The sequence below is a fragment of the Ambystoma mexicanum genome, chromosome 5q, assembly GCF_040938575.1.
Source record: "Ambystoma mexicanum isolate Mex_15411 chromosome 5q, UKY_AmexF1_1, whole genome shotgun sequence".
NCBI classification, from domain to species: domain Eukaryota; kingdom Metazoa; phylum Chordata; class Amphibia; order Caudata; family Ambystomatidae; genus Ambystoma; species Ambystoma mexicanum.
In genome coordinates, this window is record NC_090933.1 from 1,335,770,145 (window position 1) to 1,336,923,577 (window position 1,153,433).

At 48.5% G+C, this 1,153,433-nt stretch overlaps 1 protein-coding gene and 1 non-coding gene across 3 annotated transcripts; one reads left to right on the top strand and one right to left on the bottom strand.

Annotated features, from left to right (window-relative positions):
* Positions 1-33,306: 33,306 nt before the first annotated feature.
* On the top strand, positions 33,307-959,158 carry ADCK5 (aarF domain containing kinase 5). Of its 2 annotated transcripts, none has more exons than XM_069621949.1 (16): positions 33,307-33,417; positions 36,087-36,192; positions 186,934-187,037; positions 188,354-188,506; positions 279,252-279,327; positions 365,337-365,537; positions 459,818-459,958; positions 462,121-462,234; positions 491,988-492,119; positions 579,315-579,398; positions 597,625-597,706; positions 692,662-692,740; positions 769,431-769,522; positions 800,508-800,760; positions 914,762-914,869; positions 958,781-959,158. In XM_069621949.1, exons 2-16 carry the CDS (start codon positions 36,175-36,177, stop codon positions 958,884-958,886), a joined length of 1,743 nt encoding a protein of 580 aa, XP_069478050.1. In that variant the 5' UTR covers positions 33,307-33,417; positions 36,087-36,174; the 3' UTR covers positions 958,887-959,158. The 2 variants fall into 2 exon arrangements, with proteins under 2 accessions (XP_069478050.1, XP_069478049.1); XM_069621948.1 differs by having other exon boundaries at positions 33,393-33,531.
* Positions 447,128-447,341, bottom strand: LOC138499011 (small nucleolar RNA U3). Its single transcript, XR_011279068.1, has one exon. It is a non-coding gene; the product is annotated as a small nucleolar RNA U3 (small nucleolar RNA).
* Positions 959,159-1,153,433: the final 194,275 nt, after the last annotated feature.

The following is a 1,153,433-nucleotide window of genomic DNA, read 5'->3' on the forward strand; positions in this document are numbered from 1 at the left end:
TTTGGACCTAATAAACTTCAAAGCCTGGTCCCGATTAGCGGGTAATCCCATGGACTTTGATGATCCAGAGAAAGCATTTCGGTCAGCTCAACTGCTGCCATATGCAGTTGAAGTTCAGATTTGAGAGGAAGTCACCATCCCAGAACGGACCTGACAATTCCCACTTGAAATAAAAATTTAAAGAGGACAGAAACTGCAAAATCCTGATGCATATTTTCACCTCAATGCCCATTTCCAACAGCAAGGGTTGGGGTTAGACCCAACACCACTAGTCAATACAGAACACAACACTATTCCAATAGTGGTGGATAACAGCGACCTTAGGAGTATCACTCTGGGCGCAGGCACCATTATTGGAATGGCAGTTGATGACTGACATTTTTCCATAGATTTAGGTAATTAACTGATAGGCCCAATCACCAATGACTGTCTTGACAGCGATAGCGACAATGACACAACACCAGACAGGATCTTCACCCGGCATGGGGGAAATCTCCTGGTGTACTCTTCCTGCCCTTATGGTAAGGAAGAGATGACCTGTGACTTCAGGAAGGATGAGGTGATCTTTCAAGTCCACCAGGACTGCCTTCCCGACCTGAAGCCATCAGTCCAAGTCAGTACTTTAACCAGGGACTTCTCTACCCAGCTGGAGGAGGCCCCTGAGATAGCCAAACCAGAAGTCTTTCCGGGCTTCAGGCAGATGGTTGAAGAGAGAGTAAACCTAGATGATGCCTGTGAGACTCTGGAGCAAAGCAAAAATTGAAACAAGTTTTCTTAGATTTTCAGGATCTCTTTGCGGTGGACTCATATGACTGTGGTCGCACCGAAATCCATACAACAACAATTCCCACGGACCCTGGCATTGCTCCAGTGTTTGTGAAGCAATACCGTTGCCTTCGCATCCATGGAGTCCCTTACAAAAATAATTAAGAACCTTGAATCCCGTGGGATAATTTGTCCATTCCACAGCACCTTCAATAATCCGGTGCTGGGGATTTTGAAACCGAATGGCCAGTGGAGACTCTGTGCTGACCTAAGGGAGATAAACAAACGGGTCCACACTTCCCGATGGCCTCTTCCCTACATTGACCAAGGGCTGGCCCAGATCCAGGGGTCAGAGTTATATACTGCCATTGACCTGACCAATGGGTACTAGACTGTACCTGTCAGTAGGGAGGACCAACATAAGCTGGAATTTACCTTCGGGGGGCAGCAGTACGCTTGGACCCAGACTCCCTTCGGATACATCAACTCCGGCAATTAATTTAATATCTTCTTGCATAAGGCCATGCCTGACTTGGGTGAAAGGGGTAACCTGGCCTATGTAGATGATGTCCTAATCAAAAGCTCAACTGTGGAGGAACACATAGCAGAGATCTGTTATGTTCTGACACAGTTGAGGGCTGCCGCAGCAAAACTATCTTTCCAAAAGGCACAGTGGTGCAGGACCCATGTCAACTTCCTGGGGCATGAGACAACTCCTGAGGGTCTCTGTCCACAGGAAGAAAAAGTAGAGGCACCCGAGAAACCAAAAGACACCACACCTCTGCGGGAGCTAAGGAGCCTCCTTGGACTGACTAATTACAGCAGAAAGTTCATTGAGGATTACGCAGAGATCACAAGACCCTGATCCATCTGTTGAACGGGGGGGTCAAGTGGGAGTGGGGTCCAGAACAAGCAGAGGCAGTAAGACAACTCAAAAGAAGCCTCTCACAAGCGCCTTGCCTAGCTTACCCTGTCAAAAACAAGGAGTTCTTCTTGGAGACAGGGTTATCAAATACATGGTTGACTGCAGTATTATACCAAAAGCATGACAGGGTCAATAAAGTAATCTCCTATGCAACGGTGGAGGAAAAATTCAACGATTGTGAGAAGGCACTCCTAGCAACGGTGTGGGCATTGAAGAATTACCGCCCGTTCATCCAGAGGGAACACATCATAGTGGAGACTCCACATCAGCCTCTGCAATATCTTCAAAGTGACAGAATCCGGGCCAGAAATGTGAGTATTTCCTGAATTACTTCCTGGATTCTGTCAATACAAGGCTTTCCGGTGGAGGTCAGATATGGCCAAAACAAGAAGAGTCCCCTCGTGCAAGGTCTGGCTGACTTGCATGATTGTGCCAGAGAAAACTGTCTCGAGGACGAAAGTCTTAAAATCAAGGACAAAATGGAGGTGTACCTCAATTCCCCACACAAAGTCTATGAAGAAGACAAGTGTGAGGGAATACCCCCTGTCTATGTGGATGCATGCTCCTACCATGTTGACAATAACGGGGAAAAGGAACTTGTGGCCGGCATAGGGAATGCATGGGTGAATGATACCCCAGAACCCTCAGCTGGGTACAAAATTCGTCACCCTTAGCAGTCAAGTGGCAGAGCTGATGACTGTGGATCAAGCCATCCTCACTGCTGTCCAAAACCAACTCCACGAACTGGTCATAATCACTGATTCAGATTATGTATGGAACAGGTTCATGGAGCACCTGGTTAATTGGAAAACCAGAGGCATGCTATGTGCTAACAATAAACCACTAAAACATGGAAAACTAATACAGAATATTGATGATCTGGTCACCTCGAATGGGATGACCCTCTACTGGAAAAAGATCAAGGGTCATTCTAAAGTAGAGGGACCAGACAAAACTGGAAATTACTTAGCTGATCAGCTGGCCAAAACCGGAGCCATCCAAGGGGATCTACTTGAGATCGAGTTCCTGTTGAGGGAATCCAGGTCACTGCTATCACTAGGTCCCAGACAAAGGCTCACAATGAACTCTCAACTGCCCAGTGGAGTAAGGAGACCCCAGATGGCTCAGCAAGGGGATCCAATAATTGGTAAGTTTTATCAACACATTGAGGACCCTGAGAACTTTCCCCTGACGGATACCAATTGCATTGGGCAAGAGAACCTCAGAGTGTTGGTGAAATGTCCAAAAATGTTCCGAATCCAAGGTGGTTTGTTGGTGAGGGGTGTCCAGTCAAAGTTTTGAATACATAGTTTCGAAATGCAATACTTTGGAAACAAAAGGATCGAAGAAAAATAAAATTGGAATGCTTTTTTTTAAATGTATTTTATGGGGGGTTTCGTATAGGACAAATGTGTGTTTTTTCCCCCCAAAAACAGGGGTATCGGGGGGACCCCCCCAAAAAAAGAAAAAAACGTGCATTCTAATTTTTTTTTAACAATCCTTTTGTTTCAAAAGTATTGCATTTTCGAAACTATGTATTCGAAACTTTGACTATAAACCTTGGTGAGGAGATCCATATCTGGCCATGACCAGTGGGTGGTCCCTACCTCATTCCGAAGCCTTGTGCTAAATCACGCCCATGATGCAGCCACAGCCGGTCATCGGGGGTTTCATACGACATTAGAAATCTTACGAGAGGTTGCATACTGGCCACACATGGGGCAGGACCTCGACCAATATTTGAAGGGGTGTCTTGTGTGTGCACAATTTCAGCCAACATCACTCACACACCGTGCTCCCCTCCAAAAGAGGGGGATGACACTGCCTTGGTCAGATTTGCAAGTAGATTTCATCGGGCCCGTGTTTCGCTACTCTATGGGGAACAAGTACATGTTAAATGTAACATGCTTGTTTTCTAAATGGGTGGAATGTCTCCCGGCCCCAAATTGCGTGGCAGAAACAGCAGCTGCCCTGATGATCAATCACATCTTCTCGCGTTTGGGACTACCCCAAAGGGTTCAGTCAGACCAAGGTAGTCACTTCACCAGCGAATTGATGACAAAGATGTGGGAGATACTTGGAGTAAACATGAAACTACACATTGCATACCGCCAGTCCTCTAGTGGCAGAGCTAATAGGTACAATAAAACTATTGTGAGCATATTTCAAAGCTTGTGGCAGATTCTGGGCGAGTTGGGATATTCGATTAGCCCTTGTCCTGATGGCCATCAGATCTACCCCTTCTTCTGCAACAAAAATGTCTCCATTTGAGCTGATGACTGGACGAAGGATGGTGCTACCCCAGCATCTGCTATACAGAACCCAAGAGCAGACCTTGATAAATGGCTCCACAACTCATGAGTATGTTGAGAATCTGAGAAAACACCTTCAACATTCTTTTGCGTATACTCAGCGGAATCTAGAAAGATCTGCAGACAGTATGAATGTTATGCTCACCTGGACCCCACAGGGGTGTCGATCGGACCTGGACAGCTGCCGTCTCCGTCAACGTGATGCGTAGTGCAGAGATGACTGTCTGGACTGGCCCGCCTAGTCTTGTCTGCTGGACCCGAAGAAGTATTTTCCTGCAAGTGGAGACAGGGATTAGCCACCTGTGGGTTTTAGTGATGGCCTCCCAACTATTCTCGCTCTTCCCCACTAATCACCTCCGATATCCCCTAGTAACCTCACCTTATGTTTGTAAAAGATGAGCTCTCCATCCTGTGTGTCTTGCAGAGGTACGTAGATACCAGTTATTTCACTGGTTTGAAGGTGTTGGGAGAGTTCCGGTAAGCATTGACACTGAAGTCCCAGGCGGGATTGGTAAGTATCAAGTTCAAAGAGTTCAATGTGCCCGATGTTCACTCTTGTCCCCTTCCTTCCTTAAGTTGCAACTGAGTTTGTGAGAAGAAGGTCTCGTAGCTGCTGCAGGCGTTCAGGTAAGAGTCTGTGTTACCCAACGCTGTCTGGTAACTATTGCATGCGTTAACGTGTTGTTTTTCTCCCTCTTTAAAGATGCGGCATATGAAGATATGGAGAATAATACCGCCAGTGGTAAATCAGGTGAGTCTATGGTGGTAAGAGGTATTTGTTGATTCCCTTGGCTCACCTTGTTATTCTTGTGCCCCTAGGTGCCGGAGTACGGCGAAGAAATGATGGAGGCAGTGCCGGATCGAAAGATGCTGTGAGAACTGGTGAGTATGGCGCCGTGCTGGAGCTGGCGAAGCGACGCGTGCAGGAATGATGTACTTTCCAGGTCGGGAGATGAAATGGATCCGGAATCAGGTGAGGAATTTGAAATAAGTTTGTTTTCTAACCTTGTCCTTTTCTTCCTCTTTATTCTAGGAGCTCCGGATTCGAGGCGGGCGTGGCAGAAGACTGGATGCTGGCTGCAGGCACGCGGGCGTGGCAGAAGACTGGATGCTGGCTGCAGGCACGGTGAGAGTCACGCTGCTGGATGCAGAATAACACGAAGCATGTGCTGCTGTTCGGACGTGGTCTAAATAGCCTCCAAAGTAGTCCCAGGAAAGAAGTTCCCCAGGACCACACTTGAGTAAAAAATAGTCCCTGTAGTAAAATAGTCCCATCCAGGCCTCACGTTGGCTTGGATTTATTTGCAGCATGGTCTGCATGAGGTAAGTAATGTCTATGAGCCTGGCGCCTATGGCGCCAGGACTGATTTTTATTATGAGCCTGGTGCCTATGGCGCCAGGACTGAACCCAGACAGCCCCTAGCTGAGGCTGCTGGGGTTTTTGTAAATGTCTGGATGCCTGCTCCCGGGGCTGATGGGCTTGATCCGGATGCCCGGGGGTAGGCATCATGACAGCACTCCCCCCCAAGGCCCCTCCTAAAGTTGTTCTTCCCCTTGGCCCTGGTTTGTCTGGGATGTTCCGATGGAATTTCTTCACCAACCGAGGTGCATGAATGTGGTCACTAGGCTCCCATGACCTTTCCTGTGGTCTGTAACCTTTCCAGTCGATTAAATAAAAAAGTCTTGATTTAACCAACTTAGAGTCCAGGATATTCTTTACCTCGAATTCAGGTTCTCCATCTATTAGGATAGGGTCAGGTGGGGTTGAACTGGTTTCAGAAGTGAAACATGAAAGACAGGATGGATCTGCATATTAGAGGGTAATTCCAACTTGACGGCCACCGGGTTGATAATGGCCTTAATAGTGTAAGGTCCCAAATACCTAGGATTAAAAGTCCGACTTCCTTTTAAAGGTATGTGTTTTGTAGCCAGCCAAACTTGATCCCCAATCTGATATCGTGGAGCATCGCTTCTATGTTGATTAGCATTTTTCTTATATTTCTCTTTCGCTTGTTTCAAATGTTCTGTTGCCTGCTTAAAGGCTTGTGTAATAGTAGAGTGTAAATGACTAACTGCAGGCATTTCTAAGTGCTGAGGTGAATCGAGTTCTGAGGTTCGAGGGTGATGTCTGTATATGGTATAGAAGGGGCTTTGTCCGGTTCCAGAATGTACTGAGTTATTGTATGCATATTCGGAAATCCATAAAATATCCTTCCAATTGCTTTCGGTCTGGTGCAGCATGCAACGTAGGTACTGTTCAAGGGTCTGGTTGGTCCTCTCCGTCTGACCATCGGTCTGGGGATGGTGACTGGTTGATAACCTCACATCGATTTGCGCCAATTGACAATATTTCTTCCAAAATTGTGAAATGAATTGACTGCCTCGGTCAGAGACCAATACGGAAGGAAATCCGTGTATTCGAACAATATTTTCGAGGAACTCCTTGGCCGAAATTGAAGCGGAAGGTAATCCTTTTTAAGGAATAAAGTGGGCCATCTTGGAAAAAAGATCCACAATAACTAGGATGGTGTTAAATCCATTACATGGAGGTAGATCTGTAATAAAGTCTAAAGACAAGGTGGGCCATGGTATAGGTGGAATATCCAAAGGCTGTAAAAGGCCAGCAGGTTTTTTCTTCTGGCTTTTGTTTTGGGCGCAAATGCCACAAGACATCACAAATGACTTTACGTCTTTTCGCCAAGTGGGCCACCAGAACTGTCTCTTAATTTTCGCTTCAGTTTTTGCGATACCTGGGTGCCCTTCCATCAGGGTGTCATGGTAATTGGAGATGACTAGTTCTTGTATTTCCTTGTGTGGTAGAAATAGTCGTCCTTGATAGTAAGGTAGGTCTTGTGTGGTAGAAATAGTCGTCCTTGATAGTAAGGTAGGTCATTGACGACTGAGTAGTCCGGGCCTTTCATTATCCAGTCCTGCAGGGTTGCTGGATCGAAGAGTTGTTGGATTTTTGATGAATATCTTCTAGTGTCTGTTGAGTAGTTATGCCAAGAATTCTTTGCTCAGGAATTATTGGCACCGGTTCCGGTATTGCATATGCTTCTCCCATCCCTATTCGGGATAAGGCATCTGCTTTGCCATTTTTGCAGCCTGGTCGATAAGTGATCACGAAATCGAATTTGGCAAAGAACAATGGCCATCGAAGTTGTTGCGATGATTGGGCTTTGGCTGTTTTTAAATACTGCAGGTTCCGGTGATCAGTGATTACGGTAATGGTATGCCTGGCACCAAGAAGGTAGTGCCACCAAGCCTTAAAGGCGGATTTGATAGCTAATAGCTCTTTATCCGTAATCGCATAGTTTAACTCAGGTGCTGAGAACTTTCTGGACCAAAACGCTACTGGGTGAAGTTGACCGGTTTCAGGATCCTTCTGGGACAGGGCAGCTCCCATGGCTAAACTGGATGCCTCAGTTTCTACTATGTATGGAAGCTCAGGGCGTGGATGCTTTAAGACAGGTGCTGATGTGAATTTCGCTTTCAGCTCTTGGAAGGCCTTTTCAGCCTCTTCGGTCCACAAGAAGCGTTTGTTTTTTCGCAAAAGTGCTGTGATGGGGTGTACAACATGGGAGAAGTCCGGAATGAATCTGCGGTAGAAATTAGCAAATCCGAGCATGCTTTGTACCCCTTTGACTGACCTGGGTGATGGCCACTTGAGAATTGCGTTCACCTTTCGAGAGTCCATTCGGACTCCCTTTGGAGTCAGGATAAATCCAAGAGATTCAACTTCCGTAGCATGAAAAACACATTTTTCCAATTCTGCATATAACTTGTGCTGGCGTAGTTTCTCAAGGACTGCACGCACGTGCTTAACATGGTCTGATTCTGAGGAGGATTACACTAGAATATCATCTATGTATACGACGACACAGAAGTCAATGAATTCACGAAGGACATCGTTCATAAAATACTGGAAGGCTGCTGGTGCATTGCACAACCCAAAGGGCATTACCTGATATTCGAATAATCCGTACTTGGTGCGAAAGGCAGTCTTCCATTCGTCGCCTTTCTTGACACGTACCAGATGATATGCCCCTCGGAGATCTAATTTAGTGTAGATACAAGCATCCTTTACTTGGTCTAGTAATTCGGGGATCAGAGGCAATGGGTATCGGTTTTTTACCGTAATCTGATTTAATGTGCGGTAATATATGCACATTCTAAGGTCATCTTCCTTTTTTGGCACGAAGAATAAAGCTGAGGATGCAGGAGACTTGGAAGGACGAATAAAGCCATTAGCAAGGTATTGGTCCAAGTATTGCCGTAGGTGAAGATTTTCAGGTTCCGTGAGGGCGTAGATTTTACTGCATGGGGGTTGTGCACCGGGTAGGAGGTCGATTTGACAATCGTATGATCTGTGAGGAGGTAATGTATTGGCCTGTTCTCTTTGAAAAACATCCTGAAATTCTTGTTATTCCTGAGGTAACTGCACGATTGGGTTAACGACTGTAGCCAGGCCTTTGTTCAAAGTTTTCTCCGGGTAACAGGTGTGTGCACAATCCAGGAAGGTTATTCTCTTCTCTCGCCATTCTATACAAGGATTATGTGTTTCCAACCATGGCATCCCCAGTATTATCTGGAACTGTGGGGCTTTGATTAGATCAAACACAATAGTCTCTCGATGCCCATCTTGACTCAACAGTGTCATCTCTGTAGTGGAATGAGTTACAGGCCCCGAGGCAATCTCAGTTCCATCAACTGTGGTGATGACATCCGAAGTGGTCTTTTTGCAAAGAGGTAGATTCATCCTTGACACCAATTCGTGGTCCATATAGTTTCCTACGGCCCGCTATCTATGTATGCCCTTACTGCGTGCATACGTGATGGCTGCCTGGGATCAAGTAGGACCATTGGGATGATCAGATGCAAGGTCTGAGTGTCCTTCTTTAAGCTCGGCAAGCGGACCTCTACGCCTGTCGGGCGTGGTTGTTTCCCGAATCAGGCTCTATGTGGCTTTTATCAGCAACTCCTACCACCTTCTTGGGTGGTTTTGTAGGGCAATCCCGTAGAAAATGTCCTGAGGTTCCACAGTACAGACACAACTGCATCTGTCGTCTTCTTTCTCTTTCCTTTTGAGTTAAGGGTCCTTTAACCCCCCCGATCTGCATAGGTTCAGATGCATCTGTTCCTTTGGGTGCAACGTTGGGTTTAACCAATACCCGATTCTCAAACTTAGCTCGATCAGTCTTTCGGTTCTGAAGTCGGTGGTCTAGCTGGACCACTAAGTCTATAAATTCTGTGCAATCCGGAGGTGGGTTCACAACTTGAGCCACGACGTCTTTGAGTTCTCCCCGAAGTCCACGATGAAACAATGTAATTCGTTTTTACTCCGGCCACCCGGTTTCCACCACCAATCTATTGAAGGTTGCAATATAGGTTAGCAGATCCTCAGTACCCTGTCGTAAGGATAAAAGTTCGTTGTCCAGGGCTTGACCCTGTGAGTGTCTGACGAATAGTTTTTCCATGCTCCTTTGAAAACCCTGAAAGTCCCGGAGAAGAGGATCATCCTGGTTGACTAACGGAATGGACCAATCCGCTGCGCTGCCACTAAGATATGACAATACAAAGGCTACTTTGGCTTGGTCATTTGGAAAGGCTCCTGGTCTGCATAAAAAGTGCAAGCGGCATTGGTTCATAAACACGGCGAACCTTTTGGGGTCCCCAGCAAAGCGTTCGGGTGGAGCTAACGGAATATTTCCTGGTAAAACCACTTGCACAGGATTGCTTGATGAAACGGGGGTTGGGTTTCCCCCATATCCAGGTAGGGGCGTTTGCCCAGCTTGGTTTTGCAGTAGTTGCCTAGCCAGATCATCAGTGCGCTCCTTTGAGACAATCAGTTCTCTCCTGAGGGCATTAGTCTCTTGGCGAGCGGCATGTACTTCCGCCCTAAGTTCCCCCAATAATTGGGCCAGTTGGTCGGTTTCCGAGGTTTCCATAACACCCGGGTGGGTATTTTTAGAAAGGCTTTGTGTTCTGTTACGCTCACCTGGACCCCACAGGGGTGTCGATCAGACCCGGACAGCTGCCGTCTCCGTCAACGTGATGCGTAGTGCAGAGATGACTGTCTGGACTGGCCCGCCTAGTCTTGTCTGCTGGACCCGAAGAAGTATTTTCCTGCAAGTGGAGACAGGGATTAGCCACCTGTGGGTTTTAGTGATGGCCTCCCAACTGTTCCCGCTCTGCCCCACTAATCACCTCCGATATCCCCTAGTAACCTCACCTTATGTTTGTAAAAGATGAGCTCTCCATCCTGCGTGTCTTGCAGAGGCGCGTAGATACCAGTTACTTCACTGGTTTGAAGGCGTTGGGAGAGTTCCGGTAAGCATTGACTCTGAAGTCCCAGGCGGGATTGGTAAGTATCAAGTTCAAAGAGATCAATGTGCCCGATGTTCACTCTTGTCCCCTTCCTTCCTTAAATTGCAACTGAGTTCGTGAGAAGAAGGTCTCGTAGCTGCTGCTGGCGTTCAGGTAAGAGTCTGTGTTACCCAACGCTGTCCGGTAACTATTGCATGCGTTAACGTGTTGTTTTTCTCCCTCTTTACAGATGCGGCATATGAAGATATGGAGAATAATACCGCCAGTGGTAAATCAGGTGAGTATATGGTGGTAAGAGGTATTTGTTGATTCCCTTGGCTCACCTTGTTATTCTTGTGCCCCTAGGTGCCGGAGTACGGCGAAGAAATGATGGAGACAGTGCCGGATCGAAAGATGCTGTGAGAACTGGTGAGTATGGCGCCGTGCTGGAGCTGGCGGAGCGACGGGTGCAGGACTGATGTACTTTCCAGGTCGGGAGATGAAATGGATCCGGAATCAGGTGAGGAATTTGAAATAAGTTTGTTTTCTAACCTTGTCCTTTTCTTCCTCTTTATTCTAGGAGCTCCGGATTCGAGGCGGGCGTGGCAGAAGACTGGATGCTGGCTGCAGGCACGCTGGGGTGGCAGAAGACTGGATGCTGGCTGCAGGCACGGTGAGAGTCACGCTGCTGGATGCAGAATAACACGAAGCATGTGCTGCTGTTCGGGCGTGGTTTAAATAGCCTCCAAAGTAGTCCCAGGAAAGAAGTTCCCCAGGACCACACCCGAGTAAAAAATAGTCCCTGTAGTAAAATAGTCCCATCCAGGCCTCACGTTGGCTTGGATTTATTTGCAGCATGGTCTGCATGAGGTAAGTAATGTCTATGAGCCTGGCGCCTATGGCGCCAGGACTGATTTTTATTATGAGCCTGGTGTCTACGGCGCCAGGACTGAACCCAGACAGCCCCTAGCTGGGGCTGCTGGGATTTTTGTAAATGTCTGGATGCCTGCTCCTGGGGCTGATGGGCTTGATCCGGATGCCCGGGGGTAGGCATCATGACAATGAAGACCCACTATGAGCTTAAGACAACTAAAAAGGAATATCAAGTAGGAGACTGGGTCTACTTGTACAATTTCCAAAGGAACCAAGTTGGCGGGGTCCTTTTGAAATTGTGGACAGAATTTCACCAGTCGCCTACAGAATCCGCATCCCCAAGGGCAATTTGACAGAGGGGAAGACAAGTGGGTCCACATAAACCAGCTAAAGAGTTGCCATCCCAGGCATACTTTGCGGCAAATAGAAGAGCCAACCGGAAACCCAGAGGGGGAAAATCCAGAGATCTATAAAGTATTATTAAATGTTCATTGAGTATGTGCGAAGAGAGTGTTACGATCATTATTAAACATAGACAGGGAATATTGTAAATTGTATTCAATGCATGCATCCGCCCCACTACACCCCTCGGAGAACAGTAGTGGGGAAATTTCCATAACCGTGCTATGTTCTGTTTTCTAGTACTGGAACTAAAACCACCTAATCACCAAGGAGGACATCCTCGGGACTGGGAGGAAAAACTCAAGAGATCCGGAGTGATGCTCCACACTTCCAACCAGAACCGGCAAGGAGAGCATGTCGCATCAATTGCTGATGGGAGAAGCAACCGGATCTCTTCACATGGACAGACGAAAAAAATCCCACGTGCCCAACTCACCCACGACTGGACATCATGCTGAAGTCGGGGCGGGGGTGTGTGGGATATTTCAACCCATGCCAATGCACCACACTACATCCCTTTGCCAAATGGGGGAAAGAAAACTGCCAAAAATAGAGGCGCTAAACCCTGTGCACATCAAATCAGCAAAACTGCGCATGGTTCATAAATCACAAAGAGGCTGCACCACCTTGCCACACACAGGCAAAGTTGAGGTCAAAACAGAACTCCCTGCAGGAGAATGCCAGTGGGTGCTGTTACCTGTCGCATGAATGAAGGCCACAAATGTGGGCTAAAACCCAAAAATGCCTTTAAATACAGCTTCCTAATCAATGGCAACCTTCAAAGTGCTGTTTTGGCGCTAAATTCAGTCATTTCCCCAGTGAGCTATTGAAATGAAAAGTTGCTGTATTCACAGATTCTACAGGTGGCTCAGGGAAGGCCAGGCCTCACTGACTGACAGCTGCATGAGAAAATTAGCTGTCAAACCCAGTTTAAAATGTGTTTCTGTTTCCGGATTAAAAGGGCAGAATTCACCTATTTAAAGCATGTTTGTGAAGGGCTAATTCTTTTAAATGTCCAAATCCCTTATAAACTGTGCTTATGAAGTTATGTTTAGTAACTCTCCCCCTTCATAACTAAACTTAAAATGAAATGCTTCATTCACCTCAGGCACTGTGCCGTCCAATTTGACACAACCCTGGGTAATGCCGCTGCTAAAAAAACAATCACTAGACCCCCTCAACCCTACCAACTACCGCCCCATCACGACAGTCCCCTTTCTGCTAAAAATCCTGGACAAGATCGCCTACACACAAATCCAAAAATTCCTAAAACACCACAAGCTCCTAGGAGTAAAACAGTCGGGATTCCGTCCACAGCATGAGACCGAAACCGCTCTCATCGATCTGAAAGCTCAAATTGATGAGCTAAGAGACAAACGTCAAACAGCCCTCCTTCTACTCTTGGATCTCTTGGCCGAATTTGACCTTGTAGATCACAAGGTCCTTTGAAACCACCTTAAATCCGCTGCATACTTCTCCAAAGAAGCCATAATATGGGTTGAATCCTTCCTCAGTGAAAGGACTGTGAGGGTGCTCTCCCCATTAGATGTAGCAGACCCAATCCCCATTTCATGCGGTGTGCCCCAGGGCTCCTGTGTATCACCAACACTATACAACATATTTACTAAGCCCCTTTTTGATGATCTGGACCTTCTTGGTATCACCTACACTAACTATGCAGATGATACTCAGATTTTCCTCCCGCTTTCAGGGGATTACAATGAGGATTTGGCCTTGGTAAATAGGGTGTATCTCATCATTCAGGCATGGATGGCTACTCATGGTCTATGCCTGAATGATGACAAAACAGAGCTTATCATCCTGGGCACTCACTCCAATCTCAAAAAACTAGGCCAGAACTACTCTGCCTTTGAGATTGACGGGAACACCATTAAGGTAGCCAGAGAAGTGAAGACGTTAGGCTTCCATTGGCCTCAGCTACAGCTTACACATGTAAGCTCATCAGAGCAGGTAAACACTTTATCTCGGATGAAAACTGCATGATTCTAGCTAGAGCTCTTGTATTATCTAGACTCGATTACTGCAACGCCCTATATATCGGAGCTAACAAACACATACTACATAGAATTCAAATTCTTCAAAATAACGCCTTGAGAGCAGCTTTAGGTATCCATAGATGAGCACACATTTCTAAGACAAGGTGAAATTACAACTGGATGTCTACCCAAGACAAAATCTTTCTGAAAGTGGCCTCCCTCACATAAAAAGCCCTGAACAACGTGGCTCCTCCCTATCTAACTGACAGATTTGTAGAAAGAAGATCCTCCAGACCATCAAGAATTTCCAATGCCAACACACTGATCATTCCTAGATTTATATTGACCAAGGCTGGAGGCACTAGCTTCCCTGTCAGGACGGAGCAATTATGGAACTCATTGCCGCATACCTTACAAGGAGAAATCCTACCCTAAATTCAGATCTAATTATTATTTTTTTTTAAATTTCTTTTATTGATTTTATGCAAACAAAACAACGAAAACCAAACAAGCAGCATAATCATAATAGTTCAATTACACATCAAGTTATCATAGTCACTGCTCCCATTATCCCCCCAGCCCCGTGAGTCTATTTGTCAATCTCTTTCAATGTTTGGCACATGCGGCCGGGTTTCGTTCTCTTCGGAGTATGTTGGATTTGATATTACTCCAAACAATTCTGTTATTAGCGTTTTCCAGGCCAATAGGGTGCCCACCTCCCCCTCATCAGCCTGGCTACTCGCATCTTGCCATGCCACCGTTTCAGCCTCCGCCCATTTCTGTAAGTCCTTCCACCATACATCCACCTTAGGTTTGTGGCATTTCTTCCACCCCATGGCGATCCTACGTAAATTCAGATCTAATTACATTAACTATCTGAAACAATTGGTCATCTAGCCAGTACCACCTCTCCGATCTCCACCATGTTGATATGATACCTGTAAATTGTATAATATCCTGTATATAACTCACTGTATTACTGATACAGCTTGTATATATCTCTAATTGTATGTGTAACTACGTAACTATGTAACCTATGCCTCGCATATCCTTTACTGCAGCGCCCTCTTACCCTCGGGTATGGTGTGCATTATAAATGAATAAAACAAACAAACAAACAAACTTATATTTTATATGTGTGAAATTAAAAGACTTTAATTTAAAGGAACCAAGTCTGGAGCTAATCTACTATTTAATTCTGATCTGACAGCCCAGGAAGGGAAAGATTGACACTTCAGTTTGACAACCCCTTGCTACAGGAAGGCTTAAGTGATGCTAATGGTTCCCGCATAATGACAACAAGGAGCACAATGAGACCGCATCAGACATTTGTCTCAGGCTGAGCCAAGAACAAAGGACAGGCTCTGCGGGGGATGGACAGGATGCTTCCCTCTACACCCCACCGTGATCAAAGGACTGGACAGCTGTTGCCTTGAAGGGGAGGTACAAAGAAAAAAAAACTGCTGTGACATTTTAAATCCTTCTTTGTAATTAAAGTTGAAACTCTTTTCCTGAGCAACCTAAAGAGGGATAAATCTGAGAATTGGTAGACAATAACCTAATTTTAGGCCAATGCTTTTAAGACTTTGATGAAATCTGTACCACTTAAGGAACCAAAGTTACGAAAAAATCCTTATGGTAGCAGAACCATTAATATTGCAAACCTAAGATTGTATGTACATGATTCACTGATAAGCGTCCAGAGGTGTACCGAATTAGAAATTATTAATCCAAACTGTTATGATTAAAATTGATGAAATCCCATAGAATGAGAAAGACAGCGCACCAGGAAGAAGCACTGGTGAAGCACCACCTTGTACCGGACCCTGAACGTTGCTCACTAGACTTTTGCAGATTTTGTGTTTATACTTGCTGTTACTTTAACTGTGAAGCCCCGCCCCCTCTGAGGTGTGGCTACAAAGTGAGGAAGCCGCGCGCACCAGCGCACGCGCACCAGGAAGAAGCACCGGTGAAGCACTGCTTTGCACCGGACCCTGAACGTTGCTCACTGGACATTTGTAGATTTTGTGTTTATACTTGCTGGTATTTCAATCTAACCATCCCTGTGATTGCTACATATTATTTAAGATACGTAGTCCATACTACAACTCATATACCCTTTTATATACCCTTTTTTTAGTTACTTTAACTGTGAAGCCCCATCCCCTGTGAGTCGTTGCTACAAAGTGAGGAAGTTGCATGCACCAACGCGCGCGCAACAGGAAGAAGCACCGGTGAAGCACCGCTTTGCACCGGACCCTGAACGTTGCTCACTGGACTTTTGTGGATTTTGTGTTTATACTTGCTGGTATTTCAATCAAACCATCCCTGTGATTGCTACATAATATTTAAGATACGTAGTACATACTACAACTCATATACCCTTTTATATACCCTATTTTTAGTTACTTTAACTGTGAAGCCCAGCCCCCTCTGAGGCGTTGCTACAAAGTGAGGAAGCCGCGTGCACCAGCGCGCGCGCAACAGGAAGAAGCACCGGTGAAGCACTGCTTTGCCGCTTCGCCGTGGCGTGGAGCGGCACGGCGCCGGTGCTTGGCTTTTACCTCTGTTTGCCTGATTCCAGTCTCTGACACCTCTACTCTTGCTTGTGCTCGCCCTGTGGATCTTAAACTAGTTGGGGCTTTTGAGTGTGCTTTCTTTTGTGCCTGCTCCCGCTCACTATGAATTTGCCTATTTACACTCTGCGGACAGGCATGCCTGTACTGCCGTTTAACGGGAGTGAAAATTCAAGGTTTGATGTAAAAAAACGAACAACCTCACATAAAGGTTTCTTTGATGACAATAATTGTTCCACTCCGAAACGCTTTTTGGTGGAAGCTTCAAAAGCCCCCGCGAATCCATCAAATGGGCCGGGTGCCTCAGACATTCGTGGGTTTTTTCCAGCAAATATGGCAAAGGTGCTTGATACTCCTCCCCCAACGGCTTGTTTAAATCAAGTGCGAACTGCTAATGGGAGGGCGGGGGTGGAGTGTGCTAAAGTGGTGAAACTTGCGACTGGAGCTCTTGTAGACTGTACGGTGTTACGAGGGGTGTCTGTGACATCAGTTGCTACCTCAATTGGAGAGAGCTTTGTTATGGCTTTCAATGACGTCGCAGTAGTTAACTTGGATTCTATGCATACTGATTATTCCTCTCAAACTTTGTCTGAAAAGCTATCGTTTTCACCAAATATGTGTCCTGTGGCTAGCCCGTCCAGGTCTAGCCTATCAGCATCCTTCCTGGTTCTTACGCCCAGGCAAACTAGGCAAGGAGAAGATGGGTCACTTTCTCCTAGAGGAAGTAGAGTGGTGAATCTGGCTTTCGAAGCCATGAACTCCACTATGAACACCTTAGTCAAGCTATTTGACTCCCTAAATGACAAGATCAAAGCAAAGTGCGCAGCTGGCCTCTATTGTAGCCTGGTAGGCCATGTATGGAGCTGGAGCTTTGAGGGGAAATGACTGTGGTGAGCAAAAAACAGTAGCTCTTTCCCCAATCAAGGCTTTGGTTACTGATCATGCCGCCTCTCCCATAAGGCAAACCTTTTCTACTCATTCCTCATGGCCTTGTTCGACTTCGGCGGAGAATTCTGCTGTTCCTATATTTACAGAAATAATTACTGATCCCTCTTTGTCTGTTAATGATGAGGCCATTCCCTCAACCCAGTCGTCAACTCAGTATGAAAGACAAATTTACACCATCTTTGACAAACCCCTCAAAGGAGCTTATGGATGCCCTTTGAAAAAAAACTCGGGTTTGAAGAAGTCTGGTAGTGAAATTAGGGTTGACCCTGTGCAAAAATCTAAGAATGTTAAAACTAAGAAGAGTGCAATTACTGGTTCTACGAAACAGTTCATTAACGCTTTGAACATTCCTTCTAAAAGCGCCACTGTAGTCACAGCAGAAGTTGTGAGAAAAAAATATATTGAACTGAGTGTACCTAAATCTAACAGGACCCCAAGTTTGAAAGAAGGGTCTCAGACTGTCACTTAGCCTCCAAGCAATGTAATATGCCTGCAGGCTTGAGTGGCTCAAATGATAAGCGGGAAGATATCAGAAGGGAAGTGGACGCCTATATGTCCAGGTTTGTGCAACTGCTCACTATAGGTGCCCCCAAAACATTGTTAAAAACTGTGACCTTTGGTGCCACGGGCTCAAGTGCTGCCAGTCTTAAACCAAAAGTAACAGATCTAAAGGAGACTGAGACTCAGCCAAAAGTGGCATTGAAGCAGAGTTCTCTCCCAGTTGTACAAAATGAACATTGCTGCACCCAAAATCAAGGAGGTTCCTCGGTGCGGGTGAAGTCGACATCTGACTCCTTTGAAGGGAGGGGTGATGAAATAGCTCAGTTACTTCAAGCTCTTCTGCCCAAATCAACTTCCAAAGGCAAAATGCCCGAGGAACCAAAACTACCACCCCAGAAGCAACCTTTTAAAAAACCAATGACGAACACCAAACAAAATACTCATGAAAACACCCTAATCTTGCGGTGTAGACCTGATCCCTATCCCAATATCTGCTAAATAGGCATAGTATATTGGAAATATTTACCGATGTTCGTGAACTTGAAGACATAGGTTCAGCAGATATTGAACAAATTGAGTTTTTGAATGAGAATGTGCTTACCACCATTTGTTTGCAATTGCGATTAAGGCTGGTACGTAACATCATATGGGCAGCTAAGAGCAAACTATTTGAACTGGGTTTTATTTTATTATTGGGCCCTGCTGAGAGTGAAAATTATGAGAAAGGTTCCATTCCCAAATCTGCCTTAAGTAATGTGAAGGAATGTGTCCAGTCTATGCCATCCCAATGTGTATGTACTGCATGACAACAAGTTAACTAACACATCAGTGTGACAATGATGTGATAAAGTTTGCCTCGTGGAATACACGCGGGCACTCTCATTTGTTTAACAATTTGAATTCCCATCTAAACAATTATGACATCATTTTGTTGCAAGAAACATGGCTGACCGTGTCCCCTATTTGGCAATGACATATCATGCATTTCACCCCTGCCTTGTGTGGGGACAAAGGTCGTCCTATGGCCGGTTTGATCACATGTATTAAAAACTAGCTCAGAGATTAAAATGATTTCCACCTTTTCACTGAATCCATTTTTGCAATTAACCATAATTTCCATCAGAGCCTTGCTGTATGTGTTAGTCAATATATACTGGAACTGGCAGGCATTGATGATTCTAAATTTTTGAATGATCTTGATTGTTTGTTGACCTATGTTACTTTTCTCCCAGATGTGGCACATACAGTGTTGGCTGGGGATCTTAACTTGCATTTGTTTTCACCTGAGAAAGCTGGGGAATCTGTTCAATGGAACCACATCATCTCTTCTCGCGGCTTGATAATGCTTAATGGTTCATGTATGGATGCTAATCCACCAAAATTCACCTGGCAGTGTGGGCAATCTCAAGCCACTATTGATTATGTGTATGTGGATCCCAAGTTGATGTCATTGGTAAGACAGTTTCAAACAGTGCCAGTCTCAGTTAGTGACCATCTTATATTGGCCAGTTCTTGGCATAAACCTCCAAAAGGTTTGGTAAACACAGAGACAAAGTACCTTGGGACCGTGACGTCCAACATTCGTGTCAATTGGGTAAAATGGACTGAAGAAAGTCTTACACAATATGCTACTTCGCTTACATCTGCATTTACCCATTCCTGACTAGCTGGGGAAAAATTCAATGTGTGCTATTTTGATCTTATGCAGAAGCATATAGTATATCAGCGAAAATCCTCTGCATCAACAGTAGTGAAAAGACACTCATTTGATGTACAGGTCAAAAATAAAACAAACTGAATACCGTGCACTGAAACGGAAAGCTGTACAGTTGCCAGCTGAACTTAGAACAGCGGCCTTGGTCAAAATAACAACGCACTACAGAAATTGGCTGCGGCAACATCGCGCAACATTATGGCAAAAGGATGGGGAGCAGATGCTCAACCTGATGTGTAATCAAAACACCGCACAAATTTGGGAAACCCTCAATGAAGCTGTATGTATCCGAATCGGCATGGATTGTGTACTTCAAGGCTATGTATGCCTCTACGGCTTCTGTCCATTTAACACAAGAGGAGGCTCGGGTCTCAGAATTCTATCTTGCGATACTAAGATCAGATATACAATACTATATCTCTTCGATAAGCCACTCCAGAGCGCCAGGCCCTGATGGGTTATCTAATAAATCCTTAAAACTTAACATCGATCTGTGGACTGAGATATTGCACCAAATGTTTCAAACCATCAACATTAGGCAGATAATTCCCGATTCCTGTAAGCATTCCATTATCATCCCCTTGTTTAAAAAGGGTGACAGTAGTTTACCACAAAGCTACAGACAGAAAGACAGCTCTCACCGAGATGGGAATTAGACGACAGGATGAACTATAAGTAATGTAATGCATGTGTCTGATTTTAGTAGAGGGCATAATTGCAAACATGTGTATTTATGGGAAAGCTATATTGTGGTCAAAATCAATGTGGGTGTTCCTAAATCGCATCATAAAGATGACAGCTCTGTTCAGACCGCCAACCAGGACAAAGCATGTGCCTGTGGCCACCCACAGCCGTGGGGGCGTGTTTTGAAATTCTGCCCACACCATAAACTTGGGGATGGCATTTGATAGTATAAATATAGGAACTTCACAACACATAGGACACACTGCTTCCTGAACCCATCCAAATGTCCACGCTGTGATGCTGGAAATGCATCGGAGGGACAGGGCATCCGTATCCTTGCCCTTTACTGCTTTTTATTGTGTGTTCTGTCGTGTTTTCCACGCAGGAGTTCATGTGGGACTCCTGGCGGCGCAGTTCTCTCTCTCCTGGGATACCCTTATGGCGCCCCTAGTGTATGTTTTTGGGTACCTGTGGGTGACTCACCGAGCAGGGTACGGTCTGGTGGCAGCTCCATGCTGAAATGCCTGGTGCCCTGAGCGTCCTCCATTTTGGGATGCCCAGGCCTTGTCATTTGGAATCGGCAGATTCTGGATGGAGGCAAAATGGCCCCCATGGCCTCTTGCCTTCCATCACCTGTTACCTTGATCTTCCCGAAGTACCGGGAAGCCCTGCCTCTGTCCCTTCCCCCTGACTGGCTGTTGGGTGGAAGTTCCATATATGGTAGTGTGGGGAAGTGCCGACCAGACTGGCTGGAGCCTTCTCAACGACCGTATGTTCTGGGTACGCCTGTGGGTGGGACCTGGGTGAATGGAGTGTGTGACGAATATACATTCTATGTTGTGGCTGTCTAGTATCTGGTGGGTGACACAATGGTTGAGACAGGCCTGCCCGAAACCGGTGAATGCAGCTTGGAGTGTTGAATGGCTCAGTACTTGTCCCAATACACATAACTTGTTGTGAGTGTCCGGAGAGAAGTGAATGGCCTGAATGCCTTGTGTGCCTGATTGGCTGCCTGCCTGCATGAATGACCATAGTCGTGATTGGATGCTTGAGTGTGACCCAACGGTATGAATGGGATATCAACAGTATATCTGGGGACCTCTCACTGCTAAGAATCGTGTTCAGAAGCTGAAGTCCACTACAACGAGTACCTGGAGTAACTGAAGCTTGATCTTGACACCCTGCTGGACTAGAAGAATTGCTGTTGCTCTCCTTTGCAATCTGAAAGCTGCTGTGCTTCAAAAACTGACCCAGAGAGGACCTGGTAAGGTGCCCTCTTCCCGAGCTACGAGGGACCATCGTGCACATCTGATCTTTGCCTAAGCTCCTTGGTAGACAGACCTTTGACAGGCTGCCGACCCGATACGGGGATTGCTGCGGAACTCCAAGGAGAAGCGCCCAGACTGTTGTCCGCCACTGTCGACGACCGCCGTCGCCGACTGGAGCCGACGTGCTCCTGTTGCCTAAGAACTTCATAGATCCAAGGACGCTCTTGCCCGCATCGTCGCTGCTGTACCCTGCTGGAGGAGGCCTGACCGTCGATGCGCCGAGGAGCATCCACCGGTGGGTTTCCCGCCACCAAAAGACCACAGAGATGCAGACGACTCAACGCCCTTGCTGGGCCACAGTCCTTCAACTCTTTGCGGTCCAGAACTATCGACAGCGAGGTGCCCCACACGCCTCTCCCTGGCCGGACGTTTTACGCTTCCCTGTCAACGAGCACCGGTAGGAACGACGCGGCCACTTCACCGTCGTAGCTCGACCTGTTCTACGTCGGACGTTCGACGACCCGTGACTCCTGCCTGAAAGGGAGGACACTCAAGAAGGGTTGTTGATTTCCCCGACGTGGAACGCTACAACGCCAGGTACTTTGGGGTTGCAGAACTATTGGAAAGTCTAGTGTGAACAATATATGGACTGGGCTTGTATCTTTCTTCTACAGGTTGCCCAGGTGGGGGGATCTCCACACAGAACTGTGTTTAACTGTAGTTACCAGTATTCTGCCTATTGCTCGATCATCTTGCTTTCCTTCCTCTCTCTACTGCTGGTTTCCTCTTTATTTTGATCTGTGTGTCATTCTGACCGTATGCACTTTAATGGGATCTAATAACGTTAGTGGTACCACTTTAGAATTGAACATATTTACCATTGTTGATTTTCGGAGTACAAAGTGAGTTATCGTGATTGTGTATGTGACCTTGAATATTAATTATATAAAGACTGTGTTTTAAGCGATGCAGTGTGTGGACATTCCTTTGTGGGTGCTCGGAGACTACACTGTACTTAAGAACCAGCTCGCATCACCTCCCGAGAAGCTAGGCCTTGATTGCTTGTCCATTATCTACCGTAATAGAGAATCTTGGCAGGGGTCTCTGTGCCTCCCCTCTACCATATAGAGAGAGGAAGTGCAGACCCCCCTCCAATCTTTACACACGCAGCACCTTGTTCCAGAACTCTTCATCTTGTAGCTGACTCCAGACTTCTCTGAAGATCCAGATTTCTTTGCAGACTCCAGACTTTAGCATTGCTGAACTCTTGCTAGCTAGACCCAATTTCAAACATCCAAAACTTAAAAGAATAATTCTGATTCAGCTTGGCTCGCTACCATTAAGGCTTGCCCGATGAAACTTGCGTCCTGTAATCTGCTGTGTCCAGTGAATCCAAATCCAGTCTGAGGTGCGGTCCAAAATTGACCAGAACCGCACCGCTGATCCAATCCCTCCAGAGGTGCTGCCGGTAGACCTGATCCAATCCAATGACCAGAGCTGACGGTCCAATTTAATTACAAAAGACTGTAAGTATTAATAGGAAGAACAGTGACCCATAGTATATCTGCATTGATTTATCCCAATCTAAATCCATCCCATCTTTAAATTCAGAACCCTAGTATCGTTAGAATCCTTCTTGCACTGATTTTTCTCATCTGTGTTACAAAACCATAACTCCTTAGTGATTTTGAGTAACTAAAGTAAATCCCAGAACGAAATCGAGTACCCACCATGTGAATGGTTGCGCTGGCCACGTAGCTGTGAAGATTCATGTGTGGCCTCCTCTTTTTTATAGTCATTAATATAGTGTAATTAAACTTATCTGTCATTTTTAAAAACAAATTCCTGTTCCATTTTCACGCCTATTTTGCAAAAACGCCTCTCACTAAAACCTCTATAACGTCTTCAATTTTAAAGATAGAAACGACATTTCAACTCTCACTGATACCTAAGACCCTTTGCTACATCCACAAGTAAAACCGCATCAGAACAGTGCATTTGACCCGTTTTTATCAAAAATCGCATAGTAAAAGTTTACAGCGAATTTACATTTTAGCAAATGTCTTTTTCCCATTTCAAAGTGCTTCTTCCATCTCATCCTGATCTAAAGTGTGTACTGTTATTTATATTATAGCTCAAGTGTGTTAGGACCTTTTTAGTGTTGCTTTCCACAGAATTTCTATCCATTTAAGCAAAGCACCCTTTTGCATTGTTTCACCAAGCCATTTCACCTGTCAGTTTAAAAGTGTCATTTTCCAAACGGTTGTCTCTCTTGTTTGGGGAGGGAAGAGATCATTGAAACTCTAGACATTGTCCTTCATTCCTTAATACCTGCCGATTACTTACATCTGTGTAGGATTGCTCATTTGTATTTACAAACTTTGCAGGGGGAATATTAACCTAAACGCTATCTGTTCACAAACCAAAACTGTTCTTTTTCCTGGGTTTTCTATGCTGCATCTTTATAAGTGGATTCAATTGCTTGACTTATATTCTGAATTGTCTTATAACTGTTAGGTGATTGCTGTCCCATATATATATATATATATATATATATATATATATATATATATATATATATATATATATATATATATATATATATATCTTATGTGTGATTTGAATATTAAATAAATAAATATTTACCTTTACAAACTAGCCTGATTCCCGGTTCAGTGCGACCAGTGGGGTATTTTGAGAAGGGTGTGATACGAGTGGTATATCACTGAATTTAGCACTTATAGACACAAATCAAATAAGGGTTTCATTGCGCACTACATGGTAGGTGAGACCTGGGTGTGTGCCTGATTGAAATCCCTAACACAGCCTAACACAACCCAGTGGGCCCAGAAGCAGGGAGTGCTACGGGGAGGAAACTGCCCAGAACAGCTGCGGTCCAGGTGGCTGAGAACCAGAGAAGGCAGTTTGACTATGCAGAGTGTGACTTCTTAGTGATGTCAGAGATGTGAGGGGAGAAGAAGAGTGTGGAGTCGAAGATGACCGCAAGGTTTTTTGCCTTGCAGGTGGGAGCAGGAGTGCCAAGAGAGGCAGGCCAGAGAGCTGAAGGAAAGGAGGGAGCAGGTGTGCCGATGAGGAGAATCTCAGTCTTACTGGCATTAAGGCCGAGGTCATTGGCAGCACACCACTCCTGGATAGGAGAAAGATAGTCAGAGATAAGGGTAGGAGAGGAGATGGGGAGATCCACCATCTTTATCAAAAGATGGTGGATGTGGACCTGTAAAGTTAACATGTATAATTTTTATAAAAACAAATGTAAGTTAAGCACTGCAGGGGAAAAAAGTCATGTGTGAACACGAATTAAAAAACGCCCACCCATCACCCTCATACTTGCCAACCCTACAGATTTAGGCAGTAGGCTACTGCTTTTGAAGTAGCCCTACCGCCTACAGATTTCAGTGACAGATTCTACTGCTTTTTACAGTGGCAAGTAATTTATGTGATTCTAAGGCAGGATCCAGGACAGAGCATGCAACACATTAATTACTCTTTCTATACAGTGGATTGGTAGGTGATTACTTAGATTGCACTCAGGCCAGTCCACTAACCTGACAGCTGCGTGGCTCTGTCCTGCACTCTTGCGGGTACAACCCTTAGGTGAACCAGCAGTGAAAGCAAGTGTCAGAGTGTAACACCATCCCACAGCATCTGCCGACAATTTGGTGTTAGCATTCAGAATTATACATTTTTAACATTTCAACATCTTTCCATGTTGTGCTGTTTGTATGTTTTGTATTTTCCTGTGATGTCATTGTTATGGGAATTATTATTTTTCAAACTTGAAAAATCCTACATCTTTTTGGTCACAGAATGTTGGCAAGTATGCACCCTCTTAGGTTCAAGCATGTACAGTTGGGGCCACTTTTGCTTTACACTTTTTTTCCTAACTTCTCCATAATAAAATATTTAATAAAATATTTGCTGCTGGTAGTCCAATTAAGGACTTTAATGCAACATCGCAGCCACCTTGCCTTGACCTAAAATTCAGGGTAGACAGAGAGGAACGACCGTTTTTATTAACTTTTTACTCCTGGTTTTGGAATCAAAAGATCTAGTCAACTGTTGTCGCCAGAGCGAGGCTTGAGCCGCAGGCTTTACTTCCTGACCTGAATGGATGGGTTTCTACAGGCGTTTCGCTGAAGTGACATCAGAGGGAGGCGTGACACGCACAGGTCCAAACGGCCAGTGCTTGGGTCGTCGCCTGACCAATGGAGGGCGCGGGGCGTGGCCCGGAGTGCGGAAGCGAGAGAGAGTTATGGTGTGAGCCAGTGTGACAGGTGCCAGGGGAACTTATGGGCGCAGAGACAGACGGTGCAAAGGGAACAGAGGGGAGTGGCAGAGAGGCTGGAGGGCACAGCAGAAGTTGTGAGAAAAAAATATATTGAACTGAACCATCTAAAAAAGATCAAAGCGGGAGTGGCTAACCAAAAAGCTTCACAAGAGCAGTATGCTCCCCTGGATGATCTTGTGGACGCGCTACAGAGTGTACCTAAATCTAACAGGACCCCAGGTTTGAAATAAGGGTCTCAGTCTGTCACTTAGCCTCCAAGCAATGTAATATGCCTGCAGGCTTGAGTGGCTCAAATGATAAGCGGGAAGATATCAGAAGGGAAGTGGACGCCTATATGTCCAGGTTTGTGCAACTGCTCACTATAGGTGCCCCCAAAACATTGTTAAAAACTGTGACCTTTGGTGCCACGGGCTCAAGTGCTGCCAGTCTTAAACCAAAAGTAACAGATCTAAACGAGACTGAGACTCGGCCAAAAGTGGCATTGAAGCAGAGTTCTCTCCCAGTTGTACAAAATGAACATTGCTGCACCCAAAATCAAGGAGGTTCCTCGGTGCGGGTGAAGTCGACATCTGACTCCTTTGAAGGGAGGGGTGATGAAATAGCTCAGTTACTTCAAGCTCTTCTGCCCAAATCAACTTCCAAAGTCAAAATGCCCGAGGAACCAAAACTACCACCCCAGAAGAAACCTTTTAAAAAACCAATGGCGAACACCAAACAAAATACTCATGAAAACACTCTAATCTTGCTGTGTAGACCTGATCCCTATCCCAATATCTGCTAAATAGGCATAGTATATTGGAAATATTTACCGATGTTCGTGAACTTGAAGACATAGGTTCAGCAGATATTGAACAAATTGAGTTTTTGAATGAGAATGTGCTTACCACCATTTGTTTGCAATTGCGATCAAGGCTGGTACGTAACATCATTTGGGCAGCTAAGAGCAAACTATTTGAACTGGGTTTTATTTTATTATTGGGCCCTGCTGAGAGTGAAAATTATGAGAAAGGTTCCATTCCCAAATCTGCCTTAAGTAATGTGAAGGAATGTGTCCAGTCTATGCCATCCCAATGTGTATGTAACTGCATGACAACAAGTTAACTAACACAGCAGTGTGACAATGATGTGATAAAGTTTGCCTCGTGGAATACACGCGGGCACTCTCATTTGTTTAACAATTTGAATTCCCATCTAAACAATTATGACATCATTTTGTTGCAAGAAACATGGCTGACCGTGTCCCCTATTTGGCAATGACATATCATGCATTTCACCCCTGCCTTGTGTGGGGACAAAGGTCGTCCTATGGCCGGTTTGATCACATGTATTGAAAACTAGCTCAGAGATTAAAATGATTTCCACCTTTTCACTGAATCCATTTTTGCAATTAACCATAATTTCCATCAGAGCCTTGCTGTATGTGTTAGTCAATATATACTGGAACTGGCAGGCATTGATGATTCTAAATTTTTGAATGATCTTGATTGTTTGTTGACCTATGTTACTTTTCTCCCAGATGTGGCACATACAGTGTTGGCTGGGGATCTTAACTTGCATTTGTTTTCACCTGAGAAAGCTGGGGAATCTGTTCAATGGAACCACATCATCTCTTCTCGCGGCTTGATAATGCTTAATGGTTCATGTATGGATGCTAATCCACCAAAATTCACCTGGCAGTGTGGGCAATCTCAAGCCATTATTGATTATGTGTATGTGGATCCCAAGTTGATGTCATTGGTAAGACAGTTTCAAACAGTGCCAGTCTCAGTTAGTGACCATCTTATATTGGCCAGTTCTTGGCATAAACCCCCGAAAGGTTTGGTAAACACAGAGACAAAGTACCTTGGGACCGTGACGTCCAACATTCGTGTCAATCGGGTAAAATGGACTGAAGAAAGTCTTACACAATATGCTACTTCGCTTACATCTGCGTTTACCCATTCCTGACTAGCTGGGGAAAAATTCAATGTGTGCTATTTTGATCTTATGCAGAAGCATATAGTATATCAGCGAAAATCCTCTGCATCAACAGTAGTGAAAAGCCACTCATTTGATGTACAGGTCAAAAATAAAACAAACTGAATACCGTGCACTGAAACGGAAAGCTGTACAGTTGCCAGCTGAACTTAGAACAGATGCTTGGTCAAAATAACAACGCACTACAGAAATTGGCTGCGGCAACATCGCGCAACATTATGGCAAAAGGAAGGGGAGCAGATGCTCAACCTAATGTGTAATCAAAACACCGCACAAATTTGGGAAACCCTCAATGAAGCTGTTAGCACTCCACAAACGTTAATCCAGGGTCATAATGTATCCGAATCGGCATGGATTGTGTACTTCAAGGCTATGTATGCCTCTACGGCTTCTGTCCATTTAACACAAGAGGAGGCTCGGGTCTCAGAATTCTATCTTGCGATACTAAGATCAGATATACAATACTATATCTCTTCGATAAGCCACTCCAGAGCGCCAGGCCCTGATGGGTTATCTAATAAATCCTTAAAACTTAACATCGATCTGTGGACTGAGATATTGCACCAAATGTTTCAAAACATCAACATTAGGCAGATAATTCCCGATTCCTGGAAGCATTCCATTATCATCCCCTTGTTTAAAAAGGGTGACAGTAGTTTACCACAAAGCTACAGACAGAAAGACAGCTCTCACCGAGATGGGAATTAGACGACAGGATGAACTATAAGTAATGTAATGCATGTGTCTGATTTTAGTAGAGGGCATAATTGCAAACATGTGTATTTATGGGAAAGCTATATTGTGGTCAAAATCAATGTGGGAGTTCCTAAATCGCATCATAAAGATGACAGCTCTGTTCAGACCGCCAACCAGGACAAAGCATGTGCCTGTGGCCACCCACAGCCGTGGGGGCGTGTTTTGAAATTCTGCCCACACCATAAACTTGGGGATGGCATTTGATAGTATAAATATAGGAACTTCACAACACATAGGACACACTGCTTCCTGAACCCATCCAAATTTCCACGCTGTGATGCTGGAAATGCATCGGAGGGACAGGGCATCCGTATCCTTGCCCTTTACTGCTTTTTATTGTGTGTTCTGTCGTGTTTTCCACGCAGGAGTTCATGTGGGACTCCTGGCGGCGCAGTTCTCTCTCTCCTGGGATACCCTTATGGCACCCATGGGTAGGGGTGCTACCCTGCGCCCCTAGTGTATGTTTTTGGGTACCTGTGGGTGACTCACAGAGCAGGGTACGGTCTGGTGGCAGCTCCATGCTGAAATGCCTGGTGCCCTGAGCGTCCTCCATTTTGGGATGCCCAGGCCCTGTCATTTGGAATCGGTAGATTCTGGGTGGAGGCAAAATGGCCCCCATGGCCTCTTGCCTTCCATCACCTGTTACCTTGATCTTCCCGAAGTACCGGGAAGCCCTGCCTCTGTCCCTTCCCCCTGACTGGCTGTTGGGTGGAAGTTCCATATATGGTAGTGTGGGGAAGTGCCGACCAGACTGGCTGGAGCCTTCTCAACGACCGTGTGTTGTGGGTACGCCTGTGGGTGGGACCTGGGTGAATGGAGTGTGTGACGAATATACATTCTATGTTGTGGCTGTCTAGTATCTGGTGGGTGACACAATGGTTGAGACAGGCCTGCCCGAAACCGGTGAATGCAGCTTGGAGTGTTGAATGGCTCAGTACTTGTCCCAATACACATAACTTGTTGTGAGTGTCCGGAGAGAAGTGAATGGCCTGAATGCCTTGTGTGCCTGATTGGCTGCCTGCCTGCATGAATGACCATAGTCGTGATTGGATGCTTGAGTGTGACCCAACGGAATGAATGGGATATCAACAGTATATCTGGGGACCTCTCACTGCTAAGAATCGTGTTCAGAAGCTGAAGTCCACTACAACGAGTACCTGGAGTAACTGAAGCTTGATCTTGACACCCTGCTGGACGAGAAGAATTGCTGTTGCTCTCCTTTGCAATCTGAAAGCTGCTGTGCTTCAAAACTGACCCAGAGAGGACCTGGTAAGGCGCCCTCTTCCCGAGCTACGAGGGACCATCGTGCACATCTGATCTTTGCCTAAGCTCATTGGTAGACAGACCTTCGACAGGCTGCCGACCCGATACGGGGATTGCTGCGGAACTCCAAGGAGAAGCGCCCAGACTGTTGTCCGCCACTGTCGACGACCGCCGTCGCCGACTGGAGCCGCCGTGCTCCTGTTGCCTAAGAACTTCATAGATCCAAGGACGCTCTTGTCCGCATCGTCGCTGCTGTACCCTGCTGGAGGAGGCCTGACCGTCGATGCGCCGAGGAGCATCCACCGGTGGGTTTCCCGCCACCAAAAGACCACAGAGATGCAGACGACTCAACGCCCTTGCTGGGCCACAGTTCTTCAACTCTTTGCGGTCCAGAACTATCGACAGCGAGGTGCCCCGCACGCCTCTTCCTGGCCGGACGTTTACGATTCCCCGTCAACGAGCACCGGTAGGAACGACGCGGCCACTTCACCGTCGTAGCTCGACCTGTTCTATGTCGGACGTTCGACGACCCGTGACTCCTGCCTGAAAGGGAGGACACTCAAGAAGGGTTGTTGATTTCCCCGACGTGGAACGCTACAACGCCAGGTACTTTGGGGTTGCAGAACTATTGGAAAGTCTAGTGTGAACAATATATGGACTGGGCTTGTATCTTTCTTCTACAGGTTGCCCAGGTGGGGGGATCTCCACACAGAACTGTGTTTAACTGTAGTTACCAGTATTCTGCCTATTGCTCGATCATCTTGCTTTCCTTCCTCTCTCTACTGCTGGTTTCCTCTTTATTTTGATCTGTGTGTCATTCTGACCGTATGCACTTTAATGAGATCTAATAACGTTAGTGGTACCACTTTAGAATTGTACATATTTACCATTGTTGATTTTCGGAGTACAAAGTGAGTTATCGTGATTGTGTATGTGACCTTGAATATTAATTATATAAAGACTGTGTTTTAACCGATGCAGTGTGTGGACATTCCTTTGTGGGTGCTCGGAGACTACACTGTACTTAAGAACCAGCTTGCATCACCTCCCGAGAAGCTAGGCCTTGATTGCTTGTCCATTGCTACCGTAATAGAGAATCTTGGCAGGGGTCTCTGTGCCTCCCCTCTACCATATAGAGAGGGGAAGTGCAGACCCCCCTCCAATCTTTACACACGCAGCACCTTGTTCCAGAACTCTTCATCTTGTAGCTGACTCCAGACTTCTCTGAAGATCCAGATTTCTTTGCAGACTCCAGACTTTAGCATTGCTGAACTCTTGCTAGCTAGACCCAATTTCAAACATCCAAAACTTAAAAGAATAATTCTGATTCAGCTTGGCTCGCTACCATTAAGGCTTGCCCGATGAAACTTGCGTCCTGTAATCTGCTGTGTCCAGTGACCAGAAGGGCTCATCCAAATCCAGTCTGAGGTGCGGTCCAAAATTGACCAGAACCGCACCGCTGATCCAATCCCTCCAGAGGTGCTGCCGGTAGCCCTGATCCAATCCAATGACCAGAGCTGACGGTCCAATTTAATTACAAAAGACTGTAAGTATTAATAGGAAGAACAGTGACCCATAGTATATCTGCATTGATTTATCCCAATCTAAATCCATCCCATCTTTAAATTCAGAACCCTAGTATCGTTAGAATCCTTCTTGCACTGATTTTTCTCATCTGTGTTACAAAACCATAACTCCTTAGTGATTTTGAGTAACTAAAGTAAATCCCAGAACGAAATCGAGTACCCACCATGTGAATGGTTGCGCTGGCCATGTAGCTGTGAAGATTCATGTGTGGCCTCCTCTTTTTTATAGTCATTAATATAGTGTAATTAAACTTATCTGTCTTTTTAAAAACAAATTCCTGTTCTATTTTGCAAAAACGCCTCTCACTAAAACCTCTATAACGTCTTCAATTTTAAAGATAGAAACGACATTTCAACTCTCACTGATACCTAAGACCCTTAGCTACATCCACAAGTAAAAATCGCATCAGAACAGTGCATTTGACCCGTTTTTATCAAAAATCGCATAGTAAAAGTTTACAGCGAATTTACATTTGCTGCATCTTTATAAGTGAATTCAATTGCTTGACTTATATTCTGAATTGTCTTATAACTGTTAGGTGATTGCTGTCCCATATATATATATATGTATATATATATAACTTATGTGTGATTTCAATATTAAATAAATAAATATTTACCTTTACAAACTAGCCTGATTCCCGGTTCAGTGCGACCAGTGGGGTATTTTGAGAAGGGTGTGATACGAGTGGTATATCACTGAATTTATCACTTATAGACACAAATCAAATAAGGGTTTCATTGCGCACTACATGGTAGGTGAGACCTGGGTGTGTGCCTGATTGAAATCCCTAACACAGCCTAACACAGCCCAGTGGGCCCAGAAGCAGGGAGTGCTACGGGGAGGAAACTGCCCAGAACAGCTGCGGTCCAGGTGGCTGAGAACCAGAGAAGGCAGTTTGACTATGCAGAGTGTGACTTCTTAGTGATGTCAGAGATGTGAGGGGAGAAGAAGAGTGTGGAGTCGAAGATGACCGCGAGGTTTTTTGCCTTGCAGGTGGGAGCAGGAAGAGGGCCAAGAGAGGCAGGCCAGAGAGCTGAAGGAAAGGAGGGAGCAGATGTGCCGATGAGGAGAATCTCAGTCTTACTGGCATTAAGGCCGAGGTCATTGGTGGCACACCACTCCTGGATAGGAGAAAGATAGTCAGAGATAAGGGTAGGAGAGGAGATGGGGAGATCCACCATCTTTATCAAAAGATGGTGGATGTGGACCTGTACAGTTAACATGTATAATTTTTATAAAAACAAATGTAAGTTAAGCACTGCAGGGGAAAAAAGTCATGTGTCAACACGAATTAAATAACGCCCACCCATCACCCTCATACTTGCCAACCCTACAGATTTAGGCAGTAGGCTACTGCTTTTGAAGTAGCCCTACCGCCTACAGATTTCAGTGACAGATTCTACTGCTTTTTACAGTGGCAAGTAATTTATGTGATTCTAAGGCAGGTTCCAGGACAGAGCATGCAACACATTAATTACTCTTTCTATACAGTGGATTGGTAGGTGATTACTTAGATTGCACTCAGGCCAGTCCACTAACCTGACAGCTGCGTGGCTCTGTCCTGCACTCTTGCGGGTACAACCCTTAGGTGAACCAGCAGTCAAAGCATGTGTCAGAGTGTAACACCATCCCACAGCATCTGCCGACAATTTGGTGTTAGCATTCAGAATTATACATTTTTAACATTTCAACATCTTTCCATGTTGTGCTGTTTGTATGTTTTGTATTTTCCTGTGATGTCATTGTTATGGGAATTATTATTTTTCAAACTTGAAAAATCATACATCTTTTTGGTCACAGAATGTTGGCAAGTATGCACCCTCTTAGGTTCAAGCATGTACAGTTGGGGCCACTTTTGCTTTACACTTTTTTTCCTAACTTCTCCATAATAAAATATTTAATAAAATATTTGCTGCTGGTAGTCCAATTAAGGACTTTAATGCAACATCGCAGCCACCTTGCCTTGACCTAAAATTCAGGGTAGACAGAGAGGAACGACCGTTTTTATTAACTTTTTACTCCTGGTTTTGGAATCAAAAGATCTAGTCAACTGTTGTCGCCAGAGCGAGGCTTGAGCCGCAGGCTTTACTTCCTGACCTGAATGGATGGGTTTCTACAGGCGTTTCGCTGAAGTGACATCAGAGGGAGGCGTGACACGCACAGGTCCAAACGGCCAGTGCTTGGGTCGTCGCCTGACCAATGGAGGGCGCGGGGCGTGGCCCGGAGTGCGGAAGCGAGAGAGAGTTATGGTGTGAGCCAGTGTGACAGGCGCCAGGGGAACTTATGGGCGCAGAGACAGACGGTGCAAAGGGAACAGAGGGGAGTGGCAGAGAGGCTGGAGGGCACAGAGGGCAGCCAGAGAGAGGTAACGGGGCAGGAGAGCTGGCAAGAGTGAGTGTGTGCAGAGACCTGCGAGAGGAGGCACAGGGTGGGGGGAGTGTGCAGGGACCTGCGAGGAGAGGAGGCACAGGGGGTGAGTGTGCAGGGACATGCGAGGAGAGGAGGCACAGGGGGTGAGTGTGCAGGGACCTGCAAGAGGAGGCACAGGGGGTGAGTGTGCAGGGACCTGCAAGAGGAGGCACAGGGGGGGGGGGAGTGTGCAGGGACCTGCAAGAGGAGGCACAGGGGGAGAGTGTGCAGGGACCTGCGAGAGGAGGCACAGGGGGTGAGTGTGCAGGGACCTGCGAGGAGAGGAGGCACAGGGGGTGAGTGTGCAGGGACCTGCGAGGAGAGGAGGCACAGGGGGTGAGTGTGCAGGGACCTGCGAGGAGAGGAGGCACAGGGGGTGAGTGTGCAGGGACCTGTGAGGAGAGGAGGCACAGGGGGTGAGTGTGCAGGGACCTGCGAGGAGAGGAGGCACAGGGGGTGAGTGTGCATGGACCTGTGAGGAGAGGAGGCACAGGGGGCGAGTGTGCAGGGACCTGCAAGAGGAGGCACAGGGGGGGGAGTGTGTAGGGACCTGCAAGAGGAGGCACAGGGGGAGAGTGTGCAGGGACCTGCGAGAGGAGGCACAGGGGGTGAGTGTGCAGGGACCTGCGAGGAGAGGAGGCACAGGGGGTGAGTGTGCAGGGACCTGCGAGGAGAGGAGGCACAGGGGGTGAGTGTGCAGGGACCTGCGAGAGGAGGCACAGGGGGGGGTGTGCAGGGACCTGCTAGGAGAGGAGGAACAGGGGGTGAGTGTGCAGGGACCTGCTAGGAGAGGAGGCACAGGGGGTGAGTGTGCAGGGACCTGCGAGGAGAGGAGGCACAGGGGGTGAGTGTGCAGGGACCTGCGAGGAGAGGAGGCACAGGGGGTGAGTGTGCAGGGACCTGCGAGGAGAGGAGGCACAGGGGGTGAGTGTGCAGGGACCTGCGAGGAGAGGAGGCACAGGGGGAGAGTGTGCAGGGACCTGCGAGGAGAGGAGGCACAGGGGGAGAGTGTGCAGGGACCTGCGAGGAGAGGAGGCACAGGGGGAGAGTGTGCAGGGACCTGCGAGAGGAGGTACAGGGGGTGAGTGTGCAGGGACCTGCGAGGAGAGGAGGCACAGGGAGTGAGTGTGCAGGGACCTGCGAGAGGAGGCACAGGGAGTGAGTGTGCAGGGACCTGCGAGGAGAGGAGGCACAGGGAGTGAGTGTGCAGGGACCTGCGAGGAGAGGAGGCACAGGGAGTGAGTGTGCACGGACCTGCGAGGAGAGGAGGCACAGGGGGGGGGGTGTGCAGGGACCTGCGAGGAGAGGAGGCACAGGGGGTGAGTGTGCAGGGACCTGCGAGGAGAGGAGGCACAGGGGGTGAGTGTGCAGGGACCTGCGAGGAGAGGAGGCACAGAGGGGGTGAGTGTGCAGGGACCTGCGAGGAGATGAGGCACAGGGGGTGAGTGTGCAGGGACCTGCGAGAGGAGGCACAGGGGGAGAGTGTGCACGGACCTGCGAGGAGAGGAGGCACAGGGGGGGGAGTGTGCAGGGACCTGCGAGGAGAGGAGGCATAGGGGGTGAGTGTGCAGGGACCTGCGAGGAGAGGAGGCACAGGGGGTGAGTGTGCAGGGACCTGCGAGAAGAGGCACAGGGGGAGAGTGTGCAGGGACCTGCGAGGAGAGGAGGCACAGGGGGTGAGTTTGCAGGAACCTGCGAGGAGAGGAGGCACAGGGGGTGAGTGTGCAGGGACCTGCGAGGAGAGGAGGCACAGGGGGTGAGTGTGCAGGGACCTGCGAGAGGAGACACGGGGTGATTGTGCAGGGACCTGCGAGAGAAGGCACAGGGGGTGAGTGTGCAGGAGGCACAGGGGTGCTGCAGAGGCATAGTGTGAGGACGTTGGGAGGGAAGAGAGGTCCAGAGCGTGTGGAGGTAGGCAGCAGGAAGGGGCACTGCCAGGGAGCTACGCAGAGGTGGGAAGGGGGCAGAAGACAGCTGGAGACAGTGCACCAGGATAGGGGTGTGAGTGTGCACCAGGAGAGGGGTGTGAGTGTGCAGGGATCTGCCAGTGGGGGCACAGGGGTGCTGCAGAGGCATAGTGTAAGGACGCTGGGAGGAAAGAGAGAGGCACAGAGCGTGTGAAGGAAGAGGGGAGTAACGAGTGGAGGTAGGCAGCAGGAAGGGGCACAGCCAAGGAGCTACTCAGAGGTGGGAAGGAGACAGTAGACAGCTGGAGAGAGTGCACCAGGAGAGGGGTGTCAGTGGGCAGGGAGGGGGTGGGTAGGGTCCGAGTAACACGGTATCAGGCGTGTACACCTAGAGTGGGATTACAGGGGGCCGTAGGGAAAGTGCAACAAGACACCAGTGAAGGGAGGAGTGCTACATGCTCCTCAGAGGCAGTGAGAGACTGAGGACTGCTAGGGAAGCACGGTGGGGGTGGGACCGAGGGAGACTCGTAGCCCCAGACCTACATTAGGCATAACATACCCTGAGAGAGGTGTATGACACCTGAAAGTGGTCTGTGTCTTGCAGGAGCTAAACGCCCAAAAGGACAGTCCTAGGAGATAAAAGGGACGCCAGGAGGAGGCGACCCTGAGAACATCCCCGCAGACCTCTCACCATGGAGCTGCGCTGGCCGGTAAGTCACATGGGGAGTGCCTGATGCGAGATGCTTGACCCAGGTGACTACTCACAGGCAGGGCTGCCCTTGGGGTTGGGGACTGTCTTGGGGATGGAGATTGAGTTTAGGCTCAGGGATACCTTGAGGATGGATTCGTGGCTTGGAGATGGATCATTGGGTTACAATCGCATCTTGCTGGTGTTACAACTACTGGGTGTACTACAACGAACACGTTGCGGGAAACTAGAATGGGATGCTTCATGCATGTTCCCATAGTTCGTAAATGATGAGGACAAATGTTTCTAGGGGTCTATTGTCTGCTCTGAGGGACGTTTTTCCTGAGAATTTATCTGATGCATGCCTCTTGGAAGGGTAAGTGGGTCCATCGAAGCCTTGGTGCCTACTCAGTAGGGATCCTCATCTACCAGCTCTCCCTCGGTGTTGTAAGGGTTTCATGGTGCTTGCCCCATCTATTAGGACACATGAAGGAGTGCGGAGTGGGTAGCTCCTCAACAACCTTGTGGGCATCCCAGGCCCCCATAGTCCATTGTCTATTGTTTAAAGTGCAGATCTAGCTAGAGATCAACGGAGTGCTGTACAGGGTGTGGGTATCGAGCATTTTGAATGGCCTATTTTAACAGTAGCGCAGTACTGTGAGTTACGATTCTGTACGCCCATTGGGATTGGTCCTTGGGCAGGTGGTGTTGAAAAGGTCACATTTTGTGAGATTTGCAAAACTGGAGAATTGTGGAGGCATTCCGAGTTGATACTGGTATAGAGTTCCAGAGGGTGGGTGATTGGCAAGAGGAGAATTGTTTGCAGGTATTTTTTTTTTTTTGCAGAAGATTTTTGATTCGAGCTGCTTGGTCGATTTGATGCGCAAGGAACATGTCCAGCTATGTGGAGCTGAGCCGCCAGGTACACTGGTGTGCTAGTTGTGAATGCTTTGTAGATGATACCTGTACTCTTGAATAGTATCATGGCCCAGAGAGGAAGCCAATGTAGTTCGTGTAGGATTCGGTCACATTTCGTCACATTTGTAATAAAGTGTACTGCAGTGTTTTGGATTGATTTTAGGGGAGCAAAATGAGCCACAGGGATCCCTGTCAGGAGGGCATTCACCCCATCTCCCTCCCCATCATCGGTGTGCGAGACCACAAGGGCCTGTTCTATGGACCGGAAGTCCTGTGGTAGGATGAAGGGTTTGAGACGGGCTTTTGGGGCTTCTTGGTTATGTGTTTCTGGAACAGGCTTCTGTTGATGTTAGCAGCCTAAGGGTTTTCTGCATCACATAGTTTCTGATCAAGTTCTCCTCAGCTCTCATCATTGAGCCATTGTTGGACGAGTTGTTGTTTAGTGGGGTGACCGATGGGACCGACTTTGGTTTTGGAGGGGTTAAATTTGACACAACACACACAAAACGTTTTCCTTATCATTACAAAAACGACTCCAGGAACCAATACTAAAGAGCATATCAATTGTGCACATATTGGTTAATCTTACTGTGTTTTTTATTTATTTTTATTTTGCGAAAGTGTTTGGATGAATCTGTGTGTATACTTTACGATTGGTGTAATGATACATCAATAAACACCATCCGTGTTAAAAGTTTTGAAAAAGCATGGCAAAAATACCCTTTACCTGAAATGTGAGGGTATTGTAGGCCGTTTCTGCCAAGCCACAGTGCCACCCAGTAGCCCTTTTTGGAAGTTCACCTCAGTTCAGAGCCACTGAGCAATGCATACTGGCTTAAACATTTGTTATTGTGCATTTAATTAATTACAAACTTTAAGCACATGAACAATCAAAATGTTAGTTTCTTCAATAAAAAACATATATGAGCAAGAAAAGAGAAACGGAAAGCATAATAATTCACAATGTTAATAATATGTAATATCCAAATTCATAACAATTTAACTGCTTTTAAAATCCTTGCGATAACACAAGAAAAATGTTCACATGTGATTGGGTGCATTACAATTTAGGGCTGTCCATATCTGGCTCTCTCGGTCCTAGGATAGAGACTCTATGCAAGCTTCTGGGTTTAAAGTACATTTGTCCTCTGTCTTTAGTGAACTCGTGAAGAGGCATCCGCGTGTTAAGTATTTGGGGTATGAGCCGTATGCCAGTGCAGTAGTGGAGTTTTAAGGCCAAGCAATTTGTCAACATTATATTTCTTTTCTACTGCAGACATCACCAGTATATAGTGATAGTTGGGCTGATCGTATCGTTTTTATTGTTCTGACTAGTAGGAAATTGAATCAAAAGAATGAATGAGGTAGTTGCTAGTCTAAAAGTGATGTTGGATGAGTCGTGGCCTTCAGATGTGTTCAAGAGTGCCTGGAAGTTGTGTGGGCAACCAGGTCATATTGGATTCCCTCCTACTGTTGGAGGAGGGAGTTCTGGTAAAGCCGAGCCAGCGGAAGGAGGTGTCAGAGCCAGGAATTGTCTGTGTGTAGAATAAGCAGCTCTACAGATATGTGGTGTATCAGCCATTTTTACTTCCAGAAAATAGGCAAATACTTGACAAAAAAATTAAAATGTGGGGAAAAATACTCCCAATACAAATAGGAAACATGCCTGTCCCCCTGCCTTCATCCACACATCCCCACGAATATGTTTGTCTCCGTAGTATGCGTAGTGGCACAGGAATAACCTTTTATTACTGCCTGATCTGAAGAGGTAGAAATGTACAACTTGGTGCAAAGAAATATTTATTACAAAAATATTTTGACTTGCTTATTATATACTCGCATTCGGATAGCAACTTATTTTTTACTGCCTAAAAATCATTTTACTCCCAACTTTAAAAATAGTGTGTAAAATGCTCCCACTTGAAAAGCGTATTTGGAGCACTGAGAATAAGTGTTGGGAACACAAAAGGAGAGTTTGTTGGAGGTTCTCCCCATCATCCCGAGCCATATCAGATTGGCCTCAGGTGGAGAAGAGAGAATGTGTTGTCCTTGTATGTACTGAATAGGTAAATGAGCCACTGGAACACAGTGAGAGAGTAATGCATGGTGGGCTCGCTAGCTCGAACAAGACATTTGCATTAACCCTCTAGGAGGGCCGCTGTACATTCTAAGGTCTTTATGCAGAGGCTGTCTGGCACCTTGTCACAGGTTTGAAGCCTTCCTGCACTTCAAGCAGGAGATCATCGGGGTCACTCAATCTAGGAAAAAAGGTGTACATGAAAATACCAATATCGACGACCTCTATGCTCACGCAACAACATTGCACCCACCCTCGCAGTCTGTCTCTCTATCTCTATCGTTCCCCTTTCGCACACACTTCCAAGATAAGCTAGGAAAGTTATCAATTGGCGGGAAAACATTCTGTTTGCTGCAGAAAATTCCTCTAGGGCAGCACTATTTTACACCTAGCTTTATTAACCGAAGATGGACCACTCAACTAGGATGCAGACAGCTACATATGCATTCCAGCCCCATTGTGTGGCCTCATTCAGCCATCTTATTCTACCGCACCATATATGTCTCTCTCTGGCTGAAGTCACTGAGTGGAAGAGGCACAAGAAAAGGCCAGGAAATAATTAGTTTGCACAGAGTTTGTAAGGGGTGGCATGCTGAAAGTATAAAATACGATGTATGACAATGTTGCTCCGTTACGTTGTTGCAACCTGTATACGGATCTGCATGTGGTATTTTTACATTTTGCAATGGGTATCTTTTTATTATTAAGGTATTTATTGAGCGCAGACCTAGCTTTCGAGAAGCAACAGAGCGCTTTACAGAGGTATACACCAATACAGATACACAACAGAGCGCTTTTCAGTGTAACAACAGAATGGATAAACAGCGTGGGTAGGATACAGAGGGGCTCACAGGAGGGGCACAGCTGTACAGGGTGGCAGGGAGGAGAGGGCTGGGCGGTGGCGACCAATTCAGGTGGCGCGTCGTGCAACATGATGGACTAGGTGTTAAGGTGAGACTTCTTGAAGAGGTGGGTCTTGAGTACTTTTCTGAATTGTAGGAGCGTGGGGATGAGTCTGATGCTGACGAGGAGGAGGTTCCATAGTCTTGGGGGTTTAGGATGAGTAGGCTCGTTTTCTGGTCCTTACCTTTTTTTGCAGAAGTGGATTTCTAGTCTTGTGGTGCGCTGTTCGCCGGAAATGCTGAATTTCTCCATGAGGTAGCTGGGTGACTTGAGGGTAACTGCCTTCTAGATGATGCAGCAAGACTTGAAGGTGATTTGTGCATGCAGTTGGACCAGTCAAGGTCGATGAGGACCAGGGTGATGTGGTTGTATCTGCGTAGACCCTTAAGGTGTGCGGCCGCGTGTAGGACGCTTCTGAGGGGCACACAGGTTTACAGCGGTAGGCCTTCGAGGAGAGCATTGCCCCATCCTGGCCGGATAGGACTAGTGCTTGAACAGTGGATCTAAAGCTATCTGGAGAGAGGAAGGGCTTGACTTTCCACAGGCGGGAGAGCTGATAGCAAGCTGTCTGAGTTTTCTTAGCTATGTGTGTCTTGAAGGGGAGGTGTTAGTCGATGTGGTCCCCAAGAGACCTGGCACAGGAGGTGAGCTCGGGTGTGAATCCCTAAGGGTTCATGGTTTATAGCCAGGTGTGTATGTCTGGGTTTTTGGTGTTGTTGGTGAGGAGTTGCAATTCTATCCTGGAGGGGTTGTGCTTCAAGTATGCGCTGGACATCCAAGACTGGATCAGCGAGAGGCAGGTTTTGAGCCTATGGCTGTCCTTGATAGAGTCGATCTTGAGATATAGCTGTGTGTCGTCGGCCTATTGGTGGATGTGGATATTGTGTGTGTGGCTAGGATGGCTCCCAGCGGCCCCATGTATAGATTGAATGTAACTGGGGAGTGGTTGGAACCCTGCTGGACTCCACAGCAGGGTTCCAACCTCTGGTAGCATTGGTGATCTAGAGGAGCCCATCTGAACATGCTGTACGGTTGGCGAGGTAGGACTTGAATCGGTGTAGGACAAGGTTGCTGATCCCCATGCACGATGTATGGGGTCCGTGAGCGCTTGGTGGTCTACTGTGTCGAAACCATCCAAGAGTAGAACCAGGAGGCAGGTGTGGCCGTCGTCAAGGATGTGGAGGTCACTGTCGACCACCTGTATGGTTGCCGTCTCGGTGCTGCATCTGGGTCGGAACCCAGATTTGTAGGTTTGCAGGAGATTGCGTTGCTGCAATTGCGTGGCTGCCGCTTTAATTTATCTATCTATTTATCTATTTATTTATTTATGCATTTGTAAAGCGCCTAAGCCTGAAGGCATCTGGGCGCTGTTGTGAAACCAGTTACACACAGACAAAGAAAGAAATAGCATCAGACAGTGGGTAACACTAATTAGGGTACATTGCATAGCCTCAAACCCGTGCTCCAGTTTAGGGAGGTCCGAGCTGGTAGGAGTGCTCAGTGAAAGTGTCATGGGTTAGCCAAAGAACTATGTTTTAGGGCTTTGCAGAATGGGCAGTAGGATTTCTCAGCTCTTAGGGTGGGTGCAAGGAGTTCCATTGGTTCACCGCCACGTTCGGGAAGCTGGATCCTCCTCCTCTAGCTCTTTTGAATTTAGATAAGGCCAGGCGATGCGCGTGGATTGATCTTACCGGGCTTTGGGTTTGACAACTCACCATTTTATGTGACAGGTATTCAGGGGCCGTCTTATCGAGGCATTTATTCGTCATGGACCATGTCTTGAAAGTAAGCTTTTTCTGAATTGGGAGCCAGTGAACTTCCTTTCTTGCTGCTGGGCATTGGTTTGGGTTGCTTTAATTTTGTGGATGTTCTGTTTGAAGGTCCCTGAAAAGAAGGTGCTACAGTAATCCAGTCTTGCCCCGACGATGGTTAGGCAGCTGGTAGGTGTGAGGAATTGTCAGGCTGCATTGGTGAGTTTAGCTGTGTATGCAGCTGAAGTAGCGATTGCTTTCACTTGTTTAGTGATTGACAGAGAGGCATCCAGATGGACACCCAATGTTTTCTCTGAAGCTGGGATCTGTATTCAATCTACCGTGAGTGAGGTGAATTTGGAGTTGAGATTCTTCAGCATAGCTAGAGATCCTACCAGCAGGATCTCCATGTTGTCATCGTTGAGACATAGGCTGTAGGTGGCCATCCAGACCTGGATGGTGGCGTAGATCTTGTTGATGGTGCAGGAATCCTCTGCATGGATGCCTGACAAGGGGAGGAGTATTTGTGTGTCATAAGCAAAGTTCGTGTAGGATATGCTGATGGAGTTTGGTGAAAATATTGTCGAGGGAGGGTGAGACACGTGAGCTTTGTGTGATACCACAGGGAATCGGGATGAGTGGGGCGCTGGCTGTGTCAGGGAAGACCCTCATGAATCTTCCTTCTAGGAAGGAGGCTATCAGGTCTTGGCTTCATGGCAGAAATTGGCAGTGGCCGTCGGGTAGTGGCAGTGGTTTATGTTCGTCGTCGTCGTCGGAGGAGGAGGAGGAGGAGGAGGAGGAGGAGGAGGAGGAGGAGGAGGAGGAGGAGGAGGAGGAGCTTGCCTTCATCTATGAAGGCATCTAGCTAGTTTTTCAGTTCTAATAGCGCTGATTCCGTGCCGTGGCCCAGACGGAAGCCTGATTGGCGCATGCTGAGGATGTTGTTGGATTTGGTTGTACACTGCTCTGTCTAGGATCTTTAGCATGAAGGGGACCGTAGTGATGGGGCGGTAGTTATTGGGTGCTGGCACATCGAGCGTGCCTTCTTCAGTGAGGGTAGGACACGCGATTCCTTTAGGCTGTCTGGGACTAGATTTGCGGTGAAAGAGACGTTTATCAATTTAGTAATAAAAGGGACTAGTGCTTTCAGCAGCTTTTGATGGTAGTGGCTGGGCAGATGTCTCCTTTTGCATCTGGAGGGTTTGAGGTTTTTGAGAATGTTGGCTGTTTCTAAGATATCTTTAAAGTGGAATGTTGTGTTATCTGATGTTTGGTGGTGAGGGCCAGAGTAGTGGGTGTGGTGATAAGTGCTTTTTATCTCTGTTTTCTGCTGTAGAGAGACTATTTTTGACTGCATGGCAATCTTGATAATGCACCATGTCTCGTCTTTTGAGATGGTGGTGGGTGGGGTGGAAGACGTTTCTAACTCTGAGAATTCTAAAATGTCTTGGGAGTTAGCGCTGGCGTTGATGATTCTTGTTTTATAGGCTGCTGCTTTGGCTGCGATGATGGCCTGCTTGTATGCTTTGGAGATCAGGGTGAATGCGGCTTTTGCGTCGTCGGTAGGTGTCCTTCTCCATGAGTTTTCCGCCTGTCCCTTTCTTGAATACAGGGCTTGGAGGGCAGGGGTAAACCAGGAATTAATGTGGCCTATTGGTTTGGCTCTTCTAGGAAGAAGATGGGCAACAGTGTCTACTGCCTTGATCAGGGTATTAAGGTAAAGGTCTGCTAAGACCCTCGGTTCACTGGAGTTAAGGGGCTCTGGTAGGAGAAGTGAGAGGTGAGAGGAGTGGGGAGATAGTCTTTAGAGATCTTCTGGGAGCTACAGGCCAAGGAGGGGTGGTAGGGCAGAGGGTATTGGAGGTGATGGTAATCTGACTGTTAAGATCGGCTATCCAGTCCAGTGTTCTGCCCTTGATGTGAGTGGGGTCAGAAACACACTGTATGAAGCAGAGTGCATTGGTCCCGGCTGTGCCGGTCGTGTCCGTAAGGTCGTTGTGACCTAGGTTTAAGTCCCCAAGCATAAGAGATCTGGAGGTTGGTTCAATGTCTTCTACCGTGTTAATGAGATTTTTCCTCGATGTAGGGCTGGGAGGTCGGTAGATGAGGTGGATAGCTATGGAATCCTTAGGGGAGGATGAGAGTTTGGGCGAGAGGAGTTTGCAATTCCCTTCCATTGAATAGTTGGCAAGTCTAATTTTTAGAGAGTGAGTGCAACGCCTCCACCTCTTGAGTTCAAACTATCACTTCTGAGGATGGCGTAGGCCTCTGTTAGAACTATGGAAAGTGCTGGACCAGAAACGTGCGGTAGCCAGGTTTCCGTGATGGCGAGGATGTCAAGGTCTTGGGCAATGATCAGATCATGAATGACGAGGGTGTGTGCTGTAAGGGATCTATCATTGATGAGGGTTCCCTTCAGGTAGCATGGAAAAAGCGACAAGCAAAATTACAAATGGTGCACACACTAATCTCTTGAAAATACACCAGACGGGTATACTTAAAAAATACATACGTATATGTTAAACATCATGATCTCTATCACGTCAAATAAGTACTTTACACATAATATACATTCATAAACAAATGCATAATGTGCTATAAAGACTCTCCTCGCCCCAGTTCCTGTATGTGGGCCCACTGTCTCAGATAGGCAGCCAACCTAAATTACCAGAGGGGGAAGAACAAGGAGAGCCTGGTCTAGCAAAGCAGACAAATTCCCCAATGGTCCTAAAGACACAAGTCGGCCCTGGCATGTATTGTAGACCACAGACCAGGGGTCCGGTCATCACACATGATGTGAGGAAAAATAGCCTGAAATCAATACAGCCAACACTGAAGCGAAACATTAATTTTGACCATCTGGGGCTTAGTTCTACAAAATAATACAATAATTAAATATAGTGAGGAGGGTGGCAACATTTCAAATCCTATCCAAAAGCCTCCAGGAGTTATTGAAACATTGTAGACACCGTTACCTTTGCAGTACACTTCGAGGAAGAATATTTAAAGCTACAATGTAATAATAACATTCACCATAAGAGAATTACAGAGCAGGACTTGAAAAATGCATCAGCACCAGAGGTAAGTCCTAAACTGCTAGTTCTTGCTCCAGAGGTCACTGAACCCCTTGTGGCATAGGAAAAAAGTTCAAGTGGCAGATAAGTAACCCCAGAGTCCCTTACGGAGAGTTCCACGACAGGTTGAAAGTTCCATATGAACTATCCAGATGAAGGATGAGCAACCGGCCTAGAGAAAAATGCAACAGAGCAGGAGGTACTCCAATGAGAGTCCATGGGAAATGCAGGTGAGACTCTCCTCCCTAGATTCTGAACCCTGGACCAGAAGGACATCCGAGGGTGAATATCTCTAATAATCGCCCAACTAAGGACTCAGCGGTAGGTACTCTGTTCAATAGTTTTGTCAAAAGGGAGAGTGGTTAAACAACCCAGGAAAGCGCAGGCTTCCTAGGTGCATTTCACAGGATATCTTGAACCCTGAGGCAGAGATTACCCTCATGACCCAAGAACTGAACAGACAGCCTTTCCACAACTTCTACCTTCAGGCCTCAAGTGAATACCTTGGTGAGGAAGATGAGGGAAAGTTGGATTATGGTGGCTCGTTGGACAAGGAAGGTTGGCAGCTCAGCTAAAAATGACCCTTCAACCAACATGCTTCTTCCAAGTTGCAGCAAGAGAGCAACACATGACCTTAAGTCGCACTGCAAAAATGGTCTCTTCCCCACTCTCCTAGGGTGGAACAGGGATCCCTCACCTTGGGGCAGAAGGCTCACCAGGACAAAAGCCAGGGGGAACCCTTTTCCAGATGGGGAAATGGAATTTGGAGGCCATAGTACCTGAACGCCCCCTATGACTCACAAATATCATCATGGTATTGCTCCCAGTATGTTTTTTGGCCAGTGTTCTCCCTTTTCCATTTCAGGACTCCAACTCCCAAAGTGCATCTACGAGGAACAAAGAAATCCTGAACCAGAGCCAGGAGAGCGGAATTGGCACAGCCAGGGAGTGGATTGAGAATCTCCCTTTCAAACAGGAATGAGACACTCCAAACCCGACCAGACAGACCCCAGGCAGCTAGAAAGTCACAGAAAACTAACTAATAAGAATCGAGAGACCAATTAACAGGTGCCAGAAGGGGTGCAGGGTGAAGACCCGGTAGCCACTGAAGTCATGGGGAAGGGTTTAGGACCCCCTTCAAAGTTATCCCTGAGAGTGTTTGAGGGCGTGAAGCACACAGCGATACGCCTGAGCGACAGGTGAGAATCATGCCATCCTCAGGGCAGTTGGGTGGGGGGGTGGAGGGGAGGGGGTAAACGCGCCAGTTGGGGGTTGCGCAACACAAGGTGGGGGGAGAGTGAGTTGGGGACAGGGGAAGACCGGGCATAACTCTGAAATGGCAAAAGGAGGAAAAGAACCTAAGGGAAGACACCTCGTACAGAAGAAGGGATGGGGATGAAGATCCTGACACGTAACGTTAGGGGACTGAACTACCCAGTCAAGCATAAAAAGGTGGAGCAATCCCTCAAGCAGGGTGCATTTGATATCGTAATGCTCCAGGAGACGCATATAAGAGCCCAAGACAAACATAAACTCTGCTTCATGGGGTACAATCAAATCCACCAGGCGAACGCACAAGGAAAAAAGAAGGCAGGGGTGCTCATAGCGATCAGAGAATCCTTGCATGTGCAGGTAAAGTCCACATGGGGAGACGCAAGCCACATGGGATATTATATTGGGGGGGGGGGATTTCATCATGGTGTGGGACCCATCCCTAGATGGGTCCGGACCTAGGCAACAGGTCCGGGGCGCCCCCTCCAAAAATTTAAAGCAGAAAATGGCATACCTCGGGCTGGCTGATGCATGAAGCAATGGCAACGGCAAACAGAAAAGCTATACATACTACTCGCATGTATACAATACGGCCTTGAGAATAGAATATTTATGGGTCTCGGTGGGCCTCCTTGGGAAGATAAAACAGACAGAGATAGATCCCATTACACTCTCAGATCATGCCCCCCTGTGGGCATCCATAACCTGGTCAAAAAAACTACCCCCGGCTTTGGAATTGGCGCCTCCCAGAGGATATAATCAGGGATCGGGTAATGGGCCAGACGCTTAGAGAACACATCATAGACTATTTAGCTAGCAATGACCTCCCGGAAACAAACAAGTGCACAATATGGGACGCCCTAAAGGCGGTAACAAGAAGACACCTAATAGCACTCAAAGCACAGAGAGAGAAAATGAACCGTCAATGGGTAAAGGAACTAGAGGCAAAAATATGTGCGATCCAAGCCGAACTGATCCAGACCTCAACCAGAAAACTCATGCCAACATTAAGACACGTCCAGGGGCAGCTGGAAGCACTCTGCACAAAAAAAACGGAAAAGGCACTCCTACACACAACATTGGTATTACGTGAAGGTGAACAAAGCCGACAAACTGTTAGCGAGACTACTGAAGGGCAAGCAGCAGGCACAGACAATAATGGCTTTAAAAGACGAGTCGGGCCAGCTCAAGACCCAGACTTCCGAGATAGGACAGATATTTCAAAGATTTTACCAAAAACTGTATTCCATGGATCTCCCGAGAAGGGAAAAGCAAGAAGCCTTTCTTGCAGGGGTGCAGCTCCCCTTACTGAAAGAGGAATACAAGCAAACTCTAGAAGGGGAAATCACTATAGAAGAAGTCTATGCAGCTATTCAGTCCCTCCCAAAAAACAAAGCCCCAGGCCCGGACGGATATACCGCCCTCTTTTATAAGATGTACAAAGATATCCTCGCCCCACCACTCACATCCATGTTTAACACGTTTTGGGGGAGGGGAAGCGTGACCCAAACCATGAATGAGGCAAAAGTGTTGGTGTTCCATAAAAAGGGGAAGGAAGAACAACTCCCCACTGCATATCGCCCCATAGCTTTAATTAACCTAAATGCAAAGCTGTACACTAAGATTTTAGCAGCAAGACTGGCACCACTCCTTCCTAAATTGATCCACCAAGACCAATCGGGATTTGTCCCAAATTGGCAGACTCACGATAACATACATAGGGTTCTGCATGTAGTCGAAAAGATAGAAATCAAACAGTCCCCAGCTGCATTGGTTGCCCTGGACGCGGAGAAAGCTTTTGATCGAGTAGAATGGTCATTTCTAGAGAAAAAGGTTCTAAAGAAAATGGGATGGGCAAGGGATATATAGATATGGTCCGCGCCAATTACAACTCCCCATAAATAAGGATAGCGGTAAATGGAGGTCTACAGGACATGGTACATTTAGAAAGAGGGACGAAACAAGGGTGCCCACTCCCACGCCCCCACATGCAATCTACTTAGAACCCCTATTGGCAAAAATTAGGGCGCTACCGGAGGTAAAGGGCATAGAGATGGCGGGACAGGCGCATAAAGCGGTTGCCTATGCAGACGACATGCTAGTGGCACTAGGGGACCCGGGGAAACCCTCCCGCATTTAATGGACGTCATAGAAACGTTTGGTGAGATCTCAGGGCTAAAAATAAATAGGCAGAAATCGGAGATGTTGGTCCTGGCTGGTAATAGGGAAGACATTCGAGCAGTCGCAACAGATTGCCAACTGAAGATAGCGACCACTGGAATTAAATATCTGGGAATCACGCTCACCGGGAAATTTAGACGACTTGTATGCCCATAACTACCCACAACTCCTAGCAAATATTAAAAAAGACATGCTAAAATGGAACCCCTTAACAATCTCTTGGTGGGGTAGAATCACAGCGGTGAAAATGATGATGCTCCCAAAATTAATGTACATATTTCAAGCCCTCCCGATAAGACCCCCTTGCATTCTTTAAGGAACTCAGGAAGATGGCCTCAACCTACGTTTAGCAAAACAAAACCCCTAGAGACTCAAATGCGGTTGTGACAGCACACAGAAGGGAGGGGGCGTGTGCCATGCCACATTTTAAGATATACTATGAAGCTGCCCAGCTCTGGGTCTTGAGGGAATGGATCCGGGAACAGGGGGGGAAATCTGGGAGATGTAGGATAGGGCGGTAGCAACAACCTCCACCAGACATTTATTATGGATCAACAGACGATTCAGACATGTTAACACGCACATAAGTGAGATAATGAAGACAACAATGGGGGTGTGGGACGATGCTACAAAAAAAAACCCTAACTAAAGATCCCGCCACGTTCATGCCACTGTTTGGTAACCCAGAATTCCCACCAGGAATGGAAAGGGGAGCTTTCCGAAAATGGGAAGAGGCGGGGTGCAAGATGGCGGGAGATATGCATCAAGACCAGCAGATAAGGTAATTTGCGGACTGCACAGCACTATTGAATTTAACACCGAAAAACTGTTATAAATATGAACCACTCCACCACTGGTTGAGCGCAGCCCGCATAAAAGAAGCAGCGTCCAGGGATTTGACCCCCTTCGAAACCTACATTATGATGCATACAGGTACGCGTAAGTTTGTCTCCAATACATACATATATGTAAATGCACAAGCTGAACCAGCCACTTGGCAATACATGAAAAGGTGGGAGAAAACCCTGGGCTACACACTCCCCAGGGATCGATGGGAATACATATGGTGTCTGATACCAAAATTGACGAGAGCCATCAAAACTAGAGAAATGTGGGTGAAAATAATGACGCAATGGCACTACACCCCGGAGAGACTGCACACGATGTTCGCTAACTCCCAAAAAAAATGCTGGAGGGAATGGGGTGGGAAGGGGGACAGGTGACATATATGGTGAGAATGCCCGAAGTTAAGCTCTTACTGGGAGGAAAATAAAATCCAAATGCATAAAATGTTCCCGGGGAACACTTGGGAGATGAAGTGTGGCTAGGGGGCCTATGGGATCCCAGGGATAAAAGTCTAAATACTACGCAGAAGAGGAAATTTATGGACCTACTAATAGGGGCTTGGCTGGAAATTGCATATAATTGGAAACATAAATCCCCACCACTAGCAGTAGACTGAACGAGAAGGGTTTGGACACATCTAACCATGGAACTATTAACCTACAACATCCAAGGAGAACACGGAAGGTTCCGAAATGACTGGGGGCTAGTTCTGGAGTTCCTCCAATCTGACTATAAAGAACAATGGTGTCCACACAAAATAAGGATACTGGACCTATTTATGTGAAAGGTGAAATGAACTTCCCAGAGAAGACTTGCGTGGTCGGAGATTACCACGCTCGGGAGGTAGGGGTTAAGGGGGAATTTTATTTCTTTGGTTGAATGTTTTACAATGTAATGGTTCTAGTTATACCGTATTGAAAATGATAAAAATATGTTTAAAAAAAGTTCAGAAAACTAACTGGGAGTGAGGAGAGAATGCAGGGGGATAGGAAAGACGCAGACACCCTCCCCAAACCCTAATGGTAACAACACTTGCCAACATCTGTGGAAAGCTACAAGGAGAACAAGCAGCCTGAGCTCCTGGCTACTACCACATTAGAGACTCTTTCTAAAACCGTGGTGGACGGTTGGAGGCTTTTCTAAAGCCTCTCGCCTGCATCACACAACTCCTGGGAGAAAGACAGACACCAACAGTTGCATTGTCAGAGAGCTGCAGCCAATCGAAGGGAGAGGGGTTGCAGAACCTCCAGGATCACAGTATAAAAGGATACAGCAGGAGGGGCAGTGTGTGGATTGTTTGTGTGAGGTCCAAGTAGATGAAGGTGGACTGAGAGTGAAGCTGGAGGATGGATGGAGGAGCAGAGTGCTGGAGACTTGGTGGCAGAATTTAAGTAGAGTGCACATGAGGTATTTGTGAGAGAGGGTGATATCCGTTGTCTGTGTGTAGTGTAGTGTAACAAAGTTGGAAGGAGCTGTGTAAAAGGTGAGTGAGAAGGAAAGATGGGGATGGACTGGGGGTCGTCGCTAGAGGGAGCAGGTTTTGGATAAAGATATATAGGGGTGTAGGAGTGGGTTGCGAAGAGGGGATTGGGGATGTGAGAATTGGGAGAGTGAGCTTGGCATTCTATCCCTGGACGAGTGATCGGGGCACCATATACTGGAGTAAGGGGTTGGAGGGGAGGGGATGGTAGTAGTGATGGTCAAACGGGAGAATAATAGTGGTACGCAGAGGGGAGTGTGGCAGGAAAGGTTAGTAACATTGGAGAGTGGATGTAGGGGGTAGAAGGAAAGAGGGAGACCAGGGAAAGAGGAGAGATGTAATAAGAAGAGATGGTTGGTTGAATTGGACAGAGGAGAATAGCGTGAGGAGAATAGTAGTAAGAAGTCAGAGTGGGGATTCATTGTCTGACGGCACTTCCATACAGCACCCTATAGAATGAACATCATTGATAGTCTGGGGTCATTCTAGGAAGTCCTTGCGAGAGCTTAGGCAGATGAGGCGTTTGCCTTTAAGACCTCACTCCTTGACAAGGTAGAATTTATACAGTAGGGAGAAACTAACCCTGGGAGTGGGAAAGGTTAGAGAGGGTCTTATGCATTTCGATGAGAAAGGCACAGCCATTAGAGAGCCCTCTCCCAACACCTTTCCCCATCCTGATGCATTGTATTGACCCCCCTGCCTCCCTTACTGATAAACAATCAAAACAGGATGATCATATCAGTCACTGTTGTCTTGAAAGTAAAACTCTCCTTGAACCTTCAGAGACTCTGCAAGTGATTAAGGCTATCTGTGACACTGGCCAAAGGCTAGCCCCCCAATAGCTAAAGGGAGCTGGGGGAAAAGGGTCAGAGGCCAACATGTTGGTTGGACAGTATGATTGCCACTCGTCCTACGCCACCACCACAGGAAGGGAGTGAGAGCGCCCCGGGTCCTACACTCGTCTGAACCAATTCAAAGCAATATAGAGGCTGTTGTGTGGGCTCATAAAGGACTACCGTTTTGTGCTTCCTACTTTGTGGTTGCTCGGAACAAAGGGAGCCCTAAAATGCAAAATTACCTAGAGCAGGATTTTTAAAAAAAAACATTGGTTCACCAATGGCTACTAGAAAATGGCTTGAACCCTGGTGAAGCCAAAACTAAAGTACTGGTACCACCAACCTTCTTCCTAAAAGTAATGTAGGGTGAAAATCCCCTTGGGCCAAAAATGGAGGGCGTGAGAGGCACTCCTTCGACTGGGCGTCACAGTACCATATACCTTAAGTACTTTTTAGTCGGGTTGCAATGGCAGGCAAACTTCAAGAGAATTGTCTCTGGCCACCAATAAAAATAAAAGGGACAAATGGAGAAAGTTGAGGGGCCCTAGATTCCCCCAAAAATAAGCCAGAATACCTAACGGTAAGCATTGTGATTTTAGGAATAGGCTAAGGTAGAATCGATAAGCTATGATGCGAGATGGTGTGTAGAGGTGAGCATGGGGCATGCATACGCTAGAGCGAATGTGGGTAGGCAGAGGTAAGCTATGATTGGTGGGTTGTTGGGGATAAGCAGGGTTTAAGTTGGATGGGTACAGTGTTGGAAAGGGCCAAAGGTATTTGGACGAATCCAGGGAATTCGTCCCCCCACCCTCGCTGTGAGGCTAGCGAGGTGAGCCCTCTTTGCAACACCCTCCTGGGGACAAGAACTCCCGTTCCGTTCCTGTGAGGAGCTCCCTAAGCCATACACCTTAATGGATCTGAAATAAAGAACCATATGAAATCCACAGATTTGCCAGAAGACAAAGTCACAGTATGTCATCAAGAACAAGAAAGAGAATCTGTCCCTTTAAGGAGAAACCTCCATTTCACTGAGACAAGTAGACAAAGAAGACACGCTAAGGAGATGCTAAGCAAAGAGTGAGTGTAAGCAGGGGAAGCCCCCTGACTGCTGTTAGAACAGTTTTTCTAAAGTCCACACAAGGGGCTATATAAAGGTATACCTTGGTCAATACAGAAACTCTTAGTAAAGACTGCATATTATTGTAGCGTAGCCAGAGCAGTTGGGCATTATTGTGGAGGGAGAGAGGGCTGTAGAGAGGTACAGAGAACTTGTAGCATATATATGTCCAAAGAAACACTGATCCAGTGATGTATTGTAGAAATAATGGTTTATTTTATATATACACAGGAAAAGAGATTTCTTTAGAAGGGTAAGTACCATTATCATTAATAAGCCCAATTATAAAAACCAACACAATACTTATGGTATGCAAACCAAATTAGAAACCTTATTTAAAATAGCAGTATGCAGTTCAAGGTGAGTAAAACCTACTGTTAAACATTTGTAATTGCAGTATGCTGTTCATGGCGAGTAAAACCACATTAGTAGACTTTTTAGAGTGACGGTATGTAATTAAAAGTAAGCAGACCCTATTTGTAATAAACTGTTGCTTAGTCAGTTTCAGGAATACTATAGTTATACCAACAATGTTACAAGTAAGTACCTTGCAATTTATGTAACTTATTCTTCTTTCAGGAATGATACAGTTAAACCAATATTAATTTTCAGAACAGTGGAACACAATTCTAAGGTAAGCAAGAACTTATGATTTACTTTTCAGAGGGGCAGTGTGCACTTCATGGATCAGTAAGAACTCGGGATACACATTTAGAATGGCAATAAGCTTGTGAAGAGAAGGGCACAGAAAGCGCTAAGAGCCAGCAGAAGAGGGGTTAAATGGATGATAGATGGGTTGAGGCCGGGACCCTTGGAAGTCTGACTCCGAGGGGTGCTTTTCATTTTGCCGGAGGATGATTTGTTCGTTATTATCCTCTCAGGAGGTGTGTGATGCGGGGGAAGAGACGTTGATGTGGGTGTACTGAGACGCCGGGGGAAGAAGAGAGACGGGAATCGAGAAAGGAGAACAGCAGTAGATGAAGCTGTGAGATGTTAGCCCGTGTTGAGGGCTCCATGTATACGTTGTGTTAACCAAGCAGCTTCAGGGCAAAGAGGAAACGCGGCCCGCGCACCAGAGCAACAGTGTGAGAGGCCATAGATGTACGCCCCGGTCTCCCATGTCAATGCAACAACAATGGAGGTTGCGAGAGGCCATAAACACATACCCCGGTCTCCCATGACATTGTATTACAAACAGTGTGAGAGGCCATAAATACACTTCCCGCTCTCTCGTGACAGACTATTTGCAGCAAACCTTGTGAGTGGCCACAGAAGCAAGCCACTGGGAGAGAGGCTCAGAGATCAGCCCGCCCTCCCCCCTTTGTGTATATTGTTGTCTACAGTGTCCTTTCTATGGGATAATGTATATATATGGGATAATGTATATATATTCTGAAACCTCGAAGAAGCTGCGAGGTGTAAAAATCAAAGTTAATGTGCATACCGTGAACGGTGGCCTGTCCTTATGCCTGGCTAAGACTTTCACAAAGCTAGTCAAGGTGAGTAAAACCTTATCGGTCAGAAACTTGTACATTATTTCTATTACAGGAATAGTTAGTTATAACAATGTTACTTTTCAGAGGAGTGGAACACAATTCTAAGGTAAGACTTTTTAGAAAGGCAGTAAGCAGTTCAAGGTAAGTAAGAACCTAATGTTACACGTTTAGAATTGCAGTGCTATTCAAGGTGAGTACAACCCCAGTAGTAGACTTTTACACTTTTTCAGTGTCAGGAATAATACACTAGTACCAACTCTGTTACTTTCTGGACGGGTGGAACACAATTCAAAGGTAAGTAAATAACTTCGTATACTTTTCAGAATGGCAGTAAGCAAGTCACAGGTAAGTAAGAACTTTGTAACACTAACTTATTCTACTTCAGACATACAGTTACAGCACTAACACCTTAGCAAGTAAGTACTTTGCAATACTTCTATTTTCTAGAGAGAGGTTTTATACTTTAGGAACCCTTCCCTATTCTAGGGCATGAGTGTTCAACAAGTAAATATAGACTTTAGAGTTGGTAGAAAGTGTTCAGGAACTTTGCAGAATGTTCCCTAGATGCGTTCCAGCGTTAGTACTGGGCAACCAGTATGGGCGAACTCCCAACTGCATGCCTCACCACCCTAGCCACACAGGAGCAACACAAGACTTTAGGTAAATATTACTCTCAAACACACAGTAGCTCAGCAGTGAAGAAGAGCTTGCAGATTGACTTCATTCGGATGCAGCAACACAGGACCAAGTGTCTGGATTCTTGGTAGTGGTGAGGAAAGAAAGAAAGAAAGGACAATGGATGGGGACTTGCTGCAGCAGTCGACAGAAAAGGCTCCCAGCAAAGGAATCTTCAGTGCTTCTTACGGCTCTGGGGATTTGGCGCCCTTTTGAAGGTACCAGATCAGGACAGCCAGCCCCCACTGGGGGTGTGGTTTTTCTCAGACCACCAGAAGACAAACATGAGCAGAGTTACGGGCTCCTCCCTCACATCTTGCCTTCACCGACAATCTGGATCCTCGACGTAAAAAACAAAGGGTTCACGCCCAAGACAATAGTACAACCAGGACCTCAGAAGGACAAGCACTTTAAAAAAGGCAAAAAAAGAAAGAAGCCACTATTCTAGCAGAATGGTGACCATTCTGTGCATTACCGCGGCTGGTTTGACTGCTTGCAAGTAAAAATAAAATACATTTCAGCCTTAGCAGCTTGTGGCGCTTCTCCTTAGTTTTTATAGTTTTATTTGAATGCTGTGCTTGCTGTGCTTGCTGTGAGTGGGTGATTCTTAACCTGAGACTGCAGGATTCTGACAATATGGAAATATGTCAGAAGCAGCTGTACTCGCTCTTGCACTCTTTATGTTCTGCTCAATATAAACCACAATTTGAGATTTCCTTTTTATGCTCCTCAGCACTTTTTTATCTCTTTAATCATGCTGAAATGTTGCATTATTTGTTGAATTGTCTTTATTCATTTAATATAGCTTGTTGGATTAATCTTCATTCAACTGCATTGCTTAATTGGTACATTCATTCGTTGAATTATCTTCATTCATCTAAAACTTGTTGTGTTATGTTTTACCCAGCTCACTTTTATACTGTCCCTTAGGTAGCTATTATCCCTTTGGTAGCTGTGATCTTAGTAGCTGTTATCCTGACACATGTTTCCCTGTTATTGTAATGTGTAATAGTCCTACAAGCAGTTTTATTTGTCAATTATGGCTCTTGTGCTTTTGTATGCATTCCTGAAAAATGGAAGGTGATAAACCATTCAGGGTCATTAGTTATATTTTCAAGATTTGTTTGTTGTAATTTAAAGAATCTACTTGATACTTAGAACGCTGTGCACTGCCTTTTGGGATTATTTGTGGCGCTGACAGTTTAGTGCCATTCGGACCTTCTATTTGTCCCCTTAGCTTGATTGAATTGGAAAATGTGCATCAAATAATTGTTTTACGCTCCCTAAAGGTAGAAACATTACTAATGTTTAGTTTTGTGGCTGTTGGCCCAAACAATGCTTTCATTTAAATGGTTGCGTTGCATACGGTTTGAGCTTATTTAGATCAAAAAAACTCTTTACTACATGTAGGATATTACCTTGTATCTCGCTATTGCTCAAATACTACTTAATACCCTCGGGTCTATGCAATTAAAACATTTCTTTCAAGCTTGTGCTTAACATAATGTGAAAATCCACGATCTGCTGCTCTCTCCCGGTACGATTGCTGTGAATTTCAAACCGCGGAGATGTTGTTTTTATTTAGCGTGATCACGCTTGTGATGGTGAACGTAGTGACGTCACGCGGCGCCGCCATGTTATAGTGGGTTTAGTTAGGCGGATATATTATCATTTGCTACTGTGATTACCTTCTCTAATATATGGATATTGATGACACTTTCTGGTTAATAAGTTACCTGCAGGCAAACAATATTTGCTTGACTACGCTTCGTCGTTAAAAACGCAGAGGTTTGAAATGAAATATGCACACGGAGGATAGTTTCCAAGTTGTTCATTTTTACAATAAAGGTATTTGCCTATTATGATATAAACCAGGTGTTGTGTGGTGTTCTGTGGTTCCAGCACTGAATCTGCACAGTTAATAGATTCATCAATTGTTAATCTGGACATTTATCATAAACACGCATAAATTAATGTAATGTTCATTTTATGAGATATGCAGAGTTTTTTTACAGAAAATGGTACATCTCCCGGTTTATGTTGAAACACCGGTACGGCATGTATCCATACTGCATCTCCAAAATGCCTCTTTTTCGTAGTTGTGTTTCCATGTTGCTTCCTCTTGGTGGAGTCAATATTTTCTCAATTCCAAAGCATTTTAGTTGCGTGATGTCTGATGGCTTGTGCTGCTCCTGAAAATGTGTTGCAAGAGGCGATCTTGTATCTTGGCTGGTAATTGCTCTTAAATGTTCTCCTATCCTTATTTTGAGTTTTCTGATTGTGCTGCCTATGTATAATGTGTGGCATGCACATTCCATTCCATAGACAATGTACTTGCTGTTGTAGTTGATAAGGTCCTTAATGGTTGCCTTCGTTCCGTTAGGTTTAGCGACGTTTTGTGTAGCACTGGCCACACCTGTAGTTTCCTGTGGTCGGTGGTTGTAGCCATGACCTTGGGTTCTGATTCTTGGATGTTAGGGAGAATACTCTCTTTAGGCTGAATTTCCTAACCTATTGAGTCCCCCAGCAGCTTTGCTGGATTTCTGGAGTTTGTTTTTTCTCCTGCCAAGAGTGAGACTCTTTTTCTCCCACTCTTGGACATGATTTATGGTGTTCCTTTGACTGTTTGTGTTTTATGGGCTATGGGGTCCTTTACTCCATAGGGTCTCATGTGTTTTTACTATGTGTGTTACACAGCACCCTCATAGTGACACCCCACCATAGACTCCATACCCTGGGACTGACTACTGTCTCCAGGGCATGTAAAGTCACCATTGGCTTTACTAGTCCCAAATTATTAACAGAAAGCGGTACAAACCATCATATTGTGGACGTACTGGTCGGGGCAATTCGATTGCCCCGGGGTCTGTTAGTCGAGGGGGCACGTCTCCGTCCCCCCTGATCAAGTTTTGGCTTGTGGCAGTGGATACTACTTTTTATATTTGACCGCGAATATATCCCTATGGGATTTTCCCATTGTTCGAGGCTACCAACTTTAATTATTTAATTCTTATAGCCTCAAACATACCGCTGGTTTATTTATTGAATATTAATTCGCCGGTTGGTATTTTTTGCCAGGACTCGATTCTAAAATGGCGTTTGTGTTCTCTTCTGTGACTCCAACCCAAGTCGAGCCCTTTGTTCCACTTTTGGCGGGCTTCCCCACAGAAGCCTCCAAAAGTGGTGCCACTCTGTCTGGGTAACACAGGCGGTGTCGGAGGGGGTTTTAGGCACCCTGGACTGATTTACCTTGGTAACTCAAGTCGCACTCTTCTGTGATTGGCCCAAGTGGAGAGGCTCACCACTTGGCATGTTTGACAGCTAGGCTGAGTGAATGGGGGTGTGCTGCATAAAAGCAGGGCTTTGGGGACTGGAACTTCAGAAGTCGCCACAGGACCTGAGAATCCGACGAGGGAGAAGCTGAGCCGACCTACCACGATGACACCACCGGTGGAGCCCTGCGGAACCGACTCACCACTTCCCGACGACAGAGAAGATCTCCCGGCTGGAGAGGCTTCTTTCCCTGACTGGTGGGCACAACCAGTTTACCTTCTTTTCCTCGCATCCCAGGACGTCTTGTGGTCGAATTGCCCGTGCCAAGCACCTCGGCAACCGGATAGCCACTTACCACTGGACCGCGAATAAAATGACCGCTCCTTTTACCTGAGAACTCCGCAGCTGGTTTCTTCCCTGGCAGTGCAACGGACTCCTGCCTTCCTCCCCGACGAGATCTTCTCTTTCCCCGGACGGAGCACCGACTTGCATCTGCTGCCAGGAACAACTGCCCCCGCTGGAGTATTCTCACCACTTTAAGGTACCGTGTCCGCCAGGCCTCCCTTTCTAAAGATTGCTACAAGGTAATAATAATCCCTTAACCTTCTGGATTGGGCTGGCCTCCTTGACCATCTAACTGGTCCCTTTCTTTTGGTCCAACTCTTTCTGAACCTTTTCAAGACTTTTGTGCACTTCAACCTAGTGACCATGGACACATTTCATTCTGATCCTCTTAAAGTGGATCCGGCATTCTGAACTCGAACTTCACGGTTTTACTTTGCCTTCCTCTGTTGTTGTGTTCTTATGAAAGTGTTGGGATCTGTTTCAAATTATGCTCTGCCTTTCTCTCCCTTTTAAAAATGAATTATTAGAGTGCCATCTGCGTTAAGCGCTCACCGCTGTCTGAAAATAAGTGGGGCTTTACTTAAGACTTGCCTAATATTCTTTTAAGGGAGTGTGTACCTTTTTAGTGACCGTGTTTTTGAACTGCTTAACATTAGTGCCTGTGTGTTTTACTAGATGTGGTTTTAAATAAATAATTATATCTCTTTTACACCAAGCTCTGGTCAGTGTTTACTTGTTCTACTGTGTTCTTATGACCTATTGTGAATACTCTGTATACTGCCTAACTCTTCTTGAGGGATGACTGAGTGCTCAGCCACAGCTACCAAGTGAATCTGTGTGGTACAGACTGCTACCAGGTGGGTTTACTGCCAAACACCTGTAGTCTTAAATCTTTTGCAGTGGTCCCAGAGGGAACTGCACAGGTTTCTGCCTAACATTGGATTTCATGAATTTTTCAAATTTGTTGTCAAAGAACAAGGGACTTAATATTTGTTTCAAATGTTTCCATTTGCGGAAGGTAATGCTTGGTTGATTATCCAGAATTGTGTGCATGTTTGCATCTACCCATAGTATATTCCATTTTTTTTGTGTAAAATTCTCTTTATTGTGGAGTTAATTGTACTGTAAATTGTTACAAATCTTATTTTTGCTGATGTGATGGTGTTTGTGGTTTGATCTTGTTTTGAAGGAGATTAGATCTAGATCGTCTGGTTGTTTTTTTAAAAGTATTTTTCGTAGGTGTTTGGGACTATATCCGCTTCGTTCAAATTTTTCAATTGCTGTAGTTGCATGCTTGCTGAATTCCTCTTGTGTTGTGCAATTTCTCTTTGTTCGTAATAATTCTCCATAATTATGTTCTGTATTGTGTGATACGGATGATTGCTCGAGGCATGTAAGGTGCCGTCGGTTTAGTATTGTCACCGGGGTCGGTGATATCTTCATCCGACAGTGTAGATTCCGAGATCTCCCCCTCCCCCGACTCCTCACCTTCTTCTTCCTTCCAAGAACCCTTCTTTTCCTTTCTTCGTGATCGCACCATTTTTTTATGTAGATAGGGACGACCCCGGGAGGAAGCCACTGTGCCCCCCAATAAGGGAGACCAAGGGGCCCCTCCCCCGGGAACGTCCAGGAGGGGAAAAAGCCCTTAGGCACAAAAAAACCCTGTGTTATCGCTGGGTGCCTCGGAGGAGTGGAACCAGGAATCCTTGTAGGGTGAGATCCGGTATGAAGTGTCTGGAGGCAACACGTGGGAGTGAACCCCCCCAAGGACACAGGCAGTGTGGGGGAGACAGGCAGGAGACTGGTACACGGGAAGGTCACAGCAAACTTATCCGAGTGGTAGGCGAGAGCAAATCCAATGGACAAAGCAGGGAACTGGTACACGGAAGAGACGGAGCAGAGCGAAACAGTCAAGAGGAAGAAGAGCGGTAAGTGAAGATGTGACGGACGGAGGGTAAGCAAGTTGGAAGGAGGGCTGAGGAGGCGGGCGAGAAAAGCAAAGCAAAGGGAGCGGGAGAAGGGCAGGCAGAAACAGCGGAGGAACGAAGGATGAGCAGAAAGGGAGCCGGACTGAGACGAGGACCCAACCGGCGGAAAACGAGTAACCAAGGTAGAGCGTAACAGCGAGCAAGCAACTCAGAGCTAACGGGACGAAAACTGGAAGCGTTGCGACGCGTCCGTGACCCGGAAGTGGCTGGTTAAAACACTGGGCTGCGGAGCGCTCATCCAATGAGAACAGAAGGAAGTGAAAACCAGGAAATAGGGGGCATGACAGAAAGCTGCTGGCGGACGGGACTAAGTTCTGCATCGCCAGCGGCTCCATAGACGCCAGGAACTCGGCGGCATGACAAGTATACAGAGTGGTATGATCTTTGATATAAAGATGAAAGTCCAAAAAGTCTTTTGCTTGTTGGTTATAGGTTTTGTTGTTCAAATATTCATAGTAGTCCATGAGTTGCTTTTCTGTGCCATTCCATATTATAATATCAATATATCTGTCCCAGAAGACGACCCTGTTGTGAGTTGAAAAATTGAATGTTGCCACGCGTATTGTCTCAAAGTGTCCCATATAGATTGGCATACAATGGCACAAATTGTTTTGTGCCCGTCGCTGTTCCTTGAGTTTGTTTGAACAGTTGGCCTTCAAAGCAGAATACATTGTTTGTAAGGGTGACATTGAGCATCTCTAAGATCATTTGGTTCTGTTCCTGAAAAGATATTGAGTGTGTTTTGAGAAAATGATTGGTGGTGAGAATTGTTTTTTTTGTGTATTATACTTGTATACAGTGCTGTGACATCTAAGGTCACAAACCAGTAGTTAGTTTCCCAATGGATAGTTTTAGTTGTTGGATGCTGTGAGTCATATCTTTGATATATGAAGTTAGTCCTGCTGCAAGCGGTTGTAGGTGGTGATCTATGTATTCCGAGATTCTCTCTGTCAATGAGCCTATGCTGTTTATTGTTGGTCGACATTGTGAATGATCTGAAAAAGGTTTATGGATTTTTGGTACAAAGTATATGGTTGGTAGTATTGGGTGTGACACACTCATGTACAGGTATTCTTCTTCCGTCAGTAGACCTTGATCTTTCCAGTGTGAGCTCATGAGGTGCCAATCCTGCTGTAATTCAATTTATTGGGTTTGAAGTGAGATTTTGTTAGCATTCATTATTGTTCAAATGTTCCATGGCTCTTTTCACAAAGTCTACTGTTTTAAGCAGAACACTATATCTCCTATTTTGTCTGCAATCTTGACAGTGATGCCGTAATGATCTTTAAGTTGTTTTAAGGCTTGTTGTTGGAGTTGGCTTGATTTTGTATGATTTTGTTGTTTTTTTTTGTTGGTGTGGTTCCCTTAAGATAAAGTTGTCAAGTTGTCTTAATTCTAGTTGGCTTGCCTTGAGGAACAGATATTGTCAGTTCCCAATATTGGGACAAATCGAGATATTGGTTTTAGCTTTGTTTCCTCTGAGAGTCGCAAAGTTATCCCTTGTTCTTGGGAGAATGATTCTGTAGTTTGAATGTCCTGTGGTTCTGCCAGGTTCAATAGATTGATAGTGTTTCCACGTGAATTGCTGCTAATTCGGAGCTTATTTCTTTGCTTGTAGGTTTAGGTTGGATAGGGGTATTTAGGAAGTATTTTCTAAGTTTTTTTTAGTTTCCTGCAGAAATGATATAGATCAATCGTTGTCTCAAAATATTCATAGGTGTTGGTGGGGCAAAACATTAGCCCTTTATTAAGTACTTTAATTAGATGTTTAGGCAGGTCCTGCTTTGTTAGGTTGACTACTAGGATTTCTTCACTGGCAGCTGGTTCCTTGATCGTGTTTATATACCATTGTTTTTGTTGATTTGATCTTCTTTGCTTGTTACCTTTTTCCCCTTTTTCCCCCTGCTGGTCCTTTTTTTTGTTTTGAATGTGTGTCGAAGTATATCTCCATTTTGTCCTAAAGTTTGACTGTTTAAAAAAAAAAATATGTTTGTACACTTCTAAGAGCTTGATGGGATGGATGTTATTCCTTGGTCTTGTGATCCTGGTGTGCTTTGTTCTATTGAGTCCTGGTCTAGATCACTCAGTCTGTTTCTGAAGAGGGTGGTGTTGTTTGTTGAGGTTGTGTGCTCGGTGTCTGTTTCAGTGGTTTTATATTGGTTTTTTTTTATCCCCAATATTTTGTTTAATGTGTATACTTGCTTACATTTCTAGTTCAGTTCCCCCATGATGAACTGTCTTTGTTTCTTGGTTTTGATTTCTTCTGCAAATCGATCTATTACATCATCTAGTATTTTAATAGTTCTTAAATGTTTTTTCCGGTATGTTGAGTGACTCTATATTGTCTTTGATAGTGGCAATGTCTTTGATGATTTGATCACGCTGTTTTTTTAGCATTCTGTATTAATTTGTGGATCATTTGCCTTGAAGTATTGGTCAGTAAATCTTCCCAATCCTTGAGACTCTCAACATCTTCTTCGTCAAAAGGTGGAAATATACAGCTTCTAATACCTCTTGGTATTCGTACTACTTGTAAGTACTGTTGTAGGGTTCTCATTTACCATCAACAAGATATTTCTGATTTGAGCAATTTCTCTTGCTGTTCAAATTGTTTCCTTAATGATTGTGTTCTTGTGCCTTCTGTTTCCAATATTGGTTGGGTGAGATTTGAAAATAGTGTTTCCACCTCCTTATCTCTATGCAAAAAATTCCTCGGCATTTTCTTTTTTTGAATTTATTTTGTGCGGTCTCCTGTTTGCAGATGTCTGGTTTATCAATGTTTATAGATTCTGTTGGATGATGCTACCTTGTGCTGCTTATTTAACAAACTATAAAATTAATTTCACCCATAACAGCTTGTGGCGCTTCACCTTGGTTTTTACAGTTTTATTTGAATGCAGTGCTTGCTGCAAGTGGCTGATTCTTAACCTGAATCTGTGCAGGATCCGGACAAAACGGAAATATGTGAATAGAAGCAGCTGTACTCTTGTAACTACATGTACTCCTGCTACATGTAGTAAAAAACTTTTTACTGCATGTAGGATATTACCTTGGATCTCGCTATTACTCAAATACTTAATATCCCCAGGTCTATGAAATAAAAAAAATTATTTCAAGCTTATGCTTACCATAATGTGAATATCAATGGTTTGCTGTTCTCTCCCGCCACAAATAATCCCAAAAGGCAAGCGCACAGTGTACTAGGTAATAATCAACAATTCAACAAGTTATATCAAATGAATGAAGACAATTCAACAAATAATGCAATAATTCAGCATGATTCAAAAAATAAAAATGCTGAGGAGCATAAAAAAGGAAGTCTCAAAGTGTGGTTTATATTGAGCAGAACATTGCGAGTAAGTATCACACATGTCAGTGAAGTATGTCCACTGGCACCAGCCATAATAGTAAGCGTGTCACTGTAGCAGAAATGTTACAGGAGCAGTGAGAAAGGGGACCACATGTATCTTCCCCAGCACTCCACATAAGGTGTAGTGTGCTGGTCTCACAATATAAAACGTAAAGGGAATGTAAATCCCTCTCTACCCTTGAACATGTGTTCTGCAAGGTAAGTCGAGAGAAATAAAAAGGTACGCCCAAGGGGCAAAACTGCACAGAAAGTGCGGCGTGCTTCAATACCAAAATGTAGATGCTCAAGTTATAGGAAAGTATAGATTCAATAATAAACTACAGCGACTTATGTAATTTGGCATTCATTTATATAGCACTCTATATATCATTGGTATGACCTCAAAGCGCTGGTAGGTTTAACGCCCTCGGGACTGTAGTCCAGGTCAGTTGAGCGAGTAAGGTGTCATAGGGTGATTGGGTGCACCAGTTATGTATGCAGCTGATGCAATTGCCTGATGGTAGCTTCATACTATCATTGGGTGTGGTGGAATTGATATCCGTTAAATGTGTGCAGTCTGGGGGGTGGACTCCAAGACTGTGTTAGGCCTGTGAGGACGCTTATGTGTGCAGCTAGGCCGTTTTGTCATGGGATGTAGCTGCGTTTCATTAGAATGATGAGGTGTTCATGGGGTAATGTTCGTATGTGAGCAGCTAAGCCGAAATAGAGGGGTGTAGCTGTACTTTAATTGTGTGTTGGTGTAGAGTAGAGCGTAAGCATAGTGATATGGGATGGGAGTGTTTGGGTGGAGTTACGATGTAAGGTGTTCGCTATTCCGGATTTCGAGCGTGCGTTTGCTCTTTAGTGACTTAGAAGCGTATTCAGTGGTGTCATTGCTCGGATCTCATTGAGCATTGGTCATCGGGTTGCAAGGACTCAGTCGCCTCAAATGGTTGTGGTCCGCATTACGGAAAGAGCTACGTTTTTAGAGTTTTGCGGAAGGTCATAGTCTTGGGTGTGTCAAATATGTGGGGGGAGTGAGTTCCACAGAGTTGGGGCTAAAGTTGAGAAGGTGGATCCTCCGATCCTGACCGAGTTAGAGGTTGGAATCACAAGAAGAAGGGCAGTGCTTGATCTTAGGGTCCGAGATAGGAGGTAGGATTTTCTTTTCTTGTAGGTACATTGGGCCGGTCTTGTGCACTGTTCGGTGAGTGATGCATAGGGTCTTGAAGGTGGCCCTTCGTACGATTGGAAACCAGTGAAGGATTCAGAGAGCTGGTGAGATGTGGTCTCTTTGACCCAGAGCTAGGAGCAGTTTTGCAGCAGCATTTTGGGCTCTTTGTAGTTCGTTGAGTTGGTATGCCGCAGCTCCTAGGTATAGGGAATTGGCATAGTCCAGTCTTGACATCACAATAGACATAACTGTGGCAAGTCTGTTCGGGTAGGAGAGGTAGTGAAAAATGCGTCTGAAAGTTTGAGGTAGTAGTGACACTAGTGTGACACGTTGTTGATCTGATTGGAGAGGGTTAGGCCTGAGTCCATGGTGCAGTCTAGGTTTTTCACTACATCAGAGAGGGGGTGGGCCGAGGGACAGGGGCCATGGGAGCAGATGTGGCAGAAGGGCAGTATTGCCGCAAACCATGATTCCAGTTTTATCAGGGCTCAAAAGGAGGTGGTTTATTGTCATCCATCGGTCCATATCGCAGAGACAAGCTTGAAGGTCGGGGATGGGGGTTGGTGTCTGACTTGGGAATTCTTAGGATCATTTGGGTATCATCAGCGTAGTTGTAACAGGAGATGTTGTGTGTGCGGATGATTCCTGGTAGAGTGGTCATATAGAGGTTGAGCAGGAGAGCAGATAGGCTTGGCTTTGGGGCACTGCAGTGTTCACTGAGCGAGCAGTTGAGACAAAAGGGGAGAGGAGGGTTATTTGTTTCCTGTTGCTGAGGAAGGAGGCAATCCATTTGAGAGCAGTGCCACGGATTCCTACGGAGTGAAGGCGGTCAAGGAGGATTGATTGGTTAACCGTGTCAAAGGCTGAAGAGAGATCGAGAAGAATCCGAGCTGTGCAGCTTTCAGAGTCTGCAGTGACCTTGAGATCATCCCAGATCGAGATTCTGTTCCATGTCGCAGTCTGAAGCCTGATTGTGAGGGGTCGAGGAGACAGTTGGATTCTAAAAAGGAGTTGAGCTGTGAGTATGCTGTCCGGTCAATGAGTTTTGCGAGGAATATAGTGTGGAGGATCAAGCTGTAATTCTTGGGGTCAAGGGGGTCAAAGGATGCCTTTTTTAGAAGTGGTTTGACATGCGCTATTTTGAAGGCATCAGGGAAGATGCCAGAGGTGAGGGAGTCATTTAGTATGGTCCTTGCATATTCTTCTGCGCAGGTAGAAAGACAGAGGCGGGGCAGGGGTCGAGGGGCAACCCAGAGGGTTTGCTGGCTGACAGTAGGTCAAGGAACTCGTCTCTGGAGATGGGTTTGAAGGAATCGAACGTAGGGGAATTGGGCGTAGGGGCAGGGGGGATCAGGAGGGGTTGGAGATGGGAAGGGGGAGAGGAAGGACAGTTTGGTGTTAAGGGTTGCCGTCCTGTCAAGTGCAGTGTTGAAGAAATGTAGGGAGAGGGAGTTGCAGAGTGATTGTGTGGCGGTGGATTGGGTCGAGGTGCACGTGGGTTTCTCAAATTCTGATATGATTATGTGGAGGTCTTTGCTGCGGTTGTCACAGTTGAGAATTTGTTTATTGGAATAGGCTTTTTTGGCCTTTCCAATTTCGGGTTTGTAGTTACGGTGGAGCAGGGCGAACATGGATCTGCTGAGATCGGTTTTAAATGCTCACCATATGCGTTCAAGAGTTATTTTGTTTTTTGGCATTCCTCAGGTGGGGCGTGAACCATTTGGGGGATGGTGTTTTTCATGAGGATGAGGATGAGGATGCGGGGCACGAGGGTGAGAGGAATTAGTGATTCTTTAAGCCAGGTGTCGAAGGAATTGATGGTTAAGGGTCGATCGGGGGCAGCGTTGCAGTGAGAAAAAGGACACCCATAGACAGAGTAAAAGAAAGGGTAGTGGGGGGGGGTTCCCACTCTCTCAAGAACAAAGAAAGAATCCCCAAGTCCATCAGAAAGTGCTGGGGGTCCCTCATGTGAAGGTGATTTGGCATATAAATGAAAATCTAACCTAACAGCTGAGAAGGGTGGAGCCAAGGAGAGCAGAGGAGCCTGCGACTTTCAGAAGTGGTCTGAACGGGAGAGTGAAAATCTGGAGGCTCTGTAGAGCCAGGGGGATGGGAACAAGTCCTGGTAGTGGTGTGACCACGACATCTTCGTGGTGGGCAGTGCACTCGTCCTACGATGCCAAAACCTCCCTGCTAAGCGAGCAGCAAGGCGTCCAGTTAACTGCAGCCATACCTGGTTGCAGAAAAGACTGAAGGGCGCCAGAGGAGGTCAAGGGAGAGTGAACTAGAGCCAAAGAGGAGAACTTGAGTGAGTGCCGGTCCCGGGGGATAGAAATACCATGGGAAGAAGGGAAAATATTCCATAAAGCAAGATGTGTACAGTGGGAAATTCGAGAAAGAGAGTCCTATGAGTGCGAAGTGAAGGCCAATAGAGCCTATAAAGGAGAAACACTAAGTAAACCACCTTAGGAGAGGGAGAAAATTAATTGCCAAGCAAAACCTTTCCTATATGTTGGAGGCATCCAAACGGCATAGCGGTCTCAGCCAATGGGGAGGCTCGAAAAAAGGGGCATTACCATGCGGAGATCCCGCCGCTCTGAGCCAACTCCCCCGTCTGGGAACAAGCTAAATCCAACCCCCTCTCCCTACTTTCCCCACCGCCCCTTTGCCTTAGATTTCTCTCCCTCCCGCTCCCACCCCACTTATTCATTCTGGACCCGATCAGGAGCGGATGCGCCAGGTACGCTTCTGTCCCTGGTGCGTCCGCTCTCAATCTTTGGAACGCCGGCATGGAAAGGGAGAAGGATCCCTTCTCTTGTTCCATGGTGGCCATCATCTTTGTTTACTTTTTTCTTTTAACTGTTTTAAATGGGAGAACAGATTTCTTTTCTGGCTCTGTGACGAACATTTAAAAAAGAAAGAAGGGCATTGTCTGTGAAATTCGAATATGGTAATCAAGTGCATCAGCAGCTTTTATTTATTCAATGTTTTTTTCAGTAATGTTTTCACTGGTTACCGGTCTAGAGGGTTGTGATAGGGAGTGTATAGGGGAATGAGTAGTGTAGCCGTGGTACAGCCTTGTGCATGTGCACTCCTGCAGCTGCTGGCCTGGATGCACTCACGCAGCAGCCTTAACTCATTGAACTGCTGGTCGGCAAGTGCCGTTATTGCCCTAAGTCACTCCTGCATGTCCCGGTTACCGGGCATGGGCGGAAGAGGGGCCTGTGTAGTCGTCCCGAGCTGAAGGGCAGGTCTGGTAGGGGGTGTGGTCCTCCTCCATGCTGGCCTGGTGACTGGTGTGCCCATGGTGGTGTGGAGGGCACAGGAGGGACGGAGGGGCCATTGACCAAAGGTGTGGTGCTGGTGGCAGATGGCGATGGTGCTGGCATACTTAGCGGTGGTGCTGACACTGCAGGCTGTGGCAGTGGTGGCGCTTGCACTCCAGGAGGAGGAGGAGGCGGCGGTGGTGGTGGTGCTTGCATTGCAGGAGGTGGTGGTGTGGCAATCCCAGGTCTCCCTGCATGTGCTGGGCCTGACAACGGTCCTGGCACATCGCTGGCAGAAGATGGGCTTGCTGGGGTGAGATGAGCATGCCATTAGTCTTCTGGGAGTCACATCTTGGGTTTGCATACACTCAGGCTATATTGTGTGTCCTGCTCTTGTCATGCTGTTTCTTTGGTCTATTTGCTCCGATGTGTGCTTCTACATGTGGGTGATGGGTGTGCAGAAGGACTGTTGGTCTGCCAAGGTGGCTTGTTGGGAGTGTGGTGTGCCTATCAATCTTGTCCTGTTTTACCTTGGCACACATGGGCGCTCGTCGTGGGTCCATGTGTGTGGGCCGTGCATTTTGGCTACGCTGCATGTGTGTGATATGGACCCATTTGCTGTGACTGGCAAGTGCTGCACTGGTTCCCTTGAATGTTAGATGTTTCTCTGCCTAGGGTTGCATGCATTTGGACTCAACATTTGCATTTACATGCTGTTTGTTCTACTTGCCACCCAGCTCCTGCCTCTGCTGCCTCAAACCCCCTTGATGCTCTCCGTGTGCAAGATGGAGATGCCCGTCCCCTCCCAAGGCATGAGGGTCAGGGGTGCCATCGTCCCTCCTCCTGTTGCAGCAGATTCCCTCCTATGAGTGGCCACCTCCTGTCAGATGGATCTCTTCCTTGTCTGGCTGATCCTGCAGTTGCCAGCCCCAAAGAGGGCCTCGGCATGCATCACGATTTTGTCTGCGAGTGCAGCCAGCTCTAGACTCTGCGAACGTCGGCTTGCTAAGCTGGACCTCAGGACCTACAATTTGTAATTCCCATTTGGCACACACGGCCCTTACAGTAAACCATAACGGTAACAGGAGCTCAAGGTTTTCTGGTGGTGGGGCAAGGCTTATTAGAAACCTGCAGTATTTCATTCCAATCACTTCTTGGGGGGACATGGAGAATCCTGTGTGGTGACACATTTTATGCAGATTTTAGGGGGACCCGGAACCTACAAGATATGATGCAGCCAATTGTAAGGGCAACCCGTGCCATTCTTTTGATCATGCAGCGTGGGAAAGTAAGAGGGCCTTAAGAAGGAACTCACCTATCCTGAAGAAATTGTTCTCAACAAGCATTGACTTTGTTCGTGGAAAAAAAGTCCTGATGCAAGGTTATAAAAACGGACTACAGTCACAATGCTTTTTGATGGCTCAAAAAGGAGAGCAGATGTTAACTGCAATGACAACCAACATGCTTGTAATTTCTGGTCCTTAATAAATCAGCTTGGAAATTCCCAACCCTCTCTTCATAGTCATCCGGTGGCTAAATGCTGCTGGAAAGCACATTGGGAAGAACTTTATCAGATTTCATAAGGGGAGAGGAAGATAAACTATAACTGCCCATATTGGGAGTATAGATCAACTTATTAGGAAGTCATCTAATTGTAGGGTTGCTGCGCCGAACAGCCTTACTAACCAAATATTAAAGGCAGATACATTGCTTTGGTCCCATATTCTAGACCTGCTTTTTTTGTACATTCTCCAAACTAGAGATACACCTCCCTCGTGGAAGCTCTCTGTTGTCCCCATCTCTATAAGATGGACGATCGTGCTACCCCCACCAACCATCGCTCACCTAGATGTGGAAAATAAGATTTTTTGCGTCCCTGTCATTAAACGTGTTTGAGGCTTGGGCGCTAAGAATAGGAGCGCTGCAGAAATACCAAACCGGTTTCAGAAGTTTGCAGGCCAATGCCTGGACCAATAGTTATTCGCCCCTTTATGCTGCCTTAATTGATTTTTCACAGGCTTTTGACATTATAAATCAAGGCCGTTTATGGCAAAAATTGAAAAGCTGGGAACTACCATCGCCTTGGTTGGCTATTATTATTAAATATATCCCCAATAACAGCATGGTAAGAGTTGGATTACTTTGGATGGGCAGGGGAGTCTGTATTCTGCTTCTATCTAGCAGACATTGGGGGTGTCTAGAAGAAAGCTGCATTTATTAGTCCCGAGAGGGGGCAGAAAGTTGGCTGGCTGGCAGATGTCGTTATTATTGATTTAACACCAATGGGCTTCCAGAGGCTTTTGAATGCCCTGATATCTTATGCAGCTGTCAATGATCTTGTCTTAAATGGCAAAGAAGCTCACATCCTTTGGGGCGATCTGGATTCGGTGGCGCTTGGACTCAGTGAAAGTAATCCCTGTTAGAAAGGTTACATACCTAGGCTGTGAGGTTACTGCCCAGCCTAATCAGCATGCGACTTTAACCTGCCTTGGAAGCAAGAGTGATCAATATTCCAACCAAATGCGCAGAATATTGTTAACGTTTTCTAGATGTTCAATTAAGTCGTTAACTGACTGCTAGAAAGCAAAGCTGATACCGGGAGTACTTTATGGTATGCAGGCGGAAGTCCGGGCCTATGGATTAGATTGTATAAACCGTTATTTGCAGTCTTGGTCAACCAGTTTGGCGAGTCCAAAAGTAGTTTTCTGAGTATTGGACATGTTGTCAGCAGAGTGGATGTCTGGGACTGCCCAATATTAGTTTCAAATTTTAGTTTTTCAATGGGGCTAGCCAAATCGCGCCAACATGATGGTTAAAAAGAAAACACTTTCTTTCTCCGATGACTCTCATTTCGTAGTAAGCTTTAGCATGAAAGCACGATTTGTGTCTTTATCTTCATTTCGTGTGTTCTAGATACTGAGTTTTCCCATATGGGTTGTAAAAGTCAATGTAGAGACCTCTTTTGGAAATTAGAGGGGAGACTCTGGAAAAGGGTTTTAACTGTCCTCTGGGTCTTCTAGTGGCTGACCTAAGCCTGGGTTGATTGGAGGATTGTGTTGTTGTATGGGAAGGTAATGTTTCCAATGGAGTTTCCATTATATGCGGATGTCAAGGTGGCAATAATTGGGTGGCAAAGTATCTTGTCTCTTAAAATGTTAAGCGATTGCAGAATCAGTCTTGAATCATTGCGGTGGAAGGTTGGTTGGCTTGCTTCGCAAGCCTGTGTGGGTCTAAAACTCTATTCTGGCATCCGATTGGTCCACTCCTATTGATGATGGGCATGCAGGTTCCCCACTGCCTTTAGCGGAATGCATTTTTAAGATGGCGCTTGAATAAGCTGCAGGGAAAGGTGGGATTTGCCAGTAGGCGACCCAGTCCTTCCCAGCCCTCCAGGACTATCTTAGGGTCGCTTTGCAGATAACATGGAGTGGCTCCACACAGGACTTCTGCGACTGAGTGAGCTCGGGCATGAGAGGCTGTTAAATCCAGCAACATGGCCTATGCATGGATGTCGTCAAACCTCCCTTTATTGCCTTGGATGCTGTGTGTGGCTGTGTCTATACACCAGCTGGATGCGTTTCTTTGTGTATTTTGATGTAGGATTGTAATGGCTTCCTCGCATATGGCCTTGTAGTTCAAGTGTCTTCCCTTATGTGACCATGACATGCGATTTGCGCCCCCTGTTGCCATAGATGCCGCTTGGATCCCGTCCTTTTGATGGGCATGCCTGCCTAGTCCCGATTTCCCATCCTTGGGGGTTCTACCATGACAGGGGTCACAAAAAGCGAGTCATGAGGAGGGAGACTCACGTAGAAAGAGAGTGAAATGGGGTGGGGCGCAGAGAGTGATCACGATAATAGTGAGCCCCCAGCCTCCTACCACCTGGACAGGTGAGTGGTTGCACTTGAGCACTGCAAGGATGTGACTCTGACCTGGACGCAGGCCAGAACCCTGCCATTCAGACAGTGTCCCATCGGAGCCTGGCCCGGCTCCCTGCTGCGCTGCCTGCGCGTCGGAGCTGCTGCGGGCCGGGCCTCACTCGAGATGAGAGACTCAAGTTGCCTCCTCGCTTTGCAACTTCCAGCTTCCATCATTCTCGTCTAGCCTCCTTTCTCTCAGTGTACGTGTGCTGGATACTTTCAGCTTTTTAACATGTTTTATTGTGTATTTGCTTAAGCACATATATTGAATATGCAACAATTCTTATCCACAATACTTTAAAACCAATATATACACATTTCCCAATATTAAAACAGCCATCGAACTATACATTCAAGTTCCATTCACAATTCATTGTTCTAAAAATGATTCCTTCCATTTTATCTATCCAGCTATAGTGCCACTGCAACCGATTAGTGATCCAAAAGGAGCTTTACTGCCTCTTTCCCCACATAAAACCCTGCACCCGTTATAGCCAATGAGGCTGTACCATATAAGCTGCTCCAGAATTGGTTTCCTCCGACATTTCCAATTTCAGTGACAAAAGAAGCATGTGCCTTGCTGTGTAGACCCTTCAATAACTGGCATGTATCAGTATATGCCTATTAGATCCTACTGCACCTTGACACAGTCTAGACCAAACCAACTGCCTGTGTACTAGATCCTACTGCACCTCGACACAGTCTACACCAAACCAACTGCCTGTGTACTAGATCCTACTGCACCTTGACACAGTCTAGACCAAACCAACTACCTGTGTACTAGATCCTACTGCACCTTGACACAGTCTAGACCAAACCAGCTGCCTGTGTACTAGATCCGACTGCACCTTGACAGTCTAGACCAGACCAGCTGCCTGTGCACGTTGACACAGTCTAGACCCAACCAGCTGCCTGTGTACTAGATCCTACTGCAGCTTGACAGTCTAGACCAAACCAACTGCCTGTGTACTAGATCCTACTGCACCTCGACACAGTCTAGACCAAACCAGCTGCCTGTGTACTAGATCCTACTGCACCTCGACACAGTCTACACCAAACCAACTGCCTGTGTACTAGATCCTACTGCACCTTGACACAGTCTAGACCAAACCAACTGCCTGTGTACTAGATCCTCCTCGACACAGTCTACACCAAACCAACTGCCTGTGTACTAGATCCTACTGCACCTTGACACAGTCTAGACCAAACCAACTGCCTGTGTACTAGATCCTACTGCACCTTGACACAGTCTAGACCAAACCAGCTGCCTGTGTACTAGATCCTACTGCACCTTGACACAGTCTAGACCAAACCAGCTGCCTGTGCACGTTGACAGTCTAGACCCAACCAGCTGCCTGTGTACTAGATCCTACTGCACCTTGACACAGTCTAGACCAAACCAGCTACCTGTGTACTAGATCCTACTGCACCTTGACACAGACTAGACCAAACCAATCCTACTGCACCTTGATACAGACTAGACCAAACCAACTGCCTGTGTACTAGATCCTACTGCACCTTGACAGTCTAGACCAAACCAGCTACCTGTGCACGTTGACAGTCTAGACCCAACCAGCTACCTGTGTACTAGATCCTACTGCACCTTGACGCAGTCTAGACCAGGGGTCCCCAACCTTTTGAGCACAATGAGCAAAATTTGTATATCAAATTAAATGGTGAGCAACATCAGTTTTTTAATATATCGGTGCTCAGTTGCCGGAAAAACTATTGCAACACAAATTAGAAATGTAATAAACTAAAGACTAAAGACTGCTAAACTAATAGAAAAATGTTATTTGCATTACTTAACAGTTATCTAGCGCACGTTCAATTTTAGTAAAATAAATGTACAAGGCCTTTAACTTATTTTGACATTAAGTGGTGATTTACAGGAAATGTTGAGACCATTGCGTGGCCAGTAAGACGTTTTTAGACAGAATAAATCAGTAAAGTTATTCTAAAGTATAGTAGGACTAAATAAACATTACCAGCGGCTTCAGGTTCTCAAGCAAAATATTTTAAAGCAATTTAGTGCAAATGTTTACTGGCATTGGACAGTACAATTGGTCAAAAATGGAGCACCGATTTTCTGGTGCACTTTGGAATTCTGCCCAAGGATTTTCTGGAATATTTAGTGGCAAATGGGCATTACTACAAGACCAGTATTATTGGAGAATCCTGTGTGGTGACACATTTTATGCAGATTTTATGGGAACCCGGAACCTACAAGATATGATGCAGCCAATTGTAAGGGCAACCCGTGCCATTCTTTTGATCATGCAGCGTGGGAAAGTAAGAGGGCCTTAAGAAGGAACTCACCTAGCCAGAGCTCAGTCATTGATTCCTGTATTATGGACTTCAGGAATGTTGTGAAAGTTTGCATTTCTGATTGAAAGAGTGATCACTATCCTCTTGAGTTCATTTACCAATGGTGAGGGGTGTAGGCACCACAAAGATGATGTCTGACAGCCAGAGGGGCTGGTTGGTGATGCCTATGCTCAACAAGAAGGCATTGGAAAGCATTACTATTTCACAAGAAATGAAGATATTCTCTCAAAACTGTTAAACAGATCAGAGGCCACAAACAGAAGTGTCAGTTTGAGTCTATGGTTAAAACTATCCGGGACAGAAATATTGGCAAACAGTGTCTCCCAGTTCAGGACGTCCAAGTTATAGAAAGGAATGCCCCATGGTTTGATGCAGAATGTAGAATCTCAAAAAGAAAATTGAACCATGATTTAATGAGTGGTGTGTACACGGCAGGTCAGATTTATAGTTTCAAAAGAAACACAATTAATTTAGTGAGAAATAATGGAAGGTTTTTTTCAAAGGACATCCAACTGATTTATGTTTAATGCAATTGTCGAGGCAGGCATTGTGCCATCTCCTTGGAAAAGTTGTCCTTGGGCCACCAGCCACCCCAACCCCATGCTTATAGGCCAATTTCCTCACTAAAAATTGTCAGTAAGATATTCTCCAAATGTTTGTTGCTCAGACTGGAGATGTTGGGTCAAAGTAACAATATCTTGAAGCCCTCCCAAGTGGGCTTCAGGGGAGGGCTGAAGTACGTGGACCACTGCTTCACTCTGAGCACCATCATGGAGAACTATGGTAAGGTTAAGGGAGGATGTGTTTTTTTTCTTCAGATTTGGATAACACGTTTGATTTGATTGATAGAATCATATTGTGGCGGAATTTACATTTTATTGGGGTGCTTAATGGTTTATTAAATCTTATCCAAATGTGATACGCAGACATCTCTGCGTCTGTCCAATATGCAAACTGGGGGGATTAAACATTGTTTTTCCCCCACCAATAAAGGTGAAAAGCAGGGTTGTCAGTTGGTCCCAATTTATTCCTTAAAGACTTTGACTCTAGTACTTATTTTAGGAAAGTTAACCCACCCTCTCTGAAGGGGACATTTTATAGCATGCTTCTTTGTGCTGATGACACTATTTTGGACTTGGCAGGTCTCCAACAGGGCCTGCTATGAACAAATAACTATGTTGGGAACTATAGTATGAAACTAAATATAATAAAAACAAAAATGATGGTGTTCTGGAATGGGTGAAACCTTGTAGCTGGTTTTTAAATGAATGTAGAGATGAAGAGGTATTCTCATTTTTATTTGAGTCTTTTCTTCTCAAAGAGCGGTGCTTAGGTCAATAATGTTAAGGAGGCAGCTGAAAGGGCATCATTAAGGATTAAAGGGCTATTTACATTTTCATTTCAAGTTTGGGGTATTCAGATTGGGCACGTGCCTGGAGGTATATAAGGCACAGGTCTGCGCCACAATATTTTATGGCAGAAAAATCTGGGGTGGTTCAAGCTGTAATGGCCTGGAGGAGTTGCAAAATAAATTCCTGTGCCAAATACCAGGTCGACCTCAAGGTACACCTGGTAGCACCTTATGAGGTGATTCTGAGGTGTTAGTATAAAGGTGTCAGGCCTTAAGATATTTTACTTATTTATTAAAATCACATAAATGATGCTTCCTCTGGTAAAGGAAAAAAAGAAAAATACCCTGGTGCTGAGGGTTACAGGAGGTTGTAAGGCACTGTTCATTTGGATAGTGTAGTGGGATATAACTACATATGGGACATGTTGTCGCAAAATATTTCTGAAAGCAAGAGCTTGTCCAATGTGGAGAGAGGCAGTGGTCCAAAATATGCAAAAGCTGCCCTCTTCAGCTTTACATGCAGATTTACATACACATATAAGACAGAAAGGAGAACTATGTGAAGTAAGATCCCCAGAATGCAGGAGGCTGATGCAATTGGTATGTTTAAATGTACCCACCCCTCAATAAATGATGGAGTGCAGGAGGAAACACAGTGTGCCTGCAAAATGGGAGCTGATGAAGATTCAGTTCATTTTCTGCTAATTTGTCGTTGATCAAGTTTTTATATATAGCTTGGTTGAATATGTTAAAGCTGTTTTTTTATTTTGGGATTCTTCTGTAGGAATTTCATTAAATATGATACATGTGTTTAAATGTTGCTAACCTAATGAAGAAATCAAATTAAATAAATACTGATTGAGTAATACTGGTCATTACATGTATCCTTTAAAGATCACTTCACTTGTGCTTTGGAGGTTCCACCTAAGAATTATTTTTGTGCGTGTAATGGCAAATAGTACATTTTAAAACCCTGGGGCCTGTTACTTTGGTGAAAAAGAGGATAGAAATAAACATGATCATTTTCAGAAGGATTTGGAGCCTGTTGTCTCTGCCCAAAAGGGATTTTACACAAAAAGTAGTGGCAATCATTGGTAAAATGACAACCACTTCATAGAGGGGTGTAGTGGTGTGAACTAGGCATTTGGATTAATAAATTGGCATGTTAATTTAAACATATTAACAGTAACTTAATTGGATTTGAATGAGCGGCACGGCCCCGCTTGAGCGTACGGGGACCCACAGAGCCCCAGCAGGGACCGACCCGTGGCAACTGCGGGGAGGGGAGAAATAGCGCACACTCGTGAGGCCGTGAAATATCAGGGCAGCCTACAACTTGGATAAGGCCCCTCCACAGATCCGATCCCTCCACCCCCGGAACACTGCAATACCACAAGGCAACGCAGCATACACCATCAGCTGGGGAGGAGAGTGCTCCTCTAGCAGGCAGGTCAAATCAGCACCGCAGCAGACAGCACGGAACCTCCCGCTGAGAGTATAGGCAGTGGGAACCTGCCGGAGAGTGGACATTATCACTGCAGCCTGCAGGGCCGACGTGAACAGAACATTCAAGGCATGTCAGATCCGTGCCACAGAGAACAGGAAGCCTAAGGGGCACACAACGGAGAGGCCCCAAGTGCAGATGCTGATACAGATTAATGAAACTGCTGGCGCCTGCTAAATGCTACACCTCCCCAGGAGAGGTGCCAAAACCCGGACCTGGGTAGTACATACAGGCAGCGCACCCTATAAAAGCACCACCACCCAACACTACAGCTCAGCCTGCGCTCGTGCCCCAGAAACTAAATGGGGCACCCCTGAGCTGACGCGGGGCTGGCAGCAGAAGAATGGCAGAAGAATGGCCCCTGAATAACAAGGGCAAGTACACTAAACTACACTGGGAGGGCACCCATAACACTCAAAATGTAATTAAAGAGCCCACTGTGGAGCCTGCACTATAAAGGGAGCCTGCCGGAGGCAGGAACGGCCCCTTGTCCCACCTCAAGGCACGAGACTAAGAGGCAAAATACCCCCCGGCACTGTGCTACCCACGCAGGGTTACTGAAGTAACACGGGCAAAGTGGGGGACCCATGACCTAACCAGAGAGGAGATACCGAAAAAGACACACTGGAAAAAGGAGGTACTCTAACAACAGACGCTACCCCACCCCGAGGCCGTAAGTAGCATCGGCCAGGAGGCCAGCGCAAAGGCCCCACAGAGCAGGTGCCACTGCAGCAAGGCGACTACGCCAGTTGGTGGGCATCGTACCCCAGATCAACAAGACAACACAACAGGCAATCCACGGCCAAAACACAACAGCAGAAAACACAACCCCTGGGACGCTGAACGGAGGAGCCCAGAAACCATTGTGGAACTGAACCAGAACAGTTAGCACTGCAGAGACCAGGGCCCCAGGCGCCTGAGGATAATACCCCAGTGGATGCAGGGATGGCGTCAAAACTCCCCAAATCAAAGGGGAAGCAGCCCACCATAGAGGAATACACCAGAACGCCACAACCAGAGGGCGCCAGAAATAAGGAAAGAAACCCACAGACAGACACAGAGCCAGCGAGCAGTGAAAGACACATCCTGGAGACGATAGCAGATCTAAAGGCCATGTGGGAGATGTCAATTGAATTCAAGATTGATGCTGTACAAGTGGATGTCACCCTCTTGCGGCAAGACGTTAGAGCAATTGCAGAACGCACTAGCATGCTGGAGAAAGACGTTCAATCAAACACTACCACCTGCAAGGCAACGCAGCCGAGATTCATACACTGTGCCAACAAGTAAGCAACCTGGAAAACAGGGCAGAGGAGGCCGAAGGACGAGCCCGGAGAAATAACATACGCATTATTGGACTTCCAGAAGGTGAAGAAGTTACAAACCCCACCGAATACATAGAAACTATGCTGCTGCAAGAAATTGAAGGAGGGGCACTCACCCAGAGATTCACGGTGGAGAGAGCCCACCGGGCACTGACACGCAGACCGGGGCCAGGTGCCCCGACACGGCCTATCATCGCCAAAATAATAAACTATCGGTACAGGGAGAGAATCCTAGAATATTTCCGCAAAGGGGGCACAATAATAAGATCATCCGCAGCAATAACAGCATACCCAGACTACATACTTCAGGTACAAAGACGCCGGCTAAACTGTGGAGCAGTAAAGAAGGGACTGCAGGGGGCGAATCTCAAATACATGCTGATGTACCCAGCGAAGCTGAACATTTTCCACAAAAACAAGGCTTTGTTCTTTGAAACCCCAGAGGAACGACGAGGGGGCAGAGACGGCAAGTGAAGTATTGGTCTCCAACATGAGGTGCTGTATACTTAAGGACATTGGGACTTGAATATAGATTTGTAGAGGTCAGATAGAAGCTAGGATATACACGAGGCGGGTGGAAAACACAGCAAACTTGAGGCGGGAGACACAGAGATCCCAACTTGCACCCCACTAGATGCCAGTAGTATGGCAACCCCCTGTGGGGCACCTAGCACTGAGCAAATCAGGGCAGGACTATATGCGGGAAGGCCTGAGATCCAGGGATGGAGCTGGGCTACAGTTGGGGACCGGAAGGGAGGGGGGAGTGTTGGGGCATTTGTAGTGGAGACGAAATGGGAGTTCGCGTTGAGATGGGGGGAGGGCGGGAGGGGAGTTGGGGAGTTTGTAGCGGCAGTAGCAAGGGAACGAGCTGGTAACACCAGAAGGGAAGGACACGGAAGGAGAGAGGAGGGAGGAGACACGGATGATAATGGGAGACCTTAGGATAACTTGGAACGTCAGAGGACTCAACAGCTACCTGAAGAGAAATAAGGTAATGATGTACCTGAGGAGGCAAAAAGTGGACATAGCCCTATTGCAAGAAACCCACCTAACTAAAGAGAAACAAGAGGTGGTAAAGAAAAAGTGGAAAGGGATTACCATGGGAGCTACGTACTCGGCATACGCCAGGGGAGTACTCATATGGGTGGCACCTCAGGTGCCCTTCCAGATGCTACAGGCTACGGTGGAACCGGATGGGTGAATGGTAGTGATTCGGGGGCTGCTTGAGAATAGAGAACTGTGCATCAGAAATACATATGCCCCGAATCAAGATACAGTGGCCTACTTCAAGACACTGTACAGCAAGATTAGTCCCCACATAGGAGGCACGGTCATATGGGGAGGGGACTTTAATTGTACACTGAACCCCAAAATGGACAGATCCGACACAAAACTAGATAAGCCCACCCCCACACTGAAAACGTTACAAACCTTGCTGAGAGACTTTGGGCTGGAAGATATATGGAGGCAGCAACACCCAGAAGATAGGCACTACTCACACTATGCTGCCCCACACAAGCTGTACACGAGACTGGATTACATGTTCGCCACTCCGGAACTCGCTGGGGAAATGAAGAGCTTGGAATATAAGGCGAGAATACTGTCGGACCACTACCCCCTGGTCCTGGAGTGGCGACACCAGCCCCCCAGAACCAAGATCCCAACATGGAAGCTTAGAGCCGAGGCCCTGAAAGACACTGCATTCCGAGAGGACCCAAGGGAGGAGATAATTGGGTACTGCGAAAATAACACTGGAAGCGGGGAGTCAGAGGTTACCCTATGGGAGGCCTTTAAGGTGGTGGTAAGGGGGGCGGCCATTTCCGAATCCAGAGGGCTCCAGGGGGGTGTGGTGCGGGAGTTACAAGTGGCTGAAAAGAAATTGGAGGCAATTATGAAAAGAAGTGGCACCCCACAGGAGGATGCCAAACGAGTGAGCCAATTACAACAGGAGTGCGCTGGGCTCTGGGAGAGATTATGCAACTATAAAAAATACATTGAAAGACAACATGCAGGGGGAGACAAACCGGGGAGGCTACTCGCATGGCTATACAAAAACGAGACACCTAGATTAGCAATTAGAGAGATAAAGGGAGAAGCAGGCCAAGTTTGGAATACCCAAGAGAGCGTGAATGAGGTATTCCTTAGATTTTACAAACGCCTCTACGAAGATGCAGGAGAAACGGCAGAGCAGGAGACTCAGGAGACGTTAGAAGATATAGGACTACCTAAATTGTGTGAGGAAGACAGGGAGAACCTGGATGCCCCAATTACATTAGAGGAATTGGAGGCAGTGGTAATACACTTGCCCACGAGCAAAGCCCCTGGGACATACGGGCTCCCCAGTGAATTTTATAAAACGTATAGACAAGAAGTGCTCCCCCCACTGCTGGCAATGCTAAAAGAGGCCTTCGAGAAAGGGAGACTGCCAGAATCTCTGAGGGAGGTGGTCATTATTCTACTCCTCAAACCCGACAAGCCAAGCACAGACTGTGGGTCGTACAGACCACTATCCATGCTAAACCAGGACAGTAAAATTCTTACGTCTGTGCTGGCGAATAGACTTAAACGGGTAATAAATAAACTTGTACACCCGGATCAAACTGGATACGTCCCAGGCAGAAGCATATCAGATAACCACAGGAGACTCCATCACATTATAGAACAGGCATTGGGTGACCCAAGTGAAATAACAGTAATTTCGCTAGATGCAGTGAAAGCTTTTGATTCTTTGAGGTGGCCTTGGATGATAGAGGCCTTCAAAGAATGCGGGATGGGTCCAGGGTACCTGGGTGGGTGAAAATGGTGTATAGCTCCCCAAATAGCTATGGTCAAAAAGGGAGCAATAATCTTAGATAAATGGCAACTCGGCAGAGGCACGAGACAGGGCTGCCCATGGTCCCAGATGCTGTACATCCTTGCCCTAGAACCATTAGCGATCTGTCTGAGACAGCAGTACGAAGAAATAGGGGTTTACACTAAGAGGGGACTGCACTTGATATCACTGTACATGGATGATATGCTGTTATACCTGCGATACCCAGAGGAAAACTTGCAATACATCCTGGAGGTGATGGAGCGCTATGCGACTCTATCGGGCATAGCAATGAACCCCAAAACATCGTGCATGTTCCCCCTGGTGAGGTACAGAGGAGTCCCACAGGAGAACTTACCTATCCTGCAGATAGCCTGGCAGACCAGAACATTTAGATACCTGGGGATTAACATATATCACACGACCGAAGATGAGCATAAATATAACACGGAAAGGGCAGTAGAAGGCATCAAGAATATCATGGGGTTCTGGGCGAAGCTCCCCCTAGCCATGGTTGGGAGGGCGGCCTTGCTTAAGATGGTGGTCTTGCCGAGGCTACTACACTTTTTTGCAAATATCCCACACAGGTTACACAGTCACAGTCTAGACCAAACCAACTGCCTGTGTACTAGATCCTACTGTACCTTGACAGTCTAGACCAAACCAACTGCCTGTGTACTAGATCCTATGCACCATGACACAGTCTACACCAAACTAACTGCCTGTGTACTAGATCCTACTGCACCTTGACAGTCTACACCCAACCTACTGCCTGTGTACTAGATCCTACTGCCCCTTGACACAGTCTAGACCAACCCAACTGCCTGTGTACTAGATCCTACTGCACCTTGACACAGTCTAGACCAAACCAACTGCCTGTGTACTAGATCCTACTGCACCCTGACACAGTCCAGACCAAACCAACTGCATGTGTACTAGATCCTACTGCACCTTGACAGTCTACACCAAACCAACTACCTGTGTACTAGATCCTACTGCACATTGACACAGTCTACACCAAGCCAACTACCTGTGTACTAGATCCTACTGCACCTTGACAGTCTACACCAAACCAACTACCTGTGTACTAGATCCTACTGCACCTTGACACAGTCTACACCAAACCAACAACCTGTGTACTAGATCCTACTGCACCTTGACACAGTCTACACCAAACCAACTACACCAAACCAACTACCTGTGTACTAGATCCTACTGCACCTTGAGACAGTCTACACCAAACCAACTGCCTGTGTACTAGATCCTACTGCACCTTGACACAGGCTACACCAAACCAACTACCTGTGTACTAGATCCTACTGCACCTTGACACAGTCTACACCAAACCAACTGCCTGTGTACTAGATCCTACTGCACCTTGACAGTCTAGACCAAACCAACTACCTGTCTACTAGATCCTACTGCACCCTGACAGTCTACACCAAACCAACTGCCTGTGTACTAGATCCTACTGCACCTTGACAGTCTAGACCAAACCAACTGCCTGTGTACTAGATCCTACTGCACCTTGACAGTCTAGACCAAACCAACTGCCTCTGTACTAGATCCTACTGCACCTTGACAGTCTAGACCAAACCAACTACCTGTATACTAGATCCTACTGCACCTTGACACAGTCTAGACCAAATCAACTACTTGTGTATTAGATCCTACTGCACCTTGACACAGTCTACACCAAACCAACTACACCAAACCAACTACCTGTGTACTAGATCCTACTGCACCTTGACAGTTTACACCAAACCAACTACCCGTGTACTAGATCCTACTGCACCTTGACAGTCTAGACCAAACTACCTACCTGTGTACAAGATCCTACTGCACCTTGACAGTCTACACCAAACCAACTACCTGTGTACTAGATCCTACTGCACCTTGACACAGTCTACACCAAACCAACTACCTGTGTACTAGATCCTACTGCACCTTGACACAGTCTACACCAAGCCAACTACCTGTGTACTAGATCCTACTGCACCTTGACAGTCTACACCAAACCAACTACCTGTGTACTAGATCCTACTGCACCTTGACACAGTCTACACCAAACCAACTACCTGCGTACTAGACCCTACTGCACCTTGACAGTCTACACCAAACCAACTACCTGTGTACTAGATCTTACTGCACCTTGACACAGTCTACACCAAACCAACTACCTGTGTACTAGTTCCTACTGCACCTTGACAGTCTAGACCAAACCAACTGCCTGTGTACTAGATCCTACTGCACCTTGACACAGTCCAGAAGAAACCAACTACCTGTGTACTAGATCCTACTGCACCTTGACACAGTCTATACCAAACCAACTACCTGTGTACTAGATCCTACTATACCTTGACACAGTCTACACCAAACCAACTACCTGTGTATTAGATCCTACTGCACCTTGACACAGCCTACACCAAACCAACTACCTGTGTACTAGATCCTACTGCACCTTGACACAGTCTAGACCAAACCAACTACCTGTGTACTAGATCCTACTGCACCTTGACACAGTCTAGACCAAACCAACTACACCAAACCAACTGCACCAAACCAACTACCTGTGTACTAGATCCTACTGCACCTTGACACAGTCTACACCAAACCAACTACCTGTGTACTAGATCCTACTGCACCTTGACACAGTCTACACCAAACCAACTACCTGAGTACTAGATCCTACTGCACCTTGACAGTCTACACCAAACCAACTACCTGTGTACTAGATCCTACTGCACCTTGACACAGTCTACACCAAGCCAACTACCTGTGTACTAGATCCTACTGCACCTTGACAGTCTACACCAAACCAACTACCTGTGTACTAGATCCTACTGCACCTTGACACAGTCTACACCAAACCAACTACCTGCGTACTAGACCCTACTGCACCTTGACAGTCTACACCAAACCAACTACCTGTGTACTAGATCTTACTGCACCTTGACACAGTCTACACCAAACCAACTACCTGTGTACTAGTTCCTACTGCACCTTGACAGTCTAGACCAAACCAACTACCTGTGTATTAGATCCTACTGCACCTTGACACAGCCTACACCAAACCAACTACCTGTGTACTAGATCCTACTGCACCTTGACACAGTCTAGACCAAACCAACTACCTGTGTACTAGATCCTACTGCACCTTGACACAGTCTAGACCAAACCAACTACACCAAACCAACTGCACCAAACCAACTACCTGTGTACTAGATCCTACTGCACCTTGACACAGTCTACACCAAACCAACTACCTGTGTACTAGATCCTACTGCACCTTGACAGTCTACACCAAACCAACTACCTGAGTACTAGATCCTACTGCACCTTGACAGTCTACACCAAACCAACTACCTGTGTACTAGATCTTACTGCACCTTGACACAGTCTACACCAAACCAACTACCTGTGTACTAGATCCTACTGCACCTTGACAGTCTACACCAAACCAACTACCTGTGTACTAGATCTTACTGAACCTTGACACAGTCTACACCAAACCAACTACCTGTGTACTAGATCTTACTGCACCATGACACAGTCTACACCAAACCAACTACCTGTGTACTAGATCCTACTGCACCATGACACAGTCTACACCAAACCAACTACCTGTGTACTAGATCCTACTGCACCTTGACACAGTCTACACCAAACCAACTACCTGTGTACTAGATCTTACTGCACCTTGACACAGTCTACACCAAACCAACTACCTGTGTACTAGATCTTACTGCACCTTGACACAGTCTACACCAAACCAACTACCTGTGTACTCATCTGTGGGTAGTATATTTAGACAGAGAAAAATAATAAATTCCTGTATTTTTCCATTGCACAATTTCCGCAAATAAGAACAAGGACCATAATTCCCGGTTGGGTGTATTTTAGATATCCTCTTTTCCTGTGAAGTTTTTGCAACCATTCAGCTCTGTCCCATACCCAGGTCTTCCTCTTAAGCTGTTTCTCATGGCCGGGGTGTTTCGTCGTAAAGTCTATATTGTTAGAGTGGTCACACACCTCTTTCTATAAGCAATCCAGAAACATGTTTGTTGGCTTTATCTACAGTCTCATTGCTCAGACCCTCCAGATTTAGCGGCATGAAATGGCAAATTTTGCAGCATGAAATGGCAAATTTTGCGGCACAAACCTTTATTTATGGCAGCATTTTTGCAGCACAATTTTTATTGACTGGAGGGTGCAAGATTGGTACATTGCAGGAAAGAGGCTGTGTGCAAGGCTACAAGAGCCAGGGTGTCAATATGTATCTTTTATATCAAATAGGAAGAGTCCTAGATGTCTCTGGCTTGGCAGAACAGTGTTTGTTTTGGCTACGTTTTTTGGATAAATGTGCATGCCTAGTTAATATTATTAACGTTATTAATCATTATCGGTTGTAATGCTGAAAATATTCTGCTTTTATGTTTCCCAATCCCGCAAACACCCCACACCTCTCTCCCCCAACACACCTCACCCGACTCACCAATTCCCCATCACAACTTGTATTTTTGAACCTCACGCTCAGTCATACACATACTCACATTCTCTGTCACACTGACCAGTCACAATTTGCGCTCTCTAGTGCCTGCCAAACTCCAAATCATAATCCAAACTCACACCGTACTCTCCCCAATTCCTCCCGCAGTATACAGTCCTTCATTCTTGCATGCAACTTCTGCATCTTTCATCCTTTCTCCCATTCTGTCACACTCTTTCCCTCATCCTTTCTCCCAATCAGCAGCCCACTACTACCCCTGAGCCCATGTTCCTTCCACTTTCTGTACCTCCGCTCTCTCTGATTTCTGGCCCACCACCCCACTGCTTCCGCTCTGCTCTCTTGCCCACTGATTCCCCCTCTGGCCCACTGCTCTCCCTCTGATCTCCCTTCGCTTTCTTGCTTACCACGCCACAGCTCACTCATCACTCCCCTCTCACTCCTTTCTCTCACATATTGTGACAATTATTACATTTTTGAAGAAATCTGTAGATTTTGTCCTAATAAAATGGGGCATCTAAAAATAGAGCAGAAGATGTGTTGTTTTTAGATGAGCCATTTTTGGAAAAGAGCAGGCCACCTTAATCTCAAAGGTGACCTGCGCATTTCCACGGGGCAGAGCTGTAGCGCAAATGATGTGCTGGCCAGCCACCTTGAATACGTTTGTGTTAGAAACGCTCTCCCGACAATGGTGTACAAGCTCCCCGTGCATTCCACCGTAACTGGCCCTTAAAGTTCCTACCACTGTAAAATGCAACTCAAAAAAACACATTTCTACACCATTTGGAGAACAGAAATGCAAGTGAGACAGCAGCTGTCTCACTTGCATTTCTGCAATACTTTATCATGCAATTACTTTAAAAAAAATGTTTAATTTTTTTTAAAGTATTGCATGAATGAGTAGGGTCAGTAAAGACCCTGTAAAACAGTGGCACACCTCGTGCACGTATTTAAAGAGGGTGCATAGAGTGGCCTACAATTTCTGCACATTTAAAAGCGCATCTTGCTTGTCAATTTGGGATGCACTTTTAAATGCTCAGAAATGCCCCCTGATTTGCGCAAAGGGGTGAAAAAGGACATCTGAATGGGCGCATATAAGAAGCGTCCATTCAGATGTCCTTTGTGGATCAGACTGCGGTTTGCTCAAGTGATGAAATGTACTTGCGCATTTCATTTCTTGAGTCCAAAAAAGAATATTTGAGCCCCTTGGCCCGTTGAGTTTTAAAAAAAGTTTTCTTTTTTAAAGAAAACAGACATTTTTGTGGGTGTGTTTGCAAAAACGGCCGTTTTTCGAAGCATTTTGCGGGATCGCAAAATCGCTATAAGCTGGAGGGTCTGATTGCCACCAGGCCCATTCATGTTTTATCCTCTGGTGGTCTGAGCAACAGGGAAAAATAAAGCTCACAATGCCGTACCAACCATTGGGCTCGGAGAGAGCAGAGACCCAGCCTAGGAACATTTAACATGCATCTTATTGCACAGGTCTACTCTACAGTAATTCTAGACCATACATCAGAGCAGGTAGGATGGTACCTTAGTATATTTTTATGCCACCTTCCATATTGTTACCACCTATACTGACAATATAGTATTTGAATAACTGCCATTTATGATACAGGGTATCGTGTACTCACCATAATACAAATTAATTGGGGCTACACTGGTAGGGATCTGTAGATTTATATACTGGTTAATACCATTTAATTTCAATGTAAAGATTCCTAGCTTTTTAGCCCCACTACCAAGCACCACGATTTTAGTTTTTGGCTGAGTTAATAATTCTTCTCACAAGCAGATCTAGCTATTGATGCTACGCTGGAGGCCAATCGGCGTATGATCGAACCAACAATATTGTGTCATCTGCATACATTGTCCATGGGATTGGCCCTTTTCCAATCCGTGGAGGGAGATTCCTTACACCTGCCAAACACTGATAAAAATCTGACCTATATAGGATTATATAACATGGGCGCAAACACGCAACCCTGCTTTAAACCAACATTAGTGCAAATCGGATGAGTTAGCTTCTCTTCCTGCAAAAGCCGCAGGCAGACCACTGTGCAACTATACAAATGCCTTAACAAAATGTAGCTTCACAGGGACCAGGCCCCAGTGCACTAGTTTGTTCCAGAGTTTGTGGCGAGATACTGTATGAAACGCCTTTGAGAAGTCCACTAACACAATTTGCCTCAGCGAAAATTTGCATCTGCAATTAAATATTGCACTGCACAATTATTATGTATTCTCCAGCATGGGGTCTGGCATGGATTCACATGCTCAAGAATATTCCCTGTCGTCAGGCTGGGAATCCTCGGTAAAGAAAAAATCAGTATCAGTTTTGTTTCTGATCTGTCTTTCTTAGTAGTGACCAATCACTGATCTCTGGGTCATACTGCCCCCAGCCAATGACTGCCCTCTCCCTAAGCCCCGCCCCTGGCAGCCATCCTCAGATTTTTACAGCATGTTCAAGTGTTAGGAGTCCTCGTGCTATAGCTCTTGATCTTTTACTGCGTTTTGCGTTTTTTCGGTCAATCAAGCCTCAAGCTCCACCGTTTCTACTTCCGATCAACGGGGGCCTGTTTCGGAATTTTCTACGTCCCTCCAGGGCGAGGTTTTCATCGAGTTACGCTTCTCAGAGGATTCCAGAGGTTTCTGAGGCCTACCTCGTGGACATGGCCCAGGAGAAAGGAAGCTCGACACCCAGATCCAAGCTGTTTAGGAACTGCCCTGGATGCGGTTCACAGAATGTGTTCAAGGAGGACGAGCATTCGAGATGCCTCTACTGCCTTCATGGAGACAAAACGCACGTGGAGAAGGACTGTGCGTTTTGCATGAACATGAGGGATCGTCGGACCCGTCTCGCCAACTGGCTGGAAGGAAAGAGCCCAGCAGGTGAGAAGAAGAAGTAGTCCGAACAGTCTTCTAAGTCCTGTGAGGGCGCTCTGGCGACCGGGGCCCAACAGCAGGCAAAGCACTGCGAGTCCGCTGGCACCGGGAGCGCCGAACGGTCGGGCTCCTCGGCTGCCATGCAGGGCGCACCTTCACCGGCGCCATGAACCACGAGCCAACGCTCTGGCTCGGGGAAGAGAAAGTCCGAGAACCCGGCTAAGCTTCTGGAGAGGCCCTGGTCGATCTCGAAGGAACCAGCCGAGGGGGAGCGAGGCGGTGACCCCCCCCCCCGCTCCCCATCCCAAGGTGAAGGCCTCAAGCGCACCCAAGGTGGTGAAGGCCTTGATTCACCCGGCTAAGTCGTGACGGCCCTGGCGAAGCCTGTGGAGGCGACCTCGGGCCCAGAGTTTCCCTGCCACCGTGGAGGGAATCCTCTTTTCAGCCCATCGAGAAGGCCCCGGTGGAAAAAGAGCGGGGGGCCGGTGGCCATTACGGACACAGCCTCCGAGGAGGAGTTGGTGGAAGTCGTGGAGGGCCTCAACAGGAAGTTTGGGGAGGCCCCATCCCACGGGAGGAATCCCGACGAGTGGGACGAAGAAAGTGACGGTGGTGCTGACGAAGCTCCCATGGAGGAGGAGCAACCAACGCGCCCGTCGCAACCCGAGCCACAAGACAACTTGGTGGCCATTTTGATGTCAATCCAAACCTTATGCACGGTGATAAGGACGAGATTGCCCCAACCCCCAAACGGAAGCCCCAACGGAACCGGGCCCGTCGGGAAGCCCTCCAAACAAGAGGAGGAGAGTTCATCCACCCCTACCCTTCCAGCCCTCATGTTCTCTCAGCCGCTGTCTCCTTCTCCTACTCCTTCCCCTATCCCTGGGGATGACACGGGAACAGATACGGCCACACCGGGGACGGATGATGATGATGACGACGACGGTGGTGACGACTGGACGGACCTCCCACCACCACCACATCCTCGGGCCTCCCCGCCCGACGAAATTGGCTCCTTCCACGCCATGATTGCCAGGGCATCCAAGCTTTTCCAGCTCTGCCCCGAAGAAGAAAAGAAGGAAGGATTCCTCAACCAACGGCGCAAGGCCAAAAGGAAGACGGTCCTCGCGGTGCCGTTGCTGGATGACATCTGGGACGAGGGACTTGTTCTTCTGAAGAACCCGTCCACGACACCTGTCAAGAGGGACCGGTACGAGAAGAAGTACTGGGTCCCAGAGGTCGCCCCCCCTGTACCTTGGGGCACAACCGACCCCGGATTCGGTCGTCTCGGCGGCAGCCAAGAAGAAAGCAGGGGGGGCGTCGGCCTCAACTTCCCCACCAGACAGCGAGGGAAAGAAGCTGGACGCCATGGGACGAGTCATCGCGTCGGCTGCAACGACGATTAAGGCAGCCAATGCCCTAGCTATTGTGGCCTGCTACGACAGGGAGTTGTGGTACAAGATCGCCCCCCTTTTGGACTTCCTACCGGAAGACAAGAGGACAGAGGCCCTGGCGATCCTACAGGAAGGATGAGGTGGAGTCGGACCACGTCATAACGGTAGCCACAAACATTGCAGACACCGGTTTCCGCCAGTTGGGCAACAGCGTTTGCCTTCGACGGCGGGGGTGGCTCAAGCAACGGATTTCCGTCAAGACGTGCAAGCCAAGGTTTTGGACATGCCCTTCGACGGGAACAATCTGTTTGGAAAGACGGTGGATGAGACACCGCAGGCCATCAAGACTGACACTGAGACGGCTCAGGCTTTGGAAGATCTACAGCAACGACGGCCGCCCTTTCGGAACTCCGGAGGCGAGCAAGGTGCCTCCAAAGGATTCGGTGGCGTCTCCTTGACATACCGTCAGGCGGCCTGCTCCGCGTCGCAGGAAGCCTACAGGAGACGAGGCAAGTCAGGTGGATCTTGCCATCGTCGCCAGGGGAGGCCAAGGCGGCAAGGGCTCGGCCAAGCAAGATTGAACCGGCCGTTGTGTCGGGCCCCCACCGGAGCACCCCGGTGGGAGGCCGGCTGACAAAATTCCTCAGCGCGTGGGAGTCCATCTCCACCGACTGATGGGTACTGGATGCCCTGGCCCTCGGGCACACTCTCGAATTTCTAAAGAAGTGTCCCTGCATTCCTCCCGTAGCCAGGAAGGAAAACCCCGTCCCTCAACTACTGTTAGAGGTACTGCGCGATTGGCCTCGCCGTCGGAGGAAAGGACGAAGGCCATCCTGGGCAAGGTGCAGCGTCTGCTGGCCACAGACGTCGCCAGGGTGAGGTCCATCAAGTCCCTTCTCGGAATGATGTCCTCGTGCATCTATCTGGTGCGCCTGTGCAGGCTTCTGATGCGTCCCCTACAGGAGTTCCTCAACCCCCATTGGATGCAAGCGGCGGGCAGCTTCGAGGACAGGATCTCGCTCAATGAGGTCTTCTGCCAAGCAATCCGGTGGTGGGGCACCCGCGCGCATCTCGTGACGGGCACAGACTTTCAGACTCCAGCACACCAGGTGACTGTGATGACGGATGCCTCCCTGGAGGGGTGGGGAGTGCACACCGGAGATCTTCACGTGAGGGGCCTTTGGCTCCCGGAGGAGAGGCTGCTCCACATCAACATACTGGAGCTCCGAGCAGTGTTCTGGGCCCTCGGGTCAGTGTTCTGGGCCCTCGGGTCGTTCCTCCTGTCCATCAAGGGCAAGGTGGTGAGGATCTTCATCGACAACACCACCACGATGTTCTGCATCCGGAAGAAGGGAGGAACCAGATCCCCAGCCCTATCCAAGGAAGCCCAGGATCCATGGCATTGGGCCGTTGCCGAGGGGATGTTTCTGGTGCCCTTTCATCTAGCCGACTCACTCAGCAGGGAGTTGCGCTCGTGCCACGAGTGGGAACTACGCCAGGATCAAGTGGATCTACTCTTCCAGCGATGGGGCAAACCCCAGATCGACCTGTTCGCGACGGTGACAAACTCAAAGTGCCAGAGGTTCGCCAGCAGTTTTCCCCAGCCGAGGAGCATGGGCTATGCTTTCTCGTTCCCCTGGGACGGCCTGTTCCTGTATGCGTTCCCTCCGTTGCTGCTCCGACTCGTCAACCAACTCAAGAGGTCCCGGTGCAGGATGATCCTCGTCGCACCGGCGTGGCCGAGACAGATCTGGTTCCCAGACCTTCTGGACTTGTCAGCGTCCCCATCAGTCAAACTGTCGACGGACGCAGATCTTCTCTCCAGAGAGGGAGGCGCCATCCTTCATCACGACCCGGAGTCGCTGAACTTGCAGGCCTGGCTCCTGCTGCACTAGAGTTTGGAGGATACGATATCCCGACGGACTGCAAGGAAGTGCTTGCAAAGGCCAGGGCGTCCTCGACTCCTAAAGTGCTACGGACAAAAGTGGAAGAGGTTCTCTGTCTGGTGCCGTGCACAGAAGATTAACCCTCTATGGATTACGGCCCCTCAGGTGCTACCGTAACTACTGTCGCTGGCCAAGGCGGGACTAGCGTATGCTTCCATCAAGATACACCTGGCAGCGATTTCCCGATACACCAGAAATACAGGACGGCCATCCCTGTGGTCTCATCGCCTGGTGAAGGAATTTATGAAAGGACTGTTCCATTCGTTCCCGCTGGCGAAGGCTCCGGCCCCGGCGTGGGAGCTCAACGTGGTGCTGACCAGGCTCATGGGGCCGCCATTCGAGCCTCTGCATTTGGCACCGTTGAAGTTCCTGTCGTGGAAGACAGCATTTCTTGTAGCCATCACCTCCGCACGACGAGTGGGAGAGATCCAGGCCCTATCCTGCAAGCCTCCATACTTGACGTTTCACGAGACGAGGGTGGTGCTGAGGACGTACCCTTCTTTTATGCCCAAGGTGCTGTGGGACTTCCACCTCAATGAGCCCTTGGTGTTACCAGTTTTCTTCCGGTCGCTTTCGTCGCCGGCCGAGAGGACTTTGCACTCGCTGGATGTAGGTAGAGTGCTGAAGTTCTACGTGGACCGCACAAACAGTTTTCGGACGACGTCACAGCTGTTTGTGAACTTTGGACCTGTGAACCAAGGGAAGGCCCTATCGAAGGCTTCCATTTCCAGATGGCTCTCCGCCTGCATCATGCACTGTCACCGGTAGGTAAACCGACTGTTGCCCGGCCGTCCGAGCCCATTCGACCAGAGCGATCGCTGCTACCACGGCGTTCTTGTCTGGTGTGCCCCTGCTGAACATCTGCAGGGCTGCTACGTGGAGGTCGACACACACCTTCACGAGATCCTACTGCGTCGACTGGGATTCCAGGGAGGAGTCCAGAGTCGGCCAAGCAGTGCTGCGCAACCTGTTCGCCTGAAGGTGGGCCTGGTGAGGAGGTAAGAGTTGCTTAATGTTGAGTTTATGTGATGCTTAATATTGAGCCTTTGCCACCTCCCGTTATTAGGCATGTGTGTACTGCTATTTAATCTTATATTCATGAGCATGTGAATCCATGCCAGACCCCATGCTGGAGAAGAAACAAGTTACTTACCTGTAACTGTTCTCCAGCATGGGTCTGGCATGGATTCACATGCGAACCCTCGCTCCTTCCCCTCTGCGGCTCTTCACTTGGTCATACTGCCACTTTACGTGCTACCAAATCTGAGGGGCTTAGGTAGAGGGCAGTCATTGGCTGTGGTCAGTATGATGCAGAGATCAGTGATTGGTTACTACTAAGAAAGACAGATCAGAAACGAAACTGATAGTGATTTTTTTCTTTACCGAGGATTCCCGGCCTGACGACGGGAAATATTCATGAGCATGTGAATCCATGCCAGACTCCATGCTGGAGAAGGAACAAGTTACTTACCTGTAACTGTTGTTCTCCAGCATGGGTCTGGCATGGAATCACATGCGAACCCTCCCGCCTACCCCTCTGCGGCTCTTCACTTGGTCATACTGCCACTTTAAGTGCTACCAAATCTGAAGATGGCTGCCAGGGGCGGGGCTTAGGTAGTGGGCTGTCATTGGCTGTGGTCAGTATGATGCAGAGATCAGTGATTGGTTACTACTACGAAAGACAGATCAGAAACGAAACTAATACTGATTTTTTCTTTACCGAGGATTCCCGGCCTGACGACGGGGAATATTCATGAGCATGTGAATCCATATCAGACCCATGCTGGAGAACAGTTACATGTAAGTAACTTGTTCCTTGTTCTAGGGGACCCTCTGAAGCCGGTTTGGCCCATTTGCAAGTGACCCATTTCTTCTGCCCACCTAGTGAGCTTTTTCAACATGAGTGTGGTAAAAGTCTTGGCACTTGTGTTCTGCATTGTCAGTAGTCTATAACTTGTAGTCTGTTTCACCACCCTTTTTTATAAACGATCTCTGGGATCTTACCCTGTGCTAGGATCTTGCCGAACCATTGCTCCATTATCATCGCCAACACAATGGATTGGATTGATACTCCACATTTGGCACTGCACCAGGGCCAGGTGCCCTAGATGCTTTAAAAATGTGTATTACTGCTACAATGTGCACCATCTCAAAACCCTTCACTCTGCCCATACTCTGTTTTAGGGTCATGATATAAACTCTCTAAATATTCCACCCAGACTGCCTCTGCGATGGGTTGGAGCTCATGCGCAATATTTCCCGCCAGAAAAGCCCTAAAGAAAGCACGGAACTTCTTAGTATCATTCGTATGTAACAGATTGAACAGGACCATCCAATTCACACTACTAGGGATCTGCAATGTTGTCGTATCCAATTTCTATACCTTGTCATTGGTAACTGTAACCAATTCGCCCGTTCCTGGCTCACTTGATGACTTTTTAGTAGCATATATGGGTTCAAAGGTACACGTGGGTAAATCAGTGATTGCCAGGCATTGTGACAGGACTGTGTGTAATCTTTCAATGGACAAGTCCTGATAAAGTAAAGGATACATTATATGATCGGTGTGAGACAGTTCACTGATTCCATGAGTACCCCTCCTGCCCCCTGATCACAGTGCAGCCACCAAATAGGCTGATTTGCTGCATTTGGGGCATTTATGACCTTCACCTCCATTGTGCTCCACCAGGTCCAGCACAGGAGAAGGTGGCCGCCCTCTTATTCTAATTAAGCAGCATCTTACCCAATTTTGCCCAACTCCCGCCCCTGACGCCTGATTGGGTATCAACAGAAACTCTCCACCAACCCGACGCTGGCAGGCGTTGGCTGCCTTCCTGCACGAATGCGCGTGAACAAAGACTCCTGTCTCAAGCCTGTCTAGAGTCGGGATAGTTGGTAAATCGCTTCACTCATTCCTTAACATTTCCCCCTTCTCTGTGGCCTCAGACCGCTCTCCCTGCTAGCTGCATTACAACTTCACTCATAACCTTTACCTCTTCTCTGTGGCCACAGACCGGCCTGCCTGCTAGCTACATTACAGCATCACGCATTCCTTAACATTTGCCTCTTCTCTGTGGCCTCAGACTGCTCTCCCTGCTAGCTGCATTACAGCTTCACTCCTAACATTTGCCCCTTCTCTGTGGCCTCAGACCGCTCTCCCTGCTAGCTGCATTACAGCTTCACTCATAACATTTGCCCCTTCTCTGTGGCCTCAGACCGCTCTCCCTGCTAGCTGCATTACAGCTTCACTCATAACATTTGCCCCTTCTCTGTGGCCTCGGACCGCTCTCCCTGCTAGCTGCATTACAGCTTCACTCATAACATTTACCCCTTCTCTGTGGCCTCGGACCGCTCTCCCTGCTAGCTACATTACAGCTTCACTCATAACATTTGCCCCTTCTCTGTGGCCTCAGACCGCTCTCCCTGCTAGCTGCATTACAGCTTCACTCATAACATTTACCCCTTCTCTGTGGCCTCAGACCGTTCTCCCTGCTAGCTACATTACGGCTTCACTCATTCCTTAACATTTGCCTCTTCTCTGTGGCCTCAAACCGCTCTCCCTGCTAGCTGCATTACAGCTTCACTCATAACATTTACCCCTTCTCTGTGGCCTCAGACAGCTCTCCCTGCTAGCGACATTACAGCTTCACTCATTCCTTAACATTTGCCTCTTCTCTGTGGCCTCAGACCGCTCTCCCTGCTAGCTGCATTACAGCTTCACTCATAACATTTGCCCCTTCTCTGTGGCCTCAGACCGCTCTCCCTGCTAGCTGCATTACAGCTTCACTCATAACATTTGCCCCTTCTCTGTGGCCTCAGACCACTCTCCCTGCTAGCTGCATTACAGCTTCACTCATAACATTTGCCCCTTCTCTGTGGCCTCAGACCGCTCTCCCTGCTAGCTGCATTACAGCTTCACTCATAACATTTGCCCCTTCTCTGTGGCCTCAGACCGGTCTCCCTGCTAGCTGCATTACAGCTTCACTCATTCCTTAACATTTGCCTCTTGTCTGTGGCCTCAGACCGCTCTCCCTGCTAGCTGCATTACAGCTTCACTCATTACATTTGCCCCTTCTCTGTGGCCTCAGACCGCTCTCCCTGCTAGCTGCATTACAGCTTCACTCCTAACATGTGCCTCTTCTCTGTGGCCTCAGACAGCTCTCCCTGCTAGCTGCATTACAGCTTCACCCATTCCTTAACAGTTGCCCCTTCTCTGTGGCCTCAGACCGCTCTCCCTGCTAGCTGCATTACAGCTTCACTCCTAACAGTTGCCCCTTCTCTGTGGCCTCAGACCGCTCTCCCTGCTAGCTGCATTACAGCTTCACTCCTAACAGTTGCCCCTTCTCTGTGGCCTCTGACCGCTTTCCCTGCTAGCTGCATTACAGCTTCACTCCTAACATGTGCCCCTTCTCTGTGGCCTCAGACCGCTCTCCCTGCTAGCTGCATTACAGCTTCACCCATTCCTTAACATTTGCCTCTTGTCTGTGGCCTCAGGCCGCTCTCCCTGCTAGCTGCATTACAGCTTCACTCCTAACATGTGCCCCTTCTCTGTGGCCTCAGACCGCTCTCCCTGCTAGCTGCATTACAGCTTCACTCATTCCTTAACAGTTGCCCCTTCTCTGTGGCCTCAGACCGCTCTCCCTGCTAGCTGCATTACAGCTTCACTCATTCCTTAACAGTTGCCCCTTCTCTGTGGCCTCAGACCGCTCTCCCTGCTAGCTGCATTACAGCTTCACTCATAACAGTTGCCCCTTCTCTGTGGCCTCAGACCGCTCTCCCTGCTAACTGCATTACAACTTCACTCCTAACATGTGCCCCTTCTCTGTGGCCTCAGACCGCTCTCCCTGCTAGCTGCATTACAGCTTCACTCCTAACATGTGCCCCTTCTCTGTGGCCTCAGACCGCTCTCCCTGCTAACTGCATTACAGCTTCTCTTTCAGTCATGTGCCCCTTCTCTGTGGCCTCAGACCGCTCTCCCTGCTAGCTGCATTACAGCTTCTCTTTCAGTCATGTGCCCCTTCTCTGTGGCCTCAGACCGCTCTCCCTGCTAGCTGCATTACAGCTTCTCTTTCAGTCATGTGCCCCTTCTCTGTGGCCTCAGACTGCTCTCCCTGCTAGCTGCATTACAGCTTCACTCCTAACATGTGCCCCTTCTCTGTGACCTCAGACCGCTCTCGCTGCTAACTGCATTACAGCTTCTCTTTCAGTCATGTGCCCCTTCTCTGTGGCCTCAGACTGCTCTCCCTGCTAGCTGCATTACAGCTTCACTCATAACATGTGCCCCTTCTCTGTGGCCTCAGACTGCTCTCCCTGCTAACTGCATTACAGCTTCTCTTTCAGTCATGTGCCCCTTCTCTGTGGCCTCAGACCGCTCTCCCTGCTAGCTGCATTACAGCTTCTCTTTCAGTCATGTGCCCCTTCTCTGTGGCCTCAGACCGCTCTCCCTGCTAGCTGCATTACAGCTTCTCTTTCAGTCATGTGCCCCTTCTCTGTGGCCTCAGACCGCTCTCCCTGCTAGTTGCATTACAGCTTCTCTTTCAGTCATGTGCCCCTTCTCTGTGGCCTCAGACCGCTCTCCCTGCTAATTGCATTACAACTTCACTCCTAACATGTGCCCCTTCTCTGTGGCCTCAGACCGCTCTCTCTGCTAGTTGCATTACAGCTTCACTCCTAACATGTGCCCCTTCTCTGTGGCCTCAGACCGCTCTCCCTGCTAGCTGTATTACAGCTTCACTCCTAACATGTGCCCCTTCTCTGTGGCCTCAGACCGCTCTCCCTGCTAATTGCATTACAACTTCACTCCTAACATGTGCCCCTTCTCTGTGGCCTCAGACCGCTCTCCCTGCTAGCTGTATTACAGCTTCACTCCTAACATGTGCCCCTTCTCTGTGGCCTCAGACCGCTCTCCCTGCTAGCTGCATTACAGCTTCTCTTTCAGTCATGTGCCCCTTCTCTGTGGCCTCAGACCGCTCTCTCTGCTAGCTGCATTACAGCTTCTATCCTAACATGTGCCAGTTCTCTGTGGCCTCAGACTGCTCTCCCTGCTAGCTGTATTACAGCTTCACTCCTAACATGTGCCCCTTTTCTGTGGCCTCAGACCGCTCTCCCTGCTAGCTGCATTACAGCTTCTCTTTCAGTCATGTGCCCCTTCTCTGTGGCCTCAGACCGCTCTCCCTGCTAGCTGCATTACAGCTTCTCTTTCAGTCATGTGCCCCTTCTCTGTGGCCTCAGACCGCTCTCCCTGCTAGCTGCATTACAGCTTCTCTTTCAGTCATGTGCCCCTTCTCTGTGGCCTCAGACCGCTCTCCCTGCTAGCTGCATTACAGCTTCTCTTTCAGTCATGTGCCCCTTCTCTGTGGCCTCAGACCGCTCTCCCTGCTAGCTGCATTACAGCTTCCCTTTCAGTCATGCGCCCCTTCTCTGTGGCCTCAGACCGCTCTCCCTGCTAGCTGCATTACAGCTTCTCTTTCAGTCATGTGCCCCTTCTCTGTGGCCTCAGACCGCTCTCCCTGCTAGCTGCATTACAGCTTCCCTTTCAGTCATGTGCCCCTTCTCTGTGGCCTCAGACCGCTCTCCCTGCTAGCTGCATTACAGCTTCTCTTTCAGTCATGTGCCCCTTCTCTGTGGCCTCAGACCGCTCTCCCTGCTAGCTGCATTACAGCTTCTCTTTCAGTCATGTGCCCCTTCTCTGTGGCCTCAGACCGCTCTCCCTGCTAGCTGCATTACAGCTTCTCTTTCAGTCATGTGCCCCTTCTCTGTGGCCTCAGACCGCTCTCCCTGCTAGCTGCATTACAGCTTCTCTTTCAGTCATGTGCCCCTTCTCTGTGGCCTCAGACCGCTCTCCCTGCTAGCTGCATTACAGCTTCTCTTTCAGTCATGTGCCCCTTCTCTGTGCCCTCAGACCGCTTTCCCTGCTAGCTGCATTACAGCTTCTCTTTCAGTCATGTGCCCCTTCTCTGTGCCCTCAGACCGCGCTCCCTGCTAGCTGCATTTCAGCTTCTCTTTCAGTCATGTGCCCCTTCTCTGTGGCCTCAGACCGCTCTCCCTGCTAGCTGCATTACAGCTTCTCTTTCAGTCATGCGCCCCTTCTCTGTGGCCTCAGACCGCTCTCCCTGCTAGCTGCATTACAGCTTCTCTTTCAGTCATGTGCCCCTTCTCTGTGGCCTCAGACCGCTCTCCCTGCTAGCTGCATTACAGCTTCTCTTTCAGTCATGTGCCCCTTCTCTGTGACCTCAGACCGCTCTCCCTGCTAGCTGCATTACAGCTTCACTCATAACAGTTGCCCCTTCTCTGTGGCCTCAGACCGCTCTCCCTGCTAATTGCATTACAACTTCACTCCTAACATGTGCCCCTTCTCTGTGGCCTCAGACCGCTCTCTCTGCTAGCTGCATTACAGCTTCACTCCTAACATGTGCCCCTTCTCTGTGGCCTCAGACTGCTCTCCCTGCTAGCTTTATTACAACTTCACTCCTAACATGTGCCCCTTCTCTGTGGCCTCAGACCGCTCTCCCTGCTAGCTGCATTACAGCTTCTCTTTCAGTCATGTGCCCCTTCTCTGTGGCCTCAGACCGCTCTCCCTGCTAGCTGCATTACAGCTTCTCTTTCAGTCATGTGCCCCTTCTCTGTGGCCTCAGACCGCTCTCCCTGCTAGCTGCATTACAGCTTCACTCATAACAGTTGCCCCTTCTCTGTGGCCTCAGACCGCTCTCCCTGCTAATTGCATTACAACTTCACTCCTAACATGTGCCCCTCCTCTGTGGCCTCAGACCGCTCTCTCTGCTAGCTGCATTACAGCTTCACTCCTAACAGGTGCCCCTTCTCTGTGGCCACCTCAGACTGCTCTCCCTGCTAGCTGTATTACAGCTTCTCTTTCAGTCATGTGCCCCTTCTCTGTGGCCTCAGACTGCTCTCCCTGCTAGCTGCATTACAGCTTCTCTTTCAGTCATGCGCCCCTTCTCTGTGGCCTCAGACCGCTCTCCCTGCTAGCTGCATTACAGCTTCTCTTTCAGTCATGCGCCCCTTCTCTGTGGCCTCAGACCGCTCTCCCTGCTAGCTGCATTACAGCTTCCCTTTCAGTCATGCGCCCCTTCTCTGTGGCCTCAGACCGCTCTCCCTGCTAGCTGCATTACAGCTTCCCTTTCAGTCATGCGCCCCTTTTCTGTGGCCTCAGACCGCTCTCCCTGCTAGCTGCATTACAGCTTCCCTTTCAGTCATGCGCCCCTTCTCTGTGGCCTCAGACCGCTCTCCCTGCTAGCTGCATTACAGCTTCCCTTTCAGTCATGCGCCCCTTCTCTGTGGCCTCAGACCGCTCTCCCTGCTAGCTGCATTACAGCTTCTCTTTCAGTCATGCGCCCCTTCTCTGTGGCCTCAGACCGCTCTCCCTGCTAGCTGCATTACAGCTTCTCTTTCAGTCATGTGCCCCTTCTCTGTGGCCTCAAACCGCTCTCCCTGCTAGATGCATTACAGCTTCTCTTTCAGTCATGTGCCCCTTCCCTGTGGCCTCAGACCGCTCTCTCTGCTAGCTGCATTACAGCTTCACTCCTAACATGTGCCAGTTCTCTGTGGCCTCAGACTGCTCTCCCTGCTAGCTGTATTACAGCTTCACTCCTAACATGTGCCCCTTCTCTGTGGCCTCAGACCGCTCTCTCTGCTAGCTGCATTACAGCTTCACTCCTAACATGTGCCCCTTCTCTGTGGCCTCAGACTGCTCTCCCTGCTAGCTGCATTACAGCTTCTCTTTCAGTCATGTGCCCCTTCTCTGTGGCCTCAGACCGCTCTCCCTGCTAGCTGGATTACAGCTTCTCTTTCAGTCATGCGCCCCTTCTCTGTGGCCTCAGACCGCTCTCCCTGCTAGCTGCATTACAGCTTCTCTTTCAGTCATGTGCCCCTTCTCTGTGGCCTCAGACCGCTCTCCCTGCTAGCTGCATTACAGCTTCACTCCTAACATGTGCCCCTTCTCTGTGGCCTCAGACCGCTCTCTCTGCTAGCTGCATTACAGCTTCACTCCTAACATGTGCCCCTTTTCTGTGGCCTCAGACCGCTCTCCCTGCTAGCTGCATTACAGCTTCTCTTTCAGTCATGTGCCCCTTCTCTGTGGCCTCAGACCGCTCTCCCTGCTAGCTGCATTACAGCTTCCCTTTCAGTCATGTGCCCCTTCTCTGTGGCCTCAGACCGCTCTCCCTGCTAGCTGCATTACAGCTTCTCTTTCAGTCATGTGCCCCTTCTCTGTGGCCTCAGACCGCTCTCCCTGCTAGCTGCATTACAGCTTCTCTTTCAGTCATGCGCCCCTTCTCTGTGGCCTCAGACCGCTCTCCCTGCTAGCTGCATTACAGCTTCTCTTTCAGTCATGTGCCCCTTCTCTGTGGCCTCAGACCGCTCTCCCTGCTAGCTGCATTACAGCTTCCCTTTCAGTCATGTGCCCCTTCTCTGTGGCCTCAGACCTCTCTCCCTGCTAGCTGCATTACAGCTTCTCTTTCAGTCATGTGCCCCTTCTCTGTGGCCTCAGACCGCTCTCCCTGCTAGCTGCATTACAGCTTCTCTTTCAGTCATGTGCCCCTTCTCTGTGGCCTCAGACCGCTCTCCCTGCTAGCTGCATTACAGCTTCTCTTTCAGTCATGTGCCCCTTCTCTGTGGCCTCAGACCGCTCTCCCTGCTAGCTGCATTACAGCTTCCCTTTCAGTCATGCGCCCCTTCTCTGTGGCCTCAGACCGCTCTCCCTGCTAGCTGCATTACAGCTTCTCTTTCAGTCATGCGCCCCTTCTCTGTGGCCTCAGACCGCTCTCCCTGCTAGCTGCATTACAGCTTCCCTTTCAGTCATGTGCCCCTTCTCTGTGGCCTGAGACCGCTCTCCCTGCTAGCTGCATTACAGCTTCTCTTTCAGTCATGTGCCCCTTCTCTGTGGCCTCAGACCGCTCTCCCTGCTAGCTGCATTACAGCTTCTCTTTCAGTCATGTGCCGCTTCTCTGTGGCCTCAGACCGCTCTCCCTGCTAGCTGCATTACAGCTTCTCTTTCAGTCATGTGCCCCTTCTCTGTGCCCTCAGACCGCTCTCCCTGCTAGCTGCATTACAGCTTCGCTTTCAGTCATGTGCCCCTTCTCTGTGGCCTCAGACCGCTCTCCCTGCTAGCTGCATTACAGCTTCTCTTTCAGTCATGTGCCCCTTCTCTGTGGCCTCAGACCGCTCTCCCTGCTAGCTGCATTACAGCTTCCCTTTCAGTCATGCGCCCCTTCTCTGTGGCCTCAGACCGCTCTCCCTGCTAGCTGCATTACAGCTTCTCTTTCAGTCATGTGCCCCTTCTCTGTGGCCTCAGACCGCGCTCCCTGCTAGCTGCATTACAGCTTCCCTTTCAGTCATGCGCCCCTTCTCTGTGGCCTCAGACCGCTCTCCCTGCTAGCTGCATTACAGCTTCTCTTTCAGTCATGTGCCCCTTCTCTGTGGCCTCAGACCGCTCTCCCTGCTAGCTGCATTACAGCTTCTCTTTCAGTCATGTGCCCCTTCTCTGTGGCCTCAGACCGCTCTCCCTGCTAGCTGCATTACAGCTTCCCTTTCAGTCATGCGCCCCTTCTCTGTGGCCTCAGACCGCTCTCCCTGCTAGCTGCATTACAGCTTCTCTTTCAGTCATGTGCCCCTTCTCTGTGGCCTCAGACCGCGCTCCCTGCTAGCTGCATTACAGCTTCCCTTTCAGTCATGCGCCCCTTCTCTGTGGCCTCAGACCGCTCTCCCTGCTAGCTGCATTACAGCTTCTCTTTCAGTCATGCGCCCCTTCTCTGTGGCCTCAGACCGCTCTCCCTGCTAGCTGCATTACAGCTTCTCTTTCAGTCATGCGCCCCTTCTCTGTGGCCTCAGACCGCTCTCCCTGCTAGCTGCATTACAGCTTCTCTTTCAGTCATGCGCCCCTTCTCTGTGGCCTCAGACCGCTCTCCCTGCTAGCTGCATTACAGCTTCTCTTTCAGTCATGCGCCCCTTCTCTGTGGCCTCAGACCGCTCTCCCTGCTAGCTGCATTACAGCTTCTCTTTCAGTCATGCGCCCCTTCTCTGTGGCCTCAGACCGCTCTCCCTGCTAGCTGCATTACAGCTTCACTCATAACAGTTGCCCCTTCTCTGTGGCCTCAGACCGCTCTCCCTGCTAATTGCATTACAACTTCACTCCTAACATGTGCCCCTCCTCTGTGGCCTCAGACCGCTCTCTCTGCTAGCTGCATTACAGCTTCTCTTTCAGTCATGCGACCCTTCTCTGTGGCCTCAGACTGCTCTCCCTGCTAGCTGCATTACAGCTTCTCTTTCAGTCATGCGCCCCTTCTCTGTGGCCACCTCAGACTGCTCTCCCTGCTAGCTGTATTACAGCTTCTCTTTCAGTCATGCGCCCCTTCTCTGTGGCCTCAGACTGCTCTCCCTGCTAGCTGCATTACAGCTTCTCTTTCAGTCATGCGCCCCTTCTCTGTGGCCTCAGACTGCTCTCCCTGCTAGCTGCATTACAGCTTCTCTTTCAGTCATGCGCCCCTTCTCTGTGGCCTCAGACCGCTCTCCCTGCTAGCTGCATTACAGCTTCTCTTTCAGTCATGCGCCCCTTCTCTGTGGCCTCAGACCGCTCTCCCTGCTAGCTGCATTACAGCTTCCCTTTCAGTCATGCGCCCCTTCTCTGTGGCCTCAGACCGCTCTCCCTGCTAGCTGCATTACAGCTTCTCTTTCAGTCATGCGCCCCTTCTCTGTGGCCTCAGACCGCTCTCCCTGCTAGCTGCATTACAGCTTCCCTTTCAGTCATGCGCCCCTTCTCTGTGGCCTCAGACCGCTCTCCCTGCTAGCTGCATTACAGCTTCTCTTTCAGTCATGTGCCCCTTCTCTGTGGCCTCAGACCGCTCTCCCTGCTAGCTGCATTACAGCTTCTCTTTCAGTCATGTGCCCCTTCTCTGTGGCCTCAGACCGCTCTCCCTGCTAGCTGCATTACAGCTTCTCTTTCAGTCATGTGCCCCTTCTCTGTGGCCTCAGACCGCTCTCCCTGCTAGCTGCATTACAGCTTCTCTTTCAGTCATGTGCCCCTTCTCTGTGGCCTCAGACCGCTCTCCCTGCTAGCTGCATTACAGCTTCTCTTTCAGTCATGCGACCCTTCTCTGTGGCCTCAGACCGCTCTCCCTGCTAGCTGCATTACAGCTTCCCTTTCAGTCATGCGCCCCTTCTCTGTGGCCTCAGACCGCTCTCCCTGCTAGCTGCATTACAGCTTCCCTTTCAGTCATGCGCCCCTTCTCTGTGGCCTCAGACCGCTCTCTCTGCTAGCTGCATTACAGCTTTTCTTTCAGTCATGTGCCCCTTCTCTGTGGCCTCAGACCGCTCTCCCTGCTAGCTGCATTACAGCTTCTCTTTCAGTCATGTGCCCCTTCTCTGTGGCCTCAGACCGCTCTCCCTGCTAGCTGCATTACAGCTTCTCTTTCAGTCATGCGACCCTTCTCTGTGGCCTCAGACCGCTCTCCCTGCTAGCTGCATTACAGCTTCCCTTTCAGTCATGCGCCCCTTCTCTGTGGCCTCAGACCGCTCTCCCTGCTAGCTGCATTACAGCTTCCCTTTCAGTCATGCGCCCCTTCTCTGTGGCCTCAGACCGCTCTCCCTGCTAGCTGCATTACAGCTTTTCTTTCAGTCATGTGCCCCTTCTCTGTGGCCTCAGACCGCTCTCCCTGCTAGCTGCATTACAGCTTCTCTTTCAGTCATGCGCCCCTTCTCTGTGGCCTCAGACCGCTCTCCCTGCTAGCTGCATTACAGCTTCTCTTTCAGTCATGCGCCCCTTCTCTGTGGCCTCAGACCGCTCTCCCTGCTAGCTGCATTACAGCTTCCCTTTCAGTCATGCGCCCCTTCTCTGTGGCCTCAGACCGCTCTCCCTGCTAGCTGCATTACAGCTTCCCTTTCAGTCATGCGCCCCTTCTCTGTGGCCTCAGACCGCTCTCCCTGCTAGCTGCATTACAGCTTCTCTTTCAGTCATGTGCCCCTTCTCTGTGGCCTCAGACCGCTCTCCCTGCTAGCTGCATTACAGCTTCTCTTTCAGTCATGCGCCCCTTCTCTGTGGCCTCAGACCGCTCTCCCTGCTAGCTGCATTACAGCTTCTCTTTCAGTCATGCGCCCCCTCTCTGTGGCCTCAGACCGCTCTCCCTGCTAGCTGCATTACAGCTTCTCTTTCAGTCATGCGCCCCTTCTCTGTGGCCTCAGACCGCTCTCCCTGCTAGCTGCATTACAGCTTCTCTTTCAGTCATGCGCCCCTTCTCTGTGGCCTCAGACCGCTCTCCCTGCTAGCTGCATTACAGCTTCTCTTTCAGTCATGCGCCCCTTCTCTGTGGCCTCAGACCGCTCTCCCTGCTAGCTGCATTACAGCTTCTCTTTCAGTCATGCGCCCCTTCTCTGTGGCCTCAGACCGCTCTCCCTGCTAGCTGCATTACAGCTTCCCTTTCAGTCATGCGCCCCTTCTCTGTGGCCTCAGACCGCTCTCCCTGCTAGCTGCATTACAGCTTCCCTTTCAGTCATGCGCCCCTTCTCTGTGGCCTCAGACCGCTCTCCCTGCTAGCTGCATTACAGCTTCTCTTTCAGTCATGTGCCCCTTCTCTGTGGCCTCAGACCGCTCTCCCTGCTAGCTGCATTACAGCTTCTCTTTCAGTCATGCGCCCCTTCTCTGTGGCCTCAGACCGCTCTCCCTGCTAGCTGCATTACAGCTTCTCTTTCAGTCATGCGCCCCTTCTCTGTGGCCTCAGACCGCTCTCCCTGCTAGCTGCATTACAGCTTCTCTTTCAGTCATGCGCCCCTTCTCTGTGGCCTCAGACCGCTCTCCCTGCTAGCTGCATTACAGCTTCCCTTTCAGTCATGCGCCCCTTCTCTGTGGCCTCAGACCGCTCTCCCTGCTAGCTGCATTACAGCTTCTCTTTCAGTCATGTGCCCCTTCTCTGTGGCCTCAGACCGCTCTCCCTGCTAGCTGCATTACAGCTTCTCTTTCAGTCATGTGCCCCTTCTCTGTGGCCTCAGACCGCTCTCCCTGCTAGCTGCATTACAGCTTCTCTTTCAGTCATGCGCCCCTTCTCTGTGGCCTCAGACCGCTCTCCCTGCTAGCTGCATTACAGCTTCCCTTTCAGTCATGCGCCCCTTCTCTGTGGCCTCAGACCGCTCTCCCTGCTAGCTGCATTACAGCTTCCCTTTCAGTCATGCGCCCCTTCTCTGTGGCCTCAGACCGCTCTCCCTGCTAGCTGCATTACAGCTTCTCTTTCAGTCATGCGCCCCTTCTCTGTGGCCTCAGACCGCTCTCCCTGCTAGCTGCATTACAGCTTCTCTTTCAGTCATGCGCCCCTTCTCTGTGGCCTCAGACCGCTCTCCCTGCTAGCTGCATTACAGCTTCTCTTTCAGTCATGCGCCCCTTCTCTGTGGCCTCAGACCGCTCTCCCTGCTAGCTGCATTACAGCTTCTCTTTCAGTCATGCGCCCCTTCTCTGTGGCCTCAGACCGCTCTCCCTGCTAGCTGCATTACAGCTTCCCTTTCAGTCATGCGCCCCTTCTCTGTGGCCTCAGACCGCTCTCCCTGCTAGCTGCATTACAGCTTCTCTTTCAGTCATGCGCCCCTTCTCTGTGGCCTCAGACCGCTCTCCCTGCTAGCTGCATTACAGCTTCTCTTTCAGTCATGCGCCCCTTCTCTGTGGCCTCAGACCGCTCTCCCTGCTAGCTGCATTACAGCTTCTCTTTCAGTCATGCGCCCCTTCTCTGTGGCCTCAGACCGCTCTCCCTGCTAGCTGCATTACAGCTTCTCTTTCAGTCATGCGCCCCTTCTCTGTGGCCTCAGACCGCTCTCCCTGCTAGCTGCATTACAGCTTCTCTTTCAGTCATGCGCCCCTTCTCTGTGGCCTCAGACCGCTCTCCCTGCTAGCTGCATTACAGCTTCTCTTTCAGTCATGCGCCCCTTCTCTGTGGCCTCAGACCGCTCTCCCTGCTAGCTGCATTACAGCTTCCCTTTCAGTCATGCGCCCCTTCTCTGTGGCCTCAGACCGCTCTCCCTGCTAGCTGCATTACAGCTTCCCTTTCAGTCATGCGCCCCTTCTCTGTGGCCTCAGACCGCTCTCCCTGCTAGCTGCATTACAGCTTCCCTTTCAGTCATGCGCCCCTTCTCTGTGGCCTCAGACCGCTCTCCCTGCTAGCTGCATTACAGCTTCTCTTTCAGTCATGTGCCCCTTCTCTGTGGCCTCAGACCGCTCTCCCTGCTAGCTGCATTACAGCTTCTCTTTCAGTCATGTGCCCCTTCTCTGTGGCCTCAGACCGCTCTCCCTGCTAGCTGCATTACAGCTTCACTCCTAACATGTGCCCCTTCTCTGTGGCCTCAGACCGCTCTCCCTGCTAGCTGCATTACAGCTTCTCTTTCAGTCATGTGCCCCTTCTCTGTGGCCTCAGACCGCTCTCCCTGCTAGCTGCATTACAGCTTCTCTTTCAGTCATGTGCCCCTTCTCTGTGGCCTCAGACCGCTCTCCCTGCTAGCTGCATTACAGCTTCTCTTTCAGTCATGTGCCCCTTCTCTGTGGCCTCAGACCGCTCTCCCTGCTAGCTGCATTACAGCTTCACTTTCAGTCATGTGCCCCTTCTCTGTGGCCTCAGACCGCTCTCCCTGCTAGCTGCATTACAGCTTCTCTTTCAGTCATGTGCCCCTTCTCTGTGGCCTCAGACCGCTCTCCCTGCTAGCTGCATTACAGCTTCTCTTTCAGTCATGTGCCCCTTCTCTGTGGCCTCAGACCGCTCTCCCTGCTAGCTGCATTACAGCTTCTCTTTCAGTCATGTGCCCCTTCTCTGTGGCCTCAGACCGCTCTCCCTGCTAGCTGCATTACAGCTTCTCTTTCAGTATCCCCCTTGGTTACTAATCTGAGTGCCTATCTGCTTGTATACGTGTCGTCATGAATGTAATAATGCTCCAAATAAGTATTGCTGTCTGTATAGCTTTAAGCCCACACTTACTTATGGCAAAATGTACCGTACCTATGATTCAAGTGTTCACTGAGGCTGGTAATATGTTCTAGCTAGCACCATCTCACACTGCCAGCCACTACCTATCCCAGGACGCTGCCCTTCCGCCGCACTCAGTTTGCAGCCTACTCATTAGTACCCAATAGCCTGCCCCTTGCCAGCTCCATGTAACTGTACATCGCGCAACCCATAAATATTCAATATTCTGTTTGCTTTGTTATCCGACCTCCTGGGGCGCAGTGTAGGCAAACCCATGCTAAAGGCATCTAGAAGTGACGAGCGCTATACGTCACGCAAGCCTCCGCAAGCATCGTTTCATGTACCTGGAAGCACAGTTACACCGAACCCTCTAGTTCCCAACCACCTTCATTTACACCAACATGTACCTATTCAGACTTATGCAAGCTGTCACTCCCAGCTCAGGAGGCGTTTTTATGAGAATGGGCACAGGCCTGACCAGATTGGGATGCCCTAGACACCATCCCATCCTCTACCCACCCGTTCTTACCCACCTCCCCACCATTCCACTCAAACTGGACAAGTGACTACGAACACTGCAAGCAGTACCCGCAAGCCTGCCGCAGACACCGCCACACCAGAAAAGAACGCAGTCAAGGTAGTCCAACACCACACTTCTAACTAATTCACAGATACCCATGCCGTATGAAAGGCCAAAGCACCCATGCCAAACCCCATCCTTACGAGCCCTAGCCTAGGACTTACTAGGCTAAGCAGGCTACGAGCACGCACTCGCTACTTGCACCCTGCTAGTCCCTCACCAAAAGTCTCCAGCTTTACCCATTTGCAATTGAAACGCTCTCCCAACAAACCCCTACACCCAACCTATCACCACTTAGCAACCCAAATCGTCAACCAAACATGGCACCGGCACAAGGCACACTATTCACACAGCATAGTACACCCACCCAGCCTGGCTCAGATCCAGGTCAAAGCCTCTCAGGTGCACTCCTAAATGTTCTCCCTCTTAGCGCCCACGCCATTGAGACCCGTGCCCTCCTAATCGATCATAATCTTGACTTACTAGCAATAACAGAAACTTGCCTACACCAAGCCTCAGGTTCCCTACTAGACTTAGCCATTCCAACAGATTTTAATATCCTAAGGGCCGACAGACCCAATGCACAGGGAGGTGGAGTTGCCATAATGGCGAAATCCAGCTTACAGTTTAGAATGTGCCCAATTGCCCCTTTAGAAGGCTACAAACTCCTCCTCGCCAAACTTACGACCACTCCTAAAACAACTACTAACATACTAGTGATTTACAGAGCCCCTAAGGGCAGCACCCATCTAGAACTAGATATTCCTCTCCTCCTGAAACCCAACACCAAGTTCATAATCCTTGGAGATATTAACAAGACAAAAAAGCCAACGCCTTCCACACCTCACTTAGAGACATGAACTTCATCCAGCTAGTCAATGCACCCACACACAATAAAGGGAGAATATTAGATAAGATTCTCACCCTACACAATCACATCGCCATAGGCTTTATTACTCCAAACGACTGGCCAGACCACCACCTTGTTAGCTTTACCCTAATCAGCAATGTGAAAGTGCAACCCTCGCCTTTTCCTTTGGACACAGTGGAATCACGAAGCACGAGGAAATTAACATTAGAAAGCCTCTCCCCCATTCTGGAGGAAGCTCTCGCCACCTCTTCATTCACAAGTGACAACTCCACTGATATCGCAGATATTTAGCATGGATGCTTATCAACTACCACCGACTCCCTGGCCCCACTCGCAACTAAAACGCGGCGCCCAGATAAACGCTCCAACTTCCGGTTCAACGAGGATCTAGCCTTACTTAGGAAAAACCGAAGATCACAGGAACATACCTATAACAGAAATCCCACGGTAGACCCCATTAATGCATTCCAAAAAGCTAATCAAACCTATAAAGCAGCCATCCTAGCCCATAAAGACAATGCTCTGAACACTTGCATCAATACTGCTGCTTCAAACTCCAAAGAGCTCTTCACAATACTCCGAGAACTGGAGAACCCCATCCCATCCACCACGCCAGTGAACACGAGCAAAGCTTGGTGTACCACCATACAAAATCCAAACTAAAATCGCATCCAAAAGAAAGGTACTGGCCAATAAAACATCTCTCCCCAATCCTCAATAGAACCAACGACAACACCAATAGCCAATTTAAATTCTCCCCAGTAAGTCATAATCGGGTACTAGACACGATATTTAAACTTAAACCATCACATTGTAAAGGAGATAGCTTCCCAGCGCAACTAGTTAATTATGTGCCCCCACGCGAACTCTGATTTATCACCAAATTCGTTAACGTCTCCTCCAATACTGTCCCCGCTAGTATCAAGGAAGCCTGGGTTACCCCACTCCTTAAAAAAAAAAAAAACATCATTAGACGCCACAGTCCCCACTAATCGCCCCATAACTATGGTCCCATTTGTACTTACTCAACAAAATAGCCTATTCACAAATCCAATCCCACCTTGAACAAAATCATCTACTTGGAGCCAGGCAATCTGGATTCAGGCCCAATCACAGTACCGAAACGGCACTCTTTGGCTTAAAAATCCAGATGGACGCCATAAGAGATGCTGGAAAAGCATGTATCCTGCTGCTATTCGATTTGTCCGCAGCATTCAACCTAGTCGACCATGACAAACTATGCAACACCCTAGCCCACGACTTTGAATTCTCACAAGAAGCTACTTCTTGGATTAAATCTTTCCTTGCGGAGCAAACCTCCCGAGTCGCTATTGGTAAGGAAGCAGCAGACCCTATCCCAGTACCACTAGGAGTTCCACAAGGTTCCTGCCTCTCGCCAACGCTATACAACGCTTACACGAAACTCCTATTCACTGCCCTAGATGCCATGGGTGTAATCTACACAAACTTTGCAGATGACACCCAGATTCCTATACCCTTTACAGGCGACTATGACCATGACACCATCACGATCAATACAATCTATGCCATAACTCAAAATTGGATGGCAATCAACAGTCTCGGCCTTAACGAGGAGAAAACTGAGATACTAATTGTGGGCTCCCCAGCCAAAATCATATCCTTACACTCTGACTATTCAGCCATCAATATTGATGGCACCTCCATCCCGTACTAAAACAGGTCAAAACGCCGGGTGTAGAACTAGATGCCAACCTCACAATGGACAAACAGGTGAATGCCCTATCCTCGGCCACCTCCTACAGTGCCAAAGGAATTGCTCTAAGTAGACCATTCCTCACGCCCAAGAACTGTACCACACTAGCGAGAGCTCTCATCCTAACAAAGCTAGACTATTGCAACATACTCATGTTCGGCACCTCTAATGCCAACCTCACTAAACTGCAACTGCTGCAAAATAAAGCGCTGCGTGCAGCCCTTGGACTCAAAGAATCATCAGGCCACAGCTCCACCGTCAGGAGAGAAGCCCACTGGCTACTTATAAAAGCCAGAATCATTTACAAAACACTTTGTGTCACCCACAAATGCCTAGCAAAAAAAGCATCCAGTTACCTCACCAATACTGTACCACCAAATAAGACTGCCAGAACACTCGGATCTAGCAAACAAGCTCACCTGTCCACACCACGCTTCACAGAGCAGGGGGAAGCAGCTTTCCAGTTGCGTCGCCGCCCAAAATCTGGAATACCCTCCCGTTCCAATCTGGACTGGAGCCTTCTCACCACTGCTTCAAGAAATCGCTAAAAACCTGGTTATTTCATAAATATCAGCTTACCAACCACCACTGCCATGGTCACCAATCTGTGAGTCTATCGTACCCCACCCATGCATTAGGAACACACTCTGCAAGTATGTATTTTGTAAATTGTACATGGTGCTATTTTTGTACATACTGGTATATTGCACTTCGTACTACCTCTTGGTTGGAAACCTGCACCTATTGTTTCTTGCAAAGATGTCTGTAACTACGCTGGAACCCCCACGGGGTTGGGCTTATTCTAAAGGCAATAGATACATTGTATCATCTTTCGCAGGAACATAGAAAGCTGTGAAATAGTGATGCTGCTATTAGCTGGAGGTTGTAAATGAATGGTTCTATGTTTGATTGGTGTATTTGCTTTTCATTGACTTTCTATACGCTGTTTTGTCCTTTTTAATGATATGCACTGTTTTACTACTTTTCGCTTAAAGGTTTTTTGGAAAGCAACCCCTGTGTATTGGAAAATCAGCTCTTTCTCTAACCGTATTGCCGCGATTCTATTTCTTGTTTCCTGCTGTTGTGCGTGGTGCAGTGCTTGGAAGCTGTAGGGCCAGGCCGCTGTGCTCCAGGCAATGGCACCTGCTCCGCCTCCTTGCTCACCCAGGGTCTGCCGCCCACTGGTGCCTTCCAGTGCCTCGACTCTACCCGTGGCACCGACCGCCCATACAGCAAAAACGCCCCAGGGTACGCGCCGTCCCCTCCCCCACGCAACTCCGCTCATATGGGAGGGGGTGGGCGGGGGGTGCTTCCAATCTGCACTTTTCGGGAAATGGGTCGTTCCGCACTGAAGGCGGGGCAAACGAGCATCCTTCGTAGTTAGTCGTGTGTTCAAGTGCTTGGCCTGCATCCCAGGCGCGCTAATGTTTATTTAAAGTGGGGGCACTTTAATGTCATCATGGGGGGCGTCCGCCCTCTAAAATGAGAGCTTGGACGTCCCCCCCACACCCCACAAACACTTGTATATAGGTGCGTTATGAATGCCATATCATATCAACCCCCGCGTGCACCCTCGACTTGTGCGCTGTGGGGTGCCACCCCCTAACACCCCACTTGGGTTCCGAGCAACGTGCAGAAGGGAGCCATGCCAGACCACGTTACTTTACCCATGACTCCTTGTCGGTGTTTATGTGGGCAGGCTGATTGGACTCAAGGTTAGAGGGGGGGGCAGTACATCCCGGTTTTGCAGGGACTGTCCCGGAATAGGGTGCTCTCTCCCTCTGTTTTAAGGGTATTTTTCCACTGGAAAATGCAGTGGTCCTGCTTTTTGGTAGTAGGTCTTTATAGCTGGCAGGCTTGCAATAAATTAATTATAATACGCGTTACACTTAAACCTCCTTCTCCTGCAAGGGCGACTCAAGTGTAGGGCCTTGACAGCCACTTTCAAGAGTTAGTCCTGCTTTTATGTCCGTTTCCCTGGCCCGGTTTTTGACTTTGTAAATCTGGTCACCCTAGCCAGGGTTGCAGAATCGCCACCTGTGGCATTGCCGGTGGCCCGTGTGCATCCCTGCTGCGGGGACATGGCTGGCACTGCAGGCAGCCCGCCCGCCCCCAGCCCTGTGGCATTGCCGGTGGCCCGTGTGCATCCCTGCCGCGGGCAGCCCGCCGGCCCCCACCCAGCCCTCTGTGCGGTTCCCTGCATGTGTTGCAATGCGTGTGCCCGTCGCCAGGAGTGATGGGTGTAGTGATGGGCAGATATGGACTGCCTTCCAGGAAGTGCGCGGGGAGCACGCAGCCTTGCCCCTGCTCTTCCTGGACCCTGAACACTTGTTTTTAATGACTTGGGCTGTTTATAGATGGAGCAGTCTCAAGGTTGCGGCAACAGCCGTCTATATTGGGATCTGCGCTCTCTGCCAGTGGCCCTGGGTTCTGCTGGACATCCACCCACCCACCCCCCTCCTCCCCAAATGACCATCATTCTTCCTTCGCTTCAGCCGGGAAGCTTCTAGCTAGCAGCAAAACCCCAGAGCAACAACAATACCCCAGTACTTGCACCCCACGACACCTAGACTGGCTCCTTGCACACAGGAATGCGAGCCATCACAGGCCCACGGGCGCCACTGGGCAGGAACGCATCTGGCAGCAGGCTCTTTACACGACACCTAGACTGGCTCCTTGCACACAGAACCGCGAGCCACAGCAGGCCCACGGGCCTTTACACGACACCTAGACTGGCTCCTTGCACACACAGTGGGCGCCACTGGGCAGGAACGCATCTGGCAGCAGGCTCTTTACACGACACCTAGACTAGCTCCTTGCACACAGGACCGCGAGCCACAGCAGGCCCACGGGCGCCACTGGGCAGGAACGCATCTGGCAGCAGGCTCTTTACACGACACCTAGACTGGCTCCTTGCACACAGGACCGCAAGCCATCACAGGCCCACGGGCGCCACTGGGCAGGAACGCATCTGGCAGCAGGCTCTTTACACAACACCTAGACTGGCTCCTTGCACACAGGACCGCAAGCCATAGCAGGCCCACGGGCGCCACTGGGCAGGAACGCATCTGCAGCAGGCTCTTTACACAACACCTAGACTGGCTCCTTGCAAACAGGACTGGAAGCCATATCAGGCCCACGGGCACCACTGGGCCGGAACACATCTGGCAGCAGGCTATTTACACAACACCTAGACTGACTCCTTGCACACAGGACCTCGAGCCATCACAGGCCCACGGGCACCACTGGGAAGGAAGGCATCTGACAGCAGGCTCGTTACACAACACCTAGACTGGCTCCTTGCACACAGGACCGCGAGTCATAGCAGGCCCACGGGCGCCACTGGGCAGGAACGCATCTGGCAGCAGGCTCTTTACACAACACCTAGACTAGCTCCTTGCACACAGGACCTCAAGCCATCTCAGGCCCACGGGCACCACTGGGCAGGAACGCATCTGGCAGCAGGCTCTTTACACAGCACCTAGACTGGCTCCTTGCACACAGGACCTCGAGCTATCTCAGGCCCATGGGTGCCACTGGGCAGGAACGTATCTGGCAGCAGGCTCTTTACACGACACCTAGACTGGCTCCTTGCACACAGGACCGCGAGCCACAGCAGGCCCACGGGCCTTTACACAACACCTAGACTGGCTCCTTGCACACACAGTGGGCGCCACTGGGCAGGAACGCATCTGGCAGCAGGCTCTTTACACGACACCTAGACTAGCTCCTTGCACACAGGACCGCGAGCCACAGCAGGCCCACGGGCGCCATTGGGCAGGAACGCATCTGGCAGCAGGCTCTTTACACGACACCTAGACTGGCTCCTTGCACACAGTACCACAAGCCATCACAGGCCCACGGGCGCCACTGGTCATGAACGCATCTGGCAGCAGGCTCTTTACACAACACCTAGACTGGCTCCTTGCACACAGGACTGCGAGCCATAGCAGGCCCACGGGCGCCACTGGGCAGGAACGCATCTGGCAGCAGTCTCTTTACACAACACCTAGACTGGCTCCTTGCACACAGGACCGCGAGCCATCGCAGGCCCACGGGCGCCACTGGACAGGAACGCATCTGGCAGCAGGCTCTTTACACGACACCTAGACTAGCTCCTTGCACACAGACCTACGCCATCTCAGGCCCACGGGCGCCACTGGGCAGGAACGCATCTGGCAGCAGGCTGTTTACACGACACCTAGACTGGCTCCTTGCACACAGGACCGCAAGCCATCTATGGCCCACGGGCGCCACTGGGCAGGACTGCATCTGGCAGCAGGCTCTTTACACAACACCTAGACTAGCTCCTTGCACAAAGGACCGCGAGCAGGCCCACGGGCGCCACTGGGCAGGAACGATTCTGGCAGCAGGCTATTTACACGACACCTAGACTGGCTCCTTGCAGAAAGGACCTCGAGCCATCACAGGCCCACGGGCGCCACCGGGAAGCAACGCATCTGGCAGCAGGCTCTTTACACAACACCTAGACTAGCTCCTTGCACAAACGACCGCGAGCCATGGCAGGCCCACGGGCGCCACTGGGCAGGAACGCATCTGGCAGCAGGTTCTTTAGACGACACCTAGATTGGCTCTTTGCACACAGGACCGTGAGCCATAGCAGGCCCACGGGCGCCACAGGGCAGGAACGCATCTGGCAGCAGTCTCTTTACACAACACCTAGACTGGCTCCTTGCACACAGGACCTCGAGCCATCACAGGCCCATGGGCTCCACTGGGAAGGAAGGCATCTGGCAGCAGGCTCTTTACACAACACCTAGACTGGCTCCCTGCACACAGGACCGCGAGCCACAGCAGGCCCACGGGCGCCACTGGGCAGGAACGCATCTGGCAGCAGGCTCTTTACACAACACCTAGACTGGCTCCCTGCACACAGGACCGCGAGCCAAGCAGACCAAAGGGCACCACTGGGCAGGAACGCATCTGCAGCAGGCTCTTTACACAACACCTAGACTGGCTCCTTGCAAACAGGACTGGAAGCCATATCAGGCCCATGGGCACCACTGGGCCGGAACACATCTGGCAGCAGGCTATTTACACAACACCTAGACTGACTCCTTGCACACAGGACCTCGAGCCATCACAGGCCCACGGGCACCACTGGGAAGGAAGGCATCTGACAGCAGGCTCGTTACACAACACCTAGACTGGCTCCTTGCACACAGGACCGCGAGTCATAGCAGGCCCACGGGCGCCACTGGGCAGGAACGCATCTGGCAGCAGGCTCTTTACACAACACCTAGACTAGCTCCTTGCACACAGGACCTCAAGCCATCTCAGGCCCACGGGCACCACTGGGCAGGAACGCATCTGGCAGCAGGCTCTTTACACAGCACCTAGACTGGCTCCTTGCACACAGGACCTCGAGCTATCTCAGGCCCATGGGCGCCACTGGGCAGGAACGCATCTGGCAGCAGGCTCTTTACACGACACCTAGACTGGCTCCTTGCACACAGGACCGCGAGCCACAGCAGGCCCACGGGCCTTTACACAACACCTAGACTGGCTCCTTGCACACACAGTGGGCGCCACTGGGCAGGAACGCATCTGGCAGCAGGCTCTTTACACGACACCTAGACTAGCTCCTTGCACACAGGACCGCGAGCCACAGCAGGCCCACAGGCGCCATTGGGCAGGAACGCATCTGGCAGCAGGCTCTTTACACGACACCTAGACTGGCTCCTTGCACACAGTACCGCAAGCCATCACAGGCCCACGGGCGCCACTGGTCATGAACGCATCTGGCAGCAGGCTCTTTACACAACACCTAGACTGGCTCCTTGCACACAGGACTGCGAGCCATAGCAGGCCCACGGGCGCCACTGGGCAGGAACGCATCTGGCAGCAGTCTCTTTACACAACACCTAGACTGGCTCCTTGCACACAGGACCGCGAGCCATCGCAGGCCCACGGGCGCCACTGGGCAGGAACGCATCTGGCAGCAGGCTCTTTACACGACACCTAGACTAGCTCCTTGCACACAGACCTACGCCATCTCAGGCCCACGGGCGCCACTGGGCAGGAACGCATCTGGCAGCAGGCTGTTTACACGACACCTAGACTGGCTCCTTGCACACAGGACCGCAAGCCATCTATGGCCCACGGGCGCCACTGGGCAGGACTGCATCTGGCAGCAGGCTCTTTACACAACACCTAGACTAGCTCCTTGCACAAAGGACCGCGAGCAGGCCCACGGGCGCCACTGGGCAGGAACGATTCTGGCAGCAGGCTATTTACACGACACCTAGACTGGCTCCTTGCAGAAAGGACCTCGAGCCATCACAGGCCCACGGGCGCCACCGGGAAGGAACGCATCTGGCAGCAGGCTCTTTACACAACACCTAGACTAGCTCCTTGCACAAACGACCGCGAGCCATGGCAGGCCCACGGGCGCCACTGGGCAGGAACGCATCTGGCAGCAGGTTCTTTAGACGACACCTAGATTGGCTCTTTGCACACAGGACCGTGAGCCATAGCAGGCCCACGGGCGCCACAGGGCAGGAACGCATCTGGCAGCAGTCTCTTTGCACAACACCTAGACTGGCTCCTTGCACCCAGGACCTCGAGCCATCACAGGCCCATGGGCTCCACTGGGAAGGAACGCATCTAGCAGCAGGCTCTTTACATGACACCTAGACTGGCTCCTTGCACACAGGACCGCGAGCCATAGCAGGCCCTCGGGCGCCACTGGGCAGGAAATATCTGGCAGCAGGCTCTTTACACGACACCTAGACTGGCTCCTTGCACACAGGACCACGAGCCATCGCAGGCCCACGGGCGCCACTGGGCAGGAACGCATCTGGCAGCAGTCTCTTTACACAACACCTAGACTGGCTCCTTACACACAGGACCGCGAGCCATCGCAGGCCCACGGGCGCCACTGGGCAGGAACGCCTCTGGCAGCAGGCTCTTTACACAACACCTAGACTGGCTCCTTGCACACAGGACCGCGAGCCATCGCAGGCCCACGGGCGCCACTGGGCAGGAACGCATCTGGCAGCAGGCTCTTTACACGACACCTAGACTAGCTCCTTGCACACAGGACCTCAAGCCATATCAGGCCCACGGGCGCCACTGGGCAGGAACGCATCTGGCAGCAGGCTCTTTACACGACACCTAGACTGGCTCCTTGCACACAGGACCTCGAGCTATCTCAGGCCCACGGGCGCCACTGGGCAGGAACGCATCTGGCAGAAGGCTATTTACACGACACCTAGACTGGCTCCTTGCACACAGGACCGCGAGCCACAGCAGGCCCACGGGCCTTTACACAACACCTAGACTGGCTCCTTGCACACACAGTGGGCGCCACTGGGCAGGAACGCATCTGGCAGCAGGCTCTTTACACGACACCTAGACTGGCTCTTTGCACACATGATCGCAAGCCACAGCAGGCCCACGGGCGCCACTGGGCAGGAATGCATCTGGCAGCAGGCTCTTTACACAACACCTAGACTAGCTCCTTGCTCACAGTACCGCGAGCCATCACAGGCCCACGGGCGCCACTGGGCAGGAACATATTTAGCAGCAGGCTCTTTACACGACACCTAGACTGGCTCCTTGCACACAGTACCACGAGCCATCACAGGCCCACGGGCGCCACTGGGCATGAACGCATCTGGCAGCAGGCTCTTTACACAACACCTAGACTGGCTCCTTGCACACAGGACCGCGAGCCATAGCAGGCCCACGGGCGCCACTGGGCAGGAACGTATCTGGCAGCAGTCTCTTTACACAACACCTAGACTAGCTCCTTTCACACAGGATCGCAAGCCACAGCAGGCCCACGGGCGCCACTGGGCAGGAATGCATCTGGCAGCAGGCTCTTTACACAACACCTAGACTAGCTCCTTGCTCACAGTACCGCAAGCCATCACAGGCCCACAGGCGCCACTGGGCAGGAACGTATTTAGCAGCAGGCTCTTTACACGACACCTAGACTGGCTCTTGCACACAGGACCGCGAGCTATAGCAGGCCCACGGGCGCCACCGGGCAGGAACATATTTAGCAGCAGGCTCTTTACATGACACCTAGACTGGCTCTTTGCACACAGGATCGCAAGCCACAGCAGGCCCACGGGCACCACTGGGCAGGAATGCATCTGGCAGCAGGCTCTTTACACGACACCTAGACTGGCTCCTTGCACACAGTACCGCGAGCCATCACAGGCCCACGGGCGCCACTGGGCATGAACGCATCTGGCAGCAGGCTCTTTACACAACACCTAGACTGGCTCCTTGCACACAGGACCGCGAGCCATAGCAGGCCCACGGGCGCCACTGGGCAGGAACGCATCTGGCAGCAGTCTCTTTACACAACACCTAGACTAGCTCCTTGCACACAGACCTCAAGCCATCTATGGCCCACAGGCGCCACTGGGCAGGAACGCATCTGGCAGCAGGCTCTTTACACGACACCTAGACTGGCTCCTTCCACACAGGACCGCGAGCCACAGCAGGCCCACAGGCCTTTACACAACACCTAGACTAGCTCCTTGCACACAGGACCGCAAGCCATAGCAGGCCCACGGGCGACACTGGGCAGGAACGCTTCTGTGAGCAGGCTCTTTACACAACACCTAGACTAGCTCCTTGCACAAAGGACCTCGAGCCATCGCAGGCCCACGGGCGCCACTGGGCAGGAACGTATTTAGCAGCAGGCTCTTTACACGACACCTAGACTGGCTCCTTGCACACAGGACCACCAGCCTTCGCAGGCCCACGGGCGCCACCGGGCAGGAATGCATCTGGCAGCAGGCTCTTTACACGACACCTAGACTGGCTCCTTGCACACAGGACCGCGAGCCATAGCAGGCCCACGGGCGCCACTGGGCAGGAACGCATCTGGCAGCAGGCTCTTTACACTACACCTAGACTGGCTCCTTGCAGACAGGACCTCGAGCCATCTCAGGCCCACGGGCGCCACTGGGCAGGAACGCATCTTGCAGCAGGCTCTTTAAACGACACCTAGACTAGCTCCTTGCACACAGGACCGCGAGCCATAGCAGGCCCACGGGCGCCACTGGGCAGGAACGCTTCTGTCAGCAGGCTCTTTACACAACACCTAGACTAGCTCCTTGCACAAAGGACCTCGAGCCATCGCAGGCCCACGGGCGCCACTGGGCAGGAACGTATTTAGCAGCAGGCTCTTCACACGACACCTAGACTGGCTCATGCACACAGGACCGCGAGCCATAGCAGGCCCACGGGCGCCACCGGGCAGGAACATATTTAGCAGCAGGCTCTTTACACGACACCTAGACTGGCTCTTGCACACAGGACCGTGAGCCATAGCAGGCCCATGGGCGCCACCGGGCAGGAACGCATTTAGCAGCAGGCTCTTCACACGACACCTAGACTGGATCCTTGCACACAGGACCGTGAGCCATAGCAGGCCCACGGGCGCCACTGGGCAGGAACGCATCTGGCAGCAGGCTCTTTAGACGACACCTAGACTGGCTCTTTGCACACAGGATCGCAAGCCACAGCAGGCCCACGGGCGCCACTGGGCAGGAATGCATCTGGCAGCAGGCTCTTTACACTACACCTAGACTGGCTCCTTGCACACAGGACCGCAAGCCATAGCAGGCCCACGGGCGCCACTGGGCAGGAACGCATCTGGCAGCAGGCTCTTTACACTACACCTAGACTGGCTCCTTGCAGACAGGACCGCGAGCCATAGCAGGCCCACGGGTGCCACTGTGCAGGAACGCATCTGGCTCATTACACGTCACCTAGACTGGCTGCTTACAAACAGGACCACGAGCCATAGCAGGCCTACGGGCGCCACCGGGCAGGAACATATTTAGCAGCAGGCTCTTTACACAACACCTAGACTGGCTCCTTGCACACAGGACTGCGAGCCACAGCAGGCCCATGGGCACCACTGGGCAGGAACGCATCTGGCAGCAGGCTCTTTACACGACACCTAGACTGGCTCCTTGCACAAAGGACCTCAAGCCATCTCAGGCCCACGGGCGCCACTGGGCAGGAACGCATCAGGCAGCAGGCTCTTTACACAACACCTAGACTAGCTCCTTGCAAAAAGGACCGCGAGCCATAGCAGGCCCATGGGCGCCACCGGGCAGGAAGACATCTGGCAGCAGGCTCTTTACACAACACCTAGACTAGCTCCTTGCACACAGGACCGCGAGCCATAGCAGGCCCATGGGCACCACTGGGCAGGAATGCATCTGGCAGCAGGCTCTTTACACAGCACCTAGACTGGCTCCTTGCACACAGGACCGCGAGCCATTGTAGGCCCACGGGCGCCACCAGGCAGCAACACATCTGGCAGCAGGCTCTTTACACAACACCTAGACTAGCTCCTTGCACACAGGACCGCGAGCCATAGCAGGCCCACGGGTGCCACTGGGCAGGAACGCATCTGGCAGCAGTCTCTTTACACAACACCTAGACTGGCTTCTTGCACACAGGACCTCGAGCCATCACAGGCCCACGGGCGCCACTGGGCAGGAACGCATCTGGCAGCAGGCTCTTTACATGACACCTAGACTGGCTCCTTGCAGAAAGGACCTCGAGTCATCACAGGCCCAGGGGCGCCACCGGGCATGAACGCATCTGGCAGCAGGCTCTGTAGACGACACCTAGACTGGCTCCTTGCACACAGGACCGCGAGCCATCGCAGGCCCACGGGCGCCACTGGGCAGGACTGCATCTGGCAGCAGGCTCTTTACACAACACCTAGACTAGCTCCTTGCACACAGGACCACGAGCCATCGCAGGCCCACGGGCGCCACTGGGCAGGAACGCATCTGGCAGCAGTCTCTTTACACAACACCTAGACTGGCTCCTTGCACACAGGACCGCGAGCCATCTCAGGCCCACGGGCGCCACTGGGCAGGAACGCATCTGGCAGCAGGCTGTTTACACGACACCTAGACTCGCTCCTTGCACACAGGACCTCAAGCCATCTATGGCCCACGGGCGCCACTGGGCAGGAACGCATCTGGCAGCAGGCTCTTTACACGACACCTAGACTAGCTCCTTGCACCCAGGACATCGAGCCATCACAGGCCCATGGGCTCCACTGGGAAGGAACGCATCTAGCAGCAGGCTCTTTACATGACACCTAGACTGGCTCCTTGCACACAGGACCGCGAGCCATAGCAGGCCCTCGGGCGCCACTGGGCAGGAAATATCTGGCAGCAGGCTCTTTACACGACACCTAGACTGGCTCCTTGCACACAGGACCACGAGCCATCGCAGGCCCACGGGCGCCACTGGGCAGGAACGCATCTGGCAGCAGGCTCTTTACACGACACCTAGACTAGCTCCTTGCACACAGGACCTCAAGCCATATCAGGCCCACGGGCGCCACTGGGCAGGAACGCATCTGGCAGCAGGCTCTTTACACGACACCTAGACTGGCTCCTTGCACACAGGACCTCGAGCTATCTCAGGCCCACGGGCGCCACTGGGCAGGAACGCATCTGGCAGAAGGCTATTTACACGACACCTAGACTGGCTCCTTGCACACAGGACCGCGAGCCACAGCAGGCCCACGGGCCTTTACACAACACCTAGACTGGCTCCTTGCACACACAGTGGGCGCCACTGGGCAGGAACGCATCTGGCAGCAGGCTCTTTACACGACACCTAGACTGGCTCTTTGCACACAGGATCGCAAGCCACAGCAGGCCCACGGGCGCCACTGGGCAGGAATGCATCTGGCAGCAGGCTCTTTACACAACACCTAGACTAGCTCCTTGCTCACAGTACCGCGAGCCATCACAGGCCCACGGGCGCCACTGGGCAGGAAGGTATTTAGCAGCAGGCTCTTTACACGACACCTAGACTGGCTCCTTGCACACAGTACCACGAGCCATCACAGGCCCACGGGCGCCACTGGGCATGAACGCATCTGGCAGCAGGCTCTTTACACAACACCTAGACTGGCTCCTTGCACACAGGACCGCGAGCCATAGCAGGCCCACGGGCGCCACTGGGCAGGAACGTATCTGGCAGCAGTCTCTTTACACAACACCTAGACTAGCTCCTTTCACACAGGATCGCAAGCCACAGCAGGCCCACGGGCGCCACTGGGCAGGAATGCATCTGGCAGCAGGCTCTTTACACAACACCTAGACTAGCTCCTTGCTCACAGTACCGCGAGCCATCACAGGCCCACGGGCGCCACTGGGCAGGAACGTATTTAGCAGCAGGCTCTTTACACGACACCTAGACTGGCTCTTTGCACACAGGATCGCAAGCCACAGCAGGCCCACGGGCACCACTGGGCAGGAATGCATCTGGCAGCAGGCTCTTTACACGACACCTAGACTGGCTCCTTGCACACAGGACCGCGAGCCACAGCAGGCCCACAGGCCTTTACACAACACCTAGACTAGCTCCTTGCACACAGGACCGCAAGCCATAGCAGGCCCACGGGCGACACTGGGCAGGAACGCTTCTGTGAGCAGGCTCTTTACACAACACCTAGACTAGCTCCTTGCACAAAGGACCTCGAGCCATCGCAGGCCCACGGGCGCCACTGGGCAGGAACGTATTTAGCAGCAGGCTCTTTACACGACACCTAGACTGGCTCCTTGCACACAGGACCACCAGCCTTCGCAGGCCCACGGGCGCCACCGGGCAGGAATGCATCTGGCAGCAGGCTCTTTACACGACACCTAGACTGGCTCCTTGCACACAGGACCGCGAGCCATAGCAGGCCCACGGGCGCCACTGGGCAGGAACGCATCTGGCAGCAGGCTCTTTACACTACACCTAGACTGGCTCCTTGCAGACAGGACCTCGAGCCATCTCAGGCCCACGGGCGCCACTGGGCAGGAACGCATCTTGCAGCAGGCTCTTTAAACGACACCTAGACTAGCTCCTTGCACACAGGACCGCGAGCCATAGCAGGCCCACGGGCGCCACTGGGCAGGAACGCTTCTGTCAGCAGGCTCTTTACACAACACCTAGACTAGCTCCTTGCACAAAGGACCTCGAGCCATCGCAGGCCCACGGGCGCCACTGGGCAGGAACGTATTTAGCAGCAGGCTCTTCACACGACACCTAGACTGGCTCATGCACACAGGACCGCGAGCCATAGCAGGCCCACGGGCGCCACCGGGCAGGAACATATTTAGCAGCAGGCTCTTTACACGACACCTAGACTGGCTCTTGCACACAGGACCGTGAGCCATAGCAGGCCCATGGGCGCCACCGGGCAGGAACGCATTTAGCAGCAGGCTCTTCACACGACACCTAGACTGGATCCTTGCACACAGGACCGTGAGCCATAGCAGGCCCACGGGTGCCACTGGGCAGGAACGCATCTGGCAGCAGGCTCTTTAGACGACACCTAGACTGGCTCTTTGCACACAGGATCGCAAGCCACAGCAGGCCCACGGGCGCCACTGGGCAGGAATGCATCTGGCAGCAGGCTCTTTACACTACACCTAGACTGGCTCCTTGCACACAGGACCGCAAGCCATAGCAGGCCCACGGGCGCCACTGGGCAGGAACGCATCTGGCAGCAGGCTCTTTAAACTACACCTAGACTGGCTCCTTGCAGACAGGACCGCGAGCCATAGCAGGCCCACGGGTGCCACTGTGCAGGAACGCATCTGGCTCATTACACGTCACCTAGACTGGCTGCTTGCAAACAGGACCACGAGCCATAGCATGCCTACGGGCGCCACCGGGCAGGAACATATTTAGCAGCAGGCTCTTTACACGACACCTAGACTGGCTCCTTGCACACAGGACTGCGAGCCACAGCAGGCCCATGGGCACCACTGGGCAGGAACGCATCTGGCAGCAGGCTGTTTACACGACACCTAGACTCGCTCCTTGCACACAGGACCTCAAGCCATCTATGGCCCACGGGCGCCACTGGGCAGGAACGCATCTGGCAGCAGGCTCTTTACACGACACCTAGACTAGCTCCTTGCACACAGACCTACGCCATCTCAGGCCCACGGGCGCCACTGGGCAGGAACGCATCTGGCAGCAGGCTGTTTACACGACACCTAGACTGGCTCCTTGCACAAAGGACCTCAAGCCATCTCAGGCCCACGGGCGCCACTGGGCAGGAACGCATCAGGCAGCAGGCTCTTTACACAACACCTAGACTAGCTCCTTGCAAAAAGGACCGCGAGCCATAGCAGGCCCATGGGCGCCACCGGGCAGGAAGACATCTGGCAGCAGGCTCTTTACACAACACCTAGACTAGCTCCTTGCACACAGGACCGCGAGCCATAGCAGGCCCATGGGCACCACTGGGCAGGAATGCATCTGGCAGCAGGCTCTTTACACAGCACCTAGACTGGCTCCTTGCACACAGGACCGCGAGCCATTGTAGGCCCACGGGGCGCCACCAGGCAGCAACACATCTGGCAGCAGGCTCTTTACACAACACCTAGACTAGCTAGCTCCTTGCACACAGGACCGCGAGCCATAGCAGGCCCACGGGTGCCACTGGGCAGGAACGCATCTGGCAGCAGTCTCTTTACACAACACCTAGACTGGCTTCTTGCACACAGGACCTCGAGCCATCACAGGCCCACGGGCGCCACTGGGCAGGAACGCATCTGGCAGCAGGCTCTTTACATGACACCTAGACTGGCTCCTTGCAGAAAGGACCTCGAGTCATCACAGGCCCAGGGGCGCCACCGGGCAGGAACGCATCTGGCAGCAGGCTCTGTAGACGACACCTAGACTGGCTCCTTGCACACAGGACCGCGAGCCATCGCAGGCCCACGGGCGCCACTGGGCAGGTCTGCATCTGGCAGCAGGCTCTTTACACAACACCTAGACTAGCTCCTTGCACACAGGACCACGAGCCATCGCAGGCCCACGGGCGCCACTGGGCAGGAACGCATCTGGCAGCAGTCTCTTTACACAACACCTAGACTGGCTCCTTGCACACAGGACCGCGAGCCATTTCAGGCCCACGGGCGCCAATGGGCAGGAACGCATCTGGCAGCAGGCTGTTTACACGACACCTAGACTCGCTCCTTGCACACAGGACCTCAAGCCATCTATGGCCCACGGGCGCCACTGGGCAGGAACGCATCTGGCAGCAGGCTCTTTACACGACACCTAGACTAGCTCCTTGCACACAGGACCTCAAGCCATCTCAGGCCCACGGGCGCCACTGGGCAGGAACGCATCTGGCAGCAGGATCTTTACATGACACCTAGACTGGCTCCTTGCACACAGGACCGCGAGCCACAGCAGGCCCACGGGCCTTTACACAACACCTAGACTGGCTCCTTGCACACAGGACCTCGAGCCATCACAGGCCCATGGGCTCCACTGGGAAGGAAGGCATCTGGCAGCAGGCTCTTTACATGACACCTAGACTGGCTCCTTGCACACAGGACCGCGAGCCACAGCAAGCCCACGGGCGCCACTGGGCAGGAACGCATCTGGCAGCAGGCTCTTTACACAACACCTAGACTGGCTCCCTGCACACAGGACCGCGAGCCACAGCAGACCAAAGGGCACCACTGGGCAGGAACGCATCTGCAGCAGGCTCTTTACACAACACCTAGACTGGCTCCTTGCAAACAGGACTGGAAGCCATATCAGGCCCACGGGCACCACTGGGCCGGAACACATCTGGCAGCAGGCTATTTACACAACACCTAGACTGACTCCTTGCACACAGGACCTCGAGCCATCACAGGCCCACGGGCACCACTGGGAAGGAAGGCATCTGACAGCAGGCTCATTACACAACACCTAGACTGGCTCCTTGCACACAGGACCGCGAGTCATAGCAGGCCCACGGGCGCCACTGGGCAGGAACACATCTGGCAGCAGGCTCTTTACACAACACCTAGACTAGCTCCTTGCACACAGGACCTCAAGCCATCTCAGGCCCACGGGCACCACTGGGCAGGAACGCATCTGGCAGCAGGCTCTTTACACAGCACCTAGACTGGCTCCTTGCACACAGGACCTCGAGCTATCTCAGGCCCATGGGCGCCACTGGGCAGGAACGCATCTGGCAGCAGGCTCTTTACACGACACCTAGACTGGCTCCTTGCACACAGGACCGCGAGCCACAGCAGGCCCACGGGCCTTTACACAACACCTAGACTGGCTCCTTGCACACACAGTGGGCGCCACTGGGCAGGAACGCATCTGGCAGCAGGCTCTTTACACGACACCTAGACTAGCTCCTTGCACACAGGACCGCGAGCCACAGCAGGCCCACGGGCGCCACTGGTCATGAACGCATCTGGCAGCAGGCTCTTTACACAACACCTAGACTGGCTCCTTGCACACAGGACTGCGAGCCATAGCAGGCCCACGGGCGCCACTGGGCAGGAACGCATCTGGCAGCAGTCTCTTTACACAACACCTAGACTGGCTCCTTGCACACAGGACCGCGAGCCATTGCAGGCCCACGGGCGCCACTGGGCAGGAACGCATCTGGCAGCAGGCTCTTTACACGACACCTAGACTAGCTCCTTGCACACAGACCTACGCCATCTCAGGCCCACGGGCGCCACTGGGCAGGAACGCATCTGGCAGCAGGCTGTTTACACGACACCTAGACTGGCTCCTTGCACACAGGACCGCAAGCCATCTATGGCCCACGGGCGCCACTGGGCAGGACTGCATCTGGCAGCAGGCTCTTTACACAACACCTAGACTAGCTCCTTGCACAAAGGACCGCGAGCAGGCCCACGGGCGCCACTGGGCAGGAACGATTCTGGCAGCAGGCTATTTACACGACACCTAGACTAGCTCCTTGCACAAACGACCGCGAGCCATGGCAGGCCCACGGGCGCCACTGGGCAGGAACGCATCTGGCAGCAGGTTCTTTAGACGACACCTAGATTGGCTCTTTGCACACAGGACCGTGAGCCATAGCAGGCCCACGGGCGCCACAGGGCAGGAACGCCTCTGGCAGCAGTCTCTTTGCACAACACCTAGACTGGCTCCTTGCACCCAGGACCTCGAGCCATCACAGGCCCATGGGCTCCACTGGGAAGGAACGCATCTAGCAGCAGGCTCTTTACATGACACCTAGACTGGCTCCTTGCACACAGGACCGCGAGCCATAGCAGGCCCTCGGGCGCCACTGGGCAGGAACGCATCTGGCAGCAGGCTCTTTACACGACACCTAGACTGGCTCCTTGCACACAGGACCACGAGCCATCGCAGGCCCACGGGCGCCACTGGGCAGGAACGCATCTGGCAGCAGTCTCTTTACACAACACCTAGACTGGCTCCTTACACACAGGACCGCGAGCCATCGCAGGCCCACGGGCGCCACTGGGCAGGAACGCCTCTGGCAGCAGGCTCTTTACACGACACCTAGACTGGCTCCTTGCACACAGGACCGCGAGCCATCGCAGGCCCACGGGCGCCACTGGGCAGGAACGCATCTGGCAGCAGGCTCTTTACACGACACCTAGACTAGCTCCTTGCACACAGGACTTCAAGCCATATCAGGCCCACGGGCGCCACTGGGCAGGAACGCATCTGGCAGCAGGCTCTTTACACGACACCTAGACTGGCTCCTTGCACACAGGACCTCGAGCTATCTCAGGCCCACGGGCGCCACTGGGCAGGAACGCATCTGGCAGAAGGCTATTTACACGACACCTAGACTGGCTCTTTGCACACAGGATCGCAAGCCACAGCAGGCCCACGGGCACCACTGGACAGGAATGCATCTGGCAGCAGGCTCTTTACACAACACCTAGACTAGCTCCTTGCTCACAGTACCGCCAGCCATCACAGGCCCACGGGCGCCACTGGGCAGGAACGTATTTAGCAGCAGGCTCTTTACACGACACCTAGACTGGCTCCTTGCTCACAGTACCGCCAGCCATCACAGGCCCACGGGCGCCACTGGGCAGGAACGTATTTAGCAGCAGGCTCTTTACACGACACCTAGACTGGCTCTTGCACACAGGACCGCGAGCTATAGCAGGCCCACGGGCGCCACCGGGCAGGAACATATTTAGCAGCAGGCTCTTTACACGACACCTAGACTGGCTCTTTGCACACAGGATCGCAAGCCATCACAGGCCCACGGGCGCCACTGGGCAGGAATGCATCTGGCAGCAGGCTCTTTACACAACACCTAGACTGGCTCCTTGCACACAGGACTGCGAGCCATAGCAGGCCCACGGGCGCCACTGGGCAGGAACGCATCTGGCAGCAGTCTCTTTACACAACACCTAGACTGGCTCCTTGCACACAGGACCGCGAGCCATTGCAGGCCCACGGGCGCCACTGGGCAGGAACGCATCTGGCAGCAGGCTCTTTACACGACACCTAGACTAGCTCCTTGCACACAGACCTACGCCATCTCAGGCCCACGGGCGCCACTGGGCAGGAACGCATCTGGCAGCAGGCTGTTTACACGACACCTAGACTGGCTCCTTGCACACAGGACCGCAAGCCATCTATGGCCCACGGGCGCCACTGGGCAGGACTGCATCTGGCAGCAGGCTCTTTACACAACACCTAGACTAGCTCCTTGCACAAAGGACCGCGAGCAGGCCCACGGGCGCCACTGGGCAGGAACGATTCTGGCAGCAGGCTATTTACACGACACCTAGACTAGCTCCTTGCACAAACGACCGCGAGCCATGGCAGGCCCACGGGCGCCACTGGGCAGGAACGCATCTGGCAGCAGGTTCTTTAGACGACACCTAGATTGGCTCTTTGCACACAGGACCGTGAGCCATAGCAGGCCCACGGGCACCACAGGGCAGGAACGCCTCTGGCAGCAGTCTCTTTGCACAACACCTAGACTGGCTCCTTGCACCCAGGACCTCGAGCCATCACAGGCCCATGGGCTCCACTGGGAAGGAACGCATCTAGCAGCAGGCTCTTTACATGACACCTAGACTGGCTCCTTGCACACAGGACCGCGAGCCATAGCAGGCCCTCGGGCGCCACTGGGCAGGAACGCATCTGGCAGCAGGCTCTTTACACGACACCTAGACTGGCTCCTTGCACACAGGACCACGAGCCATCGCAGGCCCACGGGCGCCACTGGGCAGGAACGCATCTGGCAGCAGTCTCTTTACACAACACCTAGACTGGCTCCTTACACACAGGACCGCGAGCCATCGCAGGCCCACGGGCGCCACTGGGCAGGAACGCCTCTGGCAGCAGGCTCTTTACACGACACCTAGACTGGCTCCTTGCACACAGGACCGCGAGCCATCGCAGGCCCACGGGCGCCACTGGGCAGGAACGCATCTGGCAGCAGGCTCTTTACACGACACCTAGACTAGCTCCTTGCACACAGGACTTCAAGCCATATCAGGCCCACGGGCGCCACTGGGCAGGAACGCATCTGGCAGCAGGCTCTTTACACGACACCTAGACTGGCTCCTTGCACACAGGACCTCGAGCTATCTCAGGCCCACGGGCGCCACTGGGCAGGAACGCATCTGGCAGAAGGCTATTTACACGACACCTAGACTGGCTCTTTGCACACAGGATCGCAAGCCACAGCAGGCCCACGGGCACCACTGGACAGGAATGCATCTGGCAGCAGGCTCTTTACACAACACCTAGACTAGCTCCTTGCTCACAGTACCGCCAGCCATCACAGGCCCACGGGCGCCACTGGGCAGGAACGTATTTAGCAGCAGGCTCTTTACACGACACCTAGACTGGCTCCTTGCTCACAGTACCGCCAGCCATCACAGGCCCACGGGCGCCACTGGGCAGGAACGTATTTAGCAGCAGGCTCTTTACACGACACCTAGACTGGCTCTTGCACACAGGACCGCGAGCTATAGCAGGCCCACGGGCGCCACCGGGCAGGAACATATTTAGCAGCAGGCTCTTTACACGACACCTAGACTGGCTCTTTGCACACAGGATCGCAAGCCACAGCAGGCCCACGGGCACCACTGGGCAGGAATGCATCTGGCAGCAGGCTCTTTACACGACACCTAGACTGGCTCCTTGCACACAGTACCGCGAGCCATCACAGGCCCACGGGCGCCACTGGGCATGAACGCATCTGGCAGCAGGCTCTTTACACAACACCTAGACTGGCTCCTTGCACACAGGACCGCGAGCCATAGCAGGCCCACGGGCGCCACTGGGCAGGAACGCATCTGGCAGCAGTCTCTTTACACAACACCTAGACTAGCTCCTTGCACACAGACCTCAAGCCATCTATGGCCCACAGGCGCCACTGGGCAGGAACGCATCTGGCAGCAGGCTCTTTACACGACACCTAGACTGGCTCCTTGCACACAGGACCGCGAGCCACAGCAGGCCCACAGGCCTTTACACAACACCTAGACTAGCTCCTTGCACACAGGACTGCAAGCCATAGCAGGCCCACGGGCGACACTGGGCAGGAACGCTTCTGTGAGCAGGCTCTTTACACAACACCTAGACTAGCTCCTTGCACAAAGGACCTCGAGCCATCGCAGGCCCACGGGCGCCACTGGGCAGGAACGTATTTAGCAGCAGGCTCTTTACACGACACCTAGACTGGCTCCTTGCACACAGGACCACCAGCCTTCGCAGGCCCACGGGCGCCACCGGGCAGGAATGCATCTGGCAGCAGGCTCTTTACACAACACCTAGACTGGCTCCTTGCACACAGGACCGCGAGCCATAGCAGGCCCACGGGCGCCACTGGGCAGGAACGCATCTGGCAGCAGGCTCTTTACACTACACCTAGACTGGCTCCTTGCAGACAGGACCTCGAGCCATCTCAGGCCCACGGGCGCCACTGGGCAGGAACGCATCTTGCAGCAGGCTCTTTAAACGACACCTAGACTAGCTCCTTGCACACAGGACCGCGAGCCATAGCAGGCCCACGGGCGCCACTGGGCAGGAACGCTTCTGTCAGCAGGCTCTTTACACAACACCTAGACTAGCTCCTTGCACAAAGGACCTCGAGCCATCGCAGGCCCACGGGCGCCACTGGGCAGGAACGTATTTAGCAGCAGGCTCTTCACACGACACCTAGACTGGCTCATGCACACAGGACCGCGAGCCATAGCAGGCCCACGGGCGCCACCGGGCAGGAACATATTTAGCAGCAGGCTCTTTACACGACACCTAGACTGGCTCTTGCACACAGGACCGTGAGCCATAGCAGGCCCATGGGCGCCACCGGGCAGGAACGCATTTAGCAGCAGGCTCTTCACACGACACCTAGACTGGATCCTTGCACACAGGACCGTGAGCCATAGCAGGCCCACGGGCGCCACTGGGCAGGAACGCATCTGGCAGCAGGCTCTTTAGACGACACCTAGACTGGCTCCTTGCACACAGGACCGCAAGCCATAGCAGGCCCACGGGCGCCACTGGGCAGGAACGCCTCTGGCAGCAGGCTCTTTACACTACACCTAGACTGGCTCCTTGCAGACAGGACCGCGAGCCATAGCGGGCCCACGGGTGCCACTGTGCAGGAACGCATCTGGCTCATTACACGTCACCTAGACTGGCTGATTGCAAACAGGACCACGAGCCATAGCAGGCCTACGGGCGCCACCTGGCAGGAACATATTTAGCAGCAGGCTCTTTACACGACACCTAGACTGGCTCCTTGCACACAGGACTGCGAGCCACAGCAGGCCCATGGGCACCACTGGGCAGGAACGCATCTGGCAGCAGGCTCTTTACACGACACCTAGACTGGCTCCTTGCACAAAGGACCTCAAGCCATCTCAGGCCCATGGGCGCCACTGGGCAGGAACGCATCAGGCAGCAGGCTCTTTACACAACACCTAGACTAGCTCCTTGCACACAGGACCGCGAGCCATAGCAGGCCCATGGGCACCACTGGGCAGGAATGCATCTGGCAGCAGGCTCTTTACACAGCACCTAGACTGGCTCCTTGCACACAGGACCGCGAGCCATTGTAGGCCCACGGGCGCCACCAGGCAGCAACACATCTGGCAGCAGGCTCTTTACACAACACCTAGACTAGCTCCTTGCACACAGGACCGCGAGCCATAGCAGGCCCACGGGTGCCACTGGGCAGGAACGCATCTGGCAGCAGTCTCTTTACACAACACCTAGACTGGCTCCTTGCACACAGGACCTCGAGCCATCACAGGCCCACGGGCGCCACTGGGCAGGAACGCATCTGGCAGCAGGCTCTTTACATGACACCTAGACTGGCTCCTTGCAGAAAGGACCTCGAGTCATCACAGGCCCAGGGGCGCCACCGGGCAGGAACGCATCTGGCAGCAGGCTCTGTAGACGACACCTAGACTGGCTCCTTGTACACAGGACCGCGAGCCATCACAGGCCCACGGGCGCCACTGGGCAGGACTGCATCTGGCAGCAGGCTCTTTACACAACACCTAGACTAGCTCCTTGCACACAGGACCGCGAGCCATCTCAGGCCCACGGGCGCCACTGGGCAGGAACGCATCTGGCAGCAGGCTCTTTACACGACACCTAGACTAGCTCCTTGCACACAGGACCTCAAGCCATCTCAGGCCCACGGGCGCCACTGGGCAGGAACGCATCTGGCAGCAGGATCTTTACATGACACCTAGACTGGCTCCTTGCACACAGGACCGCGAGCTACAGCAGGCCCACGGGCTTTTACACAACACCTAGACTGGCTCCTTGCACACACAGTGGGCGCCACTGGGCAGGAACGTATCTGGCAGCAGGCTCTTTACACGACACCTAGACTGGCTCCTTGCACACAGGACCGCGAGCCATATCAGGCCCACGGGCGCCACCGGGCAGGAACGTATTTAGCAGCAGGCTCTTTACACTACACCTAGACTGGCTCCTTGCAGACAGGACCGCAAGCCACAGCAGGCCCACGGGTGCCACTGGGCAGGAACGAATCTGGCAGCAGGCTCTTTACACAACACCTAGACTGGCTCCTTGCAAACAGGACTGTGAGCCATCGCAGGCCCACGGGCGCCATTGGGCAGGAACGCATCTGGCAGCAGGCTCTTTGCACGAAACCTAGACTGGCTCCTTGCACACAGGACCACCAGCCTTTGCAGGCCCACGGGCGCCACCGGGCAAGAACGCATCTGGCAGCAGGCTCTTTACACGACACCTAGACTGGCTCCTTGCAAACAGGACTGCGAGCCGTCTCAGGCCCACGTACGCCACTGTGCAGGAACGCATCTGGCTCATTACACGTCACCTAGACTGGCTCCTTGCACACAGGACCGAGAGCCATAGCAGGCCCACGGGCGCCACCGGGCAGGAACATATTTAGCAGCAGGCTCTTTACACGGCACCTAGACTGGCTCCTTGCACACAGGACCGCATGCCTTAGCAGGCCCACGGGCGCCACTGGACAGGAACGCATCTGGCAGCAGGCTCCTTACACGACACCTAGACTGGCTCCTTGCACACAGGACCGCGAGCCATTGTAGGCCCACCGGCGCCACCAGGCAGGAACTCATCTGGCAGCAGGCTCTTTACACAACACCTAGACTAGCTCCTTGCACACAGGACCGCGAGCCATAGCAGGCCCACGGGCGCCACTGGGCAGGAACGCATCTGGCAGCAGTCTCTTTACACAACACCTAGACTGGCTCCTTGCACACAGGACCTCGAGCCATCACAGGCCCATGGGCTCCACTGGGAAGGAAGGCATCTGGCAGCAGGCTCTTTACATGACACCTAGACTGGCTCCTTGGACACAGGACCGCGAGCCACAGCAGGCCCACGGGCGCCACTGGGCAGGAACGCATCTGGCAGCAGGCTCTTTACACAACACCTAGACTGGCTCCCTGCACACAGGACCGCGAGCCACAGCAGACCCACAGGCACCACTGGGCAGGAATGCATCTGCAGCAGGCTCTTTACACAACACCTAGACTGGCTCCTTGCACACAGGACCTCGAGCCATCACAGGCCCACGGGCACCACTGGGAAGGAAGGCATCTGACAGCAGGCTCTTTACACAACACCTTGACTGGCTCCTTGCACACAGGACCGCGAGCCATAGCAGGCCCGCGGGCGCCACTGGGCAGGAACGCATCTGGCAGCAGGCTCTTTACACAACACCTAGACTGGCTCCTTGCACACAGGACCGCGAGCCATCGCAGGCCCACGGGCGCCACTGGGCAGGAACGCATCTGGCAGCAGGCTCTTTACACGACACCTAGACTAGCTCCTTGCACACAGGACCTCAAGCCATACCAGGCCCACGGGCGCCACTGGGCAGGAACGCATCTGGCAGCAGGCTCTTTACACGACAACTAGACTGGCTCCTTGCACACAGGACCGCGAGCCACAGCAGGCCCACGGGCCTTTACACAACACCTAGACTGGCTCCTTGCACACACAGTGGGCGCCACTGGGCAGGAACGCAACTGGCAGCAGGCTCTTTACACGACACCTAGACTGGCTCTTTGCACACAGGATCGCAAGCCACAGCAGGCCCACGGGCGCCACTGGGCGCCACTGGGCAGGAACGCATCTAGCAGCAGGCTCTTTACACAACACCTAGACTAGCTCCTTGCACACAGTACCGCGAGCCATCACAGGCCCACGGGCGCCACTGGGCAGGAACGCATCTGGCAGCAGGCTCTTTACACAACACCTAGACTGGCTCCTTGCACACAGGACCGCGAGCCATAGCAGGCCCACGGGCGCCACTGGGCAGGAACGCATCTGGCAGCAGTCTCTTTACACAACACCTAGACTGGCTCCTTGCACACAGGACCGCGAGCCATCGCAGGCCCACGGGCGCCACTGGGCAGGAACGCATCTGGCAGCAGGCTCTTTACACGACACCTAGACTAGCTCCTTGCACACAGGACCTCAAGCCAACTATGGCCCACGGGCGCCACTGGGCAGGAACACATCTGGCAGCAGGCTCTTTACACGACACCTAGACTAGCTCCTTGCACACAGGACCTCAAGCCATCTCAGGCCCACGGGCCTTTACACGACACCTAGACTAGCTCCTTGCACACAGGACCTCGAGCCATCTCAGGCCCACGGGCGCCACTGGGCAGGAACGCATCTTGCAGCAGGCTCTTTAAACGACACCTAGACTGGCTCCTTGCACACAGGACCGCGAGCCACAGCAGGCCCATGGGCACCACTGGGCAGGAACGCATCTGGCAGCAGGCTCTTTACACGACACCTAGACTGGCTCCTTGCACACAGGACTGCAAGCCATAGCAGGCCCACGGGCGCCACTGGGCAGGAGCGCATCTGGCAGCAGTCTCCTTACACGACACCTAGACTAGCTCCTTGCACAAAGGACCTCGAGCCATCGCAGGCCCACGGGCGCCACTGGGCAGGAACGTATTTAGCAGCAGGCTCTTTACACGACACCTAGACTGGCTCTTGCACACAGGACCGCGAGCCATAGCAGGCCCACGGGCGCCACCGGGCAGGAACATATTTAGCAGCAGGCTCTTTAAACGACACCTAGGCTGGGTCTTGCACACAGGACCGTGAGCCATAGCAGGCCTACGGGCGCCACCGGCCAGGAACGCATTTAGCAGCAGGCTCTTTACACGACACCTAGACTGGATCCTTGCACACAGGATCGCAAGCCACAGCAGGCCCACGGGCGCCACTGGGCAGGAATGCATCTGGCAACAGGCTCTTTACACTACACCTAAACTGGCTCCTTGCAAACAAGACTGCGAGCCATCGCAGGCCCACGGGCGCCATTGGGCAGGAACGCATCTGGCAGCAGGCTCTTTACACTACACCTAGACTGGCTCCTTGCAGACAGGACCGCGAGCCATAGCAGGCCCACGGGCGCCACTGTGCAGGAACGCATCTGGCTCATTACACGTCACCTAGACTGGCTGCTTGCACACAGGACCGCGAGCCATAGCAGGCCCACGGGCGCCACTGTGCAGGAACGCATCTGGCTCATTACACGTCACCTAGACTGGCTCCTTGCACACAGGACCGCGAGCCACAGCAGGCCCATGGGCACCACTGGGCAGGAACGCATCTGGCAGCAGGCTCTTTACACGACACCTAGACTGGCTCCTTGCACACAGGACCGCGAGCCATTGCAGACCCACGGGCGCCACTGGGCAGGAACGCATCTGGCAGCAGGCTCTTTACACGACACCTAGACTAGCTCCTTGCACACAGGACCTCAAGCCATCTCAGGCCCACGGGCGCCACTGGGCAGGAACGCATCTGGCAGCAGGCTCTTCACACAACACCTAGACTAGCTCCTTGCAAAAAGGACCGCGAGCCATAGCAGGCCCATGGGCACCACTGGGCAGGAACACATCTGGCAGTAGGCTCTTTACACAACACCTAGACTAGCTCCTTGCACACAGGACCGCGAGCCATTGTAGGCCCACGGGCGCCACTGGGCAGGACTGCATCTGGCAGCAGGCTCTTTACACAACACCTAGACTAGCTCCTTGCACACAGGACCGCGAGCCATAGCAGGCCCACGGGCGCCACTGGGCAGGAACGCATCTGGCAGCAGGCTCTTTACACGACACCTAGACTGGCTCCTTGCAGAAAGGACCTTGAGCCATCACAGGCCCACGGGCGCCACCGGGCAGGAACGCATCTGGCAGCAGGTTCTTTAAACGACACCTAGACTGGCTCCTTGCACACAGGACCGTGAGCCATAGCAGGCCCATGGGCGCCACTGGGCAGGAACGCATCTGGCAGCAGTCTCTTTACACAACACCTAGACTGGCTCCCTGCACACAGGACCGCGAGCCACAGCAGACCCACAGGCACCACTGGGCAGGAATGCATCTGCAGCAGGCTCTTTACACAACACCTAGACTGGCTCCTTGCAAATAGGACTGCGAGCCATATCAGGCCCACGGGCACCACTGGACAGGAACACATCTGGCAGCAGGCTATTTACACAACACCTAGACTGGCTCCTTGCACACAGGACCTCGAGCCATCACAGGCCAACGGGCACCACTGGGAAGGAAGGCATCTGACAGCAGGCTCTTTACACAACACCTAGACTGGCTCCTTGCACACAGGACTGCGAGCCATAGCAGGCCCACGGGCGCCACTGGGCAGGAACGCATCTTGCAGCAGGCTCTTTACATGACACCTAGACTGGCTCCTTGCACACAGGACCGCGAGCCACAGCAGGCCCACGGGCGCCACTGGGCAGGAACGCATCTGGCAGCAGGCTCTTTACACGACACCTAGACTAGCTCCTTGCACAAAGGACCTCGAGCCATCGCAGGCCCACGGGCGCCACTGGGCAGGAACGCATATGGCAGCAGGCTCTTTACACAACACCTAGACTGGCTCCTTACACACAGGACCGCGAGCCATCGCAGGCCCACGGGCGCCACTGGGCAGGAACGCCTCTGGCAGCAGGCTCTTTACACGACACCTAGACTGGCTCCTTGCACACAGGACCGCGAGCCATCGCAGGCCCACGGGCGCCACTGGGCAGGAACGCATCTGGCAGCAGGCTCTTTACACGACACCTAGACTAGCTCCTTGCACACAGGACCTCAAGCCATATCAGGCCCACGGGCGCCACTGGGCAGGAACGCATCTGGCAGCAGGCTCTTTACACGACACCTAGACTGGCTCCTTGCACACAGGACCTCGAGCTATCTCAGGCCCACGGGCGCCACTGGGCAGGAACGCATCTGGCAGAAGGCTATTTACACGACACCTAGACTGGCTCTTTGCACACAGGATCGCAAGCCACAGCAGGCCCACGGGCACCACTGGACAGGAATGCATCTGGCAGCAGGCTCTTTACACAACACCTAGACTAGCTCCTTGCTCACAGTACCGCCAGCCATCACAGGCCCACGGGCGCCACTGGGCAGGAACGTATTTAGCAGCAGGCTCTTTACACGACACCTAGACTGGCTCCTTGCTCACAGTACCGCCAGCCATCACAGGCCCACGGGCGCCACTGGGCAGGAACGTATTTAGCAGCAGGCTCTTTACACGACACCTAGACTGGCTCTTGCACACAGGACCGCGAGCTATAGCAGGCCCACGGGCGCCACCGGGCAGGAACATATTTAGCAGCAGGCTCTTTACACGACACCTAGACTGGCTCTTTGCACACAGGATCGCAAGCCACAGCAGGCCCACGGGCACCACTGGGCAGGAATGCATCTGGCAGCAGGCTCTTTACACGACACCTAGACTGGCTCCTTGCACACAGTACCGCGAGCCATCACAGGCCCACGGGCGCCACTGGGCATGAACGCATCTGGCAGCAGGCTCTTTACACAACACCTAGACTGGCTCCTTGCACACAGGACCGCGAGCCATAGCAGGCCCACGGGCGCCACTGGGCAGGAACGCATCTGGCAGCAGTCTCTTTACACAACACCTAGACTAGCTCCTTGCACACAGACCTCAAGCCATCTATGGCCCACAGGCGCCACTGGGCAGGAACGCATCTGGCAGCAGGCTCTTTACACGACACCTAGACTGGCTCCTTGCACACAGGACCGCGAGCCACAGCAGGCCCACAGGCCTTTACACAACACCTAGACTAGCTCCTTGCACACAGGACTGCAAGCCATAGCAGGCCCACGGGCGACACTGGGCAGGAACGCTTCTGTGAGCAGGCTCTTTACACAACACCTAGACTAGCTCCTTGCACAAAGGACCTCGAGCCATCGCAGGCCCACGGGCGCCACTGGGCAGGAACGTATTTAGCAGCAGGCTCTTTACACGACACCTAGACTGGCTCCTTGCACACAGGACCACCAGCCTTCGCAGGCCCACGGGCGCCACCGGGCAGGAATGCATCTGGCAGCAGGCTCTTTACACGACACCTAGACTGGCTCCTTGCACACAGGACCGCGAGCCATGGCAGGCCCACGGGCGCCACTGGGCAGGAACGCATCTGGCAGCAGGCTCTTTACACTACACCTAGACTGGCTCCTTGCAGACAGGACCTCGAGCCATCTCAGGCCCACGGGCGCCACTGGGCAGGAACGCATCTTGCAGCAGGCTCTTTACACAACACCTAGACTAGCTCCTTGCACAAAGGACCTCGAGCCATCGCAGGCCCACGGGCGCCACTGGGCAGGAACGTATTTAGCAGCAGGCTCTTCACACGACACCTAGACTGGCTCATGCACACAGGACCGCGAGCCATAGCAGGCCCACGGGCGCCACCGGGCAGGAACATATTTAGCAGCAGGCTCTTTACACGACACCTAGACTGGCTCTTGCACACAGGACCGTGAGCCATAGCAGGCCCATGGGCGCCACCGGGCAGGAACGCATTTAGCAGCAGGCTCTTCACACGACACCTAGACTGGATCCTTGCACACAGGACCGTGAGCCATAGCAGGCCCACGGGCGCCACTGGGCAGGAACGCATCTGGCAGCAGGCTCTTTAGACGACACCTAGACTGGCTCCTTGCACACAGGACCGCAAGCCATAGCAGGCCCACGGGCGCCACTGGGCAGGAACGCATCTGGCAGCAGGCTCTTTACACTACACCTAGACTGGCTCCTTGCAGACAGGACCGCGACCCATAGCGGGCCCACGGGTGCCACTGTGCAGGAACGCATCTGGCTCATTACACGTCACCTAGACTGGCTGATTGCAAACAGGACCACGAGCCATAGCAGGCCTACGGGCGCCACCGGGCAGGAACATATTTAGCAGCAGGCTCTTTACACGACACCTAGACTGGCTCCTTGCACACAGGACTGCGAGCCACAGCAGGCCCATGGGCACCACTGGGCAGGAACGCATCTGGCAGCAGGCTCTTTACACGACACCTAGACTGGCTCCTTGCACAAAGGACCTCAAGCCATCTCAGGCCCATGGGCGCCATTGGGCAGGAACGCATCAGGCAGCAGGCTCTTTACACAACACCTAGACTAGCTCCTTGCACACAGGACCGCGAGCCATAGCAGGCCCATGGGCACCACTGGGCAGGAATGCATCTGGCAGCAGGCTCTTTACACAGCACCTAGACTGGCTCCTTGCACACAGGACCGCGAGCCATTGTAGGCCCACGGGCGCCACCAGGCAGCAACACATCTGGCAGCAGGCTCTTTACACAACACCTAGACTAGCTCCTTGCACACAGGACCGCGAGCCATAGCAGGCCCACGGGTGCCACTGGGCAGGAACGCATCTGGCAGCAGTCTCTTTACACAACACCTAGACTGGCTCCTTGCACACAGGACCTCGAGCCATCACAGGCCCACGGGCGCCACTGGGCAGGAACGCATCTGGCAGCAGGCTCTTTACATGACACCTAGACTGGCTCCTTGCAGAAAGGACCTCGAGTCATCACAGGCCCAGGGGCGCCACCGGGCAGGAACGCATCTGGCAGCAGGCTCTGTAGACGACACCTAGACTGGCTCCTTGCACACAGGACCGCGAGCCATCGCAGGCCCACGGGCGCCACTGGGCAGGACTGCATCTGGCAGCAGGCTCTTTACACAACACCTAGACTGGCTCCTTGCACACAGGACCGCGAGCCATCTCAGGCCCACGGGCGCCACTGGGCAGGAACGCATCTGGCAGCAGGCTCTTTACACGACACCTAGACTAGCTCCTTGCACACAGGACCTCAAGCCATCTCAGGCCCACGGGCGCCACTGGGCAGGAACGCATCTGGCAGCAGGATCTTTACATGACACCTAGACTGGCTCCTTGCACACAGGACCGCGAGCCACAGCAGGCCCACGGGCTTTTACACAACACCTAGACTGGCTCCTTGCACACACAGTGGGCGCCACTGGGCAGGAACGTATCTGGCAGCAGGCTCTTTACACGACACCTAGACTGGCTCCTTGCACACAGGACCGCGAGCCATATCAGGCCCACGGGCGCCACCGGGCAGGAACGTATTTAGCAGCAGGCTCTTTACACTACACCTAGACTGGCTCCTTGCAGACAGGACCGCAAGCCACAGCAGGCCCACGGGCGCCACTGGGCAGGAACGAATCTGGCAGCAGGCTCTTTACACAACACCTAGACTGGCTCCTTGCAAACAGGACTGCGAGCCATCGCAGGCCCACGGGCGCCATTGGGCAGGAACGCATCTGGCAGCAGGCTCTTTGCACGAAACCTAGACTGGCTCCTTGCACACAGGACCACCAGCCTTTGCAGGCCCACGGGCGCCACCGTGCAGGAACGCATCTTGCAGCAGGCTCTTTACACAACACCTAGACTAGCTCCTTGCACAAAGGACCTCGAGCCATCGCAGGCCCACGGGCGCCACTGGGCAGGAACGAATCTGGCAGCAGGCTCTTTACACAACACCTAGACTGGCTCCTTGCAAACAGGACTGCGAGCCATCGCAGGCCCACGGGCGCCATTGGGCAGGAACTCATCTGGCAGCAGGCTCTTTACACAACACCTAGACTAGCTCCTTGCACACAGGACCGCGAGCCATAGCAGGCCCACGGGCGCCACTGGGCAGGAACGCATCTGGCAGCAGTCTCTTTACACAACACCTAGACTGGCTCCTTGCACACAGGACCTCGAGCCATCACAGGCCCATGGGCTCCACTGGGAAGGAAGGCATCTGGCAGCAGGCTCTTTACATGACACCTAGACTGGCTCCTTGGACACAGGACCACGAGCCACAGCAGGCCCACGGGCGCCACTGGGCAGGAACGCATCTGGCAGCAGGCTCTTTACACAACACCTAGACTGGCTCCCTGCACACAGGACCGCGAGCCACAGCAGACCCACAGGCACCACTGGGCAGGAACGCATCTGCAGCAGGCTCTTTACACAACACCTAGACTGGCTCCTTGCACACAGGACCTCGAGCCATCACAGGCCCACGGGCACCACTGGGAAGGAAGGCATCTGACAGCAGGCTCTTTACACAACACCTTGACTGGCTCCTTGCACACAGGACCGCGAGCCATAGCAGGCCCGCGGGCGCCACTGGGCAGGAACGCATCTGGCAGCAGGCTCTTTACACAACACCTAGACTGGCTCCTTGCACACAGGACCGCGAGCCATCGCAGGCCCACGGGCGCCACTGGGCAGGAACGCATCTGGCAGCAGGCTCTTTACACGACACCTAGACTAGCTCCTTGCACACAGGACCTCAAGCCATACCAGGCCCACGGGCGCCACTGGGCAGGAACGCATCTGGCAGCAGGCTCTTTACACGACAACTAGACTGGCTCCTTGCACACAGGACCTCGAGCTATCTCAGGCCCACGGGCGCCACTGGGCAGGAAAGCATCTGGCAGCAGGCTCTTTACACGACACCTAGACTGGCTCCTTGCACACAGGACCGCGAGCCACAGCAAGCCCACGGGCCTTTACACAACACCTAGACTGGCTCCTTGCACACACAGTGGGCGCCACTGGGCAGGAACGCATCTGGCAGCAGGCTCTTTACACGACACCTAGACTGGCTCTTTGCACACAGGATCGCAAGCCACAGCAGGCCCACGGGCGCCACTGGGCAGGAATGCATCTGGCAGCAGGCTCTTTACACTACACCTAGACTGGCTCCTTGCAGACAGGACCGCAAGCCACAGCAGGCCCACGGGCGCCACTGGGCGCCACTGGGCAGGAACGCATCTAGCAGCAGGCTCTTTACACAACACCTAGACTAGCTCCTTGCACACAGTACCGCGAGCCATCACAGGCCCACGGGCGCCACTGGGCAGGAACGTATTTAGCAGCAGGCTCTTTACACGACCCCTAGACTGGCTCCTTGCACACAGTACCGCGAGCCATCACAGGCCCACGGGCGCCACTGGGCATGAACGCATCTGGCAGCAGGCTCTTTACACAACACCTAGACTGGCTCCTTGCACACAGGACCGCGAGCCATAGCAGGCCCACGGGCGCCACTGGGCAGGAACGCATCTGGCAGCAGTCTCTTTACACAACACCTAGACTGGCTCCTTGCACACAGGACCGCGAGCCATCGCAGGCCCACGGGCGCCACTGGGCAGGAACGCATCTGGCAGCAGGCTCTTTACACGACACCTAGACTAGCTCCTTGCACACAGGACCTCAAGCCAACTATGGCCCACGGGCGCCACTGGGCAGGAACACATCTGGCAGCAGGCTCTTTACACGACACCTAGACTAGCTCCTTGCACACAGGACCTCAAGCCATCTCAGGCCCACGGGCCTTTACACGACACCTAGACTAGCTCCTTGCACACAGGACCTCGAGCCATCTCAGGCCCACGGGCGCCACTGGGCAGGAACGCATCTTGCAGCAGGCTCTTTAAACGACACCTAGACTGGCTCCTTGCACACAGGACCGCGAGCCACAGCAGGCCCATGGGCACCACTGGGCAGGAACGCATCTGGCAGCAGGCTCTTTACACGACACCTAGACTGGCTCCTTGCACACAGGACTGCAAGCCATAGCAGGCCCACGGGCGCCACTGGGCAGGAGCGCATCTGGCAGCAGTCTCCTTACACGACACCTAGACTAGCTCCTTGCACAAAGGACCTCGAGCCATCGCAGGCCCACGGGCGCCACTGGGCAGGAACGTATTTAGCAGCAGGCTCTTTACACGACACCTAGACTGGCTCTTGCACACAGGACCGCGAGCCATAGCAGGCCCACGGGCGCCACCGGGCAGGAACATATTTAGCAGCAGGCTCTTTACACGACACCTAGGCTGGGTCTTGCACACAGGACCGTGAGCCATAGCAGGCCTACGGGCGCCACCGGGCAGGAACGCATTTAGCAGCAGGCTCTTTACACGACACCTAGACTGGATCCTTGCACACAGGATCGCAAGCCACAGCAGGCCCACGGGCGCCACTGGGCAGGAATGCATCTGGCAACAGGCTCTTTACACTACACCTAAACTGGCTCCTTGCAAACAAGACTGCGAGCCATCGCAGGCCCACGGGCGCCATTGGGTAGGAACGCATCTGGCAGCAGGCTCTTTACACTACACCTAGACTGGCTCCTTGCAGACAGGACCTTGAGCCATAGCAGGCCCACGGGCGCCACTGTGCAGGAACGCATCTGGCTCATTACACGTCACCTGGACTGGCTCCTTGCACACAGGACCGCGAGCCACAGCAGGCCCATGGGCACCACCGGGCAGGAACATATTTAGCAGCAGGCTCTTTACACGACACCTAGACTGGCTCCTTGCACACAGGACCGCGAGCCATTGCAGACCCACGGGCGCCACTGGGCAGGAACGCATCTGGCAGCAGGCTCTTTACACGACACCTAGACTAGCTCCTTGCACACAGGACCTCAAGCCATCTCAGGCCCACGGGCGCCACTGGGCAGGAACGCATCTGGCAGCAGGCTCTTCACACAACACCTAGACTAGCTCCTTGCAAAAAGGACCGCGAGCCATAGCAGGCCCATGTGCACCACTGGGCAGGAACACATCTGGCAGTAGGCTCTTTACACAACACCTAGACTAGCTCCTTGCACACAGGACCGCGAGCCATTGTAGGCCCACGGGCGCCACTGGGCAGGACTGCATCTGGCAGCAGGCTCTTTACACAACACCTAGACTAGCTCCTTGCACACAGGACCGCGAGCCATAGCAGGCCCACGGGCGCCACTGGGCAGGAACGCATCTGGCAGCAGGCTCTTTACACGACACCTAGACTGGCTCCTTGCAGAAAGGACCTTGAGCCATCACAGGCCCACGGGCGCCACCGGGCAGGAACGCATCTGGCAGCAGGTTCTTTAAACGACACCTAGACTGGCTCCTTGCACACAGGACCGTGAGCCATAGCAGGCCCATGGGCGCCACTGGGCAGGAACGCATCTGGCAGCAGTCTCTTTACACAACACCTAGACTGGCTCCCTGCACACAGGACCGCGAGCCACAGCAGACCCACAGGCACCACTGGGCAGGAATGCATCTGCAGCAGGCTCTTTACACAACACCTAGACTGGCTCCTTGCAAATAGGACTGCGAGCCATATCAGGCCCACGGGCACCACTGGACAGGAACACATCTGGCAGCAGGCTATTTACACAACACCTAGACTGGCTCCTTGCACACAGGACCTCGAGCCATCACAGGCCAACGGGCACCACTGGGAAGGAAGGCATCTGACAGCAGGCTCTTTACACAACACCTAGACTGGCTCCTTGCACACAGGACTGCGAGCCATAGCAGGCCCACGGGCGCCACTGGGCAGGAACGCATCTTGCAGCAGGCTCTTTACATGACACCTAGACTGGCTCCTTGCACACAGGACCGCGAGCCACAGCAGGCCCACGGGCGCCACTGGGCAGGAACGCATCTGGCAGCAGGCTCTTTACACGACTTGTAGACTAGCTCCTTGCACAAAGGACCTCGAGCCATCGCAGGCCCACGGGCGCCACTGGGCAGGAACGCATATGGCAGCAGGCTCTTTACACAACACCTAGACTGGCTCCTTGCACACAGGACCACGAGCCATCGCAGGCCCACGGGCGCCACTGGGCAGGAACGCATCTGGCAGCAGTCTCTTTACACAACACCTAGACTGGCTCCTTACACACAGGACCGCGAGCCATCGCAGGCCCATGGGCGCCACTGGGCAGGAACGCATCTGGCAGCAGGCTCTTTACACGACACCTAGACTGGCTCCTTGCAGAAAGGACCTCGAGCCATCACAGGCCCAGGGGCGCCACTGGGCAGGAACGCATCTGGCAGCAGGCTCTGTAGACGACACCTAGACTGGCTCCTTGCACACAGGACCGCGAGCCATAGCAGGCCCACGGGCGCCACTGGGCAGGACTGCATCTGGCAGCAGGCTCTTTACACAACACCTAGACTAGCTCCTTGCACACAGGACCGCGAGCCATAGCAGGCCCACGGGCGCCACTGGGCAGGAACGCATCTGGCAGCAGTCTCTTTACACAACACCTAGACTGGCTCCTTGCACACAGGACCTCATGCCATCACAGGCCCACGGGCGCCACTGGGTAGGAACGCATCTGGCAGCAGGCTCTTTACACGACACCTAGACAGGCTCCTTGCAGAAAGGACCTCGAGCCATCACAGGCACACGGGCGCCACCGGGCAGGAACGCATCTGGCAGCAGGTTCTTTAAACGACACCTAGACTGGCTCCTTGCACACAGGACCGTGAGCCATAGCCGGCCCATGGGCGCCACTGGGCAGGAACTAATCTGGCAGCAGTCTCTTTACACAACACCTAGACTGGCTCCTTGCACACAGGACCTCGAGCCATCACAGGCCCATGGGCACCACTGGGAAGGAAGGCATCTGGCAGCAGGCTCTTTACATGACACCTAGACTGGTTCGTTGCACACAGGACCGCGAGCCACAGCAGGCCCACGGGCGCCACTGGGCAGGAACGCATCTGGCAGCAGGCTCTTTACACAACACCTAGACTGGCTCCCTGCACACAGGTCCGCGAGCCACAGCAGACCCACAGGCACCACTGGGCAGGAACGCATCTGCAGCAGGCTCTTTACACAACACCTAGACTGGCTCCTTGCAAACAGGACTGCGAGCCATATCAGGCCCACGGGCACCACTGGGCAGGAACACATCTGGCAGCAGGCTATTTACACAACACCTAGACTGGCTCCTTGCACACAGGACCTCGAGCCATCACAGGCCCACGGGCACCACTGGGAAGGAAGGCATCTGACAGCAGGCTCTTTACACAACACCTAGACTGGCTCCTTGCACACAGTACTGCGAGCCATAGCAGGCCCACGGGCGCCACTGTGCAGGAACGCATCTGGCAGCAGGCTCTTTACACGACACCTAGACTAGCTCCTTGCACAAAGGACCTCGAGCCATCGCAGGCCCACGGGCGCCACTGGGCAGGAACGCATATGGCAGCAGGCTCTTTACACAACACCTAGACTGGCTCCTTGCACACAGGACCACGAGCCATCGCAGGCCCACGGGCGCCACTGGGCAGGAACGCATCTGGCAGCAGTCTCTTTACACAACACCTAGACTGGCTCCTTACACACAGGACCGCGAGCCATCGCAGGCCCATGGGCGCCACTGGGCAGGAACGCATCTGGCAGCAGGCTCTTTACACGACACCTAGACTGGCTCCTTGCAGAAAGGACCTCGAGTCATCACAGGCCCAGGGGCACCACTGGGCAGGAACGCATCTGGCAGCAGGCTCTGTAGACAACACCTAGACTGGCTCCTTGCACACAGGACCGCGAGCCATAGCAGGCCCACGGGCGCCACTGGGCAGGACTGCATCTGGCAGCAGGCTCTTTACACAACACCTAGACTAGCTCCTTGCACACAGGACCGCGAGCCATAGCAGGCCCACGGGCGCCACTGGGCAGGAACGCATCTGGCAGCAGGCTCTTTACACGACACCTAGACTGGCTCCTTGCAGAAAGGACCTCGAGCCATCACAGGCCCACGGGCGCCACCGGGCAGGAACGCATCTGGCAGCAGGTTCTTTAAACGACACCTAGACTGGCTCCTTGCACACAGGACCGTGAGCCATAGCAGGCCCACGGGCGCCACTGGGCAGGAACGCATCTGGCAGCAGTCTCTTTACACAACACCTAGACTGGCTCCCTGCACACAGGACCGCGAGCCACAGCAGACCCACAGGCACCACTGGGCAGGAATGCATCTGCAGCAGGCTCTTTACACAACACCTAGACTGGCTCCTTGCAAATAGGACTGCGAGCCATATCAGGCCCACGGGCACCACTGGGCAGGAACACATCTGGCAGCAGGCTATTTACACAACACCTAGACTGGCTCCTTGCACACAGGACCTCGAGCCATCACAGGCCAACGGGCACCACTGGGAAGGAAGGCATCTGACAGCAGGCTCTTTACACAACACCTAGACTGGCTCCTTGCACACAGGACTGCGAGCCATAGCAGGCCCACGGGCGCCACTGGGCAGGAACACATCTTGCAGCAGGCTCTTTACACGACACCTAGACTAGCTCCTTGCACAAAGGACCTCGAGCCATCGCAGGCCCACGGGCGCCACTGGGCAGGAACGCATATGGCAGCAGGCTCTTTACACAAAACCTAGACTGGCTCCTTGCACACAGGACCACGAGCCATCGCAGGCCCACGGGCGCCACTGGGCAGGAACGCATCTGGCAGCAGTCTCTTTACACAACACCTAGACTGGCTCCTTACACACAGGACCGCGAGCCATCGCAGGCCCATGGGCGCCACTGGGCAGGAACGCATCTGGCAGCAGGCTCTTTACACGACACCTAGACTGGCTCCTTGCAGAAAGGACCTCGAGCCATCACAGGCCCAGGGGCGCCACCGGGCAGGAACACATCTTGCAGCAGGCTCTGTAGACGACACCTAGACTGGCTCCTTGCACACAGGACCGCGAGCCATAGCAGGCCCACGGGCGCCACTGGGCAGGACTGCATCTGGCAGCAGGCTCTTTACACAACACCTAGACTAGCTCCTTGCACACAGGACCGCGAGCCATAGCAGGCCCATGGGCGCCACTGGGCAGGAACGCATCTGGCAGCAGTCTCTTTACACAACACCTAGACTGGCTCCTTGCACACAGGACCTCGAGCCATCACAGGCCCATGGGCACCACTGGGAAGGAAGGCATCTGGCAGCAGGCTCTTTACATGACACCTAGACTGGTTCGTTGCACACAGGACCGCGAGCCACAGCAGGCCCACGGGCGCCACTGGGCAGGAACGCATCTGGCAGCAGGCTCTTTACACAACACCTAGACTGGCTCCCTGCACACAGGTCCGCGAGCCACAGCAGACCCACAGGCACCACTGGGCAGGAACGCATCTGCAGCAGGCTCTTTACACAACACCTAGACTGGCTCATTGCAAACAGGACTGCGAGCCATATCAGGCCCACGGGCACCACTGGGCAGGAACACATCTGGCAGCAGGCTATTTACACAACACCTAGACTGGCTCCTTGCACACAGGACCTCGAGCCATCACAGGCCCACGGGCACCACTGGGAAGGAAGACATCTGACAGCAGGCTCTTTACACAACACCTAGACTGGCTCCTTGCACACAGTACTGCGAGCCATAGCAGGCCCACGGGCGCCACTGTGCAGGAACGCATCTGGCAGCAGGCTCTTTACATGACACCTAGACTGGCTCCTTGCACACAGGACCGCGAGCCACAGCAGGCCCACGGGCGCCACTGGGCAGGAACTCATCTGGCAGCAGGCTCTTTACACGACACCTAGACTAGGTCCTTGCACAAAGGACCTCAAGCCATAGCAGGCCCACGGGCGCCACTGGGCAGGAACGCATCTGGCAGCAGGCTCTTTACACGACACCTAGACTGGCTCCTTGCACACAGGACCGCGAGCCATCGCAGGCCCACGGGCGCCACTGGGCAGGAACGCATCTGGCAGCAGGCTCTTTACACGACACCTAGACTAGCTCCTTGCACACAGTACCTCAATCCATCTCAGGCCCACAGGCGCCACTGGGCAGGAACGCATCTGGTAGCAGGCTCTTTACACGACACCTAGACTGGCTCCTTGCACACAGGACCTCGAGCCATCTCAGGCCCACGGGTGCCACTGGGCAGGAACGCATCTGGCAGCAGGCTCTTTACACGACACCTAGACTGGCTCCTTGCACACAGGACCGCGAGCCACAGCAGGCCCACGGGCCTTTACACAACACCTAGACTGGCTCCTTGCACACAGGACCACGAGCCATCACAGGCCCACGGGCGCCACTGGGCAGGAACGCATCTGGCAGCAGGCTCTTTACACAACACCTAGACTGGCTCCTTGCACACAGGACCGCGAGCCACAGCAGGCCCACGGGCGCCACTGGGCAGGAACGCATCTGGCAGCAGTCTCTTTACACAACACCTAGACTGGCTCCTTGCACACAGGACCGTGAGCCATCGCAGGCCCACAGGCCTTTACACGACACCTAGACTAGCTCCTTGCACAAAGGACCTCGAGCCTTCGCAGGCCCACGGGCGCCACTGGGCAGGAACGCATCTGGCAGCAGTCTCTTTACACAACACCTAGACTGGCTCCTTGCACACAGGACCTCGAGCCATCACAGGCCCATGGGCTCCACTGGGAAGGAAGGCATCTGGCAGCAGGCTCTTTACATGACACCTAGACTGGCTCCTTGGACACAGGACCGCGAGCCACAGCAGGCCCACGGGCGCCACTGGGCAGGAACGCATCTGGCAGCAGGCTCTTTACACAACACCTAGACTGGCTCCCTGCACACAGGACCGCGAGCCACAGCAGACCCACAGGCACCACTGGGCAGGAACGCATCTGCAGCAGGCTCTTTACACAACACCTAGACTGGCTCCTTGCAAACAGGACTGCAAGCCATATCAGGCCCACGGGCACCACTGGGCCGGAACACATCTGGCAGCAGGCTATTTACACAACACCTAGACTGGCTCCTTGCACACAGGACCTCGAGCCATCACAGGCCCACGGGCACCACTGGGAAGGAAGGCATCTGACAGCAGGCTCTTTACACAACACCTTGACTGGCTCCTTGCACACAGGACCGCGAGCCATAGCAGGCCCGCGGGCGCCACTGGGCAGGAACGCATCTGGCAGCAGGCTCTTTACACAACACCTAGACTGGCTCCTTGCACACAGGACCGCGAGCCATCGCAGGCCCACGGGCGCCACTGGGCAGGAACGCATCTGGCAGCAGGCTCTTTACACGACACCTAGACTAGCTCCTTGCACACAGGACCTCAAGCCATACCAGGCCCACGGGCGCCACTGGGCAGGAACGCATCTGGCAGCAGGCTCTTTACACGACAACTAGACTGGCTCCTTGCACACAGGACCTCGAGCTATCTCAGGCCCACGGGCGCCACTGGGCAGGAAAGCATCTGGCAGCAGGCTCTTTACACGACACCTAGACTGGCTCCTTGCACACAGGACCGCGAGCCACAGCAGGCCCACGGGCCTTTACACAACACCTAGACTGGCTCCTTGCACACACAGTGGGCGCCACTGGGCAGGAACGCATCTGGCAGCAGGCTCTTTACACGACACCTAGACTGGCTCTTTGCACACAGGATCGCAAGCCACAGCAGGCCCACGGGCGCCACTGGGCAGGAAAGCATCTGGCAGCAGGCTCTTTACACTACACCTAGACTGGCTCCTTGCAGACAGGACCGCAAGCCACAGCAGGCCCACGGGCGCCACTGGGCAGGAACGCATCTAGCAGCAGGCTCTTTACACAACACCTAGACTAGCTCCTTGCACACAGTACCGCGAGCCATCACAGGCCCACGGGCGCCACTGGGCAGGAACGTATTTAGCAGCAGGCTCTTTACACGACCCCTAGACTGGCTCCTTGCACACAGTACCGCGAGCCATCACAGGCCCACGGGCGCCACTGGGCATGAACGCATCTGGCAGCAGGCTCTTTACACAACACCTAGACTGGCTCCTTGCACACAGGACCGCGAGCCATAGCAGGCCCACGGGCGCCACTGGGCAGGAACGCATCTGGCAGCAGTCTCTTTACACAACACCTAGACTGGCTCCTTGCACACAGGACCGCGAGCCATCGCAGGCCCACGGGCGCCACTGGGCAGGAACGCATCTGGCAGCAGGCTCTTTACACGACACCTAGACTAGCTCCTTGCACACAGGACCTCAAGCCAACTATGGCCCACGGGCGCCACTGGGCAGGAACACATCTGGCAGCAGGCTCTTTACACGACACCTAGACTAGCTCCTTGCACACAGGACCTCAAGCCATCTCAGGCCCACGGGCCTTTACACGACACCTAGACTAGCTCCTTGCACACAGGACCTCGAGCCATCTCAGGCCCACGGGCGCCACTGGGCAGGAACGCATCTTGCAGCAGGCTCTTTAAACGACACCTAGACTGGCTCCTTGCACACAGGACCGCGAGCCACAGCAGGCCCATGGGCACCACTGGGCAGGAACGCATCTGGCAGCAGGCTCTTTACACGACACCTAGACTGGCTCCTTGCACACAGGACTGCAAGCCATAGCAGGCCCACGGGCGCCACTGGGCAGGAGCGCATCTGGCAGCAGTCTCCTTACACGACACCTAGACTAGCTCCTTGCACAAAGGACCTCGAGCCATAGCAGGCCCACGGGCGCCACCGGGCAGGAACATATTTAGCAGCAGGCTCTTTACACGACACCTAGGCTGGGTCTTGCACACAGGACCGTGAGCCATAGCAGGCCCACGGGCGCCACCGGGCAGGAACGCATTTAGCAGCAGGCTCTTTACACGACACCTAGACTGGATCCTTGCACACAGGACCGTGAGCCATAGCAGGCCCACGGGCGCCACTGGGCAGGAACGCATCTGGCAGCAGGCTCTTTAGACGACACCTAGACTGGCTCTTTGCACACAGGATCGCAAGCCACAGCAGGCCCATGGGCGCCACTGGGCAGGAATGCATCTGGCAGCAGGCTCTTTACACTACACCTAGACTGGCTCCTTGCAAACAGGACTGCGAGCCATCGCAGGCCCACGGGCGCCATTGGGCAGGAACGCATCTGGCAGCAGGCTCTTTACACTACACCTAGACTGGCTCCTTGCAGACAGGACCGCGAGCCATAGCAGGCCCACGGGCGCCACTGTGCAGGAACGCATCTGGCTCATTACACGTCACCTAGACTGGCTGCTTGCACACAGGACCGCGAGCCATAGCAGGCCCACGGGCGCCACCGGGCAGGAACATATTTAGCAGCAGGCTCTTTACACGACACCTGGACTGGCTCCTTGCACACAGGACCGCGAGCCACAGCAGGCCCATGGGTCCAACTGGGCAGGAACGCATCTGGCAGCAGGCTCTTTACACGACACCTAGACTGGCTCCTTGCACACAGGACCGCGAGCCATTGCAGACCCACGGGCGCCACTGGGCAGGAACGCATCTGGCAGCAGGCTCTTTACACGACACCTAGACTAGCTCCTTGCACACAGGACCTCAAGCCATCTCAGGCCCACGGGCGCCACTGGGCAGGAACGCATCTGGCAGCAGGCTCTTCACACAACACCTAGACTAGCTCCTTGCAAAAAGGACCGCGAGCCATAGCAGGCCCATGGGCACCACTGGGCAGGAACACATCTGGCAGCTGGCTCTTTACACAACACCTAGACTAGCTCCTTGCACACAGGACCGGGAGCCATTGTAGGCCCACGGGCGCCACTGGGCAGGACTGCATCTGGCAGCAGGCTCTTTACACAACACCTAGACTAGCTCCTTGCACACAGGACCGCGAGCCATAGCAGGCCCATGGGCGCCACTGGGCAGGAACGCATCTGGCAGCAGTCTCTTTACACAACACCTAGACTGGCTCCTTACACACAGGACCGCGAGCCATCGCAGGCCCATGGGCGCCACTGGGCAGGAACGCATCTGGCAGCAGGCTCTTTACACGACACCTAGACTGGCTCCTTGCAGAAAGGACCTCGAGCCATCACAGGCCCAGGGGCGCCACCGGGCAGGAACGCATCTGGCAGCAGGCTCTGTAGACGACACCTAGACTGGCTCCTTGCACACAGGACCGCGAGCCATAGCAGGCCCACGGGCGCCACTGGGCAGGACTGCATCTGGCAGCAGGCTCTTTACACAACACCTAGACTAGCTCCTTGCACACAGGACCGCGAGCCATAGCAGGCCCACGGGCGCCACTGGGCAGGAACGCATCTGGCAGCAGTCTCTTTACACAACACCTAGACTGGCTCCTTGCACACAGGACCTCGTGCCATCACAGGCCCACGGGCGCCACTGGGTAGGAACGCATCTGGCAGCAGGCTCTTTACACGACACCTAGACAGGCTCCTTGCAGAAAGGACCTCGAGCCATCACAGGCACACGGGCGCCACCGGGCAGGAATGCATCTGGCAGCAGGTTCTTTAAACGACACCTAGACTGGCTCCTTGCACACAGGACCGTGAGCCATAGCCGGCCCATGGGCGCCACTGGGCAGGAACTAATCTGGCAGCAGTCTCTTTACACAACACCTAGACTGGCTCCTTGCACACAGGACCTCGAGCCATCACAGGCCCATGGGCACCACTGGGAAGGAAGGCATCTGGCAGCAGGCTCTTTACATGACACCTAGACTGGTTCGTTGCACACAGGACCGCGAGCCACAGCAGGCCCACGGGCGCCACTGGGCAGGAACGCATCTGGCAGCAGGCTCTTTACACAACACCTAGACTGGCTCCCTGCACACAGGTCCGCGAGCCACAGCAGACCCACAGGCACCACTGGGCAGGAACGCATCTGCAGCAGGCTCTTTACACAACACCTAGACTGGCTCCTTGCAAACAGGACTGCGAGCCATATCAGGCCCACGGGCACCACTGGGCAGGAACACATCTGGCAGCAGGCTATTTACACAACACCTAGACTGGCTCCTTGCACACAGGACCTCGAGCCATCACAGGCCCACGGGCACCACTGGGAAGGAAGGCATCTGACAGCAGGCTCTTTACACAACACCTAGACTGGCTCCTTGCACACAGTACTGCGAGCCATAGCAGGCCCACGGGCGCCACTGTGCAGGAACGCATCTGGCAGCAGGCTCTTTACACGACACCTAGACTAGCTCCTTGCACAAAGGACCTCGAGCCATCGCAGGCCCACGGGCGCCACTGGGCAGGAACGCATATGGCAGCAGGCTCTTTACACAACACCTAGACTGGCTCCTTGCACACAGGACCACGAGCCATCGCAGGCCCACGGGCGCCACTGGGCAGGAACGCATCTGGCAGCAGTCTCTTTACACAACACCTAGACTGGCTCCTTACACACAGGACCGCGAGCCATCGCAGGCCCATGGGCGCCACTGGGCAGGAACGCATCTGGCAGCAGGCTCTTTACACGACACCTAGACTGTCTCCTTGCAGAAAGGACCTCGAGTCATCACAGGCCCAGGGGCACCACTGGGCAGGAACGCATCTGGCAGCAGGCTCTTTACACGACACCTAGACTAGCTCCTTGCACACAGTACCTCAAGCCATCTCAGGCCCACAGGCGCCACTGGGCAGGAACGCATCTGGTAGCAGGCTCTTTACACGACACCTAGACTGGCTCCTTGCACACAGGACCTCGAGCCATCTCAGGCCCACGGGTGCCACTGGGCAGGAACGCATCTGGCAGCAGGCTCTTTAGACGACACCTAGACTGGCTCCTTGCACACAGGACCGCGAGCCACAGCAGGCCCACGGGCCTTTACACAACACCTAGACTGGCTCCTTGCACACAGGACCACGAGCCATCACAGGCCCACGGGCGCCACTGGGCAGGAACGCATCTGGCAGCAGGCTCTTTACACAACACCTAGACTGGCTCCTTGCACACAGGACCGCGAGCCACAGCAGGCCCACGGGCGCCACTGGGCAGGAACGCATCTGGCAGCAGTCTCTTTACACAACACCTAGACTGGCTCCTTGCACACAGGACCGTGAGCCATCGCAGGCCCACAGGCCTTTACACGACACCTAGACTAGCTCCTTGCACATAGGACCGCGAGCCATAGCAGGCCCACGGGCGCCACTGGGCAGGAACGCTTCTGTCAGCAGGCTCTTTACACAACACCTAGACTAGCTCCTTGCACAAAGGACCTCGAGCCTTCGCAGGCCCCAGGGCGCCACTGGGCAGGAACGCATCTGGCAGCAGGCTCTTTACACGACACCTAGACTGGCTCCTTGCACACAGCACGGCAAGTCATCGCAGGCCCATGGGCGCCACTGGGAAGGAACGCATCTGGCAGCAGGCTCTTTACACGTCACCTAGACTGGCTCCTTGCACACAGGACCGCGAGCCATATCAGGCCCACGGGCGCCACGGGGCAGGAACGTATTTAGCAGCAGGCTCTTTACACGACACCTAGACTGGCTCTTGCACACAGGACCGCGAGCCATAGCAGGCTCACGGGCGCCACCGGGCAGGAACGTATTTAGCAGCAGGCTCTTTACACGACACCTAAACTGGCTCTTGCACACAGGACCGCGAGCCATAGCAGGCCCACGGGCGCCACCGGGCAGGAACGCATTTAGCAGCAGGCTCTTTACACGACACCTAGACTGGATCCTTGCACACAGGACCGTGAGCCATAGCAGGCCCACGGGCGCCACTGGGCAGGAACGCATCTGGCAGCAGGCTCTTTAGACGACACCTAGACTGGCTCTTTGCACACAGGACCGCAAGCCACAGCAGGCCCACGGGCGCCACTGGGCAGGAATGCATCTGGCAGCAGGCTCTTTACACTACACCTAGACTGGCTCCTTGCAGACAGGACCGCAAGCCACAGCAGGCACACGGGCACCACTGGGCAGGAATGCATCTGGCAGGAGGCTCTTTACACAACACCTAGACTGGCTCCTTGCAAACAGGACTGCGAGCCATCGCAGGCCCACGGGCGCCATTAGGCAGGAACGCATCTGGCAGCAGGCTCTTTACACGACACCTAGACTGGCTCCTTGTACACAGGACCACCAGCCTTCGCAGGCCCACGGGTGCCACCGGGCAGGAAGGCATCTGGCAGCAGGCTCTTTACACGATACCTAGACTGGCTCCTTGCACACAGGACCGCGAGCCATAGCAGGCCCACGGGCGCCACTGGGCAGGAACGCATCTGGCAGCAGGCTCTTTACACGACACCTAGACTGGCTACTTGCACACTGGAACGCGAGCCATCGCAGGCCAACAGGTGCCACTTGGCAGGAAAGCATATGGCAGCAGTCTCTTTACACGACACGTAGACTGGCTCCTTGTGCACAGGAACGCGTGCCATCGCAGGCCCATGGGCGCCACTGGGCAGGAACGCATCTGGCAGCAGGCTCTTTACACAACACCTAGACTGGCTCCTTGCAAAAAGGCTGCAAGTCGTCTCAGGCCCACGGGCACCACTGTGCAGGAACGCATCTGGCTCATTACACGTCACCTAGTCTGGCTCCTTGCACACAGGACCGTGTGCCTTAGCAGGCCCACGGGCGCCACTGGACAGGAACGCATCTGGCAGCAGGCTCTTTAGACGACACCTAGACTGGCTCCTTGCACACAGGACCGCGAGCTATAGCAGGCCCACGGGCGCCACTGGGCAGGAACGCATCTGGCAGCAGTCTCCTTACACGACACCTAGACTGGCTCCTTGCACACAGGACCGCGAGCCATCGCAGGCCCACGGGTGCCACTGGGCAGGAACGCATCTGGCAGCAGGCTCTTTACACGACACCTAGACTGGCTCCTTGCAGACAGGACCGCGAGCCATCGCAGACCCACGGGCACCACTGGGCAGGAACGCATCTGGCAGCAGGCTCTTTACACGACTCCTAGACTAGCTCATTGCACACAGGACCTCAAGCCATCTCAGGCCCACGGGCGCCACTGGGCAGGACCGCATCTGGCAGCAGGCTCTTTACACAACACCTAGACTAGCTCCTTGCACAAAGGACCGCGAGCCATAGCAGGCCCACGGGCACCACTGGGCAGGAACGCATCTGGCAGCAGGCTCTGTAGACGACACCTAGACTGGCTCCTTGCACACAGTACCGCGAGCCATTGTAGGCCCACGGGCGCCACCAGGCAGGAACACATCTGGCAGCAGGCTCTTTACACAACACCTAGACTAGCTCCTTGCACACAGGACCGCGAGCCATAGCAGGCTCACGGGCGCCACTGGGCAGAAACGCATCTGGCAGCAGTCTCTTTACACAACACCTAGACTGGCTCCTTGCACACAGGACCTCGAGCCATCACAGGCCCACGGGCGCCACTGGGCAGGAACGCATCTGGCAGCAGGCTCTTTACATGACACCTAGACTGGCTCCTTGTAGAAAGGACCTCGAGCCATCACAGGCCCACGGGCGCCACCGGGCAGGAACGCATCTGGCAGCAGGCTCATTACACAACACCTAGACTAGCTCTTTGCACAAACGACCGCGAGCCATGGCAGGCCCACGGGCGCCACTGGGCAGGAACGCATCTGGCAGCAGGTTCTTTAGACGACACCTAGACTGGCTCCTTGCACACAGGACCGTGAGCCATAGCAGGCCCACGGGCGCCACTGGGCTGGAACGCATCTGGCAGCAGTTTCTTTACACAACACCTAGACTGGCTCCTTGCACACAGGACCTCGAGCCATCACAGGCCCATGGGCACCACTGGGAAGGAAGGCATCTGGCAGCAGGCTCTTTACACGACAGCTAGACTGGCTCCTTGCACACAGGACCATGAGCCTTCGCAGGCCCACGGGCGCCACCGGGCAGGAACGCATCTGGCAGCAGGCTCTTTACACGACACCTAGACTGGCTCCTTGCAAACAGGACCGCGAGCCATCTTAGGCCTGTTAGGGAGAATTCTCTGTATAGCCTAATTTTCCAAACCTAGTGAGTCCCCCAGCAGCTTTGCTGGATTTTTGTAGTTAATTTATTTCTCCTGCTAAGAGTGAGACTCTTTTTCTCCCACTCTTAGGCATGATTTGAGAATGTCCTTTGACTTTGTAATGTGTTTTCTGGGCTATGGGGTCTTTTACTCCATAGGGCTTCATGTGTTTTTGGTATATGTGTTACACAGCACCCTCAGTGCAGTAACACAGGGGTGTCATAGTGGCCCCCAAACATAGACTCCATACCCTGGGACTGACTACTGTATCCCAGGGCATGTAAAGTCACCATTGACTTTACTAGTCTTAAATTGTGAACAGAACCAGTACAAACCATCATATTGTGGAAGTACTGGTAGGGGTAATTTGATTGCCCCTGGGTCTGTTTTCCAAGGGGGCACTGTCCAGTCCCCCCTTGTCGAGTTTCTGTCTGGTGGCAGTGGATACCACGCAAAATATTCCACTGGAATATTTCCTATGGGATTTTCCCATTCATTTTAAATGCACCACTTTTTTTGGTGCAATGTTAAAGATACCGCCGGGTTATTTATTTAATATTTATTCCCCGGTTGGGTCTTTTTGCAAGGACTCGGTTTTAAAATGGCGTTTGTGTTCGTCTCTTTAACTCCAACCCAAGTCGAGCCCTTTGTTCCACTTTTGGCGGGCTTCTGCACAGAAGCCTCCAAAAGTGGTGCCACTCTGTCTGGGTCTACAGGATGTGTGGAAGGGGGGGAAATAAGCACCCTGGACAGAGTTGCTTCGGCAACTCAAGTCGCTCTCTTGTGTGATTGGCCCAGTGGTGATCCACCCAGCTCACCACTTAGCATGTTTGAGTGACAGCTAGGACTGGTGAATGGGGGTTTTCTGCATAAAAGCAGGGCTTTGTGGACTGGAACTTCAGAATTCGCCACAGGACCTAAAGAATCCGAAGAGGGAGAAGCTGAGCCGTTCTGCAACATCGACACCACCGGTGGAGCCCTGCTGAACCGAACTCGCCACTTCCCAACATCTCCTTATATCTGAACAAGGGTCTGGGGGTGGCCCAAGTACCCCCATAGGGACACGAGCAACATTCAATCTTGGATGTGGCTGTCCAATTCGGGCCAGCCAGCCTTCCAGAAGCAGAATATTCCCCAGCATCATAGTCTCCTGTAGGATTGTGTATTGGGGTCTGGGTGACCGCTCCCCACTTCCTGCCAGCACATACACAACCTTCGTGGGCTTTCTGCAAGAAATCCACGAAGGTGCATAAAAGGAAAGGGCCCTCCACCCACCTGCAAAGGATTGACGGCAGCCCACAAAGCACAGGACACCTAGAACAGGACTAAAAACGATAAGGGGAGACATTTTTTAATATGGCACCTATAGTGCATTATCGAGGCAGCAGCCTTGATCAATACGATCGCAAAATAGTGTAAAAAGTAACGACTGCCACATGCCTGTTCAGGAGGTGCCTGAAAAGTAACAATATTGTCACTTCCAGCCAAGACAAGTGCATAGAAAGTGTCCCCACAGCACTGCATTAAGGGTAGCTTGTGCTGCAAAGGGTAACAAATACCAGTCACAAAAAGGAGGGGGGACTACTACTTGCAATAAGTCCCTTGGGGTCTCTGACAACATGCCACCTATGGTGGGGGTGCTGCCATAGGAAAGCATGATGCTCAAAAAGACTAGTGGGAGAGCTCGCCCCTTCACTTGGTCCCTGTAAAAGGGGTCCAATGAATCCACAACCAAAGTGCATGCCAGAGGTGGGGGAGGCCAAAAGGTCTCACTCTCCTCTGAAGTCAGAAAGATATCAGAGTCCAGCAGTAAGTGCTGGGAGGCCCGGGGCTGAGAGGAACAGATTTGCAAAAGAACGAGCTCCCGAACACCAAGTCTCTAGATCTCATTTTGAATTGTCCCTTTTATAATTTGTGTACATTTCCACTTAACCGGCTGTTTATGTTGCTGTACAGCTTCCCTCCGCCACTGCTGATTATGCCTCCTACAAAAGCTGATGGTAGTCATGGATCCCATTAAAGAGGCACTCTGATGAATCATTTTGTTGTCGCATGTTGATGTAATCACCAGCAGCACCAGCCGCAGAAACGTGTTGTAAATTCACTCCTGGAAGCCGCCATGTTTACAGCGCTCTCGTGAGGCCTGGTCTCCCCCTAAAAGGGGCAATAATGGACTGATCACTGCAGGGCACTTCACATGAATGTAAGCGGCAATGACTCTGAAATGGACTACATTGTGGAAGCTCATAGCAGTTTGGTTTGTTTAGGTCTGTGGATGTGAGTGATCCTTAGACAGAGGACAATCGCAGCCATAATTGTGTCAGTGACCTGGTAGCCGTAGCCATGCTGGGTAAAATGGTGTGGAACTAAAGCCGATTGTCAAGTCCATAAGGGCCCATACGGCCCTGCTGGCATGATATAAGCGATATAAGGCCCAGTCGGAGGCGCAGTACACGCACCTCGATGACCCGCATTATGTCATGAGGCTTGTTTGGCTGCCTGAGATTCGGAGTGCCAGTCTTTGGAATGCAGTTGGGTATGGCCATATACAGTGGAAATATCCTCTAGAGGAGGTGGTTTGTGTCACCTGGGTAACTCTAGGGGAATTACACCGGGCTTGGATGGTCATGTAAAGCAATGCCACAGGATGCACCCTTGGGAAGTCCATTGTGTCACAGGTCCCACCCGAAGGAAACACTAACTCGTAGAGACAGTTCAGGGATTACATTTATTTTAGCAGGCGGTCTAATGGCCGTCCCCATCTCTGTAACCTAGTAAGGGGCGATTCCACACTACCCCAGGCTGCCACTCGAGATCAAGAACACCTACTGCCTAAAGAGCTATCTTACGGTTGGAGATGGCATAAAGGCAAATGCCTTTTCTATCTCAACTTTCCCAAGGAACCCTCTAGGTTTCCTAAGCAACGGTTCTCCCCAGGAAGGGTTTTGGTCTGTGATATCCTGGGCTTCACCCTTGCTATGTCTTCCACGCCCCCTTGTTCCTTTCCTTGATTCTACCTACTAATTTCCCTCTTCTGCCTCCAGTATTTTCCTACTGCTCCACCCACTGTCTCCCCTCAATTTCCATCCACCTCTTTCTACTGTCCCTCCGATGGTTCTTGTGAGTACGCCTTTCTGCAGCTCGCTGTCGGTTAGGTGCAGTGCTCGGTAAGTCCCAGTTCTAGTATGGTTCTGGCCGGCCTGTTAGGTTTTTGCTTGACTGGGGATCTGTTCTCTTAGAGTCAAGCACATTGTTCATGGATGGGCTTGGTGTGCGGGCTGTCCTCCGCGGCATCTAGGTCATGCAGCGTCACTTACCCGCTGTGCTGCTGATTAACGGTTTCCAGGCGTCGGAGTGAATCCTCCTCCCTTTACCATGTCGGCAAGCAGGCTGGCATTATGAGAAGGGACACGGATTGGACTCTTCCCAACTGCCACCTTCCCCCTCTGGTTTAAGACTGGCTCTGGATTCCACCGCGATTGGCCCCTCCACCCCCAGGCTGAGGGGCTGGGGGCTGTCCCTATCCCCTCTTGACATGGTCTGCTTACTAACCTTATTAAAATTGTCAATGGAACAAATTACTGAATTTTCTGCATGAAGCCCATTGTATAAAACTGTATAAAAACCTAGAGGTTTCGCTGTCCGGTGGTCCTTAAATCCGGTTTCCCAGCCTGTTTCTTTACAGATGGCTGGGTAGAAAGCTGACATATTTACGCCAGGTGGTAGCCCCCTACACTTTTTTGCTGGCTCTTATGGGCTTTGGATTGTGTTTTTCTACACCATCCAAAGCCTGACCGTGTGGGGCTTTGTTTTTATTTTTGTTTTGTTCTCTACATTACCAGTCCTTATGACTCTGAAGGCATGGGTACCCCAAAGATGCCCCATGATCTCCCAGAGAGAGTACCCTGTCTCCGTTAGACATGTTGCTGGTTATGGCTTTTCCCCCAGGGTAAAATGGTTCTACACAATGGAATCCATTTTATCTAGCTGGGTCCATTTTTGACCCCCTGCTATATTCATCAACAGGGAGGTTGTCTGTGTTTGCCTGGCAGACCTGAGAGGTCACAATTGTATGTACGCTAGAGGAGTTTTTCATCTTTGGCCACTGATTGTGTCTAGGGCTTGGATGGGGGATTGGCGGGGGAGGGGGGTGGCTGTACTCCGCCTGAAACCAGTTTCACTGCCATCTGCAGACGTTGGTCTGGAACAGTGTATATTCACTCCTTTATGTGATGGCCCTTCCTATGTTCATGGGTGTGCTGGGAGGGAGGAATGACTGCCCATTAAATGACCACCCCTCTTTGAATGATGCTTGACTCACTGCCTCCTGAGGGGGATAGATCTGACCCCCTTACTAACCTGCCTTATCAACGGCTGGATCTGTGTGCCCGCATTCTTGGAAGACCTGATGCTTGAGGAAGGCTGAAAGCTCTGTTTTAGCGCCATTTGATGCTCCAAAAAAAATCAGACGGTCGAAGCTTTGCCTCTACAGACAATTCAGAATCCACAGTGGTGCTCATTTCCCCTGATCTGGTGGGGACAGCTGGATCACGTCTCCTGCTTGAATGACTGGAATCCCTAAAGCTCCTGCCCTTGCCTACATCACCCAACTCTGAAGCAGTCCCCCCACCCCCGAAAACTCTCCATCCTGTACTGACCAGAGGCTCCTTATCCCAGGACATCAGGCAACACCTCTTACTATTGCCTCCAAATGGGAAGCTCCTGGAGCTTGTGCTGCCTTGATTTCTGGGACTGCACCGCCCAACTCTTCTTTACATCTTTCATGGCTGGCTTCCCTTCGGTGCCACTCTTCAAGAAAATCGCGGATAATGGTCCTTCTCTGGGGTCTCCTCTTCACGACACCAACCTCGGAGGCCTGAGGATGACGTGGCAACCCTGCATTGAGGACTACTGCTGACAGCTTCTTGTCCGCACCTCAGCTCCTCTGCCCAAGGGAGCAACCGCCTCTGGAATCCATCGACTGCCTGCTGCAGAACTGCTTTTTCAGTACCAGGGTATTGCTCTGCTGACTCTCTGGCACTACTGGCTGTCTCTTCTTTGACTGCTTCACTCCACAGAACTCGAGGAACTGCTCCTTGGGATTTCGCACAAAGGCAACCCTTTCCCGCCAAAGACTGCCCCCGCTTGTACTATTGGTCTCCCTTGAATTTAGCAGCCTAGAAAGTAAAGTGCTTTACAGTCCATCGCTGCTCTATTGTCTCCACAATAACTCTTATTTAAAAACGGTAATTTACTTGATACTGTTGCATTTTCTGCGTGACTTGCATGGGATTGTATTGATTTTATCGATTAATTATATTTTTTATAAAAACTGTGTGTGCATATTCGTTCATTGTCCTATTTGGGAAAGGTGCATGTTATGCCTGTGAACTACATCTTGAAAGTTGGACCTGGCTGCTCTGTCATGTCTAGCACATAGAGAGCGGGGTGAGCTTGAGGGAATCGCCAATAGTGCCAGAGTCGGGGAGATCTACCGGAGAACCTTGACGACAGGTCTTGGGTAAACCACCTTAACTAAGCTCTATGGAAATACACATGGTCTGTCTTTACTGCCTGATTCCTATTCGATTCTTTGGTCATGTGCTGTGGATTTCGACATGTGTATTGCTTTATTTGCACTTGTATGTGGAGCCTCTTCCTTTCTTACCTTCCTTGTTACTATCATTATATTTTTCTTATTTTTGCTTTACTTTCTTTTGTTTTGTTTTTTCTTTTCTTCTCTTCCTCATTTGTCTATCAATTTCTTCAATTTTCTTCATACAGTTCCTCACTTCTTTCCTTGCTTTTACTTTATTTTTCTTTCTTTTAATCAATTTTTATATTTTGTACCCACCTTTCCACTTTAATTCCTTCTTTCTGCTGATAGCTCAAGCGCCACTATGTTCAGCTATCTTATAGTTGTTGCATTTTGTGCAATTTAGTGGATCATGTATGGGACCAATTTACTAGAATTCCTCGTTGTCAGATTTCCAAAATGGAAGACCAACCCTACTCCCTCTCTGTAAATATAATGATCAGAGCTATCCTGGATCTACCGCCCGTCAAGTCAGTGTTAAGGGTTCTCCAAAAGAAAATGGAAACAGATCTCCATAAGGCTCATACAATCGTGCAATAGTGACCATTTACACCCGAATGAAGGTTGACTTAATGGGGATTAAGGGGAAGAAACTGGTGGGAGAAATAATATAGAGGATGCAAGATTTAATAGGAAAGTGTTTTGTTAATGTGAACTGCAGCACCATGTAACAGCTATTCCAGGCATTCTTATTATGGGAGTGTGAATACTTTTCTACTGGTCGTAGCAATGGCTGATGGGGAAAATGTTCTGATCATGACATTTGGGGACAGGGAGTATGTTTGGTCATCCTTTTTTTGAAAACTAAAGATTGGCAAAGATTTCAGTTAGATGTGACTGCACAGATGATGACAACTGGACGCTTGTGTTGTGTATCAGTTTGCAAAAAGATAAAGGAGGAAAGAAAAAAGAGATGGAATCATCAGTCCTACAGATAAAGGATGTAGTGACCACTTTGACTCTCTCAAAATAGGCAAATGCTCCCAAAAAAACCGGGCAGTAAAAATACTCCACAACAAAAATGGAAAACAGATCCTCCCCCATTACCCCCACCCCGCTTCCGTCCACACAGCTACGTTGATTCTTATGCACCAGTAGTACATTTAGTGCCACAGTAAAAAGCTCTACAATTATTACTGCCTGATGTGAAGTGGTCAAAATGGATTCTTTAATGCGCATGAATAATTTGGTGCCAAGAAATATTTCTCACAAAACATTTCTGTTTACAGTTTTTTAAAACATTTTTTTAACAACTTTATTAACGTATCCCCCTCCCTCCCGTTCACTCCCTTCTTCCCCTTTCTGTTTACAGTTAAAACATATGTTTACTCTAATTAAATACTTCCATTGTGAATGGGACTTGCTTTTTTAACTTGTTATCTGCAGCATTGGGAAATTAAAAAGATTTGAAAAACGTATGTAAGAAAGCAAGAAGGAAAGTGTAAAAGGGAGGAGTGGAAAAAAGATGAGAAGATGGAAGGGTTGATAAAAGGAAAGCATGAAGGAGGGACAGAAGGATGGAATGCAATGAAGGAAAAGTCACAATGAAAAGTAAGGAAAGAGGGAGAATTAGAAAAGAAGAAAGCTTCATGGAGAGATCAACTGGTCTTGAGGCATCTGCCCTATTTATACTACTGGGCCTTGTATGGGGGGGGTCCTTTAATCACTGTTAGGAAAGATTTCTTAATTGTGGGTAATTTACTTCCATGTGGCAACCCCTAAACTTTTTGCTGTTGTTTTCACCATGATCTAGACTTTGCCAGAGAAGTGCAGCCTTCTGCCGCACTCCTCTGGGCTTTCGCTCCATTCTTACGGGGAAACTAACATGCCCTTAAGACGGTCAGTACCGGGAAACACTGTTTTCCGTAGTTTCTTTATCATGTTGCAGCTTTCGTGCAACATGACACAAGAGGGCACTGTAAGCTAAGTTACTGCTCTCTTGGGTCTCGAGCCTTCTACAGGCCCTAGATACTCTTTTTGGATTGTAAATGATCGGTGCAAGTGAATCACGGACGGGAATGGTGGCAGCAATCGTTTCTTGTGTTTTTGAGCTCCTTTTGGCGTTTTAAGCCCTTTTTTCGCGCTTAGCCCAAAATGGTGGCCTGGCTCCCAAAATGGCCAGACCACGAGGCTCCTTTGTCCTGTCCGCTGACCGTCTTGCCCCCTTCACCTTCCCCAGGTCGAGCCGACCCGGAGCCTTCCTTATTTGGGCATGTACTTTCCCGCGAAACACAGATGCTTTTGCGGGCTTCTACAGGCCTTGTGTATGCCTCCAGGATGTGGGCTGGGATGTCTTCCTCGAGTTTCAGGGTGGCAGGAAGGCTGTTCCAGAGGGAGGCCCCAGCCGAAGAGAGTAATCTGCCACCAACTCGTTGCGTGCGTGGAGAAGCGACTGACACTGAGGGAGTTGGAGGAGTATGGGCGAAGAGCTCGAGAAGGAAGATATTTAGGAAGAGAGAGTTGAAGGTATAACGGCCCTAGGCCCCAGAAGACCTTGTGTACAATGCAGAGGGTTTTGAACTTAATCCTTGCAGCCACTGGGAGCCAGTGCAGAGATTTTCAGCCAGTGGAGAGATCCGATCCCTGGGCTTGAGGCCAAGGACAAGTCTCGCAGTCCTGTTCTGGATAAGTTGCAGAGGGCGGAGAGTAGAGGCAGGCAGATTTAGCTAGAGGCTGTTACAATAGTCCAGTCTAGAGAGGACCAGGGCTCTGGAGACAGTGAGCTTTTGGGGGAAGGAGAGGAAAGGAAGAATACCTCTGAGGAGGTGCAGCTGGTAGTGTGACTTCTTAGAGACGTCAGAGATGTGAGGGGAGAAGGAGAGAGCAGAATTGAAGATGACCCTGAGGTTTTTAGCCTTGCAGGTGGGAGTAGGAAGATGGCCAAGATAGGCCGGCCAGAGAGCTGCAGGGAAGGAGGGACTGGGTGTGCAGATGAGTAGAATCTCAGTCTTACTGGCATTAAGGCAGAGGTCGTTGGAGGCACACCACTCCAGGATAGCAGACAGACAGTCAGAGATGAGGGAAGGAGAGGAGGAGGCCGAGGGTAGCCTGAAAATGAGCTGGGTATCATCCGCATAGCACTGAAAGTTGGGACAGAGAGCGGCGATGCGGTGGGCAAGGAGTGCCAGGTATTGGATGAAAAGCCAGGGAGAGAGGTTAGATCCCTGCGGGACACCACAGGTGGAGAAAAAGATGTCGGAGAGGAAGGACCCCAATTTGACCTGGGAGGGTCGGTTAGAGAGGAAAAAGGTCAGCCACGCCAGAGCCCGACCAGTGATACCCAGGTTATCACAGAGACAGTTGAGCAGGATGGCATGGTTGACGGTGTCAAAGGCAGAAGAGAGGTCAAGCAAGATGAGAACGCACAGGATATTAGAGCCAAGGTGGGTGAGCAGGTCTTCACGGATGTTTCAGCAGAGCAGTTTCCGTGCTTCTGGCAGCCAGACTGATGGTCATGAAGACAACCAGCAGATTCAGTGTAGAGATTAAGCTGGGAGATGGCCAGTTTCTCCAGGAGCTTGCCCAGGAAGGGAGTGATGGAGATTGGGCGATAGTTAGCCGGGCAGGAGGGGTCTGCAGAGGGTTTCTTTAGATGAGGATGCACAAGGGAGTGCTTCAGGGGGATGGGAAGACTCCAGTGGCGAAGGAGTGGTTGCAGAAATCAGCCAGGGCAGGAGCCAGGGAGTCGATGTGTTCCTTGATAGTTTTGGAGGAACAAGGGTGAACCTGTTTAGACGAGACTTTCATAGATCGGACTTGTCTAGAAACCTCGTCTGCAGAGAAAAGGGGAAAGGCAGAGAAGGAGGGAGGAGGGGTGGCTGAGGAAGGGCCAGAGGAAGAGCAGGGAGTAGAGGGGGGGAGGCGAAAGGAGGAGAGTGAGGACAGGATGTCCTGGGTTTTAGAAATGAAGTGAGAAGCCAGTGCCGTGCAGAGGGCCTGTGAAGGGACAGGAGAGGTAGAGACTGCGACAGGATTGGCCAGTTCCTTGAGTTCAGCCGAGTTGTTAGATGCCGCAGAGACGCGGGCTTGGATATGAGCTCTCTTCCTGCTAAGGACGGAGAGCCGGTATTGCCTTTGCAGCAGGCGGCAGGCCAGTTTGCCAGAGGATGAACATGAAGCACGCCATTTCGTCTCGGCCACCCTACACCTGCATTTTAGGGTGACGAGGTCTGAGTTATACCAGGAGTTACACTTGGCTTTGGGCTTCAGGCGGATTCTCATGACAGGGGCAAGGATATCAGGAGTATCAGATATAGAAGAGTGGAACATGGAGAGGGCTATGTCAGGTTGAGAGTCAGCCAAAGGGGGAGGGGAGGTGAGAAGGTGGTGGCGAATGCCTCAACTGATAGGCACTTTATGGGTCGGATGGCCGAGAAGGGGTGGCAGTGATGGAGGTGGCTTGGCCTGCGGGGCAGGGAGGGATAGGTGGGAGGATAGGAGAAAGTGATCACTACAGGAGAGAGGAGTAGAGAGAGGGACAGAGAGGGGAAGGTCAGAAGAGATCAGAACATCAAGAATGTGTCCTGCAGAATGAGTCGGGCCAGAGGGGAGAATGGTGAGTGAGAGAGAGTCGCAGAGGTTGCGAAAGAGTCCAGAGGGGGGACAGGAGGCATCCAGGTGGGTGTTGAAGTCTCCAAGAAGGAGGAGTTGGGTGGTTGAGGCCAGGAGTGAGGAGGACAGGCCTGCCCACTCCGAAAGGAAGGAAGGAAGAGATCTGATCAGGTGGCCGATAGATAGTAGCCACGGTAAGAGAGTGGCTCGGGGGAGAGAGAGAGCGCCTGCAGACAAGGCATTCAAAGAAGAAGTAGGCCTGCGTAGGAGTAACAGAGGCAGGAATCTACTCGGGGAACATAAGGGCTACGCCCCCACCAGAGCGGTTGGACCCGGGCACCGAGAGGATCTTGTAGTCATCAGGTAGGAGCGTGTCGAAGCTGGTGATAGAGCTGGCCGTAAACCATGTCTGTGAGACTGAGGACATCAAGGTCAAGTTCTTCAAGAAGGCGGCAGTTTTCAGAGGAATGTTTGACAGCCTGCCCTCTGGAGATCTTGGAACATCTGCCCTGTTTATACTACTGGGCCCTCTCTGCTACTTTACTCGAACAGTGCTTGGCTGATGGTTTCCCTGTTGCTTGATCAGGTGGAAATGTATTGCTCCATATTCTAGGTACCCCCCACCCCCCACCCCCAGGCATCCTTATGTGATTGTGTGATTTGTGTTATAATTTTGGTCACATATAATACACACACTCGGGCACGGTTAAATGTGATATAATTGTTGGAAAAAACATTGGGGGCGATTCCATATTTTTTTAACGGTGCTAAACACCTTTGCTAACATATTTTAGGACTAGTGCAATTCTATGAACACACTCCAGTCCTAGTCTATTTGTGTGAAGTGTTGGATAGTGCCTTTCAGTGACCCTCGATGACTTTTCTCCTCCCTCAGGCCCCAATAAACGTTGACGGACACTTCGTCCCTTACTCTTCTTGCACCCTTCCCCGCCTGTTTTAGGGAGGGCCTGTGCTGTCCCTATCTTGCCTTACGCGGATTGGCTGTCCGTGGGTAGCCAGTCCGTAGTGTGGCCTTGTAACTCCAGGTAAACGCATATAGAACTTTGCAACCTTTAACTCCTACCCCATCCCTAGCTGCTGCTCCCCCCATGCCATCTCTCTCCTAGAATCCATTAGCCCTTCATCTCTCTTCCCAAACTCCAGAAGGCAATCCATGGCCTGCATGCGCCTTTCTAGACGCCACGGTCCTGCAGCGTGAGGATCATTGGCGTCCATTGATTGATTGCCGGTGATGTGGAGTATAGAGCGCAGTCACAGGTGGCCCTCACTTTGGGTGCATGAGCGGCCTGGTTAAACGAGGGTGCTTTTTATGTGGAGTGTACAGGCGTAGTTCTCCACCAGTAGATTATTCCTGAGCTGTTATTGTATATAGTATTTAGATGCAATGATCGCCCAAGTGAAGTTCGTTTATCGACCTCTGAAGGATGAAAGTATGAGTTGGCCTTGCCGGGATTCAAACATGCGAGCTGCAGATCAGACACAGATTACAGCAGCGTGTGTTCAACCCGCCGAGCTATCTTACCGGGGTAATGTGTATAGCTTCACCTGCGCCTCCCATGAAAACACCAACGCCGTCCTTCTCTTTCAAGACCTTCCAAAGCCCTTCAAGTAGCCTGCCCTATAAGCAGGACTTTAGTGGACTGGATCAAGCCACGCCTCGGCCCGGCAGTCTCTGAATATTGCCCTACCCACCCCAGGACCCTCTTCCTTCCCCGCAATGGCAGCCCTGCTCTTCCCTAGTAGATCCTGCTGTGAGCCATGTCCAGAGCATCAGGAAGGGTCTTTTAAATGCGGTGGTTTTCCCACAGGGAAGAACATTCTGAGAGAATACGTTCTTTGATTTTTGCAAAACATTGATGTTTTATTACAAAGATTTTAGTTGGTAAGTTTGAGTCATGGATTTCTTTAAACAGAACTTTGGGATTGGATGTGCACTGTCCTACAACTAATATATTTCGATTGGAATATATAAAGTGGTTAATCTTTCAAAGTAGAATGTACAACCCTTTCCTTGCATGCATGAACCTTCTGTGTGGTCTGTTAATAATTACACGTCCCCCCTCCTCTTTAAAAGGTTAGTGGGATTTCGCTAGATCCTTTTTAGGCCCCACCCCCAGTGATGACGCCACACCCCACTGCACATGGGACATGGTGTCGCATGTTATGCATGTGTTCGTTCTTTTACCTCTATCAGGAATGCAGTGCCAGTGTGGACCATAATGGATAGCCCTAGGTGGCGGAGTAGCCAGGGTGCACCATAAAGGATAGCCCTAGGTGGCGGAGTAGCCAGGGTGCACCATAAAGGATAGCGCTAGGTGGCGGAGTAGCCAGGGTGGATCATAAAGGATAGCCCTAGGTGGCGGAGTAGCCAGGGTGGATCATAAAGGATAGCCCTAGGTGGCGGAGTAGCCAGGGTGCACCATAAAGGATAGCCCTAGGTGGCGGAGTAGCCAGGGTGCACCATAAAGGATAGCCCTAGGTGGTGGAGTAGCCAGGGTGCACTATAAAGGATAGCCCTAGGTGGCGGAGTAGCCAGGGTGCACCATAAAGGATAGCCCTAGGTGGCGGAGTAGCCAGGGTGCACCATAAAGGATAGCGCTAGGTGGCGGAGTAGCCAGGGTGGATCATAAAGGATAGCCCTAGGTGGCGGAGTAGCCAGGGTGCACCATAAAGGATAGCCCAAGGTGGCGGAGTAGCCAGGGTGCACCATAAAGGATAGCCCTAGGTGGCGGAGTAGCCAGGGTGCACCATAAAGGATAGCGCTAGGTGGCGGAGTAGCCAGGGTGGATCATAAAGGATAGCCCTAGGTGGCGGAGTAGCCAGGGTGGACCATAAAGGATAGCCCTAGGTGGCGGAGTAGCCAGGGTGCAACATAAAGGATAGCCCTAGGTGGCGGAGTAGCCAGGGTGCACCATAAAGGATAGCCCTAGGTGGCGGAGTAGCCAGGGTGCACCATAAAGGATAGCCCTAGGTGGCGGAGTAGCCAGGGTGGGCCATAAAGGATAGCCCTAGGTGGCGGAGTAGCCAGGGTGGACCATAAAGGATAGCCCTAGGTGGCGGAGTACCGGAGGCGGCAAGCAGGAAGCAGATTGTGACTTCTGCTCTGTTCCGCACTGCACCAGAACATGGAAGTCCTTAATTATCAATAAGGTGCTAACCCAACAGGTGAAAGACACGAAGACTGAAGAGGGCGTGCTGTAAGATGAGCTATCATTTTCCAACATAGATACTTGGGTGTCAATCCATGGACACATGTAACAACATGTCGACAGTTATCCGTTGAGAAATAGACTGCATTGTGCTTTGTACATGTCTAGTTCTGGGAGCATTCAGGAAATATCTTAGTTTAGTTTATTATTTATAGAGCATGCCAGACCCTGGGGCATCGGGGCGCACAAGACAGGAATATGCTCAACTTAATTACAGGTACATGGTAAGTAGGACAGTACAGGGACATCAGACAAGTTACAGTAGGCAGAAATATACAAGGCAGGATCTAGGTCCAGAAACAGAGTTTAACAGGTGCAGGTATTCTAGAGAGGAATATAAAATAATAATATACATTTCATCTTAGTTTGGTGGCCTCTTACCACCCCCCAGATAAAGAGCTCCTCGGTTAAGGATGGGTCTTCTATGGAAGAGGATGTATCTACCTTGCCAAGCAGCAATAAACCGCATACGATCGTTGAACGTCACCATTCAGAATTCTGATGCGAAAAGAAAAGTGCAACCGGTGTCAAGTGTAGCCTTAGAGCAGATATTATACAGCTAAAGTCGCCCCAGTGATATTCTATGGGTTGGAGGCTAAACCCCTTCTATGGAGCACAGATTGGCAAAGATTGGAAGGTCGGGTGTGGAAGAAAGTTCTTGGGCTCCCAATGAGTCTCCTTATGTCCGGCCTGAGATTTGAGTTGGGCTTACGATCTTTGAGAGTATTAGCAGGATGGAGATTGGCTCCCCTCTTTCGGTTAATCATAACAGCACAAGAGCAAACACGGTATGCAGACATTGGGGCACAGTTAAAACATTCCAAATTAGAATTGAGAGTAAGGGAGTCCCTTGTCAAAGCAGACACCGATGTAGAGACTCTAATATGGAATCCATTAAAGGCCAAAAAGTCATTGGAAGGATGGATTGGAGCCCAACGATTGAATAAATGTGGTCTATATACTGGAAGATCAGGAATTAATTTCTTAGAACCCGCCTAAATGTGTTGCACACCAGAGAGATGATAGGTAAAAGGGGGCAAGGAGAGATGACCACCGTATTATGTAACATATGCAAAATTCAATCATTAAAACATCGGCTGATGGCCAGTGAGGGTACTTGCTCTGCTAGAGCAGCTCTCTTCATGAGATTTGTGGCCAGTGAATACATTATCCTATCCAAAATATTTTGGGACACATTGATTTCTGGGTAGGATACAATGTTAACCGCCATGATACAGGTGCAGGAAAGATGTAACATCATAGTCTAAAACCGGTGCTGGTGTGTCGGCTGAGAATAGGTGCCACAATATGATGGATATTCATGCTAATCTAGTTGGTTCATCAGTGGTTATCCATTCACTCTGCTTGGTCCTTCACTGTGTCTCCTAACAAGCAAATCTCTAATGTGTATTGTTTTTTTTCCACCTCTCTGGTTCTGATTTTTTTCCTTATGCTATATAACCTCATATTCCACAGGGAGTGATACCAGCCATAATGATTTTTCTGCTAGGTTGTTAAGTCTTTTTTTTTTATTTCTATGGTAATTAATTTGTACAGAGTGTGAATTAATATTTATTTAGTTTTTTTCTTTCATTATGTTTTGTTTCATGATTGTTATTTTATCAACTTTGTATGATATCTTTTTGTTTTATGCTTTTGTGAAAGGTTCTTGGAACCAGATACAAATAAAAAAATGACCCTCCCCGTCTAAACAATTAAAGGTGCTCGTCTGTTATCATGTCCAAAATAAATGTCATTGGTCGAAACCTAACTCTACCTGACCCTACCACCAATTTAAAGAACTCAAAATTGGCCAAAAGAATGTCTTTCTTCTCCTGGTCTTTTATGGTCTTCTTGTATTCTCTTTTTCAAGCATATGTTTCTTAAGGCAGTCTTCTTGGATATTCTGTTTATCTCCTTTTATGAGCTCTTGTATCTCTTCCAAAATATTCCTGGATCTTGTACTCTCTTTAGTGATAAGATTATGACAACTTTCCTTGAAACGGACTCACATTCTTGTCTTTGGTCGTATATCTTTCAGTCTTTATATTCAACCTCTCCTAGGCTTGATATGACTTTATCCAATTCTAGTCTCCCGCTCTCCTGGGTTCTCTATTGGATTATTACTTTGCTTATATTGTTCACTTCAGTCTTATCTCACAACACTTGGTACACACTTTTGTGGCGTACTTTCTGCACTCTTCTACCCTGTACTCATGGGGCCTTTCCCCTTTTTAGGAAGTTAGGGTAGTGTAGTGCGCACACCAAATGTTTTATGAAAGGTATTCATAGATGTACCCGATAGTCATTAAAGTTGGCAGTATCTTCAGATGCGGGGGAGAATATTGCAGCTCTGGCACTAAAGCTGCTGTACAACACAACACCCAATCATTGTACTTTTCACCTTCTTCCCAGGGTATTTGTTTCCAGTCTCTTTGCTTCCCATACAGGGTTATTCGTTCTTGACAAGCTTCTCACAACTCCAGTTACTTTGGTATGTTGTTCGAAGATCGTCCTTATGACTGGGATGAGTTTCTCGGGATCCGTAGAAAAAATCGAATACGAAACTACCTAAGAAGAAATTACATTTTTGGGTCGAATTTGTTAGGGATTAATGTACGTTTTTGTTAAAAAAATAGGTGGGGGTGGGGTAAGGGTAAGGGTATAAGTTAAGGTAGGGGGAAGTGGTGGGGCTGCGGGGGTCTACTCCATTATTAAAGAAAAGGGGGCAACAACTGTAATTTTCGTTTTTCGACCCTCCAAAAATGTAATTTCTAATTGGGTACTTTTATTTTCAGTTATTTCATGGACAACTGAGTTTCTGCACGCATATAGTGTTGCCCTGGCAGCCTTCCACTTCTCCTGTTCTCTCCGGTACTTTTGTGTATGCAGGGGGGACCTTGCAGGGCTTGCCTCTCCCTCTTGAAATCGACTTTGTCTGGATTCTTGGTCTTTGGTTTCGCAGCCGTTCCCCTCTGGACCAGACCCCTATTTGTGCAGTGGGCTCACCTCCAGAGCCTCAAAGGGGGTGGCTCCTCTTTGGGGCGAACGGACAAATAGCCTTGATTTAGTCACAGTATGTAGGTCCATGCTTAAAATGGGAAAGGTGGAACTGCAAGTCCCAGCGCACACACACACACTAAAAGAAAGAAATAAGATGGAAATATGTTGTAGTGACAGCATAATATAATGCTTTCTCTGGCATGGATTCACATGCTCATGAATATTCCCCGTCGTCAGGCTGGGAAGCTTCGGTAAAGAAAAAATCCTCAGATTATTACTGCACGCTCAAGTGTTGGGAGTCCTCATGTTTAGTTCTCGAGTTTTTTACTGCATTTTCATCCTTTTTCAGGAGATTTTCTCATTTTTCGGTTTAATCGAGCCTCAAGCTCCACCGTTTCTACTTCCGATAACGGGGCCCGTTTTGTAATTCTTCTACGCCCCTCAAGGGTAAAGATTCCGGAAGATCTGCGGCCTACCTCAACGGACATGGCCCAAGACAAGGGAAAGCTTGACGCCCGGATCCAAGCTGTTCAGGTGCTGCCCTGGATGCGGATTACAGAACATTTTCAAGGAGGACGAGCATTCGCGATGTCTCTACTGCCTCCATGAGGACAAGACGCACGTGGAGAAAGACTGTGCGTTCTGCAAGAACCTTTCGGAACGGACCAAACAAGATCGTCGTTCCCGCCTCGCCGCCTGGCTGGAGAAGGGCACAGCAGGTGAGAAGGCGAAGAAGAAGTCTGAGCAGGCTTCTAAGTCCTGTGAGGGCGCCCCGGTGACGGGGGCCCAACAGAAGGCCAAGCACCGCGAGTCCGGGAGCGCCGGAAGGTCGGGCTCTTCGGTTGCCAAGCAGGGCGTTACTTCCCCGGCACGTTTGACCACAAGCCAGCGTTCTGGCTGGTTCAGGGAAGAGGAAGTCCAAGAACCTGGGTAGGCCGCTGGAGCGGACCAGGTCGATCTTTAAGGGGGAGCGAGGCGCTGACCCTCCCCTCAAGGCGAAGGCCTAGGACGCACCTAAGGTGGTGAGTGTCATAAAGCACCAAAGTATTGACTGAAAAGGATACGGTACTCAAAAGGATACAGATGGTAGGGTCTTCCGGATCCCTGTTCAAACGATCTGATAGTTGTGAAGTCAAGTTTAGACCTTCCAAATGATACAACTCTCTGACTGATAAAACAGGCAGAGAGATGGATCACTGGAAAGGGCGTGGATAAGGTATAGGAAGTCAGCCTAGAACAAAATAAAGTATCATAAGAAACTGCCCCAAATTGACTCTCTATGATAGAACAGTATTTGGCATTAATTCACACACTGACCTTATGCCTAGGGTAGAAGAATCCAGCAGAAGTCTCTTGAGGAAAATCCAGAAGTAGAACAAACGACACGGAAGGGAAGATTAGTAAGGGAGACTTATCCCGAACGGAACAAGGCTCACGCTAGATACCGGGTTGATGCACCACTGGATAGCGTCCAAAGTACTGTTCACTATCACCTTCCAACAGTCCTTGAGAAGCTTCCTTCCCACGTAGAGAAAAGTATAGAAATGAATAAATCCACCTGTTAATATCACAGGTGCAGGAGTTGGAAATAGCGCCCTTTTGTGGAATAAACAAAGTACACGCGGTTCTGAACAGCCGCAAAGAAAATAGTGTGCGCGTGTGGAATTACACGCGAATAGGATTCACGCAGTCTTGGAAGCAGGCTTGAAGACAACGTGTGCGTATGAAATTACACGCGAACAGGATTCACGCAATCCAGGCCAGCCGCGCTTGAAGACAGCGTGCACTTGTGGAATTGCACGCAAACAGGATTCACGCAGCCCAGGCCAGCAGCGCTTGAAGACAACGTGTGCATGTGGAATTACACGCGAACAGGATTCACGCAGTCCAGGCCAGCCGTGCTTGAAGACAGCGTGCGCTTGTGGATTTGCACGCGAACAGGATACACGCAGCCCAGGACAGCCGCGTTTGAAGACAACGTGCGCGTGTGGAATTACACGCGAATAAACAGCTCCAGGAATCAGCGTGTGGCGGAAAACACGCTATAGAAGGCCCAAGAAGCAGCTGAGGACAACTGCAAGGACGCAGGTCGGAGGTTCAGCTACACAACGCCAAATGATTCGATCAGAAGCAGCGAGTGAAGTTTCCACGCTACTTATATACGTAATGCCGTAGTTCACGTGACGAAGCAGAATACACATGAATTTAGCGACGTGAAAAGTGCAGACGTCGTTTTCCCGGCAATGTATCGAACAACCGCCATTTGGAATAGAACGGTCTAGCTGTTCTATGAGCGTAAGAGGTAGAACCACGTCCAACATGCATGACAGTGAGGGCTTTGATCCACCCGGCAAAGGCTTATACCGAAGTGGTCGCTGCGACCCCGGCGAAGCCGGCTGAGACTACGCATGTGGAAACGCCCGCCAGGCCCAGAGTATCCCTGCCACCGCGGAGGGATTCCTCTTTCCAGCCCATCGCTAAGACCCCCGTGAAGCCCCCGGCTGAAAAAGAGGGGGGGGGCGGTGGACATTACAGACTCGGAATCGGCCTCTGAGGAGGAACTGGTGGAAACCGAGAAGGGCCTCAATGAGAGGTTCATAGGCCTCAACGAGAGGTTCGAGAAGGTTCGATCCCAGGGGGCGGGCCCTGCTGACGTGCTGACGTGATCGAAGAAAGCGACGAATATGACGAACAGGGCCCAGTGGAACGGGCATCCCGTCCGTCGCAGCCATTGCCCGAGCCCCAGGATAGCTCGGCGGACATTTTGTTGGCAATCCAATCCTTAGGCACCGAGATAAGGACGAGATTACCACGGACCCCGACGGAGGATCCAGAACCTGGCCCGTCGGGAAGCCCTCCAAACAAGCGGAGGAGTGTCCACCCCACTCTGCTCTTCGTGCCTGTGAGACCGGTGGAGCCCTCATCCCCCTCGCCAGACCCTAGAGAGGATACAGCGACGGGGACGGACGATAACGGCGGCGATGACACAGCAGACATCCCGTCGTCACCCCCCCGCGAGCGTCTCCAGCCGACGAAATTGGCTCTTTCCACACCATGATAACCAGGGCATCCGAGCTCTTCCAGCTCTGCCCTGAAGAACAGAAAAAGGAGGGGTTTCTGTACCAAAGACGAGAGGCCAAGAGGAAGACAGTCCTCGCGGTGCCTTTTCTCGATGACATCTGGGAGGAGGGGCTTGCTGTCCTCAAGAACCCTTCCACGACACCAGCCAAGAGGGACAGGTACGAGAAGAAGTACCGAGTCCCCGATGCCGCCCCCTTGTGCCTCAGGGCCCAGCCCACGCCGGACTCTGTCGTCTCAGCAGCGGCTAAGAAGAAGGCAGCGGGTGCGGCGGCTTCAACTTCCCTCCCCGCCGGACAGCGAGGGCAAGAAGTTGGACTCTATGGGACGACGAGTCATCTCGTCGGCGGCGACGACGATTAAGGCGGCCAATGCTTTAGCGATTGTTGCCCGCTACGACGGGGAGCTCTGGTTCAAGATAGCTCCCCTGCTAGACTTCCTGCCTGATGACAAAAGGGCAGAGGCCCTAGAAATTCTGCAGGAAGGCGAGGTGGCGTCGGATCACGCCATAACGGTGGCAACGGACATTGCCGATACCGGATTTCACCAACTGGGCAACATGGTTTGCCCCCGAGGATGGCTCAAGGCGACAGACTTTCGCCAAGACGTCCAGACCAGGGTGTTGGACATGCCGTTCGACGGCAACAACCTTTTTGGTAAGGCAGTGGATGAGTCCCTACAGGCCATCAAGACCGACTCGGAGACAGCCCGGCCCTGGGGGTGCTTCAACAGCGGCGGCCCTTTCGGAGCTCCGAAGGCAGACAGGGTGGCTCCTCCACTTACCGCCAGGCGGCCCGCTCCTCTTCTCAGGAGGCCTACAGAGGTCGCGACAAGCAAGGGGGTTCCTGCGGCCATCGCCAAGGAGGCCAAGGCGGTAAGGCCGCCTCCAAGCAAGACTGACCCGGCCGGGTTGTCGGGTCCCCACCAAAGCACCCCGGTGGGAGGCCGGCTGACTAAGTTTGTCAGCGTGTGGGAGTCCATCTCCACCGACCGTTGGGTGTTGGACACCCTGGCCAACGGGCACTTTCTGGAATTCCAAAAGAAGTGCCCTCGCATTCCTCCCGTGACCAGGAAGGAGAATCACGTCCCTCAACTACTGTCAGAGGTAAAGGCGATGCTCAAGAAAGGTGCCATCGAGCTCGTCCCCAGAGGGCTCCGGGGCTCCCAGAAATTCAGGATGGTCACCCTTCAGCACGTGCTGTGGCAGCTGGAGGAAGGCGACTTCCTATCGTCTTTGGACCTGGAGGATGCTTAGTTCCACATCCTTATTCTAAAAAGGCACAGGAAGTTCCTCAGGTTCGTGGTTTAGGGACGCCACTACCAATTCAGGGCCCTGCCATTCGGATTAAAGTCGGCTCGGCACCCAGGGTTTTCACCAAGTGCCTGGCACCAGTGGCGGGGCGGCTGCGTCTGCAGGGGAGCCACGTTTACCCCTACCTGGACGATTGGCTAATCCGGGCAAGGACAAGGGAACTCGCCGTCGAACACACGGCGAGGACCGTCCGCTTGCTCACGGAGCTGGGGTTCACCATCAACTACCCCAAATCCCACCTGATTCCATCGCAGATAGCACTGTTTCTGGGAGCGAAGCTCGATACAGTGGGGCAATTGGCCTCCCCTTCAGAGGAGAGGACCAAGACCATCCTGGGCAAGGTGCAGCGCCTGCTAGCCACGGACATGGCCATGGTGAGGTCCATCAAGTCCCTCCTCGGGATGATGTCCTCATGCATCTACCTTGTACCCCTTTGCAGACTTCGGATGCGTCCGCTACAGGAGTTTCTCGACGCCCGCTGGCTCCAAGCGAGGGGCTGTTTCGAGGACAGGATCCCTCTCGGCGAAGAAGTTCCGTAGGGCGATCTTATGGTGGGGCATCCGTGCTCACCTCACGACAGGCACGGAATTTCAAATCCCGACGTTTCAGGAGACGGTGACAACAGACGCCTCTCTGGAGGGTTGGGGGGCCCACACCGGAGACCTCCATGCAAGAGGCCTTTGGCTCCCGGAGGAGAGTTCTCTCCACATCAACATTCTGGAGCTCCGAGCAGTGTTCTGTGCTAACAGAGTCGTTCCTTCGGTCCTTCAAGGGCAAAGTGGTGAAGATCTTCACCGACAATACCACAACAATGTTCTATATACGGAAGCAAGGAGGCACCAGATCCCCAGCCCTATACAAGGAGGCCCAGGATCTGTGGCACTGGGCCGTCGCCCAGGGGATGTTCCTGGTTCCCTTCCACCTGGCAGGAATAAAAAACACCATCGCGGACTCACTCAGCAGGGAGCTGCGCTCATGTCACGAGTGGGAACTGCGCCAGGACCAAGTGGATCGACTCTTCCAACGATGGGGCCAAACCCCAGTCGACTTGTTCGCGACAGCGACGAACTCCAAGTGCCTGAGGTTCGCCAGCAGGTTTCCACAGCCGAGGAGCATGGGCGATGCTTTCTCGTTCCCTTGGGACGGCCTGTTTCTATACGCGTTCCCTCCGTTGCCGTTGCTTCTCCGCCTCATCAACCAGCTCAAGAAGTCCAGGTGCAGGATGATCCTCGTCGCACCGGCGTGGCTGAGGCAGATCTGGTTCCCGGACCTTCTGGACTTGTCAACGTCCCCACCAGTCAAGCTGCCGGCTGACGCGGATCTTCTCTCCAGAGAAGGAGGCGCCATTCTACATCACGACCCACAGTCGCTGAACTTGCAGGCCTGGCTCCTGCAGCACTAAAGTTTGGAGAGTACGATATCCCGGCTGATTGCAGAGAGGTTCTTGCAAAGGCCAGGGCGTCCTCGACTCTCAAGTGTTATGGTCATAAGTGGAAGAGGTTCTCTCTCTGGTGCCGTGCACAGATTAACCCTCCTGCGGATTACGGCCCCTCAAGTGCTGCCGTACCTCCTGTCACTGGCCAAAGCTGGACTGGCTCACGCCTCCATAAAAATACATCTGGCTGCCATCTCCCGATACACCAGGACTACGGGACGGGCGTCCTTGTGGTCTCATCGCCTGGTAAAGGAATTCATGAAGGGACTATTCCGATCATTCCAGCCGGTGAAGGCCCCTGCCCCGGCGTGGGAGCTTAATGTGGTGCTGACCAGGCTCATCGGAGCCCCATTCGAGCCTATGCATTCGGCGCCTTTGAAGTTCCTGTCATGGAAGACGGCGTTCCTCGTGGCCATCACCTCTGCACGACGAGTTGGAGAGATTCAGGCCCTATCTTGCAAGCCTCCATACTTGACTTTTCATGACACGAGGGTAGTGCTGAGGACGCACCCCTCCTTCAAGCCCAAGGTGCCGTCGGACTTCCACCTCAACGAGCCCTTGGTGTTACCAGTTTTCTTCCCGTCGCCTTCGACGCCGGCCGAGAGGACTTTGCACTCGCTGGATGTAGCTAGAGTGCTGAAGTTCTACGTGGAACGCACAGAGTTTTCGGAAGACATCACAACTGTTCGTGAACTTTGTGTCTGTGAATCAAGGGAAGGCTCTCTCGAAGACTTCCATTTCCAGATGGCTCTCCGGCTGCATCATGCATTGTCACTGGTTGGCAAACCGACCGCTGCCCGGCCGTCCGAGAGCCCATTCTACCAGAGCGATCGCTGCTACCACGGCGTTCCTGTCTGGTGTGCCCCTGCTGGACATCTGCAGGGCTGCTATGTGGAGGTCGACGCACACCTTCACAAGATTCTACTGCGTCGATCGGGACTCCAGGGAGGAGTCCAGGGTCAGCCAAGCAGTGCTGCGCAACCTGTTTGCTTAAGGTGAGCCTGGTGAGGAGGTAAGAGATGCTTAATGTTGAGTTGTTGTATAGCATAATGTTGAGCCTTTTACCACCTCCCGTGGTTGTGCATGTGTACTGCTATATATTCTTATATTCATGAGCATGTGAATCCATGCCAGACCCCATGATGAAGAAAGAACAAGTTACTTACCTGTAACTGTTGTTCTCCAGCATGGGTCTGGCATGGATTCACATGCGAACCCTCCCACCTACCCCTCTGCGGCTTCACTTGGTCATACTGCCACTTGGCGTGCTACCAAATCTGAGGTTGGCTGCCAGAGGCGGGGCTTAGGGAGAGGGCAGTCATTGGCTGGGGGCAGTATGACGCAGAGATCAGTGATTGGTTACTACTAAGAAAGACAGATCAAAAACGAAACTGATACTGATTTTTTCTTTACCGAGGATTCCCGGCCTGACGACGGGGAATATTCATGAGCATGTGAATCCATGCCAGACCCATGCTGGAGAACAGTTACAGGTAAGTAACTTGTTCCTTATATACCCTATGTATGTGGGTAAAGGAAGCGTGTTACTTTCAACTCATGGGGTTCTGGGCAGGATTGTTGCTGCCTAATTCATTGAAGTAGTAGAATGTTTGTGATCGATTTTGCCATTGCCCAAGCAGGGGCCATGGTTTCCAGTCACAACAAGAAACAATGAGGGAATGTAAAAGGATATGGATGTTTTGATCACCCTACCATGATTACAGAGTAGGTGTTTAGCTACGACTCAATGAATCAGAAATATTTTTGCCTGATTTGGTCGGTTGCCCAGAACTAGCAGAAAATTGAATCATTTGAGTTCTGCTTTAAGATGCCTTCCTTCTGCGTAGTGCGTAGTGCCCTCTGGCCGACTTGAGGGCAATCCAACAACTGGACTTTATATTGTGGTTTGCGGGGTGATGGGTGATGAGGTCTGCCCACCAGCTGCTGCTGTCCCCTCAGATGCAAATCCGGCATTGAAATGGGCTGTGAATTGGTGGGCTTGCACCTCTCTGCCATGAGTCTCTGCACAGTGATCTGGACAGTAAGAATGCAGTGTGTTTGATGCACTGTCTTAGATATCCGTCTACTCTGCTAATGGTTTTAGAAAGTCCTTGCTTGGGATAGAAAAAAATATTCCTTTTAATACACCACCCCTGGTGATGGGGTGGTGCAGTAGGTTTGGAGCGAGTGAGGCTAGACATGGAGTCCTTGCAAGCCACTTTTATATCTTCCCATGGACCTCCCATCCACCTGCTGTCCTGCCATGTTCTCTCTTCCCAACACCTGTCGATCTCTCTGCACCTCTTTCTGACAGTTTCTTGAGAGGTGATGCACACAGACCTAGGATTGGGGAGACGTGCATGGAACTCGTTTCTCCTTCTGCCATGGATCTGTTGCCTTTGTATATTGGGAATCAAGGAACGTTTAAATTGTGACAATATCCCAGACCATTCTCCCTCTCTATCATGTTCTTCCAGAAACATTCAGAGCCTGCTGAAGTCAAAAGGTTTGGGCATATCCTTAGATGGATCATTTTTCTTTTTCAGCCTTGTCCTTTTGAACTGTCACACAGTGGCTGAAAGAATATATGTAATCTACACCATTGGCTTTACATGTGAAATCTAGCTCACAAAAGATGGCAATCCAAAAGTTGCTTTCACAGTACTGTAAAGGGGGTCCTACTTTACATATGTAATCTGACAAAGATACTCCACAAAAAAGTAGACACTGTGCAGAAATAAACGCCCATTTATTAAATCCCAAACAGCTGGGAGAAAGATTGACAACCCTGCACACCACACTTGTTGAAAAGTGCTCAACTACACCCATGACAGGCTACAATAAGATACAATAACATAATCTACATTACTTAGATTTGAGGGCAGTTCAAAAGAAAAGGATTGGTGGAACATTTTTAGGCCCTATATTAATCCATAGATTGGTCACTTTTGGGCACACACATTTCCAGAAACAAACCCACAACACTCCTTTAATGTCGTAATCCTACCACTGAATCCAATCACTAGGCTGACCAGCAGAAACACGCAGCTCTAGTAGGCTGGCCCAGTCCAACATACACATAGATACACGAGCTTCAGCATAACAGTGCCCAGCTCTGGGAGGTTTCCTTCCCCTTGCACCCGCTCTGTACTCGCCACCCTCTCCATGCCTGGCGCCAGCTCTGCTTAGAAAAAACGTGCAAGACACTGTTGCTGGAAAGTAATTCCTGCTATTTTATTCTCAGTTGCTATTATTTTCACTGCCAAAGTTCTCACACAGGGCATCGGGCATTAGTCCTCTGCGATGCCCTCCACCCGTGAGAAACGTCTCCGTCGGATTCGGGCCTGGCAATTTAACTAGTTCTTCTTCATGTGTCTGCAGAAATTCAAATTGACTGTGAACTGTGGTCTTAAAAATATAATAATGGTGTCTATCAAATATGCCCTAGGCCTACCAAAAGGACACACTATGGTTCATTAATGCACATAACACTAATCCTTATTATACTTCTATTTTACTTCTACCACTGCCTCTAGCTAAAAGCCCTAATTATGTTCCACCTATCATTATAAAAATAAACAATAAACAGTGCCCAATGTGCCTAAGAAACCTGCACAGATATGCTCTAAAAATGAAAACTAAACCCAATTATTGTTACATGTGCGATTATTCTTCACAATCGCTGTGCTCTTGCACCCCTGTTTATCTATATCTTGGAATTGCATCTTCATTGTGTGTTTCCGCACACATTTCTCTGCGCAACACCCTACTTCCTGTCATGTGACACTCTAGGTGTATTGTATGTGCGTCATGCCCTCCTCCTACACTTGACTCTTATGCCCACTATGTCATTTTCATAGCTGGCATGTGCACCCCGCCCTATTGTGGACACTGCATTTACCTCTCTCCAATACTTGCTATTGGAAGACTACATTTGTGTTGGTTGTTTTATTTACATGGCGCCCTTTTTGCCAGATCAGTTAGCAAGAAGATTTCCAACCGCTGACAAACCTGGTTACTAGTTCCTCTCTTGCTCTTCCAGAAATGCCTTTAGGCCATGATCCTTTATTAGTTCTCGAGTGTGTACAGTAGGTCATGAGTTTATGTTCATAACGGGACTGTTTTTGTCCTCGCCAAAACTAGTCTTTATACAGACAGTCTCATATTGGTGGGGAGTTATGTCTACACACTTGCGTGTACCATTCTTCTAAGTTTTGACTATTCCAGTGACTTGTGCACAGTAATTTTCTGGGGTTTGTTCTCGTTCCTTTCTGCCAGTCGGTCTCGTCTGAGTGGACTGTGTACAGTGACCTGTGTACGCTTAAAGGTTCCTTTTAAACAATATGAGAAAGCCATATAGGCAGGACTACAGGTATGTGTTACACCTTGTACCGCCCAGGTCGTAATTGACCGTAACATTGGCTGTCACTTAGACATTTCAATGAATCCCGGTGTATTCTGCCTGCTTTTTGCAGTTGTAAAAAGCAGGTGGAAATCCATGGGGATTCAAGCATCTCTGCTTGCAACATCAGAGGCAGGCAGAGACCGCAAGAAGCAGGAGAACACATAGATGTATTTCCCATTCCATGTGCTGCTTCATCAGGGGAATCCCTCAGAAGTATCAGAGAAAACCCACTGAGAGCATGTCTATGTTCTACCAATCCATGCCATTCTAAACACTCAGCAAACTGGGCTTGCTGGTGCTGGATTTAGTTCTAGTTGCTTGCTGCCTTCCTTGTCTGACTGGACCTCATAGAGCAGTCTGACACAATAGGTGTGTGTTCCTTGGTCCGTGCTACTTGTGTGAGATGTATTCTGTGACCTTTCAACATTTACTGTTGTGGTTTTTTTTCCAGAGCCTTTCTGGCCCCCTCATTGTGGATTGTGTGGTGACTAGTACAGTTGGTGTAAGCTTGGGGGTTGGCTTGTCTATTTCGTAAAGGTTTGGGATTTCTGCGTCCTTTTTTTGCTTTTATTTCTCCTGTCCTAGCTTTCTCAGTCTTATGTTTGGGCTTCATCTATTGACCTGCTTACAGTCCCTGTTGGAGTTTCTCTGATGCCCTGCTCTCTCTGTCATCTCTCTGGCTTTTGTATGTTTGCCTTCGTACAGCGTTTGTTTGATTTGATACCCTTCGCTAACTGCGTGTCATTTCAGACAGCGAATGGCTGGTCTCTGAAGGTCTGTGGGGCGTTTCATCTCTTTTCATTCTTCTAAATATTCTGCTTTTTGCCCTCAGTTGCAGTTATGCCGTTATCATCGCCTGCTGCTTCAGAAGTCTCACTCGCCCCATGGTGTTCCACTTGTACTCTGTCGAAGAAGTGTCCATTCCCAGCCCCTCAGGTAAGGCAAGGCATCTGCATTGCAGCAGTGCACACCTAGTTGTACAATATGTGATCCTATTACTACCATCTGTGTTACTGTCACATAAAACATAGACCCTTTTAAATGGCAACAGACCGCATCTGATGAGTTGCCGTTTATATTTTCTATAAAAAGCAGAGCTCCTCGTCAATTATCGAATGCCTTATTGGCCACCCCACCTGAAACTCTCTCAAAACTATAAACTGTCATGATTAGAAGACCAATCCTTTCAAGCTTTCCAAAGGGCTCCAAGGGTCCTGGTGGCATCCCCCTCCAGATCAACTGTGTTTAGAGGATCTGGGTGACCCTGCTCCATTCTAGACTCCTGCTGGAGGAATTGTGAGATCCCCGTGTCTGAGAGACCAACACTCCAGATAACTGGTGAGCTCCTATGTGCGATAGCACCCTCCCAGTAAACTGTCTCTGGCCCACTTGTCCCTCTGCCCAACACACACACTGATGGAGCAGTGTCAGCTTTGAAGGAGTCCACATGGCCCCTTATCTGCACGGATTCTCCATCTCTGGTGACCTTTTCCTGTGCCCTCTAATTGATGCCACTTGTCAACGGTAGATCTGCCCTAAATGCGCATGGTCCTCGCCTGGCGATGATTACTATCTCAAGTGTTGCCTGATCTTTCCTAGATCTGCCCATAATGCGCATGGTCCTCGCCTGGCGATGATTACTATCTCAAGTGTCGCCTGATCTTTCCTAGATCTGCCCATAATGCGCATGGTCCTCGCCTGGCGATGATTACTATCTCAAGTGTCGCCTGATCTTTCCTAGATCTGCCCATAATGCGCATGGTCCTCGCCTGGCGATGATTACTATCTCAAGTGTCGCCTGATCTTTCCTAGATCTGCCCTAAATGTGCATGGTCCTCGCCTGGCGATGATTACTATCTCAAGTGTCGCCTGATCTTGCCTAGATCTGCCCTAAATGCGCATGGTCCTCGCCTGGCGATGATTACTATCTCAAGTGTCGCCTGATCTTTCCTAGATCTGCCCTAAATGCGCATGGTCCTCGCCTGGCGATGATTACTATCTCAAGTGTCGCCTGATCTTTCCTAGATCGGCCCCTAATGCACATGGTCCTCGCCTGGCAATGATTACTATCTCAAGTGTCGCCTGATCTTTCCTAGATCTGCCTTAAATGCGCATGGTCCTCGCCTGGCGATGATTACTATCTCAATTGTCGCCTGATCTTTCCTAGATCTGCCCTAAATGCGCATGGTCCTCGCCTGGCGATGATTACTATCAAGTGTCACCTGATCTTTCCTTATTTTCCTCCTTATTAGATCAGTTGGATGGAAGACCCAGCTGAAGTGGGTTTGGCGAAGCACTGTGGTACTGGCTTTACCGACGGCTGCTGGCGTGTGGTATACCATGGCAAACGCGCACGAGAAGCGGAAGATGAGGATTGTAGTGGAAGGGGTGGGCCGATTCTGTAGGTGGGTATCTTAACATGATGCATATAGCAGTGTGTTGTATCTGCTCCAGGAGCCTCCTTTTTTTTTGTTCTGCTCTCCTTTAAACTAAGTCGGTCTCTGCATAATAATAAATGCTGGTCTGTGGTGGTAGTTGCGCTATACCAAATATTTTCCGTTCCCCTGAATATCGTGGTTGTTTCAGTTCTCCCTGCAATGAGCCTTAAATTTAATTCAGTACTGTTTGTTCTCCGGTTGAACCAAAGTACAGATGGGATGCAAGCCCTGAAATTATTGCTTTAATAAGACTTTATCAATGAGCACTGCAATCTGCTATACTTATTTCATGCATTTGTTTTTTGTCCTCTTTTCTGTTGTCTTTAACGGACTGAAATGAGGGCTGCTTTGAACGTCTATTTCCGGTCGAGAAGTGTTTACTTGTATTGTTTTGAGTAAGATGGGAACACCCTGCCCCTTGTTTCCGCACATTCTATCACTCTCCAGCTGTGCGGGTGTCGCGCAGATCAGAATCTGAAACCATTGGTGTTCTTTCCCGTAATTGATTGTGTATGGCAGTTCCGTTTGGCTAAAATCAGAACCTACTACACTTGGAAGATTGACATCAAGCGACCTTTGCTAGGATTAGGTCTTTCCCGGGCCTCACTGGAGATCAGATTCTGAGGGGTATGAAACCGTGAGCAGAGCAGCTGCTTTCATTTCCCGCTTGCTGCCGCAGGTCTGCCGTGTCCTTTCTGTTACCCATCTCAATGGTACTTCAGGAATGAAGGCTGAGCCTGCTCTGCTGGGGATTGGGCGTGTTTGCTGGTTCTAGACCGGTCTATGCAACTATCCCCTGACCCATAGTCCTTGCTAAAACCCGTGTACCGGGGAAGCACAATGAACAACTTCTCATTTTCCTTTTTACTAGCACCCAATACTTGCTTTGTGAGGGCAAGTGTTTTACCTGGACCATGTGCTGATTGCTTTGTGAATGATGTTGGGAGCATCAAAGGGAATGTGCATGCCAATACAGGATAGAAACCCACATCAGCACAGCTATCTGGTGCTGCCATCTTTAGCCAGGGCTGCAGAGAAACCTGAACAAGAGTCGCACCTCCTGTGCCATTGAAGGCTCTTGCCCATGTACACGAAACCTTGTGCCTGCACCTGGGGCATGTTCGTTGGCTGTGTTCTGCAGGCATGGTCTACCCTCTTTCCGCCATATCTTCTTAGGGATGGCAACATATCTTGAAAGAGGCCTGTTCCATGTAGAGGTTATGGGGTCCTCTCAGCTAGTGCTATACAGTGCACATGGGACATGCCCGTCACGATTGTATTATGCCTGAGCCAAGGAATCGGATAGCTGTTTAGTTTCATATAGGGTACCGAGTTATTTCCTTGCCTGGACGGGGTGGGGTGATTTGGGGGTGAGCATAGACGGGCTTAAACGGTGGTATGGAAGGTTGCCCAGAGCAATGCCAGTGGTTCACCTTCATTCAAAACCTTCCACCCATCACTTTTGTGGTTATAGTTTGTCTCACTATGTGGGAGAAGGTATGCCCAGACGTGGGTCCCTTGCTTGCTGTGCCATTGGGAACCAAGCAGCACCTCACTGAGGAGACCCAACAAGGCTGAAACATGTCTGGGGTTGCCTGCGTTTTGGTGCAGAGGGGACATGGCTTAGCAGTTCAGGCTATACTGCTACCGCTGGTGGCAGCACCAGACTGATTTGCATATGGCTGGACCACTTTTGCAATGGTACAGACAGGCTAATAAACGGTGGTGTGGAAGGTTGCCCAGAGCATTTCCAGTGGTTCAGATTCATTCAAAACCTTCCATCCATCATTTTTGCGGTTATGGTGAGCATAGACGACCCACTTCTTTGGGGGGGGGAGGGGGAGGGGAAGTGTGTGTGTGTGGGTGGGCTCTACCCTGATCTAACAAACTCCCAATACTTTCCCAGGGTCCTTAGCACTTGTGCATCGCTGTGGTAGAGCAGCAAAGGCACTGCTCGTCGGAGGGATGTGAAGCAACTGATAAACCGTATTGTAACCTAGTCTAGTGGTTCAAATAAAGGAATGTCTGCACAAAGTTGTCATTCTTCATACAATAGCTACTGTTGTAGGTAGTCGAAACATGTGTGAAATACATGGCAGTATAGGGTATATGCTGAGTCCCCAGCATGTGTCCTTTAGAAGTTTTTTTCAAGTGAAAACAAAGTGCCCACATTTCTCGCTGGTTGGCTTAAGGCAAATCTCAAATCTCAGGACCACTTTCCCTTAACTGCAAAAAACATTACTCATTGGCAGTACAACTTGCAACTGATTAGTGGAAATGGATACTTGTCCTGGTTCTGTAGCTGCCCCAATCATATCCTATAGGTCAGTGTTAAAGGTTAAAATATTGCCATTAGAATAAAACATGTGCAGAGGTTTCTGTTACCCAGATAGCATCAGCTTGAGGTGAGGGTCCACAAATGCTCCAGGAAGTTTGAGGGCCACCAGAGCAGGTTCCAAAATCATTACAAGAAAGAAAATGCTGCTGCTGCTGAGGATTATTGGGACCATTTTGGTCCAGGGTGACCAACGCAACAGTGGTCTTGCAACAGAAGGTGACCAGCAGATGTACCTTTCCCAGATGGCAATTATCTTTTCGGTCACTCTTAGCTAGTTATATCAAATATGACGAGGCCATAGATCTGTCTCTGTCTGGTGAGAAGGGGAACCCTCTCGGCCTGTGGTAGGAGGCCTACAAGGGTTGATGTCCAAGCCAGTCCTACCCAAGAGGCAGGAGGGGTGTGGGCGTTTGGGGGGGGGCTAAGTCCCTGTTCCTTCCACCATGCCTGCATTCTTGAGAAGAGTATTGCGCCTATCACCCCATCCTGCACAGCATCCTTCTGGTCCATCTGTTTTTCTTTGCCCCACAGGACTTCCAGTCCACAGAAAGAGCTGAGCGTAGGAACTACCGTGCAGCATGAAACCAATCCATTATGTGACCTTCATGAGCACAAAGCCAAAGTGGGCCTGAGGGCGGAACACTCCAGCTAGAGTGAGCCGCTCGGAAACAGTGACCCGCACCAGCACAACACCAGCGTGGATCGCTCTACATGGATCCCCACCCTCCAAGACAATGTACTTGCCTGCGAGGAGCCGCAGTTAGGCTGATTTACCAAGCTGGCATCTCAACTAGGCTGGAAAACACCCGCACAAACTGGGACATAGTGCGCTACTGGGCACCGGCACCATTGCTGGATACTGGTGGCCGCATGTATGGAGAAAGGGTTGCAGGGCTTAAGACCCTTTTTGTACATTTCCTTGCTCATAACACCACTCTGGGAAGAACTAGTGGTTGGCCCGGGGAACAACCAGAGGGAGAGATACAATGGAGGGAAAAGTTGGAGGAAAATAGGGAGGCCAGGAAGCAGGAAGGTGTGGGTTGTTTTGGTGAGGTCAAGGGAAGAGGAGGACTGAAAGACCAGTGTTCAATTGCCTGAAGGAGCGCATAATGTGAAGTATTGGAGTCTAGGAAGGGTGGCTGGGAGACAGTCTGGGTGCCGAGTAGTAGTGGTGTGAAGAGTGGGAGAGACGGTGAGTGGAGTAGGAGGGGAAACAGCAGGAGGATGTAATGAGCAAGTGATGGACGTAGGCAGAGGAACATCAGTCCATGGAAGGCTAAGATCAAGTGAGATCTGAGTGTCTAGATGGCACAGCAACTCTTACTTTCCATCACACTGGGGTATCTTGGAGCATGGACCATCTAGACTGTTCCCAGAGGGAGTTTTAGATGGATAGGGTGTAACTGATCACTAGTGACTAGCCTTGGGTTGAGGGACTCCTGGATTAGGGAGGGATCTGCCCACACTAGGATAGAGAGAAGGGTGGCCCTTAGCAAGCCACTTTACTATTCAAGCAATACAAACCCTTGAACTGTTTCGTGCTGCTGTTCATGAGGCTGCCTGTGACTCAACGTTGTAATCCACAAGTGTAGTGATTCTAGGCCTCTTGGTCTACCGTGTACTCATGCGCTCTTCCTTTAATGTCCACCTCTCTATGTGTGGGTTTGCACACTTTAGGCTCTTTGTGGTCCGGGAGGTTTCAGAGCAAACTACTAGGTTGATGCCCTCACGGCAAGTGTCAGGAGTGGTCTTGGATGGGCTGCAAATCCACAAGCCTTCTTTCGTGTGATTAACCTTCTTCATGCGCCATGGTCATGTCCTACCATTGAAAAACATAATAGTGCAGGTGCTCTCTCTCTCTTTTTGAGAGCCTGGGATCTGAGGAGTGAAACTCTGTCTCTAGTCCTAGAAACGCATTCATTATAACATTTCGGTGGCTATCCAATCACTGCAGGCTGTGGTATTCTAACACGGCTTGTCTGTTCGCAGGCAAAGTCCCAGGTGACCACTCACACTAGCCTTGTCCAGGATGAATGTGCGCTGACTTTCTGATCATCCAAGGATATCTGGTTTAATAGGCATGACACCATCTGGATAAGGTAAATATTCTATCATTTAAACAGAGTACCTTCCCTCTACTTTTATAAACTCCAACGAATCCCTTTCTCCTTTACCAGAAAACAATCATGTATATTAATTTCTAAATTATGTTATATAAATGAATATTGCTTGAAAGCAATTTCCAGTGATCGCAGTTATTGAATCTTTATTGAACGTGACCTATATTTAGATGACCATGGGTCAGGGTGGCCTGTTGTCTATAATGCTGGCAAGTAATATGTGATTTTAGTTTCTCAACATCGTTTCCTGAACTGTCGAGTGTACACATTTATGTGGGTTTGCATGCGATTATCATTTCGTCCTATTTGAGGTATACGAATATTTTTTTAATCTTATCCCTATATCGACATGTTTCTGTTAAGATACATGGTTTGGAGCATTCTTCATGACAGTATTTGCAGTCAATATTTTTTTTTTTTATAAAGTATTTTATTATTATTGTTATAGTACAACAATCACAATAAAACAACAAAAAAAAACAACATAAAGACTGCCATGGTCCTTCATAATCAGTGGAGATAGAACACATATCATCAGAGGTCGAGCGGCTTCCTCAGTACATGTAGTAGTGTGTAATACAAAACACCCAGTGCACGTTCCCCAGCTTGTAGGAGGGATTCTCAGGTCGCTTCTTCTTCCCATCTATCCCATATTTTCGAGGCTTTGTTGGGACAGCCTCGTGCTAAGTAAATCCTATGCTCCATCATAGCGCATATGTCCATATCCGATTTCCATTGGTCCAGTTTCGGGGAGTCAGGGGCTCCCCATTTCTGTGCTATATTGCGCTTAATCAGTCCCATCGCCGTATGCAGGAGCAATCTCTCCCACTTGTTAGCCTCTATTTCGTCAGGCACACCCAGGAGTAAGGCCCTTGGGTCCAGTGATATGGTACGGGTCAGAACTCGGGAGAGTTCCCTACAGCATGCATTCCAAAAGGTTTGTATCCGGGGACATGCCCACAAGATGTGAATGAAGGTTCTCTCCTCTTCCCCGCATCGCAAACAGTTCGGGTTTGGGGCCCGTTTCCAGCCGTATAGGCGCGTTCTAGGGTAATAAACCCGGTGCAGTATTTTCAGCGGCACAAGTCGACGCCTAGAGGAAATGGCGATTTCTCGGGGATGCATGAGGACTTGTATCCAGTCCTCTGGATCTATCTCCCCCACATCCGCTTCCCATTTCGCCTTCAGCTCGTTCAGTTCAGGGGTAGCAAAGGAGGATATGGCATTGTAGAGGATGGAAGTGCATTTGGTGGGAATATACGCCGGCAGGATGTTACGTTCTATAGGGGTATAGTCTGGTACCAGTGTGTCTACTGTTAAGTAGGGTTTTAGGGCGTGGGCCAGGCGTATGTAATGGTATTGTTCCGTGTTTGGGATCTGAAATTGTAGTTGCAGGTCGTCAAATGAGGTCAATCTCCCATCTGTGAGCATATCCCCAACCCTAGTGACCCCCGCTCTTACCCATTTGGGCCATGGCTCAAACTTCCGGGTCTCAGCTAGGTTATTATTTTGCCAGAGGGGTTGTGCGGCAGTAACTTTGTTTTCCCACCCAATGAATCGGTGTGCCTGTCTCCATACCAAAATCAGGTGTATTGTGGTTGTGGATGGGGGAGTTCTCGGGAGGGGTTGATAGGGGAGGGACAGCGGGTCTGTTTTTCTGTATAGTGGCTATCTCAGCGCGTATATGAGGTAGGTCTCGGTTTCCATGAAGAAGATCATTAACTACTGCCAGTTGTGATGCCCAGTAGTACGTTTGGAGACGGGGAACTCCTATTCCTCCCTCCCAGATTGATCTCTGGAGTGTGGTTAGCACGATTCGTGGCTGGCCTCCCCCCCATATGAGATCCCCCAGAAGTGTCTCCACTTGGTGAAATTCCAGGTCTGGGATTTTAAGTGGGGCATTCTGAAGGATGTAAAGGAATCTGGGGAGGGTCATCATTTTAAAGAGTGCCGCTCTTCCCATAAGTGTCAGGGGGAGGAGTTTCCAGTGTTGGACATCAATAATGAAACGGTCTGTGATCAGTCGGAGATTGTGTTCTATATAACTTGTCAAGTCCCCAGATATCCATATTCCCAGGTATCGAAAGCCCTGTCGTTCCACTCGGTACGGGCACTCCTGTGGGATTGCTTGTTCTCCACCCTTTACAGGAAAGAAGACTGATTTCTCCCAGTTGATTCTGAGTCCGCTAAATTCCCCAAAGCGGATGAGCAGTTGTGTTACAATAGGGGAAGACCTTGGCGGGTCTCCCAGATACACAAGGAGATCATCCGCGTATAGGGATGTAGATCCTCCTGTCCCTCTGGCCATCTGAACCCCTTCCAGGCGGTGTTTTGGCGAAGCCAAAGAGCCAGCGGTTCGATTGCAAGGGCAAATAGAAGAGGGGAAAGCGGGCATCCCTGTCGTTTACCCCGACCCAGAGGGAAGGACCTGGAAGACCATCTGTTTGCTTTCACTTCAGCTTGGATGTTAGTATAAAGTAACTTCACCCATCCCCGAAAGGCCTCTCCGAATCCCATACGGCGCATGATCTCCCAGAGGCAGTCCCATCGAATGGAGTCGAACGCCTTTTCGAAATCGATTGCCAACAGGGCCAAGGGTTCGTTTATAATCGGGGATCTCTCCAATGCCAGATGGAGGCGGCGTAGATTCATCCGAGTCGATTTACAAGGCATAAATCCACATTGGTCCGGGTGGACCAGGGTGGGTGCAACTAATTGTAATCGGTTCGCTAGTAACTTAGCGAGGACCTTAGCCTCCCCGTTAATCAGTGATATAGGTCTATAGGAAGCACATTTATGTGGAGGTTTGCCAGGCTTGGGAATGACCACGATAGTCGCCTTGCAAAGATCTGGTGGGAGAGTCCCCTGTTCCCGGCAGCAAGAAACATTCTATGCAGGGGAGCCGCTGTTTTATCTGCCCCTAGCTTTTGCCAGGTTTCAACAGGGAATCCATTCGGGCCTGGTGCCTTCCCTGATTGGAGTTGAGATGGCGCCTCTGAAATCTCAGCCTCCGATAAGGCAGAGTCCAGCTGGTCCTTCTGTTGCTCAGAGAGAGTCGGCAGCGTTACCGCATCTAAGAGGGAGGGGTTTAGCGATGAGGTTGGCGCTCGGTACAAGTCTGCGTAAAACGCTGCAAAGGCCTCAGCAATCCCAGCATCTGAGTGATAGCTGTCGCCCTGTGGTGTAACTATTTCCCGGACATGGCGTTGTTCTTTGTCCCTTTTCTGCAGCCAGACGAGCAATTTACCCGCCTTGTCCCCTAGTTCGTACACCCTCGCTCTAGCCTGCCAATGGGCCTGCTTAGCGTCCTCCATCGCTCTGTTCCAAAGGCGCTCTTGGGCGCTTTGGAGGGATCGATGAGTCTCGGGCATAGGATCAGAGATATGCTTAGTCTCCCAGTTGCTCACTTCCTTCGCGGCTTTTAGTAGTTCCTGAAGCCGGGTGTTTCTTTTATGTGTCGTCCAGAAGAGAATCTCACCCCTGAGCACTGTTTTATATGCCTCACATAATATCAGTGTTATCCACCAATTCCTCATTAATTTCGAAATATTCGGCGGATACTTCCTCTAGGCGATCTATCAGTTCTGGGAACCCTAGATAGTAGCTATTAAGTCTCCACGTTCTAGGGGGGAGGGGACCCTGCATACATATTTCCACTAAGAGGTGAATGGTCTGAGATGCCCCGAGGGAGCAAATCTGCGGACATTGCCCTGTAAAGGTCGGTATGTGGTAGAAAGAAATAATTCAGTCTGGACATGGAACAGTGAGCACCGGAGTGGAAAGAATATTCCCTAACATCCGGGTGTAACTCCCTCCATACATCTCGGAGCCCAAGAGCAGATGTAAAGTTGGCTAATCTGGTAGGAATATGTAACGCTCACCTGATTCCCGCAGAGGCGCCGGTCTTGACTGGGTGAATGCCGTATCTTCAAAGGTGATGTGTAACACACGGTTGGCTCTTTGGGCTGGACCTCTGTGCACTGTATGTCTGACTCGAAGAGTAAGATGTCTGCAGATAGAAAATATGGGATTAATGAACTGGGGTTATTGGGTGCCTCTCTCCTCTTCCCTTTCTCTTCTCCTGTAGAACCCCAAAGGTTAACGCCCTCACCTTAGGTAAGTGAACGCCGAACTCTCCATCTGCCTCGGGGCAGGGTGCCGTAACCAGTTTCTTCACTGGATAAGGGTGCAGGCCTCTTGACCTCAGAGGACTGCTGTCCGTCGTTAACTGCACGAACGGTAAGTTCTGGGCACTTCAAATGTCTTAAAAGTCTTTTGTAATGATATCTCTTGTTTTGCAGGGTTCCGGCGATGGCGGATGGCGGGCTGATGAGAGTTGAGGATCGAACCCGCGTGAGGAATAGAAGCGCCTGGAAGCACGTAAGTAAGCGCTTGTAGCCTGCTTCACGATGCGCACTAACTGTCCCTTTTATCTTGCAGGTACAAGTTCGGAGCTTTAGAGAAGCTGAAGGGTGCTGGAATACCCACTGGATTCGGCGTGGGAAGGAGTAATGACACGTGAGTAATAAAGTTGCCCAATGTCTTTAAACGCACCTTCTTTTGTCTTTCAGATGCGGGATGCAGCGCTGAAGGCCTCCGGAGCGTGCGAAGAGCTGGTAAGCTTTTGTCTTTCAGATGCCGGAATGCAGTGCGAAGACCTCCGGAGCATGCGAAGAGCTGGTAAGCTTTTGTCTTTCAGATGCCGGAAAGCAGCGCAAGGCGTTGGTGACAGCCGATGGACCAGGTAAGAGATGCGCTGCCACTGAAGACCGTAGTGCTAACCTGTTCTTTCTTTGTCTTTCAGGTGCTGCTGAAGACTGGATTCCAGGATGGTAAGCCTTTGTTCCCTTAGGCCCAGGATCAGAAGCAGAAGACACGATGAGCGTTCTGCTGCAGAGAATGCAGAATAACGCAAAGCAAGATTCATCCATCGGGTGTGGTTTAAATAGCCTCCTGTAGTGCTTAGGTGTCTCCTTCCACAGCCTCGCCTAGGTAAGAAAAGAGTTCCTGCTTTCCAGAAGAGTTCCAGTGTTCTGAACCTAGGGAGTGGCTCCTGCCCCACCCAACAGGAAAAGTAGTCCCAAACAGAAGAGGATCAGGGGCTCAACTCGCAGGTAAGTAAGCAGCATGGTCTGCTGCAGGTAAGTCCACCCAAGCATTATGAGCCCGGCGCTTCCAGCGCTGGGACTGGGCATCTTTATGAGCCTGGTGCCACTGGCGCCAGGACAGGGTCCAAAAGGTCCCAATTGGGACTGGCTGGCACTCGGAACCGGGGTTATGGGTCTGCTTCCAATGGAGTCGGGCAAGTCCTGATCTTTTGGAAGCAGAGATCATGACAGCACCCCCCCCTCAAGGCCCCTCCCAAACCGGGCTTCTCCGGGGGTTTGGGCTTGTTAGGAAATATTCGATGAAATCTTTTGATTAGACGAGGGGCGTGGACATATTCTGCAGGTTCCCAGGATCTTTCCTGGGGACCGTAGCCTTTCCAGTCAATCAGGTAAAATAGTTTAGATTTGGAGATCTTGGAATCCAGGATGTTTTTGACTTCAAACTCGAGTTCTCCATCAACTAGAATAGGTTTTGGAGATTTAGTTAGTCGGGTTTGAGATTGCACGGGTTTTAATAGAGAGACGTGGAAGACCGGATGAATCTTCATGTGAGGGGGCAAGTCCAACTTGACCGCTACTGGATTTACTATGGTAGTGATGGAATAGGGACCAAGGTATCTGGGGTTGAATGTGCGTGGTCCTTTTAGAGGTAGATATTTGGTGGATAACCAGACTTGATCTCCTACTTGATATTGGGGGGCTTCCTTCCGATGTTGGTCTGCTCCTTTCTTGTATTGTTCTTTAGCCCTTTGAAGGTGAGAAACGGCTTCCTTAAAGGCTTGGGTGATTGTAGAATGCAGGTGGTCTACTGCTGGCGTTCCAAGATCTTGGAGTGGATCCAACTCCGAGGTTCGAGGGTGACTACCGTATAAAAGAAAAAACGGGGTCTTCCCAGTTCCCGAGTGGACAGAGTTATTGTAGGCATATTCGGCTATCCAAAGGATATCTTTCCAAGTTTTTTCAGTTTGTTGCAGCATGCAGCGCAAATACTGTTCCAGAGTTTGATTGGTCCTCTCGGTTTGTCCGTCGGTTTGAGGGTGGTGGCTGGTCGAAAGTCTCACATCAATTTGAGCCGACCGACAGCAACTTCGCCAAAAATGAGAAATAAATTGACAACCTCGATCCGAAATGAGAACTGAAGGAAAACCGTGCAGTCGGACGATGTTTTCGAGAAATTCTCGGGCCAGAGTTGCTGATGTTGGTAAGCCTTTGAGTGGAATGAAATGCGCCATCTTGGAGAATAGGTCCACGATTACTAGGATCGTATTGTATCCGGAGCATGGAGGTAGATCGGTGATGAAGTCCATAGGAAGCGTATGCCAAGGGCGAGGTGGGATGTAGATAGGGCGTAAGAGGCCGGCTGGTTTTTCCTTTTGACTCTTGTTTTGGGCGCATACTCCACAGGACATTATAAAGTCTCTGATATCTTTTGTCCAAGACGGCCACCAGAAGTAGCGCTTGATCTTTTCCGAGGTCTTGGTCATACCGGGATGTCCTTCCATTAAAGAATCGTGATAACAAGAGATTACCTTTTTCTGTAAGTCTGTGCTGGGCAGGTATAACCGTTCTTGGAAATATAATAGGTTGTCCTTCACCGTAAAGTCCTTTCCCTGCAGATGCCAATTCTGTATGTCTGCTGGAGTTACCAGTAGCCTGGCTTTATCCTTAACTTCCTCTATGGATTGTGTGGCGATTACACCTAGAATTCTTTGTTCGGGAATGATAGGTACAGGTTTAGGATTGATCAAATGTTCTTCCACTCCCATCCGAGAAAGGGCATCAGCTTTACCGTTTTTTGTACCAGGTCGATAGGTAATTATGAAGTCAAACTCGGCAAAGAATAGTGCCCAACGGAGTTGCCTAGAGGATTGAGCTTTTGCGGTTTTCAAATATTGCAGGTTTCGGTGATCTGTAATCACAGTAACGGTGTGTCGGGCCCCCAGAAGATAATGCCGCCAAGCCTTAAAGGCGGACTTGATAGCTAGGAGTTCCTTATCAGTAATAGTGTAATTGATTTCAGGAGGCGAGAATTTGCGGGACCAAAATGCCACGGGATGCAACTGATTGGTTACTGGGTCCTTTTGTGATAGAACTGCCCCCATGGCAAGGCTCGAAGCATCAGTTTCAACGATGTAGGGGAGTTCTGGGCGAGGATGTTTTAAGATCGGTGCAGAGATAAATCTAGTCTTCAAATTCTGGAAAGCTTGTTCCGCCTCGGTAGACCATTCAAAACGTTTGTTTTTCTTTAACAAGGCGGTGATGGGCTGGACTATTCGAGAGAATTCGGGGATAAACCTGCGGTAAAAGTTAGCGAAGCCTAACATGCTTTGAACACCTTTTACGGAGGATGGCGATGGCCATTTGAGAATTGCATCGACCTTCTTTGAATCCATACGCACTCCGCTAGGTGATAATATGAATCCCAAGAATTCAACTTCAGTCACGTTGAAAACACATTTTTCCAACTTAGCGAAAAGTTTGTGTTGACGCAATCTCTCGAGGACCATTTTCACGTGTTTCCGATGTTCAGTTTCCGATGAAGAATAAACGAGTATGTCGTCAATGTAAACAACAACGCACACATCTATGAGCTCTCTGAGGACATCGTTCATAAAATATTGAAAGGCGGCCGGGGCATTGCAAAGTCCGAAGGGCATGACCTGATATTCAAATAGCCCATACTTGGTGCGGAAGGCCGTCTTCCATTCATCGCCCTCTTTTACTCATACCAGGTGGTAGGCTCCTCTAAGATCCAGCTTTGTATATATGCATGCTTTTCTGACTTGGTCCAGGAGTTCAGGGATCAAAGGTAACGGATATCTATTCTTAACGGTGATCTGGTTCAGGGCGCGATAATCTATACAAGTTCTAAGGTCCCCTTCTTTTTTTGGAACGAAGAACAAAGCTGAGGAAGCAGGGGACTTGGAAGGACGAATAAACCCATTCGCTAGGTATTGATCCAGGTATTGTCGGAGGTGAAGATTCTCAGGCTCGGTGAGGGCATACATTCTACTACAAGGAGGAGTAGATCCAGGTATCAGGTCTATCTGGCAGTCATAAGACCTATGAGGAGGTAGAGAGTTAGCCTGATCCTTCCGGAAAACAACTTGGAATTCTAGGTGTTCAGGAGGTAACTGGGGAGCCTCCGAGGAAATTGCTGCCAGTGCAACACCAGGTCGAGGGTGACAAGTAGAGACACATTCTGGAAACTGGACCGTTCTTGCTCGCCAGTCGATCTGAGGATTGTGCTTCTCTAACCAAGGAATTCCTAGAATAATCTGGAACTGAGGGGCCTTGATCACATCGAACACGATCTTCTCATGGTGTCCATCTTGACTTACTAGCGTCACTTCTTGGGTGGTATGCGTTACTGGTCCGGAGGCTATCTCCGTACCATCCACCGTAGTAATGACGTCCTTTACAGCCTTTGGACAAAGAGTCAGATTCATCCTCAAAACCATTTCATGATCCACGTAATTGCCGATGGCACCGCTGTCGAGGTAAGCTTCAATCGCATGTAATCGATCCGGATGTTCAGGGCTAATGAGGACCATAGGAATCACGAAATGCGAGGTCACGGAACTGGTTTTAACGCTCGGCAAGAGGACCTCTATTCTTGTCGGGCGAGGTCGTTTCCCTGCTCTGAGTTTGTGACCCTGGTAACTGCAGCTCCTACTGCCTTCTTGGCTGGTTTCACCGGACAGTCTCGAAGAAAGTGCCCCGAGTTTCTGCAATAGAGGCATAATTGCAGCTGTTTTCTCCTTTCCCGCTCCTTTTGTGTTAGTGGTCCTTTCAGGCCCCCTATTTGCATGGATTCCCCGGAGTCTACTCCTTTGGTAGGAGTTGGTGGTTTGGAAAATACTCGAGCATCAAACTTGGAACGATCGGCCTTCCTGTTCTGCAGTCTGTGGTCAATTTGAACGACTAAGTCAATATAGTCCGAACAGTCTTGCGGGGGATTCACTACTTGGGCTAACACATCTTGGAGCTCTCCACGTAGACCTCTATAAAACAGCGTAATCCTTTTGTCCTCAGGCCATCGAGTTTCCACTATCAGTCTGTTGAAAGACGCAATATAAGCCAAAAGGTCTTGATTACACTGTCGCAATGAAAGGAGCTCATTGTCCAAGGCCTGCCCCTGTGAATGTCTTGCAAACAGTTTTTCCATACTGAGCTGAAAAGTTTGAAAATCATGGAGAACCGGATCATCTTGATTCACTAGAGGGATCGACCAGTCTGCCGCATTGCCACTAAGGTACAAAAGCACGAAAGCTACCTTAGCTTGATCAGTTGGAAAGGCTGCTGGCCGGCATAAGAAGTGCAACCGGCACTGATTAATAAATACTGCAAACCTCTTTGGGTCACCAGAAAATCGTTCGGGCGGAGCCAGAGGTACATTCCCAGGTAGGTTGATCTGTACTGGGTTCGTAGAGGATGTTGAAGGAAGATTTGCCCCTGATGCGGGTAACGGAGTTTGTCCGGCTTGTGACTGTAGCAATTGTCTAGCGAGATCGTCTGTTCGCTCCTTGGAAATAATCAGTTCCCTTCTTAGAGCATTCGTTTCCTGACGGGCTGCATGCACTTCTGCCCTTAGTTCCCCAAGTAATTGGGCTAGCTGGTCGGTATCCGAGGTTTCCATAGCGCCTGGGTGGGAGTTTTGCGGTAGGCTTTGCGTTCTGTAACGCTCACCTGATTCCCGCAGAGGTGCTGGTCTTGACTGGGTGAATGCCGTATCTTCAAAGGTGATGTGTAACACACGGTTGGCTCTTTGGGCTGGACCTCTGTGCACTGTATGTCTGACTCGAAGAGTAAGATGTCTGCAGATAGAAAATATGGGATTAATGAACTGGGGTTATCGGGTGCCTCTCTCCTCTTCCCTTTCTCTTCTCCTGTAGAGCCCCAAAGGTTAACGCCCTCACCTTAGGTAAGTGAACGCCGAACTCTCCATCTGCCTCGGGGCAGGGTGCCGTAACCAGTTTCTTCACTGGATAAGGGTGCAGGCCTCTTGACCTCAGAGGACTGCTGTCCGTCGTTAACTCCACGAACGGTAAGTTCTGGGCACTTCAAATGTCTTAAAAGTCTTTTGTAATGATATCTCTTGTTTTGCAGGGTTCCGGCGATGGCGGATGGCGGGCTGATGAGAGTTGAGGATCGAACCCGCGTGAGGAATAGAAGCGCCTGGAAGCACGTAAGTAAGCGCTTGTAGCCTGCTTCACGATGCGCACTAACTGTCCCTTTTATCTTGCAGGTACAAGTTCGGAGCTTTAGAGAAGCTGAAGGGTGCTGGAATACCCACTGGATTCGGCGTGGGAAGGAGTAATGACACGTGAGTAATAAAGTTGCCCAATGTCTTTAAACGCACCTTCTTTTGTCTTTCAGATGCGGGATGCAGCGCCGAAGGCCTCCGGAGCGTGCGAAGAGCTGGTAAGCTTTTGTCTTTCAGATGCCGGAATGCAGTGCGAAGACCTCCGGAGCATGCGAAGAGTAGGTAAGCCTTTGTCTTTCAGATGCCGGAATGCAGCGCGAGGCGTTGGTGACAGCCGATGGACCAGGTAAGAGATGCGCTGCCACTGAAGACCGAAGTGCTAACCTGTTCTTTCTTTGTCTTTCAGGTGCTGCTGAAGACTGGATTCCAGGATGGTAAGCCTTTGTTCCCTTAGGCCCAGGATCAGAAGCAGAAGACACGATGAGCGTTCTGCTGCAGAGAATGCAGAATAACGCAAAGCAAGATTCATCCATCGGGTGTGGTTTAAATAGCCTCCTGTAGTGCTTAGGTGTCTCCTTCCACAGCCTCGCCTAGGTAAGAAAAGAGTTCCTGCTTTCCAGAAGAGTTACAGTGTTCTGAACCTAGGGAGTGGCTCCTGCCCCACCCAACAGGAAAAGTAGTCCCAAACAGAAGAGGATCAGGGGCTCAACTGGCAGGTAAGTAAGCAGCAAGGTCTGCTGCAGGTAAGTCCACCCAAGCATTATGAGCCCGGCGCTTCCAGCGCTGGGACTGGGCAGCTTTATGAGCCTGGTGCCACTGGCGCCAGGACAGGGTCCAAAAGGTCCCAATTGGGACTGGCTGGCACTCGGAACCGGGGTTATGGGTCTGCTTCCAAGGGAGTCGGGTAAGTCCTGATCTTTTGGAAGCAGAGAATATGACAGAATATCTGGGTTACGATTCCGGAGATGGGAACGGTCAATGTTATTATTCATGGTGTCATTGAAGTCTCCCCCTAGAATGAATGTATCAGGGTGATGTTTTCCTATAAGGGTAGTGAGGTCATCCAGTAACTCCTGTCCCAGCCCAGGTGGAGAATAGATTGAGGCAATTGCCACAGTCTGACCCCAGATCGTTCCCAAGATGAACACATATCGGCCCCTGGGGTCCTGTTCTACAGTTTGTTGAATAAATGGGATGTGTTTGTGTATCAGAATGCGGGTGCCCCTGGAGCCCATTGTGTACCCCGCCTGAAAGGCAAGGCGATAGTTAGTTCTCTGAAAAAAGGCACAGTTTGATCCGGCCAGGTGGGTTTCTGTTAGGAGGGCCACATCAGGGGAATGTCTATTTAAAAATTGCATGATAAGACGCCGTTTAATTCCTGAGCCCATCCCATTCACGTTCCAAGTGAGGAATTTCAGAGATTTAGTGTGTCGCATGGGTGATTTGCCAGTTTGTGCAGAGGATATTTATTACACTTGATGAGGTTTTCAAGGGTGTAGCGATCAGTGAAAGATGGCGATATAGTACCCGCCTGTACCAGAGGGGCGGGGGTGCCCTGTGGAATGGTACAGAGCGTCCTAGCGTCCTCAACCAGAGACAATGGTTTGTTTGACCTATGAGCATGTGACAGTCTTGAAATAACAAACAAGGTTTTGAACTTTCCCAACTCACCCCCACCCTATACTCCACCCCAACACAAAGTACCTGTCGCCAAAACATTGCTGAACCTTCAACTTAAGGTGTCAGCTCAAAAACCAGACCCTTGGATAGAGTCCAAATAAGCAAGAAAGAGGGGGGGGGAGAGAAAGAAAAGGCTTGACCAGGGGAGGGATCAGAGCTTCCCCCAGAGTTCCCTCCCTTGCGCCCAATGTCAACATCTTCCATGGTGGACTGATTATGCGTCGGGATCAGAGGCGCGGAAAGTGCACGCCCACGTGTCAGAGCACTGCTTCTAGGCCCTGGAGTAAGGGACAACAGTTTGTTCAGTGTTCTTCTTGTTCTGCCACTGGCTCCAGGATCTCCTGTCCCTCCCGGCCTGGGTTTCTCCTCGGGGAGGCCCGCCTGGGTCCTGGTCGGGGTCTTCCTCTCGGTCTCCTCGGTCTTGCAGTCCAATTGCCTTCTACGTGAGCCTCTGCCCATTTCCAGGCCTCTTGTGGATCATTGAAGTGAACAGTAGTTCCTTTATGGTATATTTTCAGTTGGGCCGGGAAGAGCAGGCCGTATTTCACATTCAGTTAAGCCAGTTGTCTCTTGAGTGGTTCAAACGATTGTCGTGCCCGCTGCACTTCTCGGGTATAGTCCGGGAAGAAGGCGATTCAGGAGCCGTTATGGGTGATCGACCCCTGCGAGCGTGACAGTTTCAGGAGGGTGTCCCTGTCTCGGTAGTTGAGCAGGCAGGCGATGATAGTACGGGGCGGAGCACCCGGGAGTGGTTTGCCCGATGGCATCCTATGAGCCCTCTCCACTGAAAAGAACTTTGAGAAGGATGTGGCCTCGAAGATATCCACGAGCCACTGTTCCAGGAATAGTTCCATGCATTGTCCCTTCTCCCCCTCCGGCAGGCCCAGGATGCGGACGTTGTTGCGGCGGGACCTTCCCTCTCCATCCTCCACTCTTGATTCAAGGGTTTTTAAGTGGCTTAAGGCTTGGGACAGTTGACGATTGATTCCGCTAATGTTGTCTTCCACTTCAGAGATGCGGTGTTCTGCCTCTCCTGTTCTGGAAGTCAGTTTCTGCAGGTCGTGGCGCAGTAAGGAGACATCCGCCGCAATACTGTCTATTTTGGTCTCCAAAGAGGATCGGGAGTTGGCAATGGCCGCCATTACGTCATGTAAGGAGAGAGAGCCGTCCTCCGTGGGGGAGTTCGGTCGTGTTGCTGGGCCCGCCGGGCCGGGGTAGTAGCGACGGCAAACTGGTCCATACTGCTCTGTGTGGATGGCTTCTTCTGCCTGTCTTTCCCCATATTTCCGGAGGCCGTGGAGCGCCCGGCACAATGGGTCGAATGATATTGTGTATTCTCAGTTGGAGTGATCGACCCTCCCAGGTATATGGTGTTGCAGCCCTGCAGCGGGTCAGATGGAGAGCCGCGGGTCCCCCAGATCGTCCTCAAGCAGGCTAATATGTCAAAGTACTTTGAGCGCCAGGACCTTGGTGTCCTTTATTGGGCTTTCACAAAGCCTCCAGAGAACGTGTGGGCCCCCGGCGTATCCCACAGTTCACCCAGTAAGTGGTGGTCCCCCTTTTGCCTCCTGTGTGTTGTGGCACCAGACTCCGTTTTCTGTATGGAGCAGGGGGAGGGGGGGGAACCCACCTACCTCCGGCGCGGTCGAGCCGAGCCGCTGCCGTCCTCTGCAGTCCGGGCGCCGAGTCGAGACAGCCCAGGAAACAGGAGCCGCCCGTCACCGGGATCGCAGGAGGGCTCCTCTATCTCTCCTCTACCCCCCTGCTGCTCGGGTCCGTCCGGGCGTCGTCCTGATGTTAGCAGGCTCAGCTGGCCGGCCCCCGCTCACAGCCTCCTGCTTGCGTGGCGGGGAAGAGCGGGCGCTCACTGGTGTCCGCCTCGCGCTCCGCTCTGCACCGCACCGTGTCAGGCCACCCCAAGCCGCCCAAACATGTGGAGGAGGTCTGTCCTCGGACCCCGGCGGCCATCTTGGTTTGGCAATTTGGACAGGGCTGCCGGCCTTCAGCAAGCTGTGGATTTTGCCCGCCGGGTGGGCAGATAGGTGCCCAGATTTCAGTCGATCCTAGCCCACAGCTTCACGGGCACGGTCGCGACGTTTGTGTCACGCGAAATCCCCAAGAATAAGGATAAAAGTGCAGGATTGTATCAGCGCTTACGGGAGCTCACTCAGCTCACGTCCGCATTGTTCACGCGCTAGCCTGCAGGGCACAATTTGCAGTCAATGTTGATGATCTTTTGGTCACATGGTTTCAATATTCCCAGTGCAATTCTGCTTCATTAGGGGCCCCTCTGTCGCATCTTGTGCTTGAGTTCTCCTTTCTGTGTGACATCCTTCCCTGTGGCACTGTACCTTGCTGTACTTGCTCAATGCTTAGTGTGTGTGCAACATTTCACCCCAGGAATTGGAGAAAAGAACAATGTTGTCCGCTTCATTGGTCACAAGCTGTCTCTTAGTATCCAGCAATATTATCCCCTTGTCTGGAAGTGGTCATTTGGCCTTTGCGTTTAACCGCATATTGTGCTCTAGTATTATTATGGACATTTTGTCTTTTTGCAGCTGTCCTGCCATTGACTTCAATGGGAATCCGCCATATCTCTTACTCTAGGAATGTTGGGTACATTATTAGGCGAGTGCAGCCTTATTGACTAAATTTACCTGCTCTCCTTGGCGCCGCTGTTCGGTCTGCCCTTAAACTGCCAGTGCAGGGAGGCCTTTTTTCCATTCATGTTTTCCTGTGTCTTCACTGGAGTTTTTACAGGGACATTGTGTCCCTTTTTTGTTGTTGTCTGTTAATATTTTTGTATGCCTTTGTGAGCACCTTGAGATCATACCAATGGTACATAAGGCGCTATATAAATGCAAAGTAACATAACATAACATGTGCCTATGAGCTGATTGCAGTGAATTATGTTTTTCAGTATTTTCCAGTGCTTTTTCTGCAACATCATTTTATTTTCTTTCTTTTTTTTACCCCAATAATAACATTTTACGAACCATATAATCAAAATGGCTGTGCCTATGTTTAAGACCTGTCCTGTTGTCACATTGCTTTTTGGTAGTCTTGCTGCCATCTATGACAAGAAAACTCAAAATGAAGGTGTGACCTTTGCCTGGGTCCGCCTGCGTAACTGAAACTGTTAGAAACTAGGTTTGTGACTGTCTGGTCCCAATACACATTTTCCCCTGAGTATGTCAATTGCTGGGCCATTGTGGGGTAGCTGGCTGCCCATGGGCGGAGATCCACTTCCAGTTTGAATGGTCCAGATCCTTCCCATTGGATGTCTGGGGTAAACACCAACCTGGGTTTTGGGTCTGCAGCTAAACTGGAGGTGGCCCACTGAAGCCAGGAATTTAAGGAGACCGATCTGCGAAGATCCAGAGGACTGCAACATAAGCATGCAGTATTGCAAAAGCCAATCACAGGAATACTCGAATGCTTCTCCTGTGACCAGGGAGGACCTTTGTCGGTGCCACCTACTCCTAGACTAGTGGTGCAACCAGTGTCCTTTCCTGAAATGTCTCTGGGCCATCCTGAGAACTGCTGTATCACATGTGTTCCCGATTTGAACCTTGGGACTTGACAGTCCTTCAGCTTGTAGCCCTGAAGCATCTTTGCCTGCAGCTGCGGCTCTCTGGGACCTGACTGGACCCAGTTTTCAGCTGCCACCACGAGTTGAGCCTACTGACCCGAGACCAGATTTCTTTGACACTTCACTGAACCTGCTGTGTCCTGTGGGATCCATCCTTGACATGTAAGTCAATGATTGTCTTTTAACGTTGTCTGCCCTATCCTGCTGCGGCTCTTTTGGAAACAAATCTGCATTGGCAGTTGGAACCGTCACTTATCCCCCAACATCATCCATTGCACCTGTGACCTGACAACTGCCTGCAAAAGCAAAAGTTGCCCCAGCAATTCTTCAAAACATGTGGATTGTATTTTTCAGAATCTGATTTATAGGGCGCAAGTGGTCATATGACTTACTGTCGCCCCATAGGGATTGCATTGGCGTAAAGTCCACTGCCTAACTCTAGCCTTCGCTGGCCGTGGGCTATCGAGTTATGGCTTAGGTTCCTCTCATCCCTCTGCGTAAGCTCTACATTGGTGGACTTGGAAAAATAACCCTTTATTTTTGTCTAAACCTATTTTTCTTGAAAGTCTGCTTTTAACATTTTTATTTACTTTTGGCTGAGGTTTACTGTTGTGTAGTGGATATTAAGTACTTCATAACCCTTTCTTCCCAGTTACGTGCCTGTGAACTGCACTAATTGGGACACTGGAACTAAACTGATTAGGAAGGGACTGCTCAATCCATGGCGCACGCCTTACAATATACAACCGGGTGTATTATCTCCCACTTTACTTGCCAGAGTTTGCTTTTATTGCATCAAACTGCTTATTAGTATATGGAGTGTAAAGTGGTGTTTACCACTCTTTAGGCCAATGCACAGCGTGTTTGTATGTAAATATAATACTTATTTCGGTTTGCTTGTAACCTGTTAACCACGGGTTGAATTGAATGTTGATTCAGAAGCAAACGACGAGTCGATACCTTAATTAGGCTAACAAAGTCATTTATTTGCTTATTTGCAAGCTTTCGTGGAATGTCTCCACTTCCTCAGGCAGAGTTGGAATGAAACATTTGAAAAACATCACAGCATTACAGCTTACATAGCTCCTCCTGAAGATAACCCGTTACCTATACCTGATTTGTAGTTTTGGTCAGAGAGGCATTTATTGGATGTTCAACTTCCCCACACATTGCATTCTTGAAAGTGTAAATGGTACACTATGTTAAGTGGGGTCAGTGAAACGGGCGAGTGGGGAAAAAAAATAAAAGCCCACCCTGTAATGCGAAAGGAAGGCAGGAGGGGATGGTTAGGTGTCGGGCATTGTATCTGCAGGCCAGTCCCTTTACGTACGAGATCAGTGGTAGCACAAACATCAACCTATCAGTCTTGTGCCTCTAAAAGTCTGAAAGCCAGTTTGTGTTCGGCCCGTGGAGCCTAGTATGGAAACTTTGTGTCAAATACCATATCGGGATTATGTTACATCACAGTCAAGAGGGTGGGGTTGACTATGGACAATGCCCTGACAAGTCTCTGTGAAGCTTTTCAGCTGGGGCATTTTGTGCGAAGATTGGGCATGGTTGGAGGGAGCACAGCAACAATTAATTGCCTTAGAGAGGCTGGTGGGCTGGTGCAGTGCCAGTTCAATGTTTGTGAACGGCTTTGGAAAATATTATGGAAAGTGTCTGGTCTAATCGGGTAAGTTTCAATGTCCCAATTAGTTCAGTCCAAAGTCGTGTAACTGGGAAGGGAGGGTAAGGAAGTAATCGGATACTGACTGGCACAGATAATTGGGTATCTGCAGGAGGGGCTATGTAAGCTGTAGTGCTGTGATGTTTTTCAAAAGTTTCATTTCATCTCTGCCTGAGCAAGTGGAGACATTCCAGGAAAGCTTGCAAATATGCAAAATAAATGACTTTATTAGCCTAATCAAGTATCGACTTCTGGATGAACATTCTATATATCATTTGCACACCCACAATGCCTTGCTGTTGTGGCTCAGAACTGGAGGTGAACTTCCATCGATGGCTACTAGGTGGCGTTGTGGAATGTGCGACTTGGCTCAAATGGACATTTCTACTTTCACATTTCAGGTGAAAGGTGTATTTCAAACCTTTTTTTTTTTAAATTTGGTTTTATTAGGTTTTACATAGAAGAAAAAGAAACAATTTTCTCGCATTCGAGGGTAAGCAAACGATGCGTGTTCATACATGCATATTTGTACGTCAAAATATTGTCAGAGAAGCAAACAAAGAGGAAGTGAACAACAAAAGAACATGAAATTATTGTACCTGTTGGTACCCTAGCATAGTATCGTACATTCACAGGTCGATCTGGTGACTAATTTTGACAGAGCACAACAAGTTACTTCTCTCGTTCTCGTTTCATCAATTCCCCCCCCCTCCTCCTCCCACCCCCTGGGCTGGGTCTATAACTCCTAAATTAGTGCATGTCCGTGCGTATATTCTAATTTTAATGTGTCTACGGGTTCTGTACTTGATATTTTACTCCATTTTATTTGGGATCTCCTTTGTTGGGGGGCGGGTGCTCTTGCGTCTTCAGTTCAGTTTCTTTGGTCTTTCTCTGTGACGTCCAATTGTGTATTGCTGGGATTGAAGGGGTGTCATTACTCTACCGTGTGGGCGCATAATTCAAACTAAGCTTGGGCGGTTTCTGCCCCATTCACTACCTCAGGTGCGTATTTATCCAGGAAGTCTGCCCATAGGGTATCGCACGGAGTCGATTTACCATGCAAGGATGCCATTATTTTCTCCATAGTGCACATATTCATTGCCACATTGCCACAATCTTTTTCGGAAGGGGCCGTGGGGGATTTCCATTTTATTGTTAGGAGCGCTCGAGCGACAAGCAACAGATGCGGGGCCAGGCCCTGTACTTTTCTCCATTCATCCTCATCTTTTTCAAACCCAAAGAGAACTAGGTAAGTGTCTGCAAGTCTATGGAGACCATCTATGGCCCTGATCCATCCAAGGACTTCGTCCCAGTAAACCTTAATTCGTGGACATTCCCACCACATGTGCCAATCATCGGCAATTATTCCACATTCACGCCAGCACAAGGGGCTAGTTGTTTGATACATTCTGGATAGCCTGCTTGGATCATATTGCCACCTGTGTAAGAGCTTAACAGCATGCATTTTATATTGAGAGGATATTGAGGTTTTGAATGTTGCGCGGCACATCTTATCCCATGTATCCCCATCTATGTCTATTCTTCCGGTCCCTCTCCCATCTTACCCTGAGATGTTCTGTATTTCCTTTTCCCGCCTCTATTAATGTCTTGTATATGATGGAAATTAGGCCCTTCATGGTTGTTCTGGAATCAAGTAGTTTCTCAAAGGGGGTGAGTTCTCTACTCAATTTCTCCTTCCATTCCTGTTTGGTCAAGGCTCCTTTTATCTGTAAATAGTGGAATGTGGACAATACTCCTATTCCTAAAGCTTCTGTTAGCTCCGGCAGCGTTATGAAGGATTCGCTCCGCACCAGCTGACCCACCTTCTCCAACCCTGCCTCGTACCAAGTCTGGAATCTGTCAACGTTGGGGATATGATTATTTATGCCCGGACACCATAAGTGTCTTAGGGTGACAGCCATGTGGTGATCTTTTTCGTCTCTGCGCCTTCTTCCCATATGTCCCAGATAGTTGCCAGTATCGGATGCGCCTTTGATTTAGTCCGTATCCTCTTTCTTGGGGCCCACAACCACTCTGAGACCGTTGCCGGATGGAAGTAATGGTTATCCATTGCAATCCATTGTGGTTCGCTCTGGTTTCGTAAATGGGGGATTAGTACTCTTAACTGGGCTGCCTTATAATATTGTTTGAGGTCTGGGAGGCCTACCCCACCCTTTTCCTTGGGTAGTGTCAAAGTGTTATATGCTATCCTTGCCTTCTTCCCTTGCCACAGGAATTGTAGGATTCCCCTCTTAACCTCTAGAAAGTAGCTCTCTGGAATGTGAATTTGTAGCATTTGAAAGGGGTATAGGAATCTGGGGATACAGACCATTTTTATTGCGTTAAGGCGCCCCAACCAGGATATTGTTAATTTGTTCCATCTAACGAGGTCCACATGGAAGTTTTCAAGGAGTTTAGGGAAGTTGGCTTCGTATAGGGTTTCTATGCTCTTTGTAATTTGTATCCCTAGATATTTCAACTCATTGTGCTCGATGCATAAGCCAAGAGGGGAATATTTGATTTCATTTTCCTCCACGGACCCTTTCAGAGGGAACAGAATTGATTTAGCGCGATTGATCTTAAAACCGGAAATGCACCCATATTCTTCGAGGAGGAACATGGCTCTGGGGATGGACGTCTCCGGGTTGGTCAGATGTAGGAGTATGTCGTCAGCATAAAATGCCACTTTGTACTCTGCCTGGCCTAAGTGGATTCCCTCTATCTGTGTGTCGCTTCTCATCTTTTGTGCGAGTGGTTCAAGTGAGAGGGCAAACAGAATAGCTGACAGTGGGCATCCCTGCCTGGTACCTTGCTTTAGTTCAAACCACCTGGAATATTCTCCGTTGACGGATACCGACGCTCTAGGTTTTGTATATACTGCCTGCATTCCCCTTCTAAACCTGGGTCCTATGCCATTCTTGCGCAGGAGGTACATTAGAAAGTCCCAGTTGACCCTGTCGAAAGCTTTTTCTGCATCGATGGAGAGCAAGGTTGGGTCTCCCACCATGTTTGCAGAGGCATGTATTAGGTGTAGTGTCTTGCGCATAGTGTCGGCTCCTTGCCGGCCTAGTATGAATCCTACTTTATTGGGGAGGACAAGATGGGGTTTATGTGATTCAGTTCTGGCAGCAAGGACTGTTGTGTAGATTTTTGCATCTACATTTAACAAAGATATGGGGCGATACGATCCACATTTTTTGGGGTCCTTTCCCTCCTTTGGGATCACTGGGATAAGGGCCCTAGCAAAGGAGTCAGGTGGTTTGCCTGTTTCCAGGATTTCGTTAAATAGCTTGACCAAGAAAGGGGTAAGTTAGGCACTAAATGACTTGTAAAAAACAGCCGTATATCCATCCTCTCCTGGGGATTTACATAGGGTCAATCTTTTTATTGCGTTTTGTATTTCTTCCCCCGTTATGGGGGTTTCCAGGCAGGCTGAGACTGCGGAGGTTATTTTGGGCATTGCTATGTTGTTTAAATATGACTCGATGTCGTGCGAGTTTCGGACTGTCTCCGGGGTGTATAGCGCTTCATAGAAGTCTGCGAATGCTTCAGGGATAGTAGTTTTGCTAACATCCGTGTCAGGCCCCCCGTCCACTATCTCTCGGACTCTGCGTTCTGCTCGTTGTTCCCTCAATCTGGCCGCTAATAATGCATCTGCTTTATCTCCTTTCCCATAGAACCTTTGTTTTAATAGCAGGAGTTTGCAGGTGATTTGATCGTGCTCTAGAAGGCAGAGCTCCTCTTTTCTTCCTTGCCTCATCTATCCTACTCTGATCTGGGGGGTCCCCCTCTTTTGCTTCTTTATCAAGCCGGTGGATTTCCTCTCTAATTCTGTTTTCAATCAATGTTCTCTCTCTTTTTTTCCGAGCGCCCTCTCTTATAAGGATACCTCTCCAAGTTGCTTTCCCCACATCCCAAACACCTTGCTTGGAGACCTCACCTGTGTTATCAATTCTAAAATATTCGGTAATTTCGGTTTCCAACTCCGTCTGAAAGACAGGGTCTTTCCACAGAGTTTCGTTACACCTCCATTTTCCATTTTTACGTGGTAGATGCTCCCATTGGACATCGATGGTGACCATATCATGGTCAGACCATGTGATTGGGGTAATCTCTGAGTTTGTTGAGTGATTGTGGACTTCTTTGGTGAGGTAAATGTAATCAATGCGAGTAAAGGTATTGTGTGGGGCTGAAAAGAACGTATAGGCTTTCTCATTGGGGTGCATTTGTCTCCATACATTAACCATACCAAACAGATTCATCATTTCGGCAAAACTAGCGTTTGCCTGTCTGGTAGTGTCTTGTGGTGTGGGGTTCGCAGTTTTGCGGTCTAGTGTGGGGTTGGCCCATATATTGAAATTCCCTCCCAAGATGACATGGCCAGAGGATTCTAACATGATTTTGGGGATTGTTTTGGCGAGAAATCTCATCTGGTTCACATTGGGGGCGTAAATTGTGGCAATTGTGATAGGCACATTTCCAATGGTTCCCGTCACTAGTAAAGCGCGACCCTCCATGTCTGACCAGGTCTTGGCAATATTGAAATCAATTCCTTTCCTAATGAGAATTCCACCCCCCCCCTCAATGTGCCTGAGCCCCAGAATTCGATTCCACTTCGTGTTCCCAGTACAGGCCTCTCATCACCTTTCATGTACTTGGTCTCCTGTAAGAGGAGGATGTCAATTTTGGTGCGACGAAATTCTCTATAGACCAGTGATCTCTTGGTCGGTGAGTTAAGACCCTTGACATTGAGCGTTCCCACCCTTATGGAGCCCCTGCTTTGGGATTCAGCGGCAGCCATCTTTATATAGTCCGAGATTATGCACATCATTCATTTGTGTCCGCCGACTTGTTCTAATTTCAAGTAGCCACGTGACATTTTTGTGCATTCAGTATTCTGCACTAGTCCATTCTTCAGTTTTCCCCTTAGCCCGTGTTCCCCTCCCTGTCGCCTCCCCTCCCTCCATGTGGTGGCGTTCGACCGGTTTCAGTTGACGAGACTGTCCCGGCACCGAACCACTAGCGGGGACCGTTACCTCACGGTCCCTATACAAAAAATGATACAACAAATTACTAATTGAGCCCCCATCTTTCCCTCTTTGGTATCATCTTGGAGTTCCAGTTCGAGCATCAGTCATTTGAAATCCTACCTCGGACAATGTACATGCTCATCATTATCAAGCAACATATATGTCAAATATTCCATGATTATTGAATTTCAGTCGCCGCCATCTGTTGATACGTTGCCTCTACGATATTTCTTCAAACCTTTCACCCTTTTATGCCCTCCCCTCTCTTGCAGGTTCCTGTCGATCGTTTCCATGGTCCTGTGTTCCAAGCAAATCCAATATGCATGTTTTAATGTCTTTTTCTGAGTTCAGTCTGATCCTTGTGCCTTCGTGTTCAAAGGAGAGGGAGAAGGGGTATCCCCATCTGTATCGGGTATCTCGTTCTTTCAGCCACATTTTCCTGAGAGCTAAGGTCAGGGAGGAGAGATCCTGATAGATTATTTGTGCTCCTCCTAGGGTGATGGTGCCTCCACTCCTTGCTTTCTCAAGGACTCTGGTCTTATCTTGGTAGCGGTGGATCCGCACAAGTACTGACCTCTCAGGCCCCCGGGCGGGCCACCTGCTCTATGGATGCATTCCGTTTTGGGCTCATCAATGTCGTCATCTGTTACAAGACGTTTGATAATATTGTGAAGTGTTGGTTTAAGGTCTGCCTCCGTCTCCCCCTCCTGCTCTGGGATTCCGAAAATGCGATGGTTGTTCCTTCTCTCCCGTTTTTCCAAATCGTCCATCTTAAGCTTGATCTCCTCTTCTCTCTCGTCCAGACTCGCTATTCTGTGAGCCAGTTGCGCCTCTAAAGTGTCTATTGAGGTTTGGTTGTTTTCCACTCCTTCAACCCTGTCTTCTATTTTATCCAGTCATTGCGTGAGCTTGTCAATTTCGCCGCCAATACTGGCACTCATATTTTTTATTTCGGTCAGTAGCACTGCTATGTCCCCTTTGATGGCGGTAGTTTCGGCACCCGGAGTCGGTGTGGATGCCATCTTGGGGTCGGTGGAGTGGGAAGCAGTTGGGTTGTAAGCGTAGGTGGCTAGCTCCTGTTTTGGGTTGAGGTGGCACGACCACCGGGAGAGTATGTGAGGAGGCACACGCCCCAGGTTTTGGGGCCCAACCCTCAGTCCTAGTGAAGTCGTTCACCCGTGTCCTGGGCTGTTCCCCTCTTGTCCGCCCTGAGATATGTGTCACTGGGTGAGGAGCACTAATTACTGTGTCACAGGGAGCGTTCGCACTCTTGGTTTCTCCTAATATAGTCTCTATTTTTCTTCTGATTTTCCCAAGATCTGAGGGGTGTCGCTCTCTGTGGGTGGATTCCGTGTGGTTCCACGTGTATATGAGTGTATTACGGTCTTTACTTTCGTTCAACGCCTCCCCTCTTTTACCTCCAACTAATACGCAGGGTTCACAGAGTGCATACGGCTCATCTTATGTCTCCTGCCGTATATACCATGCGTTTTCGCTTGGGAGGCCACCGTTATAATAGGATATCCTTTATGTTGGTTAGGGGTGCTTATGTGGAATGCGGCCGGAGGGGGTGTCCTCTCATGGACCTCAGGGTACGCGTTGGCTCCTCACAGAAATCCCCCCTTCCGGGTCCGCTCACCCCGCGAGAGAGGGGTCTCTCTCGCTCCATGTAAGCCGGCGTGGGGGCGCTTTCACTCCGTCCTCGCAACCGCTCTGGTAGTATTGTTCTTGCCTGGGGTCGAATGCCGATTCTCGCAATGGGCCCGGTTGGACGTGGCTGACTCTCCGTGCGGAGTGCCGGGTGTGTTTGAGCGGCGTCGCTATGGGATGCGATCTGAGGCTGAGGGGGCCGGGGCCGCGTAGTGTTTCAGTCCAGGGGTGGATTCAACTCGCCACGTAGAGGCGCTGTGTTGTGTTTAATGTTGGTTGCTTGTGATCGCCTTTCCAAATCGGTCCTGCTGCTTCCGATCGATGTTACCTCTCCACAACGTTTCTCAGCTTCCCTCCAGGCCGTTCCTATCTCTGTACAAGTTTCCAGATGCCTCCGTAGTCTTCTGGAGTTCACGTGCGTTGCGCAGTTAACCCGGCGATCAGGGCCTTCAACGTTTCTCCACGAATACATGCACGATTTTCGCTAGATTTTTTTGTCATGTCGTGGTAGACATCCTCTCCCACACCATTCTGTCGAGCGTACCTAAGGGGGGGGGGGTCTCAAGTGGGGGCTCAATCCACTTTTCTGGGACCTCGGGATGGAGCTCACACCAAGGAGTTGTTCATCCGTGCGTCCCCTGGCGGCCAACCTTCAAACCTTTTTAATCCCCTTTTTAAAAAAAAAACGTTCTTTATTGCTTTTTCCTTACAATAACAAGGCGCTCCAAAAATTCAACAAAGAATAAACCCTGACATGGAGCGACATTGTGCATTAAGGTGAATAGGCACTGTAAATTGTTTTGGGTGGACCGACCAGGGATGTGTCCGGTTTGATCCGGAAGAACCAGAGCCGGCATGAATGGAAGTATACGGTTTGTAAGTAACTTAGCTAGAATTTTATAATCTCTATTGACTTGCGACAGTGGGCGGTATGAGGAGAGCCATCAGGGTTTCTTCCGGGCTTCAACAGTGCGGTCACCAGGGAAGATCTAGTGGATTCCGGATGGGAGCCATTGGACAGGGCGCACTCGTACATGGCCATCAGATGGGGGATCACTTGGTCTGCGTAGGCCTTATAAAGTTCTGCTGTTAAGCCGTATAGACCGGGGGCCTTACCATTAGGGAGTACTTTTATTGCGTTGCAAATCTTTTCTTCGGTGATAGGGTTATTGAGAGAGCTTTCCTTCCCTGATCCTGGACCAGCCATCCTTGCGCTATCTCATCTAAATATCGTGTCAGTTCATCATGGCCGGGTGTAGAGCGTGTTGTTATAGAGCTGATTATAGTATTCCCTAAACTCATTGTTGATACCCTGCAGATCTTTAATGAGATCACCATTCTGATTTTCAATCCCTGTTATATTGGTGGATTATCTCTCTTTTCTAATGGCCCAGGCCAGAGTTTTGCTCAATGATCACCCTCACCATACCTTGCCGCTAGGATTGGGTCCCCAATGAATCACTCCTCACTAATTGCCAGCTGTAGGAGCTCTTCCCTGAGGGCCGATAGCTCCCGACGGAGCTTAGGCGTGTCTGAGGCGCCCTGTCTGTTCTCCCCTTCTCCGATTCTGAGTTCGAGAGCCAGCATTGACCTCCGGATAGTCCTCAGGACCCCACCCTCCTTCTGGATACAGCAGCCTCTAACATATGCTTTAAAGGTGTCCCATATTATGCCTTGATTGGGTATGTGCCCTTCATTAGCCTGGAAGAAAGTTTGAATGTCCTGGCCTATTTCAGATCTAAACGCCACGTCCTCCAGTGCGGTGGCCTTGAAGCGCCAGCGGAGCGAGTCGAGGGGGATGAGTGGAGGCCGCAATATGAATTAAAACCGGGGAGTGGTTGGAGAGGGTTCAGGGAAGAATAGGTGCCTCAATCACATCCCTAAGCACAGGAGTGGTTGCCATTATATAATCGATCCTCGAGGAGCTGCTTTCGTGTACCCCAGAGAAGAACGTATATTCCTGGTCTGCAGGGTGGGCAGTGCGCCAAACATCATGAAGGTTGTGATAATGGGCGATAGGGGACCAGGTTTTAACCGCCAGCAGGGTGTCTGTTGTGAAGTGGGACCAGGTTTTAACCGCCAGCAGTGTGTCTGTTGTGAAGTTGTTGACCTGTCTGTCCCGAGTGTGAAGGCAAGATTGAAGTCACCCGCCCAGTTGACCTCGTAGCCTGGGTATTTATGAATGTGCCTGGCGCATTGATGAAAGAAATCGGGGGGGGTGGAGGGGTTGGGGTATTCTGTGTTGGGGTGTGGGGGGATGTATATTAATTAATAGGAGCTTCATGCCTTTTTAATCCCTTACCTGCCAAGGGTTATCCTCCAGTGCCAAGGCCTTTTTTGGTGACTTCGGTATGTCACCATTCAATCCCTTGTAACTTTCTTGTTACATGAGATATCTCGGCCAAATTAGGCCCCTTTTTTCCCCACATGTGGGCGGTCGTAACGCCACCAAGGAATCCTAGTTTGCGGTGGCAGGTGAGAGAAAATAACCAAAAAGGAGAACATTTTGGGTTTTTTCAGAAAATGCCCATAAAATGATGTTCAAAGAAGCCTGTGGTTTTTTTTTTTCCTTGTAAGTGCTAGGAACAAATGGTTTTCTGTGCTGAATTCCCCATTTTCCAAGCTTTCAAGAACAGGTCGAGTGGAAACCAAAAAAACATATTTTGATATGGTTACCAGCCCTTTTGTGAGAGGTAGGCGATTTGTGGCCTTTTTTTCCAATAGGACATGTGTGGACGGAACGGAAGAAAAGGGTAGAAAAGCTGAATGGGAAGACAGAAAGGCATACATTTCGGAAAAGTAGAAAACATTACAAGTTTAGGAATGAGTGATTTGCACAGGTCAGGCAACAGCTATGTAGGGAACGATCTGGAAAATGACAGAAAAAAGGTATGTGGTGAACATGGTTAGCCCGGTAAGGCAATGGCGCCTGTGAATATTGTGAAAACCATTCTCCGCTACATTCCCCTGGCTCTTCCAGTTAGAAATCACACATTTTTTGTAATGTTTCACAAAACAAGCAATACCACAAGCCAAAAACTGAGCTATGGTACACAAGATTTCTCTGCTTATGGCCTAAAAAGATGGACTTAGCATGTGTAAATAAGGAAAACAAATGTGGTGAGGAAGGGCAAGCATACATTTTTTGAAAGAGCACAGGCAGACCTTTTGAAGGGTAAGTGACTTGTGCAGGTTACAAAAGTGTATAACGGTTAAAGCAGCGACTAAAAGTAGTTCACATTTGGGGAAATGAAAGGGTTTTATGACAAAGTGCAGCAGCAAACGTGTGTCAGTGTTCTGAAAACCACGCAAACACAAAAAAATGTTGTACCTTTCTGCATTCCCACAGGTGGCCTGACAAAAACGGTACCTCGCATGTGTGGGTACACCTACCTGGGTGCAAAGGGAAAAGGCTAAACCACTGGTAACCTCCATTCTTTCTGCAGAGATTTTGAGGAATTTTGCTCATGTGGACAACCTAAAGATTTGGCCTAGGGAGTCGAAGACACCAAGGAAAACATGGAACCCCATGCATTTCCGAAAAGATGACACCTGTGGGAATCTACAGAGGTCTGACTTGTGCGAATTGGCCCAGAATGTATTAGCCACAATCCCCAGCAAAGTCCGAAATTTGGCGAAAATAACATTTTCTGACATTTCCCTCTGCCTACACACCGAAACACGACGGCAACAACAGATGTCCTACCTTCCCTTGTTACCACAGGTGTCCCGACGAAAACGGTACCTCACATGCGTGGGTGCACTTACCTGGGCGCATAGGGGAAAGGCTACACCACTGTAACCCCCAAAGGGTTTGGGGAGCCAACCTACAGATTTGGGCTTGGGGTGTCACAGCCACCAAGGAAAATGGGGAACCCCATGCATTTCCGAAATGAGGACACCGTGGGAATCCAGAGGTCTCACTTGTGCAAATTGGCCAGGAATGTATTACCCACAATCCACGACAAAGTCCGAAATTTGGGGGGAAAACATTTTCTGACATTTTCCCACCGCCAACAACACATGGCCTACCTTCCTGCATGCCCACAGGTGTCCCAATGAAAGGAAGACCTTGTATGCGTTGGTGTCATCACCTGGGTGAGAATGGGTAATTCATTTGTATAGTAAGTTCTGTGGCAATACAAGAATCACTGTGTAGTACCCACTGCCACCCTGTTTCTCCTGAAGCCCATTCATATGTACCTTTGCTCACGCTCCTCATACATACACTACACAGTGCAATAGGACAGACAGGGTTGGTTTAGCACATGGAGGGAAGTTCATGTGAGCAGTAAAGCCACGTCAAGGCACTAACCGTTTTACTGCCCATTCATACACCTTTCGTTTCTGCAGTAAGTAGGCATCCATTTCAGCAGTCGCACCTCTACCAAATCACTTGATCCTCAGCAACCGTATCTGCACACTTATAGCATGTGGACATCTGCTCACAATGCAGCCGTGTATCTAGCGATATCTTTCACAACATTTTCTAGTACTTGCATATCTACTGTGTCTGCATTCAAATATCATGTGGCACCAACCGTATCTGCACACTGATAGCAAGTGGACATTGGCTCACTTGGCTACCTGGCCTACAGGCGCTGTCTTTCACACCAACTTCAAGTACGCCCATGACTTACATTCACCGGTCATGTTGAAACATTCATATCTGCAACCTTACCCATACTAAACACACATCCACTAATAGGCTAATAATTTCTGCAGTGCTGGGAAAGTGCATTCACAGAAATGACATCTGCATGTACTACGTAGCTTTACCTCACTCACACACCATTCGTATCCAAGTAATTCCTACAGAAGACGTTTCAGTCACACCACACATAACATTAGTTCAGGTAAAACAATAAAGAAGGTAGGGTGGTACGAGGTACACAAGACACCGCCACCATATAGATGGTGTCCAAGTACCACTTTCATGACACTTATACCTGAAGGGAGGGAGCCAAAGTGGCGTGTACTAATTTTGAAAGACACCCCTTGAGTGGAGGGAAACTGAATGGTGTTCCCATCTTCTCCAACGCACTCCTTGAGTAGAGGGAGCGGGACTGGCGTTTCTTTGCATGCAAGTCTCAGGGGGAAGGAGCCGGCATTGCATTCCTTTCCAATGTATGCCTGAAGTGGAGGGCGCTACACTGACGTTTTATTCTAAGGCAGGCATAAAGTGGAATGAGCTGCACTAGCATGCCTTGCCAAGACACCCCAAAGGGGAGTGAACCAGAGTGGTGTTCCCTTCTTTTCCAAGGCATGCCTCAAGTGGTGGGAGCTGGAGTGGCATTCCTTTCCAAGATACGCCTTTGCAAGTCACCCCTCGCACAGAGGGAGCTAGACTGACTTTTCCTTCTAAGGCAGGCCTCAAGTGAAAGGTACGGGAGTGGCGTGCCTTTCCAAGGCAGGCCTCTAGTGGACGGAGCAGGACTAGCAATGCTTGTGAAGGCACACTAAATAAAGTGAAGTGACTTGAAATGCTGTTGCATTTTTATTGAAGGTACACCTCCAGTGCATGGAGCACGAGTGCTGTTCATTTGTAAGGCATGCACGAATTCAGAGCCCATTGGTCCCTTCCAAGTAATTATGGGTGCTCCTGGAAATCAGTCTCAATACTTTTCCTTTGTATGATACAAAAGGAAACAAGGCTGTAGGCAGAGGGCTGGCTTGGAAGGGTATTGCGGACAGTACACCTCAGTATTCCTCCTCATTTCTTGTTTTGTACACACCTTAGATTTTCTGTAAGGTTTTGTCTTCATGGTTGGGGCAGGAACATAATCAGCAAAGTGTCGACCTTTCAATCTGGCCACATCTACCTCTGGAAAGGAGGGAGTTTGTACATGGAGAATAGTCAGAAATTGTACAGCTTCTTTTTCAAAGTTCAGAAACGAGAGGTTGTTTTGGGGAGAAGATGCACGGTACACAACATAAGCATTGTGTACTCCTGCTCTCTATGGTAGAGAGGCACAGAGGACCCCAGCCAAGATTCTCTATTACGGTAGCAATGGGCGGGCAATCAAGGCCTACCTTCTCAGGAGGTGATGCATGCTGTTTCTTAAGTACAGTGTAGTCGCCAAGCACTCACAAAGGAATGTCCACACACTGTATTAGTGAAAACAGTCTTTATATAATTACGGTTCAAGGTTATATAAACAATCACAATAACTCACTTTGTGCTCAGTTAATCTATAATGGCAAATATATACAGTTCTAAGTGGTACTATAATTATTATCAGATTTTATTAACGTGCATCAACTGTACTCTGGTCAAATGCCACACAACTCAATTAATAAAGGTAACCAACAATAGACATGGGAGGAGAAGCAGTTGGTTAGAACAATTGGCAGAATCCTGGCCCCTACCACTAGAGACAGTTCTGTGTGGGGATCCCCCCCACCTGGGCAACCTGTAAAATAAAGATATACTACAAGCCCAGTCCATATTTTGTTCAATTATGTCAGGTCCAATCTTGAATCTTCCTGCAGGAGTGATGCTGGCCCACCAGACCCCCTAGGTCTGCCTGCCTAACAGTCTCTCAAAAGATAAAACTACCAAGCTGGCAAACCCAAGGGGAAAGGGGAATTGGAGAACAAAACAAAGCCAGATCTTCACTGGCTTGCACTGATGCCCTCTGGTACTCTGGTAGTGGATTTCTCGCCTCAGTGTCTGTGAAATCTAGAGAAAACAATAACATATATGTTTTATGTACAACTGATACATATTTCTGCTATTAGTTTAATTTATTATTACTCTCTATCTATCTCTAAAATACCTGTTGCCTATGCGTAGATGCTGATAGGCGGTTTCTCTTCTGATGGAGTTGAACTAAAATATTCTGTAGTTCTTTAATGTTCTTAAAAATATCAAAACTTCTCAACTAGGTTTTCTTCTTTATTCTTTACTAAAGGAATTCTTCTGTTGCTAAGAATCTCTTAATTTAATTCCTTTTTAAAATGTCTTTGAATTCTAGATTATTGAAAATTTCTCTTTAATTAGTAAAAGAGATAACTATATCAAAACTGAAGTGTTTGCTGACTTAAGCTAAATTTCTTAACTTCAAAAAGTCTCTTTAAAAGTCTATTCACTCTTTCTTCAAACTCAGCTTAAGAAATTCAGATCCGTGCATTATTGATGCTTACCACGATTAAAATGAACCGCGACTATTTAGATGTTGTTTCTTGACTTGAGTTGTCTTGAGGTGAACCGCGCATCGTACCGGAGCTATCTTCTTGTAGATGAATAACGACCGCACCCAACCAACGCTTCATTTCCGGAAAAGATGAGCCGCGCAACCACTTCCGTGAAATCAACGAAACGCACGCGAAAGAACGTAGAAAACGTAAAGGTTCTTTACTCTAGCCTCACTCTGAAGAACTGTGAGACTAAATATACGCTCACGCACGCATCTTGAGTAAAAGATTTAAATGTCAAATACAGCCCGAACGTGACTATATTTGAAAAAAATATTCTTTAAATTAACTGCGCGTATGTTAGTCGGTTACCATCACGCATTTGTTAACTATTATACACAAAAAATAACTTGCTACTTGTAGATAACGGATAATTAAAACAGATTCAATTCTGAACATAAAAATACAGTCACTTATATCAATAAATCTGTTTTAAAAAATCAAACGAGCTGAACTTCACTCAATTTCATTAAACTTTGAAGAGTGAACAACTTAGCTTGCTTCATCTGTTTCTTCTCTGCAACTTAGTAAGTCTTGAATTAAAGTCAATTCTTCTGTAGATTGAATTCTTCTTTTTTCTTCTAGAATTCAGGAAAAACTATGAATTATTTTTACAATATGTTCTCAGAGCTCAAAGACTGCGCCTGCCACTAAGGCAGCTAAAATGAAAGGCAGTTTAGAACTTTGACCAACATTCCAAACTACCTCATATTCTATTCCCTCCAATCACTGCTGTAGGAAGGACCCTCCATCTTGCTTTGGGGGAAACAAGTGATTCCTGTAAATGGCATTAAGTAATTTTTGTACAAGTTCTAAATTCTAACCAAACATAACCCAAACATCACTCTTCTAAAGTTGAATCTCATGTACTGTGTTTCATTGTTAAATGATGACTTCCTGATTTAATGTTCATTTAATTGAAGTATGAGCTAATAAAGACTTTGAAAAGTATCTTGGGATTCTAACTATGTGTCTTTTAAAGTTGTGTACCTTTGAAACCCTGGAAATGTACCATGGAATCCTGACAAATTATTCTTATTTCCTTCTAAAGTGTTTCTACCACCCCAATGTACCTGGAATAGCAGAGTTCCTCGAGGAGGCGTCAATGGTTCCTTCTTGAGTGACTCCCTTTAAAGCAGGAGCCACGGATCATCGATGGGCCTCAAAGAAGGTGAACTTGGTGTCGATGAACCTCAATGGAAGGTTCGGTGGCGTCGAGGCAGCAGCTTTGGTCCTGGCGGTGCTCGTCATCGTCGACGACGAGTCAAAGACGTCTTGCAAGGAAGAGGCGTGCGAAGCACCTCGATGTTGATAGTTCAGGACCGCAAAGAGTCTATGAAGAACTTTGGCCCAGCAAGGGCGTCGAGTCGTCCGGCGTCTCTGTGGTCTTCGGTTGGTGGGAAACCCACCGGCGGATTATCCTTGGTGCGTCGATGACTTCGACTCTCTGCGGTGGGACAAAGTGGTCGGTGGTGCGGTCGAGAGATTCCTTCGATTTGAATGTCTTAATCAATGTTGCGTTGCGGCTATGGTCCTCGACGGTACTGCGTCAAGCGGTCCCCGCTTCTGGGCAACACGGCTTCAACGGGCCACCAGCGGTTATAGCAAACCTGCGAACCCTGGTCGATGACAGTGGACCGAATGTCCTGTGCTTCTCTTCGTTCTCCTTGCGGTCCCTGTCTCTGGTCGGCAGCCTGTCGAGGGTCTGACTTCCAGGGAGCTTCAGCGAAGGTTAGCAGTGCTCGATGGTCCTTCAGAGCTCGGGAAGAGGGCACCTAACCAGGTCCTCTCTCCGATCAGTCCTCGATGAACTCAACAGCTTTCAGATCGGGTCGAAGCAAATGCAGCAGCAAGTCGTCTTCGTCCAGCTGGGCTTCAAGGATAAGCTTCAAGTATCAACTTCAGCTTCTGAACAAATTCTAGCAGTGAGAGACCCCCCGATATACTGTTCTGTCTCTCATTCATTCTGCTGGGTCAAACTCAGGCAACCAATCACTCAGAAGGGCATTCTGCTTTCAGTCAGCCAATCAGGCATACAGTGCATTCAGGCCATTCTCCTCCCTCTCAGACACTCACAGCAAGGAATGTGTATTGGGACAAGTACCCAGCCATTCAACACTACACACTGCATTCATACCAGTTTCGGGCAGGGCTGTCTCAGTCATTGTGTTTCATACCAGAAACCAGACATCCACAATGACACCTTCCAACGACACCTTCCTCGATCTCAACGGCTCAATAATGCCGGAGATCGAGGGAGAGGAGCACTCCCATTCTCTTTCACTGCAGCAGCCGAAAATGGCTGCCGCAGTGAAATTACTTTGTTTCATGTTGCCACTGCAAGCGTAATGCTAAGGACGAGATAGCTTGTCCTTGGCACTTAAGAGGTTAAACCACCATAACTTTCTTGGTGTTGTGAAAACATGGCCAAATGCTCCAACCACAAGCAGTGCAGGTTCCTCCTTCCATATGTTAAGGACACTGGGAAGTGGGAGGAGCTTTAGTAGAGCTGCGTGACTGACAATGATGACTAAAGGCGAACATCATCTCTACAGATGGAAATCGCTGGCTTTCGCCCTTGAGGAGCCATCCCAAGAAGAAGGCTGTCAGGACTATACTGCACTGATGATCCCTAATAAGGGTAAAACCAGGTATGTAGTTGTCCTGGCAGCCTTGCAACATGTCTGTCTTGGGTTGATTAAACTATGCATGAAATAGCACTGCCCTCTTACACAAAGACACTTTCCTGGAAAAAGGTTTGCTTTTGGGCTTGTTTGCATACCCACAATGCCTTGCTTATATATATGTGTATAGAGGGTTATAATACTGCAAAAAACCCTCCACAAAACATGTCGCAGAAATCCCCAGCACTCAAGACCAAATCACCTTCTTACCAAATATTCAGTTTCTATTAAACCCGAATGTGGAGTTTGATCAGTCTGAGGAAGCTTGGTACATCCAGGCGAAACGCGTGGCGATTTTCCACCCTGGGGGGGTGAGTGTTGTTTGACCTACATGCTATGGGGAGGTTTTTGATTTATGCATGCCCCAAATTGCTATTGTGCATTGTTGGTTGTTTTTATGATTAAATATTTTTGGTAAGAAGGTGGTTTGGTCTCGAGTGCTGCGGATTTCCGTGAAATGTTTTCTGGAGGTTTTTTTGCAGTGTTACAACCATCTATATACATGTGTTTTTATGCATATAAAGGAAACTAGCCATAGGTTCCCTCCCTAGCACCAGCTTCGAGATAGGCAGGAGGTGGGGGGGGGGGCCTCACCGGACCTCGGCCCCTCACAGTAGGGAGAGTGTGGGGAGGTTTCTTACACACTTTTCGTGCTAGAGAATGCCTTTTCTGACACCCTATCTTCCTTTTCATTGACACACTGCCTTTTCGTCTGAGAATACTCCATTTAAATTTTGTCCATCCTGTAACCGGAAATACCCCTTGATGGACACGGACAAAGTGTGCAATCACTGTCTGCTGAGGGACCTCCATGAAAAGTCTTTCAAGTCCTGAAATGTTTTCCGGCCAAAAAACCCAAAGGACTGTCTAACAAAGCGAAGGGCCGTCCACGCCATGCAGGCCGAGGCCTCCATAGACGTGGCGGGGGAATCTAGTGAAGGCAGCGTCCTAAGTGACGCCAAAGGGCGATAGGGCTCCTAAGGAACCCCATGTGCGTGCCCCCGACTCCAGCAAGCTGGCCAATGCTCCTGTTAGAAGTCACCCGGCGGCAAAGGCACTCACACTAAGGCACACTATACACACACCCCGCAGCTCAAGGTTGTCAGTCATTGACCGGTTTGAGCCTTGCAATGTCTACGGAGAGGTCCTCTAAATTGGCCCTGTCCTCTGGTCCATCGTGGTCGCATTCGCAGCACGAAAGGTCTCAAACAGGCACCAACATGCAGGAGTCCAGTCCTAATAAAAAAATGTTTTAAAAAGTGGGGCCTCATTAACATACAAATTGAATATGGCGTCTCCAGAAATTACCATATCAAGGTGCCCTCTGGAAAAAGTAGGGGACTCCTGAAATAAGTGGGGGCCTCTGTCCACCTGCTTGTACCCTCGACTTGAGCCCTGCTAACATGGCCCGTTTCAGACACTGCGCCTAAAAAGGCATTCTTTTCCCGCGCCGTAGGACGTGCGTCGAAAGGAGATTTGACTCCCCCTTCCAATAAGTCCAAAATGAGAGCTCATTAAAAAACATGCCCCTTCACCCTACGGACTAAAATGTCTAAAGCACACAAGTCTTCGATGCCCCCATCTTCCCAAGGCTCTACCTCCCAGGACCACCTCTCTAATAGCCTACAATTTGCAGACACAACCCCCAGACTCAACCCCCAAAGAACAATCAATTTTCTGTTCCAATTGGGATTCTCTATCTTTGAGAAAAAATCAAGCCTCATACCCAGTCAGACAAAACAATTCCTGGGGCAATCATAAAGAAAGGAGAGGAGCTAGTCTTCCCCTTCAAACTACTGGGTACTACACATGCTGTTGCCAGTACCTCACAATCTAACCGGTCGCCAGATACAGTATGCAAGGCAATGCGCCTGCTTGGGATGATGCCCTCCTGCATTTACATGTTCCCAAACATGGCTGTGCATGCGCCCAATGCAAGAATGGTTAGCAAAACAATAGTTTCAGGCAAGCGATCAGTGGGCCGATCTAGTGGATGTTTCACTAACCCTGCTAAAAGCTCTTAAAGGGGAAAGTCCATTCGCAATCCACCAGTTCAAGCAATACTAACTACAGACGCCTCAACTTTTGGGTGGGGAGCCCACTACCTTCACCACACAGCTCATGGCCAGTGGACACACACCACGTCCCAAAACCACATCAACCTCCTAGAACCTCTAGCAATTCTCAAAGCTCTGCAGCCTTTTCAACTGCAACTAGCAGGGCGAACAGTGCAAGTCTTCACAGGCAGCACCACTGACATGTTGTACATAAACAAGTAGGGAGGCACACCCACTCCAAATCTGTCCAAGCTATCCCAGAGACTTGGGAAGTGGGCACTCAAGCGGGACATGTTCCTAGTCTCTCAACATGTTCCAGGGGAACTCAATACTTTAGCAGACTCTCTGAGCAGAAATCCTCTACCCGAGGAACACAAGTGGAAAATCAACAAAGATATTTTACACAAAATCTTCTCCCTTTGGGGCTATCCTCATATAGACCTATTTGCCACATGCCTAATCGCACACTGTTCAGACTTCGCATCCAGGTTTCCCCAACTAGGATACAAGGGGCACGCCCTGTGGATGAGTTGGTCGGGGAAATGTGCTTATGCTTTTCCACCAACACCACTCCTCAGCTGGATAGTGCACAAGATGCACCAGGAACAAGTCCCCTTAATCCGGATCGCTCCAACGTGGGCAAGACAACCATGGTTTCCACACCTAATCAAACTAGCAACGTGCAAACCAATCAAACCTCCGTGCCCCTTCAACATGCTGTCCCATCACCAAGGGACAACACATCTACATCCTCAATCTATAAACTTGGCAGCTTGGCTCTTGAATCATAGACTTTTGGCACCTAAACCTTCCTGAAATGTGTATGAACATCCGTAAAATGGCACATAAACCCAACACCAGACACTGTTACTTCAGCAAGTCGCAAAGCTTTGTCATCTGGTGCAGAACACAATCCTTAAAACCACTTGAATGCTCAGCTTCAAACATTCTACGTTACATGCTTTATCTACTAGACTCTGGCCTAGTATTTCACTCTCTTAAGGTACACATGGTGGCACTGTCTGTACACACCACCTCACAAAACAAGGTATCTTGGTGGAAAGTCCCCGTTATCAAGGCTTTCATGGCAGGAGTAAAGAGACTGGACCCTCCCATATCCAGTCCTACACCAGGTTGGCACCTTAATGTTGTACTTTAAAAGATAATGGGTCCTCCCTTCGAGTCCATGCACAATGCCAGCCTAAAACAATTAACCTACAAGACTGCCTTTCTAGTAGCTATCACTTCCATAAGACGAGTAAGTGAGCTACACACCTTGTCTGTACAAGACCTGTTCATTGTAATTCACAAAGACAAGGTGGTCTTCAGGACACATCCTAGGTTCGCACCAAAATTCATATACAAGTTCCATGTCAACCAATCCATTGAACTTCCTACCTTTTTCCAAGTTCCATCTAACTCAGCCTAAAAAAGCCTCCATACCTTAGATGTAAGGTGGGCAGTTTTATACTACATAAACAATACAAACCTGCTAAGGAAAATAGACCAACTCTTTGTTTCCATAGCACCAAGTAGGGAAGGAGACCACATTTCTAGAAGCGCTGTCTCCAGATGGATAGTCAAATGCATACAGCTCTGCTATTGACCGTCTAATATGACTCTACCTTTTACACAGAGACCTCACTCTACAAGAAGTACAGGACCAACTATAGCATTTATTGCAAATGTACCCCTAGACTCAATTTGCAAAGCAGCTACTTGGCGTTCTGTTCATACATTTTATTGGATATTAATAAGGCGCTTATACAGCAAGACAGTGTTTCAAAGCGCCACAAGGCAAAAGGCATGGTAACAAGGGAGCAAATAAACAATGAAATTGACAATGAGTAAAAAGAAAGACCTACTAGGCCTTGTGACATCCGGAGCGTGCAAGTGCAATGAAAAGAAAAAGGGGAAAGAAAAAAGGGGTGTGGGGATAAGTGCTATTAGGGTCTCCTAGGGGAGGAAATGCCAGAGGTGCCCGTTGGGGAGGCAACAGGTACGTGCATGGGCAGAGACATCCCATGTGAGGGAGATCTACCGCCTGAATCTAAGTGCAAAGCGCGGAGGCAGCCACTCGACAGGAGGTATGTGGGCCCGGAGGGCAGTGCAGGAGAGGTGCTGTGGACGATTGGGCAGAAGGCCAGGACCCTATTGGACTCTTGAGAGACTGGAGGGGATGGGAGGAGGAGGAGGAGGAGGAGGAGGAGGAGGAGGAGGAGGAGGAGGAAGAGGAGGAGGAGGAGGAAGAGGAGGAGGAGGAGGAAGAGGAAGAGGAAGAGGAATCGTCCCTGGCTCCAGACAGCCTTATGAATGATGCAAACGGTCTTGAATTTGATCCTTCCAACTACCGGGAGCCAATGGAGAGATTGTAGCACTGGAGAGATAACGGTCCCAGGGCTTGAGGCCAAGGATAAGTCTTGCAGCCCTGTTCTGGATTAGTTGAAGAGGACTGAGCGAAGAAAGAGGCAGATTGAGGAAGAGGCTGTTACAGTAATCCAGCCTGGAGAGGACCAGAGCTCTAGAGACATTGAGCTTCTGAGAGAATGTGAGGAAAGGGAGAATGTCCCAAAGGAGGTCAAGTTGAAAGTGGACCTTCTTGGCAAGATGTGAGGAGTAAAGGAGAGGGAGGAGCCGAAGATGACTCCAAGATTCACAGTCGAAGATGCATAGATGTTTATTGTGCTATCTCTATTGTCTGCTTTATTACATCTGTACTCACGTGACACTTCATGCAACCTCATGTCTGAAACAAAATAAACGGAGGGACCTCGACGCGTGAAGGTCCATGGGTTCAGTGGATGTCACCCTAGGGATAGTATTACTGAAACGCCCTGCCGACATCCCTTTAATGAGTTTGCGATTTGTCTGATGCTTTGGGGATTATTTGGAGTGATGCCCATCTCCTACCTCTGTGGCCTTTTTTTGTAGGATATATGGAGATGTATCTATCTTAAGGATGCTAAACACTACAACATCGTATTGATATCTAACGATGTAGTGTTTGATATCCCCAGGATTTACTTGCATCTGTATCTGGGACTTTTAAACTGTGTGTGTACTCTATTACTTAACTATCTATAAAGATGGTTCTTGAACCCACACATGAAACCCCTGATCTACTTAGTCTACCCAGAGCGCAAGTGTGAACATGCCTTCCTTCCCTCTCGGAGCCCTCGCCCAGTGTTGCTTCTGCAAATCTCTCCTAGCGGGTATCTCCATAGAACTGAATGTGCCTCTGTTTCAGGGGATTCTGGAGTGTGAACCATCACCTCCAATGGTAGGCATTTGCACTAACGCTTGTTGATGCATGCCACCCTTACCAAAGGGTGGGGGGGTGCTTTAGTGGTTTCAATAGCCAGATCCCGCCCTACAAACCTTCCTTCTGTACCAGGCTACACATGTCGCCTTGCACCTTGCAGGCCTTTGAATCTGACGCCCAGAGAAGGCTTAACCTCTAGGTAGGTCACTAAGCCACGTTGCACAATCTTTACTTTTAGCTTGCTGCTTGTCTGAGCTCTTTTTTGAAGTGATAATTTGAGAGTAACACGTCCAGGTGTTTGGGAGAGAGCAGCCATGCCTGCTTAGTAAGTTCAAAGGTGTTCATTGTTGTGATTTTCTTGAATCTTTTTTTTAGTCTACTTGTAACCTCGAAGGTTAAGTAGTTGCAAGAAAGATGTTTTAATGTGTCTTGAATGAGTTGCTCACATGGCAGATGGAACATGTTTGTTTACTTTTTTCTTTCTTTAAGGGGTTTATTGAGAAGGAATTTGGTGTATGGTTTGCCCCCGGGAGGGGTTTGTATGGTCTATGAAACTTGAGATAAACATACATGTAAATACATTTTGACAGTGATTGGTTATGCTATGATAGGTTATTTATAACGCGATTAATACCCAGAGGCTTCTAGGCACGGACCTGTGTTGCTCCGTGTCGTCTTGCTTCCAAGGCGAGCACGTTGCCCCTGAGCTATCCTCCCGAGAGTTGTGGAAGTGTTCACCCCAGTGATTTGGTTGAGGCAATGCAGGACCCTAGCTGCAAAGAATGTTTTCAGAGTTTCATCATGAAGGGCTATCTTAACAGTTTAGGGGCACCGGGGCACAGACAGCCTTTGACCCCCCCCCCCCCCCCTGAAACCCATGTCACCCCCCCCCCGAAACCCATGTTGCCCCCCCAAAACCCATGTTTTACTCCCATCCCCGTCCAAACCCATGTCGTCCCCTCGACACAACACCCATGCCCCCTCCCAATGCCCAGTTGTTAATGCCCCTCAGACCTTTTTAGAGGTTAGTACCAGGCCTCTGGACTGCTTTACTTGTAATGTCACTTTTGCTACCCATGGCATTTTGGTGAAATGACGTCCCTAACAAAACACCCTAGGAATTGAACACCCATACAAGGCTTACCTGCATACAACTGCATATTCCTAAAATAATACGGGGTCATTGGCATATTTAACTGTCAGGACTTCGCTCTGTAGAAAGGGGCTATAATGCCAGGGGTGGACTAGATGACCAAATGGTCTTGGTCACCAAGGAAAAAGTGTGCCACCGTTGCAAATGTCAATTCATTCCTTTTGTGACAGACTGAATAGTACCCAGGGGGACTTTTTTGATAAAGTGTGCTGCAAATTGTGCAATTTAAAGAACATTTATTCAGGAACAATGGGCAAAACTACTAGCCGCTGGTGAAGTAACTTTTCATACTTGCCAATTGATTGGGCAAAAAACTGTCCCACGCAGTATTTTGAGTGTTTGTTTTGGGCTGCAGGCATTGCCCTGTAGGCCAGTCCGACCGGGCCTCCTGGGCTATGCGGTTGGCCGGAGCAATGCATAATGCATTCGTCCGTGGGCTCTTTTACTTTCTACTTTTGGAAGCCCTTGTGAGAACACAATAACACAGGGTCCAACTGCTTACTGGGGTTATTTCCATCTCATGCATTGCTAGCCCGGGAAGGGCACACGCAAGCTATTCTGAAGCAGGGACCCTACGTTAGGGCGGCTACGGCTACGACATGCATTTAAAGCAGCAGGGACGGGTAAGGGCACTGAGGTCACGGGCCACGGTGTGAACTATACATGGATGCCGATGGTGGGTCCGGCATTGAGGGAACCCAACGCCTTTGTTGCACAGTCCCCAGTCCTAAGGAAAGGTTTTCCGTGATCCAGCTGAGGCTACAAGAACACATTGCAACTCTCTGTGGAAGGACACTAGCCATTAGAAACATAGATATATAATTAAAAAAAATATGTTGACATTCAATAAACCAATACTTTTGTTAACAAGTTCTTTTTTTATGCAGTCTCTCTTGCGCAGATGTTATCACCTACACAAATGACAAGAGGACTATTTAAAGCTGTTTTACTGAAATCACAAAAGTATTCTCAGAGCACGTATTCTACATTCTAGTGTGTTGCGTGCCCCAACAACTATGGGTGTGGTAAGGCATGACTGTGTGATACATTGTGTACTAGACCAAAGGGGATTTAGCAACAACAAGAAATATCCCCTCAAGTCCGAGAGGTGTAATGTTGGAGCCCGGAAGTAAACTATCGGCAGCTTTCAGCCGTGTTTGCACTTGGGGTCAGCCGTCCCTCAGCGCCACAGCCATAGATCACGCCTTGTTCACTCCGCAAGTTCTGAAGGCAGAAGTGGAGCTGCACTGACAACCCGCCCGTGAGGGCAGCACGCAGACGCGTGCGAGCTGCAGCTGCACAGGGACAGTTCAGTGAGTAACGGCGGAGTACATACCGCTACTAGGCCATCTCATCAAACATTATGTATCGGAACACATTCGCTATTTGTATGTCCGGACTCCGTGGACAGATCTACACCACACAGTTTTACAAAATGTCAGTATGAGAATATTTGTTGATAATGCCTATGCAACAACTCTGGTAAAACTGCTGTAACCAGCCATGGCAAAAGGGATTTTCAAACGTGAATGGATAATGCTTGACTACGCTGTTACAACGTAGACACAACTCCAATGCCCTGATAACACGTTGAAATCTTTCCAAGCTGCCCAGTTTGTCGATTTATTCTGCCCTCAATTCGAACACCTATGCAGACACCACATCGTGGATGAACTGTCCCTGTCAAGTGCAAACACCTTGCCAATTGTTTATAGCTACTACAGCACAGAGGTTAGCGGAAGAGTAGGCAAGTAAAATGAATGTCGGGGCGCACGTGGCAACACCCTAAGTACTTCAACTATTCATCAAAATTAGAGCCTTGTACATTTTACAAAAGCCCCGCAGCGGCAAATAACATAGGAAAGTGCACTTTGGTAGCGTTTCTTGACCTGCACGACCGCGGTTCTAAAAGGAATGATGTAACCTCAAGTTCTTTTAGAAATCAATAAGAAGGGTTTGGTTTCAAAAAGAGTGATGAACACTGCCCTGGTTCCAGTCTGCAAGGAGCTAAGACGGTCACCATTAGTGCTCAATCAAGGCTCTGTGCACAGAGGCGGTAGTGCTGCTCAACCGGTGCCCTTCTTGGAATACCGCTACGGCATGTTATGTTACTTTAAACTACCACCTTACATCACATAACAATGATAACGTGCAAGAACTAGGACAGTAAACCTGCTGCTGATGTTGCTGCCCCTTCGTCTCTTCCAAAATATCTGAGCAAATGAAATAAATGGCAGATGAATAAAATGCTGGGACGGTCTAGGATGCTGCCCCTTCCTGGCCCTTTGTCTCATTTGGCGACCTGCATTCATATCCGACTGTCGCTCATCCCGCTGCTCTTCGCCCCCCCCCTCCCTGATGGAGCGCCGCTGGGGCCGCATTTATTTATTGCCCCGGTCCATATCTGTTGATTTTCTCCCGCGTGTGAAGCGCTTTCCCAGGCCCAGCAGGTGGCCTCAGACGCTGGAGCGGCTGCTCCGAGTGTGGCAACGTTATTAAGGAGCGGGCAATGAATCTCTCATTTTCCACATCCACTCTGGCAGCTCATCTGATGTCTGGGCCGAGGCTCGGATCGAGGCGTGCACATGGCGAAGGAGAGCCCCTCCCTGGTGTTCTGAGGGTCCCCAGGCAGTGCAGACAGTGGTGCATCAGAGCACAGGGAGGGAGCCCTTCCTCTGTGCACTGCCTGGGGGGTCAAAGGTGTGAGGGCAGAACCTGCGGACATCTTATCAAAGCAGGTACCAGACCTGTGCATTGGCTGACGTGCGGCCAATGTGAATGGGGTATTCGCCAAGGCCCAAGGCTGGGTGGACAGCCACCTGAGTACATGCAAAGATGTGCTGGTACACTGGCACTTACTTACCTGATTTGGTCGGACTGGCACTCAGCTCGGCTGCCGGGGACTCTGTCTCATATCAGGGCCTCTAGTGGGTGGCCAGTGCACACTGCACTGGCTGGCACTACTGACACTGCGACAGTGGCAACTGGCAGTCACTTTTGGGCCCAATTAGGCCGCATGCACGAGGCAGCAGCAGGCAGGCTCTCTGTCTGAAGACGGTTGACCGACGCCATGCCTAGACGCCTTCAACAGTGAAATGAAGGTGGCGCCGCGCTGCCTCCTGTGGCAGCAACAACAACAGTCACCATGTCTTCACTGCAGCCAATGAAAACTGCACATTCTGTGTTACTGCATAGGAACAGAATGGTAGTTTTCATTGGTTGTTGTTACATTGGTATATTGCTGGTCCCTCCCAGGCCCAGCCAGGGATGGCCTGCAACCATGATTTATGATGATCATCCAAGGCAGCAAACTCAAGTTGTTGTTGTCAACTACTCGAAATCAGAAAGCCGGCCCGGTGGGGGTGGAAGCATAGAGAGGAGACTAAAGCACTATGTTGCTTAGTTACTTCTTTGAGTTACTACTTAGGTAGGGAGGATTGACCTTTAAATTAAAGTCCAGGCTGGGGAGGGAGAGCCAGCCGTGCGCGGTGCGCCCGCGCTTCCTGCGGCAGGCAGGCAGGCTGGCACGGGCACGTGCTATTCTCACACGAGTGTCACGACACTCTCCAGGATCATTATGGGGCCCCCCTCCAGGGCCATCAGGATGGGGGGCCCGGGGCACGTGTTCCATTTTTCCCCCCATAGAGACGACCCTGCTTTGTGGATAGTATGAAGGTGCCGACGGAGAAAAATGGAGGTGCCCGGATAACATGGGCAGGGTCCTCCTCCCTCCCTACTGGGTAAGGGGGTGGGTCGTGGCAAGAGCGCCAAATACAAGCAAAAGCCTGCAAAGTGCGACAAAGGAAAGGGGAGTGTCAAGTGGCATATAAGCCGGCGGGCATCCTGCTGCAGGAGTATCCAGCCCCAAGAGGAAGAACGCCCGCTGCACCGGAGGTCTTGTTTTCGTTTCCCACCCACCCTGCATAAGGAACAGCGGTACGGCAAGGCCTGGCCGTTGACGTTGCGGGACGGCGAGGCAATGTTTTGGCGACCAATGGCAAGATACAGATTCAGAATGAGCCATGGGAAAGCCGAAAGGGTCTTCACTCTTCTCGGGACCATCGCCTCTTGGGGGCCTTTTTGCTATAGCCTTCCTTCTCCACCATCCCTTTCTTTTTTCTCCTCCTCCTTCCAGCGGGCCGTGGTTAAATCTCGCGCATTCCAAAATTCATTGCACCACTTGTTGACTTGTCTCTACTTCCTCCTGAGTCCTCTTCTATGCTCCTTTCCTCTGCTGCAACAAGTTCTCTCACCCTTTCGGCTCTTTTGTTAGCCTCCCTGACCTTTGCTAATTCCGTCCTTCCAGCCCATTCCCATCTCTTTATGTAAACTGGAATCTCCCTCCCTCCGATCTACTGGCACTTCCTCAACTTGACTCTTCTTACTCTTGATCGATTTCATGCTAAACAACTTTTATTATCAATCCCTTAAACCTTCCCTCTTCCTCACCGGATATTTATCCATCGTCATCTTTGGACGCCTACTCTGAATTCACAACTCTTTGCCTTTGAGGTTGCCTCCTATTTCATAGATCTAACATTGATAAATCTGCTTTCCTCTTTCCCTGCTCCCCGTGTTTCTCACTCAAATTACTCTTTCTCGTTCTCTCGTTTCGCTCCTTCTCACTTTCTTTTTATTCTTTCTCTCGCTTTCTCTTTGCCTCTTCCTCATGCGTTCCTTAGTCTCCTGCTCCAAAATGCCAAACCCACTGCTGCTCTTCTGGGCCCTCCTTTCCTCTGTGCGTCCCAATTCACGCCGTATCCTGACTACCCCTTTCAACTTCTAATGTTCTTATGGCCTTTTTCCTCTGTCTTTCAAACAATTTACTAGTTTACCAATTCTTAAATAATCCTATTTTGACACGTCACATACTGCTCATACTACTGACGATCTCTATACTTCCTTTTCTGTCAAAACCTCTTAGGTGTGCAGTTTGTTCCACACAATCACTCGCTTTTGAATCCAATTTGCTCCTCCCTCCACCATCTGCTTTTGGCACGCTCTCGCTTGTGAGACTGCATGTTAAGAATTTCCTCACGTCTAATCCTCTCTTCTTCCCTTGGACTTGCCTGAAGCACTTGACACAGTTGATCATAGTGTTTTCTATTCTGCTCTCTTCAGGTGATTTGTATAGTGCAAGCCTAGCTACAAATCAACGGAGCACTGGACAATAAATGTAGTGGAACTTAAAGGAGGGGGTGGTAGCTTTGCAGGCCTGTGGTCCCCATTTTCTTTGATGAGCAGCGGCTTTAGAACTTTCTTGAATTGCAGGAGTGAGGGAGCCAGCCTGGCGTTGGCAGGAAGGTTGTTCCAGATCTGGAAAGAATGCATGCGTTCTGGTCTATTCCATCTTTCATCTTATGCTTCCTGGATTCCAGTCTGGCGATGTCTTGTCTGAAAAGATCACCACCTCAGGAGGTCAACACAACACCGGGCACAAAGTAGGATGTCTCGGACATTAGGTTTTTGTAGGTGATGCAAGCTTAGAGGGGTGAACAGTGTAGACCCATGTCATTGGGGGGAAATGGCTTATTATTTGAGTCGTGCTGGTCAGGGTCCATGAGGGTCCTGAGCTCTGGTTGGTAAACCTTCCAGGAGGGGTGTTGGCACCATCCAGGTGGGGGGGCACCTGGGCCTGGGCAATGGATTTGGAGTCTCAGGTCGGGTTAAGGGTTTGAATTCAAGCAGGAGTGAGACATGGTACCATGCAGTTTGGGTCTTCTTGGTGATATGCGATTCTGAAGGAGAGGTTGCATTGGGAGTGCAGCTGGAGGGCGTTGCACTAGGGAGGATGCGTTTTCAGGGGGGCGGGGAGGGGGCTGTCAAGATCCATCTGTGTTAGCCAGTTCTGCATTTGGTGGCACCGCAGAGGAGGAGGTTGCTGAGGCGGTTCTATCTCTGTCGCATATAGCTGGGTTCCTGGCCCTTCACTGCTCTATACTATTGCTCCCGCTCCTATTATGTGGTTCAGGTTCTTACTTATACTTTGATTCCCAAATATTTGTTTCTATTGACTAATGTTTTCCCATGTATGATTAGTTACTGCCCTTTCATAATTCCTTTGTGCAGCACTTTGGCGAAAAACATTTTTAAATTCAAATAAATCATTATGCAACTGCTGATCAGACCACCCTGTTTAGCCTAGTGGGGATAGTGATAGGAGCGCTGCTGTTGCCATGTGCCATAATTAAGGAGGAGGCGCAGCTCTTCACGTAAGCTTGACATTTTAGCGCCTGGGTCTTGCAGCAGAATTTTGCCCGGGGATGTGAGAGGCCTGAACTCTGTGGTAGGTACTTGCCTTCATGATGATTAGAGCAGTCCTGGAAATGATCTGCTTGGCTGTTGAACTGATGTCCCCGGATCGTAAAGTGCTGGCATATGCCTGTCACTGGGCCAGTTAAACACACTACTATATTAAGAAATATGCAGTTTCTCTAGTCGGCATAAAGTTAAAGAAACAGGCTGCAGGTTTTGCTAAACAGGGTAACCCATCCTTGGGGTTCTTTAGACCGACCTTTCTTGCTTTGGTGTCTTTCCTATCTCCGCCTCCTTTGCACTCCCATACTACATCCTACCTGAAATGCGTTCAGTGCCTCCTACTGTCTTGGGACCTCCTCCCTTATTTTGTAATCCCCATGGCAAGATCCACCTCATGCAACTGCTCTGCAGTCCCCTTGGTGTGCCTCGCCGGCACTGCAGTCCCCTTGGTGTGCCTTGCTGCCTCTGCAGTCCCCTTGGTGTGCCTCGCCGGCACTGCAGTCCCCTTGGTGTGCCTTGCTGCCTCTGCAGTCCCCTTGGTGTGCTTCACCGCCTCTGCAGTCCCCATGGTGTCCCTCACCGGCTCTGCAGTCCACTTGCTCTGCCCAGTCTACCTGCTGCGCAAACCCTTCACCGCGCCAGCCTCGCCGGCTGTGCGCTCCCCTTGGCATGCCCTGCCTGCTGTGCACTCCCCTTGGCGTGCCCTGCCTGCTGTGCCCCCTCCTTCATGTGCCCCCTCCTCGCCTGCTGTGCCAGTCCCTTGCTAAGCCCTGTAAGATGGATGACCAAAGTAAACCATGGGGGTACATTTTGGAAGGCGACCCTATAGTGGTGAACTGGAGGACACTGAGGACAAGCCACACTCAATCAAGATATGTTAGCCAAGCAGTAAGGCTTAGTCTCGGGAAAGGTGAGGGTGTGATCTAGGGATACAATGAGTCCACACAGAGCACACCAATAATTTAAGTTATGAGTTGGTTAGGCCTTTAAAAGACACACTAAGCAAGTAAAAACCTGTAGTCCAATATTGTCACACCAACACTATAAATAACTTAGGAGAAGAAAGCATATACTTCAATAACAAGTGAAACACGTGTAAGTACTTATATGCAGGGATGACACTTAAGAATAACCATGAACAGTTTCCCCATCCCTTATAAAGTCCAACCCTAAGATGGATTTCGGCATTGTGCCCAAAAGTCACAAGTTTCAAAGATATACTTTTCCAGGTAGGTTTATTAAGGGATTGACAATGCTGCTGGTTGTTTTGATTAAGAGTCCAAAAATTAGATAAAGTTTAGGTAAGTAAATTCACTCAATCCTAGACACTAGCACAGGCCTAGAAAGGGACCCTTGACCAGGCCTCAACAGACCAAAGTTAGGAAAGGGTGATTTAGGGACAGGACTTTGCATCCATGTAACCCTATTGAGGACATGAGGGGGAAAGAAACAGGCCTATTAACTTGCCCCCCCACTCCGATTTCTCCAGAGACCCCGACTCGGGTTCTGGATTTCATTGGTGGACAGTCTTCTGTGCTTGGTCCTGTCGACATAGGATTTAGTTTCATCTTTCGTGGTGCTTTGGAACCAGTTCCAGGCAGCTTTTAATTGATCACCCAAACGAAGAGAAGGAGACTCCTTCTGTGGAGCAGACCACCACCTCAGGACACCTCCAGGGAGCGAGGAAGACTCAGTGTAACGGGAGTCACCGCGATCAGGTGATGACAGGCAATCGTCATTGGACGAACAAAGGAGCAGGTCCAGTATTGCTTCTGTTGATGCAAGAAGGTTGAAAATGCAGTGCCAGGTGTCTTGCTACACCAGTTGAGGATCCTCCAAGTTCCAAGGATGCACTCAGATGGAACAGCTGCAGCTAGGTAGCCCAGGAGAGGCCTGGCCAGTCCACCGGACGCTTCCGAAGGCACAGATCCTTGAGCAGAGGTTGAGACTGGTTGTTCTCTTCGGTCCAGGGGTTGAAGCAGCCTGGCTTCAAATCTCCACCCTTTGCAAAATGAAACCCTTCCTACCACTGCAGTACTTCCAGAATGTAGTGCAGGCCCTTGTGGTCTTGCACATTGATGGGGGTAAATACCATCCAGACATGGTGCCCAGTCTCTCACTTGGCTCCTCTTAAACCAGCCCACTACGCTGCAGTTCATATTATTACGCGTGAATATACATTTAACCGAATCGCCCCCTTCTTACGCAAACTACATTGGCTTCTTATCCAGGCAAGTATACTGTTCAAGACTGCATGCATCATCTACAAAGCAGTCACGAGTAGCACACCAGCGTACCTGGCAGCTAAGCTCCACATATCTGGTAGCACACGCTTCTCGCACAGCAAATCGACCAACCGGCTCGAATCACAACTAGTCTGCAAAGAAAGGACCTGCAAACATTCCTTCTCTTGTCACGCATCCACCCTCTGGAGCTCTATCCCAGTATCTGCTCGAATGCCTGTCATGATGCCTGCCCCCGGAAGACCAGACCAGGCCCAGCAGCCCCGGAAGCAGGCATCATGCCACTTGGAGCATGCCCAAAAGCCCCAGTTAGGGGCTGTTTGGGTACAGTCCTGGCGCCTATGGCGCCAGGCTCATAAAGATAGTCAGTCCTGGCGCCATGGGCGCCAGGCTCATTATTGATAACTTACTTGAAGCAGACCATGCTGCATACTCACCTGAGGCAGACCATGCTGCATGAAGACTCAAGCCAAATGAGGCTTAGGAGGGACTATGTTACTGAAGGGACTATTTTGTTACTTGGGTGGGGCTGTGGAAGAATACTTACCTGGATCTTCTTCCAAGGCTATTTAAACCATGCCCGGACAGCCACACATGCTTCGCGTTATTCTGCTTGCTGCAGCGTAACGCTCACCGTGTTTTCAGCAGCTCCAGTCTTCAGCCACGCCCGCTTCAGTCCTGGGACTCCTGAAACAAGAAGACAAAAAGGATAAAGGTTAGAACAGGAGTTTTAACTTTAATCCTTACCTGAATCCTGATCCATTTCGCCACAGAACTGAAAGACAGAAGTCTTTGAAGCATCGCTTCGCATTCCTACGGCGCCGTGCTGAACTCACCTGCTTGGCGGTACTTCAGCATTCCATCACGCTCTCTCCATCTCGCGGCCGCCCTCCGACACCTAAGGAGACAAAGACAGCAAGGTGAGCAAGGGGACTCTCTAAGGCCATACAAGCTACCCCCAAGGACTTACCTGATTTACCACAGGAGGTACTCACCTCATTTCGGGTCGGCGCAGTCAACTCTGCTTCATCGCCGTACCCCGGCCCCTAAGGGGAGAAAGCAAGGACAATACCAGTTACCCCCCACAAAACTTACCTGATTTACCACGGGGGTCCCACCTCATCTCGGGTCGGCACAGTCAACTCTGCTTCATCGCCGTACCCCGGCCCCTAAGGGGAAAAACACAATAGACTTACCTGAATCTTACCGAGTGCCATTTGGAAATCTTCGAGTGGATTAATCGGCAACCTGCAAGGAATAGGACAGAGTGAAGAGCAGACATTTGAACTCTTATGAACAATTGGACTTTAGAGTCAATACTGGAACTCACCAATTCCTCTACACCAGTGAAGTAACTGGTCATCAACGCGCCCCTGCGGTCGACGCAGGATGGAGAGCTCATCCTTCCAAACCATCAGGTGAGACTAAGGAGGGGACATCAAGAGTGATCAGTGGGAAGACAACGGGAGTGGGGAAGGTGGGTTGACACTCAATTCCACGGGTGGTTAATTCCTCTTCTCCTTTGCAGAAGAATATTCTTGCGAGCCAGACAAACTAGGCTGAGCGGGCCAGTCCAGTCAGTCATCTCGGCGCTACACGTCACGCTGGTGGAAATAACAGCTGCCCAGTTCCGGTCGACGCCCCCGTGGGAACCAGGTGAGCGTAACAATGCCCCCACACTTCTACATGTTTGCACATCTCTCATAATGTGGCTTTTTTAATAGCACCTGACATCAATGGATGCACAAAACGCATCTCACGTACTGTGCTACTGTTAAAAGATGCCAGCCAAAACATCATACAGCGATTCTGCTGCTCTCGAACTAGGTCTGCGATTTAAACCATAAAATAAAAATGAAGGCATTCTTGAGAACAGGACAGTGGAGCAGGGCTTTACTGGGACAGCACTGGAGTCTATGCTGGTCAAATTCTGGAGTCTTCAGACTGTCAGCGGGAAGGAGCAGGGCTTTACTGGGACAACACTGGAGTCGATGCTAGCCAACTTGTGAAGTCTTCGGATTGTCAGTGAGATGCTCTTTTTTTTGTAGGGGACTTGGTTCCAGTGATGATCTAAAGAATGGTTGCAAGAGTTCACCTTTTATCCAAGATTGGGACTGGAAGCTTTCCCAGGTCCCCCAGTGGTAAGCATCTGTACCATCTCAATCATGGATAGCCACTGGCCACAACATCTGCCCGGCAGCAGATACACAGGCACCTGGGTGTGGACTGGGGCCAGGTGGTTGCAGCCCCCACATCCAGGGTCACACACAAACTGCCCCTTTGCTCGGGAAAGCAGTAGCTTTCCCCGGGGAAGGGAATTCCATAGATGGCAATTCCTGACCTGAGAAGGCCAAGAAAACCATATTTCCAAAGGACGAGCAAAAACCTCGTGGCACGGCCATGCTAGGATCCTAACCACCTTTTGGAGCCATTTGTGGTACATGCAAAAGTGAACGAGTAAAAAGTTACAAAATAGGTAGGAAAACGGCTGCTGCCACCAGCTGGTCCCATACAGACTGTACATGTAACCAAAAAAACCATTACAGAGAAGGTTCTGAGGATACAAAGTATCCAAACCTAACTTCACTTTTAGGTGAGGTGTGCAGTTGTTTGTAATGGTACAAGGAATTCACTAAGAGACGTCTCACAGTACTGCCTGTTTTAGAGACTGTCGATTTCCCCCCAAGAATGAGCAAAACCGGCAAGGGAAGTAAGTACATTATCGATATTACAGCAGAAGGCTTTACCGACCTCCAAGAAGCCAGGTCGGGGTTCAAAACAAGCAAAAAGAAAGGTTGTCCCCACCACTACAGATAAGGGGTGTATTGACCAGTTTTACTCCCGAAAATCTAATAGTAGGGAGTAGAAATGCTTCCAACAAGAAATAGGAAACATGGACATAGGACGTTGTTTCCTTATACATCCGCTCAGCTCCATGGATAGGTTTGGACCAGTGCTGCACTGAGTACCACAGGAAGAAACTCATTGTACTGCCTGATGGGAAGATGTAAATATGGATCTGTTAATGTGCAGGAGTAAACTAGGCCCAAACAAATGTATTACAAAAATATTTGTTTTTAGCTTTACTCACTTATACTCCCACTGGGAGTGGGACTTAATTTTCGATTCCCTAAAAAATCATTTTACTTCCAACTTAAAAAAATAGGGAGTAAAATACTCCCACTTCAAAATCCTATCTTTACCACTAGGTGTCCCACAGAAGTCTAGGGGAGGAAAGCAACAAAAAGAAACTATTTTCTGAGATTGAGCACTGTCCTGCTGAGCTCATGACCCTTCATCACTTTGAAGCACTCGTTTTGTGTATAAGCGCTTGTTAGGGAGAATTCTCATTCCTCTGCTAATTCCCTTGAACCTTAGAGACCCCCAGCTCTTTTGCTGGACTTTAGGACTTTTAATTTTTACCATGGAGTGAATGCGCCCTTTTTCTCACTCTCTCATCAGGGCTGTCATATCGGGGTCAACCAGGGAGCGGGTTGCAGTTTGCAACCCGTGGGGACTCCTTTGCAACCCTAATGATTTGAAGAAGAAAAAAAAGAAAACCGGAAGCTCCTGGTGTAGTAGCCAGGACACATTCTTTATCGACTTTGCATGTTTTACTTATTTTCAGGCAAAGCCAAGTTCATGAGTGTCATTACCTGGCTAGACTGGCATTTTGGTGCAGTCAGTCTAGCCATTGCTTACTGTGGTATGAGATTTATTACTCTGCATCTTTAAAAAATCATACATGATAAGTAGTGTTACCTCGCTAGACTGATGTTTTGGTATAGTGGCCTGTGTCTTTTTTTTTTATTAACTGGGCATCTATGATGAATCAAGCATGATGAGCGTTTCAATGGGTCTAGACTGGCTTACATTGGAACCAGTTTGGACAGGTTATCATATTGTGACCTGTCACTTTTAATGGCCAAACCAACGGGAGTATGTTCTTGCATAGGAATACTGGAATGTATTGGCAGAGCCAGTTTTGTGCCCAGTGATGATACTATAAAAGAACATCTTCAAGCAAACGGGAGCATGTTCTTATATGGGAACACTAGCATATGTTGGTGGAGCCAGCATGGAAAGATATGGGCACAGCCAGCATGAACATGTTTTTTATACTAGCATATTTTGGTGGAGCCAGCGTAGAAAGATATGGGCACAGCCAGCATGAGCATGTTTTTTATACTGGCATGTATTGGTGGAGCCAGCATAGAAAGATATGGGCACAGCCAGCATGAGCGTGTTTTTTATACTGGTGTATATTGTAGGGACCGGCATGATGATGCATTGGGAAATGCCCTGTGCACATTTGATGGCTTGGATCTATTGTACTACACTCTACAAAACCGATTGTTGGCCTTTTACCCACGTTCTCACAGAAAGTGTGCTGTCTAATGCGCCATTTTAACCAGTTATTCAAACAAATGTCTTAGGGGAGGGGGAAGAATCCCCCTCCTCAAACTCCAAACCCATTTTCGTTCGTTCGGGCTCCCTCGCTAACTCACCAGCCACCACTGGTGGTTGGTATATTTGTAGACCAGGCACCGCCCCCTTCTTTCTATGCTACGTGAAACGTTAAAGCTTTGATTAAAAAACATATTTACTACTTTCACTTCGAGTAGTGCACGCCCCTGCAGCAGCATAATCATCATGGACATTTTACACACGTGGTGGTCCGGGCCAGCCTTTTCCTACTTACTTATGTAAAAAATGTTATGTTACCCTCTTTAAATGGCTGGTGGCAGTGGTTTAATTTTCCTGCCATTGTGCTTTTTTACTGCAGGCTGAGTCCTCAGCTGCAGTACAGCACCCATGGGTGACCATTTTGTTAAAATGGCCCTGTTATTCTTTTTTCACAATTTCTTGGTTGTGAGGTCTTCCTTGGGTTTTACTCTGCATGCCAAGCCAGGTTTGAGCCCTTAGTTTGTTTTGCCTTTGGCGGGCTTCTGTGCTGAAACACGTATCTGGCTCCATGGTGTCTGGAAGGGCAGGAAGTGACGGAGGTGCCCGAAACTCCCCTGTCCTTCGTCTCTAGGGAATCCTGAATGTACCCAGTCTTGTTTGAGTGACAGTTAGGCTGTCTATGAATGGGAGAAATCTGCTCAAAAGGCAAGGGTTTTGGGACTAGAGGCAGTTGGCCATTGTGAAGAATTACCCGTCGAAGAAACCGTATACGAAGCTTGCTGCATCCTCCTGGACCGTTGAACTGCCCGGTGAAACCCTGCTATGCTGAAACTCCTTTTTCTGATCGACAAGTGAAGCTCCGAAAGGGACGACTTCTTCCCTCGGGTAAGTGGGACCCTGAGACTAATTCCACTGGACCATCTTCCCCAACAGGCTGTACTTCTTTGCTGTTGCAGGAACCGAGTGCCAGGGGTCGAGAAATCCATAGTCTTGTGCAACGTCTGTAATCTGGCCAAAAGCTCCAGGAGTCTCCGCAGGACACTCCAGAAGCAGGACGACCAGAGCTAGATTCCCCTCACCAGAGTGCAGGACTCAAGGAAGCCCAACCGGTGTCCAAGATCCACGGTGGTGCTGTTTACTGAGCGCTGAAACCACGAAGTGCAGCTGATCCGAAAAGAGCCCATAGCTGCCGCCGACCTCCAAATTGCTGCCGCAGGAGTCCCTCCGACGTCCTCACTCTTGTCCCCACGACTGACCCAGGAACACAGGATCTGCATCGCTACAACCAGACAGAAGCCAGCTGGAACCTCTTTTAACCAAAGGTACTGTTCTGACTTGGGGTACTTGCCTCCGTGTCTGTAGCTTGCTCTTCTCAGTTGAGAGTTGCAATAGCTGCTTTGCAAGAGTTGATCTCAGCTCTTTTGCAAGTGTAAGACGTCTAAGAGGTGCCCCAGCTCCATAGACTGTGCTCCAATTGACAGGCTGTCCTGGCTCCCTGAAGACTCTTCTGTTCCATTTGACGTTGGTACTTTCTGTCCCTCATGGGTGATTCATTGGTTAGAAACTAATATTGCTGGGAAAGGTTTTCATCTAGACTTTTTTGGAAGATTGAAAGTGTTCACATGCTTTGAGAACCTGTTTAACCTTTTTCCTTCCCTTAACCTTCACTTTCTACCAACCTCAGAATCTACAAAGTGTACTAGTGATATATAAATGCAATTACTGCCCTAGTTAGTGAGGTCACCTCAGGATGTTGGAAGTGTGTAAGAAGTATCTCTAAAGAGTATTTACTAGCTTTGTGTTGATTCTGTGAAAGTATTTTAAAGTATATTTGATTGTTACATATATTGCCCTTTTTAAAGAAAGCTTATTTTAACTAAAAAACTTGAATGTAAGTGTTATTTGGATACTTATATTCGTGGATATCAATCTTGACTGTGCTCAAGCCCTCTGGGGGCAAGAGGGGAGGGACGAACAAGGGTCCTAGATTAAGGGGGAGGCGAGGATGGGGGAATGGACGAGAGTAGTGGCGGAGTTCGACCTCTCTCTCATAGGGACGGGAGATGGGTCAGAGATGTTTACGTGGTCAAATGGTAGTCTCAGTTTTTATATTCATAAATAGCATGGGGGGAGCTTATCACCTACATTAGAAATGAGAACAAGTAAGGTGAGCGATCATTCAATGCTAATAATGTCCACTGAGAAAGAAATTCAAGTAGCCAGAACTAGGTTGAAGGGTCAGGTGGAGGTCATCACAGGAGGCCTCACCTCCGCTGGTCAGCTAGAAGGATCAAAAAATGTAATGCCCTTCTCAGAAACCATGATTTGGCGGGTATTGAGTTTAAATCACAGGACATCGTTTTGGAAACTATCCATCAAGCCACGGTGGATACTATGAGAACTAGACAAGTGGATACTCAAAACAGACTTCTCTGACCTGGCTGTCGATTTTATCAAGAGATCGCTAGAAGAAAGAGAATTAAATGTTGCTATGCAAACTTTTGGTAAAAATTACTCCAGTACTCTGCCTGAAAAGAGACAAATGATGGCCAGCCTGAAGAAAAATTATAAAAACTGGGTGAGAAACAATCGGTTTTCACAAAATGATGAGGGTTGGAAATATGTAAACAGGTTAATTCGAATAAATGATTCAAGAACATTCTGGTAATGGTTGGGGAGTTCAAAAGGTAGGCCGAATCATCCAAGGGAATTGGTGGCCGTAACAGAAGTAAAATGGGTTGCGTTTATTAAAGAATCTTTTGACGGCCCCCATAGTATCCCTTGGGAGGTTAGACCTATGGTAAATTCCATGGTCTCTGAATATATGAAATCCGTTGATATGGAGGGTAAAATTAATCCACTAAAATCTTCTAGTGCAGTTGGCCCAGATGGCCTTTTGAACTTAGTTCTAAAGACAGACGTTGAACTGTGGGCATACATCTTGACACCAGTATTTGCACATGTTTGTCGTACGGATAATATTCCTGAGACGTGGAATAATGCCATCCTAATACCAGTTTTAAAAAAGGGCCAGCGTGACCTCCCAGAAAACTACAGACTCTTAACCATGCTTGACTGTAGTGGAAAGGTTTTTGCTAACATTTGATTGGAAATCTTATCTGCCTGGGTAGTCCAAAAGGAATTATTAGCGTACCATCAAACTGGTTTTAGCAAATGGTGTTCAACAACTCACTCTATTTGTACACTACTCGCGCTGATATCAAATACACAGGTTAATTCTGGATCGGCACTTTATGCCAGTTTTGTGGACTTCTAAACTGCGTTTGATAGTGTGGACAGAGAGAAGTAAGGGGAGATGTTGGAAGTTTGGAAGATTAACCCCTCTCTACTGTATTTTATTAAAGCCTTATACAGTGGGACGGAGGTGAGTATCTGACTATCGCAGGATGGGGAACGTTCTTTCCCTCTTGCTACAATGAGGGGATTGAAACAGAGGTGTGCTTTGGCACCCCTGTTTTTCAACCTCGATTTGTCACTGCTTGCACAGAGGTTGGGAGAAGTGGTGAATTTTCCACTGCAATATGGGAATAAGGGCATGGTATGTTTATCATATGCAGATGACGTCAAACTGGATAGAACCAAAGTTGGACTAGAACGTTCCCTCCAGGCCCTTTTTGAGTACGTCACTAATCTCGGCCTGAGACCATATATTAACAAAAAGGAAAATTATGGCTTTTGGGAAAGGGGCGTGAGCTAGTAATTCCTTCGACTAGCATCTAGGGTGCGAAAAAGTGGAAATGACGCGCAAATATAGGTATCTAGGAATCGCCATTGGGGCACTTTTCTCTGATGACTCACTTTTAGAGGAGGTAACTCGAAAAGCTTGGAAGAAGTGGCTCGTACTAAAGAAGATGATTCACTCCCAAGGTGGGAGATGTATAGAAGCCAAGATTCTAGAATATAACACCGCATTGTACCTACCATCCTCTATGCCCTTGAAGTCTTCCCATGGAAATGGATAGTATCCTTGGGCAAGTTGGAGGGAAAGATTTTACGATCTTTGTGAAACTTGCCCTTGGGTACGCCAATACAGGCGATTAGATTGGAATTAGGACTTTCCTCTCTTTTTATGTCATGATCTCTAGTGTCTTGTAATCTTTGGCCAGGATAAAATTCAACATGCTAATAAATATCCTAAGAGTGAATGGTTCATTAATCCGAACACAAGGGTCACGTGCTATTTGGAGGACATTGGAGTGACCCCAATCCCAGACTCTTGGTTGGGGACGAACCTGGCAAGGATTTCAGCCAAAGCCTGTGATACTGAGCAAGCACTAACCTACCTTAACACACTGAGGACATTTCGGGAATACACTTTGCAAGCTTTTGTGATGGGTGGCCCCAAAGCATATTTAACAAAAAGAAGGTACCCAGCCTTGATTAGGTTTATCTAATCAGTTGGGCTCCAGACAATATTGGTATTTGAGAATACAGGGGCTTGGTAGGGATCCCACATGACAAGTTATGTGGGAAAGATGTTGAATCTGCCGGACATGTGCTAACGCAATGTGATGACCTAGAAAGTCTGTATAGTCATGCCTATGATGCATTTAAAAATCCCTCCTCTAATTAGTTCTGGCGCGCTCTGTTTGGGGCAGAATCGCCTGTGTTATTAGCAGCTGCCATGCAGGTCTAGGAAATTGCTTTTAGAAATCATCACTGACCGTGATTTTATGTTTGTAATATTGGTACGGTTCTGTTTCTGGGTTATTAACGTAGTGTGATTTTAATTATGCCACTGTATTAATTTTATTGTTTATTTTTATGCACACTGTATGGAGTGGTTGGTGTGACAAGGTGCAATGCATAAAAAAAAAAGAAAATTAGTGAATTTCATTGCACAGCTTTACAGCTCACATTAACCCCTCTTGAGATAAGCCTGGCTGCTCAAACTACCAACATGTGTAGTACAGACTTATACCAAAGGTTGGGTTACCTATTGCAAAGAGGACAAGGGTTGTGTAGTCTCCCCCAGGCAGGGGCGCCGAGTACGTGGGTGCTCCAGGGCCTGGGCACCCGCCGGCAGAATGAAGTCGGGGCAGAGCCGCCCTCCCCGGGCCTCAGAGAAGAGACGCAGTATGGATGTACAAATACACCCAACCCAAAACGATTTTTAGCAATTAAAGGACATACTTGCTTTGCTGTCCCTGAATTTCTAAACATCGTTTAGGGTTGGGTATACTTCTACATCTGTGCACCAGGGTGCACAGATGTAGAGGTACACCCAACACAAAACGATTTTTAGAACTTGAGGCACAGATGGAAAGCAAGTCTGTCCCTCCATTTCTAAAAATCGTTTTGGGTTGGGTGTATTTGTATATCTGTGCACCCCTCTTTGCAAGAGGGGTGCACAGATGTAGAGGTACACCCAACCCAAAACGATGTTTATACATTGAGAGAGAGAGGCTCTTGTTTTGCATCTGTCCCTCCATGTCTAAACATGGTTTTGGGTTGGGTGTACCTCTACACCTGTGCACCCCTCTTGCATTGCATCCATTGCATCCACGGAGGGAGGGCGGCACATGAGACTGTTTGCATGTCTCTGAGGGTGCACGTGGTGAGGGTGAATGCTATGGGTGGGGAACGGAGGCGCTGAGGGAGGGAACTCCCCTGAATTCTAAGGAAGGAAACTGCGTGGGAAGGGGTGGGGGGAGTGTCGGGTTAGGTGGATCACCTTCTTGGGGTAGGGGGGGGGTTTGGCAGGGAGGGCAGTAGAATGTGATAATTGGGCATTTTGAAGACCACACAAATCAGCCGAAATAAACCAGTCTTTTTTGTATTTGTTATTCAAAATGCGGAATTATCACATAGAACCCAGTATGGACTTTGCCATACATTTGACCTTGTTCAGTGTAATAACATTCAATGGGACAGTATTTGCAGGGCTGCTGTAACTCAATGACGCAGAGCTATTGGGCTTCTATAGTTTTAAAGAGACATTAACAGCCCTTCTCTGCAGGGCTGTGCAATTTATATAAGCCAGCACTTTCTAGTAGAGCTGCTATATTTGAAATGGGGCAATGCTGGTACTCCTCAGTTAGCTCGCTATATTCTTGATGGGATAGTACTGCTGTTTCCCAACAGGGCTTCTATAATTGTTGAATCTTCTCAGCGGTTATACTGTGCTTTTGTTGAGGCAATGCTAGTTCATCTTAGTGGGGCTGCTATACTTTTGATGGGACAACATCAGCACTTCTAAGTGTGCTGCTGCACTCTTATTGACAAGGCCTAGCACTTCTCAGCTGATTTTATTTATTTTTATTGGTTATTTATAATTAACGTTGTGGGATGTATTTACCCATGCATCCGAGCCATACCTCAAAACTGTGCAGTACTGACATGGAAAACATCATGATGGCCAGAGCTTCCCAGAAAATGCACAGGGAAATGCATGAAGAATAGGCTGCCACTCATTTTTGCCGATGTTATGGGCACAGAAGGACACTGCCTAAAACCACCATTGGACTACCCACACAGTAGTCTGAAACCATTGGGAGTGGCAATGCTGATTGCCAAAAGCAAACCCATAACTGTTGGGAATTCATTTTCTTAAATCCCAAAAAGGGGTGCAGTACCAGTACTCACCACTATCCAAAAGCCGGCGTTTTAAAACAACACCAGATTTTACTTTTTTGTGTAAAACTGAATAAGTGAACCCAAGGCAAGCCAAAGAAAGACTTACTGAGAGGTGGATACAATCTAAAGTTATATTCTGAAGTGACTTGAAGGTATAACAAGACTGGCTGACCTGTGGATTTCAGCAGTTTAAGTAAATTTGGACTGAAAGACACTACAAATCTAAATGTTTAAAAGAAATGAGTGACCTACTTTGAGTGTCACATCGGTTGCAATTGTTTAAATGTCATAGTTTTGAACTTAGAATCAGCATTCTAGCTGCATATGTAAAAAAATTGTCTTGACTTAAACTGGGAAACAAAAAGTGACATTTTATCTGAAACCTGGCTTAAGGAACTGAATTCTGCCTGGCAACTACCCCCATCAGGAGTGAAACTTGAGTCACAGCTGTGTTCCCAGGCCTAGCTGCCCTTTTGCTGCTCACACCAAAAGGGATATGACACTTCCCTGATTGAATTACCTGGGCTCTGCAGGAAATTGAACAAAGCCTGTCCTGACTCAGGCAAAGCTTTTTATTGGCGGCAGTCGTAAATGGAGCTTCCTCCTGAAGCAAAGGGGAGGGGCACTGCCTGTGAGAGCAAGCTGGCTTGGCAGAACTGGAAAAACCAGAAATTCAACCTTGTGCTGGAGGAAAACCACACCCCTTTGTGGCCAGAACATAACTCTAAAAAGATGAATAACTCATAGAGCGGACATGTGAAAATTTTATAAATGATACCATAATTCTTGTGATTTTTCTGCCCACATTTTAAGACGTGCTAGGCCCCGGTGGTATGTTCAGGGGGGTTTTAGCGGAAAAGAGGATATTACTCAAAATGTGTGCATGTGAAAAATCTGACACTTCATCAACTAATGTCCATACTCCTTGCGCACATGTGTGTAAATTTGGGTCAATGTCCGGAATTGCAAAATCAGTTAAAAAGTGAAATATGTGCCATTTCTGAATGCAAGCCCCCAGGAAGAGCAAAGTTTGGACAGGGTATATCTCCTGTGATATGTGATGTGTGCATGTAATTTTAAACCAATGTTTACCTGTGCAAATGTCTTTTGTTATCAAATCTAGATTTGTGTGCAAGTTGACAGGAGGAGTGGACTCTCTGCAGGCTGTAAAATGACATCACTCTGACACAACTTAGCTCCCCCAATCAAATGAGAAATGGAAGTTTGACCAATTAGAAGCTGAGAGAGAGCTAGGGTCAGTGATGCTAGAACACACCCACATTCTAAACACATAAAAGCAGACAGACAAGACAGATAGGGACCTTCAAATCCATTTGCAGCTGGAAGCTCTGCCGGAAAAATCCATATTTACCTCCATCAAACCTCCAGAGAGACAAACTAGAGACTTCAAATCCATCAATCTCCAGAGAAAGCTGTGCAGAAAGATCCAGACTTTAAATCCCTCAATCTTCAGAATCCAGAGAGAGAGCAGACCCAGATCACTGTGAAGTGCAGAGACCAGAATCCAGTTTAAAACCTGACCAGATCCGTGGCGAGGTCCATTTCACTCAAGAATATAGTGTGAGTACCTAGAAAACTGTGCAGAACCAATCTCCTAGTTAAAATAATATAATTCAATCTAGCTTAATCTAAGTAGAACTGTCTCCTAACTGTCACCTGTCATTTGTAAAGCTGTCACTTGTCATTTTCTAGTTGCAAGCTGCACTTGTCTTTTTGAACTTTAAAATTTCAAATCTGAAAAACAACCTTTATTTAATCGCTCATATCTCCGCGACCGTTTGTGCTAGAGACTTGCAGTAACTTTCATCTGAAAGCTGAGAATCTTAGCTTTTAATCGCACCAAGAACCACATATATACCACACCCTTATAGTTTTACCGCAATCGCGGAACACGCATTCGCGAATTTTGCCGCGATTTGCAAATTTCTTCACGTGTAAAAAGCTGCTGCTGCTTGCCTTCCATTTGCCAGAAATTCGTTTAACCTGCTAATCATCCCTGAATCATTGCTAGTGTGAGCCTGGACTAATATTAACTAGATACCATTCACCCTGAACTTCTAGAGGGAATTAAAAGCATTTTAGCATATTTTTCACTCCATTGCCAGCACATATAGAAGCATTTTGGGCTGTGTTTTAAACTTCTGTTGTCTAAGCTTGCTGGGGTGAACTGAATCACATTTGATTGCATTTCTGAGAACTGTGTGCTTTTCCTTCCATTTCCTTGCATTGCATAAAGGAGGGGATTGCCAGAGAAAAGTGATTACATTGTTTTGTTGAAATCATATTGAGTATTTTCTATACTGCATTTCATTCATTCAACCTTGCATTTCCTTGAACCCTATAAAGCATTCTCTACCACATTATTCTTCTGTCCCTATTTACCAGTGTGCTACCTTATCAATTTCATCTCAACTCCTTAGTGATTATAAAGAAGTGTGCTAGTGCCAGATTCTCCGTTGTTAATCTTTATCATATCAGATTAAGTGTGCTATTCAATTATTAATTTACTATAAAGCGTGATATCTATATCTATTGTTTAAATTATCAAATAAACCTTTTAACTTGCAAAACAGAACTACTTCTTGGCTCAGTGGGGTCAGGAGGATTCCAACAGAGGGGTGTTATATAGGGGTAGTCATCCAGAACGCATGAACTGGACATAAAGTTATATCAATAAGGGTTTTCATTCAGTATTATAGACTAGGCGTTGACTTAGCTGTAGTGTTGAATTGAATCCTCTTACAACGTAATACCCAGAGGTATGCGCAGACCGAGAGATCGAACCTGTGTTGCGCAGACTGAGGGATTGATCCTGTGTTGGTCTGTGTCGTCTTGGTTCTAAGCTGAGCATGTTACTCGGAACTATCCTCCCGAGACTCTCAAGATCTGAAGTACATTTAATGATACAGAACCAGAACTATTGAGCAAGTCTGATATCATCTTCATCATCAGAATAACTCAACACTGTTGTGGTTATACAAGAGCTAATATATTTAAAGGGATGGAATTGCTCAGAATGTAGCAGCATGTCATGATGCCTACCTCCAAGGAGCCAGGTCCGACCCAGCAACCCCAGAGGCAGGCATCATTCCCCCCACGAAAGTGCCAGCGGGCCCAAGCTGGGGCCCTTTGGACACAGTCCTGGCGCCTTAGGCGCCAGGCTCATGTAGACCCCTGTCCTGGCGCCTTAGGCGCCAGGCTCATAAAGCTAGACATGTGTTCAAGTGTTTTAATGTGCACTTACCTGAAGCAGACCATGCTGCTACATCCAGGCCCTCTTGAGGCCTGAATGGAACTATTTTACCTGTGGGACTACTTTCCACTTGGGTGTGGTCGGGTAAGGATACATACCTGATCGGTGGAAGGATACATACCTGGAACGTCTTCCAAAGCTATTTAAACCACGCCCGATCAGCAACTCACGCTTCGCGTTGTTTTGCTCCTCGCAGCTGGACGCTCACCATGTCAGCTCCTGCATCTGGACTTCAGCCACGCCTGTCAGCATCCTGGGTCGCCTGCAAAGGGAGAAAGAGAGAATTGGTGAGAAAGAAGACCTTACCAGCTAAAGCTGCATCACGGAGACATCACACCGACGATCCTGAAAGGGAAGACATCATTTTAAAAGCATTTCGCTTCGATCGCTGCAGCGCTGCATTTCACTCACCTTTCCTGGGCGCCTCCATCTTCAGCAGCGATCATCCGGATCCGCAGCCACTTCCCAGAGCCTAGAGAGAAAAAGACAAGAACACAAGGTGAGAGAAGGAAGGGAATAGGAAAATCTCAGTTTCCTTCTAAGACTTACCTGTTGTGTCATTCCCATTTCATTTCGGGTCCTGCCGCTTCCTGGCATTCCGGACCCCGGCCCCTATGGGGAAAAAAGACAAAGACATTGAATGAGCGAATGCAAAGACATTACCTGAACGCTCATCCAGAACTTACACTTCGGGTCGGCGCCATATCTCCGGCATTCCGAACCCCGGCCCCTAAGGGGAAAAAAGACAAAGACATTGAATGAGCGAATGCAACGCTCATCCAGAACTTACCTGTCATTTACTGGAACTGCACGTTTCACTTCGGGTTGGCGCCATATCTCCGGCATTCCGAACCCCGGCCCCTAAGGGGAAAAAAGACATAAGCATTAGCGCTTGCTGCAATAAGACAATGAACATTATTATTAAGCTTGAACTTTTGAACTTGCAACAGAACTCTTACAGCGCCTCACCTGAATAGTCAAGCTTATTTTGAACTCCCATCAAACCTCAATCCAGTGAAGTAACTGGGTTTCAACGCGCCCCTGCATCAGAAGCAGGATGGAGAACTCATCCTTCCAGACCCTAAGGTGAGACTTCACGGGGAATCGTGGAAGGGTATCGTGGAGGGCTGGAAAGGAGTGGGAGGCTTGAGCATTATTCCATCAGTAGGTAATACTCCCTTTTCACGCACAGGGGAATATTCCTGCGAGCCAGAAAAGACCAGAGTAGAGGGGCCCTTCCAGTCCATCTTCAGAGTCCTGCGCTTCACCACTGAAGAAGCATCAGCACTCGAAGCCAGACCTGCGCCTCCGTGGGAATCAGGTGAGCGTGACACAGCACTCTTCAATAACCCAAAGTGCTGAAGCATAGTTAATGTGAAAATACTACAGTTCTCAACGTTGGCACAGTACTGCCACTTCTCACAGAGGCTTCTACACCTTTAATGGGGCAGCACTGATCCAGCCTAATGGACAGCTTCACTTTTAATGGCACTTCTCAATAGAGCTGCTATACTTCAATAGGAAATGACCAACACTACCCCGCAGGGAATTGCATACTCTTGATGCCACCGAAGCAGCAATTCCACCCACCACGGCTGCTTTATTTTTAATGGCACAGTGCGTGTACTTCAAAGGGATTCTGTCCTCCGACGTATTCCTTATCTTAGATATCTCTTTCCAGCTATGCTGGCCTCGGAATTTTTTTTCTCTCTAGAGGGCGCTGTCCGCCGAGTCGATGTCCCTCGACAGCCGCCGTATAAAGGCCGCGCGCAGCGTCCGTTGCTCAGTTTCATTTTTCCGCGCTTACTCAGTGCCTCGGAATATCGTTGCTCAGTTTCGTAGAGAATTATTCCTATTGCCTCGAGATATTCGATCCATACTCGATGGCTTCCTCGTCTGAACCGAACGACCCCTCGGTCCGGCTTTATAAAATGCCGAGACTGTGGAAAAAAGATGTCGCTGACTGACCCTCAGAGTCTGTCTGTGGTGTTTGGGAGCTGAACACCATTGTTCGGAGTGCGAGGACTGTATGTCCATGACAGCTAAGGCCCTGAAGGAGCGTAGGGGGAAGTTGGAAACAGGTAAGACTTCTAAAGCTTCTTCTTCCTCGACGAAGTCGAGACATTCGTCTCATCGTCACCATTCACGCTCCAGGTCTCGAAGCGGGTGCCATCACTCCTCGAGATGGAAGCACTCGAAAAGGAGACGCCAAAGATCCCCTTCTTCGTCCTCCTCTTCCTCTGTTTCACCTAAGAGAATCCCTTGCTCCACGAAACATAGTTCCTGGGCTGAATGGGAGGAATTCCAAAAAAAATATGATGAGCATCTTCGAGAAAGCGGCCTCGACCCCCTCGAAGACTGCCGAAAGCGATGCTCTGGTCGAAAGACCCAAAGGTCCAAAACGCTGCGAGTCGCAGTACCCGGCGAAGGAAGCTTCTCGAGCGCGTCACGAACTCTCGAGTAAAGCAAAGACCTTGAATCCTTCTTCAAAGGTTCCGTCGACGCCGAGGTCGGTGTCTTCGACACTGTTGTCGAAGGGACCTTCGACACACGGGTCTGTCGACTCGACGCCATCCTCAATACCGGCGTCAACGCCAAGGAACGTCACGGTTGCGGCGCACCCAGTGGCTATTCCCAGGTCTTCGATGACGATATCGTCGAGATTGTCGACATCCTCAAGCAGAATGCCAATTCTATCGAGGACCTCGAGGCCTCCGCCTTTGTTTTCGACGCCACGTACGAAGCCTTCGACGTCGACGACATCGACGTTTTCGAGGCCGATTACAACAAGTTTGGCACCCTCTGCCTTGGAGATGGGTTTCACACCCTTTGTGAGTTCAGACCAATCGAGAACAATGTCCTCAATAATGGAAGAGGGATAACTATTTGACCAAGAAGAGACATTTGAGTTGCAGGGATCTGCAACCCCAGTTCAAGAGGAGTTATCCTCAGAGGAACGCAGATTAAAGGAACTCCATGATTCCTTACATGAGGCAAGTGGTTTAGACACTTCCCCAGAGGTGGAGTTCGCTAGGCCAGACCCGGGGGAGCATGCTGAAACCCCTTATAGAGCCTTAATGGCCAGGATCACAGAATTTATGGGGTGGTCAACACCTTCACAGGCTTTCCAACAGGATGACCTCACGGATATTCTTGACAAAGGTCCACAGGAGGATCCTGTAGTACCTTTTCATAAAGCTCTTCAAAGGAAAATCATGACGAACTGGGAAACCCCAGATGTCGTCCCGGCAGTAAATAAAAAACTGTCTACTAAATACAGGGTATCTTCTGCAGACCCAGAGTTTTTGTCCAAACACCCATCCCCAGAAAGTCTGGTGGTACAGGCAGCATCTTCTACTGACATCAAGACTGGCTACCCTACCGTCCCACAGGACAGGGACGATAAAAAATATGATGCTATGGCTAAGAAAGTCTTTTCGGCATGTGGCATGGCGTTAAAATCTATTAATGCTACTTGCACCCTTGCTAGATTTAGCCATACACTTTGGGAGTGTGCTTCTACAGCGGCTGACTGCATCCCGGAGGGAGAAGAAAGGGAGGCGTTCCTAAATATCATAAAGGACGGTAAAGACGCTATGTGCGAATCCCTCCAGACGGGCATTGATTCGGCTGACAGTATCAACAGAGCAATGGCAGCAAGTACAACAACCAGGAGATTTGCTTGGTTGAGAAAGTCTGGTTTTGCCCCAGATGTGCAAGCCAGGCTCTTAAACATGCCATTTGATGGCTCTTCTTTGTTTGGGAAAAAGGCGGATGACAGTTTAGAAAAACTACAAACATCAAAGGCAGCAGCAAAATCCCTAGGCGCTGCAATCCGTCAAACACCTTTTCGTCCCACAGGAACCTCTGCGAGAGGCAAGTCCTTTCGCTTCTACTCCGCATTCGGAAGAGGTAGAGGACGACTGGCTCAAAGGGGACAAAGAAGAACTACCCGAGGTGGACAGGGTAGATATTCAAAAGCCGCAGCAACAGCAGGTGCCTCTTTACCATCGGCATCTGCATCAGCCGCCCCAAAACCACTCTGAGGACTTCCCTCACAAGACACCTGTAGGAGGCAGGTTAACTCAACATCTGGAGGAATGGCAGGCTATCACGTCAGATGCTTGGGCATTGGAGACAGTTGCACAAGGTTACTGCCTGCCTCTCCTACGCATACCTCAGAGTCATCCACCGGGGATCAGCTCTCAAAAAGCTCCAGATCCGCTCCTCTTGCAGGAAATTTTAGACCTGCTAGAGAAAGGTGCCATAGAACCGGTACCTGTAGAGGAGAGGAACAAGGGCTGGTACTCCCCTTACTTTCTCATTCCAAAGAAAGAGGGAGGACTGACACCCATCTTGGACTTGCGAGAATTGAACAAATTCCTCAGGAAAGACAAATTCAAGATGGTAACTCTTTCTCAGATCCTTCAGGCCCTTCAGTTCCAGGACTGGTTGGTATCTCTGGACCTTCAGGACGCTTATTTCCATGTGCCAATCCATCTCAAACACAGGAAATACCTGAGGTTCGCAATTGGCAACTCTCATTATCAATTTCGAGTGCTGCCATTTGGGCTGACCTCCGCCCGAGGGTCTTCACCAAGTTAATGTCGGTAGTGGCTGCAACTCTAAGGAGGGAAGGGATTCACGTCTACCCCTACCTGGACGATTGGTTGATCAGAGCTGTATCTTCGGAACAAGCTCAGATCCAGCTAGATCATGTTTGCCACTCCCTTCACAGACTGGGCTTCTCCCTCAATTTAAAGAAGTCACAAATGATACCATCGCAGAGACTCCAGTTCATCGGAGCGATCCTAGACACTTCCCTGGGAAAAGCCTCGCCACCAGATGTGAGGGCTCAAGATATTCTACAGATGGTTACCAAGTTTCAAAATGCCCAACGTCTCCCAGCCTTCGACTTTTTGAGGTTGCTAGGCCTCATGGCATCCTGCATTTTCCTAGTGCCAGAGGCTCGCCTGAGAATGAGATCCCTCCAGTGGGCACTGAGAACTCAGTGGTCACAATTCTCAGGGAGAATGACAGATCTTCTTCAGGTTCCCGACAGGGTGGCTCGAGACCTTCAGTGGTGGTCCTGTCAGGAGAACATTCTGAAAGGAGAGCAGTTTTGGCAACCCTGGCCGGAGATAACAGTAGTCACGGATGCCTCACTCACCGGGTGGGGAGCCCACGCCAACGACTTGACCATCAGCGGTCGTTGGTCTCCATCAGAGTCCAGACTACATACCAACCTGTTAGAGCTGAGGGCCATCAGACTTGCGCTGAAGGCTTTTCTGCCATCTTTACAAGGCAAGAATGTCCTGAAAATGACAGACAACACAGTGGCCATGCATTACCTCAACAAAAGAGGAGGCGTAGGATCACTACCTCTGTGCAGAGAGGCGATGCAGCTCTGGTTTTGGGCAATCCAAGAAGGAATCTCTCTATCGGCAGTTCACCTAGCCGGAGAGAAGAACTTGACAGCGGACGCTCTGAGCAGGCAGAGCACAGTCTCCCACGAGTGGGAACTAGCTCAGGAAGTCCTTCAAGAGATCTTCGCCCTTTGGGGAGCCCCTCAGGTGGATCTGTTCACCACCAGTGTCAACAGGAAGTGCGATCTGTTCTGTTCAAGGGAATTTCCCCCGAGAGGAGCTCTAGGAGACACGTTCATAGTGGACTAGGTTTCCGCTCTTGTACGTGTTTCCACCGGTCCCTGTCATTCCTCAAATGATCAGGAGGTTGAGAAGATTCCGAAAAACCATGATCCTAATTGCCCCAGATTGGGCCAGGAGAACGTGGTACACGGACCTTCTAGACTTGTCCATCTGCCCTCCAATTCGACTTCCACTCAGAGAGAATTTGCTCTCACAGAAGGGAGGTCAGGTTCTCCATCCAGACATCAAAACCCTCAACCTTCACGCTTGGCTTCTGAAAGGCTGAGGTACAAGGATTGGGACCTCCCTGATGATGTTATGGAGGTGTTGCTTTCGGCAAGAAGGCCAGCAACATAATCTTTATACCGCTGCCGTTGGAACAGATTTTGCAGCTGGTGCAGGGGATATCGATCCCTTTTCATGTGGTACACCAATGGTTTTGTCCTTCCTACTTTATTTAGCAAATTCAGGCCTTCAAGTTGGCACCATCAAGGGCTATCTCGCAGCACTATCCATCTTTAAGCGCACTGCGGAAGAACCATCATATTTCAAGTTACCCTTGGTAATACAGTTTCTAAAGGGGTTAACTAACGTTTATCCCCCAAGACCATTCCAGGTTCCCCTATGGGATTTAAACTTAGTCCTAACTTTCCTGATGGGCACACCTTTCGAACCACTCCACTCTTGTTCGTTAAAATTTCTTACCCTTAAAACTGTTTTATTAGTAGCACTTACATCTGCTAGAAGGGTGAGCGAATTACAAGCTCTTTCTTGTAAACCCCCTCATACAATATTTCACAAAGACAAATTTGTTCTGCAAGTGAAGCCTAATTTCCTCCCAAAGGTGGTTTCTGAATTTCATATCACACAGAAGATTACCCTTCCATCTTTCTATCCTCCTCCCCATCCGGGGAAAGAGGAAGAGAGGTTACACAGGCTGGACCCAAGAAGGGCTTTAAGTTTTTACATTAGTAGTCTGGCTAGGATAAGACAAGCAGACCAGCTCTTTGTAGGCTACGCAGGTCACAAGCTGGGGTTACCGATAACTAAGCAGACCGTTTCCAGATGGATCATTTTAGCCATTTTGGAATGTTATAAACTGGCAGGAAATGAGCCCCCTCAAAATCTTAGGGCTCATTCGACCAGAGGTATCGCAGGTTCATCGGCCCTCAAAAGAGGAGTGCCGGTTAGAGACATATGTGCGGCTGCCACATGGTCATCCGTCCATACCTTTGCACGGTTTTACAACTTGGATTCCTCCTCCAGTCAAGTGACTAGGTTTGGAAGGGCAGTATTGCACTCTATTCATCAATAAGAGGAAGCATGAAGTCAGTACTCCCACCTCCAATAACGGAATACTGCTATGGGAGCCTATCTAAGATAAGGAATACGTCGGAGCACACAATCCCTTCGAAGAACAAGTTACTTCTTACCTTGTAACGTTCTTTCGATGGGATGTTCCTCCGACGTATTCCTTATCGACCCTCCCATCCATCCCCGCAGTACTACTTCCTTTTGTTGTTTTTGCAGCTTACGCTCCTTCATGGTGATTAGTCTAGTCCAGAAAGAATTATTGTGGGCTACAAAACGGAACTGAGCAACGGACGCTGCGCGCGGCCTTTATAGGCAGGATGACGTCGATGTCGATACAGCGGCTGTCGAGGGACATCGACTCGGCGGACGTCGACGCGCAGCGCCCTCTAGAGAAAAAAATTTCCGAGGCCAGCAAAGCTGGAAAGAGGTATCTAAGATAAGGAATACGTCGGAGGAACATCCCATCGAAAGAACGTTACAAGGTAAGAAGTAACTTGTTCTTCTCAGCCACTCTGCTTTACATTTAAACAGACCAAATTGTCACTTCTCAGCAGGACTGCAGCACAATACCATCGTGTTCTGTATGTTGAATGCTTTTCACCACCAATGCGGGTTCATGGTACTCTCCCAGTGTCTAAATAGTAGATCTGGCTACATTCAATAGGCAACAGCATGTCCCGAGCTGCCTGCTGTACATAAACTGCCGCTCAGAATGTCGGATGTTGGAAGCCGTGCTGGGGCAAGGGATAGAAGACTCGAGCCTGTAAAATATAAGAATCAGCAGTGAGGGACCAAGGGGCAAAATGAGCCTGATCCCACATACAGTGAGTCTGTTACCCCTTTATCTCTCCTGAATGAAAGAATGAGCTCTCTCAGACACACGTTATCATCCCTGCACACACATTGAATGAATATGGTATGGATCTATAGATCGAGAAAACTGGAGTGAGAATTCAGAGTGTTTTAACATAAATATAATTGTCTACCCAAATGGGAGACTGACACTATTAATATACATGGGGTCACTGAGATGATCAAGAGTGAAACTGTACGTTCAGTTGTGAGATTACCAGCAACAGGTGATACTTTACTCCAAGGAGTAGGTACCCACTCAATATATCACACGGTTTAAAGGTATGAGGCCCATCCTGAATGCTTGCCCAAAAAGCCTTTGCCAGAGTTTCCCACTGAAGAAGTGAGCATGTGATCCGTGGTCTGCAGCCCACACACACACACGCAGGGGATTCCCATGAACCAACCTGCGAGATTTGCACCAAATTAGTGAGATTGTGCTCCAAGGTAGGAGGCACATGCACAGTCTTTGCTCCGAGGTTTGACACTCACCGGATGGGCTGGCATTTCGTTCTCCCATCCTACTTGTGTTGCTCTGCCTTTTGAGGGCTACTACAACCTGGATTATTATAATGAGGTGGAGTAGGGGCAGTGATGGCCTACTGGAAGGCTTAAACCTTCTTCTTGCTTGACTTTAGTATGTGCAGTACAAGCTAGCCAATGTTTCCACTGTTCTGCGCCCCACCCCCTTGCACCAAGTTGGCGACTATGTGCAAATTTGGTCATAAAACTGCTGGTGATGTCATTTCCTACATTTGGGCATCCCCCCCACCCCCGTAAATTCATAAGTCGGCTCCCCTGCCCCCAGGGTTACTACATGAATTCTTACCTAGTAGCGCTTTATAAATAAACAATACCTTCAGTCTATTGAGTGCAACCTTGGACGGGCAAATTCTGCAGCTGCAAAGCCTGTGTGCATCCAGATGGCTCCCTGCGGCTGACTGTGAGCTGTGCCCTCTGACCCTGCGGGGTCTGCCGGGCTCTTTCTGGGAAGGGAATAAAGCTGCCGCGCGTGCGTTCCCGCAGACACCCCAAGGTCTGCGCCCTTGTGAGTCGCGCGCATTCCTGTCCACGCAATCTGGGGTTCTGAAGGAGAGTTCCGTACTAGACTATGGGGTGCAGACAGTGAACATGAAACCTTTCCATTTCACTTCATCACAGCTTCTGCCGCCTTAGCTGGGGAAAGCAGCACCCATAACGCCTCCCTCGGGGTGACGCGCATCTGCTGGGCATCAACTGCTACCTACCACTGGGGTCCTTTCATGGAGCAGGCAGAGATCTGGGAAGCCTGGGATCTGTGTTATCAGCAGCGCACTCTCCCTCCTCCTGCAGGGCTCGCCAGGCGCGCCTCTGCTGGGCATCACCTGCTACCTACCACAAGTATATATATTGGGAGTTCAACTACACATATTTTGGAAAATGCGGTCAAACCTCATCACTTGATCGATTGTTGAGACCCCTGGCCTGAAACCTGCTTGGACATGAGAGGATATCGGACTCAGTTGCCCAATCCTCCATGCGATGTAAAATAATCCTGTAGTAGTTTTTTTTTTCCAGTGAATCAGTGAGATAGGACTGTAATTCGATGGTTGATCCTTATCTCCCTTCTTATGGCTGGGAATAATGACCGCCTCCCTCCAGCTTTGCGGTGGTGCATTCGTGGTGAATACGTCATTTAAAAACTTTGTAAGAAAGGGAGTCATTGTTACATTTTTATTATTTAAATCGCAGGCCTAGATCGAGTGCACTGGAGCACTGTACAGAGTATGGGTAGCCAGCATTTGGGCCAGCATTTAACAGTAGGGCAGTACTTTGAGTCGGTAAGTGCATCCAATGGAATTAGAAACCTTCTTCCGACGAGCTGAGAGGCGTCCTTCCTCAAAGGAAGAAGGTTGAGATCAAGGTTGAGGAAGTCGAAAACGACTTTGTCATCAGAGACCTCCCCTGAGAGGGTATCTTGTGCCACAAAGCTCCACGCCTGCTGAATTCAAAGCATTTAGATCTGAAATGCTAAAGATATTTTAAAAACAAAAACCCCTGGGAAGCCATGCTTCTACCGCATCTTCCGAAGAAGCCAGTAAGGAAAGGGCTCGAGCTAAATCCTGTGCTCCCTTGAGACGGGACGAAGGCCAGATCATCATCAAGAAACAGTCGAGGCCTCAACGCGATGACAAGTCATCGAAGGATCCTTCGAGACGTAAGTCCAAACACAGGTCGAGGTAATTGACGCCACCTGTGCTTTTGACGCCAACTGTGCCTTCGATGCCAGCCGCACCATCGTCGCCAGATGCATCAACGCCAGCTGTGTCATAAACAGCAGCTGTGCTGTCAACCCGAGCTGTGCTAAACTATTGGCGCCATCAAAGCCGAAAAAGATTTTGACGACTCCTCGAGCGTCGAGTTCACTTTCTTAAGCCTTTGATGCCTATCCCAGACAAGACCTATATTCCTTTACCTAGGAAAGATTATTTCAAATCTCACACCTCACATTATGAGGAAAATGAGCCATCGGACAAAGATGCGCCTTTTGGTCTTCAATTTGGTACACCAAATGGACCTGAGAGCTTTATTTCGGAAGAGTCTAGATTGAAAGATCTTTATGATAATTTACAGACAGCCAGTGTGGTAGACACCTCACCAGAGCTGGATTTTGGTAGACCTGAAGCTGGTGAGCATGCAGATGCTTCATAAAGACAACTAATAGGAGTAGGCCTACCCTCCCACTTTGAACAGGATTATCTGATGGACATCCTTGATAAGGGCCCACAAATGGATCCTATTTTACCATTTCATATTGCCCTCTAAAAAAGGGTGCAGCAAATTGGGAGACACCAGAGACTAATCCGGCAGTAAACGAAAACCTGACCAAAAAATACAGCCCTTCCAGTAGTTACCCTGACGACTTGTCAAAACACCCCACTCCAGAGAGTTTGGTGGTACAGACCGCTACCGCAACTTCCAAGCAAGCAGCTTATCCAACTATCCCTGCATATCGGGATGACAAGAGAGTACATGCATGGGCAAGGAAATTATTTTCTGCAGGGAGCAACATTCTCATTCACGCTATGGGTCTTTATTTCCAGGGTGGCAGAGCACATTCCCGAGGGGGAGGAAAGAGACTGGTTCTTGGCTATTGTTAGAGACAGCAAGGAAGCCATGTGGGAGACTCTTCAATCGGGTCTGGATTCTGCTGACAGCATCAGCAGAGCCATGGCAACAAGCACCATAGTGGGCAGATTTGCGTGGTTGAGGAAGTCGGGAATTGCGCTGAATGTGCAATCCAGGCTCCTCAACGTGCCTTTTGACGGGTCTCACCTTTTTGGCAACAAGGCTGACGAAAGCCTTGAGAAGTTGCAGGCAGCCAAATCATTAGGTGCTGCTATTAGGCAGCCTCAGCCTTTTCACCCCAGTGACAGCCTTGGCGGGGTAGATGGAAGAGCGAGATGAATGGCTGGTGAAAGAGGCCAAAGAAGATTCCCTCGTGGTGGACGAGGTAGAAGTGCAAAGTCTGCTCAAGCAGGGGCATCCTTACCAACTGCCACTGCATCAGCCACCTCAAATGCTCTCTGAGGTCTTGAGTTACAAAACACCAGTGGAAGGCAGGCTGTCTCAGCATCTGAAAGAATGGTGAGACATTACTTTGGTTGCTTGACCATTGGAAACCATAGCCCACAGTTAATGTCTTGCTTTCACTCAAAGACCCTAGAACCATCCACCGGGGAGCCACTCGTTGAGGATTCCAGATCTGCTCCATGTGCAGGAAATGTTGATCCTGCTAGTGAAAGGTGCCTGCAGTGGAAATGAACAAAGGATGGTACTCTCCATATTTCCTAATACCCAAGAAGGACGGAGGACTGAGACCTGTCAAGGACAAGTTCAAGATGGTCACTCTTTCTCAGATCCTTCAGGCCCTCCAACTCCAGGATTGGTTGGTGTCATTGGACCTTCAGGATGCTTATTTTCATGTACCAATCCATCTCAAACACAGAAAATACCTGTGGTTCGCCGTTGGCTTTTCTCATTATCAGTATCGAGTTCTTCCATTCAGGATAACATCCGCCGCAAGGGTTTTCACGAAACTGATGGCAGATGTGGCGGCGAGTCTCTGGAGAGAGGGGGGATTCATGTCTACCCCTACCTGGATGATTGGCAGATCAGGGCGCGTTCTCCTGAACAAGTCCTGGATCGTCCCAACATCACCTGCCACTCTCTTCACAGACTGGGCTTCTCCCTCAATTACAAGAAGTCCCATATTACACCTTCTCAAAAGCTCCAGTTCATCAGGGCTGTACTGGATACATCCTTGGGAAAGAGCTTGCCACCCAAGGTGAGGGCTCAAGACATTCTACAGATGGTCTCCAAATTTTAGAGTGCCCAGCATTTCCTGGCCATTTATTTATTGATTGATTGGGGAGGTTGCTCGGCCTCATGACATCCTGCATTTTTCTGGTGCCAGAGGCTCACCTGAGCCCTCAGGACACAATGGTCCCAGTTCTAAGGAAACATGTCAGACCTACTTGGCTCGCACAGGAGCTCCTGTGGTGGGCCTGCAGTGACAACATTCTGAAAGAAGAACCTTTTTGGCAACCATGGCCTGAGATGACAGTAGTGACGGACACCTCACTCAAGGGGTGAGGAGCCCATGCCAACGATCTGACAATCAGCAGCCGTTGGTCTCCATCGGAGTCCAAACTACACATCAATCTTTTGGAGCTGAGGGCAATCAGACTAGCGCTGAAGGCCTTTGTGCCCTCTGTATGGGGAAAGAATGTCCATATGACGGACAACACAGTGGCCATGTACTACCTCAACAAGAGAGATGTACGGTCACTACCACTGCAGAGAGGCAACACAGCTCTGGTACTGGGCAGTTCATTAAGGAATCTCTCTATCAGCAGTTCACCTAGCCGGAGAGGAGAACACGGCAGCAGACTCTCTGAGCAGGCAGAGCACAGTCTCCCACGAGTGTTAACTAGCTTAGGAAGTCCTTCAAGAGATCTTCACCCTTTAGGGAACCCCTCAAGTGGATCTGTTTGCGACCAGTGTCAACCCGAAATGCGAACTGTACTGCTCCAGGGAATTTCCCCCAAGACAGGTTCTAGGGGACGCGTTCGTAGTGGACTGGGAGTTCCCGGTTTCCTCCAGTCCCCGTCATTCCTCGCGTGATCAGGAGGTTGAGAACGTTTGGGAAGCACATGATCCTAATTTTCCCCGGATTGGGCCAGGAGACAGTGGTACCCGGACCTTCTCGACATGTCGATCAGAGAGCATCCTCTCTTGCGAGAGGAGGGTCAGGTTCTCCATCCAGAGGTCAAGACATTCAGCCTTCACGCATGGTTTCTGAGAGGTTGAGATACAAGGATTGGGACCCTCCGTATGATGTAATGGAGAATTTGCTTTCCGCCACAAGGCCAGCAACTAAGTCCTTGTACCGTTGCTGTTGGAACAAATTCAACAGCTGCTGCAAAGACAAGAATGTAGACTCTTTTCTATGCAAAACACCAGAAATGTTATCTTTTCTACTATCCTTAGCCAATCTGGGGCTCGAGGTTGGAACTATTAAGGGCTATTTGGCAGCGCTATCCATGTTTATGTGCTCGTCGGAAGAATGTTAATATTTAAACATTACACTGGGGACTTTATTTCTAAAGGGCCTTACCAATGTGTTCCCTCCATCTCCTTTCCAGGTTCAAGTTTGGGACCTTAGTCTGGTACTAACATTTCTAATGTGTGCACCTCTTGAACCTTTACATTCATGTCCGTTAAGGTTGTTAACATTTAAAACCATTCTCTTGGTAGCATTAACTTTAGCCCGTAAAGTGAGTGAAATGTATTCACTTTGTTTGTTTGTTTTGTTTGTTTATTTATTTGGTAATGCACACCAAACCCTTAGGTAGCCGGGCGCAACAGTGTACACAAGAGATCTTAAGCTTCATTACAGTATTTGGCATGAGTATATAAAAACACATAGGCAAAAATATATACAAGAATATATACAACATATGTACAAGTACAGGGCATATCTTGGGATGTCCAAGGCACTCTAGCATGTTTATCTAAGTAGACAGATATCTAATCAGGTTATAAGTCAGTTTCATATATCTCAGTATCATATGTGGGCTAGTAGGTGATGTTACATGCTCAGTTATCTCAAGTACGGAATAGTTCATGGAGGCAGAAGGTTCGGTGTGGGCCAGGTGTAGTAGGCTATGTGTGAGTCAGGTTATGTGTCGTTGCCGCGCAGCCATTTAAGTATCTTGTGTCTGAATTTAGGGTAAGGTTGTTCAGTTCTCAGGTCGAGTGGTAACTTGTTCCAGCAAAGAGCAACAAGAATAGGGTTGTTCTGAGGGTTAAGCCTTCATTTTTACCTAAAATCATTTCTGATTTCATGTAGGGCAGAACATAGTTTTACCCACTTTCTATCTTCCACCTCATCCTGGCAAAGAGGAGGAGAGATTACATAGATTGGATCCATGCAGAGCTCTAAGCTTTTACATATCTAGACTATCCAAACTTTGGATTGACATCAGCTTTGTATAGGCTAAACTGGGTCAGGCTGTGACAAAACAGACCTTATTCAGATGGATCATTCTGACAATTGTGGAATGCTGCTGGCTGGCAAGGATCCTCCAGAAGGATTAAGGGCCCATTGCACCAGGGGCATGGCTACCTCTACAGCCCTGCAAAGGGGTGTACCGATCACAAACATTTGTGAGGCAGCTACATGGTCTACTATTCACGCATTCAAAAAACATTACTGCCTTGAGTCTTCCCTCGGTCAGGATGGAAGCTTTGGAAAAGCTGTCCTCCATTCGGTTCATGGAATCCTATGAAAACTAAATTCTTACTCCCTCCACCAAAACAAACACTGCTTTGGGAGTCTATCAAAGATGAGGAATATGTGGGAGGACACAATCCATTTAAAGAACAAGTTAGTTCACCCCTGGTAAAGTTCTTTCAAGTGGATCTTCCTCCCAGGTATTCCTCATCGCCTACCCCACAGTAGAATTTCCCATGCTATTACAGCTTTCGCTCCTTCAAAGTTTAGTATTGCCAAGCCTGCCATTATGCGGGTAGTTTCTACTGTAAGAAAAACAGAACTGAAGCCAACGGGTGCTGCACATACTTTATATACCTTTGATGACATCATCCTCGAGACTGAGGCCCCTTGAGGGACATCGAGTCGCCTGCATCGACGCAGAGGTGCGGAAAACGTTTTTCCGAAGCAGCTGAATCTGGATATCGAATATCAAAGATGAGGAATATGTGGGAGTAACATCCAGTCGAAAGAACGTTACCAGGGGTAAGTAACTTCTTCTTTGCTAAAATCGTACAAATAGAAGATAACTTCCGCCCATCTTTAGAGACCCCCGGGAGCCACCCAAATAGGCAACACAGAATATTGTGCGGGACCACGTGATGGGCCTTCTTCCCCATCAGTTTGGCTATTTGCAGCCAGAAAGACGATAAGGCATGGCAGTACCATAGCATATGTATAAACCCTGCACCTTCACGAGGACATCTAGGGCATCTGCCGTCCTTGGAGTCATCACATTTCTGCTGAACCGACGGGGATAGATGGGCACATTAAAGGATTTTGAATTGAATAAGTTTAAACCTTGAGCAGATTGCTACTTTCTTGGTATATGCGCACACATGATGACACTTTTTATCCTCCAAGTCCATTGCAATATCTCTTCCCCACTGTGATCTACACCCGAAGGACTCCATGGTAGTAAGCCCCTCGACCATTTGATGTATGGTGGACACCACCCTGCTAGCGTTTGCCCAGTTTACCAGGTACCTCTGCAACGGGCACATTTGTGGTTCAGCAGAGAAATCCAGAGACCATGCACGGAACGCCTCCTGAAGCCTGAAATACTAGACCAAACCTCTAAAAAAAAACAACTTAGTCTCCACCTGCTCCCAGGTGACAAAGGAGCCGTCCACATAAAAGTCAAACATGTTATTTATCCCCAAGCCAGACCACTCTCTCTTAATCACACCATTGCACGTTGGGGCAATACACTGAGCGTCCCAGATCGCCACCTCCGGGGTATACGAACACAATACCTGCATCCGCAAGCATAACTGCTGCCATGTGCGGACTGGATCAAAAGGACACTTCTCAACAACCCTCCTGGACAACAAGGTATCCTGCAAAGAATAATAGTTCCATATCGGGTACGGTCAGCTCCTGTTGGTCCCACTTAAGCGTCTCCCATTTAATTCTAGGAGGTTTTGGGCCCCACACCAACTTAAGCCGCAGCATTCGCAGATCGCTTTAAATATTGTGAACCAGGTCAAACAGGGATGTTGAGAAACCGGTACAATAGTTTAGGCAGTATCACAATTTTTATGATAGCCACTTTACCGAAAAGTGAGATCGGTAGCGCGGCCCAACTCTCAATCTTTCCTTGCAGCACCTCCAAATAAGCCTGGTGCATTTATTGTGCTTCAATAACTGCAGTCAGTTTCTGCTAATGACTACTCCCATTTATTTAATGCTATCTGTTCCCAGCAAAACCCCCCTACACCAAGGGGCCATAGCATGTTCTCGTTCAATGGAAATAAAATGGACTTGGCCCAATTCACCCACAGTCCCGAGATTTCCCCAAACGCCTCAGTATCCTCTGAAATTGGCTTCATATTCGTCCCAGGTTTTTAGACATAAAGAATGATGTCAGCATACAAAGATATCAATTCCCTGATCCTACCCAATGATAGTCCGTGGTGCCCATGCTGTGATCTCAACAGAGCCGCAAACGGCTCCAAAGCTATTGTGAATAGAAGTGGGGACAACAGGCACCCTTGTGTCCCCTGCCCCAATTCAAAGGACGCTGAGCGCCTCCCGAAAAGCCCAATCTGTGTAGTTACCCCCAAATATAGGACCCTGACACAATGCATATAATATGGCGGTAACCCCACCTTCTCAAGTACTGCAAAAAGGTAGTTCCAGGCAACTGAGTCAAACGCCTTTTGCCTTTTCCATTTTGCGCGCCAATAGCATTTACGGATGGATCAATCTGAGCCAACACACCAAACAACCTACGCAAATTCAGCGCCATAGAATGGCCCGGGATAAACTCCGACTGATCCCAGTGCACCACTGAAGGGAGAAACGGAAGCAACCTGTACTTTGGAAAATATGTTTGTATCTAAATTGATTGGGGAAATCTGTGTATTGGAAGCGCATTCCAATGGGTCCTTACCCGGTTTTAAAATCGGAGATGACTTTCTCCAGCATAAATTGGGCCAACACCCGAGTCTCTAACTCTTGCTGCCACACCTGAATATGGTAGTTTGCTACGTTGGGACCAAATTCTTTGTAAAACTCTGAAGTATACCTTCAGATCCCGGAGCCTTAGAAGTCGGCAAATCTTAAAATTGCCTTCAGGACCTATGCAACCATAATGGGGCACCCATCAATTCCTTAGCAGTCCCATCAAAAACTCGGCACCAGCAACAAATGCCTGCAACGTTCCCTAGTCCACTGGCCTAAAATTCTCTACATTCCCCAAGAATTGCCTCCGGCTTTGAAACCAGCACCCCATCTACTCTCCTTAGTATCGAAATATCCGTTTGGCCTCAGTCCCACCGCACTTACCTACTATCAGCCTCCCACACCTGCCCTCCTCCCAATACCGCAGTGCCAAGTGCAGGGACGCAAGGAAGGGAACTTCTCTATCCACCTCCTCCTGAAAATTATCCAGTGCCTCAATTGCTGCAGCCCTGCCATTGTGAGATGGTTGATCCATTCCCCCCACCTGCAACACATTCAACTGTGTCTCAAGGCTCACCAGTGTCCTCCGGATAGCCTTAAACACCCCGCACTACATGGAGAGGCCGCACCCCTGCAAAACCATCCTAAATGTCTCCCTAAGGGTCCTGATGGAAGAAACGGACCCCTCATTAACGGCAAAAAATTGTTATAACCTCTTGCACCTCACTCTTGTACACCACGTCTAGCAAAGCCTGACCCTTGAAATGCCAATGCGGCCTTCTAATCACAAGCTCTGACATCGTAAACTGCTATTTAATCGGAGAGTGGTCTGACAACGTCCTTGGTAACATCGCACAACTACAGTATTGTGCACCCTATCTTGTCCAACCATAATATAATCAATACATGAGATCATGTCGTGGACTGAAGAATAAAATGCAAAATCCCTTTAGTCGGGATGCAGCTTCCTCCAAAAGTCCAAAATCTCAAAAGTCTTGCATCCCCCACCCCAATTATTGCTCTAGCAGCCAACAACGGCAACCTCCTTCCAGTAGTTGATCTATCCGTCCTTCGTGCAGTATTGCATTAAGGTCGCCCACCACAATGAGCTGAGTATGTGAGAAAGCTAAACACTTTGCCCAAAGGGAGTCGTAAAACACTGGATCGTCAATGTTTGGACCATACACATTAATCAACGTAACCAATTGTCGTGAGAGTGTGTCTGCCACGACTGCATAGCTCCCCTTCGGATCACATTCCGACCCCAATGGTCGAAATCCCAGGGACTTATGAAAAATGGTTAGAACCTCCTGGGAGTACAAAGAATGCATCCCCCATGACCTGGCAAACATCTAATTCAACTTCCCCACTAAATTAGTTTTTTGAAGCATAAGGATTTTAGACCTGTGTCGTTCCCCATAAGCCATGATCCTGTGCATTTTACCATGGTTATTAAGGCCAGGCACATTCCAGCTGAGACGGGTACACGACCCAGGCCTCACCGCCCCAGCCGCCATCTTTGCAACCGATATATGGCATTCACCGCCACATTATGTCTTGAGGGGAAAAAAGTCACCCCGAGGGGCACAGAGCAATTCAAACCATTTTCAAAATACATTCCCACATCCAAACCACCCCCACTACCACAGCCAATTCCAACCAGGCTATGGCCTCCTCTTACCCCACCCGCACTGCCCAACCTACAGTGAAACCCTCCAGTCCCCACTCCTTCTCACTCCTCAACACTAACGCACTGCCCGACCGCCCAGGTATGTCTGACTCTGTGACGCCATAAGCCCTGCCTCCAACCCCCCCGGAGGAGGTCCTGTAAGGAAGGCATTGTATCAAAGTAAGACACAGACACATGATCACAGTTCATGGGTGTTTGTTAAACTGTAAAATGGGTGAGATAAACGCCTAATCTAAGCCTAAATCTAAGATGTGAGCAAGCTACGACCATCAAATAATAATAATAATAAAAATAATAATAATACAGTCCTAGTAGAGTCTAGTCAAATAAAAAGGGCCTGTACAACAAAAAAAAAAACTTATGGCCAATCCTTACCGCTATATTACAAAATAGTGTGAGTTAATGATCACAAGAAAAGAAAGAAGTGTTCCCAAAAATGATAAGTGGGGATGTTATGGCCGTGGTCTCCCTTCCCCACGGTTTTAGCACGGGACAAGGCAGGACTCTTGAGCACAGCACACTCCTGGGCTTTTCTGACACAAACTTAGTTCCTTTTCTCCATATCAGGGCCTTCTGTGCCCAAGTCTTATTAAGGGCATGGCTGCCTCCAGGGTCGTAATGAGGCCCAATGTGTTTCAAGGGGTTTAGTGGGTGCAAAGTCCTTACCCTACCTCTTACTTGCCTGACCATGATCAATGGAGCTCTGGTCAAGGACCTCCCATGGCCTTCCCTTTAGGTGGTTGAATTGGCAGAAGGTCTGCTAAGAACGTTGAATTGTTCTAATGCTTTGAAACACTTTCATCTGCCTATTGGCTTTGCCAACTCTTGTTCAGACCCTTAAAAAGCCTTCTGAAGAGAACTGCATTGGGACTGGTGATGCTCGGGCACTAGGCCTACTCCTTTCTAGCTAGGGATGGACTTTTAATGGTGTAGTGCTATATTTCATAAGGCTGTGCCTGGTATTTCTAACTCCTATCTTTTCTACATATTAGTTCTCAAACTTGGTTCTTACTAGTTTCTTTGTATACTGGTTTTGCTATGCTATAGCTGCTCCTATTGTTCCAACTGTGATTTGGCCGGTAACAGCCTTTTGCAACATGTACATTTAATACTTTATTTGTGTTGCTCTACGCCCACCATGAGATATGTGCCATGGCTGCTCGACCACTACTACTGTAGGTGTGCTGCAGGGCATCTGGAGGAACTTAAAGATTGGATAAATCTGTGTGGTGATTTCTGGGTCTGGAACACATGTCTCGGGCAATTCTGTTCCCTCTACTGGAGGCACTATGTTTTCAACTGAATTTTGTGTTTGTGATGCTGTATTTTTGTTGAATTTATGGATTTTTTTGGGTCGAGACTTCGTCGAAAGCTATTGTGTCAGGGCACCTTCATCCGCATCTTCAATTTTTAGTGGCTTTACTGCTTCCGGTTACCAGCAGCCTACAATGCAGTTTCCCATTTGTCGAAGAACAGAAACTGAATTCAGGAAAATTGAAGATTGTAAAACTTCTAGCCAAGGTTCTCTTACGTTTCAAGTTTGGGTGTGCGACAAAGACTATGATGGAGAATGAGTAGGTTGACCCTGCGGACCAGCACATGCTGTGTGATGTAGGCCCCAGAAGTGTGTGAGGAATCTGAGGGCGTCCTCACTTCTTTCCCCAATATATCCCCCTCCCAAGGGGCCAGGGAAATGCCATAGCTCTTGGATCCTGACCCTGTGGGTGGATTTACAAGAAAGCATCACCTGGGTGAAGGAGACTTGGGGAGTGGGGATGAGGCACCTTGGATGAGGCATGGTGACCCCCATTTCCCTTCTCTAATGAACCCAATGTCCCAGGACGTAGCTCCCAGTGAACACCACTTTGGTACTGGGACGAGAAAGATTCAACAAAGACTGACAACAGACTACAGAACTAACGCTGTGCAGTCTAGTTGTCAAGTGCCTAATCCAGCTAGTGATATATTTAAAGGCCAGTGCTGGAATCGGGAGAGGAAGGTGAAGGTGAGAGCAGTCGTGTGGAAGCGAGACCCTATGAAATCCAGAGAAGCGGGAGAGGGATGCAGAGCGAGTGCAGCAGGAAGCCAGGTGGAAAGCAGACCAGCGTGTGAAAGCTCTGCAGAGGAACGCTGTGCTTCCCTCTGAATCGGAAAAGCAGCTGGAGAGACCGGGTGAGAGCCGGAGAAGCACCTCTAAACGAACTGCAGCAGAGAAGGAGCTGGCAGTGTCACAGAGGCAGTGAGGTGCATCAGCTATACCAGAGGGCGAGAGAGAAGCTGTTGCCGAAGGCGCAGGAGTGCCGGCAGGACAGAGAACACTCCTGGAGACGCGACAAGTGCTGCAGGCATACACCACCCATCGGACACGCCAAGCAACACCGGTGAGTCTGCCCAGGAGTGCTGGGAGCCCCGGGGCATACCGACCCAGGTTTAAAGGGCATATTTGCTACGTATGAAAAGCAGAGAAAGAGACTATAAATATGTGAACTTCTTCATTTAAGTCAATTTGGGGAAACAGAATAAGTATAGCAATGAACTGTGATAAACCCAGACAAATTATGAATAGCTGTGAAGTGAATTGGCAATACCCGGACATGAAAGCTAGGTTAAGAAGCAAAGCCAAGGAAGCAAGCATAAGTGAATGATTGGGATTAACATTGCCAAGAGTCGAGCATACATTATTCCACATTACTGAGCGAAATTAATGGCTAAGAAAAGTAAACCTGTATACAAGATCGCTGGTGAAAAAAGGACTTTAAACTGAGTTTCCTAGCATGAAAGTGTACTGAGAAGCTATAACAGTGAATGGTGAGAAAAGGAGAAGCAATAAAGTTTCAAGGGCAAGTGAAAGTAATCAGTCAAGCTTTATTGCGAAGCTGGAACTGTGACAAAATACAAGCAAGGTGTGTCGGTTGCATAACCTGTAAAGGGTGGACTGAGTGATCCAACAACTGTGCATAGACCGAATACACCCACCTAAAGGAAAAGCCACTTTGTGATTGAATAAAGGAAAACCTGTGCAAATGGAAACTAAAGAAGTGAACTTTAGGACCTGGTAAAAGGTAACCAAACTGAAGCGCTGGTAAGTGTCCCATGGAATTGTTTTATTTGGAACTTTGATGGACTTAAAAGCTTGTGCAAGGGAACCCCTCTTTTGTAGAGTGAACTGACTGCATGAACCTTGGGGGAGGGGAAACCCTTTTCCATCCGAGAGCTGGAGGAAGCTCTGAACTTTCATTTGGCCACTTCTTATTTGTTGCGGACATCCTTACACAAAGTATACAGTTCGATGTCAGGGCAAGTATAGGTTTTGGACACACAGACATTTGCTTTGGACTTCATGAGCAGACTATCATTAGTTTTCTTTAGGTAGGGAAATCCCACCTTAGCATAGGGCAAGTTAGGCTGTATTCCAACCCTCCAATTTAAGTTTCTACTTAAAATCTTATTTGGGTGTCTGTGTCTACTGCATGATGCGTTCACCGTTGGTTCATGGATGCTCCTCCAAATCCCAATAACACCCCAGCCTCTTTGTATGTGCCTTACACAGGGTTCCGGGTCTGTAGTGAGCATGGTGATGCAGTTCCTAGACGAGGAGAAGAGTGCAGGATGATGAGGGGGTGGCTACGAGATTAGCAATAGGTAAAGAGGGGGGAGTAACAGTAAGAAGTAGGGGAGAGATTGAAGACTGGTCGAGGGGTAAAGCAGGAGGTGAGCAGAGGCACTGTAATGAGGCAGAGGTGTAAACTGACATATGAAAAGGAGTCCCAGGTCGACAGGTAAGTGAAGAGAAGGGAGGAGATGAGGATGAGAGAAGAACAGATGAGGGTAGAGAGAAACAGACGAGAGAATGGGAGCAGAAAGATCAAGTAAGATCAATGGGTGACGAAGAAAGCGAAAGCATTATGGTGAGGAGGTGGAAGGAGGAACAGAACACTGAGATATGAGAACAGAGAAAGGGGCAAGGCAGAAAGATCCAGGATGAGGCAGAAGAGGAAAACTAAGAAGGTTCTTTAAGCCACTATGCTAGAAAGATTTGCACTGTGGTGTAGTGGTTCCTCACTCCACTCAATGACACAAACTACCACAGTCTTGAGTGGAAACCTGACAACCCTTGGTCAGACTGTGAAAGGCATCAGTGGTGGTGGTGCCTGGTAATCTTCGCATCCTGGAGGTCGAGAGAGAGTCGATGAAGAAGTAACCAGTCACTTCCAATCTCTGGGATTTATAGTGCCTTTGTCCACCTGGAAGACACTATATCTAGGTAGAGAGAAGGCCTGAGCTTCTGTCTTATCAAGATGTTGACTGCACTGTACGCATCCATCAGCCCACATGTGCACCCAGTTATCTCCAATTCCATGTTGTTTGTAATTCTAAAACAATGTCGTCTTCAAGTTGTCTATTGATGCTTTGGCCGTGACAGACTGTTGTTGACAAAAAAAATGTTTCCTTTCCCGCAGGGCATTGTCAGTTGGAATGCAAATTTCTGTCGATTATTGGTGGACCGCCAATGTGAAATTAAATGGAATCGATGAGGTGGGTTCATATGTTACTGTACTATAATGGAATGGAATGTATGGTTGATGGAATGGAATGTATGGTTGATGGGATGAGTGTGATTTAATGTATCCTAAAGGAGGTAGCTGATTGGGTGATGGATGTGTGGGTACATCAACAGATTAAATCTGGTGACTGTGTCTGTGTGACTGCATAGAGTTGGAATTAGATTGGTGATTGGTTAAGTGGGAGTGCATGGAAGGAGGGATGAGGTTCATGATTGGGTGATGAATGTGAGGGCACTTTGTGGGGATGCACTCAGTGTTAGAATGATTACGATGAGTCGTTGGAGGTATTTCTTGCTGCTGGGTAGTTAGTGGTTGTAGTAGGATAAAGTAAATACAAATTGAAATAAAAGTGGATGAAATAGCCGATGGAGTAATTTGCTAATGCAGATCGGCCGCTACGTCCTCCAGTACATGGGAGGGGGCGGGGGGAGGCGCATTCTCCCAGTATGGGGGTAAGTAGGCCAGGAGCACAGTTTTTACCACAAGAAGGAGATTAACCATTCAGAAACTCAGCAGATGCACTTCCTGACCAGAATTCCTGGATAGGTCTGTCCTTAAACCACACTTTCCATTAGTTAGTTTTCTCTCTGCTTGAAGATCGACACCATTGCACAGTGTCACGGGATCAATGCACTCATGAAACTACAAGGTGGTTTGCAGCATGGCTTTATTATAATGGCTTGCAAAAAGGGATATCTTAAATTAACAACCTCAAAACATTGCTGGGTTTTTGGTAGATACTGATGGGGTTTCCCTACCCAAAGTACCTTCAACCTCCACTCCCAAAGTTCGTATACCTCCCCTTTTAAGGCAAACTGCTTTTAGGGTTCACCGGATATCAGGCGCCTTGTGAGAATGGCACTTGTTTGGCACAGGGGCTGAATGGAAAGGAGTCTTTCACAACTGTCCCTTGGCCAATATTCTTCAAATGAATTTGATTGAATAACACTAAATGGTGTCTTGAAGGGAAACGTCTCCCTCCATTCAACACAAATTTAGAGAAGAATTGGTACTTTATCTGCGCACAGTTCTCTACGAGCCATGTGGAGGCTTGCCCAACATTGTGATGTCCAGCCATTGGTTAGGTTTGCACGCTCTGCATATCCATAAAGGGCAACTAGTATGTTACGACGGATTAATAATATAGACGCTGTCTTATTTTGTGTGAGATTTTAACCTGATGAAAGGGAAGAGGTTGGGGCAGGGGCAGGAGCATAAGGGCTGTCTCAGGTTGTTGTTGGGCACATTCTGTGATGTCAAGAATGCAAGAGCAATGGAATCTGGGTAGAGGGAAAGGAGGAGGGTCCTCTGTCACCAGGATAACCTTCCTCTGTCTCTGCTCGCACGCTGAAGGCCTCCACTACTGCAGTTGCGAATGCTTTCTTCACCTTCTAAGGTACAGAGGTTGCTGGCCATCCAGGCAGTAGATGTAGTGCTGAAGAACATTCAAACAGGCCTGCGCACCATCCTGGACCTGTCCTTCTTAATTTACCTATGGAACAATTCAAGATGATCATGCAGACACAGATCCGATCTGCGCTGTGAATCTGGAAGCCCCATCGTCTTTCTGCCGGTTTCATTCTGGAAGAGGCAATTGCAGTATGAAGTGCTCCCGTTTGGGCTCAATGCGTCCCCCCGTGTGTTTGCAAAGATGGTGTCTGCACTGGCAGCCCTTCTCATTCAAGGAAGCATCCATATGTATCCTCACCTCAATGACTGGCTGGTCTGAGCATCCAGCCCTTTGAAAGTGGAGTCATCACGTCAGGTGCTTCTCGACCTGCTCTTCCACTTCGTCTTATCTGTGAACCAAGTCTTCATTTTTGCCTTCTCAGAGGCTGATCCAAACCAAGCCAATGAAGGTCTATCCTCCCCTTCCACTGCAGTGGAGGAACTACATTTCGATGGCCTCAAGTGGCTGTTCCCTCCTTTTGAGCGACCCCGTCATAGATGTAGTCTCAATGCCATGCTCACCGCTCTGACTCAAACCATTTGAGCCTATGGCCATGGTGGAGATTAGTCTTGTTGCCTGGAATAACCCCTGCTTTTTGGTGACCATTACTTAGGCACGCAGGGGGAGTGAGCTGCAGGTCCTTTCTACAGCTGAACATTTTACCACATTCCATAAGGACAAAAGGGTGCTACTTACGCACCCTCCCTTTTCCCTACAGTTATATATGACTTTTACATCAACCAGGAGATTTCTGTTCCAGTGTTTTTCCCCAATCAGTCATTGGTGGGACCTGCATAATCTGGACATCCATGTGGCACTGTTTTATTTGGATAGGACCAGCAAGGTCTGGTCCTCTGAAAGGCTCTCTGCCCTCTACGGGGATCACCGTCGTGGCCAGTTGGCTTCCAAGTCCACAACAGCAGATGATTAGTCCCTTGTATCGGTGAAGGGTTCAGATGCCAAGGGTTGCCTCCTGAGGGGCATCATGCCCGTGCGGTTCATGCTTCAGCCTTTCAGAGGAGTGTTCCTTGGGAGGTCATTACCAGGCCTACTACACAGGTCTCACTTTATGCCTGACTTTATGCTTTCTGATCTCATTTCCCAGGCTGATGCCAGGCTTGCACAAGGTGTCCTGCAGAATAACCCTCGTAGTACAGGATCAGTCCACCTCACTTGTTCAATGTTTGAATGCTTGATCCTCTCCAACAAGTATGGTATGGAAAGGAAGTCAGAGGAAGTTACTCACTATAGTGGCTAATGTGCTTGTCTGTTTCTGTAGCCCTCCCACCTGCCCGCTAAACTACACATCAGTCCGGTATGGCCTAGACGATGGAAAAGGACTGGCGGGGCAGGCTGTGGGCAGCACTTGGAGGGGCATGGCCCCATACCCACATCCACACAGAAACATGACCAGTCCAGTGAGTGGGATCTCGCACAAGTATGGAGGAAGGGGGACTATGGACTAGAAGTACAGTTGTCACTAGGGGTGTCACAATATAAGTTTTATGGCGGTACGATAACCTTCTTGCCAAATGACGGTATATCATGGTTATCGCGGTGTAGCAGGTGAAGTTAAACAATTTAAAGAAATGTTTTCTAAAAGGTCATAAATTGACAGATTTATCATCACAAACAAAACCAGGCACCCAAGGCCAGAATTGGGCTTTTCAACATACTTTCCACTGAAATGCAACCCCTTGCTTCCACCAAACACACATGTGGAGAGGAGGAGGGGGTGCCCTGCTGCGACTGGCAAAGCAAACTGAATAGCTTTTCTTAAGTGGCCATTTAGGCTTTTAGCTCCGGGTCAAAAGGTTTTCAGTAATCAGGACATGTTACCCTTTGGTATGGCAGCAGGGAATACCCACAGAGATGAGTGAATTCCGCAGTGTGACTTACTATATGTAAATTCAATGATAGAACCAGGGAACTCCCCCATTGTCATATGTTTAGCAAACATTATCATTATAAATATATAAACCCCAAACCGCCAACCCTTAGTAAACCCTTTTCCTTCTTGGCACTGTATTTATTCTTCCTATTGCTAACATACTGATTTTGTGTCAGGCACGTGTGGTTTATGGAATGGCATTAAAAACTGCTCCAACTGAAACTACTTGGAAGATGGCATATCCAACAGTGCAAGACCAAAACTGTGCAGCACTTGCTTACTGCAGCCTTTCCAAATCAGATTGAAAAGCACACTTAACGGTATAAATGGTATGCCGGTATAAACAATGTGATGGTTATTATTGTTCAGTTATGTGGTTCACGGTATCTTTAACGGTATACCGTTATACCGTTACATCCCTAGTTGTCACTATGGTAAGTAACCGTCACATTTTTACCTGCCTGGGTCCTTTTTGACCACTTTCCACCATTCACCAAAATGGAAGGTATCTCTGTTTGCTCAAAGAGCTGAGGCGATCACATGACTAGCCCATGTCCCTCTCTGTGTATGTAAGAGGAAGTGGCCATTTTGGCCCACTGGATGCCTGTATGCCAGGACTTGGGCTGTAGTTGGCCTGCAACCATTTCTGACTGGCCTATGCAGATGCCTGACTGGGATAGTGTGGATCCATTCCTTTGTGTGTGAGCCCCTTACTGAATGCATGGGTGTGCTTGGAGGGATGGTCTGCCAAGGCCACCCTCCCACCCCCACCCATCGCCTTTCTACACTCTTAATCTGCATAGCCCACTTAATTGCATATCTACTGCTTGGTTACCCTTATCTACCATCCTTCCTCCCGTTCATCCACCATCCTATTTAAATAAACACCATCTTGGGGACTTCCTATTGCGACCACCTCTCAGTTTGAAGGATATTTGATGTGGGTGGGTGTGTTTTTCACTCGCTACCTCCCAAGGGGGATAAAAGCAGATCTTAGCCACTAACCTTGTTTACTGTTGGAACTCTCTACCTGCATTCCTGTAAGCCTTGGTGCACGAGGAAGGGCTGTTTCGAAGGGATTGTGTCCTCCGACGTATTCCTCATCTTAAATATCTCCTTCCAGCTCTGCTGGCCTCGGAAAAAATTTTCTCTAGAGGGCGCTGCGCGTCGACGTCCTCCGAGTCGATGTCCCTCGACAGCCGCCGTATCGACGCCGACGTCATCCTGGCTATAAAGGCCGCGCGCAGCGCCCGTTGCTCAGTTCCGTTTTTCCACGCTTACTCAGTGCCTCGGAATACCGTTGCTCAGTTTTTGTCAGGTTAAACCTATTTACCTCGAGTTATTCGATCCGTACTCGATGGCTTCTTCGTCGGAACCGACAACTCCTCGATCCGGCTTCAAAAAATGCCGAGATTGTGGGAAAAAGATGTCGCTGACCAACCCTCACAGAGTTTGTCTGTGGTGTTTGGGAGCTGAACACCATTGTTCGGAGTGCGAGGACTGTATGTCCATGACAGCTAAGGCCCTGAAGGAGCGTAGGGAGAAGCTGGAGAAAGGTAAGACTTTTAAAGCTTCTTCTTCGTCGACGAAGTAGAGACATTCGTCTCCTCATCACCATTCGCGCTCCAGATCTCGGAGTGGGTCTCATCACTCCTCGAGATCGAAGCACTCGAAGAGGAGACGTCGAAGATCCCCCTTCTGCGTCTTCCTCTTCCTCTGTTTCGCCAAAGAGAATTCCGTGCCCCACGAAACATAGTTCCCGGGCTGAATGGGAGGAATTCCGCAAAAATATGATGAGTGTCTTCGAGAAAGTGGCCTCGACCCCCTCGAAGACTACCGAGAGCGATGCTCTGGTCGAAAGACCCAAAGGTCAAAAAGGCCGCGAGTCGCAGTACCCGGCGAAGGAAACCTCTCGAGCGCGTCACGAACCCTCGAGTAGGACTATGACCTCCAAACCTTCCTCGAAGGTTCCGTCGACGCCGTCGACGAAGGTTCCGTCGAGGTCGATGTCTTCGACACCGTTGTCGAAGGGACCTTCGACACACGAGTCTGTCGACTCGACGCCAGCTTCGACACCGGTGTCGACGCCAAGAAAAGTCACGGTTACGACACACCCAGTGACTATCCCCAGGTCCTCAGCGTCGATGGCTTCGAGATTGTCGAGTAGAATCCCAATTCGGTCGAGGTCTTCGAGGCCTCCGCCTTTGTTTTCGACGCCACGCTCGAAGCCTTCGGCGTCGACGACATCGACTTTTTCGAGGCCGATTATGACAAGTTCGGCACCCTCTGCCTTGGAAATGGGGTTTACACCCTTTATGAGTTCAGAACAATTGAGAACTATGTCCTCAATATTGGAAGAGGGTGAATTGTCTGAACAGGAAGACACATTTGAGTTGCAGGGACCTGTAACCCCAATTAGAGAGGAATTTTCCTCTGAAGAACGCAGGTTAAAGGATCTTCATGATTCCTTACATGAGGCAAGTGGGTTAGACACCTCCCCTGAGGTGGAGTTTGCTAGGCCAGACCCGGGGGAACATGCTGAAACCCCCTATAGAGCCTTAATGGCCAGGATCACAGAGTTTATGGGGTGGTCTGCACCTTCACAATCTTTCCAACAAGATGACCTCACGGATATTCTTGACAAAGGCCCACAGGAGGATCCTGTGGTGCCTTTTCATAAAGCTCTTCAGAGGAAGATCATGACGAACTGGGAAACCCCAGATGTCGTACCAGCAGTAAATAAAAAACTGTCTACAAAGTACAGGGTATCCTCTACAGACCCGGAGTTTTTGTCTAAACACCCATCCCCAGAAAGTCTGGTGGTACAGGCAGCATCCTCTACCGATGTCAAGACGGCTTATCCTACCGTCCCACAGGACAGGGACGATAAAAAATATGATGCTATGGCAAAGAAAGTCTTTTCGGCATGTAGCATGGCGTTAAAATCTGTTAATGCTACTTGCACCCTTGCTAGATTCAGCCATACACTTTGGGAGTGTGCTTCCACAGCGGCTGACTGCATCCCGGAGGGAGAAGAAAGGGATGCGTTCCTGAATATTATACAGGGCGGTAAAGACGCTATGTGCGAATCCCTCCAGATGGGCATTGATTCGGCTGACAGTATCAGCAGAGCTTGGGCGGCAAGTACAACAACCAGGAGATTCGCTTGGTTGAGAAAGTCTGGTTTTGCCCCAGATGTGCAAGCCAGGCTCTTAAACATGCCATTCGATGGCTCTTCTTTGTTCGGGAAAAAGGCGGATGACAGTTTAGAGAAACTGCAAACTTCAAAAGCAGCAGCAAAATCCCTAGGCGCTGCAATCCATCAGACACCTTTTCGTCCCACAGGAACCTCTGCGAGGGGCAAGTCTTTTCGCTTCTACTCCGCATTCGGAAGAGGTAGAGGATGACCGGCTCAAAGGGGACAAAGAAGAACTACCCAAGGTGGACGGGGTAGATATTCAAAAGCCACAGCAACAGCAGGTGCCTCTTTACCATCGGCATCTGCATCAGCCGCTCCAAAACCACTCTGAAGACTTCCCTCACAGGACACCTGTAGGAGGCAGGTTGAGTCAACATCTGGCGGTATGGCAGGCTATCACGTCAGATGCTTGGGCATTGGAGACAGTTGCCCAAGGTTACTGCCTACCTTTCCTACTTATACCTCAGAGACATCCACCGGGGATCAGCTCTCAGAAAGCTCCAGATCCGCTCCTCTTGCAGGAAATTTTGGACCTGCTAGAGAAAGGTGCCATAGAACCGGTACCTGTAGCGGAGAGGAATAAGGGCTGGTACTCCCCTTACTTTCTCATTCCAAAGAAAGACGGAGGACTGAGACCCATCGTGGACTTGCGAGAATTGAACAAATTCCTCAGGAAAGACAAATTCAAGATGGTCACTCTTTCTCAGATCCTCCAGGCCCTTCAGTTCCAGGACTGGTTGGTATCTCTGGACCTTCAGGACGCTTATTTCCATGTGCCTATCCATCTCAAACACAGGAAATACCTGAGGTTCGCAATTGGCAACTCTCACTATCAATTTCGAGTGCTGCCATTTGGGCTGACCTCAGCCCCGAGGGTCTTCACCAAGTTAATGTCGGTAGTGGCGGCAAGTCTAAGGAGGGAAGGGATTCACGTCTACCCCTACCTAGACGGTTGATCAGAGCTGTTTCTTCGGAACAAGCTCATATCCAGCTAAATCACGTGTGCCACTCCCTTCACAGACTGGGCTTCTCCCTCAATTTAAAGAAGTCACAAATGATACCATCGCAGAGACTCCAGTTCATAGGAGCGATCCTGGACACTTCCCTGGGAAAAGCCTCGCCACCAGAGGTGAGGGCTCAAGATATTCTACAGATGGTAACCAAGTTCCAACATGCCCAACGTCTCCCAGCCTTCGACTTTTTGAGGTTGCTAGGCCTCATGGCATCCTGCATTTTCCTAGTGCCAGAGGCTCGCCTGAGAATGAGATCCCTCCAGTGGGCACTGAGGACTCAGTGGTCACAATTCTCAGGGAGAATGACAGATCTTCTTCAGGTTCCCGACAGGGTGGCTCGAGACCTTCAGTGGTGGGCCTGTCAGGAGAACATTCTGAAAGGAGAACAGTTTTGGCAACCCTGGCCGGAGATAACAGTAGTCACGGATGCCTCACTCACGGGGTGGGGAGCCCACGCCAACGACTTGACCATCAGCGGTCGTTGGTCTCCATCTGTCATGATCTCTGCTTCCAAAAGGTCAGGGTTTTCCCAACTCCCTTGGAAGCAGATCCATAACCCAGGTTCCGAGTGCCAACCAGTCCCAATTGGGACCTTTTGGACCCAGTCCTGGCGCCAGTGGCACCAGGCTCATAAATATGCCCAGTCCCAGCGCTGGAAGCGCTGGGCTCATAATGCTTGGGTGGACTTACCTGCAGCAGACCATGCTGCTTACTTGCCTGCCAGTTGAGCCTCTGATCCTCTTCTGTTTGGAACTACTTTTCCTGTTGGGTGGGGCAGGAGCCACTCCCTAGGTTCAGAACACTGGAACTCTTCTGGAAAGCAGGAACTCTTTTCTTACCTAGGCGTGGCTGTGGAAGGAGACACCTAAGCACTACAGGAGGCTATTTAAACCACACCCGATGGATGAATCTTGCTTTGTGTTATTCTGCATCCTCTGCAGCAGAACGCTCATCGTGTCTTCTGCATCTGATCCTGGGCCTAAGGAAAAAGGCTTACCATCCTGAATCCAGTCTTCAGCAACACCTATAAAGACAAGAAAGAACAGGTTAGCATTACGGTCTTCAGTGACAGCTCTTCACTTACCTGGTCCATCGGCTGTCACCAACGCCTCGCGCTGCATTCCGACATCTGAAAGACAAAGGCTTACCTACTCTTCGTGCGCTCCGGAGGTCTTCACACTGCATTCCGGCATCTGAAAGACAAAAGCTTACCAACTCTTTGCACGCTCCGGAGGCCTTCGGCGCTGCATCCCGCATCTGAAAGACAAAACAAGGTGCGTTTAAAGACATTGGGGAACTTTAATACTCACGTGCCAATACTCCTTTCCACATCTAACCCAGTGGGTATTCCGGCACCCTGCAGCCGCTCCGAACTTGTACCTGCAAAATAAAAAGACAGTTAGAGCGCATCGTGAAGCAGGCAACAAGCGCTTACTTACGTGCTTCCAGGCGCTTCTATTCATCACACGGGCTCCATCTTCATTTCACTTCAGCCCGTCATCCACCATCGCCGGAACCATGCAAAACAAGAGACATCATTACTAAAGACTTTAAAGACATTAGAATTACTCGAAACTTACCGTTCGTGCAGTAAACGACGGACAGCAGTCCTCTGAAGTCAAGAGGCCTGCTCCCCTTATCCAGTGAAGAAACTGGTTACAGCACCCTGCCCCGAGGCAGATGGAGAGCACGGCGTTCACTTACCTAAGACATCTTACCCTTCGAGTCAGACATACAGTGCCCAGAGGTTGAGCCCAAAGAGCCAGCCGTGTGTTACACATCACCTTTGAAGATACGTGTTAGGAAGAATTCTCTGTTTAGGCTGAATTTCCTAACCTAGTGAGTCCCCCAGCAGCTTTGCTGGATTTTGTGGGGTTTATTTTTTTCTCCTGCCAAGAGTGAGACTCTTTTATCCTCACTCTTGGACATGACTTGAGAGTGTTCTCTGTGACTTGCTATGTGCTTATGGGCTGGGGGGCCATCATTGGTTTTTGAATGTGTGTTACACAGCACCCTCAGTGCAGTAGCACAGGGGTGTCTTAGAGACCCCCAAACATAGACTCCACACCCTGGGACTGACTACTGTCTCCCTGGGTCTGTAAAGTTACCATTGACTTTACTAGTCTTAACTTAGGAACTTAACCAGTACAAACCATCTTACTGTGGAAGTACTGGTAGGGGCAATTAGATTGCCCCTGGGTCTGTTGTCGAGGGGGTACTGTCCCGTCCCCCCTCGCTGAGTTCTGGCTGGTGGCAGTGGATACCACGGAAATATTCCACCAATTTCCCATTGGTTTTTGATGCACCACTTTTTGGTGCAATGTTAAAGATACCGCCGGTTTATTTATTTAATATAAATTCACCGGTTGGGATTTTTTGCCGGAACTCGCCGCCAAAATGGCGTCTAGGTTCACTTCAGTAACCCTGAACCCGAGTCGAGCCTTTGTTCCACTTTTGGCGGGCTTCTGCACAGAAGCCCTCCAAAGTGGTGCCATTCTGTCTGGGTACCACAGGGGGTGTGGGAGGGGGTTTAGGCACCCTGGACCGAGTTGCCTTGCCAACTCAGGTCGCACTCTAGTGTGATTGGCCCAAGTGGTGAGCCACCCCGCTCACCACTTAGCATGTTTGAGTGACAGCTAGGCTGTATGAATGGGGGTTTGCTGCATAAAAGCAGGGTTTTTGGGACTGGTTCTTCAGAAGTCGCCACAGGACCTAAGAAGCCGAAGAGGGAGAAGCCGAGCCGACCTGCCAAGACGACAGCACCGGTGAAGCCCTGCAGAATCGTCTCACCACTTTTCCCGACGACAGAGGAGATCTCCCGCCGGAGAGTCTTCTTCCCTTAACTGGTGGGGACAACCAGTTGCTGCCTTCTTTTCGCCGACCCAAAGCATCTCGTGGCCGCCTGGCCTGTGCCAAGCACCCCGGCAACCGGGATACCACTTTTTACCTCAACCGCGAAAGAGGGGTAAAAATCCTTTGTGACCGGAGAACTCCACGGCTGGCCTCATCCCTGGTAGTGCAACGACCTGCAGCCTTCCTCCCCGTCGAGATCACCTCTTCCTCGGGACGACGCCGCGACTTGCACCCACTACCAGAAACGACTACCACCGCTGGAGGAATCTTTCCACTTTTAAAGGTACTGTGTTCCGCCCGGCCTCCCTTGCCACCGATTGTACGGGGTAGATTTAGCCCTCGGCTCTCGAACCTGGGTAGGTCTGGGACACCCTAACTAAACTTTTTAGAACCATAGTAAAACCGTTTTCTACTCACCTGCAAAAACTTGTGACATTGTGTGATCTTGGGCACATTTTCGCCTGGCTCCCTCTAACGCGGGCCCCGAACTAATTTCCCTTGTTCCACTATTGACTGTCTTTGCTAACCTTATGTGAAAAGTGTTTTACCTAATTGCTCTCTTTATTTCTGCCTTTTCCCTCCCTTTTGGTAATACTTGTTGGAGTACCATCTAACGTTAAGCGCTCACCTCTGCTTGGAAATAAGTGGTGTTAACTTAGAATTGTCCAACAAACGATTAGGGATGTACATATGAGTAATAGTAACTGTGTTGGACTTTCTTATCTTTTCTAATGTGCTAGTGTAATTTAGGAGTGTACCTTTAATAAATAAGTTTATACTTTTACACCTAGCTCTGGTCAGTGTTTGCTTGTGCTATTGTACCTCTGTACCTATTATGTATCCTCTGTATACTGCCTAACTCTTCTTGAGGGAAGTCTGACTGCTCAGCCACAGCTACCACAGTGAATCTGTGCGGTGCAGACTGCTACCAAGTGGGTTTACTGCCAACACCTGTAGTCTTAAATCTTTTGCAGTGGTCCCAGAGGGAACTGCACAGGTTTCTGCCTAACACTGGTGTACAGCGGTGGGATCTGTATTGAGTATACACTTTAGAGTACTTTTGAGATACCTTAGTGCAACTAACCACAAAGCTTAAGCACAAGAAAGAAGAAGTCATTTTTAACCTGTCTACTATGGAAAGTTATAGTCAAGAGTCCCTTGCTACAAAAACTGCTGATTGTCTAAGACTTCTCTGTAAGCATAAGAATCTCATGACTAAAGGAAAGAAAATAGAGCTAATAGAAAGGTTGTTAGAAAACCAAAGTCTGGAGGATGGTCCAGAGGAACCTATCACTCCAGCAAATGTAGAAAGCAGCAATGATCTTGATATGGAACAAAGTATTGATGATCTTGGGTCAGAACCAGAAGCGGAGGATGAAACTCTTGTAGATAGTCCCTCTAGGCCTCTGTCTGCTCTACCAGCTGTACCTACTGGACCTTTGCCAGGTCCCACATTTAGCCCTCAATACTTTGAACTGGAGAAAATGAAACTTGAATTAGAGTACAAGAAACTTAATGCTCAAACTGACAAAGAACTAAGGCTAAGGGAAATGGAGCTCAAGTATGAGCTAGAAATGAAGAAATTGTCTGTTGAGAATGCTTCTCTCTCTGGCTCCTCTAGAAGTTCCAGTCCTAAAAGACCCCGGATGCCTAAGGAATTGATTGGTATGTATGAGCAAGTTGGATGTGTTAGATTGGTTGTCTATGTTTGAGTATAATCATGGGCTCCAGAACATCACAGGTAATGAGTTACTCACCTGGTTGTTCTCTAGGCTTCCCCCTGTTGCAACTGATGTGGTAATGGAGTTGGGGGAGGAGGATAGGAAAGAGTATGAATGTGTGAAACTAGCTTTGATAGCTAGGTTTGGGAAGACCCCTTCCCAGTATCTTAAGAGGTTTAGGAGCCTCAAAAAGCATGATGGTACCCCTTGGGCTACCTGGGTGTGTGAAGGGTTGAAAAACTTAGAGGGATGGATTAAGGGTTACAAGGTGAACACTTATGAAGGAATGAGAAATCTTGTAATGATGGAGTCAATTTATGATGCCTGCTCTCCTGAGCTCAGACAGCACTTGGCTGATTCACAGGAATTAGATCCTAGGAAACTAGCTAAGGCTGCTGACTTGTGGGTTGCCAACAGGGATACTCACAAGGATTCTGGGGTAACTCAGAAGAAGGATGAGGGAAGACAGCCTAAGAAAGACTCCAAAGAGAATTCTAATAATCCTAATTCCAAAGAGGGCCCCAAACAAAACCATAAGGGTAAGCCACCTGGGAAACCACAGCAGAGTAGTATACCTTCTGGTGCTAAACCAGAAGAAGGTCAGAACAAGCCTCCATTCCAAAGGACCTTGGGGCCTGTTATGTTTGTAAGGCTACTGACCATGTGAAAGGAGATCCCAGATGTAAGGGTAAACCTTCCGGGGTCCAACTTGTCTCCTTAGCCTTCGCTCCAGAGGAGGAAGTCACTATGGCAAGTGGAAACTTTCTACTACTGGCTGATGAACCCACTGGAGTCTCAGCCAGTGTTTCTTTAGTCTCTCTGGGGTTGTGGGAACAACAAAATTTAGATGTGTATAATTCTATCCCAGATAGTACTAAAGAGTATTATAAGGACAGTGTCCACGTGAATGGTCAGGAGACCCCTGCCATCAGGGACACTGGGGCCAGCATAACTGTGGTGGATGAATCATTTTTCAAGGCAGAGGATGTTGCTAAGGCACCCAAATGCCTCACCAAGTTAGCTGGAGGGCCTGTGCAGATGTGTCCCCAGTTACCAGTTCTCATCCAGTGTAATGATATGGCTGTGAAGATACCTGTCAGTATACAATGTGAAGTGCCAGGAAGAGTTCTGCTGGGAAATGACCTGAAAGCTCTTGGAGTTGTGTCACATACCCCCAGACCTCCTAGTAAAAGGTTACGGGAGCTCACCAAGTCTGCAAGAGAGAAAACCCTGCGAGGTTTATCTCAGGAGATGATGACAGAAATCACTCCTCTCCCACTGGAGCAACTTACTGCAGTAACTGCCAGATCAGGAGCAAAGGGGCAACCCAAGACTCCTAGAAAAAAACCTACAGCAAGCACTCCAGTGCTTCCAACAAGGACTTCCCCGAGGTTGTCCAAAGTTACACCTGTAACTCCACCTCCAGCTGAGGCTGAGAGGGAGGTACAACCCTGTTTGGTTGAACTAGACTCTGCAGAAGAGCTAGAAGGAGGTCCAGAACTTATTGGAGACCTGGACCCGGCTGACCATCCTGAGCTGCAGTCTTTACTGGCAGAAGGTGGACCCAGCAGGACAGCTTTCCGTAAGGGACAAAGAGAATGTCCAACTCTGGAGGGTCTCCGCCAGCAGGGAGCTTCTCAGGCTGATGGGCAAGAGCCTGGGAAGTATAGGTTACACTGGGAAGATGGCCTCTTCTACAGTGAACCAACCAAATCTGAACCTGGAGCATACCAACGCCTGGTAGTGCCCCAAGAGAACAGACAACAGTTCTTGCAACTAGCCCACAAGATTCCTTTGGCTGGTCACTTGAGTTTCAAGAAGACCAAGGAAAGGCTCTCTCTCTACTTCTATTGGCCAAAAATGGGGGCTGAAGTAGATAGGTATTGCAGGAGCTGCCATACCTGCCAGACTTCTGGTAAGGTTGGTTCCAAGAATGTGGCACCTTTAGTGCCTCTCCCAGTTGTGGGAGTCCCATTTGAGAGGGTAGGGATTGACATTGTTGGTCCCCTTGATCCCCCAACCCCCTCAGGCAACAGGTCTATCCTTGTTGTAGTAGACCATGCTACTAGGTACCCTGAGGCAATTCCTATGAGGACTGTTACGGCTCAGGCTGTGGCTAAGGCCCTCCTTGGTATCTTTACCAGGGTTGGGTTTCCTAAGGAGGTGATCTCTGACAGGGGGACAAATTTTATGTCCAACTACATGAAAGCCATGTGGAAAACCTGCGGAGTTACCTACAAGTTCTCAACCGCCTACCACCCTCAGACAAACGGGTTGGTAGAAAGATTTAACAGAACCATGAAGAGCATGATAGGTGCCTTAGAAGAACCCCTTAAGAAGAAGTGGGACCTTCTACTGCCATGCCTTCTATTTGCTTATAGGGAAGTCCCTCAGGAGGGAGTAGGTTATTCTCCCTTTGAACTTCTCTATGGCCATCCCGTCAGAGGCCCCTTGGCCCTGATTAAGGAGGGGTTTGAGAGTGCTCCTTCCCCCAAGCCAGTCAGAGTGACTGACTATGTGATAGGTCTCCGAAGGAGAATGTCACACATGATGGCAGAAGCAAGTGATAACTTGAAAGCTGGCCAAGCTCTGATCAAACATTGGCATGATCAGAAGGCTAACATGGTTGAGTTTACTCAAGACCAGCTAGTTCTAGTTATGCTCCCGACAAGGCAGAGGGCCTTGCAAGACAAATGGATGGGACCCTTCAAGGTTGTGGGAAAACTTGGAGAGGTCAACTATCTGGTGGATCTGGGCAAACCCAGGGAAGCTCCCAGAGTCTTCCACACCAACCGCCTCAAAGCCTATGTCTCTAGACCAGAAGTAGGAGCATTGCTTCTAGCTTCATCGGAAGAGGAGGAGGAGAGTGACGCTCTACCTGACCTCCTGAGAGGCTTACCTTTGGACGAAAAGGTTGAAGGAGTTAATCTCTCTTCAGATCTGACCCCTGAGCAACAGGAGGAGTGCAAAGCGATGTTAAATCAGTTTGCCCCCCTGTTCTCACTTTCACCAGGCTTGACCCCTTGGGGACAGCATGAGATACTCACTGGTGACTGTCTGCCAGTCAAAAGCAGAGGATATAGAATGTCAGAACATGTCAGAACCCACATCAAAGGTGAGGTAAAGAAGATGCTTGATCTCGGGGTAATGGAGCCCTCTACTAGTCCATGGTCTAGCCCAGTGGTGTTAGTACCAAAGGCAGGATCCAAAGAGTTGAGATTCTGTGTGGACTATAGAGCTCTTAATGCAGTCACCAAGACTGATGCCCACCCTTTGCCAAGGACAGATGAGTTGGTGGATAAACTTGGTGCAGCCAAGTACCTCAGCACACTGGACCTTACGTCAGGCTATTGGCAAATAGCCCTGACAGACCATGCCAAGGAGAAAACTGCATTTTCTACCCCAGTTGGCCTATACCAATTCAAGGTTATGCCTTTTGGACTGAAAAATGCACCTGCAACATTCCAAAGGATGGTGAACCAAGTTCTAGCTGGGATGGAGGACTTCTGCATGGCATACTTGGATGACATTGCAGTCTTCAGCCACTCCTGGGCAGAACATGTGACCCACTTAGGACATGTTTTGCAGGCTCTTGAGCAGGCCAATCTGACCATAAAGGCAAGCAAGTGCCAAATTGGTCAGAGTAAAGTGGTCTACCTTGGACATGAGGTAGGAGGTGGAGAAATAAGGCCTTTGCTCAGCAAGATTGAAGCTGTGCAAAATTGGACAACACCTACTACTCAGACCCAGGTGAGAGCCTTCTTAGGCCTCACTGGGTACTACAGGAATTTCATGGAGAACTATGGGACCATAGCTTCTCCTCTGAATGTGATCTCCTCTCCAAAATTCCCTAAGAAGGTCAAATGGACTGAGGAATGCAATCAGGCCTTTGAAAACCTGAAGAAAGCTCTCTGCCAAGCTCCAGTACTCAGAGCTCCTGACTACCACCAAACTTTCATTGTACAAACTGATGCTTCCAATGTAGGTATAGGTGCAGTTCTTAGCCAACTGGATGAGAAGGGTAGGGAACACCCCATTTGCTTCATAGTAGAAAACTGAAGGATCCTGAAACAAGGTGGGCAACAATCGAAAGAGAATGCTTTGCTATTGTGTGGGCACTGAAGAAGTTTAGGCCATACATGTATGGTTCTACTTTTGTCATTCAGACTGACCACCAACCCTTGAGATGGTTAATGCAAATGAAAGGGGAAAATCCAAAACTATTGAGATGGTCAATCTGCCTCCAAGGGTTTGATTTCACCATTGAGCACAGGTCAGGGTGTCACCATCAAAATGCTGATGGACTCTCTAGGATGTATGTCATCGACTAGAGGTATGAGGTTCATCCAGGAGTGGATTAAATCCTCCTGTCCCTTAGTCTGGGGGGGCGAGTGTTAGGAAGAATTCTCTGTTTAGGCTGAATTTCCTAACCTAGTGAGTCCCCCAGCAGCTTTGCTGGATTTTGTGGGGTTTATTTTTTTCTCCTGCCAAGAGTGAGACTCTTTTATCCTCACTCTTGGACATGACTTGAGAGTGTTCTCTGTGACTTGCTATGTGCTTATGGGCTGGGGGGCCATCATTGGTTTTTGAATGTGTGTTACACAGCACCCTCAGTGCAGTAGCACAGGGGTGTCTTAGAGACCCCCAAACATAGACTCCACACCCTGGGACTGACTACTGTCTCCCTGGGTCTGTAAAGTTACCATTGACTTTACTAGTCTTAACTTAGGAACTTAACCAGTACAAACCATCTTACTGTGGAAGTACTGGTAGGGGCAATTAGATTGCCCCTGGGTCTGTTGTCGAGGGGGTACTGTCCCGTCCCCCCTCGCCGAGTTCTGGCTGGTGGCAGTGGATACCACGGAAATATTCCACCGGAATATTTCCCAATGGGATTTCCCATTGGTTTTTGATGCACCACTTTTTGGTGCAATGTTAAAGATACTGCCGGTTTATTTATTTAATATAAATTCACCGGTTGGGATTTTTTGCCGGAACTCGCCGCCAAAATGGCGTCTAGGTTCACTTCAGTAACCCTGAACCCGAGTCGAGCCTTTGTTCCACTTTTGGCGGGCTTCTGCACAGAAGCCCTCCAAAGTGGTGCCATTCTGTCTGGGTACCACAGGGGGTGTAGGCACCCTGGACCGAGTTGCCTTGCCAACTCAGGTCGCACTCTAGTGTGATTGGCCCAAGTGGTGAGCCACCCCGCTCACCACTTAGCATGTTTGAGTGACAGCTAGGCTGTATGAATGGGGGTTTGCTGCATAAAAGCAGGGTTTTTGGGACTGGTTCTTCAGAAGTCGCCACAGGACCTAAGAAGCCAAAGAGGGAGAAGCCGAGCCGACCTGCCAAGACGACACCACCGGTGAAGCCCTGCAGAATCGTCTCACCACTTTTCCCGACGACAGAGGAGATCTCCCGCCGGAGAGTCTTCTTCCCTTAACTGGTGGGGACAACCAGTTGCTGCCTTCTTTTCGCCGTCCCGAAGCATCTCGTGGCCGCCTGGCCTATGCCAAGCACCCCGGCAACTGGGATACCACTTTTTACCTCAACCGCGAAAGAGGGGTAAAAATCCTTTGTGACCGGAGAACTCCACGGCTGGCCTCATCCCTGGTAGTGCAACGACCTGCAGCCTTCCTCCCCGTCGAGATCACCTCTTCCTCGGGACGACGCCGCGACTTGCACCCACTACCAGGAACGACTACCACCGCTGGAGGAATCTTTCCTTTTAAAGGTACTGTGTTCCGCCCGGCCTCCCTTGCCACCGATTGTACGGGGTAGATTTAGCCCTCGGCTCTCGAACCTGGGTAGGTCTGGGACACCCTAACTAAACTTTTCAGAACCATAGTAAAACCGTTTTCTACTCACCTGCAAAAACTTGTGTGATCTTGGGCACATTTTTGCCTGGCTCCCTCTAACGCGGGCCCCAAACTAATTTCCCTTGTTCCACTATTGACTGTCTTTGCTAACCTTATGTGAAAAGTGTTTTACCTAATTGCTCTCTTTATTTCTGCCTTTTCCCTCACTTTTGGTAATACTTGTTGGAGTACCATCTAACGTTAAGCGCTCACCTCTGGTTGGAAATAAGTGGTGTTAACTTAGAATTGTCCAACAAACGATTAGGGATGTACATATGAGTAATAGTAACTGTGTTGGACTTTCTTATCTTTTCTAATGTGCTAGTGTAATTTAGGAGTGTACCTTTAATAAATAAGTTTATACTTTTACACCTAGCTCTGGTCAGTGTTTGCTTGTGCTATTGTACCTCTGTACCTATTATGTATCATCTGTATACTGCCTAACTCTTCTTGAGGGAAGTCTGACTGCTCAGCCACAGCTACCACAGTGAATCTGTGCGGTGCAGACTGCTACCAAGTGGGTTTACTGCCAACACCTGTAGTCTTAAATCTTTTGCAGTGGTCCCAGAGGGAACTGCACAGGTTTCTGCCTAACAATACGGTATACGCCCAGTCAAGACCGGCGCCTCTACGGGAATCAGGTGAGCGTTACACCATCGGAGTCCAGACTACATATCAACCTGTTAGAGCTGAGAGCCATCAGACTTGCACTGAAGGCGTTCCTGCCAGCTGTACAAGGGAAAAACGTCCTGATAATGACGGACAACACGGTGGCCATGTATTACCTCAACAAAAGAGGAGGCGTAGGATCACTACCCCTGTGCAGAGAGGCGATGCAGCTCTGGTTTTGGGCAATTCAAGAAGGAATCTCTCTATCGGCAGTTCACCTAGCCGGAGAGAAGAACTTGACAGCGGACGCTCTGAGCAGGCAGAGCACAGTCTCCCACGAGTGGGAGCTAGCTCAGGAAGTCCTTCAAGAGATCTTCGCCCTTTGGGGAACCCCTCAGGTAGATCTGTTCGCCACCAGCCTCAACAGGAAATGCGATCTGTTCTGCTCAAGGGAATTTCCCCCGAGAGGAGTTCTGGGAGACGCATTCATAGTGGACTGGGAGTTTCCGCTTCTGTACGCGTTCCCACCGGTCCCTGTCATTCCTCAAATGATCCGGAGGTTGAGAAGATTCCGGAGAACCATGATCCTAATTGCCCCGGATTGGGCCAGGAGAACGTGGTACCCGGACCTTCTAGACTTGTCCATCTGCCCTCCAATTCGACTTCCACTCAGAGAGAACCTACTCTCACAGAAGGGAGGTCAGGTTCTCCATCCAGACATCAAAACCCTCAACCTTCACGCTTGGCTTCTGAAAGGCTGAGGTACAAGGATTGGGACCTGCCTGATGATGTTATGGAGGTGTTGCTTTCGGCAAGGAGGCTAGCAACAAAGTCTTTATACCGCTGCCGTTGGAACAGATTTTGCAGCTGGTGTAGAGAACAGAATATCAAACCTTTTTCATGTGGTACACCAATGGTTTTGTCCTTCCTACTATATTTTGCAAATTCAGGCCTTCAAGTTGGCACCATTAAGGGCTATCTCGCAGCGCTATCCATATTTAAGCGCACTGCGGAAGAACCATCCTATTTCAAGTTACCCTTGGTAATAAAATTTCTAAAGGGGCTAATCAATGTTTATCCCCCAAGACCATTCCAAGTTCCCCTATGGGATTTAAACTTAGTCCTAACTTTCCTGATGGGCACACCTTTCGAACCACTCCATTCTTGTTCGTTAAGATTCCTTACCCTTAAAACTGTTTTATTAATAGCACTTACATCTGCTAGAAGGGTGAGCGAATTACAAGCTCTTTCTTGTAAAATCCTCACACTATCTTTCACAAAGACAAAGTTGTCCTGCAAGTGAAGCCTAATTTCCTCCCAAAGGTGGTTTCTGAATTCCATATCACTCAGAAGATTACCCTACCATCTTTCTATCCTCCTCCTCACCCGGGGAAAGAGGAAGAGAGGTTACACAGGCCAGACCCTAGAAGGGCTTTAAGTTTTTACATCAGTAGACTAGCCAGGATAAAACAGGCAGACCAGCTGTTTGTAGGATACACAGGTCACAAGCTAGGGTTACCAATAACTAAGCAGACCATTTCCAGATGGATCATTCTAGCCATTCTGGAATGTTATAAACTGGCAGGAAAAGAGCCCCCTCAAAACCTTAGGGCTCATTCGACCAGTGGTATTGCAGCTTCATCGGCCCTCAAAAGAGGTGTGCCGGTTAAAGACATCTGTGCGGCCGCTACATGGTCGTCTGTCCATACCTTTACACGATTTTACAACTTGGATTCCTCCTCCAGTCAAGAGACTAGGTTTGGAAGGGCTGTACTGCATTCTATTCATCAATAGAAGACAGCATGAAGTCAGTACTCCCTCCTCCAATAATAGAATACTGCTATGGGAGCCTATCTAAGATGAGGAATACGTCGGAGGACACAATCCCTTCGAAGAACAAGTTACTTCTTACCTTGTAACGTTCTTTCGACGGGATGTTCCTCCGACGTATTCCTCATCGACCCTCCCATCCATCCCCGCAGTTCTACTTCCCTTGTTGTTGCAGCTTACGCTCCTTCAGGGTGATTAGTTTAGTCCAGAAAGCATTCTTGTGGGCTACAAAACGGAACTGAGCAACGGGCACTGCGCGCGGCCTTTATAGCCAGAATGACGTCGGCGTCGATACGGCGGCTGTCGAGGGACATCGACTCGGAGGACGTCGACGCGCAGCGCCCTCTAGAGAAAATTTTTTCCGAGGCCAGCAGAGCTGGAAGGAGATATTTAAGATGAGGAATACGTCGGAGGAACATCCCGTCGAAAGAACGTTACAAGGTAAGAAGTAACTTGTTCATCTCTGCACCAGCATCCTCTGATGCTCGGAAGAGACCGACAACAACAAAACTCTGCTTCTCCTCACAACCAGAAGGAACCGTCTGCAACGCTCTTTTCTACAGTCCAATCGGGACAAATGGATATTGGCTACTTGTCAAAGGCCTCCTCCCCCCGAAGCTTGTGACTGTGCCTGCATGGACGGACCTAGAAGAAGGCGCACCTTCACTGCCAGGATTCTGAAGACTTTCTGTTCTGAACCGAACACAGTATCTTCATCCCGGTATACCAGGCAAGCGTGCCCTGGTTCCTTCTCCACCAATGGGGAAGCTTCAGGGAGCTGTGCTGCTGCTGTTCATGCAACCGCACCTCTCTCCTCACCAGCCACAAGAGATGACATCTTCAACCTTTCTTCAAAGTTCTTACTTTCTTTGGGTCTCTCCAAGCTGGCCCCATCCTCTGAAGCCGAATCCTGTGTCTGAGGATGATGGGGGCTTTTTACATCTTTGGAAACCACCCACTGCAGCCAGCTCGTCTTTCTGCTCCTCTGGCTTAGGCATTCGACCTGAGAATCGCCAAATCGCGAATAATCGTTTTTAGCAAGGGTCTTCAGGTCCCTCCTCAATCAGTGTTTTATCGCCAGAGCCCTCTGTGGTGGATGAACAAACGTGCACATCAAATGCCTCTGGAAACCGCCAATCTGCTGCTGCAGTACTGCCTTTTGGGACCCAGCGCAGTGTTCCCCTAACTCTCTGGCACTGCTGGCAAGTTTCTTGTGTTTTCTTCATCCCTGGACGTCAACTTCATCCTCCGGTAGATTGAGTGCCAGAGAAGACCATGAAACTCCAGACATTGCTCTTTGAGGCACTTTCAAACAAAGATAACTATTTTGGTGAAAGACTTTCCCATATCTGCACTTCTGGTCTATCTCCGACTCTGTTACGCTTGCTGTCCTAGATAAGAAAACTGTTACATACCTGTTACTGCATTTTCTTTTCTATGAAGGACTCTGATTGAACTATTCTTAGAACTGTTTCTCGTTACCTGATACATTGTAACATCTTTTGTTTTACCAAGTCTACTTACCTGTAAGTGTAGTGATTTATTTTAGCCTTTTCTTATATAAAGACTGTTGTTCTCTCCTTGGGTATAGTTGTTAAGTATTCACTGTGCCAGGTAACTACCCCACCTCTTGAGAGTTAGGCTTCGGCTGCTCTGCCACGACTGCCAGTTGGAGAGCTTGTTGAGCTCGAGGCAATCGCTAGAAGTGCCTTAGTCGGGAAGATGCACATAAAGACCCTGACCACAGGGCCTTAAGGGAATTCTCCCTTTCATTCCGGTACCTGGCTGGGTCCTACAGTTCCTGCTTGGTATTTTACCATTTGCTCTTATACCCTCCTACCACTCACATCTTGTGAGCTTTGCTGCGTGTGTTCCTCTGGTCTTCCTCCAAACACTTGGCATTGTATCCGCTCCTTCTTTCATCCCCATCTCCTCAGATATTATTCCCTTCTCTGGCTCTTCACTTCACCTTCTCCTCTGCTACCCCTTTTACCCTTTCCTCCTCCTCCTCCTGCCTTTCACCAACATCCTACCCTGCTCCACAAGCCTCTCCTTTCTCCAACCTTTGCTAAACTTGCACCTGCTCTAAACCCTCCCTCATCCCCCCCCCCACTGCTATGCTCCTGCTAGACTCCCTCATATATGCCCATATGTATTTGTGGAACACGTGTCTTCTGCGTTCTCTGGACCGAGACTTGAAGAAGCGGTCCACCATGTTGGATTGTCTTTGGTAGTCACACATGCGTGAGCGTTTCTCAGCAATATGGTGCGCAGGTGGAGCCAGTGTTGCTCCAGAAGTGGCTGCTTCTAAGAACGTGTGCTTCTTGATGCCCAAGTACCTTTAAGCAGTTGAACAATGTAGTCGCTATTTGGGAATTGCACTTTGCTTGAGAAAGATGAGGACCATTTCTCCACCATGGGGCTTGGCGGTATAGGCCTCATTCAGCTGCTATTAACAGTAATGCTTTCTTCTATGCTTTGGTTATTCCTTTAAGTGCCAGCTGTCTTGTTATAGCTAATGTGACAAGCCCCTGCCCATGACCAAGCTGTTGTAAGGGGCGCAGTCCAGGGCGTCCTCCCCACACCACGACCAGACCCTGCATCACAAAGCAGATGGCAGCACATAGCCCCCATGCCTACTTTCCCCACATGCCTATGGTCAGACGGGGGACATCGTCCCACAGATCACTGGCTTTCAGGAATGCAGGTTTGCCAATATATTTGCTTGCAATCACACTTAAGGTCTGTGCGATTCTGTATTTATTATTTTAATGAATAAACAAATCCATATGTCATTAGGTTAACAGTACATTTAAAGGGGGGCAGCTCTCAATATTTGGGCACGCTAGACTCGCTGGTGAAGGAGCAGCTTGGGAGCGCGGACATAGGCTCAAAGTTATTGGAGGAAAACACAACAAAGGGCAAAAAATAAAATGGGAGGAAATGGATTGGATCCAGACTCTTGATAAAATAATATCAGGGGCTAATCCGAACCCTCTTCAAATTTCAGAAAGAAAACTGGGCTTCCTCAGTAAATATATGATAACGTTCCCAGATTGGAGACTGAGTAACACATTTCTGAGATTAAGATTAAACATTTTACATACTGGGGAAATCCTAGCGAGAAGAGGGATGGACGCCTTAGTCTTGAATTTGTGTCAGTCTTGTGCCAAGCCAGAAAATCAGTCAGTTAAACATCTGATGATGGAGTGTGAGGGCACGAGAAACTCCAGACAACAGTTCTTCAGCAGGTTCATTTCTGAATCAACGTTTTGGGTACATGACCACTTTTGGGAAAGCCTGATTGATGGTCAATCCCAACAAAAGACGATCGCTGTAGTTAAAATGCTGGAGGACTGCAAGTTAGATCTGTAAAATCTATGCAAATGTCTGCCCGGGGGTCTGGAGTGCATTATGTTGCCCTCTAGGAATGGCAAAGTTGGGCCAGTTGATTTCCTGTGAAAGTTTCCTCTCTTTCTCCTCAGTTTTCACTCTTTTCCTCTTTTCCTCTCCTCTCCTCCAATTTTTCTAGTCTTTTTTTTTTTTCCTGTCCTTTTTTGTAAAAGCTGAAGGTAGTAAATCTGTTATCTGTTTTGGATTTACTTCTTTTTTACACATATTGTTTTAATCTTAGCTTAAATATTTTGTACGTTTGTGAAAGGTTAAATTTTGCAACCATATACAATAAAAAAAAAAATCATAAAAATCTATGCTCCCCTGGAGTTGCAGGAGTTTTTCTCAAAGGCATAGAAGGAGCAGGCCTTGCTTTAAGCAAGCCCAAGATTCTGGTTATTTGTTCTTTTTTTGTGAAGACCTACTTTACCAGGGCAGGAGGACAGACCATTCAAGCAGATGCATCGATGGGCTATTATATTGGGTTCACACAAAGGTACTGTGGCAGACCAGAAGAAGGACTCCGATCAGAAGACCTAGTATTCAAAATGATTTATCACATTGAAAAAATGCCTTGCTATCCCTTTTGCTAAAGAGGAGATTCCCTGCCTAGAAAACAATACTAAGGTGCTCGTCAAAACAATAAAGTCTACTGTCCAAACCTATTTGCTACCTGATCCTACTAGTAAAGAAAAGTTACTGACAATGAAGCAAAAAAACCTGCTCTTATAGTTCGTGTAGTTTGATCTCTCATGGGTTTTTGTTATATCTTTTGGTGAATCGATAGCTCCTTAATCCCTTATCCCCATCTTGTTTGGTCTCTCTCTGATTCAGTCTGAGCTTCTCACTGAATTTCTGCTGGACTTTCTAGTCTTATCTCTTTATATTCTTCAAGTTCAAAGGTTTCTCTCAGTTTCACCATTGTATTTACCTTGCCAAGTTGCTGGTAAACCCCTTTTTTGATGTTCTTCACTTGGTTTGCTGGAATTTCTATACTCCTTTTCATTCATATAATAATTGGGCCTTCTACCCTTTTACATTCTTTAAGATACTGTTTCTTTTCCTTGGTGGCTGTGTGCCTATGACCTGGGGTTGTGGCAATTCTTTCTGTTTCTCGTGGTCCTCTCTGGTCTCGTACTCCCCCCTCCTCCGTGAGCACCCTCTGTACCTTCTTTGATCTGGGGCTTGCTCCAGTGAGGCGCTCTCCACTCGCTCGACTGCTCGCTTTTTCCCTGCTCTCCGGTGTCCTCTGCAGTGTTGCCTGGGGTTTTGTTCCTTGCAGACTGCTTCACTTTCAAAAGTGGAGGAAACGTTCCTTTATCGTGGGCTAGACTCTGCGTTGTTGCTTGGGCTCCCACCACACCACGTCACCTGCATGGTCACGCCTCCTGCAGGGACAGTATTCACTCGGTTTGGTCCTCACTGTGATATTGCGGTTCGTTGCCTGCGTGTCTCTCTCTCTCCTCCAATGTTGTCCTCTGTGACGGCAGGGTCAGCTGAGAAGCATATCCTCTACATTCAAAGCAGATTGCCTTCTTATCCATATCTTGTGACTAAGAGGGGGTGTGTTGGACAGGATCAGCTGCCACATCCTTTTGGTAACCAGCATTGCCTTGAGCCAAATGTCTGTAAATGTCTCCAATATTGTTTTGAGTCCTCTGTATGCAGATATGGTTTTCTTTATAGGGAATTCCACACAAGAATGCAAGTCCTTGTCCCCTGGAGAGGACTGGGGGGGTCACTCCCAGTGAAGCCCTGCTTACCAAAACCCCTAGGGAGGATTTTACTAGGTGAGCTTACCTCCCTAGCCTCTAAGGGGTGGCAACCCCAGTGGAGAAGAGACGAATACCCAGTATTCAGCACAGTGCCCAAATGGCCTATCGTGGATTGCTTCTAGGTGCCACTTGATCATAACACCAGTGTTTGTGCCTAGGATGGGTTAAGATCAGAAAATCTGTCCAAGGTGCTCCCAAACACTAAATATGACCCCATACATTACAAATGATGTTCCCGGCACTTAGTGAATTACTCGTTTCTTGACCCCTGACCTCCTGAAACAAAAGCTTGGTCCGTCAAGTGGGCCCTGACCCAGAGTTGCATCTTGCTGCTGGGGACCTTTCCAGACACATCACCACACTGGAGTCTGAAGTGCCAATACGAAGAAGCTTCATCAACATCCGTACTCTAATTGAGATGGCCTATGCTCGGCCAACTAGAACACTAAGTGGCCCAAATCTTGCTTCCTTCACTAAAGAGTGTTTGGGGGTTAATCACTGATGTCCAAGTGACACTAAATCGCCGTTCAAGACCATCCATAGGGATTGAGGCATAAAGTATTGTGTTGACATTTATTTCTTTTTGGAGCTTTCCTGTGTCTTTCAATGCGATTGCCAGCATATCTGCTACTAATTAACCCTGTCCTGTTTTCAGTAAGGAATGCCTTTTTAAAACGCACTCACTAACTGAACTGATTTTGGTTTACGGGCACTGGTTAGTCTTTGAGGCTACGAGTGCAGCTGGGCCCTGCACCTTATTGATTGTGTTGGCATTTGCTGTACTTCTCCTACCTTTTTGAAGGGTAGAGGTGCAGAGGCACCCTGTTTGTTCCACCTTTCTTTTTATCCCAACTGTGTGTTCTGTGTATTCCACTTGCGCATTGTAGCCCAGACAGGCTGATGGCAGTGATGCGTGCATTTTACATTTTTAGGTGCCATTCTGTGCACCTGAACCCTATTTTATTTTCTGTGCAGTGGCCCTTTGTCTGATATAGTTGTGAACATGGCTACCTTTCCTGCTTAAGTCCTGTCTCTTTGGATCACTGCTGTTGTTGGTAGCCTCTGCCCTAGGCAGGAGGAAGCCATGGCCCTATATGTTTACGCTTTTTTGTTGTTGCAATCTTGAGCCAGAGTATTCATGAGCTCTAGAATTGGCAGGAACTGGTTTGGAAGTCCCAGACAACCTAATACACATTCAAACCAGGCTGATGCCCCACATGCATCATAGATGGATATCCAGGATTAGGTAGCCACTCAAAAGCTTTCTGTATATCAGGAGAGGTTCTTGAGCCATTACTTAAGTCTACCATAGGAACCTGGAATCTGAGGCATGCAAGGCCACAGATGTACACTGCAAGGCGCTACTGTGTCAACTATTGCCAACACTGATTCTCACAAGGTGGAGCTCTGTCCCCTTCAGACCCAGACAGGCCTCTGAAGGTCTCCCTCATGTTAATTGGTGGGTGCAAACAGGCCAGTTCTGCACTAATTATAAGAATCCTCATAGATCTCGTGGAAGCCACGTGCCCGTAGCTGATCAGCCTTATCCCACGCAGGGAATTCCTCTCTGCCTCGCCATTGTGCACTTCCCACTGCTGTGCCACTTGCTGTGCACCCTAGTCAAGGGACTGTCATTGTCGCTGTGCTGCCACCCACCGGATAGGGGAGTCATTCTGAAGCAGCAGGTATTGCCACCCACTGTTTCCTGCAGACCTTTGCTGGGTCACCAAGACTTCTGCTGGCTGCTGCATACCGTGGTCCTTCGTCATGGGTGCCGAATCAGATTCCCATTTATCATTGGGAAGTTTGAAGTCCAGCCAGCTCTTGTTATCCAGAACTGTGGTCGCAAACATACCGGAACCAATGATTCGCTAGAGAAAGCTGCCATAACATGTATCTCTGCCTCATTGTAGCTGACATCTCCACCGCCCCTGAACACTTGGTGCCGCACCCACCTGTGAGAACAGTTGTCCCCGATGGCAGAGACTTACCTGGAGGTATTGATCCTCGGGGATCAAGGTGCTTGGTTATATCATGACTTTCTTCTACACTGCATGCCAGAGCCTAACCTCCACCCCAAAGGTAGACCAAATGCCCGTCTGGGGCTGTCAGATTTTGTGACAGAATAGTGCTGTACCTGATGCACAGCATGGAGAGAGTTGGATCTCTGCACTTAGCTCACTACCGGGCAGGCTTACTATTGAACAGTGATGATATTGTGCATCTACAGTTAGTGTTATTTCTATTATCTAATGGTTAGTTTTCGGCAGAAGTCCCCCTGCAACTGCAACACTTTTTCTGGTGTGCTGCGTAGCCCATATGACTTCCAGGGCAGTGGTGCTTTCAAAGCACCACCTCTTAGTGCAAGGGTGATTCTGTACCCTGGAATGTATGTTGTAGATGTTGAGATGGATTTCTGAACTCTGACCTGATGGGCAGAGGTTCAGAAGGCCATCCTAGTTTCTTGGAACAGGGTAACCTTTTGCACAAGCCAGACCAATCAAGGTAGCATTGGCGGTGGTCAAGACTAGGTCTCAGGCGGGGTGAGGGTGATGGAAAAAAGCCCACAATCGGCATACACAGTAAAAAACCACTACAAAACACTCCGTCAGGTGTGTGTGTGTGTGTGTGTGTGTGTGTTTGTGTGTGTGTGTGTGTGTATGCATATATATATATATATATATATATGTATATGTACATGTATTCAAGGGCTTTGAATTCAAACACAAAGCAAACAACAATAATACTCCAAACCAATACAACACATGTATACAATACCAAGTGGCCTAAAGAAGAAATTCACAGAATGGGTTCACAACCTAAAAGGAAAAGGAGCAAGCAGTGCAAATAGACTTTAGGCAGTTCTTCATCAATCGATCCCTAACTGAGAGGCAGTCCAATCCCTACGAAGAGTGGAGCCTAATGCTCAAAAGTACTTTCAAATACTGGTGCACGCGATGGTGCAGAAGGGCGAAAACAGGGTCTCTTGCAGGGGCTGTAGCAGCTCAGAAAGGTCGGCGAGGCGATGAAGAATAAGTTCCCACTATTCGTGGATGGTCTCCCCAAGAGGGCAGAACAGATTCCAGGAGTTGGGAATGGGACAGTAGCAGGTTAGGCAGAGTTTGTATGCAGTACCATTTGGGAACACTACACACAACTATGACTACAGGTGTAAGCAAACCAACCTTTGGTACAAGTCTGAACAGCCAGGCTTATCTTAAGAGGGGAATGTGAGAAGTAATGATGTTACACAGAGGTCTACAATCACAGGTGTTCAAATAAACTATTGCACTCAAGGTTTCTTGGATAAATACTTGTTAATTTATTTATCAGTCAGTTATAAAACATTCATTAGAAGAAGGCAATCATATAGTCATACACAGATATACTTCAGTACTGTACACGCTTAAAAAAGGTAGGTAGAAGTTATCAGAACATAAACGACTACCATTATTCTTAGACTGTGCAAATACTTTGAGTTCACTAGAAGAGTCAATTCAATAAGCTAGGCCAAAGTCAGTGGGCTAAAGTCTTGTATAGGATAAAGCGGTTCTGGTAAGTAAACGGTAAAGTCTCTGCACAAGTTCTTCTCAGAAGTAGTTTGTAAAAAGAAGAATCATATGTTGGGTCACAAGCTGATTAGGCCTGCGAGTTGCAAAGTTTTCAAGCACTTTCACTGCGAGAGGTAAGTTCTCTCAGTCTTGTTTCACAGTACCTTACAATGAAGAAAAAGAGGCAGCTGATGACTTCTGTTCCTGGCAGTCCCTGCAGATCTCGCTGTTCCTGGGCCTCAGTCGTAGGGACAAGAGGGAGGACGTCGGGGGACTCCTGCACTGGGACTGGTCAAAAAGCTCGCAACTGGCAAACTTCAATTCCAGTGCCTGTAAGTAACGCACACAAACTGGTGTCCCTCTCCTGCAGCAACTCTGAGGAAATTCAACCAGCTCTGAGGTTAGTGTCCAGGTGGCTTACTTTGGAGTTGATTGGTCCCACCAACTCAAAGGGAGAAGCCGTCCTTTTCAGGGCTTCTGTCGATGTGAACTTGGCCATTCGGACCTGCAGCAGGGCTTCACCGGGCAAACCAACGGTCCAGGAGTTGCAGCAGGCGTCCTCTTCAAGGTCTTCTTCGGTTCCTTCTTCCAGTGGTCGACTCTGCCTTTCAAGCCAAGAGACTCACCTTTTATTCAGTTCTCTCCCATTCATTCCAGCCTAGCTGTCACTCGCCCAGCAGGGTGGCTGTCTTTGCTGGACAGTCAGCCAGCCAATCACCACAGAGTGCATTTGGGTCTCCTAGGAGACTAAGCACAGGGAGTTTCAGGCACCTCCCTCACTTCCTGCCCACCCCAGACACTCAGGTGCCAGACGCGGTCTTCACTCCTGAAGCCCGCCAAAGGCGAATGAACAAAGAGACCAAACCTGGTTTGGCACGAAGAGAAAAACTCTAGCAGGACCTTTCCACTAAGAAATGGCAGAAAAGAAGACCAGGACCTGTTTTAACAAAGGGGGCTCAGACGCCATCTTGAAACACATGGCTCCCACGATTTAACGTTAACAAAGCTAAGAATAGTTCGCGGTCAGGAAAAAATCATGGTAGTTTCTTTTAAAACCACTGCCACCAGCCATTCTAGTTTAACCTTGGGAAAGCCTGAAGGGCTTCCCTGTGTCACTGCACTGAGGGTGCTGTGCGACACAATTGGAAGAGCTGGAGGGCTCTAAGGTGGGAGGAATTGGCACATTTATGAGAATTTTTCCTAGCATAGCACAGGCTACCTGAGGAAAGGTGAGCAGCCATCAGGGGACACTCGTGTGTAAAAGTGGATGAATGCAAGTTGGGGAATGGGGAGAGAGCCGAGGGTAAGGGAGGGTGGGATATCGAGTAGGAATTTAGAACAAAACATCGGGGGCAAAACTAATCCACTGCTGAAAGTGGCAAAGTCTACTTTGTTGAAAACAAGTTGTGTATATGTGGAATGTGGCAATGACTTTTTAATTCTGTAATCAGTACATGCCCACGTTGAATAAATACATTTGTTTAAAAAAATGGATGCGCTTGCGGCCACCGTTACGGGTTGCAAGTGCTCACTGACCCCCGGCGCACTCTGGACCAAACTTCGGCAGTTGAGTCCTCTTCGGTTGTAGGTTCAAATGCGGCAATTGTGCGGCTCTGCGACTTTGAGCGGCTGAGATACAGTGATGATTCCGTGGCAGGACAGTGGCGATATCTCCGCTCCTGGTGAAAGAGATCAGGAGAGTTTCACTACAGAAGGATTCAGCGCACAGAGGGCACAGCAGCACGGCACCTGGGAAGTTCGTCACCATGGCTGGGCGACACAGTAACCGCGTTCACTCGGGTTTGGGCGCTCTCTTTATTCCAGACCTGGGAATGGGAATGCCAAGAGAATGAAATTTGGTGTGAGAGTGCTGCGAACACAGAGCTTAAGAGCTACCAAGTTTCAAGGATAAACTCGAAACAGCAGCGGTTTCAGAGCAAAGGTCCTACGCAAGCTGGTCAGTCTACTGGATGGACCAGGGACACTTCCAAAGAGGCTTACTTGCAGGTTAGAATGAAGTTGCCATGAATAGTTAGTCCCACTATTCGAATGTGTCAAAGCGCCTTTGCAGACCTTCTGGTACGATCAGATACAGAGGGGTCTAGTGCGACAACAGGCTCAGGGTGCCAAACTTTCCAGTGGTTCACCAGCGGTCTCTCGACTCGGCTTCTTAGTTTCAGGATACTTGGTTCCCATTTTAGGTTCAGTGAGAACGCAAGAGATCGACCTGATATGGGTGTTTGGAGACTTCTCTTATCCAGAATCTCCTTTACGCCAAAACGAAGAGAACCCAATGGGAGATCTGCTCACATAAAGGCACACCAGACATGGACCAATCACGCACCACAGTGGTCCCAGTCATTCCCAGCACACCAGACTCTCTGGCACCGAGGATGTGTATTGGAACCTAGACAGTCCAACCCATATTCTGGAGGCACTCAGACAAGGCATGCAGAAGCCCGCGAAAGCTTGGCGTTTTGTGGGGAAATGCATGACCAAATAAGGACTGACCTGGGTCGGCTCGATCTGGGAAAGGTAAAGGGACAAGATGGCCAAAGGACAGGACCAAGAACCTCGTGGCATGGCCATTTTGGAGCAGGTCACCTTCCTGTGTCGAGCGCGGCAAACGCGATTTGCATGGCAAGAAAGGGCTCAAAATAAGCTGCCACCAGCCCTGTCCAAGGCACATCTGCACTTCTCCTAAATAAAATTCTTTGAGCAAGTCTAGGGCCTTTGGAAACGAAAGGAAGACACAAGTGCACTGTACTGTAATGTACATTGTGCACTTGTAACATTTTGCGGAAAAGTTGCAACATAGGAAATGACTAAGTGAAACAGTACTGACAGCCTGAAGTACTTGTCAGTTACTCCATAACAGTGAGCGAAAGCCCAGTGTAGTGCAGCTGGAAGATGTGCTCCACTGGCAAAAGTCAGGCTAGACTTGTCAGACAGCAGAAAAAAGTTGCACGGTACACAACTGGAGGGAAAAGTACAGATACATGGGAAACTTTCCTAACAGTAGAGGAGGCTGGTGGCAACTGTAATTTACTTTTTGTTACAACAGTGGTTTAGTCATTGGATTTCCAGATTAGTAGACCTCTACACATGTGGTAGCCGATGCGGTACTAATGCAACTGTTTAAGCCCTGGACCCTGTAACATCCCTTTGTCTATGTGTGCCATGAACCACAGCCACAATGACTGGGTTAATAGTGGGGGCTCATCATGGGTGCTTAAAAGCACACTTGGTGGTATAGACCGTTTCCCAGCTCTCTAGACTTCGCAATCTGAAGTGCCTGTGTGTTTGGCAGTTTGAGTTTGTAGGATCAGCCTGAGTGTCTAGCTGCCAAATCCTGTGTGCTCACCTGGAGTATGACCGGGGAGCTGACATAGGCCATTCCCTGGGGGAATGTGTTATCCATGCCAGACCTGAACATTTCTCAATTCTGGACCGGAAACTCCTGGAGGGCCGCTTATGAAGATATGGCGTGTCCATACTGGCTGCACCCTAGCTCCTTTATCCTTGCATCCGGGACCCATGGCAAGTCCTTCCATCTTAACTACTGGCGTGCCTGTGGTTATGATTAATTCAAAACCTTCCAGCCATCACCTTTTTCTTTTGCTAAAGTCACCCCGAGTGGGACGGGTATGCCCAGACGTGGGTCCCGGGTCTGCCCGGCCTAGAGACCTAAGCTACTCCTCAGCGATGATGCCCAACAAGGCTGAAACATGTCAGGGAATGTTCGTGGTCTTGTGCAGAAGGGATGTGACCTAGCAGTTCGGGCTGGACTGCCCCTTTTGAGGTAGGACCAAGCCTGATTTGCTTATTATTTTTCCCCTTCTGTAATGTCTTGGCATGCTGAAAAACGATGGTCTGGAGGGTTGCCCAGAGCTATGCCCGTGGTTATGATTTAATTCAAAACCTTCCAGCCATCACTTTTTTCTTTTGCGGAATTGTTTACCACCTCTTCCTTGAGTATTTGCCCCTGTGGCATGCAGTGCTGTTCTTGTGGTTGTTTCCACCTGCAGGGGTCCGGTGGTACAGAAATAGTTATGTTTTGATGTTCCCATCCCTTACTGTTATCTTGTGGCTGTAGTGGGCATTGTCCTCTCTCAGAAACTTGCGCTTCCTGCCAGCTCAGTCGTGAACCCTCTGGCTTGGCTAGTGGCAGCTATCCTTTCAGCAAAATGACCTCCACGCTGTCTAATCCTCTTGTCTAGCATGGGTACTTCAAGTACCAGAAATGATAGTTGTCTTTGTCCTCCTTGCAGTGTGTGTGTAAGTGAAGAGGTCCTATATGGCCATAGGATGCCGGTTTCTCAATTGGGGGCTGTAGCAGGCAGATCTAGTTCTGACTGTCATATGTAGTTACCGGTTATGGAGAATGTGGATTATACCCTTTTCTGAAGGCTTGGGGAAGCCAGAGTGTTTGAGTGGAGCTGTGTGTGGGCTGGGAGAATGAGGTCACCCCTACCCTCTAACTTGTGAGGGGAAAATACCCCTTTTCTGCTCACTTTGTCTTGCTGGTGGAATTCAAAAACTGCACACCGGAAGGCCTGCTGCTTGGGAAAGGGGAATGAAGCTCTGCACCAGCATCTTTAGTGCTCCAAGAAATCCAATGACGAAGATCTGCCTCTTCAGTGACCAAGAAGGAACAGCCTGGCATTAATGCCTGTGCCTTCAGGGGCTGCCCCAAAAGCGGGAGCACCATTGCTGCAGATGACTTGGTGGTTCTCCGTGCCCGTTGCACCCAACCTTCCTCATCTTGGAAATCTGGCAAGCTCCTTGTTTCCATCGCTCCCCTACATCAGAGTTACTCCAGTGGGGTGGTGCTGCTTTGTTGCCCGACGGCATTGCTGAATCTGAAACCCAAAGACTAACTGGGCTCCTGCTTCTGTGTTGTCCAGAGGACGAATCTTCAATAATCATCCTTCCCTGGGATCTCCTGACACCAACCCAATCGTTGGAATTCTGCTCCTTCCTTGTACCTGTGGCTGAGCTGGAGAATCTTGAATATGTCCTTCCGGGGGTCCTCTGGGCCCTCAGCATCAGTGCACCATCGTTTAAGCCTTCATGGGCCTCCGGACAATCCTCTGTCTGGATTTCCTCTGCATTGAGCCTGGATACTGGAAAATGGGATGAATCTTTTCCTTATGGCTGGATGCAGCATGATTGTTCCAGGGAGCTCTTGGATTGACCTCCTTATGCATTCAGGTGCTTTCCCATGCTTACATCCAATATCACCATAACCAGCTATGTGGCAGAAGGGCCAGTGAAATTACTCTATTATTCTTCCTACCTACGCATTCCAATTTCTGTAGACCGCTTACTAGACTTGGTGAGTTGTCACACCCAAACTGTATCTAGGAACCTATGTTTGTGGTGCTGAAAAAGAAGTCCCCATGACAATAAAACTCGCCTATCTCCTTCTGCCCATCTATATAAAAGTCGGGTGGAAGTGAGCATTGGACAGAGGCATCTGTATATCCGATGCACGTCGAGCCTAGATCCGATTGGGCAGTGATTCGGATGGAAGCACCTACTGCTTATTGGAGGGAGCAACTCAAGCATGTGGCTAGATTTCTTTTTAGTGGGAAAAGGCACATATTCCTTATGGGTGATATTTTTCATCGACTGGGGACGTTAATTCTTTAAACCTTCGTTTGGTTCCCAACCAAATGACTATACTTTTTCACAAAGTCAAGGGTGCTGGATCATTCCAAATGGCCACTGGTTGCCCCACTAGAGCTTGATGTTGGCACCCAATAGAGTAAGAAAGGGTGTTGTGCAAATGTTGTGCAAACCTGTTAGGGAGCATTCTCTTATAAGGCTAATTTCCCAAACCTAGTCAGTCCTCCAGCAGCTTTGCTGGATTTTTGGGGTTTATTTCTTTCTCCTGCTAAGAGTGAGACTCTTTTACTCCCACTCTTAGGCATGATTTGAGGTATGTCTTTGACTTATGTGCTTATGGGCTATGGGGTTTCTTTTTACTCCATAGGGTATCATCTGTTTTTGGTTTGTGTGTTACACAGCACCCTCAGTGCAGTAACACAGGGGTGTCATAGTGACCCCCAAACATAGACTACATACCCTGGGACTGACTACTGTCTCCCAGGGCATGTAAATTCACCATTGGCTTTACTAGTCCAACATTGTGAACAGAACCAGTACAAACCATCATATTGTGGAAGTACTGGTAAAGGGTAATTCGATTGCCCCTGGGTCTGTTTTCAAGGGGGCACTGTCCAGTCCCCCCTTGTCGAGTTTCTGGCTGCTGGCAGTGGTTACCACTTAGCATGTGTGATTGACAGCTAGGCTGATGAATGGGGGCTTTGCTGCATAAAAGCAGGGCCTTTTGGACTGGAACTTCAGAAGTCGCCACAGGACCTAAGAATCCGAAGAGGGACGAAGCTGAGCCATCTGCAACGACGACACCACCGGTGAAGCCCTGCTGCAGCTACCTCACCACTTTCCCGACAAGAGAAGATCTTCTGCTGGACGAGTCTTCTTCCTCTGAGCTGGTGGGACCAACCAGTTCACCCTTTTCACCTTCCAAAGACGGCCCTTGGTCGAATCGTCCGCGCCAAGCACCCCGGCGGCCGGATAGCCAAGCTCACCACTTTTGACCGCGAATAAAAGGACCGCACCTTTTAATCGGGAACTCCGCGGCTGGTTTCATCCCTGTGCAGTGCAACGACTCCACGTTTCCTCCTCAACGAGATCTTCTCTTTCACGGGTCGGAACCACAAACTTCAACCACTGCCAGGAACAACTGCCCCCGCTGGAGCTTCCTTCCCCTTTAAGGTACTGTGTCCTACCTGGCCTCCCTTTCTACAGATTGCTAAAGGTGACTCATAAATCCTTGGCTTCTAAACTGGGTTGGCTCCAGGTCTTCTAACTATATCTTTAGAATCACCCCACCCTATGTTGAACTCTCTGCAAACACTTTCAGTGCACTTTAAACCGTGTGATCCTGGGCACATTTCGCTTTGCTCCATTTAAAGTGGGCCTGGCCTATGAACTTTGGCTCTACAGTATAACCTGCCTTTCTCCCCTTGCTCTGAACTCTTAAAAGTGTTGAGAACTGTTTTATTTCTATGCTGTCTTTTTCTCTCCCTTTAACTACATTATCAGAGTGCCATCTTGGTTAAGCGCTCACATCTGTTCTAACAAATAGTAGTGTTTTAACCCTGACTTGTCTGATAGCTATTGAGGGAGGTGTGTATACTTTACCTGACTGTGGTTTAACTTGCTTTTGATTGAGAGTGCTAGTATATGCCATAAAGTGTGTTTTAAATAAATTATTATATACTTTTTATACAAAGCCCTGGTCAGTGTTTGTTTGTTCCACTGTGTCTTGGCCCTATTGTGTATCCTCTGTATACTGCCCTACTCTTCTTGAGCGAAGTCTGACTGCTCAGTCACAGCTACCGGGTAAATCTGGGTGGTGCAGACAGCTACCATTTGGGTTTACTGCTTACTCCTGTAGTCTTAATCTGTTTGCAGTGTTCCCCAAGGGAACTGCACTGGATTCTGCCTAACAAAACCTATTTTTTATTCCAGAATGTTCTGTTGGCGGTAGTTGAGCAGCCAAGAGCTTTCGTTCTGGCTGTGTTGTGAAGGGTCTGATAGCGATGTTCTGTAACCAGCACATAGGAAGAACATCTAAAATGGCATAAAAAGGGGCACAGGAAAGCCATTTAGAATAAGAAACCAACACTGCCATGTTTCACTCTTCACGGCCCCCCCCCCAATAATGCTACCATTTCAGTGAAGATTGGAAAAGGTTTGCATTTGAGCCTGTGTTTCAGGTACTGTGGCTTCCAGCCCGTCACTGTGTATCCTTTTTGGAAACGGTTCTTATTCTACTCTTCACAGTGGCCTTTTTCCATGTACTTGGACTCGGTGTAATGCACAGGGGAATTGGACCAAACACTGGGGCTCTAAAACAAGCCACTGTTGCTCTTCTCATATTTTTATTAGTTTTACTAAAATTTGCAACTTCCCCTAGAACCCTGGGAATGTCAACTTCTTCATGTCTTCCCGTCCGAGGTATTTCGCATGCTTTTTCTAATTAAACATGTCCAAAATCCTTATCTTGCGTGGGCACCATTGTTCCATGTAATCACTTTGGAGATATTCCAGGGTTTCGCCCCAGTCTTCTGGAAATATCTGGTGGGCCCCTTTTATGTTATAGGTTAGCCTTTCCATTGGCACGTGAGTCCAAACCCTCCCAATGCAGTCTATGGACAAGGGCGGATGATTCTATTTCCATTTATGAGCTATTTCCAGCCATGCGCCTATCAAAGTTCCATAAAGTTCTGTTTGTGTTTCTTGGTGAGTCGTTTGTCCTTGGGGCCCACAGCCAGCACATCCATATCTCTTCTCTTATGGTTCCCATTGTCGGGAACATTGAGTTCATATGTGCCTTGATATCTCCCCAGAATTGCTGTATTTTTGGGCAGTCCCACCACATATGTCTCCAAGTTCCTTCGTTTCCACAGCCCCTCCAGCAGTTTTTTGTGTAATTCCGGAACATTTGATTAAGCCTTTCCGGCATGTAGTGCCATTGCAAAAGGATTTTCATCCACATCTCTTTTGTTTGAATCGCCATTGTCAACTTTGGGATCATTTTCCATATATATATTCCCAGTGCCCTTTGGTGATGGTGTTGTTTAAAGTACGGTCCCATCTTTTGATGTAGTTCCATTTCACTTCTTTTCCAGAGGTGTTTATGAATTTATAGGTGGTGGAGACAAATTTATTTGCGCCTGTGTTTGCCATAATGTATTTTTCAAATGGGGTTAACTCCCTTGACACTGCTTCTTTGATTCTCGCGTGTCCAACTAGTGGTATATTTGATCGTACCTGTATTTGTCTGTAGTGCTGAGTTTTAGCAGGGAAGTGCAGTCCGCAAAAGATCTTATGCTTTGATCTTCGTACATATCTGCGACCATTTTGCTACCCGCTTACTCCCATTTCTGGAATGCCCCTTTCTCCAGCCCTAGTGGGAATTCGGGATTTCCAAAGAGTGGGATGAAGGGAGCTGGGTCCTTTGTTAGTGTACCCTTCTGTGTGGCGTTGTCCCATATCTCTAGTGCTGACTTTGATTTCACTGATTTGTACATTTGGGTGTCTGTATTTCTTCCCTATCCAGAGCATGTGTCTGGTGTGTGTTATTGCTACCGCTCTGTCTTGGGCTGCCCGTATTTTCTGTGATTCGACAAGAACCCATTCTTTCAGTACCCACAGCTGGGCTGCCTCATAGTAATTCTTAAAATGTGGGAGTGCACATCCAACTTCACTTCATGTGAGGACTGCTCTTGATACTCTTGGGGTTTTCCCTTGCCATATAAACGTCATAATAGTTTTTGTTAGGGCTCTGAAGAAGGCTGCTGTGATTCTAATTGGAAGGGCTTGAAATGGGTATAACAGCCTTGGGAGTATAGTCATTTTAATTACCTTTATTGTGCCCCACCATGATATTGATAGGGGATTCCATCTCATTGTTTCCCGTTTAATTTGTTGCAGGCTAGCGGGGTAGTTTTGAGAGAATAAATCTTGTATCTTCCCTGTCAATGATATTCCCAGGTATTTCACCCCAGTTTTCGCCACTTTGAAGTGTAATGCCTCTGCCATTTTGTGGATTTGTGCGATGTCTCCTGCCAGAGCTAAGAGTTCTGATTTCTGTCTATTAATTTTCAGGCCCAAAAGTTATCCAAATGTGTCAATTTCCTGCATCAAAAGTGGGAGAGTGTGCTCTGGATCCCCCAGGGTCACCAGCATATCATCCGCATATGCTGCTATTTTGTGGGAGTGACCTGCCATGTCTATGCCCTTAATATCTTTATTGGCCCTTATCCGTTCCAGCAATGGTTCTAGGAAAATGGCGTATAAGAGAGGGGAGAGCGGGCACCCTTGTTTCGTCCCCCTTCTAATGTGTATCTTGTTTGTTAGGCTCCCATTCACTGTTACTCGTATATTGGGGGAGTTATAGTTTGCTCTTACCATCTGGATGTATGTCTCCCCCACCCCCATCTTGCTTAGTGTGTTAAAAAGGAGTGACCACTCTACTTGGTCGAGTGCTTTTTCTGCGTCCAAAGCGAGAACTATCGCTGGAGATTGATTCCAGATTTTTCACCAGGTGGATTACCCTCCTAATGTTACATGCATCTGTCTACCTGGGACGAACCCTGCTTGGTCTTGGTGGATTAGTTTCGGGAGTACTTGTTTAGGTCTAGAGGCCAATATCTTAGTACATAACTTAGCATCTTGATTTATCAGGGCTATGGGACGGTACGAACAAGGGAGCTGAGGATCCTTTCCAGGTTTTTGGAGAACCAGCATTTTAGCTTCATTCATTGATCTAGTGATATCCCCCTTATCCTTAAAGGAATTAAATAGGTTTGTTAGTATAGGGGCGTGTATATCCTTATAGACTTACAGAATTGTGCGGTAAAACCGTCTGGACCAGGGGCCTTATTTCTTGGGAGATCCCTAATTGCTATCAAGACTTCTTCCTGTGTGATTTCTTCGCCTAGCATTTGTCTATCCATTTCCGATACTGTTGGGAGATCGATACCATCTAAGTATGCGGTTTGTAGCCTCTCCTCAGGTAGGTCAGATGTGTATAGATGTTGATAAAATTGAGCAAATATGTGGCCTATCCCTTCAGTTTGTCTTTCTTTCCCCCCTCATCCCTCAACACCTTTACCTCTGTTCTTGCTTTTGCCCTTTGAGTTGTCTAGCCACATGTGTGTCTGCTTTATTGGCTTTTACATAGTACCAGTGTTTCAGTCTTAACAGGTGCCTTTCTGCTTTTTTCGTGCGGAGGGAGTCCAGTTGGCCCTGGACATGTCTGAGTGCTTTATGCATCTTCGGGGTGGATTTCTTCGTAAATTCTGCCTGAATTGTTTTTGCTACGTTATCCTCTAGTTCACTTTCCGATTGGGTGTTTTGTTTCTCCCTTGTGTTCTTTGGGACTATTAAGTGTCCCCGGGTAACTGGTTTTAGGGCCTCCCATTGTGTTTCTATGGAGATTTCTGGAAGATTGTTTAATTCTAGGTACTCCGTAATATGTTCACGCAAAGTATTTCCTAACACTGGGTCCCTAATTATCTCCTCTGGAAGCCGCCAATTCCACAGCCCCAGTGATTTATGAAGGAGGGCTATCTCCACCCAGAGGGGGGGCATGGTCCGATAACGAGATGGACCCTATTTCTGATTCACGTTGTTTGCCCAGAAGACCCATCGTGACCCAGAGATAATCTATCCTGGACATTGTCCCATGTACATGCGAAAAGTGAGTGTATCCCTGCTGGGTGGTGTTGGTATGCCTCCTCCACACATCTTCCAAGGATAGGTTAGATATTTTCTGTTTTAATGCATTTGACGGAGTTCCCTGTCCCTGCTGTCTGGGCCCAGATCTCTCGATTCGGATCCCACGCTATATTCAAGTCTCCTCCCATTATGATTTCCCCCATGCAAATTTTTCCAATTTATCTAATGGATCTTTAAGAAACCCATCTTGGCCCGAATTAGGAGCATAGATGGTTACTAGGGTGATAGGGATTCCATCCATTTTTATGTTCAGGAATAGATATCTCCCTTGTTATCTCCTTCTGTTTGGAGTATCTGAAGGTTGAGGGAGTCGCGGATGGCTATCATAACCGCTGCTCTTTTCTCTTGCGCGTTAGCCTGCAGGATCATGTTATAGCCTTTCAGTTCGATTTTATTCTTATCTTCTCCCCGTATGTGTGTTTCTTGGAACATCAGTGTATCATATTTCCCTTGTTTTAGGAAGGGTTCCACTTTCTTCCTTTTGACTGGGGAATTTAGGCCTCGAATGTTATATTTTAATATTTTTATCCCCATTGTTCTGTTTTGGTTTTTTGCTTCCATTTGCCTCCGACAGGAACTAAATATGTTTGTTCATTCCTGTGTGTAACTTCCCCCCAACCTGAGCAACCACCAACCTGCTCAAACAGTGTACCTCCTCCCCCACTAAACTGCCCTGAGTTGGACTCTGGTTCCTATGATCACTTTGGCATTGCGCCATCCATGCCATGCCCACTAAGTCTGAGGGGTAACTTGCGGGGTGTCCTAAATCCCGTCCAGGTTCCATTTATTGGCCCACCCCCCCCCCCCCGGCTTTAACTATTTATAGTGTAGGTCCCGCCCCTCCCGACAGTTGTGATCATTTGCTTTGGCTGGTCGGAGTGCATCTGTGTCCGTGTTTTCTATGGGTCTTGCGTTCCAGGTTGCTTCAACCAGGTTTTCAGTCCTTTGGTAGGGGCCCTTTCGATTTCCTTTCGACTCTTTTCCATTCCCATCCTGACTCTTTTTGGGTGTTTTTTCTTCCCCATCATCTTTGGTTAGGTTCCTCCTGGTCTGGAAGTCCCAGAATGTGTTTCCCTTCCTCACAGGACGTTACCCTCCTTTGCGTGCCGTCCCACGTAAACAGGCCAAATGGGAAGGTCCACTTGTATCTGATTTGTTTCTCTGTTAGCTCCTTTACCACCGGGCCCATTTCCCTCCGTTTTTGCAGAGTGGATTGTGCCAGGTCCTGATAGACTTGGATGTCCTCTCTGTTCATGCGAATATGGTCCATTGTCCTGGCTCTCCGAAGAATTTGTTCCTTTTGTGGATAAGAGGTTAATGCCACCAAGACGTCGCAGGGTCTTGCTCCCGGTTCTTTTACTCTTTTTGGCCCCACACGATGAATCCTGTCTATAGCTATTTCCTCTTCCTCATCCCCATTTAGGATATCTTTAAATACCTGTTGTACCGCTTCTTTCAGGTTCTTTTCCTCTACCGTCTCCATCATATTCTTAATCCTTATATTCAACCTCCTTGAGCGGTTTTCTAAATCCTCACATTACAGCTCTAAATTGTGAGTTTGTGTCAACAGTTGTACTTGGATTTCCGCCTGCTGTTTCGCCTCTTCATCCAGGTTTTGCATAATTTTCTCTAGGGTGTCTGTTCTCTCCCCCCCTGTGGCAATTTCGTCTTAAGATCTTGCACCATTGTTTTCATGTCCTTCTTCATGGTCTCGAATTGGGACTCGAATTGGGATTGCATGTTCGCCATAAACTGGTCCTGGAATTGCGCAAACCATTTTTTCATATCTTCCTTTGTAGCCATGTCTCCGAGCTCGGCCCCTGAACCCACGTTAGCCGTCTGACCGTCTATATTCATCCTTCTCGTTGAGCACGCGGGGGTGCCTGTGTCTGTCCCCCACAGTTGTGGGAGGCGCTGGTCCTTCTTCCCCTGCTGCGATGATTGGGAGATATGCGCAGGTTTGCCCCTTGATTTTGACATATGTGCTGCTCTCCCGTTAGTTCCAAGGGTACTACCTTGGTGCTAGGCTTTTCTGACCTTTGGGTCACTTGGACGCTTTGTTTGCCCCTGCCACCCTGGGGGGCTTCCAGGAGGCCTAATCTACGGTCTCTGGTTCTCTGTGGAGTCTGTTTGCTGCATTGACTGCTTGGTGTCCTCAACATAGTCCGCCTTGCTTTGGGTGCTGGTGTGGTTATGGGGCCTGTCCCCTGGGGGACTGCTTTGGTTGTGGGGTGTCTTCAGCCCAGCTGTGCTGTTGTGCTTTAGAAGCAGCCCCCCCTCCTGCCATCCCGCCTTGTCTTTGTTAGATCTTTGCAATCTATTATGACCCGCACTGTCTTGGTAAACCTCTTCTTTGTCCACACCACCTTTATATCTTCTTTCTCCCCCTCTGCTTAGCCCCTATGAACATTTTTCAATGATGTTCCTTGACACAGCTGTGGGGTCAGATCGTCAGTTTTTCCCCTGCTACCTGCATTCTTTAGCCTCCGTGCCCGGGTGCTACTCCGGTCCTCTTCCCGCTGTATTGCTGTGTTTGGGCTCTATTACGTCCGCCCGTGTTTCAGCTGTGTTTCCTGGACTCCTATAATCACTGATGCTCCTCTGCCGCCTGCTGCACTTTCCGTTGCTGAAAAGCCGATCTGCGGACACCCGGGACTCCCTCTGGGTGTTCGTTCGCCCCTGCTCGCTTCCGTCTTCTCTGAGGCAGACCGCCTGAGCGCCTGTGGAGCCCGCGCCGCGCCGGCGGGTGCCGCGGCTCCTCCCAGAGTCACTGTTGGTGGGAGCCTAGTTGAGCTCTCTGCTCACCTCTGGGTCCAGGCGAGTCGCGCCAGCCCAGTCCACTGCTTCCCCGCCCCCGACGAGGGCTGTGCTGCTGTGAGGGGCCGGGCCGCAGTGAAGAGTCCGGCTAAGTCTTGCCGGTCCGCCCAACTTCTTCCGGAGCCTTTCTCGTCCACTAGGCTCGTACGGGCGGCGGGGGCGGCACTTTGTCGCATGTCCGATTCAGACCCGATTTCTTTTTTCTCCAACCTACTTTTGTTCCTCGCTCTCCTAACGGGAGGCGCAAGGACCGCCACTAGCTTTCCTGATGGGCTTAATTGTCGTGGCCTGTGGATGGGAGGACGGAGCTCTCTTCACACACGTCCTTCCGACTCTGCCGCCATCTTGGAATGACTAATGACAGATTTTGACGCTGCGAAGGATAACGGCAGGGTGTGCCTCCCTAGGCTGGGAGATGAGGAATCCAGCGCTCTACTTACGCTGATGGCACAGTCATCCTAGCACTAATCATGGGCTTATCTATGCTACAGAGTATTTAGAGGCTAACAAGCTAAAAATTAAATAAAGAAGAAACGAAGAGTGTGACATTTGGGGGAAAGGATAGGAAAACGAAGTGGGAATAGAAAGGGGCTCTAGTGGAGGTAGCAGATTCATACATGTATTTGGGCATGACATTTTTAAGAGACTGCAAGTGGTCACAACCTATCCATCATCAGGTGGAGAGGGCCAGAATTAGCCTTCAGGGCCTACAAAGGTTTTATTTTAAATATGGTGCCCGAAGATTGGACAAATGCATTGATGTTTTTAGATGTAAACTTTTAACTCGAATGCTTTACGTCAGTGAGTTCTGGGGCTGTTCTTGCGAAACCCTTGAGGTTGTACGGTTGCAATTTTGGTGTCAAACTCTGGGGCTCCCGCCCAGCTGTCTAAGCAGCGTAATGAGGATTGAGCTGGGTATCCAGAGTATTACCTCCCTGACACAAGCCAGACACCTAGCCTATTGTAAGTGCTAATCAGAATCTCCAGTTGGGATTTTGAGTTGGGGAAATACGCCCAGAAGCAGATCAGCCGGTCTGGTATAAACCTGGGAGCTGACTTTGGGAAAGGTTTCTGGCAGGAAGAGTCAATTATGATCAAGCCAAAACCGAAAGCAAAACCTGGTCCACAGAAAATTGGCTGCAGGTGGATGGGAGGAAAATGTGTGCTCTACCCCCTCTCGTAGCCCATGTACAGTATATGGGGAGCCTGCGTGCTTGGGGGACAATATTAGATTTAGACGCCCCAGAGGGACGAAGACTCCTACTTAAAGCCAGGTTAAACATGCTTCCACTGGCGAAAAGAACCACCTGGTCAATGGCTTCAACAGAATGCAACTGTGGTATGGGTGTGGACAAAGATCTGGTGCACTTTGTTTTGTTATGCCCATTTTATAAAAGGGAGGAGATGAGACGGCTGGGACCTCACTTTTTATCATCAAATATTAGATCTTGTAAGGTTGCAATGTTTGTAATTTTTTACTTTATGATCTGATGGATTACCTAGGTCAATCTTTAAAGAAGGTTTTGCATACATTTAAGAGAGGGTTCATGAGGAAAGGTCCGATGGTGGTATTAAACTGTGAACGACATGCTTTTAACTGGACTAAGTTAGAGTTCATGGATATTTATAGTCAGTTTTGTTTTATTATGTAACGTGTTGTGATTTAATGTATTTATGTTAATGCAGAAATCTGAGTAAAATATTAGGAGTGTAATGCTATACTCCAGGTTCAACCTGTGCTTTTGCAGCAAACTGATGTACACTGTTAGTTTTTTAATTTGGTGTTTCTGAATTGTGAGGAATCCGAATTGGGAGGCAGATACACGGGTATAGTTATCTCACAATTTGCCATTTAATTAAATGAAAAGGGGTGAAACAAACGCCTGTCTTTCCCTAGCCTAATGAAGATTTCACTGCCTAACAAACTAAGCCTAAAGAAAAATGACCTAATGTCCAAAACGTATGTGACCCTCACACTTATGCACAACAGCTTTATACAGGAATTGTTTGGCTGTTTTAAACTCCACAAAATAACCTATAGATTCAAACTCAAAAGTTATAAACATGAATCCTTGTGGTCAGAGTTGAGGGTTGGATTGCCTTCCCCTGAATAAATTCAGGTTGATCTGGAACAAAGTTCAGTTTCAGGAAAGTTCTGGTCAATAACAAAGTGCATTCAGTATATCCTTTTACTTGCCAAAGCAACTATCTTGCTTCTCAAAGGCTTCTTTGCAATTCAAAGTAATTGTTAATATTTCCACAACCTCTTGCTTGATAAACCACAAAGTATTTTTTCTAAACATAAGTTAAAAAATCAAATACGAGTGTTCTTTTCTCCAAAGGCCCATCACTTGTTAGCACATCACACTTCTCCTTTATATGAACCACTTTAGTCAGAATGGCTCATTCAAAGGAAACACTTTAGTCAGGATGGGTTCAACAATCACTTTGTGAAATGTAGCAGTTTATCGAAACAAATTGATGGAGTCAACATTTCTTTTCCAGCACAACATTTTACCACAATCACAGTACTTCAAATAACTTCTTCCTGGTCCACTCGCCTGCCACTAACTACAATTGTTCCCTTTCATGGGTTACGCGCCAGCTAGGATAAACCTCCTCCTCCTCCTCCTACTACTACTACTACAATTGGTACTCTATGGTAAGGCTTGTTCCAATCTCTCCACACTAGATTAATCAATGAGGAGATTTGAACCAACAACTGCTTCTCTGGTTAGTCTTTTCAGTTTGAACAGCATTGGCTTACATATTCTTCCAAATAGATATTTCACAAAAATGATAATATTTCTCTTGTTGGTATCTTTGCCCCAGGCACTGCAGGTTATAGTTCTCTCCCCCTTGATCCTTTTTACAAGGAGGGCTTTGCGCCTGTGACCTGTGGGGGAGAGGTCACATGTTTCAGGCCAACTCACCAGTATGCCTTGGTGTCTCCTTCTGACTCACCGGTAGTGCTGCTTTGTTATTCGGGACCTCTACTGCTTCTGACCACCCCTGTCGGTCGTCCGCCACTCACGCTGTGCTTTAATGGAGCCTCTGCAGCTCTGTGTACTCTACGGTGTGCATCCAATACCGGAACGATTCAGTGTGTAGAGAGCTTCTCTCTTACGGCGTGTCTTACTTTAGTGCTGCGTCCTCTGCATAGCCAATAGTCCTGACCTCTGCCTCCTCTTTTACACAGCGTCCCGCTGCCGCCACAATGGCAACCTCTGCTTCTCCCTGTTGCTTCTTCCTTGCATGCACCTGAAATGCCTTTACATGTTTAAGGTCCCACTCAGGTGTTGGACTGCTCACAACAGCTTACCAACTCTGGACCCCTCTTCCTCATCTCAGTACTTGGAACATTATGGGACTTGAAGTCCATAATATTTTTGTTTAATTTTAGACAAAAATTGTCTGTTTCGCATTAATCCATTAGGGCTGTAGGATTATTAGGGACATTGTCTAGAGAGTTCTCTCATTCCTCCCAACTGGAGTCTACTCCCATGTGATCCTCCCGCATAATACCACCACCTAGGGTCAGGATCAGGTAGCAGCTGCCTTTCCCTGGCCACATGACAAGAGGTCCATGTCAGGGTTTTTGGGATGATCACCTCCGATTCGTCACAGAATGAGTCAAAGGAAGAAATATTCTAAGAGTGCTACTTATCGGAGTACCAGTTGCTGTCTCCCACTTAAGCAACAGACAGGGGTCGAGGGGCTTTTCCAGAGACAACAGACCAGATTCATTTTTATTGCAAAAATAAAATGATTTGGATGGAAGTACTTGGCCTTGTAGGTCATGTTGAGTCTTGAGAAGTTGAGTGTGGCACGCCATGCTATGGGAATCTTTGTTTTTGGAAATGGGTGGCCAGAGTGAACGCTCCTCAAATGCAAGGTCACCGCATTTGAAGGAGCCTGTTTTTAAGTTGCTTGTGAACATATGGCACATTGCCTTCCAGACTGCAGTTTCTGAGCTTTCCTTCTCAGTCTCTATTATATACAGTTTTACCTGTAATACTGCTACTTGGACTAGCATTCCTAGACTTCAGCGTCTTATTTTTCCTTCTCTCGCAATATTTATTGGGCACATTGGTACTACGAGATTTCCAGACTGCAGTGTCTGGGCCTTTCTTTTCGTAGTCGTTATTAGATACCCTGATACTTTGACTACACTTCCTACATGCAGCGTTGGGCCAAGTCATGTACTCCTGCCTCCAAGTCTCTTTAGCTTGGCTTTGTCCTCCATCTTCTGTGGACTGTTGACATCTGTTGCTTATCACAGCACATCAGTCTACTCTCTGGATAGGTCACATCTCTCCATGTTTTGCAGGGTCACTTTGTGTGTTGATCTCCTGGTAAGGTTTAGTGAGCTCATGTGCAAGAATGAGTTAAAGGTGCGCTTTGTAGCTGCCACCTGCTGAATCTGCTTACTTCAACTTACTTTTCCCACAACACAGAGGCAGAGCACCATCAATTCCAAGCCAGGGGAACCATCCTCATATACGGGACAATGACAATCGCCCGAAGAAGCTGAAGATGGCAACCTGTTGTCATGCTCTGGATACTGGTACTCTACCCCTCTTGGAAACGTAGGTGAATTCTCATCCCACTAAACGTGGTTCTGGCAAAGTGCTCCAAGCACCTTGTAAATATCCTCCCACTCATCCTCTGGAGAATGAATGGATTTTCACTCTGATCTCCCAGGCTGGAGATCTTGCCGTAACCCAACACTATGCCTCCCTTATCTATCACTATGGACATTTGCTATAGGGCTCCAAAAGACCAAATCATTGGTCTTATCTCTCTCATAGTCTGCGTCTCTTTAACTCAAGTCCATACCATTATTGCATTCTGAATGCTCCACATCTGGTACAAGCTCCTCTTTTGGATTGCAGTGCACGTTCATGCTTCATCTAGTCAAGGAGGCTGCTTTACGCAAACTCTACAAGTACAAGGAAGTTATTGAGACGGCCTCCTCCTACCCCATGGAAGATGGCCTCTCAATGAGAAGGCAGTCGTGTGTCAAGTCCACGCCTCAATCGGGGTCACAAGAAAATCTATGGAACTCTCATTTGATGCTAAGAAAATCTTTGACCTACAAAGTGCTCTTGGAGAACAAAACTGCATATCCGCAGCAACATCTCAGAGCATCATTCAGATGAGTCCAGCTAGACCCCAATCTATCTTCCAGCCATCTGGCGCTTTTCAGTCGAGCAAAACTCCATTTACATTACAATTGCACATCCTGTTCTGCAGGATACAGTGACGTCTCGATTGCATCCAATGGCCCAGTGTTATCCTTTGACGAAAGATGAAGGGTCTGCGGAAGGAGGCCACCCACATCAGGGTTTCAGAAAGAAGACCTTGAAGAGGACAAAGTAATCCCAAAGAGAGGGATCCATAGAACAGGTTCATAGTGTACCATAGAAGCGCTGACTTCGAGATTGCATAGTGTTGGTCCGGAGTCCTAAATCGTGGTTCAATGCAGGCAATGCACTGTCTTCATTTGGTTACCCCATGCCCAGAGGAACAGACCCAAGACTAAGTCAGTGGACCCCAAGACGATATAGGGAAGACTTTGTATGTCAGTTGCTTTTGATTCAGTTTGCAGAGTGGTGTCATTATTCAGCACCAGCTCCCTTTGGGGGATGTAGACTCTGAAAAGTAAGACCCCCAGAACGTTGGAATGGAAAAAGGACCCCGTATGGTGTCTGAGGAGCCCAAAGATTCTCTCCCGAAGACTGGAGATGTTACAGCAGCATCATGCAGAAGATTGCAATGTGATGACTCCAGCCTGTTCCACGCAGTTGGTGGTATGGAGCAAAGATTCGTGGGTGAGGGAAGCAGATGCAGGGCCCTTTTCAATGATTCCAAGTGACACGTTTGTGTGCACCAATAGTATGCGAGGCCCCTGGAGGAAAACTATGCTCCCTCTTCTAGTAGAGGCACAGATGCACAACCAGGAGCTTAGGGGGTGCACAATCCTATTATAACACAAACCAAGGAGTGCACACAAGTGCAGCGACAGTCAGATTTACCAGGTTACTAGACTTAAGCAGCAAGGAGGGGCTGGTTTAAGGCTCCTTGTGTGCTAGTAGGCCCACACATTGTTCGGTCTTGACTTTGGGTACACAGCCATCTGCCAGTAACATGGAAACAATGTGCAAGCTTTCTTGCTCACCGAGGGCTACTGAGAGGCAATTTCATGGGAGCCTTCACCTTGGGAGTTTTTAAGACAGAACTTTTGTTTCGGGGAATTCTCGAGACACCTTTTTGGCACCTGGACATCGTTTTACTGGTCAGACTCCTACTGAAGCTCCCCTGCCATTGCAAGCCATTTGGGTATATGGTCCTGGGTTGACCAAAATACTCCCAGTCCAGGGATTAGAGTGATCACCCTTCCTTGGGGTTTAGGAAGTCGGCTGGTGGCAGCTGTATAGTTTTAGCTTCACCAAAGGTGCAAGCCTTTTTACTGCATTGGTAGCCCAATGTACCTTTTTGGTAGCCTTTGTGCTGCCAATGTATTTTTTTCCATGCAAGTCCTTCTCTCGGCTGTACATTTTAAGGCCTTCCTTTATTCAGGGCAACAAGGAGATGGTCATTAAATGGCCGTCCTGCACTTGTGGGCTTTTTGTGAGCTGACTTGGCAGCCTCCATTTTGTTTTTTTACTTCTTCTAGCCAGTCTAGGCTCCTGTGCTGTTCATATATTCTGAAGGAGTAGTCTGGCTTGAGTGGCTGATTCAGGTGCCAACCAGATGGTCTGGCCTCCTAACCATTTGTCTCTAATCCCCTAATGGGATTGGTGGGCTTGCTTTGGCCAGCCCCTGTGAGTGGTGGCACTTAAGAGGAAACCCTGTACCAAGGCCCTCCCTCTTGTACTGGAATTTTCAGAAGATCAGGTTTGCTTACCTGCTGGAGAATTTTCCAACGTTTCTTGACGTTGCTACAATTCTAGCTCCACATTTGGCCATGCTGGGTGGGTGTGGTGTCTCGGGCTGATCTCCAGTTTGAGGTTTCTACTTCTAAATGTCCATTCTGGACCCTCTCTGTCTGCCTGATGACTCAATGTCTGTGCTGGGACGGCCTCTGCGCTGCTATGCAGCTATATTCCTATTTCACTGCCGAGGTCGACCCGTCATAGTGCTGGAAGCAGCTGCTGCCTGGAAGGTGTTGAGACTCAAACATTTTACCTCATCTGCTCTTCAGGACTGTCCTGGGTTCCCTCCACCGTAGTGGTCTTTGTGTGACTGTCCTTTTCCTTGTCCTCCAAGCTGCTGGACCCTGCTTGCAGAATTCCACTGCCATTCCAGAGTCTTCTGTGAGGGGAGAGTAATGCGAGGCGGACAACTGCTTGTAGTTTTCTTAAAGTATGACATTTAACTAACGTAAATGTTTTCAAATAAAGCCTTACTTACCCTACTCTACTGAGGAATTCCCTACCTAGTCTAAAGGCTAAGGGAACAATCTCTAGCATGGGTATACTGGTCCTCACTCTAAACAACAAACGTACATAGACAATTATAAAACAAGACCAGATAATGCACAATATTAAACAATAGTTGGATGACCTTCACCTTCCCTGGATAAGATCTCTTCCCCAGGCTTTAGAGTCAACTTCAAAATGTTCAAAGGAAATGTCTTGAACCAGTTCTTATCACACCACTGGCAACAATTCTTTGGTGTTGGTTGAAAAGATCCCCTTCCAATAATTATTTACTTTCAGGACTTCTCGAGCTACAACGTTAGTTAGTTAGGACTTCTACAGTATACTTGGTATATTTATCAGGATGCTTCTCTTTAGGTTGCTGTTTCCCTTTTAATACCACCCTTCTACTGTTACTGTGAGAACAGTTGCTCTTGTCCCACAGTCTGCCACTACTTCAAACCTCTTCAATGTGACATCTGCAGACAACTTTGTACACCACAGGTACTTCTACTACTGCTTTGTACTTCTGAATTGTCAGGCAAAGTCTGACCCGGCACTGCGCCCTCTTCAGGTAGGCAAGGCCAACACCACCTTCTTGCTCGACATCGCCAGATATAAACTCACCACGGCGGGAGGAACCAGCGTCCCAGTTAAAGCAGCTCAAGCATGGAATACACTCCCTATTGACCTCAGGCGTCCCTTACCGTACACTAGATTTAGAATTAATGCCCTCAAATGGCTTTGTTCCAATGACCTTTAACCACACCACCTGACCACATCTGACAACCTTTGTCAAAGCACTTGACAGCACGATGGTGGCTTACTTATTTTCCTACTCACAGCTGTAACCATAGGCTCTACTAAACCTACGTCCTGTTAGTCTGACTTCTATCCGATATGGCTTACCCCCTCTCAAGCCCTAGGAATAGCCATACCTATTCCACCTCATTCACTGTATCCACATTGTATCAAATAACTGTACTGTTTCATGTATTTATTGTATTTCTTATGAATTTCACACTGTAACTGCATGTATGTACTAAACTGTGACAGGCATTGTAACTAAGCTTCGAGAATTCTTGTACTGCTGCGCCCAAGGGCTCGGTGCGCATTATCAAACAAACAAACAGACAAGGCACTCTTCCCTTCAATGACTTTCTAGAAGGGGGCAGCCTCTTCCGTCTGTTTGACTGCCACAAGGATAAACTGCTTCTGACCATAAGACTTACGTCCTCTAAGCTTCAGCAGTCTTTAGCATTACAGGTTAACTTCTGAATATTCATTACAAGCATCCAGCTCCCCTTCTCCATGTTTACTCACACCACTTCTGCTCCAGTAATTACCCAGAAGCCGTAGTGCCACTATTTCAGCTTCAGGTAACAACGCCATTCTAATATCTTGGGCTACTGGACTGTTCACAATTTTACAGAGTTAGTAGATGGCTTTTAACAAGGCTGGTTTCGCTAGGGAAAGGGTTCACCTTTTGGCTTGGGTGCTGCTTGTTCTCTCCAGTATTGTGTACTTGGAAAAATAAAGAATGTCAATTTGGGATATAATGCAAGGTTCAGTCTTCAAAGTGAAAACACAATTGGGTGCACACAACCACTCTTTAAGGAAGATTTTTAAACTTAAAATGATGAATAGAATTGTACTCCCGTATAGCGTTAAAGGAGACAACTTCAGACTTCCTTCGGGAAACACAATTGGTCACACGCGACCTTCCTTTGATGCCGTTGCACTTTATATTACTTGTAACTCTTGTTCAAAGTCAATGTTAGATATTCAGAATGGATTTAACAGAAGTTCCTTCTTCACAATTAAGGACACGTAACCACTCTTTAATCCGAGTTGAACAATGGATGTAATGGCTCTTCACTTCTCACGTGAACACTACAGCTTGCAGAATAAGTGCGAGTGCTACAATTGCATTTGTTAACAGACAGTTTAAAGATCTCAAACAACTTTTATTTGCTTTAAACGTTATGCGAGTTAACTTTGGAGCTGACTACAGTTACCGGAAAGGCTTGTGGAGTGAATCTGAACGCAGTGCTTCACTCACTGGCTTCAGGGATACTGCGGTTGCAGGGTTTCTTTGCTTCCCTGACTTCTTTGCCCAATTCTACTACTTCTGAATCCATTTGGACCCACACACCTCTCCAGCACAGGTTTCTTAATTGGTAGTTTCTTTTACTCCTGAGCCCCTCGACTTGCCTTCTGCCTCTGGCCTTGGGTTGCTGCACGGTCATGGCTTTGCAATCACAGCAACTCGGCTCACATGGGGAAAACTTCACTTTCTGCACGTCTTCCTATGCACACCTTCTGCAATACAGGTTTTGGGAACACCGGACCCTCTCAGAACATGCAGGTGTAATCTGCTGTCTCCACGTTCAGGCGTCCCTTCTGTGGTTCCATCTCCTCGTGACTTGGCAGCCTTGTGATTCTTCTCTACTACTTCAACTGCCAGCCTTTCAACTCCTGCTTCAGTCCTTCTCGCCTTTCCTGCTGGGGCATTTTATGCCTCAAAGGTTTGACAATAACTTCAAGTGTGAGCCATTGGATGACTCTTGCCTGACTCTTGCAATGGCTACCAGGCTCAATTGCCTGACTACTACATCCACAGGCCTCTTTAGCGCTCTTCCTCATCTCAGTTCCTCGGGTTCGGAGACCTGTAGTTCTTTTTAAATAAAGTCAGCTTTTTTCACTTCTTGATTCTTTATAAGGGTAGATTTAATTCCTTTAATAGTTATAACAGCTGTGCTGTGGGTTGTAACCTTTACAGAGGAACATGGTTTAGAGAAATGTACACAATCCTTTGTATTGCACCCTAGGGATTGAGAAGGGCATTTAGTTTTAAATACCAAAAAGTTCTTTCTCATGGTTTAGTGTGCTCTGATGTTATAACCTTAGGGTTCACAACCTTGGATTTAATGAGGTTGAGAGACATTAAAATGACAATAAGCCATAACCTCTTTTGGCACAGTGGTAAGAATCTCCCTATCCGAGGAAAAATACTGTGTCTCATCCCACAGAATCTCCTCGCTACTCAGGGCCTTGTGTCCACCCAGGTGATCCTCCTGCAGAACACCACCCCCAGGGTTGAGATCAGAAACTCCTGCCTTCCCCTGGCCACCTGGGAGGAGACTTTAGGCAGGATTTTATTGAGGGAACCGCAGGATTCTTCACACTTCCTTGCTATTGCTTTTTTGGGGCTTGCTCGTGGAAAAGGCGCTTAGTCTGCTTTTCAGTCGTTGGGTTTGCCGTTGGCCCAAGGTTAATGTCCCTGGTAAATCGCATCCTGTAAACCACACTTATGAAGGAAGCACTATACTTACAGGGTAGTATGGCCTCATAGGAACAGTCCTTCTGGAAGCAAACACAGAGTACTTGCATCTGGGTCTTGGGATGGTGGTTGATTGATACCCTCAGGGGTCCCTCTGGTCCGGCATTGAAACTTTTCGGAAGTGAGTCTGAATGGCATTTTAACATTGTTTAAAAATGTAGAGGTCTTGCTGCAATACTTTTTCTTCAGCTGGGGCTTCTGTTTCTCCTTTTTTTTATCTCTTCATTGAGGTCTTTTCCGGTCCTCCTTGGTGATTGTCAGCAATCGCGCAACTCTGGGGTAGAACTAGGACTTATCTACCTTTTGTGTCCATAAATGTGGATGATAATTTGTTTTTTATACAGCACTTTAATCTAAAGTGCTTTACACAGGACATATTTACATGTATTGCTATTACTACCCAATTAAAATTGGTACTCATTTATTGACCTCGGAAGGAAGAAAGGCTGAGTTGGCCTTGCCAGGATTTGAATCTTCGACCTGCAGATCACACACAGATCACTGCAATGAGCATTTAACCCGCTGACTTGGTCCAGTTCACGTCTCTAGGAATTTGCTGCTTGCACTCTCCTAGGGTGCCATTGGGGATTCTTCTCTGTGCCTGGCTGTTTTCTCTGCATCCAATGAGTTTTAGGCCATATAGTAGTCACTTGTGATTTTAATTTTGAATGTCTTTTTAAAGTAATGATCCCACCGCTTGAAATGGAAATGCATATTTACACTGTAATTAATGTTGGTGACAATTTACCTATTTTCCCTGAAGTGTACTGTCTTGGTCATTGTTGCAAACGTGCATTTAGCTTTTAATGGTTTTTCCCTGCTGGAACCTTTTAACTGTGATGTGTGCATTTGTATTTCTAGAATACTGTGTCCTAGAGGAGGAGACCTACTGTGGCTTTGTTTGTGTTGATGCTAGCGATGCTATATGACTATTTTAGCTATGGTTTAACGTCTTGTCCCCTTGTCTTCCCACCCCTTCTCTCTATATGTTGTATACCTATCACCAGATGGTGGTCCGACAGCATTATACAGGAGTGGGTTGAGCCTATTTTGAAAATGTACTGTTTTTGTACAGGCACTAGGTATTTTAAATGTGCGTTAATGTTTAGTTTACTTTCTCACTGCTCCCTGTCACTATATGTTGTGTTCTCATCCTTAGATAGTGAACCCAGTTTTTAGTTTAGGGGTGTAGAGGGTCTTAATTGACATTTATGATGAAGTATTTTACTGTTTCTGATGCTTGTGGATCTGCTTAGAATCACATGCTGTGCATATAGTCCAACATCTAGTTACAAAGGAGTGTGGGAGCCCCCTCTACGTAGAATGAACGTGGGTTAAATGCCCTGTTCTATGGTATTCCTCCACTCAGGAGGGTCTACAACCATGTTTTAGCTTACTCATCCTTCACAGAGGAGTAATATCCAGTTGCATGTTATGTTTGTTTATTATTGATTTGTAGGGCGCACCAAACCCGTAGGTAACTGGGCATAACATAGTATAAGAAAACTTCAAGCTTGATACATAAGGTCTAGTTGCACAATAAAATAGTTAAAAATAACAAGACAAATAATAGGCGAAAAATGTAGGATGATGCATTAGAGTAATTCTATACAGGTGCATACAAAACTGATAGGTCATTGATAAGTCAAATGTCATTAGTGCGCAACCAGTTCAATATGTTGCGCCTGACCTCAGGTAAGATTGGTCAACTCTAAGTGCTGGGTGCAGGGCATTCCAGGATTGGGCAACTTTCACTTGAAGCTATTACCTCCGGGTTTCATTAGCTTGAATCTGGGTATCTCAAGGCAGAAGATGTTGGCCGTTCTAGTGGGTCGTGTAGATCTTCTCCTAACCATTCTCACTGTTAGGTATGGTGGTGCTTTGTTGTTCAGGCATTGATAGGTCAGGGAGATAGTTTTAAGTAAAATTCTATCCTTGATCTTTAGCCAATGATGTTCCCTTCTGAATTTGGAGATGTTCTCTATTGGGGATGTTCAGGGCGGTTCTAAGAGCGTTGTTATGTAAGATTTGTATTTTATCCAGGATGTACTTGTTGGCCCCTAGGCATAGGGCGTTGTTATGTAGGATTTGTATTTTATCCAGGATGTACTTGTTGGCCCCTAGGCATAGGGCGTTGTTATGTAGGATTTGTATTTGATCCAGGATGTACTTGTTGGCCCCTAGGCATAGGGCGTTGTTATGTAGGATTTGTATTTTATCCAGGATGTACTTGTTGGCCCCTAGGCATAGGGCCTTGTTATGTAGGATTTGTATTTTATCCAGGATGTACTTGTTGGCCCCTAGGCATAGGGCGTTATGTAGGATTTGTATTTTATCCAGGATGTACTTGTTGGCCCCTAGGCATAGGGCGTTATTATGTAGGATTTGTATTTTATCCAGGATGTACTTGTTGGCCCCTAGACATAGAGCGTTATTATGTAGGATTTGTATTTTATCCAGGATGTACTTGTTGGCCCCTAGGCATAGGGCGTTGTTATGTAGGATTTGTATTTTATCCAGGATGTACTTGTTGGCCCCTAGGCATAGGGCGTTATTATGTAGGATTTGTATTTTATCCAGGATGTACTTGTTGGCCCCTAGGCATAGGGCGTTATTATGTAGGATTTGTATTTTATCCAGGATGTACTTGTTGGCCCCTAGGCATAGGGCTTTATTATGTAGGATTTGTATTTTATTCAGGATGTTCTTGTTGGCCCCTAGGCATAGAGCGTTGCAGAAATCCGGTTTTGACATTATTAGGGCATTTGGAAGGGTAATACAACTAGTTTTAGATAGAAATGGCCTGCAGGCTCTAATGAGTTTGCAGGTGTAGGCTGTAGGTGGTGCCATGGAATTCACCTGTTTCTTTAATGTAAACATGGAATCAAGGTAAAACCCTAGGGTTTTAACTTCTGTGGCTACCCTGATGGTAGCCTGAGGTAGACAAATGGATCACGATTTCTGTTTTATCGTCATTCAGGCAGAGGCCATGGGATGCCATCCATGCCTGAATGAGGAGGTATATTTTATTTACCAAGGCCGTATCTTTGTCAAAATTGCCCAAGAGGGGGATGAGGATCTGAGTGTCATCTGCATAATTTGTGTAGACAACACCCAGTCTGACCAATTTGTCAAATAAGGGTTTGGTAAATATGTTATACATAGTTGGCGATACACAGGAGCTCTGTGGAACGCCACATGTAATTTGGATAGGGTCGCCGGAGACCGAGGGAGAGAAAACTTGCATCGTTCTTTTTATCAAGGAAGGACTGAACCCATGCTATGGCGCCTGTGGAAAAGTGTGCTGCCGTTGCCAGGTGTTTACATAGGACTCCATGGTCCACCAAGACGAAGGCTGCCGACAAGTCCAAAAGGAGTAGAATGGCGGTTTTCCCTTGGTCCTAAGTTCATCAATTTGCGTTTTCAGGTCGATGAGGGCTGTTTCCGTGCCATGTTTGGGCCTGAAACCGGATTAATGTGAGCCAAGGAGCTGGTTGGTTTTCAAATATTTCTGAATTTGCAGTCATACAATTCTGTCAATAATTTTAAGAAGGAAGGGCACCGTAGTGATAGGCCTAAAGTTGTTAGGAATAGAAAGGTCCAAGGTTTGTTTTTTTAATAGTGGTAGTACCCAAGATTGTTTTAAGTGACCAGGGATGGTGTTAGTCGAGAAAGAGGCATTGATCAATTTGGTGATAAAAGGTGCCAAGTCTCTTGCTGCAGCTTTAATAATTTGTGCAGGACAGCTATCACCTCGGCAATTGAATGGTTTCAAGAATAGGATTGTTTTTTCTGTATCCAAGATGGAGACTTTAGTGAAGCTGAAAGATTCAGGACAGTAAGTGGAATCTCGAGGGTTTGGAAGTTGTGGTGCAGTGTATTGAAGCAAGGCTTTTTTATTGGCAATCTTAGTTTGGAGTGTGGAGATTTAATTAGTTGGCGCATTCTGAATGCTGGTGCACCATGGTTTATCCTTGGGTGCAGTGTCTAGAGGAGGACTAGGGGATTCCAGTTCCCGGATGATCAGGAATAGTTCCTTGGTGTTAGAGCTGGCATTGGACATTCTTGCGTTGTAGAGATCATTTTTGGTATGGATTATTTCTTTTTTTTTTTAGTTATTAGCAAAATTGGTCAATAGTGTCCTGCTTCCTTCAGAAGGTGTGTGGCGCCATAGGGTTTCTAGTTTTCTTTTCTGCAGTCTAAGGACTTTGAGGTGAGGAGTGAACCATGTATCGAGGTGATCATTATACACAGTTTAAGTGGAGCAATATCGTCTAGAGCTTTAGACCTAGTGTTATTAAACACTTCAACAAGAAGGGTGGGATCGGCATTGCTAGGGAGAGAGTTCAAGGCTGGGAGTAACTTATCAGTCGTGATATTTTTCTTACTTCTAGTTGGGAGAGGTAGAGCCATGATGGTGTCTTTAGCTGCTTGTTTGTCTAGTGTTAGAGAGAAATCAATCAAGTGGTGGTCAGTCCAAGATTGTTGGGTTACTTTGGTGATCTTGGTCTCACAATTCAAGTCTGCCACTCAGTCAAGAGTCCTCCCTTTGATGTGAGTAGGTGCAAGGACCTTTTGGGAAAGTATGTGCTCTGATAAAGTGAGGCCAATGCCTGGGCATGTTTATCCTCTGGATCATTAAAACCCAGGTTGGAATCTCCTAGGATTAGAAATTGTGAAGAATCTTTAGCGTTGTTAGCAAGTAGGCTTGACAAGTCCCCTTCGAAGGTGACAAAGGGGCCTAGGGGGTCTGTATATCAGAAAGAGGGTTAGAGCGTGGTGGTTAGAAATAGACATTTTAGCCATAAGTAGCTCACAGGATTTGACTGGTAGTGGGGGGCAGGAGTCTCATAGCTAGGTTAGTTTTAGCTATGATGGCTAGGCCCCTTCCTCTAGAGTTGGGTTGGTCTGTTCTGAATATTTGGTAGTTCTCAGGGATAGCCAGAGAAAGGGCAGCTCCTGAAGCATCCTGTGACCAAGATTCTGTGACTGCAAGGAAGTCAGTTATCAGTGGAAAATAGGTCTGCTATTTCGGTGGCGTGTGCCACAGGGGATCTTGCTTTAGAGTCCTGAGGTTTAGTGTGATCAAGTGTAGGTGGTTGAATAGTAATTTTCATGTTGGAGGGAGTGTGAGATACATAAGGCAATGTTTTAGGCATGGACTTCTGGGCTAGTCTGCTGCGCGATTTATGATGGAAGTAATTCTTATCGCTAAATTGGTAGTTGGAGCTAGTTCTTGGTTCATAGAGGCAGAGTAGTCTAGCTCTGAGTTTACTTCTGTCAGGCGGCAAGCATGGTAAGTGCTTGTTGAGTGGCATGGTTAGTTTGTAGATAATTGGTAGGTTCAGTAATAGGGGTGGTGTCAGTGTCCTACTAGGGGGCATAGTTCTGGCCTGACACAAGAGGTGCTGTATCAATAGGTAAGCTGGTAAGGCGTGGGCCTTACTTGATGAGGGGTAACTTGTCTGGTAGTGGTTGATCGCCTTTAGTCTATTCAGATCTAGATGTAGGCAAATCTCCTCTGAACAATAGTACCATTAGCAACCCCAAACACGTGTTTCGCCTAGTCGGCCTCATCAGTGAGGTGAAGCTGAGCCTCTTTAAGAAACAGTGAGCAAGGGGTCCACGTCTTGATTACCCTGGGTTACTTAGGGTAAAACCCAGGTTTTACAAAGGAGTGTGCGAGCCCCTCTACCGACAACGAACATGGGTCAAATAACCTGTTCTATGGAATTTCTTCCACTCGGGAGGTTCTACAACCATGTTGTAGACATCTAGTGGTAATCGCGGCATTGCATCTTTTTGTCGAAGATCGAATGGGATGTCGACATGGGAGTGACTGTAACACTATCCCTAACGTGACGTGTTGTGTACTCAAAATCCATCGCACGTCGAGGTCCCACCAGATAGTTTTTTTCCACCAACCTAGTTGGTCACTTATGCAGAGCTCATAAGAGTTTCATACTGCTTCATTATCGGTATTTCCACTGCTTTTGGTGGTTCAATCGCCCTCGACAATCAACTCAACGGCTGTATTGTTTAATTCTACTCGCTGACATCTCCATCCACGACTGCTCGGTGGCTTTTGACCGCGTGGCCTCGGTCCTCTGGCCCAGGGATTACAGTGGGAAGAGTGGGGCACTGTTTTGTTTTCTCTTCCTTTTTTTCTCTTGGTCTAGCTGCCGCTATCTTCTGCTGTGGAGAGGACTCCCTTTAAATTCTGTCCATCGTGTAACAGCAAATTTCCCTGGAAAGACACCCATCGCCAGTGCAATAGGTGTCTTCCTTGTGACCACGACGAGCGCTTGTGTAAGGCATATAAATTCTTTCTGCCTAAAACACTGAAAGATAGGTGAACTAGGCGGTGGACGGTCTACGCTATGCAGGCCGAAAACCTCGCCAGCGCTTCGGACAAGGAATCAGTCGGCATCCATGGCTTCGATTTGGAAGCAGTCGACCTTTCTGCTGAGCCCTCACTCCCACAAGGTCGTGCCGGCCCCGATAAGCATGCCGCCGGCAGTGCCATGGGGAAGTCACAATCCCGCGACCGGGACACCCACACACCACGTGCTTCTAAACACACAACCCACAAGCCTCCTTTGGCGGGATCGTCTAAGGCCTTAACGCTGCAGGCCTGTTAATCTTCAGCAGGGACTTCCGAACCTAGCAGTCTGGCGCTCTCCATGCAACCACCGCCATGGCACAGGCATAAAACTCCTTCTCTAGCGGGCGGTTCCCTTAAATCTACCACTCCTGACATGTTACCATCCAAAGCCGCTGGGATGCCGAAAGGCTCGGTTGCGCTGTCTATCACGGCAGTGCCTATAGACAGGCCGAAACCCTTTCGTCCGGCGATAACTCTTCTGGAGCTTCACAAGAATCTTTTGGTCACTGTTTCGAGCGTCCAAGAGCCCAGGGGAGCCTCTTCTTCCTTGGGAGAATATTCCCAGGCCTCACAGCCTCTATCTAGAGCCTTACAGCAGGGTTCACCGCCTTCTGTGCAGCTCTTTCCTCCCCTTGACCCTTCAGCTAGCTCAGAATGGTGCAGGGAGAAATTGGAGGCCTGTATGGCCAAGATGGCCGAGTTTATCAACTTTTTTGGTCAATATGACAGCATTGTAAAGAGGCATAGGGATGTAGACTTATGCTCCATCCCCTCTAAGTACCAGAGGCTCCATACCCCCTGTGCTCGGCTTCCCTCTTCAGAGGAACCCCACCAGGAGCTCCCAGTTGATGACTTTGGGGATGACCCCGATGATCCGGGACAGGACGTTTCATATGTGTATTGTGACCCGGATGACCAGGACCTCGTTTACCAGTTCTCGGACGGGAACCTGGTGGACGACCAGAGCTTGTGGCTCACAATGCCACATGAGACAGACCTAGACTTCATTTTTCTGGATGCATCTACTACTCCTCTACCAAGAGACTCATCGCCCGTGGACAACCAAATGTTGTACAACTCCCTTCTAAAGAAGGCGGCCAACCATTTTAAGATACACACAAAGCCGCCCCTGACTCTGACTTTGTGGAGGATATTCTAAAGGAGAAAGCACCTGTTAGCCACCCATCCCTCTATTGAATTCCATGAAAAAACGGCCCCTTCCTTGCTCTCTGCGTCCATTACAGGTGGAGGTAACCCCTAAAAGAAAATGTGCCTGGCCCCCTCGGATCGCCTCAACACCAGACTCTCTGGTTGTAACCACTACTCGTAAGCGTGCAGGGGTTCCACTGTCTTTGGCAGACTCTACTCAGGACAAGGATTGTAAAATACCTTCTGCCTTTGAAAAGCGTGTTGCCACCTCAGCGGCATATTCACCAGAATTGCCAACAACACCACCACGCTCCTTGCGAGCTATAGTGATGTTCAGTGGGGCCTAGTCTAAGATGGCCCTCAGGATGTCCCACAGCCTACTCAATCACGCCTGCTAGCGGTCGTTGCAGATGGCAGACAGATGACCCAGAATATCCTGAAGAACACTATGGATTCGGCCGAAACCGCGGGGCGCAGCCTTGCCCAATGGACTCTACTCATGCAACACACCTGGTTGAAGAACTCGGGTTTCAAGCCAGAGACTCGGGGCCTCCTTAATTAACAAGCCAGTGGAGGAGGCCGACCTCTTTGGAAAGGTGGTTGACGAAGCCCTGGAAACAGCAAAGAAGGAGCACGAGACGCTGAGGTCATTCAGCCAGATCTCAGATAGGCCATTTCCCAGTGCGGCAGCCCCAACACCCACCTGGCCTTTCGTGGGCAGTCCTTCTCCCGTTCTTCCCATGTTCGGTATGGCTCGGGGGCTGGGGCGTGTTCCAACTTGTCTTCCGGGCAGGCCTCCTCCAGGACTTTCCAGTCCCAACAGACAGGCTTTTGTCAGGGTAAAGGCAGAGGCAGAAATTCTGCTTCCAGAGTCTTCCAGCCTCCACTTCCAAATGACTCATCGGTACAGGTTCCCTCCCACACTTCCCTGGATGGGGGACGTCTAACATTTATCCACGCTTGGGAGGGGATCACGTCAGATCAGTGGGTACTAAAGACCGTCGCCCACGGGTACTGTATCGAGTTCCTCCGACCAACCCGCTACCATCCACCCAGAAGCAGGCGCCGGTCCCCAGAAGACCTGCGCATTTTGTTGGAAGAAGTTCAGGTCCTGCTGGAAAAGGCGAACAAGGGCATTTATTCAGATCCAAAAAGGATTTTACCATGCGCCCTGTTTTAGATCTGCATCCTGCAAACAAATGTCAAACCCCAAACGTTGAGGATGACAACTCTTCAGGAAGTAATTCTGCTGCTGCGACAGGGGGATTGCATGGCCACATTGCACATGAAAGATGCATATTTTCATAGTTCAATATTGCCAGCGCAAAGAAAGTACCTCAGGTTCATGATGGAAGACACTATCAGTTCAAGGATCTCCTCTTTGGGATTGCCTCAGCCCCAATGGTGTTTACAAGGCACTGGCGGTAGCGGCGGCTCACCTGCGCAGGCAGTCCATCTCTGTATATCCCTACCTCGACGACTGGCTCATAACATGTTACTCCTATGGAACATGCCTAACAAATACCCAGAAGACAGTTGATCTTCTCTTAAGCCTAGGATTCTTTCAACAAGAAGATATCCAGCCTGACCCCCAGCCAAGTCAAACAGTTTCTGGGGGCTCCAATTCAGACAGAAGACGGCCTCGTCTTCCCCTCCAACGAGAGGGTGCAAAACATGCTGTTCCAGATCCCTCAATATATAGCCAGTCACCGGGTAACCGTTTGCAAGGTGATGCGGCTCCTGGTGATGACTTCTTTCGTCTTCTTAGTTCCTCACGCTCGTCTTCGCATGCGCCCCATGCAAGAGTTGCTCTCAAGCCAATGGTGTCAGGCTAGTGGGACAATGGTGGTTGTCTCGACAGCCCTCGTTCAGTCTGCATTGGTGGTCAAGGGAAAACCTTCTGCAGGGGAAAACCTTCATTCCCTCACCCCGCAGTGGAGGGCACTCTCACTACAGATGCATCTCTGTCGGGTGGGGAGCTCACCTCCTTCAACAGACGTACTACCTGAACAAACCGGGGCACTCACTCTCTGGAGCTATCCGGGCTGTCTTCAGAACATCTTGAAGTGGGCACTCAAACGCATGTTCCTCCTCTCACAACATGTTCCAGGGGAACTCAATCTTCTGGCAGACATACTCGGCAGGGACTTCCCCCTACCCGTAGAGCACGAGTGGTGGCTACAAGAGGGCATTTTACTCCATGTCTTTGAAGAATGGGGCTTCCCAGAGATCGACTTATTCAACACTCTGGAAAACGCCTCCAGATACCCACAGAATCGCTCAGAGGGGGAACGGTCTCTGGATAACATGTTCCATGATATTTGCCTACGCTTTTCCCCCTTCTCAAAAGGATAGTGCACAAGATGCTCCAGGAACCAGTCACAATGATCTTGGTGGCCCCTAGTTGGGCCCACCAGCATTGGTTCTGCCATCTCATGGCAATGTCAGTCTCCCCTCCCAGGAACCTGGGAAGATCAGAGTGTGATACTGCATCCATTCCCCCCAAAGCACTCAACTTAGCAGCTTGGCTCTTGAAGTCGTAGAGTTTTGGCACCTTCAACTCCCTCAGAGATGCATGGACATACTCAGGGAAGCACAGAAACCTAACACCAGACACTATTACTCCAACAAGTGGAAGCGCTTTATCTGGTGTAATACCAAGAGCGTCAGCTCTATTGACTGCCCCCCTAAAGACATTGGGCCTCATTAGAAGTGTGGCGGCCACGGAATGAACTGTGCCGATAAGGGACACCGTTAATTACGAGCTGCCACATTACGAGGTCTGCAGCGGGTCCCGCTCTGGATGCCTGGCCAGACCATACGTGCAGAGCGGGACCCGCTAGCAGTCCAGGATGCTAACAGGCCCTATGGGGGCTCAAATAGGAATGGGGATGTTCCGGGTCCCGCAAAAGGGAGGTGCCGGGCCCTCCAAGGTCGGAATGGCCCAGTAAATCCGCTTTTGCGGGACCCGGACCCGAGTTGGGGGATAGCCATGCTGCTAAAAACAGCTTGGCTACCTCCAAACTCATAATGAGGCCCATTGTCCTTTACCTAACTCACCTGCTAGACTGGTTTTCAACTCTTTAAAGGCCCACATAGCCGCTCTTTCTTCATACACCGCATCTCAGAGCCAAGTCTCATGGTGGAAGATTCCTGTCATTAAAGCCTTTATGGAGGGGGTAAAGGGACTTCATCCCCCTATTTCCAGCCGAACTCCCGCAATGGGACTTGAATGTTGTCCTCACCCTTGCACAAGGCTAGCCTTAAGGCACTCGCCTACAAGACTGCCTTCTTAGTGGCCATTACTTCTATAAGAAGGGTTGGTGAACTGCAGGCCCTTTCAGTTCAGGATCCCTTCGTTACTATTCACAGAAACAAGGTGGTGTTGCACACACACCCACGCTTTGCGCCAAAGTACATCTCTAAGTTCCATGTGGACAATCCATCGAACTTCCCGCCATCTAAAACCCCACTTATATGGGAGAAAGGAGCCTCCACAAACTAGATGCGAGGAGAGCGGTAATGTACTTTCTGGAAAAGACAAAACCACTAAGAAAAACAAACCAGTTATTCGTATCTGTGGCAACTGGTAGAGAAGGGGACCCTGTCTCTAAATCAGCTATTTCCAAGTGGATTGTAATTTGCATCACACTTTTGCCTCGAGAGACCTACCCTTCACGCCTAGAGCTCACTCAACTCTGGGCACGAGGGCTACCATAACATTCATTGCAAATGTTCCCCTAGATTCCATTTGCAAAGCAGAAACCTGGAGTTCTGTGCGCACACTCACACAACATACATACATACTGCCTAGACACACACACACACACACTCTAGGTCTGATTCCCAGGTGGGACAAGCTGTGCTAAAACATCTTTGCAACTGTTCCTTCACACATCCCACCACCATCTCTGGGTACTGCTTGCCATTCTATGCAAAGTATGTGATTCTAAGCAGATTAAAAAGCATCAGAAGACCTGCATTACTCGCCGTAATAGCATTTCTGATTATTGTAACTGCTTAGATTCACATGCACCCGCCCTTCCTCCCCTCTTGGAGTAGAAGGAACATAGACTTCTTACACCTTCTTTTCTGTACTGGCTCATGCAGACTATAAGGGTCCCTGACAGCAGAAAAAAAACAACCGGTGAGGGATTTTGGGTACACTACACATTACGTTAGGGATAGTGTTACAGTCGCGCACTTTCGATCTTCGAAAAAAAGATGCAACTCCGCGGTTAGCACTAGATGTCCGATTATATGCACAGAATGTGAATCTAAGCAGATACAATCATCACAAAATCCAATCACAATGAGTAATGTATGTCATATATTGTTTACTAGGACACCTATGCATCTAATAGAGGTATACAGAATAAAGGTGTATATTTTTCAGTGTACCAGTGTGATATATATTCTATGGATAAGTGTGTGGACCTGATTGTACCTTTGTGTCAGCCTACATCCCCCTTCCCGGATTTAAGCCCAACTTCTGTCATGCCACCATTTTTAGAGGTTTAGGCTTTTTTTTTGGCTATGCCTCTGCCCCACCTCACGATTAGTGGCTGTTCAGTCCTCTACAGAAGGTTGTAAAAAAAACTGCCTTGACAGTAGTCTTAAGGATTCCCTACGATAGTGGTCTTCAAACCTTTTATTGCTGAGGCCCCCTTTGAGAAAAAATATTGTTTGCGCCCTCCACACCCACAAGCCATCAATGCCTATATTTTCTATTAAATGCTTATCTTTTCTATTAAAAACAGTGACCGTAATCCCGTTTTAAAGAGCTTCACGCCCCTCTTCGGTATCCTTCGGGCCCCTTTAAAGGGGCCAGCCCCACAGTTTGAGGACCACTTCTCTAGGAGGATGTTAGAGGTGCGTCTCCTTTTGATACCTCAAACCTTCACAAGGCAAAGGCGATGTATGCCCCCCCAAAAATCATTAAGGAATGTGCAGAACCTCTCGCTCCTCTCAACGCCTCATTCAAGAGAGGTTCAGTCCCTTACAGCCTTAAGGAGGCATGGGTGTGCCCACTCCTAAAAAAAAAAACCTACGCTAGACCCTACTCAACCGAATAAGGCAGATCCCAACTGTACATTGAATCCAACTCTATCCTAGGAAAGGGACAGTCGGGCCTTCGCAAAGGGCACGGTACTGAAACCGCCTTACTAGATTTAAAGAACCAAATCAACCATATCCTTGACAAAGGCAAGCCTGGTCTCCTCCTCCTCTTACACCTCTTAGCGGCGTTCGATCCCATTGATCACAATACCCTCACCAGCCATCTTACACATGCCGAGCAATACTCCAATCAAGCTGCGACCTGGCTCACCTCCTTCCTTAAAGGCAGAGCAATTAGTGTTTTCCAATATTGCAAACGCAGAGCCCACTATCGTTCATTGTGGTGTCCCTCAAGGATCTTGTACTGCACCCACCCTTTGCAATCTTTTTACTAAGCCACTCTTTGATAAGCTAGATGCACTTGGGATCACATATACAAACTAGGTGGATGATACCCAAGTGCTCCTTCCGCTGACAGGGATCTATTACGAAGATGCTACTACTTTACAGCAAATCTACTCCACCATCCACGCTTGGATGGCCACAAACGGTCTCTACCTCAACGGGGACAAGACAGAAATCCTCAATCTTGGTAAAAAGTCCACATTAGCCACTCTCGACGGTTCCATGTAATAATGTTGCCACAAAAATCTCGCTATCGCCGGAAAATTGCCGTTTTTTGTGGCAACATTATTGCATGGAAAATTCGGGGGACACCCCCGCAACCCCCAATTTTTTTTTTTTGTGCCCCTGTCCCCATATATATGGTCACCCAAATAATATTGCCACAACCTTTTCCTGGCGATTTTATTTACGGCGACCATATATATGGGGATAATATTACCTGATACCCTCTCGACTCGCTCTACTCCAACTTCCGTATTGATAACTGTTATCCCAGTCCTATCTTCTAGATAAGCTCTAGGAGTCCACATTGATGCCACACTGTCTATGGATAAGCAAGTCAGTGCTGTCGTCTCTGCCTCCGCTCTGAGTACCAAACTTATTAATGCCATTAAACCGTTTCTAACCAAGGATAATTGCCTCTCAATTTCCAGAGCAACTATAGGAGCCAAACTGGACTACTGTAATGTACTCTTGGCTGGCACATCAAAGAAAAACTTAACAGGACTCCAAACCACATCACACAAGCAAGAAAGACGGCTCACTGGCTCCCAGTCGAAGACCGCATCACATTCAAAATTCTTACAACCACACACAAATGTATCAACCTATCAGCTCCTTCATACTTATCAGACGCACTCTCCAGAACACTCTACAAGGACTACAAGACTCTGCTAAACCAACCAGCTCAGGGTACCACGCATCAATAAAGCCAAAGCGGGAGGAACTAGCTTCCCTTATCTTGCCCCCAAGTTATGGGATGCGCTCCCTACCGCTCTTAGATCTGAAACGTCTCTCTATGCCTTCCGCAAAAATCTGAAAACAGCCCTCTTCAACTAACTATCTACACGCTTTATATGGATTGTGCCGCTACTAGCAGTCTATCTATTCCTAGCATGCTCGTCCATCTTCTGTGTATGTAACTAAGCCATGATCACGGCCTGATGTAACCAAGCCAAGATCAGTCACTGTAACAAGCGCCACGATGCCCCAGGGCTGTTGTGCGCTCAACAAATGTGAATAAATAAATAAATACCTGATTGTGACTTAGTGGAGGAAAAGGCTGAGCGCATCATAAAAAAAGCAGCACAATTTTAGAGGGTGCTCTTGAAAGTGGCATAAAAGGACTTTCAACAGTGTGCACTAGCACTGAAGATGGAAGCTCTGCTCTTGCATGAATGCTGGTGTGAAGCAACATTTCAGGCCAAATGGTGGCAAGAAGTAATTTCCTGTCTTGCCACTCGGTGATGGATCATCTAATAGGTTGTGAGTAGTAAAGAGCTGTGCACTACGAGTAACCAAGGCCACAAAAATCCTTCTGTTATGGCTGCCTCCCATTTCGAGCTGTAAGGATTTTTTGAGGAATCTTTCTAATTATCATTTATTATATTTGAGTGCTGACCTAGCTTCAGAAATCAACAGAGCGCTTTGCAAATCATAGGGGATGGACACCTTGAGGGAAGCAGGGATACAAGGCACCGGGGAGCTAACAGTGGGGGAGTTGAGGCAATTTGGCAGTAGGGGAGCTACAAGTAACCAGGGGAGGAAACTGTGTGCAGCAGATCACCCAGTCTCAGTGTAGGGTGTGTGGGTGTTGGTATTGGGGAAGAGCAATTCGTTGCAGAGGAGGATCTTGAGCTCCTTCCTGAAATGTAGAAGCTAGGGTGAGAGTTTGGTGCTGACTGGGAGGAGGTTTCAGAGACTTGCAGCGTATACCGAGAAGTCCTGTCTTCTGATTCCTTCCTTCTTACACCGGCAGACTTCAGGTCCGCACATGTCCTTACTTCTGGTGGATCGTATGCCACCAGAGATGTTTGCTCGGTACAAAAATGGCTTCTTTCGATTGAATTGTGTCCTCCCACGTATTCTCATCTTTAGATATGTTGTCTCCCAGCTGTGCTGCTTCGGGAAATGTTCTTCACCAGAGGGCGCTGAGTTCGCGGCCGCAGAGTCGAAGTTCCTCGAGGGCCGGCGATGACATTCGCTGTATAAAGGGCTCGAGCAGCACCCGTTACCTCAGTTCTGTTTTTCTGAGCAACTGCTTCGTGTCACGAATGGCGCATCAAGTTTTTTCTCAACAATGTCCTCGTCATCTACTCCCACCACACCTAAGACCGGTTTAAAAAAATGTCATAAGTGTGGTAGGAAAATGTCAGTAACCGACCCCCATCGGAATTGCCTCTGGTGTCTCAGCCTAGACCATCGGGTTGACGAGTGCGGTTCCTGCCAGGCCATGTCCAATAAGGCTCTTAGGGAACATAGAGGTAAACTGGCGGTTGGGTAGGAAACTTACAAGTCTTCTAAAAGACAAAAAGATTCGGACAAATCTAGTCGAAAATCTCGACATGGGTCGAGGAGGTTGAGATCGAAGAGTCGCTCGAGGAAATCCGCCTCGTCTTTGACTAAGATGTCAAAAAAGCGACATCACAGGTCTTCTTCCTCCTCTGTCATCCATTTTTGAAGAATACTCCTCTGAAGAGGATGTCACTTCAGCTGGAGTTAGGGTTGGAGCCAGAGAGGTCCCTGAAGAGCTAGTGGACCCAAATTCCAAGATGACAGATCTTTTACTGTCTCCAATATGCCAGTGGCCTAGACACTTTACCTGAAGTGGAATTTGAGAGACCAGACTCTACAGATCATGCTGATCCTAGTTATAGAAATCTCATGGGAAGGGTCATTGATTTTATGGGTTGGAAGGCAGCTTCCCCAAATTTCGACCAGGATGACATGACGGACATCCTGAGTGAAGGTCCTCTAAAAGATTTGGTTCTTCCATTCCATAAAGCACTTCAGAAGAGGGTAATGGTAAATTGGAATACTCCTGATTCTATTTCAGCAGTAAACCAGAAATTTGTACCAAAATACAGACAATCTTTATCAGATCCGGAATACCTATCTAAATATCCCTCCCCTGAAAGCCTAGTGGTTCAAGCTGCAACCTCCACTAGGCAATCAGCTTACCCCTCAATACCACCAGACAGGGATGATAAAAAAAAGTTAATGCTTGGGCCCGGAAAGTTTTTTTCTTCGTGAAGCATGGCCCTTAAATCGACTAATGTAACTTGTACTTTAGCGAGATTTACATATACCCTGTGGGACTGCATGACATCAGCGGCTGAACGCATCCCGGAAGGTGAGGATCGGGATGGTTTCCTTGCGATAGTAAAAGATGATAAAGAGGCTATGGAGGAATGCCTTCAGTCAGGACTGGACACTGCTGATAGTATAAGCAGGGCCATGGCATCTAGCACGGTCCTACGCAGACTTGCATGGATGAGAAAATCTGGCTTTGCACCTGATGTGCAGTCTAGATTACTCAATATGCCCTTTGATGGCTCGAGGTTGTTTGGCAGCAAGGCGGACGAGAGCTTGGAGTAGCTGCAGACCTCAAAAGCAGCAGCAAAATCTCTCGGCGCCACTAGTAGACAGCCTCAACAACACTCTTACGCAGGCTTATCTTCCTGGAAGAGTCGCCCCTTTCGTTTCTGCTCTTTTGGAAAAGGGAGGGGGCAGGCCAGTCAGAGGCCAACAGAGAAAACCCTTTTGTGGTGGAAAAGGGAGAGGTGCTAGATCAGCCACAACAGCGGCTACTACCTCCTCAACCACTGCTGCCGCCGCTGCAAAGCCACTTTGAGGTCTTCACCCACAAGACCCCAGTGGGAGGGAGAATCACTCGGTATCTGGACGAATGGCGGGGCATTACGTCGGATGCCTGGGCACTAGAGATAGTAGCCCATGGTTACTGCCTTCCTTTTTATCAGAAACCTCAAGATCATCCACCGGGAGCCAACTCTGTAAAAATTCCAGACCCGCTCCTTGTGCAGGAGATTTTAACTCTGCTAGAGAAAGGTGCAATAGAACATGTACTCGTGGCGGAGAGGAACAAGGGTTGGTACTCCCCTTATTTTCTCATCCCCAAAAAGGATGGAGGATTGAGACCCATCTTGAACTTAAGAAATTTGAACAAATTCCTCAGGAAGGACAAGTTCAAGATGGTGACTCTTTCTCAGATCCTTCAGCCCCTCCAGCTCCAGGATTGGATGGTGTCATTGGCCCTTAAGGATGCTTACTTTCATGTGCCAATCCATCCCAAGCACAGAAAGTACCTGAGGTTCGCTATTGGTGGTTCTCATTATCAGTTTCAGGTTCTACAATTTGGGCTGACCTCCGCCCCAAGGGTTTTCACCAAACTGATGGCGGTGTTGGCAGCGAGTATCAGGAGAAGGGGGGATTCACGTCTACCCTTATCTGGACGATTGGCTAATCAGGGCAAGTTCACCTGAACAAGCCCAGGAACATCTGGCCTTGTCCTGCCACTTCCTATACAGACTGGGCTACTCCCTCAATTACAAGAAGTCACAAATGATTCCAAGCCAAAGTCTCCAATTCATCGGAGCAGTCCTGGATACTTCCTCAGGGAAAGCCTCGCCTCCCGAGGAGAGAGCTCACCACATTCTGCAGATGGTAACAAAGTTTCAACATGCCCATCATCTACTGGCATTTAGACCTCATGGCATCCTGCATTTTTCTGGTGCCAGAGGCCAGATTGGGGATGAGATCCCTTCAATGGGCCCTCAGGACTCAATGGTCCCAATTTTCAGGGGAGATGTCAGATCTTCCAAAAGTCCCATCCAAAGTGGCTCAGGATCTTCTATGGTGGTCTTGCAAGGAGGATATCCTCAAGGGGAACCTTTTTGGCAACCATGGCCGGAGATAACAGTAGTGACAGACACCTCACTCACGGGGTGGGAGCCCACACCAACGATCTGACAATCAGCGGTCATTGGTCTCCATCGGAGTCCAAACTACATATCAACCTTTTGGAGCTGAGGGCAATCAGACTAGCGCTGAAGGCTTTTCTGCCCTCTGTACAGGAAAAGAATGTCCTGATAATGACGGACAACACAGTGGCCATGTACTACCTCAACAAAAGAGGAGGCGTAGGCTCACTCCCACTGTGAAGAGAGGCATTGCAGCTATGGTTCTGGGCAATGCAAGAAGGAATCTCTCTATCGGCAGTTTGTATTTGTATTTTGTTTATTTGTATAGCGCACACGGCCCGAAGGAAACTGGGCGCATTTTTTTAGTTACAGGCAGGTTACATACATACACAATATTTAACTTGAAATATACAACAAATACATGGTTACAGACACAATATTTACCTTGACAATGTACAGAATTTACATGATACATAGAGGGGGGTGTACACAAGGGTGGACAGCCAAACTTTAGCCTTACGCTTGAAGGCAGGGAACAAAGGTTCGGCTCTGAGTAGGTTGGGTAGAGTGTTCCACAGTTTACCAGCGAGGACTGGGAAACTACGACCACCAGATTTTTTAAGGTTGAAGCGTGGGATGACAAGGCAATTGGCGTGTGTGCTTCTGAGGGGTCTCGCAGCTGAGTGAGTTGTGGACCTATTGGAAAGATAGCTAGGGGCTCGGTTCGCAATACTTTTGTGTGTAAGTGTCAGAGCTTTAAAGGAGATTCTTTGGGTACCTGAGAGCCAACAGAGGTTACGTCTGTGTTCTGAGATGTGTGAGGTCCTAGGGATGTTAAGGGCTGCTCTAATAGCATTATTTTGGATAATTTGTAGTTTTCTAATATTGCATTGGTTAGTACCTAGGTAGAGGGCATTGCAGTAGTCGATTTTGGATAGGACCAAGGTCCTGGCTAGGGTAGTGCAGTTGGCTGGTGATAGAAAGGGGAGGCAGGCTGTGATGAGCTTGCATGTGTAAGATGCAGCTGAGGAGACTGCATTGGTTTGTCTAGTTAAGGAGAGGGTGGAGTCAAGGTACATGCCTAGTGTCTTAGTGTCCTTGGTCACTTTGTTGGAATTACCATCGATGATAAAGGATTTGAATGAGGAGTCAGGTTTACTGAGTTTATGGGGTGAGCCTAGGATAAGGAGCTCAGTTTTCTCGTTGTTTAAGCAGAATTCGTGCTGCGCCATCCAGGCCTGGATGACTTGATAAATGGCGTTGATAGCTAGGGAGTCTGTTTTATAATCGCCTGTAATGGGAATAAGAATTTGGGTGTCGTCAGGTAGTTGGTGTACGTGACGCTCATGTGGTCCAGTATGTCAAATAGGGGTTTTGTGAAGACATTGTAAAAGTGTCGGGGACACACATGATCCTTGGGGGGACTCCACATGTGACGGGGGAAGGTTCTGCAGTTGCGGTAGGGGAAAAGACCCTCATGGATCTGTTGTCCAGGAAAGAGGTGATCCATGCTGTAGCTTTCTTAGGGAAGTTGGCTGCAGTTTTGAGGTGGTGACAGAGGATTTGATGGTTGACTAGGTCAAATGCTGCGGAGAGGTCTAATAAGAGTAAGAGAGCCAATTTACCCTTGTTTTTTAAGTCTTCTATTTGCGTTTTTAAGTCTAGCAGCACAGTTTCTGTGCCGTGGCGAGGGCGGCAGCCCGATTGCCTTAGACCCAGGAGGTTGTTAGTTTCTAGATAATCTTGGATCTGCAGATATGCCGCTCGATCAAGAATTTTTAAGAGGAATGGCACAGTGGTGATTGGCCTGTAGTTAGTGGGAATGGTGGTGTCCAGAGTTGGTTTTTTCAGAAGAGGAATGACCCAGGCATCCTTGAGGTTATCCGGGACGATCCCCGTTCTGAAGGAGGAGTTTAAGAGTGTGGTGGTGAAAGGCGCCAGGTTGTGTGAGGCCTCCTTGATAATAGAGGCTGGGCATGAGTCTCCCTGACAATTAGATGGCTTAAGGCTGTTGATCATGTGTTCAACTTCAGAGGTGGAGAGGGGTGAGAAGCCGAATGGTTGCAAGGAGGCAGTATTAGGTTTGTGGTTAACCTGAGGAGCAAGCTGTGATACAAATGAGTGCAGGCTGTTTTTTTTCCCATTCATTTTAGTTTGGAGCATGGTAATTTTACCCAGGAGAGCCTCTTGGATGTTGGTGCACCAAGTGCTGTCTTTGGAGCAGGTGTCTGGAGGAGGAGCTGGGAATTCCAATTCCTTTAGGATTTTGAAGAGCTCCTTGGTGTTAGATTGGGCAAGTTCAATACGTTCATTATATGTCTCTTTTTTAGCAGACAGTATGGCTTCTTTTCCGATTAGCGTCGCTAATGCCATGCTTACTTTCTTAGATTCAGTCGGATGGCTTCTCCAGTGAGTTTCAAGGGTCCTTTTTCCTCAACTGAGGCGTGAACCAAGAATTAAGCTGAGCCCGGGGTTTGGGTTTACGTAGTTTAGTTGGAGCGATGAGATCTAAATCTTTTAACATAGTCTGATTGTATGAGTCTACCAAGACCGTAGGCTCCGAGGATGCTGAGGCAAGCTCATTGAGGGCAGGGAGGATGAGTGGGATGAGTTTGGCGCAAGTTATGTTACGCTTATTCCTGGTGAGTGGCAGGTGCTATGTTAGGGGTGGAATGGATGGTTTTTGTGGGGATGCTGAAGGTGATGAGATGATGGTCCGTCCAAGCGCAAGGTAGGTTGGAGTTGACCTTAGCGTTGCAATTAAGGTCAGTGATCCAATCTAGGATTCTGCCCTTAGAGTGAGGAGGTGCGGTGACACGTTGTTTGCAGCCTAGATTGAGTAGTAAGCTGTTGACATCATGGGCAGGTGCGTCATTGGGGTCGAGAAGGCCTAAATTGAAATCACCTAATACGATGATTTGAGAAGTAGTCTTGGTGTTTTCAGACAGTGTATGGGCGAGATCCTCAGTAAAGGTAGATATAGGGCCAGGAGGTCTGTAAATAATGTGTACAGTAATAGTCTACTTGGGGGAGATGGCGAGCTTAGCTGTGAGGGATTCTGCTGATTTGAATTGGCCAGGAATGGAAAGGCGGAGATTTAAAGCTGTTTTGTGAATAATGGCAATATCTCCTCCTTTAGTTTGAGCAGTGTTGCGGTCACTTCTGATGATGGTGTAGCCTTCAGGGATCGCAAGGGAAAGCAGAGGTCCTGAGGCCGCATGGAGCCAGGTTTCTGTGACTGCTATAAAGTCCAAGTCATGAGTGGTGATAAGATCAGCCATGTCAAGGGCATGGGCAGTGAGAGACCTAGAATTGATCAGAGCTGCTTTAATACTTGTTGAAGGTTGTGTAGTGGGCGGTGAGGTATGATAATCAGGGGTGGGGTCAAGCGAGGGTGAGACCAGGGAGGGAGCATCTGTAAGCTTGATGCAGAGGGTTTGGTAGACTGGGTACTGACAGAGCCATGGTAGGCGATGTGTGACAGTCTGGACCCTAGTCTAAGGTTTCTCAATGATGTAGCGCACGGTTGGTTAGGTGTGGGTTTCCTGGTGAAGTGTTGTAACCAAAGCATTGGATTGTTAAGGTAGGGGTTAGCCAGTGGGGCGTCCATGGTTAAGTAAGATGGGAGTTGTTGGTGAACGTTGTCACGGGTGCTGCTGATACGTTCTACGTGCTCAGGAGGGTCCGTATTAGGTGTTTGTTGTGATGCACAGAGGGATGACAGGGAGATGTGAATGTAGTACTGTAATGGTGCCACTGTGGGAGTGTTAGGGCGAGATAATGCTGAGTCTAGATGTGCTGTGAAATTGATTAACCGGCAGAATGCAAGTTGAAGGGAGGTGTATACTGCACTTTGGAGATGCATAGTAGCGGGAGAGTAAGAAACGAGTTATCAGTTACTCAATATGCGCGCACATGGTAGATAAACAGTGCAGTGGTCAGCATAGCAGTTATGGGCGATCAGTCAGTACGGTGCAGTTAGGGGTTCACAAGTAATGCATGGCAAATAACCATAACCCGCAATGCAGAATAGAATTCCCAGGGTAGTGACCTAGCCGGAGAGCTGAACACAGCGGTGGATGCTCTGAGCAGGCAGCGCAGAGTCTCCCACGAATGGGAGCTAGCTCAGAAAGTTCTTCAAGAGATCTTCGCCCTTTGGGGAACCCCTCAAGTGGATCTGGTTACGACCAGTACCAACCGGAAGTGCAAGCTGTACTGCTCAAGGGAATTTCCTCCAAGAGGAGCTCTAGGGGACGTGTTTGTGGTGGAGTGGGTATTTCCACTCCTCTGCGCATTTCCTCCAGTCCCCGTGATTCCTCAGGTAATCAGGAGGTTTAGAAAGTTTAGGAAAACCATGATCCGAATTGCGCCGGATTGGGCCAGGAGGACGTGGAACCCGGACCTTCTGGACATGTCCATCTGACCTCCAATACATCTTCCACAAAGAGAGGATCTTCTCTCGCAAGAGGAAGGTCGGGTTCTCCATCCAGAGGTCAAAACACTCAGCCTTCACGCATGGTTTCTCAGAGGCTGAGCTATAAGGATTGGGACCTCCCAGTGACGTAATGGAGATTTTGTTTTCGGCCAGAAGGCCAGCAACAAAATCCCTCTACTGGTGTTGTTGGAATAAGTTCAGTAACTTGTGCAGGGATAAGAATGTAGATCCATTTGTTTGTAATACTCAAACAGTACTTTCTATCCCATTACACTTGGCCAATTTGGGGCTCCAAATCAGAACTATAAAAGGATATCTGGCAGCGCTATCTATCTTTAAGCGTTCCTCGGAAGGTGTGTGTCCTATTTGAAAATGTCCTTAGTAATTCAATTCTTGAAAGGGATAGCAAATGTGTACCCCCCGACACCTTTTCAGGTGCCCATCTGGGATTTGAATTTAGTCTTAAAATTTCTCGTGTGCCCCTTTTGAACCATTACATTCTTGCCCATTAAGGCTGCTCACTCTTAAAACAATTTTGTTGGTGGCTATAACATCAGTCTGGAGGGTTAGTGTGTTGCAGGCACTTTCTTGTAAGCCTCCTCACACCATTTTCCATAGACACAAAGTTATTCTAAAAGTCAAACCATCTTTCTTGCCTAAAATAATCTCTGATTTCCATCTGTCACAGAAAATTACTTTACCTTCTTTTTATCCTCCTCCTCACGCTTGTAAGGAAGAGGAAAGGTTCCATAGACTGGACCCAAAAAGGGCCCTTTGTTTCTACATTTCCAGATTGGCAAAACTTAGACAATGTGACCAACTATTTGTTGGGTATACTGGACACAAATTGGGCCTTGGAGTGTCTAAACAAACTCTATCCAGATGGATAATTCTAGCTATCTCTGAGTGCTATAAATTGGCTGGAAAACAGCCTCCAGGTGGATTAAGGGCTCATTCAACCAGAGGCATGGCAACTTCCACGGCTCTTCAGAGGGGTGTCCCAGTGCAGGTTAATTGTGCGGCAGCCACCTGGTCGTCAATGCACACCTTTGTGAAGCATTACTGCTTGGACTCTACTTCATATCAAGGAGGACTCTTTGCAAAAGCTGTCCTTCATTCAGTCCATAATTGAAATTTCTGGTACTCCCTCCTCCAAATTCTTACATCTAAAGATGAGGAATACTGGGAGGACACAATCCATTCGAAGAACAAGCTACTTACCAACTGTAACGTTCTTTCGACTGGATGTTCCTCCCACATATTCCTCATCGACCCTCCCAGCCTACCCCTCCGTACAGTTTATGCCAGTTGCACTCTAACTTCCTTAAGACCCTGCGGACTTATAGCCTGATCAGCTGATGCGACCGTGAACACCATAAAAACAGAACTGAGGTAACGGGCGCTGCTCGAGCCCTTCATACAGCGGATGATGTCGACGCTCAACGGTGGCCTTCGGTGGCCTTCGAGGGACTTCGACCCCGTGGCCTCAAACACAGTGCCCTCTGGTGGAAAAAAAATTCCAGAGCAGCAGAGCTGGGAGACAACATATCGAAAGATGAAGAATACGTGGGAGGAACATCCAATCGAAAGAACGTTACAGTTGGTAAGTAACTTGTTCTTCTCTTCTGGTCCAGGGAAACATCTGATGTCCTTAAGGAGGTTAAGTGATGGGTCCAGGGGTACAAAGGATAAGTGAGAACTTTGATTGACTGATGAATGTGTGATAGATGGGTTGGGTGATCTTTGATGGCAGAAGCTGGCAAGTGATGTGATGTTGAGTGCTGATAGATGTGACTGATTCTCTTGCTCTCGTGAGACTCAGTGCGGCTTGACAGCTTAACGGCTGTACATGTGTGAACGCCACAACGTGAGGTACTTTCCTCGAATCCTCAGACGGACCAGTGTGCACAGAGCAGACTGCAGAGGAAAACGCAGAAGAAATTACTGGTGCCGGTGTCGGAGACGGAAACTGAAACTGAGATTCTGTGGGTGTCTGTAGGAAACAATGTATTAAACTGCTCTCTGCGAGCGGTTTGGAGTTCAGCAGTGTGTGGTTCATGGCTGTGGCTGAGAGATTCATCTTGTGCCGGTAATGTCTGCCCATCCATCTGCCTGCCTTCTTGTATTTTCCCAGAATTTCTCCTTACCGCCTTCTCCCTATCCTCCGTCTTGCCAGTCTGCACCTTCAGCAGCATTACAAGACGTGACTCTTTGATCTGCTGGTCACGCTCGCCTTGACTCGCCTTCTGCTGTTTGTTGTTTTCTGTTTTTTGCATGTAATTTTTGTGCAATCTATAGCGGCTATCACTCCAGCACAATTCCGAAAATTGCCCGCAAATTGTTGCAGCCACAACCCCGGTGTGCTCAGTGTAGTGCAGTGTAGTGTTTTTAAACAAATGTAATAGCCAAACCACACCTGTACCATCTTGTGTGCCTATTTTCTTTAAGAGTCTGTGGGACTTTCACGATTGGGGGACCCACAGATTCAGGAACTCGCCTGGCACTGATAATTCCATATATTTGCTAGCATTCAGAGACTGCGGGGTTCCTTTCTTTTGGTTCCCTTTGATCTGAATATCCTTGGAATACATCAGGACTGCTGCGCTAAAAATGTGAGCTGGGTTTAGGAGCCAAATGGGGACTAATATACAACCAGGCTGCTCATTAGTGGCTCCCCCAGGAAACGGGGATCCATCGACTGTCCAGGGGAAATTGGTACCCTCCCTGTATGCCCAGCCTATGATTTCTTCTTCACTCTGCTTGTTATACCCCACTCCAATTGCTCTAATAGGGATTCCGTTGGAGGTAGAAAAGGTTGACTTATCTGTTTGTGGCAAACAGGTCTCTCAATTAACCCTCAACCATGACGACCAGTTCAATCCGGCACTTACCCACAAGGTAATTATCCACACATCTGAAGGCTTACTTGTACCTAAAAAATATATCATTCCCTACGGAATTCCTCCTTTGAACACGCCAAAGAGCCAGAGAAATATTAAGCCGATTGTGGGACAAAGATATATGGATCATTATATCTTCAAATCAGCTTCAACCAGTACAGAAGTTAAACTGCCTAAGGTCTTTAGAGAGAACGCATTGCTGGACCACTCTGCCATGACGACTCAGGACTTCTTTGGAAGACGGAACGATATTACTGACACTAGCATCATTGAATGCGCTGATAATGCCATGGAATTTCTTAATGAAAATGTGGAAAGTGTGGTGCAACAGACTTGTGATGCCTCAATTCAAGACTCTCCAACTGCTGTAACAAATATAATTGACACTATTGACAAGGCAAAAAATCAGCCCAACTCGGTAGGTGGGGCGAACAATAGCTCTGCCGTTTTACAGGACCAAGGGGGCTCCCCAAGAATGCACCATACTCTGAAGGAGATTGATGAAAGGATTAGACTAACCCACCCTGTTGTGTCGGCCCTGAATGTTGCCCTTAGTTCTTTTGTGGAGCTGTATGACAACATATGGGCTGAATTGAAAAACTCAGACTCCTGGCAGAGGTCAATGACAAAATTGACTGTATTGGTACAGAACTATTGGCTGAGATGAATACTTAATTGAATTGTATTGGCTCTGAACTTAGACTCAGACCAGTAATTTTGGGGCGGCTATCGGGGCTTGCAGAAGGGAGAATTCCTGAGATTAACCTGACCGCTATTAACACTACAATGAGATACTTGAAATCTCAGACAATGTGGAGCTAATTGGGCCGGTTGTAGGAGGCTCCATGAAAAGCCAGAAAAAAGGGGGGCGGGGGTGTTGCATGTGATCCAAATGTCCCTGTTTCTCTGAAGCCCCACAATCATGTTGTGCATACCCAGCTTAATATTGCTAAATTGGATAATGTTGTGGCGGAGGGTTGTTTGATTGGGGAGTGTTGTGTGAATTTGGATCCCCCTACCCCCCAATAAAAGCACCCCCCCCATTGTAAATTAAGATTACCGAAGCAGAAGTTTGCCATGAAAGCTTACGTGGTATATGTACCAAAATCCCATGTAACCTGTTGTTTAGACCTAACTTGGTGGCCATCCCTGAATCTGGGCCAAATATGCCTGTGCTTCATCAAAAAACCAAGCTGGTTGACTCTATAATGCAAACTGACACTATCCCAATAAAGAATGTTCCAGTTGTAAATGTTCCCCTTGTGCAGGACATTGTGAGTGATGGGGGGGGGGGGGGAAATAATGGTCTCGATACTAATCCTCAGTCCAATCAGCTCACAACTGGGGACGAATTAAGAAAGTTCCTGATAGTTGGATGGGGATGGGGCCCAGGGAAAACCAAAAAGGTTGTGCTATTAGACCATCAAACAGAGTCTCACCCACACCCTATTATGGGTATGTTAGGACCGAGTAATGAGCAACAGCCCTCATACCAGGCAAATTGTGGCATGTTAATCCCCCCCTAGATATGGGGTCCCACTCGGGGATGCTCGTCTTCTGCTATTAAACCGCTGTATATCTGTAGGGGCGAAGCCTCTCTCTGAAAGTGCAGTAGGGTGGGGTAAATTCGGTGAAGAGAATATTCCTCCGGTTTCCCTATATCCTTCTATATCCACAGGGATAAGAGATCTGGTAGAACGGCTTCATAAACCCTTCAATATGTACACTCAAAGGCAAGAATACTGTGCAAAGTGGGGTACAAGGACCTCCCGATAAAAACTATGTGAGAGGGCCACATGTCAGCCCGCGACCTTTGACAACCCCAAGTAAACCATTGGCTCTAATTAGTATAAAGAGCCTGCTGGGCTTTGCGCAACTGATTTGCCTGAACAGTTCTATCATCCTAACAATCTTTGCAGAGATTCCAGCACTTGCTCTGATTACCCCTAGGGATATTGCTAGGGTGGCCTATAAGTCTCCTATTCTTGGATTCATTCTTGGTTAAGGAACTTATTCTCTCCCAGAGTGGCCCACTGAGGAATTTGGGCTTTGAAATTGAATCGGGATCGTCCTTAGGGTCAGTGATCTCCGAGCCCTCATCCATACTGCAGAAGAAGAATGTCCCTCCTGGTTTTCCGCTAGGTAATGAGAGGCGGTACAACGAGGCAATCTGGGAAAGAAACATGGCACTGATGTTGATTGGGCCGCAATCATCTTGACCCTGTGGCAGAAACGTGTTCCATAAGCATGCTTCTCGAACCACAGGAGTTCCAGGATTTAAAAGTTGTGTCTATCTTTCTAGGAACACCGAGGAAATCAACATCTAATGCGTAACCCTGCCTGTCTGAAGGAATTGAGAGATGCTAATGTTGTGTTTCTTCAGGAGACTTGGATGACCTTAACCCCCCTGCCTGGATGGCTATCGGATCTATGGTCTGGTGGCCTGTCAGAGAGTGGGCGGTAGGCTCTCTGGGGGTCTCCTGACGGCTGTGGCAAACTGTTTGGGATTTAGTGGCACCATCTTGTTGGGCCTTCCCTTTGAAGCGTTGGGGGTTGATCTTGCAACTGGTGATGGCGCCCTGAGGCTACTTATTATAAACATCTATTGGCATAGTGGAATGTCACCAGTGGATGCATTTGTAGAAATGGTGTGTCGAGTAATAACTGCATGGGCCCTTGAACATGTGAACGGTCGTATCCTGGTAGCAGGAGACTTGAATGCGGATTGTCAGTTTGATAACCCCCCTTGGGAAATTTGTAAAATGGAGCTGGCTTCAGTGGGTACATCCCGGAAGAAACAATTCGGTATCTCTTGGTATGTGGGATTGGGAAATATGGGTCTTCTTCCTTTAGTGGGTTCTGAGAAACAGCCTGGGGAAACTGCTTGGCATACTTGGCAGCGTGGTGGGAGCGCCTCTCTGCTGGACTACATCTTTCCAGATGATTTTCTAATTAATAGATGCACCGCCTTTAAGGTCTCTTACAACGATTGGAGTGATCATGCCATCTTAACTGCCCACTTTAATTTGACTGTTACCAATAGGCAAAATATCCCCCACCTACAGAGCACAGTAAGTAACTCGGGTAATGCTGTTAGATGGTCCCCTGGAAACATTGACGCACTAAACCAAAACTTGAGGGCCCAGCTAAATAAATCCACTCTGGAATGGAAGCTAAACAACTTTAACGCTCCTGGGACCATTTCCCCGATCAATGATGCGATTAGGGACATTGCCTTACGATCTAATAGAACAGCACCTAAACCTCAGCATACCCATTGCTACAATCGGCAATTGGCTCTGGGTAAAACTCTTATGAGAAAGGAGATCAGGAGTATTAAGAATTTAGTAACTGATGAGGCCCTGTGGACCAACAGAGTTAGACTGATTGATGCTGATTGCAAAATCGTTTTAGATTTCCTGCTGTCACACCTTGTGGATTGGGAAAAACCCTTCAATCCGTTAAGTATCTTCCAGACTGGATTTCGTAAGGGCCACTCGACAAACATCAATGGCCTAGCTGTAAAATTCATCCAGGAGGCTGCATCGAAGAGGGAGAAGGGCTGCACTTTTATGGCGTCGGTCGACCTTTCAGCAGCCTTTGATTGTGTTGATCGCAACAAACTTTGGCAGAAATTAGCACTATGGGGCCTACCAAGGGGTCTGTTCAGTCTGATTGCAGGTGTCTATAATAATGCTGGCATCCAGGTCCAACTTAATCAGAAGGGCGACATGTCATCAAGACTACAAACGCATTCTGGAGTGAGACAGGGTTGCGTACTGGCGCCATGGATCTTTAATCAGTACCTGTCCGATGTGGCAGAGTGCTTGATTAAGGAGGGGCTGCTAGCCCCAAAAGTAGGTGTAACTAAAATCATTTGGCTGGCCTACACGGATGATTTCCTGCTGTTTGATTCTACCAGGGTGGGACTTCAACGTCTCCTGGCCACTTTTGCATTGTATGCGAAGGATAATGGCCTGGTAATCAACCCGAATAAAACCAAAATCCTCGCATTTGCGAAGAGAGAAAGCAAGAAATGGCATCCGATCTGGTCCTTGGAAGGTTCTAGGGTGGGCATCTCCCCTAGTGTGACCTATTTGGTCTATCATGTTGGTGCACATAAGGGGGCTAGAGCTCAGTTGGACATTTTAGCACAGAAAGCTAAATTATTGGGAACTCAAATGTTGAAAATTGACCGTAAATTTGGGAGATTCTCGATTAAAACCGGCGCTCATGTTTTTTGAAGGGATTGGGATAGGGTTGGAACTGTTCTGAAGCAGTAATGCATAAACTGAACCAGATAGAAGGAGAAATCTGGAGACGGATCCCTGGCCTCCCTAATGCGGTACCCCTAACTGCAATACGGTTTGAGCCGGGATATACCTCCATGTGGGCCAGAGTACAATGGAAGATGCTTTCATATATATGCCAAAATTAAGGTTCCTATTGTAAATACTCTATATGAGCTGATGGGGAATAACTTATAAATTGCTCTGGGTTCTTACTAACATTTGGCAATAACTGAGAAGATCCTCCAAAACATAGACTCTAACCTGGAAACACTAATCAGCAACCCGATGCTAACTAAAAAGAGGTTACTAGATAAAGATTGGATCTCCACATGAGAAACTTTCCATTCATATAAATCTATAACTCCTCTTTCACATGAGCATAAGAAAAGAGGATCCTCTCAAATTCTTTCTGTCTTTCCAAACCGTTCTCACCGAGGCTTGTTGCAATTGCGATGGAATATCCTCCCTACTAACGGTGTCCTACTGCAAAGAAATTAAGTAAATATGATGGAAAGCTTATGTAGATGTTGTCATTCCGAGTAGGAAACTGCAAAACATCACATTTTCAGTTGTGTACAATTGGCTGACTTAAGGACCGCCTTCTTGGGCTGCTTGAGGGAGTCTTACTTATGCTCCTCTGTTGACTTGGTCTGGAAACGGTGCTTGAATGTACAAAGTACACGAGCGGGCTTAGCATTTTCTGGATTCCTAGAGGGCCTTAAATTAGACAAGTCCTGGTCAAGTCGCGCTTTGCCGCTGCACTTTGCTGATGCTCCTGTGTTTATTACCTGAACTGTTGTGAATTGAACAACAACTACCAGAAGGTGAACTTTTAACAGGAGTATACCACGCTGTATACGACTATACTTGGACCACTTGGACTTTATTTAACGTGTTTCTCTGTCATTTTAGGCATTGCTTGCTACTTCTGTGGGCAGCGCTATAAAGCCTTGAGCAAGTCCCGGTCAAGTTCTGCTTCGCCGCGCTTGTCGCGGCGTGTGGCGAGGTTCTCTTGGTTCTGTTGTTAATATTGTAAATAACCTCTATTTTTTCCTTTTTTCTTTTCTTTTCACTTTGGTGTATTTGGCGCCTCGTGAAAATGAAACGAGTCATTGCCTCCTTTAAAACAGGTATGCCCCCAGTTTCGGCCTTTCACTATACTGATGGTGAAAATTCACCTGTAAATTTGTCTTCTGCTATAAATAAAAAACCTCGCTTAAGCTCTACCCCTTGTATGAGCAACTTGAAAACAAAGCCTAAAACAAGAGCAGAAATTCTTTTAGGGATGGACATTCAACCATTTTGCTGTGAATCAAGCCTTGTGAACCCTCTTGAACTTAACAATGGAAACAACACACCAACGGCACTTGGCCGTGTGGATCAAACATCTACTGCTTTAAAAAAGGACTCAGTTTCTGGACATCCAGTCAGGATTGCAACGGAGGAGGGTATAACTGAAGAGGCTGTAAAATCCGGCCCTTTGGCCGTTGCTACAGTTACTTTTGCTAAAGAAAATGTCTCCTACAGACAGTATTCTGTGAAATAACGTGTTGACTGGTGCTGTTGTGCCCCCTGTTGAATCTCCTGACAGTCCTGTCATATCTATAAGCAATTCCTCGAACTGGAAAATGTCTTCCATTTCAAACACCGGGGATATGCCTGTAATAGATCTTGACACAAATGCCACTGCCTTTTCAACTCATATTCTTTCTGAAAATCTGTCTAAATCTCCCATTTTGTTTACAAATTTCAGTGCTGCTAATTCTGCAGCTAATTTGTCATTCATTGCTCCAACTCCACGTAAAATGACTCCCCACGGTATTCCTGAGTCTGGCCTGGCTGAAACTCATAGTGTAAATACTGGGATAGCTCTTACTTCAATGATGGTTCAAGTTCCTCTTTGCTTCTATTCTGATCTTTTTTTTTTCTCTATACATTTGATGATGATTGTTTTTTTATGTTACGGGAATTTCCTTTTTCTTCTTTTTCTTCTCCTTTTAAGTGAATGTATGTATGTTACGCGATTGTTATATTCTTTATGTAAATGTATAGTTATTAATTTTATCCTATTTGAGTAAAAATGTTTATAAAGGTTTGCTTTAAACCAAATACAAATAATAAAAAAATAAAAACCGATAGATGTGATATGAATCCACATTTGAGATGGGCTTCTACTTTTTTTCTGAACGTGTGGGATTTCTGTGGTTGCTCTGCTCCTCTGTGGCTGCATGGTTTGCTGGCAACGCATGGATTCTTCAGACCTGTTGAGCTATGTGAGGCCTGTGATGACCTGTAGAGTTGCCTGCTGTGATACAGAGTAATTCCTTCCTGTTCCTTCTCTCTGGGTAGAACAGCCTCGATTACCGCCAGCAGATGTCGGCCTGCCACCAGCGCTCTGCTGATACCCTGGTGCAGGGGGCTATTCGCAATGGAGGGATCTATATCAAGTTGGGCCAGGGGCTATGTGCCTTCAACCACCTACTGCCGAAGGAGTACACCCGCACCTTGCGCGTGCTTGAAGACCGTGCTTTGAACCGCCGGTACAAGGAGGTGAGTGTGTCACAGGGACAGGTAATGCAGTTCCACTTCCAGTTCTGCTGATTGATCACTTCAAAGGGGGAATATGTGCCTGGTAGTGCCCACAAATGTGAGTATGCTTGCTGGTGGTAGTCGTGGTGCCATCCATGCTGGCGCTGCTTAACCTGGGCAGAGAGATAATTGTGTGCCTGGCAGTGCAAATGGGAAATAGCACATGTACATATCTTTGTCTATTAATGCGGTTTACAGGACAATGCATGCATAGCGGTTAGTGCTTATGAGAGCACAGCAGCGCTACTGGACTTGCTGTGTGCCAGTGCTAATTTGGGCACAACGCAGGGACAGAGCTGTTGGGGAGATCTTTGCACAACCCTCTGGTGAGGGTTATGCTATCTATCCTAGTGGTCACCCAAAAGGAAAGGCCCGATTCTACAAGGGTAACTGTAGAAGAGCAGTCTGGTTTAACTTCAGGAGTGCAGTCACCACAAATAAATGCACCACACTGTTATACTGAAAAAAAATATGCACTTTGTCTAAGGTAACAAATACAATATTTATGATGCAGCGTGTGGGGGTGATGCGTTCTCAGGTTACACTAAACACATGGCAAAGCATAGAGTAAGTAAAAAAACAGTAAATGGCCATTTAAGGCCAAACTCACCATGTCCTTAAAATGTACGCCCCATACCTGTAGTAGGCCCTACACATATAGGCCTTCCATAGGTAAGTTAAGAAAAGACGCCTGTACAATGTCACACACAGTAATAATTAGCCGTCAGGATCCAAAGGTACCACACAGACCTTAGCACAGGATTCTTACTGCACTCTAAAGTTATTGCACATAATACATGTGCACATACCAGTTATAGCATTTACGTGTAGTAAACCAGAGAACACCATGTCTGTCACAGCCAGGAGGTCTACCAAATTCCAGAATGTATTTTAGTTAGACAGTCCCTAGGCCCAGAAGAGCATATTGCACACCAAGGAGGGAAACGGTAGCACCACAGTGTTGAAATACTCAATTCTGCCAGTGGTTCACGAATGAAAGATGGAGCACATTCTTGTTCAGGTATCCCTTTCACCTTCTGCCACCTTTTATTTGTTAATCACATATCGCCCGCCTTCTCATGATTATTGTAGCTGTTTTCACAGTATTTATTGCAGGGCTTTCGCTGAAATACCCTTGTGTGATTATCTTGGGGGATTTACATTTTTGGCCTAACGACCCTGAAGATTTGCATGCTGCTAAATTGCTCTTCTCTGAGACTAATACGCTTAGTACTGAGGCAGCTTACCAGTGAATTGGTCTGACCACCATAGCATTCCTTTTATGCTGTTCACTACCGCCCCTGCCCCCCATTGTGGCCTATGTGTTATTCATCACTCTCCTGGAGTCCAGTGGAACCTACTATTCTTTCTACTCTCATTATTAGCCATCTTCATGCTGCGAATGCTGACACTTGTGCTGATCCTTTATCAGCTTTACACTCTGCTTTTGGACTGTCAGCTGGCGAGCTTGTTCCTCTGAAGCACCATAGGAGACCCGAGAGACCGTCTGCTCCCTCGTTCAGAGTATTAACATTCTCTCAAAGTCCTATATAAGTGCTCTGAACGTCCATGGCAGTACACCTATTCTGACGAGGATAGCTCAGCGGCGGAGTTACCACTGTGACATTAGGGAAGCTAACGTGACTTATTTTTTTCCAAAAGCCTTGGGAATGCTCGAAATCCACCTAGGGAACTTTTTACAGTTATTCAGGAACTGTCTCATCCAGCTGCCGCTTCAACTAAAGTGACTGGCTCCCAGGCCCTGTGTGACTTGCGCAGAAATCGTGGATCCCGAGGTCTGCCTTTTATCTGTCTCACCTCATGTTCCTCACCCTGAAGCAGCTTTGTCTAGTTTTGCTATGGCTGGTTAGGATCATGTGTTGCGGACTGTTAGCGTGCTTAAACCTGCCTCTCAGCTCAATCCGATTCCATTGCGGGTCTTGAAAGCCATTGCCCCAGGGCTGGTGCCTCATCTTAGACCGTGAATTACTAAATGCGTGCTGGTGTTATTCCAACATTTCGGAAGCATGCAGGCCTCCACAGACTCCTGCTGAAAAAGGCTTCCCCATGCCCGGCTGTTCCAGGTAACATTCTGCCTATCTCGCTCCTACAAGCATTGATGAAGATTCTTGGTCCTTGAGGCCGTTGTTATCCCCCCCCCCCGCCCCAGCCCCAGTTGAGAACTTTCCTGGAATCTCATGCTATTCTGGATCCTTTCTAGTCAGGGTTTCGACCTCTTGCGGGGCACGGAATCCGTGTTAGTCTCATGCATCAACAATCTCTCCCTATGACTAGATCAAGGCGGTGTAGGTGTTCTTATTTTAGACCTCTCTGCGGCATTTGACACCATGGACCACAGGATTCTTTGTTGACGCTTAAGGGAGATCGACATTGGGAGTTCAGTTTTTAACTGGTTTCTCTCTTTCCTGTCTACCAGGAGGTAATCTCTTCTGTTGCCTCCCTTCTTGTCTGCATCTTTCACCCTTACATGTGGGGTCCCACAGGGGTCTGCAATGGCCCCTCTTTTATTTAACATGTATGTACTTCCTCTGCCCAAACTAATCTATGCACATGGTTGCAGGTTTTATTCTTGCGCTGAGGGCACGCAACTGGTTTTGTGTGTAGACCATGATCAGGAACATGCTGCTAGCTGTCTTCGGAGTGGATGTCTTACATCGGGGATGGTTGCAGATGGATTGGCTTAAACTAATGCAGAGAAAACTGAGGTCATGACAGTGGGTGCTGATAAGTGTTAGATTTTACTCTGGTCAGCCAGTTCACACTGTGAAAAATCTTGGCGTTAAGATTGTATCCTCTTTCTGTTGGGCCTCAGGTTAGGGACAGATGTAGCGCTGCCCGCTTTAAACTAAGAGTTTGAGAAAAACCATCCCATTCATACCAGCTAAACTGCGTGGGTTGGTGGTGGCCGCTGCAGTAATAGGCACCTTGGATTATTGCAACGCCACCTTTATTTGTGCAGCCCAAAACTATTCTTTAACGCTTGCAAGTTGTGCAGAATTCTGCTTCCCCTTTAGTGGTGGGCCGTCCTAAATTTACACAGACCTTGGCTGTTCTTCAGAAGCTTCACTGGCTCATGATTCAGTCATATTAAATGTAAAGTCCTATGTTTATCCACCGCTCCTTTAATGGATGTGAAGCTTGTGCCACAAGACTAAGCTATTTTCCTTCACGGAATCTTCGGTCAGCTAATTAATGCTTGCTTCAAGCCCCCCGTTTCCGCAAATGAACTATGGGTGGCAGAGCTTTCCATTGGCGCCCCTCTCTATCTCTGCCCATTCAGAGTATTGCAGACCATTTCTCTTTTCGTAAAGCTCTGAACACTTATGTTTAAGTTTAGTTGTGGTGGCGGTCTGATTCTTTCTTTTTTTCAGGTTCTGTCTCCTTTTGTTACTTGTGGTCGGACTCTCAGTTTGAGAGCCCTCAGTGCCAGGATACCTTATCACAAGAAGACAGAAATCTGTAGTCTGACCTACGGTTATGATGAAAGGGCATGTAACTCTCACTTCTTCCCCATAGAGGAATCCAGCTGACCCCAGGAGACACCAGTGGAAACCCAGAAGAGGATAACCAGTGGAGGGTTTGAGACCCAGCAGCCCCAGGAGCCGAGAAGTAGAGCAGGATTTAGCCCACGTTGTAAACCAATGGGGAAATGCGGTAGAGGGGACCCGCCGATCCTGACGACCAGAGGCATACTCGTGTGTGAGCATCTTGACTACCCTGCTAACCCATGATCCAGAGGAAAGAACTTGCAGTTGGTTCCTGAAAACACTGATCCAGCGAAGCAGAACAACCTGGTAAGTAAAAGCTTATATTTATAGTGCAAAATGAAGGATCAGGGTCACCCAGGGACTTTCATTTTGAGCCAGCAACGACTCTGACAGCCCGAAAGAAAAATCATCCTTCACAGGAGTGGGACCCCACCATCCAAAAGTGAATCAGTGACAGAGATGGCTTCTGGAGGATGGAGGAACCTGCATATGACTGATCCTGGTAGCTCAGCAGGCAAACGTGTATGGCACAGCAGCAAATGGTGCATATCGCTGGACATTGGTGGTGGTGTACAGAGACAGACAAAGCAGGTTTGGCCAGCTGTTAGTCTCAACACCTTTTCATGCAGCAACATCCAAAACTAAGGCGGCAGTCCTTGGGGGTAAAATGCGGTAAGCAGTGGTAAAATGGTCTCACAAACAGTCTCAAGATGACAGGCCTGACCCCAGCAGATGAGGAAGACTGTGGAAGGACACCCAGAAGCCAAAATCCAAAACCAGAAGCAGTTTCATCCAGCCTGCATGGCCAGATGAGGGACTATAAATGCAGCAACTGTGGGAAAACCTCTAGCAGGTAAGCTAAACTGCTCTCCTTCCACAAATCCAGCAGGACTGAGCGCAGGAAAGTTTTTTTAATTATTTCTTTTGTTGTGATATTGTTACATATAAAACCTCACACACAGTAAGCAATATAACCATTCATGCATAAAATTTCAATGAATTAGTTTACACAGAATAGATTCAAAAAGTAAAAAAAGCAGCTTAAGAATAGAACAAAATCCACAGTATTCAAAATTTAACTAAGATATCAAAAACCACTTTAAAATTGAGAGATATAAAAGTCAAACAACAAAATTCATATTTAAATTGGAGAAAATAAGTGTGGCATCCTAGTCTATTAAAATCAATAATCCACTAGTCAAGAAATGGATGTCCCCTAATTGTTTAAAAAAATAGCATTAACAAAGTTAATTTTCACAGCATTCTTAACCTCAGTCCATTCACTGCGGAACAATCTACAATCAAATACTTGAGTTTCCACTATCTGATGATTACATAACCTGCATGTCCTACTTTCGCTTTGAAGGCCTATACGAGGACCCAGTACTTAAACGGTGAGTAGGCAATTCAAACGGAATCTCAAAAAGAACGTTCTAAATTTAATCGATGGCGATCTGAACAGATATGATTAAGGTTTCTGCAACCTTGTTGAACTACAACTGAATTCCTTCTATAGCATGTAGCTACACACTATTCCACGTTTCAAATCTGTCCCGTCGCTTCATTTTTCTTCTTAAAATGGAATGTGTCCAGTCACCATAAATGGAAGTATAATTTAAAAACCTTTACATAAACTCATAAAATTCATCACCGATGTGTCTTCAACTTCCCTAAAAACTTCACCCAAGTGCTGGGGCCTTGTCATTCTTAATATATAGCAGTATCTTATTATATTCATATGTGTACCATCGGGAATACACACCCAATTTGCACCTAATTACAGCAATTGGCACAGACTTTGGAAGACGCAATACAGCCCTCCATAGACGACCCTTAATTTTGTCAAACCATTATCTCTCATTCACTGGCAGCAATTCCAGTGCAGTCCATACATAATTTTGGAGTCTCCCTCAATTTGAAAAACTGAAATCGTGGCAACAATGAGAATTAACAGCACTTACTATGAAATATTCTCATCTGTGGTGCATTCAAGTTGAATTTCATTGAAACCTCAGTTTTCACTGTTGCAACTTGAAACCTTGAGGCATATGTATATCCTAAATGTACTACTTTATCAACCTGTAAAATCCTTTTGTTTTTGAGATACCACTTATAGTTTTTACGCTTGCTCTTTTTATGCAGGTTTCACCAGTAAGCCATTTTTATCAACGTAAGTGGCTACTGTGCTCTTTGCAGCCCAACCGGGGTCATGTTAAAAATAAAAGGATATCGTCAGCAAAAATTAGCCAGCCTGCCTCCAGAGAGCACAGGCTTGGAGAGAAAATAGAGGACCCCTTTAGGACTGTCGCCAAATCAGAAATATACAAGTTAAAGGGCTGGGGACAAGCCCACACCCTTGCCTCCCCCCTCCCCATTCCCCGCCTTAATTGGCTTTAATGGTGCTTACTGACACCAAATTGTTACTATACAATAACCTAATCATATGCAAAAGCTGAGAAGGCACCCCCATTCAGCTAACTTCTTCCAAGCAATCATCCATCACATCTGTCAAAGGCTGCCGGCATATGCTAGACACGTAGAATGCTTGATGCTTCAGACTTGTCGCCTTCATTTGTAAGAGGGAAATAATGAGGCTAAATGATGTTCCTTCACCGTTGCAAATGATTGAATCAAAGAAATTGGTCGATAACTCCCTGGCTCATTCCTTGGACCTTTTTTTATAAATGGGGCAATAATGGCTGAATGCCAAGATACAGGTAAACCTTGCTGATGAAGAATTGCATTCAATCAAATTGTGAGAATTTCGGCCCACAGATATGAATTCTTTTTTAGAACAAAATTAGAGATTCCTTCAAGACTTCTTGCTGAGTTTTTCAATTTAGTAATTAAAACCTTTACTTCATACACCTCCCAGCATGGATCCCCTTGTGAATATGCATAAAACACAAAAGAGGGGTTCACCACTCACACCATCTGAAAATACCTTACTAAAATGTTTGAACCAAACTTCCTCTGCAATTACATTCATTTGACTATTACTCTGCCTATCGTCATTTAAAGCTCTCCATAAACGCCTGTTGTCCAATCGGGCACAGTGCAACAGTATTTTCTGCTTAATATCAATATACTTACTTATTTTGCAGGTTTTAAACCAATTTAAAAAAAAAAAATTACTAGGATTCAATTGGCCACGAATGTCCTCAGCCAAGGACACTTTACTCGTTATAATTTCTCGATTCCTTTTCCTCTTCTTGTTTTGGGCAAGTGGAAAGCCCAGTCAGAGAAGAACTGACCGGCTGGGAAATCCTGCATCCAATAACGGAAATAGTCAAAATAAATTGCAAAACCCCACTTTATTAACAATCCATATAAAGCGGGGACAGCATACAAGCAAAAAAGTTGTTAGCTCTCGTCCTTCCCAAGCATGACAATTGACGTTGCATTACAATCTTGGTTACAAAACCCTACAGGGTACGGGGATTGGTTAGGGGATGGTCTACATATGGAAAATATATGGGTTAGTCTTTCCATTAGTTATACTGCTTTCTGATGGCTTCACCTGGGACCACCTCTACGTTCATAAGAGAAAATACATGTCATCTTTAAGGTTGACTATTGGTTGCTGCCACATATATTGGGTGGCACAACATAGTGTTCAGTGGTTGGTACCTTGCTCACCAACCTTGGTTCTGACAGGTCATCAGCACATGAACAGAAACTGGGAGTGAGGGCAGAGAAGTCCAAGATCTGCGTTCTTCCAATTAAATAAGACGCTATGCCTACATGAGCCAGAAATATTCCTCTGTACTTGACCTTGTTAGGCGCATTGAGTTGGAGTGCGTGTGGGGAGTTGAGGCAGGAGCTGGTCGTGTTTGACCTTAATGAATGTGTCAGTCCAGAAAGAATAGACACCCCTCGATCGTGAGGCACTACACTTTGTTGGCCGAAGACCAACCGCCTCATGTGTTTAGTTATAGAAAGGTGTAGCAAAAGCTTAACCATGGTGCAGCCATTTTAAGGTGACTGAAATCGCCATTTTGTTTTCTTCTTGTTTTCTCTAACGTTGCCTTTTTGCCTCATGTAAAACTGCTTTGCTGAAATATTATTCTGCTTCACTGGTGCACAATGCAAGGGCGCGAGTGGCATGTTGAAACATAACGCAGTAACCCAGACACTAATGCCCGGTCCCCTCCCTCGCATATCCTTGGAGAGTGAGCAGCAAGGCATTCTAATCAGTACAGCAGGTGCCAGCTAGTCTCGGTAAGCACAGTGGAAATGCTAGAGCGAACATTAAATGACTTGAATTATGCTCTTCTTTGTGGCCCCCCTTTTCTGAGCCCGGTAGAGCCCTGAAGAGCAAGTTGACCCCCAGTACACAAATACAAACGAGGAGATAGCAAGGCATCGAATGTGTCTCTCCCTATGCAGAGCTTGCTTGTAGAAACAGAAGCATTGTGTTCTTTAAAACAAAGACTTTTGTCTGTGAGCTTACAGAATTGCAAACTGTTACTAAATGAATGTTTGAAGGTATCATACTCGTCACCATTGTCAATCATCATGCCTAGTTCAAAGGAAATGCAATAGGGGCGGTATAAGTTATGACACTACTGATTACTAGATGCTTGTTTTGTATATATGTAACTGTTGTACGAATTTCTCTCTCTTGCGTCCCCCGAGGTCTGGTAGACACATGTCGCGGGGTGTGGGACCAGTTGGCCAACTGAGACTATTTGCTTTGCAATAAACCCTAGATTTTGGGAATACTACCTCGTGTCTGGCGTATCAGTTCGTGTGTGGTGATTGTGCCTTGTTTCCCCAAACGAGGGTCCCTCAGGGGCCCCTTCAAATGGACACTGAGTTATGGGTCACCTGTGAAGAGACCATGTTCTGAATTATTCTGTCCTATATTATTTGAGATTTTAGCGATCATGAATTCAAGTGTTATTACTTTTCCAACCACTAGGGACTTGGTCAATACATCCTTTGAGGTTTTAACTTATTAGTCTGTACCTGGCATTCAAAGGCTGGCTGTTCTCTAATTAATCTAAGAGATGCATCTTGTGGCTTGAGAATCTTTATCTCATGTTCTCTTCTGGATTGTTCAAGCCCTCCCTTAATTCCTCCATAACGTTGAAGAGGGGCTGCGTAGCGCTTGCCTGCGCCTTAGTGGATTCAGCTGCTTTTAGTAATCATGAACTTCAAGACTTCTATTCAATCTATTGCATGCTGCAGCTTCCATTTAACGAAGATGGCAGCTCTTTACTGTTGCATTTCTAGGTTAATAAACTACCTAAGTATATCATTTGTTTTGCTTGTGTTATTCTTTGTGTCGTTATGGTGCAAGCGATATTCTTTGTGTCTAAATGCACATTTTACCTAATATCTGCGGTTGTTCATGGTGAGTGCGTATTTGCTTCATGTCTATTGTATGCACGTATGTCAGTCTAGAAGCAGGTCTTTTTACTCTTGCCATTTTCAGATACATAAGGTCCATCTCTTCCTTTATTGGTCCAGGCTAAGGCTGGTATGGTTCACTCAGTGCATAGCGATTCTCTCCTTTACGATATTGGGTCGGGGGGGTCTAGGGAGGCAGTTGCCATTCATGACCTACTCATCTTTCGAATTGTATATCAAACTTATGCTTCACCGAAGCTACCCAGGGCACAGATTTCCCAACTCTCTTCGTAACCAACAGTTGGATTCCAGTTTTCAAAAACTCAGAAAATAAATCGGGATGTCTTACAGGGCTGTGTGAGGGTCTGGGAGTAGGAGACTGACACAAGGGTGGCATGTTGGTTAATGCATACTTTTATTCACAATAAAATAACGGGGGGTTGGAGTCAATCCTACCTAGCCCTACCTCTAAGAAGAGTTTCCCTGCCTCAAAAAAACTAGCTAATGAAACTGTCGGTGTCACAGTGTCTAAAGTAAAGGTAGTGGCCCTGTTTCCAAATCCTAACCTGTCCCTCTCAAAAACTTAATGTAAGGCGAAAAGGCTTGGGCGTTGATTCCCTTTCCCCAGAGCCTTTCCATTGTTACATAAAGGTGGGGTTTTGTATCCGTTCACACTCTTGCCAAGTAGGGTAAGCAACTTCCTTCAATTCCCAATTTTGTCTCCGATTTCAAGTATACGCACAGCCTTGGGTTTACTCTCCTGCCAAAGTCTGAGTGTTACTGGCACGTATCAACTTTGTGTTCCTTTTGAATATAGTTTGTGGAGCACATCCCCCCCCAACATGGGTCCCAGATCCCCTCCACATGCCCACTTACAGTATTCCTTTTCTCCAGCATTGGATCTTTCATGGATTCACATGCTTAGAATATTCCCCGTCGTCAGACTGGGAACCCTCGGTACACACATATAGTCGTTTCCTATAGGAAAAAACTTCCGACACTTGTGTGTCCTATCCACATCCACGTCCTCTCCGGGGCCGTCCACGCATGCCCCGTAGGATGTAATGGTATATAAGCCCCGCCCCCGCGGGACCCGTCAGATTTCAACCGTCTCCAAAGACAGTGGGATCTCCTCGCGTAGTCTCTACTTTCTAGGCTATCGTTGAAATTACTCGCATGAGCTTCTGTGAGGTTATTGGTTTTATCAGAAGGTCGGGAAAACCTCTCTTTCGCCCGTGTGCTACCTGCGGATTGAAGAAGGTTTACGAGGGGGACGGCCATCTCGATTGTATTTATTGCCTCCACCCTCACCATTCGGCAGACCAGTGTGACATATGTAAAGGTTTTTCCCAGAAAACCCTGAAAGATCGGAGCTGGCGGCTGGTATCGTGGTTAAATGACGGGGCGGGAGCATACCCTCAGTCGGAGGTCGGCTCCGTGCGCAGCGTGGCCTCGACGAAAACATCGGGAGCCCCTCGCCGCTCAACCTCGTCGGAACCACCGGCGAAGAAGACTCGACCGGCGGAAAAAGATGTTCAACGAAGCCACTCTTCCAAGAATTCTCTTCTAAAGAATCTTCAAAAAAGACATCATCATCATCATCATCTTCGTCGAAAAAACAAGGAAAGGAAAGGCCAAAATCCTCCTCGGGCGATCCTCATAGATCTGCCACGAGTAGAGAATTGGTTAAACGCAGGGAGAGCGCTGTTAAGGCGGGACCGCCTAAGCCACCTGCAGGCCCACCGTCGACGACGACGAACCAGTCAGTGTCCTCACTGCCGCTGACGCAGTTGGTTTCCCCCGTCATCAACCCAATGACGACGACGGCGACGATGTCCTCGTCGACCGAAGTTCTGGCCTGGAGACCAGAAGTTTTTGATCTGGGGTTGCCGGACACATTGCTGCAGGAACAGGCAGTGCCGATTTCCTCGAAAGAAGACGACGGTTTCAGGATTGCGGGCCCAGAGGACCTTGGCCTGCGAGCCAAGTCGCCATCAGGAGCAACCTGCTCTCAGGTCTTTACCCAACTTCCAAGCTCTCAATCGGCCCTGTCCATGGAGGTCCTGTCCTCCTTACACTCGCTGCTGAAATCGCTGGGTGAAAGGCTTCCACCTGTACCGTCGACCCCCCCCGTCGACAAGCCCGGCCCGTCACACCGTCCAACCAGAACGATAGGAGTTCCGGTGACTCCAGTAGTCCAGGAGGAGGGTGAGCTTTCAGACTCTTTATCTGACCGTGGGTCAGCATCGGATATCTCCCTGTCTCCATCTAGGGATCCATCCTGGGTTTCGGATGTGGAACTGGAAACACCAAAGAGCCCCACTCACCCGTCGCCACCGGACGATATTGGCGCTTTTCATTCAATGATGGAAAAGGCGTGCAAGGAGTTTGGCCTGGTCCAGCAGGAGGAGAAAAAGGACTGCTTTCCTGTCGACCATATGGGTAAGAATAGACGTTCAATATTCTCGATACCCATTTTAGATCATGTCTGGAAAGAAGGTGTTCAAACCATGCGTCACCCGTTTTCTGAACCGGCCGTCAAAGGCCGCATTGAAAAGAAATTTAAGGTGCCAGACTCTACCCCGAAGTGTCTCTCGGCCCAACCTACACCTGATTCAGTGGTGTCGGCAGCGGCGACGAGGAAAGCGAAGGCCCAACATAAATGCTCTACCCCTCCGGATAATGAGGCAAGACGCCAGGACGTGTTTGGTAAGAAGGTTCTTTCCGTGGGTGCTGCAACTGTGAAAGCAGCCAACTCTCTGGCTATTGTGGCCAGGTACGACAGGGAGATGTGGCACAGGCTAGCCCCTATTCTGGACCACCTCCCGGAGGAACATAGAAGAACGGCGATGTCTCTGGTACGAGAAGGCGAAGAGGCGTCGAACCATGCTATTAACATAGCGGTGGACCTGGCAGATTCGGGCTTTAAACAGATAAACAACAGAGTTGTTCTAAGACGCCAGGCTTGGCTTAAGTGCACCAACTTCAGGCCCGAGGTGCAGTATAAAGTATTGGACATGCCTTTCGAAGGTGATCTACTTTTCGGAGAAAAGGTGGACGAGGCCTTGAAGGGGATGAAGGAGGACTCGGATACGGCACGTTCGTTGGGTTCTCTTCAGAGTGGTAAACACTTTCGTCCCTTTAGAGGAGCATCTGGCAACTCAAGATTTTCTGCAACCAGGGATAGATCCTTTGGCAGATCGGCATACCCTTCCCAAGGATATAGGCGCGCCTCTCAAAACTCAAGCCGGCGCAGAAACTTCCAGTCATCCAAGAGACGACCGACTTATTCGTCGTCGACGAACAAACAGAAAGACCAGCAATGACGGGAAGCGCACCGTTCTGGGAGGAAGAGTGTCGAGCTGCGTCAAAGAATGGGAAAACATCACAACAGATCAGTGGGTTTTGGACACAGTGAGGTACGGACATTCTCTGCTATTCAAATGCAAACCTCCAAAATGTCCACCGATACATCTACCCCAACCACATCTGAACATTTTGCTGCAGGAAGTAGCACTTATGTTACAAAAAGGTGCCATAGAGTGGTCCCTGCATCGCAGAAAGGCCAAGGGATATACTCAAGGTGTTTTGTGGTAAAAAAGCCGAACGGAAAATGGCGTCCCATTCTCGACCTGCGCGACTTCAACAAGACCTTACAGAGTCGGAAATTCAAAATGCTTACACTGCAAGAAGTGATCAGGTCTGTCCAAGTGGGGGATTTTTTGGCGTCTCTAGATCTACAGGACGCGTACTTCCACATTCCTATGTGTCAAAAACACAGGAAGTTTCTGAGGTTCATGGTAGGTCAGACACACTACCAATTCGCAGTGCTCCCGTTTGGTCTCAAATCCTCCCCAAGAACGTTCACAAAATGTTTGGCACCCGTGGCAGCCTGGCTGCGAAAGAAAGGGCATCATGTATACCCGTACCTCGACGACTGGCTTGTGAGGGGATCCTCCTCGGCGTCGACCAACGACAGCGTACAGGCCATCTTACAGCTTCTGCAACGACTGGGGTTCGCAGTGAACTTCGAAAAGTCCTCTCTAAGGCCTTCAAGGAACTTAAAGTTCTTGGGAGCTCAATTCGAAACCCAGTCGGGAATAGTGAAACCTTCCCTAGACAGAATGTCAAAGATCAATCGACTGACGAGTCAACTTCGCTTACATGGCACACTTTCAGTGAGGAAGTATGTGGCGATCCTAGGTTCCGTGGCTTCTTGCATCCACTTAGTAACCAACTGTCGATTGTTCATGAGGCCTCTACAGGAGTTCCTGGCGGACAGATGGAAGCAGGCCACGGGCCGGTGGTCAGACAGGATAACCATCGACGACGACGGTATCATCCGAGCCCTCCAGTGGTGGAAAAGCGTTCACAACCTGGACAGAGGGGTTCCTCTAAAAGAACCAGAATTTCAGAATACCATCATCACGGACGCATCCCTGACGGGCTGGGGAGCACACATGGACAACCACCAAACACAGGGCAGATGGTCTTCGACCGAATCACGCCTGCATATCAATGTGTTGGAACTGAGGGCAGTGAGACGGGCCATGAAATCATTCCTCCCACATATCAAGGGGTCGAGAGTAAGAGTGCTGACAGACAACACGACAGCCATGCTCTACTTGATAAAACAAGGCGGCACGAGATCCAGGACCCTTTCTGTGGAGGCTCAAAAGGTATGGCATTGGGCTTTGAAACACAACATATCTATAGTGGCTCACCATCTTCCAGGAGTGAAGAACGTACAAGCGGATTCCCTGAGCAGGAGCATGGCTCAGATACACGAGTGGGAGATGGACACCATTCAGCTGCAAAAAGTCTTCGAAAGGTGGGGTCACACCTCAGTCGATCTCTTTGCAACGAAAGAAAACAGGAAATGCGAGCAGTTCGCGAGCAGATGGCCTCAGAAAGGATCCCTAGGGGAAGCGTTCTCATTTCCGTGGACAGACAAGTTCCTGTACGCCTTCCCACCGTTCCCCCTTATACGGAGGACAATACAGTGGATTCGCAGATACAAATGCCGGGTCATTCTAGTGGCACCGTATTGGCCGAGACAACCGTGGTTTTCCGACCTCCTACATCTGTCGTTGGAACAGCCGATAGCTTTCCAGAAAGTGCCGAATCTCCTGTCCAGGGACAAGGGAACGGTGTGGCATCACAATCCGGACAGCCTCAACCTGACTGCCTGGCTCCTGACTTTTCAGAATTTGGCAATTTGAAAGTCTCGTCGGATTGCCGGAGAATTCTGCAGGCGGCTAGGGCTCCTTCGACTAACAAGTCATACATATACAAGTGGCGAAGGTTCTGTATGTGGTGTCAAACGCAGCACGAAATACGGCCTTTGGAAGTAACTCCAGAACAAATTTTACCGTATCTTCTTCACCTAGCAGAGAGTGGGCTATCCTCGTCATCCATCAAGGTTCACCTGGCGGCCATCTCAAGGTTCACGAGGAGGAGACAGTACACCGTTATTCAGCGACAGACTGGTGAAACATTTCATGAGGGGTCTCTTTAGAACTTTTCCCCCTACGAAGCGGTTCCCACCATCGTGGAGTCTAAATGTGGTGTTGGCGGCCTTAATGAAGCCCCCTTTCGAGCCAATGTCCTCTTCATCCATGCAGTTCCTATCGTGGAAGCTGGCTTTCTTAATTGCCATTACGTCAGCTAGGAGAATGTCGGAATTACAGGCATTAGTCATAGACCCTCCATATATGAGATTCTTTAAGGACAAAGTAATACTATCAACTAATCCTACTTTCATCCCGAAAGTGCCGACGGTCTATCACAAACACTCGACCATTGTCCTCCCTACTTTCTTTGCGACCCCGTCGTCGACGGCGGAAAAGGCTCTTCATACTCTTGATGTGAAAAGGCCGTTAAAGTTTTATCTGCAAAGAACGCAAGAACTCAGAACTACCAGGCAGCTGTTCATCGCATATGGTCCGTCGACGAGAGGAAGGGCAATTTCCAAGCAAGGACTGGCTCGATGGGTCTCGTCAGCGATTGCTTTTAGTCACTCCAAGGCCGGGAGGCCCCTACAAGGGCACCCTAGAGCCCATTCCACGAGATCGACAGCCTCCTCCGCGGCGCTATGGGCAGGAATTCCTCTGACAGACATCTGCCAGGCGGCGGCATGGTCAGTCCCACACACGTTCATACGCCATTACTGCCTGGAAAGGCAGCATGCGGATGAAGTACAGATGGGAAGGGCAGTGCTGCGCCATCTTTTTCAATGAGGTAAGCCAAATATGGTGAAGCTGTTGTCTCTTACTTTGCCTATGTTTGTTTTTCCTTGATGTGTCGATTTTAAGTATATATATATATTTCTGAGGCTTGTGGAATCTGCTTAGATCACATGCTGTGCATAGGCCGACATCTAGTGGAAGCTGCGGAGTATTACAGTTTGTTTTTCGAAAGTCGAAAATGGGCGTCGACACAGGCGTGCCAGTAATACTATCCCTAGTGTGACGTCCACTGTACCCAAGATCCCTCACGCGTGTAGGATCCTCAGATTGTTTTTTTCCGCCATACTGGTCGGAAGCATCTTGCGGAGTTCCCTGGCCTTAGCCATACTTTTGCTGTTATTATAATTTTAATTCTTATTCATTCCCTTCCCCACCCCAACGTCGACCCTCAACCTCGACGACGGCTGGAGAAGTCATCGACCGTCGACTGCTGCACGACGGATCTGGGCCTCGGTAGGCCGCTGGCCTCGGCCCGGGCCTAGTAGGCCGCTGGCCTCGGCCCTTACAAGTAGGGAGAGTGGGGGGTGGTACATACTCTTCACTCTTGATATATAGTTACATTTATATATATTCCTACACTTAGCAGCCCGCTGCCTTAAGGTGCGTATGGAGGGTACCCCTTTTCAATTCTGCCCCAAGTGCAATCGCAAATACCCTTGGGTCGACAGGCACGCCACGTGCAATCTCTGCTTGCCGAGGGATCACCCCGAAGCGAACTGCAGAGCGTGTAGTAGGTTTAAACCTAAGACACTTAAGGACCGTTCGACAAAGCGTTGGGCCCACCACGCCAGGCAGGAGGCCATGGCAGCGGAGGGCGCCTTCAGCGATGGCAGCGACGCCGTACTTTCGGACGGCGAGGGCATTACGGCGTCGAAAGACAGCCGACGAGCGCAGGTCCCCGACCTCGGAAGGTCGTCCGGCAGGGCGGCTATGGGGAAGACCCCCGGCGACGCAAGCGCTACACACCTAACACACACTAAACACACTAAGACCAACCGGACCTCGACGACGTCGACTTCCCGGAAAGAGGCACAAAAAGAACGGTCCGACTCGGTGTCCTCTGGGCGCTCTCGATCGAGATCGCCTCACGACGCAAGGCAATCATCCACTCTTGCCAAGAGTGCCTCGCTACACACACTAACGGAAGTTCGATCGTCGGGAGACGAAGACGACTTCCACCCCCAGGCCGCGCTCCAAGATACCGAGACCGCGGTTAACATCAGTGAGGCCCCACGCCCGAAGCACACAGATACCTCTCCAGACCCTCGACGCCAGGCGTCGAAAGTCTCTGGGGCCCCCAAGGGACAGGGAAAACATTTTTCCACGCACGGAGAAGGGGGGAAACAGCGGAAAGCACAGCCTTCCACCCCTGTAAAGCCTAAGCAGACAAGCAAACACAAGTCTACCCTTGAAAATAAATCACCTGCTAAAGTAATACCCTGTTCCAGGGAATGGTCCAGTGAGGACATAGACAGGGTTATGTCTAGGATGTCTTCCTTGGCTGATTTTTATGATAAGAACCCAGAACACTTTCTTTCATATAACCCTCAAGGGGCCACACCCTCAGGCTCCTCCGATCCTATCCCGCTAAGTAAAGAGCCCCGGGTCGAAAGACCTGAACCCTTCAAGGTTCAGCCTTACTCCACTCCATATTCTACTCCACTCCCCAGTTATCAGGGACAAGTTTTCCCTGAAGAGGACCAGGAGTTTGCATTTATGGAAGAACAAACCGGGACAGATTACTATGCAGAGGATGAGGACCTGGAGGAGGGAGAAGATGAGCAGGAAATTTACAGAGTAGATTCCCCAGTACAAAGCGAAGCCCCAGTTACTGACTCTCCAGTTGATAACCAGCCCCTCCTTAACGAGGTTCTCGCTCGAGCAGCGGAACACTTCCACATCGACACCCACGGTGTACAGGAGGAAAGGGACTTCGCGGAGGAGTTTGTAGGAGAGAGAAGACCGGTCGCTCAGACCATCCCTATCCTCAAATCCATCCAACGAAGAATAGATCCTTCCCTGGTGAATCCTAACCTCACCAGAGCTGTCAACCCCAGAATTGAAAAGATTTTCCGGGCAGCCCAGTCTGACCCTCTGTATATAAAGGGACATCTTAAACCAGATTCCCTAGTGGTGACCAACACTAGAAAGAGGGCTGGCACGCCCTTATCTTCATCAGAAGCTCCTCCCGACAAGGAGAGCAAAAAACTTTACGGGTTTGGCAGAAAGGTAGCCTCAACGTCCGCCTACCAAGCAAGGATTGCGAATTCCACCACCCTGTTGGCTAGTTACAATTGCCATCAATGGGAAGAAGTCGCGGCGCTCATTGCCTCTGCTCCAGAACCGCTAAAGGGCCAGCTGGCTCGGATCTCGGCAGAGGGGAGAGCCGTGTCTGGTTGCATTTTAAAAGCAACTTTCGACGCCGCTGACAACGCAGGGAGATTGATAGCAGAAGGTACTGTTATCAAGAGACATGCGTGGTTACGGCAGTCGGGATTCAAGACAGAAACCCAGGCTTCTTTAATAGACAAGCCAGTGGAACCCGACCTATTGTTTGGGAAAGCGGTCGAAGACGCACTTAAAAATGCCAAAGATGAATATGAGACTCTCAAATCCCTTGGCCAGCTTACCAACAAACCCCCTAACCAGAGGGGGAACAATAATTTTCGTCGCCCACGCGGCCAAAATTCACAAAGAGGCAACTATGCCCAGGGACAAGGTACACAATGGAATAACAACCAGCAGTCTACCCAGAGTTACGGCAGGGGTAACAAGAGAGGTCGTGGAAGAGGCAGAGGCAGCCCCAACAAGGGCGGGGGCACGCCTCCACCAAAACAGTGACGCTCAGTTCAGGGTCCCTTGCCACGCAACCCCAGTAGGGGGACGCATTTCCACCTTCACCCAGGCTTGGGAAGGGATCACCTCAGACAGATGGGTGCTGTCAACAGTATCCGCAGGATATTGTATAGAACTACTGCAGCGTCCCCGGAATCATCCTCCACGACAAAGAGTGCACTCCCTAGAACATCAAAGGATCCTTCTCGAGGAGATCGCCATTCTGCTAGAAAAGGACGCGATAGAACTCGTCCCAGGACACCAGGTAAACAAGGGTATCTATTCAACTTACTTCCTTGTGCCAAAGAAAGATTTGACAATGCGCCCAGTATTGGACTTACGGCCTGCCAACAAATATGTCAAGCCCCAAAAATTCCGTATGACCACGCTACAAGAGGTAATCCCCCTCCTAAAAAAGGGGGATTACATGGCAACCTTGGATATGAAAGATGCTTATTTTCATATTTCCATGCTCCCAGCGCACAAAAAGTACTTGCGCTTCAAGGTGGACAGTCGCCACTACCAATTCAAGGTACTGCCCTTCGGGATAGCTTCAGCACCAAGGGTATTCACCAAGGTACTGGCGGTGGCGGCTGCACACCTACGCAGGGAAGCAATCCCGGTGTACCCTTATCTGGACGACTGGCTCATAACGGGGGAAACCCCAGGAATTTGCAGGTCAAACATTCAGAGGACTATCGACCTCCTCCACGAATTAGGCTTCTCCATCAACGAGAAAAAGTCAAGTCTGGTGCCAAGCACCTCAAAACAGTTTCTAGGAGCTATCCTAGATACTCAGAAAGGATTGACCTTCCCTTCGGAAGAGAGAATTCGGAATATACTTCTGCAAATTCCGCATTATCAGTCAGGTCAACAGATAACAGTACGCAAAGCTATGCGGTTACTGGGCATGATGGCGTCATGCATTTACCTGGTCCCCCACGCGCGTCTGCGCATGCGTCCCATGCAGGAATGGTTGGCGAAACAGTGGTCTCAGGCAAGTGGTCATTGGGACGATCTAGTGGTCGTTTCGCCAACACTCGTACAGAGCCTACACTGGTGGACAAGAGAGAATCTCGCAAAGGGGAAACCCTTTTACGATCCCGAAGTACAAGCCGTGGTGACTACAGATGCATGCCTGACTGGGTGGGGAGCTCACCATCTCCACCACACAGCTCAGGGTCTCTGGTCTCACTCAGTAGCCAAGAACCACATCAATCTGCTAGAGCTTCTGGCAGTATTCCGAGCGCTAAGGGCGTTCGAGCCCCATCTACTGAACTTGTCGGTGCAGATCAGGACGGACAGCACGACAGCCATGTTCTATCTGAACAAGCAAGGGGGGACTCGTTCGCCAAATCTGTCCAAGCTTGCCCAGAAAATATGGATATGGGCACTCAGACGGAACATCTTCCTGTCATCGCAACATGTTCCAGGGGAGCTCAATTCCCTAGCGGATGCTCTAAGCAGAAACTCCCTCCCGGAAGAACACGAATGGGTCCTTCACAGAGACGTAGTAGAAGATCTCTTCTCTCAGTGGGGTTTCCCCACTATAGACCTATTCGCCACAAGCGAAAACAAACAATGCCCAGGATTTGCATCCAGGTTCCCCCAGCCGGACTCCCAAGGGAATGCCCTGTGGATGAACTGGTCAGGGATGTTTGCGTACGCTTTTCCACCAACTCCTCTCATCAGGAAGGTGGTGTACAAGATGAACAAGGAATCTATGACGCTCATCCTAGTTGCTCCCATGTGGGCGAGACAACCATGGTTTCCACACCTACGCAGGATGGCGGTGTGCGAACCCATCAGACTCCCAGCCTGGTACAACCTACTGTCCCAGCAACAGGGTCAAACAGTGCATCAGGAACCCAACTCTATGAACCTAGCAGCATGGCTCCTGAAGTCATAGAGTTTGGACATCTCAAATTACCACAGAGGTGTATGGACATTCTAAAGGAGTCCAGGAAACCAAATACAAGGCACTGTTACTTTGATAAGTGGAAAAGATTCGTTATCTGGTGCCAGAATAAACAAATCAACCCGGTTGATTGCACTCCTTCCAACGTTGTGACATACATGCTCCACCTGCTGGATGCAGGGTTGGTTTTTAACTCGCTGAAAGTACACCTGGCAGCCCTCTCGGCTTACACCACATCCCATAACAAGGTCTCGTGGTGGAAAGTACCAGTGGTTAAAGCCTTCATGGAAGGAGTAAAGAGACTTCACCCTCCTATTTCGAACCCACCGCCAGGATGGGACCTCAACGTGGTGCTAGCTAAGCTCATGGGACCCCCATTCGAACCCATGCATAAAAGTAGTCTCAAACACCTGACTTATAAAACGGCCTTCTTAGTAGCCATTACCTCCATAAGAAGGGTCAGTGAAATTCAGGCTCTGTCAGTGCAGGATCCTTTCTTTACTATCCACAAGGACAAACTGGTTTTACGCACACACCCTAGGTTCTCACCTAAATTCATATCCAAGTTCCATGTAAACCAGTCCATCGAGCTTCCGGCTTTCTTCCAGAACCCGCAAAGCTCGGCTGAGGTGAAACTACACACCCTAGATGTGCGTAGGGCGGTCCTATACTATGTAAATAAAACCAGACCGCTAAGGAAAACAGATCAACTGTTTGTCTCCGTAGCTACAGGCAGAGAGGGGGATCGCGTCTCTAATGGCGCTATCTCGAAGTGGATTATCAACTGTATACAGCTGTGTTACTCTCTTTCTGACAAGACTCTGCCTTTTACGCCAAGGGCCCACTCTACTAGAGGCATTGGTGCCACTCTGGCTTTCATTGCAAATGTTCCCCTCGACACCATTTGCAAAGCGGCTACTTGGAGCTCTATTCACACTTTTACTCAGCATTACTGCATTGACACTCATTCCAAGACAGATACACAAGTGGGACAAGCGGTTCTAAGACACCTGTTTGCTCATGACCCTTCTCACATCCCACCTCCTTCTTCTGGTACTGCTCGCTAATCTATGCACAGCATGTGATCTAAGCAGATTCCACAAGCCTCAGAAGGGATACATTACTCACCGTAATCGTATTTCTGATGCTTGTATCTGCTTAGATTCACATGCGACCCACCCTTCCTCCCCTCCGAGAGAAGGCGCATGATTGCTTGTAGTCTTACCTTTTCTGTCTATCTGCTTGGATTATCTGTACTCACGCTACTCCTCATGCTTCCTCATGTCAGAAAAAATACAATCTGAGGATCCTACACGCGTGAGGGATCTTGGGTACAGTGGACGTCACACTAGGGATAGTATTACTGGCACGCCTGTGTCGACGCCCATTTTCGACTTTCGAAAAACAAACTGTAATACTCCGCAGCTTCCACTAGATGTCGGCCTATGCACAGCATGTGAATCTAAGCAGATACAAGCATCAGAAATACGATTACGGTGAGTAATGTATCCCATATATGTATTATGAATATGTTTATATCAGAAATATGTTGCTGCCTACGTACATATATATGTATATATTTGGACGGGGAGTGGTTTTGTGATGTATGTTGCATTGCATTCTCACCTCCTTCTTCTAGGATACTGCTATACAATCTATTCTAAGCATGTGAATCCATGAAAGATCCAATGCTGGAGAAGGGAGTAGTTTCTTACCTGTAACTCCATTTCTCCAGCATTGGTATCTCTTTCATGGATTCACATGCGCCCACCAGCCTCCCCGAAATGCAATGTGCAACATATGTGCATAAACGGGTTCCCCCTTTCTACTTTGGAGGAGTCGAAATCTGACGGGTCCCGCGGGGGCGGGGCTTATATACCATTACGTCCTACGGGGCATGCGTGGACGGCCCCGGAGAGGACGTGGATGTGGATAGGACACACAAGTGTCGGAAGTTTTTTCCTATAGGAAACGACTATATATGTGTACCGAGGGTTCCCAGTCTGACGACGGGGAATATTCTAAGCATGTGAATCCATGAAAGATACCAACGCTGGAGAAATGGAGTTACAGGTAAGAAACTACTCCCTTATTCAATCTCTTTACTTTCCTGCCAGGGTCTGTGAATATCACTAGATTCCGCAAAGTTCGTAATTCCACATGTTATAGCTTGAGGGAAGCCTTTCTCATCTGGGTCCCAGATCCCCCTCACTTGGTTGTTCACAATAGCATCTTGATTTAAACTTCCTTCGGTCCACAGTCTTGGTTTACTCTCCTGCCAACGCCTGGGAGTGTCTTATATTTGCAAGGTGCCTATTTCCCCCTGTTCCTGTTCGTGGTATATGTATCTGCATTAGGTCCTGGGCCCTCTCTGCTAGGTCTCTCTGCCACCGGTGAGTAGTCTTTTTTTCACTTGGCTTCATGCCCCACATGCTCTCTGGGGTCTCCCCAACCTTTAGACTAACCACTCTTGTACCTGTAGGGCCTTATCCGTGTATCTCTGGTTGCTTGCTTGTCTTGAAGGAGCCATTGCGGCCTATCGGGCTCAACGGAACGGGACCTTCTGTGGTCCCTCGCATGTCTCTCCTGCAGTTTGCTGCTGATTTGGCGTCAGCGTAGTAGCTCCGGTAACGGAAAGTACGTTTCCTCTTCTCAGTCTGTCACCTGCATTGTCAGTCCTCCACAGGGTCTGCCTTCCTTCTGCGTATTGTCAGCATCTCTCTACAATGGGTCTGCACAGCCTTTGCAAAGTGTTCGGTCCGCACCGAGCTGAGAAAGTAGACTCCATCATTCTCTTCCCTCTCTGCCTTTGAATGACAGATGACCAATCCCGCTTTCATAAAGGCTAGAGTGTGTGCCTTTGGTCCTGTTAGTAAACTGCATTACTCGCATCCTCTTCCCAGTGCTACCGTTGCATGTGGTGTGAGTGTCTTTCACTTCAGTAGTCTCTACTGCTGTGTTATAACAGTACATTGTGGCACTTGGTGGAGGGGTAAGACAAGTGTTTTCAGGGAAGGTGGTTGGTTCAATGGGATACTGCGTTCTTCCAAATTCGTCACTGCTCCTGCATGGAGTTTCCTTTCCCATGATATCCACCCACTGAGTACCACCCCAGGAGGGCTATTGGGTAGCGGCCTCACCTCCCTGGCCTCATGTGAAGGGGCGGCACCCCACCTCCATGGAAGCAGTGATGATGCCCTGGGATTCATCACAGCTGTGAATAATATCCTTTTGTTTAGCCCACTCTCTTTCAATATAATCATTCAACCTTTGCGGAGATTCGATTTCCCCCTCTATTCACCCAAAGATGTATGGCATTAGAGGTCTTCAAAGCGTTATCCTCAAGTGGCAATGTCAGGATCTATAACAATTGTGCATGGTCACTCAAAGGGACTCTTCTAACAGATACAAATTTCACAAAATGGAAATATGTATAGGAAACAAACATAAAATCAATTGTGAAGCTGGAGAATGGGGCGAACCTCGTTGGGTTACATTCCCAATCTCGGTCAACATTCCCCGTTTAATCTTTTCATATTCCATTTGTTCATAGAATTAGTCCATTAATACCACAGGAATCTTTTTCTAAATTTTGCTTGCTCAGTGGAAAATCCAGAACCAAATCACTGTCGCAATCTTTACAGTGACAGTGATACATGTGTCCAAATGTTTGTTCTTCTGTTTTTGTCTGCCTTTTTCCTACTATCGCTTCCTTTGCCAACCCTTTGTTATTTCTGTCCTTATAATGTTTGCAATGGTTATTGTGTACATTTGTGTTAATCCTTACTGCATTATGTGATTATCCTAACTTTACTTATTTCATTTATTTCAATTTTTGTAATGCGCCACACGCCCTTGGGCCACAGAGCGCACATGCATGAATATCATTTTGATTACAAATGTTGTGCTAATTAATATATACTTTTGGAAATAATTGTGTAAAAAGCCCAGTCTTGATGAAAACCAAAGCACGGCCGAAACACATGTTGACGTTTGGGCGTGTGATAATAGGAGATAATTGGGCAATAAAGACATGCACTGACTCATAAATGGGTGACTCGCATTGATTTCAGACTAATGGGCTAGTGCCATATGGAGGTGCCACAGTGACGCATATCCTCCGGAGTAGCTCGTCGCATAATATCATCCATTCCTAGGTCGATTTGTGCCCTTTTCTTTCCCTACTTCCACTTTTCTTCTTGCCCCCCCGTAATCACTGGAGTTCTTTGAGTGGAATCCAGAATCGCCAAATCCTGATCAACCAGACAATCTGATACATCGTTCACTGGATTATCATTAGATGGGCAAACACCTGAACTACAGATGGCTTTTAACTTCCTAACCTCACCAACCACGTCCATTCGTTCTCTCAAAGTAATCCCTTTCAAAATCTGTCACAAAAACTTACGGGACCCACAGGTTTTCTTCTTACCTACTTTGAATTTTTATAACCAACTTTAGTACCTGGGTTACCCACTTCATTCCCAATCCATAAATCCATCCTGGGAAACGGTCTGGGTTTGAGAATGAACTGTTATATTCTTAACACGGTCATTAGGAACAAAAGGTTGCTCACCTGGTCCCTTCTCACACAAATGTTGGTTTAGACATTATTACTTCCTCATTAATATTGTCATACATCCTAATCAAAGCATGCATAACCAAATTCAGTACAGAGATGGCATTTCCACTAACGCCTATACCGTCCTTTGTTGTCATGTCCGAAGTCCCCACCTCCTCCTATTGGAAATGTCATGGAATAGGTTTCCAAGTAGAACTGCATCATCTGCTGAGTTTGAAGGGGGGGAAAAAGACAAGGAGAGGCAATCTAATTAACGGTACAACAAATTCCCCAGAGTTCACATACACGTTTCCACATGATGCCATAAACGAAGAATCGGCAAACGCCAACTCTGTCCCTATAGTATCGGCATATCCAATATTACTGATTAACTCCGGTAATGAACCTCTCCCTACGGTCTCACCCTGAGCTACAGCTACAGGGAGATTAAATATGTGCGTCAACACATATGAGATTGACTCCTGCCCTGCCGAAATAAAGTTATCCACAACTGACCGAGGCGCTTCTAGCAATTCACTGTGAGGCAGGGCAACCTCTACCGAGACCGTAACAGTCTCTTGTGAATGAACAACCTCACTATACAAACGTGCATCCGCCGTAAATTCGTCATAGGTGGGAGCAGTAATTCTGCCACCTGCATCGGGGATGCCCCTCTCCCCACCCCCCTTTTGGCTTTCGAAATTGACTAAACCAACTCTTTGTACAAGGGAGTGACCATATTTTTCCTCAGGTTATATTGGTTCCCCTTTGCCGTTGCTTTCTTATGAGCTGCCATAGTAACCAAATGGCCACATCACCAGAGCCGCTGAGCCAATTTAACCCCTGGTAATTTAAGCTAAATTGCTTTCGAATTCACTCTGCAGCATGTCAGGTATTCAAGAATAGGCGTTGGGGAGGCACGAGGGGTCACGGGAGGGAATCCACATGCTACCAACAAGTGGGTGAACAGATTCTAGATCTTTGTACCTCCAGAAACCACTCCAGGAACAACTGCTAAATGCTGTTGGTGTTCAATTCATCTGCGCAGGACTGCAAACCTGCGTGCTGCATACTTCAAATACACTTCTGAGCACTTTTGCGCCGGAGTGCCCTTTTAAGTGCTCTGCCTCTCCTCCTCACAGTGATGGTTTTCCAAGTCCACCAGGGCCATATGATTAAATAGCCCTTACTGCAGAATGCAAATACACTTCTGAGCACTTACACTCTGTCCCTTCACTCAGAGGGAATGGCTTCAGCTAACCCACCAATACCATTAGGGCCTCTGAAACGAGGCTTAAGCGGCCCGCCAATTAGGTTGACCTAAGAAAATACCAATCGCGCTGGCGCCCAGGGTATTCACCAAGTGCCTAGCACCAGTGGTGGCGCGGCTGTGCCTGCAGGGGATCCACGTCTACCCCTACCTGGACAATTAGCTTATCTGAGCAACGACAAGAGAACTCGCCGTCGTGCACACAGCGAAGACTGCCCAACTGCTCATGGATCTGGGATTCTCGATCAACTTCGCGAAATCCCACTTGATGCCGTCGCAAGTCTCCCTGTTCCTGGGAGCCAGGCTCGACACAGTGGCGTGATTGGCTTCTCCATCGGAGGAAAGGACGAAGGCCATCCTGGGCACGGTGCAACGGCTGTCGACCATGGACGTGGCCAGAGTGAGGTCCATCAAGTCCCTGCTCGGCATGATGTCCTTGTGCATCTACCTTGTGCGCCTGTGCAGGTTGCGGATGCGTCCACTGCAAGAGTTCCTCGATGCCGTTGGATGCAGGCGGCGAGCAGCTTCGAAGACAGGATATCACTCAACGAGACCTTCCGCCAAGCGATCCGGTGGTGGGGCACCCGCGCGCATCTTGCGGCAGGTATGGACTTCCAGACCCCGGCGCATCAGGAGACGGTTACGACGGACGCCTCCCTGGAGGGATGGAGAGCGCACACTGGAGATCTCCATGCAAGAGGCCTTTGGCTCCCTGAGTAGAGGTCGCTACACATCAATGTCCTGGAGCACTGAGCCGTGTTCTGGGCCTTCAGGTCGTTCCTCCCATCCTTCAAGGGCAAGGTGGTAAGAATCTTCACCGACAACACCACCACAATGTTTTAAATCCGGAAGCAGGGAGGCACCAGATCCCCAGCCCTATCCAAGGAAGCCCAGGATCTGTGGCACTGGACCGTCGCCCAAGGGATGTTTCTGGTACCCTTCCATCTGGCAGGAATAAAGAACACCATGGGCGACTCGCTCAGCAGGGAGCTGTGCTCGTGCCACGAGTGGGAACTGCATCAGGATCTAGTGGATCTACTTTTCCAACGATGGCGCAATCCCCAGATCGACCTAATTGCAACGTTGACGAACACCAAGTGCCGGAGATTCGCCAGCAGGTTTCCCCAGCCGGGGAGCATGGGCGACGCCTTCTCATTCCCCTGGGACGGCCTGTTCCTGTATGCGTTCCCACCGTTTTCGTTGCTGCTGTGACTCATCAACCAACTCAGCCAGTGCAGGATGATCCTCGTCGCACCGGCGTGGCCGAGGCAGATCTGGTTCCTGGACCTTCTGTACATGTCAGCGCCCCCCCCCCCAAGTCAAACTGCCGACGGACGTGGATCTTCTCGCCAGAGAAGGAGGCGCCATCCTTCACCACGACCCAGGGTCGCTGAACTTGCAGGCCTGGCTCCTGCAGAACTAGAGTTTGGAAGGTACGATATCCCGGCGGACTGCAAGGAGGTGCTTGCAATGGCCAGGGCGTCCTCAACTCTTAAGTACTATGGACACAAATGGAAGAGGTTCTCTGTCTGGTGACGTGCACAGAAGATTAACCCTCTGCGGATTACGGCCCCTCAAGTGCTGCCGTACCTACTGTCGCTGGCCAAGGCGGGGCTAGCTCATGCCTCCATCAAGATACACCTAGCGGCGATTTCCCGCTGCACCAGAACTCCGGGGCGATCCTCTCTGTGGTCTCATCGCCTGGTGAGGGAGTTTATGAAGGGACTTTTCCGATAATTCCCGCCGGTGAAGGCTCCAGCCCCGGTGTGGGAGCACAACATGGTGCTGAGCAGGCTCATGGGGCCGCCATTCAAGCCTCTGCATTTGGCACCGTTGAAGTTCCTATCGTGGAAGACAGTGTTTCTCGTGGCCATCACCTCCGCACGACAAGTGGGAGAGATCCAGGCCCTCTCCTGCAAACCACCCTACCTGACATTCCACGAGATGAGGGTGGTGCTGAGGACGCACCCCTCCTTCATGCCCAAGGTGCCGTCGGACTTCCATCTCAACAAGCCCTTAGTGTTACCTGTTTTCTTCCCGTCGCCTTCATCGCCGGCCGAGAGGACTTTGCACTCGCTGGATGTGGCTAGAGCGCTGAAGTTCTACGTGGACCGCACAAAGAGTTTTCGGACGACATCACAGCTGTTTGTGAACTTTGGACCTGTGAACCAAGGGAAGGCCCCCTCGAAGGCTTCAATTTCCAGGTAGCTCTACGGCTGCATCATGCATTGTCACTGGTTGGCAAACCGACCGTTGCCCGGCTGTCCGAGAGCCCATTCAACCAGAGCGATCGCTGCTACCACGGTGTTCCTGTCTGGTGTGCCCTTGCTGGACATCTGCAGGGCTGCTACGTGGAGGTCGATGCACACCTTCACAAGATTCTACTGCGTCGACCGGGATCCCAGGGAGGGGTCCAGAGTCGGCCAGTCAGTGCTGCGCAACCTGTTCGCCTGAAGGTGGGCCTGGTGAGGGGGTAAGAGATGCTTAATGTTGAGTTAATGTAAATGCTTAATGTTGAGCCTTGCCACCTCCCGTGGTTGTGCATGTGTGTACTCCTTTGTATTCTTGTATTCACGAGCATGTGGATCCATGCCAGACCCCATGCTGGAGAAGGAACAAGTTACTTACCTGTAACTGTTGTTCTCCAGCATGGGTCTGGCATGGATTCACATGCGAACCCTCCTTCTTGCCCCTTTGTGGCTCTTCTCTTGCTCCTACTGCCACTTTATGTGCTACCAAATCTGAAGATGGCTGCCAGAGGAGGGGCTTAGGTAGAGGGCAGTCATTGGCTGGGGGCAGTATGACCCAGAGACCAGAGACCAGTGATTGGTTATTAGGAGAAAGACAGTTCAGAAACAAAACTGAAACTGATTTGTTTTCTTTACAGAGGATTCCCAGCCTGACGACGGGGAATATTCATGAGCATGTGAATCCATGCCAGACCCATGCTGGAGAACAACAGTTACAGGTAAGTAACTTGTTCCTTACAATAGTCCACCGACCCCATGATGGAGGAGGTCACCACCTTCTGGCAGACAGAAGAGGTTTAGCTGCTTCTTTGGAGGCAGCAGAAAGAAGTTTAACCCTGAAGGGGACACAGCCCCAGAGAGGTCGGCCAATAGTCGGCACTCCAAGAGGAACTCAGGGCAGGGGAGCCAACCACCAGGACCTCTGTTTTCTCCCCATTCAGTTTTAGCCAGTACAAGGCCATCGAGGCCGATAATTCCACAACTTAGAAGGGGGTTCCACCACCGGGGCACTAAGACTGAAGAAAAATGCACCCCATGTCGTGCAACGAGATTAGCTAACGGGCGCAGGTACAGATTGAACAGGAGTGGAGATAGAGCAGAGCTCTGGGGGACACCACATGTCAATGCCACCAGGGAAGATTTGAAAGTAGGGACAGACACTGTCAGGAAGTGATCAGACAGAAAAGAAAAAAACACAAAAGTAGATAGCCTGCAACCCCCACCCTTTCCAGACTGCAACAGGGTCCCGAGATCAGTAGAATCAAAGGCTGCAGAGAGGTCGAGGAGGATCAGAACTCTGACCTCACTCTGGTCCTGAAGCAAGGCAATGTCATCAGAATGGAAATTATCACTGATTCGGTGCCCATAAGTGGTCTAAATCCAGACTGAAGAGGGTGTAGGAGATAATTAAATTCAAGAAAATTTGAGAATTGAGTGGCAACAATGGCTTCCATCAACTTCCTGAGGACTGGAAGGAGAGAAATAAGCCGATAATTTGATTTGGGGTTGTTTTACCGAGGTGGGAATGTTCGAGGGAGAAACGACCAAGGATTTGTTAGAAATAATCTTCAGTCTTTGCTTCCCTGAACATTCCCGATGTGCCCACACCCCCAACACACTCCAGCCACCCCTCCACTCCCCACCCCCTTACTTACCTTGCATTCCGTCTCACTGTGTCCTTGCAATGCCTGTTCCCTTTCACTTCCGTGATCGGGAACCGGCGCCGCAGGGTCATTTCCTTTATTTATTTATTTTTGGTTCAGCTGCAGGGCTGTCCCCCGCAACCCCCACTCACTACACTGTATAGTATAGTAAGCGGGGCATTGCGGGGGACACCCCTGAAGCTTTTATTTTTCTTTGACTGTGGGACAGCTGCGGGGGTGTCCCCTGCAACCCCCGCTCAATATATTGTATATTCCCCCCCCCCACACCCCCCCAGCACCAAATGCGTGATCTTGTTGAACATTTTGGCCAAATCACGTATTCGGACATTTTTTTGCTGTCATTGTGACCTAAATGGATAATTCTCTGCCAAGGAAGGGTCAAGATGGACCTTCTTCAAAAGCGGGAAACCACTGCATGTTTTAATGGCACAGGAAACTTCCCAGTCGTAAAACTGTGAAAAACTCCAAACAAGCATCTCATTTATCAGCTTCAGTATAAGCATTTTCAAGCTGGTTCAAATAAAATCCAAGCAGGACTTTCTGCTGGATTAGCCTCCTCATAACATTCAGCGTACTTGCGTGGACAGGTGCACAATCTATCCCATCTCTCACCTGTCCCACTCTCCCAGCTCCATTTCCCAGTTTTCTCAGTCGGCACTAGTCCTCACGGCTATTCTTCCTTCCAGCCTGGCTCTTAAGCAAGGTGGCCATTGAGGGGTGAGTATATCTCAGCGTAACACATTGTCTGTTCAGACAGTGTCTCGACTGCATGCTCATTACTCTATCCAGTAGGTTTTTTAGGGTCTTGTACCTTCCTTTTTCGCTTTTCAAGGGCCCACAGTGGGATGCTAGGTCAGCTAACAAGACCATTTTTCCATCTGCACCAATGCTGCTAAGCTTCTGTATGACCACGGATAACCATGTTCCCTGAGATATTTGCACAAGATTTGATGGAGCAACTGTCACTCCCATCTAGCAGCCATTGTGTTAAGTCTTACTGTGAATTTTAGGTGGGTGGTCTTCTGTTCGCTAAGATGTTTTGCCCTTTCAAGATAACCTCATATTGGTCAAAAGATTTCAGGGTCTCCATCGCCATTCCTTCTCACCCAAATCCATCCCTCGCAATACCGCTAAGGAGGCAGTGTGTAGACTTGATAACAAAAGCTTTTTGCAAGTTTCATCTCAGGGAGCCCAAAACGCCTGTTCTTAACCTCAATTACAACAACCGAGTACTGTACCTGCAGCCTTTTTGCATTGGTCCATGGAAATAATTGCAGGGTTCTATCAGCACTTTGCTGGTTACTGGTAGACTCTGTAAAAATGTAAAGTAGCCTTTTCACTACGTTGAATTTTCCCCATAGTGTGGGAGTAGGGCTGCCTCATCCGCGCAGTCCAATCTAACAGTGGCCAAGAATTCATCAATATTCTTGATCACAATTCTCCTTTGCTAATTTAATGGGCCACGTGGACAGGTGATTTGTAAATTAAGGCTGCCTTAGGCACAAGACCTCGCCCCCACCCCTGCTCCTAGTGGCCACAACGTCATGAGCTTGCACCGTCCACCGCATGTTCTTGTTTTTTAACAACCACTTGGTTCAGGGTGGGGACTTAAATATTCTGGAAGACAGTGTCTAGGTCCTGCTTGGAAGGGCACAAAGTATTGCTGTATAGGTTTCATAAAATGTTTAAAAATTGAAATGTATCACCTCATTAGTAGCTGCTGGAACATCCATGTTTAGTTTCCATATTAAGTCTCCACACCTTGCCACTCTCTGTACTTAATGCTTCATGCTCCGCTTTGGCATTTACTAGCTGACTCCTCCCCTTTTCCAGAGATACCAGAGCCTGCTTGTCTTCGTCCTCTTGCGTTTCACCCTCAGTCTTAATATCAGTTTCCCAGTTGGCAATGGCCTTTTCCTTCTTTCCAAAAGCCAAATGGATAATAAATAACCCTGCGTTGTTGCCTTAAGCCCCATGCTATGTAAAGAGGCAAAGTTCCCAGTTTACTATAAAAAAAATCACTCTTATATCCTAATCATTGGGGCATTCAAAAGTGATGAATTGATGTGGACCACGTAGTAGGACAGTGACCGGATCTTTCATCAGTACCGCCAACCACACAGGCATGATCGTAAATCGCAATCTTTTGGATTCCTGCTTCATTCACATCAAGACTGAGAGTTGTGTGTTCTTTTACCTCACAGATGGCATATTCCCCGGATATATTTAGGACAATGATACTGCATAATTTTAAGGAACTCGCAGGACTACAGTTTTCCATCCCTGACCACAATGGATCTGTCCAGATTTGAGTATGGGGCTACATTAACCCACCCCTCCTTAAAATTACTTATCACCTTGCAATTTTCTTAGATTCACACAATTCCCTGTAACATTTGTGGTGGATTTGTCGGGGCCATAGACACCACCTATTAAGTCTTTTGACTTTTCACTCGCTCACTGGGACGAGCATGATGTGCAGCCTAATCATTATTTCTGATGCTTGTGAATCTACTTAGAATCACATGCTGTGCATATAGTCAGACATCTAGTGGTAATCAGAGTATTGCATCTTGTTTTTGAAGTTTGAAAAGGAACGTCGACCTGGGCGTGTCTGTAACACTGTCCCTACTGTGACATGTAGAGCACCCATGAGCCCTCGCATGTTGAGGTCCCCCAGATTGCTTTTTTTCCACCATACTGGTCAGTCGCGTAATGCAGCGCTAGTAGCCTGCTATGGATGTATTGCTTGTATATTTTTCCAACTCAGTCCAGCTTTCAATGTACTGTCAGTGACCCTTCGACTGTTTACTTCGACCATCTGAAGACTTCCTCTGGACTCTCAGAGAATGGCTGCAGCCTTTACCATCGGGATTCTGCCTTCGACAGTAGGGAGAGCGGGGGGGTCTTCTTCTCGCTATTCTTCACTAGAGAATGTCTTCATGTCCTTCCCTATAGTTTCCCTTGTCAGTGCTCCTTTTTTTTTTTTTAAATAACATTTTTATTAACATTTGGGTTACATCATCACATAATGACAACCATAACCTTTCGTTTAATTTCAAATATAACAATTCCACCTCCCATTTCAGCCATGGACCATTCCCTCGTTTTTACATCAAGAGTTGGACACGTTGTACATCATTACACTTTCTCAATCGGGATTGCTCTTTATATTCATAGGTGGAGGTAAATTCTGCTCTTCCTGTAATAGGAGGTTCCCTTGGTAGGACACTCATTGAGAGTGTAACAACTGTTTGCCTCGTGACCGCGACGAACAGCGTTGCTAGGCCTGTCGAATCTTTAAGCCTTAGACGCTTATAGAACGGCGCACTAAGCAGTGAGCGGCCTACGTCTACGCCATGCAGGTCAAATTTCCCCCACCGGCGCAATTGCATCGGACAAGGAAGAATCCAGCAGCCACGGCTCCAGTTTGGATGCCGACGACATTGTGGTGGAGTCTTAAGACTTCCGTGTGTCCATCCCCAGCCCCACTTGGCATGCCGAATACATAGCTACGGTGTCCCACCCACTGGCGACAGGGTCACACACCCTCACACCAAGGCTAAACACAACCCACAAGCGTTTCCTGATGGTACCATCGAAGAAGCAGACTGCACCTACAGGTATGTCGAAACACACTATCGAAACCTGGAGAAACTTCGGGTTCGCAACACTCTGCACTTCCGCAGGCAGCGCATGGTTAGAAGTCTGACTTCTCATGGTGCTCCTCCTAAATCTTTGGCAGCCGTTTCAGACTCACCAAAATGCACATTGACAATTAAATCTCACTCTAAATTAAGGGAGAAATTGTCTAAAACACCTAAACATCCGGACTCCCATAGTACTGGGACCTAGGCTTCCAGCTTTATCTGAAGGTTATGTCCAACCCTCAAACGCTTTATCTCAGTCTTTACAGGGTCACAAAAGTGTTGTCCAAGAGGTCGTTTATCCACTCCCTGAAACTCTGAATGCAGGAACGTGGACAAGGGAAAGATTTAGGAGACCATGGAGAAGGTGTTGGAGTTTATTTCTTTCTCGGACAGATTCCCTAAAGGATCTCTTTCCTTAGATGAGGACTCTAGGCAATTTAAGTCCCCTAGACGTCACCCCCCTGTTTTTCAAACTACCTCTGCTGTACCTAAACATACTGGTACTTCATGGGACATGTTTCTTGATGATCAATATGATCAAGATGAGTGTTTATATTATGTCCCAGGCCAGGGAGACCACGCCCAGGATCCTACTACACAGGACCGAGACACGTCGCTTGATGACACTGATGCCGGGGGGCCTTGGCCTACAACCCCCACTCATGAGGCAGAGCCAAACAACATTTTTGCAGACGCTACACCTGTTGTGCAGCCTGGAGGCTCATCCCCTGTTGATGCTCAGCTGCTGTTTAATATTTTGACAAAAAGCAGCAGAAGATTTTAAGATACACACTCAGAAGGTGGTGCCTGACCCTGACTTAGTGGAGGATATCCTTAAAGAGAAGAAGCCAGTGAGTCAATCCATTCCTCTGCTTAACTCTACAAAGAAGTGGATTGCCCCTTCTGTGCTCACGCCTTCCCTGACATGAGCAGTCAACCCACGGGTTGAAAGAATGTTCAGACCTGCTCCCTCGGCTCCCCTATACATTCCAGGACACTGTTCGGGGGAATTCTCAGAAATGTGCTAATTCCCTTTGTCGGGTTCCAGGGTACTGAGGCTTTTAAACTGCTGATTTTAGTGGAGTATGGGTTGAGTTCACAGTAACTATTTCCTTGACCTTATGTTAGTCAGCTGCTGTTCTCCGAACTCAAGATGGTGAACTTCCTGCTTAGCCATAATTGGCTACAGGCCACTGTGTTGCAGTTTGGAACCCCTGGAGAGGTTCTAAACTGCCTTTCATTCCAGACCTGTTAAGGAGTGGTCACAGTGCCGAGGAGCTCTCAGGAAAACTACAGAAACCTAAGAAAAAGAATCGCACTTCAGGAAGAAAAAAACATCAGAAAGTGCCCAAGACTTCATTCAGATAAGTGACTGTTGAAGAAACTTGTTCCAATCTTTAAACCAAGTGAAAATTGCAATTGCATAAACAATAGTTGTGAATACCAGTTGATATGAAGCCTGAGGAAAAGCATCTGTTTATCAGTGAACATTTTTAAATATTTGTTGGAACTGTAAATATTGTTAAACATATATTGAATTGGATAAAGAAAAAGCGTGCGCTAGAATTCGTTTGACAAAGAAACCGTGTTTGGAAGCGTGTGAGTTTAAAAGCATTACAATGCTTTTTCGTGCGCGTCGTATAGGAAGAAACGTTTGAAGAAAGGACCTAGCGGCGAAGGTCTACGTGTGTGACTGTTGTCTGGAGGTGAGTCGCGTTCGTGTTTCCGAAGTCAGCTGTGACGCAGTATTTTGTACACAGTTAAGGTTGGCAGCTGTGAGCGCTGTACGTGAGAGGAGAATCATCATCCCATGTTCAACGGTTCAGGCGGGCACGGTGAGTCAGCTGTGCATGCACGCGTTCCTCCATGTGCGCGCTCCTTATTACGGATCAGAACGCAATCATCCCGTCTTTGCGGGCAGGTGCTGCAAGTTAGCTGTGTAAGCGCCCACTACTGAGTAAGTGATTCATAGCTTTCTAATCAAACCTCTTACTTCTCTTACCACGCACTTTACAACTCTTGTCTTGCAACCACCAAGTCCTCTTACTACTCTAACCTTCTCCAGTCTCAAGCCTCTCATCCTCGTCGGATTTTTCAAACTCTTTCCCGCCTTCTTTCTCCTCCTACACCCGATCCCTCATCCAACTACACGCTTTCTCCCTCTGACTTTGCTAACTTCTTTTCCTCCAAAATCATCACACTCCGCCAAAAAATTAACTCCCCCTCTAGCTCCCTCTCTCCTCCTCCCCCCTCTCCTCCCTCTTCCACTATGTCTGTCTTTTCATCTGTTTCTACTTCGGATGTCTCCTCCCTTCTTGCCAAAGCCCACCCCACATCCGCCCCCTCTGACCCTCTCCCCTCCGTTCTCCTCCCCAAGATCTACCCTCTTCTTATCCCTTACCTTACCACTTTCTTCAACTCCTGCCTCTCTTCATCTACTTTTCCCTCAGCTTTCAAACATGCAATGATTATTCCTATCCTAAAGAAACCCTCTGCTGTTCCACTTTTCACCACTAACTACAGACCTATCTCCCTTCTACCTTTCCTTTCTAAACTCCTTGAGCCTCTCGCTTACTCTCAACTCTCTTCCTTTGTCTCTTCTTCCGCTCTCCTTCCTCCCTTCCAATCTGGCTTCCGACCCAAACACTCCGCTGAAACTGCTCTCACCTCTATTCTCAATTCTCTCCTCTCTGCTCGACATGCCAAGCAATCTTATATCCTTATTCTCCTTGATCTCTCTGCAGCTTTTGACACTGTCGATCACCCACTCCTGCTACACACTCCTCCTTCGGATTCAAAGGCCCTGTTCTGAAATGGTTATCTTCTTACCTCTCTTCTCGTTCCTTTGCCGTCTCATGGGGAGGCCAGACCTCTCCTTCCTTTCCTCTTATCTACGGTGTTCCTGGCTCTGTACTTGGTCCTTTCCTCTTCCCTCATTGCCCCTGTTATCTCCTCCTTTGGTATCTCCCATCACTTCTATGCCAATGATACTCAACTCTTTCTCTCTTTCTCCTCCTTCACACCTGACCTCCACCTTAAACTCTCCTCTTCTCTCACAGCCATCAAGAACTGGATGTCCTCCCGCTTCCTCTCTCTTAACACTGATAAAAATGAAGTCCTTTTCTTCCCTTCTAACACACTTCCTCCTCCCTCTCCTCCCCCTTTCATCCACTTTCCTTCCTCCAACCTCCCTATCTCCTCCCATGCTTATAATCTAGGCGTTCTATTTAACTCCTCTCACCTTTTCACACCACATTTCACTTACCTCCCGCTCCTGCCGATACCACCTCTACAATATTCGCAAAATCCGTCCCTCCCTCACATTCCACGCTAACAAACTCCTTATTTCCTTTCTCATCTTTTCCCGCCTCTTCTACTGCTCCTCCTTAATCTTTGGACTTCCTGCATCTCAGCTTGCCCCCCTTAAATCCATTTACCACTCCGCTGTTCGTACCCTTTGTCTCCTTACCTCCCGTGACTCATCTCCTCCTCGCTCTCTCACCTTCGCTGGCTACCTTTCCACTTCCAGCTAAAATGTTGCTTTCTCTGCCTTGTTTTCAAATCCCTACATGGTCTTGCTCCTCCTTATCTCTCTTCCCTTCTCACCTTTTACTCCCCCTCTCGCTCTCTTCGTTCCGCTGACCATTTCCTCCTCACTGTACCTCCTTCCCCATGTGCTTCCTCCCGGTTCCGCTCCTTCCAACTCCTTGCTCCTCTGCACTGGAACTCACTCCCCCTCTCAGTCCGCTCTTCCACGACCCTCCCCTCATTTCGCACTTCTCTTAAATCCCTCCTCCTCCATTCTCCACCTTGAAGGCCCCCCCATCCTCTCTCCCACCCCCTTCTTTCCCTCTTCTAATTCCTCTCTCCCCACTCCTATTTCACTCTCTCTCCCTTCCATTTTCACTCGTTCTTTCCTTCTCATGTCCCCCCTCACCAATCCTATTCCCACTCCACTTCCCCTCCCCCTCAGTTAATTGCTCTTTGCACTGTTTTGCTGTAGAATGATTCATGATGTAATGTTTGCTCCCAATGTTTGTTGTTGTTCTCTGTATTAGTTCCATTGTACAGTGCCTTGGTGTAAGGCGCTCTATAAATAAATCAATCAATCAATCAATAGCATATCTAAAGCGCTTAGACAGTGTAAACGTTTTAGAAGAAACTAAGAAATGTACATATTAGTAAAGTAATGACAACTACAGTCTCCTGTAGTATCAAGAGACTGTGTTTAGAAGAGTTATGAGGTAGGACGCAGCACAGCTACAAGGGAACTTCTAAAGAAACTGAACTATTAAAGCAAGAAGCAGCAAGCTGGGAATAGTTTGTTAAAGGTAACACCACAGTCAAGTGAAGTTGTTTGTTGAGAAGCAATAGTATAGATCAGCAAAAATATGCTTCTTTCCGAGAAAGTCCAGTTAACAATTATAGTTAAATTTAAAAAAATAAAAGAACAAAGAAAGATTTAAGTTAATAAGCAATGTTTGGCAGAAAGATTCAGAAGTCATAGAGAGCTTCTCAGTTTCAAGCATGTTAAGCAAGGTTAAGAGAACTTCTTCCAAGATTGTCTCTAAGCAGTTAGCAGAGGTAAAAGAGGTTGGGAGAAGAATACATATATTCAAAAGGCAATAGTGTTGTGGTTTATGCTAATAAATGATTACTGTATTATTTACAGGGATTCCAGTTCTCCGAGTCGTCAGGAGAATTGACGGGAACCAGAAGAATCCTGTCAGTTTATTATCTCCACTTCCCCTTTTCCCTCAGTCTGGTCAACTCAACCGTTGTTTCATTAACTGTACGGTGTATTGGTTAGGGGGATCTCGGACCTGATACCCTTTGGCTGGACTTTAGGACTTTTAATTTTTATCCTGGAGAGAGTGAGTACTTTTTCCCACTCTCATGTATATTTCTGTGATTTGAACTGTTTCTTTTGGTTTTGGACTCTGACAAACTCCATAGGCATCATCATTTTACATTGTGACACACAGCACCTTCAGTGCAGTGCCACAGGGAAATCCTTTCTGCTAAGGTTTAAATACCTTCCCTTGGATAACTACTGTTTCCAAGAGCAGTGAAGTGAAATTGACTTTACTTACTTTTAACTCTTTATAGACCCAGCATACACTATCTTACAATAGGGTGCTGGAGGGGTTACTTCGTATCCTGTCTGTCTTCTCATGTAACATTTTTATGTTACCCTTTCTACAACTAATGGCTGGTGGCAGTGGGTGTACTTTTTTCTACCATTGAGTGTTTCTACTGCGGGTCGTCTTTTACTTCGTCTTTTTTCGCCATTTCTTGATGGAAAGGTCCTTCTGAAGATTTACTCTGTGCGCCAAACCAGGTTTGGTCCCTTTGTTCGTTTTGTCTCTGGCGGGATTCACTGGTGAAGGCCGCCTCTGCCTCCAGCGTGTCTGCCGGGACAGGAAGCAAGGGAGGTGCCTGAAACTCCCTGTGCTTAGTCTCCTTGGTTACAAGAATGCACCCAAAGGTGATTGGCTGGCTGGCTGCTTTGTGATGACAGCTAGGCTGCGAATGAATGGGAGAAAACTGCATCATAAAAGGTGAGGTCTTTTGGAAAGAAGGCAGAGTCGATCACTGGACGAAGGAATCCGAAGAAGAACTTGGAAAAGACGCCTGCTGCAACTCCTGGACCGTTGTTTTGCCCGGTGAAGCCCTGCTGCAATGCTGAAGCTCCAAATTCGCCTTGACTAGAGAAGCCCTGCAAAGGCCGACTTCTCCCCTTGGGTTGGTGGGACCAATCGACCCCAAGACTAACTCATCTGGAAATCCTCTCGAAGCTGGCTGTACTTCCATTTGCTGCTGCAGGATGTGAGTGCCAGGGAGAGGAACACCAGAATCGAGTGTATCTTTTTTAAGTTGGACCCGAGCTCCACAAGGTTCCTCCGGACACCCTTAAAGCAGGACTAACCAAGCCTGATCCAGCTCAACAGAGTGCTGGGCCTCAGAAGCAAGGAAAGCCCACAAGGTATCCGAGAACCGCGGTGGTGCTATTAGCGAGGAGCTGAAACCGTGAAGTGCTGCTGGCCTGAAAATTGCCAATTACTGCCACCGACCTTCAAGCCGTGGTGCAGGAGTCCGTAGACATACTCCATCTATGTCCCCACGATTGAGGACCAGGAACAACAGGATCTTCCATACTACAACAGGAACAGAAGTTAGCTGGAACCAATTTATTCAGACCTAAGGTACTGTTAACTAAGGGGTACTTACCTCTTGCTGTGTAGTTTGCTTGTTCTCAATTGAGATTTGCATGTACTGCCTTTTTGTAGAGTTGCTTTCAGCTCTGCCTTCTACAAGCCTCCCAGTTTGTGGCCCAACAGTGATTTATTTTTCTACAAAAACTTTTATATTGTGCAAATCTTTTTTTATGTACCTTAAAGAAGTGCTTCAGCTCCCCTAGACTTTGCTCAAGTGACATTGGCTGTCCTGGCTGCCTGAAAGACTCTTCTAATCTCTGACTTTGTGTTTTGATCTGTCCCTCCAAAAAGTCATAAATACCTTACTTGCATAGCTGGAAAAGGGTTAATCTACATTGCATTGGGGGTGGGGGGTTCAAAAGTGCATACCTGTTTGAGGTTTCTTCCTCTAATCTTTCCGTTTGACACCAAACTCAGTATTGCTTTAAATGTCACAGTGATATATCAATGTCCACAGTGTGCTAACAATTGAAGTTACCTCAGGGTATAGGAAGTGTCTTTGTGCCATCCCCAAAGGGTATTGTAGTGTACATGTCATCCTTTCATCACGAGGCGCTGCGCGAGCTCTCCTCGTGATGACAGGATGAATGGAATGCATGGAATACAGTGACGGAGACGCGACTTTCAAACGTGTCTTTCAGTTGCTGCCCTTGGTCGGTGGGGCCTGTCCACCTTTACTGAGCTATAATAAATCCCTCATTTAATTACCTATTTAGCCTCCTTGTCATATTTGGCCACTTCAAGTGGCGACGAGGATTCTGGCCCCACCGCCCCCCCCCCCCTCTAGTTCCTTTTATCTCCACCTATACTATTCGCAAATTGCCTGATCCCATTCCAGCAACGGACAATCACCTCCATAAGCGTCGAGCCGGCCCGTGCAGCTGTACCAAAAGCTGTGGGCGCTCCGCTTCGATCGTGAAATCAGCTGTGTCAATGCAGGCGTAGAGCAGGCTGTGCAGCTATATGTGACGCTGTTGCCGCTCCGCCGTGACAACGCCTCCAGTCCATGTACATAAACGCTGGAGCGTTTAAGCAAGTGAGTACCTGCGCAGCCCCGCCTGTTTTATTACGCTGCGTGTGTGTCTGACTTCCGGATGTAGACTGTCCGGACACGCCTTCCTCCCTGCAAATGCTGAAAGTTACCGTATTGCACAGAATACGAGTGTATTTACAAGTCCTGACAGCGTCTCTTTTCCTGCATCAAGAATTACCGTATTTTAAACAATACAGTGCACCTACAAAGGCTGAAATAGCCTAGTGACTGTCACGTGAACATAGAGAGGGCAAGCAACATTCAGTTCTACTGCAATTATAACATTGCTACAAGCAAATTGTGAGATACAATATGGAAGGATTGTGTTAATCTTGTTTGGAACAATTTGTGCCTATTGGAAGGTTTAGGCACAGCCATTGTATATACTCTGGTATATCTGCCTAGTAAAAACTTCATTCAACATGACTTTCAATAGTGTGCCACCACCCATGTTTTTCCTGTCAGATGTTGGTGAACCAGCAATTCCATGGAAAAGATGGATTAGGTCATTTGAACATTATGCTGGCGTGGTGTGTGGTCAAAACTGCAGCGGAGAGAAGAGAAAGTCTCTATTAATGCACTGTTTAGGTCCGGCAGGACAGGAGAAGTTTGAAGATCTACCAGATCTCCTGTCGGATGAGGATACTGACCTGAATGAGTATGAACGGTCGGTGAAATAGATGGGCAAACATTATGAGAAAATATTGAGTACAATTCTGCAACGTTATAAATGTGGTAAAAGAACTCAAGGAGAAGGTGAAAGTGTGGAACAATATATCACAAGTTTGAGAAAATGAGCTAAGACATGCAATTTCAATGCTCAATTGGATGAGCGATTAAGGGATCAATTCATGTTAGAGTGTAGGAGTACTAAAGTAAGAGAAAGACTGTGGCCTGAAGATGACCCCACTCTGGACACAGTTTTGCGTATAGCAAAGGAGGTGGAGCACACCGAGAGATGTGTTAAAGAATTGGAGAGCAGAATGGAGACTATTGACATTAAACAGGAAATGTCCAAGGATAAAACCATTATACCCACTATGATTAAGAGTAATGAGTCTATAGCTCAAATAACAGAAAAATCCAGTAGAGGATACAAGTCAGAGAGCTATGGCAGAGTATCTTGGAGTGATGAGAAAAGAAAGAAACCAAGCATCAGAATCAATAATGGTGATGGGAGGAAGAAAAGTCCACGCAGACGGAGGGATGACTTCAAAAAAAGAAATGCAGGGAGATGCTACAGATGTGATGGCTCAGATCATTGGGCAGATAACCCAGAGTGCCCTGCTCTGAAAATTATATGTGGGAAATGCAAGGGCAAGGGACGTTATGCCCGATGTTGCAGAATGCAGAACACTTCCACCAATTGGATAGGGAATGATGAATATAGCGATGAAGATGGAGAATAATGCGTATTTGTTGTAACCGATGAAGAGAGTGAACACGAAAATGGAAAGTCCCAAAGCCATGGTGTGTGTTGATGGAGCCGACATACAAATGATGATTGATTCAGGAGCCAAATACACTCTATTACCACAGAAATTTTGGGACAGAGAAAAACATAAGTATTTACATGAGCCAGACATAAGACCCAGAGCTTACGGAGAAGTTGAAATGGGTGTCATTGGATGGTTCTGGGGGTCACTCAAATTCAAGGGGAGGAGAGCAAATGGCAAGATATACATAACTAAAGGAGGAAGAACACCTTTGTTGAGTTGGACCCATCAGAGCAAACTCAAAGTTAGGTTAGATGCTGCATCTGACGAGCCAGTATATTTGATTGAAAGTGGTACTAGACAAATCCAAGGAACTAGAGATACCACTGGAAATGATGACATGATGGAAAAAATATTCAGGAAGGAAATAGGATGCCTGCGTGGTTTCGTCCACGAAATCAAAATGAAACCAGGCCAGAGTCCCGTGGCGCAGAAGTTGCGTAATATTCCGATTTCTATGAGAGAAGAGGTGAGAAAAGAGATCAAAATATTGGAAGATCAGAAAATTATTGAAAGAATAGATGCCAGTGAATGGGTTTCACCACTGGTAGTGCTAAGAAAAAAATCTGGGAAATTAAGAATGTGTGGACATGAGAGAATTAAATAAGAGTGTGATACAGATAGGCACCCACTTCCTAATATACAAGAAATTGTGTCTACCATTGGACCCTCGAAATATTTCTCCACTCTTGACCTAACATCAGCATACCATCAAGTTAAGTTGCATAAAGAGTCTAAAAAAATTGACGGCATTTATTACACCAGATGGATTATACCAATACAGAAGACTACCTTTTGGGCTAGTATCAGCAGCCTCGGTATTCCAAAGGATCATGCACAAACTGTTTGAGGGTGATGAGGGAATCATTTGCTTTCAGGATGATATTTTGGTGCATGCCATCGATCGAAAGGTGCATGATGAAAGATTACAGCATGTCTATAAAAAATTGTATGAAGCGGGAATGACTCTCAGTAAAGACAAGTGCAATATCAATCGCAATGAAATTGAATGCCTAGGACATACCATTTCTGCTGAAGGTATAAAACCGAAGAAACAACTGGCCGATGCCATAATGAACATGCCGAGACCTAAAACAAAGGAAGAAGTGCGTACATTTGTTGGGATGGCAGAGTACTATTCAAAGTTTATAAAGGATTTTGCTATACATACTGTACCATTTCGTGAACTTTAAAAAATAAATATTTGAATGGAACGTGGAATGCGAGGAAGAATTTGAAAATATCAAATCAGAACTAAATAGAGCACCATCATTAAAGAATTTCAAGAGTGGAAAGAAAACTATAATTACGACAGATGCCAGCAATTTAGGACTGGGTGCTTTTGTCACCCAGGAAGTTGATGGAAAAGAAGTTCTGATCGCTTTTGCATCAAGATTATTGAAGGGTGCAGAAAAGTCATACGCTGCAATTGAAAAGGAAATATTGTCCATTAAATGGGCAACAGAAAAATTCCGAAATTTCATTTGGGGATTGGAAGTGGAGATACGCACAGACCACAAACCATTGATACTTGTCATCATGAATAAAGGGTTGGATAATGTATCCAACAGGATCAATAGGTGGGTCATGCTGTTGCAAGAATACAACTGCACAGTAGGATATGTGCCATGAGTAAGAAATCGTGCTGCTGACTGTCTGTCACGACTCACTAATACTTCAGAGGCTGATGATGAGAATGAAAATAATTCTGAAGTTGTTTTGAGTATAGAAGCAATGTCTATATCTAAAGCTGAATGGGAGGAAGCGGAAAGTCAAGATGATAACATGGTTCAGTTGAGACAAATTATGCAGAGCGGGGAAAGCATGAGAAAAATTAGATTTGAGGAAGGTGATCTCAAGGAATACTGGAGAATTGCGGATGAACTCAATGTAACAAATGACAGAATCATGAGAGGATATCGTATAATTCCACCTGCAAGCCTACGACAAAGAATCATAGAATTGGGTCATGAGGGCCATCAAGGAATTGTAAACGCTCACCTGATTCCCGTAGAGGCGCCAGTCTTGACTGGGCGTATACCATATCTTCAAAGGTGATGTGCAACACACGGCTGGCTCTTTGGGCTGGACCTCTGTGCACTGTATGTCTGACTTGAAGGGTAAGATGTCTGCAGATAGAAAATATGGGATTAAGGAACTGGGTTATTGAATGTCTCTCTCTTCTTCCCTTTCTCTTCTCCTGTAGAACCCCCAAAGGTTAACGCTCTCACCTTAGGTAAGTGAACGCCGTGCTCTCCATCTGCCTCGGGGCAGGGTGCTGTAACCAGTTTCTTCACTGGATAAGGGGAGCAGGCCTCTTGACTTCAGAGGACTGCTGTCCGTCGTTTACTGCACGAACAGTAAGTTTCGAGTAACTCTAATGTCTTTAAAGTCTTTAGTAATGATGTTTCTTGTTTTGCAGGGTTCCGGCGATGGCGGATGACGGGCTGAAGTGAGTTGAAGATGGAGCCCGTGTGATGAATAGAAGCGCCTGGAAGCACGTTAAGTAAGCGCTTGTTGCCTGCTTCACGATGCGCTCTAACTGTCTTTTTATTTTGCAGGTACAAGTTCGGAGCGGCTGCAGGGTGCCGGAATACCCACTGGGTTAGATGTGGTAAGGAGTAATGGCACGTGAGTATTAAAGTTCCCCAATGTCTTTAAACGCACCTTGTTTTGTCTTTCAGATGCGGGATGCAGCGCCGAAGGCCTCCGGAGCGTGCGAAGAGTTGGTAAGCTTTTGTCTTTCAGATGCCGGAATGCAGTGTGAAGACCTCCGGAGCGCACGAAGAGTAGGTAAGCCTTTGTCTTTCAGATGCCGGAATGCACCGCGAGGCGTTGGTGACAGCCGATGGACCAGGTAAGTGAAGAGCTGTCACTGAAGACCGTAATGCTAACCTGTTCTTTCTTGTCTTTATAGGTGTTGCTGAAGACTGGATTCAGGATGGTAAGCCTTTTTCCTTAGGCCCAGGATCAGATGCAGAAGACACGATGAGCGTTCTGCTGCAGAGGATGCAGAATAACGCAAAGCAAGATTCATCCATCGGGTGTGGTTTAAATAGCCTCCTGTAGTGCTTAGGTGTCTCCTTCCACAGCCACGCCTAGGTAAGAAAAGAGTTCCTGCTTTCCAGAAGAGTTCCAGTGTTCTGAATCTAGGGAGTGGCTCCTGCCCCACCCAACAGGAAAAGTAGTTCCAAACAGAAGAGGATCAGAGGCTCAACTGGCAGGCAAGTAAGCAGCATGGTCTGCTGCAGGTAAGTCCACCCAAGCATTATGAGCCCGGCGCTTCCAGCGCTGGGACTGGGCATATTTATGAGCCTGGTGCCACTGGCGCCAGGACTGGGTCCAAAAGGTCCCAATTGGGACTGGTTGGCACTCGGAACCTGGGTTATGGATCTGCTTCCAAGGGAGTTGGGAAAACCCTGACCTTTTGGAAGCAGAGATCATGACAGGAATGGTGAAGACTAAACAAAGGATACGTGACGACTTTTGGTGGCCAGGATGCGATCTGCAAATCGAGAGAACTATCAGAGATTGTATCCTTTGTAATCAGAGTGATAGACCGTGTGTGAATGTAAAGTATCCTATGGTAATAACGAATATTCCAGGAAAAGTATGAGATGAAATAGGCATAGATATACTAGGACCTATTCATTGTGATGGCAAACAACAGTTCTGTCTGGTGGTCATTGATCTTCTGACCAGATGGGTAGAAGTCTTGATTAAACCCAATATGAATGCGAAAGTGATTGTAGATTTCATGTCAGACATATGTGCCAGAGAAGGTTTTACACGAACCATATTAACAGACAATGGGGTACAATTTAGGTCGAAAGATATGGAGAAGTTCTGTACTGAAAATTCTATTGTGCACAAAAGGAGTGCAATATATCATCCACAAACGAATGGAGTAGTTGAGAGATTCAACAAAATACTCAAGGACGCCATTCGTTGGGCTTGGGCAAATGGACTCAATTGGGAAGTAGCAGTAAAAATAAAAGTAATTGCTCACCGTTTCACACCACATAGTACAACAGGCCTATCACAAATTGACCCCATCCTGGTGGGGGAGGGAGACTGTTGTGAGGAAAGATTTTGGAGAGGCAGTAGAAAACATAAGGGATACTCGACTAAGAAATAAAAAAACTCACGACAGTCATATAAGGAAAGGAAAAGAAAGAGAAACTCCAAAAGTGGGGGGACTGGTGAGAATAAAATTACCCCCAGTGCTAAGAGATGGACCCTGCAAATGGTCTAAACCAGTGAGTGTAATTGAGGTTTTTAAACATGCAGTGAGAGTGCCAGATGGCAGAGTTTGGAACATGGAAAGGGTGTACGTGATGAAACCATGCAGAAGTGTAATAAACAGTGAACCTGTTTGCAGAGAACAGACTAGTCAGGATTTTGGTGAAAATGTGGAAGGAAATGGTGGGTATGCAAGGTCGATGTTCAATAGAGATGTTATGTCACGTATTTCCTTGCAAAGAGCGAAACCAGATATTTCACATGTGTCAAGAACGGGAAGGATAATCCGCAAGCCGGATCGCATGAAAGACTTTGTCTAAGGAATCCGCAAGTCAGATCACATGAAAAGATTTTGTCTAAAGATACAGTACTTGTGGAGAACATCCTGTCAAACTGTTAAAAGGAAACTGAGAGACTAAGGGAAGGAGATGTGTAAATTACACGTCATCTGTGAGAGACTAAGGGAAGGAGATGTGTAGTGTACATGTCATCCTTTCATCACGAGGCGCTGCGCGAGCTCTCCTCGTGATGAAAGGATGAATGGAATGCAGTGACGGAGACGCAACTTTCAAACGTGTCTTTCAGTTGCTGCCCTCGGTCGGTGGGGCCTGTTGTCATGATGCCTACCCCCGGAGCACCAGGCCAGGCCCAGCACCCCCGGAAGCAGGCATCATGCCCTCAGGTAAAAGCCCAGCGGCCCCTTATAGGGGCTCTTTGGACTCAGGCCTGGCGACTTTGGCGCCAGGCTAATGTTGGACATCAGTCCTGGCGCCATAGGCGCCAGGCTCAAAAAGGGAGGTGTTTTGTGCACTTACCTGATGCAGACCATGCTGCACGCTTCAGGCCTCCCTGAGACCTGAAAGGGACTATTTTTTCATAGGGACTATTTTTTCACTCGGGCGTGGCCAGGGAAGGATACATACCTAGTTGGGGAAGGATACATACCTGGGACTTCTTTGGAGGCTATTTAAGCCACGCCCAGACAGCAGCTCATGCTTCGCGTTGTTCTGCTTCCTGCAGCTTAACGCTCACCGTGTCTGCTCCTGGACTCCAGCCACGCCCGCCTCGAACCTGGAAGACCTGCAAGGAAGGAAGAGAAGAGAAAGGTGAAAACCAAGGACTATTTCAAACTTCTTACCTGCATCCGGAATCTTCTCGCCAGCATCCGTGAAGAAAGACTTCCATTTAAAAGCATTGCGTTGCTCGCTGCAGCGCCACGCTTCATTCACCTGTCCTCGAGACATCTCCCGGCTCCATCGCGGCTGTCAGCATCGGACGCCACATCTCTGCACCTAGGGGAGAGAGGAAGAAACAAAAGGTGAGCAGAAGGAACACAGAAGGAAAGCCTGATTAACAGCCATAATACTTACCGGCTTTTCTTCCACATTTCGGGTCGGCGCCGCCCCGTTGGCAGGTACCGTACCCCGGCCCCTATGGGGAAAGGACAAGAGACATTTCTGGGGAATGATAAGGACATTTAGAGGGATCGCCATCATCACTACTCACCTCGGCAGTTTAACCCCTCGACGCATCGCCTTCATTCTGCACCTGAAATAAAGGACAGATCACAGGTTAGAAAGACAACATAAAGGGTGCCTCACTTGAACTTTGAACTTTCATACTTACGGCGCATCGCTCAGGAAAGTCAAGTGGATTTTGCCAGCGCCATTCTGAAAACCAGTGAAGTAACTGGACGAACACGCGCCCCTGCACCAGAAGCAGGATGGAGAGTTCATCCTTCCAAACCATAAGGTGAGCTTAAACCGGGGTTTGGAGGAAGTTGGAGAGGAACGAAGGGGGAAGGGGAAAAGGGGGGAGCTAGCACACTATTCTGCAGACTGTTAATCCCCTTTCCCATCTGCAGAAGGATATTCCTACGGGCCAGGCAAGCACGATTTGGAGGTCCTGTCCAATCGGTGTTCCGGGTCCTGCGCATCACGCTAGAAGAGGCCTCAGCAATCCAGACTAGACCAGCGCCCCCGTGGGAACTAGGTGAGCGTTACACCTGTCCACCTTTACTGAGCTATAATAAATCCCTCCTTTAATTACCTATTTAGCCTCCTTGTCATATTTGGCCATTTCAGTGATCTACTTATTTACAGGAACTGAGTGTGTATTTTGAAGAATATTTTGCTCCCTTCCAACGAAGGCTTATTCAAACTGGCAAATTAATAATTATGTAATCAAGAAACCTTAAATAAATGTTATTTGGCTACTTGTCACTCTGAATCTCTGTTACAACCCTACAGCTCACATTGACCCCTCTTGAGGTAAGCCTGGCTGCTCTGTCACTCTACCAACCTGTATAGTACATGCTTAGACCAAAGGTTGGGTTAACTATTGCCAAGAGGACAGGGCTGGTGCAGTCTCCCACAGGGTATTGCGTAAAGTCTTGCCTAACAGACACTATGTTCCTGATTCTCCTGTGGTTTCTAAAACCTGGACGCGTGCAGGAGTTCCTTTTGTCTTTATCTAAAGCTCCTCTCGACAAAGAATGTAAGGAATTGTATGCCTCTGTCAAATTCATCACAACCTCAGCAGCCTATACTAACCGTATTGCAAACGGCACTACTTTGCTTGCCAGTTTTAGTGACGTTCAATGGCGTCTTGTATAAGAAGGCCCAGAAAATGTTCCTGAGCCAGCCAAGTCAAAGCTGCTCACTATTGTTCAGGAGGGTAGGCAGGTCACCCAAAATATATTGAACTCTTTGGACTCCTCCGAAACAGCTGGCTGGATCTTAGCTGAAGGAACTCAGTGCCACGCATGGTTACGGAACTCTAGGTTTGCAAGCCCGAGACGCATGTTTCCATTATTAACAAACCAATAGAGGAGTCTGTTTTGTTTGGAAAGCCAACGCCTTCGAAACAGTAAAAAAAGAAGCACAAAACTCTAAAGTCCTTAAACCAGATATCCAACAAACCGTACATGCTGCCGGGGACTTTAATAGCCGCTGGTGCTTTCGAGGGCAGTACTTTTCCAGACCCGCACAGGCTTCCTACACCACAGGAGGCTCATCCTGGTTCTCCACTCAAGGGTTGCAGAGCACCTATCAAACCTCTCAGCAACAAGGTTTTTTCGCCATTCCAAAGGAAGGGGTTGGAATGCAGCAACAAGGGTCCAACAAATGACTCTGCGGTCTGGGTCACCTCCCATGCATTTCAAGTAAGAGGTTGGATAACATACCACACCCATGCATGGGAGGGGATTACTTCAGTGGATGCTCAAGATAGTGGGCGCGGGATACTGTATAAAGTTCCTCCAGGCACCTCAGTGCCACCCACCAATAAGCATGACCCCAGACCATCTCCTTATTCTTCAAGCAGAAGAGGAGGCCCTGCTGCAAGGGGATCACTACTCACCAGGAAAACAAGGGGATCTGTTCAATGTACTTCCTTCTACCCAGAAAACGTAAAAAACGAGGTGTATTACTAAGGGGGGGGATTAAAAATAACTACTAAATTTGGATGGAGCTATTGCTCTTAAGTTAATATCCACTCTGTGATACGATTAATTTCGTCCTAACTGAGCTATCCAAATATCTCAATCAAAAAGGATCTGACCATGCACCCTGTATTAGACCTGCGTCCTGCAAACAAGTATGTCAAGCATCAAAGGTTCAGGATGACAACTCTGCAGAAGGGAATTCCACGGCAGAAGCACAGGGATTGCATGGCCACCTTGCATATGAAAGATGCACACTTTCATATTTCAATGTTACCAGATCACAGAAAATAACCAAGGTTTAAATTGGGAGACACTCGATATCAATTCAAAATCCTCCCGTTCAGCATTGCCTCGGATCCAATGATTTTTACCATAGTTCTGGCAGTGGCGCCAGCTCACTTACGCAGACAGTCCATTCCAGTGTACCTTACCTAGACGACTGGATAATAACAGGAGACACACATTGGGCATGTCTGGAGGACACCCAAAAGACTGTAGACCCATTCTTACAACCGGGGTTCTTTATTAACGAGAACAAATCAAGCCTTGTCCCCAGCTAAATAAAACAATTGTTAATTCTATGTTAAACCTGTTCTATATTATTGTACCGGCTTTATTTTATCTAGCTGTTTTAGTCGTCATTGATTCCAAAAATGGTATAATGTTATTTCTGATGTTTGTTAATCTGCTTAGAATCACATGCTGTGCATAGGTCCGACATCCAGTGGTCACTGCGGAGTATTGCATTTTGTTTTTCGTAGTCGAAAAGGGGACGTCGACAAGGCGTGTCTGAAACACTATCCCTATAGTGACGTGCGTTGTACCCACAATCCCTCACGCGTCGAGGTCCCTCAGATTGTTTTTTTCCGCCCAGCTTCTGGTCGCCTTCACGCGGAGCTCCTTGAGATACCATTGCAACCCTCGACCTTTGGTCGTTTCTTCTCATAAAATTTATACACACTCCCTCGACGCAGTTGTAGCTGTTTTCCGCCGAGAAAAATCGTCGACGGAGGGTCGAGCGGAGGAAATCTTCGGCGCTGCCGAACACGTGGCCTGGTCTCGCTGGCCATATACAGTAGGGAGAGTGGGGTCGTGGGACATCTCTGGGTCTTTCTGAGAATGCCTTTCCCTTTCCCCTTCCTTTCCCTTGGGGTGTTTATCGCAATTTATTGCCTCGGCTATGGAGAGGACACCGTTTAGGTTTTGCCCACTTTGTAAAGGCAAATTCACTTGGAAGGACAAGCACTCACGGTGTAACCGCTGCTTGCCCCTCGATCACAAGGAGGAAGGGTGCGCGGCTTGTCGGCTTCTTAAGCCTAAAACTCTAAAAGACCGAAGGGTTAAAAGGTGGGCGGCCTACGCGATGTCGAAGGCCGAAGGTTCACCCGCCGCTGCTACCACCGACAGTGACGAGGAACGCGATAACACGACCTCCGCTACGGAAGTCGAAACCCCCTCTAAGGAGCGCTTACGCGCTTCGTCGTCTGTCCCCGGCCCCGACGGGCTCGGCTCACGCCCTGCTTATGGGGATGAACACCCCGGCGACACAGACGCACACAAAGATCCACATAAACACACAACCCACGGCTCTTCTTCGACGAAGTCGAAAAGAGCTTCGGCGCCCAAGGAGACGCAGGTTCCACCGGCGGCCTCCTCGGACCGTTCGGGTTCGAAGCCCCTCTCGCAACCGCAGCCGCGACCTGCGACTGGGCTTTCGGCAAACAAGGGCGCTGCCACCAAACCATCGGCCGGTGCGCATCAACAGAAAGCGCAGACCGCCGTAGAGCGTTCGATACCCATAGCGTCGAAAACTCAAGCTTCCGCCGACAAACAAGTCGCCGACAAGCGAGTCGCCGATAGCTTAGCGAGGATCGCTGTAGCCGACGCCCAAAAGCGTACGCCGAAGATTACGTCGAGCGTTACGCATAAGTTAAAGGATACGCCGAAAAAGCCCGAAGGAAAGCAGGGACTACCCCCTTCAGTCAGGGAGTCACCCGACACACCTGAAGGTTTTTCGGAGGGCGACGGGACACTTTCCTCGACGCTTTGGGAGAGGTCGAGCCATTTCGAGTTAGATAACCCTATGTTTCCCCCGCCAGACCGCTCTCGGGTACCCCATGAAACAATGGAAAGACTCCACCTCTGTATGGAGAGGATGGAAAGGTTCATGAGCACCCAGGCCTCTCAAACTCACAAGAGGACTAGAGAAGGGCCTCAGGAGGACCCCAGGGCCAAAAATCCGAGGCTAGTCGATCCCCAGCAGGACACAGCCTCAGACTTCCAAGATGTATATGACCTCACTGGGGAGGAACAATACTTCGAGGAAGAAGATGATTTCATGGACAATGAAGGACAGAACCAGGAGGAATGTCTGGAAGACAGAACAGACATTATAGAAGAAAGCTTCGGGGTTAACCCAGAAGAGGGACCTTCACACCCCTGGCAATCACCATCAGTGTATTCCGACACTGATGTCCTAAACCTAACTCCTCCGGACAATTCTCCAGTTAGGAACACGTCTCCAATTGACGATCAGCCCACTTTCAATGCACTGTTGCGCAGAGCAGCAGCGCATTTCGAACTCGACACCGGGGAACTCTCTCCAGAATTGGACTTTGTAGAAAGAGTGATTAAAGAAAAACCCCCGGTCAGCCAGACCATTCCCCTCCTCGCTTCAGTGAAAAGAAGGATCATACCTTCGCTGTCCACTCCCGCAATGATCAGAGGGGTCAATCTTTTCACTCCTTCACCCTCAGACCCCCTCTACATTAGGGGACATTCCATTCCGGATTCCCTAGTGGTATCTAATACTAGAAAGAGGGCAGGGGTACCACTTTCCACCAGTGAGGCACCCCCTGACAAGGAGGGCAAGAGGCTATATGCCCTTGCAAAAAGAGTTACTTCCTCGGCTGCCTTCTCAGCAAGAATTGCCAACAACAATTCCTTGCTTGCAAGCTACGCAGACGCGCAGTGGGCCAAACTGCGAAAAGACGCCGAGGAAGCACCGGAGCCTTTACGTACGCGCCTACTGTCAACTATTGGCGAAGGAACCCAAGTGAACCAGAGCATTGTTAAAAACTCTCTGGACGCGGCAGAAACAGCAGGACGTTCCCTGGTACAAGGAATACTCCTAAAGCGCCATGTATGGCTGCGCAACTCAGGCTTTAAACCAGAGACACAGGCGTCTTTGATAAATAAACCTGTCGAGGACGCTAACCTCTTCGGAAAAGCGGTAGATGAAGCCCTAGAGATGGCTAAAAAAGAGTTCGACACTATCAAGACTCTTGACCAAATCTCTAAGCCCACTACCAGGCGCGGCTATGGCAACAAACGCTTTTTTCGTGGCCAACACCAACAACAAAGTCAACATCAGCAATACCCTGCCACCAATTACCAAACCAATAGTGGGCAGTACAGCCAAAGAGGCCAACGCCGGGGCAAAGGGAGGGGTCGGGGATCCACCCCCAGAGGCTCCCAAGCCCCCAACAACTCCAAGTGACGCGAACATTCGCGTCCCCTCCCATGCAACACCGGTCGGGGGCCGGATAACATCCTTTCTTCCTGCATGGGAGGAGATAACGTCAGACCGTTGGGTACTTTCCACCGTAGCCCACGGTTACTGTATCGAATTCAACAGTTCCCCATCCTACAGACCCCCGAGGGGACGTCGCATGACGCCGGAACATCTTGCCATCCTTCTGCAAGAAGTACAACAACTTCTGGAAAAAGGAGCCATAGAGGTCGTGCCTCTATCTCAGGTAACGGAAGGTATTTATTCAGTGTACTTCCTTGTACCCAAAAAGGATCTAACCATGCGCCCTGTATTAGATCTGCGCCCAGCGAACAGATTTATCAAACCCCAAAAGTTTCGTATGGTAACCTTACAGGAAGTGATCCCACTGCTTTCCCAGGGAGATTACATGACAACATTGGACATGAAAGATGCATACTTTCATATTTCAATGTTGCCAGCGCACAGAAAATACCTAAGGTTCATGATAAAGGGCAAACACTACCAGTTCAAAGTGCTACCCTTCGGTATAGCATCAGCACCAAGGGTATTCACGAAGGTGCTGGCAGTGGCAGCGGCCCACCTGCGCAGGTTGTCCATCCCAGTTTACCCTTACCTCGACGACTGGCTCATAACAGGGGATTCTTACGAAACATGTTTCGCAAATACCCAGAAGACGGTACACCTTTTGTTCCAGCTACGCTTCTCCATCAACGAAAAGAAGTCCAGTTTAAACCCCAGTCAAATCAAACAATTCCTAGGGGCTCTAATTCAAACAAGGGACGGCCTTGTCTTCCCCTCCAAAGAGAGGGTCCAAAACATGCTGTTTCAGATCCCCCAATATGTAAACGGCCAAGAGGTGACGGTACGCAAAGCAATGCGCTTGCTAGGAATGATGGCGTCGTGTATTTATTTGGTACCTCACGCGCGCCTGCGCATGCGCCCAATGCAAGAGTGGCTCAACAGCCAGTGGTGTCAGGCCAGCGGACTATGGGAGGATCTAGTGGTGGTCTCGCAAGCCTTGGTTCTCTCGCTACAGTGGTGGACAAAGGGAAACATGGAAAAAGGAAAACCCTTTGCCACACCCGCGGCGGAAGCCACTCTAACCACAGACGCATCCCTTACAGGATGGGGGGGCTCACCTATCCCATCAGACTGCTCACGGAGTGTGGACTCCGAACGTAGCATCCAAACACATCAATCTACTGGAGCTACTGGCGGTATTCAAGGCAATAAAAGCCTTCCAAGAACACCTACAAGGCAAGACTGTAATGGTCCTCACGGACAGCACTACAGCCATGTACTACATCAACAAGCAGGGGGGCACCCACTCTCCAGGCCTATCCAAACTGGCCCAAAATATATGGAAGTGGGCTCTCAAACGGGACATGTTCCTACTATCACTACATGTACCCGGGGAACTCAATCTGCTGGCAGACAGACTCAGCAGAGATTTCCCCCTGCCCGAAGAGTACGAATGGCGCCTGCACGAAGACATCGTCTTCGACGTCTTCACACAATGGGGTTTCCCAGAGATAGACCTGTTTGCAACCCTGGAGAACTCTCAATGCCTAAGTTACGCCTCCAGGTACCCCCAGAACCAATCCAAGGGGAACGGTCTGTCGATGCAATGGTCAGGGAAATTTGTTTACGCTTTTCCCCCGACTCCCCTTCTCAACAAGGTGGTGCACAAGATGCACCAGGAACAAGTGACCATGATACTAGTGGCCCCTATGTGGGCACGACAACCATGGTTCGCTCACTTGATGGAGATGTCTCTATCTCCCCCAGTAAAACTCCCCTGCCCGTACAACATGCTGTCTCAGGACAAGGGCAGGACCCTGCACCCATGCCCCCAGAACATGAACTTAGCAGCTTGGCTCCTGAGATCATAGAGTTCGGACATCTACAACTCCCGCAAAGATGCATGGACATCCTCATGGAAGCCAGAAAACCGAACACTCGCCACTGCTATTCTAGCAAGTGGAAAAGATTTGTCATCTGGTGCAGGAGTAAAGGCATCAACCCTATTGACTGCTCTCCCACACATGGGGTACTATACCTAACCCACCTTTTGGATTCAGGTCTAGTATTCAACTCCATTAAAGTCCACCTAGCGGCACTTTCTGCATACACCACTTCCCAACTCAAAGTGTCGTGGTGGAAGTTCCCTGTTATAAAGGCCTTCATGGAGGGAGTAAAAAGAATACACCCCCCGATAGCTGACCCAGCTCCCGGATGGGACCTTAATGTGGTACTTACAAGACTCATGGGCTCTCCATTCGAACCCATGCACAAAGCATCTCTTAAACACCTCACTCTTAAGACTGCTTTTTTAATAGCTATCACCTCCATCAGGAGAGTAAGTGAACTTCAGGCTCTTTCTATTCTAGACCCCTTCGTTACAGTTCACAGAGATAAAGTGGTTCTACGCACTCACCCTAGGTTTGCTCCAAAATTTATTTCTAAATTCCACGTAAACCAATCTATAGAACTACCAACGTTCTTTCAAAATCCTTCCAATTTGGGAGAAAGGACTCTGCACACACTTGATGTACGCAGGGCGGTCATGTTCTACATGGAAAGAACCAAACCATTGAGGAAGACTAATCAGTTCTTCGTCTCGGTGGCAGCAGGAAGAGAAGGAGATGCGGTTTCAAAATCCACTATTTCTAGATGGATTGTTCAATGCATCACTCTCTGCTATACTCTTGCTAAGAGAGAACTGCCCTTTAAGCCAAGAGCACACTCTACTCGAGGCACGGGGGCATCCATAGCATTCATTGCAAATGTTCCCCTTGAGTCCATCTGCAAAGCGGCTACCTGGAGTTCTGTGCACACCTTTACAAAACACTACTGTCTAGATACACACTCTAGATCTGACTCCCAGGTGGGACAGGCAGTATTACGACACCTTTTCTCTACTGTTCCTTCTCATAACCCACCGCCAACTCCGGGTACTGCTCGCTAGTCTATGCACAGCATGTGATTCTAAGCAGATTAACAAACATCAGAAGAGAATGCATTACTTACCGTAAAAGCATTTCTGATGGTTGTATCTGCTTAGATTCACATGCGCCCACCCTTCCTCCCCGCTCGGATGGAAGGAACATAGACTTCCTTTATATATATATATATCTCTCTCTCTCTCTTTTCTGTACTCACTCACGTCTAGAAGGCTCCCTCAGGGCAGAAAAAATACAAACAGAGGGACCTCGACGCGTGAGGGATTGTGGGTACAACGCACGTCACTATAGGGATAGTGTTTCAGACACGCCTTGTCAACGTCCCCTTTTCGACTACGAAAAACAAAATGCAATACTCCGCAGTGACCACTGGATGTCGGACCTATGCACAGCATGTGAATCTAAGCAGATACAACCATCAGAAATGCTTTTACGGTAAGTAATGCATTCTCATTATGTTATATCTTATTTGTAACATTTGTCATCACCAATTGTTTTTGTAAAGGTTTCTTGAAAACCAAGAACAATAAAAAAAAAATGTTTTTTTTAAAACAATTTCTGGGAGCTCTTATTCAGACAGGAGACGGCCTTGTCTTCCCCTCCGAGAGGTTCCAAAAACATGCTATTCCAAATACCTCAATATGTAGTCGGTTGTCTGATAACTGTACGGAAACCCATGCGGCTGATTGGAATTATGGCGCCCTGCATTTTTCTGGTGCCACATCCTCATCTGCGCGTGCGTCCACTGCAAGAGTGGCTCTTGAGCCAATGCTGTCAAGCAAGCGGTCAGTGGAACGATCTAGTGGTTGTATTGAAAGCCCTCGTACGATCGCTGCAGTGGTGCTCAAGGAAAAACCTTGTGAAAGGGAAATCATTCACCTACATCGCAGTAGAAGCCACTCTCGCTGCAAACTCATCCCTGTAAGGTTGGGAACTCCCCATGTGACACGTGGACACAATCAGTGGCAAACAAACATATCAACCTGTTAGAGCTTCTAGCAGTGTTCAAAGCGTACAGGTTGTCCAACAACTGCAGGGGAAAATGTTCTAGTCCTACCAGAGAACAACACAGCCATGTTTTACATAAACTAGCAGGGAGGAACACACTCTACGGCTGTCCAAAATGTCACAAAGCCTTTGGAAGTGGGCACTCAAACACATGCTCCTCCTGTCTTCTTTCAGACGTGCTCAGCAGAAACATTCAAATACCTGTAGAACACGAGTGGCGTTTACACGAACAATGGGGGCAACCAGACATCGACCTCTCTTGCAACACCGGAGGATGCACAATGCTCAGACTACACCTCCAGGTATCCCCAAAAATGTCCAAGGGGAACAGTCTCTGGATCAAATGGTCAGGGAGATTTGCTTACGGTTTTCCCCCCACACCTCTCCTCAACAGGATAATTCACAAGATGCACCAGGAACATGTTACACTAATCCTAATAGCACCAATGCGGGCTCATCAGCCATGGTTCTCGCATTTGATGAAAATGCCACTTTGCCCTCCAGTGAAACTACCTTGCCTCTACAACATGCAATGCCACGATCAAGGGACAGCAGTGCACTCATGCCCTCATACTCTCAATTTAGCTGCTTGGCTTCTGAAGTCATAGAGTTCGGGCATCCTCAGCTGCCTCAAAGACGCATGGACATTCTTAAAAAGGCACGTATACCAGACACTGTTATTTCAATAAATGTAAACGCTTTGTCGTTTGGTGTTGTACTCAGATATGATATGACATTATTTACTCGTAGCATCAACCCAATTGACTGTTCGCCCACACCCATAGTCCTTTACTGAACTCACTTCTTCGGGACTAGTTGTTAACTCACTGAAGGTCCACCTTGCAACCCTCTCTGCTTACACCACCTCTCAGAGCAAGGTTTCCTGTAATTAAGGCATTTATGGAAGGGGTAAAAAGACTTCACCCACCTATTTCTAATCCAACTCGGGAGTTGAATGCTGTCCTTACTAAATGTATGGCTTCTCCTTTTGATCCAGTGCACAAAGCTAGTCTTAGGGTTCTCACCTATAAGACTGCTTTTCTTGTGGCTATTACTTCCATTAAGAGGGTAAGTGAACTGCAAGCTCTCTGCTCAAGACGCCTTTGTTACTATTCCTAAGGACAAAGTGGGATGCGCACACATCCACGCTTTACACCTAAATGTATCTCAATTCCATGTAAACCAATCCATAGAAACTCCATCTTTCATTCAAAATCCAACTAATTCAACAGAAAGAAGTCTCCATACATTAGATGTTAGAAGAGCAGTTATGTACTACCTCAATAAAACAGAACCACTTAGGACGACGGATCAATTCTTTGTCTCCATTGCCACTGGTAGAGAAGGGGATCCTGTTTCTAAGTCGGCAATCTCAAAATGTATTGTTAAATGTATCCAGATGTGTTACTCTTTCAAAGAGAGTTCTACCTTTTTATTCCCAGAGTGCATTCTACTCTAGGCACAGGAGCTACTATCTCCTACCTCCTCTGCCTTTCCCCTGTTTTCTGCAGAGGAGGTTTCTAGACAAGTCCGATCTATGCTTGTCAAAACAGGTTCACCCTGTTCTTCCAAAACCATCAAGGACCATATTGACTCCCTGGCTCCTGCCCTAGCTGACTTCTGCAACCACTCCTTCACCACTGGAGTCTTCCCATCCCCCCTGAAGCACTCCCTTGTGCACCCTCTTCTTAAGAAACCCTCTGCCGACCCCTCCTTCCCGGCTAACTATCTCCCAAACTCCATCGCTCCCTTCCTGGGCAAGCGCCTGGATAAGCTGGCCATCTCCCACCTTAATCTCCACTCTGAATCTGTTGGTTGTCTTCTTGACCATCAGTCTGGTTTCAGAGTGGCGAGAAGCACGGAAACTGCTCTCCTGAACATTCGTGAAGACCTGCCTCCAACCTTGACCCTAACACCCCCTACGTCCTCATCTTGCTTGATCTCTCTTCTGCCTTTGACACTGTCAACCATGCCATCCTGCTCAATTGTCAACCTGGGTATCACCGGTCAGGCCCTGGCGTGGCTTCCTTCCTCTCTGACCGACCCTCCCAGGTCCAACTTGGGTTCTTCCTCTCTGCTATCGTTTTCTCTACCCGTGGTGTCCCTCGGGGGTCTAACCTCTCTCCCTGGCTGTTCAACCAATACCTGGCACTCCTTGCCCACCGCATTGCCGTTCTCTGCCCAAACTTTCAGTGCTATGCGGATGACACTCAGCTCATTTTCAGGCTATCTTCGGCCACCTCCTCTCCTTCCCTCTTCTCAGACTGTCTGCTGTCCAGAAGTGCTGTGCCTCCAATGACCTCTGCCTTAATGCCAATAAGACTGAGATTCTCCTCATTGGCACACCTACTCCCTCCTTCCCTGTTGCTCTCTGGGCGGCCTCTCTTGGCCCTCTCCCTACTCCCACCTGCAAGGCTAAAAACCTCTGGGGCATCTTCGACTCCACACTCTCCTTCTCTCCTCACGTGTCTGACGTCTCTAAAAAGTCACACTACCAGCTGCACCTCCTCAGAGGTATTCTTCCTTTCCTCTCCTTCCCCCAGAAGCTCACTGTCTCCAGAGCCCTGGTTCTCTCTAGGCTGGATTACTTCAACAGCCTCTTTCTAAATCTTCCTGCCTCTACTCTCCGCCCTCTGCAACTCATACAGAACAGGACTGCGAGACCTGTCCTTGGCCTCAAGCCCAGGGATCGTATCTCTCCAGGGCTGAAATCTCTGCACTGGCTCCAGTGGCTGTGAGGATTAAGTTCAAAACACTGTGCACTGTCCACAAGACCTTCTGGGGCACAGGGCCTCGATACCTTCAACTCTCTCTTCCTAAATATCTTCCTTCTCGAGCCCTTCACTCATCCGCCTCCAACTCCCTCAGGGTCAGTCGCTTCTCCAAGCAACGAGTTGGTGGTAGATCTCTCTCTTCAGCTGGGGCCGCCCTCTGGAACAGCCTCCCTTAAACTTGAGGAGAACCATCTCCGGTTCCGGAAGCACCTCAAAACCTTTTCTCTTTTCTTCTTCTTTTTCTCTTCCTCCCCTCTGCTCGCCATCAGGCTGTAACCAGACCTGCGCTGGTTACCTGGACACCCTCTGAACTTGGGCCCAGGTCCCCCCCACCAGTCACACTCACTTGCACTGGGGACTGTCTCTGTATCCCTTCAGTCCCCCTACCAGCACTTGACACCTGATGTCAGCACTTACCCTTGCACTTGCCACCTGCTGGCCGTTACTGTTACTTATTATACTTATTGTTACTATCTATTCCCATGTATAGCACTGTCCCTTCCCCCCTTTCCTTGCACTTGCGCGATCTGAATGATACCTGGCCTAGTAGGATTGTTATCTGTCCACCCTTTGTTCCCTTTCCTGTGCCTCGTTGCGCCTTGAAACACTTGTGTATAGGCGTGTTATAAATGCCATATCATATCATAAAACTTTCACTGCAAATATTCCTCTAGATTCCTTTTCAAAGCGGCTACCTGGAGTTCTGTTCACACCTTTACACAACGTTACAGCTTAGATAGACGTTCTAAGACTGATTCTCGGGTGTGTCAGACGGTGTTAAGACATCTTTGCTGCCGTTCCTTCACACATCCCACCACCATCTCTGGGTACTGCTCGCTAGTCTATGCACAGCATGTGATTCCAAGCAGATTCACAAGCACCAGAAGACATACATTACTCACTTCTGGTGCTTGTATCTGCTTAGATTGACAGGCGCACCCCCCCCCCCACCACCCGAGAAATTGAAGGAACATAGACATCTTACACCTTCTTTTCTTCTCTATTCACTCAAGCATTCTCTTCAGGCTCCCTCACGGCAGGACAAAAACTGGGTAGACCTCGTTGCCTGAAGGCTCATGAGTATAGTACACGTCACAGTAGGGACACCAAGGTCGACATCTCTTTTTGAACTTCGAAAACAAGATGCTATACTCCCCAATTACCACTAGATGTCAGACTAACTGCACAGCATGTGAATCTAAACCGATAAAAGTACCACAAATAAGATTATGGCGAGTAATGTATTTCATTCATTCTACACACACATGTGTATCATCATGCCGTTTGTGAAATTTGTCTCTACTACTGAGACAAAGGGGAAAAGGATTACCCCAATCATTACATATGGTTTTGTTATTATTTCGCTCTCTCTCCGGACTTCCCACTCCCTGCTTTACCTTGATTGTAATGGGGCCACGTCACTGGGTAGGAGTCTTCTTCCATTGCCGGGTCCTTGTCTTCCAGAACGGCTCAGATTCTCCTTCTCTCTGCTTGTTTGTCACGCTTCGGCATGCTGTCTCTAACAGTATTGGCAAAACTTGGGCTTTCTTCTCTATACAAGCTGGCCACCGTTTTCTTCCAGTTCGTCTCTTTGGACTGCCTTCAGCTGGGTAGTTCCTCGCTCCACTTCTCCTCGAGCTGGGGAGCCTGGCTTCCAACTCTGTACTACTCCTTCCAGGGTTCAGAAGCAAACTTTCAAATGGATTGTGTCCTCCCACGTATTCCTCATCTTTGATATTCGTATCTCGCCAGTTTCACTGCTTCGGAAAACAAATTTCTCGGCAGAGGGTGCTGTGCACGATGTCCTGGCATCGATGTCCCTCGAGGGCCGCCGTGGCATGTCGACATCACCAGTAGTATAAATCGCTTGAGCCGCGCCCGTTGGCTTCAGTTCTGTTTTTCCGATAGCTTTGCATCGAGTTAATGGCACGCTTCGTTTTTTCCTCAAGAAAAATGTCTTCTTCGACCCATTCTACCCCTAAGTCACACTTTAAAAAATATCATGACCCTGGGGCGAAAATGTCGATAACAGACCCTCACTGTGTCTGCATTTGGTGTTGTTGTACCGGCAATCGGACCGACGACTGCGGCTCCTGTCAGTCTATAACTGAAAATGCTCTATGTGAACGCAAAGATCAATTGGTGGTGGGGTGGGAAACTTCGAAGGGCTCTTCGAAGAAATATAAAAAATCTGGTGAGTCCAAGGACTCTACTCGGTACAAGCACTCGAAGAGGTCTCGGTTGAGGAGTCTGTCGAGACAATCTTCTTCTTCCAAGAAGGCGAAGAAGAGACATCATAGGTCTCCCTCTTCATCATCGGACACCTCCACTGAGGTTATACGCTACCCGACTACGTCAGATTCCTCCAGCAAGTGGAATGCTTTTAGGGTGGAAATGTTGCAAACCTTTAAGAATGCGGCCACAACCCCCTCAAAAGAGCCTCGCAAGAGCCAGACCCTGGTCACTCCTTTGGACGACGCAGGAAGGTCAAAAACGACTTCAGCTAAATCGAATAGTAAATTGAAAACTCGACATTCTCGACTCGACACGAAGGTGTCGAGGGTTTCGACCCGAGAGTCGAGTCCGTCTCGGATACCGGCAAAGAAGCAGAAGACGTCGAAACATTCAGCGATTTCATCAACGCTGTCAGCGCCGATAGCTTTGACGCCGAAGTCAAAGGCGACATTTACTCTTTTATCGAAGACATTGTCAACGCCTTCGACGATTACTTTGGTTCCCTCGAAGCAAATTCCGGTTCAGGAGAAAATGCAGAGACCTGGACTGAAGTCCGACTTCTTTAAGTCAATGTCCTCTATTTTTGAAGAGGAAATTGCCTCAAAGGAGGATATTTCTCCTTTGGGAGTCAGATTTGGCACTAGAGTAGTGCCTGAAGAATTAATTGACCCTCAGTCAAGAATGAAAAATCTCTGCGACTCCCTCCACTCTGCCAGTGGTCTTGATAGCTCACGAGAGTTGGAGTTTGCTAAACCTGACCCTTCAGACCATGCAGATTCAGGGTAAAGGAATCTTATGAGCAGGGTCACTGACTGTTTTGCAGAATCCTGTGCAGTGCCCTTAGGGGCCACTACACACAATTAAGACTACAGGTGGTAATACAAGTTTTACCTTTGGTACAAGCCTGTACTACTATGTTAAAGTGGTAGCAGTAGCGGAGCAGCCAGGCCTAGCTCAAGAGTATATGAGCAGTAGCAGAGATCACACAAAGGGACCACAATTACTGCGACTCAAGCAAACACTGACTCAAGGTTTTAGGTAGAAAAATATAAGTACATTTATTTTTAACCCATTTGTTATAAACACAACACTTCAATTAAATTCAAAACCACACGTAAAATATACTACAACTAACCAATTCACTTTGTACGGTGACTCAAGGTAAGTACCCTGTGTTTGAATGGACCGGTGTTATGAAACAAGACACGTTACCGTGAATACGATTGCGATCACTTTTTGTCAGTTCGGTCTACTAAATAAACGCGTATCCGTGACAAGAAATGCTACCGGGGCAAAAACACACTTAGCACTTGAGATACCCAGATGGAGTTGGAGGCAAAAATCATAAGCAATATTATAGTTAGGCAGACAGAATCGAAGAACACTCATAGACAGGAATTCAAGAGTCAAGGGCCGGAGCCAGGGTCACGTGACACCGGGGGGCTGTTGTCGAGGATCACACAGTCGGACAGTTCACGATTCAACGTAGCCAAGAGTACTTTGTATAAAGAGGGAAGACCAGGGCAAGCCTTGGAGGTGAAGAAAAGGGATTCACCCTAATTCCTCAAGCAGAACAAAGTACCTTATTCAATGGAGAGGCTAGTGCCCTGGCAGTTGTTCCTGTTGGTTTCCCGCAGACTCACGGTTCCTGGAGCTTCGATGTGAAGGAGGACGTCTGGAGGGGTCTGCACCACACAGGGCTGAAGGCGGCAGCAGCGACGATGAATAAAAGGTGCACTCCTTAAAAACAGGAGAGGCTCTTCAGATGGCTATCCGTACCACTACAGCAGTGTGCAGCGATTTCGACCAAGAAGAGAAACCTATGTCTGTGGAAGATGAGCTGGTTAGCCCCACCAAGATCAAGGGAAGAAGACTCCGGACTGGATCTTCTCTGGTCATCGAAGGGTAGATGGCTCAGGACTGCAGCAGGGCTTCACCGAGACGGGGTAGTTGCTGCAGCCGACTTCTTCTCTGCTTCTCGTCGGTTCCTTGTAGTTCCAGTGGCGACTCTCTGACTTCTAGCCCAAGAGACCGGCCTTTTATGCGAAAATCCCCCATTCACACAGCCTGGCTGTCAATCACGCAGCAGGGGGGTTGTCCGGCCCGGACAACCACCTCAGCCAATCATGGCAAAGTGCAACTTGGGTTTCCTAGGATACCCTGTGCAGGGGGTGACTACACCCCTCCCTCACATTCAGCCCACCTAGACCCCAGGCGCCTGGAGGAGGGCATCTGAGCAGAAGCCCGGCAAAAGACGGTGAACAAAGGAGGCAAACCTGGTTTGCCGCGCAAAGTAAGGCACAAGAAGGATTTTAACAAAAAGAAATGGCGAATAAACCTGACCGGAGCCAAAAGAAAAAGTATTTGGTCAAGCAGGTTTAAGTTTGAGGCTAATATAATAGCCTACAACAATACCACGTTCATCTAATATAATTGCGGTGGAAAAGTTAGGGTAGATACCACTGCCACCAGCCAAGTCTAAATGTTAAGAGTGAAACAATACTCTAGGAGGTACAGCTACAAAGGGATACAAAGTAACCCTTTCCAGTACTCAATGGAAGATGGGGTGTACTGGATCTGTGGTAAATTGACTAAGTAAAGTTAATGGCAACTTTACCCTTTTCTGGGGGACTGTAGTCAGCCCCAGAAATGGAGTCGGTGGGAAGTCTAAAAGACAACCCTGTGTCATTGCAGTGAAGGTGCTGTGTAACACAAAAAAGAAGGGGGCTACTGAAGTGGTGTACTCCAGAGCCCACGAACATAAAAACAGGCAAAAGACACATGACAAAACATGGGTAAGAGTGGGGTAAAAGCTCACACTCTTACCAAGTGAAAGAAATAAACTCCAGAAGTCCAGCAACGCTGCTGGGGGGGCTCACTAGGTGAGGGAAATTAGGCATAAATGAGAATTCTCCCTAACACCGACTACATGGGTTGGAGTAGGGCCTCACCAACCTTCGAACTGGATGACATGACGGACATACTTGATCAGGGTCCCCAAAAAGACCCAGCTCTTCCTTTACATAAAGCCCTTCAAAAGAAGGAGGTAGCTAACTGGGAGATTCGTGAATCTGGTTCAGCTGTCAATTGGAGCTTTGCCAGGAAGTATAGACCAGCAGGTAGTGACCCTGATTATCTCAGCAAACACCCTACACCAGAGCTTGGTGGTCCAGGCTGCCATTTCCACCAGACAGTCAGCCTATCCCTCTATTCCCCCAGATAGAGAAGATATAAAAGTGGACGCTTGGGCTCGTGTTTTTCTTGGGTAGCATGGCCCTAAAGTCAACAAATGTTACCTGTAACCTAGCCAGGTTTACTCGTACCCTGTGGGACTGTGTTAAGTTGGCGGCTGAAAATATTCCAGAAGGCGAGGAAAGGGAAGGCTTTCTGAATATAGTTAAGGATGGCAAGGAGGCGATGGCGATGTGTCTCCAATCAGGACTGGATACTGCTGACAGCATTAGCAGATCCATGGCTGCAAGCACAGTACTGCACAGATTTGCGTTGTTGAGAAAGTCGGGGTTTGTACCGGATGTGCAGGCCAGACTACTCAACATGCCTTTCGACGGCTTGAGGTTGTTCGGCAGCAAGGCGGATGAAAGCTTAGAGAAGCTGTAGACTTCCAAGGTGGCGGCTAAGTCCCTTAGCGCCTCCATTCGGCAACCTCAGCAACCTTATTCGGACTCATCTTCCTAGAGAGGTCATTCTTTTCGTTACTATTCCTCATTTGGTAGAGGAAGAGGACAGGCCGTACAGAAAAGACAAAGAAAATTTCCTCGCGGTTGACGAGGGAAGAGTGCTAAATCAGCCCCAGCAGCCGCCTCTAAGCCACTCTGAGGCCTTGACACACAAATCGCAGTGGGGGGCAGAATCCTTCAGCATCTGAACGAATGGCGGGGTATTACTTCAGATGCTTGGGCACTGGAAACAGTAGCTTAGGGTTACTGCCTTCCTTTTCTAAAAAGGCCTCGGGATCATCCACCGGGAACCAGCTCTGTTAAAATTCCCGATCTGCTCCTTGTGCAGGAAATATTAAGAAAGGTGCAATAGAATAGGTACCTGTTGCGGAGAGGAACAAGGGTTGGTATTCCCCTTATTTTCCGATTCCCAAGAAGGAAAGAGGATTGAGACCCATCTTGGACTTAAGACTCTTGTAAAAGTTCCTCGGGAAGAAAAGGTTCAAGATGGTAACCCTTTCTCAGATCCTTCAGGCTCTCCAACTCCAAGAGTGGTTGATATCATTGGACTTTCAGGATGCTTACGTTCATGTGCCAATCCATCTCAAGCACAGAAAGTACCTGAGGCTCGCTGTTGGCGGTTCTCACTATCAGTTTCGAGTTCTGCCATTCGGGTTTACCTCTGCCCTGAGTATTTTCACCAAGTGGATGGCGGTAGTGGCAGCGAGTCTCAGGAGCGGGGGGATTCACATCTACCCCTACCTGGATGATTGGTTGATCAGGGCTCGTTCACCCGAACAAGCCCAGGAACGTCTCGGAATCACCTGCCACTCCCTACACAGACTGGGCTTCTCCGAAGTCCCATTTGATACCATTCCTGAGACTCCAATTCATCGGAGCGGTCTTGGATACTTCCTCAGGGAAAGCCTCGCCTCCAGAGGTGAGAGCTCAACACATTCAGTAGATGGTAGAAAAATCCAGAATGCCAGCATCTGCCGGCCTTCGATTTCTTTTTTTTTTTTTTTTTAGGTTTCTTGGTCTCATGGCATCCTGCAGATTGAGAATGAGATCCCTTCAATGGGCTCTCAGAACTCAATGGTCCCAAATTTCAGGGAACATTTCGGATATTCTGCAAGTTCCGAGCAGAGTTGCTCAGGACCTAATTTGGTGGGCTTGCAAGGACACTATTCTCAAGGGACAACCTTTTTGGCAACTATGGCTGGAGATAACAGTAGTGACGGACGCCTCACTCACGGGGTGGGGAGCCCATACCAATGATCTGCCTTTGTACGGGGAAAGAATGTCCTGATAATGACGGACAACACAGTGGCCATGTACTACCTCAACAAGAGAGGATTCGTAGAGTCACTATCACTGTGCAGAGAGGCAATGCAGCTCTGGTTCTGGGCAATACAAGAAGGAATCTCTGTCTGCAATTCACCTAGCTGGAGAGCTGAACACGGCAGCGGGCGCGCTGAGCAGGCAGAGCACAGTTTCTCACGAATGGGAACTAGCTCAGGAAGTCCTTCAAGAGATCTTCACCCTTTGGGGAACCCCTCAAGTGGATCTGTTTGCGACTGAGGCCAATCGGAAGTGCGATCGGTACTGCTCAAGGGACGTTCCCCCAAGAGGAGCTCTGGGAGACGCGTTCGTAGTGGACTGGGAATTTGCGCTCCTGTTCGTGTTTCCTCCATTCCCTGTGATTCCTCATTTAATCAGAAGGTTTGTGGTGAAAGTTCAGGAAAACCATGATCCTAATTGCTCCGGATTTGGCCAGCAGAACGTGGTACCTGGCCTTTCCGGAAGTGTCCATCTTCCCTCCAATACGTCTTCCACAAAGAGAGGACCTTCTCTCTCAAGGGAAAGGTCGGGTTCTCCATCCAGAGGTCAAGTCACTCAGCCTTCACACATGGTTTCTGAGAGGTTGAGATGTAAGGATTGGGACCTCCCGGATGACGTAATGGGGATTTTGCTTTCGGCTAGAAGGCCAGCAACCAAGTCTTTGTACTAGTGTTGTTGGAATAAGTTCAGTAATTGGTCAAGGATGTGGATCATTTTCAATGTGGCACTCCTACGGTGCTTTCTTTCCTGTTGCATCTGGCCAATCTGGAGCTTCTGATTGGAAAAATAAAAGGATACCTAGCCGCGCTTTCCATATTTAAGCGCTCCTATTTTAAGGTTTCCTATTTCAAGATTCCATTGATTGCCCAATTTTTGAAGATGCTCACTAACGTGTACCCTCCAGTACCATTTCATGTCCCTGCTTTGGATTTAAATCTTGTGTTGAAATGTTTTACTTGCATACCCTTTGAGCCTTTACATTCCTGCCCGTTAAAGCTTTTAACACTGACCTTCTTGTGGCACTAACATCAGCCCGCAGGGTTAGTGAGTTGCAGGCTTTCATGCAAACCTTCGTATTCTAGTTAAACCATCTTTTTTGCTGAAAGTAGTTTCAGACTTTCACTTGTCACAAAAAATAACACTCTTCACATTCTACCCTCCCCTCATTTGGGTAAAGAGGAGGAGAGGTTGCATAGACTAGACCCAAAAAGGACTCTGAGTTTTAATATAGCGAGAATGGCAAAATTACGACAGGATGACCAACTATTTGTGGGTTATACCGGTCCTAAATTGGGATTGGCAGTGACAAAACAGACTACATCCCGCTGGATTACACTAGCTATTGGGGAGTGTTACAGGCTTGCTGGAAAGGAACCGCTGGAAGGGCTTGGGGCTCATTCCACGAGGGGCATGGCAACTTCTGCAGCTCTTCAGAGGGGAGTCCCTGTAATTGACATCTGCTCAGGTGCAACTTGGGTGTCAATTCATACTTTCGTTAAGCATTACTGTTTAGACTTCTTCCCAAGAAGGCCTTTTTGCGAAGGCAGTACTTCATTCCACTCATGATAAATCTAAATAGTACTCCCACCTCCAAAATGTATCACTGCTGCAGGTGTCTATCAAAGATGAGGAATACAGAAAAATGTTTTTCGAGTCAGTGAAGCTGGCGAGATACGAATATCAAAGATGAGGAATACGTGAGAGGAACATCTAGTCGAAAGAATGTTACCAGTTGGTAAGTAACTTGTTCTTCTCTGGGGTTAGCAGCGTCCTCTCTTTAGCTTATTTGGAACTCCCGGGATTCCCTCTTTGTGGTTCTCTCTCCTCCCATTCTCATGACATTATGCTTCTGGAAACAGGCCTTTTTTTGTTTGTCATATTCGTTATGACTCACTTGGGTTTCTTTGTTGCAGTACGAGGCAGATACTTGTCTTTTGATAAAACATCACAGTTGCAAATGTACAAAGTTTCTTCTTGGTTTCTTTCAACAGGCTTGAGGTTGATCGAGTATTGTGTGGGGTGGGAAGGGAGTTACTCATCGGAACGGGAGTCCTTATCCCCATGGTGGGGTAGTCTCTCCCGGTGAGGTCCCGCTTACCTCTACTCCTACGGAGGATATCGCGTAGCGGGCTTACCTCCCTAGCCTTACAAGGAAAGGATCCCCTCTGGGGAGAAGTGACTGAATCCCTAGATTTGTCACAACAGGTTAATTGATACTTGGGTCTAGCCAAACTCTGTCAAGGTAGAGCAGTAATATACAAAAGCAATCGTGTCTGCCATATTCTTATTCGCTTCTATGTAAGAAATGTAAGGAAGCCATGGTATCAAAGTAAGACAGACACAAGTGACCACAGTTCAAGGGTGTTTATTGAACTTGATCAAGGGTGTGAAACACGCCATATATAAACCTAAATATAAAGATGGGAGCAAGTTACGACCATAACATAACGCAGTCCTAGTGGAGTCTCGTCAAAATAAAAGGGCCTATACCAAAAAACCTATTGCCAATCCTTACTGCTAATTTACAAATAGTGTGGGGAAATGTTCATGAAAAAGAAAGAAGTGCTCACAAATGATCAGTCAGGATGTTCAAGCCATTGGCCTCCCTTCCCCACGTTTTCAGCACGGGACAAAGCTGTTCACTCGAGCATACCACACTCTTAGGCTTCTTCGGGACGAGGACACGGTTCTATTACAAGCATCAGGGCCGTCTATGCCCAAGTCTCTTAAGTTATGAAAAATCTCTTGATCCAGAGGGCCTGATGTATCAAACAAGGTTCCTTTCCAAGTATTCAAGTAAGGCGATTCCCTCTTCACCCTGGCCCCCCTCAGCCGGGCCACCTGGATGATAGATCTCCGGGAACTAGCTGGTGAGACACCTTCAGGTTTTATTTACTCTAAAAAAATCTGTCTGAGGACAAATACAAAATGTATACCTGTGAGACATGAATGAGCACAAAGGTAAAAATGCAATATGTTAAATATTCATACCTTCATAACTAAACTCATACTCTTTCATTCACATGCATACCCTTAGACCAGTCTCATGTCTGATCCACTTACATCACCCAAACACACGGTTCCAAACACTATCCACGCACAAATAATTATGTTTTGAACAGTAGAAATACCTAATGGAGAATCCTGAGAAACACCCGACATTCACTGACAGGATATGGTTATTAATACAATTCTACATACAGTGTAGTCTATTGCCCAGTAACTTCCAAACATGCCAATACAACAGAGAAAAGCTGCCACATTTTGACTGACAGTTAATGCTGGATCTTCCTTTGTTGACCTAACCTGGTTGTAAAATGGCCTACTCGAGTTTCATCTGGGAGGGCAGAGCAGTAAGGCAAGAGCTATGGCCGTTTGTGTAATGGTACAGTGAGCCATACACAGATCACTAAAATCAAATTAGAAAAATTACTGTACAAGGCCTTTAAAAAACTCTAGGGGCAAAATTAAAGGTAAGAAATGTTTTAAAAAACAAACCCCGACTGAGACGGTGAGCAGCGATGAAGGCTTCTGCAGGGAGGTCTTCGGGAAGGGGTCCGGACTAGTTGCTCCCGCCAGCCCAAGGGTCAGAGGAGTTAATCTCTTACCTAAACTTCGAGGGCTGTATATAGACTGCATCCTTCCAGTACCAGAGCCCAACTATGAGCAGTACAGTTGCACAATACTCTGGCTTCAACAGTTAAGCTTTCCTCTGGTTCAGCACCTTCTCCAATGGGCCTCTTGTCATCCTGCTGGCACCTTGTTCTCGTTGTCAGGGCATTTGACGAAGAACTGGGCACCAGCGATACTACCTGTGAACTTTGACTTTTCTAACTTGTTGTTGGACTGTTTTCCCACAATTACCGGCCTGTTTGTTTAAGCCTGTTAGGACATATTTTTCTTTTTGCAACTTTCCCCATCTATTTCAATGTGACACTGGAATATTGCTGAATGGTTTGGAGCCTATATCTTACCTTTGTTTGGGGTTGGGGTTTTTCAGCCCCACTCCCCACTTCGTGTCACATAGTTTGGAGTGCATTAGGGCTACCAGTGCAGGGGTCATGACCCCATTTTACATCTTATTTGCAAGAAAACATTGTTCACCCTTTCTTTTTCTTGGTCTTTTTATTTGTAGACAATATTCAGTGCAACAATGGAGGCCAGTGGCACGGTTACCCCTTACCATCTTTGGGAACTGCCACAGTGAGTACCTACCTCTAACTCTCAGGCTCATGGGTTATTCAAGAGACTTGATTACAGGTGTCAACTTGGTTTCGTGGTCTTGGGTTCTAGCAGGACCCCTTACACCATGGTTTGTCCACTCACAGTGGCTTGAATCCTGCTCTGCATCTCTTCTCCCTAGGACTCCTGGGTCCTGAACCTTGCACCAGATCTCTTCAAGAGGGTCTTCTCCGGGGTCCCGTAGGGCTGGTTGCTGTCTTCTTTTCACCATTGTGGTAGAACTGGGATGATTCACGACAACTGCGTGTTTGTCTACTGACTTTGTCTTATTCCTATGTGGACTTTTACAGCACACCTGAAACTCCACTGAAGTGACTTCTGCAGGCACCTACCTGGACACTGAGCTTTTTCCTGGGTCCTCCCTGTGTCTCTTAAGTTGTAGGCCCAGAAACTCAAATTTTAGCTGATACTCGTGATTTGATCTGCCTTTTAAAAAGTCCTGCATCATACTCCATCCTGTGGAAATGCCTTGTGTTATATCTTGCCTTTCCCTTGCAACCTGTTCTATATGCATGGAATGTTACGAGTGCCTGACATGGAGTTGAGTGAGTGACTGTTCTCTCATGAAGGTTCTGGGAGTGACAGTTGAAGGAAGGCATGACATCAAAGTAAAACAGACACAAAAGATCACAGTTCAAGGGTGTTTATTAAACTGTGGTATGGGTGAGATAAACGCCCAATCTAAATCTGAGATGGGAGCAAGCTACGAGCATCAAATTATAATAATACAGTCCTAGTGTAGTCTCCAATAAAAAGGACCTATACTAAGAAACGTATTGCCAATCCTTACCGCTATTTTACATACAAAGAGTGTGGGATAATGTTCACAAGAAAAGAAAGAAGTGTTCACAAAATAAGTCAGGATGTTATAGCCGGGGTCTCCCTTTCCCATGTTTTTAGCACGGGACAAGGCGGTACTCTTGAGCACACCACACTCGTGGGCTTCTTCGGCCCGAGGTTACACTTCCTTTTCTCAAATATCAGGGCCTTCTGTGTCTGTGCCCTACTCTTTTTATGCAGTCTCTTTCTTCAGAGATCCTTATATATCATAAACAACCAAACAAATGTTCCTTCTGCTAATCGTCGCATCGGGCGATTTTCCCCTTCACCCTTGGATTGTCATGTTGGACTGTAGGATCCTGCAAGAGTGAAGCTGGCCCACCAGACCCCCTAAGCCTACCAGCCCAACATCCTGATACTATAAAACTATTGGACAGGCAAACCCAAGGGGAAAGGGGAATGGAGAAAATAATAAACTCAGGATCTTCTGCTGCTCGTATCTTCTGCCTGTCTTCACAGAATTTGACCTGGTCAGTAGATGTCCTAAAAGGAAAGTGCAATATATATATATATATATTTTTTTTCACCCTAAACTCAATACCTCTTTACCTGTAGCCTAAACTTTATTGTCTTTAGGCTGCTCTTGATGGAATTCTTGGGCTGACTGAAACTGTCGTGAGAATCCTTTAATTGTCACTCTCAGCTCGCTCTATGTTGAAACTTCCTCTAGTGCCTTCCTCGACTCTCTCTTCCTCACTGATGACCTTCAATTGAATTGCCCAAGTTAATTACTTTAGCTACTCTGAATTACTCTGCTTGTTTATTCTGTTGCTTACTCAGCAAGATTATTCATGGATACCTCCACAAGGCAGCACGTGAAGTCTTTTCCTTATTTTTACTTACTGCAGAATTTCCAAATTAATTTCCTCTGCTTCTTTTCAAAATCCAAAATTCTGTTTGCCTTTTAAATATTTCAGTCTGAAGGCTTACAAAACTCTTGTCGCGTAGCACAACAAAAAAATGTACGAACGTACCATCCAAAATGGTCACGATTCACGCTCTACGTCGCTAGGTCCCTTTCTCGAACTAGCGCGTAAATATGAAGCCTTCGTCTCGTGCGCCAGCCTCCGATACAAAACCTCCAAGCAAACGTTAGTACTCAATATTATAATGTTAATAACTTTTACAACTCGACGATTCACGTCCGCCCACTCAGTTAGTCCATGTGCACTTTACATTAATTACAAGCGCAAAAAATTGCAAGAAAACACGCTATTACTTCTTACTGCTCCCTCCACTGAATACTGTTCTTCTACATGCGGCTACTGAAACTCCTTTCAAAATACTTAACACAGTCTTCCACAAGGGAAATGATTCAGTAGACCAAAGCAGTTCTTTTCTAGACTTAGTAAATCTTCATTAAATTGTAGCACACTTAGCTTAGTCTGGTGTTCAGAGGTCACTTTTGATCAGCTTACCCTGCCGCTCAAGTTTCTTCAGAAAACTTCTGCTGCTGACTTCTTCTTTCTCCTAAACTTGGATTGGGCTTAAACTTTACACAAACAAATGATCTAAATACTTTCTAGGAGCCTTAAAACTGTTTATTTACTGGAGCTAACAATACTATGTCCAACTCAGATAAAAGCTCAAATGAAAGGCAGTTTAGAATTCCACTGAGGGTTCCAAGTGACAACACAATGTCTGAACCAATCACTGCTGTAATGTCGATCCACCATCTTGGCCTGGGAAAGCTAAGCCTTCCTGATAATGAAAAGTTAAGGGCAACAAAACCTTAACCCAAAACTGCTACCCAGAACCCAACTCTTTCAACCCAACCTAGTACTTATACAAACCTCCCCTTCTACTCCTCCAGAAAGAATGCCTGAAATGCCCACATTTCCCATCACTCCCTTCCTGGGCAAGCTCCTGGAGAAACTGGCCATCTCCCAGCTTAATCTCCACACTGAATCTATTGGTTGTCTTCATGACCATCAGTCTGGCTTCAGAGCTGCATGAAGCACGGAAACTACTTTCCTGAACATCCATGAAGACCTGCTCTCCAACCTCTAACACCCCTGCGTCCTCATCCTGCTTGATCTCCCTTCTGCCTTTGACACTGTCAACCATACTATCCTGCTCAACTGTCTCCATGATAATCTGGGTATCACTGGTCAGACTCTGGCGTGGCTGACTTCTTTCCTCCTTGACTGACCCTCCCAGGTCCAGCTTGGGTCCTTCCTCTCCGCTATCTTTTTCTCCACCTGTGGTGTCCCCCAGGGTTCTAACCTCTCTCCCTGGCTGTTCAACCAATACCTGGTACTCCTTGCCCACTGCATCGCCACTCTCTGACCCAACTTTCAGTGCTATGCGGATGACACCCAGCTCATTTTCAGGCTACCTTCGGCCTCCTCCTCTCCTTCCCTCATCTCTGACTGTCTGCTATCCAGGAGTGGTGTGCTGCCAGTGACTTCTGCCTTAATGCCAGTACGACCAAGATTCTCCTCATCGGCACACCCGCTCCCTCCTTCCCTGTAGCTCTCTGGCCGGCCTCTCTTGGCCCTCTTCCAGCTCCCACCTGCAAGGCTAAAAACCTTGGGGTCCTCTTCGACTCCACACTCTCCTCTCCTCGCATCTCTAAGAAGTCACACTACCAGCTGCACCTCCTCCGAGGGATTCTTCCTTTCCTCTCCATCCCCCAGAAGCACACTGTCTCCAGAGCTCTGGTTCTCTCTATGCTGGACTATTGCAACCGCCTCTTTCTAAATCTACCTTCTACTCTCCGCCCTCTGCAACTTATCCAAAGCAGGACTGCGAGACTTGTCCTGGGCCTCAAGCCCAGGGATCGTAACTCTCCAGGACTGAAATCTCTGTACTGGCTCCCAGTGGCTGGGAGGATTAAGTTCAAAACTCTCTGCATCGTCCACAACGCCATCTGGGGCCTGGGTCCTCAATATCTTCAACTCTCCCTTCCTAAAAACCTTCCTTCTCGAGCTCTCCGCTCATCCGCCTCCAACTCGCTCAGGGTCAGTCGCTTCTCCAAGCAACGAGTTGGTGGTAGATCTTTCTTCGGCTGGTTGCCTCCCTCTGGAACAGCCTCCCTGCCTCCCTAAAACTTGAGGAGAACCATCTCTGGTTCCGGAAGTACCTCAAAACCTTTCTCTTTGCTTCTGCTTTCTCTCCTCCTCACCTCTGCTGACCTCCTGGCTGAAACCTGATCCACACTGGCTACCTGGACACCCTCTGATCTCGGGCCCAAGTCCCTCCCCTGCCATCGTCTCACACCTGCACTGCCCACCTGGCAAACCCTGCACTCAGGGACTGTTTCTGTATCCCTACAGTCCCCCTACCAGCCCCTGACACCTGCTGTCCGCACTTACCCATGCACTTGCCGAAGTGCTGGCTGATACTTACTTATCATCTTATACTGCACTGTCCCTGCCACCTTCCCACGCACTTGCGCAATCTGAATGACACCTGGCCTAGTAGGATCACTGTCTGTCCTCCCTCTGTTCTCCTCCCTTGCCTCATCACGTTTTGAAGCACTTCTGTGTAGGTGCATTATAAATGCCATATCATATCATATCAACCCCTGAAAATGTGATGTGAAGAACATAATGTGGAAACCTGACATGGATCTCCCTTGGCCGGGCTCCGATCCTTCTCTCAACGTTGGCCTCCCTCAGTTGGGCTCAGACCAACCACTCACTGTGGACTTCCCTCGGTCAGGTTCATACTTGTGGTCATAATGTTCACTGGTCTATTACTCTTCACTCTAATTCAGAGGCATCCATCCCTCAGTCAGGTTCACATTTGCCTCTAAAACGTGCCAAAGACTTTCTGCTGTACAAGGAATTTGGCTTGACCCTCGTATGACCACTTTGACACTTTACAGCGGGCTTCTTGGTATTTGTAGTTTTTACAACAATCAAAGACATTCGTCTATGCACAGGATTCAACCTAACCTGCTGCAGGACCACTTTGATTTCCTAGTTCAAAACATTCTCCTGTTCAGGAGCGGGGCACGAGTCAGAGTCCTTCCAATAAGTGCCCACGTGGTGCCGGACCACTCTTAAATCTTATGCCAAGCCTATTTACAAAAGACCATTGTTTCCTCATGCAATGTTGCTCTTCCCAACCTTGAGCCCAACACCGTCTGGTCTATTATCAGCTCCCCCCGACTCACTGGCTGTGCCAAACTCTGTTGGCATCTCCTGCCTCTGGAGTCAAGGACGGTACCACAATGGCAACCACTTCTCCCTGCCCTGGCTATCAGTACGGCGGGGTCCCATGTACTGTTGACATCTGTAGGGGAGGAGTGGTCCAAAAGACCCTCCTTGCCTGCATCCCCTCCCCAGGTGAGGGCCATGGCTCATTGGGCGTCCCCTCAGACCACCCGGGCCCAGGTGGTGGAGGGTTCACCTGCTGAAGACATTGCCCACACGTATTGAATTTAGCTAGGCCCAGAAACCATTTTGTCTATCAAAGATGGTGTGAGCTCAGCGCACTGTAGCGCGGCCCCCACCCTTGGAGAGTTTCAATTATCCCTGTCGCCGCAGCACCCTGGCAGATCCGCTGTGAGCCCGTTCCCACGAACAAGACGGACATGAACTAGCATAAGATACTAACACTGTAACATTTCACCGCCCATAGTGTATCACTGCTCCCAGAGTGACCCGGCCAGCGAGGCCTGGGTGATGGGAAGATCTGTAGAATGGTCATCCGATGAAAGCAGAAAAATACCCAAATACGAATGTCAAAAACTACTTTTAATACGTGTATCCTTTCCATAAAACTACTTCTACTAAAGAAACCTGTAAAATTGTGTAATTATTGTAAGAAACGCATGTTTACATGACACCAGCAATGAAGGACCCACACCCCTGCAGGGGTGTGCAAATGATAAAAGCATTCCGGGGGATTATTCTTTATATGTATCATTGAAAATCGTACACCCCGCGGTCCCGCGCCATAACTGAACTAATGCTGCTAGAGTACACAAGAAAACGAATGTAACCATACAGAGGGCTCATGCAAAGGATGTGCGAGAATGCACTCGTCATGTGTGTATGTCTAAAGCCCCTTATGTACCACCACCGTCACGTACAGTGGCGGGTTACTTTCTATGTACTCCACCAACCTCGCTGCTACCTCACTTACTGCAAATGTATATGCACACAACGAAATACTGTAGTTGTTAAAACATAGTGTACGAATAAGGTGCCCAGACTGGATATAATCGAGACACATCCAGCAAAGTTGAAATGCATGTTTTAAAGTGATTTGAATAAGTATTATAGAGTGTTCAAATGTTTGTGATGTTTTTACCTAAAGTCGGCAACACACAAGGGAGATACCTTTGTGAATATGTGCAAGGCCATTCCCCCTCCCTCCCTGTGAAAACTGGCAAACATGAGAGCAGAGGCCCGCGCCGCGCTGCTCCACTTCCCCCAACCAGACTGGAGCCGCTTCAAAGATTTGTCGCCCCCTCTGCAGCACCCAAGGCCGCGGCCCGCCACCTGCATTATTTACAGCACAGCAGTAAACCTCTGCCTGAACACACACTTCCAAAGGCGCCCTCTCGTAAACCCCACAACCCACCGGATCATCTTAAACTCATGGCCCTGTGCAATCAGGACACCCAACACTTTGACAACACACAGCGGCACATCCATAACAACTTCTAACAAGACAGAAAAGACCTGTACCGCCCGTCCCAGGCCCTGAAGCTTAGCACCTCGACCTATGGCCCCGGTCAACAGGACACTGGTAACCATGTCCTGACGTATTACCATCAGACCCCTCACAAGGTGCATTCCTCCTGTGTTGCATTAATAACCTATTGGAAGGTTTACTAAAGAAGATAATATTGTAATGACTGAATGACTGCGGTGTGCATGGCCTAGGGCAAATAAGTCAGGAAAAGACATTCATCTCTGCCACTGGCCGCGAGGGCACAACAACACCGCCCGGATGAACTCAGCCAACCTGCCAGGCCCAGCCCAACCCACGAGGCTGACCAGTGAAGTTTTCCAGCCAAAGCCAACCGCATCGCAGCAGCACCTATAGTTAGTCATCGCCACCCAATCCCATCGAACTTGTGCCCCCTATAGTATGTAGGTTCTTATGACGTTTTTTGTAAATATATACGCCTGTCTTTGCTATTGTCAGACAGAGCGCTCTCGGAGTTTGCAGAGTTCTTTGCATGCCCTATTCTGATTGATAAACTCCCATTTAAGCTCACCCGCACTCTGTCTTGGCTTTATTCCCAACTTGGGAGAATCCGTCATTGTCTCTCATTGCGGGGAGGATCGTGCTGGTTGGGGACGCATGCCTTCACATCCTTCGCACCTTTCGCCAGCTACGATTCCCGGTCTTAAGTTTTCCTTCTCAGAGGCTCCGCAGGTCTGTGTTGAAAAGGGAAATGGCAATTTCCTCCTCATCGTCCTTTCAGGTCTCGCCGCCTTTCTCCTCAGTTTAAACTGCCATCTTGGAATAGCTGCTTCCTCGTGCATTTGGCCTTGCTCAGAGTGTCTGGGGTACTTAGGAGGGGTGGAGGGGGATTTAGGCACCCTAGACTGAGTTGCCTAGGCGACTCAAGTCGCACTCCGTCCTGATTGGGCCGGCTCACCACTTAGCATGTTTGAGTGACAGCTAGGCTGAGTGAATGGGGGTTTTCTGCATAAAAGCAGGCTTTGGGGACTGGACCTTCCGAAGTCGCCACAGGACCTAAGAATCCGACGAGGGAGAAGCTGAGCCGACCTGCTACGACGTCGCCACCCGTGGAGCCCTGCTGAACCGTCTCACCACTTTTCCCAACGACAGAGGAGATCTCCCGCCGGAGAGTCTTCTTCCTTTGACTGGTGGGGATAACCAGTTTCACTGTCTTTTCGCCTTCCCGACGCATCTCATGGCCGCCTTGCCTGTGCCAAGCACCCCGGCAACCGGAATACCGCGTTTTACCACGACCGCGAAATAAAGGGTAATACCTTTAACCGGAAAACTCTGCGGCTGGTTTCTTCCCTGGCAGTGCAACGACCTTCATCTTTCCTCCAAGTCGAGATCTTCTCTTCCTCTGGACGACGCTGAGACTTGCACCCACTGCCAGGAACAACTGCCACCGCTGGAGAACCCTTCCCACTTAAGGTACCGTGTTCCGCCTGGCTTCCCTTGCCACCGACTGTACGGGGTAGATTTAGCCCCCGGCTTTCGAACCTGGGTTAGCCTGGGACACCCTGGCTAAACTTTTCTGAGCCTCTCTAAACTCTTTTCGAACTCTCTGCAAGACTTTCAAAGCCTAGTGTAACTGTGTGATCTTGGGCGCATTTGTGCTCTGCTCTAAGAGGGGGCCCAGCCTATGAACTTTGACTCACAAGTGACTTTTGCTCTTCTGCCTTGCTAAAAGTGTTCCTAAATCTGGTGTATCTTCACATATTCTGTCTTTTTCCCTCCCTTCTTCATGAACTTATTGGAGTGCCATCTATAGTTAAGCGCTCACCTCTGCCTGGAAATAAGTGGTGTTAACTAAGACTTGTCTGATAAGGAATAAGGGTTGTATATATCATAATAGTAACTGTGTTTAGAGTGTTTTACAAATAAGAGTGCTGGAGTGTTTCAAACTGTGTGTTTTTAAATAAATAATTATATACTTTGATACCAAAGCTCTGGTCAGTGTTTGCTTGTATTGGTGTGTCCGAGTGCCTATTGTGCATACTTTGCATACTGCCTAACTCTTCTTGAGAGAAGTCTGACTGCTCAGCCACAGCTACCAGGTAAATCTGGGTGGTACAGACTGCTACCAAGTGGGTTTGCTGCCAACACCTGCCAATGGTGGCTGAGTGACTGAGGTGTCCGCTGAGGAGCAGAATTCCAGAGCTGAAGGGGGCAGCCGGGCCTCGGAGTGCCTGTCTCTGCAAAGAATCGGATTGATTCTAGAGGCAGCTAAGCATAGGTGTCGTCGCTGCATGGGGCAATCAAGCTGGAAAGGGGAGTAAGACAGCTAGAGGTCAGCTGTATTTGCAGTGTGCAGTCAAGTGTGCCATAATCCCTGCTGGGCCGTGAGGGACAGCTGTGGTGACAGACGGAGCTGCAAGTGACTGCTGAGGAAGGCAAAGGGTGCAGCGAGTCTTACCTGTTGTTCTCTTTCCAGTCGGTCTGTGCAGCGAACAAGACAGGTTCAAACCGGTGAGTGGGTGCAGGCTCTGAGCTTTTGAGAGGTTGCGGCGCAGGCGGATCTCTGTCCTTTGCAGCACTTAGCACTCAGTGGGCAAGTGATGGCATATGTGAATATCAAGAGCTGCAGCGGTCTTTAACATCTATGACCTGGGCCCACATTAAGGTAGAGTTGCAGGGATCTTTCCTCTGCAAGTACGTCAGTTAGCAGAGCACTCAGAGGCTTGTTGGTGCCAGGGCATGCTGGGTGGTTTGGCGTTGTGCTACAAGGCCAGAAAGGGAGCGGCTGGACAAATGGTCTGGGCGTAGACCGAGATGAGCGGCCGGCACATGTTGAATGGTTTGGGGGTCAGTGGTGAGAATGCAGGAATCCGCGTTTAGTTCCATGGTGCCTCAGTGCAGTTGGGCAAGGTGGTCCCAGTGGGGATGACTGTGTCGTGAGATAGTGTTGCAGGGTCAGTAATGCGAGGCGGACAACTGTCTGTTTCTCAGAATTAAGCATGTTATTAAAAGAAAAAGATGCAAATAAATCTTGGTAAATCTACTCTATCAGGGAGTTCCCTACCTAGTCTAAGAACTAAGGGAATCACACCTAACAGATACAGATGCCCCCTGGCACTAAACAACCAAACATGTGAAGTAAATGATCAACAAATAAATGAGTGAATAAAGAAACTACCAGTGATGTGTATGACCTTCACCTGTCCTGGGTAAATCCCTTCCCCAGGCTTGCTTGCAGTCTCCCCAAATGTTCAAATAGAAGAATAAAGTCTTGAAGCCGTTCTTGTAAGTTCCAAATGAAATAAAAGTGTACCCAAACAAAGGTCAACTGGTAAGTTCTTCAGTCTCCAGTTGAAAAGACCCCTTTCCAATTCCACCAAGGAAATGGCACCGATGGTAAGCCTGGATGTCTTCCTTCCAAGATTGCTTTGCCACAGTTCCGAAACAGTGTTCATAACCTCTGCAGTACATCTGCAATACTTGTCAGGATGCTTCTTCTTGGGTTGTTCTCCTCTTAACAACCACCCTTCTACTACTGTTACAGTGCAAATCAACTCCTTGGTTATCCAACTTCAAGGTGACATCTACTGATGGTATTATACACAATGACAGTTCCGGTACTTCTGCTTCAACTTTATTTCATTATTTGTAATAATCTTTTTTTGTGTTCCCTTCCTCCAGTCCTCCTGGAAGGGAGAGGAATGGTCATCAATAGCAGGCAGCAGTTGCATAAATGCAACACTGTCCACTTGCTTCACGCTCAGAAGAGAGCACGTCAACTCTTCCTCATGGTTAGCGAAGACCAGACACTTTCAAACACATCTCCTCAGTTGGGAACTGTAGAAATGATTCCTGTAGGTATAGTCTTCAACTTTATAAATGAGAATGGTTAGGCATTTCTAAGAGAAGACACTTAGACCTCTACAGGTGGGCAAGGAAACTCCAAGAAAAGGGCATCCTCTGTCTCTTCAGTCTGCCATGCTGTCGCAAGGATAACCTGCCTCTGCTTCCAGACTGACTTTCTTCCCAGCAGTCTCAGCATTTCAGCTTATTTGCTTAATCTTCTTCCAAGCACCCAGTTCCCTTCCCCAGCTTTTCACACATCTTCCTGGTTCCAGTAGCTACCTTGAATCTGTATTTTCAGCTTCAGATAACAATGCCTCACTTGTATCAGAGGACACTGGACCTTTAACAACTTAGCCCCTTTAGATGGATTGATTTAAGCAGGTTTTCTTCAGTATAGAAAGGGTTTGCCCCTTGGCTTGGGTAATGCTTGTTCTCTTAATGAATACAACTTCTGCTTTTAAAGAATATTCGATCTTAGAATTACAAGGTTCAGCCTTCAAAGTAAAAACAATGTTAGGTGTACGCGACCACTCGTTAAGATAGATCTACAACCTTAAATGTCTGTAAGGGTTTGTATTCCCACATATTAACACAGAGATATGTTCTACTCTGGAATCTCAATTGGTCACATGCAACCTTCTATTAATGCTGTGAGATCTTGTATCAATGTGAAAGTCAGCTTTAGAGTTTTCGGAGTACTTTCGAAAATGTTCCCCCCTTTTTTTGGAGACACACAATCACTGCAGTAACATTTAAAAGGTTGGCAATGGGAAATGAAAGGCTTTTCTTCACATGTGAGCACTATAGCTTTTACTAGAAGAGCGCATGATACATTTCCATTGTAAGGAACAGCTTTGACGACGACAAACCATTTATACTTGATTCTACTCTTGCACGAGCCACTTTAGAGCTGGTAACAGTTACCGGCAAGGGTTTGAGTGAACATCAATGCGTAGCTTCACTCACCAGCTCCAGGAATACTGTGGTTGTTGGCTGCATCAACTTCCATATTTCTCCTTCTTCTTCTACGGCTTTAGGCACACTTCAGACCCACACCCCTCTGCAGCACGAGTGTCTCCAGTCCGGCAATGCCAACTGGGAGTCCAGCACTCCACTGCCCCTCGGCTTGCTTCCTGCCACAGGCCTTGGACTCTAGCACGGTCACGGCTCTGCAATTACAGCCACTAGTCGCACCTGGGAAGATCTTCACTCAGCATGTCTCTCTCAGTGCAGCCATGGAGGGGCAGGGTTTTTTAACACAGGACTCTCTCAGAACTTGCAGGTGAAATCTGCCTTCTCTACATCCCGGCATCCCATAAGTGATCACACTTCTTCATGAACTACCGGCCTCCTGCTTTTCTCCTTCTGCTACTTCTGCCAACCTTCCAGCTCCTGCCCCAGCTCCTCTCGCCTACTCCTTTCTGCTGCAGCCTTTTATACCTCTTAGGTGGGGCAATTTATTTCAGGTGCAGGGTATTCTTGTTAATTGACTGACCTTGGCAAAGGCTGTTAGGCCTAATTGCCTGTCCTCCACTTCTACATACCTCTTAGGTCCTCTTCTTCGTCTCAGTCCCTATGGGATTCTGGGACATGTAGTACACCTTTCAAAGTTAGGTTTTTCCACTTCTTGTAACTTTTTAAGGGTAGATTTAAGTCTCCTAGTATTTTTAACAGAGGGGCTATACGATTTCACTAATAGAGTAAGGTGTCATAGAGAAGGCAACACTTTCACTGTTCCTTGTAGTGTACCCTTGATATTGAGGAAGACTTCACTACCCTGGGCCCTGGGTCCACCCAGGTGATCCTCCCACAGTACACCACCCCCAGGGTTGACAATCGGGAAGCGCCTGCTCTCCCCTGGCCACCTGGAAGGAGACTTCAGCCAGGGATTTAGTGAGGGATCCGCTGGATTCTTCACAGTAGGCACCAAGAGAATAACGACTTCCCTGACGGTACTGTTCTCACTAAATGTTGTCGGGCTGTATCTTCTGAGTGACTAATAGTTATCAGTGGATGTGTCTGGAGCACTGGTGGAAAAGTTGCTTTGTTTTTATGCGCTTACCGGAACTGTATTGACATGACTACTAATTGGCAGTGGATAGGGAAGTAGCTATTGGTGCATCAGGCCATGTTGGTCGTATCTCAGTGTTGTATTACATTTTGGATGGTGGTTTACTAGTTAAGTGAGTCCTGCTGATGAATCTTCAGTGATGGGTGAGAATTCCCAGGATGCATGTCGTGGCCTCCCTTAGGTGAACAAGTGTAATGTTTCAAGTGCTTTAAGTTATTTTTTTGGTAACCGTTGTTATTTCCGCAGGTACTCCATCGGTTGTGGACATCAGTTAAAAATGTCTAGTTTTACCATGTTTTAATTGAAACCTGGAACTGTTGGGATTTGCAGGCATGTTTATAGTTTGTACAGTTTGTATGCTTGTTGATTGACAAAAGTGTGCCGTTTACCTGTCAGTTGTGTTTAGCTTTGGTGGTGGTGTGCAGTTTGTACACTATGTTGGGAGAAGTTTGGTTCCCTATTTCTGGAGGCGTGGCATGTTGACCCATGAGTCCAGGTGTTGGTGTGGTATTTTAAGGGTGTTGGACACTGAAATGCTGTTACTAGTGGGGTGCGAGAAACCGTAGTGGCTGCGTAGTTCTGGTGCCAGGTGATTAGGGATTTGACACAAAAGTGGTCTTGTGTCAAGTTTTTTGTGAACAGTGCATCAGTTAGCGAGTTCATCTGTACTGGGTGTACATGTTTAATTTGTGTGTATTGGGGGTAGGGTTGGCGTTCCCCCCCCATTGGTGTTAGCAATATTACGTGATTTTGGGAGGGCTTGGTGTTCTTCGTGCCCTATTGAGGTACTCTGCTGATGTTTAGGGCATTGGTATGCCTGAGAGAAGTGGTGTGGTTTTAGTATCCTTTCTTCAGTTGTTTGGTGCCTCTCCTCTCCTTAGTACAGGGGAAGTGCATTGATTGAGTAGATTTGTGAGGATGGTGGTAGGTTGCTGTGTGGAGTAGTGCTGTTTGGGTGGAATTAGATGGAAGTTAAGGGATGCACATGTTCTGTCTGTATTTGTATGTATGATCCTTTCTTTCTTGGGTGTTTGCCTTGTTTCATTAAAGAAGGGGAGATGTGTTGTATTTTGATTTTCCCTTGCTACCTGCTCTGTATGCATGGAATGTCATGAGTGCCTGCCATGGACGGTTGAGGGAGTGAAGGTTCTGGGAGTGACCGTGCCGGTGGATGCTGTTCTAGATGTTCCCATGATGTTTCTATATGCAATTGTAATACTCTGAAGCTGAACTTGTAGAGAGACTTTAGAATATAGGTTACAATTACACATAGGAACATCAGGGGAACATATAGTTACTTTGTTACACTTTTGTATCTTGGTCTTGTCTCGTGGTGGCGGGAGTCTACCCAATTTTTCCTTTTGGGGTGCTTTTAGGGTCTGAACATTAATGTTTAACTCCCTTTTGTTCTCCCTTTAGGCCTATGTATATTGTACATTTTGTGCATTTGCATCACTCATGTTACTGTCTGCTAGCCTGTTAAGAATTGTGGCAAGTAAGGTGACCTCTACGTTCTGTGTCATGGGGGAGCTGAGCCCCAGGGGGCTGGCACGCTCCAGCCACTACCCAAGTATCCCCTATAGAGTGGCGGAAGAGGGACTTCTGTAGTCCCCTCCCCCTGCATGAACCCTTCTTGGAATGGGTTATCAACCCTGTTTTAGCTCACCCAAAGGAATCTAGCGTTGCAATTCTATGCCCTGCTCTTAATCACCACCTTCAGCGTGAATGCCGCTCTTTAAGTAAAATATAATCTTTACAACTCTGAGCAGTAACAATATCCTCTTTAAATCATCCACCCAGTCCTCCTTCAACCCTAACCCCGGCTACCAACCTTCCCAGCGAACACCGTAGGGCAGCCCCACAACCCCAGGGAAATGCTGTGTGCCCGGGAACTGCATGTCCCAGTCCCCCCCCACGCCACTCAAGGAACTGCACAGACTTCAAGGGGACGGCGCTAGCTATGCACCGGTCTAACATCGCTCATTCCTCCAGCCAAAACATTGCAATTTCCTGCAGGAAAGCCACGAGGCCTTCCTGGATCAGCATACTGCTGCTCTGATGCCTCTTCATGCCCTGGTACCGCAGGACCACTTTTATTGGTGGAGTTCCCGCTACAGAGTAGGATGCTATTGATGCTGGGGAGCGGCTATGTGGCAGTTATGCTACAGGGCAATCAAAGGTTGGAAACTGGAGAACCAGGAGAGATGCTACACCAGCGAGGAATTAAGGCGACCCGATAAATGTGGGGAACTGGAGAGCCAGTAGAGGTTCCACCAGCAACCCTGGATCGAGAAAGCCTGCAGGAACCAGTCAAGTCAGCCACTGTCACGCTCTGACTCTTGTCTCACCTGTTTGTCCTTTGACGTCTTCTTTCTTAGAGGTCTCTTTCTTCCTGGTCGTTCGAGACCTGTATAGGAACAGACGAGTATCCTCTGTCGCCAGTATGCATGTCTTTGTATGCAGTCCGGAAACCTGCCTCGATGAAATAAGGTAGATGGTCGGTGGAAGGGTCAGGTGAGTATTGGGCGAAATGTCCAGGAAGGTTCCAGGAGTCCGGAAGGAATCGGGGAACTCGCACAGTTCCGAAGACGGAAATGCGAGGAAAGGATTCGGATCAAAGCCCAGGGTCTGGGAAGGGTAGGAGACTTGCACGAATCTACAAGCGGGAAGTGCGAGGAGCGGTACAGAATGAATACTGGGAAGGAATTACGGTACCGCTGGAACCAAAGGGTAATGGAAACGGAAGTGGAGGAGAAAACTAGGTAACATACTTGCCGGTAACACGGAAAGTTACCGTTGAGACGCGCAGAGCCGCAGGGGTGTGTCTGTTTTCTAGGAAGTGGCAGGCATAGCTGTAACACTAGACAGCGGTCTGCTTAACAGCGTCGGACATGTTGGTAGTATACTGGTAGTATACTGGACATGATATTACAATGCTTGATAGACCATGTATTCCAGAAAGGGCAGAAACGGTGAATCATGACAGCCCCCCTTGGTTGGGTTCTAGCGAGGCAGGAGAAGCTATGCTCCAGTGAGCCCACCTGTTCAGTTAAAAGGAGATCCTAATTCCAGTTGGGGAACTGGTGGGCAAGGAGCGGCTCTCCCACATGAACCGTAAGTAACTGTGGAGGCTACTAAGTGAGACGGGCACTATATCTTTGTATCATTATACCAGTGGACCATTATACATATCGCACATACACCGGAGAGTATGCATGCGAGGAACACAGTTAAGGTGGTGGTTGGGCAGAAGCGATCATGACATTCTGGCTCAGATTGCCCCTGTCATTAATCGGCCGGGTAGCACTGGTAAAAATGGTTGTACTGGCACGCATTCTATAGTTTTTTGCAAATGTGCACTGCTTCAAAGCAGGTTCCTCCCCCCAACACCCGTATTTGGACTCTATGATTAGGGATTTCCTAGGGGGATATGGTAGACTTAAAATAGCGCTGACCACACTCCACGTAGTATACAAAGATGGAGGTGTGCAGCTCCCATCATCAGGATCAGATTACCTCGCTGCACAGCTTCAATATGTGGCTGGTTGGCTCTAAGATGGCCCTACAACGGAAGCTAACTTGCTGTGCTGTATGGTACACCCTGCAGTGCTCAAGGAGGCCCTGTGGGTCGCTGATAGCTGTCTAAGACATGTCACTCATGATTAGTCTGGGACGACCGGTGTGGGAAAGATCGATGAGTGCTTAAACTGTGCAACCCATGTTCCCTGCATGTGCCTACGACACCAGACGCATGTAGGGGGGTTGATGAGCTGGCAGTCACCCAGAAGGTGAGATGAGGTGGGACTTACTTGATGGGGAGATGTGTACAAGGATACAGGTGTTTAAGGACTTTGATGACTTGGTGCAGATGGAGGGGCTCCCCAATAGTCATTTTTTGAGATACCTAGAGCTTGTTAAGGATGCGAAACGCAAGTAGTCGGATTGGCCAGGGGAACGAGAGCCTGCTGGGCTGCTGACACTAACGTACGAATTGGAGGATGGCTGATGGCCTGTGTCCTGGCTTTATGGGTGCTTGCTGAGTGCGGCATATGGGAGAGGTACGAAACTGAGAACACAATGGGAAACTCACTTGGGCCAGTAACTCGGTGATACTCAATGAGACAATGCACTGTGCTTTTTATTTTATTAATTGTTCATTTGTAATGCGCCTATACACGTGTGTGTGTGTGTCATGGCGCAACAAGGCGAGGGGGCGGTATGGAGGGGGGAACGATCCTATTAGGCCTTCTTGTACGTTAGTATTGTGCAAGTGCAGGCATTTATATCGCACTTAATACCCAAGGTCGATTTTAATCATGGATGCAGGATTCGACCCAGTGTTGCTGAGCGTGGTCTTGCTTCCAAGACCCGCGTGTTGCCACTGCTACTGAGCTAGCCTCCCTTCACTTTGTTAAAAGGATCTCTCGTATTGCCAGTTTTCGCCTTCACCAGCTCAACCTGCTGCACAGAACGTACATGACTCCCAGCAGAGTAGCCAAGCTTGATTCTAAGGTGCCCCCTATTTGCCCATGATGTGGTGCTGACAGTGCGGATATCGTGCATATGTTCTGGTATTGCGTGAAGGTGCAAAGCCTTTTGGCACCAGATAGAGTTGACATGTGTTAAGGCTGGGGTTAATCGATATCAGTGGACCCTGATTGAATGTTTACTAACCGTTTATTCCAGGCCAGACAAATATAGGCATGTGGTTAAATTCATGGACCTGGCTTGTGTGTTGGCAAGAGGAGAGTTGCAATGGCGTGGACACAGAAGGGGGGCTCGCAAATCCGTCTCTGACATAGTGACTTCAAGAGATGGAGTTCAGCTGAAACCTTGACTTGGTATAGGGCCATGAAGCAGGGCATCTGTGAAGTTACTGAGAACATTGCAGCTTTGAATGCACACCTCCTTGCAATGTTAAGCACTTCTGATGATAAGCCCCCGTGAACACCCTGGTGCTTTTTCACATGGACACATGAACTAATGTTGGATATACCAGGGATTTTCCTAGACACTGGAGCATAGGTCTGTTGTAGCTGAACTGAGCCCAACCGTTGACCTCTCGGCTCCCTCACATGTGATGGGGAGATGCCTACTTCTATCTGGATACAGTGTGATAAGTGATATTGGATGCCATGTTTCTTTTAAATTTTCGTTTATTTCCCTTTTTTGTTGTGCTGGTTTTTCTTGTTTTATGTTAATTTAAGACGAGATTGCAGCGTAGACTCTTGTATGATGATAATGCCAATGTATTAATACACAAGAGTTTTAAATAAAATAAATATACCAGTAGACCATTGTACCAATGCCAGGAAACTAGCGTACTTGGACTATCATGGAAGATGTAGGGAAGGACCTTTTTAAGTTGGTACTTGCCTTTACATCGGAAAGATCTTTTTGAACTTTCTAATGCAACTTGGGGTCAGCCAAGGGGCCAAAGCACTCAAGATTATGTTTGAGACTTTGTGTGGTCACCATTTGGAGTTCAGGAGTCGAGCGGGAGTCCGGAAGAGGGCTTGGACTTGTCAAGATAGACAGCTTTTCAGTTATAGTTCTGGTGTTCAGGAACACCTAGTCCCATTCACCTTATTGGTTATCCACCCTCCCTCTTTTGTATTGATCCCTATTTGTTCCAGTTCAGCCCCTAGTCCATGTAGCTGTTTGCTCATCCTACATCCTGATGAAGATCATAATAAAGTCGTTTTTAGCCAGTTCCTACTGAGTCCCCAAATTGTCCGATCGGGTGCCTGAGGATTGGCATCTTGGGTTTTGATAATGAATGCAATGCTTTATTATGTCTAAGGCACCCCTGTCCTCCCTCTTAACACTATTACCAGGTAGGGAACGTGGATGTTAGCAATAGGCGTGGATTGGGTCTTAACGGACAAATGCTGTTTTATGCATGCATACCTTCAATCATGTGCTTTAAAGTACTTATTTTGACCTAGTAGACATATGTGTAGTATGGTTTGTTTGCCACTGTCCGGTGTCATTTGTTTAGCTCTGTGTAGTAACGGTACTTTACTACTGGACTTACTTCCTCTCTTGAGTTGGGCCCGACTGCTCTGCCATTGCTACCCTCTTAGAGAGGGTTGGCTTTCCTTTTGGTAGGACTCAATGTTTCACTACTAGATTAGATGGTTGCATATTCCTCGCCAAAATGGCTGTGCACAAATATTCCGAACACTTATCTTCTGACCAGCATCCTGGACCCATGGTAATCACCGGATTTCCGTTGGGAAGCCCTGCTGTTTAGGTGGAACATCAGTGGCTGACACTGCTGCCCAAAACCACCTGCTCCTTTTTGGGCCATTGTGACCAGAACTCTTGCAGCTTCTCATTGTGGGACCGCCCTGTACCATAGTCACCCTAGTCACCTGAATTGTAGGGTCACAATTGTGCTTCCTGATTGCTGCTTCATCAGTGAAAGTGGCATTTCATTCAGCCAATCGTCTCCCAGGCATGCAGATCTTGCATCAGGTGCTAGCGCCACAACCAAACTAAGGCCAGACGTCCATAAGGAACCCCTATACCAGTTATTCTTGGGCTGAATCACTATCCCTGAAGGTTCTCATTAGGCAAGAATTGATGTAACCCTGTGGGAGACTATACAACACCTAGCTGCTTGCTATTGGTATAGGCCTGTACTACACAATTCGGTAGTGTGAGTGGGCCGCCAGGCTTATTTCAAGAGGGGTAAATGTGAGCTGTAGCAATGAAATCCACCAATACAAGTATCCAAATAACACTTACACTCAAGGTTTTTAGTTAAATTAAGTATTTATTTAACAGCCGTTTTTATATAAGCATTCTTTAAAAAGGGTTATGTATGCAACAATCAAATATACTTTAAATACTTTTACAGAATGAACACAAAGCTAGTAGATACTCTTTATAGATGTTTCTTACACACTTCCTACACCCTGAAGTGACTTGACTAAGACATTAATTGCATTTATATATCACTAGTACTTTTTGTAAATTCTGAGGTTGGTAGAAAGGTTAAAGGAAGGAAAAGGATTAGGTTCTCAAAGCATGCAATCTTCCAATGCAGTCTAGATAAAAACCTTTCCTAGCAATATTAGTCAAAAACCAATGTATCACCTATGAGGGCCAGTAAGTACAAAAGTCAAATGGAATAGAAGAGTCTGCAGGGAGCCAGGACAGCCAAAGTTAATTGGAGCAAAGTCTGTGGAGCTGGGGCACTTCTTAGATCGTAAAGGACTTGCACAAAGTTAGTTTGTTGAAGAAAACTCACTGTAGGGTCACAAGCTGTTACACTTGTGAAGGGTAGAGCTGAAATCAACTCTAGCAAAGCAGCTACTGCAAGTCTCAACTGAGAAGAGCAAGCTACAGACACTGAGGTAAGTACCCCAAGTCAGAACAGTACCTTTGGTCAGAAGAAGAGTGTCCACATAGCTTCTGTCTGGTTGCAGTGATGCAGATCCTGTGTTCCTGAGCTGGGGACAAGAGGGAGGACGTCTGGGGACTCCTGCGGCAGAAATTCGAAGGTTGGCGTCAGCTATATGCTCTTTTTGGATCAGCTGCACTTCGCGGTTTCAGCGCTCGGAAAACCGCACCACTGCAGATCCTGGACACGGGTTGGACTTTCTTCACTCCTTGAGTCTTGCACTGTGGTGAAAGGACTTGAGCTCTGGTCGTCTTGCTTCTGGGGGGTCCTGGGGAGATTCCTGGAGCTTTTGGATGGCTTACAGACGTTGCACTCGACTACGGATTTCTCGACCCCTAGCTCTCGGTTCCTGCAGCAGCCAAGAAGTTCAGCCGGGGAAGGTGTTCAGTGGAGTTTGTCTAGGGGTTAGTACGTCCCACTAACCCAAGGGAAGAAGTCGTCCCTTCCGGAGCATCTCTTGTCGATTAGAAAAAGTAGTTTAAGCACAGCAGCAGGGTTTCACCCGGCAGTTCAACGGTCCAGGAGGATGCAGCAAGCTTTGTTCATGGTTTCTTCATCAGGTATTTCTTACCAGTGGTGGACTCTGCCTCTAGTCCCAAAACCCTTGCCTTTTAAGCAGGTTTCTCCCAGTCATACTCAGGCTAGCTGTCACTCAAACGGCAGGGTGGCTGTCGGGAATGTGTGCATTCAGGTTTCCCTAGAGACGAAGGACAGGAGTTTTGGGCACCTTCCTCACTTCCTGCCCTGCCAGACACACTGGAGCCAGAGGCAGGTTTCAGTACTGAAGCCTGCCAAAGGCAAAATGAACAAAGGGCTCCAACCTGGCTTGGCGCACAGAGTAAAACCCAAGAAAGACCTTGCAAACAGAAAATGATGAAAAAAGACGACCAGGCAATTTTGACACACTGGTCACCCACGGGAACTATACTGTAGCTGAGGATTCGGCTTCGGTAGAAAAGCACAATGGTAGGAAAATGAAAGTACTGCCACCAGCCATTTAAAGTAGTGAGGGTAACATCAAAAATGTTACATGAGTAAGTAGGAAAATGGGCTACTAAGTAAACCCTCAGCACTCCACATAAAATGGTGTGTGCTGGACCTACAAAGAGAAAAGGTAAGTAACAGTAATTTCACTTTACTATTCTTGGGAACTGTAGTTCACCCACGAAAAGGTATTTGAACGTTAGGAGAAATCTAAAGGATTTCTCTGTGATACTGCACTGAAGATGCTCAATACAAAAAGTAAATGCCTATGGAGTCTGTCCGACTCCAAAATCAAAGGAAACACATAGTCCAAATCAGGTCAAAATACATGAGAGAGTGAGAAAAAAGGGCTCACTCACTTCAGGGCTACAATTAAAAAGTCCTAAAGTCTAGCAAAAGAGCTGGGGTTCTCTATGGTGTAGAAGGGAATTGAGCACAGAAATGAGAATTCTCCCTGCCAGTTCTGATTTGCAATCCGTCGCTGGTCCTGATCAAATGGGGCCTCCAATGCAGTCCTTCAATGACTCCCTGCTCCCCCCACAGTGGGGCCATTTCTTAATAGAGGCTTTTGCTGCTGTTCTGCAACCATTCGCCTGTGTTCTCTGGTCATGGCAGGGTCCTCAAGACTCTACAGACTGATGGTTGCGCAACCATTGGCCTTGTGTTCCCCGGTCATGGCGGGGTCCTCAAGACTCTACAGACTGATGCTTACACAACCATTTGCCTTGTGTTCTCTGGTCATTGCTGGGTCCTCAAGACTCTACAGACTGATGGTTGCCCAACAATTCACCTTGTGTTCTCTGGTCATGATGGGGTCTCCTAGACTCTACAGACTGATGGTTGCGCAACTATTCGCCTTGTGTTCTCTGGTCATGATGGGGTCTCCAAGACTCTACAGACTGATGGTTGCGCAACTATTCACCTTGTGTTCTCTGGTCATGATGGGGTCTCCAAGACTACAGACTGATGGTTGCGCAACTATTCGCCTTGTGTTCTCTGGTCATGATGGGGTCTCCAAGACTCTAGACTGATGGTTGCGCAACCATTCACCTTGTGTTCTCTGGTCCTGATGGGGTCTCCAAGATTCTACAGACTGATGGTTGCGCAACCATTCACCTTGTGTTCTCTGGTCATGATGGGGTCTCCATGACTCCAAGAATAATGTTGGGGTCTACAAGACGGATGGTTGCTGCCTCTTTAGCTCCTGTGACCAAAAGGTAACGCATCCCCTGCTGACCTACAGAATTGTCTGATTATACTCTACGGAAAAAATATAAACTCCTTAGAAGTACCAACATATTTCACTCGATTTAGACAGGATTAAAAAACATTTGGAGCATTGATTGGTTTTTGGTCACTTATATGTGATTTTTAAAATGCCTACATATTTTTGGGCGCCAAGTGGCACTTTTAAAGTCTCTAAAAATAGATGGTTATTTATTCCATAATACGACTGTGTGTGCTAGTGATTTCCAAAGTTGTTTGATCTCAATTCAGAAACGTTACGCCTTCTCTTAACCTTTCTGTTGATGTTTCTGAATACATGACCTTATACTAATAAGTAGATCTGCCAGTATATATACAGTAAGCTGACTTGCCTTTGCTGTGCATTTATGTGTGACTAGCTATACGTTGATTCCAACCCTCCTCCGAGTCAGGGCTAACTTGATGGAAAGCCATGCCTAACATTAAAAGGGGTTCTTCTAAGCCACTAAAAGAATGCTAAAAGAATGCTCCTTCATGCAATGCTCCTTCATGGCAACTGTGTGGCAATGTCCTATTGAATGTTGTGTGTGCGTGTGTGTTATACCATCTTCATCTAAGACTTGCTTGTTAGCCATGTCCACCCAAAGGTGAGTCCGGGAATGCTTGGAGGAATCCCTGTTGCGTCTGAGCTTTGGGTCCGTCTCTCTCAGCCCTTCACGGTACACACGCTCCTACTATTTCTGGTACCAAGTGTTAAGAAGCATTTTTAAAAGCTATGACTGACAGAAGAGGAATAATGTGTCTTCCCTTCTCTCTCTCTGCACAGGTGGACGAGCTCTTCCTGGAGGACTTTAACATGCCGGCTTCCCGGCTCTTCAAGGAGTTTGACTATGAGCCGCTGGCCGCTGCCAGTCTAGCGCAGGTGCACAAGGCGATGCTGGTGGATGGCACACCCGTGGCTGTGAAGGTGAGCCCCATGCACGCTGCTCCATGTTCTGGAGTGGCACATTGACACTGGCAAGCTTGGACAATCTCAGGTATGCATGTCCAGCTGACATGATTCCTTCCCAACAAAGGCGGAAAACCTTGAAGCGATTTTAAAGTCTCCTTTACAATGGATTCGAGCTAGAAGCCAGGCTCCACAGGCTAAACTGCCACACAGCTGGTTGGGTCCAGCTCAAAGCTCCTTGCACAAACAGAACGATACATGTAGCAGAGTTCAGCAGTTCTCATTAAATAATGGAGGAGCAGACCTGCATCTGCTTTGTTACGCAAACACCCTAATGTGCCAGGGTGTGATGAGACACATTGAAAGAATGCAGTGACGTGGGAAACTCCTTGTGAAACAGTTCCGAGAAGTGAAGGAGCACAGTGGGTCTCCTCGAGAAAGCTTGTGGGGAAATCTAGTTTGCTGAGACTGCACAAACTTATTTCTGCCCTATAGCCTCTCTGCAAGGGAGAGTCCTGCCATTATCTGGTACCCATGAGCCTCTCTGCAAGGGAGAGTTCTGCTGTTACCTGGTTGAGCAGGCTACGTGCAAAGTGGCAGAGACTGCACACACTTATTTCTGCCCTATAGCCTCTCTGCAAGGGAGAGTACTGCCATTATCTGGTACCCATGAGTGCAAGGGAGATTCCTGCCGTTATCTGGTTAGGCAGGCTACGTGCAGAGTGGCAGAGACTGCACAAACTTTTTTCTGCCCTTGAGCTTCTCTGCAAGGGAGAGTCCTGCTGTTATCTGGTTGAGCAGGCTACACGCAAAGTAGTCAACACTCTGGAGTTCTGAAGCAATTGCTGTAGTCTTTGAAAGATAACACATTTCCCTATATAGAGAGCATCTCAAGCTAGTTTGTTTAATGAGCCTTTATGGTGCTGCTGCCATTTACTGTTCTGCCCTTTGGTCCATCTGACCGCAGGTGCTAGGGTTTACTACTGAGGGGTGGCCTGGAGGTTAATAAGCTGTCTGCACAGTATTATCTGTAATATCCAGAGTGCTCTGCTTCCTCCAGCCCAGATGAGCAATGCATGGCTCTGGGCCCTGACACTCATAGCTCAGTGGAAGAACTACTGACTGATATTTAATTCATCTTACTCTTCTGAGTAATTTAACTATTGGGTGCATGTCCATAGCTGTGTATTGGAATCGAATATTGTTGGGAACCTGTGGGTACCGGGTCAAGCCATTGAGCGAGATGTTCTAGATCTAGTTTTCTGTCAGGAGAACTACTTCAGCTTTCCCTTCCCTCTTCTGCTGACATGGCGTGATCACCTTAATCCACCTCCACAGGTAACACATCTGGCAGATTTCCCTATGCCTCCAACGATATAGATACCATTGCAAGAAATCCTGCATATGCCCTCTTGGTGATGTGCTTAACAACTGGCCTTGATGGGCTTGTGCCTAAAAAAAAAGAGTTTTCTTACCCTAAGAAGTCAAACGGTGGCACCGCCTTGTTTGCTTTGGAGATCTTCAGTTCAGAAGGAAGGGGGGGAGGTAGATTTTCTTTTTCCTTTACACCCGCCACCCCTCAGCAATTCCTGCCTTACTATGTTCGAAAATTATGGTTAGCAGTTTATCTAATGCTAGGAGGCTGTTCTACTGTGATGGAGCACACTACACAATCCCGAACATAATGGGTGCTGCCTCCAAAAGGTCAAAAATACCAATACAAATTGAAACATTGGAGAATGTAAAGAATCGGAAGGTGCCATTGAGTTGCAGCTGTATGAGCTCTGAGGACACACTTGGAAGAACTTTGAGAGTAACCCATGTACTAACCACCCTACTCCTGCTCCCCTCCAACATACCTCTCAAGTGTTTTACACGCCTGATGGGCTACACACAAACACCCCCCAACATAACTAACACTCCTATGCACCAAACAACAAACCAGTGAACGCAGCCAACTCCTCTGCAGGCCAACATACACAGATGGCAGTTTCTCCTGGTTCTGGCCTGTCCTATCACTCTTCCCTCACTAAACACCCCCTCCCTTCTTGCAGAGTCACGTGAGCACCTGGAGACCATCCCAATGGTAACCGTGTGCTGTATAAGACAAGTTAACCTAACATGTCAAATGATTGAATTGGCACAGTTGCTGATCTCAGGCTCTTCTCTGTCTTTCCTAGGTTCAGTACATTGATTTGCGTGACCGATTTGATGGAGACATTCGAACGCTTGAACTGTTGTTGCGAGTCATAGAGTTAATGCATCCAAGTTTTGGCTTCAGTTGGGTCCTAAAGGTAAGAGATTTAAAGCAATCAGTGGTTTTCCCTTCCCAGAATGCGCCACACAGAATGCCCATTCTTTTCCTAGGGTGAATGGCATTGCGATGCAAGATAAATGTCAGTGTCACTGAATAAAGTACTGTCCTCTGCCCTTCCTTGTTTTCTTCAGCTCTGGTACACCATTCCCGTGCTGTCATCCGGGCTGTGCCCTCCCCTGTCCCCCATTGTCCTCTAGACTGCTCCCCACCTAAGCTGTCATCTGGTCCGGACCCCCCTCTTTGGCTCTTTATCTCATCTGTGCCAGCCCCTCCCTCTCTGGCCCCTGCTGTCATCTGTGCAGGCCCCTCCCTTTCTGACCACTGCTGTTGTCTGTGTCGGCCCCCATTCTCTGGCTCCTGCTGTCGTCTGTGCCAGCCTCTCCTCTCTGGCCAAAAGATCGGCCAAACTCTCTAGTTGTGTAGTGTTACCAAATATGTTCTTTGCTGCTTTCGTTCCATAGACTTCTATGTGCCCTCTCCCCATCTATTGGCTATTGAACGCACCCTGACCTGCCTTTTGGAGGTAAGTAAATCCCTCCCTCAGCTTTTGCTCACCTTCTCTGGGGATACTGGTCGGGCCCCAAGACTACCATTACTGGGAGGCGCTGTCTTCCTAAGTGGAACTATTTTTATTTTTACGCTGCACACATAACCTTACCGTTCATTGTGGTAAGGACACTTCGTATTCCTTGTACTTTTTCTTTTGAAAAGTTACAGTTGCAGATAGTTTGTTCAGGATGGGCTGGTGGCAGCATATTTTTCTACCATGTTTTAGATGTTTCTTGTGTGCACTGTGAGGAGCCAGGAATGAGACGCGGACACAGGAATTATCATTTTGGTTGTGCACTTTTATTCAGAATAATAAGGGGTTGGAAAATGCCTCACCCTCTGTGGGATGGAAGACAGAAGACGTAAGTATGCTCAAATAGTACTTTATTTTCTTAATGTAGAGGAATGTCCTTGGTTTCCTCCAATCAGAATGTCCAGCTTGGAGGTAGTTTCTTCACTACCCTCACAGCCTAGGGGCTAGTCTGCTCCTCTGTAATCTTCTCCTATTAAGGTGAGTCCGGATAGGCCCACCATTCACCTCCTCTCTCCTCTCTTGCTCTCTGCAAGTAACATACAAAAGGGGATTACAGTCATTCCTTATATACCAGGAGATAGGCTCATCTCCCCACCAATCATTAACACCTCCTAGAATCCCCACCCTGATAGGTTGTTGTTTCCAGGATCCCACCCTTAAAAGAAGGGCTGCCGTACCCACTTCCTCCTCAGACGTGCCAGCCAACAGGTGGGAGCCACGCCCCCCTAGTCTGGGGGCTATCCTGTTCGCAATGTCTCTCCTTGCTTCCATTCCCTGCTAGGGAACATTGGCTTCTCTCCACGGCCTTTCCCCAACTCCCTCCGTCTTTTCCCTGACTCTGCCCCCTCTTCGTGGGCCGTTCCCGTGGAGCTGCAGTGTTCATGGCGGCTGTGGCCGCCGGACAATGAGGTGAGTTAAGGGCATGTGTTGTTTCGGGCGGGGAGGGAGAGTGTGGATGCTCCCCTTCAGGAGCCTTGCCGGGCCCCCTTCGTTTCAGAGGGTGCTACGTTCCCGTCTGTCCGCGTCGGCCGCAACGGTGTCGGCGAGGACGAGTCCCGCCTCGCTGAGCCCAGTGTAGCCGTCGGCAGCGGTCTCAGGGTTTGCCAGCCATGGTCTGCTACTGTGTGCGGTAGCAGCCATGGTGGAAGTGCGTCCCGTCCCCTTTCGTTCAGGAGCGGCATGTTCGCTGGCCTAATGTTTCCAGCACCCGCTTCCAATAGCGGGCTCTCCTCCATGCCGAACACCCCTTCCCCACACCCTCCCTCATCTAGGAGGTATTTCCCTACCTCAACCAAACACGAAGGGCTCTATCCTTTGTCAAGATGTTAAAATATAAAAAGAACATGTCCTGTGTCAGCTATCCTATTCTGGCCCTCACACTCTATTTTGTTTAGCCTTTGCGTGTTTTTTTACTGCTGGAGCTGCAATTTTGTCATTTGTCTGCTTCCATAAGAGCTCACAGACACGTTTGCGTGACTGGGACACAATTCTGACTAGATGAAGCTCTTCCAGATACCTTAATCAATATATCTGTGTTTGCACCCTCGAAAGTGTAATTTGGTTGGCTGTCTCTAAAAGGATTGACTGGCAAAACCTTTGGGTGGAGAACAAATGGCGATTAGAGGGCTGGGTAGACACCAGCTATGTGTGCGCGTATGTGTAACTGTTGTGTGTAGCTGAGGGGCTGAGGACTTTGTGTGAGACTCCTTGCTGTGGCTCTATTGTAGCTTCCTGGCGCGGAGCTGCACTCTTCTTTCCAGCATCCTGCCTCAGGCTTTTCCCCATTTTGATCCACTGGTTTATCTGGATCCTCCAGCATGCGCTGCCTCCTAGAAGCTGCTTAGTCCTGTGATACTTATTGCAACAGAAGTGGGAGCCGATGCCGCCTTCTGCAAAGAGTGCTACTTTGTGGGACATCCTGACCTTACAGATGTTCCTCCTTTGAAAGGGGCCCCTAGAGGACCCTGACGTCTATGGAAACAAGGCGAGTCACCACACACAATAGAGACGCCAGACACGAGGTTGTAGTCCCAAAGCTAGGGTTTATTGCAAAGTAAAAGTCTCAGTTGGCCAACTCGGTCTCACGCCCCGCAACGTGTATCTCTAGACCTCGAGGGACGCAAGAGCCATGAATTACGTACATCAGTTACATATATACAAAATGCATATCATACAATCAGCTATGACATGTTTAACACCCCCCTTTATTGGGTTTCTTTGAACTTGGTGTGATGATGGGCATCTCCGACCACTATGACACCTTCAAACATCTATTCTAGTAACAATTTGCAATTTGTGAGTGCGAAGGCATCTTTCAGTTGTTGAATAGAACACGGCGCTTCTGTTCTTGGAAGCGAACCACATACGGGGGGAGTTGCAGTCCGTAACTTGCTATCTATCAGGTGCTATTCGCGTCCTGGGAGCCGACATGCTCTAGCGGGCTCAGCAAAGAGGGGCCATAAGAAAAGCACAATTCAAGCCTTTAGCGGTAATATTCGGACATATTCTACCATATAACGAGACTGGCTGGCAGCTTTGAGATGATTAAATGCCCTGCAGCTCTGCTTCAAGGCTACATTCGGGAGGGAGCCGGGCATTCTTCCTGGCGCTGCCTACGTTTGTGTTTCATCGAACTCTTGTTATCCTCACGGCCCTGCGGCCTTGTCCTTTTCACATACAGACAACAATGTTTCACAGTCGAGCAGTGTAAGCGGAAAATATACTGTGAAGCAATAGGAACAGAAAGCAATGAGCAATGGTTAGAAAACAAAATGGCGATTCTTGTTACATCAAAATGGCCGTTCATTAGCAAACTCGAAAATCTATATTTTGTCATATCGTGCATGAGACGGTTGGCCCACGGCCACCAAAATGCGTTTGCGGTTTCAAAGTAGAGGTATCCTTATTTCTAGACTGACACCTTGTGTGACCCTCCTGCTCATTGTTCTAAAACATTGTCCTCCCTAGAGTACCCTGTGACCTGTGCTAAAGGGGACACAATGCTGCTATCCAGCTGCTGCTTCTGACAGCACCGTTTCTCAAGGTTGTTTGGGAGATAATTGATCAAATCTCTGGTGAGGGCTGTGTAACTACCTAACCTCATGGGACAACAGTGTCACCCAAAAGGAAAACACCAGGCTCTCCAATGGTATCTGTTGCAGAGCAATCGGGCTTAACTTCAGGATGGTGGAAGGCTGGCAGGGAGGTACAGGTATACCCTGTAGACCAGGCCCTCCAATGATATCTGTTGCAGAGCAATCGGGCTTAACTTGAGGATGGTGGAAGGCTGGCAGGGAGGTACAGTTATCCCCTGTAGACCAGGCTCTCCAATGATATCTGTTGCAAAGCAATTGGGCTTAACTTCTGCATGGTGGAAGGCTGGCAGGGAGGTGCAGTTATCCCCTGTAGTCCCCATGAACAACTACGCCAGAACGGTATACAGGAAATAGTCACTTTATGTTTAAGGCAACACATCGAATATTGATGATGGGGGAAAATAAGTATTCTGGTTACACATAACATACCATAGTGTAGATATAAAAATTTGAATTGCTTAAAATGCAAGCCCCATACCTGGTGGCACCATACACGTATGTTTCCAGATGTATGTTAAAAAATAGAAACCCCCCCCACACTTTAGACAATATTGCACACAGTAATTACCATCATGTCCAGAACCCAAGGGTACCACATAGAGCTCAAGTATACATCCTGCAATAAATACACGCAGACAGGGGTACACAGTGTCCAACACAGCCAGGAGGGCTATCCAGATCCTAGGTCCAGAAGGGCATAGTCCACCCCATGGAGGGAAAGAGTATCATCACTCACTGATGCAATGTATACCTACCCTATGCTGGGGTATAAGGCCTAGATTTTAAAATCCTTCATAAATCAGGGGCGTCCAAAATTCCAGGGCTTCATGGAGAACTCCAGGGACCCTATGGGAACCCTAGAAAAATGCCGCAGTAAGTACCTTGCCGAGTCACTTGTGGGGGTTCCAGTGTTAAGAAAAGTGCTGCATTGTAAACAGGGCAAAGTCTCTAAGGTGACCCACGTTTATCATGCAAAGCACAGGGGGACACCAGTGGAGATCCAGAAGAAGTGAACCACTGGAGACTCAAGGCCCTGTAGCTCCATGGCCAGAGAAGGATTCAGCGCCCAATTTAAACCCATGGGGAAATGCATTTGAAGGGGTCCTCAGAAGAAGTCTCTCTGACCACCAAAGTAAATCAGAAACCCCCATAAAATTGGAAAATGCAAAATGATGAGGGGTCCCATAGATTGATACTGCAGAACATCCAGAAATGGAATTCTGACCTAACCAGTGGGTCATCCTGAAGGGGTCACTCAACAGCATCCATCAACGGGACAGTCTTTTTCATTTGCCCAGCCATCTCTAGGGAACCTGTTGGCAAACCCTGCATCAGGAATTGATTCTACGACAAAGCTCAAATCTTCACCCTTGTCAGGTTTTGTCCGATCCATGGGGTCTTTGGACTTAATCCATGACTGGTCTTATCGTCTTGAGCCTTGCGGCTTTGCCTGCAGTCATTCTCCAGCCCTGCAGCTGTCACGCTGGCTGCAGCAGGGTTTTGCTCCATCTCTATTTTCATTGAACCTGGGTCTGGAACTGTTCTGGTGGGGGCTCCATCCTGCCTAGCCTTAATGTTGCCTGCTTGGCAGCCTACCTTAGAGGAATACCAACGGGTCGGGTAGGAGGGAGAGCCAGAAGCTGCTGGCAGCCTAGTCCCATCCATGCTTTTACCAACAGGTCAGGTAGGAGGGAGAGCCAGAGGCTGCCGCCAGCCTAGTCCCATCCATGCATTTACCAACAGGTCGGGTAGGAGGGAGAGCCAGAGGCTGCCTACAGTCTAGTCCTGTCCACGGGTAGGAGGGAGAAGCTGCCGGCAGCCTAGTCCCATCCATGCATTTACCAACAGGTCGGGTAGGAGGGAGAGCCGGAGGCTGCCGGGAGCCTAGTCCAATCCATGCATTTACCAACAAGTCGGGTAGGAGGGAGAGCCTGAGGCTGCCTACAGTCTAGTCCCGTCCATGCATTTACCAACAGTTTGGGTAGGAGGGGAGCCAGAGGCTGCTGACAGCCTAGTCCCATCCATGCATTTACCAACAGGTCGGGTAGGAGGGAGAGCCGGCAGCTCCATGCATTTACCAACAGGTCGGGTAGGAGGGAGAGCCAGAGGCTGCCTACAGTCTAGTCCCTTCCACGGGTAGGAGGGAGAGGCTGCCGGCAGCCTAGTCCCATCCATGCATTTACCAACAGGTCGGGTAGGAGGGAGAGCCGGAAGCTGCCGGGAGCCTAATCCAATCTATGCATTTACCAACAGGTCTGGTAGGAGGGAGAGCCAGAGGCTGCCTACAGTCTAGTCCCGTCCATGCATTTACCAACAGGTCGGGTAGGAGGGAGAGCCAGAGGCTGCCTACAGTCTAGTCCCGTCCACGGGTAGGAGGGAGAGGCTGCCGGCAGCCTAGTCCCATCCATGCATTTACCAACAGGTCGGGTAGGAGGGAGAGCCGGAAGCTGCCGGGAGCCTAATCCAATCTATGCATTTACCAACAGGTCTGGTAGGAGGGAGAGCCAGAGGCTGCCTACAGTCTAGTCCCGTCCATGCATTTACCAACAGGTCGGGTAGGAGGGAGAGCCAGAGGCTGCCGGCAGCTTGGTCCCATCCACGCTTTTACCAACAGGTCGGGTAGGAGGGACAGCCAGAGGCTGCTGGCAGCCTAGTTCCATCCATTCATTTACCAACAGGTCGGGTAGAAGGGAGAGCCAGAGGCTGCCGGCAGCCTAGTTCCATCCATGCATTTACCAACCGGTCGGGTAGGAGGGAGAGCCAGAGGCTGCCGGCAGCCTAGTCCTATCCATGCATTTACCAACAGGTCGGGTAGGAGGGAGAGCCAGAGGCTGCCTACAGTCTAGTCCCGTCCACGGGTAGGAAGGAGAGGCTGCCAGCAGCCTAGTCCCATCCATGCATTTACCAACAGGTCCGGTAGGAGGGAGAGCCGGAGGCTGCCGGCAGCCTAGTCCCATCCATGCTTTTACCAACAGGTCGGGTAGGAGGGAGAGCCGGAGGCTGCCGGGAGCCTAATCCAATCCATGCATTTACCAACAGGTCTGGTAGGAGGGAGAGCCAGAGGCTGCATACAGTCTAGTCTCGTCCATGCATTTACCAACAGGTCGGGTACGAGGGAGAGCCGGAGGCTGTTGGGAGACTAATCCAATCCATGCATTTACCAACAGGTCTGGTAGGAGGGAGAGCCAGAGGCTGCTGGCAGCCTAGTTCCATCCATTCATTTACCAACAGGTCGGGTAGGAGGGAGAGCCTGAGGCTGCCTACAGTCTAGTCCCGTCCATGCATTTACCAACAGTTTGGGTAGGAGGGGAGCCAGAGGCTGCCGACAGCCTAGTCCCATCCATGCATTTACCAACAGGTCGGGTAGGAGGGAGAGCCGGCAGCTCCATGCATTTACCAACAGGTCGGGTAGGAGGGAGAGCCAGAGGCTGCCTACAGTCTAGTCCCGTCCACGGGTAGGAGGGAGAGGCTGCCGGCAGCCTAGTCCCATCCATGCATTTACCAACAGGTCGGGTAGGAGGGAGAGCTGGAAGCTGCCGGGAGCCTAATCCAATCTATGCATTTACCAACAGGTCTGGTAGGAGGGAGAGCCAGAGGCTGCCTACAGTCTAGTCCCGTCCATGCATTTACCAACAGGTCGGGTAGGAGGGAGAGCCAGAGGCTGCCGGCAGCCTAGTCCAATCCATGCATTTACCAACCGGTCGGGTAGGAGGGAGAGCCAGAGGCTGCCTACAGTCTAGTCCCGTCCATGCATTTACCAACAGGTCGGGTAGGAGGGAGAGCCAGAGGCTGCCGGCAGCCTAGTCCTATCCATGCATTTACCAACAGGTCGGGTAGGAGGGAGAGCCAGAGGCTGCCTACAGTCTAGTCCCGTCCACGGGTAGGAGGGAGAGGCTGCCAGCAGCCTAGTCCCATCCATGCATTTACCAACAGGTCGGGTAGGAGGGAGAGCCGGAGGCTTCCGGCAGCCTAGTCCCATCCATGCTTTTACCAACAGGTCGGGTAGGAGGGAGAGCCGGAGGCTGCCGGGAGCCTAATCCAATCCATGCATTTACCAACAGGTCTGGCAGGAGGGAGAGCCAGAGGCTGCGTACAGTCTAGTCTCGTCCATGCATTTACCAACAGGTCGGGTAGGAGGGAGAGCCGGAGGCTGCTGGGAGACTAATCCAATCCATGCATTTACCAACAGGTCTGGTAGGAGGGAGAGCCAGAGGCTGCTGGCAGCCTAGTTCCATCCATTCATTTACCAACAGGTCGGGTAGGAGGGAGAGCGTGAGGCTGCCTACAGTCTAGTCCCGGACATGCATTTACCAACAGTTTGGGTAGGAGGGGAGCCAGAGGCTGCCGACAGCCTAGTCCCATCCATGCATTTACCAACAGGTCGAGTAGGAGGGAGAGCCAGAGGCTGCCGGCAGCCTAGTCCCATCCATGCTTTTACCAACAGGTCGGGTAGGAGGGAGAGCCAGAGGCTGCCTACAGTCTAGTCCCGTCCATGCATTTACCAACAGGTCGGGTAGGAGGGAGAGTCAGAGGCTGCCGGCAGCTTGGTCCCATCCACGCTTTTACCAACAGGTCGGGTAGGAGGGACAGCCAGAGGCTGCTGGCAGCCTAGTTCCATCCATTCATTTACCAACAGGTCGGGTAGAAGGGAGAGCCAGAGGCTGCCTACAGTCTAGTCCCGTCCATGCATTTACCAACAGGTCGGGTAGGAGGGAGAGCCAGAGGCTGCCGGCAGCCTAGTCCCATCCATGCATTTTCCAACAAGTCTGGTAGGAGGGAGAACCAGAGGCTGCCTACAGTCTAGTCCCGTCCACGGGTAGGAGGGAGAGGCTGCCAGCAGCCTAGTTCCATCTATGCATTTACCAACAGGTCTGGTAGGAGGGAGAGCCAGAGGCTGCCTACAGTCTAGTCCCGTCCATGCATTTACCAACAGGTCGGGTAGGAGGGAGAGCCAAAGGCTGCCTACAGTCTAGTCCCGTCCATGCATTTACCAACAGGTCGGGTAGGAGGGAGAGCCAGAGGCTGCCAGCAGCCTAGTCCCATCCATGCGTTTACCAACAGGTCGGGTAGGAGGGAGAGCCAGAGGCTGCCTACAGTCTAGTCCCGTCCACGGGTAGGAGGGAGAGGCTGCCAGCAGCCTAGTCCCATCCATGCATTTACCAACAGGTCGGGTAGGAGGGAGAGCCAGAGGCTGCCTACAGTCTAGTCCCGTCCATGCATTTACCAACAGGTCGGGTAGGAGGGAGAGCCAGAGGCTGCTGGCAGCCTAGTCCCATCCATGCATTTACCAACAGGTCGGGTAGGAGGGAGAGCCAGAGGCTGCCTACAGTCTAGTCCCGTCCACGGGTACGAGGGAGAGGCTGCCAGCAGCCTAGTCCCATCCATGCATTTACCAACAGGTCGGGTAGGAGGGAGAGCCGGAGGCTGACGGCAGCCTAGTTCCATCCATGCATTTGCCAACAGGTCGGGTAGGAGGGAGAGCCAGAGGCTGCCGGCAGCCTAGTCCCATCCATGCATTTGCCAACAGGTCGGGTAGGAGGGAGAGCCAGAGGCTGCCGGCAGCCTAGTTCCATCCATGCATTTGCCAACAGGTCGTGTAGGAGGGAGAGCCAGAGGCTGCCGGCAGCCTAGTCCCATCCATGCTTTTACCAGCAGGTCGGGTAGGAGGGAGAGCCGGAGGCTGCCGGCAGCCTAGTCCCGTCCATGCATTTGCCAACAGGTCAGGTAGGAGGGAGAGCCAGAGGCTGCCGGCAGCCTAGTCCCATCCATGCATTTGCCAACAGGTCGGGTAGGAGGGACAGCCAGAGGCTGCGGGCAGCCTAGTCCCGTCCATGCATTTGCCAACAGGTCAGGTAGGAGGGAGAGCCGGAGGCTGCCGGCAGCCTAGTCCCATCCATGCTTTTACCAGCAGGTCGGGTAGGAGGGAGAGCCGGAGGCTGCCGGCAGCCTAGTCCCGTCCATGCATTTGCCAACAGGTCAGGTAGGAGGGAGAGCCAGAGGCTGCCGGCAGCCTAGTCCCATCCATGCATTTGCCAACAGGTCGGGTAGGAGGGACAGCCAGAGGCTGCGGGCAGCCTAGTCCCGTCCATGCATTTGCCAACAGGTCAGGTAGGAGGGAGAGCCAGAGGCTGCCGGCAGCCTAGTCCCATCCATGCATTTGCCAACAGGTCGGGTAGGAGGGAGAGCCAGAGGCTGCCGGCAGCCTAGTCCCATCCATGCATTTGCCAACAGGTCGTGTAGGAGGGAGAGCCAGAGGCTGCCGGCAGCCTAGTCCCATGAAGGGTTCTATAACAAGGAGCTAGACTTTCTACTGCACATTGTTCTTGACAAACCTTTCCTAAAAGTACCCGAGAGCATTCCATGCCTGTACAATTGGGTGGAATTCTTGCATAGGTAGTTTACACAGACACTTGGTGGTTTATTCTTATCGCCTGTTTTCAAAGAATGTTTCAGCTTTACCAAAAATACTAACACATTTAGCCTCTATAAGTTTACCTGCTATATTATGCTACCTATTGACTTCAGTTGTGTTAAAATGCCCTCTTTTCATAATATTTGGGATTATTTCCAAGTACATACCTGAACTGTGGTCATTTCTTTATGCTTTATTTAATATAAATGAGTATGTTTTTCAGTAGTATACCGTGTATTCTGTACTTTGGCCATCCCCCTCCCTACTATGAGTAGACCCAGGAGACTGCTCCGTCATGCCCTAGAGGTTGGTCTTCACATGCCACTACCAGCAGAACATTCATATAATCATCCAAGCTTTGAATCACATTTGATTGGATGGGTTTTTATAATCTGTACCAGCCTGTGCCCTGAGCTTAAACACTGGTCACCATTTTGGGATCAGACAAACACGCCGTGGTTGCCAACTGATCTTGCTTAATGGCTACTGGGCATTCATTGTTTGATTCCTCTTGATTATCTGCCTGTGTTGTGCAGGGCCACTGGATTGCTGTTTTATTAGCAGTGCGATTTCTATTCCGCTCCTGTTGGGGTTGCATGCCACGGCTTGCACATATGTGCTCGGGTCCTCAGTCCTATTCGCCTATGGAACCACGAACGCCACCGAAAATGTTCATAATTTCCACCACTTCTTTCTTCTTCTTGCCAACCCTCTCCTAGAGCTGATTTTCTTGGAGTTTCTCTTATGGAGGTTACCTGAACGTCACTCTGGACACTGTCTTACTGATTTCATGAGGCACAACTCCTCTTGGGGAAGCAATGGCGTTTTCTGCCCCGGGCATAGGCTGTACTCTCAAGGCAAGCAAGGAGGATCTGGGGGATCCTCTAAAGGTCGCATCGGGTGACTTCTCTGGACCCCAAAGTTCCTCCATCTACCTTAATGGCTGATATACATGTGACTTTGTCAAACACGATAGCAAGCGTCTACTGCTGTGCAGCCTTAAAAATACAGGGCTACTTAGGGCAATACATCAAATATGCAGTTTCAGTCTTCTGTGAGACTTTTTGGGAAAATCAGTCTCAACAAAAATAAGTCTGGACAATAAAAAGGCTAGGCGGCTCCGTCTGTTAGCAAACTGATAACCGAAACAGAGTTTCTGGACTTAATGCTGTGGTGTAAGCATTTTAATGCGATGGTAGCAATTGGCCGCCTAATTGGGAGTAAATGGATGTATGGTGTTTAAGTCCTGTGACCTGGGCTGGGCTTTGTGGTGCTTCTTGTACATGTTTCATGATGGGAATGGCTGCCTTTTGGCAACTGCAAAAGCTTTCCTGACTCAATGCACATCCCTTCAGCGTGCAGAGTGTCAGGAGTGAGAGTGGCCTCCAATGAGTGGGAGGCTGCCATATGTTTGGCAGCTGCATGGGTTGTGAATCTGATGAGAGGCCTAAGGGCACCCCCAGCTCTAAGAATATGGTTCATAGGATCTGGCTGGCAGAGGATCTGTGGTAGCGCTGTTATCCAGCATGCGGTCTGGCATGGATTCACAGGCTCATGAATATTCCCCGTCATCAGGCTGGGAATCCTCGGTTAAGAAAAAATCAGTTTCAGTTTCGTTTCTGAACTGTCTTTCTACTAGTAATCAATCACTGGTCTCCGGGTCATACTGCCCCCAGCCAGTGACTGCCCTCTTCCTAAGCCCCCCTTCTGGCAGCCATCTTCAGATTTTTACCGCACGCTCAGTATTGGGAGTCCTCGTGCTGTAGCTCTTGACCTTTTACTGCGTTTTGTGTTTTTTCGAAGAGTTTACTCTTAGGTTTTCGGTCAATTGAGCCTCAAGCTTCACCAACTCTACTTCCGATCAACGGGGACCAGTTTTCGGAATTTTCTATGCCCCTCAAGGGCATCTTTTCGTTGTGTTTTCCACCTTCTGTGAGGATTCCAGAAGATCTTTGAGGCCTACCCCGCGTGGGCATGGCCCAGGACAAAGGAAGCATGACGCCTGTTGGATCCAAGCTGTTCAGGAGCTGCCCTGGATGCAGATTTCAGAACGTCTTTAAGGAGCATGAGCACTCTCGGTGGCTCTACTCTTCACGACAACAAATCGCACGTGGAGAAGGAATGTGCGTTTTGTAAGAACATGTCCGAACGGACAATGAAGGATCGTCGTATTCGACTCACCAACTGGCTGGAGGGGAAGAGCCCAGCAGAGTATGAGAAGAAGAAATCCGAGCAGTCTTCTAAGACCTTTGAGGGCGCTCCGGCGACGGGGGACCAACAAAAGGCAAAGCACAGCGAGTCCACGGGCACCGTGAGTGCCGATCAGTCGGGCTCCTCAGCTGCCAGGCAGGGCGCATTATCACCGACCCTATCAACCACGAGTCAACGCTCTGGCTCGGTGAAGAGGAAGTCGGAGAACCTGGGTAAGCTTCGAGAGAAGCCCCGGTCGATCCCGATGGAGACAGCCGAGGGGGAGCGAGGCGGTGACCCTCCCCCCAAGGTGAAGGCCTCAGGCACGCCCAAGGTTGTGAGGGCCCTGATTCACCCGGCTAAGGCCTCGATTGAAGGAGTTGTGGCGGCCCTGGCGAAACCTACGGAGGCTTCCCCGGTGGAGACGACTTCAGGGGCTAGAGTTTCCCTGCCACCCCGGAGGGAATCTTCTTTTCTGCCTACCGAGAAGACCCCCATGAAACCTCAGCAGGAGAAAGAGGGGGGACACGGTAGGCATAACGGACACGGATACCACCTCTGAGGATGAGTTGGCGAGCGTCCAAAAGATCCTGGACAGGAAGTTCGAAAAATACAGGGCCCACGGGAAGGATCCTGATGAGGAGAGCAACGGTGGAGCCGATGAGGAATATAGGGCTGCGGAGGATCCCACGCCCCAACCGTCGGTCCCGTTGCAGCCGGTGCCCGTACCACAGGACAGTTCAGGAGCTATCTTGATGGCTATACAGAACCTACCCTCCACCGGCGACCCAGCGGGACCTGGTCCGTTGGGGAGCCCGCCCAACAAGCGGAGACGAGTCCATCCTCCTCCCCCCTTCCAGCCTTCACCCCCATCCCCTCCCCTGAGGGATGAGATGGGAACGGAGACGGCAGGGACGGACGACGGTGGGGATGACGGAATGGACCTCCCTTCACCACCTCCTTGGGCCCCTGCCCAACGAGATTGGCTCCTTCCACGTCATGATCGCCAGGGCATCTGAGCTCTTCCAGCTCTGCCCCGAAGAACAGAAGGAAGGTTTCCTCTACCAACGGCGGGAGGCCAATAGGAAGACTGTCCTCTCAGTCCCATTACTGGACGACAGCTGGGATGAGGGGCTGGCCCTCCTGAAGAACCCGTCCACGGTTCCTGCTAAGAGAGACCGGTACGAGAAGAAGTACCAGGTCCCGGACTCCGCCCCTATGTGCCTCAGGGCACAGCTGACCTTGGATTCAGTGGTCTCCGCGGCAGCCAAGAAGAAAGCAGCGGGAGTGACGGCTTCAACTTCAACATCCCTGCCGGACGGCGAGGGGAAGAAGCTGGATGCCATGGGATGATGGGTCATCTCGTCTGCGGCGACGACGATTAAGGCGGCCAACGCCCTCGCGATCGTGACACGCTACGGCAGGGAGCTGTGGTTCAAGATCGCTCCCTTGCTGGGTTTCCTCCCAGACGACTGAGGCCCTGGAAATCCTACAGGAAGGCGAAGTGGCATTGGACCACGCCATTACGGTGGCCGCGGACATCGCCAACACCGGCTTTCGTCAGATGGGCAACAGCGTTTGCCTTTGCCGGCGTGGTTGGCTGAAGGCCACCGACTTCCGCCAGGACGTGCAGACTAGGGTTCTGGACATGCCCTTCGACTGGAACAACCTGTTCGGCAAGACAGTGGACGAATCACTACAGGCCATCAAGGCAGACACCGAGACGGCTCGGCCTTGGGTGTTCTTCAACAACGACGGCTGTCCTTTTGGAACTCCGGAGGCAAGCAAGGTGCCTCCAAAGGATTCGGCGGCGGTTCCTTGTACCGTCAAGCGGCCCGCTCCTCATCGCAGGAGGCCTACAGAGGATGCGGCAAGATGGGAGGATCCCATCGTCGTTGCAAGGGAGGCCAAGGCGGTAAGGCCACGACGAAACAGGATTAAACCGGCCTTGGCGTTGGGGCCCCAACCTGAGCTTCCCGGTGGGAGGCCGGCTGGTGAAATTCATCAGCGTGTGGGACTCCATCTCCACCGACCGTTGGGTGCTGGATGCCCTGGCCCGCGGGCACACTCTGGAATTTCAAAAGAGGTGTCCCCGTATTCCACCCATGTCCACGGAGGAAAACCACATCCCTCAACTGCTGCTGGAGGTACAGGCGATGCTAAGAAAGGGAGCCATTGAGCTCGTCCCAAAGAGGCTCCGGAGCGCCGGAGTGTACCCGCGATGCTTCCTCGTCTGGAAGAAGACCGGCGGTTGGCGACCCATCCTTGACCTTCGTCATCTAAACAAGTACATGAAGTCCCAGAAGTTCCGGATGGTCACCCTCCAGCATGTGCTGGGACAGCTGGAGGAAGGCGACTTCCTATCGTCGCTGGACTTGGAGGATGCCTACTTCAACATCCCCATTCTAAAAAGACATTGAAAATTCCTGCGATTTGTGGTCCAAGGGCGACACTATCAGTTCAAGCCCCTTCCCTTCGGATTGAAGTCGTCGCCCAGAGTATTCATCAAGTGCCTAGCACCAGTGGCGGCACGGCTGCGCCTGCAGGGGATCCACGTCTAACCCTACTTGGACGATTGGCTCATCCGAGCAAAGTCAAGAGAACTCACCGTCGATCACACAGCGAAGACCATCCAACTGCTCACTGATCTGGGATTCTCGATCAACTTCGCAAAATCCCACTTGGTACCGTCGCAAGTCGCCCTGTTCCTGGGAGCCAGGCTCGACAGTCGCGCTAATGGCCTCGCCATCGGAGGGAAGGACGAATGCCATCCTGGGCAAGGTACAACGACTGTTGACCATGGACGTGGCCAGGGTAAGGTCCATCAAGTCCCTACTCGGCATGATGTCCTCGTGCATCTACCTCATGCGCCTATGCAGACTGCGGATGCGGCCACTGCAGGAATTCCTCGACGCCCGTCGGATTCAAGCGAAGAGCAGCTTCGAAGACAGGATCTCACTCAACGAGCATTTCCGCCAAGCGATCCGGTGGTGTGGCACCCGCGCGCATCTGGCGGCGGGCATGGACTTCCAGAACCTGGCACATCAGGAAACCTTGATGACGGACCCCTCCCTGGAGGGATGGGGAGTGCACACCGGAGATCTCCACGCAAGAGGCCTTTGGCTCCCGGAGGAGAGGTCACTACACATCAATGTCCTGGAGCTCTGAGCCATGTTCTGGGCCCTCAGGTCGTTCCTTCCGTCCCTCAAGGGCAAAGTGGTAAGGGTGTTCACCGACAACACCACCACGATGTTCTACATCCGGAAGTAGCGGGGCACCAGATCCCCAGCCCTATCCAAGGAAGCGCAGGATCTGTGGCACTGGGCTGTCGCCCTAGGGATGTTTCTGGTACCCTTCCATCTGGCAGGAATCAAGAAAACCATCGCCGACTCACTCAGCAGGGAGCTGTGCTCGTGCCGCGAGTGGGAGCTGCGGCAGGATCAAGTGGATCTCCTATTCCGACGATGGGACAATCCCCAGGTTGACCTATTCGCGATGGCGACGAACGCCAAGTGCCAGAGGTTCGCCAGCAGGTTTCCCCAGCCGGGGAGCATGGGTGATGACTTCTCATTCCCCTGGGACGGCCTGTTCCCGTATGCGTTCCCACTGTTGCCGTTGCTGCTGCGACTCATCAACCAACTCAGACGGTCCCGGTGCAAGAGGATCCTCGTCGCACCTGCGTGGCTGAGGCAGATTTGGTTCCAGGACCTTCTGGACATGTCGGCACCCCCCCCCCAGTCAAACTGCCGACGGACGCGGATCTTCTTACCAGGGAAGGAGGCGCCATCCTCCACCACAACCTGGGGTCGCTGAACCTGCAGGCCTGGCTCCTGCAGCACTAGAGTTCGGAAGATACAAAATCCCGGCAGACTGCAAGGAAGTGCTTGCAAAGGCCAGGGCGTCCTCGACTCTGAAGTGCTATGGACACAAATGGAAGAGGTTCTCTGTCTGGTGCCGTGCACAGAAGATTAACCCTCTGCGGATTACGGCCCCTCAAGTGCTGGCCAAGGTGGGGCTGGCACATGCCTCCATCAAGATCCATCTGGCGGCTATCTCCCGCTACACCAGAACTCTGGGCGGTCATCCCTATGGTCTCATCGCCTGGTGAAGGAGTTCATGAAAGGACTGTGCCGATCGTTCCCGCCGGTGAAGGCTCTGGCCTCGGCGTGGGAGCTCAACGTGGTGCTGACCAGACTCATGGGGCTGCCATTCGAGCCTCTGCATTCGGCACCTTTGAAGTTCCTGTCATGGAAGACAGCGTTTCTTGTGGCCATCACCTCTGCACGAATAGTGGTAGGGATCCAGGCCCTCTCCTGTAAACCTACATACCTGACATTCCATGAGACGAGGGTGGTGCTGAGGACGTACCCCTCCTTCATGCCCAAGGTGCCATCTGACTTCCATCTCAACAAGCACTTGGTGTTACCTGTTTTCTTCCAGTCGCCGGCAGAGAGCACTTTGCACTCACTGGATGTGGCAAGAGCGCTGAAGTTCTACGTGGACCTCACGAAGAGTATTCGGAAAACTTCACAGCTTTTGTGAACTTTGGACTTGTGAAACAAGGGAAGGCCCTCTCGAAGGCTTCCATTTTCAGATGGCTCTCCGGTTGCATTATGCACTGTCACCGGTTGGCAAACTGACCCTTGCCCGGCCATCCGGGAGCCCATTTGACCACAGCGATCACTGCTACCACGCCATTCTTGTGTGGTGTACCCCTGCTGGACATCTGCAGGGCTGCTAAGTGGAGGTAGATGCACACCTTCACGAGATTCTACTGCGTCGGCCAGGATTCCAGGGAGGAGTCCAGGGTCGGCCAGGCAGTGCTGCGTAACCTGTTAGCTTGAAGGTGAGCCTGGTGAGGAAGTAAGAGATGCTTAATGTTGAGTTGTTGAAATGCTTAATGTTAAGCCCTGCCTACTCCCGTGGTTGTGCATGTGTGTACTGCTATGTATTCTTATATTCATGAGCATGTGAATCCATTCCAGACTCCAGGCTGGAGAAGGAACAAGTTAATTACCTGTAACTGTTGTTCTCCAGCATGGGTCTGGCATGTATTCACATGCAAACCCTCCCTCCTACCCCTCTGCGGCTCTTCTCTTGCTCTTACTGTTACTTTACGTGCTACCAGATCTGAAGATGGCTGCCAGAGGAGGGGCTTAGGTAGAGGGCAGTCATTGGCTGGGGGCAGTATGACCCGGAGACCAGTGATTGGTTACTAGTAGAAAGACAGTTCAGAAACTGATTTTTTCTTTACCGAGGATTCCTAGCCTGACGGGGAATATTAATGAGCATGTGAGTCCATGCCAGACCCATGCTGGAGAACAACAGTTACAGGTAAGTAAAGTGTTCCTTGCTGGCGCAGATGATCTGGCTGTTAGCTCTGTTGCTGGTTTATGATCTGGCTGTTAGCTCTGTTGCTGGTTTAGGATCTGGCTGTTAGCTCTGTTGCTGGAGCAAGCAGTGGATCTGGCTGGTAGCTCTGTTGCTGGAGCAGTGGATCTTGCTGGTAGCTCTGTTGCTGGAGCAGTGGATCTTGCTGGTAGCTCTGTTGCTGGAGCAGAGGATCTGGCTGGTAGCTCTGTTGCTGGAGCAGAGGATCTGGCTGGTAGCTCTGTTGCTGGAGCAGAGGATCTGGCTGGTAGCTCTGGTGCTGGAGCAGAGGATCTGGCTGGTAGCTCTGGTGCTGGTGCAGAGGATCTGGCTGGCAGTTCTGGTGCTGAAGCAGGTGATCTGGCTGGCAGCTCTGTTGCTGGAACAGAGGATCTGGCTGGTAGCTCTGTTGCTGGAGCAGAGGATTTGGCTGGTAGCTCTGGTGCTGGAGCAGAGGATCTGGCTGGTAGCTCTGGTGCAGGAGCAGAGGATCTGGCTCGTAGCTCTGGTGCTGGAGCAGAGGATCTGGCTGGTAGCTCTGGTGCTGGAGCAGAGGATCTGGCTGATAGCTCTGGTGCTGGTGCAGAGGATCTGGCTGATAGCTTTGGTGCTGGTGCAGAGGATCTGGCTGATAGCTCTGGTGCTGGTGCAGGGATCTGTGGTAGCGCTGTTGCTGGAGCAGATGCTCCGGCTGGTAGCTATGTTGCTGGAGCAGAGGATTTGGCTGGCAGAGGATCTGGGTGGTAGCTCTGGTGCTGGTGCAGAGGATCTGGGGTAGCGTTGTATCTTTATCAGGATCTGGCTGGTAGATCTGTTGCTGGAGCAGAGAATCTGTGGTAGCGCTGTTGCTGGAGCAGAGGATTTGGCTGGCAGAAGATCTAGCTGGTAGCTCTGTTACTCGTGCTGAGTATCTGGCTGGTAGCTCTGTTGCTGGAGCAGAGGATTTGGCTGGTAGCTCTGTTGCTGGAGCAGAGGATCTGGCTGGTAGCTCTGTTGCTGGAGCAGAGGATCTGGCTGGTAGCTCTGTTGCTGGAGCATTGGATCTGGCTGGTAGCCCTGTTGCTGGTGCAGAGGATCTGGCTGGTGGCTCTGTTGCTGGTGCAGGGATCTGTCTAGTAGCTCTGTTGCTGGAGCAGAGGATATGTGGTCGCGCTGTTGCTGGAGCAGAGGATCTGGCTGGTAGCTCTTTTGCCGGAGCAGAGGATCCGGCTGGCAGAAGATCTAACTGGTAGCTCTGTTGCTCGTGCTGAGTATCTGGCTGGTAGCTCTGTTGCTGGAGCAGAGGATTTGGCTGGCAGAGGGTCTGGCTGGTAGCTCTGTTGCTGGAGCAGAGGATCTGGCTGGTAGCTCTGTTGCTGGAGCAGAGGATCTGGCTGGCAGAGAATCTGGCTGATAGCTCTGTTTCTGGAGCAGAGGATCTGGCTGGTAGCTATGTTGCTGGAGCAGAAGATCTTGCTGGTAGCTCTTTTGCTGGAGCAGAGGATCTGGCTGGCAGAAGATCTAACTGGTAGCTCTGTTGCTGGAGCAGAGGATCTGTGGTAGCGCTGTTGCTGGAGTAGAAGATCTGGCTGGTAGCTCTGTTGCTGGAGCAGAGGATTTGACTGGCAGAGGGTCTGGCTGGTAGATCTGTTGCTGGAGCAGAGGCTATGGCTGGTAGCTCTGTTGCTGGAGCAGAGCATCTGGCTGGCAGAGAATCTGGCTGATAGCTCTGTTGCTGGAGCAAGCAGTGGATCTGGCTGGTAGCTCTGTTGCTGGTGCAGAGGATCTGGCTGGTAGCTCTGTTGCTGGAGCAGAGGATATGGCTGGTAGCTCTGTTGCTGGAGCAGAGGATATGGCTAGTAGCTCTGTTGCTGGAGCAGAGGATCTGGCTGGCAGAGGATCTGGCTGATAGCTCTGTTGCTGGAGCAGAGGATCTGGCTGGTAGCTTGGTTGCTGGAGCAGAGGATCCGGCTAGTAGCTCTGTTGCTGGAGCAGAGGATTTGGCTGGCAGAGGATCTGGCTGGTAGCTCTGGTGCTGGAGCAGAGGATCTGGCTGGTAGCTCTGTTGCTGGAGCAGGGATCTAGCTAGTATCTCTGTTGATGGAGCATAGGATTTTTCTGGTAGCTCTGTTGCTGGAGCAGAGGATCTGGCTGGTAGCTCGGTTGCTGGAGCAGAGGATCTGGCTGGTAGCTCTGTTGCTGGAGCAGAGGATTTGGCTGGCAGAGGATCTGGCTGGTAGCTCTGGTGCTGGAGCAGAGGATCTGGCTGGTAGCTCTGGTGCTGGAGCAGAGGATATGGCTGGTAGCTCTTTTGCTGGAGCAGAGGATCTGGCTGGCAGAAGATCTAGCTGGTAGCTCTGTTACTCGTGCTGAGTATCTGGCTGGTAGCCCTGTTGCTGGAGCAGTGGATCTGGCTGGTAGCTCTGTTGCTGGTGCAGAGGATCTGGCTAGTATCTCTGTTGATGGAGCATAGGATTTTTCTGGTAGCTCTGGTGCTGGAGCAGAGGATCTTTGGTAGCGTTGTTGCTTTATCAGGATCTGGCTGGTAGATCTGTTGCTGGAGCAGAGAATCTGTGGTGGCGCTGTTGCTGGAGCAGAGGATCTGGCTGGCAGAAGATCTAGCTGGTAGCTCTGTTACTCGTGCTGAGTATCTGGCTGGTAGCCCTGTTGCTGGAGCAGTGGATCTGGCTGGTAGCTCTGTTGCTGGTGCAGAGGATCTGGCTGGTGGCTCTGTTGCTGGTGCAGGGATCTGGCTGGTAGCTCTGTTGCTGGAGCAGAGGGTTTGGCTGGTAGCTCTGTTGCTGGAGCAGAGCATTTGGCTGGCAGAGGGTATGGCTGGTAGCTCTGTTGCTGGAGCAGAGGCTATGGCTGGTAGCTCTGTTGCTGGAGCAGAGGCTATGGCTGGTAGCTCTGTTGCTAGAGCAGAGGATCCGGCTGGTAGCTCTGTTGCTGGAGCAGAGGATCCGGCTGGTAGCTCTGTTGCTGGAGCAGAGGATCTGGCTGGTAGCTCTGTTGCTGGAGCAGAGGATCTGGTTAGTTGCTCTGGTGCTGGAGCAGAGGATATGGCTGGCAGCTCTGGTGCTGGTGCAGAGGTCTGGCTGGCAGCTCTGGTGCTGGTGCAGAGGATTTGGCTGGTAGCTCTGTTGCTGGAGCATAGGATTTTGCTGGTAGCTCTGTTGCAGGGGATCTGGCTGGTAGCTCTGCTGCCGGAGCATAGGATCTGGCTGGTAGCTCTGCTGCTGGAGCAGAGGATCTGGCTGGTAGCTCTGGTGCTAGTACAGAGGATCTGGCTGGTAGCTCTGGTGCTAGTACAGAGGATCTGGCTGGTACCTCTGGTGCTGGTACAGAGGATCTGGCTGGTAGCTCTGTTGCTGGTGCAGAGGATCTGGCTGGTAGCTCTGTTGCTGGAGTAGATGATCTGGCTGATGGCTCTGTTGCTGGAGAAGAGGATCTGGTTGGCAGAGGATCTAGCTAGTAGCTCTGTTGATGGAGCAGAGGATCTGGCTGGCAGAGGATCTAGCTAGTAGCTTTGTTGCTGTAGACGAGGATCTACCAAGTGGCGCTGTTGCTGGAGCTGAGGGTCTGGCTGGTAGCTCTGTTGCTGGTGCATAGGATCTGGCTGGTAGATCTGTTGCTGGAGCAGAGGATATGTGGTAGCGATGTTGCTGGAGCAGAGGATCTGGCTGGCAGAGGATATGGCTGGTAGCTCTTTTGCTGGAGTAGAGGATTTGGCTGGCAGAAGATCTAGCTGGTAGCTCTGTTGCTCGTGCTGCAGATCTGGCTGGTAGCTCTGTTGCTTTAGCAGGGGATCTGGCTGATAGCTCTGTTGAGCAGAGGATCTGGCTGGTAGCCCTGTTGCTAGAGCAGAGGATCTGGCTGGTAGCTCTGTTGCTGGAGCAGAGGATCTGGCTGGTAGCTCTGTTGATGGAACATAGGATCTTGCTGGTAGCTCTGTTGCTGGAGCAGAGGATCTGGCTGGTAGCTCTGTTGCTGGTGCAGAGGATCTGGCTGGTAGCTCTGTTGCTGGTGCAGATGATCTGGCAGGTAGCTCTGTTGCTGGTGCAGATGATCTGGCTGGTAGCTCTGTTGCTGTTGCAGAGGATTTGGCTGGTAGCTCTGGTGCAGAGGATCTGGCTGATGGCTGTGTTGCTGGAGTAGAGGATTTGGCTGATAGCTTTGGTGCTGGTGCAGGGATCTGGCTAGTAGCTCTGTTGCTGGTGCAGAGGATCTGGCTGGTAGCTCTCTTGCTGGAGCAGAGGATCTGGCAGGTAGCTCTGTTGCTGGTGCAGATGATCTGGCTGGTAGCTCTGTTGCTGTTGCAGAGGATTTGGCTGGTAGCTCTGGTGCAGAGGATCTGGCTGATGGCTGTGTTGCTGGAGTAGAGGATTTGGCTGATAGCTTTGGTGCTGGTGCAGGGATCTGGCTAGTAGCCCCGTTGCTGGAGAAGAGGATCTAGTTGGCAGAGGATCTAGCTAGTAGCTCTGTTGCTGGAGCAGAGGAACTGTCTGGTAGCTCTGTTGCTGGAGCAGAGGATCTGGCTGGCAGAGCATCTGGCTGGCAGAGGATCGGGCTGGTAGCTCTGTTGCTGGAGCAGAGGATCGGGCTGGTAGCTCTGTTGCTGGAGCAGAGGATCGGGCTGGTAGCTCTGTTGCTGGAGCAGAGGATCTGGCTGGTAGCTCTGTTGCTGGAGCAGAGGATCTGGCCGGTAGCTCTGTTGCTGGAGCATTGGATCTGGCTGGTAGCCCTGTTGCTGGTGCAGAGGATCTGGCTGGTGGCTCTGTTGCTGGTGCAGGGATCTGTCTAGTAGCTCTGTTGCTGGAGCAGAGGATATGTGGTCGGGCTGTTGCTGGAGCAGAGGATCTGGCTGGTAGCTCTTTTGCCGGAGCAGAGGATCCGGCTGGCAGAAGATCTAACTGGTAGCTCTGTTGCTCGTGCTGAGTATCTGGCTGGTAGCTCTGTTGCTGGAGCAGAGGATTTGGCTGGCAGAGGGTCTGGCTGGTAGCTCTGTTGCTGGAGCAGAGGATCTGGCTGGTAGCTCTGTTGCTGGAGCAGAGGATCTGGCTGGCAGAGAATCTGGCTGATAGCTCTGTTTCTGGAGCAGAGGATCTGGCTGGTAGCTATGTTGCTGGAGCAGAAGATCTTGCTGGTAGCTCTTTTGCTGGAGCAGAGGATCTGGCTGGCAGAAGATCTAACTGGTAGCTCTGTTGCTGGAGCAGAGGATCTGTGGTAGCGCTGTTGCTGGAGTAGAGGATCTGGCTGGTAGCTCTGTTGCTGGAGCAGAGGATTTGGCTGGCAGAGGGTCTGGCTGGTAGATCTGTTGCTGGAGCAGAGGCTATGGCTGGTAGCTCTGTTGCTGGAGCAGAGCATCTGGCTGGCAGAGAATCTGGCTGATAGCTCTGTTGCTGGAGCAAGCAGTGGATCTGGCTGGTAGCTCTGTTGCTGGAGCGGAGGATCTGGCTGATAGCTCTGTTGCTGGAGCAGAGGATCTGGGGTAGCGTTGTTGCTTTATCAGGATCTGGCTGGTAGATCTGTTGCTGGAGCAGAGAATCTGTGGTGGCGCTGTTGCTGGAGCAGAGGATCTGGCTGGCAGAAGATCTAGCTGGTAGCTCTGTTACTCGTGCTGAGTATCTGGCTGGTAGCCCTGTTGCTGGAGCAGTGGATCTGGCTGGTAGCTCTGTTGCTGGTGCAGAGGATCTGGCTGGTGGCTCTATTGCTGGTGCAGGGATCTGGCTGGTAGCTCTGTTGCTGGAGCAGAGGGTTTGGCTGGTAGCTCTGTTGCTGGAGCAGAGCATTTGGCTGGCAGAGGGTCTGGCTGGTAGCTCTGTTGCTGGAGCAGAGGCTATGGCTGGTAGCTCTGTTGCTGGAGCAGAGGCTATGGCTGGTAGCTCTGTTGCTAGAGCAGAGGATCCGGCTGGTAGCTCTGTTGCTGGAGCAGAGGATCCGGCTGGTAGCTCTGTTGCTGGTGCAGAGGATCTGGCTGGTGGCTCTGTTGCTGGTGCAGGGATCTGGCTGGTAGCTCTGTTGCTGGAGCAGAGGGTTTGGCTGGTAGCTCTGTTGCTGGAGCAGAGCATTTGGCTGGCAGAGGGTCTGGCTGGTAGCTCTGTTGCTGGAGCAGAGGCTATGGCTGGTAGCTCTGTTGCTGGAGCAGAGGCTATGGCTGGTAGCTCTGTTGCTAGAGCAGAGGATCCGGCTGGTAGCTCTGTTGCTGGAGCAGAGGATCCGGCTGGTAGCTCTGTTGCTGGAGCAGGGGATCTGGCTGGTAGCTCTGCTGCCGGAGCATAGGATCTGGCTGGTAGCTCTGCTGCTGGAGCAGAGGATCTGGCTGGTAGCTCTGGTGCTAGTACAGAGGATCTGGCTGGTAGCTCTGGTGCTAGTACAGAGGATCTGGCTGGTACCTCTGGTGCTGGTACAGAGGATCTGGCTGGTAGCTCTGTTGCTGGTGCAGAGGATCTGGCTGGTAGCTCTGTTGCTGGAGTAGATGATCTGGCTGATGGCTCTGTTGCTGGAGAAGAGGATCTGGTTGGCAGAGGATCTAGCTAGTAGCTCTGTTGATGGAGCAGAGGATCTGGCTGGCAGAGGATCTAGCTAGTAGCTTTGTTGCTGTAGACGAGGATCTACCAAGTGGCGCTGTTGCTGGAGCTGAGGATCTGGCTGGTAGCTCTGTTGCTGGTGCATAGGATCTGGCTGGTAGATCTGTTGCTGGAGCAGAGGATATGTGGTAGCGATGTTGCTGGAGCAGAGGATCTGGCTGGCAGAGGATATGGCTGGTAGCTCTTTTGCTGGAGTAGAGGATTTGGCTGGCAGAAGATCTAGCTGGTAGCTCTGTTGCTCGTGCTGCAGATCTGGCTGGTAGCTCTGTTGCTTTAGCAGGGGATCTGGCTGATAGCTCTGTTGAGCAGAGGATCTGGCTGGTAGCCCTGTTGCTAGAGCAGAGGATCTGGCTGGTAGCTCTGTTGCTGGAGCAGAGGATCTGGCTGGTAGCTCTGTTGATGGAACATAGGATCTTGCTGGTAGCTCTGTTGCTGGAGCAGAGGATCTGGCTGGTAGCTCTGTTGCTGGTGCAGAGGATCTGGCTGGTAGCTCTGTTGCTGGTGCAGATGATCTGGCAGGTAGCTCTATTGCTGGTGCAGATGATCTGGCTGGTAGCTCTGTTGCTGTTGCAGAGGATTTGGCTGGTAGCTCTGGTGCAGAGGATCTGGCTGATGGCTGTGTTGCTGGAGTAGAGGGTTTGGCTGATAGCTTTGGTGCTGGTGCAGGGATCTGGCTAGTAGCTCTGTTGCTGGTGCAGAGGATCTGGCTGGTAGCTCTCTTGCTGGAGCAGAGGATCTGGCAGGTAGCTCTGTTGCTGGTGCAGATGATCTGGCTGGTAGCTCTGTTGCTGTTGCAGAGGATTTGGCTGGTAGCTCTGGTGCAGAGGATCTGGCTGATGGCTGTGTTGCTGGAGTAGAGTATTTGGCTGATAGCTTTGGTGCTGGTGCAGGGATCTGGCTAGTAGCCCCGTTGCTGGAGAAGAGGATCTAGTTGGCAGAGGATCTAGCTAGTAGCTCTGTTGCTGGAGCAGAGGATCTGTCTGGTAGCTCTGTTGCTGGAGCAGAGGATCTGGCTGGCAGAGCATCTGGCTGGCAGAGGATCGGGCTGGTAGCTCTGTTGCTGGAGCAGAGGATCGGGCTGGTAGCTCTGTTGCTGGAGCAGAGGATCGGGCTGGTAGCTCTGTTGCTGGAGCAGAGGATCTGGCTGGTAGCTCTGTTGCTGGAGCAGAGGATCTGGCCGGTAGCTCTGTTGCTGGAGCATTGGATCTGGCTGGTAGCCCTGTTGCTGGTGCAGAGGATCTGGCTGGTGGCTCTGTTGCTGGTGCAGGGATCTGTCTAGTAGCTCTGTTGCTGGAGCAGAGGATATGTGGTCGGGCTGTTGCTGGAGCAGAGGATCTGGCTGGTAGCTCTTTTGCCGGAGCAGAGGATCCGGCTGGCAGAAGATCTAACTGGTAGCTCTGTTGCTCGTGCTGAGTATCTGGCTGGTAGCTCTGTTGCTGGAGCAGAGGATTTGGCTGGCAGAGGGTCTGGCTGGTAGCTCTGTTGCTGGAGCAGAGGATCTGGCTGGTAGCTCTGTTGCTGGAGCAGAGGATCTGGCTGGCAGAGAATCTGGCTGATAGCTCTGTTTCTGGAGCAGAGGATCTGGCTGGTAGCTATGTTGCTGGAGCAGAAGATCTTGCTGGTAGCTCTTTTGCTGGAGCAGAGGATCTGGCTGGCAGAAGATCTAACTGGTAGCTCTGTTGCTGGAGCAGAGGATCTGTGGTAGCGCTGTTGCTGGAGTAGAGGATCTGGCTGGTAGCTCTGTTGCTGGAGCAGAGGATTTGGCTGGCAGAGGGTCTGGCTGGTAGATCTGTTGCTGGAGCAGAGGCTATGGCTGGTAGCTCTGTTGCTGGAGCAGAGCATCTGGCTGGCAGAGAATCTGGCTGATAGCTCTGTTGCTGGAGCAAGCAGTGGATCTGGCTGGTAGCTCTGTTGCTGGAGCGGAGGATCTGGCTGATAGCTCTGTTGCTGGAGCAGAGGATCTGGCTGGTAGCTCTGTTGCTGGAGCAGAGGATCTGGCTGGTAGCTCTGTTGCTGGAGCAGAGGATCTGGCTGGTAGCTCTGTTGCTGGAGCAGAGGATCTGGCTGGTAGCTCTGTTGCTGGAGCAGAGGATCTTGCTGGTAGCTCTGGTGCTGGTGCAGAGGATCTGGCTGGCAGCTCTGGTGCTGGTGCAGAGGATCTGGCTGGCAGCTCTGGTGCTGGTGCAGGGATGTGGCTAGTAGCTCTGTTGCTGGAGCATAGGATTTTGCTGGTAGCTCTGTTGCAGAGGATCTGGCTGGTAGCTCTGTTGCTGGAGCAGAGGATCTGGCTGGTAGCTCTGGTGCTGGTACAGAGGATCTGGCTGATGGCTCTGGTGCTGGTACAGAGGATCGGGCTGGTAGCTCTGTTGCTGGAGTAGATGATCTGGCTGATTGCTCTGTTGCTGGAGAAGAGGATCTGGTTGGCAGAGGATCTAGCTAGTAGCTTTGTTGCTGTAGACGAGGATCTACCAAGTAGCGCTGTTGCTGGAGCTGAGGATCTGTGGTAGCGCTGTTGCTGGAGAAGAGGATCTGGCTGGTAGCTCTGGTCCTAGTGCAGAGGATCTGGCTGGTAGCTCTGTTGCTGGAGCAGAGGATCTGTGGTAGTGCTGTTGCTGTATCAGAGGATCTGGCTGGCAGAGGATCTGGTTGGTAGCTCCGGTGCTGGTGCATAGGATCTGGCTGGTAGATCTGTTGCTGGAGCAGAGGATATGTGGTAACGATGTTGCTGGAGCAGAGGATCTGGCTGGCAGAGGATATGGCTGGTAGCTCTTTTGCTGGAGCAGAGGATCTGGCTGGCAGAAGATCTAGCTGGTAGCTCTGTTGCTCGTGCTGCAGATCTGGCTGGTAGCTCTGTTGCTAGAGCAGAGGATCTGGCTGATAGCTCTGTTGAGCAGAGGATCTGGCTGGTAGCTCTGTTGCTAGAGCAGAGGATCTGGCTGGTAGCTCTGTTGCTGGAGCAGAGGATCTGGCTGGTAGCTCTGTTGATGGAGCAGAGGATCTGGCTGGTAGCTCTGTTGCTGGAGCACAGGATCTGGCTGGTAGCTCTGTTGCTGGTGCAGATGACCTGGCAGGTAGCTCTGTTGCTGGTGCAGATGATCTGGCTGGTAGCTCTGTTGCTGGTGCAGAGGATTTGGCTGGTAGCTCTGGTGCAGAGGATCTGGCTGATAGCTGTGTTGCTGGTGCAGAGGATTTGGCTGGTAGCTCTGGTGCAGAGGATCTGGCTGATAGCTGTGTTGCTGGAGTAGAGGATTTGGCTGGTAGCTCTGGTGCAGAGGATCTGGCTGATAGCTTTGGTGCTGGTGCAGGTATCTGGCTAGTAGCTTTGTTGCTGGTTCAGAGGATTTGACTGGTAGCTCTGGTGCAGAGGATCTGGCTGATAGCTTTGGTGCTGGTGCAGGGATCTGGCTAGTAGCTCTGTTGCTGGTTCAGAGGATATGGCTAGTAGCTCTTTTGCTGGTGCAGAGGATCTGGCTGGTAGCTCTGCTGCTGGTGCAGAGTATTTGGCTGGTAGCTCTGTTGCTGAAGCAGAAGATTTGGCTGGTAGCTCTGTTGAGCAGAGGATCTGGCTGGTAGCTCTGTTGAGCAGAGGATCTGGCTGGTAGCTCTGTTGCTAGAGCAGAGGATCTGGCTGGTAGCTCTGTTGCTGGAGCAGAGGATCTAGCTGGTAGCTCTGTCGCTGGAGCAGAGGATATGGCTGGCAGAGGATCTAGCTAGTAGCTCTCTTGCTGGCGCAGGGGATCTGGCAGGCAGAGGATCTAGCTAGTAGCTCTGTTGCTGGAGAAGAGGATCTAGTTGGCAGAGGATCTAGCTAGTAGCTCTGTTGCTGGAGCAGAGGATCTGTCTGGTAGCTCTGTTGCTGGAGCAGAGGATCTGGCTGGTAGCTCTGTTGCTGGTGCAGAGGATCTGGCTGGTAGCTCTGTTGCTGAAGCAGGTGATCTGGCTGGCAGAGGATCTGGCTGATGGCTCTGTTGCTGAAGCAGAGGATTTGCTGGAGCTGCTACTTCCCAACCAAAGGGAGCCTGCTTTAGGAGTATCCCCTCCTCTGATCTGGCGGGCATAGTCGGATCCTTCTCGGCAGCCTGTGTGCTCCCCTTGAGCTCTTGGCTCATGTTCCTCACCGACAATGGTGCTGCTGTAGAGTGGACGGCTCATTAAACTGGACTTCTGTAGTTGTCCTTCACTTGAGGGGGCCTACGTGTTACTGTTCTACAGTAATACAGAAATAGTGTCCACAACTTGAGACACTCCTGTCCCCTACACACCAAAAATGCTAGATAACCAGCCAATTTTTTAAAAAAGCATTTTCATTTTTTTTCTAGCAATTAAACACAATCAAATACAAATAAATCTGGTGTAAACTTTTACATATGTCTGTATGAACATTTATCAGCTTAATTGATCAAAATCAAGACTTCTCCCACTCAGTGGGGTACATCCCATTGCAATATAAAAACATCTGTGATTTGCTCTACGCTTAATTCACTTATCTTTAATATATAGAGACATATTCAGTGCACTAGGTCTTACATACTATAGTGATCCCTTTTTTTTGGGTCACATTTACCTTTTTGGTATCCACACTTTCCAGCATGTATGGAGTTGGGACTATGGTTGGTGTCTTCCAACTCGCTACCACACCTCTTTTCAGAATTAAGCACGAATTAGATGTGGTGATCAGTAGACATGAAAGATTCTATTTTACATATAAACTTCTAGTTGAATGAATATGAAATGGATTATTTACAGAATTTATTTATCTGTTATCTTACAGTTAACTGCTCTTGAGGAAGGGGGATTTCACCCCGAAAAGCACAGAGCAAATCACAGATGTTTTTGTATTGGAAATGTGATGTACCCTACTGGGTGGGAGAAGTCTTGATTTTGATCAATCAAGTTGATAAATGTTCATACACACATATGTAAAAGTTTACGCCAGATTTATTTGTATTTAATTGTGTTGATTTAATTTCTAGTGAAAAATTGGTAGTCTTTTTCTAAAAAATTGGCTGGTTATCTAGCGTGTTTGGTGTGCAGGGGACGGAAGTGTCTCAAATTGTGGCCACTCTCTCTGTATTGCTTTATGTTCAGCCCTCGTGCCAGGCTATGTTTTCCTCCCCTGCACCCTACATTTATCAAATGAATTAAATAATAGTTGCTTATCATCATTTATACATAGGTTTACACGCATAGTTTCTTTGATCCCTGAGACTGTTCTTTTGCACTGCAGAGTTATGTTGCTATCTTGTGAGTCTTCGGCCTCCTACCCCATTACTGATAGAAGCTTGGTAAACCAGGTAAAGAAAACCCAAAATGTTCAGGTCCACTTGCCCGAGGTACAGTTTAGGATTTTCAGCTTCACTCCAGGGGACGTGGTTTTAATCTGTTACCCCTTTTAATTTCATTGTGTGGTCTGATCAAAAACTGAATTAACCTCTTGCAGTAGCTTCCTTGTATGGCACTAAATGCTGCGTCGGAAAGCAAGTCATTTACAAAGATTTTCTCTCTTTCCAGGACCTGAAGGGGACACTGGCTCAGGAACTGGACTTTGAGAATGAAGGCCGCAACTCTGAGCGATGTGCCCAGGAATTAAAGTGCTTCCAGTTCATTGTTGTTCCCAAAGTACACTGGGACAAAACCAGCAAGGTAAGATTTGACCAGAGTGATAGTGAGTGAGGTGAGAATTAATTATGTGTGTGAAGCATGGATAGGATTGTGGCAAGAGGGTTACAGTGGCACATGTAAGGGCAAGACTGGTCAAAGGGGTGTAATCCATCAGTTGATGGTAAGTAATTCTCAAAGGGAAGAAGGTGGTTTTGGCAGTGATGGACAGTTGTGGTTTGGCGCCCTGACAGAGAATTGAGTGTGTTAAGAGGCTGCAGATGGAAGCAAATTGTGGGCACCCTGTCACAGGTGTCTACGTAAGGAACTGTGATGAGACTTGGTTTGCTACCATTAACTGCGCACACAAACACTATGTTACAGGGCTCAGTTGAGTGTTTTTTAATACAGAACAAGAGAGCCGACACGTGTTTTGAGCAGCAAAGCTCTTCTTCTAAGGCTTGAGGATGCTTGGGCAAATGTCTGATGCTATATAGTTGTGCAATGAGCAGAAGTAATGGGTTCAAATTATCGGCTCCACTATATAATCACGTAAGTGTGGTGATTCAATTCGTATTCAAAGCGGCGTTTACGCCCGTACTGAAAGGAAACAGGAGCCTCCTGTTTCCTTTCAGTACGGGCGTAAACGCCGCTTTGACACTCTCTCCCTTCTCTTCCTCTTCCATTAATGGTGGCACCCGGTGGGAGGCCCCACTGGCCTCCTTTCTCTCCTCTAAGGTCATCATTAATGTTTACTTGAACTGTACCGTCTTGGTCCAAGGCCCTCAAGCAAACCTTCTCCGCTTTGATAGAGGCTTCCCGCGGCTCATCAATTTCCTTTCTTCTCCTGCTGTCCCTTCTCTTACCTCCACGGCTTCCTTGCCTACCCCTGCTGTCTCCTCCTTGGCTGCCTGGCCCTCTCCTCCTTCCTCTTTTGTCCCTCCCTCAGGCTGCTTCTACACCTCTGCAGGGTGTACCTCTGGATTGTACCCCTCACCGGAAGTCTTTCAAGGACGGCAAACTTTTCTATATTGCCACTCTAAACTCTCGCTCAGCTGTCAAAAACTCTTCTGACATCTGCCGCCTCCTGGAGGAACTTCACCTCGATGTCCTTGGTCTCACCGAGACATGGTACACGGCCAGCTCTGTTACGAGCTTTGACATTCTCCTCCCTGATGGCTACACGATCCTCTCCGCGCCCAGGTCCAACCATTCCGGAGGGGGTGTAGCCCTGATCTTCCCAGAGTGGATTCCTGCCTCTGTCATTCCTATGCAGGTCTACACCTCTTTCGAATGCCTCGTGTGCAGGCTCTCTCTCTCTCTCTCTCTGCCTCCTGGCTGTTCCCTTACTGTGGCTACCATCTATCGGCCAACTCGTCAGATCCCCCCCTTCCTCTCTGAGTGGGCTGACCTCTCCTCTTCCCTCCTGCTCTCAACCCCTCAACTCCTCCTTCTTGGAGACTTCCAACATCCACCTGGATGCTTCCTGTCCTTCCACTGGACTCTTTCGTGATCTTTGCGATTCTCTCTCATTCTCTATTCTCCTCTCTGGCCCGACTCACTCTGCAGGGCACACTCTGGATGTTCTAATCTCTTCAGACCTTCCCCTTTCGTCCCCTCTGACCACGCCTCTCTCCTGAAGTGACCACTTTCTCCTTTCCTCCCATCTCATCCTCTCTACCTCTCGGGACAAGCCAACCCCAGCACTGCCACCTACCTTCCCGGTTATCCGATCCCTGAAGTATGTGTCAGCTGAGGCTTTCGCCGCCACTATCTCGCCTCCCCTCACCCCTTGGCTGAGTCACACCCTGACACAGCCCTCTCCATGCTACACTCTGCTACTCTGATACTCTCGATGTTCTTGCCCCTGTCATGAGGATCCACCTGAAGCCCAAAGCCAAGTGCAACTATTGGTATGACTCAGACCTCGCCACCCTTAAACGCAATTGCAGAGTGGCTGAGAGGAAATGGTGTGTTTCTGGTACATCCTCTGACTGGCCTGCCGCCTGCTCCAAAGGCAATGCCGTCTCTTTGTCCGCATCAAGAAGAGAGCCCATATCCAAGCCAGAGTCTCTGCGGCATCTAACAACTTGGCCAAACTCTTTAAAATCTGCACAGAGCTGGCCAATCCTGCTGCAGTCTCTACCTCTCCTTTCAACTCCCAGGCCCTCTGCACGGCCCTGGCCTCTCATTTCATCTCTAAAACTCAGGACATCCTGTCCTCTCTCTCGTCCTCTCCTCCTCCTTCATCTTCTCCCTTCTCTTCCTCTGGCCCTTCTTCGGCCACCTCTCCTCCCTGCTTCTCTGCCTTTCCCCTGTTCTCCTCAGATGAGGTTTCTAGACAAGTCAGGTCTATGAAAGTCTCGTCAAAACGGGTTCACCCCTGTTCCTCCAAAACCATCAAGACCATGTTGACACCCTGGCTCCTGCCCTGGGTGATTTCTGTAACCACTCCTTCACCACTGGAGTCTTCCCCTCCCCCTGATGTACTCCCTTGTGCACCCTCTTCTTAAGAAACCCTCTGCCGACCTTTGCTGCCCGGCTAACTATCGTCCAATCACCATCACTCATTTCCTAGGCAAACTCCTAGAAAAGCCGGCCATCTCCCAGCTTAATCTCCACTCTGAATCTGTTGGCTGTCTCCATGACCATCAGTCTGGCTTCAGAGCTGCCAGAAGCACGGAAACTGCTCTCCTGCTCTCCTCTGCCTTTGACACGGTCAACCATGCCATCCTGCTCAACCGTCTCTGTGATAACCTGGGTATCACTAATCAGGCCCTGGCTTGGCTGACTTCTTTCCTCTCCGATCGACCCTCCCAGGTCCAACTTGGGTCCTTCCTCTCCTCTATCTCTATCTCTACCTGTGGTGTTCCCCAGGGGTCTAACCTCGCTCCGTGGCTGTTTAACCAATAACTGGAACTTCTTGCCCACCGCTTAGCCGCTCTCTGCCCCAACTTTCAGTGCTTTGGGGATGACACTCAGCTTATTTTCAGGCTCTTTTCAGCCATCTCGTCTCCTTCTCTCATCTCCGACTGTCTGTCCGCCATCCAGGAGTGGTGTGCCGCCAATGATCTCTGCCTTAATGCCAGTAAGACTGAGATTCTCCTCATCGGCACACATGCTCCCTCCTTTCCTGTCACTCTCTGGCCGGCCTCTCTTGGCCCTCTTCCTGCTCCCACCTGTGAGGCTAAAAACCTTGGGGTCATCTTCGACTCCACACTTTCCTTCTCTTCTCACATCTCTAAGAAGTCACACTAACAGCTGCACCTCCTCAGTGGTATTCTTCCCTTCCTCTCCTTCCTCCAGAAGCTCACCGTCTCCAGAGCTCTGGTTCTCTCTAGGCTGGACTACTGCAATTGCCTCTTTCTAAATCTGCCTGCCTCTACTCTCCGCCCTCTGCAACTCATCCAAAACAGGACTGCGAGACTTGTCCTTGGCCTCAAGCCCAGGGATCGTATCTCTCCACGACTGAAATCTCTGCACTGGCTCCCAGTGGTGGCGAGGATTACGTTCAAAACCCTCTGCATTGTCCACCAAGCCTTCTGGGGCCTGGGACCTCAATACCTTCAACTCTCTTCCTAAATATCTTCCTTCTCGAGCTCTTCGCTCATCCGCCTCCAACTCCCTCAGGGTTAGTCGCTTCTCCAAGCGGCGAGTTGGTGGTAGATCCCTTTCATCTTCTGGGGCCTCTCTCTGGAACAGCCTCCCTGCCTCTGAAACTTGAGGAGAACAATCTCCGGTTCCGGAAGCACCTCAAAGCCTTCCTCTTTGCTCCTGCTTTTTCTCCTCCTCGCCCCTGCTGATCTCCTGGCTTGATCTGAAACTGCACTGGTTTACCTGGCTACCCTCTGATCTCTGGCCCAGGTCCCCCCCACCACTCCCCTGCCAGTTGCACACCTGCACTGCCCCCTGGCAACCCTTGAACACGGGGACTGTCTCTGTATTCCTACAGCCCCTACTAGCACCTGACACTGATGTCTGCACTTACCCTTGCACTTGCCACCAGCTGCCTGCACTTTTATTTAGTGTCTCTATTTATTCTCCTGTTATCCTATGTACTGCACTGTCCCCTCCCCTTCCCCTGCACTTTTCCCCTTCCCCTCACCTGGCCTAGTAGGATTGCTGTCTCCCTCTTCCCCCTGTTTCCCCTCCCCTCCCTTGCCTTGTCGCGCCTTGATACACTTTTGTATAGGTGTGTTATAAATGCCATATCCTATCATATCATATATCGTATCATGCTGTAGAATGATAGCTTCTATTAGTGATGCGAGAGTATAGACACCAGAGCAAGGTGCTGTCAGTGAATAGAGGCACTTGTTCACAATGGAACTAGCTTCAGCGCTAGGTGACATATATTCTACTTTATTAAAGCATCCAGAAACTTTCCACATGTGCGTCTTCTGGACTGGTTGAGCAGCTAGATTGCCTGGAAACTGGCTAAGCGATAGGTGGGCGAGTTGGCCATCCCTCAGAATGGCATGGCAAAGGGTCTCAAATCTTGTTTCACGAGTGCATAAGTGAGCTATTTGTGAGTCCAGTCATTCAACGGCTAGAGCGGTTTGAACTGCTTTCCTGGCCCTGGGCAGGACATATAACATCCTTTTGGGGGTGGTCTGGGGTGACTGGTGGATTTAAAGCCAACCAGAGTGGCTGACCGTGTAACCCTTTGTTTTTAGCCCCTAGTGCGACTGGTGAGCTGGTTTAGTCCAACCCTCGTGTGTGTGCATATAATTGCGGGAGACCCTGTGCCTACCCTTAGTTCAGACTACATTTTCCTGGAAGGAAGGTTGCTTACCTGCTGCAAGATTCATGCCATTGGTACATTTTAAAGAATGGATCCGACCATACTGACTGGATCTAATATCATTGGCGGATCGCTGGTTGGGATTTTTGGTTGTTGGCCGTCCTTCCTGGGTTTTTTCTGCCATCCTGCTTGCTCTCCTTGTGTGCTGGGACTGCCATCGGTTATTTACCCGCTCGCTACCTGCTTTACCTTTGTTGTTGCCTCGCCTTGTTGGTCACCTGGAAATGTGTTGATGCCCGAACACCCCCAGCTCATCTGCTCTTGGGGAACATCCTGGGTCGCCTCAGCCATAGTTTTGATTGTGAACCATTTTCTGTGGATAGGCACCCTCTTTGTTTGGTGTGCCATTCTCTAGCCATTTTGGGGTATTCTTTGCCGCTGCTTTTGCATCGGACTTGAGGATCCACTCCTGCGAAGAGAGGTTGTTCTCCTTCTTTACCGTCTGGGTTGTCCTGGGTTCGGGGTTGAAGACTCTCGCTGTTCAGATTCTGTTAAAGAAGTCTTCTATTTAGCAGCTTATTGGGGGGTCTTGGACTGCCTTTTTGGGAGCCAAGACCGTGAGTGCCTGCCTACCCATGGGCACTGGTGGGTTGTTCTTGATTGTTATCCATTGTTGGAGGTTTTCACAGGCGGCCTTTAACCCCATTCGTCATTGGTTTCCATTGGGGCGGATCCCTGCTCTGCTTCTGGTTCTTGGGGCCATGTCTGGAGCTCTTCTTTGGGGTCTCTTCTGTCGACTCCTCCGGTTATGTGCCTCCAAATCGGCACATGTGGGATACAGCTGTGACACATGTATTGCCTTCTGACTTTGTCCTGTATATTACTATAAGGAGTGCGTATTGCCTTCTGACTTTGTCCTGTCTATTACTATAAGGAGTGCTTACTCACCTGAAACTAGTAAAAGTGACTGGGGATTGTCCATGCATCCGGTTTGAGTCCAGTGAATATTGGATAAAGACTAGAATTTAACTGGCATCAGTCATTTTTATTTTATTCTTTTGCTTACACTTTTGAAAGACATTTTTCTAGAACTTGACGCTTGCACGTGGGTTCATTTGCATACCTTCTAGAAGTAGAGGCTTGCAAGTGGGTTCATTTGCATACCTTCTAGAAGTAGAGGCTTGCAAGTGGGTTCATTTGCATACATTCTAGAAATAGAGGCTTGCAAGTGGGTTCATTTGCATACCTTCTAGAAGCAGAGGCTTGCAAGTGGGTTCATTTGCATACCTTCTGCAAGTGGCTTCATTTGCATACCTTCTAGAAGCAGAGGCTTGCAAGTGGGTTCATTTGCATACCTTCTAGAAGCAGAGGCTTGCAAGTGGGTTCATTTGCATACCTTCTAGAAGTAGAGGCTTGCAAGTGGGTTCATTTGCATACCTTCTGCAAGTGGCTTCATTTGCATACCTTCTAGAAGTAGAGGCTTGCAAGTGGGTTCATTTGCATACCTTCTAGAAGCAGAGGCTTGCAAGTGGGTTCATTTGCATACCTTCTGCAAGTGGGTTCATTTGCATACCTTCTAGAAGTAGAGGCTTGCAAGTGGGTTCATTTGCATACCTTCTAGAAGTAGAGGCTTGCAAGTGGGTTCATTTGCATACCTTCTAGAAGTAGAGGCTTGCAAGTGGGTTCATTTGCATACCTTCTAGAAGTAGAGGCTTGCAAGTGGGTTCATTTGCATACCTTCTAGAAGCAGAGGCTTGCAAGTGGGTTCATTTGCATACCTTCTGCAAGTGGGTTCATTTGCATACCTTCTAGAAGTAGAGGCTTGCAAGTGGCTTCATTTGCATACCTTCTAGAAGTAGAGGCTTGCAAGTGGGTTCATTTGCATACCTTCTAGAAGCAGAGGCTTGCAAGTGGGTTCATTTGCATACCTTCTGCAAGTGGGTTCATTTGCATACCTTCTAGAAGTAGAGGCTTGCAAGTGGGTTCATTTGCATACCTTCTAGAAGTAGAGGCTTGCAAGTGGGTTCATTTGCATACCTTCTAGAAGTAGAGGCTTGCAAGTGGGTTCATTTGCATACCTTCTAGAAGTAGAGGCTTGCAAGTGGGTTCATTTGCATACCTTCTGCAAGTGGCTTCATTTGCATACCTTCTAGAAGTAGAGGCTGGCAAGTGGGTTCATTTGCATACCTTCTAGAAGTAGAGGCTTGCAAGTGGGTTCATTTGCATACCTTCTAGAAGTAGAGGCTTGCAAGTGGGTTCATTTGCATACCTTCTAGAACTAGAGGCTTGCAAGTGGGTTCATTTGCATACCTCAATGCTGTGCTCATCTGCTCTAACAGGAGATGAGCTTCCAGGGCGGCGCTGTGGCATATGTGACGTGGCCCAAATGGCTTTTCTACCTTCACATTTCAGGTGGAAGGGGTTTTTCATACTTTTCTAAAACCACCATAATGTGCCTGGTGTTTGCTACACATGCCCCAATGCACCAAGCACAAGGCTATCAGACTAGACTGCACTTATGAGCCCTAAGAAGGGTGGAGCTAGTGAGCAGTATTTCACAGGCTTGAGCTGTTCGCCTTGGGATGAAGAAGCTATGTATAAACTTGTACAACCTGTTGGTCAAAGATATTCTTCCAGAGCTAATGGCTGGCATTTGGGGTCATGTGCACGCCCGCCAATCGTTGGTTGTTAGGGAGAATTCTCTTATAAGGCTAATTTCCCAAACCTAGTGAGTCCCCCAGCAGCTTTGCTGGATTTTTGGGGTTTGTTTTTTTCTCCTGCTAAGAGTGAGACTCTTTTCCTCCCACTCTTAGGCATGATTTGAGGAATGTCTTTGACTTGTTATGTGCTTATGGGCTATGGGGTTTCTTTTTACTCCATAGGGTATAATCTGTTTTTCTGTATGTGTAGTACACAGCACCCTCAGTGCAGTACCACAGGGGTGTCATAGTGACCCCAAACATAGACTCCATACCCTGGGACTGACTACTGTCTCCCAGGGCAAGTAAAGTCACCATTGGCTTTACTAGTCCAAAATTGAGAACAGAACCAGTACAAACCATCATATTGTGGAAGTACTGGGCAGGGGTAATTCGATTGTCCCTGGGCCTGTTTTCAAGGGGGCACTGTCTCGTCCCCCCTTGTCGAGTTTCTGGCTGGTGGCAGTGAATACCACGCGAAATATTCCTTCGGAATATTCTCTGAGATTTTCCCATTGATTTTAAACGCACCACTTTTTGGTGCAATGTTAAAGATACCGCCGGTTTATTTATTTAATATTAAATCACCGGTGGGTCTTTTTGCCAGAACTCGATTCTAAAATGGCGTTTGTGTCCGTCTCTGTAATTCTGACCAAGGTCGAGCCCTTTGTTCCTCTTTTTGGCGGGCTTCTCCACAGAAGCCCTCCAAATGGTGCCACTCTGTCTGGGTTCCACAGGAAGAGTAGAGGGGAGAATTGGCACCCTGGACTGCGTTGCCTTAGCAACCCAAGTCACACTCTACTCTGATTGGCCCAGTGGTGTGCCAAGCACCCCGGCGGCCGGATAGCCAAGCTCACCACTTTTGACCGCGAATAAAAGCACTGCACCTTTTAATCGGGAACTCTGCGGCTGGTTTCATCCCTGTGCAGTGCAACGACTCCAAGTTTCCTCCTCGACGAGATCCTCTCTTCCCCTGGTCGGAACGACGAACTGCAACCACTGCCAGCAACAACTGCCCCCACTGGAGCCTGCCTGGCCTCCCTTTCTACAGATTGCTAAAGGTGACCCTTAAATCCTTGGCTTCTAAACTGGGTTGGCTCCAGGCCCTCTAACTATATCTTTTGCATGAACCCAACCTCTTTTGAACACTCTGCAAGGACTTTTAGTGCACGTTAAACCGTGTGATCCTGGTTACATTTCTCTTTTCTCCATTTAAAGTGGCCCTGGCCTATGAACTTTGGCTCTACAGTATAACCTGCCTTTCTCCCCTTGCTCTGAACTCTTAAAAGTGTTGAACTGTTTTATTTCTATGCTCTGCCTTTTTCTCTCCCTTTAACTACATTATCAGAGTGCCATCTTGGTTAAGCGCTCACGTCTGTTCTAACAAATAGTAGTGTTTTAACCCTGACTTGTCTGATGGCTATTAAGGGAGGTGTGTATACTTTACCTGACTGTGTTTTAACTTGCTTTTGATTGAGAGTGCTAGTATATGCCATAAAGTGTGTTTTAAATAAATAAATATATACTTTTTGTACAAAGCTCTGGTCAGTGTTTGTTTGCTCTACTGTGTTTTGGCCCTATTGTGTATACTCTACATACTGCTCTACTCTTCTTGATAGAAGTCTGACTGCTCAGCCACAGCTACCGGGTAAATCTGGGTGGTGCAGACTGCTACAAATTGGCTTTACTGCTTACTCCTGTAGTCTTAATCTTTTTGCAGTGTTCCCCAAGGGAACTGCACAGGATTCTGCCTAACATTGGTGATGTGGCTGGTAACTGGAAGTGAGCTTCCAGGATGCGCCGTGGCATGGGAGACTTGGCTCAAGTGGCATATGCTACGCTTTCCACTTCCGCAAATGTGTACACCTGATTCCTCTGACTCCATAATGTGTATGCCTGATTCCTCTGACTCCATAATGTGTATGCCTGATTCCTCTGACTCCATAATGTGTATGCCTGATTCCTCTGACTCCATAATGTGTATGCCTGATTCCTCTGACTCCATAATGTGTATGCCTGATTCCTCTGACTCCATAATGTATATTTCGAATGGATTGTGTCCTCCCATGTATTCCTCATCTTGTGATATTCGTTATCGCCAGCTTTGCTGCTTCAGAATTTTTTTTTCGGCAGATGGTGCTGTGCTCGAGATCGTGGCGTCGATCGTCCCTCGACGAGCTCCGTACCGCGTCAACGTCACTGTTGGTATAAATAGCTCGACCCGCGCCCGTTGGCTTTAGTTCTGTTTTTCCGATTGCTTTGCTCTTGAGAACAGCACGCTTCGAGATTTTCTGTCAGAAAATGTCATAATCATCTACTGCTTCTACACCCAAGACTGGGTTTAAGAAGTGTATCGACTGCGGTTCGAAGATGTCAATCACCGATCCTCACCGCATCTGTCTTTGGTGCCTGGGTTCAGATCATCGAACTGGCGACTGTGGCTCCTGTCAGTCGATGACGGAGAAGGCCCTCCGTGAGAGGAAAGGTAAACTAGCGGTGGGGCGGGAGGCTTCGAAGGCCACTTCGAAGGCCTTGTCGAAAAGACATAAAAAAATCGTATGATTCAAAGGAATCGGAACGTCACAAAAAACAGTCTAAGAGATCCCAATCTGATAGTAGATCGAGGTGATCTTCATCTTCTAAAAAAGTTAAAAGGAGGCATAGATGTCCTCCATCATCCAAAACATCAACCCAATTGGTTCGATGCCCTACTAAATCGGATTCCCCAAGAAAATGGAAGCTTTTAGAAGAAAGATGATGGAGGTCTTTGAGAATGCGGCCTTGACCCCCGCAAGCCCCAAAAGAGCCAGACCCCGGTCGCTCCATTGGATGACACAGGGAAGACGTGAACTACTGCGGTAAGACCCAGTAGTATGGGTGAAACCCGTAAAACTCGAGTCGACAAATCGTCGAGGAATCCTCGAGAGTCGAGTGTTTCACCGACACCTCATAAAAAACAGAAGTTGTCAAAAACCACCACCGCAACTTCGTCGATGCCATCGGCGCCGACAGCTTCAATATCGAAGCCTAAAACGTCTGCCTTTGTCGAAGACTTCATCGGGGTCGTCGAAGATTCCTTCGACGAAAACTCAGGAGGAAGAGAGGAGATTTACACCATTACCAAAATTGGACTTTTTTAAGTTTATGTCTTCGATTTTTGAAGAAACTGGCTCTGAGGTTGACGAAACCTCTCCTTTTGGAGTGCAATATGGCACTAGACAAGTTCCAGAGGAACTTATAGAGCCAGAATCTAAAATGAGACCTGTGCGAAACTCTGCATTCTGCTAGTGGCATTGACACGTCACCTGAATTAGTTTGCAAGACCTGACCCTGCAGAACATGCAGATTCAGGGTACAGGAGTTTAATGAACAGAGTGGTAGAATATATGGGCTGGGGTAGAGCCTCACCCACTTTTGAACAGGACGATATGACGGACATAATTGTTCGGGGCCCCCAGAAGGATCCAGTTCTCCCCTTTTCCATAGGGCGCTTCAGAGATCAGTGGGAAAGAACTGGGAAAACCCTGACAAAATTGCTGCGGTAAACGGCAATTTTCCTAAGAAGTATAGAACTTCTACTTCTGATCCCGAGTATCTGAATAGACATCCCACTCCAGAAAGTCTTGTTATTCAGGCTGCAACTACTTCGAGACAAACTGCATATCCAACCGTACCACCGGATAGAGAGGATAAGAAGATTGATGCTTAGGCCCGTAAAGTTTTTACTTCGGGTAGCATGGCCTTAAAGTCAACCAGTGTCACCTGTACCCTAGCCAGTTTCACACATGCCCTGTGGGAATGCATTTCGGTGGCGGCTGAACATATTCCGGAAGGCAAGGAAAGGGAAGGCTTCATGAGTATTGTCAAAGACGGGAAGGAGGCAATGGTGGAATGTCTCCAGTCTGGACTGGATACTGCTGAAAGTATTAGCAGATCCATGGCATCAAGCACAGTGCCACACAGATTTGCGTGGTTGAAGAAGTCGGGTTTTGCACCAGATGTGCAGACCAGACTTCTGAACATGCCTTTTGATGGCTCGAGGCTGTTTGGTAGTAAGGCTGATGAGAGCCTAGAAAAACGACAGATCTCAAAAGTGGCAGCTAAATCCCTTAGTGCCTCCATGCGACAACCTCAGAAACCCTATTCGGGCTCATCTTCCTGGAGGGGTTGTCCTTTTCGGTACTACTCTTCTTTTGATAGAGGAAGAGGACAGGCTTTTCAAAGGGGCAAAAGAAATGTCACTCATGGTGGACGAGGAAAGACTACAAAGCCATCTTCAGGAACGGTATCTTTACCCTCAGCCGCTCCTGCAGCCGCCTCCAAATCACTCTGAGGCCTTATCATACAAAACACCAGTGGGAGGCAGAATCTCTCAGCATCTGAGAGGATGGCGGGGCATTACTTCAGATGCTTGGGCACTGGACACATTAGCTCAAGGTTACTGCCTTCCCTTCCTAAAAAGGCCTCACAATCATCCACCGGGAGCCAACTCGACCAAAATTCCAGACCTGCTTCTTTTGCAGGAAATTTTAACCCTGTTAGAGAAAGGTGCAATAGAACATATACCTGTAGCGGAGAGGAACAAGGGTTGGTACTCCGCTTATTTTCTCATCCCAAAGAAGGATGGAGGATTGAGACCCATCTTGGACTTAAGACTCTTGAGCAAGTTCCTCAGGAAGGACACATTCAAGATGGTAACCCTTTCTCAGATCCTTCAGGCTCTTCAACTCCAAGACTGGTTGGTATCATTGAACCTTCAGGATGCTTACTTTCATGTGCCAATCCATCCCAAGCACAGAAAGTACCTGAGGTTCGCAGTTGGCGGTTCTCACTATCAGTTTCGAGTTCTGCCATTCGGGCTGACCTCCGCCCCAAGGGCTTTCACCAAGCTGATGGCGGTAGTGGCAGCGAGTCTCAGGAGAGGGGGGATTCGCGTCTACCCCTACCTGAACGACTGGTTAATCAGAGCAAGTTCTCCCAAACAAGCTCAAAAACATCTGTCGATCACCTGTCACTTCCTTCACAATCTGGGCTTCTCCCTCAATTTCAAGAAGTCCCACATGATACCATCCCAAAAACACCAGTTTATCGGAGCGGTCTTGGACACTTCCTTGGGCAAAGCCTCGCCTCCCGAGATAAGAGCTCTCCACATTCTGCAGATGGTAACAAAATTCCAGAAAGCCCAGCATCTGCCGGCCTTAGATTTTCTGAAGTTGTTCCGCCTCATGTCATCCTGCATTTTTCTGGTGCCAGAGGTCAGATTGAGAAGAAGATCCCTTCAATGGGCCCTCAGGACTCAGTGGTCCCAGTTCTCGGGGAGTATATTGGATCTTCTGCAAGTGCCGAGCGCAGTTGCTCAGGATCTACTATGGTGGGCTTGCAACAACAACATCCTCAAAGGGGAATCTTTTTGGCAACCATGGCCGGAGATAACAGTAGTAACGTACGCCTCACTCACGGGGTGGAGAGTTCATACCAACGATCTGACAATCAGCGGTCGTTGGTCTCCATCGGAGTCAAAACTACACATCAACCTGTTGGAGCTGAGGGCAATCATACTACCGCTGAAGGTCTTCCTGCCCTCTGTACAAGGAAAGAATGTCCTGATAATGACGGACAACACAGTGGCCATGTACTACCTCAACAAAAGAGGAGGCGTAGGATCACTACCACTGTGCAGAGAAGCAATGGAGCTCTGGTTCTTGGCAATACGGGAAGGAATCTCTCTATCGGCAGTTCACCTAGCCGGAGAGCAGAACACGGCGGCAGATGCTCTGAGCAGGCAGAGCACAGTCTCCCACGAGTGGGAGTTAGCTCAGGAAGTCCCTCTGGAGATCTTCACCCTTTGGGGAACCCCTCAAGTGGATCTGTTCGCGACCGAGGTTAACCGGAAGTACAAACAGTATTGCTCAAGGGAATTTCCCCCGAGAGGAGCTCTAGGAGACGCGTTCGTGGTGGACTGGGATTTTCCCCTACTGTACACCTTTCCTCCAGTCCCCCTGATTCCTCAATTAATCAGGAGGTTGAGAAAGTTCAGGAAAACAATGATCCTAATTGCCCCGGATTGGGCCAGGAGGATGTGGTACCCGGACCTTCTGCACATGTCCATCTGCCCTCCAATACCTCTTCCGCAAAGAGAGGATCTTCTCTCGCAAGAGGAAGTTCGGGTTCTCCATCCAGAGGTCAAGACACTCTTCCTTCACTTATGGTTTCTGAGAGGTTGAGATACAGGGATTGGAACCTTCCGGACGACGTAATGGAAATTTTGCTTTCGGCCAGAAGGCCAGCAACAAAATCCTTGTATCGGTGCAGTTGGAACAAATTCAGTAACCAGTGCAAAGATAAGGATGTGGACCCTTTTCAATGTGGCACCCCAATGGTGCTTTCTTTCCTATTGCATCTAGCCAATATGGGGCTCCAGATCAGGACAATTAAAGCATATCTTGCTGCGCTGTCCATTTTCAAGCGCTCCACGGAAGAGCTTTCTTACTTCAACATTCCATTAATCATTCAGTTCCTGAAAGGACTTACCAATGTATATCCACCAGTACCGTTTCATGTCCCAACTTTGGATTTAAACCTAGTTCTTACATTTCCCACTTGTATACCATTTGAGCCTCTGCACTCCTGTCCATTGAGGCTTCTAACACAAAAAACTGTCCTTCTTGTAGCATTAACATCAGCCCGCAGGGTTAGTGAACTACGGGCGCTCTCATGCAAACCTCCATATACCACATTTTACAAGGTAGTTCTTAAGGTTAAACCATCTTTGTCACCAAAAGTAGTTTCTGACTTCCATTTGTCACAAAATATCATTTTACCAACTTTCTATCCTACTCCTCATTTGGGTAAAGAAGAGGAGAGACTGCATAGACTGGACCCCAAAAGGGCCCTCAGTTTTTACATTTCAAGAATGTAAAAATTACGTCAAGATAACCAACTCTTTGTGGGTTATACAGGTCGTAAATTGGGGTTGGCGGTAACAAAACAAACTATATCCCGCTGGATCATTCTAGCTATATTGGAATGCTACAGATTAGCGGGAAAAGACCCACCGGATGGGCTACGGGCCCATTCCACTAGGCTAATGGCTACTTCTGCAGCTTTGAAGAGGGGAGTCCCTGCAAAAGATATTTGTTCAGCTGCAACATGGGCATCAATGCATACCCTCATCAAGCATTACTGCTTAGATGCCTCCTCCTCCAATGAGGGTTTATTTGCCAGGGCGGTACTTCATTCCGTCCATGAAAACAATAACTAGTACTCCCACCTCCAAATTGACCACTGCTATGGGAGTCTATCACAAGATGAGGAAGAACAAGTTACTTACCAACTGTAACGTTCTTTTGACTGGATGTTCCTCCCACGTATTCCTCATCGACCCTCACAGCCTACCCCGCAGTACAGTTTACTTTTCTTACACTTTCCTCTCACGATGGGCCTATCAGTCACAGGACACACCTGGGTGTTCTACGAATATTTCCTCGAAAAAACAGAACTGAAGCCAACGGGCGCGGCTCGAGCTATTTATACCAACAGTGACGTTGACACGGTACGGAGCCCATCGATGGACAATCGACACCACAACCTCAAGCACAGCGCCCTCTGCCGAAAAAAGATTTCCGAAGCAGCGAAGCTGGTGATAACAAATATCACAAGATGAGGAATATGTGGGAGGAACATCCTGTCGAAAGAATGTTACAGTTGTTAAGTAACTTGTTCGCCTGATTCCCCTGACTCCATAATGTGTACGCCTGATTCCCCTGACTCCATAATGTGTACGCCTGATTCCCCTGACTCCATAATGTGTATGCCTGATTCCCCTGACTCCATAATGTGTATGCCTGATTCCCCATACTCCATAATGTGTACGCCTGCTGATTCCTCTGACTCCATAATGTGTACGCCTGATTCCTCTGACTCCATAATGTGTACGCCTGATTCCCCTGACTCGATGTGTATGCCTGATTCCTCTCACTCCATGGAGCCTGTCTTTGGTTTACCTCTGCTGGCGTTTTCGAAGCGTTCCCCTCCGCCCCCCTTCTAGCTCCTACATTGACTTTGAGGTTTACATTAGTATTTTACAAATGCTAGGCCCTAGAGTGGTAGAAATGGTGGGACTTTTTGGCGTTAGCAGTTGGGGCCCTGTCTGACTGTGTGGGTCCCTGCTCTCCCTATACCTTGTCTCTATATGTAATGTGCCTATTAGTAGCTTGTGGATCTACATTATAGTGTGGGAGTGTGCAACCTTTCCCACATTGAACTCTGTGGAACCTCACAACGGTTGGCTGTGATTTCCCTCTTGTCAGGACTTTTGGAGGTAAAGTAAAGCGTTTTGCTTTACTTCCCTGTTAGGCAGAAACCTGTGCAGTTCCCTCTGGGACCACTGCAAAAGATTTAAGACTACAGGTGGTTGGCAGTAAACCCAATTGGTAGCAGTCTGTACCACCCAGATTTACCTGGTAGCTGTGGCTGAGCAGTCAGACTTCTCTCAAGAAGAGTTAGGCAGTATAAAGAGTATTCACAATAGGTCAAAAGAACACAGTAGAACAAGTAAACACTGACCAGAGCTTGGTGTAAAAGAGATATAATTATTTATTTAAAAACACATCTAGTAATCACACTGGCACTAATATCAAGCAGTTCAAAAACACGGTCACTAAAAGATATACACTCCCTTAAACGGTTATTAGATAAGTCTTAAGAAAAGCAACACTTATTTTCAGACAGCGGTGAGTGCTTAACGAAGATGGCACTCTAATAACTTGGTTCACAAGGGAGAGAAAGGCAAAGCAAAGATAGAAACAGATCCCAACACTTTCGGAAGAACACAGTAGGAGAAGAAGGCAGGTTAAAAACATAGTCAAAGTTCAAGAGGCCGGGCCCACTTTAAGAGGCTCCGGACGAAATGTGTCCAAGGTCACACGGTTGAAAAGTGCACAAAAGTCTCGCAAAAGGTTCAGAAAGAGTTGGACCAAAAGAAAGGGACCAGTTAGATGGTCAAGGCGGCCAGCCCAGTCCAGATGGTTAAGGGGTTATTGTTACCTTGTAGCAATCTTAAGAAAGGGAGGCCTGGCGGACACGGTACCTTAAAATGGTGAAAACGTTCCAGCAGGGGCAGTTGTTCCTGGCAGCGGGTGCAAGTCGGTGCTTCGTCCGGGGGAAGAGAGGATCTCGTCGTGGAGGAAAACAGGAGTCCGTTGCACTGCCAGGGAGGAAACCAGCCGCGGAGTTCTCAATAAAAAGGAGCGGTCCTTTTATTCGCGGTGCAAGGGTAAGTGGCTATACGGTTGCCGGGGTGCTTGGCACGGGCAATTCGACCACTTGGATGTCTTGGAAGCGAAAAAGAAGGTAAACTGTTGTGCCCACCAGTCAAGGCAAGAAGACTCTCCAGCAGGGAGCTCTCCTCTGTCGTTGGGAAGTGGTGAGATGGTTCAGCAGGGCTCCACCGGCGGTGTCGTCGTAGCAGGTCGGCTCAGCTTCTCCCTCTTCGGATTTTCAGGTCCTGTGGCGACTTCTGAAGTTCCAGTCCCAACAGCCCTGCTTTTATGCAAGAAACCCCCATTCATTCAGCATAGCTGTCAATCAAACATGCTAAGTGGTGAGCGGGGCGGCTCACCACTTGGGCCAATCACGCAAGAGTGCGACCTGAATTGGCAAGGCCACTTAGTCCAAGGTGCCTAAACCCTCTCCCACACCCCCTGTGGTACCCAGACAGAGTGGCACCACTTTGGAGGGCTTCTGTGTAGAAGCCCGCCAAAAGTGGAATAAAGGGCTCGACCTTTGGTTTGGAGTTACAGAGGCGAACACAAACGCCATTTTAAAACCGAGTTTTGGCAGAAAATACCAACCGGTGAATTAATATTAAATAAATAAACCGGCGGTATGTTAGAGGCTATGTTAAAAAGTATTAGCCTCGAACAATGGGAAAATCCCATAGAGATATATTCGCGGTCGAATATAAAGAGTAGTTTCCACTGCCACCAGCCAAAACTCGACGAGGGGGGATGGGACAGTGCCCCCTCGAACAACAGACCCAGGAGCAATCGAATGGCCCCTACCAGTACGTCCATAATATGATCATTTGTACTGGTTCTGTTAGTAATTTGGGACTAGTAAAGCCAATGGTGACTTTACATGCCCTGGGAGACAGTAGTCAGTCCCAGGGTATGGAGTCTATGGTGGGGGGTCACTGGAGGGTGCTGTGTAACACACATAGTAAAAAACACATGAGACCCTATGGAGTAAAAGACCCCATAGCCCATAAAACACATTAACATTCAAAGGAACACCACAAATCATGTCCAAGAGTGGGGAAAAAAGAGTCTCACTCTTGGCAGGAGAAAAAACAAACTCCAGAAATCCAGCAAAGCTGCTGGGGGACTCACTAGGTTAGGAAATTCAGCATAAACAGAGAATTCTCCCTAACACTCCCTTGCCCTGCAAGTCCAGAAATAATGAGGACACACAGACACACACACCAGATAGATGCACAAGCACACAGGGGTGCCCAGTTGCAAGCAAGAGCATACTGGCCAATCCTCCTGCCCTGTGCAGCGCCTCTCCCTTTCTTCAGATAATTACATAAAAGATAAGTTGAGAACAGCTACTTCCCCCTCTTCCAGAACATACGTCTCAGTGACATGAGCACCCAGACCTCCCCCTCTTCCAGAACATACGTCCCAGCGACATGAGCACCCAGACCTCCCCCTCTTCCAGAACATACGTCCCAGTGACATGAGCACCCAGACCTCCCCCTCTTCCAGAACATACGTCTCAGTGACATGAGCACCCAGACCTCCCGCTCTTCCAGAACATACGTCCCAGTGACATGAGCACCCTGACCTCCCCCTCTTCCAGAACATACGTCCCAGTGACATGAGCACCCAGACCTCCCCCTCTTCCAGAACATACGTCTCAGTGACATTAGCACCCAGACCTCCCCCTCTTCCAGAACATACGTCCCAGTAACATGAGCACCCATACCTCCCCCTCTTCCAGAACATACGTCCCAGTGACATGAGCACCCAGACCTCCCCCTCTTCCAGAACATACGTCTCAGTGACATGAGCACCCAGACCTCCCCCTCTTCCAGACCACGCGTCTCAGTGACATGAGCACCCAGACCTCCCCCTCTCCCAGAACATACGTCCCAGTGACATGAGCACCCAGACCTCCCCCTCTTCCAGACCACGCGTCTCAGTGACATGAGCACCCAGACCTCCCCCGCTTCCAGAACATACGTCTTATACGTCTCAGTGACATGAGCACCCAGACAAGGCTCAAAGCTTCGGTGTCTATCATTCAGGAGCAACATGCATTTTTCACTATCAGAAGAATGTATCCGGGCATTTAAGGGAAGCGGATAGGATAAGTCCTGTTGATTATGCATAGAGAAATATAGGGAGAGGATGCGGAGAGAACACACTGCTAAGCAGAAAGGCATATGGGAGTGACACCCAATGGAATAATACATTACAAATGAAAGCTGTATGCTGCAATAATACGTGAATGGTGATGTCCTGTTAGGCAGACCCTTTCCGCTCGCCACATTTCTCCCTTCCATGCCGATAGCCATTTATACACTGTACCCCCAGGTTCACGGTACAGACGGACCTCTAGAGGGTCTCTTGGGTCAGGGCTCGGACAGTCATAAGATCTCAAGAGGGGAGTGGGTGCTAGGGACCTTCTACCTGTCATATGTGATGGCAAAGGCACAGCACTTTATAATCGGTATCCCGCTGATCAGCACCAGGAGTACTGATAGAAACTAGCATAGACAACCTTCCACATCGGGCAGTGGGGTGACAGATTCCCAGCTAAAGTCTCCTCCCATGTGGCCAAGGGAAGGCAGTCGCTATCTGATCCTGACCCTGGGGTTGGTGTTCTGAGGGTGGATCACATGGGAGGAGATGTCTGTCAGGAGAGAGTAGTGACTACTGTTAGGGAGAATTCTCTTATAAGGATAATTTCCCAAACCTAGTGAGTCCCCCAGCAGCTTTGCTGGATTTTTGGGGTTTGTTTTTTTCTCCTGCTGAGAGTGAGACTCTTTTACTCCCACTCTTAGGCATGATTTGAGAGATGTCTCTGACTATTTGTGGGATTTTGGGCTATGGGGTTTTCTTTTTACTCCATAGGGTATCATCTATTTTTTATGTGTGTATTACACAACACCCTGAGTGCAGTAACACAGGGGTGTCATAGTGACCCCCAAACATAGACTCCATACCCTGGGACTGACTACTGTCTCCCAGGGCATGTAAAGTCACCATTGACTTTACTAGTCCTAAATTGTGAACAGAACCAGTACAAACCATCATATTGTGGAAGTACTGGAAGGGGTTAATTATATTGACCCTGGGTCTGTTTTCAAGGGGGCACTGTCCACTCCCCCCTTGTCGGGTTTCTGGCTGATGGCAGTGGTTACCACTCAAAATATTCCACCGGAATATTTCCTATGGGATTTTCCCATTGATTTTAAACACACCACTTTTTGGTGCAATGTTAAAGATACCGCCGGTTTATTTATTTAATATTATATTCATGGTTGGGTCTTTTTGCCAGAACTGTTTTCGAAAATGGCGTTTGTGTCCGTCTCTGTAACTCTGACCAAGGTTGAGCCCTTTGTTCCACTTTTTGGCGTGCTTCTCCACAGAAGCCCTCCAAATGGTGCCACTCTGGGTTCCACAGGATGTGTGGGGAGGGAAATTGGCACCCTGGACTGCATTGCCTTAGCAACTCAAGTCACACTCTATTCTGATTGGCCCAGTGGCGAGACGCCCGGCTCCCCACTTAGCATGTTTGAGTGACAGCTAGGCTGTTGAATGGGGGTTTTTCTGCATAAAAGCAGGGCTTTTGGGACTGGAACTTCAGAAGTCGCCACTGGACCTAAGAATCCGAAGAGGGAAGAAGCGGAGCCATCTGCAACGACGACACCACCGTTGGAGCCCTGCTGCAACAAACTCGCCACTTTCCCAACGACAAGAGAAGATCTTCTGCTGGACGAGTCTTCTTCCTCTGAGCTGGTGGGACCAACCAGTTCCCCCTTTCGCCTTCCAAAGACGTCTCTTGGTCGAATCGCCCGTGCCAAGCACCCCAGCGGCCGCATAGCCAAGCTTCACCACTTTGACTGCGAATAAAAGGAACACACCTTTTTCTGACGAACTCCGCGGCTGGCTTCATCCCTCTGCAGTGCAACAACTCCATGTTTCCTCCCAGACGAGATCCTCTCTTCCCCTGGTCGAAACAACAAACTGCAACCACTGGCAGGAACAACTGCCCCTGCTGGAGCTTCCTCTCTATTTAAGGTACTGTGTCCTGCCTGGCCTCCCTTTCTTCTGTTTGCCCAAGGTGACCCTTACATCCTTGGCTTTCCAACTGGGCTGGCCCCAGACCTTCTAACTTTACCTTCTTGAATCGTCCCAACCTCTTCTGAACATTCTGCAAAGACTTTTAGTGCATTTTAAACCGTGTGATCCTGGGCTCATTTTGCTTTGCTCCATTTAAAGTGGGTCTGGCCTATGAACTTTGGCTCTACAGTATATACTGCCTTTATTCCCTTGCTGAGAACTCCTAAAAGTGTTGGGACCTGTATTATTTCTATGCTCTGCCTTTTTCTCTCCCTTTCAATTAACTAGTGGAGTGCCATCGGGTTACGTGCTCCCATCTGTTTAACAAATCGTGGGGTGTTAACTCTGACTTATCTAGTAGTTATCAAGGGAGGTGTGTATACTTTACTTGATACTTGCTTTTGATTTAGAGTGCTAGTATACTGCCTAAAGTGTGTTTTAAATAAATTATGATATACTTTTTATACAAAGCTCTGGTCAGTGTTTGTTTGCTCTATTGTATTTTTAGCCCTATTGTGTATACTCTATATACTGCCCTACTCGAGAAGTCTGACTGCTCAGCCACTGCTACCAGGTAAATCTGGGTGATGCAGACTGCTACCAATTGGGTTTACTGCTTACTCCTGTAGTCTTAATCTTTTTGCAGTGGTCCCCAAGGGACCTGCACAGGATTCTGCCTAACAATTACATCTGGAGAGAAGCAAAATTCTTCTCTTTCTTGCAAGGAAGATTCCTTAATTCCAGAATGTTTAATGGCATGTTGTCGTCATTCAGCAACATCTAATTATAAAAGAGTAAACACTACTTCGTTGAAGCAAAACCCTGATCAGTCTTCATATGTACATGATAAATCTAGAACATATCTAACATCTAATATTTGTGGTGATTGTTGTCTGCATAAAACTATCCAACAATGTAACTTGAAACTTCCTTGGACTTCATGTCCCAGAAAGCCTCAAGTACTAAGGAGCAAGGGGTCATTGAGGAGGCAATGTGACATCAAATGTAAGGTGCGGTCTAGTTGTCAGAAATGTAGTCAGCTGCATAGGACACTTAAACCTGGAGGCTACCTGTAGCTGCAGAATAGAAGGTGAGAGGAGAAAGGCTGCAGAGTATGTGGCGTGTGAAGCAAGACGAGTGGCAGAGCAAGTCCCATGGAAATGAGCCGTGGGGAGAACAAGGAACGTCTGCATATAGCCAATTCACTGTGGTGTACCTCAGGGATCTTGCGTGTCACCTACACTTTATAACATCTTCACAAAACCACTCTTTGATGTGCTTGACTATCTGGGTGTCTCCTATACCAACTATGCGGACGACACCCAGATACTCATTCCCATCACTGGTGATTATCTATCTGACACTAAGGCCCTTAATGACGTCTACTTGGTCATCCAAGCTTGGATGGCCCAACACCAGCTGTGCCTAAACGATGACAAGACGGAGCTTCTGATCTTGGGCACTGCACAACGCCTGAGCAGACTAGAACCGTCCTATCGGTCATTCACCATAGACGCTAATAACATTCGAGTCTCAAAAGACACTAAAACATTAGGTTTCTACCTTGACGCTACACTATCATTAACCCGACAAACGAATGCTGTCAGATCTGCTTCTGCATACACATGCAAACTCATTGCAGCCTGCAGACCATTCCTTACTATCTCCAACAGTGTCACACTAGCGAGAACCCTGATCATGGCTAAAATCGATTACTGTAGTGCTCTTTACCTAGGCACCAGCCAAGAGAACCTGAATAAACTCCAAACTACCCAAAACAATGCCATTCGTGCCACCCTAAACATTCCCCGCAACCACCATATCACAGAAACTAGAACCAAGTTAAAGTGGCTACCTGTCAAGCAGAGAATTTCACTCAAAACACTCGCCCTTACGCACAAATGCCTGGCTAATAAGTCCCCATCTACCTCGGCAGTCGACTGTCGCGCCACTCGACCTCCCGACCACTAAGAACTGCCCAGTCCCACTGTCTAGCGATCCCTAGATTTAAACTGCAAAAATCAGGGGGTTTAAGCTTCCCTGTCCTAGCCTCCAAGCTATGGAACTCCCTCCCTGCTACAATCAGAGCTGAAGACTCACTTAACACTTTCCAAGCCAATACTAGATCTTGGCTTTTTGACCAGCTTTAAGCCCTGCTCAGCGCCTCTGTCTTACATACTCTGACCTGCTGACCTCTGTTATTACCTAGCAGCACCGGCATCACTGTATTATATGTAGATAGATTCCTTTAGTCACCTTCTGTCGTTGTGTAAATTATGTAATGTTATGTCTGTATATATGCATATCTGTAACCTGTATAAATTGCGCCCTGATGCCTCCGGGCCTGATGGTCTGCACTGTATTATATGTAGATAGATTCCTTTAGTCACCTTCTGTCGTTGTGTAAATTATGTAATGTTATGTCTGTATATATGCATATCTGTAACCTGTATAAATTGCGCCCTGATGCCTCCGGGCCTGATGGTCTGCACTGTATTATATGTAGATAGATTCCTTTAGTCACCTTCTGTCGTTGTGTAAATTATGTAATGTTATGTCTGTATATATGCATATCTGTAACCTGTGTAAATTGCGCCCTGATGCCTCCGGGCCTGATGGTCTGCGCATTATAAATAAAATAAATACAAATGGCAGATTGGCTCCGTTTGGGACTGGAGAAGAGGAACTCCGGGGAGGCTGAGGTGAACGGTGTGTAGCGGGATCAGGGGAGGCATGGTCCTGCAGAGCTGCACAGGTTCTGGCATTGAAGGAATTCAGAAGCCGATGTTGGAACCAAACGAAACTCTGACAAGCCGGGGAAGCTGGCCCAGCGAAAAACTCTCACAGAACGGTGAACCAGTGAGTATGCCTAGACGAGTAGGGGGCCCCGCTACGTGCGAACTCGTTAGACTATTTGGAAAGCAATTTTGAATACCGACCAAAGCGAAAGGACATTACCAAAAGAGAATAAAGGTGCAAATATGGTACAATTCTCCTGATATTAGATGTCAGTTGAGGCAAATCTGGAACAAGCAATGCCAAAATCCAAGAGATTGAAGGAAAGGTTGACCTTGAACAAACACTCATGTATGGGATGTCAGTATGGGGGAAATTGGTACACGTGATAGCTGAAGTCAACAATGGTGTGCCATTGAAGAAGTACAATTGTGTGATAATTGGGAGGAGTGTGAATGTTGCAGGAAGACCGGATAAGAACATCAGGTAGGGAACTTTTTTGGAAAGAGATAGCTGGCAAGAGAGTACACCAAGGGATCTGTGTGAGCCAAAAGGAGGATATGTCTGGCACGAAATTAAACCTGGATGTCAAAAGGTTTCAGTTGAGGTTTCCTGGCAGGAGAGACTACCGGGAAACACACTTTGAACTGATATTTAGAAGAGAAACTTTGTCGTATTAAGTTGTTGTTTTCATTGAAAATTTTTGTCAACTAAAGACTTTGGAAAGATTTGCCTTTTTCCGTACTTTAATCATTATTGGAACAAAGACATTTGTTTAACCATCCTGAAAAGTAAGGACGACTTTCCTATTCCGTATTCCAACCAATGTTGTGGAAAAGATATATTTTGTTTGGCCATCCTGAAAGATCACAAGAGACTTCCTCTTTGTTATATTCCAACCACTGTTGTGGAAGAGACATTTCTTGTTTGCCATCCTGAGGAAAGTATTGGATACAAGACATTCGCATCACCTTTAAGAGACTGGTCTTGAAACAGAACATTTCTCCTAAAATAATGCAGGGGAAGGGAATCCACCCCTGACAGGAATTGTTGGTTGAAAGTATATGTTTGTGTTTTTGCACATATCTGCTGAATTGCAATTTGAAACATTTACCTTGCACTTTTTGATTGTGTATATTAATGTGAGGGTCACATTTAGTTTGGACACAAGGTCAGCATATTTTAGATTGTTTCATAGGAGGGGACATTTGCTTTAGGATAGGGAAAGTTAGGCCTTTATCCAAACCCCTTTCTGTTAATAAAATAGCTAATGTTGAGAAATGTATCACTTTGTGTCTGCCTCTGATTTCTGACTTCTCACAGCAGTAAGTGATCCAAACAGTTTGATAATCTCATAGTCTGGGTGACACTGCCCGAAAGGCCCTACTCTGGGCCTTAATGAGGAAACATCCATTTCTACCTGTCCATTTACTAAGAAACAGCAGAAGGGGTTTAATAGGTGGCAGACTCTACCTTGTAAGGAGATAATCGAGGGCCATAGAGTTCTGGACCAAAATAGGCCCAGATCCCATATCCATCTATATCCAACCAAGCTGCGCACACCTTCACTTAGCAGGGTACAAGCTCACTCCTGTGAATTTTGTCACAGATGGCTTCAATACATTCCTGAATCCAAAGGATGCCTGAAGGGTTTTTATTGGCCGATAGTGTAAAGCTTGTATAGTCTTGTCAGATTGGAGGTTGGACAAACTATTGAGTTTCCCTGCCTGGTCCCTCAACCTCCCTTGTAATCTCTCCACCCCAACCCAGGTGTTCCTAACACCCAGTGCAATATCAAAACTAGAGATCAGTATCTCCTACTAACTAGTCTAAGCTTCAGGTATGGCCCAAAAGGCCGAAGCCTGCACCATCTTACTCCCTCTGGGGCTTCCTAAGGGTTCCCTACTCTATAGTGAAGGCACACCCCTGTACGCTCGCATCTGAGAAAATACAACCCGCTAGGGAAAAAAGGCCCAATTCACTCTTGCAAGAATGACAAGAATTTATTCCACAACAATCGGTGCATCATCAAAGAACTCTGCTACTATGGAACATTCTGCCGAAAAAGGGTACAAGCAGAAGCTTATAAGGAGGTGTGACATCATTGTATACTGTAAAAAAAAAAACCTGCATGGCTGTTTGGTCCGGTCCTACACATGGTCAGCCCGCTCCATAGCAGATGCCAGGTTATTGTTCCCAGTCCGTCCGTCTTCGATCGCTTGGGTTCTGCTGGGCTCATCTTCTCCCTGGCAACAAGGTCGAATAGACAATTAGCTACATTCTACGAACAATACTACTCTGTCTTTCTACCATGCCCCTGGCAGGCTCGGTGACTGGCACTACGGGAGTTTTGAGGTCATGCTGACCCACACATTCTCCCTTCATTCCCGCTTGCATCATCGGCTTCAAGGCTTACACCCTTTGTTTTGGACTATAATGTATCCCTCCCAGTAACTTGCATTACAAATCATGTGCTTGTAAACATGTAACCACAGGCTCAGATCTTTATGGTTTATTGTTTTCTCCAGCATGGGGTCTGGCATGGATTCACATGCTCATGAATATTCCCCGTCGTCAGGCCAGGAATCCTCAGTATAGAAAAAAATCAGTATCAGTTTCGTTTCTGATCTGTCTTTCTTAGTAGTAACCAATCACTGGTCTCTGGGTCATACTGCCCCCAGCCAATGACTGCCCTCTCCCTAAGCCCCGACTCTGGCAGCCATCCTCAGATTTTTACCGCACGTTCAAGTGTTGGGAGTCCTCGTGCTGTAGCTCTCGAGCTTTTGCTGCATTTTCGCGCTTTTTCAGGAGATTTTTCTCATTTTTCGGTTAAATAGAGCCTCAAGCTCCACCGTTTCTACATCTGATCACTGGGGATCCGTTTCAGAGTTTTCTACGCCCCTCAAGGGTGAAGATTTCGTCGAGTTACGCTTTTGGAGGATTCCAGAAGGTCCGAGGCCTACCCCGGACATGTTTGTAACATCTCCTAACTGTTAGGCAGAATCCTGGGCAGTGCCCTTAGGGACCACTAGACAATATTAAGACTACAGGTGGTAGTACAATTTCACCTTTGGTACAAGCCTGTACTACACAGTAAGAGTGGTAGCAGTAGCGGAGTAGCCAGACTTATCTCAAGAGCAAATGAGCAGTAGTAGAGATTACACAAAGGACTACAATTACTGTGACTCAAACAAACACTGACTCAAGGTTTTTGGTTAAAAAGTAAATGTACATTTCTTTTTAGACCATCTGTTCACAAACATTTCACTTCTATTAAATTAAAACCACATTTCAATTACACTACACACAACCAATTCCCCTTGTGCAGAACAATTCAAGGTAAGTACCTTTGGATTTGATAGACCGGTGTTGTGAAACAAAGACGTTACTGGGGGTTGTTACGTAAGCACTTTTTGACAGTAATGACAGTTCGATCTTACGAAAGAGAAGCGTACCCGCAAGACGAAATGTTACCGTAGTCGAACACACTTAGCACATGAATTAACACAAGGGAGTTGGGGACAAAAATCATAGGCAATACTTTTGTCAAGGCAGATAGAATCAAGAGACACTTTCTAAAACGTAGATAAAAGTCAATAGGCCTGCGCCAGTGTCAATGGGACACGGGTCCTCTTGTCGAGGATCACAAGGTTAGAACAGTTCACGATTCAAGATTGGCAGGAGTACTTGGATATTGTCAAAAGCGAAGCAAAAGTTATGAGAGGGAAGGAAGTTGAGGACAAGCCTTTGGTGAGGAGAAAAGGGGTTCACCCAAGTTCCTCGAAGTTGGACACAGTACCTTATTCGTATGAAGAAGAGCTGGTGCCACGGCAGTTGTTCCTGGTAGTTCCTACAGACTTACAGTTCCTTGAAGCTTCAGTTGTGGGACAAGAAGGACGACTTCTGGAGTGATCTGCACTACCCAGGGATGAAGCCATCAGCAGCAAAGCAACAGTGAATAAAAGGTGCGGTCCATTAAAACAGGAGAGGCTCTTAAGATGGCTATCCGGACCACTACAGCTACGTGCAGCAATTTCGACCAAGAAGAGGATCCTCTGCCTGTGGAAGGTGAGCTGGTTTATCCTACCAGGCTCAAGGGAAGAAGACTCCGGTCTGGATCTTCTCTTGTTGTTGAAGGGTAGATAGCTCAGGACTGCAGCAGGGCTTTACCGGGACTCGGAGTTCTAGCAGCCGTCTTCTTCTCCGCTTCTCTTCGGTTCTTTGCAGTTCCAGTGACGACTCTGACTTCCAGCTCAAGAGTCCTGCACTTTATGCCAAAATCCCCCATTCACACAGCCTGGCTGTCAATCACTCAGCAGGGGGGTTGTCTGGCCCGGACAACCACCTCAGCCAATCAAGACAAAGTGTAACTTGGGTCTCCAAGGAGACCCTGTGCAGGGGGTGACTAAACCCCATTCAGCCCACCTAGACACTCAGACGCCAAAGGAGGGCTTCTGGACAGAAGCCCGCCAAAGGTCGGCGAACAAAGGAGGCAAGCCTGGTTTGCTGCGCCAAGTAAAACACAAGAAGGACTTTAACAAAAAGAAATGGTGATAAAACCCAACCGGAGCCGAAATAAAAAGTATTTGGTCAAGCGGGTTTAAGTTCGAGGCTAATATAATAGCCTAAAATAGTACCACGTTTATATAGTATAATCGCAGTAGAAAGGTTAGGGTAGATACACTGACGCCAGCCAAGTCTTAGTGTTAAGAGAGCAAAATAAAGCTCAGAGAGCCACAGACAAAAAGGGGTAGGAATTAACCCTTTCCAGTACTCCATATAAGATGGGGTGTAATGGGCCTGCTGGTTAAAGTGACTATATAAAGTTAATGGCAACTTTAACTGTTTCTGGGGGACAGTAGTCAGCCGCAGAAAGAGTTGGGGGGGAGGGGGCGTCTCAAAGACGACCCTGTGTTACTGCACTGAAGGTGCTGTGTAACACACAAAAAGTGGGGCTCATGGAGTGGTGTAGCTCCAGAGCCCAAGATCACACAAACAGTAGGAATACACATGGCAAAACACATGTAAGAGTGGGGGAGAAAGCTCACACTCTTACCAGGTGGAAAAAATAAACCCCAGAAATCCAGCAAAGCTGCTGAGGGACTCACTAGGTGAGGGAAATTAGCTATAAATGAGAATTCTCCCTAACACTAACGCAGGAAGGGTTTCTGTGGAAATGTCTGTGGGCCTTAGTCACCAGCGCTTGGGCCTAGCCAGGGGACCCTGTGGGATCGTGGCCTGCATTTGCTTCAGCTATGGCTACTACTACCACCTACAGAAACGGCGTCTGCTTATATCCGCGCACTATTGTCTAAATGTAATAACCAGCATGCAGTAATATATGATATGATATGATGTGGCATTTAAAACGCGCCTGTACTTTAGTGTTTCTAGGCGCGACAAGACGAGGAGGTAAAGAAATGGAGGACAAAATACCTATCTTACCAGACCGTGTGTTGTTCAGATCGCACAAGTGCCGGGATGAGGGAAGGGGAGAAGTGCCAGGGGGGAGGGGAATGGGGAAGTGCAGTTAACTCACAAGTGCAGCCATTGGGTGGCTCATAAGTGCAGAGAGAAGGGACTGTAGGGTTGCAGATACAGACCCTTAAGTGCTGGGGAGTCCCGCGGCAGTGCAAGGGCAAGTGAACATGCAGGAGCCTAGGATAGAGTTCAGAGGTTGACCAGGTGACCAGTGCGCGGAGCAGTCAGGTGCATCAAAAGGGGAGAGGAAGAGAGAAAGCTGAAGTGAAAAGGAAGGTCTTGCGATCTGCCCCCAACTCTCTGCTTGCAGAAGCACCTGACCCTCCAAGAGTTGGAAGTGAATGAGCGAAGTGCTTGAGCAGGAAGATGTTTTGGAGCAAGTGTGAGGTAGAGGGTCTTCAACTTGTCCGTTCCTTGCAGCCACAGGGAGCCAGTGAAGAGATTCCAAAGCTGGAGAGATACGATCCCTGGGCTTGAGTCTCGCAGTCCTAATCTGGATAAGTTGTAAAGTAGAGGCAGGATGATTTACCAAGGTATGATTGTGTGGGGACTTGCAGGGCCCTCCCCTTCCCTCCCCCCTGGGTGGTTGCAGTGCATAAAATGGGGCTTGCCTCACCTTAAAGCGCTTGGGGGGAGGGTGGGAGGGTCTTGCTCCCTTCCCAACAATAGACTTCCCCAAAATGCATAAGTATGGTTCAGGATTGTACCTGCACAGGATATTCTCTTTCTCTCTTATGACTGCTCTCTTTCACTCCTCTCCCTCCATATCACTGATCTTCCTAGGTCCTCCCTCTCCCTACTTCTTACTCCCACCTCTCGTTTCTCCTATCGCCCTCTTCTGTCCCTGCGATCTTCTCACATGCCTTCTGTCTTTCTTTCACTCTCATCCCTCCTCCATCAACTACTTCCTCCCCTCCCTGTTCCTCTTCCCCGCCCTTTCTTTCTCAACACCTACTCCCTTACATGCTCTGAGTCAAAGCTTTACTTTCTCTTTAGCACCACTCTCTCTCACTCTGTGTCTTATGAATTCCAATGCCGTCAAACTTATCTGCTCCAAGTTCCCTCCCACTGGTCTTGCCCACAATCTCCATGCCCCCTGACCTCACCTGAACATCTTTCACTCTGTTGTATCTCTCTAGGTCTTGTATATGTCTTGGGGGGATAGCTCAGGGGCAATATGCTCACCTTGGAAGCAAGACGACACAGAGAACCACAGGTTCGATCTCTGTGTCCGCGCTTAGAAACCTCTGGGTATTAAGCGCGTTATAAATAACTATCATACCCATGGCTTCCCATTTCCTTCGTTCCTCCTGCTTCAACTGACTCCATGGCTCGCCTTACTCTAAGGTGTATTCTGATCCTGCACATCTTCCTGTGGTAAAAACAGGGACACATTTCATAAAACACTCTTTGTGCCGTGGTCATTGGTTAGCCCTGGCAGTTCTTTCTACTGGGTGTTTGTTCAGCATTCTCTCCTACCTTTTCAAGAGCAAGTCATATTCTTCTCCGTTGCACCGGAGGCTGCCAATGGAGCTGCATTGGCTTTCGCATTGCTGGTGACTGCGTCCCACCATTCGTTCGGTTCTCATCACCATATAACATTCTGGAACCAGCAGTCCTGCAACAAGCGGGAGTACTCTGGCCAGAAGGCATTGGATGAGCAATTGGTACCTACTTCATCATTCATGGCATGTCCAGGGGCTGGTGTCCACCCAGCTTGCTCACCCTGGCATTTGCTCTGGTAGGCCGCCTACCCCAGGACGGGAGGGTCAGCTTGACGCTATCAAGGTTTTCTGAAGAAGGTCAATGAGCAAAGATGGACAGAGTACAGGGTGAAAACCACATAGCACAGCAATGGTGAGTATATGTTGGGTAGATTTTTGCACAGCCCTCTGGTGAAGGCTTTGTAACCATCCAACCTAATGATGGAACAGTGTGCCACTAAAAGGAAAGACCAGACTCGCCACTGGTAGCTTTAGCCGAGTAGTCTGGCTTAACCTTACCAAACACAATCCAAGGGTACCACATAGAACTTAGCACAGGTTTCCTACAAACAAAGTATGATACATAATGTCCATATAATACAGATGTAGGGCACCGGGAACACAGCCAGGAGGGCTACCAAAGTCCAGTGTATATTTTAGCGAGGCAGTCCCAAGTGCCCAAAGGGCATAATACACCCCACTGAGAGACACAGTATCAACACTGTTAGGCAGAAACCTGTGCAGTTCCCTTAGGGACCACTGCAAAAGATTTAAGACTACAGGTGCTGGCAGTAAACCCACTTGGTAGCAGTCTGTACCACCCAGATTTACCTGGTAGCTGTGGCTGAGCAGTCAGACTTCCCTCAAGAAGAGTTAGGCAGTATGCAAAGTATACACAACAGGCACTCAGATACAACAATACAAGCAAACACTGACCAGGGCTTTGGTATCAAAGTATATAATTATTTATTTAAAAACACACTGTTGAAAACACTCCAGCACTCTTATTGTAAAATATTCTAAACACAGTTACTATTATAATATATACACCGCTTTTTCCTTATCAGATAAGTCACTGTAAAACACCACTTATTTTCATACAGAGGTGAGCACTTAACTAGATGGCACTCCAAGACGTTTGTGAGAATGGGAGCGAAAAAGACAGAATATGGAAAGGTAAACCACTCTAAGATTCAGGAACACTGTCAGCAAGGCAGAAGAGAAAAAGACACTGGTGAGCCAAAGTCCAAAGGCTGGGCCCACTCTTAGAGAGAGCAGAGCACAAATGCGCCCAAGATCACACAGTTACACTAGGCTTAGAAAGTCTTGCAGAGGGTTCAAAAAGAGTTTAGAGAGGCTTAGGAAAGTTTAGCCAGGGTGTCCCAGGCTAACCCAGGTTCGAAAGCTGGGGGCTAAATGTACCCCGTACAGTCGGTAGCAAGGGAAGCCAGGCGGGACACGGTACCTTAAGTGGGAAGGATCCTCCAGCGGTGGCAGTTGTTCCTGGTAGTGGGTGCAAGTTGCGTCGTCGTCCAGGGGAAGAGAAGATCTCGACTTGGAGGAAAGATGAAGGTCGTTGCACTACCAGGGCAGAAACCAGCCGCGGAGTTTTCCGGTTAAAGGTGGTACCTTTGTTTCGCAGTCGTGGTAAAACGTGGTATCCCGGTTGCCAGGGTTCTTGGTACAGGCAAGGCGGCCACGAGGTACGTCGGGAAGGCGAAAAGACGGTGAAACTGGTTATCCCCACCAGTCAAAGGAAGAAGATTCTCCGGCGGGAGATCTCCTCTGTCGTTGGGGAAAAAGTGGTGAGACGGTCCAGCAGGGCTCCACCGGTGGTGGTGTCGTGGCAGGTCGGCTCAGCTTCTCACTCGTCGGATTCTTAGGTCCTGTTGCGACTTCTGAAGTTCCAGTCCCCAAAGCCCTGCTTTTATGCAGAAAACCCCCATTCACTCAGCCTAGCTGTCACTCAAACATGCTAAGTGGTGAGCCGGCCGGCTCACCACTTGGGCCAATCAGGATGGAGTGCGACTTGAGTTGCCTAGGCAACTCAGTCTAGGGTGCCTAAATTCCCCTCCACCCCTCCTAAGTACCCCAGACAGAGTGGCACCACTTTGGAGGGCTTCTGTGGAGAAGCCCGCCAAAAAGTGGAACAAAGGGCTCGACTTGGGTTGGAGTCACAGAAGAGAACACACACGCCATTTTAGAATCAAGTTTTGGCAAAAAATACCAACCGGAGAATTAATATTAATTAAATAAACCGGCGGTATGTTCGAGGCTACCGTAAATAATTAAAGAAAGATAGTAGCCTAAAACAATGGGAAATCCCATAGGAAAATATTCGCGGTTGAATATAAAAAGTAGTATCCACTGCCACCAGCCAAAACTCGATCAGGGGGGACGGAGACGTGCCCCCTCGACTAACAGACCCTGGGGCAATAGAATTGCCCCAGCCAGTATGTCCACAATATGATGGTTTGTACTGGTTCTGTTCAGAATTTAAGACTAGTAAAGTCAATGGTGACTTTACATGCCCTGGGAGACAGTAGTCAGTCCCAGGGTATGTAGTCTATACTGGGGGGTCACTATGACACCCCTGTGTCACTGCACTGAGGGTGCTGTGTAATACACATCACAAAACACATGAAGCCCTATGGAACATATCTATATTCAAAGAAACACACTCAAATCATGCCCAAGAGTGAGGGTAAAAGAGTCTCACTCTTGGCAGGAGAAAAAAATAAACCCCAAAAAATCCAGCAAAGCTGCTGGCGGGCTCACTAGGTTAGGACATTCAGCCTAAACAGAGAATTCTCCCTAACAAACACATAGTGATTAAATATATATCCTAGCCAGGAGTGTAATACAAAGATTTAAATGTCCCTATTAAATTGGGAAAAGGCTCTAAAAATCCAGTGCTTGGTGCAGTACTTCAGGGACTCTAGAAACATGCTACAGTCTAGGTAGTACCTTGCAGTGTCACTTGTGGGAAGCTTGCGTTGAGAACAGTGCCCCAGAGGAAACCATAGGAACCACCAGGCAAATCTCAGGTATGCAGAAGATGGCAATCGACCCCAGGGGACACTAGTGAACACAGAGAAGATGAGATCTAGTGGAGGGTTCAAGACCCAGCAGCTGAGAGCAGAAAAGAGCATTATTCTGCACCTAATTTTAACCAATGGAGAAATACGTTAGAAAGGGACCTGCAGAATCCAACGGCCACATACCACGGAGACACCGCTGTGTGACCATCGAGAAAAATCCACAAACCTAGGGCCCAGAGGTAAGTACTTGGTGTTCTCTTCCTGAAAGTCAGTTCCCAGAAAGCGAAACAATCTGTTACGTAATAGCTTCTTTTTAAAGGTCGAAATGAAGGACCTGGTAACACAGGGATTGGCACCCGAGCCAGCAACCACCCCAATGGCCCAAAAAAGAACAAGAGTCCTTCACAACAGTGTGACCCACCATTCAGAAGTGGAATCAGCAATGGAGATGGCTACAGGATAATGGACGAACCTGTGCACAGCACCCCCCAGCGTCACAGCAGGCCATCCTGGTCAGCACAGCAGCAAAAACAGACTCTGCAGCAGATCAATCGGAGATGAAGCAGGCAAGCAGATTTGGCACCTTGGTGGAGTCCCAATAACTTTCCAGGCGGAACACGCTGGCAGGAAACTGAGGTAAAATTCCCTAACACAGCCCAGAAAATGGACTCTGAATGGTAGGCCTGGCCCCATCATATGAGGAGGACCAGTATCGGGATGAGGGATTCTCGAGCAGGCAACCCAGCAGCCAAAAGCATCCAGCCAGTTTAGCCAGAACAGGGCCATACAATGCACCAACAACGGGAAAAGTCTGAAAATCCTCAAGCCAGTAAACAAACATCCTTACCTTCCAGAAACCCAGCAGAACTGAGCTCAGGAAAAGGATTTACCATATACATCTCTTCACTCGCAATGCTGCCATCCCCCAGCCCACCAATCACATTAATGGATTCAAAGCGAAGGTTTAGTTGGCCAGCCAATCAGTTAGCCTCAATAAAACACCAAACGCACAGGCCCACTCCCAACTGCTCTAAAGCTATTCAAACCACCGTGGAGGCTGCCATCTTGGGCCCACAATGAGCTCATGTTGGCAGAATTGCCATTTTCATTTTAAAGCCTAGTTCATGTTTTTTTTTTTTAAAACAATTTTTATTAACTTTTACAACAACCAATCAACACATAAACACAAATTTAGCAGTACATATAATACATTTTGAGTGATTCATATCATGTCAAACCATAGCCGCTGCTTACCCTTTGTTCCCCCCCCCTTAACTTGAGCCTACTCCATTCCGCCTTCCGCCGTTCTATCCTCTAGGGGTGTTCCTTCCTTCGTGCTTCGGGAGGTATCATCCCCGCTTAGGCATACTTGGGTGGACCCAAACAATGTGGTAATATCAGTGGGTTTTCCCAATTTTTTGTTTTCGGGGGGTCAGAACTGTAAACGGGGAGATTCTAGAAAGAGAAAGAAACTAACCAGTCTGACTACCCCTCTCTCAAAAGTCTCTCGACAACACAGATGTAGGTGCTCAGGTACTGTTTCATAAATCTACAGTAACTACCGCTTAGAAGAGCAAATTATTTAACAGAAACCGTTATGATTATAAATGTATAAATCACTTTAATATTTGATTAAAAACCACATCTTAAAACAATACATTTGTAGACTTTTTCATACACCACTCATACCTTTCATACCAATTCATTTGTTCTGTGGACTAAGGGTTCAGCAATTTCCATTTTCTTTTAGCATATTAATTGTTAGTAGTATGCATGACATTAGAAAAAACATTTGGTTTTTCTATAGGTCGACATATGTTTCGGCCCTTCTTGAAAGTACCATTGTTGTCTACGGTGGTCTAAATAATCGTTATTGGGCCATCTTCAGGACAGTGATGATTTTGTGGAAGCTTAAAGTCTTCACCCTTTTCTTATACGAAAAGCCAGTTCTAAAAACATAAATTAAACATATATTACATTGTGAAACGGTCTGAGCTCTTATAGTTGTTTTCAAGGTGATGGCCAGATTGTTGTACCAAGAACGAAGCACCTACCTGTGGTCGACATATATTGTTGTAGACCACGGAGCTATAGTTGTGGGGTATCTTCAATATTACCCAACGTCTGGAACCCGATCGAAAGGGGACACATAGAGGGAAATTAATATCCTCCGTATTTTTGTTAAGCGCGGAAAAAGAAACAGGAAAATGCCCGGTCTAAGATGTTAACAAGGACTTACGGTAAGCACCTTGATGTGGGTGAATCTTCAGAGTTCAATACTCTAATACCGCATAATTAGCTGTCATCAGTGAGAGGTATATGCATCGGCAACATCCAGTGTGGTACCTGCAAAAAGGAGGCACATTGGATGACTGACTTGTTGCAGACAGTTCAGCTTTTATTGTTGATGTCAATTGTTTGAATTCATTTGAAAACAATTTTTAACATTGATACGCTGTGACTTGAGAGCGTATTGATCTTAAATCACTTTAGCATACTGAGGCTAAAGTATCAGCATGTGGTGTGTTACGATTTGAGAATCAAAAGTATTTGAATTGAGCTTAAGGGTATACAGTCGTCACTATTGTTAAAGTGACTACTAGAAAGATTCTAATATTTAAATGCGCGATGAAGCACCGCAGTCAGTGTAAATATCACGGACCGCAGGGTTTTATAACGCGCTAGGCTTAGTACTGCAAGGCTTTAGCGCTCGGACTTACCCGTTATTTTAATTTGAAATCGCAGCGCCTTGACTTGAATGGCGTCTGCTTCGCTGTAGCTGAATTGCAATGGGGAAGAGGGGAGGAACTAAGTCCTTAAATGAATTACGTGGGGAGAGGCGAGTGAGCATGTTATTCGCGTCATCCTCAACGGTACTTCATGCGGCCATCTGTAAACATGTCACACGCTTAAGAAAGGCATCGGTTGTATTAGAAATTGGATGCCTGCAAGTTCGCACGCCGGCGAAACACATGGCTTTTGTCTGTATTAAGCCGCGCGCGTAACGTAATTTAGTTACGGCTTAAAACAGAAAGGTTTCGAGAGGGAAACTTTTCATGAACTGAAGAGTCCTGGCTTCTCAGTAATGCACTTATGTGAACTCTCCAGATATCTAGCTAAGATATAGTTCTATGGGTCCTTTGATCCCTTTTAGTGTAGCGCTTGATTACTTTAAAGGGAGCACTAGTGTGAATGTATTTTATGACACTGGAGAAAATATACAAGGGGTGAATACAAGGACAACTGGAGCAAACATGTTCTGTGCTTAGCTACTGATTACATTTAATGTGGCCTAAAACAGAGGTAGCCAACTTCTGAATGGAATAGAAAACTGCTTGCTAACAGACAGGGAGTCTTATTTCAAATAGATCACTGACTTATGAAGGGAGATTTAAAGAAAAGCACTCCATTGCACGGCTATATTTAGCCTATTTTGGACAGTCTTCAAATTGTAAATCCATTTTTGTTCAGCTTGAGTGAGAATTTTATCTTTATTCCCGTTGCGAGGAGAGATTTTGATCACCTGTAGAACACACCATAGGAAATCTGTGCATTTGTGTATTTTTGGAGAAATGAGCTACTAATGGTTTGTTTTCTATTGCATTGCGAATGCAGGATTTATGTTCATTAATGCGTTGGCGAACAGGCCGTTTTGTTTTGCCTATATACACCAAATCACATGGGCATTTGATAGCATAAACTACCCACAGTGTTAGGCAATTAGTGAAATCCTTTAATTCAATGGTTTTGTTGCACAGAGTGATCTTTTTTAGGGTGGCAGTTTGTGCACACACAGCACAGTGTCCCCATCGATGGTGGCCTGTTACAGGTGGTAGACCCCAAAGAGATGTTTGTGCACATTTTTTGGATTTAGGGGGCTGATAAGAGTGTACTAGGTTATCTTTAATGTTTGGTTGTCTTTTAAAAGCGAAACGTGGAACCGGAGGTGTGAAGTCTTCCGTATAAATCATTTTCCAATGTTTACGTATGATCTTTCTATAGGTATTACTGATCGGACTGTATGTGCTGACACAGGTTATCTTATCTTCTTGATGTCGTTGTACTGGTTCTAAAGTACTTGTACGGTTTGTGTGTAACGCTCTTTTATAAGCTCTGTGTATAGTCTTTTGAGGATACCCTCTTTCTTTGAGTCTCAACTTCAGATTTTTGGCATGTAATTTGTATTTTTCTACATCTGTACAGTTTCTACGAATACGTAGGAACTGACCGTAGGGTAAGCCTTGTTTGAGGCTGAGGGGATGAAAACTTGCATAATTCAACACTGTGTTTCTGTCGGTGGGTTTTCTATATAGGACCGTTTCTATGGAACCATCTGTTGTTTTTTGTATTTCCAAGTCTAAGAACGGTATTTTGTTGACGTCAACGTGAATCGTGAATTGAATGTGAGAATTCTGAATATCCAGCCACTGGTGGAAAGTGGCTAGCTGCTCTGCAGTACCACTCCATATAAGACAGATATCGTCAATATATCGTAGCCAATTTTTTATGTGAATTTGAAAAGGGTTATCGGAACTGTATATGAATTGTTGTTCTAGATTGTCCATGTATAGGTTTGCTAAGTCTGGAGCAAAAGTTGCTCCCATACTAGTCCCTTTAAGTTGATTATAGAAATGATCTTTATACAAGAAAAAATTCTCTGTCAGGGCTAGCCTGATGCATTCTAAAATGAATGCTGTGGGGACCTGGTTAAGGGTCTCGGTGCGTCTGTCTAAGTATTTGGCCATCACCTTGAGACAATCGTCTTGTGGGATACTGGTGTATAAACTCACCACATCTAAGGTCACTAAGATGTCTGTTGGATCTAAATTAATGTTTTCTAGTTTTTTGATCATACTGGTAGTGTCTTTCACATACGATTTCATTTTTGGAACGAATGGTCTTAAGAACCAGTCGGAATACATTGACCGGGGTTCAAGAATGGAATTAATGGCTGCTACAATGGGTCTACCGGGAGGTTGTTTATCATCCTTATGAATTTTTGGAATGATGTAGAAGGCCTGTGTAGTAGGATGCTGATTTACCAAGAAATCTTTTTCTTCAAGATCTATCCAATTTTCTTCAAGAGCATATTTCATGAGACTATTAATTTCTTCTTGTAACCGAGGGGTAGGGTCAGCTGGAAGTTCCCTATATGAGGATGTATCATTCAGGTGTTTCATTATTTCAGTCTCATAGAGATCTTTTGTCCACAGCACTATTCCCCCGCCCTTGTCTGCTGGTTTGATAATCAGATCATCATTGGTTTGTAGGGCTCTTAGTGCTTCTCTTTCTGCTTTAGATAGATTATTTTTTGAAGTATTTTTGTTTTTTATCACTTTTTGTATTTCCCAGGAGATCTTTTGTTCGAATGCTACTATTGCTGGGCTGACGATCGCATTGGTGGGTACAAATTTCGAAGGTGTTCGGAGACCTGTAGTAGTGGTTTCTTTTGTGTTCGAGTTTGTGTTTCTGAAGAAGTATTTCGGACGTATGAGTCTGTAAAATTTCTGTAATTCAACTTCTGTTTCAAAGGGTTTGGCTTGTGCTGTTGGAACAAACGACAATCCCTTCGATAAGACACTTATTTCAGTGGGCGAAAGAACATATGAGGATAGATTATAAATGGGAACTACCAAGTTTGAACTGGTCCCTGCCAATTCCTTGTGTTCATCCGGGGAGGCCTTATTGTTTGTTGCGGCCGCGTTGTCCCTTCCCCAAACAATGTGGCCACTAAGTGCCTCCAGGCCGTCAATGTATCTGCCTCTTCCTCCCCCCTCTGTTGGCAGCTTCAGTCCATGCTGCAGTTTCAGTTTCGGCCCACTTCTTGAGGTGATTCCACCACACCTCTACTTTTGGTTTGTTACATGCTTTCCAGCCCATGGCAATTCTGCGCTTGGCTAGTATGTAAGTCAGGTCTTTAAGTTTACCCACGTGCTTCAGCTTGCGTGGCTTAGGGAACCCCCCGTCATACATGCCCACACCGATACCACCTCTAGCGCGATTCCCTTCTGTTTCAGACGATGGGCCACTTTTTTCCAGAATTTACCAATTTCCAGGCATGCCCAGAACATATGGGTCATCCCCGCATTTACCTTCCCACATTTGGGACAGGTTTGTATTTCTGCGTTTTTAAATCGGGCTATCCTCTGGGGGGGTCATGTACGCTCTGAGTTACATATAGCTGGATTTGCTGCAAACTTGCATTCCTGGGCACCTTTTTATGGTACCTCCTGAACCCTCTCCCACAGCCCATCATTCATGCTTTCCCCCCACATCCTCTTCCCAATCCCGTCTTAGCTGGGTCACTTCCTTCCCCACCTTGGTCATCAACAGTTCATAGATTCGGGAAACCTCGTGCCCTCCCTCTGCTATGTCATAGATTGTTTCAATGGCTGTATCTGGTTGGTCTTCCAACACTATTTCAGACCATGTTTCTTTTACCCGTTGCACTAGTCTGGTGTATGTGATATATTTCCCTAGATGTAGGCCTATTTCCTTTACCAATGCATTACATTCCAGTATCTTCCCATCTTGCCATATGTCTCTGTTAGGGAGAATTCTCTGTTAAGGCTAATTTCCCAAACCTAGGGAGTCCCCCAGCAGCTTTGCTGGATTTTTTGGGTTTATTTTTTTCTCTCCTGCTAAGAGTGAGACTCTTTTACTCCCACTCTTAGACATGATTTGAGGGGTTCCTTTGACTTTGAATGTGTTTTATGGGCTATGGGGTCCTTTACCCCATAGGGCTTCATGTGTTTTTGGTATGTGGGTTACACAGCACCCTCCGTGCAGTAACCCAGGGGTGTCATAGTGACCCCCAAGCATAGACTCCATACCCTGGGACTGACTGTCTCCCAGGGCATGTGAAGTCACCATTGGCTTTACTAGTCCCAAATTATGAACAGAAACCAGTACAAACCATCATATTGTGGACGTACTGGTCGGGGCAATTCGATTGCCCCGAGGTCTGTTGTTCGAGGGGGCACGTCTCCGTCCCCCTGATCGAGTTTTGGCTGGTGGCAGTGGATACTACTTTTTATATTCGACCGCAAATATTTTCCTATGGGATTTTCCCATTGTTCGAGGCTACCACTTTTTAATATAGCCTCGAACATACCGCCGGTTTATTAAATTAATATAAAATCACTGGTATGTATTTTTTTGCCGAAACTCGGTTCCAAAATGGCGTTTGTGTTCGCTTCTGTGACTCCAACCCAAGTCGAGCCCTTTGTTCCACTTTTTGGCGAGCTTCTCCACAGAAGCCTCCAAAAGTGGTGCCACTCTGTCTGGGTACCACAGGGGGTGTGGGAGGGGGTTTAGGCACCCTGGACTGAGTTGCCTTGGCAACTCAAGTCGCACTCTTGTGTGATTGGCCCAAGTGGTGAGCCGGCCGGCTCACCACTTAGCATGTTTGATTGAAAGCTAGGTTGAATGAATGGGGGTTTTCTGCATAAAAGCAGGGCTTTGGGGACTGGAACTTCAGAAGTCGCCACAGGACCAGGGAGAAGCTGAGCCGACCTACTACGACGACATCACCGCTGGAGCCCTGCGGAACCGACTCACCACTTCCCGACGACAGAGAAGATCTACCGGCTGGAGAGGCTGCTTCCCCTGACTGGTGGGCGCAACCAGTTTTACCTTCTTTTCTTCGCACCCCAGACCGGTTTGTGGTCGAACTGCCCGTGCCAAGCACCCCGGCGGCTGGATAGCCACTCACCACTGAACCGCGAATCGACGGACCGCTCCTTGTACCTGAGAAACTCCGCGGCTGGTTTCTTCCCTGGCAGTGCAACGGACTCCTGTCTTCCTCCACGACGAGATCCTCTCTTCCCCCGGACGAAGCACCGACTTGCATCCGCTGCCAGGAACAACTGCCCCCGCTGGAGTGTTCTCACCACTTTAAGGTACCGTGTCCGCCAGGCCTCCCTTTCTAAAGATTGCTACAAGGTAATAATAACTCCTTAACCTTCTGGACTGGGCTGGCCGCCTTGACCCTCTAGCTGGTCCCTTTCCTTGGTCCAACTCCTTTTTGAACTATTACAAGACTTTTTGTGCACTGCAACCGTGTGACCTTGGACACATTTCGTATCGATCCTCTTAAAGCGGATCCGGCCTACTGACTCTGAATTCACGGTTTTACTTTGCCTTCCTCTCTTATTATGTTCTTGTAAAAAGTGTTGCGATCTGTTTCAATTTGTTCTCTGCTTTTCTCTCCCTTTCAAAAACGAACTATTAGAGTGCCATCTACGTTAAGCGCTCACCGCTGTCTGAAAATAAGTGGGGCTTTACTTAAGACTTGTTTAATATTCTTTTAAGGGAGTGCATATCTTTTAGTGACCGTGTTTTTGAATTGCTTAGTATTAGTGCCCGTGTGTTTTTCTAGATGTGGCTTTTAAATAAATAATGATATCTCATTTACACCAAGCCCTGGTCAGTGTTTACTAGTTCTATTGTGTTCTCTTGACCTATTGTGAATACTCTGTATACTGCCTAACTCTTCTTGAGGGAAGTCTGACTGCTCAGCCACAGCTTCCAAGTGAATCTGAGTGGTACAGACTGCTACCAAGTGGGTTTACTGCCAAACACCTGTAGTCCTAAATCTTTTGCAGTGGTCCCAGAGGGAACTGCACAGGTGTCTGCCTAACAGTGGGGTTTTGGAAAGGTGGGATGGGGTAAGAGTAATGTAAGGAATGTATGCTGGCAACAATAAAGACAGACAGAAACAAGTGATCACAGTTCAAGGGTGTTTATTGAACAATGAATGCAGGGTGGAAAAACATCGAACCTAAATCTAAGATGGGAGCAAGCGTGGACCATCAAATGAAAAATAAGGCAGTCATAGTGGCATTGTGTCAAATAAAAGGGCCTATACTAAGAAAAACCTATTGCCAATTTCTTACAACTTATTATAGAAAGAGTTTGGGATAGTGTTTCAATAAAGAAAGTGTTCGAAAATCATAAGTCAGGATGTGATTGCCAGAGGTCTCCCTTCCCCATGTTTTCAGCACAGGACATGGTGGGACTGTGGAGCACAGCACACGCTCGAGCTTTCTCAGCGCGAGCCGACAGTTCCATTCCAGCTATCCGGTTCTTCTATGGTAAAGTCTCTCTTCATTAAAAAGTCTCTTTACTTTGAGGGCCTGATGTATTCCAAAGCAAACAAACAAAAAGTTATTTTTCGCAGGTCACGTTGGGTGATGCTTCAACCCTGGGTCCCCCTCTTCTGGGCACCGATCTCTCGCATATTGTATTCAACCAACCAAATAAACAGTTCCTTTCTCGATGAACTTTGGGTGATAGCTTTTCACCCATGGATCCCCCTTGACCGGGCTTGGACCCACTTGACAAGGGGGATAATTCACTTCCCCTGGTCTTCCAATACCCGTTACATTCATGAGTCATAATGTCTTTATAAACAGTACGTCATGGTACAGTACGTTCCTCGGTCTCCCTCATTCGGGGGTAGACCTTTCAGATGTCATCTTGCAGGTTCACTATGGTTCTTCTTTTACAAAACAGTTCACTGTGGACAACCCTCTACCGGGTTCACTCCTGTCAACACACTATTCATAGGGACTTTAGGCTTCGTCTCCTTCTCGTTAGCATCCCCCCGGGTTCACTCTTGCCAGCCTTTATAACACACTGTTCATTTGGTAATTTCACCAAGCAGGATTTATTTCCCTTCGCTTCACAATCATCTGTCGGTCAAAGACTTTCAACGGTACAGAGGATTTTTGCAAGACCCCTGTATGACCACTTTGACCTCTCTTCGCCTCTTCCCAAGGGCTTCTGGATACGGTAGTTTATACCATCGGGTAATCCCCTAGAGTTTCCTAGGTGAGCACCCATGTGTTGCCAGACTTCTCTGTTCTTGGTTTTCCCCCTCTTTCCTCAATCGTATCTTTAAGTCTTTCAAAGTTCAAATTAGCCTTTTGCTTCTTTTTGTTCAACACAGTTTGGTTTCTCATCGATTCTCCCCTCGACTCACCGGCTGTGATGAACTGCTGCCTTTCTTTATCCTTGGAGTCGAGGTTGGTACCACCAAGAACAGTGTCCTACCCTGGCTCGATTATCAGCGGAGGAGGGTCTTGTGTACTGTATTCATCTACTGCAATACCTGCTGGCTATTGTTCACAGGCTTATGTCTCCATTTGCGGAGGTTCCGCAGGTCTTGATCGGAAAGGGCAAGGTTACTTCTCTCCTTGTCACCCTCTCGGTATTCGCCGCCTTTCGCGTCCTCTTGAGCTGGCCTGCTGAGTTAGCCCTCATGTTGTGCGGTCTGCCTTGCTCGTCCTGTGCTCTTTTGCTCTACCTTTTATCCCTGTGGGGAGGGGAAAGGGCTGTCGGATGTGCGTGATTCTGGTTGTTAGCCTGACGTTGCCTGATCCTTGCACTGGGACATGTCAGGTACACAGTTTGGTGGTTTCATCTGTTGTTTTTTGCAGCGTAGAAAAGTGTTTGCGTCAGAAAAGGGGAGATGAAGATTTTTCAAGTTTTCTGCATGACAGGAAGGGGAAAGAGGTGTTCTTGGGAATTATAGTGTTTGTACAAAGGGGTTTGATAAACTTAGAACGGTGAAACTGATGGGATTTGGGAGACAGACGGAACTGACCGGGTTTACGATCTTGAAATAAACAAGGGGGTTTGTGGGAACGGTAGTGTTTTGTCATAGTAGACTGGGTTGTTAGGAAAAGAATAACCAGGGATGGGGAGTATTTGAGTGGAAAACCGGAAAACAAGGATTCTGGTAGTTGTGGGTTTTGAGTGCAACAGGGTTTGGGCTCTTAGGGTATCTATCAGATACAGAGGCTTTGTGGGATTGGGGTAAGGGAGATCTTTTGGGTGAAAGGGAGGTTGATTTGGTGCAACCTTTAAAAGCTTCAGGAAGCTTGTCTTCCTCGTCCCTTTCTTCGGCATAATATCGTGTCTCACCTTGGATATTTCCCCAAGCATAACCCCCGACTCCCTTACCAAGGTGATTCTACCTCGCTCGTCCGCCCCAGGGTTGGGATCTGAGAGCGCCAGCCCGTCCCTGGCCACCTGAATAAGGGACTGCCAAGGTCTACTTGGGAGAATACCCTTGGGTTTCTCACACCACACAATAGGGGAGTTGAGCAAGGGAAGTAAAGCGGTGCAGTGTTTAAGCCATAGCAACTAGCTGTGGGTTCCATTGATGGTCTTGCCTCAGAAGGGGCTTTAACTGGATTGAGAGCAACATCAAGCTCAGCACAACATCACCAGAGGCACTCCTTGCAGTTACCTGAGGCTGCCTGCAGAGGGCCTACAAAAACCATCCAGTGTGATTTACGGGTGGATCAGGTGACCTCTAACCCCAAACCTGCCATCTTTGAATGGTCTTTCCTCAGAAGGGTCTTCAATTGGGCTGAGAGCAATATCAAGCTCAGACCTGCTTCCCATCTGCCGTCTGCTGTTCCCACTTCCCATCATTGGAAGCTCCTTGCCACCCCCTCCTACTTTACTCTTCGTTACTGGGGCAACTTAGCCCTGGCCAACTCAAGCAAAGGGCGGACCGCTAAGGGCAGTCTTCCACCCTTTACTCTCAGCCACTTTGCCTCTTCATCTCTGTGCCTTTGTACCACCTCCTCTTCTGCTCCACCTGGTAATACCTAAAGTCCGCCTAGTGCATTGCCAGCACCCCTGACTACTAATGAACTAAAATGCATTCTCTCTTCATCCTCCGCATCCTGCCCTTCTCCCCTTGTGCTCTCTCCCATCAAGCTACATCCCCCATCTTTCCTATTCCTGTCATACAACTCTCACTACACCATCTGCATACCACCTCCCCCTACTAACGAGCAACTCCACCTAACCGGCCACTCCGCCCCTCCTACTCTGAAACTAAGCTCCTCTACTCTTCCCTGCCGGATCAACATTGTACTCTGGAATGCTCAGTCTGTTTGCCAAAAGGCTCCCTTCATCAACGACTAGATTCACTCTAGCTCTCCTTCCCGTGCTATCGCTGAAACCTGGATCCCTCCTGCTGACACTTCTACTCTGGCAGCTCTTCATGACTCCCAACTTTCCTTCTCCAATTCGCCTCGTCTGACGAGCAAAGGCAGTGGTGTTGGGCACCTATTTTCTTCCTGCATTAACCTATCGCAACCCCCAATGCCACATCCTCTTCTACCTTTTTTTGAATGTACACTCTCAACTAATGCTCTTCCTCACTCGAGTCACTTCATTTCAATCGATCGCCCTCCTGTCCCCACTGGCCCATTCTTCGATGAACTCGGCAGCTCCTTGATTCTTTCTCCTTGTCACATCACCTCATCCTCTTAGGTGACTTGAACCTTCCTTCTAACACTCCACAAAAATCTGACCTTCAATCGTTTCTCAATGAACAGTCTAGCCACTTAGGGCAACTCTCTTCACCTTCTGTTCATCTCCAACTCTCGCTCAGCAACTAAGACTACTGTCACGCTGTCATCTCTTTTGGACACTCCATTGTAGCCACCACCATGATCTGATCTTTCCTACCCATAACCTTTTCTTCCCACCTATCATGAAATGTAAACCCTCTGCTATTTCTCCCTTCCTCTCTGACCTTCAACTCTCCCTCTCCTCCTCCTTTCCAGATCCTTCCTCCACTGACACTGCCTTCTCCACCTGCTAACCTTCACCCCTAAATCCCTAAACTCCCTCCTTACTCCTCCTAAACACACTATTAACTCTACTATTTCAGCTATTGACCTTGCTGAATACTTTGCTTCCAAAATCTTCAAAATCAGGGAATTTCTCCTCACCCTCCTCTTACTCCCTCCTACTTTTTTCACTCCCCCTACTCTGTCTTTCAATGTCTCTATCTCACACTTCAGTCCTACCAACACTGAGGAAGTCCTCGCATTGCTGATGAAGGCTAATCCCTCCTCTGCCCAATCAGATACTCTAGCGCATCCGCTTGACCCTTTAGTGGCCTCTCACCTCAGGGAACGCATTCAACCTGTCCTTCAAATCTGCTTGCTTTCCCTCTATTTTCAAAATGGCCATGGTCATCCCTCTCCTGAAAAAGCAAGATGCTGCTTCAAACAGGTATTCCAACTTTCAACCTGTGTCACTTCTTCCTCACTACTCTAAGGTGTTGGTAAGAGTTGTATTCAACCCCCTTACATACACAACCTTCATGACCCCTTCCAAGCATGTTTCTGCTCAGCCACTGCCCTGAAACTGCTCTCATGAATGCCTCCAATTTTATTGTCACAGCTAAACATTCCAATATATCCTCTATCCCTATCCTCCTCAATGTATCTGCTGCCTTTCATATCACTCTGATCTCCTCAATACTCTCTACCTGGTATTCGTGATCAAGCACTTGCCTGGATTGACTATTAACTGGCGCCTTGTCAATTCTGTTTCCTGGAACAACATCTCTCAACTCACTCTTACTGTTCCTCAAGGCTCTGTCGTGGGTCCTGTCTTCTTCGCACGGTACACATCTGCTCTTGTGGGCACTTATCTCCTTCTTTTGGATCTCGTGCCAACTCTTTGCAGATGACGCACACATTTTTCTCATTTCCTGAACACTCCTCTGACTGTCAATTGGATTGTGCCTTCCCAAGTATTCCTCCTCTTTGATATATTCAAGTCTGCCTGCAGCTTGCTTCGGAATTATTTTTCCATAGGGTCGAGCGTCGGGAGGGACGCTACAGAGACCGTTGAAGACCAAGACCACTCTGGCCTTCTCTAAAACTGGACTAGTGCCAGTATCCTCTTTGATCGTCCGAACTAGGCATTCTATGCCCTTGACAAGATCATTAACTTTGCCACCAGGATTCTTTGAACTCTTGCCCTTCACTCCTACTTCCTCCTATCGCTAGCAGGCTGGTTAGCTAGTTATTTTTCAAAAATGGTAGCAGGCGCGCCTCCCCAGAAAGAACATGCCATGATAACCTGTTCTCTGCTTTTTTCCCACTTTGAGAGTTCGCAGTCATCGCTTTTTGCTCACTGTACCTTTCACAGATGGGAAATATCCATTTGCATATCAGTCTTTGTCCCGTCCACATGGGCAGTCCAGCACCGAAATGCTATGGCAATTCCCTTCTGAACAAGAGTACCAACAGCAACCCTTGTGGGCGGGACAAAGACTGATATGATTCGAAACATGGTCCACATTAGTGTATTCAAAAGCAAAATGAAAGCCCAACTCCTGCTTCTGAGCCATCCTCTTGAGTCGCCTCTCCAGTCTTACTACTTACACCTTCCCTCACTGCTCACTCCACTCTTCCCCCTCTTCTCCCCACCACACTAGCACTTAATAGTTTGAGGCCACAGCTCATGCTTAGCTGGCTAGGCTGCCTACCCACTGACACTTATTTGTCCTACGTTTGTCCACAGTATCTGCCCAATGTACCTCTTCTCAAACTCTGTCATCATGCCACTCAAACTGCCTCCCATGTATCTGCTATATAACCTTGTGTACGCTCCTTTGTGACTACGAGTGTGTTTCCCTGTATGTATGAATGCTAATAAATAATAAATGTCAGTAAGTCACCAACCTGAGCTGAAGCCTGGGACTCTGCAGATCCTCATCTTGTGGCCCAGGAAAATCATGGCTATGCTCAGCTCTGTAGAGGGGGCGCCCAGGAGCCTGTTCATTGCCACTGTCACAAGTCTCTTCACTGACCCCTGACTGGGGTTTCATTACTGCTTTTTTCACCTGCTGGGTCCTGGTGGTCCATCAGCGTCATGGGATTCAATGTGGCCGCTGTCCTGAGGTACTTGGCCTGTCCAGCTGCACTTGTACCAGAGCTGTCCCAGATACAGAGATCGAAACCGCTGTGTAGCTGGACTAAATGCCAACATCATCTTCAAGTACTGCACCTGCAATTCCCCATCAATGGAACTAACAATTGAAGTGTCCATGGTGATTCTGGGTGCCTTACAGGTGTTCACCTGGAAAATCGTATTGAGGGGTGTGAATGTACTGTATGTTTTTCAGAGATTCCTTCGCCCCACGGAGATTGCTGGAGTACAACTTCTACTCCCTAGCACTACCCTTAAACTAGCTGTGATTGGTAGAGTTCTAGCCAAGCATTCCCCACCAGAGAAACCCCTGGTGTGGTTGAATTGGGAGTGTACTCCAATGTTTGCTTACTTACCCAATTTCTTTAAGAGATGCTGAGATTGTTGTGAGTTTGTCAGCCTGGCAGCAACTTGTGGCGATCCTGGTTTGGTTTCAGTTTATAGATATTCTGCTGGCTGCAGACAGCTTCCTAATTCTGAGGCTGATCAGAATCTTTTGAAGAACAGTGAAAAAATAATATTGAAAATATGTATATTTGCCCCAAACTTTAGTTTTATTCCCCCTTATGCATTTCAATTCATTACCTTCAGCATTGTTTTGTGCCAGGAAATGACTGAATTGTTTCCCTTTGTAATGCAGTATCTAACAAAAATGTCTCCCTCAACACATGTTTCTCTGTCTACAATTTTGGATGTTCTTCAGGAGAGTAATATTTTGGTTCAAACTATGATCCATAAAGACTAAGAAATAAAGAAAAATGAAAACATGAAAATATGGTTGCTACATAATCTGTGAATTCTTATCTATTGCATTAATACTATTTGATTACTATTGGGCTCTGGACTATTTTGTTCTGACTGAGTAATCAAAATTGTACTCCCTATTCTGGGTGTTTCGTTAGCTTCCCAAAATGTCTTGTTGTTTGTGCTTTGCTGTGACAGACTTTTACGTCTGGTAAATGTTCCAGTATCAGCAAGGCAGTTATTCTAAAGTTAAATGTGTAAAGACTGTGTTAGTCTGCCTGGTTGGCCTCAATTTGGCAAGATTTTCAGTTGCCAAAATGTACGTGCTTTAAAATTAGAGTATAGCCTTAGTTAATTGCATTTGTTATCTAGCCTTTCGCTTACCTTGAATTGGCTGCTGCATGTATTTTCTTACGGCTTTAGACCTGATTCACGGCATCATAACCTGCGATTGTTTGCAATAATGGCTGCTTATTTGTAGCTTTGTGATGACTTATTCACGTATAGCGCATAATCTCGTCATCACGTGCCTGCCATCTTTTGTTGGGCTATGAGGCTAATTACATCATGAATTATAGTCCGCGATTATTCACTCTCCTTAAGACGGTTTGTCCAGAGTCCGATAGTTTCTTATATAAACAGTGTTGTGCAGTATTTGTTATACCCATTAAATGCAAGAGCTAAAGTACATTGCTATAAAAAATAATAAATCCTATGAATTAATACGATCCAAAAATTGACAATATTTCTTGCGCCTGTTTATAAGATATAATTGGAAGCTGAACAGTCTATCTGTACATTGACAGCTGTTTAAAATATTCTTTAAAGCAAATTAATCATCTCAGCATCATCCTTGAGACTGCTGTGGAACGTGTCCAGCAGCCATTGTCGCTTCCCTGGGTAACAGAAGGTGTTAGGTTGTTAGGTTTGGGGTTGTTAGGTTTGGGATTACTAATTGCCAATAGTGTTTCCTTAACCTAATCATCATTTCAGCCAGCTACTATTGTCCCAGCTCAAGATGCAGTTCTTGCTGTCCAGCAGTAATTGGTTGAGGACTTGTGTGATGCAATTTGGAACCTCAGGAGAAGTTCTAAACTGCCTTTTTATTCAAGATATGTTCGGTGTGGTCACAGCACTCAAGAGCTCCAGACAAAGCAAGCTTAACCAGAGGAAAATAAATCTTATATCCAGAAACAAGACCAGCAGAAAGAGCCAGGAACATTGTTTTTCAGATACGTGACTGAAGTTATCAAATAGTCAAAGATTCAAGAAAGTATTTTCCAATTCAGTTTCAAGTTGAGTGAACAAAGTTATAGAGAAGTTCATAGAGGAAAAGCAAAAGACTGTATTTCCTAGAAATGTTTGATTTAATTCACAAATAAAAGTAACTTAAGGATATTACAGAAAGTGTTTGAAAAGTGTCAAGTTGATCAGGAAGTTTTGTTTGTATGCAATTGTAAATGAATCCACTGTGGGGCACTGATCGGAGGTTTCGAAGTGTTGCGGATCGAAAGTAAAGGAAGAGATTTCATTCATTGCGCTTTCCCGCGGCAGCTCGACAGTTTAAGGTAACGCAGACCGGATGAAGTAGCAGTGTTCTGTTTAAGATCCACAACACGTGTTAAGCAGTAGAACATTTTGTAGTTGTGTCACAATTTAAAAACGCATTGGCTTAGCATTAAGGGAACGTAGCATTGAAAGAGAAATATTACAGTAACAAGTGTGAAGAGACCATCAATAACATTATATGTAGCACAGCTATGACCAGAGAACTAATTTAACAGTGAAAAGGTGTTTGGCAAAAGAAGCAAGAATTCATTTAAGAGCTTAAATACAAGGCTACATAAACAATGTTTATTTAAAGGGAAAATTCAGTACAAGTAGCTACGGTATGAGACAACAGAAGAGGTCCAGCAGAGCTGAGCAGTTATTTTAAAAGCAGAAAAGGAGTTTAGCGTCACAGAGAATTCCACAGTGGAGAGTACCAGCAGAATTACAAGAACCCAACTCGTTTAGTAGCCTCTCAGATATTAATCGGAGGCAGTCAGGTAACCAGAGGTTTGGGGGAGGTACATTTTGAGAAGTGTTAGAAAGTTCAAGTTTGATGTTAACTATGATGTTATTTGCAGGAATCCTGCATTCTGAAGCGGAGGAGACAAGAGCTATCCTGACCGTTTTTTTTTTCTCCAGTTCCCCTTTCCCCCACTCTAGTCAATCCAATAGTTGTACAATTGACTGTTGGGTGTACTGGTCTAAGGGATTTGGTGGCCTATCCGTCTGCTCCTGCAGGATTTCGGCGCTAGGACCTGATAGCCATATCCAGAAAGCCTCTCTGGATCTCAATTTTTTTTCCATATTGCCTCCTCTTGGTGGCATTTTTTCTATGCCGTAGAATTTTATATTATTCTTTGATTCTCCTTTGTGGTGGTGGTGTTGATGATATCCTAATGGAAATCTTGTATCTTCCTTTGTGATTGTTCTAAAATGTTCTTGAATTCTTATTTTTAGAGATCTTATAATGCTGCCTGCATATAATTTTCCGTATGTGCATTCAATAGCGTAAACAAAGTATTTTGAATTGCATTTCATGAATTGCTTCACTTTTCTGGTAGTTCCATTGGGTAATGAAATTTCTTGTTTTCCGTTGGCTGAGTTGGGACAAATTATGCATTTTCCGCACTTGAAACTTCCTCTAAGCGGTTTTGAGTTCCATAATTGTTCCAGACCTGTTGACTTCTTTTTGTTGAAGTGTTAATGGCTCAGTGTGTACCGCAGGCTTTTTGCTTTTCTAAAGGTAATATTTACCTCTTCATCCAGGAGATCTGAGAGATCGTTGTCCAGTTTGAGGATATGCCAGTTCTTCTTAAGAGCCAGTCTGATGTCTTTGGTATTAGAGCTATACATAGTAATGAATCTTACTTTGCTCTGGTTATTTGGAAGTGGTGGATAATGTTTGTTAGAGAGTTGTTCTGCTCTTGTCCTATATTTGGTTTTTTGATAAGTTTTATGAAGATGATGATGGTCGTAGCCTCTTGCTTTGAATGTATTGATTGATTCTGTAGCATGTTTTTCATACTTAGAAGGGTTTGTTGATTACCTTGCCTACTGCTGAAGAGGCGCTGCTGCGCTGCTTTGTTTTGGGCATCTAGACGTTCTAATCACTGTATTGTTTAACCTAGTGTATTATTCTGTACCAACTAGAATCATTCAGATCTTCCTTGCATGCATGTTTGTATGTTTATCGCAGGCTGCTATCTGTTATAGTTCACGGATCGCAGAACTCACACATACCGTACATGTTTAAAGCGGTAGTGTTACCATACTTGAGTACCGCTGTAGAACGCTTTAACGTGCTAACCGCTGAAATCTAATAAGTGGGCAATACGCACGTAATCTTTGGAAAGAGTGAAAGTCACTCCTTAGCTCACCAAGCGCTGTGTCAGGCAGCTGATTGCAAGACTCAAAAGCTGTGGGTGGCACCAGATTAGTGTGCTGTTGCCCTCCAGGACTACAAGACCCAGAAGCCCCAGCTCGGCTTAAGTAGATACGTCAGGCGCTTCAGCACTGTCACTTCTACAGCCAAGCCGGTCTTCGCTGGTCTGCAGCATTTGAGGCCCGGTATCTTCCCCTCCCGTGGCAGTACCCCTAGGATATTACGGTAAGAATGGGACTTGACAAGGTAGGAGACCTCCTAGTTAGTCTCCAAGGCCTCCATCTCATGGAAATAGTGCAACATACTGCACTGCAGGCCATGGAGCGTGGCAGGCTAGAGTCACTAGAAGTAACCAATGGTACTTCATTCAGAGAAGGGCACTCTGAGACCCAGCCCGTAGTGGCATTCAACCGGCGTAAAAAGAAAAGATGTAGATGGATGACATGCATAAAAACACCTAATTCAGTAACAACTAAACAAATTCACGTAAAGGACCTTAAAATATGTCTGCTGAACACTCTTTCTTTAAACATACATGCTGTATGCATACACCACCTTATTTCTGATGAAAAACTGGACATTATGTGCACTACGGAAAACTAGCTGCAGGAGCCTATAGGCCCTACCTGTGCCATCGCAGATCCGGAAGGTTACACCATTCACTACACCAACGGAGAATGTGGGCAAGGAGGTGGTGTCGCTTTGATAATTAGAGATTCCCTTCCCATGTTTCCTTCTAAATCGGTATGTAAGGGGTGTGAAATCTTACACTTGAAACACTCCCCTTCTAACAATAGCTGTATCAATATAATTTTAATCTACAGACCCCCATCTCTTATATCAGAGTTTAATGCCTAACTAACACAGCTACTTAATCACCTGAAGGCATCAACACTGCTACATTGGTGTTGGGTGACCTCGACAGATGGTGAGGGAATCCCAAGGAAAAGGAAGCAATCAGCCTTGAGAAAGGGCTGAATAACATAAACTTCCAAGTCATGAATTCCAGCCCTACCGTGGCAAATGGTAATCAATTGGACTGGGTAATAACAAATAACCTAGAAACAAACAGCTACGAGACAACACCCTGTATTTGGATCGATCATTACTGAGTATCTTTCGCACTGACCATGCCATATCCGATTCAGAAATGTGCCAGCGAGTCAGACTGTGCAATGTCAGAACTTTAAGAAAATCGAAAGGTCCCACTTAGAACAGTGCGTAAATGAAATTTTAAAAGATCTTAAAGAAGAGGATTCATGTGAGACCATTATATTTAAATATGAGCTCCATGTCAGGGAGTTTGTGGATTGGAATGCCCCATTACTGCCCCAAATTGGTAAGACCCAACAGCAAACATCAAAAGTAGTATAATCCTGATCTAACAGTACAAAAAAAGGAAAAAAGGAGAAGAGAAACCAGATGGCTGAAGAAACCTTCAACCACCAACAAAGAAAGTTGGAAGGAGATGGAGAGAGCTAATGCGCCCAGCAAACCTTTCAACATACTTAAATCTATTGAAAATCCTGCCACATTGGCACCCATATTTGTTCCATCTCAGAAGAATGTGACAAAACCCAAACGGCTTTCTACAACAATATCATAAAGGCAAGGGAATTGATAACAAGTGCCCAAATAAAAAAGGCCAAATTTAGTCAATCTTTAGTAAGAACGCCTATAGAACACCCTAGAAATGTTAGCTTTAAGAAGATTACAACAATGATACATTAACCACACTGGCCTCAGTGAAGCCCTCGTCATGTGCCGAGAATTAACTCCCTCCCAAAATAATCCTTTAACACTGACACTTTTGCACCATTACTCACGATAATTGCCAATGCCTCCTTTCACGATAGAATGGTGCCTAACAGTATAAAAAAGGAGACCATCACCCCTTTAGCGAAGAAGCCCAATTTGGAACAACGAGAACCAGGGAATCTTAGGCCCATTACTAACTGTAATTGTATTCTTAAAGTAATGGACAAGATAGCCACTGCAGAATTGCAGGCATTTGTAGAGACACACAAGATTGCTCACCACCAGCAATCTGGCATCCGTGCTGCCCACAGCACAGAGACGGCAATGATGTTAGGGGGTTAGCACTATGTTTTTCATAGCAGTTTTGTTTATTAAGGTGTTCTTCTGCTGCCTTTGGGTAGTCCTCTGTTTTCATCAGGACTATATTCCCCCCTTTGTCTGCCTTTTTGATTGTTATCTCAAGATTGTTGCTGAGTTTATCAATTTACGCTCTTTCTTTAAATGACATGTTATGACGGATGTTGGGATTTTTGCCCGAGCGGTAATTTTTCCTTAAATCATGTTGGGTTGCTTTATAGAACAAGTCGATCATTTTGTCCGATGCTAAATGTGGAGTGAATTTTTACTTTGGCTTTGGTGCCGTTTCTTCACTTAAGCCCATTGCTATATCAAGGTCCGTTGAGCGTGATTGTATTGTATGTGTGTCATCCTGTTCTTGTATGTTGAGTAAATTCACTGTATCTTCAATATGTGTAACTGTTAGATCTGATGGTATATCGGTGATTATGGATCTTTTAGGTGGGTTTGTTGGGGAAACTTTTTTGGAAGATTCAGACGTCTGCAGAACTTGTAGAGATCAGTAGTCAAAGTGAAGTATTCTGAAGGTCTGGTTGGCCAGAACGTAAGTCCTTTGTTCAGGTCTGTTGTAAGATGTGGTGAGAGATCCAGGTCCGTTAAATTGACTATTATGTTTTCTTGTTGAATCTTTGCTTTTTGGATCTGGTTTGCACACCTTTGCTGCTTAACACGGGAATTGGTACAATTGCCTCTCCCCCTCATACCCCTCCTTGTCCTCTTCCTCTTGGAATGGATATGTTGGAAAATCCTTGACTGGGTTGGTTCCAGTTGGTGTACTGAGTGGGTCTCATGTTGTTGTATTTGAGGTATTCTTCTAAGAATTGGTAAGTGGGGTGGTTATTATGGTGAAAGCTGTAGATGACGCTTGTTCAGTCGCTGCATCACTTTGAGACTCAATTTACGATGATGCCGATATTTGGCTTGACAACGTTTTTTATGGTCTACTCTTTTGAGGAGGTTTGTATGTTCTTGATATTGGTGGTCTTTGGAAGGTGTAGATTCTTTTGAATGTATAGTCCATCTCATCTCTAATGAACGTTTTTGTTTAATTTTCAGATCTTTTGTGTACCTGAGTAAATAGTCATCAAGAATTTGATAGTTTTTAAAGGTTGCTTCTGGTATTTTGAGTGCTTCAATGTCTTTTTTTTGTTATGGTTATTCCTTTGGTGAGTTTGTTGTGTGCTTTTTTGGCATTTTGAATGAGTCTCAACATCATTTCTTTTGATCTGTTGGTCAAGAGTTCTTCCCACTCTTTGAAGCCAGTTAAACGGTCCTCTTCAAAGGAGGGAAATATGCATATTCGTAGTCCTCTGGGGATCCTGTCCACTTGTAGATATTGTTCCATTGTTTTGACTTCCCACCATCATGAGAGTTCTTTCTTTTGAAGTTGTTCCAATTTTCAAATAGTTTTCTCAAAGGTTTGTCAGTCACATCATTCTTATCTTTGTCGGTCAATTTGTAACCAGAAAAGAGCTGTTCAGACTCTTGATCTCGTAGTTGGTTGTCATTTTGTAAATTAGATTTTAGCTTTAATTACTTAATGGTTAGAATATAGTTCCTACAGGTTCTGCCTTGGTTGCTTTCTGACTTATACAGAGTCACAAAGGGAAACAAACAATTCAGTTATTTACTGGCTCAAAACAATGCTGAAAGTAATGAATTGAAATGCATAAGGAGGAATAAAACTAAAGTTTGGTGCAAATATACAGATTTCCAATCTTATTTTGTCACTTTTCTTCGAGAGATGCATTGTGTTACTCACAGTTGGCTTTGGAAACTCTTCAGCAGGGGACCTTTGGAATTCCTACCCTCCCAAACATTTACCAGAACATTGACTTTTTGTGACATTGAATAGCTTGTTAACCTGCTAGGGAAGAATTGCTCAAGACCCTCCTCTTCAAGGAGTGGCTCCATCTTAGCATCTAGGTCCACCCTCCGTCCACTCAATCTTCATGGGTGACCTCAACTTAACGACAACACAGATTCAAATGCTCTATCCCTCGCAAGTGCCATCAAGGCTCTAGGGTTCAAACAAAATATACAGAGCCCCTTGCATATCAAAGGTCACATCCTGGACTGGATTGCAGACTCAAGCTGCAACCTCGTGATCACCTCCAACCGGCCCTGCCACTGGGCTGATCACAAAATTATCTCCTTGGTGATACCAGAAACAAACTCGCCCCTCTCCACACCAACCCTCATGCCCCTGGCACTAACTAGGAAGGCCAGGAACATAACCTCCAGCCATATTCTTCCCTGCTAAACATCCTCACTTGTCCTCCTACCCTCAGGACTGACCCTGCCACTTTGGTTGACCCTTACAATCTAGCCCTCACACTGGCTATACACTCAGTTGCCCCACTAAACTTAGGCAAATCCAAACCCATTGCTCATCTGAACTCATGATTCACACCCGCCGTGAAGGTACTATGTACTAATAAACATGTGGCGGAAAGCACATGGAGGAACTCCCCCCTCCACCGCGAAGAAAACTCTGCTCACCTCACGTCTCGGGAGGATAGCGCAGGGGCAACGTGCTCACCTTGGCAGTAAGAAGACACGGAGCAACGCAGGTTTGATCCACGGGTCCGCGCTTAGAAACCTCTGGGTATTAAGCACGTTATAAATAACCTATCATATCATATCACCTCACTAGCCAAGACCTACAAACAATCTGTACTTCGTGCTAAAAGGTCCACAGACAATGCTAGAATAGCAAAATCCAACTCCTGCTCCAAAGACCTCTTTACCATTCTACGGGAGCTTGGGTCTCTTAACCCCCCACCTGCACCCAGCTGCATCAATGATGGCTCTTGGTGCTCTAACATTTAAACGGCCCTACTTTAAAAAAAACTCGATGCTTCAGCACAAGATATTGCAGCAACAAAACACACTGCTCAGCATAGCCCCCGCATAGACTGCCCCTGAGCCCACTACCATGCAGCCAATCCGTCCGACATTTGTTTTCAAATCTGTAACTTATACACAGGTTATCCAGATTATTAAAGGTCTCAAACATTCTAGGTGTCAAGGAAATGTCTGTCTTCCCACAGTCATTAAGTACTGTGCCGACGCGCTCCCTCATTAACTCCTCATTCACATCAGGCCTACTATCAACTAACCTCAAACGCTTGGGTTCGGCCACTATTAAAAACACCTACTCTAGACCACACCATCCCCAACAACTACCGGCCAATCACCACCGTACCGTTCCTACTGAAAATACTGGACCGTGCTACCTCCCTTCACATCCAGGCACAGCTTGAAGCCAATAACTTACTCGACCCCTGTCAATTAGGATTTAGACCTGGCCATAGCACTGAGAAGCCTGGATTTCCTCCTTCCTCTTCAACAGATCATGATTTTTTTCTCTCACTGCCTCTGCCCTTCCTGCCCACCTGCTCCTGTAACCTGCGACATCCCACAAGGATCCTGCATATCACCGACATTGTACAAATTCTTCTCCAAACCCCTTTTCAACCTCCTAGACGGCAGAGGCATATAGTACACAAACTACGCTAATGAAACCCAACTTCTACTACCTGTCACAGGCAACTTCATCTCTGACTGCAACACCTTGAATTCTGTCTACCCAAACCATCCAAGGTTGGATGGCCTCCCACATATTATGCCTAAACGATGATGAGACAGATTCTTCTTTTTCCTCACTCATTCTTGTTGTGTACTCGGGGCTCCCCATTTTGGGTTTCTTTTGTTGGAGTCTACTTTTCTCCATCATGTTCTATGGCATCTGTAATTTCCTTTTGCAGCACGGAGCACCTTATGTATAGAACTGCTGGAAGCTCCTTGAGCTCCTCTATTTCGTTTTATTTTAATTCCTTGCGAGAACTACTTTTCCCAAGGATAGGTGGATATTTTGTATCCTACTTAAACTTTTCTCGTAAGAGCAGCACCCCTACCTTATGTGGAGTGCTGAAGGGACACTTTGTGCCCCTATTTCACTTCTCCTGTAACTTTTTGGTTACAGTAACAAGTGGCTGGTGCCAGTGGATACTTTTCTACCAATTTTGTGAAACTTACACTGCAGGCTGCATTCGCAGCTGCAATAATACACATGGGACACCATTGCTCCAAAATTGTTGCTGTCTTCTTCTTCTTTTTTTGCCAACTCACAATGATTTGTTTTTTCTTGGTCCTTCTGCTGTACATGGTGGGGGAGGTCCTTGTTTCCTTTTTGTCTTCGCCGGGATCCCTTTGTGAAGCCCGCCCAAAGGCGCAAGTGTGTCTGGGAGGACACTCACACTCCCTAGGTCTTTGTCCTCCAGTGGGCCTGCTTAGATCCAGTTCTGAAAGGACAGCCTCCACCCCAGGTTTGAATGGACGCATGCATGTTGAATGGCTGGGCTCCTGCATAACAGGTGAGGGTCTTGATGCTGAGGCCAGAGTTGACCACTGGAAAATCCATTCTGAAGAGAAGTAGAAGGACGTTTGCAGCAACCTCTAGGGACTGGCAGAGCCATCTGAGTGACCGCTGCTACTCCAGCCCTCTTTTCCAAGTGCCGGGGAAGCTCCAGACAGGACGACTTCCTCACTTTGACTGGTGGGATCAACCAGTATCAAGACGACCTGCATTTCAAGCCATCCCACTATAAGCTGTGACTTTAACCGACTGCAAACCGCCAATACCCTGGGACCTGTGATCTTGTGCATTGCCTCAAGAAGAGTAAATCCTCATGACACTTTGGTGGACTTCTTCTGGACCTCTAGAGGTAAGATTCCGCTCCCTGAAGTCCCATCACCAGAAGCTGGGCCAAGAAACAAAGCTGAATCGTCCGATCGGTAACTGTTCTTCAGTGGTGTTTTGAAAAGGGTGCCGAAACCACAGAACCACAAATAATCCTTTAATGTGTGCCTCTTTACTCGACTGCTTCTGCGAGATCCATCCAGTGTCCCTTCTTTGTCTGTCTGGCCAAGAATCCGGTGACCAGGTCTGCTGCTGCTGCTGCTGCATCGTGGGGGCATTGTGCTACATCCACTTCCTCACTCATAAGGTACCGTGAGACTCTTGGTAGAACTTACCTAGAGTTGCTTTGCTGCTCCTGAGTTGCTGGAGTGCTGATTAGTGTGTTTGGGGGTTTGCCAACACATGTTCGCCCAGGCCTACCGGCTGTGTGCCTACAGGGAGCCTTCTCCGAAGCCCCTGAACTCTTGCTACAAGTGTTCTTCTGGAACTCCTGACTCACTACAGCCTGTGCCTTACTTGTTTTGCCCACCTTTCTGACACAGAGGCACTCATAACTAGATAGGGATGTGCTACTAAAGCCGAAGGTCTCTGTGAGCGGAATGCAAGCCTTGCCTGTTCGGTGTTGGTTTTGATTCATTCTTTCCTGAAACAATGATTCCAAGTATTAATCGTCAAGTGCTTTTACTTGCTTTGAATTGCTTCCAACTATTCTACAAGTGTGTGCAAAATTATTTTACTTCCCAGTATTATCCTTCCGGGATTGTTGGTTGATGAATACTTTTGCTAACCAGGTGAAACACTTTCCCATACCTGAATTCCAACTTAAGGTTTACCATTGAATTGAGTTACAACTGCAAAGGTCCTACTGTGTATATGTTTAAAGGTCCTCTTACTTGAACTGAAAAGGGAAATTAACATTGCCTAGTATGTATACTAAATAACAATATTTATATATAACTACAAGTGTATAAGTGTCTTCTTGATTGCTTTGTACTGAAAGTTCTTTGTACTCTACTACAGCCCTTCTGCCTCCTAGACTAAGCCTGGCTGCTCAGCCATAGCTACCAGACCTTTTGGGTAGTTAGGCCTACACGAAGTACAACTCCCTAAGAGAGGTGTAGAGTATAAAGAGGAGCGGACCCAAGACGCAGTCTTGTGGAACACCAACAGTTAGAGTTGAGAGGTGGTGTTGCTGCATGAGACAGAGAATTGGCGAGGGGCCAGGCAGGATTCAATCCAGTCAAGGGCTTGTCACGCATCCGATGATGATCTGAGTGATCAAAAGTGTCAAATGCAGCAGACGGGTCAAGGAGAATTAGGATGATTAATCATAGACGGGGAGTCTGAAACATTTCTAAGCCATCACAAGAGATTTCCAAGTTTTAATAAGATACTGAAGAAACATTTAACATAGCCATGCATTTTGGGGAGAACATTTTTATTCATTTCATTTATTTTCACGTTTATATAACACGCTAAACCCAGGGGCATTGTTAGAAAACCTGTTACATGATTTAAGAGAGTCGAATGTGGCTAGACCTCAGGGTATTCTTTCAGGTTTGTACTACGCCACATTTGTAATGCTTTTCTGAAGACCCACTAGGATGGTTCAACTCGCAGAGCTGGTGGCAGAGCATTCCACTGTTTTGCTGAAATCACTGGGAAGCTTGAGCCTCCAGCTTTTTTGAAGGTCGGCTGGATACTTCTTTGTGCATAGGCATGGAGGTGCTGTTTTGGTGCAGCATTTGTGGGTGATTGATAACGTTTTGAAAAGGATGCGTTCACGGATTGGGAGCCAGTGAGCCTTTCATCTTGCCGCTGAAATGTGTTCCCTTTCTGGTATGTTGAAGGCAGCACAAAGCGCCTTGTTTTGGAGCACCTGCATTTTTTTAATGTTTTTCCGTTGATGTGCCAGCAAAGATTGCATTGCATTACAATAGTCCAATCTGGCACCTATAATTGCTCGGGTGATTGTCAGGCAACTGTCTTCGGATAGGAAGGGTCTAGAGGCCTTGATCAATTTAGCCGTGTAAGTGGCAGAGGAGGCAATGGCATTCACTTTCTGGGACAATGAGAGAGTGGTGTCCAGATAAACTCCCAGAGTCTGCACTTCCGGCGAGAATGTTACCATCAATGTCGAATGCTGAGTTTCGGGCATTGATTTTTTTTATCACTGTTGGTGTGCCTATGCGGATAAGCTCTTTCTTTCATCTTTCAGGCAGCAACGATGAGTGGCCATCCATGCCTGGACGGTTAGGTAGAGTTCAGCAAGGCAGAGTCATCAAGGTAGTTGCCAGAAAGTGGGATGAGGATTTGTGTATCATCTGCATAGTTCTTGTAAGACATGCCGATAGAATCAATAAGATCAGACAGGGGATTCGTGTAAATATTGTATAAAGTGTGGGATACACATAATCCTTTGGGTACTCCACAGGCGATTGAGGCTGGGGGAGCGTTTGCATTTTCTGAGAACACTGATGGTTCTTTCTTTAAGGAAGGAGGCAATCCACTCTGTAGCTTCTGTGGACAAATGGGCTGCCGTGAGTAGGTGGTGACAAAGGATCTCGTGGTCAATCAGAACAAAGGCTGCTGAGAGGTCCAAGAGTAGGAGGAGGGCAGGTTTTCCTTCGTCCCTGAACACATCTTGCAGGTTTTTAAAATATAGCAGTGCTGATTGAGTTCCATGGCCAGGGCGTAATCCAGATTGCTGCACACCTAGGATATGGTTTATTTCCAGGAAGTGCTGTATTTGAATATATGCTGCTCTATCTACTATTTTCAGGAGAAACAGGACTGTTGTGATCGGTCAGTAATTATTAGGTACCATTGGGTCTAAGGTGGGTTTTTTGATGAGGGGAGAACCCAGGCTTCCTTTACACTGGTGGGGACCAATTCAGAGGAGAAAGAGGCATTAATGAACGAGGTGATGAACAGGGGAAGGGCTTCCGAGCAGTCTTTGATGATAGTGGCAGGCCAAATGTCACCTTTACATCTTGAAAGTTTTAAACCTTTTAAGATATTTCTGACTTAAAACTCTGATGTTAAAGAATTGAAAGGTGGGCCAAACTGGGCCATGGGACAAGGCAGTTTGAATGGCGGGTGATGGTGGTTGGTTAACTCTAAGTGTGGTTTGCTTGAGATTGATTTTGGTATGCAAGGTGTCGATCTTGATCAAGGATTTTTATGTTGGTACACCAAGCTTGTTCATGGGGAACGTGAGGCATGGGGGTGGAGGAGTGGACGGGGGGAAGGGGTTTTCTAATTCCCTGAGGACTGTGAAGATTTTGTGAGTGTTGGATTTTGTGGTCCGAATTCTGGTATTATAGGTAGTTGCTTTGGTTAGTATGGTGGCTTTTTTTGTACAGTAACGCTATAGTGGTAAAGGTCAGTTTTAATTCGTCAGAGGTTGTTCATTTCCAGTTTGTTTCTGCTATGCGTTTTTTGGCTTGAAGCTCTTCGAGGTCGGAGGTGAATCATGAATTTATGTGGATATAGGGTTTGGTTTTGCAGGGTTCTAGAGGGGCAATGGAGTCAATTGCTTTAGACAAGGTCTTATAATAGAGGTTAGCTAGCGCATTGGGATCACTGATAACATATTCTGAATAGAGTGAATAAAGTAATGGTAGGATAGGTTCTTTTGGGTTGTTTCTGGAGCTTCGGGCCAGTGTGGGTGGCATTGAGGGAGCAGGACGTGCAGAGTGGGATATAGGTGAGACAGCAGAAGTCACTATGTGGTGGTCGGACCATAGGCAAGGGGTGTTTGTGTTGATGCTGATCTGAAAATTAAGGTCTGCTATCGAGTCAAGGATGCAGCTTTTCTCATGTGTTCGGGAGGTGATGCACTGTCTGAAACCCAGGTTGCTGAGGGAGTTGGCTAATGCCATAGCATTTCCATCGTGCCGGTCGTTCAAACCAAGGTTGAAATCACCAAGAGGGTAGCATTGGAAGTAGGTTTCATGGTGGTGTCTGTTGTATGTAGCAGGTCTTCTTCAAAGGAGGGCAATGGTCCTGTGATGTGGTAAATTAGGTGAATGCAAATGCTGTTAGTGTGTGAGATACAGTTTGGACATGAGCATGTTGCAGTAACCTATCTTGGTAGCGTTGAGCTGTCTAATGGGTAGTGAGCCTTTAGCAATCTCTCTACTCCTCCCCCTCTGATGTATGTCGCTCGGAATATGGATTAGCCTGCTGGTAGGGCTAGGGAGAGGGCTGGTCCAGATGCCTCATGTAGCCATGTTTCAGTGATGGCTTATATGCCCAGTTTGTGGGAAATTATTAGATTATTGAAATCTAGGACGTGGTCAGGAACAGATCTGGCGTTGATAAGCGTGTATAGGAGTGGCAGGAGCGGACTCGAACCCTTCCTTCCATGACTCTAACCCTTCCTTCCACAACTAACCCTTCCTTCCATGGCCGCAATAATAGACTTGGCACTAGACTTCCCACCACCTCCAGCAAACCCCCTGCCATACCTATGACCAAGGTTACAACTAAGGACAGCGCTAATGCCTCTAACACGACACCTCTAAGCACTACTCAATGTTAGATCCCTAGTAGCCCACCCCACCGAAATTGCCAACATTATCCTATCAGGAGACCTCGACTTCCTTGCTACCACAGAAACATGGTTACATGAAGCAGCAGGACCTCTTGCTATTCCCGACAACTATTCCATTCTTAGAGTGGACAGACCTAACGCTCGCGGAGGAGGTGTAGCAATCATATTCAAATCCTCACTCGACCTCAGACCAATCACTCCCCTCCACCCCCCACTAAAATCTTGCGAGCACCTCACCATCAAAGTACAAACTACCCCTAAGAGTACAATTACTCTGCAACTAATATACAGGCCCCCAGGCCCCACAGGCTCCTTTGAGGAAGACATTACCACTCTCATAGCAGAGAATTCCAAGCCCCACTCCCAAAACATTATTCTAGGAGACTTTAATTTAGGGTATAATGACCCTAACGACACTCCAGCCGCCTCTTTGGCTAATGACACTCCAGCCGCCTCTTTGGCTAACGACACTCCAGCCGCCTCTTTGGCTAACGACACTCCAGCCGCCTCTTTGGCTAATGACACTCCAGCCGCCTCTTTGGCTAACGACACTCCAGCCGCCTCTTTGGCTAATGACACTCCAGCCGCCTCTTTGGCTAACGACACTCCAGCCGCCTCTTTGGCTAATGACACTCCAGCCGCCTCTTTGGCTAATGACACTCCAGCCGCCTCTTTGGCTAATGACACTCCAGCCGCCTCTTTGGCTAATGCCCTATCCGAGCACAATTTCACTCAAGTCATTACACTACCCACCCACCAGAAAGGTAAAACCCTTGACTGGGTCGCAGCCCATAACTGCAATATCACCTGTAAAACCCCACAACCTCTTGCATGGACTGACCACTCCCTCATAATATTCAACATCAACCTAAACAACCCCAACCCCAAGCAGTGCCCCCTCGCATCAGCTTGCCTGACCAGAAACAAACGTAACATCACGGCGGAGACCCTCACTCCTCTGATCCTCCCCCTCATCAATACAGTCCCAGCCACTGCCGACCTTGACCTTCTAGTCAACACTTACAATGATGCCCTAACTAGCACCATTGATGCCGTTGCCCCACTAAAGCTACGTAAAGGTAAACCTAGAGCCCATTTGAACCCTTGGTACGCACCGGAACTCAAAACCCTCAGAAAAAAGAAAGCCAAGATGGAAACCTTATGGAAAACTAACCCCTCAGCGGAAAACAAATCCAATCTCATGACCATCTCCTCCCATTACAAGAAAGAGATAATCCGCACCAAAAAAGAAGCCTACAATGTTAGAATAAACAATGCCCAATCCTCTGCTAAAGAGCTATTCACCATCCTGAAGGAATTGGAAAATCCCACCCCTCCGATCGATACTTGTGTGAAGGGCAAGCCTTGTTGCACCAGCATCCAAAATGCCCTGGCTAATAAAATCACTGGTCTTCAAAACAAAAACGAGTCCAAAAGACTACAACTCGCAAATAGCAACGCCGTCTTACCTAGAACTCCCAACCCAACCAGCAACCCTTCCGGCTTCACATTCCAAACGGTCACTATACCCGAAATCCAAAAAATCATAGCATCCCTCAAACCCACCAACTGTAATGGGGATAGTTGCCCCGCCCAGATCATCAAAGATGCGGCATGAGACTTAGCCCCCTTCATCGTCAAATTAGTTAACCTATCCTTCTCGAACAACTCTATACCTAACAACCTCAAACAGTCTTGGGTCCTCCCCCTTCTAAAAAAACAAGCTCTTGACCCTGCCATTCCCACCAACTACAGGCCCATCACCACGGTCCCCTTCCTGCTAAAATCCTTGACAGCGTTGCCTACCTGCAAATTCAAGAGTACTTAGAGTCCAATCATCTGCTAGGCATGCGTCAATCTGGCTTTCGCCCTCAACACGGAACAGAAACTGCCCTTGTTGATCTCAAAAGTCAGATTGATGACATTAAGGACAAAAACAAAGCAGCTATCCTACTCCTTCTAGACCTCTCAGCAGCCTTCGACTTGGTTGACCACAAAATACTCTGCAACCACCTCTCATCTGCTGCCCACTTCTCCCCCTCTGCTGTCATGTGGATACAATCTTTCCTAGCCAACAGAACCATGAGGGTCTTCTCATCTGTGGCTGCAGCAGACCCCATCCCCATCACCTGCGGTGTCCCACAAGGGTCCTGCGTCCCCCCCTACCCTCTAACATCTTTACAAAACCTCTCTTTGATGAGCTGGACCATCTGGGTGTCACCTACACCAACTACACAGATGACACCCAGATACTCCTCACCATCACTGGTAACCACAATACAGACACCACCAGGATTAATGAAATCTTCGCCATCATTCAGGCATGGATGGCCATACACAGCCTCTGCCTGAATGATGAGAAGACCGATCTCCTCCTAGTCGGATCCCCCAATAACCTACAGAAACGTAGCCCCGATTACTCCAACTTCATCATAGATGGCAATATCATCCCAGTCGTGAAAAATGTGAAAACCCTAGGTTTCTACCTCGACGCCAATACCAACCTCTCCAAACAAGTCAACATGACCACATCAGCCACCGCCTACACTGGAAAGCTAATCAGGGCCTGCAGACCTTTCTTATCCACGAACATCTGCCTCATTCTGGCTAGGGCCCTCATACAATCGAAGCTTGACTACTGTAATAGCCTCTATCTTGGTGCCAGCCAAGCCATAATCAAGAAACTTCAAACCCTCCAAAATAATGCACTGAGAGCAGCATTAAATATTCCCAGGAGAGAGCACCTCTCCCACATAAGAATATCCTGCAAATGGCTATCCATTCAACAAAAAATCGACCTAAAAACCGTATGCCTCACCTACAAAGCCCTAAACCACCTAGCCCCCCCTTACCTTACCAATAAACTCACCTTAAAACCTATCACAAGAATCACCACATCCTCCGATACTCTCTGCCTCACCGTGCCCAGACTCACCGCCAAAAGAGCTGGGGGCTCGAGCTTCTCTGTCCTCGCCCCTCAACTTTGGAACACTGTGCCGCTAAATACTAAACTGGCCAAAACCTTCCAATCGTTCAGAAAAGCAGCCATTAGTTGGCTTCTGGAGAAGGAAACCCTCAGATAGACCAAGCCCATTACTAACTGTATATATTGTACATACCATGAAATGTTTTAACCGTGAATTCTAACTACCTGACTGTACATACTGCATATGGCATATTACCGTCACAACTGTATAATTGCAATTTATCTTCTATGTATACTGTAACTATGTAACCTTGTCCTCAAGCGCCCATTTACCCCTGGGTCTGGTGCGCTATACTAAATAAAACAAACAAACTCTTTTAGTCTTCCTAGGACTGTCGTATGAGATTTCATAGGTCAGTTCAAAGGTGTGGCTTGTTGATCAGTGGTGCAGATGCAGGTCCCTTGGTACTTTGTGTAATGGGCAGTTTGTGACTTCAAGGCGGGTGAGTTACATGGTTCGTGATTGTCTGGATGAGGCAGGAGTTTCTAGGTCTGACTGGCTTGAGGCTGTGGTCGGAGGTAGGGGATTTGGTGCAGAAAGAATTGCGGGTGCGCTCTCAAAGCTGTGTTCCTTGAGGCCTAGGTGGGGGGGGAGGGAGCAGGGTGGTATTTGTCTAGTGCATATCCGGAGTCTGCCATTTCTTATCTGGAGAGACTCGATGTGGGAGGAGGGGTAAAGGTGTGCAGTGCCTTTCTAGTTGGCAGTCATAGTCCTCAGAGGGATGTTACATTTTGCCCTTGATGTGGTGTAGGGGGTTGGCGTAGATTGCGAAGTTTTGGGTAGATATGGGGCTTTGGTGGACTGTGGAACAGCTACTATAGTTACACAGGTTGTATTGGAGGTAATGGCATGCTGCAAGGGCTTATAAGTCTGGCGATACCTACCTTCGTTGGTAGTGCAGTTGGCATGCAATGCAGTGGCTTTATCATGTGAGGAGTGGTTCATGTTGGGGATACTCAAAGGGGAGGGGTGAAAAGGGCATGCTGTGAGGGGAGAGCCGTTAGTATCTAGGATGAAAACTGGGCAGCTGACTGCCGTAGTTTTGTCACATACAGTAGGCAGGTGGGAAAGGCGAGGGGTGACTTGTTTGACGAAGTGGCCCTGGTCTGAGTGGGTATGAGAGGAGATACCACTGTAAAAGCTTATCGGGTATTCGATAGACAACGTTTTCAATGGGTTCAGGGGAGGGGTAGTACATACCAAAGGCATAGAAATATGGGGATACACTGATACACTGTTGCAGGTGGAATGCACATACCTATGGTATCCGGTAAGGGCTGTGCTGCAGACGGTGCAGGAGCATTTTCATTGCGCCATCGGGGTGATTGAAGAGTGACTCTGGGTCGCATTGGTTGTAGAGGAGCTGGCGTACATATGACACTTTGCAAGTGGGCAGGGATGGGTGTGGCATTCGCGTGCAGGCGCAGAAAAGCTCTGGTCTTAGCATACAGCCTTCGCCAGAGGCCACAGCCGGCATCACCTGTCGGCTCGGCTGATCGTCGGGGTCTTGGTGAGGCTGGCCAATCAAAGCGGGAAGCAGGGTGCCAATCGGGGCTGCTGAAGGGTGTCACAAAGATTAGCTACAATGGTAAAAATACACTCGCCCTAGGAGAAATGCAGAGCATGGTGACATTCAAAATCGCAGGTAAGTACTGCAGTTAAAACTCTTGGTCCAGAGTTCACTGATCCCCTTGTAGGTACAGGAAAAATGACATGGGTCAGGTAAGTGCTCCCAGAGTCAATTTAGGTGAATGTCAGGATAGGTTTCAAGTGCCATAGGAAATAATGGGAGGAAAGCCAATTGGCCATCTGCTTTAATGGGGGCAGGTCCATTCTACCGCTCAGGCCCACATTTTGCGGTGAACCGACCATAGTAGATCACAAAGAAGATGTACAGAGGTTGGTATATGAACCAGAAGCTGTGTAGCAAAAGGCTGGGTAACCGTACTGAGCCACACAGTCGCTCTCTGTTTGTACCCAACTGGGGATATAAGAGCGTAGTTTGTAGGACGCAGGTATGAACTTTCTCATATTCAAGTGTATTCTGTATAAACCAAAACTCCAACTCCAACTCATCTTAAAGGTATTTATCCATAAGGCTTATCTTCAAATAGAAGTCACTAATCATATTTTAGTGTGGAAGCAGTCAACATATCCATCAAGTTAGATTCTATTGCCAATGCATTTTGGAGTTTCCTCCTTTATCAGGGCTAATCTTACATAACATAATTAAATCATTAGTGTAACACAAGCATAAAGTCAACAGTACAAGTGTAGGATAAAGGTTGTAAAACAAACCATGTTCACAATGTTATCAAAAGTCATGAAAGCACGAAATCCAAAGGAGAAAATAATGATAGGAAAATTAGTAGGGTGTAACTGATTGCTGTTTAGAAGCAAAAAATGCTTCTCTAAGAAAATTACCTGTGTGATATTTGACCAGGATGAAAACAGGATGCAATCCTGATGTGCGCTGAAAAAGCGTGTCGAGTCCGCAAGGCTGTCGTGTGTAACTTGTACAGGCGGCAGAAAGCGCCACTGCCATGTGTTTTCTGTATTATGAAAAAGTAACGTATTAGTGCTCCAAAGCGGCATACAGTTACCAAATATGGAGCCCAACTATTGTGCCATCTGTATGGGACCCAACTTGCGGCGGGGACAGCTTCTTTCTCTGTCCAGCTGCGTGTGGTACGCGCTCAGCGAGTATGTGGCTTGCTTGTGCTCCCGTTGGCATGGAAACAGAACTACTTTAATGCACGTAGCCGCGTCGTGTTTCAACTGATGTTGTGGTATGTGGGAGTTATAATTAGTAATAGTTGCAAGAACCATCTGCCTTGTTGACCTGAATAAGGTGTGGATGGGTGAACGTACTAAAGGGCCCAAGCGGGCTCTTAAATTGTGCCGGTTCTCGAAAAGAATAAAAAATAACAAACACTGCGTGTAATGCTAGAAATAAAAGAATACTTGAACAAAACTGCGAAATGTAAACTGGGAATTAACTCAAAAACAACAATAATGGTTTCAGCTTTGCTGATCATTGTTCCAACAGTGCTAGTGGCAACACCTTCAGTCCCAGACCTATGAAAAGTCCAGGTGAAGTCTCCTGGGTGCATAATGTATGGTAGATTACATTTTTAAATTCTACAGAAGAAACTCAACACAAAAGGTTCCTCAAGAGTAATCGAAGGTAATGCTTGTGGCGTAACTTCACGTCCTGACGTGTATGTACGGGAGGGACCTCGTAGTTATGCTTGCACAATATTAATCAACGTCAATCAAACATCATGGTACAATATAGAACAATATAGAACATGTCAACAATGGGTTTGACATATAAACAAATTAATTGTTCAAATGAAACAGTTGAAATTAATCTCCTCATTAAGTTCATTCAGAGTTAAACTTTCTGGTTTAGTTGATTTAAAAAAATCTCTTCTATTGAGTCGTAAGCTTAAATAAACATGAGGATTATTATAGAAGTCCAGGAAGGACCTTCTAGCTGTGCATGCACATTGTCCGTTAGAGTCAATCAAACATCATGATAGAACATGAAACATGTCGACAATAGGTTTGATATATAAACAAATAGATTATTCAAATGAAACAGTGGAAATTAATCTCCTCATTAAATCCATTCGGAGTTAAACTTCCTAGTTTGTCGATCCAAAAAGTCTCTCTTCTATTGAGTCGTAAGCTTAAGTCTTCGTAAGGGTTATTTCTAGATAAAACCTCTAGAATCTGGAACCTTATCTGTGTTATGAACCAGAAGCCCCATAGTAAAATGCAGTAGAGCAGGAGTACTCCAAAGGGAATCTCCACCCTGGACCAGAAGAACCCCCAAGGGTGCGTATCTTGGATAATCGCCCACCCCAGCATCCAGAGGTAAGTACTTGCGTCAGTGGTTCCAATGACATCTAAGGAAGGAAGTGCAGTACTTACTGCGTTGGTTCGTGCTGCAGGAGCAGTTGAGGCTTGCAGGATTCAGTACCCAGGAGCCAACAGCCAGAGCCAGCACAATACAGATGACCAGGGAAAGGAACAAAAGATCTTCCTATGATGCCTTCAAGCCTGAAGGTGTGGAAGATTCCAGGAAGATATGGAAACCTGCAATGACTGCTTCCAGCGACTCTGTGGACAAAAGATTAAGGCAGCACTGCAGCAAATGACTCCAAAATGGCAATCGCTGGAGGCACCGTCCAACATCCCAAGCTGAAGCTCTGTAGGGGTGATGGGGCCTCAACCCCCTTCTGGATTGCAGCAGTGACCCACAGCCAATCAGTAGATCCTGGGAGTAAACAGCAACTGTCATCATTCAACATTTCGCATCATTCAACATTTCATAAAATGCTTACTGAGGCTGTCCCACCTCATCCAGTCAGAAAACCTGCACCATCCTGCGACCGGAACATGGTCCTTCCAAGAGTGATGCTCCCATCCTGTGAACCAATGCACAGCTGTTCTAGGAAGTTTCTTTCCCTTAAGGTGGCCTTTTTGATAGCCATTACTTCTCCTACAAGTTGTTTTTGAGCTACAGCCTTTCATCATCCACCCAATATTGTTACGGCAGTGTTTGCAAAGGCCACTGCTGAGGGCTGTAAAACCATTAACCTTAAGGAAGTGGTGGGGAGCAGCAGAGCACTTGGCCCAAAAAAGAAGCCGTACCTCTCTTAAAATGAGCAGCGAGGCAGAGCAGTCAGGCTTAACTCCTGGAAAGGGTAGTAGGCTGATACTAATGCACACGTAGTCCACATACATATCCCAGCAGAGTCCCTTGCAGCTTTATTCATGGATTGAATGTCTTTCCTGGTCTTTGCAACACACTGCAGCGCCTCAAAGTTCTAGGGAGCTAATGCAAGACACATCTTGGCACTGTATGTAACCTAAATCAAATAAGAAATGATAACATAAAAGTCCATTTTAAAGGACCCCAATGTTTCTTCGTCTGGCCTAGAGAGATGGCACGTCTTAATTAATGGAGGCATGGCTCCACTTAGTGAAAGGAAACAGCACTTTGTGTGTACGCTATCTTTGCAGTGCTGTTTCTGTAGGTTTGCATCATGATGTTTGGATTCCTAGCAATGGCAAGTTTTGCTGTGTTCCTGTACTGTGCTATATTGTTGATGCTTTGCCTTGGTTAGTAGTGCTACGCTCGGTTAGGGTTGTATGCTACACTGTGCTATGCTATGTTTTTAAACTGTCTAAACATGTTGTGTTCTGTTGGGATCAATGTGTTTTGTTCCCAAATCTAAATGCAAGTTAACTGGAATCTACCCGAATGTTGCTGTTTTCTTTGTGTGATTATGCATTTATTCACTCTATTTTTCTCGGGGGTGGGGGTATGATGTCTGTTTGCATTCAGACTAGCTGTTAGGTCATGTTATGTATATTATGTTGATGTTTATGTCGACCTGGAAATCTAATCTGGTAACTAGAGTCTACACCCATGTTTTGACATAACATTCACACGATGCCCTCTATTAATGGGACACAGTAACTTCAGCCCAAGGTGAGTAGGCTATTCAAAGGCTGGATTATGTAAATTAACTCCCATAAACGTCCAGCCTCAGCCTAAGAGGATTCCTGACTTCTAAACCACTAACTATTTCCATAAAGGACCTAGCAGGACCCTGGTACTTCCAGGGAGCCCGGACCTGGGCTTCTGCTGCCTAGGAAGCTGTGGGCAAAAACTATTGCTCACCTACATGTGCCCATACTTCCTTCCAAAGTTCCCATCTATAGAACCTGGTCGTTTGTGGCTGTTCAGGGACTAGGAGTGGGTAGATGGGATTTGCCCGCTGTTTTCTTGGGCATGGATTGAACATGTCTAGGCTTTTTATGACACTGTGGAAGTCTCAAACGCCTGGCCAGTGCTGAGCCAAAGACCATCTTTGTTGACTTAAGCACTTTGCCCAGAAACACGGCCATGGGTTTGGTCCAGTATAAATTATCCTTTTTTCACTTACCTTACCCAGTGAGGCAGAGGCGAGCCCTGTGGGGCTCTCACTTGTGGCTCCAAGCGCTGGCACCCGCTGGGGACAACCTGCTCCGGGGACAGTGGCAGGTGGGGAGTTTGACTGGGGCAGTACACCTGTCAAACGATAACGCATGTGTCCCAAGGAGAGCTCAGGTAGGACAGAAACCTCCCACAGAGCAGAAGGGAAAAAGCTTGCTTGATCCCGATTTTTCAGTATGAATACAGACTGTGAAACCGGGCCTTGCAATCTTTCTGACCTTTTGGGTTTAAAGCAGGAGGTGTCAGAAAGGTTACCACAGGGATAACTGGCTTGCAACACAAAAGCGTTCATAGCAACGTCAATTTTTGATCTTTGTCGGCTCTTCCGATCAATGTGAAGCAGAATTCTTCAAGCGTTTGTTTGTTCACCCACTAATAGGGAACGTGAGCTGGGTTTAGACCGTCATGAGACAGGTTAGTTTGGTGTATGTGCTTGGTTGGGGAGCCAATGTGGCAAAGCTACCATCTGTGGGATTATGACTGAACGCCTTTAAGTCAGACTCCCCCCTAAACGGTAACAATACTGCAGTGCTGTGGATCCTCGGTTGGCATAGGATAGCAGGCATCTGGGCCGGTGCGTAGAGCCGCTCTCCTTAGGACTTGAGGTTGGACAGAAGGGGGCCACCTCTCTCGCCTGTAATGCACTGCATGTTTGTGGGGAACCTGTTGCTAAATCATTCGTATACAACCTGATTCTGGGCAGGGTTTCTCAAGTAACAGAGCAGCTACCTCGCTGCGGTCTGTTGAAAGCCATCCTCTGAGCCAAGAAGTATAATATCATTGTGGTAAACATGGCATAAATGAGGAAACCAAAAAATAGGTTCTTTTGCTTACTTGTCAAGCATGGATTTGCAAACCAGGCACATTCGCCTTTTTGACATTCGGCCCTACCTAATTATTGTTGGGGCCCATGTGAAGTAAGTGGAAGGGCGTTGCCATCTGTGCTTTCTTGGACATGGTTTCAACATGACCAGGCCCACCATGACGCCGTTGAAGGCTCAAAAGTCACATCGCTGAGCCAAAGACGGTCTTTGCATCCTTAAGAAATTTGCCCAGATGCACAAACATTGGTCTTGGTCAAACAGAATATTTGTGTGATAACTGTGACCTAAATGACAAAACCAAAAGAACGAGATTATTTTGCTCACTTTTCATGAATGGATTTGTAAACCTGGCAAATTTGCATTTTGAATGGATTGTCTCCTCCCACATACTCCTCATCTATGTCTCCTATATCCAGCTGCTTCGGAATCATTTTTTTAAGCAGTGAGAGCTGTGTGTTGATGCGGTTGACTCCATTTCCCTTGAGGGCCTACGTCTCGAAGATGACTTCTTCGAAAGTATATATGGAATGGCAGCGCCCGTTGACTTCAGTTCCGTTTTCCCGAGTAAGTTACTACTTCGTGAACTATGGCGCACTTCATATTGTTACTTTGCAATTGTGAAAATGTCTTTGTCTTCACCTCCGACAACCCTGAAGACCGGGTTTAAGAAATACCAAGACTGCGACACTAAAATAGCCGGCTTTGACATAGCTCAGTAGCGCTATACATAAAGAAAAAATGCAAATTTAAAATGTCGCTGATGGACCCACATCGTGTGTGTTTGTGGTGCCTTGGTGTGGAGCACAAGACCTTGGCCTGTCAGTCGTGTCAATCGATGACAGGAAAAGATCTGAAGGAGCATAAAGGGAAATTGGCATTAGGTAGACTCCCCAAAAAATCCCCTTTGACTGCCCCGTCGAAAAAATATTCATCCGAAGGAGGAGAGGGAACTCGCCTCGATGGAAGAAAACTAAAAGGTCTAGGTCACGGAGTGGCTCTTACCACTCCTCGTCAACGAGAAAATCGAAAAACAAAGAAAAGGCATAATAAATCGCCTACTTAGTCTTCCTTGTCCGACTCATCCCCAGAGAGGAGTTTATCTTGCCCTATAAATGCCTCTGCTACAGTTGAATGGGAATCATTTGGGCAGGAAAAGTTTTTTGAGAGACACGCTCCCTCACAGCAAATAGGTTCTGCTCCTACCGCGCCTTCTGAAGCCGTTAAGGAAAGGGCTAGAACCAGATCCTGTGTGCCCTCGATCCCGGGACGAAGGCCAGATTTTCATCAAGAGCCATCGAAGACTCCGTCGAGAAATCAAAGTATGTCACTGACAAAGTCCATGGAGAAGTCGACGTCAAAACCATCAACGCCATCACCGTCTAACACACCGACTTCATCAACGCAAAAGTCGTCATCCAAGACAGACTTCATCGACGCCAAAATAAAGTTTGGCGACGACTCATCAGCATCTGGCTTGAAACCATTGAAGCCTTTGCCGGACTTTCAAAAATCTTTTAAACCATTGTCAAAAAAGGATTTATTTAAATCTCTCACATCAATTTATGAAGGCTATAAGCCTTCAGACGACAGTCCTCTTTTTGGGGTCCAATATGGCAAACCTAATGTTCCTTTTAGTTTTATATCGGAGGAGTCTAGGATGCACGACCTGTGTGATAATTTACAATCAGCAAGTGGGGTGGACACCTCTCCGTAAATGGATTTTGGCAAGCCATACCCTGCAGATCATGACAAGCAATTAATGACCTCTCATTCGATCAGGATGACCTCATGGATATCCTGGACAAAGGTCCTCAAAGGGATCCAATCCTACCATTTCATGTTGCTCTACAAAAAAGAGTAAGTGCAAACTGGGAAGCACCAGAATGAAGTCTGTCAGTCAATACAAATGTGACTAAAAAATATAGACCGTCAAGTAGTGGCCCCAGCTATTTATCTAAACACCCTACCCCAGAAAGCCTTGTGGAGCAAGCAGCAACCTCTACCTCCAAACAAGCTTCCTATCCGACCATTCCACCATATCGTGATAAGCGTATAAACGGCTGGTCAAAGAAAGTCTTTTCTGCCATGAGCATGGCTCTCAAGTCTGCCATCTCTACATGCACCCTTGCAAAAATGTACCTTCGCCCTATCGGACTGTGTATCCACGGACGGTGAACATATTCCCGAAGAGGAAGAAAGAGCCGGCTTCCTGGCCAGTGTTAAAGTTGGGAAAGTGGCCATGTATGGGTCTCTTCAGTCAGGTTTGGAGTCTGCTGGCAGTATCGGTAGAGCCATTGTGCAAAGCACCGTGATACGCCGGTTTGCGTGGTTAAGGAAGTCTGGATTTGCACCGGACTTACAGTCAAGGCTCCTTAATATGCCTTGTGACGGGTCTCATTTTTTTGGCAACTAGGTTGTCTAAAGACCTCGAAGGCAGCATCCAAGTCTCTAGGTGCCACCATTGGGCAGCCTCAGCCTTTTTAGCCCAGTGGACCTTCTTGGAGGGGGTAGATATTTTTGGTTCTACTCCTAAGTTGGAAGAGTGAGAGGAATAGCTGGTCAAAGAGGCCAAAGAAGATTTCCTTGTGGTGGGCGAGGGAGAGGTGCAAAGCCCAAGCAGCGGCATCTTTACCATCAGCTGCTGCTTCAGCCGCCCCAAAATCTCTGAGGTCCTGACTCGCGTCACCCCGGTGGGAGGCAGACTGTCTCAGCATCTGAAAGAATGGCGAGGCATTACTTCGGATGCTTGGGCATTAGAAACCATAGCCCAGGGTTACTGCCTTCCCTTTGTTCAGAGACCTCTTAATCGTGTACCGGGAAACAATTTGTTAAAGGTTCCAGATCCATTCCTTTTGCAGGAAATTGTGAGCCTGCTAGAGAGAGGTGCTATAGAGCCGGTACCTGTAACAGATAGGAACAAAGGACGGTATTCTCCATATTTCCTAATCCCCAAGACGGATGGAGGACTGAGAACCCATCTTGGACTTGCGATACTTGAACAAGTTCCTCAGGAAGGACAAGTTCAGGATGGTCATACTTTCTCAGATCCTTCAGGCCCTTCAGCTCCAGGATTGGATGTTATCATTGGACCTTCAGGATGCTTACTTTCATGTGCCAATCCAACACAAGCACAGGAAGTACCTGAGGTTCGCTGTTTGCGGTTCTCATGATCAGTTTCGAGTTCTGCAATTCAGGCTGACCTCCGCCCTGAGGTTATTCACCAAACTGATGGCAGTAGTGGCAGCGAGTCTCAGGAGAGGGGAGATTCTTGTCTACATCTCCCTAGACGATTGGCTGATCAGGGCACGTTCTCCCAAACAAGTCCTTGGTTATCTCTGCATAACATGCCACTCTTTCCACAAACTGGGCTTCTCCCTCAATTACAAGAATTCCCATATAATATCTCAAAAGCTCCAATTCATCAGAGCTGTACTGGATACATCCTTGGGGGCACGCGGGGGGGGGAACCTCCCCACCCAGGGTGAGGGCTCAACACATTCTGCAGATGGTCACCAAATTTCTGAGTGTCTAGCGTCTCCCGGCCTTCGACTTCTGTTAATTGCCTCAATTATCTATCTATTTAAATTTTTATTTATTATTATTTATCTGTTTCTCCTTTGCCCCGCACTCTCCACTCTCCCCCTTCTATGCACTTTTCCCCTTTCCCTTTCCCATTCACTTGCGCGTTCTCAATGTCACTGGGCCTAGTAAGATCGCTGTTGTGTTCTCCACTGTTCCCCTCCCTTGCCTTGTCGCACTCTGGAACACTTGTGTATAAGCGCGATATAAATAAAATATCATATCATATCTTGAGGTTGCCCGGCCTCATGGCATCCTGCATGTTCCTGGTGCCAAAGGCTCACTTGAGAATGAGATCCCTTCAATGGGCTCAGGACACAATGGTCTCAATTCTCGGGCAACATGTACCTACTTCAGGTTCCAAACATTGTTGCACAGGATCTCCTGTGGTGGGCCTGCGAGGACAACATTCTGAAGGGAGAACCTTTTTGGCAACCATGGGCAGAGATATCGGTAGTTACTGATGCCTCACTCACTGGGTGGGGAGCCCACGCCAACGATCTGATGATCAGTGGCCGTTGGTCTCCATCGGAGTCCAAACTACATATCAACGTTTTGGAGGCTGAGAGCAATCAGACTTGCGCTGAGGACTTTCTGCCCTCTGTACGGGGAAAGAATGTCCTGATAATGACGGACAACACAGTGGCCATGTACTACCTCAACAAGAGAGGATACAATACAAGAAGGAATCTTCTTATCAGCAGTTGACCTAGCTGGAGTGGACAATACAGCAGCGGACGCTCTCAGCAGGCATAGCACAGTCTCCCAAGAGTGGGAACTAGCTCAGGAAGTCTTTCTAAAGATCTTCACTCTTTGGGGAACCCCGCAAGTGGTCCTGTTCGTAACCAGTGTCAACCAGAAGTGTGAACTGTTCTGCTCCAGGGAATTTCCCCCAAGAGGAGCTCTAGGAGAGGCGTTCGAAGTGGACTGGGAGTTTCCACTTCTGTAAGCGTTTTTTTATCCAGTCCCTGTCATTTCTCAAGTGATCAGGAGGTTGGGAAAGTTCGGAAATCCATGATCCTAATTGCCCTGGATTGGGCCAGGAGGTCGTGGTACCTGGACCTTCTGGACATGGCCATCTGGCCCTCCAAAATGTCTTCCACAGAGAGGACCTTTTCTCGCGAGAGGAGGGTCGGGTTCTCCATCCAGAGGTAAACATGCCCAACCTTCATACATTGTTTCTGAGAGGTTGAGATACAAGGATTGGGACCTCCCAGATGACGTAATGGAGATTTTGCTTTTGCCCAGAAGGCCAGCAACAAGTCTTTGTACCGCTGCCGTTGGACCGATTCTGCAGCTGGTGCAGGGATAAGAATGTGAATCCCTTTCTATGCAAAACACCTGAGGTGTTAGCTTTTCTGCTGCATTCGGCCAATCTGGGGCTACAGGTTGGACCCATTAAAGGTTATTTGGTAGCACTTTCCATCTTCAAGCACTCGTCTCAGAAAACGTCATATATTAAAATACCTTTGTTGGTACAATTTCTAAAGAGACTCACTAATGTGTTCCCCCCACCTCCTTTTCAAGTTCCTATTTGGGACTTTAATCTTGTTTTGAAATTTCTCATTTATGCACCATTTGAACCACTTTTTTTATGAGGACAAGGTCGCCATTAAGGACCTTGTCCTTCATTCCTACCTAAGAATATATCAGATTTTCATCTGGGACAAAAGTTAGTATAACCTACTGTAAAGGATGAAGCAGACAGCTGCGGGATTAAAGGAACTAAAACGCCTTTATTCAGGATCTTGAAAAAAAAAAAGAATGGCTCAGAGTTCTGAATTAACCTTCTTCTTTCTGTGATATGGATGAGCCGTGATAAAGTGACAGCTAGTCTTCGTATGCCCAGAACATCTCAGGTGTAGCTCTCTCTCTCTCCTCTGGGGTTCTGCAAGAGATTCGGAAAGACGCACACAGTCCGTCATTAGTTTCACCCTTATATAGGGGCTGGAGTTGTTTGGAGCAATCGGGGATGCTTTGTTCTGTTTCTCTATAAATATCCCCATAAACCCCGCCCCCATTCTCTTTGAACAAGGTTTGCCATACTGCCTCTCCCGTCAAAGCCGGTAAACCACGGGGTACCCCTGCCTCTAAGCAAGCCGGTACAACTAAACCTTCCAGAGCGTTGTTTCCCAACAAGGAAGGTGAGTGACATGTGTGTAATGGGAACCGGGAAATGTTCAGTGCCCCGATAGTGTCTGTTTTTTTTTTTCTGCTGGTTTGTGAGGGAAGCCGCACGGTCTGCAGCTGGAGGGGACAGGGGAGCGTGTACGGCACTGTTACAGTTGGCCGTGTATTCTTGCTGGTCGGGGTAGGAATTCGAGGTATATGTGCGAACGAAGGGAGCAGGAACTGCCAGGTCACTGCCGTTTGTGTTTCCTAATATTTCGGCTCCATCTGCCGTTCTGCCGTCAGCCGCGTTTGTATTCAGCCTGGGAAGGCAGCATTGTTTTTCCCACTCTCGGTGGCTCCCAGCCTGTCTCCCTTCATTACCGCGGTGCTCCAACTTCAGTAGATATGACTTCGGCAGCCCATCCACCTGCCCTCCTCCATGTTCATTCCTCTGTTCACAAATCCCCCCCGAAGACTCGAGCCGTTCGGGTCGATCAACGCTCCTGGAAAGATAATCTGGGACCACCTGGAACGATGCTGGTTTATGCACCGTCTTGAAGCAAAAAGCTTGTAGAGTGAGGAACCACCTTAGAACACGCTGGTTAGAATATTTTTGTATCGTCAACCACTGTAGCGGCGCATGGTCTGTAAAGACAGTGAATGACCAACCCAAGAGATAATACCTCAGAGTTTCCACGGCCCATTTAATTGCTAGACACTCTTTTTCCAAGGTAGAGTAGGATTCCTCATGGGGCAGTAGTTTTCGACTAATAAAGGCTACTGGGTATAGGTCCTCCTCAACTCCCTGTGAGAGTACAGCGCCTAACCCAGCACCAGTGGCGTCTGTCGGTAGGAAGAATTCTTTCTTGAAATCGGGACAATACAGAACCAGTAGGACTGAAATAGATTTTTTTAAGTGGTTAAATGACTGAAGGGCCTCCTTGTCCGAGTGGATGGATTTATTGTAGGTACTTTTCAAAGCTTCCGTCAAGGGCGCAGCAACCGAAGAAAACAAAGGAATAAATCTCCTATGGTATCCCACAAACCCCAAACAGGCCCTGATCTACTTCCGGTTGCTTGGCATTGGTAGCTTCAGAATGGCTTCTACTTTGTCTAGTTGGGGTCGAATTTTCCCACCTCCAACTAGATATCCCAGATACCGTGTCTGTTGGGCTCCAATGGTTGTTTTTCTCGGGTTGATTTTTAAGCCTGCTGCGTCCAACTCTTTTATGACTTTTTCCAGATGTTCAAGATGCTCTTTCCAGCAGTTGCTAAAAACTATGTCATCTAAGTAGGCCGAACAATAAGCGCTATGAGATGCAAGCACCTGGTTCATCAATGACTGAAACGTGGCTGGAGCCCCATGAAGTCCAAAAGGCAAGACTGTAAATTGGTATAATCCCGATGGGGTGGAGAAGGCGGTTTTGATCTTGTCTTCTTTTCTTGAAGGTATCTGCCAGTAACCTTTGGAAAGGTCTATAGTAGTGAGATATTGTGCTGCTCCAAGTCTTTCCAACAGTTCGTCTATACGAGGCATAGGATATGCTTGGTAGATAGAAATGTCATTTAGTTTTCGATAGTCCATACAAAACTGGGTGGAGCCATCCGGTTTGGGAACCAGCACTATCGGGGAGGAACAATAACTTGTTGATTTTTCAATAACTCCCAGTTTCAACATCTCTTCAACTTCTGCCAGAACTGGTGCCCTTTTGGTTTCTGGGAGCTGGTAGGGTCTTATTCTGACGTATTGGTTTGGTAACGTCCCTATTCGATGTTCTACTAGTGAGGTCCTACCAGGGTAGAAAGAGGAAACATCACTCAAGGTGTAAGGAACTCCATTAATTCTGTTTTCTTCTCTTCCGTTAATTCAGGACCCCAATGTACTGCCTGGAGGGTGACAGGTTCTGTCTCGCTGTTTTGCATATTCTGAGATACCGAATTCATCCCCATAGGAGTTTTACTGGGCTCCTTCCATTCTTTCAGGAGGTTGACATGATGGTTCTTTCTCTTCTGTCTGGTTGTTATATTAAGTAGTTTACAGATCCCAGCACTGCTACCACTGTATACGGAACCCTCCACTGGGCCAACATATTGCTGTACGATGTTGGCAACAACACCAATACTTTATCTCCTTTCTGGAAGGTTCTTACCCTGGTGGCGCGATTGTAATATTTTTCTTGAGTTATCTGTGAGCGGCCCAGATTTTCTCTGGCCAATTCTCTTAATTTTGTTAGGTTGTCTCGAAAATGTATAACATATTCAGTAAGTTGGGTTTCTTCCTCCTGGTCTTCCCATTCACTTTCGGCCATGTCAAGTACTGTTTGAGTTTTGTGTCCGAACAACAGTTCGAACAGGGAGAACCCGGTGGAGGATTGTGGGGTGTCTATTAAAACCATGAGTACCCATGGTAGCACTCGGTCCCAGTTGGTGACCGTAGGTTCGCTCATTTTTTTTTAACATCTGCTTAATGGTCTTATTATATCATTCTACCAGACCATCTGTCTGTGGATGATAAACTGTGGTGCGGATTTGGCTTATGTTCAGTTGTTGACATACCCTCTGCATCACTCCCGATACAAAATTTCTCCCTTGGTCAGTAATTATCTAGGAGGGTAGTCCCACACGGGCAAAAAAAGGTACCACCAGGTTACAGACTTGTGTTGCACTTGTTCCTCTCATGGGGAAGGCTTCAGGGTACCTTGTTGCGTAGTCCACAATAACTAAGATGTATTGGTGGCCATGGCTATTAGGCTCTAAGGGCCCCACTATATCCATCCCAATTCGGAAAAAAGGTTCTTTTATTAGGGGCGAAGGTTGCAAGGGGGCTTTGGGAGGTATTCAGGGATTGGTTTTCTGGCAGACAACACATTCTTCGCAATACCTTGTCACATCTTGATAAACACCTGGCCAATAGAACCTTTTTAACACTTTTTCTTGAGTTGTTTCGCTTGCCAAATATCCCCCTGTTGTCTCATCATGTGCTATTTTCACGACGGTTGACCTGAAACTCAGGGGTACTAACAATTGTTCTACCTCTATTGTAACTTCTTTGGACGGATATGACTTGGTGTCCCCATGCACACACTTTATAGGTATTGGGGTTTTCAACCCAACCCCGTCCGTCCCTACTTCCGGTCTGACTGCCGTTTGTTTGCTTCCGCTGTCGAGGAGGGCCTGTCTGGGAGTACCATCCACACGGACATCTAGGAAGTAAAGTTCTCTACTTCTCCGGTATTCTCTTCCATGAACAAGACCAAGTTCCATTGGCTCGGCAGGTTTAGGTTTCTTGGGGCAAAACCTCGCTATATGCCCCCAGTCTCCACAATCAAAACATTGAGGCTGACAACTTATTGTTGGCCATGGTGTCGGCTTGGATTCCATTCGTAGTGTCCTTTGTTCCCCTGCTCCCTGGGTTTAAAAAAAAAAAATGTATTTACATGTTTATTGATTTTAAATATAATACAACACAAAATATACAGCCAATAAATGAGCATAAAACATAAAAGCCAGGATCATCACATTAATGAATACACATTCCCTATGGGAAAATTACGGATTCGATACAAATCAGGAAAACAACAGTCTTATAAATTTAAAAATCTGCCCCAGATTTGATCAAACAAGTTCATTTTCTTATCCCTGTATAAAATCAATCTCTCCATTCTGGATACTTGTTTCAGATCATCCATCCATCCATTCTGAAATTGTCGGTCTGTCATCACCTTTCCATTTTCTCAATATGATTTTTTTGGCAGAATTTGACGCCCTGAAAAACCAACATCTCTGTGGAAAAGAGAGACCCTCCATCATGCCATCTTCACCCAAAATTACAGTCATATAATCAAAGTCCAGATGTATCAGGAGAACTTCGTTCATCCTCATAGTGACCCCACTCCAGAATGACCTTAGTTCATAACAATCCCAAATCATATGCGCAAAAGAACCAATAGCATGTTTGCACCTCCAACAGACACTCGAATCTGCCAAACTCTTGCATGCAATCTTTGTGGTGTCCAAAAAACTCTGTTTAGAATTTTGAACTGTCTACACCTTTCTCCTAGATTCAAGGATGTTGGAGCCACATTTTTGCACAGATTTCTCCATCTGCCCTCCGACATCTCTGAGTCTATTATGTCTGACCATTTTGATAGTAAGTCATAGTTTGGTTCTTTATACTACTCAAGATTCTTGTACACTTTTACAGCCATGCCACCTTCTGATTTATAATCTTTCAGCCAAACATGCCACCTCTTGCACCCATCCGGAGTCTTGTTCAGCAGAGCTTTTTTCAGTTTCCTATACTCTCTTATTGTGCAATCCCTGAGATCTTTAACTTGCTTCAGTCTTTTAAAGCTGATCAATTTTCCTTCCTCAACAAGATCTTCTAGCCACTGCACACCACCCAATAGCCAGTTTTACCAGAAAAGAGGTTTTCCATTTAACGTAATGGCTGGATTCAACCAGAGCGAAGTAAATCCATCCTCTGAAACATGCTTTCCGCTCTTGTTCAGAGATTCTTCCAGCATGATCTCACACAAGCTGTTAGTGGAGATGATTTATATCCCGTTCCATCCACCATTGATAGAATTGCCCTGGGGGAAAGAGGCGAAGACATCAGAAGAATCTTCTGTGAAAGGCACCAAGTGGCGAGCCCCAAACGCCAAATGATAATTTTCAAAATCCGGGACTCCCAGACCACCACATGCTTGTGAAAGTTGTAGTTTCCATAGTTTTACACGCGGTTGTTTTCCCTCCCACAGGAAGGACTGAATCGAGCTTTCCATTTTCTTCAAATAACATTTTTTAAGCTGCAAGGGAATCATGCTTAAGACATAGTTAACTCTGAGTTGTCATCATTTTGATTGCATGCACTCTTCCCCATAGACTTAATCTTAACTCACTCCATCTTTTAAAGTCTGACTCCATATTTTGGATAACGTGTGTAATGTTCATTTCCATCATTTTAGCTACATCTTTAGTCAGCCAAATTCCAAGGTAGTGCATCTTGTCCGAACACCAATTAAAGGCAAAATTCTTCAATGTCCAGGTCAAGCATGAATTCGATGCTGGCAGTGCCTCTGATTTCGACCAATTGATTTTATAACCAGAAACTTTGTGAAAAATGTCTATTTGGTTAATTAGCGCCGGAATGGAGGACTCCACATTCTGGACAACCAGCAACATATAATCTGCATAAAGCCAGACTTTTTGACATGCTTCTCCATAAGAAATAGCTTCGATTGCCCTGTCTTCTCGTATCTTCACAGCCAATAATTCCATTGCGATGACAAATAAAATGGGGGATGGGGCAGCCTTGTCTTGTACTCCTTTCAAGTTCAAATTTGTTCGAGACCAGACCATTAGTGTTCACGCTGGCTGTAGGTAAAGAATATAACAGCCTTATCCAATCTATCATGTTTTTCTCAAATCCGAAAGCTACCAAGGCTGCCAGAAGATATTTCCACTCTATCCCTGGGTTTTTAAGGTGGAGCTCCTTGGGAGTGGGAGATCATTTGTAGGCTCACGGACTGATCCCGCTTTTTGAAAAGCGGACGTGATATCAATGGCTTCCGCCAACGTGGGTCGGTGGTGTTGTCGTACCCATGGCTGCATCAGAGAGGGTAGAACCTCTGTGAACTGCTCCAGTTTTACTTTGTCCACTATGTCTTGGATACTGCTACTGGATGGTTTTAGCCATTTTTCAGTTAGATCTTGAATACGATAGTACAACTGTTGGGGTGTTTCCCCCGGTATCAGCTTTGTGTCTGTGAGCCTGATCCGATATACTTCTTCATCCATGCACATACATTCAAGTATGGTCCTCTTTATTTCAGCGTACGCCGTGTCCCCAGCTGGATTGGCTGCTTGGTAAGCACCTTGCATGGTTCCAGTCAGCTAGGGGGCTATGAAGTGTCCCCACTTCTCAACGGGCCATTGAGCGTTGCGAGCAACTCTTTCAAAATTGGTGAAGAAATAACACGGATCCTCCCCGGGTTGGAACTTTTGTAGCACTGCCATAGTAGCCATAGGGGATCCTCTGCTTGTTGCCATAGCCTCAGTGACTTCTTTCAGTGCATCTTGATTCTCAGCCTGCAGCTGGAGTGCTTGTTGGATGGTTTGACGGTCCGTCTGCGCCTGATGAGACTGGACCTGGATGATTTGTTGGAGTTGCTGTTTTCCTTTGGCTAGAGGTTTGATAATGCCCTCCATGGCGTGCTGCCTGATCCCACGGCTGCCACCAAACTTGTAAATGATGAAGCAGACAGCCACGGGATGAAGGGAACTAAAACAGCTTTTATTCAGGATCTTGAAAAAAAAAATATAATAATGGCTCAGAGTTCTGAATTAACCTTCTTTCTGTGATAAGGATGAGACGTGATAAAGTGACGGCTAGACTTTGTATGCCCAGAGCGTCTCAGGTGTAGCTCTCTCTCTCGCTCTCCTCCGGGGTTCTGCAAGAGATTCGGAAAGACACACACAGTCCGTCATTAGTTTCACCCTTATATAGGGGCTGGAGTTGTTTGGAGCAATAAGGGATGCTTTGTTCTGTTTCTCTATAACTATCCCCATAAGCCCTGCCCCCTTTCTCTTGCTGGTCGGGGAAGGAGGTATATTTGAGGTATATGTGCGAACGAAGGGAGCGGGAACTGCCAGGTCACTGCCGTTTGTGTCTCCTAATATTTCGGCTCCATGTGACGCTCTGCCGTCAGCCGCGTTTGTATTCAGCCCGGGAAGGCAGCGTTGTTGTTCCTACTCTCGGTGGCTCCCAGCCTGTCACCCTTCATTACCGCGGTGCTCCAACTTCGGTAGCTCTGACTTCGGCAGCCCATCCACTTGCCCTTTGTCCCTGCAGTCTAACATGTTCATTCCTCAGTTCACACCTACATTTCACCCACCACCTCATCCTGGCAAGGAAGCGGAAAGGTTACACAGACTTGACCCAAAAGGGCTCTGAGTTTCTACATTTCAAGAATAATAATAATAATAATAATTATTATTATTATCAAATTTTCGTTTAGATGACCAACTGTTTATAGGATACACAGGTCATTGAGTGGGGCAGGCTGTAACTAAACAAAGCTTGTCCAGATGGATTATATTAGCTATTACTGTGAGTCTTTGAGCCTAAATGTAATTCTGTATTCTAAGTCTTTGAGTCTATTAGTGATTCCATTCTGGAGAAACAATTGGCTCCTTACCTGTGAGCATATGGTTCTCCAGTATGGACATCCAGAGGCTCCCCTGCGTCCTATCCATCCTCCCCTTGAGTGGATCACTTAGTAGTATTTATAATGGCATCAAACATGTTCTTTCCAAAATCTACCAGGAGTCTTTGCCACCTACCACTCTCATTGGCTGCAGTTTGAGGTGGATAAGTTGCAAAACCTTTGCCCATGTCGCTGTATAAAATGTGCTTTCTATTTTACTGTGTTTACCCTTGCCTGACTACAGGATTTATGCCAAGCATGTGAGTGTATTGTGATGTTCATACTGGAGAACTATAGTTACAGGTAAAGAACTAATGCAGGAGTGTAAGTATGTGAATGGGTTCAAGTTTTGCTTTACCTAAGATCCTATCAAACAAATCATTGGGAAAATATTGTATCTATGAAGAATGTCGAGCTTGGTTAAGCAGTTTTGGGGGTGGAATGGAGGAGGATGGGTGAAGGGGCAACATGGACAGATCCTGCCACCTGCACAGCTTTTACTGTGTGAAGTCATTGCCACTGTGGGATTTATCAAAACCTGCCCACAAGTAAAGGGAAGAACCAACATGCATATTGCCACAGGTTTGAAATTGAGATGTTGTGGTTCCAAATCGGTGCCTTTTTTCATCTCAGCCAGTTCCCCTCAATGTTCTCCTCTTCTGTTCCTACAGAGGGTGCTGACGGCAGATTTCCATGAAGGCTGCAAGGTCAACAATGTGGAGGCAATCCTTGCCCAGGGGCTGAGCCTCAGAGATGTAAGTGAGGCGGATCCTGTTGCTTCTTACCTCATATTGATATTATATGTCATTCATAACGCGCATGCACAGAAGTGTTTCTCGGAGTGATGGCAATTAAATGCAGAGGGAAGGGTGAGGGGGAAGTGCCAGGGGGAGGGAAAGGAGAAGTGGAACCAGGCAGCATTTCCTGAGTGAGTTCTGTTTATACTCTTAAAATAAGCGCCATGCCTTAAAGGATGTATCTGTCTTTATTACTTCAATGTTTCAGCCCTCATGGGTCAGCCCTTCAGGATAACACGTGTTTCGGCTTCTAATCCTTTTTCAAATCCGGGCTAGGTTTCAAAAAGTACTTCCTTTATATTAATCCCCTTTAGTTCGCCTTTGTGTTATTGGGATAGTTTAACTACATGTTGATTGCTTCGTTTGTTCGTTCGGGAGACGAAGGAGTACTTTTTGAAACCTAGTCCGGATTTGAAAAAGCCTTAGAAGCCGAAACGCGTGTTATCCTGAAGGGCTGACTGATAAGGGCTGAAACATTTAATGAAGTAATAAAGACAGATAAATCCCTTTAAGGTTTGGCACTTCTTTTAAGAGTACAAACAGAAAAGCTTTTAAAGATCTGAGTTGGTTTGTCTCTGCAGTACTCAAGAGAAGTGGCCTATAGGACAGATGTGCTAGGAATTGAGTCACGTGGGCTATCTAGACCGGTATTAAAAAAAAAAAAACTACCACCTTCAATCATTGCTCTGAGTGAGTTGAGCCAGGGCAGCATGGCTCTGGGTAAGTGCAAGGAGGCTGGGTGCTGTAGAGGTTACAGTTACAACTTCTAAGTGCACGTTAGTCCCGAAGGCAGTGCAGGGAAACCTTATCATGGAGAAGCCTGGTACCCATTGAGACTCTGGGGGTAGCCAAACAACCAGTCGGCACAGCAGACAGGTAGGTCAGCAGGGGAGTGTGAGGGAGAAAGCAGAGGAGAAAGGGAAGGTCTTGAGCAGCTTCTGGAACTTCAGGTGGTCCAGCTCAAGTTTGAGAGTGGCAGGGAGACCATGCCAGAGGGAGGCACCAGCAGAGGAACGAGAGCTACCACCCACTCTCTGCCGGGAGAAGTGTCTCACCCTCACGGACCTGGAGGTAGCTAGCGAAGGGCTCGAGGCGGAAGGTATTTTGGAAAAGAGAGTTAGATGTAGTGTGGGCCCCGGCCCCAGAAAGCCTTGTGAATGATGCAGAGGATCTTGAACTTGATCCTGTCAGCCACTGGAGAGATTTCAGAGCTTGAGAGATGCGATCCCTGGGCTTGGGGCTAAGGAAACGTTTTGCAGTCATATTCTTGATTAGTTGCAGAGGGCACAGAATAGAGGAAGGCAGATTGAGAAAGAGGTTGTGGCAGTAGTCCAGCCTAGAGAGAACCATGGCCCTGAAGAAAGTGAATTTCTGAGGGAAGGTAAGAACAGGAAGAATAAATCTGAGGAGGTGCAACTGGTAGTAGGCCACCTTGGCAAGGTCCTTGATGTGAGGAGAGAAGGAGACAGTGGAATCGAAGATGACTCAAAGGTTTTTTGCCTCACGTGAAAGAGGGCCCAAGGAGGGTGGCCAGAGTGAGAGAGGAAAAGTGGGAGCAGGGGTCCAAATGAGAAGGATCTCTGTCTTGCTGGCATTAAGGCAGAGATCGTTGGAGGCGCACCAATCCTGAATCATGGATAGACGGTCATGCATGAGCAAGGATGGGGGTGGGGGGAGTCTGAGGGAAGCCTAAAAGAGCTGAGTGTGATCCGCATAACACTGAAAGGGGGCCAGAGGGTCCAAGTAGGCATTGAAGAGACAGCGAGAGAGGTTAGAGCCCATGGGAACACCACATGCGAAGAGCGAGGTTGTACAGAGAAAGGACCCAAGTTGGACCTGGGAGGGTCTGTCCCAGATGGAGGTCAACCATTCTAGGGCCTGCCCTGTGATGCCCGGGTTCACATCGAGTGCATTGATCAGGGTGGCATGATTGACTGTGTCAAAAGCTGAGGAAAGGACTAGGAGGATGAGGACAGAAGGAAGGCTGGAATCAAGATTAGAGAGCAGATCTTCACAGGTTTTCAGGAGAGCAGTTTCCATGCCTCTGGTACCCCACATCCATTCTGAGCTTCAAGATATCTTGGGGCCGGTGACCGACCCAGTTTAAGGAAAATGTAGCTGTTACATGAGCCAAAAGCCAAAAGTGGAATGTGGGCCCAGCTATCTATAAATCTACAGAAAGTGTGTGTATGATTGTAAGCCAATACATTGATTTAGTTGTATAGCATTCCATGCACAGACGTTTGCTTCAAAGCGTAGCATAATGATCCTAGAATGCTTCCAAAGGTTTCTGATGTGATGTTAATCTAAAAGGTCAAGCAGTTTGTAAACTGTACCAGAAACTTAGGATGCCATTGCTGGAACATAATGCACATGTTACCAGTTATATCGCCTTCAAACATCTTTTTTTCAATTTAGTTTTGGTCAGAATACTTAATTCTCTGTGATATTATGCTGAGGTATTATATTAAATGTTGTATAGGTATGACCTCATCCAGGCGTTTGGCTACATTTGAAAACAAACCACTATTGGTTCTGCTGTAACAAATGTGTACAATGTATAGTCACAAAGCTTCACAAGGGAAGGAGGGACACGCCACTCTCCCCAAGTTAGTGACCGAGGACCGGACCAACCCTCCCTTCCTTTCAGGGCCATGGCCAATGTGCAGCCTTTCCAGCACCACTGGGGATGGAGGACGAACACTTCATTGCTTTGGGCTCCATGTGGAGAGAACTCAAACACCACTGGTTTCTGGCAGCCCTAGGAGGTCTCGTTACTTCATATTCAGGGTTCGAAATTGCTGGTTGAGGGCTGGGAGAGCCTAGTTGGCTTGGGAATCGCTACTAGGAGCTACGTTGGACTCCCCAGGCCAACCGGTGCCATACAAGCATACTTATGCACCATTAGCTGTGTTTGGCAATGTATGTAACTGACTATTAGGACACATGTGAAAGATAAGGCCTGCTTACTAGTTGATGTTGGTGTACCCAGATGCTGCCTGTATCTCCTGTCCATCAGATCCTTATTTCAGTCCCTGTCATGTTCCACAAATTCCCTTTGGCCTTATCTCACCTCTTTTTTCAGCCCATTGAACCCCACAGACAGCTGCCCTAACCAGCAGTGTTTGCCACAATATGGTGTGCAGGGGTCCTACGGCAATACATTTCACATCTTGTATAATCACTCCTCTCCCTCATGTAATATTTTATATCCTCAACAGCACCTGGTATGCCTCCTATCACTCATATATCCCAAGGTTTGCCTGGCACGAAACATCTCTAATCTTTCCCATGTAATCCTGTAGCCCAGGTAACTGCTGTCATACCCTATGAAATCCCCCTCTCCCCAATGTATTCTCTTGGATATCACCAATCAATCTTCTCGTTCTCGCTGTAGTCTCTCCCCTCCTCTATGCAATCTTATATCCAGTCACCCCTCTCACACTGCATGTGGTCCCTCTGACGACACCTCATTTAATGCCATGCATGTATGCTCGGGTCGTTTTTCCACAGAGGAGCTGGGCTGGCATCAAAGTACAATTAGTCCCAAACACCTGCTCATTGAAATAAACCACACATACCTACTGTAAAAATGTACATACTTTTACTAGTTCACTACAGTTAAAGACGCAGTAAAATAAGCACTTTATAATACACCCCAAAAAAAGGACTATAGCTAAAAAAAAAAAATAGTGACGCGGTAGAGCATTAATTCTATTTAACCAGAGGGGACACAAATCAGGAGCTCAACCAAACCAATAAATACGAGGCCTATAGAAGTCCTAAAAAGACGGAAGAAAGCGGGCCCAGTACACACAGAATTGCACAAAATGTAAATAACACCCAGATCCCCTAAGCACTGACTGAAGTGTGGTGATTTATTTTACTATAATCTATAAATTACTAGTACATTCTAAAGTTAGTCTTTGTCCTAAAAACTCCAGGGTCTTCCTTTAAAAAGGGGAGGGGCTTTTACCCCACAGTTGCCGCAGATGGGACCCCAAGAAGAGGTCCAGCCCAGTGTACGAGAACTAGCAGGCTTGGAAACGCTGGCTAAAGAGGAGCCCACTCCAGGCACTAGAGATCAACGTTAGGAGGATGCAAAACCCCACTCGTCCTGGACCCGGGGAACCAGCTACAGTAACCGGATCCCAGGACCACATACCAGCATATTATAGAAAACCGTAACGCCGATACAAGGACTCTACTAACCCCAACATCTATATATGAGCACTTTAGCAGAGGTACGTACCCAACATAAATAAACAGGGAGTATGGGCCTTCACCACCCAGTAGAGAGTCCTATAGACACATCCGAAGCCTGGTATATGTGGAAGGCCCTAGACCTAGTGGGCAGCATGCACGGAATACACACATATGGGTAGGATATAGGATAAAAAGGAAAATGGAATTCTACCAACTAAATCCCTAAGGCCTGAAACAACACTTCATATCTATGTAAACTTCCTACAGCATTACACAAGGATTAATGCACAGGCACACATGATAATATATTCTAGATGGAGGGAGAATACCATCATTATAAACTCTAGCCAAAGGTTTCCAAGAATTGGTCAAACATTTTAGCAACAGTTAACAGACTCCTACGTTTCAAGGGAAATGCACATGGTAGAAATTGTCACAATGTTACACTTACAGTCCCATGGAAGAGATGCACATGAAGACTTTTTAAAAATCACAGCCAAGTACCATACTTGATCTAGAGCTCCAGGAACCCTTAAGTGAAGTGGAGGATCCAAGACAAATATTCAGGGGTAGGTAGGTACACCACGGTCAATTTTTGCAGAGTTCCATGTAGGTTTGCAGTTCCTTTGGAATGAATGGGAGATATCAAATTCCAGGCCTTCGGTGCTGCTACAAAGAAGCCCCCCTTTCCTACCTGTGAAAATATACATCTAGGAACCTTCAACAGGTTCAAGTTGTTAGATCTGAGGTCTCGAGTCAATGGTTTACTATGTAACACTTCATCAAAGGTTTCAGTAAGGATGGCCCAGGGAAAGGCCAGGGAACCTGTAGCAAAGCTCCAGCTGACTCGGTGGTCCAAGAAGAACAGCTCAGCAGAAAATGGTCCCAGCTCTGGCTAACGCCTGGTGGCACCTTTTGGGTGTTCTAAACTGACAATTCAGCGGGCAGTTGAGTCTTCAACCATCTTCTGGACGCCAGCAGCGACGAACAGCCAATCAGGAGATTCTGGCAGTAAACAGTGGGTGGCCGTGGCAAAACGGCCTAAAAAGGTTCCCGGCCAGGAAGGTAGTAGGAGACTTCAGAGGAACCGGACTAGACCTTTTAGGAGCAAAAGGCCCAAACCACTCTACCTGGCCAGTCTGTGCTTAGTGAGGTAATGGTAAAAATGGCAAGAACAGCAGGAATTGCGGCACAAAATCTCCTTCAGCAGGTCCTTGGACCTGCTTCCTCATTGCAGAACAGACAAACCAAGAGTGCAACAGTGGCAGGACATAGCCTATATACCCTTGCACAAAGGGGTTGGCCATTCACTATAAGGGGGTGGGGTCTGATGACCAATCGTACTGATTGGTCAGTAGGACTGCCACTCTGCATTCTCTACCTCCACAGGAAGTGAGCGGGCTAGTCCCGGACATATACTATCCTAAACCTGTAAGGCCCTATATGGAGGCTGCCATTTTGTACTCGCAAAGAGCATATGTGGTCGGAATAGACATTTTGAGGCCACCTCTAAGTCACCTAGAATAAAGGGAAGCCCTGAAACACAAAATGGTCAAGAGCAGGATTTGAAAAACTAATTGGCATCCCAGTGGCTACAAAAAGGGTGCTTTGCTGTAAAATGACTTGCACTTGAAGCCCAAATTAAAGTAAAGCTGCCATCGACCTACTCCTTAGAACCTGCGAAAGGTGATTAAATCTCCAAAGGGCAAAAATGGGGAGTCTGAGAGGCACTCCAGGAGCAGTCCCTCTGGCCACCAAAAAAGATCAATGAACCAAAAGAGAATGGTGAAAAAGCAAAAAAAGTTGTACGGCCCAAAAAAATTGGCATTGGAATTCTCAAAATAGGATTCTGGCTTAACACAGACAATGAGAAGACCAACAAGGACACATTGGAGAACCATTCACGAGGCTGAAGATTTAGCAACCACTCCTGCATTGAAGGAGCAGATTGCAAAGACAAGGGAGGCAGGGTCCAGTGAGTATGGCGAAACCAGGATCGTTAGCAGCCCATCCTCAGCAGAGGTCATCCAGGAGTTGAGCTACAGATCATAGGAATGCATAGGGTCTCCCACTGAAAATACACTCTGATAATTGGGCTTCCCTAAAAAAACATCGAGCACACAGTAACTGCCACAATGGATGTAGATTGGGAAGTCTGGATTTCTTTAACTCAGTCTACAGCAGTTTATACTTAAACTGAGGCTGCTTTTGTGGGAGGACGATGAGCCCACATCAGGAAAAAAGCTATTTTGGTTGTGCCTCATTGTCCACATAGATAAAAGGGGTGGTCCAAAATAAAGGCTAAGGACATGGCTTAGCAAATGCATCAGTGCCCTCAATGGATGCCATATCGGAGCATTGAGCTACTAATGCCATAAAAGTGCCTTCAACTAAATCACAGCTGCCACCATCCACTGCACAACTCACTGCTTAAAAAGCACCCCTGTCCACATGGGCTACAAAGAGCGGCATAGCAGAAAAAGGATTGCAGTGGTAGGGGGACCACCTATTGCCACATAAGTAAAAGTTGAAAAAAGCATGGACGCCAGAAAATGTTTAGGAGATTCAGAAATTTAGGAAGCCAGAAAACCATTTCGAAGTGATTGTATCCTCCGACGTATTCCTTATCTTGATAGATTACATCCCAGCTTACTGGCCTCGGAAATTTTTTCAGTAGAGGGCGCTGCGCGTCGACATCCCTCGAGCTGGTGTCCCTCGACAGCCTCTGTCTCGGTGCCGAGGTTATCGTGCGTATAAATAGACTCGCGCAGCGACCGTTGCTCAGTTCCATTTTTTCCACGCTTCGTGGGCCTCGGAATCGTGTTGCTCAGTTCTTTCTTCAAGAAGATTCAACTTATTCTTCGAAGATATCATCTTAATTCGATGGCTTCCTCATCCGAACCGTTGACCCCACGGTCCGGCTTCAAAAAGTGTCGCGATTGTGGGAAGAACATGTCGTTGACGGATCCTCACAGGATCTGTTTGTGGTGCCTGGGATTGGAGCATCACTGTTCGGAATGCAAGGACTGCATGTCCATGACGGCGAAAGCCTTGAAGGAGCATAAGGGGAAGCTAGAAAGAGGTAAGACTCTTAAAACCTCTACTCCCTCAAAAGTTTCTTCGGCAGAGTCGAGACATTTGTCTCCTCGCCGTCACAGGAAACATTCACATTCAAGGTCTCAAAGCGGTTCCGATCAGTCTTCGAGATTGAAACACTCTAAGAAGAGGCGTTGTAGATCTCCCTCTTCTTCGTCTTCTTCTGTCTCCCCGGAAATGGTCACCTGCCCCACGAGAGACAGCTATCCAGCTAAGTGGGAGGAATTCTGTATGAAAATGCTTAGCGTCTTCGAGAAAGCGGCTTTGACCCCCTTGGAGATGGCTAAAGGTGATACCCTGGGTAAAAGACCCGAAAAATCAAAACGCTGTGAGTCGTTGCACCCGGCGAAAGAAGCTACCCGAGAGCGTCATGAACCCTCGAGTGAAGGCAGACAGTCCGCGTCATCAACGCCGTCGTCAAAGGTTTCTTCGACTCATAAATCTGCGTCATCGACGCCTTTGTCGAAGGGTCCGTCGACGCATAAATCGGTTGCATCAACACTGTCTTCGATGCCACTGTCGACTCCGATAAAAGACAGACCTACAACTGTCACTACATCTCAGACAGTAGAGGTATCGAGGACTTTGACCATGACCTCGAGGATGCCGTCGACGACTCCGAGTAGGATTCCGATCCTCTCGAGTACTTCGAGGTCTCTCCAAACTTTTTTGGCACCCTTTTTGGTTTTGTCAACTTCGACGTTTTCTCAACCGTTGTCAACCAATTTGGTCCCTTCTGCTCTAGAAATGGGTTTTAAACCATATCCTAGGTCTGATTACTTTAGAGCTTTGTCCTCTATACATGAGGAAGGGAAGGATTTCGACCATGAGAGACCTTTTGGTTTACAAAGGACCACAACACCCATACCAGAGGAATTTATCTCTGAAGAGAACAGGTTAAAAGATCTTCAAGACTCTTTATATGAGGCAAGTGGTTTAGATACTTCTCCAGAAGTAGAGTTTGCTAGACCGGACCCTGGGGAGCATGCTGAGACCCCTTATAGGTTTCTGATGGCTAGAATAATTGAATTCATGTGGTGGTCTCCACCTACTCCTTCTTTTCAGCAGGATGACCTTACTGACATTTTAGTTAAAGGTCCACAGGAAGATCCTGTTGTTCCTTTTCATACTGCTCTGCAAAGAAAGATCTCTGCTAATTGGGAAACTCCTGACGTTATCCCTGCAGTTAACAAGAACCTATCTGCCAAATACAGGCTATCTGCTACAGATCCTGAATACTTGAGCAAACATCCAACTCCAGAGAGTTTGGTTGTACAAGCAGCAACTTCATCAAATAGTAGATCTGCATACCCTACTATTCCACAGGACAGGGATGATAAAAGGTTTGATGCTAGGTCAAAAAAAGTATTTTCGAGATTCCAAGCTGGCCGCCGACACCAGGTAGACGTGTGTTGACGGCGCTCCTGAACCTTCAACTTATTTAAGCGGTTCCACCACCCCTTATGTGTTGAGGAGCGGAGAAATATAGCAGTCAGCACTTCCCCGCACCTTGGAGCAGCCGTGGCTGTGAAAGCGCCCAGCAGAAGAAGGGATAGTAATTCGGTGCGCATTGGAGGCTGTGGGCGAAGGAGGCACTTCGGGCCGCCGGACGCTGGACTGGAGAGGGCCAAGCGGCTGAAGGGGGGACGGGATCGGAGACCCGTTCCTGTTCCCCCCCCCACCCCCCAGGCAGAGGAAAGAGATGTGCAACTTCAGGGGGGGCGGTCGCAGTCCCGGCAATATTCGGAGCCCTCACGCAGACTAACAGGCGGGCTTACCTGCCGGCGCCCCCCGGGAGCTGCCTTGATTGAACCCGGCCGGGCGGAGGAGGGGATCCGGCAGCAAGCCCCGGTGCGGGGTGCAGCCCTCGGAGCACTTTGGCGGGGCTGTCGGACCACCCTATGGGGCCTTGAGTTTTGTTGCCACCCAGCAGCGGAGCATCGGGCGGGTGCTGGCACCGGATCAGGGGGCGTGGAACAGCCTTCTGTAGCAGCGGCCGGCTCCTGGTTGGAGGGACGCAGGCGGGGACCCATGGAGAGGGGAGCAGGACCGTGCAGCGGACAGGCAGCAACAACATAGTACGGTAAGCAGCGGGGAGGGCGGTGTCCGAGTTGCACTAGCCCCGAGGGTCGCCTGGAGAGGGGCCCCCCATCCTGGTGGAGTCTCGGGGGGTGGGGGGGCCCTTCTCTGGGCTTGAAGGGCCTCGCCCCCACTGCACCATCTTAGGGGCCGTGGCACTGACACGTCCCGGACTGGCACCTGTTCCCCCCGGCTGCAAGCAGCAGGTGAGCCTGGCACTGGCCCATGCAGCCCTACTGACCTGGAGGTCGCACCACAACCAGGCCCAAAGGCAGCATCAAGAACTGCATATATAAGGTACTGGGATCGGGCCTGGTCAAGAACAGCTCCCTGGGGAGGCGCAGACATGGTCAGAGGGGACCTTCCTGCCCATATTCCACAACTATGGTGACCAAACATAAAAGCAGTCCCAGGGGGATGCTTCCGGACCCATTATAGCCCTGTGGGCAAGCAAAGAGGCAGCTGAGGAACGCAGAGCCACACAGGGGGGAAATATGGAGCAGGAGCACACTGAGACCTCGGAAGCGAATACGCCAGGATCTGCGTGGGGAGCTGCTCTCACTTCAGACATCTCTGGGGAAAACCTTCCAAGAGCAATTTCAATTAATGAGGTCGGAAATCAATCAGGCGATGGCGGAAATCAAGGAGGGAGGGGGTCAGTTGGGGGAGAGAACGGACATAGTTGAAAAAGGCCTGCAGGAGGTAGGCAGAGAGACTATAGAGAATAGCGAAGCAATCGAGAGGCTTGACACGGCAACGCAGAACCTGGAAATCAGAATGGAAGACATGGAAAACAGGTCTCGAAGGATCAACATCAGATTCGGTGCAAGATAGGGAGCTGAAGGAGACAGTTCAGGGGATATATGTGGAGATACTGGGCGAGCTCTCACCTGATCGGATCGAGTTGGACAGGGTCCACAGAGTGGGATTCCTCAACAGGAACCCGAAGTCCAGGCCACGGGACGTAGTAGCTGCGTTCACAAGATATGCTCAAAAAGAGGCAGTTCTCAGGGCTGCTAGACAAAAAGAGCCGATATCCTTCAACGACCAACATATTGAACTGTACCAGGATCTCGCCAGCAGCACCCTGCTCAAAAGACGACAATGGGGCCCACTCACCTCGAAACTTAAAGAAAAGGGGATCAGGTATAAGTGGACCTTCCCTTTTGGACTCAAGTTCGAGTGGGCCGGTTCTCAGAAGCGGATAACCACGCTGCAAGAGGGAGCGGATATACTCCAAATTGATTTGGATCTAGAGCTGGACAGGGGCCGGGGGGGGGCTGCGGGCCCGAGTGGCTCGTCTGAGCCAGGAAGTGGGGTGCGCTCTAGGCCATGGGAATGGTCCGTGGTCGGCGAGGGGAAAAAGAGGAGACCCGCACGGCGGAGGCCCCCCGGGAAGGGAGTGGAAACGAAGCCAGCAGAAGATGAGAGGCCCTGGGGCGAGGAGAACTGACCTGGTGTCCGAATGGTCTTAGGGGGTGGTGGACAAATAGGCTGTTTCTGATCACAAGGAGGAGAGAAGGAGCTACGGGCAAACACCATGGGATCACTAAGAGCGAGGAAGCCTAGGGTGGGAGGGAGACGGGAACATCTAGTGTTAAGGGTGTCGGGGGCTGGGAGTGGGGTGGGGGGGAAGGGAATGGGGGGAACCTCAGTGCTGCTCGAGGGGCGAGTTAAAAGTGGTTCACGCACCTGAGTAATTGGCACGGTGCAAACGAGTGGAGGTGGGGAGTTTCTGGAGGGACAAGAAAGGCGGGAGCAGGTGTCCAATCACAATTCAAATGGGTAACGAATAACATTAGGGGCCTCAACACTCCGCTGAAAAGGAAAAAAAGGAAAAGGTTGGAGCAATTTACAAAGCGGGGAAAACCAGACTTCCTGGGGGCTACAAGAAACACACCTGCTTCATAAGGATCACAGCCGCTCGCTTAAGGTTAAGAGGGTTTGACCAGGTGTTTCAGGCGTCTGGCCCCACGAAGTCAGGGGTGGGGGGGGTGACGCTGGCCATCAAAGGCACAGTGAACTTCCGCTTGGAGGATACCCTAAGAGACAAGGAGGGTATGTTTGTGATGGCGAGAGGCAAAATCACAGAGGAGATGTATACAATAGGGGTTATCTATGCGCCTAACACGGGGCAGGACTCTTTCCACCGCAACCTTATGGGGAAAATAGGTGACTGGGCAAGGGGCCAGATAATCATAATGGGTGACCTAAATATAGCATGGGACAAGGCTAAAGACAGGTCGGGGGTGATTAGGAGCTGGGGAGGAGGGGCGGTGGCTTCGGGGGAACTGAGGGATGTCTGGAGGGAACTGAAAGGGGACGCGGAGGGCTACATCTTCCTTTCCCAAGTCCACGGGACGCAATCTAGAATTGACTATTTCTGGGTCTCGGCTAATCTGGTGGGCAAAGTCAAAGAGATAGTGGTTGGGCCCATGGGGATAGCAAATCATAAAATACTGTCAATGCAGCTGGAACTGGGAGAGAAGAGAGGGGGGTTGTGGGGTTGGAAATACCCGAATACTTGCTGAGGGATCCTTTGATAAGAGAGAAGATTGAGGGTAAGATGAGAGAGTTCTTTAATAGCAACAAGAGGGGACACGGGAGAAGATATAAGATGGGACGCATTTAAGGCCATGATGAGGGGAGAAATGATAGCAGCCAAGGCACAAAGGCAGAAGCAGTTACAGGCCCTGGAGTCCCGGCTGGAGGCAGAGGTCGAGAAGGCGAGGGGCAGGGTGGCGGCGAATTCCACGAGGCCCAACCAGAAGGATTACAGGAGGGCGGTGGGACAGTTGGGGGTCCTACGAACTAAAAAAGCGGAGTCGGCTCTGCTTTTCGTGAGGCAAAATGTTATGCTAAAGGGAATAAGGCGGACGCCTTGCTGGCGCGCCTCCTTCGGGGAGCCACTGCGAAAAACACAATCACGGCGTTAAACTCAGATATAGGGGTTAGGGTTACTCGAACAGAAGACATTCGAGAAGCCATGGCTAAATTTTACGAGACCTTATATGCGTCACAGCACCCCTGCGACCGGGCCCAGGAGAAATTCCTGGGAAGAGTTAACTTGCGTAAAATTGAGAGGGAGGCCCAGATTGGTCTACAGCAAGAAATAATGGAGGAGGAAGTGAGGGGGGTGATTCGGAAGCTCCCCGCAGGCAAGGCCCCTGGCCCAGACGGGTACTCTGCGTCCTTCTACAAGACTTTTGCTGGGGTGCTGGTACCAAAGCTGACTTACCTCTTCAACTCCTTTAGAGGTAGTGGGGAAATCACTTCATCCATGAAAGAAGCCAAAATCTCCCTGATTCTGAAAGCGGGCAAGGACCCTTTCGAGAGATCCTCCTATAGGCCAATAGCGCTTATTAATGTGGACGCAAAAATGTATACTAAAATCCTAGAGAATAGGCTCGAGGGGATTCTCCCAGACCTGATACATCAGGATCAGGCAGGATTTGTGAAGGAGAGGCAGACAGCGGACAATATTAGAAGGGTGGCCCACCTAGTGGAGAAGGCGGAAAAGACTAGTACCCCTGCAGCACTTCTATCCTTAGACGCTGAAAAAGCGTTCGACCGGGTGGAATGGTCCTTCCTCTTCAAGGCCACGGGAAAAATGGGGCTGGGAGGCGCCTATTTACAGATGGTCAAGGCGAATTACGAGGGTCCCCGAGTGAGGGTGGTTGTTAACGGGACTTTATCCAGATCGTTCCAACTCCAAAGAGGTCCAAAACAGGGCTGTCCTTTCTCGCCCATGCTTTATGCGATCTACTTACAGCCCCTCCTGCAGGCGATTCGGAAATCAGAGGGAATACAGGGAATACCGTTTGGGGTAGACCGCACAAAGTGGCGGCCTTCGCGGACGACATGTTACTTGCCCTGACCAACCCCATAGAGTCGAGTAGGCAATGCAGGCTATTATTAGAAGACGTTGGGGAAGCATCCGGATTACGCATTAATATGCATAAGTCCGAATTGATGGACCTGACGTTGGCGAGGGAGCAGAGGGAGGAATTAAAGGAGTCCACGCCTTTCGCCTGGCGACCGGGGGGCATCACGTACTTGGGGGGGGGGGGGGGGGGGATGAGAATCACTCCGGCCCTTAAAGGGTGGTACGCGGCAAACTATCCCCTTCTTTTGAAAAGAATTAAAAATGATCTCCTCAAGTGGCGGAATCTTCGGATCTCCTGGCTGGGGAGGCTGGAGGCAATAAAAATGGTCACCCTGCCGAGGTTGCTCTACCTCTTCCCGGCCAGCTTCTTTAAGGAGCTCCAGGCGATAACAAACAAATTTATATGGGAGGGGAAAAGGGCAAGGGTGAGTAGGCAGCAACTTATGGCCCTGAGGAAAGGTGGCGGACTAGTACTTTCCAACTTCCGTCAATATTACAAGGTGGCCCAGCTAAGGGTGATTAGGGAATGGCTTCGGGAGGGGGAGGGAAAACACTGGGTTAAGATGGACAGAGCGGTTACGAAGCACGAATTGGGGGAGGTTCTGTGGCTACCCAGACAACATCGGCCGGGCCACATGTATCAGAGCTCTATCACTAAGTTAGTTGCAGATAATTGGGACAGCCTGGTCCAACAGAAGGAAATTACAAACTACCCATCCCCCTTCACCCCTATCTTCAATAACAAAGATTTCACCCCTGGGCTGGAGAGAGGGGCATTCAGGTACTGGCGGGAGGGAGGCTGCCGTTGGATGCGAGACATGTTCACAGGAGAGGAGATCAGCCCTTTTGTTCAGTGTAAAAGGGACTTCGCTTTGGGGGAGGGTGAAAGGCTGAGATACTCTCAACTGCGGCATTGGCTCCTGGTGGTGATGCCCAAAGATAGCCCCGTTCTGGAGAGACATTAAACAGGCGATGGAACAAGTGTTTGGCTCTGATGGAGGCATACCCCCAGAATGGTCCCTACTAGGTTTGAGGCCAGCAGAAGCGACAGGCGGTCCAAAGGGCAGGGAAAGAGCGAGGGTGATGCTCACTTTGGCGGCAATGACAATTATCGCCCAGAGATGGAAGAGCTCGAACTTACCGATGTTCCAAGACTGGTTGCGAAAAATCTGGGAGATAGTAGCGATGGAGTGGGCCTCCTACGCAATGAACAATGCAATACAGAACTTTGCAAGTGAGTGGGGGGAGGTCCTCAACTTTCTCAGACGATTTCAGGATTGGGTGGCGCCCACAACGTCTTAAACTCCTGGACCTGGAATGATCCTGAATGGGCACTTAGAGGGGACGGGGAGCCACGTAAACTTTGAAGCAGCACCGACGGGGAAGGGGGAGGGTAGGGAAGGGAGAATTTGGGGGTTTGTTAAATTTGTTGGAAAATTCAATTTTGGGGAACCCCTCAAGTGGATCTGTTCGCCACCAGTATCAACAGGAAGTGCGATCAGTTTTGTTCAAGGGAATTCGCGTTCGTAGTAGACTGGGAGTTTCCACTTCTATACGCGTTTCCTCCAGTCCCTGTCATTCCTCAGATGATCAGGAGGTTGAGAAGATTCCGGAAGACTATGATCCTAATTGCCCCGGATTGGGCCAGGAGATCTGCCTTCCGATTCGTCTTCCGACAAAGAGAGGATCTTCTCTCGCAGAAGGGTGGTCAGGTTCTCCATCCAGACATCAGAACCCTCAACCTTCATGCTTGGTTTCTGAAAGGTTGAGATACAAGGATTGGGATCTCCCGGATGACGTCATTGAGGTGTTGCTTGCAGCTAGAAGGCCAGCAACAAAGACTTTATACCGCTGCCGCTGGAACAAGTTTTGCAGCTGGTGTAGAGAAAAGAATATCAAACCCTTTTCATGCCGTACACCAATGGTGTTATCTTTTTTGCTCTATTTGGCGAATATAGGTCTTCAAGTTGGTATGATCAAGGGCTACCTCGCAGCGCTGTCAATCTTTAAGCGCACTGCGGAGGAGCCATCATATTTCAAATTACCCCTAGTAATCCAATTTCTGAAAGGGTTAACTAATGTCTATCACCCAAAGCCGTTCCAAGTTCCCTTGTGGGACTTAAATCTAGTCTTACATTTTCTGATGGGTACTCCCTTTGAATCACTCCATTCTTGTTCATTAAGATTTCGAACCCTTAAAACAGTCTTCCTAGTGGCTCTAACATCTGCCAGAAGAGTGAGCGAATTACAAGCTCTATCTTGCAAACCTCCTCATACAATTTTTCACAAAGACAAAGTTGTCTTACAAGTGAAGCCTAATTTCCTCCCAAAGGTGGTTTCTGAATTCCACATCACTCATAAGATAACCTTACCCTCATTCTATCCTCCTCCCCATCCTGGGAAAGAGGAAGAGAGGCTACATAGGCTGGATCCAAGGTGAGCCTTGAGTTTTTATATCAGCAGACTTGCTAGGATAAGGCAAGCACACCAACTGTTTATAGGTTATGCAGGACACAAATTAGGATTGCCAATCACAAAACAGACCATTTCCAGATGGATTATTTTAGCCATTCTAGAATGCTACAAATTGGCAGGGAAAGAACCCCCTCAACATCTTAGGGCTCATTCAACCAGGGGTATCGCAGCCTCTTCAGCTCTCCAAAGAGGGGTACCGATTCGGGTCATAGGTGCGGCTGCCACCTGGTCGTCCACACATACCTTTACAAAATTGTACAGTCTGGATTCCTCCTCTAGCCAGGAGACAAGATTTGGCAAAGCTGTGTTACATTCTGTTCATTCTTAAAGGGAAATATCCCAATTTTACTCCCACCTCCTCTTTCACACCACTGCTATGGGAGTCTATCAAGATAGGGAATACGTCGGAGGACACAATCCCTTCGAAGAACAAGTTACTTCTTACCTTGTAACGTTATTTCGATGGGATGTTCCTCTGATGTATTCCTTATCGCCCCTCCCATCCATCTCCACAGTAAAACTTCCCTTGGAGTTGCAGCTTACGCTTCTTCAAGGTCAATAACCAATTCATGCACAGCTAATTTCAAGCTTCAAAACGGAACTGAGCAACGGTCGCTGCGCGAGTCTATTTATATGCACGATGACGTCGGCACTGAGACGGAGGCTGTCGAGGGACACCAGCTCGAGGGACGTTGACGCGCAGCGTCCTCTACTGAAAAAAATTCCGATGCCAGCAAGCTGGGATGTACTCTATCAAGATAAGGAATACGTCGAAGGAACATCCCATCGAAAGAACGTTACAAGGTAATAAGTAACTTGTTCTTCTGTCTTAACAATATAGTGTCACATCAAAATCTACCCTCTCCTTTTCATACAGGGATGCCAAACTCATTCGACACTGGGTCAGTGTGGATTCCAAAGCACCTCAGATCTAAACTAAAGTCCTAATACTGAGTGCTGGATTTTTCAAGTTGTTACTGCGATTGAGCACGCAAAGCGAGCCAGCCTGACTTCCCCCAGATAGTTCAGAGCAAATTTCACTCCCAAGATTTTTTAAAATATAAGCTCGACATGGTGAATTTTACAACACACGTTTCAGGATAAATTGAGTGAAAGATTCTGGATTTAAACACAATTCTGTAGGGAAAGCAAGAAATATTGCAACACTGCTAATGACAGAATGCCAGCCAAACACATGCCCATCTGTACAACGTCGCCAGTAGAAACTGTGGATGCGCAGTAGACACATATCTGCCCTATCCTATGACCGAAGCAGGGCCACCATGCAGCACTACTGCCCCATATCGGGGAACATTCCTCTAGAAATTGCGTCATCTTAAAATATTAAACCGCTTAGATGAGCTGTATCTCAAAATGCAACTCATAAGTTATGCCAACTTCTTAGAGTGGCTGCAGAAGAAATCAAGCTTTTTGCTTTTCCTTCAGAGACGGTCTCTGTTTAAAGGTAAGGTGTATTTCTCTGCATGAATTTTGTTGGTTCGCTTGTCGTTGTGCTTTAATAGACCCTCCTTTTAAGCTGTTGCTCTGGTGGTGCTCTGGGTATGTCTACAGAGAATTGGCTACTGGTGGCAGCACCTTACTCACACAATACGGAAACTGAGGCCGCTGCAGCAGAGGGGCCCTTTTCTTTACTCTCCCCTGGGGACTTCATTGCCGTGCACCCCCACTTGGAGGGGCAGATGATGTGGCTTGTGCCTGAGACTGCTGTTCTAATGTCAACTCCAATCTGTGCCATTTTGACAACAGCATTTCTTCTTCTTCGCTAATATTTATCCTCTGTAGTGTGACCCAAACTCTCCCTATCCCTCCCAATAGCTGACATGACTGTAATTTCTACTGTATTTGTTCATGTAGTCTCTTCTCTTCTACGATATAGTTCTTCTGTCCCCTATAATTCCACTCCTGTACATGCTGTCTGCTGTCCTGTAATCTATCTCTTGCCCATGTCGTTTAACGCATGCCCCCCTAATGTGCCTTTCGTAATGTCTCTTCACAGCCCTGTAATCGTTCTTGTATACATTTTCATCCCTCCTCTCCCATGCAATGCTGTGATTCCTGTTCTATCCCTTGACATTCCTCTTATATCCACTGTAATCTAATTCCTCAGATAAACAATGGAATGCCCAGTCATTGCTCGCCTTTTCCCTGTTATCCGCTCGCAAGTGGAGGGTCCTACCTCCTCAGATGTCTTGTCTTACCCTTGGTGATTCCTCCCCTCTTCCATCAGGGCTGCCCTTGGGATCTCCTTCTGACTCTTCTCTTGTAACCTCGTGCTTGTTGTCCTGGGGTTGCCGTAGGATGCGTCTCGTTGTGCTGCACTTGTGGTCTCCTCATTGGGAAAGATCTCCTCCTCTATGGCTTTTCTCCTCTTATGATCTTGTGCTTATTGTCTCCTCCTTTGGCATTTCTCCTCTATTGCAGACTGCAGACAAACTGATCCGAGTGTTTGCTGAGCAGATCTTTTACACTGGCTTCATCCACGCCGACCCCCATCCTGGCAACGGTAAGTCCGTATTTTGGCACGCAGCCTCCATACGTGTGCTTGAACAGTATCCAGTTGCCTATAGGCTAAGGGGTGGCTGGGCTGAAACATTTGGGCACTAGTGGAAGGGGGGGGGGCAGTCTTCTGCAGGGTGAATGCACTGACCGCAGTGTCACACCCCCGTCCCCCAAGGTGAACAGCTTCTTTCTGATGATTGTTAGAAATAATCAGCCGCCTTCCATCATTGTTGGGTAACAGAAAACGCCTTTGGGATGTCCTTGTTCTAACTTTGGTAGTGCCCTATGCTTTTTGCTGACTTGCTGGAATCCTGACAATCTACACCTGTACTTTGGGGAGTTGCCTTTAGTAGCCATAACTACAGAGTAGGGTTCGTTAGCGATGGTACACACTGCAGAAATTATTCAACTGTCATTAAATGGTTCCATTGTACACAGGCCTGGCGTGTGAGGATGTATTGTATTGTATTTTGTTATTTATAAAGCGCTCTTTCCCCACTTGTGTGGCCTCAATTCGCTTTTTCCTTGGTTGAACGCCCTTGGTGATTGTAGTGATATGGTTGGAAAATTCTAGGGTGTTAAACTTAGGGGATGCGTGTGTGCATGTTGCTGTTCTAGGACTTGGGTGGCTGGCAAGGCTCGACTAAGCATCCCAAGAGAGGTCAGACACATGGGTGGGTGCTGTTGAGGGTGAGAGATAGTTTGCTATTGTTGAGAGAGTCTATGTGAGGCCAGCTATACCAAATTCCTTTCGGGTGGTGGTCGCTGTATCCTAGTGGTAGAGTTGTTGAGGTACGTCAGGTGTTTGTCTGGACGGCTATGTGTGCACTAGGCCGGATATGCTTAGTCATAGCCGTATTCTATCGTGCATGGATGCTTGGCCGTGCCTGCAGCCTGTATCCACGCTAGTGGTGTGAGATATACGTACCGTAGGCTGCGAGATTGCTCGGCTGGGGAAATATATTACCAGGTCTAGAAACAAGAGACCTAGACCAGTGGGCCTAGCTTTCATAATGTAGCAGGTACCCACATATATTAAGCAGAGGGAGGCTGCACCTAGATTCGAGAGTCCTGTATAGAGGGAGAAAGGCCTACACCTAACAGTGCAATTTGAGTACAAGACAAGACACAGCTAGAACCTACGCCTAATAGGGCAATTTGAGTGCAAAACTAAACACAGCTAGATTCGAGCATCCAGCATAGTGAGCGAAGGATCTATACCTGACAGTGCAATTTGAGTACAAGACAAGACACAGCTAGAACCTACACCTAACAGTGCAATTTGAGTGCTACTCTGTTAGGGAGAATTCTCAGAAATGTGCTAATTTCTCTCTACCTTAGAGATCCCTAGTCTTTTGCTGGACTCTAGGACTTTTTCATTTTTACATGGAGAGAGTGAGACCCTTTTTCCCCACTCTCTCATGTATTTTAATGTGATTTTTTTACTCTATTTCTTTTTGGTTATGGAGTCTAACCAACTCCATAGGCATCATCTTTTACAATTGTGTCACACAGCACCTTCAGTGCAGTGGCACCGGGAAGTCTTTTAGATTTCCCCAAAGGTTTAAATACCTTTCTCTTGGATAACTACGAGCACACACCATTTTACCATAGGTTGCTGGAGGGATTACATAGTATACCCTTTGCCTAGCTTTTCATGTAACATTTTTATGTTACCCTTTCCTCGATGAATGGCTGGTGGCAGTGGTTTACTTTTTACTACTGTGGTGTATCTTTACCGTGGGCTGCGTTCGCAACTGCAGTAAAGCACCCATGGGTGCCATTTTTGTCAAAATGGCCCTGGTCGTCTTTTTTCGCCATTTCTCTGTGGAAAGGTTCTTCTTGAAATTTACTCTATGCGCCAAACCAGGTTTGGTCCCTTTGTTTTGTCTTGGCTGGATTCACGAGTGAAGCCCGCCTCTGGCTCCAGGGTGTCTGGTGGGGGCAGGAAGTGAGGGAGGTGCCCAAAACTCCCTGTGCTTAATCTCCTAGGAGACCGAAATGCACCGTTGGCGATTGGCAGGCTGACAGTCCGGCATGGACAAGCCACCCTGCTGTTTGACTGGCAGCTAGGCTGGAATGGATGTGAGAAACCCGCACAAAAGGCGAGGCTCTCTGTGAGAAAAATCAGTCTTCAGGTGAGTTTTATCAAATCAGCAAATGCCAGGCAGCCTAGCTAGTACCAGTGTGAATGACTGGGAGCCCCCTGCATGTGTCTGCCGCTGCGCCTAGACACTGATGGGAGAGTGGCAGGCCATCACCACTGAATAAGGAGATGGTGCTTTGCTCAAGATTGACCACTGTGCTTTAGAAGGGGGAAGACTGGGAGCCCCCTGCATGTGTCTGCTGCTGCGCCTAGACACTGATGGGAGAGTGGCGGGCCATCACCACTGAATAAGGAGATGGTGCTTTGCTCAAGATAGACCACTGTGCTCTAGAAGGGGGAAGACTGGGAGCCCCCTGCATGTGTCTGCCGCTGCGCCTATTCACTGATGGGTGAGTGGCGGGCCATCACCACTGAATAAGGAGATGGTGCTTTGTTCAAGATAGACCACTGTGCTCTAGACGGGGAAGACTGGGAGCCCCCTGCATGTGTCTGCCGCTGCGCCTAGACACTGATGGGAGAGTGGCGGGCCATCACCACTGAATAAGGAGATGGTGCTTTGCTCAAGATTGACCACTGTGCTCTAGAAGCGGGAAGACTGGGAGCCCCCTGCATGTGTCTGCCGCTCCGCCTAGACACTGATGGGAGAGTGGCGGGCCATCACCACTGAATAAGGAGATGGTGCTTTGCTCAAGATTGACAAAGCAGAGTTGGGTACAAAATTAAGTGCATCTTAGTGGATCATTCCCCTTTTAAGTGCCTCAACACTGGCTATACTGCTGGCTTGCTTAGTGAGCCCATGCTGTGACTTAACAATGGCTATTCTGATGGCTTGCTTAGTGAGCCCATGCTGTGACTTAGCAATGGCTATTCTGATGGCTTGCTTAGTGACCCCATGCTGTGACTTAGCAATGGCTATTCTGATGGCTTGCTTAGTGAGCCCATGCTGTGACTTAACAATGGCTATTCTGCTGGCTTGCTCAGTGAGCCCATGCCTTGAATTAACAATGGCTATTCTGATGGCTTGCTTAGTGAGCCCATGCTGTGACTTAACAATGGCTATTCTGCTGGCTTGCTCAGTGAGCCCATGCCTTGAATTAACAATGGCTATTCTGCTGGCTTGCTCAGTGAGCCCATACCTTGACTTAACAATGGCTATTTTGATGGCTTGCTCAGTGAGCCCATTCCGTGACTTAACAATGGCTATTCTGCTTGCTTGCTCAGTGAACCCATATCTTGACTTAACAGTGGCTATTCTGATGGCTTGCTCAGTGAGCCCATGCCGTGACTTAACAATGGCTATTCTGCTGGCTTGCTCAGTGAGCCCATGCCGTGACTTAACAATGGCTATTCTGCTGGCTTGCTTAGTGAGCCCATGCCGTGACTTAAGTAGGAAACATTTCACAGAGATCTATAGTTTGTGGTATATTTTAGTTTGATGGAAGATTTTCATTTCGGTTGCTTGGTGTTTTTCTGTCCTAGTAAGTGTGTTGGCTCATAGGCTGGTGGCAGCTACACCAAGCAGTAGCGGTTTACTGTGTGGATGGCCTTCTGCTCCGTGAGCAGGGGCAAGTGACTGCCAGTGCCTGTTCCAGTTGTGCAGCCCAGGCATTTTTTCTGTGGCCCTTCATGCATTTTATTTTCTTATATGAGGGATTGCGTGCATGAGCTTGCGGCATGGGTTTGCAAGGCATCCTAGTGAATGGAATCTGATTTGGGCTGGATGAGAGTCTCTAGGGCACCTCAGTCCACATCTGTGTTTGTGTCCCCTCCGAAGGGATTTTTGCCAGACCAGTCCCGATTGGGAGAGTTGAGTTGTTATCCCCAGAACTGAGTGTATGGATAACTTGGAACTTTGTGAAAGACAAGATTTCCCTGAGGATCTTTGTTGCTGACCTTCACTCTGGATCCTTCTGATGGTGGAACTCTGTGGGGAGTCTCAAAGAAATCTCCAAGAAATCCAGATCAAACTTCTAGCAGCAAACAAAACAAACCGGGGCATTGTCAAGCCACTGCACTTAGCAAGTATTGCCAAATGGCCAAGATGGCAGCAATCATCCAGAAATCTCCTTCAGCAGGTCGGCAGACCTGCCATTTCAAGTTACAATGCATGCATGGGGCCTCATAAGCACCCCTGGGACTGGGCACCTTAGGGGTGACCCAATACCATATACCTTATATAAGTCCCTCTGGCTGGCCAAAAAGAGAGATCATAACCAGAAGAGTAAAAGCAAAACATTGAGGGGGCCCTAGAATCACCAAAAACAGTCTCCTAAAATGACTTAAACATTTTAGCACCAGTCAAAGTGGGTGCTACTGATTTAAATTGTTGTCTTTTATAGACTTCTTACTATTTATATAATGCTTGGGACTATTAAGTGCTTACCTTCACTGTAGCTATTTCTAGATGCTTGACTATTGTCGACCTTCCTTTGTGTGCTAATGTGCCAGTCTACCTTGGTGCCACCTCGCTCCCCTCCTGCCTCCTGAGACTGGAGCCATTGTGCATGTGTCTGCAAAGGCTCTACCCATCTCCCTAATGACTCCCTCACACATTATTCCTGTGTGCTTGGCATACATGGGGTAGGTTTCTGGTCCAGCCTCATGACCAGCCACAACCTCTGCTTTGCAGTAGATTATCTGAGTGTTGGGAAACAGATCCTCGCCCATGATTATTGCCACGCTCGGCTGCCCTTCAAGGCAGTGGCAGCTGGCGCTAGTGTGCACAGGGTCATTCGTTTAGCAGTATTTTGGTGGTACATCTGCCAAAATACCACCAAACTGACTTGGTCCTGCTGATTTAATGTGGGATTAAAAGTGGCGTTAGGCAGTGCAAACCCCCATTTTTTGGAGTCCGTAGGACTCAAAAATGATTTTAGCATAATTTACTGCTGGCGATAATTCCAACAGCAGGATTAGTCTGATTTTGCTTTATGTCAGTAAAGTGAGGTTTTGCTTTCAGCATTTTGCTGGAGGAAAGTAGTCCACCTTACCACGATGCGGTAATGCAGTGGTAAGTTATCACTGCGTTAGCACCATTTTATAGACTTTTTATAACGGATGATAAAATAAGGAAACCTCATTTGTACCCACTTTGCTTTTTTCGGAATATAATGGGCAATGGGTAAAATAAGTCGAACATGAAGACTTATGGCTATTCTAGAGAGCTTCTTTTAGGGCATAATTTAATTGAAGGAGGATCCGCTGTCTTTAATTTCCTGTTATCTTTGACCTCTGTTTGTGGTCCGAACGTCTACCGAAGTCCTGCCAGTGCAACCCTTTCTTAGTATGTGGTCCCCCGATAGCCCATGTTGCTTCTTGCCCACGGGTGAATAGATTGCCCTTTGCTGGTTTTAGGGAGTAGGCCGGTGGCAGCTGGAATTTAGTTTTAGCTTCACCAGGGATGCGAGCGATTTACCTCCTTAGTAGCCCTTTTATTAGACATTGGGACACTGCTTTCAGCCGTTTCGTTTCTTATTTTTCTCTTTACGCTGCCCTGTATGTGTTTTGTTTTATATAACCACACGCACTTTAGATCAGTTGTTGTGGGAACAAATCCTGTAATTCGAGGGGATTGGGTCCTCCGACGTATTCCATATCTATGACAGGTAATGTCCACAGCTGTGCTGCTTCTGAAAATCTTCGGCGTCTGCGTCCTGCGTCGATGACATTGATGCGCCGTCCCCAAGGACCTCCTCCGACGGCCGACGTCACCCGATGTGATAAGTAGGACGCACGACGCCCGTAGCCTCAGTTCCGTTTTTTCCACAAACGTGTTCGCTTCGTGAATCTCGGTACGCCTCGACTCTTTGGAGTTTGCTGTTTTCTTCTCGGTTGTTGAACCTGATCGGTTTTGTGAAGACCTGTTCGTGGCGATTTCTACTTCGTCTTCAACCCCGCGTCCGGCCTTCAAGAAATGCAGGGACTGTGGGTCCAAGATGTCGGTCACGGACTCGCACAACGCCTGCCTCTGGTGCCTCGGAGAGGCCCACGATACGGACGACTGTGTCGACTGCCGGTAGCTCACGGCCAAGGCCTTGCGGGAACGCAAGAAGAAGCTGTCGGTAAGTCGGGTGTCTAAGCCCCGGAAGTCGAGGTCTACAGCACTTTCGACGGATGACTCGAGAGGCGAATCTCTGCGTCGTCGTCGGAAGTCCAGTAGGTCTCCTTCCAGGAGTCGGTCTCGCCACTCCTCCGCCTCTTTGAGGCATTCCAGGAAGCGCCGGCATCGGTCGCCTTCCCCGTCCTCTTCCGAGGACTCCGCCCGTCGGCGGGTCGCTTATCCCACCATGCAAGCGACACCGGAGGAATGGGCTTCCTTCGGGAAGCAGGTGTTAGCGATTATTGAATCGCAGGGCACCGGTCCGTCCGCGCCTCTGAGTGGGGTTGGTCGGCACCGGTCGAGAGACACCGCTCGTACGCCTTTGGGCTCGGGTGGTCGGCACGGCTCGCGGGAAAGGTCCCGCTCGGACAAGGGTAGCCGTTCTCGCCATGCCTGTTCCAGGTCCTGGTCCTCGACGCGCTCGAGACCGCGTGATCCTGTGCCGTCTTCGAAGAAGACGTTGACGCCTGTGGCGCAGAGGTCGTCGACGATTTCTCTCGAGGCTCTGCCTCCGAGGGGGTCGTCGACGCTGTCGACGCCTAGGCCGTCGAGAGACACGCTCGGAGCTCCGGCTTCGAGGCCTGTGTCGACGCCGTTGATGCTGGCGGCGCTGCAGCTGACGCTGATTCGCTCGACGACGACGTTTCGGTCGACGCCGGCGCCGACTCGTTCGGCGCCCTCAACGCCTTTCGAGTCGTGGTGTCAGAGGGGCCCCCTGGCATGGGGTTAGCCCCTAGAGAGGCTCTGCCTAAGGTCAGGCATAGCTCTGGTCCCCAGGTGTCTTCCTCTCACCGCTTGGAGTACATTTCAGAGGGTGATGAAGGCTCTGATGAAGGCTTGGTTCCGGTTACGGTACCAGATGAGCTTCTCTCGGGCCATAGCCAGTTTGATGACCTGAGGCAGTCACTGCATGATGCCAGTGAACTGGACACGTCTCCGGAAGTCGAGTATTGTATGCCGGAGCTTGGCACGCATGCCGATTCTTCATACCGGCGCCTTATGTCTCGGGTCACCGAGTACTTGGGATGGTCGGCTCGCCCAGGGGAGTTCGTTCAGGATGATCTCGCGGACATCCTTGATCTTGGTCCCCCCCACTGACCCGGTACTGCCGTTTCATATGGCTCTGCAGAGAAGGGTGGCAACGGCTTGGACTGCTCCGGAGAGTCTCCCGGCAGTGAGCAAGTCTTTGTCACGAAAATACCGTCCAGCCAGTAGCGACCCCTGCTACTTGTCCAGGCACCCCACTCCGGAGAGTTTGGTGGTGCAGGCGGCTACGGCGCCGGCAAAGCAGGCGTCGTATCCTACCATCCCTCCTGATAGGGACGACAAACGTTTTGACGGCTGGGTGAAGAAAGTGTTTTCTTCATGGGGTATGGCGCTCCAGGCGGCCAACTCCATATGTGCCTTGTCTCGTTTCACTCACACTCTGTGGAACTGTGTTGCATTAGCGGCTGAACATATTCCCGAAGAGGACGAACGGGATGGTTTCCTTGCAATGGTTCAGGATGGAAAGGATGCCATGTGTGAAGCCGTTCAGTCGGGTTTGGACATGACAGATTGTGTCAGCCGGTCCATGGCGGCGAGCACCGTAATACGCAGGTTTGCGTGGTTGCGGAAGTCTGGGCTCGCTCCTGATGTGCAGTCCCGGCTCCTCAACATGCCCTTTGATGGTGAACATCTTTTTGGCAGCAAGGCTGACGAGAGCCTTGAGAGATTGCAGACCTCCAAAGCTGCAGCGAAGTCGTTGGGCGCTGCAGTTCGCCAACCTCCGCCTTTTCGTCCTAGGGGACAACAATGGAGGGGAGGTTCCTTTCGCTATTACTCATCCTTTAGTAAAGCGAGAGGAGCTAGCAGTCAAAGAGGCCACCGTAAGAGTGCCAGAGGTGGAAAACAGGGGACTCGAGGTGCCAAGGCCGCTCGGGCAGTTGCCTCTTTGCCCTCAGGCAACGCCGCAGCCGCTACCACTCAGTCATGAGGCCAGGTCCCATGGTTCGCCGGTTGGGGGAAGGCTGGCGCAGCATCTTGTAGAGTGGCGAGCCATTACTTCAGATGGGTGGGTTCTTGAGATCATAAGCCACGGCTACTGTCTTCCCTTTCGGCAGAGGCCTCACGACAATCCACCTGGGAACCTCTCTTTGAAGAGTCCGGATCCGCTCCTTGCGCAGGAAATTCAAGTCCGGCTGGAGAATGGTGCCATAGAACTGGTGCCTGTAGCGGAGAGGAACAAGGGATGGTATTCCCCTTATTTTTTGATTTCGAAGAAAGACGGGGGATTGAGACCCATCATGGACTTGCGCGGTTTGAACAAACTCCTCAGGAAGGACAAGTTCAAGATGGTTACTCTCTCTCTCAAGTCCTCCAGGCCCTTCAACTTCAGGACTGGTTTTTGTCTCTCGACCTCAAGGACGCTTGCTTCCATGTGCCGATCCATCCCAAGCACAAGAAGTACCTGAGGTTCGCGGTTGGCGACTTGCACTTTCAGTTTTGGGTCCTGCCGTTCGGATTGACCTCCGCCCCAAGGGTTTTCACCAAGCTCATGGTGGTGGTGGTAGCGCATCTCAGGAAAGGGGGAATTCACGTCTACCCCTACCTGGACGATTGGTTGATCAGGGGATGATCTCCCTAGCAGGTCCTGGATCATCTGTCCGTTACCTGCCACTCCCTTCACAAGCTGGGCTTCTCCCTCAATTTAAAGAAGTCCCATTTGACACCAACACAGCGGCTCCAGTACATCGGAGCAGTGCACAACACATCCCTGGGGCAGTGTTTTCCTCCCCAGGTGAGGGCTCTTCACATTCAGCAGATGTTGCACAAGTTTCAACTTGCCTCGAATCTCCCAGAGTCCGAGTTCTTGAGACTGCTCGGCCTCATGGCATCCTGCATTCTTCTGGTGCCAGAGGCTCGTCTGCGGATGAGATCTTTGCAGTGGGCACTTAAGCTCCAGTGGTCTGTCCTCCGACAGGCTGTCGGACCCTGTTCAGGTGCCGCCCTCGGTCGCCCAGGACCTTCTGTGGTGGGCTGTCGAAGGCAATCTGATGAAGGGGCCCCATTTTGGCTGCCCTGGTCGGAGGTGACGATCGTGACGGACGCATCCCTCACGGGATGGGGAGCTCATGCCAACGAGTTGACAGCGGTCGTTGGTCTCCGTCGGAGTCCAGACTCCATATCAATCTGTTGGAGTTTAGGGCCATCAGGCTTGCCCTGAAGACTTTTCTGCCGACTGTGCGAGGAAAGTGTGCCCTGATTATAATGGACAACACGGTGGCCATGCACTACCTCAACAAAAAGGGGGGGGGGGGGCAGGGTCACTGCCTCTGTGCAGGGAGGCGATGCAGCTCGAGTTCTGGGCCATCCAGCAAGAAGTTTCGATCTCGGCTGTTCATCTGGCCGGAGACGACAACGAGACGGCGGACGCTCTGAGCAGGCAGAGCACGATCTCTCACGAGTGGGAGCTGGCTCAGGAGATTCTCCTGGAGATCTTTGCCCTTTGGGGGACCCCTCAAGTGGTCTCTTCACCTCCAGTGTCAACCGGAAGTGCGAAAGGTTCTGCTCGCGGGAATTTCCTCCAAAAGGAGCCTTAGGAGACGCGTTTGTGGTGGAGTGGTCATTCCCACTGCTGTACACGTTTCCTCCAGTCCCCGTCATCCCGCAAGTACTGCAGAGGTTACGGAGGTTCAGTTCCCGGATGATCCTCATTGCTCCTGCTTGGGCCCGGAGGACGTGGTACCCGGACCTTCTCGACTTGTCCATCTGCCCTCCACGTCGTCTTCCCTACCGAGACGATCTGCTCTCACGGGAGGAGGGGGTCAGGTTCTCCATCCAGAGGTCAGATCCCTCAACCTTCACGCTTGGCTTCTTAAAGGTTGAGGTATAAGGATTAGGACCTCCCTGAAGATGTGTTGGAGGTGTTGCTCTCGGCCAGGCGGCCGGCAACAAAGTCTCTTTACCGTTGCCGTTGGAGAAAGTTCTGCGACTGGTGCAGAGTTAAGAATGTGGATCCTTTTAAGTGTGACATTCCCATGCTTCTGTCTTTTTTGCTTTCCTTGGCCCACAGGGGCTTGCAAGTGGGGACCATTAAAGGTTACCTGGTGGCGCTGTCCATCTTTAAGCGCTCGTCTGAAGAATGTTCCTATTTTAAGATTCCTTTTATTTCTCAGTTTTTGAAAGGGCTCACTAATGTGTTTCCTCCGTCACCTTTTCTGGTGCCCGGTTGGGATTTGAACCTTGTTCTTAAGTTTCTTACCGGTGCTCCGTTTTAGCCTTTGCATTCTTGCCCTTTGAGACTGTTAACTCTGAAAACTGTGTTTTTGGTTGCGGTTACTTTCGCTCGCACAGTGATTGAGTTACAGACACTTTCAGTTAAGCCACCCTTCACTGTGTTTCATAAGGACAGGGTTGTATTTAGAGTTCGTCCTTCCTTTCTTCCGAAGGTGGTTTCGGAATTTCATTTGAGTCAGAAGGTTGTTCTTCCGGCGTTCTATCCTCCTCCACATCCTGGTAAGGAAGGGGAGAGGCTCCATAGGCTTGATCCTAGGAGAGCATTGAGCTTTTATATTTCGCGCATGTCCCGGGTCAGAGGGGACGATCAACTTTTCATTGGTTACGCTGGAAAGCGTTTGGGACAAGCTGTGACGAAACAGACTTTTTCTCGTTGGATTATTTTAGCTATCTCCGAGTGTTACCGCTTGGCGGGTAAGGACCCTGCGGCTGGCTTGCGGGCCCATTCTACCATGGGAGTGGCTGCGTCTACTGCCCTGCAGAGGGGTGTTCCTATTCGTCACATCTCCGATGCAGCCACCTGGGCTTCAGTACATACTTTTGTATGTCACTACTCCCTCGATTCCATCCGAGGGCAGGATCTGGCCTTTGGCAAGGCAGTCCTTTATTCCGCAATTTGATTGGGCATGCTTAATTTGTGTTCTAAATTATTTTCCCACCTCCTTGCTTGGTACTGCTTTGGGAGTCTGTCATAGATATGGAATACGTTGGAAGACCCAATCCCCTCGAAGAACAAGTTACTTTCTTACCTGGTAACCTTCTTTCGATGGGATGGTCTGACGATGTATTCCATATCGCTCCCTCCTTACCTTCCCCACTGCAGAATTTCTTTTGCGATTGCAGCTTGCGTTCCGCAAGGCCTTGTGTGTCTGACTGGCAGAAAACTGGTGGCACACGTTCTGGGGGAAAAAACTACAACTGAGACTACGGGCGTCGTGTGTCCTACTTATCACATCGGGTGACGTCGGCCGTCGGAGGAGGTCCTCGGGGACGGCGCATCGACACAGACGCAGAAGATTTTCCGAAGCAGCACAACTGTGGACATTACCTGTCATAAATATGGAATATGTCGTCGGACCATCCCATCGAAAGAACGTTACCAGGTAAGAAAGTAACTTGTCCTTCGAGGGGATTGGGTCTTCCGACGTATTCCATATCTATGACAGACTCCCAAAGCAGTACCAAGCAAGGAGGTGGGAAAATAATTTAGAACACAAATTAAGCATGCCCAATCAAATTGCGGAATAAATAAATCAGTATCAGTTTCGTTTCTGATCTGTCTTTCTTAGTTGTTACCAATCACTGGTCTCTGGGCCATACTTCTCCCAGCCAATGACTGCCCTCTCCCTAAGCTCCTCCCCTGGCAGCCATCCTCAGATTTTTACCGCACGTTCAAGTGTTGGGAGTCCTCGTGCTATAGCTCTCGAGCTTTTACTGCGTTTTTGCGCTTTTTTCAAAGAGATTTTCTCATTTTTCGGTTAAATCGAGCCTCAAGCTCCACCGTTCTACTTCCGATCAACGGGGACCCATTTTGGAATTTTCTACGCCGATCAAGGGTGAAGTTTTCGTCGAGTTACGCTTCTTGGAGGATTCCAGAAGATCTGAGGCCTACCATGGACATGGCCCAGGACCAGGGAAGCTCGACGCCCGGATCCAAGCTGTTCAGGAACTGCCCTAGATGCGGGTTACAGAATGTTTTCAAGGAAGACGAGCATTCGAGATGTCTCTACTGCCTTCATGAGGACAAGACGCACGTGGAGAAGGACTTTGCATTCTGCAAGAACCTATCATACCGGACCATGAGGGATCGTCGTACCCGCCTCGCCAACTGGCTGGAGAAGGGCCCAGCAGGTGAGAAGAAGAAACGTCTGAGTGGTCTTGTAAGTCATGTGAGGGCGCCCCGGCGACGGGGGCTCAACAGAAGGCTAAGCACCGCAAGTCCGTGGGCACCGGGAGCACCGAATGTTCGAGCTCTTCGGCTGCCAGGCAGGGTGCGCCTTCCCCGGCACCATCAACCACGAACCAACACTGGTTTGGGGAAGAGGAAATCCGAGAACCCGGGTAAGCTTCTGGAGAGGCCCCAGTCGATCCCGAAGGATTCGGCTGAGGGGGAGCGAGGCGGTGACCCTCCCCCAAGGTGAAGGCCTCAAGCGCGCCAAAGGTGGCGAAGGCCTTGATTCACCCGGCCAAGGCCTCTATCGAGGTAGTCGCGGCGGCCCTGGCAAAGCCTGGCGAGGCTACACCAGTGGAGGCGACCCCGGGGGCCAGTGTTTCTCTGCCACCATGGAGGGAATCCTCTTTCCAGCCCATCGACAAGACCCCCGTGAAGACCCTGGTGGAAAAAGAGGGGGGGGCGGTGGCCATTACGGACATGGATTCAGCCTCTGAGGAGGAGCTGGTGGAAACCGTGAAGAACCTCAATGAGAGGTTCAAGAAGGTACGATCCCACAGGAGGGATCCCAAAGAGGTGGTCGAAGAAAGCAACGGTGGCGCCGACGAGGCCCCAGTGGAGGAGCAGCCATCCCTCCCGTCGCAGCCATTTCCCGAGCCTCAGAACAATTCAGCGGCTATTTTGATGGCAATCCAAACATTATGCACAGAGATGACGAGCTTACCACGAACCCGGCGGACGATCCAGAACTGGGCCCGTTGGGAAGCCCTCCGAACAAGCGGAGGAGAGTTCATCCCTCCCCACTCTTCATGCCCCCACGACCCTTGGAGCCCCCATCCCCCTCACCTGACCTCAGGAATGACACAGCGACAGATACGACGACGGGGACGAATGACGACGGGACGGACCTTCCATCACCACTCCCTCGGGCTTCCCCGCCCAACGAAATTGGCTCCTTTCCCGCCATGATCGCCAGGGCATCCGAGCTCTTCCAGCTCTGCCCCGAGGAACAGAAAGAGGGTTTCCTCTATCAACGGCAAGAGGCCAAGAGAAAGACGGTCCTCGCGGTATCGTTACTCAACGATATCTGGGACGAGGGACTTACGATCCTGAAGAACCCGTCCACGACGCCTGCCAAGAGGGACAGATACGAGAAGAAGTACCGGGTCCCCGACGCCGCCCCTTTGTGCCTCAGGGCTCAACCTACGCCGGATTCGGTCGTCTCAGCGGCGGCCAAGAAGAAGGCGGCAGGGGCGACAGCCTCAACCTCTACTTCCCCACCTGACGGCGAGGGTAAGAAATTGGTTGCCATGGGGCGACGGGTCATCTCGGCGGCGGCGGCAACAATTAAGGCGGCCAATGCCTTAGCGATTGTGGCCCGTTACGACAGGGAGTTATAGAACAAGATAGCTCCTCTACTGGACTTCCTACCAGAGGACAAGAGGGCGGAGGCCCTGGAGATTCTGCAGGAAGGTGAGGTGGCGTCGGACGACGCCATAACGGTGGCAACGGACATTGCCGACACTCGGGTTTCGCCAGTTAGGCAACAGTGTTTGCCTTCGACGACGAGGCTGGCTCAAGGCGACAGCCTTCCGTCAGGACGTGCAGATCAGGGTTTTGGACATGCCGTTCGATGGCAACAACTTGTTTGGGAAAATGGTGGATGAGTCGCTGCAGGCGACATAGAGATGGCCCAAGCCCTGCGAGTCCTTCAGCAACGACGTTCCTTTCAGAGCGCCGGAGGCAGACATGGGGCCTCTAAGGGATCAGGCGGTGGCTCCTCTATGTACCACCAGGCGGCCCGCTCCTCTTCCCAGGAAGCTTACAGAGGTTGTGGCAAGCAAGGAGGATCTTGGCGTCGTCGCCAAGGAGGCCAAGGCGGCAAGGCCGCCTCCAAGCAAGATTGAACTGGCCGTAGCGTCGGGCCCCCACCGAAGCACCCCGGTGGGAGGCCGGCTGGCGAAGTTCGTCAGCGTGTGGGAGTCCATCGCCATCTACCGTTGGGTGCTAGATGCCCTGGCCCACGGGTACACTCTCGAATTCCAAAAGAAGTGTCCCCGCATTCCTCCCGTGGCCAGGAAGGAAAATCACGTCCCTCAACTGCTGTTGGAGGTAAAGGCGATGCTCAAGAGTGCCATCGAGCTCGTCCCCAAGAGGCTCCGGGGCTCCGGAGTATACTTAAGATAATTCCTCGTCAGAAAGAAGACAGGCGGTTGGACCCCCATCCTGGACCTACGTCGGTTGAACAAATACATCAAGGCACAGAAGTTCAGGATGGTCACTCTCCAGCACGTGCTGGGACAGCTGGAGGAGGGCGACTTCCTATTGTCGTCGGACTTGGAGGATGCTTACTTCTCCATCCTTAAAGGGCACCGAAGGTTCCTCAGATTCGTAGTCAAAGGACGCCACTACCAATTCAGAGCTCTGCCATTCGGATTGAAGTCGGCAACCAGGGTGTTCACCTAGTGCCTAGCACCAGTGGCGGCGCGGCTGCGCCTGCAGGGGATCCACGTCTACCCCTACCTCGACGACTGGCTCATCCGTGCAAGGACAAGAGAACTCGCCGTCCAGCACACGGTAAAGATCGTCCGCTTACTCACGGAGCTGGGCTTCTCCATCAACTACCCGAAATCCCATTTGATTCCGTCGCAGTGGAACGATTGGCGTCTCCGTCGGAGGAAAGGACGAAGGCCATCTTAGGCAAGGTGCAGCGCCTGCTAGCCACGGACGTGGCCAGGGTGAGATCCATCAAGTCCCTCCTCGGAATGATGTCCTCATGCATCTATCTAGTGCGCCTGTGCAGGCTACGGATGCGTCCTCTGCAAGAGTTCCTCGACACCCGCTGGATGCAAGCGGCGGGCAGCTTCGAAGACAAGATCACGCCCAACAAGGTTTTCCGTCGGGCGATTCAGTGGTGGGCACCCGTGCACACGTCACGGCGGGCATGGACTTCCAGACCCCGGCACATCAGGAGACGTTGACGACGGACACCTCCCTGGAGGGATGAGGTGCGCACACCGGAGATCTCCACGCAAGAGGCCTTTGGCTCCCGGAGGAGAGGTCTCTCCACATCAATATCTTGGAGCACCGTGCCGTGTTCTGGGCGCTCAAGTCGTTCCTCCCGTCCCTCAAGGGCAAGGTTGTGAGGATCTTCACCGACAACACCACCACGATGTTCTACATCCGGAAGCAGGGTGGCCCCAGATCCCCAGCCCTATCCAAGGAGTCCCAGGATCTGTGGCACTGGGCCGTCGGCCAGGGGATGTTTCTGGTTCCCTTCCATCTGGCAGGAACAAAAGAAAACATTGCCGACTCACTCAGCAGGGAGCTGCGCTCGTGCCACGAGTGGGAACTAAGCCAGGATCAAGTGGATCGGCTCTTCCAACGATGGGGCAAACCCCAGATCGACCTGTTCGCGACAGCGACGAACTCCAAGTGCCAGAGGTTCGCCAGCAGGTTTCGCCAGCCGAGGAGCATGGGCGATGCTTTCTCGTTCCCCTGGGACGGCCTGTTCCTGTATGCGTTTCCTCCGTTGCTGCTGCTGCTTCGACTCATCAGCCAGCTCAAGATGTCCCAGTGCAGGATGATCCTCGTCGCACCGGTTGGCCGAGACAGATCTGGTTCCCGGACCTTCTGGACCTCTCAGCGTCCCCACCAGTCAAGCTGTCGACGGACGCAGATCTTCTCTCCGGAGACGGAGGCGCCATTCTTCATCACGACCTAGAGTTGCTGAACCTGCAGGCCTGGCTCCTGCAGCACTAGAGTTTGGAGGGTACGATATCACGCTGACTGCAGAGAGGTTCTTGCAAAGGTCAGGGCGTCCTCAACTCTCAAGTGCTACGGACATAAGTGGAAGAGGTTAACTGTCTGGTGCCATGCACAGAGGATCAACCCTCTACGGATTACGGCACCTCAAGTGCTACCAAACCTACTGTCGCTGGCCAAAGCTGGACTAGCTCACGCTTCCATCAAGATACATCTGGCAGCGATCTCCCGATACACCCAAACTGCAGTACGGCTTCCTTGTGGTCTCATCGACTGGTGAAGGAATTTATGAAGGGACTGTTCCGATCGTTCCCGCCGGTGAAGGCTCCAGCCCCGGCGTGGGAGCTCAACGTGGTGCTGACTAGGCTCATGGGGCCACCATTCAAGCCTTTGCATTCGGCTCCATTGAAGTTCCTGTCGTGGAAGACAGCGTTCCTTGTGGCCATCACCTCTGCACGACGCGTGGGAGAGATTCAGGCCCTATCCTGCAAGCCTCCATACTTGACTTTTCACAATACGAGGGTGGTGTTGAGGACGCATCTTAATGAGCCCTTGGTGTTGCCAGTTTTCTTTCCATCGCCTTCGTCGCCGGTCGAGAGGACTTTGCACTCGCTGGATGTAGCTAGAGCGCTTAAGTTCTACGTGGACCGAACAAAGAGTTTTCGGAAGACCTCACAGCTGTTTGTGAACTTTGGAACTGTGAACCAAGGGAAGGCTCTCTCGAAGGCTTCCATTTCCAGACGGCTCTCCGGCTGCATCATGCACTGTCATCGGTTGGCCAACTCACCGTTACCCGGCCGTCCGAGAGCCCATTCGACCAGAGCAATCGCTGCTACTACGGCGTGTCTGGTGTGCCCCTGCTGGACATCTGCAGGGCTGCTACGTGGAGGTCGACGCACACCTTCACGAGATTCTACTGCATCGACCGGGATTCCAGGGTGGAGTCCAGAGTCAGCCAAGCAGTGCTGCTCAACCTGTTCGCCTGAAGGTGGGCCTGGTGAGGAGGTAAGAGTTGCTTAATGTTGAGTTTATGTAATGCTTAATGTTGAGCCTTTTGCCACCTCCCGTGGTTGTGCATGGTGTCCAGTCAACTGGTCGACTGCAATTTGGTCGACTGCAATTTGGTCGACGCAATTTGGTCGAATGCCAAATGGTCGAATTTTTTTTTTATATATATATATGTGTTTTGTGGGTTTTCGTGTGGGGAAAAAAAATAAAAAAGAAAAAAAAGGGGGTTGGGGGGGGGACCCCCCAAAAAAAACCAAAAAATGGGTAAAAAAAAAAAAAAAAAAAAATTCGACCATTTGGCATTCGACCAAATGGTGTCGACCAAATTGTCTGTCGACCAAATGTTTTCGACCATTTGACTGGTAACCGTTGTGCATATGTGTACTGCTATGTATTCTTATATTCACGAGCATATGAATCCATGCCAGACCCCATGCTGGAGAAGGAACCCTGCGGCTCTTCACTTGGTCATACTGCCACTTTACGTGCTACCAAATCTGAGGATGGCTACCAGGGGAGGGGCTAAGGGAGAGGGCAGTCATTGGCTGGGGGCAGTATGACCCAGAGACCAGTGATTGGTTACTACTAAGACAGACAGATCAGAAACGAAACTGATACTGATTTTTTCTTTACCGAGGATTCCCAGCCAACGACGGGGAACATTCATGAGCATGTGAATCCATGCCATACCCATGCTGGAGAACAACAGTTACAGGTAAGTAATTTGTTCCGACTCCTGCCTCCCCCCAGTCACCACCCTCATTTCACTATGAAGTGAAATACATGCATGTGGAGACTTCAGTTAATACCCAGAATGCATAACCTTTAATTCATCATGCCGAAAGGACAGAATTATTCCCCCTTCCATAGAGAACTTGACTTGGTCTCCCTGCAGCGGGTTCGTGATCCATTCAAGGGAGGGAAAATTCCAAACCTTGGCGAATCATTCTTGCTCATGCGGTGGCTCCTTCGGCTTCCAGTTTTGCGCAATAACCAGAAGCTCTGCTAAACTCTAAATGGTGTATGTTTTCCGCCCATGTTTCGGCTGGGTCACAGATGCCCAACAGACATTCCCCAATTCCCCTATTGGTCTGACTGCCAAAGATATTCTTTATATTGTCGTTGATTGAAATCCAGTACCCCACCAGTTTCATGCAGTCGTACCAAATATGTGCCCAATCGCCTATCCCCCTGACAATCTCGCCAGCAACTCCGGGATACCTTATTACTCATCACATGCAGGTGTGCAAGGGTGTAATGCCATTGGGTCATCACCTTATACCAAAATTCGCTGATTTGTATGGCGCCCACTCCTCCCCTTCCAACAACATTCCCAGTTTCTTTTGCCATTTGCGAAAATATGGGCACACTGCGTGTTAGGAGTGTTGACCACCAATAGCTTGTATAAACTGGAAATAAGGTGTTTATCACCCGGGTTAGAAATGGGAAACGATGTCTGAGTTGGAGATACTGCAATCTACCATCTTCCCACAGCCCTAGCTCTACCTTGCATTGATCAAATGGTTTGTTCTCATACCCCTGGAACATGTCCCTCATCTTGATGCATCCTGCTGCCTTCCAGCGATGTAAAGTGACCCACCTCGTCCCACGGAGTGAACTACTGGTTGCGAAATATTCAGGTGAAGGGGGAAGGGAAGGAGGTAATCCCGTATCTTGTGACTATCCATGTTCTCTACCAAACTTGTGATCGTACTTGTATGCATATTCTTTGGTCTGTCCAGTCTGTTAAGCCATAGGACCTCCCCCAGAGTGGCCCCCACCATTGCCCTATCCATTTTTATCCAGCATTTCTCAGATTCCCCAGTGAACTAATCTTTCATGACCCATAGTTGGGCCGCTAAGTAATAGCACAGGAAATTTGGGAGGCCCAATGCCCCTTTGTGTGGGTTCCATCGGTGTTTTTAGTGCCGTCCGTGGAGGTTTGTTGTTGCATATAAAGGTAGATATAATTTTGTTAAGTGTTTGGAAAAATTGCTGCGGAACAGGGCACGGGAGTGCCTGAAAGTAGTAGAGAATTTTGAGCAGAAGCATCTTAACTATGCTTATTCGGCCAAGCCATGAGACTGACAGAGGGCCCCATTTGCGCAGATGCAGCTTAATTGTCTCCAGCAAAGACTAGTAGTTTGCTGCGTACCAACCCCCCTAATGTTTTTGGTATGGTCACCCCTAATAGTCTTATACCCTCTTGTACCCACCGAAATTGCGTGCGCCTTTGCCCCTCGCCAGATCATCTCCCTCCTCTGACAAGTTCCAGATTTCAGATCTAGTGATGTTGACATTCAGCCCTGCTACGCCCCCTAATGCTTCAACTTCATGGATCACCTCCGGTAGCGATTGCTCCTCAGCCAATGCGAGGAGCATATCTTCAGCCGATGTCATGGCCTTGTGGGCCTCCTCCCAACATTCACAACTTTTTAATGGCTCCAACCAGGTCTCCCATCTGAGTAATTTTGATATCATTTGCCGCCAGGAAATGTGCTTACCGGAATGTCCGGTGATGAATGATGTTGATCTCTTCTGTACCCCGCACACAAAGGCGCTAAGGGACATCCTTACGGGGGGCTCATTACAGCCGTTTGTCTTTATTTTGAACATGAACTGTGTAAAATGCTGTCATCTCATGACATATTAGTGATTAGAGCATCACTATTGCAAGACAAAGCAAGAGTGGTTAATACTGAATGTTTATTGGCACCACAACAGCCCCAGGCAGAACCAATTCTTAATAGCTTGAGAGAGGTCATAGCAAATTGGTATGAAAACCACCCTCTGTTGATCTTAAGTGTGGGTGACTTTAACTGCAACTGTCTTGGAGGACCTTCTGCTACACTGTTACACTTCGGGCTTCCCTGCGGCCCTCCTTGCAGAATACGACTTCTTTACAATCTCCTCTGTGGACCAGATACAGGCAGCCATGGCACCTGTACAAACTACGACGGACTCCGGGTCAGCTGACACGTCCTGTACGTGGAAGACATACAGCAAGACACGCCCCCTTACGACTATAAAACCACCGTCTTTCAAAGGGCTCGTTGCTGCTAATTAGCGTTACAAGCTATATACAGTTACGTCCGTTACTTCTTTGTGTCTTCTCTACACGATTCCTCATCTGAATTCCTGGTTTTGACCCTTGCCTGACTACTGGATTGGCTTGCTCCTCCTTTATTCCTGTCATGCTCGTCTGGTTTTTGACTCGGAACGTTACTGGATCCGGCTCCCTTCTGTCCCTCGCGGCACTTCATTCCAGGTTACCGCTTCTGCACACGGAACCAAAGCAGAGGACTTGCTGTCAACTATCCGGAACTTTTCTACACCTACTCTGGATGCATGTGTGCTCAGGTACATACTTAATTGGCAAATCCTGTCTCTGCTACTATTTTCTCTCCACAACTTGTTTGGATATTTGTCTCCTGTTGGATTCTGGGACATTGAGTGACTATATTGTGAATTTTTCTACAAGTGCATATAAAAGCTCTGCTGAAACTGCACCAACCCGGCACTAGTGCGACCCTCGTGCCGTTCGGGGCTACTTCCCTATACTAACATTCCTGTTTGTTATTTTCTCCTTTTGTTGTCTTCTGTTTCCTGGATTCCTTTCCTCAAAATATCCTTATTCAGGTTAGTTGTTACCAATTTGATATATAAGTTGGGACTGATACTTTAAAAGGCTCTTTAGAACATTCCCACTCATGTTTGTGTTATATTTCTTGTAGATCCACCCCGGGGAAGCTCCACTCCAATACTTACCTAGGTAGTTTCCCTTTAAATTCAACTGTTCTGATTACTTGCCTTAACTTCAACACTGTCTAATATCTTTGTATTCCTTTGCAGCATTGGTATTGGCGGTGTGTGTTCTCCCCGCTCTTTTATTCAAATGACACCTCTGCCTGTCCCAACTGAAACAGCAGAGAGGTACATTGTAGAAAAGAGCCCCTCTTTGAGGAAGCCTGAGTCTTGTACTCAGGGGAGCTGGGATGGAAGGCTGAATATCGATTCTTGTACCACCATCATCTCCAAGGTCACTCCTCCGCATCTTCGGCCTATTTCGGAGTGGTGAGTAACAGAATTAGCAGCCACAAACAATGTCCACGGAGGCCAGTGATGCTTTGACTCAAATTGTGCAAATGGTCACGGATCTACGAACCAACTTGACCAGTGCACAAGAGGCACTGCGCCAACGTATGGACGCCATTCAGGCCTTGGTTACCACACCAGCGCCACAGATGGCCGGTGCTGGTGCTACAGCATCAGGATCAGGATCAGGGTTTCCACCTCCGCAGCAGGAATCAAATCCGATCATGCTTACAACCCAGTTCCCTCAAGGTCCTCCTGAACGCTTCCTAGGCGATTCTAAACAATACCGAACATTCATTAACCAATGCAAACTGCATTTTTTGTGCCATAACGTTTCATTTCCACCTTCTACAACTAAAGCGGCTTTTGTCTTGTCACATTTAGGAGGCACTGCAGCCGCATGGGCTAACCTATTGTTAGAATCCAACAGTCATGTTCTCTACAATTGTGATGCCCTTCTTGCTGTGATGAGTAAAGTATTTGATACACATTATACTACTCAAGCTACTGACCTGGAACTCTTAAAGCATCGACAAGGGAACAATACTCTATTGGTCTATTTGGCCCGGTTCAATCAGTTGGCAGCAGAAACTGACTGGCCTGAAGAAAAGAAGACAGCCGTCTTCTATCAAGGCCTCTCAGATGAGCTAAAGGACATCCTCTCCACTGTTCCTGTAGTCCCCACGGCATTCAGGGAACTGCTAGATTTAGTCCTTCAGATTGATGCCCGTAAATCCAAAAGACGTGGCGAAAAGAAACCAGCATTGTTCAGCATGGTTTCAGCAGAGGCCTCGTCTTCTTCACTTCCTGCACCAGAACCTATGCAGATTGGTGTGGTTAGGGGACCACTTACCCCTGCTCAACGAGAATATCGTAGATCACACAATCTCTGCATGTACTGTGGGGCCTCTAACGACTTATTGCCTGAATGTCCCAAAAAACCCAAAAGAAAGGCGTGAAACGCCAAATCCCGACAGTAGACAGAGTCCTTATGTCGGGAAACTCACCTTTGGACTCTACATTACAGAATCCGAATCATCTAGTCCGCCTACCTGTTACATTTTCCCTGAATCACAGAGTTTCATTCCAGACAACAGCCGTGATTGATTCAGGTGCAACAGGTAATTATGTTGATCAATGCTTTGCCTCTATGTCAAGAATACCACTGATTCGCAAAGCTATACCTGAAACAGTGAATGCAGTGGACGGTTCAATTCTTGTATCAGGAATGGTAACTCACCAAACGGTTCCACTACATATGATTACCGATGAAGGCCATACTGAAGAGATATCATTCAATATCATCAAAGCACCAGCCTACAAAGTAATTCGGGGTATTCCATGGCTGAAGCTTCATAACACTGCCATCGACTGGTCGACATCTCAGATTCAGTTCCCTTCCAATATATGCAATACCCGATGTACTACATTACTCTGAATTACCCAGGATAGTCCGGTAAGGGCACTGGTTTCTCCTACTATGCATATCGGAGCTGTTTCTAAAAAGGTTGTCTCTGTGGTATCTTCTCAATATGCAGATTACGCAGATGTTTTTGACAAAGGGATGGCGGAGACTTTACCTCCACATAGAGCCTATGATTGCCTAATAGACCTAATACCGGGAGTAAAGATACCATCCGGCAGAGTGTATTCCCTCACTCTCAAAGAAGATGAAGTCCTTAAAGATTATGTAGACAAGGCCTTGGCCATGGAATTCATTCGTCGATCCAAATCACCAATTGCATTGCCACTTTTCTTTGTCCCTAAGAAGGAAGGGGATTTACGTCCCTGTATTGATTATCGTGCTTTGAATGCATCAACCATAAAAAACCAGTGCCCTCTTCCCCTGATCTCTGTCCTCCTTGATCAATTGGGATCTTCCGAAGTATTTACTAAGCTCGATCTCAGAGGAGCTTATAATCTTGTCCGTATGAGAGAGTGGGACGAATGGAAGACCGCCTTCAAAACATGTTACGGTCTATTTGAATACCTTGTCATGCCCTTTGGGTTATGTAATGCCCCGGCCACCTTTCAGGCATTCATGAACGATTTGTTTTATGACATCCTTGATCAGTTTGTTGTTGTCTACCTGGATGACATTTTGATCTATTCACAAAACCAGGAAGACCACGAAATACAAGTCAAAACAGTGCTCCAATGTCTGAGAGATCACAAATTGTTTGTAAAAGCCGAAAAGTGCATATTTCATGCCTCAGTGGTGGAATTTTTGGGATATGATCTTACTAACAATGGGGTGCGCATGAGTCAGTCCAAAATTAGTGCTATCCTGGAATGGCCAGTGCCCAATTCAGTCAAATCTTTAAATCATTCCTGGCATTTGCAAACTTTTATAGACGCTTCATCAATGGTTTTTCTGAAATCTCTGCACCTCTTACCTCTCCAACAAGTGCCAAGGTGGCATTTGTATGGTCTTCAGAAGCTCAGAAAGCTTTTGATCAATTAAAATCAGCCTTCACTTCCGCCCTTGTCCTCAAACATCCCGATCCCGAGCTTCCTTTTTTTGTTGAAGATGACGCTTCGGGTTATGCTCTTGGGGCGGTGTTGTCACAAACCTGTCCTCATTCGGGCGAGATTCATCCTGTTGCCTACTTCACTCGTAAATTGACAGTTTACGAAAGGAACTATTCCATCACGGAACGCGAACTCTTAGCCATCAGAGACGCATTCCTGGAATGGAGACATCACCTTCTGGGGGCCAAAAACCTTGTAACGGTATACTCGGATCACTGCAGTCTGTTAGCCTTCAAATCTATGAAATGCCTTACAGCTAGACAGGCGCGGTGGCATTTATTCTTTTCACAGTATCAATTTGTTATCACATACCGTCCTGCTAAAGCTCAAGTTTCGGCTGATACTCTCTCACGCCTACTTGCAGATAGCCAGTCCCAACAGATCGATGCACTTCCTCTCCTACCAAACAAAGTTATTTGTGGTTGTTCGGTTCAGCCCTCTTTGCGTTCAGTCATCCTTGATTGGGTCTCAACCCATCCAAAAGAGATCACTGACTTCAACCTGGAAGTAATTCAGGGTATGCCATTCATTCAAGGGCGCGCCTATATACCCTCAGGTCAAGCTAGAGTTTTAGCGCTCCAGTGGTCTCACGATTCTTTGATTGCTGCACATCCAGGAAGTCAAAAGACTCTTGAAGCCTTATGGCGTTGGGCTTGGTGGCATTCCATGGTTCGTGATGTAAAGGACTATATTTGACTTGTTCCATATGCACTCAGTGTAAAACCTCTAGAGCCAAACCAGTAGGCTTATTACAACCTCTTCCTGTTCCGTACAAACCTTGGCTGATGCTGTCAATGGATTTCATTGTGGAACTTCCTGCTGTTCAGGGCCATGACACCATTTGGGTGATTGTTGATTATTTCACCAAAATATGCATTGTTCATACCTTGCTCTGGCTTGCCTGCGGCTCTGGAATTGGCGAGACTGTTCTTGACGAATGTGTTTCGTTTCTTTGGATTACCCTCGGTTATTGTTTCCGACCGTGGTACACAATTTACGTCACGATTCTGGAAGGCTCTTACAGCTTCTCTAGGTATCGAGGACAGGTACTCCTCGGCTTACCATCCTCAGACGGATGGACAGACTGAGAGAACTAACGCTACTATCGAACAGTACCTACGCTGTTTATGCCTTCAGTTCCAACAGTCTTGGTTTACTTCTCTGCCTTATGCGGAGTTTGCATATAACAACTCTATGCATACATCAACTGGGGTTTCTCACACTTGATCCGGTATTACCGGCCGTTAATCCAGCAGCAAGAGACTGTATAAGAGATCTCAATAAGATTCATCGGGATGTAAGCTGTCATTTACTCCGAGCTCAAGATCGTGCCAAGAAGTATGCTGATGTGCATCGATCCCCTGCACCAGTCTATCGGAGTGGCATGAAGGTGTGGTTGTCATCCCGTAATTTACGTATTGCAGGCAAACACTCACTTCTGCCTAAATACGTGGGACCCTATGCCATTACTGATGTTATCAATCCCGTGGCGGTCAAGCTCTCCCTGCCGCGCTCATGGCGGATACATCCAGTCTTTCACGTCTCCCTGATCAAGCCTTTCATCCAGGGGACCCGTCTGCCTACATGTCCTTCGCCAATCTTGGTGGATGGAGAGGAGTAGGAGGTCTCGCGTATCCTGGACTGCAGGGTGTCTAGGGGTATGTTGTTTTACCTTGTGGATTGGAAGGGTTATGGGCCTGAGGACCATACATGGGAGCCTCTATCCAATTTACATTCGGGATCTTCTGAGGAGTTTCCGTTCCGCCAGGGGGTTGCCGGAGTCTTTGGGGGAGGATGCTGTTACACATCGGGCTTCCCCACGGCCCTCCTTGCAGAATACGACTTCTTTACAAGCTCCTGTGTGGACCAGATACAGGCTGCCATGGCGCCTGTACAAACTACGACGGACTCTGGGTCAGCTGACACGTCCTGTACGTGGAAGACGTAAGGCAAGACACGCCCCCTTACGACTATAACCACCGTCTTTCAAGGGGCTTGTTGCTGCTAATTAGCGTTACAAGCTACACGCGGTTACGTACGTTACTACTTCGTGTCTTCTCCACACGATTACTCATCTGAATTCCTGGTTTTGACCCTTGCCTGACTACTGGATTGGCTTGTCTCCTCCTTTATTCCTGTCGTGCTCGTCTGGTTTTTTGACTCGGAACATTACTGGATCCGGCTCCCTTCTGTCCCTCGCGGTACTTCATTCCAGGTTACCGCTTCTGCACACGGAACCAAAGCAGAGGACTTGCTGTCAACTATCCAGAACTTTTCTACACCTACTCTGGATGCATGTGTGCTCAGGTACATACTTAATTGGCAAATCCCGTCTCTGCTACTATTTTCTCTCCACGGCTTGTTTGGATATTTGTCTCCTGTTGGATTCTGGGACATTAAGTGACTATATTGTGAATTTGTCTACAAGTGCATATAAAAGCTCTGCTGAAACTGCACCAACCCGACACTAGTGCGACCCTCGTGCCGTTCGGGGCTACTTCCCTATACTAACATTCCTGTTTATTTTCTCCTTTCGTTGTCTTCTGTTTCCTGGATTCCTTTCCTCAAAATATCCTTATTCAGGTTAGTTGTTACCAATTTGATATATAAGTTGGGACTGATACTTTAAAAGGCTCTTTAGAACATTCCCACTCATTTTTGTGTTATATTTCTTGTAGATCCACCCCGGGGAAGCTCCACTCCAATACTTACCTAGGTAGTTTCCCATTAAATTCAACTGTTCTGATTACTTGCCATAACTTCAACACTGTCTAATATCTTTGTATTCCTTTGCAGCATTGGTATTGGCGGTGTGTGTTCTCCCCGCTCTTTTATTCAACTGACACCTCTGCCTGTCCCAACTGAAACAGCAGAGAGGTACATTGTAGAAAAGAGCCCCTCTTTGAGGAAGCCTGAGTCTTGTACTCAGGGAAGCTGGGATGGAAGGCTGAATATCGATTCTTGTACCACCATCATCTCCAAGGTCACTCCTCCGCATCTTCGGCCTATTTCGGAGTGGTGAGTAACATACACACACTAGGACAGCTACCAGAGGTATGGAGTGAAATCGGTCCATGAGCCTATTGAATGTATGTAGGTTTAATGGGAACATCAACCCAGACAAACCTGCTGGAACCACTTGGTGAAGGGGGACAACAACTCCCACCATTGACTGTTTTGCTACCTGTGTCTTTTTTTACAGATGTACATCTTTTGGTTATTGACAAAATAGCAAGTAATCATTCTTTTATACAAATGACATTTACTATAGACATTGGTTGCAATCAAGCTGTCACTGCATTAGCTAACCTGTTGACTTCCTCAAATAGCAGTGTAATCTGTAATGAGGGAATAATGAGTAGTTTCAAAGAAAGGTTAAATAAAACCTAAGAGAGGATCGGCTGCCTAGAGCCTGACGTCAGTTTTCTTTGGAACAAGTAACAGATTATGCCCCAAGTAGTGTTTTATATAAGAACACCACACTCCGTCAAGAACACTTCTATGAGAGCCTTTCAAAGAGAAAAAAAATTACTTAGAAGAAACTTGAGACTGTCAGAAATGATATCACGGCAATTATATGACAGTTAAAATTATTAAATATAAAAAGGCTTTTCAAAACGGTCCCACAAATCTATTTCCATCCGAGACTCGGAAGGATGCTGTTATGATGTGCTTTGTGTGTATGTTGTGAATTGGGAAGAAAGGGAGATGTGTTAGGATGTGCTTGGAAGTGTCTGCAGAAGCATGTGATGTGAAGCGGAATCTTATGCTGTGATTCAGAGAATGTTGGTGGTGAGGGGACTAAGCCCAGGCAGTTGGAGAGTCCTTGCCTGGGAGATGAGAGCAAGTGTCTGTTCCTAGTAACTGTTCCAGCTGAGCTAAACTGATGTAATGTAAGTGGAATGCAACTTACCTGCAGCCTAAGGAAGTCCCTTTGCTTCAGATGCTACTCTTGTTGCCAAGCACCACAATAGTTCCAGATGAGCTAAATCCTCAAAGCCATCAATCACCCGGCACGTTAGTTAACCCTATCTCGTAAAATATCTAGCAACAACATTATGCTCAGCTTTACTCTCCACGCTGCATTTACATCTAAAGAGTACAGCAGGCCCTTGGCACTTTGACTTTTGATCAGGGGGACATTCTTACGTTAATCAAAAAAGCTAAGAAAACCACACCAAAATCACACATACACCTGTTGGTGTATGGAACATGACCCTAAATGGCGACCCAGACATGCAGGCCTTCATCCTGTTTCAACTTTTCACATGCATTATTTCTGATGAAGTATTCCCTTCTGCAAGGAGTACAGCCTTCATGGTACTCGTCTCCAAAAAAAAGGAGACTGACAAAATCCCATTAGTTATCCCGTTTTCCCCTTGTTGGATGCTGTTAGGGAGAATTCTCTGCATAGGCTAATTTCCCAAACCTAGTGAGTCCCCCAGCAGCTTTGCTGGATTTTTGGGGTTTAATTTTTTCTCCTGCTAAGAGTGAGACTCTTTTTCTCCCACTCTTAGGCATGATTTGAGAATGTCCTTTGAGTGTGAATGTGTTTTATGGGCTATGGGGTCTTTTACTCCATAGGGCTTCATGTGTTTTTGGTAAGTGTGTTACACAGGACCCCCAGTGCAGTAACACAGGGGTGTCATAATGGCCCCCAAACAGACTCCATACCCTGGGACTGACTACTGTCTCCCAGGGCATGTAAAGTCACCATTGGCTTTACTAGTCTTAAATTATGAACAGAACCAGTACAAACCATCATATTGCGGAAGTACTGGTAGGGGTAATTCGATTGCCCCTGGGTCTGTTTTTCAAGGGGGCACTGTCCAGTCCCCCCTTGTCGAGTTTCTGGCTGGTGGCAGTGGATACCATGCAAAATATTCCACCGGAATATTTCCTATGGGATTTTCCCATTCATTTTAAACGCACCACTTTTTTTTGGTGCAATGTTAAAGATACCGCCGGGTTATTTATTTAATATTTAGTCCCCGGTTGGGTCTTTTTGCCAGGACTCGGTTTTAAAATGGCGTTTGTGTTTGTCTCTGTAACTCCAACCCAAGTCGAGCCCTTTGTTCCACTTTTGGCGGGCTTCTTCACAGAAGCCTCCAAAAGTGGTGCCACTCTGTCTGGGTCTACAGGATGTATGGGAGGGGGGGGGGGATAGGCACCCTGGACTGAGTTGCCTCAGCAACTCAAGTCGCACTCTTGTGTGATTGGCCCAGTGGTGAGCCGCCCAGCTCACCACTTAGCATGTTTGAGTGACAGCTAGGACTGGTGAATGGGGGTTTTCTGCATAAAAGCAGGGCTTTGGGGACTGGAACTTCTGAAGTGGCCACAGGACATAAAGAATCCGAAGAGGGAGAAGCTGAGCCGACCTGCAACGACGACACCACCGGTGGAGCCCTGCTGAACCGAACTCACCACTTCCCAACGACAGAGAAGATCATCTTCCAGGAGAGTCCTCTTCCTTTGAGCTGGTGGGGTTAACCAGTTCGCCTTTGTTCGCCTTCCTGGATCGTCTCGTGGTCGAATCGCCCATGCCAAGCACCCCGGCGGCCAGATAGCCACGCTTCACCACTACCGCGAATAAAAGGGTAGTACCTTTTAACCGGGAAACTCTGCGGCTGGTTTCTTCCCTGGCAGTGCAACGACCTCCAGCTTTCCTCCACGTCGAGATCTTCTCTTCCCCTGGACGAAGCACTGACTTGCACCCGCTGCCAGGAACAACTGCCCCCGCTGGAGCTTTCTCACCATTTCAGGTACTGTGTCCCACCTGGTCTCCCTTGCAACAGACTGTTCAAGGTGTCCCGTAAATCCTTGGCTCTCTATCCTGGGGTGACCTCTGACCTGTTAACTAACTTTTCTGAGCTGATCTAACTCCTTTTTGAACTATCTGCAAAGACTTTTAAAGTGTAGTTCAACTGTGTGATCTTGGGCACATTTCGCCTTGCTCTCTCCAAGAGTGGGCCTGGCCTATGAACTTTTTGCTCTACAGTAGACCCTGCCTTTCTTGATTCGCTGTGGTTCTTTAAAAGTGTTGGTTTTGTGTGTTTTCCTAATTCTGCCTTTTCTCTCCCTTTTTAAAACTAAATTATTGGAGTGCCATCTAAGGTTACGCGCTCACCTCTGTTTTGCAAATAAGTGGTGTCTTAACTTAGACTTGTCGAATAATTTAATCAGGGAGGTGTATATACTTCTAGTGACTGTGTTTGAACTTGCTTGACATATTAGTGCCAGTGTATTTTTACAAGTGTGTTTTTAAATAAATAATTACATACTTTTATAGCAAAGCTCTGGTCAGTGTTTCCTTGTGCTACTGTCTCTTTGTACCTAATGTGTATACTCTGTATACTGCCTAACTCTTCTTGAGAGAAGTCTGACTGCTCAGCCACAGCTACCAGGTAAATCTGGGTGGTACAGACTGCTACCAATTGGGTTTACTGCTAACACCTGTAGTCTTAAACTTTTTGCAGTGGTCCCTAAGGGAACTGCCCAGGTTTCTGCCTAACTGATGCATCCAGTAAAATGGTTGCAGCACCTATTTTAGGTAAACTAGAGACATGGTTGAGACCACTGGTAATCTGGATGTGAATCAGTCAGGGTTTCAGAAGAGATTGGGCACTTCTCTGAATGTCCTTATTATTCACTTACTTCAAAGACAAGCTTTACTATCTAAGAACACTTTTATATGTTGGCGTTAATGGATATCTCCATGGCTGAATCGGGTGAAACAGTTTGAAAAAATGAGTACCCGGGTCTGTCTAAACATTATACGTACCATATTAATAACTGTGAATCTGATGATGTCATCACTCCTTTCCCAGAGAATGCCTTGCTGAGAGAGTGCAAGAAAGAAACCGATGAGCCCAGCGAAAGGGTCGGGCAGAGCATTGAAAGCCCTAGACAGTGGGACTGTGATCAGGGACCCACAGTATGAACTTGGGGAAGACCAAGAAGGGAATCAAAGTAACATTGTATGCATGAGAAAGTCCTAACAGGAGAGTATACCAGGCAAAGTCAAGTGTATGAAGTGAACTACAGTGAATGTCAAAAGGAACCTGGCAGGAGAGTACACCAGGTGTTTTGCGAGTCTGGAACCCGCACCCAAATTGTATCAAAGAACTATATGAAAGAATCTGGCAGGAGAGTACACTAGGTGGTGTTTTGTGAGTCGAAAGAATCCCAAGGAAGATTCGTGCCCTTAGGATTTTGATTACGTTTAATGTGAAAAGGATCTGGGGAAGGAAGTCCTTTTCCCTGGAATAAATTGCTGCATCAAGATTAGGGGAGTCATCCTCTTGAGCTATAAAGAACTTGATTATTATTTTGAACTTTTGCTTTGCTGGAGAGAAGAAACCTGGTGAAGGGAGTCATTCCGAGGATCTGTGAGCATCATTCAGTTGGTATTCAGATCGGCAGATATAGATCGATAGCAGAAAGGATACTTATAGAACAAAAATAGAACTTTTCCATGAAAAACTCAGAACAAATACAAAATTTGCTCGGAGAGCAACTCAAGGTCTCCCAACACTGATAAGTGCAGTAAAAATCTGGAGATTGTTGCCAGAGGCGGGGCTTAGGGAGAGGACTGTCATTGGATGGGGGTTGTATGACCCAGAGGACAGTGATTGGTTTAGAGGAGAAATACAGTTTGTAAGTGAAAGCAAAACCGTTTTTCTTTTACTGAGGATTCCCAGCTTGAAAACAGGGACTATTCATGAGCATGTGAATCCATGCCAGACCCATGGTGGAGAAGAACAGTTACAGGTAGGTAACTTAATCTTACTGCTTACGGATGTTAAGGCATACTCTTCCATTCTTGCTGCATGCTCCCCATGCTTTGGTGAATTCTCAACTCCAATGCCAGTGCTCTGTACGCTTGTTTGCTGAGTAACCTGCTGAGCTGCCTCCAAACCATTCAAAATCTGGCAGCCAGGCTCAAATGCAAATTACCTCAGTTCTCTCCTGTTTCTCCTGCCGTGCATTTTTTGCACTGGCTGCCTCTCTCCCAGAGGATTATTTTTTAAATATTGTCTTTGATTTTTGCATTCATGGTTTCGCACCAAAGTACGTGTGCTCCAAAATTAAACAATGTTTTACAGCTCGTCTTCTCCGATTCATCAATTAAAATTTGCTGCATATCTCGCAAGCTGCTCTACCAGAGGTGTGGGAGCACTCTTCGAAACAATTGAAGACTCATCTTTTTTCTTCTGGTTTGTAGCTAGTGGATATTCCCTACCTTTTTTTCAGCTGTCCCCAGATGCAGATAATGTCTGCCTGGTACCATTGTTATATGTGCATTACAAATAACAAAACTAAAACTGACTGTTCGGGGAAACCATGAGTCAGGCCTATAATTGCTGTGAGGCACAACGGCCCACTCCGAGCCAGCCCCGCAACCTATAGAGTAGTTTGGGATGGCTTAGACCAGTCTCTGTTCTTGGACATAGCCATATCACATACCTGTGGAGTGGTCCTGAGTGTTTGGTGGTTTTTGGGCCCAACCTTATTGGCTTGCAGCTAAAGCCTTTATTTAAAGCCTATTTGTTTGACTGATGGACTGGTTTAGGCCAGTCCCTATGTGTCGGGGACATCTAGGGGAGGCCTACACTTACTTCTAATTGAGTCTTTTGATATTGCATCAAATTGGATGACTTGCTGGAGAGTTTCCACTATGAAATGCTGTTGCTGTATTTTTAGGACATCTGCCCATACTCGTTAGACCGTATTCCCTGGGCTTTGCTCTGGTTCTGATTGCTAGCTTCTGAATGCCCTTCTTGTGCTGTCCTCATCCATTCCCCCCATCCTCCTCACTGGCTGGGTCAGGCTTCCCATACTGGAATTGTTTACTGTGCCTTCCTGTTTTTACCGCCTGGGCCTTGCACCTTGTTAGACTCTGCCGTCGCCTGCAAGGGTGGTTGGGCTTCACTACCATGCCGCCTCTGGTGATCTGGGTTGCCCTCATTGTTCTCTTCGTGGGACAGTCTTCTCTTAGTGAGCTGCCTTTGTCGTTCACTCTGCCAGATCCTGCTTGCCTGGTTCTTCCATCCTTCTGGATCCATCTTCGCCGTTGGTTCCACCTCTGGCTATACGTCCCACTCGTAGTTAGGCTGTTCTTTTGGTCCATCAATGTCGTCGTTGGTCTGGAGGTTCAGTGCATGGTTCACTAGATTCTGCTTTTCGCCTTGCAAAGAAAATCTGCTCCTGGACCAATTTTTAGGGAACTGCAACAGTGCTTACCTTCTTTTTGGGTTCAGGGCAGGTGGGTTACACAAGATGCGTTCCCCCAGGGTTCTCTTGGTATATGGTCGTGAGTTCTAGCAAATCTCTGCCTACTGTGGTTCTGCCATCTACTTACATTGGCTCGAATCCGGCTCTGCATCTCTCTTCCTGGGGCTGCTGGGCCTCTAACTGGACACTGCATCTCTTAAAGAGGGTCTTCTCTAGCATCCTGAGTTTCATTGCTGTCTTTTGGGCACCTGTGGGTGTGGAACTGTGTACATATGTTCTACTTTGTTCTATTTTTATGAGTAGCTTTTCAAGCTTACCGGGATCTTTTCTGAAGTGACTTTGGTATTTACATAGACATTGACATGTATCTGAGTCCCTGATGTTTTGATCTCCAAGACTTGCTGCATCGAATCTAATCTTGCCTTTTGCGGCACCCTCTGGATTTGATCATTAAAGTTGAATCCCCCTACTCTCCATCACTGTCTTTATTTATTTAATGTGTATCATGCATTTGCACCAACCATGCTCCTTTGTGCTAGAGCGTTAGGAATATTGTGATTGTGTGGCCTCTTGGGTCCTGATAATGGCTTAGTGAATTTAATGTTTAACTGATTGGCACTGCACATTTAGATAGTAGAGGTATACAGCGCCCGTTGGAGAGCATAAGTGTGATTTATTGTTAGGAAAGAGTTTATTTTGCTTCTTTCTCTCCATAGAAACCTATGGAACCCCTCCTCCCGAGATTTCTGCGGTTGTTTTGAACTTGTCCAATGTTTGACGATATGTAAAGCTGTTTTGCTTTACTTACCTTGATCAGCTTTTTGGGGGCTGTGTCAGGATAGTTGAAGGCTTAACTTGCCCTATCTTACGGTGGGATTTCCCTACCTGAACGAAACTAAGGATAGTCTGAGTCAAAGAGTGAAACTGAAAAGTCTGTCTGTGTCCAAAACCTATCCTTTCCCTCACAGCTAGAACTGACAAATGTGTAGGGATGTCAAAAGAAACCATGTTTAACTTAAGGTTTTGAGCTTCTTCCAGCTCACAGCTTTCTTTCAGCTCCCCTTCCCCAAGCACAAGAAAGTGCCATGAAAAAAGTCTCAAAGTTTACCTTTCTCCAGTTCAAGGCAATATAGTTCAGAACCAATCCTTGGGGTGCACTTCCCCAAGTTTCAAGTACCACAATTAAACACAAAGGGGTCCTGAGACTCCGTTCCCAAGACAAGTCTGGTCCTTCAATTCTCAGGGTTCCCGTCCCCAAGACTTAAGTATCTCACACAGGTTCCTTGGTACTTGCTCCTGTGCACCAAGTCACCTTTACTTCATTCCTTTTATTGGCCTCTTGGCTTAGGGTAATCTCAGGTGCTCCTCTGGCTTCTCCCTGATGGCCTTGTGGCTCTGCCACCATAGCTTACACACCCCTTCCCCAACTGTAGCCCCCTTGCCACACTGCATTCATTCATTAAAGTTCACTGTTTGGCTTCCTTCAGCCTTTAATGTATTTGACTTCAGGGTTTCAGTTAATTTGTTGTGCAACATATTTTCATCATTGTTCAATTTCAGTTCAGGGTTCAATGCACGCTTATTTTGCTTAATTATATTCAATGTACACTTGTTTGCTTCAATGTTAAATTTCCCTCCAGTTCGGTATTCAATATGCATTGATTTTCATTAATTTCAAAGTTCAGACTTTACGTGTTTTACTTTCATTCAATTCAATGTTCAACCAATTGTGATTTTAGCTTTGGTCTAATCAATTTTTCTAAGCCATTGGCTTTTCTTTATAGTCACATGCAGTGAATATTTCACAGTTCTTTTTATAATATAAATGTTTCTAGCCTTAGTTGTAGACTTTCAACAAAGTTCCTTCTTTTCTCCAAGGTACACGTCAACTTCAATAACCTTAACAACGAAAAATTCATAGAGTTCAGAGGCTTTCCAAAACGTGCTTATTTCTTTATAAAGGCACGCGGCCACTCCAATACAACGTACAAGTCTCTTGTTTCATTTAACAATAGCATTCACTTTGTAAGGCTCATGGTTGAAGTAACATCGGTTTTTGTACCTTGGAAACTCACCGGCTCACTTTGAAGTCCTTTTTCGTATCACGCTGGCCCCAGACTTGGCTGTCTTCCTCTGCCCCTCAGATGCTTTCACGCTCTTGCAGCACCACAGAAGAGGGAGCAGTCCCTTTGATGGAATGAAGGACTGCCCCTCTTCTGGCCTCCTTCCTTCGCCTCTGCCCCACGGAGCTCCTGCGCCCACGTCACACTCACCTGGACCCTCAGTTTCTTCAGTCCCCAGGGTGCTTCTCAGGCTGTAGAATGACTCACCATGGTTCCCATCAACCTCTCACCCCCATACCACCTTGCTTTCTTGCCTTCACTCCTTTTTATATACCTATGTTATGTGAAGGGGTTGCAGATGTGAGTCCTTCCTTTTAATTGCCTGACTATAGTTAAATATATATATTTCTGATGCTTGTTAGTCTGCTTAGAATCACATGCTGTGCATATGGTCCGACATCCAGTGGTAACCGCAGAGTATTAAATCTTGTCTTTCGGGGGACCGAAAGGGGACGTCGGCATAGGCGTGTCTGAAACACTATCCCTATCGTAACGTGTGTAGTACCCAAAATCCCTCACGCGCCGAGGTCCCTCAGATTGTTTTTTTCCGCCCAGATAACTGGTCGCCCTATAGCGGAGCTCTTCATGAGACTTTGTTTATCTTACCGAATTGTCGGTTATTCCCCGTTAAGTCACTTCGCCCATCAAGAACATCTTCGACGAAGACTACGGGGGGAATCGTCTATGGCTGTAGGTTCCGGCACCTAAGATCCGGCGTTCGGACTGCCACGTGGTCGGGCCTTCTGGCCGGCCTACACAGTAGGGAGAGTGGGCTCGGGGTTTGCCATACTGTTATTATGTCTTTCCTCTTTTCCACTGCTTTCCTTTTTGGTCTGGTCACCCTTCCCGTCTGCTATGGAAAGGACTCCGTTTAGATTCTGCCCTGTGTGTAGGGTCAGATATCCGTGGAAAGACGAGCACATGTCGTGTAACGCTTGTCTCCCCTAGAGCACGACGAGAAGCGGTGTTCAGCGTGTAAACTCCTTAAACCCTTAAGGAGCGCCGGTTGAAGCGGTGGGCCGCGTATGGAATGTCACGCGTGGAGCCTCCCTCCCCTGCCGCGACACCAGCCGAAAGTGACGGGGTACATCGGATGACCAAACGTCCAACGTGGACGTTATAGACCTTGAGGCGGACTATTCTAGGGCCGCCACGCCCGTCCCCGACCCTTCCAGGCTCGACTCCGGTCTTGCTACAGGGACCACACCCGGTGACAGGGGCGTAAATCGCACCGCACAAAGCACACAACCCAAGCGCCCTCCTCGACGACTTCGTCGAAGAAGGCAAAAGCGCCAACGGGTCTGCCGGAAACTTCGGCGGCGCCCACGGATCGGTCTGATCCGAAGCTTTCCCTGCATCCGCAGCAGTGAATGACGACTGGGCATAAGAAACATAACAAGGGCGCTACTCCCCAAACTACACGCGCCGAAGTTTCAGAACAAGAAACTTCGACGGATTCCAAGGTTTCCAATGCCCGTACAGGCCCGAAAACTACGAGTAGGCCTCTACCTGAAAAGCCATCCGCTGGCCCTTCTGGAGACACGGAAGACATTTTCACTGCCGACACATCATCGGAGGTGTTGTCTCCCGAAGATTCGGTGACTATCCGTAAGAGCATCAATAGGATTGATACGGCGGTGGGCCTAGTACCGGTTCCGCTCACAGTTATGGGCCAATCCGCCGAAAATGTTTCAACTGATTGGGAAGACGATCCCGAAGACACTTACGAAGAAAGCCAAGTACCCCTCTCAAGCACCCTGAGGAGATCCTCTCAACGCCTTAGGGCGGAGAACACGCTTCCTACTCAGCTAGGTCCATTTGGGTCATCCAAGTGGACCACAGAGCAATTCGAGGGGTGTATGGATCGGCTGGAGCAGTTTTTCAGGGCTTCTGATCAACCTCCGCTGAAAAAAGCTCGGGTAGACCCTAACCCTCAAACACAAGATGTCCAACACCTAGATGTCCAACACCAAGTTGACTATCAAGAAGATGTCCAGATGGACATGTATAGAGACATCTATACAGAAGAAGAGGAGTCTTCTTTTCTGGACAACTATGTGGAAGATCAAGGGGCAACGGACAACTGGGAGGACACCCAGCAGAACGATCACAACTTTGATATCGTTTGCCTCGACTCTCCACCCATCCACCCCGATTCGACAAGCTTCCCTGGTGGATGATCAAATGGCTTTCAACAACATGTTAAAAAAAGCAGCGGAATTCTTTAAAATTGCCACGCTGGAAGCCCTGCCCGAACAAGATTTTGCGTAGGACATCATTAATGAAAAGCCTCCGGCAAGCCAGTCTATCCCTCTCTTGAGCTCTGTAAAGAGACAGCTGGCCCCTTCCTTAATCACACCCGCTCAGACTAGGACTGTGAACCCAAGGGTCGAAAAACTTTTCCGACCCTCCCCCACCGACCCGCTTTATATCAAAGGACACGCAATCCCAGACTCGCTGGTGGTGACCAACACTCGCAAGAGAGCAGGGACTCCCCTTGCCACGGGAGAGTCACCCCCGGGTAAGGAGTCCAAAAGGTTGTATGCCTTAGGCAAACGGGTTACGTCGGCGGCGGCCTATACTGTCCGGATTGCCAATAATACTACGTTACGGGTAAGCTACGTCGACACCCAATGGAACCTACTCCAGGAAGGCCTTCAAGAGGTTCCGGAACCAACCAGAGCCAAGCTTCTCGCCATTGTCTCGGAGGGCAAACTTGCCAATCAGAATGTTGTAAAAAATACCCTGGACACCGCAGAGATATCAGGCAGGTCTCTCGCACAGGGTACTCTCCTAAAGAGGCACGCATGGCTGCGCACGTCGGGCTTCAGGCCTGAGACCCAGGCATCCATTATCAACAAACCCATCGAAGAGGCCAACCTCTTCGGGAAGGTGGTAGACGATGCGTTGGAGACAGCCAAGAAGGAGCACAAGACTATTAAGTCGCTGTACCAAATTTCCCAGAAACCCTCTTCACAGAGGGGCAGTAATTCTCGGCGGTCCTTTCGAGGACAAGCCTGCGCCGCTCAAAACAATTTTGGCACGGGCAACTTCAACTCAAGTCAACCTGCTGCAAGCCCCACTTAATACCCCCAGAGGGGTCAGAAGTGCGGTAAGAATAGAGGCAGAGGCTCCAATTCCAGAGGAGCGTCAACTTCGGGTCAGAAATGACCACCAAGTCCAGCTCCCCTTCCATGTCTCCCCGGTCGCGGGGCGGTTAACATCTTTCCTCAAGGCATGGGAGGAGATAACTTCAGACCAGTGGGTCTTAAAGATAGTCGCCCACGGTTACTGCGTGGAATTCGCCTGACCTCCACAGTTCAGACCGCCAAAACATCGACGCCTTTCACCGGAACATCTGCAGATCCTGATCCAAGAGGTGGAAGCGCTGCTGGGAAAGGACGCCATAGAAGCCGTCCCGATTCTTCAGGGAAACGAGGGTATCTATTCAGTGTACTTGCTTGTACCCAAAAAGGATCTCACCATGCGTCCTGTTCTAGACCTGCGCCCAGCGAACAAGTTCATAAAGCCCCAGAAGTTTTGCATGGTAACACTGCAGGAGGTGATCCCATTGCTAAAACAGGGGGACTTCATGACAACATTGGATATGAAAGATGCATACTTTCATATCCCAATGCTGCCAGCGCACAGTAAATTCCTAAGGTTCGTGATTCAGGACAAACCCTACCAGTTCAATGTACTCCCCTTCGGCATAGCCTCGGCGCCAAGGTTGTTTACCAAGGTTCTGGCAGTGGCGGCAGCACACCTGCGCAGACTTTCAGTTCCAGTTTACCCTTACCTCGACGATTGGCTCATCACGGGGGACTCGTTCGACGTTTGTTTTTCGAACACCCAAAAAACAGTAGACCTACTGTTCAGCCTGGGATTTTCTATCAACGAAAAGAAATCCAGCTTAGTCCCCAGCCAAGTAAAACAGTTCCTCGGGGCTCTAATTCGTACGGAAGACGGTCTAGTCTTCCCTTCCAGCGAGAGGGTTCAGAACATGCTCTCTCAGGTTCCTCAGTATGTAGCCAGTCAAGAGGTGACGGTACGCAAAGCTATGCGTTTGCTAGGGATGATGGCGTCATGCATATACTAGGTTCCCCATGCGCGGCTGCGCCTGCGTCCCATGCAGGAGTGGCTCAACAGCCAGTGGTGTCAGGCCAGCAGACAATGGGAAGATCTGTTAGTTGTCTCGCCAGCCCTCGTTCTCTCTCTGCAGTGGTGGTCGAGGGAGAACCTCTTGAAGGGGGAAAACCTTCACCACCCCTGCAGTGGAAGCCACTCTCACGACAGACGCATCTCTCACGGGGTGGGGGGCTCACCTGCTTCAACAGACAGCTCACGGAGTGTGGCCCCCTCAGGTAGGGTCCAACCATATAAACCTACTGGAGCTACTAGCAGTGTTCAAAGCATTGAAAGCCTTTCAGGAGCAACTGCAAGGGAAGACAGTGCTGGTCCTGAACGACAGCACAACAGCAATGTATTACCTGCACAAACAGGGGGGCACTCACTCTCCAGGGCTATCCAAGCTGTCCCAAAACATCTGGATATGGGCTCTCAAACACAAGATGTTCCTGATATCCCAACATGTTCCAGGGGAACTCAATCTTCTGGCAGACGTACTCAGCAGAGATTTTCCTCTGCAAGAAGAGTACGAATGGCGACTGCACGAAGACATTGTATCCAACGTCTTTGCAGAATGGGAGTTTCCAGAGATCGACCTGTTCGCTACTCAGGAGAACGCCCAATGCCAAGATTACGCCTCCAGGTACCCCCAGAACCGATCCAAAGGGAACGGTCTCTGGATAACTTGGTCTGGGAAATTTGTCTATGCTTTTCCCCCCGACTCCCCTTCTGAACAAGATAGTACACAATATGCACCAGGAACCAGTCACCATGATTCTGGTGGCTCCCATGTGGGCCCGCCAACATTGGTTCGCGCACCTGATGGAAATGTCCCTCTCCCCACCAGTCAAGCTGCCCTGCCCGTACAACATGTTGTCTCAGGACAGGGGGGAGACTCTGCACACAAACTCTGAACTTAGCAGCCTGGCTCCTGAGGTCATAGAGTTTGGACATCTGCAACTTCCTCAAAGATGCATGGACATACTGAGGGAGGCAAGAAAGCCTAACACACGTTATTGCTATGCCAACAAATGGAAACGTTTTGTCATCTGGTGCAGTTCCAAAGGCGTCGATCCCACCGATTGCTCGCCTTCACACATTGTGTTATATCTAACCCATCTGTTGGACTCTGGGTTAGTCTTCAATTCCTTAAAGGTTCACCTAGTGGCGTTGTCAGCCTACACCACGTCACAGCAGAAGGTGTCGTGGTGGAAAATAACTGTGATTAAAGCCTTTATGGAAGGGGTTAAAAGAATTTATCCCCCCATCACTCAGTCAGCCCCTGGGTGGGACCTAAATGTGGTTTTAACTAGGCTCATGGGACCCCCTTTTGAGCCTATGCATAAATCTAGTATGAAAGACCTGACCTACAAGACAGCCTTTCTGGTAGCTATCACGTCTATCAGAAGAGTTAGCGAACTACAGGCCCTCTCTGTTTTGGACCCCTTTGTTACAGTCCACAAAGATAAAGTAGTTCTGCGCACTCATCCCAGATTTGCGCCGAAATTTATTTCGAAGTTCCATGTGAACCAGTCAATCGAACTACCCACGTTCTTCCAAAGACCTACTAACATGGCCGAAAGAAGCCTTCACACACTAGATGTGCGCAGGGCAGTCATGTTCTACATGGATAGAACTAAACCACTGAGGAAAACTAAACAATTCTTTGTTTCAGTGGCAGCTGGTAGAGAAGGGGACCCTGTCTCTAAATCAGCAATCTCAAGGTGGATTGTCAAATGCATCACACTATGTTACACTCTGGCAAAGAGAGAACTGCCCTTCAAGCCTAGAGCACATTCTACTCGAGGCACTGGGGCATCCATAGCATTCATTGCACATGTTCCCCTAGAGTCCATTTGCAAAGCGGCAACCTGGAGTTCTGTACACACCTTTTACAAAACACTATTGCCTAGACACTCATTCTAGGTCTGATTCTCAGGTGGGACAAGCTATACTAAGACATCTTTTTTCTACTGTTCCTTCTCACAACCCACCTCCGACTCCGGGTACTGCTCGCTAGTCTATGCACAGCATGTGATTCTAAGCAGATTAATAAACTTCAGAAGACATGCATTACTTACCGTAATGGCATTTCTGATGATTGCATCTGCTTAGATTCACATGCGCCCACCCTACATCCCCGCTCGGGGTGGAAGGAACATAGACTCCTTACTACTTTCTCTCTTCATGTACTCACTCACTATAGCCTTGGGCTCCCTCATGGCAAAAAAAATACAATCGGAGGGACCTCGGCGCGTGAGGGATTTTGGGTACTACACACGTCACGATAGGGATAGTGTTTCAGACACGCCTATGCCGACGTCCCCTTTTGGTCCCCCGAAAGACAAGATGCAATACTCTGCGGTTACCACTGGATGTCGGGCCATATGCACAGCATGTGAATCTAAGCAGATACAATCATCAGAAATGCTTTTACGGTAAGTAATGCATGTCATATTCACTAAAAAGAAACTTTAAGGGGACATTATGGTTAAGTTACACTACTAAAAACCTGTGAAATTCACTAAAAAAACGTTATAACATTATGGTTCGAGGTAAAACCGAAAAACCCCTGAAATTCGCCAGTTAGTGTAGGCTAAGCAACCATACTTGCCCTCCCCACTTTGCACTGCTAACACTAACACCCAGGACATGAAAGATGGCATCACAAATGTCATTGATGACATCACTGGTGATATCACATGTGTAGCCCCTTTGTTTTTGTTCACTGCCATAAATATATATTCAGCAAAAAAACTTTTTTAAAGGTATGTTATGGTTCAAAGTAAAACCGAAAATCCCTTGACATTCACTAGTTATGGTAAGATAAGCAACCATAACTCGCGCCACCTACGTGCATTGCTAAGACTAACACCCAGGACATCAAAGATGACATCACTGATGACATGACATGACATGTCTGGTTCCCTCTTTTTTGCTTTAGTGATATATCTTAGCCAGTAATACTTAGGAACAAAAAAATCTGAAAAAAGCTGACGTACTTCACGCTGTTCCACAACCAATCAGGGAAAGCGCCACATGTCTGCAGACACAAATCTTTTCCCCCATTCAGTCAAAGGGGAAAAGACATGTTTTGGGAACCCCCCCCCACTTAATAACTTTTCCCCCCCTGGACCAAACATCATAAAACTTTCCAGAGAAATTCAGAGTGGCCGATATACTTTTTTTTGAAAAGTTTGGTGATGACTCGTCCAGGGGGAGCAGATTTATAAGGCACCCAAAAAGTGCTCTTCCTATGGAAACAGCAACTTCACCATAACTACACAGCCATACAGTGCCTACGTAATATGCTGCTGTGGTTGTGGGCAGGGCCTAGAGTTTTGGACGTATGGCCATAGATATTTAAATGTATGGGTGTACAGTGGCTTATAACTCCAGTGCTTATAAGTTCGTTCTTGGGTGCATGGCCTTTGGCCATGCACCCATGACTGTACACCCTCCTCAGAACCATCTGAGCGATAAGCGATAGTACGGGTGTATGCATTGCTGTGCTATGATGTGGTGGTTGTGGACTAGAGTTTTGGAAGTATGGCGCACGGCCTACAGCCTGCAGCCATGCAGCCAAAACTGTACATCCTGCCCACAATCAATGTGCTATATGAAAACCATGGTGCCTTATAACTTCACTGCTTATAAAAAGGCCATGCACCCAAAACTCTACATCCTGGCCATGACCACCACAGCATATTGCACCCATTGTAGCTTGTAAGTCCACTGCGTATAAATTGATGTTTGATACTACGGGTGTATCTATAGCTGTGATATGGTGCAGTGGTTGTGGCCTGAGGCTAGAGGCTTGGGTATAAGGCCATATATGTGTGAATGCATAGGTGCCTTATAAATTCTTTATGTACAAATTTGATCTTCTCTACATGGCCTTTGGCCATGCATCCAAGACTCTAGTCCCTCCCCACAAACACCTGATCAATAAGCGAGACTACGGGTGTAGGTATAGCTGCGATATGCTGCGGTGGTTGTGGCCAGGGCCTAGCGTCTTGGGAGTATGGCCTACGGCCTACAACCATACACCCAAGACTCTAGGCCCTGGCCACAATCACTGCAGCATATCACACCTATGGCGGCATATAAATTAGTAGCACACCCATACAAACAAAAATAAGAACCACAGCATGTACTCAATTGTACTGTTCGCTAACACCATGCGTGTCCTTAGAACAGTTTGACGTTGCCTGCGCACAGCACGGACTGAAGTACTATCCTTATGAGGCCCCTCATTTTCAGTACTTACAAACATCCCGGACAAGGCGGGTATGGCGAATACATCCGTAACACCTGCCGCCTAAACAAGTGCAGTATTTCCCCCATCTCTTACTCTCTGGACCTCCTCAAACACTGTAGCAGACCAAAACTGTTTCCAAAACAGCATTTCACCTCTGGTTGCGACCGCGCTGTCGTCTGATCCAAGATGTCGCACGCATCCACACATTCTGACGCACATCACGGCTCGCTGCAGCCAATCGGCGAAGACGTCGCATGTCCGCGGTCATGACGGCACCCCCTAGCCAATCGGTGTCTTGTCCGCGGAGCGAATAGGGAAGTGTGACCGCAGAGCGGACATAGATATCACTAATTTTGTTAGACATATTTTTTGGTCGTTTTAAAGGAAACTACTGGACGTATTGTCACCAAATTTACAAAAGCACACTTTTGGGACCAAGCCCCTGCCGCAAATTTGGTGAAAATCCATCCAGCGGTTTGACTTGTCGGCGTGCGCAAAGTTTTTCCCCCATTCAGTCTATGGGGAAAAAAGACGTTTTGGGACCCCCCTATAACTTTTGCCCACCTGGACCAAACATCCCCAAACTTTGCAAAAAAAATTCAGAGTGGCCCATATACTACTAAAAAGTGCCCTTCCTATGGAAACAGCAACTTAACCATAACTACACAGCCACTATGTAATATATATATATATATATATATAATAAAGCCATGCCTTTTCTTTGCAATGGCCCTCCTGTGAGGCCCTCTTCCTCGTCTCAGTACCAGAGTGGTGTATCTGCGTGTTGGTGTGTATAACTCCTAGTCATCTCTTCCTTGTCCCAGTACTGTCAAGTGTCACATGTGGGAAAATGAAGGGCACTCACTTATAATAGCCCATACATGTTGGGGGAAGGGTTAGGTTAGTTGTCAATAGGGAAAGGGGGATACCATGTCTTACCCAAGGGCACCCCACTCCCAATTCTCAAAGATCCACCACCCAGGTGATCTTCCCTCCCTTCTTCACCCCCAGAGTCAGGATCCAAGAACGATGGCCTTTTCCTGGCCACCTGTGCAGAGGATCCAAGGGGAGTAGGAGTGAAGTTGCTCACAGGGCACTGATCACTCCCTATGGCAATCAGTGCAGGGTGACTAGGTGCCCTATTTTGAAATTCCTTGTTTGATTTACACTGCACACATCGCCTTCCAGTGAGATGCGGTAAGGGTACTTTGTATCCTTTTTTTGTTTTGTAACCTTGTGGTTACTTGCGCGTTGTATCCTGGACAGGCTAGCGGCAGCAGATATTTTATTTTGGCATTTTGTTTTTGTTTGTGACTTTCTCACGTGCACGTTTGCATTTTTATGCATAAGGCCTTTAACTTTAGAGTAGCATATATTTTAAAATAGCCAAATAGCCATGCCACAAGACTTTGCCATCTTATATTTTGCCTGCCTTTTTGCCCTCTCGGAACGGAATATGTACTATATGGACACCCCTTTCGTGGGCAAAGCAGGCGTATGCGTTTGTGGCCGGATGTGGGGCTCCTGCCAGTTTTAATACTGCAGATCCTTACCATTGGTGGGCTTGGGAGCAATTCCAGTTTGAATTTAGGACAATAGGAAGACTACTGCAGCCATTATTCCGATTGCCATTGGGGCTAAATGTGACCAAATGTATTCTGCTCCACAAGAGCACAAGGAATGATGAGTAGTGGCTAAACCGCCTACTCAGCCATCGGAAGAGTGATCCTAATGATAAAGGTGTGACAGGCGCAGATGAGAGATGTACCTCCTTCACCCTTTGTGGTAGCGGGGGCCGGGGCAGGCTATAATCTTAAGAGGGGTGTGAATGTGTGACAGTAGCAATCCAAGCAGCAAAAGCACAGCAGTCCAAAATAAAGGAGTATCCGATCATAGTTCTTCATTAAAAATATACCTTTGTGTGTTTAAAGTATGTATAACTCACTATTAAAATGCTGTCAAAAACCCTCCCCTGTATCCACACTTAGCAGGGAAGAAAAGTCAATAAAATACTGTAATGTTCAAAATGGATATGCTTCTTGGTCAAAAGGTGGCTTAGACAGTCTCTAGGGTTCCAACAAATGTTCCAGGTGGCCTGCGGCCTTCTAAAAGTACCTTAATTAGTTCTTGGTGGTCGGACAGCATTGAGCGAGGCTTCTTAACGGGGAGCAGGTATCCAGTCTGGTTCGAAGAGAGGCTCATTGCGGTTTGATGCAGCTTTTTAATAGTTTGGTTTGAGGTTTGATCACAAGTTGAAGGCAAAGATGCTAGAGTCTTTCCGCAGCGGCAAGGGCCTGGTTTGACCTGAGTCAATGATGCACCCAGCTAGCCTGGTGCAGCGACAGCGGTTCATAGAGCTCAGCGAAGTACCAAAGGCAGCACCACAGATTCTGTTGGTTTTAATGCATTTGAATGCGGCTGACAATAGTTTGTCACGGTAAAAGTGCAGGAGAAAAGCTGCTTGGCTTCTATGTTGTTGAGAGTCTCTATCCAGATGCTCAGGGACAAGCAGAGCCCTTGTTGTCTTCCTCCCAACCTAGTGGAGGCTAGCTAGCACCCTCAGGAGTCCTTCACCTTCAGTGAGGTCCTCTGTACCAGTGTAGCTTGCAGAATGGCTGATGTTGCTCCAGCAGCTGTTCAAGCCCAGTGCGCACTGCGAGTGGATAAAGAGCAGAGCTGGCCTCTGACTTGGAGCACTCAATCTTGGATCTATGTGAATCACTGAGCCTCACATAGATCACTATGCTCTGCATCCTCCTACCTGCCTCCCCCCTACCCACTTACCTTTTTGTCAGCACACACAGAAGTGTGCCACCATCTCTCATCTCCCTGCGGCATCAATTATCTTTTTTTCTTTTGTGTTTTGTTAAACTTCTTTTTCTTTGTCCCTCGCTACCATCTAATGGAAGCGGGGGACACCCCCGCAAACCCCAACTCCCATTACAGCGACCAAGGGGAGCGGGGACACTCCCGCTTCGCTTGATCGCTGTAATGGGAGTCTTAATCTTTAAAAATGTATGCCCAGTAAATGCACATTCAGCATTTTCTAGTCAGTATTTTGGGCCAATACCCTCAATCTTCATGTCATTGCAAGGAGGGCTCTGGAAATGTCAACTCTCCCAAAACAGGTCCTAATTAATTCTTCTTGCAGTCCAGGAATAAATCGAAGGAGGAGTGGGAGACCCCTTCTTTTGGAGACAAAAGCCCACACAGGATTGGACAAAAGCAAGCCTGACATTAAGTGGCCCAAACAGTATTTTGAAACAGTATTTACTTCGTGTATAAGCACCTAACAAGCAAACAGTAAATAAAAGAAAGTAATCACTGCCGTTGTGACAAGTAGTCTTTGCCTTCTTGTATCATACCTAAAGTGCTTTGGGCTGCAGGAAGTGTGAGAGACCGGAAGGTAAGAGAAGTCTAGAGAAAGTCAAGATGGTAGAACCTTTTCGCAAATATGCTGATCTCCCTCTACACAAACTCTGCCCCTTACTTTGAGCACAGCATCAACGGCCCTTTGTATGCAACCGCCTGGTCTGAGGTTAGTGCCTTTGTTTAGGGTGTCTGCTGGATAGATATTAAAGGACCTCACAAATGATCAAAAGAAAGGGCCTAGTCTTTGTCTCTTTTCTGCTGGCTGGCAGTGACAGGTTGTCTCACTGAAATACACATGAATAAACGGGTACGAAAAAAAAAAACTGGTTTCCACATGACCACAAAAGCCCCGGAACCTTCCTCTCTATTGTCTGGGTAACAATATAATGAGAATATGACTAAAAAAGAAAAACTGCCATTACAAGCAATCAATGCTAATGACAGTTTATATAACCACTTATTTTGGTCTAGTATAAAAGTGTATTCAGGCCGATTTGTGGTTTTGATGATTTTTTGTGCATTTTTGTAAATGTACATTTTTTTCTTTATATACTCACTGAAATGCAAACAACCCTTCCACAGCTGACCTGGGCTTACATTGTTGTGTATGATTCAAATCAGATGTGGCTTTAATAATTGTGAATTACCAGCCACCATAACCCCAAATCAGTTATGGCTTACGTTTAAAGATTTAACTTCCGCCAGGATGAATAATAATTCCTCCTAATTATGTTAATCTTTGGAATAGAGTTGCAAAGATAAATGCAGGCAGTGCAGTGGCTTGGCTGTCATAGTAGCCGTCAAAAGGCCTCTGAACCAAATCTTTACCACTGGAGAGGAGGTGCTGCATATCAAGCGACTAAGGCAGCAGGGCACACATGTGACTATGCTTTTGGCAGGAGTTTTAAGGAAAGGGGTGGTCTGGTTAGCTTTCCACCCTTCCTGAGATGGAATCACTCATATTCTATATTTAACAAAAATCAAATAAGCCAGCTCTCCTACACCCTTGCCAGGTGGTAATTCCTCACATAAAGAGCCCTCCAAGGGGTGTATCCCACTGAAGACCTGTTGATCCTTGCTGCGGACAAACTGCATTGCCTCCAGCCGGGTTCCTTTGTGTGATCTCCAGAAGGCCCTCTTTAGTGCTTCCCCCCTGGACTGGTGGGAACAATCTTGTACACTGCTCATGGATTTATCCTAAGAGTTGTCTGGGGGACCACCCTGTGGACTGACCAGCAACTGCCTGGGCTACCTAGTTGCTTTGGACTTGGGACTCTGCAGATCCTTGGCTTGTGGAACAAGAGAACTTCCCTGCAGTTGCCGCTCTCCAGCACGAACAGGGGCCTTGCAGCACCAGCTTCTTTGTTTCGTCCATGAGAGCCGCCTACCACTGCCTGACCTTGGTGTTCTTTGTTGTCTCACACCTCCATCATGTCCTAGGATCCCCTGAGGTCCTCACCATTGTGGTGGTCTTCTATTTATTGTGCCAGGTTCTTCCAGCTGTCCAGTCTCAGGAACCCTCTTGCAAGACTGTGGAACCATCGACTAGCCAGACCTAAATCTAGACAATGAAGGTGGCCTCAGCACTAGTGACTCATGGACCCCCTCCAACAGGTCCAAGGCACGAAGTAGATGGGCCCATCGAATTCCGAACACTCAGAAGTGGTTTCTGACCGATTCGGAGTATAGGGTGAGATATTCCTTTTTGTACCCCTCTCGCCATAGGATTAATAGAACACCACCATTAACCTAGCTCTGTATTGCCTAGTCATGATTGTGGAGTTCTGGCCAAGGGTGCACTTCCCTTAAGATGCAGGGATTCAGAGAGGACCTCCTAAGAACTTTGCTTGCTATGCTCTTCACTACGTGAGACGCTTACACCTACATGTTGGCTTTGTCAACACTTGTTTAGCCTTCTTAAGACTCCTAGCTCTCGGCAAAGAGTTAACTTTGGGTCTTTTGGCTCTTGGGACTCTGTACCCCAGCTCCTTTATCAAGGGAAAGACTTTTTAAGTATAGGGCCTTAGTTTTTTGTTATAAGCCTCTGTATTGCGTTTTCTACTCTTTGAATTACCTATTCTCTAAATAGTTTAATAATTAACCTTATTCTCTTTACTTTTCACTCAGTTAAACTAGGTTGATGGAGTACAGTAAAGCAAGCAAAGTGTTGGTGTTCTGTAGCCAGACCACCCTATGGTGGATGCACGTATGTTGATAGCATATGTTTAGTAATTTATATAACTGATTTTCATTGATAAGAGGGTGTCCAAGGCCTAAATAAATGTATTATACATTCTTCTTAACGTGTTATTACAATTGCTTTGCGTGTGCTTAATGGAACCTTCACTACTGAAAGAAAGTGGATAGGAACAGGTATGTTTACTCCACTCCTGTACTCTGATTTTCTCAGGGACCACTTCTGGGGTTCGTGAAATCGTTGGGGCCTGTGCCTCTTGCCATGGCTCCTGTGGAAGGGGTGTAGGGGTCACTGATCCAGAGGTCACCTTCAGCATTGGGTTTTATGGCTGGCTAGTTGGTGCCTCCGTGCTCTGGTAAGGCAGTTCCTGGCACGGTGCAGCTGGACGATCCTAGCACGATGAAGAAAGAACCAGCACAGGACCTGCATGACAGGAGGCAGTTGGATATCAGCAATGGCCACTGAAAAGAAACCTTCTCTATCCATGAGGTTGCTGCCATAAAAACAGACTTTCTAGGAACCCCCAACTATAAAATACGATGTAACGGTCCAAAAGGAGATGCATTGTAAAATTTCAATCTACTCGTTTCCTAAATGTGGCTTTTTTTACACTTAAACCATTCAAAGCTGTCTCGAGGGAGTATGTATCTTTTATTTCATACTAAAAAACTCCTAGAAAACAGTCCGTACATGGGAGTGAAAAAATACATCAAACAATGAAAACATTACAACTTGATCAAGAAACGCCACATTTCAATTTGTAGTCCAGGTTTCAGCATTTGTATTTATTTACATGAATGGCCTATTAACTATGTACAAGACTATATTTATGCTCTCCATATTTCTTTCAAATTAACCGTAGACTTTTCGTACTTTCTTACAAAAACTCAACGGCTCCCAATAAAGGTGTCAAATGGATCTTGAGGGAGCACACAAACTGTAATAGTTCCAACATGATCTATTTAATAGTGTGCCCATTTCCTACATGTCGGCAAAACTACCCAACCTATTAACGCATTTCAGAACATGGGCCATTGTTAGCAGGTTTTGTTAAAGTCCTGTCTGAGACAAGACTATAGACAGCCTACCTTGGATGAACAGGGGGACACCCGTTGAGTTTAGCCTGACCTACCCAAAGGCTTGGTAGCACGGATGACGGTTATAGTGAGGCACACAGGACTCCGAGCATACAGTTTGTTCAAGGAAACATGTACACGCTAGCAGTTATATAAAAATAAGCATGTATTTTATATACACTAAAGTTGATACATTTAAGTAAGGTATGTACTATCACACAACAGCATTAAACACATAATAGTTGCAATATCCAAAGGATAAAAAGAACAGTAATACATTGTGCCACACATCAAAGCTGTAACATCCTGGACTGGGTCTTGACCCATAACCTTGATGTCACCCTAACTGAGGTCTCTCTATTTGGTTCACTTCAGTTCATTCCTGGCGGACTGGACACAGACTCTCTCTATGCCTCCCTTTCTCTCTGCTCCTGGTCACCTCAGTTGTGGAGTCTCCCAAGGCTCCTCCTTGTCTCCTATTCTTTTTAACATCTACATTTGGTCCCTTGTATGTTTGGTCTGCTCCTTCGGCGTCAGATGCTACTCCTACGCTGACGACACCCAGATCCTGATCCGTTTTGTCCATGATCGGGCTGAGGTGTCATTGTGCTTGCGTGGGTGTCTGGCAGCTGTGGGAGAGTGGATGAATGGAGACAAAACTGAGGTGATAGTGGTGGGTTGTCCTCCTGATCCCACTCTCTGGGTGTCCTCTTTCTGGCCAACATCCCTGGGTTCTCTTCCTGTGCCGACTGACCAGGTTAAAAACCTGGGTGTCATTTTGTCTGCGTCACTCTCTATGGACAAGCAGGTTCCTGCGGTATGTCAAGCTGGTCACTTCCAGCTTAGGATGCTAAGGAAGTTGTTACCCATGATTCCGGCCCCACTGTGTCTTCCAGTGGGGGCTGCCATGGTGCTATCACAGCTTGACTACTGCAACTCCCTGTACCTGGCTCAACCCAAGGGTTTGAATCAGCGGTTGCAACATTTGCAGAATTTAGCTGCTTGTGTTGCCACTGGCACAGCTCATGGTGCGCATATTCCTTCATTGGTTCCCGGTGGCCCAGCGGGTCGATTTCAAAGCCCTATGTATAGTTCATCGTGCCCTCCACGATCAAGGTGCCGAATACCTCCAAGCTAAGGTCACCTGTTATCTTCCCACTCGTAGTCTGCGGTCCGTTTCGTCCAATCGCTTTGTGGTCCTGGACTTTCTCCACTGCTGCTGCTGCTATCCTATGGAACAACCTCCTGCTTGCTATTAGGAGAACTACTATCTAGCCTTTAGGAAGGCCGTAAAAACTCATCTATTCTATATATTGCTGCTTGTTGTTTCAACCACAGTCTCCCTCTCTTAGTGCCAAGATGCCTCTGGGCGACCGAGCGCTTTATAAGTAATATAAACATAACATAACATGGTCTGACCATTTTCTCATTACGTTCAATCTTAGTCGTCGGTTGAATACCGTCAGGGTGGGATCTCAACCAATTAAACAAAGACGTTTAAAAAATGTCACTCCCATAGCCTTAGAATCTTTTGTTATGTCTGCTGATAGGAATTTGTCGTCACCTACAATGATGGTAGATGATTTAGTGGCCAAATTTCAACAAACTGTTGCTAAAGCAGTAAAAAGTACAAAAAAGGAAAAAATAAATTGGTTTAATGATGATTTGATTTCCCCCCGGAAGGATAAAAGGTCGAAAGAACGAGCTTGGAGAAAAAGCCCCTGTCCGAATTCCTTGATGAATTATAAAAAGGCAGTATCTGTCAGAACATGTCCAGTGCATGAGCCTGCAAAAAGTACCATTTTGACCACTGGCCCCCGTTGTACCTGACATTATAGAGTCTCCCTAGCCAGGAGAACCACAGTGCCACGCAGCTTTCCAGCAGTAGGTGGGCAGGAATGAGAGCTCAGTAATGCCGGGCCACTTGTGCAGCAGTTGGGGAGCCTGGCTAGAGCAAGGGACTACCTTAAGGGTTCTTTGGACTAACGATCATACCTGGCATTATAGGGCCCCCTGGGCCTGGAGGCCCACAATTCCAAGCAGTTCCCCAGCAGTAAGTGAGCAGTGGCGATTGGACAGTGTACGAGGAAGTAGGTTTTAGATAGAGAACCTTCCCTGTTGCCCATTTGGTGGCTGCACCGACATATGGTTATCGAGCCTCCTAGCGTCCATGGTGTATATCCCCTTCATCTTATAGTCCAGCCTCACCATCCTGGTCTCCATGAAATCTGGCAAGCTTAAAAGACAAACCTGCAGCCTACATTAAAGATATGCTTCAACAGACGAAATCTGCAGCTGAACCGTCATCCTCCCTGGATGCAGATACACAAGTGGCCACAAAAGGCGATATTACTCGCTTGTTTCAGTCCATCCAGAAAGAAATGGGCTCTACATTGCAGGAATTAAAGGTTTCCGTCCAGGAGCTATCACATAGCGTTCAGCAGAATGAGACAAGACTCAGGGATTTGGAGTCTGCCTTCTTCGACCAGGCCAACTGGAGCCGCGAGTGGCCACGTTGGGGGCCTATAGGAGTTCCATGGAAGAGAAACGGGAAAATGTTGAGAACCGGACTCGTACAAATAATATCCTTATTAGAGGGATCGCAAACAACATCATGGACTGGGAGCTGGATGAATATGTCTGTGGCTTGTTCCAAGACTTACTGGGAGATGCTGAGGTGGACTACACCCTCGATCAAACGCACAAAGTGTTTTCCAACTTTCATCCTCGGTAGAATCTTCTGCCAGATGTGCTAACAAGGGTTAACTTTTTGAAGACCAAAGACCACCTTGTTCAGAAAGCGAGAGCGAGGCGAGGCTTCGAATACAAAGGCACCTCCCTTCAACTGTTCTATGACTTGTCTCAAGGGATCATTCAGCGTAGGCTGATGCAGCCGTTGACTACTTAGCTGTCTGAAAAAGGCATTCAATATAGGTGGGCGTACCCATTTTGGGTTTTGTTTCAGTTGGATGGGATCCAGCACCAGTTCACCTCCATAGTGGCAGCCATTCAGACCCTGAAGATCTCAGACGAGGATCTACACATGCCTGTGAAATGACCTCCAGAGCCCCCTTCCACTGACTGGTCACTAGCACGGTGGAGAAGAGGAAGAAGGGATCGTTGGAGACCCTCCATGGATTGAAGGGAAAGGGGCAGGGACTCGGAGGCTCCTATGTGAAAGCTGGACCCGAGCATCTGGTTGATTAGTTTAGAATGCACTATGTTGAGCATTGCAGGCAGTTTCTCTTGGGGTTCCCGGGAGCTGTCTGTACAGCAGTTGATGAGGCTTTGAAAGCCGTTTAGTTGAGCATGCGCCCTCTATCAGGAATATTGACCTATTTGCCCCATACGGGGTTGTTTTTTCTTTTTCTTTTCGTTCTTTATGTATTTTCTCTTATTTCATTCTAAATGTCTTTCAGAGGTTAGTCTACATGATGGGGTACAGATTTCAGTGGGGGTGGGTATAGATCTGGGGTATGTACATCAATCAGCATTGGGATGCCTTTGGGGGAGGCCGGGAGAGCCTAAATTGGGGGAACTGGCTGACTTTAAAATAATCTCAATGATTGTTAAGGGGCTGAATCCTCAGAGACAGAGGAAGTGCGCTAGCTTAATTGGTGGATCTTGGGGCTGACGCTGCTTTACTGCAGGAAACACATCTTTTACAACGTGACTGGCTGAGGCTTCGCTCTAGATGGTTTCCCCATCTGAGAAGAAAGCCGGGATGGTAATTTTAATAGCCAATTCACTTCATTTTGTAAAGTTGAGGGATGTGAGGGACGCCCATGGCAGGTATCTAGGGCTGCATATACAAATGGGGGGTGGGGGGATCTCACTCTGATCTCCCATCTATGGGCTAAATCAGCAATATGACCACTTCAATGTACAGACTTTCCCTCATATTGTGCAGTTTCAACAGGGGGAACTTGTGGTCGAAGGCGACTTTAATGTCGTGTTAGATGCAGGGGTGGTGGATAGGTCGGGCCAGATTACCCCCATCTGAAGTATCACAAGCTTTCCCCCCTTAAGAAAGCTATGGAGGATATACATTTAGTGGATGTGTGGAGACACCTTCATCCCCACATTCATGTTTACTCTCACTTTTCGCATGTTCACTGCAACTATTTTAGACTTGACTATTTTTTGATATCTCAGCCCTTGCTCTCAGAGATTATTTCTGCTACTATAGGACTAGCAATGATATGCGATCACTCCCCCATCACGTTACAGCTAGACAGCCATGGATTAGGCAGTAGGAAAGCTGGCGGTTGGAAACTGAATGACTCTCTTCTAGCAGAAGAGGCTGTTTGTGCTACCATCTCAGAGGATCGCTAACTTTTTCCAGGAAAATCTCATAGGAGCGGTCTGTATGGTGAATTAATTCATTTAGCCTCGGCGCATAAAAAGGTTTTAACAGCCCCACGTGTACACGCGGAACAGAGGGTTCAAGAGTGGGAAGCCCGCCATAAACTGGGAAGAATTGTAGCGAGATCAGAACTGCAGGCGCCGTGGGCTGACAGCATCTCTCATAAATTGCTTAGAACTAAGCATTTGCAATACAGCCCTTCTAATAAAGCGTCACGCAACTTGGTATACAAAATCCAAGCCCAGAGAAATAGCACCGCAATTGGAGGACTGAGGGATGAGGCCACCTGTTTGAAAGATGATGAATCTGAAAACATTTGTGTACTATCACAGTATCACACAGCATTGTTCACTGCGGAACCCCTTAGTGGAGTTCAGCAGGACACATTTATTCAGGATGCGCATCTACCCCAGACCTCTGCGGATAATGAGCAAGTTTGAGGGGCCCATAACATTGGAGGGAGTTTCCCAGGCCATTCGCCCTCTCCCTAGTAATAAGGCCCCGGGCCCGGATGGGTTCACAGACTTTTTTATAAGACATTATCTGATATACTTGCCCCCCAACTGGTGGTTTTATTCAATTATTTTGCAGAGACTGGGTCTATCACACCTTCAATGGCAAGGACCTCCCTCTATGCTCCTCTTTTAGGCCAATCGTAGTTCTAAACTGTGATTCAGGCATCTACTCAAATTTTGGCCGCACAATTAGCTACAGTGCTCCCCAGCGTGGTAGGTGGTGGCCAAATAAAGTTAGTCCCAGGACACCAGACATTTGACATCTGTCGCACCATTGACGTTGTGGCATGGGCCCAGAGGCATAAGCGAGAAATGGCCCTACTCTCTATCAATGCCGAAAAAGCATTTGACCGAGTAGACTGGTCATATCTGTCAAGAGTGCTAGAAGGGTTTGGATTCAGCCCATTTTTCTCAAACAAGTGCTGGCTCACTTCATGCTCCCCTCTAGTCGGATCAAAGTGAATGGTATGTTATCGGATCCAGTGAGCCTGTGGAGGTGCACCAGTCAGGGATGGCCGCTGTCCCTGCTATTGTTCGCATTGTCCATGGAGCCCCTGTCATGCTAAGGCTGTTCCTCCAGAGACATTTGTGAACTAGATATGAGCATAAAATGGCGTTATACGACCATCTCCTTTTCTATATGCCGGACTCCTGGTTCTCACTGGCCCACATAGTCTATTTGTTGGAGAAATTCCGTAGGGTTTCGGGGTTTGAAATGAACTATACAAAGTCTACCATTCTTAATGTTTCAAACACCTGAAACAGTTGCCCGGTTGGAGCCGCTTTCCTATTTTCGTGGGCTTTGGGTGCCTTGAAATAGCTGGGCATCCATTTAACTGCCCAATATACAGACCTATATGTGGCTAATATTCTGCCGCTTTTCACCTCGGCTAAACAGGATCTAGTGCAGTGGGGAACCTCTGAAATATCTTGGCTGGGGAGAATGACTGCGGTCAAGATGACTGCCTCCACAGCTTTTGTATATATTCCAGGCACTGCCGGTCCTTATTCTGAGGACGATGCTGAAGGATGTATAGTCTCACATTTTTAGATTTATTTAGACCAAAAGATTCCCCAGGGTTTCTAGGGGTACACTTATGTCAGCATAGGACAAAGGCAGATTGGCAGTTCCAGATATTGAAAGATATTGATACGCAGCACAATTTATACCACTTTTAGCAAGTCTTGTCTAGACATTGAGCAAGACACCCTTGGGGCCCCTCTGCATCAATGGTGCTAGTGCTCTCTGGCGCGAGGGAACTGGGGGAATGTGGGCTCGCAACAACTAGAATGACACTTGATTACTGGTACAAGGCCGCCCGTAGGTATACCATAACGGCTACATGAGACAACGGGTAATTCCCCCTGGGGCCGAATGCTGGGCGATTCACTCATTAGAGAGATGGAGGTTTACTTAGGCTGGGCCAGTTGTTTGTGGATCAGTACCCTCTCAGCTTTGCACAATGCAAACAGGCGTATATGGTAGAGGAAGCTGATGGATATGGGTATATACACATCTGGCATTGGCTGGTCCAGATAAAAGTAGCTGCTTTTAATTGAGTAATGCGAGAACACCCATGTGTGGTAATAATGAAATTGCTAATATAACAGTTACTAAAAGTAACTGTATCATCCGTAATAATAGTAAAGAGAAAGTGAATGAATTTGAGATGAATGAGAAGATAGATGTGCGCGCACAAGTACTAGATTGTTTGTTTGTTTGTTTATTTGGTAATATGCACCAAAACCCTTAGGTAGCTGGGTGCAGCAGTTACAAGAATACTTCAAGCTTGGTAACAGAATACAGGCAAGTGCATAAAATATGATACAACATAAAGATTCAATTTGCATACAGGTTAGGTCTGGTATCCATGGGAACTGGTAGTTACATGGATAGGCCAAAAGAGGGAAGGTCGATAATAATACATGCAGTGTTCAGGCAGAGTGGTCGGGGTCCAGCTGAGGTTAATAGCGAAGTGTCATTGGTTCGTAACCAAATCTGTAGGTTCCGTCTGAAGCAGGAGTACGGCTACTCCATTCTGAAGGAGGCAGGTAATGCATTCCAGCAGAGAGCAGCTTTAACAGGGAATCTAGATCCGCCTGTTTTGGAGAGTTTGTATCTGGGAATTTCAAGGCAAAGATGGTTGGATGCTCTGGTGTGGTGTGTTGTAATTGTTCTGGTCAGTCTGGCCGAGAGATACGGGGGGTGGCATTATTGAGGCCTTTGTGGGTAAGGGATGCTGTTTTGAGTAGTATTCTATCGCTAATTTTTAACCAGCGCTGGTCTCTTCTATGATTGGAGATATGCTCCCTTCATGGTATATTCAGAGCTGTTCTCATGGCATTATTTTGTAATATTTGTATTTTGCTGATGGTGTTTTTGTTGCAGTAGAAATAAGTTCACGGGATGCTCTTAAATGTGGTGAGTTTAATGGCACTGATATTGATATGTGGATGATAAACTATAATGACCAAATGAATCCCAGTATCGACATGCTAGACAAATTACTTGCCTTGCAGGTAAAGAAAAGCCATTGGGAGAGGAAATTAATGGAAAGACAATATTCCTGAATAACACAGGGAACGATAGTACGATAGAGGATGAAGGTATGAATGAAAGTGAAAATTAGCTGTGAGAGGTGAAGAATGCGAGAATAGAAGAGGATTTTATTACTGGACAATTGATTGAGATGAATAGATGATTGCCGGTTGAGGACTCATCTAGTATGGCTCGTATAACCCTGGCAGGGGCGAACATACATGAAACAAGTGCACAGGAAGGCACTTTAGATTTGAGCTCGATGAGTATGAATTAAAATGACACGTTCGAAGCGTTGGAGAACTTATTAGCGACCTTGGTTGACCTATGTGAAAAAAGTGAGCGTAAACTAGATATTTACTCAATTGTATTGCACAAAAGTATTAACAAAAATAGAAAAACTGAGGGCGTGTAGCACTGACGCTGAGAGGAAAAATATTGGAAATATTAATCAGATCACTACTGCCACTCAAACGAAACTGTGTCAAACATTGGAAGAAGTGATTACTCATAATGAATTACATGAACTAGAGAAAGTAACTTATAGAATCGGCAAACAAAAAAGAAAAGCAAGACGTAATAGACAATACTCACAGGCAGCAATTTAGGCTAACAAGAGAAAAATACAGAACAGAAATGGATATATCGCAGAGATCCAGGACAATGAGGTGATAGTAGAGACTGAGACTATACCATTAGGTATTGCAGTAATAAAGAGTCCTGTTAATATTAATAAACAAATGCTTCAAAGGAAGATAGTAACTTACTTGCATGTTGTGCTAATTCATAACCCTAATGAGACTTCTAAAGTAGTGAAACACAAAAAGAAAAAAATACTGACATTCGGAATTATCTTGAAAATATAGGAGGGAGCAAGCATATACAGCCCCAAGCAAAAAGTGGAAATAACTCGAAAGCAGTAATAAAACAAAAGAAAAGACGAAAAAAGTAATGAAGGAGAATATCGGATAAGATATTAGTTGGTATACAGAAAATATTTTATGTGAATGACTTAAGTGATGCAAAGCTCATAGAGATCAAGAACACCGATATTATAAAAAACATGAATGAAACACCAAAGTCATCTGCTAAAGCTCATTCATAGGACTTCTCTGAAAATTTGAACGGAGTCGCTACAAATGTAAACCCCAGACAACATGGTAACTTAGTTCAAAATAAGATATGCGCATTACAAATTCAAAGTATTAGAGAACCTAATGCTCCTGAATAGGAGATACATTGTTAAGCTATGTCAATCAATCATTCCTTTGAGAATGATAGTGTCTAATGGTTTAAGAATAGTTGACCAGTTAGTAGGAACAGATAAATTAACAACTATAGAGTATGCTGTGAAAATAATTTGATATTGGAGTATATATTACAATACCGTAATGAATTTGTAAATTTGGGATATAGTTGCAAAGAAACTATGGAGATAAGTAAACCTCTAAATGCACCCGAAATTAAGAATCGGAATAAAAAAGGTATGACTGAATGTATAGAATACCCAAAAGCAGATAGATCTGCAAATAAGATAAAGGTGAATAGCGCTGAATTGCTGCAAAAGGGAAGAGCCCAATAGAATTAGTACAAATGACAATGCGGACGGTTACTGGAAATGGTTACCAGTAGCCCTCAAAGCGCAATTTGGTAAACAGTGACAGTTATGTTGTCCTCTCATGGAATAGTAGTGGTCACTCTCACTGGACTGCAGAAGAGGGTCTTCTTACTATAATGAAGTCCATGTGGGTAGTGGCCTTACAGGAAACATGGATGTGCGAGAAGTGTGAAATTGAAGGCCATAGTACCACCCAAAAACTAGCATCTAGAGGTCCCAAGAGAAGACCAAAGGGAGGACTAATAATATCCTGTCGACATCCATGGAAAGGAGAGGATACTAGGGTGTCCACCGATATGGTATTAGCGACTCGGTTGCGCTGTAAAGACGCTAAGTTATCACCTTTAGTAATCATAAATATATACAATCCCTCTAATGGAAAATTTTATAAAATTAACATACAGACGGTATCACACATATTTGAGGATTGTGACCCCCAAGACACCAACCCTACTAGTCGGAGATTTCAATGAAATTATATTCTATAACGATGTAAATACAGAAAACAAAATAGACTGTGGTCCAGTAGAGTCATTATTCTCTAATAGATAAGGTGTAGCTTGGACTAAGTTAATACGGGGCTATAATCTAAAGCTATTGAATGGAAAGTCGATGGGTGATGTAAATAGAAGTCCAACTAGAGTCAGTGGACAATCACTGACTACAATCTAATATATCAACATTAATGAAGCAGCAAATGAAATTTTCCTTGATATCGCCGTTGGAAACTGAGATGAAAGTGATCATTTACCATAGTATCTATTATTAACATTAAGAGATAAATGTGAGAGTGAATATGAGAATAATGGAAATGTATCTGTAATAAACAGTGGGAGCCGTATCAAGTGGAATCCGATAAAACTTGAAAAAGGAAATATTATTGCTGAGGTTGAACTTAGTAATTTTATTGATAAGATGCAGAGGAATGATATTTCAATAATCGAGGCATTTAAGCAAGTCACTGAAACTATTAAAAGCAAGATTTCCCAGAGGCAAATTTATACCTCCACAGGGTGGAGACATACAAACATGGACATAAACCAGAATTTGAAAAGTAAATCCATGAAGCTAAGAAAAAGTGAAGAATGATAATTTCCCATCTTAAATATGATAAATGTAATGATACACAAATGAGAATTCTGGTAGAAAAAAAGCACACAGAAGAGGGAGAAGAATAATGAAATCTGGAAAAATGCAGCCCATATGACAAGAACAAATAATAATACAGGAGTACGGGCAATAATAAATTGAACAAAGAAGAAAACACTACCCATTAATGGTGTGAGTGAACAGGAATGGGCCGCGTATGTGACTAAAACACTGGGTGCTTATGATCCACCTGATGTACTGATCGAGGTAGTAGAATCAACGTGGCAATGTACCATATCGGTACCTGAAATTAACACAATGATGCCGACTTTGCCATCATCGCGTGCGACAAGCCCGGATGGCACATGCAATGCCTTATTGAAATTATCAGCTCTAAAGTGGGCTCAAGCTCTGCATATACTGTTTGTGTGGATTGGTAAACCTATGAAAGTATCTAAATCGTGGCAAGAAAGCTCAATTTTACCAATACACTAAAAGGGCTGTTGGAAAGATCCCAATAACTATAGAATGCTAGCAATGCTAGACATTCCCGTGAAAATGTTTGCTAAAGTTTTACTTAGAGACGTGAACCGGTGGATCGCAGATAAACAGATACTTCCTCCAAATCAATCTGGTTTTCGCACACAATCTGCAGTAGAATATGCATGAAATAGAAGAAAGCTATCCGTTTATGGTGCTTTTATTGATTTTAGTTCTGCTTTTGATACTATTTTACGAAATAAATTGTAGGATAAATTAAAACAATGGGGTATACCATTATTAACTATGATACGTCTTTTATATGCTAATCCGTCAGTGAGAGTAAGAATAGATGGTGAGGGTAAGATCTCAAGTGTAAAGACTACGAGTCGAGGAGTCAAGCAGGGATGTAATTTAGCAGAAACTCTTTTTAACTTGTGTTTATCAGATTTAATTGTGGTATTTAATTTGATTTTAGCGGGTGATGTGAAAATTGGTGCTATAATAATCGGATGGTTAGGATACTCTGACGACCTCCTATTATTAGATTACATACCAGGATGTCTACAGCTGAAGTTAAATACGTTAGGTAAGTATGCTACATGTAATGGTTTAAAAATTAATTTGAGAAAAACCAAGGTAATAGCATATAAGGATAAAACCGGACAACAAAGTAAAAAAAAAAAGTGAGCTGGAGCGTTACAAATCAAAGCATCAAACGAGTAAAATCATATAAATACTTGGGCGTCATTGATGATCAGAATTCAACTTGGGAACAACGTTACTGCGAGACTAAAAGGAACTGTATGGCCATCACAATGAAGTTTAGCCATTTTATTGGAAATCTAGGTGGCTATTCTTTAAACACTATATTCTACAAAGGTAATTCCATGCCTACTTTATGGTGCTGCGATATGGGGTAGAAAGTATAAGACGGAATGGAACAAACTTGAAGCAAAACGCCTAAAAATGTTGCTGAGATTACCCAAATCTTTGTCCATGGAATATATCAGGCTGGAATGTAATCTGATGTGTATTATGGATACCTTGGAATACAAAACAGCAATGTTGTATACTAAGATATGTGTACTAGATAATGCAACAATGATGGTAGATTTAATGCAAAGTTTTGAAGCCATTGAGAAAAGTGTGGGATTGACCACTCTATCGCACCTTGAGAACACGTATGTAAAATAGTCGAAAGAGAATGAAGTAACATGGGTGACTTATTCAGTTCCTAGAATAAAGCGCCTGTTAAAAATGGCAATACATGAGGTGAGCAAGGAAAGAGATCTAGTTACGCTAACAACAAAAGTGAACAGTGGGATGTTCATTAAATATTGGATGAATCTTATCGAAACCCCTAAGTATGTTGATGCTTTTCCTGACAAATGTAATCCGACACTATTTGTTGTTTAAATCTAATATTGCTGACACAATGGAAATATTAGGAGGACAATGTGGCATCCCTCGAGGCATCAGGTGGTGTATACTGTGGGGCATATTAGAACTAGAAAGAGCAAAGCATATAATATGTAAATGGGAAAGCCTTCAAAAGCTAAGATTGAAATTCATAATAGCATGGGGGTGCTGTTGCGCGCAACAAAGATAGGCCGCCTGATTGAAGAGCTCCGATCCCCTGAACATCCTTAAATTAAATTAATCCTTTTCGGAGCCACTGCGAGGGAAAACACTTTGTCTGGCAGGTGCCTTAACTTCTATATCCTACCGTGGGCAAGTCTGAGCAAAAACCGCAACGGCAGTGCAGAGCTTTCGACACATCTAGCAGCAGCGGGTTGACCCACTTGCTGCAAGCTGAATCCCAGTACCAGGGAGAATCTGTGCCATACCACGGTCGAACGACCCACTCGGGGCCGCAAAGGGGAGGAGCGTCTCCCCCTTCCCCCCCCCGCTCCGCAGACACAAGTGCCCAGACATTCCACACGCTCAATACATTAACCAGAGGTGACCTATACCCACGGACAGCAGATACTGGACCCAGCGGCGGAATGCCCAAAATCTCTTTTTGTGTATTGATACAGGGCGCCACGGGGCGAACCGCTGTCAGAGCACAGAGAATGGCTGAAACCCTACTCACACTCCGGCGTGATACGCACCCTTCATGAGATCGCACAAGGCCCAGCAGAGGGGACGCCCCGGATGCCGACCCCAGCTCTGGCCAGCCCAGGTCCCGATCTCACCGCAGCTGTGGAAGCGGGAGAACTGTGGGGACAAACAGCGAGTGGCAACCAGACCGGGAGGCGGGAGACGAGTCTGCCAACATTATAAAGGTATGCACCCCATACAACGGAGGGGGCGTTGACTAAGCGCTGCCCCACGGTCCCATAGCACGTGGGAGGAGACAGTCCATCCGTGAAGTGGCCAGAAAACCGGGACCTTCTTAACTGTCTATACATTGATGCTGGTTTGGGGATATTTGTGGGACTGACCGGTGGCACTTGATACTGCGGGAGGCCGGGGGCCTCTACACTTGGCAACGCAAACTCGGTCCCAATCCAATCCGAAACACAGGGAGATTACATTGGGCAATGAAATGACTGCTCTCAACACCCGAGCTTTAGATCAACAAATCTCTATCAACCACAGCCTTCTTTGGAACTGGCCTTCTATCTAGACTGCGCACATCCAGTTACACCCTCATTTTGGCCTTAGTTCCACAGCTGGTGGATCCCCGCTCACTGCGGAGGGGCCTAGACACCCCAAGGTGTACACTGCAGCCAGAGACAAAGGTGCACGTGACACGTTCACTGCTGCGCAACTTCCCACACACCATACTCCTTTGTTACGACAGGTGGGAGTTCGAGCTCCTAGCAGGAACGTGTTTGAACGCAATTTCCCTACCATAGACATTTATAAAAGTAGGGGGACATACAGCAAATCACCCTTGCTGACTTGGTGAACCTGGACCCTGGCCTACACTCAAGTGTTGTGAGAGTCTCCTCACGACTCATCAAGCACCAGCTCCAAGCCTACAATCAAAACGGAAGTCTGGCCCGAGCGACAGTCCACTATACAACAGGGCCCTAACAGCAGGGTGAAGCCCAGGTGACATAACTCAGACGCAACATATAAAGCCACTTCGGCAACAGTGCTGGGGAAATGTCATAATCCATACCCCTGACCCCCTCAGGTATAACAGCCCCCTGGCAGCACACTGGCCCCAAGGGCCTTAAAACTCCATCATAAACATACATGGAGTCAGTCCTGGTGCTCATTATCAGGAATAAAGCAATACCAGTTTTGGACCTTAATCCAACATGGAGGCCTATTACACAGCTCAGTTCTTTAGAACCAAGACATGCGGTCTAGTGTTTTGGGTGTGGCTGGGACTGGAACTTCTTGGCCTGGAACTACTTTACCTGGGATATTTAAACCACACCCAAACAGCAGAACACGCTTCGCCTTATTCTGCACTCCTGCAGCGTAACGCTCACTGTGTCCAGCTCCTGCTCATCTGCTTCTCCGGCGGCCCGATCCTGAAGCCCTAGATCCGGATTCCATTAATAACCTGGAAGAACAAGAACTGCATTAGGGAGCAAGAACACTTACCTGTGAAGTAACCGGCCTTGAATCCATCCTGCGCTTCGCTTACCTCGCCCATTTCCTGAGTTCGCCGCAACCTGCAAAGGTAAAGAAACAAGGACAGCATTAATAACAATTCTTACCTGGGCAAGCAGCGAGTCCTGGCAGCACCCTGCGCTTCTCATACCTTGCCCATCTCTGGGTTTCACCGCAACCTGCAAGGGAGAAGGAGCAAGGTCAGCATTAACAAAGCACTTACCTGGGCAAGCAGCGCTTCGATCGCGCATCACTCCGGAACATCACCGCAACCTGTACAAAGAAGGGAAGAGAACACAGGTTAGCAATTAAAACCAGTAAACAGCGCAGCGCTCCGCGCGTTTCAATAACTCACTGTGGTCTTCGCCATCGGCGCGGCAACTCCGAGATCGCAGCCATCCCTGTGAAAACAAAGAGACATTGTTAGGGAACAGCGTAGTGGAGCAAGACGCCGAGAAGACAGAGAAAACAGAGGGAAAGAAAGAGACAGAATAAAGATGGAAAAGACATTATAACTCACCTGGAAGACAGCAAGCAGAGTCGGAGTCACAGCCGGTCTGGACCCGACATAAGGGCACATGGACCAGTGAAGCAACTAGGTCCACGGAATGCCCGCATCAACCTCGCCCCCTGCACATAGACGCAGGACGGAAAGTTCAATGCACAAAACCCTAAGGTGAGCAATAACCCCAAGGGAGCGGATTTGGACCAGAGGGAGGTGGGCGTCCACCATCACAGAACCAGTATCTTAACCCTCCATTCTCCTGTTATAGGCGCTACCCAATGTCTGGCACATAACCAAACAGAGAGGGGTCCGGGATATCGCTTAGACCTCCATCCAGTATCGTGTGGCATGCCTGTGGATACCAGGTGAGCGTAACGGGAAATTCATAAAACTCAACAATGCTGGCACCTACTGGGACAGGCCGTGTAGGTCAGACGCCTGGTCTGCTCTGGTAACATCATAACAAAATGATCCCATTCAGCTACGGGATGTGGGAGAACACAATCCACCCTCGATTGGTAACTGCACCATATGGGCTGCCACGAGAAGAAAGGTACAGGAGCCAAGAAAACCGGCCCAACGGACTCCTTCGCTAGCTCCCAGCCCCATGGGTCGGCTGCAACTGCGTTGCCGATGACAGACAGCCAGGCCGAAACCTAAGCCAAAACAAGAGAAGACCGCTTAATGACCATGATGCAAAACAGCTTTTTAGCAGTAAATGTCAAGCTAGATGACATTGTGGCAACGATCAGCTCCCTGAAGGCTAGAGTAGACAAGGGGAGCGCACGCATCACTGATGCAGAAAATAGGATCAGTACAAACGAAGATAAGATAACCCAACACAGCTTAGACATCGCACAATTGAAGGGAGAACTACACAAAACCCAAACCAAATGTGAGGATCTCGAATCGAGATCCAGAAGGAACAACATCCGAATTGTTGGAATCTGAGTCCTTTTGTAGAGGCCCGATGGAGCGACATGTAGAAAACCTTCTGAAAACCCTGTTAGGTGCAGATCACTTCCTTGTGGAAATGGCCCATCGTACCCTGGCAACACCTCCCAAACCTGGGGCGCCACCTCGTACGATAATCGCTCGTCTCCTCAACTACAGGGATAGAGACACAATCCCGGGACTAGCCAGAGAAAAAGGTACCCTACACTATGAGGAAAACAGAGTGCACATCTATGCAGATTTATCGGCCAGTGTTCAAACACAAAGGAGGTCCTATGAACCGGTCAAGAGACAACTCAGGCTACGCCACGTCCCCTATGCTCTCATCTTCCCGGCGAAGATACAAATCCAATATGGGGGCAGAACAAACTTTTTCGAGAATCCCACTGAAGCCATGGCATACATTGAGGCTTCTATCCCTAGCCCTCCCAGAGACCGGGCAATGGATCAAAACATGCGACCACCACCAGGAGAGGAGAGACGACCCTGCCGATTGAGTTGGATTTGTGCTAATATCCTTTTACATTGTGTGATGCCTTTAGCAATGATGAATGGCTCCAATCAATAAGTGTTGAAATTGGGATTGTGAGCCTCTGTTGATGGAGGCCATGCGGCTGCAACGAGCAACCCTCAGGAGAATTCCACAAGTTAGGGGAAATGGGATATATCATTGTGTTGGGGTTGATGGTGGGGGTGAGGTGGGGACGGGGCACGAAGTTTGACTACACCTGGCACTCTACCAGGCTCTGTTGGGGATGTTAAAAGTTAAAAATTGGGGGGTTGTATGGCGGCAGACACCGCACACTGGATGGCGGCGCATCGATACAGGGGGAATTGAATCAAGCTGGGTCACAGATATGACAAAGATTGATAAGGGACTGACGTTCAAGCTATTCTCCTGGAATATTCGAGGTCTCAATAACCCATTCAAAGCCAGGAAAATCGCAGCCTATGTAACTAGGCATAGCCCCCAGATCCTCCTTATACAAGAAACACACACACTTAACAATGTCAACACTAGTTTTCTTCCAAGTTGAGGGCCCCTTGAATACTACACGGAATACTCTGCCCAGTCTAGATGAGTACTCGCGTTGATACACCCAAAACTGGGCTTCAGATACCTCTCCAACAAGATAGACGCTCAGGGCAGATACGTCTTGGTGATGGGGGAAGTGGCAGGACGACAAAAAGTAATAGTCCATACCTACGGTCCTAATGTGGACGACCCAGACTTTTATGGCACAATACTAGATATGCTAACCACATCGAGAGACGCATTGGTAATATGGGGAGGGGACTTCAACACCATCCTTGACATGTCCTTGGATCGTTCTTCGGCGGCCCCCCGGACACCAATGAAGGCCTCACTCGCCCTAAAGCAGATAATGCTACAAACAAACACAATTGATATATGGCAGGAATTACATCCACAAGGCAAGAAGTTTACTTACGACTCGTCCGTACACGACTCACACTCAAGAATAGACTATTGACTCATCAGCTCGTCCCTCTCAGACGCAACAGCCGACTGCGAGATTTATCCCTGCACCCTCTCAGACCACTCCCCAATAACACTTACCCTTATTTGCACAATACGGCCCCACCTGCCAAACGCCGGAGGATGCCCCCTACACTACTCGGAGACCCCGATGTCTGCAAAGCACTCCACATCAAAATGTAGGAGTTTTTTAATTCAACGCAAGGTTGGTGAGAGGCTATGCCACTCTGTGGGAGGCATTCAAGGTATGGATGTGTGGTGTCATTCTGGCAAAGTCCACTGGGCTGTTGAAAACTGTTAGGAGGGAATTAGATATAGCTGAAGCAATACTAGACCTGCTTGAAATTGAATACAGCACTACACATCACACAGAGACCCTTTCTGATGTACATGTAACGCTGACTGAAATTCAACAAACTTGCAGATAGGGAAGTCCTATATATGACTACCCCAGCCAGAGCCTGTAGATACGGGAAAGCAATAAAGCGGGCAAGTTCCTAGCTAATATGCTTAAAGGTGAGAGTTACTGTAACCCCAACTCCAGCTTGCAGACGGCTCAGGGAGTGATAGTGACCCGGGAGCGGGATATCAACACCACATTTGCTGACTTCCATACGTCCCTATACTCCAACCAAGATATGAAGTCCAAGGAAGAAATAACAAATTACTTGGACGAACTAGATCTTCCAACACTGACACCCGAGACACGCAATATACTAGACTCACCCATCACGCTTGAGGAAATCACCAACGCGATTAAAGCACTATCTTCCGGCAGAGCACCCGGCTCAGGCGTCCTAGGAGCCGAGCTACACAAAGAATTTCATGACAAATTAGCCCCCGTGCTATTGAAGGTTTGGGAAGAGGCAATGGACCGTGGCATACTCCCTGGATCCATGCGTCAGGCGGTTATTATGGTTCTCCTCAAGCCCCGCCGGCCTGCTCAGGACATGGCCTCATACAGATCCCTCTCCCTGATTAATACGGACGCAAAGATTTTCGCTAAAGTCCTGGCCACCAGACTCTTACTGTACATGCCTATCCTGATCCACCCGGAGCAGGCCGGCTTCGTCCCCACTCGATCCACAGCCTTAAACTTGAGATGCCTTTTTGGAGTGATGGCATAGATCGACCCGAAGGCAAAGGCGGTCATCGCAGCACTAAATGCCGAGAAGGCATTCGATTCGGTCTCTTGGTCCTATCTATTCCTGGTTCTGGAGCCGTTCGGGCTGGGCCGGTACTTTAAGGGCGTCCGCCTACTATACACAGAACCTACAGCCATAGACCTTACTAAAAACACCATGTCACACATATTCAAGCTAAGTAGAGGTACCCGACAGGGAAGTCCCTTCTCTCCCATACTGTTTGCACTCACCATAGAACCTATGGCGGAATACATACAAAGGAATCATTCCTATAGAGGACTCAGGATGACAGGACCCCCGCAGATAGTATCCCTATACGCTGATGATACCCTATTGTACATCCGCAACCCACAGGAAAATCTGGAACCCATCATGTCCAACATACATACATGTTCTGACTACTCTGGGTACAGGATTAACGTGTCAAAATCAGAACTATTCCCATTGACCCTCAGCACAGGAGACCTGTCAGGTGTAAGTGGATTCAAATGGGCCCCACAAAAGTTTGTTACCTGGGAATAATGGTATCCAGGGATAAACACACATTATATACACAAAACCTCGGGGAACTGCTGCAGACTTTTAACGGTCAAACTACAACTCTGGGATAACCTCCCCATTTCCCTTTATGGCCGCGTGGCCCTTTTTAAAATGGTGGTCCTTCGTAAATTATTATACTACTTTGGTAACATCCCGGTCTGGCCTGGGAAAGCCTTTTTTGCAAAACTTGAGTCGCTTGCCACTTCTTTTGTGTGGGGCTCAAAGACGGCCAGGTTGTGTTGGGCCAAAATGGTGGAACCATACTCAGTGGAGGCATCTCTGCTCCCGACTTCGAACTAAATTATTTGACATCTCAGGCGCAATTTGCAAAGCACTGGTTTGACCCTGAGGGCACTGCCATACATTTCTTTAGAGAAACATGCTGCTTCCCCCACAAACATACGATCAGTTATCTTTGGATCTAAACGTAAAGATGCCTGTGAATTCGACCCAGTAAGCACTACCATACATGCATGGTCCAAAATATACAAGAGGATCGGATTGGAGACCCCATACGACCCAGCCATCCCCCTATGGAACTTCCCTAATATTACGCCCACATTTGACATGGCACTCGCAGGAGTCATGGGACCCGAACAAACACTTCAAAATGCGTGATATGTTTCCAGGGGGTACATACTGCGAACTTGGAGACTTTGTTGAGACGATAGGGGATGGACAACTCAAACGTTTCCAATTCCATTGTATGAAGGCCGCATTTGCCGCTAAGGTGCCAACATTTTCTTTGGATCCCCCAACTCATGAATGTATAAGAACCGTGGTGACCACTGGGGGGCAAAGAAAAGGGGTCTCTATGTTACACACCTTGGCACAGTCACACTCCGTTTCATGCAACACCATTAAAGAGCTCTGGAAAAGAGACTTGGGCATTGAAATAAATGAAACTCTGTGGCTCTGATGCTGTCAACTCACTAGAACTGTATCCATGAACTCGGGGCTGAGATTGATTCAATTTAAAATATTGAATCCACTCCATTATATCCTGGCTAAGGTAGCCAAATTTGTGGGTGGCTGTACAGGGAGGTGCCAAAAATGTGATACACCGAACGCAGATGCATACCACATGTACTGGGCATGTTCTTTGGTGATGGAGTTTTGGGGAGAAGTTGCAGAACTCCTAGAGGAAATCACGGTAATCCCTGCATCCTTATCCCCACTAAAATATCTGTTCGGGGATATCGGTAAAGTGGCAGAGACCGCTAAGCGACTGTTTAACATCTCATGTGTGATTGCAAAGTGATGTATTTTGAAATGCTGGAAGTCCACTGGGAGACCAAGTCGAGTTGACTTCCTTGAAGACCTGTCAATGGTGAACGAAAATGAGGAACAATTTGTATTGACTGTCCCATCAACTTGCCGCCCCAAGGATATTTGGACATTGTTTCGGCTTTACCTATGCAATTTGCAATCAGATGAAGACACTACACCCCCAATTTCTCCATAACCTACTATGCCCATTGTTGAATACGTAAATCTATATTATGACTGTATTTGATGTGCTGTACGATGTCTATTGCACGTGTCTGCTCCGGTGTAACTCTTTATGAAAAATAAAAGTAAAAAAATATAATAAAAAGAAATTCATAAAAGCATACAATAACACTTATGATCAGACAAATATGAAGCAAATGTGGACGGTGACGATGCTCTTATTAGGAAACGAAATTAACCTTATGTACCATCTGATATCTTTTTATAAATTGTGTTTAAATATTCTTAAACATTTATCTGAAGGGATTTTTAGTGGTAGCAATTATATGTAACTGATTTTATAAATTGTATCCATCTTGCTGTTTTTAACCATGAAAATGAGTTGTTGTGTGTTTATATGTAAAGTCTTTATTGACTAGACACAAATTAAATAAATATAATTACAAAATTGCCTGCTCAGGCGAGGCGAGCAATGTCCCAGTTTGAGGATCTCATTATAGGTGATACCCGGGCTAGCAAGGTCTCCTCATTATATAAGGTATTGAACGCCAACTGGTTTAAACCTCCTCACAGGCATATGGAGAAATGGGAGGAGGATATAGGCAGACGTATAGGTGACCTGGCTTGTTACAATATATGGACAAGGGCTGATAAATCCTCTAAATCAATTCAACTTAAAGAGAAAAGTTTTACACGCATGTGTCACTGGTACCTCACCCCAGAGCACCTACACAAGATGAATCCTATGCTTTCACCTAGGAGTTTGAGGTGTACAGCCACCCCAGCACCTTTTTCCACATGTGGTGGACTTATTCCCTCATCCAGGTGTTCTGGAAGGAGGTCTTGGCCCAGATAAAAGGACTATGTGGAGTAGATTTGGTAATAGACTCACAGGTTGTTCTGCTAGGAGAGGAGGACCAGCAGGGGCATTAGAAGCTAGGGGCTAAAACCTCTGGATTGATAACACATTTTCTGCTTGCAGTTCGACTTGTGGTAGCAAACATTGGAAGTTCCCAGTGGTACCGGATATGAAAGAATGGTGGGTGGGAGTGTGGTACGTGGCTGCCATGAGCAAAATTGATGCAGGACTGAATGGGAGAGAATAGGGTAGGGATAGTGAGGCATTCATCCAACCTTTGAATATAATAAATGGCATTTGTTGAGAAAACCGCAACAAAACAAAAAAATGAGCATCGGTTACTTCCAATTTACAAATTCAATATGGAAAAGGAGTGTGGGAGCCCCTCTACTGAGAACGAACATGGCTCAAATAACCCGTCTTATAGTTTTAGCTCAACATTCAAGTCCAATTTCCTAAACCTAACACAAATTCCTTTTTTTCCAATATAAAAAGTGAAATACAGCAAATTACAGCTGGTCTTCAAATTATCCTGCTGTGATCCTTCTGATTAATGCAGCTTTGTTATCAGTGAGGCCATTACATGCAGGGAAACCCCCTGTACTACCCTACAGCCAGCCTACCAGTTAACGTGCGTATCTTGCCCTTTTACGCATGTAAATATGGCAAATACGGATCATTTAATTTTGTACTGCGTACCGTGTACGCTTTGACCTATTCAACAAAATAAAACATACTTTCCACCACTAGATGGCACTGTAGCATTTCTTTTGTCAGCAGCATAGCCTTCTTATGCATGATGGTGAATTTCCAACTGAAAGACCAAATCTGTGACAGCTAAGTGAGCAACACAATAAAGCATGCAGCCTTTTAAAATGTGTTCATACCCATAACGTATCTGTTGGATACGTTTTACTCTCTTGCAGAGGAGAAAACTAATTTTTACTCTCTTGAAATTGCATCTACGGTCTAATTTGAAAAATCATGCGTAAAATACTCCCACCTCAAAATCTTATGTGGAGCACTGCCTACAGCTTCCATCAAGCTCCACAAGGCTTTGGTCCTACCTTTCAGACACACTATCCAGATCTATCTCAACTAGGCCTACTAGAACATGCTACATCAACCAACTCACTGTACCGCGCATCAACAGAGCCAAAGCAGGAGGTTATGCTTCCCATATCTAGCCTCAAAGCTCTGGAATGCGCTCCCCACTGCCCTCAGAGCAGAAACTTCTCTCCATGCCTTTCGAAAAAACCTTAAAACTGCTCTCTTTAACTAACCGCTCTCTACTGTCCCACCACTTCTCAGCTTCCACCATCGCCATGTGCTTTACAAACTGTTCTACACAAACTGTACAATAAGTATGCCTGTCTGTTATATGTAACTAAGCTTTAATCACTCACTGTAACAAGCGCCACGATGCCTTCCTGGTTGTTGCGCGCTCTACAAATATGAATAAATAAATAAATGGCCGATCAAACAGCTTTATGGTCGGTGGTTGAATCCTGACCGGTACTCTGGAATGCTAGTGTCTTGGAAGGGGGGCAACTGGGCACTGAAGGTCAGTATTTGTACTGGTGTGGGTCAAGGCCCAGAGTCCCTGCTCTCGTGGGATAACTATTCACAGGGCACTCTTTGCCCCCTCATGGCCTTGCAGGGCACATTCCTTCAGGGCTACGAGTGTGAATACTGCGAGACAATGAAAGGTTTTCTGAAACTCCTCTGGGCTGGCCTTCCCACACACGCCTATTTCTACGTTCTCGGCCTGGGCCTGCTGCACCAGTGGTGATGTAGCACTAGGCCTCGATTTCAAAATGGCTTCTGATTTCCAAAATGGTCTGGTGTTCACACTGCAAACTAACCCCGGACATCCATTATCCTTCCCATACTAAAGCACCCACCTGCCCCCTGCAATCTCCTCCCGCAGCTAGAACATGCTCCGAGGTCTCTGTCTTAGCTGAAACCTCTTGGGGGCCTGAGACAATCGCCCCCGCTTCCCAACATTCCCCCCTTTTGTTAATCCCACATTAACGAACTGCCATGCAAGCATGTCCTCCTCTTCCTGCTCTACTGTATCCCTCTACAATCTGTGTGCTTCCAGGTATGGCTGTGTTCCTTCCTTTAGGACCCAGGTTTTTCACATAGAGCGCAAACTTTAACCTGCTTAGGCATATTGCTGCGGGGTACATGTCCTGTATATGCACCCGCGGTCCCCTGCTAGTTCTACCCAGTGTTCTTCATAATCCTCAGGATCTGGTGAGGGAGTTGTAATCGTGCATGGGGGTGGAGACATTGTTCTATCGCAAACATACAAGGCCTGCTCGGGTCATCTGCCTGTATCTGTTTGTCTTTTGTACCACGAAGTGCGCCCTGTACCCCAATTGAAATAATCATCGTTGCACTGCTAGGCACTGCTTTAGCAGAGCATCAGAGTCCGAACACAAACACAAGGACTAGAACCAGGATCTTCACCATCACCCCCATCCAGGATGCCGCCTATGAGAAAAGGTCATCAAACCAGTTACTCTTCTGTATACCAGCTTCCGTCTGCATGTGGGTGCTGAGAAAGTGTAGGGCCTCGATTATTTGTGATAGGGACCTGTTGTCTGCATTGTTTGGGAGGGGGCAGGGTACAGCAGGAATCGCCAATCTTGCGACACAGGCCTTCCCATTGCGGTGAGCAAATCGTGCACATACCGGTTCTGCAATGTCATCAACTGGATCGCTCCCATTTTGGCCTTGATAGCGTTTTGGCCCTGCTTTGTGCCATTCGCCAACTGTATCACCTTGCAACGGAAAATTTGGAGCCATTTGTCGCTGTTGGTATTCCAGGCACTAGCAATGAGGCGAGGAATTTCTCTGACTTGCTTTACAATCTGTACTGATCAGGTATTTCTTTGAGCAATTGAGATGAAACTTGAGACAGATAGTTGGACCTTCGCTTCCAGTGGCATCTGTAACTGCTACTGTTGTAGGGGCGGACAAGCCTTGGCGTCCCACTATTAGATGTTCTTCAGGGACCATGAGGAGTGCTGAGTGTAGAGTGGCCAGTGAGCAAATGCATCTCCATGGTGGTGGGAGGTCCAAGAATGCTTGCTGGCCACAAACCCAGTAGTTGTACATCACCACAGCTGTAACCTTCTTGGGGTCTGGGATGTGTATTGTCTTATTGCACTTGCTATTGGCCCCTACAAAGACACTCCCTTCGTTGTAGAAACACAGTTCATGCTCGTACCGCTTTTGCATTTTCACTGGCTTTTCCATTGCCTCAATCTTCTGCACCAAATCCCTCCTGCCATACAGCTCATTGTGGTTTCCTGCTACCTGTTTTCCCAGAACCTCATGCCCTCCAGCTTCATGTATGGTCTTTGCAAACACTGTGCGCTTCTGGGCTTTTCACCACTGCTGTCAATGAGGGTTGTGATAGCGCTTTGATTAGTTTGTCCAATAGCGCTGCGTGCTGCACTGGGGACCCATTGGCTCTACTCAACCCTTCCCTCTTCCATCGTGCAAGGTGTGGGTGCACCATAGTGGTGACATAGGCAGAGTCAGAGTAGATTGTTACGCAGCACCCCTGGGATGCTTGCAGCACCTCAATAAGCACTATAAACTCTGCTGCTTGATCCGAATAGTACATCAGCAATCTTTTTTGCACCAATGCCTCATACACTCCGTCCACTAGGCAAACCACGGCCGCACCAGTATTCCTCAAACCAGTCCCCTTGTTAATAGTTGCTGACCCATCAACAAAGAGAACCTCTCCCCCCTCGAGCAGGCTGTCCTTTGCCTTGGGTATGTCATCTTCCTCTCCCTCAAATGTCAGTCATGTTTGGCAAGGTCTTCGCCAGTGCACATTTCTGTTAGAAAATTGGCAGGATTTACTGTTTTGCAACATGTGAATGTTTGGGCTGGACAGGATTGTCTTCTACGCGTACATCCTGTTTGTGGTTAGCGTGGATTAAGACCTCTCAAGAATAGCGAGCACAGCATGTTCCACGTATAGTATGACGGAGCATCCCATAACAACTGTGGATCTATTCTCATTTTCGAACATAGTGGCAGCAAGCACTTGTCCCTGCATGACCGAGTCAGCACTCCGCTGTAGTAGGGCATGGCTTTTGGCCCATCAAGCTTTTCTGTGTGAGTACCGCTGTCATGAGTTGGCCATTAGAATGGGAAAACAGAATGATTGGGTGTAGTCTGTGTCGCTAGCTCTGGGGTAGCAGCAATGACAGCCTTCAATTCGTAAAGCTGTGAGTGTATCCATGTGATCCTTTTCTGTGCTTCTTTAATGGCTTTTAGCAGATGCCTGGTATAAGCTGCATAATCCAAAATCCACACTGCATTTCTTTGACAGTTGCGGGCTGGGGAGCACTGCACACATGTCGTTTTCTGGTATTATTTTCTTTCCATCGGCATATATCAATTGACCCAGGTAAAGAACATCTTGAAGACAATATTGCAACTTTCCTTTTTCACCTCGTATCGCTTGCAGGCTAACAGTTGTAACAAATTGACAGAGTCCTTTCGACACCGCTGTTCATTGTCACTGCGCACTAAAAGATCCACATGCTGAATAATCGTGGTAGGCACCTGGCTATTTCCTAGGTCACCATGCAATATCCTGTTGAAAATGCTATTGCAGTACCCTTGCAGTAATCTTGTGTGCTCGAATCGCATTCAGCCATGTGTAAATGCGGTGAGGTACTGTGAGTTTGGGTGTAGGGATATGGAGAAGAAAGCATTCAAGTCCACTATGGTGAAATGTGTGGCTTGTTTGGGGATGCCGCACAAAAAGGTTGCAGGATTAGGAACTACAGGAAATTCTGCCTGTACAATGTCATTCAAAGGGTGTAGATCCTGAATCATTCTCCAACAACCCCTTTCATTTTTTTATCGGGTGTATTGCTGAATTGCATGGGGAGTTGGAGGATACAATTATTCTCTGATTTAAGAGTGCGAAATGGTGTCGAATTCCTTCAGCTGCTTCTCTGGACAGTGGGTGCTGTTTGCCTCAGGGCAGTTCTGCACCGGGCTTGAGTGTTATTCGTACTAGGGTCACTCCTTGCAAGAGCCCTACACCGCTCGGGTATCTGTTCAAGAACTTTTTCAGTAAAGAAGGGCAGTGAGACAAGGGCCATTAGGGAACACTGCACCTTGCCATATTGTACCATAATCTCACATGGGATACAGATAGCCAGAACTATTTCACCATTGTCAACCCGATCTTCAAACAATTCTGCATCAGTTACTTCTTTTAGAGGTATTGTCGGATCAATGCACAACACAGTGCCCTATTCACACCAGTCTTAATCGGCTCCAATTGCAACAATCTGTTTGGCTGAGATCACTAGCCCTTGCAAATGTAATGAAAGGGTTGTCCCTGCCACAAGCTCTGGGGTACCAACTGGCCTGAAAATGAAGTCAAAGGGCACATGCCAACATGCCATGCCAATCTTGGGCACTGCGTCCAGTAAAACTGTGATCGGAGGCACAAACAAATCTGGATCAACAGGAATGCCACGAACCACCACATCCCTGCTCTGGCCTATATTATCATCATTGCCCTTATGGTGCATTTTCCTGGGGTGGCACATATGACCCCTCGATCTGTGAAGGAGATGGTCATACTCAATGTGCTTAAGAGGTGGCGGCCCAACAAACTTACTGGGGAGGTTTCTGAATACAATAAGGGTGCGCGCACCACCTTCCCTCCGATTTTAATCAATACCGCTTCAGTGTATGGAACTGTTGCAAAAGCCCCAGAGAAGCCTTGCGTGCCATTAGTTCCAACTGATGGTGGCAAGTCTCCCTCACTGATGCATGATCTAGTGGCACCCGTGCTGACCATAAAGATAAATTGCTTATTACCTATCTCAGTGCCCACCAAGGGTTCCTAGTCTGGGTGGGTAGTCACAGATGGCACTGGGCACGCAAGAGCTTTCTGTGCTCTGTCCTAGTAAGGATATGGGTTGGTGCTCGGGAACGTGAAAGGATTGTTTCCTGTGACACTAACCCCCCTATAGGGTGCTACCATTCTGTTCGGGACAGCGTTGATCATATGCTTTGGACCGTCATATGACTGGGTCTGCTGTGGAGCTTGCATCTGGGTGCGGGGCAGGCACTTGCACTTGTGGGTGTTGTGGCAGTAGTCGTGTATGCTTGGTGTATTTCATAGTGTCTGGAAGGGTATCTCGGGTTGCAAAAGTTTGTTGCTGTGGCTGCGCGTGGTTGTATGAATTTTACCCTGCGCCTGACCTGCTTCTACATTCCCTTGCAAAATTCCCCAACTTCCTGCAGCTCAAGCACTGGGCAGGTCCCGCTCCCCCTCTCTGCCCCATCCCTCCAAACCCTGTTCTGCTCCCTCAACCAACCTGAAATCCTCCTCCTCCCCAATTCTGACCTCCTTGGTACCATTCAGAATGCTGCGGCTGAGGTCCGCCGTTCCACTGCTCATGTACTCCGCCTGTCCAAAACGCTGCTATTCTCATGTCTGTGCAGCCTGCTGCCTGTTCTACTAATTCTGCCTTAATGGTGGTAGCGACCGTCCCTTCAACTGTTATTTTTGCCTGAATTTCAACCCACCCTTTTGCTTCTATGTCCACTAGTTTCTGGTGTGCTTTCTTCCCTCCACATCTCCTGAACCTTTAAAATGTATTACACAAGGTCCTCATCTCCTATCGTGTACTGTATTATAGACTGTAAATCCAGTTTGTTCGGTTAGCCCGTCATAGTGCATCCCACACCTGTGCCCTGATATTGTTAAACGGTACCCCGTCATGCGTGTCATCAATTTTCACTCCGGATATCCAGCTTTTATCCACACATCCCCCGCCTGATCCCAAAATATCGCTACAAGCAGACTCTTGTCTCCCACTGCTAAGGGGATCCTCCCAGTCCCCGAGATGAGGGCCAGGATCGCTTTAATCAAATTGTTCTTGTCCATCTGAGTCCAGCGGAGATACTGCCCCTGCCCGGGATCTTTATGCAGTAAGGGCAACTGTGTGCCCACCCCTCGCTTCACCCGCCACTTGCCCCAACCTGTGTTGTAACTGTGGATTCCACAAGCTCTCTACCCTAGGGGTAATTTCAGTCGCGACCTGTGCCTCCTTCATCTTCCATCTCATCCATGGTGTCCCAGTCCCCCTCCTGTATGTCTCTGTTCCTCCACCCCATTGCACAATCCCTTAGCCTACACTTTCCGCCCCGCGAGTGTTAGGGAGAATTCTCTGTTTAGGCTGAATTTCCCTACCTAGTGAGTCCCCCAGCAGCTTTGCTGGATTTCTGGGGTTTAATTTTTTCTCCTGCCAAGAGTGAGACTCTTTTACCCTCACTCTTGGACATGTTGAAGTGTGTTTTCTTGGTTAAACCTTGTGTTGAATGGGCTATGGGGTCTTTTACTCCATAGGGCCTCATGTATTTTTGTGATGTGGGTCACACAGCACCCTCTGTGCCGTGACCCAGGGGTGTCCTAGGGACTCCCCAACATAGACTCCATACCCTGGGACTGACTACTGTCTCCCAGGGCATGTAAAGTCACCAAAGACTTTGCTAGTCTTGAATCCTGAACAGAACCAGTACAAACCATCATATTGTGGACGTACTGGCTGGGGCAATTCGATTGCCCCAGGGTCTGTTAGTCGAGGGGGCACGTCTCCGTCCCCCCTGATCGAGTTTTGGCTGGTGGCAGTGGAAACTACTTTTTATATTCGACCGCGAATATTTTCCTATGGGATTTCCCATTGTTTTAGGCTAACACATTTAATTATTTATTTACGGTAGCCTTAAACATACCGCCGGTTTATATATTTATTTTTATAACTCCGGTTGGGACTTTTTGCCAAAACTTGATTCTAAAATGGCGTTGGTGTTCGCCTCTGTAACTCTGACCCAAAGTGGAGCCCTTTGTTCCACTTTTGGCGGGCTTCTCCACAGAAGCCCTCCAAAGTGGTGCCACTCTGTCTGGGGTACTTAGGAGGGGTGGAGGGGGATTTAGGCACCCTGGACTGAGTTACCTTGGTAACTCAAGTCGCACTCCGTCCTGATTGGCCCAAGTGGTGAGCCGCCCGGCTCACCACTTAGCATGTTTGAGTGACAGCTAGGCTGGGTGAATGGGGGCTTGTTGCATAAAAGCAGGGCTTTGGGGACTGGGACTTCAGAAGTCGCCACAGGACCAAGAATCCGACGAGGGAAGAGCTGAGCCGACCTGCTTCGACGACACCACCCGGTGGAGCCCTGCTGAACCGTCTCACCACTTTTTCCCGACGACCGAGGAGAACTCTTAACGGAGTGGCTCCTTCCCTTGACTGGTGGGGACAACCAGTTTTCGCCTTCTTTCCGTTCTTTTGAGGTATCTCGTGGCCGCCTTGCCTGTGCCAAGCACCCCGGCATCCGGAATACCACACTTTACCCCCATACCGCGAAAGTCGGTACCAACCCTTTAACCGGAGGACTCCGCGGCTGGTTTCTTCCCGGGCAGTGCTACGACCTTTCTCTTCTGCTCTTCAGCGAGATATTCTTCTCCCCTGACCGACGTCGAGCCTTGCTGTCACTGCCTGGAACAACTGCCCCCGCTGGAGGATCCTTTCCGCTTAAGGTACTGTGTTCCGCCTGGCTTCCCTTGCTACCGACTGTACGGGGTAGATTTAGTCCCCGGCTTTCGAACCTGGGAGTGCCTGGGACACTTTGGCTAAACTTTCTGAGCCACTCTAAACTCTTTTTGACTCTTTGCAAGACTTTGAATCTCTAACTAACAGTGTGATCTTGGGCACATTTTCGCTCCGGCTACTCTAAGAGTGGGCCCTGCCTAGTGACTTTTGCTCACCTGTGACTTTATTCTTCTTTAAGCCTATTGCAAGTGTTCTGGACCTTAGAGTGGTGTGTCTAACCTATTTCTGCTTTTTCTCTCCCTTTCTTGGAAACTACTAGAGTGTCATCTAACGTTAAGCACTCACCTCTGTTTTAATTAAGTGGTGTTAACCTAGAGTTGTCTAGATAGGAGAAAGGATTGAATTTACTTTCATTATAACTGTGTTGGAGTGTTTTTACCATATTCGTTGTTAGAGTGTTTTTACTTATGTGTGTTTTTAAATAAATAACTATATTCTTTTGAAACCAAGCTCTGGTCAGTGTTTGCTTGTGCTATTGTGTTTTGGTACATATTGTGTATACTTTGCATACTGCCTAACTCTTCTTGAGAGAAGTCTGACTGCTCAGCCACAGCTACCAGGTAAATCTGGGTGGTACAGACTGCTACCAAAGGGGTTTACTGCTCTACCTGTAGTCTTAAATCTTTTGCAGTGTTCCCCAAGGGAACTGCACAGGTTTCTGCCTAACACTGGTGTACAGCGGTGGGATTTGTATTGAGTATACATTTTATTGTGCTTTAGATACCTTAGTGCAACTAACCACAAAGCTTAGCACTGAAAAAGTAAAACCTCTAACATGTCAGTTATAGAAAGCTATAGTCAAGAGTCCCTTGCAGCCAAAACTGCTGATTGTTTAAGAGTGCTCTGTAAACATAAGGATCTCCTGACTAAGGGCAAGAAAATGGAGCTGATTGAAAGATTGTTAGCTAACCAAAGTCTGGGTGATGGTTCAGAGGAGCCTACCACTCCAGCAACTGTAGATGACAGTATTGAAGTTAACATGGAGCAAAATGTTGATGATTCTGAGGAAGAGTCAGAAGAGGAGGGTGAGGCTGTTGTAACTGTCCCCCCTAGGCCTCTGCCTGCTCTACCTGCTGTACCTACTGGACCTTTACCAGGTCCCACATTTAGTCCTCAGTACTTTGAACTGGAGAAAATGAAGCTAGAATTGGAGTATAAGAAACTTAATGCTCAAACTGACAAAGAACTAAGGCTAAGGGAAATGGAGCTCAAGTATGACTTAGAAATGAAGAAATTATCTGTTGAGAATGTTTCTCTCTCTGGCTCCTCTAGAAGTTCCAGTCCTAAAAGACCCCGGATGCCTAAAGAATTGGTTGGTATGTATGAGCCTAAGTTGGATGTGTTGGATTGGTTGTCTCTGTTTGAATATAATCATGGGCTCCAGAACATCACAGGAAATGACTTACTCACCTGGTTGTTCTCTAGGCTTCCCCCTGTTGCAACTGATGTGGTAATGGAGATGGGGGAGGAGGATAGGAAGGACTATGAATGTGTGAAACTAGCTTTGATAGCTAGGTTTGGGAAGACCCCTTCCCAGTATCTTAAGAGGTTTAGGAACCTCAAAAAGCATGATGGTACCCCTTGGGCTACCTGGGTGAGTGAATGTTTGAAAAACTTAGATGGATGGATTAAGGGTTACAAGGTGAACACTTATGAGGGGATGAGAAATCTCTTTATGTTGGAGTCAATTTATGATGCCTGCTCTCCTGAGCTCAGACAGCACTTGGCTGATTCACAGGAATTGGATCCTAGGAGACTAGCTAAGGCTGCTGACTTATGGGTTGCCAACAGGGCCACTCACAAGGATTCTGGGGTAACTCAGAGGAAGGATGGGGAGAAACAGCCTAAAAAGGACTCCAAAGAGAATTCTAATACCTCCCATACCCAAGAGGGCCACAAACAACCAAATAACCAGGGTAAGCCCCAGGGTAAACCGAATCAGGCTAGTGTACCTTCTGGCCACAAGCCAGAAGGAGGTCAGAACAAGCCACCCTTCCAGAGAGCATTTGGACAATGCTATGTCTGTCAGGGTACTGACCATATCAAAGGAGATCCCAAGTGCAAGGGTAAACCTGCAGGGATCAGCACAGTCTCCTTAGCCTTCACGCCTGAGGATGAAGTACAGATGACTAGTGCCCACTTTGAACTCTTTGCTGAAGAACCCTTGGGTCTTCAAGCAACTGTAAACTTAGAGCCTATGGGTCTGGTTAGTCCCCAGAATAGGGTTGTGTATAACTCCCTACCTGTTAACTCTAAGGTGTATTATGTGGACAGTGTTCTTGTCAATGGCCAGGATACTCCTGCCAGGAGAGACACTGGGGCCAGCAGAACAGTAGTGGATGAAAGCTTCTTTCAACCTGAGGATGTGGCCAAAGCACCCAAAGGTCCCACTAAAATGTCTGGAGGCCCTGTCCAAATGGTTCCTATTCTACCAGCCCTCATTCAGTGTAACAACATGACAGTGAGGATCCCTGTCAGTGTTCAGACTGAGGTACCTGGGAAGGTCCTGTTGGGGAATGACCTAAGAACTCTAGGAGTAGTGTCACATACCCCCAGGCCTCCCAGTATGGAGAAGCAGAACTTAACCAAATTGGCTAGACAGGCTACCTTGAAGGACCCTTCTAAGCCTGTGGGACCCTCTACTGAGAACCCCACTACAAGCCCTGGTGTTAGTAAGTTGACCTCTAACCCAGGCACAGTTCAGGATAGTATGCTAGGAACATGGGAGCCCCAACCAAGCTCCACCCTTGTTCCCCTAGTTTCCGAGTCTCTGACCCCCCCTACTTCTGAGGAAGAGGTGGATAGACCAACTAGGCCCCTATCTGGACCTGAGAGAACTGGTAATTCTCAGTGCTGGTGGAAAACCAGAAAAGAAAAGTCTAAGGCCAAAAACCTTCAGACTGTTGGACCTTCTACTGAAGACCCCAACTCAAATCCTAATATTAGGGGGGAAACTCCTAAAATAGGTAAGGGTAGATCTAAGAGGAAGGGGAAGCAGGTACATTGCCTAACCCCAACCCCTCCAACCAAGAGGCCTAAGACCCAACCTGCTCCCACAAGAGAGGTGGTGAGGAACCTTGGAGGCCCCTCTAGATCTAAGGGAATCCTTTATAAGGACCCCTTCAAAAAGCCTAACATAGGTTCAGAAGTTGTCCCAACTTCTGAGGGACTGGTCAACCAGATCCCCTATAACAAAAAGACTGATGTTCCTCAAAGGGTTTGTAGGTCCTTTAGCTTGCAAAAGAAAACCTTTGAGTTCTCCCTTAAGCATAGGTCAAGGTGTCACCATCAAAATGCTGATGGACTCTCTAGGATGTATATCATCGACTAGAGGTATGAGGTTCATCCAGGAGTGGATTAAATCCTCCTGTCCCTTAGTCTGGGGGGGGCGAGTGTTAGGGAGAATTCTCTGTTTAGGCTGAATTTCCCTACCTAGTGAGTCCCCCAGCAGCTTTGCTGGATTTCTGGGGTTTAATTTTTTCTCCTGCCAAGAGTGAGACTCTTTTACCCTCACTCTTGGACATGTTGAAGTGTGTTTTCTTGGTTAAACCTTGTGTTGAATGGGCTATGGGGTCTTTTACTCCATAGGGCCTCATGTATTTTTGTGATGTGGGTCACACAGCACCCTCTGTGCCGTGACCCAGGGGTGTCCTAGGGACTCCCCAACATAGACTCCATACCCTGGGACTGACTACTGTCTCCCAGGGCATGTAAAGTCACCAAAGACTTTGCTAGTCTTGAATCCTGAACAGAACCAGTACAAACCATCATATTGTGGACGTACTGGCTGGGGCAATTCGATTGCCCCAGGGTCTGTTAGTCGAGGGGGCACGTCTCCGTCCCCCCTGATCGAGTTTTGGCTGGTGGCAGTGGAAACTACTTTTTATATTCGACCGCGAATATTTTCCTATGGGATTTCCCATTGTTTTAGGCTAACACATTTAATTATTTATTTACGGTAGCCTTAAACATACCGCCGGTTTATATATTTATTTTTATAACTCCGGTTGGGACTTTTTGCCAAAACTTGATTCTAAAATGGCGTTGGTGTTCGCCTCTGTAACTCTGACCCAAAGTGGAGCCCTTTGTTCCACTTTTGGCGGGCTTCTCCACAGAAGCCCTCCAAAGTGGTGCCACTCTGTCTGGGGTACTTAGGAGGGGTGGAGGGGGATTTAGGCACCCTGGACTGAGTTACCTTGGTAACTCAAGTCGCACTCCGTCCTGATTGGCCCAAGTGGTGAGCCGCCCGGCTCACCACTTAGCATGTTTGAGTGACAGCTAGGCTGGGTGAATGGGGGCTTGTTGCATAAAAGCAGGGCTTTGGGGACTGGGACTTCAGAAGTCGCCACAGGACCAAGAATCCGACGAGGGAAGAGCTGAGCCGACCTGCTTCGACGACACCACCCGGTGGAGCCCTGCTGAACCGTCTCACCACTTTTTCCCGACGACCGAGGAGAACTCTTAACGGAGTGGCTCCTTCCCTTGACTGGTGGGGACAACCAGTTTTCGCCTTCTTTCCGTTCTTTTGAGGTATCTCGTGGCCGCCTTGCCTGTGCCAAGCACCCCGGCATCCGGAATACCACACTTTACCCCCATACCGCGAAAGTCGGTACCAACCCTTTAACCGGAGGACTCCGCGGCTGGTTTCTTCCCGGGCAGTGCTACGACCTTTCTCTTCTGCTCTTCAGCGAGATATTCTTCTCCCCTGACCGACGTCGAGCCTTGCTGTCACTGCCTGGAACAACTGCCCCCGCTGGAGGATCCTTTCCGCTTAAGGTACTGTGTTCCGCCTGGCTTCCCTTGCTACCGACTGTACGGGGTAGATTTAGTCCCCGGCTTTCGAACCTGGGAGTGCCTGGGACACTTTGGCTAAACTTTCTGAGCCACTCTAAACTCTTTTTGACTCTTTGCAAGACTTTGAATCTCTAACTAACAGTGTGATCTTGGGCACATTTTCGCTCCGGCTACTCTAAGAGTGGGCCCTGCCTAGTGACTTTTGCTCACCTGTGACTTTATTCTTCTTTAAGCCTATTGCAAGTGTTCTGGACCTTAGAGTGGTGTGTCTAACCTATTTCTGCTTTTTCTCTCCCTTTCTTGGAAACTACTAGAGTGTCATCTAACGTTAAGCACTCACCTCTGTTTTAATTAAGTGGTGTTAACCTAGAGTTGTCTAGATAGGAGAAAGGATTGAATTTACTTTCATTATAACTGTGTTGGAGTGTTTTTACCATATTCGTTGTTAGAGTGTTTTTACTTATGTGTGTTTTTAAATAAATAACTATATTCTTTTGAAACCAAGCTCTGGTCAGTGTTTGCTTGTGCTATTGTGTTTTGGTACATATTGTGTATACTTTGCATACTGCCTAACTCTTCTTGAGAGAAGTCTGACTGCTCAGCCACAGCTACCAGGTAAATCTGGGTGGTACAGACTGCTACCAAAGGGGTTTACTGCTCTACCTGTAGTCTTAAATCTTTTGCAGTGTTCCCCAAGGGAACTGCACAGGTTTCTGCCTAACAGCGGTCACCACTCTCCCCCTTTTATTGAAGTGCTGTCCAATCTAAACTAAATATCCCCAGCCCTCCGCGCGTCCAGGCTACACCCTGGTTTGCTCTCCTGTTGCCTGGGGGCCTTCAACCATGCCTATTTTGCTTGCGCTGCTCCTAATGCATCCTCCAAGTCTTTTCGCAGCTTACTGTCTGGCGATGTCATAGTGTTGTGTGGTGCGCTATGGGGGTGGGGCCGTGGCGGATGAAACTACATACGTTGGGTTGGTGTACCCTGTGGAGGGTCAGGCAGTGAGAGGTTACAGCCCTAATTGTGGTGGGGGTGAGCTGTTTCTTCCGGGGCATTTGGCTGCACTGCTCCCAGGGCTGGGCTCCCACCACCTTGGTGCCTGCGCTCTTCACTATCCTCAGTGTCCTCTATCATCTTCCACAGCTCTAAGATCTCCCTTCTCTTTTGAATCTTTTTACCTTTATACTTCGCGGCCAAAACGTTACTCGCGTGTTCCAATACCCCTCTGTTATTTTATTTATTTATTTATTTGCATTTGTATCGCGCAACATGCAGCCCAGGGGCATTGAGGCGCTGTTACAAGAAAATGTAAGAGGTTTGCCATACAGGTTAAAGCTCTTTCAGGGCTTTTGCCATCATTGATAGGCAGGCCTTGCATGTTGTATTGGTGATGTGTTCTGGCCATGGGCGGGAAATCTCCCCCTCCCCCCCTTGTGTCTCTACCACCAATTATTTTCTTTCTATTTCTTGATTTTACCCCTCTACAATGGCAACACACTCCACTTCGAATAGATTGTGTCCTCCCACGTATTCCTCATCTTATGATATCTCCATTTCCAGCTTCAGCTGCTTCAGAAATTCTTTCCAGGAGAGGGCGCTGCAAGTTGATGCCTGTTGACTCGATGTCCCTCTGAGGCCTCCGTCTTGATTTAAACGTCATCGATGGTATAAACCACGCACCGCAATCGTTGGCTTCAGTTCTGTTGTTTTGCAAAAGTTATCACTTTGGATACGATGCGCTTTGGTTCCCTATCAAGAATCTTGAAGTAAAAATCTTTCAAAAATGGCATCATCATCAGCGTTTTCGACTTCGAGATCGGGGTTTAAGAGGTGCCAGGATTGTGGGGCAAAATTGTGCGTTATGGACCCCCATTCGGTGTGTCTCTGGTGATTTGGTTCCTCTCGTGCTATCTTCGCCTGCAAGGCCTGCCTATCAATGATGGCAAAAGCCCTGAAAGAGAGAAGAGGAAAATTAGCAGCAGGTAGGTCAAAATCCCCTTCGACGACCCCTTCAAACGAATCGAGAAATATTTCTCCTCATTGAAAGAAGACAAAAAGATTGAGATCACGCAGTGGTTCTCACGTCATCTTCACGACGTTCGAAGCAAAGGCTTTGTCGTCTAGGTGCTCCCCAGAACCCGTGAAATGCTAGACAAAATCAGCCTCTCCGGCTGAGTGGGAGAAGTTCAGTGTTGAAATGATGCAAGCATTCGAGAATGCGGCCTTCACCACCTCGAGGACTTTTGAAAGCCATGCCCAGGTTGAACAATTCAACAAGAATAAGGGCAAAACCTGTGTGCCCTCGGGCCGGGAAGGCACATAAAAATCTCCTCGAGAGCGGTCGAAGGATACTTCGAGTCGAGACACATCTTCCTTGAGGAATAAGTCATTGACTCTTTCGGTGCCGAAAGACTCCTCGATGGACCATAACAATTCCTAGACGCCAAAGGCATCAGACAAGTCCTTGAAACTAAAAGCGTTGAAGCCCTAAACATCGATGGTGTCGAAGATTTCAACGCTGCCATCGAGGTCCTTGCCTCCCTTTCTAAAAAAGCCTCATTCATCCACCAGTGAACCGCTCTTTCAGAGTTCCATATCTGCTCCTTATGCATACCTGTAGCGAAGAGGAACAAGAGTTGGTACTTCCTAATTCCAAAAAAGGACAGATGATTGAGACCCATTTTGAACTTAAGAGACTTACACAAATTCTTCAGGAAGGACAAGTTCGAAATGGTTACCCTTTCTCAGATCCTTCAGGCCCTCAAGCTTCAGGACTGGATGGTATCATTGGACCTTCAGGATGCTTAATTTCATTTGGCAATCCATCTCAAGCACAGACAATACCTGATGTTCGCTGTTGGCGGTTCTCATTATCAGTTTCGAGTTCTGCCATATGGGCTGACCTCCGGCGGGGTGGGGTGGGGGTTCACCAAGTTGATTGCGGTGGTGGCAGCCAGTCTAAGGAGGTATTCTCCTACTATTAGTAGGTTACTTTTTGATCCCTTGCCCAATCCTTCTTTCATCTTTCTGGGTCTCTGTGGTATTTGCATCTTATTATGTTAGAAGAATTGAGGATATAAAGTGACACTTGTTCACTATTCCTTCTGTTACTGATTTGTTTTCTTCATATTTCTCCATTAGTGAATTGGATGTTACTACTTGGTTATTTCTCTACATCAGCTCCTTCTGACCCTCTGCCTTCTTCACTTGCCGGATGTTTTTTCCCTTTCTTTTACCTTATCTCATGGCCTTTTTTGTTTTACTATATCCCTGCAATCTGGTTATTTTCCAACAGACTTAAAACAGGCTACTATTATTTCTTTACTGATTAAATCTTGATGTGTCTTTACTGTCTCGTTATCATACTGTATCCCTTCTTCCTTATTTATCAACTACTTGAAACACTGGCACAATCTCAACTGTTTTAACTATCTTCATTTATATAATGTATTCTTACCAGTATAATCTTCAGGGATCGAAATTAAAATTGGATATGCAGGAGCTAAAAGCATAGGGACCCGGAGCCATTACTGAGACACAAGGAGCTAGTACGTAGCCTTCTGCAAATCTAGCTTCTACATAAGATGCCAACATATAATTGTGTTCATTATTTATCAACCCATATGCTTTAATTGTCATATAGTGTTCTAATGCCTATGTATAGATTGTCCCAAATGCACAGTGTGATTCTAAATGGTTCTTCGTGTCAGTCTTTTTATATGCTCTTCCATTCCAATATCTTTTTTGTTTAATTCTACTTCTTGTATTTGTCTTTGGCCCTGTTTACGTTGGTCGCCTAATCCATATAGATTCACCTTTTAGGTCCCAGACTAACGAATAAGTTGCCTTCTGCCATTTCTCTTTCTACTACATTTTCTCAATTTAAAATCCTTTTTAAAAGAGTTTTTTTCACTAGTTTTTCCTACTATTCGTTTGTTTGTCTGTATTAAATGTGTTTTTAGTTGTGCATGTCTTTTACTCGCTTGTTAATTATTATTGTAACTGTTTTTTCAATAACTGTGAAGCACCTTAGATAAAAAGGCTATGAAATATAATAAAGTAAAACATGATATATTCCCTCTGCCCTTTCCATGCATTCAGACCGCTGTTTAACCAGAGTCCCCCTACTCTAGACTGCATGCCTCACTTACAAAAGGGCCCCAAGGACGATACTCCCAAGGGTATACCTAGAGCAGGGTTACCTTCCAACTCCGAACCGCCCCTGTGGCCACCTCTTCATGCTAAGCAAGGAACCAATATGGACCCATAGGAGGCCGCTCTGGAATTCATCCAGTCCCCCACGCAGTTCATTAATCATCGATAGCTGCCCTAACCATGCCTCCTGAGCTATACAAGTAGCCCAACGTCTTTCCCTTCACAAGTAACAAATAACATGTTAACTATATAAATATATACAGCAATGGATACTTGGCTGCCTCAGCCAGCCATGTCGGAGCACAAGAGCCGCGTGTGGTCCTTTAAAGTATGTCCAGCTTATGTTTCTTGCAGAGCACAGCACCTTCCAGTCAGTTGACTTCCCTTTCTGACCCAGGTGCCAGCACCTGTCCTCTGCAAGCTCCTCAAATGCCACAATCACTGCCACTGGCTCAGGGATGTTCTTATCCTGCAGCACCTATTAAACCCAAGAGTGGCTGTGGGGGAGATTTTTCATGTTTATGCCAGATACCTTCTACCTGTGGGACCCCCAGCTTCTCATGTTACACTCCTGGATCTTTTTGTCTGTTCTCCTGAATGAGGGGAATCTTTTACCCCCTTATTCATTTCATGGGAACTGGTAAGGAATCGGGAGTAAGACTCGAACACAGGGTTATCTGGATGGTTTTCATAGACTTTTCAAAGTAAAAAGAGGGTTGGAAAAAAACCTACCTCGCCCTATCGAAACAAGGGGTTTCCCTGCCTCAGCAAAACTAAAGGATGTCAGGGTCATAATGTCCCAAAACAAAAGAGTTCTCCGTCCTGTGTCCAAAATCCTTACCTGACCGTTGCATGCTAAACACAGAATACATTGAAAAGGGATAGTCTGTCAATTGGCCATTTGTAGCTTTTTTAACATTTCCAACAAAACGTGCAAAAGGAAATGAATAATCATCAAAGTTCCACAATTCTCAGGAGACGGGGGTTCCCTTCCTCTGAGCTTCTCCGCAGTGGTAGAAATGTACTGAAAAAAGTAGTGGAACTGTGGTCTCGGCAGGGGAGAGGATAGGCGGAAGCATAGTGCAACATGTGACCAGGTGTTGCAGCCGGAGCAATGGAGTAGTCTAAGTGACGAGTAACTAGGGCTCCTATTATAACTTTACACTGGCACAAGGACATGAATGGACAAATCCTCTGTACAGACTGTTGAATATGGCAGTAAAAAGTAGAGGAATGGTGAATGGATAAGAAGAAAAGCAATGGAACACCGCTCCCAACCGTTCGTGCTCACTACGATCACTGCTTCTCCGGTACTTTACAGCTCAGTCACAATTCTCAGGAGGGGCTTCCCTTCCCCGAGTCTCTCAGGCATCTTACAGTTCACAGTACCTAACATGGTATGGATCTTTCTGTTCTCTCTCTTTTCCACAATATGCAACTTTCCAGCCCAGGGAGTATGGCTCCCTTCCCCTGGATTTCACACCATTGGGTGCGAGTCCCGGACTCGCAATCAGTTCACCTCGTATTCTCTCCTGCCAGGACTTTCTTACTTTCTTCTCTCAATTGTGAGTGCAGGTCCCAAACTCGCAGAACAGATTGCCTGTATACTCACCTGCCAGGACTTTCTCAAAGTTCACTTCTATTTGGGTACGGGTCTCAGACTCACAAAACATGTTGCCTGCCAGGACTTTCTGAGCATGTAACGGTTTAACTCATGCAGCCACTGGGTCGTTGACCCTCTTTCATCCGCTTCAATTAGTAATGTACTCAGCATCCCAGCTCCCTTGCTCAAGTTCACCCCATCAATATTACTGTCTCTTATCGATGTGCGGCATGCACTGCAAAGCCCCCTGGCATCCCAATCCCCCTTTCTGGGCTCACCGGTCTCTCATGGCTGCTTCGGCTTTCTCTGCGGTCCTCCAGTGGGGTGCTTCCTCCTCCTTCTCTCCACATCTATGGCGTTATAAATGCCCTATCATATCTTCTCCTGCTGTCGGCCTCCCGTGCGGCGTACCTAAGATCTCCGAGCCTCTTGTGCCAACGCCAATTGGAGCTCTCCTGCTCCCTGCTGCAGCTGGCCTCTCCCTCGCTGGCCTCTCCCTCGCTTCCCGAGCCTTGTCGAAAGTAGTGGATTTCCATCTTCCTTGCTGCGCAGGGGTTTTAAATGTCCTGGCACCTATGGGATCTGTGCAACAACTAGAGTGCATCTCTGGTTCGGTGGCTTCAGCGCTCAGAATTGCTCTAGTGCTCAGCTACCCGCTACCTTCCCCCGGCCATATGAGGAGAGAGTTTCCCTGGGGAGGGAGTGATGACATCGCTAGATTCATCATAGAACTCTTGTTTATTATGTTTTTACTTTATTTTATAAAGTCTTGCTTTCCTCCATATTTTCTATGGCATCTGTGATTCACTTTTGCAGCACACAGCACCTTTTGTGCAGTGTTGCTGGGAGACCCTTCCTTTTGATATTCTTTTATTTTCCTTGTGAGAACTAGGATAGGGGGATACTTTTTATCCTTACCGTTTCTTTTGTGAGATCAGCACACAATACCCTATGTGGAGTGCTGAGGGGTTACATAGCACCCCTTTCTCACTGCTCCTGTGACATTTCTGTTACAGTGACCAGCATACCTGAATGGCTGGTGGAAGTGGAGGCGTTCTAACGACTTGTGTGTAATTATTACTGGCAGGCTGTATTCACAGCTGTGGTAATGCACAGAAGGGTCACTATTGAACCATGATGGGGGCTGTATTCATTCATTGCCATTTTTTATGTGCTTGTCCTTTCTTGGCTTTTCTGTCTAACTGGGTTTGGGAGGGTTGGGGGGTGCGGGGGGTGTCCCGGTTTGACTTTTGTCTTCTAACTGGAATCCTTTGTCAAGCCCGCCGAGGTTCCAGTGTCTGTGAGGACAGTACGCAGGGGACCAGCCCGGAACTCTGATGTTCGTTGTCTCCTGGGATGCCTGCCCGGAACCTGTTCCAACGGGGAAACTGGCTGTCCCTGCGACCTCGAGCCTGAGTGCAGTGCATCCTCTTGCCATGAATGAATCCTGCCAAAACTTTGGTGGACTCCTCCCGGACCACCAGAGGCAAGAACTCAATGTCCCGTCACCAGAGTGCAGGACCCAGCGAGCAAGGTGAATCAATTAGACGAGAGCCATTCTTCCTTGATGTCTCTGAAAAGGTGCCAAAACCATAGATCCATTTTAGAGCATAAAGAATCCTTTGCTGGGAGTCCCTTCTCTCGGCTGCTGCTGTGACATCCTTTCAAGAATCCCTTCTTTTGTCACCAGTACGAAGGAACAGGAGACCGGGTCTGCAGCTGCTGCATTGTGAAGGCCTCCGGCTTCATCCTCTTCATCGCTCCTGAGGCACTGAGGGACTCTTGGTAATACTTACATTGAGTCATTCTGTCGATCCTTTATTGCTGGAGTGCTGATTCCGGTGTTTGGGTGCTTGCCCATGCACGATGCCCAGGCCTAACGCTTGTGCGCATTCAGGGAGCCTTTCCCAAGGTCCCTGAACCATTTCTGACCAGCAAAAGCTTGCTACTTACTTGTACTGAAGAAATCCTCTGGACCTTTGCCTTTTCTGCTGCTGTGCCTTAACTGCTTTTCCTCCAGTTTGACTTAGAAGCACTCGTACCTAGACGGGGATGGACTGCTAAAGTCTTAAGGCCTCTGCAAAGTATCACACGTCTTTAAAAGGACTGACCTGCTACTGCTGTTGGCGTTCATCATTTTATTCAACCAACAGAATATTTTGAGTTGATAATAGTGGTTTTTCTTACCTTATAATTTACGTGCCTGAATTATTTTATTGGTTTTCCTTGCGTTTAATGGTTTTGAAATACTACGTACTTATTTGTTGATTTGACTTTGCTTTGTGTATATATATAAAATAAAGAACTATTTATTTACAACTACAAGTGTGTAAGTGTTTCTTTGGTCCTATGTGTATTCTAAGTTCTTTGTACTTACCTACAGCTCACATCTCCCTCCTAAAATCATCTTGGCTCCTCTGCCACACAACCAAAACCTTGAGCGGTACAGGCCTATACTGGAAATTGGAGCACTGTATACCAAGGGGACCAAACATTTTATAGAGTCCTACCATAAGTGGACTTCAGAAAAACGGCCCCAACAGTGGCGCCCACACACGCTCCACAGCAGACCCGGGATGCGGACAAGCCATGTAGTGTTGTAATCAAAATGATGAAGGCGCATAGCCTTTAGTGGATGGGGCCTGCTACCCTTCCACTGCAACATGCCTGTGCGGTGCTTAGTAGCGGGCCGGCCCTTACTTTACTTGGTCTCTGCTGGCGTTACCTGAGCAGGGGCACGGCTCCCCAGTGCCCTTGCTCTCTGCATTCCTGCTGGTTCTGGGGTAGATTTAGACTCTCCTAATCCTTACAGTCCATCCTGTCTGGCCCTGGGTCGGCTGTTCTCCACATGCTGTCTCCGAGCGACGCTCTAGTGCTCTGGAAGCGCACCTTGCCCTACTCGGGCTCAAACTTACGTGGGCGGAGCTTTGACCCCGGGACTGGCAGACGCTTCTGGGGTCGTCTCCTCAACATGGCCCAGGTCATCATCTTCTTTGGGCTGCACCGCTGCTTGCTGGACCACTCTTGGCATATGTGGCCCAGAACAGCAAGGCCCACACGATCCCCTAGGGGGCTGCTCGAGGCCGCAGCACGTGGCCCCTGCTCTTCCCTTTTCAGTCACTCTACCGATCTTCAGCCACGCAAAGCGTTTCCATAGTACTCTTACCTGAGGGCTGACCGTTCTTTGTACATGCTCCCCAAAATTCTAAGTCACCCCCCTATGAGAGACCCATTGATGTAACCTGAACAACAAAGTGTCACAGTATAAGAACATACATAAGTTTGCATTAAACTATACTTAACCAGCTCTGTGCCTGTGTCTTGATTTGTTGCTTTCCTTCCCTATCAATGTTATTTATATATTGCACCCCCCACCTAGCCAGGACCTAATTGGGCTGGGGTTTACAAAAATGTAACTTCAAATAAATTATTATTAATATTATTATGGTATTTGATCGCAGACCTAGCTTCGAGAAGCAACGGAGCGCTTTACAGAGGTATACAACAGTACAGATGCACAAGAGGGCGCTTTTCAGAGGTAACAGATATACAGTGGGGGTAGAGGAGGGGTAGCCTGTGGTGTGGAGGAGAGGGGCGGCCGGTGTCTAGCGAGTCAGATGGTGCGAGGGGCGACATGATGGCCTGGGTGTTGAGGAGGCGAGATTCCCTGAAGAGGTGGGTCTTGAGTTATTTTCTGGATTGTAGCATTGTGGAGGCGAGTCTGATGCCGACGGGGAGGAGGTTCCATAGTCTTGGGGTGTAGGCTTGTTTTGTGGTCCTTTCCTTTTTTGCAGCGGCAGATTTCAAGTCTGCAGGTGTCCTGACTTCTGGTTGTGTGTTCTCTGTCGCAGATGCTGAGTTTGACTTATATGCCTTAGCCAGTCAGTTCTAGTATTAACAATTTATGCATTTTTATTTTAGATTTTATTTAAAGTGAGCACCTCTAAACCTAAAAATCTTAAACCTTCCTCACTCTTGTGATTTTATCTGGATTCTCTCTGATTTGTTAGTGAGAAGATTTTCTTCCAGGTGTGGGATGTGGGTTGCTTCCTATGAGGCACCACTCTTGTGCCTGGGGTAGGCATAACAGAAGGGGAAGCTTTTCCAAAGAGGGCTCTATTTTTGATTGATTTAATGCCAGTATCCTACAGGCATGGAGTGGGTCTATGGATCTGTATGTGTGGAATAATGCCGGAATTGCAGAAAACTGTGACGAGTGCCGCAAGCATTGGGGTTTTAGCTCTTTATCATGTAGTGTGGAAAGAGTTGGCCCTTAGGTTCGATTTGTGTGCATTTCTGATGCTGACGGTAGTGCACCGCTTGTGTATGACTGAAGCGCACTACTATGACTGAAGACAGGTTTTTTGGTAGTAAAAGGTTTGCTATGCGTTTGTCCCCTCTTGGTAATTCATGTTCCTTTTGTTTCTAGTGCTTGTGAATAAGGGTCCGGATGAGAAGGCACAGCTGATCCTCCTTGACCATGGGCTTTATGAGTACCTGAGCGAAAAGTAAGTCAAATGTCTCCGAAAGATGTATTCTTTAGTTGGAAGAAATTCATTCAGCAATATGAACATTTGCATGTATTAACTACAAATAAACAGCATTCTTATGAAATAGTAAATGGCCTATGCAATCCCAAAACACCTTTAAATTCAGTATCCAATCAATTACGCAGGTGAGTATTATTTTTAGCTTCTTTACAAGGGCCTAAAAAGTGTTAGTTAATGTGCATATAGCATTTCATATAAAATAACAGGTAGGTTCTAGAAAAGAACCAAGTGTCCCACAAACTCTCAAACCACAATATAAAGAAGTATTGACACATGTACAGTGGGATGAACCTGAAGGTAACATCACTAACTTCTCTGGAAAATCTGTTCCCAGGTGGTCCGGGAAGGGCAGAGGCTACCTGACACCAATCCTGGGGGTGGCTATCTGCTGGACGACTACCTGGGGAGAGACCGACCCCTGGAAGAAGAGTGTTCTTTATTAGAAAAGGAAACACTCAATGCCCCTTTAGTTCAGAATAACAACTGTAACTGTACACTACCCCCTGTTGCAAAACAGGTCATCTCCTGATGGATAATGTTATGTCTCGGAGTGCTATCAAAACGCGGGCAAGGAGGTGCCTTCAGGGCTTAGGGCCCCCTCATGCAGATAGGTTGCGGCCTCTTTGTCCCTCCAGAGAGGAGTGCCAGCAAGGTACGTTTGTCGGATGGCTCTGTTGTCCTCATTGCACAAGTTTACCAAGCATTACAGCCTAGATATTGCCAGAATGGCCGATAACCGTTTTGGAAGCGCAGTCCTCCAGTCTTTCTTGATGTGACTTCTGTTGGGTAGATGTTCCTTCTTGAGAGAAATCATCCCCACTTTGTGAGTCCCCCTGCCCTTTTTGCTGGACTCTTAGATTTTATCTAATTCTCTCCGAGCGAGCAGTAACCTTTTTCCACACTCATTCTTTTACTCTGTACTTGGGAACCCTTGTTTACCTCTTTTTGGTACTTTCTAATGGAGTTATGCTTTCCTCCATGTTTTCTGGCATCTACATTTTACTGTTGTAGCACACATCACTTTCTGTGCACTGTTGCTGGAAGCTCTTTGAGCTTTCCTTTTTATCCTACCTGGGTAGGACACCCCTTAGTCCCTCCTGTATTTTATTTTGTGAGATCAGCACACCCAACCTTATGTGGAGTGCTGATGGGAAACATTGTCTCCCTTTCCTCACTGTTCCAGTAACTTTTAATGTCACAGGTGCATCTGACAGGCTGGTGGCAGTGTACCTGTTTGCATGACTATCTGTGGACTTCTACCGCGGGCTGTCTTCGCAGCTACAGTAGGGGACACAAGGGATCCACATTTACCTAAAATTGTGGATGTACTTTTTTAAACCCTGTTCATAATGACTTGTCCTTGCTTGGGTCTTCTTCTACCTACCTGGGCGGGAGGGAGGGAGGGAAGGAGGGAGAGTTGGGCGTGGGGAGGGTCTTGATGGGTCTTTTGTCTTTGTCTGGCTACTCTTGGAAAGCCTGCCAAGGCTCTGTGAGTGCCTGAAAGGACAGGAAGTGTGGGGGAGTGGGGTAACCGAAATGCCCCCTGGCATTTGTCCTGCAGTGTGCCTGCCTGGGACCAGTTTGAACTGGGAGGCTAGCTGGGACAGCCACCCCCTCCCTCCTCCAGATGTGCATGAAAGTCTTGAATGGTGATTGGTGTGCTCAGCTAGATTTCTTGCATAAAAGGTGAGGGTCATGGAGCTGAACCTCAGAGTCGAACACTGGACTGAAGATCTGAAGAGGAATTCATAGAAGGATGTCCTAGCAACTTACAAGTGACCGCCAGGGCCGTTTAGTGACCACTGAAGACACAACACCGAATTCCTATTGACAGGGAAGATCTCTTGAAGACTCCTTCCTCCCCTGAACTTGAGCCTAACCAGCCTCAAGACCACCTGCATTTTGTGCCATCCCATGAAGTTCTGTCACCCTCCCGGGTTACTAACTCCCAAAACCCTGGCACCTGTGCCATTTTGCGGTGCAACATCTTGTGAAGTGCGGTTACCGGCTGAAACCTTGTGGGCATCCTTCTAGGCCTGCAGTGACTCTTTTCCACTCTTAAACATCCCCTCGGCTCGTCAAGAACCAATGAGAAATCTACCGGGCAACAACCATCACTGACCTAAAGCCCGTGAAGGGCTCCAACACACCAGTGCACCGGAGATCCACTGCTGGGTGTCCCACTGCTCGAGTGCACCCAACTGTTCCCTCCAAAGTTCCTTCTTCAGTGACCCAGGCCAAGAAACGGGGACCGGGAACAACTGTTGCCCCAAATTGGGAACCAATCTGCTGCACCAAGTTTCAGCTACTGTCAAGCCTTGGTACTTATCGTGATCTTGCTGCAGTATTCTTGTTTTCTTGAAGGGATGCAGTTAAGCTGTTACTTGCACCCCTCCCACCACCCCTCCAAGGCACCCAGAGTCCCATTGGAGTGAACAACCCATTGGTCTCTAAATTACCAAACTGTTACTTACCTGCAAGCCTGAAGAAAACCTTCATAGACTCTACTCTGCCTGTTGCTTACTTACCTACCTCTTTCCTCCTCAGCCCGTGCTCACTCGGCCACTAGTGCCCCCCTTGACTCTCTGAGACTCACCTAGTATAGGGTTGGACTTTTAAGGATTGGTTAAGCAGGGGTTAATTGAAGTTGTAAGCGTTGCTCTAAAATGTGTTTATCTATTTCAGTAGTTTCTCACTTTTGTGTTTCTTTACTTTGATTTAAAGCGTGCTACCTTTTATTCTACTGTGATATTACAGTGTGAATAGTACTTACATGACATATTTCTAAAGCCTTAGTGTATATATAATAAATAACTATTTGTTATATAACTGCTAGTGTGCCAGTGTTTCTTTGAACTGACTGTACGCTCCAAGTACTGTGTGCCTCACTACAGCCCTCTAGACTAACCTTGACTTCTCAGCCATTGCTACCACACCTTTGGGTAGTTCAGGCTACACCTAAATGGTACAACCCTGTCACCTAGTGGGGGCATTTCCAAGTTCTGTCACAGACAGAAACTTGTGTAAAACTCATACTTCCTCCGGCGTGGACACTGCTTTGGGAGTCTCTCTTTTTCTGCTGCATCTTTTATTTTAATTTTTTCCTTCCTGGCTAGACACAGATTCCTTCCAAATAAATCGGAAGCTAACACCAAACTAATTGCGGCTATGAGCTGCAGGCCACATTACTTTCCTCAATTAATTTAGTTTATTTGTACTTTCTCTGCGGCCTCTGCAAAGATCAAGTAGTCCTCACTTACAGGTTTACTTTACTAAGGTTACACAAGTCACACAATCCATCAGGTCTGGCAAGTACCAGCGGGGCAAGCTATGCACATCTTATGTCTGTAGGCTTGGTGATAATGGATGGCAATATAAAGATTGTTGGAGTCTATCAAGATAAGGAATCTGTGGCAGAATGCAATCAATTGAAGGAGAAATTGCTTAGCACTAATGTTCTTTCTATGGATTCTTCTTACACTCATTCCTCATCATCCTCTGTTATATAGCAGGCGGGAGGCCGGACAGATAGTTGAAACAAAACTCCTTTTATTCAGGATTACAATTGCACAATCTCCGGGTAAAGCAAAGGAAAAAGAAACTAAATGTTCTGCAGGACAAGGTGCACCAAGTTTAAGGATGTCAGCTCGGAGGCCTGCTTTGCAATTAGTTTGAGAGTCGACCCTCCTCGTTCTCGTGTGCTCTGCGTCTTAGTACGCCCAGTGAAAACCTGCCATATTTTCACTCCACTCTCCGTCGTCCTCGGGTTGCTGGGGAAAACAGAGAATGCCCATGAGTCCTTGAATGAGGGTTTTAAACCTCCCTGTGCTCCTCCCCTCCAATTAGAGGTTCCCAAACCCCTTAATCGTTCCGGTTGGGATCCCTCTCCCTTCTTTTCCCCGGCCCGCAGCTTTTCTCCCGCCACCCGCCATCTACTCCCGCCATCTGCCGGTAACTTTCCCCAACCTAGTATAGCGTCATATCGTGAGGATCTACGAGCATAAGGTAAGTGCTGTTTGTATTTTATTTTCGTGCAACGGTCATTTTGCTCTTTAGGCTCTGTTGCTTCGACCCGGACATAACGTGAGAAACCATGGTATCTGTAATCCACCGTTCTGGCTGTTTTGTTACTTCCGGACATGCCTGAAGTGAAGTTTTGTAATCCTGGTTATGGAGTGCTGTATGTTCCTCTAGAATGGGGAGGAGTGTTTTGAAAATTTCTGCCATTGCAATCACGGCCGGCTTGTAGTGTGGTTGCTTCTCGGTGGAATTTGGGCCGTCTCTTTGCGCAGGCTGTTCGGATGGTTTTGATTGTTATGATCGGACCTGTTGGTGTAGCTGCTTTTGGTTGCTCTGTCAGACATGGACCCTGGGTTCCGTCGAGTCCTGCCTCACATACTCCCCTCAAGGGACCAAGCCGTTCGGGCAGGTCCAGGGCACGAGACAGATAATCTGCCACAAACTGGTACTTCCCTGGTTTGTGTACAATCACGAAATTGTAGGGTCGCAGGGTGAGAAACCACTGTAGATCCTGATGGTTAGAGTCCTTCTGGGTCGCCATCCAATGTAGAGGGGCATTATCTGTGAATATGGTGAAACGTCTTCCCAGCAAGTAGTATCTGAGGGACTCAACTGCCCATTTAATCACCAGGCATTCTTTTTCCAAGGTGCAATATGGAAGTTCGTGAGGAAGTCATTTTCTGTTGGTCTGAAGATGACTATATCATCAAGGTACGCTGCAGCGTAGGACTCGTGTGGCTTCAGTATTTTGTCCATCAAGGCTTGGAAAGTGGCCAGAGCCCCGTGCAAGCCAAATGGCAATACTGTTAATTGAAAGAGCCCTTGTGGGCTGGGAAATGCCATCTTTTCTTGATCCTCTGGGTTAAGCAATATTTGTCAGTACCCTTTTGTTGGATCCAGGGTACTTAGATATGCGGCGAAACCCAGTTTTTCAATCAACTCGTCTATCCGAGGCATGTGGTATGCCTCATAATGTGAGATTGCATTTAATTGCCCAAAATCCATGCAGAACCTCATGGTACCATTGGGTTTGGGTACTAGCACCACTGGCCAGCACGTGGCACTTCTAGAGGGAATTATGGTGCCCAGTTTCCCATGTCATTGATTTTTCGTGCTATGTCACCTTGTTTTTCTTCGGGTATCCGATAAGGCCTGAGGCGTACTATCTTGCCTGCCTCTGTTGGTATGGAATGTGTCAAATATTGGTTCATCCTGGCAACCCAGAAAAGACAGCGGATAGCGGTTCAAGTCTTGACAACAGCTCATTTATTTGGTTTTTGCTCAGTTGTTCCCCCCAACCTCACGTCCTGTAAGCTGCTAGGTAGGTTTGGTACGGTTTGTTCTGGCACCGATATCTGATAGCGACATACACAATACTGTGTTTGTATCTTCTTTCCATAGTTTAAACAGATTAATATGGTAGTTCTGATGTTTAGCCTGTCTATCTGGCTGTTCCACTTCATAATTGACAGGTCCTAATGGTTTTGTAATCCGATATGGTCCCTTCGATTGGGCTAACAACTTGGTCTTACTTCCCACAAGTATGAATAACACTTAGTCTCCCACTTTGAGTGAATGAAGTCAGGCTCCCCGATCATAGTAGTTTTCCTGTTGTTCCTGGGCTCGCCCTGGGTTTTCTTAGGCATAGTTACGTAGGTTTCAAGGTGTTCTCGTAAGCCATTCACGTATTCAGTTAGGTTTGTCTCTTCCTGGGTCTCCCATGTGTGTTTTAACAACCCCAGGATGGATCGTGGCTGTCTTCCAAACAGTTCGAATGGGGACTACCCAGTAGATGATTGAGGGGTGTCTCTTAATACCATCAAAACCCCAGGCAGGACTCTGTCCCATCCCAACTCTGTAGGACTCGTGGCACGTTGTATCATTTGTTTAATTGTTTTGTTATATTGTTCCACGAGCCCATCAGTTTGGGGGTGGTATACTGATATTATTAAATGGGTCATTCTTAGGGTTTTACACACTTCCTTCATCACGACGGACATGAAGTTGCTCCCTTGGTCCGTAACTATTTCTTGGGGTATCCCAACTCTGGTGAAATATGGGAGTAGTACATCGCATACTTGCTTGGCTGAGGTTCCTCTTAATGGAAAGGCTTCTGGATACCTAGTGGCATAGTCCACTACCACCAGTAAGAACCGATATCCTCGGCTGCTGGGCTCCAAGGGCCCCACAATGTCCAATCCTATTCTTTGGAACGGTTCCTTAATTAGAGGCATCCTCTGCAGGGGAGCTCTGGGAGGTATGTGTGCGCTTAGATAGGAGACAGTATCTGGACTATTTCCCTGTCTCGATTGTGATGCCCATGTCCTTTTCCCACAATTTCTTGATGGTGTTTGTTGATTTCGTATGAGCCTGAACTATATTGTATAATTTGAATACCCCAGTGCCCGCCTGAGAGTACAATGACTGGAACATGCGTGTTCAAGGGGGTTCATCTGGGAAGGTTGGCCACCTTTCTTTGAACGCTGCTTTCATACGGTGGAATTGTAAGGTGACTAGTTGGTTACAAATTTACCATTGGGGAACATAGTTTTCATTGTGAGATCGTATTCTGGTAACCAGTTTTTCTGGATGGCAATGTCGTATGTCGGCTTGATGCCTGGGAAGTTCCAGAGCGGGGCTTGGGAATCATAAGGGGAGTCTATGTGGCGACATTTGTTTATTGCGGCCCATGCCGCAACTGTGCAGGAGGCAGGATCAAACTTGCAATCGTCTTTGTGTGATTTTGTAAATATGATGGATCGCAGGTCGGTTGGGTCGGACCGAATGACGCTCGATGGGTATATGAGGGATTCTATCCAAGGGGTCCTGCCAGAACTTCGCATAGTGTGCCTGTGCCACATAATAGTATCGTTCAAAATCAGGGGCAGCGAAGCCTCCCATCTCGTAGGGTTCGACCAACTTGTCCCATTTCATTCTGTTCGCGCCACCGTTCCACACGAAGGTGGTGGCCATGGAACGAACATTGTCAAAAAAGGGCTTGCCCGGCCATATAGGTACATTACAGAAGATATATAGGAGCTTAGGGAGCACTGTCATCTTAAGGACTGCTATCTGGCTGGCGAGGGATATGGGGAGTTTGGACCAAATTTGAAGTTTAGAGTATATGGTTTGTAGCGTGGATTCATAGTTGTCTATATAAAGAGAGTTCTTGTCGTGAGAGACCAGGATTCCCAGGTATCGGATGTGGTCAGGAGCCCATGCCAGGCCATGAGTGTTTGTGGGGCGAGTGGTAGCTCGTGTCAACGGAAAGATCTTGGATTTAGCAGTATTGATTTTGTAGCCTGAATGTGTGGTAAATTCAGTGATCACCGCCAAAATGGGGGATAGGTTCTTTTCTGGTTCCCGAACATATAGTAGAGCATCGTCTACATATAATGAGATGGCTTGGTATACCCCGGCCATTTTTATACCCCTCAGATCTTGTTCAGCCCTAACTGCAGCTGCCACCGGTTCAATTTTAAGAGCAAAAAGGATGGGGGAGAAGGGGCTCCCCTGCCTGGTTCCTCTGCATAGAGTAAATTGGTTGGATAGGGTACGATTGGTTAGAACTCTGACCTTGGGAGAGGAGTAGAGACGTTTGACACAGCCTATCAGATAGGGGCTGAATCCGAATTTGTGAAGAACCTCGAACATGTTTAGCTATGATACCGAAACGAACGCTTTTTCAGCGTCCAGTGATATGGCTGCTGCTTGTGCCTATGGTTTGATCTGTGCTAGGATGCTGAATAGTCTGCGCAGGTTCAGTGCCGTGGATCTGGTTGGGATAAATCCGCATTGGTCGGGATGTATTAAGGTGGTCATTTTGGGGAACAGTCTAGTGGCCAGTACCTTCGCGTAAATCTTGGCATCTGTGTTGATCAGGGACAAGGGACGGTAGGAGGAGCGTTCATTTGGTGGGCGTCTGGGTTTCAATAGCACCGTGATGACTGCATCTGACATTGACTCTGGGAGCGAACCAGCGCTCATAGCCTCTTCCCATACGAGAGTCAATATTGGGGCAAGTATCGGGGAGTATGTCTTGTATAGGTCGGCGTTCAGACCGTCCGGTCCTGGAGTTTTACCCGCTGCCAGTGATTTAATCGCCTCAGCGATTTTCTCGTCTCGAGTGCATCTATCGTGATTGGCATAGAGGCTAATGTAATAGTCTGTGTACTCAGAATTTATTTCATCCTCCCCGTAAACAGCCGTTCCCTCATCTGTTAGAATGCTCGTAATAGGGGTGTGGTTATGATCATTGCGAAGTATACGGGCCAGGTGGTGGCCTGCTCTATTGCCCTCCCCATATCTGCGTGCCCTGGCCGGGATGGCCATGTATTCTTGTTCTTTGGTGGCCAGTTCATTAAAGGTTTGGAGATGTAGGCTAATGTCCGCCAAAGTGCGTTTGTCATGGGTCATACTATAGGCAGATTCAAGCGTTTGCAGGATTGATTCTGTATTGGCCAGTTCGGTTCTGACGGTTCTGAGAAGGCCAGACGTCTTGGACATCAGATTGCCCCGTACCCATACCTTAAATGTTTCCCATATGGATACCCAGCTGTCCACCAAGCCTTTGTTCAACTGGAAGAATTCTTCCATCTCAGTGTGTAGAGTTTCTACTACATTCGGGTCCTTCAATATATTGGGGGGCATCCTCCATCGCTGTGCAGAGCGATTGATGTCGGGGAACAATATATCGAGAGTGACAGGGGAATGGTCCGAGAGTGTGCGCGGAAGGATGTCGCAGCATTCGATAGAGTTGATAAGAGGGGAGGAGATGAGCCAGTAATGTATTCTGGATTCAGAATCATGGACTGAAGAATAGAATGTATATTTTCTATCTGTGGGATGGATCCCTCTCCATGCATCGGACAGGGTTAGTTCCTCCTTGGCTTGGCGTATAATGTTGGCCGCTTTAGTGAGGGCTCTAGGTTTACTTGAGGACCTGTCCAGTGTGGTATCAAGGATAGTGTTGAGGTCCCCTCCCCACAGAACCCAGGCTTCCGTTGTCGGGCCTATCTCTGCAAGGAGGCGTGTGTAGAACTCTGGGTCATCTAAGTTTGGACCATATGTATTAACCAATATAAGTTTTCTGCCTGCCACAGTGACCTTGATCACAACATATCTGCCCTGTGGGTCGATTTTGCTTTTCTCTGTGGAGAACCCCAATGTGGGGTGTATTAACGTGATGACACCTCTGTTTTGGGAGGAGTATTCCGTATAATACCTATTGTTTCCCCATTGCCGCAGGATACTCTCGTTGGTGGATTTTAATGCATGAGTCTCTTGGAGCATAGCAATATGCGGGTGATACCTGTTAATGTATGCCCCTACTTTGATGGCTTTCGCCCTATTGTTTAGCCCTCGGATATTCCAGGTGAGCAGTTTTAGTCTAAACCCCCTGGGTGTACTAGTTTTCTGCGCCATTTCCGTGTGTCATAAAAAAGCTTGGGAGGGAGGGTTTTCACATAGAGGAGGACAGCGAGTGGAGCAGTGAGTGCAATTTTATCGGTGACTAAGCCAACTGAACATCGTGCCTGGTGCCCAACAGGGGCTTCCTGAGGTGTTAACATTGTTTTCGAACAATAGAACAGTCCCCTGTTGCCCGTACCCACCCCCACCCACACCATCGTACCCAACTTGATGATGAACCCTTTTAACTAACTTGTGGATGTTCCCAAAGAAGGGGACGAGTGCAGCAACTCCGCTTCACGTTCGAGCGCATCTGATCCGGCAGTATTCAAGGATGGGGGGCAGAGGTGTTCCCCTGCTTCACCCAGCTTCCAGCAGTTTCAGTGGCCAAAAGAGGCCAGCCATGACTGCGGCTGGGCCCAGTGAATAGTAAGACAGGCTATACAGGTTGTTGCAATTCGTTCTGGTCGAGCTCCCGTCTTCCGGGCGGAAGGGGTATCGAGGCTTCCATGTAGGCCAACGCAGTTGCAGGAGATTCGAAGAAGTGCGCTCTTCCACCATGCTGTATACAAAGTTTTGCCGGAAAGAGAAGGGCGTAGGGGACCTGTCTCAATCGTAGCTGGCACTTGATGGTTTCGTAGGATCGTCTTTGAGTTTGGACACCCGCGGAGAAGTCCGGATATCTATGGATGTTGTCATTTCCGAACCTCAGGGGTCCTTTTTCTCTTGCCAGCTTAAGGACGGCGTCCCTATCTCTGCAATTCAGCAGTTTGGCTATCACCATGCGGGGGGGATCCCCCGGCCTGGGTGGCGGAGCGAGGGAGCGATGTGCCCGCTCAACAAGGAACTGAGGTGAGAGTGCCTCCTCCCCAAGGAGAGATTTCAAAAGGTCTTTGATTCGGGACTCCATTGGACCTTTACAGAAGGTCTCCGAAAGGCCGACTTCACGGATGTTGTTCCGTCTGGACCGAGATTCCAAATCGTCGCATTTGTCACAGTTTATTCATTTCCCCTCTGAGGGGTGCAATGTCCTGGGTGTTTTGCCGAGTGGAGTCCTCATTCGTGCCAATTCTGCCTTCAGCTTCTGTGATTCTGGCACTTTCCTTGTCTAGACGAGTTTTGAGGGAGCCTATCGTGGAAACAATGTCGTCGAGCTTGACATTGATAGCCAGGAACCCATTTGGAACCGTGGTCAACAGGTGATCAAATTTCGTGTCCTCTGTATTCAAGGATGAGGCAGGGAGTTGAAGATCCGGGTTTTCGGGGGTGATTGTGAGCTTGTAAAGGAGTCCATGGGTCCTGTCTTCCTGTTTTTGCCCGCGTTTTTTGCAGGCATTGTGAAGGTGAAAAAACAGCCTAAGCCAGGTGATATGAGAAGGCCGTGTGATGAGTTGTAGTGGGGGACGGCTCGGGAGGGTGTGAGGCCCGCAGGGATCACGGTGTGTATGCAACGTTGATTGCGCCAAAATAGCGTGTTCTGTGGCCTATGCGGGCCAATGTCCTTCAGGGCTGAAATGCACAAATTTTCACAGTATGGTTGGATGATGGTTGGATTTCGTTGCGGGCTCCTTTATCAATGAGGAAAACGTAGCAGGGCGCTCGATGCCGGGCAGAGCGTAGTATGTGTAGTGTCCGGAGAATGTGTGCCGCAACGTTTTGTGGCCGCAGTCTGCCAGCCCCGCTCCACCCACTATGAGGCCCGGCGTGGGAGGAAGCAGCAGCTCCCTCGTAGATTCCTGTGGGGCCGCGGAGCGGGTCCACAGCCTGAAGGTCCACCAGGGTTCCCAAGCTTAGGAAGTCCGATTTCGATTGGGATTTCGCCTGCGAGTCCAGGATTCTCTCTGGGACCAGCGCGGGTAGTTACCGAAACTCGATGCAGTCTAGAAGCAGGATATAAATCGAACAGGATTCATGCCGGAGAGGAGCTCTTCACTCAAGCGGCCATCTTGTTGCGCAACAGCGCCCCCCGAGCTAAGATAGTCTTCTTTAACTCTGTATAAGGGGTATCCCCTGTGGGATTTGCAGCTTGATAGGCACCTTGCATTACATCAGTTAGTAGTAGTGCTAAGAAGAAGGCCTATCTCTCCTGGGGCCATTGGGCATCTCTGGCGATTCTCTCAAAATTAACAAAGAAGAAAATCGGGTTGTCTCCCACCTGGTATTTCTGTAACACTGTGGGGGGTATGGCTGGTTGTGCTCTGTTGGCATCCACTGCTTCACCTAATATTCAGAGTGCTTCTCTTCCTTGCTCCTGTGCAGCGCTCTGGACCTGTATGGCTTGCTGCAGTGCTTGACGATCCCCCTGCGCCTGATGTCCTTGTACTTGTAGGAGCTGTTGCAGTTGATGCTAGCCCTCAGCTAGCGTTTTCACAATTGCTTTCATGACGTAGGAACCGGCATTACCTTTATCCCTACACTGCCACCACTGTTATATAGCAGGCAGACAGCTGGTTGAAACAAAACTCCTTTTATTCAGGATTTGAATTACACAATCTCCGGGTAAAGCGAAGGAAAAAGAAACAAAATGTTTAGCAGGAAGAGGTGCGCCGAGCTTAATGGTGTCAGCTTGGCGTTCTGCTTTTCCCTATTAGGTCGAGAGTAATGTCATTCTCGCTCTCGGGTGCTCCGTAAAGTAATATTCTGCAGGACAAGGTGCACCAAGCTTAAGGATGTCAGCTCGTCGGTCTCATTTGCAATTGGGCCGAGAGTACGGCCCTCCTTGTTCTCGTGTGCTCTGCGTCTTAGTACGCCCAGTGAAAACCTGCTGTTTCTTCACTCCACTCTTCTTAGTCCTCGAGTTGTGGTTGCTGGGGAAAACAGAGAATGCCCACAAGTCCTTCAATGCGGGTTTTAAACCTCCCTCCGCTCCTCCACTCCAATTAGTGGTTCCCAACCCCCTTAATCATTCCGGTTTGGGATCCCTCTCCATTCTTTTCCCCGGCCCACAGCGTTTCTCTGCCACCCGCCATTTACTCCCGCCACCCGCCGGTAACTTTCCCCAACCTACTATCCCGTCATATCGTGAGGATCTACGAGCATAAGGTAAGTGCTGTTTGTATTTTATTTTTGTGCAACAGTTCATTTTGCTCTTTAGGCTCTGTTGCTTCGACCCGGACATAACGCAGGGAACTATGGGATCTGTAGTCCACCGTTCTGGCGGTTTTGCCATCTCCAGACATGCCTGAAGTTAAGTTTTGTTATCCTGGTTATGGAGTGCTGTATGTACCTCTAGAATGGGGAGGAGTGTTTTGAAACTTTCTGCCATTGCAATCCCGGCCGGCTTGTAGTGTGGTTGCGTCTCTGTGCGCAGGCTGTTTGGATGGTTTTGGGCAATGCTGAAGGGCCGCCCAAAACGAGGCCGGGTAACTGCTGTTACCATAAGCAGCCCGGAGAGGGGCAGCCCAACACTTTCCCAGTTTCTGCTCCTCTCCTCCCCCCAGCTGCAGAGACACGCAGTCTCTGCAACACAAAGCCAAGGAAGGGTGAGGTGTCAACAGTCATCTCACCCTTCCTCCAAACAGCAAGGTGCTAAGCACCTAAGGAAACCAACAGTCAGGCAGGGCCCAGGTTCAAGGACCTGTCCCCCCCACCCTTCCCAGGGGGCCAGACAGTCTGCTATCCGGCCGGGGTCTGTGACAACAGCAGCCCCCACTACTATACATAACAAACACCCAGGGCTTCACTGGATCCCATAAATAAGAGCATCATGCTCTGAGTAAACGCAATCTGTTTGAGGACTCTGAACGGGGACCCAATCAAACTACTGTTTACTCAGTATCTTCGAACCTTTTTGCTTCTTTAGCAATCTTTAAAGTTCGTTGTACTCGCAACGTCTTTTTCCCTCTTTCAGCATTGTACTGTTCAAATCAATTGCAGTCCGGGAGAGCGAGCGGCGAACAGAATAAACAAAGGGAAGTCCCCAGAGGCGTGCCGTGTGTGATCTAGACTACAGTCCGACTCGAACGAAAAAAGGAGGAACGAGCGGAGCGGCCCGGCGTAGGCAGAGTCAATTTCAGCTTTGACTTTCAGGTAAGCCGCCACGCCGGGTCCGCGAAGGGGAAAAAAGAATGTTATTTTTGCAAACGCGTGCATTAGGATAAACATAACATTAGAGCAGCCGCCTAAGCAGTCTTCTCCGGCTAACTCACAACGCACGCTGCGCGTCAAGCACAGAAAGAACGTTCCATTTTGGAACAGCGAAAGAAGCAGGCCCATTATTGACAATAATGTAAAAACACAGATACCATTTGTTTCCATACGGCATGTTCTGAAAGGCAATACTAAAACCCAGGCCAGCAACGGGCACAATTTTGTCACAGCTTGAAGAGATCAGGTTAATAATAAACAGCGCTCATACACCAAAAGGGTACAGAGTTTGCCAATAGATACGGCAGGTTTTTGTTTTGCAGAGCATAATCTAATATCCTAAAGTGAACCCTGGCACAATAGAAAATGGCAGCCCTTAAAGCAGGGCAGTAAACCCAGTGGCCAATACAGAGGCAACAGGATAACATCAGCCAGAAATTCAGAACCAGGGGAAGGCAGCTGTCAGGGCATAAGCAGGAAAGTTGTTGGGGCAACATCAACCAGTTACCCAACCCAGGCAACAGCATAACAAGCCCACTAGAAAATGACAATTACAACAGCCAGTCTTATATAGTACATTTTCTCTTTTTCTGATCGAACAGGCAAAAAGGGCTATGGGTCCCAAACGGAAATCACCGGAACCTCCAACCTCAGTGATAAAACCCAAATCACCACACCTCCCAGCAGCCATTGAGGCGGCAGAACACTACGGATGGGCTTGGGTCAGGGAAAACATGTACGGCCTACCAAAGGAGGGAATACCCATACTACCCAGCCAATATGACGGCACAACATCAGCTAAAAGAAGGAAGTTACCTGAAGGTGCAAGAAAAGGTAACAAAAAATGGACTAAATTATGCGAAAACATGTTTGAATTACAAAAATTATTGCTCGAAATCAGGGGAAAACAGCCCCCCACAGGGGTCACAGGGGCCACAAATCCTACCATACCACTAGAACCTGCTATAACTGTGGTCACCCACCCAAGAGCAACAAACTCAACGCCAGTCCCCCCTGCACCCCTGCCACTTGTGCCAGCAACACCAGTAGCAGATACCACAATAGCACCAATAGCTGCAACACCAGACCCAGCAGGTGCTCTAAAAGCATGGGCAACCCCCATGGCAGACAACCTGGGACAGACAGGGGCAAGCAGCAGCAACCCGACAGACATAGTAATGATCTGCAATGCCCAATTAGATTTAAAAATGAAATCTTTACAGACTGAAATATTAAATCAATAAAAAAGATGCCTTGCATGGAACATTGACAACACAATCAAGGAAGCCATATGGGCAAAAGAGTTAATTGAAATCTTTTCATGAATAGAAGCCCAACGCAAAGGGAAAGATGCTTTTAGGGATCCCAAAAAGATAGAGGAGAAAGCCATAGCCAGGAACGCAAAGGTTGAACGGAACTGGGACAACTGGCTGCAGGCGTTTGCCATCCTGGCAACAATATATGAAGAAAAATTCCCCAATGACGGCAGAAAACTATGGGCATGTATGGATAAAAATAAGGGAAGTTAAAATCACTCAGAGGGAAGACCTGGCTAGTATATGATATTAGATTTAGAAGAAGCATGTCAGAGAGGCCAGCCATAGAATGGGACGAGGTCCAAAATGACCTATATACACTGAACGCAGAGCCTCCATCGGAGGAGGAGGCAACACAAACAACCTCCAAAAAGAACAAGAATATCAGGACACCAGAGCTAATGACAACGAAAAACACATAAAAGGGGAACAGTCCTTTCGGAAGAACCAGTCATGGGCGGCTAAGTCTAACACCCACAGGCAGAACAAAAAACACTCCCCCAAAGCCAGCATTCCATGCAGGAACTTTGGGAAAAACCAGTGCACATGGGGAAAAGAATGCTGGTACAAACACACTTGCACAAACTGCAACGGTGACCATGCAGCAAGCAACTGCACCAGACTGCCAGCCAAAAACTCAAGACTAACACCAACCCTCTCCCACCAAACCAATTTTTACCACCGGGCAGAACTCCCATCAACCCAAACAATTTTAGAGAAGCACTCAGTAAGTACCCAGACAAAGAAACCAGCGAGGCAATACGGCAACGTTTCATCACAGGGTTCATCATCCCCTTCAAGGAATCAGGGTCACAGAATGTCCCTTCAAACCTGAAATCAGCCAGGGAAAACCCCCTCATAGTAGAGAGCAAAATCAAGAAGGAACTACTATTAGGCAGGATTGTAGGACCTTGGGACCACATGCCCCTCAAAGAATACATAATATCTCCACTAGGGCTGGTCCCCAAAAAAGAACCTGGCAAAATGAGACTAATCCATCACCTATCTTACCCCAAAGGCCAGTCCCTTAACGACGGCATTCCACACACGGAATCCGCCGTATCCTACACACACTTCCAAGAGGCAGTAAAACTCATACAGGAATGTGGCAGACATGCTCTGATGGCCAAACTGGACATGGAATCTGCTTTCAGACTTCTACCAGTCCACCCAGATTCTCAGCGATGGCTAGGCTTTACTTTCAATAACAAATTCTATGTAGACAGATGCCTCCCCATGGGGTGCGCTGTATCTTGCGCCCTTTCCAATGGGCTTTCCAAAAACGGAGACCAGGGACCAAAATAGTGCATTACCTCGATGATTTCATGTTAATGGGACCCCCAAATTCTGCAGAATGAAGCAGGGCCTTGGCAAGCCTAGAACAGATGGCCTCACAATGGGGCATCCCCTTGCCAATTGAAAAAGCAACCAAACCAGACACCAACATAATTTTCCTGGGGATCGAAATTGACTCTGCAAGGGGCTTATGCAAAATCCCAAAAACGAAAATAACAGAACTCTTGGAGAAAATACAAATTCTGACAAATAAAGACAAAGGCACAGTAAAAGAAATTCAATCACTAGCAGGTAGCCTCAACTTCGCATACAGAATAATCCCACAAGGGAGGGTATTTTCCAGAAACCTAGAGCTAATGATCAAATCATTTACCAAACCCCACCTACACATTCAGTTAGGCCTTGAGGTGAAAAACGATCTGGAAACCTGGGAGAATTTCCTCAAAGACTTCAACAGGATCTCACTTTGGCGGACTCCATTGAACACCTGGGCAAGAAGGGTCCTGTTCACTGATTCAGCCGGGAGCAAAGGGTTTGGAGCCATCCTAGACTCAGAATGGGTGGCAGGACATTGGCCCAACTCATGGCAACTGGCAGGGTGGACAAAAATCATCACCCTCTTAGAAATATTTCCCATCTGGCTAACTTTACACATCTGGGGCAGGCGGCTAGCTAACACGGAACTCCTGGTCTGGTGTGGCAACATGGCGGTGGTAGGTTCCATAAACAGAAGGTCTACCAAATGCCCTTTGGTGCTGAAAGACCTACGAGCCATCACAACTGTCTCACCGCATGAAAACATTGTGGTTAAAGCTAAACATATCTCGGGGACGGATAATAACATTGCTGACGCTTTATATCGCTTTCAGTGGCCAAGATTCCGGGAGCTAGCGCCACACGCCCAGGAACAGATGACGCCAATACCGGCGGAATGATGGACAATAATGGGAAATCAAGAATAACGGCATCAACGCCAGCGCCAAAGAGTCCAGGCCGGGATGCCCAGCAAGAACCAGGCACCTCAAAAACGGGTGCCAACAACCCTTCAGGTTTCCTTAGAGAGATGGCAGAGAAAGCACTGGCAAGCACTACCGTAGCACAGTACAGTAAGTGCCTACAAATGGGATTTAGAGTCACAGGTTTAAACCATGTAGAATTAATAACGATTAAAGACATAGAAAGACATAGAAATATTTTTATAAATGGGCACATGAGCAGGGCTTTAAGAGAAACTGGGCAAAAAGACACCTGGTTGCAATCTCATATTTTTCAAAAATATGGGGTGATTCAGATCCCACCCAGAACGCCTTCATTTCCTATGCAGTGAAAAGATGGGGATGAATAGAGGGCCCTCAGGGGGACACCCGCCGACCCCTTGATTTTAACAAACTAGTAGCCAGCTGAAAGCCATATGAGATCATATTATTCAAAACAACTTTCTCCCTGGCGTACTTCGGGGCTTTCCGGGTAGGAGAACTCATTGCCTCCAGCACCAAGGCCACAAACGGTTTGGGTGTCATGGAGGTCCGGGTTAGACAAGAGAGCGTCAGCATAGAAATCCAACAGTCAAAAACTGGAGCTAAAAGAACCATCAACATTTGTTGCATTGATGAGACATCAAACTGCCCAGTATGTATCACCAATCTTTATTACGGGCAAAGGCCCAAAGTGGGGGGGGGGTTTCTAATCCACAAGGACTCCTCGGCACTAAGCCACTACCAATTTAAAGGCGTGCTGATGAAAGCAATCAGCAAAGCAGAGTGTGACCCCAAGGGTTTTGGCACCCACTCTTTCAGGATAGGTGCCGCCACCTCAGCATGGCAAGGAGGCCTAGCACCTAAACAGCTAAAAAACATATGGGGATGGAAGTCGGATTGCTACAAAAGATATATCAGACCACAGCTGTTTTAGCACCCTCCCTCATTTTCTCACCCCCCCCCCCTTTCCACAGAAACAACCGGCGAAGGGCAGACCACACTCCGATCAGCGTGGATAGTCAGCCACTCATTTGTCTTCAGGACAGGCAGATGGGCAGAAGAGACCAAAGAAGGGCCACCCTTCTGAAACACCGTTGTTTCAAGGTGGGGATACAGAGGCCTACGGTGGGCCGACATCCACAAAACTCTAGCTGAGCTGGTTGCATACAGAGACCCGCCAGAATTTCTGATCATACATCTAGGGGGCAATGACCTGGTCTCCATTGGTAGGAGAATTTTATTCGAGGACATCTGCTCCTCCCTTGCTGGCATTTCACACAACTGGAGGGGTACAGAAATATACTTCTCGGGCCATCTTACCCAGAAAGAAATGGCTAGGGGCCATCTGCTACAAATCGGTAGACATTTCTAGAACAAAACTCAACAGGGGGCTAGAGAAATTCTGTACAGCAAGGGGACTGGGTTTCATAAAACACCCGGCCATTACACTAGGCAACCCAGACCTTTTTCTCAATGACGGCACCCATTTATCTGACCAGGGCATGGATCATTTCTTTCGAGAAATCACAGCTAAACTTGCCTCCAGGGGTTTTCACTAGGGGATACTTTTGGGGGAACACGGCCAGCCGCCAACCTGCCCGTGTGTGGTGGCACGGGCCAGAGGGGGCAAGCTCAGGACCCGGTGCCCAAACGTATGATATTATTATGATATGTGATTATTGTTATCTCCATAACCATATCTGTACAATAAAATCCTACGGCCTTTTATTGCCAACACTTGAAAAAAGTTGTGAGCCTATCATTACGGGTGTGGGTTAGGGGTCGGCCAATACTAATGCATGCATATGGGTTCAGCAGTTATGATTCAGTTATGATCGGACCTGTTGGTGTAGCTGCTTTTGGTTGCTCCGTTAGACACGGTCCCTGGGTCCTGTCGAGTCCTGCCTCACATCCTCCTATGATTGGAAGTTCAGGAGTGTTATCTGCGGTCTGTTGTCAGGCTTGTGTGTGCAGATGACAAGATGGAAGACATTTTCAAAAAATGTACAAAAATTCAAATTGGTTACCAAATTGGCCTTTTTTTCTGGTTCGTTCCTACCAAAAACATCTATAAGCAAAACGTGTTTTGTATTGCACTTTTAGAAGGTTTGTTAAATTGACTTCCTTCATTTAGTGCGCAGTCCCACTTGCAGGCCGAGGGTAATAAAGGCAGGGAATTGAAGTAAGGGGGAATAGTGCATCTCTTTAGTACAGCGATCAACGTTGTGTCCAGAGTAGAGGCGTGGCACAGCCGAACACAAGAGTCGAGAAACTATGTCGAGCCGTACTGTGCCCCTGGTGACGCTCAGTGGACATCTATCAAGATTAGAATCTGTGGGAAAAGAATCCATGGAAAGAACATTACTGGTAACTCATTTCTCCTTTGCAGTTCAGGCCCCCTATCTATCTGGGTCCCCTAAATTTGGTGCCGTCTACATCGGTTTTTTTTTTTTCTTGTGACCAGAGGGATTTCTAGTGAAGTACTCCTGCCACTGCAACCGTTTTTCTGGTGTGCCCCCCTTAGTAGCTGCAATGGCTACCAGGGCATGGGTGTTTTGTAAGCATGCTATTTGTGTCATTCTGGAAGTGTGTTGTGGAATATGCTGTGGACAGCTGGACTTTAGTTAGACCTTTCGTGGGAGTGTCATCACTTCCATAGCATTTGTAGTTCAATATATCATACAATATAATAAAAGGCCAGATGTTTGTTTGCCCGGTGCAGTCATGCGCAGTAGAGACTGCACACTTTGCCTGATGTCACCTCTAGACGGAGGTGTTGCCTTTAGGAAATACATTGAGCCAGCTTACAACCAAATATACCACATAACGTATGAACAATCTGCAAATGTTTCTCCTCACGCATTTTGGCCCATGTTAACACGCTTTCACACTAGGGTGTGTATGTGTGTATAAACCCGAAACTCTTTTTTTTTTACCCTCATACAATTCCACACTGTTTTACCAATCTGCACCAAATTTTGCAGTTACCTGTTAGGACCCTCCGGATGTCACTGCCTACATTACATGTGGACACCCCACCTCGTTCCCCGGATTTCAGCCCCTGCACATGCGAGACAGTTGCCTGGAAGCGGCAAAACATCAAGGTGGTCATAACCGGACCAGGCAGAGCTCATTTCAAGCATCTGGACCTGAAGGACAGAACTTCCAGCCACATTTCAAGGCCCTAGGATGCACCGTTTCTGAGATATTTGCACCGTAACGTGCACAAATTCATTGTGGTCATAGAAGGACTGGACAAAGCTCATTTTAACCATCTCGAAAGCCAGGAACAAGACTTGAGGTCCCTGCAGGACCTCAACAACCACATTCCCAGGCCTTAGGAAGCACCCTTTTCCGAGATATCTGCACCATAACATACTGCACCTCGCCAGGATGAGGTGACAGGTGGGCAGAGCACACAGAAGGTCCCATCATGCTGCAGCACACCAGTTCTCCCCTCCACGTGTGCTCCGTGATTTGCAACAATTGTGTTATCATGCCTGTCTACAGAACCTGTGCAAAGTAAGGACACTCTTTGCTAGTGTACCTATAGGCTAGACATGCCAATGCCTTTTTAATCCCTGCTACTGCTAGTTTTCATTGGGTCTCTGTAGACCGCAAGGCACGGCCAAAATAGGTGTTGCTAGCATGGGCTCATCCTGAGCCCGCAGAGGCACACTTGGTTGTGGCTTACACCGGTGTAGACTGGTCCACTGCACTTCCAATCTACATTCAGTGTGGGTGGGGGGAGTATTTGACATTGTTTAGGACTAGCCTAATTGGCTGCCAAAACCTGTGTGCTCACTGGTGATTTTATTAGCAGGTTGGCTTAAGCCAGCTGCTGAGTCAAAGTAGGATACCCTGTGCATTGTGTAGTGGGTCTTTCGTTAGGACCCTGCTGTGGCCACCTGGCTCACTTTGCCCGTGCTCTCTGCTGGTGTAGTCCAATTCTTTGCTTCTCCTTTGCGCTGCCTGTTGTCTTCCGGGCTCGGGGACAGGCTGTTCCGTTGTGGCACATCTAGGATACCCTGTGCATTGCGTAGTGGGTCTTTCGTTAGGACCCTGCTGTGGCCACCTGGCTCACTTTGCCCTTGCTCTCTGCTGGTGTAGTCCAATTCTTTGCTTCTCCTTTGCGCTGCCTGTTGTCTTCCGGGCTCGGGGACAGGCTGTTCCGTTGTGGCACATCTAGGATACCCTGTGCATTGCGTAGTGGGTCTTTTGTTAGGACCCTGCTGTGGCCACCTGGCTCACTTTGCCCTTGCTCTCTGCTGGTGTAGTCCAATTCTTTGCTTCTCCTTTGCGCTGCCTGTTGTCTTCCGGGCTCGGGGACAGGCTGTTCCGTTGTGGCACATCTAGGATACCCTGTGCATTGCGTAGTGGGTCTTTTGTTAGGACCCTGCTGTGGCCACCTGGCTCACTTTGCCCTTGCTCTCTGCTGGTGTAGTCCAATTCTTTGCTTCTCCTTTGCGCTGCCTGTTGTCTTCCGGGCTCGGGGACAGGCTGTTCCGTTGTGGCACATCTAGGATACCCTGTGCATTGCGTAGTGGGTCTTTTGTTAGGACCCTGCTGTGGCCACCTGGCTCACTTTGTCCTTGCTCTCTGCTGGTGTAGTCCAATTCTTTGCTTCTCCTTTGCGCTGCCTGTTGTCTTCCGGGCTCGGGGACAGGCTGTTCCGTTGTGGCACATCTAGGATACCCTGTGCATTGCGTAGTGGGTCTTTTGTTAGGACCCTGCTGTGGCCACCTGGCTCACTTTGTCCTTGCTCTCTGCTGGTGTAGTCCAATTCTTTGCTTCTCCTTTGCGCTGCCTGTTGTCTTCCGGGCTCGGGGACAGGCTGTTCCGTTGTGGCACATCTAGGATACCCTGTGCATTGCGTAGTGGGTCTTTTGTTAGGACCCTGCTGTGGCCACCTGGCTCACTTTGTCCTTGCTCTCTGCTGGTGTAGTCCAATTCTTTGCTTCTCCTTTGCGCTGCCTGTTGTCTTCCGGGCTCGGGGACAGGCTGTTCCGTTGTGGCACATCTAGGATACCCTGTGCATTGCGTAGTGGGTCTTTTGTTAGGACCCTGCTGTGGCCACCTGGCTCACTTTGCCCTTGCTCTCTGCTGGTGTAGTCCAATTCTTTGCTTCTCCTTTGCGCTGCCTGTTGTCTTCCGGGCTCGGGGACAGGCTGTTCCGTTGTGGCACATCTAGGATACCCTGTGCATTGCGTAGTGGGTCTTTTGTTAGGACCCTGCTGTGGCCACCTGGCTCACTTTGCCCTTGCTCTCTGCTGGTGTAGTCCAATTCTTTGCTTCTCCTTTGCGCTGCCTGTTGTCTTCCGGGCTCGGGGACAGGCTGTTCCGTTGTGGCACATCTAGGATACCCTGTGCATTGCGTAGTGGGTCTTTTGTTAGGACCCTGCTGTGGCCACCTGGCTCACTTTGCCCTTGCTCTCTGCTGGTGTAGTCCAATTCTTTGCTTCTCCTTTGCGCTGCCTGTTGTCTTCCGGGCTCGGGGACAGGCTGTTCCGTTGTGGCACATCTAGGATACCCTGTGCATTGCGTAGTGGGTCTTTTGTTAGGACCCTGCTGTGGCCACCTGGCTCACTTTGTCCTTGCTCTCTGCTGGTGTAGTCCAATTCTTTGCTTCTCCTTTGCGCTGCCTGTTGTCTTCCGGGCTCGGGGACAGGCTGTTCCGTTGTGGCACATCTAGGATACCCTGTGCATTGCGTAGTGGGTCTTTTGTTAGGACCCTGCTGTGGCCACCTGGCTCACTTTGTCCTTGCTCTCTGCTGGTGTAGTCCAATTCTTTGCTTCTCCTTTGCGCTGCCTGTTGTCTTCCGGGCTCGGGGACAGGCTGTTCCGTTGTGGCACATCTAGGATACCCTGTGCATTGCGTAGTGGGTCTTTTGTTAGGACCCTGCTGTGGCCACCTGGCTCACTTTGTCCTTGCTCTCTGCTGGTGTAGTCCAATTCTTTGCTTCTCCTTTGCGCTGCCTGTTGTCTTCCGGGCTCGGGGACAGGCTGTTCCGTTGTGGCACATCTTTGTGATCTGCAGTGACGCCGCACTCAAATCCTTCTGGTGCAGGTGCCTTAAGCTGGAGAGTCCTGCTGGCCTTTGGGCAGATTCTGAGAGGCCACCTATTCTGGTAAACTGGGAAAGACACACATGTCTAGACTTACTCTATCAAGGTAGCGTGCCAAGACTTGGTTCAGTGTGGAGGGCTGCAGGGTTAATTTGCGCACACATGGAACTCTTGGTGCAAGTTAGTGCGAAGGGTTCGAAGTGAGGAGATGGACACAGTGTTGGTTTGTTTCACACTGCGTTTATTTAAACAACACAAGGGCCCTCATTACGACCCAGGCGGTAATGGTTTAATGGCGCCGTAAAAGGCGGCGGCGGCGCCGTTAAACCATTACCGCCTGATTACAAGGTCCCTTTGCGGGACCCGTACTTAGCGGCTGGTGTAGACCATCCGTTAAAGTGGGTGCCGCAAAGGGACCTTGGTGATAATTATGGCAACCGCTATTAGCGGTGCCGTAATTATCACCTTCCCCATTCCCATTATGCCCTATGGGACAAAATGGGAATGGGGAATTACCGCCCCCGCAACCTGGTGATGGGGCGGTAATTCCGCCATCCACCATGGCGGAGACCAGCATGGACCATGGTGCTAATAGCACCATGGTCCAACGCCAGGGTCGTAATGAGGGCCAAGGGGTTGCAGAAATGCCTTACATGCCCTAATTATATGAGGGATGGACCTGCCTCAAAGCTAATTAGTGGACAAGTCATAGTTAGGATATGTGTCCAAAATAAAGTTCACTGTCCTGTGTCCAAAACCTATTCTGACCCTCACACTGAATATACTACAAAAGTCTCGTATAAAGAGAAATACTGTGTTTAGGCGGTTACCTTACAGCCTACTGGTGTTCTTTAACCACTCCCCAGGGTTCGTTCTTATGCCAAGGAGAGAAACCTCATCCCTGGTCTTTCCTCCCTTCTAGTGATCTTGACTTTCTTACTCTCTTTATGAGGAGCAAGTGCGTAGGAGCCTCTTTCCCGCCTGGCTCATTACTGCCAGTGTAGGGTCTGGGGCGCGGAGGAAGAATTGCGCCACAGGTGATCAGCACTTCTTTTCTTATTATTCTGCTGTCTGGGGTTATCTCCTACCTCTACTGGGTATTTTACAAGCACGTGCACCCTGTTTCACTTATGCCTCGCCCTCTCTGCTTCGTTTTCCTGTCTTGTTTAGTGTCTTAGCTGTTTCGTAATATATTATTTAGTGATGAAGAGCTTTGTGTTATGGGGCTGGTAGCTTCAGGATCCGATCCTCGCCCCCTCCCTGTTATCTAGAACCCTTATTCCCAGGTGCATGGGTTATTCATGTTGGCATTCACAAGACTGTGCATTCGTACCCGACTCTTCCTGCTGAGCTGTTTGCAAAGCGTCTGTCGTGGTTTTCGCTGTTTGCCAGTAACACTGGTGCAGGAAGTAGCCTCTGCTGGTGTTTTCACAAGCTTCCCTTTAGATTCCCAATTGGCTCTGCAGCCCCGTGGGGAATCGGTGGTCATAGCAGCGAGTGAAGCCCTTGCTCCGGGGGCCTGCAGCAGTCTTCTGCCAACGCCTGTGCTTGGCATTCTCCCCCTGGCTCCTTGCCAAGGGCTTCTGTGCGGAGTCCGTATCTGGGAGCATTGAAAGTCCTCGGAGAGCTTGTGGAATTCATCTACAACCTAGACGGGAAATGAGGGGTTAAGCTGCGAGAGGGCGAACCTGGTAATGTCCTGGAGCTCTTCTGTCTCTCTTGTATCGGCTGTCTCGGGGTCTCTGCCCTAATGAGGTCTTGATGTATGGTTTTTGGTTGGGAGTGGGCATATTAAGAATTGCTCCACCGTAGCGTTAAAAGTTCATATAAGGATGCGCCGTTGTGCTGAGGTTATTAATGTTTGAAAGTTCGTTAAAGAAGAGGAAAGTGTTCACGTTCGCAGAAATTCCGATGTGAAGCCGCCGGAGAGGATTCAGGGAGATGGGGACTTCCCGTGAGAGCCCAGCTGTTCCCACGAGAAGCGGAGGCCGAGGACGTCCTCGTGCGCCGAGAGAAGGGGGTGTGCGTGAGAGAGAGAGAAGGGGGGTGTGTGTGAGAGAGAGAGCGGGACAGAGAGAAGGGGGGGTGAGAGAGAGAGAGAGAGATAAGGTGAGAGATAAGGGGGTGAGAGAGAGAGAGATAAGGGGGTGAGAGAGAAGGGGGGTGAGAGAGAGAAGGGGGTGAGAGAGAGATAAGGGGGTGAGAGAGAAGGGGGGTGAGCGAGAGAGATAATGGGGTGAGAGAGAGAGAGAGAGAGAGAGAGAGAGAGAGAGAGATAAGGGGGTGAGAGAGAGAGAGAGAGAGAGAGAGAGAGAGAGAGAGAGAGAGAGAAGGGGGGTGTGTATGTGAGAGAGAGGGGCAGAGAGAAGGGGGGGGTGAGAGAGATAAGGGTGAGAGAGGGAGAGGGAGAGAGAAGGGGGGTGAGAGAGAGATAAGGGGGTGAGAGAGAAGGGGGGTGTGAGAGAGAGAGATAAGGGGGTGAGAGAGAGAGAGAGATAAGGGGGTGAGAGAGAGAGGGAGAGAGAAGGGGGGGTGAGAGAGAGATAAGGGGGTGAGAGAGAGATAAGGGGGTGAGAGAGAGAGAGATAAGGGGGTGAGAGAGAGAATAGGGTGAGAGAGAAGGGGGTGAGAGAGAGAGAGATAAGGGGGTGAGAGAGAGAGCGAGAGAGAGAGAAGGGGGTGAGAGAGAGAGAAGGGGGAGAGAGAGAGAGAGATAGGGGGGTGAGAGAGAGATAAGGGGGTGAGAGAGAGAGAGATAAGGGGGTGAGAGAGAGAGATAAGGGGGTGAGAGAGAGAATGGGGTGAGAGAAGGGGGTGAGAGAGAGGGGGTGAGAGAGAGAGAGGGGGTGAGAGAGAGAGAGAAGGGGGTGAGAGAGATAGAGAGAAGGGGGTGAGAGAGAGAGAAAAGGGGGGTGTGAGATAGAGAGAGAAGGGGGGTGAGAGAGAAGGGGGGTGAGAGAGGGAAGGGGGTGAGAGAGAGAGAAGGGGGGTGAGAGAGAGAGAGAGAGAAGGGGGGTGAGAGAGAGAGAGAAGGGGTGTGTGTGTGAGAGAGAGAGGGGCAGAGAGAAGGGGGGAGAGAGAGAGAGAAGGGGGGTGAGAGAGAGATAAGGGGGTGAGAGAGAGAGATAAGGGGGTGAGAGAGAGAGAGATAAGGGGGAGAGAGAGAGAGAAGGGGGAGAGAGAGATAAGGGGGTGAGAGAGAGAAGGGGGTGAGAGAGAGAGAGAGAGAAGGGGGGGTGTGAGAGAGAGAGGGGGGTGAGAGAGAGAGAGAGAAGGGGGGTGAGAGAAAGAGAGAGAAGTGGGGGTGAGAGAGAGGTGTGTGAGAGAGAGAGAGAAGGGGTGTGTGTGTGTGAGAGAGAGAGAGAGAGAGAGAGAGAGAGAGAGAAGGGGTGTGCGTGAGAGAGAGAAGGGGTGTGTGTGTGTGAGAGAGAGAGGGGCAGAGAGAAGGGGAGGGTGAGAGATAAGGGGGTGAGAGAGAGAGAGAGAGAGAGAGAAGGGGGGGTGAGAGAGAGAGATAAGGGGGTGAGAGAGAGAAGGGGGTGAGAGAGAAGGGGGGTGAGAGAGAGAGATAAGGGGGTGTGAGAGAGAGAGAGAGAGAGAAGGGGGGGTGAGAGAGAGAGAAGGGGGGTGAGAGAGAGAGAAGGGGGTGAGAGAGAGAGAGAGAGAGAGAGAGAGAGAGAGAGAAGGGGGGGTGAGAGAAAGAGAGAGAAGGGGGGTGTGAGATGGAGAGAGAGAAGGGGGAGAGAGAGAAGTGGGGTGAGAGAGAGAGAAGGGGGTGAGAGAGAGAGAGAGAGAGAGAAGGGGGGAGAGAGAGAGAGAAGGGGGGTGAGAGAGAGAAGGGTGGGTGAGAGAGAGAGGGGGAGAGAGAAGGGGGGTGTGTGTGAGAGAGAGAGAGAGAGAGAGAGAAGGGGGTGTGAGAGAGAGAGAGAGAGAGGGGTGAGAGAGAGAAGGGGTGTGAGAGAGAAGGGGTGTGAGAGAGAAAGGGGGTGTGAGGAGAAAGGGGGGTGTGAGAGAGAAGGGGGGTGAGAGAGAGAAGGGGGGTGAGAGAGAGAGGGAGAGGGAGAGAGAAGTGGGTGAGAGAGAAGGGGGTGTGAGATGGAGAGAGAGAAGGGGGTGAGAGAGAGAGAAGGGGGTGAGAGAGAGAAGGGGGGTGATAGAGAGAGGGAGATAGAAGGGGGGGTGAGAGAGAGAGAAGGGGTGTGTGAGAGAGAGAGAGAGAGAGAGAGAGAAGGGGTGAGAGAGAGAAGGGGTGAGAGACAGAAGGGGGTGAGAGAGAAAGGGTGTGAGAGAGAGAGAGAAGGGGGGTGAGAGAGAGAGAGAGAGAAAAGGGGGCCAGAGAGAGAGAAGGGGGAGAGAGAGAGAAAGGGGTGGTGAGAGAGAGAGAAAAGGGGTGGTGTGTGAGAGAGAGAAGGGGGAGTGAGAGAGAGAGAGAAGGGGGTGTGAGAGAGGGAGAGGGAGAGAGAGAGAAGGGGGGTGTGAGAGAGAGAAGGGGGGATGAGAGAGAGAAGGGGGCGGTGAGAGAGAAGGGGGTGAGAGAGAGGAAAGGGGGGGAGAGAAGGGGGGTGTGTGAGAGAGAGAGAGAGAGAGAGAGAGAGAGAGAGAGAAGGGGGTGTGAGAGAAGAGAGAAGGGGGTGTGAGAGAGAAGGGGGATGAGGAGAGAAGAGGGTGTGTGAGAGAGAGGAAAGGGGTGTGTATGAGAGAAAGAAGGGGGGTGTGAGAGAAGGGGGGTGAGAGAGAAGGGGGGGGGTGTGAGAGAGAGAAGGGGGGTGAGAGAGAGAGAGAGGGGGAGAAGGGGGCGTGAGAGAGAGAAGAAGAGAGAGGAGGGGGTGTGAGAGAGAGAGAGAGAAGGGGGGTGAGAGAGAGAAGGGGGTGTGTGAGAGAGAGAAGGGGGATGAGAGAGAGAGGAGGGGGTGTGAGAGAGAGAGAGGGAGAGAAGGGGGGTGAGAGAGCGAGAGAAGGGGGGTGAGAGAGAGAGAGAGAGAGAGAGAAACAAGGGGGGGTGAGAGAGAGAGAGAAGGGTGTGTGAGAGAGAGAGAATGGGGGTGTGTGAGAGAGAGAGAGAGAGAAGGGGTGAAAGAGCGAGAGAAGGGGGGTGAGAGAAAGAGAGAGAGAAAGAGAAGGGGGTGAGAGAGGAGGGTGAGAGAAGAGAAGGGGGTGAGAGAGAGAAGGGGGTGAGAGAGAGAGAAGGGGGTGAGAGAGAGAGAGAGGGAGAGAGAGAGAGAGAAGGGGGTGAGAGAGAAGGGAGAGAGAGAAAAGGTGGGTGTGTGGTGAGAGAGGAGAGAAGGGGGTGTGAGATGGAGAGAGAGAAGGGGGTGAGAGAGAGAGAGAGAGAGAAGGGGGGTGAGAGAGAGAAGGGGGTGAGAGAGAGAAGGGGGTGAGAGAGAGAAGGGGGGTGTGAGAGAGAGAGAGAGAAGGGGGTGAGAGAGAGAGAAGGGGGGGTGAGAGAGAGAAAGGGGTGGTGAGACAGAGAAAGGGGTGGTGAGAGAGAGAAAGGGGTGGTGAGAGAGGGAAAGGGGTGGTGAGAGAGAGAGAGAGAAGGGGGAGTGTGAGAGAGAGAGAGAGAGAGAAGGGGGGAGTGTGAGTGGAGAGAGTGAGAAGGGGGAGTGTGAGAGAGAGAGAGAAGGGGGTGTGAGAGAGAGAGAGAAGGGGGTGTGAGAGAGAGAGAAGGGGGTTTGAGGATAGAGAGAAGGGGGATGAGAGAGAGAGAGAAGGGGGGTGTGTGAGAGGGAGAAGGGGGGTGAGAGAGAAGGGGGGGTGTGAGAGAGAGAAGGGGGGTGAGAGAGAGAGAGAGAGAAGGGGGGTGAGAGAGAGAGAGAGCAGAAGCGAACTGGAGGCTTTCCGGAAGGGGGGGCTCGCCTCAGCAGCAGCCGGCACCTCGACCGAAGCTGAAGGATTACAGAGGGGGGGGGCCGGGAGAAAACAGCGCCGTATCTGTGGCCGCAGCCGAAGTGAAAGGACGATTCAGCCCATGGAAAGAAGCTTGCCCCATAACGTTCCTCACATCTCAGCTCGTCCCTTATCTCTGCAAGAGTTTTATGTGACTTTAAACCTCTAACCAATTAAGAACATTCGTTCTTGTGCAAACTGAACAAGTAGGGCAGACGGACGTACAGAAAGAATAAACTGTTTGCACTTTTGGAAAATACTGAGAGCCCAGGATATAAAATTATAATTCAGTCATTTATCAAGAACTGTGAGAAAGAAAATTAACTTATTCAATAATGTTACGAGAGTGAAAGAGTTCCCGAGATGGAGGGGGTTGTTCACATGTGAATAGATGTCTGAAAAATACGAAGACTGTGGCCTGTGAAGAGGAAGAGGGGCGAGACTATACACTTACAACCCCAAACTCAGTTGCTCACCGAATTGCTGGAGCAAGGAAAACACTACAGACCTTAAAGAAGACTTCACTGCGAGTATCCTTTTACATAAGAGAAAAAAAATACTTTGAAATAAAGTTGTGTTGAATCAGAGTCTTGCTGGTGTGACCTTATTCCCACGAAGGGCTTCTTTTTACTGTAGTCGCGCCCACCGTTGCAATAGGCTATCTGCTTGCGGGTTTGTAGAGACGGAGGTGTGGCACACCTGTTTAGAACCCTGGTTTCAGCCGTCTCTTTGGCTTCGACGGTGCTTCTCTGCTTGTCTATATTCTGGTTCCCGTAGTTTTAACATTCCATTTCCTCCAAAGACTCTAGGGTAGCGCTGCCGGAGGGAGCCCGCCTGCAACATCCGAGCAGATACTGTGATCCGATTGACCCAGGCCCCGGGCCGCATGAAATGCGGGACGATAGAGGGTCTGGGAGTTTAGGCGCGGGGTGGGGGGAAAACGGCACGAAAGCGTAGGGAGGGGCGTCCGAACGGCTCCTCAAGAAACAAAAGCCCAGGAAGGGCAGGAAACAGCACCTGGGAAGGTGCGAAATGTAACAGCAAGGGGGCAGGGGGTAACCCGGCCGCCCCCAAGACGGAACAAAAGGCCGGGGGGTATAAGTAAGCCTGGAAAAGGAGAGGCGGCACAAACCAGGTAAGAGCTCACCTCTCTCGGGTAGGCTCTTAGTGCCTGGATAAGGGGAAGGAAAAACATTTGCTCTTGCGGGCTCACGCATTTTTTCTACCTCTCTAAGTTTCTTCAAAACGCAGTGGCTACAAGTCGCCCAACGGTGCCGGAGCGGGAGCGACCCAGAAGTACCAGCTGCAAACGAACAAAGGACTTTCGCCGTGGTCAAACGAGAAGCGTGGCTGACAGAATTCAGACGAGAAGGATGGCGGAAGGAAGAGCGAAAAGGGCCCAAGAATTCTCAGAATGGGCGAGAAAGGCAGAGAAGGAAAACGGGGCACAATGGGTGCTAGAGATAATGCAGAAGGAAGAAAGGGCAAAGACAACGTCACCTTTGCTGTTCATAGAGCCCAGCAGCAACGAAGGAGAAGACGAGGTACCGCAAGGACAGAAAAGGGGAAGAGCGGAGTCGAAGAGATCATAGGAACAGACAGAGGCACCGACCAAGAGAAAGAAAAAAGATAAAAAGAAAGGTACTGTGGGGAATAAAATCGTAAAAACGTTAAAAAATTGCGTCACGGTTTCGGGTAAGTCGCCCAACACCAAATGACAAGAGGAGCAGACGTGGGAAGGGGATCCAGGGAGGAGCAGCAGGGGAGTTCCTCAACCGAAGCAAGCAGTGATGACGAAGAAAGTTATCATCTAAGGGCTTGGGTAAAATGGAGAGGAGTGGTGAGCAGGGAAAAACAGAGGGGCAGGGGGGTCAGGGGCAGAACCCATGGAAACCCCGGTCCCGGCACCGCAAGGGGTACCAGTAGAACCCAGGGAAACCCCGGTCCCGGCACCAATAACCCCGGCACCACAAGGTGCACCGGCAGGGCCAAACGTAGTGGCAGGGGACACACCACCGGGGGCAGCACCGACGGTGGCAGCGGCAGAAAATGGGGGCCACTCATGTTATGTTATTTCATTTATAAGGCGCCAAAGCCCGAAGGCATCCAGGCGCCAGGAAGAAAGAAGGTAGGCCCTATCTAGGGTATTACCCAAATTGTTTGAACACAATTGTTCGAATTACCGAATTGACCGAAAGTCGAGGGTCCGAATTGACCTTTGCACAATTGACCTTTGCACAATTGACCGTATATATATATATATATATATATATATATATATATATATATATATATATATATTGGTTTGATAATATATATATATGTATATATATATGTATATATATATATATATATATATATATATAATATATAATGGGAGGTTGCGGGGGGGTTTCCCCCCGCATATATGTAACAATTGACCTTCACAATTCGGTCAATTGTGCAAAGGTCAATTGTAATTCGAACAATTGTAGTTCGAACAATTCGTATACATCCCTATCTAGTACAACCAGGTAGCTGGATCAGGATTTTATGAAAATAGGAAGGTCTTCAACTGTTTCCGAAACATCAGAGACACCGGAAGGGCGTTCTAGGCCTGTGCGGCCTGCACATGAAAGGCGCGGCCATTGCCACAAGCTCTTTTCACTCGATCTACGTGTACTCATGACGAAATATGGCAGGCCAACCATGGGTAAAGACGCACAGGGCAGGTCAATGAAAGCGATGGCTTGGTACATAAACGACAAAGTAAAGGAAAAAATATGGAGGAAGGAATTGATCGATATCTTTACATTGTTAGATTGTCAAAAGAGGGGGAAGAATGTGACCCTAGAGGACATGAAGGAGGACGAGAAAAGTTTACTAAAAAAGGGGCCAGTAGTAAGGAATTTTGACAACTGGATGTCGGCCGTCACCATAATGTCTACAATTATATTACAGAAATTCCCGGAAGACGGGGCAGCAGAGTGTGCTGAAGGTACACGCAGCGTTTGGAGGGGACGCATGGCTGGAGTATGACCATGAGTTCAGAAAGGAGCCCGCCTGCAACTGCTTTCCGGATATGGGCTGGGATGAAGAAAACTTTAACCTCTACATATTTAATGTGCTAAAGGAGAAATGGGATTCCAAGGAGCGGAGCACAGGGGGACAGCAGAGAAGGCAGTATTGGCAGAGCGATTACAAAGCAGATTATAGATACAATAGCAAAAAGTATGAATCCAGCTATGACAGAAATAGAGACCAGAGTTTTCGGAGCAGAAATTATGGGTCACAAAGAGGGGGGCAGAGCAGCCTGCCCCCGACAACACAGGGGGGGGGGGGCAGTGGGAGCATGGGGACAGCACGAGCAGAACCAGGACAATGTAGGAGTTTTGAAAAGGGGTACCCTGTAGCTGGGGATGGAAGTGTAAGTTCAGCCACAAGTGCGAGAGATTTAAGGGTGACCACAGCAGCTCCAAGTGCACAAGGGCCGCAGCTCCAAGCGGCAGAAGCGATGAGACGCGGAAATAAGAGCTGGGGCGGGAAGGGGGCCACGCCGGTAAAAATCGATAAGATGGAAAGGTGGCTCCAGAAATACCCAGACCAAGAAACGGCAGACCAGATCAGACGAGGCTTTAGAGAAGGTTTTAACATCGCGTTTACCGGACAGGGAGCCCAAGACATTCCTAGGAATCTAAAGTCGGCAACCGAAAACAGAGATCTAGTGACCAGTAAGATCAGGAAAGAGGTAGAACTGGGGAGGGTGGAGGGCCCCTTTACGGCCCTACCATTCGAAGAATTTATATGCTCTCCACTAGGGCTGGTGCCAAAAAAGGAAGAAGGAGAATACAGGCTGATACACCACCTATCCTACCCCCCCAGGGGCCTCAGTGAACGACGGCATCGCCCAGAGCGATGCAACAGTATCACATTCAGACTTCAAGGAAGCAGTAGAACTGGTCAGGAAAGCGAGAAAAAGGGCATGGATGGCGAAAGCGGACATTAAATCGGCATTCCGCCTGTTGCCAGTCAACAGCAGATCACAAAGATGGTTATGTATGCATTGGAAGGGGGAATACAAATGCCTCCCGATGGGGTGCGCCATCTCATGCGCATATTTCAAGAGGGTAAGTTCATTTTTACAATGGGCAATAACAGAAGAGATGAGGGAGTCCATGATGGTCCATTACCTGGACGATTTTTTATTCGTGGGGCCCAAAGGTTCAGAGCTATGCAGGGCAACCCTGGATAAATTCAGGGAAATAACAAGCGAGTGGGGTTTTCTGCTGGCGGAGGAGAAAACGATGGGCCCAACGCAGAGGATCCAATTTCTAGGAATAGAAATTGACTCAAACAAAGGAAGGTGTCGGATCCCGGAGGACAAGGTGACGGATCTGCTGAAGACAATAAAGGAACTACGAGGGAAAAACAAGGCGACAGTGAGAGAATTGCAAGCGCTGGCAGGAAAGCTGAACTTCGCAGGAAGAGTCATACCACAGGGGAGGGGTTTCCAGAGAAGCATTGAGCTGAAAACGAGAGGTGCTACCAAGGGGCACCACAGAGTCAGGCTAGGGGGAGGAATCAAGAGAGATCTGGAAGTGTGGGCAGAATTCCTGAAATGCTTCAATGGGTCGGTGATATACGCTCACCGGTGAACGAAGAAGGCAAAAGGGTGTTGTTCACCGATGCAGCAGGTGGCCTGGGTTTAGGTATAAAACTGGGGAAAGAATGGTGCGCAGGCAAGTGGCCAAAAACATGGCAGGTGGCGGAATGGACAAAAAACATAACGCTGCTGGAGCTCTTCCTGATATGGGTCGCGTTATGCGCATGGGGGGGAAGAGCTAGGAAACAAGGAGTTGGCAGTATGGTCAGATAACATGGCGGTGGTGCACGTATTAAACAAAGGAAGTGCGTCATGCATGATAGTGTTGGAATTAATGAGGGCAATCACAGTGGAAAGCCTAAAAATGAATACATGCATAAAGGCAAGGCATATCGCTGGGGAAGCAAATGTGGTGGCTGATGCAATCTCTCGCTTTCAGTGGGAGAAATTCAGGGAGCTGAGACCGGACGCCGTCCAGGAAAGAACGCCCACGCCGCGGAAGGCATGGGTCCCGTTGGAGGCACTAGAAAGGAAAGCACGGTTGGCCACAAGGTCGACTCAAAAGAAGTGGGAGAAGAACGGAGAAAGGAAAGGGTTATCGACAAGCTGACCAGGAACGCCCGAACATACAAAACGGGTAAGCAGTCGAAAAGCATGTAAAAGATGTGTTGTTGGAAACAGGTGTAAAAGAGGTGGAATAAATTTCAACGGAAAAAAATTGTGAATTTCTGGAAGGGGCATTTGCCAAAGGGAAAAAGAAAAGCTGGGCAGCAGCGCACCTACCGCCGTATACCACAAAAGTGGCGGGCATACCGGACCCGACCGACAGCGCTAAAATAAAATACGCTATGAGAGGATGGGAGAAATTAGAGGGGAAGAAACCGGATAACAGAAGGCCGGTAAATTTTGGAAAGTTGATAATTCTGTTAAAAGTACTGCGAGACACATGCAGCAGCACGTACGAAACCGCGCTGTTCAGGGCAGCATTTGCGCTAGCATACTACGGAGCTTTCAGAGTAGGGGAACTGGTGGCCAGTAATACGGTGGCAGGAGACGGCCTGGCAAGGAAAGACATTAGTATGGTTAACAAGGGGATGTCTATAATGCTAAAGAAATCTAAAACAGACCAAGCGGGGAAGGGGAGAGCAATAGATCTCAATTGCATCAGAGAGAAGGACCACTGTCCCAGATGCATCACCCAAGAATTCCTAGATCTGCCACCAGAGGTCGACGGACAGCTATTGATACATAGGGACGGCAGCGCACTCAGCAGGTACCAGTTTCAGGCAGTATTGAAACAGAAGGTGGCAAAAGCAGGATGGGATCCAGCCGAATTTGGAGCACACTCTTTCAGGATAGGGGCAGCGACCTCTGCATGGGCGGTGGGCCTGGGAGCAAAGGGGGTAAGAAGAATTGAGGGATGGAAGTCGCAATGTTTTAAAAAATACATAAGGGAGGAACTGATATAACACTTATCTTCCCCGTTTTCATAAAGGCCGGACCCTACAAATCGCCATGGATAGTGGGGCACTCTTTCGTGACCCGGGCAGGCAGGTGGCTGGAAGAGGAGAAGCAAGGACTACATTTCAGAAACACAATTACATCCTGGTGGGGCCTCCTGGGGATGCACTGGGAGGACATTCATGACAGGCTGTCGGACCTGATAGGTTTCAGGGACCACCCCCCCCTCCCCGAGTACCTAGTTATACATCTCGGAGAGAACGGCCTGGTGAGCACAAACAGGGGTAAATTAAAAAGGCACATTTGCGAGTCGCTGTATAGCATAGCCCGCAGCTGGTGGAAAACCGAGATTTTTATGTCAGAAATAATACCAAGAAGGGTCTGGTATGGGGCACAGAAGAGGCACGCAATCGAAATAGCCAGAAAGAAACTAAATAAATCAGTAGAAAAGTACTGCAGGAACACAGGTCTGCACTTCATAAGACATGGCTTACACCGGAGCAACCCGAACATGTTTCACCAGGATGGGGTACACCTATGAAGGAAAGGGATGGGGGGTTTTTCCGACAACATTTTTAGGGCACTCCAAGAACGAGGTTGTAGGTAGGGTGCTTTTGGGGGGACCTGAGCAGGCGTAAAGAACACCCGCTCAGGTGTGGCGGCATGTGCCTAGGAACGAAGGCCCAGGGATAACAAGGACTCAGGAGGAGCCTTGGGCAACTTCGGGACTGGACACAAGGTGCCCAAAAGCATATGGCAGTGTATTTATTTTGTTGTGTTGTATTTTCTGTAAGAAAATAAAATGCCTACGGCCTGCAACCTTTCCATACACATAAGTTGTCTGTGATTTATTACGTAGGTAGGGATCTGGTAAGAGAAGCAAAGTGAACCCACACTACTCAGCCTAATCAAACAGGTGTTCTCTTTCCCTTTCTCTGTTTCTGAGCTTTCACTTCTCACTTGCACTAGTAGTGCGCTTCACCTGGAAACACTTTTCCCGTTCTGATGCCTGTTTCAGCTTCTGCAGCGAATCTCCCACTCTACTGCTGCTTCTCCGTTTCCATTCATAAACACTGCTATTACTTCTCCAATTTCTTCTCTTCCGTTGTCAGTCTCTACTTCCTCCTCGTACCGGGCTGCTGACGCTACTGCTCCTGCTACTGCTCCTGCTTCTACTGCTACCACATGAACAGTCTTTCAGTCCAGCGCGTCGTCTTTTTTTACTGATAGATTTTTATCTATCAGCAGTGATTTTTGGATACAGAGGCTTGAGCCTCATGACCCCATCTTCTCAGGTTGAGTATGTAATTGTGGGTTTGCATCCTTCTTGGTCTGTGTGGCCTTGTCACAGTAGGGCTGGTTTCACGGGGTCTTCACAGTGATGGGGCTGTCTTTTAGTGGTGCCGCTTCTCTTTTTATGGGAAAAATATGACCAACAGCTAGAATGCTGCTGATGCCTTTCACCTGCATCCACGCCGTGCTTCTTCGTCCTAGTTAAAGCACCATTTGTATTGAGGAATATGGAGAGCATCCCATTGCCACAGCTGGTTTTAATAATTGGGGCAGTGTTCTCTTGTTGTAAAATAAGGACATAACCTCTGGGTTCATTCATCACTTTAGCCCGAATGTATAAAAATACAGTTATATTAATTAGACCTTAGACAACTCTTACCAATCAAAAATCACATGTATGTAAATCACAAAACACACACAAATAATGTAATTCACTGTTGGGTGATTTGGCTACAGAGCACCGACTTATTTATTTATTTGACATTTGTATAGCGCACAAAGCCCAGGCGCATCTAGGCGCTTTTAACTTATGAGATTGGTTATATTTGTTTTTTACAATGATAACAGGTTACAGTCATAGAACGCTACATCAAGTATGCAGTTACAGACGGGTAGAGATGACATATTATAGGAACACACTTTGGAAAGCCTCACCTCGTGGTACGGGTTGCTACATCAAAATATGCAGTTACAAGTAGGTATGATACATTAAACATGCAGTTGCAGGTGGGTGGAGAGCAAGTGGAACACATGCTAGGAGTAAACTAGTAGCAGGGCATTACAGTGCAGTTTTTGGACAGCCAGCACAGTAGGGCTAAGTAAAAACAAGATTAAGTGATAGAAGGTGTAACAGACACAAAGAGCGTTTGGGGGAATCTTAAGGATAGTACAGAATGTGCGGGGGCAGGGGCGTAGTAGTCAAACATCAACATGGTGTAGGTGTGAAACAGTTAGAACAATTTGCATGAGAAAATGTTTTCAGGTAGCAGAAAGGCAAAAGTGACGTGCATTATTCGGCACATACGCTTAGAGATGTGCCGAAGGTTACAGTACAACGCTTTTGAAGAGTGAGCGAGAATCACAATAGTCAGTAGAAACAATGTCATAGGGCCTCAGAAAGCGGGCCTCAGAAAGCGGGCCTCAGAAAGCGGGCCTTTGAATGAGGGGGCTGGCCTGCCAGTCCCCCGTTGGCCAGGATAAAGTTGAAGTAGCCAATGGGGTTTAACTGGTAGAGTAGGAAGGCACCAAGAACAGCCTTCTCAGCAAGACAATTGCGGCAGCCATCTTGGAAATGCCTCGAAATCGGCAAACAAACAGAAAAGGCAGCCAAAATGGGGGTCTTTGTTGCAGATTGTGGGCTTCTAGGGGTTCTTTTGTACACAAAAGGGAATGCCATGCGACGCGGCACACAAGCGCACTCTTTAACAGATTTTTCGCAGTCGTTTTTGAAACTTTACCTTTTAAACACAGTAGGATAAGAATAAGCATCAAGTGTATCAAGTAAGTGATGAAAAAGACATGGTAAGTAAATGAGAATTTGTAGGTAAAAATAAAGGAGTTAAAACACAGTACACAGCCCTATAAAAATAGGCCTAGAGCCTTTTAAAGTCACAAGTCCCAACTGAAACCTTTTGCAGGGAGTCTTTCTTTTAGGCAGGCTGACCAGGTGTTGACAAAGCAGTACCCACAACCTCAAGGGACGCCTGGGAGGGATCCTTGACCAGAATGCAACCGATCACCGCCTGGCAAGGGTGAGGTAGGGTTAAACCCTATGGAGCTGGATGGATAGAAACAGGAATGCTAACTCGCCCCCTCTACTCTGATTTTCGAAGGGACCACTTCTGGGGCTCCTGAATTTATTGAGCCCACTTACTCCATACTTTGGTTCTGTCTGAGGAGGCAAAGGTCACTTTCACCTTCAGGATTTATATAGTGTGATGAATCTGATGATGTCCTCACTCTTTCCCTGGAGGTTGCTTCTCCTCATGTAGCCAGGGGACGGCAGCCGCTACCTGATCCTGACCTCTGTGGTGGCTATAAGAGGGAAGACCATATAGGGGGAGGCGACCCTTGGAGGGATCACATGGTATCATCAGATGAAGTTGCATATCTCCCATTCCCTTTTAGGAATGTTCCCTCCCTTCCTCATTCCTTGATGGCATATTGCAACAAGCTCCCTCAACTACTTCCTAAGCCTATACTAGCCAGTGTTCCTCAATACCACATGAAAAACTGCATAATGTGAACTGATACAAGGAAGAGGCAAGAAATAGCACTGATGACTCCCAAAAAGAACCAACACCAGCCGCCTCGTTATCACATGGACAACAAACATGACGGAAACTGAGACGAAGAAGAGGCGAGGAGTAGTAATGATGTCTAAAGAAAACCAATTCTAGCGGTCTAGTTGTTGGGACAGTCCAATTGGCCCGGCATGGTTCAATAATATGGTGCGAAGGGAAACCTGGAGGTCTCCAGCGCAAGGCAAGGCAAGGCAAGGCGAGGTACGGCGGCGCTGCAGAGGTCCAAACAGCAGAACAGAGCGAGAAGGAAACCCGCTGTCAACATGCTCAGTGCAGCCTTGCGCAGGCCTTGGCAGGACGCGAGGAAGTAAGTAGTGCTTTCTGAGTGCCGAGGGAGTTGGAAAGCTGACCGAAGACGCAATGCCTGTCAGAGTTTCATGCAATGGCCGCAAGAGATGCGAGAGCCAGACAGCCGCCTGATGTGGAATCTGGGAAAGCTGCAGAAAGTATACCGGTGAGCCTAGGCAAATGGTCGGGACACCAAAGCACTGTCGGGCAAGAGAATGAAGGCCCTAGACAGTGGAATTGGGGTCTGGGACTCGCTATACAAACTTGGGGAAAACCAAAAGAGAGAAATCAAAGGGACATTGTAATCCGGCCGGGGAATATACCAGATCTTTTGTAAAGCAAGCGGAATACATTTTTAGAAAAATACTGAACACGCGATGTATAAAGAAATTGCATGAAAGTCCTTGCAGGAGAGTACATCAGGCAAAGTGAAGTGTGTGAACCAAAAAGTGTGTGGAGCAAGTTGTATGCAAGTCCTGGCAGGAGAGTATACCACGTAAAGTCAAGTGTATACAAGAAACTGTAAAAGAGAATCCCAAGGAATGCCCATGCCCTTGGGGAGTTTGAATTGCATTTGAATGAGGAAGAAAACCTGGATGGGGAGTATAGCAGGTGTCCTGTGAGTCTAAGACCCACACCCAAATCGCTTAAGAAATTTCCAAGGAAGACCCATGCCCTTAGGCTTTTGAGTTATCTTGATTGTGGAGTGTAATTACCTGGAGCTGTGAAAATTGACCATTTCGAACTTTTGTGTTGGAGTTTCTACTTTTGTGTTTTATTTGAACATTTGTGCACTTCAAGAAGCAGAGACTCCTTTTATTCAGTATTAGAATTACACAATCTCCGGGTAAAGCAACCTTAAAATGAGTTTCAGTCTGAGGGCAAGGATAGGATTTTGGACACAGGACGTACATTTACTTTGGACATCTTGACACTGGACAGACCCTTAGTTTGGTTGAGGTACGGAAATACCTCCTAGATTAGGCATTTTCCAACTCCTTTTCATTTTAATAATTGTATAATCAAAGCCATGAATCCTGTGTCCGTGTCCCATTCCTGGCTCTTGACAATGGTAAATGGGTAGAGTATTGCTGTGCTTTGAAATCACCCCCTTTTATAAATTCATCTGCATCTATGCCACCCGGAAACCAGCCAAGGCACACGGGTACAGCTCATGGAAACTAGTCGAAGGCAGCGCCATCCACCCGCACTCATCTGCTACCATGCACTACTGTACGACATAATTCATAACACCTCTGCCATAAGAATGCAGCTATCCTCCACGATAAATTCGGTCTAGCTGCACACACAATGATTCTCCTGCTCTTGCACACTCTCCAGACTACCTCTCTTCACCCTGCACTACACAATAACACATTGCACAACACCTCTGCTAATTGAATACAGCTAACCCCATGAGAAAAATGTTAGCTGTGCACATAGTGTCTCGTCTGCTCTCTCATAATCTCCAGACTCTCTGCACCCATCCATATGCCTGCTTGACATGGGTATCTAGCAGGGACTTGGCCACCTCCAACTACCTTTGCTTTGGCCAAAATGCACACATGCATTTCTAAACCTCTGTGATGAATTTCCCATACCTGGACTTCTGTCCCCCCAGGGCTTTCAACCTACAGCGCGTTGGGACCATACAAATGACAATTACATTACATTTAGGTCTGGCTAGTCAGCGGTTCTGCATTTTGGTGAGTTGGCTTCTGGCACTGGACAGCTGGACGACCCTGGCACAATGAAGAAAGGACCACCATGTTTTGGACGACGTTGGAGAACCCCCAGGAAACAATGCAGGTGGGTGGCAGCGATGGCCACTGCAATCAAACAATGCAAGACTACCCTCATGACGGAAACAAAAAAAGCTGCAAGGCCTCTTTTTCGTCCTGAGAACTGCAGCAGGAGTATAAGTCAAGGGTCTCTGCAGTCCGAAGTCTAAACTCGGGACGACAACCAATGTAGCAAGGTTGCCCTGGAGGAAACTGGTCAGCCCAGAGGATGCTTCCGGGACACATCTGCTTCAGTTAAGCCAGAATTGATATTTGGGGGATTCTATGGCCACTTTTTGGGGCCCTTCAACTTTATACTTTTTTCCCCCCTGTCCTTTTATCTCCTTTTGTTGACCAGAGGGAGTTCTCCTAAAGTGGCCCCGCCATCACGTCCCTTTATACCTTAAATAAGGTATATGATATTGGTTCGCCATTTGTTAGGGAAAATTCTCATAAATGGCTGATTTCCCTTACCTAATGAGTCGCTCAGCAGCTTTGCTGGATTTCCAGGATTTATTTTTTCACCTGGTAAGAGTGTGAACTTTTTTCCCACTCTTGCATGTGTTTTGCTATGTGTGTTTTTACCCTTTTGTGTGTTCTTGGGCTCTGGAGCCTCACCTACTCCATGAGCACCACTTTTTATGTGTGTTACACAGCACCTTCAGTGCAGTGATACAGCGTTGTCTTTGAGACTTCCCACTGACTCCATTTTTCTGGGGCTGACTACTGTCCCCCAGAAACATGTAAAGTTGCCATTAACTTTATGTAGTCTCTTTAAACTACAGACCCAGTACACCCCATCTTACATGGAGTACTGGAAAGGGTTAAGTCCTATCCCTTTTTGTCTGTGCCTCTTGGAGCCTTGTTTCACTCTTAACACTAAGACTTGGCTGGTGGCAGTGGTGACTACCCTAACTTTTCTACCATGATTATCTTATATAAACATGGTATTATTTTAGGCTATTATATTAGCCTCGAACATAAACCCGCTTCACCAAATACCTTTTTATTTTGGCTCCAGCTGGGTTTATTCGCCATTTCTTTTTGTTTGTCTTTTTCGTGTTTTTCTCTGCACGCCAAACCGGAGAGGATTCCTTTGTTCGCTGTCTTTTCGCGGGCTTCTGCACAGAAGCCCTCCTTAAGGCGCCTGATAGTCTAGGTAGGCAGCATGGGAGGGAGGGGTCTTCTGACCCCTGCCATGGGTTCCCTTGCTAACACAAGTCGCACTCTTGTCTGATTAGCCAAGGGGACTGGCCTTGCCAGGCCAGCCACCCTGCTGTGTGATTGACAGCCAGGCTGTATGAATGAGGGAAAACTACATAAAAAACAGGTCTCTGGGATTGGAAAGGCAGAGTCGCCACTGGAGCGAAAGAACCAACGAGGAACTGGAAGAGGAGTAGCCCTACCACGACTGAACCTCCCGGTGAAGCCCTGCCAAACTACAAGCCAGGACCCCTAATCTGGTCGAATTCGCTGTACAGAGCTACAGTGGGCCGGATAGCCAGGGAGGTCGGACCCTGCTTGGGTTTTAAGGAGCGCACCTTTTATTCGTTAATTTGCTCTGCTGCTGGTTTCTTCCCTCGGTGGCACAGGACCCTCCAGTCTTCCTACTTCTTGTCAGTCCGACAGTCGCTTCAGGAACCGTGAGCCTGCAGGAACCACCAGGAACGCCCGCCTCATCTACAGCTCCCTCTGTTTTAAGGTACTGTGCAAATCCGGCTGTCCGTTTCGTTCAGCCGCGGTGAAAGTGTTTGAAATCTTTCTCCAATCCGAGGGCTTGTCCTTCGCTTCTCTTTGAACTAACTTTTCTACCAACCAACCTCGTCCAGAATCTGTGCCACAAACTTTACCGCGAACTACCCTGAACTGTGTGATCTTGAGCAGAAGACTTTTGACACATTGACTTTGGCCCTAAGCCTTTTCTAGCTGATCTCCTCAGTGTAGTCTCTCTTGCTCAATTGCCCTGAGTACTTACCTGTTGGTTTTGCCTAATTTCTAATAACTTTGTCTTTCCCTCCCTTTTAAATTGCTGGAGTGCCATTTTGCTCCCACTTCATTTTGTGAGCTTAACTTGTCTGGAATTTAAGGGAAGGGAAGTGGTGTGGTGTATTTATGATTGTGATTTTTGACTTGCTTAGAATAGTGAAAATGTTATACAACTGTTGAGTAAATAAATATATATTCTTTTATTTAGAAACCTTTTGTCAGTGTTTGCCTGAATCGTAGTAATTGCTGTCCTTTGTGTAACTATTTGTACTGCTCCACTTACTCTTGAGATAAGTCTGGCTGCTCCGCTACTGCTACCACTATAACTGTGTAATACAGGCTTGTACCAAAGGTGAAATTGTACTGTCACTTGTAGTCTTAGTTGTGTGTAGTGTTCCCAAAGGCTAATGCATATAATTCTGCTTAACACCATTAAGGTGCCTCGTCCAAAGGGTGGCTCTCGGCCACCCAATTCCTGCCCTAGTGCAATTGTTTCCCTATAAATTGGTTTTAAGGAATAGGTTGGTGGTAACTGTACTTTATTTTGGGCTTTACCAAGGGTGCAAGTCCGTTTTACTGTATTAGTAGCCCAATGTACCTTTTTGGTAGCCGTGTGGGTACCAATGAGTTTTTTAAATCCTGTTCCTAACCATTTTTGTTTTCTAGGGCTTCCCGTTGTCTAGGTAACCACCATGTAGGCTCAAATGGCTGTCCTTTGTGTGCCCAGTGTGGCAGTTTCCAAATTGTTTCTAACTAGTTTAGGCTAGTATAGGCCCCTGGTCTAGCACTATATCTTCCTGTGAAAGTGGCTTTGACTAAGTGGCAGCCCAAGTGTCATCTGACCCTCTGCCCCCAGCCGCCTTTTGTGATTGGCTGGCTAGCCTGTGACCAAGCCACTTTCACAGGGGTATTTAGGATCTGCCATGCCCCCAACTCTCACTCCTCTCTCTCTCTCTCTCTCTCTCTCTCTCTCTCTCTCTCTCTCTCTCTCTCTCTCTCTCTCTCTCTCTCTCTCTCTCTCTCTCTCTCTCTCTCTCTCTCTCTCTCTCTCTCTCTCTCTCTCTCTCTCTCTCTCTCTCTCTCTCTCTCTCTCTTCTCTCTCTCTCTCTCTCTCTCTCTCTCTCTCTCTCTCTCTCTCTCTCTCTCTCTCTCTCTCTCTCTCTCTCTCTCTCTCTCTCTCTCTCTCTCTCTCTCTCTCTCTCTCTCTCTCTCTCTCTCTCTCTCTCTCTCTCTCTCTCTCTCTCTCTCTCTCTCTCTCTCTCTCTCTCTCTCTCTCGTTCCTGTAACTTGGAGGTGGTAGGCCTTTCAACCTGCTGATGGCGTATTCTTGCCATTTTTAAAGCACTCACTTGGCAATATTTGCTGAGTACAGTGGCTTGGCCATACCGATTTCTAGAGTCTCCAGGTGACTTGCCACATCTGCTGGGATGAGCCTTCCACTTTGGAACCGTTCCTGGGCCATTTTACTGTGTTTACTGCCATGATCTTCCACTTAGCTGTAGTGTGCTGCAATATTCCAGAGGGGTGCTGAGAGTTCATCGCTCCACTAAATCTTCCGTTTGGGATGACCAAGGGTGCCACCAAAAAACACAGAGGTGCAAGGGAAACAAGGCAACTCACTCTATTGCATGTGGGTAGAGGCTACCGAAAGAGCAAAGATTAAGAGGGGCAAAATTTACCTCAATCAACCTCATGAGGCATCGTAAATATGAAAATAAACAATTCTATTAGTTCCAACATTAACACGTTTAAATAGTGCAGTCACATTGCCAAAAAACACTGTTAAATACACGACTATTATTAAATAATCAGTCGGAAAAAACACAGTGCAGCAATATTACAGACAGGGCTGCATATAATGGGCTTCTAATGTCCAATCGTATGCTATATTTCTGGAGAAATCACATACATCCAACAGTCCATTCGTACTGATCGTCATTCATTCATACTCGTACTCATCAGATTCTTCCAACATGTTTCTTTCCAGGTCTCTGTGTGCAAAGTTTGATGGGAAATTCATCAGGGACTGTCTGTGGTCCACTAAAAGCACAGATTACAGAAAAGAAATGACTGCAAACAAAACCAAAAGTGTAAGAAGAACAATGCATAACATTTTATCAGCTCTGCAATGGTTAGGCACCTCGTAACCCGGAATAGTGAAAGGGGTTACTGTACATCCTTCAGTTTGGCTCTCATATGCCAGTAACCAGTAGCATCACCTGCAATAGAGCAGACAATGGTGTGAATAACCATTTGTCTCAGGTATAATCGTTTACTCAATATACTGCGTGCCCATCCGTAAATTTCAAATGGGGTGTCAAAAGAGATAACAGGCATGGTTGTAAAGCAACTTATGGAAGAGAAGAAAATCAACAGGGCAATCTGAAGGTAGCAAGCAAAGGTATGCACTAACAATCTCAGAGAAAGTCACAACCCATGATGGGATTCTGGATGGTGTTAGCTGCATTTCTGGGGTTGATGGCAAGGAACACGATTCAAAGTGTCTGACAAGTAGATATGCTGTCAAACAGTCACTTACCATAGCTATATGGTGGCTGGGGACTGAAGATCAAGTAATGTCCCAATCTGGCAAAAGTGTATTTTCACGAAAACACTGTACTCCATATTCAGAACCACTAGGTCAGAAAAGGGCGCTGTGCCTGCCAATCACACATCGTAAATCTGAAACAAGTTATACGATAAATGGAGTTGCAGAGGTCAACAGTAGTACAATCTCGAACAAGACGAACCTGGTCGGGGAATGGTTAAAGCGAGTGGTCCGAATAATGTAACCCATCACCAACGTGGTATACTAAAGGTCCTGTTGGAGCGTATGGGCACACTCATAAACGCGTAAGTGATTTCTTACAGCAGGGAAAAGAGGGTTGCATGAGGCCGCAAATGCTGGCAGATGCGTACTGACCTTATAGCGGCGGTAATGTTTCGTGACATTCTCTAATCACGGTTGGCATCTACACCGGGTAGAAGATCATGCAATACACCCTTGTGAAAAGTAAAGGCATCAATTGGACATTTATCGCAATATTACCTAGACTCAGTGTAGTCAATTATGGAGTCTATTATGTCAGCATCCCTCCTTCTCAGAGTGGTAGTTGGATTAGGTGGAGTGCTGTTATTCGAGTGAACGTTGGACGCCGGTACCCAATCCTTAAGTTAGGTGGATATCGCGTGGATAGTGCTGCAACTCGCAGTGTCGCAGTACGTTCTGTCAGGAGCAAGAAGGTGAGACCAAAATTGTTATAGACATAGGGTCTAGTGGTGCATTCTTAGCACGGTGTCCATGAGTGGGTCACTTACCCGTAGTCAGCAAAAAGTCTGTGTGCAAGGTTCTGTCTCTGATCGCGAAGCTGTATGGACGTAATAGTCACATAACTCGTTCTACTATTTAAGTACATTTGCAGGCGGCTGGTTCAGTTCCCATTGGTACTAACTGGTAGCATAATAAACGAATACGCTTGCGTGTCCCATAGTGCCGATCAACACCCATGTGGCTGCAGCTGTGCGGAGTTGAAAACAGGTTGTTGGTTGTTGACGTTCAGGAAACTTCCTAAGGGAATACTCACTCGTCCGGTGGCCAAGAATTACAGTTCCACTTAATCAAAGTTGAATAAACCATGTTTAATTCAGCCAATCAATTTTTTCATTGAGGCCATTTTCTGTGCTCCTGGTTAGGAAGATAAGTTGCTGTTCTTTCCGTTAGAGTGTAATTTTGTCTCTGTTAGAGGCCGTGCTTGGATTGAGTTTGTAGATAACCGTCCATTTGAAGTCGTCAAGCGCATGCATCTTCTCTATCCATTGGTCAACCATAGGGGCATATTAGTCCTATTTATTTATTTATTGACAGCTTTTATGTTCCCCAATTCTTATTTTGATTTTTCTGTCTGTTTTGCCTATGTAGAGCATATTACATAGACACCAGATCGCGTAAACAACCAGAGAGGAGTTGCAGTTCGTATGTAGGTTCTGTTGCCAGGGGGCGCGTAATCCCAAATTAACCTCAGTACTTTTAAACATGTCACCGCAGTAGGTACAGTGGCCGCAGGGGAAATGGCCTGTTACTGGTGGCATACTCCATTGTTCTGTCAGTGTAGCCTGTTTCCGCGAATTTAAGGTTATGTCGTTTCTTGTCAGATGTTCTTTAATATTTTTACTGCGTCTAAAGGCTACCATAGGCCTGCGTATTGGATTGTCACCCTTTTCCAGAACCTTCCAATTTTTTTTTTCATGATTTTTTTGATGCTGTTCGAAATATTGCTGTGGGTGTTTACAAATACCAGCTACTCAGATTGTTCCTTTTCTGTGGTTCGATCCTTGTACTCTAAAAGAGGCTTGTGATAGTTATTTTGAGTTCTTTTGAGGGCTTTCCTCGTGATGTCTTGTGGGTACCCCCTTAGGATCAGGCATTTCTCAATTTTTGTGGCTTCGAGGAAATCGGTTTTGTGGGAACTATTTTGTTTTAGTCTCAGAAATTGTCCCAGTGGGAGGTTATCCCGCACGTGTTTAGGATGAAAGCTATTGTAGTGTAAAACCGAGTTCCTGTCCGTCAGTTTGTTGTATGGCTTCGCAAAAGATTTCTTGATACTGCGTCTACTGTGATTGTGATGTCTAAAAAATTGACTTTCACAGCTGTAGTTAGAGGTAAACCTCAAGAACCTGTTTTGGGTGTTAATCCATTGTAGAAATTCCTGCAGTTCTGTTGTAGAGCTCTGCCAGATGACAAAAATATCGTTGATGTAGCGACGCCAATTCCAAATGTGTTTTGCGAAAAGGGTTGTGAGTGTGAAGGATCTTGGTCCGCTTAAAGAGATCCATGTATAAGTTGGTAATACTGGGTGCCAGAGTGGCACCCATCGCGGTTCCTTGGATCTGTTGGTAAAAATCGCAGTCAAAATGAAAGTAACTCTCTACCAAACTCATCTCTGCACACCAAAGTATGAATGAGATGGGTGTGATACCCACTGTGTGGTCCATTAGTAATTTTTCTTCCAACATGTCTATCGAGGCTCTCTGTGGGATGCTCGTATAGAGCGCAACCACATCGAGGACCAAGAGGATTTCAATATTCGGGTCGAAGGGGGACCCCCTTCAACTGCCTTAATGATTTGCATGGTATCCTGCACGTAGGAGGCCATTTTTCGGACTAGGGGTTGGAGAAAGGCGTCTGCGAACCTAGACAAAGGTTCAAGTACAGAGTCTACTCCAGACACTATTGGTCTTCCTGGAGGGTCCACCATGGTCTTGTGTATCTTTGGTAGTGTATTGAATTATGGAATGTAAGGTTTTCTTTTACCACAAAATCAACTTCTTTGGGAGAAATCCAGCCTCTCTGACTGGCCTTACCTACTTTGAAGCTGATGATCTCTTGAAGTCTCTTGGTAGGGTCACCTTCAAGATGACAGTAGCAGCCTAGGTCCAGGTTGTTGTTGCCTTCTCTCACATAACTCTCCCAGTCTTGGAGGACAATCGCTCCCCATTTGTCCGTTTTACGTATAACAATGGTCTCATTGGCTAAAAGGTTTTGCATAGCTATTTTTTCTTTGGTACTCATGTTAGTGAAGGTGGTTTTACCCTTCATCTTTTTTTCTAGAGCGTCCAAATCGTGCAGGACGCTTAATTGGAATGTTTTAGCCTGGCACTCTGTGCCTGTGTAGGCACACAGTAAGTGGATTTATTGTGTAGTCTGGTGTCGGACTTCTTTGGTTCGTGACATGTATCTTGAAGGTAGATCTTCCTCATGAAATAAAAGAATTCCTGTTGAAAATTGCAAGGGTCGTGCTTGTTGGTGGGTACAAACCCCATTCCTCTTTGGAGTACTCTCAGTACGTCTTCTGTAGGTGAATAACATGACAAATTCACCATAATGCTGCATCCTGGGGTCACTCAGTGTTCGAAGTCCCAGTCCTCCGGACTCCTTTCTAAAAAGAGGGGGCTGTATAGTTGCCCCTCTGTTGGATTGGTTTCCGCGGTTGGATTGGTTTCCGCGGTTCATGTTGTTCCTTCCTCGATAGTTGTTCCGTCTACCTCTTGGGCGACGATTAGTTGTCCTCGGCTAGAATTAGGATCGGCATTGGAACTTCCATTGATGGAGCTAAAGGAGGTATTCCTAAAGTGGACTTGTTTGTGTTCTCCCATGGGGGTCCCATCATTTTGTGTCGATTGGTAATCATTTTCATTAAGGCCTTTTCGTGTGTGAAATTGGTCAGGTCTTTATTCATGCGACTGACCCTTTCCTTAGGGTATCTTACTTAAAGTTGGTCATTTCCAGCATAAGTGCATCTAGTCTTTATGTATAGAGGTCCAGTGGTACTGCCTTTTGTATTTCCTCTTCCAATGTCTTTAAATCAACCAGAATTGTTTCCGTCATTTCTGCCGCTGTGTCAATTATTAGGATGACCCACTCTCTCCCACACTTGATTGCCACGTAACTCCACTGGAGGATGAAGTTTGTTATCCAGGAATAGTCGTGGCTCGTTACGAACAACTAGTTCCTGTGGGTAGAGTACCTTTTCTCAAATATTCCAACATTATGGAGCCGTGTAGTTCTGTCCTGATAAGTATTTTTTAAGTTGTTTGAGTTCGTCCCAGTCGAACCTCACAACCCAGAAGCTTTTCCCAATAATTCTTTGACATATTGCTCGTCATAACTCCTGCATCTAACTAAGGCCATCGGAAATGTCCACAATTGTCGCAAGTATGGCAACAGAAAAGAACCATCATTCGTCCAAGGTCAAGTGATGTTTTAGAGTGACCAATGTTTGTCACCAGAAAGTTGCTGCCGTGTCCTGATTTTTAAAACTCTAAAGTTGCTGCCATACCGTAAATAAACCTCACGGTCCAGCAACCGTACTAGGAACCATCAAAAACACAGCTGCCACCAGCCGTAGTCTTCATCCTGTTACTGTTTGCCGCCCTGCTGCTGCCTTCTGTTCGCCCTGCTACTGGGTGCAATCTGTTCGGGGACTCCATCTTCCAAAAATCATCTTCAGGGGTTCTTCCACTTCTGGATTGAAGGTAGAGGTCCTAGTAAGAGCCTCTATTCTGCTCTCACTGGGATCATTGTTGCTTCAGGGTGCAAAGCCCTGGTAACTGGATCCTTTCAGTCTTATTGATGGAAAAAAAGCCATTCACTTGCCAGGTTGTTTCAGGTCACTTGTTCCTGCCGAATCCAGCGACATGAGTATCTACCTTTGGGTCCTAGGAAGGGTGATTATTCACAATACTCCTGGAGATTCCTATGAGGCGAGTCCTAAATGCAATTCTCCATAGACTTTCATTGGGGGCTCTCCTCCTTTTCTGCAACTGGGGTCAATCTAAGACTAGGAACCTCTGGAACTCTTTGGGGTCTCCTGTGGCCTTCCCTGGGGTTGATCATCGCAGCATCTGCAGCTGTGGTATCCATCTGACTTCAATCTAGTCATGTGGATTGGCCTCCAATGGTTCCCGTTATAACCTATGGAACTGTGAACTGACAGTGGAACTCTTGTTACAGTGGCTTTGGGGTACTTACATGTGATGTGCCGTCCATTTTTAATGTAATCCCTGTAATTTCTGCAATGCTAAATGTATTTGAAACACTGCAACTGCATCCAGAAAAAATGTGTTTATTTTCCCATGATAACTATCGGAAAAGTAACTTGTTAGAAATGTCTTGATTCGCGGAAACCTTTGCTAAGTTCACTATGGTTCCATCTTTGCAGCTTGAATGTGTTATTTTGGTGAACTGGGCATTAATTTTGTTCTAATTTCACTAATTTAAAAAAAAATCATTTCACTGAACTCTTGGTTCTCAGAAGAACTCCAAACCCTCCGAGCTCAAAAGCGTCAGTCGCTTAAAAACTGGCAAACGGATCTAAATAAGAGCCTCTTCAAACAAATAGCCCTCCAATATAAAAAGCCATTTTAGCAGCAAAATCCAACCCCTTCAATGATAGGATCTCAAACGCCAACTCCCAAGCTAAAGAACTACTCGCAATCTTTAATGAATTAGTCACTCCTACGGCTACCGCTGACGAGATAACTAAAGACAAAGCCTGGTGTGCCAGCATTCAGTCCGCCATGCTCAACAAAATAAAACTCCTCCAGAACAAAATCCAAAACCACTGCAAAGCCCTCCCCAACCAAAAAAACAACCGCCCTACACAAGACAAGCGTAGTAATCTCAATCACGCTCTATTCTTCTTCAGAGACGTCACTGAACCCGAGGTCCTTAATCTCATCAAAAAGCTCAAACCACCCCTCTGCAAAGCAGACATTTGCCCTCCCAAAATCATCAAGGAACGCGCCAATGACCTAGACCCCCTGATTACTGCCTTCATTAATGCATCTTTCCAAAAAGGAACTGTCCCAAACAATCTCAAGGCAGCCTGGGTGCGGCCACTTCTAAAAATAAAAAAAAGGCCACACTTGACCCAGCGCAACCCAACAACTACAGACCAATAACGACAGTCCTGTTCCTCCTAAAAATCCTGGACAAAGCAGCTCACATCCAGATCCAATCATACATAGAAGCTAACTCCATACTAGGCAAAAGACAATCTGGCTTCCGTGTCGGGCATGGAACAGAATCCGCCTTATTAGACCTAAAAAATGAAATCTCACGGATCATGGACAAAGGCAAACCTGCCTTGCACCTCCTTCTCAATCTATCAGCTGCTTTTGACCTGGTAGATCACCAAACACTCACCACCCACCTCACCCATGCAGCCCAATTCTCTAATCAAGCAGCATCCTGGATCACTTCCTTCCTTGAAGGAAGAGCCATGAAGGTCTACTCCGACACAGCTAACACAGATCCTACCACTATAAACTGCGGTGTCCCCCAAGGATCTTGTACAGCCCCCACCCTCTATAACCTCTTCACAAAACCCCTCTTCGACCTACTTGACTCCATGGGTGTTGCATATACAAACTATGCAGACGATACTGAAGTACTTTTACCCCTATCTGGACTCTAGCACCAAGACGCCACGGCCCTTCACAACATCTATGCCACTATCCAAGCTTGGATGGCAATCAATGGCCTCTGTTTTAACGGGGAGAAGACTGAAATTCTCATCCTGGGCCAGACAAACACATTATCGAAACTAAGCCCCCAATACAACAACTTCAACATAGACAACTCAACCATCTCCGTATCATCCTCTGTCAAGACTCTAGGTGTTCACATTTATGCAAATCTATCGATGAGCAAACAAGTCAGCGCCATAGCCTCTGCATCAGCGTTCCGCACCAAACTCATCAATGCCATTAAACCCTACTTATCCCCCCCCCCCAACCGCTTGGCCATAGCTAGAGCAACTATAGGAGCCAAACTCGATTATTGCAATGACCTCCTAGCTGGCACCTCTGCAAAAAACATTCACAGACTGCAAACCACACAAAACAATGCCCTCAGAGCCGCCATGAGCATCCCTAGAAGAGACCATATATCCCACGCCAGACGTCAAGCCCGGTGGCTCCAGGTCAAATACCGTATTACTCTGAAAATCCTCACCATCACTCACAGATGCATCAACAAAACCGCTCCAGCACTTTAGAAACTGGGTCGCAGGCGGCTTTGAAACGCTGAGGCAACTCTTTGATGGGGCTCTCCCCTAACCTTCGAACGCTGTAAAACGACATTCCAGCTAGCGGAGACAGATAGATACACATATGCCCAACTCAGGCACTGGTGCTCCCTCCGCCAGACCCGAGCGGCGGAGGGATAAAACAAAGAAATAATTTTATGGTGAAATGTGTTTTTTTGTGTCCTTATGTATTGTAAATCTATGTTCACTCAGGATAAAATTGTTGCCCTTTCTTAATTCCATACCCTGCGATATGTGAGAGGTACATCGATATCCCCTACGAGGACAGTGGAAGATCAAGGAGAACCTTCGGAAATGGCTACAGTACTTGAGACAATGTTATCTGAACCTTTACAAGAGGTTTGGACCCAGCCAAAGAAAAATTGGGGCCTTCTGGGGTTCCACAAAAGGTGGATCTACCGAATCCCAACCATTATCCACTGCAGCGCCTGTAAATACTGCTGAAGGTGGAGCTGCTCCTCCAAACGATAAGCAGATGGTATCTGTAGATTCTGACACGGATTCAGATGGTGGACAACTAACTATTTTGCCTTCGAGATTGTTTCATGAAATCTTGGCAAAAACCATGCAGGCACTAGAGATTGTGCCAAAGGACAAACCATAACCATCAAGTCTATTTGGATAATCGCTTGCCCAACAGGCTAGGTCACTATTCCCAGTGAAATCATCAGAGATGGAACAGGCGCTAAGTCATTGGGATAAGCCCCATTCACACTTGCGTGTTTAGAAAACACTGGATTCTGCGTATAAGGTTCCCAAGGAAGAACCATTTCATACTGATGGGGAACTTTCCGACTCAGTCTTTGGTGGTTTCTGCAGCCTTAGGAGCAAAGGGCAAGGACCAGCTCAGCATCAGTGTTGGACAGAAATGCTAATGGGAAACTTCCTATGCTAATGCATCCCTACAGTTGATGGCACATTCATGCAGGCACAGTACTTTCAGGTTTCAGCATTATTAATTGGGAGAACTTGTTTTATTTATTTATCTTAATTCTTGTAACGCGCCACATGCCTGTGGGCCTCAGGGCGCACAGAAACCAAAGACAAGACAAACTACAGATGCAGGAAACGGTTATACCAAGAGCACGGAGGAGAAGACTTGTTACAGTTTATTCAGAACTAAGATTAAAAAATGTGTTTTAATGGCTTTTTTGAATGAAAAAAGAGTGTTGATGAGTCGGATGGAAGCAGGGAGAGAATTCCAGAGTGAAGGTGCCTGAACGTCAAAACGAGTGCCGCCAAAACGCACCAGTTTAGCTCTAGGTTGAAAGTGAAAGAGTGTGGGTGCCAGGGATGACCGAAGGTTTCTGGTGGGAATATTAAGGTTGGCATGATCAGATGACTATGCAGGACTTGAGTGAGATAAACATTCATAGGCAAATGTATGGAATTTGTGTGAAATTCTCTGTTTTACGGTAAGCCAATGTATTCCTATCCTGGCCTTCCAGGATATCGAAATGTGTGTTCGACGAGAGAGACCAAAGGTAGCTCGAACCGCGTTATTCTGAGTGACTTGCAGGGCTCGGATGTTGAGAGCAGTGGTACCAGCCAGAAAACTGTTGCAGTAATCAAGCCTGAATTGATTAGAGCAGTGGAGAGTAGGGCACAATTTTCTGTAGTAATAAAAGGACAAATGTAGTGTATGCGCCTGGTGATAAGACTGCATGTGGAACGGATGTATGAAACATGAGACTTCATAGATAGTTCATCGTCCAGAACTACTCCCAAGGTTTTGACCTTCTTGGAGACAATAATATCGTTACCTGCAATTGAAAAGTTGGAGTAGTCGGATGTAAGTTTACTACGACCTGCTTTGGTGGCGACAATCATGAGCTTGGTTTTTTTGCAGTTTAGCGCCAAGGAATTACAGGCCATCCAGTTCTGAATGGCATTGTAGATGGTATTGAGGGTGCCAAGGTACTGTTTTTAGTGCCCACTAAGCTGAAGGACGACTTGCGTATCATTGGCGTAGTTGATATATTGGACCCCCAAGCTGTTCAATAGGTCAAGCAAAGGCCGGATATAGATATTAAACAGTAGCGCGGATAAACAGGAGCCCTGGGGAACACTGCACGTTTGCGTCATGGGAGAGGAGTGTTGTTCATTCCCAACACATACTTGCACAATGTGAGGACCCAAGAGAGGCAATCCAGTTGGATGCTAAGGTGGAACAATGGGCAACCTCTCAGAGCCTGGTGACTAATAATGCGTGATCAACAAGTTCAAAGGCTGCAGAGTGGTCTAAGAGCATCAGCAGGGCAGGATGACCCTTATCTGACATGCCAGCCAAGGTGGATTTAAGGTCAAATAAAGCAGTTTCTGTTCCATGCTGTGCTCTGTATCCCGATTGTCGCGTGCCCAAGATGTTGTGTTTTTCAATGTGAGCGCTGAGCTGATATATGCCAATTTGTCTAGTATTTTGAGAATGAATGGCACATTGGTTATAGGCCTGTAATTATCTGTGATCAGGGGGTCCAGGTTGGCTTTTTTTCAACAGTGGTGTCACCCCTGCAACCTTGAGAGTAGACGGAACAACACTCATCAACTTAGTGAGCCAGGGAACCAGTAGGTAAGCTGAGTCAATGAAGATGTTCCTGGGACAGTCATCTCCAGGACAAGAGGTGGCCTTAAGGTCATGAATGACTTTACACGCTTGTTCCTCGGAATATTGACTAAAAGAAAAAGGTGGTTTGTCTTTAGTATTATTTACTGGTATGTTAGGTGCCTTCACCAAGATGTCAGGGTCGCAGGAACCTTAGATCAATTTGTGGAATTTCTCCTCCAAGTAGTGACGGATGAGTTCACCTTCTGGGTCTCGGAACTGAGAGAGGCAGTTATACGACAACTGCAAGTCATGAAGGAGTGGACGGGTACCACAGCAATGGCGGGGGGAGTCTACATGTGTAGACATGCCTATATAACTGCTGCATCTTTTTTAACATTCAAGAAAAGATGTAGGATTTACCTTTTGACGGCAAAACTCTGTTTAACCCGTCTACTGATGAGGTTTTTCCGAACTGTACGGCAAATGTAACCATAGCAGAATCTTTAATCTCCATCTCAGTTAAACAACCTTATCTTCAGAATTGTAGGTCGTTGAAATCACGCAAGACAAATAGTAGTAGTGCTTCCTCACCTATGACCAAACCTTACTACACTGCCTTGAAGAATATGAGGTATAGACCGAAAGTAAAAGCAGTTATTACACCTTTAGCTTCCATGATGCACGCTACTGAGAAGGATATTTGACTTACAATCGGGGATATACAAGCCATCTGTTCCGATTTACATCAAGGAGCATACATGCTAGGGAGCAGGAAGGATGGCGAAATACCTACGGCAGTGGGAAAACATCACGCAGGAGGATTGGGTGTTAAACGTCCGGCACCTGGTCTACTCTCTGGCTGTTACTGCTACACCACCATGTGCACCGCCAAAGCTCCAAAAACCATCTCAGGAGCTCCTCAGAGAGCTTCAAAAACCTCTCTTTGAGAGCAATAGTATTGGTTCCAGAAAAGCAGATGGGTCTGGGATTTTTCTCCCAGTAGTTTATAATTCCAAAAAGAATGGCGGAATAAGGCCAATCTTAGATCTTTCAAATCTGAGCCACTTCCTCCTAGTGGGGACATTTTACATGGTAACAGTACCTCAGATTCTAGCGGCTCTCCAACACGACTATATGGCGTCTCTAGACCTTCAAGACACTGATTTTCACATACCTATATTAAAGGTGCACCATCAGTACCTGAGTATTACTATAGGAAAAGTGTATTACCAGTATGTCTTCCTTTTGGTCTAGATTCCACTCCCAGAGTCTTCACAAAGCTTCTGGGCGGAGTGGCAGCCCACCTGCGATTGAAAAAGGTGCGTCTTTACCCATACCTGGACGTTTGACTGATAAAGGCCCACTCTCTGGAAGAGGGTTACAAAAGGTACAAATGACATGCTATGCAAATAAATCCCTTCTCAGAGGATTCAATTCATAGGAGCAGTGATGGCTACTACGCTAAAAAAAGACTCCCCCCCCCCCCGTCCCCCTTTCCTCCCCCCTAGACAGGGTATTGGCAATGATACAAGTAATCTTCCTTCATGGCTCGACAAGCACCGTTAGCCTGTTGATATCAAAGACTCCTAGGTCTGATGGCGTCTTGCATCTAGCTAGTCCCGTACGCAAGACTTCGGATGAGAACAATTCAATGGCATCTAGTCAGCAACTGGAATGAGCTATTTGTCTCAGAGCATGGACATCTTGGTACTGATTCACATTCAGGAATCATGGTTTGGTGGAACAAATCGGGAAATCTATTAATAGTGTCTCCTTTTCAATATCCCCATCCTCAAATTGTGGTAACGACCGATTCCTCAGAGTACGGGTTGGGTGTTCATTGTCAGGATTTGACAATGCACAGTCTTCGGTCAAAGCAGAGAAAAGACCACATACACGTGTTAAAGCTGAAGGCTGTCTTTTATGCTCTAAGGTCAGTTCTCTGTTCAGTACAGCGAAAGGCAGTGAACATTTTTATGGACTATACCACAGCTAGGTTTTATGTTGTTGTAAAGTTCCAGGTTCAACGCTGCCAAGGGATGGTGCAAGTATCAGTTGCGTAAGTAACATCGAGAGTGATGTGGTGGGTGACATCGGGAGCGGGGATGTAATTACACGCTGCGCGGGCTGCATAGGTGTAGTTTATTATGTCATAGGAGCAGGCGCAGTGCGCAAAGTCCGACGGGAGAACGCAATGGTGGGGTGTGCGAGGTGTTGTAATAATGGGGTAGTTCATACAAGGTCGAGGTGCAAAGTGCCTTACGGGATAATGGGGCCAGGGGGCTTTTGAGCAATATGTGAACAGTTGAGAAACCATGGTTTTTGTAGGCCCATGTTAGGAAAGCATTTCTCGCAGATAGCTCATAATAAAAAGGCTGCTGGCTTTTGTGACAGCAGTATGTATTTCTTGAACATTCAGCAGAAACCGTGCACAGAAATGTTGCAAGACTGAACTTTCCCAGGAGAACGCAGTCCCATCGAAGACTCTTTAAGAGATGCTTTCGAGGCCAATGAGCTGGGCACCTGGGTGCACGAGAAGAATTGGCAGAGAAATGGAAATCAAATACAGCTCATTAAGATCCAGCCACGTGGTATCGTTTTTTCAGACTAAACTTGGCAGCAAGGTCTGAGACAGGAGCTGGGGGGCCAGAGGGATGGGGTGCGCGACACAGAGCCAGGACATGTTATGTTTTGGCCTCTTATTTCCCCCTTGTAACGCTGCCTAAGATTGTTTCTTTTTAGTAAGTCAATCAATCTGGTTTGTTTAAGAAAATGTTAACCTTGCCTACCCCTTGGGTAGGGTGGCTCCTACTCTGACCGCTCCCGGTCTTACTGATTATGAGCCCCCTTCTGTTTCATCTACTTGCTGTAGTACTTTCACATAGCCCCGCTTAGAGGGGACTTCTGGCCAGTCTGGTGTGCCTGTAGGTTTTCTTTTCTTCTTTTTTTAATAGTGTATTCACCTGGGGGCTGGCTTAGCTTTATTAATTTGCTTCCTGCATTGGACTAGAGTTTGCGCCTGCTCCTGGGAAGCCCAACCCCCACCCACACTCCCCCTGTTTTCCAGTATTACTCATATTTCCAACCTTTTTCGGTTATCAATGCTGTTAGCTGCTTTCGATGGGATTGGGTCCTCCGACGTATTCCATATCTATGATAGGTAATGTCCACAGCTGTGCTGCTTCGGAAAATCTATGGCGTCTGCGTCCTGCGTCGATGACGTCGATGCGCCGTCCCCGAGGACCTCCTCCGACGGCCAACGTCACCCGATGTGATATGTAGGACGCACGACGCCCATAGCCTCAGTTCCGTTTTTTCCGCTATCTCGGTACGCCTCGCCTCGACTCTTTGGAGTTTGCTGTTTTCAATTCTCGGTTCGTTGAACCTGTTCGGTTTTTTGTGAAGACCTGTTCGTGGCGATGTCTACTTCGTCTTCAACCCCGCATCCGGGCTTCAAGAAATGCAGGGACTGTGGGTCCAAGATGTCGGTCAAGGACTCGCACGACGCCTGCCTCTGGTGCCTCGGGGAGGCCCATGATACGGACGACTGTGTCGACTGCCAGTTGCTCACGGCAAAGGCCTTGCGGGAACGCAAGAAGAAGCTGTCGGTAGGCCGGGTGTCTAAGCCCCGGAGGTCGAGGTCTGCGGGGCTTTCGACGGATGACTCGAGGGGCGACTCTCCGCATCATCGTCGGAAGTCCAGTGGGTCTCCTTCCAAGGAGTCGGTCTCGGCACTTCTCTGTCTCTTCGAGGCATTCCCGGAAGCGCCGGCATCGGTCGCCTTTCCCGTCCTCTTCCGAGGACTCCGCCCATCGGCGGGTCGCTTATCCCTCCATGCAAGCGACACCGGAGGAATGGGCTTCCTTCGGGAAGCAGATGCTAGCGATTCTTGAATCGCAGGGCACCGGTCCGTCCGCGCCTCCGAGTGGGTTCGGTCAGCACCGGTCGAGAGACACCGCTCGTACGCCTTCGGGCTCGGGTGGTCGGCACGGCTCACGGGAGAGGTCCCGCTCGTACAAGGGTAGCCGTTCTCGCCATGCCCGTTCCAGGTCCCAGTCCTCGACGCGCTCGAGACCGCGTGATCCTGTGCCGTCTTCGAAGACGACGTCGACGCCTGTGACGCCGAGGTCGTCGACGATTTCTCTCGAGGCTCTGCCTCCGAGGGGGTCGTTGACGCCGTCGGCGCCTAGGTCGTCGAGAGACACGCTCGGAGCTCCGGCTTCGAGGCCTGTGTCAACGCCGTCGATGCTGGCGGCGCTGCTGCTGACGTCGACGCCGATTCGCTCGACGTCGACACCTTTTCTGTCGACGCCGGGGCCGACTCTTTCGGCGCCCTCGACGCCTTTCGAGGCGGTGGTGTCGGAGGGGCCCCGTGGCACGGGATTCGCCCCTAGGAAGGCTCTGGCTACGGTCAGGCACTGCTTTGGTCCCCAGGGGTCTTCCTCTCCCCGCCTGGAGTACATTTCAGAGGGTGATGAAGGCTCTGATGACGGCTTGGTTCCGGTTACGGTTCCAGATGAGCTTCTCTCGGGCCATAGCCAGTTTGATGACCTGAGGCAGTCGCTGCATGATGCCAGTGGACTGGACACCTCTCCGGAGGTGGAGTTTTGTAGGCCAGAGCCTGGCACTCATGCCGATTCTTCACATCAGCGCCTTATGTCTCGGGTCACCGAGTACTTGGGTTGGTCTGCTCCCCCAGGGGAGTTCATTCAGGATGATCTCACGGACATCCTTTATCTTGGTCCCCCCCACTGACCCGGTTTTGCCGTTTCATATGGCTCTGCAGAGAAGGGTGGCGGCGGCTTGGACTGCTACGGAGAGTCTCCCGGAAGTGGGCAAGTGTTTGTCGCGCAAATACCGTCCAGCCAGTAGCGACCCCTGCTACTTGTCTAGGCACCCCACTCCGGAGAGTTTGGTGGTGTAGGCGGCTACGGCCCCGGCAAAGCAGGCGTTGTATCCTACCATCCCTCCGGATAGGGACGACAAACGTTTTGACGGCTGGGCGAAGAAAGTGTTTTCTTCAGGGGGTATGGCGCTTCAGGCGGCCAACCCCGTATGTGCCTTGTCTCATTTCACACACACTCTGTGGAACTGTGTTGCATTAGCGGCTGAACATATTCCCGAAGGTTCAGGAATGCAAGGATGCCATGTGTGAGGCCGTTCAGTCAGGTTTGAACTTGGCAGATTGTGTCAGCCGGTCCATGACGACGAGCACCGTAATGCGCTGGTTTGCGTGGTTGCGGAAGTCTGGGTTCTCTCCTGATGTGCAGTCCCGGCTCCTCAACATGCCCTTTGACGGTGAACACCTTTTTGGCAGCAAGGCTGACGAGAGCCTTGAGAGGTTGCAGACCTCCAAAGCTGCAGCAAAGTCGTTGGGCGCTGCAGTTCGCCAACCTACGCCTTTTCGTCCTAGGGGTCAGCAATGGAGGGGAGGTTCCTTTCGCTATTACTCGTCCTTCAGTAAAGCGAGGGGAGCTAGCAGTCAAAGAGGCCATCGTAAGAGTGCCAGAGGTGGAAACAAAGGTACTCGAGGTGCCAAGACCGCTCGGGCAGTTGCCTTTTTGCCCTCAGGCAACGCCACAGCCGCTACTACTCAGTCATGAGGCCAGGTCCCATGGTTCGCCGGTTGGGGGAAGGCTGGCGCAGCATCTTGTAGAGTGGCAAGCCATTACTTCGGAAGTGTGGGTTCTGGAGATCATAACCCACGGCTACTGTCTTCCTTTTCGGAAGAGGCCTCACGACAATCTTCCAGGGAACCTCTCTTTGAAGAGTCCGGATCCGCTCCTTGCGCAGGAAATTCAAGCCCTGCTGGAGAAAGGCACCATAGAACTGGTGCCTGTAGCGGAGAGGAACAAGGGATGGTATTCCCCTTATTTTTTGATTTCGAAGAAAGACGGGGGATTGAGACCCATCATGGACTTGCGCGGTTTGAACAAACTCCTCAGGAAGGACAAGTTCAAGATGGTGACTCTTTCTCAAGTCCTCCAGGCCCTTCAACTTCAGGACTGGTTGGTGTCTTTGGACCTCAAGGATGCTTACTTCCATGTGGCGATTCATCCCAGGCACAAGAAGTACCTGAGGTTTGCGGTTGGCGACTTGCACTTTCAGTTTCGGGTCCTGCCGTTCGGATTGACCTCCGCCCCAAGGGTTTTCACCAAGCTCATGGTGGTGGTGGCAGCGCATCTCAGGAAAGGGGGGATTCATGTCTACCCCTACCTGGACGATTGGTTGATCAGGGGGAGCTCTCCCGAGCAAGTCCTGGATTATCTGTCCATCACCTGCCACTCCCTTCACAGGCTGGGCTTCTCCCTCAATTTAAAGAAGTCCCATTTGACACCAACGCAGCGGCTCCAGTACATCGGAGCAGTGCTCGACACGTCCCTGGGGCAGTGTTTTCCTCCTCAGGTGAGGGCTCTTCACATTCAGCAGATGGTGAACAAGTTTGTTTGCCCAGGATCTCCCAGTGTTCGAGTTCTTGAGACTGCTCGGCCTCATGGCATCCTGCAATCTTCTTGTGCAGAGGCTCGTCTGTGGATGAGATCTTTGCAGTGGGCATTTAAGCTCCAGTGGTCCCAGTCCTCCGGCAGGCTGTCGGACCCTGTTCAGGTGCCGCCCTCGGTAGCCCAGGACCTTCTGTGGTGGGCCGTCGAAGGCAATCTGATGAAGGGGGCCCCATTTTGGCTGCCCTGGCCGGAGGTGACGATCGTGATGGAGGCATCCCTCACGGGATGGGGAGCTCATGCCAACGAGTTGACAGTCAGCGGTCGTTGGTCTCCGTCGGAGTCCGGACTCCATATCAATCTGTTGGAGCTGAGGGCTGTCAGGCTAGCCCTGAAGGCTTTTCTGCCGACTGTGCGTGGAAAGAGTGTCCTGATTCTAACGGACAACACGGTGGCCATGCACTACCTCAACAAAAGGGGGGGGGCAGGGTCACTTCCGCTGTGCAGGCAGGCGATGCAGCTCGAGTTCTGGGCCATCCAGCAGGAAGTTTCGATCTCCGCTGTTCATCTGGCCGGAGACGACAACGAGACGGCGGACGCTCTGAGCAGGCAGAGTACAATCTCTCACGAGTGGGAGCTGGCTCAGGAGATTCTCCTGGAGATCTTCGCCCTTTGGGGGACCCCTCATGTGGATCTCTTCGCCTCCAGTGTCAACCGGAAGTGCGAAAGGTTTTGCTCGTGGGAATTTCCTCCAAAAGGAGACGTGTTCGTGGTGGAGTGGTCATTCCCATTGCTGTACGCGTTTCCTCCAGCCCCCGTCATCCTGCAGGTACTGCAGAGGTTACAGAGGTTCGGTTCCCGGATGATCCTCATTGCTCTGGCGTGGGCCCGGAGGACGTGGTACCCGGACCTTCTCAACTTGTCCATCTGCCCTCCACGTCGTCTTCCCTACCGAGACGATCTGCTCTCACGGGAGGGGGGGTCAGGTTCTCCATCCAGAGGTCAGATCCCTCAACCTTCACGCTTGGCTTCTGAAAGGTTGAGGTATAAGGATTGGGACCTCCCTGAAGACGTGATGGAGGTGTTGCTCTCGGCCAGGCGGCCGGCAACAAAGTCTCTGTACCGTTGCCGTTGGAGAAAGATCTGTGACTGGTGCAGAGTTAAGAATGTGGATCCTTTTGAATGTGACATTCCCATGGTTCTGTCTTTTTTGCTTTCTTTGGCCCACAGGGGCTTGCAAGTGGGGACCATTAAAGGTTACCTGGCGGCGCTGTCCATATTTAAGCGCTCGTCTGAAGAGTGTTCCTATTTTAAGAATCCTTTAATTTTTGCAGTTTTTGAAAGGGCTCACTAATGTGTTCCCTCCGTCACCTTTTCTGGTGCCCGGTTGGGATTTGAACCTTGTTCTTAAGTTTCTTATGGATGCTCCGTTTGAGCCTTTACATTCTTGCCCTTTGACGCTGTTAACTATAAAAATTGTGTTTTTGGTTGCGGTTACTTCCGCTCGCAGAGTGAGTGAGTTACAGGCACTTTCAGTTAAGCCACCCTTCACTGTGTTTCATAAGGACAGGGTTGTCCTTAGAGTTTGTCCTTCTTTTCTTCCGAAGGTGGTTTCGGAATTTCATTTGAGTCAGAAGGTTGTTCTTCCGGCGTTCTATCCTCCTCCACATCCTGGTAAGAAAGGGGAGAGGCTCCATAGGCTTGATCCTAGGAGAGCGTTGAGCTTTTATATTTCGCGCATGTCCCGGATCAGAGTAGACGATCAACTTTTCATTGGTTACGCTGGAAAGCATTTGGGACAAGCTGTGACGAAACAGACTTTGTCTCGTTGGATTATTTTAGCTATCTCCGAGTGTTACCGCTTGGCGGGTAAGGATCCTCCGGCTGGCTTGCGGGCCCATTCTACCAGGGGATTGGCTGCGTCTACTGCCCTGCAGAGGGGAGTTCCTATTCGTCACATCTGTGATGCAGCCACCTGGGCTTCAGTACATACTTTTGTACGTCACTACTCCCTCGATTCCATCAGAGGGCAGGATCTGGCCTTTGGCAAGGCAGTCCTCTATTCCGCAATTTGATTGGGCATGCTAAATTTGTGTTCTAAATTCTTTCCGACATCCTTGCTTGGTACTGCTTTGGGAGTCTTGTCATAGATATGGAATATGTCGGAGGACCCAATCCCCTCGAAGAACAAGTTACTTTCTTACCTAGTAACGTTCTTTCGATGGGATGGTCCGACGACGTATTCCATATCGCTCCCTCCCTGCCTTCCCCGCTGCAGAATTTCTTTTGCGATTGCAGCTTGCGTTCCGCAAGGCCTTGTGTGTCTGACTGGCAGACAACTGGTGGCACACGTTCTGAGTAAAAAACTATAACTGAGGCTATGGGCGTCGTGCGTCCTACTTATCACATCGGGTGACGTTGGCCGTCGGAGGAGGTCCTCGGGGACGGCGCATCGACATCATCGACGCAGGACGCAGACGCCAAAGATTTTCTGAAGCAGCACAGCTGTGGACATTACCTGTCATAGATATGGAATACGTCGTCGGACCATCCCATCCCATCGAAAGAACGTTACCAGGTAAGAAAGTAACTTATTCTTCTCGCCCCAACCCTTGCAGCATTGGCCTGTTATCTAGTGATGTGTGGGGTTTTACCACCAGGGGTGGACTGGGAAACAAACAAGGGGGGGGCCTGGAAATAATTGTTCAAAATGGCCCCTAGTACATATTTGTAGCAAGCCCAAACTTTCCTGTGAAAATTAGTTACCTTCTTTCAAGAGACCCCGAGTGTAGAAACCTGTTGGAAAATCTCCTGGGTTTCCTATGGAATGGTCCACCCCTGTTTTTCTACTGTTATTTTTTTGGGACCCGTATTCAGGTTCCGCGCTACGTGTAGCTCTCTGACCCCGGCTCTCGGGCGCTGGCCTGTACTATTGTGCTGTGTGGTGTTTATTCCTCACTGATCATTATTTTGTAGAACCTGGTTTCAGGTTCAGTGCTACGTGTAGCTTTCTGGCCCCGGCCCTCAGGCGTTGGCCTCTTGTTTGCTTTATTTCTTACTCATATTTTCTTCATAGTATTTTTGCTGCCTTGTGGGCTGTGTCGCCCTATTCTCTAGCATCGACTGTACTATCTGCATGATTTGTGATTTCTCACATATGCTATGGCCTCTCTTTGTGTTTAACACTTACACCTTATTCTTATTCTTGTTAGTGTTCCTTCACCCCTTATGTTTTCCCTCTCTGTTCTGTTCTGTTTTGTTCTGTTCTGTACAGTTTGGGAGGATGGTGACTATGTTTAGAGATATCCCGCCCTTTCTGTTACCTTGGCTGCCCTTTGTGGCAAGCCTGGTCTTTTTATTCTGGCCCAGTCTATGCTAGGTTGTCCTGCTTCCTTGTGTTGATGCTGCTTCTTACCCCGTCTCGATTGGATACGTTTGTCTCTGGGGCTCTGTTTCAATCAGCTGCCAGGAAACCGTGCTTCTGTGTTTTCCTTGAGTGACTCAACCTGTTCTGCCCTTGCCATGGTCGGTCGTGCTCTGAGAGCTGGAAAAAGTGGTCCCCATCCTGTGTACTACCTGCTGCATGCTGCGGGAACTCCCACTGCCTGGAATGCTTCTTGTTTGGTGACGCCCTTGTTTCGGGGTTTGTTCTAATCTTTCCGCTCTCACTTTAGCATGTGTGCTGTTGTTGCGAGCACCTTGGGGAAATATTGGGTCCTGTCCCTGCTAAACTTTTATTTACCTTATGTGCGATGGGAGACCTGCCTATGCGTGCTCTGTTTAATAATAATTGTTTGCATTTATATATCGCTGTGAACTCTGAGGTATCTGAGTGCTGTTTATTATTACCCATTCTGTGTGGCGCTGATTTATTGGCCTCCGAAAAAATGAAAGGCTGGGTTTGGCCTTGCCGGGTTCAAAACTGCGTCAGCAGGCTCTGTGCCGATGTCAAAATGGAGCGCTCTGCTCGCTGTGCTAAAGGAATTGCTCTGTATTTTTGCGTGGGACTGGCTGGGCTGGGACCTGGGTTTGCAGTCTCTGAGCGTATGTAAACGCGAGAATGCTGTGCTTTCTGTGCTACCTGACTGTTCGGTTGTCTGTCCTTTCTTAGCTGTTTGTTTCAGCTGTCAGGAATTATTATTCTTTTTTTTGGGACTGGCTTTGGTTTTTGTCTGCTTGAGTGTGTGCTTCTTTGGGCCCCTGGCTGGCTATGGGACCGTCGGTAATTGGGAGACTTGTGTGCCTTCTGGTGCCCCCCCGCCCCCTATGGGTGCTCTCTTACCTACCTTGTCTTTGGTGTTCTTTGTCGCCGTCTCCCCTTCTTCTCATGGCTCCTTACCGCTAGCACTTGATGTCACAAGTGCTTCCGAGCTCCTTTGCCGTAGTGACGTCGCCCCATTCCGTGCCCGTAGTCCGAATCTGTTGCACTCCTTCAATAGTGTTGTTGCAACAGGGTCCCCCGAGTACAGGTTCTCCTTCGTTGAAAAATACTGATTCAAACCCCGTTTTCAGGGTTCTGTTTATTCTGCGCACACAGAAATATTTGGCAAGCTCTGTTCGGCTAGCTGCTTGGAGTTGGAGATCCCTTTTTATGGTTTCTTCCTTTATTAGCCTTCTGTTTCTAGCTCATATAAAATTGCGCATCTGCTCCCCTTAATTATGTTGTGGAAGTATTTAAATGTGTTCATTGTGGTGCTGATTCGTATCGGCTTGTGTGTGTTGACTCTGCCGAGCTTAAACAACTGCGGAAGCAGGTTATGTCTGGATGTACAATATGCTTGCTTATGGCAGCTGAGATGATTGTTTGGTTTCACCTTTGTTCATCCGTTTTTGTATGAATGGTTTTCTAACTTTGGTCCTGAGACCCAAAGAATTGCCTTGTACCTCTGTCTGTCATCGATTTTGCATGCCTGAGAGGAGGCTTGAAACCTGCATGATGTTTGATAGACTCATGCTCTACTTGTTGCGCTACTGGGGTCCGTTAAATGAAAATGCAACTGCTAATTTGTCAATTTCTTTTTCGTGTTGGTCTGACTGTCACTCGCATATGAGCGTGTATCTGCTTCCTTTCCTCGTTCTGCCAAAACGTTGTTCATCGATTCAACGTGCCAGGCTTCATCTAGTCTGATCCAATTCCAAATGTGCCCCGTGCAGAGTACTGAATTTTAGGTGAAGTAAATGACTCGGCTTGTGTTTTTAGAATTGATTTGCAGCTTGTGATGTTTGTAATGGTATATAACTCTGTTTAAATTCGCGAGCAAGCAACTTAAGAGTCATGGGTTTTACCCCTCCTAAAGAAACAAACCCTAGACCCCTCCATCCCCACCAACTACAGGCCCATTACTACGGTACAGTTCCTTCTCAAGATAATAGAGAGAATAGCTTACTTGCAAATCCAGTGTTATCTTGAATCTAACCAACTCCTAGGTGTCCGCCAATCTGGGTTTAGGCCACAACATGACACAGGGACAGCCTTAATTGATCTCAAAACCCAAATTGACGAGCTAAACGACAAGGGAAACACTGCCATGTTACTCCTCCTTGACCTGTCGGCGGCCTTTGACCTGGTGGACCACACAGTCTTGTGTGAACACTTGGCATCGATGGCCCATTTCTCAAGTGAGGCTATAGCTTGGGTCCCATCTTTTCTGGATAACAGAACTATGAGAGTATCAGCAGATCCCATTAAAATAGCCTGTGGTGTACACCAAGGCTCCTGCGTCTCGCCGACCATGTACAGTATATCTACAAAGCCCCTATTCGACATATTGGACAGACTGGGTGTCGCCTACACTAACTATGCAGATGACACCCAGATCCTCATTCCCCTTTTGGGCAATTTTGTCTCTGATACGGCCTTGGTAAATGAAATATACCTCATCATTCAGGGTCAGATGGCCAATCATGGCCTCTGCCTGAATGATGACCAAACTGAAATCCTACTCCTCGGCTCTGCCGCTAACCTTAAGAAACTTGGCCCCAGCTACTCTGCATTCAACACTGACGGCAACATAATTACAGTAGCTAAAGTAGTGAAAACATTAGGCTTTCACCTTGACTCTACCCTGATGCTAAAAAACAGGTAAACTCCCTAGCATTCTCCACCTCCTATACCTGCAAGCTCATCAGGGCATGCTGAGCTTTCCTAACACACGCAAGCTGTATCATCCTTGCTAACACCTTAATACGCTCTAAACTCGACTACTGCAATGCATTGTACTTGGGAGCCAACAAATACATCATTGACAAAATGCAAATCCTGCAAAATAACGCCCTGAGAACTGCCCTCAACTTACCTACTAGAGAACACACCTCTAATGTAAGACGAGAACAACAGTGGCTAGAAATTAGCAACAGGATTTCACTCAACATAGCCTCACTAACCTATACATGCCTTAATAACGCAGCTCCCCCCTACCTCGCAGAGAGAATAGTTAGATAAACGCCCCCCCGTCCTACCAGAGCTGCCAACTCCTACTGCCTACAGACACCGAGATTCAGGCTACAAAAAACAGGCGCCAGTAGTTTCCTGGTTAAGGCAGCCCAGTACTGGAACTCTCTTCCACTTGACATCAGAATAGATCAATCCTATTATAGATTCAGACATAATACTCTCAAATGGCTACATTACAACAACTCCCAAGACTAACTGCGACCCACCTCAGCCTTTGAACTCTGTCCCGACTCTAACCTCTATAATTGTACTTATGCATATTCCTTCACCTGATTTGCTCAATTATTTATTTGCAAATGTTTTTCTTTTTCTTCATGTACCCTTGTGCCTTACTCTGTACCTAAGCTTAAAGTATCCATGTATTCTGTTCTCTGTTGCGCCCAGTTTCCTTGGGGTTTGGTGCGCTGTACAAAGTAATACACAAACAAACCTCATCCTTCCTTCTACTCTTCCCGGGCCGGTGGCGACGGTGTGTCGCTTTGTAGTGTACTGGGGGAGAGGGAGGAGTACCGCCCACTCATCTGTTAGTTTCCTATGTTGTATGTGCAGGAGTGAGTTGGAATCAATACCATATCCCTTTTAGTATTTTTAAATGCTACTGCATTGTGGTGTATCTTCCTAATTGCTTATTTGGCAGTCTTTTTAGTCATGCAATGCTAAATAAACGTGTGTATATACAGTGCAAAATGTTTGGTGTATTGCATGGTGTCTGGGACGTAAGTAATTTGAAATCTGCCCATTCCATCCTACGCGTGAAGCCTGACTGCTCTGCTGCATTGAGTGTTTTGGTCTCACTTGGTAGACGCTGTTTCTATTTACATGTCTCACTGGAGTTGAGGGAACAAATCTACCTACCAGTGCTAGGCTAGGTCATTACATTTTTGGTTGAATCCCTGAAACTAAATCACAACAGCCTTCTCTAGTAATTAAGCCACACAAGGTGCATTGATCCATAAATAACTAGACCATTCTAAGCGGTCAGCTATTGGCTTCTTAAAGAGCGGCATAACCAGTGCAGATTTCAAGCTGGTGTGTGCACTTCCTGATGCAAGGAATTAATCTACAATCCTATGGATGATAGTGCCAGTATCTTGAGTTAGAGCCATAGATTTAAACACTGGGTGGAGGGGAGGCTGTTCCTGAGATTCCGCTACTCATTGCCAGTTCATCAATATATCCTGTGATAGTGGAGGAAGGCACGCATCTAGTTTGGCATTTAATGGATTGCCTGTCAGATATGACTTGCGTTAACCGGTTGTGAATAGCTCAGACGGTGCTACAGCGATTATTTCCATGCCCTCTGGAAACTCTCCTCTCTCCTGTGTAATTGCTGATCAGCAGTGGCTTCTCCCCTCTTCCATGTGATCTGATATCCCCACTTACAAGTGACACTGGAAGGATCTTTTATGGACGTGTCATTTTACTAGGGTCCATGGAGTTCTTTGCCAAGCCTTGGACTTTCAGAGACTTTCCATGATTTATGAGGTATGCTTGAATCTGTACATTGTACTCTCGTCACAAGATATGCATTGTTTCACTCTGGTACTACCGTTTCTCTCCTTGGTGTGTAATATGCCCTTCTTGGCCTATGGACTGTCAAACTCTCTACTCCTTGCTGTGTTGGACCTTGCATTCCCCTATTCAGTACATCGAAAGACTACAACTATGTTATGTGAACATGTATTATATGTAACACTTTATTTAGAATGTAGTAGGACACGCGCAAATTCTCTTGTGATTACTTGGATCCTGACGGCTAATTAGAAATGTGTGTATTCTTGTCTAGGGTATTTCCTTAACTCACTTCTGGAAGTCTATATGTGTTGTCTGTCACCAGGTATGGGGCTTACTTTTTAGGGGAGCGGGGGAGTTCGGATTTAACTGTCCAGTTACTGTTTTGTACTTATACTACACTATGCACAGTGAGGTGTATCCTTTGTGGTGTCTGTTGCGATTATTTGTATCTCCCTGCCACATTCCTCGTTCCTGAAGTTAAGCCCGACTCCTCCGTACAGCTACCAGTGGAGAGCCTGGTCTTTCCTTTCGGATGACTCACTGTTCTACCAACAGAGGGTTGTGGAAAATTCTCCCTAATATGCACCCATGCTCCCTTTGCTATACCCACCTATGCCAGCTTCTTGAGTATGTGTCCACTGGTCCTTGCCCTGGTCTTCTGCTTGTCCTGTCCACATTCCAGTTGCTGTGTGCCTTCCGTGTCGTGTATCACAGATGGCCACAAGAACACACCAACTCCTAAAGACGGCTGAAGGTTTTCTTTTTTTAAGAACTTGAATAGAGTCAAACTAAGGGTCCTCTGTCTGAGTTGTCATCATTGGGCTTCTTTTCATCTAATCGGAGGCTTCCCCAGATCCCATAGTGGTTACCAGACAACGGTAACCCTCTAATGTCTAGAATATGGCAGACTTGTGCTTAGGGCCTAAAGGCAACCACATTATCTCTTCCTCCCTCTCCTAGGTGGACCCCATCTTGGGGTCCCACAAGAATAATGATCATGCTCTACTACTCTCATCCCACTGCACTCTACTCTCCACTCCTCTACGACTCCACTTCCACTACTTTCCACTCCACTATACACTCTACCCCTCCTTTTTCCACAGTTCCTTTCACTCTGACTTCACTCAGCCTCGCTTATTCCCCTACACTCAAACTAGTCTCACCCACTCACCATGCACATCCCCTCACACCCAAGTTTCACTTTCTCTCGCCAACCAATAATTGAACTTGCTCATGCTCTTTGTAATTCACTTCACTGCTTCTTTTCACTGGCCTTCCTCTGCCTGGTCTCTCAGTTCCCCTTCTCCTCCTCTGGCCTCAGCCAAACAACCTGCACTCCGCGGTCTTCATGGACCCATTTATCTTCTCCCTTCCACTTCCATTAGCCCTTATGCTTAGCTCGTTCCCCGGGCCAATCATGGCCTTTCTTTCCTGCGTAGTCTCAGTTACACACAAAACACCTTTTAAGCGCTTCCTCCTTTAAGTCCCTCACCCTTTGTGAACACGAATCCGCTGGTGTCTCGCACTGGTGGACCAGTACTCTGTGAGTAATGTTTTACTCATTGTATGTCCGCCACTGCCTCTCTCGCCGGTGTGTTGCTGGCACTGCTCTTTGCCGCAAGGGTTTGTGGATGCGGACATCCTGCAAAGGAAGAGAGGAAACTCTGACCAGCATGTTGTATAGCAGGTATTGGGTGGTTGCTAGTGGTGCTTTGTATTTGTATCTATGTACACGTGGAAAGAGCAGAAACTGGGGCCTTCCCAACTCCCTCACCCCATCTCTGGGACAGGACTGGCTCTGACGAACACCCTGATAAGCCTTTTGTCCCAGATTGAGAGCAGTCTCCTCTCCCCTCTGTCACACCTGCTAGACAGTGACTGTGGTGAGAATGTGTTTGGAGGTCACAACCTGCTGCAAACCTTCTGTGGGCCTCTACTATGAGACCAGGATTCAGGAAATCTTCTGCTGAGATCCCCAAATGACCCGGCTTTGGTGGATGTCCCCTCTCCCACACATGTGGTCTGTAGTTCAATCAGACTTATTTCATCATAACTGAAACCATCCAATTAGGTCCCCGGCAGTACTACTGAAGATGGGACTCTTACTTACAGGTCATGCCCGGCAGTTCTACTGAAGATGGGACTCTTACTTACAGGTCATGCCCGGCAGTTATACTGAAGATGGGACTATTATTTACAGGTCATGATTGTGGAAGAGGCTGAGGACCTCAGCAGAAGACTTCCCAACCATGATTCTACAACCAGAGTCCTGGAGATTGATCGCGCCAGTGTGGGGTCCCAGGTCTCACACATAAATCACAATTACAGTCGCAGGCACAGAAGAAAGAGTGCACCTGGAGTGGCAAGATGCTGGAGAACGAGACCAAAGACAGGACAGAGGTTCAAACACTCAGATGCCTACTCAAAAGCTCCCTGCAGTAGAAATGGCCCAGGGAGTGTGGGTGTCCAGGTATGGTTTTGCATGGGGATTGGGTCTGGCTAACCACGTTTAGGGCCTCTTGTTTGTAAGAGAAGAGTTCACCAGACCCAAAGCAACAGAACCCAGAAGAGATCTGTGAAGATGACCCACGATAATCAGGGCATCACAGCAGGGATGGAGCCATCAAAGACGACCTTGACAGCTTTTTCAGTTGCTCGGTAGAGTAAAAAGTATCAGCCAGGCAGTAGAAGATGGTCCTATAATGGTGAGCACCTGCAAAATGTGCTGCAGTAGGTCCCACTGAAGACAGAATTTCTATTTTGGGGATGCTAGGGTAATTCTAGGGGCCCCTTAATGTTTTGCTTTATGCCCTGTCTTTTTCAGTTGCTTGATCATTTTGTTGGCAAGAGACACTTCTGCTGAACCCCCTCTTACCATTGCATCCCTTTGTGCCTTACTTAAGGCATATGGAATTGGGTACCCTCTAAGGCGTCTTTTACCAGGGGTGCCTCTTGGTCTCCCGATGTTTGCCCTAGGGTGGTTCTGACACCGTACACAGCTTTTAGGGAGTTGTTTGGAGGCAGCTATATTTCAGTTTTGGCTTCACCAAGGGTGCATGCAATTTTACCACATGAAGCTCAGTGTAACATTTTAGTAACCAATGTTTTTTTTTAAATTCTGCTCCCGGCCATTCTGTATTTCAGGGCTTTCCCTTGTCTTGGTGCCCACAGGCTATGCCAAAATGGCCATCCTGACCAAGTGGGCTCATCGTGAACCCAAAATGGCAGCCTGCATATTGTTTCCAGTTGGTTTAGGGCCAGTGTTGGTACCTGTATTATACCCCTAACTTCCAGTGGGAGTGGCTAATTCAAAGTGGCAGTTCTACTGACCAAACAGTATGACTGACCATTTGCCACAATCCTTTTTAGTGATTGGCTGGCTGGACTTTGGCCAGCACCTTTGTGCTAGGGTATTTAGGCTTGTCTTGCCTCTTTTGCACTCTTGGTTTCATGTTCTGCAACGAGGAGGAAGCAGGTTTACTGACTTTCTTTAGGAGATGTTCACAGCAATTCTCGAGGTTTGCCATTTTAAGGCCTGTCTTGGCCATACTAGCTAAGTATAGTAGCTTAGGCATATCCCAGTTTGGGTTATGTGCCTCTGAAGGTCCAGAACGGGCCCTTTGAAGTCTGCTGTCGCCCCACATCTGCTGGGTGGAGCCTTCCTTGCCAGGATAGTCGTTTGGGCCTTTTACCGCTGTCATCCGCCATTTACTGTCAGAATCCTCCGATTGGCTATGGGTCACTGCTGATGTCCAGAAGGTGGTTGACATCTCAACAGTCTGCTGGTTCTTCAGCTTAGGATGCCACTAGCCATTGTCTGTCCTGCAACCATTTGCTACTGTCTTCTTTTGTGTCTTAAGTTGTTTGGAGCAGTTTTCAGGTATTCCCTCATCTTCCTGAGGTTGTCTTTGCTGGATTTTTGACTCTTGGCTTCAGGGTCGGTGCTGTGGGTGGAGCCTTTGTTCTTTTCCTGGGTTGTAGTAGGCCCAGGGTTCAATTCCCTGGCAACCGAATCCTGAAAATCGCATCTGTGCAGCTCAAGGCACAAAATAGCAGCAGTACAGCACAAAGCAGTCTCTGGACAGAGAAAATGGCTGGTGGCACCCTCTGACATCTGCACCTGTGGGAAAAGGCTCTCTACACACTGGGTTGTTTTGGGTTGCTGGAGCAATTTCTGCTGAGTACACCATTGTGAGTACTTACCTTCTGGTCCTGCAGTGGATTCTGGTAAGTCTATGGCTTGTTTGGCTGGTCCTCTCAAGTCTTTTTCATGATTAATTGCTGGTTACCATCAATGACCGGTTGGGTTTGACGTGTTTCTGTGGTCCCGTGGTGATCTGCTGTGAAGGCCATAGACTTACCAGAATTGCCTTGAGAAAAACCATAGGTTGAAACACGTGTCACGTGTCGGCACTAGAAAATCTTACGCATGTAACTTCATGACTTGCATATAGAACAACGTACGTTCTAGGATGTATGTCGCATAAGTGACAATCAAGGCCAACCAATGAATGTTTGTCACACAAGGATACAACTGATTAAAAAACAACTGTACCAAACACTACAAGTGTCCTACATTATTTGAGAAGAAAATACTGCACAAATATATGGCAACGGGCCATTATCCTATCCAGCGCCAACGTAACAAAGAGTTTCCAATCCAAGCAACAAATAGACTCTAAACCTGGACTGCAGGAGCTCTGTCCTTTTGGAAACAAACATATAGGCAGCGGGAGATAAGAAGCACAATCAACATTAGGAACATACGTAGACTGACAAGATGGCGCAGAGATCCACAGTTCCTTTTAAGCTCCAAACCAACAGTACCTTCATATGGAGACTACATCCATCCTGCCTCCTTACTGAAGAACCTTCCGACTGAAACACTCTGCCCTTACCTGGCAATCAACTGCTCCCTTACTCAAGTCACCCTCCCCTCGACCCTCAAGACCAGACATATATGCCCGCTTCTCAAATAACTAACACTGGACCCTGACGACCTCAGCAACTACTGCCCAAATAACCATCTCCTCCTCCTAGATAAGATCCTCGAAAAAGCAGTAGTCGCACAACCCCTTCAGCATATTGACTCAAACAACCTCCTTCAGTCCCAGATGTAGGATGGAAACTGCTACCAACAAGGTAATAGATGCTGAACAGTTCTTTAAACTCGCTTCAAGCAGTTCAGCAGTGAAAAACATTAGGACCCCAGCTGTCCTGGCTCTCAGGGTGCAGTGAGTCCAATCCAGGGGCTCATGGACAAGATGAGTCATTTTCTCGTGCTCCGAAACACAGGGGAGGCTGGCATACAACTGCAGGGATTCTTAAACACGATTAGGTCTTGGGTAGTGCTGTGGCGGTCTAGCTCAGCAGCAGGTCACTTCTAAGGTTGCTAAGAGTCCCACTCCAGGGACAAGATGGGTCCTTGTTATCAGGCTCCCAAACACGAGGGGAGGCTGGTACACAACTGCAGGTGTCCTCTAACACAGTGAGATCCTGGGTACGGCTGTGGCTGGCAGAGAAGCAGGTCCTGTTCCAGCAGCAGCTCTAACCCCCAGTGGTCCCTGGGGATGGTTAGGGAACAGGCCTGGTCTCTGCATTGGAACACCTGCTTTCACCTCCCAACTGGAGGAATTTGGAAAGGACAGCTCTCATCAGGGAGTGATGACCCAAAGATGCTTCAAGATGATTCCCAAGATTATTCAAAGAAATGGTGCGAGACCCCTTCTTTTATGGGCAAAAGTCAAGGCGATTTGACTAAAGCTAGCCTGCTTTAGGGGTCCAATCCCTCCTCTTGAAATGTGTGGACTTTGCCACACCCAAAGTGCTTTGCTCCAGAAGTGGAAGAGACAGGAAAGGGAGGCAGAGATAATCAAGATGGCAGAACCCTCCCAAAACTGTACAGATCCCTCTTTGGCTATCCTAACTCGCTGCCTCTCCTTCTCAATAGGATCAAAGGCCTTTAAAAATGCAGTGCCCTGATGTGAGGCCTGGCTCTCTGTGAATGAGTGTGAATGAGTGTGCTTCTTGGTTTCTGTTCCCAGTTCAGCATCCTGTTGAGTTGCTGCCCTGGAGGAAAGGGTGTTACCTGCCCTTATAAAAGAACAAAGAGAAGCAACCCCCCCTCCAACTTCTCCCCCCCACAGGCTACCGCCCTGTCAGCGGACAGGGGTGGGCCTTGGCTGGGAGGAAGACGCATAATCCTTCCACAGCTGAACTGGGCCCGCAGGATTGACACATGTGCAAAATCAATTTAATGTGGCTGGGATAACTCAGATGCTCGAGTATGGATTATATTTATTGTTTATTCTGCCACCAGGACAGGATCTCCAAGGTTATACGGTTTTTTGATCAGGGGTGCATATTTTAAATGCAGCTCCTGGGCTACAGAGATTTGGCTGTCACTGCAGCTATCAGGAGGGCACCTGGGATCTCTGAACCTGCTCTCTGCCACTGGTGGAGCAGGTGCTCACATCGGGATATTTGTGCAGCAGGGCACAGATACAGATATCCTTTCAGAGAAGGAATTACCGAAGAGCCAGGTCTTCGGCACCCTTGCCAGGTGGCAATTCATCATACCCTTAACATCCTTTACGATGGGCATCCTTGCGCCTCCTGGTTCTTCGCAAGCTCTCAGCAGCATTCAACACAGTAGACCACGAGACACTCGCTGACATTCTACATTGACGCATGTGAATTAGTGAGACCGCCCTTACCTGCTTCACATCCTACCTCATGTGGCAAACCAGAAGTACAATTCAGACCAGACCTCACTGGCCCTATTACTAAAAGGGGATTGCCTTCTTAAGAAACTAAAACTAAGGTGCTCGTCCACATGTCAGAATAACCAAGAAAGCAGTCCTCCGTCCTAACCTGTCCAACTCTCTGGCACTACCACTAGATGAAACAAAACAGAGATGGACTTTCAGCCTGGGATTGGGTCAACACTTTACCTTAGAAACAGTTATGCAATAGTTGCAAGGTTAGAAGCAACCCGGTAAATAACTGTATGTGGTAAAGGAAGTCGGAATTTAAAAAAACAGTAGATTCAAAAGCAGTAAAGACAGGTAAGTAAGAGTAAGTACAACAGCCATTTTCTTCGGACTGTAAAATGGAACATTTTGATCTTTACCTTTCTGTCTCGGTTGTTTCATTTTTCTACTATTTTGCAAATCAACCAAGTATAAAAGTGAAAGATTTATGATGACTTATAACCTTGATTGGCACAGTGCAAAATATGATGGTCCAGACACCTGGGTTGGGTAGAAGTGCATTAATTGCAGGAAAAAAGGTTTCCCTTGGCCTCTGATAAACTTTGAACAAATCTCTATCCACAGGGACCGAACTGCGCTCTGCAAGCTATGGAGAGCGATCATTCTACGAGACGATGCTGCTATGAGGCTACATTCCTATCAGCTGGGTGTGAAAGGTAAGAAGAAACAGAAATAATGTGCTACCAAAACTATTATATACTACCAAGCAGTCGCGCATCCCTTCCCCTGCCTGCCGCACATCACCTCTTGCTATACAGGGTAAGTGCTCCCACCTTCAAGTGTCCAGACACCTAAACAACCCTTGCCCCGCCTGGTTTCTACTTTATAACCCGTGACTCCTGTACCGTTTCCACTAGAAAAATGTTAAGACTCTACCACTGTGATATCCAATTGGAGAACAAAACTTAAACCTTAGTTCCTCATGTCAATTAAGATGACTCTACCCAACCGCGTTCCATAGTAATTGAGAAATGCCCCAGCCAATGCCTTTTCTGTTCAACCCGGACCTTCTTCAGCATTCAACGCTACCCATCTCCTTCTTCTACACAACACAGCCACATGTCCCTAACCCAGGACAAATCTGTTAAAAAGAAATTCCATTTTATACTGGACTGACTTTTCCCTCCATCTCCTACTGCAGGGGTCTGCAACCTGCGACTCTCCAGATATTTTGGCTTACGACTCTCATGATCCCTCACCTATTCTGGCAAGGGCTGTTGCAAGTTGTAGGCCAAACCATCAAGAGAGCCTAGGCTTGCAGACCTCTCTGTTCTACTGTATCCCCCAGCCACTTTACACAAGCCCAACTACTGTAGTAAAGGAACGCTCCATATGCTGCAACTCATGTAACCCGTAACCACTCCACCCATCCATCCCGTCTACTGTATGTTGGCATCCATATATCCATCCTGTGTACTGTAACTCAGGATCACTCATTCTCCCTTTCTGATGTAACTCAGCACTACACTGCGCGCCACTTTCTGCAGTAATCCAGGACCACTCGACCCAGCTGTTCCATCGTAACCCAGCACAACTCCTCCGCTCCCATTTACTGTAACCCAGGACCACTCTATCTAGCCCTGCTGAAAGCTGGCAACACTACCAACCGCCCCTTTCCAATGGATTGCCTTCTCCAACAGATTCCTCATCAGGATACATCATCCCCTCAGCATCAACTGCTCAGAAAATGCTTAATGACTCGATGTCTCTTGACTTCCTCTTGTCTACACTGCCTCACTCTGTGACTCTGGACGTGATATCAGCTATCTTACTTCAGGAATGTGCTATGCCCCCTTACCTCACAATCTTTTTTCTGCACGCTCAGCACACTGTTAAAAACACAGCTAGAGATTTTCCATTCAAAACTGCAGCAGAATGTGGGGGCCCAATACACGTGGATTCAAATGCTGCTGGGACTGCAACTTGAAGATGTCCCTCACAGACCCACACAATATCTCTGTGTAGTGTCTGGGATTGGAGCATGACACCAAGAAAGGTCAGTCGATGAAACCAAAGGCCATGAGGGAATGCTCAGCAAACATTTGCTAGGAAGGTTGCCATCAAAATCACTGGGTCCAGATACCCGAAACCGACAGGGAGATTAGCCATCAAAAAGTCAAGAAATGGCCCCAACACTCATCCACCTCTTCCTCATAAGGAGCGCAGACAAAGGCGGGACTCGTTGGGTGAAAGGGTTAAGTCCTACACGTGTAAGTCGGCTTCGAAGGAAGAATGGGAGGAATTTAAAACCCAGATGATGCAAATCTTCAAGCAAGCTGCAGCTGGTACGGCTACAGCCTCAACGGCGGTTACGGCACAAACCATGCCCGATTCGGCCAGCATTGAGGTGGCCAAGAAAAAAGGTCCAATGCCCTGGAGCTCAAACTCTATCAAAGTGAAAAGTCGCTTTGGTTGAGGCAGAACATGTCGAAATCCACCTCTGAACAATAGGTCAGCTTCAGAACCAAGGCTACGAACTGGAGTACAGTTTAGACTTCAAGCTCATGCAGAAGCTATTTGGTGAGGAAGGGGACCCTATTCAGTTTGGGATCGAACCCTTGCTAAGGTTGGACCCTTTTTCTGACTTTATCGACAACCAGGCAGGACTGCTCGAGCTAGAGAAGTGCATACTGCAAGTAGACTGGAAACCTCCCCTGTCAACTAAATGCAGTAGACATCCCTGTGCATGCACCCAAACGTCAAGTACGGCAAGGCGGTCAAGAAAGTGGGGTTTGCTCTTGTTCTCGGCGCTCCATTGACACCGCTCCAGCAGTATGAATCGATCAACATACTGGATAAGGGGGCCACAGTCGGAAAGAGCGCACCACGTCATGCAATTGTAGCACCACCCATTCTCGATGCCAAGTTTTCAAAGTAGTATAAACCAGCAACGGTCGATCTTCCTTTCCTCACAGCACACCTGAGCCCTAAGGGATTGGTGGTGCAGGCCACGATGGTAAACTCGAGACCTTCAACCTAAACTTTGAATCTCCCTACTTACAGGTAGTCGAAGAAGATCGATGCTTTGGCCAAGAAAGTGTTTGTCTCTTGTGCATTCTCCAAATATTCCCATGTCCTATGTAGGGTGATTTCAGAGTCGGCCGACCATTTCCCCGATGAGGTAGTCAGGGACAGCTTTTTTAGATGTTAAAGATGGCAAGGAAATGGCAGTTCAGGCACTGCAAGCCGGTCTCAACGCTGCAGATTGCTTCGGTATGTCGTTGGGCACGTCAACAGTGCTGCGCCAAATTGCTTATCTTCCAGGATCAGTCTTTTCACTGAATGTCCAAGCAAAACATCTTAACATGGCAATCGCCTCCACGCACCTGTTAAGACCTAAAGCAGGTGAGTCTTCAGCAAAGTCACTAGGGTTGGCAGTTCAACAGCCAGCCAGTTTCGAGTCCGCTTGCGTCAGGCAGACCTTTACCTTCAGATCAAGGGGAAGGGGCTTCAAGCGTTACACCCCCTTTGTGAGGAGGGCAGTTGCTGCAGTCCAAGCACGGGCAATGGAGATTCTCACGCCCTGGCCAGGGGATAGAGGTGCATTGAAGGGCTATTCTTCTACGGCATCGACGCCCGTAGCATTGGCAATGCAAAAACCACTTTGAGTTCTCCCTTCATGCTTCTCCATTTCTAGGGAGAGTCTCTAGGTTCTTGGAGAGGTGGAAGGAGATCACCTGCGATGCAGGGTCCGCCAGTTAGTGGAGCTAGAGTATAGTGTACCCTTCCTCAGAAGACCCCTGGACAAACCACAAGATCTCCCTCTACAGCCGAAACTCGAGCTCCAGGAAGCTCTTATTATGAAGGGTACAGCAGAGGAGGACCATCCAGAGGGGGGCAGTATCAGCTGCTACTCCAGTTATTTCTTGGAGTCATTCATGTCCCAGTCGTTAACCTCTCAAGAGCCACACGTGTAGGTTGAGAGGTTCTGGGTTCAGGTGAACCATCCCGCCCTCTGACTGGGATAAGAGGCACAGCCTCGAAGGATGCTGGAGAGGTGGGCAAAGGCCAACTCCAGAAGGTGTGGGTACCACGCCCTTCTCGCTTAATCCGGGGCCAGAACCACTTCAACCTCCTAGGAACTGGTATTGATGGAAACGCATAGTGGAGGTTGAAGACCCACTCTATCAGGAACGCATCCTCTAATGCCCACCTCGGGGGAAATTCCCTGAAGCAGAACTGTCTGCATTTCACATCGTCTTGTCATGAAAGGAGCCACCGTCGGGTTTCCTCACCAGTAGAAGATTTCTATGAGGACCTCCAGGCAAATCTCACACTTGTGAGAGACCATGCTCTACCTGCTCAGAGAGACTTCCAACCCGTTCTCCGCCCCTGCCAGATGTGCTGCAGACAGAGATATTGTTCTGCAGCAACCATAATCGTAGGCACATGGCTCGAATGCACAGGGGCAGCAACCACATAACCCCTTTAATGCATGGCCTCTGTGTTGTCCATCAGTATTAGGACATGCTTCCCCTGTAGGGAAGGCGCTAAAGATGCCAGTGCTAGTCTGACTGCTCGCAGCTCCAGCAGGCTGATATGACATCTACTCTCATTTTAGGACCAATTACTGCTCACCTGCAGGTGCCTGCAATGAGCACCCCAGTCCCTCAAGGAGGTGTCTGACCACTTGAGCCTCTGACCATGCCACCTAAAAAGTGCCTCTCTGCTAACATGCTGATCCTGCTGTTCTGCCAAGAGAGGTATTTGCAAGCGACTGACACCTGGAGGACATCGGACATCTCACCTGTGCACTGTGACTATAGACTTCTGAGAAGCCACTGCAGGGATCTCAACCTGGGCCTGGAATTTGTAGGAGACACAAGGCCTAAGAGGCAGAGGAAGGTGAGTGCCAGAAGACTACTGGACTTCTGGAATAGATTGATCATCTGTGCAATGCTGGTAACTCTCCTCAGGGGGAAAGGACCTTCCATCCAGTGTCCCCAACTGCCTAGATGAACCGAAGCCTCTGCGCCTGTGTGATGTGAGACTTCTGCAAGTTCAGGAAGAAGTACAGGCTGTGCAGCAGTGAGCAAGAATCCTTGCGATACCTCGAAACCTGTTCTGGGGAGCAACCTCTGATCAGCCAGTCGTCTAGGTATGGGAATACGGAAACTCTAGATCTCTTGAGGTGGGCCGCTACCACTGCCATCAGCTTGGTGAATACCCTGGGTGTGGAGGTCAGGCCAAATGGCAGCACTTTGGGCGAATGAGTGTTCCCAAAGACACACCTCAGGGACTGCCTGTGCTTTGGGTGGATCAGCACGTGGAAATAGGTTTCCTGAAGGTCCAACGATACCAACCAGTCCTGGAATTGTAGAGCCTGTAGAAGTTATTTCAGTGCACCATCCTGAACTTGTCCTTCCTAAGCAACTAGCTCAAGGATCTGAGGTACAGGATGAGACGGATTCCTCCATGTTAGGCAAAGTTTGTATGCAGTACCCTCTGGGACCACTGCACACAACTAGGACTACAGGTGTAAGCAAAACAAACCTTTGGCATAAGTCTGTACCACACAGTTTTTGGTAGCTTGCTGAGCAGCCAGGCTCATCTCAAGAGGGAATGTGAGCTTGTAAGGGTGTTACACACAGGTCTACAATGACAAGTATTCAGATAGACACTTATACGCAAGGCTTCTTGGTAAAACACTTGTTACGCACAATTTATTACACAATCATTTATAAAGCATTCACTAAATGAGGCAACCCACAACACACAAAAATAACGCTACAGTACTGATTACTAAGCAATTGAGCTCCCTTGAAGTAGGAGCAAAAAGGCATTTGTTGATAAAAACGAATATTACAGTTACTTAAAAACAGTGAAAATAGTTTGAGTTCACCAGAGGAGTTGATTCAATGCAACAGATAGGCCAAAGTCAATGGGCTAGTGTCTTGTAAAAGTACAAACAGTTCTGGTATTTAAAACGGAAAAGTCTTTGCCACGGTTCTTACAAGTAGTTCACGGAAGAAAGGTTTGTATATCGGGTCACAAGCTGACTAGGCCTGCAAGTTGGCAAAGTTCCACAAACTTTTGCAGTTAGAGGTAAGTTCTCTTGGTCGGGTTTTCACAGTACCTTATTTCGAAGAACAAGATGAAGCTGAAGACTTCTGTTCCTGGTAGTTTCTGCAGATCTCGCTGTTCATGAGCTTCAGTCATGGGGACAAGAGGGAGGACGTCGGGGGACTCCTACACTGCACGCGGACGGATCACAAGGCTGGCAAATTGGCAAACCTTCGATTCGGGTTGCTGTTCTTCAAGCACAGAAGCTGGTGTCCTTCTCCCTGGTTAATCCTAACCAGCTCTGAGTACGGTATCCTGGTGGCTTACGAGTTGGTTGGTCCTACCAACTCAAAGGAAGAAGTCGTCCTTGAAGGGGCTTCTCTGTCGAGGTGAACTTTGCGATTCGGCCCTGCAGCAGGGCTATACAGGGCAAACCAATGGTCCAGTAGTTGCAGCAGCTGTCCTCTTCCAGCTCGTCTTCGGTTCTTTCGTTCCAGTGGTGGACTCTGCCTTTTGAGTCCAAGAGACTCGCCTTTTAACCAGTTTTCTCACATTCCTTCCAGCCTAGCTGCCACGCACCCAGCAGGGTGGCTGTCCTTGCCGGACAGTCAGCCAGCCAATCACGCCAGAGTGCTTTTGGCTCTCATAGGAGACTAAGTACAGGGAGTTCCAGGCACCTCCCTCACTTCCTGCCCACCCCAGACAATCTGATGCCAGAGGAGGTCTTCAATCCTGAAGCCCGCCAAAGGCATGGTAACAAAGGGACCAAACCTAGTTTGGCGCACAGAGACAAACTCTAGAAGGACCTTTACAAAAAGAAATGGCAAAAAAAGAAGACTGGGTCCTATTTAAACAAAGGGGTTAGGCGTCATCCTGAAAAACATGGCTCCTGCGATTTTTAGCTACCAGTGTTTGCAGTCGGGAAAAATCATGGTAGTTCGTTGTAAAACCACTGCCACCAGCCATTTCGATAGGAAAGGGTAGCATTTGACTGCTACATGAGATTTTACACATAGGGGATACTAAGTAACCCCTCCAGCACTCTATTGTAAGATAGCGTGTGCTAGGTCTAGGAATTTAAAAAGACTAGTAAAGGTCAATTTAACTTTACATTCACTGGAAAACAGTAGTTTATCCCAGAGAAGGTATTTAAACCTTGGGAAAGCGTGAAAAGGTTTCCCTGTGCCACTGCACTGAATGTGCTGTGTGACACAAATGAAAAGATGATGCCTATGGAGTGGTCTAAAACTCCATAACCATAGAAAAACACAGAAAACAAACGGAATTAAACAGTTACCTAGCAACCAGCAAAAGTTGCTGGTTGCGTGTAGACCTTCCACTAGGTTCCTGTATGTGTGCAGATTGAGAGTCTCAAATGTGATGTAAGGCAGACGTCTTCAAGCTGTGGGATTGCCCCCCCCCCCCCCAGGGGGTTTGGGGGGGGGTGTATGTGAAGGACTCCCAAGAGGGAGTTAAATAGAAAACATAAACAGATGTGACATATGGGGGGGGGTGAGTCAGCAACAATATTTGTACTCAATAGGGGGCTCGGCAACAACATTTTTACTGAAGGGGAGCAGGCGTAGCATGAAAACGTTTGAATACCACTGGTGTAAGGAGAGAGGGCCAGACCCCTTGGGTCATGAAGTGTTTACTGGCCTTAGCCTAATTGGGCCTTCAGGTGGATATTTAAGTGCTGTCTAGCTGCCCTGTCTTCTTTTAAGAAGACCCCCGAGCAGGGTTCTTCGGCCCCTATACCTATGCTATCCCAGTTCTTGAATGGTCTTGTAAATAAGTTTCCTCCTGCAGTGTTTGGTGGGATTTGAACATGTGCCTGTCTTTTTTGATGGCGGCTCGAATCCTTTTGGGCCTCTTACATTGAAGACTGCCTTCCTGGTCGCCATCGCGTCCACTAGAAGCGCTCTCTTGTAAACCACCATTTGATGACAAGTTTTAAAGAGAAGGTATTTTTGAGGGTCCAGCTTCTCTTATTATTATATTACACGAAGCGTGGAGGGCGCTGAGTTAATGCATTTACTTTAATGTACATGTTAAGAACTAAGGCCTTCAGGGGAGAGGATCAGCTCAGCTCTTTGTTGTCTTTTGCCAATCCAGATTTTGTCACATGGTAACACAGCAGATCATTTCTCACAGAAATGTGTTCTGCATAGCGGTATGCTTCGAGAGAGTGGGTGAGGAAGTGCCACCAGAATTAAGAGCCCACCCTGCCAGGGGTGGGGCAGCCTCTTCAGCCGTTCAAAGGGACATGCCTATGAGCGATATTTGTCAGGCATAGGCCTCACTGCATACCTTTTCCAAACATTTGTCAGGGTTCGTCCCCATTGGTCCTCTTATAGACCAGATGGAAACAAGCTGAGTACATTCCAAAATGGCACGCTGCTATGTTCATTGGTGCCCAAGTACCAACATATGCGATGATGTCTGGATCCCGGTACCTCTACTCCCGGTGCCAAACTCCTTAAGTAACAGCTTAGCCAGTAAGCCGATGCATCACAACTGTGTTTCCTCGTTGCCACAATGCTTCCCTGCGTCGTCCTTCCTGCCTGCCCTGATTTCTTCCTTGTGCTCAGTTTTCCTCCAGCCTGCCTGTTCTCCCCCTGGCTGCTCATTCATCCTGCTGTTGGCATCCTGTCTTATCCTTGTTCCCCTGTGTTCCTAATACTACCTGCTGTTCAGCGTGCCCAGTCTACCTTCCATCCATTGGACCTGCTGTTTGAGGGTTTTTCCTCCAATCGGAGTTTCACCCAATTGGGCTTGCCCTCTGGAGGAATTACTCTGTTTCTCCAGAGTTTGAGGTGGCTGCCCGGAAGGACAGGCCCTACCTCTACCCTGAAAGGACCCACAGAAGTAGCAAGTTAAGGCGTAAACCTGGTAGATTGCGACGCCAAGAGTCTCACAACATGGCCCCAATAGAAAAAGTAGCAAAATACACATTCTCACTGGATGCCTTACTCAAGAAATCAAGTCTTGTACCAATGATTTCCAATGTATTGTGAATAAACCCTCAATGGAAAAACAAAATGCAAATTACAACATTAAGTATGTCTCAAAAATATACACAAAGTGTTAGTAAAACTAGTACAAATCAGAAAGCACTTAGAATTTAGTCTGGTCGGACTGTGGTTGAACCGATAAATCCAAAGGGAACATTTATTCAACCTAAAATGCAAATCACAACATTTGATATGTCTACAAACATAAATCAAAGTATTAGTGGCACTGTAGTTCCAAAGAGAGAGACATTTTCGTGAGTACACATATTTGGGCTAGTGAGACTCTAGTGAGGCAAATAATTCCAAAACACACATGTGTTCAGCCAACAAGTGTTTCCAGCCAAGCTCTTCCTCGGAGCTGGTACTGCCCTGTGAATTCTTCCTGCAAGTACATGACAAAAAGTGAAAACAAATGACGTACAACAACCAGAAACACAGAGAGAGAAAGGTCAACTATGAAATAAAAATGTAAGGTTATACATGTACATGTATTGTCAGTGTTTATTACAGTTGTATTAGACTGACATTTTCCAATGTCTGATAACACAAGGATTGGATTGCTCACTTCCTGTTGGGGAATCATCACATTAGCTAGCGTTAACCAAAGTCGTGGGAGTTGTTCAGCGCAGGTGTGCAGGTAGTAGTATGTTCGTGCATCACCATCCAAATATAGGTTTTGGGGAAGGCTAAAATGTGTATAGAATTAATACATGCTTAGCTCCTGAAATGGGTATATTACACATTACCAGGGCACCTATAGTGAGAGTGCTAGGCCACTTCGTTCCTGAGTTTTTATTTGTTAGGCAGAATCCTGTGCCGTTCCCTTGGGGAACACTGCAAAAAGATTAAGACTACAGGAGTAAGCAGTAAACCCAATTGGTAGCAGTCTGCACCACCCAGATTTACCTGGTAGCTGTGGCTGAGCAGTCAGACTTCTCTCAAGAAGAGTAGGGCAGTATGCGGAGTATACAAAATAGGGTCACAACACAGTAAAGCAAACAAACACTGACCAGAGCTTTGTATAAAAAGTATATAGTTATTTATTTAAAACACACTTTAGGCAATACACTAGCACTCTCAATGAAAAGTAATCTAAAACACAGTCGGGTAAGTATACACACCTCCCTTGATAACTATCGGACAAGTCAGAGTTAAAGCACAACTATTTATTAAGGCCGAAGTGAGCGCTTAACCTAGATGGCACTCCAATAGTGTAGTTAAAGAGAGAAAAAAAAGGCAGAGCATACGAATAAAACAGTTCCCAACACTTTTAAGAGTTCAGAGAAAGGCAGGTTATACTGTAGAGCCAAAGTTCATAGGCCAGGCCCACTTTAAATGGAGCAAAGCCAAATGTGCCCAGGATCACACGGTTTAAAGTGCACTGAAAGTCTTTGCAGGGTGTTCAAAAGAGGTTGGGGTGATTCAAAAGATATAGTTAGAAGGCCTTTAGCCAACCCAGTTTTAGAAGCCAAGGATTTAAGGGTCACCTTTAGCAATCTGTAGAAAGGGAGGCCAGGCAGGACACAGTACCTTAAAGAGAAAGGAAGCTCCAGCGGGGACAGTTGTTCCTGGCAGTGGTTGAAGTTCGTGGTTCCGACCATGGGAAGAGAAGATCTCGTCGAGGAGGGATCGTGGAGTCGTTGCAGTGCACAGGGATGAAACCAGCCACGGACTTCCCGATTAAAATGTGCGGCCCTTTTATTTGCGGTCAAAAGTGGTGAGCTTGGCTATCTGGCCGCCGGGGTGCTTGGCATGGGCGATTCGACCAAGAGACGTCTTTGGAAGGCGAAAAGGGTGAACTGGTTGATCCCACCAGCTCAGGGGAAGAAGACTCGTCCAGCAGAAGATCTTTTCTTGTCGTCGGGAAAGTGGTGAGGTAGTTGCAGCAGGGCTTCACCGGTGGTGTCGTCGTTGCAGATGGCTCAGCTTCGTCTCTCTACGGATTCTTAGGTCCTGTGGCGACTTCTGAAGTTCCAGTCCCAAAGGCCCTGCTTTTATGCAGAAAAACCTCCATTCATCAGCCTAGCTGTCAATCACACATGCTAAGTGGTGAGCCGGGCGGCTCACCACTAGGCCAATCAGAGTAGAGTGCGACTTGGGTTGCTAAGGCAACGCAGTCCAGGGTGCCAATTCCCCCTTCCACCATTCCTGTGGAACCCAGAAAGAGTGGCACCATTTGGAGGGCTTCTGTGGAGAAGCCCGCCAAAAAGTGGAACAAAGGGCTCGACCTTGGTCAGAGTTACAGAGACGGACACAAACGCCATTTTAGAATCGAGTTCTGGCAAAAAGACCCAACTGGTGATTTAATATTAAATAAGTAACCCGGCGGTATCTTTAACATTGCACCAAAAAGTGGTGCGTTTAAAATCAATGGGAAAATCCCATAGAGAATATTCCGGTGGAATATTTCGCGTGGTAACCACTGCCACCAGCCAGAAACTTGACGAGGGGGTGCAGGATAGTGCTTCCACAATATGATGGTTTGTACTGGTTCTGTGCACAATTTTGGACTAGTAAAGCCAATGGTGACTTTACATGCCCTGGGAGACAGTAGTCAGTCCCAGGGTATGGAGTCTATGTTTGGGGGTCACTGTGACACCCCTGTGGTACTGCACTGAGGGTGTTGTGTACCACACATACAGAAAAATAGATGATACCCTAGGGAGTAAAAAGAAACCCCATGGCCCATAAGCACATAACAATTCAAAGACATACCTCAAATCAAGAGTGGGAGGAAAAGAGTCTCACTATTAGCAGGAGAAAAAAAACAAACCCCCAAAAATACAGCAAAGCTGCTGGGGGCTCACTAGGTTTGGGAAATTAGCCTTAACAGAGAATTCTCCCCAACACTACTGTTATTCCTGGAATCCTGTGTTCATGAAATACAAGATATAGGTATTAATACTGTTCCTAAAAGTAGCTGATGGGCAGACGGAAATCTCCCCCTTCGCGTTGTGATTAGGTAGGGCTGGAAATATTGAACACGTACTCGATTTTGAGTGGCAGTAATGAGATCTGGTTGGTGCGTAACAGCTGCCAATGCTAGATTAGATGGTAAAAAAAAGCCAGCCTGATAACTGGATTGGACCTGAAGAACACAATGGTGTAAACGTTAGTACACCGCGTTTGGATGCTGTTGTTTTGCAAAAAACATTTCTAAATAATATCAAACTCCTTACTCGCCCAATCCGTCGAGTAGGAACTGCTAAGATTCTCCACAATTGCTGGTTCTGCATAAGGCTGCTAATGTTAGCGCTGCAGTCAGATTTAAATGCAGTTGAAAGGCTGCAAATAAAAACAGTGTCTGTTACGTTGTAAGTGACACCATTATACTTAATCAGCACACTATTAATTAATAACCACAAGACAGGCTGTTCCGCATCCTTATTCCTTTATTCTCATTCTCCAACTGCCCACCTCTTTCCCCGTCTCCATTCCATTCTTTTCCCGAGCCTACGCTCGGCCACATTCCACATTCTATTCGGCCACTACCCCCACCTCTTACTTATCATATAAGTTCATCCTATACATCTGGTCAGCAAGTTCACATTCTACATCTGTTCAATAAGACGTGGGGGTTTGCGAATAATTCTCTGTGGGCGCCCAGTGGCTCCATGAGTTTCTTCTCCACATGCACAGGGTGGGGAATATCCCGAGCCTTCAGACGACATGACAATGGTTTCTTCATTCTACTCTCCAACCAGCGATTCTTCCTCTGAGTCATCTTGAAACATCCTACGGAAGAACGAGGCATTCCTAGTTATTTCTCCATCTTCCCCTGTAGCCGTGATCATGGGTCCTTTGGCCGCTGTGACCACGAGAGGCTCTGGCTTGTATCTGGTGTCGATCTTCCTGCGTTATCTGTTGAACCAGTACAGTCTCACCCACTGGTATTTGATGTTCTTCAGCCCTCCTCTTGCGATCTGTCCATTCTTTGGCTTTCTTTCTTTTCTCACTCTCTAATTTCCTCATCCTCTACTGGAGTATAATCCTCGAGTTGCGGAAGCCGGGTTCTAGGCTTATATTGTATCATTAGTTCAATGGGAGTGCGCCCAGTCGCCTCATGCGGGGTATTCCAATAACTTCTTAACATTTGTGAAATGGCTTGTGGCATAGACATGACATCTGTATCGGCTTTCTGACGTGTTCGCTTTATTGTAGCCTTAAAGCGCTCCTCCATGTCATTAGCTTGTGGCCACAAGGGTGTTATCTTCTGATGATGAAAACCCCAATGTGCTGCAAACCTTTTGAACTCTTGCCCCTGGAAAGGTGGACCATTGTCCGTTTTAACTGTGTTAGGGACTCCCCACTCACTGAATAACTCCTCTATTACTGGTACCACGTGGTGAAATGGAATAGATTTGACATGTTTGACATGGAGAAAGCGGGCGTATTGATCTATAGCCACCAGACCTTCTTATTCCAGTGGGCCATAAAAGTCTATTACCACTCTTTGCCAGGGGTCAACAGGCTTTGGAACTATCTGAAGTGGGCATGGGGGCCTACTTGATTGTCATTTGACAACACACAAAAAACAAACGAATGGGGACACCAGGTATGTCAAACTCCAGTCGTACCTGGTCAGCACCAATATATATATATAGGGGTACAAAAGAGGCTGGAGTTCATATGCTTCTGTAATATGAGATACAAGGTAACAAGACTAACTGTTCGTAACACATACTCGCATATCTTACCAAAAAAAGCCAGGCACCAATTTGTTTAGATCATGAAAAAATTAAATTTATACTAAATGTATTATTTGTTTATAAAAATCCATTAATGGAATCTTAGAAATTCATATTGCAAATCTAGTATGCCAAACACAATTATAATTGTCCAACACACATCTGTTGTGAACAATAAATGTTTAGTACAATTAATGTCACAAAGTACAAAAAGAACAAGAAAAAAGAAAACTGCATACACCTCAAAAAACTTTTATACACATCATTCACACAGCATATCCATACCAACCAATCAACTGAATCAAATTAAACAAAATAAATGGCAATTGAAAAATAAATCAAACATGGCGTTCACATTTAAATTCAACTATTAACCAAAACTAAACATAATACTCCAGAAAAGCAAAACAAGTTAAATACAATAGTTGCCTAACTAAATGAATCTAGTTGGTAACTGTTAATATTAGGTCATAATTCCTAAAATCAAACACGAAAACCCAACATGTTTCTTTCCATATCCGCCGCAATCTTCAATTGAGTGGAAATTCGTCAAGGGTTGGGTGACATAAAAGTTTTAATAGCAGTTCTCAACGATTGCTGTACAACATCGTCAAGTACCTTGGGTCTCACCCTCTAGACAGTGAATTAGTCTTGGGTGGAATAGAAGGAATATAAATGTCTTCCTGGTAAATTGAACCCAATGGAGCACAATAGTTGGGTCACCATGGCTAAAGATCCGGATTCACAGATATGGACTGAGAGTACATCGCTGCTCACCAGTCGTTTCCTTGACCATGAGAAATTTATAAATAGTCCTCAATGCTGTGGAAACTCTGTGTTTCTCCTACATGTAGCCATTTGTGGTCCCATCAGTACGAGTGGACACCGTCCTCAGTCATAAATCTGTACCGGTCACAGTGATTGCAGTTATTTGACAAGCCACACAGTGTTTCAGGCCATCTTCCACTATCATATTCATGTGTGGGAACCACACTTGATTCCTCAGAATCTTCTTAGTGTTTGTAATTCCTCTATTTGCAGTTCCTCTATGCCCTTCATCCGCTATAATAACAAGAGCTTTCCTCAGGCTTTTTGGAGCCACCAGTCGACTCCACCGGAGCAATATCCCTTCTGTCGTGGCCAATTCACTTTGTATTCTTGCCAGTCTCTGCAAATCCCTTCTGTCTACCTCGTCGTTTTCAAACCGTTCTGTGGCCAAGCACCGTCATCTGTTCGTATAAGTAAGTTGAATATCTGCTTGGATGGTGGGATCAGCCCTACTCCTCTCTGCATAATAGTGATTTTGTGACGGCAAGGGGAAGGGCATTGAGGGATAGGTACGCGATGTATGCTTCTCCTTCCAGTTTCATGCCTCTTCACGTGTCCCATCAGGGTGGTGAGAGAGAGTCTGCAGGATTGGCATATTTCCGCGGCTTGTGAACTATGGTATAATCATATTCCTGTAGGCGGATACCCCACCACTCTATGCGAGGAGGCATCTTAATTTTGGAATTTCCAAAGAGAGACCAAAGAGCTTGGTGGTCCATAATGAGGACAAATGTTCTTCCAATGACAAAATGCTGAAATTTTTCACATGCCCAAACAAAAGCAAGGCTCTTCCGTTCAGCATGTGAGCATGCCTGCTCAGTAACAGTCAAAGCTCTACTGGCATACGCTACAATATGTCTGTAAGATCTTCCTTTTGGATCTGTTTGAGCCAAGATAACACCTAGATACACCAGACTAGCATCTACAGTAACTTGGTACCCCAGTCAGGGTTGAAATATGCTAGTTGACTATTATTGATGAGTTCACTCTTGATTGCATTAAAGGCTGCTTGACAGGTTTCATTCCACATGAACGTAGAGTCTTTCTTGAGGAGTTGTCTGATTGGATTGGTCAGCAGTGCATTTGGTAGGTAGTGGGCGCAATAAACCTCCATTCCCAAGAAAAACCGCAACTCCGTCACATCCTGGGGGGGCCTTTAAATCCATAGTGGCCTTGACCTTATCTGGATCTGCTTTGATCCCTTTGTCAGAGAATATGTGCCCAATAAACCATAGACTGTGCTCATTGATGGTACATTTTGGGCTGTTGAGGGTGAGACCATTGTTTTGAAGGATGGTGCAGACTTATCGCAGCGCCTTATGTTGACCCTGAGTAATGCCAAATATCAAGATATCATCACTATAATTGAAAGCGTTCATGACAGGTGCAACGAGTCGTCTTATTGTCTCATGAAATATCTCAGCTGCTGATGATATGCCAAAGTTAAGGCGCTTGTATTGAAAAAGACCTTCATGCGTAGTAAATGTAGTGATAGGTCTGGATGCAGGATCAATCACCAGTTGATGGTATCCCTGATTCAAATCCAACTTCGAGAATCGGGTGGCTTGGTAAAGTCTGACTATCATGTCTTCAATGTTAGGCCCAGGATGTCTTTCCCTCTGGATTGCGGTGTTGGGAATTCGTACATCTACACATAGACAAAGGCGTCCATACGCCTTAGGCACTATCACTAAAGGAGTTACCCAAGGAGTGGGACCATCAACCCGTTCAATTGTCATTTTCAAGTAACTCATGGGACACCCTCGATTGGAGATGAAACTCTATCCGTCGAGGATGTTGTGGAACAGGGCGAATCATGGGGTCGATGTGTAAATGTTGACCGTGTATTTCAACATGCCGGCACCTTGGAATAGCTTCAGAAAGGTATCTTTTAGTTCCTCAATGTCTAGCTCCTTTTGTGACAGAGTCTGCACTCTGGACGTCCTTCCAAACCGACAGGTCTAAAGTCGGGTTTCTAATCACCCATATTGGCTGTAGTGCCTTATCATGGGCAATGCCCTTAGTCACAACACAGCACCCCCTTCTGAATAACTACCTTGGATTCCTAATGGCCGTAAAGGCCTATTGTGGTATTGTGGTATAGGTGAAGTCACCTGACTTCACCTATACCACTCAGGAACCCTGTTAGACTTTCAACAAGGGAATCTAGATGTATTAACTTACATCACACCTTTCAAACAGATGGCTCAAGAGACAGCCTGACCGGAGAATGAGATTTTGTGCACTTTATTTTCACAGAGGACCATCTGAAGATTGAAAGAATGAGTTTGCAAGGGATCCCAGGCTTCCTTCCTTAGAACAATTGATTAAACTGGTCTTGTCAATAGATTTCCACATTCAAGAATGAAAAATAGAAGAGGGGATATAGGACCGGGATTTCTCGTTATCTACTTCCCTTGTCTCCTTATACGTATCCAATGTCCCTTCGGAAACAAGTTAGCCCATGCAGATTGGGGCCGCATGCAGGCCACTCTGAGGCAGAAAAGACCAGAAGATGTACCATGGGTTTATGCCTATACTGTTCATCATCATCACACCTCTTGAGAAATTGTCCCTTGGCTCCTCCTTGCAAACCGGGAAACGCCAGCTCCCAAACTTAGCTGGGATGATGGTTCGGGAGTAGAAGAAGGGTCCTATTAATCCCTTACCCACAAATGTTCACATAGCTCAGGCCTAAGATGACAGATTGTTGGTTCTCAACATCTTGCTTTGGTTTCAGGACACAAGCTTTCGAAGTACCCGCCCATGTGGAGTCTGGCGCCGCAGGGATATTTATGGATCATATTTGCGCTAAATGGCTTGGGTATTCCTTATATCGAGAAATCCGCAGCACTACCTATAGAAGAAGTTGATGGAACGCCTTTGTACGGGAGGTCTCATAACCTTAAACACAGCGTATCTCAGAATGCAAATTGCTCAACACCAAGAAACGTTGACTTTTGACATTTTTAGGGCAGCTCATTTTCCTCTAATACTAGGGATTCCTTGGCTATCCCATCATAATCCATACATCATTTGGGCTGTCCATACCCTTTTTCTTGGTTCAGAATATTGTAACTCTTCATGTTGTGCCACTTCCTACCCACCCTCCATTCGCTCACAAGATTTGGATTTCTATTTATTTGTTTATATAGCGCTTTCATCCAAAGGGCTTTACATTATAAGAGAATATATAGAACATTATAACAGTAGAAGCCATAAGCAATCTGAATTGAACCAATAAAAACAGTAGGTAGAGCAATTAATCTGTGGGGGAATAGGGAAGGGTTAAGGATGGGAAGGAGGAGGGAAGGGGAAGGGATGTAAGGGCAAAAATGAGGGAGGATAAGGGGAAGGGGGAGGGTAGTGAGGATCATAGGGAAGATTCAAGGGAAGAGGAGAGAAAGAGAGGTGGGGAAGGATTCATGGTGGGGAATAGAGAAGGAGAGATTTCAGGGAAGTGCGGAAGGAGGAAAAGGTAGGTATAGAGCGGATTGAGAGAGGTAAGGAGTTCCAGTGTAGGGGGGTAGGGGGGGGGCTAGGAGCTGAAAGGAGCGGAAGCGGGAGGAGGCACATGGGGGAGGAGGGACGTTGAGAAGGAAGTGATCAGCTGAACGAAGGGTGCGGGAAGGAGTGTAGAAAGAGAGGAGAGATAAGGGGGAGCCAGATCGTGGAGGGATTTAAAGACTAAAGATCAACATCTTTTCGACACATGCATCATTCCACTGTTGCGTGCCATCCCACAGAAGTATGACTCCTACCACTATGTGTTCCAGAAAGAAACTTTTAAATCCCTTCCACCACACCGATCTGACTGCGATTTTGATCTCCTACCGGAGAAATCAGTGCCTTTCAGTCCTATGTTCATATTGTCCACATCGGAAAAGGCATCATTAAAGGAATATCTTTGGAAAAACTTGAAAAATTGACTGATCCGCGAATCTACCTCCTCTGGAGGGGCATCCTTATTTTCAGTCTCTAGATCCCTCGGAATTGAGGTCCTGCATAGAATATAGAGGCCTTAATCTCATTTCTCTCAAGGATAAATAGCCTTTGCCCTTCCTGATATAATGGAGGCAGTTCAATGACCCCAAATATTCACCAAACTAGACCGCCAAGGTGAATACCATCTCTCAGGAGCAAAGAAGGGATGAATGGAAAATCAGATTCCGGTCACCATTCGGTCATTATGAATATTGTGTAATGCCATTTGGGTTGGCCAACGCCCAGCGGTCTTCCAAAGGTGCATCAAGCATCTATTTTCAGATCACCTCCTGCACACAATGATCACATACTTGGATGATATCCTGGTGTTCATTCAGATCATGCGCAAGGGTGCAGAAGTAAGACTGAGACACAGTGGTGGTGTGTCTTTTTATTATAGACTTTTATGGCTAAAAAGTCTCTTGGAAAAATGTGTCTCTATCCCTAAAGCTAAGAGGGGTTTCCCTCCCTCAAAGGAAACGAGTGTAACTTTCAGGAAGTCCGTCTCTGGTGTGTCCCATAAACCTACCTATGTCCCTAACACTAATAACCTAAAACAACTGTGCAAAGATGATCTCTTCTCAAAGTAAAACATTTTCTTTGTGTTTTCAACCAACTGAAAAGTTCCTAATTTTGCTGATGTTAAAACATTATTCAAAATAATGTTCCAAAATATAAGATTTCAAAGCTAGGGTTCTGCTCCTTTCCCCTGGACTTCTTATCCCAAGTTTCTGGATAACTCACGTTGAACTGTTTCTTAGGCTCACAGTTTTTATATCCTACCAACTTGGCACGCTCCGCTAGCAAGAATAGAATTTCTTTTCAGTCATAGGGTTTTTAAGCCCCTTATTCTCAATCTCTCATGTGGGTGCGGGTCCCAGACTCGCAATACTTTAGACGGCTTGGTTCACTCTCCTGCCAAGCAAGTATTCTTTCTTTAGCTTTCTCTTTTCCTCTTACAGGGTCCCAGACCGCCTTTGCTTTGAACTTTGGGTTCTCATATGGTTGCGGGTCCCAGAATTTCACTATTGCATTGTATCCTCTTGGTTCACTCTCCTCCCAAGTATACAACTTTATCTCCTTTTCTTCAGGGTCCCAGACTCTCTTTTATCAGGGTCGCAGACCCTCTTACTCTCGGGTGCGGGGGCCCAGACTCACACTGTGGCGTTGTTTTAGCTTGGTTCACTCTCCTGCCAAGTATACAACAGCGTCTCATTCATTTCAGGGTCCCAGACTCTATCTTTTCGGTTTCTTAGCTCACACTGTTGCTCCCCGGGACCTCACAGCACTCGGGCAAGCCACGTACCAGCTTGCTTTCTTCTCAGTGGTACCGGCGCGTCTCAGGCTGCTGTATCCCTTCTGTAGGCTCCTTTAGCGGTTGAGCATCCAGCGGGGTCTGCAGCAGCTCTGCATATTGAAGCCTTCCTTCAGCTGCACGTCTGTACTCTTCCGTGTTTCACCAGGTCCTGTTGCTCACATCAACTTCTTCCCTACACAGCTCCTGCTATTTGTCTTCACGGGACGGCTCTCACTCTTGCATGTCTCCTGCTTTTTGGTTTGAGCTTGAACTACCTTTGAATTCCTGCGTCTGTGTGATGTACTGCTTAGGGCCAATCACTGGCCTTTGGAAACTAGGCTGCGTGTTTTGTTTCTTGTGAATGATTTTTGTACTTGCGCCATCTTCTTCGTCAAAGTACCAGCCTAAAAGCTACATACAGGATTGTATTATTTGGGTTTACAGCATTGTCATGTATATTCGGTGGACTGATTTGACAACAAAATATATCCGCTCTATCCAGGAAGGGGGAATGAAGATTTAAAGTCGTGGAAGGGGTGGAGGTAGTAAAGCTCAGGTGATGGTCATCCCCAATACCGTAGGGGGATTCCTTCCCCATGTGATCCTCTCTGTGCACCACACTCAGTGGGTCTTTTGTACTGTGAACGCACCGCCCTGGCCCCATGGGAAAGGTCTCTCCCTATGGAATAAGGGATGACATCTTCGGTGTAAGGGCCAGCTTCAGAATTCCTGCAGGAGTGATGATATCCCACCAGACCCCTTAAGCCTGCCGGCCTAACAATCCCTTTTGATACAACTATCAAGCTGGCAAACACAAGGGAAAAGGGGGAGTGGATAAAATAACAAATGCAGGTTTTCTTCTAGTGCCCTAGTGTCTCCTGCTCGTTTCCTTAAACTGGACCGTCATGTTGAAGACCCAGAAATAATCCCAAACAGGTTACTTGCAGCTCTACAGCTCTACCTTCTAACTCTCAATTACTTCAGATTTCTTTATTCAACCCACTTTCCTTGAATACCTGCTGCCCATGCTTTCCTTGCTGATGGGCTCATGTAGGTTGAATGCTGTGGTTGTGTTTACTCTCTTTAAATAAGTCTTTATAGCGATTACTGCTTATAACCTTTCAGTAACTGCCTTTTGTTGAATCTAAACTGATAACCTTCAAAGTTATAGATCTTTTTGAAGAAATCTTCAGCCTCTTATCTCTGTACATCAAAAGATTATTCTCCACTGTTTGCAATGAGTTCCTGGAGATGATATTTTCTCTTTGAACTTGGATCTTATAATGTGCGCGAGCCCGCGCTGTCAGAGAACTTAAGTTTTGCTTACTTCAATAGATTTTAAACATCCATTCTCTGCTTCCGTGTCAGCTGTGAAGGAAACTCTGTCGCCTAATTGCGCAACAGCTGTGAGGTACTGCCGTCTTCACAGTTAAAAGATACATCCCGGAACGAAATGCGCGGCATGTATGCTAACGCCAATGGGTCCTTTTCTCGAACGCACGACGTACCTCTCGTGGCGTTTTATCGAAAGAAAAAGAAACTTGGTACGTTTGAAAACGTTAATGTGTTACTGTCAAGAGTTAATGTTTACGTTCGTAAACCCGGCGACACGCGTCCTCTTGCCTCTATTAATGCTATAAAACACTAGTCAAGAATACAGTAAATAAAATATTCACAATGCAGTGCGTGCAACGCTTCCTTACTTAACACACATTTAACTTCCTTCTCATTTAAATGATGACTTTTTCCAAGTTCAATCTAAGAAAAGGATTCATTTAACTTTCAACAGTTTCCTTTCTTCTATTGAAAACAACATTTAACATTAGAAAGTAGCAGTGCACTTGGCTTTCTTCATCTGTTTCTGCCAGCTTGAATCTTTGTTTTTCTTGGGTGAAACTGCTGAAGATTCTTGAAACTTGCTTCTCAGTTGTAGCTCAATGATGTTACTCTCTGGGAATTTCTTCTAGAATAATTATTTACACTATGGAGTATTTTATAACTAAGAACACTTGAATTTAAGGAAACTGTGACCTTCTCTGTTGATTACTAGAATCAAAGGCAGTTTAGAATTCTGAAAGGAATTCCAAACGACCGCACTTCCAGCCTTAGCCAATCATTGCTGCTGAGCTGAGCCTCTGTCTTGCTCTGGGGAAACAAAGGCTTCCTGAAAGAAACATTAAGGAAGAATCTTACATACCCAAGTCATCACCACCCAGAACAAAATTCATTCCCAATTACCAGCCTAAACCTTAGACAGCCCACCACTCTTAAACCTCCATATATAATGTTTTATACGTGAATTGTAATGTGGGACCCTGCCACTCTGATTCATCTCACATCTCAAAGAAGTACTTTGCCATCTAATCAATAATCATTTGAAAGCCAAACCCAACCAGTGTCTTTGATGCTTCCTCCATTCCTTATTTGGGATATATACTCTCTGCTCAGGGTGTTGCCATGGATCCCACGAAAGTCACAACAGTACTGAACTGTAGAGCCCCTTCTTTGTTAGAGTTCAATCGATTCTTGGAATTGGCAAATGTTTATCGGAAATTCATCCCTGGGTTTTCAAGAAGAGTCCTTCCTTTAACAGACCTACTAAAGAAAGACCAAAGATTTGTCTGGGATAAGACCAACATGGCATGCCAAACATTAAAGAAAGCCTTCACCTCTGTGCCCATTCTGGCTCAGCCTGATGTGTTTAAACTCTTCATAATTGAAACCGAGGCCTCCGACAGGGCAGTCGGAGCTTTTCTAAAACTTCAAGAAGATCCGGAAGAACATCTTGCTTCTTTCTTCTCCAAAACCTTATCTGATGGCGAGAGAAATTATTCTGTCCTAGAAAAGGAGTTATTGGTCATAAGGTTGGCATGCTCAGAATGGCGTTATCTCCTACTAGTGGGCCAAAGAAACCAACGAGATTAGGACCGACCCTTGAAACCAGCAGATGCTCCAATCCTTTGACTTTAGAAATAGCAGACAAGCTTGATGGGCCCATTTCTTTGCCAAATATCGCTTTTCTACGACATACATCCCAGCATCAAATAATGAGATTGCAGACATGCTCCCTACATGGAGAATAGAGTCTCTGGGAGTGGAACCACTTTGTGAAAAGATGTTACCAAACACATCTTTTATTATGGTCAAGATTCCTTTCTACAAAATGTCTTCGGAAAGAGTTGCTTTCTCTTTGCCATGATTCAGCCGTAGCAGGACAACGTGAATGACGCAACACCACAGACCTACTATGACAAGAGTTTTGGTGGCCTGCTCTCAAACGGGAACTAGCAGATTACGTCACTACATGTGCTGTTCGTGCACAAAACAAGACTTCCATAACCAAACCCTCTGGAAGGCTGTTACAACCTGAACTGCCCAATAAACGCTGCCAAACGATTTCTGCCGATTTCTTATAGTCGACCTTTCCTTGTCTGACTGTTGCTCTGTAATTAGGGTCACAGTGGATCCATTTACAAAGTTTGCACCCTTTTCTGCACTCAAGTAGCCACCATCGGCCTCTGAAATTAGTCAGATCTTCCTCCAGGATACATTTCAGCTGCATGGACAACCTTAATCCATGTTCTCTGCCAGAGGTACACAATACACTTCCTAATTTTGGAACCAACTGTGTAAAACCTTGGACATTCAGAGGAATTTGTCTTCAGGTTACCACCCGTGATCCAATGGAAAAACGGAGAGGGTGAACCAGACTCTTGAGCAATACTTTGTATTTCCTGCTGCCTTAACAGGACATCCTTCCTGCATACAGCTGAGTTTGACTATAGTCACTCATTCCATTCCTCCCTGGGAATGAGTGCCTTCTTTTTTGCTTATGGTTTTTACCCCAAATGGATGCCTGTCCCATATGTTAAGGATTCTTTGGTCCCAACTTTAGATGTCATGTTGAAAAATGTGCAAGAAATGCAACAACGGGCCGTACAGAGCCTGCAAAAGGCTCGGGCAAATTCCAAGCACTATGCAGGTCCCCGGCTCAAACCATCTCATCCATTTAAAGGAGATGACGAGGTCTAGTTGTCTTCCAAATATCTTCCTTCCCATCTAAGACCAATGAAGTTCTTCCATCGATATTTTGGTTGAATCCCTATTGGCAGAGTCATCAACCCTGTTGTCTTCTGTCTGCGTCTACCTCCTTCTTTGAAATGCGTCCATTTCAAAGAAAATTCTTTGCAAATTCTTTGCAAAACTCAAGTTAAGGCTGCCCTATCCCCCACCCATTCTTAAGGATGATCACAAGTTCAACAGATATGCGATTCATGATTCAATTGTGGGCATCTACAGTATCTGCTGGATTGAAAGGGGTATGCACCCTGTGAATGAACTTGGGAGAGTGCAGAAAATGTCCGTGTCCCTCTTTTGTTGAGACACTTTCATTTGAGAAACACCAGGGAGACAGGGCCACCCCGACCTGGAAGGGGCCAAGGGGCAGGATGTCAGGGTTCGTTCCCATTGGTCCTTATAAACCAGTTGGAAACAGGCCATACGCATTCCAAAATGACATTCCGCTACGACCATTGGCGCACTTCTCAAGCTGGTGCCCATGTACGCGAGGACGTTTGAATCCCGGAACCGCTACTCCCGGTGCAGAACTCCTTAAGTAACAGCTTAACCTGTAGGCCGATGCGTTGCAACTGTTTTTCCTCCAGCCTGCCTGTTCCTCCCTAGCTGCTCATTCACCCGGCTGTTGCCATCCTGCCTTGTCATTGTTCACCTGTGTGTCTCATAATACCTGCTGTTCAGCATGTCCAGTCTGCCTTCTATCCATTGGCCCTGCTGTTATTTCATTTGATTGAATTTGTAGAGCACCTTTCGCCGAAGGCACTAAACAAAATATATCAAAAGCAGTACAATCATAATAAAATGTAATAATGGGTAAAAACAGAAGAGGGGAAGGAGAAATGAACAGACACGAGCAGATAATGGATGCGTTTTTAGGTTAGATTGGAAAACACAGAGAGGGAGCTAGTCGAGGAAAGTAGCGGAAACGAGAACACGCACAGGGGGGTACGGTTTGGGAACAGTTAAGAGAAATGCATTCTGTGATCTGAGGGAATGAGATGGGACGTGCAATGAGAGTAAGGAAGAGGGATAAGGGGGTCCAGACCAAGGGTACATTTGAAGATGGTAGAGAGAAAGGAGACGTGATTCAAAAGTGAGTAGTGAAATAAAAAAGCAGATAAGATGTGATAGACGACCAAGCGGGTAAGTAAAGGAGACGAATCGAGGAATTATAAACAGAGTGAAGAGGAAGAACATGGAAGCAGGAAGGCCAAGCAAAAGAGATGGCCAGTACTCAATATGGAGAAAAAAAATAAGAGGTTTTGTGGAATAAAAAGTGAGATGGGGGTGAGCACAGCGGATGTTGAAGCATGCATAACGACAAGAGCAAGCAATAGAAGAGATGTGAAGGGAGAACGAGAGCAGAGGATCAAAAGTAACACCCAAGTTACGCGCAGGTGGAGAAAAAGGAAGAGAAGATGAAGGAAAAGAGAGAGATGGACGGGGAATAATAGGAGGAATGGAAGAAGCAGGAAACTACAGAACTTCAGTTTTATAAGGGTTATGATGGAGAAAATGAGAAGGCATCCAGTTTTGAACAGCAGAAAGACAGTTTGAAACAATAGAGTGCAATGCATAATCAAAGGAGGAAAAGGAGAAAATGATCTGGGTGTCATCTGCATAGAGATAAAAAGAGAGATGGAATGAGGAAATAAGAGCAGAAAGAGGAGCAGTATAAAGAGAGAAAAGAAGAGGACCAAGTACAGAGCCTTGAGGAACACCATATAAGAGAGAAAGTGAAGGAGGAGAGTGCTTGGCCACGGTTACACAGTAGGACCGGTGGGAAAGATAGAAGCAGAACCATTCAAGAACAGAACTGTGAAATAGGCCGTAAGTTGGCAGGAATAGATGAGTCGAAGTTTTTTTTTATAGGAAGAATAAGTGCATGCTTAAAGGTAGTATGATATACCTGGGGGATAAGAGAAAACAGAAGACGATCAGAGGGGGAAACAGTGGGGTGAGCACGAGGTAAAAGAGCAAAGGTATCAGAATCAGCAAGAGGAGAGAATGTGGAGGTAAGAAAGGGCAGGAAGAAGAGGAAAGAGTTTCAGCAGAGTTAAAAGAAGAGGAGAGAGATGAAAAAGCAGAAGGATCTAGTGTTTTAGGAGACAGTGTTGCAAAAAATGTTGATAGAGGTGACGAGGGTGATGGGATAGTGTGAGTTCCGAAAAATAGAAATTGTTTGCGGCAAGTAAAGCAGAGTCAGAGGAAGAGTGCTAGGTTGAGAGCGCAGCAAGTTCAGAAGAAGAGTTTTTCCATTGCAGTGCGACTTTACGCGACGAAGGGAAACAAGATCGGGAGAAAGCCAGAGCTGTGGAGATTTACACGTAGGAGAAAAGGGGCATAGAGGGAGTGGCTGAGTCAAAAACAGCACAGAGGAATGTAAGGTAGTAGCAGCCGTGTCAGGAGAGAGAGAAGATAGAAATTGGTGGAAGAGAGGAGTGCAGGGAAGAAAGAAAGGAAGCAGAGTCAAATGAAGAGAGGTTATGTTAAAGTTAATGTTAAAGGACTTTTGTAGTGCGCTATCACCCCCGGAGTGGTCCCCTTGCACTCTGGCGGCTCTGAAAGAGGAGGGGAGGTTGAGTTAGTGGGCTGAAGCAGGAAAAGTGCAAGAGAGCAGTGATGTGCTGTTGGCGGCCTCAGCCGGGTGGGTCCGTTGGCTGGGCCTGGGGTGTTTGCGGCCGGTAGTCATCATGTACTGTTGTGCAAGACTATGTGTGTTTTTGTTTTGTTGTTGCAATGTGGTGAAGTTTGTGCGGTTTGTTGTGCTGTAGGTTTTGGTTGTTTGGTTTGGAGTTTGAGAGGTGTATGCAGAAAGGGAAATTGTTAGTACGGTTGGTTAGTCTGCGTCTCTATCCTGAATTGAGGCACTCAGCTTGCGTAGTCTCACCTGATGCGGCTCTGTCCTAATCTGGGTCCGACTGGTATACAAGGTTCCTTACTCCTCTGGCCCCCACCTCTAACATGCTCTCTCATAGCTCCCCTTATCCTCCCTTCATACTCCTGTGGCCAGTGCACCTGCCAATGTCAACCTCTCAGGTAGTGTGGTGATTGCCGATATCTGGACAATTGCACACTACTATTGTACCTGGCGGTAACTAAGGGGCGGGCGGAAGTGTTGGTGGGATTGTCTGGGGTAGTCTCCATGCGTGTCCGGTGTCACCCGTCCACGTGCCGTGGGAGCTACCCTCTCGGGTCGGGGATGTCCGTGTCCTTTCCGGTTTAGTCATCATTTTTCCAGTTTTGGTTTCCAGATTTAGTCTGTGGTGTTGAAGAGCCAGGTTTTTAGTGATTTCCTGAATTTTAGGTGATCTTCAGTGTTTATTTCTTTTGGGATGTTGTAACAGGTTTTTTCGGCTAAGTGGTAGAAGGAGGTGCCTCCAGGTTTTTTCTTAAGGTATGGTTTGAGTTCCTGGCGGATTTCGTTGCTTGATCGCAGGGGTCTCGTTGGTTTGTAGACTGTTATTTTCTTTTGTAGGAATTCTGCTCCTTGTCCGCTGATTGCTCTGTGCGTTATGCACATTGTTTTGAAGGTGATGCGATGTTTTACTGGGAGCCAGTGTAGTGTTTTTAGGGCTGGAGTGATGTGGTCTCTTCTGGATTGTTTGAGGAGTACTCTTGCTGCTGCATTTTGGATCCGTTGCAGTTTCTTCAGGAGGTATTCTGGTATTCCGAGGTAGAGGCTGTTTGCATAGTCAATTTTTGACATGGTTAGGGCGACGATAGTGAGTGTTTTTATGCGTGAAGGAGAGGAAAGGTAGAATTCTTATTGCCGAGTGGAGGAGAAAAAAGAATTTCTTTACTGTTGCATTTATTTGTGGTTCCAGGTTTAGGGTGTTGTCCATTAGGACTCCCAGATTTTTTGTTACCTTCGATGGTGTTGGTGTGTTTCCCATTTCTGTTGGCCATGGGATGGTGGTTTCGTCCTCTTGGTCTTTGGATACGATCACGATTTCTGTCTTTCCTGGGTTGATTTTCAGGTTGTTGGCATCCATCTTCTTTTAGACAGTCGATTAGAGTTGAATGGTCGGCATCGGTGTCTTTGATTTTGTAGATGATCTGAGTGTCGTCTGCATAGTTGTAACATGTTATGACAAGTAAAGACGGAAGAGGAAGAAATCGGCGGAACCAGAAGGGCAGCGGAGAAAGAAAGTAGTAAGTGATCGGAGGCATAAAAAGGACAAGAAGACACAGGGGAGGGAGAAGGAAGTGACGAAGAAATTATATCAAGGCAAGAAATAGACTGATGAGAAAGAGGGGAGGGAAGGAAATTCAAATGATAAAAATCGGTGAGCGAAAGCAGCAAATGGAAAGACGAGCGAGCAGAGGGGAGATTAAAATCCCCAAGAAGGTAAAAAGGCGAGGAGGATGGGAGAAGGTGGGATAAGAGAAGATCAAGATGTTCAAGAAAATCAGCAAGTTGACCAGGAGGGAAACGGGGAAGGGATTAGAAAAGGAAGAAAAATGATTTTCAAAGAAAGGGAAGCTTGGGAGGCTAGAAGGAGGAGTTGGAGTAGTCCAGGAGAAATTAGAGAATTCCAGTGTCCCTGTCACGCCTGTGTGGGCGAGGACTCTGGGGGAACAAAGTGAAAGCAGTATGAAAGGCGGCTGGAATAAGAGAATTGTCAAGGGTGATCCAGGTTTCGGTTAAGCAGAGAAAATGATGATGCAAAAATAAGTCACGAATAGAATGAGATTTGTTGCAATCTGAGCGAGCATTCAGAAGACGGACATTATACTGGCTCAGAGCAGCAGATTAGAATGGTCAAGTGCGTGGGGAGAGGATAGCTGGGGGCAAAGCATGGTGGGTTATCCTAGATCGCATAGGGGAGGGCATTCAGACAGAAGAATGCAATGAGAACATTGATAGACGGATAGATGGCAAGTCGCTGCATGATCAGGCGCAAACGACCAAACAGGAATTGTATTGTAGTCATTTATATAGCGCCATTTCCCCATTTGTATGGCCTCAATGTACTTTGTTGTTAAAACGCCCATGGGGACTGAAGTCCAGATATGGGAAAATTTGTAGCGTTTACTTTAAGATGTGTGTGTGCATTTGTCCGGGATTAGGACTTAGGAGGGCTGGCTAGGCTCCAGTATGCAACCCAGAGGTTGGGTACATGGGCAGGTGCTGTCTGAGGTTGGTATGACAGAGTGCTAGTGCAGGAAACTCGGTGTGTGCCCATCTAGACTGAATTTGTCATAAGATGTCGCTGTTACTAATGGCAGAGGTGTTGAGGCACGTCAGGGTTATCAGTGAGGATGGCTATGCAAGCAGCTAGACCGAATTTCACATAGCCATAGTTACATTGTAGGGTGCATGGATGGGGAGTAGTCCCTGCAGCATGTATCCACAGACTTGGTGCAATTTATACATACCTTAAACTCTGACAGAGTTCATCTTTGTCGCTTTCCTAGGTCTCCCAAGGCGATAGATTTTGTTAGATTGCCTCTTCTTGTGAGGTTAGCATACTACCATTGGGAAGGACCTGGCTAGTGGCATTCTTTAAGTGCTATAGGCAAATAAATGAAATAGTCATTGCCACCTATGGCCTAAAACCAATGGTATATTTTCCCGTCCCTAAACAAAAAGAGAGCACCATCTGTGCGTCATGTTTTTTTGTTGCCCGACCTCCTCCCCTCCCAACCACTGCCACCCGCGGGACATCTTAGTGCATCACAGTTCATACCCCCCAAAATCCATTTAAGTGCGTACCGTGTCCCATAGCCCAAGTCAAACTGGGGCATTTCTCTCTACCTCCAGTGAAACCTAGAAGTTGTACTTGGGTATGCCCCTTGATAATTAGGCAGGGCGGTCCAACTGAGTGCGTGACATGACCTTTCCCCAATTCAAACTGGGCATGCTGCAGTTGCTACCTCTAGCAGTCCGTCTAATCGAGCATTCTGTCCAGACCCTTATAAGTGGCAGCGTTTAAGGTAAAATCAGATTTTCAGGGGGTGTTCGGTAACCATTTTGCACCATTTATAGAGTTAGCGGTTGGGTGAGCGGGGTTTAGGGGGATCATTTGTGGGAGTGGAAAGGGGCGAACGTGGCCGGCATCCACTATGGTTTGAACTTGTTGGTGTTTTGTTGTGTCTGGACCAGTACTTGTGTGCAAGGAGCCATCAAATGACAGTGTGGAAGAGGGATTTCAAGAAGGCAAGATAGGCAAAGTCCTTAAAAGGCCACCCATTGAATGGGAGGCCTAAAGCTAAGGACGCTCTAGAGGCACTTCCAGATATGGCGATCTTGTACGCACCAGTCACGGGAGGTTGGACCAAGCTGGGGAGCCTGCAGCAGAGGCGGTGTAAAGGCCATGGAGGTTGACTGCTTTGAAGCACTTCACTTGAGTATAGGCGCTTTACAAATAAACAATTACAAAGTCCCAGACATGGCACAGGCAATAGATGACAGCAGGTAAGCAGCGCGCGCACACGCAGTGGCCTGCAGGTTAGGGGAGCAATTTCATGGCTCCTCGGACACTTCCTGATATGGCAGTCATAATGGATCATGTAACCGCACCGGTCAAGGGTGGCAGAACAAAGCTGGGGAGCCTGCTAGAGGGTTTTTTCTAATCTGAGTTTCCCTCAGTCGGCTTGCCCTCCGGAGCAGCCACTCTTTTTCTCCAGAGATCGAGGTGGCTTCCTGGAAGGACAAACCCTACCTCTACTCTGAAAGGACCCACAGAAGTAGTAATGAAAGGACTAAACCTGATAACATTGCATTTTAGCCCTTGCTATGGGCAGAGATAGCAACTTTGGTAGGGCAGTGCTGCAGAGTTTCTTGGTGTAGCTTCAGTTCCCACCTCCTGCACACATTTTGGAGTCTATCAAGAGGAATCTTTGGGACAATGCAATCCATTGGAAGAGAAATTACTTGCCGATAATTTTCTTTCAATGGGTTCTTCTCCCACCACAGATTCCTCATTGTCCTCCCTGCCTACCCCTCTATTGATGCTGGCAATTGACCTATCACGGTTTCTGTTTAGTATGGATGAGTGTGGAATAGTTACGTTCAGCACAGTATTAAAAAGAAATGTGAAGACGGTATCACAAAAAAAAGATGGGGAGAGATTTTTCAGTCCTCTTCCTTTCATTGCAGATATTCTCTTTAATGCTGAGTTTGGGGGTGGGAGAAGGTGGTAACTGAAGTAAGGGGGCATAGTGCATTGCTTAAGTACGATAGGCAGCGTCACATCTGGAGTTGTGGAGTGGCACGTTCAAGACACGAGTAAGTCAGGAGACCATGTCGATCAGCACTATGCCCCCTGTGGAAATGTTCAAAGCAGCTGACGTTGAGGGGATGATCTGTCAAGATGAGGAATCTGTGGGAGAAGAATCCATAGAAAGAACGTTACTGGTAAGTAACGTCTCCTTTTCACTGCAAGTCAGGCCAACTGTACCTATCTTTTCTACTCTAACCAAAGATTGGACGTCCAACCTTCTACTGTAATCTAGGACTAATCCATCCATCCATCCACTGTTATTGTAACCTAGAGCAACTCTCCCATCCCTGCTAATATAAATCTGAATCACTTCCCCCTCCTCCCCCCCATAAAGGCTCCTCCTTTAATCCAGAAAGCCTATCTAACCTCCCTCTAAAACTCTGCATACCTATCCTTGTGTCTCACACTACACCTCTTCATAGCGTGTGCCCTCTATTAAAACATATTTCCAATGCTTCCCCATCAAGCTCTGCTCTGTGTTGCTGTCCCTTCCTAGTGGCTCTCTTTTTTTGCATCCACAGATTACTTCTTGTTCTGTGAAATCCTGATGCAGAGACCCATCTGCATGCAGGATTTCAAGCTTGCCAACATCCTGACCGGAGAGGAAACGATGTACATGCAGGATATGGCTTCGCAGAAGTTTGACCGCATCATGCAGGTTCTGAAGGACCTTCCAAAGCCTATGCTGCTGGTCTTCCGAAACATCAATACTGTGCGTTCCATCAATATCACACTGGGTGCACCTGTGGACAGATACTTCATTATGGCTAAAAGGTGAGGCAGACCCTTTCATTCCACCTAGAAACATATGGTGTTGGGTATAGTTGGGGATACCACCTTATATTTGGCTGAAGGGGGTGGAGTATACAGACACCTTGGCATCTGCTACCTTTATCGGGCAGTAGGAAAGTGTTGTGGAATGAACTGTAGGTTTGGAGATTTGTATGTAGGCGATTTAGCTCAGGTTGGCTGCTGGGGAGAGGACAGGTATAATATGCACTATGGGATGTTATGTTGGAGTTAACTAGAATGAATCCTCTGCCTCAAGGGTTATGGAATGTTGTTACCTTCCCATATGTAGGCAATCACTTTGCTCCCTTGGTGCACCTTATGCCAGTTGTGATCAAGCTATTCAGGCTAGCTCGCAGAAGGGTGGCGTTGTTGACAAGATTCTGAAGATCTCATCAACATCACCCAGTTCATACGTAGATGGTAGGGTGGAATTCTAGAAATCCAGCCCTCATGGAGGGTTCAGAGAGAGGCGTCTCTAGCAAGTGATCTGGTCATTGGCACTTGGGTCTAGCCAACCTCTGTCAAGGTAGCGTAGCACAGCAGTAAGGTGCTGTGGGGCTGGTGTAATGGAACAGTGGGCAGGACACAGAGCGCTCCAATAAGTCCAAATAGACATAAGCAGAAGTACTGTATTAGGCCTTCACATACACACACTAGACATGTAAAATCACAGGTCTATTAACAATCTCTAAAGGTGTGTGTGTGTCCGTGTGTCTGTGTCCCTCTAGACCAATCCGAGAGCCACGTAACATTTGCAGACATCGGACGTGGCTGCTGTTTGGTTAATTGAGAAATGCGAGGTGCATCAACTTTTGAAATGGAGGCCATGGTGGATCTGCGAACTTCGCAGTAAAACATTTTCAAAGAGACAACGTTAAACTTGTCAAACAAATGAAACCATCTCTGGGGAGGTCAATGTTGATTGGAATGGGATATTTCTACAAAAAGCAAAACATCAGGTGTTTTTTCTTCTACGATGTCTACAAATATTTGAGTACATTGCTGTGATGTTCGTGAACTTGACAAATGCTAGAGGAGATCCATTCATACGTTTGCATTTCAGGGTCGGTGAATAGGAGTTATTTGATGCCTTATAACTTTGACGCTGTTCATGAAAGTTTGCAATAAAAATATAGACCTAACTTTGAATGCGTATGCAAAGTTTGGTGTTTCGTCAAAAGGGGGCAGTATTAGAAGGGGGAATCCCAAAAGGTTTGCTTGGCTTATAGTTTTGGTGCCGTTTGACAAATCCACACATATGTTTGAGGGGAGGCTATATTAGGAGTGGTGGATCCCAAAAGCCTTCCTTGGCTTATAGCTTTGGTGTCATTTGACAAATCCACACATGTTTCAGCGGGCAATATTAGAAGGGGAGTGGGGGGGTGTGATGCTGGAAATGCATTGGAGGGACAGGACCTCTGTATACTTGTCCTTTACTGCTTTTTATCGTGTGTTCTGTCGTGTTTTCCACGCGATGCAGCTCTCTTTTGGTTTTGGTGAACAGACACATGGGATTCCCTTATGGCACCCATGGGTAGGGGTGGAACCCTGTGCCCCTTGTGTATCTTTTTGGGCAATTGTGTGGGGCCCACAGAACAGAGTACGGGCTGGTGGCAGCTCTGTGCTGAACTGACTAGTGTCCTGAGCGTTCTCCATTTTGGGATGCCCAGGCCCTGTCATTGGAATTGTTAGATTCCTGATGGTGACAAGATGGCCCCCATGGCCTCTTGCCTTCCATCCCCTGTTAACTTGATCTTCCCGAAGTCCCAGGAAGCCCTGACTCTGTCCCTTCCCCCTGACTGGCTGTTGGGTGGAAGTTCCATATATGGTAGTGTGGGGAAGTGCTGACCAGACTGGCTGGAGCCTTCCCCACGACTGTATGTTGTGGGTACGCCTGTGGGTGGGACTTGGGTGAATGGAGTGTGTGACGAATACGCATTCTGTGTTGTGGGTGTCTAGTATCTGGTGTTTGACACAATGACTGAGACAGCCCTGCACGAAACTGGTATGAATGCAGTGTGGAGTGTTGAATGGCTGGGTACTTGTCCCAATACACATAACTTGTGAGTGTCTGGAGAGAAGTGAATGGCCTGAATGCACTGTGTGCCTGATTGGCTGCCTGCCTGAATGCCCTTAGTCGTGATTGGATGCTTGTGTATGACCCAGCGAAATGAATGGGAGATCAACAGTATATCTGGGGACCTCTCACTGCTAGGAATCGTGTTCAGAAGCTGAAGTCCACTACGACAAGTAACTGGAATAACTGAAGCTTGACCTTGAAGCCCTGCTGGACGAGAAGAATTGCTGTTGCTCTCCTTCACAATCTGAAAGCTGCTGTGTCTCCAAGGACTGACCCAGAGAGGACCTGGTAAGGCGCCTTCTTCCCGAGCTACGAGGGATCATCGTGCACCAGCAGATCTTTGCTAAAGCTCCCTGGTAGACAGACCTTAGACAGGCTGCCGACCCAAGACTGGGACTGCCGCGGAATACCAAAGAGAAACGCCTGGACAGTTGTCCGCCACTGTCGCTGACCGCCGTTGCTGACCAGAGTCGCTGTGCTCCCGTTTGCCTAAGAACTTTCAAATTCAAGGACGCTCTCGTCCGCATCGCCGCCGTCTTATCCTTCTGGAGAAGGCCTGACCGTCGGCACGCCGAGGAACATCCACCGGTGGGTTTCCCTCCACCAGAGGACCACAGAGACCCTGACGACTCGACACCCTTGCTGGGCCACAGTTCTTCCAACTCTTTGCGGTCGAGAACTAGCGACACCGAGGTGCCACACACGCCTCCTCCTTGTGGGACGTTTACGCTTCCCCGTCAACTAGCACCGCTAGGAACGAAGCTGCCACTTCACCGTCATAGCTCACCCTGTTCTCCGTCGGACGTTCGACCCGTGACTACTGCCTTAAAGGGAAGGCACTCAAGAAGGGCTGTCGATTCCCTGGCGAGGAACGCTACAACGCCAGGTACTTTGGGGTTGCAGAACTGTTGGGAAGTCTCTTGTGAACAGTATATGGACTGTGCTTGTATCTTTATTCTTCAGGTTTCCCATGTGGGGGGGGGATCTCCACACAGAGCTGTGTTTAACCGTAGTGACCAGTATTTCTGCTTCCCTCTTTTCCGTACTGTTGGTTTCCTTTACGACTTGATTTGTGTGTCATTTAACCTTACAATTGATGAGATCTAATAGTAATTATGGTACCACGTAGAATTGTATATATATATATGCCATTATAGATAACGGGTACAAAGTGTGTTATCATGATATTGTATATAACCTTGAATATTATATAAAGACTGTGTTTTAACCGTTACAGTGTGTGGACATTCCTTTGTGGGTGCTTGGGGACTACACTGTACTTAAGAACTAGCCCGCATCACCTTTGTGAGAAGCTAGGCCTTGATTGCTCGACCACGTACCAATAATAGAGAATCTTGGCTGGGGTCCCCTGTGCCTCTCCTCTTCCAAATAGAGAGTGGAAGTACAGATCCCCCCCCCCCGGTCCTTTACAGGGGGAATCCCAAAAGGTTTGCCATAGCTTTGGTGCCGTTTGCCAAATCCACACATATGCTTGAGGGGGCAATATTAGGAGGGGGGATCCCAAAAGGTTTGCTTGGCTTATAGCTTTGGTGCCATTTGACAAATCTACACGTTTGCTTAGAGATTACAGACGCAACTTTTGATGTTTGTACAAGGTTTGAAGGGATTTTGTCAAGAGGAATCAAAATTGTAGGGGGATCACAACATTTTCAAAATTGGGATAGGCTCTTGAATGAGAAAAAGAATTCTGCTTGTGGCTACAGCTTGAAGTGCTGGACGGGTTTGCAACAAAATGCGCGAAGAGCATCAGCAAGGACTTTAAAGTAGGATTTCGTAAATCTGTCCTGTATTTAATTTTTGCCAAAGTGGCAAAAAATAGGTACAAAAAATAGTGATACAACTTTGGTGCCTGGGCAGTGGGCCTGATACCTGGCACGGAAGAATGTCTACTCTTATTTGCTTATTGGGGCTTGCGGCATGGCTGAAGCCAGTTCCCCATGGATTGAGGACACTGGCCATTTAGGCAAATCATGAACACTGGATCAGGATGCAGGCTAGGTGCAGTGGATAATGGGAGTGGTTTGGTGGGGCTGGGGTCACGGTCGAGCCTCTTGCCCTAAGCAATTCAACCATGACCTGCATCCCCAGCATGCGCTGCTGAATATGACACACATCAGGTTTGTTAAAGAAGGTTTATCGTACTTTCATAAATGTTAAGAGGAATTGATAACTTATATACAGTGCTGTAACATCATGAAACGTTTTCATTTACAAAAACCATTGTAATTCAGTGAAAAAACCTGTGATGTCAGAGTGCCTGAAGCGTGAATGGTATGGGACCGTGAATGGTATGGGACCCTGACAGATGTCCTTTGTGTTAGTCGTAGCAGTGCATGCTGATTGAGTTTACTATGGTTGCGTAGTTTACCATAACTGTTTACCATAACTGGGGATTTCTTTATCGATGTTACTTTGCAACTATAACGCCCCTTTAACAACGTTTTGGTTAAGTTGCACTACCCATAAAAAGAGCAGTTTCTGGCCAGATTGTAACTTTGCCGAGGTTCGACGAATCTACGCAAAACATTTCAAAAAGAAGTATAGAGCCGATTGTTCATGAATTTGTAAAGTTTCATGCAGATTCGTCGAACCTCGGCAAAGTTACAATCTGGCCAGAAACTGCTCTTTTTGTGGGGCAAAGTTATAGGGGGTCCCAAAACCTTTGAAATCCGGATAGACACGAATGCAAAAAGAATTTGCTTTCTGGTACAGCCCAAACGTGTACCAGGGGCAGCAGACTGGCCCCGAAAGCGTGCTTTTGTAAATTTGGTGTTAATCTGCCCAGTAGATTTTTTTAAAAAATGATGTATGTATAAATAGTATAGGGTGGCAGTGACGACACTATAGTTGAGGTGAAACCATTGTACACAGACTTTACACAAAATTCTATTGCTTATAACGTTTGATTCACTGGATGGATTTTGATGATTTAATCCCAGAAAAAAATGTTTTCCAAGAGATCCCACGCCCCGCCGCAACTGGATATTTTGGGAAAGAGTCATTATAAAATGAAAAGGCTATAAAGAAAACAAAAGCGCTGTTTTCTGCTTACTATTATTCATTTTCCCATAGAGAAAAAGTGCAATTTGCAGGAAGAACGTAGCACGTAACCCGCTATGCTGATTTGGATCAAATGAGAAACAACTTTGGCACAAAGTGTTGACTAAATTGTTTGACTGTTTTGGGTTAAATCCATCCAGTAGTTTTTCATGTATTTGATGGGTGCTCTCTGCTCTATAAAACATTTATATATCTCCCATGGTGCTTTGCAGCTGACAGACTTTTCAGAAATGAAAATATGGCATTTTTTCTTTTTTTTAGTGTGCTCGCAGTGTGCAAATACAGCAGCAACACCATGGGACCTGTAGAATGAATTGTGAAGAAAAGTATGTTTAAATGAGAGAAAAGGATATATTCAAATTAGGGCAGTGGCATACTTGCCAACATTCTTTGACCAAAAAGATGTAGGATTTTTCAAGTTTGAAAAATAATAATTCCCAGAAACAATGACATAACAGGAAAATACAAAACATACAAACAGCACAACATGGAAAGATGTTGAAATGTTAAAAATGTATAATTCTGAATGCTAACACCAAATTATTGACACATGCTGTGTGATGGTGTTACACTCTGCCACTTGCTTTCACTGCTGGTTCACCTAAGGGTTGTACCGGCAAGAGTGCAGGACAGAGCCATGCACTGTCAGGTCAGTGGATTGGTCTGAGTGCAATCAAAGTAATCACCAACCAGTCCACTGTATAGACAGACTAATGAATGTGTTGCATGCTCTGTCCTGGAGCCTGCCTTAGAATCACATAAATTACTCGCCACTGTAAAAAGCAGTAGGATCTGTTACTGAAATATGTAGGCGGTAGGGCTGCTTCAAAAGCAGTAGCCTACTGCCTAAATCTGTAGTGCTGGCAAGTATGCAGTGGTTAGGAGGAAAGAGAAAGCCGCTGGGGGCCGGCTGGGGAGTCCTTTTTGAGTGAAACATTTTTCAATTATCGTGAGAATCCTGCTGCATTATTACTGCGGCTATAACGGAAGACGTGGGAAATGAAAGTGCGTCAGAACTAAAAACGAGTCAAAGTCAAAGATGGTAGTGTGAGTGGACGAGGGGGTGGGGGTAATCGGATTGAAATACATTGTATCAGCGCCGGAATGGATGGATGAGAGCACTTCTCACTATTTCCATTACACATACTGCATAAAGGGATTATATACGAATCCTTTTATGCAGTTTCTAAATGATTGTGTTCATTTTATTTTTATGATTTGTAGTGTTTTATCTTTTTTGGGGGTTTGGGGAAAAAGTGGCACTTCAAAACAATCCTAGTGGTCTGATTTGCTGATGGGTTGTCATTCCAACGCCCCTTTTATCTAGGGTGGCCCCTCCCATGGGGATCCTATCGTGGCATATGGAGCGCATGACTATGCACTAATTTAGGTTCGCCATTGCAACTGGTGCAGCTCAGACCCTGGTGATGCTGCTGTGGCTGCGGTGTCGCTACCAAAGCTGATGTGGGGAGGGTGCACTTGCTTGTGGTAGTGCTCCTGCGGTCCCTGCACCTGTACCTTCTGCTTGTAGTGGGCCTGCCAGTAGGGCTCGTCCGCAAGCATCAGGTGTTGTATTAGCGCTGATGTCGCTAGGCTCTGGGGAGCCACTGTGGACCCCCGTCACAGCACCTTTTCAGCAGAAGGTGCAATGCATTGCTTCACTTCTTCCAAACGCTGGTGCTCAGTAAATGCCTCCAGCTGTCTTGTGATGCGGTGGGCCCCTCTTCCATAACAGGTACCTGCTGCTCGTCTTCATCACTTTTGCCATTGTGTGATGAAGGTGGACGTTGTTGTCTCTGCATGGTGAGGACGTGGGAGGAATATATATATATTAAAAAAACAAGACAATCAAAGGTACACTGGCACATATGACAACATTTAACAAAAAAAAAAGAAAAAACAGACAATAGACCAGGTGAGGGAAAAAGATTAAGGAACAGGGGATGTAAAAACAGGACAGAAAAACATATTTTTAAGGTTTGGCGCTAAGCCAAAAGACACCTATGAACCCAAAGTTCAATGTCATGAAATTATAGCAACAATGAGAGAAAAGCAATCAGAGTGCGCAACTCGGCACCACGTGTTACTGCCTTGATCTGGAAAAGAAAAGACCAGCTTTTTTTTTTGTTCAGGTGGTTTTTGTTGCCTATAACGGTGAAGTGGGAGAGGGGTGGGGAGGTTAATGACAGGAGTTGTAATGTCGAGTTGCTTTGGCAATGTCGTGATTTATTTTTTATTCTCCTTTTATATTGTGAAAATCGTAATAAAATTTGAATTAAAAAATCTGAAAACAAATTGTTTGTTTTAAAGTTTGCAAATGCCTAGAAATGTTTGTGTGGGTTGTTTTCATGCAATTTGTGTTTGTTTTCGCTTTGTTTGCGATGGGCCATGTAGCGACGGGAATCCCTCTCTTACTCAAACTCCTGCGGTCACGCCACAGCCAATAGGGCCGCGCACTCTTACCCGCAGTAACGGGGGCGCAACTAAGGAAGAAAATACACACACATCTTCTCAGTGAAACATCTTTAGTTGAAGCACGTCAAGGTGAAACAATAGGATGCAATGAAACCCCTCAAATTAGTGGATAAACTAGTTGAAGTGACGTTAAGGTCCCGATTTAACGCCACAAAATCCCGAAATTTGGCAAGTGCTGGAAGCTGCACCACCTTAACTGCGATGCCCCCCATTGACCGGGCCCTAAACTCACTGATGAAGTCACAAATGTCATCACCGATATCATCACATATGGCACCAGTTATGGCTTCAGTAGTGACATCACTGTTACAGCAGATCACGTGTGCAAGAAAGAGGATTGCAACATTTAAAGAGCGCGTTTCTGCATATTAGAGTGGATTAAGTTTAACGGGAGTTTGCATTTAAAAATAATGTACACTTAGAAACTAGGTATTCTTAGTCATCAGAGTTACTCTTGTGGAGCAAGGTTTGGGAATTGAAAATGTTATGTACTCCCCCTGCATATTGCTGCATTGTAATGTTGAGTAGGCTCTGCAAACTGCTATCTGTTAACAAAGACTGTAGATTCTACTGCGCATGTCTGTGCAATGTAGGCTTTTCTCCTAGCGTGGAGAAATGCTCGCCTTCACATCTCTCGCTTCTGACGTGTTTCCCTTTAGGCATATGTAAGCATTTTTTAGGTTCCTGCTTTCTTAGCAAAAGTGGCATTAATAGACAGAAGTCGTATTGCAAGCGTTTTCGCCTGCCTCGGAGCATGTGTGAATCTTTAAAGAGTATATCCACCTTGACTAACTGGATTACAATATGCTGTCCTCCCTGATAACACAAACTAACAAGAAAGAACAGAGCTAGTATCAAAGGCTTATATAATGAGGCTTTGTTCTCTGCCAGCAACATCGTTTCAAGATGAGACCTTGCCATGTTTGGAAATTGGACCACCCCTTCCATTGAAATACGTGTATTCCTTTGGGTATAACAGAAACATGCACAGAGGGAGGGAGGTTCACTTGTGCCGAAGTCTCCTGCTGCTGTTGGTTCTGTTTCGTTATTGCTTTTTACTAGTACATTTTGCACCTTTACATAGAAATCATGTGTGGTCATTTATTTCCACCACACTCTGTATATTATAACACATGAAATGGTATGCCATGACCATGTACATTAGTAAAGGCTAGGGCAGGGAACCTGCAAGGGTCAATTATGTTTAACACTATCATGTTGTGAGGACACAGCAATCGGGACCCAAGAGTCTAACGTCCTGATAATCTGAAGTTGTCATTGTTTTAGTGCTGGGCTTTGAAGCCGGCATTCCACTACACGTTTTGGACTACGACTCCCATTTATCCCCGCCAGTGCCTATACTGGATAGGACTTGTGGAAGTTGAATTGTAAAGCCCCTTTGAGATCCAAAACTTGCAGACATCTATATTGCATCTAAATTGTCAATTGATTTGTGCCAGAGCAACTTTCTGTAGTTCTCCAACCATTGATGCTTGACAAATGTTTTCACGAGGAATATTGCATCTGTGCTATACATTCAAATACAGTTCAAAATGTTTCCTCATGGCTGGAACTTACCAGTACGGCCACTGAGTAGGTTGCAGGTGATGTCCTGCCTGATTTCCTATATGTTTATATGATGTAATCACTGGTGGCATCTGACATGTCCAAAGTGGCTCTATAGCACGGTTAAGTGGAAGGGCTGTAAGTGTTGCAAGGATTGTTGTGGATGGGCCCACCTTAGCCTACGTTCAGTGTTTGGTGCAAGTCAACGTTCATGTAGATGTCGGGGTAAGTATGCATGAAAATGTGCCCTATCGGTGAAAGGCACATGGTGACAGGCACAGTGCAATGTTATGCATATGTGTGACATACTAGGACATGTAAATATGGGGGCAGCTTACCCAGACACTTCACCATATCACAGGCACAGTATTTCAATGGTTTGTATTCTGCCAGATTCCTCATGTTGATATACACGTATCCAGTGTCAGCTGTTCAAAAAGAAATTTAACAGGGGGCAGAGTGCCGCTCGATGGTGATGGCTCCCGGTATACAGCCACACCATTCCTCGATCAGATGTGGCGTTGCGTAAAATGATGCACTATGCCCCCATACCTCAATTCCTTTTTTCGGCATGCTCAGCACACTATTCCGAGCACGCTCATTTTCGATTCTAGAATTCAATACTGCATCAGTTTTTCGGGACCTAAGCCATCCTGGTTTAAACGCTGCAAAGACGCCAACTCCAAAATGTACCTAACAGACCCACACACCATCTGTATGTAATGTCTTGGTTTCTGGGATAACACGGAGCAATGTGGTTCTTCTCTGGCAATGCACCCGAAGGTGGTGAAGGAACACTCGCCTAAACTGGCGCTTGGCAGCCCGCCATCTAAATCCCTGCAAAATCGCTTCCAAGGTCCTCAGAGTAAGATACAGAGGAGCTGACTCCAGAGAAACATTTAGAGGGACGTTGCCATAAGAAATCTAAAAAGCATTTGCACTCCTGTAGCGGATCTCACCACTCGTCGCACAAGGAAAAGCATAGAGGCGATTGCGACTTGTTGGACAAAAAGGGTAAGCTGAACCCTGCAAAGTGGGAGGATTTTAAAAAACAAATGCTCAAGGTTTTGAAAAAAGGCCTCTGCTGGTATGACTTCCGCCTCCATTCCGCAGGCCAGCACGAAGATTGCAAGGTGGGTCAAACGGCCTCGAGCGAGACCCCTAAGGAGAAACCTCCATTCAGCGAGGAGTCCCATCGGCTGTCCCCTTGGAGCCAAGAAGCCCCCCGACCGGAGGCCCCGCAAGATCTAAGTTTTGTGCCGGACACACTATCTGTGTATTTCGACTCAATGCAGTCGTATTTTTTTTATTTTTTTGCGAGCAAGGGCCTCAATACCGTTTGGGTTCGAGCCGATGGAGGGTGCAGCCTTCAATCCATTGCTGGACTTTATGACAGACTAAGCTGGGTTGCTACAACTGGTAGAGGGCCTCCACAATGCCAGTGGTCTGGACAAATATATGGATGTGGAATTCCAAGTGTTGAACCCGTACACGCACCCGACTACGGTAGGCGGTTCGAGAATGTCATCGTGACCTTAAGGCTCAGGGCGCTGTCAAAACTAGTACCTGTTCTATCTTGATGGTCGTGCAGATTTAAGATACCTCCATCCCCAAGTACCGCACGGGTAAAAGTAAAATCTCACTACCCTTGCAATCTTTGAGGCCACAGGTGTAGAGTGTCGTCAGCCTGGAACCGGGAACACCGGAAGGACCCCTTGAGCGCTAATGAGAACAGGGAGGTCTTCTCAAGATGGAAGCAGGAGGGTAACCAGCAGCAGGCTGGCAAAGGTTTTGTGGCACTCTGGGAACACACCTGAGGCGAGTGGTGATCAGGAAACGTGATGCGTGAGCAATCCAAAACAGTCCGAGGTCGTAACCAGAAAATCAAAACAAGACCAGGGAGAACCAGTTCAAGATCCAGTAAGCAAGCCGGAGGTCGTAGTCCATAAAATCAGGGATAATAGAGGATAATTCAAAGACAGTCCAAGAAACGTTCCGTAGTCGAGAATAACTCCAGGAAGCAAGAAAAACCAGACGCCAAACAGTGCTCCAAAGAAGCAGCTGTGAAGCGTTGCTACCGCGTCTGTTCGAGCCTTTTAAACGCAAGGGTGTCGCATGACGCGGGCCTCGTGACCGTGCGCAGCGTGTCACGTGACCCGCGATAAGGAAAAGGACTGGGTATGTCCTACGTGATGTTGCTGTCATCTTCTGGTCACGTGATCGGAGGGTTTCCGAGGGGCCGTGTAGTGCCGCTTCGCGTGGAGTCGCCACGGCAACCGCCAACACGGAAATGGTCACAGGGATCCCGGGCCACCAGTTGGGAAACCCCACTTCCGGCTGTACTGCTGCCGCTGCCGCTGGGTACGTGAGAAGGACTGAGGAATGGGGCTGTATGGGTGAGTGTGGAGGAACTGAGAAGTGGGGTTGGATGGGTGAGTGTGTTGGGACATGACAGTACCCCAGTATGACCTCACTGACATCCTTGACTGTGGCCCGCAAACAGAACATGCTTTGCTGTTCAATGTGGCTTAGCAGACCCGCACTACACCCGCATTTGACACAGAGCGTATGAAGAAATATAAGCCGGCACAAGGCGACCTTCTGTTTTTGACGTCTCTCACCCGAACCCAAAGGGGTTATTGGTGCAGGCCATGACCGTTTCATCCAGGCCGTCGACGTCGAACATCTCAACCAACAAGGGGGGGGGGCGCTGCTAGCGAGCCCAACCAGTATGGCCGCAAGTCTGTGAAGCTCCTCTGCAATAGTATCTGGATGCTGATCCGGACGGTATCCAGTGCCTCATCAGATTATAACTGGAGTGCGGGTGGTCCTGAGCCCCAGCAGGAGTGTTTTTAAGAGGTGGTCGGTGCTGGAAGGCTTTAATTTGGTGAGAGATCTGCAGTGGCGGAGGAGGCTGAGGCTGTGTGGCTGAGCGGGGGAGGTGCAGCGACGAATAAGTGGTGCCTTGGAAGTGGCCTGTGCGCGGCACCGACCCTTATAAGTGAAGGTGGCCCTGGCAAACAGACGAGGCACATGGTGGAGATAACCGTGGGTAGGAACAGTGCCAGTCCCTCGCCGGGGAGTTCCGGAGATGGCAACTTGGTGGTGAGGGACGCTCCAAAGAAAAAGTGCCGGTGACAGCGACGGAGAGCCTGGATTGCTACAATTGGGACCCCTGGGGGCCGACTGTGACTTCGGCGGATTGTGACGGGGGTTCGGGACGGTCCGCATGATGGCTGCCCCAGTCACATAACACAGGACTTTGCAGCCACTATGGATGAGCGCGGGCCGACTCTCCGGCAGGAGAGGCTGATTTGGCGGTGGAGAGCAGGATTGCGGCGCTGTCATTTTAGCTGGCAGAGCGACATACGTAGCGGCGGAGGAGCTGGTCCTGCAGGTCAGGGAAACGCATTGGCGAGGGGGGCTCCCCTCGGACGGCTGACTTTTGGACAGCGGTGCGACAGGGACATTGGCGCCGGACCAGCGAGGCTGCGGTGGCCTCCACGTCCAGGGACATGACAGTCGTTAAGAGGGCGCTGAAGGTAGTCTCGGAGAGGCAGGAGGATTTGGAGTCACACTCTAGGCGGAACAATGTCAGGATAGTGGAATTGGCTGAGTCGCGAGACCAGAAAAACATGGAGGAGCTGGTGGAGGAGATTCTTCGGGAGGCGCTGGGCTCTGAGGGCTTTTCGTCATGCTGTGTGGTGGAGAGAGCGCACAGAATCCCGGTTGGCAGAAGGTTGGGTCCCGGGGCCCCGCCTCGCCTGCTGATTGCTCGCCTTCTGAACTATCGAGATAGGGACAATGCCCTCCGCAAAGCAGGGGAGAAGGGCGCAGTCCGCTATAAGGGAGATGTGATGAGGTTCTTCCCCGATTTCTCCGATAAAGTACAGGCCTCCAGAAGAACATTTATTGCAGTTAAAAAAAGATTGCGAGACAAGGGCATGAATTATGCTATGTTGTATCCTGCAACATTGAGAGTCGAACATGAGGGCAAGGCTTTTTTTTTTTTTCAAACTCCGGAGGAAGCCAGCTCCTTTTTGGATATGCTGTCGGGGTCTTCAGGATCCCGGGACAGTACCACATGATGTGCCTACAGGGGGCTCCGGCGGTCAGAGTTCCTTGTGTTTCTCCTGAGATGGGGTGTTTGGATACGAGATATCTGGCTTGTGCGGAGTGGGTCGGCTCCTAGCCGCCTCTGACGTGAGAGCTTGATTACTGCTATGGTTGGGATTGTTACTAATCTGAGTAGTTGGGTTACTCAGTGGGGGGGAGGGAAGAATGGTCTGTTTGTGCGGGGTATAGGTTGGGATAAGAGAGTGGAATATGGCACTGACAAGTTGGGGGGTTGTTGGTTGGGGTGGGGGGGGGTGTTTACAGTAACATGGTTGGTTTGGGGGTGCAAGCAGGTGAGAGGTAATTTGGATGGACAGGATGAACTGATAATGGATGGCAACACTTAACCTTCTGACTTGGAATATCAGGGGTCTTCATAACCCACCCAAATGCCGGAAAGTCTTGAAATATTTGAGACGTCATCAGATAGTGGTAGCGTTCCTCCAGGAAACTCACTTGACGGGGGATACTGAGTCCAAATTTGGTAAGAGCTGGGGGTGCCATCGGTATTTCTCATCCTACTCTTCTTACTCTAGGGGAGTGGCTATCCTGGTACATAGCTCGGTAGGTTTTCGACAGACGAGGATGCTGAAGGATCGTGAGGGAAGGGTGTTGATTGTGCAGGGGGTAATCCAGGGGAGGCTGTGTACACTGATTTGTTACTATGGTCCTAACCAGGATGTGATGGATCCTCTGCAGTGGGTCGAGAGGCAGTTGGGGGAGATCCCGGAGGGAGATATTTTGTGGGCAGGCGACTTTAATACGGTCCTGGATTCCGCTCAGGATAGGGTAGGCGGCGCTTTACACCTGATCAGTAGAAGCTCGGACAGAATTTGGGGTATTATGTTAGTGTGGGGGGTGGAGGATGTGTGGAGGGTGAGGAATCCAGCAGCGCGTCAATTTACGCACTTCTCCGTCCCACATAACTCGGCCGCTCGGCTGGATTATTTCTTGATATCCCGCGCGCTGTTGGGTCAAACTAAGGGGATAAATATACTAGCTCGCACCCTCTCGGATCATGCCCCTGTTGTGCTAAGGCTTTGCTTACGGGGACGGGTAGAGTCGAGACCCCCTTGGAGGTTCAAAAGTGATAGCCTTACTGACACAGTATTCAAGGAGGAACTATCGGCTAACATAGATATGTAATTTAGGGAAAACGTGGGGTCAGTCGCCTCAGCTGGGACCCTATGGGAAGGTTACGTGTGTGACTAGGGGGGTGTGTTTGGCTAAGGAAGTGGGTATCCTGCGACGCATAAGGAGGGATCTTGCTGACAAAGAAGAGGAGATCCGTATTTTGCAAAGGGACGCCCCCACTCCATTCTGGCCATTAAGTCGCTGCCGAGTGGGAAATCACCTGGACCAGATGGCTTCACGGCTGAATTTTATAAATGTTATGTGGACAAATTGGCACCATACCTGTTGCAGGTTTACCAGCAAGCAGTGGTTGAGGGCAGGTTGCCGGAGTCCCTCCGGGAAGCACTGGTAGTCGTGTTGTTGAAGGTAGGGAAACCTGCTGAGGAGCGTTCTTCGTACCGCCCGATATCTCTTATCAATCTCGATAATAAGATATTAGCTAAAGTGTTGGCGACCCGACTGTCGCCACTGATGGCCACTATGGTCAGGGCTGATCAGGTGGGGTTTATACCTGGGCGGTCAACATCGTTTAGGTTGCGCAGGATGTTTGGACTGATGGCGGCATTACCTAAAGATGAACCAACGGTAGCGGTCCTACTCGATGCCGCCAAAGCATTCGATTCCGTTGAGTGGCCTTTCCTATTCTCGGTTCTGCGGAGGATGGGGCTGGGTGACCCATTTATCGCGATGATTTCCTTATTATACACAGATCAAGTGGCCAGGGAGAGGGTGAATGGGCAGACAACAGACCTGATACCACTTGAGCGAGGGACGCGCCAGAGGTGCCCATTGTTCCCACTATTGTTCGCCCTGGCAATTCAACCGTGGGCAGAAAGGTTAAGGGAGTTACATGTACCCTGGGGGGGGTCCAGCTGTTCAATCATAGGGTGGTGATTTCACTTTATGCGGACGATATAGTCCTGTTTATCCATCGCCCTGAGGTCAATCTGGACCCGATTATGCTAGATGTTCAGCTGTTTGGAGTACTATCTGAGCTTAAGGTGAACGCCAGTAAGTCGGTTATTTTTCCGTTAACAGAGGCAACGAGCCAGTTTCGTGATGCCTGGGGTTTTTAATGGGAATCGGTCCACACCCGCTATCTAGGGATCACAATCGCCAGGGAAAGGGGGGTAGTCTATCGCAGGAATTATCTAGAAACTCTGGAGTTGGCTAAATCCGCAATGGCTAGATGGGGCAGACTCCCGCTTAACTTATATGGACGGATCGCAGTGGTCAAGATGACCATTCTCCCCAGGTATCTTTATGTATTTTTGAATGCACTCATAGCAGTGCCTAGGGCGTATTTTCGAGACCTCTGCTCGGCAGTGACCAAATTTATATGGGCTGGTAAGCAGGCGCGGATCTCCTGGGAAAAATTGGTGGCACCGGTGCCGAAAGGGGGTTTGGCCTGGCTGGATTTTGAGCTATATTATACGGTGGCACAGGCGAGCTTCCTGCGGTACTGGTACGGGATGGCGGCGGAGCGTCGGCATGTGGAGGTGGAGAGGTCCATCGCTTCTCCGGCACTGCTGCGAGCGATCATTCTCACGGCGCCAAGCCGGACCCATGCGACTCGAAACATGGTGGATCTCACTTGCAGGGCCTGGACCCTTTTGGAGCGGAAGACAAGGGGGGAAATCCTATATTCACCGGAGCTTCCGGTTATCTATGTCCCGGGTATCCCTCTGACTAGTGATAGGGGCTATGTCGCTCTGATGAAGAGGTTGGAGGTGACTAAATTCGGTGTGCTGTTTCCAAATGGTAGATTTATGTCAGATGTAGAATTGCGGGGGAGGGGAGATCTATCTGCGCTGGACGTTCTTCTGTATTATAGACTGAAGGTGTCGTTGCAACGTTTGTTTCCATCCTTTCCGGAGCAAACCCATGTGGCGGGCACACTAGATAAAATGATACAGGGGTGTTTAGGGGACCGTGTGATGTCCGCGCTCTATGTGATGGCTTTGAGGGGTGTCCAGTCATAATTTGGAAAAAATATTTTCGAAAGTAAAAAAAGTCGAATCAAAAATGTCAAAAAAAAAAATGTCGAATTGTTTTTTTTTTCGATATTTTTTTTTTGGCTCTAGTTTCTGTGAAAAAAATAGGTAAAAATAAAAAAAAAGGGGGGGGTTGGGGGGAACCCCCCCATTTCGAAAAAAAAAACGTCATTAAAAAAAAATTCGACTTTTTTTTTCGACATTTTTTTTTCGACTTTTTGACTTTCGAATATTTTGTATTCGAAATTATGTCTATGAACCCTTTGAGGGACAGGTCAGATACAAGGAAATCGCCGCGGTAGGTGTGGGAGAGGACGCTGGGCAGGGAAATTCCAGTTACCATGCGGAGGTACTGCTGTGAAATGACTAGGAAAGAGGCAATCTGCACTAGGTTCAAATTAGTTCATTTTAAGTTCTTACATCAGTATTATTATTCTCCATCTCAATTAAAGGAGTTTTTCCCTCAGAAGACTGACGCTTGCCTTAGGTGCGGGCAAGTTGAGGCGGGGTTCCTTCATGTGGCGTGGGCTTGCGTGGAGCTGCGGCAATTCTGGAGGCAAGTCTTTGATGTTGTTGGTGAAATAATGGGGCAGCGAGTCGTGCCGGACCCTGTGGTTGCCCTATTGGGGTACAGCAAACAAATACCTAAAGGGACGAGGAAATTGATAAACCTCCCTTTGATCTTAGCTAAGCGAAGAGTGGCTATGGGTTGGGTAAGTAGGGTGTGTCCTAGGGTTCATCAGTGGACGGAGGATATTCTGTACTTTAATGATATTGAATCCAGATGGGGCGTGATGCAGGGGAACCGATGAGGGGACAGGCATATGTGGGATGCATACACCTGTATCTCCTTAGACAGTCGGGTGCTGAGGGGTTGGACCCCCCCTCGCCATGGCATGGTGCACGTGGTCCTTCAGGGCCGCGAGGTGCCTGCTGTCCTTCCCTCTCCCGGGGAGGCCGATGAAGCCGGGGGGGCTGGGGCCCAGGTGGGGACCGGGTCACTGAGTTTGATTTGGGCTCTAATCTGCAGCCTGATTGCTTGGGGAGACCCCGTGGAGATTGATCCAATGGACTTGTTGTCTGAACCGTGCAAGGGTTTAGTTTGTCATCAACTGTATTCTCTTTGCAGCTCGGACTTAATGTTAATGGGTCATGTATAAGGTTGCACCTGCTTGCTTCTATGGGGAAGGGGGGGTCCTTTGTTTCTTGTTTGTTATGACATAAAAATGCCAATTAAGAAAGTTTAAAAAAAAAAAAGCATAAGACACAAAAAAGTTGAGGCTTTGGCAAGAAAGTTCCTCGCCTCAGGGAGCATGGCTCTTAAGGCTGTAAATGCTTCTTGTGCTTTCTCTAAATTCCCCCATATCTTCTGGAGCACAATTTCGGAAGCAGCTGATCACCTCCCAGAGGGTGGGTGGGGCCTCAGAGCTGGCTTCTTAGATATAGTGGCTGATGGCAAGCAAATGAACTATCAAGTGCGTCAGGAATGGTTGGACGCAGCTTGCTGTATAGGTCGTGCAAAGGGAACTTCGACAGTCTTGCGCATGTCTGCATAGTTGAAGAGCTTGGGGTTTTCCCCGAATGTTCAAGAGAAATTGCTCAACCTTACCTTCGATGGCGAACATCTTTTTGGTCCCAAAGCTGATGAGTCCCTTGAAAAGCTTAAAGACTCAAAGCTTACGGCTAAGTCACTGGGATTAGCAGTGCAGCAACAGCCCCCATGGGAGAATGTTGCCTTTGGGTCCAGAGGACGGGGTTACAGGAGGTACTCCACCTTTCCCCGAAGGGCGCCAGCGCCCAAGGCCAAACATGGGCAACGCAAGTTTCCTTGGCCAGATAGAGGTAGAGGATGGCCGAGGCAGTCGACGGCTGCTGTAGCATCGACATCTTTGGCGCCTCAAATGTCTATTTCACCGGTTGGAGGGAGTCTCCAGATTCTTGGGCAAATGGAAGGACATTACCTCTGACGCCTCGGCCCTTCATCTGATCAAGTGGGGCCATTGCCTCCCATTTCTGAAGAGACTACCAGACAGATCTGCACCTTCGCACTCCCACCGCCCCCTTTCTCTGCCCCTCCCAATCCCTCGACAGCCGGAGCGGGAGCTACAGGTAGAGCAGCAGGCCCTCCTTTTGAAGGGAGCAGTAGAGGCAGTTCCAGACGACCAGGTAGGCTTGGGTTTGTACTCCCGATACCTTCTGGTTGGACTCCTTCATCCCAGCCTGGATCTCAGAGATTTGAACAAATTCAGGATGGTGACGTTGAAGGAAATTCTCCAGGCTCTGCAGTTCCAAGACTGGCTGGTGTCACTGGACCTTCAGGGCACCTATTTTCACATGCCTATTCACAGGAAGCGCATGCAGTTCCTAAGGTTCATCATCAGGGACGTGCATTACAAATTCAAAATACTCCCTTTTGGCTTGACCTCCGCCCCCAGGGTCTTTACGAAGCTGATGGCAATAGTAGCTCGGCATGAGTGTTTCCATATTTGGGACGGCTGGCTGATCCGAGCATGCAGGTCTTGAGGCATCTTGAGGACATCTATTCACTACTGTACAACTTGGGTTTCACCCTGAACTTAAAGAAATCAGACTTCACCAGCTCAAAAGTTCCAGTTCATCACAGCAGTCCAACATGGCACTCATGATCAATCTTTTCCCGAACTCAAACAGTCTCCGGCCATCGGCTTTCATGCTCCTGCTGAGCCTCATGGCATCCAGTATTTCCTTGGTGGCGCAGGCAAGAATCTGGATGAGGTCCCTTCAATGGCTTTCCGGGAGCCAGTGGTCTTAATACTTCGGTGAGATGTCGGATGTGATCCAGGTGTGAAAGTCGGTGCCAAATGGCCTGACTTGGTGGAGCGACAGGATGAACATGTTGGCAGGAGAACCTTTCTTGGTGCCATGGGCAGAGGAGCAGGTGGTCATGGATGCTTTGCTGAAGGGCTGGAGAGCACATTACAGCTCTCTCCAGATCAGCGGTCATTGGTCTCAGGAGAAAGGTTACCACATTAATCTGCTAGAGCTGCGAGCATCCAGGCTGGCGCTGATGGTTTTTGCACCCCCCTGCAGGGGAAACCTGTCCTGCTGTTAATAGACAACACAGTGACCATGCACTAGCTCAACAAGCAGGAAAGCGTGGGAGCCTGCTTGGGAGGCCATGCTGCTATTGTGCTAAATAACATTTCAGCAGCTCATCTGGCAGGGGTGGAGAATGGGATGGGAGGCGCTCAGAGCAGGCAGAGCTTGATCTCCCACAAGTGGGAGATATGCCCAGAGGTCGCTTTGACAATCTTCTCTCGATGGGGCACCCCCACGGTGGATCTGTTTGTGAAGGTGGACAACAGAAAGTGCAAACAGTTCTGCTCTAGGGAATTTCCCCCCAGGCGGGCACTGTGGGATGCATTTTAGTTGAGGGGATCTTCGGCCTCCATTATGCATTTCTGCTGATACCGGTCATCCCTTGAGTTCTCTGAAGGTTGTGGAGAGTCAGGGCCCATCTGATCCTGATCGCCCCGGACTGGCCATATGCCCACCTCTACAGTTTCCTCGGAGGCCGGACCTCTTGTCACAGTCGGACCCTCTAAACCTGCATGCTTGGCTCTTGAGAGGCTGAAGTACGGGGACTGGGACATTCATGTAGACGTACTGTTGACTGCATGTAGACCGGCCACCACTAGGTCACTATACGCGTGCATATAGAGCAGAGTTGTGGTTTGGTGCCAGACGAAGGGAGTAGATACCGTGTCATGTCCCACCTCGTCTGTTATTGAGCTTTTGTTGGCGTTGACCAAATCGGGCCTGCAAGTGGGCATGGTGAAGGGGTATCTGGTGCCTCTTTCTCTGTTTAAAAGGACAGCAGAACAAGGTTCATTCTTTACTATCCCTGTGGTGGACCAGTTTTTGAAGAGCCTGGATAATACTCCCCCCCCCCAATCACCTTTTGTGGTCCCTGATTGGGATATGAACCTGGTTCTCAACTTTCTGATGGCAGCTCCGCTTGAACCCTTGCATTCAGCTCCAATCCGACTCCCCTCATTAAAGACTGCATTTTTAGTGGCAATCCCGTCCACTAAAATATTCAGTGAGTTGCAGGCGCTCTCTAGTAAAGCCCCTTTACTGACATTTTTTTAAAAAAGATCTCCCTGAAAGTGGGCCTCAAGACTTTGCCAAAAGTGATGACAGAATTTCATCTGGGTCAGAGCATCGACCTACCAGCGTTTTACCCTCCGCCCCATCCTTTCAAGGACGAGGAGAGGCTCCATTTTTGATGCTTGTTAATCTGCTTAGAATCACATGCTGTGCATATGGTCCGACATCCACTGGTAACCGCGGAGTATTGCATCTTGTCTTTCGGGGACAGAAAAGGGACGTCGGCATAGGTGTGTCTGTAACACTATCCCTATCGTGACGTGTGGTGTACCCAAAATCCCTCACGCGCCGAGGTCCCTCAGATTGTTTTTTTCCGCCCAGATAACTGGTCGCCCTATAGCAGAGCTCTTACTAGAGACATTGTTTATCTTTACTGAATTGTCGGTTTATTCCCCATTAATTTACTTCGCCCAACAAGAAAATCTTCGACGAAGACTACGGGGGATTCATCTACGGCTGTAGATTTCGGCGCCTAAAATCCGGCGGCCAGATTTTCCACGTGGTCGTGCCCTCTGGCCAACCTATACAGTAGGGACAGTGGGGTCGGGGTGGCCATATTGTCAAAGTAGGTCTTTCCTCCTTTCCCCTCTTTTCCCTGTTGGTCTGGTCATCCTTCCCTTTAGCTATGGAAAGGACTCCTTTTAGATTCTGCCCTAAGTGTAGGGTCAGATATCCTTGGAAGGACAACGACAGGACGTGTAACGCCTGTCTCCCCCTAGAGCACGACGAGAAGCGGAGTGCGGCGTGCAAACTCCTTCGGCCTAAGACCCTTAAGGAGCGCTGTGTAAAGCGGTGGGCCGCATACGGTATGTCACGCGTGGAACCCCCACCGCCACCCGCTGAAAGTGACAGGGGTACTTCGGATGACCAAACATCCGTCACGGATGTTATAGACCTTGAGGCGGACGCTTCTAGGTCCGTCACGCCCGTCCCCAACCCTTTAAGGCTTGACTCTGGTCTTGCTACAGGGACAACACCCGGCGACAGGGGCGTACAAGCGCATCACACTAAGCACACAACCCCCATGCCGATTTTGGCGTCTTCGTCGAAAAAGGCGAAAGCGCCAACGGGGCTGCCGAAAACTTTGATGGTTCCCTCGGATCGTTCAGATCCAAATCCTTCCCCACATCCGCAGCAGCATCTTGCGGCTGGACAATCTAAACCACCTAAGGGCCCGACGCTTCGATGGTCTCTAAGGCTGCGGTAGGCCCGAAAACTACGACTAGGCCTCTACCCGTAAAACCAACTGCTAGGCCCTCTAGTGCCGCGGAAGGTATTACACCTGCCGATAAACTATCGGAGCCACTGTCTTACGACGATTCGGCGGCTATCGAAAGCAGCATCGGAAGAATTACTGCGGCGGTGGGCCTTACCCCGGTTCCGCCTAAGGTTATGGGACAAGCCGCAGAAAAGATTTCAGTGGATTGGGTTCCTGATTCTGACGACGCTTACGAGGATAGTCGAGAGCCTCTTTCCGATGCCCTGAGAGACTCCTTTTGACGCCGCAGGATGGAGAACGTCATTTCTCCTCACGCAGGCCCGTTTGGGTCCTCTAAATGGACTACAGAAAAATGTGAAGGGCCTTGAATGGATCGGCTGGAGCAAATTATCAGTTTTTCTGATCATCCTAGACCATAGGTAGACCCTAACCTTCACATTCAGGAAGATCAGTCTCATGTTTTCCAACAGGAAGACGTGGTCCAGATGGACACATATATAGAGACATCTATAACGAAGAAGAAGAAGCTTCTTTTCTGCAAAACTATGAGGAAGACCAACAGGATACTACGGACAACTGGGAGGAAACCCAGCAGGAAGGTCAGGCCCCATGGACACAGCAAGATCAGGACTCTGATGTTTTGTGCCTAGACTCTCCTCCGTCCACCCCGGCTCGCCAGGCCTCTTCTGTAGATGACCAAATGGCATTCAACTCCATGTTGAAAAAAGCAGCTGAATACTTTAAAATTGCCACTCAAGAGGCAGTACCTGAGCAGGATTTTGTGGAGGATATCATTAAGGAAAAACCTCTGGCGAGTCAATCCATCCCCCTCCTTAAGCTCCCTCTTTGGTGTCACCTGCTCACACTGGCAGTGAACCCCAGAGTCAAAACGTTATTTCAACCTTCTCCTTCCGACCCTCTATACATCAAAGGACATGCCATCCCAGATTCACTGGTAGTGACTACCACTCGAAAGAGGGCAGGGGTACCCCTTACCATGGGGGAATCACCACCGGACAAGGAATCTAAACGGCTGTATGCCCTGAGCAAACGTGTCACGTCAGCAGCCGCCTACACTATACGGGTTGCTAATAATACTATTCTATTAGCAAGCTATGCTGATGCCCAATGAAACTTGCTCCAGGAAGACCTCCAAGAAGTCCCCGAACCCGCCAAGTCAAAGCTTCTCTCCATTGTAACGGAGGGAAGACTAGTTAACCAGAGCGTGGTGAAGAACACCCTGGACACTGCGGAAACTGCGGGCAGGTCTCTTGCACAAGGGACCCTACTGAAAAGGCACGCTTGGCTGCATACATCAGGATTTAACCCTGAGACTCGGGCCTCCCTCATTAATATACCCATTGAGGAGACTAACCTCTTCGGGAAAGCGGTGGATAAGGCTTTAGAAACAGCCAAGAAGGAGCATGAGACTCTGAAGTCTGTGCAACAAATTACACAGAAACCCTCCTCCCAGAGGGGTAATACCTCTCGGCGGTCCTTTCGAGGGCAAGCCTGTGCTGGTCAAAACTACTGCACGGGTAACTTCAACACAAATCAAACATCTGGAAGCCCCACTTACTACCCCTCAAGGGGTCAGAAACGCAGCAAAGGTAGAGACAGAGGCCCCAATCCCAGAGGAGCCACAGCATCTGGTCAGAAAAGACCACCAAGTCCAGGTCCCCTCCCATGTCACCCCGGTCGGGGGCGATTAACATCTTTCCTCATGGCATGGGAGGGGATAACTTCCGTCCAGTGGGTCTTAAAGACGGTCGCCCACAGTTATGGGGTGGAATTCGCCCGACCTCCACAGTTCAGACCGCTGCGCTCACGGCACCTTTCACCGGACGATCTGGAGATCCTGGTCCAAGAGCTGCTGGGAAAGGACGCCATAGAAGCCGTCCCTATTCTTCAGGTAAACGAGGGTATTTATTCAGTGTACTTCCTTGTACCCAAAAAGGATCTCACCATGTGCTCTGTTCTAGACCTGCGCCCAGCGAACAAGTTTATAAAACCCCAGAAGTTTTGCATGCTAACACTGCAGGAGGTGATCCCAGTGCTGAAACAAGGGGGACTTCATGGCAACATTGGACATTAAAGATGCATACTTTCATATTTCAATGTTGCCAGCGCACAGAAATATCTGAGGTTCATGGTCCAGGACAGGCATTACCAGTTCAAGGTACTTCACTTCGGCATCACCTTGGCGCCAAGGGTGTTTACCAAAGTCCTGGCAGTGGCAGCGGCACACCTGCGCAGACTATCAGTCCCAGTTTACCCTTACCTCGACGACTAGCTCATCACAGGGGACTCGTTCGATGCTTGTTTTTCGAACACCCAAAAAACAGTAGATCTCCTCTTTAGCCAGGGTTTCTCAATAAGCGAAAAGAAATCCAGTTTAGTCTCCGGCCAGGTGAAACTATTTCTGGGAGCTCTGATTCGGACGGAAGACGGCCTCGTCTTCCCCTCCAACAAGAGGGTTCAGAACATGCTTTCTCAGATCCCTCAATATGTAGCCAGTCGGGAGGTGACGGTACGCAAAGCCATGCGTTTGCTAGGGATGATGGCGTCATGCATATACTTGGTTCCCCACGCGCGGCTGCGCATGCGTCCCATGCAAGAGTGGCTCAACAGCCAGTGGTGTCAGGCCAGCGGACAATGGGAAGATCTGGTAGTTGTCGCCAGCCCTCGTTCTCTCTCTGCAGTGGTGGTCAAGAGAAAACCTCTTGAAGGGGAAGACCTTCACCACCCCTGCAGTGGAAGCCACTCTCACGACAGACACATCTCTCACAGGGTGGGAGCTCATCTGCTTCAGCGGACAGCACACAGAGTTTGGTCTCCTCAAGTTGCATCCAACCATATAAACTTACTGGAGCGGTTAGCGGTGTTCAAGGCTGTGAAAGCCTTTCAGGTACAACTGCAAGGGAAGACGGTGCTGATTCTAATGGACAGCACTACAGCTATGCATTACCTGAACAAACAGGGGGGGCCCTCACTCTCCAGGGCTATCCAAGCTGTCCTAGAACATTTGGATATGGGCTCTCAGACACAAGATGTTTCTGTTGTCCCTTCATGTTCCAAGGGAACTCAATCTTCTAGCAGACGTGCTCAGCAGAGATTTCCCTCTGCCCGAAGAATACGAATGGCGGCTGCATGAAGACATTGTTTCCAACGTCTTCGCAGAATGGGGGTTCCCAGAGATCGCCATGTTCGCTACTCAGGAGAACGCCCAATGCAAAGACTACGCCTCCAGGTACCCCCAGAACCGATCCAAGGGGGAGCGGTCTCTGGATAACATGGTCGGGGAAATTTGTCTACGTCATCCCCCCCCCGCCCCGCCCGACTCCCCTTCTCAACAAGATAGTGCACAAGATGCACCAGGAACCAGTTACCATGATACTGGTGGCCCCCATGTGGGCCCGACAGCCCTGGTTCGCTCACCTGATGGATATGTCCCTCTCCCCACCAGTCAAGCTTCCCTGTCCGTACAACATGTTGTCTCAGGACTGGGGGGAGACCCTTCACCCATGCCCACAAACTCTGAATTTAGCAGCCGGGCTCCTGAGATCATAGAGTTTGGACACCTGCAACTCCCTCAGAGGTGCATGGACATACTCAGGGAAGCGAGAAAACCTAATACTATTGCCAGCAAATGGAAACGTTTTGTCATCTTGTGCAATTCCAAGGGTGTCAATCCCATTGATTGCTCACCCTCACACATTGTGCTGTATCTAACCCACCTGTTGGACACTGGGTTAGTCTTCAATTCTCTAAAGGTTCATCTGGCTGCTCTGTCAGCCTACACCACATCACAACAAAAGGTATCGTGGTGGAAAATACAGGTGATTAAAGCCTTTATGGAAGGGGTTAAGAGGATTTATCCTCCCATCTCTCACCCAGCCCCTGGATGGGATCTGAATGTGGTTTTGACCAGGCTCATGGGAGCTCCCTTTGAGCCTATGCATAAAGCAAGTCTGAAAGACCTGACTTATAAGATAGCCCTCCTAGTGGCTATCACTTCTATCAGAAGGGTTAGCGAACTACAGGCTCTTTCTGTTCTAGACCCCTTTGTTACAGTCCACAAAGATAAGGTAGTTCTGTGCACACATTCCAGGTTTGCGCCTAAATTCATCTCAAAGTTCCATGGGAACCAATCGATCGAACTACCCACTTTCTTCCACAACCCTACTAACATGGCCGAAAGAAGCCTTCACACACTAGACGTGCGCAGGGCAGTCATGTTTTACCTGGAAAGAACTAAACCACTAAGGAAGACTAAACAATTCTTCGTTTCAGTGGCAGCTGGTAGAGAAATGGATCCTGTCTCTAAATCAGCTATCTCAAGGTGGATTGTCAAATGCATCACACTATGTTACACTCTTGCTAAGAGAGAACTGCCCTTCAAGCCTAGAGCACATTCTACTCGAGGCACTGGTGCATTCATTGCAAATGTTCCTCTTGTGTCCATTTGCAAAGCGGCAACCTGGAGTTCTGTACACACCTTTACAAAACACTATTGCCTAGACACTCATTCTAGGTCTGATTCTCAGGTGGGACCAGCAGTACTAAGACATCTTTTCTCTACTGTTCCTTCTCATAACCCACCGCCAACTCCGGGTACTGCTCGCTAGTCTATGCACAGAATGTGATTCTAAGCAGATTAACAAGCATCAGAAGACATGCATTACTTACCGTAATAGCATTTCTGATGATTGTATCTGCTTAGATTCACATGCACCCTCCCTACCTCCCCGCTCGGGGTGGAAGAAACATAGACATCTTACTACTTTCTCTCTTTATGTACTCACTCACTATAGCCTTGGGCTCCCTCATGGCAGAAAAAATACAATCGGAGGGACCTCGGCGCGTCAGGGATTTTGGGTACACCACACGTCACGATGGGGATAGTGTTACAGGCACGCCTATGCCGATGTCCCCTTTCGGTCCCCGAAAGACAAGATGCAATACTCCACGGTTACCACTGGAAGTCGGACCATATGCACAGCATGTGAATCTAAGCAGATACAATCATCAGAAATGCGATCACGGTAAGTAATGCATGTCATATTGAATTCCAAGAGAGCGCTGAGTTGTTAACTGGCCAGAATGGGCTCTTTTCAAGTTGGATGACCAGTTTGACTGTTGCTTTTGCGCAATCCAGTTTGGGGCGAGCAGTTACCAAACAAACTATCTCTTGATGGATAGAGCTGTCCATTTCTGAGTGCCACCCCCTCGGCTCTTTAGAGGGGAGTGCCAGTTACAGACATTTGTTGCGCAGCAACATCCTCTTCTCAACACATATTTGCCAAGAATTGCATAGTGGGGCAGACGCAGGCTTTGGTAGGGCGGTCCTCCAGAGCTTTTTGGTGTGACTTCCAAGCATCCTCCAGCATGGCTTCTGCCTTGGGAGGGAGTCTATCAAGATGAGGAATCTGTGGGACAATTCAGTTAATTGAAGGAGATATTACTTAGCAGCAATGTTCTGGATTCTTCTCCCACAGATTCCTCATCAACCTCCCAGCCCACCCCGCTTGGAAATCCATAGTCTTATTCACATTCTGCAGAGTCACATTTCTGTGTGTGATGGCATGAGGAGTAGAGTGCTACGTTTTGGGCAGCAGCAGTCCACTGGCTAGACGGCCCTACTTCTTCTGGTTTCGTCTGCAAGGTTGAAATATGGAAGGTAAGCAAACAATTGTTGTGTGCTGTTGTTTGTTTCTATGCCTTTCCCCATTACTGCATGTTTCCTCTCGCAGGCTGAGCCCCGGAGGAAAAAAGTGGGGAACTGAGGCATGGGGGCATAGAGCATCTTTTTATACAACGCACAACGTTGCGTCCGATCGAGGAATGGTGCAGCTGTAAACAAGGGACTCATTGCTGACAATATCGAGCAGCACTATGCCCCTTTTTCCCAGCAGCTGACGCTGGATAGATGTCTATGAAGATGAGAAATCTGTGGGAGAAGAAACCATATCAAGAACATTGCTGATAAGTGTTAGGAAAGGTTTCTCTTTACTGCACCTTTTATTTCCATATTTATGGAACCCCCAAACGTTTTGCTTTTATTTCTGATGCTGACCTGCTCTTTTTATAGTGCAGTGAAGCTCTGATGCTGACCTGCTCTTTTTATAGTGCAGTGAAGCTGCACTGGCTTTTGATCATATGTTATGGGGAAACTGACCTGTCCTTTAGGCTGTCAGTACTCGGAAACATTGTTTCCCTTAGTCTTGTTACTGTGTTACTACTTTTGGTTACTTTGTATCACTTGTGGTAACTTTTATCATTGTACAAAGCAGTTTACATTGCAGTAAAATGAGGTACACTTTTTGTTTTGCCCTAGACTAACACTCAGAGGATTTTTGGTTACTCTGTGTGTGCTCTAAAAGAATAAGTTGGTGGCAGCAGTGACTTTTTCCCACTTTTTGGGACTTTTCGCTTTAGCTTTTGCTGCGTTTACCGCGTTTGACTACTAAATGTTGCTACTGGTGAAAAATGGCCATGCCACAAGACTTTTCGCTTGTCCTTTTGCCATCTTGTTCTTTAGCCTTCATCCTGGCCTCTGAGGCCAGGAAAATCCTTGTAAGCACTTCCAGTGTCCGGGAAAGCAGAAGCTTTTGGCGGGCTAGTGGAGGGCTGTGTGTGTGTTTGCTGGTAGGATGTGAGCTGGGACTGTCTGGTCCCAATCCACAAACTGGTTTCAGTGTGTCTGATTGATATGCATGAGTGGTCCCACCAGTGGTCCTGATTAGACCACTGCTGGAGTGTGTGCGGGCTTGTCCTGTCATTGGCTAGTGAGGGCAGCAGCTCTTACCGGGCTTCTAGGATAGTAAGAGGACCCCTGCACCCATTCCTCAGAGATCCTGGAGAAACTTGAAGGAGCCAAGACTTCTATCCAGCTGTGAGACCTGCAAAGAAACCGGAGACCCGTCGGAAGGAGGCCTGGCTACCAACTTCTGCTGCTGTCCTGGAGGAGCCCTGTCTTGCTGAAGATCTTTAGCAGTCCTGCAAAGGAGCTGCGGCCCTTGGAGTGGAGGGAACATCCATTCTTGATGTCTGCTTGGTACCCTGCAAAAGAGAACCTTCAGAAGTGCCCCGAGACCGTCCTGTGGCTTACCAGCTCCGATTTTGGGCTACTGTGCTGCCGACGTCACCATTCCGACGCTTTTCTTTGTCGGCAAAATGCTCGGTGTGGGGGGGGCTATGCTATCTCCAAATCCTCACCAGTCATCCTTCCTTGCACTTCCCTCAAAACTCCCTAATTAACATCGTTTATTTCATTTTAGAGCACTTTCAATGTCGATTGGGAACTTGATTCTCGAAATTACGTCATGGTGGACTTTTAGAACTGGAAAAGCTTGGCAACAGCAATGCATCATGGGAGATATGACTAACGTTTGGGCTACAGGGCCAGTCCTCTGCATCAAATACATTTTCTTTTAACTAGAGAGCATTACTTTCGATCGTTTTGTGGTAGAATTCTTTCTTATTTGTTGCAAATCCAACCAGCGGTTTGGGCTGTGTCCATGAGCAAATATTTGTCTTTTTCCCTATGGAAAAAGAAATGGAAAATTGAAAAACACCTTTTTTGACCCTTTACAGTGTTTTTACATTTTTTTAAATATAAAAAGTTCTTTATTAGACCTTCAGTTACACACTAAACATAAAAATCACAGGTAAGTATTGTCACACAAAACCTTATAAAACATGTATACACATTCTCCATTGGAAGAATAGAATTGTGTCTGAATCAATTACCAGTGCAACACAGGTGAATGGGCAGATGCAAAGAAAAATCGGCAGAACTCTTTAAAAATCCCACTGAACAAATTCCCTCTATCTTGTCAAGTCCCTCCCTAAGATGGTATAAGGCCTTGTGCCCAAAAGTCACCAGTTCAGATAAGTTTTCAAAATACTCTGGCCAGTGTTGATGATTCAAAAAATAGATTAAGTTTCAGCTCAATCCAGCACACTATGGTAGGCCTGGGGAAGGACCCTTATTTATTTTCATTATTAACATTGTAACAAGAACATTTATCATACAAATCCACAAAAACAAATTACATCTTAAAATTCACCTCTCTCTCGCACAACCCTATTTCTCCTCCACCTAAAGTAACTTTCAAGATCCTCATCAATACAGCATTAAGAATCTTCCCCAAATGTTTCTATACAGTTTAGTCTTCTTCTGAGCCCTATATATCACCCTCTCCATCAAGGACACCTTGCGCATCCCCTGTATCCAAGACTCCACCGCAGGACTGGTTTGTAGACTTCCAACCCCTGAGAATCAACTTCTTGGCCTTTAGGGTTGCTTGGAACAACCAACACATTTGTGGCCTGAAAAGATCCTCCAACAGACAATCTTCACCCATAACCAAGGTCACAAAGTCAAACTCCAAAGACACCCTCAGAACTTGGTTAAAAATCACAATTAAATCCCTCCAAAAGAACCTCACTCTTGTGCACTCCCATAACATGTGTGCAAGGGTCCTAGTAACATTTTAGCAACCCCAACAGGAGTTAGAATCAGTGAACCCATGCTTATTCAGTCGTTTTGGCGTCCAATAGACCCCCCGCAAACAAACTGTATTTTGGGAAAGATTAATTGAAAAATGAGTTATTAAGAAATCAAGCAAACTCTGTTTTCAGCCTACTCACATTCATTTTCCCATAAAGAAAAAGTGCAAACTTTGAACAGCCTCAGCACGAAACTGCTGGACAGATTTGTACCAAATAAAAAACTTGGGCACAAAACATTGACTTAATTTCCTTGACTGGCTTGGGGGTAATCCGTCCAGTAGGTTGTCAAATTTGACGAAGAGAAGAGGGAGCCCCCTGCTCCCAATCAAACTTTATATATATCCCATGGTACTTTACAGGTTTTCAGAAATGAAAAGTCACAATATTTCTTTTGCGCAATGAGATCCCTTCTTGCAATATTACTGAGAGGAAGCCAAAAATGAAAACTGCTCAAAATCCTATTTGAATGAGTAAAAATGATGTAATAACATCAGGCTAGAGGTGAGGAGCGGCAAAGAGGACATCAAGTGAGGTTGGCGTCCCCCTATAAACCATTTGTGGTTTATAGGGAGACTAGCAGACAAGTCTTGCGAAATTACCACAGCAACGTCACAAGACGTGATTTGAAAATAAACTGCGTCACACAAACCGAAGAGTGATGGGGAGTCATGAGGGGGAAAAGCAATTTAGGAGAGGGTGGTTCAAGAAAAGAGGAGGGGGCCCATGGTGAGTGCCTGTGACAATGTGGAACACCTTTGAATTTTTTGAGCATTTTTCAGCTTCTCTTCAGGGAATACCGGGGGAAACACACGTGATAACTGCAGCAACGCCGCAAGACACGATTGGAAAAAACTGCGTTACACGAGCCAAAGAGTGAGAGGGGTAATAGGAGAGAGTTGGGGAGAATAAAGCAATTGAGGAGAATGGGGGTGGGGCAAGAAAAGAGGTGGTGGACACATGGTGAGTGCCTATGCGGACGGAGGAAGACTTCTTGGTTTTACAACTTTTTTTTACAACGTCATAGGAATCCGCTCACTGCTATGCTACCATGGGAATCTGAAATCATTTCTGCAAATGTATTGCTTGCACAAGGAGTGGACATTTTTTTTTTACACCTCACATCTACTAGGCATGGGGCAATGAGATGTTGGGAAAATATTATTGGTGCAACATGTACAGTGGCAATGGCCGAACGCTTGGCTAGTTGGCCACGAACAAAACGATATTATAACAACACCCTTGAAATTCAGCGTATGTGAGAAAAGCAGACTCTTTGTCCCCCCTGTAGATACCCCACTTGATGTAGTTTTATGTCATTGTAAATTCCTTCTGTTAAATTATGTATTTTCTCGTGAGCTTTCACGAAACAAATATATATACCTTACCATAACTGTTGAATTTCTGGACGTTTTCGGTTTTACCTGTAACCATAACGTCCCTGTATAAATGTTTTTCCATTACATTTCATAGGTTTTTTAGTAGTGCAACTTAACCATAACGTCCCTATAACAATGTTTTTTGTTGGTTTATTTTATCGTTTTTTAGTAGGACAGTAGATCTAGAAAGTTCCTTCAGTATAGATTTTTCAGTGTAGGGGATAGGTTTTTAGTAGCGCAATTTAACCATAGCGTTCATTTAACAATGTTTTTGTTAGTGCATTTCATAGGTTTTTAGTAGGGCACTGTAACCAGAACGTTGCTTTAGCACAGTGTTTTCTGTAAAGAAGATAGCAGTTTGGTACTGCAACGGAACCATAATGTCCCGTTAAGAACAGTTTTTTACTGATTCCTTGACTTACCCTCATGATAAACATGTGGAAAGGCCATATTGTGTGTTGTATGTATCCATTTGTGGTATCCCTTCCTTTTCCGAATAGTGCTGGTGTATCTTAGCAATTACAGATGTACATGGTAAATGTTGGTGAGTCTTTCAGTAGTTTCTCTTTTTGTGTTAACAATGCATAGTGAATCTGTACCGCACAGCACTTGCCGAGATGACTACAGATGAGCAATATGGACGTTTCCTAGGGAGACTGCACCTGTTCAGTGTATGCAAGTATCTGTAGGACTGCATTAGTGTCCGCATCTTGTAATGCACTTTTAAGTAGTTGTGGAAGCGCACGTGTATCCGTTCCACACCTATATCCATGCATAGGTCATCCACTGTGTGCTGGTTACACCGCCCCTGTCACCAGCCCTACGTATTCATACAGTAGGCTACCGCATTTCAGGTACTCCTGCCGACTACGTAGGTGGCTCTGCAAACCTACCAATGCATGGCTAAAGCACGCCTGACTGTGACGCCCACTGGTAAACAAGGAACAGCAACCTGCAGTGTAATGTAGGCGTGGTAAATGTCGCATTAATTTGATTGATGCGCTGCTTGCCTTTCCATGACCCATGAAACGGACACATCATGTCTGCACTGAGCAGTGTAACGGAAAGTGTCAAGAGGTCGCCTGCGGGTCGTACAGTTGAAGAAGACGTGTAACTGCAGGTGGGACAGTTTGTAGTCAGTCTGCAAAATGGTAAAGTTGGTACAGCTTGCTCACGCACATGCAAGTGCATGTAAAGGCAAGTAAGTAAACAGTGCAATATGCTAAGCGCAAACAAACAATGTTAGTGGTGCTTAGAAAAGTACTATACCTGCATGGGTCACACAGAATAAATGCCTTCCTCCTCCACGTAATGAAGCTGAGTTTCACGTTGTTGTAAACATTCTTGTTTTCAAGAATGTATGCATCTACGTGAATGCTACCCCTAAGAGTAATGGCCTAGCATGAAGTGTTTGTACTGCATGTGACGACAACTAAAATGAAAGCACAAGGGACCAGTGGGTAGTGTACTGCCCTTCCAACAATTATGTAGGATAAATGCATGTACAGCATTTGCCACATTTGCTGCGGGCAACAAAAGGGGAACCCCTGTAGGGCAGCGGAGCTCTAAAACGTCCTTGCAGACCATATGGCACGCTACAGACCCTTACTCGGCAAAGGGCATTGTATTGGGCATGTAGTGCAACGCGCTACTCTACAGAGGGGAAGGTACTTGGAAGTGCGTGTAAGGGGTCCTTCTGGGAGCATGACGATGACTGACGCCTATGTAGGTGAGGGCCACCCAATAATTCCTTCTCTGGGCACATCCCCTATGGTATCCATGCAGGTGCTGCCCCTTCTGTACCGGTCCTTTCCTACTTTTCCTTCTGTGGGGTGTGCCAGAAGACCATATGAAATGGAAATGTACTGGGAAAGGAAAAAAAAGAAATAAAGCACCTTTTCCAGATGAACAATGGAATTGCCAATGAACGGATGCAGGGCGGGAGGCGTGGAACTGTGCAAAACACTGTTCAATCGGTTGGAAAGGGGGGGGGTTGTTGTAGAAAGAAGTTTCTTTAGGTGTTGCAGAGCGTTTTGAACACTGTCAGTGCGCGACAGTTACTAGAAAACATTTTCACTACTTTCAAGAAGGGCACCAAGGCAATTTGGATGGGGTGTGCAGAAATCTGGATCGCATGTATAGTAAGATAAATGTTATAGCTGGGGAAAAGTGTTCGTGCTTTGAAACGTCATAATCCCATGTGTGAAGTACGCCATTTTCACATGTCGTACAAAGACACAAATACACTTCTTCGCAATGTACCACGCTTTCTCCATTTGTGAACCAAATACAAAATGACGCAGCCACATCGATGTCTGCATAATGCAATAGAAAGTTGTTCAAGAGATCGGAAACAAACGCATGACCTGGGCAAGTGCTTCCTTTCTCGCAAAGGGCACTGAAACTAGTGTAACATGCTGTGCAATTTTCCTTCCACAATCAACAACAATAATATCGTCATGATTGCGTGTCACCAAAGTGTCACACAGACAAACCAAAATCAGTCACTTCATTGTAGGTACTCCATAGCACTACACACCCACATGATAGATTCCAAAATGAGCAGCCACTGTATTTCAAAGTCCCCTAAAACCTGCACGCTGTGGCTCGTGAAACACACAGCCATAACTGCACCCTCTGCATGTCTGTCGACAAATACACTGTGTACCACGCTCTGTGCATACACACCACACCCAGAAAACGTATTGACCAATCGCGGAGGCTCAACAGGCCCCTTTCTATGGTTGTCATCTGCAAAAGGGGCATATCTAACATGTGCCACCCTGCAAATTAGGCAATATTTGCTGACTTTTCGTGCTGGGCGGGAGTGGGGGAATAACTTTCAACCAGGGTAGGGGATGTGGGGGCGTCGTTAGTTGTGGCGGCTCTTAAAAGAACCGTTGTGTTTTTTGTTTTGTTTTTTTTTTAATGACGTTGCTTCCATACAAACATCTTTTTTTGCGTTTTTTTAAGTAAGTTTTGTGATTTGAATATCAGATCACATTTTTACAATAGGGTCTTCACTGCAGCCTGTAGATTTTGAATGTCATTGCCACTGGTCGACAAAGGCATGCCATTTCCTTTGAAAAGGTTATATAGCGAGAACCAATGTTGTCATTTTCACAGGAGAACATCCCAGCAGCACTCAAGAAGCCACACATGCTTCTGTTGATGAGACCTCTGGCTGGCGACAGGAATCATTGGAATAGTTCCACACTATTCTCTGGGGTATACATGAGAAAAGCACCTTGGCAGTGGGAAAAATGTGCTGCACTGCTTTCATCATCTTCAGTTGACGGTACACACAGGAACAAGGCATGGAACACAAAGAAGGCTCCAAAGTGCACGACCACAACATGGACAGGTCCATAAGCGGCTATGCTTTGACATTCTACAAGCACTCTGCCAAAACAGCACACTTCTACACTGCACCACAAAGCCTCCACTCCCTCCAAACCGAAATTGCCAAAAAAGCCTTCTTGGATGGCATACACGACTAGATCTTCCACAAAGGCATCACCGATGAGGAAAACTGTGCGTCCTGCCATGTTTGGCAGCCGCACTACACAAAGTAATGGAACAAATAATTGTCGCCCTTTCCTGTGACGTAAACCCTGAGCACCTGATTGGCCAAAGGCCATAGTCCCATGTCCATTGGCCAGCATGGCGAGAAGCTCAGAATGTGGCACGTGCCTTTCTCCAAGTACCGCGAGCGCCACACCCCAGTAAGGCTGAAGGAGTCATTCTTCCTATTGGTGCGCTTTCCTGTGACGCACACCCTGAGCACCACCTGATAGGACAATCGCTACAGTCCCATTTCCAAAAGCCAGCATGGTGAGAAGCGCCGAATGTAGCACGTGCTGGGGCCCCAAGTACATCGAGGGCTGGGCCCGAGTGAAGCAGGAGTCCCTATTCGTATTGCCACACACCCGACGCATCTGATTGGCCAATCCCCACAGTTCCATTTCCATGGCCGCCACCCGCAAAATCCCTGGATGTGGCTTTCATGCTGCGTGCAGGCGTGGGGGAATAACTTGCAACCAGGGTAGGGGGAGTTCGTGGTAAGGGGCAGCTCTTTGTTTTTTAGATGCTTCTACAGAAACACCTTTGTTTCAGTTTTTATTTTATTTTGTGTTTTCTTGTGCTCGCATTAGTACAGTAAACTCTCCACTGCATCTTGTGAACGGTCAAACAAAGTTGCATTGCCAAGGGGTGACAACAACATTCCATTTTCTTGGAAAAACTCTGCATTTCAACAATTAATGAGGTCATTGTTGCAGAAGAACATTCCACGAGTGGGCAAAAAAGTCTACATGCTTCTGTTGATGAGACACCTTCCTGCATCTGGCTCGGAACAACATCCATGAGCAGTCGCCCATACTCTTCGTGGTATTATGGATGATAAAAGCACCTTGGTGGTGGGAAAAAGCGTCCTCACGACATCCAGCAATCTCCTCAGTCTATGGAACAAATCTAAGCAAGCCAGGTAACACATATGCATGCCGCCGTAGTGGATGACGATAACATCTACTACAGTGAAAGTGGCGCGGTCTTTGCATAGTGCATGCATGTCGACGAAATTGCATTCATACACAGAGTTCCACAATGCGTCCACTCCTTCTAAACCAAAATTGCTGTCAAAGTGTCTTTGCAGGGCATAGTTGTGCAGATTTATGAAAAAGGGATCACCTACAGTCGATACAATGCGTGTTTCGCCATGTCAGCCACCCTCAGTACGCATAGTATAAAGTACAACAGTTTCACCTCCCCTTTCTGTTAAGTACACCAACACTACCTGATTGGCTAATCCCCACACTGCCATGGCAATTGGGCAAGGTGGTGTAAAGGGCAGATTTTGGGGCGTGCACCTTCCAAAGTAGCGCGAGGGCTGCACCCCTGTAAAGCTGGAGCAGTCCTTCTTCCCTTTGCACTTCTCTGCAGCTCTACCTCATTGGATTACGCGTAAATAGGCACACATGCATCCACCAATCGCATTGAAGCCGCCATCATCCAACACTGTCACTCCTGTACAACACTTGAAATGTACCGTTCCACATTTACAGTACAAATGTCATGCTATTCCAAAGCACATCCACTACAAAGTTCAATGAAACTATGCGCAATTTCTCCATCTGCATACATCTACATAGCCACCCAGGATGTGGCACGTGTAATCCTGAAAGTACCGCGTAATCCACTACCTTTTCGTGATAGTGAGGCAGGGGTTAAGGGGGGAGGGGTGGCGGGGTAAACCATATCAAACTGGTTAGGGGATTCGGTTTCCCATCGTAGATGTATAAAGGTTTTTGTTTTTGTTTTTTTTTTACGAGCGTGCGGGCAACTTTTTTAGTTTTTTCTCTTAATATGCGTTTGTTTGCCTCTCCTCACATTTTTACCACATTCTGGTCAATGCTTCTTGCACAGTGTCAAAGAAAACGGCATTGCCAATGGCGCTAAAATAAATGCCATTTCTACGGAACCACTGCATATTTTGCGACCTCACATTCTCATAGTGGGTGGAGAACATGCCAGCAGTCTGCAAACATTCACACACAATTCTGTTTAGAGCACACCCTCCGACCCCTGGCTGGGGACAAATTACAGTGTCATGGATCCATGCTCCTCTTGTTGTTATGCATGAGAAACTGACCTTGGCAGTAGAATAGATCTGCATCACTGCGGTCAGCAACCTCTTCAGGTGATGGATTAATCGTCCACACGACAATGTTGACTTCCAAAGTGCACCACGACAAAGTCACCGTTCGTGACGGACGCCACATATCTGCAAAGGCAAACCATCCCGCCAAAACTGCAGTCACCCTGACGGACCCAGAAAGCGTCCACTCCTTCCAACCCAAAATTACCAGCAACGCCTCTTTGCATACAACACCTGTTCAGATGGCGCAGAAAGATATCCCTGACGATAAGCACTGTGCGTCTCTCCATCTCGACCACCCTTATGACACAGTATTGGGACAAAATGGTACTGCCCCTTCCTATGAACCACACCCTAAACTCCTAATTACCCATTTCCCACAATTCCATTTCCCTTTCCACCCTGCTCATAATGACAGGATGTGGCACGTGCACCTTCGCATCTACATTGAGTGCCACGGCTGAAAAAGCACACGCAATATTTCTTCCCTTTGCACAGTCATTTCTGCAGGACTCCCCCGTTGGGTGCTATCAAACTTTCAAACACGCATGCAGCAATGACATTCAAAACCTCTCCATTGCACACTGTCATTTCTGTACACCACTCCATATTTACTGTTAACACTCTCAGCACACGTTCCGTTTGATTGCAAAACCCCTCCACCAGAAACGTCTGCTGAAGCCATGAGGGTAATTTTAGCAATGTTAGGGCGAATGTCGCTAATCTTGGTAATAAAGAAATGCAATAAATCGTCACATAGCTCTATTGCGGTGTGCTGTGGTTGGAGATGCTGCAGTGAAAAGTCATGCAGTGTGGGCACTGGGTGCAGTGTTTGCATACTGTTAGTATGGTAGAGGGTATGGTTGAAGGGCAGGTTAGTTGTGCTTGGATAGTGTGCAGTGTGCACAATTCTTGCAGTATGGACAATGTTGTAAACATTTTTGCTTAAGTTGGCAGTGACACAATTGGAGTGGAAGTGGGTAAGACAATAGTATGTGAAAGGAAGGGCATAAGGGTGCCGGAGACAGTGTAATGGTCTCAGATGCTTCATCCACAAAGATCCTGAGACGCACCCAGCACATCTTTGGCCATGCACACAAAAGTGCAGCCCTTTCCACACCCACCATAACACTATACATCCAAGCAAGCGACCATGTGAGCACCTAACATTATGCACAAATGTAACATACATAGCAGCACTTCTACCCAACTACCCCACACCATAAAACACCCATTCACGAAAACGTGTCACACTTACCAGAATCCACAAACATATGACAGCCTGCACCACCCCTAAGCACTGTCATTCACAAAGTATTGTATCGCTAGCAACCTATGCACAACAGCTTCACAACATTGGGCCTACTTCAATATATCTGCACACAGCAGAGTAACTAACCACATATAAACTGCACTTCAACCATACCCACTTCCATACTCACATTGCGTACACACTGCACCCTGTGGCCACACTACACAACTTCTCACTGCACCATCTCCGGCCGCACACCAAATACTGTTGCTTGTTGCAACTATCACCAACTACCACTATACACATATGCACCACTGGCATCAGCACTCCTAACCAACCTCCACAACACAATGGATATGCACAGCGTTACATGAGACAGTTGCCATAATGTATAAACATTAGACTCCGGCACCCCTATGCCCTTTCATTCACATACTATGGTCTTACCCACTTCCACTCAAAGTATTGTGTCAGCAGCCCCCTCTCTGATAGGGGGAGTACCTATACCTCAGGTAATAATAGACAATGACGTATGGAATGAATTGGAAGGTTTGAAAAAGAAACTTATCAGGACGGAACTGCAAGGGCTTATAATGACAGAATACCTATGTGCACAGGCGGCACCAGATGGTTTAATCATCCGGATAGAGCCAAGAATATTTTTGGAGCAGATCCAATTTCGCAAAGCCAACAAGTGCACCAGAGATTGGCTGATTCTTATAATAAACACGGCTAAAACTGTCTCCACAAAATTGATAACGGAAATCAAACAAAAAATGGATGCACTAAAGTCCACAGAGGTTCTGGATAATTTCAAGAAAAAATTGGAAGAACTAGACATCCTGATCAAGGAATTTAAAGAATATAACCTTAATTGAAAAAAATCCTTAAATTGAAAAAAGATATATCAGCCTTCTCACATGAGAAAATCTATCCCTACGTTATAGACAGTTACTATGATGAACCACCACCAGGGATGATACAAAAACTATCATACCCAAACAAGAGAGGGTGGCAACCAAGACAAAACAAAAGACGGAATACGCCAGCGCTCTGGAGTTTCAGTAGTGGTAGTTCCAACAAGGACAATAGACCTATTACCTCAAGAGAACATGAGCGAAACAATTCCCGTAACCGCGACCAATCAAGTGACAGAAGGGTTCAACTTCAGGCCAATACTAGCCAGCGAGGACAAAATGCTAATAGAAGGGCTTTTTTATACCAGAGGTTGAGGGCGAGGCCAATAACCAGGATTCCCCGCAGTTACCGGGAACAGGGGCAAGGGACTACAGCAACATCTGAATTATTAGTAATGAATCTCTTGGATTACATCATGGCACCAGCGGAAATAAAGGTCTTACAAAAAGGCCTGAGTTTCGTGCCCACAGTCCAACATGATGCCTTTCAAACAAAGATCGAACTGGCCAAAGTGATGAGAAACATTAGACTACGTCAGCACTTCGGAATACTCGATCAGAACCCTGATGAACTTAGGGAGATTGATTCTACTGTATTACATCCAAGATCTACGTATTACCCTCCGAATATATCTGCTGAGTCTGTAACCTTTGAAAAGACTATTTTTAAGAAGCAGGAAGAAATTGAAAGAGAAAGACAAAACCGGCTTCCAGAATATCTCTAAAATCGAATGGAATGCTCTCCGTGACCTTAGCAACAACAAGGCAGTCACCATTAAACAGGCAGATAAGGGAGGGGCCATTGTTATGATGAATTCCAATGATTACAACCAAATTGTCACCACCCTTCTTGAGAACGGGGAACATTGTAAAGTACTTGTGTTGGACCCCACAGAAAAACTCTGTAGTACCATTACCAACATAGTGGAAGAAGCAGCCTGTGAGGGTTATATCAGTGCCAACAAAGCGGTCTTCCTTCTCCCCAAATTCCCAAAGATAGCTGTGCTCTATGCTCTTCCGAAAGTGCACAAAAGCACACAGCCTCCCCCGGGACGCCCAATAGTGGCCGGGATTGAATCCATCCTGGAACCACTCTCCCAGTTGGTAGACTTCTTTTTGAGACCTGACATCCCGAAGATGCGATCCCACTTGAGCATTTTAAATATGCTCAATAATGTCACCTTCTGTCCTAATACACAGTTTATGGCTACTTTAGATATAGAAGCCTTTATATACCAACATGCCCCAGGCAGCCACATTACAAATTTTAGAAAAAGTCCTACGGGACCTGATTATACCACCAGAGGTCCCGATAGACTTTATTTTACAATTGGCAGAAATAGCACTCACAAAAAACTTATTTCTATTCAAAGAGACATTTTCCAACAGTGCTATGGCACAGCCATGGGAGCTACATTTGCCCCTTCATTGGCCAACCTGTATGTTGCGGACTTCCAAGAGACACACACATACCAAACTTCGAATCCTTTTAGATCCCAGGTCACTCTATGGACCCGATACATCAATGATGTGCTGGCAATCTTCACAGGTACTATGTCAGACTTCAAAGACTTTATGACCTGCCTAAACTCGAGGCATAGGTACCTCAAATGTACACATTGTTTAGATAAAGATACCATTCACTTCCTTGACGTGGAGATCATAGCGACCCAAGGAATCGCAATTCCCTGTTAGACTACTCCAGTTTCCATCCCAGGAGCCTTCGAGAAAATTTGCCTTTTTGGACAATTCCTGCGATACAGGAGAAATTGCTCCAGCTTGCAGGAATATGACACACAGGCCAAAGTACTGACAGACTGCCTACTTGAATGTGGGTATCCCATAAAAAATCATTAAGAATGCAAGGAAATGTGCAAAATATACCTGAAGACATCATCTTGAAACAGAAAGAGCACCTGGTAGGAGAAAAAACCATTACAGCGGTTTTTAGCTACTCAAACAAGATCAATCAAATCAAATTGGAAATCATCAAATTATGGCCCATTTTGAATGTTTGCCTGGTCACCTTACCTACACCACGCTTTGTGATGGAAAAAAAGAAGGAATCTAAGAGACACATTTATACATTCATATATGCCCCTGAATGAGGTCAGTAACCAAACCACACTCTGGAACTCAGCACAACCAGTTGGACATACCCCTTGTGGCCAATGCAATGTATGCTCATTGACAAAAAGAACAAAGACTCTGGACCTGGGGCTGAACACGCCTTGAAAGCAAAAATCATTGACGAATTGTAATTGTCGAACGTAGTATACATGTTCAAATGTCCATGTGACATAAAATATATTGGCATGACCACCAGGCCAATTAAAAAGCAGATACCAGAACACATGTTCTGCACAAGGACAAAACGAGAAAATGCCCCCATGGTGGAACACTCCTGGCAGCAAAAACATCAGGTGAATGAATTAGAATGGACCATCATTGAGAAGGTCAAATGCCCCAGGGGAGGGGGCGAAATGGCCAATCTATTACTCAAGAGAAGAAAAATGGGTGTTCCGATTGAAAACAGATATAAATGGCCTGAATGACAACATCCCATGGCATACTCTTGCCTTAATCACATGAATCAAGTGAGCAGGTAATTATTAGTACAGAACCCCGAGGAACCCATTTTTATCCAATGGGACATTCACATATATTAAGTGAGTGTCATTCACCACCACACACCCCCCTACTATCCAACTGGGAAACTGATTGAGATTTTGAGGTAGGTTTTACTACCCCACGTTCTTGTGTCATGCACTTTGAATAATCAGATTACCGTATTGAATTATACAAGGCCACTTACAAGTCCTCTTTCACCATGATTTGGCACAATCAGGTGTGATATTGTGATAAGAGACACTCTTGATCCACCCTTCACTAAAGAAACAACATGGTGCCCGTGTATTAGAACATCCCCGGGCATGTGGGGCTTTTGTAAACAATGGTGACCGCACAAATCAGGCAACTTGTTACGTTGCCTGACCTTGTCCGGAAGATTACCCTGACAATGTAAGTAGATGGAGCCTGACCTGTACTGACTCACCGAAGTGCTCACGTGACGCAATTTGCATCACGTGAGTTGGAAGCGAAACAACATTTATTCCCTTGCAGGATACGAAACGCTCAGACTGCCGCCTGCATCCACTACGCGGACGGGGACCTGACCATCGGCTCTCAAAGTAAGTACTTCTTGCTCTATTTTTCGTAGAGGTCAAGCGAGAAACTGACCTCGAATCATACCAGGGGCATGCCCATTGCCCTGTGATTATGTAACAAAAACAAACCCCGATCAGAGACAGCCGTGAAGCTTTTTCACGGCGCCCAGGGGGGGCTAGTGGCGCATTAAGTGGCACCCACCAAGGACTGCCTTAAATAAGACATTGTCTCTTCTCACCCACAGTTGCTGACAGCAAAGTCTTGGTTTGGATCACCGTGTGCTACAGCCATGCGGAGCTATAGTTCTATGCACAAGGACACCCCTGTCAAAGGTCAATGCACTGAATTAGTCCATACCAGTTCTCCAGTGCCATTTTCTTCTAATTCCATTTGGGGATTATAAGGAGAATCAGTAACCAGTTTGAAACATGAATCGTATTCTACTGTGAGATTGACATGTTGACTTTTGTTCTCACTATAAATGGAGCATTCTATTATGATGTGGCAATGAGCCTATAGAATAACGAGTGGCCAATTTGCATTGACGGCCATCTATAAATAATTAACAATGGCATTTCTCTAAGCCACTCTTACCAATTGTGGCAGTTACTACCAGCAGTGTTGAATTTATTATATATGAATAACATAGAATAGTGTGTTGTTCATAATCAATTGATTTGGAGTTATCAGCCTTGGGATGACTATGGTATATTTTCTTTTTATCCATATGTTCCCTCCTAAACTGATCCAGCCTTATGGCACCAATGACTAGGTGGTAAAGTATACATACTCCCATTTGTCATAGCTTTGTTCTTCCCTTTTGGTCAGTACAAATTATTTTGACTGGATCACTGGGTCGAACCTGAAGACTGTCCTGATGAAAGTGGCTTTACTCAGATTGATGCCACTGAAACCGGTTGACAGTGGTTGCTACACACAAGAGCATAAGTTGGGCCTACCTTGTAGTCTGAGCATACCTTTTAGTCTAAATCCCACACCCCGCCAACCTACACTATTGACAGACAGAGCGTGAGACTTCAGTGTCTTTGTGTTGAATGTGTATTTTTTAACATTGTTTGCTTTTGTGCCATTTGTTTTTCTTAAAATCTCAGCTCTCCAGGGCTAATCAGACAATCCGTAGGCTAATAAAATGTGAAATACCCTACTAGAAGTCTGTTTTTGACCCTGGTGCACTCTTTAAAAAAGAAATGTGCTTCCATACATGCACACACAGAGTGGAAGAAAGTGGTGAAGGACCAACAAGGCTGAAAGTATTACAACATCTAGAAGTTGTTAGTTTTCTTTCCTTATTCTACCTCTGTTAGATAAGCGGCTCACCACCATGTTCTAGCGGACACGTGAGCTTGAGGTAGGGGTAGTTAGACACTCGCTCTATCCTGTCTGTCCCTCGTCACAGCCTTGTTCTCTCTTCTTGGAATTGAACAGCGGTCCTCAACACCTAGGTTTTACATTCCGGATTCTAATTGGCTATAACGCAATTACAAGACAGTTGCCCCCCTGTTTTGTTTCACTGCCAACCTAACCAAAAAATGTTCACAACATTGCCCCTACTCTAAGCAATCTGCACACAGCACGCTATCCAAGCACATATAAGCTGCCCTTCAACCATACCCTCTACCATAGTGACAGTATGCAAACACTGCCCCCAGGGTCCACACTGCATGACTTTTCACTGCACCATCTCCAACCACACATGAAAATCTTTACCATGTTCTAACAGTGACCTCACCTGCGAAACCAAACGTACACGCATGGCAGCTCACTTCTGCTGCTCTTTTGCATCAAAAATGTGCTCCACAACCATTCTGTACAAGTCACCAGCCTTTAACTGATGCAGTGTCAGAAATGCATTACTGCTGCGGGTGTGCTCAAGTCCTAGGCTTTGAACACACCCACCGCAATGTAATGCCACCATGCATGTCACCAACTACTACAGTCCACATACACACCACTGCCACCACCACTCCTACCCAACTTGCACACCGCCATGGAGTTATGCAGTAATACATTGCAACAGTTACCATAATGTAGAAAGAAAACACTTTCTCCAGCAATGGGGTCTGGCATGGATTCACATGCTCATGAATATTCCCCGTCGTCAGGCTGGGAATCCTCGGTAAAGAAAAAATCAGTATCAGTTTCGTTTCTGATCTGACTCTCGTAGTAGCAACCAATCACTGATCTCTGCGTCATACTGACCACAGCCAATGACTGCCCTCTCACTAAGCCCCGCCTCTGGCAGCCATCCTCAAATTTTTACCGCACGTTCAAGTGTTGGGATCCTCGTGCTATTGCTCTCGAGCTTTAGTGCGTTTTCGCGCTTTTTTCATAGGAAAATTCTTTTTTTTCGGTCAAAGAGCCTCAAGCTCCACCGTTTCTATATCCGATCAACAGGGACCCGTGTCGGATTCTTCTACGCCCCTCAAGGGTGAAGATTTCGTCGAGCCACGCTTTTGGAGGACTCCAGAACTTTCTCAGGCCCATCTCGGACATGGCCCAGGAGAAAGGAAGCTCGACGACCGGGAAGCTGTTCAGGGTCTGCCCTGCTTGCCAGCTTCAGAATGTCTTCAAGGAGGACGAACACTCCCTTTGCCTCTACTGCCTGCATGAGGACAAGACGCACGTGGAGAAGGACTTTGCATTTTGTGGGAACATGTCGGAGCGGACCATAAAGGACCGCCATCTGCGTCTCGCCAACTGGCTGGAAGGAAAGAGCCCGTCAGGCGAGGAAAAGAAGAAGTCTGAGCCGTCTTCTAAGACCTTTGAGGGCGCCCTGGCGACGGGGGCCCAACAGAAGGCCAAGCACACGGGCACCGGGAGCGCCGAACGGTCGGGCTCTTCGGTTGCCAAGCAGGGCGCAACCTCCCCGGCGCCCTCTTACCCGAGCCAGAGCGTTGGCTCATGGTTGATGAAGTCCGAGCACCCGGCGAAGCTTCTGGAGAGGCCCCGGTCGAGCTCGAAGGCTAATTCGGAGGGGGAGCGAGGCGGTGACCCCCCCCTAAGGAGAAGGCGGTGAGCGCACCTAAGGTGGCGAAAGTCTTGATCCACCCGGCCAAGGCCTCTATCGAGACAGTCGCGGCGGCCCTGGCTCAGCCTGTGGAGACTACATCAGTGGAGGCGTCCTCGGGGCCCAGAGTCTCCCTGCCACCGCGGAGGATGTCCTCTTTCAAGCCCATCGACAGGACCCCCGTGAAACCTCCGACGGAGAAGAAAAAGGGGGGGCAGGAGGCCATCATGGATTCGGCCTCAACCTCTGAAGAGGAGCTGATCGAAGTCTTAAGCCACGGCATTGGCGTGGAGGAAGACCAGCCTGTTGGGAGGGACCCCGACGAGGGGGACGACGAGAACGTCGAGGGTACCGACGAGGTTCCTGTCCGCCCGTCGGAACCCCCTCAACCAGTGCCGCAAGACAACTCGGCGGCCATTTTGTTGGCTATACAGTCCTTATGCTCGGAGATAAGGACGAGATTGCCGTTACCACCGACGGAGGAACCGCTCCCGACGGGGGACCCGGAGCCGGGCCCTTCTGGGAGCCCTCCTCCTAAGAGAAGAAGGATTCATCCTCCACCTCCTTTTCAACCATTGCGCCCGTCTCAGCCCTCCTCCCCGTCCACGACCCGGGGGGATGACACGGGGACGGACACGGCCGCGGCCGCGACGGGTACAGACGATGAAGTTTACGGCGAGGATCCTCCGTCGTCACCTCCTCCCCGGGCTTCCCCGCCCGACGAGATTGGATCGTTTCATGCCATGATCGCCAGGGCATCCGAGCTTTTCCAGCTCTGCCCGGAAGAGAAGAAGGAAGGTGTAACGCTCACCTGGTTCCCTCGGAGGCGCGGGTCTTGGCTGGGCGGTGAAACCGTCTTTAAAGTTAGGTGTAGGGTCCGTTTGGCTCCCTGGTTTGGTCCCCTTCTCACCGAAAGCTTGACTTGGAGGGTGAGATGTCTACAAGTGGAAAAGATCAGGGGGTGTTAGTAGCTGGAAGGTTAGATGAAGTCTCTACCCCCACACTCCCTCCTCCCGTGGTACTCGGTTGCTAACTGTGCTCACCTTAAATAGGTGAATGCCGGGCTCTCCATCCTGCGTCTTGTGCAGGGGCTCTGGGTCCAGTTACTTTACTGGTTTTGGGATCAGCCTCTTGATTGCAGAGGGTAAGTAGAGAGCGATGCCGCCCTTAATTGCACGAGCGGATTTTGCATATATCAGGTCCTTAATGTCCTCTTTTAACGTCCCTTTCTTGCAGGGTTGGCTGAGAAGAAATGATGGCGAAAGAATGCCAAAGTTCGTGGAGGCACGTAAGTAGAAAGTCTGTGCAGGGCCTTTCAACGCACCTTAATGTCTCTCTCTTGCTTTCAGATGGAGAATGATGAAGGCGCCGGTGATGATGCCCAGGTTCGTACCGAGGCGCGAACAAGATGATGGAGAATATGAAGGCACGTAAGTAGAAAGTCTGTTCAAGGCCTTTAAACGCACCTTAATGTCTCTCTTTGCCTTGCAGGTAGCGGAGTGCGGTGCGAGCTGACTTTGGAGCGTACGTGGCTAAGGTAAGCCGTTCAGAAACAAAACGTTACTAACCAATGTTCTTTTGTCTTTGCAGGGCTCGATGGCGGAGAAAGGGTGCGGCGAATACCTTAAACGCTCCAGTGGATCGGGTAAGTTGAAGCGCTGACCTTGACTCTTCTAATCTGTGTTTTTGTTGTTGTGCAGATGCTGCTGAAGAATGGATCCTCATCAGGTAAATCCGGAGATTTCGCGTTCACAGGAGCTGGAATGGAAGATTCCCTGGAGCTGACACGGTGAGCGTCCTGCTGCTGATGCAGAATAACGCGAAGCACGTGGCACCAATCGGGTGTGGTTTAAATAGTGCACAGGAGTGCTTAGACGTCTTCTTCCACAGCCTCGCCCAGGTAAGAAAAAGAGTTCCAGTTTCCAGAAGAGTTCCAGTCCTAGGGAGTGGTTCCAGCCCCACCCAGAAGAAAAGTAGTTCCTGCCAGAGGAGGATGAAGACTTCATCCTGTTGGTAAGGAAGCAGCATGGTCTGCTGCAGGTAGGTCCACCCAAGCACTTCTGAATTTGCTATGAGCCCGGCACTTCTTGTGCCGGGACCAGTTTCCACAATGAGCCTGGCACCACCGGTGCCAGGACAAGGCCCAAAAGGTCCCTAAAGGGACTTGCTGGTGTCTGCAATGAATGTTATGAGCCTGCTTCCAAGGGCGTTGGGCTTCTCCTGACTCCTTGGAAGCAGTGGTCATGACAGAAGGCTTCCTTTATCAACGGTGCAAGACCAAGAGGAAGACGGTCCTCGCTGTACCTCTACTAGACGATATCTGGGATGAGGGCCTCTCCCTCCTCAAGAACCCATCCACAACGCCTGCGAGAAGGGATCGGTACGAGAAGAAGTACCGGGTCCCGGAGGCGGCCCCCTTGTGCCTTCGGGCACAGCCGGCCCCGGACTCGGTCGTCTCCGCGGCGGCCAGGAAGAAAGCGGGGGGGCATCGGCCTCCACGTCAACTTCCCCCTCGGACGGCAAGGGAAAGAAATTGGACACGATGGGACGCAGAGTCATCTCATCGGCAGCGACGACGATTAAGGCTGCCAACGCCTTGGCTATCGTAGCACGCTACGACAGGGAGTTGTGGTACAAGATCGCCAGCCTGCTGGACTTCCTACCGGACGACAAGAGGGCTGAGGCCCTAGAGATCTTGCAGGAAGGGGAAGTGGCGTCGGACCACGCCATTACGGTAGCGACGGACATCGCTGATACTGGTTTTCGCCAGTTGGGCAACGGTGTGTGCCTTAGACGGCGTGGATGGCTCAAGGCAACGGACTTCCAGCATGACGTGCAGACCAGAGTTTTGGACATGCCGTTCGATGGGAACAACCTGTTTGGGAAAACAGTGGACGATTCCCTGCAAGCCATCAAGGCGGAGACGGCCCGGGCTCTTGGTGTTCTCCAGCAACGACGGCCGCCCTTTCGGAGCACCAGAGACAAGCAGGGTGTCTCCAAAGGTTCCGGCAGCGGATATTCCACCTACCGTCAAGCGGCCCGTTCGTCGTCACAGGAAGCCTACAGGGGACGAGGCAAGTCGGGCGGACCATGCCGTCGTCGCCAGGGAGGACAAGGCGGCAAAGCCTCGTCAAAGCAGGACTGAACCGGCCGTGGGGTCGGGCCCCCACCGAAGCACCCCGGTGGGAGGCCGGCTGGCGAACTTCGTCGGCGTGTGGGAGTCCATCTCCACCGACCGTTGGGTGCTGGACGCCCTGGCCCAGCGTCACGCGCTCGAGTTTCTAAAGAAGTGCCCGCGCGTCCCCCCCCCCCCCCGTGGCCAGGAAGGAACATCACGTCCCTCAACTTCTCTTAGAGGTAAAGGCGATGCTCAAGAAAGGCGCTATCGAGCTCGTCCCAAAGAGGCTTCGGGGCTCCGGAGTTTACTCAAGATACTTCCTCGTGAAGAAGAAGACAGGAGGATGGCGTCCCACCCTGGACATACGACGACTGAACAAATTCATCAAGGCACAGACGTTCTGGATGGTCACCCTCCAGCACGTCCTGGGTCAGCTGGAGGAGGGCGATTTCCTGTCGTCGTTGGATTTGGAGGATGCCTACTTCCATATCCCCATCCTAAAGGGACACCAAAAGTTTCTCAGATTCGTGGTCCAAGGGCGGCACTACCAGTTCAGAGCCCTTCCCTTCGGATTGAGGTCGGCACCCAGGGTGTTCACCAAGTGCCTCGCACCGGTGGCGGTGCGGCTGCGCCTGGAGGGGATCCACGTCTACCCCTACCTGGACGACTGGCTCATCCGAGCAAAGACAAGGGAGCTCGCCGCAGAACACACAGCGAGGACCGTCCAACTACTCACAGACCTGGGATTCTCCATAAACTACGCCAAGTCCCACCTGGTGCCCGCGCAAGACGCACTGTTTCTGGGAGCGAAACTCGACACAGTGGCGCTTCTGGCCTCGCCGTCGGAGGAAAGAACGAGGTCCATCTTGGGCAAGGTGCAGCGGATGCTGGTTGCGGACGCGGCCAAGGTGAGGTCCATCAAATCCCTCCTCGGAATGATGTCTTCTTGCATTTATCTCATCCGCCTGTGCAGGCTTCGGATGCGCCCGTTGCAGGATCTGTGGCATTGGGCCGTCGCCCAAGCGATGTTTCTGGTGCCGTTTCATCTGGCAGGAATAAAAAACACCATTGCTGACTCGCTCAGCAGAGAGCTGCGATCGTGCCACGAGTGGGAACTACGACAGGGTCTAGTGGACCGCCTCTTCCGACGCTGGGGCACACCCCAGATCGATCTGTTCGCGACGGCGACAAACTCCAAGTGCCGGAGGTTCGCCAGCAGGTTTCCCCAGCCGAGGAGCATGGGCGATGCTTTCTCGTTCCCCTGGGAGGGCCTATTTCTTTACGCGTTCCCTCCTTTGCCGTTGCTGATCCGGCTCATCAACCAGCTCAAGAGGTCACGGTGCAGGATGATACTCGTCGCACCCGCGTGGCCGAGGCAGATATGGTTCCCGGACCCTCTGGACTTGTCAGCGTCCCCGTCAATCAAGCTGCCAGTGGACACAGATCTTCTCTCCAGGGAAGGAGGCGCCATCCTCCATCACGACCCGAAGTCGCTGAACTTGCAGGCCTGGCTCCTGCAGCGCTAGAGTTTGGAGGTTACGACATACCGGTCGACTGCAGAGAGGTTCTTGCAAAGGCCAGGGCGTCCTCAACTCTTAAATGCTACGGACACAAATGGAAGATGTTCTATGTCTGGTGCCACGCACAGAAGATTAACCCTCTACGGATTACGGCTACACAAGTACTGCCGTACCTACTGACGCTGGCCAAGGCTGGACTAGCGCATGCTTCCATCAAGATTCATCTTGCTGCGATCTTCCAATACACCAGAACCACGGGACGGACGTCCTTGTGGTCTCATCGTCTGGTGAAGGAATTCATGAAGGGACTGTTCAGATCGTTCCCGCCGGTGAAGGCGCCGGCCCCGGCGTGGGAGCTCAACGTGGTGCTGACCAAGCTCATGGGACCTCCGTTCGAGCCTCTGCACTCAGCTTCGTTGAAGTTCTTGTCGTGGAAAACAGCGTTCCTTGTGGCCATCACCTCCGCACGACGAGTGGGAGAGATCCAGGCCTTTTCCTGCAAGCCCCCGTACTTGACTTTTCACGACACGAGGGTAGTGCTCAGGATGCACCCCTCCTTCATGCCCAAGGTGCCGTCGGACTTCCACCTCAACGAACCCTTGGTGTTGCCTGTTTTCTTCCCATCGCCTTCGTCGCCGGCTGAAAGGACTCTGCACTCGCTGGATGTGGCTAGAGTGCTGAAGTTCTACGTGGACCGCACGAAGAGCTCTCGGAAGACGTCACAACTTTTTGTGAACTTTGGACCTGTCAATCAGGGGAAGGCACTCTCAAAGGCTTCCATTTCCAGATGGCTGTCCGGCTGTATCATGTACTGTCATCGGTTGGCAAACCGACCGCTGCCCGGCCGTCCGAGAGCCCATTCCACCAGAGCGATCGCAGCTACCACGGCGTTCCTATCTGGTGTGCCCCTGCTGGACATCTGCAGGGCTGCTACGTGGAGGTCGACGCACACCTTCACGAAGTTCTACTGCGTCGACCGGGATTCCAGGGAGGAGTCCAGGGTCGGCCAAGCAGTGCTGCGCAGCCTGTTCGCCTAAGGTGAGCCTGGTGAGGAGGTAAGAGATGCTTAATGTTGAGTTGTTGTATTGCTTAATGTTGAGCCTGTTGCCACCTCCCGTGATTGTGCATGTGTGTACTGCTATGTATTCTCTTATTCATGAGCATGTGAATCCATGCCAGACCCCATGCTGGAGAAGGAACAAGTTACTTACCTGTAACTGTTGTTCTCCAGCATGGGTCTGGCATGGATTCACATGCGAACCCTCCCTCCTACCCCTCTGCGGCTCTTCACTTGGTAATACTGCCACTTCACGTGCTACCAAATCAGAGGATGGCTGCCAGAGGCGGGGCTTAGGAAGAGGGCAGTGATTGGCTGTGGTCAGTATGACGCAGAGATCAGTGATTGGTTGCTACTACGAGAGTCAGATCAGAAACTAAACTGATACTGATTTTTTCTTTACCGAGGATTCCCAGCCTGACGACGGGGAATATTCATGAGCATGTGAATCCATGCCAGACCCATGCTGGAGAACAACAGTTACAGGTAAGTAACTTGTTCGGTCTCCTGCACCCCTGTGCACTTTCATTCACATGCTATGGGTGTACCCACTTCCATTCACAAAGTACTGTCTCACTGGCAACCTACCGACATACTGTTCGCAACATTGGCCCTACTCCAACCAATCTGCACACACCACACTATGCAAGCACCACCCTCCACTGCATGCAGAGTCAGACATGCACTGCTGCAGTGGGTGTGCTGAAGCCCTAGGCTCTTGAGTGCATGCCCTACGGCCTTCGGCCATGCACCCAGTAGTCTAATCCTTCAACAGACCCGCCGCTACTTTATGCACCCATGCATGCCACCATGTGCCCAACTACATCAATCCATCCACAGGGCACAGCCACCCGCGCTCACACCCAACCTATGTCATGTGCAATTCACTCCACTTCTGAAAGTCACCTGCCACGACACACCATGGAAAGAGGTCACCGTAAACAGATCGCGGCACAAGCTATCGGGCCGTTATGACAGCTGCCTCCAATCACCACACAAAGTAGTTGCCTCTCTAGGTACCCGCAAAGTGGCACAATACGCATGAATACTGCAGACACTCCTCCGTCTTCTTCCACCTATTTACATATGTCACATGAACCACTTCTCACTCGACCACCTTTTTCCTCCCTTCTTGCCGCCAACACATGGCGTACGGTATATTTTCCAGACCCTTCCGCTGGCGCCCTGTTCTCTGATACACCATGGTGGCGTTGGCCAGAAAATGTTGACGCACAGCACGCTTCCCTCCAGCCAACCACCGGCCGTGTCGAATGTTCTCCGACAGCACGCCGTTCCGCAAGCCAATGACACTTCTGTCTGCGGAGCGAACAGGGAAATGGGTCCTCAGAGCGGACCCAGATATCATTAATTTTTAGAGACGTACATTTCAGTTGTTTGCAACAAAAGTATTGATCGGATACCCACCAAACACACAATAGCACACTTTCTGACCCAAGCCCTGCCGCATATGTGGTGCAAATCTGTCTACCGTTCGGGCTGTAGATGTACGCAAAGTGTTTTCCCATTCAGTCTATGGAGAAAAAAAAAGAATTGGGGACCCCCCTATAACTTTTCCCCCCCGCACGAAATTTCACCCAACTTGGTAAAGAAAATCAGAGCCTGCCACATAGTTTTTCTCGAAAGTTTGGTGAGGATTCATATCCAGGGGGAGCGAAGTTATAAGCCTCAGATAAAGTGGTCTTCCTATGGGTTTAGCAACTTAACCATAACTACACGGCCGCTACTGCTGGCCGTGTAATATACACGGTAGTGGCCATGTATTTATGGTTAAGTTGCTGTTTCCATAGGAAGAGCACTTTTTGGGCGGCTTATAACTTCGCTCCCCCTGGACGAATCCTCACCGAACTTTGCAAAAAAAGTATATGGCCCACTCTGAATCTTTTTGCAAAGTTTGGTGAGGTTTGGTCCAGGGGGGGGGGGGGCAAAGTCTTAGGGGGGGTCCCAAAACGTGTCATGATCTCTGCTTCCAAAAGGTCAGGGTTTTCCCAACTCCCTTGGAAGCAGATCCATAACCCAGGTTCCGAGTGCCAACCAGTCCCAATTGGGACCTTTTGGACCCAGTCCTGGCGCCAGTGGCACCAGGCTCATAAATATGCCCAGTCCCAGCGCTGGAAGCGCCGGGCTCATAATGCTTGGGTGGACTTACCTGCAACAGACCATGCTGCTTACTTGCCTGCCAGTTGAGCCTCTGATCCTCTTCTGTTTGGAACTACTTTTCCTGTTGGGTGGGGCAGGAGCCACTCCCTAGATTCAGAACACTGGAACTCTTCTGGAAAGCAGGAACTCTTTTCTTACCTAGGCGTGGCTGTGGAAGGAGACATCTAAGCACTACAGGAGGCTATTTAAACCACACCTGATGGATGAATCTTGCTTTGCGTTATTCTGCATCCTCTGCAGCAGAACGCTCATCGTGTCTTCTGCATCTGATCCTGGGCCTAAGGAAAAAGGTTTACCATCCTGAATCCAGTCTTCAGCAACACCTATAAAGACAAGAAAGAACAGGTTAGCATTACGGTCTTCAGTGACAGCTCTTCACTTACCTGGTCCATCGGCTGTCACCAACGCCTCGCGCTGCATTCCGGCATCTGAAAGACAAAGGCTTACCTACTCTTTGTGCGCTCCGGAGGTCTTCACACTGCATTCCGGCATCTGAAAGACAAAAGCTTACCAACTCTTCGCACGCTCCGGAGGCCTTCGGCGCTGCATCCCGCATCTGAAAGACAAAACAAGGTGCGTTTAAAGACATTGGGGAACTTTAATACTCACGTGCCATTACTCCTTTCCACATCTAACCCAGTGGGTATTCCGGCACCCTGCAGCCGCTCCGAACTTGTACCTGCAAAATAAAAAGACAGTTAGAGCGCATCGTGAAGCAGGCAACAAGCGCTTACTTACGTGCTTCCAGGCGCTTCTATTCATCACACGGGCTCCATCTTCAACTCACTTCAGCCCGGCATCCGCCATCGCCGGAACCCTGCAAAACAAGAAACATCATTACTAAAGACTTTAAAGACATTAGAATTACTCGAAACTTACCGTTCGTGCAGTAAACGACGGACAGCAGTCCTCTGAAGTCAAGAGGCCTGCTCCCCTTATCCAGTGAAGAAACTGGTTACAGCACCCTGCCCCGAGGCAGATGGAGAGCACGGCGTTCACTTACCTAAGGTGAGAGCGTTAACCTTTGGGGTTCTACAGGAGAAGAGAAAGGGAAGAAGAGAGAGACATTCAATAACCCAGTTCCTTAATCCCATATTTTCTATCTGCAGACATCTTACCCTTCAAGTCAGACATACAGTGCACAGAGGTCCAGCCCAAAGAGCCAGCCGTGTGTTAAACATCACCTTTGCAGATACGGTATACGCCCAGTCAAGACCGGCGCCTCTACGGGAATCAGGTGAGCGTTACAGGCCAGCTGACGAAGTTAGTCAGCGTGTGGGAGTCCATCTCCACCGACCGTTGGGTGCTGGACACCCTGGCCCGCGGACACTCGCTGGAATTTCAAAAGAAGTGTCCTCGCATTCCTCACAATCCTCCCGTGGCCAGGAAGGAGAATCACGTCCCTCAACTGCTGTTGGAGGTAAGGGCGATGTTCAAGAAAGGTGCCATCGAGCTCGTCCCCAAGAGGCTCCGGGGCTTCGGAGTATACTCAAGATACTTCCTCGTCAGAAAGAAGACAGGCGTTTGGCGCCCCATCCTGGACCTTCGTCGGTTGAACAAGTACATCAAGGCACAGAAATTCAGGATGGTCACCCTCCAGCACGTGCTGGGACAGCTGGAGGAGTGCGACTTCCTATCGTCACTGGACCTGGAGGATGCTTACTTCCACATCCCCATTCTAAAAGGACACAAAGTTCCTCAGATTCGTAGTCCAGGGGCGTTACTACCAATTCAGAGCCCTGCCGTTCGGATTAAAGTCGGCACCCAGGGTGTTCACCAAGTGCCTCGCACCTGTGACGGCGCGGCTGCGCCTGCAAGGGATCCACGTCTACCCCTACCTGGACGACTGGCTAATCCCCTCAAGTATTGCCGTACCTACTGTCGCTGGCCAAAGCTGGACTGGCTCACGCCTCCATCAAGATACATCTGGCTGCCATTTCCCGATGCACCAGAACTACAGAACGGGCGTCCTTGTGGTCTCATCGCCTGGTGAAGGAATTTATGAAGGGACTATTCCGATCGTTCCCGCCGGTAAAGGCCTATACATTTGGCGCCATTCAAGTTCCTGTCGTGGAAGACAGCATTTCTTGTGGCCATCACCTCCGCACGACGAGTGGGAGAGATCCAGGCCCTATCTTGCAAGCCCCCATACTTGACTTTTCACGACACGAGGGTGGTGCTGAGGATGCACCCCTCCTTTATACCCAAGGTGCCGTCGGACTTCCACCTCAACGAGCCCTTGGTGTTGCCTGTTTTCTTCCTGTCGCCTTCGTCTCCGGCCGAGAGGACTTTGCACTCGCTGGATGTGGCTAGAGCGCTGAAGTTCTACGTGGACCGGACGAAGAGTTTTCGGTCGACATCACAGCTGTTTGTGAACTTTGGACCTGTGAATCAAGGGAAGGCTCCCTCGAAGGCTTCCATTTCCAGACGGCTCTCCGGCTGTATTATGCACTGTCACCGGTTGGCAAACCGACCGCTGCCCGGCCGTCCGAGAGCCCATTCGACCAGAGCGATCGCTGCTACCACGGCGTTCCTGTCTGGTGTGCCCCTGCTGGACATCTGCAGGGCTGCTACGTGGAGGTCGACGCACACCTTCACAAGATTCTACTGCGTCGATCGGGACTCCAGGGAGGAGTCCAGGGTTGGCCAAGCAGTGCTGCGCAACCTGTTCGCTTAAGGTGAGCCTGTTGAGGAGGTAAGAGATTCTTAATGTTGAGTTGTTGTATTGCTTAATGTTGAGCCTGTTGCCACCTCCCGTGGTTGTGCATGTGTATACTGCTATGTATTCTTATATTCATGAGCATGTGAATCCATGCCAGACACCATGCTGGAGAAGGAACAAGTTACTTACCTGTAACTGTTGTTCTCCAGCATGGGTCTGGCATGGATTCACATGCGAACCCTCCCTTCTTCCCCTCTGCGGCTCTTCACTTGGTCATACTGCCACTTTACGTGCTACCAAATCTGAGGATGGCTGCCAGGGGAGGGGCTTAGGTAGAGGGCAGTCATTGGCTGGGGGCAGTATGACCCAGAGATCAGTCATTGGTTACTACTAAGAAAGACAGATCAGAAACAAAACTGATACTGATTTTTTCTTTACCGAGGATTCCCGGCCTGACGACGGGGAATATTCATGAGCATGTGAATCCATGCCAGACCCATGCTGGAGGACAACAGTTACAGGTAAGTAACTTGTTCCTTCCTGCATCTGAATGCAGGGGCACTTTAATGTTTGTTAGGCAGAAACCTGTGCAGTTCCCTTGGGGAACACTGCAAAAGATTTAGGACTACAGGTGTTGGCAGTAAACCCACTTGGTAGCTGTCTGTACCACCCAGATTTACCTGGTAGCTGTGCCTGAGCAGTCAGACTTCCCTCAAGAAGAGTTAGGCAGTATGCAAAGTATACACAATAGGCACCCAGATACAATAATACAAACAAACACTGACCAGAGCTTTGGTATCAAAGTATATAATTATTTATTTAAAAACACACTGTTTGAAACACTCCAGCACTCTTATTGTAAAACACTCTAGACACAGTTACTATTATGCTATATACAACCCTAACTTAGTAAAACACCACTTATTTTCATACAGAGGTGAGCGCTTAACTATAGATGGCACTCCAATAAGTTTGTGAAAAAGGGAGGGAAAAAGACAGAATATGGAAAGGTACACCACTCTAAGATTTAGGAACACTATTAGCAAGGCAGAATAGCAAAAGTCACTTATGATATGATATGATATGATAAGGCATTTGTAACGCGCCTATACACAAGTGTTTCAAGGCGCGACGAGGCAGGGGGGGAAACAAGGGGAGACAGACAACGATCTTACTAGGCCAGGTGTCATTCAGATCGCGCAAGTGCAAGGGGAAGGGAAAAGTGGATGGGGGAAAGGGAGAGGGGAAAGTGCAGTACAGGGTTATTAGCATACAGCACACAGGATAAATAACAAGGGCCAACTGGTGGCAAGTGCGAGGTAAGTGCAGACAAGTGCTGGGAAGGGGGGCTGTATGGATACAGACACAGTCCCGTAGTGCAGGGTTTGCCGTGGAGGCAGTGCAGGGGAGAGTGGCTGGGCCGAGAACGGTGAATGGCCCAGTTGCAGATTCAGTGCAGTTTCAGTAGTATTAGCAGGGGAGAGGGGGAGAGAAAGCGGAGGCAAAGAGGAAGGTTTTGAGGTGCTTCCGGAACCGGAGGTGGTTCTCCTCAAGTTTCAGGGAGGCAGGAAGGCTGTTCCAGAGGGAGGCCCCTGCAGTGGAAAGAGATCTGCCCCCAACTCGTTGTTTGGAGAAGCGGCTGACCCTGAGGGAGTTGGAGGCGGATGAGCGAAGAGCTCGAGAAGGGAGATATTTAGGAAGAGAGAGTTGAAGGTATTTTGGCCCAAGGCCTCAGACGGCCTTGTGGACAATGCAGAGGGTTTTGAACTTGATCCTCGCAGTCACTGGGAGCCAGTGTAGTGATTTCAGTCCTGGAGAGATACGGTCCCTGGGCTTGAGGCCAAGGACAAGTCTTGCAGTCCTGTTCTGGATGAGTTGCAAAGGGCGGAGAGTAGAGGCGGGCAGATTTAGATAGAGGCTGTTACAGTAGTCCAGCTTAGAGAGAACCAGGGCTCTAGAGACAGTGAGCTTCTGGGGGAAGGAGAGGAAAGGAAGGATACCTCTGAGGAGGTGTAGCTGGTAGTGTGACTTCTTAGATACGTCGGATATGTGAGGAGAGAAGGAGAGTGTGGAGTCGAAGATGACCCCAAGGTTTTTTGCCTTGCAGGTAGGAGCAGGAAGAGGGCCCAGAGAGGCCGGCCAGAGAGCAGCAGGGAAGGAGGGAGTGGGAGTGCCGATGAGTAGAATCTCAGTCTTACTGGCATTAAGGCAGAGGTCGTTGGCAGCACACCATTTCTGGATAGCAGAAAGACAGTCAGAGATGAGGGAAGGAGAAGAGGAGGCCGAGGGTAGCCTGAAAATGAGCTGGGTATCATCCGCATAGCACTGAAAGTTGGGGCAGAGAGCAGCGATGCGGTGGGCAAGAAGTGACAGATACTGGTTGAACAGCCAGGGAGAGAGGTTAGAACCCTGGGGGACACCACAGGTAGAGAAAAAGATGTCAGAGAGGAAAGATCCCAGTTGGACCTGGGAGGGACGATTTGAGAGGAAAGAGGTCAGCCAGGCCAGAACCTGACCAGTGATACCCAGGTTATCACGGAGACGGTTTAGCAGGATGGTATGGTTGACAGTATCAAAGGCAGAAGAGAGATCAAGCAAGATGAGAACACATGGAATGTTAGAGTCAAGGTTCGAGAGGAGATCCTCACGGATGTTCAGGAGAGCAGTTTCTGTGCTTCTGGCGGCTCTGAAGCCTGACTGATGGTCATGAAGGCTACCAACAGATTCAGCATGGAGATTAAGCTGGGAGATGGCCAGTTTCTCCAGGAGCTTGCCCAGGAAGGGAGTGATAGAGATTGGGCGATAGTTAGCTGGGCAGGAAGGGTCGGAAGAGGGTTTCTTAAGAAGAGGGTGCACAAGGGAGTGCTTGAGACGGGATGGGAAGACTCCAGAGGCGAAGGAGTGATTGCAGAAGTCAGCAAGGGCAGGAGCCAAGGAGTCAATGTGGTCCTTGATAGTTTTGGAGGAACAGGGGTGGACCTGTTTTGACGAGACTTTCATAGATCAGACTTGTCTTGAAACCTCGTCAGCAGAAAAAAGGGGAAAGGAAGAGAAGGAGAGAGGAGGGGTGGCTGCAGAAGAGCCAGAGGAAGGGCAGGGAATAGAGGGGGGGAGGTTATAGGAGGAGAGTGAGGACAGGATGTCCTGAGTTTTTGAAATGAAGTGAGAGGCCAGTGCCGTGCAGAGGGCCTGGGAGGGGACAGGAGAGGCAAAAGTCCATAGGCTGGGCCCACTCTTAGAGAGAGCAGAGCACAAATGCGCCCAAGATCACACAGTTACACTAGGCTTGGAAAGTCTTGCAGAGAGTTCGAAAAAGAGTTGAGAGGCGCAGGAAAGTTTACCCAGGGTGTCCCAGGCTAACCCAGGTTCGAAAGCCGGGGGCTAAATCTACCCCGTACAGTCGGTGGCAAGGGAAGCCGGGCGGGACATGGTACCTCAAGTGGGAAGGATCCTCCAGCGGTGGCAGTGGTTCCTGGCAGCGGGTGCAAGACTCGTCATCGTCCAGGGGAAGAGAAGATCTCGACTTGGAGGAAAGATGAAGGTCGTTGCACTACCAGGGAAGAAACCAGCTGCGGAGTTTTCCGGTTAAAGGTAGTACCCTTTAATTTGCGGTCGTGGTAAAACGTGGTATCCCGGTTGCCGGGGTGCTTGGCACAGGCAAGGCGACCACGAGATACGTCGGGAAGGTGAAAAAACGGTGAGACGGGTTATCCCCACCAGTCAAAGGAAGAAGACTCTCCGGTGGGAGATCTCCTCTGTCGTTGGGAAAAGTGGTGAGACGGTCCAGCAGGGCTCCACCGGTGGTGTTGTCGTGGCGGGTCGGCTCAGCTTCTCCCTCGTCGGATTCTTAGGTCCTGTGGCTGTGAGAGAACGGATCTCAACGACCGGTGGGGGGTGTCTGTACTTCCGCTCCCTATATGGTGGAGGAGAGGCACCGGAGACCCCAGCCAAGATTCTCTATTCGGTAGCAATGGTCGAGCAATCAAGGCCTAGCTTCTCAGGAGGTGATGCAGGCTGGTTCTTAAGTACAGTGTATCCCCAAGCCCCCACAAAGGAATATCCACACTCTGTATTGGTTAGAACACAGTCTTTATATAATCAATAGTTAAGGTTATGTACATTCATCATGATAACTCACTTTGTACTCCGGCAAAATCTACAATGACAAATATTTACAATCCTAAAGTGGTACCACCCTAGATCTCATTGAAGTGCATGAACAATACTGTACAATGTCACAATGACCAATAGAGTGAAACCAGCAATAGAGAGAGGAGAGAAAATAAGATGGTTGAGCAATAGGCAGAATACCGGCCCCTACCACTGGACACAGTTCTGTGTGAAGGTCCCCCCACCTGGGCAACCTGTAAAGAAAGATATAGCACAAGCCCAGTCCATATATTGCTCTACAAGTCTTATTCTCTCCTATAATGTTTTACCTCCCCAATGTACCTGGTGGAGTCGAGCTCCTCGAAAGCGTCGACAAACGTCGAGGAACTCGCTGTTTGGCGACGGGGAATCGACGGCCCTTCTTGAATGCCTTCCCTTTCAAGCGGGAGGCACGGGGCGTCGAACGTCCGTCGACAAACGAGGTAGAACGATGTCGAAGAGGCGGCAGCTTCGTCCGAGCGGTGCTCGTCGGCGTCGGGGCGTCGGCGTCCTGCAAGGCGGAGGTGTGCGGGGCACCTCGATGACAATAGTTCTGGACCGCAAAGATTGTAGAGACGGGAGCCCAGCAAGGGCGTCGAGTCGTCCGAGTCTTTGAGGTCGTCGGGTGGCGGGAAACCCACCGGCAGGTTTCTCCTCGGCGCGTTGGTCGTCCTCGACTTTCTCCGGCAGGATAAGCAGTCGACGATGCGGTCGAGAGAGTCCTTCGATTGAATGTTCTTAGGCAATGGAGCGGACGGCTCCGGTCGTCGGCGGCACGGCGTCAAGTGGTTCCCACGGCTGGGCAACACAACTTCGACGGGCCTCCAGCGGTTACACAAACCTGCGAACCCTGGTCGACGGCAATGGACTTCGACGACGTCGATGTCCGGGTGCTTCACTTCGATCTCCTCAGCGGTCCCGTCTCGGGTCGACAGCCTTTCGAGGGTCTGTCTTCCAGGGCGCTTCGGCGAAGATGGAGCGGTGCTCGATGGTCCCTCGGAGCACGGGAAGAGGGCGCCTTACCAGGTCCTCTCTCGGGTCAGCCCTCGACGATCTCGTCAGCCTTCAGATCGGTCGAAGCAAATGCCACAGCAAGTCTTTTTCTTCCAGCTGGACGTCGAGGATCAGCAGTTCCAGTTACTCGTAGAGTGGAGACTCAGCTCCCTGGCTGCTTTAGGAGCACAATGGTCGCTTCTCAACCAAAGGTCCCTTCTGAACCAATGGTCGCGTCTGAGCCAATGGTTCCTTCTGAACCCTTTTCCAGTGGTGAGAGGTCCCCAGATATACTATCCTCTCTCTCATCCACGCTGCTGGCACACACTCAGCAGCCAATCAAACTGCAGGGCATTCATGCAGTCAGTCAGCCAATCAGGCACACAGTGCATTCAGGCCACACTCCTCCCTTCCAGACACTCACAACAAGAAATGTGGATTGGGACAAGTACCCAGCCATTCAACACTACACACTGCATTCAGGCCAGTTTCGGGCAGGGCTGTCTCAGTCTTTGTCTCTCATGCCAGAAACCAGACAACCACAACAAGAAGTGTATATTGGTCACACACTCCATTCACCCAGGTCCCACCCACAGGAGGTACCCACAACATACAGACACTGGGAAGGCTCCAGTCAGTCTAGCTGGGCCTTCACACCAATACCATACATGGAACTTCCACCCAACAGCCAGTCAGGGGGAAGGGACAGAGACAGGGCTTCCCAGGACTTTGGGAAAACAAGACAACAGGCCATAGAAAGCAAGAGGCCACAGGGGCCATCTTGTTTCCTATCAGGAATCAACAGATCCCAATGGCAGGGCCTGGGTGGTATCCCAAAATGGTGGACACCCGGAGCACCTGTCATATTCAGCGCGGAGCTGCCACCAGCCCATACCCTGCTCTGGGGTCACCCACAGGTGCCCAAAAACATACACTAGGGGCACAGGGTTGTACCCCTACCCATGGGTGCCATAAGGGTATCCCATGGGTCTGTTCACCAAACCAAAAGAGAGAGCTGCACTGCCAGGAGTCCCACATGGACTCCGGGGCAGAAAACATAACAGAACACACGGTAAAAACAGAAAAAGGACAAGGATTCAGAGGCCCTGTCCCTCAGATGCATTTCCAGCATCACAGTCGCCCCCCCCCCAGACTGAGGTGGAGGGTGTCTAATCTCCCACGGGATAGACACCCTCATCCAGACGGTCAACATACCTTCTGGAAAGGCCATCTGCATTATCGTGACTCTTCCCTGGTCTGTGCTCTATGGTGAAGTCTAGCCCTTGCAGGCTAATGGACCACCTGAGCAATTTCGGGTTCTCACCCTTCATCTGCATAAGCCACTTCAGGGGCTTATGATCTGTTTGGACCTTGAAGGTAGACCCCGTAAGGTAGGGCCTAAAACGCCTAAGGCTCCAAACTATACTAAAACACTCCTTTTCAACAGTAGCCCACCTAAGTTCTCTACCCTTGAGTTGTCTACTGATGAATATGATAGGGTGTTCTCTCCCTTTGTCATCTAACTGGGACAAGACAGCTCCAATTCCGGTGTCGCAGGCATCCGTCTGGACGATAAAGGGTCGGCTGTAGTCAGGCGCACTCAACACAGGTGCCCTACACAGACTTTCTTTCAAGCCATCAAAGGCCCTCTGACAGTCTTCGGTCCAAGTAACCTTCCTAGGCTGCTTGGGTGACGTTAGAGCTGTCAGAGGTGCAGCTATGGTCCCATAGTCTGCCATGAAATTGCGATAGTACCCAGTGAGGCCCAAAAAGGCTCTCACCTGGGTTTGAGTAGTGGGAGTCTCCCAGTTCTGTACATCCTGTACTTTACTGGTGAGAGGTTGGATTTGACCCCCTCCTACCTCATGACCAAGATAGGTAACTTTCCCCTGAGCTATCTGGCACTTGGTGGCCTTGATAGTGAGGTTAGCCCTTTTCAAGGCCTGCAACACCCTATCCAGATGTGTCAAATGCTCTTCCCAGGTGGAACTGTAGACGGCAATGTCGTCTGAGTAAGCCACACAAAAGGCTTCCAGCCCACTGAGCGCATGATTGACCAATCTCTGGAAGGTGGCAGGGGCATTCTTCAACCCAAAAGGCATGACCCTAAACTGGTAGAGTCCCTCAGGTGTTGAGAAGGCCGTCTTTTCCTTGGCATGGTCCGTCAGAGCTATTTACCAATAGCCTGAAGTAAGGTCAAAGGTGCTCACAAACTTGGCAGCACCGATGGTGTCCACGAGCTCATCAGCCCTGGGCAATGGGTGCGCGTCAGTCTTGGTGACGGCATTGACTCCTCGGTAGTCCACACAGAACCTCCAATCCTTGGTACCCGCCTGGGAACTTGCCTTGGGGACAAGGACCACTGGACTGGACCAGGGACTGGTTGAGGGTTCAATAACACCCAGATCCAACATCTTGGCGACCTCAGCCTGGATGTGGTTCTTGACGATATCTGACATACGGTAGCACCTGCTTTTGACAGGCACACTGTCACCAGTGTCAATTTCGTGCTTACACCACGGTGTAAGGCCTGGCTTCAGTGAAAACAGAGAGGCGTACTGTCGGAGCAAAGCCCTACAGGCCCTCTGTTGCTCTGTTGTCAAATCTGGAGAGAGCTGTACTCCCTCCACTGAGCCATCCTGAGGGTTGCTATGCAGCAAATCAGGAAGGGGCTCACTCTCATCCTCTTCTTGCCCAGAAGCTAGCAAGAGACATGAGACTTCTGCTCGCCGGTGGAAAGGCTTGAGCCTGTTGACATGGAATAGCTGAGGGGCTACCCCAGGGGCTCCCATGTCAACCAGATAATTGACTTCGCCCATCTTGGAGATGATCCTGAAGGGTCCAGTCCACTTGTCTGCCAAAGCCCTAGGCTTGGTAGGCTCCATCACAAGGATTTCCTGTCCCGGAGTCCAATCCACTTGCGAGGCTTTAAGGTCATGCCAGTACTTATTCAATTCCTGGCTGGCCTTGAGATTTGCTGTTGCCTGACCCATCATCTGTGTCATCCTCCGTCTGAGGCCTAACACATAGTCCCCCACTTGCTTGGCGGGACCCGGAGGGGTGGCTTCCAAGCCTTCTCTGATCAAGGCGAGGGGCCCCCTTACGGGATGTCCAAAGAGTAACTCAAAGGGGCTGAAACCAACACCCTCTTGAGGTACCTCCCTGTAAGCAAACAGCAGGCATGGCAGGAGGAGATCCCATTTCCTCCTTAGGGGTTCTTCCAAAGCCCCTAGCATGCCCTTGAGAGTTTTATTAAATCTCTCAACCAGACCATTGGTCTGGGGGTGGTAAGAGGTGGAGAACTTGTAGGTTACCCCGCACTCTTTCCACATGGTTTTCATGTAACTCGACATGAAGTTGGATCCTCTGTCAGAGACAACCTCCTTGGGGAATCCAACACGGGTGAAAATGCCCAGGAGAGCCCTGGCAACCACCTTGGCCGTAACCGTCCGAAGGGGTATCGCCTCAGGGTACCTGGTGGAATGATCTACCAAGACCAGGATGAACCGATGTCCACCTGAAGTGGGAGGGTCAAGGGGACCGACGATGTCGATGCCCACCCTCTCAAATGGGGTGCCAACCACAGGCAACGGCTGCAGTGGGGCAATGACACTGCCTCCAGTCTTGCCAGACAACTGACAAGTTGGGCAGGTCCTGCAGTGGGACTCCACCTCTACTCCCATCCGTGGCCAGTAGAAATGGGCAGAGAGCCTCTGCTTAGTCTTCTTGGTCCCAAGATGACCAGCCAAGGGCACCTCATGCGCCAACTGCAGTAGGAAGGGCCTGTAAACCTGGGGTACCACCAACCTCTTGCGGGCACCAGGTTCAGGCTTAGTGGGCTCACTAACAAGGAGCTCATCCTCCCAATAAATCCGGAAATTCCTAGGCACCTCTCCTTGTGCCTGGGCCAGGGCCTGTTTCCTCAGTCTCTCGAGAGAGTGGCACTCTCTCTGTCCCTTACAGAAGTCCGCCCGGGAGGGTCCCCCTTCAGCTAACAAGCATTGAAGGTCGGGATGATCCTCCGGGTTAAGAACCTCTCCCACAGGAGAGTCTTCTGCCTCTTCTCCCAAAGGAGTTGAATTTGGGTTTTCCACTGGACCCAGCCCGTCCGGAGCATGGATCCCAATGGGTGCAGCAGGAAGAGAAGGTGCTCCCTCCACAGAGGTGGCCTTCTTGGTCTTCCTCCTTCTTGCCTTAGGCCTCGCCTTTGGCTCGGGTATCTGACCCACAGTCAGAACCGGTGTCACCTGTGATCTAGTGACGGCAGCAGCCGTCATGGGAAGACCATCCGAGATCAACCCCAACTCTACTAGATCATTCCCTAACAAAATGTTAGCAGGGACATTGTCCTGAACCAGGACAGGAAGCTTCGCTGTCTTGTCGCCAATCATGAGCGTGACTAAGGCTACAGGGGATAATTTGGGAGGCCCACCAGCTAACCTGGTGGTTTGCAGAGGAGCACCTTCATAGTCCTCTGGCCTGAGCAGGGTCCTGTCCACCACTGTCATGCTTGCCCCAGTGTCTCTCAAACCAGTAGAAGGCTGGCCATTCAAGAGGACACTTCTCAAAAACCTACGGGTGTTCTGTGGGATAGTCGCCAGTACTTCCGCGTACTGGTCCCAGGCCCCAAGGGACACTAAGGAAATCTCCACCGGAGCACCAAATGTGATACCGGCAGAGGAGGGGAGGACGGTGGCCTCCACCTCAGACACGGGGTAAGGGTAGGTCAGGCTGACAGCCTGTACTCCAAGTGCCTTACCTTTACACTTGGGGTCACCCCTTTTGTGATCCAGAGCCCCACAGTCCCAACAGGCGCCAGGAGTGCGGGGTACGGTACTGGAACCACTGGGAGCCTGCTTTGCAGCAGGTGGACCACTACTCTTATTCCCACCCCCAGATGACTTATCCCCACTAGATTTTTGGGTCTTAGGAGAGGAAGGTTTTGGTTTACCCGACTGTGACTGCTTGGGGGACTCCTCAGCTTTCTGAGAGGCCCCCTTCTCTTTATCCTTGTCCTTCCCACTGGAGTCCTTAGGGGACACCCGGTGGGAGACCCACTTGTCAGCCAACCTAGCCAGCTTAAAGGGGTCCAAAATGTTCTGGTCAGCCACATACTGACGCAGCTCTGGTGAACAGGCTTCAGAGAAATGCTCAAAAAACAAGAGGTGGGACAATTCAACAAAAGTCTTAACCTTGTATCCATCGATCCACCCCATCATGTTCATGTGCGCAGCACTCACCCAGTCAACCCAAGACATATTCTCCTTTTTCTTAAAATCCCTGATCCTTCTAAGGTATTGGGTAGGTGTCTTGCCGAAGTTGGCAATTAAAGCAGACTTCATACACTCGTACTGACCCCTTTCTTCCACACTCAGCTTCAGAATACAGTCATACCCGGTTTGAAGCACTCTGCTTAACAAACACTTCGCCCAATCTCTTTTATCCACATCATGAATCTCACAAGCCATTTCAAACGCTTCAATCCATTGGAGGATATCCGAACCCTCCACAAATACACCAACCAAATCTTTCATAAACTTGGTGGCTGGGGACCTGACACTCTCACTGGATCTAGCTGAAGTCTCCACTCTAGCTTTCTCTAGCTGGATCCTCTGACATTCAGTGTCCTGGCTCTTGAGTTCAAGGTCCTTATTTTTGAGTGCAACTTGTTGAGCCAACTCCTCTTTCTTAAGCTCAGCATCTATTTCCAACTTGCGGTATTCAAAGGCCAATTTCATCCTTAATAACTCAAGCTCTAAGGAATTGCTGGAGTTTGGAACAGAGGCAGCAGGAATGGCGGCATTCCCAGAAACAGATTCAGCAGAAACCCCAGGGGCAGAGTCCTCATTGGTTGTATTCCCCCCCTCATCAAGAGTTTCACTATCAGTCTGGTAGTCCACCAAGGCAGCTATAAGCTCCGCCCTAGACATATCCACAAAGTCTAACTCCCTAGCTTCACAAGCACTCTGGAGAGCCTCCAAGCTCATCCGAGTTAATTTGCCATTCGCAATAGACTCCATTGTTTGTAATGCAGTTACCTTGTACACAACTAAACCTTAATTCAATAAAGGGCAAATATCCTTTGTAAGTGGCACGGTTATACACTGATTCTTAAAACCATAAGCATCCCACCGCTTGCCACCAGTGTGAGAGAACGGATCTCAACGACCGGTGGGGGGTGTCTGTACTTCCGCTCCCTATATGGTGGAGGAGAGGCACAGGAGACCCCAGCCAAGATTCTCTATTCGGTAGCAATGGTCGAGCAATCAAGGCCTAGCTTCTCAGGAGGTGATGCAGGCTGGTTCTTAAGTACAGTGTATCCCCAAGCCCCCACAAAGGAATATCCACACTCTGTATTGGTTAGAACACAGTCTTTATATAATCAATAGTTAAGGTTATGTACATTCATCATGATAACTCACTTTGTACTCCGGCAAAATCTACAATGACAAATATTTACAATCCTAAAGTGGTACCACCCTAGATCTCATTGAAGTGCATGAACAATACTGTACAATGTCACACAGACCAATAGAGTGAAACCAGCAATAGAGAGAGGAGAGAAAATAAGATGGTTGAGCAATAAGCAGAAATTGGGCCCCTACCACTGGGCACAGTTCTGTGTGAAGGTCCCCCCACCTGGGCAACCTGTAAAGAAAGATATAGCACAAGCCCAGTCCATATATTGCTCTACAAGTCTTATTCTCTCCTATAATGTTTTACCTCCCCAATGTACCTGGTAGAGTCGAGCTCCTCGAAGGCGTCGACAAACGTCGAGGAACTCGCTGTTCGGCGACGGGGAATCGACGGCCCTTCTTGAATGCCTTCCCTTTCAAGCGGGAGGCACGGGGCGTCGAACGTCCGTCGACAAACGAGGTAGAACGATGTCGAAGAGGCGGCAGCTTCGTCCGAGCGGTGCTCGTCGGCGTCGGGGCGTCGGCGTCCTGCAAGGCGGAGCGGTGCGGGGCACCTCGATGACAATAGTTCTGGACCGCAAAGATTGTAGAGACGGGAGCCCAGCAAGGGCGTCGAGTCGTCCGAGTCTTTGAGGTCGTCGGGTGGCGGGAAACCCACAGGCAGGTTTCTCCTCGGCGCGTTGGTCGTCCTCGACTTTCTCCGGCAGGATAAGCAGTCGACGATGCGGTCGAGAGAGTCCTTCGATTGAATGTTCTTAGGCAACGGAGCGGACGGCTCCGGTCGTCGGCGGCACGGCGTCAAGTGGTTCCCACGGCTGGGCAACACAACTTCGACGGGCCTCCAGCGGTTACACAAACCTGTGAACCCTGGTCGACGGCAATGGACTTCGATGACGTCGATGTCCGGGTGCTTCACTTCGATCTCCTCAGCGGTCCCGTCTCGGGTCGACAGCCTTTCGAGGGTCTGTCTTCCAGGGCGCTTCGGCGAAGATGGAGCGGTGCTCGATGGTCCCTCGGAGCACGGGAAGAGGGCGCCTTACCAGGTCCTCTCTCGGGTCAGCCCTCGATGATCTCGTCAGCCTTCAGATCGGTCGAAGCAAATGCCACAGCAAGTCGTCTTCTTCCAGCTGGACGTCGAGGATCAGCAGTTCCAGTTACTCGTAGAGTGGAGACTCAGCTCCCTGGCTGCTTTAGGAGCACAATGGTCGCTTCTCAACCAAAGGTCCCTTCTGAACCAATGGTCGCGTCTGAGCCAATGGTTCCTTCTGAACCCTTTTCCAGTGGTGAGCGGTCCCCAGATATACTATCCTCTCTCTCATCCACGCTGCTGGCACACACTCAGCAGCCAATCATACTGCAGGGCATTCATGCAGTCAGTCAGCCAATCAGGCACACAGTGCATTCAGGCCACACTCCTCCCTTCCAGACACTCACAACAAGAAATGTGGATTGGGACAAGTACCCAGCCATTCAACACTACACACTGCATTCAGGCCAGTTTCGGGCAGGGCTGTCTCAGTCTTTGTCTCTCATGCCAGAAACCAGACAACCACAACAAGAAGTGTATATTGGTCACACACTCCATTCACCCAGGTCCCACCCACAGGAGGTACCCACAACATACAGACACTGGGAAGGCTCCAGTCAGTCTAGCTGGGCCTTCACACCAATACCATACATGGAACTTCCACCCAACAGCCAGTCAGGGGGAAGGGACAGAGACAGGGCTTCCCAGGACTTTGGGAAAACAAGACAACAGGCCATAGAAAGCAAGAGGCCACAGGGGCCATCTTGTTTCCTATCAGGAATCAACAGATCCCAATGGCAGGGCCTGGGTATCCCAAAATGGAGGACACCCGGAGCACCTGTCATATTCAGCGTGGAGCTGCCACCAGCCCATACCCTGCTCTGGGGTCACTCACAGGTGCCCAAAAACATACACTAGGGGCACAGGGTTGTACCCCTACCCATGGGTGCCATAAGGGTATCCCATGGGTCTGTTCACCAAACCAAAAGAGAGAGCTGCACTGCCAGGAGTCCCACATGGACTCCGGGGCAGAAAACATAACAGAACACACGGTAAAAACAGAAAAAGGACAAGGATTCAGAGGCCCTGTCCCTCAGATGCATTTCCAGCATCACAGTGGCGACTTCTGAAGTTCCAGTCCCCAAAGCCCTGCTTTTATGCAGAAAACCCCCATTCACTCAGCCTAGCTGTCACTCAAACATGCTAAGTGGTGAGCCGGCCTGCTCACCACTTGGGCCAATCAGGACGGAGTGCGACTTGAGTTGCCTAGGCAACTCAGTCCAGGGTGCCTAAATCCCCCTCCACCCCTCCTAAGTACCCCAGACAGAGTGGCACCACTTTGGAGGGCTTCTGTGCAGAAGCCCGCCAAAAAGTGGAACAAAGGGCTCGACTTGGGTTGGAGTCGCAGAAGAGAACACAAACGCCATTTTAGAACCGAGTTTTGGCAAAAAATACCAACCGGAGAATTAATATTAATTCAAATAAACCGGCGGTATGTTCGAGGCTATCGTAATTAAATAAATAAATATAGTAGCCTCGAACAATGGGAAAATCCCATAGAGAAATATTCACGGTTGAATATAAAAAGTAATATCCACTGCCACCAGCCAAAACTCGATCAGGGGGGACGGAGACGTGCCCCCTCGACTAACAGACCCCGGGGCAATTGAATTGCCCCAGTCAGTACGTCCACAATATGATGGTTTTGTACTGGTTCTGTTCAGAATTCAAGACTAGTAAAGTCAATGGTGACTTTACATGCCCTGGGAGACAGTAGTCAGTCCCAGGGTATGGAGTCTATACTGGGGGGTCACTATGACACCCCTGTGTTACTGCACTGAGGGTGCTGTGTAACACACATCACAAAAACGCATGAAGCCCTATGGGGTAAAAGACCCCATAGCCCAGCAAACACATCTAGAGTCAAAGAAACACACTCAAATCATGCCCAAGAGTGAGGTTAAAAGAGTCTCACTCTTGGCAGGAGAAACAATAAACCCCAAAAATCCAGCAAAGCTGCTGGGGGACTCACTAGGTTAGGAAATTCAGCCTAAACAGAGAATTCTCCCTAACAACGTTCTTAGGCACTTTCACTGGATGCAGCGACTGTGTGGACCGCTTCGATGGAATCCTGAGATGACTGATGCCTCCGGGTAAGTTTTCGTTCTCCCTTCTTGTCTCCTTTCTGCAGGTGCGTTGGTCCTGAAGAGCGGCAGGAGAGAGAGCCGTTCGGATGGAATTGGAAAGACTGCTTCTCTCAGGTAAGAACTCCACTAATGTTCTTCTCGTTTTTCCCTTCTTCGACAAGTGCTGATGGTCCGTGGTTCCCGATTAACATAACGGGGTGTGGTTGAAGTCCAGGTAAGCAGGAGCTGAGCTGGCACGGTGAGGGTTACGCTGCAGGAGTGCAGAATAAAGCGAAGCGTGTTCTGCTCTCTGGATGTGGTTTATATAGCCCAGGTAAGGTAGTTCCAAGCCCAGCCACAACCTAGAAACTAGACTGCATAGCTCAGTTCTTCAGGAGTGGGCTATGTGTGCCTCCACGTTCACTGGAACCTCAGTCCACATGGTCAAATAATATGAGACTGGCACCAAAGGCGCCGGGGCTGGCTGCAGGAATGCCTCTGAAAAAGTTTTGTGGTCTTTAAAGCCCCAATGGAAGCCTGCAACTTGGGAAGGCTGGTTTGGCCCTGAAGACTGGGGACATGCATCATGACAGCACTCCCCCCTAAGGCCCCTCTCAGGGTAGGTTCTCCATCTGGTCCAGGCTTGTTTGGATGATTTCGATGGAACGTTTTCACCAGGCGTGGTGCATGAATATGGTTGCTAGATTCCCATGTTCTTTCCTGTGGTCCATAGCCTTTCCATTCAACTAGGTAGAATAATGTAGACTTGACAATTTTGGAATCCAGAATATCCTTAACCTCAAAGTTGGGGTTCCCGTCGACCATGATTGGCTTTGGTGATTTTTTAACTAGAGTTCTTGGTTGCACTGGTTTCAAAAGTGAGACGTGAAACACTGGATTGACTCGCATATGTGGTGGTTACTCCAATTGCAGTGCCACAGGATTGATGATGGCCTTAATGGTAGCTGGTCCTAAATATCTGGGATTAAAAGAATGAGTTCCTCTTACTGGTATATGTTTGGAAGCCCAACAGACTTAATCCCCAATTTGATATTTCGGAGCTTCACTCCGATGTTGGTCTGCAAATCTTTTGTTTTTTTCTTTAGCTTGCTTCAGATGCTCTGCTGCCTTTTTAAGGCTTGTGTGATGGTAGCGTGTAGATTCCTCACGGTAGGCATTTCCAAGAGTAGAGGAGGGTCTAGGTTGGAGGTTCGTGGATGTATTCCGTAAATTGTATAGAATGGACTTTGCCCAGTGCTAGATTTTAAGGAATTGTTATAGGCATACTCGGCTATCCCTAGAACAGCTTTCCAATTTCCTTCTGTTGGGTGTAGCATGCATTTTAAGTTTTGTTCCAGAGTTTGGTTGGTCCTGTCGGTCTAACTAAAGGATTGAGGGTGATGGCTAGTGGAGAGTCTTACCTCAATTTGGGCTAACTCGCAACATTTCTTCCAGAAATGTGAGATAAATTGACTGCCACGATCTGAAATCAGGATGGAAGGGAATCCATGTATTCAAATAATCTGTTCTAGGAATTCTTTTGCCAGGGTGGAATCCGTGGGTAGGCCTTTTTGTGGAATGAAGTGGGCTATTTTGGAAAACAGGTCCACTACCACTAAAATGATGTTGAACCAGGGCTGGACTGGGAACCAAAAGAGGCCCTGGAAATAATTTTCGAAGTGGCCCCATATTACACGTTTTCAACAAGCCCAAGCCTTTTCCTATGGGGAATTTTAGAAATACCAGATAAAAGAGCCCAGGGTGGAGAGGCCTATGGGAAATCTCCAGAATTCCCTATAGGTCGGTCCACCCACACTTGTGTCTTATAAGCAAACTCAAAAATGTCAAACCCCCACACTGTACTAGAATCTTCCACCATCTCATGTGCCCCATCCCCCTAGTACTTCCCGTTGCAGCATATTCCCCATAACCCCACTAAACCATGCATCCAGCACGGCCAATCAAGCACAACCTCCAACCGCGGCTCGGCCAATCAAGCACAACTTCCAACCGCAGCAGATGATTCAGAGACCACTAGAGCGCCACCTCCAAAAACACAATAATGACTAGCTAGCTGCCTATCTGGGGTCGATGCATCTATGTATCGATAATGCTGCCTCACAAGACAAAAACATCCTTCCAGTACAAAAACAACGGCATGCTTTTCAGCTTAAACTTGAAGCCCTGTTGTGATGTTGCATTCAGCTATTTCTAGGCAAAGGATTGGCTTGCCACTTTCTTGAGGCATATTCAGAAACCATGCATCTTCCCAATAAACCAGCGTCCAGAAGCAAGGAATTCTTTTTCTAGCTTTTCAGCTAATTTGCAAGTCCGCAAAGCATCGCTCAGTGACTATGAACTGGAATTACCATTCTAGCCCCATAGCAAGAGACTTATACTCTCCTCCCATCCCTTTGCAACCACACAACTACCCATCTCTCCTTGCAACATCAATGTCCGTCACATACCACTTTCCTCTTGCAAAAAAACATTGGTGCCCGGTTAAGGGATGGAAGAAAAACACATACTTACACAGTAGGCTATGCTCTATTGTACAAACGTAACCTCTATTCACAGCATTTGTTGCCCAGTGTGTCAACGTTCTGAAAGTTTGTATTTTTTAATGTTGCCACAGATAGACCATTGCACGTGTAAATAATTCAGTTGTATTAATAACCAAAGAAGGGACAGATTTAGCTCTCACCTGGTTAGTTTGGCCGTGTAGCATGTTTTTCGTGACAGTGAGTTGTCCGATAGAAGGTGCTTGAAAGCACAACAAACAGTAAGAAATGGGTGTTCATGGAGAGCAGATTCTGTGGTAAATGAGCGGTGGCTGGTGGGAGTTGTAGTCCAAAACATGGAGAACCAAATGTTGCAGACTACTGCCCTAAATTAAAGCTGAGTGGTTAGTACTATGGGAATCGTACAAAAATGTCTACCTGGGGACTGCGACGGCCGAAAATGCTGACTTTTTTTTTTCTTTTTAACCCCTCCCTTACACCATGTATATATGTGGGGGGGTTAGGGTATGATATTAATATGGAGGGGCTGCAGTGGTCTCCCCCCGCATATATATGTGGTGTAAAGGGTTCAAAAAAGAAAAAGTCGGCATTTTCGGCCATCGCAGTGATCACATAGATCCGTACTATGTACATCATTTGTGAAGCGTGAGCTGCGCCATTGGTCGCTGTATAGTGCTGCTAAAATTATTTGAGCTAAAAGGATACACTCAATTGGCAGATTAAAGAATGAGAGAGGAATAGATAAGACTCAAGTCAGTCCTAATAAATTTACAGCAAAACAAATGAACTCGAGAACTTGAACACGAAATAACTCTGCTTCTTTTTGTAAAAATTGTTTGCAAAATTAAATCAAAATAAAATAAAAAATAGTGCTGCTATTCAATGTGCTTCTTTGACCTGTCCATCCCACCCGAACACGATTCGCATAGGATGTTCCACAGTGCCATGCCTTTCAGTAGTGTGGCCAGTGTACATTGACCGCATGCCCTGGGACCTAGACACCCTACAGTCTAGAGGGTCACCCCATCTACAGCCCAGGAATGAATTGGTCGCCCACAGCGAGGTGGCTTTAGGTGACAGCTTATGTGTACGCTGGGCTTCTATTATTTGCACATGGCTCATCTGAATGGCAATGAGCATTTTGTGGACACAGTAGCTGCTGTTGTTTTAAAAGTATAATGGAATTTTAAGCACAAGCCAAACAAACGTCATCAGCTGGGCACATATATGGACTATGACCATGACAGAATTGTGTAACAGGGCGTGTATATTTCTGCCACAAACACATTTACTGTATGACAAAAAGCACATTTCAAATGCCACAGCTTCTACAGCGTTACCTCTATTGTCCCGTTCTTCATGTCAGGCGTGGTGGCAGGAAGGCAGTCACTTTTGCTCAACCAAATACCATTTTTCACCATGCCTGCTGCTGAAAAATCCCACGGATTATAGTCCTTAGTGCACGAATAGCAGAGGTAGTGCATTGGCAGCACTCTGTACGGGGAGCAGCAGCCGCGCATTATACATATAAGGATTGTGCCCCTGTGCAACCCTGGCCTGTAATAGTGTGCCCTCCCCTGACTGATGTGGACGGCAGAGTAGTTTTGGTTCTAGACCGACCAGTCACCAGTGTGCGAGCGTGTTTGCCAGTTCTGGAACAGCTGGGGATGCAATGCAGGATAATTGCCAGGCATTGTGATACTATGCTCTGTGTCCCAGTACTAGAGCTGCAGGACCGAGGCACATATGTGCACTGGTCGATCCTTCTCCTGTGATTGAGATAGATGAGAAGTGTTGGAACACACGTGTTAGTCAGTCAGTACAAATGTGGCATGCCATTGAAAATTGTTGTTGGAATTTGCGGGATGGTCCTGGCACGTCTGGTCACCCTGCACCCGGTGCATTTGCTTGCCAGCATGTGGGTGTGTGGAAGTCTTCATGCACCCTTTCGCAGCACGGTGCACCCAGGTGTCCTTCCAGTAGGAACTCATTCATAACAAAAGTTCCTTAACTTCCTTCATACAAATAGTAATATCATTGTTCAGCTTACCTTAGTCGACATTGCAGTTGCCAGCCGAAGGCCTCATGTGACACAGCCCGGGCCAGCTGCTGCAGCCTGCCCTGCTGACCTCGAGTCGCTTGCAATGTCTGCACTGTGCAGGGCATGTGTGGTTCCGGTGCCCAGGCAAGCCCAGGAGGCCCTCATGTGCAGGCCCAGCCGTGCTGTGAAGAAAAGAAATAAATGCAGCGCCCGCCTCGTTGGTGGTGGCAGCCGGCATTGCAGGCAGCTAATACAAGGCAAACCCCCCAGGCAGAGACGGATTCACGCAATGTGCTGCATGTGTATCCTTCCGCCCCAAAGAGGCCCTACGGCCAGAGGCCTAGCGGGGGATGGCCCGGTGTCCCGGTGGGGCAGTTCAGCCCTGTGTTGAACCCATTATAAAGAGGAAGGTCAGTGATAAAATCTAGAGAAAGCGTATGCCAGGGTGTAGGTGGAATGTCTACAGGTTGCAAAAGACCTGATGGTCTTTTCTTTTGAGTTTTGTTCTGTGCACAAAAACCGCATGATAGCACAAATTGCGTGATGTCTTTACGCCAAGTTGGCCACCAATAGTTCCTTTTAACTTTAGCTAAAGTTTTGGCAAACCCAGGATGACCTTCCACTAGAGATTCATGGTAATTTGAGATGACTTGTTCCTGTAGTTCTTTACTGGGTAAATAAAGGCGCCCTCAAATGTATGGCAGTTGGTTTGCAACTGTATGGTGTTCGCTTTGGGTAGACAAATCTTGCAAAGTCTTTGCATCTAATAGATGCAGGATTTCCTTTTGGATGGCGTCCAAGGTCAGAGATGTCGTAATTCCCAAGATTCTTCCCCCTGGGATCATGGCTACTGGATCCGGGGTTGACTATGCATTTTCATCTACGCCGATAGGGGAAAGAGTGTCAGCTTTCCCGTTCCGACATCCGGGTCGATATGTAATCACAAAATCATATTCGGCAAAGAATAGGTCCCATCGGAGCTGGCGAAATGACTGGGCTTTTGCTGTCTTTAGGTACTGCAGATTGCGATGATCAGTGATCACTGTGATAGTGTGTCGTGCGCCTAGGAGGTAATGCCGTCAAGCTTATAAAAGCTGCTTTAATTGCCAAGAGTTATTTGTCTGTCACGGCGTAATTTAGTTCAGGTGCTAAGAATTTTCGCGACCAAAAGGCCACTGGATGAAGTTGATCCGTCTCAGGATCTTTTTGGGAGAGAACTGCCCCCATTTGGAGACTGGAAGCATCGGTTTCAAACACATACGGGAGATCTGGGCAAGGACGTTTCAGGATCGAGGCTGAGGTAAATCTTTCTTTCAATTCCTGGAAGGACTTTTCCGCTTCATCCGACCATTGAAAGCGTTTATTCTTTCGCAGTAAGAATGTGATTTGATGCACAATTTGAGAAAAACCCAGAATGAACCAGCGATAAAAGTTTGCAAAGCCGAGCATACTCTGGACTCCTTTGATTGATGTTTGAGAAGGCCAATTGAGGATGGCATCCACCTTGCGTGAGTCCATATCAGGGAGTTAGAATAAATCAAAGAAACTCTACTTCGGTGACATGGAAGGAGCACTTTTCTAGTTTAGCGTATAATTTATGTTGCCAGAGTTTTTCAAGGACAGCGCGAACATGTTTCACATGGTCTTGCTTGGAAGAGGAATACACCAAAATGTCAATGTACACTAAGACGCAAACATCAATCATTTCTCGTAAGACGTCATTCATGAAGTACTGAAATGCAGCAGGAGCTTTTCAAAGCCCAAAGAGCATTACCTGGTATTCAAACAGCCCATATTTGGTGCGAAAGGCGGTTTTCCATTCATCTCCTTCTTTTTTTATTTTTTATTTATTTTTTCTTTTACCAACTTTATTTAGTTATTCAGGAGCAGAAATTACTGGCATGCATGCATTGAGAATAATAAACAGTAGTCTTGCTCTTGCCCTCCCCTTTTCCCACTCCAGTCTTTAAGGTCCCACTCCCCCCCCCTCGGCCCCAACATAATCTCAAACATATGGGTGGAGTATTGTCTTCTTCAGCTTTCTTAGAAGTTCTCAGACTTGGGTCGCCTTTGCCGAGCAGAGCACGCACTTTCAAATTATCGAGACTTTGTGGTGTAATTTCGGCTTGAAGAACATCTGTTCCCTATCATCTGTGAGTTCATGTAATGGCATCCAGGTGTTCAGGTACCTAGCTTAGGACCCGTGGGCTAATGCCGTCACTTTCTCCATGGCCATCACTCCCCATAACCTCACCCACCACATGGCTATTAATGGCCCCTGCTCATTCTTCCATGCCTGTGCCAGGGTGACCTTTGCTGGACTCAGCATATGAGTAATAAGGCTGGCTTTGACCTCCGAGTTCGTGTAGCAGCCCTCAACTGTCTCCCCCAGTAGCACCACCACCGGGTCCCAAGGCAGCTGCGCCCCCGTTATCTCCTTGATATGGCTCAGGATCTCCTTCCAGTAAGTCTCAGCCCTTGGACATGACCACCACATGTGGATTAGATCCCCCTGTTGTCCGCAATTTCTCCAGCAAAGTATGGGGTACACCGGGTTTATGGAATGCAAGCGTGCTGTCGTCATGTACCACCGCAGGCAGAGTTTGTATGCAGTTTCTTTTATTGAAACACATTTAGAACTTTTGGCGGTTCTGTGATAGATTTGACTCTAGGTCTCCCCGTCTATTGGCTTTACCACATCTGCCCCCCACCTTTGCATGTAAGAGAGGGATTCCTCTGGGTCCGCCGCCCCAATCAACCGATACAGTTTCGATATTCCTTTTTCAGGCTGGCCTTCTGTATTGTTAGTTCCAACCCTACTGGGTTCCTGGTAGCTCCCTCCCAGACCTTTGTATTAGAGATCCAGTGTCTAAGCTGACTATAAGGAAATCGCTCTCCCTCTGCTATGTCAAACCTAGCTTTGCAGCCCACGAACGTTAGGGGTGTCCCGGTTTCATAGAGGTCCCTCAGTACCAAGGTGTTTCCCTCCCCTTTCAGTTTGTCCAGAAACCTGCATCCCTGGAGTGAAGTCTGGGTTGTGAGCTACCGGTGCAAGAGGACCCCCCCCTGTTTTTACCTTTCTGCCCCTTAGTGCTTTGTCCCAGTACCACAGCGTGGCCTTCGTTGCTTCCAGTAGTGCGCCCCCTTTACTTCAGTTTCTCGCTGCTGGAAAGCCAAGGCTACCCATATGAGTCTTGGTTGCTTCTCTTTCGATTCTAACCCACTGATTCTGGTTTTCTCTAGGTGGCCATTGTAACATTGGTGCGACCTGTGCTGCCCATAAGTACCTGCAGAGTTCTGGGACCCCCAAATCCCCCAGAGCCTGTGGCCTAAACAGTAACCCCCCTTTTCCAGATGAAGGACATTACCTCTTTTTGTAGTTTTTGGATTGCTGGGCCCGGGATGCATATAGGAAGAGCGCCTATCACATACAGAAACTCAGGGAGCAGGGTAATTTTAACCGCTGTTCTCTGAGCCAGCCAGGATTGGTCCTGCTTGTCCCAGCACTTCAGGTCTCCTGCTAGAGTTTTCAGAAGGCCCGGGATGTTAGCCCCATATAGCCTCTCATATGTAGGCCGTTAGCTGTATCCCCAAGTATTTCACCGATTTATGTTCCCATTTCAAAAGATATCTACCCTCCCATTCTGGCACCTGTGATGCCCTCACTGTGATCTTAAGGGCTTTAGATTTAGGGTAATTGATTCGGAACCCCAAGACTTTCGCAAACCCGTCGAGCAGCTCTATGACCCTCAGGAGTGATTGTGACGTGTTCCTCAAGAACAAGAGGACATTGTCCGCATAGAGAGCTACCTTTTGGGAATCTCCAGCACCCACCTCTACCCCTTGGATTCCCGGCTCCTCGCTGGCCCTCTGTGCCAACGGCTCCATGGCAAAAATGAGTGGTGACAGCTGGCACCCTTGTCTCGTGCCCTTACGGATGGGGATGCTGTCTGAGAGCCGCCCATTAACCATTCATTAGTCTTTTGGAAGGCTGTGTGAAATTAGCCATTACCATTCGAGTGTGGGCGTGGCTTAGGCAGCCATGTGGCTGCGATCCCGTGGAGCTCCGAGATCCGCCAAACAAATCCGACGAAATACGCGTGTTATTTCATCTTATAACAACTTTGGAACTCATGCAGAGGAGTGTGAAGACAGCGTGCAGAATATGAACGGGCTGCCTGCACGCTCGAAGTTGAAGGAAAGCCAGAGAGATACATTGACATCAAAATGGCGGCGGCAGATTAAAACAAAGAGATCCCGAGAGGCGCGTCTCTGCAATCGAACACCGGACTCCAGCAGACGGATACAGTTGTATACAAAAGAGACACAATATTATGATTAAAGCACTGCTCATTGCTGGCGGCTGCTAGCAGCGTGTGTCCTTTCCCGACCGAGTGGAGAACATTTTTGCACTAAAGAGGTGCATCGGGTGTGTGTTCCTGTTGATCTTCGGCACGGGACACAAAGCGCGGAACGAAGAAACGGCGCCTACTGAAGGCAAAGTCGAGCGCAGAGGGAACGGCCGACCCTGCAGAGCAGAGGCTAACCGCTGTAACATCTATTTAATACGAGCCCGGGGTGCGGGAGGTGAGCCCCCGGCACTGGTGTTGTACGAACGGCAGACAGACCGAGGTCACAGACCATATGAAGCAGTGAGAGGTTGGTGAACACGAGCGGGCAGACTCCTTACTGCGATGTATCCTGGGCTATGATCCAGGCGAGCTTGGCGCTGAATGCAGTGTATCATACCCATAAGTAATTGACTTTAGGGATTCAAAGTGATCTGCGGCCAATATGAGAATAAAGCGCCATCAAATCTCATGACATGGCGAAATGAGAATGATGGAACAAACTACTGGCTGGTGATAGCAAGCGTGAACCGTGTCACAGCAGGAACACACTCAGCATTTGCATGCGACCAGGCAGTCAAAGAAATAAGGGGGGGGGCAGTGAAGATAAATGCAAGATGGCGTTATGGCTGTTCTGGTGGGGACCCATGATGTTGTGAAGAAGACAGCAGGAGAAGCGGCCCCATGAGGAGTGGAATACTGGCAGCAAAACTGTGAAACAGGGGAGGAACAGGACATACCTGAGCGGCTGCTGGAGGATCACGACACAAGCGCTCAAGATAAGCTTCCTGGATGTGGAAGTGGGGAGCTGATCTTCCTACGGGCCTGGTAGTCCGGGGCAGTAACAGAAAGACAAATTGAATGCCTTCTAGACACGAGCTGACGGAGCACGAAGACTGCATGTAGAAAATAAACGTGGGAGGACCCAATCCACTCGGGAAGTGATTTCACGCGCCATAGCACAACGCAAGTTGCAGAGGTAGAAACCCCAACGACCGAAGGACATGGGAGTGCCACAATAGCGCCGCATAGTCGGAACCATACATGCAAGAAGGGTAGCGTAATGTCAGTGAAAGGACTAAGAACTAGGTCTAAGCAACCTACAATGGAGGTCTTTGCAAAAGCACGGAGGACCCCTACAACGGCGGCACAAAGCATGGTGGCAACTCCGGCAGAAGAAGCCCCGGAAGGTGACAAGCATCAGATCCAGGCGGCCATAACGGAATTGAGCACCAAATGGGGCTCAGCGATGGCAGACATGCGGACAGCCCTAGAGACCAAAATTGATGCAGTGGGAACGGAACTCACCCTGCTACGACAGGATGTTAGGGCGCTGGCAGAGAGAACGAGTGTTCTGGAAAGCGCAGTGAAGATGTCAGCGCAAATAACGCTAAAGAGGTCCATGTGTTAAAACACCAGGTTGCCAATCTCGAAAACAGAGTAGAAGAAGCGGAAGGAAGGGCAAGAAGAAACAACATACGGGTGGTCGGCCTGCCGGAGGGGGAGGAAGGTCAAGACCCCAACAAACTATGTGGAGAACATGATCCTCCAGTAGATGGGGGCAGACAAGCTCTCACAGGGATTCACGGTGGAGCGAGCGCATCGTGCCCTGATGAGGAGACCACGACCTGGGGCCCCGCCGAGACCGATAATTGCGAGGATCTTGAATTATAAAGACAGGGAGAAGATCCTGGAATACTTTCGCAAGGGCGGAACAATAGAGAGAGCATCTACCAACATCACGGCATACCCGGATTACACAATGCTGGTGCAGAGGTATAGCTATGTGGCTGTCAAAAAGAGGCTGCGTACGGCTGGCATCAAGTATATGCTTCTGTATCCGGCGAAACTCAAGGTGCTACACAAGAGTAGAGCGCTTTTCTTTGACACCCCAGAGAAGGCGGTGTCATGGCTGGACCTGCAGGGCTGTCCGGAACAAGAGGCGGACCAAGATCGTCAGGAGCATGACAACTGAGGAGCCTGTGTCGTGAACAGTGAAGGGGTAAGAGGGAGGGTGGCCCTGTCAAGGGGATAAAAGGGAGATCGGGCAGACATTATGAAGCCTTTGGGCCTTGTGCCCCAGCTGGACTAGAATATAGTGGATAAAATGCATATAGGAGCTGCATAGTACTAACATGAAGCATAACAAAATGGCAAATAGGAGCAATGGGATGGAAGCAACCCACCCCTGAGGACTAGTAGTTAAGTGGCCACTAGGGCGATTTCACCCTACTGAACCCTGAGCATAGGTTTGTGCTGGACAGGGCTAGATGTGGGGGTGCCTGAGATCCAGGGATGGAGCTGGGCAATAGTTGGGGAGGGTGTTGTTGGGGAAGGGGTGGGAGGTGGGTGGGAGGGAGGAGGGCGCGTTTGGTATGTATATAGTGTTGGGGAGTGCGAGTGGGATGTACATAGTCATGGGGAGTTTAAGTTTAAACAAGAGCCTATGCGGATTAGAGTGTGGTATCTGTGATTTGTGGGTGGGAGGTACTGGCTGGAAGGGAGAGGGGAGAGTATTAACGAGCCATGGGGGTCTTAAGCTAATAACGTGGAATGTCAGAGGACTTAACAGTTATTTGAAGAGGAATAAGGTCATGCTGTATTTGAGAAGGCAAAAGATAGATATTGCACTGTTACAGGAAACGCATCTGACACGAGAGAATGCGGAGCTGGTTGGGAAAAAATGGAAAGGGATTGTGGTGGGTTCATCATACTCTGCCTATGCTAGGGGGGTGCTTGTCTGGGTGGCGCCGCACGTCCCGTTTAAGCTAATTAAGGAAGTGGTGGAGACAGACGGGAGGATGGTCATATTGAAAGGGCTGATGGAGAATAAAGAAATATGTATTGTGAATACGTATGCCCCTAACCAAAACACGGCGGCATACTTCAGAACTCTGTGCACCACCCTTTGCGCGTGTATGGGGGGTACAGTGATTTGGGGCGGGGATTTCAATTGTGTATTGAACCCTAGTGTTGACAGGTCAGATGACAGGATTGATAAGCCCACCCCAGCGGCTAAAGCATTGCAGAGGCTGCTAGATGATTTTGGCTTGGTAGACGTTTGGAGAACAAAACATCCTAATGAGAGACAATATTCACACTACTCGGCCCCGCAGCAGCTGCACACAAGACTCGATTATGTCTTCGCCACTTCAGATGTGATGACAGAAAGTACCCGTATAGAATATAAGGCGAGGGTCCTCTCGGATCACTCGCCCCTGGTCCTCCGATGGCAATATTGCCCTCCGAGAGCGCGGATTCCGACATGGCAGCTCCGTCCAGAGGCGCTCAAAGATCCAGTCTTTAGAGAGGACATAAGAGATGAGATCATTAATTATTTTGAGGTGAATACTGGTAGTGTTAACTCGGCGGCTACACTATGGGAAGCCTTTAAGGTGGTGATGAGAGGGGTGGCCATAGCTAAGTCAAGGGGATTGCAGGGCGGGGTATTAGCTGACCTACAAAGAGCAGAGGATGAACTAGAAAGAGCATTGGAAAGTGGCAGTGTGGATACGGAACTAGTACTCAAATTACAGCAGCAGTGCGCAGAACACTGGGAAAGGCTCTGCAACCTCAATTATAAAAAGTACATAGAGAGACAACATGCAGGAGGAGATAAAACGGGCTGGATCCTAGCGTGGCTATACAAGAACGAAGCCCCTAAACCCCCGATTGGGATTATAACTAGAGAGGATGGCGAGGTAGTGGATACCCATGAGGGAGTCAATAAGGAATTTGCGGAGTATTACAGGGTGCTATGCGAAGATAAGGAGAGGGGCAGCCAAGAGGAGATAATTGAAACACTAGAAGATATAGGACTGCCCAAGATAAGTGAAGAAGAAAGGGGAACCTCTTCCAATTCTTCCAATTACCTTGGAAGAATTGGAAGAGGTTGTGAGGCAGTTGCCCACTAGCAAAACTCCAGGAGCAGACGAGTTCCCTAGTGAATTTTATAAAGTATATAGGGTGGAAGTGCTCCCCCCAATGCTAGAAATGCTTAATGAAGCGTTTGAGGTGGGACGGTTGCCAGAGTCGCTCAGTGAAGCGATCATAGTACTGCTCCCCAAGCCCAATAAACCAGGGCATAATTGTGGTTCCTACAGGCCCTTGTCGATGCTGAACCAGGACAGTAAGATATTGACAGCTGTCCTGGCAAACAGATTGCGGAGAGTAATTGGCAAATTAATTCATCCAGATCAAATGGGCTATGTCCCGAATAGGAACATAACTCACAAGCATAGACGACTCCACCGGGTGGTCGAATGGGGGAGTAGGGGTAAAGGCGAAATGGCGATTGTGTCACTAGACGCAGTTAAAGCTTTCGACTCGGTTAAGTGGCCATGGCTGTTGGCGGCCCTGGGAGGATATGGAGTAGGGCCAGGTTATATCAGATGGGCTAAGATGCTATACAGTGAGCCGCTGGCCAGAGTTCGAACAGGATCAGTGATATCTGAGAGATGGCAATTTAGCAGAGGTACTAGGCAGGGATGCCCCTGGTCCCCGATGCTTTACATTTTAGCCCTAGAGCCCCCAGCGATATACCTTAGGCAACAATATGATACGATAGGTATTGAGGTGGGGGGGGAGCGACACTTAATATCCTTGTATGCAGACGATTTGTTGTTATATCTGAAATACCCGGAAGAAAATCTCCAATATATTTTGGAAGTGATGGAGAGGTATGCCGGGCTGTCTGGTATAGCAGTGAAACCCCAAAAATCTGGCATATGCCCGCTGGGTGGCTATGTGGGAACCCCTGTAGAAAGGTTGCCGGTGCTACAAATACCATGGGCGGGGAGTTCTTTCCGCTACCTTGGGATAGACGTGTACCACACGGCAGAAGAGGAACATAAGTGTAACACCAAGATAGCCATTGAGAGAATCAGAAAATGCATGAAGTTGTGGGAGAAGTTGCCCCTAGCAATGATGGGACGAGGGGCAATGCTTAAGATGGTGGTCCTACCTAGGCTTTTACATTATTTTAGTAACATTCCATATATGATACCTAAGAAGTTCTTTGTTAAACTGAACAGTATGTGTAGGGACTTCCTGTGGCATGGCACCCGGAATAGAGTCGCTGTATGGAAGTTGCAGAATTTCTATGAAAAAGGTGGTATTAAACTGCCTAATTATGAAACTTATTATGTAGCAGGTCAACTGCAATATGTGGTCAAGTGGCTCTCTGATGAAGAGACCCCTGAACATAGGTTGTTTGGGCAGAACTGTACCCCATTTTACTTAAGGGAAATGATTTGGGTGCCTGAGTCAGAAATGAAGGAGCGCCCTGGGATGATGATGATGCTTGGGTGGAAAATGTGGCGTCGAGCTTGCCGGATGATGGGGGACCCATTCCCATGCTCCCCGCAGGTGCCGCTGGTTGCACTGGCAGGGGGAGATGAGCAGTTGAGGGTGATTATCAGGACCTACTGGGAATAGGTGGGGTTGGTTACGTTGGGGGACATTTGGCAAGAAGGGACCATTAGAGATTTTGAAGGACTTGTGAAGTGGCGGGATTACATACAGGTGAATATGTTACGTATCACAGAATGGTGCTGAAAATTCGGAAAATGTGGCCTGCAATGATTCCGACAGAGGAACCAGATGCTACTATTGAGGCAATATACGACATATCGGAGGGGGGGCATGAGATCTCTAGATTGTATGAGATGGTGATGACTAAGGTCGGGAAGGAATTGGTACGTTTGAGATTGGAATGGGAAGCGGAGGTGGTAGCCCCGATAGAGGATGGGATGTGGGAACGTTCCTTGGGATATCACAAGAAGGTGTCAAGAAATGCAAGATTAAAACAAATACAATTATATATAACGCACAGGGCATACATGACCCCTCTGAGAATATCAAAGTTCAGAAACACAGGGCGCCAGGCGTGTCCTAAGTGCGACAAGGAGAATGCCGACATGACACATATGTTTTAGTCATGCCCGGTAATTGAATGCTTCTGGGGCGAAGTGGCACAAAAACTAGCAGAGAAAGGGGTCACGTTCGTCATAGACACGGCCTGGACCTGCTTGCTGGGAGGGTTCCCCAGATCACGGAAACTTAAACATGTTGGGAAATTGAAGGATTTGGCATATGTGCTTGCAAAACGAAGGATTGCTATGGGATGGAAGAAGTGTTATAAGCCACGGGTGGAGGTATGGTGGAAAGAGCTACAGAAATGGGCGGAGGCTGAAACAATGGTATGGCAGAAGACGAGCAGCATGGGTAGAGAGGAAGAAGTGGGCTCTCTGATGGCATGGAAATCATTGATAGCGGAAATGTTTGGAATAGTATCGGATCCAACAGAATCCGAGGGCAGCGAAACCCTGCCACACGAAGCAGATACTGAATGCGAAGAACAAACAGGCACATAAAGGGGGGTGGGATTGAGGGAGCAGTGACCAGAGACTAAATGTGTTTTATGGAACTGTCATAATTTGCACTGCATGTTTGGTTTGTGTTGTTGTTTGGTTTGAATAAAATTAAAAAACTTTCACAGGAACTCTGTGAACGAGGGGAAAAAAAAAATACCATTCGAGTGAAGATCGATCCGCACCCGAATCTCTCAAGTGTCAAGTGCAAGAATCCCCAATTTAGGCTGTCAAAAGCTCTGGCTGCGCCTAATGCCAACACCGAGAACCTCTGTCTCGTTCTACGTCACCAGTCTTTCGTCTCTATGGCTCTATGGATGTTTTCGTAGGTGTGCCGCCCCCTCACAAAGCCTGCTTGGTCTGGGTGAATTATCCCCGGGAGAACCGTCGCTAGCCTTTGGGCCAGGACAGCGGAATACATTTTTGCATCCCCGTTTAATAGTGAGATAGGGCGATAGCTTGCGCAGTCTACCGGATCTCTATCCGGTTTCAGCAGTAGCAACGTGGTCACCAGGCTCATGTCTCCGGATATTCCCCACATGTCTCGAATGTAGTTAAACAGTTTTGTCAGGGCGCCCACTAGGGTTGCCCTAAATGTCTTGTAATATGCATTGCTTAGCCCGTCCGGGCATGAGGATGTATTCCCTTTCAGTGCCCATCTGACCTCCCCCACTTCCTCCTCCGTTATAGGTGCTTCCAGAATTTGCCTGTCCGCTTCACTGATTTGCGGCAAGGTTACCTGATCCTAAAATGCTATCTACGCTTCCTTCTCCAGATCTTCCCCTTTCAGGTTTTCCATATAACATGAATGCATGACCTCCACTATTTCCTCTTCTCCCCCCCCCTCACCAGATCCCCTCCCGGTTTCTGAGCTGGACTATTCGGTTCCAGAGTTTCTGCTGTCTCAGTTTGGCTGCGAGAAATCGGTTAGCTTTGCCCCCATTTATGTAATAGAATTGTTTGGTCCGCACGATCAGTTGCGCAGCTTCATCAGCCATATGGGCCTCAGCGACTGCTCTAACTTTTTAAAATCCCTGCCATGTTCTTTGTGAGCCCTTATCTCGATATTCCGCCTCAGCCTTAGCTACCTTGGCTTCCATGTCCTGCTTCACCTTTTCCCGTATTCTAATGTAATGTGCTGTGTGTGTGATAAATTCGCCTCTCACTACTGCCTTACTGGCATCCCAGATAGTGGCCCAATTTACTCCTGGAGTGACTCTTTCATTGAAATAGTTCTTTAGGACCTGCTCTATGCCCACCCGGAGAGCCAAGTCTTTCAGAAGCACCTCATTTAGGTGCCACGGTTTGCGGGGTTGCTGCCTTGGATTGATAGGTTCCAGCTCTAAGAGAACCGGCGCATGGTCCAATAGGCACTTCACACCAATTTCCAGCCCCGTGACCTGTGGGACCAGTGTATCTGAGATAAGCACCATGTCAATTCGTGAGTGACTCCTATGAACTGCTGAGTAATGAGTGTATGATTTTTCTACCGGGAGAAAAAATCGCCACGTTTCTATTAGGCGTAGCTCCCTCATGAATCACGCTAGGGCCTGTCGAAATGTATGATCATTGGTAGTGGCCGGGAGGGTCTTGTCCATTGCTGCCTCCATTACTCCAGTAAAGTCGCCCCCAATCATGATTTGCTTTATACCCCACTGAGCAATCGTGGGTAGCAGTTTCAACAGGAAGCGATCCTGCCCTTCGTTGGGGCTATAAATTGATACCAATGGGACCTGCTGCCCCATCAGTTTCCCTCCCAGTATTAAATAGCGACCTTCCGGGTCTCTCTTTATGAATTGCTTCTCAAAATCGGTCCCTTTCGCCAGTAAGATGCCTACTCCCTGTTTCTTTGTTCCACTAGAGGCGAAGAATTGCCTAGGGAAGGCCATGTGTCGTAATCTATGTTCATCTTCTGTTAATAAGTGTGTTTCCTGCATCCATACCACTGAGGCCTTCATATCCCTCAGTCTATTCATCATGGACTTCCGTTTAACCGGTGAGTTAAGCCCTTGGACATTTAATGTGACCAGTGTTAAATTAGCCATCATCGTACCCGGTTGCCATGCCTCCCATGATGCGATCAAGCCCGTCCTCCCTTCTGGATGTCTCGCATGTGTTGTATATTGTCTCCACCCATGTAACTTAACTATCCCCCCCCCAACTCCCAAACTTAAACTTCCCCATTGAACTTTTGCAATGGTACGACTATAGCATTTCACCGGGTCCATTGCGCACCCGGGAAACTTGGGATTCAGTTCCCCCCACTTGATTCCCCCCTTCTTCAGATGTTTTGAGCTGTCCTTTTTATTTTCCCCCCTCATTCCCCCTCCTTTTTCCGTCGCTGGCTCCGGAGGGCCACAATCCCAGGCACCCCTGCACCCTCCATCGCAGTACTATTCATGTGGGCCCCAGGCAACTCCCTCGGGTCTCAGCCTTCAGATCTGAATCTGACCGCCACTGTGCTGTAGAGTTTCTGATTCATGTGGGATCCGTGGCTTTAGCTTTCTTGTTGCGGCCCCTCGGGCGGGGACGCACCTGTTGCCATTGCTCCCTCTCAGGCCTGCCTTCTTTCTCCCTGCTTCCAGATGGGGTGCTTTCTCTGCCGTTGCTTTCACTGCTTTCCTCCCCTCTCATGAGGTCCTCCATTTCCTCCTCTTTCATGATCATGAACCGTTGCCCTTTTCATTCAGAGCGGAGCCCCGTCGGGTATGCCCAACGGTACCCCCCTGGTCCGTAGCCAGTCTGTGATGACCCTCAGGCATTTCCTTTTGAGGAAGGTAGTCTGCGTTACGTCCTGATACAGTAGTATAGGGGAGAACCGGAGGTTTATGGGTTCTTTATTCCGAGCAGCTTTCATAATGTCCGCTTTCATCTGAAATAAGTGTATCCGAGTCAATACATCTGGGATTAGATTTTTGTTGAGCTGAAATGTGGAGTAGACCCTATGCGTCCGGTCCAATACAATGTATCTTTCGTTCCCAGCACCCAGGATGTGCCGGAACAGCTCTGTCACATATTGCTGCAGGTCAGAATCCGCCACAGACCTTAGAATCCCTGAATTCGAATGTTATTTTGCTTAGATCTGTTATCAGCATCCTCCTGCCTATTCTGGACCTGTTCCATCTGCTGCTCTAGCGCCAGTACTCGTTTTGCAAGTTCCTCCTGCTCTTGCCCTTGTTCAGTCACAGTGATTTCCACCTCATCGACCCTTCTCTCCACCGCCATGACCCCCTTTGTTTAGGTCCGCTATGGACTTAGCTAGATCAGATGCACTGTCCTTAATGTCCTTTTTTAGTTCCTGTAGCATTGCAAGCAGATCTGACTTCCGGATCGGCGGGGCCTCGGGCTCCTGCAGGCCCTCCAATGGTGGGGAGTGTATTTGGGCCATCGCCTGTAGTTGGCTGAGCTTTTGCGTCTCTGCGGATTGCATCATTGCTTTGATGTCTCCCGATGCTGCTCCTTTCGATTTCGTTCCTTGCTTGGCCATGGTGCCTATATGTGAGGAGAGCAGTGTTCCCACTTGTTATTTCAGTATCGGCTGCCATTGGTTTTTCACCAGTGTGACCTGCTTGGGGAGCGGCTTTTAGGTCTGTTGTAATGCACCTTTCCTATACTGTATTCACTCTCTGGGGCCAGCGTGAAGTTTCACTGCTGTTCCAGTTGGAGGGAGGGGAGACATGCCACTTCTCCCTCCTCCGCTTTACCCCCCCTTTTTGATGCAGTGCAGTTGTGCAGGGCTTATATGATGCAGGGGTTTACTATTTACACCGCCGTGATAAGGATGGACTATGCCTTGTCCATTTTTCACCCCCAAGGGTGCCTCCGCCAAATATCTGCAAGGGAGTGATCCGTAGTCTCCCTGGGGTTTTCTTGCCAAATTCAAACCCTCGCTGCCCCTCTGTGCGGGGGCTGCCCCTGGCATCACTTATTTCTACTCCCCCCAACGGGCCTTCTTCCTTCGGCTGCTATTCCTGTTTAAGTCCTTGCCGGCGATCCCCAGTACCCCTGGGGTATGCCTCCTCAAGGGCGTGCACAATGATGACCCCTGATTGCTCCGGCCTCTGCCAGGCCCGCCGCCGCTGCCACTCACCTCGGGCTGCCCAGCTAGAGGTGAAGGAGGTATGCCTTGTAGCCCTCCTTCAGATACACCGCTGGGGGCCCATATCCATCCCCTGTACAGATCCTTCCTGCTGCTTCCTCTCCGCCTCTGGGTCACCGGGATCTTCCCCTGCCCGGGCCAACACTGCGCCTGCCACTTTAGCTCCAGGCGAGTGCCCCGATGCTCCCAGCCCGGAACGGGGTTGAGTGGAGGAGGGGCCGCCCGCCAGGCCTCCTCCGCTGCTTTGCACTCCACAACGGGGTCCCTCCTGCTGCCTCCTCTCCGCCTCTGGGTTGCCGCGATCCACCCCCGCCAACACTACACCTGCCACTTCAGCCCCAGGCAAGTGCTCCGACGCTCCCAGCCCGGAACGGGGTTGAGTGGAGGAGGGGCCGCCCGCCAGGCCTCCTCCGCTGCTTTACGCTCCAGAACAGGGTGGGTCCCTCCTGCTGCCTCCTCTCTGCCTCTGGGTCGCCGCAATCTTCACCTGCCCGATCCAATACCTCACCTTCCTAGCCAGATGATGCCCAAGGGGGGCCGCGCCAAGGCACTCACCGCGGTCCCCGCCGAGGGCATGGGCCTCCCGTCCTGGTCCACCACACCGCATCCAAGGGTCCGCTGCGTCCACCAGCTGGTACATAACGTGCTTGGAGCGAACGCCAGTATCCTGGATCGCGGGCTGGCTCCTCACTGCTATCGCCTTGTCCCCTGGCCAATCCAGCTACAGGCTCTTGCTCGCCTCCGGCGAGTGCCCTGATGCTCCCAGCCCGGAACGGGGGTCAGTGGGGGGAGGGGCCGCCCACCAGGCCTCCTCCGATGCTTTGCTCGCCACCACGGGGTTCTCCACGCATAGACACCCGTGGCACAGGTCAGGAGGGCACCCTCAGTAGGCACGGACCCCCTCAGAGTCGATCGCCGCATTTCCTTTGCTGGGGCTGGTCCAGCATCCGCAGAAGTCACTTCCCTTGTCCACAGGCGTAGTCTCAGCCGGCTTCGCCTAGGACGCAGCGACCACTTCGGTAGAGGCCTTTGCCGGGTGGATCAAGCCCTCACCACCTTAGGTGTGTCCTGGGCCTTCGCCTTGAGGGGAGGGTCAGCGCCTCGCTCCCCCTTGGAGATCGACCGGGTCCGCTCCAGCGGCCTACCCAGGTTCTCAGACTCCCTCTTCCCCGAACCAGAGCTCTGGCTCGTGCCCATGGACTCGCGGTGCTTGGCCTTCTGTTGGCGCCCCGTCGCCGGGGCGCCCTCCCAGGACTTAGAAGCCTGCTCAGACTTCTTCTTCGCCTTCTCACCTGCTGTGCCCTTCTCCAGCAAGGCGGCAAGGCGGGAACGATGATCTTGTTTGGTCTGTTCCGAAAGCGTAGAGGTCCGTTTGTTGAGCGAATAGAAGGATTCTCAGACCTTGCACCTAGCCTTGCCAATAATTCTAATCAGTCGCCAACAACCGTCTCTCATGCATGCGGTCACTATATGGATCAAGAATTAGCATCAAGGATGGATCTTCCTCTTTGCAAAAAGGCAACAACTGAAATGGTCACCACTATCGACGGAACAGAGATATCCTCAGGTACTGTAACGCACTCAACGGCAGAGATGACACTTTTGTGCCAAGATGGGCATCGGGAAGCCATTGTGTTCGATCTAATCAAGGCTCCACAATTTCAAATAATTTTAGGAATGCTGTGGTTGGAAACACATAATCCTCACATTGACTGGCGTGCTAAGAGGTTGACCTTCTCAGATGAATGTGCTCATACATGTTATAAGATAGAAGAATCCTTGACTGAAAAGAAAAAACCTACTTCAGAAGTGGCAACGGTCATAGGTCTAACAAACCCACTACCCCAGGAATACCCAAGATTTTCAGGATGTCTTCCAGAAGGATCAAGACAATACCCTGCCACCCCATAGACCATATAACTGCCAAATCGACCTTGTACCTGGCGCACAGATTCCTTGCGGCGGAATTTATGTGCTCTCTGAACCTGAAAATATCCATTTAAAAATGTATCTGGACCAATATCTGACAAACTGTTTTATCCGTCCATCCAAATCCCCGGTGGTTTCATCCTTATTTTTCGTACCTAAGAAGGAGGGAGATTTACAGACTTGTATAGACTACCGCGCATTGAACCAAGTGATTGTAAAAAATCGTTACCCCCTACCTCTTATCCCTGAACTGTTGGATCAGGTGAAAGGCGCTCAGATTTATACCAAGCTGTATCATCTTGTACAAGTTAAAAAAGGAGATGGATAAGCCGAGGACGCCGACAGATGCCTCTTCGGTGAGCTCCGGGGACCCCTTCCTGCCTAGAGGCAACAAAAACCCCCTTAAATGAGCAAAATCACGAAGGGACAGACCCCGCAGGTGTCCTAATACCTGGGGGGCGAGCTGATTAATTTTCAGGAGCGGATGCGCCTGTAAGGAGAAGCGGTGAGCAAAAGAAGGGAGAGCCCGAGGGTCCGGGATAAAATGGCGGCCGGGACCCGGCTTGGCGCTCTGCGGGTCCGTTCCCAAATGTTCTTGCAGAACGCACAGTCTTTCTCCACGTGCGTCTTGTCCTCATGAAGGCAGTAGAGGCATCGCGAATGCTCGTCCTCCTTGAAAACGTTCTGTAATCTGCATCCAGGGCAGCACCTGAACAGCTTGGATCCGGGCGTCGAGCTTCCCTTGTCCTGGGCCATGTCCGTTGAGGTAGGCCGCAGATCTTCCGGAATCCTCCAAGAAGTGTAAACTCGATGAAAACTTCACCCTTGAGGGGCGTAGAAGAATTCTGAAACGGGTCCCCGTTATCGGAAGTAGAAACGGTGGAGCTTCAGGCTCGATTAAACCGAAAAAATGAGAAAATCTCCTGAAAAAGCATGAAAACGCAGCAAAAAAGCTCGAGAGCTAAACACGAGGACTCCCAACACTTGAGCGTGCACTAACAATCTGAGGTTGGCTGCCAGAGGCGGGGCTTAGGGAGAGTGCAGTCATTGGCTGGGGGCAGTATGACCCAGAGATCAGTGATTGGTTTCTACTAAGAAAGACAGATCAGAAAGGAAACTGATACTGATTTTTTCTTTACCGAGGATTCCCAGCCTGATGACGGGGAATATTCATGAGCATGTAAATCCATGCTAGACCCATGCTGGAGAACAAGTTACAGGTAAGTAACTTGTTCCTTTTCCAGCTTTGCGTACAAACTATGTTGGCGGAGCTTGGTGAGGACTGAAAAAACATGCCTGATATGATCTTGTTTTGAGGCTGAGTAGATCAAGATGTCATCTATGTATACTAAGACGCAAACGTCAATCAGTTCTCTCAGGACATCATTCATGAAATATTGAAACGCTGCAGGAGCGTTACACAAGCCAAAGGGCATGACTTGATATTCAAACAAGCCATATTTGGTACGGAAAGCGGTTTTCCACTCATCTCCGCTTCTGACCCGGACCAGGTGGTATGCTCCCTGAAGGTCTAATTTGGTATAGATCTGTGCATCTTTGACTTGGTCTAGCATTTTCGGGATAAGAGGCAATGGGTAGCGGTTCATCAGTTATCTGATTTATTGCGCGGTAATCAATACAGGTCCTCAAGTCCCCTTCCTTTTTCGGTACGAAGAACAAAGGACTTTCTGCTGGAGACTTAGATGGGCGGTTGAATCCTTTTGCGAGGTACTGGTCCAAATAGGTTTTCAGGTGAAGGTTTTCTGGCTCGGTGAGAGCGTAAATCCTGCCGCATGGGATTTGTGCCCCAGGAACAAAGTCGATTTGACAATCATAAGGCCTATGCAGAGGCAACTTGTTAGCCTGGTCTTTTTGGAATACATCCTGAAAGTCACGATATTCATCTGGCAAATTATTAGTTACTCCCAAGGTAGAGGCTTTATTACTGGAAGCTTTGGAGACACAGGAGTCGGGTTTCGGGTCAGGAGAGTAGCAGGTTATGGAGCAGTTGCTGGAGAAGGTTAGTTTCTGTGCCCGCCAGTCTATCAAAGGGTTGTGAGCAACCAACCATGGCAACCCTAGTATCAACAGGAATTGAGGTGCCTTTATTAGATCGAACGAAATACACTCCCGATGCCCATCCTGGCACAACAAGGTTACTACTGCTGTGTACTGGGTTACTGGCCCGGAGGCGATTTCCGTCCCATCCACGGTCGTCACCTTGTCCCTGGTAGATTTAGAACACAAAGGGAGCGCCATCTCTAGATCTATATAGTTCCCAACTGCTCCGCTGTCGATGTACACTTCTACGGCATGCATCTTTGACGATTGTTGGTGATTTATCAAGATCACGGGTATCGCAAAGTGTGAGGTCAGTGGCTCTTTCTCATCACTCGACAAACTGACCTCTACGGTTGCCGAGATTGGTAGTTTTCCGATTCCTTACCTTCATCCTTTTCTGTGGCCCCGACTGTTCCCCTAGGGGGTTTAATTGGGCAGTCTTTCAGGAAATGTCCTGGTTTTCCGCAATACAAACAAAGTTGCTGTTGTCTTCTTTTTTCCCGCTCTTGTTCTGTTACGCTCACCTGGTATCTACGGGGACGCCACCCAGCCAGCTGGTCGTTGATGCCCTTCCTGATGGTGCCCCTGTGGTTTCGGTGTCAAGGGAATTCTGCCTGGAAAATGAAGACTATGTCAGGACTGGGCAACCAAGATAAGCAGTTTAATCCCCCACCTCCTTATATTTCCAGCCCCTCCAGGTTCTCTTCTCACCTGGTTGCCGGAATCGGTGGGCTCTCCAGCCTGCTCTCTGGGTAGGGGCGCGTTGGGTTTTGTGGGCGCTGGCGGTCCAGTTACTTCACTGACTGCGGCCCTTGTAGTGTCTTTCTGGTAGGTCTTATTGCAATTAATGGCGTCGTATTTCTTGCATGCCTTTTGCCTGTTCTAATGTCTCTTTTTATCTCCTCTAGGGGCGTAGAGTGTCCACTCGGAGAACTGAATGTGCTGGTTCTCACCGGGAGATGATGGCGCGCTATAGCGCTATTATGCGTTAAGGAGGCGCTTTGCGTAGCGGAGCGATGCCTTGTCCTCACTGGCCTGTGTTTTTCCCTTTTCGTAGATCCCGGAGAGTACCCAGCGCAGATGGGGTTTCCGGAGCAGTGCCGGTCGAGAAGTAACCAGCCAGGTAAGTCTTTAAGCTCTTTTATGGTTGTAATGTCTCTAGTACCTCCGTTAATAATGTCTTTCTCCTTTTCTCAGGTCCCTCGATCCGGGCGGCGAACTCCTCCAACAGAGAAGCCCAGGAGCTGTGAGCAGAGATGGATGAAGATTGCAGGTAAGATTCTGCTGCTAACGATGTTTCTTTGTTTTTTCTGCAGGTCCGGAATTCGTCGGGGTCGCGAGAAGCCGGACACGGTGAGCGTCACGTTGCTAGAAGCAAAGTAACGCAAAGCGTGTGTTCTTGTTCGGGTGTGGTTTAAATAGCCACTGTAAAGTAGTCCAGGTAAAGTAGTCCCTAGGCCACCACACCCAAAGCACTAGACCGCATAGCTTTGTTCTAGGAACCCAGCTATGTGGATGCCTCCATGTTGGCTGAAAGCCTTAATAAAGTAGTCCCTTAAGCAGATGCCTCTCCCAACTGATGAGCCTGGTGCCAAAGGCGCCAGGACTGGCCCCAAGAGGGCTTGAAAAGTGGAAGTCTGGCCGTATTCAAGATCCGAGCCCTGATCCCGCCTGGCTTGTGGGCATGCCAGTGAGGGTCAGGGCTGAGGGTCGTGACATCTAGTTGCACCACCAGGTTAATATATTCCGCACAGTCTCTTGGAGGGTTTACCACTTGAGCCAAAACATCTTTTAGTTCACCTCTCAATCCACAGTGGAATATTGTTCTTTTGTTTTCAGGCCAACCAGTTTCAACTACCAATCTGTTGAAGGTTGCGATATATGTTAACAGATCTTGGTTCCCTTGACGCAAAGATTTCATTGTCTAATGCTTGTCCTTGGCTGTGCCGAGCAAACCGCTTCTCCATTTCTTGTTGAAACCTCTGGAAGTCCCGTAAAAGAGGGTCATCCTGAGTAACAAGTGGTACCGACCAGTCTGCAGCACTGCCACTCGGATAGGAAAGCACAAAAGTAACCCTTGATTGATCGTTTGGAAAATCTCCAGGTCTACATAGGAAATGAAGGCGGCACTGGTTCATGAAAACCGCATCTCTTTTTAGGTCTCCAATGAAGCGTTCAGGTGGAACCAAGGGAACGGCCCCCGGAAGAACCACCTGTACGCGGTTGCTTGACGAGCTGGAACTGATGACCCGATTCCAGGTAATGGTGTTTGATCAGCCTGCGACTGAACTAATTGTCTGGTTAGTTCATCAGTGCGATCTTTAGTCACAATCAGCTCTCTTTTTAGAGCATTTGTTTCCTGCCGAGCAGAGTGCACCTCGGCCCTGAGCTGTCCCAAAAGCTGGGCTAATTGTTCAGTCTCAAATGTTTCCATGAAGCCCAGGTAGATAATTTTATGGAGGCTTCGCGTTCTGTTACGCTCACCTGGTCTCCACTGAGGCGTTGCATGAAGCTGAGTGGTGAACGTCTGCACGCGTCTCTTCCTGTCCCACTGCTTCACTCACGCTTGGACGCATCCTTGGGTATCAACGATGAGCTTTCTGTCCTGCGTCTGAATGCAGGGGCGCTTTAATGTTTGTAGGCACTTTCACTGGATCTAGTTCCTTCACTGATCCTACGGCCTGTAAGTGGAATCTAGACCAGCTGTGACTCTGTAAGTAAGTCTTGGTACCAATTGGTTCTTGGTAACTGTTTTTGTTTAATGCGTTTCTTCTTGTTGCCAAAGTTTCACAATTGTCCTTATTATTTTGCAGGAGCGGTCTTGGAGACGCCAGATTAAGCAATGGACTCCTAAATGTGGCACTGAGCAATATTTATGCAGGTGGGTGTTAGCGCGTGAGCGCTGCGTCGAAATGTATTTTAAATGGGTATTTTTCTATTGTGCGGCTAACCTGGTGTCTCTTTTTCCTTCCTCTGCAGGTGTGGTGATGCTCCAGAGCAGAAACCGTAGGGGACCGCTTCGATGGAATCCTGAGATGACTGATGCCTCCGGGTAAGTTTTCGTTCTCCCTTCTTGTCTCCTTTCTGCAGGTGCGGTGGTCCTCAGGAGCGGCGGGAGAGAGAGCCGTTCGGATGGAATTGGAAAGACTGCTTCTCTCAGGTAAGAACTCAACTAATGTTCTTCTTGTTTTTCTCTTCTTTTGACAGGTGCTGATGGTCAGTGGTTCCCGATGAAGATAACAGGGTGTGGCTGAAGTCCAGGTAAGCGGGAGCAGAGCTGGCACGGTGAGTGTTACGCTGCAGGAGTGCAGAATAACGCAAAGTGTGTTCTGCTCTCTGGGTGTGGTCTATAAAGCCCAGGTATAGTAGTCCCAGGTAAAGTAGTTCCAAGCCCAGCCACACCCTAGAAACTAGACTGCATAGCTCAGTTCTTCAGGACTGGGCTATGTGTGCCTCCATGTTCACTGAAACCTCATTCCATGTGGTCAAATAGTATGAGCCTGGTGCCAAAGGCGCCAGGACTGGCTCCAGGAGAGCCTCTGATAACGTTTTGTGGTCTTTAAAGCCCCAAAGGAAGCCTGCAACTTGGGTTAGACCCTGAAGACTTGGGACATGCATCATGACAGTTATTTCTACTAGACTGAGTTGTACCATAGTCTCAAGTACATGGACCATAGTAAACGGCTCGCGAAAAAGTGCAAATGCAAGTTTAAGTATAATTCTATTTAAAGTGTCAATGCATATTAAAACCAATATCAAAACAGAATTCACATTCACTATTGTAATTGCAGTTTTAGGATGTTTGGTATCACTTGAAAAAATGCAAGTGCATCCTCAAATGATTCAAATATTCCCAATCCTTTGACAACAATCGGCAGGTAAGCCGGTAAGATAGCTCAGCGAGTTGAGCGTGATCTGCAGGTCGCAGGTTCGAATCCCGGCAAGGCCAACTCAACCTTTCATCCTTCCGAGGTCGATAAATGAGTACCAATTTTGGTTGGGTGATATTGTATGTAAATATGTGCTCTGTAAAGCGCTTTTAATTAAGGCGCTATATAAATAACACATCATTATTATCATTATCTATGAGATGCATCTTTAACTAAGGTGCCAATGCATATGAGGACCAATCTAACGTGCAATTCATGATAAAGACACATTACATTGCAATAGCAACAGTGACTGGAGCAATATACTTAATAACAAACTCTCAGAAATAGAGTGCTAGCGCAAGTTCCAATGATGTAAACAAATGCTGAAATAAACTCAAAACATTACATTCAATCACCTGACAAATGTACTGCAAGTTCCTCTCCTGCATTATTGCATGGGGTTTCTTAGTATTAAACGTGATGATCAGTTTAGATTCAAGTTTTCTCAAAGTACGTTCTCTGTTCCCCCTTCCCCGATGGAAAGGTACCTGAGCTAGTGCCAGAAAGTTCATTTGTGAAACATCACTAGAATGTTTGTCTGCAAAATGTACTGCCAATGGGTGGGTTACATCTTGATTGAGTATGGCCCTATAATGTTGTAGAATCCTCAATTTCAATTGACAGATAGTGGAGCCTGTATATAAAAGTTTACATGGACAAATTATGGCATAGACTACAAACTGTGTAAGGCAATTAATTCTTTGTTTTATTTTCCAAATCTTATCCAAATTGTGTCCATAACGCAAGGTATTCGTTTATTCTGTAAATTGACACATTTTGCAATTATTTCATTGAAAGAAATCTAGTGGTTGTTTAGATTTCCCAAACCAATTTTCTGTCATCCTCTCCTCGGCCACCATACAAGATGATAACAGGTCTTTCAAAGATTTTGCCTTACCAAAGGTCATCAATAGTCTCTCACCAATGGACTCGCTTATTGTGCTGTCTGTACATAAAAAAGGCCAATGTTTGTTGAGTATTTGTCTGATAAGTGGGGTCTGGTTACTGAATTTGCTTATAAATCTAATGGGTTCACTCTCTTGATTTATTTTTTTTTGCTGCATTTTCACCTTCAAAAGATCTTTTCTATGCCTTTTAGATGTCTGCGTGTATGCCTCAATTATGTATTTTTTTCTTGTAACCTATTTCCAAGAACCGAGCTCCAATTAACTCGGCTTCATTTTCAAATTCTTGTGGGACTGAGCAATTACGTTTGGCCCTGATCATTTCACCAAATGGGATGCTAGATTTCAGTTTCCCAGGATGGTGACTTGTGCCATGAAGTATTGCATCGGATGCTACTTGTTTTCTATGTAATTTACTTTCTATTTTGTTTTCCCTCACATAGAGTTCTACATCCAAGAAGACCAATTTTTCCTTACTACATACACAAGTCAATTTCAAATTCACATCATTGATATTTTTCCACACATTCCAATAGACTCTCCTGACTGCCATTCCACACCAGGAATAAATCATCAGTAAGCATGTACCAGCAGTAAACCTGGTTAACAAATGTATCATTCTGCTGTGCCCAGGCTATAGTCTGCTCCCACCACCCCACATAAAGATTTGAGTATGTGGGGGCTATACAAGAACCCATGGCAGTGCCATTCTTTTGTCTGTATAGTTTGTTATCAAATAGAAATACATTATGTTCCAAGCAGAATTGTAACAAAACCATAATCATATCATTGTGTTGTTTGAAACTCACAGACCTTGTGTTAAAAAGAAATTGACATGCCTCTAATCCAAACTCATGTAAAATAGATGTATATAAAGACACAACATCTAATGATACTAGCCAGTATGTTGTTTCCCATTGTATGTCCTGTATTCTGGCCAGTAAATCAGTGGTGTCTTTGATGTATGAATTTAGATCTTTTACAAAAGGTTATAGAAAAACGTCAAGATATTTGGAGATGTTTTCCAACAGCAAATTTCTAGACTAAACTGTAGGCCTCCCAGAGGTTGTATTTACATCTTTGTGGATTTTGGGTAAAATGTACAGTATAGGAGTAGTAGGAAAGTCTTTCATCACAAACAATACTTCTTCTGGTTCTATAAGGTTTTTATATTTGTAATACAACAACATTGTATCCAATTCATCATTGATCTTTTTCAAATGTTCAATTCCTATGACCTACTAGGATTGTTCATCTTGTAGCTGTCTGTATGCCTTTTCCATATAGTTTTTTCTTTGACCAGACAACTACTCCTCCTCCCTTGTCTACCAGTCTGATTACTATTGTTTCATCAGTTTTTAAAGATAAAATCGCAGCTCTTTGTAGGGATGTTAGGTTGGATTTATTACTTGTAGTTTTGGATGCTAAAGTCCTGAGATCATTAAGAACACATTCCTCAAACATATCTCTGCAATCGCAGGATTGAATGTAGACTTGATTTTTAGGCCAATTTCTGTAGTTAAATCAGGGCAGATTCCTAAATGTTCTTGGATAAATTGGTCATCAATGGTGGTAACAAAGTCTACTGGTTGTGTCTCTGCTAGTGTAGAGAGATTGCCTGTTATTGTTAGATCCTTCACACTCAGAATATTGGGAGTGGAGTTAAGTTCCTGAGGTAACTTTCGAGTCTCATGTACTTGAGTAGAAAATAACTTTTTCAATTTTATTTTAGTGATATATATACCTGTGAATCTGCTTAGATCACATGCCATGCATATGCCGACATCTAGTGGTAACCGTGGAGTATTACATTATTTGTTTTCAAAACTTAAAAAGGGACGTCGACAGGGCGTGCCAGTAATAGTATCCCTAGTGTGACGCCCACTGTACCTAGGGTCCTTCACGCGTCGAGGTCCCTCAGATCGTTTTTTTCCACCATCGGAGTCGGATGCATATCCCAGACTTCCTTCTTCTGGCAAACGCCACATAAGATTCTTCATTTTGCAACTCATTTAAGCAGCTTATATGCGCATACAGGAACTGCCATATTTTGTGAACGTATTCTATGTTTGATTCCTTGTGATGCAAACCAACCACAATTTACCATTGGGAATTTAACTGAAGACGACTGCCTTGAAAACGACGAGTGTCGAAATACGTGTCGGCTGACATTCTGTAGAATAAACATCAACATCACTTCTACTTACAAAATATACAGATTACAACTATTTATTTCTCTGGACTGATTTTGGGGCACGAGCGCATCTCGCCTGTAACACTACAATCACAATAATTGGAAAACTATTTTAGGGAAAATGATCGACGGGAACTGGACCTAGGGCTGGCTTGGAACATAGGGAAAACAATGTTTTGGGGGTGGGTGGGTTGATATGGGGGGGGGGACTGCAGCCTTGACCCGTGCTAAAGCCCGGGTACGAGAGATGCTGGAGGCCGAACTTAAGACCAAGGAAAGGGACCATAAACAGAGGAACAAAATAAGATCGCTTAGGGCACTCAGAGTGACGCAAGATAAGTTGGAAGCGCTCCAGGTGGGTGCCGATGCACAGTCCCTCTTGCATACCAAGCAATAGGACTATACTAGAGGGGATAAAGCGAATAAAACCCTGGTGGCCAAATTGAAACACGCAAAATATTGCTATAGAATCTGAGCCCTGCCGAACCAAGAGGTGTCTTTGTTGGGATGAACTAGGCAAAGCACAAATAATAGAATCATATTACACCTAATTTCTGGGGGGGAGATGGCTCTAAATCAGGGACAGTCTGGTATCCTTTTGGTCCACATCAGCTCCCTAAAATATCAGAAGCAGATAGGCTTAGGCTCGAAAGCCCGAGTTCCACCATGGACATAGATGCAGTTATTAGAAATCTCCTGTGTAATAAAGCTCCGCGACCGTATGGCTTTCCCAATCCCTTTTACAAATCCTTTCGTGCCAAATTAGTCCCCCCGCTGGTGAAGCTGTTTATTTCCTTTCGGGTGAGTGGGCGGGTCTTAAGAACGATGGGAGAATCCAAGATATTTACGAATGTTTTGGCTAACAGGCTCCCTGGGATTTTACCATAATTAGTTGTTGAAGATCAGACAGGCTTCATAAAGGGCACAACAGCATTTGATCTAAGTGGGGCCTCTCACTTGGCAGAAAGCGGTGGTGCTGTCCTTGGGTGCAAATAAGGCTTTTGATAGCCTGGCATGGCCTGGTAGCAGGAGGTTTTGGTTGCTTGTGGCTTTGATCTGCATTTCTATAGGTTGGCTTTTGCCAACCTTGTGGCTCCGTCCACACGGATATAGGTAAATAAGATCCACACGGCCCAATTTAATATCAGATGGGGCACTAGACATGGCTGTCTCTGTCCACAATATTATTTGCTTTAGCTATTGAGCCCTTGGCCCACTTAATAAGAGAAGACCGTGGCATCCCGGGAATTACTATTGGGGCCATTCCACATAAGATCGGGCTGTATGAAGACAACAGTATCTCATTATTCCTAACTGCTCCGCATGGTCCGTCCCTCGAGCCCTGGAGGTGAACGACCACTTTGGCGCCTACTCCGGTTTCTCTATCAACTACGGAAATCGGTGGGAATGAGTATTGGCGAGCCAGATGAGACTCCTTCCCTTCGTCTTAATTGGGTGTCGGACAAGATAAATATCTGGGAGCTTACTTTACATCTAGGACTGGCACGTTATATAAGGCAAACTTCCCAAGCCTTTTTAGGGAATGTGAGGAGGACCTTGGAAGATGGGCACACCAACAGATTTCTTGGCTGTTGAGGGTGGCGGCGGTGGTCAAGATGTCGCTCATTCCCTAGATTGTTATACGCGTTTCACGACCTGCCGGTGAAGATTCCAGCAAAGCCCATTTCCCAGCTTCAGAATGTTTATGTTCATTTGGGAGGGCGTAGGGGGGGGGAGTCAGGACCCCGAGTGTGTAGGATGGTACTGATGTGATCACCTTGGCTGGGAGGACTGGGGATCCCCTCGCTTAAGATACCTTGTAGTGGCTCAGATTGTCTCTTTATTGGACTGGAGGGGGAGGTGGGAAGAAGTGGGTAGACTTGAAACAGGAGGGAACATCTATCTCTGGCCAGTATCCCATTTCTCACGCCTAAAGTTCGGGATTGTAGAGGCACGCTCTTAAATATCACCAATGCATCCTTTGGGTACTGGGACATGGGGAAGTCGAATGCTGGGAATTCCGGCGGGATTGGGCCCACAGACCCTGGTGCTCAAAAACCCTGAATTAAGTCCTGGAGTGGGGGGGGTGACCCTTTGCAGCTTGGGAGACCTCTGGAAAACTTAGACTGGGCCACATGTATGCAGGTCCGGATCCGTTCTCTTTTGAAGCATGCAGCCGGTAAGATAGCTCAGTGGGTTGAGCGCTCGCTGCTACGATCTGAGCGTGATCTGCAGGTCGCAGGTTCGGAACCCGGCAAGGCCAACTCAGCCTTTCATCCTTCCAAGGTCGATAAATGAGTACCAATTTTGGTTGGGTGATATTGTATGTAAATATGTGCTCTGTGAAGCACTTTGGATAAAGGCGCTATATAAATAACACATCATTATCATTATTATCATTAAGGTTAAATTTGATGTCGAAGAAGGGGAAAGGTTCTGATACAGTGAACTCCGCCACTGGATCACAAATGGGGACGTCAGATGTAGGGGGGGGGGGGGAACCTAAAGATATTGAACTTCATTGTCAGAGGATCTTGCCTCAAAGGGTACAGCCTCTTGCTACTGATTGCTTCCCCCATCTGAGGATTAAGACAAACTACCTTATGTGCTGCAGTGGGAGGCTGAACTGGGCAGTGACAGCCAGCCTGTATCCTGGTCACATATCTGGGAGAGAATGCACAAGCGATCTCAATGTACAGGAATTGAAGGAGTGTGGGTATAAAATCTTATGCAGGGGGTACATGTCGCTGAGCAGGTTGCATGAATTAACCCAGAGTTCTCGGATAGGTGTGGGGAGAGAGGAACGTTGGGACACTTACATTGGTCATGTCCTGGATCGCAAATATATTTGACGGAGATCCTCTCGCATATAAGAGATCTCAAAGAGGCTGCTCACCCTTTTGGCCCAAGAGTAATTGTTTTGGGGGACTCAGATGATGAGGCTGGGTACCCACTGAGAGACCAGACAGCACGGGTGATACAACAGCTCCTGTTGGCAGCAAGGCTAACACTAGCTACTTCTTGGATGCTACCTGAAGGCCGATAGTTGCACTGCAATGGGTCAAGGTGTGGATGCCAGTGGCCCTGGAGAAAGTAACTGCTATTCTCACTGACTCATATCAAACTTTTTATGCAGCCTGGCATCCTATAATCCAGTTCTTGGGATCCCAGGAACATCGTACCCCCAAGCCCCAGATTCTTTGGCCCTTCGAGCTAATAGGATAATCCTGAGACATGTTGTTCCTACTGGAAATGGGGAAGCTTGCTGTGAATTGTGGTATTAATTGAGAAAATGATAAATAAAACTTGAGGGGGAGGGGACAAAAAAAATTATGAATGATCTATGTAAATCAGAGCAGCGTCAGATTTAAGTATAAACAGTCTGCAGTGTATCTCAATACTCAGTGACAGTTATACTTTAGTCGTGTTTTGAAAAAGGGGTGATCAAGCATTTTATATTTATTTTTATGTAAACCAAACGCCAAGATAAGGTTTGCTGTGTGTGCCAATAGTTTACGGCTTCAGCCTTCTTCAGGGCTTGCTTGAGAGCTGTATGGGCGTTATGTTTGGGAGGATTATAAATACATGCTTCAGCCTTCTTCAGGGCTTGCTTGAGATCTGTATGGGCGTTATGTTTGGGAGGATTATAAATACATGCTTCAGCCTTCTTCAGGGCTTGCTTGAGATCTGTATGGGCGTTATGTTTGGGAGGATTATAAATACATGCTTCAGTCTTCTTTAGGGCTTGCTTGAGAGCTGTATGGGCGTTATGTTTGGGAGGATTATAAATACATGCTTCAGCCTTCTTCAGGGCTTGCTTGAGATCTGTATGGGCGTTATGTTTGGGAGGATTATAAATACATGCTTCAGCCTTCTTCAGGGCTTGCTTGAGATCTGTATGGGCGTTATGTTTGGGAGGATTATAAATACATACTTCAGCCTTCTTTAGGGCTTGCTTGAGAGCTGTATGGGCGTTATGTTTGGGAGGATTATAAATACATGCTTCAGCCTTCTTCAGGGCTTGCTTGAGATCTGTATGGGCGTTATGTTTGGGAGGATTATAAATACATGCTTCAGCCTTCTTCAGGGCTTGCTTGAGATCTGTATGGGCGTTATGTTTGGGAGGATTATAAATACATGCTTCAGCCTTCTTCAGGGCTTGCTTGAGAGCTGTATGGGCGTTATGTTTGGGAGGATTATAAATACATGCTTCAGCCTTTTTCAGGGCTTGCTTGAGATCTGTATGGGCGTTATGTTTGGGAGGATTATAAATACATGCTTCAGCCTTCTTCAGGGCTTGCTTGAGATCTGTATGGGCGTTATGTTTGGGAGGATTATAAATACATGCTTCAGCCTTCTTCAGGGCTTGCTTGAGATCTGTATGGGCGTTATGTTTGGGAGGATTATAAATACATGCTTCAGCCTTCTTCAGGGCTTGCTTGAGATCTGTATGGGCGTTATGTTTGGGAGGATTATAAATACATGCTTCAGCCTTCTTCAGGGCTTGCTTGAGATCTGTATGGGCGTTATGTTTGGGAGGATTATAAATACATGCTTCAGCCTTCTTCAGGGCTTGCTTGAGATCTGTATGGGCGTTATGTTTGGGAGGATTATAAATACATGCTTCAGCCTTCTTCAGGGCTTGCTTGAGATCTGTATGGGCGTTATGTTTGGGAGGATTATAAATACATGCTTCAGCCTTCTTCAGGGCTTGCTTGAGATCTGTATGGGCGTTATGGTTGGGAGGATTATAAATACATGCTTCAGCCTTCTTCAGGGCTTGCTTGAGATCTGTATGGGCGTTATGGTTGGGAGGATTATAAATACATGCTTCAGCCTTCTTCAGGGCTTGCTTGAGATCTGTATGGGCGTTATGTTTGGGAGGATTATAAATACATGCTTCAGCCTTCTTCAGGGCTTGCTTGAGATCTGTATGGGCGTTATGTTTGGGAGGATTATAAATACATGCTTCAGCCTTCTTCAGGGCTTGCTTGAGAGCTGTATGGGCGTTATGTTTGGGAGGATTATAAATACATGCTTCAGCCTTCTTCAGGGCTTGCTTGAGATCTGTATGGGCGTTATGTTTGGGAGGATTATAAATACATGCTTCAGCCTTCTTCAGGGCTTGCTTGAGATCTGTATGGGCGTTATGTTTGGGAGGATTATAAATACATGCTTCAGCCTTCTTCAGGGCTTGCTTGAGAGCTGTATGGGCGTTATGTTTGGGAGGATTATAAATACATGCTTCAGCCTTCTTTAGGGCTTGCTTGAGAGCTGTATGGGCGTTATGTTTGGGAGGATTATAAATACATGCTTCAGCCTTCTTCAGGGCTTGCTTGAGATCTGTATGGGCGTTATGTTTGGGAGGATTATAAATACATGCTTCAGCCTTCTTCAGGGCTTGCTTGAGCTGTATGGGCGTTATGTTTGGGAGGATTATAAATACATGCTTCAGCCTTCTTCAGGGCTTGCTTGAGATCTGTATGGGCGTTATGTTTGGGAGGATTATAAATACATGCTTCAGCCTTCTTCAGGGCTTGCTTGAGATCTGTATGGGCGTTATGTTTGGGAGGATTATAAATACATGCTTCAGCCTTCTTTAGGGCTTGCTTGAGAGCTGTATGGGCGTTATGTTTGGGAGGATTATAAATACATGCTTCAGCCTTCTTCAGGGCTTGCTTGAGAGCTGTATGGGCGTTATGTTTGGGAGGATTATAAATACATGCTTCAGCCTTCTTCAGGGCTTGCTTGAGATCTGTATGGGCGTTATGTTTGGGAGGATTATAAATACATGCTTCAGCCTTCTTTAGGGCTTGCTTGAGAGCTGTATGGGCGTTATGTTTGGGAGGATTATAAATACATGCTTCAGCCTTCTTCAGGGCTTGCTTGAGATCTGTATGGGCGTTATGTTTGGGAGGATTATAAATACATGCTTCAGCCTTCTTCAGGGCTTGCTTGAGATCTGTATGGGCGTTATGTTTGGGAGGATTATAAATACATACTTCAGCCTTCTTTAGGGCTTGCTTGAGAGCTGTATGGGCGTTATGTTTGGGAGGATTATAAATACATGCTTCAGCCTTCTTCAGGGCTTGCTTGAGATCTGTATGGGCGTTATGTTTGGGAGGATTATAAATACATGCTTCAGCCTTCTTCAGGGCTTGCTTGAGATCTGTATGGGCGTTATGTTTGGGAGGATTATAAATACATGCTTCAGCCTTCTTCAGGGCTTGCTTGAGAGCTGTATGGGCGTTATGTTTGGGAGGATTATAAATACATGCTTCAGCCTTTTTCAGGGCTTGCTTGAGATCTGTATGGGCGTTATGTTTGGAAGGATTATAAATACATGCTTCAGCCTTCTTCAGGGCTTGCTTGAGATCTGTATGGGCGTTATGTTTGGGAGGATTATAAATACATGCTTCAGCCTTCTTCAGGGCTTGCTTGAGATCTGTATGGGCGTTATGTTTGGGAGGATTATAAATACATGCTTCAGCCTTCTTCAGGGCTTGCTTGAGATCTGTATGGGCGTTATGTTTGGGAGGATTATAAATACATGCTTCAGCCTTCTTCAGGGCTTGCTTGAGATCTGTATGGGCGTTATGTTTGGGAGGATTATAAATACATGCTTCAGCCTTCTTCAGGGCTTGCTTGAGATCTGTATGGGCGTTATGTTTGGGAGGATTATAAATACATGCTTCAGCCTTCTTCAGGGCTTGCTTGAGATCTGTATGGGCGTTATGTTTGGGAGGATTATAAATACATGCTTCAGCCTTCTTCAGGGCTTGCTTGAGATCTGTATGGGCGTTATGGTTGGGAGGATTATAAATACATGCTTCAGCCTTCTTCAGGGCTTGCTTGAGATCTGTATGGGCGTTATGGTTGGGAGGATTATAAATACATGCTTCAGCCTTCTTCAGGGCTTGCTTGAGATCTGTATGGGCGTTATGTTTGGGAGGATTATAAATACATGCTTCAGCCTTCTTCAGGGCTTGCTTGAGATCTGTATGGGCGTTATGTTTGGGAGGATTATAAATACATGCTTCAGCCTTCTTCAGGGCTTGCTTGAGAGCTGTATGGGCGTTATGTTTGGGAGGATTATAAATACATGCTTCAGCCTTCTTCAGGGCTTGCTTGAGATCTGTATGGGCGTTATGTTTGGGAGGATTATAAATACATGCTTCAGCCTTCTTCAGGGCTTGCTTGAGATCTGTATGGGCGTTATGTTTGGGAGGATTATAAATACATGCTTCAGCCTTCTTCAGGGCTTGCTTGAGAGCTGGATGGGCGTTATGTTTGGGAGGATTATAAATACATGCTTCAGCCTTCTTTAGGGCTTGCTTGAGAGCTGTATGGGCGTTATGTTTGGGAGGATTATAAATACATGCTTCAGCCTTCTTCAGGGCTTGCTTGAGATCTGTATGGGCGTTATGTTTGGGAGGATTATAAATACATGCTTCAGCCTTCTTCAGGGCTTGCTTGAGAGCTGTATGGGCGTTATGTTTGGGAGGATTATAAATACATGCTTCAGCCTTCTTCAGGGCTTGCTTGAGATCTGTATGGGCGTTATGTTTGGGAGGATTATAAATACATGCTTCAGCCTTCTTCAGGGCTTGCTTGAGATCTGTATGGGCGTTATGTTTGGGAGGATTATAAATACATGCTTCAGCCTTCTTTAGGGCTTGCTTGAGAGCTGTATGGGCGTTATGTTTGGGAGGATTATAAATACATGCTTCAGCCTTCTTCAGGGCTTGCTTGAGATCTGTATGGGCGTTATGTTTGGGAGGATTATAAATACATGCTTCAGCCTTCTTCAGGGCTTGCTTGAGATCTGTATGGGCGTTATGTTTGGGAGGATTATAAATACATGCTTCAGCCTTCTTTAGGGCTTGCTTGAGAGCTGTATGGGCGTTATGGTTGGGAGGATTATAAATACATGCTTCAGCCTTCTTCAGGGCTTGCTTGAGATCTGTATGGGCGTTATGTTTGGGAGGATTATAAATACATGCTTCAGCCTTCTTCGGGGCTTGCTTGAGATCTGTATGGGCGTTATGGTTGGGAGGATTATAAATACATGCTTCAGCCTTCTTCGGGGCTTGCTTGAGATCTGTATGGGCGTTATGTTTGGGAGGATTATAAATACATGCTTCAGCCTTCTTCAGGGCTTGCTTGAGATCTGTATGGGCGTTATGTTTGGGAGGATTATAAATACATGCTTCAGCCTTCTTCAGGGCTTGCTTGAGATCTGTATGGGCGTTATGTTTGGGAGGATTATAAATACATGCTTCAGCCTTCTTCAGGGCTTGCTTGAGAGCTGTATGGGCGTTATGTTTGGGAGGATTATAAATACATGCTTCAGCCTTCTTCGGGGCTTGCTTGAGATCTGTATGGGCGTTATGTTTGGGAGGATTATAAATACATGCTTCAGCCTTCTTCAGGGCTTGCTTGAGATCTGTATGGGCGTTATGTTTGGGAGGATTATAAATACATGCCGATGACTATGACCAGAACTATCCAGCCCTGACCCACAAGCCTCGCCCTCCACTCAACCGGCGAAGACGTAGAGCCGGGCCCGACGAATGGGACTGAAAGATGAGACCCAGCCGGGCACATGAACATGAGGGGAGGTGGTGGGGGGGGGGTCATCCTACGGTTCATTCTAAGGGGTTCCAATCAAATGTTAATGTACATGTTCTCCGATGTGCTGAGTTATAAACAAATGTAAAAAATAAAATAAAAATACATGCTGATCATTCTCGGATATGCACCTCAGCACTGGAACCAATCAAATGTCCTCCGGCTGTTAAGGACTGTAGTATCCGGAAGTGGGACCATTACCGTTTTGAGTTTTCTTAGACGATGTACTGTACCCAATACATGCATTTGCCACTGCCTAAAGTTCTGCAACGCAGTACTCAACGTGAACGCGGCAAGCAAGGCGCTGTATTATTGCAGTGGATCCCCTTGTTGTTGCCACTGGGTGCCTCTTGCAGTTATAGTTTGGCTTGCAACCTTATCACTCAAAGCGTTTGAACTTGAGAAAGAAGCAACAAATACACCCACCATCCTTTTCAGGTACTGCTAGCCAGGGTATGCAAAAAGTGTGCATGGAAGCACATTCGCAAGCCTCCGAAGGACAGCATTACTTACCCAGGAATTCTTTCTGTGGCTTGTGTTTGGTTCGAACAACGGGCGCCCACCCAGCCTCCCAACATGTATGTTGAAACAGTCTCTTATGTGATATGTCATCTGAAGACATTGGTGCTTTAAGTAGCATGGGTACCGGTACTAGAGTAAGGATCATGTGGCAGGAACACCTCTTTTTGATTTTGAGAAACACAAAGTGTAACACACCAGACCAGCCACTACATGGCAGTGTGCAAAGCATGTAATACTAAGCAGATAGAAGACCCAGAAAGACTGTTGCTGGGCAAGCAATGCCCGTCGTATACAGATACACAGTTGCAACATCAGTGTCCAATTGGGTCACCTACCGCACAATGTGTTGCTTAATAGCTGTTTCTTTATATAAAGCGAGATAAGGGGATGTTAGAGTAGATCATTGTTCTAAAATGACAGGGCACACCAATATGTAAATGAACTTGAGCAGTACAACCCTATATTATGACCAAATGTTAAACAAGCATCCAAGGCAAGTAGCCAAGTTCAGGCACTTGGAGTCCATCGGGGGCATCTTACCAAGTTCTCCCTCAGGAACCGAAAGGGCTCAATGGAATAGTCAAGTGGGGTTGTGTAGTGAGACAGTACCTGCACATTCTCCTGTGAATCCCAGGATTCCTACACCCAAGTTCCACCAAAAGGGGAAAGCAAGGGTAGCTTCAGGGAAGGACTTTACCCCGTATTGGATCCAATGAAGAACTGGGGGAGATGGGGAGATTAAGATATTAAGATTGGATAAGCAGGAGCTAAACGCAGCTCCTGAGTATCCAGCATTAACGAGTGACCAGGAGCTAGGACTGGGTGTCTAAGAGCTAGTGCAGCGTTCTGAAAATCTAACTTCCACATATACAAACATATCTTTTTGTTCATTATTTACGGCCCATTATGCTTTAAATGGTGTGTTAGATGTGTCCTAATGTTTATTTATAGATGGTTCCAAACGCAGAGGTGTGTTTGTTCAGCATTAGTTGGCCTGGGAGGCCAAACATGGCTCCTGGTAGCTGCTGGTGTCAAGCTAACCAGACCTGACTAGGCTGCCAGCAGGAGCTAAATACCTCCCATCACCCCCTCCGTTTCCAACACTGGAGACCCAAAAAAGTGTATCCAACCTGGCTCCTCCAATCACAGAAAAGGACCGCCTACTCCACGTTAATCAGGGTTGTTCAGGATGACTGCTATCACTCTTGAGTGTGGTGTTGAGGGCCCTGGGGTGGAAAGTGCAAAGTTCACATTTGACAATTGGGTCCGGATTCCTCCATGTTGCATCTCAGGCTTTCAAGAAGTAAGGATGGCACGTGTTTCCCTGCACTAGTGTCTGCAAGGGAGGAAAGAGTGCCTTCACAACTATCCAGTGACCCCTCAGGCTTTCAAGAAGTAAGGATGGGACGCGTTTCCCTGCACTAGTGTCTGCAAGGGAGGGAAGAGTGCCTTCACAACTATCCAGTGCCCCCTCAGGCTTTTCGAGAAGTAAGGATGGGACGCGTTTCCCTGCACTAGTGTCTGCAAGGGAGGGAAGAGTGCCTTCACTACTATCCAGTGCCCCCTCAGGCTTTCAAGAAGTAAGGATGGGACGTGTTCCCTGCACTAGTGTCTGCAAGGGAGGGAAGAGTGCCTTTACAACTATCCAGTGCCCCCTCAGGCTTTCAAGAAGTAAGGATGGGACGCGTTTCCCTGCACTAGTGTCTGCAAGGGAGGGAAGAGTGCCTTCACAACTATCCAGTGCACCCTCAGGCTTTCAAGAAGTAAGGATGGGACGCGTTTCCCTGCACTAGTGTCTGCAAGGGAGAGAAGAGTGCCTTCACAACTATCCAGTGCCCCTTCAGGCTTTCAAGAAGTAAGGAGGGGACGTGTTCCCTGCACTAGTGTCTGCAAGGGAGGGAAGAGTGCCTTTACAACTATCCAGTGCCCCCTCAGGCTTTCAAGAAGTAAGGATGGGACGCGTATCCCTGCACTAGTGTCTGCAAAGGAGGGAAGAGTGCCTTCACAACTATCCAGTGCCCCCTCAGGCTTTCAAGAAGTAAGGATGGGATGTGTTTCCCTGCACTAGTGTCTGCAAGGGAGGGAAGAGTGCCTTCACAACTATCCAGTGCCCCCTCAGGCTTTCAAGAAGTAAGGATGGGACGCGTTTCCCTGCACTAGTGTCTGCAAGGGAGGGAAGAGTGCCTTCACAACTATCCAGTGCCCCCTCAGGCTTTCAAGAAGTAAGGATGGGACGTGTTTCCCTGCACTAGTGTCTGCAAGGGAGGGAAGAGTGCCTTCACAACTATCCAGTGCCCCCTCAGGCTTTCAAGAAGTAAGGATGGGACGCGTTTCCCTGCACTAGTGTCTGCAAGGGAGGGAAGAGTGCCTTCACAACTATCCAGTGCCCCCTCAGGCTTTCAAGAAGTAAGGATGGGACGCGTTTCCCTGCACAGTGTCTGCAAGGGAGGGAAGAGTGCCTTCACAACTATCCAGTGCCCCCTCAGGCTTTCAAGAAGTAAGGATGGGATGCGTTTCCCTGCACTAGTGTCTGCAAGGGAGGGAAGAGTGCCTTCACAACTATCCAGTGCCCCCAAAATCAAGTGAGTTAATGGAATGAGCTTAAAAAAAGCTCACTCAACAAAAATAAATCCGGACCACACATTTCCAAAAAATGTGCTGCCACTTTTTCAGGTACAGTAAGGTTGCCTTCCCAGAACCCTACACCAGTTGTGGTTCTGAAAAAAGAAAAAAACTAATTGGCTGAGAGAACTGGGAGTGCAAAAGTGGTGTGCAATGCTTGGTAGGTGTGGCACCAGGTGCTCTAGAATCCCCTGTTTATTGGAGCCATTCATGTATCACACACCTGTCCCTATGTGGGTGCTTTAAATGGCACAAGATAGGTGGCTTATATCCAGAACTATGACTATTTGAGATGACAAAGGAGGGGAAGGTTTGAGAGATCTAATGCTCCTTGGAAGGTGGTTCAGTAGTCGGAGGCAGTGGAGGATTTTCAGTTCTTTCCTGAATGTGTGTTAGGAAGGCTGACATCACAGAGCTTAGCTTGAGAAGTCATGCATCAGGTATTTGTATGCTGTGGGGTTCGAGAATCATTATATTTGAGGTACAAGTGGTGCGGTTTGAGTGGTGAGGACTCCCCTGCAGGTACTCAGCTTGGCCTTTGTGTAGGGCTTTGAAGAGGATTGCCAATGGCTTCACTGGTTTGGAGGCGTGCAGGTGGAGCCAGTGGAAGTCCATGAACATGGGTGTGGTGTGCTCCAGTGTCCATCCGGGGCATTTTACACTGCGCAAGGGTGTAGTGGTATCTGCCACCATCGGCGTGGGACAGTGGACTGCACTCGTGTAAAGTTAATGTTTGCCTGGCAATCTACACCTCCTGCACTGAATGATGTTGGTTGTCAATTTGGGGGATTTCTGGGAGCACATTGACCGTTATTTGATTTGTACTTTTAGTGCTGTGCGAGGTTGGAGCAGGATTGTTGGAGAGAAGCTCCCGGCCTCTGGCCTCTTTCGGTGGTTGATGGAGAAGTGGGAAAGCCTAAAGTTCGAATTTGCATTGAGGTAAGAGCATGTGTGAATGTTTTATTGCATTTTTTTACACGCCCCAGACCCTGAGGTATCACAGCGTGGTGAATCGCCATCTCATTGCAATTGAAATTGACAAGGTTGCAACCTCCAAATGCTGGTGGTGATGTTGGAAAATGTGGTGATGGTGGGCAGCCTATCAATGTCCACCCATTTATCAGATGCTCCTGTGAACTCTGAAGGATGGGTTTAAACCCCCTCTACCCCCACCATCCCCAGATTACACCATCGATAGAACTTTCATCTGTTCGACCAATGTCCACATAGAGGCAGAACTAGCAGGATCGGATATCCTTTTCCACTGAAGGAACTACGGTGTTTTAGTTTGGGGTCCCATCTAGTCTACATTCCCAGGTGATTTGCTGTATCCACACTCTTATGGTCGTTACTGCAACTCTTCTCTGTAGGGCTTTTCTTCTCTGCGGGTGCTCTGCCAAGGGAATCTGGCACAGTGTGTTCCCAAGTCCATTCTGCAGAAGCACACTCCGGATTCAAGTCTCATCCTGTATCCGTCGGCTGAACCCTCCTTGCGCAGGGCCAGTTTATTTACCTGACTTTTATGCTGCACCAAGTCTCCACAGTTGTGGTTGGAGCGGTTTGGCTTCTCTGTAAATTGGAGTTCTTAGGGAAGAACTATCTGTTTCCATTTGATCACCATAGATTTCAATGGAGCCCCAGTATCTTTTCTGTTCTGGACCCTGCCTAATGCTGGAGGTAAGTAAACCTTTTCCCTCCACGTACCTGCTCTACTTGTTGGGGGCACTGGCCAGCACTTACGGCTACCAGTGCAGCGGAAGTGTTTACCTCATTCCTGTTTTTACTGTACCACACACCAACATACAGTGGAGCGCTGAAGGGGTGCTTGGTATCCTATTCCTGTGCCCCTTTTGTCTGGGAACTTTTTAGTCTTTATGATGTGTCTAGGACGGGCTGTTGGCAATGGACCATTTTTTATATTTTTCCGGTACCCTCCCATGCACTTTCTTTAATAGCACAATGTCATTTTGAGTACCATCTACTCAGAATGGCTGTTGTGTGCGGTTTATGTGCTTTCCTTTGGCCATCTTGCATTTAGACAGTTTTCCTGCCCTCTCAGACAAGGGCAAGAACTTTTAGCAGGTTAAGCTGGGGCCGCCTGAGCCCAATACACATGCCTCCCTGGGCAAATGTGGCTGTCCCTGAATAGGACGGCCTTTACCAGTTTGAGTGGTGCAAATCCTAGCCATCGCTGGGCTGCGGTAACCCCCCCACACTGGATTTTGGATCAGAGAAGGAGACTTAAAGCCAGTCTGGAGGTCCCCCAATGGAACAGCGTCTAAAGACGAGAAGACTGCGTTACAGCACAATGTACCGGCACTAGGGCGCACTAGCTCCAGAAGTGAGCATAGCATCAGTCTGGCCCACCTCCAGAAGGTGCTGCAACCCACAATGAAGAGCAGAAAGTGGTAGTCAGGAAGGATGATTGGGTAGCCACATTCAAAACTATGGCCCAAAAGTGTTAAGATTCATATTTACCATCAGACAATGCAGTGATCCTGGACAAATCTGCTCGTCTCACTGCAGGCTACCGTGTATGTAGGCCATTCGATTGGACGGTATCCTAGATGAAAGAGCTCGCCCAATACTGCAGACCTCTGGCAGGCTCATATTCAGCTCTGTTCAAAAAAGCAAGCCAGCAATGTCAAATGTTCTCCCTAACAACATGAATAACCATCCTCAAGCCTGTGCGTTAGATGTGTTTAGAGTGTTAAAATACAATGCAGCGGAGCAGCACATATATGACATGTATTAGGCGTGTCTCAATGAGTATTCTGTAATAATGAACCTCTAGCATGCCATGCTCATGTTGCGCTATCGTGTGAATAGTGTACTTTGCAAGTCAGGCCGCCAGACCCTGTGCCTTGCATCCATGCCAGAGTTGCATTTGTCTTCTCAGGGAGCCTCACTGCCAGTGCTTTCCTCTGGGCATCTGCTTTTCTCCATAACTGCGTGTCTGCCTACAGACGTTGCCCCATTGCCTCCCATGGGGCGCCTTTTCCAACGCTGAGAGCTCCTACACATTGGCGTTCTATGAGACTTACCTGAACAGTGCAATGTTGTCCAAGTCTCTGGAGTTTCCACCAAGACTCGTCTGTTTAGCTACTAGCCCTGATGTATTGATTACACTCTGAGTGAGAGAGAGTGAGAGTGAGAGTGAGAGAGAGACTGTTTGTTTTCTGTGTTTATTTCTTTTGGCTATGGACAACTCCATGGGGCATCATCTTTTTTATTTGTGTCACACAGCACCCTCAGTGCAGTGACACAGGCATGTCTTTTTAGACTTCCCAAAGATTTAAATACCTTCTCTGAGATAAACTACTGTTTCCCAGAGAATGTAAGGTTAAATTGACTTGAATAGTCTTTTTAAATTCCTAGACCCAGCGCACACTATCTTTCTATAGAGTGCTGGAGGGTTATCTAGTATCCCTTATGTCTAGAAACTCATGTAGCAGTCAAATGCTACCCTTTCCTAACGAAATGGCTGGTGGCACTGGTGTTACAATGAACTACTATGATTTTTCCCAAACATGAACACCGGTAGCTAAAAATCGCGAGCGCCATGTTTTTCAAGGTGCCGCCTTAAGCCCCTTTGTTTAAACGGGTCCCGGCCTTCTTTTGTCGCCATTTCTTTTTGGAAAGGTCCTTCTAAAGTTTGTCTCTGCACGCCAAACTGGGTTTGGTCCCTTTGTTTCTATTCCTTTGGCGGGCTTCAGGACTGAAGACCGCCTCTGGCGTCTGAATGTCTGGGGTGGGCAGAAAGTGAGGGAGGTGCCCGAAACCCCCTGTGCTTAGTCTCCTAAGAGGCCCAAATGCACTCTGGCATGATTGGCTGGCTGACTGTCCGGCAAGGACAGCAACCCTGCTGGGTGAGTGACAGCTAGGCTGGAATGAAAGGGAGAAAACTGTTTAAAAGGCGAGTCTCTTGGACTGGAAAGTAGAGTCGACCATTGGAACGAAAGAACCAAAGACGAGCTGGAAGAGGACGGCTGCTGCAACTCGTAGACCGTTAGTTTGTACGGGGAAGCCCTGCTGCAGGTCCAAATTGCCAAGTTAATCTCGACAGAGAAGCCCCTTCAAGGACGACTTCTTCCTTTGAGTTGATGGGACCAATCAACTCGTAAGTCACCTGGATACCATTTTCGGAGCTGGGTAGGACTAGCCAAGGGGAAGGACACCAGCTTGTGTGCTTGACGACAGCTACTCGAACCGAAGATCTTCCATTTTGCCAGTTTGTTGGACCCACCCCCATGCAGTGCAGGAGTCCCCCGATGTCCTCCCTCTTATCCCCACTAATGAGGCTCAGTGAGATCTGCAGGAACTGCCAGGAACCAACGTCTTCAGCTGCATCTTTTCTGCATATTAAGGTAATGTGCCAACCCGATTGAGAGAACTTGCCTCTCGCGGTGAAAGTTCGTGAAACTTTCCCAAATTGCAGGCCTGGTCAGCTTGTGACCCAACATATGATTATTTTTCATACAAACTACTTCTGAGAACTTTGGCAAATAATGTACCGTTTACTACAAGAACTACTCTTTCCTATCCAAGACACTAGCCCATTGACTTTGGCCTAGGCCTATTGAACTGAAACGAGTCCTTCAGTGAAATGTATTTGTAGTTATTGAATTTATAGAGCGCTTTACTCCAAAGCGCTTTACACATTACAACAACTGAATACATTGAATAAATGGAAGCATAAATGCACAACATGAGACAAACCATCAAAACAATATAAATAACAATTTACATAGTGCCGTGAATGAAAGAAACGGGAGAGAGGGAGAATGAGAGAAAAGTAGGGAGGTTAACAGGACGGGGAATGAAGGAAATAGGATTTAGAGGAGGAACGAAAGGAGGGATAAGAGGAAATGGAGCGGATAGAGAGGTAGAGAGTTCCAGTACTATTTGCACTGCGTAGGAAAGTATTTGTGATCTATTCCATTAACTTGTGCCTTTTTAATCCCATTTAAAGTGATTGAAATGCCATTTTGCTCCTATTTCAGGGGAGCCTAATTTACTCAGAATCTTATTGGTTTGGTATTGAAGTATATTTGTGTATGATATTAAGTGGCCTCCTTCTAGTGAATGTTTTCTAAATGACTGTAATAAATTAATAAGTGTTTTACCAATAAACCTGGAGTGTAAGTGTCTACTTCAACCACTGTGATTGTAAAACCTCTGTGTAACCTCTTTTACTGTTCACATTCCCTCTTGAGATGAGCCTGGCTGCTTAGCTCGCTACCACAACTGTGTAGTACAGACGTATACCAAAGGGTGGTTTTGCTTACACCTGTAGTCCTAATTGTATGTGGTGGTCCCAGAGGGTACTGCATGCAATTCTGCCTAACAGCAGGAGTACCGATGAGGAGGAGCTCTGTCTTAATGGCTTTAAGGCAGAGATCATTGGTGGCACACCATTCCTGAATTGCGGCCACACAGTTTGGCATGAGAGAAGGAGGACAGGTGGCTGAGGGGAGCCTGAAGGAGAGCTGGATGTGATCAGCATAACAATGAAAGTTAGAGCAGAAACTAGCAATGTGGTGGGCAAGAGGTGCTAGGTAGTGGTTGAAAAGCCGGGAAGAAAGGTTACACCCGCCTCCGCCCCCCCACCTTCCTGGGAAACACCACAAGTAGAGAGACACAGAAGAGAAGAAAGACCAAAGTTGAACCTGGAAGGCTCAGTCTGTGATGAAGGAGGTCAACCAGGCCAGGGCCTGACCAGTGATACCCAAGTTGTCACAGGCGATTGAGCAGAATGGCATGGTTGACAGTGTTAAAAGCAGAGGATAGCTCGAGAATGAGACAGAAGGAAGATTAGAGGCAAGATTAGAGAGAAAGTGCTCAGCTCACAGGTGTTCAGGAGAGCAGATTCTGTGCTTCTGGCAGCTCTGAAGCCACACTGGTGGTTGTGGAGACAACCAACAGATTCAGTATGCATGAGTTTGACCAGGAAAGGAGTAATGGAGATTGGGCGCTAGTCGGACAGGAAGGATCGGCAGAGGGCTTCTTTAGAAGGGGGTGCACAAGGGAGTGCTTAAGGCGGAAGGGGAAGGTTCTGGTGGCAAAGGAGTGATTGCAGAAATCAGCCAAAACAGGAGCAAGGGTGTCGATATGGTCTTATGGTTCTGGGTGAGCAGGGGAGAACCTGCTTTGACAAGACTTTCATAGATTGGATTTGTCTAGAAACATTGTCAGGGGTGAACAGAGGAAAGGAGGAGAAACGTCCGAAGCTGTGCTGACGCTCTGAATTCATTTCAACTAGAGAAGCCCTTCAAGGACGACTTCTCCCCTTTTGTTGGTGGGACCAATCCACCCCAAAATGAATCGTCGGACATCCTCTCAAAGCTGGGTGTACTTCCACTGCTGCTGGAACCGAAGTGCCAGGGAGAGGAACACCAGATCGAGTGCATTGCTTTTAAGCCGGACCCAAGCGCCAGGAAGATCCTCCGGACTTCCCTGAAGTAGGACTGACCAAGCCTGAACCACCTCAACAGAGTGCTGAACCACAGGTGCGAGGAAAGTCTGAAGTTGTATCCGAGAACCACAGTGTTGCTATTTGCTATAGACGCAAGGAGCTGAAACCGCGAAGTGCAGCTGAATTGAAGTTTGCCCATTGCTGCTGCTGACCTTCCCATTGCAGTACAGGAGTCCCCAGACGTCCTCCCTCTTGTCCTCACGACTGAGGTCCAGGAACAGGATCTGCAGAGCTGTACAGGAACAAAAGCCAGCTGGAACTAGGGGTGTACCGTACTTTGGCTTCGAGTAAGTATTTGGCCGAATTCCGGCTGAAAAAAGGCTATTCGGCTCCAAGCCGAATAGTTCCTAGCTATTCGGCTCTTGCCGAATACTTTGACATTCTCATTTGAATACAATGCAACATGAACTCAAAGTCAAATATAGACTTCAGTTTGCAAAACTGAATACAATTAGACCAGACAAATTGTTATCACATAGCTGAAAAATATCTTATATTGTAATCTGCTCTTTAGGGCATGTTTTGTTACGGATTCTTAGACAAAAACGGTGCTCACCTTTTATACTTAGCCTGCAACAATACAGGAACAGCTTTTCTTTTGGCAAATGTTTATATGCAATGTGCATTTTTTTCAGTCTGAAAAAGCAACTGAAAGAAACGTGCATAGATACTTTCAGTTCTTGTCATGTCACTTCCCATTGCTTACGTCATAGTGCCCCCTTTTCTTTTTTTAAATACTTGAGTCCTGAGTTTAACATTATCTGATATTTTATCCGGAAATTATAGGTTGCATATGTTTGTGTGTTGATGAGAAAGAGTGGCGAGGATAAGTGAAAAGTGAGCAGCATTTGTTTGGGTCGGGTGAATAGTTGTGAGATGTAGTTCACGTGTTTCATATTTCTATGTGACCTGCAAAGAAGTTTTGAAACTCGAGCACATCGACTTTGCAACTGGATAGAGAATGCAATGCATCTGATTCACAAAGGCAGTCCTTTTGCATTTGTGAAGCCTCCTACTTTAACTGGCACTGAATATGCAACAATCTTCTGTACATTTGGTCGCTTCATTTTGGTTAAATCTGCTTTATTTCTGACTTTTATACTTTAAATAAAGATGCTACATTAGTTACAATGAAGAGAAATAAAAGTATAGCATGCATTCAAAATGATGCTTTATTTGTTTTTTTAATAAGTGTATTTTTTGAAGTTTGGAACATGATTTATTAAATAAAGCAACTATTCGGCTTCATATTCGGCTTCGGCCGAATAGTTGACAAACTATTCGGTATTCAACCAAATACTAAATATGCTATTCAGTACATCCCTAGCTGGAACCATTTCTTCTAACCAAAGGTACTGTAAACCTAATAGGACTTATCCCGTGTGGTGTAGCCTTACTTGTTCTCAGTTGAGACTTGTCTTGGTTGCCATTACAGAGTTGCTTGCAGCTTCACCCCTCTCAAGCCTCCGAGCTTCGGGCCTTTCAAGTGAATCTTATTTCGACAAACTTTTCTGAAAACATTGTGAAAGACTTACTTACCTGCAAAGAAGATCTTCAGCTCCCCTAGACTTTGTTCAACTAACATTGACTGTCCTGGCTCCCTGAGAGACTCTTCTCCCTCTGACCTTGTGCTTTTGCCATTCCCCCTTGAAAGGGTTAATTTAATTTGCATTGGAAGGTCTAAAAAAGTACTTAGCTGTTTATGAATTATTCGTTAACCTTTGTTTTATTCCCATACCTAATCCTTTACACTAAACTCAGTATTGCACTAAATGTACCAGTGATAAATCAATGTCCACAGTGTTCTAGCTATTTCAGTCACCTGAGGATGTAGGAAGTGTCTGTGTGCCAGCCCCAATGAATATCATCTGATTTAGAGAAACCTTTTTTTGAAGTATATTATCATTGTTATATGTTTTGCTCCCTTCTGAAGAAGGCTTATATAAATGTTAAATTAATAATTATTTAATCAAGAACCCTTGAGTGTAATTATTTATTTGAATAACTGTCACTATGAAACTCTACTGCTCACATTGACCCCTCTTGAGATAAGCCTGGCTGCTCAGTCACACTACCAACCTGTGTAGTACAGACTTATACCAAAGGTTGGGTTCCTATTGCCAGGAGGTCAAGGTTGCTACAGTCTTCGAAAGGATACTGTACACAATCTTGCCTAATAATCAACAAAGCACAATACACAGCAAGGAACCTATAAGTAAAGAATGCAGGCAATGCAAAACCGTAGAGAACACAATGTCAATACATAAGAAAAACAGCAGCAGTTCAAAGTACATTGCAGAAACCCAACTCTCCAGGCACAGTACACAACTGAAGAAACCTAGAAGTGGAGGAATGCAGGCAATGCAAAGGTACAGTAGTGAAACAAAGCAATGGAATGGCTAGGGAAACAGCACGCAAAGGGGTGAAAAACAATAGGTCAGATAGCGAAGGGATGAGGATATGAAAGGAAGGTAGGGAACGCTGAGAGGGGAAGCGTGGACAGGATGCTGGACCTACGATGCCTGGGAGCGTATGCAGCCTAAGTTGTGAGGGAATGCATGCGGCCTAAGCTGTTGCACGGCCTGATGCGAGGGAGCGCACGCAGCCTAAGATGGGGCGTGGCCTGATGCGAGGGAGCACACGCTGCTTAAGTTGCAAACGAGCACACTCTGCCTTAGCTGCGAGGAAGTGCACAAGGCCTAAGTTGTGAAGAAGCAAAGGCGGCCTAAGTTGCGAGGGAGAACACGCGGCCTAAATTGCTGTGGTGCGCACACAGGCAGGGGAGAAGCAAGCATTTTGGGGGGGTTAAAGGACCGAGTGCAGCGGGAACACGTGTGCGGAGGGAGAGGGGCCCAAGGTCGGGGAGTTCTGTGGAGTGTAGCATTTCTAACGCTCCCTGCACCTTCTTAGCTTGAAGATGCAGAGAGGAGGGTGAAGTCATCCACGCTCACAATCTGCACTGCTACCCCATCGCTGCCAAACATCTGCGTCTCTCAACACTGCAACCTTGTCCTGCGAGGGCTTTGTTGCAGAGCGTCTGAACCTCGTTTCTTAAAGGCTCGGAAGCAGGTACTTAGCGTATTGCTCAGTTCTAATAGTCGGGCTGCTCTTTCTATCCCCCAGCGGCTTGCATATGCCTGCCTGCATAAGCCTGCCTTTCATTTGAAAATAGTCTTGAGACGAATCTCCCCTACATATTCCTACCCGGCCCCACAGGGGACTTCCACTTGAGGAGGATGGCTTTGCGAGCAGCGATCACGATATGCAACAACCTGATAGCATTATTATCCTCATGCCACTCCTATACATCAACTCTCAACAACATGGATGCTGGATGCTGGTGCCAATGTCGGGGACGCCGCCAAAACCTTATTCAGCCCTTCCAGCACTCACACCCAGAACTCACAAACTACTGGGCATGACCAAAATAAATGCCATATTGTTTGCCGCTGCCCACAACCTCTCCGGTATGTGGGATGCAGCAAGCCTCATTGCGAACATCTTGACAGCAGCATAATAGTAGAGCTGTATAATTTTAAATTGTTTCCCTATTCCCAATATTATACAAGGTGTCTTTGATCAATGGAAAAATATGTAAATGTCCTATTGAATGTCTAGATCCTCGGCCCACTGCTCTGCCAAAATGGCATTTCTCCCAAAAGTGTTTGGGAGACGGAGACGATGGAAAGATTTAAGTTTAGGAAAGGTGGTAGGGTCTGAAGCCAACTCTGCTTCACAGCTCGATGGCATTCGAGAGAAATTAGTCTCTGTGGTTTGGGACATGATCCGTGAAATCACAGCGTGATGCACCAACTAATCGGATGGGCCAGGTTTAGAGTATCCCTGGGCTCAGCAAAGGGTATCACAGTAGCATAATCTAACAAGTCCATGATATGCATGTGACCGCAATCTTCTAATCTGGCAAGCCGCTGCAGCTCCCCTGCTCCAGTAAGAAAAAACGCTCGGAGGCTGAGCCATAGTGGAATCGATTTAGTGTTCCCTCCTATCTTTGTAAGCAAATGTAGCCAGTACAGAAGCGACAACCCCACAATAGCGTACTTTTTTAATATGTGGAAGTCGAGCGTGGGGGAAAGCAATAGCCGCCTGGGGAGTAAGAGGCTATAACACAGCCAATTCCGCCAGTTGCCAGCTCAATGCATCTTCCACATTCAGCCACCTTTTGACCCAACATGCCTGTGCTGAGAGGAAATAAACCCGCCACGAAGGGAGAGCAGGGTCTGCATCCTGCTCGGACTGAAAATAGGTGGCATTCAATGGAGCTTTCTTATGCCTCCAAACAAATCTCCCTGTTCCTTTTAATTGCATTAATCCTGCCAGAGAGGGCTACAACTAGGATGTTCCACCTGAGGAGGTCTGCTTGTATTTTAGACAAATTGCAGGGTAGTTATTCTGGAACAGCTGTTCGGGCTGTGTGCCAATGTGTATCCCTAGATACTTAATGCATTGCATATGCAGTTTGAATGGGGTGACCCCTGCCCGGATCCCAGGGCACATCATCTTGTAAGAGCATGACTTCCAATTTATCAAAATTAAATTTGTTTCCTGCAATGGGGCCAAAATCCTGTAAAATAGGTTGAATTTGCACTGGATTCACCCACCAATTTGACAGCTCCGCATACAGTGAGATACAATGTTCAATCCCTGGTCGGACTATGCCCTCTAACTCCGTATCTAACCAGGCACTAGGCGCTAGCGGCTCGATGGCCGAAGCATAAAGAAACTGAGACCGTGTGCATCCCAGACGCGTCCCAGAGTATAGTTCGAAGGGAGCCGAAGGATACCCATTGGTGACAACAGATGCCTGCAGGTTTAGATAGAGTAATCTGACAATAGCCAGATAAAATCACTATGTAAAAGAGCAGTTATTACCTCTGCAGGAAATCCCGCCCTCCTGCCTCCTATATGTTGGAAGCCTGAGATTGTGCCATGCTTAACACCAGCTGTTGTGACCATACCACGGCGAGTATTCGAGAAAAGGTATCCTCTGAGAAAACCCTATCGAATGTATTTACCTCTGCAGGAAATCCCGCCCTCCTGCCTCCTATATGTTGGAAGCCTGAGATTGGGCCATGCTTAACACCAGCTGTTGTGACCATACCACGGCGAGTATTCGAGAAAAGGTATCCTCTGAGAAAACCCTATCGAATGTATTTACCTCTGCAGGAAATCCCGCCCTCCTGCCTCCTATATGTTGGAAGCCTGAGATTGGGCCATGCTTAACACCAGCTGTTGTGACCATACCACGGCGAGTATTCGAGAAAAGGTATCCTCTGAGAAAACCCTATCGAATGTATTTACCTCTGCAGGAAATCCCGCCCTCCTGCCTCCTATATGTTGGAAGCCTGAGATTGGGCCATGCTTAACACCAGCTGTTGTGACCATACCACGGCGAGTATTCGAGAAAAGGTATCCTCTGAGAAAACCCTATCGAATGTATTTACCTCTGCAGGAAATCCCGCCCTCCTGCCTCCTATATGTTGGAAGCCTGAGATTGGGCCATGCTTAACACCAGCTGTTGTGACCATACCACGGCGAGTATTCGAGAAAAGGTATCCTCTGAGAAAACCCTATCGAATGTATCACTGAAGAGACAAAGATCTGAGGTAGGAACTCCCTGAAGGAATATGAAAAAGAGTGAATGAGAAGCCAGTGACCTCACTAGAGACGAGTGTGACACACTGAGGATACTGGCTGAAGAGAATGCATGGATCTTACAGAAATTGATGACAAAGTTAAGAATCGAGTAAACTTTCATATGCGAAAAGAAAATTGCATGTGTGTAAAGCCCTGCTGAAAATGCAAGCCGTTCAATAACTGGACAAATGCTGTAACCCAAGTAGATTGAGCAATCTTAGAAGCTGCTACATGTAGTGAATAGACTGCAGGTGATGCCACCATTGTATAGAAAATGGACATCGGTGTCATGAATTTAGTAAGCCAGGAGCCATGGTGAGAGATGGCGAAAACTGTGTCACAGCAATAAGCTGAGATCGGGGAACGATTGGGGAGGCTGTCTGGCCTGGTATCAAAGCTGAAGCAGCCAAGGTCAGTTATCTATTCTTGAAGGCAGTGAACGTGCAAAGCTGAATCATCCCTTGTTAAGGTGCAAAGAAAGAACACCATGTGTGCCAAGTTTTATTCATTTAAGACATTTAAATGCTGCAAAATGGACCAAATCGTGGTCTCCTGTCATGTGAGCCAAGGATGGGAATAGAGTTGAGCGTGGAGTCCTAGAAAAACTATAGTAGTGCTCGCGCTCCCATATGTTCCCAGAGACCAGAATACTTTCCAAGGACATGAACATAGACAATCTTCATGTCAGAAGGCATCGGTGATGAGAGATGTTGGGCTAATTGGATGGGGAGGGTAAAGTCAAGTCCACCTCCTGGCACCTGGGTCTGAGCTTACGTGCTGCTAAGTAAATCGAATGTTCCAGACATGGTACGAGCATGCCAACCAACTGTAGAAGGCCGTATAACGAAGGACCTTATAGTTTGAGAGCCAATGATATACTGTGTACTTAATAGTGTTGGAGATTACATGTTTTAGAAGTAGGCATAAGTATCCACCTGACAGTACATGGCCAATCACAATCCCAGCCTTTATAGAAAGTATACTTAGATGTTCCACTTGAATGTATTGCAATCCCTCGTAGGTATTGCTTATTTGCCAACGTAGTATGATGTCACGTCTGATATATTCTTTGCACATAAGGATGCTTTTATGAGAAATGCACTGAGAGCTCGAGCGAACGTCCGTTGATGTTCATTGTAACTCCATGTTTTAGATAATTGTTAATAAAACAGCACCTTTGCCATCTTCCTGAGTTGGTTTGATTATTTGGTGTCAGAGTTATTCTGCATCCCCATCCATTGCATGCACGATGCCCAAAGGACCATATGCTTAGCTAGATGATGGAAATCTGCAAGACCGAGAACATATAGTCCCAACGAACATTGTCAAATGCTTTTTCTGCATCTAGGGATAGTACTATATCGTCCTTATCTGCCTTGCTGGCGATAACATTCAACAATCGCCTCACATTGTCAAAAGAGTGCCTAGTATGCATACATCCTGTCTGGTCTAAATGGACCATTTGGACAGAACATGCTCCAACTGACCCGCAAACCATTTAGCCAAAAACGTTATATCGGTATTAATAAGGGAGATGGGTCTATATGCACCCCACACCGCGGGAGCCTTCCCGGGCATGGGAAGACAACTATGATATTAGTGACCAGCATGGAACTCTGAAGAGAACCTGCGTCTATCACCTTATTAAAGACTACCATCAGCCTAGGCACCAGAGTCTCGGCCAATGCTTCATATAGATTAATCTCGAGGCCAACAGTTCCGGTAGCTTTCCCTTTTGCCAGTCCCACCATAGCAGCTACCACCTCTGCCTCTGTAAGCAGAGCATTCAGGAGGAGCAAATCTGCTGCCGATGTTAGCAAAATGTTTGTGCAGGAAGTCCAAAAACCTGCTCTTAGGCAGAATTCTGTGCAGTTCCCTTAGGGAGCACTACAGAAGATTAGGACTACAGGTGAGAGCAATAAATCCCCTTTGGTATCAGTCTGTAGCACAAAGATTTAGTTGGTAGCTGTGGCTGAGCAGTCAGACGTATCTCAAGAGGGAGAGGAGCAGTATTCGGGGTTTACACAATAGGCCTACAGTACTGTGGCACAAGGAAACACTGGCCAAAGCTTTGTAATAAAAAGTATATATATATTTATTTTATACACTTCTAGTAAAACACATTTATCACAGTCATCAAGCAAGTTAAAATAAGTCAAAGAAAAATATACACACTCCCTGGTTAAATTGACCAAGTGAACCTGGGTGAAAACTGAGCAAAACGGCACATGTGAAAACCACACACAAGGGATACTCTAGCAATTTCTCACAAGGGAGGGAAAGCACAAGTTACACATAAATATCTTCTTACACACCCTAGCAACACTTCCCATAAGTTTGTGAACCAGTTTAAGCAAGGCAGTGCATCAATATAGGAAATACTTGAATGAAAACTGAGCAAAATGGCATTTCACAAGTTTGAAAAAGGGGAACGAAAGGGTAGTTATAAGAAGTAGGTGCACCAACACAGTTCTAATTGAGTAGCAATCTAAAGAAGGCAGTTCTAACAAATGTAGCCGGAGTCAGTAGGACTGTGCCAGAGTCAGTGGTACAGGGCAAGGGCCCAGGAGCAAAATGTTCTTGTAGCTGCAGTCAGGTCTTTGGTTAACGATTTCGAAAAGGTGGATGCAGAAGGTGAAAGACAATGTTAAGAGAGAGGGGCGGCCAACCCAACAGGTAGGTAAAGGATTTGAAACACCTTTAGCGCTACCGCGAAGAAAGGCCGGCCTGGCGGAACAATGTACCTTTAAAATGAAGAAGTGGCTCCTGCGGTGGCGGTTGTTCCTGGTAGTTCCTGCAGTTCAGGGGATCCGGCAGAGGAAGAGAGGCTCTCGTCGAGGAGGAAGGTTCGAGTTACTGCACTACCCATGGATGAAACCAGCCGCAGTGCTGCCCGACGAATAAAAGGTACACTCCTTTAAATCGCGGTCCGGGTGGACGGGTGCCTGGCTATCTGGTCTCCAAGTACAGGGTACTGGCGATTCGACCAGGGTAGGTCCAGGAAGGCGATTGGCAAACTGGTTGGCCCCACCAGCTCAAGGGAAGAAGGCTTCTTTCAGATGAAGATCTTCTCTCGTCGTGTGGAGAAAAGTGGTGAGATGCTGCAGCAGGGCTTCACCGGTGGTTCAGTCATTGCAGCGGTCTTTGGCTTCTCTCCGCTTTGGCTTCTTAGTTCCAGTGGCAACGTCTTGTTCTTCCAGTCCTCAGGACTCTGCTTTTATGCAGGAAGATCCCCATTCAACAGCCTAGCTGTCACTCACACAGTGGAGTGGTCATCTTGGCGGGAGACCCTCCAGCCTATCGGGATAGAGTGCGACATGGGTTGCTGAGGCAACCCTGTCCAGGGGTCGAACTCCCCCCTCCCACACAATGGACCCATCCCAGACTCAGTGGCGCCGAAAAGAGGGCTTCTTGGCAGAAGCCCGCCAAAAGGATGAACAAAGGATCCCCGACCTGGGTTAGGAGTTTAGAGAAAGACACGAGAAAGAAGTTATATTAAAGCTGCGGCAAATAAAACCTACCGGAGTAAAGTTAATATTAAAATACACAGGCGGTATGTTAGAGGCTGTCAGAAAAAGTCATAGCCTCGAACAATGGGAAAATCCCATAGGAAAATATTTGCGGTCGAATATTTTCAGTAGTAACCACTGCCACCAGCCAGAAACGTTTGAGAGAGGGTCTGTACGATACCCTCTCGAAAATGAACATAAGGGAAAAACTATTAACCCTTCCTAGTACTTCCATAGTAAGATGGGTTGTACTGGTTTAGTTCCCAAAAATTGACTAGTAAAGTCAATGGGGACTTTACATGTGCTGCGAGACAGTAGTCAGTCCCAGGGTATGGAGTCTATGTTTGGGGGTCGCTACGACACCCCTGTGTCGCTGCACTGAGGGTGCTGTGTAACACATGTGAATAAAGATGGTTCCTATGGAGGTGAGAGAAACCCCATAGCCTAGAACACACATAGCAAAAATGCCTAAGAATGGGAAAAAGAGTCTCACTCTTAGCAGGAAAAAAAGAAACAAACCCTTCAAATCCAGCAAAGCTGCTGGGGGTCTCTATCGGTAAGGCAAATTAGCCATAGAATGAGAATTTTCCCTAACACCTGCTGTCGCCAATCGCAGGTGGACTGGCATAACTCACAGTAAAACTCAGCGAAGTGGTCCTTTAGATCTGAGATGCTTCAGACTATAATGGCCGATTTTGCTTTATTCCATGGACAAGTTGAGCACCCTGGCAACCCTTCAGTCGGATAGCCATCGGGCGCAAGGGCATATTTCCATCCTCAAAAAAAAGATTGGGCGAATTTGGATAAAAATGTCTGCTCTTTGGCCATAGTAATTTGTTTAATTTCCCTGCAAAGCTTTTTTAATTTTGTGCAAACAAGAGGGCTCCCTAGACATCTTATGTACCCGCTCCAATTGTTAGTTATTCATGTTTCCAGTCTTTGAGTTGATATGCCCATCCAGAAATACATTGCCCTCTGAGAAAAGCTTGAATGCATCCCAGCATTTCAGTGCTGGGAACTCTGTCAGATTCTCCTCCCAAAAGAGATCGGAGTGCTTCGCCAAATATTCAATGAAGTCTGGATACTGCAAAGTTGCCAAATTCAATCTCCACGGAGGTGCCTGCTGACAGACATTCAGGAAAGTCACCTGCAGCACCACCGGCACATGATCTCAAATTGTGATGGTCAAGATCTCACACCAATCAACCATAGATGACATGGTGGCCATGAGATGTCAGAAGTCCAGATGTGCATAACTGCTGTGAAGATAGGAAAAAAAAGTCCCATCGCTGAGAATGAAGCTCTCTCCGAACATCTTTCCCCAGGAGCTCCTTCATTAAGAGTAATAGAGCACTTGTTTTTTCGGGAATCATGGCCATTTGCGGCAGGAGCCGGCTGCCTATCCATGCCTGCTGAAGAGTGCAATATTTAGATCTCCCCTCATGAATGTAAAAGTCCCCATGCACGACTCACATTTTGTAAAAAAAAACATGCCAATAGAACCCGACATTGTCCTCCATAGATATTTAAGAGTAATACAATGCTGGTGTATCGTACCTCTAACCAGCAAGTATCGCCCATTAGGATCTACCACTATGTCTAAGGCACCAAATGGGATACGTCGGTGGATCAAAATAGAGACCCCCTCATCCCCCCAGACCCCTTGTACAGGAGAAGGGAGCATGAAATGCTTGGCCCATCCATCCCTGTGATAGCTTCCCAAACTCAGCACTATCCATATGGGTTTCCTGAAAGAAGACAATATCCCTGCACTCATCTCTCAATAGATCTAACTGTCTATGCTGCTTAATTAGGTCGCTGAGACCCTGTATTTTCAAAGTAATACATCTGATGGTAGCCATATCCAAGTAGTAGATGGCGGTGGGCCCAAAGATGCACCAATTATCATTATCATTGTTCGAGACCCCTCACAATACTTCTAATATCAAAAGCCCTAGGCATTCCGGAGTGGAGAGTCATTACATGTGACTAGAACCCACAAATCCTGCCGACCATATCCTTCTGTAGAGCATGAGTTGCATCAGCAATCATCTCTCCCCCAGCATATATACAAAGAGACCCCCCCCCCCCCAAAAGTGACCATAGAAATGTATCAAACATTGATCCCCTAGAGCAGGGGTTCACTAAGATAAGGTAAAACCAATGCGGGACAAATGGGCGAAGCCAGGACAGCTCCGCCGCTGCCGCGCTTTCAAAGGTAACCACTGAAGTGACGAGTCTCCAGACCATACATAGGGGGAAAGACTGGCCACCCATGACGAAAACATATACATAATCGTTGCTATTGGTATGAATGTAGTGAACATGTCAATGCCATCAGAGCCTCATAGCGTATTGACCAATATATGAAGGCATCATCGGCCGGAACACGCATTACACGTCACTCCCTGAGCCAAGGTTAGTGAACCATTGATTCTAAAAGCCTTGTTTATAGGCGCCCTATATAGGACCTGTGTGAGATTAATTGAATATTTTAAAATGTCAATAGTAGCATGAAGGCAGCACCACCTGCATGCCCCTCTCTCATGCATGAGGCGGGCACCATGGTTGCTGGCACACTTTTTGCCAACAAGGCTGCAGACCATGTTGGTTATGCCCGTGAACGCTTTTGTTAGATTTGGAGGCCTGGGGTTTGATGTCTGGAATGGATTTAGGGCCCAGAATATCATGTTGCCCATGCCTCGTTGGGGGAGTCGAACAATGCCATTGTTTCCCCAGCTGGAAGCACCAAACCGCAGGGAATTTCATGTCGTAGCAGTGGTCTGATCTCAGCAGGGCGTCGAAAATTGGTTTCAACTCCCTGCACCTATGAACCACCTCTGCCGAGAAGTCATTGAAGATCTTAATCTGTGCCCCATTACAGTTTATGATACCCTGTTACTTGTAAGCCTTCAATATCAGCAACGTATGCTGAAAATGTAGGAAGCGGACCGTGATAATTCTAGGTCGTTTTCCCTTGGCCGACGTAGGCATGGGTGTCCTGTGGGTGCGTTCAATGATTCATTTGCTTGGATTATCAAGGTGTAGTTCCACTTGCCATATGGAGTATGTCATATGGAGTATAGGAAGCCATACAGGTTGTCTCCTTCTATGTCCTCGGGTATACCAAGCAGTCTTAAATCATTAAGGCAAGAGTGATTTTCCAGATCATCAGTCTTATGTGCAAAACACTGGATTGGTTTGACGGCTGCATCAAGCTTTGCAGCCATTGAACGTTGGTCATACTCCTCTGCACTTATCCGATGCTCATTATTTGTAGTGTGCTAGGCTTGCATGTTGATGCGCCATTCATATCTTTAAGTTCCTTCATCAGGTCTTGGACCGCTGCGTTAGTCTCCTGCGTCCGCTGGTTCATAGTCTTTATTCCTGCCAAAATCGCCCGCAGTTGACTAGCTGTATCCATTTCTGCCAATTTGTCTGAGCAATTCTCGGCACCCCAGGAGTTGAGTGAAGCTGCGGTACGTGTCCTGCAGTCTCTCTGATTATTATTTTCGTTGACGTAGAAGTGTCCTTGGCACCTCTAAATGACACACTCCTCAGCCACAAGTTCACTCTCCACACTGCCACCTGGGTCCTCCACTTCCTTGCCTCACTAGCCCCACAGGCTCGATTGAAGGGCAGCCACCTCATCCCCCTGCAGCTCCCCTGATCTCAGTTTGCCGCTCCAAGGGATTGGCACTCTCAAGCACCAGGAAGCCCCAACCAAAATACCAGGGCTCTGCGGTCACTGGGGGTCCCTCACTGCATCAGACTCCATTTCTCCAGGCTCCTCCTCCTCTGTGTCCAGTGGCCCGATGTAAAGCACAGCTGCAGCGGTTCTCCACGGGCAAGTGGGGCACACGGCCCTCCAGCTGCTCTCACAGTGCTTCAAATTCGGCCAAAGCACAGTCATGGGTGACCTCTCATCATGTCCCCGCACATGGCATTCTTAGGCGGCTCAAACCAGGCAAATAGTTTCCATTTAGGTACCGTCAATGCTGAGCTTCACACTATGGCGGCCATCTTGCTCAGACTCACAAGTGCACCCCCGGAACTCTTTTTTTTCATTTTCTTTTTTGCCAACACAGATAGCCGCCATTTGAGGTGCTGTCCAACCTATTTTTGCCAACAGTCAAACTTTTTATAATCTCAATGATCTCTGCAACTGCCTTTTAGGTGCTATTCTGGCGGATACCATTAAGACTGTTTTTGTACAACCCTTTGAGGACTTTTACAACCACTTAAGGTGGAGCAAGGACACCCAACCCAAAAGCAAAGCCCAACCTCTCGAGTTAAGTAGTGATTCAGAGCAGTCACACGTATTTCAAGGATGAGGTAGCAGGTTGGCCCAAAGGTACTGTTGCTTCACACACACACACACACACACACACAAAAGAAAACATCACACTGGTTTACGGAAAAACATATTCTTATTAGATCACACACATGTCTCGATACATTATAACACACATTAATTAGTAGTAGTCAAAACTGGATCCAAAGTGCCAGCATCAACAAAGTCACAGTATTTGAAGACCTCTAAAACATATTGCGAAAATACAAGTGCACACATCTCAGTCATTGTAGGGCCTGGTGAGGTAAAATGATTATAATACACAACGAGAGGCCACCCAAAGATAGATGCGTTTCTGACTAAAAGCACCAAGCATCACACTTCAAGAGACAAGTAGATGCATTGTCACTAGAAACTGTATAATCAGGCAATCCAAGTATAAGAAGTGGAATACATGACTTTAATATCACACAGGTGCAAGCTATAATTTAGTCTGTGACCGCGAACTCACTGGACCCAATTGGACGCACAAAAATATCCAGCGGTAGATCAGTCCCCCAAAGTCACTTTAGTGGAGTCTCCCATGAGTAAAATTATCCCCATAAAAGCCAATGGGCAAATCTGTGTGTATGGAGAAAAGAAAGTAAGCCAAAGTTCTGCCCCAGAGGTGCAGATACAAAAGCAAACAATGCCATTGGAGACAAGAGGAGACCCAAGAACCAGCAGCCCCAGGCACAGATATGCTGCACAGCGGGATGAGCCCCAGCGGAATTCCGTGGTGAAATTCAGTTGAGACCCACACCATGGGGAACTTTGGTTTGTAAGTATGGTTAAATAATTCTCCACCCTAGGCCAGAGGTAAGTACTCTACGTTTGTTCCCGAAAAGACTATTTCAGGAAAGTGGAACCTCTCGATGAGAACAAGGCTTCTTTTTCAAGTGCTGTTTACATGATCCGAAGAGCCAGCAACTTGAACCATGTACCAATTATGAACACGACATTGGAAAATAAGAATCTCCCTTGGCAGGAGTCCGACCCTCAAGCCAGACACAAGCGCAGTTGCAAGGACTCCAGAAAAGCCGGAGAACTCGGCAAAGGAGGTTTCCACCGCTTGATGGCCAAGGGAAGGCAGCCCAGCTGCAGAAAATGGCCCCACAAAGAAAACTATGGTGGTGTTGAACCGGAACTATCCAGAGGAGCAGATGAGGCACAGTACTGACGTTTCAATGTCTTGAAGGGGATGGTTGCTTCCAGCACCAAGGCAGGACGGCGAAATGTGAATTTTTGGGGTGAAACAGCCCAGTGACAATCCTGCCATGGAAGGTCGGGCCCAGCCAACTAGTGGGGTCAAAAGGAGGACAGGAAGGACATCTAGCAGCTGGAAATGAAAACCAGAGGAGTCCAGGACACAGTCTCAAGTCAGTATGGCCAGATCTACCACTTAAAATGCAGCAATGACTGCAACGGTGTGAATCCTTCAGGGTGTAGGTGAGCTCCTTCCTTCAAAGAAAATCTGATCTGAATTATGTGGGTCTCCCCTAAATATACCCATGTACACAGGGGCTGGCTTAAGCCAGCCAACCAATCCCACCTAGGGGCTAAAAACAAAGGGTTAGGCAGCCAGCTAATCCGGTTGCCCTTTAAAACTGGCAATCACTACACAGAATACACCCACAGGATAGCTGGGCCAGACACTTGTCTAGACTAGTACTATAGAGTGCATGGCTGGGCTCACAAAGAGCCCAGATTTGCACAACTGCCATGTTAGGCCTGCTTGTGGTTTCCATAGACAAAGGAAAGCCCCCAAAACAAAATGGCAGAAGAGAGTTAAAAATATACTTTGCAACCACAATGGCTTCAAAAATGGAACATTTGGCAACCACTGCAGTAAATCGGCCTGCACCCTTTGTGAAGCTAAAAATAAACTACAGCGGCCAGACTAGAGAGGCGGAGACTAGGGAGAGATGGCGAGAGAGGGCCTGAGCAAGAGAAACTGAGTGAGAGAGACTGACGGAGAGAAACTGAAAGAATGACAATTTAGTTTTAAGAAAATGTCTATATCCAACTGTTTCGACATATGCAGGCCCAGTTTCCAATTATTTTCTCAGCAAAATGTGGCTACAGGTCAAGAGTGGGGGTGGGTTTCGAGAGACACAGTAACACGAGAAACTGGGCAGAGAGGGTCAGAGAGAGACTGAGATTGAGTGAGAAACAGAGACTGAGAGAGACAGAGGCTGTCTCTCTAGTCTCCGTCTCTCTCTATAGTCTCCGTCCCAAGTTCCGACCTCAAACGTTTTCTCATAACCAGGTTTATTTTCGCATTACTGGGGTTATAGTAGAAAACAGGATAGGGAATGAAAGTGTCTCACATGAATAACAAGAGTTATTTTATGAATAACCTGGGTCATTTGTAGTACATTACTAGTATCTGGGTTGTACTAACCACGCTTATGGGGGGAGGAGTGTCATGGCTACTTGCCCAGAATCACAGGAGCTGCACCATCCGGTTGTGGGAGCAAGGGGTAGCATGTTCACGCACATCCCTTTGGGACGTTTATACACAGGGGACCCAGTTGGACTCCGTACTGGCGCCTTTGGCGCCAGGCTCATCGGGAAACATAAGCAAGACTGTTTATTATGGGCAGGGGTGCTTTTCAGGAACTTTCCACGTGTGTACAGTCAGTCCGGGTGTGGCTTTCCATCTATAAGCTGCACGTGCAACTTTCCATCTATAAGCTGCACGTGCAACTTCAAGGAGTGGCAGGGTGTGGCAAGCAGAACAGAACTAGCGGGCGTAGCCTTAAGAGCTCAGCTATTAAAGCCAACCCAACCCCAAGGTGCACGCTTCGCTTTAATCTGCATTTGCATTTGCATGCAGCGTAACGCTCACCGCCGCCTGGGATAAAGCAGCACTTACCTTTGGGAATCCAGTCTCCTGCCCATACGCTTACCTCCTGGAGACGGCATTCACCTGCATTCTTCACCGCTGAGCCTGTCGTCCATTCTTCATCCTCCGGAACGCAGGACCTCAGCTCTGGGCACCGCAGCACGACATCTTCTTCATCCTCCGGAACGCAGGACTTCAGCTCTGGGCACTGCAGCCCGACATCTTCTTCATCCTGCGGCACGCAGGACCTCAGCTCTGGGCACCGCAGCACAACATCATCTTCATCCTCCGGCACGCAGGACTTCAGCTCTGGGCACCGCAGCACAACATCTTCTTCATCCTCCGGAACGCAGGACCTCAGCTCTGGGCACTGCAGCACGACATCTTCTTCATCCTCCAGAACGCAGGACCTCAGCTCTGGGCACCGCAGCACAACATCTTCTTCATCCTCTCGAACGCAGGACCTCAGCTCTGGGCACTGCAGCACGACATCTTCTTCATCCTCCGGAACGCAGGACCTCAGCTCTGGGCACTGCAGCACGACATCTTCTTCATCCTCCGGAACGCAGGACCTCAGCTCTGGGCACCGCAGCACAACATCTTCTTCATCCTCCGGAACGCAGGACCTCAGCTCTGGGCACTGCAGCACGACATCATCTTCATCCTCCGGAACGCAGGACCTCAGCTCTGGGCACCGCAGCACAACATCTTCTTCATCCTCCGGAACGCAGGACCTCAGCTCTGGGCACCACAGCACAACATCTTCTTCATCCTGCGGCACGCAGGACTTCAGCTCTGGGCACCGCAGCACAACATCTTTTTCATCCACGAAGGCAGACCCTGTAAAAGGACAAAAGGCAAGGTTAGGCATTACGAACTTTCAGTTTGAGGTCGCGCTTTCTAAATTCTTCGCGCTTATCCTTAAATGCTCACTTACCTGCTGCCGGACCGCCGCAGGATCCTCTGCTCCTCATCTGGAGTCACCTGAGAAAGATAGACATTATTACAGAGCTGACAACAGGCTGTGAGAAAGACAATACACACACTTCAAGACAAAGAGAAAACTGAAAGACACCAGAAAGGCGTGGAATAGTGGCAGCTGGACTGGACAGCACGTATGAAGGACCAGTGAAGGAACTCGGTCCTCATCCTAAATGCGCCCCTGCCAGAAGTAGCAGGACGGAAAGCTCACCATTAATAATCTACAGGTGAGCCTTAATGGGTCGATGCATGCTCACGGAAACCACGCTATGGGAAGAAGGGTTTGAGAGGGAATTCACTCACAGGCCAGCAAACATAAGTCCTCTCATATCTACGCAGGAGCAGTGTTCCAATTCACCACAGCAGCCCACAGCCTATTTGCAGTGGGAGAAAGCAGACGGGGGTTTTACTTCTTTATGGCTGCAACCGTGCCCCAACGTCCCCCCAGAGACCAGGTGAGCATAACAAGTGGTGAGGTTAAAAAAAGAGTTTAAAAAAAATGTGATTGATAAAAATAAAGAGTGGAATGTTACAGCTTTAGTGAGGTGGGGGATAATGGGTGTGACTGAAGACTATGGATACCGAATGGTGCAATATGGATAGTGGACACGTCCAGAGGCCCTGGCTAGTGGGCCCCAATGAAACCTATTGGGGCAACATGTCAAGGTACCACAGCCAAAGGCAGGGGCACTGGCCATGGCTAGTGGGCCCATTTAGGAAACATGTAAAGGGGCCAATGGTCATGGGCGAAGGCCATGGCTAGTGAGCGGGAAAGGAAAGGGAGTGTTTTAAAAGCTATACCTAGTGGGTGTAAAAGAAACATATTGGGAAAACATGTACAGTAGACACATCGATTTCCCCATCCACTTCCTGACCAAAGTCCCCCGGCCTGCCTCCAGCCCTCCCCCTACCTCCCCCCCAGCCCAGCCCAATTGGTCCTAGCAACCCTTTAGGTCATCATCCTACGGCAGCCTCTGTCCGTACGGCCCCAAGGCAAAGGGCAGCTCCTGAGGAAGCAGCTCCAGTCTGTATTCACCTGTGAAGCCTGCAGCTGTCAACCAGCAGCAACTGGCAAGGTAAGAGCGGTTAAGTTATAGTCCTATTGCTGCTGCATCACAACCATTAAGTACCATTTCATTAACTCTTGGGTCCCCATTTTAGGCACTTTGTCCCTCTATCCAGGTGTCCCAAATCTTTGTATTACTGCATTTACTGCTGTGCCCCATTTAGGGGGCCATCTCCCTCTATCCAGGAGTCCCAAACCTAGGTGTTACTGCATTTACTGTTCTGCTACCATTTTAGACGCCATCTTCCTCTATCGAGGTGCTCCTAATCTAGGTGTTACTGCATTTGCTATTTTAGGTTTTTCCTCATCCAGTCCTATCTCTGTTAAAACCCGGCACTCTTGTGACCCTACGTAACAATCTAGCTGTCTATACCCACTACTTAGTCAACTCTCCCGATATGGCAGTTTGTGCCTGCTGCTCTATGCTCAGTTCGGTACACTAGCTGCTGTCTGTGTAATGTAGCTATTTTTCACTCCTGCAGCTGTTCATCTCAGACCTTCGTCTCAGACCTGGACTTTCTATCCCAATTGCTACTGTTTCGCATCTGGGCACCTTCCCAGTAGCCGGGTATCTCTGCTCAAACAGCTATACTGATTGATGCTGTGTCTAATTTAGATGCTTACTCTAGCTGCTGTTGCCTCAAATCAGAGCGTCTTCGCGCACTGATCAGACTGTCTTAAACCTAGTCTTGCCATGTACAGTAGTATCTCAACCTCAGACTCTCCCAGTTCCTCCAACCTGCCCACTTCCAGCCCCACCCTCACATGACCATGGCGATCAGTACACACTCAAGCCGGACACATGGACAACCTAGATCTCAACCCCTCACACCCTTTTCCTGTCCATCAGTACCGCACTCACCCAGACTCAAGCACACACTGCCACTCTCCACACACCACCCCACTCACATACAAGAGCATCTCTCAGGCATTCTGGAATACACCACACCCACCTTCACCACTCACCCTTGCACCCTCATTCTCGAACCCAGTACCACACGCAGCATAATCTCTCTCTCACACATTGCTTCTCACCACACACTACCCTACTCACATACTCAAGGAGCTCTCAGACACTCCCGAATATACACTCCATTTGCCCCATATCCTTCACTCTTGCATGCTCATTCCTAAACCCACACTTCACCCCGCAAATCCTTTTCACCTCCAACCCCTCCACTCGAACCCCACACATACCAACCCAACGGCAACGCCACACACCCTCCACTCTGGCCCACCATGAATCACCCACTGCCTACCCACCTCCCAACTGCCCCAGCTGACCCTCCTCTCACTTCCTGACCCTCCTCTCACTTCCAAACCCTCTTTCCCACCACCCTCCCACAGAACCCACAGCCTCCCACATCCAGTCTCAGCACCCACCCTCCAACTCTCATACCAGAAGGGCATTCTGGGGCTTCCAGAAACAACTGATCCCTGCGCCACTCGCAACAAACCCTGCCACCCCCTCCCACTCTCCCACCTCCCCTGTCCGTCTCCCCAGGCGGAAGGCCTTCGCCCACCCAATTCTTCCCAGCGTCCAACTCCCAGATCAGAGGAGACCTCTGGCGCTCCAAAAAATATTTCCCCACCGCCAGCTCAACCCTTGTGCCTACCTTCGGGAACACACCCTGCACCTCTCTCGCCCCTGTCCCTTGCTGCCACAGCTATAACCCCAGGGACCACCACACATCAGTCTCAGTCTATCTCTTGCATGAGGGGAGCACCCTCAGCCCAAATGACTCTTCTCCCGCACCCTCCAACCACACACCCTCCCTCATATACACTCTCGACCGGTCCCACACTCTCTCCAAAACCACCCCAGAGGAATCCAGGGGATGCTGAGACAGCTTATGCCCAACCCCTCCCCTGCCCAGGCCTCCCCGCATGCCCAACTCCGGTGCTACCCGCACTCCCTCACCCTGACTACACCGCCCTCGACAAGCATTGCCCACCAACCTCCCACCCTCACAATCACACTGATGACTACCAGAAGGCCACGCCGGGCCACCCCTTTCGCTTCTTTTAGCCTGGCACATCTTGCCCTTTCCTGAACCATTGCCTCAACCCCCTTCCCTGCAGACCCCCCACCCTCTCGCACAATCCTTTAGCGCACAAACTCCCAGAACTCAAAGGTAGACGCCCCTCGCCCTAAACTCTACATGCCTCGCCAGCCCTGCATCTCTCAATACACACCTCTCTCCTAGCCCCACTCCCAGGTCCCCTCTGTCACTCATGCCTTCCACCTCCCTCCATGAAGACAGCCTCTCCCCCTTCCCTCTCCTTCAACCCTCTTCCTCTCCCCCTTTCATATCCCCCGTACACCAGTCTCCATTGGCTCTCGGTTGCTGCACAGATAAAATTTGATATCCATCTGCATCATCCACATGGCTGTCTGGCGCCGGGGACCACTTTATCTGCAATGCTCTCTTACAAAATACTCTCCTTCTAGACCTCTCCATTCCTCTGGCACCAAATCCCTGTGTGTAAAGCGTTACGCTAAACAGAGAGCAGGAGGTTGCTCACGTTCCTCAGCTGGATCCCTCCTATGGAACAGCCTCTCCCTCCCACTGCATCTTGAGCAGGACCTTCTTAAGATCCAAAAGCTCCTCAAGACCCTTCTCTTTTCATCCCCCTTCCCTTCTTCCCCCCTCTGCTAACCACACAATTGCTGTGATTGGTGTCTTAGACCCTTATGCATCCTCAGGCCATGATTTCTCACACCCAATTCCCCAGCTTCTGTCTACCTTCAGCATTTTCGTCTGCACACGCTCTGCATTGGAGCCTTGCACTTTTTCACCCAAGCCGGCTCCTGGACATATAGCACTCATACTGTGCACTTCATCTGTGGCTCACCCTCAAGCACTGACACATCAGCACCTACCCCACGGCCTCTTCCCTGCTGCACTTGTATGTTCTGAATACTCACAATGCATAGTAGGTTCGGCCATCTCCTCCCCACCGTATTTCTTCTTTTGTATATTCTAATTGTATTGCAATCCCATGTCCTCTCCCTGTTACCCTGTGGGCGCTTTGAAACAGAATGTACTTGCTGTATAAGCGCCTAACAAGCAAACAATAAACTAAACTAATCCATAACAACTCCTACCCAGACTCCTCGGAATGACCCAGCACTTCTCCACCACGCCACAATCCTCTGAACAATTTGCTACCAACCGAACCTCCCATCACACGCCACAACTGTCGTAGACCTGCGAACGCTTGCCCTCTTCCAAGTCCCGAACCACCCACGACCCTCTACGCACCCAATTACGGTATCCCCCGACCACCTCCATCAGTCCAATTATACTGCCCTACCCAATCGACCCTGTCCCTGCCACCACCAACCTACCAGTGACTTCGACCATCCCAGCCCTGCCAATCCTGGATGCCCGGAAAACCAGTACCTCTCACAAAGTCACCTGCCTCCTTTTCAATGCCCGCTCCATGTCCAAATACGGACACAGCATCCATGATTTCCCAACCTCAGAGAACCCCTATCTTATCTTCATCATGGAAACCTGGTTCTCGGACGACCTGCAGCCTATTGCTCAAGAAGCATTCCCACCAGACTACTCACCCATCACCCACAACAGACCTTCCAGGTGAGGCGGATTAGCCATCCTCCACAAACCTCAAATCTCAATCACTCCACAACACAGCACAGCTAACTGCAAATCCCTTCTAGTCAAACTCTCTCTCCTGCCTACTCTCTCACACAGCTTCCTACTGATCTACAGGCTCCCCGATACGACAGCCTGTGCGACTCACTAGCGGCCACTCTAGTTAAGCACCCTGCACTCACCCTACTGGGAGACTTTAATATAGAGGATAGCACAGGGGCAACGTGCTGGTCTTGGTAGTAAGACCACGCAGAGCAACCTGTTCGAATCCCAGATCCGCGCTTAGAAACCAAACTCAGGTATGGTATTAGGCGGGTTATTAAAAAAACAATTAAATAAATATGTGTTTCGACGTGCCCAACAACTCCATGAGACTACCCCTGGTCGACAGCCTAGACCTTGACGCCATTTTCAGCTCTTCTGACCTAATTTCCACATCAACTACTCATCTGGACAGACCACTCTGCCATACCTTTCTATCTCCTCACACCACCACCACCCACAAGTCCATTTCTACCTCTACATCTCAGTTCAAGTGCTGGAACAAGGTCAAGGTACTACAGGACATGGCTCAGGCGCTGCTACATGCCCTCGCTTCCCGCTCCCAACCACAGATGGACCATAAACTATAGGGCTCTTTGACTCCTGGCTAAATGACTTGCTCATTCCCCCAACGCCTTCCACGCCCACTCCGTCCCGCAAAGGGCCTATGCCCAAATGGTTTGCCCCCACCTGAAGACTCTAAAAATCCTTGAGCGCAAATGGCGAGCTTCCAGAACCCCACAAAGCAAATCAGTATTTGCCCATCACCACAGAAATTATAAATCTGATATCCGAAAATGCCAAAAAAGCCTATTACAGTAAAAGGATCCTGAATTACCATAAGGATCCCGAACTTCCATAGCGGCAGCAAAGAGCTCCACAGGATCATCACAGAATTCCTGATTCCGCCCTGCACCACAGCCCCGAGTGCCTCCTCACAAATACTCTGCAACTCCCCATCTGAACATTTCCATAAAACAGTCCTAGACAGAACGGTCCCCCTTAACGCCAAACGGTCTGCATGCTGTACAAGAACCAACCCTCCTCCCTTCCCCTCTATCCCACCACCCCTCCCCCTGATCACAACCCTATCTCGAGCAAGGATTTTGTGAAACTACTATCCATCAGCCGACCCTCCGACTCCCCCCACCCCTCAACCCTTGTCCTTCTCTCCTCAAAGAAATCTTCACCTCCATGTGTGCAGGAGAACTGGTGAGGTCCATTCTTAAGGACTCCCTCACCTCTGGCAACTTCCCAGAAGCCTTAAAAAAAAAAACATGTAAAACCTCTTCTCAAAACCCTCGATCCTCTCCTACCACAGAACTACAGGCCCATTTTCAACACCCGATTTCCTGGTAAAGCTATCGACCCCACTGTGTACTCGCAAGTCAATGGTTTTGTGGGATCAGACATTCTCCTAGACCCCGCGCAATCAAGGTTCCGTCCGCGCCACGGAACAGAAACAACAATGACCTCTATCTGGGATGACCTCAAAGTCACTGCAGACTCAGAAGTATGCGCATCACTTGTTCTCCTTGACATCTCCGCAGCATTTGACACCATTAATCACATGATCCTCCTTGACAGACTGCACTCCCTAGGAATACGAGATTCAGCGCTCATTCCTCACTGACAGACAGCAAATCACTGTCCTCCTCCCTTTCCACTCCACTGCATGATCAGTGAACACTGGAGTACCCAAGGCACCTGCCTAACACCCCTTCTCTTCAACCTTTACCTAACCCCTCTGCCCAGGATCATTTGCTCACACAACCTCACATTATAGCTATGCAAATGACGCACAAATCATCTAGAGAATTCGTAAATCGACCTCGACCCTCGCCCTGACCTAGCAGCATGTCACTGATATTGACCGATGGATGGTGACTAACCATCTCCCTCTAAACCCAGGGAAAACTGAGATCATGGTGTGCGGCAAAACTGCTCTATTCCCCCAACAGACTCCATGGCCACCCTCACTTGTGCGCCTCCTCCCCCCACTGCCCCAACCACCACCACCGTCAAAAACCTCAGATGCACAATGGGCTCTGATCCAACTCTGTCTCGCCACATCAACAATGTATCCAAATCTTGTTATTTCCACCTTAGGCTTCTGAAACGCATCTTTCCTTACCTCACCTACCCCAAAAGACTGGCTGCAATTATGTCCATCATCATGTCCAGACTTGATTATGCGTACTCCCTCTACCTGGCTGCACCGGCATAACAACTAAACAAACTCCAAAGAGTCCATAACTCAGCTGCCAGTCTGCTACTCACATTGGGGCACATGGGATCACCCGCCCTCTGCACCCTACACTGGCTCCCAATTGAACATAGAGCCACCTTCAAAATCCTGTGTATTACTCACTGAGCTGTGCACAAAGCAGGTCCCATATACATACAAGAAAGAATAGCGCCTTACCACCCAACTTGCACTGTAAGGTCAAGCACAGCCCTCCTCCAAGTGGTCCCCACCTGCAATTTCAGCCAGGATCCAAGGGTCTGCCTACTCAACCCTGGCTCCAACTCAGTGGAACTCAATGCCTCCACGCATTAGACACAGCCAAGATGACATGGCTTTCCGGAAGGCACTCAAAACATGACCCTTTCCCTAAAAACTCAAAGGACAGCCCTGACCACCTGACCTACCACCATATCCAAGAAATGGCTTGGTAACCCTTCAATATGGGCCCTCAAAAGGCTCTCGAGCCAGGAGATGTTATCTCCATCTTTCTGGAGCCAGTGCCATAGACGTGAATTATAGCAGCACTTATGTACTAGGCCATGACATGTTGAATCATTGCCTCCCTCCAATAGGCATACACTAGACTTTGAGGCCAAGAGATATCCTTCCTCAATTACCTGGATCGACTGTGCTAGACTCGTAACCCAAGCACTAATAGCACTTATGCACTACGCCATTACTGGCCCTGATAATCACCCCCTCCAGATATGCACTACGCTAACAGGCCAGAAGATACCCATCCTTCCAGATCTTATTCATCTGAGAATCTCTCAGCAAAACCGCATAATGAGGATCTACTAACATTTATATCTTTGCTAATTCTACTTATCTGGGAATATACCGAGCAGAACTACTGACCGAGGGCTTCTGCAGTACCTATATTGAAACAACTTAATTTGGGTATGATCTGGCTGTCACCATACAACTGACAACGCTAATAGGCAGTTGCAAACCCAGCAAGACACAGGGAGGACGTAGCCCAATAGCCGAACCCTAAGGGAGGTACCATCCCTTGTACAGGCACTGGCAACTCGTCGGGAACACGGTCCGCCTCAAATGCACACAAACACTCTAGCACATCAATATGACAATTCTTCCCTTTGCACCAACAAACAATAGAATGCAACAACACCCCACGAAAATCGACCTAGCTGCACACACAATCCTTTTCACAATCTCCAACACCGCCAAAATGCAGCTTCCCAAGTTCCACTGACCTGGTTGCATACATTTTACTGATCTCACACAACCACTGCACCACACCTAGCACTAGAATGCAGCCACACTCCACTTAATCCACCATGGCTGCACACATACCGAGTGCCCACAAGCACTCTACTACACTAGTGGCTGCACTGGCCTGGACTATGGTCCCAGAGGGTGTTCAACCCACAGCGCTTTGGAATCATACCAATGGTAAAAGGTATCTGGTAATAAAATCGCAGCAAGAATGTCACTGGTAAAGAAAATCACGGCAAAAATGCTGTGGTTTGACCCGGTAAAGGTGTACCCCTTTATACCATTTAAGGGAAGCGGGGGATGTCCCCGCTATCCTTAAATGGTATAATGGGTCAGGGGTTGCGGGAGTGTCCCCCGCATCCTTTACATGATTGTGGCGGCAAAACCACTGCATTTTTGCCGCAATATTTTGTATTCACAGCCATTTTTGCTGCGATTTTAAGACATGGAACCTGGAAATAATGCGCTATTCAAATGCCAATTAAAAGAACACAGCTGAAGGCCATGGCTAGTGGCCTGTAAAACAAAATGTGGTATAACAAAACCCTTGAAAAAACATTAGTTAAGGTGCAGTTAAGTTGTGAAGATTTAACGCAAAAAGAAAACTTGAAATTCAGCGGATGTGGGAAGTAATGACCAGCTTAACTCGGCACGTTCCGGTTGCAAAGCCCATAAGCACATACAAAATGGCATTTCGAGGGGATTGGGTCCTCCGACGTATTCCATATCTATGATAGGTAATCACCACAGCTGTGCTGCTTCGGAAACTTTTCCGGCGTCTGCGTCCTGCGTCGATGACGTCGATACGCCGACGTCTAGGACCTCCTCCGACGTCCGACGTCATCCGATGTGATAAGTAGGACGCACGACGCCTTTAGCCTCAGTTCCGTTTTTTCCGCGAACGTGTTGCTTCGTGTTTCTCGGTTCTAAGCCTTGTCTCTTTGGTGTTCTGTTCTTTCTGGTTCTTCGAACCTGTTCGTTTGTGAATTTCGGCGATGTCTTCTACTTCGTCTTCAACCCCGCGTCCGGGCTTTAAGAAGTGCGGGGAGTGTGGGTCCAAGATGTCGGTGACTGACTCGCACAACGCCTGCCTCTGGTGCCTCGGGGAGGCCCACGACACGGATGACTGTGTTGACTGCCTGTCGCTCACGTCCAAAGCCTTACGCGAACGTAAGAAGAAGTTGTCGGTAGGTCGGGTGTCCAAGCCCCGGAAGTCGAAGTCGGCGGGGCTTTCGACGGATGATTCGAGGGGTGACTCTCCGCGTCATCGTCGGAAGTCTCGTCGGTCTTCTTCTAGGAGTGGGTCTCGCCACTCCTCAGCCTCTTCGAGGCATTCTCGGAAGCGCCGTCACCGGTCGCCTTCCAGGTCCTCTTCCGAGGATTCTGCCCGGCACGTCGGTTACCCCACCAGCCGTGCGACGCCGGAGGAATGGGCTTCCTTCGGGAAGAAAATGTTGGCGATTCTTGAGTCGCAGGGTACTCAGCCGTCCGCGCCCCCGAGTGGGGTCGGCCGTGTGAGGTCGAGAGACACCGCTCGCAAGAGTGGTCGGCACGAGTCACGGGAGCGGTCCCGTTCGGACAAGGAGGCTCGTTCTCGCCGTACCCGTTCCAGGTCCCGGTCCTCGACGCGTTCGAGACCGTGTGCTCCTGTGAAGTCTTCGAGGAAGACGTCGACGTCTGAGGCGTCGAGGGCGTCGACAGGCTTTCTCGAGGCTCCGGCTTCGAGGACGTCGTCGAGGCCGTCGACGTTCAGGTCGTCGAGGGACACGCTCGGGGCTCCGGCCTCGAGGGCTGTGTCGACGCCGCCGATACTGGAGGCGCTGCATCTGACGTCGACGCCGATTTCCTCGACGTCGACGCCGATCCTTTCGGCGCCATTGCCGGTTTTCTCGGCGTCAGCGCCGGTTCGCTCGACGCCATCGACGCCTTTCGTGTCGGAGGTGCCCCGTGTCACGGGTGTACCCCCTAGGAAGGCTCTGGTTAAGAGCAAGCACTCTCGGGTGCCTTTTCGCCACCTGGAATTTATTTCGGAGGCGGATGAGGATTCTGATGGCCTGGTTCCTAGTCTGGTGCCTGATGAAATTGTCTCGGGCCATAGTCAGTTTGACGATTTGAGGCAGTCACTGCATGATGCCAGTGGACTGGACACCTCCCCGGAGGTGGACTTTTGTAGGCCTGAGCCTGGCTCCCATGCCGATTCCTCGTACCGGCGCCTTATGGCTAGGGTGTCTGAGTATTTGGGATGGTCTGCTCCCCCAGGGGAGTTTGTGCAGGATGATCTGACGGACATCCTTGATGTTGGTCCCCCAACTGACCCGGTTCTGCCGTTCCATATGGCTTTACAGAGAAGGGTGGCGGCGGCTTGGACTGCTCCGGAGAGTCTCCCGGCGGTGGGCAGATCCTTGTCGCGTAAATACCGTCCAGCCAGTAGCGACCCCTGCTACTTGACCAGGCACCCCACTCCGGAGAGTTTGGTGGTGCAGGCGGCCACGGCCCCGGCAAAGCAGGCGTCGTACCCTACCATCCCTCCTGATAGGGACGACAAACGTTTTGATGGCTGGGCGAAGAAAGTGTTTTCTTCTGGTGGTATGGCGCTTCAGGCGGCCAACTCCATTTGTGCCTTGTCACGTTTCACGCACACTCTGTGGAACTGTGTTGCGTTAGCGGCTGAACATATTCCCGAAGGGGTTGAACGGGAGGGTTTCCTTGCTATGGTCCAGGATGGTAAGGATGCCATGTGTGAGTCCGTTCAGTCGGGTCTGGACTTGGCTGATTGCGTCAGTGGGTCCATGGCGGCGAGCACCGTGATACGCAGGTTTGCGTGGTTGCGGAAGTCGGGGTTTGCTCCTGATGTGCAGTCCCGGCTCCTCAACATGCCCTTTGATGGTGAACGCCTTTTTGGCAGCAAGGCTGACGAGAGCCTTGAGAGGTTGCAGACCTCAAAAGCTGCAGCAAAGTCGTTGGGCGCTGCAGTTCGCCAACCTCCGCCTTTTCGTCCTAGGGGACAGCAGTGGAGGGGTGGTTCCTTTCGCTATTACTCATCCTTCAGTAGAGCGAGAGGAGCTGGCAGTCAAAGAGGCCAACGCAGGGGTACCAGAGGTGGACGACAGGGTACCCGTGGTGCCAAGGCCGCTCGGGCAGTTACCTCTTTGCCCTCGGGTAACGCCGCAGCCGCTCCTACTCAGTCATGAGGCCATGTCCCATGGTTCGCCGGTTGGGGGAAGGCTGGCGCAGCATCTTGTAGAGTGGCAAGCCATTACTTCAGATGTGTGGGTTCTGGAGATCATAGCCCACGGCTACTGTCTTCCCTTTCGGCACAGGCCTCGCGACAATCCACCGGGGAACCTCTCTTTGAAGTGTCCGGATCCGCTCCTTGCGCAGGAAATTCAAGCCCTGCTGGAGAAAGGCGCTATAGAACTGGTGCCTGTAGCGGAGAGGAACAAGGGATGGTATTCCCCTTATTTTTTGATTTCCAAGAAAGACGGGGGATTGAGACCCATCATGGACTTGCGCGGGTTGAACAAACTCCTCAGGAAGGACAAGTTCAAGATGGTTACTCTCTCTCAAGTCCTCCAGGCCCTTCAGCTTCAGGACTGGTTGGTGTCACTCGACCTCAAGGATGCTTACTTCCATGTGCCGATCCATCCCAAGCACAAGAAGTACCAGAGGGTCGCGGTTGGCGACTCGCACTTTCAGTTTCGGGTCCTGCCGTTCGGATTGACCTCCGCCCCGAGGGTTTTCACCAAGCTCATGGTGGTGGTGGCAGCGCATCTCAGGCAAGGGGGGATTCACGTCTACCCCTACCTGGACGATTGGTTGATCAGGGGGAGCTCTCCCGAGCAAGTCCTGGATCATCTGTCCGTCAGCTGCCACTCCCTCCACAGGCTGGGCTTCTCCCTCAATTTAAAGAAGTCCCATTTGACGCCAACGCAGAGGCTCCAGTACATCGGAGCAGTGCTCGACACTTCCCTGGGGCAGTGTTTTCCTCCCCAGGTGAGGGCTCTTCACATTCAGCAGATGGTGCACAAGTTTCAGCATGCCCAGACGCTCCCTGCGTTAGAGTTCTTGAGGTTGCTCGGCCTCATGGCATCCTGCATTCTTCTGGTGCCAGAGGCTTGCCTGCGCATGAGATCCTTGCAGTGGGCACTCAAGATGCAATGGTCGCAGTCCTCCGGCAGGATGTCGGACCCGATTCAGGTGCCGCCCTCGGTCGCCCAGGACCTTCTGTGGTGGGCCGTCGAAGGCAACTTGATGAAGGGGGCTCCATTTTGGCTTCCCTGGCCGGAGGTGACGATCGTGACGGATGCATCCCTCACGGGATGGGGAGCTCATGCCAACGAGCTGACAGTCAGCGGTCGTTGGTCTCCGTCGGAGTCCAGACTCCATATCAATCTGTTGGAGCTGAGGGCCGTCAGGCTAGCCCTGAAGGCTTTTCTGCCGACTGTGCGAGGAAGGAATGTCCTGATCCTGACGGACAACACGGTGGCCATGCACTACCTCAACAAAAAGGGGGGGGCAGGGTCACTTCCTCTGTGCAGGGAGGCGATGCAGCTCGAGTTCTGGGCCATCCAGCAGGAAGTTTCGGTCTCGGCAGTTCATCTGGCCGGAGTCGAAAACGTGACGGCGGACGCTCTGAGCAGGCAGAGCGCGATCTCTCACGAGTGGGAGTTGGCTCAGGAGATTCTCCTGGAGATCTTCGCCCTTTGGGGGACCCCTCAAGTGGATCTCTTCGCCTCCAGTGTCAACCGGAAGTGCGGGAGGTTCTGCTCGCGGGAATTTCCTCCAAAAGGGGCCTTAGGAGACGCGTTCGTGGTGGATTGGTCGTTCCCGCTGCTGTACGCGTTTCCTCCAGTCCCCGTTATCCCGCAAGTGCTGCGGAGGTTGCGGAAGTTCGGTTCCCGGATGATCCTCATTGCTTCGGCGTGGGCTCGGAGGACGTGGTACCCGGACCTTCTCGACTTGTCCATCTGCCCTCCACGTCGTCTTCCCTACCGAGACGATCTGCTCTCACGGGAGGGGGGTCTGGTTCTCCATCCAGAGGTCAGTTCCCTCAACTTTCACGCTTGGCTTCTGAAAGGTTGAGGTATAGGGATTGGGACCTCCCTGAAGACGTGATGGAGGTGTTGCTTTCGGCCCGAAGGCCAGCAACTAAGTCTCTGTACCGTTGCCGTTGGCGTAAGTTCTGCGACTGGTGCAGAGTTCGGAATGTGGATCCTTTTGCATGTGACATCCCCATGGTTCTGTCCTTTTTGCTTTCTTTGGCCCACAGGGGCTTGCAAGTGGGTACCATTAAAGGTTACCTGGCAGCGCTGTCCATCTTTAAGCGCTCGTCTGATGAGTGTTCTTACTTTAAGATCCCTTTAATTTCACAGTTTCTGAAAGGGCTCACTAATGTGTTCCCTCCGTCACCTTTCCTGGTGCCCGGTTGGGATTTAAACCTTGTTCTTAGGTTTCTTATGGGTGCTCCGTTTGAGCCTTTACATTCTTGCCCTTTGAGGCTGTTAACTCTGAAAACTGTGTTTTTGGTTGCGGTTACTTCCGCTCGCAGAGTGAGTGAGTTGCAGGCACTTTCAGTTAAGCCACCCTTCACTGTATTTCACAAGGACAGGGTTGTCCTTCGAGTTCGTCCTTCTTTTCTTCCGAAGGTAGTGACGGAATTTCATTTAGCCCAGAAGGTTGTTCTTCCGGCATTCTATCCTCCTCCGCATCCTGGTAAGGAAGAGGAGAGGCTCCATAGGCTTGATCCTAGGAGAGCTTTAAGCTTTTATGTTTCACGCATGTCCCGGGTCAGAGTGGACGATCAACTCTTTATTGGTTACGCTGGTAAGCGTTTGGGGAAAGCTGTGACGAAACAGACTTTGTCCCGCTGGATTGTTTTGGCCATCTCGGAATGTTACCGCTTGGCGGGTAAGGACCCACCGGCTGGCTTGCGGGCCCATTCTACCAGGGGTATGGCTGCATCTACTGCCCTGCAGAGGGGTGTTCCTATTCGCAACATCTGTGATGCAGCCACCTGGGCTTCAGTACATACATTTGTACGGCATTATTCCCTCGATTACATCAGAGGGCAGGATCTGGCCTTTGGCAAGGCGGTCCTTTGCTCTGCTATTTGATTGGCTATTCTAATTTTGTTTATAAATTCTTTCCCTCCTCCTTGCTCTGGTACTGCTTTGGGAGTCTGTCATAGATATGGAATACGTCGGAGGACCCAATCCCCTCGAAGAACAAGTTACTTTCTTACCTGGTAACGTTCTTTCGATGGGATGGTCCGACGACGTATTCCATATCGCTCCCGCCCTGCCTTCCCCGCTGCAGAATTTCTTTTGCGATTGCAGCTTACGTTCCGCAAGGCTTTGTGTCTGACTGGCAGTTGACTTCTGTCACACGTTCTGGGGGAAAAAACTACAACTGAGGCTACAGGCGTCGTGCGTCCTACTTATCACATCGGATGACGTCGGACGTCGGAGGAGGTCCTAGACGTCGGCGTATCGACGTCATCGACGCAGGACGCAGACGCCGGAAAAGTTTCCGAAGCAGCACAGCTGTGGTGATTACCTGTCATAGATATGGAATACGTCGTCGCACCATCCCATCGAAAGAACGTTACCAGGTAAGAAAGTAACTTGTTCTATGGGGGACATAAGCAGGAGTGTGCCGAGTTAAACTGGTCATGACTTTGCTCATTTGCCGAATTTCAAGGGTTGTGTTGCATTAAAGCTGCACCTAAACAATGCTTTTTAGTGAATATATATACTTGAACTGTTTATGATAAAGCAAGTGAGACACATAGGTAAGTAAAGTTGATAGAAACAGTTAAACACCCATAAGAACACTTTAATTTGAATTTTGAGTTATTTATATAGCGCACACAACAAACTAAATCGAATCCTGGCGCAGATGGTATTGAGGCTGAGAAAATCAAAACAGCCAATTCGGTGGATTAATGCTGCTGAAGTTTACCAGGGAAGCAAAGAGAGAATAATATTTACTTTAACAGGTAGGTCTTTAAACCCGCTCCGAAGATTGATAGAGAATTTGCCCTTCTTAGGTTCAGTGGAAAACTGTTCCATAATCTTGGTCCAGCAGCTGAAAAGCTGCAATCTCCTCTTGAGACACAATTGATCCTGGGAATGGTGAGTAAACAATGATCTTTTGATCTAAGAGCCCTTTAGAAAAGGTCCCTGATTCTTAAGTCCAGCCCTGCTAGGAATTGTGGTCTAGTGCCTAAAAGTCACCATTTCAACAATACATACTTCACATGAGGGTTTACTATTGGATTGGGAATAAGAGTTGCCAAAGCCAACGGTTGCAGGTAAATGTTCCAGACGTTGAATAAAAAGGTAAGTAAAGTTCTTACAAGTTTCTCTCCCAATTCCACCACTCTAGGGGAAGCCCAGGGCGGGGCTCCTTGACCAGACCACCACCGATCTTCGGTAAGGGAGAGATGGTGGGTCAGGATGCAAACTTGCCCCCCTTGCTCCAATTTCTCCAGAAACCACTTCAGAGACTTCCAAATCTGTTGTACGCACTTACTCCTAGGCTGTCAAATCCAGTGGCTTTGGGTGCAGGGGCCACTTTCGGTTTTGGGGTTGGGTCCAGTTTGTCTGACGTTCCAGGCGATACTGTTCTGTGGACAGCTGGACACCCTTGGCATGCCAGGAAGAAGACCTCGAAGGAGAACCTGAGGGATCCTCTAGGACACGAAGAAAACTGGTCACAGCCATGGTCACCACAATCGGGTAGCGACAGGCGATCCTCATGGTGAAAGCAAAGCAGGGAGGCTGAAACTGCAGGGACAGGTGTCTTGTCTCACCAGCTGAAGATCTCAGAAGTTCCAAGGCAGAACTGGGAATGACCGGGGCAGTGAGGTAACCTAGGAGAGCACTGGTCAGTCTACTGGTTTGTCACGTTTTCACACTCCTAGGGTCGTGTTTATAGAGCCCCACCCTCCCCTGGTTACCCCTGGGGAGAGCTGAGAACTATATCACAGTTTTAGGATAGCCTGCTCATTGGAAATCTCTGTTTGGAACTGCGCCCGCTGTTCATCCCAGAGCCCGCATAAGTTAGCTAGACATGAATTTATTAAATGTGAGCACTTAGGTTCAAAATACATTATTACATCTCTCATGCATAGATTCACTCAGGAGTTTGAGTTTTATAAGGTATTTATTTTCCTATATATAAAACTAAGTATCATCAAAATAGCAATGTTACAGAAATAAGCAAAAATGGTTAATATTAGGATTATCGTTGCGTATAGAACCAGCATATCTTTTGTTGCATTATTTCTCTTCTAAATGATATGCTAGCACATAATCCAACAAGCCTCGTTTAGTATTATCTTATTTCTTTTCCATCAATCACAGTGCATAGCATCGTTGCATAAGGTAAAATATCTCCAACATAACTACTCACATCTAAGCGCTATGCGCTATGCTTTGGCTTGAACTCTGTCCCGGTTCATTGCGCTGCGGGGAAGCACCTGCTCGCTGCCTGTCACCTCCAGCTCTGCGTCTCTTTTGTCTCCGCGCTTGCGGTTTATTTATAGTCTCCGCAGAGATTGCTAGATGACTCATTTGCTGGGGCGGCAGCCAATTTGTCCTGGCTGGGTTCAAGCCAACACTTCCTGTCTTGGCCGCTATCCAACCAGCTTCACTGAAATGCTCTCGAATAACCCCTTCTCATTCCTCGTGTTAATTCAAGACGCACTAGAGTTACCTTTGTACGGCAGTGCCCGTCAGTAACCTTTGTACAGACAAGTATAGGAAATGTCGGTTGTCCATATATGGTTCTACCCATATATGGCTATCCGGATGCTTAAGACGCCATTTTAAGTAGCCAGTCTAAACGCCGGAATACCTGCCCATATTAGTTATCATGAATCCGACATTATGTGTCCGGAATCGGATTTCCATATTTGGAACTGCTTAATAGCAAAAGCCAAGCTGTGCGAAGCTGAACATACATATACGCTTTCTTGACAGCACTTTTCTCATATTTCTCATATTACTGTCGCATACATGTTTCAAAGCATGATAAAGCATAACAAACCTAATACTGATAATATTGCTTCAGAACTGCCATAATGCAATATTGCGAACGCTATTTTAAAAGTGCTGCATTGCTTCAGACCACTTGACAGGTTGTTCCAGGGACACTTTTGAAGTAGGCTTATGTTATGTTAACAGATTTTATAAAACGCTCCATCACCCAGGGGTATCTTGGCTTTAGGACAACACAAGGGCAGACCACAAAGCCATGGGCCTAAAAAGAAGAGTCTTCAGGGAACGTCAAAACTCAAGGTGATTTGGAACACACCTCAGTGGCAGTGGTAGGGCATTCCAAAGTTTGGCTGCGGCCACTGAGAAGGCCTGATCACCAACCCTATCTAACTGGGTATTGGGAACTGAAACTAAACAAGCCGACCATGAGCGAAGCTCACGACGAGGGAAATAGCGGACTGATTTGTCCTGAAGATAGCTGGCTCCTTGGCTATGAAGAGCATGGTGATCCAAGCATAGAGACTTAGTGAATTTGTCTGGCCACTGGAAGCCAATGTAAAGAGCAAAGAATAGGACTAGTGCAGGTTCCATAAGGGGAGTTTGTGGCTACTTGAGCCGCGAGGTTCTGCAGGAGCTGCAACTGATGTACTAGGCCCTTAGGCTGGGCCAGATATACTGCATTGCAATAATCGACCCGGCTTAATGCAGCAACTACTGGAGGATGGAGATGGGGTGGGGAGCACCTTCTGCAAAATCCTCAGATGGAAATGCCCTGCTTTACATACTGCGGCAAACTGAGAATCCATGAAGAGGGTGGAAGAGGGCACCGCCCCAAGATTTGTTATCACTGTCACTGGGACAGGGAGACTCCCAAGTGCATATGGCCAAAAGGAAGAGACCACTAGTGAAGGGATAGGAGGGGCACCTACCACCAAAACATCCATCTTGTCCCCATTGAGCTTCAGCCAGTTGCGGTTCATCCACTCCCGCCAGGCATTGACAAAGGCACGACGATGCTTCAGCCTGGTCAAGGTCTAACTGAACAAGGATCTGGGTTTCCTCGGCATAGGAATAGCACCGGAGGCCAAAGGAGCGTCGAGACACACAAGAGGCTGCATGTAGATATTAAATATAATTGTGGACAAGGCGTAGCCCTGGGGATCACTACACGACAAGAAGATGAAGAAAAAGAAGGAAGAGAAAGTGTTTGGCCCCCATCAGCCGGAAAGGAGGTAAACCAGGCCAACACAGGCCCAGAAAGACCAGCATGGAACAGGCAGGACAGAAAGGTGGGGTGGTCAGCGGTGTCAAATGCCACTGAAAGATCAACCAAAATCAGGCCTCCAACTCCACCATTGTCAACCAGCCTGGCCATGTCGCCCATAACTGACACCAGGACACTCTCAGTGCCCCAGAGAGCGAATCCTCACTGAAGGGGACCAAAGGATCCAGAGATTTCCAGAAAAGCGGAAAGAGGAGAAAACCACACTTCCAGCAACTTCATGAACAAGGGCAGGAGAGAGATTGTCCAAAAGCTAGCTGGGAGTGAGTAATCCAGGACATAAAACCTTATGGCTTAGCAGGCACGGATCCTGCAACAGGAGTCGGGACAGGTTTTTCCAACGAGTCCACGGGTCGAAGCAGCAACAAGGGCCTTCTTGAGACTAGGAGAGAGGAGCAGGTCTTGACTGGGATTTGGCTGCAGGCAATGCTGGTCAGCTGCAGCAGTCGTCCTTGGGCCTTCAGCAGGCTGCAGGTCTCCGTAAGGGTCTTATCATTTGAATGGCTGCAGGAGTCCTCCCTTTATCCAGGATCTAGACCTCAATCTCCACCAGGTACTCCAATGGTAGGGATCTGCACCATTGAAACTTACAGGGGCCTCTGGCCAACCCTTCTGCCCAGCAACACACACACTGGCGTGGATGTGGACTGGGTCCTGACAGACCCATCCCCACATCCAGCTACAAACGCAGACCACCAATATGCCCGCGACAGGGCTTTCCCGATACAACAATTCTGGACCCAAGAGGGCAGCGAGAAGGCAGAGGGCCAAAATGGCCCAAGGTTCGGCGAACATCTTGTGGCACGGCCGTTTTAGAGTACATGGTACTCTAAATGGCGTTGTATATTAAAATGCAAAAGTCCTGTTTGAAATTCAGAAACTGCACCCAATGAAAGTTTGGGACCCGAGGAATGAACTGCCAAGAGAATAGAAGGGTGTCTTCTCTGCAGTATCCAAGGGACCTTGGACACATCTAATGTTGGAGTGTATCTACACTCTGTGCAGACTAAAAGTATGGTATGAAGGACAAGAGAATAAGGCGCGCTGAGCCAGCCGGAGAGGTAAACCAGTCTATTCTTATTGGAGACACATGGCAGCTGAGATGGAGTTGTCAGAATCATCTCTGTAGATTATACAGAAGTTGCAACTTCCTCCCTCCGTCTCCCCCTTGTCTTATCGCTCCTAGAAGCACTTATGTACAGACGTGTTATAAATGACATATATCATATCACTTTCATTGAGTCTAGTATGACTGCTATCAAACCAGGCAGATGACACCCAGAAGGACTGACTCCAATTTGGGGCTTTATGTGTTCAGCCACCCACTGATATACGCATTGCCCTTACCCTTAGCATACTAGTGATAGGTTAGAAATGTGCAGGCAGGGGTTCAGGACTCTTGAGTAATGTTATTTACGTGTAATTTAAGGGGAAAATGAATTGCGTAACTGGTAATTTACGATAACTCCCAATGCAGGCTGCAGTGTGGGTTTGTGACCACGCCAGCCTCTTCTCCTATATATAAGAATGTTGTCCGTTTAGGGTGGGGGTGTGTAGGCATTGCTCATCCACCCTCTATACATTGTTACAATAGAATTCAAATTCAAGAGCATCCACCGTTGAAGCTCGATGGGATACCGAGGACCTCTGCCTCCCACTCTGCCACCCCTGTGCATCCATTCTAACCTTAGGTGGCTACAAAATCCCTTGGGGGTGTGTCTTTCGAACATCATCACAGGTCTGTTCCTGGGCTGTGAAAAGCCGCAGAAACCCAGGCATTCTAGTCTTCTCTGGTCAGCTCCTGTACTATCCCAGCACAGGGGCTCAGTCAGGGGTGACCATATAAGGCTCTCACCCATGGCTGGTCTCCAACTCTACCTGTCAGCAAGGGCTGCCCGCTTATATATCTGCTGTTTGCTCTCAGCGAGGGGTCTAGTGCAAGTCCACTCCACTGGATCTTAGTGGCATGCTCCGTAGAACTACCCAGGAACTGCAAATGGGTTTCTGGACTTGGGAGTTATGGCTATAACAAGGAATCGCAGATGGGTTAGGCTGGCATTTTTCTGTGCATTTTGTCTCCACCAGCCCACTCTGTTCTTTTAATGCTGGGCACTGCAAACATTTGCCAATGCACCCCATGTGTATAAGAACTTTCTTGACCAAAGTACCTCATCCTTGTCCTACAGGGCCCTCTGTTGTTGCATATCATTGTACCCTTCATGGTCTTTCATTGCATCTCCTTTCATACCTGGGGCCATCACCCCACCCCATCCCTAAGGGTGTGCCCACACACAGCCGTTGTATTGAAAATGTGCCTCTGCATTATTGTGTGGTTCTGTTATTCTGGTTGCATGAGGCCACCAACTGTGGTTTTGTATTTTGGTCTGGAAATTTGAAAGGCCTGCTGATGCACCTCTGGCATTGCCAAACCATAGCCTGTTGCTTTGGAGCAGTGCCAACACACCGTAACCTGGATTGAATTTGCTGCTGTATGTTCTTGACTTGTAATATTCCCAGTATTCTCTGTTAACATCTTTCTCTTCACAGGATCGAGATCTTAGCCATGAAGATGACTTCCTCGATTGTCTATCTTCTGATGTACTCTGGGTTTCTACCCGACGATACCCAGATGCAGCAATACCTTCGCGGTTAGCTGCCAGTAAGTCGGCATCAGAAAGAAACCGTTTTGGGGCCAGTGGAGGAATTTTGCATTCAAGGACTGCGTTGAGAGTATCTCGGTGGACTTCAATTACTAGGTGCTGGAAAGACTCGATATTCACCCTCTGACCATGCACTGTATTTACAATTTGCATCTTGCCTGCTTGGAAGCCAACATTGTGGGGTTAGCTTTTGTATCTCATTGGCAGAGCTGGATTACACTGTTGTATCCTTGAAAATAAATTTTTTAAACTGTCTTGCACCTAATCCACTGACTTCTTTTTGTGTTCCCAAAGCTAGGGAGATGCAGGTTGGGAAGGAAGGCCTAGAACACACACATCAGTAAGAGGAAGACCATAGTGAGACGTGATGGAGTAGTCAAAATGAAGAGAGATTGGAGTGAGTTAGCCAATGGATTCCTGCACTCAGGAGATAACTGGCGGGATGGTACAAAATATTTGTGGTAAGGGATCCAGAGTTTGGGGCGTGGGGGGGTGATGAGAGGCTCACTTGATTTGACAGTAAGTGTCATAAATGGACCACATTGTCATGGGGGGTTGGAGTAGTGAACAGAAAAGTGATTCCTACAAATGGCAGAGAAGTGATTGAAGGGAGGTCATTGTAAATGAAGGGAAGTAATTGTGAAGAGATGACGTTAATGGATGAGACACTCCTACAGATGGAGGAGCAGTGACTGGAAGAGAATCGTACAAAGGTGGTGGAGCATTGAATGGAGGAGAAACCAGTAAACTGATGGACCAATGAATGGAAGAGCAGGAAACGTACAGACAGCAGAGCTTTGAATGGAAGAGAAGGAAACGTACAGACAGCGGAGCTTTGAATGGAAGAGGACGAAACGTACAGACAGCAGAGCTGTGAATGGAAGAGCAGGAAACGTGCAGACAGCTTTGAATGGAAGAGGAGGAAACGTAAAGACAGCAGAGCTGTGAATGGAAGAGGAGGAAACGTGCAGACAGCGGAGCTGTGAATGGAAGAGGAGGAAACGTGCAGACAGCTTTGAATGGAAGAGGAGGAAACGTAAAGACAGCAGAGCTGTGAATGGAAGAGGAGGAAACGTGCAGACAGCGGAGCTGTGAATGGAAGAGGAGGAAACGTGCAGACAGCGGAGCTGTGAATGGAAGAGGAGGAAACGTACAGACAGCAGAGCTGTGAATGGAAGAGAAGGAAACGTACAGACAGCAGAGCTGTGAATGGAAGAGAAGGAAACGTACAGACAGCAGAGCTGTGAATGGAAGAGGAGGAAACGTACAGACAGCAGAGCTGTGAATGGAAGAGGAGGAAAGGTACAGAATGGAAGAGGAGGAAACGTGCAGACAGCGGAGCTGTGAATGGAAGAGGAGGAAACGTGCAGACAGCAGAGCTGTGAATGGAAGAGAAGGAAACGTACAGACAGCAGAGCTGTGAATGGAAGAGAAGGAAACGTACAGACAGCAGAGCTGTGAATGGAAGAGAAGGAAACGTACAGACAGCAGAGCTGTGAATGGAAGAGGAGGAAAGGTACAGAATGGAAGAGGAGGAAACGTGCAGACAGCAGAGCTTTGAATGGAAGAGGAGGAAACGTGCAGACAGCGGAGCTTTGAATGGAAGAGGAGGAAACGTACAGGCATCAGAGCTGTGAATGGAAGAGGAGGAAACGTGCAAACAGCAGAGCTGTGAATGGAAGAGGAGGAAACGTACAGACAGCAGAGCTGTGAATGGAAGAGGAGGAAACGTGCAGACAGCGGAGCTTTGAATGGAAGAGGAGGAAACGTACAGACAACAGAGCTTTGAATGGAAGAGCAGGAAACGTACAGACAACGGAGCTCTGAATGGAAGAGCAGGAAACGTGCAGACAGCAGAGCTGTGAATGGTAGAGGAAGAAACGTGCAGACAGCAGAGCTGTGAATGGAAGAGGAGGAAACGTGCAGACAGCAGAGCTGTGAATGGAAGAGGAGGAAACGTGCAGACAGCAGAGCTGTGAATGGAAGAGGAGGAAACGTACAGACAGCAGAGCTGTGAATGGAAGAGGAGGAAACGTGCAGACAGCAGAGCTGTGAATGGAAGAGGAGGAAACGTGCAGACAGCAGAGCTGTGAATGGAAGAGGAGGAAACGTACAGACAGCAGAGCTGTGAATGGAAGAGGAGGAAACGTGCAGACAGCAGAGCTGTGAATGGAAGAGCAGGAAACGTGCAGACAACGGAGCTCTGAATGGAAGAGCAGGAAACGTGCAGACAGCAGAGCTGTGAATGGTAGAGGAAGAAACGTGCAGACAGCAGAGCTGTGAATGGAAGAGGAGGAAACGTGCAGACAGCAGAGCTGTGAATGGAAGAGGAGGAAACGTGCAGACAGCAGAGCTGTGAATGGAAGAGGAGGAAACGTACAGACAGCAGAGCTGTGAATGGAAGAGGAGGAAACGTGCAGACAGCAGAGCTGTGAATGGAAGAGCAGGAAACGTACAGACAGCAGAGCTGTGAATGGAAGAGGAGGAAACGTGCAGACAGCAGAGCTGTGAATGGAAGAGCAGGAAACGTGCAGACAGCAGAGCTGTGAATGGTAGAGGAGGAAACGTGCAGACAGCAGAGCTGTGAATGGAAGAGGAGGAAACGTGCAGACAGCAGAGCTGTGAATGGAAGAGGAGGAAACGTACAGGCATCAGAGCTGTGAGGAAACGTACAGGCATCAGAGCTGTGAATGGAAGAGCAGGAAACGTGCAGACAGCAGAGCTGTGAATGGAAGAGGAGGAAACGTGCAGACAGCAGAGCTGTGAATGGAAGAGGAGGAAACGTGCAAACAGCAGAGCTTTGAATGGAAGAGGAGGAAACGTGCAGAAAGCAGAGCTTTGATTGGAAGAGGAGGAAACGTGCAGACAGCAGAGCTGTGAATGGAAGAGGAAGAAACGTACAGACAGCAGAGCTGTGAATGGAAGGGGAGGAAACGTACAGACAGCGGAGCTGTGAATGGAAGAGGAAACATACAGACAGCGGAGCTGTGAATGGAAGAGGAGGAAACGTACAGACAGCGGAGCTGTGAATGGGAGAGGAGGAAACGTATAGACAGCAGAGCTGTGAATGGAAGAGGAGGAAACGTGCAGACAGCAGAGCTGTGAATGGAAGAGCAGGAAACGTACAGACAGCAGAGCTGTGAATGGAAGAGGAGGAAACGTGCAGGCATCAGAGCTTTGAATGGAAGAGCAGGAAACGTACAGACGGCGGAGCTGTGAATGGAAGAGCAGGAAACGTGCAGACCGCAGAGCTGTGAATGGAAGAGCAGGAAACGTGCAGACAGCGGAGCTGTGAATGGAAGAGGAGGAAACGTACAGACAGCGGAGCTGTGAATGGAAGAGGAGGAAACGTACAGACAGCGGAGCTGTGAATGGAAGAGGAGGAAACGTACAGACAGCGGAGCTGTGAATATAAGAGAAGGAAACGTACAGACAGCGGAGCTGTGAATGGAAGAGAAGGAAACGTACAGACAGCGGAGCTGTGAATGGAAGAGGAGGAAACGTACAGACAGCAGAGCTGTGAATGGAAGAGAAGGAAACGTACAGACAGCGGAGCTGTGAATGGAAGAGGAGGAAACGTACAGACAGCGGAGCTGTGAATGGAAGAGAAGGAAACGTACAGACAGCGGAGCTGTGAATGGAAGAGAAGGAAACGTACAGACAGCGGAGCTGTGAATGGAAGAGGAGGAAACGTACAGACAGCGGAGCTGTGAATGGAAGAGGAGGAAACGTACAGACAGCAGAGCTGTGAATGGAAGAGGAGGAAACGTATAGACAGCAGAGCTGTGAATGGAAGAGAAGGAAACGTGCAGACAGCGGAGCTTTGAATGGAAGAGGAGGAAACGTACAGACAGCGGAGCTGTGAATGGAAGAGGAGGAAACGTACAGACAGCGGAGCTGTGAATGGAAGAGGAGGAAACGTACAGACAGCGGAGCTGTGAATGGAAGAGGAGGAAACGTACAGACAGCAGAGCTGTGAATGGAAGAGGTCGTCTTCCAGCACACAGGGATCATTGGATGGATCCTGAGGAACTGATCCAGGTTGGGTTGGCAGGGCTATGATGTGAGCAATTTTACAAAACATATTCTCTTATTGTGAAGTAGTTTTAAATAAACATTTCACATTTTCTCAGGTACAAAATAAAATCAATAATTGAGTTTTTAAAAGACAAACACTTTTCAATTTCCAACATGTATTTATTTATTAATACACTTTCAGCCAATGGCTTTCTATGTATACAACATTAAAACAAATACAATGTTCACATTAAAACGGTAGGCACAAAATTAAAAATCACCTGGGTACAATTTTTCTTAAAACTGTAAAAAAAATATGAGAGTGCTATCTAAATTAAAAGCCATAAATAAAAGTTACAACTTGACAACTAAATTCAGAATATCAAAATAAGGTTCAACAAGTAAGTGATTTAAGAATCTCAACACATTTCCAATACTGTTTCACTCGATAAAAGATTATGATCACATCCATTTAAAAACACTGGCCACACCGAAGAGAAATTATCACAATTAAAAACATTTTTGTAGGATTTAAGATAACTGATTCTTATGTTTTGCAAACTCGCACAAAACCGTTAACAGATGCTCGATGGTTTTCGATATCTTGAGTACCATATAGACAAAAAAACGTACTTCTGTTTTCTGAACTCTGACCTGGTGGGCAGAGGTTCAGAAGGCCAGCCTAGTTTCTTGGAACAGGGTAACCTTTTGCACAAGCCAGACCAATCAAGGTAGCAATGGTGGTGGTCAAGACTAGGTCTCGGGCGGGGTGAGGGTGACTGAAAGACCTCAATGAGCACACACAGTAAGGGGCATACAAATCACTCCCAGTCAGGTGTGTATATATATATATGAAAAATAAATGTACATTTATTGAAGGCCTTTGAACTCAAACACAAAGCAGCAATTATCAACAGTAATACATGGAATCACTACAGCACTACTATAACACATATATACAATACCCAGTGGCCTAAAGGGTTAAAGCACAGAATGGGTTCACAACCTAAAAGGAAAGGGAGCAAGCAGTGCAAATAGACTTTAGGCAGTTCTTCATCAATCGATCCCTAACTGAGAGGCAGTCCAGTCCCTACGAAGAGTGGAGCCTAACGCTCAAAAGTACTTTCAAATGCTGGTGCACGCGATGGTGCAGAAGGGCAAAAACGGGGTCTCTTGCAGGGGCTGTAGCAGCTCAGGAAGGTGGGTGAGGCGATGAAGAATAAGTTCCCACTATTCGTGGAGGGTCTCCCCAAGAGTGCAGAACAGGTTCCAGGAGTTGGGAATGGGTCGCTAGCACAGCCTACTTGTGGAAAGGTGAGTGACCCTCAGCGGACACTCGTGCATAAAAATGGTTTAATGCGCTAGGGGCTATTGTTAAGGGTTGCAAGTACTCACTGACCCCTGGCGCACTCCGGACCAAACTTCGGCAGTCCACAGGTTCAAATGCAGCAGTTGTGCGGCTCTGCGGCTTTCAGCGGCTAAGTTACAGCGATGATTCCCTGGCGGGACAGTGGCGATTTATCCGCTTCTGGTGGATGGATCAGGCCAGTTTCACTGTAGCAGGCGTGAGGGCACAGAGGCGCAGTAGTTAGTCACCACGGCTGTGTGACATGGCAACTGGGGGTACTCTGGTTCGGGCTGTCTCTCTTTATTCCAGACCTGGGAATGCCAAATGTACGAGATTCGGTGTGAGAGTGCCGTGAACACAGAGCTTCCTCGAAACGGTGGCGGTTTCATAGCAAAGGTCGTATGCAAGCTGGACAGCCAACTGGTTGGCTCAGGGACACTTCCAAAGAGGGTTACTTGCAGGGTTAGATGAAGGTGCCGTGAATAGTTAGTCCCACTATTCAAATAGGTCGAAGGGCCTTTGCAGACCTCCTGGTACGAGCAGATGCAGAGGGGTCCAGCGGGGCAACAGCGGGCTCAGGGTGCCAAACCTTCCGGCGGTTCACCAGCAGTTCCTCGACTAGGCTTCTTGCTTTCAGAATGCTTGGACCCTATCCTAGTTTCATTGAGAACTGAAGAGATCGACCTGGTATGGGTGTTTGGAGCCTTCTCTTACCCAGAATCTCCTTAGCGCCAAAACAAAGAGGACCCAATGGGAGATCTGCTCTCATACAGGCACACCAGACGTGGACCAATCACAGACCACGGTGGTCCCAGTCATTCACAGCCCACCAGACCCTCTGGCACCCAGGATGTGTATTGGAACTAGACAGTCCAGCCCACATCCTGGAGGCACACACACAAGCCCACTAAAGCTTGGCGTTTCATGGGAGAATGCATGCCCAAACAAGGACTGAGCTGGTTCTGCTCGACCTGGGGAAGGTAAAGGGGCAAGATGGTCAAAGGACAGGACAAAGAACCTTGTGGCATGGCCATTTTGGAGCCAGACCACCTTCCCGTGCCAACCGCGGTAAATGCAGTTTGTATAGCAAGAAAGGGTTAAAAATAAGCTAAAAGATAAGCTGCCACCAGCCCTGTCCAAGGCACATCTACACTTCTAAAAAATCCTTTGAGGGAGTCTAGGGCCTTTGGAAATGAAAGGAAGACCCAAGCGCACTGTACTGTAAGGTACATTGCGCACTTGTAACATGTTGCAGTAAAGTTGCAACATTGGAAAGGACTTAGGGAAACAAAGTCTCCCAGCACTGACTGTCTTTAAGGGCATGTCATTTTCCCCACAATGAAGTGAGCAAAAAGCACTGAGGAGTGCAGCAGAAGGCTGGGCTCCCCTGGCAAAGTCAGACTACGGGTAGAGGTACACAACTGTGAAACATTCCTAATATCTGGCAATGGAAATCTTGGGGAAAGCAGTTATGTAAGATGGTTTAATCAGGCGAGTAGAGATGTACTCACAAAAACATTCACTATCTCGCACGGAGTACATACTACAACGTTTTGTTCTTTACTTTGTGTCGAGAGTCTAACTTTCAGGCGGGCCTTAATCACGTGCACTGCACTGTTCACAGAATGAGAACATCCTACATGTCACTGTGTGTGGAGTGAGAGCAGCAAACCTAAAGTCCCCATTGTGTTACAATTCACTATTTCACGGAATGCTCTGACAAAATTTGCCATCATTGTGCGGTTGTTCAACCGCAAAACATTAGTTTTTACAATGAAATCGGACAAAATAACGTCAAGGTCAAATTCCAAGTAAAGATATTCTATTGACAGTGACTGGCATACAGAGTAATTTGTGCAATATTGAGCTTTCATTATGTGTTTTTTTTTAATGATTTTATTTTTCAATAAGACCTTTACATATGGCAATCATGCACTGCAACATCAAAATCATTACAGTATGTTCAACTTACATCTAAGAAAGCATCAATCCGATCTTCCATTTTCAACATCTAACTCCCCCATCCCAATAATCCTCCCCCCTCACCATCTGCCTCCCCCCTCATTACCCCAGTTTTAACCAAGAGTCTTCAATCAAGTTCCCGCTCCCTTTATTGAGCCCGGTTTTGTTACCTGGGCGCTCCTTGACTCTTATCGAACATGTATCGTCTTGAGCAGTTTTGTTTTGAAGAAACGGGCTTCGCACTCTCCTACGTAGTCCTGGAGTGGATCCCATATTGGCAAGAACTTCAGGTATTTCCCAGCTTTAGTAGCACACATGTTTTCCATCGCCATGACCCACCATACTTTGACCCATCACCAGGGGGTGGTGGGCCCTTCGTTCTTTTTCCAACGTTGGGCGATTGTCATTCTAGCTGCCGTCAGCAGGTGTGTAATCAGAGCTGCCTTATTTCCTGATGCGGAATATTTATCCTCCGACACTGCGCCCAGCAGAATTACTTTCGGGGACCATGGCAGATCGGACCCTGTTATGTCTTTGATGAGCCCCAAATTTTCTTTCCAAAAGATTATCACTTTCGGGCACGTCCACCACATGTGGAACATATCCCCTCTATTACAGCATTGACGCCAGCACATTGGGGTGTATGCCGGATTCATTTTGTGTAGGCGATTAGGGGCCAGGTACCACTGGTAGCAGATTTTGTACGCCGATTCTCTGATCAATGCTCTAGACCATATTTGGCTCCATTCCTCTTCCAAGATCTCTTCCCCTATGTCTTGTTCCCAGTCTTATATTGCAGCGGGTCTGATGTTAGTGACTTGTCCAGTAGACTATATAGAGGAGTGGTACCTTTCTTAGTGGAGCCCTCTCGTATGGTAAGTTGTAGGCCCAGCGGTGTTCGCAACCCTGCCTTCTTTGTCTCTGGATGGGAGAGCCAATGGCGCAATTGCCGATAGTTGTACCTGTGTTGTTCTCTGATCCTGAATTTCTGCTTGCATGCCTCGAATGACATAGGGTTGTTTTCCTGATATACGTCTTGGAGCGTCAATGTTTGGGCTTCACTCCATCCCTCCCAAAACTTTGGGTCCAGTCCAGGGGAGAAGTCTGCATTATATGCTATTGGTAAGAGTGGGCCCAGACCCTTATGAATCTTGCTCCTGTGGGTGGCTTGGTCCTGGTGGTTTCGAGTAGCACTCCTCCACTTTCCCGAGTTTCAGGTTTCAAGAATGGTAGGTTTTTTAACGGGGTCGTTGTAGCTGCTTGTTCCAGCTGGCACCAGCCAGGCGTGGACCTAGAGCTTGCCCACTTTAGTATTGGTGTCAGTTGTGCCGCTAAAATGTACCTCTCTATGTCCGGGACTCTCAGCTCCCCTAGTAGCGTCGGACGTATCATGATTCGCCGTTGGATTCAAGGCTTCTTGTTGTGCCATATTAATTTAAAGATGGCTCCTTGTAGTTCTGTAATAAGCCTTGGTGGAATGTCGGAATTGAGCTCACTACATACAGGAGTCTGAAAGTAGCGTAATTTTTTTGGCTGCTATTCTCGCAAACCAGGAGAGTTCCTGGGTGTCCCATCTCTTCAGGTCCTCCTGCAGGCGTTTCCAGAGCAGCACTATGTTTGCTTTGAAGAGCTTTCCCAGAGTTTTGGTGATCTGTACCTCTAAGTAGCTTAGAGATTGTTTTTTCCCATTGCAGGGGGTAGCGGCGCTCCAAGGGTTTTATCTCCTCATACTCTGTGATATTTAATGCCTTAGATTTTGTGTAATTTATTGTGAATCCTGAGGCCTCTGCAAATCTCTGTAGTTCTGCTATTATCCTTGGTATAATTCTTGGTCTTGGTTCTTGGTATCAGACATATAGAGCATTATGTGATGAGTTTCCCCACTGATCACCCCCTTGATGTTTGGATCTTCTCTGATGTGTATTGCAAAGGGTTCCATTGCCATTGCAAAGACCAATGGTGAGAGGGGGCATCCCTGACGAGTGCCTCTTATAATATCAATTTGCCGTGAGGTATGGCCATTAACAAGGAAGTTTGTGAACGGTAGCTGATAGTTTGCCAATACCATTTTAGTAAAACTTGGTCCGCACCCGAATCCCTCCAGCACCAGCCTTAAATATTTCCAATTCATACTGTCAAAAGCACACCTAGCGTCTCGGGCCGCTATTGAAAGTTTTTGATTCTTTCTTGTGCCCCATTCGATAATATCTATCGCCCGCCTGACGTTGTCTTGTGTGTGTCTCTCATTGATGAAGCCTGCTTGATCTCCATGTATTATTCCGGGTAGGACGGCTGCTAGACGGTTCTCTAATATTTTAGCGTATAATTTTGCATCTGTGTTGAGAAGGGCAATGGGTCGGTAGCTGGCACAGTCAGTTGGGTCTCGTTCTGGTTTTAAGGATAGTATCGTAGCTGATTTACCCATATCCTGCAAAGCTGCCCTTGCTTCTCTGATTACGTTGAATAGTCGGGTGCGGGGGGTTATCAGTTGTGTTTGTGGAATGATTTATAGTAGCTATTTCCCAATCCATCCGGCCTTGGGGTTTTCCCCAGTGGAAGAGCAGTTATCGCATTGCTAACTTCTTGGGTCGTAATCGGATCTTCTAGTTTACTTCTATCTTGTTCCGTGATCTGTGGATAGAGGACATATAGGTTGTTTGTTTTATCTTATGTAGAGACTCGCCAGTTAGCAATCCCTCATGGAATTGGACCATTAATTCTAGCTTTTCTTCATCCCTCGTGTGTAGCTCCCTCATATTGTATTTCAGTCCTGTGATGTTGTTGCGCGTTTTTTGTTTGCGTAGTTTGGCCGCTAGGAATTTGTTTGCTTTCCCTCCATATGTGTAGTATGATTGTTTGGTTTTTAATAGTGCCTGCCCTTTTTTATCTGCTGTGTGGTTCTCTATTTTGGCTCCAATCTTCCTGAGCAGTGTCTTTGGGGTCTGGCGTGTTTTATGTAGCTTTTCAGCCTTCTTCAGGTCTTCCTCTAGTTTACGTGTTATGAGAGCTCTCTCCCTATAGTACTGTGCGCCCTGGGCAATAAACTCCCCTCTGACTACTGCCTTCCCCGCATCACATACTGCTCTCCAATCTACTTCCCCGTTATCGTTCCCCCTGAAATAATTGTTAATGGTGTTTTCAATATGCGCTCTGAGGGCTATATCTTTTAGGATTGCTTCTTTTAGTGTCCATTGTGGTCGCGGCCTGTTGCTGCTCTTTGCTTGTTCTATTGTGACGGTCACAGGAGCGTGGTCTGATAGGTACTGCACCCCTATCTCAATATTCGTGACGCTAGGGATCAGAGGTGAGACCAGTATCATGTCTATTGTCGAGTAGCCACCATGCGCTGCTGAGAAATGCGTATATTCTCTATTTTCTCCTTTAAAGAAACGCCACGTTTCAATTGCCTCTAAATCACAGAATAGTTTACCTAGGGCCTCTCTATTCCTCTGGTCCGTTGCTGTCGGGGGGAGCGTCTTGTCTAACTTTGGGTCCATTACACAGTTGAAGTCTCCCCTCATGATTATCTGGCCTTCGCACCACCCTCCCACTTTCTGGAGCAGTTTGACTATGTATTGGTCTTGTTTTTCATTGGGTAGATATACTGTCAAAATCGTGTACATCTGACCTTTGATTGTGCCTTTAACCCCCACATATCTGCCCTCCTCATCTTTCATCATCATCTGCCGTTTCTGGAACTCCAGATCGCGACTACAGAGGATGGCCACCCCTTTCGACTTTTTCCCGCTGGAGGAGAAGAATTGTGTGGGTATGATCTGCTGCACATCCACTTTTCGTCTTTCTGCAGGAGAGGAGCGCTATTCCTGCATGCATTGTTTCTAATCTGCTCAGGATCGCCTTACGCTTCGCTGAAGAGTTCAACCCCTGGGCATTAATTGATATTATATTCACCTCAGCCATTGCACCGCGATTTGCCCTACTGAGCCTGATTCCCACCCTGCTAATTGTACCCGGTTCTTCTACGTCCCCAAACCGATTCTTCCTCCGTCTCTTGGACCTCTAGCCCGTTCTATCACTATGGTTCTTGGTACTTTCCCTCTTCCTCCAACCCTCCCCCCATCTCCACCCTTCTCTCCTCACTGGGTGTCGGGCCTTAACTTGCTCCCAGTCTTTGAACTTGGCGGATCTAACCTTATCCTGATGGAGCTTCCAAGGTGTGTTGTTCTTCTTCCTCCGTCTGGATTTCGTATACCTCTGCATATTGTCGTCCGCGGCCATTGTTCTGAGGTGATTGTGCAAGCTGCAGGAGCTGGCGTGAGAGGGCAGAAGTCAGGCCTGGAGGCTGCCGCTCTGTGCGCGTCTGCGTATGATGGCTGTGGAGTGGGGCTCGGGCTGCAATGGGAACCCCAGTTAGCCCCCCGTCTGTGCTGTTCTTCGGAAGGAAGCAGTTCCAGGGTGCCGGGTGGGCATTGCAGCCTGTGTAGATCTATCCGCCGCGGGCTTCGGTCCCCCTGGGGCCAGGAATGCCAGATCAGGTGTGTTAATGCAGCCCTCTTGGATGGCGCAGCTGGGCTGCGGGCCGTTGTTGGGTGACCCCCCCCCCCCCTGTGTCGCCTCTCCTCTCCAGTGGCCGTCACTGCTTACCGGTGTCGCCCAGCCGCCTCTGTCCGTGTGCGCTGGGGGTTACAGCCGTCAGCTTATTGTGTCAAGAAGGGCAGCGTCTTAATGGGCTGATCCAGCGGGGGGAGCATCCCCCGGACTCTGTGTGAGGCTTACACAGCTGCTGGCCAGGCGTGCCCTCGGATGTTGCGCGCCGGGTCACCGGTACTGCTGGGTTCCCTGCTCTCCCACGAGTAGCAGTGTCAGCTAGAAGAGGGGCACCTTGTTGGCCTCGGTCATCGGTGTTGGTGCACTCGAAACCGGACTGCAGACCTGCCTGATTGTCGGGTATCCCATCGGGCAAGGTTTCATACACAGTTCAACCGATTTGCACGTAGAAACGGGAGTTTTTTCCGGATATAATCAGTTAACGGCCTTGGTCATCTCAGGAGCTCACTCGTGTTAGCTGCATCCCGCAACAGCACCCCCCCCCCTTTCAGAATGTTTTAACGCAACACCATATTGGTGACCCCCTTATCTCGATTCCATAGAAAAGGATAGAACACACTTTAGTCTGGTATAAAAGAAGAATTGTCTCAATCGAAATACCACTTTGTTTCCCTATGAATTGACTGATGGCACTTACTGCTCTTTTACATTTAATCTTTGTTTCTTTCCAATGTGTTTCCCACTTCAAAGTATCCTGAACATAAATGCCTAGATACGTGTATGTGGAAACACTTGCAAGATTCAGTCCATTTAATTTACAAAAACATTTCTGCGTCTTGGAGGCGACGGGGCAAATTTCATTGTCTTCCTTTTCTCTGTTAATTGATCATCTTTTGTTATCTGCATACTCTCCTAGTGCCAAGATCAAGGTTTGTAGACCTTTTGGGGTATGGTCGACCAAAATCAGATCATCAGGGTAAGATAGCCAGCTGGTCAGGTGGCGACCCATTTTCACTGGGCTGATATGCAGGAGGTTGAACGCTGACCCAAGGTCTACAAGGTATTACTTAAAGAGACTGGCGGCGACAATGCACTCTTGTTTTATGCTGCGTTGTGTAGGTATGGAATCACACAGTTTGCCCTCTGTGCCTAATCTGAGCTTTACTGTGGTGTTAGTGTATAATAGCATCAATATCTTAAGCAAACCCAGGGGGATATTGCATGGTGACAATTTCTTCCAGAGTCTGTTTTGCAAAACACTGAGTCAAATGCTGCAGAAAAATCAATAAAGGCAGTTTAGTCTACTCATGAAACAAGGAAGAGTAGATTGTAGGTAGTATTCCATTTTCTTTTCATTGAATCCCATCTGATTTGGGAGGAAGTATATTCTCAGAGATCCAGTGATTGAGTTCAAGAAGTAGTACTTTGGCAATCAATTTGGATGGTGTTTCTAGCATAGCTAGCATTCTATAGTTGATGGCCACCTTCCAGGGGCCTTTCTTATGGACAAGCAGAATGTGACTTTCACGCCATGTTTTAGGAATGCAGCCTGTCTTACCTATGTGGGTGCAAAGTAAATGTAGGGCACATCCCCGGGGATGCTTTGACAAGTGCGATACAAATACCAAGAGGGCCTGCCACTCGTGATGAATTTAGTTGCTCAATAATGATGGTAATATCTAATATGGACACTTGGCAAGTCCAAGGAGATGTTGGGAGAGGGAAATGATCATCATCTTGTGTAGTCGAACCCAGAGTGGTGACTATGTGCTTCACCCAATCTGGTTCAGTTACCCCATTGACGGGGAGGACACGCAGGTCATTGCCTCGTAATATCTTCCGTATGTTTGAGTTCTCTTTCTTTCCATTTCTCTAAGTTACATTTTAGACAATGTTCATTCAGCCATTTCCAATAATTTTGCTTGGCTTCTCTAATTTACCCGCTTCCCACGCTTGGTGAAAATGGGCATAGTGTTGTATATAAAACAGCACCAATTTTGTTACGTAATTGCCGTTTGGCTTATGCAATATCTGGGTCATAGTTCACCTGTTTAGTAATGGGCTTGTTTGTGCATTCAATAGCGCTTTTATATTGCCTCTTAGAGGGAATGGATTCTTTGATTTGATGGATGAAGCTAGCGAAAGCGGACACAATATCAGACTCGGAAATTGGTAGATCAAAATGTGCTTTGAAAGTGAGCATAAAACTCATGAACATCGTTGGAGCTTTAGCTAGTTTTGATTCATTCCATTGTATGTGATTGCCATTCTGGTTAATGAATGTCACCATTTGTGTCATAAGAGTTCTCTGTCGTACTTCTATCTATTTCAGTTAGCAATAGGCACAGTAGGAGATAATCACTTTCAACTCTCTGTACAATTGCCATGTCTTTAACAAAGGCCATTCTGGTTAATGAATGTCACCATTTGTGTCATAAGAGTTCTCTGTCGTACGTCTATCTATTTCAGTTAGCAATAGGCACAGTAGGAGATGATCACTTTCAACTCTCTGTACAATTGCCATGTCTTTAACAAAGGACATTACACTAGCATTTACGAATATGTAATCAAAAGTGCAAGCAGATTTACCGCTGACACGGGTGAAAGCCATAGGGGCATTTCCTGGACAAAGCCTATTTAGGCATGTCATGGCAAACTCTTCCAGGAGTATCACCCAATTTTTGGCTGTACGTCTCGACGAGTTTGTGGATTGGCAGGGCGTTGATGCCTGGTCCTCACAATTAGTGATACTGGTCAGTTCTATCCGTGAGTTAAAATCGCCCATTAGCCAAATAGGCAAGTCACGGTGAAATGTATTCAAGATGGATTTGACTACCGCACCATCTATAGTCGCTGTGTTGTTTGGAGGATCATATATATTAATTAAGATGAAGCTCTGCAGTTGGTATTGCAGTTTACTAGCGAGGACCATGGATGTGGAGCCATCTAGTCCAGATAAGGACCACAGAGAGGCCACGGATATTAACGAACCTCCTTTAGGCCGTCCGATGGGGCCTTTGGAGGCTAACTTCTGTATGGTAGCACGACTGTCAAATTCAAATGGGTCTGTAAGCCAGGTTTCCTGAAGTGCTATAATCGAAAAATTTGATAGATTCAATATGAGTCCATCATTGCTGAATAGTTGTGTGAACCCCCAGGTGTTCCAAGTGCAGATGATCAGAATGTCATTGGGATAGCTTGGGAAAGTGGGTTTTGAAAATGGATGGTAACCACTTCCAGTACCCTGTGTCAGAATCCCTTGTTGCAAGCACCAGGGTGTTGACATCCTAAAGAGACTTTAGTTTGTACTAGATCGGTCGGTATGGCTCTATTATCGTTCATATTCGGAATCTGGCAAGGCAGCAGCTTGCTACCATTTGTACACACATGCTGACAAAATGAATGTTCAGGGGTCGCAGACGTGTTAATGTTCATTTATGACAAGAATACTTAACCGGTGTGGCAGTCTAGGTTTAGGGCCTGCTGGAGCATTTGCTCCACCATGTGGCCGTGACTTAAAGGGGAAGTGCGCTCAAAAATTGTATTTTCTCGATCATTCGGGCATGTATTTTTAAGCATACTGTAATCGATCTTAACATTTTTTCCTATGCATCTTATCTTAGTTTTCCTCACTTTTACACATGCGAAAACAACTGGTTGGTCGCAGCCATCTTGTGCTAATCTTATCCGTCAAGTGTGCCCGCGGCAAGGATACAGATCGTCCGCCCCTGAATCTGACATCACTATTCCAAACAATATGCTCCACCTTTTTTCATGACGTTAGTGGCCAGCGTAGCCAAAAGCGCTCAGTCATCGCCCATGCCATAACGTCAGTGATCGCAGAACCAGGAAGATAGACACACACATCCTCTCACAGCGCGTCCCAAATCGGTTAGGAAAACAATATTTAAAAAAAAAAACATTACTCTGCAGTGTAGCAAGTGTTTTTATTTATCAAAGAATGCTCCCAAAACTATATTAAGTACACAAAATGAACGATATGTTTTTGCCATACAAATTATAGCTAGCGAACATCGCATGCTTCAAATGTTCTTTATAACTTCCTCATGATACACCTATTGCTAACAACGATCGATTAATCCCAGTACTCCAAGTCCTTATGTTACACCAGCAAAACATTTGAATGACGCACTTGGTGTTCCTTTCGTGAGAAAATATGGATTCTTTGCACATTCAATCACAACGCTTTCGCTTCAGCATGTAGCTGCATCGGAAATGACAGGTTGCCCCATGTCGCTGGTACTGCCAAAGGGCAGATCGGACCCGGTCTGGCGTCCCACATAACGGTAATGCAATAAGCACCGTTTATAATTATCAACCAATGCTGATTGAAGAATCCATCCGACGGTAGCTGAAAACTGGGAGAACAGTAAAATATATCTGTGTAGATAACAGAATAAAAATATATTCTAGCAGCCGTTCTTTAATCCAATCTAACCATTTACTGTATAATTCATCACCGGATGAAACCTAATCATAAACACAATCCACACATAATTAACACACACATGACAACATGGGGGAGTATTTGAGACCACGACATGCATGAAAGGTTAGCGCTGTGAAATAGGTATAGCTCCCAATGGCATGGAGAACCAGATGGATATGGAGAACCACAGACAGATGCCATTATAACGGAACTGGGAAGATTATAGATAAAAAAGTGAACCAGTTTCCCTCTGAAAATGTCTAGCCCCAGGCAATTCCACCACACACCTAATTTATTGTGTACAAGGATGCAACGATGAGAGCACACCCGGATATTCCTGGGAACAAAGCGGTTTAGATACCACTAGCCTGCATACAGGTTGTGGTTGTGTCGTCAATAAATAATCGTCACAATATGCTCCAGCTAACAACCCATACAAGGCCAGTAAGCAATACTGCCCAAAATATGAAACCTCTATTCACTCCTCTTTAAACTATATACAAATAATTATTGCTAGATATATAAACAAACCAGGAGTTACGCACTCGGTTTTTTATAGTGCGCAGTATAAATATATTCTGTCCATTATTTTCAGCAATTCGCATGTCGCTGAATTATTCAATATGCATACAGCATTCAAAATATTAAGTATAGTTGAACTGACATAATGTTAGGAAGTTCCATTCTCTGTCTCTGTAACCACTCCAAAAAACAGAATGCAGAAATTGAAACTAAATTTTCAAATATCCACTGACAATATAGTAAATGTTATAATTTTTTAGGGTATTTGACACCTTCGCTCAAGGCCAAATAACAATAGCAGCTTGTTTTCAGTGATTGAAGCCAGAGAACGGGTGGTTTAGATTTTGTGAAACAATCCCACAATAATAAAACAGACCGGACAAGACGTGTCAGTGTGATTGGATTTATTTCTTCCATTCCCACAAGCATCAGCCCACGACCTGACTTTCACTCCATGGAGAGATGAACCCAGCTGACCCACGTTGAATTCGAAATACGACTAATAAATAAACAAATTGTAGGCTGGCATCCACCAATGGAGCACGATCATGTATACTGTCTAACCGATCAGTAGTGCGGGTTCAGACCCTTATGTGATGTCATTCCTGACGCTGTGGCCTCTCAAAAGGCAACAAAATTCATTCTGGAGCCCCAACGTTCTCGAACAGCAGACACCTTTGCTGATATTTTTTGTATTCTGTACAGTTAAACCTTGTTATCCCTGCAAGTTATCTCTTGGCTTCTTCCTGTAGAGAGTTTTATTCATTCTGTTGTGGCGGTAACAGGGGACAGCCTTCAATTGCACGCCGCATTCTATAATTCATGCATTCCCGTTCAGACTACCTATTGCACCTGAGGCAGCCCTCTCTACCTTCATGCGAGACAGGTGACATTGCGTGCCCATACCAAATAAGTTGCATTCATGCTCTGACTAGGCCTTGTACCAATCGGCCTTGCGAGTGCATAGGATAAGCAAGGAAGAGCATTAGACAATTTTTCTGAGTCATTCCCTAACTTTCTAATGCCGCCCTGAGAAGTGTGTAGCCTTGTGCTCAACATTGCAGTATTGCATGAAAGTGAACCATTGCGCCGGTAAAAGCAAAATGTGGTTCTTGTGAAGGCTGGAACAAGCCAGGAAGGGGTCTGAGGCGATAAAGAATTGGTTCCTACAATTCGAGTAGGATGTGCCATTGGCGGCAGATCCGTTTTTCAAAACGTGAGAATAGCTGGGGAGCGCAGGCTAACCCAGCCAACATCTAATACCTTTATGGGATATCCGTGCGTAAAAGTTATCGGTGGTGCCGGTCCGAAACCATCAAGTGATGCAAGTGCTTAATCCATGTAGCCAACTGGATCCATGGGATAGATTTTATGCCTGTGAGGACATGCTTTTTACCCCTTTCAATTACCCTCCATCACACTTTTTGTCAGCGGGACGCACCTCCACCTCGTACATATATAAAACCTATACCTCATTGTAATGACTTATTGCGCCTGGTACGGGGAGGCTGTTGGCACAGTTTTTTATCTTAAACGAGCTCTTCGCTCCTCCACACCCAACTCCCTCAGGGATAGTTGCTTCTCTAAGCAACGAGTTGGTGGTTGATCTTTCTTCGGATTGGGACTCCCTCTGGAACAGTTTCCCTGCCTGCATCATTTCATTTCAGTAATACAATAGATATTAGACCCTATCCGTTGTACCGTGATGCTCAGCAAGAAATTACATGATGTAATGAACTAGACAGTACATTTTTCTGATCTAGTGACACTCGTATACTAGGCACAGTATAAACCTATAACTTGTATTCGGGATAAGTCATTCTGGGGGAGTTGGATCTTGGGGTCTAATATTCAATTACAGTTGCTTTTCGGTTCACCGACTAGAGGAATCAATTACTCCAACTTAGTATAGGATAACACAGTTACACTGAAGGTAAGTAAAACCGATACGATAAGCAACTAAAAGGCAGGCGTAAACTAAGTCTCTTTTTGTGTCTGTCTGAAACTGACCATGCAAAGCAAAACCCAGTGTTAGACTGTAGGACTGACCCAAAATTATGTCGGCAAAACCTAAGGCAGACTTTATCTGCACAGGCTAACAGCATGTTGGGGGAAGCAAAACCCGGTTATACAATTATCTTTACAGGAATGATAAACTGAAACCAACAACATTCCTTTTGTGGAAGAGGCACAACCAATTCACATGCAAGCAAAATATCCTTATTTCTGATGTTTGTGAATCTGCTTAGATCACATTCTGTGCACAGGCCGACATCTAGTGGAAGCTGCGGAGCATTAGTTTGTTTTTCGAAACTCAAAAAGGGACGTCGAACAGGGCGTGCCAATAATACTATCCCTAGTGTGACGTCCCCTGTACCCATGATCCCTCAGATTGTGTAGGACCCTCAGATTGTTTTTTCCGCCATACTAGGATGCATGTTGCGGAGTTCCTTCAGCACTAAGCTGTTTATAGTTAAGAATTACCGTTAATACTTCTCCTTTCCCTTCCACCGTACCCCAAAGACCGACGCCGGTGAAGATCGAAGAAGTCAGCCGTCGAGGACTGCCACAACGGACCCCGGGCCTTGGATGGCCTCTGGCCTCAGCCCTATACAGTAGGGAGAGTGGGGGGGGTGGTCATATAGGCTCTCTATTCCCCCTTTCATACATATACTCGCCCGCTGCCATTTTGTACCATGTGGAGAGTACTCCATTCAAATTCTGCCCTAAATGTAATAGGAGGTTTCGCTGGGTGGATAAGCACCTTACGTGCAATCTGTGTCTCCCACGAGACCATCCCGAGGCTACCTGTCGAGCTTGTAAGCTCTTCAAGCCGAAGACCCTTAAAAACCGCTCAACTAAGCGCTGGGCCCACTATGCCATGCAACTTGAGGCCATGGATGTAGAAGGGACATTCAGCGATAGCAGCAACGCCGCCGAATCGGGTGGCGAGGGCAAAGGGGTGACTTTGGATATTCACGCGCAGGCCCCCGACCCCAAAGGACTGGCCAGCGGCCATGTTGTGGGGACAACACCCGGCGGCAAGAGTGCTTCACATCCTACCACCACTAAGCACATCAGTCCCGGCCGTGCCTCGACACGCGTGTCGAGCGCTCGGTGCCGGACGACACCACGAGAGCGTTCCAATGAGTCTTTGTCCTCTGGGTGTTCCCGCTCGCGTTCACCTCACGACAATACCCAACCATCTTCGGTTGATAAAGGTGTCGCCCGATCAACAGCCCCCGAGGCCTGATCGTCTGATGACGAAACTGCTCGGCACTCTGAAGAGGCTAGATGCATCGCGTCTGACCGCACTCCCGAGACTACACATCCTTCTTCGAAGCCCGCCTCTGAAACTCCACGCAATATGTCAAAACCATCGGAGGCCCAAAAAAATTCTGCCAAACTTTTCTCTAGCCATGGGGGAGGGGATAAACAACACAAAAAGACATCTTCAGGTCCCCAGGTTCATAAGGAGAAACGGAAGGCCCCAAAGGAGACAGGGAAGGCTAATGTTTCGGAAACCTACCCCAAAAACAAGACTCATTCCCCCCCACTGCTGAGGATATGGGCACTGATGAGGAACCAGAACCTGTTATTATTCCTAGCTCCAAAGAGTGGAGCTCAGCAGACATTGACAGGGTCATGAAAAGGTTAACATTCATGGCTAACTTTTATGACAAAGACCCCAACTACTTTCGTAGTTACTTCAGCACCCCACCTACCTCTGCCCCTTCTGGGTCCAACGTAACACCTGAGTACTCTCAACCCCCTGCTAAGAAACTATGCTCTGACGCCCCGTTTCAGGGATTGATCACAGACCCCTTTGTGGTGGAACCTTACCACCCTGATTCATATTGTGATGAAACAGAACCTCAATTTGTTGATGACCAGGCGGGTGACCCTTATTATGGGGATGACGAGGACCAGGAGGAGGAGGAGGATGAAGCTGAAGCCTACAAAATTGATTCCCCGGTTGCTAAACCTGGTGCATGACTCACCTGTAGACAACCATCCCCTCCTCAATGAGGTACTGGCTAAGGCACCTGCCCACTTTCGTATCGATACACAAGATGTTCAGGAAGACAGGGATTATGCTGAAGAAATCCTAGGAGACAAGAAAGCCATTACTCAGGCTATCCCTTTATTAAAATCCATCCAGCGCAGAATTGATCCTTCGCTGCAAACTCCAAATCTCACTCGAGTGGTTAATCCGCGGGTCGAGAAATTGTTCTGTGCCGCACCCTCCGATCCCCTGTACATTGTGACGGGTAACATTGAATGTTTTTGGGTGGGACATTTTTAAAGGTTGTAGATTGTGTCAAGGGGTCTGTGATCAATTGCAATGCATCTTCATTGTCTTCAGTTTCATCTTGTCGAGTTGGCAATTAGTAGCAATGGTCCATGGAAACTTTGTACCGTTCACAATTGAGATTCCATTCATTTTCGGCCACTGGACATATGCATCACAAGTCTGCTTATTGACTGGACCACGCTGCACCTCAAATGGTAGTTGCTCCATTGTGAAATCTGTTTGGCAAGCAAAATCTTTGGTTTTATTTGTTGTCTGAGTCTTCATACTTCTCCAGCATTGGATCTTTCATGGATTCACATGCTTAGAATATTCCCCGTCATCAGGCTGGGAACCCTCAGTATATTTATTAAGACGTTTTCCATAGGAAAAATGTCAACACTTGTGTGTGTCCTATCTATGTTGTTTTGGGCTGCTTATGCATGACCCAATAGGACGTAGGGTATAAATAGCCCTGCCCCCGCTGCTCCCTTCAGATTTCAACCGTCTCCAAAGTAGCGGGAGCAGTAGTTTTTTCTACTCTGTACAAGGTTGAATTCTACTCTTACAAGTCTTTATTTTACAATGTCTGAAAAGGCGTTGTTCCGCCCGTGTGCCACGTGTGGACTGAAGAAAGTCTATGAAGGAGATGGGCACATGGATTGCCTGTACTGTGTACACCCGCATCACTCTGCGGACAGTTGTGAGATTTGTAAGGGTTTCTCACAGAAGGCGCTGAAAGATCAGAATAGGCGCATGGTGACGTGGCTAAATGAAGGGACCTACCCTTCATCGGAGGTAGGATCAGCACACAGACTGGTATTGAGGCCTAAATTGTCGGTAGTCCATTGACGATCGGTGTCTGCAGAGCCTCCGGCGAAGAAGCCACGTTCTACGGAGAAGCGTTCCTCAGAGAAACACCAGGCGAAAGAATCCTCTTCGAAACATGGACAAGATCGCCATCAAGGGAAGTCTTGTTCATCTTCGTCGAAAAAAGGGAAAGATATCTTAAAGACCTCCTCCTCAGGAGACCATCACAGGTCTTCCTTGAGTAGATACTCGACCAAACATAGGCCTAGCTCAAAAAAGGCAGGATCGCCTAAGGAACCTGCGTCATAGCCTCCACCACCGTCGACAGGGGTTCCGTCGTTGATGGAATCATTACCACCGGCGCAGGCGATACTAGCAGGGGCTTTGTTGACTCCAGTGGCAACGATTGAAAGGGCTTCCACATTGCCGTCGTCGACAGTGGATCCCCCAAGGGCATGGCAACCGGAGGTATACAATGCGGTTTTGCCAGAGACCCTATTGCAGCAGGAGGCAGCTTTCTCGATATCATCAGTGGAGGAAGACTGAACAAATTGTTGGTCCAGCGGATCTGGGCTTGCAGGGCATTGGCTCGTCTACGATTTCAGGAGAGCAAAGTGTCCCTGTTGCATCGTCTTTGTTAAATCCTCAGTCACTGTTATCCTTACAGGTGTTGACCACGCTAAAGTTTCTTTTGAGCCAATTGGATGCAACGCTACCCCCCGCGAGTGCACGTACAGGGATACCGGCGATGCCGGCCGACGACGAACCAGGTTCCTCTCCGCGGTTGACGACGGGGATGCTAACCTCCTGTCCAGTTAGCGAGGAGCCTCCTCGTTCACACCCGGAAGAAGGTGAAATGCAAGATTCAGAGTCAGAACAAGGTCCTAGAGACTCTTTTTCTGATTTTTCATCGTCCCCTTCGAGAGATCCTACATGGGAATCGTAGGCAGAAGTGGAAGCGCCTAAAGACCCGGCTCAGCTGTCGCCGCCAGGTGACATCGGCTCTTTTCACGCGATGATGGGCAAAGCCTGTATTGATTTGGTCTGACCCCTGAAGAATAAAAGGAGTGCTTCTTATTCGACCATATGGGGAAGAGGAGGAAATCAGTCTTTTCCGTTCCCATTCTAGACCACGTCTGGCAGGAATGCTTGCGAACCATGCGCCATCGATTTTCGGAACCAGCAATCAAGGGCAGATTAGAAAAGAAGTTCAAGGCCCGGGCTCTACTCCTAAATGTCTGACTGCACAGCCCTCCCTGGAGTCGGTAGTGTCGGCGGTAGCTGCTAGAAAAGCCAGATTGCAGCATAAGTGTACAACACCTCCAGACAATGAGGCTAGAAGGCAAGATGCTTTTGGTAAGGTTTTGTCGGTAGGAGCAACAACGGTTAAGGCAGCTAACTCGCTGGCTATCATGGCAAGGTACGACCGGGAGATGTGTCATCGTCTGGCCCCAATCCTGGAACACCTCCCTGAGGAGCACAGAAAATCGGCCATGTTGCTAGTCCATGAGGGGGAAGAGGCATCAAACCACTCGATCAACATCACCGTGGACTTGGCGGAATCCGGGTTCAAGCAAATAAGCAACCGAGTGGCTTTGAGAAGGCAAGCCTGGCTGAAATGTACTAACTTTAGACCGGAAGTCCAGTATAAGGTGCTCGATATGTCATGTGACGGTGACCAGTTGTTCGGGGAGAAGGTGGACGAGGCCGTAAAAGGTATGAAAGAGGATACGGACACGGCAAGGTCGCTAGGAGCTCTACAAAGCGGGAGAGCATTTCGGTCTTTTCGTCCCTTCCACGAAGCATCAGGGAATTCCCGATTTCCCGCATCCAGAGACTGGAGTTTCAGCAGGCCATCATACTCCTCCCAAGGCTATAGGTGTGCTGTCCAAGCAACGCAAAGAGGCCGAGACTACCAGGCTTCGAGGAGAAGAGGAGGATATTCGTCGTCCACAAAAAGCAAGCAGTCAATGTCCCAACAATGACGAGCTTCAGGACGTCCTGGGAGGCAGATTGTCCCGTCGCGTCGACGAGTGGGAAAGAAGAACATCAGACCGTTGCGTGTTGGACACGGTAAAACTAGGCCACTCTTTACAGTTCAAGAAGGCCCCGTCACAAATTCCACCTGTGTATTTGGTGCAACCCCATCTTCACATATTACAACAGGAAGTGGTGCTTATTCTGCAAAAAGGGGCTATAGAATTTGTTCCGGTGGCCGAGAGAGGTCAGGGAGGTTACTCACGTTACTTCGTGGTCAAGAAACCCAATGGCAAGTGGCGACCCATGCTGGACCTTAGGGATCTCAACAAGACTATGAAAAGCCTGAAGTTCAAAATGCTTACACTTCAGGAGGTCATCCGATCCATACAGCCTGGAGATGTTGTGGCGTCGTTAGACCTACAAGACGCATACTTCCACATAGCCATGCGTCTACGACACAGAAAGTTTCTAAGGTTCGTAGTCAGTCAGAGTTATTACCAGTTCAAAGTATTTCCGTTCGGACTAAAGTCGTCTCCCAGGACGTTCACAAAATGCTTGGCTCCAGTGGCAGCTTGGCTACGAAGAAAAGATCATGATGTTTACCCTTACCTGGACGATTGGCTGGTAAGAGGCTCGTCGCCGAGAATAACACAAGCAAGCCTAGAGGCCACCATGCAACTTCTACAGCGGTTAGGCTTTCAATCAACTTCGAGAAATCTTCCTTGGCTCCCTCAAGAAGCTTGATATTTATGGGCGCGGAATTCCGAACTCAATCAGGGCTAGCGAAGTCGTCCTTGGAGAGAGTTCAAAAACTCAAACAAAAAGCAAAGGAATGGAAAACTGGCACCAGAGTGTCAGTCAGGAAATATGTCACTACTAGGGGCCATGGCGTCGTGTATCCCATTGGTGAACAACTGTCGCCTCTTCATGAGACCAATACAGGAATTTCTGGCAGACCAATGGTCCCAAAGTCGTGGCTTGTGGTTTGACAAGTTGAGCATCAGCAGCAAGCTTCTACGAGCACTTCAGTGGTGGCAGCTCTCGGACAATCTGACGAGAGGGATGCCCCTGCAGGAACCGGATTTTCAATCGACAGTGGTAACGGATGAATCGCTGAAGGGATGGGGAGCTCATCTGGGATCCCTGCAAGTACAAGGTCAATGGTCCTCAGCAGAGTTGACCCTTCACATCAACATGCTAGAGTTAAGGGTGGTACGTTGGGCTCTGAAATCTTTTTTACCACGCATACGGGGATCAGTCGTAAGAATATTAATGGACATACAACAACAATGTTCTACCTCAGGAAGCAAGGGGGCACTCGCTCCAGGACACTCTCGAGCGAAGCTCAGGAAATATGGCGTTGGGCCCTCGAACAAGATATAAGCATAATGGGCTTACCATCTTCCGGGGGTAAACAATGTACAAGCAGACTCTCTCAGCAGGGAGATGAATCAACTGCATGAGTGGGAGTTAAACGATCAACAACTGGCAAACATCTTCAAGAAGTGGGGTCATACTTCCCTGGATCTTTTCGCAACCCGAGAGAACAAGAAGTGCAAACATTACGCGAGCAGGTGGCCACAACCCAGCTCTGTGGGGGAGGCATTCTCCTTCCCGTGGACGGGCAGGTTCGCGTATGCATTCCCTCCGTTTCCACTCATCCGACGGACCCTCCAGTGGATTCACAAATACCCATGTTGTGTAATTGTAGTGACTCCTTACTGGGCGAGACAGTCGTGGTTTTCGGACCTACTCCAGCTGTCGATAACAGAACCAGTGAGGTTCCAGAAGATTCCGAACCTTATGTCTCAAGACAAGGGAGCAGTTTGGCACCACGACCCGGACGCCCTCAGCCTGACAGCCTGGCTCCTGACTTCTCCGAGTTTGGGGCCCTGAACATTTCCTCAGAGTGTCGACGAATTTTACAGGCAGCGCAAGCTCCGTCCACGAACACTTCATATGCATGTAAGTGGAAAAGATTGTGTGTGGATCCCATAAACATCGCGTCAGAACAGATTCTTCCATATTTGCTACACTTAGCGGAAAGAGGGTTATCTTTCTCCTCCATAAAGGTTCATTTGGCAGCCATTTCAAGATTTACTCGTAAAAGACATTCAACTCGGTTGTTAAGCGATCGACTGGTCAAGCATTTCTTGAGAGGCTTATTTCGGACTTTTCCTCCAGCCAAAAAATTTCCTCCCACCTGGAGTCTCAACCTGGTACTGTCAGCACTAATGAAGGCTCCATTTGAGCCTATGTCGTCGTCATCGTTGAAGTTTTTGTCGTGGAAAATGGTCTTTTTAGTGGCTATTACTTCAGCAAGAAGACTTTCGGAACTGCAAGCACTGGTCATTGAACCCCCATACTTGCGGTTTTTCAAGGACAAAGTGGTATTGGCAACCAATCCTCATTTCATACCAAAAGTCCCAACTACATTCCACAAGCATTCTTCAATTGTGCTGCCAACATTCTTCGCGACGACCTCTTTCACGGAAAAAGCTCTCCACACGTTGGATGTCAAAAGAGCTCTGAAGTTTTACCTCAGTCGTACTCAATAGTTTAGCTGTACGAGACAACTGTTTGTGGCTTATGGGACTTCGGTGAAGGGAAGACCGATCTCGAAACAAGAACTAGCCCGCTGGGTGTCGTCAACTATTGCCTTCTGCCACTCTAAAGCAGGGAAGCATCTGGAGAGACGTCGGAAGGCTCATTCAACAAGATCCATCTCGTCATCAGCGGCATTGTGGTCCGGAATCCCACTGGTGGACATCTGTCAAGCAGCATCCTGGTCGGTGCCGCATACTTTTACTCGGCATTATTGCCTAGAGCAACAGCATGCAGCGGATGCACAGATGAGCCGAGCAGTCCTGCAACATCTTTTTCAGTAAGGTAAGCCCCACAGAGGGGTGTATTATCTTGTTAATATACCATGATTGGGACTACTGTCAATGTACCATTATTGGGGGTTTTGTATTGCTAACTGCATGTGCGGCTCTGTTAATATTGGTTTGCATTGCACACCTCCAAATTAGCAGTACTGCTATATAATCTATTCTAAGCATGTGAATCCATGAAAGATCCAATGCTGGAGAAGGGAGTAGTTTCTTACCTGTAACTCCATTTCTCCAGCGTTGGTATCTTTCATGGATTCACATGCGCCCGCCGGCCTCCCCTTAATGCAAACTTTATATGCCCCGACTACTTTGGGGGTTAAAACTGAAGGGAGCCGCAGGGGTGGGGCTATTTATACCCTACGTCCTATTGGGTCATGCGTAAGCAGCCCAAAATGAGGTAGATAGGACACACAAGTGTCATAATTTTTCCTATGGAAAACGTCCTAATAAATATAGTGAGGGTTCACAGCCTGACGACAGGGAATATTCTAAGCATGTGAATCCATGCAAGATACCAAGGCTGGAGAAATGGCGTTACAGGTAAGAAACTACTCCCTTCTCTTCCTTCTGGGCCTCTAACAGATGTGTAGAAAAACATGCTCGAGGTATAGCACACATACAGCAGATACCATTTTAAAACTAAAAACCTAATATGAATAAAACATCTGCTTAAAAACTTCTCAAACATTTGCTTCAAAACCATGGCCATCTCTTTGCCCACCGCACCATCAAGCTGAAAAAAGTGCTGTTTTATAAGGTTTAAATAAAGCAAATTTAATTTGCGCGCAAACAGACATATCTACAAACCGAACCAACTTGAGGGACTTGAAAACATCACAACATTATAAAAATGTATTCCATTTGCAATGTAATGGCCAGTTGTATTCAATATTAGGTTATGCATACCTCTAATTCATGTGCCTCCTCTTCTAATTCCCCACCTTGGGTACATTCCTGGAATACAATATTCATTAAAAAAAAAATGTCAATCGTACTGGAAATGAAAATCTTTCATCACACAGAGCACTTACAGTATGAAATGATTACGAACCATATACTATAAGATGTGTTGTAGCAAGACAATTCGAACATTTGTATGAACCCTCGAAAACAGTGTACGTGATTTGGTCATAATATACATTTCAGATTTCACCTGATAACCTTCTGAGATGACATGTACTGATCTGAGGTCACTGTGCAAAACATACCGATTGTAATGTTGCCTTCAAAAGTAGTTTGCAAACAATGTTTTTAATATATTCTGCATTAGGGAGGAAGTGTAATGTTAGAACCAAAACCAGAAAAGTTTGAAACAGTGCAAGGTTACATGCATTTCAGTCTCAAATAATATCCTTTGTAGGATTTACTTTCATTCTTGCAAGGGAACTGTAAATACGCATACCTCATACCCTGGACCTGTTGCAAAGGAGGAAGTGATGTAGTCGAAGTTCCAGCATCCCCTATAACACGGTACTTGTTTTAGTACAGATTAAAACAGCAAAATGGAACTGAAACAATGAGAGGCTGACGATGGTACACTCAGAGAGACACCCATTCATGCCATTTAGTGTAAATAACCAATACTATACATAAACACTTTCTATTATTTTGAAATTCCAAGCATAACACATTCTCATAAAGGACTAGTACAATATAATAACATGATACGCGAGTGAACTTGATATTGACTCCGGAAAAGTAATTGATGCAGAATCTTGCTCCTTCGATGTCAATACATTGTCAGAAAATAGTACAAGGGAAAAGTTAAAGTAGTATTAGACATGTGGGCAGATCCAACGCTTTCAAATATCCCTTTGTGCATGTCGGTAGGGCTCACCATTGGGATACTAGATGTGTCAGTGGTTTCGTCACTTGTGAGGGTCTGTGCTTCCATCAGTCTGCTCTACATTAAAATGGATATGTCAAGCAACAGATTTCGAAAACATTATGAGACTTTTAAGGGCATTGTTTACTAATGGTCACAATTCACAGATGTATTAGAGACTCTGGAAAGCGGGGACAGATGTAGTATGGTAAAGTAAAACATTTTAAAATTCAACTATAGAAACTTGAGTAAGACACATTTTAAGTAAATATACACCGAAAGCTCTAACCTGTTCATGAAGTTACCTTTTCAATACACTACCTTAATTAAATAGAGGGATCATAGAGCATACTTATTTATACAGGCTATCATCCTACATACCAACAAACATAACAAATTAATCATCCAGTACGGACCTGAGCCAGCGTGTGCCTGAAATTGAGTACAAATTGCATTTGGGAGCAATTTACGAAGAATTCTGGATCAATGCTTTTTTGTGTACTATGATTGTTTGTACATATCGTTGGTAAAGTGCAGGCTGCAGAGGCGGAATCGAGTGGGCCTCACGTTGTCCAAGACAGCCTCTGCTCTACTTTCAATCTCATCCACTGGAAAACCACAATTTATAATTCATCTTATTAAATCTATATCCTTCGGGAATGTATGCAGGACTGTGCCCTGAGTTCTGGCATGGCTCACAGAAGGGCAACCGATAACAATACATGAAAACATTCTTGAAAAGTCTGTAAGATCTGTATTAAAAAAAGAATTAAATACTGTATGCATGTGATTTAAGGAATTATAACACAGCTTTGTCTGCAATATTAGTTTTACTTAAAGAAAACCTGTGTAACCTAGTCGAATGAACACAGCGATAACTTTCTTACAGAATTGATTGATATACCGCAAATTGTAACATGTTATTTGTCTGTTGAATGAACTTTCAAGCATCGAAAGGAAACATGCTTGCAAACATGGACCACGAAAAATGCCATTATATTACAATGCACAGTGATGCAATGTGCTATTTACCGAGATCAAAATACTTGGACAATGGTGAAGTCTTTGAGATAAATGAACATAACAATACTGGGTACATTAGGTGGAAATCGTTATAAACTTTGAGATCAGTGATAGATGAACATAAAGAAGTGAATAGGTGACCTACCCTTACCTGGATGAACAAATGAGCTGAGTCAGCAAGCATGGGAGCAAGTAGCCGTGGAACAGGTATCCGGGGAACAGGTAGCACGATGACGAGATGCTTCGTAGATCTGAGATGTTTGCCTGTTAAATGTTAAGGTATTTATAAAGGCTTAGAAAAGTGGGTGTGTATGTGAATGTGTGACGCGTTTGTTGACATCCTCTCGGCCTCGATGGCAACGTTTCACATATGCCATACCCACCCGCCCTGCCCCCTTGCGAGTGCACAGGAATAGGCCTGCTCGTCCAGCTTGTAGAGCAATCGGGCCAGGGTTGAAACACTAACGCAAAATGCTTGTGTTGGTCTTTTTTGTTAATGAAAGTGGCCTACTTTTTTGGGCCATGTGTGCCAGTTTGATGCGTTACTTCATTAAGCGGCTAGTAGTAGTGAACACTCTTGATGAATATATATTATTTTAAATGCACAATTTGCATTACCTTTTCATCGCAATACTCACCTGTTGGTTAATATTAAAATGGTGCCCGAAAAGGAATGAATTGCGAATTTGAACTGTGTGCCATGTTTTCATCGGTGCCCGAGAAAATCTTATGCCTAGTAGAACCCTGTTCATAGGTGCCAACTGCCATTGATACTAGGGAGGAGGATGGTTTGGGACGACCAGAGTGCAAAAGATCCGGAACACTGCTGAAGGGACACAAACGTATGTGGATTTCAGGGGCGGGAGCTTTAAGAGGGGAGTCTGGAGACACTGGGTCTGAGGAGGCCATGTGAACAATGGTCGCCGTACAGAAGATCCCTTTGAAGTGTACATGCTGTTTGGCACCTTGAACGTTCCCATCATCCCAGCCCCCTTGCGAGCGCATTGCCACAGGTGTGAACTGCCATTGATACTGGAGGGGGGATGAGTGGGCATGAGACGAGCACAAAAAGCCCGGAACACTGTTGAAGGGACACAAACTTATGTGGATTGCAAGGGCGAGGTCTTGAAGAGGAGCGTCTGGAGGATCCCTTTGTGTTGTACATGCTGTTTGGCACATTGCCCGTTCCCAATCACCCAGTACTGGTCTGGGGTATAATGGAGGGGGGATGGATTGTTGGGGACGAGGTGAGCGCAAAAGGGTACCAACCATTCTTTCATGTCCCTCATATAAGAGTTGAGTGTGTGCTTGATTCACTTAAAAATTGAAACAGCTTTTCATATATGCTCATTTGCATTTACTTTATTTTGGTGATGCTGATAGCACAAACAAACTACAAATTGTATGCTTGAGGTTGCAGCACAGTGTGTGAAAATTCCCTATACTGTCTGCTGTCACTGGGGAATTTGGTGCGAATGGCTCCAACGACACCGGCGGGTATTACTCGTTGAATGCAGAATCCAAGCGTCCCATAAAGTCACCCTGTAAACGAACAGTAGGCCACCTGCCTGTACCACCTGTGGAAGAGGAACATACATACTGTAATGAATTAACCTGATAAGTGTACCACCCTTACTTGAAAGTGCAACCTACATTATATGGCAAAAGTTACTTCATAGAAACATGAACTTGGGCTTTGAAGTCTCGACACATTACAAAAGTGAACACCCATTCAATCTATAATGGTTTGGGACACAGATATTGTTTTTTAGTTGAAAGTGAAAGACACGTAAGCGGTGATCACTCTGATTTCCAAAAAGTGAGAGAAACATATTCAATTTGCAGACTAAATTCATTTGTCAGTGATCGATCCAAGTTACCACAATGTAGGAGACATACATGAAATGTTAGTCGTCTCAGTGGTCAAAATGACATCACATCTATACTACACTTACTCGCTACTTTGATTGAGAGGGTGAACTGTTGCGTGAGGTTTGTGCACACGCATCATCATAATGCTCAGCACGGACCTTGTCAGGTAGGCTGCCCTGAAGTCATGAAGCTCGATAACGCATAGTGGTGGTGTGTTGTCTTCTGATATGTAGGCCAAGCATCCAGAGTTTTTTCTTGGCAGCAGCAGTTCTCCACCTCAGGTGGCATGACCTCGCAACGATTTCAGGTACACCAGGTGGAAATGCCTTCCATGCAACTAGGCTCAGGCTCATGATCCGATGAATCATCTTCCCAACTATCGTTCAACTCCCCTTCATTTTTTTATCTTTCTCTTTCAATTACTTTTTCCTCGGAATACTCAGGCTCGTACTGGTAGGGCTATTGTTGTCATTATACAACACATTTTTAAATAAAACACATGTAACAAATTAAATCAGATCTGCTAGTGCAAGTATCTTTTCGCAGGGGCTTCGTACTATGAAGATACCTGAACAGAGCAGAAAAAAGACACAGGCGATCCCAAAATAAATGTAGTGAAACGATTGAAAAAGCAACTCTGATGTCTGATGAGAAGGGGTCTGTTTAAATTTGTTGAGGAAAGAGGCGTCCTGCCCTTTCGATGGAGACATGTCAATAGCTGACACACACAGAACGTTGACACAAGACGTGCATTGGCGTTGTGAAAAGGGCTGTGCGTGTTTAGTGATGTCCGCATCAGGAGCGGGCGATCTGTATTCTTGCCACGAGCGCCCTTGAAGTTAGTGCGAGGCCTCAACGGATAAGATTAGCACAAGATGGCTGCACCCAACCCGTTATTTTCGCATGTGTAAAAGTGAGGAGAACTAAGGGAAGATGCATAGGAAAACATTTTAAGATCTATTACAGTATGCTTAAAAATACATGCCCGAACGATCAGGATAATAACATTTTTGAGCACACTTCCCCCTTTAATGGATGGAATCTGTGTTGTAGAATACTGATAACCCAATTTGAATATTGCATCTTGGTGGGATTCTGTATATTCAAGCAGTGATTCTGAGCTAAACCAAATATTAGAGATGTTGATGGCACTGTGTTCTACTTGATCGACTATGATGCGTATAACTCTTAATGGGGCAATTGTGTGGAATAGGCTTAGCACTGCTTCGCGATGCACAAAAGGTAATTGACTTGCTGATGGGATCGATTGCAGTTGTAATGCTCTAAATAGCTTAACATCAAGAGTGTTGGACACTGTTTGCTAGTAGCCGGTGCCTTGGTTGACTTAGCGGTGGTAGAAATCCACATATTTGTTATTCGGGGTTGGTCTGATGCTGGCCCCTTTGGTCTGCACAAGGGGGCAGACCCAATTAGATTGGTGTTTTGGCCAAGTTGGGCCGCACAGGGGGTGGGTGCAAGAATGTAGTCCTCTCTAATTGGTATTTGAGGGTACACCAATTGCAGCTCAGTACCTGGCACAGGGCAAGCTTGTATGTCCAAAGCCAGGGATTTGGCTTGAGAACTTTTCTCAGGTATACCACATGCATTTACACCAATCTGAGGTCTTTTGGCATCCATGATTGCCTGGGAGATGGTGGTGTCTTTTCATTGAGCAATTGCTGTGTTCCCTACCATTCCTGCCTCTCACCCCGTCACCTCCCAGCAAAGCCTTCCCACTCAGCTCAGCCACACCCAGCGCAGACAACCGAACCCTCATCAATTCTCTCTCCTCAACATGTGTCTCACACCTAAGCAGAAAATGTCCCACAGTCTCAGGCACCCCACACACCGCACAATCCCTCGACTCACGCTTCCCTACTTGATACAGACAGTCATTCAGCCCCACATGTCCTATCCTTAACCGATTCAGCATCACCTCCTCCCCCCTCCTCCATTCCAGGCTCCCCGCATCCACCTTCACTGACACTTTCCATGAACACCGAACATCCACCTGCCCTTCACCCCACTCACCCACCTCTCCTGCCACTCTTCCATGACCCGTCTCACCACCACAGCATTTACCTCATCCACACTCAAAGGCTGCCTCACATCAATCGCTCCCCTTCTCATACCCTCACCAGCCGCCCGATCAACATGGCAATAAACTCAAAGGGGTTGGGGGAAGGGTTGCTGTCGCACGAGCGAGCCAGTGAACAGCACACTTCAAAGCGCACTAATGATGCGTGCGCGCACGTCCGATGCACGCATGCTCCTGGTTAAGTAGTGTTTCTGGTCAGTGGGGGGTGGGGCTTCAGATGTGTTTATCTAGAACATTGAAAATATACACTATAAAACACTGTGTACAAGTATAAATGTTAGCAAAGCATTGGGTATAACATACACATCCACACAGATCTTTTCAGGGGAATAAGTGCAATATTGCTAGTTTGAGTGGCAGTCCAACGTTCTCTGCTCCAGCAGAGTAACCACAGCAAACAGCACACTTCCGCAATGTGGTGTCCATGTGAAGTGCCATGTGATGCGCCAAGAAGGCAGTTCCTGCTCTGCCTCCTCATCCTACTAATTTGGTTAGGTGGGTTAAGGTGAAATTCCATTTGTCCTAACCGTACTCTACGGGATATGCTGAATGTATTGTATGTAATGCTTCCACTGTAACTGTTTTGTAACTCGTGTGCTGGCCGCGCAACGTCCTTTTGGCCTGACCTATCCCTCTTGGGAAACTTTTGTGCATGTATGTAACCACTGCCTAAATTTTGCGCCCAGATGCCCCATGGCAAGGTGCGCATTACAAATAAACAAAATAGAAATACAAGGGTCACATGGACAAGTTAATAAACGGGAGGCGGAGCGCGCCAAGAAGGCAGTTCCTGCTCCGGACTAGAACAAAGTAGTCCCTGTGTGTCCTTTGCCCGCAAGCGGCGCCAGCAGCCTCCTGCAGGGCCCAGCCCCGCAGGAGTTCCCCTCACACTGGCGACGAGGTAAGACCCACACGGCACATCCCCACCCCCACACCAACACAGTGTGGGCAGCCCCTCTTCAGGGCCCCAGGCTACCGGAGGCCCGCTGAGATACTTGCGCCTGCAACATGGGAGCCTGGGAGAGCCATGGAAGGGAAGAAAACATTTTTTTCTCTTGCAACATAAATCCACCGCGAGCAGCTGCAACAAGGGTACAGCAACGGGCCGCTGCAAACCCAAGTCTGCCTGCTAGCAGACTTTACAGTAAGTGGACAAAAACTGCAGATACGGTGCGCAGACCCCACACACGCACATGGCAGCCCCATGCATATAGACTGACAGGCACCCCTCCAACACAGCACTCAAAGGAAGGAGAAGAACAGTGGCACAAAGAAATACACCCTGCATACGCCAGCCCGGCAGGCCACATAAAAGACCATCAAAAAGGGAAAACAGGGTGCCACATACCCCCCTGCCACCACCACAGCCAACATCCACACGCCCAGCATGGCAAGGCCACCACGCCCCATCCTCAGCCTCAAGAGCAGGAGGGCCACAAACAAGTGAAGAGCTCACAGCTTGTCAAGCCAGAACCTGGCCCTTACACCTCAACAGAGACACCGCCACATGCCAGCCTATGCAAAAGGCATAGCAAACGCCGACCTGAGACCACCGCGACATGACGGAGGATGTTGCAACCGAGCAAAGGCTACAGGGCCGCAATCCTGACATCAGCACGTGGCTGGACACAACACAAGGGACGTTCATGCAGCCCTTCCAACCGTTTGGACCACGCACCGGCCTCCGATGGGAGCTGTGGATGCAACAATTCGAACTCTGCCTCCTCACACAAAAAATCAACAGTGAAGACATGAAGAGATCATTCCTCATGCTCAACCTGGGCACCATGGCACTCTGCATATTCAACGCCCTACTGAACCGGGGCACGCCGGATGATTATGAGATAGCGAAAGATGTACTCACAAAAGAATTCAAGCCCAAGGTCAGCGCCGACTTTGAGAGATTAAAATGAACCAGGCCAGCTAACGCCCGCATGAGAGCATAGATGACTTCGACAGCCGCCTGAGGGAAATGGCGCTAGCCTGCGACTTCCCGAACAAAGAATTCTCAGTAAGACAGCAAGTAATACACGGTTTGTCGTCTGAAAAACTCAGACTTACCATTCTGGCAGAAACAGACATTCCACTGGACACCATCCTATCCTTGCGATGACTATGAGAGCAGACGGACGAACACACAACCAAGATGGAGAAAATCATAAGCAGCCTGCCCCTGGATACAGAGCTGACAAGGAACAACACCGCGACAATCAATGCCCTACGGCAACAGAGACCCCGACAAAGCCAACCCGCCGCCCGGCTGAAAGACTGCATTTGGTGTGGAGGGCAGCACGGCAGGAGCAACCCATGCCCAGCATATGGCACCACATGCCACCAATGTGGAAAACTTGAGCTCCAGACAACCCAAAGACTACTCAATGCGTGGATCACACCACAAATGCGATGCAGGATCCCGCAGACCATCATGCTGCCCTGAGCGACGTGATCGCTAACACAAAGAACCACCCGGCAGACAGCGCAATGGCAGAAGTGGACGGGCCCGAGCCATTGAAGACGACAACACCGACAGTTTCTGCAGCAAAGAGGAACAGTTCAGCAGGGAGCAGTCCCCGAGCCACGGTGACAAGCACCGCAACCATAGAAGAGAGAAAGCACACATGATCTCTGCAGTCAAACCCGGACGAGAGAATCAGCCAAGTGGGACCCGGTCATGGCGATGCACCATACTAGTAGTGGAGGTCCCAGTAACAATGATGATCGACACAGGGGCTACCGTAAACATCATGCCGTCATCCAAATTCGACAAACTGGACCCAAAACCCAGGCTTTGATGGCGTTCAGCCCTGCTCTACGCCTACAGATGCAAGAAGCCCCTCCCCTTAGCGGGCTATTTGAAGACAACCCTCTCCCACCGAGGGATCAGCTGCAAAGCCTGCATTCATGTAGTTGAGGCCGGCATAGAGACATTGCTTAGCTGCGCAACAGCAGAACGCCTGGAGGTCCTCCCGTTTAACCTTGCAGTACAATCAGAAGACATAGAACATCTGTTGGTGAAGCACAAGAACCTCTTCACAGGTATTAGCTGCCTAAAAGGCAGGATGATAAAGCTTCATATCGACCACAGCAACGAGCCACGGGGGGGGTGCGCCACTGGAGAGTGCCGTTCCACATGCGAGCCGCCGTAGAAACAGAGCTCAAGAAACTAGAGGATCTGAGAATAATTGAGAAAACCTCAGGGCCCACCCCATGGGTCTCACCAATGGTAGTCGCAGCCAAACCGAAACAACCTAATGCTGTCCGCATATGGATTGAAATGCGACTCCCCAACGCTGCAATAGGGCGAGAGAGTCATATCACGCCATCTATTGATGAACTGATTATTGATCTAACGGGGGCAACCATCTTCAGCAAGCTCGACCTCCGATCAGGCTACCACCAGATCCCCCTGGTGAAAGACTCCCGATACATTACCACGTTTTCCTCACACCTGGGTCTCTGACGCTACTGCCACCTCAACTTCGGCATCTCATCGACGGCAGAGGTTTTCGAACATGAGATACGGAAGGTCCTACAAGACCTACCAGGAGTAACAAACGTCAGCAACGACATCCTAGTCTACGGCAGGACTGAAGCTGAACACACCAAACGACTCGCAGCCACCCTTCAACGACTGGAGGACTCAGGGCTCACACTCCACGAGGAGAAGTGCGACTTTAGAAAATGATCGCTGAGCTTCTTCGGCTACGTTTTTAACGAGCGTGGAGTGTCACTGAATCCAAGTAAAGTCAGCAACATCAAGAATGCGCAAGCCCCAACCACAGTGACGGAAGTCCGCAGCTTCCTGGGCATGGTCACTTACTGTGGCGGTTCATCCTGGACCTAGCCACCTCTGCCGCCCCTGCGTGAACTTACGACTGCCAAAGCCCCCTGGCAGTGGGGCATAGAACAAGAACAAGCATTCACGAGAATCAAGGACTCCCTCTCCGGTGATGCCACCACGTCCTTTTTTAACATATCCCGCACAACTGAACTGCTTGTCGACACTAGTCCAGTGGGATTAGGAGCGGTATTAACACAGAAAGACAAAGAGGGAACCGTCTTCACCATTGCATTTGCGAGCAGAGCGCTCACACCAACGGAAAGAAACTACGCCCACATTGAAAAGGAAGTGCTGGCAATCATCTAGGGGTGCAAACACTTCCACGTGTACATCCTGGGGCACCCGGTGAAGGTGATTACGGACCACAAGCCACTCATCCTATCTTCGGAGGATCCACACCACACCCCCCAGGCAGGATCGAGCGCTGGCTACTGCAACTACAACAATTTGACCTGGACGTCCAATACTGAGCAGGTGCAGACAATCCGGCAGACTACCTGTCGTGACACCCGTGCCCGGCCACCACCGAACACGAAGCTGCGAAAGTAACGGAAGAACACGTGTGCCAGATCATCACATGTGCCAGGCCCAGAACCATGAAAGTCGAGGAAATCCAGGCGGAAACAGACAAGGATCTATGTCTACAACTTGCGAAGGCTGCGATCCTGTCAGGCGAATGGAAAACTTTCCTGACTGACAGCGGTTACACGGAAAACAGCCCCAGCTCAAGAGCTCATACAAGCTCTTTTTGGGATATGCCACGAACTATCCCTCTCACTAGATGGCCTAATTCTGAAATGGCATCGAATCGTACTGCCCTCCTCCCTCCATGAGAGAGCCCTCAGGCTGGCGCATGAGGGGCACCAGGGGATCGTGAAAATTCAAGATTTCCTCAAGTCCCGCGTATGGCTCCCTCGTAGAGGCATGCACGGCTTGTTTGTCCATATGCCGACCAGGGCCACCGGAACCAATGGAGTGCCCCTCCACCCCCGGAGCGACCGCAGGTGGGACGCCATCAACATTAACTTCTGCACGATCGCGAATGAAATGTACCTACTCGTAGCAATTGATGAACACACCCGATACCCCGAAGTCGAACCTGTCGCCTTCACAGATGCTACATCCGTAACTACGGCTCTGGAAAAGATATTTGCGATGCATGGCATACCATCATCGATCCGGAGCGACTATGGGCCGCCTTTTACGAGTAAAGGGTTCAGAACATTAATAGATGGTCTAGGAATATGCCATCACCCCGTACTGGCCACAAGCCAACGGGGACGCCGAAAGATTCATGACGACAATCAATAAAATTGTAAGAATTGCCAAAGACAAAAGCCAGCCATGGCTCCCAGAGCTTTACAGATTCCTCCGGGCCTACCGGTTGACCCCCTCATTCAACCACTCAGCAGCCATGATGTTTGGAGTACCCATCCAAGGGAGCCTGCCCCAACACCACTCCTGGAAGCCTCCACAAGTAGACCTGGAGGAGTTAGAAGCCAGAAGACGCCAACATAACGCCAAAGACGAAGTAAGGAGAGCCGCACCCAGCAAGCTCTAGATAGGAGACACAGTACTGGTGAAAAACAGGACCCACAAGGGAAAGATGTCCCTACCCTACAAGTCAGCACCATGGACAATATCACACCAAGAACATGGCCTTGCCTCAGCCACCCGAGGACAAGAGACAGTGACTAGAAATGTCTCACACTTCCAAAAAGTCCCGCCAACTTTATGGGAAGAAGGGAACACAGAAGCCTGCCCCACAAGAACTGAGTCCTCAAAGGAAGATAGCCCTAGCTCAAAGGAAAGGCCAGGCGAGAACTCGAGACGGAAGGGTCCAGAACAACAACAAGAAGAGGGGAACACAGTCACGCCCCCAACTCCCCACAGAGACCGAGGAGAACACTGCTCACTCCGGAAACGACCAGTGCCGCCCACCAGACTGCAAGGATATGTACTGAACGGCATCTACGTGCGCAAAGGAGGCTGTACAAGGAAAGAAGATCCATGAGACTGGCTTTGTCTCCACAGCCCTCAAGGGTGATTTGTGTTAACTGTATGACGTTCAAATGTGTGGTTTGTTTTATCCAAAGTTGAAAAGGGATCTGATGTCCACGTGGAGCGTGCCAAGAAGGCAGTTCCCACTCCGGACTAGAACAAAGTAGTCCCTGTGTGTCCTTTGCCCGCAAGCAATGCCAGCGGCCTCCTGCAGGGCCCAGCCCCGCTGGAGCACACCTTACATGCACTAGTCAATGGGGTGGTGGGGCTTCAGATGCGCTGCCGCTCTACAGGGCCCGTGTGAGTCTACAAAGAGTTGTCCGCCTGATGAACTGCGCAGAGTTAAGAGTTCCAACATTTGAAAATAGAATACACATATGCCATGTTTCCAGAATGGCACTTCTGCAATTATAAAATGTGCGTACCTTCCTGAAGTGGTATCCACAAGTGCTCCATATCAAGTATGTCAATGTTGTAAACAAAGCAAGCAAGGTAGATCATCTTGAGATTTCCTTTTGTATTTTCTCATTCCATATAGAAATGTTTTTAGTGTTTCTGTGGTGCCTTCATCAAAGCTTCTTTAGAGTCCCACTCCTGCGGTCCAATGATTTGTTTTTTTTTGTTTCCTGACATAACGCAAAAAAACAATCTGTGACAAAACAGCCTAATATTTTTAGAACTTAAACCAATCTTTGGAAAGACATGTATTTTCTTATTAGGATTACCTGCTTAAGAAATAAAATATTCATGTGACTATCACAAGTAGCAGAGTTTCTCTTCAATTAATTTATTGCAACAATTAAATTCCATTCTCTGTGTGCGGCATAATCTAGCTCTATCAAAACAATATGCACAATTGGTCATGAATGTTGTTAGATGGATATTAGCCGAAAATAACCAAACATCCTTCAAGCAGTATAAAGTGTATCCTTTTCTGAAAGCATATATTGCAGGCACAGAGTAGAGCTCAAAATCTTAGCCAATATGTGGAGTCAATTTAAGCCAGGTTTGGCCATAACGGCCTGAATTGATAATGAATGGGGCAGTCCTAATAAATAGTGGCAAATCCTTTCTACTAATTGGTTCAACCATACACTCCAAATATCAAATTTGGTCTCCATTCCATAATGAATAGTTGGTATAATTTTGTAAGAATAAGCAGTGGTTTTTTTTTTAGGGGATTCCAAGATGGCCGCCATCCACTAAGGACGTGAAACGTCGAGCTCCGTCCGCCAAAAGCCCTCCTCGGCTCTAGCAGCCCCCTACCCACATACCAATGTGGGATAAGTATGCGGGATGCGCTGCTTCTCCTCAGAGGTCACCCAAAAAGATAAGCAGCAAGCTTCCCACTATACGCGATCAGACCGCCGCATATTTTTTATTTTTTATTTATTTGGATTTATAAAGCGCCAAACGGCCCTCAGGCATTGTGTTGCTGTTACAGAATACTTGCTTAAAAGAACAAATTAACCATATTAAGCTCGCAGACTAACAGATTACCTATTTTCATAGCAGTATATCAGCTCACAGAATAATAGTTTATATATTAACAAAACAGTAGTAGCTATCGAGCTACCGACAGTAGTACAATAGTGTGAGATAGTAGTAGCAGTGACAATAATGTAAGCATTAGGCAGGGAGGTTTAGCGGGAACGTTGTGTTTTGAGGGCCTTGCGGAATGAAGTGAGGGATGTCTCTTTCCTGATAGCGGGTGGTAGCGCATTCCAGTTTTTGGGAGCTAGGACAGGAAAACTTGAACCTCCCGCTTTTTGTCGTTTGAAGATAGGGACTACGAGTTGGTTGCAGTGTTGGGTCCGATTGGGTCTGTTTGAGGTGGCTCGGTGAATAACTTCTGATAGGTAGGGAGGTGCTGTTTGGGACAGGCAGGAGTGTGTGATAGAGCGTGTTTTAAAGATAATGCATTCTCTTACAGGGAGCCAGTAGGCGTCTGCTCTAGCCTGGGAGATGTGCTTTTTCTTAGGGATGCTGAGGGCTGCTCTGAGTGTTTTGTTTTGTGTGGTTTGTAGTTTCTTCATGTTTTTAGCTGATGTGCCTAGGAATAGGACGTTGCAATAATCTAACTTTGCACCCACCGTAGCTCTGGATATAGTTTTGGGGAGAAAGGTAGGGTTTGACAGCGTTAATGATCTTTGTAGTTAAAGCAGCAGAGGAGGAGATGGCGTTCACTTGACAAGACATGGAGAGTGTGGAGTCTAGGTATAACCCTAAAGGTTTGGCTGCCGCAGCGGTAGTGATGGTTGTGTTGTCAATTTTGAAGGATGAGTATTTACTATCCATTTTATGAAGGATTTGTTTGGGACTGACCAGTAGTATTTCGGTCTTGTCTCCATTGAGGCATAAGCCATTCGTCGCCATCCAAGTCTGGATGATGGCATAGGTCTGATTGCATCTTGATGGTAGGAGCCAGTTAGTTGTAGAAGAATTTGTGTATCGTCAGTGTAATTTGTATACGCTATGCCATGATCATCAATGTCATTGAAGAGGGGGAGCGTGGAAATGTTGTTGAGAGTGGGTGAAGTAGAGGATCCCTGAGGGACTCCGCAGTGGATTGGGGTTGCATATACCTGATCGGAGAATACTCTCATGAGTCTACCTTCCAGGAAGGAGGTGATCCACGAGGTGGCTTGATGGGAAAATTGTGCTGCATCCTGGAGGTGTTTACATAGGATTTTGTGGTCTACAAGATCGAAGGTCGCAGACAAGTCTAGGAATAGGAGCAGTGCTGGCTTTCCTTTATCCATGATTTGATCTAGCTGTATTTTGAGATCGAGTAGGGCGTTCTCAGTTCCGTGGAGTGGCCGGAAACCTGACTGCCTCTTGCCCAAGATGTTGTTTTCTTCCAAGAAGTGTTGGGTTTGTTGTTAGGCTGCCTTGTCTAATATATTTAACAAGAAAGGAACAGTGGTGATTGGTCGGTAGTTGTTGGGTTGGTCAGGATCAGGGGAGGTTTTTTTTCAGAAGTGGGCACACCCAGGATTCTTTGAGTGATGGGGGGACGATGCCTGAGGAGAGTGGGGCATTGATAAAAGCTGTGAGGAATGGGGCTAGCAGTTCGGCACAGTCTTTTATTAGAGTAGCAGGCTAAACATCGCCTTTACAGGAGGATGGTTTGATGCCTTTCATGAGGGCAATTACTTCTGATTCTGTTATTTCTCTGAAGGAGAATGGTTTGAAGACTGTTGTCCACTTGATGGGCCTGAGCTGGGGATGTGCAGGCTTTGGGAAGGGCGTTGACGTGGGCTTTTATCTTTTCTTGGAGGGTGTTTATTTTTTTTTTGCATGGCTGTTTGAATGTTGTTACACCATGTTTTGTCTTTCACGTAGCAAAACCACCGGGCCTGCACCAGAGGTGGAGGAGAAAGCAACCTGGAAGCAATGCCCAGGGGAGGCAACTGCTCCCACTCCCTCATGGGGTTAATCACCTTGCTGCGTTCGACCGCAAATCCAGTGCTCCAGGACACGGAAGGCACTACACCCTCAGAGCACCACACAGCCCTTCCCCCCCGGACCTCCAGCTGGGCCACTTAACAGCGGGCGCAGGCGAGACACCACGCCGCTATAACAGCAGACTCCGCAGGCCGGCGGTTGCACGGGGCCTCCAGGGAAAGCTCTGCAAGTCCCATGTGAGCCTTCCTATCTCCAGCGCAAGCAACCCAAGCAGAGCCAGGGGGAGGCACAGGCAATACAGACGTAGAGCCAACGTAGAGGTGCATAAGAATCCAACACGCTTGGGAGTGGACTACCATAATGCAAACGCCTCACAAGAGGCCCACAGTCTGTCTGACCCGGCGGGGGGCCAGTAAAAGGGGTCCATAGCAAATGTACAAAAAGGGGGGGGGAATCGAAAAGAAAGAAGGGAAGCATCGCGCCAATACACAGAAGCAGAGAGGAACAGCTCTATATAGTACCCCACCCGGGAGGGCTCTGCATAGCCCCACAGCAGCAACGCAAGGCAAGCACAGATACATTAGGGAGGGAAGCCCTGTCAGAACAAGAAAAAGACCCAAAGGCAACCGGCCGTGTGGGCACCCACCCAAACTCGGCAGTAAGCGACCCCCCCCCGAGCAGATAAAGTCAGCACCTCACAGAAACGGGCCTCCAATACACACAGACTGCCCTGCTGGGGAAGAAAGCCAATGCCAGGCCCCAAGGAGAAAAAAAACACAGCGGAAGCTCATGCAGTTTAAGACCCCAGCCGCCAACCCAATCCAAAGCTGCTGGCTACGCTCCGGAGTGGGGGCAACAGTCCATAGAAAGCCCACACCATCCCCAGGAAACTACACCTGATCTACTGGACTCCAGCATGGCGGCATCCAAAGAAGATTTGGAAGTCCAGGAAGCAGCGTTCCATGAGAAACTAGGCGCCTCCCTTGAAGCACACTTTAACATGTTTACAACCGAATTCAGGTCAGCACTATCTGAAATACGAAGGGATGTTGCCTCGCTGGAAGAAAGGATAGACATGAACGAGAAGGCTCTATATGACCTAGCCCAGGAAAACTCAAAAGCATATGAGCTATAAGATCAATTGGCACGGGCTACAAACAATGAGGAACAACAATGCGAGGACCTTGAAAACCAATCCCAGAGATACAACATCTGGATCAGAAACCTCCCGGAGACAATCCACGACGCGGACCTAAAATCAGCAGTCAGAAACAGCATCAAAGACCTCCTGGATGCGGATGGACACCTCAATATCCCTATTGACCGAGTTCATAGAGTGGGTCCCAAACGCCCAGACCGAACTCACGTCCCAGAGACACCCTAGCGGCCCTGGAAAACTACCCACAGAAAGAGACGATTCTACTGCACCAATCACCTGCAACGGCAAAGAAATCCAACTTCACCAGAAACGAAGAGCCGTGCGTGGAACTCCTGGACCACCTAAAATCCAGGAAAAAATACCCTACAGGTGGACCTTTCTCTCTGGTCTCCTGTTTAGCTGGGAATGGAAACAGCATCGGATAACATCAAAAGAAGAAGGGGCCCGAATAATGCGAATGGACACTGACCCACAATCAAACACGATTACGGCACGACCACACGGCCCCACGAGGTCCCATGCCTTGGGAATGGTCCCTTACCAGAGCAAAGCCACAGAAAAACCGTGAAAGCCCCTACCGGTCAACCCAACCCAGACAAGGAAAAATCAGCGGTCACCCCAACAAAGGAACAATGTGGTTGGCATAAGTAACATAAGGCAGAGCGGGGCCACTTAAGCAACACAAGCTAAAACCAGACAGAGCTCGCCTTGGAACCCGAACAAAGACAAGATAACTGGTATTTTAGGATACCCTGCACATACCCCAGGTTTCATTAGTGGTCCACCTCCCGAGGACCGAGTCCTTGGGAGGAATAGCAAGGGTGGCCCACATCTGGGGGAGGAAAAAAGAGTTGAGGTTAAGTTTATTGGGGGAGGGAGTTGAGGAGCGGGGCTGAGGGGGAAGACATTTAAGACATATCGGAAACACAACCAAGTACACAATGGAAATACCACAGCACACAGATAAGGGTAATTAAACACATGCATTTAGATAAGATGGACTCCCATACAATAGGGACACATTCAGATGTCTAACTCTTAACATCATGGGATTAAACACCCCGGTCAAGAGGACATTAGAATGCCTCCTCAGGACACACCAACTGGACATAATTGCCCTACAAGAGACACACATTCAGCAGCAAGACTGCCACAAATTGAAAATCAGACAGTACCCAAAAATGATCCAGGCAAACGCAAAAGGGAAAAGAAGGTACCCAACTAGAGATCCTACATACAAAAGCTGACAAGGAAGGTCGCTACATTCTGATAACCATCCACATGGGCTTAAAAACGATCACACTAGCATCTACCCACGGCCCAAACACAGGACAAGAGGGGTTCCTAAAAACAGTCCTGACTGAACTAGAGCATTGTAGCAAAGGGGAGATAATCATGATGGGAGATTTCAACACCGCATTGAGCCCAATAAGAGACAGAAGCTCCACCACTAAATATGCCCAACCCCGACAGCCCCCAAACTAGCCCTTTAAAAAGAGATTTGAGCAACTGAAACTCCGGGATGTCTGGTGTACTCTAAAAGGAGGGGAAACCGCCTTTACACATTACTCCCATGTCCATAAGTCATTCTCTAGAATTTACTATATCTGGAGCTCGCCCACAATAATAGGCACTATATCACGTATCGAAACCCACGCTATCATGATCTCCGAGCACGCCCCGATAACCCTAAATCTGACACTTCTCAAGCAAGCTCCCAGATTGTGGACATGGAAATTCCCCAATGCGCTCCTGTCAGAACCAGTGGTCAGCAATGACATTGAACTCAAAATCAAAAACTTCTTTACTCTAAACTCTGGGTGGAAAACGAGGGGGGGCGTGACTTGGGACACATTTAAAGCAAATTTGCGAGGGGAACTTATTGTGCTTGAAGCACACAGAGACAAAATTAGAAAGAAAACAGAACTAGACCTTAGACGTTAGCGATGCAATGAAACAGATGGAGAATGACGAGAGCCCAGACCTTTATCACAAATTTAGGAATGCAAAAGGCAAACTTGGCCTCATACACACCAAACGGGCAGAAACAAGTCTGCTTCATACAAAGCAGAGACATTACGTTAAAGCGAACAAGGCAGACCGACTCCTAGCCAGAAAACTTCGACAGACCAACGAAGCCTGAACAATGCTGGGGGTGGAGGACCACAAGGGGAATAGGGTGACGACGATAGAAGACCTAACGGCACAATTTCACTCCTACTATACTGCTCTCTATGTTTCTGATCATCCAGATCAGGAAGAACAACTCCGGTATCGCCAAACAACCCGACTGACCAAAATCACCACCATGGGCTGCGACCAGCTAGAACAAAATATTACACAAGAAGAGGTGCTCCAAGTAACTGCAAACCTCCCTCTCAACAAATCACTGGGTCCAGATGGCAACCCGGCCACCTTTTACAAAAAATATCAATCAATCTTCACCCCAACATTAACAGACATTTTCAACACATGCATAAGCGCAGGCAGGATCTCTGCCTCAACGGAGAAAGCTAAGATCATTCTCTTTCCCAAACTAGGCAAAATGCAGCTCCTACCGCCCAATAGCACTGATAAACGCTGACGCGAAGATCTACGTGAAAATACTTGCGAACCGGTTAGAGATCCATATGCCCAAACTAATACATCCACCAAACCCACGTCAACATAAGGAGAGTCAGCCACCTAATAGAGAACATAGCTTAAAAAGGGAACCCCGCAACATCAGTCTCATTAGATGTAGAAAAGGCATTCGACCGCGTCAAATGGTCCTTTCTCTTTAAGACCCTGAGGGTCATGGGCTTTGGCCCCAAATTTATTTATATGATTCAAACCAATTATAAAAATCCCATGGCCAGACTACTAATAAACAGACACCTGTCCAACCCCGCCCTTTTGCAAAGAGGCATAAAACAAGGATGCCCTCTATCCCCACTGCTCTACGAGATAAACCTGGAACCACTTCTTTTCACAGATGCGACACGCAGACACGATAAAAGGAATCGCATTTGGGGGTGACAATCAGAAAATCATGTAATATGCCGATGACATGTTGCTCGCTATTACCAGCCCTGTAACCTCCCTCCCGGGGTCAACACTTGAACTCGAGAACTTTGGGAATTAGCCGACCTGAAGATCAACATAACTAAATCTGAAATACTAAACCTGTCACTTGAAGAAGAAAGAAATCTCTCTCTCCCTCTCTCCTCCTCTCCCCCTCTTTCTCCCTCTTCTCCTCTTCCCCCCTCTCTCCCATTTTTTTTTTTTTTTACAAACCGTTCTGAGCAGACACCCGACATGGCTAGGGCAGATCAACTTAATAAAAATGGTCATCCGCCCCTGAGATCTCGACTTATTCTAAACCTTACTGATTCCAATCTCCTCTGACTTTTTCCAAAACCTCCATAAACTAATCTTGAATTTCATATGGAAGAGTAAAACCCCCTAGAGTAGCACTTAAAACACAGATGCTCCCATCCAACTTTTGAGCATATTACCAAGCAGTTCACCTGCAAGTAATAAAAACATGGTTCACGGGAGACATGGACAAAAGGTGGGGTCGAATGGAGAGAGCACTAATAGGCCCACTATGGCTACAGAAATCGGACTGCCCAAACCAGATGCATTTGAGCCAAATCACTAACTTAGTCAAATACACATGGGACCAGACGGTATATGCAGGCACCAGATCACCACCTTCGCATCTCCCTTCACTCCCATGTTTGCCAACCCACAATTCCCACCAGGTCTAGATGCACTTGCCTCCACCACTGGAAAAAGGCAGGGTGTACCAAACGTAGGGACATTTTCCAAGGGAACGAGATCAAATCGATTAACACTTGGAAAACAGAACTAGTCCTGCATGAAACACACAGATTTCAGTAATTTCAAATCCATCATTGGCTGATGGCCCCTGCCATTAGAGCTGCCGCATTGAGGCCTCTCACACCGTTTGAGAAACTTCTGACCACTAACCCAGGGGATAAACACCTGATTTCGAAATTATACAAATTCCTGACGGACACTTTCCCCCAGCCAAAAGTATCATACCAAATCAGGTGGGAGGAGACCCTGGGAGCAACACATGCAGGAAGCAGACTGGTCAGGTGTCTGGAAGGTTATCCCTCATATCACCAGATCCCTACAAGTAAGAGAAGTCTGGCTCAAATGTATGTTCCAATGGCATTATACCCCAGAAAAGCTACATAAAATAACCCCAACCATAGCAAACACCTTTTGGTGGGAATGCAGTGGGGAAGGCAACTGGTTACACATCTGGGGGACGTGCCCGAAACTGCAACCCTTTTGGGAAGAGGTGAATGCCGACAGGCGCCAAATGTTTGGGCTCCGAGGCTGCTGGGGGATCACCTGCTGGGCCTGGCATAAACATTGATCTATGGCCAAAACACAAATGAAAGGCATTATATCTTATACAATTAGCGATCCTTCTAGTGGTAATGCACAAATGGAAATCCAAAGACCCTCCCCACATTAGAGACTGGTACAACAAAGTATGGAACTGTGTCTCCCTAGAATGGATCACCGATGCAATTCAAGGGGATATCCCCAAATTATCTACCTGAATGGGTAGTGATTTTGGACTTCCTCCAAAGAGATTACACTGAACAATACTGCCCTCAGAATACTAGACCTATTGTGTCCATTAAGCTTATACGTGTATGGGGGCAGGGGAGGGGGGAGCGGGGACGAGGGAGGTAATTCTAACCCTGTTTGTCATTCCACTGTTAAGTATTTTATTATCTGATATGACGTCAAACCTAATAAAGACAAATGTTAATAAAAGAAATGGGCAGTGGTAAATACCTAACCCCACTTCCCCGCCATGGCATTGTCGAATTTCCACATTTCTCCAGCTGTCTTTCTTTTAGTAATGAAAAACTCCCAAGTACGTAAAGGTTACAAGGTTACTTTTTCAATAGTTGTACTTCCGATTATCCATGTGTATTGTTCATCTTTCAGTTTCTTACAAATAATACATTATTTTTCAAGTGGTAGTGTTTGTCTTGCAAGTTCTTATTTGAGTAAAGCTGTAGCATGTTCAATGATCTTGGTTGCCCTATAATGGGTCACATCGAACACGACTATGTCACCTGCTTCCCCGAGCTATAGGATTTTAGAGTTATCAATTTCTGGGGGAAATTGTGGGCATTTCTTGACTTTTAGTCAAATCTACTATATGCAAGTTAAATAGGAGGCTGGTATGCAGCCCCGTTTCAACGCTTCGAGTTGCTAATTCATCGGAAAAAGGCGCCTGCATGCAATCTAGATCATAACTGTCATGTTGGCATGAAGTATTGTGAGCATCCAGTCCCCATGACTTTCATTGCCCCCACAATCAATTTGGATTGACTATCCAACGCAGCAGCTTAGTCATAGGCTGTGTCCAATGACGCAGGAGATTTCCGCATTGCTTGTTGCTTGAGAAGATTACAAATCTTTCCCTGCTGCCTTCTTGCGGGCGACGAGCCCGATCGTTTGAATCGCATTATTTTCTGCAATAATAAGAGACTGGACAGCATCTTCGTCAAGGAGATGTGCATGTAAACCTAGCTTGAGCAAAGTAAGAGAGGTACTTATTTGCAAATCTAGGGAAAAGGCATTCCATCTGGGTACAGCGCAAGTAGGACGTTAAATAGAAAGACGAAATTGAGAAGAATAACATTTATACCCCTATATTATCGAGATCAGAAAGATGGGGTGCGAGAGCATGAATGCATTTAAAGCTAAGTGGTGGCATAGGCTGTTCATACATGGCAATAAGGGTAAGCCGACACAAACGGGATCAGTAAGAACTAGAAGAATTAAGGTTATACAAGGTCAAATGAGCTGTATTCAGAATGCATTGAAGCGTGGCATAGAACATTTGGAAAGTCCAAAATAAAGTGAGCTGCATTAGTTTAAATGAGAAAGAACCAAAGTTTGTAAAAGAGGTTTCATAGAGGAAAAAGTTGAGTCCTGGTGTTCAATCATTCATTGCAGAGTCGCTTCATATCAGCCAAGATTCATTCTTGAAATGACAGTTTTTGATATGGCATTTATTTGGAATTCTTTTCCGATGACTTGGATTGGAAGAAACAAAATGGGATTAAGAGAAGCCGAGCCAGGATAGTACCGGATTTCTGTTTTATTAGGGGCTAGATATAGAAAATGTTTGAACGTCCAAAAGTGAAAAGAAAGGGACCAAGTATATGACGCAAGGGATTCCATAAGGCAACGATTTACAAGAATAATAGGATTCTTGCCAGAGTAAGACAACGTCTTACAAGAAGTATAGGACCTCTACCAGGATAAGGCAACGCTTTACAAGAAGAATAGGACCCCTACCAGAATAAGGCAATGCTTCACAAGAAGAAAAGGATTCTTGCCAGAGTAAGACAACGCTTTACAAGAAGAATAGGACCCTTACTGGGATAAGACAACACATTACAAGAATAAAAGGATTCTTGCCAGAGTAAGACAACGCTTTACAAGAAGAATAGGACCCTTACTGGGATAAGACAACACATTACAAGAATAAAAGGATTCTTGCCAGAGTAAGACAACGCTTTACAAGAAGAATAGGATTCTTGCCAGAGTAAGGCAATGCTTTACAAGAAGAATAGGACCCCTACCAGGATAAGGCAACGCTTTACAAGAAGAAAAGGATTCTTGCCAGAGTAAGACAACGCTTTACAAGAAGAATAGGACCCTTACTGGGATAAGACAACACATTACAAGAATAAAAGGATTCTTGCCAGAGTAAGACAACGCTTTACAAGAAGAATAGGACCCTTACTGGGATAAGACAACACATTACAAGAATAAAATGATTCTTGCCAGAGTAAGACAACGCTTTACAAGAAGAATAGGATTCTTGCCAGAGTAAGGCAATGCTTTACAAGAAGAATAGGACCCCTACCAGGATAAGGCAACGCTTTACAAGAAGAATAGGACCCCTACCAGGATAAGGGAACACTTTACAAGAAGAATAGGATTCTTGCCAGAGTAAGGCAATGCTTTACAAGAAGAATAGGACCCCTACCAGGATAAGGCAACGCTTTACAAGAAGAATAGGACCCCTACCAGAATAAGGCAATGCTTCACAAGAAGAAAAGGATTCTTGCCAGAGTAAGACAACGCTTTACAAGAAGAATAGGACCCTTACTGGGATAAGACAACACATTACAAGAATAAAAGGATTCTTGCCAGAGTAAGACAACGCTTTACAAGAAGAATAGGATTCTTGCCAGAGTAAGGCATTGCTTTACAGGAAGAATAGGACCCCTACCAGGATAAGGCAACGCTTTACAAGAAGAATAGGACCCCTACCAGGATAAGGCAACGCTTTACAAGAAGAATAGGATTCTTGCCAGAGAACGCTTTACAATAATAATAGGACACTACCAGGGTAAGGCAATGCTTTACAAGAAGAATCGGACCCATACCAGGATAAGGCAACGCTTTACAAGAAGAATAGGATTCTTGCCAGAGAACGCTTTACAATAATAATAGGACCACTACCAGGGTAAGGCAATGCTTTACAAGAAGAATCGGACCCATACCAGGATAAGGCAACGCTTTACAAGAAGAATAGGATTCTTGCCAGAGAACGCTTTACAATAATAATAGGACCACTACCAGGGTAAGACAATGCTTTACAAGAAGAATCGGACCCATACCAGGATAAGGCAACACTTTACAAGAAAAATAGGATTCTTGCCAGAGAACGCTTTACAATAATAATAGGACCACTACCAGGGTAAGACAATGCTTTACAAGAAGAATAGGACCTCTACCAGGATAAGGCAACACTTTACAAGAAAAATAGGACCCCTACTGGGATAAGGCAACACTTTACAAGAAGGATAGGACCCCTACCAGGATAAGGCACCGCTTTACAAGAAGAATAGGACCCCTTCCAGGATAAGGCAACGCTTTACAAGAAGAATAGGACCCATACCAGGATAAGGCCACGCTTTACAAGAAAAATAGGACCCCTGCCAGGATAAGGCAACGCTTTACAAGAAGAATATGACCCCATACCAAGATAAGGCAATGCTTTCCAAGATGAATAGGGCCCCTACCAGGATATGGCAATTCTTTACAAGAGGAATAGGACCCCTACCAGAATAATAAATGCTTTACAAGAAGAATGGGACCCATACCAGGATAAGGCCACGCTTTACAAGAAAAATAGGACCCCTGTCAGGATAAGGCAACGCTTTACAAGAAGAATATGACCCCTACCAGGATAAGGCACCGCTTTACAAGAAGAATAGGACCCCTACCAGGATAAGGCAACGCTTTACAAGAAGAATAGGACCCATACCAGGATAAGGCCACGCTTTACAAGAAAAATAGGACCCCTGCCAGGATAAGGCAACGCTTTACAAGAAGAATATGACCCCATACCAAGATAAGGCAATGCTTTCCAATATGAATAGGACCCCTATCAGGATATGGCAATTCTTTACAAGAGGAATAGGACCCCTACCAGAATAATAAATGCTTTACAAGAAGAATGGGACCCATACCAGGATAAGGCAATGCTTTACAAGAAGAATAGGACCCCTAGCAGGATATGGCAATGCTTCACAAGAAGAATGGGACGAATACCAGGATAAGGCAACGCTTTACAAGAAGAATAGGACCCCTACCAGGATAAGGCAACGCTTTACAAGAAGAATAGGACCCCATACCAAGATAAGCCAATGCTTTACAAGAAGAATACGACCCCTACCAGGATAAGGAAAAGGCTTTACAAGAAGAATGGGACCCATACCAGGATAAGGCAACACTTTACGAGAAGAATAGGACCCCTACCAGAGTAAGGCAACACTTTATAAAAAGAATAGGACCCCTAGCAGGATATGGCAGCACTTTACAAGAACAATAGGACCCATACCAGGACAAGGCAACGCTTTACGAGAAGAATAGGACACCTACCAGGGAACCTGAAAGGAACAGTTCTATAAAGGGGAAGAAAAGCAGGATGGAGCAGAACCTGAAATACAAAAAAGTGCAATTAGGATGTGTAGTGAAAAAGGTGATGCTCTGTTATTTCAGGAACCAAAGAAGTGTGGGATGATCAAGAGTATTAAAAGTAGCAGATCAGTATCAAGGAAGTAGAAGGCCTCCGGTGTCAAACATAAAGAATGAAATCGGACACAGAAAGAGTAGTTTCAGAGGAACAGCCAGCACAATAGCAAGACTGAAATGGTAAGCGTAGATTATGCACAGTAAAATAGACAGAAAGTTGACAGGATCGCTCTCTTCGAGGTATGTGAGGGCAATAGAAGCAAATAAGTGGCTTGATAGAAATGACTTAAGGATTTAGAGAAGCCTTCTTAATTAAAGGAATTATAAACAGAATCTGTGGCTGCTTGAGCCCCATGGAAAAAAGTCAGTCAAGGTGGCCCTCAAACTGGTTGCGCCAACCCAGCCTAGAAGCACAACTGAGGAAGAGCGCAAGTCTCAGGACCCGAGCGCGAACCCAGCCTAGAAGCTCAACTGAGGAAGAGTGCAAGTCTTAGGACCCGAGTGCAAACCCAGCCTAGAAGCACAACTGCGGAAGAGCGCAAGTCTTAGGACCCGAGCACAAACCCAGCCTAGAAGCACAACTGAGGAAGAGCGCAAGTCTCAGGACCCGAGTGCAAACCCAGCCTAGAAGCATAACTGAGGAAGAGTGCATGTCTTAGGACCCGATCGCAAACCCAGCCTAGAAGCACAACTGCGGAAGAGCGCAAGTCTTAGGACCCAAGCGCAAACCCAGCCTAGAAGCAAAACTGAGGAAGAGCGCAAGCCTTAGGATCTGAGCACAAACCCAGCCTGGAAGCACAACTGAGGAAGAGCGCAAGTCTTAGGACCCGAGCGCAATCCCAGCCTAGAAGCACAACTGAGGAATAGCGCAAGTCTTAGGACCCAAGTGCAAACCCGTTCTATAAGCACAACTGAGGAAGAGTGCAAGTGTTAGGACCAGGGCTTTAAGTGGGGTAAGAAATCGAGGGGGGGGGCCTCATTTGGGGGCGTGGCTTGTGGGAGGGCGTGGCCTAAAAAGTACGCAAATCGTAGGGTATACACACAAATATATATATAAATGTTATATATTTGTGTGCTTACCTTACTATGGTTTGTGTACTATGCAAGCCATCTTTTCTAAACATAGACATATGTAACATATTTCTACGTTTATAAAAGATGGCTTGCAAAGTACACAAACCATAGTAAGGTACGCACACAAATATATAACATTTATATATATTTGAGTGCATACCCTACGGTTTGCCTAGTTTTCAGGCCATCTTTTTTAAAGATTTCGGGTTTATAAAGGATGACTTTGAAAGTACACAATTCAAACCATCTTTTATAAAGCTTTGACTACGGACAAAGCCATCTTTTATAAGCCTCGAAATACGTCGAGGAATCCCCAGGTTCGCCGAGGGTTAAAGACGCCTCGGCGACCTGGGGAAACAAAGGGACAGTAACTGCCTCTGGTGACCTCTCGCGCGAGCGGTCACCAAAGGCAGTTACTATGACTGATGGAAGTGGCAGCCAGTCACAGCGTCGCTGTGGCTGGCTGCCACTTCTGTCAGCTCCCCTTACTTCATGGCAGGCGCATCACCTGTCGCGGCTGCGGCCGCGACGGGATAATGCATCCCACCAATGTTGCGGTAGGACGGGGACCCCGGCAGGCCCCGGCCCACTTTAAGCACTGGTTAGAACCCAAGCGCAAACCCAACCTAGAAGCACAACTGAGGAAGAGCGCAAGTCTTAGGACCTGAGCGTAAATCCAGCCTAGAAGCACAACTGAGGAAGAGCGCAAGTCTTAGGGCGCGAGCACAAATCCAGCCTAGAAGCACAACTGAGGAAGAGTGCAAGTCTTAGGACCCGAGCACAAACCCAGCCTAGAAGCAGAACTGAGGAAGAGCGCAAGTCTTAGGACCCGAGTGAGATGAAGCACAACTGAGGAAGAGCGCAACTTTCAGGACCCGAGTGCAAACCCAGCTTAGAAGCACAGCTGAGGAAGAGCGCAAGTCTTAGGACCCAAGTGCAAACCCAGCCTAGAAGCACAACAGAGGAAGAGCGCATACCCTTAGGACCCGAGTGCAAACCCATTCTAGAAGCACAACTGAGGAAGAGCGCAAGTGTTAGGACCCGAGTGCAAACGCAGCCTAGAAGCACAACAGAGGAAGAGCGCAAGTCTTAGGACCCAAGTGCAAACCCAGCCTAGAAGCACAACTGAGGAAGAGCGCAAGTGTTAGGACCCAAGTGCAAACGCAGCCTAGAGGCACAATGGAGGAAGAACGCAAGTCTTACGACCCGAGTACAAACACAGCCTAGAAGCACAACGGAGGAAGAGCGCAAGTCTTAGGACCCAAGTGCAAACCCAGCCTAGAAGCACAACAGAGGAAGAGCGCATACCCTTAGGACCCGAGTGCAAACCCATTCTAGAAGCACAACTGAGGAAGAGCGCAAGTGTTAGGACCCGAGTGCAAACGCAGCCTAGAAGCACAACAGAGGAAGAGCGCAAGTCTTAGGACCCAAGTGCAAACCCAGCCTAGAAGCACAACTGAGGAAGAGCGCAAGTGTTAGGACCCAAGTGCAAACGCAGCCTAGAGGCACAATGGAGGAAGAACGCAAGTCTTAGGACCCAAGTACAAATGCAGCGTAGAAGCACAATGGAGGAAGAGCGCAAGTCTTAGGACCTGAGTTAGACAAAGCATAACTGAGGAAGCAGCGCAAGTCTTAGGACCCGAGTGAGATGAATCACAACTGAAGAAGAGCGCAAGTCTTAGGACCCGAGTGCAAACGCAGCCTTGAAGCCCAACTGAGGAAGAGCGCAAGTTTTAGGACCCAAGTGCAAACCCAGCCTAGAAGCACAACAGAGGAGGAGCACATACCCTTAGGACCCGAGTACAAACCCATTCTAGAAGCACAACTGAGGAAGAGCGCAAGTGTTAGGACCCGAGTGCAAACGCAGCCTAGAAGCCCAACTGAGGAAGAGCGCAAGTTTTAGGACCCGAGCACAAACCCAGCCTAGAAGCACAACTGAGGAAGAGCGCAAGTGTTAGGACCCGAGTGCAAACGCAGCCTAGAAGCACAACAGAGGAAGAGCGCAAGTCTTAGGACCCAAGTGCAAACCCAGCCTAGAAGCACAACTGAGGAAGAGCGCAAGTGTTAGGACCCAAGTGCAAACGCAGCCTAGAGGCACAATGGAGGAAGAACGCAAGTCTTAGGACCCAAGTACAAATGCAGCGTAGAAGCACAATGGAGGAAGAGCGCAAGTCTTAGGACCTGAGTTAGACAAAGCATAACTGAGGAAGCAGCGCAAGTCTTAGGACCCGAGTGAGATGAATCACAACTGAAGAAGAGCGCAAGTCTTAGGACCCGAGTGCAAACGCAGCCTTGAAGCCCAACTGAGGAAGAGCGCAAGTTTTAGGACCCAAGTGCAAACCCAGCCTAGAAGCACAACAGAGGAGGAGCACATACCCTTAGGACCCGAGTACAAACCCATTCTAGAAGCACAACTGAGGAAGAGCGCAAGTGTTAGGACCCGAGTGCAAACGCAGCCTAGAAGCCCAACTGAGGAAGAGCGCAAGTTTTAGGACCCGAGCACAAACCCAGCCTAGAAGCACAACTGAGGAATAGCGCAAGTCTTAGGACCCAAGTGCAAACCCAGCCTAGAAGCACAACAGAGGAGGAGCACATACCCTTAGGACCCGAGTACAAACCCATTCTAGAAGCACAACTGAGGAAGAGCGCAAGTGTTAGGACCCGAGTGCAAACGCAGCCTAGAAGCACAACAGAGGAAGAGCGCAAGTCTTAGGACCCAGGTGCAAACGCAGCCTAGAAGCACAACAGAGGAAGAGCGCAAGTCTTAGGACCCAGGTGCAAACGCAGCCTAGAAGCACAACAGAGGAAGAGCGCAAGTCTTAGGACCCAAGTGCAAACCCAGCCTAGAAGCGCAATGGAGGAAGAGCACAAGTCTTAGGACCCAAGTACAAATGCAGCTTAGAAGTACAATGGAGGAAGAGCGCAAGTCTTAGGACCTGAGTTAGACAAAGCATAACTGAGGAAGCAGCGCAAGTCTTAGGACCCGAGTGAGATGAAGCACAACTGAAGAAGGGGCGTGGCTAGGCGGCCATGGAGTAAGGCGCACTTCAGGCCGTCTCCTGACGATCCGGAATGATCCTTGGGTGCATCGGCACCGTAATCCTGAACATTCGCCACCAAAGACAGACCAGAGTCGGTGGGAACGCTAGCTGCTTCGAATGACGGCCCTCTGCCCGAAATCCACTAAGTATTAGTGCGGCTATCGTGACAATTGTGCTGGCGGTGGAGGACAACGCCCGGAATCAAAGATGGCGGCCGTACGGGCTCTCCAAACAAAGAAACTGAAGGATTGAGGAGGAGGCCTCGATGGGCAACCTGAGGGACAGCGTCCCTGGTCGGTCGAGATGGCGGTTTAGAGGATAATCGTGAGGATCCCAAGCTGCACTGCCTATTCAGGCGGTCATCGGAAAGGGGAGTGCACGTGCGCTCCATAGAACTGGCCCTGTAGACCTGAAGCAGTTGACATAGGACACTTCCGAGGGACCCCGAAAGCGGCTGCACATACAGTGGCAGCATCCACAAAGAACTGGAGGGAGGCAGGGGCAAAGGCGGCCGGTGAGACTGCGATACTGCGGGCCTACTCGTTCTATGGTACCGCAACAGTGTTAGGGAGAATTCTCTCTTTAGGCTGAATTTCCTAACCTAGTGAGTCCCCCAGCAGCTTTGCTGGATTTCTGGAATTTGTTTTGTTCTCCTGCCAAGAGTGAGACTCTTTTTCTCCCACTCTTGGACATGATTTATGGTGTTCCTTTGACTATTAATGTGTTTTATGGGCTATGGGGTCCTTTACTCCATAGGGTCTCATGTGTTTTTACTATGTGTGTTACACAGCACCCTCCGTGCAGTAACACAGGGGTGTCAAAGTGACACCCCACCATAGACTCCATACCCTGGGACTGACTACTGTCTCCCAGGGCATGTAAAGTCACCATTGGCTTTACTAGTCCCAAACTATTAACAGAAACCAGTACAAACCATCATATTGTGGACGTACTGGTCGGGGCAGTTCGATTGCCCCGGGGTCTGTTAGTCGAGAGGGCACGTCTCCGTCCCCCCTTATCGAGTTTTGGCTGGTGGCAGTGGATACTACTTTTTATATTCGACCGCGAATATATCCCTATGGGATTTTCCCATTTTTCTGAGGCTACCAACTTTACTTATTTAATTCTCATAGCCTCGAACATACCGCCGGTTTATTTAATTAATATTAACTCGCCGGTTTGGTATTTTTTGCCAGGACTCGATTCTAAAATGGCGTGTGTGTTCTCTTCTGTGACTCCAACCCAAGTCGAGCCCTTTGTTCCACTTTTTGGCGGGCTTCTCCACAGAAGCCTCCAAAAGTGGTGCCACTCTGTCTGGGTACCACAGGGGGTCTGGGAGGGGGTTTAGGCACCCTGGACTGAGTTACCTTGGTAACTCAAGTCGCACTCTTGTGGGATTGGCCCAAGTGGTGAGCCGGCCTGCTCACCACTTAGCATGTTTGATTGACAGCTAGGCTGAGTGAATGGGGGTGTGCTGCATAAAAGCACGGCTTTGGGGACTGGAACTTCAGAAGTCGCCACAGGACCTGTGAATCCGACGAGGGAGAAGCTGAGCTGACCTACCACGACGACACCACCGGTGGAGCCCTGCGGAACCGACTCACCACTTCCTGACGACAGAGAAGATCTCCCGGCTGGAGAGGCTTCTTCCCCTGACTGGTGGGCACAACCAGTTTACGTTCTTCTCTTCGCACCCCAGCCCGGCTTGTGGTCGAATTGCCCGTGCCAAGCACCCTGGCAACCGGATAGCCACTTAAGTCTGGACCGCGAACTAAAGGACCGCTACTTTTACCTGAGAACTCCGCGGCTGGTTTCTTCCCTGGCAGTGCAACGGACTCCTGTCTTCCTCCCCGACGAGATCCTCTCTTCCCCCGGACGAAGCACCGACTTGCATCCGCTGCCAGGAACAACTGCCCCCACTGGAGTATTCTCACCACTTTAAGGTACCGTGTCCGCAGGCCTCCCTTTCTAAAGATTGCTACAAGGTAATAATAACCCCTTAACCTTCTGGACTGGGCTGGCCGCCTTGACCCTCTAACTGGTCCCTTTCTTTTGGTCCAACTCTTTTTGAACCTTTGCAAGACTCTTGTGCACTGCAACCGTGTGACCTTGGACACATTACGTTTTGATCCCCTTAAAGTGGATCCGGCCTACTGAACTCTAAACTCACGGTTTTACTTTGCCTTCCTCTCTTGTTGCGTTCTTGTAAAAGTGTTGGGATCTGTTTCAATTTATTCTCTGCTTTTCTCTCCCTTTTAAAACGAATTATTAGAGTGCCATCTGCGTTAAGCGCTCAGCGCTGTCTGAAAATAAGTGTACTTAAGACTTGTCTAATATTCTTCTAAGGGAGTGTATATCTTTTAGTGACCTTTTAGTTTTTGAATTGCTTACTATTAGTGCCTGTGTGTTTTTCTAGATGTGGTTTTAAATAAATAATTATATCTCTTTTACACCAAGCCTTGGTCAGTGTTTACTTGTTCTACTGTGTTCTTTTGACCTATTGTGAATACTCTGTATACTGCCTAACTCTTCTTGAGGGAAGTCTGACTGCTCAGCCACAGCTACCAAATGAATCTGTGTGGGACAGACTGCTACCAAGTGGGTTTACTGCCAAACACCTGTAGTCTTAAATCTTTTGCAGTGGTCCCATGGAGTAAGGTGCACTTCAGGCCGTCTCCTGACGATCCGGAATGATCCTTGGGTGCATCGGCACCGTAATCCTGAACATTCGCCACCAAAGACAGACCAGAGTCGGTAGGAACGCTAGCTGCTTCGAATGACGGCCCTCTGCCCGAAATCCACTAAGTATTAGTGCGGCTATCGCGAAAATTGTGCTGGCGGTGGAGGACAATGCCCGGAATCAAAGATGACGGCCGTACGGGCTCTCCAAACAAAGAAACGGAAGGATTGAGGAGGAGGCCTCGATGGGCAACCTGAGGGACAGCGTCCCTGGTCGGTTGGGATGGCAGCTTAGAGGATAATCGTGAGGATCCCAAGCTGCACTGCCTATTCAGGCGGTCATCGGAAACGGGAGTGCACGTGCGCTCCATAGAACTGGCCCTGTAGACCTGAAGCAGTTGACATAGGACACTTCCGAGGGACCCCGAAAGCGGCTGCACATACAGTGGTAGCATCCACACGGAACTGGAGGGAGGCAGGGGCTAAGGCGGCCGGTGAGACTGCGATACTGCGGGCCTACTCGTTCTATGGCACCGCGACAAGGGGCCAGTAGGCCTCGCTTGTGACCACGGGAATGCTAGACGGCAGGACGGCGTCCAAACTGCTCAAATCCAAGACGAAGCAGCCTAAAATGGAAGATTTCACCAAGACCCTGCAACAGGCAGAGGGGGCGAGACCTAAAGACAAGAATCTACCCGTGGACATCACTACTACACGCGTCAACCGGCAGATCCTGGAGGTAATTGCAGACCTTAAGGCATCGTTGGAAAGCAAGCTAGAGGCAGCCACTGCCGAGCTTTAGGCAGCGCTGGAGCTCAAAATCGGCGCCGTGCAGGAGGAGGTCAACTTGCTCAGGTTGGATGTGCGGAAAATGGCAGAAGGCACAGATGAACTAGAGAAAGAAGTGACCATAAACACAACTGCCCAGACCTCGCACGCTTCAGAGATTCATGTCCTGAGGCAGTAGGTGACTAACCTGGAGAATAGAGCAGAGGAGGCTGAAGGGCGAGCTCGAAAGAACAATGTGCGCATAGTGGGCCTTCCGGAGGGGGAAGAGGGCCCTAACCCGACGGATTATGTTGAGAACATGTTGCTTCAGGAAATAGGGGCTGAGATTTTCACGCAAGGCTTTGCGGTGGAGCGTGCACACAGAGCGCTCACGAGGAAGCCCCTTGCGGGTGCCCCCCCCCCCCCCGAGGCCGATCATCGCCAAGATTCTAAACTATCGGGATAGGGAGAAGATACTGGAATATTTCAGGAAGGGGGGCACCATACAAAGGGCCTCCGCGACCATCTCGGCATATCCTGACTATACGCTTCAAGTGCAGAGGCGGAGGCTGAACTATGGGACGGTGAAAAGGAGATTACGAGCCGCTGGGTTGCGATACATGTTGATGTACCCAGCTAAACTGAAAGTATTCCACAAAACCAAAGCTCTGTTTTTCGAGAGCCCGGAGGATGCGTTGGAGTGGTTGGATGGCCAGAACTGCCCGGAGGGCGCAGACGGCCGCAAGAAGGACAATACGGACGAGTGAGGCCCGATCATGGGACCGAGGTGCTGTACATATTGTGACTCTGGGACTTGATTATAATATAGTGTAGCGATTTGTTGACTCTCAGGGGCGAAGTACTTGATTGCAATACGAGGGATGCACAATGTATCACGGTAATCATCAGGAGACGAGTGGGAAGCCCTCTTGACCCCAATAGTTAGTATATTAGTTAGGTCACCTAATATTGGTAACACCCTGCCGGGTTCCCGACCTTGGCATTTCGAGGTGGGACCAAAAGCGGGGGAGCCTGAGATCCAGGGATGGAGATGGGCATTAGTTTGGGCGTGGTTGGGGGGCGGGAGGGAAGGGTAAGTGTGCAGTGGGGAACAGTTGAGTGGGGGGTGGGGAGCGGGCTCGTTGGAGAGCCCAAGTTGGGGGAGGGTGGGGAACGAGCCCAATTTCATGCTGGCCGGGACTGGAAAGGTGTCCCGGGGGTGAAGGGGGTACATTTTTCACACGGCTATGGATAGCCTTCGGATTGTAACCTGGAATGTAAGAGGTCTCAACAGCTACCTGAAAAGGAACAAAGTAATGATGTATCTGAGAAGGCTGAAAGTCGATATAGCGCTGCTACAGGAGATCCATCTTACCAGGGACAAATTAGAGGTGGTCAAGAGAAAGTGGAGGGGAACCACCTCAGGAGCTACATACTTGGCTTATGCAAGGGGGGTGGTCACATGGGTAGCACCTCATGTACCTTTCCAGCTGCTCCAAACCACGCCAGACCCGGATGTGAGAATGCTAGTGGTGCGGGGGATGTTGGGGAATAGGGAGGTCAACATCGTGAATACATATGCTCCCAATCAGGACACAGCAGCCTACTACAGGGCCCTATATGACAGAATTAGCCCCCTAATGGGCAGCGCTACCATCTGGGTAGGCGACTTTAACTGTACAATAGATCCCAAGATGGACAGGTCCGATAAGAAATTTGAGAGACCGACCCCTGTGGCGAAGGCACTAACGGCCCTACTGCGGGATTTTGATCTAGATGATATTTGGAGGTTGCTGCACCCGGGGGACAGGCAGTACTCACACTATTCGGCCCCACATGACTTGTACACTAGATTGGATTACATGTTTGTGTCCTCGGGCATGGCCAGAGAAATGACAAGTTTGGAATACAAGGCCAGAGTGCTCTCGGACCACTCCCTCCTAGTGGTGGAGTGGAGGCATCGGCCCCCAGGGCGAGAATCCCGACGTGGAAACTCAGAGCTGGGGCCTTGCAGGATTCGGGAGTACCTTAGGGATGCCATAACTGAATATTTTGATATTAAAACTGGCAGTGTGCAGTCAGAGGGCACCTTATGGGAGGTGTTTAAAGTAGTAGTGCGGGGCGTGGCCATATCCAAGTCTAGAGGGGTCCAAGGGGCCATAGAGTGGGAGCTTCAGGAGACGGAGAGGGAGCTTGAAGAGATAATACGATTGGGATGCACCTCACAGGAAGATACAGCGAGGGTGGCCCTACTCCAGCAGGCTAGCAGTGGGCACTGGGACAGGCTCTGTAAGTTAAATTACAAAAAATACATTGAGAGGCAACATGCGGGAGGTGATAAACTGCGATACTGTCTCCTGACACCCCTAGTTTTGTGCCTGCCCTCTCTAGTGACCCTCCTGCTACCTGGTCCACCTTCCCACAATTCACTGAAGCAGAAGTTCTGGCAGCCATTTTAAAGATTAAATCCTCCTCTTCTGAGGATGCTATTCCTGCCGCCATTATGAAAACGATTGCCCCTGACATCCTGGCGGATATCACGATGGCCATAAATAATTCCTGCCAGTCCGGACTGGTCCCCCCGGAGTTGAAATCTGCGAGGGTCATCCCCCTCCTTAAGAAGCCTTCTCTGGACCCTACTATTCCTGCTAATTTTCACCCTATTTCCCTTGTCCCTTTTTTGTCTAAACTTTTGGAATCTCTGGTCCCCCCTCTCCTGTCTTCTTTCTTGGAATCCTCAAAAATCTTTAATCACGCCCAGGCTGGTTTTCGGCCAGGGAGAGGTACGGAAAGTGTGCTTGTCTCTGTACAGGATGACATGTCCAGACTAGTCGATGCGGGCGGAGTCGGGGCTTTGATTTTGCTGGATTGTCCACCGCATTTGATACGGTTGACCATCCCATCCTCCTCTCTCGCCTGGCACAGATCTGGATATCTGGCTCTGTTCTTGCCTGGCTTACCTCTTTTCTTTCAGATCGCACACAGACCCTTGCTATGCCACCTTTTCTTTCTTCCTCTTGTCCCCTCACTTGTGGTGTCCCTCGGGCATCCTCTCTTTTGCCGATTTTGTTTAATATTTACATTTGGCCTTTGGTTTGTCTCATCCGTTCTTATGGGCTTAATTGTTACTCTTATGCAGATGATACGCAAATCCTGATGCGTTTGGATCGGGATCAAACTGAGGTTTCAGCCTGCCTCCATGACTGCCTAGAGGCAGTCGGGATCTGGATGGACCAGAATTGGCTAAAGTTAAATGGTGATAAGACGGAGGTATTGTTGGTGGGTTGTCCCCCCAACCTCTTACTGTGGACTCCCGCCTTCTGGCCCTCCTCCCTCGGTCCGTTACTTGATCCAGTTAGCAAAGTGAAGAACCTTGGGGTTATTCTTTCTGCCTCCTTATCTATGTCTAACCAGGTGACAGCCGTCTCCCGGTCCGCCCATCATCAGTTCAGGGTCCTTATGAGGTTCCTGCCTATGATCCCGGAAGCCACCCGCCCTTCTGTGGTGGCTGCGCTAGTCCTCCCACAGTCGGATTATTGTAACTCTCTGTATTTGTCACAACCGATCGGTCTTATACACCGACTCCAGCGCATGCAGAACCTCGCAGCTAGGTTAGCCACTGGCTCTCCCTATGGTGCCCACATTTCGCCAGTACTTCGCCAGCTTCACTGGCTTCCAGTGGCTCAGCGAATTCACTTTAAGTCTTTGTGTATCGTCCATCGGGCAATCCACGGCCAAGGAGCTGAATTTCTACAGTCTAAGTTCTCCCGATACACGCCGGTTCGGGATCTCCGCTCTGCCACCACCAATCTACTCATCGTTCCAAGATTCAACCGGGAAAGGGTTGGTGGCAGAGCCTTCTCCATTGCCGCGGCCCAACTTTGGAACAATCTCCCTCCGCTACTTAAAGCCACTTCTAACCATTTGAGCTTCAAAAGAGCTTTGAAAACTAATCTTTTCTAGTCCCTGGCTCCTTCACTAGCTTTTCCCTGACCTAGCAGTCTTCCTCTCCAGCGTCATGATGCCTTTGGGCGACCATGCGCGTTATAAGTTGAAATAACATAACATAACAAACCGGGCAGGTTGCTAGTGTGGCTTTACAAGAACGAAACGCCGCGCCCAGTGATTAGGGAGATAAAGGATGAAGATGGCCAGACCTGGGATACCCAAGAAGGATGAGGGATTTCCCAGATTCTACAGGTGCTTATACGAGCCCAAGCTTAGTGATCAGGAGCGGAAGGATTTAGACGCCCCAATCACTCTTGAAGAACTAGAGATGGTGGTGCAGCACCTCCCCACGTGTAAGGCCCCAGGGTCAGATGGGCTCCCAAGTGAATTTTATAAAACATACAAGCAGGAGGTGCTCCCCCCCCCGCTGCTCACCATGTTAAACAAGGCGTATGAACAGGGGCAGTTGCCGATGTCCCTGAGGGAGGCGGTAATAATACCACTCCTGAAACAAGGCAAACCAGACTCGGACTGCGGATCTTACTGACCCTTGTCCATGCTTAACCAGAATAGTAAGATTCTCTCTGCCGTGTTAGCAAACAGGCTTAAACGCGTTATAGGGAAACTGGTCCATACCGATCAAACAGGGTACGTACCAGGAAGGAATATAACGGACAATCATAGGAGACTCCACCACATAATCGAGCAAACTGAGAAAGACCCAGGCGAAATGGCGATAGCCTCGTTGGATGCAATTAAGGCCTTTGATTCGGTGAGATGGCCGTGGCTGCTGGCGGTGCTGAGAGAGTACGGCATGGGGCCTGGGTATCTGAGGTGGGCCAAAATAATGTATAGCTCCCCAACCGCCAGGGTTAAAACCGGCGCCATGAGCTCGGACAAGTGGCAGCTCAGCAGGGGCACGAGACAGGGTTGTCTATGGTCGCCCATGTTGTATATCCTTGCTCTGGAACCGCTGGCAATCTGCCTCAGACAACAGTATGGGGAGATTGGCATCCCCAAAAAGGGAGGGATGCACCTCACCTCGCTTTATGCAGATGACACCATGTTATACCTGCGCTTCCCAGAGGAAAACTTGCAATTTGTCCTGGAGGTGATGGAACATTATGCCACCCTATCTGGCATAGCGGTGAACCCCAGGAAATCAAGTTTGTTTCCTTTGGGAAGATATAGAAGGGTCCCAGTGGAGAACTTGCCGGTCTTGCCGATACCCTGGCAGACCAGGACCTTTAGGTATCTAGGCATTGATATATACCACTCAGTGGAGGACGAACACAAACATAACACAGAGCGGGCAGTAGCAGGTATTAAGAACAGTATGGGGTTCTGGTCTAGGCTCCCCTTGACCATGATGGGTAGGACGGCGCTGCTTAAGATGGTGGTCCTGCCGAGACTGTTGCACTTCTTTGTGAATATTCCATGTATGCTCCCCAGACGGTTTTTTCGATTGCTCCATAGTTTATGTAGTGGCTTCATCTGGCACAATACCAGAAACAGGGTGGCTTTATGGAAGCTACAAAACCCGAGCAACAAAGGGGGCATACATTTACCGAACTTTGAGCTGTATTATCTGGCAGGACAACTTCAGTACGTGACCAGGTGGCTGTCCGAGAAAGAGTCCGCTGAGACCAGGCTGCTGTATAAGGACTTGGCCCCTTATTTTTTGAGGGAGGTGGTTTGGTTGCCCAAAGCTAAGGTGCAGGGAAGGGCAGGGCGCCTGTCAATGATACACAATACAAGGGGAGAGAATTCGACACTCTCTCCCGAACCACAGAAGCCGAATGAAGTCGACCCTCCACCCGTGGTTGGCACAGGCACCTGATAGAATAAAACAGGACACCACGTGACAGCCAATGGGGGGAAGAGGAGTTAGGGAGAGGTTGAGGTTGTGGATATGATATGATATGAAATGGTATTTGTAACGCGCCTATACACAGGTCTTTCAAGGCGCGACGAGGCAGGGAGGGGAGGAACAAGGGGAGACAGACAACGATCCTACTAGGCCAGGTGTCATTCAGATCGCGCAAGTGCAGGGGTGGGGGAGGGGGGGAAGTGCAGTACAAGGTAAGTGGCGTAAAGTAATAATTAAATAGGGCCAGCTGGTGGCAAGTGCAAGGTAAGTGCAGAACAAGTGCTGGGGAAGGGGGGGGCTGTAGGGATACAGAGACAGTCCCGCAGTGCAGAGGGGTTCCAGGGCATCAGTGCAAGTGGAGAGTGGCTGGGCCCAGGGCCGAGGCCGTTTAGAGAGGTCCAGTTGCCTCTAAGGAGCCAGGCCGGGTCCAGCAACCCCAGAGGCAGACATCATTTTCCCCAGGAAAGTCTCAGCGGGCCCAAGTCGGGGCCCTTTGGACTCAGTCCTGGCGCCTTAGGCGCCAGGCTCATAGCGGACCCCAGTCCTGGCGCCTTAGGCACCAGGCTCATAGAAGAGGATATGTGTTTAAGTGCTTGGGTGCACACTTACCTGATGCAGACCTTGCTGCTTCATCCAGGCCCTCTTGAGGCCTGAATGGGACTACTTTACCTGTAGGACTACTTCACCACCCGGGTGTGGTCGGGGAAGGATACATACCAGGAACTTCTTCCAAGGCTATTTAAACCCCACCCGAACAGCCACACGTGCTTCGCGTTGTTCTGCACCTAGCAGCTGGACGCTCACTGTGTCAGCTCCTGCATCCTGACTTCAGCCACGCCTGCCAGCACCCTGGGACACCTGCAAGGGGAGAAAGGAAGAGAATAGGAGAAGAAAAGCCCTTACCTGCTAAATCTGCATCCCGGAGTCATTTCTCCAACGGCCCTGAAAAGGAAGACATCATTTTAAAGGCATTTCGTTTCGATCGCTGCAGCGCTGCATTTTACTCACCTTTGCAAGGCGCTTCCATCTTCAGCAGCGATCTTCCGGATTCAGCTACGCCCCGGCGCCTAGAGGAAAAAAGACAAGAACAAAGGTGAGAGGGAGAAAAGGAATAAGGAAAGCTCAGTTTCCTTTTAAGTCTTACCTGTTGGATTATTCCCACTGCATTTCGGGTCCTGCCGCTTCCTGGCATCTCCGGACCCCGGCCCCTATGGGGAAAAAAGACAAAGACATTGAATGAGCGAATGCAAAGACATTACCTGAGCGCTCATCCAGAACAGTTTCACTTCGGGTCGGCGCCATATCTCCGGCACTCCGAACCCCGGCCCCTAAGGGGAAAAAGACATAAGCATTAGCGCTTACTGCAATTAGACAACGAACATTATTATTAAGCTTGAACTTTTGAACAGAACTTTTACAGCGCCTTACCTGAACAGTCAAGCTTACCTGAACTCCCATCAATCCTCAATCCAGTGAAGTAACTGGGTTTCAACGCGCCCCTGCATCAGAAGCAGGATGGAGAGCTCATCCTTCCAAACCCTAAGGTGAGGCTTCACGGGGAATCGTGGAGGAGGTATCGTGGAGGGTTGGAAGGGAGTGGGAGGCTTGAGCATTGTTCCACAGTTGGTAATACTCCCTTTTCACGCACAGGAGGGTATCCAACGAGCCAGGGAAGCCAGAATAGAGGGGCCCTTCCTGTCCATCTTCAGAGTTCTGCGCCTTCGACGCCGCGCCTCCGTGGGAACCAGGTGAGCGTTACAGAACGCGAAGCCTTACCACAATTTCCCACCTGGGCGCTATGGAGACTTCCGAGACAGATCAGCTGGCCCATCTTGTAGGGGAATTACGGGCAGAAGTGCACTCAGCCCGCCAGGAGACTAATGCTCTCAGAAGGGAACTAATCCTATCCATGGAAAGAACTGATGATCTGGCCAAAAGGTTATTGCAGGGCCAGGCAGAGCACACTCCTTTACCTGTTTCCGGGGATATTTCTACAACAATGGGTTCGAATAACCCGGTACAAATCAATCTACCTGGACACATGCCTTTGGCCCCGCCGGAACGTTTTGCGGGGGATCCCAAGAAATATGCCGTTTTTATGAACCAATGCCGTTTACACTTTTTATGCAGGCCCGGGGCCTTCCCCAACGACCAGACCAAAGTAGCCTTTGTACTATTTTACCTCAGTGGCTGTGCTGCCGATTGGTCTATTCCATTGGTAAATCAGGATGATCCCATTCTCCGGGATTTCCAGGGCTTCCAGGCCAGCATGGAAAGATTGTTCGCTCGACACTCGCAGGGACAGGCCCTTGACAACGAACTGCTATCCTTACGACAAGGTAATCAGGATCTTTTGTCCTATATCGCCACCTTTAATAGACTAGTTGTGGAAACCGGATGGCCTGAAAATAAAAGGATCACATTGTTTCATCGAGGCCTGCGCGGAGAGCTTAAAGATGTTATAGCTCAGATAGTAGATCCACCCCAGGCCTGCGCAGACTACATAGACTTACTGTTCAACTTGATCACAGACTTCAAAATAGAAAAGCAGATCGGCTCAAGTATGAAACCAGAGTACCTATCAAGACCCACGTTAACTCCAAGAGTACTGACGTTTCCGAACCTATGCAAATTGGCAGTGTTAAAGGACCATTAACGCAGAAGGAACGAGAGAGAAGGCGGCAAATGTCTGTATTGCGGAACTTCCGGGCACTTTCTTCAAAGTTGTCCAGTTAAACCACCCAAGAAGGTGGTTGGAGCCACTGATACGAGTTATTGACACCTGGTTCAGGAAACGACTTAGCCCGACAAGCGTAGGGGTCCGCTTGCCGAGCTTGAAAATAAACTCTTTGACCTCGCATTTTGTCATGCCAATGGTGCTTGTAAACCCAAAACAGCCTCAGCAGTTGCATGCTATAAAAGCATACATTGACAGTGGAGCTATTGGAAATTACATAGACCGTGAATTGGCTTCCAGGATTAAGATTCCTCTCCGCCCGAAAGTAACCCAAGATGTAATTACTACAGTTGATGGAACCGAAATAGCCTCAGGGCCTGTAACGCATTCCACAGTTGAAATCACTCTGGTGGGTAAGGACGGACATCGGGAAGCAATCGTGTTTGATGTGATCAAGGCCCCACAATTTCAAGTACTTCTTGGAATCCCTTGGTTAGAAACACATAATCCGAGAATAGACTGGCGAGCAAAGAAGATAACTTTTCCTGATTGTGAACCAACCTGTTACCCAAGGAATCCAGCTATGGGTCTAGCCTCTGTAACTTCCACCCCTGTACAGCTACCATCTGAATACCAAGAATTCCAAGGCGTTTTTTCAGAAAGAGCAGGCTAACACCTTACCTCCCCATCGATCTTACGATTGCCAAATCGACTTGGTACCCAATGCACAACTACCCTGTAGTAGGATTTATGCTCTTACTGAACCTGAGAACCTGCATTTGCGCCAGTATTTGGATCAATACCTGGCCAATGGCTTCATTCGCCCATCAAAGTCACCAGTCTCTTCCGCTTTGTTCTTCGTACCGAAAAAGGAAGGAGACCTTAGGGCCTGTATTGACTACCGCGCCCTAAATCAGATAACGATTAAGAATCGTTACCCTTTGCCCCTGATACCTGAGCTTATCGACCAAGTAAAAGATGCTCGTGTGTACACCAAGCTAGATCTCCGAGGAGCTTACCACCTGGTACATATAAAAGAGGGCGACGAGGGGAAGACTGCATTCCGCACCAAATTTGGGCTCTTCGAATATCAAGTAATGCCCTTCGGTTTGTGCAACGCACCTGCCGCCTTTCAGTACTTCATGAATGATGTTCTTCGGGAACTTATCGATGTTTGTGTCATCGTTTATATTGACGACATCCTGGTGTATTCCTCCTCAGAATCTGATCACAGAAACCATGTTAGGGCAGTTCTTGAGAAATTGCGCCAGCACAAATTATTTGCCAAGCTCGAAAAATGCGTTTTTCATACCACAGAAGTGGAGTTTCTCAGATTCATCCTGACACCACAAGGAATCCAAATGGACTCGCGGAAAGTGGACGCCATTCTCAAATGGCCATCTCCTAGCTCTGTGAAGGGAGTGCAAAGCATGCTTGGCTTTGCCAATTTCTATCGAAGGTTCATCCCGGAATTTTCTCGAACTGTTCAACCCATCACAGCTCTCCTAAAGAAAAATAAACGCTTTGAATGGACTCTTGAGGCTGAACAAGCCTTTCAGGACCTGAAAACCAAATTCACCTCTGCACCTGTATTGAAGCACCCGCGCCCAGATCTCCCTTACATCGTGGAAACCGATGCATCCAGTTCGGCCATGGGAGCTGTCCTGTCGCAAAGAGACCCAGAAACTAACCAACTACACCCTGTAGCCTTTTGGTCCAGAAAATTCTCTCCACCTGAACTCAATTACGCAATTACCGACAAAGAACTACTGGCTATTAAATCAGCTTTCAAGGCTTGGCGTCACTATCTTCTCGGTGCAAGACACACCATCACCGTAACTACGGACCACAGAAATTTGCAGTATTTAAAGACGCCCAAAGCTCAATCTTCGCGACAACTCCGATGGGCTTTATTCTTTGCGGAGTTTGATTTTGTAATTACCTATCGCCCTGGCTGCAAGAATGGTAAGGCAGATGCCTTATCCCGGATAGGCATGGAAGAACCCAATTCGAGTTTAGAACCTGTGCCAATCATACCGAAACAAAGAATTCTGGGCTTGACTTTATTGCAAACCATTGAGGACATCCAAGCTCAAGTAAAACAACTTTTTGACTCTTCTGACTTACTGGAATGGAGTTAAAAGGGTCCTCACTACACCGTTAAGGATGATTTACCCTACTTCCAAGAGCGGTTATTTCTGCCAAGTAAAGAATTGCAGGAACTTGTCATTACCCGTCATCATGAATCATTAATGGAAGGACACCACGGTATCGCGAAAACAGAAGAAAAGATCAAACGCCACTTCTGGTGGCCTTCTTGGAGAAAAGACAAAGTCATTTGTGTTGTCTTGCGGAATTTGCGCCCAAAATAAGAGTCAAAAGAAAAGGCCAGCCGGCCTACTTCAACCTTTGGACATTCCACCAGCACCTTGGCACACCTTGTCAATGGACTTTATAACTGACCTGCCTCCTTGTGGTGGTTACAACACGATTCTCGTAATAGTGGATCTATTCTCCAAAATGGCCCATTTTATCCCTTTAAAAGGATTGCCGTCAGCTTACACCTTGGCCAAGGAATTTATGGAAAATATAGTGCGCTTACATGGTTTCCCTTCCATATTAGTCTCAGACCGTGGAAGTCAATTTATCTCCCACTTTTGGAAGAAATGTTGCCAACTAGCACAAATAGACGTGCGGTTATCCACCAGCCACCACCCCCAGACCGACGGACAAACCGAGAGAACCAATCAGACTCTCGAGCAATATCTGCGGTGCATGTTACACCAATCCGAGTTAAATTGGAAAGACATCCTTTGGATTGCAGAATATGCATACAACAATTCAGTGCATTCTGGAACCGGACAGACTCCTTTTTATACCCTGTATGGTCACCATCCTCGGACCTCTGACCTAGATCCACCTCTGACCCTGGAGATGCCTGCAGTAAATCACCTACATTCCACAATAACCCAAGCCTTCAAAGAAGCTACAACCCACTTACAGCAAGCCAAGAAAAAGTATAAAGAAAACGCTGATTTGCACCGAAGTAAAACTCCTCCTTACCAAGTAGGAGATCAGGTATGGCTAGCAACTAAACATCTACCCCTCAAGGGTCAGCGAACTTTTAATCCCAGATTCATTGGGCCTTACCCCATCAAAGCTATTATCAACCCAGTTGCCTTTAAACTCAATTTACCATCCAACATGCGGATTCATCCCGTTTTTCACGCATCTCTTCTAAAACCAGTACAACCTGGAACCAGACTGTCTGAGCCCCCAGGCCCTGTCCAAATTGATGGAGAATTAGAATTCGAAGTGAAAGACATTTTAGATTCCAAGATAGTTAAGTCGAAACTCTTCTATCTTGTTGATTGGAAAGGATATGGACCTCAGGAAAGATCTTGGGAACCCAGTAACTATGTTGACGCACCACGATTAATTCAAAGATTCCATCGAAGATTCCCGCACAAACCAAAACCCCCGGAGGAAAAGACCTTGGGAGGGGCCTTGAGGGGGGGTACTGTCATGATGCCTACCTCTAAGGAGCCAGGCCGGGCCCAGCAACCCCAGAGGCAGACATCATTTTCCCCAGGGAAGTCTCAGCGGGCCCAAGGCTCATAGAAGAGGATATGTGTTTAAGTGCTTGGGTGCACACTTACCTGATGCAGACCTTGCTGCTTCATCCAGGCCCTCTTGAGGCCTGAATGGGACTACTTTACCTGTAGGACTACTTCACCACCCGGGTGTGGTCGGGGAAGGATACATACCTGATTGGTGGAAGGATACATACCAGGAACTTCTTCCAAGGCTATTTAAACCCCACCCGAACAGCCACACGTGCTTCGCGTTGTTCTGCACCTAGCAGCTGGACGCTCACTGTGTCAGCTCCTGCATCCTGACTTCAGCCACGCCTGCCAGCACCCTGGGACACCTGCAAGGGGAGAAAGGAAGAGAATAGGAGAAGAAAAGCCCTTACCTGCTAAATCTGCATCCCGGAGTCATTTCTCCAACGGCCCTGAAAAGGAAGACATCATTTTAAAGGCATTTCGTTTCGATCGCTGCAGCGCTGCATTTTACTCACCTTGGCAAGGCGCTTCCATCTTCAGCAGCGATCTTCCGGATTCAGCTACGCCCCGGCGCCTAGAGGAAAAAAGACAAGAACAAAGGTGAGAGGGAGAAAAGGAATAAGGAAAGCTCAGTTTCCTTTTAAGTCTTACCTGTTGGATTATTCCCACTGCATTTCGGGTCCTGCCGCTTCCTGGCATCTCCGGACCCCGGCCCCTATGGGGAAAAAAGACAAAGACATTGAATGAGCGAATGCAAAGACATTACCTGAGCGCTCATCCAGAACTGTTTCACTTCGGGTCGGCGCCATATCTCCGGCACTCCGAACCCCGGCCCCTAAGGGGAAAAAGACATAAGCATTAGCGCTTGCTGCAATTAGACAACGAACATTATTATTAAGCTTGAACTTTTGAACAGAACTTTTACAGCGCCTTACCTGAACAGTCAAGCTTACCTGAACTCCCATCAATCCTCAATCCAGTGAAGTAACTGGGTTTCAACGCGCCCCTGCATCAGAAGCAGGATGGAGAGCTCATCCTTCCAAACCCTAAGGTGAGGCTTCACAGGGAATCGTGGAGGAGGTATCGTGGAGGGTTGGAAGGGAGTGGGAGGCTTGAGCATTGTTCCACAGTTGGTAATACTCCCTTTTCACGCACAGGAGGGTATCCAACGAGCCAGGGAAGCCAGAATAGAGGGGCCCTTCCTGTCCATCTTCAGAGTTCTGCGCCTTCGACGCCGCGCCTCCGTGGGAACCAGGTGAGTGTTACAGTAGGGGAGAGAAGAAACACTGGAAAAAGGGTTAGGAAAAACCTTTGTTGGATAGGACAAGGAGAAGCAACAGGGAAAAAGCCCTACCTATTTTCCTCTTATAACACTCTGTACTTGAACCAGGCATACCATACCCAGCCTGGCTAGACCTGTGCTTTTAAACACCTCAATACGTGTACTGAGAACACAGAATCTACCATATACTTATACCATAAGACAACATGCACTTATGAATTCAAGAACACAAAACATAGATGGCACGCAGTACGTACCCTCATACTTGGGAGGGAATCCCACAATGATCAACAAACACATGGCCCGTGGGGCATACAGAAACAATGAGTATGAAACATAACATGAAACGTCAGACGTTTTGCAAAAACATGAATAACGCCCAACATATGCCCCGTTGGTTAGTGCATGGTTTTCACAACACTATTGCTGTCATGAATGGATAAATTGGTCCTCTCGCACAGAGGAATTAACCTGTGCGTGAACAATATCTGGCATCTGAATACCAAAACAGCAGGGTAAGTAATAAGCTTTTAGAAAATAACACAGGCGGGTAGTTTTTCCCCACTTAACTTATGTCCGGGCGGCTCGCACGCTGACCCGGACCCAGCAGAAAAACGCCTCCTGTTAAAGTCACGTTGTGATTCCGTCCGCCGCCACTCCAACCTTCCTTGCCCCAGTACTTAACTCAAGTCCGGGAGGCCCGCAAGCCGTCCCGGCCGTAGCAATTCCAGCTTCTATGTTTTGCCTGCAGCCACCGCTAGTCCGTGTCTCCGCATAGAGTCTTCACAAAACGCTGCATATGCCGTAGTTCTGCTCCGCCTGCTCCTGCCCGATACACAAAATAAGCCACATCTACCGGGGCACTGTTACTCATTATAAGCTGTTGTTAATCCTTATCAGCTGTGCAAACGGCCGCATGGCATGCAACTACAACTTCCCCCAAGGAATGATGGGAATTGTAGTTGAATATCCACATTACCTTTTTACCGTCTTTTGCACACTCCTTTCTTGGCCCAGCCCTTTTTCCTGACAGCTCCTGACACTGGGCTGGGAAATCTGAAACAAAACCTGGCAGCTGGTGGGGATCCCGATTCCGTGCTCCCCGCAGGTGCCATTGGTAGCGGTATGCGGAGAGGACCCGCAATTGATAATGGCAATCCATAAATACTGGGAATCAATGGGACTTGTGACCCTCGGGGATGTATGGCAAGAGGGCGAGGCACTAGATTTCAGTAGGCTGATGGATGACACCGGAGTGCATGCAGGCCAACACATTACCCATACTAGAATTACTAAACTGGTGTTGGACCGATGGTCTGTGGAAGAGTTATCAGAGGAACCAGATATGGCCATCGAGACAATGTATGACATCTCGGAGGGAGGGCATGAAGTGTCCCGCATATACGAGTTACTGATGTCCAGGGTAGGTAAGGAGGTGTTGCAATTGAGACGGGATTGGGAGGATGAGGTGGGAGAACCCCTACTAGATGGACAATGGGACAGAATTCAGAGGTACCATAAGAAGGTGTCTCACAACGCAAGGCTTCAGCAGATACAGCTCTATGTCACCCATAGGACATATATGACCCCCAGTAGGATTGCCCAGTTTGGGAACCCAGCGGCGCAAAAGTGTCCACGGTGTGGAGAGGCGGAAGCGGGGCTAATACATATGTTCTGGGCCTGCCCGGAGGTGGGCAGATTCTGGACAGAGATCAAGTTGCGCCTGGCGGAGAAAGGGATCACATTGGAGGTGGAATCAGTATGGGCATGTTTGTTGGGGGTGTTTGCCAGACCACACAACCTGAAGCATGTTAGTAAAATGAAGGACTTGGCCTACATCCTGGCTAAGCGTAGAATCGCAATGTGCTGAAAGGCCGCCCGGCGCTCCATAATAGAGGCATGGTGGACGGACCTCCTAAAATGAGCGGATGCTGAAACGACAGTCTGGTATGAAGCAATCAGCAGCGGTGGGGAGGAAGAACTGGGACCCTTGATGGAGGCAACTGGTGTCTACACTAGCAGGCACCCTCAAGGCGGGTTCTGATGGGGACTCCGCGCAGGAGATGTGAGAGCACAATAAGATATTTTGGCGGGCGGCATGGAAATAGGGGCTCGCGGTAATGGGGAGGGAGGAGGAGGACTGTAATGTTTGATGTATGGCTATAGTGCAACAGACTTGAATGTAAATGTCCTTTAAGTTGTAATGTTTGGTGTGTTGGTTATGGAGCGCAAGTCTTAGGACCCGAGTGCAAACGCAGCCTTGAAGCCGAACTGAGGAAGAGCGCAAGTCTTAGGACCCAAGTGCAAACCCAGCCTAGAAGCACAACAGAGGAGGAGCACATACCCTTAGGACCCGAGTACAAACCCATTCTAGAAGCACAACTGAGGAAGAGCGCAAGTGTTAGGACCCGAGTGCAAACGCAGCCTAGAAGCACAACAGAGGAAGAGCGCAAGTCTTAGGACCCAAGTGCAAACCCAGCCTGGAAGCGCAATTGAGGAAGAGCACAAGTCTTAGGACCTGAGCGCAAATCCAGCTTAGAAGCACAACTGAGGAAGAGAGCAAGTCTTAGGACCCGAGTTAGATGAAGCACAACTGAGGAAGGGCACAAGTCTTAGGACCCGAGTTAGATGAAGCACAACTGAGGAAGGGCACAAGTCTTAGGACCCGAGTGCAAACCCTGCCTAGAAGCACAGCTGAGGAAGAGCGCAAGTCTTAGGACCCGAGTGCAAACCCAGCCTAGAAGCACAACAGAGGAAGAGTGCATACCCTTAGGACCCGAGTGCAAACCCATTCTAGAAGCACAACTGAGGAAGAGCGCAAGTGTTAGGACCCGAGTGCAAACGCAGCCTAGAAGCACAACGGAGGAAGAGCGCAAGTCTTAGGACCCAGGTGCAAACGCAGCCTAGAAGCACAACAGAGGAAGAGCGCAAGTCTTAGGACCCAAGTGCAAACCCAGCCTAGAAGCGCAATGGAGGAAGAGCACAAGTCTTAGGACCCAAGTACAAATGCAGCTTAGAAGTACAATGGAGGAAGAGCGCAAGTCTTAGGACCTGAGTTAGACAAAGCATAACTGAGGAAGCAGCGCAAGTCTTAGGACCCGAGTGAGATGAAGCACAACTGAAGAAGAGCGCAAGTCTTAGGACCCGAGTGCAAACCCAGCCTAGAAGCACAACTGAGGAAGAGCGCAAGTGTTAGGACCCAAGTGCAAACGCAGCCTAGAGGCACAATGGAGGAAGAACGCAAGTCTTAGGACCCAAGTACAAATGCAGCGTAGAAGCACAATGGAGGAAGAGCGCAAGTCTTAGGACCTGAGTTAGACAAAGCATAACTGAGGAAGCAGCGCAAGTCTTAGGACCCGAGTGAGATGAAGCACAACTGAAGAAGAGCGCAAGTCTTAGGACCCGAGTGCAAACGCAGCCTTGAAGCCCAACTGAGGAAGAGCACAAGTCTTAGGACCCAAGTGCAAACCCAGCCTAGAAGCACAACAGAGGAGGAGCACATACCCTTAGGACCCGAGTACAAACCCAGCCTAGAAGCCCAACTGTGGAAGAGCACAAGTCTTAGGACCTGAGTGAGACGAAGCACAACTGAGGAAGAGCGCAAGTCTAAGGACCCAAGTGAGACTACTCATGCTTGATGCTGCTGAGCAGGCACAGGTGTCTAGAATACACAGGTGAGTTTTGCTGTCAGGATTAGATCTGGCTAAGCATGGGTTCTGGTCTCCAGCTGCAAATTCATACTCGCAGGAGAAGACTGGGCCAGCGCTTCAGTATCCAAAATGTGAAAAGACCCCCAACAAGCATATGGCAAAGGAGGGGAAAGGGTTGCAGCAGCAATTTAGCAGTCTGAGCGACCCTGGCAACAGGTCAAAGACGACTCAGGAGGAGACCAAGGCCTCAGCACAGTCTCTTGGTCTAACTATGAAGACGAGCAGCACAGGCATAAGGCAGGATGCCCTTCGAAGGAAACCAGACAAAGTGTGAGCAGCATCCATTGCCCCCAACAGGGGCCTTCCCTCTGGCAGCGCAGCACAGGCAGAAGGCAGGAGGCCCCTCGCAGGAGACCAGATAAAGTGTGAGCAGCATCCATTGCCCCCAACAGGGGCCTTCCCTCTGGCAGCGCAGCACAGGCATAAGGCAGGAAGCCCCTTGGAGAAGACCAGACACAATATGAGCAGCATCCATTGCCCCCAACAGGGGCCTTCCCTCTGGCAGCGCAGCACAGGCAGAAGGCAGGAGGCCCCTCGCAGGAGACCAGATAAAGTGTGAGCAGCATCCATTGCCCCCAACAGGGGCCTTCCCTCTGGCAGCGCAGCACAGGCATAAGGCAGGAGGCCCCTCGCAGGAGACAAGACAAAGTGTGAGCAGCATCCATTGCCCCCAACAGGGGCCTTCCCTCTGGCAGAGCAGCACAGGCATAAGGCAGGATGCTCCTCGCAGGAGACCAGACAAAGTGTGAGCAGCATCCATTGCCCCCAACAGGGGCCTTCCCTCTGGCAGAGCAGCACAGGCATAAGTCAGGAGGCCCCTGCAGGAGACCAGATGAAGTGTGAGCAGCATCCATTGCCCCCAACAGGGGCCTTCCCTCTGGCAGCGCAGCACAGGCAGAAGGCAGGAGGCCCCTCGCAGGAGACCAGATAAAGTGTGAGCAGCATCCATTGCCCCCAACAGGGGCCTTCCCTCTGGCAGCGCAGCACAGGCAGGAGGCCACTCGCAGGAGACCAGATACAGTGTGAGCAGCATCCATTGCCCCCAACAGGGGCCTTTCCTCTGGCAGCGCAGCACAGGCAGGAGGCCCCTCGCAGGAGACCAGATAAAGTGTGAGCAGCATCCATTGCCCCCAACAGGGGCCTTTCCTCTGGCAGAGCAGCACAGGCAGAAGGCAGGAGGCCCCTCGCAGGAGACCAGATAAAGTGTGAGCAGCATCCATTGCCCCCAACAGGGGCCTTTCCTCTGGCAGAGCAGCACTCTGCAGGAGATCACCATTAAACGAAGGATGGTGAATAGCCTATGCCTGCCGACTCAAGGGAGGACATCCGCTAGAGTGAGTGTACCCTGGCGGAGGCTATGGAGAGCTTTGCTTTAAGGAAGACCAGCTTGAAATGGAGCCCCCCGCATCCCGCTTAGCATCTTGCCCAGCCAAATCCACCACATACATGTATTGCCTAAGAGCTACCCAAGCCCTCTACTCACTGGTCACGGTGTGGACCCTCCCATGCTGATGGCCAGCCCACTTCCTGTATGACCCCATGTGGCACTGTCCAGCCTAGGCAGCGTTCCATTCAGACAGCCCCTCTTTGTGGGTTCTGGCCAGAGCCCACGAAGGGCACTTACCACATGTGGATGTTCCCAGCACAGAAAGGAGGAATATTATCAACCAAGGTGTTGGTTCGGTCACAGGGGCTTAAAATGTCGCGCACAAAGGAAGCCTTCCTTGCAGTAAGAAATCTGGTGCAGTCATGTCGCCATGTACAGATAACACACTGCTGGGCTAAGACTCCCCTTCAAAAGATTCCCCCTGTCCTGTTCACCAAAAGGAGTACCAGCGCAGCCCACTGAAAATGAGGTGGTGGTGGGCAGATTTTAAAGGGAACCCTCACCTAGAGACCAGAGTCCAGAAACACCAACAAAAACTCTGGAACGGTCTGAATGACACAAGGCCTAGTAAGATCGTTTGTCATGTCCTTCCTCTGCCTTCCCTTTCCTTCTCGCGCTGTCATATCATACCATACAGTGATGCCAAAAACATTATTCCTAACACTGCCCCTTCTTCTAGCAAGCTTGCTTCTTATAATCTTACTCTTGAGCTCCGATTGGTTGTTAGCTCCCTCCCCTCTTTTTCAAATTGCTATTGCGTTTCCAGCGCAACCCCTCCTCCTGCTGTGCTCCTTGACTCTTCTCATAAAACCAGGGCAGATCAGGTGATGTAATTGGGTTTCCAGCTCACCCTCTCCTCCTGCTGTGCTCCTCGAATCTTCTCTTATGACCAGGGCAGATCAGGTGATGTAATTGGTTTTCCAGATCACCCTTTCCTCCTGCTGTGCTCCTGGACTCTTCTCATCAGGTGATGTAATTGGGTTTCCAGCTCACCCTCTCCTCCTGCTGTGCTCCTCGACTCTTCTCATATGACCAGGGCTGATCAGGTGATATAATTGGGTTTCCAGCTCACCCTCTCCTCCTGCTGTGCTCCTCGACTCTTCTCATATGACCAGGGCAGATCAGGTGATGTAATTAGGTTTCCAGCTCACCCTCTCCTCCTGCTGTGCTCCTTGACTCTTCTCATATGACCAGGGCAGATCAGGTGATGTAATTAGGTTTCCAGCTCACCCTCTCCTGCTGTGCTCCTTGACTCTTCTCATATGACCAGGCCAGATCAGGTTATGTAATTAGGTTTCCAGCTCACCCTCTCCTCCTGCTGTGCTCCTCGACTCTTCTCAACAATTGATGTAATTGGGTTTCCAGCTCACCCTCTCCTCCTGCTGTGCTCCTCGACTCTTCTCATCAGTTGATGTTATGTTATGTTAATTAAGCTTATAAAGCGCACGGTCGCCGAGGCATCATGGCGCTGAGTTGAGAGAGCTGATCCCATAGAAGGTGACCCGGAGAAGAAAAATTAGAACAGGATTGTCTTAAGAGCCTTTCTGAACCTCAGATGATTAGGGGTGCTTCTCAGTGTCAGGGAGAGGTTATTCAAAAGTCTTGCCGCAACGATAAAGAAGGCTCTCCCCCCGATCCTTTCACGGTTAAACTTGGAAACAACTAAGAGGTTGGTGGTCGAAGAACGCAGAGCCCGTGTAGGAACATAGCGAATGAATTTCGCTTGCAAGAACTCAGCTCCTTGGCCATGGACCGCCTTGTGCACAATACACAGGGGCTTAAAGAGAATCCGCTGGCTCACCTGAAGCCAATGCAGTTGGCAAAGTATTGGAGAGCTGTGGGCACCATAAGGGGTGCCAGTAGCTAGCCTAGCCGCCAGGTTTTGCATGCACTGTAACCTCTGTATGAGACCAATTGGCTGCGACAAATACAGGGAGTTACAATAGTCTAAACGTGAGAGCACCAACGCAGCCACTATGGGAGGGCGGAAGGCTTCTGGTATCATAGGTAGGGCTCTCTTAAGGAGCCTGATCTGGTGATGGGTGGCTTGGCACACAGCCGTCACTTGATTGGACATGGAAAGGGTAGCGGAAAGTATGACACCCAAATTTCTCACTTTATCGACTGGGCTCGGAAGTGGGCCCAAAGAAGAGGGCCAGAAGGCTGAGGTCCACAGTGAGGAGTCCGAAGGGCAGCCCACCACCATTACCTCTGTCTTGTTGCCATTGAGTTTAAGCCAATTCTGGTCCATCCAATCCCCTATGGCTCTCAAGAAATCATGAAGACACGACGAAACCCTGCCCTGATCTTGATCTAAATGGATCAGGATTTTGGTATCGTCTGCATAGGAATAGCAATTGAGGCCGTAGGAGCGGATGAGGCAGACCAGTACCCAAATGTATATGTTAAACAAAATTGGCGAGAGTGAAGATACCTGCGGGACACCACAGGTAAGGGAGCAAGGAGAAGAGAGGAAAGGAGGCATGGCCAGAGTTTGGGTAAGATCTGAAAGAAAGGAAGTAAACCAAGCAAGAACTTGGCCAGATATCCCAATCTGAGCCAAACGTGAAAGCAGAATTGGATGGTCAATCGTATCAAAAGCAGCTGATAAATCCAGCAGAATCAGGGCACCTACTCCACCTGCGTCAGCTAGTCTGGACATATCGTCTTGCACTGACACTAATACACTTTCCGTACTCTCCCTGGTCCAAAGCCAGCTTGAGCGGAGTGAAGAATTTTGGAGGATTCCCAAAATGAAGACAGAAGAGGAGTAATGAGAGACTCCAAAAGCTTAGACAGGAAAGGGAGTAAAGAGATTGGACGAAAATTAGCAGGAACTGTGGAGTCAAGTGTGGGCTTCTTAAGAAGGGGAATAACTTAGCCGATTTAAGGTCCAAAGGGACCAAGCCCGATTGGCATGAATCATTAATGGCAGAGGTGATGTCTGTTAATAGATCAGGGGCCATCTTCTTTATAATGATGACCGGAATAGCATCCTCAGGAGACGAAGATTTAATTTTCAAAATAGCAGCTAAGACTTCTTCCTCACTGAAAACGGGAAAAATGGACCAACTAACTGGGTTTCCAACTCACACTCTCCTCCTGCTGTGCTCCTTGATTCTTCTCATGAGGTGATGTAATTGGGTTTTCAGCTGACCCTCTCCTCCTGCTGTGTTCCTCGACTCTTCTCATCAGGTGATGTAATGGGGTGTCCAGCTCACCCTCTCCTCCTGCTGTGCTCCTCGACTATTCTCATATGACCAGGGCAGATCATGCGATGTAATTGGGTTTCCAACTCACCCTCTCCTCCTGCTGTGCTCCTCGACTCTTCTCATCAGGTGATTTAATTGGGTGTCCAGCTCACCCTCTCCTGCTGCTGTGCTCCTTGACTCTTCTCATCAGGTGATGTAATTGGGTGTCCATCTCACCCTCTCCTCCTGCTGTGCTCCTCGACTCTTCTCATATGATCAGGGCAGATCAGGTGAAGTAAATGGGTTTCCAGCTCACCCTCTCCTCCTGCTGTGCTCTTCGACTCTTCTCATATGACCAGGGCAGATCAGGTGATGTAGTTGGGTTTCCAGCTCACCCTCTCCTCCTGCTGTGCTCCTCGTCTCTTCTCATCGGGTGATGTCATTGGGTTTCCAGCTCACCCTCTCCTGCTGCTGTGCTCCTCGACTCTTCTCATCAGGTGATGTAATTGGGTTTTCAGCTCACCCTCTCCTCCTGCTGTGCTCCTCGACTCTTCTCATATGACCAGGGCAGACCAGGTGATGTAATTAGGTTTCCAGCTCACCCTCTCCTCCTGTTGTGCTCCTTGATTCTTCTCATATGACCAGGGCAGATCAGGTGATGTAATTGGCTTTCCAGCTCACCCTTTCCTCCTGCTGTGCTCCTCGACTCTTCTCATATGAGCAGGGCAGATCAGGTGATGTAATTGGGTTTCCAACTCACCCTCTCCTCCTGCTGTGCTCCACGACTCTTCTCATCGGGTGCTGTAATTGGGTTTCCAACTCACCCTCTCCTCCTGCTGTGCTCCACGACTCCTCTCATCGGGTGATGTAATTGGGTTTCCAGCTCACCGTCTCCTCCTTCTGTGCTCCTCGACTCTTCTCATATGACCAGGGCAGACCAGGTGATGTAATTGGGTTTCCAGCTCACCGTCTCCTCCTTCTGTGCTCCTCGACTCTTCTCATATGACCAGGGCAGACCAGGTGATGTAATTGGGTTTCCAGCTCACCCTCTCCTCCTGCTGTGCTCCTCGACTCTTCTCATATGACATGGGCAGATCAGCTGATGTAATTGGGTTTCCAGCTGACCCTCTCCTCCTGCTGTGCTCCTCGACTCTTCTCATATGACCAGGGCAGATCAGGCGATGTAATTGGATTTCCAGATCACCCTCTCCTCCTGCTGCGCTCCTCGACTCTTCTCATCAGGTGATTTAATTGGGTTTCCAGCTCACCCTCTCCTGCTGCTATGCTCCTCGACTCTTCTCATCAGGTTTCCAGCTCACCCTCTCCTCTTGCTGTGCTCCTTGACTCTTCTCATATGACCAGGGCAGATCAGGTGATGTAATTAGGTTTCCAGCTTACCCTCTCCCTCCTGCTGTGCTCCTCGACTCTTCTCATTGGACCAGGGCAGATCAGGTGATGTAATTAGGTTTCCAGCTCACCCTCTCCTCCTGCTGTGCTCCTCGACTCTTCTCAAATGACCAGGCCAGATCAAGTGATGTAATTAGGTTTCCAGCTGACCCTCTCCTCCTGCTGTGCTCCTCGACTCTTCTCATATGAGCAGGGCAGATCAGGCGATGTAATTGGGTTTCCAGATCACCCTCTCCCGCTGCTGTGCTCCTCGACTCTTCTCATCGGGTGATGTAATTGGGTTTCCAGCTCACCCTCTCCTCCTGCTGTGCTCCTCGACTCTTCTCATATGACATGGGCAGATCAGGCGATGTAATTGGATTTCCAGATCACCCTCCCCTCCTGTGCTCCTCGACTCTTCTCATCAGGTGATGTAATTGGGTGTCCAGCTCACCCTCTCCTCCTGCTATGCTCCTTGACTCTTCTCCTATGACCAGGGCAGATCAGGTGATGTAATTGGGTTTCCAGCTCACACTCTCTTCCTGCTGTGCTCCTTCACTCTTCTCATATGAGCAGGGCAGATCAGGTGATGTAATTGGGTTTCCAACTCACCCTCTCCTCCTGCTGTGCTCCTCGACTCTTCTCATCAGGTGATGCAATTGGGTTTCCAGCTCACCCTCTCCTCCTGCTGTGTTCCTCGACTCTTCTCATATGACCAGGGCAGACCAGATGATGTAATTGGGTTTCCAGCTCACCCTCTCCTCCTGCTGTGCTCCTCGACTCTTCTCTTATGACATGGGCAGATCAGCTGATGTAATTGGGTTTCCAGCTGACCCTCTCCTCCTGCTGTGCTCCTCGACTCTTCTCATATGACCAGGGCAGATCAGGCGATGTAATTGGGTTTCCAGATCACCCTCTCCTCCTGCTGCGCTCCTCGAGTCTTCTCATCAGGTGATGTAATTGGGTTTCCAGCTCACCCTTTCCTCCTGCTGTGCTCCTCGACTCTTCTCATATGAGCAGGGCAGATCAGGTGATGTAATTGGGTTTCCAACTCACCCTCTCCTCCTGCTGTGCTCCACGACTCTTCTCATCGGGTGATGTAATTGGGTTTCCAACTCACCCTCTCCTCCTGCTGTGCTCCACGACTCCTCTCATCGGGTGATGTAATTGGGTTTCCAGCTCACCCTCTCCTGCTGCTGTGCTCCTCGACTCTTCTCATCAGGTGATGTAATTGGGTTTCCAGCTCACCGTCTCCTCCTTCTGTGCTCCTCGACTCTTCTCATATGACCAGGGCAGACCAGGTGATGTAATTGGGTTTCCAGCTCACCCTCTCCTCCTGCTGTGCTCCTCGACTCTTCTCATATGAGCAGGGCAGATCAGGTGATGTAATTGGGTTTCCAACTCACCCTCTCCTCCTGCTGTGCTCCACGACTCTTCTCATCGGGTGCTGTAATTGGGTTTCCAACTCACCCTCTCCTCCTGCTGTGCTCCACGACTCCTCTCATCGGGTGATGTAATTGGGTTTCCAGCTCACCCTCTCCTGCTGCTGTGCTCCTCGACTCTTCTCATCAGGTGATGTAATTGGGTTTCCAGCTCACCGTCTCCTCCTTCTGTGCTCCTCGACTCTTCTCATATGACCAGGGCAGACCAGGTGATGTAATTGGGTTTCCAGCTCACCCTCTCCTCTTGCTGTGCTCCTCGACTCTTCTCATATGACATGGGCAGATCAGCTGATGTAATTGGGTTTCCAGCTGACCCTCTCCTCCTGCTGTGCTCCTCGACTCTTCTCATATGACCAAGGCTGATCAGGTGATATAATTGGGTTTCCAGCTCACCCTCTCCTCCTGCTGTGCTCCTCGACTCTTCTCATATGACCAGGGCAGATCAGGTGATGTAATTAGGTTTCCAGCTCACCCTCTCCTCCTGCTGTGCTCCTTGACTCTTCTCATATGACCAGGGCAGATCAGGTGATGTAATTAGGTTTCCAGCTCACCCTCTCCTCCTGCTGTGCTCCTTGACTCTTCTCATATGACCAGGCCAGATCAGGTTATGTAATTAGGTTTCCAGCTCACCCTCTCCTCCTGCTGTGGTCCTCGACTCTTCTCAACAATTGATGTAATTGGGTTTCCAGCTCACCCTCTCCTCCTGCTGTGCTCCTCGACTCTTCTCATCAGTTGATGTTATGTTATGTTAATTAAGCTTATAAAGCGCACGGTCGCCGAGGCATCATGGCGCTGAGTTGAGAGAGCTGATCCCATAGAAGGTGACCCGGAGAAGAAAAATTAGAACAGGATTGTCTTAAGAGCCTTTCTGAACCTCAGATGATTAGGGGTGCTTCTCAGTGTCAGGGAGAGGTTATTCCAAAGTCTTGCCGCAACGATAAAGAAGGCTCTCCCCCCGATCCTTTCACGGTTAAACTTGGAAACAACTAAGAGGTTGGTGGTCGAAGAACGCAGAGCCCGTGTAGGAACATAGCGAATGAATTTCGCTTGCAAGAACTCAGCTCCTTGGCCATGGACCGCCTTGTGCACAATACACAGGGGCTTAAAGAGAATCCGCTGGCTCACCTGAAGCCAATGCAGTTGGCAAAGTATTGGAGAGCTGTGGGCACCATAAGGGGTGCCAGTAGCTAGCCTAGCCGCCAGGTTTTGCATGCACTGTAACCTCTGTATGAGACCAATTGGCTGCGACAAATACAGGGAGTTACAATAGTCTAAACGTGAGAGCACTAACGCAGCCACTACGGGAGGGCGGAAGGCTTCTGGTATCATAGGTAGGGCTCTCTTAAGGAGCCTGATCTGGTGATGGGTGGCTTGGCACACAGCCGTCACTTGATTGGACATGGAAAGGGTAGCGGAAAGTATGACACCCAAATTTCTCACTTTATCGACTGGGCTCGGAAGTGGGCCCAAAGAAGAGGGCCAGAAGGCTGAGGTCCACAGTGAGGAGTCCGAAGGGCAGCCCACCACCATTACCTCTGTCTTGTTGCCATTGAGTTTAAGCCAATTCTGGTCCATCCAATCCCCCATGGCTCTCAAGAAATCATGAAGACACGACGAAACCCTGCCCTGATCTTGATCTAAATGGATCAGGATTTTGGTATCGTCTGCATAGGAATGGCAATTGAGGCCGTAGGAGCGGATGAGGCAGACCAGTACCCAAATGTATATGTTAAACAAAATTGGCGAGAGTGAAGATACCTGCGGGACACCACAGGTAAGGGAGCAAGGAGAAGAGAGGAAAGGAGGCATGGCCAGAGTTTGGGTAAGATCTGAAAGAAAGGAAGTAAACCAAGCAAGAACTTGGCCAGATATCCCAATCTGAGCCAAACGTGAAAGCAGAATTGGATGGTCAACCGTATCAAAAGCAGCTGATAAATCCAGCAGAATCAGGGCACCTACTCCACCTGCGTCAGCTAGTCTGGACATATCGTCTTGCACTGACACTAATACACTTTCCGTACCTCTCCCTGGCCCAAAGCCAGCTTGAGCAGAGTGAAGAATTTTGGAGGATTCCCAAAATGAAGACAGAAGAGGAGTAATGAGAGACTCCAAAAGCTTAGACAGGAAAGGGAGTAAAGAGATTGGACGAAAATTAGCAGGAACTGTGGAGTCAAGTGTGGGCTTCTTAAGAAGGGGAATAACTTAGCCGATTTAAGGTCCAAAGGGACCAAGCCCGATTGGCATGAATCATTAATGGCCGAGGTGATGTCTGTTAATAGATCAGGGGCCATCTTCTTTATAATGATGACCGGAATAGCATCCTCAGGAGACGAAGATTTAATTTTCAAAATAGCAGCTAAGACTTCTTCCTCACTGAAAACGGGAAAAATGGACCAACTAACTGGGTTTCCAACTCACACTCTCCTCCTGCTGTGCTCCTTGATTCTTCTCATGAGGTGATGTAATTGGGTTTTCAGCTGACCCTCTCCTCCTTCTGTGTTCCACGACTCTTCTCATCAGGTGATGTAATTGGGTGTCCAGCTCACCCTCTCCTCCTGCTGTGCTCCTCGACTCTTCTCATATGACCAGGGCAGATCAGGTGATGTAGTTGGGTTTCCAGCTCACCCTCTCCTCCTGCTGTGCTCCTCGTCTCTTCTCATCGGGTGATGTAATTGGGTTTCCAGCTCACCCTCTCCTGCTGCTGTGCTCCTCGACTCTTCTCATCAGGTGATGTAATTGGGTTTTCAGCTCACCCTCTCCTCCTGCTGTGCTCCTCGACTCTTCTCATATGACCAGGGCAGACCAGGTGATGTAATTAGGTTTCCAGCTCACCCTCTCCTCCTGTTGTGCTCCTTGATTCTTCTCATATGACCAGGGCAGATCAGGTGATGTAATTGGCTTTCCAGCTCACCCTTTCCTCCTGCTGTGCTCCTCGACTCTTCTCATATGAGCAGGGCAGATCAGGTGCTGTAATTGGGTTTCCAACTCACCCTCTCCTCCTGCTGTGCTCCACGACTCCTCTCATCGGGTGATGTAATTGGGTTTCCAGCTCACCCTCTCCTGCTGCTGTGCTCCTCGACTCTTCTCATCAGGTGATGTAATTGGGTTTCCAGCTCACCGTCTCCTCCTTCTGTGCTCCTCGACTCTTCTCATATGACCAGGGCAGACCAGGTGATGTAATTGGGTTTCCAGCTCACCCTCTCCTCCTGCTGTGCTCCTCGACTCTTCTCATATGACATGGGCAGATCAGCTGATGTGATTGGGTTTCCAGCTGACCCTCTCCTCCTGCTGTGCTCCTCGACTCTTCTCATATAACCAGGGCAGATCAGGCGATGTAATTGGGTTTCCAGATCACCCTCTCCTCCTGCTGCGCTCCTCGACTCTTCTCATCAGGTGATGTAATTGGGTTTCCAGCTCACCCTCTCCTGCTGCTATGCTCCTCGACTCTTCTCATCAGGTTTCCAGCTCACCCTCTCCTCTTGCTGTGCTCCTTGACTCTTCTCATATGACCAGGGCAGATCAGGTGATGTAATTAGGTTTCCAGCTCACCCTCTCCCTCCTGCTGTGCTCCTCGACTCTTGTCATTGGACCAGGGCAGATCAGGTGATGTAATTAGGTTTCCAGCTCACCCTCTCCTCCTGCTGTGCTCCTCGACTCTTCTCAAATGACCAGGCCAGATCAGGTGATGTAATTAGGTTTCCAGCTGACCCTCTCCTCCTGCTGTGCTCCTCGACTCTTCTGATATGAGCAGGGCAGATCAGGCGATGTAATTGGGTTTCCAGATCACCCTCTCCTGCTGCTGTGCTCCTCGACTCTTCTCATCGGGTGATGTAATTGGGTTTCCAGCTCACCCTCTCCTCCTGCTGTGCTCCTCGACTCTTCTCATATGACATGGGCAGATCAGGCGATGTAATTGGGTTTCCAGATCACCCTCCCCTCCTGTGCTCCTCGACTCTTCTCATCAGGTGATGTAATTGGGTGTCCAGCTCACCCTCTCCTCCTGCTATGCTACTTCACTCTTCTCATATGACCAGGGCAGATCAGGCGATGTAATTGGGTTTCCAGATCACCCTCTCCTCCTGCTGCGCTCCTCGAGTCTTCTCATCAGGTGATGTAATTGGGTTTCCAGCTCACCCTTTCCTCCTGCTGTGCTCCTCGACTCTTCTCATATGAGCAGGGCAGATCAGGTGATGTAATTGGGTTTCCAACTCACCCTCTCCTCCTGCTGTGCTCCACGACTCTTCTCATCGGGTGATGTAATTGGGTTTCCAACTCACCCTCTCCTCCTGCTGTGCTCCACGACTCCTCTCATCGGGTGATGTAATTGGGTTTCCAGCTCACCCTCTCCTGCTGCTGTGCTCCTCGACTCTTCTCATCAGGTGATGTAATTGGGTTTCCAGCTCACCGTCTCCTCCTTCTGTGCTCCTCGACTCTTCTCATATGACCAGGGCAGACCAGGTGATGTAATTGGGTTTCCAGCTCACCCTCTCCTCCTGCTGTGCTCCTCGACTCCTCTCATATGACATGGGCAGATCAGCTGATGTAATTGGGTTTCCAGCTGACCCTCTCCTCCTGCTGTGCTCCTCGACTCTTCTCATATGACCAGGGCAGATCAGGTGATGTAATTAGGTTTCCAGCTCACCCTCTCCTCCTGCTGTGCTCCTCGACTCTTCTCAAATGACCAGGCCAGATCAGGTGATGTAATTAGGTTTCCAGCTGACCCTCTCCTCCTGCTGTGCTCCTCGACTCTTCTCATATGAGCAGGGCAGATCAGGCGATGTAATTGGGTTTCCAGATCACCCTCTCCTGCTGCTGTGCTCCTCGACTCTTCTCATCGGGTGATGTAATTGGGTTTCCAGCTCACCCTCTCCTCCTGCTGTGCTCCTCGACTCTTCTCATATGACATGGGCAGATCAGGTGATGTAATTGGGTGTCCAGCACACCCTCTCCTCCTGCTATGCTCCTTGACTCTTCTCCTATGACCAGGGCAGATCAGGTGATGCAATTGGGTTTCCAGCTCACCCTCTCCTCCTGCTGTGTTCCTCGACTCTTCTCATATGACCAGGGCAGACCAGATGATGTGATTGGGTTTCCAGCTCACCCTCTCCTCCTGCTGTGCTCCTCGACTCTTCTCTTATGACATGGGCAGATCAGCTGATGTAATTGGGTTTCCAGCTGACCCTCTCCTCCTGCTGTGCTCCTCGACTCTTCTCATATGACCAGGGCAGATCAGGCGATGTAATTGGGTTCCCAGATCACCCTCTCCTCCTGCTGCGCTCCTCGAGTCTTCTCATGAGGTGATGTAATTGGGTTTCCAGCTCACCCTTTCCTCCTGCTGTGCTCCTCGACTCTTCTCATATGAGCAGGGCAGATCAGGTGATGTAATTGGGTTTCCAACTCACCCTCTCCTCCTGCTGTGCTCCACTACTCTTCTCATCGAGTGATGTAATTGGGTTTCCAGCTCACCCTCTCCTCCTGCTGTGCTCCTCGACTCTTCTCATATGACATGGGCAGATCAGCTGATGTAATTGGGTTTCCAGCTGACCCTCTCCTCCTGCTGTGCTCCTCGACTCTTCTCATATGACCAGGGCAGATCAGGCGATGTAATTGGGTTTCCAGATCACCCTCTCCTCGTGCTGCGCTCCTCGACTCTTCTCATCAGGTGATGTAATTGGGTTTCCAGCTCACCCTCTCCTGCTGCTATGCTCCTCGACTCTTCTCATCAGGTTTCCAGCTCACCCTCTCCTCATGCTGTGCTCCTTGACTCTTCTCATATGACCAGGGCAGATCAGGTGATGTAATTAGGTTTCCAGCTCACACTCTCCTCCTGCTGTGCTCCTCGACTCTTCTCAAATGACCAGGCCAGATCAGGTGATGTAATTAGGTTTCCAGCTGACCCTCTCCTCCTGCTGTGCTCCTCGACTCTTCTCTTATGACCAGGGCAGATCGGGTGATGCAATTGGGTTTCCAGCTCACCCTCTCCTCCTGCTGTGCTCCTCGACTCCTCTCGTATGACCAGGGCAGATCAGGTGATGTAATAAGGTTTCCAGCTCTCCCTCTCCTCTTGCTGTGCTCCTCGACTCTTCTCAAATGACCAGGCCAGATCAGGTGATGTAATTAGGTTTCCAGCTGACCCTCTCCTGCTGTGCTCCTCGACTCTTCTCATATGAGCAGGGCAGATCAGGCGATGTAATTGGGTTTCCAGATTACCCTCTCCTGCTGCTGTGCTCCTCGACTCTTCTCATCAGGTGATGTAATTGGGTTTCCAGCTCACCCTCTCCTCCTGCTGTGCTCCTCGACTCTTCTCATATGACCAGGGCAGACCAGGTGATGTAATTAGGTTTCCAGCTCACCCTCTCCTCCTGTTGTGCTCCTTGATTCTTCTCATATGACCAGGGCAGATCAGGTGATGTGATTGGGTTTCCAACTCACCCTCTCCTCCTGCTGTGCTCCACGACTCTTCTCATCGGGTGATGGAATTGGGTTTCAGGTCACCCTCTCCTTCTGCTGTGCTCCTCGACTCTTCTCATCAGGTGATGTAATTGGGTTTCCAGCTCACCCTCTCCTCCTGCTATGCTCCTCGAGTCTTCTCATATGACCAGGGCAGACCAGGTGATGTAATTGGGTTTCCAGCTCACCCTCTCCTCCTGATGTGCTCCTCGACTCTTCTCATATGACATGGGCAGATCAGCTGATGTAATTGGGTTTCCAGCTGACCCTCTCCTCCTGCTGTGCTCCTCAACTCTTCTCATATGACCAGGGCAGATCAGGTGATGTGATTGGGTTTCCAGCTCACCCTCTCCTCCTGCTGTGCTCCTCGACTCTTCTCATATGATCAGGGCAGATCAGGTGATGTAATTGGCTGTCAAGCTCACCCTCTCATCCTGCTGTTCTCCTCGACTATTCTCATATGACCAGGGCAGATCATGCGATGTAACTGGGTTTCCAACTCACCCTCTCCTCCTGCTGTGCTCCTCGACTCTTCTCATCAGGTGATTTAATTGGGTGTCCAGCTCACCCTCTCCTGCTGCTGTGCTCCTCGACTCTTCACATCAGGTGATGTAATTGGGTGTCCAGCTCACCCTCTCCTCCTGCTGTGCTCCTCGACTCTTCTCATATGACCAGGGCAGATCAGGTGATGTAGTTGGATTTCCAGCTCACCATCTCCTCCTGCTGTGCTCCTTGACTCTTCTTATATGACCAGGGCAGATCAGGTGATGTAATTGGGTTTCCAGCTCACCCTCTCTTCCTGCTCTGCTCCTTGACTCTTCTCATATGAGCAGGGCAGATCAGGTGATGTAATTGGGTTTCCAGCTCACCCTCTCCTCCTGCTGTGCTCCTCGACTCTTCTCATATGACCAGGGCAGACCAGGTGATGTAATTAGGTTTCCAGCTCACCCTCTCCTCCTGCTGTGCTCCTTGATTCTTCTCATATGACCAGGGCAGATCAGGTGATGTAATTGGGTTTCCAGATCACCCTTTCCTCCTGCTGTGCTCCTGGATTCTTCTCATATGACCAGGGCAGATCAGGTGATGTAATTGGGTTTCCAACTCACCCTCTCCTCCTGCTGTGCTCCACGACTCTTCTCATCGGGTGATGGAATTGGGTTTCCAGCTCACCCTCTCCTCCTGCTGTGCTCCTTGACTCTTCTTGTATGACCAGGGCAGATCAGGGGATATAATTGGGTTTCATGCTCACCCTCTCCTCCTGCTGTGCTCCTCGACTCTTCTCATATGACCAGGGCAGATCAAGTGATGTAATTAGGTTTCCAGCTCCCCCTCTCCTCCTGCTGTGCTCCTCGACTCTTTCTCATATGTCCAGGGCAGACCAGGCGATGTAATTAGGTTTCCAGCTCATCCTCTCCTCCTGCTGTGCTCCTTGACTCTTCTCATATGACCAGGGCAGATCAGGTGATGTAATTAGGTTTCCAGCTCACCCTCTCCTTCTGCTGTGCTCCTTGACTCTTCTCAAATAACCAGGCCAGATCAGGTGATGTAATTAGGTTTCCAGCTGACCCTCTCCTCCTGCTGTGCTCCTCGACTCTTCTCATATGAGCAGGGCAGATACGGCGATGTAATTTGGTTTCCAGATCACCCTCTCCGGCTGCTGTGCTCCTCGACTCTTCTCATCAGGTGATGTAATTGGGTTTCCAGCTCACCCTCTCCTCCTGCTGTGCTCCTCGACTCTTCTCATATGACCAGGGCAGATCAGGCAATGTAATTGGGTTTCCAGATCACCCTCTCCTCCTGTGCTCCTCGACTCTTCTCATCAGGTGATGTAATTGGGTGTCCAGCTCACCCTCTCCTCCTGCTGTGCTCCTTGACTCTTCTCATATGACCAGGGTAGATCAGGTGATGTAATTGGGTTTCCAGCTCACCCTCTCTTCCTGCTGTGCTCCTTGACTCTTCTCATATGAGCAGGGCAGATCAGGTGATGTAATTGGGTTTCCAGCTCACCCTCTCCTCCTGATGTGCTCCTCCACTCTTCTCATATGACATGGGCAGATCAGCTGATGTAATTGGGTTTCCAGCTGACCCTCTCCTCCTGCTGTGCTCCTCCACTCTTCTCATATGACCAGGGCAGATCAAGCGATGTAATTGGGTTTCCAGCTGACCCTCTCCTCCTGCTGTGCTCCTCAACTCTTCTCATATGACCAGGGCAGATCAGGCGATGTAATTGGGTTTCCAGATCACCCTCTCCTCCTGCTGTGCTCCTCGACTCTTCTCATCAGGTGATGTAATTGGGTTTCCAGCTCACCCTCTCCTGCTGCTATGCTCCTCGACTCTTCTCATCAGGTGATGTAATTAGGTTTCCAGGTCACCCTCTCCTCTTGCTGTGCTCCTTGACTCTTCTCGTATGACCAGGGCAGACCAGGTGATGTAATTAGGTTTCCAGCTCACTCTCTCCTCCTGCTGTGCTCCTCGACTCTTCTCGTATGACCAGGGCAGATCAGGTGATATAATTGGGTTTCATGCTCACCCTCTCCTCCTGCTGTGCTCCTCGACTCTTCTCAAATGACCAGGCCAGATCAGGTGATGTAATTGGGTTTCCAGCTCACCCTCTCCTCCTGATGTGCTCCTCGACTCATCTCACATGACCAGGGCAGACCAGGTGATGTAATTGGGTTTCCAGCTCACCCTCTCCTCCTGATGTGCTCCTCGACTCTTCTCATATGACATGGGCAGATCAGCTGATGTAATTGGGTTTCCAGCTGACCCTCTCCTCCTGCTGTGCTCCTCAACTCTTCTCATATGACCAGGGCAAATCAGGCGATGTAATTGGGTTTCCAGATCACCCTCTCCTCCTGCTGTGCTCCTCGACTCTTCTCATCAGGTGATGTGATTGGGTTTCCAGCTCACCCTCTCCTCCTGCTGTGCGCCTCGACTCTTCTCATATGATCAGGGCAGATCAGGTTATGTAATTGGGTGTCCAGCTCACCCTCTCCTCCTGCAGTGCTCCTCGACTATTCTCATATGACCAGGGCAGATCATGCGATGTAACAGGGTTTCCAACTCACCCTCTCCTCCTGCTGTGCTCCTTGACTCTTCTCATCAGGTGATGTAATTGGGTGTCCAGCTCACCCTCTCCTCCTGCTGTGCTCCTCGTCTCTTCTCATCGGGTGATGTAATTGGGTTTCCAGCTCACCCTCTCCTGCTGCTGTGCTCCTCGACTCTTCTCATCAGGTGATGTAATTGGGTTTCCAGCTCACCCTCTCCTCCTGCTGTGCTCCTCGACTCTTCTCATATGACCAGGGCAGACCAGGTGATGTAATTAGGTTTCCAGCTCACCCTCTCCTCCTGCTGTGCTCCTTGATTCTTCTCATATGACCAGGGCAGATCAGGTGATGTAATTGGGTTTCCAGATCACCCTTTCCTCCTGCTGTGCTCCTGGACTCTTCTAATCAGGTGATGTAATTGGGTTTCCAACTCACCCCCTCCTCCTGCTGTGCTCCACGACTCTTCTCATCCGGTGATGGAATTGGGTTTCCAGCTCACCCTCTCCTCCTGCTGTGCTCCTTGACTCTTCTTGTATGACCAGGGCAGATCAGGGGATATAATTGGGTTTCATGCTCACCCTCTCCTCCTGCTGTGCTCCTTGACTCTTCTTGTATGACCAGGGCAGACCAGGCGATGTGATTGGGTTTCCAGCTCACCCTCTCCTCCTGCTGTGCTCCTCGACTCTTCTCATATGATCAGGGCAGATCAGGTGATGTAATTGGGTGTCCAGCTCACCCTCTCCTCCTGCAGTGCTCCTCGACTATTCTCATATGACCAGGGCAGATCATGCGATGTAACTGGGTTTCCAACTCACCCTCTCCTCCTGCTGTGCTCCTCGACTCTTCTCATCAGGTGATGTAATTGGGTGTCCAGCTCACCCTCTCCTCCTGCTGTGCTCCTCGACTCTTCTCATATGACCAGGGCAGATCAGGTGAAGCAAATGGGTTTCCAGCTCACCATCTCCTCCTGCTGTGCTCCTTGACTCTTCTTATATGACCAGGGCAGATCAGGTGATGTAATTAGGTTTCCAGCTGACCCTCTCCTCCTGCTGTGCTCCTTGACTCTTCTCATATGAGCAGGGCAGATAAGGCGATGTAATTGGGTTTCCAGATCACCCTCTCCTGCTGCTGTGCTCCTCGACTCTTCTCATCAGGTGATGTAATTGGGTTTCCAGCTCACCCTCTCCTCCTGCTGTGCTCCTCGACTCTTCTCATATGACCAGGGCAGATCAGGTGATGTAGTTGGGTTTCCAGCTCACCATCTCCTCCTGCTGTGCTCCTTGACTCTTCTTATATGACCAGGGCAGATCAGGTGATGTAATTAGGTTTCCAGCTGACCCTCTCCTCCTGCTGTGCTCCTTGACTCTTCTCATATGAGCAGGGCAGATAAGGCGATGTAATTGGGTTTCCAGATCACCCTCTCCTGCTGCTGTGCTCCTCGACTCTTCTCATCAGGTGATGTAATTGGGTTTCCAGCTCACCCTCTCCTCCTGCTGTGCTCCTCGACTCTTCTCATATGACCAGGGCAGATCAGGCGATGTAATTGGGTTTCCAGATCACCCTCTCCTCCTGTGCTCCTCGACTCTTCTCATCAGGTGATGTAATTGGGTGTCCAGCTCACCCTCTCCTCCTGCTGTGCTCCTTGACTCTTCTCATATGACCAGGGTAGATCAGGTGATGTAATTGGGTTTCCAGCTCACCCTCTCTTCCTGCTGTGCTCCTTGACTCTTCTCATATGAGCAGGGCAGATCAGGTGATGTAATTGGGTTTCCAGCTCACCCTCTCCTCCTGCTGTGCTCCTCATCTCTTCTCATCGGGTGATGTAATTGGGTTTCCAGCTCACCCTCTCCTGCTTCTGTGCTCCTCGACTCTTCTCATATGAGCAGGGCAGATCAGGTGATGTAATTGGGTTTCCAAATCACCCTCTACTCCTGCTGTGCTCCTCGACTCTTCTCATCAGGTGATGTATTTGGGTTTCCAGCTCACCCTCTCCTCCTGCTGTGTTCCTCGACTCTTCTCATATGACCAGGGCAGACCAGGTGAGGTAATTGGGTTTCCAGCTCACCCTCTCCTCCTGATGTGCTCCTCGACTCTTCTCATCAGGTGATGTAATTGGGTTTCCAGCTGACCCTCTCCTCCTGCTGTGCTCCTCGACTCTTCTCATATGACCAGGGCAGATCAAGCGATGTAATTGGGTTTCCAGCTCACCCTCTCCTGCTGCTATGCTCCTCGACTCTTCTCATCAGCAGGTAATGTAATTAGGTTTCCAGCTCACCCTCTCCTCTTGCTGTGCTCCTTGACTCTTTCTCATATGACCAGGGCAGACCAGGCGATGTAATTAGGTTTCCAGCTCACCCTCTCCTCCTGCTGTCCTCCTTGATTCTTCTCATATGACCAGGGCAGATCAGGTGATGTAATTGGGTTTCCAGATCACCCTTTCCTCCTGCTGTGCTCCTGGACTCTTCTAATCAGGTGATGTAATTGGGTTTCCAACTCACCCTCTCATCCTGCTGTGCTCCACGACTCTTCTCATCAGGTGATGTAATTGGGTTTCCAGCTGACCCTCTCCTCCTGCTGTGCTCCTCAACTCTTCTCATATGACCAGGGCAGATCAGGCGATGTAATTGGGTTCCAGATCACCCTCTCCTCCTGCTGTGCTCCTCGACTCTTCTCATCGGGTGATGTAATTGGGTTTCCAGCTCACCCTCTCCTCCTGCTGTGCTCCTCGACTCTTCTCATATGACCAGGGCAGATCAGGTGATGTAATTAGGTTTCCTGCTCCACCTCTCCTCCTGCTGTGCTCCTCGACTCTTCTCATTGGACCAGGGCAGATCAGGTGATGTAATTAGGTTTCCAGCTGACCCTCTCCTCCTGCTGTGCTCCTCGACTCTTCTCATATGAGCAGGGCAGATAAGGTGATGTAATTGGGTTTCCAGCTCACCCTCTCCTCCTGCTGTGCTCCTTGACTCTTCTAATATGACCAGGGTAGATCAGGTGATGTAATTGGGTTTCCAGCTCACCCTCTCTTCCTGCTGTGGTCCTTGACTCTTCTCATATGAGCAGGGCAGATCAGGTGATGTAATTGGGTTTCCAGCTCACCCTCTCCTGCTTCTGTGCTCCTCGACTCTTCTCATATGAGCAGGGCAGATCAGGTGATGTAATTGGGTTTCCAGCTCACCCTCTCCTCCTGCTGTGCTCCTCGACTCTTCTCATATGACATGGGCAGATCAGCTGATGTAATTGGGTTTCCAGCTGACCCTCTCCTCCTGCTGTGCTCCTCGACTCTTCTCATATGACCAGGGCAGATCAGGTGATGTAATTAGGTTTCCAGCTCACCCTCTCCTCCTGCTATGCTCCTCGACTCTTCTCATTGGACCAGGGCAGATCAGGTGATGTAATTAGGTTTCCAGCTCACCCTCTCCTCCTGCTGTGCTCCTCGACTCTTCTCAAATGACCAGGCCAGATCAGGTGATGTAATTAGGTTTCCAGCTGACCCTCTCCTCCTGCTGTGCTCCTCGACTCTTCTCATATGAGCAGGGCAGATCAGGCGATGTAATTGGGTTTCCAGATCACCCTCTCCTGCTGCTGTGCTCCTCGACTCTTCTCATCGGGTGATGTAATTGGGTTTCCAGCTCACCCTCTCCTCCTGCTGTGCTCCTCGACTCTTCTCATATGACATGGGCAGATCAGGCGATGTAATTGGGTTTCCAGATCACCCTCCCCTCCTGTGCTCCTCGACTCTTCTCATCAGGTGATGTAATTGGGTTTCCAGCTCACCCTCTCCTCCTGCTATGCTCCTCGACTCTTCTCATATGACCAGGGCAGACCAGGTGATGTAATTGGGTTTCCAGCTCACCCTCTCCTCCTGATGTGCTCCTCGACTCTTCTCATATGACATGGGCAGATCAGCTGATGTAATTGGGTTTCCAGCTGACCCTCTCCTCCTGCTGTGCTCCTCAAAACTTCTCATATGACCAGGGCAGAGCAGGTGATGTGATTGGGTTTCCAGCTCACCCTCTCCTCCTGCTGTGCTCCTCGACTCTTCTCATATGATCAGGGCAGATCAGGTGATGTAATTGGCTGTCAAGCTCACCCTCTCCTCCTGCTGTTCTCCTCGACTATTCTCATATGACCAGGGCAGATCATGCGATGTAACTGGGTTTCCAACTCACCCTCTCCTCCTGCTGTGCTCCTCGACTCTTCTCATCAGGTGATTTAATTGGGTTTCCAGCTCACCCTCTCCTGCTGCTGTGCTCCTCGACTCTTCTCATCAGGTGATGTAATTGGGTGTCCAGCTCACCCTCTCCTCCTGCTGTGCTCCTCGACTCTTCTCATATGACCAGGGCAGATCAGGTGATGTAGTTGGGTTTCCAGCTCACCATCTCCTCCCTCTGTGCTCCTTGACTCTTCTCATATGAGCAGGGCAGATCAGGTGATGTAATTGGGTTTCCAGCTCACCCTCTCCTCCTGCTGTGCTCCTCGACTCTTCTCATATGACCAGGGCAGACCAGGTGATGTAATTAGGTTTCCAGCTCACCCTCTCCTCCTGCTGTGCTCCTTGATTCTTCTCATATGACCAGGGCAGATCAGGTGATGTAATTGGGTTTCCAGATCACCCTTTCCTCCTGCTGTGCTCCATGACTCTTCTCATCGGGCGATGGAATTGGGTTTCCAGCTCACCCTCTCCTCCTGCTGTGCTCCTTGACTCTTCTTGTATGACCAGGGCAGATCAGGGGATATAATTGGGTTTCATGCTCACCCTCTCCTCCTGCTGTGCTCCTCGACTCTTCTCATATGACCAGGGCAGATCAAGTGATGTAATTAGGTTTCCAGCTCCCCCTCTCCTCCTGCTGTGCTCCTCGACTCTTTCTCATATGACCAGGGCAGACCAGGCGATGTAATTAGGTTTCCAGCTCATCCTCTCCTCCTGCTGTGCTCCTTGACTCTTCTCATATGACCAGGGCAGATCAGGTGATGTAATTAGGTTTCCAGCTCACCCTCTCCTTCTGCTGTGCTCCTTGACTCTTCTCAAATGACCAGGCCAGATCAGGTGATGTAATTAGGTTTCCAGCTGACCCTCACCTCCTGCTGTGCTCCTCGACTCTTCTCATATGAGCAGGGCAGATACGGCGATGTAATTTGGTTTCCAGATCACCCTCTCCTGCTGCTGTGCTCCTCGACTCTTCTCATCAGGTGATGTAATTGGGTTTCCAGCTCACCCTCTCCTCCTGCTGTGCTCCTCGACTCTTCTCATATGACCAGGGCAGATCAGGCAATGTAATTGGGTTTCCAGATCACCCTCTCCTCCTGTGCTCCTCGACTCTTCTCATCAGGTGATGTAATTGGGTGTCCAGCTCACCCTCTCCTCCTGCTGTGCTCCTTGACTCTTCTCATATGAGCAGGGCAGATCAGGTGATGTAATTGGGTTTTCAGCTCACCCTCTCCTCCTGATGTGCTCCTCCACTCTTCTCATATGACATGGGCAGATCAGCTGATGTAATTGGGTTTCCAGCTGACCCTCTCCTCCTGCTGTGCTCCTCCACACTTCTCATATGACCAGGGCAGATCAAGCGATGTAATTGGGTTTCCAGCTGACCCTCTCCTCCTGCTGTGCTCCTCAACTCTTCTCATATGACCAGGGCAGATCAGGTGATGTAATTAGGTTTCCAGCTCACCCTCTCCTCTTGCTGTGCTCCTTGACTCTTCTCATATGACCAGGGCAGACCAGGTGATGTAATTAGGTTTCCAGCTCACTCTCTCCTCCTGCTGTGCTCCTCGACTCTTCTCGTATGACCAGGGCAGATCAGGTGATATAATTGGGTTTCATGCTCACCCTCTCCTCCTGCTGTGCTCCTCGACTCTTCTCAAATGACCAGGCCAGATCAGGTGATGTAATTGGGTTTCCAGCTCACCCTCTCCTCCTGATGTGCTCCTCGACTCTTCTCACATGACCAGGGCAGACCAGGTGATGTAATTGCGTTTCCAGCTCACCCTCTCCTCCTGATGTGCTCCTCGACTCTTCTCATATGACATGGGCAGATCAGCTGATGTAATTGGGTTTCCAGCTGACCCTCTCCTCCTGCTGTGCTCCTCAACTCTTCTCATATGACCAGGGCAGATCAGGCGATGTAATTGGGTTTCCAGATCACCCTCTCCTCCTGCTGTGCTCCTCGACTCTTCTCATCAGGTGATGTGATTGGGTTTCCAGCTCACCCTCTCCTCCTGCTGTGCTCGACTCTTCTCATATGATCAGGGCAGATCAGGTGATGTAATTGGGTGTCCAGCTCACCCTCTCCCCTCCTGCAGTGCTCCTCGACTATTCTCATATGACCAGGGCAGATCATGCGATGTAACTGGGTTTCCAACTCACCCTCTCCTCCTGCTGTGCTCCTCGACTCTTCTCATCAGGTGATGTAATTGGGTGTCCAGCTCACCCTCTCCTCCTGCTTTGCTCCTCGACTCTTCTCATATGACCAGGGCAGATCAGGTGATGTAATTGGGTTTCCAGCTCACCCTCTCCTGCTGCTGTGCTCCTCGACTCTTCTCATCAGGTGATGTAATTGGGTTTCCAGCTCACCCTCTCCTCCTGCTGTGCTCCTCGACTCTTCTCATATGACCAGGGCAGACCAGGTGATGTAATTAGGTTTCCAGCTCACTCTCTCCTCCTGCTGTGCTCCTTGATTCTTCTCATATGACCAGGGCAGATCAGGTGATGTAATTGGGTTTCCAGATCACCCTTTCCTCCTGCTGTGCTCCTGGACTCTTCTAATCAGGTGATGTAATTGGGTTTCCAACTCACCCTCTCCTCCTGCTGTTCTCCACGACTCTTCTCATCGGGTGATGGAATTGGGTTTCCAGCTCACCCTCTCCTCCTGCTGTGCTCCTTGACTCTTCTTGTATGACCAGGGCAGATCAGGGGATATAATTGGGTTTCATGCTCACCCTCTCCTCCTGCTGTGCTCCTTGACTCTTCTCATATGACCAGGGCAGATCAAGTGATGTAATTAGGTTTCGAGCTCCCCCTCTCCTCCTGCTGTGCTCCTCGACTCTTTCTCATATGACCAGGGCAGACCAGGCGATGTAATTAGGTTTCCAGCTCATCCTCTCCTCCTGCTGTGCTCCTTGACTCTTCTCATATGACCAGGCCAGATCAGGTGATGTAATTAGGTTTCCAGCTGACCCTCTCCTTCTGCTGTGCTCCTCGACTCTTCTCATATGAGCAGGGCAGATACGGCGATGTAATTTGGTTTCCAGATCACCCTCTCCTGCTGCTGTGCTCCTCGACTCTTCTCATCAGGTGATGTAATTGGGTTTCCAGCTCACCCTCTCCTCCTGCTGTGCTCCTCGACTCTTCTCATATGACCAGGGCAGATCAGGCAATGTAATTGGGTTTCCAGATCACCCTCTCCTCCTGTGCTCCTCGACTCTTCTCATCAGGTGATGTAATTGGGTGTCCAGCTCACCCTCTCCTCCTGCTGTGCTCCTTGACTCTTCTCATATGACCAGGGTAGATCAGGTGATGTAATTGGGTTTCCAGCTCACCCTCTCTTCCTGCTGTGCTCCTTGACTCTTCTCATATGAGCAGGGCAGATCAGGTGATGTAATTGGGTTTCCAGCTCACCCTCTCCTCCTGATGTGCTCCTCCACTCTTCTCATATGACATGGGCAGATCAGCTGATGTAATTGGGTTTCCAGCTGACCCTCTCCTCCTGCTGTGCTCCTCGACTCTTCTCATATGACCAGGGCAGATCAAGCGATGTAATTGGGTTTCCAGCTGACCCTCTCCTCCTGCTGTGCTCCTCAACTCTTCTCATATGACCAGGGCAGATCAGGCGATGTAATTGGGTGTCCAGATCACCCTCTCCTCCTGCTGTGCTCCTCGACTCTTCTCATCAGGTGATGTAATTGGGTTTCCAGCTCACCCTCTCCTGCTGCTATGCTCCTCGACTCTTCTCATCAGGTGATGTAATTAGGTTTCCAGCTCACCCTCTCCTCTTGCTGTGCTCCTTGACTCTTCTCATATGACCAGGGCAGACCAGGTGATGTAATTAGGTTTCCAGCTCAATCTCTCCTCCTGCTGTGCTCCTCGACTCTTCTCGTATGACCAGGGCAGATCAGGTGATATAATTGGGTTTCATGCTCACCCTCTCCTCCTGCTGTGCTCCTCGACTCTTCTCAAATGACCAGGCCAGATCAGGTGATGTAATTGGGTTTCCAGCTCACCCTCTCCTCCTGATGTGCTCCTCGACTCTTCTCACATGACCAGGGCAGACCAGGTGATGCAATTGGGTTTCCAGCTCACCCTCTCCTCCTGATGTGCTCCTCGACTCTTCTCATATGACATGGGCAGATCAGCTGATGTAATTGGGTTTCCAGCTGACCCTCTCCTCCTGCTGCGCTCCTCAACTCTTCTCATATGACCAGGGCAGATCAGGCGATGTAATTGGGTTTCCAGATCACCCTCTCCTCCTGCTGTGCTCCTCGAATCTTCTCATCAGGTGATGTGATTGGGTTTCCAGCTCACCCTCTCCTCCTGCTGTGCTCCTCGACTCTTCTCATATGATCAGGGCAGATCAGGTGATGTAATTGGGTGTCCAGCTCACCCTCTCCTCCTGCAGTGCTCCTCGACTATTCTCATATGACCAGGGCAGATCATGCGATGTAACTGGGTTTCCAACTCACCCTCTCCTCCTGCTGTGCTCCTCGACTCTTCTCATCAGGTGATGTAATTGGGTGTCCAGCTCACCCTCTCCTCCTGCTGTGCTCCTCGACTCTTCTCATATGATCAGGGCAGATCAGGTGAAGTAAATGGGTTTCCAGCTCACCCTCTCCTCCTGCTGTGCTCCTCGACTCTTCTCATATGACCAGGGCAGATCAGGTGATGTAGTTGGGTTTCCAGCTCACCATCTCCTCCTGCTGTGCTCCTTGACTCTTCTTATATGACCAGGGCAGATCAGGTGATGTAATTAGGTTTCCAGCTGACCCTCTCCTCCTGCTGTGCTCCTTGACTCTTCTCATATGACCAGGGCAGATAAGGCGATGTAATTGGGTTTCCAGATCACCCTCTCCTGCTGCTGTGCTCCTCGACTCTTCTCATCAGGTGATGTAATTGGGTTTTCAGCTCACCCTCTCCTCCTGCTGTGCTCCTTGACTCTTCTCATATGACCAGGGTAGATCAGGTGATGTAATTGGGTTTCCAGCTCACCCTCTCTTCCTGCTGTGCTCCTTGACTCTTCTCATATGAGCAGGGCAGATCAGGTGATGTAATTGGGTTTCCAGCTCACCCTCTCCTCCTGCTGTGCTCCTCATCTCTTCTCATCGGGTGATGTAATTGGGTTTCCAGCTCACCCTCTCCTGCTTCTGTGCTCCTCGACTCTTCTCATATGAGCAGGGCAGATCAGGTGATGTAATTGGGTTTCCAACTCACCCTCTACTCCTGCTGTGCTCCTCGACTCTTCTCATCAGGTGATGTATTTGGGTTTCCAGCTCACCCTCTCCTCCTGCTGTGTTCCTCGACTCTTCTCATATGACCAGGGCAGACCAGGTGATGTAATTGGGTTTCCAGCTCACCCTCTCCTCCTGATGTGCTCCTCGACACTTCTCATCAGGTGATGTAATTGGGTTTCCAGCTGACCCTCTCCTCCTGCTGTGCTCCTCGACTCTTCTCATATGACCAGGGCAGATCAACCGATGTAATTGGGTTTCCAGCTCACCCTCTCCTGCTGCTATGCTCCTCGACTCTTCTCATCAGGTAATGTAATTAGGTTTCCAGCTCACCCTCTCCTCTTGCTGTGCTCCTTGACTCTTTCTCATATGACCAGGGCAGACCAGGCGATGTAATTAGGTTTCCAGCTCATCCTCTCCTCCTGCTGTGCTCCTTGACTCTTCTCATATGACCAGGGCAGTTCAGGTGATGTAATTGGGTTTCCAGATCACCCTTTCCTCCTGCTGTGCTCCTGGACTCTTCTCATATGAGCAGGGCAGATCAGGTGATGTAATTGGGTTTCCAGCTCACCCTCTCCTCCTGCTGTGCTCCTCGACTCTTCTCTTATGACCAGGGCAGTTCGGGTGATGCAATTGGGTTTCCAGCTCACCCTCTCCTCCTGCTGTCCTCCTTGATTCTTCTCATATGACCAGGGCAGATCAGGTGATGTAATTGGGTTTCCAGATCACCCTTTCCTCCTGCTGTGCTCCTGGACTCTTCTAATCAGGTGATGTAATTGGGTTTCCAACTCACCCTCTCATCCTGCTGTGCTCCACGACTCTTCTCATCAGGTGATGTAATTGGGTTTCCAGCTGACCCTCTCCTCCTGCTGTGCTCCTCAACTCTTCTCATATGACCAGGGCAGATCAGGCGATGTAATTGGGTTCCAGATCACCCTCTCCTCCTGCTGTGCTCCTCGACTCTTCTCATCGGGTGATGTAATTGGGTTTCCAGCTCACCCTCTCCTCCTGCTGTGCTCCTCCACTCTTCTCATATGACCAGGGCAGATCAGGTGATATAATTGGGTTTCATGCTCACCCTCTCCTCCTGCTGTGCTCCTCGACTCTTCTCATATGACCAGGGCAGATCAGGTGATATAATTGGGTTTCATGCTCACCCTCTCCTCCTGCTGTGCTCCTCGACTCTTCTCATATGACCAGGGCAGATCAGGTGATGTAATTAGGTTTCCAGCTGACCCTCTCCTCCTGCTGTGCTCCTCGACTCTTCTCATATGAGCAGGGCAGATAAGGCGATGTAATTGGCTTTCCAGATCACCCTCTCCTGCTGCTGTGCTCCTCGACTCTTCTCATCAGGTGATGTAATTGGGTTTCCAGCTCACCCTCTCCTCCTGCTGTGCTCCTTGACTCTTCTAATATGACCAGGGTAGATCAGGTGATGTAATTGGGTTTCCAGCTCACCCTCTCTTCCTGCTGTGGTCCTTGACTCTTCTCATATGAGCAGGGCAGATCAGGTGATGTAATTGGGTTTCCAGCTCACCCTCTCCTCCTGCTGTGCTCCTCATCTCTTCTCATCGGGTGATGTAATTGGGTTTCCAGCTCACCCTCTCCTGCTTCTGTGCTCCTCGAATCTTCTCATATGAGCAGGGCAGATCAGGTGATGTAATTGGGTTTGAAACTCACCCTCTCCTCCTGCTGTGCTCCTCGACTCTTCTCATCAGGTGATGTAATTGGGTTTCCAGCTCACCCTCTCCTCCTGCTGTGTTCCTCGACTCTTCTCATATGACCAGGGCAGACCAGGTGATGTAATTGGGTTTCCAGCTCACCCTCTCCTCCTGATGTGCTCCTCGACTCTTCTCATATGACATGGGCAGATCAGCTGATGTAATTGGGTTTCCAGCTGACCCTCTCCTCCTGCTGTCCTCCTCGACTCTTCTCATATGACCAGGGCAGATCAAGCGATGTAATTGGGTTTCCAGCTCACCCTCTCCTCCTGATGTGCTCATCGACTCTTCTCATATGACATGGGCAGATCAGCTGATGTAATTGGGTTTCCAGCTGACCCTCTCCTCCTGCTGTGCTCCTCAACTCTTCTCATATGACCAGGGCAGATCAGGCGATGTAATTGGGTTTCCAGATCACCCTCTCCTCCTGCTGTGCTCCTCGACTCTTCTCATCAGGTGATGGAATTAGGTTTCCAGCTCACCCTCTCCTCCTGCTGTGCTCCTTGAATCTTCTCGTATGACCAGGGCAGATCAGGTGATATAATTGGGTTTCATGCTCACCCTCTCCTCCTGCTGTGCTCCTCGACTCTTCTCATATGACCAGGGCAGATCAGGTGATGTAATTGGGTTTCCAGATCACCCTCTCCTCCTGTGCTCCTCGACTCTTCTCATCAGGTGATGTAATTGGGTGTCCAGCTCACCCTCTCCTCCTGCTGTGCTCCTTGACTCTTCTCATGTGACCAGGGTAGATCAGGTGATGTAATTGGGTTTCCAGCTCACCATCTCTTCCTGCTGTGCTCCTTGACTCTTCTCATATGAGCAGGGCAGATCAGGTGATGTAATTGGGTTTCCAGCTCACCCTCTCCTCCTGCTGTGCTCCTCATCTCTTCTCATCGGGTGATGTAATTGGGTTTCCAGCTCACCCTCTCCTGCTCCTGTGCTCCTCGACTCTTCTCATATGAGCAGGGCAGATCAGGTGATGTAATTGGGTTTCCAGCTCACCCTCTCCTCCTGATGTGCTCCTCGACTCATCTCATATGACATGGGCAGATCAGCTGATGTAATTGGGTTTCCAGCTGACCCTCTCCTCCTGCTGTGCTCCTCGACTCTTCTCATATGACCAGGGCAGATCAAGCGATGTAATTGGGTTTCCAGCTCACCCTCTCCTGCTGCTATGCTCCTCGACTCTTCTCATCAGGTAATGTAATTAGGTTTCCAGCTCACCCTCTCCTCTTGCTGTGCTCCTTGACTCTTCTCATATGACCAGGGCAGACCAGGCGATGTAATTAGGTTTCCAGCTCCTCCTCTCCTCCTGCTGTGCTCCTTGACTCTTCTCGTATGACTAGGGCAGATCAGGTGATGTAATTAGGTCTCCAGCTCACCATCTCCTCCTGCTGTGCTCCTCGACTCTTCTCATATCACCAGGGCAGATCAGGTGATGTAATTGGGTTTCCAGATCACCCTTTCCTCCTGCTGTGCTCCTGGACTCTTCTCATCAGGTGATGTAATTGGGTTTCCAGCTCACCCTCTCCTCCTGCTGTGCTCCTCGACTCTTCTCAACAATTGATGTAATTGGGTTTCCAGCTCACTCGCTCCTCCTGCTGTGCTCCTCGACTCTTCTCATCAGTTGATGTTATATTATGTTATGTTAATTAAGCTTATAAAGCGCACGGTCGCCGAGGCATCATGGCACTGAGTTGAGAGAGCTGATCCCATAGAAAGTGACCCGGAGAAGAAACATTAGAACAGGATTGTCTTAAGAGCCTTTCTGAACCCCAGATGATTAGGGGTGCTTCTCAGTGTCGGGGAGAGGTTATTCCAAAGTCTGGCCGGAACGATAGAGAAGGCTCTCCCCCCGATCCTTTCATGGTTAAACTTGGAGACAACTAAGAGGTTGGTGGTCGAAGAACGCAGAGCCCGTGTAGGAACATAGCAAATGAATTTCGCTTGCAAGAACTCAGCTCCTTGGCCATGGACCGCCTTGTGCACAATACACATGGGCTTAAAGAGAATCCGCTGGCTCACCTGAAGCCAATGCAGTTGGCAAAGTATTGGAGAGATGTAGGCACCATAAGGGGTGCCAGTAGCTAGCCTAGCCGCCAGGTTTTGCATGCACTGTAACCTCTGTATGAGACCAATTGGCTGCGACAAATACAAGGAGTTACAATAGTCGAAACGTGAGAGCACTAACGCAGCCACTACGGGAGGGCGGAAGGCTTCTGGTATCATAGGTAGGGCTCTCTTAAGGAGCCTGATCTGGTGATGGGTGGCTTGGCACACAGCCATCACTTGATTGGACATGGAAAGGGTAGCGGAAAGTATGACACCCACATTTCTCACTTTATCGACTGGGCTCGGAAGTGGGCCCAAAGAAGAGGGCCAGAAGGCTGAGGTCCACAGTGAGGAGTCCGAAGGGCAGCCCACCACCATTACCTCTGTCTTGTTGCCATTGAGTTTAAGCCAATTCTGGTCCATCCAATCCCCTACGGCTCTCAAGCAATCATGAAGACACGACAAAACCCTGCCCTGATCTTGATCTAAATGGATCAGGATTTTGGTATCGTCTGCATAGGAATAGCAATTGAGGCCGTAGGAGCGGATGAGGCAGACCAGTACCCAAATGTATATGTTAAACAAAATTGGCGAGAGTGAAGATACCTGCGGGACACCACAGGTAAGGGAGCAAGGAGAAGAGAGGAAAGGAGGCATGGCCAGAGTTTGGGTACGATCTGAAAGAAAGGAAGTAAACCAAGCAAGAACTTGGCCAGATATCCCAATCTGAGCCAAACGTGAAAGCAGAATTGGATGGTCAACCATATCAAATGCAGCTGATAAATCCAGCAGAATAAGGGCACCTACTCCACCTGCGTCAACTAGTCTGGACATATCGTCTTGTACTGACACTAATACACTTTCCGTACTCTCCCTGGTCCAAAGCCAGCTTGAGCGGAGTGAAAAATTTTGGAGGATTCCCAAAAAGAAGACAGAAGAGGAGTAATGAGAGACTCCAAAAGCTTAGACAGGAAAGGGAGTAAAGAGATTGGACGAAAAGTAGCAGGAACTGTGGAGTCAAGTGTGGGCTTCTTAAGAAGGGGAATAACCCTAGCCGATTTAAGGTCCAAAGGGACCAAGCCCGATTGGCATGAATCATCAATGGCCGAGGTGATGTCTGTTAATAGATCAGGGGCCATCTTCTTTATAATGATGACCAGAATAGCATCCTCAGGAGACGAAGATTTAATTTTCAAAATAGCAGCTAAGACTTCTTCCTCACTGAAAAGGGGAAAAATTGACCAACTAACTGGGTTTCCAGCTCACACTCTCCTCCTGCTGTGCTCCTCGACTCTTCTCATCAGGTGATGTAATTGGGTTTCCAGATCACCCTCTCCTGCTACTGTGCTCCTCGACTCTTCTCATCAGGTGATGTAATTGGGTTTCCAGATCACCCTCTCCTCCTGCTGTGCTCCTCATCTCTTCTCATCAGGTGATGTAATTGGGTTTCCAGCTCACCCTCTCCAGCTTCTGTGCTCCTCGACTCTTCTCATATGACATGGGCAGATCAGCTGATGTAATTGGGTTTCCAGCTCACCCTCTACTCCTGCTGTGCTCCTCGACTCTTCTCATCAGGTAATGTAATTAGGTTACCAGCTCACCCTCTCCTCTTGCTGTGCTCCTTGACTCTTTCTCATATGACCAGGGCAGACCAGGCGATGTAATTAGGTTTCCAGCTCATCCTCTCCTCCTGCTGTGCTCCTTGACTCTTCTCATATGACCAGGGCAGATCAGATGATGTAATTGGGTTTCCAGCTCACCCTCTCCTCCTGCTGTGCTCCTCGACTCTTCTCTTATGACCAGGGCAGTTCGGGTGATGCAATTGGGTTTCCAGCTCGCCCTCTCCTCCTGCTGTGCTCCTTGACTCTTCTCATATGACCAGGGCAGATCAGGTGATGTAATTGGGTTTCCAGATCACCCTTTCCTCCTGCTGTGCTCCTGGACTCTTCTCATATGAGCAGGGCAGATCAGGTGATGTAATTGGGTTTCCAGCTCACCCTCTCCTACTGCTGTGCTCCTCGACTCTTCTCATCAGTTGATGTAATTGGGTTTCCAGCTCACCCTCTCCTCCTGCTGTCCTCCTTGATTCTTCTCATATGACCAGGGCAGATCAGGTGATGTAATTGGGTTTCCAACTCACCCTCTCCTCCTGCTGTGCTCCACGACTCTTCTCATCAGGTGATGTAATTGGGTTTCCAGCTGACCCTCTCCTCCTGCTGTGCTCCTCAACTCTTCTCATATGACCAGGGCAGATCAGGCGATGTAATTGGGTTCCAGATCACCCTCTCCTCCTGCTGTGCTCCTCGACTCTTCTCATATGACCAGGGCAGATCAGGTGATGTAATTAGGTTTCCTGCTCCACCTCTCCTCCTGCTGTGCTCCTCGACTCTTCTCATTGGACCAGGGCAGATCAGGTGATGTAATTGGGTTTCCAACTCACCCTCTCCTCCTGCTGTGCTCCACGACTCTTCTCATCGGGTGATGTAATTGGGTTTCCAGCTCACCCTCTCCTCCTGCTGTGCTCCTCAACTCTTCTCATATGACCAGGGCAGATCAGGTGATATAATTGGGTTTCATGCTCACCCTCTCCTCCTGCTGTGCTCCTCGACTCTTCTCATATGACCAGGGCAGATCAGGTGATGTAATTAGGTTTCCTGCTCCACCTCTCCTCCTGCTGTGCTCCTCGACTCTTCTCATTGGACCAGGGCAGATCAGGTGATGTAATTAGGTTTCCAGCTGACCCTCTCCTCCTGCTGTGCTCCTCGACTCTTCTCATATGAGCAGGGCAGATCAGGTGATGTAATTGGGTTTCCAACTCACCCTCTCCTCCTGCTGTGCTCCTCGACTCTTCTCATCAGGTGATGTAATTGGGTTTCCAGCTCACCCTCTCCTCCTGCTGTGTTCCTCGACTCTTCTCATATGACCAGGGCAGACCAGGTGATGTAATTGGGTTTCCAGCTCACCCTCTCCTCCTGATGTGCTCCTCGACTCTTCTCATATGACATGGGCAGATCAGCTGATGTAATTGGGTTTCCAGCTGACCCTCTCCTCCTGCTGTGCTCCTCGACTCTTCTCATATGACCAGGGCAGATCAAGCGATGTAATTGGGTTTCCAGCTCACCCTCTCCTCCTGATGTGCTCATCGACTCTTCTCATATGACATGGGCAGATCAGGCGATGTAATTGGGTTTTCAGATCACCCTCTCCTCCTGCTGTGCTCCTCGACTCTTCTCATATGACATGGGCAGATCAGGCGATGTAATTGGGTTTCCAGATCACCCTCCCCTCCTGTGCTCCTCGACTCTTCTCATCAGGTGATGTAATTGGGTTTCCAGCTCACCCTCTCCTCCTGCTATGCTCCTCGACTCTTCTCATATGACCAGGGCAGACCAGGTGATGTAATTGGGTTTCCAGCTCACCCTCTCCTCCTGATGTGCTCCTCGACTCTTCTCATATGACATGGGCAGATCAGCTGATGTAATTGGGTTTCCAGCTGACCCTCTCCTCCTGCTGTGCTCCTCAAAACTTCTCATATGACCAGGGCAGATCAGGTGATGTGATTGGGTTTCCAGCTCACCCTCTCCTCCTGCTGTGCTCCTCGACTCTTCTCATATGACATGGGCAGATCAGGCGATGTAATTGGGTTTCCAGATCACCCTCCCCTCCTGTGCTCCTCGACTCTTCTCATCAGGTGATGTAATTGGGTTTCCAGCTCACCCTCTCCTCCTGCTATGCTCCTCGACTCTTCTCATATGACCAGGGCAGACCAGGTGATGTAATTGGGTTTCCAGCTCACCCTCTCCTCCTGATGTGCTCCTCGACTCTTCTCATATGACATGGGCAGATCAGCTGATGTAATTGGGTTTCCAGCTGACCCTCTCCTCCTGCTGTGCTCCTCAAAACTTCTCATATGACCAGGGCAGATCAGGTGATGTGATTGGGTTTCCAGCTCACCCTCTCCTCCTGCTGTGCTCCTCGACTCTTCTCATATGATCAGGGCAGATCAGGTGATGTAATTGGCTGTCAAGCTCACCCTCTCCTCCTGCTGTTCTCCTCGACTATTCTCATATGACCAGGGCAGATCATGCGATGTAACTGGGTTTCCAACTCACCCTCTCCTCCTGCTGTGCTCCTCGACTCTTCTCATCAGGTGATTTAATTGGGTTTCCAGCTCACCCTCTCCTGCTGCTGTGCTCCTCGACTCTTCTCATCAGGTGATGTAATTGGGTGTCCAGCTCACCCTCTCCTCCTGCTGTGCTCCTCGACTCTTCTCATATGACCAGGGCAGATCAGGTGATGTAGTTGGGTTTCCAGCTCACCATCTCCTCCTGCTGTGCTCCTTGACTCTTCTCATATGAGCAGGGCAGATCAGGTGATGTAATTGGGTTTCCAGCTCACCCTCTCCTCCTGCTGTGCTCCTCGACTCTTCTCATATGACCAGGGCAGACCAGGTGATGTAATTAGGTTTCCAGCTCACCCTCTCCTCCTGCTGTGCTCCTTGATTCTTCTCATATGACCAGGGCAGATCAGGTGATGTAATTGGGTTTCCAGATCACCCTTTCCTCCTGCTGTGCTCCATGACTCTTCTCATCGGGCGATGGAATTGGGTTTCCAGCTCACCCTCTCCTCCTGCTGTGCTCCTTGACTCTTCTTGTATGACCAGGGCAGATCAGGGGATATAATTGGGTTTCATGCTCACCCTCTCCTCCTGCTGTGCTCCTCGACTCTTCTCATATGACCAGGGCAGATCAAGTGATGTAATTAGGTTTCCAGCTCCCCCTCTCCTCCTGCTGTGCTCCTCGACTCTTTCTCATATGACCAGGGCAGACCAGGCGATGTAATTAGGTTTCCAGCTCATCCTCTCCTCCTGCTGTGCTCCTTGACTCTTCTCATATGACCAGGGCAGATCAGGTGATGTAATTAGGTTTCCAGCTCACCCTCTCCTTCTGCTGTGCTCCTTGACTCTTCTCAAATGACCAGGCCAGATCAGGTGATGTAATTAGGTTTCCAGCTGACCCTCACCTCCTGCTGTGCTCCTCGACTCTTCTCATATGAGCAGGGCAGATACGGCGATGTAATTTGGTTTCCAGATCACCCTCTCCTGCTGCTGTGCTCCTCGACTCTTCTCATCAGGTGATGTAATTGGGTTTCCAGCTCACCCTCTCCTCCTGCTGTGCTCCTCGACTCTTCTCATATGACCAGGGCAGATCAGGCAATGTAATTGGGTTTCCAGATCACCCTCTCCTCCTGTGCTCCTCGACTCTTCTCATCAGGTGATGTAATTGGGTGTCCAGCTCACCCTCTCCTCCTGCTGTGCTCCTTGACTCTTCTCATATGAGCAGGGCAGATCAGGTGATGTAATTGGGTTTTCAGCTCACCCTCTCCTCCTGATGTGCTCCTCCACTCTTCTCATATGACATGGGCAGATCAGCTGATGTAATTGGGTTTCCAGCTGACCCTCTCCTCCTGCTGTGCTCCTCCACACTTCTCATATGACCAGGGCAGATCAAGCGATGTAATTGGGTTTCCAGCTGACCCTCTCCTCCTGCTGTGCTCCTCAACTCTTCTCATATGACCAGGGCAGATCAGGTGATGTAATTAGGTTTCCAGCTCACCCTCTCCTCTTGCTGTGCTCCTTGACTCTTCTCATATGACCAGGGCAGACCAGGTGATGTAATTAGGTTTCCAGCTCACTCTCTCCTCCTGCTGTGCTCCTCGACTCTTCTCGTATGACCAGGGCAGATCAGGTGATATAATTGGGTTTCATGCTCACCCTCTCCTCCTGCTGTGCTCCTCGACTCTTCTCAAATGACCAGGCCAGATCAGGTGATGTAATTGGGTTTCCAGCTCACCCTCTCCTCCTGATGTGCTCCTCGACTCTTCTCACATGACCAGGGCAGACCAGGTGATGTAATTGCGTTTCCAGCTCACCCTCTCCTCCTGATGTGCTCCTCGACTCTTCTCATATGACATGGGCAGATCAGCTGATGTAATTGGGTTTCCAGCTGACCCTCTCCTCCTGCTGTGCTCCTCAACTCTTCTCATATGACCAGGGCAGATCAGGCGATGTAATTGGGTTTCCAGATCACCCTCTCCTCCTGCTGTGCTCCTCGACTCTTCTCATCAGGTGATGTGATTGGGTTTCCAGCTCACCCTCTCCTCCTGCTGTGCTCGACTCTTCTCATATGATCAGGGCAGATCAGGTGATGTAATTGGGTGTCCAGCTCACCCTCTCCCCTCCTGCAGTGCTCCTCGACTATTCTCATATGACCAGGGCAGATCATGCGATGTAACTGGGTTTCCAACTCACCCTCTCCTCCTGCTGTGCTCCTCGACTCTTCTCATCAGGTGATGTAATTGGGTGTCCAGCTCACCCTCTCCTCCTGCTTTGCTCCTCGACTCTTCTCATATGACCAGGGCAGATCAGGTGATGTAATTGGGTTTCCAGCTCACCCTCTCCTCCTGCTGTGCTCCTCGTCTCTTCTCATCGGGTGATGTAATTGGGTTTCCAGCTCACCCTCTCCTGCTGCTGTGCTCCTCGACTCTTCTCATCAGGTGATGTAATTGGGTTTCCAGCTCACCCTCTCCTCCTGCTGTGCTCCTCGACTCTTCTCATATGACCAGGGCAGACCAGGTGATGTAATTAGGTTTCCAGCTCACTCTCTCCTCCTGCTGTGCTCCTTGATTCTTCTCATATGACCAGGGCAGATCAGGTGATGTAATTGGGTTTCCAGATCACCCTTTCCTCCTGCTGTGCTCCTGGACTCTTCTAATCAGGTGATGTAATTGGGTTTCCAACTCACCCTCTCCTCCTGCTGTTCTCCACGACTCTTCTCATCGGGTGATGGAATTGGGTTTCCAGCTCACCCTCTCCTCCTGCTGTGCTCCTTGACTCTTCTTGTATGACCAGGGCAGATCAGGGGATATAATTGGGTTTCATGCTCACCCTCTCCTCCTGCTGTGCTCCTTGACTCTTCTCATATGACCAGGGCAGATCAAGTGATGTAATTAGGTTTCGAGCTCCCCCTCTCCTCCTGCTGTGCTCCTCGACTCTTTCTCATATGACCAGGGCAGACCAGGCGATGTAATTAGGTTTCCAGCTCATCCTCTCCTCCTGCTGTGCTCCTTGACTCTTCTCATATGACCAGGCCAGATCAGGTGATGTAATTAGGTTTCCAGCTGACCCTCTCCTTCTGCTGTGCTCCTCGACTCTTCTCATATGAGCAGGGCAGATACGGCGATGTAATTTGGTTTCCAGATCACCCTCTCCTGCTGCTGTGCTCCTCGACTCTTCTCATCAGGTGATGTAATTGGGTTTCCAGCTCACCCTCTCCTCCTGCTGTGCTCCTCGACTCTTCTCATATGACCAGGGCAGATCAGGCAATGTAATTGGGTTTCCAGATCACCCTCTCCTCCTGTGCTCCTCGACTCTTCTCATCAGGTGATGTAATTGGGTGTCCAGCTCACCCTCTCCTCCTGCTGTGCTCCTTGACTCTTCTCATATGACCAGGGTAGATCAGGTGATGTAATTGGGTTTCCAGCTCACCCTCTCTTCCTGCTGTGCTCCTTGACTCTTCTCATATGAGCAGGGCAGATCAGGTGATGTAATTGGGTTTCCAGCTCACCCTCTCCTCCTGATGTGCTCCTCCACTCTTCTCATATGACATGGGCAGATCAGCTGATGTAATTGGGTTTCCAGCTGACCCTCTCCTCCTGCTGTGCTCCTCGACTCTTCTCATATGACCAGGGCAGATCAAGCGATGTAATTGGGTTTCCAGCTGACCCTCTCCTCCTGCTGTGCTCCTCAACTCTTCTCATATGACCAGGGCAGATCAGGCGATGTAATTGGGTGTCCAGATCACCCTCTCCTCCTGCTGTGCTCCTCGACTCTTCTCATCAGGTGATGTAATTGGGTTTCCAGCTCACCCTCTCCTGCTGCTATGCTCCTCGACTCTTCTCATCAGGTGATGTAATTAGGTTTCCAGCTCACCCTCTCCTCTTGCTGTGCTCCTTGACTCTTCTCATATGACCAGGGCAGACCAGGTGATGTAATTAGGTTTCCAGCTCAATCTCTCCTCCTGCTGTGCTCCTCGACTCTTCTCGTATGACCAGGGCAGATCAGGTGATATAATTGGGTTTCATGCTCACCCTCTCCTCCTGCTGTGCTCCTCGACTCTTCTCAAATGACCAGGCCAGATCAGGTGATGTAATTGGGTTTCCAGCTCACCCTCTCCTCCTGATGTGCTCCTCGACTCTTCTCACATGACCAGGGCAGACCAGGTGATGCAATTGGGTTTCCAGCTCACCCTCTCCTCCTGATGTGCTCCTCGACTCTTCTCATATGACATGGGCAGATCAGCTGATGTAATTGGGTTTCCAGCTGACCCTCTCCTCCTGCTGCGCTCCTCAACTCTTCTCATATGACCAGGGCAGATCAGGCGATGTAATTGGGTTTCCAGATCACCCTCTCCTCCTGCTGTGCTCCTCGAATCTTCTCATCAGGTGATGTGATTGGGTTTCCAGCTCACCCTCTCCTCCTGCTGTGCTCCTCGACTCTTCTCATATGATCAGGGCAGATCAGGTGATGTAATTGGGTGTCCAGCTCACCCTCTCCTCCTGCAGTGCTCCTCGACTATTCTCATATGACCAGGGCAGATCATGCGATGTAACTGGGTTTCCAACTCACCCTCTCCTCCTGCTGTGCTCCTCGACTCTTCTCATCAGGTGATGTAATTGGGTGTCCAGCTCACCCTCTCCTCCTGCTGTGCTCCTCGACTCTTCTCATATGATCAGGGCAGATCAGGTGAAGTAAATGGGTTTCCAGCTCACCCTCTCCTCCTGCTGTGCTCCTCGACTCTTCTCATATGACCAGGGCAGATCAGGTGATGTAGTTGGGTTTCCAGCTCACCATCTCCTCCTGCTGTGCTCCTTGACTCTTCTTATATGACCAGGGCAGATCAGGTGATGTAATTAGGTTTCCAGCTGACCCTCTCCTCCTGCTGTGCTCCTTGACTCTTCTCATATGACCAGGGCAGATAAGGCGATGTAATTGGGTTTCCAGATCACCCTCTCCTGCTGCTGTGCTCCTCGACTCTTCTCATCAGGTGATGTAATTGGGTTTTCAGCTCACCCTCTCCTCCTGCTGTGCTCCTTGACTCTTCTCATATGACCAGGGTAGATCAGGTGATGTAATTGGGTTTCCAGCTCACCCTCTCTTCCTGCTGTGCTCCTTGACTCTTCTCATATGAGCAGGGCAGATCAGGTGATGTAATTGGGTTTCCAGCTCACCCTCTCCTCCTGCTGTGCTCCTCATCTCTTCTCATCGGGTGATGTAATTGGGTTTCCAGCTCACCCTCTCCTGCTTCTGTGCTCCTCGACTCTTCTCATATGAGCAGGGCAGATCAGGTGATGTAATTGGGTTTCCAACTCACCCTCTACTCCTGCTGTGCTCCTCGACTCTTCTCATCAGGTGATGTATTTGGGTTTCCAGCTCACCCTCTCCTCCTGCTGTGTTCCTCGACTCTTCTCATATGACCAGGGCAGACCAGGTGATGTAATTGGGTTTCCAGCTCACCCTCTCCTCCTGATGTGCTCCTCGACACTTCTCATCAGGTGATGTAATTGGGTTTCCAGCTGACCCTCTCCTCCTGCTGTGCTCCTCGACTCTTCTCATATGACCAGGGCAGATCAACCGATGTAATTGGGTTTCCAGCTCACCCTCTCCTGCTGCTATGCTCCTCGACTCTTCTCATCAGGTAATGTAATTAGGTTTCCAGCTCACCCTCTCCTCTTGCTGTGCTCCTTGACTCTTTCTCATATGACCAGGGCAGACCAGGCGATGTAATTAGGTTTCCAGCTCATCCTCTCCTCCTGCTGTGCTCCTTGACTCTTCTCATATGACCAGGGCAGTTCAGGTGATGTAATTGGGTTTCCAGATCACCCTTTCCTCCTGCTGTGCTCCTGGACTCTTCTCATATGAGCAGGGCAGATCAGGTGATGTAATTGGGTTTCCAGCTCACCCTCTCCTCCTGCTGTGCTCCTCGACTCTTCTCTTATGACCAGGGCAGTTCGGGTGATGCAATTGGGTTTCCAGCTCACCCTCTCCTCCTGCTGTCCTCCTTGATTCTTCTCATATGACCAGGGCAGATCAGGTGATGTAATTGGGTTTCCAGATCACCCTTTCCTCCTGCTGTGCTCCTGGACTCTTCTAATCAGGTGATGTAATTGGGTTTCCAACTCACCCTCTCATCCTGCTGTGCTCCACGACTCTTCTCATCAGGTGATGTAATTGGGTTTCCAGCTGACCCTCTCCTCCTGCTGTGCTCCTCAACTCTTCTCATATGACCAGGGCAGATCAGGCGATGTAATTGGGTTCCAGATCACCCTCTCCTCCTGCTGTGCTCCTCGACTCTTCTCATCGGGTGATGTAATTGGGTTTCCAGCTCACCCTCTCCTCCTGCTGTGCTCCTCCACTCTTCTCATATGACCAGGGCAGATCAGGTGATATAATTGGGTTTCATGCTCACCCTCTCCTCCTGCTGTGCTCCTCGACTCTTCTCATATGACCAGGGCAGATCAGGTGATGTAATTAGGTTTCCAGCTGACCCTCTCCTCCTGCTGTGCTCCTCGACTCTTCTCATATGAGCAGGGCAGATAAGGCGATGTAATTGGCTTTCCAGATCACCCTCTCCTGCTGCTGTGCTCCTCGACTCTTCTCATCAGGTGATGTAATTGGGTTTCCAGCTCACCCTCTCCTCCTGCTGTGCTCCTTGACTCTTCTAATATGACCAGGGTAGATCAGGTGATGTAATTGGGTTTCCAGCTCACCCTCTCTTCCTGCTGTGGTCCTTGACTCTTCTCATATGAGCAGGGCAGATCAGGTGATGTAATTGGGTTTCCAGCTCACCCTCTCCTCCTGCTGTGCTCCTCATCTCTTCTCATCGGGTGATGTAATTGGGTTTCCAGCTCACCCTCTCCTCCTGCTGTGCTCCTCGACTCTTCTCATCAGGTGATGTAATTGGGTTTCCAGCTCACCCTCTCCTCCTGCTGTGTTCCTCGACTCTTCTCATATGACCAGGGCAGACCAGGTGATGTAATTGGGTTTCCAGCTCACCCTCTCCTCCTGATGTGCTCCTCGACTCTTCTCATATGACATGGGCAGATCAGCTGATGTAATTGGGTTTCCAGCTGACCCTCTCCTCCTGCTGTCCTCCTCGACTCTTCTCATATGACCAGGGCAGATCAAGCGATGTAATTGGGTTTCCAGCTCACCCTCTCCTCCTGATGTGCTCATCGACTCTTCTCATATGACATGGGCAGATCAGCTGATGTAATTGGGTTTCCAGCTGACCCTCTCCTCCTGCTGTGCTCCTCAACTCTTCTCATATGACCAGGGCAGATCAGGCGATGTAATTGGGTTTCCAGATCACCCTCTCCTCCTGCTGTGCTCCTCGACTCTTCTCATCAGGTGATGGAATTAGGTTTCCAGCTCACCCTCTCCTCCTGCTGTGCTCCTTGAATCTTCTCGTATGACCAGGGCAGATCAGGTGATATAATTGGGTTTCATGCTCACCCTCTCCTCCTGCTGTGCTCCTCGACTCTTCTCATATGACCAGGGCAGATCAGGTGATGTAATTGGGTTTCCAGATCACCCTCTCCTCCTGTGCTCCTCGACTCTTCTCATCAGGTGATGTAATTGGGTGTCCAGCTCACCCTCTCCTCCTGCTGTGCTCCTTGACTCTTCTCATGTGACCAGGGTAGATCAGGTGATGTAATTGGGTTTCCAGCTCACCATCTCTTCCTGCTGTGCTCCTTGACTCTTCTCATATGAGCAGGGCAGATCAGGTGATGTAATTGGGTTTCCAGCTCACCCTCTCCTCCTGCTGTGCTCCTCATCTCTTCTCATCGGGTGATGTAATTGGGTTTCCAGCTCACCCTCTCCTGCTCCTGTGCTCCTCGACTCTTCTCATATGAGCAGGGCAGATCAGGTGATGTAATTGGGTTTCCAGCTCACCCTCTCCTCCTGATGTGCTCCTCGACTCATCTCATATGACATGGGCAGATCAGCTGATGTAATTGGGTTTCCAGCTGACCCTCTCCTCCTGCTGTGCTCCTCGACTCTTCTCATATGACCAGGGCAGATCAAGCGATGTAATTGGGTTTCCAGCTCACCCTCTCCTGCTGCTATGCTCCTCGACTCTTCTCATCAGGTAATGTAATTAGGTTTCCAGCTCACCCTCTCCTCTTGCTGTGCTCCTTGACTCTTCTCATATGACCAGGGCAGACCAGGCGATGTAATTAGGTTTCCAGCTCCTCCTCTCCTCCTGCTGTGCTCCTTGACTCTTCTCGTATGACTAGGGCAGATCAGGTGATGTAATTAGGTCTCCAGCTCACCATCTCCTCCTGCTGTGCTCCTCGACTCTTCTCATATCACCAGGGCAGATCAGGTGATGTAATTGGGTTTCCAGATCACCCTTTCCTCCTGCTGTGCTCCTGGACTCTTCTCATCAGGTGATGTAATTGGGTTTCCAGCTCACCCTCTCCTCCTGCTGTGCTCCTCGACTCTTCTCAACAATTGATGTAATTGGGTTTCCAGCTCACTCGCTCCTCCTGCTGTGCTCCTCGACTCTTCTCATCAGTTGATGTTATATTATGTTATGTTAATTAAGCTTATAAAGCGCACGGTCGCCGAGGCATCATGGCGCTGAGTTGAGAGAGCTGATCCCATAGAAAGTGACCCGGAGAAGAAACATTAGAACAGGATTGTCTTAAGAGCCTTTCTGAACCCCAGATGATTAGGGGTGCTTCTCAGTGTCGGGGAGAGGTTATTCCAAAGTCTGGCCGGAACGATAGAGAAGGCTCTCCCCCCGATCCTTTCATGGTTAAACTTGGAGACAACTAAGAGGTTGGTGGTCGAAGAACGCAGAGCCCGTGTAGGAACATAGCAAATGAATTTCGCTTGCAAGAACTCAGCTCCTTGGCCATGGACCGCCTTGTGCACAATACACATGGGCTTAAAGAGAATCCGCTGGCTCACCTGAAGCCAATGCAGTTGGCAAAGTATTGGAGAGATGTAGGCACCATAAGGGGTGCCAGTAGCTAGCCTAGCCGCCAGGTTTTGCATGCACTGTAACCTCTGTATGAGACCAATTGGCTGCGACAAATACAAGGAGTTACAATAGTCGAAACGTGAGAGCACTAACGCAGCCACTACGGGAGGGCGGAAGGCTTCTGGTATCATAGGTAGGGCTCTCTTAAGGAGCCTGATCTGGTGATGGGTGGCTTGGCACACAGCCATCACTTGATTGGACATGGAAAGGGTAGCGGAAAGTATGACACCCACATTTCTCACTTTATCGACTGGGCTCGGAAGTGGGCCCAAAGAAGAGGGCCAGAAGGCTGAGGTCCACAGTGAGGAGTCCGAAGGGCAGCCCACCACCATTACCTCTGTCTTGTTGCCATTGAGTTTAAGCCAATTCTGGTCCATCCAATCCCCTACGGCTCTCAAGCAATCATGAAGACACGACAAAACCCTGCCCTGATCTTGATCTAAATGGATCAGGATTTTGGTATCGTCTGCATAGGAATAGCAATTGAGGCCGTAGGAGCGGATGAGGCAGACCAGTACCCAAATGTATATGTTAAACAAAATTGGCGAGAGTGAAGATACCTGCGGGACACCACAGGTAAGGGAGCAAGGAGAAGAGAGGAAAGGAGGCATGGCCAGAGTTTGGGTACGATCTGAAAGAAAGGAAGTAAACCAAGCAAGAACTTGGCCAGATATCCCAATCTGAGCCAAACGTGAAAGCAGAATTGGATGGTCAACCATATCAAATGCAGCTGATAAATCCAGCAGAATAAGGGCACCTACTCCACCTGCGTCAACTAGTCTGGACATATCGTCTTGTACTGACACTAATACACTTTCCGTACTCTCCCTGGTCCAAAGCCAGCTTGAGCGGAGTGAAAAATTTTGGAGGATTCCCAAAAAGAAGACAGAAGAGGAGTAATGAGAGACTCCAAAAGCTTAGACAGGAAAGGGAGTAAAGAGATTGGACGAAAAGTAGCAGGAACTGTGGAGTCAAGTGTGGGCTTCTTAAGAAGGGGAATAACCCTAGCCGATTTAAGGTCCAAAGGGACCAAGCCCGATTGGCATGAATCATCAATGGCCGAGGTGATGTCTGTTAATAGATCAGGGGCCATCTTCTTTATAATGATGACCAGAATAGCATCCTCAGGAGACGAAGATTTAATTTTCAAAATAGCAGCTAAGACTTCTTCCTCACTGAAAAGGGGAAAAATTGACCAACTAACTGGGTTTCCAGCTCACACTCTCCTCCTGCTGTGCTCCTCGACTCTTCTCATCAGGTGATGTAATTGGGTTTCCAGATCACCCTCTCCTGCTACTGTGCTCCTCGACTCTTCTCATCAGGTGATGTAATTGGGTTTCCAGATCACCCTCTCCTCCTGCTGTGCTCCTCATCTCTTCTCATCGGGTGATGTAATTGGGTTTCCAGCTCACCCTCTCCAGCTTCTGTGCTCCTCGACTCTTCTCATATGACATGGGCAGATCAGCTGATGTAATTGGGTTTCCAGCTCACCCTCTACTCCTGCTGTGCTCCTCGACTCTTCTCATCAGGTAATGTAATTAGGTTACCAGCTCACCCTCTCCTCTTGCTGTGCTCCTTGACTCTTTCTCATATGACCAGGGCAGACCAGGCGATGTAATTAGGTTTCCAGCTCATCCTCTCCTCCTGCTGTGCTCCTTGACTCTTCTCATATGACCAGGGCAGATCAGATGATGTAATTGGGTTTCCAGCTCACCCTCTCCTCCTGCTGTGCTCCTCGACTCTTCTCTTATGACCAGGGCAGTTCGGGTGATGCAATTGGGTTTCCAGCTCGCCCTCTCCTCCTGCTGTGCTCCTTGACTCTTCTCATATGACCAGGGCAGATCAGGTGATGTAATTGGGTTTCCAGATCACCCTTTCCTCCTGCTGTGCTCCTGGACTCTTCTCATATGAGCAGGGCAGATCAGGTGATGTAATTGGGTTTCCAGCTCACCCTCTCCTACTGCTGTGCTCCTCGACTCTTCTCATCAGTTGATGTAATTGGGTTTCCAGCTCACCCTCTCCTCCTGCTGTCCTCCTTGATTCTTCTCATATGACCAGGGCAGATCAGGTGATGTAATTGGGTTTCCAACTCACCCTCTCCTCCTGCTGTGCTCCTCGACTCTTCTCATATGACCAGGGCAGATCAGGTGATGTAATTAGGTTTCCTGCTCCACCTCTCCTCCTGCTGTGCTCCTCGACTCTTCTCATTGGACCAGGGCAGATCAGGTGATGTAATTGGGTTTCCAACTCACCCTCTCCTCCTGCTGTGCTCCACGACTCTTCTCATCGGGTGATGTAATTGGGTTTCCAGCTCACCCTCTCCTCCTGCTGTGCTCCTCAACTCTTCTCATATGACCAGGGCAGATCAGGTGATATAATTGGGTTTCATGCTCACCCTCTCCTCCTGCTGTGCTCCTCGACTCTTCTCATATGACCAGGGCAGATCAGGTGATGTAATTAGGTTTCCTGCTCCACCTCTCCTCCTGCTGTGCTCCTCGACTCTTCTCATTGGACCAGGGCAGATCAGGTGATGTAATTAGGTTTCCAGCTGACCCTCTCCTCCTGCTGTGCTCCTCGACTCTTCTCATATGAGCAGGGCAGATCAGGTGATGTAATTGGGTTTCCAACTCACCCTCTCCTCCTGCTGTGCTCCTCGACTCTTCTCATCAGGTGATGTAATTGGGTTTCCAGCTCACCCTCTCCTCCTGCTGTGTTCCTCGACTCTTCTCATATGACCAGGGCAGACCAGGTGATGTAATTGGGTTTCCAGCTCACCCTCTCCTCCTGATGTGCTCCTCGACTCTTCTCATATGACATGGGCAGATCAGCTGATGTAATTGGGTTTCCAGCTGACCCTCTCCTCCTGCTGTGCTCCTCGACTCTTCTCATATGACCAGGGCAGATCAAGCGATGTAATTGGGTTTCCAGCTCACCCTCTCCTCCTGATGTGCTCATCGACTCTTCTCATATGACATGGGCAGATCAGGCGATGTAATTGGGTTTTCAGATCACCCTCTCCTCCTGCTGTGCTCCTCGACTCTTCTCATATGACATGGGCAGATCAGGCGATGTAATTGGGTTTCCAGATCACCCTCCCCTCCTGTGCTCCTCGACTCTTCTCATCAGGTGATGTAATTGGGTTTCCAGCTCACCCTCTCCTCCTGCTATGCTCCTCGACTCTTCTCATATGACCAGGGCAGACCAGGTGATGTAATTGGGTTTCCAGCTCACCCTCTCCTCCTGATGTGCTCCTCGACTCTTCTCATATGACATGGGCAGATCAGCTGATGTAATTGGGTTTCCAGCTGACCCTCTCCTCCTGCTGTGCTCCTCAAAACTTCTCATATGACCAGGGCAGATCAGGTGATGTGATTGGGTTTCCAGCTCACCCTCTCCTCCTGCTGTGCTCCTCGACTCTTCTCATATGACATGGGCAGATCAGGCGATGTAATTGGGTTTCCAGATCACCCTCCCCTCCTGTGCTCCTCGACTCTTCTCATCAGGTGATGTAATTGGGTTTCCAGCTCACCCTCTCCTCCTGCTATGCTCCTCGACTCTTCTCATATGACCAGGGCAGACCAGGTGATGTAATTGGGTTTCCAGCTCACCCTCTCCTCCTGATGTGCTCCTCGACTCTTCTCATATGACATGGGCAGATCAGCTGATGTAATTGGGTTTCCAGCTGACCCTCTCCTCCTGCTGTGCTCCTCAAAACTTCTCATATGACCAGGGCAGATCAGGTGATGTGATTGGGTTTCCAGCTCACCCTCTCCTCCTGCTGTGCTCCTCGACTCTTCTCATATGATCAGGGCAGATCAGGTGATGTAATTGGCTGTCAAGCTCACCCTCTCCTCCTGCTGTTCTCCTCGACTATTCTCATATGACCAGGGCAGATCATGCGATGTAACTGGGTTTCCAACTCACCCTCTCCTCCTGCTGTGCTCCTCGACTCTTCTCATCAGGTGATTTAATTGGGTTTCCAGCTCACCCTCTCCTGCTGCTGTGCTCCTCGACTCTTCTCATCAGGTGATGTAATTGGGTGTCCAGCTCACCCTCTCCTCCTGCTGTGCTCCTCGACTCTTCTCATATGACCAGGGCAGATCAGGTGATGTAGTTGGGTTTCCAGCTCACCATCTCCTCCTGCTGTGCTCCTTGACTCTTCTCATATGAGCAGGGCAGATCAGGTGATGTAATTGGGTTTCCAGCTCACCCTCTCCTCCTGCTGTGCTCCTCGACTCTTCTCATATGACCAGGGCAGACCAGGTGATGTAATTAGGTTTCCAGCTCACCCTCTCCTCCTGCTGTGCTCCTTGATTCTTCTCATATGACCAGGGCAGATCAGGTGATGTAATTGGGTTTCCAGATCACCCTTTCCTCCTGCTGTGCTCCATGACTCTTCTCATCGGGCGATGGAATTGGGTTTCCAGCTCACCCTCTCCTCCTGCTGTGCTCCTTGACTCTTCTTGTATGACCAGGGCAGATCAGGGGATATAATTGGGTTTCATGCTCACCCTCTCCTCCTGCTGTGCTCCTCGACTCTTCTCATATGACCAGGGCAGATCAAGTGATGTAATTAGGTTTCCAGCTCCCCCTCTCCTCCTGCTGTGCTCCTCGACTCTTTCTCATATGACCAGGGCAGACCAGGCGATGTAATTAGGTTTCCAGCTCATCCTCTCCTCCTGCTGTGCTCCTTGACTCTTCTCATATGACCAGGGCAGATCAGGTGATGTAATTAGGTTTCCAGCTCACCCTCTCCTTCTGCTGTGCTCCTTGACTCTTCTCAAATGACCAGGCCAGATCAGGTGATGTAATTAGGTTTCCAGCTGACCCTCACCTCCTGCTGTGCTCCTCGACTCTTCTCATATGAGCAGGGCAGATACGGCGATGTAATTTGGTTTCCAGATCACCCTCTCCTGCTGCTGTGCTCCTCGACTCTTCTCATCAGGTGATGTAATTGGGTTTCCAGCTCACCCTCTCCTCCTGCTGTGCTCCTCGACTCTTCTCATATGACCAGGGCAGATCAGGCAATGTAATTGGGTTTCCAGATCACCCTCTCCTCCTGTGCTCCTCGACTCTTCTCATCAGGTGATGTAATTGGGTTTCCAGCTCACCCTCTCCTCCTGCTGTGTTCCTCGACTCTTCTCATATGACCAGGGCAGACCAGGTGATGTAATTGGGTTTCCAGCTCACCCTCTCCTCCTGATGTGCTCCTCGACTCTTCTCATATGACATGGGCAGATCAGCTGATGTAATTGGGTTTCCAGCTGACCCTCTCCTCCTGCTGTGCTCCTCGACTCTTCTCATATGACCAGGGCAGATCAAGCGATGTAATTGGGTTTCCAGCTCACCCTCTCCTCCTGATGTGCTCATCGACTCTTCTCATATGACATGGGCAGATCAGGCGATGTAATTGGGTTTTCAGATCACCCTCTCCTCCTGCTGTGCTCCTCGACTCTTCTCATCAGGTGATGGAATTAGGTTTCCAGCTCACCCTCTCCTCCTGCTGTGCTCCTTGAATCTTCTCATATGACCAGGGCAGACCAGGTGATGTAATTAGGTTTCCAGCTCTCCCTCTCCTCCTGCTGTGCTCCTCGACTCTTCTCGTATGACCAGGGCAGATCAGTTGATATAATTGGGTTTCATGCTCACCCTCTCCTCCTGCTGTGCTCCTCGACTCTTCTCATATGACCAGGGCAGATCAGGTGATGTAATTAGGTTTCCAGCTCACCCTCTCCTCCTGCTGTACTCCTCGACTCTTCTCATATGACCAGGGCAGATCAGGTGATGTAATTGGGTTTCCAGATCACCCTCTCCTCCTGTGCTCCTCGACTCTTCTCATCAGGTGATGTAATTAGGTTTCCAGCTCACCCTCTCCTTCTGCTGTGCTCCTTGACTCTTCTCAAATGACCAGGCCAGATCAGGTGATGTAATTAGGTTTCCAGCTGACCCTCACCTCCTGCTGTGCTCCTCGACTCTTCTCATATGAGCAGGGCAGATACGGCGATGTAATTTGGTTTCCAGATCACCCTCTCCTGCTGCTGTGCTCCTCGACTCTTCTCATCAGGTGATGTAATTGGGTTTCCAGCTCACCCTCTCCTCCTGCTGTGCTCCTCGACTCTTCTCATATGACCAGGGCAGATCAGGCAATGTAATTGGGTTTCCAGATCACCCTCTCCTCCTGTGCTCCTCGACTCTTCTCATCAGGTGATGTAATTGGGTTTCCAGCTCACCCTCTCCTCCTGCTGTGTTCCTCGACTCTTCTCATATGACCAGGGCAGACCAGGTGATGTAATTGGGTTTCCAGCTCACCCTCTCCTCCTGATGTGCTCCTCGACTCTTCTCATATGACATGGGCAGATCAGCTGATGTAATTGGGTTTCCAGCTGACCCTCTCCTCCTGCTGTGCTCCTCGACTCTTCTCATATGACCAGGGCAGATCAAGCGATGTAATTGGGTTTCCAGCTCACCCTCTCCTCCTGATGTGCTCATCGACTCTTCTCATATGACATGGGCAGATCAGGCGATGTAATTGGGTTTTCAGATCACCCTCTCCTCCTGCTGTGCTCCTCGACTCTTCTCATCAGGTGATGGAATTAGGTTTCCAGCTCACCCTCTCCTCCTGCTGTGCTCCTTGAATCTTCTCATATGACCAGGGCAGACCAGGTGATGTAATTAGGTTTCCAGCTCTCCCTCTCCTCCTGCTGTGCTCCTCGACTCTTCTCGTATGACCAGGGCAGATCAGTTGATATAATTGGGTTTCATGCTCACCCTCTCCTCCTGCTGTGCTCCTCGACTCTTCTCATATGACCAGGGCAGATCAGGTGATGTAATTAGGTTTCCAGCTCACCCTCTCCTCCTGCTGTACTCCTCGACTCTTCTCATATGACCAGGGCAGATCAGGTGATGTAATTGGGTTTCCAGATCACCCTCTCCTCCTGTGCTCCTCGACTCTTCTCATCAGGTGATGTAATTGGGTGTCCAGCTCACCCTCTCCTCCTGCTGTGCTCCTTGACTCTTCTCATATGACCAGGGTAGATCAGGTGATGTAATTGGGTTTCCAGCTCACCATCTCTTCCTGCTGTGCTCCTTGACTCTTCTCATATGAGCAGGGCAGATCAGGTGATGTAATTGGGTTTCCAGCTCACCCTCTCCTCCTGATGTGCTCCTCAACTCATCTCATATGACATGGGCAGATCAGCTGATGTAATTGGGTTTCCAGCTGACCCTCTCCTCCTGCTGTGCTCCTCGACTCTTCTCATATGACCAGGGCAGATCAAGCGATGTAATTGGGTTTCCAGCTCACCCTCTCCTGCTGCTATGCTCCTCGACTCTTCTCATCAGGTAATGTAATTAGGTTTCCAGCTCACCCTCTCCTCTTGCTGTGCTCCTTGACTCTTCTCATATGACCAGGGCAGACCAGGCGATGTAATTAGGTTTCCAGCTCCTCCTCTCCTCCTGCTGTGCTCCTTGACTCTTCTCGTATGACCAGGGCAGATCAGGTGATGTAATTAGGTCTCCAGCTCACCATCTCCTCCTGCTGTGCTCCTCGACTCTTCTCATATGACCAGGGCAGATCAGGTGATGTAATTGGGTTTCCAGCTCACCCTCTCCTCCTGCTGTGCTCCTCGGCTCTTCTCATATGACCAGGGCAGATCAGGCGATGTAATTGTGTTTCCAGATCACCCTCTCCTCCTGCTGTGCTCCTCGACTCTTCTCATCAGGTGATGTAATTGGGTTTCCAGCTCACCCTCTCCTGCTACTGTGCTCCTCGACTCTTCTCATCAGGTGATGTAATTGGGTTTCCAGCTCACCCTCTCCTGCTGCTGTGCTCCTCGACTCTTCTCATCAGGTGATGTAATTGGGTGTCCAGCTCACCCTCTCCTCCTGCTGTGCTCCTCGACTCTTCTCATATGATCAGGGCAGATCAGGTGATGTAAATGGGTTTCCAGCTCACCCTCTCCTCCTGCTGTGCCACTCGACTCTTCTCATCAGGTGATGTAATTGGGTTTCCAGCTCACCCTCTCCTGCTGCTGGCCTCCTCAACTCTTCTCATCAGGTGATGTAATTGGGTTTCCGGCTCACCCTCTCCTCCTGCTGTATTCCTCGACTCTTCTTATATGACCAGGGCAGATCAGGTGATGTAATTGGGTTTCCAGATCATCCTCTCCTCCTGTGCTCCTCGACTCTTCTCATATGACCAGGGCAGATCAGGTGATGTAATTGGGTTTCCAGCTCACCCTCTCCTCCTGCTGTGCTCCTCGACTCTTCTCATCAGGTGATGTAATTGGGTTTCCAGCTCACCCTCTCCTCCTGCTGTGCTCCTTGACTCTTCTCATATGACCAGGGCAGATCAGATGATGTAGTTGGGTTTCCAGCTCACCCTCTCGACCTGCTGTGCTCCTCGACTCTTCTCATATGACATGGGCATATCAGGTGATGGAATTGGGTTTCCAGCTCACCATCTCCTGCTACTGTGCTCGTCGACTCTTCTCATCAGGTGATGTAATTGAGTTTCCAGCTCACCCTCTCCTCCTGCTGTGCTCCTCGACTCTTCTCATCAGGTGATGTAATTGGGTTTCCAGCTCACCCTCTACTCCTGCTGTGCTCCTCGACTCTTCTCATCAGGTGATGTAATTGGGTTTCCAGCTCACCCTCTCCTCCTGATGTGCTCCTCGACTCTTCTCATATGACCAGGGCAGATCAAGCGATGTAATTGGGTTTCCAGCTCACCCTCTCCTGCTGCTATGCTCCTCGACTCTTCTCATCAGGTAATGTAATTAGGTTTCCAGCTCACCCTCTCCTCTTGCTGTGCTCCTTGACTCTTTCTCATATGACCAGTGCAGACCAGGCGATGTAATTAGGTTTCCAGCTCATCCTCTCCTCCTGCTGTGCTCCTTGACTCTTCTCATATGACCAGGGCAGTTCGGGAGATGCAATTGGGTTTCCAGCTCACCCTCTCCTCCTGCTGTGCTCCTGGACTCTTCTCATATGAGCAGGGCAGATCAGGTGATGTAATTGGGTTTCCAGATCACCCTTTCCTCCTGCTGTGCTCCTGGACTCTTCTCATATGAGCAGGGCAGATCAGGTGATGTAATTGGGTTTCCAGCTCACCCTCTCCTCCTGCTGTGCTCCTCGACTCTTCTCTTATGACCAGGGCAGTTCGGGTGATGCAATTGGGTTTCCAGCTCACCCTCTCCTCCTGCTGTCCTCCTTGATTCTTCTCATATGACCAGGGCAGATCAGGTGATGTAATTGGGTTTCCAACTCACCCTCTCCTCCTGCTGTGCTCCACGACTCTTCTCATCAGGTGATGTAATTGGGTTTCCAGCTGACCCTCTCCTCCTGCTGTGCTCCTCAACTCTTCTCATATGACCAGGGCAGATCAGGCGATGTAATTGGGTTCCAGATCACCCTCTCCTCCTGCTGTGCTCCTCGACTCTTCTCATCGGGTGATGTAATTGGGTTTCCAGCTCACCCTCTCCTCCTGCTGTGCTCCTCGACTCTTCTTGTATGACCAGGGCAGATCAGGTGATATAATTGGGTTTCATGCTCACCCTCTCCTCCTGCTGTGCTCCTCGACTCTTCTCATATGACCAGGGCAGATCAGGTGATGTAATTAGGTTTCCTGCTCCACCTCTCCTCCTGCTGTGCTCCTCGACTCTTCTCATTGGACCAGGGCAGATCAGGTGATGTAATTAGGTTTCCAGCTGACCCTCTCCTCCTGCTGTGCTCCTCGACTCTTCTCATATGAGCAGGGCAGATAAGGCGATGTAATTGGGTTTCCAGATCACCCTCTCCTGCTGCTGTGCTCCTCGACTCTTCTCATCAGGTGATGTAATTGGGTTTCCAGCTCACCCTCTCCTCCTGCTGTGCTCCTTGACTCTTCTAATATGACCAGGGTAGATCAGGTGATGTAATTGGGTTTCCAGCTCACCCTCTCTTCCTGCTGTGGTCCTTGACTCTTCTCATATGAACAGGGCAGATCAGGTGATGTAATTGGGTTTGAAACTCACCCTCTCCTCCTGCTGTGCTCCTCGACTCTTCTCATCAGGTGATGTAATTGGGTTTCCAGCTGACCCTCTCCTCCTGCTGTCCTCCTCGACTCTTCTCATATGACCAGGGCAGATCAAGCGATGTAATTGGGTTTCCAGCTCACCCTCTCCTCCTGATGTGCTCATCGACTCTTCTCATATGACATGGGCAAATCAGCTGATGTAATTGGGTTTCCAGCTGACCCTCTCCTCCTGCTGTGCTCCTCAACTCTTCTCATATGACCAGGGCAGATCGGGCGATGTAATTGGGTTTCCAGATCACCCTCTCCTCCTGCTGTGCTCCTCGACTCTTCTCATCAGGTGATGGAATTAGGTTTCCAGCTCACCCTCTCCTCCTGCTGTGCTCATCGACTCTTCTCATATGACATGGGCAGATCAGCTGATGTAATTGGGTTTCCAGCTGACCCTCTCCTCCTGCTGTGCTCCTCAACTCTTCTCATATGACCAGGGCAGATCAGGTGATTATAATTGGGTTTCATGCTCACCCTCTCCTCCTGCTGTGCTCCTCGACTCTTCTCATATGACCAGGGCAGATCAGGTGATGTAATTAGGTTTCCAGCTCACCCTCTCCTCCTGCTGTGCTCCTCATCTCTTCTCATCGGGTGAATTAATTGGGTTTCCAGCTCACCCTCTCCTGCTCCTGTGCTCCTCGACTCTTCTCATATGAGCAGGGCAGATCAGGTGATGTAATTGGGTTTCCAGCTCACCCTCTCCTCCTGATGTGCTCCTCAACTCATCTCATATGACATGGGCAGATCAGCTGATGTAATTGGGTTTCCAGCTGACCCTCTCCTCCTGCTGTGCTCCTCGACTCTTCTCATATGACCAGGGCAGATCAAGCGATGTAATTGGGTTTCCAGCTCACCCTCTCCTGCTGCTATGCTCCTCGACTCATCTCATATGACATGGGCAGATCAGCTGATGTAATTGGGTTTCCAGCTGACCCTCTCCTCCTGCTGTGCTCCTCGACTCTTCTCATATGACCAGGGCAGATCAGGTGATGTAATTGGGTTTCCAGATCACCCTTTCCTCCTGCTGTGCTCCTGGACTCTTCTCATCAGGTGATGTAATTGGGTTTCCAGCTCACCCTCTCCTCCTGCTGTGCTCCTCGACGCTTCTCAACAATTGATGTAATTGGGTTTCCAGCTCACTCGCTCCTCCTGCTGTGCTCCTCGACTCTTCTCATCAGTTGATGTTATATTATGTTATGTTAATTAAGCTTATAAAGCGCACGGTCGCCGAGGCATCATGGCGCTGAGTTGAGAGAGCTGATCCCATAGAAGGTGACCCGGAGAAGAAACATTAGAACAGGATTGTCTTAAGAGCCTTTCTGAACCCCAGATGATTAGGGGTGCTTCTCAGGGTCGGGGAGAGGTTATTCCAAAGTCTGGCCGGAACGATAGAGAAGGCTCTCCCCCCGATCCTTTCATGGTTAAACTTGGAGACAACTAAGAGGTTGGTGGTCGAAGAACGCAGAGCCCGTGTAGGAACATAGCGAATGAATTTCGCTTGCAAGAACTCAGCTCCTTGGCCATGGACCGCCTTGTGCACAATACACAGGGGCTTAAAGAGAATCCGCTGGCTCACCTGAAGCCAATGCACTTGGCAAAGTATTGGAGAGATGTAGGCACCATAAGGGGTGCCAGTAGCTAGCCTAGCCGCCAGGTTTTGCATGCACTGTAACCGCTGTATGAGACCAATTGGCTGCGACAAATACAGGGAGTTACAATAGTCGAAACGTGAGAGCACTAACACAGCCACTACGGGAGGGCGGAAGGCTTCTGGTATCATAGGTAGGGCTCTCTTAAGGAGCCTGATCTGGTGATGGGCGGCTTGGCACACAGCCGTCACTTGATTGGACATGGACATGGTAGCGGAAAGTATGACACCCAAATTTCTCACTTTATCGACTGGGCTCGGAAGTGGGCCCAAAGAAGAGGGCCACAAGGCTGAGGTCCACAGTGAGGAGTCCGAAGGGCAGCCCACCCCCATTACCTCTGTCTTGTCGCCATTGAGTTTAAGCCAATTCTGGTCCATCCAATCCCCTACGGCTCTCAAGCAATCATGAAGACACGACAAAACCCTGCCCTGATCTTGATCTAAATGGATCAGGATTTTGGTATCGTCTGCATAGGAATAGCAATTGAGGCCGTAGGAGCGGATGAGGCAGACCAGTACCCAAATGTATATGTTAAACAAAATTGGCGAGAGTGAAGATACCTGCGGGACACCACAGGTAAGGGAGCAAGGAGAAGAGAGGAAAGGAGGCATGGCCAGAGTTTGGGTACGATCTGAAAGAAAGGAAGTAAACCAAGCAAGAACTTGGCCAGATATCCCAATCTGAGCCAAACGTGAAAGCAGAATTGGATGGTCAACCATATCAAAAGCAGCTGATAAATCCAGCAGAATCAGGGCACCTACTCCACCTGCGTCAACTAGTCTGGACATATCGTCTTGTACTGACACTAATACACTTTCCGTACTCTCCCTGGTCCAAAGCCAGCTTGAGCGGAGTGAAGAATTTTGGAGGATTCCCAAAAAGAAGACAGAAGAGGAGTAATGAGAGACTCCAAAAGCTTAGACAGGAAAGGGAGTAAAGAGATTGGACGAAAAGTAGCAGGAACTGTGGAGTCAAGTGTGGGCTTCTTAAGAAGGGGAATAACCCTAGCCGATTTAAGGTCCAAAGGGACCAAGCCCGATTGGCATGAATCATTAATGGCCGAGGTGATGTCTGTTAATAGATCAGGGGCCATCTTCTTTATAATGATGACCGGAATAGCATCCTCAGGAGACGAAGATTTAATTTTCAAAATAGCAGCTAAGACTTCTTCCTCACTGAAAAGGGGAAAAATGGACCAACTAACTGGGTTTCCAGCTCACACTCTCCTCCTGCTGTGCTCCTCGACTCTTCTCATCAGGTGATGTAATTGGGTTTCCAGATCACCCTCTCCTGCTACTGTGCTCCTCGACTCTTCTCATCAGGTGATGTAATTGGGTTTCCAGATCACCCTCTCCTCCTGCTGTGCTCCTCATCTCTTCTCATCGGGTGATGTAATTGGGTTTCCAGCTCACCCTCTCCTGCTTCTGTGCTCCTCGACTCTTCTCATATGACATGGGCAGATCAGCTGATGTAATTGGGTTTCCAGCTCACCCTCTACTCCTGCTGTGCTCCTCGACTCTTTCTCATATGACCAGGGCAGACCAGGCGATGTAATTAGGTTTCCAGCTCATCCTCTCCTCCTGCTGTGCTCCTTGACTCTTCTCATATGACCAGGGCAGATCAGGTGATGTAATTGGGTTTCCAGCTCACCCTCTCCTCCTGCTGTGCTCCTCGACTCTTCTCTTATGACCAGGGCAGTTCGGGTGATGCAATTGGGTTTCCAGCTCACCATCTCCTCCTGCTGTGCTCCTTGACTCTTCTCATATGACCAGGGCAGATCAGGTGATGTAATTGGGTTTCCAGATCACCCTTTCCTCCTGCTGTGCTCCTGGACTCTTCTCATATGAGCAGGGCAGATCAGGTGATGTAATTGGGTTTCCAGCTCACCCTCTCCTGCTGCTGTGCTCCTCGACTCTTCTCATCAGGTGATGTAATTGGGTTTCCAGCTCACCCTCTCCTCCTGCTGTGCTCCTCGACTCTTCTCATATGACCAGGGCAGACCAGGTGATGTAATTAGGTTTCCAGCTCACCCTCTCCTCCTGCTGTCCTCCTTGATTCTTCTCATATGACCAGGGCAGATCAGGTGATGTAATTGGGTTTCCAGATCACCCTTTCCTCCTGCTGTGCTCCTGGACTCTTCTAATCAGGTGATGTAATTGGGTTTCCAGCTGACCCTCTCCTCCTGCTGTGCTCCTCGACTCATCTCATATGACCAGGGCAGATCAGGTGATGTAATTGGGTTTCCAGCTCACCCTCTCCTCCTGCTGTGCTCCTCGGCTCTTCTCATATGACCAGGGCAGATCAGGCGATGTAATTGTGTTTCCAGATCACCCTCTCCTCCTGCTGTGCTCCTCGACTCTTCTCATCAGGTGATGTAATTGGGTTTCCAGCTCACCCTCTCCTGCTACTGTGCTCCTCGACTCTTCTCATCAGGTGATGTAATTGGGTTTCCAGCTCACCCTCTCCTGCTACTGTGCTCCTCGACTCTTCTCATCAGGTGATGTAATTAGGTTTCCAGCTCACACTCTCCTCCTGCTGTGCCCCTCGACTCTTCTCATCAGGTGATGTAATTGGGTTTCCAGCTCACCCTCTCCTGCTGCTGGCCTCCTCAACTCTTCTCATCAGGTGATGTAATTGGGTTTCCGGCTCACCCTCTCCTCCTGCTGTATTCCTCGACTCTTCTCATATGACCAGGGCAGATCAGGTGATGTAATTGGGTTTCCAGCTCACCTTCTCCTCCTGCTGTGCTCCTCGACTCTTCTCATCAGGTGATGTAATTGGGTTTCCAGCTCACCCTCTCCTCCTGCTGTGCTCCTTGACTCTTCTCATTGGACCAGGGCAGATCAGATGATGTAGTTGGGTTTCCAGCTCACCCTCTCCTCCTGCTGTGCTCCTCGACTCTTCTCATATGACATGGGCATATCAGGTGATGGAATTGGGTTTCCAGCTCACCCTCTCCTCCTGCTGTGCTCCTTGACTCTTCTCATCGGGTGATGTAATTGGGTTTCCAGCTCACCCTCTCCTGCTGCTGTGCTCCTTGACTCTTCTCATATGACCTGGGCAGATCAGGTGATGTAATTGGGTTTCCAGCTCACCCTCTCCACCTGCTGTGCTCCTCGACTCTTCCCATATGACCAAGGCAGATCAGGCGATACAATTGGGTTTCCAGCTCACCCTCTCTTCCTGCTGTGCTCCTCGATTCTTCTCATCAGGTGATGTAATAGGGTTTCCAGCTCACCCTCTCCTCCTGCTGTGCTCCTCGACTCTTCTCATATGACCAGGGCAGATCAGGTGATGTAATTGGGTTTCCAGCTCACCCTCTGCTCCTGCTGTGCTCCTCGACTCATCTCATCAGGCGATGTAATTGAGTTTCCAGCTCACTCTCTCCTCCTCCTGTGCTCATGGACTCTTCTTATCAGGTGATGTAATTAGGTTTCCAGCTCACCCTCTGCTCCTGCTGTGCTCCTCGACTCTTCTCCTCGACTCTTCTCATCAGCTGATGTAATTGAGTTTCCAGCAGCTCACCCTCTCCTCCTACTGTGCTCCTCGACTCTTCTCATCAGGTGGTGTAATTGGGTTTCCAGATCACCCTCTCCTGCTACTGTGCTCCTCGACTGTTCTCATCAGCTGATGTAATTGAGTTTCCAGCTCACCCTCTCCTCCTGCTGTGCTCCTCGACTGTTCTCATCAGCTGATGTAATTGAGTTTCCAGCTCACCCTCTCCTGCTGCTGTGCTTCTCGACTCTTCTCATATGACCAGGGCAGATCAGGTGATGTGAACCAGGTCCAACATCTTGGATTTTGAGTTACTCTGTGTGTTTTGGTGAAGACATATCATGGAGCTGTTACTTTTGGGGCGAAAATGTTGCTGAAATATCGGTCTCTAATATCCAGCACTGGAATACGCAAGGTGACCACCAAAATTACATCTTCATCGCTTGATTATACCCGTGCCCAACCTTCTCCCAAAGAAGCACTTGGATCCACTTGTGCCCAACATCCGCTCATTCTGCAAGCATCCCTGGCAACAGGCTCACAGCCCCCGCCTGAACCACAAAGGCCACCTTTCTAAACAAGCTCAACGCTGATGCCAATAACCTTGCCAACTTCCGCTCTTCCCTTTGAGACAAAAATATTGGAAATTTTGGTCAGACTCAAACTATAAAGATACAGGTAAGAAAACACCACTGCTTCCTGACTGTCAATCAGACCTCAAGCCCTCGGGGAAGCAACCCTGGTCAATATTCAGAGGTAGAGCCTATACTCCCTAGATTGCAACTTTCCGGCTGCGTTGGTCCTGCTGGACTTCTGAACTGCTTAGAAAGGGGGCTGGTGTGTAAATGGCGGTAAAGCAGCGACACAAAGCCCAACGCACTCCTAAACCCGGTGCGAAAAAGTGAAATACTACACTCAGTACGGGTCACTGGGGAGGAGTAGCAGTGATATAATACTCAAGTATGATATGATGGGTTATTCAAACGCGCTTAAGAATAATAATTCTTTAATGTGATATAGGTTGAAAATAAATTCAAACTTTACACATATCATACATTAAAATCATGAATATAAGAAAACGCGCTTAATACCCAGAGGTTTCTGTTGCTCCGTGTCGTCTTGCGTACAAGGCGAGCACGTTGCCCCTGAGCTATCCTCCCGAAACATATAAGCGTATAAAATCACAATCAAGTCTTCAAAATGAGGTTCATGCAGTACTAGTTCCAGAATGGACCCAGTGTACGCAGTACTGGTTCCGGAAAGGACCCAGTTTATGCACCACTGGTTCCAGAAAGGACCCAGTTTATGCACCACTGGTTCCAGAAAGGACCCAGTTTATGCACCACTGGTTCCAGAAAGGACCCAGTTTACGCAGTGCTAGTTCCAGAAAGGAACCAGTTTACGCAGCGCTAGTTCCAGAAAGGAACCAGTTTACGCAGCGCTAGTTCCAGAAAGGACCCAGTTTCAGTACTAGTTCCAGAATGGACCCAGTGTACGCAGTACTGGTTCCAGAAAGGACCCTGTTTATGCACCACTGGTTCCAGAAAGGACCCAGTTTACGCAGTGCTAGTTCCAGAAAGGAACCAGTTTACGCAGCACTAGTTCCAGAAAGGACCCAGTTTCAGTACTAGTTCCAGAATGGACCCAGTGTACGCAGTACTGGTTCCAGAAAGGACCCTGTTTATGCACCACTGGTTTCAGAAAGGACCCAGTTTATGCACCACTGGTTTCAGAAAGGACCCAGCATATGCAGTACTAGTTTCAGAAAGGACTTAGTTTATGCAGTACTGGTTCCGGAAAGGTCCCAGTTTATGCAGTACTAGTTCCAGAAAGGACTTAGTTTATGCAGTACTGGTTCCAGAAAGGTCCTACTGTATGCAGTATTAGTTCCAGAACGGACCCAGTTTATGCAGAACTAGTTCCAGAAAGGACTTAGTTCATGCAGAACTGGTTCCAGAAAGGACTTAGTTCACGCAGTACTGGTTCCAGAAATTATCTAGTCCATGCAGTACTAGTTCCAGAAGCAGTACTAGTTCCAGAAAGGACCCAGTTTATGCTGTACTAGTTCCAGGAAGGACTTCGTTTATGCAGTACTAGTTCCAGAAAGGACCCATTTCATGCAGTACTGGTTCCAGAAAGGACCCATTTTATGCAGTACTGGTTCCAGAAAGGACACAGGTTATGCAGTACTGGTTCCAGAAAGGACCCAGTTTATGCAGTGCTAGTTCCAGAAATGACCCAGTTTCAGTACTAGTTCCGGAAAGGACCCAGTTGGCACCTAAAACTAGTAGGAACACATTTACACATTGAAGCACAATTTCTCTACTTTAGAAGATACTTTGGGAGTGAAAAGCAGTGAATTATAATATAGCAACTCAGGTAAAATCACAGGAATACTTTCAAAACCACAACATTGCTCCAAATACTGCAGGGCTCCCATGGGGACAAAGGAAACATTGCAGTTTACATGCAAGTATATATTATAGCTACTTGAATAGATTTGCAGAAAGTGTGTCCATAGATTTTAAATGGACAAACCGACTAGTTTTCCTGTGGTTCTGGTGAAACTATGCACAGTCCATAGCTGCAAGGGAGGTTGTAACCATCTGGGTGTGGAGTCTGGTACACCAGTTTAACAGGTAGGGCCCTGCAGAGTTCTCAGAGAAAGGATTGTGGAGTGGGACTCAAACACACATCGGAAAACCTTTTTCTGTTAGGCGGAACACAAGACGCACAGATTGGAGGTCAGACGACTTTGGGGTACAGAGATCCAAGGGAATGGTAGAAGTAGCCCAGAAAACACAAGTGCAGTGGTCAATTTAGGTGTTGGGGTACAATTACCTAATGTGTGGTCATCGCCTCCAGTCAGTATGAGCAGTGTCCCAGGAGCAGATGGAGCCAACAATGAGGAGGGCACCACAGCAGAGACAGATGCAATGAAGAGCCCCAGCCAGCAGGTCAGTGGTGGTTTAGGAGGGCACAGAGGGTCGGCCCAGGAAGTGTTCCTGTGACTGGGAGCCGCTGCAGGAAGCATGATGCAAGAAGTCCTTAAGACGAGTAGAGGCGGCAGCCAGGCCCTCTAGGCAAGGCAGTACACACGCTATCCCCTGGAGTCCAGTGAAGGCTTCATGGGCAGAAGCCCCCTCTGCAAGAGCATCAGAGGCTGCAGCGGTGGAGATCCCAGAGGAAGAGGAAGATCTGACAAGATATCATTGAAGGCAGGGATTGTGACAGAGCGGAGAAGATAGTCACCTCTGCCCAAGGGGGACGCCACCCCCTTTGCGTCTATGGAGGTGAGCCCTCTGTTTAAAGACCCCTATTGGGTAGAGTAAGTGGGACCCTGTTGCAGGTGACTCCCCCATTAGGGGACAGGAAAAGCCCCGAGAGGGACTTGAGGCACTTTCCTTCACCCTCCTAGACCTAGACACTGACAACTCTGTGGATTATACAGGTGTTAAAATGTATTTAAATGATCTAGCCCCTTTGACCATGGTGGACCTCTGACACAACTGGGCTCAACCCGCAAGGAAGACTACAGGAAGACACCCCAACCCATAGGGGGGACATGCTGGAGAGGTCCTATCAGGGGAGAGCCTCTATGGCACACAGAGGAAGGGTGGCCGGTGAGCCGTGCCGACCAGGGTCTAGCACAAGGAGAGTGCAACAAGCCTAGGCAGACAGATGGGTAACATGGCCCATCCAGTGCTACCGCCAGAACGAGATCAAAGTGCCCCAGGAGGCAGTGGAGCAACTTTACTAAAAACTTTGGGGCGGGGGAACATAACTGAAAGAAAGGGGTGGAGGAAGGGTGGATGGTGGCTCTGAGGGATAACGCTAAACTATGACACCACAAGAGTCCCGTGCTGATGCTCTGTTATAACTTGCATAAGACTGGTGCCGTATCTTTAAAATTAAATTTTAAAGACAAGAATTCACTGCATTTACAAAAGTAAAAAATGCCAATCTAGCCAAATAATAACACATGCTATACTTGCTTTATCAAGATGCCCAGAATAAAGTCATGTCACAGAAAGAAAGGGTTAGACTGGCTGCCCCAAAATCCCAGTCTGAGTCTAGCCATGAAATATTTCATATTTGCCTTCTCGATGCCCATAAACAAGTGCCGCTCCTGCCAAGCACCTCTCACTCACACATATACATACATACACACAAATAATTCATACCCATTCACCATGGACGACATCATGGCCTTTCAACCTTTTCAAATAAAAGAGGCCTCGAGTCTCAGGGGTGGCCCCATCTGCCCCCATGTTGCCAGTCAGCACTCAGCAGCCTTATAACACAGCATTATATTAATTTCTCTCTATTTTCGTTCTGGGGCTTAAAATGTGCACTTTGCAGCGCTCATATTACACACTGCGTTTTCTCTTCCCACAGGATACACCAAAGTGTTATCACCTCTTTGCCTTCTAACACTGGTTCCTCCACATCAGCCACATTCTGTCAAAGAAGGGTTTAGAGCTCTTCATTGGGCATTTAGCTGCCTGGCCGCATTGAGATAATTGGCGGCTATTAACCTTATCTTTGTCACCATTGTAATGTATGCACCCCACGGGTGCCTCAGACTGTTTTTGCTCTAATCAGGGGGCCCCAAACCATCATGTTGGCAATGGGCCCCCACACATCTTCATTCCTGCCTGCCTGCCACCCACCCAGTGACACAAAAACGTAACATTCACAAACTTCATTCCAACCAGAATAAATAAACCATGCATTAGTTATCATTCATTCAGACACAAAGGTCAACACACATATGCTTGTACATTTCACACACACATTAACCCAGCACCTCCACTACAATGCAGTGTGTGCCCACAACCTTCATATGCACATTACATACAAAATAACACATGCAAACAGAGGTGCAATGGCCATTGAGCAGACCATGCTTTATCCCCCCCTGGCCCTGATACCCGAAATGTTGGGCTACGTTGACTTGACCTGGCTAAACTACAATGCCATAGCAGGACAGGACCTGACAAACAGTGCTAAGGGAGGGTGGGGTGCACTTTTAACAAAGGCAAGCAACTAGACAGAAGGCAGCTCATTCTCACAGTTTTTAATTAAGTGTGTGTTTCTGACACAGAGAGTCAACAGCGTTTAAGCATTTAAGCTGACTAGAATAGTCTCATTAGAATATGCAGATGCACCCACAAAGTTTGCCCCTCTCCTGGCAACTCCCGCAGTCTCTAAAAGTTAGCCCCTCACTACAAGGTTAGCCCGCAGTCAGCGCCAGCCCTAGGATATGCGAGGTCCTGGGCGGCAAAAGATGTGTGGGTTCCCTCATAGAAAATGATGTAAAAGCATTAGTCATTAATACCCATAGGGAACAGACAAACTGGCGTTCAATATCTGAATTTACGGTTGTAGCAATATCAGGAGTGAGGCTTATTTTGGAGTAGCCGACCGAGTGAGCTGAATCGTTTGTAGAGATGGGTACCACAAAATAAAGTACTGTGACGAGGAAGAGCAGGGCAAAGAATAATGAAGATCACTGTTAAGTGATCCAAACATACCTAAGGTGACTGCACGTTCCAAGGATGTAAGGGCGGGGATTGGTCCTGGGCCAGACAGGGCAAAGTGCTTTTGCTGAAGGGCAGTGCAATCGTATCAAAGTCTATTTACCCGAAAGGTACTAAGGCAGTCGGAGTGAGCAATTACACAGGTCTTGTACCCTGAAAATCAACACAGGACGAGGGAGAACATATTCAGTCCAGCAACCGCTCTTATGGACACAATCTCTGAACTAGGGTACACACACCGGATAACCACACCCACACATAATAAAGGAAGAACAATAGATTGGCCAGCGGATATAAACTGCAATATTGACATACTCTCTAATACACCACGTGCCTGGACTGACCACCATCTAATCTCATTCACTATTAAAGAACTACCACCCAATCCTCAAACCCAAGCATCTGCCATGTCAACCAGAAATAAACGCAATCTAACCCTAGAAAAACTATTAGCACTGCTACAACCTATTTATTACTCACCCAAATACAGCGCAGTCTGACCCATCAGCACTAGTAGACCTATACAATGAAACCACGCTTAATGCTATTAATGCCATAGCACCCCTCAAACTACGTAAAGCTAAACCACGCGCACACCTTAATAACTGGAATGCTCTACACCTATATTCTCTTAGGAAATTAAAAAGATCAGCTGAAACACTATGGAAATGCACACCCCCATTAGCAAATAAGGACAATTTCATTGCAGCCTCATTTAACTACAACGTAGCCATTATCCAAGCCAAAAAAGAACTTCAATGAGCGCATTTCCAAAGCTAAATCCAGCACGAAGGAGCTATTCAATATCCTGAAAGAGCTGACATCAATGGCACCACCCCCTGATACTTGTACTAAAGACTCCCTATGGTGCATTAATATACAGAAGGCATTACTAGACAAAATAACTGCGTTGCAAAATAAAATTAAAACTAAAAAACTAAGAGAAATCTAATCCCAGACACTGATCCCATTCAGGTCCCACCCCCTCACAATAGGGTCTGCCCCAATTCAACTTAACTCCCCTCTCCATTAAAGAAGTTGAGACTATCATCCTGAAACCCAAGCCATCCAACTGTATGGGAGGCACCTGTCCAGCCCCTCCCATCAAAGAAGCCGCCAAAGAATTGGCTCCGTTCATCACCTCTGTCATCAATGCATCCTTCAAATCCAGCATAGTACCTAATAATCTCTAAAACGCCTGGGTACTTACACTGCTAAAGAAACCATCACTAGGCCCTAATAACCCTTCAAACTACAGACCCATCACAACGGTTCCGTTCTTGCTAAAAATACTGGACCGAGCAGCCCATCTGCAGATACAGCATTATCCGGAATCGAATAACCTGCTAGGACGGAGACAATCTGGATTCAGACCCAAACACGGGACAGAACCAGCACTTATTGATCTCAAGACGCGAATCCAGACCTTGAAAGATGAGGCAAGACACGCCTCACTTCTTTTACTCGACCTATCGGTGGCATTTGATCTGGTGAACCATAAAACCTTCTGCAAACACCTCGCATCTGCCGAACACTTCTCAGACCAAGCTAATGTTTGGATTGAGTCCTTCATCAACAACAGATCCATGAGGGTCTTTGCACCCTCTGCCTCTCCGACCTGAGTGACCTGTGGGGTTCCTCAAGGGTCATGTGTGTCCCCTACTCTCTATAATGGGTTCACCAAGCCCTTATTCGATAAGCTTGACTATCTGGGTGTCACATACACCAATTACGTGGATGACACTCAGATACTCGTCCCTATCACTGGTGATCACATTGTAGACAGTAAGACCCTCAATGACATCTACCTCATTATACAAGCTTGGATGGCGAAGTACGGTATCTGTCTCGATGATAAGACAGAGCTGTTTCTCCTAGGATCCACAGTCAACCTGAACAAGCTGGGTGCTACATTCACCTCCTTCAATATTGGTGGCAATATAATAAAAGTTGCCAACGCCGTGAAAACACTAGGAGTCTACATTGACGCTGCACTCACCCTAAAAAGACAAACGCCTTGGCATCCTCCACAGCTTATACATGTAAGCTCATCACTGCCTGCCGCCCATACTTGTCTACAACACACTGCATCACAATAGCCAGAGCACTAGTTTTATCTAAGCTTGACTATTCCAACGCACGTTATCTGGGCACTTCACAACAAAACCTCAACAAAATGCAAGTTATGCAAAACAATGCTGTCAGAGCAGCTCTAAACATCCCTAGGACACACCACATCTCTGTAACTTGGCACACCATAAACTGGCTCAACATTAAGCAAAGAATTGACCTCAAAACTATCTCCCTCGCCCATAAGTGCCTCTCCAACCAAGCTCCCACCCACCTATCCAACACCATATCCAGACAAACATCTACACGACCTACCAGAACAGCCCAACCTCACTGCGTTACCATTCCACGATTTAAGCAACAACGTGCAGGTGGGGGTTAGTTCCCAGTCCTTGCTTCCAAAAAATGGAATGCTTTGCCAGTATCTCTGAGAGGAACCATCATTCCTCCTTTTCCAAAAAAAAAGCGAAACTGGGGCTACATGAGCAAGACCTCAATCTGATTACATAATCTGATAGGCCAACTGTGGTTATCGCTACCTGAAGTACTCTTTGAACACTGTATATATGTAATGTAATTATTATTTAGACATCTATGTCTGTTGCTCCCACTACTGACTTATGCATATCTGTAAATTGTCCTATTGTATTCCTCTCTGTATTCCTGGCTGTATTTCTGTAACTTTTATGATAAGCACCCTGATGCCCCTGGGCTTGGCTGCGCTATACAAATAAATAAATAAACTAAACTTCCCACATCCATGGACCTGGTAAATCATCACAACAAATGTGCCCTCTGATCCTTTCCCCTCCTCACCATGACCTTTGGCTTTCAGCAATACTCTGTCTTATAAATCAGACCTAAAAAGTACACACATCATAATTAAAGTACTCCAGCATTATAGGAATCCTTATCGAAATATGTCAAACAATAAGAGTGCAAATGTGTTATTTTCACCCCATCTTGAAGACTACAAATACCAGAATGCAATTCCACAAAATTATAAAGAGTGGCTTGTCTGCTGTCTTTCAAGACTTAATCATAACAATAGATAATGTGAAATGTTAACCTTTTGCATCTTTTGACCCCCCCCCCCACAAAACAAATGTATTAACACACTAAATGCGAACATATGAATACCATCAATGAATACTATGAATTCCACTCAGTCCAGCACCCTGGCAGTGGCTGCTGACTGAGAAAGGCCACCAGCCAGGGTCAGGAACTGAGCCGCACGGGGTATCCCTGCTGCCCGCTTTATGTAATGGACAGCCAGGCAGGCGCTGTCCAATTACATAATTGATGCAGCGGCTGCAATGTGGCCCCACGGCCCTGCCCTGCCACTGCCAAAACATGGGGGAACAATTTGGCATGCCACAAAAGTTGGGGGGGAATTTTCCCCCTCAATATCCCCCTATAATTATGCCCATGCCAGGAGGCAGGGGCAAAGGATTCGCATGTGGAGTCCTGCCCCAAGAGAGAAAGGGGGCGATGCAGGAAGTGCAGAGTCCAGGTGATGAGTCACTTAAGCGGCGCCACACAGAGGGAAACCAGGCAGACCCCACACCTCACAGGGAGCCTCGCTGGGCAGAAACGGGTACACGGTGGGCCCTGAAGAACCAAACACGGCCTGTAAACCAAGGAAATGAGAAGAGGGAGAATCAAGCCCTGCAGCGGGAAGAGAGGCAAAGAGCCTCAGCCTGGGAAAAGAGAGGGAACAAAGCCCCGGTCTGGTGAGAAATGCAAACAGCACCAGAGTGGGGGGAAGGGAGAGAAGCAAAGAGCCCCAGAGTGGGGAAGGGGAGGGAATCAAGCCGTGGTGTGGGGAGAAAAGCCAAGGGCTCTAGAGTGGGGAATGAGAGAGAGATAAACTCGCCCCAGTGTGGGGAGGGAACCGAGAGGCCCCAGAGGGGGGCAGTGAGAGAGTGAAGCACCCAATCAAGCAGAAAGGAAACTGAAAGGCCCCTGAGAAAGGGAGAAAAATAGACAAAGGAGGAAAGACTGTGAGAGGCTAAAAAGCTATCCAGTCCCTGAGAAACTTGCTGGAGACCCTTCCCCACAGCACGAGCTACATACCTGAACTGTAAACCTAGGCACGGATATATAGTGAAGAAACACACACAAGTGTGGGGGTCAGAAGCCAGCAGCAATCTCTTCCATTGGGTGAAATCCCCAAAAGCTTGTCTTGGGGGTTTTGTATCTTTTTGTTGAAGAGTAGCGGAAGAAACTATGTTGGAGTAGGTTTATGGACAGAGGACTTCTATTTTGGTTAAGGACATTCTAACGAGCACCCTTTGAATCTTCTAGACTGGGGATTAGAATCACAAGTACTTTCAGGAGTTTAGGCTTCTTTTCTTTGAAATGATACCTCCGTCTGTCTCCTGATTCTGAGCTCCTAAAGGATGCAGCTATTAATGGACTGAGCCCAGCCCACAAAGCATGGATCGGGATCCTCAGGAGCAGGCCATCTACACACCACAGTCACCCACACAAAGCATGGATCGGGATCCTGAGGAGCAGCCCATCTCCACACCAGTCTCCCACACAAAGCATGGATCGGGATCCTCAGGAGCAGCCCATCTCCACACCACAGTCACCCACACAAAGCATGGATCGGGATCCTGAGGAGCAGCCCATCTCCACACCAGTCTCCCACACAAAGCATGGATCGGGATCCTCAGGAGCAGCCCATCTCCACACCACAGTCACCCACGCAAAGCATGGATCGGGATCCTCAGGAGCAGCCCATCTCCACACCACAGTCTCCCACACAAAGCATGGATCGGGATGCTCGGGAGCAGCCCATCTCCACACCACAGTCCCCCACACAAAGCATGGATTGGGATCCTCGGGAGCAGGCCATCTCCACACCACCGTCACCCACACAAAGCATGGATGGGGATCCTCAGGAGCAGCCCATCTCCACACCACAGTCTCCCACACAAAGCATGGATCGGGATGCTCAGGAGCAGCCCATATCCACACCACAGTCAACCACACAAAGCATGGATCGGGATCCTCAGGAGCAGGCCATCTCCACACCACAGTCACCCACACAAAGCATGGATTGGGACCCTCAGGAGCAGCCCATCTCCACACCACAGTCACCCACACTTTATAAATCAATAAAATACAAATACAAAGCATGGATCGGGATCCTCAGGAGCAGGCCATCTCCACACCACAGTCCCCCACACAAAGCATGGATCGAGATCCTCAGGAGCAGCCCATCTCCACACCACAGTCCCCCACACAAAGCATTGGGATCCTCAGGAGCAGCCCATCTCCACACCACAGTCTCCCACACAAAGCATGGATCGGGATCCTCAGGAGCAGCCCATCTCCACACCACAGTCACCCACGCAAAGCATGGATCGGGATCCTCAGGAGAAGCCCATCTCCACACCACAGTCTCCCACACAAAGCATGGATCGGGATGCTCGGGAGCAGCCCATCTCCACACCACAGTCCCCCACACAAAGCATGGATTGGGATCCTCGGGAGCAGGCCATCTCCACACCACCGTCACCCACACAAAGCATGGATGGGGATCCTCAGGAGCAGCCCATCTCCACACCACAGTCTCCCACACAAAGCATGGATCGGGATGCTCAGGAGCAGCCCATATCCACACCACAGTCAACCACACAAAGCATGGATCGGGATCCTCAGGAGCAGGCCATCTCCACACCACAGTCACCCACACAAAGCATGGATTGGGACCCTCAGGAGCAGCCCATCTCCACACCACAGTCACCCACACTTTATAAATCAATAAAATACAAATACAAAGCATGGATCGGGATCCTCAGGAGCAGGCCATCTCCACACCACAGTCCCCCACACAAAGCATGGATCGAGATCCTCAGGAGCAGCCCATCTCCACACCACAGTCCCCCACACAAAGCATTGGGATCCTCAGGAGCAGCCCATCTCCACACCACAGTCCCCCACACAAAGCATGGATCGGGATCCTCAGGAGCAGCCCCTCTCCACATCAGAGTCCCCCACACAAAGCATTGGGATCCTCAGGAGCAGCCCATCTCCACACCACAGTCCCCCCACACAAAGCATGGATCGGGATCCTCAGGAGCATCCCATCCCCACACCACAGCCCCCACACAAAGCATTGGGATCCTCAGGAGCAGCCCATCTCCACACCACAGTCACCCACACAAAGCATGGATCGGGATCCTCAGGAGCAGCCCATCTCCACAGCACAGTCCCCCATATAAAACATGGATGAGAATCCTCAGGAGCAGGCCATCTCCACACCACAGTCCCCCACACAAAGTATTGGGATCCTCAGGAGCAGCCCATCTCCACAACACATTCCCTCACAAGAAGTATGGATCGGGATCCTCAAGAGCAGCCCATCTACACACCACAGTCACCCACACAAAGCATGGATCGGGATCCTCAGGAGCAGGCCATCTACACACCACAGTCACCCACACAAAGCATGGATCGGGATCCTGAGGAGCAGCCCATCTCCACACCAGTCTCCCACACAAAGCATGGATCGGGATCCTCAGGAGCAGCCCATCTCCACACCACAGTCACCCACGCAAAGCATGGATCGGGATCCTCAGGAGCAGCCCATCTCCACACCACAGTCTCCCACACAAAGCATGGATCGGGATGCTCGGGAGCAGCCCATCTCCACACCACAGTCCCCCACACAAAGCATGGATTGGGATCCTCAGGAGCAGGCCATCTCCACACCACAGTCACCCACACAAAGCATGGATTGGGACCCTCAGGAGCAGCCCATCTCCACACCACAGTCACCCACACTTTATAAATCAATAAAATACAAATACAAAGCATGGATCGGGATCCTCAGGAGCAGGCCATCTCCACACCACAGTCCCCCACACAAAGCATGGATCGAGATCCTCAGGAGCAGCCCATCTCCACACCACAGTCCCCCACACAAAGCATTGGGATCCTCAGGAGCAGCCCATCTCCACACCACAGTCCCCCACACAAAGCATGGATCGGGATCCTCAGGAGCAGCCCCTCTCCACATCAGAGTCCCCCACACAAAGCATTGGGATCCTCAGGAGCAGCCCATCTCCACACCACAGTCCCCCCACACAAAGCATGGATCGGGATCCTCAGGAGCATCCCATCCCCACACCACAGCCCCCACACAAAGCATTGGGATCCTCAGGAGCAGCCCATCTCCACACCACAGTCACCCACACAAAGCATGGATCGGGATCCTCAGGAGCAGCCCATCTCCACAGCACAGTCCCCCATATAAAACATGGATGAGAATCCTCAGGAGCAGGCCATCTCCACACCACAGTCCCCCACACAAAGTATTGGGATCCTCAGGAGCAGCCCATCTCCACAACACATTCCCTCACAAGAAGTATGGATCGGGATCCTCAAGAGCAGCCAATCTCCACACCACAGTCCCCCACACAAAGCATGGATCGGGATCATCAGGAGCAGCTCATCTCCACACCACAGTCTCCCACACAAAGTATGGATGGGGATCCTCAGGAGCAGCCCATCTCCACACCACAGTCCCCCACACAAAGCAAGGATCGGGATCCTCAGGAGCAGGCCATCTCCACACCACAGTCACCCACACAAAGCATGGATCGGGACCCTCAGGAGCAGCCCATCTCCACACCACAGTCACCCACACTTTACAAATCAATAAAATACAAATACAAAGCATGGATCGGGATCCTCAGGAGCAGGCCATCTCCACACCACAGTCCCCCACACAAAGCATGGATCGAGATCCTCAGGAGCAGCCCATCACCACACCACAGTCCCCCACACAAAGCATTGGGATCCTCAGGAGCAGCCCATCTCCACACCACAGTCCCCCCACACAAAGCATGGATCGGGATCCTCAGGAGCAGCCCCTCTCCACATCAGAGTCCCCCACACAAAGAATTGGGATCCTCAGGAGCAGCCCATCTCCAGACCACAGTCCCCCCACACAAAGCATGGATCGGGATCCTCAGGAGCAGCCCATCTCCACACCACAGCCCCCACACAAAGCATTGGGATCCTCAGGAGCAGCCCATCTCCACACCACAGTCACCCACACAAAGCATGGATCGGGATCCTGAGGAGCAGCCCATCTCCACAGCACAGTCCCCCACATAAAACATGGGTGGGAATCCTCAGGAGCAGCCCATCTCCACACCACAGTCCCCCACACAAAGCATTGGGATCCTCAGGAGCAGCCCATCTCCACATCACAGTACCTCACACAAAGTATGGATCGGGATCCTCAGGAGCAGCCAATCTCCACACCACAGTCCCCCACACAAAGCATGGATCGGGATCCTCAGGACCAGCTCATCTCCACGCCACAGTCTCCCACACAAAGTATGGATGGGGATCCTCAGGAGCAGGCCATCTCAACACCACAGTACCCCACACAAAGCATGGATCGGGATGCTCAGGAGCAGCCCATCTCCACACCACAGTCCCCCACACAAAGCAAGGATCGGGATCCTCAGGAGCAGGCCATCTCCACACCACAATCACCCACACAAAGCATGGATTGGGACCCTCAGGAGCAGCCCATCTCCACACCACAGTCACCCACACTTTATAAATCAATAAAATACAAATACAAAGCATGGATTGGGATCCTCAGGAGCAGCCCATCTCCACACCACAGTCCCCCACACAAAGCATGGATCGAGATCCTCAGGAGCAGCCTATCTCCACACCACAGTCCCCCACACAAAGCATTGGGATCCTCAGGAGCAGCCCATCTCCACACCACAGTCCCTCACACAAAGCATGGATCGGGATCCTCAGGAGCAGCCCCTCTCCACATCAGAGTCCCCCACAAAAAGCATTGGGATCCTCAGGAGCAGCCCATCTCCACACCACAGTCCCCCCACACAAAGCATGGATGGGGATCCTCAGGAGCAGCCCATCTCCACATCACAGTCCCCCACACAAAGCATGGATCGGGATATCCTCAGGAGCAGCCCATCTCCACATCAGAGTCCCCCACACAAAGCATTGGGATCCTCAGGAGCAGCCCATCTCCACACCACAGTCCTCCCACACAAAGCATGGATGGGGATCCTCAGGAGCAACCCATCTCCGCACCACAGTCCCCCACACAAAGCATTGGGACCCTCAGGAGCAGCCCATCTCCACACCACAGTCCCTCACACAAAGTATGGATCGGGATCCTCAGGAGCAGCCCATCTCCACACCACAGTCCCCCACACAAAGCATGGATGGGTATCCACAGGAGCAGCCTATCTCCACACCACAGTCCCCCACACAAAGCATGGATCGGGATCCTCAGGAGCAGCCCATCTCCACACCACAGTCCCCCACACAAAGCATTGGGATCCTCACGAGCAGCCCATCTATACACCACAGTCCCCCACACAAAGCATGAATGGGGATCTTCAGGAGCAGCCAATCTCTACACCACAGTCCCCCACACAAAGCATGGATCGTGATCCTAAGGAGCAGGCCATCTCCACACCACAATCCCCCATACAAAGCATGGATCGGGATCCTCAGGAGCAGCCTATCTCCACACCACAGTCCCCCACACAAAGCATTGGGATCCTCACGAGCAGCACATCTCCACACCACAGTCCCCCCACACAAAGCATGGATGGGGATCCTCAGGAGCAGCCCATCTCCACATCAGAGTCCCCCACACAAAGCATTGGGATCCTCAGGAGCAGCCCATCTCCGCACCACAGTCCCCCCACACAAAGCATGGATGGGGATCCTCAGGAGCAGCCCATCTCCACACCACAGGCCCCCACACAAAGCATTGGGACCCTCAGGAGCAGCCCATCTCCACACCACAGTCCCTCACACAAAGTATGGATCGGGATCCTCAGGAGCAGCCCATCTCCACACCACAGTCCCCCACACAAAGCATGGATGGGTATCCACAGGAGCAGCCTATCTCCACACCACAGTCCCCCACACAAAGCATGGATCGGGATCCTCAGGAGCAGCCCATCTCCACACCACAGTCCCCCACACAAAGCATTGGGATCCTCACGAGCAGCCCATCTATACACCACAGTCCCCCACACAAAGCATGAATGGGGATCTTCAGGAGCAGCCAATCTCTACACCACAGTCCCCCACACAAAGCATGGATCGTGATCCTAAGGAGCAGGCCATCTCCACACCACAATCCCCCATACAAAGCATGGATCGGGATCCTCAGGAGCAGCCTATCTCCACACCACAGTCCCCCACACAAAGCATTGGGATCCTCACGAGCAGCACATCTCCACACCACAGTCCCCCCACACAAAGCATGGATGGGGATCCTCAGGAGCAGCCCATCTCCACATCAGAGTCCCCCACACAAAGCATTGGGATCCTCAGGAGCAGCCCATCTCCGCACCACAGTCCCCCCACACAAAGCATGGATGGGGATCCTCAGGAGCAGCCCATCTCCACACCACAGTCCCCCACACAAAGCATTGGGACCCTCAGGAGCAGCCCATCTCCACACCACAGTCCCCCACACAAAGCATGGATCGGGATCCTCAGGAGCAGTCCCTCTCCACATCAGAGTCCCCGACACAAAGCATTGGGATCCTCAGGAGCAGCCCATCTCCACACCACAGTCCCCCCACACAAATCATGGATCGGGATCCTCAGGAGCAGCCCATCTCCACACCACAGCCCCCACACAAAGCATTGGGATCCTCAGGAGAAGCCCATCTCCACACCACAGCCCCCTGCACAAAGCATGGATGGGTATCCACAGGAGCAGCCCATCTCCACACCACAGTCCCCCACACAAAGCATGGATCGGGATCCTCAGGAGCAGCCCATCTATACACCACAGTCCCCCACACAAAGCATGAATGGGGATCTTCAGGAGCAGCCGATCTCTACACCACAGTCCCCCACACAAAGCATGGATCGTGATCCTAAGGAGCAGGCCATCTCCACACCACAATCCCCCATACAAAGCATGGATCGGGATCCTCAGGAGCAGCCCATCTCCACACCACAGTCCCCCACACAAAGCATTGGGGTCCTCAGGAGCAGACCATCGCCACACCACAGTACCCCATACAAAGCATGGATGGGGATGCTCAGGAGCAGCCCATCTCTACACCACAGTCCTCCACACAAAGCATGGATCGGGATCCTCAGGAGCAGCCCATCTCCACACCACAGTCCCCCACACAAAGCATTGGGATCCTCACGAGCAGCCCATCTCCACACCACAGTCCCCCACACAAAGCATTGGGATCCTCAGGAGCAGCCAATCTCCACACCACAGTCATCCACACAAAGCATGGATCGGGATCCTCAGGAGCAACCCATCTCCACACCACAGTCCCCCCCACACAAAGCATGGATCGGGATCCTCAGTAGGAGCCCATCTCCACACCACAGTGCCGCACACAAAGCATGGATCGGGATCCTCAGGAGCAGCTCATCTCCACGCCACAGTCTCCCACACAAAGTATGGATGGGGATCCTCAGGAGCAGGCCATCTCAACACCACAGTACCCCACACAAAGCATGGATCGGGATGCTCAGGAGCAGCCCATCTCCACATCAGAGTCCCCCACACAAAGCATTGGGATCCTCAGGAGCAGCCCATCTCCGCACCACAGTCCCCCCACACAAAGCATGGATGGGATCCTCAGGAGCAGCCCATCTCCACACCACAGTCCCCCACACAAAGCATTGGGACCCTCAGGAGCAGCCCATCTCCACACCACAGTCCCTCACACAAAGTATGGATCGGGATCCTCAGGAGCAGCCAATCTCCACACCACAGTCCCCCACACAAAGCATGGATCGGGATCCTCAGGAGCAGTCCCTCTCCACATCAGAGTCCCCGACACAAAGCATTGGGGTCCTCAGGAGCAGGCCATCGCCACACCACAGTACCCCATACAAAGCATGGATGGGGATGCTCAGGAGCAGCCCATCTCTACACCACAGTCCTCCACACAAAGCATGGATCGGGATCCTCAGGAGCAGCCCATCTCCACACCACAGTCCCCCACACAAAGCATTGGGATCCTCACGAGCAGCCCATCTCCACACCACAGTCCCCCACACAAAGCATTGGGATCCTCACGAGCAGCCCATATCCACACCACAGTCTCCCACACAAAGTATGGATGGGGATCCTCAGGAGCAGGCCATCCCAACACCACAGTACCCCACACAAAGCATGGATCGGGATGCTCAGGAGCAGCCCATCTCCACACCACAGTCCCCCACACAAAGCAAGGATCGGGATCCTCAGGAGCAGGCCATCTCCACACCACAGTCACCCACACAAAGCATGGATTGGGACCCTCAGGAGCAGCCCATCTCCACACCACAGTCACCCACACTTTATAAATCAATAAAATACAAATACAAATACAAATACAAAGCATGGATCCTCAGGAGCAGGCCATCTCCACACCACAGTCCCCCACACAAAGCATGGATCGAGATCCTCAGCAGCAGCCCATCTTCACACCACAGTCCCCCACACAAAGCATTGGGATCCTCAGGAGCAGCCCATCTCCACACCACAGTCCCTCACACAAAGCATGGATCGGGATCCTCAGGAGCAGCCCCTCTCCACATCAGAGTCCCCCACACAAAGCATTGGGATCCTCAGGAGCAGCCCATCTCCACACCACAGTCCCCCCACACAAAGCATGGATGGGGATCCTCAGGAGCAGCCCATCTCCACACCACAGTCCCCCACACAAAGTATGGATCAGGATCCTCAGGAGAAGCCAATCTCCACACCAGCTTCCACGACACAAAGCATGGATCGGGATCCTCAGGTGCAGCCCATCTCCACACCACAGTCCCTCACACAAAGTATGGATCGGGATCCTCAGGAGAAGCCAATCTCCACACCACCGTCCACCACACAAAGCATGGATCGGGATCCTCAGGAGCAGCCCCTCTCCACATCAGAGTCCCCGACACAAAGTATTGGGATCCTCAGGAGCAGCCCATCTCCACACCACAGTCCCCCCACACAAAGCATGGATCGGGATCCTCAGGAGCAGCCCATCTCCACACCACAGTCCCCCACACAAAGCATGGATGTGGATCCTCAGGAGCAGCCCATCTCCACACCACAGTCCCCCACACAAAGCATGGATTGGGATCCTCAGGAGCAGCCCATCTACACACCACAGTCCCCCACACAAAGCATTGGGATCCTCACGAGCAGCCCATCTCCACACCACAGTCACCCACACAAAGCATGGATCGGGATCCTCAGGAGCAGCCCATCTCCACATCACAGTCCCCCACACAAAGCATGGATCGGGATCCTCATGAGCAGCCCATCTCCACAGCACAGTCCCCCACACAAAGCATGGATGGGGATGCTCAGGAGCAGCCCATCTCCACACCACAGTCCCCCACACAAAGCATGGATGGGTATCCACAGGAGCAGCCCATCTCCACACCACAGTCACCCACACAAAGCATGGATCGGGATCCTCAGGAGCAGCCCATCTCCACACCACAGTCCCCCACACAAAGCATGGATGGGGATGCTCAGGAGCACCCCATCTCTACACCACAGTCCCCCACACAAAGCATGGATCGGGATCCTCAGGAGCAGCCCATCTCCACACCACAGTCCCCCACACAAAGCATTGGGATCCTCACGAGCAGCCCATCTCCACACCACAGTCCCCCACACAAAGCATTGGGGTCCTCAGGAGCAGGCCATCTCCACACCACAGTCCCCCACACAAAGCATGGATCGGGATCCTCAGGAGCAGTCCCTCTCCACATCAGAGTCCCCGACACAAAGCATTGGGGTCCTCAGGAGCAGGCCATCGCCACACCACAGTACCCCATACAAAGCATGGATGGGGATGCTCAGGAGCAGCCCATCTCTACACCACAGTCCCCCACACAAAGCATGGATCGGGATCCTCAGGAGCAGCCCATCTCCACACCACAGTCCCCCACACAAAGCATTGGGATCCTCACGAGCAGCCCATCTCCACACCACAGTCCCCCACACAAAGCATTGGGATCCTCAGGAGCAGCCCATCTCCACACCACAGTCATCCACACAAAGCATGGATCGGGATCCTCAGGAGCAACCCATCTCCACACCACAGTCCCCCCACACAAAGCATGGATCGGGATCCTCAGTAGGAGCCCATCTCCACACCACAGTGCCGCACACAAAGCATGGATCGGGATCCTCAGGAGCAGGCCAGCTCCACACCCCAGTCCCCCACACAAAGCATGGATCGGGATCCTCAGGAGCAGCCCATCTCCACAACCCAGTCCCCCACACAAAGCATGGCTGGGGATCCTCAGGGGCAGCCCATCTCCACACCACAGACCCCCACACAAAGCATGGATGGGGATCCTCAGGATCAGCCCATCTCCACACCACAGTCCCCCACACAAAGCATTGGGATCCTCAGGAGCAGCCCATCTCCACACCACATTCCCCCCACACAAAGCATGGATCGGGATGCTCAGGAGCAGCCAATCTCCACACCACAGTCCCCGACACAAAGCATGGATTGGGATTCTCAGGAGCAGAAAAAGGCAAAATGGCAGGCACCACCTAATCTTCTTAAGTTTTCATTCAATGTTTATAAGTTTTATCCAAAATAGGAAAGTGTTCCTTTATGAGTTTTGAGGTGCATACCGTCATAAAAACCTAGAGACACCTAGGTTCAGAAAAAAACGTGAAAACAAAAAAGTGGAGTGTGACACACCCCACTAGACGGTTGCTCTCTCTTTTGTACCTCTGACTGAGGTTACCGTATTAAGTTGAAGAATATATATAATTATCAACTTTGATTATTGTATATCCAAGAGTAATATACGTATCTCCACACTGAAGTACTCATTCTCTACTTAAAGTGTAGTCATGTATTTTTCCATTAGGTCATAGCTCAAGTATGGGACCACCACGTTGGGCTCATGTAAAACAGAGGGGGATCACTTTAATGTAGCCAATGCATTTCGGAGATAATTTATCTCCTTCATCAGGGCCATGCCCCCTAAGCATCAATCATTATATTTACATTTTGCAAAACAAAAATTACATGTGTGTGTATAAAGCAAAAGTTACATACCAATTGAAGTATTCAAGGAATTTCCAAGACCAAAAATTGAAAATAAAATAAACAAAGTACACATAAATCAAGTATTTGTAAAGCACCCATGCATAATCGCAAAGCCAAATTATATAATTCATTTCTCCTTTCTTAATCCTCACACAATCCAAGTAAATACCTCATTAGTTTCTTTCTTCTCGAATTCACTGAACCAAATCAAGTTCAGAAATCAGAACCTCCCTAAAAGCAAATATGTATATCATGTCAAAAACACGTGGTCATCCCAACTTTATCTTAACTCTCAGCACTGTGAATGACTCGTATAGAAAAATATATACTCTGCTTACTTGCACGTTTTCTCGTATTTTTACCCACGTGAGTCAGAGCATACCTTTAAATACAGTAAAAAAGTATCCTTGTCAGTGCCCGTGTGAGTACCCCGATCCTGACAACATTTAAACGTTTATACATTAGTACAGGAAGCTCTGCAAAGAGCAGTGTTGCCGCATACCTTCTTTCACGTTCTGCCGTGCCGCGAGGAACGCGCACGTGTCCTCACTGCACTTGCTTTTATTAGTTGCCATGGTAGCAAGCGAGAAACGCCCGAGTCTGACACACCCGTGGGTGTTTCATGACTCAGCCATCTCGCGTCCCAGCCCCGCTGGAAAAGCAGAGGCCAGGACGGGCTGCCACCATGCTGATTACAAACACGTGATTCTGTAAATTGAAAGTGGACAGATTTTACATTATCTGCAATAGTTGTTCCTCCATTCCCCAAACTGTTGGTTAATAGGCCCCAATGGTTCACTCGCGCACCTTGTAGCAACTTGAAAGCAAAAAAACAAAACAAAACAAAAAATGCCTGCCACAATATATAGCATAAAGGTCAATATGCTTACAACTTTCTGTTATAACTTCACATTATATGTTATTCATCTGCAATAATAAGGAAGGCAAATCAACTTAAGCAGAAAAACTATGTAAGCAAAACAACTCAAAAAACATAATAGTGTTAAATAACAATCCACATAGTGGGACAGATCCAGCTTCTAAAATTAGACATCGATGGAAAGCAATTCAAATGTACATTTAAAGATAACAATGGTAGTTGATCTCATCATTCATTCCAGCCGGGTTTAGACAACCCAATTTGTCGATCCAAAAAGTCTCTCTTTGATCCACTTTAATGTTCATATTTTCATGTGGATTCCTTGTCCTCACTACCTCCAAAATCTGGAATCTTATCTGCGATACATGATGTTTGTTCTCTACCCAGTGTCTCGCTATAGTTGAACCCATGTTGGCATTTCTTATGCACGACCGGAGCTCATTCCACCGTATGTTGGCCATTCTTTTTGTTTTGCCCACATAGTGTAGGCCACATGGGCATTTGATCAAGTAAATAATGTTTGTACTGTCACATGTGGTATAGTCCTTGAGTTTGATTTTCTGTCCTGTACGCGAATGGCTGACTGTGTCCCCTTTAGTGACAAAGTTGCAATTAGTGCAGTGCAAACATGGAAAGGTCCTTTTCTGGCAGTAATAGATTTCCTTATAGGTGGTCTGGTGGATATGAGTTCATGTCTTAAATTCCTGCTTCTTTGGTAGGCGAAAGTAGGAGGTTCTTTAAACAGATGTTGCACTCTACTATCACAAGTAAGTATTGGCCAGTTCTTCTTGATTACGTTCTTAATCTTTTTACTTTGGATGGAAAACTTCGATACATGTACCAAATTGGGTGAATCTCTGGTTTTATCTCGGTTTTCTAGCAAGCAGTCCCTGTTCTTAGTTTGTGCTCTCTCTGTGGCTCGAGTGATGTCTGTTTCTGTATATCCACGTGCTAGGAATTTATTACACGTCTGCTTGTTCCTGTTCATATTCAGATGGGTCACTAATTATTCTCTTGATGCGTAACATCTGACTGTAAGGCAAATTTTCAAGTAAACTAGGTTGATGGAAGCTTAACCGGTGAAGGAGATTGTTCCTGTCTGTCTCTTTGCGATATAAAGATGTTTTGAATCCAGTGTCCATGTTACTGACCAATACATCAAGAAAATGGATCTGTGTGTCAGAGCATTCATAGGTAAATTATATCCGTTGGTCTATGGAGTTCAGATATTTAAAAAATTGTGTGAGTTTGTCTTTTGTTCCCAACCAGATTCCAAAAATATCATCTGAATCCGGTCCATAGGTGTATCTGTTGCTCCCATCTTGGATGCTTGAGTACATGATCCGTTTCAAATTTAAACATGAAACAATTCGCGTATGTAGGAGCCATGGTGGCTCCCATGGCGGTTCCCGAGACTTGAAGAAAAAATTGGTCTTTAAATTGGAAGTACGAATTCTCTGCTCTAAACTGAAGTAACATGAGGATAAACTCATTTTGTGCTTTGATCTCTGGAGATGATAATAATATCCATTCAATTGCTTCCTGTCCCAGATCGTGGGGAATTGAAGTATACAAACTGGCAACATTGATTGTGAACAGAATACTATCTGGTATAAATGTACTTTCCATTAGTTTGTTAAGGAAGTGGGTGGTGTCCCTTAAATAAGTTTGAGTCTGCTGTATAATCGGTTGTAAGAAAAAATCTATGTATTTTCCTAGAGGTTGTAGGATACTTTCTATTCCCGCTACAATGGGTCTTCCCGGTGGATGTGAGGCATTCTTATGGATCTTAGGAATAGTATAAAAATTCGGAATGCGTGGGCGTTTGTAGAGAACCATGCACTGGGAACCATGCACTTTTAAGGTTTAGAGCAGACACTGGTGTGAACAGCACCACCTCATACCACTCTTGCGGTCCACTCAAGATTCTGGGTTTTTTGGAACATGGGCTCTCTTCGGGTTGGTAGTTTCTTCCCTAAATGCTTAGCTGGATGCAATTAGGGTTATTCTGGGACCCTGGGGAAGCATTTCTTCAGTCAAGTCCTATGCTACTAGAATGTTTAAGTCCTTACCGTCTCATCCCCTTGCCATTCTGGTCCTCCCCACCCCCACAGACTCTTCCCACATTTCTAGAGGTTTTTAAGAAGTTACCTTTGGAACCCCCTATCGGAGGTTAGAGGATGCTTTCTCCTGGATGTTACCTTGTCCTGTCGATAGGTGGGCGCGTGGGGTCTTGATATATTCAGAGGCATATACTGTGTTCTCAGATTCAGGGTTTATCCTTAGGATTCCTCCTCCTTTCAGGCCCAAGGCTGCATCTGAGTTTTATGCTTCTCATGAACTGTTTTTTTCCTTCTTTCATTGAGGCTGATGGAGTCTATCTACACCTTCTGGATGTTAGGTTATATGTGACTTGTATAGCACCTACTGCCATTGGTATGACCTTGAAGTACTATGGGGTTGAACGCTCTTTGGAAGACCATAGTTAGAGATGTAAGAGGTGAAGAAAGGAGTTCTAAAATGTGTGTGTGTATTTCTATCCCACACAAATGTAGGTAGGGAGTGGCTAGGTTCCTTGCAGCAGCCCATAGTTATCAAGTGAGAGAATGGCTGCTCTGACAAATTGTCAGTGGAGTGAGATAGTCAGAAGGGTCAGATTATCTGAACGACTAGTCTGAATTGTGTGTGGGTCACAGCTGCAGTCTAATGGATGTGGTGGTGTGTGTAATTGAGTAGCGTATATTGCAAGGTATGCAGGTGAGTGGGCCTTACCTGTGTGGGTATGATTATTTTTCATTGTGATCCCCTTCTTGACATTCCATTGAAGACAGACTGACAGCTGTTTGGAAAGGATCTTCCGGAGCTTATCATACAGGCTTGACTGGGATGCATTCAAAGAGGGTGGTGCTGTATCCCCCCCTTGTGAACTCCCCAGGTGCCCCAGCATTCCAGTCAAAGAAAGAACAATTCCTCCAGGAGATGGTCTGAGTTTATCAGGCTGTCTAAGGAAGAGACAGGTTTTGAGAGCCTTCCTAAAGATGAGATGGTCTTCTATGTGATGGATAGATTGAGGGATTGAGTTCCAGATGGTGGGTGCTTGGATTGAGAAAGAGGAGCCCCCTATTCTTGTAGCTTTTGTCACTGGAATGGCTAGGAGAAGTGTTTTGCCTAAAATGAGGTTTCTGTTAGACCTGTATCATGTACCTTTATGCTGTAGATATTCCGGTCCTGTGTCGTGCTCGGTGGGTGATGCACATTGGATCGGTGTCTGATCGGAGGCCAGTGAAGAACACAGAGGGGGAGTGAGTTGTGTTCTCAAGGGCCTAGGTCTAGTCGAAGCCTTGCATCTGTGTTTTGTACCTGTTGAAGCTTTCTTAGCTGTGGTGCGATGGCTCCCAGTTATAGGGCGTTGGCATAGTCTAAGCATGAAAGGATGATGGCAACGATTGTGGGGAGTCTGTGAGGAACGATTAGGCAGGGAAAAAGGCTGAAGTGAATGTGTAGGTAGCAGATTTTTGTCACAGAGTTGATGTGATGGGGACAGGTCGACGTCCATAATGCATCTGAGGTTGGAGGTGGTGGGCCTAGAGAGGTGTACAGAGATTTGTGGATCTGTTACACCCACCCAACACCCTCTGGATGTTGGGCGGGTTGAATGAATCAACCCTGAGAGGTCTTCTGGTTTGAACTAATGCAATTCCCCATTACCCTTGTGACCTATACCAAAGGAGAGGAAACCTTCCTTGGCTACCATCCCCAGATCTGTTCGGGAGGGTATTACATGGAAGGTCCTTACCTCAAATAATTTAAGGGCAGTCTACTTGGGCCATGGGTGCTTCATGGGCAGAAATGACTGGGGTACCTTTTGAAAGTGTTCCCCAAGGCTGCCAATTGGGCGCCCACCTCGAACATGTATCCATCATTATATGTTGCAGATCAGAGGTGTTCATCGGTTCCCTTTGCATGGCAATCCTGCAATCTACCAGACCTTAGGTCACCGGTTGGTTAGTTTCCAACATGCCTTGAGTGCTGAGCGAAATTGTTCTTCTGGTGATCTTTGATCACCATATCATTTGGATTTTTGATCATTTGCCTGGTTGCTATGTACTCACTGGGGGGAGAAGGTAATACCCTCTTCATGGCTCCAAGTCCACATCACCTTCCCCACCCCTCCTTGGACTCGTGGCTTGAACTAAGATTCGGCTTTCTCGCTACAGGATGTGGGGGACGGGGGGACTGTGCTTACATGGTCTCACCACTGGAAGGTGGGGGCAGCACACACATGAGAGAATGAAAATGGTACTTTGTGCTTACTAAACAAGGGTCTGTGTGCCACACATTTGTGTAAACTGTGGGAGAGGAAGATGTGGGCTTGGAGTAAGGAAGATTACCAGCAAGAAATATGTGTTTCTTTCTTGGCAATTCCCTTTAAATTAGTACTTACCGTTCGTTCGTTCATTTAGCCTTTATTTGATGTAGATCTTTAGGGACAAGAATACCCAACTATACATCACGAATTATAAAATAGAATAAAAACCTTAACATGTCTATAAGATACATTCAGAACAATAGTAAATTGTGTTGAAATTGATAACATATGCATATTTTAGCAATTCTGTAGGACCACTGATTGGTAAAGAATGGGCCGCAGAACGCCTGCCAAAGTGTAAAGGAAACTCCCATTGTTAGCAATAAACTTTTTCCGCCTCAGCCATGCCCGATGGATATATTCTGCCACCCTATATACCTCTGCTAAATTGGTAGTCGATTTACAAAATGTTTTGGCCGCCAAGATGGTACGAATGTTCTAACAGATAAGCCTGGGTCTTCAATAAATTCTTCTCAGGTCTCCCAGTTCTTTGCACAGCAAGAGGAGATGAGAAAAAGATTCTTCAAGAATTGCAGATCCCGATTGGGATCACAGGGCCGCCTGTCACGTAGGAACACCTCCCCCAGTCAGTGTCTGTACCTTACAGACCTGAACAAATTGCATGTAATGTAACTTAATGAGCATATATATATACCACCCATATTACCCCCTCTAGTGCTCAGGCTTGTCTGAGTGGATATTGCATATTGTGGGGTACATTTAAGGCCGTTGCAGAAATCCTCTTCAAACACTGGAGCACTGGAATAATGCTGCAAAGACATTTCTTTTCTTTCCATGGCGCATATGTGTGGCGAGCACTGAACACAATAATGCCACTAAAAGAAGTGCACTGCATGGCTTGACATGCATTTAAGTCAGCAGAAAATGACCTACATGCAGAACAGCACCACATTCGCTGAATACTAAAGCTGCCCACATGACATCCAAGAAGGCGTTGAAATTTGCTCTTGATTTCTTTTTTTTTTTTAAATGTGTTTATTTTTTAACAAGGCAGGATAATAACAGTACCGACATTTATCAATAATTAAAATGCATTATTGTAAAGCCCATCTTTTCACTTTTCCCACCCTCCTCAAGTTTATCAAGCCTTTCAAGGGTCCCCTCCTTCATTCTTGCCCCTGTGGGGCATCTCCGGTGTCCAGGACTCTCCTGGCCAGTTGGGGTTTTTAAGTCAGGGCCGGAAAGTCTCTATCAAAGCAAAGAACAGGGTTCCAAACGTTCCCGAAAGCAGTGGTGGAGGCCCGCTCTAGCTGCCGTCACTTTTTCTGCTATCAGCACAACCCATAACTTCAACCACCAGAGGGGAAGGAGGGGGCCCTCTGCGGATTTCCATGTGCGGGCCACCATTATTCTACCCGCCAGCAAACATTGGGACAGGAGCTTGGCCTTGGGGCCTGTTCTTGGGTAGGTCCCGGGGATCGAGAGGCCCAGGAGGATGGGTTCAGGGTCTAAGGGAAGTATAGTTTGTGTGATGTCGGCGATGGCCCCTAAGCATTTTCTCCAGAAGCTTTGGATTTTGGGGCAGGTCCACCACATGTGAAAGAAGGACACTATCTGGTCGGATTGCCTCCAGCAGGCCGGATCCAGAGTGTGGTTCATGTGGTGGAGACGAAGAGAGGGATAGTACCATTGCAGTAAGATCTTGTAGGCGCATTCACTATTTGTAATGCATGCAGACGACGAATGGGCGCGGGTCCAGATGTCCACCCAAGCCTGGTCTTCCACCGGGTGGCCCAGGTCTGCTTCCCATTGTGCCATAGATCGAGTCCTGAAGACAAAGTCTCTCTGGAGGCGTTTGTATAGCACGGAAATTCTGCCCGGGTTGGTAGGTCCTTGAGAGTTAGTTCTATGGCTGGGGGGGGGGGGCGAGTTACTGCCTGGCGTGTTTGCGGGTGGGAGCACCAGTGGCGCAGTTGGAGGTATGTGAACCTGTCTTGTTCCTGCAGTTGAAAGAGTTCCTTGCATTGTTCGAAGGTATGCGGTTGTCCTCCCTCGAAGAGTTACCCCAAGGTCTCCAGCCCCCCGCAATCCAGTTTTTGAAATTCTGGGGAGATGTTCCGGGTGAAAGGGCGGGGTTTAGGAACACCGGGGATGAGGGGTTAAGTCCTCTTGGAATCTTTTTTTGCCTCAGAGTTCTGTCCCAGATGGCAATGGTGTCTCTAGTAGCCAACAGTAGTCCACGCCATTGATGCCTTGTCGCTGGGGAGATATGAGGGAGAAAGTGTAGGGGTGAGAGCCAAGCTTGATTGTTCCAGATCTACCCACCTGGGGCGGTTGGTGAGTGTTTGCCACGCTTGAATGCAGGACAGTTGAGCTGCCATCTGGTAGTTCTGCAGGTCCGGGACCCCCAAGCCTTCAAGTTTTGCGTTTCCCAACATCGTGGTTTTGGGGATTCTAGCCTTCTTCCCCTTCCAAATGAATTGGAACATCTTCCTCTGCAGTTTTTGGAGCGCCGGGGTCGGGATCGCGACAGGGAGGGCGGAGCATGCGTACAGGAATCTCGTTAGAGAGATTTCCTGCGTCGCCCAGCGTTTCAGGTCCGTTTCGAGCTCTTTTAAGAGCGGGGGGAAGTTTACGTGATAAGTGTCTATTGGGTTGGCTGGGACCTGGACCCCCAGGCAGGTGATCAACTTCGTTTTCCATTGGATTGGACACATAGGAATCAAGTCCTCTCGCTCCCTCTGGGAAATCCCTAACCCCAGTGCTGTTCACTTGTTGAAGTTAATAGTGAATCCCGTGACCCTACCATAACTATGTATTTCTGCTAGAGCCTGTGTCAGGGAGCTGCGGGGGTCCATGATGGTTAAGAGGACATCATCCACGTAGAGCGCTAGTTTATGGTGTGAGGAACCAGCTCGGAAGCCCTTGATCAGGTTGTTCCGTCTAATCCGTTGGGCAAATGGTTCCATGATCAGGGCAAATAGGGGCAGGGACAGCGGGCATCCCTTTCTGGTTCCGCAGGTCAGTGTAATGGGGGCAGAGAGGTTGCCGTTAATTCTAAGCAGGGATTTGGGCGATTGATAGTTAGCCAAGACCATAGTGCGGAATTCCGGGCCAAATCCAAACGCCTCCAGGGTGAATTCCATGAAGGTCCAATCCACCTTGTCAAATGCTTTGGTCGTGTCTAGCGCTATGAGCACCATTCCCTGCGAGTCTCGGGAAGCCAGGTCCACCAGGTTCAGGGCCCTGCGGATGTTGTCAGCTGTAGATCGATTCTTGAAAAAGCTGCTCTGGTCAGGTTGGATTATGCCTGGTAGGATATGAGATAGGCGTGTTGCTAGGATTTTGGAGTAGATATTAGCATCAATATTGAGTAGGGCGATAGGCCTGTATGAGGCTGAGTTTCTTGGATCTCCTCCTGGTTTAGGTAGAAGGACTGTGATTGACTCCTGCATGGAGGGGGTTATGACGCCCGTGTCTCTGAAGGAGTTGAATAATTGCACCAGTGGGGTGAGCAGTTGGGGCCTGAAGACCTTATAGAATCTGGTTGAGTAACCATCAGGGCCCGGGGTGTGGGATTTGAGGGATTTGATAGCCTCATCTACCTCTGGTTGAGTAACCATCAGGGCTGTCATTACTTGTGTTAGGTGATCTGCTGCTAGGCGTTGTTTGTCCTGCTCGGCATACTGTGTTCTGCCTTGTGGATCCTGCAGTCCAATGATCGTGTTGATCTGTTTTGCTTTAGCAAGCATGGCAACCAGAAGCTTGATTGCTTTGTTGTTTTTACCATAATAAAATTGTTTGGCTTTTGCCAGTTGATGTGCCGTGTGTTCGGCGTAATGGGCTTCGATCTTCTGCGCCGTGCGAATGGCACGTTGTGTTCTTGGGGACCATCCTTTTTCTTTATGGATCTTCTCTGCTTCTTCTTCGGCCAAACTGGTTTGTCGCCTAATCCTGTGAAAGGCTGTGCCTTGAGCTATCAATTCTCCGCGTACGACCGCCTTCATGGCATCCCCGATGTTAGCGGGATAGGTGTCCGCTGTAGGGTTTTCTTTGAAGAAATTCCTAATTGTAGTTGCGATTGTGTCCCTGAGCGGCATCTCGTTAAGCATTGGATCATAGAGTGTCCATCTGCGTTGCGCTGAATGAGGTGCCTCATGTATTCAGAACTCCATGGTCACTGGGCCATGGTCAGATAGGATTCTTGGGCCTATAGTGACGTCATTGGTAAATGAGAGAATTTGGGGAGAGACCAGGAGAAGGTCTATTTGGGAGTGGGTTCTATGGACGTGCGAGTAGAAAGAGAAGTCTTTTCCTGAGGGGTGGAGTACCCTCCATGAATCAACCACCTCCAGGGTTCTGAACAACTGCAAAAGAAGTAATGCTGTGGTGAAGTCCCCGGATGAGGGCGGATGGGATTTGTCTTTTGTGGGGTCAGGGGCTGCGTTGAAGTCACCACCAATGATGATTTGGCCCTCCATAAAGGGGGAAAGGGAGGCGCTCAGAGCTTCGTAGAAAGCAGCTTGACCTGTGTTCAGGGCGTATACTGATACAAAGGTATGCAGTTGACCCAACAGCAGACACTTCACCGCCGCAAATCGGCCATCCGGACAGAGTTTAGCATCTAATATCTGGGGTCCAGCCCCTTCTTGAAAAGAATTGCTGTGCCTCCTTTTTTCGTGTTCCCGATGCACAGAACTGCTTCAGAAAGAGCCGTGAGCGAATGCGTCCAAAATCAGCTGGCAATAGGTGTGTTTCCTGTATCATGGCCACAGCAGCGTTTTCGTTTTGAAGCTTTTGCAAGATTGAATTGCGATTGGCCAGAGAGTTTAAACCGTTAACATTCAGAGAGATGAACCTCAGAGTGGGGTGATCGGGAACATGAGGTGGGGGTGTCGCCGTGTTCGGAGGGGGGGGTGTGAGGTGAAGATGAATCAGCCGGCATCTCGTTGATTTTGCAACTGCACCTTTACTTGCCATTGAAATTCTTGCTCCGGCCTCCAACGGGAGGACAGAGGTTTAACTAAGAGGAGGGCCAGTTTTATTAGGCTGGCACCTCCTCCGGCCAACGTGGCCAAGTAACTGAGAATAGCCAACATGGCTAAAATTGTGGGTTGAGTATTCCAAGGACGTAGGTGGATAGTACCTCGGAATTGGGCATAGGCTGTGGGTTAGGGCCCGTTGCTTCAGTTAGTAGCGTTCTGTTTTTGAGGTCGTGGGCGGCGAGTTCTGGAAGTGTTAAGGGGGAGGAACTTCGATTGAGCCAAGTAGAAGATAGTCCCATGGATCCCGGGGCCAGGGCTCAGACTTCTGTTGCTTTGGGTTTCAAATTTCCAAGAAGTCGGCCGCGTTCCGCCTTTAGCTATCCCGTCCTTCTGAACCTCGGGACTTTTGACCAAGGGTTCTGTTGAGTTTTGGGAGGCGCTGGGAGGTCCGTTGGGAGGTCCGTGTCAGTGCTGTGTCCGGGAACCAGGGGGGACCGGGACTCGGGCGAGGATGGATTCATGATTTTCTCGGCATCCTCCAGGTGGCTGATTCTCCTCTGAGTGCCCTTGTACATGAACTGTAGGGCTGTGGGGAAGAGCCATCTATAGCGGATTTGCTGGTCCTGTAGGAAGACCACCAAGGGTCGGAGAGCTTGTTTTTTCTGGAGTGTGAGGGCCGATAGATCTTGATAAATTGGGAGAGGTGAGCTCTGAAAGGTTATTTCGTCCCAGGTACGACTGATTGCAGAGATGGCTTCTTTAGTGGTGAAAAAGTACACCCTGGTGATGACATCTGGTGGGGCGTCTGACTCCACTCTGCGTCGAGGGCGTATCCTGTGTGTGTGGTCCAGGAGGAGCTGTGACTTTTCTAAGTCTGGAAGGAGAGCTTGTAAGAAGTCGCTCACATATTCCGCCAACTTCTTATCTGGGACCGACGCCGGAACCCCTCGAATGCGTAGGTTATTGCGTCAGGCCCTATTTTCCAAGTCTTCTTGCTTAAATTCAAGAATTTCAGCTTTATCGTGGAAAAGTCTGATTGCGCGTTGGACCTCCACCAGGGTGGACGCCTGGTCTTGGGTCCGATCCTCGATCTCCCCCAATCTCCACTACTCTTCGGTCAGTGTTTTCCAATTTAGTAGAGAGTTCTGTCATACATGACCTGAATTCGGACTTAATGTCCACCATAAATGCCCGAATGTCATTCTTGGTTGCCAGGGTTCCCTTGTCCTCTGGGGGCTCCTGAGGGGGGGAAGCTTGAGTATCTTGTTTCTTGGATCTTTCAGAGGACATCAGCATTGTAGCTATATCGGGTTTCTTGCCGGATTTCAGTTGCTTGGCCATCGTGTTTTCCTGTATCGGGAGAGGGTGTATGCCCCTAAAAGGCTAGAGCAGCAGTATTACAGTCTGTTGGGTCTTTCAGGCGGAGTGGAGGGGCAGGCGTAGCTGTAAAGGCTGGTGTCCCTTATTAGAGAAATTCACCGTGTTCTCGGGCTGTTCTCAGGCCATAGGTTAGGGTAAATAGTTCTCAGGGAGTGTCTGGGGCGCCCCAGGAAGAAATTCGGAGAAATCGGGGAGGACAAATATCGTTGGTCCAGACCAGCCCGTGCCATGGAAGAGGGGGCCCACCAGGGAGTTCTGTGGAGATGGCATATTCACCCCCCTCGCTCACCTACCGCCGCTCTCAGGGCTCCAGGTTCCGGTCCAGGTCAATCCGTCTGGGCGCTTCCTCCCCGTGCAAGTCCAGGCCGGCGTGGGCCCCACAACCGTGGAGGTAGCGGTCCCAGCAAGAGGAGGCGCAGACTCCCAGGCCGCACCCGGGTAGCACAGACGGTGCCTGCTGCTGTCGGTGACGGAGGTCAGCGGTGGGGGTCGGCTGGATTCAGGCGGCAGATGGAGTGCAGGCCAGAGCAGGCAAGCGGGGGGGGCGAGAGCAGTTAGAGTCCAGGGCCGGATGTTCACTTCAAAGGAGACTGAGGGTGCAGGCAGGCCCTGGGCTTCAGGCAGGGATATCCCATTTGTGGCTCTCACTGGGCTTTCATTGGGCTTTACTGACCCCCACCAGCTTCACTGGCTTTCACCTGCATGTCTCACTGGGCCTTCAGTGGGGTCCGAGGCCACATGCCCCTCATTGCTGCAGGCAGGTTCCGTGGGGTGACAGGCTGTGCAGCCTTGGAGTCGGGCTCCCAGCCCGCGTGCCGCCGCTGACTGGAACAAGTCCAAGGGGATAGGTGGGCTGGCCCCGTAGAGCGGACCCGGCACGCCGTGTGCGTAGATCGGGAGCCGCGGAATCCCTGATATGGGGCTCAGAGGAACTCAGGCCGGGTGAGTGGGCAGGCAGGCAAGCAGGCGGGGGGTCCTGGGTGGCGCACCTTCAGAGCGCGCTGCGATGGACCGCTGCGCTCAGCTATTCCCTCGCTCACCATGCAGTGGGTGGGGGCAGCACCTCCACGAGTGCCGTGCCCGCCGCCCAGGGGCACCAGTTTCCCTCCAGTGTTACGAGGGAGAGGTGATGTTGCTGAGTCCCGGGGACGCTGGGCTTCACTCGCCCTCCATGCTTTCTCCGCTCCTCACCCTTTTGCCGAAGCGTCCGTCCGCCATCTTGATGGTGACCGGTGGCGGTGGGCAATTACTTCTTTTTCTGATTTCAGGGGCTCAGGAGGAAAGGCGACTGCAAATCTTAGCACCAAGTGTGCTTTAGGGTGTTTCCGGGAGCGGCAGCTATAATTTTGGATCTTATTCGAACATGAAAACCGCCAGAATTCTTGCACAGCAGCGGGCTTCCCACATAGGCCGTTAGAAGAGCGACCACATCGATGGCGCTCTAGGCCACGCCCCCCTCTTGATTTCTTTTTAAAACACCACAAAGTGTACGCTTCAGGAAAACACATCCCTGCATGCTTTATTTCTACTAATTGACAAGAAGTGAGGCAAAACATTTCAAGGAACGGCATTACTGTGCTGATAAAGTGCTTAAAGAACAAAGAATTCTGTTTTCACCTCAACACGGCATCCGTTTCCTTTTACTATGATCCACCACACTCAAATTGCGGCAAATGAAAGAAATGACATGGCATTTCGTTTTCCCATGTAAAAGATCAAGGAAATCCTGTGCAGAATTATTTGGTGTCCATAAATCAACTGCAAATGTAAAAGCTTTAGAAGAGTACTTGAAGTGAAACTGTGGCTGGCAGAAGCCGCATTTGGCATCATGAAATGCAAGAAAATGAACACACATGTAAAACTGTGCTTTTGCAAATCAGCGGCATGCCATTTAAAAGTGAAATGTCAAATGACAGCCTGTGCTTGCACAGAAATATGATTGAATCTGTGGGTGGGGGTTGCTGTATAAAAGTACATTATATTTATCCCCAAGACTTGATTTCCTTTGCAGAAGAAAAACATCTCAGAAACCAGTGGATACCCTGCCTCCCAGGGAGCAAGTTGCATCCATAAGGGAACCAGTCCACAAGGGCACATGAAGGGCCCAAGAGTTTGAAAATTCACTACCTTGCCAGACTGGCCAGCATCCCTGCAGAAAGGACCAAGTGGAACTAGTTATTCACCATGTGGTGCAATTTCCTCCTGCACCCATTCCCAGGACAAACTGCAGAGCTTCAAAGGGTGCCATTAAAAGTCCTTTGTGCAGACTGACACAGGAGGAGACAATTTGGCTGTGGAGGTTTGCAGGACCACCCACACATGTGACTAATCCAGCCCATTGACTTTAAAGAATTATTGTACATTAAAACGTGTGTTATATTATGCCAGTATTTCATGTGAGTTTTGGACAAACACAAAAAAAAAAAACAAGCACATGTTTCTAGCACTTGGTGAACTGGAATGACAGGGTGTGAATTATAAATGGCACAGACATGAATCTTGGTGAAAAGAGACTAAATATTAGTGGGCATATTTGTAGCCAGTTGCAGAAAGTTTAAATGGTATATTTTTCCTAAAAATTGTGAAATCAGACTGTCCAATTCCCTGTCACTTATGGAATCCGTATATCTGATTCTTATAATGGTGACTAGTATTAATGTGAAGTTGTGCTCCATAACTCATTTCTGATCAAAAAAAGTAGCTTTGTGAGACAAAGAAAAGTCATAAATGCACACACATAAATGATGTCATTTCCCCTGAACCAATCAGCTCAGGGAAAGGAGTGGACACTGGGGGAATGTCCTATCCCAGCAGAGGGGTAAGTCCAGAGTTCTCCCCCTCGCCTCCAGGTTGTAAATCTGATGATGTAATTTTGGCTATATAAGGGGGAGACAGGGAACACAAGGAAGAGAATCCACAATCCACTGACAAGCCACTGGGATTCAGACTCAAAACCAGATCCAGAGGCAGCTGATCCCATCCAGGCAGAACCACCCATCTAGATCCAGTATACACAAGAATCCAGGGAGAAAGGCGGAAAGGCAGCTGATCCCATCTAGATCCCTTGGCCCCACTGTCCAGATTCCCAAACCCAAGCTTACATTGTAAGTATCACATCACCCAGTCCCCAAACTGCATATACCACTCTTTTGACCCTTGCACCCTATTCAAATCCCATTGAAATCCCAGTCAAATCCCAGTCAAATCCCAAATTGCCAGTATCATCTGTTTACCTTTTCCATAGAAGAATCTGTGTTAGTCTATGTCTGTTAGCGTATTCCTTTTCTAATTCTTTCCGTTAGCTGCGTAAGTCCCTAGTATCATTTGAAGTAAATCAATTAATTTCCCCATTGAAAATTCAAATTCATTGTTGCCCTTCATAAGCAACCATTTTGACGAATGGTTTTCCTAATTCTAGCCATTCAAATGTCTCAATAGAAATAGTCTAGTGCAACAAAAAAACGAATTTGCATGTGCATTGCGCTCTTCTATAAATTTCGATTTGCCTTTTTCCCATAGAAAACCCGAACTGTCATCCTATTAAGAATAATCCCTTTCCCTCAGAATCATATCTGTTATGCACCTGTGTTTCTGATCCTAAAAAAACGATTTTCAGTTTTGACAGTTCAGCCCTTGTCCGTGGCTGCCTGTCATCACAAGCTCTGTCTGGAAAAGAATTGCCATTCTGCCGCATGTGTTTTCTTTGGCATTATTTTCTTCCCAAAATCAATTTTCTCACCCGTGTTCACATTGCCTTTGTGCCCTGCTCAGTAGTCTGTAAGCTTCCTTCTCTCAAAGTGCAGCCACACAAATTTCTGCCCTAGCTAATCCATTGCAATTGTAAATGATGTACAGGTAACAAGTCAAATCCGAGTATGCCATTTTGCTCCTAAATATGGTTTTAATTTTCGTTTCTGGCCTCCCATCTGAGGATGGTGGGGTGGATTCTAATTTCCCTCTTCATACTGACTCCTTGCCACTACTTTCCATCCACAACGAATTTAGTTAGCAGGTGTTTGGGGGAAGTATTGCAGGGGGTGTGCTGAACTTGAAAGCCATCTGTTCTGAAAAAAAATGTTCTTCTGTTTTCTATTAAAGGTTTATTTAGGTGATGTTAGGAGTTTGAAGTAACTGTATTGTGGGATTTTTGCATTTGTACTGCCACACAGTGGTGGCTGCTGCTGCTGCCCTGTTACCGGACTTTGCTCAGATTTTTCATTGAACCATAAATTAATAAATATTTCATTGTTGCACACCGGCCTGGTTCATAGTCCATTGCAACAGGGGGTGTTTATTAAGGTAGGTGTGAGCCGGGGGGGCCTTCTCAAGAAAGAACCCGAGGTTCAAATGAAAATAAAAAGCATTTTTATTGTGCGCCACATTCAGTGTAAGTGGAAGTCGTCCCTGGCTGGAGTGTGCCGTGTTATAAAACCGTTACAATATTTTGCCCTTGCCTAGCTTTTTAGATCTTTATCTGTATTGGAAAGATGAAGGCGGTCTGGTGGATGGAGAGGGAATGGCATTGAACTTTGACATTTGCAGACCATGTAACCCAAAATAAGCATGCACATACCCAAACGCTCAGTTTTCTGCATTGATAACCGCATGCAGAAACATGACCCACCATTTGGCGCAACACTCGCCCAATCCATACCCGCCTTGGATCAGGTGACCTCTCTTCAAGGCTGTCCTTGGGATTTACACAGGTCTAAGAAGGTAGAGACTCCCATTATGGAAACAATTCAAAATCCGGCCTTCTCCCAAATGTGTGACATCTCCAGCATGTGGGTAGGGTGAGGGAGTAGGCTGGTGGTGGTGGTGGGAGGGATGCGAGTGGGGGCGGTGGCAGCGGCACTGATGCTGGTGGTTGGTGGGTGCGGGTGATGGGGTGGGTGCGTGGTGGTGGTGGGTGGTGGTCTCTCCCCAAATTTTACATTTAAAGCACTGGTTCATTCTCTCATCGTCCTTTTGCTCCATATCACAACTCCTGCAGCGCTTCTAAACAACTATGCCTGTGTCTCCAAGGGGTGCAGCGGTAGAGCAGGCCAGGTCCAACTCGTAGGAGGTGTGAGGCGTAGTCAGAAGGTACAGCAAACACTTTGATACATACGCAATAAAAGATTGTCCACACAATATATTCTTATATGACTGTAATCTCTATATAGAACAGGGGAAAAGGAACAGTTTACGATAAGCAAAACTTTGTAAAATCAATGTGTAAATCAAGCAAGATTAGTTGAAAGCTTGTAAAGGTTCCTGGTAGTTCTGGAAAGTCTTTCTGTTGATGGGGAGAACTTTCTAAAAGGTAAGTAAGCCTTTTTTCTATCTTTTTTGGAAGGCCAGGAAAAGCAGTTTAGTGCGAGTCAACAGGACAAAGGCTTGCAGAAAAGCACGCCCCTCCCCCCCTTTGTGAAAAGTACAAACTGTTGCATTCCCATTGTTCTGGTCAATTCTGAAGGATGGCAGATGCTTGGATCAAAAGAAAACTCCCGGCTGGGGGTCAAGATGAAGTCCCCCCCAAACCCCTTTCACCATCAGGCTCCTGGGTGGATGTATTATTAAAGATTCTCTGCAGTTTAATCACAGGTCCGAGACAGTAGTCCGAGCAGTAAGCGTCAAGTCTTCAGAGCGACGGTAGGCTCTTACCGGAGGTGCTCAGTTTCTACATCATCCATAGACTCCACAGCAGCTTCCCAATGATGGGGCCATCGTCAGAAGACCCTATGGAGTAGGGATTACTGAAGATTCTTCCCCAGGGACCACAAAGTCTGCAGGTTCAGCAACGCGATCAGGCAATCACCCGTGGATCGTCCAGCATGGGGAGATGGAATTGGGGTGCCTGCTTGGTGGGCCCAAGAGGTTGGAGAACCTACTCTGGGGCGGGGTTCTGCAAAGCCAACTAAAACTTACAGCCAGTTGTAGAAGGGCTGGGCAGTTAAGCTTAGACTCAGGAAGAGGTAAGCTTGGGAGCAAGTACAGCTAGAATGAGAAAGGTCTTAAGGAACAGAGGTCCACACAGGCAAGAAGAAAAATCACTATAAAACACACACCGGAAACAGGCAACAGCAAACGGGTTGCCTGCCAATTTGTAATGCTACATATTTGACCATCGGCATTTACACTATAAACAGCTAAAGCAGGAGGGGAAGGCCATAGTTTAGAGACATTGTGCAGGCCTTAAAATGGGCAGTATAACTTGACACATAAAATCGCGTGTTAGGAGGTCCGTCCCTGGCCTTTTTAGTGTTCGAGCAGGTGATTATCTGCCTAATCAGGTCATTGGAGCAAGACCCTTGTTAATCGTCGACCTAGACTACCAGACCCCAGGCGTTAGATGGCCAAAGAGAGGACTCCGGGCGCCTTTGGCCTAGTAAGGTACCCACATTTAACTTAAGCCATTCACGCTCAATGCAAGTCAGTAGTCTTTTTGCTCCCACAGATTTCTAGCAGAAAGGCTTTCTTTTTGCTTTGTTTTGACCCCTGCTCTCGCATCTTTGAGGTACTTCCATTGCTTTGTGCTCATTTCTATGGGGAAACAGATTGATTCGTCCATCAGTGCTGGAAGTCACTCTTTATGGGTTTCTTGTATTTTTACAACTGCACACATCACCTTAAACTGAAGTGGGATTAGTATCCTTTGCAACCTTTATGTGTCCAGGCTTGGTTGGGTGGCAGTGGATATTTTTCCTAAGGGTTTGGAACTTTTTACTTGTGTGCTTTTGCATTTTACTGCATGCTATAAAGAGTACTATATACTCTAAAATTGCTCTGCCACTAGACTTTCACCTGTCCTATGTCCACACTGTTCTTTGGACTTCTTCCTGGCCTCTCAGATCTGGAATTGCCATACATGGAATGCTCTTTTGTATGGAAAGGAAAGGGGTGGTCTGTGTGTGTGGTGGGATGTGGGTGCTGGGCTGTCTGGTTCAAGTCCACATCCAGGTGTCTGAATATCTGTTGCTGGGCAGATTGTGTGGCCAGTGGCTCTCCATGATTTGACAGCCATTGCCAGTTTGAATGGTGCAGATCCTTAATATTAGTGGCTTTGGGCAAGCATCCACTCCAGATGTTGGATAAAAGGGGGACTTGTGCAGCCATTCCACAGATCATCGTTGGAGCCAAGACCCCTGACCTTTGGAGCTGACCAGCATCACACCAGTGGAGTCTTGGTGAAGCTCTGCTCCTCTGGCTGATCTCAAGAATACTCACTGGACTGCTCAAGGATCCATGACTTCTTAGCCTACGGAAGTGTCCCCCATCCCGGCAGCCTCTGCTGCTAAGGGCCCCGAGGCAAAGGGCAGCACCTGCAGAAGCTGCTCCAGACTTTGTCTGCAGGTGTCATCATGAGAAATGAGAAGCAAGAAGCCAGTAGCCGTCAACCAGCAACAACGGACAAGGTAGGCAAGGGGCATCACTGTTCGTCATTAAACTATCTCACCATTTATATTAGCCTACAACCTTTATATTCACTCATCATGTCCAGAATAGACTATGCCAACAGCCTATACCTCGGAATGCTGGAACACCTGCTGAAGAAATTGCAACATATCGAAAACGCAGCAGCCAGACTTCTCCTCAAACTATCATGAAGGGACCACATCACTGCAGCACTAAAAATGTTACACTGGCTGCCAATCAAACAAAGAATCACATTCAAAACAATGCACATAATGCACAGAGCAATCCATGACCAAGGAGCAGAATTCCTACAAATGAAAATACCCATTTACCTACCGACAAGAGAACTCGGATCAAGCAGCGGCATGGGGGATTGTCATTCTCCCACTAGCAGCAAAAATGTGGAACACCCTCCCGAAATAAATACACAATACGAAGGATCACCTAAAATTCTGAAAATTACTTAAAACATGGCTCTTCACCTCACAACCTGATGGAAATGACTAGGAAAAACAAAGACACCACTGGAAACAGAATGTGCCTCAGCAAGTGTATATGGAAGGAAGAAGCTGGGGAGGGAGCCCAGGATATACCTACCCTTAAGTTTGGGTTCGCCCAAGGGACAGGCACCTTAGCTGCAGACAAGGGAGCATTAACCTATAACTGGCACCCCAAGAGGCCTTGGAGCACCTGGATTTTGGGAGGTGAGCACCCAGCCTTTGGGGTCATGGGGTGGGCAGGGAAGGAAGATGGCAGGCACACCCCTTGACAACCTAAGAACAGACCCTACAACAATACTTATCTCTACCCAGGGGTGGGGCAGCCATTCATCACCTTACTACATCACGGACCACTAGACAGTTACAGAGACAAGCCACCACTATGCACAGAACCCAGCGAGTGACCCGAGTACATAGCACGAGCAGAGGCACCAAACACAGATGCCCAAAACAACAAGGTAAGAAAAAGCCCCTCTAACCCAACTACTAAAACCTCAACTGCATACACCTCTCAAACTATAAACAAACACAAGCACAGCAATCTGCATGCACTTCATTAAAACAAAAAAATAAACCACATATAGTCCCACAGAACAGCACGAGTCTACTGGTCCATAAATCACACCCATGCTCAGCGAACAGTGTTAACCAAACTGAAGCGATCAACAGGACATCACAACTCTCGCTTTACCTTTATCCAGCTATCCCCCACTAACCCATCCTACCCTCTTACCTTTCAGATCCGCCAGGGGACCACACGGGCGGTGACAGTGCATGGTATAAATGTCCTTTAACATTAACATTTTGGAATTCCGAGTCACAACCACTGGCATTGTCCAAGCGCACCTGAAAGGTATGGCTTTGGAACCAATGACATTAGGCCTCAATCCCTCTTAGGGCTGGATTTACTAAATGTTTGCTCTAAAGTCATCCGTCTGTCTTTTATGCATCTGACTATTTACCTGCTTTCATATGCTTTTCTATCTGATCACTAGAGTGAATGTACATATGTATGTTATAGTAACTGTGTGACATGACAATATTTGCCTAGAGGTGTCATTGCTTAAAGGCCGAATAACTGTACACTGTGTATACTTGTCCGTCTAAATGGAATTATTGATGTTTCTCTGTAAGGACTCATTGTAGCCCTAGACCACTCCCCCCCCCCACCCCACCTCCTCCTATGTCTAGACCTTGCCACTCTGCTACCTAGATGGAGTTTGGCTAGACGGTTGCCTCCCAAAATCCCCATACCAGGGTCTATTTGGCAAACCCATCTGACCAGCAAGTAAAGCAATCCATCTTGCCACACCACATGGACAATGAGCTCACCGTAGGCTTCTTGGAGGAGGTTCACAGGCTGTGACAGAACGATTCCAGTGATGGTTTGGGCAAACTCCGGCAGAGACACCAGAACAGGGTGAAATACTCGAATTTTGTCCAAGCAGTGCGGGGGGAATGTTATGATTAAAAGTACATGGGAGGCAGCAGGTAGGTTATGTAAGCTCCTTTTCTATAGTCTACAATCAAGTGATATCAGGTACATCAAACACAGGTGATAGGCAGGGAGCTCAGGAATGGAGCCCACTGGCTCCCACCACCCAGGCTACCCCAGCATACCCAAACATTCCAGCGCTCATACAAACATACAACTGACGACCTCACACATACAGACACCATGGTCAACGGGGACACATCAGGAGGCAAGAGGAAAGGACAGGTCATAACAAGGGCAGGCAGATACTAATTCCAGATCCTAACAAGGACCCTTCAAATGTCCTGCCGTGCTGAAGGCAATTGTGACAAAGGGCAGGTTTAGCAGGCCCTCAGGAGCAGCCAGCTCAGACCTCTGGTCCCAGCAGACCCTTCCTCGTGGTGAGGGAGTGCAGCTGAAGTCTGGTGGGGTCCCAGCAGAGCTCCAAGGAGAATTGCAAAGTTACCCACAATGAGGTAGGATTGGGCAAAGCTGCAGCCCGCTTCTAGTCCGGAACAGATCAAGTGTGGTGCTAACAATGACTCCGACCCCCAACAGTGATGGATGCAGATCATGGCTTCATACCGGTACAGCCCCACCAGTCTAGAGATGGAAGGCCCCCAGTGCAGGTCTTTCCATGTGATTTGAAGGAAGAGGTCTGAAATACTGTGGTTGTCTTGGCCATTGCTGGGTGCAGCAGCAGCAGTCCTCCAGCGGGGTCGCTGGTGGTGTCATGAGATCCCTGCTTGGGGCTGACCCTCGAATGGTTCAAGGCCCCTCTCCTTTTATCCAGAATCTGGACTGGGGATGCCCTAGCTCACTTATGGAAGTGACCTACAGCATTTAAACAGGTGGAGGATGTCCAATCGGAGGCCTTGTTCCAAAAATCAATCAGGATCCAAACAAAGTAGATATACTGGGGGACTCCACTGAAGTTAAAAAAAAGATGGAGAACAGCCGCTGAAAAGGCAAAACAACCACCGCGGTGAAACAGCTTTCTTTTATCCATGGAGGCAATAGTAGCTGTCCAATGGCGGTCAGTTGACACATTCCAGCCCTGCACAGCTTGAATATTGCTGAAGCAGACCTCTGCATCTCAGTATCCTGGATCCTACCCACCTCCATGCTGGATGCACCAAGTTCATCGACCTTGATCTCCCCATTCCACCATTAGAAGCTTACAATGAGGGAGAACAGCTAGGGATGGTGCGGGCACTGGAGACATTGTCATGATGGGGACTCTTGGGTACCAGGGCCACAACTAAGAGCCCATCTAGTTTGAAGGCCTGGGCGTTCAGCTGATCCCAGATCTGATCAGTGCTCTCACAAGGCGAGGGGGCTTGCTGGCCATCAGAAAAGGGCCTGCAGAGAAATGGGGAGGTTCTGCAATAGGAGCTACCCTCACTAGATAAGGAGTACATGTTGGCATTCCCAGAGTATGAGCAGCTAGAGAAGTTGTTGGGATCAGTTGCAAGGTGGAATATGATACGGCATTTATAACGCGCCTATACACAACTGTTTCAGGGCGCGACGAGGCAAAGGGGGGGGGACAGAGGGAGGACAGAGACAGCCATCTTACTAGGCCATGTGAGATTGCGCAAGTGCAGGGGAGGGGTCGGAGGGAAAAAGTACAGAGGGAAGTAGGAGGGGGCAGTGCAGTGCATAGGATAAACAATAAAATAAAGACGATAAATAAAAGTGTGGCCAGCTGGTGGCAAGTGCAAGGGTAAGTGCAGACATCAGGTGCCAAGTGCTAGTAGGGGCTGTAGGGATACAGAAACAGCCCCAGAGTGCAAGGCTTGCCATGGGGGCAGTGCAGGTGTGCAATTGGGAGGGGGGACCTGGGGCCAATATCAGAGGGTAGCCGGCTAACCAGTGCAGAGGTTTAAATTGATGGTAATCTGTTGAAGGGGGTTTAGTCAAAGGATTCAGGGATTGCCGTTTTGGGAAGCGTGGGTTTGAAGTGTTGGAGTCTGCCAGCTTGAGATCACTGCTCCAACCTTTCCACCCTTCCACCTATCCTGCCCCTCCACCCCCACATTGGGGTGCATTGGTGAATTACTTATTAGTTGCCATTATAGAGTTCGATCAGTTTTAATTCAAGAAATATTTGAAAAATGGTGCGTTTATACAGGGAGGTAGTGTGTGAACTATATTGATTGCAAAGAGTCTAGTTGTATTTTCTTGAGAGGTCTGTGTTCTATTTCTTGTACACCAAAACATAGATTTGGAGAGAAAAATGCATCAGTTCCAAGAAAGGAATTGATGTCAGAAGGGTCACCATTTCGAGCACAGGCGGCGCCATGGACACCGTGACAGGCTTGGCTTAAAGCCAGGTAATGCATTCCGTTAGTGGTGAGAAACATTCAAATCCTGTCTGTGTTTGGTTCACATTTAAAACACATGCAGGATCTGTAGTATGCCCAAGCACTGTCTGCTCAATCTCAGATTCATGTTTGCATACTGTTACACATGAAGGGTATTTGCTCCTTCTCCCCAAGGGGGGGCAGCCCCCTTTGAGGCTAGGGGGAGTGATCCCTCTCTGCAAATAACCTCCCTAACGGTCTGGGCAAGGGGGATCTCACTGGGAGTGACTCCCCCTTAGGGGACAAGGACTCCTGCTCCTGTGAGGAACTCCCCCAGGTTACATACAATAGCCGCATAGATGAAACCGCCTGCTACGAAGAATAATGCGACATCTTCATATTTGGCTGAAGGCAATGCTGTAACAAACCAATTTGAAAAAGGAAAAGAAGATGCCTCTTTTAGAAGGGATGTGTACATAACTGGGGTGAGTGGAGTAAGGAGAGAGTATTGTAGGCTGTGTAAGCCCCCTAGGAGAGGCGGAGCAGACATATGTCACATAGCCCATGACTGTCAAGGAAGTGAAGAACGCCAGTATGGGAGAAACTGTTGGGAAGCGAGAGAGAGAGGAGCCCTGTACCAGGTGGTGGCATGACCACGATTGTCGTGGTGGGTAGGACACCTCTGCAATGAGGCCAAGACCATCACTGCTGGGAGCGCAAGCACCTGAATATGGCCGTAACCAGAAGGGAAGCCGAGAACGGGACGCCAGCGAGTGTGAAGAATGAGAAGCCAGATACTGAAGAGGAATACCAAACTGAGTGCCGAGCCCTGCAACGTTCCCTACGTACATCGAGGTTCCAGGAAGAGCGGTAGGCCGCCATGGCACCATTATATACATGGAGAAACTTGTCGCAGTCATTACAAGATGCTAAATATAAGACTGTCAAAAGGGAATTGTAAAACCCCGACAAAGGAAGTATTGAATAATTGGGTTGGGGGAATAGTGGAAGGCTGTTATTGTAGGAAGAGAGAAACTCGTGCCTGTGCTTAGAACAAAATGTTACCAAGAAGATGTGAAAGACCCATACAACAGGGGCCTAACAATCCTGTATGAGAAACAGAAAGAGACGGGAAGCAAATACCCTGGGAGGGAGGGAAATTACCCTATGACTTAAGATTTCAATATTGGGAAAAGCATGCCACAAGATTGTGTAATGAGAGAACTAAGATCAGACTGACTGGCTTAGTTTAAGTTGGTTATATAAAGTGGTTGGATCAGGTAGAGTTAGTTTGGATGGAGGACATTCTTTACTTTGGACTTCCTGACAACTGACGAGGACCTTTAGTTCCGTTAGATAGGCAGGGCGTTCCCTCTAGCAATAGGGAAAGGTAGACCTTATTCTTTCACTAGCTTAAGTACCCGGCCTTGCTTGGGATGTGCATTCTGAGATTCTTTTCATATTCCACTGAAAAAGATTAACAAATATTGTTGTTTGCCACAAACTAAAAAACTTGATTCATGTTCATTTCACCAATTAATTGAACACCAAATTTTCATGCATCTTCTATTTAACTTCTCACATGAATGTCATATGTGTATGCTTACTCTGATTATTTGCAGTGTTGTTAGCAGTGGGGGCCATTTTCGCTGCTAAACACACACTTCAAATAATCAGAGTAAGCATGACAAATGTCAGAATTATGCGAGAATTTAAGCAAATAATCAGAGTAAGCATGACAAATATCAGAATTATGTGAGAATTTAAGCAAATAATCAGAGTAAGCATGTCAAATGTCAGAATTATGTGAGAATTTAAGCAAATAATCAGAGTAAGCATGACAAATGTCAGAATTATGCGAGAATTTAAGCAAATAATCAGAGTAAGCATGATAAATGTCAGAATTATGTGAGAATTTAAGCAAATAATCAGAGTAAGCATGACAAATGTCAGAATTATGCGAGAATTTAAGCAAATAATCAGAGTAAGCATGACAAATGTCAGAATTATGCGAGAATTTAAGCAAATAATCAGAGTAAGCATGACAAATATCAGAATTATGTGAGAATTTAAGCAAATAATCAGAGTAAGCATGACAAATGTCAGAATTATGTGAGAATTTAAGCAAATAATCAGAGTAAGCATGACAAATATGAGAATTATGTGAGAATTTAAATCGGAGATAATTGAACACCAAATGGTCATTTAATTAGTGTCATTAACATGTACCAAGGTTATTGCACTACAAATCAATGAAAAGGAAGATACACTAACTCTTCTAAACAAATTTTAAAACAAAAATAATGCAAGACCAGTTTAGCACAGACAGCGCAATGATGAGCACTTTCTACAAATGACCTGTAGATGGCACGCGGAAAACCTCAAAACGTAATGCCGACATCTCAGGAATGGGATGACCCATCGAGCTAGCAACAGTTGCATTAATTTGTAATAAATAATATTAGATCCAAATTTCATGACGCCAGACCTCACCGTTCATGAGGAGTTACGTGCCCAAGATCAACGCCATATCAAAACCCACAAACACAATTTATTATAAATATATATATATATATATAAATATAATTCTGAATGTCCTTAATTTGTCCAGCTCCTTCTTCCGACCCACCACAACATGTATAAAACAATGATTACGAGCAATAGGCTGTCACACAAGTATAACAGACGTGCATTTGCAGACATCATAAATTGGTTGATGCAGGGTGCAAGATGCTCACTCCAGATTTAATCTCCCACCACTTTGCATTCTGGTACTTGTAGTCATGCATGGATAGTGGGAAAATCTAATTACAAATACTATGCTGGAATAGAGAATGTTGTGACCGAAAAAGTCAGCACTTTCCGAACATCTCACCCTTGAGAGTTTTGTTTAAAATGGAAGTACTCTTAAGCCCTAGGAAATCTACTTCCTTCCCTCCCCCGACTTGCTTTAAGCAAGGTGTCTTTTTCTAGGGACTTCACTTGCAGGCGGTGGAAATGTGGAGGAAAAAAAACCAAAACAAGACAAATTCCCAAAAATAAATTCAAATAAGGCATGGTCATATAAGTGCCCCTGTTACTCTGCCATTGTGTTACACTATACTCTGCTTACCAGTACGACATGTTTAAACCATTAGCTGTAGCCTGCATACGGGTAAATGATTAACTGCCCTGCGCATGTCACCCTTAGGGCAGCTCTTCACACACCGCTTAGGAATGCTCGCTTTCACTGTTCACACTTGCAACAGCTTTGCCAAAATAGATATCGAAGCATGTTCTCTGCTCATCGGCTTTAGCTGGCGGGTGTCGTCATATTACTAGGCTTCTGGCCTGCCCAGAGACGAGTGTGAAGCATTAGGGAGTATGGTCAGCTGCCTTGCTCTGTGCTGCTTTTACTGATAACACTAACAAGCACTGCTGAATGCAGCTGGCTTCAAAAGACTTTACACCAGGTGTGTGTCGCAAGGTGTGACCTTGCCAAGACTGAGTCTACCTCCCTTCCATTGACACCCATGTACTCCTGAGAGTATAAGAGATCTGAATCGGGGGTGGGGGGAGGGTGGGGGGGGGTAGGGAGGGGGCAACTTGTGCCGAACTCTCGTTTTGATGTTGGTTACTTGTTTTGCTTGCCTTTTGACTAATAAAGTGTTCATTAATCCACCGGAACTGAGTGTGGTCGCTATTCATTATCCACTACAACTGTTGCCGTGACTCAGATCCTGCTGCTCTGCGGCTGGACTTGGGCTGCCGGGAGCACTTCCCGGTGAATCTCTGGGCCCAAGAAAGACCAATTTCGTCATGGAGCAGCTGGCCACACTGCTCAGAGACCAGAGGGGGGTGGACAGAGCAGAGGAAAGAGTCAATCAGATCATCAGAGATTGATGAAATCAGGTAACTGTATCAATGTAATGTGATGTCATGTGTTGTGATGTCTGAAGCATGTCAAAATCTGTATGTGGATTTGAAGTATAAAATCTGTCTTAAGTAATAGGAGGGCAAGTACCCTGCCTAACAAAACTAGTTACCTGAAGTAAGGAACAGCAAAGTGGCTAGCTGCCGCAGGAAAAGCAGTGCATCCATGCTCCCTAATGACTTAAGATGTGAGACTGTAAATCGGTCAGAGTAGCGTAGGACCAAGTAGGGACAAAGGTGAATATGTTCTGTATGAATGCGAAGAAAACGCTTTCAGATGAGAACTCTGTGATTGTCTTGTCCCGACCCAGACCTCACTTGAAGCTCTCAATGTGCAACGAAAGTTGCGACCCCACATTACATTACACCATCTCCTCTATCCAAGTACGGCAGCTGTAACGGACTTTATTTCTACCGTTTGTGTGTCTCGTCTTTGAACATTACTTATCTGAATCTGACCAACACCTGCAGGTTTCTCTGAAATTTCTATAAGGGGGAGGAACAGGGCCTAGGTGACCCCTGAGTTGCCGAACAGACAGGGCAGAGCGGTTAACTTCATGAGCCTTACTAACACCGCCTGCTGTAGGACTCCATGGCGTCCCAGGGGTAGGAATGGACCTGGATCCATAAACAAGCCATACATTGTCTTAATGCCCCCCCAATCCTCTCCGCCCCCACCCGAGAGAATGGGTTCAGGGCAAACTAAAGGGAGTCGAGCCCACTTCATGTTTACTCACTGGTTGCCAAAATCAAGCAAGTAACTGAAAAATGGCACCAGTATACACAGACCGAGTCACCTGGATATTTTCCTCAGGAAGGCACATTCGATCTAGAAAGAATCACAAACAGCATAAGAGAAAAAGGGGTCAATTGTAAACCAACGGCCAGTGGGACAGCTACCTCAATTGATATACCAAAGCCACTAAGAGAATTACTGAATCTAAGACTAAAAGACTCACAGATAAAGTTCCAGAAGCAAGTAAAATCCACGACGAACGAGAGCACACACCTGCAGATCCCAACCCACAAAACAGGATACAAATGGTTATATCCAGTCTTCCAAGGAGAGCCCCCACCAAAAGACGGCCCCAAAGTAATTCAGGAGTCTTACAACCCAGCTATTCTAAACCACCCACCAAATCAGTGAGCCAATAGTCCCGACTCCTCACAACTGCCCACCTACCACCACTCCACACCCAGACAACAAATTCTGTTCACATGAGAGTTCAGAATTCTAGATTTTCACCCTCCTCAGACACATTCAAAGGCTTCCCAGACACCACACTAAACTCCAGCACCGACGTATTGCCACTCAGACAGCTTTCGGCGGGGTACGACACCCTTGTCACAGAACATGCCCCTTGAAGGACCACTGACTTAGTTAACATGGCCCAGAAATTCCCCAAGATACAAGAAGATCCTGTCAAATTCCAGGGAGAGCTCCAAGTAATAGAATGTTACCACCCCACTTGTGTGCAATTAAACCAGCTACTGCGGGCAGCGTTACCCCCGAACACGTTTGCTTTGCTTAAAACACAGGCAAATTGGCCGACTGAAGAATCTGCTGCGCCCATAAATCTAAGGATCTTTACTGATAGACTGGTCGAATCTATTGTTACAATTTTCTTTCAAAAAACGGATTAGGCCAATAGTAACTTGTGCAAACAGACTAAGGGAATATTTTGAGCGGCTGAAATTATGTTTCGAACATTCAGGGATTACCACAACTCAGGTGGTAGTGGCACAGTTTGTTATAGGGTTTGTGATGCTGGAAATGCATCAGTAGGACAGGGCCTCTAAATCCTTGTCCTGTATTGCTTTTTATCATGTGTTCTGACTTGTTTTCCGCACAGCAGTTCACTTGGGACTCCTGGTGGTGCGGCTCTTTCTGTATTTGGTTTGGTGAACAGACCCTTGGTATACCCTTATGACACCCATGGGTGGGAGTACGACCCTGTACTCCTAGTGTATGTTTTGGGGCACCTGTGTGTGGCCCACAGAGCAGAGTACTAGATGGTGGCAACTCTGTGCTGAATTGACAGGTGTCCTGAGCAGCTTCAATTTTGGGATGCCCAGGCCCTGTCATTGGAATCAGTGGATTCCTGATGGGAAACAAGGTGCCCCTGTGGAACTTGTTTTCCCAAAGTCCTGGGAAGCCCCTACTCTGTCCCTTCCCCCTGACTGGCTGTTGGGTGGAAGTTCCATATATGGTGTTGTGGGGAAGTCCAGGCCAGACTGGCTGGAGCCTTCTCAATGACTGTATGTTGTGGGTACACCCTGTGGGTGGGACCTGGGTGAATGGAGTATGTGACAAATACGCATTCTGTGTTGTGGGTGTCTAGTATCTGGTGGTTGACACAATGACTGAGACAGCCCTGCACAAAACTGGTATGAATGCAGTATGTAGTGCTGAATGGCAGAGTACTTGTGTCTGGATGGAGAAGAATGGCCTGAATGCACCGTGCGCTTGATTGGCTGACTGCCTGAATGCTCTTCTGAGTAATTGGTTGCCTGAGTGCATACATGCCAACCCTCCCGATTTAGGCGGGAGACTCCTGATTTTTAGGTGAAAAATATTGCTATTTTTCACAGTCTCCCGTCTAAAATAACTGTAGCCCCAATGTATTCCTATGAGGAAATATGCCTCTCCCGATTTCCCTGTGGAAATCTCCCTCCCCGGTGCATCTGAATGTTGGCATGGATGCGAGTGTGACCCAGCAGAGTGAACGGGAGATCAACCGTATATCTGGGGGCCTCTCACTGCTAGAAATTGTTCAGAAGCTGAAGTTGATACTTCATGCTTACTCTCGAAGCCGAGCCAGAAGAAGGTGAACCGCTGTTCCCTTCCTTGTAATCTGTCATGGGTTTCAGGCAGGTAGTTGGGGCAAGCTGGGTAGAGGCTTGGCAGGCCTGGCATAGGCACACAAAGAACCCATAACAAATCCCCCCTTTCATTCCATCCTAGTGTTTGGCAACAGGAAGTGGTAACCAGGAAGTTACTACAAACAGGAAGTGCCTGATAACACATGAGCTCTCTAGTGTTTGGGTGTGGCAGGCTATATAAGCCACACCCAAGATTCTTCCAGTGCTTCGTGTTGCTTACTGTGAGCTTTATCAGCAACTCACTTGCCGTGCTCTGGATCAGCCAGCATCTGCTTACCTGCTCCGGATCATCCTGTTTCAGCTTACCTGTTCGGGATGATCCTGCTTTTGCTTACCTGCTCTAGATCATCCTGCTTCTGCTAATCTGCTCCGGATCATCCTGCTTCTGCTTACCTGCTCCGTCCGGATCATCCTACTTCTGCTTACCCGTTCTGGATCATTCAGGTTCAGCTTACCTGGTTCTTACTCCAAGCCGCAGTTATCTCCAATCAAGAGGGGACTTCTACACTGGCACCTGTAAGGACAAAGAAGAACAGCGTTAACACGCACACATCAGTAACGCTGCGCATACTCACCGAATCTTCCTGTGATGCTGGAATCCAGGTGAGTTGCACGAGCACACAAACCCCTGTAAGAAAGGAGAGACATTATTCATTGTGCTCGCTCCAATAATGCGGACACTTATTTCACTGCGCTCTCTCTCTCTACGTGGTGCATACTTACCAAAGGCCTCTGTGCAAACTTACCTAACCACCAAGTCTCCAGTAGCGCTGAACCCGGACTCGAGGCGCTAATACCACATAATTTCTCCTGCAAGGGAAAGGGAGAGACATTACCAGGCACGCTCGAATTGAAGGTGCTGCGCAAACCTACCACCAGCTAGCTTCTACACGCAGCACTACTCACCCACAAAAATACTGCCAAACAAAGACAATACAGACAATTTTGGACACTCAACATTCTCCGCGCAACGTTAACTTGTGGGAAGGACTTTCTAGCCAGTGAAGAAACTGGCGCCTTGAACTCTCGGTCTCGCTGTGAAGGCATAAAACAGCGTTTGGCATCTGAACTCAGCCTACAGACATTGGCACCAATCACATGAGTTAATTGTGCCCCTGCAAATGCAGGATGGAGTGCACACCCTACTAAAGATCAAGGTATTCCTCCGGGTGAAACAGGGGAAGTGAAGACTCGGGGTCAAGGGAGGCTCGTCCATCGCTCCTGCAGAGACACAGGTGAGTGTGACATAATCTGAAAGCTGCTGTGTCTTCAAGTACTGATCCAAGAGAGGACCTGACTAGGAGACCTCTTCCCGAGCTAGGATGGACCATCGTGCAGCAGCTGGTGCTCCATGGTAGACAGACCTACGAAAGACTGCCAACTGGAGAACGGGATCACCAAGGAGAACGAAGAGAAGCACCGGTCAGCCGTCCACCGTCGATGACTGCCGTCGACGATCGGAGGCGCTATGCTCCCTTTGCTTAAGAACATTTGATCCAAGGACTCCCTTGTTCATCATCGTCTACCGCTTTCGTCCTGCCGGAGAGAGTCAAGGCTGTCAACGATCGAGGAGAATCCGCTGGTGGGTTTCCCGCCACCCGAAGATCGCAGAGACGCCAGACAACTAGACGCCCTTGCTGGGCCAAAGTTCTTCAGTAACTCTTTGCGGCAACAAACACTCGTCATCGAGGTGCACCGCACGCCTCAGCTTGCAGGACGTTTTTGACCGATCATCAACAAGCACCGCAAGAACCGAAGCTGCTGCCACAATGACAGTGCTCACCAGTTTTCCTCGTGGGATCTCGACAATCCGTGGCTCCTGCCTTAAAGGGAGCCGCTCAAGAAGGATCCGTCGACAACCCGACATCAAACTCTGCTAATCCAGGTACATTGGGGTTGTAGAACTATTTAGAAGGAAATAAGACTCTTGTGAACATTATATGGACCGGGCTTGTATGATATCTTTATTTAAAGGTTGCCTAGGAGCAGGGATCCTCATACAGTACTGTGCCTGGGCGAAGGGGTTAAGTATTCTGCCAATTGTTCTAAACAACTGCTTTCCTCCTATGTCTATTGTTAGTTCTCTATTACTTGACTTGTGTGACATTTTAACTAAAAGATTAACTGAGCACAAAGTGAGTTATTGTGATTGTGTATACAACCTTGAACCTTAATAATATAAAGACTGTGCTTTCGTTAATACAGTGTGTGGACATTCCTTTGAGGGGGCCTGGGGAGTATACTGTACTTAAGAACCAGCCCGTATCACCTCGTGAGAAGCTAGGCCTTGATTGCTCGACACGTTTACCAATATAGCGAATCTTGGCTGGGGTCCTCTGTGCTTCTCCTTTACCATATAGAGAGCAGGAGTACAGACACCCCGCTCCGGTCTTTACAGGGTTGCAACCCAAGGTAGCAGAAGGGATGAAGGCTGTAATGATTGTATGGGAAGGAAAGGGATTGGTCAAGGTTTTGATGGTCGCAAAACATTTTCGCAAGAAGGTTGAAAGGCAGAAAGAAACAACTTAAGCCAAGTTTATGGCACTACAAATACAGAGTTTAATGAAATTGGTTTTTAAACATATATTGGGGGGGTGTTCCATATATATTCATTCGTTATTGAATTTTCTATATAAAGACGGTATACCAGTTTGCCTACCCGCAGCCCCTTTAATAGTCAGATGCTACCTACAAAAAAGCCTGGTAAAGAGGTGCATCGTTTTATTCAGGACCTGCATGTGGTGAATGCCGCCATACTGCCATCCTTCCCGTGGTACCCAATCTCGCTACAATCTTGTTGTCGATTCCAAACACTGCCAAGTATTTCACCGTTGTAGATTTGTGCTCAGCATTTTTCTCTATAACCATACACCCGGAGAGTCAGTATCTCTTCACGTTCACGCATAAAATGACGCAATATATGTTCACTCGTATCCCAATGGGGTATGAAAGATCCACACTGTTCTCCCTGATTTTAAAAAAAGATCTAGACTCTGGAGTTCCCAGGGGGTGGAACACATGTGCAGTACGTAGACTATCTGCTCATAGCCTCCCCCTCCTTGAAAGCAAGCGAGTAAGACACCCTGGTTCTGTTAAAAGTGTTTGCTGAAAAGGGTCACTAGGCATCTAAGGACAAGTTACAGTTATGTCTGGCCCGAGTGCGATACCTATGTCATGAGATTTCTGCTGGGGAAAGATCTTTCTCTGGTTAAGATTTCCACGATCCAGAAAGTTCAACAGCCACAGTCCAAGAAACAGATGAGAGGGTTCATTGGGATGGTTAGTTACCGTAGGCCTTGGGTCCCTGGGTTTGTATCTATCCTGAAGCCCCTCCAGAACCTCACCCACAATTCGACCTCACCAATCCCCTGCCATGGTCCCAGGAAGCAGCAGATGTCTGTCAACATTGAGCAGGCACTGTCAACGGCTCCAGTGTCCGGTCTGCCGGCTTATAGCAACCCTTTGTCTTATTTTGCAATGCGTTTGCTCAAGGTGTGTTGACTCAGTCACACAGCGATAAGCATCAACCGGTATCCTACCACAGCGTAACTCTGGACCCAGTGGCGGCCGTTCTCCCAGCTTGCCTGTAGCAGCTGCTGCCCTATTGAATGAGAAAACCGACTCCTTGGTCCAAGGGCGTCCCGTCACGATTTCGGTCCTCCATGCAATATTGTCATGATTACTAAAAAATAAGACCCAGCATGTATCCAATGCCCGCCTCACGAGGTATGAGAGGTTGCTAATTTCTGCTGTCAATGTGACCCTAAGTCGCTGTCCTTCACCCTGCCTCATTACTACCAACCCCTGAAGATGGGGCACCACATGACTGCCAGGTGATCATAGAACCACTGCTGTCCCCTGCACTGTTCCTTCTAAGCTGTGGGCATGTGCGCTTGCCCAGCTTCCTTCTGGGTGCCGCTCAGATGAATTTTAGCAGCGCACACAGACTATTCTCACCTGTTCAAAAAGATGTAATAGGGCACAAGCCACAGCAATTACCTGAAATGTTCTCTCTCTTAAAATAAGCATCTAGTCTTGATATTCTGCTCATTTGGATTTGCAAGGGTAACTGTAAACACCGAAAATTCCTCACAGCAAAATACACACAAAATAGGTCAAAAACTAATATGAATTACTGGCTCCATGAACAGAAGAATCTAACCAAGATATGCCTGCACACATTAACCAAATAATGTTTGCTCCCCCCCATGACTCCTGAACTTGACTACCACACGTTCACCTTATGAATAACTTCTGCCCCTGAACACATTAAGATGCTACTGCACAACCTTGACTCTTCCTCTCTTGGCTCTGCGAAAGGCTAGCTGACGTGTAGCTACATCCACTTGTTTTATGTTTTTTGTAATATGAATAATGTTCACCCGCCAGAATTTCTGTTACTCATTGTGCCTTACCAAAAAGCATCACCCACACTATATAATCGAAGTACCAGCTCAAATATGAGATACTGACTGTAAGTAAGCAGGCTACTCGGATGTGTAACCTTATCCCATACTGCCTCTTCTTTGGACATATGTCACACAAGTGCTTTGAAGCAGCCCCCTTTGTAAGTTTACACATTATAATACTCAAATATAAATGTGCCCTATAAAATTTTGAGAAAACAAATGTGATGCTCAGCATCTCCTACTTTAGCATTGCTATCATTACCCTATAAGTGGAGAGCAACATTGCAATATCATTCCCTTTGCCTACAAGGGATAATGGGTATGGACTATGCCTGGGATTACTCATCCATAGTATCAGGGCACTGGATATTCAGACAGGATAATGCTTTTCACACAATCTGCATCTTTTCCAAGTGTTCAGTGTTTCCCTGGGCATACATCTTCACACATTATATGGTAACTCGCTGCTATACAAAAACGGTTTCACTGACTACTGGTGTAATCCTACACAATGATATGGGGGGGGGGAGGGGTATGTTGCAAACAATCTGGTATGCACTGCAAAAGAATTGTGTACATGTAGAGTTATGACATTCTTAAAATGCTCTTAATATGTTGAGGTACAAAATATGCCTTACTTGCAAAGTATTGTGGGTCTGCAAATATCCCAGTGGGTATTTACTGCTACAATTCCTCCCTCACTTTTTACAGTGCTCTCTCAACTAGTATTGGAGTCTAGCAATGGGGCCGGAGAAGTGTATGGGTGGAACAGCACAGGTCACCACCACTCCTTGCGTGTGATGAACAAAGCAGCACATTTCAAAAACCAAGGCAGACGTTTCGGCAGTACTCTGAAGGAAATGTGTTGCTTGTTTGCTAAAGGATAGGAAACTCTAGTACCTGTCTCAACGGTTCTATATGATATTTTGGCATTTTAAAGACGAAACACAAAAAATGCATTTTTTTCAGCCCTTTTTGGGTTGGCATTAAAATGCCGAAATATCACATACTGCCCCTGCAAGTTAATCCCTTCCCCACCTCCAACCTCTCCCGCTGGTTGTTTTGTTAATCAGGGCTTTTAACCCCTCCACCCCCAAATACCCTATTTCACCACCCCTTTGCCAGCATAACACACACTTACCCGGCCAAACATATGTACACAGACACACAGACACTCACCCGACACTCCTGCAATGACTCCTCTGGGTCTCACCGTGCATGTCAGCCCCTGCACGCACTTGTGTGCAGCAGGTGCATGACAGTTAAATTTAGAAAGACAACTCTGTGTGGTCACAGAGCGGTCTTTCTAAATCGATTTTATTTTTCCTCGGTAAGTGAAAACAATTTTTCACTTAACACCATCTAGACAACAGCACCTTCATTTTCTTTCCATGCTCAGCTGGTGAGGGCTTTTCAATATAACCACGTGTTCTGTGTGTATCGTCTCTAGCATCTCCCTGCATCTTATTTAACTGATAGCAACGAATTACAGAAGAGGGATCCATAGTTACTGAAGAAGGCACTCAATCAGTTGTATCTCTGATGAATTGATGCCATCAACTTGAAATGCATATATATGTGATTTTCTTCGACAGGGCTTCATAATAAACCTCAGTAAGGCTCTTGCTTAAATTTTATCTAGGCTGTGGAGCAGGTGGGTGGGCAAAACTATGACCTTTATTATGTGCCCTTAATTTCACTCCCTATGTCAGGGGTACAAGCAGGGCTCTAATCAGATTTTGCTCCCTACCTGGAGTGAAATAATTTTTGAGGGAGTATAAAAGTAATTAGCTTTGCCAATAGGGATACTTTCTGTGTACTAAAAAAATTTCTTTCCCCAGAAAATTCCTCTTGAGATCGGGCATTAATATTATTAGAGTTGCTTCTTCTGCCGCTGCTCTACTGGTCACTAATTCAAAAAAATATCAGTAGAGCTTGGTGGGTTGAAGCATTGATGTGTAGTATCTTGGGTGGCAGGGAATATCAAGTAGTAAGCAGAAACCACTCCAGAGCCAGATATGTACAAAAGGTAAGCTTGCTTTATTGTTCCAGTTACAGGGAGAACGGTGAGTAAGAAGAGCAGGTAACCATCTTCTACTCCCTCTGGTTCTCTATCTCTTTTCCCACCAACCATCATCCCTGGAACCTAGGGTGCCACCTAGGTTCCAGACCCCTCACCACATTCCAACCTCCACTCCACTTACACACACAGCGCATCCTGCCAGGTACTAGGCCACAGTAAAAGAGGAAATGAAACACAAACTACCCCTGTCTACCACTTTATGTCTTACTGTACACTTTCTTTTGATTCTCATTTCATATGTGACTTGTTCAAAAAACTATGTGGACATACACAACCGTGGATTTAGGAAAATATATATATAACATTTATTTATCTTTTCTTTGTTTCATTCAAACCATATTGAAAAACACACATTTTGACAACATTGCTTTGGTGATTTCTGCCAGTTTTTTTAATTTCAGATATAAACAATACTTGAAGTAGCCATGTTTGTCCAACAGTGGATAATGGGCCCCTGTCTATATGCAAAGTTCTTTATTTAGAGAAATAATGGCTTTTTCGTCAATGTGATGTAGCAGGATTAAGTATCGAAGCGTTTCGGCCTATCTGGTGTTGAATGAACCACCTCCTGTAGTGGATTCTTCAGATGTTGGTGTAAAGGCCTTCTTCAGGACAGGTGATGGATAATCAAAGGCTAATATTCTTGTATCTATGTTGGCAAAAACTCTTGTTGAGCAGTAGAATGATAGCGGGGATTGGCGTACATCAGCATACAATGCTGGAAGAATTTTGTTGTTCTTATCCGGACCATAGGTCAAGTTTGTCTTAGATCTTAAAATGTGAGTCACTCCCCATCAGGTACAGAACCGGTGTCTTTAGTACATGCGTTCGGTCGCAGGAGCTTTCCCTATCGCTGTGATCGGGCTGTGAAGCATACTTGCTCGCTTTTTCTGAACAAGTCATAAATGAAATGAGAATCAAAAGAAAGTATACAGTAAGATATAAAGTGGTAGACAGCGGTAGTTCGTGTTTCATTTCCTCTTTTACAGTATTCTTGCTTGGCTACAATTCTTAGCTCTGAGGCTGGTGTTATCACTACCCACAAAAAAACATAAATGTGGATAGTTAGCAGAGGCACAGGAATTTTTGATCATCATATTCTCAGATGCAGTTATTTTGATGCAATTAACAGCCTTACACACATCATTAGAAGCATGTTCCCCTGGCCCTTGAATTACTTAAAGTGTCACTTGAACTCCAATCAGCATATT

Coding starts and splice junctions, on each gene's coding strand:
- ADCK5 (XM_069621949.1), top strand. Junction 187,038..188,353: donor GTCCATTCCCAGCCCCTCAG/GTAAGGCAAGGC, acceptor CCTCCTTATTAG/ATCAGTTGGATGGAAGACCC. Junction 279,328..365,336: donor AATTAAATGGAATCGATGAG/GTGGGTTCATAT, acceptor CTCTCTGGGTAG/AACAGCCTCGATTACCGCCA.